Here is a 905,000-nt window from a genome sequence, read left to right as displayed (position 1 = left end):
CTTCTTACAGAAAGCCAGTTTCTAATCCAAACTGCTAAATGTCCCTCAATCCCATGCGTCCATATTTGGTCGAATGGCCGACCACGTGGAACCTTATCAAAGGCTTCACTGAAGTCCATGTACACCACGTCAACGGCCCTTCCCTCGTCCACATGCTTGGTCACCTTCTGAAAACTCAGTGAGGTTTGTGAGACACGACTTGCCCTTGACGAATCCATTTTGATGATCTCCAATCAAATTGGTGCTTGCTTGATGTTTATAAATCCTATCTCTTCTCATCCTTTACAAAACTTTTCCAACAACAGACGTAAGGCTCACTGGTCTATAATCACCTGGGTCATCTCTCCTGCCCTTCTTGAACATTTGCACCCCTCCAGCCCTCTGGTACGAAATCTGTAGAAAATGAAGACTCAAAAATCAAGGCCAAAGATCAAGAGGATAGGAGATGGTGGTGGGGCTTGATGTGGGAGGAGGGGATAGGAGGGAGAAAAGACAGGTTCAGGAGGCGGGGATGAGCTGGGCTGGTTTTGGAATGCAGTTGTGGGGAGGGGTGATTTTGAAGCTTGTGAAGTCCACATTGATAGCATTGGGCTGCAGGGTTCCCAAGCAGAATATGAGGTGCCCTTCCTGCAACCTTCGGGTGGCATCATTGCGGCACTGCAGGAGGCCCAGGATGGACATGTCATCTGAGGACTGCGAGGGGGAGTTGCTTAGTGTGAAGTGAGCATAGGTGATGTGCAAAGCGGTCCCCAAGCCTCCGCTTGGTTTCCCTGATGTTGAGGAGGCCACAATGAGAACAGCAGATGCAGCTACCACATTAGTGGCGCCGATACAGTCATCAATGTAACGGAGGAAGAGGTGGGGTTTAGGGCCAGTGTAGGTACGGAAGAGGGATCGTTCCATGTAACCTACAAAGAGGCAAGCATAGCTTGGGCCCATGTGGATACCCTGGCCACCCGCTTTGTCTGTAGGAAGTGGGAGGATTTGAAAGAGAAGTTTTAGTTTTCAAGGACCGCAACTCCACACCCCACCCCCCGCAGTGGTCGAAAACACCCTCGACTGGGTCACCCGCATTTCCCACAACTCACCCCTCACACCCGCTCCCCATAAAACAACCAAAACAGAGTCCTTCTCGCCCTCACGTACCACCCCACCAACCTTCGGATTCAATGCATCATCGCCGACACTTCTGCTATCTGCACTCTGACCTCACCACCAAAGACATTTTTTCCCTCCCCACCCTTACGTGACTCCCTTATGCGCCCCACACTCCCCTCCATCACCCCGTACATGCGGCACTTTTTCCTGCAACTGCAGGAAGTGCTTCACCTGTCTCGATACCTCCCCCCTCACCCCCATCCCAGGCCCCAAGAAGAAATTCCACATCAAGCAGATGTTCACCTGCACATCTGCTAATGTGATATACTGTATTCGCTGTTCCCATTGTGGCCCCCTCTACATCAGGGAAACCAAGCGGAGGCTTGGGGACCTTTGCAAGTCACCGATGCATGAAAGAACTGCACCTACCAGTCGCGAACCGTTTCAACTCTCCCTCCCAATCCTCAGATTACATGTCCATCCTGGGTCTCCTGCAGTGCCACCTGAAGATTGCAGGAGCAGCGCCTCATATTCCGCTTGGGAACCCCACAGCTCAGTGGTATCAATGTGGACTTCACAAGCTTCAAAATCTCCCCTCCTGCTCCTGCAACCCAAAACCAACCCACCTATTCCATCCTGCCACCTCAAGCCCCACCCCCACCTCCTACCTACTAACCTCTTCCCACCGCCTTGACCTGTTCGTCCTATCTGAACTGACCTGTCTGCTTTCCACCTGCACTCCATCCCTGCCTCTTTGACCTGTCTGTCTCCTGTCCACCTATCTTTTCCTTTATCCAACTTCTATCTGCCTCCCGCTCTCTCCCTATTTTTCAGAACCCCCTCTCCCTCCCACATTTCTGAAGAAGTGTCTAGGCCTGAAACGTCAGCCTTCCTGTTGCTCAGATGCTGCTTGGCCGGCTGTTTTCGTCCAGCTGTACACCTTGTTACCTCAAAGAAAATCTCAGTGGCCCTGACCAGTTTTTCATTTCCTCTCACAAGGGAAGCACCAGAGGGTTGGAGAACAGAATGTGGTTTGACTTATCAAGATAAATGCAAAACTATTCAATTCCAGTGGAGGTTTGAGATGCAGTGTTGATGTTTGTTCTATGTAGTAGCCTGGCCTTAACTTGTCCTGTGGTGAGATGTAATTTGAAGGGGATGCTGTGCTTTTTTTTGCTCGTTTTGGTACGGTATGTGTTACTTTACCTTGTCAGCCTATTTTATAGAGTCATAGTCGTACAGCGTGGAAATGGGCCCTTAGGTCCAACATAATCCCAAACTAAACTAGTCCCAACTGCCTCTTCCTGGCCCATATCCCTCCAACCGTGTCCTATTTATAAACCTCGATCAGGTCACCTTTCATCCCCCTTTGCTCCAGTGAAAAAAGTTCCAGCTGACCCAACCTTCCTTTATCACTGAAACCTTCCATGCTCAGCAACGATCTGGTAAATTTCTTCTGTGCCCACTCTTGCTTAAAAATATCCTTCCTATAACAGGGCAACTATAAATTTGTACTGTAGAAATCTTCAAGACTAGAAAAACATAAAAGCATACAAACTAGGAAATGAAGGGATCAAATTGTAGTTCAGCAAGTGGAAAAATGGAAGTGGCTTGAGTGCAGCATGTTCTGGACTAACATGCACTGTAGTTCTGAAAGGGCATTGCACCGGTGTGGGTGAAAAGTTGTAGATGAAATAGTGACTTGAATCTTCAAGTATGCTGTCTCTCCAATTGATGTTGGAAACTCCTTCCTGTTTCGAATGACGAATCTCAGGGATCGCTGCTGTTGTCTAGCTGATAGCCAGCCTTCAAACTGTTTCAAAGAGGAAAAGAACAAAGAAAATTACAGCACAGGAACAGGCCCTTTGGCCCTCCAAGCTTGCGCCGTTCCAGATCCTTTATGTAAACCTGTCGCCTATTTTCCAAGGATCTGTTCGCTTTGCTCCCTGCCCATTCATGTTTCTGTCTAGATACATCTTAAATGACGCTATTGTGCCTGCCTTTACCGCCTGCGTTGGCAATGCGTTTCAGGCACCCACGACTCTCTGCATAAAGAACTTTCCACGCGTATGCCTTGAACTTTTCCCCTCTCACCTTGAAATTGTGACGACCAGTAATTGAGTCCCCCCAATCTGGGATAGAAAGCTTCTTGCTATCCACCCTGTCTATACCTCTCATGATTTTGTCGACATCAATCAGGTCCCCCCCCTTCAATCTCCATCTTTCTCATGTAAATAATCCCAATCTACTCAACCTCTCTTCATAGCGAGTGCCCTCCATACCAGGTAACATCCTGGTGAACCTCCTCTGCACCATCTCCAAAGCATTCACATCCTATTGGTAATGTGGTGACCAGAACTGTACGCCGTATTCCAAATGTGAACCAAAGTCCTATAAAACTGCAACATGACGTGCCAAATCTTGTACTTGATACCCTGTCTGATGAATGAAAGCATGCCGTATGCCTTCTTGACCACTCTATTGACCTGCATTGCCACCGTCTGGGTGCAATGGACCTGAACACCCAGATCTCTCTGTGCATCAATTTTCCCCAGGCCTTTTCCATTCACCGTACAGTTCGCTCTTGAATTGGATTTTCCAAAATGCATCACCGCGCATTTGCCCGGATTGAACTCCATCTGCCATTTCTCCACCTAACTCTCCAATCTGTCTATATTCTGCATTCTCCAACAGTCCCCTTCGCTATCTGCTCCTATCTGTTTCGCATTGGTTTTGCACAGAACTACATTTCTGTTCTATTTTTGCTAGTTAATTGTTTCAAATTAGTTGCTGTTCTTTGTAAATCACAATCATGAATGCACATCAAAGCAGTGGGGAGAGGGGGAGAACGGATTTGAGACGTCATGAAGTCTGGGATTTGTTATAATCCATAAATATTGTCAATATAATTTTTAAAATTCACGAGCATGTCATTGATGTTGCTTTCTTGGGCTGCATTTGCTATCCATCCAGAATTGCTGTTAAGAAGGTTGTGGAGAATTGGCCTGTTGAATAGCTGCAATGCACGTGGTATGAATATATTGATGAAATACTGAGGACAGGAGATGAATTGCTTTTACTCAGTGGAAATGAAGTCACAGTCATACATTTCCAGATCAGGATTCTGCTGATTTTGACAGGGAACATGCAGATTCTGGAGCTGCTGTTTAAATATTTTTGGGTGGTAGGGATCACACAATTATCAGGTACTGTGGAAGGAGTTTGATGAATTGGTGCATTGTCTCGTTGTAACTCCCCATCTCAAACAACAGTTAACTCTAGATCCATTGTTAATTGTAAATTTTCAGTTCAACCAAAAGGAAAAAAAGTATTGAGGGATATGGACCAAAGGCAATATGGAGGTAGGCCACAATTAAGTTATAATCTCATTGGATGGTAGAAAGTGTTTGAAGGGTTGAATGGCCTACTTGTTTTCCTATATCCTTTCATAAGAAGGGGGATCAATCAATGGGATGTTTTGACTGCATTGCTGTCGTTTATCGATAGTGTTGTCGGAGTCGCACTCGTTGAGCTGAGTGAAGAGTATTTCATTGACACCCGGATTTGGAGTTTATCGGCAGTGGACAGATGTTGAGAAGTCCAAAGTGAGTTACTTGCCGTAGAATCTATTGTCTCTGATCTACGGTTCCAGTCGCATTGATTAACATAGATCCGAGAACACTTCAGCAGAGGAACAGGCCCTTTGGCGTGCAATGTTGTGCCGAACATGGTGCCAAATTTAGCTAAAGCCTTCTGAATGTCCTTGATTCATATCCCTACATTGCTTGTATATTCATGTACTTATATAAAAGTGTCTTAAACGGCCCTATTGTGTCTGCTTCCACAGCCACCCCAGCAGTGCTTTTCAGACTCCGACCACTCTCTGTATATGAGAATTGTCTCTGACATCTCGTTTGAACTTTCCCCCTCTCACCTTAAATACATGCCCCCAGTTTTAGACATTTCAAATCTGGGAGAAGGGTTACAGTCAGAATCTGTCTATGCATGTCATAAATTTGTAAACCTCTATCAAGTCTTCCCTCAACCTCTGCCACTGCAGAGAAAACAGCCTGAGTCTTTCCAGCCTCTCCTTTCTAGCTCAAGCCCTCAAATCCAGGCAACCTCTTTTGCACGCTATTCAAAACCTCCACATCCTTCCTGTAACATGACGACCAGAATTGGATACGATTCTTAAGAGTGCAATACTTAAGGCCTAACCAACGTCTTCTAAAGCTGGAACATGACATCCTGATTCTTGTGCTCGATTCCCCAACTAATAAAGGCAAGCATGCCATGCGTCTTCTTTACCACTCTATCAACTTGTGTGGCCCCTTTGGGGGAGCGATGAACTGAATCCCAAGATCCCTGTATACACAAATGCTGTTCAGGGTCCTGCCATTAACTGTATATTTTTCCTTAACATTTAATTTCCCAAAGTGGAGCACTTCACACTTAATGGATTAAAATTCACTTGACATTTCTGCAACTGATCTGTATCCTTCTGTATCCTTTTATGACTTTCTACCCTAACTACCACTCTACCAATCATTCTATCGCCTACAAACTTACGAACCCATCCATCTATATTTTCACCTCGGTCATTTTATATATACCACAACAGCAGAGGTCCCAGTACAGATCCCTGCAGAACAGAATAGTCCTGGATGTGCAGCCTGAAAAGCACCTTTCCACCACCACCCTCTGTCTTCTCTGGGCAAGCCAGTTGTGAATCCAAGCAGTTGAGTGACCACAGACCCCATGGATCTTAATCTTCTGGATGATCCTACCGTGAGGCACCTTGTTGAAAGCCTTGCTAAAATCCCTGTCGACAATATCCACTACTCTACCTTCAATGATCACATTAGTTACCTCCTGAAAAAATTCGATCAAGTTAGTAAGACATGACCTGCCCTGCACAAAGCCATGCTGACTGTCCCTAATTGGGCCATGCTGTTCCAAATACAGATAAATACAATCCCTAAGAATTCTGTCCAATAGCTTCCCAATGAACGATGAGAGACTCACTAGTCTCTAGTTTCCTGGATTGACCCTATTTTCCTTCTTGAACAGAAGAAGAACATTTAGCAACTTGCTCGTCCTCCAGTACCCCTCCAGTGGCGACCAAGGATACAAAGATATTGCTGAATGCCCTGACAATCTCCTCTCTCACCTCACTCAAAACCCTTGAGTAGATACCATTGGGTCCTGAGGACTTATCCACCTTAATGCTCTTTCTTGATCTCAAAATGCTGTTATCATATGAGCATGCTCCACACAAATCCCACTATCCTCCACACCCTTCGCCTGAGTGAATAGTGATGCAGAGTACTCATTTAGGATTTTGCCCACATCCTCTGCTTCCGTACACAAGTTCCCTCCTTTATCCTGAATGGTCCTACTTTCTCCCTGTTTATCCTCTTAGAATGCCTTGGGATTTCCTTTAACCCTCCTTGCCTCCATTTCATCGCCCTTTCTTTTTCTGCTTTCTTTATGTCAGCCCTGTTCTATTTTAGCTTCCTGAACCTGGCGTATTTTTGATTTTCCCTTTTGACTAACTTCACAACCTCCCCAATTATCCAAGGGTCTTTACCTTGCCATCCTTGTCCTTCCTCCTTTCTGATCCTAAACTCATAAGCAGGCCTTCAAACAATTCCCATATGGCAAATGTGACAGCTCCTCCCAATTAACACTCCCCAGCTCCTACCTAAAATTGATATAATTTACTCTCCCCCAAGGTCATGACTTATCCTTCTTCATAGCAATCTTAAAATTGAAGGAGTTGTGATCACTATTTCCAACATGCTTTCCCACCCTTCTCACCGGTTACCTGACCAGGACAAAGACCAGTATGGCCCATCTTCTATCCATGTATTGTGTCAAGAAACTCTCTTGGATAGAATTAACAAATTCAGCCTCATTTAAAAATAATGGGAACTGCAGATGCTGGAGAATTCCAAGATAATAAAATGTGAGGCTGGATGAACACAGCAGGCCAAGCAGCATCTCAGGAGCACAAAAGCTGACGTTTCGGGCCTAGACACTTCATCAGAGAGGGGGATGGGGAGAGGGAACTGGAATAAATAGGGAGAGAGGGGGAGGCGGACCGAAGATGGAGAGTAAAGAAGATAGGTGGAGAGAGTTTAGGTGGGGAGGTAGGGAGGGGATAGGTCAGTCCAGGGAAGACGGACAGGTCAAGGAGGTGGGATGAGGTTCGTCGGTAGATGGGGGCGCGGCTAGGGTTGGGAGGAAGGGATGGGTGAGAGGAAGAACCGGTTCGGGAGGCAGAGACAGGTTGGACTGGTTTTGGGATGCAGTGGGTGGGGGGGAAGAGCTGGGCTGGTTGTGTGGTGCAGTGGGGGGAGGGGACGAACTGGGTTGGTTTAGGGACGCAGTAGGGGAAGGGGAGATTTTGAAACTGGTGAAGTCCACATTGATACCATTAGGCTGCAGGGTTCCCAGGCGGAATATGAGTTGCTGTTCCTGCAACCTTCGGGTGGCATCATTGCGGCACTGCAGGAGGCCCATGATGGACATGTCATCTAAAGAATGGGAGGGGGAGTGGAAATGGTTTGCGACTGGGAGGTGCAGTTGTTTGTTGCGAACTGAGCGGAGGTGTTCTGCAAAGCGGTGTCCAAGTCTCCGCTTGGTTTCCCCAATGTAGAGGAAGCCACACCGGGTACAGTGGATGCAGTATACCACATTGGCAGATGTGCAGGTGAACCTCTGCTTAATGTGGAATGTCATCTTGGGGCCTGGGATAGGGGTGAGGGAGGTGGTGTGGGGGCAAGTGTAGCATTTCCTGCGGTTGCAGGGGAAGGTGCCGGGTGTGGTGGGGTTGGAGAGCACAGTGGAGCGAACAAGGGAGTCACGGAGAGAGTGGTCTCTCCGGAAAGCAGGCAGGGGTGGGGATGGAAAAATGTCTAGACAAGGTGGGGGGGTTCGGATTGTAAATGGCGAAGTACCTGCACAGGCCCCAAACCCCACCTCTTCCTCCGGTACATTGATGACTGTATCGGCGCCGCCTCTTGCTCCCCAGAGGAGCTCGAACAGTTCATCCACTTCACCAACACCTTCCACCCCAACCTTCAGTTCACCTGGGCCATCTCCAGCACATCCCTCACCTTCCTGGACCTCTCAGTCTCCATCTCAGGCAACCAGCTTGTAACTGATGTCCATTTCAAGCCCACCGACTCCCACAGCTACCTAGAATACACCTCCTCCCACCCACCCTCCTGCAAAAATTCCATTCCCTATTCTCAATTCCTCCGCCTCCGCCGCATCTGCTCCCACGATAAGACATTCCACTCCCGCACATCCCAGATGTCCAAGTTCTTCAAGGACCGCAACTTTCCCCCCACAGTGATCGAGAACGCCCTTGACCGCGTCTCCCGTATTTCCCGCAACACATCCCTCACACCCCGCGCCCGCCACAACCGCCCCAAGAGGATCCCCCACGTTCTCACACACCACCCTACCAACCACCGGATACAACGCATCATCCTCCGCCACTTTCGCCATTTACAATCCGACCCCACCACCCAAGACATTTTTCCATCCCCACCCCTGTCTGCTTTCCGGAGAGACCACTCTCTCCGTGACTCCCTTGTTCGCTCCACACTGCCCTCCAACCCCACCACACCCGGCACCTTCCCCTGCAACTGCAGGAAATGCGACACTTGCCCCCACACCTCCTCCCTCACCCCTATCCCAGGCCCCAAGATGACATTCCACATTAAGCAGAGGTTCACCTGCACATCTGCCAATGTGGTATACTGCATCCACTGTACCCGGTGCGGCTACCTCTACATTGGGGAAACCAAGCGGAGGCTTGGAGACCGCTTTGCAGAACACCTCCGCTCAGTTTGCAACAAACAACTGCACCTCCCAGTCGCAAACCATTTCCACTCCCCCTCCCATTCTCTAGATGACATGTCCATCATGGGCCTCCTGCAGTGCCACAATGATGCCACCCGAAGGTTGCAGGAACAGCAACTCATATTCCGCCTGGGAACTCTGCAGCCTAATGGTATCAATGTGGACTTCACCAGTTTCAAAATCTCCCCTTCCCCTACTGCATCCCTAAACCAGCCCAGTTCGTCCCCTCCCCCCACTGCACCACACAACCAGCCCAGCTCTTCCCCCCCACCCACTGCATCCCAAAACCAGTCCAACCTGTCTCTGCCTCCCTAACCGGTTCTTCCTCTCACCCATCCCTTCCTCCCACCCCAAGCCGCACCCCCATCTACCTACTAACCTCATCCCACCTCCTTGACCTGTCCGTCTTCCCTGGACTGACCTATCCCCTCCCTACCTCCCCACCTATGCTCTCTCCACCTATCTTCTTTACTCTCCATCTTCGGTCCGCCTCCCTCTCTCTCCCTATTTATTCCAGTTCCCTCACCCCATCCCCCTCGCTGATGAAGGGTCTCGGCCCGAAACGTCAGCTTTTGTGCTCCTGAGATGCTGCTTGGCCTGCTGTGTTCATTCAGCCTCATTTAAACTCTTGTTGTAAGGGAGTCCCAGTCAATACCGGGGAGGTTAAATTCACTGACTGTGACAACTCTGACTTATTGCATCGTTTCAAAAGCTGCCTACATATTTGTTCCTCAGTGTGTCAGTGGCAACAGGGGAGCAGGCTATTAGTTTAATCTGATCAGAGTGATTGTGTCTATCTTATTTTTGAACGCTACCTCTATTACCTCAGTGGGCAAGCCCTCCAGAATGTCCTCTCCAGGTGCAGATTTAACATTTCCCACAGGTTAGGAGTGCACCTCCTTCTTTTACCTTCCCCTCTATCTTGTCTAAAACAATGAAACCCTGGAACATTGAGCAGCCAGTGCTGTCTCTGTCTCAACCAAGCCCCTGTAATAGCCTCAACATCAGAGACCCATGTACTGATCCAGGCTCTATGCTCATCTGCCTTACCTGTCATACTCCTTGCAGTGAAATAAACATACTTCAGCTTGTTCGTGCCATCATGTTCATGTACCTGTCTCTGACTGCCATTCTTTTCTGATTTATTGGCCCTAACATGGACCTGCCATCAATTCATCTACTTGCTGACCTGCTGCTCTGGTTCCCAGCTGCCTGCCAGTCTTTAAATCCTCCCAAGTAGCACTAGCAAACCTCCCTGTGAGGGTATTTGTTCCCGTTCAGTTTAGGTGCAAGCCATCCCTCTTACACACGTCACCCCTTGCCCAGGAAGCAGTCGCAATTATCCATGAACCTGAAAGCCTAGCCCAGTACCAGCTCCTTAACCAATGCATTCATTTGTTGCAGCCACTCAGAGATGTCCTTGACCTTGGTACCAGGGAAGCAACACACAGCCCTGGTGTCTCAAATGTGGCTACAGAAACTCTGCCCCCAACGAATGAGTCTCCAACCACGATCACTCACTTGGATTTGCCTGACCCTCTTCCACAGCAGGGCGGTTTGTACCACGGACCTGGCTACTGCTGATTATATAACTGACCCAGTTAGGGTAAGGACATGGAATTTTGTGATATGGTCATATTCTCTCTGGTTGGAGCTGATTGCTGCTTAGCACTTGTATGGTGCAAATGTTACTTATCCTTTATCAGGCCAAGCCTGATCGTTGTCCAAGTCTCACTGTTTTTTCTCATCGTTGACTTCACTGTTGGAAAAGTCATGAATTCTGCTGGACACCTGGACAATATTCAATGAACATTCATGTCTGCACTTTGGCTCAAATGAAGACATGACTTCAGCCAGTGCAGATATCCCGTGAATGCCACTGACTCGATTTTCTATTCCTCTGCTTCACACCACATTCAATCAGAAGTTGCCTTGGTGGAAATGACAGTGTGCACTTTCCTTCCTTTTCAAGCTCAGGATCTCTGATCATATTTGTGGTAAATCCTGAACGAGGTTACGAGAAGTGTGGCATGATGAAAAGTGAACTGAACCTTCGTGTGCAGCTGTTTGACAGCACTGTCATCCAGATGTTGCATTACTTTGCTGATGCTTGAGAATACATTGAGGTCATAATTGGTCAGGACAATTTGTCTGCCGATTGCGTGATAGGTCATCTTTCTCTGAAATGTGAGTGTCGCGAGTGTTTAAAAATGTACTGGAAAACATTTACTGTTGGTGTGGTGACCTTGGGGCACATTGTTCCAATACAGTTTGTGGGATACTGCCAGGTGCCATGGCATTTGCAGTATCCAGAACATTCAGTCTTGTCATTGCGTGAAATAATTTGAATTGCGTGCTAGTTAAGATCTGTGATGCCTCCTCAGGATGAGGGCAAGAAGATCATCCAGACTGATGCTATGAATGGTGTCATCTGCTCCTACACCTTTTGTTCATAACATCTTGTAATAACTGCCATGTAGCCTGATGAGAAACTAAAGCTCATCTTGATTCATTTGCATTCGAAGGTGCCTATTTTTCCCAAACAAAAGGACCCATCACTGAGCGGGAAGTATGGAGAATGTTATAGACATCAGTGGTGAGATAATGCTGGATCTTGACCAGCAAAACCATTGTTGTGTTGTTGAAATGCAAACAAAAATCTATATGATGTAAACTTTATTCTCAGCTAATCCCATTGTCAAATGACAGATTGTGATGTTGGTAACTGGAAAGCCTCCATTGTTGGAGGACGAGAAGCCGTATCCAATTGAAGCAGCACAGGCTTCTGCGATGACTGTGGAAACCACTGCTTATGCCTTGCTTCAAGCATTGTCAAGGAATGATATTGACTATGCAACACCGATTGTGAGGTGGCTAACGATGCAACAGAACTATGGTGGTGGATTTCACTCGATGCAGGTAAATGCTTGAGATCACAACAGCAGGCATTCAGATATTTCCATTGATCATGTTACTAACTGGTGGTTGTTGCTGTTTGCAATCAAACTGGGCACTGCATTTTCATCTGCAGGTTGGGTGCATTGGCACAAATTCCAGTTCTTCAGTGGTGTTAATCCTTGGTTAAATTCTTACATGCACTTTGTCTGTGCATCAGTTTTCATTTTGGCATTGTCCTTGAAAACTACCTGTTTCTGTAAACCTTCACTTACTTGTCATAGGATCATTGAGGGACAGCATAATAGAGTGCTATGGCAATGGAACAGACCCTTCAGCAAATTGTATGTGCCCTCACAAGATGCAAGTCCCGACCTATTCTCATCACATTTCCCAGCACTTGACCCAGAGCCTTGTATGCCTTGGCATCGCAAATGCCCAATCACAGACTTGTTAAATGTTATCACGGTTTCTGACTCTACCACCCACACAGTCGGTGCATTCCACATTCTCACCACAGTTTCGGTGCAAAAACAAGGAAGTTTCCTCAGAGGTAGTAGGAGAATCTGAGAGAACAAGGTGTGGAACTGGATGAACACAGCGGGCCGAGCAGCATCAGAGAAGGAAGAAAGCTGACGTTTCAGATTGAGACCCTTCTTGAAAACCGGGGGAGAAGGGGATTCTGTAAAAAATAGGGAGAAGTCAGGAGGCAGATAGAAGATGGACAAAGGAGAAGATAAGGTGAACTGTCCCGTGCTGTCCACTCACTGTCCCCTGCTCCAGAATCAGAGAATTGTACAGAATTGAACAAGCACTTCATTCCATTGTGTCTGTAACCACTGAAGCCACACTAAGTTGACATTCGGCTCATGATCCAGCAATAGGCCAATTGCCTTGAATGTTATTTCATTTTAAGTGCTGTACCAACCCTTTTTCTTTAATGTGAAAAGATTATCCACCACCTCAACTAAAGTCCCAGACAATGAATTCCAAACACCCAGCACCTTCTGGGTGTCTTTTCTTAGCTGAAATTCCTTCTGAGCTTTTAGCTTAAATGTACGTATCTCTTCCTCTACCACCACCGCCCCCCGCCACCGACCCCATTATGGACCTTCTTTTTACCTCGCCTATACCCATAATAATCCAAACAATTTTTTCAGGACCTCCTTCAACCTTCTCTACTCGAAAGAAAACAATCCAACCTTATCCAGATAAAACAGTGATGCTCGAGACAATGGAAACTGCAGATGCTGGAGAATCCAAGAGAACATAGTGTGGAGCTGGCTGAACACAACAGGCCAAGCAGCATCTCAGGAGCACAAAAGCTGATGTTTCAGGCCTAGACCCTCAATCAGAGATCGGCAACAGTGATGCTGCCTGGCCTGCAGTGTTCCTCCAGCTCCACACTGTGTGATCTCAGACTCCACCATTGGCAGTTATTACTAACACAAACTTATCCAGACTCTCCCAAGAGTTAAAATGCTTCACCCCCTCAGAACATCCTGATGAATGTCCTCCACTCATGCTCAAATGCAAACACCTCCTTTCTATAATGGAGAGACCAGAACTGCACTGAGCACTTCAGTTGGGGCCTAACCAAAGTCCTGTCCAGCTCTTGAGCCATATGCTTTCTGAACTGTCCTTTTAAGCTGCCATTCCATGTTCAGGAATCTGTGGACGAGTACCCCAAGATCACACCATTCCTCTGACCTTCCTCGTGTCTTGGCATTTCTTTGAATGATTCCTTGCCTTGTTCGTTTGTCCAAATTGCATTACCTGACTGATCAGGGTTAACATTCCATCTACCACTGACCTGCCCATTTGACCAATCTGTAACTGTGGATTCAACTTGCTGTATTTTCCTGGACCCCATGAGCTTTACCTTCTTTGCCACGCTCCCATTTGGGACCCTGTCCAAGTCTTTGCTGAAATCTATTTTCACCACATCAACTCCCTTCTGCACACTCCGTCACCTCTTTGAAAGGATCATCTAGGTTTGTGAGGCATGACCTCCGTCTGACAAAGCTATGCTGACCGTCGCTGATCAAACCCTGCTTCTTTCAAAGAAAATTAAGTCTGCCGTTCAGAATATCTCCAATATTTTCCGATCTACTGATGTGATACTCACCGGTCTGTAATACTCTGCTTTATGTTTGTCACGCATTTTGATAAGTGGAACTATGTTACCTGTTCTCCAGTCCCTTGGTACTTGTGAAAGCTCTGTATGAGGGCGAGTGGAATTTTTTCTCTCATCTCCCTGGGCATCTTGGCATACACCTCATCCAAACCTGGGATTTGTCCAATTTTAAATTCACCAAAACACCTAACATCTCCCCACTCTCTGTTAATTCTGCTCGGGAATTGTGTGCTCCTTCTCACATGTAAAAGCTGATGTGAAGTTCTCATTTAACACCTGACAATTGCTCTCCAGTTCAAACCATTGATTTGCCTCTTCATCCCTAATGAGACTTGGTTTTCCCTGGGTTTTCTCTTTCCCTCTGAGACACTTGTAGAAGATTTTGAGATTCTCCCTCATCCTAATCTTGGTCACCAGTGTTCTGTTGCCCTGTATTTGTTCTCTGAATTGCTATGACGAGATGCCCCTGCACACTATACATCATGATCATGGTGGTTTCTCGCAGATATGGATGACACTCTGACACTCTCCCACTCTCAGGCTGAATTGATCGGCGGCTGTACAGACCGATGCAGCTACCGTAGGCTCTGTTGCACTCGGGGCAGAAGGCAGTCGTGGGAAGGGGTGAGGGAGGTGTTGGTGTGGCTGCATGGCTCCCACTGCTTCCAAAGGCAAGCCTCGAGGTGTTTGATGCCTTCCCAGGTGCTCTTCAGGCTTTGGACCGTCTTAGGCTGGCGATTCCCAGGTGTCTGCAGGAATGTTGCACTTCACCATTGAGGCCTTGAGTTTATCACCGAGTGCTTCCTCTGCACATCTGGGTCTCGCCTGCTGTTTTGAAGCTGGGATGAGAACATGCGGAGAGTCTCGTGTCAGTCATACAGATGAAGTGTCCAGCCCATTGTAGCTGATCGAGGATGGTCAGTGCCTCAGTGCAGGGGATGTTGGCCTGGTTGACGTCAGTGCGTCTACAGGGACTCTTGTTCCCTTGATGACTGTTATACACCTCCCTTTTCCTTTTTATCCTGTCAAAGAACAAAGAAAATTACAGCACAGGAACAGGCCCTTGGGCCCCCCAAGCCTGCGCCAGATCCTATTGAAAGTAGTGTGTTGATGCATTTGTGTAATGATTGTGTTTTGTTTGAGCCCTAACATTGAAAGCAGTGTAAGAATATCTTTGTGCAGCAGGCAAGATTGAGCCTGCATAGACTTGCAAGGTGTTGAAAATTTGCCATTATTTATGAAAACGGTGATAAATTTCCATGATCAACATTTCTGTTACACTGCAATGATGATCCCGTGGCACGTAAAATCAGAAAGATACGATAAAATGAGACTGGGTCATGCCCTAGTCTTGCGGAGTTGGGTCAGCATGCAGGGAGAATGTTTGCCTTTCATGTATATGGAAGTACTGAAATATTTCCATGAATCTAAAAGTTACTTTTCCCTTCATTGAAGGACACAATCATTGCCTTGGAAGTTTCATCACGATGCGACATTGCATTTCTGAAGAGGGAAGAAGAAATCAATATGCAAATTCAATTCCATGTTTTTGGAAGTCCCATTGAGAACACGATTCATTTGCGCCGGCATAATGCTCTGATTGAGAAAGAATTGAAGGTGAGTTTGTTGTTTGGAAGATCACAGCAATTTATGCATCAACTTCTTCATCAATAACGTTCCATTGCTTTCAAACTGCATTTTCCACTCTGCAAGTTAATAACTGTTAGAACAAGCAACAGTCTTGGTAGATGGTCTATGGGGGATGAAATGGCACAAAACCCAATCCATTCAACAACATGGCTAGCACGAGGGGTCATAGTTTTAAGCTGGTTGGTGGAAAGTATAGAGGGGATGTCAGAGGCAGGTTCTTTACGCAGAGAGTTGTGAGAGCATGGAATGCGTTGCCAGCAGCAGTTGTGGAAGCAAGGTCATTGGGGTCATTTAAGAGACTGCTGGACATGTATATGGTCACAGAAATTTGAGGGTGCATACATGAGGATCAATGGTCGGCACAACATTGTGGGCTGAAGGGCCTGTTCTGTGCTGTACTGTTCTATGTTCTATGTTCTATGTTCTAACATAGTGAAATGTGAGGGTGGATGAACACAGCAGGCCAAGCAGCATCTCAGGAGCACAAAAGCTGACGTTTCGGGCCGAGACCCTTCATCAGAGAGGGGGATGGGGTGAGGGTTCTGGAATAAATAGGGAGAGAGGGAGAGGCGGACCGAAGATGGAGAGAAAAGAAGATAGGTGGAGAGGAGAGTATAGGTGGGGAGGTAGGGAGGGGATAGGTCAGTACAGGGAAGACGGACAGGTCAAGGAGGTGGGATGAGGTTAGTAGGTAGGAGATGGAGGTGCGGCTTGGGGTGGGAGGAAGGGATGGGTGAGAGGATGAACAGGTTAGGGAGGCAGAGACAGGTTGGACTGGTTTTAGGATGCAGTGGGTGGAGGGGAAGAGCTGGGCTGGTTGTGTGGTGCAGTGGGGGGAGGGGACGAACTGGGCTGGTTTTGGGATGCGTTGGGGGAAGGGGAGATTTTGAAGCTGGTGAAGTCCACATTGATGCCATTGGGCTGCAGGGTTCCCAAGTGGAATATGAGTTTATTATCACCATTCAACAACATATTTCAGATATGTCGACAAATTAAATATTCCAGCAGAGGGATAAAACAAGGAAGAGGAGAGTGAGGAGGCAATAGTTTTGATGACAAAAGAACACCAACTTACCTTGATCCATTTGAGCAATAAAGCAGGCACACAAACAAATAATCAGCTAACAATGCACATGTGCAACGGAAGCTACAGGGGGACGAAGAATGCCAAATTGTTGTCATGCGTATTGCTGAAAGGGTGATTGAAACAGAATCTGTGGTAAATTTGAAGAAACACAGATAACACATCTCAGCATGTTCGAGAAAGAACTTTATGGACTGAGGCAAATTGTATTGCCCTTTTCAAGAGTTATTAGGTTCATAATGAATTGAAAGACTTTCTTCCGTGCTGAAAGCTTTAGTTTAGTTGCACCTGGATCACAATTTCTGTTCCTGGTAGTATTTAGCAAACTGTTAAAAGTGAATGTCACTGCACAGAATTCCAAACATGACTCCAATCAGTAGAGAAAATATCCAAGGGGTATGATGAGTTGTATCCTCTCCTGTTGAACAATGCAGCTACAGATACAATGGAGGCACTGATGATAATCTTCCAAGAATCCTTAGATTGTGGAAAATTCTCAGAGGATTGAAAGATTGTGAACATAACACCATTATTACAAAGATACTTGGACAAAATAGTAAGCCAGTATTGCCAATTTAGGTCAACCTGGGTAGATGTTCATGCCGGCAATGAAAGATGAAATAACAGGGTACTGAGTGTGCTATAACATCCTACAGAGTTAACATCCTTTCATAAAGGGGAAATTATACTTGACAAACTTGCTACAGTGCTTTGAGAAGGAAACAAACATGACTGATGAAGGACCACCAGTTGATGTAGTACATTGAGATTTCAACAAAGCATTTGATAAGGTACAGCTGATGAGGTGTCTCAAAAGAAAAGAGCCCATGTGTTCAAGAGTAGTATGTTAGGATGGACAGAGGACTGCATCACAAATAAAAGTCGAGAAGTAGCAGCAGGATGGTAACTTACAAGTCATGTACGGCCACAGAGCGAGTGCTGCGGCGGCCGTACACCTCATGTTGACTGGGTTGATTTCGGAAATGGCGTAGGGGATTGCTATGCTTATGAAAGTTGGGCAGGGTGGGACTACATTCATTGGAGTTTATAAGATTGAAAAAAATCTTATTTTTTCAACAGGTAAGATTCTGAAGAGGCTTGATCGTGTATATCCGGAGAGATTACTCCCATTTGTGAAAGATTTTACGATCAGAGGCCACATTTTCAAATTGGTTGCCCATTAATTCAGGGAAGAATTACTTCTTTCAGGTTGTAGCAATTTATTGAACACTTTAGCCAAGAAGATTTTAGAGGTAATGCCATTAATCATATGCTAGGCTGTAACGGCCAGGTTAATTTTTAAATCAAGAAACAATGATAATGAGAAAAGGGTCGAGGCCTGAAACGTCAGCTTTTGTGCTCCTGAGATGCTACTTGGCCTGCTGTGTTCATCCAGCTTCACACTTGGTTATCTTGGATTCTCCAGCATCTGCAGTTCCCATTATCAGTGATAATGAGAAAAGGGTAGTCTTTCCAGTGGAAGATACTTCAAGGATCCCCTTATTACGAAAGAATACAGGGAGGAATTAAGCCCGTCACTACAACGCCATCACCACCATTCGAGAAGTAGCAGTAGACAATCTAATGGAGTAAAAGCAGATTAGACTCTTTGCCGTGATGGTTTACTTTCTAAGATTCTCATCAATGAGCTTCAGAGTCGGTGTATGCATTGATTGTAATTTCCCAAAAAGGTTTAGATTCTGGAGAAGCATCTGAGGGCTGGAAAACTGCCCATGTGACATCCCTATTTAAAAAGGAGAGAGGCAAAAAGAAGATAACTACAATCGAAACAACCTAACATCTATTGTTGGAAATATGTGGCAATCAACTATGAAGAAAATAATAGCAGGACATTTGGAAAATCAGAATCTAATCAAACAGAATCACCATAGATAATGGGAACTGCAGATGCTGGAGAATCCAAGATGACAAAATGTGAGGCTGGATGAACACAGCAGGCCAAGCAGCATCTCAGGAGCACAAAAGCTGACGTTTCGGGCCTAGACCCTTCATCAGAGAGGGGGATGGGGTGAGGGTTCTGGAATAAATAGGGAGAGAGGGGGAGGCGGACCGAAGATGGAGAGAAAAGAAGATAGGTGGAGAGGAGAGTTTCGGTGGGGAGGTAGGGAGGGGATAGGTCAGTCCAGGGAAGACGGACAGGTCAAGGAGGTGGGATGAGGTTAGTAGGGAGATGGGGGTGCGGCTAGGGGTGGGAGGAAGGGATGGGTGAGAGGAAGAACAGGTGCGGGAGGCAGAGACAGGTTGGACTGGTTTTGGGATGCAGTGGGTGAAGGGGAAGAGCTGGGCTGGTTGTGTGGTGCAGTGGGGGAAGGGGACGAATTGGGCTGGTTTAGGGATGCGGTGGGAGAGATTTTGAAACTGGTGAAGTCCACGTTGATACCATTATGCTGCAGGGTTCCCAGGCGGAATATGAGTTGCTGTTCCTGCAACCTTCGGGTGGCATCATTGCGGCACTGCAGGAGGCCCATGATGGACATGTCATCTAAAGAATGGGAGGGGGAGTGGTAATAGTTTGCGACTGGGAGGTGCAGTTGTTTGTTGCGAACTGAGCGGAGGTGTTCTGCAAAGCGGTCCCCAAGCCTCCGCTTGGTTTCCCCAATGTAGAGGAAGCCACACCGGGTACAGTGGATGCAGTATACCACTTTGGCAGATGTGCAGATGAACCTCTGCTTAATGTGGAATGTCATTTTCGGGCCTGGGATAGGGGTGAGGGAGGTGGTGTGGGGGCAAGTGTAGCATTTCCTGCGGTTGCAGGGGAAGGTGGTGGGGTTGGAGGGCAGTGTGGAGCGAACAAGGGAGTCATGGAGAGAGTGGTCTCTCTGGAAAGCAGACAGGGGTGGGGATGGAAAAATGTCTTGGGTGGTGGGGTCGGATTGTAGATGGCGGAAGGGTCAGAGGATGATGCGTTGTATCCGGAGGCTGGTGGTGTGGTGTGTGAGAACGAGGGGGATCCTCTTTGGGCGGTTGTGGTGGGGGCGGGGTGTGAGGGATGTGTTGCGGGAAATATGGGAGATGCGGTCAAGGGCGTTCTCGATCACTGTGGGGGGAACGTTGCGGTCCTTGAAGAACTTGGACATCTGGGATGTGCGGGAGTGGAATGTCTTATCATGGGAGCAGAAGCGGCGGAGGCGGAGGAATTGGGAATAGGGGATGGAATTTTTGCAGGATGGTGGGTGGGAGGAGGTGTATTCGAGATAGCTGTGGGAGTTGGTGGGCTTGAAATGGACATCAGTTACAAGCTGGTTGCCTGAAATGGAGACTGAGAGGTCCAGGAAGGTGAGGGATGTGCTGGAGATGGTGCAGGTGAACTGAAGGTTGGGGTGGAAGGTGTTGGTGAAGTGGATGAACTGTTCGAGCTCCTCTTGAGAGCAAGAGGCGGTGCCGATACAGTCATCAATGTACCGGAGGAAGAGGTGGGGTTTGGGGCCTCCAGTGACAGTGCAGCACTCCCTTAATATTGTGAAAGATTTTACGACCAGAGGCCACATTTTCAAATTGGTTGCCGATTAATTTAGGGGAAGAATTACTTCTTTCAGGTTGTAGCAATCTATTGAACACTTTAGCAGAGAAGGTTTTAGAGGTAATGCCATTAATTATATGCTCGGCTGAGATGGCCAGGTTAATTTTTAAATCAAGGAACAATGACAATGAGAAAAGGGTAGCCTTTACAGTGGAAGATACTTCAATGATCCCCTTATTACTAAAGAATACAGGGAGGAATTAAACACATCACTACCACACCATCACTACCATGAGAGAAGTAGCAGTAGACAATCTAATGGAGTGAAAGCAGATTGGACTCTTTGCCGTGATGGTTTACTTTCTAAGATTCTAAACAATGAGCTTCAGAGTCGGTATATGCATTGACTGTAATTTCCCAAAAAGGTTCAGATTCTCGAGAAGCATCTGAGGGCTGGAAAAATGCTGATGTGATGTCCCTGTTTAAAAAGGAGAGAGGCAAAAAGAAGATAACTACAACCGAACCAGCCTATCATCTATTGTTGGAAATATGTGGCAATCAACTATGAAGAAAATAATAGCAGGACATTTGGAAAATCATAATCTAATCAAACAGAATCAGCATAGCCTGATGAAAGAGAAATTATGTCTGGCTAATTTGTTTGGGTTTTTGAAGGAAGTTTTGGGAGGAGAATTAATAGAGGAAAACCAATAAATGTGTTGTGTTTGGACTTGGAGAAAGCATTGAGAATGTTCTCAAAAGTAATAAGCTGAGAGCTGAGGTTTTGAAGGTAGTAAATTGCTATGGATCAGTATGCTTTGCACGTTCTGGAAGAAGAGATCACATCTCGAGTGAAATGCACCAAGTGAATATATATTTTGGGGAAGTTGGTGGCAATGCGGTAAGTCAGTGCAGAGGGGAAGAGGTGCCATTTGCTTGCTTTTTTTGCCTGATCGTTCATAAGCATTTTTTTTGAGACAGGGTGAATTGAAGCCAGAATCAGGGACCGAGAGGGTGAACCAGGTTCATTGGTTGGTGATCGCTACTGGTTTAAGAATCTGTTATCGGTAGCTTTCGTAGAACGTAGAACATAGAACATAGAACAGTACAGCACAGAACAGGCCCTTCAGCCCACAATGTTGTGCCGACCATTGATCCTCATGTATGCACCCTCAAATTTCTGTGACCATATACATGTCCAGCAGTCTCTTAAATGACCCCAATGACCTTGCTTCCACAACTGCTGCTGGCAACGCATTCCATGCTCTCACAACTCTCTGCGTAAAGAACCTGCTTCTGACATCCCCTCTATACTTTCCACCAACCAGCTTAAAACTATGACCCCTCGTGCTAGCCATTTCTGCCCTGGGAAATAGTCTCTGTATATCAACTCTATCTATGCCTCTCATTATCTTGTACACCTCAATTAGGTTCCCTCTCCTCCTCCTTTTCTCCAATGAAAAGAGACCGAGCTCAGTCAACCTCTCTTCATAAGATAAGCCCTCCAGTCCAGGCAGCATCCTGGTAAACCTCCTCTGAACCCTCTCCAAAGCATCCACATCTTTCCTATAATAGGGCGCCCAGAACTGGACGCAGTATTCCAAGTGCGGTCTAACCAAAGTTTTATAGAGCTGCAACAAGATCTCACGACTCTTAAACTCAATCTCCCTGTTAATGAAAGCCAAAACACCATATGCTTTCTTCACAACCCTGTCCACTTGGGTGGCCATTTTAAGGGATCTATGTATCTGCACACCAAGATCCCTCTGTTCCTCCACGCTGCCAAGAATCCTATCCTTAATCCTGTACTCAGCTTTCAAATTCGACCTTCCAAAATGCATCACCTCGCATTTATCCAGGTTGAACTCCATCTGCCACCTCTCAGCCCATCTCTGCATCCTGTCAATGTCCCGCTGCAGCCTACAACAGCCCTCTACACTGTCAACGACACCTCCGACCTTTGTGTCGTCTGCAAACTTGCTGACCCATCCTTCAATCCCCTCATCCAAGTCATTAATAAAAATTACAAACAGTAGAGGCCCAAGGACAGAGCCCTGTGGAACCCCACTCACCACTGACTTCCAGGCAGAATATTTTCCTTCTACTACCACTCGCTGTCTTCTGTTGGCCAGCCAATTCTGTATCCAAGCAGCTAAGTTCCCCTGTATCCCATTCCTCCTGACCTTCTGAATGAGCCTACCATGGGGAACCTTATCAAATGCCTTACTGAAATCCATATACACCACATCCACAGCTCGACCCTCATCAACTTTTCTAGTCACATCCTCAAAAAACTCGATAAGGTTTGTAAGGCATGACCTACCCCTCACAAAGCCGTGTTGACTGTAGATTTCAGATTGAAAGTAAATCGGAGAAATATTTACAGGCTACAAACTAAAAGACCAGAATGTTTTCAAATCAAATTAAGATCGAAGTAATTGAACTGGTGATGCCAGGCCAGATGATGATTTGTACTTACATGACGGGCGAGTGGTCAGGCCCCAGACTCCAGCTTTCGGTTGATGAACTGGAATCTCAGTTTTGACCAATCAACAAATCATGTGGGGCAGAGTTACCAGGGAATGCTGTGCTTCAGGAGGCAGTCACACACCTTAGATTAACTAGCTGAAACTCGGTCAGTGGCCAATGACAAAGAACAGGGCAGGTGGAAGGATCCAGGATGTAGTGCAGAAGGAACCTTGGCCTTTGATCTTATCGAACAGGTTTGAGATTCTTTCTTCCTGTGTGGATGAGAGTGCAGGGTATAGGGAAGATGAGTAAACTGACTGTAGCACTGTGGTGCAGGTGGGAAATTCAGGAGGGGATAAAAAGTGAAATGTGGTTATAATCAGAGGTAGTATAGTTAGGGGAATGAACACTGTTCGTTGTGACCAGGATCGAGAGTCTCGAAAGTAGTGTTGCCTGCCTGGTGCCCAGGTTCAGGATATTCCATCTCGGCTACGAAGGAACTTGAAGTGGGAGGAGTAGAAATCCAGCTATTGTGGTCCACACAGGTACCATTGATATGGAAGAAAGAGGAAAGAGGTTCTCCTGAGGGATTATGAGCACCGAGGTGCTGAGGTGAGAAAGCAGAACCAGAATGGTAATAATCTCTGGATTATTATCTGAGCAATTTGGCACGGTGTGAACATAATTATCGATGGACATTGTTCAAATGGTGGCATGGCAGAAATGTGTTTGAATTCATCGGACATTGGCATCGGTATGGGGAAGGAGGGAGTCGTTCTGGTGTTATAGGCTCGACGAGAATCATATTGGGACAAGTATCCTCGCAAAATACAGAGCTAGGTCTGGGGCTAGGGCGTTAAAATAAAAAGTGTGGAGTGGGTGAGCTCAGTTGCATGGAAAATTGTGGAAAAAGTTAGAAGCTGGTAAGTGCTCAGCAAAGTTTCCAGAGCAAGTAATAGGACAAAAAGTATGGAAATGGTCAGGAGTCTCACTTCAGCTGCAGCAGATAAGAAGGGTGGCTGTAAATGCCAGACTGAAGATGTTGTATTGAATTGCAGGGAGTGTATGAAACAAAGTGAATGAGTTTGTGGAGCAGATTGAAATTGACAGATACATCACTCTGGGTATCACAGAGAGGTGGTTGTTAGGGGATAAGTGTTGGGAACGAAATAGCCAATGATTCATGTCCGATAGAAAGAACAGGCAAATGGACAGAGATGACAAAGTGTGGAGCTGGATGAGCACAGCAGGCCAAGCAGCATCTCAGGAGCGTAAAAGCTGACGTTTCGTGCCAAGACCCTTCTACTTCTGTGTGTTCATCCAGATCCACACTTTGTTATCTTGGATTCTGAAGCATCTGCAGTTCCCATTATCTCCGATACAAATAGACAGAGATGCCAGGGTTGGCTTGTCAGTAAGAAATGAGGTCGCGCTGAAGGAACCACAGCTCTTGTGCTTGTTTATTAATGACTTGGAGGAAAGAGGTGCATGTGCTGTGGCTAAATTTGTAGATGACTGAAAAAATATTTAGAAAGACAATGCATGGCCCAGAAACAGAGATTTACCGGGATGTTACTTGGATCGGAATGTATTAGCTATAAGGAGGGTTTGGTGGAAATGTTGTGTCATGATAAATGTAATGAGATCAACCATGATCTCACCGAATGATGGAGGAATATTCAATGGGCCAAATGGCTTTTTTTGTGAGTCTTCTTGTTTGACAATGCATTCATGAAGGTGTTTTTTTTTCACTCTTGGATAAGATGTGAAAATGAAATGTATACGAGATAATGGGAACTGCAGATGCTGAAGAATCCAAGACAACAAAATGTGAGGCTGGATGAACACAGCAGGCCAAGCAGCATCTCAGGAGGACAAAAGTGCTCCTGAGATGCTGCTTGGCCTGCTGTGTTCATCCAGCCTCACATTTTGTTGTCATGAAATGTATACACTTCCTTTTCATCTGGGAATAAATAATTGTTCTGAACGATTTCCATTGACTAATAGCAATCTGACAAGCTTCGCAATGTAAAGAGATTTTTAGCTTCATTTTAATTGTAAAGGTATTCTTTGGAATTAATTTGGCATATATTATTTGCATCTCAGGAAGTATGTTCATCACTGCATCTCAAAAAGTGCTCTGTTGTATGACAACAGCTTTTTAAAGATCACTTCAATGGTTGTGATTTTGAGTTGCCACAACACACATTAAATTACACTGTTGGCCAATCTGTCCATGATTATTTCATTATGTTATGCTTCAAACAGACAAGGAAATATTGGTGATGCAATGAAGTGTTTGACTCTCAAATATAATTGCTGTTATAGTTTCCACTTGGAAGAAAGATTCACATCAAATTGACTGGTCAAGGAAATGGGACACTGACTGTGAGTACTTTGAATGTTCGAGTTATTCCTCAAATGAAAGTTATGACCTTGATGATTTCTCTTTCATGCAGATATGAAGAGACTCTTTTAAAATATCCTCTAGGCTAATGGTTCAGGCATAAAAGTGCAATATGTATATTTATGTATCTACATGTACATGCGTCATCTGAAAAGATAATGAGTATAAATCACTTGTGACAAGGTGAGAATGAGTTATCCAGATAGTAAGAACTGCCAATGTTGGTGTCTGAGATAACACATTGTGGAGCTGGAGGAACACAGCAGGGCAGGCAGCATCAGAGGCTGAGGAAAGTTGAGGTTTTGGGTCAGGACCCTTCCTGAGAAATGGAGGGTGGAAGGGAGCTCAGAAACAAATAGTGTGGAGGGGGAGGAGGTGGTAGGGAAGGTAGGTGGGATGGTAATAAGTGAGTACTATCCAGTTTGGAACAAATTTTCCCCAGGGGGTATTGAGTACGAATTCCAAATCACTCTCAAAATCTTAGTGACTGTTAACATTGATGTTTTTTGTCTGTGTGTTTCAGTAATTGCATGACAGTTGAATGGTTCGTTGAGAGTGAGGAACCGATGGACTCTCAGACACCAAGATGGAATTTAGTTCGAAGAGTGACTTCAAAATAGTTGCTTGCTTTTGAAATCTTGACCATTTTTGCAGTCCAGTTAAATGAATTTAGCTTCATACTGCTTCAACAGGAATTAGTGTTTAATAGGAACATATTTGTGAAACTTACAGTTCCGTAAGTTTTAGCATAAACTGGTGCAGCCTTTCGGTGCTTGCAAAAAGGCTCACCTCTCCATTAATACCGAAGGAAAATTGGAGTTTAAAGGTAAGTTCACCCGCTGTCAGGGAATGAAATGTTAATGTTGACTCGAATATAATTTTTTAAAAAGTCATATATTTGTGTAACACTGAACTCAAATTAAAATTTGGATATGCTAGTTTTACAGATGGTTGGATATTGAATTCATTTTAAATGAGGGTGAAGATCACTTTAAATCCAGCATATTTGTGAAGAAAAGAAATAGCATGTCAAATAAAATTAACTGCATGACTCTTCATAGCCCTATATGTAGAATTTCATTCTGAACTATGAGACAGTTGTGACCCCATACTACCTCAGTGCTCATGGCAAGAGTAAGACTCCTGTTTGACGTGCTGTGCACTGCATGGAATGGCGGCAACATCAGATTCATTGATGCTTGAGAATCAAAAGAATATGACGATAAGATTTAAAATCAAAATCTCATTGAACACTTCAAGGAATGTATTACAGGAAGAGGGGGAAAGCATGTATGACTAATAGAAGGTGGTGGCGCTGATCACATAGACCTGTGTGCTAAAACTTATCACAAATTTCACATTGAATGGAACAGTTTAAACAGGCTGGAGGAAGCAGACATGCCAGCCCAAACTTTTTGAATTTGAGCATTCTGTTCGTAAACATCAGCAAAATTGTGGGAAACATGTTTATTCTTTCTCTTTTATTGCACAGAACCATACGATTAGACTGTTTTGATGAGGAATTTAAAGATTGTGTCCCATCCGTTTGACTCACAGTTTGGTACCATAGGTTGGTACGATCTTCGTTCGAGAAGGAAAAGGGATGTTCCAGATACAGAAAACCGTCAAACCATTTACTACAAAGTCCGTTTCTGGTTAGTATTAATCAATGCAGTTAAAATTTTGAGCTCGACATGATTGCACAATGGAGTCAATAAGAAAATTCCATCTGATATTCCACATAAATTTTAAGTGGATATTAAAGCAGCTCATTTCTTTTTTACGCTGTATGCTGCTTTTAAGAATGGTTGTCTTATTGTCGAAATGTTTAGCTTTGACTCCATGGCTTCTTCCATTAGCTCACATTGAAACACATGTTTCTTCAGCCAAAAATGCACGTTTACCCGGTGTAGCTTGACTCACCTTCCCCTGTGGTCGTTCCCCTGAAATCCCCTGCGGTCGCTCCCCTGAAAAACAACTATACCATTTTGGATACTGTTCCGGGGGACAAGTTAGCAGGGGTATGCAGTAGGGTGCAGGTCTCTGGCACAGAGTCTGTCCCTCTTGCACAGAAGGGAAGCGGGGATAGGAAGAGAGTGATAGTCATTGGGGACTCAATAGTTCGAGGGACTGATAGAAGATTTGCCGGGAACGAAAGAGACTTACGATTGGTGTGTTGCCTACCAGGTGCCAGGGTCTGTGATGTCTCGGATCATGTGTTGAGGGTCCTGAGGGGAGAGGGTGACCAGCCCCAAGTCGTGATCCACATAGGCACCAACGGCATATGTAACAAGAGGGATAGGGATGTCAGGCAGGATTTGAGGGAGCTAGGGTGGAAGTTGAGAGCTGGAACAAACAGAGTGGTCATCTCTGGTTTGTCACCCGTACCACGTGATAGCGAGGCAAAGAACAGGGAGAGATTTCAGCTGAAGACGTGGCTGCAGGGATGGTGCAGGTGAGAGGGCTTCAGGTACATGGACAATTGGGGCTCATTCTGGGGAAGGTGGGACCTGTACAAACAGCACGGTCTCCACTTGAACCAGAGGGGCACTAATATCCTGGGTGGGAAATTGGCTAGTGCCATTTGGGTGGATTTAAACGAGCTCAGAAGGGGGATGGGAAACTGAGGTGTAGTCCTAGTACACAGGAGGATGAGCATAGGGAGGACATGGTCAGGACCTCACTGTCACAGAAGTGTGCTGGCAGACAGCAAGCTGGATTGAAGTGTGACGACTTTAATGCCAGGAGTATCCGGAATAATGTAGGTGAGCTTGCAGCTTGGATAGGTACCTGGGACTTCGATGTTGTGGCCATTTCGGAGACATGGATAGAGCAGAGTCAGGAATGGATGTTGCTGGTTCTCGGGTTTAGATCTTTCATTAAGGTCAGGGAAGGTGGCAAAAGAGGGGGAGGTGTGGCTTTGTTGGCCAAGGACTGTATAACGGCGGCTGAAAGAACCTTTGAGGACTCGTCTGCTGCGGTGGTATGGGCTGAGGTTGCCAAGGAAGGTTTGTCGACTGAGTCAGTGTGGGTGGAAGTTCGGAACAGCAAGGCAGCAGTCACTTCACTGGGGGTTTTCTACGGACCCCAAGTAGCAGTTGGGAGATCGAAGAACTCATTGGCCGGCAGATTGTTGAAAAGTGCAAACGTTTCAGGGTTGTTGTTATGGGTGACTTCAACTTTCCCAATATAGATTGAAACCTCCTTAGTGCAGATGGTTTGGATGGAGCCGTTTTTGTCAGGTGTGTTCAGGAGGGTTTCCTTACTCAGTATGTGGACAGGCCGACGAGGCGGGAGGTCATTTTGGATTTGGTGCTCGGCGATGAGCCAGGACAGGTGTCAGGTCTTGTGGTGGGAGAACACTTTGGCGACAGTGACCGCAGGAGCCTCCCATTTACCATAGCCATGGAAAGGGAAAGGAGCAGTTGCCAGGGGAAGATATTTCACTGGGGTCAAGGAAACTATGATGCTATCAGACAGGAGTTGGGAAGTACAGATTGGGAGCAATTGTTCCACAGAAAGGGCGCAGCAGACATGTGGAGGCTGTTCAAGGAGCAGTTGTTGCGAGTGATGTGTAAATTTGTTCCTCTGAGACAGGTAAGAAGGGGTATGATTAAGGAGCCTTGGATGACGGGTACAGAGGTGCTTCTTGTCAAAAAGAAAAGGCAGCGTACGTAAGGTGGAGGAAGTGAGGGTCTGGCACAGCTTTAGAGTATTACAGGCCTGCTCGGAAGGAGCTCAAAAGATATTGCCTGTTCAATTGTTACCTGTTGCAATCTTTGCGTCCACGTTTGCTCATTCAATGGTGTCAAGATGCCAGCAGTGCATGTACCTTCTCCATCCCCTAATGCCGTCAGCTCACACAAGACATAGTCCTTACTTAAAATCTTCTGATCAACCAAAGTTCATTGTAATGGACATTTTAGTTATCTGTCATGAAACGAAAACTGATTCTGACTGGGATGACCTGCAGTGCAAATAAATATAATCTGCAAAACGAGATTTCTTATGGGCTTGCAGCCGCTACAAATAATTGCTTTTCAAAGACGGCATACGTACATTTTTTTCTCCTATCACCTTAGATTATTTTTTTGTTTATGCGTGTTGTGTGGGCTTCCAGTCAGGCCCAGAAACACAGGTTGATGCAGTCACTGTTACAACACGGTATTGAAGGAGAATTTGTGATCTTTGGAGTTTCATTCCAGTGTATGAAGGAGTGCACCATCATGCCACTTCAGAGCACTACTGGCGATGAATTGTTGCAAGTTTTCAAGTGTTACCGATCGTCACATAAAATATGGCCTTTTTGTTGTTGCACTATTCATCTTAACTGCACCATATCTAGTATTTAGGCTTGGAAACTATTTCAAGTTTTTTGATTTACTTGTTCAAAATCATTTATGATTGTTGTCATGATATCTACAATATGTTATTTTGATTGGACATAGAGGATTGGATCTGTCTTAATGGAAATAATGTATGCGCTTATAAAACCGCTTCTGGGCAAGGTAGTTGGTCAGTGGTTAGAGCTGCTCATGCACTGGGGAGCCAATTGAGATTCCAGTCTTGGGTAACTATCTGTGTGGAATTGACACGTCCTCCCCGCGTCTGCGAGGGGCTTCTACCAGGTGCTGCAGTTTCCTCCCATTGTTCAAAGATGTGCAGGTCCTTATATGTGATTTGTGAAGCATTTCTTAAATGTTTCAATCCTGCCAGCATCCAGTGCCTTGGACAAAATAACTGGAGATGAATCAAAGATACAGTGCCTTTTGACACCATTTCCTGCTGGATTTTCATCAATCCTGCTTTATATCGGTGACAACTTCCATGACCTTTTTTGATGCTATGTCTGAACTGACAGTCTAGTTCCAAATATTTGTTGTGCAGTCTTTCAAGGTCTCTGTTACAGCATACCCATGAATGTCCACTTCAAAAGATACTTCCATATCATAGAATCCCTACGGTGTGGAAACAAGCCCCTTTTGACCCAAGAAGTCCACGGCCACGCTCCAAAGAGCATCTCACCCTGACTCATCCCCCGACCCTTTCCTCAGTAACCCTACATTCCCCATGACTAACACACCTAATCTACACATCCCTAAACACAATGGGCAAGTTTGGCATGGCCCATACACCGAGCCTGCACATCTTTGGACTGTGGGAGGAAACCAGAGCACCCAGCAGGAACCCAGAGCACCCAGCAGGAACCCATGCAGGCATGGGCAGAATGTACAAACTCCGCACAGAAAATCGTCCAACGCTGGGATCGAACCTGGGTCCCTGGCGCTGTGAGTCAGCAGTGCTAACCACTGAGCCACCGTGCTGCCCTTGGAGTTAGACAGAGCTTGCTTGTTCCTGGGTGGCCTCAAACTGCCAACCTCCACTTAGTGGCAAAAGTGCTGACCAACTGCACTCAACTTCTCTGGTTTTTGCTTTGTATCATTGAATTCAATCCTTCAAACTCTATGATAAATATTTAAATTTCCACTGATATGTGAGCGTTGTTTTTAGTACGCAGTATTGGATTATTATGTTTCATTGGTACATAATGAAGATTGTATGTATATGCAAATGGGCAAGTTGGCAATGATGCAGTCCACAGACCTGGAGGATAATAACACTGTCCTTCAATCGCCCACGATGCCCTCTGCAAATTGGTAGAAAACAAAAATTTCTCTAAAATTCATCTCTCCTCCCGTCAGTCGATCAAAATTAATTCAGGATTTTGTACAGGCCAATAACCGTAAGATTACACGAGCCTAAACCAAACTACTGGCTCATATTAGTTCAGTAAAGTGAAAGGGCAACAATAGAGGTAGTAGGAACTGCAGATGCTGGAGAATCTGAGATAAGAAGGTGTAAAGCTGGATGAACACAGCAGGTCAAGCAGTATCATTCGGCTCTACACCTTGTTATCTCAGATTCTCCAGCGCCAATTTTCTGAAGTAGGGTCTCGTCCCGAAACATCAGCTTTCTTGCTTCTCTGATGCTGCTTGACCTGCTGTGTTCATCCAGCTCTCCACCTTGGGCAACAATAGAGTATGCTTTAAGTCACTAGATATGTTACGTGGGTTTGTCTTCCTTAGGGTGGAGTTAGTGGAACCGAAAAAGATGTCTCCCTCACAGCGTTCGTGACAAAAGAATTGCATCGTTCCTTGGCGGCCTTTCAACTGAAGAATATTCAGAGATTTCCCGAGTGGTAAGAATGTAACTTCTTTTACTTCTCTTTAGCTGACTTTTTCCAACAATTGGAAAATAGATTTTAGAAATAACATCGAGCTGATGAAGTGTGAAAAGAAGAATAATTCCAAGCAGTGGTGGGAGTAGGTCAGTGAGGTGGGAGGAGTGGATAGGTGGGAGAGAAGGCGGACAGGTCATGGAAGCGGGGATGAGGGGAGGAACTAGTCTTGGGATGAGGCTGGCGGGTAGGGAGATTTTGAGGGTGGCCAAGTCCACATTGAGGCTATTGAGTTGGAAGCTCCCGAGGCGGAATATGAGGTGCTGCTCCTCCAGTTTCTGGGTGGTTTGGTTGTGACACTGGAAGAGGCCCAGGATGGACATGTCATTCAGGGAGTGGGAGGGGGAGGGGGAGTTGAAGTGATGCAATGATTTGGACATGAAAATACAAGGTGTGGTTAGTAAGTTTCCCAATGATTGAAGGTGTAGTAGCCAGCCAAGAAGGTCACCTCAGAATACAATGGGACATTGACAAGGGCCAATAAACTGAGGAATGGCAGGTGGTGTTGAGGTTAGACAAATGTGAAGTGCTACATTTTGGAAAGGCAAATCAGGGCAGCACGTTTACACTGAAGGGTGTGGGGAGTGTTGCTTAATAAAGAGACGCTGGAGTGCAGTTTCGTAGTTCCATCAAAGTACAGCCACCGGTAGAAAGGATATGAAGGAGACATTTGGTGTGCTCGCCTTTATCGGTCAGTGCATTGAATATAGGAGTTGGGAGATCACTTAGCAGCCATGTAGGACGTTGGTTCAGCTGCTTTTTGGATACTGCAATCGATTTTGGTCTCCTTGGGAGAGGAAGGATGTCGGCGCAACATTGAGGGCCAAAGGGCCTGTTCTGCGCTGTATTGTTGTATATTGTAAACTTGAAAGGGTTCAGAGAAGCTCTACAAGGATGTTTCCAGCATCGGAGGTTGGAGGTATACCGTGGGATTGAACAGGCAGCTATTTCTTGGAACTTTGGAGTTCAGGGCTGACCATATAGAAGTTTATACAATTACGAGGGACGTGGATAGAGCGAACAGCCAAGATCTTTTCCCCGGATTGCTGGAAGCCAAAACTGGAGGGAATAGGTTAAAAATGAGAGAGGGAAGATTTAAAATGGACCGGATTTTTTTCATAGTGGTGCATGTATGGAATGAGCTGCCAGAGGAAGTGGTGGAGGCTTGTACGTTTAACAGGCATGTGGATGGGTATATGAATAGGATGGGTTGAGAGGAATATGGGCCAAATGCTGGCAAATGGAACTAAATTAATTTAGGATATCTGGTCAACATAGACAAATTGGGCCAAAGGATCTGTTTCCCGACTGAACATCTCTCTGATTCTAAGAATCTTTTTTCTTAACCACGTGGCCCATAATTAGAAAAACTTGAATCAGGATTTGGAAATGTGACATTTCTAATTGGATCTGTTTGATGAAATTAACTCTGTAGGTAAAGGTGGTTGAATTATGATTTGTCAAATTTGAGTTTATTGCAGCATCTTATAGAATAGAGGAGACACATGTCATCAAAATTGAAAATCAAAACTTAGTAAAATATTGCATTGGAAATAGATGACCAGCCATTGGAGGAGATTCATGACCATTGCATTCAAGTGAGAACAAAAAATGTGATTCAGTGACTCAGTGAAACGGGATGCAGTGACTGAGGGTAATGGAATGCAGTGACTTATGCAAATGGCATGCAGTGACTTATGCAAATGGGATGCAGTGACTTATGCAAATGGCATGCAGTGACTTATGCAAATGGGATGCAGTGACTTCTGCAAATGGCATGCAGTGACTTATGCAAATGGGATGCAGTGACTTATGGAAATGGGATGCAGTGACTGACGGCCATGGGATGCAGTGACTGAGGGAAATGGGATGCGGTGTCTGAGTGAAATAGGATGCAGTGACTGCGGGAAATGGGTTGTAGTGACTGAGGGAAATGGGATGCAGTGACTGAGGGAAATGGGATGCAGTGACTGAGGGTAATGTGATGCAGTGACTGAGTGAAATGGGATGCAGTGACTGAGGGAAATGGGATGCTGTGACTGACGGTAATGGGATGCAGTGACTCTTAAATGTGATGCAGTGACTGCGTGAAGTGGGCTGCAGTGACTGTGCGAAATGGGTTGCAGTGACTGAGTGAAATGGGATGCAGTGACTGAGGAAAGGAGATGCACTGACTGTGGGAAAAGGGGTGCAGTGAATGAGTGAAATGCGCTGCCCTTACTGAGTGAAATGGGATGCAGTAACGGAGGAAAGGAGATGCGGTGACTGTGGGAAATAGCATGTTGTGTCTGAGGGGAATGAGATGCAGTGACTGAGGGGAATGCGATACAGTGACTCATGGAAATGGGATGCTGTGACTGAGGGAACGGAGATGCAGTGACTGTGGAAATGGGTTGCAGTGACTGAGTGAAATGGGCTGCAGTGACTGAGGGAAATGGATGCACTGTCTCAATTGAATGGGATTTACTGTCTCCGTTAAATGGGATGCAGTGACTGAGTGAAATGGGATGCTGTGACTGAGGGAAAGTAGAGGCCGTGACTGAGGGAAAGGAGATGCAGTGTCTGTGGGAAATGGGATACTGTGACTCAAGGTAATGGGATGCAGTGACTGAGGGGAATGAGATGCAGTGACTGAGTGAAATGGGATGCAGTGACTCGGTGAAATGGGATGCAGTGACTGTGTGAAATGGGCTGCAGTGTCTGTGTGAACTGTAATGCAGTGACTGTGTGATCTAGGATGCGGTGGCCGAGTGAAATGGGATGCAGTGGCTGAGTGAAATGGGATGCAGTGACTGAGTGAAATGGGATGCAGTGACTGATGGAAATGGGATGCTGAGAGTGAGTGAAATGGGCTGCTGTGACTGAGCGTAATGGGATACAGTGACTGAGGGAAAGGAGATGCAGTGACTGAGACAAATGGATGCAGTGACTGATGTAAATGGGTGCAGTGACTGATGGAAATGGGATGCATTGACTGATGGAAATGGGATGCATTGACTCAGGGAAAGGAGACGCAGTGACTGTGGAAACAGGATGCTGTGACTGAGCGAAATGGGATGCAGTGACTGAGCGAAATGGGATGCAGTGACTGAGTGAAATGGGATGCAGTGACTGAGTGAAATGGGATGCAGTGACTAATGGAAATGGGATGCGTTGACTGATGAAAAGGAGATGCAGTGACTGTGGGAAATGGCATGCTGTGTCTGAGGGTAATGGAATGCAGTGACTGAGGGGAATGGGATGCCGAGACTGATTGAACTGGGTTGCAGTGGCTGAGTAAACTGGGATGCTGTGACTATGTCTAAGGGGATCCAGTGACTGAGGGAAATGGGATCCAGTGACTGTGGGAAATGGGTTGCAGTGTCTGAGTGAAATGGGATGCAGTGACTGAGTGAAATGGGCTGCAGTGAATGTGTGAACTGGGATGCAGTGACTGATGGAGATGGGATGCTGTGACTGAGTGAAATGGGATGCTGTGACTGAGGGTAATGGGAGGCAGTGACTGAGGGAAAGGTGATTCCGTGTATGTGGGAAATGGGATGCAGTGACTGAGGGAGATGGAGACTGGGAATTGGGATGCAGTGACTATGGGAAATGGGACGCAGTGACTGAGTGAAATGGGACGCAGTGACTGATGGAAAGGAGATGCTGTGACTGAGTGAAATGGGATGCCGTGACTGAGGGTAACGGGAGGCAGTGACTGAGGGAAAGGTGATTCCGTGTTTGTGGGAAATGGGATGCAGTGACTGAGGGAGATGGAATGCAGTGACTGAGTGAAATGGGATGCTGTGACTGAGGTTAATGGGATGCTGTGACCGAGGTTAATAGGATGCAGTGACTGAGGGAAAGGAGATGCAGTGAACGTGGAAAATGGCATGCTGTGACTGAGAGAAATGGGATGCTGTGACTGACGGTTTTGGGATGCAGTGACTCTTAAATGGGATGCAGTGACTGCGTGAAGTGGGCTGCAGTGACTGTGCGAAATGGGTTGCAGTGACTGAGTGAAATGGGATGCAGTGACTGAGGAAAGGAGATGCACTGACTGTGGGAAAAGGGGTGCTGTGACTGAGGGAAATGGGATGCAGTGTCTGATGGAAATGGGATCCAGTGACTGAGGGAAATGGGATGCAGTGTCTGAGGGCAATGGGATGCAGTGAATGAGTGAAATGCGCTGCCCTTACTGAGTGAAATGGGATGCAGTAACGGAGGAAAGGAGATGCGGTGACTGTAGGAAATAGCATGCTGTGTCTGAGGGGAATGCGATGCAGTGACTGTGGAAATGGGATGCAGTGACCGTTAAATGGGCCGCAGTGACTGAGTGAAATGGGCAGCAGTGAACTTCGTGAAATGGGCTGCAGTGACTGAGGAAAGGAGATGCAGTGACTGAGTGACCTGGGATGCAGTGACTGAGGTTAATGGGATGCATGACTGATGGAAATGGGATGCAGTGACTGAGGGGAATGCGATGCAGTGACTGAGGGGAATGCGATGCAGTGACTCATGGAAATGGGATGCTGTGACTGAGGGAAAGTAGATGCCGTGACTGAGGGAAAGGAGATGCAGTGTCTGTGGGAAATGGATACTGTGACTCAGGGTAATGGGATGCAATGACTGAGGGGAATGAGATGCAGTGACTGAGTGAAATGGGATGCAGTGACTCGGTGAAATGGGATGCAGTGACTGTGTGAAATGGGCTGCAGTGTCTGTTTGAACTGTAATGCAGTGACTGTGTGATCTAGGATGCGGTGGCCGAGTGAAATGGGATGCAGTGGCTGAGTGAAATGGGATGCAGTGGCTGAGTGAAATGGGATGCAGTAATTGGTGGAAATGGGATGCAGTGACTGAGGGAAATGGGATACAGTGACTGTGTCAAATGGATGCAGTGACTGAGTGTGATGGGATGCAGTGACTGATCAAAATGGGATGCAGTGACTGACAGTAATAGGATGGCGTGACGGACGGTAATGGGATGCAGTGACTGAGGGAAACGGGACGCAGTGTCAGAGTGAAATAGGATGCAGTCAATGAGTGAAATGGCCTGCAGTGATTGAGTGAAGTGGGATGCAGTGACTGAGGTAAATGGGATGCAGTGACTGAGTTAAATGTGATGCAGAGGCTGGATGAAATGGGATGCAGTGACTGCTTGAAATGGGATGCAGTGACTGAGTGAAATGTGATTCAGTCACTGAGTGAAATGGGATGCAGTGACTGAGGGAAATGGGGTGCAGTGACTGAGGGAAATGGGATGCAGTGACTGAGGGAAATGAGATGCAGTGTCCGTTTGAAATGGGATCCTGCGACTGAAGTTAATGGGATGCAGTGACTGCTTGAAATGGGATGCAGTGACTGAGTGAAGTGGGATGCAGTGACTGAGTGAAGTGGGATGCAGTGACTGAGTGAAGTGGGATGCAGTGACTGAGGGTAATGGGATGCAGTGACTGAGGGTAATGTGATGCAGTGACTGAGTGAAATGGGATGCAGTGACTGAGGGAAATGGGATGCAGTGACTGGGAAATGGGATGCAGTGACTGAGGACAATGGGATGCAGTGACTGAGGGAAATGAGATGCCGAGATGAGTGAACTGGGATGCAGTGACTGATGGAAATGGTATGCAGTGTCTGTTGGAAATGGGATCCTGCGACTGAAGGTAATGGGCTGCAGTGACTGAGGGTAATGGGATGCAGTGACTGAGGGTAATGGGATGCAGTGACTGAGTGAAATGGGATGCAGTAACTGAGGGTAATGGGATGCAGTGAATGAGGACAATGGGATGCAGTGACTGAGGACAATGGGATGCAGTGACTGAGGACAATGGGATGCAGTGACTGAAAGAAATGTGATGCAGTGACTATGGGAAATGGGACGCAGTGACTGAGTGAAATGGGACGCAGTGACTGATGGAAAGGAGATGCAGTGACTGATTGAAATGGGATGCAGTGACTGAGTGAAATGGGATTGCCGTGACTGTGGAAAGGAGATGCAGTGACTGAGGAAATGGGACGCGGTGAGGGATGGAAATGGGATGCTCTGACTGAGTGTAAAGTGAAGCATTGAGTGAAATGGGATGCAGTGGCTGCGTGAAATGGGATGCAGTGACTGGTGGAAATGAGATGCACTGACTTCGGGAAAGGAAATGCAGTATCTGTGGGAAATGGGATGCAGTGACTGAGGGTAATGGGTTGCAGTGACTGAGTGAAATGCGATGCAGTGACTGAGGTACTGGGAAGAAGTGACTGAGTTAATAGGGATGCAGTGCCCGTGCGGGCTTGGGGTGCAGTGACTGAGGGAAATGGGATACAGTGCCTGAGTGAAATGTGACGCACTGACTGAGTGAAATCGGATGCAGTGACTGAGTGAGATGGGATGCAGTGACTGAGGGAGATGGGATGCAGTGACTGAGGGAAAGGAGATGAGGTGACTGACGGAAAGGAGATGAGGTGACTGAGGGAAATGAGATGCAGTGACTGAGGGTAATGGGATGCAGTGACTGAGGGTAATGGGATGCAGTGACAGTGGGAAATGGCATGCTGTGACTGAGTGAAATGGGACGCAGTGACTGACGGTAATGGGATGCAGTGACTGCGTGAAGTGGGCTGCAGTGACTGTGCGAAATGGGTTGCAGTGACTGAGTGAAATGGGATGCAGTGACTGAGGAAAGGAGATGCACTGACTGTGGGAAAAGGGGTGCAGTGAATGAGAGAAATGCGCTGCCCTTACTGAGTGAAATGGGATGCAGTAACGGAGGAAAGGAGATGCGGTGACTGTGGGAAATAGCATGTTGTGTCTGAGGGGAATGCGATGCAGTGACTGAGGGGAATGCGATACAGTGACTCATGGAAATGGGATGCTGTGACTGAGGGAACGGAGATGCAGTGACTGTGGAAATGGGTTGCAGTGACTGAGTGAAATGGGCTGCAGTGACTGAGGGAAATGGATGCACTGTCTCAATTGAATGGGATTTACTGTCTCCGTTAAATGGGATGCAGTGACTGAGTGAAATGGGATGCAGTGACTGAGTGAAATGGGATGCTGTGACTGAGGGAAAGTTGATGCCGTGACTGAGGGAAAGGAGATGCAGTGTCTGTGGGAAATGGGATACTGTGACTCAGGGTAATGGGATGCAATGACTGAGGGGAATGAGATGCAGTGACTGAGTGAAATGGGATGCAGTGACTCGGTGAAATGGGATGCAGTGACTGTGTGAAATGGGCTGCAGTGTCTGTTTGAACTGTAATGCAGTGACTGTGTGATCTAGGATGCGGTGGCCGAGTGAAATGGGATGCAGTGGCTGAGTGAAATGGGATGCAGTGGCTGAGTGAAATGGGATGCAGTAATTGGTGGAAATGGGATGCAGTGACTGAGGGAAATGGGATACAGTGACTGTGTCAAATGGATGCAGTGACTGAGTGTAATGGGATGCAGTGACTGATCAAAATGGGATGCAGTGACTGACAGTAATAGGATGGCGTGACGGACGGTAATGGGATGCAGTGACTGTGGGAAACGGGACGCAGTGTCAGAGTGAAATAGGATGCAGTCAATGAGTGAAATGGCCTGCAGTGATTGAGTGAAGTGGGATGCAGTGACTGAGGTAAATGGGATGCAGTGACTGAGTTAAATGTGATGCAGAGGCTGGATGAAATGGAATGCAGTGACTGCTTGAAATGGGATGCAGTGACTGAGTGAAATGTGATTCAGTCACTGAGTGAAATGGGATGCAGTGACTGAGGGAAATGGGATGCAGTGACTGAGGGAAATGGGATGCAGTGACTGAGTTAAATGTGATGCAGAGGCTGGATGAAATGGGATGCAGTGACTGCTTGAAATGGGATGCAGTGACTGAGGGAAAGGAGATGCCGTGACTGAGGGAAAGGAGATGCAGTGACTGAGGGAAAGGAGATGCAGTGTCTGTGGGAAATGGGATACTGTGACTCAGGGTAATGGGATGCAGTGACTGAGTGAAATGGGATGCAGTGACTGAGTGAAATGGGATGCAGTGACTGAGTGAAATGGGATGCAGTGACTGAGTGAAGTGGGATGCAGTGACTGAGTGAAGTGGGATGCAGTGACTGAGGGTAATGGGATGCAGTGACTGAGGACAATGGGATGCAGTGACTGAGGGTAATGTGATGCAGTGACTGAGGGTAATGTGATGCAGTGACTGAGTGAAATGGGATGCAGTGACTGAGGGAAATGGGATGCAGTGACTGGGAAATGGGATGCAGTGACTGAGGGAAATGAGATGCAGTGACTGAGGGTAATGGGATGCAGTGACTGAGGGTAATGGGATGCAGTGACTGAGTGAAATGGGATGCAGTAACTGAGGGTAATGGGATGCAGTGACTGAGTGAAATGGGATGCAGTGACTGAGTGAAATGGGCTGCAGTGAATGTGTGAACTGGGTTGCAGTGACTGATGGAGATGGGATGCTGTGACTGAGTGAAATGGGATGCTGTGACTGAGGGTAATGGGAGGCAGTGACTGAGGGAAAGGTGATTCCGTGTATGTGGGAAATGGGATGCAGTGACTGAGGGAGATGGAATGCAGTGACTGAGTGAAATGGGATGCTGTGACTGTGTCAAATGGATGCAGTGACTGAGTGTAATGGGATGCAGTGACTGATCAAAATGGGATGCAGTGACTGACAGTAATAGGATGGCGTGACGGACGTTAATGGGATGCAGTGACTGAGGGAAACGGGACGCAGCATCAGAGTGAAATAGGATGCAGTCAATGAGTGAAATGGCCTGCAGTGATTGAGTGAAGTGGGGTGCAGTGACTGAGGCAAATGGGATGCAGTGACTGAATTAAATGTGATGCAGAGGCTGGATGAAATGGGATGCAGTGACTGCTTGAAATGGGATGCAGTGACTGAGTGAAATGTGATTCAGTCACTGAGTGAAATGGGATGCAGTGACTGAGCGAAATGGGATGCAGTGACTGAGGGAAATGGGATGCAGTGACTGAGGGAAATGGGATACAGTGACTGTGTCAAATGGATGCAGTGACTGAGTGTAATGGGATGCAGTGACAGATCAAAATGGGATGCAGTGACTGACAGTAATAGGATGGCGTGACGGACGGTAATGGGATGCAGTGACTGAGGGAAACGGAACGCAGTGTCAGAGTGAAATAGGATGCAGTCAATGAGTGAAATGGCCTGCAGTGATTGAGTGAAGTGGGATGCAGTGACTGAGGGAAATGGGATGCAGTGACTGAGTTAAATGTGATGCAGAGGCTGGATGAAATGGGATGCAGTGACTGAGTGAAATGTGATTCAGTCACTGAGTGAAATGGTTTGCAGTGACTGAGGGAAATGGGATGCAGTGACTGAGGGAAATGGGATGCAGTGACTGAGGGAAATGGGATGCAGTGACTGAGGGAAATGAGATGCAGTGTCCGTTTGAAATGGGATCCTGCGACTGAAGTTAATGGGATGCAGTGACTGAGTGAAATGGGATGCAGTGACTGAGTGAAATGGGATGCAGTGACTGAGTGAAGTGGGATGCAGTGACTGAGGGTAATGGGATGCAGTGACTGAGGACAATGTGATGCAGTGACTGAGGGTAATGTGATGCAGTGACTGAGGGTAATGTGATGCAGTGACTGAGGGTAATGTGATGCAGTGACTGAGTGAAATGGGATGCAGTGACTGAGGGAAATGGGATGCAGTGACTGGGAAATGGGATGCAGTGACTGAGGACAATGGGATGCAGTGACTGAGGGAAATGGGATGCAGTGACTGAGAGAAATGTGATGCAGTGACTATGGGAAATGGGACGCAGTGACTGAGTGAAATGGGACGCAGTGACTGAGTGAAATGGGACGCAGTGACTGATGGAAAGGAGATGCAGTGACTGATTGAAATGGGATGCAGTGACTGAGTGAAATGGGATTGCCGTGACTGTGGAAAGGAGATGCAGTGACTGAGGAAATGGGACGCAGTGAGGGATGGAAATGGGATGCTCTGACTGAGTGTAAAGTGATGCATTGAGTGAAATGGGATGCAGTGGCTGCGTGAAATGGGATGCAGTGACTGGTGGAAATGAGATGCACTGACTTCGTGAAAGGAAATGCAGTATCTGTGGGAAATGGGATGCTGCGACTGAGGGTAATGGGATGCAGTGACTGGTGGAAATGGATGCAGTGACTGAGTGAAGTGGGATGCAGTGACTGAGTGAAGTGGGATGCAGTGACTGAGGGTAATGGGATGCAGTGTCTGAGGACAATGTGATGCAGTGACTGAGGGTAATGTGATGCAGTGACTGAGGGTAATGTGATGCAGTGACTGAGGGTAATGTGATGCAGTGACTGAGTGAAATGGGATGCAGTGACTGAGGGAAATGGGATGCAGTGACTGGGAAATGGGATGCAGTGACTGAGGACAATGGGATGCAGTGACTGAGGGAAATGGGATGCAGTGACTGAGAGAAATGTGATGCAGTGACTATGGGAAATGGGACGCAGTGACTGAGTGAAATGGGACGCAGTGACTGATGGAAAGGAGATGCAGTGACTGATTGAAATGGGATGCAGTGACTGAGTGAAATGGGATTGCCGTGACTGTGGAAAGGAGATGCAGTGACTGAGGAAATGGGACGCGGTGAGGGATGGAAATGGGATGCTCTGACTGAGTGTAAAGTGAAGCATTGAGTGAAATGGGATGCAGTGGCTGCGTGAAATGGGATGCAGTGACTGAAGACAATGGGAAGCAGTGACTGAGGGTAATGTGATGCAGTGACTGAGGGTAATGTGATGCAGTGACTGAGTGAAATGGGATGCAGTGACTGAGGGAAATGGGATGCAGTGACTGGGAAATGGGATGCAGTGACTGAGGGAAATGGGATGCAGTGACTGAGGGAAATGAGATGCAGTGACTGAGGGTAATGGGATGCAGTGACTGAGTGAAATGCGATGCAGTGAATGAGGACAATGGGATGCAGTGACTGAGGGCAATGGGATGCAGTGACTGAGGGCAATGGGATGCAGTGACTGAGGGCAATGGGATGCAGTGACTGAGGGCAATGGGATACAGTGACTGAGGGTAATGGGAGGCAGTGACTGAGGGAAAGGTGATTCCGTGTATGTGGGAAATGGGATGCAGTGACTGAGGGAGATGGAATGCAGTGACTGAGTGAAATGGGATGCTGTGACTGAGTGAAATGGGATGCTGTGACTGAGGTTAATGGGATGCTGTGACTGAGGTTAATAGGATGCAGTGACTGAGGGAAAGGAGATGCAGTGAACGTGGAAAATGGCATGCTGTGACTGAGAGAAATGGGATGCTGTGACTGACGGTTTTGGGATGCAGTGACTCTTAAATGGAATGCAGTGACTGCGTGAAGTGGGCTGCAGTGACTGTGCGAAATGGGTTGCAGTGACTGAGTGAAATGGGATGCAGTGACTGAGGAAAGGAGATGCACTGACTGTGGGAAAAGGGGTGCTGTGACTGAGGGAAATGGGATGCAGTGTCTGATGGAAATGGGATCCAGTGACTGAGGGAAATGGGATGCAGTGACTGATGGAAATGGGATGCATTGACTGATGGAAATGGGATGCATTGACTGAGGGAAAGGAGACGCAGTGACTGTGGAAACAGGATGCTGTGACTGAGCGAAATGGGATGCAGTGACTGAGTGAAATGGGATGCAGTGACTGAGTGAAATGGGATGCAGTGACTGATGGAAATGGAATGCGTTGACTGAGGGAAATGAGATGCCAAGACTGAGTGAACTGGGATGCAGTGACTGATGGAAATGGGATGCAGTGACTGACGGAAATGGGATGCAGTGTCTGTTTAAAATGGGATCCTGCGACTGAAGTTAATGGGATGCAGTGACTGAGTGAAATGGGATGCAGTGACTGAGTGAAATGGGATGCAGTAACTGAGGGTAATGGGATGCAGTGTCTGAGTGAAATGGGATGCAGTGACTGAGTGAAATGGGCTGCAGTGAATGTGTGAACTGGGTTGCAGTGACTGATGGAGATGGGATGCTGTGACTGAGTGAAATGGGATGCTGTGACTGAGGGTAATGGGAGGCAGTGACTGAGGGAAAGGTGATTCCGTGTATGTGGGAAATGGGATGCAGTGACTGAGGGAGATGGAATGCAGTGACTGAGTGAAATGGGATGCTGTGACTGTGTCAAATGGATGCAGTGACTGAGTGTAATGGGATGCAGTGACTGATCAAAATGGGATGCAGTGACTGACAGTAATAGGATGGCGTGACGGACGTTAATGGGATGCAGTGACTGAGGGAAACGGGACGCAGCATCAGAGTGAAATAGGATGCAGTCAATGAGTGAAATGGCCTGCAGTGATTGAGTGAAGTCGGGTGCAGTGACTGAGGCAAATGGGATGCAGTGACTGAGTTAAATGTGATGCAGAGGCTGGATGAAATGGGATGCAGTGACTGCTTGAAATGGGATGCAGTGACTGAGTGAAATGTGATTCAGTCACTGAGTGAAATGGGATGCAGTGACTGAGCGAAATGGGATGCAGTGACTGAGGGAAATGGGATGCAGTGACTGAGGGAAATGGGATACAGTGACTGTGTCAAATGGATGCAGTGACTGAGTGTAATGGGATGCAGTGACAGATCAAAATGGGATGCAGTGACTGACAGTAATGGGATGGCGTGACGGACGGTAATGGGATGCAGTGACTGAGGGAAACGGGACGCAGTGTCAGAGTGAAATAGGATGCAGTCAATGAGTGAAATGGCCTGCAGTGATTGAGTGAAGTGGGATGCAGTGACTGAGGGAAATGGGATGCAGTGACTGAGTTAAATGTGATGCAGAGGCTGGATGAAATGGGATGCAGTGACTGAGTGAAATGTGATTCAGTCACTGAGTGAAATGGTTTGCAGTGACTGAGGGAAATGGGATGCAGTGACTGAGGGAAATGGGATGCAGTGACTGAGGGAAATGAGATGCAGTGTCCGTTTGAAATGGGATCCTGCGACTGAAGTTAATGGGATGCAGTGACTGAGTGAAATGGGATGCAGTGACTGAGTGAAATGGGATGCAGTGACTGAGTGAAGTGGGATGCAGTGACTGAGGGTAATGGGATGCAGTGACTGAGGACAATGTGATGCAGTGACTGAGGGTAATGTGATGCAGTGACTGAGGGTAATGTGATGCAGTGACTGAGTGAAATGGGATGCAGTGACTGAGGGAAATGGGATGCAGTGACTGGGAAATGGGATGCAGTGACTGAGGACAATGGGATGCAGTGACTGAGGGAAATGGGATGCAGTGACTGAGAGAAATGTGATGCAGTGACTATGGGAAATGGGACGCAGTGACTGAGTGAAATGGGACGCAGTGACTGAGTGAAATGGGACGCAGTGACTGATGGAAAGGAGATGCAGTGACTGATTGAAATGGGATGCAGTGACTGAGTGAAATGGGATTGCCGTGACTGGAAAGGAGATGCAGTGACTGAGGAAATGGGACGCGGTGAGGGATGGAAATGGGATGCTCTGACTGAGTGTAAAGTGATGCATTGAGTGAAATGGGATGCAGTGGCTGCGTGAAATGGGATGCAGTGACTGGTGGAAATGAGATGCACTGACTTCGGGAAAGGAAATGCAGTATCTGTGGGAAATGGGATGCTGCGACTGAGGGTAATGGGATGCAGTGACTGGTGGAAATGGATGCAGTGACTGAGTGAAGTGGGATGCAGTGACTGAGTGAAGTGGGATGCAGTGACTGAGGGTAATGGGATGCAGTGACTGAGGACAATGTGATGCAGTGACTGAGGGTAATGTGATGCAGTGACTGAGGGTAATGTGATGCAGTGACTGAGGGTAATGTGATGCAGTGACTGAGTGAAATGGGATGCAGTGACTGAGGGAAATGGGATGCAGTGACTGGGAAATGGGATGCAGTGACTGAGGACAATGGGATGCAGTGACTGAGGGAAATGGGATGCAGTGACTGAGAGAAATGTGATGCAGTGACTATGGGAAATGGGACGCAGTGACTGAGTGAAATGGGACGCAGTGACTGATGGAAAGGAGATGCAGTGACTGATTGAAATGGGATGCAGTGACTGAGTGAAATGGGATTGCCGTGACTGTGGAAAGGAGATGCAGTGACTGAGGAAATGGGACGCGGTGAGGGATGGAAATGGGATGCTCTGACTGAGTGTAAAGTGAAGCATTGAGTGAAATGGGATGCAGTGGCTGCGTGAAATGGGATGCAGTGACTGAAGACAATGGGAAGCAGTGACTGAGGGTAATGTGATGCAGTGACTGAGGGTAATGTGATGCAGTGACTGAGTGAAATGGGATGCAGTGACTGAGGGAAATGGGATGCAGTGACTGAGGGAAATGAGATGCAGTGACTGAGGGTAATGGGATGCAGTGACTGAGTGAAATGCGATGCAGTGAATGAGGACAATGGGATGCAGTGAATGAGGACAATGGGATGCAGTGACTGAGGGCAATGGGATGCAGTGACTGAGGGCAATGGGATACAGTGACTGAGGGTAATGGGAGGCAGTGACTGAGGGAAAGGTGATTCCGTGTATGTGGGAAATGGGATGCAGTGACTGAGGGAGATGGAATGCAGTGACTGAGTGAAATGGGATGCTGTGACTGAGTGAAATGGGATGCTGTGACTGAGGTTAATGGGATGCTGTGACTGAGGTTAATAGGATGCAGTGACTGAGGGAAAGGAGATGCAGTGAACGTGGAAAATGGCATGCTGTGACTGAGAGAAATGGGATGCTGTGACTGACGGTTTTGGGATGCAGTGACTCTTAAATGGAATGCAGTGACTGCGTGAAGTGGGCTGCAGTGACTGTGCGAAATGGGTTGCAGTGACTGAGTGAAATGGGATGCAGTGACTGAGGAAAGGAGATGCACTGACTGTGGGAAAAGGGGTGCTGTGACTGAGGGAAATGGGATGCAGTGTCTGATGGAAATGGGATCCAGTGACTGAGGGAAATGGGATGCAGTGACTGATGGAAATGGGATGCATTGACTGATGGAAATGGGATGCATTGACTGAGGGAAAGGAGACGCAGTGACTGTGGAAACAGGATGCTGTGACTGAGCGAAATGGGATGCAGTGACTGAGTGAAATGGGATGCAGTGACTGAGTGAAATGGGATGCAGTGACTGATGGAAATGGAATGCGTTGACTGAGGGAAATGAGATGCCAAGACTGAGTGAACTGGGATGCAGTGACTGATGGAAATGGGATGCAGTGACTGACGGAAATGGGATGCAGTGTCTGTTTAAAATGGGATCCTGCGACTGAAGTTAATGGGATGCAGTGACTGAGTGAAATGGGATGCAGTGACTGAGGGCAATGGGATGCAGTGACTGAGGGAAATGGGATGCAGTGACTGTGTCAAATGATGCAGTGACTGAGTGTAATGGGATGCACTGACTGTTCAAAATGGGATGCGGCGACTGACAGTAATTGGATGGAGTGACAGACGGTAATGGGATGCAGTGACTGAGGGAAACGGGACGCAGTGTCAGAGTGAAATAGGATGCAGTCAATGAGTGAAATGGCCTGCAGTGATTGAGTGAAGTGGGATGCGGTGACTGAGGGAAATGGGACGCAGTGGCTGAGTGAAATGGGATGCAGTGGCTGACTGAAATTTTATGCAGTGACTGAGTCAGTTGGGATGCAGTGACTGAGTGAAATGGGATGCAGTGACTGATGGAAATGGGATGCTGTGAGTGAGTGAAATGGGCTGCTGTGACTGAGCGTAATGGGATACAGTGACTGAGGGAAAGGAGATGCAGTGACTGAGACAAATGGATGCAGTGACTGATGTCAATGGGTGCAGTGACTGATGTAAATGGGTGCAGTGACTGATGGAAATGGGATGCATTGACTGATGGAAATGGGATGCATTGACTCAGGGAAAGGAGACGCAGTGACTGTGGAAACAGGATGCTGTGACTGAGCGAAATGGGATGCAGTGACTGAGTGAAATGGGATGCAGTGACTGAGTGAAATGGGATGCAGTGACTGATGGAAATGGAATGCGTTGACTGATGAAAAGGAGATGCAGTGACTGTGGGAAATGGCATGCTGTTTCTGAGGGTAATGGAATGCAGTGACTGAGGGGAATGGGATGCCGAGACTGATTGAACTGGGTTGCAGTGGCTGAGTAAACTGGGATGCTGTGACTGAGTGAAATGGGCTGCAGTGAATGTGTGAACTTGGATGCAGTGACTGATGGAGATGGGATGCTGTGACTGAGTGAAATGGGAGGCTGTGACTGAGGGTAATGGGAGGCAGTGACTGAGGGAAAGGTGATTCCGTGTATGTGGCAAATGGGATGCAGTGACTGAGGGAGATGGAATGCAGTGACTGAGTGAAATGGGATGCTGTGACTGTGTCAAATGGATGCAGTGACGGACGGTAATGGGATGCAGTGACTGAGGACAATGTGATGCAGTGACTGAGGGTAATGTGATGCAGTGACTGAGGGTAATGTGATGCAGTGACTGAGGGTAATGTGATGCAGTGACTGAGTGAAATGGGATGCAGTGACTGAGGGAAATGGGATGCAGTGACTGGGAAATGGGATACAGTGACTGAGGGTAATGGGAGGCAGTGACTGAGGGAAAGGTGATTCCGTGTATGTGGGAAATGGGATGCAGTGACTGAGGGAGATGGAATGCAGTGACTGAGGGAGATGGAATGCAGTGACTGAGTGAAATGGGATGCTGTGACTGAGTGAAATGGGATGCTGTGACTGAGGTTAATGGGATGCTGTGACTGAGGTTAATAGGATGCAGTGACTGAGGGAAAGGAGATGCAGTGAACGTGGAAAATGGCATGCTGTGACTGAGAGAAATGGGATGCTGTGACTGACGGTTTTGGGATGCAGTGACTCTTAAATGGAATGCAGTGACTGCGTGAAGTGGGCTGCAGTGACTGTGCGAAATGGGATGCAGTGTCTGTTTAAAATGGGATCCTGCGACTGAAGTTAATGGGATGCAGTGACTGAGTGAAATGGGATGCAGTGACTGAGTGAAATGGGATGCAGTAACTGAGGGTAATGGGATGCAGTGTCTGAGTGAAATGGGATGCAGTGACTGAGTGAAATGGGCTGCAGTGAATGTGTGAACTGGGTTGCAGTGACTGATGGAGATGGGATGCTGTGACTGAGTGAAATGGGATGCTGTGACTGAGGGTAATGGGAGGCAGTGACTGAGGGAAAGGTGATTCCGTGTATGTGGGAAATGGGATGCAGTGACTGAGGGAGATGGAATGCAGTGACTGAGTGAAATGGGATGCTGTGACTGTGTCAAATGGATGCAGTGACTGAGTGTAATGGGATGCAGTGACTGATCAAAATGGGATGCAGTGACTGACAGTAATAGGATGGCGTGACGGACGTTAATGGGATGCAGTGACTGAGGGAAACGGGACGCAGCATCAGAGTGAAATAGGATGCAGTCAATGAGTGAAATGGCCTGCAGTGATTGAGTGAAGTCGGGTGCAGTGACTGAGGCAAATGGGATGCAGTGACTGAGTTAAATGTGATGCAGAGGCTGGATGAAATGGGATGCAGTGACTGCTTGAAATGGGATGCAGTGACTGAGTGAAATGTGATTCAGTCACTGAGTGAAATGGGATGCAGTGACTGAGCGAAATGGGATGCAGTGACTGAGGGAAATGGGATGCAGTGACTGAGGGAAATGGGATACAGTGACTGTGTCAAATGGATGCAGTGACTGAGTGTAATGGGATGCAGTGACAGATCAAAATGGGATGCAGTGACTGACAGTAATGGGATGGCGTGACGGACGGTAATGGGATGCAGTGACTGAGGGAAACGGGACGCAGTGTCAGAGTGAAATAGGATGCAGTCAATGAGTGAAATGGCCTGCAGTGATTGAGTGAAGTGGGATGCAGTGACTGAGGGAAATGGGATGCAGTGACTGAGTTAAATGTGATGCAGAGGCTGGATGAAATGGGATGCAGTGACTGAGTGAAATGTGATTCAGTCACTGAGTGAAATGGTTTGCAGTGACTGAGGGAAATGGGATGCAGTGACTGAGGGAAATGGGATGCAGTGACTGAGGGAAATGAGATGCAGTGTCCGTTTGAAATGGGATCCTGCGACTGAAGTTAATGGGATGCAGTGACTGAGTGAAATGGGATGCAGTGACTGAGTGAAATGGGATGCAGTGACTGAGTGAAGTGGGATGCAGTGACTGAGGGTAATGGGATGCAGTGACTGAGGACAATGTGATGCAGTGACTGAGGGTAATGTGATGCAGTGACTGAGGGTAATGTGATGCAGTGACTGAGTGAAATGGGATGCAGTGACTGAGGGAAATGGGATGCAGTGACTGGGAAATGGGATGCAGTGACTGAGGACAATGGGATGCAGTGACTGAGGGAAATGGGATGCAGTGACTGAGAGAAATGTGATGCAGTGACTATGGGAAATGGGACGCAGTGACTGAGTGAAATGGGACGCAGTGACTGAGTGAAATGGGACGCAGTGACTGATGGAAAGGAGATGCAGTGACTGATTGAAATGGGATGCAGTGACTGAGTGAAATGGGATTGCCGTGACTGGAAAGGAGATGCAGTGACTGAGGAAATGGGACGCGGTGAGGGATGGAAATGGGATGCTCTGACTGAGTGTAAAGTGATGCATTGAGTGAAATGGGATGCAGTGGCTGCGTGAAATGGGATGCAGTGACTGGTGGAAATGAGATGCACTGACTTCGGGAAAGGAAATGCAGTATCTGTGGGAAATGGGATGCTGCGACTGAGGGTAATGGGATGCAGTGACTGGTGGAAATGGATGCAGTGACTGAGTGAAGTGGGATGCAGTGACTGAGTGAAGTGGGATGCAGTGACTGAGGGTAATGGGATGCAGTGACTGAGGACAATGTGATGCAGTGACTGAGGGTAATGTGATGCAGTGACTGAGGGTAATGTGATGCAGTGACTGAGGGTAATGTGATGCAGTGACTGAGTGAAATGGGATGCAGTGACTGAGGGAAATGGGATGCAGTGACTGGGAAATGGGATGCAGTGACTGAGGACAATGGGATGCAGTGACTGAGGGAAATGGGATGCAGTGACTGAGAGAAATGTGATGCAGTGACTATGGGAAATGGGACGCAGTGACTGAGTGAAATGGGACGCAGTGACTGATGGAAAGGAGATGCAGTGACTGATTGAAATGGGATGCAGTGACTGAGTGAAATGGGATTGCCGTGACTGTGGAAAGGAGATGCAGTGACTGAGGAAATGGGACGCGGTGAGGGATGGAAATGGGATGCTCTGACTGAGTGTAAAGTGAAGCATTGAGTGAAATGGGATGCAGTGGCTGCGTGAAATGGGATGCAGTGACTGAAGACAATGGGAAGCAGTGACTGAGGGTAATGTGATGCAGTGACTGAGGGTAATGTGATGCAGTGACTGAGTGAAATGGGATGCAGTGACTGAGGGAAATGGGATGCAGTGACTGAGGGAAATGAGATGCAGTGACTGAGGGTAATGGGATGCAGTGACTGAGTGAAATGCGATGCAGTGAATGAGGACAATGGGATGCAGTGAATGAGGACAATGGGATGCAGTGACTGAGGGCAATGGGATGCAGTGACTGAGGGCAATGGGATGCAGTGACTGAGGGCAATGGGATACAGTGACTGAGGGTAATGGGAGGCAGTGACTGAGGGAAAGGTGATTCCGTGTATGTGGGAAATGGGATGCAGTGACTGAGGGAGATGGAATGCAGTGACTGAGTGAAATGGGATGCTGTGACTGAGTGAAATGGGATGCTGTGACTGAGGTTAATGGGATGCTGTGACTGAGGTTAATAGGATGCAGTGACTGAGGGAAAGGAGATGCAGTGAACGTGGAAAATGGCATGCTGTGACTGAGAGAAATGGGATGCTGTGACTGACGGTTTTGGGATGCAGTGACTCTTAAATGGAATGCAGTGACTGCGTGAAGTGGGCTGCAGTGACTGTGCGAAATGGGTTGCAGTGACTGAGTGAAATGGGATGCAGTGACTGAGGAAAGGAGATGCACTGACTGTGGGAAAAGGGGTGCTGTGACTGAGGGAAATGGGATGCAGTGTCTGATGGAAATGGGATCCAGTGACTGAGGGAAATGGGATGCAGTGACTGATGGAAATGGGATGCATTGACTGATGGAAATGGGATGCATTGACTGAGGGAAAGGAGACGCAGTGACTGTGGAAACAGGATGCTGTGACTGAGCGAAATGGGATGCAGTGACTGAGTGAAATGGGATGCAGTGACTGAGTGAAATGGGATGCAGTGACTGATGGAAATGGAATGCGTTGACTGAGGGAAATGAGATGCCAAGACTGAGTGAACTGGGATGCAGTGACTGATGGAAATGGGATGCAGTGACTGACGGAAATGGGATGCAGTGTCTGTTTAAAATGGGATCCTGCGACTGAAGTTAATGGGATGCAGTGACTGAGTGAAATGGGATGCAGTGACTGAGGGCAATGGGATGCAGTGACTGAGGGAAATGGGATGCAGTGACTGTGTCAAATGATGCAGTGACTGAGTGTAATGGGATGCACTGACTGTTCGAAATGGGATGCGGCGACTGACAGTAATTGGATGGAGTGACAGACGGTAATGGGATGCAGTGACTGAGGGAAACGGGACGCAGTGTCAGAGTGAAATAGGATGCAGTCAATGAGTGAAATGGCCTGCAGTGATTGAGTGAAGTGGGATGCGGTGACTGAGGGAAATGGGACGCAGTGGCTGAGTGAAATGGGATGCAGTGGCTGACTGAAATTTTATGCAGTGACTGAGTCAGTTGGGATGCAGTGACTGAGTGAAATGGGATGCAGTGACTGATGGAAATGGGATGCTGTGAGTGAGTGAAATGGGCTGCTGTGACTGAGCGTAATGGGATACAGTGACTGAGGGAAAGGAGATGCAGTGACTGAGACAAATGGATGCAGTGACTGATGTCAATGGGTGCAGTGACTGATGTAAATGGGTGCAGTGACTGATGGAAATGGGATGCATTGACTGATGGAAATGGGATGCATTGACTCAGGGAAAGGAGACGCAGTGACTGTGGAAACAGGATGCTGTGACTGAGCGAAATGGGATGCAGTGACTGAGTGAAATGGGATGCAGTGACTGAGTGAAATGGGATGCAGTGACTGATGGAAATGGAATGCGTTGACTGATGAAAAGGAGATGCAGTGACTGTGGGAAATGGCATGCAGTTTCTGAGGGTAATGGAATGCAGTGACTGAGGGGAATGGGATGCCGAGACTGATTGAACTGGGTTGCAGTGGCTGAGTAAACTGGGATGCTGTGACTGAGTGAAATGGGCTGCAGTGAATGTGTGAACTTGGATGCAGTGACTGATGGAGATGGGATGCTGTGACTGAGTGAAATGGGATGCTGTGACTGAGGGTAATGGGAGGCAGTGACTGAGGGAAAGGTGATTCCGTGTATGTGGCAAATGGGATGCAGTGACTGAGGGAGATGGAATGCAGTGACTGAGTGAAATGGGATGCTGTGACTGTGTCAAATGGATGCAGTGACGGACGGTAATGGGATGCAGTGACTGATCAAAATGGGATGCAGTGACTGACAGTAATAGGATGGCGTGACGGACGTTAATGGGATGCAATGACTGAGGGAAACGGGACGCAGCATCAGAGTGAAATAGGATGCAGTCAATGAGTGAAATGGCCTGCAGTGATTGAGTGAAGTGGGGTGCATTGACTGAGGCAAATGGGATGCAGTGACTGAGTTAAATGTGATGCAGAGGCTGGATGAAATGGGATGCAGTGACTGCTTGAAATGGGATGCAGTGACTGAGTGAAATGTGATTCAGTCACTGAGTGAAATGGGATGCAGTGACTGAGCGAAATGGGATGCAGTGACTGAGGGAAATGGGATGCAGTGACTGAGGGAAATGAGATGCAGTGTCTGTTTGAAATGGGATCCTGCGACTGAAGTTAATGGGATGCAGTGACTGAGTGAAATGGGATGCAGTGACTTAGTGAAATGGGATGCAGTGACTGAGTGAAGTGGGATGCAGTGACTGAGGGTAATGGGATGCAGTGACTGAAGACAATGGGATGCAGTGACTGAGGGTAATGTGATGCAGTGACTGAGGGTAATGTGATGCAGTGACTGAGTGAAATGGGATGCAGTGACTGAGGGAAATGGGATGCAGTGACTGGGAAATGGGATGCAGTGACTGAGGGAAATGGGATGCAGTGACTGAGGGAAATGAGATGCAGTGACTGAGGGTAATGGGATGCAGTGACTGAGTGAAATGCGATGCAGTGAATGAGGACAATGGGATGCAGTGACTGAGGGCAATGGGATGCAGTGACTGAGGGCAATGGGATGCAGTGACTGAGGGTAATGGGATGCAGTGACTGAGTGAAATGTGATGCAGTACCTGAGGGTAATGGGATGCAGTGACTGAGGGCAATGGGATGCAGTGACTGAGGGCAATGGGATGCAGTGACTGAGGGCAATGGGATGCAGTGACTGAGGGCAATGGGATACAGTGACTGAGGGTAATGGGAGGCAGTGACTGAGGGAAAGGTGACTCCGTGTATGTGGGAAATGGGATGCAGTGACTGAGGGAGATGGAATGCAGTGACTGAGTGAAATTGGATGCTGTGACTGAGTGAAATGGGATGCTGTGACTGTGTCAAATGGATGCAGTGACTGAGTGTAATGGGATGCAGTGACTGATCAAAATGGGATGCAGTGACTGACAGTAATAGGATGGCGTGACGGACGTTAATGGGATGCAGTGACTGAGGGAAACGGGACGCAGCATCAGAGTGAAATAGGATGCAGTCAATGAGTGAAATGGCCTGCAGTGATTGAGTGAAGTCGGGTGCAGTGACTGAGGCAAATGGGATGCAGTGACTGAGTTAAATGTGATGCAGAGGCTGGATGAAATGGGATGCAGTGACTGCTTGAAATGGGATGCAGTGACTGAGTGAAATGTGATTCAGTCACTGAGTGAAATGGGATGCAGTGACTGAGCGAAATGGGATGCAGTGACTGAGGGAAATGGGATGCAGTGACTGAGGGAAATGGGATACAGTGACTGTGTCAAATGGATGCAGTGACTGAGTGTAATGGGATGCAGTGACAGATCAAAATGGGATGCAGTGACTGACAGTAATGGGATGGCGTGACGGACGGTAATGGGATGCAGTGACTGAGGGAAACGGGACGCAGTGTCAGAGTGAAATAGGATGCAGTCAATGAGTGAAATGGCCTGCAGTGATTGAGTGAAGTGGGATGCAGTGACTGAGGGAAATGGGATGCAGTGACTGAGTTAAATGTGATGCAGAGGCTGGATGAAATGGGATGCAGTGACTGAGTGAAATGTGATTCAGTCACTGAGTGAAATGGTTTGCAGTGACTGAGGGAAATGGGATGCAGTGACTGAGGGAAATGGGATGCAGTGACTGAGGGAAATGAGATGCAGTGTCCGTTTGAAATGGGATCCTGCGACTGAAGTTAATGGGATGCAGTGACTGAGTGAAATGGGATGCAGTGACTGAGTGAAATGGGATGCAGTGACTGAGTGAAGTGGGATGCAGTGACTGAGGGTAATGGGATGCAGTGACTGAGGACAATGTGATGCAGTGACTGAGGGTAATGTGATGCAGTGACTGAGGGTAATGTGATGCAGTGACTGAGTGAAATGGGATGCAGTGACTGAGGGAAATGGGATGCAGTGACTGGGAAATGGGATGCAGTGACTGAGGACAATGGGATGCAGTGACTGAGGGAAATGGGATGCAGTGACTGAGAGAAATGTGATGCAGTGACTATGGGAAATGGGACGCAGTGACTGAGTGAAATGGGACGCAGTGACTGAGTGAAATGGGACGCAGTGACTGATGGAAAGGAGATGCAGTGACTGATTGAAATGGGATGCAGTGACTGAGTGAAATGGGATTGCCGTGACTGGAAAGGAGATGCAGTGACTGAGGAAATGGGACGCGGTGAGGGATGGAAATGGGATGCTCTGACTGAGTGTAAAGTGATGCATTGAGTGAAATGGGATGCAGTGGCTGCGTGAAATGGGATGCAGTGACTGGTGGAAATGAGATGCACTGACTTCGGGAAAGGAAATGCAGTATCTGTGGGAAATGGGATGCTGCGACTGAGGGTAATGGGATGCAGTGACTGGTGGAAATGGATGCAGTGACTGAGTGAAGTGGGATGCAGTGACTGAGTGAAGTGGGATGCAGTGACTGAGGGTAATGGGATGCAGTGACTGAGGACAATGTGATGCAGTGACTGAGGGTAATGTGATGCAGTGACTGAGGGTAATGTGATGCAGTGACTGAGGGTAATGTGATGCAGTGACTGAGTGAAATGGGATGCAGTGACTGAGGGAAATGGGATGCAGTGACTGGGAAATGGGATGCAGTGACTGAGGACAATGGGATGCAGTGACTGAGGGAAATGGGATGCAGTGACTGAGAGAAATGTGATGCAGTGACTATGGGAAATGGGACGCAGTGACTGAGTGAAATGGGACGCAGTGACTGATGGAAAGGAGATGCAGTGACTGATTGAAATGGGATGCAGTGACTGAGTGAAATGGGATTGCCGTGACTGTGGAAAGGAGATGCAGTGACTGAGGAAATGGGACGCGGTGAGGGATGGAAATGGGATGCTCTGACTGAGTGTAAAGTGAAGCATTGAGTGAAATGGGATGCAGTGGCTGCGTGAAATGGGATGCAGTGACTGAAGACAATGGGAAGCAGTGACTGAGGGTAATGTGATGCAGTGACTGAGGGTAATGTGATGCAGTGACTGAGTGAAATGGGATGCAGTGACTGAGGGAAATGGGATGCAGTGACTGAGGGAAATGAGATGCAGTGACTGAGGGAAATGGGATGCAGTGACTGAGTGAAATGCGATGCAGTGAATGAGGACAATGGGATGCAGTGAATGAGGACAATGGGATGCAGTGACTGAGGGCAATGGGATGCAGTGACTGAGGGCAATGGGATGCAGTGACTGAGGGCAATGGGATACAGTGACTGAGGGTAATGGGAGGCAGTGACTGAGGGAAAGGTGATTCCGTGTATGTGGGAAATGGGATGCAGTGACTGAGGGAGATGGAATGCAGTGACTGAGTGAAATGGGATGCTGTGACTGAGTGAAATGGGATGCTGTGACTGAGGTTAATGGGATGCTGTGACTGAGGTTAATAGGATGCAGTGACTGAGGGAAAGGAGATGCAGTGAACGTGGAAAATGGCATGCTGTGACTGAGAGAAATGGGATGCTGTGACTGACGGTTTTGGGATGCAGTGACTCTTAAATGGAATGCAGTGACTGCGTGAAGTGGGCTGCAGTGACTGTGCGAAATGGGTTGCAGTGACTGAGTGAAATGGGATGCAGTGACTGAGGAAAGGAGATGCACTGACTGTGGGAAAAGGGGTGCTGTGACTGAGGGAAATGGGATGCAGTGTCTGATGGAAATGGGATCCAGTGACTGAGGGAAATGGGATGCAGTGACTGATGGAAATGGGATGCATTGACTGATGGAAATGGGATGCATTGACTGAGGGAAAGGAGACGCAGTGACTGTGGAAACAGGATGCTGTGACTGAGCGAAATGGGATGCAGTGACTGAGTGAAATGGGATGCAGTGACTGAGTGAAATGGGATGCAGTGACTGATGGAAATGGAATGCGTTGACTGAGGGAAATGAGATGCCAAGACTGAGTGAACTGGGATGCAGTGACTGATGGAAATGGGATGCAGTGACTGACGGAAATGGGATGCAGTGTCTGTTTAAAATGGGATCCTGCGACTGAAGTTAATGGGATGCAGTGACTGAGTGAAATGGGATGCAGTGACTGAGGGCAATGGGATGCAGTGACTGAGGGAAATGGGATGCAGTGACTGTGTCAAATGATGCAGTGACTGAGTGTAATGGGATGCACTGACTGTTCGAAATGGGATGCGGCGACTGACAGTAATTGGATGGAGTGACAGACGGTAATGGGATGCAGTGACTGAGGGAAACGGGACGCAGTGTCAGAGTGAAATAGGATGCAGTCAATGAGTGAAATGGCCTGCAGTGATTGAGTGAAGTGGGATGCGGTGACTGAGGGAAATGGGACGCAGTGGCTGAGTGAAATGGGATGCAGTGGCTGACTGAAATTTTATGCAGTGACTGAGTCAGTTGGGATGCAGTGACTGAGTGAAATGGGATGCAGTGACTGATGGAAATGGGATGCTGTGAGTGAGTGAAATGGGCTGCTGTGACTGAGCGTAATGGGATACAGTGACTGAGGGAAAGGAGATGCAGTGACTGAGACAAATGGATGCAGTGACTGATGTCAATGGGTGCAGTGACTGATGTAAATGGGTGCAGTGACTGATGGAAATGGGATGCATTGACTGATGGAAATGGGATGCATTGACTCAGGGAAAGGAGACGCAGTGACTGTGGAAACAGGATGCTGTGACTGAGCGAAATGGGATGCAGTGACTGAGTGAAATGGGATGCAGTGACTGAGTGAAATGGGATGCAGTGACTGATGGAAATGGAATGCGTTGACTGATGAAAAGGAGATGCAGTGACTGTGGGAAATGGCATGCAGTTTCTGAGGGTAATGGAATGCAGTGACTGAGGGGAATGGGATGCCGAGACTGATTGAACTGGGTTGCAGTGGCTGAGTAAACTGGGATGCTGTGACTGAGTGAAATGGGCTGCAGTGAATGTGTGAACTTGGATGCAGTGACTGATGGAGATGGGATGCTGTGACTGAGTGAAATGGGATGCTGTGACTGAGGGTAATGGGAGGCAGTGACTGAGGGAAAGGTGATTCCGTGTATGTGGCAAATGGGATGCAGTGACTGAGGGAGATGGAATGCAGTGACTGAGTGAAATGGGATGCTGTGACTGTGTCAAATGGATGCAGTGACGGACGGTAATGGGATGCAGTGACTGATCAAAATGGGATGCAGTGACTGACAGTAATAGGATGGCGTGACGGACGTTAATGGGATGCAATGACTGAGGGAAACGGGACGCAGCATCAGAGTGAAATAGGATGCAGTCAATGAGTGAAATGGCCTGCAGTGATTGAGTGAAGTGGGGTGCATTGACTGAGGCAAATGGGATGCAGTGACTGAGTTAAATGTGATGCAGAGGCTGGATGAAATGGGATGCAGTGACTGCTTGAAATGGGATGCAGTGACTGAGTGAAATGTGATTCAGTCACTGAGTGAAATGGGATGCAGTGACTGAGCGAAATGGGATGCAGTGACTGAGGGAAATGGGATGCAGTGACTGAGGGAAATGAGATGCAGTGTCTGTTTGAAATGGGATCCTGCGACTGAAGTTAATGGGATGCAGTGACTGAGTGAAATGGGATGCAGTGACTTAGTGAAATGGGATGCAGTGACTGAGTGAAGTGGGATGCAGTGACTGAGGGTAATGGGATGCAGTGACTGAAGACAATGGGATGCAGTGACTGAGGGTAATGTGATGCAGTGACTGAGGGTAATGTGATGCAGTGACTGAGTGAAATGGGATGCAGTGACTGAGGGAAATGGGATGCAGTGACTGGGAAATGGGATGCAGTGACTGAGGGAAATGGGATGCAGTGACTGAGGGAAATGAGATGCAGTGACTGAGGGTAATGGGATGCAGTGACTGAGTGAAATGCGATGCAGTGAATGAGGACAATGGGATGCAGTGACTGAGGGCAATGGGATGCAGTGACTGAGGGCAATGGGATGCAGTGACTGAGGGTAATGGGATGCAGTGACTGAGTGAAATGTGATGCAGTACCTGAGGGTAATGGGATGCAGTGACTGAGGGCAATGGGATGCAGTGACTGAGGGCAATGGGATGCAGTGACTGAGGGCAATGGGATGCAGTGACTGAGGGCAATGGGATACAGTGACTGAGGGTAATGGGAGGCAGTGACTGAGGGAAAGGTGACTCCGTGTATGTGGGAAATGGGATGCAGTGACTGAGGGAGATGGAATGCAGTGACTGAGTGAAATTGGATGCTGTGACTGAGTGAAATGGGATGCTGTGACTGAGTGAAATGGGATGCTGTGACTGAGGTTAATGGGATGCTGTGACTGAGGTTATTAGGATGCAGTGACAGAGGGAAAGGAGATGCAGTGAACGTGGAAAATGGCATGCTGTGACTGAGAGAAATGGGATGCTGTGACTGACGGTTTTGGGATGCAGTGACTCTTAAATGGAATGCAGTGACTGCGTGAAGTGGGCTGCAGTGACTGTGCGAAATGGGTTGCAGTGACTGAGTGAAATGGGATGCAGTGACTGAGGAAAGGAGATGCACTGACTGTGGGAAAAGGGGTGCTGTGACTGAGGGAAATGGGATGCAGTGTCTGATGGAAATGGGATCCAGTGACTGAGGGAAATGGGATGCAGTGTCTGAGGGCAATGGGATGCAGTGAATGAGTGAAATGCGCTGCCCTTACTGAGTGAAATGGGATGCAGTAACGGAGGAAAGGAGATGCGGTGACTGTGGGAAATAGCATGCTGTGTCTGAGGGGAATGGGATGCAGTGACTGTGGAAATGGGATGCAGTGACAGTTAAATGGGCCGCAGTGACTGAGTGAAATGGGCAGCAGTGACTTCGTGAAATGGGCTGCAGTGACTGAGGAAAGGAGATGCAGTGACTGAGTGACCTGGGATGCAGTGACTGAGGTTAATGGGATGCAGTGACTGAGTGACATTGGATGAAGTGACTGATCTAAATGGGATGCATGACTGATGGAAATGGGATGCAGTGACTGAGGGGAATGCGATGCAGTGACTGAGGGCAATGGGATGCAATGACTGAGGACAATGGGATGTAGTGACTGAGGGCAATGGGATGCAGTGACTGAGGAGAATGGGATGCAGTGACTGAGGGGAATGGGATGCAGTGACTGGGAATTGGGATGCAGTGACTATGGGAAATGGGACGCAGTGACTGAGTGAAATGGGACGCAGTGACTGATGGAAAGGAGATGCAGTGACTGATTGAAATGGGATGCAGTGACTGAGTGAAATGGGATTGCCGTGACTGTGGAAAGGAGATGCAGTGACTGAGGAAATGGGATGCGGTGAGGGATGGAAATGGGATGCTCTGACTGAGTGTAAAGTGATGCATTGAGTGAAATGGGATGCAGTGGCTGCGTGAAATGGGATGCAGTGACTGGTGGAAATGAGATGCACTGACTTCGGGAAAGGAAATGCAGTATCTGTGGGAAATGGGATGCTGCGACTGAGGGTAATGGGATGCAGTGACTGGTGGAAATGGATGCAGTGACTGAGTGAAGTGGGATGCAGTGACTGAGTGAAGTGGGATGCAGTGACTGAGGACAATGTGATGCAGTGACTGAGGGTAATGTGATGCAGTGACTGAGGGTAATGTGATGCAGTGACTGAGGGTAATGTGATGCAGTGACTGAGTGAAATGGGATGCAGTGACTGAGGGAAATGGGATGCAGTGACTGGGAAATGGGATGCAGTGACTGAGGACAATGGGATGCAGTGACTGAGGGAAATGGGATGCAGTGACTGAGAGAAATGTGATGCAGTGACTATGGGAAATGGGACGCAGTGACTGAGTGAAATGGGACGCAGTGACTGATGGAAAGGAGATGCAGTGACTGATTGAAATGGGTTGCAGTGACTGAGTGAAATGGGATGCAGTGACTGAGGAAAGGAGATGCACTGACTGTGGGAAAAGGGGTGCTGTGACTGAGGGAAATGGGATGCAGTGTCTGATGGAAATGGGATCCAGTGACTGAGGGAAATGGGATGCAGTGTCTGAGGGCAATGGGATGCAGTGAATGAGTGAAATGCGCTGCCCTTACTGAGTGAAATGGGATGCAGTAACGGAGGAAAGGAGATGCGGTGACTGTGGGAAATAGCATGCTGTGTCTGAGGGGAATGGGATGCAGTGACTGTGGAAATGGGATGCAGTGACAGTTAAATGGGCCGCAGTGACTGAGTGAAATGGGCAGCAGTGACTTCGTGAAATGGGCTGCAGTGACTGAGGAAAGGAGATGCAGTGACTGAGTGACCTGGGATGCAGTGACTGAGGTTAATGGGATGCAGTGACTGAGTGACATTGGATGAAGTGACTGATCTAAATGGGATGCATGACTGATGGAAATGGGATGCAGTGACTGAGGGGAATGCGATGCAGTGACTGAGGGCAATGGGATGCAATGACTGAGGACAATGGGATGTAGTGACTGAGGGCAATGGGATGCAGTGACTGAGGAGAATGGGATGCAGTGACTGAGGGGAATGGGATGCAGTGACTGGGAATTGGGATGCAGTGACTATGGGAAATGGGACGCAGTGACTGATGGAAAGGAGATGCAGTGACTGATTGAAATGGGATGCAGTGACTGAGTGAAATGGGATTGCCGTGACTGTGGAAAGGAGATGCAGTGACTGAGGAAATGGGATGCGGTGAGGGATGGAAATGGGATGCTCTGACTGAGTGTAAAGTGATGCATTGAGTGAAATGGGATGCAGTGGCTGCGTGAAATGGGATGCAGTGACTGGTGGAAATGAGATGCACTGACTTCGGGAAAGGAAATGCAGTATCTGTGGGAAATGGGATGCTGCGACTGAGGGTAATGGGATGCAGTGACTGGTGGAAATGGATGCAGTGACTGAGTGAAGTGGGATGCAGTGACTGAGTGAAGTGGGATGCAGTGACTGAGGACAATGTGATGCAGTGACTGAGGGTAATGTGATGCAGTGACTGAGGGTAATGTGATGCAGTGACTGAGGGTAATGTGATGCAGTGACTGAGTGAAATGGGATGCAGTGACTGAGGGAAATGGGATGCAGTGACTGGGAAATGGGATGCAGTGACTGAGGACAATGGGATGCAGTGACTGAGGGAAATGGGATGCAGTGACTGAGAGAAATGTGATGCAGTGACTATGGGAAATGGGACGCAGTGACTGAGTGAAATGGGACGCAGTGACTGATGGAAAGGAGATGCAGTGACTGATTGAAATGGGATGCAGTGAGGGATGGAAATGGGATGCTCTGACTGAGTGTAAAGTGAAGCATTGAGTGAAATGGGATGCAGTGGCTGCGTGAAATGGGATGCAGTGACTGAAGACAATGGGAAGCAGTGACTGAGGGTAATGTGATGCAGTGACTGAGGGTAATGTGATGCAGTGACTGAGTGAAATGGGATGCAGTGACTGAGGGAAATGGGATGCAGTGACTGGGAAATGGGATGCAGTGACTGAGGGAAATGGGATGCAGTGACTGAGGGAAATGAGATGCAGTGACTGAGGGTAATGGGATGCAGTGACTGAGTGAAATGCGATGCAGTGAATGAGGACAATGGGATGCAGTGAATGAGAACAATGGGATGCAGTGACTGAGGGCAATGGGATGCAGTGACTGAGGGCAATGGGATGCAGTGACTGAGGGCAATGGGATGCAGTGACTGAGGGCAATGTGATTCAGTGACTGAGGGTAATGGGAGGCAGTGACTGAGGGAAAGGTGATTCCGTGTATGTGGGAAATGGGATGCAGTGACTGAGGGAGATGGAATGCAGTGACTGAGTGAAATGGGATGCTGTGACTGAGTGAAATGGGATGCTGTGACTGAGGTTAATGGGATGCTGTGACTGAGGTTAATAGGATGCAGTGACTGAGGGAAAGGAGATGCAGTGAACGTGGAAAATGGCATGCTGTGACTGAGAGAAATGGGATGCTGTGACTGACGGTTTTGGGATGCAGTGACTCTTAAATGGAATGCAGTGACTGCGTGAAGTGGGCTGCAGTGACTGTGCGAAATGGGTTGCAGTGACTGAGTGAAATGGGATGCAGTGACTGAGGAAAGGAGATGCACTGACTGTGGGAAAAGGGGTGCTGTGACTGAGGGAAATGGGATGCAGTGTCTGATGGAAATGGGATCCAGTGACTGAGGGAAATGGGATGCAGTGACTGATGGAAATGGGATGCATTGACTGATGGAAATAGGATGCATTGACTGAGGGAATGGAGACGCAGTGACTGTGGAAACAGGATGCTGTGACTGAGCGAAATGGGATGCAGTGACTGAGTGAAATGGGATGCAGTGACTGAGTGAAATGGGATGCAGTGACTGATGGAAATGGAATGCGTTGACTGAGGGAAATGAGATGCCAAGACTGAGTGAACTGGGATGCAGTGACTGATGGAAATGGGATGCAGTGACTGACGGAAATGGGATGCAGTGTCTGTTTAAAATGGGATCCTGCGACTGAAGTTAATGGGATGCAGTGACTGAGTGAAATGGGATGCAGTGACTGAGGGCAATGGGATGCAGTGACTGAGGGAAATGGGATGCAGTGACTGTGTCAAATGATGCAGTGACTGAGTGTAATGGGATGCACTGACTGTTCGAAATGGGATGCGGCGACTGACAGTAATTGGATGGAGTGACAGACGGTAATGGGATGCAGTGACTGAGGGAAACGGGACGCAGTGTCAGAGTGAAATAGGATGCAGTCAATGAGTGAAATGGCCTGCAGTGATTGAGTGAAGTGGGATGCGGTGACTGAGGGAAATGGGACGCAGTGGCTGAGTGAAATGGGATGCAGTGGCTGACTGAAATTTTATGCAGTGACTGAGTCAGTTGGGATGCAGTGACTGAGTGAAATGGGATGCAGTGACTGATGGAAATGGGATGCTGTGAGTGAGTGAAATGGGCTGCTGTGACTGAGCGTAATGGGATACAGTGACTGAGGGAAAGGAGATGCAGTGACTGAGACAAATGGATGCAGTGACTGATGTCAATGGGTGCAGTGACTGATGTAAATGGGTGCAGTGACTGATGGAAATGGGATGCATTGACTGATGGAAATGGGATGCGTTGACTCAGGGAAAGGAGACGCAGTGACTGTGGAAACAGGATGCTGTGACTGAGCGAAATGGGATGCAGTGACTGAGTGAAATGGGATGCAGTGACTGAGTGAAATGGGATGCAGTGACTGATGGAAATGGAATGCGTTGACTGATGAAAAGGAGATGCAGTGACTGTGGGAAATGGCATGCTGTTTCTGAGGGTAATGGAATGCAGTGACTGAGGGGAATGGGATGCCGAGACTGATTGAACTGGGTTGCAGTGGCTGAGTAAACTGGGATGCTGTGACTGAGTGAAATGGGCTGCAGTGAATGTGTGAACTTGGATGCAGTGACTGATGGAGATGGGATGCTGTGACTGAGTGAAATGGGATGCTGTGACTGAGGGTAATGGGAGGCAGTGACTGAGGGAAAGGTGATTCCGTGTATGTGGCAAATGGGATGCAGTGACTGAGGGAGATGGAATGCAGTGACTGAGTGAAATGGGATGCTGTGACTGTGTCAAATGGATGCAGTGACGGACGGTAATGGGATGCAGTGACTGATCAAAATGGGATGCAGTGACTGAGGGTAATGGGATGCAGTGACTGAGGACAATGTGATGCAGTGACTGAGGGTAATGTGATGCAGTGACTGAGTGAAATGGGATGCAGTGACTGAGGGAAATGGGATGCAGTGACTGGGAAATGGGATGCAGTGACTGAGGACAATGGGATGCAGTGACTGAGGGAAATGGGATGCAGTGACTGAGATAAATGTGATGCAGTGACTATGGGAAATGGGACGCAGTGACTGAGTGAAATGGGACGCAGTGACTGAGTGAAATGGGACGCAGTGACTGATGGAAAGGAGATGCAGTGACTGATTGAAATGGGATGCAGTGACTGAATGAAATGGGATTGCCGTGACTGTGGAAAGGAGATGCAGTGACTGAGGAAATGGGACGCGGTGAGGGATGGAAATGGGATGCTCTGACTGAGTGTAAAGTGATGCATTGAGTGAAATGGGATGCAGTGGCTGCGTGAAATGGGATGCAGTGACTGGTGGAAATGAGATGCACTGACTTCGGGAAAGGAAATGCAATATCTGTGGGAAATGGGATGCTGCGACTGAGGGTAATGGGATGCAGTGACTGGTGGAAATGGATGCAGTGACTGAGTGAAGTGGGATGCAGTGACTGAGTGAAGTGGGATGCAGTGACTGAGGGTAATGGGATGCAGTGACTGAGGACAATGTGATGCAGTGACTGAGGGTAATGTGATGCAGTGACTGAGGGTAATGTGATGCAGTGACTGAGGGTAATGTGATGCAGTGACTGAGTGAAATGGGATGCAGTGACTGAGGGAAATGGGATGCAGTGACTGGGAAATGGGATGCAGTGACTGAGGACAATGGGATGCAGTGACTGAGGGAAATGGGATGCAGTGACTGAGAGAAATGTGATGCAGTGACTATGGGAAATGGGACGCAGTGACTGAGTGAAATGGGACGCAGTGACTGATGGAAAGGAGATGCAGTGACTGATTGAAATGGGATGCAGTGACTGAGTGAAATGGGATTGCCGTGACTGTGGAAAGGAGATGCAGTGACTGAGGAAATGGGACGCGGTGAGGGATGGAAATGGGATGCTCTGACTGAGTGTAAAGTGAAGCATTGAGTGAAATGGGATGCAGTGGCTGCGTGAAATGGGATGCAGTGACTGAAGACAATGGGAAGCAGTGACTGAGGGTAATGTGATGCAGTGACTGAGGGTAATGTGATGCAGTGACTGAGTGAAATGGGATGCAGTGACTGAGGGAAATGGGATGCAGTGACTGGGAAATGGGATGCAGTGACTGAGGGAAATGGGATGCAGTGACTGAGGGAAATGAGATGCAGTGACTGAGGGTAATGGGATGCAGTGACTGAGTGAAATGCGATGCAGTGAATGAGGACAATGGGATGCAGTGAATGAGGACAATGGGATGCAGTGACTGAGGGCAATGGGATGCAGTGACTGAGGGCAATGGGATGCAGTGACTGAGGGCAATGGGATGCAGTGACTGAGGGCAATGGGATACAGTGACTGAGGGTAATGGGAGGCAGTGACTGAGGGAAAGGTGATTCCGTGTATGTGGGAAATGGGATGCAGTGACTGAGGGAGATGGAATGCAGTGACTGAGTGAAATGGGATGCTGTGACTGAGTGAAATGGGATGCTGTGACTGAGGTTAATGGGATGCTGTGACTGAGGTTAATAGGATGCAGTGACTGAGGGAAAGGAGATGCAGTGAACGTGGAAAATGGCATGCTGTGACTGAGAGAAATGGGATGCTGTGACTGACGGTTTTGGGATGCAGTGACTCTTAAATGGAATGCAGTGACTGCGTGAAGTGGGCTGCAGTGACTGTGCGAAATGGGTTGCAGTGACTGAGTGAAATGGGATGCAGTGACTGAGGAAAGGAGATGCACTGACTGTGGGAAAAGGGGTGCTGTGACTGAGGGAAATGGGATGCAGTGTCTGATGGAAATGGGATCCAGTGACTGAGGGAAATGGGATGCAGTGACTGATGGAAATGGGATGCATTGACTGATGGAAATGGGATGCATTGACTGAGGGAAAGGAGACGCAGTGACTGTGGAAACAGGATGCTGTGACTGAGCGAAATGGGATGCAGTGACTGAGTGAAATGGGATGCAGTGACTGAGTGAAATGGGATGCAGTGACTGATGGAAATGGAATGCGTTGACTGAGGGAAATGAGATGCCAAGACTGAGTGAACTGGGATGCAGTGACTGATGGAAATGGGATGCAGTGACTGACGGAAATGGGATGCAGTGTCTGTTTAAAATGGGATCCTGCGACTGAAGTTAATGGGATGCAGTGACTGAGTGAAATGGGATGCGGCGACTGACAGTAATTGGATGGAGTGACAGACGGTAATGGGATGCAGTGACTGAGGGAAACGGGACGCAGTGTCAGAGTGAAATAGGATGCAGTCAATGAGTGAAATGGCCTGCAGTGATTGAGTGAAGTGGGATGCGGTGACTGAGGGAAATGGGACGCAGTGGCTGAGTGAAATGGGATGCAGTGGCTGACTGAAATTTTATGCAGTGACTGAGTCAGTTGGGATGCAGTGACTGAGTGAAATGGGATGCATTGACTGATGGAAATGGGATGCTGTGAGTGAGTGAAATGGGCTGCTGTGACTGAGCGTAATGGGATACAGTGACTGAGGGAAAGGAGATGCAGTGACTGAGACAAATGGATGCAGTGACTGATGTCAATGGGTGCAGTGACTGATGTAAATGGGTGCAGTGAGTGATGGAAATGGGATGCATTGACTGATGGAAATGGGATGCATTGACTCAGGGAAAGGAGACGCAGTGACTGTGGAAACAGGATGCTGTGACTGAGCGAAATGGGATGCAGTGACTGAGTGAAATGGGATGCAGTGACTGAGTGAAATGGGATGCAGTGACTGATGGAAATGGAATGCGTTGACTGATGAAAAGGAGATGCAGTGACTGTGGGAAATGGCATGCTGTTTCTGAGGGTAATGGAATGCAGTGACTGAGGGGAATGGGATGCCGAGACTGATTGAACTGGGTTGCAGTGGCTGAGTAAACTGGGATGCTGTGACTGAGTGAAATGGGCTGCAGTGAATGTGTGAACTTGGATGCAGTGACTGATGGAGATGGGATGCTGTGACTGAGTGAAATGGGATGCTGTGACTGAGGGTAATGGGAGGCAGTGACTGAGGGAAAGGTGATTCCGTGTATGTGGCAAATGGGATGCAGTGACTGAGGGAGATGGAATGCAGTGACTGAGTGAAATGGGATGCTGTGACAGTGTCAAATGGATGCAGTGACGGACGGTAATGGGATGCAGTGACTGATCAAAATGGGATGCAGTGACTGACAGTAATAGGATGGCGTGACGGACGTTAATGGGATGCAGTGACTGAGGGAAACGGGACGCAGCATCAGAGTGAAATAGGATGCAGTCAATGAGTGAAATGGCCTGCAGTGATTGAGTGAAGTGGGGTGCAGTGACTGAGGCAAATGGGATGCAGTGACTGAGTTAAATGTGATGCAGAGGCTGGATGAAATGGGATGCAGTGACTGCTTGAAATGGGATGCAGTGACTGAGTGAAATGGGATGCAGTGACTGAGTGAAGTGGGATGCAGTGACTGAGGGTAATGGGATGCAGTGACTGAAGACAATGGGATGCAGTGACTGAGGGTAATGTGATGCAGTGACTGAGGGTAATGTGATGCAGTGACTGAGTGAAATGGGATGCAGTGACTGAGGGAAATGGGATGCAGTGACTGGGAAATGGGATGCAGTGACTGAGGGAAATGGGATGCAGTGACTGAGGGAAATGGGATGCAGTGACTGAGGGAAATGAGATGCAGTGACTGAGGGTAATGGGATGCAGTGACTGAGTGAAATGCGATGCAGTGAATGAGGACAATGGGATGCAGTGAATGAGGACAATGGGATGCAGTGACTGAGGGCAATGGGATGCAGTGACTGAGGGCAATGGGATGCAGTGACTGAGGGTAATGGGATGCAGTGACTGAGTGAAATGTGATGCAGTACCTGAGGGTAATGGGATGCAGTGACTGAGGGCAATGGGATGCAGTGACTGAGGGCAATGGGATGCAGTGACTGAGGGCAATGGGATACAGTGACTGAGGGTAATGGGAGGCAGTGACTGAGGGAAAGGTGACTCCGTGTATGTGGGAAATGGGATGCAGTGACTGAGGGAGATGGAATGCAGTGACTGAGTGAAATTGGATGCTGTGACTGAGTGAAATGGGATGCTGTGACTGAGTGAAATGGGATGCTGTGACTGAGGTTAATGGGATGCTGTGACTGAGGTTATTAGGATGCAGTGACAGAGGGAAAGGAGATGCAGTGAACGTGGAAAATGGCATGCTGTGACTGAGAGAAATGGGATGCTGTGACTGACGGTTTTGGGATGCAGTGACTCTTAAATGGAATGCAGTGACTGCGTGAAGTGGGCTGCAGTGACTGTGCGAAATGGGTTGCAGTGACTGAGTGAAATGGGATGCAGTGACTGAGGAAAGGAGATGCACTGACTGTGGGAAAAGGGGTGCTGTGACTGAGGGAAATGGGATGCAGTGTCTGATGGAAATGGGATCCAGTGACTGAGGGAAATGGGATGCAGTGTCTGAGGGCAATGGGATGCAGTGAATGAGTGAAATGCGCTGCCCTTACTGAGTGAAATGGGATGCAGTAACGGAGGAAAGGAGATGCGGTGACTGTGGGAAATAGCATGCTGTGTCTGAGGGGAATGGGATGCAGTGACTGTGGAAATGGGATGCAGTGACAGTTAAATGGGCCGCAGTGACTGAGTGAAATGGGCAGCAGTGACTTCGTGAAATGGGCTGCAGTGACTGAGGAAAGGAGATGCAGTGACTGAGTGACCTGGGATGCAGTGACTGAGGTTAATGGGATGCAGTGACTGAGTGACATTGGATGAAGTGACTGATCTAAATGGGATGCATGACTGATGGAAATGGGATGCAGTGACTGAGGGGAATGCGATGCAGTGACTGAGGGCAATGGGATGCAATGACTGAGGACAATGGGATGTAGTGACTGAGGGCAATGGGATGCAGTGACTGAGGAGAATGGGATGCAGTGACTGAGGGGAATGGGATGCAGTGACTGGGAATTGGGATGCAGTGACTATGGGAAATGGGACGCAGTGACTGAGTGAAATGGGACGCAGTGACTGATGGAAAGGAGATGCAGTGACTGATTGAAATGGGATGCAGTGAGGGATGGAAATGGGATGCTCTGACTGAGTGTAAAGTGAAGCATTGAGTGAAATGGGATGCAGTGGCTGCGTGAAATGGGATGCAGTGACTGAAGACAATGGGAAGCAGTGACTGAGGGTAATGTGATGCAGTGACTGAGGGTAATGTGATGCAGTGACTGAGTGAAATGGGATGCAGTGACTGAGGGAAATGGGATGCAGTGACTGGGAAATGGGATGCAGTGACTGAGGGAAATGGGATGCAGTGACTGAGGGAAATGAGATGCAGTGACTGAGGGTAATGGGATGCAGTGACTGAGTGAAATGCGATGCAGTGAATGAGGACAATGGGATGCAGTGAATGAGGACAATGGGATGCAGTGACTGAGGGCAATGGGATGCAGTGACTGAGGGCAATGGGATACAGTGACTGAGGGCAATGGGATGCAGTGACTGAGGGCAATGGGATACAGTGACTGAGGGTAATGGGAGGCAGTGACTGAGGGAAAGGTGATTCCGTGTATGTGGGAAATGGGATGCAGTGACTGAGGGAGATGGAATGCAGTGACTGAGTGAAATGGGATGCTGTGACTGAGTGAAATGGGATGCTGTGACTGAGGTTAATGGGATGCTGTGACTGAGGTTAATAGGATGCAGTGACTGAGGGAAAGGAGATGCAGTGAACGTGGAAAATGGCATGCTGTGACTGAGAGAAATGGGATGCTGTGACTGACGGTTTTGGGATGCAGTGACTCTTAAATGGAATGCAGTGACTGCGTGAAGTGGGCTGCAGTGACTGTGCGAAATGGGTTGCAGTGACTGAGTGAAATGGGATGCAGTGACTGAGGAAAGGAGATGCACTGACTGTGGGAAAAGGGGTGCTGTGACTGAGGGAAATGGGATGCAGTGTCTGATGGAAATGGGATCCAGTGACTGAGGGAAATGGGATGCAGTGACTGATGGAAATGGGATGCATTGACTGATGGAAATGGGATGCATTGACTGAGGGAAAGGAGACGCAGTGACTGTGGAAACAGGATGCTGTGACTGAGCGAAATGGGATGCAGTGACTGAGTGAAATGGGATGCAGTGACTGAGTGAAATGGGATGCAGTGACTGATGGAAATGGAATGCGTTGACTGAGGGAAATGAGATGCCAAGACTGAGTGAACTGGGATGCAGTGACTGATGGAAATGGGATGCAGTGACTGACGGAAATGGGATGCAGTGTCTGTTTAAAATGGGATCCTGCGACTGAAGTTAATGGGATGCAGTGACTGAGTGAAATGGGATGCAGTGACTGAGGGCAATGGGATGCAGTGACTGAGGGAAATGGGATGCAGTGACTGTGTCAAATGATGCAGTGACTGAGTGTAATGGGATGCACTGACTGTTCGAAATGGGATGCGGCGACTGACAGTAATTGGATGGAGTGACAGACGGTAATGGGATGCAGTGACTGAGGGAAACGGGACGCAGTGTCAGAGTGAAATAGGATGCAGTCAATGAGTGAAATGGCCTGCAGTGATTGAGTGAAGTGGGATGCGGTGACTGAGGGAAATGGGACGCAGTGGCTGAGTGAAATGGGATGCAGTGACTGATGGAAATGGGATGCTGCGAGTGAGTGAAATGGGCTGCTGTGACTGAGCGTAATGGGATACAGTGACTGAGGGAAAGGAGATGCAGTGACTGAGACAAATGGATGCAGTCACTGATGTAAATGGGTGCAGTGACTGATGGAAATGGGATACAGTGAGGGATGGAAATGGGATGCTCTGACTGAGTGTAAAGTGAAGCATTGAGTGAAATGGGATGCAGTGGCTGCGTGAAATGGGATGCAGTGACTGAAGACAATGGGAAGCCGTGACTGAGGGTAATGTGATGCAGTGACTGAGGGTAATGTGATGCAGTGACTGAGTGAAATGGGATGCAGTGACTGAGGGAAATGGGATGCAGTGACTGGGAAATGGGATGCAGTGACTGAGGGAAATGGGATGCAGTGACTGAGGGTAATGGGATGCAGTGACTGAGTGAAATGCGATGCAGTGAATGAGGACAATGGGATGCAGTGAATGAGGACAATGGGATGCAGTGACTGAGAGAAATGGGATGCTGTGACTGACGGTTTTGGGATGCAGTGACTCTTAAATGGAATGCAGTGACTGCGTGAAGTGGGCTGCAGTGACTGTGCGAAATGGGTTGCAGTGACTGAGTGAAATGGGATGCAGTGACTGAGGAAAGGAGATGCACTGACTGTGGGAAAAGGGGTGCTGTGACTGAGGGAAATGGGATGCAGTGTCTGATGGAAATGGGATCCAGTGACTGAGGGAAATGGGATGCAGTGACTGATGGAAATGGGATGCATTGACTGATGGAAATGGGATGCATTGACTGAGGGAAAGGAGACGCAGTGACTGTGGAAACAGGATGCTGTGACTGAGCGAAATGGGATGCAGTGACTGAGTGAAATGGGATGCAGTGACTGAGTGAAATGGGATGCAGTGACTGATGGAAATGGAATGCGTTGACTGAGGGAAATGAGATGCCAAGACTGAGTGAACTGGGATGCAGTGACTGATGGAAATGGGATGCAGTGACTGACGGAAATGGGATGCAGTGTCTGTTTAAAATGGGATCCTGCGACTGAAGTTAATGGGATGCAGTGACTGAGTGAAATGGGATGCAGTGACTGAGGGCAATGGGATGCAGTGACTGAGGGAAATGGGATGCAGTGACTGTGTCAAATGATGCAGTGACTGAGTGTAATGGGATGCACTGACTGTTCGAAATGGGATGCGGCGACTGACAGTAATTGGATGGAGTGACAGACGGTAATGGGATGCAGTGACTGAGGGAAACGGGACGCAGTGTCAGAGTGAAATAGGATGCAGTCAATGAGTGAAATGGCCTGCAGTGATTGAGTGAAGTGGGATGCGGTGACTGAGGGAAATGGGACGCAGTGGCTGAGTGAAATGGGATGCAGTGGCTGATGGAAATGGGATGCTGTGAGTGAGTGAAATGGGCTGCTGTGACTGAGCGTAATGGGATACAGTGACTGAGGGAAAGGAGATGCAGTGACTGAGACAAATGGATGCAGTGACTGATGTAAATGGGTGCAGTGACTGATGGAAATGGGATGCAGTGAGGGATGGAAATGGGATGCTCTGACTGAGTGTAAAGTGAAGCATTGAGTGAAATGGGATGCAGTGGCTGCGTGAAATGGGATGCAGTGACTGAAGACAATGGGAAGCAGTGACTGAGGGTAATGTGATGCAGTGACTGAGGGTAATGTGATGCAGTGACTGAGTGAAATGGGATGCAGTGACTGAGGGAAATGGGATGCAGTGACTGGGAAATGGGATGCAGTGACTGAGGGAAATGGGATGCAGTGACTGAGGGAAATGAGATGCAGTGACTGAGGGTAATGGGATGCAGTGACTGAGTGAAATGCGATGCAGTGAATGAGGACAATGGGATGCAGTGAATGAGGACAATGGGATGCAGTGACTGAGGGCAATGGGATGCAGTGACTGAGGGCAATGGGATGCAGTGACTGAGGGCAATGGGATGCAGTGACTGAGGGCAATGGGATACAGTGACTGAGGGTAATGGGAGGCAGTGACTGAGGGAAAGGTGATTCCGTGTATGTGGGAAATGGAATGCAGTGACTGAGGGAGATGGAATGCAGTGACTGAGTGAAATGGGATGCTGTGACTGAGGTTAATGGGATGCTGTGACTGAGGTTAATAGGATGCAGTGACTGAGGGAAAGGAGATGCAGTGAACGTGGAAAATGGCATGCTGTGACTGAGAGAAATGGGATGCTGTGACTGACGGTTTTGGGATGCAGTGACTCTTAAATGGAATGCAGTGACTGCGTGAAGTGGGCTGCAGTGACTGTGCGAAATGGGTTGCAGTGACTGAGTGAAATGGGATGCAGTGACTGAGGAAAGGAGATGCACTGACTGTGGGAAAAGGGGTGCTGTGACTGAGGGAAATGGGATGCAGTGTCTGATGGAAATGGGATCCAGTGACTGAGGGAAATGGGATGCAGTGACTGATGGAAATGGGATGCATTGACTGATGGAAATGGGATGCATTGACTGAGGGAAAGGAGATGCAGTGACTGTGGAAACAGGATGCTGTGACTGAGCGAAATGGGATGCAGTGACTGAGTGAAATGGGATGCAGTGACTGAGTGAAATGGGATGCAGTGACTGATGGAAATGGAATGCGTTGACTGAGGGAAATGAGATGCCAAGACTGAGTGAACTGGGATGCAGTGACTGATGGAAATGGGATGCAGTGACTGACGGAAATGGGATGCAGTGTCTGTTTAAAATGGGATCCTGCGACTGAAGTTAATGGGATGCAGTGACTGAGTGAAATGGGATGCAGTGACTGAGGGCAATGGGATGCAGTGACTGAGGGAAATGGGATGCAGTGACTGTGTCAAATGATGCAGTGACTGAGTGTAATGGGATGCACTGACTGTTCGAAATGGGATGCGGCGACTGACAGTAATTGGATGGAGTGACAGACGGTAATGGGATGCAGTGACTGAGGGAAACGGGACGCAGTGTCAGAGTGAAATAGGATGCAGTCAATGAGTGAAATGGCCTGCAGAGATTGAGTGAAGTGGGATGCGGTGACTGAGGGAAATGGGACGCAGTGGCTGAGTGAAATGGGATGCAGTGGCTGACTGAAATTTTATGCAGTGACTGAGTCAGTTGGGATGCAGTGACTGAGTGAAATGGGATGCAGTGACTGATGGAAATGGGATGCTGTGAGTGAGTGAAATGGGCTGCTGTGACTGAGCGTAATGGGATACAGTGACTGAGGGAAAGGAGATGCAGTGACTGAGACAAATGGATGCAGTGACTGATGTCAATGGGTGCAGTGACTGATGTAAATGGGTGCAGTGACTGATGGAAATGGGATGCATTGACTGATGGAAATGGGATGCATTGACTCAGGGAAAGGAGACGCAGTGACTGTGGAAACAGGATGCTGTGACTGAGCGAAATGGGATGCAGTGACTGAGTGAAATGGGATGCAGTGACTGAGTGAAATGGGATGCAGTGACTGATGGAAATGGAATGCGTTGACTGATGAAAAGGAGATGCAGTGACTGTGGGAAATGGCATGCTGTTTCTGAGGGTAATGGAATGCAGTGACTGAGGGGAATGGGATGCCGAGACTGATTGAACTGGGTTGCAGTGGCTGAGTAAACTGGGATGCTGTGACTGAGTGAAATGGGCTGCAGTGAATGTGTGAACTTGGATGCAGTGACTGATGGAGATGGGATGCTGTGACTGAGTGAAATGGGATGCTGTGACTGAGGGTAATGGGAGGCAGTGACTGAGGGAAAGGTGATTCCGTGTATGTGGCAAATGGGATGCAGTGACTGAGGGAGATGGAATGCAGTGACTGAGTGAAATGGGATGCTGTGACTGTGTCAAATGGATGCAGTGACGGACGGTAATGGGATGCAGTGACTGATCAAAATGGGATGCAGTGACTGACAGTAATAGGATGGCGTGACGGACGTTAATGGGATGCAGTGACTGAGGGAAACGGGACGCAGCATCAGAGTGAAATAGGATGCAGTCAATGAGTGAAATGGCCTGCAGTGATTGAGTGAAGTGGGGTGCAGTGACTGAGGCAAATGGGATGCAGTGACTGAGTTAAATGTGATGCAGAGGCTGGATGAAATGGGATGCAGTGACTGCTTGAAATGGGATGCAGTGACTGAGTGAGATGTGATTCAGTCACTGAGTGAAATGGGATGCAGTGACTGAGCGAAATGGGATGCAGTGACTGAGGGAAATGGGATGCAGTGACTGAGGGAAATGAGATGCAGTGTCTGTTTGAAATGGGATCCTGCGACTGAAGTTAATGGGATGCAGTGACTGAGTGAAATGGGATGCAGTGACTTAGTGAAATGGGATGCAGTGACTGAGTGAAATGGGATGCAGTGACTGAGTGAAGTGGGATGCAGTGACTGAGGGTAATGGGATGCAGTGACTGAAGACAATGGGATGCAGTGACTGAGGGTAATGTGATGCAGTGACTGAGGGTAATGTGATGCAGTGACTGAGTGAAATGGGATGCAGTGACTGAGGGAAATGGGATGCAGTGACTGGGAAATGGGATGCAGTGACTGAGGGAAATGGGATGCAGTGACTGAGGGAAATGAGATGCAGTGACTGAGGGTAATGGGATGCAGTGACTGAGTGAAATGCGATGCAGTGAATGAGGACAATGGGATGCAGTGAATGAGGACAATGGGATGCAGTGACTGAGGGCAATGGGATGCAGTGACTGAGGGCAATGGGATGCAGTGACTGAGGGCAATGGGATGCAGTGACTGAGGGTAATGGGATGCAGTGACTGAGAGAAATGTGATGCAGTGACTATGGGAAATGGGACGCAGTGACTGAGTGAAATGGGACGCAGTGACTGATGGAAAGGAGATGCAGTGACTGATTGAAATGGGATGCAGTGAGGGATGGAAATGGGATGCTCTGACTGAGTGTAAAGTGAAGCATTGAGTGAAATGGGATGCAGTGGCTGCGTGAAATGGGATGCAGTGACTGAAGACAATGGGAAGCAGTGACTGAGGGTAATGTGATGCAGTGACTGAGGGTAATGTGATGCAGTGACTGAGTGAAATGGGATGCAGTGACTGAGGGAAATGGGATGCAGTGACTGGGAAATGGGATGCAGTGACTGAGGGAAATGGGATGCAGTGACTGAGGGAAATGAGATGCAGTGACTGAGGGTAATGGGATGCAGTGACTGAGTGAAATGCGATGCAGTGAATGAGGACAATGGGATGCAGTGAATGAGGACAATGGGATGCAGTGACTGAGGGCAATGGGATGCAGTGACTGAGGGCAATGGGATGCAGTGACTGAGGGCAATGGGATGCAGTGACTGAGGGCAATGGGATACAGTGACTGAGGGTAATGGGAGGCAGTGACTGAGGGAAAGGTGATTCCGTGTATGTGGGAAATGGAATGCAGTGACTGAGGGAGATGGAATGCAGTGACTGAGTGAAATGGGATGCTGTGACTGAGGTTAATGGGATGCTGTGACTGAGGTTAATAGGATGCAGTGACTGAGGGAAAGGAGATGCAGTGAACGTGGAAAATGGCATGCTGTGACTGAGAGAAATGGGATGCTGTGACTGACGGTTTTGGGATGCAGTGACTCTTTAATGGAATGCAGTGACTGCGTGAAGTGGGCTGCAGTGACTGTGCGAAATGGGTTGCAGTGACTGAGTGAAATGGGATGCAGTGACTGAGGAAAGGAGATGCACTGACTGTGGGAAAAGGGGTGCTGTGACTGAGGGAAATGGGATGCAGTGTCTGATGGAAATGGGATCCAGTGACTGAGGGAAATGGGATGCAGTGACTGATGGAAATGGGATGCATTGACTGATGGAAATGGGATGCATTGACTGAGGGAAAGGAGATGCAGTGACTGTGGAAACAGGATGCTGTGACTGAGCGAAATGGGATGCAGTGACTGAGTGAAATGGGATGCAGTGACTGAGTGAAATGGGATGCAGTGACTGATGGAAATGGAATGCGTTGACTGAGGGAAATGAGATGCCAAGACTGAGTGAACTGGGATGCAGTGACTGATGGAAATGGGATGCAGTGACTGACGGAAATGGGATGCAGTGTCTGTTTAAAATGGGATCCTGCGACTGAAGTTAATGGGATGCAGTGACTGAGTGAAATGGGATGCAGTGACTGAGGGCAATGGGATGCAGTGACTGAGGGAAATGGGATGCAGTGACTGTGTCAAATGATGCAGTGACTGAGTGTAATGGGATGCACTGACTGTTCGAAATGGGATGCGGCGACTGACAGTAATTGGATGGAGTGACAGACGGTAATGGGATGCAGTGACTGAGGGAAACGGGACGCAGTGTCAGAGTGAAATAGGATGCAGTCAATGAGTGAAATGGCCTGCAGAGATTGAGTGAAGTGGGATGCGGTGACTGAGGGAAATGGGACGCAGTGGCTGAGTGAAATGGGATGCAGTGGCTGACTGAAATTTTATGCAGTGACTGAGTCAGTTGGGATGCAGTGACTGAGTGAAATGGGATGCAGTGACTGATGGAAATGGGATGCTGTGAGTGAGTGAAATGGGCTGCTGTGACTGAGCGTAATGGGATACAGTGACTGAGGGAAAGGAGATGCAGTGACTGAGACAAATGGATGCAGTGACTGATGTCAATGGGTGCAGTGACTGATGTAAATGGGTGCAGTGACTGATGGAAATGGGATGCATTGACTGATGGAAATGGGATGCATTGACTCAGGGAAAGGAGACGCAGTGACTGTGGAAACAGGATGCTGTGACTGAGCGAAATGGGATGCAGTGACTGAGGGAAATGGGATGCAGTGACTGAGGGAAATGAGATGCAGTGTCTGTTTGAAATGGGATCCTGCGACTGAAGTTAATGGGATGCAGTGACTGAGTGAAATGGGATGCAGTGACTTAGTGAAATGGGATGCAGTGACTGAGTGAAATGGGATGCAGTGACTGAGTGAAGTGGGATGCAGTGACTGAGGGTAATGGGATGCAGTGACTGAAGACAATGGGATGCAGTGACTGAGGGTAATGTGATGCAGTGACTGAGGGTAATGTGATGCAGTGACTGAGTGAAATGGGATGCAGTGACTGAGGGAAATGGGATGCAGTGACTGGGAAATGGGATGCAGTGACTGAGGGAAATGGGATGCAGTGACTGAGGGAAATGAGATGCAGTGACTGAGGGTAATGGGATGCAGTGACTGAGTGAAATGCGATGCAGTGAATGAGGACAATGGGATGCAGTGAATGAGGACAATGGGATGCAGTGACTGAGGGCAATGGGATGCAGTGACTGAGGGCAATGGGATGCAGTGACTGAGGGCAATGGGATGCAGTGACTGAGGGTAATGGGATGCAGTGACTGAGAGAAATGTGATGCAGTGACTATGGGAAATGGGACGCAGTGACTGAGTGAAATGGGACGCAGTGACTGATGGAAAGGAGATGCAGTGACTGATTGAAATGGGATGCAGTGAGGGATGGAAATGGGATGCTCTGACTGAGTGTAAAGTGAAGCATTGAGTGAAATGGGATGCAGTGGCTGCGTGAAATGGGATGCAGTGACTGAAGACAATGGGAAGCAGTGACTGAGGGTAATGTGATGCAGTGACTGAGGGTAATGTGATGCAGTGACTGAGTGAAATGGGATGCAGTGACTGAGGGAAATGGGATGCAGTGACTGGGAAATGGGATGCAGTGACTGAGGGAAATGGGATGCAGTGACTGAGGGAAATGAGATGCAGTGACTGAGGGTAATGGGATGCAGTGACTGAGTGAAATGCGATGCAGTGAATGAGGACAATGGGATGCAGTGAATGAGGACAATGGGATGCAGTGACTGAGGGCAATGGGATGCAGTGACTGAGGGCAATGGGATGCAGTGACTGAGGGCAATGGGATGCAGTGACTGAGGGCAATGGGATACAGTGACTGAGGGTAATGGGAGGCAGTGACTGAGGGAAAGGTGATTCCGTGTATGTGGGAAATGGAATGCAGTGACTGAGGGAGATGGAATGCAGTGACTGAGTGAAATGGGATGCTGTGACTGAGGTTAATGGGATGCTGTGACTGAGGTTAATAGGATGCAGTGACTGAGGGAAAGGAGATGCAGTGAACGTGGAAAATGGCATGCTGTGACTGAGAGAAATGGGATGCTGTGACTGACGGTTTTGGGATGCAGTGACTCTTTAATGGAATGCAGTGACTGCGTGAAGTGGGCTGCAGTGACTGTGCGAAATGGGTTGCAGTGACTGAGTGAAATGGGATGCAGTGACTGAGGAAAGGAGATGCACTGACTGTGGGAAAAGGGGTGCTGTGACTGAGGGAAATGGGATGCAGTGTCTGATGGAAATGGGATCCAGTGACTGAGGGAAATGGGATGCAGTGACTGATGGAAATGGGATGCATTGACTGATGGAAATGGGATGCATTGACTGAGGGAAAGGAGATGCAGTGACTGTGGAAACAGGATGCTGTGACTGAGCGAAATGGGATGCAGTGACTGAGTGAAATGGGATGCAGTGACTGAGTGAAATGGGATGCAGTGACTGATGGAAATGGAATGCGTTGACTGAGGGAAATGAGATGCCAAGACTGAGTGAACTGGGATGCAGTGACTGATGGAAATGGGATGCAGTGACTGACGGAAATGGGATGCAGTGTCTGTTTAAAATGGGATCCTGCGACTGAAGTTAATGGGATGCAGTGACTGAGTGAAATGGGATGCAGTGACTGAGGGCAATGGGATGCAGTGACTGAGGGAAATGGGATGCAGTGACTGTGTCAAATGATGCAGTGACTGAGTGTAATGGGATGCACTGACTGTTCGAAATGGGATGCGGCGACTGACAGTAATTGGATGGAGTGACAGACGGTAATGGGATGCAGTGACTGAGGGAAACGGGACGCAGTGTCAGAGTGAAATAGGATGCAGTCAATGAGTGAAATGGCCTGCAGAGATTGAGTGAAGTGGGATGCGGTGACTGAGGGAAATGGGACGCAGTGGCTGAGTGAAATGGGATGCAGTGGCTGACTGAAATTTTATGCAGTGACTGAGTCAGTTGGGATGCAGTGACTGAGTGAAATGGGATGCAGTGACTGATGGAAATGGGATGCTGTGAGTGAGTGAAATGGGCTGCTGTGACTGAGCGTAATGGGATACAGTGACTGAGGGAAAGGAGATGCAGTGACTGAGACAAATGGATGCAGTGACTGATGTCAATGGGTGCAGTGACTGATGTAAATGGGTGCAGTGACTGATGGAAATGGGATGCATTGACTGATGGAAATGGGATGCATTGACTCAGGGAAAGGAGACGCAGTGACTGTGGAAACAGGATGCTGTGACTGAGCGAAATGGGATGCAGTGACTGAGTGAAATGGGATGCAGTGACTGAGTGAAATGGGATGCAGTGACTGATGGAAATGGAATGCGTTGACTGATGAAAAGGAGATGCAGTGACTGTGGGAAATGGCATGCTGTTTCTGAGGGTAATGGAATGCAGTGACTGAGGGGAATGGGATGCCGAGACTGATTGAACTGGGTTGCAGTGGCTGAGTAAACTGGGATGCTGTGACTGAGTGAAATGGGCTGCAGTGAATGTGTGAACTTGGATGCAGTGACTGATGGAGATGGGATGCTGTGACTGAGTGAAATGGGATGCTGTGACTGAGGGTAATGGGAGGCAGTGACTGAGGGAAAGGTGATTCCGTGTATGTGGCAAATGGGATGCAGTGACTGAGGGAGATGGAATGCAGTGACTGAGTGAAATGGGATGCTGTGACTGTGTCAAATGGATGCAGTGACGGACGGTAATGGGATGCAGTGACTGATCAAAATGGGATGCAGTGACTGACAGTAATAGGATGGCGTGACGGACGTTAATGGGATGCAGTGACTGAGGGAAACGGGACGCAGCATCAGAGTGAAATAGGATGCAGTCAATGAGTGAAATGGCCTGCAGTGATTGAGTGAAGTGGGGTGCAGTGACTGAGGCAAATGGGATGCAGTGACTGAGTTAAATGTGATGCAGAGGCTGGATGAAATGGGATGCAGTGACTGCTTGAAATGGGATGCAGTGACTGAGTGAAATGTGATTCAGTCACTGAGTGAAATGGGATGCAGTGACTGAGCGAAATGGGATGCAGTGACTGAGGGAAATGGGATGCAGTGACTGAGGGAAATGAGATGCAGTGTCTGTTTGAAATGGGATCCTGCGACTGAAGTTAATGGGATGCAGTGACTGAGTGAAATGGGATGCAGTGACTTAGTGAAATGGGATGCAGTGACTGAGTGAAATGGGATGCAGTGACTGAGTGAAGTGGGATGCAGTGACTGAGGGTAATGGGATGCAGTGACTGAAGACAATGGGATGCAGTGACTGAGGGTAATGTGATGCAGTGACTGAGGGTAATGTGATGCAGTGACTGAGTGAAATGGGATGCAGTGACTGAGGGAAATGGGATGCAGTGACTGGGAAATGGGATGCAGTGACTGAGGGAAATGGGATGCAGTGACTGAGGGAAATGAGATGCAGTGACTGAGGGTAATGGGATGCAGTGACTGAGTGAAATGCGATGCAGTGAATGAGGACAATGGGATGCAGTGAATGAGGACAATGGGATGCAGTGACTGAGGGCAATGGGATGCAGTGACTGAGGGCAATGGGATGCAGTGACTGAGGGTAATGGGATGCAGTGACTGAGTGAAATGTGATGCAGTACCTGAGGGTAATGGGATGCAGTGACTGAGGGCAATGGGATGCAGTGACTGAGGGCAATGGGATGCAGTGACTGAGGGCAATGGGATACAGTGACTGAGGGCAATGGGATACAGTGACTGAGGGTAATGGGAGGCAGTGACTGAGGGAAAGGTGACTCCGTGTATGTGGGAAATGGGATGCAGTGACTGAGGGAGATGGAATGCAGTGACTGAGTGAAATTGGATGCTGTGACTGAGTGAAATGGGATGCTGTGACTGAGTGAAATGGGATGCTGTGACTGAGGTTAATGGGATGCTGTGACTGAGGTTATTAGGATGCAGTGACAGAGGGAAAGGAGATGCAGTGAACGTGGAAAATGGCATGCTGTGACTGAGAGAAATGGGATGCTGTGACTGACGGTTTTGGGATGCAGTGACTCTTAAATGGAATGCAGTGACTGCGTGAAGTGGGCTGCAGTGACTGTGCGAAATGGGTTGCAGTGACTGAGTGAAATGGGATGCAGTGACTGAGGAAAGGAGATGCACTGACTGTGGGAAAAGGGGTGCTGTGACTGAGGGAAATGGGATGCAGTGTCTGATGGAAATGGAATCCAGTGACTGAGGGAAATGGGATGCAGTGTCTGAGGGCAATGGGATGCAGTGAATGAGTGAAATGCGCTGCCCTTACTGAGTGAAATGGGATGCAGTAACGGAGGAAAGGAGATGCGGTGACTGTGGGAAATAGCATGCTGTGTCTGAGGGGAATGGGATGCAGTGACTGTGGAAATGGGATGCAGTGACAGTTAAATGGGCCGCAGTGACTGAGTGAAATGGGCAGCAGTGACTTCGTGAAATGGGCTGCAGTGACTGAGGAAAGGAGATGAAGTGACTGAGTGACCTGGGATGCAGTGACTGAGGTTAATGGGATGCAGTGACTGAGTGACATTGGATGAAGTGACTGATCTAAATGGGATGCATGACTGATGGAAATGGGATGCAGTGACTGAGGGGAATGCGATGCAGTGACTGAGGGCAATGGGATGCAATGACTGAGGACAATGGGATGTAGTGACTGAGGGCAATGGGATGCAGTGACTGAGGAGAATGGGATGCAGTGACTGAGGGGAATGGGATGCAGTGACTGGGAATTGGGATGCAGTGACTATGGGAAATGGGACGCAGTGACTGAGTGAAATGGGACGCAGTGACTGATGGAAAGGAGATGCAGTGACTGATTGAAATGGGATGCAGTGACTGAGTGAAATGGGATTGCCGTGACTGTGGAAAGGAGATGCAGTGACTGAGGAAATGGGATGCGGTGAGGGATGGAAATGGGATGCTCTGACTGAGTGTAAAGTGATGCATTGAGTGAAATGGGATGCAGTGGCTGCGTGAAATGGGATGCAGTGACTGGTGGAAATGAGATGCACTGACTTCGGGAAAGGAAATGCAGTATCTGTGGGAAATGGGATGCTGCGACTGAGGGTAATGGGATGCAGTGACTGGTGGAAATGGATGCAGTGACTGAGTGAAGTGGGATGCAGTGACTGAGTGAAGTGGGATGCAGTGACTGAGGACAATGTGATGCAGTGACTGAGGGTAATGTGATGCAGTGACTGAGGGTAATGTGATGCAGTGACTGAGGGTCATGTGATGCAGTGACTGAGTGAAATGGGATGCAGTGACTGAGGGAAATGGGATGCAGTGACTGGGAAATGGGATGCAGTGACTGAGGACAATGGGATGCAGTGACTGAGGGAAATGGGATGCAGTGACTGAGAGAAATGTGATGCAGTGACTATGGGAAATGGGACGCAGTGACTGAGTGAAATGGGACGCAGTGACTGATGGAAAGGAGATGCAGTGACTGATTGAAATGGGATGCAGTGAGGGATGGAAATGGGATGCTCTGACTGAGTGTAAAGTGAAGCATTGAGTGAAATGGGATGCAGTGGCTGCGTGAAATGGGATGCAGTGACTGAAGACAATGGGAAGCAGTGACTGAGGGTAATGTGATGCAGTGACTGAGGGTAATGTGATGCAGTGACTGAGTGAAATGGGATGCAGTGACTGAGGGAAATGGGATGCAGTGACTGGGAAATGGGATGCAGTGACTGAGGGAAATGGGATGCAGTGACTGAGGGAAATGAGATGCAGTGACTGAGGGAAATGAGATGCAGTGACTGAGGGTAATGGGATGCAGTGACTGAGTGAAATGCGATGCAGTGAATGAGGACAATGGGATGCAGTGAATGAGGACAATGGGATGCAGTGACTGAGGGCAATGGGATGCAGTGACTGAGGGCAATGGGATGCAGTGACTGAGGGCAATGGGATGCAGTGACTGAGGGCAATGGGATACAGTGACTGAGGGTAATGGGAGGCAGTGACTGAGGGAAAGGTGATTCCGTGTATGTGGGAAATGGGATGCAGTGACTGAGGGAGATGGAATGCAGTGACTGAGTGAAATGGGATGCTGTGACTGAGTGAAATGGGATGCTGTGACTGAGGTTAATGGGATGCTGTGACTGAGGTTAATAGGATGCAGTGACTGAGGGAAAGGAGATGCAGTGAACGTGGAAAATGGCATGCTGTGACTGAGAGAAATGGGATGCTGTGACTGACGGTTTTGGGATGCAGTGACTCTTAAATGGAATGCAGTGACTGCGTGAAGTGGGCTGCAGTGACTGTGCGAAATGGGTTGCAGTGACTGAGTGAAATGGGATGCAGTGACTGAGGAAAGGAGATGCACTGACTGTGGGAAAAGGGGTGCTGTGACTGAGGGAAATGGGATGCAGTGTCTGATGGAAATGGGATCCAGTGACTGAGGGAAATGGGATGCAGTGACTGATGGAAATGGGATGCATTGACTGATGGAAATGGGATGCATTGACTGAGGGAAAGGAGACGCAGTGACTGTGGAAACAGGATGCAGTGACTGAGCGAAATGGGATGCAGTGACTGAGTGAAATGGGATGCAGTGACTGAGTGAAATGGGATGCAGTGACTGATGGAAATGGAATGCGTTGACTGAGGGAAATGAGATGCCAAGACTGAGTGAACTGGGATGCAGTGACTGATGGAAATGGGATGCAGTGACTGACGGAAATGGGATGCAGTGTCTGTTTAAAATGGGATCCTGCGACTGAAGTTAATGGGATGCAGTGACTGAGTGAAATGGGATGCAGTGACTGAGGGCAATGGGATGCAGTGACTGAGGGAAATGGGATGCAGTGACTGTGTCAAATGATGCAGTGACTGAGTGTAATGGGATGCACTGACTGTTCGAAATGGGATGCGGCGACTGACAGTAATTGGATGGAGTGACAGACGGTAATGGGATGCAGTGACTGAGGGAAACGGGACGCAGTGTCAGAGTGAAATAGGATGCAGTCAATGAGTGAAATGGCCTGCAGTGATTGAGTGAAGTGGGATGCGGTGACTGAGGGAAATGGGACGCAGTGGCTGAGTGAAATGGGATACAGTGGCTGACTGAAATTTTATGCAGTGACTGAGTCAGTTGGGATGCAGTGACTGAGTCAGTTGGGATGCAGTGACTGAGTGAAATGGGATGCAGTGACTGATGGAAATGGGATGCTGTGAGTGAGTGAAATGGGCTGCTGTGACTGAGCGTAATGGGATACAGTGACTGAGGGAAAGGAGATGCAGTGACTGAGACAAATGGATGCAGTGACTGATGTCAATGGGTGCAGTGACTGATGTAAATGGGTGCAGTGACTGATGGAAATGGGATGCATTGACTGATGGAAATGGGATGCATTGACTCAGGGAAAGGAGACGCAGTGACTGTGGAAACAGGATGCTGTGACTGAGCGAAATGGGATGCAGTGACTGAGTGAAATGGGATGCAGTGACTGAGTGAAATGGGATGCAGTGACTGATGGAAATGGAATGCGTTGACTGATGAAAAGGAGATGCAGTGACTGTGGGAAATGGCATGCTGTTTCTGAGGGTAATGGAATGCAGTGACTGAGGGGAATGGGATGCCGAGACTGATTGAACTGGGTTGCAGTGGCTGAGTAAACTGGGATGCTGTGACTGAGTGAAATGGGCTGCAGTGAATGTGTGAACTTGGATGCAGTGACTGATGGAGATGGGATGCTGTGACTGAGTGAAATGGGATGCTGTGACTGAGGGTAATGGGAGGCAGTGACTGAGGGAAAGGTGATTCCGTGTATGTGGCAAATGGGATGCAGTGACTGAGGGAGATGGAATGCAGTGACTGAGTGAAATGGGATGCTGTGACTGTGTCAAATGGATGCAGTGACGGACGGTAATGGGATGCAGTGACTGATCAAAATGGGATGCAGTGACTGAGGGTAATGGGATGCAGTGACTGAGGACAATGTGATGCAGTGACTGAGGGTAATGTGATGCAGTGACTGAGGGTAATGTGATGCAGTGACTGAGGGTAATGTGATGCAGTGACTGAGTGAAATGGGACGCAGTGACTGAGGGAAATGGGATGCAGTGACTGGGAAATGGGATGCAGTGACTGAGGACAATGGGATGCAGTGACTGAGGGAAATGGGATGCAGTGACTGAGAGAAATGTGATGCAGTGACTATGGGAAATGGGACGCAGTGACTGAGTGAAATGGGACGCAGTGACTGAGTGAAATGGGACGCAGTGACTGATGGAAAGGAGATGCAGTGACTGATTGAAATGGGATGCAGTGACTGAGTGAAATGGGATTGCCGTGACTGTGGAAAGGAGATGCAGTGACTGAGGAAATGGGACGCGGTGAGGGATGGAAATGGGATGCTCTGACTGAGTGTAAAGTGATGCATTGAGTGAAATGGGATGCAGTGGCTGCGTGAAATGGGATGCAGTGACTGGTGGAAATGAGATGCACTGACTTCGGGAAAGGAAATGCAGTATCTGTGGGAAATGGGATGCTGCGACTGAGGGTAATGGGATGCAGTGACTGGTGGAAATGGATGCAGTGACTGAGTGAAGTGGGATGCAGTGACTGAGTGAAGTGGGATGCAGTGACTGAGGGTAATGGGATGCAGTGACTGAGGACAATGTGATGCAGTGACTGAGGGTAATGTGATGCAGTGACTGAGGGTAATGTGATGCAGTGACTGAGGGTAATGTGATGCAGTGACTGAGTGAAATGGGATGCAGTGACTGAGGGAAATGGGATGCAGTGACTGGGAAATGGGATGCAGTGACTGAGGACAATGGGATGCAGTGACTGAGGGAAATGGGATGCAGTGACTGAGAGAAATGTGATGCAGTGACTATGGGAAATGGGACGCAGTGACTGAGTGAAATGGGACGCAGTGACTGATGGAAAGGAGATGCAGTGACTGATTGAAATGGGATGCAGTGACTGAGTGAAATGGGATTGCCGTGACTGTGGAAAGGAGATGCAGTGACTGAGGAAATGGGACGCGGTGAGGGATGGAAATGGGATGCTCTGACTGAGTGTAAAGTGAAGCATTGAGTGAAATGGGATGCAGTGGCTGCGTGAAATGGGATGCAGTGACTGAAGACAATGGGAAGCAGTGACTGAGGGTAATGTGATGCAGTGACTGAGGGTAATGTGATGCAGTGACTGAGAGAAATGTGATGCAGTGACTATGGGAAATGGGACGCAGTGACTGAGTGAAATGGGACGCAGTGACTGAGTGAAATGGGACGCAGTGACTGATGGAAAGGAGATGCAGTGACTGATTGAAATGGGACGCAGTGACTGAGTGAAATGGGACGCAGTGACTGATGGAAAGGAGATGCAGTGACTGATTGAAATGGGATGCAGTGACTGAGTGAAATGGGATTGCCGTGACTGTGGAAAGGAGATGCAGTGACTGAGGAAATGGGATGCGGTGAGGGATGGAAATGGGATGCTGTGACTGAGTGTAAAGTGATGCATTGAGTGAAATGGGATGCAGTGGCTGCGTGAAATGGGATGCAGTGACTGGTGGAAATGAGATGCACTGACTTCGGGAAAGGAAATGCAGTATCTGTGGGAAATGGGATGCTGCGACTGAGGGTAATGGGATGCAGTGACTGGTGGAAATGGATGCAGTGACTGAGTGAAGTGGGATGCAGTGACTGAGTGAAGTGGGATGCAGTGACTGAGGACAATGTGATGCAGTGACTGAGGGTAATGTGATGCAGTGACTGAGGGTAATGTGATGCAGTGACTGAGGGTAATGTGATGCAGTGACTGAGGGTAATGTGATGCAGTGACTGAGTGAAATGGGATGCAGTGACTGAGGGAAATGGGATGCAGTGACTGGGAAATGGGATGCAGTGACTGAGGACAATGGGATGCAGTGACTGCGGGAAATGGGATGCAGTGACTGAGAGAAATGTGATGCAGTGACTATGGGAAATGGGACGCAGTGACTGAGTGAAATGGGACGCAGTGACTGATGGAAAGGAGATGCAGTGACTGATTGAAATGGGATGCAGTGAGGGATGGAAATGGGATGCTCTGACTGAGTGTATAGTGAAGCATTGAGTGAAATGGGATGCAGTGGCTGCGTGAAATGCGATGCAGTGACTGAAGACAATGGGAAGCAGTGACTGAGGGTAATGTGATGCAGTGACTGAGTGAAATGGGATGCAGTGACTGAGGGAAATGGGATGCAGTGACTGGGAAATGGGATGCAGTGACTGAGGGAAATGGGATGCAGTGACTGAGGGAAATGAGATGCAGTGACTGAGGGTAATGGGATGCAGTGACTGAGTGAAATGCGATGCAGTGAATGAGGACAATGGGATGCAGTGAATGAGGACAATGGGATGCAGTGACTGAGGGCAATGGGATGCAGTGACTGAGGGCAATGGGATGCAGTGACTGAGGGCAATGGGATGCAGTGACTGAGGGCAATGGGATACAGTGACTGAGGGTAATGGGAGGCAGTGACTGAGGGAAAGGTGATTCCGTGTATGTGGGAAATGGGATGCAGTGACTGAGGGAGATGGAATGCAGTGACTGAGTGAAATGGGATGCTGTGACTGAGTGAAATGGGATGCTGTGACTGAGGTTAATGGGATGCTGTGACTGAGGTTAATAGGATGCAGTGACTGAGGGAAAGGAGATGCAGTGAACGTGGAAAATGGCATGCTGTGACTGAGAGAAATGGGATGCTGTGACTGACGGTTTTGGGATGCAGTGACTCTTAAATGGAATGCAGTGACTGCGTGAAGTGGGCTGCAGTGACTGTGCGAAATGGGTTGCAGTGACTGAGTGAAATGGGATGCAGTGACTGAGGAAAGGAGATGCACTGACTGTGGGAAAAGGGGTGCTGTGACTGAGGGAAATGGGATGCAGTGTCTGATGGAAATGGGATCCAGTGACTGAGGGAAATGGGATGCAGTGACTGATGGAAATGGGATGCATTGACTGATGGAAATGGGATGCATTGACTGAGGGAAAGGAGACGCAGTGACTGTGGAAACAGGATGCTGTGACTGAGCGAAATGGGATGCAGTGACTGAGTGAAATGGGATGCAGTGACTGAGTGAAATGGGATGCAGTGACTGATGGAAATGGAATGCGTTGACTGAGGGAAATGAGATGCCAAGACTGAGTGAACTGGGATGCAGTGACTGATGGAAATGGGATGCAGTGACTGACGGAAATGGGATGCAGTGTCTGTTTAAAATGGGATCCTGCGACTGAAGTTAATGGGATGCAGTGACTGAGTGAAATGGGATGCAGTGACTGAGGGCAATGGGATGCAGTGACTGAGGGAAATGGGATGCAGTGACTGTGTCAAATGATGCAGTGACTGAGTGTAATGGGATGCACTGACTGTTCGAAATGGGATGCGGCGACTGACAGTAATTGGATGGAGTGACAGACGGTAATGGGATGCAGTGACTGAGGGAAACGGGACGCAGTGTCAGAGTGAAATAGGATGCAGTCAATGAGTGAAATGGCCTGCAGTGATTGAGTGAAGTGGGATGCGGTGACTGAGGGAAATGGGACGCAGTGGCTGAGTGAAATGGGATGCAGTGGCTGACTGAAATTTTATGCAGTGACTGAGTCAGTTGGGATGCAGTGACTGAGTGAAATGGGATGCAGTGACTGACGGAAATGGGATGCTGTGAGTGAGTGAAATGGGCTGCTGTGACTGAGCGTAATGGGATACAGTGACTGAGGGAAAGGAGATGCAGTGACTGAGACAAATGGATGCAGTGACTGATGTAAATGGGTGCAGTGACTGATGGAAATGGGATGCAGTGAGGGATGGAAATGGGATGCTCTGACTGAGTGTAAAGTGAAGCATTGAGTGAAATGGGATGCAGTGGCTGCGTGAAATGGGATGCAGTGACTGAAGACAATGGGATGCAGTGACTGAGGGTAATGTGATGCAGTGACTGAGGGTAATGTGATGCAGTGACTGAGTGAAATGGGATGCAGTGACTGAGGGAAATGGGATGCAGTGACTGGGAAATGGGATGCAGTGACTGAGGGAAATGGGATGCAGTGACTGAGGGAAATGAGATGCAGTGACTGAGGGTAATGGGATGCAGTGACTGAGTGAAATGCGATGCAGTGAATGAGGACAATGGGATGCAGTGAATGAGGACAATGGGATGCAGTGACTGAGGGCAATGGGATGCAGTGACTGAGGGCAATGGGATGCAGTGACTGAGGGCAATGGGATGCAGTGACTGAGGGCAATGGGATGCAGTGACTGAGGGCAATGGGATACAGTGACTGAGGGTAATGGGAGGCAGTGACTGAGGGAAAGGTGATTCCGTGTATGTGGGAAATGGGATGCAGTGACTGAGGGAGATGGAATGCAGTGACTGAGTGAAATGGGATGCTGTGACTGAGGTTAATGGGATGCTGTGACTGAGGTTAATAGGATGCAGTGACTGAGGGAAAGGAGATGCAGTCAATGTGGAAAATGGCATGCTGTGACTGAGAGAAATGGGATGCTGTGACTGACGGTTTTGGGATGCAGTGACTCTTAAATGGAATGCAGTGACTGCGTGAAGTGGGCTGCAGTGACTGTGCGAAATGGGTTGCAGTGACTGAGTGAAATGGGATGCAGTGACTGAGGAAAGGAGATGCACTGACTGTGGGAAAAGGGGTGCTGTGACTGAGGGAAATGGGATGCAGTGTCTGATGGAAATGGGATCCAGTGACTGAGGGAAATGGGATGCAGTGACTGATGGAAATGGGATGCATTGACTGATGGAAATGGGATGCATTGACTGAGGGAAAGGAGACGCAGTGACTGTGGAAACAGGATGCTGTGACTGAGCGAAATGGGATGCAGTGACTGAGTGAAATGGGATGCAGTGACTGAGTGAAATGGGATGCAGTGACTGATGGAAATGGAATGCGTTGACTGAGGGAAATGAGATGCCAAGACTGAGTGAACTGGGATGCAGTGACTGATGGAAATGGGATGCAGTGACTGACGGAAATGGGATGCAGTGTCTGTTTAAAATGGGATCCTGCGACTGAAGTTAATGGGATGCAGTGACTGAGTGAAATGGGATGCAGTGACTGAGGGCAATGGGATGCAGTGACTGAGGGGAATGGGATGCAGTGACTGTGTCAAATGATGCAGTGACTGAGTGTAATGGGATGCACTGACTGTTCGAAATGGGATGCGGCGACTGACAGTAATTGGATGGAGTGACAGACGGTAATGGGATGCAGTGACTGAGGGAAACGGGACGCAGTGTCAGAGTGAAATAGGATGCAGTCAATGAGTGAAATGGCCTGCAGTGATTGAGTGAAGTGGGATGCGGTGACTGAGGGAAATGGGACGCAGTGGCTGAGTGAAATGGGATGCAGTGGCTGACTGAAATTTTATGCAGTGACTGAGTCAGTTGGGATGCAGTGACTGAGTGAAATGGGATGCAGTGACTGATGGAAATGGGATGCTGTGAGTGAGTGAAATGGGCTGCTGTGACTGAGCGTAATGGGATACAGTGACTGAGGGAAAGGAGATGCAGTGACTGAGACAAATGGATGCAGTGACTGATGTCAATGGGTGCAGTGACTGATGTAAATGGGTGCAGTGACTGATGGAAATGGGATGCATTGACTGATGGAAATGGGATGCATTGACTCAGGGAAAGGAGACGCAGTGACTGTGGAAACAGGATGCTGTGACTGAGCGAAATGGGATGCAGTGACTGAGTGAAATGGGATGCAGTGACTGAGTGAAATGGGATGCAGTGACTGATGGAAATGGAATGCGTTGACTGATGAAAAGGAGATGCAGTGACTGTGGGAAATGGCATGCTGTTTCTGAGGGTAATGGAATGCAGTGACTGAGGGGAATGGGATGCCGAGACTGATTGAACTGGGTTGCAGTGGCTGAGTAAACTGGGATGCTGTGACTGAGTGAAATGGGCTGCAGTGAATGTGTGAACTTGGATGCAGTGACTGATGGAGATGGGATGCTGTGACTGAGTGAAATGGGATGCTGTGACTGAGGGTAATGGGAGACAGTGACTGAGGGAAAGGTGATTCCGTGTATGTGGCAAATGGGATGCAGTGACTGAGGGAGATGGAATGCAGTGACTGAGTGAAATGGGATGCTGTGACTGTGTCAAATGGATGCAGTGACGGACGGTAATGGGATGCAGTGACTGATCAAAATGGGATGCAGTGACTGACAGTAATAGGATGGCGTGACGGACGTTAATGGGATGCAGTGACTGAGGGAAACGGGACGCAGCATCAGAGTGAAATAGGATGCAGTCAATGAGTGAAATGGCCTGCAGTGATTGAGTGAAGTGGGGTGCAGTGACTGAGGCAAATGGGATGCAGTGACTGAGTTAAATGTGATGCAGAGGCTGGATGAAATGGGATGCAGTGACTGCTTGAAATGGGATGCAGTGACTGAGTGAAATGTGATTCAGTCACTGAGTGAAATGGGATGCAGTGACTGAGCGAAATGGGATGCAGTGACTGAGGGAAATGGGATGCAGTGACTGAGGGAAATGAGATGCAGTGTCTGTTTGAAATGGGATCCTGCGACTGAAGTTAATGGGATGCAGTGACTGAGTGAAATGGGATGCAGTGACTTAGTGAAATGGGATGCAGTGACTGAGTGAAATGGGATGCAGTGACTGAGTGAAGTGGGATGCAGTGACTGAGGGTAATGGGATGCAGTGACTGAAGACAATGGGATGCAGTGACTGAGGGTAATGTGATGCAGTGACTGAGGGTAATGTGATGCAGTGACTGAGTGAAATGGGATGCAGTGACTGAGGGAAATGGGATGCAGTGACTGGGAAATGGGATGCAGTGACTGAGGGAAATGGGATGCAGTGACTGAGGGAAATGAGATGCAGTGACTGAGGGTAATGGGATGCAGTGACTGAGTGAAATGCGATGCAGTGAATGAGGACAATGGGATGCAGTGAATGAGGACAATGGGATGCAGTGACTGAGGGCAATGGGATGCAGTGACTGAGGGCAATGGGATGCAGTGACTGAGGGTAATGGGATGCAGTGACTGAGTGAAATGTGATGCAGTACCTGAGGGTAATGGGATGCAGTGACTGAGGGCAATGGGATGCAGTGACTGAGGGCAATGGGATGCAGTGACTGAGGGCAATGGGATACAGTGACTGAGGGTAATGGGAGGCAGTGACTGAGGGAAAGGTGACTCCGTGTATGTGGGAAATGGGATGCAGTGACTGAGGGAGATGGAATGCAGTGACTGAGTGAAATTGGATGCTGTGACTGAGTGAAATGGGATGCTGTGACTGAGGTTAATGGGATGCTGTGACTGAGGTTATTAGGATGCAGTGACAGAGGGAAAGGAGATGCAGTGAACGTGGAAAATGGCATGCTGTGACTGAGAGAAATGGGATGCTGTGACTGACGGTTTTGGGATGCAGTGACTCTTAAATGGAATGCAGTGACTGCGTGAAGTGGGCTGCAGTGACTGTGCGAAATGGGTTGCAGTGACTGAGTGAAATGGGATGCAGTGACTGAGGAAAGGAGATGCACTGACTGTGGGAAAAGGGGTGCTGTGACTGAGGGAAATGGGATGCAGTGTCTGATGGAAATGGGATCCAGTGACTGAGGGAAATGGGATGCAGTGTCTGAGGGCAATGGGATGCAGTGAATGAGTAAAATGCGCTGCCCTTACTGAGTGAAATGGGATGCAGTAACGGAGGAAAGGAGATGCGGTGACTGTGGGAAATAGCATGCTGTGTCTGAGGGGAATGGGATGCAGTGACTGTGGAAATGGGATGCAGTGACAGTTAAATGGGCCGCAGTGACTGAGTGAAATGGGCAGCAGTGACTTCGTGAAATGGGCTGCAGTGACTGAGGAAAGGAGATGCAGTGACTGAGTGACCTGGGATGCAGTGACTGAGGTTAATGGGATGCAGTGACTGAGTGACATTGGATGAAGTGACTGATCTAAATGGGATGCATGACTGATGGAAATGGGATGCAGTGACTGAGGGGAATGCGATGCAGTGACTGAGGGCAATGGGATGCAATGACTGAGGACAATGGGATGTAGTGACTGAGGGCAATGGGATGCAGTGACTGAGGAGAATGGGATGCAGTGACTGAGGGGAATGGGATGCAGTGACTGGGAATTGGGATGCAGTGACTATGGGAAATGGGACGCAGTGACTGAGTGAAATGGGACGCAGTGACTGATGGAAAGGAGATGCAGTGACTGATTGAAATGGGATGCAGTGACTGAGTGAAATGGGATTGCCGTGACTGTGGAAAGGAGATGCAGTGACTGAGGAAATGGGATGCGGTGAGGGATGGAAATGGGATGCTCTGACTGAGTGTAAAGTGATGCATTGAGTGAAATGGGATGCAGTGGCTGCGTGAAATGGGATGCAGTGACTGGTGGAAATGAGATGCACTGACTTCGGGAAAGGAAATGCAGTATCTGTGGGAAATGGGATGCTGCGACTGAGGGTAATGGGATGCAGTGACTGGTGGAAATGGATGCAGTGACTGAGTGAAGTGGGATGCAGTGACTGAGTGAAGTGGGATGCAGTGACTGAGGACAATGTGATGCAGTGACTGAGGGTAATGTGATGCAGTGACTGAGGGTAATGTGATGCAGTGACTGAGGGTAATGTGATGCAGTGACTGAGGGTAATGTGATGCAGTGACTGAGTGAAATGGGATGCAGTGACTGAGGGAAATGGGATGCATTGACTGATGGAAATGGGATGCATTGACTGAGGGAAAGGAGACGCAGTGACTGTGGAAACAGGATGCTGTGACTGAGCGAAATGGGATGCAGTGACTGAGTGAAATGGGATGCAGTGACTGAGTGAAATGGGATGCAGTGACTGATGGAAATGGAATGCGTTGACTGAGGGAAATGAGATGCCAAGACTGAGTGAACTGGGATGCAGTGACTGATGGAAATGGGATGCAGTGACTGACGGAAATGGGATGCAGTGTCTGTTTAAAATGGGATCCTGCGACTGAAGTTAATGGGATGCAGTGACTGAGTGAAATGGGATGCAGTGACTGAGGGCAATGGGATGCAGTGACTGAGGGAAATGGGATGCAGTGACTGTGTCAAATGATGCAGTGACTGAGTGTAATGGGATGCACTGACTGTTCGAAATGGGATGCGGCGACTGACAGTAATTGGATGGAGTGACAGACGGTAATGGGATGCAGTGACTGAGGGAAACGGGACGCAGTGTCAGAGTGAAATAGGATGCAGTCAATGAGTGAAATGGCCTGCAGTGATTGAGTGAAGTGGGATGCGGTGACTGAGGGAAATGGGACGCAGTGGCTGAGTGAAATGGGATGCAGTGGCTGACTGAAATTTTATGCAGTGACTGAGTCAGTTGGGATGCAGTGACTGAGTGAAATGGGATGCAGTGACTGATGGAAATGGGATGCTGTGAGTGAGTGAAATGGGCTGCTGTGACTGAGCGTAATGGGATACAGTGACTGAGGGAAAGGAGATGCAGTGACTGAGACAAATGGATGCAGTGACTGATGTCAATGGGTGCAGTGACTGATGTAAATGGGTGCAGTGACTGATGGAAATGGGATGCATTGACTGATGGAAATGGGATGCATTGACTCAGGGAAAGGAGACGCAGTGACTGTGGAAACAGGATGCTGTGACTGAGCGAAATGGGATGCAGTGACTGAGTGAAATGGGATGCAGTGACTGAGTGAAATGGGATGCAGTGACTGATGGAAATGGAATGCGTTGACTGATGAAAAGGAGATGCAGTGACTGTGGGAAATGGCATGCTGTTTCTGAGGGTAATGGAATGCAGTGACTGAGGGGAATGGGATGCCGAGACTGATTGAACTGGGTTGCAGTGGCTGAGTAAACTGGGATGCTGTGACTGAGTGAAATGGGCTGCAGTGAATGTGTGAACTTGGATGCAGTGACTGATGGAGATGGGATGCTGTGACTGAGTGAAATGGGATGCTGTGACTGAGGGTAATGGGAGACAGTGACTGAGGGAAAGGTGATTCCGTGTATGTGGCAAATGGGATGCAGTGACTGAGGGAGATGGAATGCAGTGACTGAGTGAAATGGGATGCTGTGACTGTGTCAAATGGATGCAGTGACGGACGGTAATGGGATGCAGTGACTGATCAAAATGGGATGCAGTGACTGAGGGTAATGGGATGCAGTGACTGAGGACAATGTGATGCAGTGACTGAGGGTAATGTGATGCAGTGACTGAGTGAAATGTGATGCAGTGACTGAGGGTAATGTGATGCAGTGACTGAGGGTAATGTGATGCAGTGACTGAGTGAAATGGGATGCAGTGACTGAGGGAAATGGGATGCAGTGACTGGGAAATGGGATGCAGTGACTGAGGACAATGGGATGCAGTGACTGCGGGAAATGGGATGCAGTGACTGAGAGAAATGTGATGCAGTGACTATGGGAAATGGGACGCAGTGACTGAGTGAAATGGGACGCAGTGACTGATGGAAAGGAGATGCAGTGACTGATTGAAATGGGATGCAGTGAGGGATGGAAATGGGATGCTCTGACTGAGTGTATAGTGAAGCATTGAGTGAAATGGGATGCAGTGGCTGCGTGAAATGCGATGCAGTGACTGAAGACAATGGGAAGCAGTGACTGAGGGTAATGTGATGCAGTGACTGAGTGAAATGGGATGCAGTGACTGAGGGAAATGGGATGCAGTGACTGGGAAATGGGATGCAGTGACTGAGGGAAATGGGATGCAGTGACTGAGGGAAATGAGATGCAGTGACTGAGGGTAATGGGATGCAGTGACTGAGTGAAATGCGATGCAGTGAATGAGGACAATGGGATGCAGTGAATGAGGACAATGGGATGCAGTGACTGAGGGCAATGGGATGCAGTGACTGAGGGCAATGGGATGCAGTGACTGAGGGCAATGGGATGCAGTGACTGAGGGCAATGGGATACAGTGACTGAGGGTAATGGGAGGCAGTGACTGAGGGAAAGGTGATTCCGTGTATGTGGGAAATGGGATGCAGTGACTGAGGGAGATGGAATGCAGTGACTGAGTGAAATGGGATGCTGTGACTGAGTGAAATGGGATGCTGTGACTGAGGTTAATGGGATGCTGTGACTGAGGTTAATAGGATGCAGTGACTGAGGGAAAGGAGATGCAGTGAACGTGGAAAATGGCATGCTGTGACTGAGAGAAATGGGATGCTGTGACTGACGGTTTTGGGATGCAGTGACTCTTAAATGGAATGCAGTGACTGCGTGAAGTGGGCTGCAGTGACTGTGCGAAATGGGTTGCAGTGACTGAGTGAAATGGGATGCAGTGACTGAGGAAAGGAGATGCACTGACTGTGGGAAAAGGGGTGCTGTGACTGAGGGAAATGGGATGCAGTGTCTGATGGAAATGGGATCCAGTGACTGAGGGAAATGGGATGCAGTGACTGATGGAAATGGGATGCATTGACTGATGGAAATGGGATGCATTGACTGAGGGAAAGGAGACGCAGTGACTGTGGAAACAGGATGCTGTGACTGAGCGAAATGGGATGCAGTGACTGAGTGAAATGGGATGCAGTGACTGAGTGAAATGGGATGCAGTGACTGATGGAAATGGAATGCGTTGACTGAGGGAAATGAGATGCCAAGACTGAGTGAACTGGGATGCAGTGACTGATGGAAATGGGATGCAGTGACTGACGGAAATGGGATGCAGTGTCTGTTTAAAATGGGATCCTGCGACTGAAGTTAATGGGATGCAGTGACTGAGTGAAATGGGATGCAGTGACTGAGGGCAATGGGATGCAGTGACTGAGGGAAATGGGATGCAGTGACTGTGTCAAATGATGCAGTGACTGAGTGTAATGGGATGCACTGACTGTTCGAAATGGGATGCGGCGACTGACAGTAATTGGATGGAGTGACAGACGGTAATGGGATGCAGTGACTGAGGGAAACGGGACGCAGTGTCAGAGTGAAATAGGATGCAGTCAATGAGTGAAATGGCCTGCAGTGATTGAGTGAAGTGGGATGCGGTGACTGAGGGAAATGGGACGCAGTGGCTGAGTGAAATGGGATGCAGTGGCTGACTGAAATTTTATGCAGTGACTGAGTCAGTTGGGATGCAGTGACTGAGTGAAATGGGATGCAGTGACTGACGGAAATGGGATGCTGTGAGTGAGTGAAATGGGCTGCTGTGACTGAGCGTAATGGGATACAGTGACTGAGGGAAAGGAGATGCAGTGACTGAGACAAATGGATGCAGTGACTGATGTAAATGGGTGCAGTGACTGATGGAAATGGGATGCAGTGAGGGATGGAAATGGGATGCTCTGACTGAGTGTAAAGTGAAGCATTGAGTGAAATGGGATGCAGTGGCTGCGTGAAATGGGATGCAGTGACTGAAGACAATGGGATGCAGTGACTGAGGGTAATGTGATGCAGTGACTGAGGGTAATGTGATGCAGTGACTGAGTGAAATGGGATGCAGTGACTGAGGGAAATGGGATGCAGTGACTGGGAAATGGGATGCAGTGACTGAGGGAAATGGGATGCAGTGACTGAGGGAAATGAGATGCAGTGACTGAGGGTAATGGGATGCAGTGACTGAGTGAAATGCGATGCAGTGAATGAGGACAATGGGATGCAGTGAATGAGGACAATGGGATGCAGTGACTGAGGGCAATGGGATGCAGTGACTGAGGGCAATGGGATGCAGTGACTGAGGGCAATGGGATGCAGTGACTGAGGGCAATGGGATGCAGTGACTGAGGGCAATGGGATACAGTGACTGAGGGTAATGGGAGGCAGTGACTGAGGGAAAGGTGATTCCGTGTATGTGGGAAATGGGATGCAGTGACTGAGGGAGATGGAATGCAGTGACTGAGTGAAATGGGATGCTGTGACTGAGGTTAATGGGATGCTGTGACTGAGGTTAATAGGATGCAGTGACTGAGGGAAAGGAGATGCAGTCAATGTGGAAAATGGCATGCTGTGACTGAGAGAAATGGGATGCTGTGACTGACGGTTTTGGGATGCAGTGACTCTTAAATGGAATGCAGTGACTGCGTGAAGTGGGCTGCAGTGACTGTGCGAAATGGGTTGCAGTGACTGAGTGAAATGGGATGCAGTGACTGAGGAAAGGAGATGCACTGACTGTGGGAAAAGGGGTGCTGTGACTGAGGGAAATGGGATGCAGTGTCTGATGGAAATGGGATCCAGTGACTGAGGGAAATGGGATGCAGTGACTGATGGAAATGGGATGCATTGACTGATGGAAATGGGATGCATTGACTGAGGGAAAGGAGACGCAGTGACTGTGGAAACAGGATGCTGTGACTGAGCGAAATGGGATGCAGTGACTGAGTGAAATGGGATGCAGTGACTGAGTGAAATGGGATGCAGTGACTGATGGAAATGGAATGCGTTGACTGAGGGAAATGAGATGCCAAGACTGAGTGAACTGGGATGCAGTGACTGATGGAAATGGGATGCAGTGACTGACGGAAATGGGATGCAGTGTCTGTTTAAAATGGGATCCTGCGACTGAAGTTAATGGGATGCAGTGACTGAGTGAAATGGGATGCAGTGACTGAGGGCAATGGGATGCAGTGACTGAGGGGAATGGGATGCAGTGACTGTGTCAAATGATGCAGTGACTGAGTGTAATGGGATGCACTGACTGTTCGAAATGGGATGCGGCGACTGACAGTAATTGGATGGAGTGACAGACGGTAATGGGATGCAGTGACTGAGGGAAACGGGACGCAGTGTCAGAGTGAAATAGGATGCAGTCAATGAGTGAAATGGCCTGCAGTGATTGAGTGAAGTGGGATGCGGTGACTGAGGGAAATGGGACGCAGTGGCTGAGTGAAATGGGATGCAGTGGCTGACTGAAATTTTATGCAGTGACTGAGTCAGTTGGGATGCAGTGACTGAGTGAAATGGGATGCAGTGACTGATGGAAATGGGATGCTGTGAGTGAGTGAAATGGGCTGCTGTGACTGAGCGTAATGGGATACAGTGACTGAGGGAAAGGAGATGCAGTGACTGAGACAAATGGATGCAGTGACTGATGTCAATGGGTGCAGTGACTGATGTAAATGGGTGCAGTGACTGATGGAAATGGGATGCATTGACTGATGGAAATGGGATGCATTGACTCAGGGAAAGGAGACGCAGTGACTGTGGAAACAGGATGCTGTGACTGAGCGAAATGGGATGCAGTGACTGAGTGAAATGGGATGCAGTGACTGAGTGAAATGGGATGCAGTGACTGATGGAAATGGAATGCGTTGACTGATGAAAAGGAGATGCAGTGACTGTGGGAAATGGCATGCTGTTTCTGAGGGTAATGGAATGCAGTGACTGAGGGGAATGGGATGCCGAGACTGATTGAACTGGGTTGCAGTGGCTGAGTAAACTGGGATGCTGTGACTGAGTGAAATGGGCTGCAGTGAATGTGTGAACTTGGATGCAGTGACTGATGGAGATGGGATGCTGTGACTGAGTGAAATGGGATGCTGTGACTGAGGGTAATGGGAGACAGTGACTGAGGGAAAGGTGATTCCGTGTATGTGGCAAATGGGATGCAGTGACTGAGGGAGATGGAATGCAGTGACTGAGTGAAATGGGATGCTGTGACTGTGTCAAATGGATGCAGTGACGGACGGTAATGGGATGCAGTGACTGATCAAAATGGGATGCAGTGACTGACAGTAATAGGATGGCGTGACGGACGTTAATGGGATGCAGTGACTGAGGGAAACGGGACGCAGCATCAGAGTGAAATAGGATGCAGTCAATGAGTGAAATGGCCTGCAGTGATTGAGTGAAGTGGGGTGCAGTGACTGAGGCAAATGGGATGCAGTGACTGAGTTAAATGTGATGCAGAGGCTGGATGAAATGGGATGCAGTGACTGCTTGAAATGGGATGCAGTGACTGAGTGAAATGTGATTCAGTCACTGAGTGAAATGGGATGCAGTGACTGAGCGAAATGGGATGCAGTGACTGAGGGAAATGGGATGCAGTGACTGAGGGAAATGAGATGCAGTGTCTGTTTGAAATGGGATCCTGCGACTGAAGTTAATGGGATGCAGTGACTGAGTGAAATGGGATGCAGTGACTTAGTGAAATGGGATGCAGTGACTGAGTGAAATGGGATGCAGTGACTGAGTGAAGTGGGATGCAGTGACTGAGGGTAATGGGATGCAGTGACTGAAGACAATGGGATGCAGTGACTGAGGGTAATGTGATGCAGTGACTGAGGGTAATGTGATGCAGTGACTGAGTGAAATGGGATGCAGTGACTGAGGGAAATGGGATGCAGTGACTGGGAAATGGGATGCAGTGACTGAGGGAAATGGGATGCAGTGACTGAGGGAAATGAGATGCAGTGACTGAGGGTAATGGGATGCAGTGACTGAGTGAAATGCGATGCAGTGAATGAGGACAATGGGATGCAGTGAATGAGGACAATGGGATGCAGTGACTGAGGGCAATGGGATGCAGTGACTGAGGGCAATGGGATGCAGTGACTGAGGGTAATGGGATGCAGTGACTGAGTGAAATGTGATGCAGTACCTGAGGGTAATGGGATGCAGTGACTGAGGGCAATGGGATGCAGTGACTGAGGGCAATGGGATGCAGTGACTGAGGGCAATGGGATACAGTGACTGAGGGTAATGGGAGGCAGTGACTGAGGGAAAGGTGACTCCGTGTATGTGGGAAATGGGATGCAGTGACTGAGGGAGATGGAATGCAGTGACTGAGTGAAATTGGATGCTGTGACTGAGTGAAATGGGATGCTGTGACTGAGGTTAATGGGATGCTGTGACTGAGGTTATTAGGATGCAGTGACAGAGGGAAAGGAGATGCAGTGAACGTGGAAAATGGCATGCTGTGACTGAGAGAAATGGGATGCTGTGACTGACGGTTTTGGGATGCAGTGACTCTTAAATGGAATGCAGTGACTGCGTGAAGTGGGCTGCAGTGACTGTGCGAAATGGGTTGCAGTGACTGAGTGAAATGGGATGCAGTGACTGAGGAAAGGAGATGCACTGACTGTGGGAAAAGGGGTGCTGTGACTGAGGGAAATGGGATGCAGTGTCTGATGGAAATGGGATCCAGTGACTGAGGGAAATGGGATGCAGTGTCTGAGGGCAATGGGATGCAGTGAATGAGTAAAATGCGCTGCCCTTACTGAGTGAAATGGGATGCAGTAACGGAGGAAAGGAGATGCGGTGACTGTGGGAAATAGCATGCTGTGTCTGAGGGGAATGGGATGCAGTGACTGTGGAAATGGGATGCAGTGACAGTTAAATGGGCCGCAGTGACTGAGTGAAATGGGCAGCAGTGACTTCGTGAAATGGGCTGCAGTGACTGAGGAAAGGAGATGCAGTGACTGAGTGACCTGGGATGCAGTGACTGAGGTTAATGGGATGCAGTGACTGAGTGACATTGGATGAAGTGACTGATCTAAATGGGATGCATGACTGATGGAAATGGGATGCAGTGACTGAGGGGAATGCGATGCAGTGACTGAGGGCAATGGGATGCAATGACTGAGGACAATGGGATGTAGTGACTGAGGGCAATGGGATGCAGTGACTGAGGAGAATGGGATGCAGTGACTGAGGGGAATGGGATGCAGTGACTGGGAATTGGGATGCAGTGACTATGGGAAATGGGACGCAGTGACTGAGTGAAATGGGACGCAGTGACTGATGGAAAGGAGATGCAGTGACTGATTGAAATGGGATGCAGTGACTGAGTGAAATGGGATTGCCGTGACTGTGGAAAGGAGATGCAGTGACTGAGGAAATGGGATGCGGTGAGGGATGGAAATGGGATGCTCTGACTGAGTGTAAAGTGATGCATTGAGTGAAATGGGATGCAGTGGCTGCGTGAAATGGGATGCAGTGACTGGTGGAAATGAGATGCACTGACTTCGGGAAAGGAAATGCAGTATCTGTGGGAAATGGGATGCTGCGACTGAGGGTAATGGGATGCAGTGACTGGTGGAAATGGATGCAGTGACTGAGTGAAGTGGGATGCAGTGACTGAGTGAAGTGGGATGCAGTGACTGAGGACAATGTGATGCAGTGACTGAGGGTAATGTGATGCAGTGACTGAGGGTAATGTGATGCAGTGACTGAGGGTAATGTGATGCAGTGACTGAGGGTAATGTGATGCAGTGACTGAGTGAAATGGGATGCAGTGACTGAGGGAAATGGGATGCATTGACTGATGGAAATGGGATGCATTGACTGAGGGAAAGGAGACGCAGTGACTGTGGAAACAGGATGCTGTGACTGAGCGAAATGGGATGCAGTGACTGAGTGAAATGGGATGCAGTGACTGAGTGAAATGGGATGCAGTGACTGATGGAAATGGAATGCGTTGACTGAGGGAAATGAGATGCCAAGACTGAGTGAACTGGGATGCAGTGACTGATGGAAATGGGATGCAGTGACTGACGGAAATGGGATGCAGTGTCTGTTTAAAATGGGATCCTGCGACTGAAGTTAATGGGATGCAGTGACTGAGTGAAATGGGATGCAGTGACTGAGGGCAATGGGATGCAGTGACTGAGGGAAATGGGATGCAGTGACTGTGTCAAATGATGCAGTGACTGAGTGTAATGGGATGCACTGACTGTTCGAAATGGGATGCGGCGACTGACAGTAATTGGATGGAGTGACAGACGGTAATGGGATGCAGTGACTGAGGGAAACGGGACGCAGTGTCAGAGTGAAATAGGATGCAGTCAATGAGTGAAATGGCCTGCAGTGATTGAGTGAAGTGGGATGCGGTGACTGAGGGAAATGGGACGCAGTGGCTGAGTGAAATGGGATGCAGTGGCTGACTGAAATTTTATGCAGTGACTGAGTCAGTTGGGATGCAGTGACTGAGTGAAATGGGATGCAGTGACTGATGGAAATGGGATGCTGTGAGTGAGTGAAATGGGCTGCTGTGACTGAGCGTAATGGGATACAGTGACTGAGGGAAAGGAGATGCAGTGACTGAGACAAATGGATGCAGTGACTGATGTCAATGGGTGCAGTGACTGATGTAAATGGGTGCAGTGACTGATGGAAATGGGATGCATTGACTGATGGAAATGGGATGCATTGACTCAGGGAAAGGAGACGCAGTGACTGTGGAAACAGGATGCTGTGACTGAGCGAAATGGGATGCAGTGACTGAGTGAAATGGGATGCAGTGACTGAGTGAAATGGGATGCAGTGACTGATGGAAATGGAATGCGTTGACTGATGAAAAGGAGATGCAGTGACTGTGGGAAATGGCATGCTGTTTCTGAGGGTAATGGAATGCAGTGACTGAGGGGAATGGGATGCCGAGACTGATTGAACTGGGTTGCAGTGGCTGAGTAAACTGGGATGCTGTGACTGAGTGAAATGGGCTGCAGTGAATGTGTGAACTTGGATGCAGTGACTGATGGAGATGGGATGCTGTGACTGAGTGAAATGGGATGCTGTGACTGAGGGTAATGGGAGGCAGTGACTGAGGGAAAGGTGATTCCGTGTATGTGGCAAATGGGATGCAGTGACTGAGGGAGATGGAATGCAGTGACTGAGTGAAATGGGATGCTGTGACTGTGTCAAATGGATGCAGTGACGGACGGTAATGGGATGCAGTGACTGATCAAAATGGGATGCAGTGACTGAGGGTAATGGGATGCAGTGACTGAGGACAATGTGATGCAGTGACTGAGGGTAATGTGATGCAGTGACTGAGGGTAATGTGATGCAGTGACTGAGGGTAATGTGATGCAGTGACTGAGTGAAATGGGATGCAGTGACTGAGGGAAATGGGATGCAGTGACTGGGAAATGGGATGCAGTGACTGAGGACAATGGGATGCAGTGACTGAGGGAAATGGGATGCAGTGACTGAGAGAAATGTGATGCAGTGACTATGGGAAATGGGACGCAGTGACTGAGTGAAATGGGACGCAGTGACTGAGTGAAATGGGACGCAGTGACTGATGGAAAGGAGATGCAGTGACTGATTGAAATGGGATGCAGTGACTGAGTGAAATGGGATTGCCGTGACTGTGGAAAGGAGATGCAGTGACTGAGGAAATGGGACGCGGTGAGGGATGGAAATGGGATGCTCTGACTGAGTGTAAAGTGATGCATTGAGTGAAATGGGATGCAGTGGCTGCGTGAAATGGGATGCAGTGACTGGTGGAAATGAGATGCACTGACTTCGGGAAAGGAAATGCAGTATCTGTGGGAAATGGGATGCTGCGACTGAGGGTAATGGGATGCAGTGACTGGTGGAAATGGATGCAGTGACTGAGTGAAGTGGGATGCAGTGACTGAGTGAAGTGGGATGCAGTGACTGAGGGTAATGGGATGCAGTGACTGAGGACAATGTGATGCAGTGACTGAGGGTAATGTGATGCAGTGACTGAGGGTAATGTGATGCAGTGACTGAGGGTAATGTGATGCAGTGACTGAGTGAAATGGGATGCAGTGACTGAGGGAAATGGGATGCAGTGACTGGGAAATGGGATGCAGTGACTGAGGACAATGGGATGCAGTGACTGAGGGAAATGGGATGCAGTGACTGAGAGAAATGTGATGCAGTGACTATGGGAAATGGGACGCAGTGACTGAGTGAAATGGGACGCAGTGACTGATGGAAAGGAGATGCAGTGACTGATTGAAATGGGATGCAGTGACTGAGTGAAATGGGATTGCCGTGACTGTGGAAAGGAGATGCAGTGACTGAGGAAATGGGACGCGGTGAGGGATGGAAATGGGATGCTCTGACTGAGTGTAAAGTGAAGCATTGAGTGAAATGGGATGCAGTGGCTGCGTGAAATGGGATGCAGTGACTGAAGACAATGGGAAGCAGTGACTGAGGGTAATGTGATGCAGTGACTGAGGGTAATGTGATGCAGTGACTGAGTGAAATGGGATGCAGTGACTGAGGGAAATGGGATGCAGTGACTGGGAAATGGGATGCAGTGACTGAGGGAAATGGGATGCAGTGACTGAGGGAAATGAGATGCAGTGACTGAGGGTAATGGGATGCAGTGACTGAGTGAAATGCGATGCAGTGAATGAGGACAATGGGATGCAGTGAATGAGGACAATGGGATGCAGTGACTGAGGGCAATGGGATGCAGTGACTGAGGGCAATGGGATGCAGTGACTGAGGGCAATGGGATGCAGTGACTGAGGGCAATGGGATACAGTGACTGAGGGTAATGGGAGGCAGTGACTGATGAAAGGTGATTCCGTGTATGTGGGAAATGGGATGCAGTGACTGAGGGAGATGGAATGCAGTGACTGAGTGAAATGGGATGCTGTGACTGAGTGAAATGGGATGCTGTGACTGAGGTTAATGGGATGCTGTGACTGAGGTTAATAGGATGCAGTGACTGAGGGAAAGGAGATGCAGTCAACGTGGAAAATGGCATGCTGTGACAGAGAAATGGGATGCTGTGACTGACGGTTTTGGGATGCAGTGACTCTTAAATGGAATGCAGTGACTGCGTGAAGTGGGCTGCAGTGACTGTGCGAAATGGGTTGCAGTGACTGAGTGAAATGGGATGCAGTGACTGAGGAAAGGAGATGCACTGACTGTGGGAAAAGGGGTGCTGTGACTGAGGGAAATGGGATGCAGTGTCTGATGGAAATGGGATCCAGTGACTGAGGGAAATGGGATGCAGTGACTGATGGAAATGGGATGCATTGACTGATGGAAATGGGATGCATTGACTGAGGGAAAGGAGACGCAGTGACTGTGGAAACAGGATGCTGTGACTGAGCGAAATGGGATGCAGTGACTGAGTGAAATGGGATGCAGTGACTGAGTGAAATGGGATGCAGTGACTGATGGAAATGGAATGCGTTGACTGAGGGAAATGAGATGCCAAGACTGAGTGAACTGGGATGCAGTGACTGATGGAAATGGGATGCAGTGACTGACGGAAATGGGATGCAGTGTCTGTTTAAAATGGGATCCTGCGACTGAAGTTAATGGGATGCAGTGACTGAGTGAAATGGGATGCAGTGACTGAGGGCAATGGGATGCAGTGACTGAGGGAAATGGGATGCAGTGACTGTGTCAAATGATGCAGTGACTGAGTGTAATGGGATGCAGTGACTGGGAAATGGGATGCAGTGACTGAGGACAATGGGATGCAGTGACTGAGGGAAATGGGATGCAGTGACTGAGAGAAATGTGATGCAGTGACTATGGGAAATGGGACGCAGTGACTGAGTGAAATGGGACGCAGTGACTGAGTGAAATGGGACGCAGTGACTGATGGAAAGGAGATGCAGTGACTGATTGAAATGGGATGCAGTGACTGAGTGAAATGGGATTGCCGTGACTGTGGAAAGGAGATGCAGTGACTGAGGAAATGGGACGCGGTGAGGGATGGAAATGGGATGCTCTGACTGAGTGTAAAGTGATGCATTGAGTGAAATGGGATGCAGTGGCTGCGTGAAATGGGATGCAGTGACTGGTGGAAATGAGATGCACTGACTTCGGGAAAGGAAATGCAGTATCTGTGGGAAATGGGATGCTGCGACTGAGGGTAATGGGATGCAGTGACTGGTGGAAATGGATGCAGTGACTGAGTGAAGTGGGATGCAGTGACTGAGTGAAGTGGGATGCAGTGACTGAGGGTAATGGGATGCAGTGACTGAGGACAATGTGATGCAGTGACTGAGGGTAATGTGATGCAGTGACTGAGGGTAATGTGATGCAGTGACTGAGGGTAATGTGATGCAGTGACTGAGTGAAATGGGATGCAGTGACTGAGGGAAATGGGATGCAGTGACTGGGAAATGGGATGCAGTGACTGAGGACAATGGGATGCAGTGACTGAGGGAAATGGGATGCAGTGACTGAGAGAAATGTGATGCAGTGACTATGGGAAATGGGACGCAGTGACTGAGTGAAATGGGACGCAGTGACTGATGGAAAGGAGATGCAGTGACTGATTGAAATGGGATGCAGTGACTGAGTGAAATGGGATTGCCGTGACTGTGGAAAGGAGATGCAGTGACTGAGGAAATGGGACGCGGTGAGGGATGGAAATGGGATGCTCTGACTGAGTGTAAAGTGAAGCATTGAGTGAAATGGGATGCAGTGGCTGCGTGAAATGGGATGCAGTGACTGAAGACAATGGGAAGCAGTGACTGAGGGTAATGTGATGCAGTGACTGAGGGTAATGTGATGCAGTGACTGAGTGAAATGGGATGCAGTGACTGAGGGAAATGGGATGCAGTGACTGGGAAATGGGATGCAGTGACTGAGGGAAATGGGATGCAGTGACTGAGGGAAATGAGATGCAGTGACTGAGGGTAATGGGATGCAGTGACTGAGTGAAATGCGATGCAGTGAATGAGGACAATGGGATGCAGTGAATGAGGACAATGGGATGCAGTGACTGAGGGCAATGGGATGCAGTGACTGAGGGCAATGGGATGCAGTGACTGAGGGCAATGGGATGCAGTGACTGAGGGCAATGGGATACAGTGACTGAGGGTAATGGGAGGCAGTGACTGAGGGAAAGGTGATTGCGTGTATGTGGGAAATGGGATGCAGTGACTGAGGGAGATGGAATGCAGTGACTGAGTGAAATGGGATGCTGTGACTGAGTGAAATGGGATGCTGTGACTGAGGTTAATGGGATGCTGTGACTGAGGTTAATAGGATGCAGTGACTGAGGGAAAGGAGATGCAGTCAACGTGGAAAATGGCATGCTGTGACAGAGAAATGGGATGCTGTGACTGACGGTTTTGGGATGCAGTGACTCTTAAATGGAATGCAGTGACTGCGTGAAGTGGGCTGCAGTGACTGTGCGAAATGGGTTGCAGTGACTGAGTGAAATGGGATGCAGTGACTGAGGAAAGGAGATGCACTGACTGTGGGAAAAGGGGTGCTGTGACTGAGGGAAATGGGATGCAGTGTCTGATGGAAATGGGATCCAGTGACTGAGGGAAATGGGATGCAGTGACTGATGGAAATGGGATGCATTGACTGATGGAAATGGGATGCATTGACTGAGGGAAAGGAGACGCAGTGACTGTGGAAACAGGATGCTGTGACTGAGCGAAATGGGATGCAGTGACTGAGTGAAATGGGATGCAGTGACTGAGTGAAATGGGATGCAGTGACTGATGGAAATGGAATGCGTTGACTGAGGGAAATGAGATGCCAAGACTGAGTGAACTGGGATGCAGTGACTGATGGAAATGGGATGCAGTGACTGACGGAAATGGGATGCAGTGTCTGTTTAAAATGGGATCCTGCGACTGAAGTTAATGGGATGCAGTGACTGAGTGAAATGGGATGCAGTGACTGAGGGCAATGGGATGCAGTGACTGAGGGAAATGGGATGCAGTGACTGTGTCAAATGATGCAGTGACTGAGTGTAATGGGATGCACTGACTGTTCGAAATGGGATGCGGCGACTGACAGTAATTGGATGGAGTGACAGACGGTAATGGGAGGCAGTGACTGAGGGAAACGGGACGCAGTGTCAGAGTGAAATAGGATGCAGTCAATGAGTGAAATGGGATGCAGTGACTGAGAGAAATGTGATGCAGTGACTATGGGAAATGGGACGCAGTGACTGAGTGAAATGGGACGCAGTGACTGATGGAAAGGAGATGCAGTGACTGATTGAAATGGGATGCAGTGAGGGATGGAAATGGGATGCTCTGACTGAGTGTAAAGTGAAGCATTGAGTGAAATGGGATGCAGTGGCTGCGTGAAATGGGATGCAGTGACTGAAGACAATGGGAAGCAGTGACTGAGTGAAATGGGATGCAGTGACTGAGTGAAGTGGGATGCAGTGACTGAGGGTAATGGGATGCAGTGACTGGTGGAAATGGATGCAGTGACTGAGTGAAGTGGGATGCAGTGACTGAGTGAAGTGGGATGCAGTGACTGAGGACAATGTGATGCAGTGACTGAGGGTAATGTGATGCAGTGACTGAGGGTAATGTGATGCAGTGACTGAGGGTAATGTGATGCAGTGACTGAGGGTAATGTGATGCAGTGACTGAGTGAAATGGGATGCAGTGACTGAGGGAAATGGGATGCAGTGACTGGGAAATGGGATGCAGTGACTGAGGACAATGGGATGCAGTGACTGAGGGAAATGGGATGCAGTGACTGAGAGAAATGTGATGCAGTGACTATGGGAAATGGGACGCAGTGACTGAGTGAAATGGGACGCAGTGACTGATGGAAAGGAGATGCAGTGACTGATTGAAATGGGATGCAGTGAGGGATGGAAATGGGATGCTCTGACTGAGTGTAAAGTGAAGCATTGAGTGAAATGGGATGCAGTGGCTGCGTGAAATGGGATGCAGTGACTGAAGACAATGGGAAGCAGTGACTGAGGGTAATGTGATGCAGTGACTGAGGGTAATGTGATGCAGTGACTGAGTGAAATGGGATGCAGTGACTGAGGGAAATGGGATGCAGTGACTGGGAAATGGGATGCAGTGACTGAGGGAAATGGGATGCAGTGACTGAGGGAAATGAGATGCAGTGACTGAGGGTAATGGGATGCAGTGACTGAGTGAAATGCGATGCAGTGAATGAGGACAATGGGATGCAGTGAATGAGGACAATGGGATGCAGTGACTGAGGGCAATGGGATGCAGTGACTGAGGGCAATGGGATGCAGTGACTGAGGGCAATGGGATACAGTGACTGAGGGTAATGGGAGGCAGTGACTGAGGGAAAGGTGATTCCGTGTATGTGGGAAATGGGATGCAGTGACTGAGGGAGATGGAATGCAGTGACTGAGTGAAATGGGATGCTGTGACTGAGTGAAATGGGATGCTGTGACTGATGTTAATGGGATGCTGTGACTGAGGTTAATAGGATGCAGTGACTGAGGGAAAGGAGATGCAGTGAACGTGGAAAATGGCATGCTGTGACTGAGAGAAATGGGATGCTGTGACTGACGGTTTTGGGATGCAGTGACTCTTAAATGGAATGCAGTGACTGCGTGAAGTGGGCTGCAGTGACTGTGCGAAATGGGTTGCAGTGACTGAGTGAAATGGGATGCAGTGACTGAGGAAAGGAGATGCACTGACTGTGGGAAAAGGGGTGCTGTGACTGAGGGAAATGGGATGCAGTGTCTGATGGAAATGGGATGCAGTGACTGAGGGAAATGGGATGCAGTGACTGATGGAAATGGGATGCATTGACTGATGGAAATGGGATGCATTGACTGAGGGAAAGGAGACGCAGTGACTGTGGAAACAGGATGCTGTGACTGAGCGAAATGGGATGCAGTGACTGAGTGAAATGGGATGCAGTGACTGAGTGAAATGGGATGCAGTGACTGATGGAAATGGAATGCGTTGACTGAGGGAAATGAGATGCCAAGACTGAGTGAACTGGGATGCAGTGACTGATGGAAATGGGATGCAGTGACTGACGGAAATGGGATGCAGTGTCTGTTTAAAATGGGATCCTGCGACTGAAGTTAATGGGATGCAGTGACTGAGTGAAATGGGATGCAGTGACTGAGGGCAATGGGATGCAGTGACTGAGGGAAATGGGATGCAGTGACTGTGTCAAATGATGCAGTGACTGAGTGTAATGGGATGCACTGACTGTTCGAAATGGGATGCGGCGACTGACAGTAATTGGATGGAGTGACAGACGGTAATGGGATGCAGTGACTGAGGGAAACGGGACGCAGTGTCAGAGTGAAATAGGATGCAGTCAATGAGTGAAATGGCCTGCAGTGATTGAGTGAAGTGGGATGCGGTGACTGAGGGAAATGGGACGCAGTGGCTGAGTGAAATGGGATGCAGTGGCTGACTGAAATTTTATGCAGTGACTGAGTCAGTTGGGATGCAGTGACTGAGTGAAATGGGATGCAGTGACTGATGGAAATGGGATGCTGTGAGTGAGTGAAATGGGCTGCTGTGACTGAGCGTAATGGGATACAGTGACTGAGGGAAAGGAGATGCAGTGACTGAGACAAATGGATGCAGTGACTGATGTCAATGGGTGCAGTGACTGATGTAAATGGGTGCAGTGACTGATGGAAATGGGATGCATTGACTGATGGAAATGGGATGCATTGACTCAGGGAAAGGAGACGCAGTGACTGTGGAAACAGGATGCTGTGACTGAGCGAAATGGGATGCAGTGACTGAGTGAAATGGGATGCAGTGACTGAGTGAAATGGGATGCAGTGACTGATGGAAATGGAATGCGTTGACTGATGAAAAGGAGATGCAGTGACTGTGGGAAATGGCATGCTGTTTCTGAGGGTAATGGAATGCAGTGACTGAGGGGAATGGGATGCCGAGACTGATTGAACTGGGTTGCAGTGGCTGAGTAAACTGGGATGCTGTGACTGAGTGAAATGGGCTGCAGTGAATGTGTGAACTTGGATGCAGTGACTGATGGAGATGGGATGCTGTGACTGAGTGAAATGGGATGCTGTGACTGAGGGTAATGGGAGGCAGTGACTGAGGGAAAGGTGATTCCGTGTATGTGGCAAATGGGATGCAGTGACTGAGGGAGATGGAATGCAGTGACTGAGTGAAATGGGATGCTGTGACTGTGTCAAATGGATGCAGTGACGGACGGTAATGGGATGCAGTGACTGATCAAAATGGGATGCAGTGACTGAGGGTAATGGGATGCAGTGACTGAGGACAATGTGATGCAGTGACTGAGGGTAATGTGATGCAGTGACTGAGGGTAATGTGATGCAGTGACTGAGGGTAATGTGATGCAGTGACTGAGTGAAATGGGATGCAGTGACTGAGGGAAATGGGATGCAGTGACTGGGAAATGGGATGCAGTGACTGAGGACAATGGGATGCAGTGACTGAGGGAAATGGGATGCAGTGACTGAGAGAAATGTGATGCAGTGACTATGGGAAATGGGACGCAGTGACTGAGTGAAATGGGACGCAGTGACTGAGTGAAATGGGACGCAGTGACTGATGGAAAGGAGATGCAGTGACTGATTGAAATGGGATGCAGTGACTGAGTGAAATGGGATTGCCGTGACTGTGGAAAGGAGATGCAGTGACTGAGGAAATGGGACGCGGTGAGGGATGGAAATGGGATGCTCTGACTGAGTGTAAAGTGATGCATTGAGTGAAATGGGATGCAGTGGCTGCGTGAAATGGGATGCAGTGACTGGTGGAAATGAGATGCACTGACTTCGGGAAAGGAAATGCAGTATCTGTGGGAAATGGGATGCTGCGACTGAGGGTAATGGGATGCAGTGACTGGTGGAAATGGATGCAGTGACTGAGTGAAGTGGGATGCAGTGACTGAGTGAAGTGGGATGCAGTGACTGAGGGTAATGGGATGCAGTGACTGAGGACAATGTGATGCAGTGACTGAGGGTAATGTGATGCAGTGACTGAGGGTAATGTGATGCAGTGACTGAGGGTAATGTGATGCAGTGACTGAGTGAAATGGGATGCAGTGACTGAGGGAAATGGGATGCAGTGACTGGGAAATGGGATGAAGTGACTGAGGACAATGGGATGCAGTGACTGAGGGAAATGGGATGCAGTGACTGAGAGAAATGTGATGCAGTGACTATGGGAAATGGGACGCAGTGACTGAGTGAAATGGGACGCAGTGACTGATGGAAAGGAGATGCAGTGACTGATTGAAATGGGATGCAGTGACTGAGTGAAATGGGATTGCCGTGACTGTGGAAAGGAGATGCAGTGACTGAGGAAATGGGACGCGGTGAGGGATGGAAATGGGATGCTCTGACTGAGTGTAAAGTGAAGCATTGAGTGAAATGGGATGCAGTGGCTGCGTGAAATGGGATGCAGTGACTGAAGACAATGGGAAGCAGTGACTGAGGGTAATGTGATGCAGTGACTGAGGGTAATGTGATGCAGTGACTGAGTGAAATGGGATGCAGTGACTGAGGGAAATGGGATGCAGTGACTGGGAAATGGTATGCAGTGACTGAGGGAAATGGGATGCAGTGACTGAGGGAAATGAGATGCAGTGACTGAGGGTAATGGGATGCAGTGACTGAGTGAAATGCGATGCAGTGAATAAGGACAATGGGATGCAGTGAATGAGGACAATGGGATGCAGTGACTGAGGGCAATGGGATGCAGTGACTGAGGGCAATGGGATGCAGTGACTGAGGGCAATGGGATGCAGTGACTGAGGGCAATGGGATACAGTGACTGAGGGTAATGGGAGGCAGTGACTGAGGGAAAGGTGATTGCGTGTATGTGGGAAATGGGATGCAGTGACTGAGGGAGATGGAATGCAGTGACTGAGTGAAATGGGATGCTGTGACTGAGTGAAATGGGATGCTGTGACTGAGGTTAATGGGATGCTGTGACTGAGGTTAATAGGATGCAGTGACTGAGGGAAAGGAGATGCAGTCAACGTGGAAAATGGCATGCTGTGACAGAGAAATGGGATGCTGTGACTGACGGTTTTGGGATGCAGTGACTCTTAAATGGAATGCAGTGACTGCGTGAAGTGGGCTGCAGTGACTGTGCGAAATGGGTTGCAGTGACTGAGTGAAATGGGATGCAGTGACTGAGGAAAGGAGATGCACTGACTGTGGGAAAAGGGGTGCTGTGACTGAGGGAAATGGGATGCAGTGTCTGATGGAAATGGGATCCAGTGACTGAGGGAAATGGGATGCAGTGACTGATGGAAATGGGATGCATTGACTGATGGAAATGGGATGCATTGACTGAGGGAAAGGAGACGCAGTGACTGTGGAAACAGGATGCTGTGACTGAGCGAAATGGGATGCAGTGACTGAGTGAAATGGGATGCAGTGACTGAGTGAAATGGGATGCAGTGACTGATGGAAATGGAATGCGTTGACTGAGGGAAATGAGATGCCAAGACTGAGTGAACTGGGATGCAGTGACTGATGGAAATGGGATGCAGTGACTGACGGAAATGGGATGCAGTGTCTGTTTAAAATGGGATCCTGCGACTGAAGTTAATGGGATGCAGTGACTGAGTGAAATGGGATGCAGTGACTGAGGGCAATGGGATGCAGTGACTGAGGGAAATGGGATGCAGTGACTGTGTCAAATGATGCAGTGACTGAGTGTAATGGGATGCACTGACTGTTCGAAATGGGATGCGGCGACTGACAGTAATTGGATGGAGTGACAGACGGTAATGGGATGCAGTGACTGAGGGAAACGGGACGCAGTGTCAGAGTGAAATAGGATGCAGTCAATGAGTGAAATGGCCTGCAGTGATTGAGTGAAGTGGGATGCGGTGACTGAGGGAAATGGGACGCAGTGGCTGAGTGAAATGGGATGCAGTGGCTGACTGAAATTTTATGCAGTGACTGAGTCAGTTGGGATGCAGTGACTGAGTGAAATGGGATGCATTGACTGATGGAAATGGGATGCTGTGAGTGAGTGAAATGGGCTGCTGTGACTGAGCGTAATGGGATACAGTGACTGAGGGAAAGGAGATGCAGTGACTGAGACAAATGGATGCAGTGACTGATGTCAATGGGTGCAGTGACTGATGTAAATGGGTGCAGTGACTGATGGAAATGGGATGCATTGACTGATGGAAATGGGATGCATTGACTCAGGGAAAGGAGACGCAGTGACTGTGGAAACAGGATGCTGTGACTGTGCGAAATGGGATGCAGTGACTGAGTGAAATGGGATGCAGTGACTGAGTGAAATGGGATGCAGTGACTGATGGAAATGGAATGCGTTGACTGATGAAAAGGAGATGCAGTGACTGTGGGAAATGGCATGCTGTTTCTGAGGGTAATGGAATGCAGTGACTGAGGGGAATGGGATGCCGAGACTGATTGAACTGGGTTGCAGTGGCTGAGTAAACTGGGATGCTGTGACTGAGTGAAATGGGCTGCAGTGAATGTGTGAACTTGGATGCAGTGACTGATGGAGATGGGATGCTGTGACTGAGTGAAATGGGATGCTGTGACTGAGGGTAATGGGAGGCAGTGACTGAGGGAAAGGTGATTCCGTGTATGTGGCAAATGGGATGCAGTGACTGAGGGAGATGGAATGCAGTGACTGAGTGAAATGGGATGCTGTGACAGTGTCAAATGGATGCAGTGACGGACGGTAATGGGATGCAGTGACTGATCAAAATGGGATGCAGTGACTGACAGTAATAGGATGGCGTGACGGACGTTAATGGGATGCAATGACTGAGGGAAACGGGACGCAGCATCAGAGTGAAATAGGATGCAGTCAATGAGTGAAATGGCCTGCAGTGATTGAGTGAAGTGGGGTGCAGTGACTGAGGCAAATGGGATGCAGTGACTGAGTTAAATGTGATGCAGAGGCTGGATGAAATGGGATGCAGTGACTGCTTGAAATGGGATGCAGTGACTGAGTGAAATGGGATGCAGTGACTGAGTGAAATGGGATGCAGTGACTGAGCGAAATGGGATGCAGTGACTGAGGGAAATGGGATGCAGTGACTGAGGGAAATGAGATGCAGTGTCTGTTTGAAATGGGATCCTGCGACTGAAGTTAATGGGATGCAGTGACTGAGTGAAATGGGATGCAGTGACTTAGTGAAATGGGATGCAGTGACTGAGTGAAATGGGATGCAGTGACTGAGTGAAGTGGGATGCAGTGACTGAGGGTAATGGGATGCAGTGACTGAAGACAATGGGATGCAGTGACTGAGGGTAATGTGATGCAGTGACTGAGGGTAATGTGATGCAGTGACTGAGTGAAATGGGATGCAGTGAATGAGGACAATGGGATGCAGTGAATGAGGACAATGGGATGCAGTGACTGAGGGCAATGGGATGCAGTGACTGAGGGCAATGGGATGCAGTGACTGAGGGTAATGGGATGCAGTGACTGAGTGAAATGTGATGCAGTACCTGAGGGTAATGGGATGCAGTGACTGAGGGCAATGGGATGCAGTGACTGAGGGCAATGGGATGCAGTGACTGAGGGCAATGGGATGCAGTGACTGAGGGCAATGGGATACAGTGACTGAGGGTAATGGGAGGCAGTGACTGAGGGAAAGGTGACTCCGTGTATGTGGGAAATGGGATGCAGTGACTGAGGGAGATGGAATGCAGTGACTGAGTGAAATTGGATGCTGTGACTGAGTGAAATGGGATGCTGTGACTGAGTGAAATGGGATGCTGTGACTGAGGTTAATGGGATGCTGTGACTGAGGTTATTAGGATGCAGTGACAGAGGGAAAGGAGATGCAGTGAACGTGGAAAATGGCATGCTGTGACTGAGAGAAATGGGATGCTGTGACTGACGGTTTTGGGATGCAGTGACTCTTAAATGGAATGCAGTGACTGCGTGAAGTGGGCTGCAGTGACTGTGCGAAATGGGTTGCAGTGACTGAGTGAAATGGGATGCAGTGACTGAGGAAAGGAGATGCACTGACTGTGGGAAAAGGGGTGCTGTGACTGAGGGAAATGGGATGCAGTGTCTGATGGAAATGGGATCCAGTGACTGAGGGAAATGGGATGCAGTGTCTGAGGGCAATGGGATGCAGTGAATGAGTGAAATGCGCTGCCCTTACTGAGTGAAATGGGATGCAGTAACGGAGGAAAGGAGATGCGGTGACTGTGGGAAATAGCATGCTGTGTCTGAGGGGAATGGGATGCAGTGACTGTGGAAATGGGATGCAGTGACAGTTAAATGGGCCGCAGTGACTGAGTGAAATGGGCAGCAGTGACTTCGTGAAATGGGCTGCAGTGACTGAGGAAAGGAGATGCAGTGACTGAGTGACCTGGGATGCAGTGACTGAGGTTAATGGGATGCAGTGACTGAGTGACATTGGATGAAGTGACTGATCTAAATGGGATGCATGACTGATGGAAATGGGATGCAGTGACTGAGGGGAATGCGATGCAGTGACTGAGGGCAATGGGATGCAATGACTGAGGACAATGGGATGTAGTGACTGAGGGCAATGGGATGCAGTGACTGAGGAGAATGGGATGCAGTGACTGAGGGGAATGGGATGCAGTGACTGGGAATTGGGATGCAGTGACTATGGGAAATGGGACGCAGTGACTGAGTGAAATGGGACGCAGTGACTGATGGAAAGGAGATGCAGTGACTGATTGAAATGGGATGCAGTGACTGAGTGAAATGGGATTGCCGTGACTGTGGAAAGGAGATGCAGTGACTGAGGAAATGGGATGCGGTGAGGGATGGAAATGGGATGCTCTGACTGAGTGTAAAGTGATGCATTGAGTGAAATGGGATGCAGTGGCTGCGTGAAATGGGATGCAGTGACTGGTGGAAATGAGATGCACTGACTTCGGGAAAGGAAATGCAGTATCTGTGGGAAATGGGATGCTGCGACTGAGGGTAATGGGATGCAGTGACTGGTGGAAATGGATGCAGTGACTGAGTGAAGTGGGATGCAGTGACTGAGTGAAGTGGGATGCAGTGACTGAGGACAATGTGATGCAGTGACTGAGGGTAATGTGATGCAGTGACTGAGGGTAATGTGATGCAGTGACTGAGGGTAATGTGATGCAGTGACTGAGTGAAATGGGATGCAGTGACTGAGGGAAATGGGATGCAGTGACTGGGAAATGGGATGCAGTGACTGAGGACAATGGGATGCAGTGACTGAGGGAAATGGGATGCAGTGACTGAGAGAAATGTGATGCAGTGACTATGGGAAATGGGACGCAGTGACTGAGTGAAATGGGACGCAGTGACTGATGGAAAGGAGATGCAGTGACTGATTGAAATGGGATGCAGTGAGGGATGGAAATGGGATGCTCTGACTGAGTGTAAAGTGAAGCATTGAGTGAAATAGGATGCAGTGGCTGCGTGAAATGGGATGCAGTGACTGAAGACAATGGGAAGCAGTGACTGAGGGTAATGTGATGCAGTGACTGAGGGTAATGTGATGCAGTGACTGAGTGAAATGGGATGCAGTGACTGAGGGAAATGGGATGCAGTGACTGGGAAATGGGATGCAGTGACTGAGGGAAATGGGATGCAGTGACTGAGGGAAATGAGATGCAGTGACTGAGGGTAATGGGATGCAGTGACTGAGTGAAATGCGATGCAGTGAATGAGGACAATGGGATGCAGTGAATGAGGACAATGGGATGCAGTGACTGAGGGCAATGGGATGCAGTGACTGAGGGCAATGGGATGCAGTGACTGAGGGCAATGGGATGCAGTGACTGAGGGCAATGGGATACAGTGACTGAGGGTAATGGGAGGCAGTGACTGAGGGAAAGGTGATTCCGTGTATGTGGGAAATGGGATGCAGTGACTGAGGGAGATGGAATGCAGTGACTGAGTGAAATGGGATGCTGTGACTGAGTGAAATGGGATGCTGTGACTGAGGTTAATGGGATGCTGTGACTGAGGTTAATAGGATGCAGTGACTGAGGGAAAGGAGATGCAGTGAACGTGGAAAATGGCATGCTGTGACTGAGAGAAATGGGATGCTGTGACTGACGGTTTTGGGATGCAGTGACTCTTAAATGGAATGCAGTGACTGCGTGAAGTGGGCTGCAGTGACTGTGCGAAATGGGTTGCAGTGACTGAGTGAAATGGGATGCAGTGACTGAGGAAAGGAGATGCACTGACTGTGGGAAAAGGGGTGCTGTGACTGAGGGAAATGGGATGCAGTGTCTGATGGAAATGGGATGCAGTGACTGATGGAAATGGGATGCAGTGACTGACGGAAATGGGATGCAGTGTCTGTTTAAAATGGGATCCTGCGACTGAAGTTAATGGGATGCAGTGACTGAGTGAAATGGGATGCAGTGACTGAGGGCAATGGGATGCAGTGACTGAGGGAAATGGGATGCAGTGACTGTGTCAAATGATGCAGTGACTGAGTGTAATGGGATGCACTGACTGTTCGAAATGGGATGCGGCGACTGACAGTAATTGGATGGAGTGACAGACGGTAATGGGATGCAGTGACTGAGGGAAACGGGACGCAGTGTCAGAGTGAAATAGGATGCAGTCAATGAGTGAAATGGCCTGCAGTGATTGAGTGAAGTGGGATGCGGTGACTGAGGGAAATGGGACGCAGTGGCTGAGTGAAATGGGATGCAGTGGCTGACTGAAATTTTATGCAGTGACTGAGTCAGTTGGGATGCAGTGACTGAGTGAAATGGGATGCATTGACTGATGGAAATGGGATGCTGTGAGTGAGTGAAATGGGCTGCTGTGACTGAGCGTAATGGGATACAGTGACTGAGGGAAAGGAGATGCAGTGACTGAGACAAATGGATGCAGTGACTGATGTCAATGGGTGCAGTGACTGATGTAAATGGGTGCAGTGACTGATGGAAATGGGATGCATTGACTGATGGAAATGGGATGCATTGACTCAGGGAAAGGAGACGCAGTGACTGTGGAAACAGGATGCTGTGACTGTGCGAAATGGGATGCAGTGACTGAGTGAAATGGGATGCAGTGACTGAGTGAAATGGGATGCAGTGACTGATGGAAATGGAATGCGTTGACTGATGAAAAGGAGATGCAGTGACTGTGGGAAATGGCATGCTGTTTCTGAGGGTAATGGAATGCAGTGACTGAGGGGAATGGGATGCCGAGACTGATTGAACTGGGTTGCAGTGGCTGAGTAAACTGGGATGCTGTGACTGAGTGAAATGGGCTGCAGTGAATGTGTGAACTTGGATGCAGTGACTGATGGAGATGGGATGCTGTGACTGAGTGAAATGGGATGCTGTGACTGAGGGTAATGGGAGGCAGTGACTGAGGGAAAGGTGATTCCGTGTATGTGGCAAATGGGATGCAGTGACTGAGGGAGATGGAATGCAGTGACTGAGTGAAATGGGATGCTGTGACAGTGTCAAATGGATGCAGTGACGGACGGTAATGGGATGCAGTGACTGATCAAAATGGGATGCAGTGACTGACAGTAATAGGATGGCGTGACGGACGTTAATGGGATGCAGTGACTGAGGGAAACGGGACGCAGCATCAGAGTGAAATAGGATGCAGTCAATGAGTGAAATGGCCTGCAGTGATTGAGTGAAGTGGGGTGCAGTGACTGAGGCAAATGGGATGCAGTGACTGAGTTAAATGTGATGCAGAGGCTGGATGAAATGGGATGCAGTGACTGCTTGAAATGGGATGCAGTGACTGAGTGAAATGGGATGCAGTGACTGAGTGAAATGGGATGCAGTGACTGAGCGAAATGGGATGCAGTGACTGAGGGAAATGGGATGCAGTGACTGAGGGAAATGAGATGCAGTGTCTGTTTGAAATGGGATCCTGCGACTGAAGTTAATGGGATGCAGTGACTGAGTGAAATGGGATGCAGTGACTTAGTGAAATGGGATGCAGTGACTGAGTGAAATGGGATGCAGTGACTGAGTGAAGTGGGATGCAGTGACTGAGGGTAATGGGATGCAGTGACTGAAGACAATGGGATGCAGTGACTGAGGGTAATGTGATGCAGTGACTGAGGGTAATGTGATGCAGTGACTGAGTGAAATGGGATGCAGTGACTGAGGGAAATGGGATGCAGTGACTGGGAAATGGGATGCAGTGACTGAGGGAAATGGGATGCAGTGACTGAGGGAAATGAGATGCAGTGACTGAGGGTAATTGGATGCAGTGACTGAGTGAAATGCGATGCAGTGAATGAGGACAATGGGATGCAGTGAATGAGGACAATGGGATGCAGTGACTGAGGGCAATGGGATGCAGTGACTGAGGGCAATGGGATGCAGTGACTGAGGGTAATGGGATGCAGTGACTGAGTGAAATGTGATGCAGTACCTGAGGGTAATGGGATGCAGTGACTGAGGGCAATGGGATGCAGTGACTGAGGGCAATGGGATGCAGTGACTGAGGGCAATGGGATGCAGTGACTGAGGGCAATGGGATACAGTGACTGAGGGTAATGGGAGGCAGTGACTGAGGGAAAGGTGACTCCGTGTATGTGGGAAATGGGATGCAGTGACTGAGGGAGATGGAATGCAGTGACTGAGTGAAATTGGATGCTGTGACTGAGTGAAATGGGATGCTGTGACTGAGTGAAATGGGATGCTGTGACTGAGGTTAATGGGATGCTGTGACTGAGGTTATTAGGATGCAGTGACAGAGGGAAAGGAGATGCAGTGAACGTGGAAAATGGCATGCTGTGACTGAGAGAAATGGGATGCTGTGACTGACGGTTTTGGGATGCAGTGACTCTTAAATGGAATGCAGTGACTGCGTGAAGTGGGCTGCAGTGACTGTGCGAAATGGGTTGCAGTGACTGAGTGAAATGGGATGCAGTGACTGAGGAAAGGAGATGCACTGACTGTGGGAAAAGGGGTGCTGTGACTGAGGGAAATGGGATGCAGTGTCTGATGGAAATGGGATCCAGTGACTGAGGGAAATGGGATGCAGTGTCTGAGGGCAATGGGATGCAGTGAATGAGTGAAATGCGCTGCCCTTACTGAGTGAAATGGGATGCAGTAACGGAGGAAAGGAGATGCGGTGACTGTGGGAAATAGCATGCTGTGTCTGAGGGGAATGGGATGCAGTGACTGTGGAAATGGGATGCAGTGACAGTTAAATGGGCCGCAGTGACTGAGTGAAATGGGCAGCAGTGACTTCGTGAAATGGGCTGCAGTGACTGAGGAAAGGAGATGCAGTGACTGAGTGACCTGGGATGCAGTGACTGAGGTTAATGGGATGCAGTGACTGAGTGACATTGGATGAAGTGACTGATCTAAATGGGATGCATGACTGATGGAAATGGGATGCAGTGACTGAGGGGAATGCGATGCAGTGACTGAGGGCAATGGGATGCAATGACTGAGGACAATGGGATGTAGTGACTGAGGGCAATGGGATGCAGTGACTGAGGAGAATGGGATGCAGTGACTGAGGGGAATGGGATGCAGTGACTGGGAATTGGGATGCAGTGACTATGGGAAATGGGACGCAGTGACTGAGTGAAATGGGACGCAGTGACTGATGGAAAGGAGATGCAGTGACTGATTGAAATGGGATGCAGTGACTGAGTGAAATGGGATTGCCGTGACTGTGGAAAGGAGATGCAGTGACTGAGGAAATGGGATGCGGTGAGGGATGGAAATGGGATGCTCTGACTGAGTGTAAAGTGATGCATTGAGTGAAATGGGATGCAGTGGCTGCGTGAAATGGGATGCAGTGACTGGTGGAAATGAGATGCACTGACTTCGGGAAAGGAAATGCAGTATCTGTGGGAAATGGGATGCTGCGACTGAGGGTAATGGGATGCAGTGACTGGTGGAAATGGATGCAGTGACTGAGTGAAGTGGGATGCAGTGACTGAGTGAAGTGGGATGCAGTGACTGAGGACAATGTGATGCAGTGACTGAGGGTAATGTGATGCAGTGACTGAGGGTAATGTGATGCAGTGACTGAGGGTAATGTGATGCAGTGACTGAGTGAAATGGGATGCAGTGACTGAGGGAAATGGGATGCAGTGACTGGGAAATGGGATGCAGTGACTGAGGACAATGGGATGCAGTGACTGAGGGAAATGGGATGCAGTGACTGAGAGAAATGTGATGCAGTGACTATGGGAAATGGGACGCAGTGACTGAGTGAAATGGGACGCAGTGACTGATGGAAAGGAGATGCAGTGACTGATTGAAATGGGATGCAGTGAGGGATGGAAATGGGATGCTCTGACTGAGTGTAAAGTGAAGCATTGAGTGAAATAGGATGCAGTGGCTGCGTGAAATGGGATGCAGTGACTGAAGACAATGGGAAGCAGTGACTGAGGGTAATGTGATGCAGTGACTGAGGGTAATGTGATGCAGTGACTGAGTGAAATGGGATGCAGTGACTGAGGGAAATGGGATGCAGTGACTGGGAAATGGGATGCAGTGACTGAGGGAAATGGGATGCAGTGACTGAGGGAAATGAGATGCAGTGACTGAGGGTAATGGGATGCAGTGACTGAGTGAAATGCGATGCAGTGAATGAGGACAATGGGATGCAGTGAATGAGGACAATGGGATGCAGTGACTGAGGGCAATGGGATGCAGTGACTGAGGGCAATGGGATGCAGTGACTGAGGGCAATGGGATGCAGTGACTGAGGGCAATGGGATACAGTGACTGAGGGTAATGGGAGGCAGTGACTGAGGGAAAGGTGATTCCGTGTATGTGGGAAATGGGATGCAGTGACTGAGGGAGATGGAATGCAGTGACTGAGTGAAATGGGATGCTGTGACTGAGTGAAATGGGATGCTGTGACTGAGGTTAATGGGATGCTGTGACTGAGGTTAATAGGATGCAGTGACTGAGGGAAAGGAGATGCAGTGAACGTGGAAAATGGCATGCTGTGACTGAGAGAAATGGGATGCTGTGACTGACGGTTTTGGGATGCAGTGACTCTTAAATGGAATGCAGTGACTGCGTGAAGTGGGCTGCAGTGACTGTGCGAAATGGGTTGCAGTGACTGAGTGAAATGGGATGCAGTGACTGAGGAAAGGAGATGCACTGACTGTGGGAAAAGGGGTGCTGTGACTGAGGGAAATGGGATGCAGTGTCTGATGGAAATGGGATCCAGTGACTGAGGGAAATGGGATGCAGTGACTGATGGAAATGGGATGCATTGACTGATGGAAATGGGATGCATTGACTGAGGGAAAGGAGACGCAGTGACTGTGGAAACAGGATGCTGTGACTGAGCGAAATGGGATGCAGTGACTGAGTGAAATGGGATGCAGTGACTGAGTGAAATGGGATGCAGTGACTGATGGAAATGGAATGCGTTGACTGAGGGAAATGAGATGCCAAGACTGAGTGAACTGGGATGCAGTGACTGATGGAAATGGGATGCAGTGACTGACGGAAATGGGATGCAGTGTCTGTTTAAAATGGGATCCTGCGACTGAAGTTAATGGGATGCAGTGACTGAGTGAAATGGGATGCAGTGACTGAGGGCAATGGGATGCAGTGACTGAGGGAAATGGGATGCAGTGACTGTGTCAAATGATGCAGTGACTGAGTGTAATGGGATGCACTGACTGTTCGAAATGGGATGCGGCGACTGACAGTAATTGGATGGAGTGACAGACGGTAATGGGATGCAGTGACTGAGGGAAACGGGACGCAGTGTCAGAGTGAAATAGGATGCAGTCAATGAGTGAAATGGCCTGCAGTGATTGAGTGAAGTGGGATGCGGTGACTGAGGGAAATGGGACGCAGTGGCTGAGTGAAATGGGATGCAGTGGCTGACTGAAATTTTATGCAGTGACTGAGTCAGTTGGGATGCAGTGACTGAGTGAAATGGGATGCAGTGACTGATGGAAATGGGATGCTGTGAGTGAGTGAAATGGGCTGCTGTGACTGAGCGTAATGGGATACAGTGACTGAGGGAAAGGAGATGCAGTGACTGAGACAAATGGATGCAGTGACTGATGTCAATGGGTGCAGTGACTGATGTAAATGGGTGCAGTGACTGATGGAAATGGGATGCATTGACTGATGGAAATGGGATGCATTGACTCAGGGAAAGGAGACGCAGTGACTGTGGAAACAGGATGCTGTGACTGAGCGAAATGGGATGCAGTGACTGAGTGAAATGGGATGCAGTGACTGAGTGAAATGGGATGCAGTGACTGATGGAAATGGAATGCGTTGACTGATGAAAAGGAGATGCAGTGACTGTGGGAAATGGCATGCTGTTTCTGAGGGTAATGGAATGCAGTGACTGAGGGGAATGGGATGCCGAGACTGATTGAACTGGGTTGCAGTGGCTGAGTAAACTGGGATGCTGTGACTGAGTGAAATGGGCTGCAGTGAATGTGTGAACTTGGATGCAGTGACTGATGGAGATGGGATGCTGTGACTGAGTGAAATGGGATGCTGTGACTGAGGGTAATGGGAGGCAGTGACTGAGGGAAAGGTGATTCCGTGTATGTAGCAAATGGGATGCAGTGACTGAGGGAGATGGAATGCAGTGACTGAGTGAAATGGGATGCTGTGACTGTGTCAAATGGATGCAGTGACGGACGGTAATGGGATGCAGTGACTGATCAAAATGGGATGCAGTGACTGACAGTAATAGGATGGCGTGACGGACGTTAATGGGATGCAGTGACTGAGGGAAACGGGACGCAGCATCAGAGTGAAATAGGATGCAGTCAATGAGTGAAATGGCCTGCAGTGATTGAGTGAAGTGGGGTGCAGTGACTGAGGCAAATGGGATGCAGTGACTGAGTTAAATGTGATGCAGAGGCTGGATGAAATGGGATGCAGTGACTGCTTGAAATGGGATGCAGTGACTGAGTGAAATGTGATTCAGTCACTGAGTGAAATGGGATGCAGTGACTGAGCGAAATGGGATGCAGTGACTGAGGGAAATGGGATGCAGTGACTGAGGGAAATGAGATGCAGTGTCTGTTTGAAATGGGATCCTGCGACTGAAGTTAATGGGATGCAGTGACTGAGTGAAATGGGATGCAGTGACTTAGTGAAATGGGATGCAGTGACTGAGTGAAATGGGATGCAGTGACTGAGTGAAGTGGGATGCAGTGACTGAGGGTAATGGGATGCAGTGACTGAAGACAATGGGATGCAGTGACTGAGGGTAATGTGATGCAGTGACTGAGGGTAATGTGATGCAGTGACTGAGTGAAATGGGATGCAGTGACTGAGGGAAATGGGATGCAGTGACTGAGGGAAATGGGATGCAGTGACTGAGGGAAATGGGATGCAGTGACTGAGGGAAATGAGATGCAGTGACTGAGGGTAATGGGATGCAGTGACTGAGTGAAATGCGATGCAGTGAATGAGGACAATGGGATGCAGTGACTGAGGGCAATGGGATGCAGTGACTGAGGGCAATGGGATGCAGTGACTGAGGGTAATGGGATGCAGTGACTGAGTGAAATGTGATGCAGTGACTGAGTGAAATGGGATGCAGTGACTGAGGGAAATGGGATGCAGTGACTGGGAAATGGGATGCAGTGACTGAGGGAAATGAGATGCAGTGTCTGTTTAAAATGGGATCCTGCGACTGAAGTTAATGGGATGCAGTGACTGAGTGAAATGGGATGCAGTGACTGACGGAAATGGGATGCAGTGTCTGTTTAAAATGGGATCCTGCGACTGAAGTTAATGGGATGCAGTGACTGAGTGAAATGGGATGCAGTGACTGAGGGCAATGGGATGCAGTGACTGAGGGAAATGGGATGCAGTGACTGTGTCAAATGATGCAGTGACTGAGTGTAATGGGATGCACTGACTGTTCGAAATGGGATGCGGCGACTGACAGTAATTGGATGGAGTGACAGACGGTAATGGGATGCAGTGACTGAGGGAAACGGGACGCAGTGTCAGAGTGAAATAGGATGCAGTCAATGAGTGAAATGGCCTGCAGTGATTGAGTGAAGTGGGATGCGGTGACTGAGGGAAATGGGACGCAGTGGCTGAGTGAAATGGGATGCAGTGGCTGACTGAAATTTTATGCAGTGACTGAGTCAGTTGGGATGCAGTGACTGAGTGAAATGGGATGCAGTGACTGATGGAAATGGGATGCTGTGAGTGAGTGAAATGGGCTGCTGTGACTGAGCGTAATGGGATACAGTGACTGAGGGAAAGGAGATGCAGTGACTGAGACAAATGGATGCAGTGACTGATGTCAATGGGTGCAGTGACTGATGTAAATGGGTGCAGTGACTGATGGAAATGGGATGCATTGACTGATGGAAATGGGATGCATTGACTCAGGGAAAGGAGACGCAGTGACTGTGGAAACAGGATGCTGTGACTGAGCGAAATGGGATGCAGTGACTGAGTGAAATGGGATGCAGTGACTGAGTGAAATGGGATGCAGTGACTGATGGAAATGGAATGCGTTGACTGATGAAAAGGAGATGCAGTGACTGTGGGAAATGGCATGCTGTTTCTGAGGGTAATGGAATGCAGTGACTGAGGGGAATGGGATGCCGAGACTGATTGAACTGGGTTGCAGTGGCTGAGTAAACTGGGATGCTGTGACTGAGTGAAATGGGCTGCAGTGAATGTGTGAACTTGGATGCAGTGACTGATGGAGATGGGATGCTGTGACTGAGTGAAATGGGATGCTGTGACTGAGGGTAATGGGAGGCAGTGACTGAGGGAAAGGTGATTCCGTGTATGTGGCAAATGGGATGCAGTGACTGAGGGAGATGGAATGCAGTGACTGAGTGAAATGGGATGCTGTGACTGTGTCAAATGGATGCAGTGACGGACGGTAATGGGATGCAGTGACTGATCAAAATGGGATGCAGTGACTGAGGGTAATGGGATGCAGTGACTGAGGACAATGTGATGCAGTGACTGAGGGTAATGTGATGCAGTGACTGAGGGTAATGTGATGCAGTGACTGAGGGTAATGTGATGCAGTGACTGAGTGAAATGGGATGCAGTGACTGAGGGAAATGGGATGCAGTGACTGGGAAATGGGATGCAGTGACTGAGGACAATGGGATGCAGTGACTGAGGGAAATGGGATGCAGTGACTGAGAGAAATGTGATGCAGTGACTATGGGAAATGGGACGCAGTGACTGAGTGAAATGGGACGCAGTGACTGAGTGAAATGGGACGCAGTGACTGATGGAAAGGAGATGCAGTGACTGATTGAAATGGGATGCAGTGACTGAGTGAAATGGGATGCCGTGACTGTGGAAAGGAGATGCAGTGACTGAGGAAATGGGACGCGGTGAGGGATGGAAATGGGATGCTCTGACTGAGTGTAAAGTGATGCATTGAGTGAAATGGGATGCAGTGGCTGCGTGAAATGGGATGCAGTGACTGGTGGAAATGAGATGCACTGACTTCGGGAAAGGAAATGCAGTATCTGTGGGAAATGGGATGCTGCGACTGAGGGTAATGGGATGCAGTGACTGGTGGAAATGGATGCAGTGACTGAGTGAAGTGGGATGCAGTGACTGAGTGAAGTGGGATGCAGTGACTGAGGGTAATGGGATGCAGTGACTGAGGACAATGTGATGCAGTGACTGAGGGTAATGTGATGCAGTGACTGAGGGTAATGTGATGCAGTGACTGAGGGTAATGTGATGCAGTGACTGAGTGAAATGGGATGCAGTGACTGAGGGAAATGGGATGCAGTGACTGGGAAATGGGATGCAGTGACTGAGGACAATGGGATGCAGTGACTGAGGGAAATGGGATGCAGTGACTGAGAGAAATGTGATGCAGTGACTATGGGAAATGGGACGCAGTGACTGAGTGAAATGGGACGCAGTGACTGATGGAAAGGAGATGCAGTGACTGATTGAAATGGGATGCAGTGACTGAGTGAAATGGGATTGCCGTGACTGTGGAAAGGAGATGCAGTGACTGAGGAAATGGGACGCGGTGAGGGATGGAAATGGGATGCTCTGACTGAGTGTAAAGTGAAGCATTGAGTGAAATGGGATGCAGTGGCTGCGTGAAATGGGATGCAGTGACTGAAGACAATGGGAAGCAGTGACTGAGGGTAATGTGATGCAGTGACTGAGGGTAATGTGATGCAGTGACTGAGTGAAATGGGATGCAGTGACTGAGGGAAATGGGATGCAGTGACTGGGAAATGGGATGCAGTGACTGAGGGAAATGGGATGCAGTGACTGAGGGAAATGAGATGCAGTGACTGAGGGTAATGGGATGCAGTGACTGAGTGAAATGCGATGCAGTGAATGAGGACAATGGGATGCAGTGAATGAGGACAATGGGATGCAGTGACTGAGGGCAATGGGATGCAGTGACTGAGGGCAATGGGATGCAGTGACTGAGGGCAATGGGATACAGTGACTGAGGGTAATGGGAGGCAGTGACTGAGGGAAAGGTGATTCCGTGTATGTGGGAAATGGGATGCAGTGACTGAGGGAGATGGAATGCAGTGACTGAGTGAAATGGGATGCTGTGACTGAGTGAAATGGGATGCTGTGACTGAGGTTAATGGGATGCTGTGACTGAGGTTAATAGGATGCAGTGACTGAGGGAAAGGAGATGCAGTGAACGTGGAAAATGGCATGCTGTGACTGAGAGAAATGGGATGCTGTGACTGACGGTTTTGGGATGCAGTGACTCTTAAATGGAATGCAGTGACTGCGTGAAGTGGGCTGCAGTGACTGTGCGAAATGGGTTGCAGTGACTGAGTGAAATGGGATGCAGTGACTGAGGAAAGGAGATGCACTGACTGTGGGAAAAGGGGTGCTGTGACTGAGGGAAATGGGATGCAGTGTCTGATGGAAATGGGATCCAGTGACTGAGGGAAATGGGATGCAGTGACTGATGGAAATGGGATGCATTGACTGAGTGAAAGGAGACGCAGTGACTGTGGAAACAGGATGCTGTGACTGAGCGAAATGGGATGCAGTGACTGAGTGAAATGGGATGCAGTGACTGAGTGAAATGGGATGCAGTGACTGATGGAAATGGAATGCGTTGACTGAGGGAAATGAGATGCCAAGACTGAGTGAACTGGGATGCAGTGACTGATGGAAATGGGATGCAGTGACTGACGGAAATGGGATGCAGTGTCTGTTTAAAATGGGATCCTGCGACTGAAGTTAATGGGATGCAGTGACTGAGTGAAATGGGATGCAGTGACTGAGGGCAATGGGATGCAGTGACTGAGGGAAATGGGATGCAGTGACTGTGTCAAATGATGCAGTGACTGAGTGTAATGGGATGCACTGACTGTTCGAAATGGGATGCGGCGACTGACAGTAATTGGATGGAGTGACAGACGGTAATGGGATGCAGTGACTGAGGGAAACGGGACGCAGTGTCAGAGTGAAATAGGATGCAGTCAATGAGTGAAATGGCCTGCAGTGATTGAGTGAAGTGGGATGCGGTGACTGAGGGAAATGGGACGCAGTGGCTGAGTGAAATGGGATGCAGTGGCTGACTGAAATTTTATGCAGTGACTGAGTCAGTTGGGATGCAGTGACTGAGTGAAATGGGATGCAGTGACTGATGGAAATGGGATGCTGTGAGTGAGTGAAATGGGCTGCTGTGACTGAGCGTAATGGGATACAGTGACTGAGGGAAAGGAGATGCAGTGACTGAGACAAATGGATGCAGTGACTGATGTCAATGGGTGCAGTGACTGATGTAAATGGGTGCAGTGACTGATGGAAATGGGATGCATTGACTGATGGAAATGGGATGCATTGACTCAGGGAAAGGAGACGCAGTGACTGTGGAAACAGGATGCTGTGACTGAGCGAAATGGGATGCAGTGACTGAGTGAAATGGGATGCAGTGACTGAGTGAAATGGGATGCAGTGACTGATGGAAATGGAATGCGTTGACTGATGAAAAGGAGATGCAGTGACTGTGGGAAATGGCATGCTGTTTCTGAGGGTAATGGAATGCAGTGACTGAGGGGAATGGGATGCCGAGACTGATTGAACTGGGTTGCAGTGGCTGAGTAAACTGGGATGCTGTGACTGAGTGAAATGGGCTGCAGTGAATGTGTGAACTTGGATGCAGTGACTGATGGAGATGGGATGCTGTGACTGAGTGAAATGGGATGCTGTGACTGAGGGTAATGGGAGGCAGTGACTGAGGGAAAGGTGATTCCGTGTATGTGGCAAATGGGATGCAGTGACTGAGGGAGATGGAATGCAGTGACTGAGTGAAATGGGATGCTGTGACTGTGTCAAATGGATGCAGTGACGGACGGTAATGGGATGCAGTGACTGATCAAAATGGGATGCAGTGACTGAGGGTAATGGGATGCAGTGACTGAGGACAATGTGATGCAGTGACTGAGGGTAATGTGATGCAGTGACTGAGGGTAATGTGATGCAGTGACTGAGGGTAATGTGATGCAGTGACTGAGTGAAATGGGATGCAGTGACTGAGGGAAATGGGATGCAGTGACTGGGAAATGGGATGCAGTGACTGAGGACAATGGGATGCAGTGACTGAGGGAAATGGGATGCAGTGACTGAGAGAAATGTGATGCAGTGACTATGGGAAATGGGACGCAGTGACTGAGTGAAATGGGACGCAGTGACTGAGTGAAATGGGACGCAGTGACTGATGGAAAGGAGATGCAGTGACTGATTGAAATGGGATGCAGTGACTGAGTGAAATGGGATTGCCGTGACTGTGGAAAGGAGATGCAGTGACTGAGGAAATGGGACGCGGTGAGGGATGGAAATGGGATGCTCTGACTGAGTGTAAAGTGATGCATTGAGTGAAATGGGATGCAGTGGCTGCGTGAAATGGGATGCAGTGACTGGTGGAAATGAGATGCACTGACTTCGGGAAAGGAAATGCAGTATCTGTGGGAAATGGGATGCTGCGACTGAGGGTAATGGGATGCAGTGACTGGTGGAAATGGATGCAGTGACTGAGTGAAGTGGGATGCAGTGACTGAGTGAAGTGGGATGCAGTGACTGAGGGTAATGGGATGCAGTGACTGAGGACAATGTGATGCAGTGACTGAGGGTAATGTGATGCAGTGACTGAGGGTAATGTGATGCAGTGACTGAGGGTAATGTGATGCAGTGACTGAGTGAAATGGGATGCAGTGACTGAGGGAAATGGGATGCAGTGACTGGGAAATGGGATGCAGTGACTGAGGACAATGGGATGCAGTGACTGAGGGAAATGGGATGCAGTGACTGAGAGAAATGTGATGCAGTGACTATGGGAAATGGGACGCAGTGACTGAGTGAAATGGGACGCAGTGACTGATGGAAAGGAGATGCAGTGACTGATTGAAATGGGATGCAGTGACTGAGTGAAATGGGATTGCCGTGACTGTGGAAAGGAGATGCAGTGACTGAGGAAATGGGACGCGGTGAGGGATGGAAATGGGATGCTCTGACTGAGTGTAAAGTGAAGCATTGAGTGAAATGGGATGCAGTGGCTGCGTGAAATGGGATGCAGTGACTGAAGACAATGGGAAGCAGTGACTGAGGGTAATGTGATGCAGTGACTGAGGGTAATGTGATGCAGTGACTGAGTGAAATGGGATGCAGTGACTGAGGGAAATGGGATGCAGTGACTGGGAAATGGGATGCAGTGACTGAGGGAAATGGGATGCAGTGACTGAGGGAAATGGGATGCAGTGACTGAGGGAAATGAGATGCAGTGACTGAGGGTAATGGGATGCAGTGACTGAGTGAAATGCGATGCAGTGAATGAGGACAATGGGATGCAGTGAATGAGGACAATGGGATGCAGTGACTGAGGGCAATGGGATGCAGTGACTGAGGGCAATGGGATGCAGTGACTGAGGGCAATGGGATACAGTGACTGAGGGTAATGGGAGGCAGTGACTGATGAAAGGTGATTCCGTGTATGTGGGAAATGGGATGCAGTGACTGAGGGAGATGGAATGCAGTGACTGAGTGAAATGGGATGCTGTGACTGAGTGAAATGGGATGCTGTGACTGAGGTTAATGGGATGCTGTGACTGAGGTTAATAGGATGCAGTGACTGAGGGAAAGGAGATGCAGTGAACGTGGAAAATGGCATGCTGTGACTGAGAGAAATGGGATGCTGTGACTGACGGTTTTGGGATGCAGTGACTCTTAAATGGAATGCAGTGACTGCGTGAAGTGGGCTGCAGTGACTGTGCGAAATGGGTTGCAGTGACTGAGTGAAATGGGATGCAGTGACTGAGGAAAGGAGATGCACTGACTGTGGGAAAAGGGGTGCTGTGACTGAGGGAAATGGGATGCAGTGTCTGATGGAAATGGGATCCAGTGACTGAGGGAAATGGGATGCAGTGACTGATGGAAATGGGATGCATTGACTGAGGGAAATGGGATGCAGTGACTGATGGAAATGGGATGCATTGACTGATGGAAATGGGATGCATTGACTGAGGGAAAGGAGACGCAGTGACTGTGGAAACAGGATGCTGTGACTGAGCGAATTGGGATGCAGTGACTGAGTGAAATGGGATGCAGTGACTGAGTGAAATGGGATGCAGTGACTGATGGAAATGGAATGCGTTGACTGAGGGAAATGAGATGCCAAGACTGAGTGAACTGGGATGCAGTGACTGATGGAAATGGGATGCAGTGACTGACGGAAATGGGATGCAGTGTCTGTTTAAAATGGGATCCTGCGACTGAAGTTAATGGGATGCAGTGACTGAGTGAAATGGGATGCAGTGACTGAGGGCAATGGGATGCAGTGACTGAGGGAAATGGGATGCAGTGACTGTGTCAAATGATGCAGTGACTGAGTGTAACGGGATGCACTGACTGTTCGAAATGGGATGCGGCGACTGACAGTAATTGGATGGAGTGACAGACGGTAATGGGATGCAGTGACTGAGGGAAACGGGACGCAGTGTCAGAGTGAAATAGGATGCAGTCAATGAGTGAAATGGCCTGCAGTGATTGAGTGAAGTGGGATGCGGTGACTGAGGGAAATGGGACGCAGTGGCTGAGTGAAATGGGATGCAGTGGCTGACTGAAATTTTATGCAGTGACTGAGTCAGTTGGGATGCAGTGACTGAGTGAAATGGGATGCATTGACTGATGGAAATGGGATGCTGTGAGTGAGTGAAATGGGCTGCTGTGACTGAGCGTAATGGGATACAGTGACTGAGGGAAAGGAGATGCAGTGACTGAGACAAATGGATGCAGTGACTGATGTCAATGGGTGCAGTGACTGATGTAAATGGGTGCAGTGACTGATGGAAATGGGATGCATTGACTGATGGAAATGGGATGCATTGACTCAGGGAAAGGAGACGCAGTGACTGTGGAAACAGGATGCTGTGACTGAGCGAAATGGGATGCAGTGACTGAGTGAAATGGGATGCAGTGACTGAGTGAAATGGGATGCAGTGACTGATGGAAATGGAATGCGTTGACTGATGAAAAGGAGATGCAGTGACTGTGGGAAATGGCATGCTGTTTCTGAGGGTAATGGAATGCAGTGACTGAGGGGAATGGGATGCCGAGACTGATTGAACTGGGTTGCAGTGGCTGAGTAAACTGGGATGCTGTGACTGAGTGAAATGGGCTGCAGTGAATGTGTGAACTTGGATGCAGTGACTGATGGAGATGGGATGCTGTGACTGAGTGAAATGGGATGCTGTGACTGAGGGTAATGGGAGGCAGTGACTGAGGGAAAGGTGATTCCGTGTATGTGGCAAATGGGATGCAGTGACTGAGGGAGATGGAATGCAGTGACTGAGTGAAATGGGATGCTGTGACTGTGTCAAATGGATGCAGTGACGGACGGTAATGGGATGCAGTGACTGATCAAAATGGGATGCAGTGACTGACAGTAATAGGATGGCGTGACGGACGTTAATGGGATGCAGTGACTGAGGGAAACGGGACGCAGCATCAGAGTGAAATAGGATGCAGTCAATGAGTGAAATGGCCTGCAGTGATTGAGTGAAGTGGGGTGCAGTGACTGAGGCAAATGGGATGCAGTGACTGAGTTAAATGTGATGCAGAGGCTGGATGAAATGGGATGCAGTGACTGCTTGAAATGGGATGCAGTGACTGAGTGAAATGTGATTCAGTCACTGAGTGAAATGGGATGCAGTGACTGAGCGAAATGGGATGCAGTGACTGAGGGAAATGGGATGCAGTGACTGAGGGAAATGAGATGCAGTGTCTGTTTGAAATGGGATCCTGTGACTGAAGTTAATGGGATGCAGTGACTGAGTGAAATGGGATGCAGTGACTTAGTGAAATGGGATGCAGTGACTGAGTGAAATGGGATGCAGTGACTGAGTGAAGTGGGATGCAGTGACTGAGGGTAATGGGATGCAGTGACTGAAGACAATGGGATGCAGTGACTGAGGGTAATGTGATGCAGTGACTGAGGGTAATGTGATGCAGTGACTGAGTGAAATGGGATGCAGTGACTGAGGGAAATGGGATGCAGTGACTGGGAAATGGGATGCAGTGACTGAGGGAAATGGGATGCAGTGACTGAGGGAAATGAGATGCAGTGACTGAGGGTAATGGGATGCAGTGACTGAGTGAAATGCGATGCAGTGAATGAGGACAATGGGATGCAGTGAATGAGGACAATGGGATGCAGTGACTGAGGGCAATGGGATGCAGTGACTGAGGGCAATGGGATGCAGTGACTGAGGGTAATGGGATGCAGTGACTGAGTGAAATGTGATGCAGTACCTGAGGGTAATGGGATGCAGTGACTGAGGGCAATGGGATGCAGTGACTGAGGGCAATGGGATGCAGTGACTGAGGGTAATGGGAGGCAGTGACTGAGGGAAAGGTGACTCCGTGTATGTGGGAAATGGGATGCAGTGACTGAGGGAGATGGAATGCAGTGACTGAGTGAAATTGGATGCTGTGACTGAGTGAAATGGGATGCTGTGACTGAGTGAAATGGGATGCTGTGACTGAGGTTAATGGGATGCTGTGACTGAGGTTATTAGGATGCAGTGACAGAGGGAAAGGAGATGCAGTGACTGGGAAATGGGATGCAGTGACTGAGGGAAATGGGATGCAGTGACTGAGGGCAATGGGATGCAGTGACTGAGGGCAATGGGATACAGTGACTGAGGGTAATGGGAGGCAGTGACTGAGGGAAAGGTGACTCCGTGTATGTGGGAAATGGGATGCAGTGACTGAGGGAGATGGAATGCAGTGACTGAGTGAAATTGGATGCTGTGACTGAGTGAAATGGGATGCTGTGACTGAGTGAAATGGGATGCTGTGACTGAGGTTAATGGGATGCTGTGACTGAGGTTATTAGGATGCAGTGACTGAGGGAAATGGGATGCAGTGACTGGGAAATGGGATGCAGTGACTGAGGGAAATGGGATGCAGTGACTGAGGGAAATGAGATGCAGTGACTGAGGGTAATGGGATGCAGTGACTGAGTGAAATGCGATGCAGTGAATGAGGACAATGGGATGCAGTGAATGAGGACAATGGGATGCAGTGAATGAGGACAATGGGATGCAGTGACTGAGGGCAATGGGATGCAGTGACTGAGGGCAATGGGATGCAGTGACTGAGGGTAATGGGATGCAGTGACTGAGTGAAATGCGATGCAGTACCTGAAGGTAATGGGATGCAGTGACTGAGGGCAATGGGATGCAGTGACTGAGGGCAATGGGATGCAGTGACTGAGGGCAATGGGATGCAGTGACTGAGGGCAATGGGATACAGTGACTGAGGGTAATGGGAGGCAGTGACTGAGGGAAAGGTGATTCCGTGTATGTGGGAAATGGGATGCAGTGACTGAGGGAGATGGAATGCAGTGACTGAGTGAAATGGGATGCTGTGACTGAGTGAAATGGGATGCTGTGACTGAGTGAAATGGGATGCTGTGACTGAGGTTAATGGGATGCTGTGACTGAGGTTATTAGGATGCAGTGACTGAGGGAAAGGAGATGCAGTGAACGTGGAAAATGGCATGCTGTGACTGAGAGAAATGGGATGCTGTGACTGACGTTTTTGGTATGCAGTGACTCTTAAATGGAATGCAGTGACTGCGTGAAGTGGGCTGCAGTGACTGTGCGAAATGGGTTGCAGTGACTGAGTGAAATGGGATGCAGTGACTGAGGAAAGGAGATGCACTGACTGTGGGAAAAGGGGTGCTGTGACTGAGGGAAATGGGATGCAGTGTCTGATGGAAATGGGATCCAGTGACTGAGGGAAATGGGATGCATTGTCTGAGGGCAATGGGATGCAGTGAATGAGTGAAATGCGCTGCCCTTACTGAGTGAAATGGGATGCAGTAACGGAGGAAAGGAGATGCGGTGACTGTGGGAAATAGCATGCTGTGTCTGAGGGGAATGGGATGCAGTGACTGTGGAAATGGGATGCAGTGACAGTTAAATGGGCCGCAGTGACTGAGTGAAATGGGCAGCAGTGACTTCGTGAAATGGGCTGCAGTGACTGAGGAAAGGAGATGCAGTGACTGAGTGACCTGGGATGCAGTGACTGAGGTTAATGGGATGCAGTGACTGAGTGACATTGGATGAAGTGACTGATCTAAATGGGATGCATGACTGATGGAAATGGGATGCAGTGACTGAGGGGTATGCGATGCAGTGACTGAGGGGAATGCGATGCAGTGACTCATGGAAATGGGATGCTGTGACTGAGGGAACGGAGATGCAGTGACTGTGGAAATGGGTTACAGTGACTGAGTGAAATGGGCTGCAGTGACTGAGGGAAATGGATGCACTGTCTCAATTGAATGGGATTTACTGTCTCCGTTAAATGGGATGCAGTGACTGAGTGAAATGGGATGCAGTGACTGAGTGAAGTGGGATGCAGTGACTGAGCGAAATGGGATGCAGTGACTGAGGGAAATGGGATGCCGTGACTGAGGGAAATGGCATGCAGTGTCTGTTTGAAATGGGATCCTGCGACTGAAGTTAATGGGATGCAGTGACTGAGCGTAATGGGATGCAGTGACTGAGTGAAATGGGATGCAGTGACTGAGTGAAATGGGATGCAGTGACTGAGTGAAATGGGATGCGGTGACTGAGTGAAGTGGGATGCAGTGACTGAGGGAAATGGGATGCAGTGACTGAGGACAATGGGATGCTGTGACTGAGTGAAATGGGATGCTGTGACTGAGGGAAAGGAGATGCCGTGACTGAGGGAAAGGAGGTGCAGTGACTGAGAGAAAGGAGATGCAGTGTCTGTGGGAAATGGGATACTGTGACTCAGGGTAATGGGATGCAATGACTGAGGGGAATGAGATGCAGTGACTGAGTGAAATGGGATGCAGTGACTCGGTGAAATGGGATGCAGTGACTGTGTGAAATGGGCTGCAGTGTCTGTTTGAACTGTAATGCAGTGACTGTGTGATCTCGGATGCGGTGGCCGAGTGAAATGGGATGCAGTGGCTGAGTGAAATGGGATGCAGTGGCTGAGTGAAATGGGATGCAGTGGCTGAGTGAAATGGGATGCAGTGACTGTGTGAAATGGGATGCAGTGACTGAGTGAAATGGGATGCAGTGACTGAGGGTAATGTGATGCAGTGACTGAGGGTAATGTGATGCAGTGACTGAGGGTAATGTGATGCAGTGACTGAGTGAAATGGGATGCAGTGACTGAGGGAAATGGGATGCAGTGACTGGGAAATGGGATGCAGTGACTGAGGACAATGGGATGCAGTGACTGAGGGAAATGGGATGCAGTGACTGAGAGAAATGTGATGCAGTGACTATGGGAAATGGGACGCAGTGACTGAGTGAAATGGGACGCAGTGACTGATGGAAAGGAGATGCAGTGACTGATTGAAATGGGATGCAGTGAGGGATGGAAATGGGATGCTCTGACTGAGTGTAAAGTGAAGCATTGAGTGAAATGGGATGCAGTGGCTGCGTGAAATGGGATGCAGTGACTGAAGACAATGGGAAGCAGTGACTGAGGGTAATGTGATGCAGTGACTGAGGGTAATGTGATGCAGTGACTGAGTGAAATGGGATGCAGTGACTGAGGGAAATGGGATGCAGTGACTGGGAAATGGGATGCAGTGACTGAGGGAAATGGGATGCAGTGACTGAGGGAAATGAGATGCAGTGACTGAGGGTAATGGGATGCAGTGACTGAGTGAAAGGCGATGCAGTGAATGAGGACAATGGGATGCAGTGAATGAGGACAATGGGATGCAGTGACTGAGGGCAATGGGATGCAGTGACTGAGGGCAATGGGATGCAGTGACTGAGGGCAATGGGATGCAGTGACTGAGGGCAATGGGATGCAGTGACTGAGGGCAATGGGATACAGTGACTGAGGGTAATGGGAGGCAGTGACTGAGGGAAAGGTGATTCCTTGTATGTGGGAAATGGGATGCAGTGACTGAGGGAGATGGAATGCAGTGACTGAGTGAAATGGGATGCTGTGACTGAGTGAAATGGGATGCTGTGACTGAGGTTAATGGGATGCTGTGACTGAGGTTAATAGGATGCAGTGACTGAGGGAAAGGAGATGCAGTGAACGTGGAAAATGGCATGCTGTGACTGAGAGAAATGGGATGCTGTGACTGACGGTTTTGGGATGCAGTGACTCTTAAATGGAATGCAGTGACTGCGTGAAGTGGGCTGCAGTGACTGTGCGAAATGGGTTGCAGTGACTGAGTGAAATGGGATGCAGTGACTGAGGAAAGGAGATGCACTGACTGTGGGAAAAGGGGTGCTGTGACTGAGGGAAATGGGATGCAGTGTCTGATGGAAATGGGATCCAGTGACTGAGGGAAATGGGATGCAGTGACTGATGGAAATGGGATGCATTGACTGATGGAAATGGGATGCATTGACTGAGGGAAAGGAGACGCAGTGACTGTGGAAACAGGATGCTGTGACTGAGCGAAATGGGATGCAGTGACTGAGTGAAATGGGATGCAGTGACTGAGTGAAATGGGATGCAGTGACTGATGGAAATGGAATGCGTTGACTGAGGGAAATGAGATGCCAAGACTGAGTGAACTGGGATGCAGTGACTGATGGAAATGGGATGCAGTGACTGACGGAAATGGGATGCAGTGTCTGTTTAAAATGGGATCCTGCGACTGAAGTTAATGGGATGCAGTGACTGAGTGAAATGGGATGCAGTGACTGAGGGCAATGGGATGCAGTGACTGAGGGAAATGGGATGCAGTGACTGTGTCAAATGATGCAGTGACTGAGTGTAATGGGATGCACTGACTGTTCGAAATGGGATGCGGCGACTGACAGTAATTGGATGGAGTGACAGACGGTAATGGGATGCAGTGACTGAGGGAAACGGGACGCAGTGTCAGAGTGAAATAGGATGCAGTCAATGAGTGAAATGGCCTGCAGTGATTGAGTGAAGTGGGATGCGGTGACTGAGGGAAATGGGACGCAGTGGCTGAGTGAAATGGGATGCAGTGGCTGACTGAAATTTTATGCAGTGACTGAGTCAGTTGGGATGCAGTGACTGAGTGAAATGGGATGCAGTGACTGATGGAAATGGGATGCTGTGAGTGAGTGAAATGGGCTGCTGTGACTGAGCGTAATGGGATACAGTGACTGAGGGAAAGGAGATGCAGTGACTGAGACAAATGGATGCAGTGACTGATGTCAATGGGTGCAGTGACTGATGTAAATGGGTGCAGTGACTGATGGAAATGGGATGCATTGACTGATGGAAATGGGATGCATTGACTGAGGGAAAGGAGACGCAGTGACTGTGGAAACAGGATGCTGTGACTGAGCGAAATGGGATGCAGTGACTGAGTGAAATGGGATGCAGTGACTGAGTGAAATGGGATGCAGTGACTGATGGAAATGGAATGCGTTGACTGATGAAAAGGAGATGCAGTGACTGTGGGAAATGGCATGCTGTTTCTGAGGGTAATGGAATGCAGTGACTGAGGGGAATGGGATGCCGAGACTGATTGAACTGGGTTGCAGTGGCTGAGTAAACTGGGATGCTGTGACATAGTGAAATGGGCTGCAGTGAATGTGTGAACTTGGATGCAGTGACTGATGGAGATGGGATGCTGTGACTGAGTGAAATGGGATGCTGTGACTGAGGGTAATGGGAGGCAGTGACTGAGGGAAAGGTGATTCCGTGTATGTGGCAAATGGGATGCAGTGACTGAGGGAGATGGAATGCAGTGACTGAGTGAAATGGGATGCTGTGACTGTGTCAAATGGATGCAGTGACGGACGGTAATGGGATGCAGTGACTGATCAAAATGGGATGCAGTGACTGACAGTAATAGGATGGCGTGACGGACGGTAATGGGATGCAGTGACTGAGGGAAACGGGACGCAGCATCAGAGTGAAATAGGATGCAGTCAATGAGTGAAATGGCCTGCAGTGATTGAGTGAAGTGGGGTGCAGTGACTGAGGCAAATGGGATGCAGTGACTGAGTTAAATGTGATGCAGAGGCTGGATGAAATGGGATGCAGTGACTGCTTGAAATGGGATGCAGTGACTGAGTGAAATGTGATTCAGTCACTGAGTGAAATGGGATGCAGTGACTGAGCGAAATGGGATGCAGTGACTGAGGGAAATGGGATGCAGTGACTGAGGGAAATGAGATGCAGTGTCTGTTTGAAATGGGATCCTGCGACTGAAGTTAATGGGATGCAGTGACTGAGTGAAATGGGATGCAGTGACTGAGTGAAATGGGATGCAGTGACTGAGTGAAATGGGATGCAGTGACTGAGTGAAGTGGGATGCAGTGACTGAGGGTAATGGGATGCAGTGACTGAAGACAATGGGATGCAGTGACTGAGGGTAATGTGATGTAGTGACTGAGGGTAATGTGATGCAGTGACTGAGTGAAATGGGATGCAGTGACTGAGGGAAATGGGATGCAGTGACTGGGAAATGGGATGCAGTGACTGAGGGAAATGGGATGCAGTGACTGAGGGAAATGAGATGCAGTGACTGAGGGTAATGGGATGCAGTGACTGAGTGAAATGCGATGCAGTGAATGAGGACAATGGGATGCAGTGAATGAGGACAATGGGATGCAGTGACTGAGGGCAATGGGATGCAGTGACTGAGGGCAATGGGATGCAGTGACTGAGGGTAATGGGATGCAGTGACTGAGTGAAATGCGATGCAGTACCTGAAGGTAATGGGATGCAGTGACTGAGGGCAATGGGATGCAGTGACTGAGGGCAATGGGATGCAGTGACTGAGGGCAATGGGATACAGTGACTGAGGGTAATGGGAGGCAGTGACTGAGGGAAAGGTGATTCCGTGTATGTGGGAAATGGGATGCAGTGACTGAGGGAGATGGAATGCAGTGACTGAGTGAAATGGGATGCTGTGACTGAGTGAAATGGGATGCTGTGACTGAGTGAAATGGGATGCTGTGACTGAGGTTAATGGGATGCTGTGACTGAGGTTATTAGGATGCAGTGACTGAGGGAAAGGAGATGCAGTGAACGTGGAAAATGGCATGCTGTGACTGAGAGAAATGGGATGCTGTGACTGACGGTTTTGGGATGCAGTGACTCTTAAATGGAATGCAGTGACTGCGTGACGTGGGCTGCAGTGACTGTGCGAAATGGGTTGCAGTGACTGAGTGAAATGGGATGCAGTGACTGAGGAAAGGAGATGCACTGACTGTGGGAAAAGGGGTGCTGTGACTGAGGGAAATGGGATGCAGAGTCTGATGGAAATGGGATCCAGTGACTGAGGGAAATGGGATGCAGTGTCTGAGGGCAATGGGATGCAGTGAATGAGTGAAATGCGCTGCCCTTACTGAGTGAAATGGGATGCAGTAACGGAGGAAAGGAGATGCGGTGACTGTGGGAAATAGCATGCTGTGTCTGAGGGGAATGGGATGCAGTGACTGTGGAAATGGGATGCAGTGACAGTTAAATGGGCCGCAGTGACTGAGTGAAATGGGCAGCAGTGACTTCGTGAAATGGGCTGCAGTGACTGAGGAAAGGAGATGCAGTGACTGAGTGACCTGGGATGCAGTGACTGAGGTTAATGGGATGCAGTGACTGAGTGACATTGGATGAAGTGACTGATCTAAATGGGATGCATGACTGATGGAAATGGGATGCAGTGACTGAGGGGTATGCGATGCAGTGACTGAGGGGAATGCGATGCAGTGACTCATGGAAATGGGATGCTGTGACTGAGGGAACGGAGATGCAGTGACTGTGGAAATGGGTTACAGTGACTGAGTGAAATGGGCTGCAGTGACTGAGGGAAATGGATGCACTGTCTCAATTGAATGGGATTTACTGTCTCCGTTAAATGGGATGCAGTGACTGAGTGAAATGGGATGCAGTGACTGAGTGAAGTGGGATGCAGTGACTGAGCGAAATGGGATGCAGTGACTGAGGGAAATGGGATGCCGTGACTGAGGGAAATGGCATGCAGTGTCTGTTTGAAATGGGATCCTGCGACTGAAGTTAATGGGATGCAGTGACTGAGCGTAATGGGATGCAGTGACTGAGTGAAATGGGATGCAGTGACTGAGTGAAATGGGATGCAGTGACTGAGTGAAATGGGATGCGGTGACTGAGTGAAGTGGGATGCAGTGACTGAGGGAAATGGGATGCAGTGACTGAGGACAATGGGATGCTGTGACTTAGTGAAATGGGATGCTGTGACTGAGGGAAAGGAGATGCCGTGACTGAGGGAAAGGAGGTGCAGTGACTGAGAGAAAGGAGATGCAGTGTCTGTGGGAAATGGGATACTGTGACTCAGGGTAATGGGATGCAATGACTGAGGGGAATGAGATGCAGTGACTGAGTGAAATGGGATCCAGTGACTCGGTGAAATGGGATGCAGTGACTGTGTGAAATGGGCTGCAGTGTCTGTTTGAACTGTAATGCAGTGACTGTGTGATCTCGGATGCGGTGGCCGAGTGAAATGGGATGCAGTGGCTGAGTGAAATGGGATGCAGTGGCTGAGTGAAAGGGGATGCAGTGACTGTGTGAAATGGGATGCAGTGACTGAGTGAAATGGGATGCAGTGACTGAGGGTAATGTGATGCAGTGACTGAGGGTAATGTGATGCAGTGACTGAGGGTAATGTGATGCAGTGACTGAGTGAAATGGGATGCAGTGACTGAGGGAAATGGGATGCAGTGACTGGGAAATGGGATGCAGTGACTGAGGACAATGGGATGCAGTGACTGAGGGAAATGGGATGCAGTGACTGAGAGAAATGTGATGCAGTGACTATGGGAAATGGGACGCAGTGACTGAGTGAAATGGGACGCAGTGACTGATGGAAAGGAGATGCAGTGACTGATTGAAATGGGATGCAGTGAGGGATGGAAATGGGATGCTCTGACTGAGTGTAAAGTGAAGCATTGAGTGAAATGGGATGCAGTGGCTGCGTGAAATGCGATGCAGTGACTGAAGACAATGGGAAGCAGTGACTGAGTGTAATGTGATGCAGTGACTGAGGGTAATGTGATGCAGTGACTGAGTGAAATGGGATGCAGTGACTGAGGGAAATGGGATGCAGTGACTGGGAAATGGGATGCAGTGACTGAGGGAAATGGGATGCAGTGACTGAGGGAAATGAGATGCAGTGACTGAGGGTAATGGGATGCAGTGACTGAGTGAAATGCGATGCAGTGAATGAGGACAATGGGATGCAGTGAATGAGGACAATGGGATGCAGTGACTGAGGGCAATGGGATGCAGTGACTGAGGGCAATGGGATGCAGTGACTGAGGGCAATGGGATACAGTGACTGAGGGCAATGGGATGCAGTGACTGAGGGCAATGGGATACAGTGACTGAGGGTAATGGGAGGCAGTGACTGAGGGAAAGGTGATTCCGTGTATGTGGCAAATGGGATGCAGTGACTGAGGGAGATGGAATGCAGTGACTGAGTGAAATGGGATGCTGTGACTGAGTGAAATGGGATGCTGTGACTGAGGTTAATGGGATGCTGTGACTGAGGTTAATAGGATGCAGTGACTGAGGGAAAGGAGATGCAGTGAACGTGGAAAATGGCATGCTGTGACTGAGAGAAATGGGATGCTGTGACTGACGGTTTTGGGATGCAGTGACTCTTAAATGGAATGCAGTGACTGCGTGAAGTGGGCTGCAGTGACTGTGCGAAATGGGTTGCAGTGACTGAGTGAAATGGGATGCAGTGACTGAGGAAAGGAGATGCACTGACTGTGGGAAAAGGGGTGCTGTGACTGAGGGAAATGGGATGCAGTGTCTGATGGAAATGGGATCCAGTGACTGAGGGAAATGGGATGCAGTGACTGATGGAAATGGGATGCATTGACTGATGGAAATGGGATGCATTGACTGAGGGAAAGGAGACGCAGTGACTGTGGAAACAGGATGCTGTGACTGAGCGAAATGGGATGCAGTGACTGAGTGAAATGGGATGCAGTGACTGAGTGAAATGGGATGCAGTGACTGATGGAAATGGAATGCGTTGACTGAGGGAAATGAGATGCCAAGACTGAGTGAACTGGGATGCAGTGACTGATGGAAATGGGATGCAGTGACTGATGGAAATGGGATGCAGTGTCTGTTTAAAATGGGATCCTGCGACTGAAGTTAATGGGATGCAGTGACTGAGTGAAATGGGATGCAGTGACTGAGGGCAATGGGATGCAGTGACTGAGGGGAATGGGATGCAGTGACTGTGTCAAATGATGCAGTGACTGAGTGTAATGGGATGCACTGACTGTTCGAAATGGGATGCGGCGACTGACAGTAATTGGATGGAGTGACAGACGGTAATGGGATGCAGTGACTGAGGGAAACGGGACGCAGTGTCAGAGTGAAATAGGATGCAGTCAATGAGTGAAATGGCCTGCAGTGATTGAGTGAAGTGGGATGCGGTGACTGAGGGAAATGGGACGCAGTGGCTGAGTGAAATGGGATGCAGTGGCTGACTGAAATTTTATGCAGTGACTGAGTCAGTTGGGATGCAGTGACTGAGTGAAATGGGATGCAGTGACTGATGGAAATGGGATGCTGTGAGTGAGTGAAATGGGCTGCTGTGACTGAGCGTAATGGGATACAGTGACTGAGGGAAAGGAGATGCAGTGACTGAGACAAATGGATGCAGTGACTGATGTCAATGGGTGCAGTGACTGATGTAAATGGGTGCAGTGACTGATGGAAATGGGATGCATTGACTGATGGAAATGGGATGCATTGACTCAGGGAAAGGAGACGCAGTGACTGTGGAAACAGGATGCTGTGACTGAGCGAAATGGGATGCAGTGACTGAGTGAAATGGGATGCAGTGACTGATGGAAATGGAATGCGTTGACTGATGAAAAGGAGATGCAGTGACTGTGGGAAATGGCATGCTGTTTCTGAGGGTAATGGAATGCAGTGACTGAGGGGAATGGGATGCCGAGACTGATTGAACTGGGTTGCAGTGGCTGAGTAAACTGGGATGCTGTGACTGAGTGAAATGGGCTGCAGTGAATGTGTGAACTTGGATGCAGTGACTGATGGAGATGGGATGCTGTGACTGAGTGAAATGGGATGCTGTGACTGAGGGTAATGGGAGGCAGTGACTGAGGGAAAGGTGATTCCGTGTATGTGGCAAATGGGATGCAGTGACTGAGGGAGATGGAATGCAGTGACTGAGTGAAATGGGATGCTGTGACTGTGTCAAATGGATGCAGTGACGGACGGTAATGGGATGCAGTGACTGATCAAAATGGGATGCAGTGACTGACAGTAATAGGATGGCGTGACGGACGGTAATGGGATGCAGTGACTGAGGGAAACGGGACGCAGCATCAGAGTGAAATAGGATGCAGTCAATGAGTGAAATGGCCTGCAGTGATTGAGTGAAGTGGGGTGCAGTGACTGAGGCAAATGGGATGCAGTGACTGAGTTAAATGTGATGCAGAGGCTGGATGAAATGGGATGCAGTGACTGCTTGAAATGGGATGCAGTGACTGAGTGAAATGTGATTCAGTCACTGAGTGAAATGGGATGCAGTGACTGAGCGAAATGGGATGCAGTGACTGAGGGAAATGGGATGCAGTGACTGAGGGAAATGAGATGCAGTGTCTGTTTGAAATGGGATCCTGCGACTGAAGTTAATGGGATGCAGTGACTGAGTGAAATGGGATGCAGTGACTGAGTGAAATGGGATGCAGTGACTGAGTGAAATGGGATGCAGTGACTGAGTGAAGTGGGATGCAGTGACTGAGGGTAATGGGATGCAGTGACTGAAGACAATGGGATGCAGTGACTGAGGGTAATGTGATGCAGTGACTGAGGGTAATGTGATGCAGTGACTGAGTGAAATGGGATGCAGTGACTGAGGGAAATGGGATGCAGTGACTGGGAAATGGGATGCAGTGACTGAGGGAAATGGGATGCAGTGACTGAGGGAAATGAGATGCAGTGACTGAGGGTAATGGGATGCAGTGACTGAGTGAAATGCGATGCAGTGAATGAGGACAATGGGATGCAGTGAATGAGGACAATGGGATGCAGTGACTGAGGGCAATGGGATGCAGTGACTGAGGGCAATGGGATGCAGTGACTGAGGGTAATGGGATGCAGTGACTGAGTGAAATGCGATGCAGTACCTGAGGGTAATGGGATGCAGTGACTGAGGGCAATGGGATGCAGTGACTGAGGGCAATGGGATGCAGTGACTGAGGGCAATGGGATACAGTGACTGAGGGTAATGGGAAGCAGTGACTGAGGGAAAGGTGATTCCGTGTATGTGGGAAATGGGATGCAGTGACTGAGGGAGATGGAATGCAGTGACTGAGTGAAATGGGATGCTGTGACTGAGTGAAATGGGATGCTGTGACTGAGTGAAATGGGATGCTGTGACTGAGGTTAATGGGATGCTGTGACTGAGGTTATTAGGATGCAGTGACTGAGGGAAAGGAGATGCAGTGAACGTGGAAAATGGCATGCTGTGACTGAGAGAAATGGGATGCTGTGACTGACGGTTTTGGGATGCAGTGACTCTTAAATGGAATGCAGTGACTGCGTGAAGTGGGCTGCAGTGACTGTGCGAAATGGTTTGCAGTGACTGAGTGAAATGGGATGCAGTGACTGAGGAAAGGAGATGCACTGACTGTGGGAAAAGGGGTGCTGTGACTGAGGGAAATGGGATGCAGTGTCTGATGGAAATGGGATCCAGTGACTGAGGGAAATGGGATGCAGTGTCTGAGGGCAATGGGATGCAGTGAATGAGTGAAATGCGCTGCCCTTACTGAGTGAAATGGGATGCAGTAACGGAGGAAAGGAGATGCGGTGACTGTGGGAAATAGCATGCTGTGTCTGAGGGGAATGGGATGCAGTGACTGTGGAAATGGGATGCAGTGACAGTTAAATGGGCCGCAGTGACTGAGTGAAATGGGCAGCAGTGACTTCGTGAAATGGGCTGCAGTGACTGAGGAAAGGAGATGCAGTGACTGAGTGACCTGGGATGCAGTGACTGAGGTTAATGGGATGCAGTGACTGAGTGACATTGGATAAAGTGACTGATCTAAATGGGATGCATGACTGATGGAAATGGGATGCAGTGACTGAGGGGTATGCGATGCAGTGACTGAGGGGAATGCGATGCAGTGACTCATGGAAATGGGATGCTGTGACTGAGGGAACGGAGATGCAGTGACTGTGGAAATGGGTTACAGTGACTGAGTGAAATGGGCTGCAGTGACTGAGGGAAATGGATGCACTGTCTCAATTGAATGGGATTTACTGTCTCCGTTAAATGGGATGCAGTGACTGAGTGAAATGGGATGCAGTGACTGAGTGAAGTGGGATGCAGTGACTGAGCGAAATGGGATGCAGTGACTGAGGGAAATGGGATGCCGTGACTGAGGGAAATGGCATGCAGTGTCTGTTTGAAATGGGATCCTGCGACTGAAGTTAACGGGATGCAGTGACTGAGCGTAATGGGATGCAGTGACTGAGTGAAATGGGATGCAGTGACTGAGTGAAATGGGATGCAGTGACTGAGTGAAATGGGATGCGGTGACTGAGTGAAGTGGGATGCAGTGACTGAGGGAAATGGGATGCAGTGACTGAGGACAATGGGATGCTGTGACTGAGTGAAATGGGATGCTGTGACTGAGGGAAAGGAGATGCCGTGACTGAGGGAAAGGAGGTGCAGTGACTGAGAGAAAGGAGATGCAGTGTCTGTGGGAAATGGGATACTGTGACTCAGGGTAATGGGATGCAATGACTGAGGGGAATGAGATGCAGTGACTGAGTGAAATGGGATGCAGTGACTCGGTGAAATGGGATGCAGTGACTGTGTGAAATGGGCTGCAGTGTCTGTTTGAGCTGTAATGCAGTGACTGTGTGATCTAGGATGCGGTGGCCGAGTGAAATGGGATGCACTGGCCGAGTGAAATGGGATGCAGTGGCTGAGTGAAATGGGATGCAGTGGCTGAGTGAAATGGGATACAGTGACTGTGTCAAATGGATGCAGTGACTGAGTGTAATGGGATGCAGTGACTGATCAAAATGGGATGCAGTGACTGAGGGAAACGGGACGCAGTGTCTGAGTGAAATAGGATGCAGTCAATGAGTGAAATGGCCTGCAGTGATTGAGTGAAGTGGGATGCAGTGACTGAGGGAAATGGGATGCAGTGACTGAGTTAAATGTGATGCAGAGGCTAGATGAAATGGGATGCAGTGACTCCTTGAAATGGGATGCAGTGACTGAGTGAAATGTGATTCAGTCACTGAGTGAAATGGGATGCAGTGACTGAGGGAAATGGGATGCAGTGACTGAGGGAAATGGGATGCAGTGACTGAGGGAAATGAGATGCAGTGTCCGTTTGAAATGGGATCCTGTGACTGAAGTTAATGGGATGCAGTGACTGAGTGAAATGGGATGCAGTGACTGAGTGAAATGGGATGCAGTGACTGAGTGAAGTGGGATGCAGTGACTGAGGGTAATGGGAAGCAGTGACTGAGGACAATGGGATGCAGTGACTGAGGGTAATGTGATGCAGTGACTGAGTGAAATGGGATGCAGTGACTGAGGGAAATGGGATGCAGTGACTGGGAAATGGGATGCAGTGACTGATGACAATGGGATGCAGTGACTGAGGGAAATGAGATGCCGAGATGAGTGAACTGGGATGCAGTGACTGATGGAAATGGTATGCAGTGTCTGTTGGAAATGGGATCCTGCGACTGAAGGTAATGGGATGCAGTGACTGAGGGTAATGGGATGCAGTGACTGAGGGTAATGGGATGCAGTGACTGAGTGAAATGGGATGCAGTGAATGAGGACAATGGGATGCAGTGAATGAGGACAATGGGATGCAGTGACTGAGGACAATGGGATGCAGTGACTGAGAGAAATGTGATGCAGTGACTGAGGGAAATGGGATGCAGTGACTGGGAATTGGGATGCAGTGACTATGGGAAATGTGACGCAGTGACTGAGTGAAATGGGACGCAGTGACTGATGGAAAGGAGATGCAGTGACTGATTGAAATGGGATGCAGTGACTGAGTGAAATGGGATTGCCGTGACTGTGGAAAGGAGATGCAGTGACTGAGGAAATGGGATGCGGTGAGGGATGGAAATGGGATGCTCTGACTGAGTGTAAAGTGAAGCATTGAGTGAAATGGGATGCAGTGGCTGCGTGAAATGGGATGCAGTGACTGGTGGAAATGAGATGCACTGACTTCGGGAAAGGAAATGCAGTGTCTGTGGGAAATGGTATGCTGCGACTGAAGGTAATGGGATGCAGTGACTGATGGAAATGGATGCAGTGACTGAGTGAAATGGGATGCAGTGACTGAGTGAAATGCGATGCAGTGACTGAGGTACTGGGAAGGAGTGACTGAGTTAATAGGGTTGCTGTGCCCATGCGGGCTTGGGGTGCAGTGACTGAGGGAAATGGGATACAGTGCCTGAGTGAAATGTGACGCACTGACTGAGTGAAATTGGATGCAGTGACTGAGTGGAATGGGATGCAGTGACTGCGTGAAATGGGATGCAGTGAATGAGTGAAATGAGATGCAGTGTCTGATGGAAATGTGATGCAGTGACAGAGTGACATGAGCTGCAGTATCTGATGGAAATGTGACGCAGTAACTGAGGGAAATGGGATGCAGTGTCTGAGGTACTGGGTAGGAGTGACTGAGGGACATGGGATGCAGTGACTGAGGGACATGGGATGCAGTGACTGAGGGAAAGGAGATGCAGTGACTGTGGGAAATGGCATATTGTGACTCAGGGTAATGGGATGCAGTGACTGAGGGGAATGGGATGCAGTGACTGAGTGAAATTGGCTGCAGTGACTGTTGGAAATGGGATGCAGTGATTGAGTGAAATGGGATGCAGTGACTGAGTGAAATGAGATGCAGTGACTGAGGGAAATGGGATGCAGTCAGTGAGTGAAATGTGTTGCAGTCACTGAGTGAAAGGGGATGCAGTGACTGAGTGAAATGCGATGCAGTGACTGAGGGAAATGGGATGCAGTGACTGAGGGAAATGAGATGCCAAGACTGAGTGAACTGGGATGCAGTGACTGATGGAAATGGGATGCAGTGACTGACGGAAATGGGATGCAGTGTCTGTTTGAAATGGGATCCTGCGACTGAAGTTAATGGGATGCAGTGACTGAGTGAAATGGGATGCAGTGACTGAGTGAAATGGGATGCAGTGACTGAGTGAAGTGGGATGCAGCGACTGAGGACAATGGGATGCAGCGACTGAGGGCAATGGGATGCAGTGACTGAGGGAAATGGGATGCAGTGACTGCGTGAAATGGGATGCAGTGAATGAGTGAAATGAGATGCAGTGTCTGATGGAAATGTGATGCAGTGACAGAGTGACATGAGCTGCAGTGTCTGATGGAAATGTGATGCAGTGACTGAGGTACTGGGTAGGAGTGACTGAGGGACATGGGATGCAGTGACTGAGGGAAAGGAGATGCAGTGACTGTGGGAAATGGCATATTGTGACTCAGGGTAATGGGATGCAGTGACTGAGTCAGTTGGGATGCATTGACTGTTCGAAATGGGATGCGGTGACTGACAGTAATTGGATGGAGTGACGGACGGTAATGGGATGCAGTGACTGAGGGAAACGGGACGCAGTGTCAGAGTGAAATAGGATGCAGTCAATGAGTGAAATGGCCTGCAGTGATTGAGTGAAGTGGGATGCGGTGACTGAGGGAAATGGGATGCAGTGGCTGAGTGAAATGGGATGCAGTGGCTGAGTGAAATTTGATGCAGTGACTGAGTCAGTTGGGATGCAGTGACTGAGTGAAATGGGATGCAGTGACTGATGGAAATGGGATGCTGTGAGTGAGTGAAATGGGCTGCTGTGACTGAGCCTAATGGGATACAGTGACTGAGGGAAAGGAGATGCAGTGACTGAGACAAATGGATGCAGTGACTGATGTAAATGGGTGCAGTGACTGATGGAAATGGGATGCAGTGACTGAGGGGAATGCGATGCAGTGACTGAGGGGAATGCGATGCAGTGACTCATGGAAATGGGATGCTGTGACTGATGAACGGAGATGCAGTGACTGTGGAAATGGGTTACAGTGACTGAGTGAAATGGGCTGCAGTGACTGAGGGAAATGGATGCACTGTCTCAATTGAATGGGATTTACTGTCTCCGTTAAATGGGATGCAGTGACTGAGTGAAATGGGATGCTGTGACTGAGTGAAATGGGATGCTGTGACTGAGGGAAAGGAGATGCCGTGACTGAGGGAAAGGAGATGCAGTGACTGAGACAAATGGATGCAGTGACTGATGTAAATGGGTGCAGTGACTGATGGAAATGGGATGCATTGTCTCAGGGAAAGGAGACGCAGTGACTGTGGAAACAGGATGCTGTGACTGAGCGAAATGGGATGCAGTGACTGAGTGAAATGGGATGCAGTGACTGAGTGAAATGGGATGCGTTGACTGATGAAAAGGAGATGCCTTGACTGTGGGAAATGGCATGCTGTGTCTGAGGGTAATGGAATGCAGTGACTGAGGGGAATGGGTTGCCGAGACTGATTGAACTGGGTTGCAGTGGCTGAGTAAACTGGGATGCTATGACTATGTCTAAGGGGATCCAGTGACTGAGGGAAATGGGATCCAGTGACTGTGGGAAATGGGTTGCAGTGTCTGAGTGAAATGGGATGCAGTGACTGAGTGAAATGGGCTGCAGTGAATGTGTGAACTGGGATGCAGTGACTGATGGAGATGGGATGCATTGACTGATGGAAATGGGATGCATTGTCTCAGGGAAAGGAGACGCAGTGACTGTGGAAACAGGATGCAGTGACTGAGCGAAATGGGATGCAGTGACTGAGTGAAATGGGATGCAGTGACTGAGTGAAATGGGCTGCAGTGAATGTATGAACTGGGATGCAGTGACTGATGGAGATGGGATGCTGTGACTGAGTGAAATGGGATGCTGTGACTGAGGGTAATGGGAGGCAGTGACTGAGGGAAAGGTGATTCCGTGTATGTGGGAAATGGGATGCAGTGACTGAGGGAGATGGAATGCAGTGACTGAGTGAAATGGGATGCTGTGACTGTGTCAAATGGATGCAGTGGCAGACGGTAATGGGATGCAGTGACTGAGGGAAACGGGACGCAGCGTCAGAGTGAAATAGGATGCAGTCAATGAGTGAAATGGCCTGCAGTGATTGAGTGAAGTGGGATGCAGTGACTGAGGGAAATGGGATGCAGTGACTGAGTTAAATGTGATGCAGAGGCTGGATGAAATGGGATGCAGTGACTGCTTGAAATGGGATGCAGTGACTGAGTGAAATGTGATTCAGTCACTGAGTGAAATGGGATGCAGTGACTGAGTGAAATGGGATGCAGTGACTGAGCGAAATGGGATGCAGTGACTGAGGGAAATGGGATGCCGTGACTGAGGGAAATGAGATGCAGTGTCTGTTTGAAATGGGATCCTGCGACTGAAGTTAATGGGATGCAGTGACTTACTGAAATGGGATGCAGTGACTGAGTGAAATGGGATGCAGTGACTGAGTGAAGTGGGATGCAGTGACTGAGGGTAATGGGATGCAGTGACTGAGGACAATGGGATGCAGTGACTGAGTGAAATGGGATGCAGTGACTGAGGGAAATGGGATGCAGTGACTGGGAAATGGGATGCAGTGACTGAGGGAAATGGGATGCAGTGACTGTGTCAAATGGATGCAGTGACTGTGTGTAATGGGATGCACTGACTGTTCGAAATGGGATGCGGTGACTGACAGTAATTGGATGGAGTGACGGACGGTAATGGGATGCAGTGACTGAGGGAAACGGGACGCAGTGTCAGAGTGAAATAGGATGCAGTCAATGAGTGAAATGGCCTGCAGTGATTGAGTGAAGTGGGATGCGGTGACTGAGGGAAATGGGATGCAGTGGCTGAGTGAAATGGGATGCAGTGACTGATGGAAATGGGATGCTGTGAGTGAGTGAAATGGGCTGCTGTGACTGAGCGTAATGGGATACAGTGACTGAGGGAAAGGAGATGCAGTGACTGAGACAAATGGATGCAGTGACTGATGTAAATGGGCGCAGTGACTGATGGAAATGGGATGCATTGACTGATGGAAATGGGATGCATTGTCTCAGGGAAAGGAGACGCAGTGACTGTGGAAACAGGATGCAGTGACTGAGCGAAATGGGATGCAGTGACTAAGTGAAATGGGATGCAGTGACTGAGTGAAATGGGATGCAGTGACTGATGGAAATGGGATGCGTTGACTGATGAAAAGGAGATGCAGTGACTGTGGGAAATGGCATGCTGTGTCTGAGGGTAATGGAATGCAGTGACTGAGGGGAATGGGATGCCGAGACTGATTGAACTGGGTTGCAGTGGCTGAGTAAACTGGGATGCTATGACTATGTCTAAGGGGATCCAGTGACTGAGGAAAATGGGATCCAGTGACTGTGGGAAATGGGTTGCAGTGTCTGAGTGAAATGGAATGCAGTGACTGAGTGAAATGGGCTGCAGTGAATGTGTGAACTGGGATGCAGTGACTGATGGAGATGGGATGCTGTGACTGAGTGAAATGGGATGCTGTGACTGAGGGTAATGGGAGGCAGTGACTGAGTGAAATGGGATGCTGTGACTTTGTCAAATGGATGCAGTGACTGAGTGTAATGGGATGCAGTGACTGATCAAAATGGGATGCAGTGACTGACAGTAATAGGATGGCGTGACGGACGGTAATGGGATGCAGTGACTGAGGGAAACGGGACGCAGCGTCAGAGTGAAATAGGATGCAGTCAATGAGTGAAATGGCCTGCAGTGATTGAGTGAAGTGGGGTGCAGTGACTGAGGGAAATGGGATGCAGTGACTGAGTTAAATGTGATGCAGAGGCTGGATGAAATGGGATGCAGTGACTGCTTGAAATGGGATGCAGTGACTGAGTGAAATGTGATTCAGTCACTGAGTGAAATGGGATGCAGTGACTGAGCGAAATGGGATGCAGTGACTGAGGGAAATGGGATGCAGTGACTGAGTTCAATGTGATGCAGAGGCTGGATGAAATGGGATGCAGTGACTGCTTGAAATGGGATGCAGTGACTGAGTGAAATGTGATTCAGTCACTGAGTGAAATGGGATGCAGTGACTGAGTGAAGTGGGATGCAGTGACTGAGCGAAATGGGATGCAGTGACTGAGGGAAATGGGATGCCGTGACTGAGGGAAATGGCATGCAGTGTCTGTTTGAAATGGGATCCTGCGACTGAAGTTAATGGGATGCAGTGACTGAGCGTAATGGGATGCAGTGACTGAGTGAAATGGGATGCAGTGACTGAGTGAAATGGGATGCGGTGACTGAGTGAAGTGGGATGCAGTGACTGAGGGAAATGGGATGCAGTGACTGAGGACAATGGGATGCTGTGACTGAGTGAAATGGGATGCTGTGACTGAGGGAAAGGAGATGCCGTGACTGAGGGAAAGGAGGTACAGTGACTGAGGGAAAGGAGATGCAGTGTCTGTGGGAAATGGGATACTGTGACTCAGGGTAATGGGATGCAATGACTGAGGGGAATGAGATGCAGTGACTGAGTGAAATGGGATGCAGTGACTCGGTGAAATGGGATGCAGTGACTGTGTGAAATGGGCTGCAGTGTCTGTTTGAACTGTAATGCAGTGACTGTGTGATCTAGGATGCGGTGGCCGAGTGAAATGGGATGCAGTGGCTGAGTGAAATGGGATGCAGTGGCTGAGTGAAATGGGATACAGTGACTGTGTCAAATGGATGCAGTGACTGAGTGTAATGAGATGCAGTGACTGATCAAAATGGGATGCAGTGACTGAGGGAAACGGGACGCAGTGTCTGAGTGAAATAGGATGCAGTCAATGAGTGAAATGGCCTGCAGTGATTGAGTGAAGTGGGATGCAGTGACTGAGGGAAATGGGATGCAGTGACTGAGTTAAATGTGATGCAGAGGCTGGATGAAATGGGATGCAGTGACTCCTTGAAATGGGATGCAGTGACTGAGTGAAATGTGATTCAGTCACTGAGTGAAATGGGATGCAGTGACTGAGGGAAATGGGATGCAGTGACTGAGGGAAATGGGATGCAGTGACTGAGGGAAATGAGATGCAGTGTCCGTTTGAAATGGGATCCTGTGACTGAAGTTAATGGGATGCAGTGACTGAAGTTAATGGGATGCAGTGACTGAGTGAAATGGGATGCAGTGACTGAGTGAAATGGGATGCAGTGACTGAGTGAAGTGGGATGCAGTGACTGAGGGTAATGGGAAGCAGTGACTGAGGACAATGGGATGCAGTGACTGAGGGTAATGTGATGCAGTGACTGAGTGAAATGGGATGCAGTGACTGAGGGAAATGGGATGCAGTGACTGGGAAATGGGATGCAGTGACTGATGACAATGGGATGCAGTGACTGAGGGAAATGGTATGCAGTGTCTGTTGGAAATGGGATCCTGCGACTGAAGGTAATGGGATGCAGTGACTGAGGGTAATGGGATGCAGTGACTGAGGGTAATGGGATGCAGTGACTGAGTGAAATGGGATGCAGTGAATGAGGACAATGGGATGCAGTGAATGAGGACAATGGGATGCAGTGAATGAGGACAATGGGATGCAGTGACTGAGAGAAATGTGATGCAGTGACTGAGGGAAATGGGATGCAGTGACTGGGAATTGGGATGCAGTGACTATGGGAAATGTGACGCAGTGACTGAGTGAAATGGGACGCAGTGACTGATGGAAAGGAGATGCAGTGACTGAGTGAAATGGGATTGCCGTGACTGTGGAAAGGAGATGCAGTGACTGAGGAAATGGGATGCGGTGAGGGATGGAAATGGGATGCTCTGACTGAGTGTAAAGTGAAGCATTGAGTGAAATGGGATGCAGTGGCTGCGTGAAATGGGATGCAGTGACTGGTGGAAATGAGATGCACTGACTTCGGGAAAGGAAATGCAGTGTCTGTGGGAAATGGGATGCTGCGACTGAAGGTAATGGGATGCAGTGACTGATGGAAATGGATGCAGTGACTGAGTGAAATGGGATGCAGTGACTGAGTGAAATGCGATGCAGTGACTGAGGTACTGGGAAGGAGTGACTGAGTTAATAGGGTTGCAGTGCCCATGCGGGCTTGGGGTGCAGTGACTGAGGGAAATGGGATACAGTGCCTGAGTGAAATGTGACGCACTGACTGAGTGAAATTGGATGCAGTGACTGAGTGGAATGGGATGCAGTGACTGCGTGAAATGGGATGCAGTGAATGAGTGAAATGAGATGCAGTGTCTGATGGAAATGTGATGCAGTGACAGAGTGACATGAGCTGCAGTATCTGATGGAAATGTGACGCAGTAACTGAGGGAAATGGGATGCAGTGTCTGAGGTACTGGGTAGGAGTGACTGAGGGACATGGGATGCAGTGACTGAGGGACATGGGATGCAGTGACTGAGGGAAAGGAGATGCAGTGACTGTGGGAAATGGCATATTGTGACTCAGGGTAATGGGATGCAGTGACTGAGGGGAATGGGATGCAGTGACTGAGTGAAATTGGCTGCAGTGACTGTTGGAAATGGGATGCAGTGATTGAGTGAAATGGGATGCAGTGACTGAGTGAAATGAGATGCAGTGACTGAGGGAAATGGGATGCAGTCAGTGAGTGAAATGTGTTGCAGTCACTGAGTGAAAGGGGATGCAGTGACTGAGTGAAATGCGATGCAGTGACTGAGGGAAATGGGATGCAGTGACTGAGGGAAATGAGATGCCAAGACTGAGTGAACTGGGATGCAGTGACTGATGGAAATGGGATGCAGTGACTGACGGAAATGGGATGCAGTGTCTGTTTGAAATGGGATCCTGCGACTGAAGTTAATGGGATGCAGTGACTGAGTGAAATGGGATGCAGTGACTGAGTGAAATGGGATGCAGTGACTGAGTGAAGTGGGATGCAGCGACTGAGGACAATGGGATGCAGCGACTGAGGGCAATGGGATGCAGTGACTGAGGGAAATGGGATGCAGTGACTGCGTGAAATGGGATGCAGTGAATGAGTGAAATGAGATGCAGTGTCTGATGGAAATGTGATGCAGTGACAGAGTGACATGAGCTGCAGTGTCTGATGGAAATGTGATGCAGTGACTGAGGTACTGGGTAGGAGTGACTGAGGGACATGGGATGCAGTGACTGAGGGAAAGGAGATGCAGTGACTGTGGGAAATGGCATATTGTGACTCAGGGTAATGGGATGCAGTGACTGAGTCAGTTGGGATGCATTGACTGTTCGAAATGGGATGCGGTGACTGACAGTAATTGGATGGAGTGACGGACGGTAATGGGATGCAGTGACTGAGGGAAACGGGACGCAGTGTCAGAGTGAAATAGGATGCAGTCAATGAGTGAAATGGCCTGCAGTGATTGAGTGAAGTGGGATGCGGTGACTGAGGGAAATGAGATGCAGTGGCTGAGTGAAATGGGATGCAGTGGCTGAGTGAAATTTGATGCAGTGACTGAGTCAGTTGGGATGCAGTGACTGAGTGAAATGGGATGCAGTGACTGATGGAAATGGGATGCTGTGAGTGAGTGAAATGGGCTGCTGTGACTGAGCCTAATGGGATACAGTGACTGAGGGAAAGGAGATGCAGTGACTGAGACAAATGGATGCAGTGACTGATGTAAATGGGTGCAGTGACTGATGGAAATGGGATGCAGTGACTGAGGGGAATGCGATGCAGTGACTGAGGGGAATGCGATGCAGTGACTCATGGAAATGGGATGCTGTGACTGATGAACGGAGATGCAGTGACTGTGGAAATGGGTTACAGTGACTGAGTGAAATGGGCTGCAGTGACTGAGGGAAATGGATGCACTGTCTCAATTGAATGGGATTTACTGTCTCCGTTAAATGGGATGCAGTGACTGAGTGAAATGGGATGCTGTGACTGAGTGAAATGGGATGCTGTGACTGAGGGAAAGGAGATGCCGTGACTGAGGGAAAGGAGATGCAGTGACTGAGACAAATGGATGCAGTGACTGATGTAAATGGGTGCAGTGACTGATGGAAATGGGATGCATTGTCTCAGGGAAAGGAGACGCAGTGACTGTGGAAACAGGATGCTGTGACTGAGCGAAATGGGATGCAGTGACTGAGTGAAATGGGATGCAGTGACTGAGTGAAATGGGATGCATTGACTGATGAAAAGGAGATGCCTTGACTGTGGGAAATGGCATGCTGTGTCTGAGGGTAATGGAATGCAGTGACTGAGGGGAATGGGATGCCGAGACTGATTGAACTGGGTTGCAGTGGCTGAGTAAACTGGGATGCTATGACTATGTCTAAGGGGATCCAGTGACTGAGGGAAATGGGATCCAGTGACTGTGGGAAATGGGTTGCAGTGTCTGAGTGAAATGGGATGCAGTGACTGAGTGAAATGGGCTGCAGTGAATGTGTGAACTGGGATGCAGTGACTGATGGAGATGGGATGCATTGACTGATGGAAATGGGATGCATTGTCTCAGGGAAAGGAGACGCAGTGACTGTGGAAACAGGATGCAGTGACTGAGCGAAATGGGATGCAGTGACTGAGTGAAATGGGATGCAGTGACTAAGTGAAATGGGCTGCAGTGAATGTGTGAACTGGGATGCAGTGACTGATGGAGATGGGATGCTGTGACTGAGTGAAATGGGATGCTGTGACTGAGGGTAATGGGAGGCAGTGACTGAGGGAAAGGTGATTCCGTGTATGTGGGAAATGGGATGCAGTGACTGAGGGAGATGGAATGCAGTGACTGAGTGAAATGGGATGCTGTGACTGTGTCAAATGGATGCAGTGACTGAGTGGAATGGGATGCAGTGACTGATCAAAATGGGATGCAGTGACTGACAGTAATAGGATGGCGTGACGGACGGTAATGGGATGCAGTGACTGAGGGAAACGGGACGCAGCGTCAGAGTGAAATAGGATGCAGTCAATGAGTGAAATGGCCTGCAGTGATTGAGTGAAGTGGGATGCAGTGACTGAGGGAAATGGGATGCAGTGACTGAGTTAAATGTGATGCAGAGGCTGGATGAAATGGGATGCAGTGACTGCTTGAAATGGGATGCAGTGACTGAGTGAAATGTGATTCAGTCACTGAGTGAAATGGGATGCAGTGACTGAGTGAAATGGGATGCAGTGACTGATGGAAATGGGATGCGTTGACTGATGAAAAGGAGATGCAGTGACTGTGGGAAATGGCATGCTGTGTCTGAGGGTAATGGAATGCAGTGACTGAGGGAAATGGGATGCAGTGACTGGGAAATGGGATGCAGTGACTGTGTCAAATGAATGCATGGACTGTGTGTAATGGGATGCACTGACTGTTCGAAATGGGATGCGGTGACTGACAGTAATTGGATGGAGTGACGGACGGTAATGGGATGCAGTGACTGAGGGAAACGGGACGCAGTGTCAGAGTGAAATAGGATGCTGTGAATGAGTGAAATGGCCTGCAGTGATTGAGTGAAGTGGGATGCGGTGACTGAGGGAAATGGGATGCAGTGGCTGAGTGAAATGGGATGTAGTGACTGATGGAAATGGGATGCTGTGAGTGAGTGAAATGGGCTGCTGTGACTGAGCGTAATGGGATACAGTGACTGAGGGAAAGGAGATGCAGTGACTGAGACAAATGGATGCAGTGACTGATGTAAATGGGTGCAGTGACTGATGGAAATGGGATGCATTGACCGATGGAAATGGGATGCATTGTCTCAGGGAAAGGAGACGCAGTGACTGTGGAAACAGGATGCAGTGACTGAGCGAAATGGGATGCAGTGACTGAGTGAAATGGGATGCAGTGACTGAGTGAAATGGGATGCAGTGACTGATGGAAATGGGATGCGTTGACTGATGAAAAGGAGATGCAGTGACTGTGGGAAATGGCATGCTGTGTCTGAGGGTAATGGAATGCAGTGACTGAGGGGAATGGGATGCCGAGACTGATTGAACTGGGTTGCAGTGGCTGAGTAAACTGGGATGCTGTGACTATGTCTAAGGGGATCCAGTGACTGAGGGAAATGGGATCCAGTGACTGTGGGAAATGGGTTGCAGTGTCTGAGTGAAATGGAATGCAGTGACTGAGTGAAATGGGCTGCAGTGAATGTGTGAACTGGGATGCAGTGACTGATGGAGATGGGATGCTGTGACTGAGTGAAATGGGATGCTGTGACTGAGGGTAATGGGAGGCAGTGACTGAGTGAAATGGGATGCTGTGACTTTGTCAAATGGATGCAGTGACTGAGTGTAATGGGATGCAGTGACTGATCAAAATGGGATGCAGTGACTGACAGTAATAGGATGGCGTGACGGACGGTAATGGGATGCAGTGACTGAGGGAAACGGGACGCAGCGTCAGTGTGAAATAGGATGCAGTCAATGAGTGAAATGGCCTGCAGTGATTGAGTGAAGTGGGGTGCAGTGACTGAGGGAAATGGGATGCAGTGACTGAGTTAAATGTGATGCAGAGGCTGGATGAAATGGGATGCAGTGACTGCTTGAAATGGGATGCAGTGACTGAGTGAAATGTGATTCAGTCACTGAGTGAAATGGGATGCAGTGACTGAGCGAAATGGGATGCAGTGACTGAGGGAAATGGGATGCAGTGACTGAGTTCAATGTGATGCAGAGGCTGGATGAAATGGGATGCAGTGACTGCTTGAAATGGGATACAGTGACTGAGTGAAATGTGATTCAGTCACTGAGTGAAATGGGATGCAGTGACTGAGTGAAGTGGGATGCAGTGACTGAGCGAAATGGGATGCAGTGACTGAGGGAAATGGGATGCCGTGACTGAGGGAAATGGCATGCAGTGTCTGTTTGAAATGGGATCCTGCGACTGAAGTTAATGGGATGCAGTGACTGAGCGTAATGGGATGCAGTGACTGAGTGAAATGGGATGCAGTGACTGAGTGAAATGGGATGCGGTGACTGAGTGAAATGGGATGCGGTGACTGAGTGAAGTGGGATGCAGTGACTGAGGGAAATGGGATGCAGTGACTGAGGACAATGGGATGCAGTGACTCTGGGGAATGGGATGCAGTGACTGAGTGAAATGGGATGCAGTGACTGAGGGAAACAACTGTGGTGTCTCCCACCCGCCCTCCTCCTCCAACCTAGTTCATAAGGTAAGGTTCATTCTAAACTTTGTCTATTGAACATAAGTTTGTTATTAATTTGTTATTATTACTTGACGTAAGCTTTCTACTTTAGTATTGAGTGGGTGTTCTGATAAGTGGGGTATGGATGCTAGGGCAGTTGCTTGCTCCTCCTGCAGAATGTGGCAGTTGGGAGATGTGGCACACGTCTCCGCTGGCTACATCTGCGGGAAGTGCACCCAACTACAGCTCCTTGAAAACCGTGTTAGGGAAATGGAGCTGGAGCTGGATGAACTACGGATCATTCGGGAGGCAGAGGGGGTAATTGAGAGGAGTTATCGGGAGTTGGTCACTCCTAAGGCTCAGGACGAGGATAGATGGGTTATAGTTAGGGGGAGGAAAGGGGACAGACACACAGTGCAGAGATCCCCTGTGGGCATTCCCCTCAGCAATAAGTATACCGTTTTGGATACTGCTGGGGGGGATGACCTACCAGAGGAAAGCCATAGTAGTCAGTTCTCTGGCACTGAGCCTGACACTGTGGCAAAGAAGGGAAGGGGGCAGAATAGAAAAGTACTCGTGGTAGGGGACTCGATAGTTCGGGGAATCGACAGGAGATTTTGTGGGCAAGATCGGGATTCCCGGAAGGTATGTTGCCTCCCTGGTGCCAGGGTCCGGGACGTCTCCGATCGGGTGTATAAAGTTCTGAAAGGGGAGGGCGAACAGCCAGAAATCGTGTTACATATTGGCACAAACGATATAGCCAGAAATAGGTTTGAGGATATAAAAAGTGATTTCAGGGAGTTAGGATGGAAGCTGCAGAGCAGGACGAACAGAGTAGTGTTCTCTGGTTTAATACCGGTGCCACGAGATAGCGAGGTGAGGAACAGGGAGCGGGCGCAGCTGAACACGTGGCTACGCAGCTGGTGTTGGAGGGAGGGCTTCAGATCTGTTGATAATTGGGATGCCTTCTGGGGAAGGTGGGACCTGTACAAGAAGGACGGGTTGCATCTGAACTGGAAGGGGACCAATGTCCTGGGTGGAAGGTTTGCTCGAGTAGTTCGAGAGGGTTTAAACTAGTATGGCACGGGGGTGGGAACCTGAGCTGTATACCAGAGGTGAGCGTTGATGCAGGTGAGGCAGTAGCAAGAGGTAGACCAGCTAGTGGGAAGGATTTTCCTGGGAAGGAACCAAGGGATCGGTTAAAGTGTGTTTGCTTTAATGCAAGGAGTATCAGGAATAAAAGTGATGAACTTAGAGCATGGATCAGTACCTGGTGCTATGATGTTGTGGCCATAACAGAGACATGGGTTTCTCATGGGCAGGAATGGTTGCTGGATGTTCCAGGGTTTAGAACATTTAAAAAGAATAGGGAGGGGGGAAAAAGAGGAGGGGGTGTAGCACTACTAATCAGAGAGGGTATCACAGCTACAGAAGCTTCCTTTGTCGAGGAAGATCTGCCTACTGAGTCAGTATGGGTGGAAATTAGGAACAGCAAGGGAGTAGTCACCTCGTTAGGGGTTTACTACAGGCCCCCCCAATAGCAGCAGAGAGATTGAAGAAAGCATAGGTCGACAGATTTTGGAAAAGTGTGGACGCAGTAGGGTTGTTGTAATGGGTGACTTTAACTTTCCTAATATTGATTGGAACCTCCTTCGAGCAGAAGATTTGAATGGAGCTGTTTTTGTAAGGTGTGTTCAGGAGGGTTTCCTAACGCAGTACGTTGACAGGCCGACGAGGGGAGAGGCCATTCTAGACTTGGTGCTCGGAAACGAGCCGGGGCAGGTATCAGATCTTGTGGTGGGAGAGCATTTTGGTGATAGTGACCATAACTGCCTCACATTCTACATAGCTATGGAGAAGGAGAGGATTAGGCAGAATGGGAGGATATTTAATTGGGGAAGAGGAAACTATGATGCGATTAGACATGAGTTAGGAAGCATGGACTGGGAGCAGTTGTTCCATGGTAAGGGAACTATAGACATGTGGAGACGGTTTAAGGAACAGTTGTTGGGAGTGATGAGTAAATATGTTCCTCTGAGACAGGCAAGAAGGGGTAAGATTAAGGAACCTTGGATGACGAGAGCGGTGGAGCTTCTAGTGAAAAGGAAGAAGGTAGCTTACATAAGGTGGAGGAAGCTAGGGTCAAGTTCAGCTAGAGAGGATTACATGCAGGCAAGGAAGGAGCTCAAAAATGGTCTGAGGAGAGCCAGGAGGGGGCACGAGAAAGGCTTGGCAGAAGGAATCCGGGAAAACACAAAGGCATTTTACACTTACGTGAGGAATAAGAGAATGGTCAAAGAAAGAGTAGGGCCGATCAGGGATAGCATAGGGAACTTGTGTGTGGAGCCTGAGGAGGTAGGGGAAGCCCTAAATGAGTTTTTTGCTTCTGTCTTTACGAAAGAAACCAACTTTGTAGTGAATGAAACCTTTGAAGAGCAGGTGTGCATGCTGGAATGGATAGAGATAGACGAAGCTGATGTGCTGAAAATTTTGTCAAACATTAAGATTGACAAGTCGCCAGGCCCGGATCAGATTTGTCCTCGGCTGCTTTGGGAAGCGAGAAATGCAATTGCTTCGCCACTTGCGAAGATCTTTGCATCCTCGCTCTCCACTGGAGTCGTACCTGAGGACTGGAGAGAGGAAAATGTAATTCCTCTCTTCAAGAAAGGAAATAGGGAAATCCCCGGCAACTATAGACCGGTAAGTCTCACGTCTGTCGTCTGCAAGGTGTTAGAAAGGATTCTGAGGGATAAGATTTATGACCATCTGGAAGAGCATGGCTTGATCAAATACAGTCAACACGGCTTTGTGAGGGGCAGGTCATGCCTTACAAACCTTATCGAGTTTTTTGAGGATGTGACTAGAAAGGTTGATGAGGGTCGAGCTGTGGATGTGGTGTATATGGACTTCAGTAAGGCATTTGATAAGGTTCCCCATGGTAGGCTCATTCAGAAGGTCAGGAGGAATGGGATACAGGGGAACTTAGCAGCTTGGATACAGAATTGGCTAGCCAACAGAAGACAGCGAGTGGTAGTAGAAGGAAAATATTCTGCCTGGAAGTCAGTGGTGAGTGGAGTTCCACAGGGCTCTGTCCTTGGGCCTCTACTGTTTGTAATTTTTATTAATGACTTGGACGAGGGAATTGAAGGATGGGTCAGCAAGTTTGCAGACGACACAAAGGTCGGAGGTGTCGTTGACAGTGTAGAGGGCTGTTGTAGGCTGCAGCGGGACATTGACAGGATGCAGAGATGGGCTGAGAGGTGGCAGATGGAGTTCAACCTGGATAAATGCGAGGTGATGCATTTTGGAAGGTCGAATTTGAAAGCTGAGTACGGGATTAAGGATAAGATTCTTGGCAGCGTGGAGGAACAGCGGGATCTTGGTGTGCAGATACATAGATCCCTTAAAATGGCCACCCAAGTGGACAGGGTTGTTAAGAAAGCATATGGTGTTTTGGCTTTCATTAACAGGGGGATTGAGTTTAAGAGTCGTGAGATCTTGTTGCAGCTCTATGAAACTTTGGTTAGACCGCACTTGGAATACTGCGTCCAGTTCTGGGCGCCCTATTATAGGAAAGATGTGGATGCTTTGGAGAGGGTTCAGAGGAGGTTTACCAGGATGCTGCCTGGACTGGAGGGCTTATCTTATGAAGAGAGGTTGACTGAGCTCGGTCTCTTTTCATTGAAGAAAAGGAGGAGGAGAGGGGACCTAATTGAGGTATACAAGATAATGAGAGGCATAGATAGAGTTGATAGCCAGAGACTATTTCCCAGGGCAGAAATGGCTAGCACGAGGGGTCATAGTTTTAAGCTGGTTGGTGGAAAGTATAGAGGGGATGTCAGAGGCAGGTTCTTTACACAGAGAGTTGTGAGAGCATGGAATGCGTTGCCAGCAGCAGTTGTGGAAGCAAGGTCATTGGGGTCATTTAAGAGACTGCTGGACATGTATATGGTCACAGAAATTTGAGGGGGCATACATGAGGATCAATGGTCGGCACAACATTGTGGGCTGAAGGGCCTGTTCTGTGCTGTACTGTTCTATGTTCTATGTTCTATGAAATGGGATGCAGTGACTGAGGGAAATGAGATGCAGTGACTGAGGGTAATGGGATGCAGTGACTGAGGGTAATGGGATGCAGTGACTGAGTGAAATGGGATGCAGTAACTGAGGGTAATGGGATGCAGTGACTGAGTGAAATGGGATGCAGTGAATGAGGACAATGGGATGCAGTGAATGAGGACAATGGGATGCAGTGACTGAGGGCAATGGGATGCAGTGACTGAGTGTAATGGGATGCAGTGACTGAGTGAAATGTGATGCAGTAACTGAGGCTAATGGGATGCAGTGACTGAGTGAAATGGGATGCAGTGACTGAGGGCAGTGGGATGCAGTGACTGAGGGCAATGGGATGCAGTGACTGAGGCCAATGGGATGCAGTGCCTGAGGGGAATGGGATGCAGTGACTGACGGAAATGTGATGCAGAGACTGAGGGAAATGGGATGCAGTGACTGGGAATTGGGATGCAGTGACTATGGGAAATGGGACGCAGTGACTGAGTGAAATGAGACGCAGTGTCTGATGGAAAGGAGATGCTGTGACTGAGTGAAATGGGATGCTGTGACTGAGGGTAATGGGAGGCAGTGACTGAGGGAAAGGTGATTCCGTGTATGTGGGAAATGGGATGCAGTGACTGAGGGAGATGGAATGCAGTGACTGAGTGAAATGGGATGCTGTGACTGAGGTTAATGGGATGCTGTGACTGAGGTTAATAGGATGCAGTGACTGAGGGAAAGGAGATGCAGTGAACGTGGAAAATGGCATGCTGTGACTGAGAGAAATGGGATGCTGTGACTGACGGTTTTGGGATGCAGTGACTCTTAAATGGGATGCAGTGACTGCGTGAAGTGGGCTGCAGTGACTGTGCGAAATGGGTTGCAGTGACTGAGTGAAATGGGATGCAGTGACTGAGGAAAGGAGATGCACTGAATGTGGGAAAAGGGGTGCTGTGACTGAGGGAAATGGGATGCCGTGTCTGATGGAAATGGGAGCCAGTGACTGAGGGAAATGGGATGCAGTGACTGAGGGCAATGGGATGCAGTGAATGAGTGAAATGCGCTGCCCTTACTGAGTGAAATGGGATGCAGTAACGGAGGAAAGGAGATGCGGTGACTGTGGGAAATAGCATGCTGTGTCTGAGGGGAATGGGATGCAGTGACTGTGGAAATGGGATGCAGTGACTGTGGAAATGGGATGCAATGACTGTGGAAATGGGATGCAGTGACTGTTAAATGGGCCGCAGTGACTGAGTGAAATGGGCAGCAGTGACTTCGTGAAATGGGCTGCAGTGACTGAGGAAAGGAGATGCAGTGACTGAGTGACCTGGGATGCAGTGACTGAGGTTAACGGGATGCAGTGACTGAGTGACATTGGATGCAGTGACAGAGCTAAATGGGATGCATGACTGATGGAAATGGGGTGCAGTGACTGAAGGGAATGCGATGCAGTGACTCATGGAAATGGGATGCTGTGACTGAGGGAACGGAGATGCAGTGACTGTGGAAATGGGTTGCAGTGACTGAGTGAAATGGGCTGCAGTGACTGAGGGAAATGGATGCACTGTCTCAGTTGAATGGGATTTACTGTCTCCGTTAAATGGGATGCAGTGACTGAGTGAAATGGGATGCAGTGACTGAGTGAAATGGGATGCTGTGACTGAGGGAAAGGAGATGCCGTGACTGAGGGAAAGGAGGTGCAGTGACTGTGGGAAAAGAGATGCAGTGTCTGTGGGAAATGGGATACTGTGACTCAGGGTAATGGGATGCAATGACTGAGGGGAATGAGATGCAGTGACTGGGTGAAATGGGATGCAGTGACTCGGTGAAATGGGATGCAGTGACTGTGTGAAATGGGCTGCAGTGTCTGTTTGAACTGTAATGCAGTGACTGTGTGATCTAGGATGCGGTGGCCGAGTGAAATGGGATGCAGTGGCTGAGTGAAATGGGATGCAGTGGCTGAGTGAAATGGGATGCAGTAATTGGTGGAAATGGGATGCAGTGACTGAGGGAAATGGAATACAGTGACTGTGTCAAATGGATGCAGTGACTGAGTGTAATGGGATGCAGTGACTGATCAAAATGGGATGCAGTGACTGACAGTAATAGGATGTCGTGACGGACGGTAATGGGATGCAGTGACTGAGGGAAACGGGACGCAGTGTCAGAGTGAAATAGGATGCAGTCAATGAGTGAAATGGCCTGCAGTGATTGAGTGAAGTGGGATGCAGTGACTGAGGGAAATGGGATGCAGTGACTGAGTTAAATGTGATGCAGAGGCTGGATGAAATGGGATGCAGTGACTGCTTGAAATGGGATGCAGTGACTGAGTGAAATTTGATTCAGTCACTGAGTGAAATGGGATGCAGTGACTAAGGGAAATGGGATGCAGTGACTGAGGGAAATGAGATGCAGTGTCTGTTTGAAATGGGATCCTGCGACTGAAGTTAATGGGATGCAGTGACTGAGTGAAATGGGATGCAGTGACTGAGTGAAATGGGATGCAGTGACTGAGTGAAGTGGGATGCAGTGACTGAGGGTAATGGGATGCAGTGACTGAGGACAATGGGATGCAGTGACTGAAGGTAATGTGATGCAGTGACTGAGTGAAATGGGATGCAGTGACTGAGGGAAATGAGATGCCGAGATGAGTGAACTGGGATGCAGTGACTGATGGAAATGGTATGCAGTATCTGTTGGAAATGGGATCCTGCGACTGAAGGTAATGGGATGCAGTGACTGAGGGTAATGGGATGCAGTGACTGTTGGAAATGGGATGCAGTGACTGTGGTGAAGGAGATGCAGTGATTGAGTGAAATGGGATGCAGTGACTGAGTGAAATGAGATGCATTGACTGAGGGAAATGGGACGCAGTGACTGAGTGAAATGTGTTGCAGTCACTGAGTGAAATGGGATGCAGTCACTGAGTGAAATGGGATGCAGTGACTGAGGGAAATGGGATGCAGTGACTGAGGGAAATGGGATGCAGTGACTGAGGGAAATGAGTTGCCAAGACTGAGTGAACTGGGATACAGTGACTGAGTGAACTGGGATACAGTGACTGAGTGAACTGGGATGCAGTGACTGAGTGAAATGGGATGCAGTGACTGAGGACAATGGGATGCAGCGACTGAGGGCAATGGGATGCAGTGACTGAGGGCAATGGGATGCAGTGACTGAGGGGCATGCGATGCAGTGACTGAGGGGCATGCGATGCAGTGACTGAGGGACATGGGATGCAGTGACTGAGGGACATGGGGTGCAGTGACTGAGGGAGACGGGATGCAGTGACTGATGGAAATGGGATGCAGTGACTGAGGGAAAGAAGATGCAGTGACTGTGGGAAATGGCAGACTGCGACTCAGGGTAATGGGATGCAGTGACTGAGGGGAATGGGATGCAGTGAGTGTGGGAAATTCAATACAGTGTCTGAGAGATACGGGAAACAGTGACTGAGTGAAATGCGATGCAGTGACTGAGTGAAATGCGATGAGGTGACTGAGTGCAATGGGCTGCAGTGACTGTTGGAAATGGGATGCAGTGACTGTGGTGAAGGAGATGCAGTGATTGAGTGAAATGGGATGCAGTGACTGAGTGAAATGAGGTGCAGTGACTGAGGAAAATGGGATGCAGTGACTGTGGTGAAGGAGATGCAGTGATTGAGTGAAATGGGATGCAGTGACTGAGTGAAATGCGAAGCAGTGACCGCCTTAAATGGGATGCAGTGACTGCGTGAAATGGGATGAAGTGAATGAGTGAAATGGGATGCAGTGACTGTGGGACGTGGGATGCAGTGAATGATGGACGTGGGATGCAGTGACTGAGGGACATGGGATGCAGTGACTGAGTGAAATGAGATGCGGTGACTGAGGGAAATGGGATGCAGTGACTGAGGGACATGGGATGCAGTGACTGAGGGACATGGGATGCAGTGACTGAGCGACATGGGATGCATCGACTGTGTGAAATGCGATGCAGAGACTGAGGGAAAGGAGATGCTCTGACTGAGGGAAATGGGATGCAGTGAGTGTGGGAAATTGAATGCAGCGTCTGTGAGATACGGGAAACAGTGACTGTTGGAAATGGGATGCAGTGACTGTGGGAAATGGGATCCAGTGACTGATGGACATGGGATGCTGTGACTGAGTGAAATGGGATGCTGTGACTGAGGGTAATGGGAGGCAGTGACTGAGGGAAAGGTCATTCTGTGTATGTGGGAAATGGGATGCAGTGACTGAGGGAGATGGAATGCAGTGACTGAGTGAAATGGGATGCTGTGACTGAGGTTAATGGGATGCTGTGACTGAGGTTAATAGGATGCAGAGACTGAGGGAAAGGAGATGCAGTGAACGTGGAAAATGGCATGCTGTGACTGAGAGAAATGGGATGCTGTGACTGACGGTTTTGGGATGCAGTGACTCTTAAATGGGATGCAGTGACTGCGTGAATTGGGCTGCAGTGACTGTGCGAAATGGGTTGCAGTGACTGTGCGAAATGGGTTGCAGTGACTGAGTGAAATGGGCTGCAGTGACTGAGGGAAATGGATGCACTGTCTCAATTGAATGGGATTTACTGTCTCCGTTAAATGGGATCCAGTAACTGCGTGAAATGGGATGCAGTGACTGAGTGAAATGGGATGCCGTGACTGAGGGAAAGGAGATGCAGTGACTGAGGGAAAGGAGATGCCGTGACTGAGGGAAAGGAGATGCAGTGACTGAGGGGAAGGAGATGCAGTGTCTGTGGGAAATGGGATACTGTGACTCAGGGTAATCGGATGCAGTGACTGAGGGGAATGAGATGCAGTGACTGAGTGAAATGGGATGCAGTGACTCGGTGAAATGGGATGCAGTGACTGTGTGAAATGGGCTGCAGTGTCTGTGTCAACTGTAATGCAGTGACTGTGTGATCTAGGATGCGGTGTCCGAGTGAAATGGGATGCAGTGGCTGAGTGAAATGGGATGCTGTGGCTGAGTGAAATGGGATGCAGTAATTGGTGGAAATGGGATGCAGTGACTGTGTCAAATGGATGCAGTGACGAAATGTAATGGGATGCAGTGACTGATCAAAATGGGATGCAGTGACTGACAGTAATTGGATGGAGTGACGGACGGTAATGGGATGCACTGACTGAGGGAAACGGGACGCAGCGTCAGAGTGAAATAGGATGCAGTCAATGAGTGAAATGGGCTGCAGTGATTGAGTGAAGTGGGATGCAGTGACTGAGGGAAATGGGATGCAGTGACTGAGTTAAATGTGATTCAGTCACTGAGTTAAATGGGATGCAGTGTCTGTTTGAAATGGGATCCTGCGACTGAAGTTAATGGGATGCAGTGCCTGAGTGAAGTGGGATGCAGTGACTGAGGGAAATGAGATGCCGAGACTGAGTGAACTGGGATGCAGTGACTGATGGAAATGGTATGCAGTGTCTGTTGGAAATGGGATCCTGCGACTGAAGGTAATGGGATGCAGTGACTGAGTGAAATGGGATGCAGTAACTGAGGGTAATGGGATGCAGTGACTGAGTGAAATGGGATGCAGTGAATGAGGACAATGGGATGCAGTGAATGGGGACAACGGGATGCAGTGACTGAGGACAATGGGATGCAGTGACTGAGGGCAATGGGATGCAGTGACTGAGGGCAATGGGATGCAATGACTGAGGACAATGGGATGTAGTGACTGAGGGCAATGGGATGCAGTGACTGAGGAGAATGGGATGCAGTGACTGAGGGGAATGGGATGCAGTGACTGGGAATTGGGATGCAGTGACTATGGGAAATGGGACGCAGTGACTGAGTGAAATGGGACGCAGTGACTGATGGAAAGGAGATGCAGTGACTGATTGAAATGGGATGCAGTGACTGAGTGAAATGGGATTGCCGTGACTGTGGAAAGGAGATGCAGTGACTGAGGAAATGGGACGCGGTGAGGGATGGAAATGGGATGCTCTGACTGAGTGTAAAGTGAAGCATTGAGTGAAGTGGGATGAAGTGGCTGTGTGAAATGGGATGCAGTGGCTGTGTGAAATGGGATGCAGTGACTGGTGGAAATGAGATGCACTGACTTAGGGAAAGGAAATGCAGTGTCTGTGGGAAATGGGATGCTGCGACTGAGGGTCATGGGATGCAGTGACTGAGTGAAATGCGATGCAGTGACTGAGGTACTGGGAATGAGTGACTGAGTTAATAGGGATGCAGTTCCCGTGCGGGCTTGGGGTGCAGTGACTTAGGGAAATGGGATACAGTGCCTGAGTGAAATGTGACGCACTGACTGAGTGGAATGGGATGCAGTGACTGCGTGAAATGGGATGCAGTGAATGAGTGAAATGAGATGCAGTGTCTGATGGAAATGGGATGCAGTAACTGAATGAAATGGGATGCAGTGACTGAGGTACTGGGTAGGAGTGACTGAGGGACCATGGGATGCAGTGACTGAGGGACATGGGATGCAGTGACTGAGGGAAAAGAGATGCAGTGACTGTGGAAAATGACATACTGTGACTCAGGGTAATGGGATGCAGTGACTGAGGGGAATGGGATGCAGTGAATGTGGGAAATTGAATGCAGCGTCTGAGAGATAGGGGTAACAGTGACTGATGAAAATGGGATGCAGTGACTGTGGGACATGGGATGCAGTGACTGAGTGAAATGCGATGCAGTGACTGAGTGAAATGCGATGCAGTGACTGAGTGAAATGAGGTGCAGTGACTGAGGAAAATGGGATGCAGTGACTGTGGTGAAGGAGATGCAGTGATTGAGTGAAATGGGATGCAGTGACTGAGTGAAATGCGAAGCAGTGACCACCTTAAATGGGATGCAGTGACTGCGTGAAATGGGATGAAGTGAATGAGTGAAATGGGATGCAGTGACTGTGGGACGTGGGATGCAGTGACTGTGGGACGTGGGATGCAGTGACTGAGGGAAATGGGATGCTGTGACTGAAGGACGTCGGATGCAGTGAATGATGGACGTGGGATGCAGTGACTGAGGGACATGGGATGCAGTGACTGAGTGAAATGAGATGCGGTGACTGAGGGAAATAGAACATAGAACATAGAACATAGAACAGTACAGCACAGAACAGGCCCTTCAGCCCACAATGTTGTGCCGACCATTGATCCTCATGGATGCACCCTCAAATTTCTGTGACCATATGCATGTCCAGCAGTCTCTTAAATGACCCCAATGACCTTGCTTCCACAACTGCTGCTGGCAACGCATTCCATGCTCTCACAACTCTCTGCGTAAAGAACCTGCCTCTGACATCCCCTCTATACTTTCCACCAACCAGCTTAAAACTATGACCCCTCGTGCTAGCCATTTCTGCCCTGGGAAATAGTCTCTGGCTATCGACTCTATCTATGCCTCTCATTATCTTGTATACCTCAATTAGGTCCCCTCTCCTCCTCCTTTTCTCCAATGAAAAGAGACCGAGCTCAGTCAACCTCTCTTCATAAGATAAGCCCTCCAGTCCAGGCAGCATCCTGGTAAACCTCCTCTGAACCCTCTCCAAAGCATCCACATCTTTCCTATAATAGGGCGCCCAGAACTGGACGCAGTATTCCAAGTGCGGTCTAACCAAAGTTTTATAGAGCTGCAACAAGATCTCACGACTCTTAAACTCAATCCCCCTGTTAATGAAAGCCAAAACACCATATATGCTTTCTTAACAACCCTGTCCACTTGGGTGGCCATTTTAAGGGATCTATGTATCTGCACACCAAGATCCCTCTGTTCCTCCACGCTGCCAAGAATCCTATCCTTAATCCTGTACTCAGCTTTCAAATTCGACCTTCCAAAATGCATCACCTCGCATTTATCCAGGTTGAACTCCATCTGCCACCTCTCAGCCCATCTCTGCATCCTGTCAATGTCCCGCTGCAGCCTACAACAGCCCTCTACACTGTCAACGACACCTCCGACCTTTGTGTCGTCTGCAAACTTGCTGACCCATCCTTCAATTCCCTCGTCCAAGTCATTAATAAAAATTACAAACAGTAGAGGCCCAAGGACAGAGCCCTGTGGAACCCCACTCACCACTGACTTCCAGGCAGAATATTTTCCTTCTACTACCACTCGCTGTCTTCTGTTGGCCAGCCAATTCTGTATCCAAGCAGCTAAGTTCCCCTGTATCCCATTCCTCCTGACCTTCTGAATGAGCCTTCCATGGGGAACCTTATCAAATGCCTTACTGAAGTCCATATACACCACATCCACAGCTTGACCCTCATCAACCTTACTAGTCACATCCTCAAAAAACTCGATAAGGTTTGTAAGGCATGACCTACCCCTCACAAAGCCGTGTTGACTGTATTTGATCAAGCCATGCTCTTCCAGATGGTCATAAATCTTATCCCTCAGAATCCTTTCTAACACCTTGCAGACGACAGACGTGAGACTTACCGGTCTATAATTGCCGGGGATTTCCCTATTTCCTTTCTTGAAGAGAGGAATTACATTTGCCTCTCTCCAGTCCTCAGGTACGACTCCAGTGGAGAGCGAGGATGCAAAGATCTTCGCAAGTGGCGAAGCAATCGCATTTCTCGCTTCCCAAAGCAGCCGAGGACAAATCTGATCCGGGCCTGGCGACTTGTCAATCTTAATGTTTGACAAAATTTTCAGTACATCAGCTTCCTCTATCTCTATCCATTCCAGCATGCACACCTGCTCTTCAAAGGTTTCATTCACTACACAGGTCGTTTCTTTCGTAAAGACAGAAGCAAAAAACTCATTTAGGGCTTCCCCTACCTCCTCAGGCTCCACACACAAGTTCCCTATGCTATCCCTGATCGGCCCTACTCTTTCTTTGACCATTCTCTTATTCCTCACGTAAGTGTAAAATGCCTTTGTGTTTTCCCGGATTCCTTCTGCCAAGCCTTTCTCGTGCCCCCTCCTGGCTCTCCTCAGACCATTTTTGAGCTCCTTCCTTGCCTGCATGTAATCCTCTCTAGCTGAACTTGACCCTAGCTTCCTCCACCTTATGTAAGCTACCTTCTTCCTTTTCACTAGAAGCTCCACCGCTCTCGTCATCCAAGGTTCCTTTATCTTACCCCGTCTTGCCTGTCTCAGAGGGACATATTTACTCATCACTCCCAACAACTGTTCCTTAAACCATCTCCACATGTCTATAGTTCCCTTACCATGGAACAACTGCTCCCAGTCCATGCTTCCTAACTCGTGTCTAATCGCATCATAGTTTCCTCTTCCCCAATTAAATATCCTCCCATTCTGCCTAATCCTCTCCTTCTCCATAGCTATGTAGAATGAGAGAGTGTTATGGTCACTATCACCAAAATGCTCTCCCACCACAAGATCTGATACCTGCCCCGGCTCGTTTCCGAGCACCAAGTCTAGAATGGCCTCTCCCCTCGTCGGCCTGTCAACGTACTGCGTTAGGAAACCCTCCTGAACACACCTTACAAAAACAGCTCCATTCAAATCTTCTGCTCGAAGGAGGTTCCAATCAATATTAGGAAAGTTAAAGTCACCCATTACAACAACCCTACTGCGTCCACACTTTTCCAAAATCTGTCGACCTATGCTTTCTACAATCTCCCTGCTGCTATTGGGGGGCCTGTAGTAAACCCCTAACGAGGTGACTACTCCCTTGCTGTTCCTAATTTCCACCCATACTGACTCAGTAGGCAGATCTTCCTCGACAATGGAAGCTTCTGTAGCTGTGATACCCTCTCTGATTAGTAGTGCTACACCCCCTCCTCTTTTTGCCCCCTCCCTATTCTTTTTAAATGTTCTAAACCCTGGAATATCCAGCAACCATTCCAGCCCATGAGAAACCCATGTCTCTGTTATGGCCACAACATCATAGCACCAGGTACTGATCCATGCTCTAAGTTCATCACTTTTATTCCTGATACTCCTTGCATTAAAGCAAACACACTTTAACCGATCCCTTGGTTCCTTCCCAGGAAAATCCTTCCCACTAGCTGGTCTACCTCTTGCTACTGCCTCACCTGCATCAACGCTCACCTCTGGTATACAGCTCAGGTTCCCACCCCCCTGCCATACTAGTTTAAACCCTCTCGAACTACTCGAGCAAACCTTCCACCCAGGACATTGGTCCCCTTCCAGTTCAGATGCAACCCGTCCTTCTTGTACAGGTCCCACCTTCCCCAGAAGGCATCCCAATTATCAACATATCTGAAACCCTCCCTCCTACACCAGCTGCGTAGCCACGTGTTCAAATGGGATGCAGTGACTGAGGGACATGGGATGCAGTGACTGAGGGACATGGGATGCAGTGACTGAGCGACATGGGATGCATCGACTGAGTGAAATGCGATGCAGAGACTGAGGGAAAGGAGATGCTCTGACTGAGGGAAATGGGATGCAGTGAGTGTGGGAAATTGAATGCAGCGTCTGTGAGATACGGGAAACAGTGACTGTTGGAAATGGGATGCAGTGACTGTGGGAAATGGGATCCAGTGACTGATGGACATGGGATGCTGTGACTGAGTGAAATGGGATGCTGTGACTGAGGGTAATGGGAGGCAGTGACTGAGGGAAAGGTCATTCTGTGTATGTGGGAAATGGGATGCAGTGACTGAGGGAGATGGAATGCAGTGACTGAGTGAAATGGGATGCTGTGACTGAGGTTAATGGGATGCTGTGACTGAGGTTAATAGGATGCAGAGACTGAGGGAAAGGAGATGCAGTGAACGTGGAAAATGGCATGCTGTGACTGAGAGAAATGGGATGCTGTGACTGACGGTTTTGGGATGCAGTGACTCTTAAATGGGATGCAGTGACTGCGTGAATTGGGCTGCAGTGACTGTGCGAAATGGGTTGCAGTGACTGTGCGAAATGGGTTGCAGTGACTGAGTGAAATGGGCTGCAGTGACTGAGGGAAATGGATGCACTGTCTCAATTGAATGGGATTTACTGTCTCCGTTAAATGGGATCCAGTAACTGCGTGAATTGGGATGCAGTGACTGAGTGAAATGGGATGCTGTGACTGAGGGAAAGGAGATGCCGTGACTGAGGGAAAGGAGATGCCGTGACTGAGGGAAAGGAGATGCAGTGACTGAGGGGAAGGAGATGCAGTGTCTGTGGGAAATGGGATACTGTGACTCAGGGTAATCGGATGCAGTGACTGAGGGGAATGAGATGCAGTGACTGAGTGAAATGGGATGCAGTGACTCGGTGAAATGGGATGCAGTGACTGTGTGAAATGGGCTGCAGTGTCTGTGTGAACTGTAATGCAGTGACTCGGTGAAATGGGATGCAGTGACTGTGTGAAATGGGCTGCAGTGTCTGTGTGAACTGTAATGCAGTGACTGTGTGATCTAGGATGCGGTGTCCGAGTGAAATGGGATGCAGTGGCTGTGTCAAATGGATGCAGTGACGAAATGTAATGGGATGCAGTGACTGATCAAAATGGGATGCAGTGACTGACAGTAATTGGATGGAGTGACGGACGGTAATGGGATGCACTGACTGAGGGAAACGGGACGCAGCGTCAGAGTGAAATAGGATGCAGTCAATGAGTGAAATGGGCTGCAGTGATTGAGTGAAGTGGGATGCAGTGACTGAGGGAAATGGGATGCAGTGACTGAGTTAAATGTGATTCAGTCACTGAGTTAAATGGGATGCAGTGTCTGTTTGAAATGGGATCCTGCGACTGAAGTTAATGGGATGCAGTGCCTGAGTGAAGTGGGATGCAGTGACTGAGGGAAATGAGATGCCGAGACTGAGTGAACTGGGATGCAGTGACTGATGGAAATGGTATGCAGTGTCTGTTGGAAATGGGATCCTGCGACTGAAGGTAATGGGATGCAGTGACTGAGTGAAATGGGATGCAGTAACTGAGGGTAATGGGATGCAGTGACTGAGTGAAATGGGATGCAGTGAATGGGGACAATGGGATGCAGTGAATGGGGACAACGGGATGCAGTGACTGAGGACAATGGGATGCAGTGACTGAGGGCAATGGGATGCAGTGACTGAGGGCAATGGGATGCAATGACTGAGGACAATGGGATGTAGTGACTGAGGGCAATGGGATGCAGTGACTGAGGAGAATGGGATGCAGTGACTGAGGGGAATGGGATGCAGTGACTGGGAATTGGGATGCAGTGACTATGGGAAATGGGACGCAGTGACTGAGTGAAATGGGACGCAGTGACTGATGGAAAGGAGATGCAGTGACTGATTGAAATGGGATGCAGTGACTGAGTGAAATGGGATTGCCGTGACTGTGGAAAGGAGATGCAGTGACTGAGGAAATGGGACGCGGTGAGGGATGGAAATGGGATGCTCTGACTGAGTGTAAAGTGAAGCATTGAGTGAAGTGGGATGAAGTGGCTGTGTGAAATGGGATGCAGTGGCTGTGTGAAATGGGATGCAGTGACTGGTGGAAATGAGATGCACTGACTTAGGGAAAGGAAATGCAGTGTCTGTGGGAAATGGGATGCTGCGACTGAGGGTCATGGGATGCAGTGACTGAGTGAAATGCGATGCAGTGACTGAGGTACTGGGAATGAGTGACTGAGTTAATAGGGATGCAGTTCCCGTGCGGGCTTGGGGTGCAGTGACTTAGGGAAATGGGATACAGTGCCTGAGTGAAATGTGACGCACTGACTGAGTGGAATGGGATGCAGTGACTGCGTGAAATGGGATGCAGTGAATGAGTGAAATGAGATGCAGTGTCTGATGGAAATGGGATGCAGTGACAGAGTGACATGAGCTGCAGTGTCTGATGGAAATGTGACGCAGTAACTGAATGAAATGGGATGCAGTGACTGAGGTACTGGGTAGGAGTGACTGAGGGACCATGGGATGCAGTGACTGAGGGACATGGGATGCAGTGACTGAGGGAAAAGAGATGCAGTGACTGTGGAAAATGACATACTGTGACTCAGGGTAATGGGATGCAGTGACTGAGGGGAATGGGATGCAGTGAATGTGGGAAATTGAATGCAGCGTCTGAGAGATAGGGGTAACAGTGACTGATGAAAATGGGATGCAGTGACTGTGGGACATGGGATGCAGTGACTGTGGGACATGGGATGCAGTGACTGAGTGAAATGCGATGCAGTGACTGAGTGAAATGCGATGCAGTGACTGAGTGAAATGAGGTGCAGTGACTGAGGAAAATGGGATGCAGTGACTGTGGTGAAGGAGATGCAGTGATTGAGTGAAATGGGATGCAGTGACTGAGTGAAATGCGAAGCAGTGACCGCCTTAAATGGGATGCAGTGACTGCGTGAAATGGGATGAAGTGAATGAGTGAAATGGGATGCAGTGACTGTGGGACGTGGGATGCAGTGACTGAGGGAAATGGGATGCTGTGACTGAAGGACGTCGGATGCAGTGAATGATGGACGTGGGATGCAGTGACTGAGGGACATGGGATGCAGTGACTGAGTGAAATGAGATGCGGTGACTGAGGGAAATGGGATGCAGTGACTGAGGGACATGGGATGCAGTGACTGAGGGACATGGGATGCAGTGACTGAGCGACATGGGATGCATCGACTGAGTGAAATGCGATGCAGAGACTGAGGGAAAGGAGATGCTCTGACTGAGGGAAATGGGATGCAGTGAGTGTGGGAAATTGAATGCAGCGTCTGTGAGATACGGGAAACAGTGACTGTTGGAAATGGGATGCAGTGACTGTGGGAAATGGGATCCAGTGACTGATGGACATGGGATGCTGTGACTGAGTGAAATGGGATGCTGTGACTGAGGGTAATGGGAGGCAGTGACTGAGGGAAAGGTCATTCTGTGTATGTGGGAAATGGGATGCAGTGACTGAGGGAGATGGAATGCAGTGACTGAGTGAAATGGGATGCTGTGACTGAGGTTAATGGGATGCTGTGACTGAGGTTAATAGGATGCAGAGACTGAGGGAAAGGAGATGCAGTGAACGTGGAAAATGGCATGCTGTGACTGAGAGAAATGGGATGCTGTGACTGACGGTTTTGGGATGCAGTAACTCTTAAATGGGATGCAGTGACTGCGTGAATTGGGCTGCAGTGACTGTGCGAAATGGGTTGCAGTGACTGAGTGAAATGGGCTGCAGTGACTGAGGGAAATGGATGCACTGTCTCAATTGAATGGGATTTACTGTCTCCGTTAAATGGGATCCAGTAACTGCGTGAATTGGGATGCAGTGACTGAGTGAAATGGGATGCCGTGACTGAGGGAAAGGAGATGCCGTGACTGAGGGAAAGGAGATGCAGTGACTGAGGGGAAGGAGATGCAGTGTCTGTGGGAAATGGGATACTGTGACTCAGGGTAATCGGATGTAGTGACTGAGGGGAATGAGATGCAGTGACTGAGTGAAATGGGATGCAGTGACTCGGTGAAATGGGATGCAGTGACTGTGTGAAATGGGCTGCAGTGTCTGTGTGAACTGTAATGCAGTGACTGAGTGATCTAGGATGCGGTGTCCGAGTGAAATGGGATGCAGTGGCTGAGTGAAATGGGATGCAGTGGCTGAGTGAAATGGGATGCAGTAATTGGTGGAAATGGGATGCAGTGACTGTGTCAAATGGATGCAGTGACGAAATGTAATGGGATGCAGTGACTGATCAAAATGGGATGCAGTGACTGACAGTAATTGGATGGAGTGACGGACGGTAATGGGATGCACTGACTGAGGGAAACGGGACGCAGCGTCAGAGTGAAATAGGATGCAGTCAATGAGTGAAATGGGCTGCAGTGATTGAGTGAAGTGGGATGCAGTGACTGAGGGAAATGGGATGCAGTGACTGAGTTAAATGTGATTCAGTCACTGAGTTAAATGGGATGTAATGTCTGTTTGAAATGGGATCCTGCGACTGAAGTTAATGGGATGCAGTGCCTGAGTGAAGTGGGATGCAGTGACTGAGGGAAATGAGATGCCGAGACTGAGTGAACTGGGATGCAGTGACTGATGGAAATGGTATGCAGTGTCTGTTGGAAATGGGATCCTGCGACTGAAGGTAATGGGATGCAGTGACTGAGTGAAATGGGATGCAGTAACTGAGGGTAATGGGAGGCAGTGACTGAGTGAAATGGGATGCAGTGAATGGGGACAATGGGATGCAGTGAATGGGGACAACGGGATGCAGTGACTGAGGACAATGGGATGCAGTGACTGAGGGCAATGGGATGCAGTGACTGAGGGCAATGGGATGCAATGACTGAGGACAATGGGATGTAGTGACTGAGGGCAATGGGATGCAGTGACTGAGGAGAATGGGATGCAGTGACTGAGGGGAATGGGATGCAGTGACTGGGAATTGGGATGCAGTGACTATGGGAAATGGGACGCAGTGACTGAGTGAAATGGGACGCAGTGACTGATGGAAAGGAGATGCAGTGACTGATTGAAATGGGATGCAGTGACTGAGTGAAATGGGATTGCCGTGACTGTGGAAAGGAGATGCAGTGACTGAGGAAATGGGACGCGGTGAGGGATGGAAATGGGATGCTCTGACTGAGTGTAAAGTGAAGCATTGAGTGAAGTGGGATGAAGTGGCTGTGTGAAATGGGATGCAGTGGCTGTGTGAAATGGGATGCAGTGACTGGTGGAAATGAGATGCACTAACTTAGGGAAAGGAAATGCAGTGTCTGTGGGAAATGGGGGCTTGAGTCCACAAGCAGATCAGCCACTGAATGGTGGAGCAGAGTTAAAGGGCTGAATGGCTTTCTGTTGCTCTCAAATGACATGTTCCTATATTTCGTTCTAACATCCATCATCCAACTGCACATAGGTTGACCCCTCTTCCTGCTGCTGTCCAGAATCTCTTAGCTTGTAAGCTCAGATCAAATAGCCAAAATTGTGAGTCTTTTTTTCTGGGTGTCACTTATTAAACTTGGAGAGAGGAAAAAGGAGTATATGAGTACCTTTTGTTCTTCTCATTTTAGATTCAATCTTTTTATAATATTTCTGAGAACTGCTTGAGAAACAGAGTCATAGAATCATACAGCATGGAAACAGATTCTTCAGTCAAACCAGCCCGTGCCAAACATATTTTCGAGCTAAACTAGTCCCACCTGCCTGCTCCTGGTCCATAACTCTCCAAATCTTTCCTGTTCATGTACGATTCTAAGTGTCTTTTAAGTGTTATAGCATCTAACTCAGGAAATGAATAGTTTTTTTGTGGGTGCATGTGGAATGTACTGTATCATGGTGAGGGAAAGTAAAAGGTGTATTCAGATTGAGGAAATGAATGCTGGCCTGAACAGAATTGGTTGCTTTGTATGGCCTTATTGATTTTGCTTGCCTCTCGTACCTTGTCGTAAAACTGCTTATAACTTCAAGGAAGGAGAATAGCAATTGTTGTGGGTTTTGCAGAACACATTGTAAGTACATACAGATTTATTTTTTAAAAAAGCTATTAAACCAAAGAAATGGAATTGCACAATAAATCAGAAAGTAATGTGGCAGCCTAGCTGCTTGTTGAAGCACTTAGACTTTGTATAGATGGCTTTGTGCTTTGCCATCCACTTCCCACAATGGTTAAAATCATTAAATTGTACAGCACAGAATGAGTCCATTCAATCCATGATGCTTGGGTTGACTGGCGGAACGAGATTTCTGATCTGCCCCACTTGCCAGTCTTTTCTCTGCACCACTGCAAATATTTCCCATTTTAAACTACTTCATTCCTCCTGCCTCAGAGCATCTTGCTTTCATTGTGCTGCTTGGGTTGGCCTAGAAACACTATTGGCAAAGTGGGTGGCAAGAGAGGTGATTCATTCTGAATGCCTCTTTTTAAAATATTATTTATTTATTGAATGTGGGCATCATTAATTGCTCATGAGCAGATGCTCCTGAGCTGCCTTCCAAAACCACAGTATTCCCAAAGCGATGATAAGGAGGGAGCTGCAGAATTCTCAATCAGTAAAGATGATGGAATGGCAACATTTTCATGTCAGGATTGTGTGTACATCCGAAGATTGGAGGGAAACTGAGAAGTGATGCCCCCATGTGCCTGCTGTCCTTGCCCGGCTGGTTGGTAGATGTTGTGGGTTCTGGAGAAACCTTTGAAGAAATGTTGTTGCGTTACTGCACTGTATCTTGTAGATTCCAGTTGGAGCATCCACTTTAAGGCATCTACTTGCATCCTCATTCGAGATTCTCTATTCTGAGTGTCAGGAGCCACTTAGTATGCTCGTATTGCATGGTGCTGACTTTTACAAGCTGCCAATCAAGATGAAGTCATGGAGAAAAGAAATAGCTGTGATGTGAAGGTACATGACAGATTCCATTGTTACTGTATTGGCTTAGTAGAAATATCACCATTGAGTCAAAAGGTTGTGGATTCAGTCACTTTCTAGAGATATGAGCACGTTTCACTGCAGTATTGAAGGAGTGCTGCAATGTCAGAGGTACTTTTTATTGGGTGAGAAATTAAGTTAAGGTTTGGCCTTCACCAAATATTGTCCTTATTTGGCTGAAAAAAATGCTTTGGAGATGTCCTGAAGCTCAGAGAGAGATTATATAAAGGCAAGTTATTTGTGGATTTCTGTCGGAGAGTTGGCTCCAGTTATATTTTCTCAACAGCTCATTCTTCTGTGTGATTTGAAGCTAATATTCGTAACTTTCAAATTTTACAATCTATTCCTGAAATGTTTGATGCACTATAAGGCACTATGTGTTGTTCATCTTTTTAAAAACGAAAGAAGAGGAATTCTGTTGCATGAGGATTCTCCAGTGGCTTCTATAATATTGGACATAGTATAATTTCATTTAGAAAAATGATGAGATTACAACTATATTTAATAACTAAACACCATGCTTCACTTTGCAGAAGTCATGATAATACAAATTACATGCTTTTTAATAATGTGGGGTACATCGAGCAGTTAAGTGTAATTTGGATGAGTAGGTGCAGCTTTACAGAGTCCTCCTATGATCTAAAATACAGAGATGCTCATTGTATTTGGAGTGGCGATTGGATGGGAGGAGGAGGCTGGCCTTATTTTATCTGTATTTATTGTTATTTCCAGAAGCCTGGAGCTTATCAAACCAGAGTAGTGCTTGATATTTCAATGTGTTGACCTATCTACCAGTGGAAAGAAAAGTTATGAAAGTACCAGATGCTGTAATAAAATGAATGAATTACATGTAATTTCTACCCCACACTCTCACAATCCTGATGGTTAATGTGGGTTATAGTTCAGTGAAGAATTTCTGGCAAAGAAAACAAAGTGCTTTATTCTATTGAACTATCAGACAAACATCAGATGAGTTTGCATCATTGAGTGACATGTTTTATTGGTGTTTGAAGAGTGAATGATCCTCCCTGACAGAAGCAAGAGACTCCACCCCATTGATGCTTGATGACTGGCTGTAGCCAATTACTTGTGAGTGAATTTGAATGACTGTGACATCCAATAGTCAGAGCTGGTGGATGTTTCTTTTTAATATCGCAATTGCATTTCATAACCATATTGGAACACATGTATGAAGGCACAAAACCAATCCTTTTCCCTGACTGAAGACACTGGCATTTACCAGAGCTGTGGTTCATGATGAACCAATCACTATCAAATGACAGAGAAATAATACCATTTCAAAGCGAAGTTCACCCAGCTTTCAGCTGCATTGAAGATCCTTTCTTGTGGAGTGAAATAGAAGTTCTATGTTAAGAAACGATGATTAGTCAAAACGTAGCCTTTTACAATTAAATTACAAACTAAAATGAGGCAGTACTGCAAAGTATGAGCAATGTATTTTTTCACGAGTAAAGCTGAGTCTGCAGTCTTAAATACTAATGTGCATCATTGCATCATCCCTTTGTATAAGTTATTCAAGATTAAGGTTAAGAGGCATGGTATTTGAATGTAGCAGAATGCACAATCATCCAACAAACATCGGTGGGCTCACATATCTTTCACACATCTTATATGAGGCCAACATTTGAGAAAGAACACCAGCTGCCAGGATTTGGTTCTCCAATTGAGCACCCACTATTTGCAGGAGTGTCATGAGACCAAGAATTGACTTGTTCTCAGTGGGAGCATCACAGGGCACAGAATAGTGACCATACATTCTATCAGGGCTGTAAATCTGAAACGTCAATTTTTCTGCTCCTCTTATGCTGCCCGACCTGTCATGTTCCTCCAGCTCCACACTGTGTTGACTCTGACTCCAACATCTGCAGCTCTTGATATGTCCGAGTGACTGTGCATAGCAACCTTTTGAAAAGAGATATCACTTATGAGCAGCGGTTGTGGGTAGCTCTGATTCCCATTCCTTCCTTTAATCTGGCATGCAGAGATTACTAGTAATGTCTTCTTCATCACTTAGATCAGATAACATATCACAGACTGGTCTGTGTCATTCAATTCCAAACCAGACAGTTTTTGTACTGCCTGAGCATTTGGTGGATATAAAATAAAGATGGTACTGGGGAAGGATCACCATAGCCTTTTAGCTATTCTACCCTAGTGGCCAAAACGACATAGATTCCCGAAGGTTGTACGTTTGGCATGGTATGTATGCAGTAAATACTAATAGTACAGAAATTGCTCTCTGAGATGCCTCAGAGCGGAATATGTTGTAAGGAGGAAAGTTGAATTCTAATGCACTTTCCATAACATTCAACTTGAAATATTTCAGCATATACTTGGTTGGTTAGCTGAGTTGGCTGGATGGCTGGTTGGGGATGCAAAATGATACCAATAGTGTGAGTCCGATTCTTGTACCGGCTGAGTTTACCGTGAAGGACTGTATGCCAGGGAGAAGTTGTAATTTCAATAATATTTGAAAAAACAAAGCTGTCAATAGGAAATTCTGCATTTTCACCGAGTTATCTCTTCAAAAGTCAGGAGGATACAGCGCAGAAACAAAAAGAAGGGGAATGGGTCAAAGCATCGCAATGTGGACAAGTCTGAGGCCGAACTCCTTAATGATGAGACCAGGAGCTTTAAAAGATTGGTGTGTCAAGACAAACAGACCATTACAGGATAGATTTCAAGTAGAAAAGATTGCTTTTATCTCAAGGCAGTTCAAATTCATGAAGCTTGGCCAGACTGCATCTGGAATTCAATGTTCAGTTTTGGTCAGCATGCCTCAGAGAAGGCCTTTTGAGGAGGTAAATTGTAGATTCACCAGAATGATAGCAGGGCTTAAAGAGTCAAGTTATGGAGACAGGTTGTCTGGACATAGCTTATCTCTTCAGTTTAGATGGTCCACATTGATCTCAACAAAATATTTAACATGATGAATAGATTCATTAGGATAAATATAGAGGAACTGTTTCCTCTTGGGGTGAATCCAGAACAAAAGATTAATACTTAATATTGGAACCCAAGCTGAGCAGGAGCAGCTGTCTATACAGAAGACAGGGGAAATCTGAAATTCCCTCCAGAAGGCTGTGTTTGTGCATCATTTTAAATTTTCTGATAACATGGTGTGAAGCTGAATGAACACAGCAGATTCTCCAGCATCGGCAGTTCCTACTATCTCTGTATAAATTTTCTGATAGTTTTCTTTTGTTCAGTGAGGTTTTGAAGGAATTTAGAGCAAAGCGTGGGAAGATGAAGTTGAGCTGGGATCATCAATAATCCAATTGAATGATGGAGCCGGCCTATTTGAATGTTTTAATGAACATTATTTGTGAAGCGTGTACATCACATAGAGGTTTCAAGGTGATGATGTCTTGCTTTAATCTCTTCAAACTGAGAAAGACAGAACTTTAAAATAAAGCAATGTAACCAAATTAACTCAGTATGTACTCGGGCTCAGATACAATAGTATTTTCAATTGGCAACATCAATGTGATATGAAACCCACGATAATCTCAACGGACATAAGATGAACTGACGACTCTGACACATATCAGTTATGGTCAATAAAACTTGTGATCAACAGTCAACCCACAATTGAAACTGATTCATGTCATTTGGTGCCTTTGTTTCCGATTAGTAGGAAACCAAAGGACATCTACATGCTACTGTAAATGTCAGCAAAGAAATCACTGGTGAGGAGTGAAAAAGTTGACGATGTGAAGACTAAATGCAAGGGTGCCCGTTATAATACCTTAAATTACAGGAAGAATAAAGTATTTGTTTTTTAATGATATAAGATGCACAAACAATGTGTGTACGATACAGAGGTCAGGGTGTTTTCTCTTGCATGCAAATACCATAGACTTTTGCCTTTATTCAGAAAAGATAAAAAAAAAGGTGTGCATTAGTATTTCAGTGGGAGGACTCTGCTTTGCTCCTGGAAAACATATTATTCATACACCACTGTAGAATATTGCCAAATTTTCCCTGTAGAACATAGAACATAGAACATAGAACAGTACAGCACAGAACAGGCCCTTCAGCCCACAATGTTGTGCCGACCATTGATCCTCATGTATGCACCCTCAAATTTCTGTGACCATATACATGTCCAGCAGTCTCTTAAATGACCCCAATGACCTTGCTTCCACAACTGCTGCTGGCAACGCATTCCATGCTCTCACAACTCTCTGCGTAAAGAACCTGCCTCTGACATCCCCTCTATACTTTCCACCAACCAGCTTAAAACTATGACCCCTCGTGCTAGCCATTTCTGCCCTGGGAAATAGTCTCTGGCTTTCAACTCTATCTATGCCTCTCATTATCTTGTATACCTCAATTAGGTCCCCTCTCCTCCTCCTTTTCTCCAATGAAAAGAGACCGAGCTCAGTCAACCTCTCAAAGCTGTAGCTCGAGGTTAATTTCAAAGACTATGTTTTGACAACTTAATATGATGCTTTTCGTTATATTAATTTTTTAAATTATATTGGGCCAAATTTTTACAGTAGAACTAAAATAGGTGAACCTGGATTTTAGATGTTATTTTCTCTCTATTTGATTGCTTTATAATTCTGATGGAATTACTGTGTGCCCTGTGTCTGCTTCATATGCTCTTCAGGCTCCAAATGCCTCAAGTATTATATTTTATTAATAGGAATAGGACAATCTAACTGTTGTTCAGTATGATATTTATATAGATTGAAGGAATTACTCATGGATGATGATTAAGTACTATTGATGGAACGCCCCCCTCATTTGTAATGACTGTAAGGCTCTATCTCCTTATCACTATGAATTCTCACATTATTTTACTGTTCTCTGTTCATTTAAACCCCAGTGGATCACTGAATCAATTGAACAGGTAATGGCAGGAAGGCAAACTGCTCAGACACACACAAACTGGTGTTTCTGTATCATGGGAGGCCTTACAGCTCCTTAAGCTTATTCTACCTTTAACTTAGATAACGGACAAACTGAATCCAAACTCCATTGACCTGCCCTGATTCCATATTGCTTCATTTTGCCAAATGAAAATCTACCAGTCTCTCAGTTCTGAAACTTTCAATTGAAATTTAACCTTTCTGGATGTCAGAGTTCCAGATTTCCGTCACACTGTGTACAACGCTGCTTCCTGACGGTGCCCAAGATCGGCCTAGCCCTGATGTTACGTTTATGCTGTGTTGTTCAGAATTCCCAAACCAAATGAAACAGCCGGAACATTGGAACAGGAAGAGGCCATTTAGTCTCTCAAGCCTGTTCTGCCACTTTGTGAGATCATAGCCAATATGTGACCCAACTCTGTATAGCCACCTTTGCTCTATGTTCTTTGATACCCTCAGCTAACAAAAATAAATCAATCATTTTTTTTAAAAAATTGACAATTGTGAAGTAAGGTCTAAATGCAGCCACCCTTTGTATAAAACAATTATTCCTGAAAGGCCTGACTCAAATTTTTTGAAGACGCTCGCCGCCGTAGACTTTCAAATGAGCAGAAACATCTTTTTACGACTTTTCCCCTTATTATTTTAAAATCTTCAATCAATTTATGCCTTAATATTTTTGAATTATAGCAGGTACAGCCCTTGTTTGTGTAATCTCTCTTCATTATTTCACCCTTGTCGGTTTTTAGAAGTATTATTCTGATAAACCTACATTTACAAGGTTAGAATATCCTTTCTAAGACATGGTGTCCAAAACTCCTCTTGAGATGTGGTCTGTCTGGAGCTTCATATCACTGAAGCATGATTTCTATCCTGTTGCATTCTAGTAAGGCCATTAGCCTATTCAATTATTTCATTTTCCCCTGTCTACCCAAGAAAGTGCTTTAATCACCATACATACCAGGAAGCAATGGGAGATCTGTTGATTCCCCTCAGCAAAATGTCTTGCCTCAAGTTGGTACCTTGGGGTGGAAGGTATTCGAAACTGAGGCAGATATTGAACCTGTAATGTTCTGTCCATTACATGGACTTACCTGTGGAATAATTTGCCTCTTTTTGAAATTAAAGTTCAAAACACATTCTCTCAGCTAATTCACTCCTTCTTCGATGCAATGAAATTGTCTTTGGCTTTCCCAGTTTTCTATTTCTTTCACAAGTTGAAAACCCAAGTCAGCCTCCTGCTGCTTATGGACTGGGCCGTATCATGCAGTACATGCTGTGGTTGCTGATTGGTTTAGGGAATTGTGACTAGTTGTGGATGCTACAGGTCATCAGCCTGACGACAGCTCTCTGGTTCCTGGGAAAGTGAACAGCTTGTGGGTGTGAATGATACCGTGGAAGCCTTCAGGCCTCAGAAATGGAAGGTAGAGTCTCTCTTTGTCTCTGCAGTAAATAATACTTGGAACTAAAAGAAAACCAGTTGTTTCGCTCAACATTTGTTGTAAGCTGTTGCTTTTAACCGATAAGCCAAAGACTTTGTAATTTGTGAACTGGTCACTCTGTGCCTCCTATGAAGCAGTGAAGGAAACACAAAGAAAGATCAGAGAACTGAAGGATTCGGGAAACAAAATTTTTATTTATTTATTCACAGGGTGGGGGCGTTGCTGGTTAAGCCAGTATTTATTGCCCTTCCCTATTTGCCCAGAGGCCAGTTAAGAGTCAACCATGTTGCTGTGGGTCTGAAGTCACGTGTAGGCCAGACCAGGTAAGGAAAGCAGTTTCCTTCCCTAAATGACATTTGTGAACCAGACGGCTTTTTCCGACAATCAACGATGGATTCATGGTCATTGTTTAGACTCTTAATTCCAGATTTTTAAATTACATTCAAATTCCACCGTCTGTCACGGCAGGATATGAATCCAGGTGCCCAGAATATTACTCGGGTCTTTGGCTACACAGTCCAAGGCCCCCCTTGGCCCCATTCCTCCTTATCTTGGTCAATCCCTCCAAATCTAAAACTCTCTGTGATTCTTTCATTCCTTCAAATCTGGCTTCTTCCACATCCTTAATTTCATAGAATATAACATAGAACATTACAGCACAGTAGAGGCCCTTCGGCCCTTGATGTTGTGCCGACCAGCCAGACCAATCTGAAGCCCATCTAACCTACACTATTCCATATGCTTGTCCAATGACGTCTTAAATGTACTTAACTTTGCTTTGTCTTCACTGTTCCAGCAGTTTTAGCTTCAGGTTCCTACTGCCTTACCATTGTAATTCCCTCACAAACCTCTCTCTGAATCTCCACTATCTGTTTCTGCTCACTTAAAGTGCTCACCTTTTGGTCACTTGTCCTAATATATCACGATGTAGCTCAATGTAAAAAATTACCCAATGACTTCTCGTGAAGCAACTTGGGACTCTAAAAACACTACATATTAACAAGTTATTCTTGAGTGATAATGGGAACTGCAGATGCTGGAGAATCCAAGATAATAAAATGTGAGGCTGGATGAACACAGCAGGCCCAGCAGCATCTCAGGAGGGTCTAGGCCCGAAACATCAGCTTTTGTGCTCCTGAGATGCTGCTGGGCCTGCTGTGTTCATCCAGTCTCACATTTTATTAACAAGTTATTCTTGTTGTATTTAACAGCATTTACATCCAGTATGGACTGGCTTTATTGAAGTTCTTGTCTCCCGTCCCATATTAAAATAGAATGTTCATGTGTTAAAACACTTCCAGATGGAAACCATTGTGTTAATTATATGCAGCATCAATCTGAGAAAAAATTGACTTATTTTGATCGGGTAACATTCTGTGAAATATGTGCCCATTGTAAAGGAGTGTGTTATGATCCCGTGACCCTGTCACACATGCAACACAAATTTAATTGGCTCCATGATTCTTGTGTGTTTCACCTTATTGCTTGATGACCTAGCCATTCATTTTAATCAATGCATCAATGTGGCTTCTCGTAGTCAGAACCTTTTGTAGTTAAGTTAATTTGAGCTTGCCTCTACTTTTACTTTTATCATGGTTTTAGCCTTATACAAAAAGATGAAAAAATGACAATTCTTGCATTTATTTGGCATATTTCATTATTTTGGGATGTGTTACAACCTAAGAGACACTTCTGAAGTGTAGGTGCGGTTGTGATGGAGGAAATGTAGGTTGACAGGGCTGCACACAGCAAGATCCCAGTAATAGCAAGGATACCAGGAAAAACTTGACAACAGCAGCCATGGGATCCTTTATGCCAAGCATCATCATACAGAAGAGCTGAGAAAATGGGGAGGCGGCAAGGCGAAGACAGTCTTACTGTCTGAGGAGTCCCGAGGACGAGGGCAATGTACTGAGGTCGTTGGTTCAAACCCTGCCATGGCAGTAACTGAAATGGAATTAGTGACAACCACGTTGAATGTTGTGAAAACTCATTTGGTTCACTAGTACCCTTTTACTGCTATTCTTAGCTGGTCACTTGCCCCCTGCTTGTGACTTGATACCCACAGCGATGGGTGCCTGCTCTCTGGGGTGGCTTAGCAAGGCACCCAGTTCCATCAAAATTTGACAAAACCTAAAGAAAAGAATAGACCACTGTATGGTCAAAACAACGAACCCTGGACTGTTTCTGGGTCTCCCTATCTGGATCAAAACCATTCTGCCTATACTTGCAGAGGGCCGAGCAGGACTTGATTTGTTCTTTCAACACGTCAGAGCAAAGCATTAATGTCTGTGATTGGTACTGAGGTAAAATGGGGCTGGTTTTCTGGCAGTTCCTTGAAAATAGAAAGGCACAAAATTTCAGTCCCTTGTCCAACTCAAGATAGCTACTGTACTTAACCCCTTAGAAGTGTAAGTTTTGTAACTGATACCACAGAATCCCGACAGTACTGATAGAGGCTATTCAGCCCATCAGGTCAGCACCAACTCTTTGCAGAGTATCGCACCTGCCTTATCCCTGTAACCCAGCATTTACGAAGCCTGCTCATCTCTGGACACGACAGACAATTTGGCCCCCACACCTCAGGAAGGACATACTAGCCCTGGAGCGTGTCCAGCGGAGATTCACACGGATCATCCCTGGAATGGTAGGTTTAACATATGGTGAACGGCTAAGGATCCTGGGATTGTGCTCATTAGAGTTTAGAAGGTTGAGGGGAGATCTGATAGAAACTTAGAAGATAATGTGTGGTTTAGAAGGGGTGGACGCTAGGAAGTTGTTTCCGTTAGGTGGGGAGACTAGGACCGGTGGGCACAGCCTTAAAATTAGAGGGGGGAAATTTAAAACTGAAATGAGACGACATTTCTTCAGCCAGAGAGTGGTGGGCTTGTGGAATTCATTGCCACGGAGTGCAGTGGAGGCCGGGACGTTGGATGCCTTCAAGGCAGAGATCGACAAATTCTTGATCTCAGAAGGAATCAAGGGCTACGGGGAAAGTGCAGGGAAGTGGAGTTGAAATGCCCATCAGCCATGATTTAAATGGCGGAGTGGACTTGATGGGTCGAATGGCCTTACTTCCACTCCTATGTCTTATGGTCTTACGGCCTTAATTTACCATGGCCAATCCACCTGACCTGCACATCTTTGGACTGTGGGAGGAAGCTGGGGCACCTAGAGGAAGCCCACGCAGACAAAGGGCAGAATGTGCAAACTCCACACAGACATTTGCCAGAGGTTAGAATTGAACTGGGTCCCTGGTGCTGTGAGGCAGCAGTGCGAACCACTGAGCCACTGTGCCATATTAATAGTGATGTCAAACAGATAGCCACATTTGTCCAAAACTGGAGTCTGTGGCTGGTGTACACACTGGGAACTGAGTTAGGATCCAATGAGCCAGTGCTCCTTAAACATCTTGCCACTGTGACCCATTTTGAGGCCTAAAACATCTTGCATCCCCTCTGTGAGGCATGTATGGGTGCGGGGTCATTGGGGGAAGTTGTGAGTTGTTGGGTGGCCTGTGAGAACAGGAAACTGTTAGAATAGGCACACAGTTGATAGAACATGGTCAGAACTTTGTGAATATCATTCCTACCTCAGAACCTGTGGCCTCAACATTTCAGATCATTTTGGGAAAGATCACATGGAGTGCTGCGCGAAAGCTGCAGCACTGAGTTTCTGCCACTAGTTGTCCTCAGTGAGCAACGGGAAGTCAGAAATCTTTTACAATGATGGAAGCCAATGAACATGTTCCAATGTCTTCCATAGAGCCAGCCAGTTTCGAAGGAAAAAAAACATGCCTAGCCCTCAGAAATCTTTCAAAGTAACTCTTACAGTAGATCATCTTACAGTACAATGACAATTCGTAGACAAAGCTGGTGGCTACCCATGCACAGAAAGATCCCACAAATAGGGAATGGAGTGATTTAACATTTACATAGATTTTTACAGCATAGAAACAAACTATTCAGCTGATGTGGTCCATTTTGGTGCATTTGGTTGATGCTTATTTCAGATGGGGAGGATAGGATGCTAGTTGAAAAAGAACAGTGGTGAAAACCACCAAATATATGCAATTAGATTATTCATTGGTCCACATAAAGTAAACCATTGCTGCTGTAATTCTGATTTGCAATTACTTGGCACGGCATTGGCAGTCTTAGAATCTCTAAAACAATAGTTCATGTGATGGATAATGTCATACATTTTCAGTATGGGACCAATTCCCTACTATCAACCCATATTCTACCTGACCTAGGAGTGCTTGATATTGGTACAAGATGCAAGGTCTGGAAAGCCTTTCCTTTTCTCAGCTGAGACATCCTGGCATATAGAAAACATAATAATTTCTGGGAAATGTTGCCAAGTACACTGTCAATTTGAAACTTCCCTCCTGAAGAAATACATTCTTAAGCAATACTTATGCAAGTTTGCTATTAGTTTTAATTGTTCTATTCAGAAATAAGCTTCATGCTGGCAGAAAGGCTATTTCATTTTAAAGGGTGACTTCTCTTGCAGCCATATTTGCCGACAACAACATCATTGTCCTTGACTTCAGATCAACCACAACTTCACTTTTGTTGGAATTTCCTAGAATCATAGAATCCCTACAAGATTCTGCCTAGTGAATCTGCACCGACTTTCCAAAGAGCATCCCACCCAATTCATCCTATCCCTATAACCCTGCATTTCCCATGGCTAGCCCACACACCCCTGGACACTATGGGCAATGTAGAATAGCCAGTCCACCTAACCTGCACATCTTGTGGAAGGAAATTGGAGCACCTGGAGGAAACCCACACAGACATTTCATTTCAAATAAAGCAGCATTATATTTTTAAATAAACAAAAATGTACCTACTGCAGGGTTTGGGATGACACTCCAATACATGACAACTCCCACGAACTAAAGTTGCCTGAAAAAAAATCATCTGTCCATGTTTGCCATTGTTCCTTTAAGAGGTGAGTCCACTCTTCTCTGGCAGGCTATTAAAATTCTGTCTTTTTTTTAATGAAGCAGCTTTTTATCACTCTTTCTCCCCAGCACTCGATTGGAAAAGAGCTCTCTACAGCTAATTGACTTGAGGAGTTGTTGAGAAGAATGGTCATATTTGCGACTGCTGTCACTTAATCTAATTACAAATTGAAGCTTCTCCTTTCATGACAAATCAGATGTGCAGCTCTCCCTCTTTCTCCCCCCCGTCCCCCCACCTTTCTAAACACCACTCTTTTCTTCCGGCTTTTAAATGCCAAGAATAATTATAGTTTTGCAGACGTAGCGGGGAGGACAGATTTGGGAAGAAACATACAATTATGTGTACCCAACCTTGGAGCCTGATGTTTTTCGACTCGGCTCACTCGTGACCTTAAACAGATGTATGAATAAATGCTCTCTGATGAAGGGTCTAGGCCCGAAACGTCAGCTTTTGTGCTCCTGAGATGCTGCTTGGCCTGCTGTGTTCATCCAGCCTCACATTTTATTATCTTGGATTCTCCAGCATCTGCAGTTCCCATTATCACTATGAATAAATGCTGATCTCCCACCTCAGCAGTTCTTTTAAAGAGTGTTGCAGAATTGGTGTTTTGTAGTAATGGGGATAATTTTAACAGCCAGGTTTGACTGATGGTCTGCAAACAAATTCTTGCACTTGAAAGGACACCATCTGATGGAAATTAAATACTTTGCAGTGGTGCCTATAAGCTCTACCAGCCTGTTAAAGACTTTGTGGGATACTGGAGTGCAACACTGCTTTTGTATAATGGCTGTGCCTACACTGCACTGCTAGATGCATATTGACTAAAAAACCTCAAATCATGGCTAACTTGCTGCCTTTCCTTGTCTGACATATGAACTGGTGTAGGCCAATCAGCTTTTCTGTTTGTTATTACAGAGATTCCAGCGCAGACAGGCAGTGTACCTTTAAAACAGTTACTTGACATCATGTGTAACACTCTTGCATAAAGATACCCACCTCACCTTCAGTCAAGCTCTCAGACAATTAGGTCAGTCTGGCATGTTCAGTCAGCTACGTGCATGTAATTTGTAGTAACATCAATAAGCACTGAAACCAGACTATGAGTACGAGATGCTATAGCAGTGTAAATAGTTAGTGTTGTTAATGAACTTCAAGACATCTGTCTCAAGGAGTACCCAGTCTTTGTGGTATATGTTATGTGAGCTAACATATAGGACAGCACTCAGACCATATCATATCTAGAAGACACATCATTCTAAAGCTGGTGCTATTATGCAGTTAGATTAAGGTTGATTGGCCTTAAATCCCAAGGCAGCAGATGGTGAAATTTTAATTCAATAAAATCTGGAGATAAAAAAGAGACTAATGGCAGCAATCAAATTATTGCTAATTGTCATGAAAATTCAGCTGGTTTGCCAGTGTCCTTTAGGATACGACATCTGCTGTCTTTACCTGGACTGGCTTACATGTGACTCCAGACCCATTGCAATATGGTTCACTCTTGACTGCCCCCTGAAATGGCTCGGCAAGCCAGTCAAAGTACTACAAAGCCCATACAAAGGGACTTAAGTAGATTGACTGGTCAGCGTCAAACCAATGGTAAACCTAACCCCCCCCTGACGCTGCAAAGCCTTCCTTATTAACATCTGCACCAAAATAGGGAGAGCTGTTCCACAAACGAGGCAATCAACAACCTGTCATTCTCATGCTCACTGAGTCATACCGGACAGACAATAACCCAGACACCACCATTACCACCCTGGGTGTGCCCGGTCCAACAGGACAGACCTGACAGAGATGGTAGCGCAGAAACTACAGCCAAGAAGCAATTACCCTGCGAGTCCCTGGTTTTGATTCTAGCCCATATGAAGTCTGATGGCGTCAAATCAAACATGAGCAAGGAAACATCCCACTGATTACTCCCTACAACCACTCCTCACCCTTTCTCCACAGCTGCTCCATGTTGAACATCACTTGGAGGTGGCATTGAGGGTGTTAAAGGCACACAGGGCTCTCTGGGTGAGGGACTCCACTACTAACTCTGCTCTGGACTGTTTCATTAAGTACCCTACTGATCGAATTGGTCAAGTCTGAAAGGATGAGCCTGCTTGACTGGATCTGCGGCAGGTGCTGAAAGAACCAACAAGAGGGAAAAATCTATTTGATCTTGTTCTCACCAAGAGGTGTCTGTCCCTGATTGTATTGGTGAGAGAGACCATTGCACAGTCTTTGCGGAGACAAAGTCTTGTTTTGGCTTTGAGTGTACCCTCCATTTTGTCATGTGGCACTAACACCATGGTAGATGGGACAGGCTTCAAACACATCTAGCAGCTCAAGACTGGGCATTCCAAAAGGGCATCAGCTTAAGACTGGGCATTCAGAAGGGGCATCAGCTCAAGATTGGGCATTCAGAAGGGGCATCAACAGCAGCGGAATTTTACTCTTACATAATCACATCCAGACATATCCCCCACTCTACCCTTACCATCAAACTAGGGCAACAACCCTTCTTCCGTGAAAAGGGCAGGAGGACATGCTAGAAGCAATGCCAGACATAGCTAAAAATGAGGTGTCAACCTGATGAAGCCACAACATGGGACTACTTGCATGCCATTCAGTGATAGACAGAGCTAAGGTCAGCCCAGAAACAAATCAGCTCTAAGCCCTGCTTTCCCAGCACATCCAAACAGCTAACAGCAAACTGGGGCCACTGTCTTGATTAGTATAACCCCGACAATACTTGAGCAGTGTGACTCCAGCCCAGCTAAAACAACCCACTTGATTGATACCCCATCCACCAACTTCAACAGTCATGCCCTCCAACCACAGGATGGACAGTGACAGCTACCATGTGGAAAAAGCAGTGAAATACTCTCTATAGCTCCTTTGACAGTACCTTCCAAATCTGCGACCTCTCCCAGCTCGAAGGATTGGGCCAGTAGATACATAGGATCACCACCACCTGCAGGTTCCCCTCCGAGTCACACATGATCCTGACTCAGAAATATTTATCATTATTCCTTCACTGTCAACTGGGGCAAAATCCTGGAAATTCCTTTCATGTGGTGTTTCTACATTTCAGAACATGCAGTGATTCAAAAAATGCTTCTCACTACCTTCGCTGGTAGTCAAAGGTGATTATCGATGAACAATCAATGTTAATGTAGCCAGAGATTCCCAGGTCCCGTGAATGAATTTTTAAAAAATAGATTTCCTAACTTGATTCTGTATTCCTTACTACCCTTACCTAAATAAATAAACTCAGATTTGAGATTTTCAGTTGATCCTCACATTTAACAGCTTTTTGAGGGGGTTTGAGTTGGTCGGGGTGAGGTCCCAATTTCAGGATTCAACTCTGCAGTGGGTGAAGAAATGCTTTCTGACATCAGCCTGAACAGCCTAGCTCTAAGTTTAACATTATATTCCCTTATTTCAGACTGTATGACCAGAAAAAAATAGTTTCTCTTCATATACCTCATCAAATCATTTTAAGCAGATCAATTTGTAAACTCCCTAATCTTCTAAATTTGGGAATTAAGCCAAGTTTTTGCAGCCTGCCCCACACTTTAACTCTTGTAGCCTCAATATCATTGTGCAGACAAAAACATCCCAAATACCCTCTGATAATCTGGAATTGTTAAGCAAAGCTGAGAGAAAAATATTGACCTACACTGTATTCAAACTTGGGCACTGCTACTGAATTTCTTGAAATAATACCATGAAATATTCAATCCAATGTTGAGGTTGAAATTGACTGATTCCTGGGATGGCAGGATTGTTGTATGAAGAGAGTCAAGATCAATTAGAACTGTATTCGGTGCTGTTCAGCAGATTGGGGGTGGGGGTGGGGGGGGGGGAGGGGTGCGTCCGAAACACCTGTAAAATTCTAACTGGAATAGGCAGAGTAAACCCAAGAAAGGATATTTCTGAGGAGTGGGGAGTTCAGAACCAGGAATGATAATGTAAAGATATGGGTAGGCCATTTAGGACTTAGATGAGGAGAGATTCCTTCACGCAGAGAGTGGTGAGCCTGTGGAATTCACTGCCAAAGAAATCAGCTGGGGCCAATACGTTGAATATTTTCAAGAAGGAGACAAGCATAGTTCCTGCAGTGAAAGGGATGAGACAGTATAGTTAAAAGAGGGAACAGGGTACTTGAGTTGGATGACCAGCACGATCATAATGGCAGAGCTGGCTCAAAGGGCTGAATGGCCTACTCCTATTCCTATTTTTTTGTGTTTCTATCCAGAAAGGGTATAATAGAACAAAAACAAAGATGCTGGAAAAGCTCAGCAGGTCTGGCAGCATCTGCAAAGGGAAAAACAGAGTTAATGTTTCGGGTCCAGTGACCATTCCTCAGAACTCTTCAGGTTTTTTTAATATGGGAGTATGATAGAATTGGTTTTTGCCAGCTCAGTCTCATCATGGCCTTCTCAATGTTTCATCGTATAGGATATATTTCCTGACTCCTGTGTAGAATTATGTTGAATTTACAGCACAGAAACAGGCCATTCTGCTCAACTAGGGTAAGCTGCTATTTATACTTCGTATGAGTCCTCATACCTTCCTCATCTTCACTTTATCAGCACGTCCTTCTGCTCCTTTTTTATTCATGTACTTGTCTAACTTCCATTGTAAGCCCACCATTGTTAGTCACCATCATCAGCTATCCCTGCATTTGAGGATGATGTCTACTCAGGATTGCAAATTTCTGCTGTGGGTCTTCATGTGGCTGAACTGTAATCAACATGGCTTAGAGTAGGATTTCCAACCTTCTCGGATTTCTCTGGAATTCCTTGAGGATTGAAGATTGTGAGAGAAAAATCCACGGACGTTGAAAATGGTGTTTCTTTAAATACTTCAATTTCTTAATTAAACAAATTTTGGAAATAGAGGAAAACAGTCCAGTACTTGGACATCTTGTGTGATTATAGTCCAAGAATATGTTCAGTGGCAATTCCGGTTGACAGTCATGCGGTAAAAGATCTTTATCTTGGTAAAAGAAATTTCAATGTTTTGCAATGTGTTTTTGTAAAAAAATAACTCATGGGATGTTGGTGACAAAGTCGACATTTGCTGATCATTGTTTATTGAACTTGCGAAAGGGGCTGCCTTGCTGAATTGCTGGCAGTTTGTGCAGTGAAAGTGCTCTCAGTGATGCTGATAGATGGGGTGGTTTCCGAACTCATTGCAAAACATGCATTTACAATGCAATTTCTACACATGGAGCTCTGAAACCAGCTGGAACTCACTGATGTCAGGCCCAGCGAGCTCAGGACCCTCAATGTCAGTTTCATCCTATTGCAGCTCAAGGAGCGTGTAACCTTGAAATCAGAGCTAGGCTGTTCCAGACGTACTTCTTGAACAAAGGTTGCTGAAAGCATTGGAAAGCTCTTCCCCTCAAAACCTATCGAGGTGGGAGATCAATCCTTTTTGTCTGTTTGAGTTTGGAATGCATATTTATTGTTCATCCCTATCTGCGCTTGAGAAAAAGGTCATGAACTGCCTTCTTGAACGTCTGCTTTTGATGTGGTGTAGGACATCACAGTGTTGTCAGGGAGGGAGTTTGAAGGATCTGACTCAGCAGCAAAGAAGCAGCGATATAGTTCCAAGTACGTATAGTGAGTGATTTTAAGGTGGTGCTCCCATGAGTCAGTTCTCCTTGTTTATCTAAATAGTAGTGATCACCAGTTTGGAAGGTGATTGAGATTTTATAAGAGTCTTATTGAAGCAAGTTGGGCTTTTGGAGTTAAATCAGAGAACAGTCATGATGTAATTGAACAGTGGAAGAAGTTCAAGGACTGAATGGCCTCCTGTTCTTATTTTCTGGACAGATAAAACAGAGCACGTGCACACACAACTCAACTTTCCTGGATATGACTGACCGCCTCAGTCAAAAGGTTGAAAATTAAGTGTGAAGTAAAAGTGCCATTATAATTCACACAAAACCAAAGCAATCAATTTGTACGATTACGCACCAACTTCCCTGTTAGAGTGCAAGTGTTCCTTCTCTTCATTGTTGAACTTTGATTGCATTTTTAAATTTTTTAAAATGACCTTTGTTTTGCTTAGTTCTTTAACTAAATGAGACATTAGATTTTCATCCCAAGTACAGAAAAACCTCATGCATAGATTGTTATGTGGCCTATTTTCAACCAGCTATTGTTTCAAATCTGGCCTTGCTACTGTTCCAGGCTGTCAGAAATCTAATGACTTTGATATAGTATTTTATTCAGGAAAGCTGCTGCTGTTTCTAAGACACAAGGAGCCTAAAGGTTTACGGTGACTTAAATAGACCTGGCAACAGCAACACAGCAATGTCACATGCCGACTATCAGTTGTCACCCTTCTATTGACAAGTGTTTTTGTTTCCCATTGTAATTAGTTCCGTTCAATGCAATGTGTTTTCCTAGCTAGCTCAATGACGAGGTGAAGATCTCTGCCCTTAGTGTCCTGGATGATTGTCAAATAAACAGATATTCTGATCTGTCTTTATGAGAGCAGATTTTTCTTTAACTCTTGATTTATTTCTGTTTTGTTAAATCAACAAACTTCTGGTTTGGCAACTTTTTTTGTTTCTCTCCGAGTGTGAATGTTATTGATAAGTGGACCAAAATGATGCTTTCCAGGATTAAGTAAATGCAGTCAAGTGTCTGGATGATCCTAAGGAACCTATCTTTAGGAACCTATCAGCAGAGCTGCTAAAACTGGCACGAACTAACAGATTCTGTACACTTCACATTCACTTGTCATCTGTAATCAAAGTTGCATTTGTATAGTGCCTTTGCCATAGCTACCAAGCCCCAAGGCATGTCAGAGGAGCAGAATCAAACAGGGAGCCATACTGAGTGAAAGAAAGTGTTTGAGAAGTATCTTATAGGAGGAGACAGGGATAAAGAGGTCTCTGGAATGAATTCCAAACCTCAGGTTGGAAATGGCTAAATGCTTGACCAGCAATGGGTCAAAGGAGTAAGGCTTGCACACAAGGCCTGAGTTGTAGGAGATCAGAGATCTGCTTGTTTAAGAGGAGGTTGTAGAAGTAGTGTCCTCATCAACTGACCAAATGCAGCTTTGCAGAATACCACACTGCCTACATGAAAATCTGTTGGATGTACTACTTCTACATATCTAAAGCCAGTAATCAACAGTAACAATGCATTTAGCTGTAGCTGCTCTTGTATGCTAAATGCTGATTTCTAATATGCGCTCATTTATCAGAGTGTGGCTGGAAGATATTTTGATTTGTCTCATGTAAAGTTTGAAGATCAGGTCCTCCTCACTGATAATTCAGTTCGTAGAATCCCCACAGAATGGAAGCAGACCATGCGACCCATTGAGCTCACACTGACCTTCCAAAGAGTATCCCACCCAAACCCAACCCCCTATCACCGTCACCCTGCATTTCCCATGGTTAACCCACCCAGCTTGCGCATCCCTGGACACTATGGACAATTTAGCATGGCCAATCCACCTAACCTGCACTTGTTTGAACTGTGGAGAAAACCAAAGCACCTGGAGGAAACCTACACAGACAGAGGGAGAACGTGCAAACTGCACACAGACACTCATCTGCGAACCTGGGTCTCTGGCACTTGAGGCCTAACCACTGAGTCACCATACTGCCCCTTCCGCTGTATATCAGAAACCCAATTTTTCTCCTTTATCTCATTGGTTCTACATTGCTACAGGCCAAGAAGCATTCTCATTTCCTTTGCCATTTTCACAAGTTTCTTCCAGAGAGGTGGAAGGACTGTTCACACACAACAGCCAATGGCCTCAATCCAGTTTTTAGACGGCCCACTGGTCAGTGTTGAATCTTTTCAGAATGCCGTCTTTGCATCTGTATATTCTGTTGGTGCAGAACCAATTTTGACAACAGAAAATGGGGTCTTGTTTGCTTCCAAATGTTTTGTGGCTATTTTGTGCTGGAGAATTGTGATAATAGCTGTATATTTGTCTTGGACTTCACCTCAATCCAAGCTGACCCAAAGCCCTGTTTGAGATTCTGTGAAATTCCAGCACTGACAGATTTAATGCAAAGAACGGCACAGATCCATAACCATCGGCTTAACGGAGCTTTCATCAACTTAAGTTCAGAAGACTATTTTTAACTTCTCTCTAATCTGTCTATATTGCAGTATAATTTTTTTCCTAATGTTTCTACTGTAAAAATGCACTTGTATCCAAACAATGCAACATTGTTTTCCATGACCACTTAATGAATATATGGCAGAGATCCTGAAAGCTTGCAATCACGTCATTGTTATGAGATTTTCGTTATATGAGGAATCCGATATTGTGCTCGATTTTTCATCTCCCTTTTGTCGTGATTCTATTCTGTATTGCAAACCATTATCTTCAAACCCAAAACAAACTACGCTTCCTGGCCACAGATTCCTTTTCCTGGCATCTGTCAGAGGCTGGAGCCTGTTTGCGCACTCGGTGGTGTCATATGTGACTCTGAGATGAGCTTCCAATCACTTATCCACAACGTAGAGTCAGACCTGCCCAATTCCCCCTTTGTAACATCATTTGATTTTGCCCCTCTGAGCTCTTTCCTACCACCAACGTCACCTCCAACCCACTCCTTTTTTGTGTCTCTGTTTGATTAAAACCTGTATAATTTTTTTTTAGTTCCCCACCGCATCCCAAAACCAGTTCAGTTCGTCCCCTCCCCCCACTGCACGACACAACCAGCCCAGCTCTTCCCCTCCACCCACTGCATCCCAAAACCAGTCCAGCCCGTCTCTGCCTCCCTAAACTTTTGGGATGCAGTGGGTGAAGGGGAAGAGCTGGGCTGGTTGTGTGGTGCAGTGGGGGGAGGGGACGAACTGGGCCCAGTTCGTCCCCTCCACCGACTGCACCACACCCATCCCTTCCTCCCACCCCAAGCCACACCTCCATCTCCTACCTACTTACCTCATCCCACTTCCTTGACCTGTCTGTCTTCCCTGGACTGACCTATCCCCTCCCTAACTCCCCACCTATACTCTCCTCTCCACTTATTTTCTTTTCTCTCCATCTTCGGTGTGCCTCCCCCTCTCTCCCTATTTATTCCAGAACCCTCACCCCATCCCCCTCTCTGATGAAGGGTCTAGGCCCAAAGCGTCAGCTTTTGTGCTCCTGAGATGCTGCTGGGCCTGCTGTGTTCATCCAGTCTCACATTTTATGATCTTGGATTCTCCAACATCTGCAGTTCCCATTATCACTTGACTTTGTGAACTGGCTGTGGTATGAGACCAACTCTAGTTGAAGAGATGCATTTCATAGGCATAGAGATATAAAGATTGCAGGAGATTTGTCTCGACATGGTCGGGGAAGAAAATCCATTGAGATAGACTTTTCTACTCCTGGTGGATTAGGAAACTATAAAAATTGAGGGAAGTACCTGGAGAGGGCCACTTGAAGCTGCTAGAATGTAAAACATGGAAATACAAATCCATTGTAGGGTTGGAGCTACTGCATATGGTTTACAATGTGCATGGAATGTGCAATGTGTGGGTAAGTTTAAAAGGCAAATGATCCTTTTTGTAGTTCAAAATCTAAGTTGTCTTTCATAATAATGCTTAATCAATGGTGTTTTGGTCATCTGTTGCAGTACAGGTTTTAAAATATAAGTTTCAGTAGTGTTACTGTTTTTAACTATTAAATGGAATTCTGGCTTTCTTTTTGAATGTCATTGAGCTCAACAGTTATCATAATACAATCAAAATTTGTGTTTTCATGGCCAAAACATGGTTACATTGTTGCTTGCAGTAGTTTGCTGTTTTCTACTTTACAGTGGTGACTACAATTCAGAAAGTATTTCATTGGCTTTGATTGCTTTGAGATGCCCTGAACTTGTGAAAAGCATTGCACTAATGCAGTTTTTCTTTAAGACTGTTCCAATTAGTCTCTCAGGATGGTTGGATGACAAAAGGTTGTTGAATACTGATTCAAGGTAGTGGAACTCTAAGTCTGGGAGTGGGAAATAATGGAATCGTAACTGCCGAGATTTTTTCCCCTTTTTGCTTTCTTTCTTCTCATGGGGAAATAAAGCACCCTATCCCCTGCAGTGCCCACTCTTTCGGTCCATTTTTTAAATAGAAATTATGATTGACCTACTTTTCTAATCAAACTGTTCAGAACTGCCTAACTTTCTAATGCTAGAGATAAACAGCTGACAATGATACACAAAGTCTGCTTTTCTTTTCCCATATTCAAAGTTCTTCACCTTGCTCAGATTTAAACAAGCTGGATGATCTGCAGTTCTGAATAAAGTTGCTGTGATAGGTACATTAGTATGATATAAGGCCCATAAATGCAAAATTAGTAGAGGGTTAGCGCAGAGCAGTCAAATCTCTGCAATGCCAACAGAGGCATTCATGACCAGCAACAGAAGCATCCACTGGAAACCTATTTAAACACAGAGAGCAGGATTCACCTTTTTAAGAGCTGCAAAGATCCAAATGGGTGATGTGAACGAGTAAATATCATTCTTAACAATTCTCATGTGTTGGCTTTTACAGGATGTTTTAATCTTTCAGATCTGGGTCAGATTGTTTTGCAACAATGCTTGTTATGAGAGCAAATTGGCCAATTAAAGCTGAATTAATGCAAAAATGTTTACGCATTCTGAATTGATGTTTGAAATAATTCGTGTATTAAAAATGAACTGTACTCATTAGAGCGCACTCCAAACGTGAAATAATAAGCAGGAACCGTCCATTGTGCAGTGAGAGCTGCTGATTGTGGCTGCGTGTTGGAGCTTTTAAGGTTGAAAACTGCCCTTTGCTTCACCTTAATAATAAAATGTGAGGCTGGATGAACACAGCAGACCCAGCAGAATCTCAGGATGCTGCTTGGGCCTGCTGTGTTCATCCAGCCTCACATTTTATGATCTTGGATTCTCCAGCATCTGCAGTTCCCATTATCACTTTGCTTCACCTGCTGGTCTATTTTAGACATGACTGGCAGAACACTCCAAAGACATGAGCCTCTGGCATTGCCTTCAATGTTCCAAGTGTCTTTCATGGAAACCCGTGGCTCCTTCATGATTGAAAATCAGTAAGTAAGTGGTCTCTCAGTGCATGCTGGAAACAACAGACTGGCATCAGGAAATGACGACAAAAGCTTTTGGTTTGTCGCAAACTCCTAAATGGCATCCTGATATCTGTCAGGCAAGCCACCACGCTAGTCTGCATTTGTTGTATTTTCTGCAGTGAACAACATTTCCACACAAGATGGTTGACATAAGCAGTAGGAACTGCAGATGGTGGAGAATCTGAGATAACAAGGTGTAGAGCTGGATGAACACTGCAGGCCAAGCAGCATCATAGGAGCAGGAGACCTGATGTTTCGGGCCTAGGCCCTTCTTCAGAAATTTCTGAAGAAGGGCCTAGGCCCAAAACGTCAGCTTCCCTGCTCCTATGATGCTGCTTGGCCTGCTGTGTTCATCCAACTCTACACCTTGTTATCTCTGGCTGAGATAGGAACAGGAACTGGACCTCAGCCTGTTACTCAAACTCTTCAAGTGCCTGAAACCACTGCACTGCTTGTAGGAGGGAGTAGCAGGGTTGTGTCTGGGCTCTTGCCTGGGGCTCACCCACTCCCATCTGTTTTCTTTCACTTTTTATTCTTTTTATTTCTGCTTTTTTTTCCTGGATTATCTTTTTGACGTGTGAGTCACCCGGATTGACATTGCAGTGAGCACGGGCCACGTGAAGACTGGTAGCTGCTTCCTGGCAGTCAGAAACCATGGCAATGGCATCAGGGACGTCCTCACGTGGGGCCAGCAGCTGCTGTGCACGCTTCAAGATGGCGGCACCGGCAAGAGAACACCTTGGGTGAAGGCAGCCAGAGCGAGGCTCTTGGCGAGGTGGTCGCCAGCAGAGCCAGGGACTCCTGGATGTGGTGGGCCTAGAGTGGGAACTCCTGGCATCATCAAGGTGGCAGTGCGGGCAGGCACCGCTGATTGCAGGCCTGGAGCAGGGACCCCTGGTTATTGGCAAGGTGGCGACGGATTGCAATCGGGAATTCCCGTATGTGGGGCGATTATGTGTTGAGCACGGGACTTGGTGACAGTGATGTGAGCCCCGTGGCAAGGCTCCTGAAGAGTGGCGACACCTATGTTGGTGGACCTGGCACAGATGGTGCAAGACGGCGCAAGAGGGCTGGCAGTGCAGATGTCTTTGGTGAGCCGGCTCAGAGTCATCCTGGAGGCAGTGGAACAAAAACTTTCTTTTTACTCTTTTTATTCTCAGACCATCCATAATGGCACTGTATTGCGGAAACAGTTGGAGCTTTTCACTGTATCTTACCGTATTATTCACTGCAAGTGACAATAAATAATTCAATACAATTCACTGCGGGCAGCTAGAGGTGGGCTTTAAATATGGGTATAGCTACCATCACTGAAAACCCACCAATTAATAATGGACCAGGAGCTGTATGAAAATCTATCATGCTAGTACAGCTATAAAATACAAGACACAAACCGTTCAGTGTTGTTTTTTTTCTTCGCCTAATGTCCATCACTTCCATTAAATTCAGCATTCAGTATAATACTGCAATTGTGCTTTCTGTGTTTGAATTTTCATTTGGAACGTTTTTGCATTTCTCACTGAAATTTCTTCGCATGCCGCTTTCATCTTTTGGTGCTCTCTCTCTCTCTCTCTCTCTCTCTCTCTCTGAGTCTCTCCAGCAGTGTTAGCTGTTGCTTGTCCTTTGAATGCAGAAACTTGGTCATTTCTGCACAAACATGATGAAAAGGTTCTGTGTCTAAGGGGAAATCCATTGATACATCAGGATAGTTTGTGCAAGTTATTATCTCCTCCCCTCAGAAGTGAAATTTATGAGATATATTGCCTGGTAGTTCAGGGGTTCAAATCCCACAGCAGGGGACGACATATAGAGTGCTACACTGCCTGAGGTATTGTAATTAAGATGAAACATTAACCCTCTCAGCTCGATGCAAAAAATCCCACATGTAATCATGGACATTCTTCTTGCTAATCTGGCTGGGATTTATTCCCACAATAAGTATCATGAAAGCAAACAAAAAAAAACAGATTTTCTAGTCGTTGTCATGTTACTGTGTGTGTGTTCTTATGTTTATTTTTATTCAGTTGTGGGACGTGGGCCATCACTATTGCCCGTCCCTGGTTGCCCTTGGGAAGGTGGTGGTGAGCTGCCTTCTTGAACCACTGCAATCCGCATGCTGTAGGTTGACCCACAATGCTGTTAGGGAGGGAATTCCAGGCTTTTGACCTCGCAACAGTGGAAAAAAAACAGTGATATATTTCCAAGTCAGGATGCTGAGTGGCTCGGCGGGGAACAGGCATGTGGTGGTGTTCCCATGTATTTGCTGTGCTTGTCCTAGATGGAATTGGTAGTGGATTTGGAAGGTGCTGTCTGAGAGTCTTTGGTGAATTTCTGCAGTGCATCTTGTAGATAGTACAGAGTGCTGCTACTGAGTGTCAGTAGTCGTGGGAAAGGATATGGGACCAATCAAGCATGCCGCTTTGTCCTGGAAGGTGTCAAGTTTCTTGAATGTTGGAGCTGCACCTGTACAGGCGAGAAGGGTGTATTCCATCATATTCCTGACTTGTGTCTTGTCGACGATGCACAGGCTTTAGGGAGTCAAGAGGTAAATTATTCACCACAGTATTCCTCGCCTCTGATGTGCTCTTGTAGCCAATCTATTTGTGTGCCAAGCCTAGTTGAGTTTCTAGTCAGTGGTAACCCCCAGGAGATAATGGGAACTGCAGATGCTGGAGAATCCAAGATAATAAAGTGTGAAGCTGGATGAACACAGCAGGCCGAGCAGCATCTCGGGAGCACAAAAACTGACGTTTCAGGTGTAGACCCTTCATCAGAGAGGGGGATGGGGAGAGGGTTCGGGAATGAATAGGGGGAGAGGGGGAGGCGGACCGAAGATGGAGAGAAAAGAAGATAGGTGGAGAGGAGAGTATAGGTGGGGAGGTAGGGAGGGGATAGGTCAGTCCAGGGAAGACGGACAGGTCAAGGAGGCGGGATGAGGTAGTAGGTCCGTCTTCCCTGGACTGGCCTATCACCTCCCTACCTCCCCAGCTATACTCTCCTCTCCACCTATATTATTTTCTCTCCATCTTCGGTCCGCCTCCCCCTCTCTCCCTATGTATTCCAGAGCCCTCTCCCCATCCCCCTCTCTGATGAAGGGTCTAGGCCCGAAACGTCAGCTTTTGTGCTCCTGAGATGCTGCTGGGCCCGCTGTGTTCATCCAGCCCCACATTTTGTTGTCTTCCTTTAGTTTGTTGTTTGATTACGAAATATACATGGTGAAAGGATTACCACATAGCACATTTTGCAGCATACCACATTAGTGGCGCCGATACGGTCATCAATGTAACGGAGGAAGAGATGGGGTTTAGGGCCAGTGTAGGTATGGAAGAGGGATCGTTCCATGTAACCTGCAAAGAGGCAGGCATAGCTTGGGCCCATGTGGATACCCTGGCCACCCACTTTGCCTGTAGGAGGTGGGAGGATTTGAAAGAGAAGTTTTAGTTTTCAAGGACCGCAACTACCCCCCACCCCCCCGCAGTGGTCGAAAACACCCTAGACCGGGTCACCCACATTTCCCACAACTCACCCCTCACACCCGCTCCCCGTAACAACAACCAAAACAGAGTCCTCCTCGCCCTCACGTACCACCCCACCAACCTTCGGATTCAATGCATCATCGCCGACACTTCTGCCATCTGCACTCTGACCCTACCACCGAAGACATTTTTTCCCTCGCCACCCTTAGGTGACTCCCTTATGCGCTCCACACTCCCCTCCAGCACCCCGTACACGCGGCACTTTTCCCTGCAACTGCAGGAAGTGCTTCACCTGTCTCGATACCTCCCCCCTCACCCCCATCCCAGGGGCCAAGAAGAAATTTCCACATCAAGCAGATGTTCACCTGCACACCTGCTAATGTGATATACTGTATTCGCTGTTCCCATTGTAGCCGCCTCTACATCGGGGAAACCAAGCGGAGGCTTCGGGACCTTTGCAAGTCACTAATGCACGAAAGAACTGCACCTACCAGTTGCGAACCGTTTCAACTCTCCCTCCCAATCCTCAGATTATATGTCCATCCTGGGTCTCCTGCAGTGCCACCAGAAGATTGCAGGAGCAGCACCTCATATTCCGCTTGGGAACCCTGCAGCTCAGTGGTATCAATGTGGACTTCACAAGCTTCAAAATCTGCCCTCCTGCTCCCGCAACCCAAAACCAACCCACCTATTCCATCCTGCCACCTCAAGCCCCACCCCCACCTCCTACCTACTAGCCTCTTCCCGCCCCCTTGACCTGTTCGTCCTCTCTGGACTGCCCTGTCTGCTCCCTAACTTCCCACCTGCACTCCATCCATGCTTCTTTGACCTGCCTGTCTCCTGTCCACCTATCTTTTCCTTTAACCAACTTCTATCCGCCTCTCGCTCTCTCCCTATTTATTTCAGAACCCCCTCTCCCTCCCCCATTTCTGAAGAATTGTCTAGGCCTGAAACGTCAGCCTTCCTGTTGCTCTGATGCTGCTTGGCCGGCTGTTTTCATCCAGCTCTGCACCTTGTTACCTCAGAAAGAAAATCTCAGTGGCCCTGACCAGTTTTTCAATTCCTCTCACAAGGGAAGTACCAGAGGGTTGGAGAACAGAATGTGGTTTGACTTATCAAGATAAATGCAAAACTATTCAATTCCACTGGAGGTTTGAGATGCAGTGTTGATGTTTGTTGTATGTAGTAGCCTGGCCTTAACTTGTCCTGTGGTGAGATGTAATTTGAAGGGGATGCTGTGCTTTTTTTTTCTCGTTTTGGTACGGTATGTGTTACTTGACCTTGTCAGCCTATTTTATAGAGTCATAGTCGTACAGCGTGGAAATGGGCCCTTAGGTCCAACATAATCCCAAACTAAACTAGTCCCAACTGCCTCTTCGTGGCCCATATCCCTTCAGCCTTGTCCTATTTATAAACCTCGATCAGGTCACCTTTTATCCCCTTTGCTCCAGTGAAAAAAGTTCCAGCTGACCCAACCTTCCTTTATCACTGAAACCTTCCATGCTCAGCAACAATCTGGTAAATTTCTTCTGTGCCCACTCTTGCTTAATAATATCCTTCTAAAATAGGGCAACTGTAAATTTGTACTGTAGAAATCTTCAAGACGAGAAAAACATTAAAAGCAAACAAAGCAGGAAATGAAGGGATCAAATTGTAGTTCAGGAAGTGGAAAAATGGAAGTGGCTTGAGTGCAGCAGGTTCTGGACTAACGTGCACTGTAGTTCTGAAAGGGCATTTCACCGGTGTGAGTGGAAAGTTGTAGATGAAATAGTGACTTGAATCTTCAAGTACGCTCTCTCTCCAATTGATGTTGGAAACTCCTTCATGTTTCTAATGACGAATCCCAGGTTTCGCTGCTGTTGTCTAGCTGATAGCCAGCCTTCAAACTGTTTCAAAGAGGAAAAGAGCAAAGAAAATTACAGCACAGGAACAGGCCCTTTGGCCCTCCAAGCATGCGCCGTTCCAGATCCTTTATGTAAACCTGTCGCCTGTTTTCCAAGGATCTGTTCCCTTTGCTCCCTGCCCATTCATGTTTCTGTCTAGATACATCTTAAATGACGCTATTGTGCCGCCTCGAACGCCTGCGTTGACAACGCGTTTCAGGCACCCACGACTCTCTGCATAAAGAACTTTCCACTCATATACCTTAAACTTGTCCCCTCTCACCTTGAAATTGTGACGTCTAGTAATCCCCCCACTCTGAGATGGAAAGCTTCTTGCTATCCACCCTGCCTATACCTCTCATGATTTTGTCGACATCAATCAGGTCCCCCCCTTCAACCTCCGTGTTTCTCATGTAAATAATCCCAATCTACTCAACCTCTGTTCAGAGCTAGTGCCCTCCATACCAGGTAACATCCTGGTGAACCTCCTCTGCACCATCTCCAAAGTATTCACGTCCTCTTGGTAATGTGGCGACCAGAACTGTACGCCGTATTCCAAATGTGAATCAAAGTCCTATAAAACTGCAACATGACATGCCAACTCTTATACTTGATACCCCGTCTGATGAATGAAAGCATGCCGTATGCCTTCTTGACCACTCTATTGACCTTCGTTGCCACCGTCTGGGTGCAATGGACCTGAACACCCAGATCTCTCTGTGCATCAATTTTCCCCAGGGCTTTTCCATTTCCCGTACAGTTCGCTCTTGAATTGGATCTTCCAAAATGCATCACCTCGCATTTGCCCGGATTGAACTCCATCTGCCATTTCTCCACCTAACTCTCCAATCTGTCTATATTCTGCATTGTCCAACAGTCCCCTTCGCTATCCGCTACTATCTGTTTTGCATCGGTTTTGCACAAAACTAGATTTCTGTTCTATTTTTGCAAGTGAATTGTTTCAAATTAGTTGCTGTTCTTTGTAAATCACAATCATGAATGCACATCCAAGCAGTGGGGAGAGGGTGAGAATGGATTTGAGACGTCATGAAGTCGGAGATTTGTTATAATCCGCAAATATTGTCATGATAATTTTTAAAATTCACGAGCATGTCATTGATGTTGCTTTCTTGGGCTGCATTTGCTATCCATCCAGAATTTCTGTTGAGAAGGTTGTGGAGAATTGGCCTGTTGAATAGCTGCAATGCACGTGGTATGAATATATTAATGAACTACTGAGGACAGGAGATGAATTGCTTTTACTCAGTGGAAATGAAGTAACAGTCATACAGTTACAGATCAGGATTCTGCTGATTTTGACAGGGAACATGCAGATTCTGGAGCTGCTGTTTAAATATTTTTGGGTGGTAGGGTTCACACAATTATCAGGTACTGTGGAAGGAGTTTGATGAATTGGTGCATTGTCTCGTTGTAACTCCCCATCTCAAACAACAGTTCATTCTAGATCCATTGTTAATTGTAAATTTTCAGTTCGACCGAAAGGAAAAACAGTATTGAGGGATATGGACCAAAGGCAATATGGAGGTAGGCCACAATTAAGTTATAACCTCATTGGATGGTAGAAAGTGTTTGAAGGGTTGAATGGCTGACTTGTTTTCCTATATCCTTACGTAAGAAGGGGGATCAATCAGTGGGATGATTTGACTGCATTGCTGTCGTTTATCGATAGTGTTGTCGGAGTCGCACTCGTTCAGCTGAGTGAAGAGTATTTCATTGACACCCGGATTTGGAGTTTATCGGCAGTGGACAGATGTTGAGAAGTCTACTTGCTGTAGAATCTATTGTCTCTGATCTACGGTTCCAGTCACATTGATTAACATAGATCCAAGAACACTTCAGCAGAGGAACAGGCCCTTTGGCATGCAATGTTGTGCTAAACATGATGCCAAATTTAGCTAAAGCCTTCTGAATGTCCTTGATTCATATCCCTACATTCCTTGTATATTCATGTACTTATATAAAAGTGTCTTAAACGGCCCTATTGTATCTGCTTCCACAGCCACCCCGGCAGTGCTTTTCAGACTCCTACCACTCTCTGTATATAAGAATTGTCTCTGACATCTCCTTTGAACTTTCCTGCTCTCACCTTAAATACATGCCCCCAGTTTTAGACATTTCAAATCTGGGAGAAGGGTTACAGTCAGAATCTGTCTATGCATGTCATAAATTTGTAAACCTCTATCAAGTCTTCCCTCAACCTCTGCCACTGCAGAGAAAACAGCCTGAGTCTTTCCAGCCTCTCCTTTCTAGCTCAAGCCCTCAAATCCAGGCAACCTCTTGTGCACCCTATTCAAAACCTCCACGTCCTTCCTGTAACATGACGACCAGAATTGGATACAATTCTTAAGAGTGCAATACTTAAGGCCGAACCAAAGTGTTCTAAAGCTGGAACATGACATCCTGATTCTTGTGCTCGATTCCCGAACTAATAAAGGCAAGCATGCCATGCGTCTTCTTTGCCACTCTATCAACTTGTGTGGCCCCTTTCGGGGAGCTATGAACTGAATCCCAAGATCCCTGTGTCCACAAATGCTGCTCAGGGTCCTGCCATTAACTGTATATTTTTCCTTAACATTTAATTTCCCAAAGTGGAGCACTTCACACTTAATGGATTAAAATTCACTTGCCATTTCTGCAATGGATCTGTATCCTTCTGTATCCTTTTATGACTTTCTACCCTAACTACCACTCTACCAATCATTCTATCGTCTAAAAACTTACTAACCCATCCATCTATCTTGTCACCTCAGTCATTTTATATATATACCACAACAGCAGAGGTCCCAGTACAGACCCCTGCAGAACACAATAGTCCTGGATCTGCAGCCTAAAAAGCACGTTTCCACCACCACCCTCTGCCTTCTCTGGGCAAGCCAGTTGTGAATCCAAGCAGCTAAGTGACCACGGACCCCATGGATCTTAATCTTCTGGATGATCCTACGGTGAAGCGCCTTGTTTTAAGCCTTGCTAACATCCATGTCAACAATATCCACCACTCTATCTTCAATGATCACATTAGTTACCTCCTCAAAAAATTCAATCAATTTACTAAGACATGACCTGCCCTGCACAAAGCCATGCTGACTGTCCCTAATTGGGCCATGCTGTTCCAAATACAGATAAATACAATCCCTAAGAATTCTGTCCAATAGCTTCCCAATGAACGATGAGAGACTCTCTAGTCTATAGTTTCCTGGATTGACCCGATTTACCTTCTTGAACAGAAGAAGAACATTTAGCAACTTGCTCGTCCTCAGTACATGTCCAGTGGTTACCAAGGATACAAAGATATTGCTGAATGCCCCGACAATCTCCTCTCTCACCTCGCTCAAAATCCTTGAGGAGATACCATTGGGTCCTGAGGACTTATCCACCTTAATGCTCTTTCTTGATCTCAAAATGCTGTTATCGTATGAGCATGCTCCACACAAATCCCACTATCCTCCACACCCTTCGCCTGAGTGAATAGTGATGCACAGTACTCATTTCGGATCTTGCCCATATCCTCTGCTTCCGTACACAAGTTCCCTCCTTTATCCTGAATGATCCTACTTTCTCACTATTTATCCCCTTGTTTTTGATGTATGCACAGAATGCCTTGGGATTTCCTTCAACCCTCCTTGCCAAGGTCATTTCATCGCCCTTTCTTTTTCTGCTTTTTCTAATGTCGACCCTGTTCGATTTTAGTTTCCTAAACCTGACATATTTCTGTTTTTGTCCCTTTTGACTAATTTCACAACCTCCCCAATTATCCAAGGGTCTTTACCTCACCATCCTTGTCCTTCCTCCTTCCTGATCCTAAACTCATAAGCAGGCCTTTAAACAATTCCCATATGGCAAATGTGACAGCTCCCCCCAATTAACACTCCCCAGCTCCTACCTAAAATTGATATAATTTACTCTCCCCCAAGGTCCTGACTTATCCTTCTTCAGAGCAATCTTAAAATTGAAGGAGTTGTGATCACTATTTCCAAAATGCTTTCCCACACTTCTCACCAGTTACCTGACCAGGACAAAGTCCAGCATGGCCCATCTTCTATCCATATACTGTGTCAAGAAACTCTCTTGGATAGACTTAATTAAATTCTTCAGCTCACGGATTCTGTGACAGTCAAAGAGAAGCAGTGAATTTTTCTAACCTCATTTCCAACACCTGGCGCATAGCCTTGCATGGCTTGGATAGCACTTGTACATTTAAAACAAAAATGTAAGGATGATGTTCAGGTAAGGACATGGAATTTTGTCATGTGGTCATATTCTCTCTTGTTGGAGCTGATTGCTGCTTAGCACTTGTGTGGTGCAAGTGTTACTTATCGTTTATCAGGCCAAGCCTGATCGTTGTGCAAGTCTCACTGTATTTTCTCATCGTTGATTTCACTGTTGGAAAAGTCATGAATTCTGCTGGACACCTGGACAATATTCAATGAACATTCATGTCTTCACTTTGGTTCAGATGAAGACATGACTTCAACCAGTGCAGGTATCCAGTGAATGCCACTGACTCAATTTTCTATTCGTCTGCTTCACACCACATTCAATCAGAAGTTGGCTTGGTGGAAATGACAGATTGCAGTTTCCTTCCTTTTCAAGCTCAGGATCTCTGATCGTATTTGTGGTAAATCCTGAATGAGGTTATGAGAAGTGTGAGCCTGACGAAAGGTAAACTGAGCCTTAGTGTGCAACTGTTTGACAGCTCTGTCATCCAGATGTTGCATTACTTTGCTGATGATTGAGAATACATTGAGGCCATAATTGGTCAGCACAATTTGTCTGACTATTACATGATAGGTCATCTTTCTCTGAAATGTGAGTGTCGCAAGTGTTTAAAAATGTACTGGAAAACATTTACTGTTGGTGTGCTGACCTTGGGGCACATTGTTCCAATACAGTTTGTCGGATGCTGCCAGGTGCCATGGCATTTGCAGTATCCAGAACATTCAGTCTTGTCATTGCGTGAAATAACTTGAATTGCGTGTAAGTTAAGATCTGTGATGCCTCCTCAGGATGAGGGCAAGAAGATCATCCAGACTGATGCTCTGAATGGTTTCATCTGCCTCTTCACCTTTTGTTCGTAACATCTTGTAATAACTGCCATGTAGCCTGATGAGAAACTAAAGCTCACCTTGATTCATTTGCATTCGAAGGTGCCTATTTTTCACAAACAAAAGGACCCATCACTGAGTGGGAAGTATGGAGCATGTTATTGACATCAGTGGTGAGACAATGGTGGATCTTGACCAGAAAACCATTGTTATGTTGGTGAAATGCAAACAAAAATCTATATGATGTAAACTTTATTCTCAGCCAATCCCTTTCTCAAATGACAGATTCTGATGTTGGTTCCTGGAAAGCCTCCATTGTTGGAGGACGAGAAGCCGTATCCACTTGAAGCAGCACAGGCTTCTGCGATGACTGTGGAAACCACTGCTTATGCCTTGCTTCAAGCATTGTCAAGGAATGATATTGACTATGCAACACCGATTGCGAGGTAGCCAACGATGCAACAGAACTATGGTGGTGGATTTCACTCGACGCAGGTAAATGCTTGAGATCACAACAGCAGGCATTCAGATATTTCCATTGATCGTGTTACTAACTGGTGGTTGTTGCTGTTTGCAATCAAACTGGACACTGCATTTTCATCTGCAGGTTTGGTGCATTGGCACAAATTCCAGTTCTTCAGTGGTGTTAATCCTTGGTTAAATTCTGACATGCACTTTGCCTGTGCATCACTTTTCCTTTTGGCATTGTCCTTGAAAAGTGCCTGTTTCTGTAAACCTTCACTTGCTTGTCACAGGATCATTGAGGGACAGCATAATAGAGTGCTATGGCAATGGAACAGACCCTTCAGCAAATTGTATGTGCCCTCACAAGATGCAAGTCCCGAACTATTCTCATCACATTTCCCAGCACTCGACCCAGAGCCTTGTATGCCTTGGCATCGCAAATGCCCAATCACAGACTTGTTAAATGTTATCACGGTTTCTGCCTCTACCACCCACACAGTCGGTGCGTTCCACATTCTCACCACAGGTTGGGTGCAAAAACAAGTAAGTTTCCTCAAGAGATAGTAGGAACTTGCCAATGCTGGAGAATCTGAGAGAGCAAGGTGTCGAACTGGATGAACACAGCGGGCCGAGCAGCATCAGAGAAGCAAGAAAGCTGACGTTTCAGATCGAGACCCTTCTTCAAAAATGGGGGAGGAGAAGGGGATTCTGTAAAAAATAGTGAGAAGTTGGGAGGCAGACAGAAGATGGAGAAAGTAGAAGATAGGTGAACTGTCCCGTGCTGTCCACTCACTGTCCCCTGCTCCAGAATCATAGAATCAGAGAATTGTACAGAATTGAACAAGCACTTCATTCCATTGTGTCTGTAACCACTGAAGCCACACTAAGTTCACATTCGGCTCATTTTCTAGCAATAGGCCTATTGCCTTGAATGTTATTTCATTTTACGTGCTGTACCAACCCTTTTTCTTTCATGTGAAAAGATTATCCACCTCAACTGAAGTCCCAGACAATGAATTCCAACCCCCCAGCACCTTCTGGGTGTCTTTTCTTTCCTGAAATTCCTTCTGAGCTTTTAGCTTAAATGTATGTATCTCTTCCTCTACCACCACCGCACCCCGACCGACCCCATTATGGACCTTCTTTTTACCTCGCCCCTACCCATATTAATCTAAACAATTTTTTCAGGACCTCCTTCAACCTTCTCTACTCGAAAGAAAACAATCCAACCTTATCCAGATAAAACAGTGATGCTAGAGACAATGGGAACTGCAGATGCTGGAGAATCCAAGAGAACAAAGTGTGGAGCTGGCTGGACACAGCAGGCCAAGCAGCATCTCGGGAGCACAAAAGCTGATGTTTCAGGCCTAGACCTTTAATCAGAGATCGGCAACAGTGATGCTGCCCGGCCTGCAGTGTTCCTCCAGCTCCACACTGTGTGATCTCAGACTCCAGCATTGGCAGTTATTGCTAACGCAAACTTATCCAGACTCTCCAAAGAGTTAAAATGCTTCACCCCCTCAGAACATCCTGATGAATGTCCTCCACACATGCTCAAATGCAAACACCTCCTTTCTATAATGGAGAGACCAGAACTGCACTGAGCACTTCAGCTGGGGCCTAACAAAAGTCCTGTAGAGCTCTTGAGCCAGATGCTTTCTGAACTGTCCCTTTAAGCTGCCATTCCATGTTCAGGAATCTGTGGACAAGCACCCCAAGATCACACCATTCCTCTGATCTTCCTAGTGTCCTGGCATTTCTTTGAATGATTCCTTGCCTTGTTAGTTTGTCCAAATTGCCTTCTTGATCAGGGTTAACATTCCATCTACCGTTGACCTGCCCATTTGACCAATCTGTAACTTTGGATTCAACTTGCTGTATTTTCCTGGACCCCCCGAGCTTTACCTTCTTTGCCACGCTCCCATTTGGGACCCTGTCCAAGTCTTTGCTGAAATCTATTTTCACTACATCAACTCCCATCTGCACACTCTGTCACCTCTTTGAAAGAATCATCTAAGTTTGTGAGGCGTGACCTCCCTCTGACAAAGCTATGCTGACGGTCGCTGATCAGACCCCACTTCTTGAAATGGAAATTACGTCTGCCGTTCAGAATTTTCTCCAATATTTTCCTATCTACTGATGTGATACTCACCGGTCTGTAATACTCTGCTTTTTGTTTGTCACGCATTTTGATAAGTGGAACTATGTTACCTGTTCTCCAGTCCTTTGGTACTTTTGAAAGCTCTGTATGAGGGCGAGTGGAATTTTTTCTCTCATCTCCCTGGGCATCGTGGCATACACCTCATCCAAACCTGGGATTTGTCCAATTTTAAATTCACCAAAACACCTAACATCTCCCCAGTCTCTGTTAATTCTGTCCGAGAATTGTGTGCTCCTTCTCACATGTAAAAGCTGATGTGAAATTCTCGTTTAACACCTGACATTGCCCTCCAGTTCAAACCGTTCATTTGCCTCTTCATCCCTAATGAGACCTGGTTTTCCCTGGGTTTTCTCTTTCCCTCTGAGACACTTGTAGAAGATTTTGAGATTCTCCCTCATCCTAATCTTGGTCACCAGTGTTCTGTTGCCCTGTATTTGTTCTCTGATTTGCTGTGACGAGATGCCCCTGCACACTATACATCATCATCATCATGGTGGTTTCTCGCAGATATGGATGACACTCTCCCACTCTCAGGCTGAATTGACCGCCGGCTGCACAGACCGATGCAGCTACCGTCGGCTCTGTTGCACTCGGGGCAGAAGGCAGTCGTGGGAAGGGGTGAGGGAGGTGTTGGTGTGGCTGCATGGCTTCCGCTGCTTCCAAAGGCAAGCCGCAAAGTGTTTGATGCCTTCCCAGGTGCTCTTCAGGCTTTGGGCTGTCTTAGGCCGGCGATTCCCAGGTGTCTGCAGGAATGTCGCACTTCACCATTGAGGACTTGAGTTTATCACCGAGTGCTTCCTCTGCACATCTGGGTCTCGCCTGCTTTTTTGAAGCTGGAATGAGAACATGGGGAGAGTCTCGTGTCAGTCATACAGATGAAGTGTCCAGCCCATTGTAGCTGATCGAGGATGGTCAGTGCCTCAGTGCTGGGGATGTTGGCCTGGTTGACGTTAGTGCGTCCACAGGGGCTCTTGTTCCCTTGATGACTGTTATACACCTCCCTATTCCTTTTTATCTGGTCAAAGAACAAAGAAAATTACAGCACAGGAACAGGCGCTTCGGCCCTCCAAGCCTGCGCCAGATCCTATTGAAAGTAGCGTGTTGATGCATTTGTGTAATGATTGTGTTTTGTTTGAGTCCTAACATTCAAAGCAGTGTAAGAATGTCTTTGTGCAGCAGGCAAGGTGTCATGAGATTGAGCCTTCATGCACTTGCAAGATGTTGAAAATTTGCCATTATTTATTAAAACACTGATAAATTTCCATGATCAACATTTCTGTTACACTGCAATGATTATCCCGTGGCAAGTAAAATCAGAAAGATTCGATAAAATGAGACTGGGTCATGCCCTAGTCTTGCGGAGTTGGGTCAGCATGCAGGGAGAATGTTTGCATTTCATGTATGTGGAAGTACTGAAATATTTCCATGAATCTAAAAGTCACTTTTCCCTTCATTGAAGGGCACAATCATTGCCTTGGAAGCTTCATCACGATACTACTTTGCATTTCTGAAGAGGAAAGAAGAAATCAACATGCAAATTCAATTCCATGGTTTTGGAAGTCCCATTGAGAACACGATTCATGTGCGCTGGCATAATGCTCTGACCGAGAAAGAATCGAAGGTGAGTTTGTAGTTTGGAAGATCGCAGCAATTTATGCATCAACTTCTTCATCAATAATGTTCCATTGCTTTCAAACTGCATTTTCCACTCTGCAAGATAATAACTGTTAGAACAAGCAACAGGATGGGTAGATGGGCTATGGGGAATGCAATGGCACAAAACCCAATCCATTCGACAACATATTTCAGATATGTCGACAAATTAAATATTCCAGCAGAGGGATAAAACAAGGAAGATGAGAGTGAGGAGGCAAGAGTTCTGATGACAAAAGAACACGAACTTAACTTGATCCATTTGAGCAAAAAAGCAGGCACACAAACAAATAATCAGCTAACAATGCACATGTGCAACGGAGGCTACAGGGGGACGAAGAATGCCGAATTGTTGTCATGCGTATTGCTGAAAGGGTGATTGAAACAGATTCTGTGGTAAATTTGAAGAAATACAGATAATGCATCTCAGGATGTTGGAGGAAGAACATTTATGGACTGAGGCAAATTGTATTGCCCTTTTCAGGAGTTATTTGGGTCAAAATGAATTCAAAGACTTTCTTCTGTGCTGAAAGCTTTAGCTCAGTTGCAGCTGGATCACAATTTCTGTTCCTGGTAGTATTTAGCAAACTGTTAAAAGTGAATGTCACTGCACAGAATTCCAAACATGACTCCAATCAGTAGAGAAAATATCCAAGGGGTATGATGAGTTGTATCCTCTCATGTTGAACAATGCAGCTACAGATACAATGGAAGCACTGATGATAATCTTCCAAGAATCCTTAGATCGTGGAAAATTCTCAGAGGATTGAAAGATTGTGAACATAACACCTTTATTACAAAGATACTTCAATAAAATGGTGAGCAAGTATTGCCAATTTAGGTCAACCTGGGAAGATGTTCATGCCGGCAATGAAAGATGAAATAACAGGGTACTGAGTGTGCTATAACATCCTACAGAGTTAACATCCTTTCAGAAAGGGGAAATAATACTTGACAAACTTGCTACAGTGCTTTGAGAAGGAAACAAACATTACTGACGAAGGACCACCAGTTGATGTCGTACATTGAGATTTCAACAAAGCATTTGATAAGGTACAGCTCATAAGGTGTCTCAAAAGAAAAGAGCCCACGTGTTCAAGGGTAGTATGTTAGGATGGACAGAGGACTGCATCGTACATAGAAGTAGAGTCGTAGCAGCAGGATGGTAACTGACAAGTCATGTACGGCCACAGAGCGAATGCCGCGGATGCCATACACCTCATGTTGACTGGGTTGATTTCGGAAATGGCGTAGGGGATTGCCATGCTTAGGAAAGTTGGGCGGGCTGGGACGACATTCATTGGAGTTTATAAGATTGAAACAAATCTTATTTTTTCAACATTTAAGATTCTTAAGAGGCTTGATAGTGTATATCCGTAGAGATTACTCCCATTGTGAAAGATTTTACGACCAGAGGCCACATTTTCAAATTGGTTGCCTTTTAATTTCGGGGAAGAATTACTTCTTTCAGGTTGTAGCAATCTATTGAACACTTTGGCAGAGAAGGTTTTAGAGGTAATGCCATTAATTATATGCTCGGCTGAGATGGCCAGGTTAATTGTTAAATCAAGGAACAACGACAATGAGAAAAGGGTAGTCTTTACAGCGGAAGATACTTCAAGGATCCCCTTATTACTAAAGAATACAGGGAGGAATTAAACACATCACTACCACACCATCACTACCATGAGAGAAGTTGTAGTGGACAATCTAATGGAGTAACAGCAGATTGGACTCTTTGCCGTGATGGTTTACTTTCTAAGATTCTGAACAATGAGCTTCAGAGTCGGTGTATGCATTGATTGTAATTTCCCAAAAAGTTTTAGATTCGAGAGTAGCATCTGAGGGCTGGAAAAATGCTGATGTGACATTCCTATTTAAAAAGGAGAGAGGCAAAAAGAAGATAACTACAACCGAACCAGCCTAACATCTTTTGTTGGAAATATGTGGTGATCAACTGTGAAGAAAATAATAGCAGGACATTTGGAAAATCAGAATCTAATCAAACAGAATCACCACAGCCTGCTGAAAGAGAAATTATGTCTGGCTAATTTGTTTTGGTTTTTGGAGGAAGTTTTGGAAGGAGAATTAATAGAGGAAAACCAGTAAATGTGTTGTGTTTGGACTTGGAGAAAGCATTTGAGAATGTACTCAAAAGTAATAAGCTGAGAGCTGAGGTTTTGAAGGTAGTATATTGCGATGGTTCAGTATGCTTTGCATGTTCTGGAAGGAGAGATCACATCTCGAGTGAAATGCACCAAGTGAATATATATTTTGGGGAACTTGGTGGCAATGTGGCAAGTCAGCGCAGAGGGTAAGAGGTGCCATTTGCTTGCTTTTTTTTGCCTGATAGTTCGTAAGCAGTTTTTGTTGAGACAGGGTGAATTGAAGCCAGAATCAGGGACCGAGAGGGTGAACCAGGTTCATTGGTTGGTGATCGCTACTGGTTTAAGAATCTATTATCGGTAGCTTTCAGATTGAAAGTAAATCGGAGAAATATTTACAGGCTACAAACTAAAAGACCAGAATGTTTTCAAATCAAATTAAGATCCAAGTAATTGAAATGGAGATGCCAGGCCAGATGATGATTTATTCCTACATGACGGGGGAGTGGTCAGACCCCATACTGCAGCGCAGGGTTGATGAACTGGAATCTCAGTTTCGACCAATCAACAAATCACGTGGGGCAGAGTTACCAGGGAATGCTGTGCTTCAGGAGGCAGTCACACACCTTAGATTAACTAGCTGAAACTCGGTCAGTGGCCAGAGACGTGAGAGTGTGACAAAGAACAGGGCAGGTGGAAGGATCCAGGATGTAGTGCAGAAGGAACCTTGGCCTTTGATCTTATCTAACAGGTTTGAGATTCTTTCTTCCTGTGTGGATGAGAGTGCAGGGTATAGGGAAGATGAGTAAACTGACTATAGCACTGTGGTACAGGGGGGACATTCAGGAGGGGATAAAAAGTGAAATGTAGTTATAATCAGAGGTAGTGTAGTTTGGGGAATGAACACTGTTCGTTGTGACTAGGATCGAAAGTAGTGTTGCCTGCCTGGTGCCCAGGTTCAGGATATTCCATCTCGGCTACAAAGGAACTTGAAGTGGGAGGAGTAGAAATCCAGCTTTTGTGGTCCACACAGGTACCATTGATATGGAAGAAAGAGGAAAGAGGTTCTGCTGAGGGATTATGAGCACTGAGGTGCTGAATGAGAAAGCAGAACCAGAATGGTAATAATCTCTGGATTATTATCTGAGCAATTTGGCACGGTGTGAGCATCATTATAGATGCAAATGCATTGTTCAAATGGTGGCATGGCAGAAATGTGTTTGAATTCATGGGACATTGGCATCGGTATGGGGAAGGAGGGAGTCGTTCTGTTGTTATAGGCTCGACGAGAATCATTTTGGGACAAGTATCCTGGCAAAATACAGAGCTCGGTCTTGGGGTAGGGCGGTAAAATAAAAAGTGTGGAGCGGGTGAGCTCAGTTGCATGGAAAATTGTGGAAAGAGTTAGAAGCTGGTAAGTGCTCAGCAAAGTTTCCAGAGCAAGTAATAGGACAAAAAGTATCGAAATGGTCAGGAATCTCACTTCAGCTGCAGCAGATAAGAAGGGTGGCTGTAAATGCCAGACTGAAGATCTTGTATTGAATTGCAGGGAGTGTATGAAACAAAGTGAATGAGTTTGTGGAGCAGATCGAAATTGACAGATACATCACTCTGGGTATCACAGAGAGGTGGTTGTTAGGGGATAAGTGTTGGGAACGAAATGTCCAATGATTCATGTCCGATAGAAAGAACAGGCAAGTGGACAGAGATAACAAAGCGTGGAGCTGGATGAGCACAACAGGCCAAGAAGCATCTCAGGAGCGTAAAAGCTGACGTTTCGTGCCGAGACCCTTCTACTTCTGTGTGTTCGTCCTGCTGTGTTCATCCAGCTCCACACTTTGTTATCTTGGATTCTGAAGCATCTGCAGTTCCCATTATCTCCGATACAAATGGACAGAGATGCCAGGGTTGGCTTGTCAGTAAGAAATGAGGTCGCGCTGAAGGAACCACAGCTCTTGTGCTTGTTTATTAATGACTTGGAGGAAAGAGGTGCATGTGCTGTGGCTATATTTGTAGATGACTGAAAAAATATTTAGAAAGACAAGGCATGGCACAGAAACAGAGATTTACCAGGATGTGACTTGGATCGGAATGTATTAGCTGTAAGGTGGGTTTGGTGGAAATGTTGTGTCATGATAAATGTAATGAGATCAACCATGATCTCAGCGAATGATGGAGGAAATTCAATGGGCCAAATGACTTTTTTTCTGAGTCTTCTTGTTTGACAATGCATTCATGAAGGCGTTTTTTTTTTCTCTCTTGGATAAGATTTGAAAGTGAAATGTATACACTTCCTTTTCATCTGGGAATAAATAACTGTTCTGAACGATTTCCATTGACGAATAGCAATCTGACAAGCATCACAATGTAAAGAGATTTTTAGCTTCTTTTTAATTGTAAATGTATTCTTTGGAATTAATTCGGCATATATTATTTACGTCTCAGGAAGTATGTTCATCACTGCATCTCAAAAAGTGGTGTGTTGTGTGACAACAGCTTTTTAAAGATCACTTCAATGGTTGTAACACGCATTAAATTACACTGTTGGCCAATCCGTCCATGATTATTTCATTATCTTATGTTTCAAACAGACAAGGAAATATTGGTGATGCAATGAAGAGTTTGATTCTCAAATATAATTGTTGTTATAGCTTCCGCTTGGAAGAAAGATTCACATCAAGTTGACTGGTCAAGTAAATGGGACACTGACTGTGAGTACTTTGAATGTTCGAGTTATTCCTAAAATGAAAGTTATGACCTTGATGATTTCTCTTTCATGCAGATATGAAGAGACTATTTTAAAATATCCTCTAGGTTAGTGGTTCAGGCATAAAAGTGCAATATGTATATTTAAGTATATACATGTACATGCATAATCTGAAAAGATAATGAGTATAAATCACTTGTTACAAGGTGAGAATGAGTTATCCAGATAGTAAGAACTGCCAATGTTGGTGTCTGAGATAACACATTGTGGAGCTGGAGGAACACAGCAGGGCAGGCAGCATCAGAGGCTGAGGAAAGTTGAGGTTTTGGGTCAGGACCCTTCCTGAGAAATGGAGGGTGGAAGGGAGCTCAGAAACAAACAGTGTGGAGTGGGAGGAGGTGCTGGGGAAGGTAGGTGGGATGGTAATAAGTGAGTACTATCCAGATTGGAACAGATTTCCCCCAGCGGGTATTGAATATGAATTCCAAATCACTCTCAAAATCTTAGTGACTGTTAACATTCATGTTTTTTGTCTGTGTGTTTCACTAATTGCATGACAGTTTGAATGGTTCTTTGAGAGTGAGGAACCTATGGACTCTCACACACCAAGATGGAATTTAGTTCAAAGAGTGACTTCAAAATAGTTGCTTGCTTTTAAAATCTTGACCATTTTTGCTGTCCAGTTGAATGAATTTAGCTTCATACTGCTTCAATAGGAATTAGTGTTTAATAGGAACATATTTGTGAAACTTACAGTTCCGTAAGTTTTAGCATAAACTGGTGCAGCCTTTCGGTGCTTGCAAAAAGGCTCACCTCTCCGTTAATACCGAAGGAAAATTGGAGTTTAAAAGTAAGTTCACCCGCTGTCAGGGAATGAAATGATAATGTTGACTCAAATAGAATTTTTAAGAAAGTAATATATTTGTGAAACACTAAACTCCAATTAAAATTTGGATCTGCTTGTTTTACACATGGTTGGATATTGGATTCATTTTAAATGAGTGTGAAGATCACTTTAAATCCAGCATATTTGTGAAGAAAAGAAATAGCATGTCAAATAAAATTAACTGCATGACTCTACATAGCCCTATATGTAGAATTTCGTTCTGAACTATGAGACAGTTATGATCCCGTACTCCCTCAGTGCTCATGGCAAGAGTAAGACTCCTGTTTGACGTGCTATGCACTGCATGGAATGGCGGCGACATCAGATTCATTGATGCTTGAGAATCAAAAGAATATGACGATAAGATTTAAAATCAAAATCTCATTGAACACTTCAAGGAATGTATTACAGGAAGGTGGGGAAAGCATGTATGACTAATAGAAGGTGGTGGCACAGATCAAGTAGACCTGTGTGCTAAAACTTATGACAAATTTCACATTGAATGGAACAGTTTAAACAGGCTGGAGGAAGCAGACATGCCAGCTCAAACTTGTTGAATTTGTGCATTCTGTTCGCAAACATCAGCAAAATTGTGGGAAACATGTTTATTCTTTCTCTTTTATTGCACAGAACCATACAATTAGACTGTTTTGATGAGGAACTTAAAGATTACGAGTCCCGTCCGTTTGACTCACAGTTTGGTACCAGAGGTTGGTACGATCTTCGTTGGAGAAGGAAAAGGGATGTTCCAGATACAGAAAATAGTCAAACCATTTACGACAAAGTCCGTTTCTGGTTAGTATTAATTAATGCAGTTAACATTTTTAGATCGATATGATTGCACAATGGAGTCAATAAGAAAATTCCATCTGATATTCCACAAATTTTAAGTGGATATTAAAGCCGCTGATTTCTTTTTCATGCTGTCTGCTGCTTTTAAGAATGGTTGTCTTATTGTCGAAATGTTTAGCTTTGACTCCATGGCTTCTTCCATTAGCTCACATTGAAACACATGTTTCTTCAGCCAAAAATGTACGTTTACCCGGTGTAGCTCGACCAACCTTCCCCTGTGGTCGTTTCCCTGAAATCCCCTGCGGTCGCTCCCCTGAAAAACAAGTATACCATTTTGGATACTGTTCCGGGGGACGACTTACCAGGGGCATGCAGTAGGGTGCAGGTCTCTGGCACAGAGTCTGTCCCTCTTGCACAGAAGGGAAGCCGGGATAGGAAGAGAGTGATAGTCATTGGGGACTCAATAGTTGGAGGGACTGATAGAAGATTTGCCGGGAACGAAAGAGACTGACGATTGGTGTGTTGCCGACCAGGAGCCAGGGTCCGTGATGTCTCGGATAGTGTGTTTAGGGTCCTGAGGGGAGAGGGTGACCAGCCCCAAGTCGTGGTCCACGTAGGCACCAGCGACGTAGGTAGAAAGAGGGATAGGGATGCCAGGCAGGATTTGAGGGAGCTAGGGTGGAAGCTGAGAGCTGGAACAAAGAGCGTGGCCATCTCTGTTTGTCACCCGTACCACGTGATAGCGAGGCAAAGAACAGGGAGAGATTTCAGCTGAAGACGTGGCTGCAGGGATGGTGCAGGTGGGAGGGCTTCAGGTACATGGACAATTGGGGCTCATTCTGGGGAAGGTGGGACCTGGACAAACAGGACGGTCTCCACTTGAACCAGAGGGGCACAAATATCCTGGGTGGGAAATTGGCTAGTGCCATTCGGGTGGATTTAAACGAGCTCAGAAGGGGGATGGGAAACTGAGGTGTAGTCCTAGTACACAGGAGGATGAGCGTAGGGAGGACATGGTCAGGACCTCACTGTCACAGGAGTGTGCTGGCAGACAGCAAGCTGGATTGAAGTGTGACGACTTTAATGCCGGGAGTATCCGGAATAAGTTAGGTGAGGTTGCAGCTTGGATAGGTACCTGGGACTTCGATGTTGTGGCCATTTCGGAGACATGGATAGAGCAGAGTCAGGAATGGATGTTGCAGGTTCCAGGGTTTAGATCTTTGATTAAGGTCTGGGAAGGTGGTAAAAGAGGGGGAGGTGTGGCTTTGTTGGTCAAGGACAGTATAACGGCGGCTGAAAGAACCTTTGAGGACTCGTCTACCGAGGTGGTATGGGCTGAGGTTGCCAAGGAAGGTTTGTCGACTGAGTCAGTATGGGTGGAAGTTGGGAACAGCAAGGCAGCAGTCACCTCACTGGGGGTTTTCTACGGCCCCCAAATAGCAGTTGAGAGATCAAAGAACTCATTGGCCGGCAGATAGTTGAAAAGTGCAAACATAGCAGGGTTGTTGTTCAGGGTGACTTCAACTTTTCCAATATAGATTGAAACCTCCTGAGTGCAGATGGTTTGGATGGAGCCGTTTTTGTCAGGTGTGTTCAGGAGGGTTTCCTTACTCAGTACGTGGACAGGCCGACGAGGCGGGAGGCCATTTTGGATTTGGTGCTCGGCAATGAGCCAGGACAGGTGTCAGATATCGTGGTGGGAGAGCACTTTGGCGACAGTGACTACAACAGCCTCACATTTACCATAGCCATGGAAAGGGAAAGGAGCAGTTACCAGGGGAAGATATTTAACTGGGGAAAAGGAAACTATGATGCTATCAGACAGGAGTTGGGAAGTACAGATTGGGAGCAATTGTTCCACAGAAAGGGCACAGCAGACATGTGGAGCTGTTCAAGGAGCAGTTGTTGCGAGTGATGTATGAATTTGTTCCTCTTGAGACAGGTAAGAAGGGGTAAGATTAAGGAGCCTTGGATGACGGGTGCAGAGGTGCTTCTTGTCGAAAAGAAAAAGGCAGCGTACGTAAGGTGGAGGAAGTGAGGGTCTAGCACAGCTTTAGAGTATTACAGGCCTGCTCGGAAGGAGCTCAAAAGATATTGCCTGTACAATTGTTACCTGTTACAACCTTTGCGTCCACGCTTGCTCATTCAATGGTGTCAAGATGCCAGCAGTGAGTGTACCTTCTCCATCCCCTAATGCCGTCAGCTCACACAAGACATAGTCCTTACTTAAAATCTTCTGATCAAACAAAGTTCATTGTTTTGGACATTTTAGTTACCTGTCATGAAACGAAAACTGATTCTGACTGGCGTGAACTGCAGTGCAAATGAATATAATCTGCGAAACGAGATTCCTTATGGGCTTGCATCCGCTAGAAATGATTGCTTTTCAAAGACGTTGCATACATACATTTATTTCTCCTATCACCTTAGATTATATTTTTGTTTGTGCGTGTTGTGTGGGCTTCCAGTCAGGCCCATAAACACAGGTTGATGCAGTCACTGTTATAACACGGTATTGAAGGAGAATTTGTGATCTTTGGAGTTTCATTCCAGTGTATGAAGGAGTGCATCATCAAACCACTCCAGATCTCTCCTGGTGACTATATTGTTGCAAGTTTTCAAGTGTTACCGATGGTCACATAAAATATGGCCTTTTTGTTGTTGCGCTGTTCATCTTAACTGCACCATATCTAGTATTTAGGCTTGGAAACAATTTCTATTTTTTTGATTTACTTATTCAAAATCATTTATGATTGTTGTCATGATATCTACGATATGTTATTTTGATTGGACATAGAGGATTGGATCTGTCTTCCCCAACTATTAAAGGAAATAATGTATGCGCTTATAAAACCCCTTCTGGGCAAGGTAGTTGCTCAGTGGTTAGAGCTGCTCATGCACTGGGGAGCCAATTGAGATTCCAGTCTTGGGTAACGATCTGTGTGGAATTGACATGTCCTCCCCGCGTCTGCGAGGGGCTTCTGCCAGGTGCTGCAGTTTCCTCCCATTGTTCAAAGATGTGCAGGTCCTTATATGTGATTTGTGAAGCATTTCTTAAATGTTTCAATCCTGCCAGCATCCAGTGCCTTGGACAAAATAACTGGAGGTGAATAAAAGATACTGTGCCTTTTGACACCATTTCCTGCTGGATTTTCATCAATCCTGCTTTATATCGGTGACAACTTCCATGACCTTTTTTGATGCTCTGTCTGAATTGACAGTCTAGTTCCAAATATTTGTTGTGTAGTATTACAAGGTCTCTGTTACAGCATACCCATGAATGCCCACTTCAAAAGATACTTCCATATCATAGAATCCCTACAGTGTGGAAACAAGCCCCTTTTGACCCAACAAGTCCACAGCCACCCTCCAAAGAGCATCTCACCCTGACTCATTCCCCGACCCTTTCCTCAGTAACCCTACATTTCCCATGACTAACACACCTAATCTACACATCCCGAAACACAATGGGCAAGTTTGGCATGGCCCATACAACTAGCCTGCACTTCTTTGGACAGTGGGAGGAAACCAGAGCACCCAGCAGGAACCCATGCAGGCATGGGCAGAATGTACAAACTCTGCACAGAAAATCACGCAACGGTGGGATCGAACCTGGGTCCCTGGCGCTGTGAGTCAGCAGTGCTAACCACTGAGCCACCGTGCTGCCCTTGGAGTTAGACAGAGCTTGCTTGTTCCTGGGTGGCCTCAAACTGCCAACCTCCACTTAGTGGCAAAAGTGCTGACCAACTGCACTCATCTTCACTGGTTTTTGCTTTGTATCATTGAATTCAATCCTTCAAACTCTATGATAAATATTTAACTTTCCATTGATATGTGAACGTTGTTTTTAGTACACAGTATTGGTTTATTATGTTTCATTGGTACATCATGAATACTGTATGTATATGCAAATGGGCAAGTTGGTAATGATGCAGTCCGCAGACCTGGAGGATAATAACACTGTCCTTCAATCGCCCACGATGCCCTCTGCAAATTGGTAGAAAACAAAAATTTCTATAAAATTAATCTCTCCTCCCGTCAGTCGATCAAAATTAATTCAGAATTTTGTACAGGCCAATAACTGTAAGATTACACGGGCCTAAACAAAACTACTGGCTCATATTAGTTCAGTAAAGTGAAAGGGCAACAATAGAGGCAGTAGGAACTGCAGATGCTGGAGAATCTGAGATAAGAAGGTGTAAAGCTGGATGAACACAGCAGGTCAAGCAGTATCATCCAGCTCTACGCCTTGTTATCTCAGATTCTCCAGCGCCAATTTTCTGAAGTAGGGTCTCGTCCCGAAACATCAGCTTTCTTGCTCCTCTGATGCTGCTTGGCCTGCTGTGTTCATCCAGCTCTCCACCTTGGGCAACAATAGAGTATGCTTTAAGTCACTAGATATGTTACGTGGGTTTGTCTTCCTTAGGGTGGAGTTAGTGGAACCGAAAAAGATGTCTCCCTCACAGCGTTTGTGACAAAAGAGTTGCATTGTTCCTTGGCGGCCTTTCAACAGAAGAATATTCAGAGATTTCACGAGTGGTAAGAATGTCACTTCTTTTACTTCTCTTTATCTCACTTTTTCCAAAATTGGAAAATAGATTTTAGAAATAACATCGAGCTGATGAAGTGTGAAAAGAAGAATAATTCCAAGCAGTGGTGGGAGTTGGTCAGTGAGGTGGGAGGAGTGGATAGGTGGGAGAGAAGGCGGACAGGTCATGGAGGCGGGGATGAGTGGAGGAACTAGTCTTGGGATGAGGCTGGCGGGTGGGGAGATTTTGAGGGTGGCCAAGTCCATATTGAGGCCATTGAGTTGGAAGCTCCCGAGGCGGAATATGAGGTGCTGCTCCTCCAGTTTCTGGGTGGTCTGGTTGTGACACTGGAAGGGGCCCAGGATGGACATGTCGTCCAGGGAATGGGAGGGGGAGTTGAAGTGATGCAATGATTTGGATATGAAAATAGGTGTGGTTAGTAAGTTGCCCAATGATTGAAGGTGTAGTAGCCAGCCAAGGAGGTCACCTCAGAATGCAATGGGACATTGACAAGGGCCAATAAACTGAGGAGTGGCAGATGGAGTTGAAATTAGACAAATGTGAGGTGCTACATTTTGGAAAGGCAAATCAGGGCAGCACGTATACACTGAAGGTTGTGGGGAGTGTTGCTTAATAAAGAGACGCTGGAGTGCAGTTTCGTAGTTCCATCAAAGTACAGCCACCGGTAAAAAGGATATTGAGGAGACATTTGGTGTGCTCGCCTTTATCGGTCAGTGCATTTAGAATAGGAGTTAGGAGATCACTTAGCAGCCATATAGGATGTTGGTTCGGCTGCTTTTGGAATACTGCAATCGCTTTTGGTCTCCTTGCGAGAGGAAGGATGTTGGCGCAACATTGAGGGCCGAAGGGCCTGTTCTGCGCTGGATTGTTGTATGTTGTAAACTTGAAAGGGTTCAGAGAAGATCTACAAGGATGTTACCAGCATCGGAGGTTGAAGGTATACCGTGGGCTTGAACAGGCAGCGATTACTTGGAACTTTGGAGTTCAGGGCTGACCATATAGAAGTTTGTACAATTACGAGGGACGTGGATAGAGCGAACAGCCAAGATCTTTTCCCCGGGTTGCTGGAATCCAAAACTGGAGAGAATAGGTTGAAAATGAGAGAGGGAAGATTTAAAATGGACCGGATTTTTTTCATCGTGGTGCATGTATGGAATGAGCTGCCAGAGGAAGTGGTGGAGGCTTGTACGTTTAAAAGGCATGTGGATGGGTATAATAATAGGATGGGTTGAGAGGAATATGGGCCAAATGCTGGCAAATGGGACTAAATTAATTTAGGATATCCGGTCAACATAGACAAATTGGGCCAAAGGATCTGTTTCCCTACTGTACATCTCTCTGACTCTATGTGTCTTTATTCTGAACCACGTGGCCCATAATTAGAAAAACTTGAATCAGGATTTGGGAATGTGACAATTCTAATTGGATCTGTTTGATGAAATTAACTCTGTAGGTAATGGTGGTTGAATTATGATTTATCAAATTTGAGTTTATTGCAGCATCTTATAGATTAGAGGAGACACAGGTAATCAAAATTGAAAATCAAAACTTGGTAAAATTTTGCATTGGAAATACATGACCAGCCATTGGAGGAGATTCATGACCATTGCATTCAAGTGAGAACAACAAATGCGATTCAGTGACTCAGTGAAATGGGATGCAGTGACTGAGATAAATGGGATGCAGTGACTGAGATCAATGGGATGCAGTGACTGAGTGAAATGGGATGCCGTGACTGAGATAAATGGGATGCAGTGGCTGAGGGTAATGGGATGCAGTGACAGATGGAAATTGAATGCAGTGAGAGAGTGAAATTGGATGCAGTGGCTGAGGGTAATGGGATGCAGTGACAGATGGAAATTGAATGCAGTGAGAGAGTGAAATTGGATGCAATGACGGTGGGAAATGGGATGTAGTGACTGAGAGAAATGGGATACAGTGACTGAGATAAATGGGATGCAGTGACTGAGATAAATGGGATGCAGTGACTGAGGTAAATGGGATGCAGTGACTGAGTGAAATCGGATGCCGTGACTGAGATAAATGGGATGCAGTGGCTGAGGGTAATGGGATGCAGTGACAGATGGAAATTGAATGCAGTAAGAGAGTGAAATTGGATGCAATGACGGTGGGAAATGGGATGTAGTGACTGAGAGAAATGGGATGCAGTGACTGAGGGAAATGGGATGCAGTGACTGAGTGAAATGGGACGCAGTGACTGAGGGAAATGGGATGCAGTGACTGAGGAAATGGGATGCAGTACCTGACGGAACTTGAATGCAGCATCAGATGAGAAACGGGATGCAGTGACTGTGTGAAATGGGATGCAGTGACTGGGTGAAATAGGATGCAGTGAATGAGTGAAGTGAGATGCAGTGACTGATGGAAAGGAGATGCAGTGACTGAGTGAAATGTGATGCAGTGACTGAGTGAAATGTGATGCAGTGGCAGAGTGAAATGTGATGCCGTGACTGCGTGAAGTGTGATGCAGTGACTGCGTGAAATGTGATGCAGTGACTGAGTGAAATGTGATGCAGTGACTGCCTGAAATGGGATGCAGTGTCTGCGTGAAATGGGATGCAGTGTCTGCGTGAAATGGGATGCAGTGTCTGCGTGAAATGGGATGCAGTGACTGAGGCACTGGGATGCAGTGACTGAGTGAAATAGGATGCCCCGACTGAGTGAAATAGGATGCCCCGACTGAGTGAAAGAGGATGCCCTGACTGAGTGAAATGCGATGCAGTGACTGACGGAAATTGAATGCACTTACGGATGGAAATTGAATGCAGTGAGAGAGTGAAATTGGCTGCAACGACTGTGGGAAATGGGTTGTAGTGACTGAGTGAATTGGGATGCAGTGACTGGGTGAAATGGGATCCCGTGACTGAGTGAAATGGGATGCAGTGACTGAGTGAAATGGGATGCAGTGACTGTGTGAAATGGGATGCAGTGACTGCGAGAAATGGGACGCAGTGCCTGCGTGAAATGGGATGCGTTGACTGATGGAAAGGAGATGCCGTCACTGTGGGAAATGGCATGCAGTGACTGAGTGAAATGGGGAGCTGTGAATGAGTGAAATGGGAAGCTGTGAATGAGTGAAATGGGCTGCAGTGACTGAGTGACATGGGGTGCAGTGACTCTGTGAAATGGGATGCAGTGATTGAGGGAAAGGAGATGCAGTGACTGAGGGAAAGGAGATGCAGTGACTGAGGGGAATGGGATGCAGCGACTGAGTGAAATGGGATACAGTGACTGAGTGAACGGGGATGCAGTGACTTCGTGTCCTGGGATGCAGAGACTGAGTGAAATGGGATGCAGTGACTGTTAAATGGGCTGCAGGGACTGTTGGAAATGGGATGCACTGACTGAGGGGAATGGGATGCAGTGACTGAGGGGAATGGGATGCAGCGACTGAGTGAACTGGGATGCACTGACTGAGGGAAATGGGATGCAGTGACTGAGGGTCATGTGATGCAGTGTCTGAGGGTAATGGGATGCAGTGACTGAGGGAAATGGGATGCAGTGACTGAGTGAACTGGAATGCAGTGACTGATTGAACTGGGGTGCAGTGACTAAATTAAATGGGATGCAGTCACTGTGGGAAATGGCATGCTGTGACTGAGGTTAATGGGATGCAGTGACTGAGGGGAATGTGATGCAGTGACTGAGGGAAATGGGATGCAGTGTCTGAGTTAAATGGAATGCAGTGACTGATGGAAATGGGATGCAGTGACTGAGTGAAATGGGATGCAGTGACTGACTGAAATGGGATGCACTGACTGAGGGAATTGGGGTGCAGTGACTGAGGGAATTGGGGTGCAGTGACTGAGGGAATTGGGGTGCAGTGACTGAGGGAATTGGGGTGCAGTGACTGAGGGAAATGGGATGCAGTTACTGAGGGAAATAGGATGCAGTGACTTTTGGAAATGGGATGCAGTGAGTGATGGAAATGGGAGGCAGTGATTGAATGAAATGGGTGCAAGTGACCGTGGAGATGGGATGCAGTGACTTGGGGAAAGGAGATGCAGTGACTGTGGAAACGGGATGCTGTGACTGAGGGTAACGGGTTGAGGCGGCTAAGTGAAATGGGACGCCGTGTCTCTGTGAAATGTGATGCGGAGACTGTGGGGAAATGGATGCGGTGTCTGAATGAAATGGGATACAGTGACTGAGTGAAATGTGATGCGTTGACTGATGGAAAGGAGATGCCGTCACTGTGGGAAATGGCATGCAGTGACTGAGTGAAATGGGAAGCTGTGAATGAGTGAAATGGGCTGCAGTGACTGAGTGAAATGGGCTGCAGTGACTGAGTGAAATGGGGTGCAGTGACTGAGGGAAAGAAGATGCAGTGAATGATGGAAATGGGATGCCATGACTGATGGAAATGGGATGCCGTGACTGATGGAAGTGGGATGCCGTGACTGATGGAAATGGGATGCCGTGACTGATGGAAATGGGATGCCGTGACTGAGTGAAATGGGATGCAGTGACTGCGTGAAATGGGATGCAGTGACTGACGGAAATGGGATGCAGTGACTGTGGGAAATGGGATGCAGTCACTGTGGGAAACGAGATGAAGTGACTGTGTGAAATGTGATGCTGTGACTGTGTGAAATGGGATGCAGTGACTGAGTGAAATAGGATGCAGTGACTGAGTGAAATGGGATGCAGTGACTGAGAGAAATGGGATGCAGTGACTGAGAGAAATGGGATGCAGTGACTGAGTGAAATGGGATGCAGTGACTGTGGGAAATGGGATGCAGTGAATGAGTGAAGTGAGTTCCAGTGACTGATGGAAATTGAATGCAGTGTCTGATGCAAATGGGATGCAGTGACTGAGTGAAATGGGATGCAGTGACTGAGTGAAATGAGCTGCAATGACTGTGTGAAGTGGGATGCAGTGACTATGGGAAATGGGATGCAGTGAATGAGTGAAGTGAGATGCAGTGACTGATGGAGATTGAATGCAGTGCCTGAGGGAAATGAGATGCAGTTACTGAGGGAAATAGGATGCAGTCCATTTTGGAAATGGGATGCAGTGAGTGAAGGAAATGGGAGGCAGTGCTTGAATTAAATGGGTGCAAGTGACCGTGGAGATGGGATGCAGTGACTTGGGGAAAGGAGATGCAGTGACTGTGGAAACGGGATGCTGTGACTGAGGGTAACGGGTTAAGGCGGCGTAGTGAAATGGGACGCCGTGTCTCTGTGAAATGTGATGCGGAGACTGTGGGGAAATGGATGCAGTGACTGAATGAAATGGGATGCAGTGACTGAGTGAAATGTGATGCGTTGACTGATGGAAAGGAGATGCCGTCACTGTGGGAAATGGGGAGCTGTGAATGAGTGAAATGGGGAGCTGTGAATGAGTGAAATGGGAAGCTGTGAATGAGTGAAATGGGCTGCAATGACTGAGTGAAATGGGGTGCAGTGACTGATGGAAATGGGATGCAGTGACTGAGGGAAAGGAGATGCAGTGACTGAGGGGAATGGGATGCAGCGACTGAGTGAACTGGGATGCAGTGACTGAGTGAACTGGGATGCAGTGACTGACTGAACTGGGATGCAGTGACTGAGTGAACTGGGATGCTGTGACTGAGTGAACTGGGATGCTGTGACTGAGTGAACGGGGATGCAGTGACTGAGTGTCCTGGGATGCAGTGACTGAGTGAAATGGGATGCAGTGACTGCTAAATGGGCTGCAGGGTCTGTTGGAAATGGGATGCACTGACTGAGGGGAATGGGATGCAGTGACTGAGGGGAATGGGATGCAGCGACTGAGTGAACTAGGATGCAGTGATGAGTGAAATGGGATGCAGTGACTGATGGGAATGGGATGCAGTGACTGAGGGAAATGGGATGCAGTGACTGAGGGTAATGGGATGCAGTGACTGAGGATAATGGGATGCAGTGACTGAGGGGAATGGGATGCAGTGACTGAGGGGAATGGGATGCAGTGACTGAGTGAACTGGAATGCAGTGACTGACTGAAATGGGATGCACTGACTGAGTGAAATGGGATCCACTGACTGAGGGAAATGGGATCCACTGACTGAGGGAAATGGGATGCAGTGACTGAGGGAAATGGGATGCAGTGACTGAGGGAAATGGGTTGCAGTGACTGACGGAAATGGGATGCAGTGAGAGAGTGAAATTGGATGCAATGACTGTGGAAATGGGATGTAGTGACTGAGAGAAATGGGATGCAGTGACCGAGTGAAATGGGATCCCGTGACTGTGTGGCATTGGGTGTGGTGATTGATGGAAATACATTCACTGTCTCAGTTGAATAGGATTCACTGTCTCTGTTAAATGGGATGCAGTGACTGAGTGAAATGGGATGCAGTGACTGAGGGAAATGGGATGCCGTGACTGAGGGAAATGGGATGCAGTGACAGATGGAAATTAAATGCAGTGAGAGAGTGAAATTGGATACAATGACTGTTGGAAATGGGATGTAGTGTCTGAGAGAAATGGGATGCAGTGACTGAGGGAAATGGGATGCAGTGACTGAGTGAAATGGGATGCAGTGACTGAGTGAAATGGGACGCAGTGATTGAGGGAAATGGGATGCAGTACCTGACGGAACTTGAATGCAGCATCAGATGAGAAACGGGATGCCGTGACTCGGTGAAATGGGATGCAACGACTGCGTGAAATGGGATGCAACGACTGCGTGAAATGGGATGCAGTGAATGAGTGAAGTGAGATGCAGTGACTGATGGAAAGGAGATGCAGTGACTGATGGAAAGGAGATGCCGTGACTGAGTGAAATGTGATGCCGTGACTGAGTGAAATGTGATGCAGTGACGGAGTGAAATGTGATGCCGTGACTGTGTGAAATGTGATGCAGTGACTGCGTGAAATGTGATGCAGTGACTGCCTGAAATGTGATGCAGTGACTGCGTGAAATGGGATGCAGTGTCTGCGTGAAATGGGATGCAGTGTCTGCGTGAAATGGGATGCAGTGACTGAGGGAAATGGGACACCGTGACTGAGTGAAATGGGACACCGTGACTGAGTGAAATGGGATGCAGTGACTGAGGGAAAGGACATGCAGTGACTGATGGAAATGGGATGCAGTGACTGATGGAAATGGGATGCTGTGACTGATGGAAATGGGATGCCGTGACTGATGGAAATGGGATGCCGTGACTGATGGAAATGGGATGCAGTGACAGATGGAACTGGGATGCAGTGACTGAGTGAAATTGGATGCAATGACTGTGGGAAATGGGATGTAGTGACTGAGAGAAATGGGATGCTGTGACTGAGTGAAATTGGATGCCGTGACTGTGTGGAATTGGGTGTGGTGATTGATGGAAATACATTCACTGTCTCAGTTGAATAGGATTCACTGTCTCCGTTAAATGGGATGCAGTGACTGAGTGAAATGGGTTGCAGTGACTGAGTGAAATGGGATGCCGTGACTGAGGGAAATGGGATGCCGTGACTGAGGGAAATGTGATGCCGTGACTGCGTGAAATGTGATGCAGTGACTGCGTGAAATGTGATGCAGTGACTGCGTGAAATGGTATGCAGTGACTGCATGAAATGGGATGCAGTGACTGAGGGAAATGGGATGCAGTGACTGAGGGAAATGGGATGCAGTGACTGAGTGAAATAGGATGCCCTGACTGAGTGAAATAGGATGCCCTGACTGAGTGAAATAGGATGCCCTGACTGAGTGAAATGCGATGCAGTGACTGACGGAAATTGAATGCACTGACGGATGGAAATTGAATGCAGTGAGAGAGTGAAATTGGCTGCAATGAATGTGGGAAATGGGTTGTAGTGACTGAGAGCAATGGAATGCAGTGTCTGAGTGAAATGGGATACAGTGTCTGAGTGAAATGGGATGCAGTGACTGAGGGAAATTGGATGCAGTGACTGAGGGAAATGGGATGCAGTGACTGCCTGAAATAGGATGCAGTGAATGAGTGAAGTGAGATGCAGTGACTGAGTGAAATAGGATGCCCTGACTGAGTGAAATAGGATGCCCTGACTGAGTGAAACGGGATGCAGTAACAGAGTGAAATGCATTGCAGTGACTGATGGAAATTGAATGCAGTGACTGATGGAAATTGAAAGCAGTGACGGAGTGAAATGGGATGCACTGACTGCGTGAAATGGGATGCAGTGACTGCGTGAAATGGGATGCAGTGACTGTGGGAAATGTGATGCTGTGACTGTGTGAAATGGGATGCAGTGACTGTGTGAAATGGGATGCAGTGACTGTGTGAAATGGGATGCAGTGACTGTGGGAAATGGGATGCAGTGACTGAGTGAAATGCGATGCAGTGACTGTGGGAAATGGGATGCAGTGAATGAGTGAAGTGAGATGCAGTGACTGATGGAAATTGAATGCAGTGTGTGATGCAAATGGGATGCAGTGGCTGAGTGAAATGGGATGCAGTGTCTGAGTGAAATGGGATGCAGTGACTGAGGGAAATGGGATGCAGTGACTGAGTGAAATGGGATGCAGTGACTTAGTGAAATGGGATGCAGTGACTGAGGGAAATGGGATGAGGTGACAGATGGAAATTGAATGCAGTGAGAGAGTGAAATTGGATGCAATGACTGTGGGAAATGGGATGTAGTGACTGAGTGAAGTGGGATACCATGACTGAGTGAAACGGGATGCAGTAACAGAGTGGAATGCATTGCAGTGACTGATGGAAATGGGATGCACTGACTGCGTGAAATGGGATGCACTGACTGCGTGAAATGGGATGCAGTGACTGCGTGAAATGGGATGCAGTGACTGCGTGAAATGGGATGCAGTGACTGTGGGAAATGTGATGCCGTGACTGTGTGAAATGTGATGCCGTGACTGTGTGAAATGGGATGCAGTGACTGTGGGAAATGGGATGCAGTGACTGTGGGAAATGGGATGCAGTGAATGAGTGAAGTGAGATGCAGTGACTGATGGAAATTGAATGCAGTGTGTGATGCAAATGGGATGCAGTGACTGAGTGAAATGGGATGCAGTGACTGAGTGAAATGGGATGCAGTGACTGAGTGAAATGGGATGCAGTGACTGAGTGAGATGGGATGCAGTGACTGAGTGAAATGAGCTGCAATGACTGTGTGAAGTGGGATGCAGTGTCTGAAGGAAATGGGATGCAGAGACTGAGGGAAATGGGATGCAGTGACTGTTAAATGGCCTGCAGGGACTGTGGGAAATGGGATGCACTGACTGAGGGGAATGGGATGCAGTGACTGAGGGGAATGGGATGCAGTGACTGATGGAAATGGGATGCAGTGACTGAGTGAAATGGGATGCAGTGACTGACGGGAATGGGATGCAGTGACTGAGGGAAAAGGGATGCACTGACTGCTGGAAATGGGAGGCAGTGACTGAGGGTAATGGGATGCAGTGACAGAGGTTAATGGGATGCAGTGACTGAGGTTAATGGGATGCAGTGACTGAGTGGACTGGGATGCAGTGACTAAAGGAAATGGGAGGCAGTTACTGTGGGAAATGGCATGCTGTGAATGAGCGAAATGGGATGCAGTGACTGATGGAAATGGGATGTAGTGACTGAGTGAAATGGGATGCAGTGACTGAGTGAAATGGGATGCAGTGACTGAGTGAAATGGGATGCAGTGACTGAGTGAAATGAGCTGCAATGACTGTGGGAAATGGGATGCAGTGAATGAGTGAAGTGTGGTGCAGTGACTGATGGAGATTGAATGCAGTGTCTGATGCAAATGGGATGCAGTGACTGAGTGAAATGGGATGCAGTGACTGAGGGAAATGGGATGCAGTGACTGAGGGAAATGGGATGCAGTGACTGAGGGAAATGGGATGTAGTGACTGAGGGAAATGGGAAGCAGTGACTGAGGGAAAGGAGATGCAGTGACTCAGGGGAATGGGATGCAGCGACTGAGTGAACTGGGACGCAGTGACTGAGTGAACTGGGATGCAGTGACTGAGTGAACTGGGATGCAGTGACTGAGTGAACTGGGATGCAGTGACTGAGTGAACGGGGATGCAGTGACTGAGTGTCCTGGGATGCAGTGACTGAGTGAAATGGGATGCAGTGACCGTTAAATGGGCTGCAGGGACTGTTGGAAATGGGATGCACTGACTGTGGGGAATGGGATGCAGCGACTGAGGGGAATGGGATGCAGCGACTGAGTGAACTGGGATGCAGCGACTGAGTGAACTGGGATGCAGTGAATGATTGAACTGGGATGCAGTGCCTAAATGAAATGGGATGCAGTCACTGTGGGAAATGGCATTCTGTGACTGAGGTTAATGCGATGCAGTGACTGAGGGGAATGTGATGCAGTGACTGACGGAAATGGGATGCAGTGACTGAGTGAACTGGAATGCAGTGAATGATTGAACTGGGATGCAGTGCCTAAATGAAATGGGATGCAGTCACTGTGGGAAATGGCATGCTGTGACTGTGGTTAATGCGATGCAGTGACTGAGGGGAATGTGATGCAGTGACTGAGGGAAATGGGATGCAGTGTCTGAGTGAAATGGGATGCATTGACTGAGTGACATGGGATGCAGTGACTGAGTGAAATGGGATGCAGTGACTGAGTGAAATGGGATGCAGTGACTGATGGAAATCGGATGCAGTGACTGAGTGAAATGGGATGCAGTGACTGAGTGAAATGGGATGCAGTGTCTGAGTGAAATGGGATGCAGTGACTGAGGGAAATGGGATGCAGTGACTGAATGAAATGGGATGCAGTGACTGAGGGAAATGGGACGCAGTGACTGAGGGAAATGGGATGAGGTGACAGATGGAAATTGAATGCAGTGAGAGAGTGAAATTGGATGCAATGACTGTGGGAAATGGGATGTCGTGACTGAGAGAAATGGGATGCAGTGACTGAGTGAAGTGGGATACCATGACTGAGTGAAACGGGATGCAGTAACAGAGTGGAATGCATTGCAGTGACTGATGGAAATTGAATGCAGTGATGGAGTGAAATGGGATGCAGTGACTGCGTGAAATGGGATGCAGTGACTGCGTGAAATGGGATGCTGTGACTGTGGGAAATGTGATGCTGTGACTGTGTGAAATGGGATGCAGTGACTGTGGGAAATGGGATGCAGTGACTGTGGGAAATGGGATGCAGTGAATGAGTGAAGTGAGATGCAGTGACTGATGGAAATTGAATGCAGTGTGAGATGCAAATGGGATGCAGTGACTGAGTGAAATGGGATGCAGTGACTGAGTGAAATGGGATGCAGTGACTGAGTGAGATGGGATGCAGTGACTGAGTGAAATGAGCTGCAATGACTGTGTGAAGTGGGATGCAGTGTCTGAAGGAAATGGGATGCAGAGACTGAGGGAAATGGGATGCAGTGACTGTTAAATGGGCTGCAGGGACTGTGGGAAATGGGATGCAGTGACTGAGGGGAATGGGATGCAGTGACTGAGGGGAATGGGATGCAGTGACTGAGGGGAATGGGATGCAGTGACTGTGGGAAATGGGATGCAGTGACTGATGGAAATGGGATGCAGTGACTGAGTGAAATGGGATGCAGTGACTGACGGGAATGGGATGCAGTGACTGAGGGAAAAGGGATGCACTGACTGCTGGAAATGGGATGCAGTGACTGAGGGTAATGGGATGCAGTGACTGAGGTTAATGGGATGCAGTGACTGAGGTTAATGGGATGCAGTCACTGAGGTTCATGGGATGCAGTGACTGAGTGGACTGGGATGCAGTGACTGATTGAACTGGGATGCAGTGACTAAAGGAAATGGGATGCAGTCACTGTGGGAAATGGCATGCTGTGAATGAGCGTAATGGGATGCAGTGACTGATGGAAATGGGATGTAGTGACTGAGTGAAATGGGATGTAGTGACTGAGTGAAATGGGATGCAGTGACTGAGTGAAATGAGATGCAGTGACTGAGGGAAATGGGATGCAGTGACTGAGGGAAATGGGATGTAGTGACTGAGGGAAATGGGATGCAGTGACTGAGGGAAAGGAGATGCAGTGACTGAGGGAAAGGAGATGCAGTGACTCAGGGGAATGGGATGCAGCGACTGAGTGAACTGGGACGCAGTGACTGAGTGAACTGGGACGCAGTGACTGAGTGAACTGGGACGCAGTGACTGAGTGAACTGGGATGCAGTGACTGAGTGAACTGGGATGCAGTGACTGAGTGAACGGGGATGCAGTGACTGAGTGTCCTGGGATGCAGTGACTGAGTGAAATGGGATGCAGTGACCGTTAAATGGGCTGCAGGGACTGTTGGAAATGGGATGCACTGACTGTGGGGAATGGGATGCAGCGACTGAGGGGAATGGGATGCAGCGACTGAGTGAACTGGGATGCAGCGACTGAGTGAACTGGGATGCAGTGAATGATTGAACTGGGATGCAGTGCCTAAATGAAATGGGATGCAGTCACTGTGGGAAATGGCATGCTGTGACTGAGGTTAATGCGATGCAGTGACTGAGGGGAATGTGATGCAGTGACTGAGGGAAATGGGTTGCTGTGTCTGAGTGAAATGGGATGCAGTGTCTGAGTGAAATGGGATGCATTGACTGAGTGAAATGGGATGCATTGACTGAGTGAAATGGGATGCAGTGACTGAGTGAAATGGGATGCAGTGACTGATGGAAATCGGATGCAGTGACTGATGGAAATGGGATGCCATGACTGATGGAAATGGGATGCCGTGACTGATGGAGATGGGATGCAGTGACTGAGTGAAATGGGATGCAGTGACCTTGTGGCATTGGGTGTGGTGATTGATGTAAATACATTCACTGTCTCAGTTGAATAGGATTCACTGTCTCCGTTAAATGGGATGCAGTGACTGAGTGAAATGGGATGCCGTGACTGAGGGAAATGGGATGCAGTGAATGAGTGAAGTGAGATGCAGTGAATGAGTGAAGTGAGATGCAGTGACTGATGGAAATTGAATGCAGTGTCTGATGCAAATGGGATGCAGTGACTGAGTGACATGGGATGCACTGACTGAGTGAAATGGGATGCACTGACTGAGTGAAATGGGATGCACTGACTGAGGGAAATGGGATGCACTGACTGAGGGAAATGGGATGCAGTGACTGAGGGAAATGGGATGCAGTTACTGAGGGAAATAGGATGCAGTTACTGAGGGAAATAGGATGCACTGACTTTTGGAAATGGGATGCAGTGAGTGATGGAAATGGGAGGCAGTGATTGAATGAAATGGGTGCAAGTGACCGTGGAGATGGGATGCAGTGACTTGGGGAAAGGAGATGCAGTGACTGTGGAAACGGGATGCTGTGACTGAGGGTAACGTGTTGCAGTGGCGAAGTGAAATGGGACGCCGTGTCTCTGTGAAATGTGATGCGGAGACTGTGGGGAAATGGATGCAGTGACTGAATGAAATGGGATGCAGTGACTGAGTGAAATGTGATGCGTTGACTGATGGAAAGGAGATGCCGTCACTGTGGGAAATGGCATGCAGTGACTGAGTGAAATGGGAAGCAGTGAATGAGTGAAATGGGATGCCGTGACTGATGGAAATGGGATGCAGTGACTGAATGAAATGAGATGCAGTGACTGAGGGAAATGAGATGCAGTGACTGAGTGAAATGAGATGCACTGATGTAGGGAAATTGGATGCACTGGGTGAGTGAAATGTGATGCAGTCACTGAGTGAAATGGGATGCACTGGCTGAGAGAAATGGGATGCAGTGACTGAGGGAAATGGGATGCAGTCACTGAAGGAAATGGGATGCAGTGACTGAGGGAAATGGGATGCAGTGACTGAGGGAAATGGGATGCAGTCACTGAAGGAAATGGGATGCAGTGACTGAGGGAAATGGGATGCAATGACTGAGTGAAATGGGAAGCTGTGAATGAGTGAAATGGGAAGCTGTGAATGAGTGCAAGGGGATTTTGTGACTGAGTGAAATGGGAAGCTGTGAATGAGTGCAAGGGGATTTTGTGACTGAGTTAAAGGAGATGCTGTGACTGAGGGAAATGGGATGCACTGTCTCAGTTAAATGAGATTCACTGTCTCAGTTAAATGGGATGCAGTGACTGAGTGAAATAGGATGCACTGTCTCAGTTGAATAGGATTCACTGTCTCCGTTAAATAGCATGTAGTGACTGAGTCAAATGGAATGCTGTGACTGAGTGAAATGGGATGCAGTGGTTGAGTGAAATGGGAAGCAGTGGCTGATTGAAATGGGATGCAGTGGCTGAGTGAAATGGGATGCAGTGACTGAGGGAAATGGGATGCGCTGACTGAGTGAAATGGGATGCTGTGACTGAGGGAAAGGAGACGCAGTGACTGTGGGAAATGGGTTGCAGTGACTGAGGAAAATGGGAGGCAGTCACTGAGTGAAATGGGATGCAGTCACTGAGTGAAATGGGATGCAGTGACTGAGTGAAATGTGATGCAGTGACTGAGTGATATGGGATGCATTGACTGAGGGATATGGGATGCAGTGGCTGAGTGAAATGGGATGCAGTGGCTGAGTGAAATGGGATGCAGTGGCTGAGTGAAATGGGATGCAGTGACTGAGTGATATGGGATGCAGTGACTGAGGGAAATGGGATGCAGTGACTGAGTGAAATGGGATGCAGTGACTGAGTGATATGGGATGCATTGACTGAGGGATATGGGATGCAGTGACTGAGGGAAATGGGATGCAGTGGCTGAGTGAAATGGGATGCAGTGGCTGAGTGAAATGGGATGCAGTGGCTGAGTGAAATGGGATGCAGTGACTGAGGGAAATGGGATGCAGTGACTGAGGGAAATGGGATGCAGTGACTGAGTGATATGGGATGCATTGACTGAGGGAAATGAGATGCATTGACTGAGGGAAATGACATGCAGTGACTGAGGGAAAGGAGATGAAGTGACTGTGGGAAATGGAATGCTGTGACTGAGGGTAATGGGATGCACCGTCTCAGTTCAATGAGATTCACTGTCTCAGTTAAATGGGATTCAGTGACTGAGGGAAATGGGATGCGCTGACTGAGTGAAATGGGATGTGGTGACTGAGGGAAAGGAGACGCAGTGACTGTGGGAAATGGGTTGCAGTGACTGAGGAAAATGGGAGGCAGTGATTGAGTGAAATGGGATGCAGTGACTGAGTGATGTGGGATGCAGTGGCTGAGTGAAATGGGATGCAGTGGCTGAGTGAAATGGGATGCAGTGGCTGAGTGAAATGTGATGCAGTGACAGAGTGAAATGTGATGCCGTGACTGCTTGAAATGTGATGCCGTGACTGCGTGAAGTGTGATGCCGTGACTGCCTGATGTGTGATGCAGTGACTGCGTGAAATGTGATGCAGTGACTGCGTGAAATGTGATGCAGTGTCTGCGTGAAATGGGATGCAGTGACAGAGTGAAATGTGATGCCGTGACTGCGTGAAATGTGATGCCGTGACTGCGTGAAATGTGATGCAGTGACTGCGTGAAGTGTGATGCAGTGACTGCGTGAAGTGTGATGCAGTGACTGCGTGAAATGTGATGCAGTGACTGCGTGAAATGTGATGCAGTGTCTGCGTGAAATGGGATGCAGTGTCTGCGTGAAATGGGATGCAGTGACTGAGTGAAATGGGATGCAGTGACTGTGGGAAACGAGATGAAGTGACTGTGTGAAATGTGATGTTGTGACTGTGTGAAATGGGATGCAGTGACTGAGTGAAATGGGATGCAGTGACTGAGTGAAATGGGAGGCAGTGACTGTGGGAAATGGGATGCAGTGAATGAGTGAAATGGGATGCAGTGACTGAGTGAAATGGGATGCAGTGACTGAGTGAAATGGGCTGCAATGACTGTGTGAAGTGGGATGCAGTGACTGAGTGAAGTGAGGTGCAGTGACTGATGGAGATTGAATGCAGTGTCTGATGCAAATGGGATGCACTGACTGAGTGAAATGGGATGCACTGACTGAGGGAAATGGGATGCGTTGACTGATGGAAAGGAGATGCCGACACTGTTGGAAATGGCATGCTGTGACTGAGTGAAATGGGAAGCTGTAAATGAGTGAAATGGGATGCAGTGACTGAGCGAAATGGGATGCAGTTACTGAGGGAAGTAGGATGCAGTGACTTTTGGAAATGGGATGAAGTGAGTGATGGAAATGAGAGGCAGTGATTGAATGAAACGGGTACGAGTGACCATGGAGATGGGATGCAGTGACCTGGGGAAAGGAGATGCAGTGACTGTGGAAACGGGATGCTGTGACTGAGGGTAACGGGTTGCAGTGGCTAAGTGAAATGGGACGCCGTGTCTCTGTGAAATCTGATGCGGAGACTGTGGGGAAATGGATGCAGTGACTGAATGAAATGGGATGCAGTGACTGAGTGAAATGTGATGCGTTGACTGATGGAAAGGAGATGCAGTCACTGTGGGAAATGGCATGCAGTGACTGATGGAAATGGGATGCAGTGACTGATGGAAATGGGATGCAGTGACTGAGCTAAATGGGATGCACTGACTGAATGAAATGAGATGCAGTGACTGAGGGAAATGAGATGCACTGATGTAGGGAAATTGGATGCACTGGGTGAGTGAAATGTGATGCAGTCACTGAGTGAAATGGGATGCACTGGCTGAGAGAAATGGGCTGCAGTGACTGAGGGAAATGGGATGCAGTCACTGAAGGAAATGGGATGCAGTGACTGAGGGAAATGGGATGCAGTGACTGAGTGAAATGGGAAGCTGTGAATGAGTGAAATGGGAAGCTGTGAATGAGTGAAATGGGCTGCAGTGACTGAGTGACATGGGGTGCAGTGACTCTGTGAAATGGGATGCAGTGACTGAGGGAAATGGGTTGCAGTGACTGAGTGAAATGGGAAGCTGTGAATGAGTGAAATGGGAAGCTGTGAATGAGTGAAATGGGAAGCTGTGAATGAGTGAAAGGGGATTTTGTGACTGAGTTAAAGGAGATGCTGTGACTGAGGGAAATGGGATGCACTGTCTCAGTTCAATGAGATTCACTGTCTCAGTTAAATGGGATGCAGTGACTGAGTGAAATGGGATGCAGTGACTGAGGGTAATGGGACGCAGTGACTGAGTGAAGTAGGATGCACTGTCTCAGTTGAATAGGATTCACTGTCTCCGTTAAATAGCATGTAGTCACTGAGTCAAATGGAATGCTGTGACTGAGTGAAATGGGATGCAGTGGCTGAGTGAAATGGGAAGCAGTGGCTGATTGAAATGGGATGCAGTGGCTGAGTGAAATGGGATGCAGTGACTGAGGGAAATGGGATGCGCTGACTGAGTGAAATGGGATGCAGTGGCTGAGTGAAATGGGAAGCAGTGGCTGAGTGAAATGGGATGCAGTGGCTGAGTGAAATGGGATGCAGTGACTGAGGGAAATGGGATGCGCTGACTGAGTGAAATGGGATGCAGTGGCTGAGTGAAATGGGAAGCAGTGGCTGATTGAAATGGGAAGCAGTGGCTGATTGAAATGGGATGCAGTGACTGAGGGAAATGGGAGGCAGTCACTGAGTGAAATGGGACGCAGTGACTGAGTGAAATGGGATTCAGGGACCGACGGTCATGGGATGCAGTGACTGATGGAAATGGGCTGCAGTGACTGAGTGAAATGGGATGCAGTGGCTGAGTGAAATGGGATGCAGTGACTGAGTGATATGGGATGCAGTGGCTGAGTGAAATGGGATGCAGTGGCTGAGTGAAATGGAATGCAGTGACTGAGGGAAATGAGATGCATTGACTGAGGGAAATGAGATGCATTGACTGAGGGAAATGAGATGCATTGACTGAGGGAAATGAGATGCATTGACTGAGGGAAATGACATGCAGTGACTGAGGGAAAGGAGACGCAGTGACTGTGGGAAATGGGTTGCAGTGACTGAGTGATGTGGGATGCAGTGGCTGAGTGAAATGGGATGCAGTGGCTGAGTGAAATGGGATGCAGTGGCTGAGTGAAATGGGATGCAGTACCTGACGGAACTTGAATGAAGCGTCAGATGAGAAACGGGATGCAGTGACAGAGTGAAATGGGATGCAGTGTCTGCGTGAAATGTGATGCCGTGACTGCGTGAAGTGTGATGCAGTGACTGCGTGAAATGTGATGCAGTGACTGCGTGAAATATGATGCAGTGTCTGCGTGAAATGGGATGCAGTGTCTGCGTGAAATGGGATGCAGTGACTGTGGGAAATGGGATGCAGTGACTGTGGGAAATGAGATGAAGTGACTGTGGGAAATGTGATGCTGTGACTGTGTGAAATGGGATGCAGTGACTGAGTGAAATGGGATGCAGTGACTGAGTGAAATGAGCTGCAATGACTGTGTGAAGTGGGATGCAGTGACTGTGGGAAATGGGATGCAGTGAATGAGTGAAGTGAGGTGCAGTGACTGCTGGAGATTGAATGCAGTGTCTGATGCAAATGGGATGCACTGACTGAGTGAAATGGGATGCACTGACTGAGGGAAATGGGATGCAGTGACTGAGTGAAATGGGATGCAGTGACTGAGGGAAATGGGATGCAGTGACTGAGGGAAATGGGATGCAGTTACTGAGGGAAATAGGATGCAGTGACTTTTAGAAATGGGATGCAGTGAGTGATGGAAATGGGAGGCAGTGATTGAATGAAATGGGTGCAAGTGACCGTGGAGATGAGATGCAGTGACTTGGGGAAAGGAGATGCAGTGACTGTGGAAACAGGATGCTGTGACTGAGGGTAACGGGTTGCAGTGGCGAAGTGAAATGGGACGCCGTGTCTCTGTGAAATGTGATGCGGAGATGTGGGGAAATGGATGCAGTGACTGAATGAAATGGGATGCAGTGACTGAGTGAAATGTGATGCGTTGACTGATGGAAAGGAGATGCCGACACTGTTGGAAATGGCATGCTGTGACTGTGTGAAATGGGAAGCTGTGAATGAGTGAAATGGGAAGCTGTGAATGAGTGAAATGGGCTGCAGTGACTGAGTGAAATGGGGTGCTGTGACTCTGTGAAATGGGATGCAGTGACTGATGGAAATGGGATGCAGTGACTGAGGGGAATGGGATGCAGCGACTGAGTGAACTGGGACGCAGTGACTGAGTGAAATGGGATACAGTGACTGAGTGAACTGGGATGCAGTGACTGAGTGAACGGGGATGCAGTGACTGAGTGTCCTGGGATGCAGTGAATGAGTGAAATGGGATGCAGTGACCGTTAAATGGGATGCAGTGACTGAGGGGAATGGGATGCAGCGACTGAGGGGAATGGGATGCAGCGACTGAGGGGAATGGGATGCAGCGACTGAGTGAACTGGGATGCAGCGACTGAGTGAACTGGGATGCAGTGAATGATTGAACTGGGATGCAGTGCCTAAATGAAATGGGATGCAGTCACTGTGGGAAATGGCATGCTGTGACTGAGGTTAATGCGATGCAGTGACTGAGGGGAATGTGATGCAGTGACTGACGGAAATGGGATGCAGTGACTGAGTGAACTGGAATGCAGTGACTGATTGAACTGGGATGCAGTGCCTAAATGAAATGGGATGCAGTCACTGTGGGAAATGGCATGCTGTGACTGTGGTTAATGCGATGCAGTGACTGAGGGGAATGTGATGCAGTGACTGAGGGAAATGGGATGCAGTGTCTGAGTGAAATGGGATGCATTGACTGATGGAAATGGGATGCAGTGACTGAGTGAAATGGGATGCAGTGACTGAGGGAAAGGAGATGCAGTGACTGATGGAAATCGGATGCAGTGACTGATGGAAATGGGATGCCATGACTGATGGAAATGGGATGCCGTGACTGATGGAGATGGGATGCAGTGACTGAGTGAAATGGGATGCAGTGACTGTGTGGCATTGGGTGTGGTGATTGATGGAAATACATTCACTGTCTCCGTTAAATGGGATTCACTGTCTCCGTGAAATGGGATGCCGTGACTGAGGGAAATGGGATGCCGTGACTGAGGGAAATGGGTTGCAGTGACTGAGTGAAATGGGAAGCTGTGAATGAGTGAAATGGGAAGCTGTGAATGAGTGAAAGGGGATTTTGTGACTGAGTTAAAGGAGATGCTGTGACTGAGGGAAATGGGATGCACTGTCTCAGTTCAATGAGATTCACTGTCTCAGTTAAATGGGATGCAGTGACTGAGTGAAATGGGATGCAGTGACTGAGGGTAATGGGACGCAGTGACTGAGTGAAGTAGGATGCACTGTCTCAGTTGAATAGGATTCACTGTCTCCGTTAAATAGCATGTAGTCACTGAGTCAAATGGAATGCTGTGACTGAGTGAAATGGGATGCAGTGGCTGAGTGAAATGGGAAGCAGTGGCTGATTGAAATGGGATGCAGTGGCTGATTGAAATGGGATGCAGTGGTTGAGTGAAATGGGATGCAGTGACTGAGGGAAATGGGATGCGCTGACTGAGTGAAATGGGATGCAGTGGCTGAGTGAAATGGGAAGCAGTGGCTGATTGAAATGGGAAGCAGTGGCTGATTGAAATGGGATGCAGTGACTGAGGGAAATGGGAGGCAGTCACTGAGTGAAATGGGATGCAGTGACTGAGAGAAATGGGATTCAGGGACCGACGGTCATGGGATGCAGTGACTGATGGAAATAGGCTGCAGTGACTGAGTGAAATGGGATGCAGTGGCTGAGTGAAATGGGATGCAGTGACTGAGTGATATGGGATGCAGTGGCTGACTGAAATGGGATGCAGTGGCTGAGTGAAATGGAATGCAGTGACTGAGGGAAATGAGATGCATTGACTGAGGGAAATGAGATGCATTGACTGAGGGAAATGAGATGCATTGACTGAGGGAAATGACATGCAGTGACTGAGGGAAAGGAGACGCAGTGACTGTGGGAAATGGGTTGCAGTGACTGAGTGATGTGGGATGCAGTGGCTGAGTGAAATGGGATGCAGTGGCTGAGTGAAATGGGATGCAGTGGCTGAGTGAAATGGGATGCAGTACCTGACAGAACTTGAATGAAGCGTCAGATGAGAAACGGGATGCAGTGACAGAGTGAAATGGGATGCAGTGTCTGCGTGAAATGTGATGCCGTGACTGCGTGAAGTGTGATGCAGTGACTGCGTGAAATGTGATGCAGTGTCTGCGTGAAATGGGATGCAGTGTCTGCGTGAAATGGGATGCAGTGACTGTGGGAAATGGGATGCAGTGACTGTGGGAAATGAGATGAAGTGACTGTGGGAAATGTGATGCTGTGACTGTGTGAAATGGGATGCAGTGACTGAGTGAAATGGGATGCAGTGACTGAGTGAAATGAGCTGCAATGACTGTGTGAAGTGGGATGCAGTGACTGTGGGAAATGGGATGCAGTGAATGAGTGAAGTGAGGTGCAGTGACTGCTGGAGATTGAATGCAGTGTCTGATGCAAATGGGATGCACTGACTGAGTGAAATGGGATGCACTGACTGAGGGAAATGGGATGCAGTGACTGAGTGAAATGGGATGCAGTGACTGAGGGAAATGGGATGCAGTGACTGAGGGAAATGGGATGCAGTTACTGAGGGAAATAGGATGCAGTGACTTTTAGAAATGGGATGCAGTGAGTGATGGAAATGGGAGGCAGTGATTGAATGAAATGGGTGCAAGTGACCGTGGAGATGAGATGCAGTGACTTGGGGAAAGGAGATGCAGTGACTGTGGAAACAGGATGCTGTGACTGAGGGTAACGGGTTGCAGTGGCGAAGTGAAATGGGACGCCGTGTCTCTGTGAAATGTGATGCGGAGATGTGGGGAAATGGATGCAGTGACTGAATGAAATGGGATGAAGTGACTGAGTGAAATGTGATGCGTTGACTGATGGAAAGGAGATGCCGACACTGTTGGAAATGGCATGCTGTGACTGAGTGAAATGGGAAGCTGTGAATGAGTGAAATGGGATGCGGTGACTTTGTGAACTGGGATGCGGTGACTGTGTGAAGTGGGATGCGGTGACTATGTGAACTGGGATGCAGTGGCAGAGTGAAATGGGATGCAGTGGGGAGTGAAATGGGATGCAGTGACTGGTGGACATGAGATGCAGTGACTAAGGGAAAGGAAATGCAGTGTCTGTTGGAAATGGGATGCTGCGACTGAGGGTAATGGGATGCAGTGACTGATGGAAATAAGATGCAGTGACTGATGGAAATAAGATGCAGTGACTGAGGGAAATGTGATGCAGTGACTGAGTGAAATGCGATGCAGTGTCTTAAGGAAAGGAAATGCAGTGTCTGAGGGGTATACGACGCTGCGACTGAGGGAAATGGGATGGAGTGACTGACGGAAATGGGATGCAGTGTCTGAGCGAAATGGGATGCAGTGACTGAGTGAAATGGGATGCAGTGACTGAGTGAAATGGGATGCAGTGACTGAGGACAATGGGATGCAGTGACTGAGGGTAATGGGAAGCAGTGACTGAGGACAATGGGATGCAGTGACTGACGGCAATGGGATGCTGTGACTGATGGAAATTGGACACAGTGACTGAGTGAAATGGGACGCAGTGACTGAGTGAAATGTAATTGCCGTGACTGTGGAAAGGAGATGCAGTGACTGAGGAAATGGCATGCAGTGACTGAGGGAAATGGGATGCAGTGACTGAGGGAAATGGGATGCAGTGACTGGGAAATGGGGTGCAGTGACAGTGGGAAATGGGATGCAGTGACTGAGGGAAATGGGATGCAGTGACTGGGAAATGGGATGCAGTGACAGTGGGAAATGGGACGCAGTGACTGAGTGAAATGGAATTGCCGTGACTGTGGAAAGGAGATGCAGTGACTGAGGAAATGGGATGCAGTGACTGAGGGAAATGGGATGCAGTGACTGAGGGAAATGGGATGCAGTGACTGAGTGGAATGGGATGCAGTGACTGAGTGAAATGGGATGCAGTGACTGAGTGGAATGTGATGCTGTGACTGAGTAAAATGCGATGCAGTGACTGCGTGAAATGAGATCCAGTGGGGAATAAAATGGGATGCAGTGACTGGTGGAAATGAGATGCAGTGACTGAGGGAAATGTGATGCAGTGACTGAGTGAAATGGGATGCAGTGACTGAGTGAAATGGGATGCAGTGACTGTGTGAAATGGGATGCAGTGACTGAGTGAAATGGGATGCAGTGACTGAGTGGAATGGGATGCAGTGACTGAGGGTAATGGGATGCAGTGACTGATGGAAATGGAAGCAGTGACTGAGCGAAATGGGATGCAGTGACCGAGGTACTGGGAAGGAGTGATTGACTTAACAGGGATGCAGTCCCTGAGCGGGCTTGGGGTGCACTGACTTAGGGAAATGGGATACAGTGCCTGAGTCAAATGGGATGCAGTGACTGAGTGAAATGGGATGCAGTGACTGAGTGGAATGGGATGCAGTGACTGAGTGAAATGGGATGCAGTGACTGAGTGAATTGAGATGCAGTGACTGAGTGAAATGCGCGCAGTGACTGATAGAAATCGGATACAGTGACTGATGGAACTGGGATGCAGTGATTGGTGAAAATGAGATGCACTGACTAAGGGAAAGGAAATGCAGTGTCTGTGGGAAATGGGATGCTGCGACTGAGGGTAATGGGATGCAGTGACTGAGGGTAATGGGATGCAGTGACTGATGGAAATGGATGCAGTGACTGAGTGAAATGGGATGCAGTGGCTGTGTGAAATGGGATGCAGTGACTGGTGGAAATGAGATGCAGTGACTAAGGGAAAGGAAATGCAGTGTCTGTGGGAAATGGGATGCTGCGACTGAGGGTAATGGGATGCTGCGACTGAGGGAAATGGGATGGAGTGGCTGATGGAAATGGGAAGCAGTGACTGAGGGAAATGGGATGCAGTGACTGAGGACAATGGGATGCAGTGACTGACGGCAGTGGAATGCTGTGACTGATGGAAATTGGACGCAGTGACTGAGTGAAATGGGCCGCAGTGACTGAGTGAAATGTAATTGCTGTGACTGTGGAAAGGAGATGCAGTGACTGAGGAAATGGGATGCATTGACTGAGGGAAATGGGATGCAGTGACTGAGGGAAATGGGATGCAGTGACAGTGGGAAATGGGATGCAGTGACAGTGGGAAATGGGATGCAGTGACTGATGGAAATGGGGCGCAGTGACTGAGTGAAATGGGACGCAGTGACTGAGTGAAATGGAATTGCCGTGACTGTGGAAAGGAGATGCAGTGACTGAGGAAATAGGATGCAGTGACTGAGGCAAATGTGATGCACTCACTGAGTGAAATGGTATGCAGTGACTGAGTTGAATGGGATGCAGTGACTGAGTGGAATGGGATGCAGTGACTGAGTGGAATGGGATGCAGCGACTGAGTGAAATGGGATGCAGTGACTGAGTGAAATGCGATGCAGTGACTGCGTGAAATGAGATGCATTGGGTAATGAACCGGGATGCAGTGACTGGTGGAAATAAGATGCAGTGTCTTTGGGAAATGAAATGCAGTGTCTGTGGGAAATGGGATGCTGGGACTGAGGGTAATGGGATGCAGTGACTGATGGAAATGGAAGCAGTGACTGAGTGAAATGGGATGCAGTGTCGGAGGTACTGGGAAGGAGTGACTGAGTTAATAGGGATGCAGTGCCGGAGCGGGCTTGGGGTGCAGTGACTGATGGAAATGGGATACAGTGCCTGAGTGAAATGGGATGCAGTGACTGAGTGGAATGGGATGCAGTGACTGAGTGGAATGGGATGCAGTGACTGAGTGAAATGGGATGCAGTGACTGAGTGAAATGCGATGCAGTGACTGCTTGAAATGTGCGCTGTGACTGATAGAAATCGGATACAGTGACTGATGGAACTGGGATGCAGTGACTGACGGAAATGGGATGCGGTGACTTTGTGAACTGGGATGCGATGAATATGTGAACTGGGATGCAGTGGCTGAGTGAAATGGGATGCAGTGGCTGAGTGAAATGGGATGCAGTGACTGAGTGAAATGGGACGCAGTGACTGAGTGAAATGGAATTGCCGTGACTGTGGAAAGGAGATGCAGTGACTGCGTGTAATGAGATGCAGTGGGGAATGAAATGGGATGCATTGACTGGTGGAAATAAGATGCAGTGTCTTAGGGAAATAAAATGCAGTGTCTGTGGGAAAGGGGATGCTGGGACTGAGGATAATGGGATGCAGTGACTGATGGAAATGGAAGCAGTGACTGAGTGAAATGGGCTGCAGTGACGGGGGTACTGGGAAGGAGTGACTGAGTTAATAGGGATGCAGTGCCGGAGCGGGTTTGGGGTGCAGTGACTTAGAGAAATGTGATACAGTGCCCAAGTGAAATGTGACGCACTGACTGAGTGAAATGGGATGCAGTGACTGAGTGGAATGGGATGCAGTGACTGAGTCAAATGGGATGCAGTGACTGAGTGAAATGCGATGCAGTGACTGCGTGAAATTGGATGCAGTGAATGAGTGAAATGAGATGCAGTGACTGAGTGAAATGCGCGGTGACTGATAGTAATCGGATACAGTGATTGATGGAACGGGGATGCAGTGACTGACGGAAATGGGATGCGATGCCTTTGTGAACTGGGATGTGGTGACTGTGTGAACTGGGATGCGGTGACTTTGTGAAATGGGATGCAGTGGCTGAGTGAAATGGGATGCAGTGGCTGAGTGAAATGGGATGCAGTGACTGAGTGAAATGGGATGCAGTGACTGAGTGAAATGGGATGCAGTGACTGAGTGAAATGAGATGCAGTGACTGAGTGAAATGAGATGCAGTGACTGCTGGAAATGGTATGCAGTGACTGAGGGAAATGGGATGCAGTGACTGACGGAAATGGGATGGAGTGTCTGTTTGAAATGGGATCCTGCGACTGAAGTTAACGGGATGCAGTGTCTGAGGGTAATGGGATGCAGTGACTGAGTGAAATGGGATGTAGAGACTGAGTGAAATGGGATGCACTGACTGAGGACAATGGGATGCAGTGACTGAGAGCAATGGGATGCTGTGACTGAGGGAAATGTGATGCAGTGACTGAGTGGAATGGGATGCAGTGACTGAGTGAAATGGGATGCAGTGACTGAGTGAAATGCGATGCAGTGACTGCGTTAAATGAGATCCAGTGGGGAATGAAATGGTATGCAGTGACTGGTGGAAATGAGATGCAGTGACTGATGGAAATGGAAGCAGTGACTGAGTGAAATGGGATGCAGTGACGGAGGTACTGGGAAGGAGTGACTGAGTTAATAGGGATGCAGTCCCTGAGCGGGCTTGGGGTGCACTGACTTAGGGAAATGGGATACAGTGCCTGAGTGAAATGCGACGCACTGACTGAGTGAAATGGGATGCAGTGACTATGTGGAATGGGATGCAGTGACTGAGTGAAATGGGATGCAGTGACTGAGTGAAATGGGATGCAGTGACTGAGTGAAATGGGATGCAGTGAATGAGTGAAATGAGATGCAGTGACTGATGGAAATGGTATGCAATGTCTGTTTGAAATGGGATCCTGCGACTGAAGTTAATGGGATGCAGTGAATGAGTGAAATGGGATGGAGAGACTGAGTGAAATGGGATGCAGTGACTGAGGACATTGGGATGCAGTGACTGAGGGCATTGGGATGCAGTGACTGAGGACAATGGGATGCAGTGACTGAGGGCAATGTGATGCAGTGACTGAGGGAAATGGGATGCAGTGACTGAGGGAAATGGGATGCAGTGACTGGGAAATGGGATGCAGTGACAGTGGGAAATGGGACGCAGTGACTGATGGAAATGGGACGCAGTGACTGAGTGAAATGGGACACAGTGACTGAGTGAAATGGAATTGCCGTGACTGTGTAAAGGAGATGCAGTGACTGAGGAAATGGCATGCAGTGACTGAGGGAAATGTGATGCAGTGACTGAGGGAAATGGGATGCAGTGACTGAGTGGAATGGGATGCAGTGACTGAGTGAAATCGGATGCAGTGACTGAGTGGAATGTGATGCTGTGACTGAGTGAAATGCGATGCAGTGACTGCGTGAAATGAGATCCAGTGGGGAATAAAATGGGATGCAGTGACTGAGTGGAATGGGATGCAGTGACTGAGTGAAATCGGATGCAGTGACTGAGTGGAATGTGATGCTGTGACTGAGTGAAATGCGATGCAGTGACTGCGTGAAATGAGATCCAGTGGGGAATAAAATGGGATGCAGTGACTGAGGGAAATGTGATGCAGTGACTGAGTGAAATGTGATGCAGTGACTGAGTGAAATGGGATGCAGTGACTGAGTGGAATGGGATGCAGTGACTTAGGGTAATGGGATGCAGTGACTGATGGAAATGGAAGCAGTGACTGAGTGAAATGGGATGCAGTGACGGAGGTACTGGGAAGGAGTGACTGAGTTAATAGGGATGCAGTCCCTGAGCGGGCTTAGGGTGCACTGACTTAGGGAAATGGGATACAGTGCCTGAGTCAAATGGGATGCAGTGACTGAGTGAAATGGGATGCAGTGACTGAGTGGAATGGGATGCAGTGACTGAGTGGCTTGGGATGCAGTGACTGAGTGAAATAGGATGCAGTGACTGAGTGAAATGCGCGCAGTGACTGATAGAAATCGGATACAGTGACTGATGGAACTGGGATGCAGTGACTGACGGAACTGGGATGCGGTGACTTTGTGAACTGGGATGTGGTGACTGTGTGAAGTGGGATGCGGTGACTATGTCAACTGGGATGCAGTGGCTGAGTGAAATGGGATGCAGTGGCTGAGTGAAATGGGATGCAGTGGGGAGTGAAATGTGATGCAGTGACTGGTGGAAATGAGATGCAGTGACTAAGGGAAAGGAAATGCAGTGTCTGTTTGAAATGGCATGCTGCGACTGAGGGTAATGGGATGCAGTGACTGAGGGTAATGGGATGCAGTGACTGATGGAAATGGATGCAGTGACTGAGTGAAATGGGATGCAGTGACTGAGTGAAATGCGATGCAGTGTCTTAAGGAAAGGAAATGCAGTGTCTGAGCGGTATAGGATGCTGCGACTGAGGGAAATGGTATGGCGTGACTGACGGAAATGGGATGCAGTGTCTGAGCGAAATGGGATGCAGTGACTGAGTGAAATGGGATGCAGTGACTGAGTGAAATGGGATGCAGTGACTGAGGGAAATGGGATGCAGTGACTGATGGCAATGGGATGCTGTGACTGATGGCAATGGGATGCTGTGACTGATGGAAATTGGACGCAGTGACTGAGTGAAATGGGACGCAGTGACTGAGTGAAATATAATTGCCGTGACTGTGGAAAGGAGATGCAGTGACTGAGGAAATGGCATGCAGTCACTGAGGGAAATGGGATGCAGTGACTGGGAAATGGGATGCAGTGACAGTGGGAAATGGGATGCAGTGACTGATGGAAATGGGATGCAGTGACTGAGGGAAATGGGATGCAGTGACTGGGAAATGGGATGCAGTGACAGTGGGAAATGGGACGCAGTGACTGATGGAAATGGGATGCAGTGACTGAGTGAAATGGGACACAGTGACTGAGTGAAATGGAATTGCCGTGACTGTGGAAAGGAGATGCAGTGACTGAGGAAATGGGATGCAGTGACTGAGGGAAATGTGATGCAGTGACTGAGTGGAATGGGATGCAGTGACTGAGTGGAATGGGACGCAGTGACTGAGTGGAATGGGATGCAGTGACGGGGGTACTGGGAAGGAGTGACTGAGTTAATAGGGATGCAGTGCCGGAGCGGGTTTGGGGTGCAGTGACTTCGAGAAATGTGATACAGTGCCCAAGTGAAATGTGACGCACTGACTGAGTGAAATGGGATGCAGTGACTGAGTGGAATGGGATGCAGTGACTGAGTCAAATGGGATGCAGTGACTGAGTGAAATGCGATGCAGTGACTGCGTGAAATTGGATGCAGTGAATGAGTGAAATGAGATGCAGTGACTGAGTGAAATGCGCGGTGACTGATAGTAATCGGATACAGTGATTGATGGAACGGGGATGCAGTGACTGACGGAAATGGGATGCGATGACTTTGTGAACTGGGATGTGGTGACTGTGTGAACTGGGATGCGGTGACTTTGTGAAATGGGATGCAGTGGCTGAGTGAAATGGGATGCAGTGGCTGAGTGAAATGGGATGCAGTGACTGAGTGAAATGGGATGCAGTGACTGAGTGAAATGGGATGCAGTGACTGAGTGAAATGAGATGCAGTGACTGAGTGAAATGAGATGCAGTGACTGCTGGAAATGGTATGCAGTGACTGAGGGAAATGGGATGCAGTGACTGACGGAAATGGGATGGAGTGTCTGTTTGAAATGGGATCCTGCGACTGAAGTTAACGGGATGCAGTGTCTGAGGGTAATGGGATGCAGTGACTGAGTGAAATGGGATGTAGAGACTGAGTGAAATGGGATGCACTGACTGAGGACAATGGGATGCAGTGACTGAGAGCAATGGGATGCTGTGACTGAGGGAAATGTGATGCAGTGACTGAGTGGAATGGGATGCAGTGACTGAGTGAAATGGGATGCAGTGACTGAGTGAAATGCGATGCAGTGACTGCGTTAAATGAGATCCAGTGGGGAATGAAATGGTATGCAGTGACTGGTGGAAATGAGATGCAGTGACTGATGGAAATGGAAGCAGTGACTGAGTGAAATGGGATGCAGTGACGGAGGTACTGGGAAGGAGTGACTGAGTTAATAGGGATGCAGTCCCTGAGCGGGCTTGGGGTGCACTGACTTAGGGAAATGGGATACAGTGCCTGAGTGAAATGCGACGCACTGACTGAGTGAAATGGGATGCAGTGACTATGTGGAATGGGATGCAGTGACTGAGTGAAATGGGATGCAGTGACAGAGTGAAATGGGATGCAGTGACTGAGTGAAATGGGATGCAGTGAATGAGTGAAATGAGATGCAGTGACTGAGTGAAATGCGCGCAGTGACTGATAGAAATCGGATACAGTGACTGATGGAACTGGGATGCAGTGACTGACGGAACTGGGATGCGGTGACTTTGTGAACTGGGATGTGGTGACTGTGTGAAGTGGGATGCGGTGACTATGTGAACTGGGATGCAGTGGCTGAGTGAAATGGGATGCAGTGGCTGAGTGAAATGGGATGCAGTGGGGAGTGAAATGGGATGCAGTGACTGGTGGAAATGGATGCAGTGACTGAGTGAAATGGGATGCAGTGGGGAGTGAAATGGGATGCAGTGACTGGTGGAAATGAGATGCAGTGACTAAGGGAAAGGAAATGCAGTGTCTGTGGGAAATGGGATGCTGCGACTGAGGGTAATGGGATGCAGTGACTGAGGGTAATGGGATGCAGTGACTGATGGAACTGGATGCAGTGACTGAGTGAAATGGGATGCAGTGACTGAGTGAAATGGGACGCAATGACTGAGTGAAATGTAATTGCCGTGACTGTGGAAAGGAGATGCAGTGACTGAGGAAATGGGATGCAGTGACTGAGGGAAATGGGATGCAGTGACTGAGGGAAATGGGATGCAGTGACTGGGAAATGGGATGCAGTGACAGTGGGAAATGGGATGCAGTGACTGATGGAAATTGGACGCAGTGACTGAGTGAAATGGGACGCAGTGACTGAGTGAAATGGAATTGCCGTGACTGTGGAAAGGAGATGCAGTGACTGAGGAAATAGGATGCAGTGACTGAGGCAAATGTGATGCACTCACTGAGTGAAATGGTATGCAGTGACTGAGTTGAATGGGCTGCAGTGACTGAGTGGAATGGGATGCAGTGACTGAGTGGAATGGGATGCAGCGACTGAGTGAAATGGGATGCAGTGACTGAGTGAAATGCGATGCAGTGACTGCGTGAAATGAGATGCATTGGGGAATGAAACGGGAAGCAGTGACTGGTGGAAATAAGATGCAGTGTCTTTGGGAAATGAAATGCAGTGTCTGTGGGAAATGGGATGCTGGGACTGAGGGTAATGGGATGCAGTGACTGATGAAAATGGAAGCAGTGACTGAGTGAAATGGGATGCAGTGTCGGAGGTACTGGGAAGGAGTGACTGAGTTAATAGGGATGCAGTGCCGGAGCGGGCTTGGGGTGCAGTGACTTAGGGAAATGGGATACAGTGCCTGAGTGAAATGTGACGCACTGACTGAGTGAAATGGGATGCAGTGACTGAGTGGAATGGGATGCAGTGACTGAGTGGAATGGGATGCAGTGACTGAGTGAAATGGGATGCAGTGACTGAGTGAAATGCGATGCAGTGACTGCGTGAAATGCGCGCAGTGACTGATAGAAATCGGATACAGTGACTGATGGAACTGTGATGCAGTGACTGACGGAAATGGGATGCGGTGACTTTGTGAACTGGGATGTGGTGACTGTGTGAACTGGGATGCGGTGACTATGTGAACGGGGATGCAGTGGCTGACTGAAATGGGATGCAGTGACTGAGTGAAATGGGATGCAGTGACTGAGTGAAATGAGATGCAGTGACTGATGGAAATGGTATGCAGTGTCTGTTTGAAATGGGATCCTGCGACTGAAGTTAATGGGATGCAGTGACTGAGGGTAATGGGATGCAGTGAATGAGTGAAATGGGATGTAGAGACTGAGTGAAATGGGATGTAGAGACTGAGTGAAATGGGATGTCGAGACTGAGTGAAATGGGATGCAGTGACTGAGGACAATGGGATGCAGTGACTGAGTGGAATGGGATGCAGTGACTGAGGACAATGGGATGCAGTGAATGAGTGAAATGAGATGCAGTGACTGAGTGAAATGCGCGCAGTGACTGATAGAAATCGGATACAGTGACTGATGGAACTGGGCTGCAGTGACTGACGGAACTGGGATGCGGTGACTTTGTGAACTGGGATGTGGTGACTGTGTGAAGTGGGATGCGGTGACTATGTGAACTGGGATGCAGTGGCTGAGTGAAATGGGATGCAGTGGGGAGTGAAATGGGATGCAGTGACTGAGTGAAATGGGATGCAGTGGGGAGTGAAATGGGATGCAGTGACTGGTGGAAATGAGATGCAGTGACTAAGGGAAAGGAAATGCAGTGTCTGTGGGAAATGGGATGCTGCGACTGAGGGTGATGGGATGCAGTGTCCGGGTAGTGGGATGCAGTGACTGATGGAAATGGATGCAGTGACTGAGTGAAATGGGATGCAGTGACTGAGTGAAATGCGATGCAGTGTCTTAAGGAAAGGAAATGCAGTGTCTGAGGGGTATAGGATGCTGCGACTGAGGGAAATGGGATGGAATGACTGACGGAAATGGGATGCAGTGTCTGAGCGAAATGGGATGCAGTGACTGAGTGAAATGGGATGCAGTGACTGAGTGAAATGGGATGCAGTGACTGAGGACAATGGGATGCAGTGACTGAGGGAAATGGGATGCAGTGTCTGAGGGAAATGGGATGCAGTGACTGCGAAATGGGATGCAGTGACTGTAGGAAATGGGATGCCGTGACTGATGGAAATGGGACGCAGTGACTGAGTGAAATGGGACGCAGTGACGGAGGTACTGGGAAGGAGTGACTGAGTTAATAGGGATGCAGTGCCTGAGCGGGCTTGGGATGCACTGACTTAGGGAAATGGGATACAGTGCCTATGTGAAATGGGATGCACTGACTGAGTGAAATGGGATGCGGTGACTTTGTGAACTGGGATGTGGTGACTGTGTGAACTGGGATGCGGTGACAATGTGAACTGGGATGCAGTGGCTGAGTGAAATGGGATGCAGTGGCTGAGTGAAATGGGATGCAGTGGCTGAGTGAAATGGGATGCAGTGACTGAGTGAAATGGGATGCAGTGACTGAGTGAAATGAGATGCAGTGACTGATGGAAATGGTATGCAATGTCTGTTTGAAATGGGATCCTGCGACTGAAGTTAATGGGATGCAGTGAATGAGTGAAATGGGATGGAGAGACTGAGTGAAATGGGATGCAGTGACTGAGGACATTGGGATGCAGTGAGTGAGGGCATTGGGATGCAGTGACTGAGGACAATGGGATGCAGTGACTGAGGGCAATGTGATGCAGTGACTGAGGGAAATGGGATGCAGTGACTGAGGGAAATGGGATGCAGTGACTGGGAAATGGGATGCAGTGACAGTGTGAAATGGGACGCAGTGACTGATGGAAATGGGACGCAGTGACTGAGTGAAATGGGACACAGTGACTGAGTGAAATGGAATTGCCGTGACTGTGTAAAGGAGATGCAGTGACTGAGGAAATGGGATGCAGTGACTGAGGGAAATGTGATGCAGTGACTGAGGGAAATGGGATGCAGTGACTGAGTGGAATGGGATGCAGTGACTGAGTGAAATCGGATGCAGTGACTGAGTGGAATGTGATGCTGTGACTGAGTGAAATGCGATGCAGTGACTGCGTGAAATGAGATCCAGTGGGGAATAAAATGGGATGCAGTGACTGAGTGAAATGTGATGCAGTGACTGAGTGAAATGGGATGCAGTGACTGAGTGGAATGGGATGCAGTGACTTAGGGTAATGGGATGCAGTGACTGATGGAAATGGAAGCAGTGACTGAGTGAAATGGGATGCAGTGACGGAGGTACTGGGAAGGAGTGACTGAGTTAATAGGGATGCAGTCCCTGAGCGGGCTTAGGGTGCACTGACTTAGGGAAATGGGATACAGTGCCTGAGTCAAATGGGATGCAGTGACTGAGTGAAATGGGATGCAGTGACTGAGTGGAATGGGATGCAGTGACTGAGTGGAATGGGATGCAGTGACTGAGTGAAATGGGATGCAGTGACTGAGTGAAATGGGATGCAGTGACTGAGTGAAATGCGCGCAGTGACTGATAGAAATCGGATACAGTGACTGATGGAACTGGGATGCAGTGACTGATGGAACTGGGATGCGGTGACTTTGTGAACTGGGATGTGGTGACTGTGTGAAGTGGGATGCGGTGACTATGTCAACTGGGATGCAGTGGCTGAGTGAAATGGGATGCAGTGGCTGAGTGAAATGGGATGCAGTGGGGAGTGAAATGTGATGCAGTGACTGGTGGAAATGAGATGCAGTGACTCAGGGAAAGGAAATGCAGTGTCTGTTTGAAATGGCATGCTGCGACTGAGGGTAATGGGATGCAGTGACTGAGGGTAATGGGATGCAGTGACTGTTGGAAATGGATGCAGTGACTGAGTGAAATGGGATGCAGTGACTGAGTGAAATGCGATGCAGTGTCTTAAGGAAAGGAAATGCAGTGTCTGAGCGGTATAGGATGCTGCGACTGAGGGAAATGGTATGGCGTGACTGACGGAAATGGGATGCAGTGTCTGAGCGAAATGGGATGCAGTGACTGAGTGAAATGGGATGCAGTGACTGAGTGAAATGGGATGCAGTGACTGAGGGAAATGGGATGCAGTGACTGACAGCAATGGGATGCTGTGACTGATGGAAATTGGACGCAGTGACTGAGTGAAATGGGACGCAGTGACTGAGTGAAATATAATTGCCGTGACTGTGGAAAGGAGATGCAGTGACTGAGGAAATGGCATGCAGTCACTGAGGGAAATGGGATGCAGTGACTGGGAAATGGGATGCAGTGACTGAGTGAAATGGGACACAGTGACTGAGTGAAATGGAATTGCCGTGACTGTGGAAAGGAGATGCAGTGACTGAGGAAATGGGATGCAGTGACTGAGGGAAATGTGATGCAGTGACTGAGTGGAATGGGATGCAGTGACTGAGTGGAATGGGACGCAGTGACTGAGTGGAATGGGATGCAGTGACTGAGTGGAATGTGATGCTGTGACTGAGTGAAATGCGATGCAGTGACTGCGTGAAATGAGATCCAGTGGGGAATAAAATGGGATGCAGTGACTGGTGAAAATGAGATGCAGTGACTAAGGGAAAGGAAATGCGGTGTCTGTGGGAAATGGGATGCTGTGACTGAGGGTGATGGGATGCAGTGACTGAGGGTAATGGGATGCAGTGACTGATGGAAATGGCTGCAGTGACTGAGTGAAATGGGATGCAGTGACTGAGTGAAATGCGATGCAGTGTCTGAAGGAAAGGAAATGCAGTGTCTGAGGGGTATAGGATGCTGCGACTGAGGGAAATGGGATGTAGTGACTGACGGAAATGGGATGCAGTGTCTGAGGGAAATGGGACGCAGTGTCAGAGTGAAATGGGATGCAGTGACTGAGGGAAATGGGATGCAGTATTTGTAGGAAGGAGGATGCAATCACTGAGTGAAATGCGATGCAGAGACTGAGGGAAAGGAGATGCTCTGACTATGGGAAATGGGATGCAGTGAGTGTGGGAAATGGAATGCATCGTCTGTGAGATACGGGAAACAGTGACTGATGGGAATGTGATGCAGTGACTGTGGTGAAGGAGATGCAGTGATTGAGTGAAATGGGATGCAGTGACTGAGTGAAATGTGATGCAGTGACTGCTTGAAATGGGATGCAGTGACTGAGGGAAATGTGATGCAGTGACTGAGTGAAATCGGATGCAGTGACTGACGGAAATGTGATTTCGTCACTGAGTGAAATTGGATGCAGTCGCTCAGTGAAACGGGATGCATCACTGAGTGCAATGGGATGCAGTGACTGGGTGAAATGGGATGCAGTGACTGAGTGAAATCGGATGCAGTGACTGAGGGAAATGGGTTGCACTGACCGAGTGAAATGAGATGCAGTGACTGACGGAAATGGGATGCAGTGACTGAGGGAATTGGGGTGCATTATTTGTGGGAAGAAGGATGCAATCACTGAGTGAAATGAGATGATGAGACTGAGGGCAAGGAGATGCTGTGACTATGGGAAATGGGATGCACTGAGTGTGGGAAATTGAATGCAGCGTCTCTGAGATACGGGAAACAGTGACTGATGGAAATGGGATGCAGTAACTGTGTTGAAGGAGATGCAGTGACTGAGTGAAATTGGATGCAGTGACTGCATGAAATGCGATGCAGTGACTGAGTGAAATGTGATTCAGTCACTGAGTGAATTGGGATGCAGTCACTGAGTGAAATGGGATGCATCACTGAGTGAAATGGGATGCAGTGACTGATGGAAATTGGATGCAGTGACAGAGTGACATGAGGTGCAGTGACTGAGTGAAATGAGATGCAGTGTCTGATTGAAATGTGATGCAGTGACTGAGGGAAATGGGATGCAGTGACTGAGGTACTGGGAAGTAGTGACTGAGTGAAATGCGATGCAGTGACTGAGTGAAATGCGATGCACTGACTGAGTGAAATGAGATGCACTGACTGATGGAAATTGGATGCAGCGACAGAGCGACATGAGGTGCAGAGACTGAGTAAAATGAGAAGCATTGAATGCACTGTCTGTGAGATACGGGAAACAGTGACTGATGGAAATGGGATGCAGTGACTATGGTGAAGGGGATGCAGCGACTGAGTGAAATGGGATGCAGTGACTGCGTGAAATGGGATGCAGTGACAGAGTGAAAGGGGATGCAGTGACAGAGTGAAATGGGATGCAGTGACTGAGTGAAATGGGATGCAGTGACTGCGTGAAATGGGATGCAGTGACGACGTGAAATGGGACGCAGTGACTGAGTGTAATGTGATTTAGTCACTGAGTGAAATGTGATTCCGTCACTGAGTGAAATATGATGCACTCACTGAGTGTACTGTGATTCATTCACTGAGTGAACTGTGATGCAGTTACTGAGTGAAATGGGATGCAGTGGCTGAATGAAATGAGATGCAGTGACTGAGTGAAATGAGATGCAGTGACTGAATGAAATGAGATGGAGTGACTGAGTGAAATGGGCTGCAGTGACTGTGTGAAATGGGCTGCAGTGACTGAGAGAAATGGGCTGCAGTGACTGAGAGAAATGGGCTGCAGTCACTGAGTGAAATCTGTTGCTGTCTCTGAGTGAAATGTGATGCATCACTGAGTTGAATGGGATGCAGGGACTGAGTGAAATGAGATGCAGTGACTGAGGGAAAAGGGATTCAGTATTTTTGGGAAGTAGGATGCAATCACTGAGTGAAATGCGATGCAGAGACTGAGGGAAAGGAGATGCTGTGACTATGGGAAATGGTATGCAGTGAGTGTGGGAAATTGAAAGCAGAGTCTGTGAGATACGGGGAACAGTGAGTGAAGAAAATGGGATGCAGTGACTGTGGTGAAGGAGATGCAGTGATTGAGTGAAATGGGATGCAGTGACTGAGTGAAATGGGATGCAGTGTCTGCGTGAAATGCGGTGCAGTGACTGCGTGAAATGCGGTGCAGTGACTGCGTGAAATGGGATGCATCACTGAGTGAAATGGGATGCAGTGACTGAGTGAAATGGGATGAAGTGACTGAGTGAAATGGGATGCACTGACTGAGGGAAATGGGATGCACTGACTGAGTGAAATGAGATGCATTGTTTGATGGAAATATGATGCAGTAACTGACGGAAATGAGATGCAGTGACTGAGGGAAATGGGATGCAGTGACTAAGGGAAATGGGATGCAGTGACCGAGTGAAATGAGATGCAGTGACTGAGCAAAATGGGATGCGCTATTTTAGGGGAAGGAGGATGCAATCACTGATTGAAATGAGATGCAGAGACTGTGGGAAAGGAGATGCTGTGACGGTGGGAAATGTGATGCAGTGACTGAGTGAAATGGGATGCAGTGACTGAGTGAAATGGGATGCAGTCTCTGAGTGAAATGTGATGCAGTCTCTGAGTGAAATGGGATGCAGTCTCTGAGCGAAATGTGTTGCAGTCACTGAGTGAAATGGGATGCAGTCTCTGAGCGAAATGTGTTGCAGTCACTGACTGAAATTGGACGCATCACTGAGTGAAATGGGACGCAGTGACTGAGGGAAATGGGATGCAGTGACTGAGTCAAATGGGAAGCACTGACTGAGTGAAATGCGATGCAGTGACTCAGTGAAATGAGATGCCTTGTTTGATGGAAATATGATGCAGTAACTGACGGAAATGAGATGCAGTGACAGAGTGAAATGGGATGCAGTGACTGAGGGACATGGGATGCAGTGACTGAGGGACATGGGATGCAGTGACTGAGGGAAATGGGATGCAGTGACTGAGTGAAATGAGATGCAGTGTCTGAGGGACATGTGATGCAGTGACTGAGGGACATGGGATGCAGCGACACACGGACATAGGATGCACTGTCACACGGACATGGGATGCAGTGACTGAGAGAATTGGGATGCAATGACTGAGGGAAATGGGATGCAGTGACCGAGTGAAATGAGATGCTGTGACTGAGGGAAATGAGATGCAGTGACTGCGTGAAATGGGATGCAGTGAATTAGTGAAATGAGATGTAGTGAATTAGTGAAATGAGATGTAGTGAATTAGTGAAATGAGATGTAGTGACTGATGGAAATGTGATGCAGTTACTGTGGGACATGGGATGCAGTGACTGAGTGAATAGTGATGCAGTGCCCGAGCGGGCTTGGGGTGCAGGGACTGAGGGAAATGGGATACAGTGCCTGAGTGCAATGTGATGCAGTAATTGAGGGAAATAGGATGCAGTGACTGAGGTACTGGGAAGGAGTGACTGAGGGAAATGGGATGCAGTGACTGACGGAAATGGGATGCAGTGACGAAGTGAAATGGGAAGCACTGACAGAGTGAAATGCGATGCAGTGACTGAGTGAAATGAGATGCCTTGTTTGATGGAAATATGATGCAGTAACTGACGGAAATGAGATGCAGTGACAGAGTGAAAAGCGATGCAGTGACTGAGTGAAATGGGATGCAGTGACTGAGTTAATAGGGATGCAGTGCCCGAGCCGGCTTGGAGTACAGTGACTGAGGGAAATGGGATACAGTGGCTGAGAGAAATGGGATGCACTGTCTTAGTGAAATGGGATGCAGTGGCTGAGTGAAATGGGATGCAGTAACTGGTGGAAATGGGATCCAGTGACTGATCGAAATGGGATGCGGTGACTGAGGTGAGGGAGATGCAGTGACGGAGTGAATTGGGATGCAGTGACTGAGTGAAATGTGATGCGGTGACTGAGTGAAATGTGATGCAGTGACTGAGTGTAATGGGATGCAGTGACTGAGTGTAATGGGATGCAGTGACTGAGTGTAATGGGATGCAGTGACTGAGTGCAATGGGATGCAGTGACTGCGTGAAATGGGATGCAGTGACTGCGTGAAATGGGACGCAGTGACTCAGTGAAATGTGATTCACTCACTGAGTGAAAGGTGATTCCGTCACTGAGTGAAATATGATGCACTCACTGAGTGTACTGTGATTCAGTCACTGAGTGAACTGTGATTCAGTCACTGTGTGAACTGTGATGCAGTCGCTGAGTGAAATGGGATGCAGTGGCTGAGTGAAATGCGATGCAGTGAATGAGTGAAATGAGATGCAGTGACTGACTGAAATGAGATGCAGTGACTGAGTGAAATGCGATGCAGTGAATGAGTGAAATGAGATGCACAGACTGATGGAAATTGGATGCAGTGACAGAGCGACATGAGCTGCAGTGACTGAGTGAAATGAGAAGCTTAGAATGCACTGTCTGTGAGATACGAAAACAGTGACTGATGGAAATGGGATGCAGTGACTGTGGTGAAGGGGATGCAGTGACTGAGTGAAATGTGATGCAGCGACTGAGTGAAATGTGATGCAGTGACTGAGTGTAATGGGATGCAGTGACTGAGTGTAATGGGATGCAGTGACTGAGTGTAATGGGATGCAGTGACTGAGTGCAATGGGATGCAGTGACTGCGTGAAATGGGATGCAGTGACTGCGTGAAATGGGACGCAGTGACTCAGTGAAATGTGATTCACTCACTGAGTGAAAGGTGATTCCGTCACTGAGTGAAATATGATGCACTCACTGAGTGTACTGTGATTCAGTCACTGAGTGAACTGTGATTCAGTCACTGTGTGAACTGTGATGCAGTGACTGAGTAAAATACAATGCAGTGACTGAGTGAAATGTGATGCAGTGACTGCGTGAAATGGGATGCAGTGACTGAGGGAAATGGGATACAGTGACTGAGTGAAATGGGATGCAGTGATTGAGTAAAATGGGATGCAGTGACTGAGGGACATGGGATGCAGTGACTGAGTGAAATGGGATGCAGTCTCTGAGTGAAATGGGATGCAGTGACTGAGTGAAATGGGATGCAGTCTCTGAGTGAAATGGGATGCAGTCTCTGAGTGAATTGGGATGCAGTCTCTGAGCGAAATGTGTTGCAGTCACTGAGTGAAATGGGATGCAGTCTCTGAGCGAAATGTGTTGCAGTCACTGACCGAAATTGGACGCATCACTGAGTGAAATGGCACGCAGTGACTGAGGGAAATGGGATGCAGTGACTGAGTGAAATGGGAAGCACTGACTGAGTGAAATGCGATGCAGTGACTCAGTGAAATGAGATGCCTTGTTTGATGGAAATATGATGCAGTAACTGACGGAAATGAGATGCAGTGACAGAGTGAAATGGGATGCAGTGACTGAGGGACATGGGATGCAGTGACTGAGGGACATGGGATGCAGTGACTGAGGGAAATGGGATGCAGTGACTGAGTGAAATGAGATGCAGTGTCTGAGGGACATGTGATGCAGTGACTGAGGGACATGGGATGCAGTGACACACGGACATGGGATGCACTGTCACACGGACATGGGATGCAGTGAATGAGAGAATTGGGATGCAATGACTGAGGGAAATGGGATGCAGTGACCGAGTGAAATGAGATGCTGTGACTGAGGGAAATGGGATGCAGTGACTGAGTGAAATGGGATGCAGTCTCTGAGTGAAATGGGATGCAGTCTCTGAGCGAAATGTGTTGCAGTCACTGAGTGAAATGTGATGCAGTGACTGAGTGAAATGGGATGCAGTGACTGTGTGAAATGGGATGCAGTGACTGAGTGAAATGGGATGCAGTCTCTGAGTGAAATGGGATGCAGTATCTGAGTGAAATGGGATGCAGTCTCTGAGCGAAATATGTTGCAGTCACTGAGTGAAATGGGATGCAGTCTCTGAGCGAAATGTGTTGCAGTCACTGACTGAAATTGGATGCATCACTGAGTGAAATGGGACGCAGTGACTGAGGGAAATGGGTTGCAGTGACTGAGTCAAATGGGAAGCACTGACTGAGTGAAATGCGATGCAGTGACTCAGTGAAATGAGATGCCTTGTTTGATAGAAATATGATGCAGTAACTGACGGAAATGAGATGCAGTGACAGAGTGAAATGGGATGCAGTGACTGAGGGACATGGGATGCAGTGACTGAGGGACATGGGATGCAGTGACTGAGGGAAATGGGATGCAGTGACTGAGTGAAATGAGATGCAGTGTCTGAGGGACTTGTGATGCAGTGACTGAGGGACATGGGATGCAGTGACACACGGACATAGGATGCACTGTCACACGGACATGGGATGCACTGTCACACGGACATGGGATGCAGTGACTGAGAGAATTGGGATGCAATGACTGAGGGAAATGGGATGCAGTGACCGAGTGAAATGAGATGCTGTGACTGAGGGAAATGGGATGCAGTGACTGCGTGAAATGGGATGCAGTGAATTAGTGAAATGAGATGTAGTGAATTAGTGAAATGAGATGTAGTGACTGATGGAAATGTGATGCAGTTACTGTGGGACATGGGATGCAGTGACTGAGTGAATAGTGATGCAGTGCCCGAGCGGGCTTGGGGTGCAGTGACTGAGGGAAATGGGATACAGTGCCTGAGTGCAATGTGATGCAGTAATTGAGGGAAATAGGATGCAGTGACTGAGGTACTGGGAAGGAGTGACTGAGGGAAATGGGATGCAGTGACTGACGGAAATGGGATGCAGTGACGAAGTGAAATGGGAATCACTGACAGAGTGAAATGCGATGCAGTGACTGCGTGAAATGAGATGCCTTGTTTGATGGAAATATGATGCAGTAACTGACGGAAATGAGATGCAGTGACAGAGTGAAAAGCGATGCAGTGACTGAGTGAAATGGGATGCAGAGACTGAGTTAATAGGGATGCAGTGCCCGAGCCGGCTTGGAGTACAGTGACTGAGGGAAATGGGATACAGTGGCTGAGAGAAATGGGATGCACTGTCTTAGTGAAATGGGATGCAGTGGCTGAGTGAAATGGGATGCAGTAACTGGTGGAAATGGGATGCAGTGACTGATCGAAATGGGATGCGGTGACTGAGGTGAGGGAGATGCAGTGATGGAGTGAATTGGGATGCAGTGACTGAGTGAAATGTGATGCAGTGACTGAGTGAAATGTGATGCAGTGACTGAGGGACATGGGATGCAGTGACTGAGGGACATGGGATGCAGTGACACACGGACATAGGATGCACTGTCACACGGACATGGGATGCACTGTCACACGGACATGGGATGCAGTGACTGAGAGAATCGGGATGCAATGACTGAGGGAAATGGGATGCAGTGACCGAGTGAAATGAGATGCTGTGACTGAGGGAAATGGGATGCAGTGACTGCGTGAAATGGGATGCAGTGAATTAGTGAAATGAGATGTAGTGAATTAGTGAAATGAGATGTAGTGACTGATGGAAATGTGATGCAGTTACTGTGGGACATGGGATGCAGTGACTGAGTGAATAGTGATGCAGTGCCCGAGCGGGCTTGGGGTGCAGTGACTGAGGGAAATGGGATACAGTGCCTGAGTGCAATGTGATGCAGTAATTGAGGGAAATAGGATGCAGTGACTGAGGTACTGGGAAGGAGTGACTGAGGGAAATGGGATGCAGTGACTGACGGAAATGGGATGCAGTGACGAAGTGAAATGGGAATCACTGACAGAGTGAAATGCGATGCAGTGACTGCGTGAAATGAGATGCCTTGTTTGATGGAAATATGATGCAGTAACTGACGGAAATGAGATGCAGTGACAGAGTGAAAAGCGATGCAGTGACTGAGTGAAATGGGATGCAGTGACTGAGTTAATAGGGATGCAGTGTCCGAGCCGGCTTGGAGTACAGTGACTGAGGGAAATGGGATACAGTGGCTGAGAGAAATGGAATGCACTGTCTTAGTGAAATGGGATGCAGTGGCTGAGTGAAATGGGATGCAGTAACTGGTGGAAATGGGATGCAGTGACTGATCGAAATGGGATGCGGTGACTGAGGTGAGGGAGATGCAGTGATGGAGTGAATTGGGATGCAGTGACTGAGTGAAATGTGATGCAGTGACTGAGTGAAATGTGATGCAGTGACTGAGTGTAATGGGATGCAGTGACTGAGTGTAATGGGATGCAGTGACTGAGTGCAATGGGATGCAGTGACTGCGTGAAATGGGATGCAGTGACTGCGTGAAATGGGACGCAGTGACTCAGTGAAATGTGATTCACTCACTGAGTGAAAGGTGATTCCGTCACTGAGTGAAATATGATGCACTCACTGAGTGCACTGTGATTCAGTCACTGAGTGAACTGTGATTCAGTCACTGTGTGAACTGTGATGCAGTCACTGAGTGAAATGGGATGCAGTGGCTCAGTGAAATGCGATGCAGTGAATGAGTGAAATGAGATGCACTGACTGATGGAAATTGGATGCAGTGACAGAGCGACATGAGCTGCAGTGACTGAGTGAAATGAGAAGCTTAGAATGCACTGTCTGTGAGATACGAAAACAGTGACTGATGGAAATGGGATGCAGTGACTGTGGTGAAGGGGATGCAGCGACTGAGTGAAATGTGATGCAGCGACTGAGTGAAATGTGATGCAGTGACTGCGTGAAAAGGGATGCAGTGACTGCGTGAAATGGGATGCAGTGACGACGTGAATTGGGACGCAGTGACGGAGTGTAATGTGATTTAGTCACTGAGTGAAATGTGATTCCGTCACTGAGTGAAATATGATGCACTCACTGAGTGTACTGTGATTCATTCACTGAGTGAACTGTGATGCAGTTACTGAGTGAAATGGGATGCAGTGGCTGAATGAAATGAGATGCAGTGACTGAGTGAAATGAGATGCAGTGACTGAATGAAATGAGATGGAGTGACTGAGTGAAATGGGCTGCAGTGACTGAGTGAAATGAGATGCAGTGACTGAGGGAAAAGGGATTCAGTATTTTTGGGAAGTAGGATGCAATCACTGAGTGAAATGCGATGCAGAGACTGAGGGAAAGGAGATGCTTTGACTATGGGAAATGGTATGCAGTGAGTGTGGGAAATTGAAAGCAGAGTCTGTGAGATACGGGGAACAGTGAGTGAAGAAAATGGGATGCAGTGACTGTGGTCAAGGAGATGCAGTGAATGAGTGAAATGGGATGCAGTGTCTGCGTGAAATGCGGTGCAGTGACTGCATGAAATGCGGTGCAGTGACTGCGTGAAATGGGATGCATCACTGAGGGAAATGGGATGCAGTGACAGATGGAAATGGGATGCAGTGACTGAGTGAAATGGGATGAAGTGACTGAGTGAAATGGGATGCACTGACTGAGTGAAATGAGATGCATTGTTTGATGGAAATATGATGCAGTAACTGACGGAAATGAGATGCAGTGACTGAGGGAAATGGGATGCAGTGACTAAGGGAAATGGGATGCAGTGACTGAGCGAAATGGGATGCGCTATTTTTGGGAAGGAGGATGCAATCACTGATTGAAATGAGATGCAGAGACTGTGGGAAAGGAGATGCTGTGACGGTGGGAAATGTGATGCAGTGACTGAGTGAAATGGGATGCAGTGACTGAGTGAAATGGGATGCAGTGACTGAGTGAAATGGGATGCAGTCTCTGAGTGAAATGGGATGCAGTCTCTGAGTGAAATGGGATGCAGTCTCTGAGCGAAATGTGTTGCAGTCACTGAGTGAAATGGGATGCAGTCTCTGAGCGAAATGTGTTGCAGTCACTGACTGAAATTGGACGCATCACTGAGTGAAATGGGACGCAGTGACTGAGGGAAATGGGATGCAGTGACTGAGTGAAATGGGAAGCACTGACTGAGTGAAATGCGATGCAGTGACTCAGTGAAATGAGATGCCTTGTTTGATGGAAATATGATGCAGTAACTGACGGAAATGAGATGCAGTGACAGAGTGAAATGGGATGCAGTGACTGAGGGACATGGGATGCAGTGACTGAGGGACATGGGATGCAGTGACTGAGGGAAATGGGATGCAGTGACTGAGTGAAATGAGATGCAGTGTCTGAGGCACATGTGATGCAGTGACTGAGGGACAAGGGATGCAGTGACACACGGACATAGGATGCACTGTCACACGGACATGGGATGCAGTGACTGAGAGAATTGGGATGCAATGACTGAGGGAAATGGGATGCAGTGACCGAGTGAAATGAGATGCTGTGACTGAGGGAAATGGGATGCAGTGACTGCATGAAATGGGATGCAGTGAATTAGTGAAATGAGATGTAGTGAATTAGTGAAATGAGATGTAGTGACTGATGGAAATGTGATGCAGTTACTGTGGGACATGGGATGCAGTGACTGAGTGAATAGTGATTCAGTGCCCGAGCGGGCTTGGGGTGCAGTGACTGAGGGAAATGGGATACAGTGCCTGAGTGCAATGTGATGCAGGAATTGAGGGAAATAGGATGCAGTGACTGAGGTACTGGGAAGGAGTGACTGAGGGAAATGGGATGCAGTGACTGACGGAAATGGGATGCAGTGACTAAGTGAAATGGGAAGCACTGACAGAGTGAAATGCGATGCAGTGACTGAGTGAAATGAGATGCCTTGTTTGATGGAAATATGATGCAGTAACTGACGGAAATGAGATGCAGTGACAGAGTGAAAAGCGATGCAGTGACTGAGTGAAATGGGATGCAGTGACTGAGTTAATAGGGATGCAGTGCCCGAGCCGGCTTGGAGTACAGTGACTGAGGGAAATGGGATACAGTGGCTGAGAGAAATGGGATGCACTGTCTTAGTGAAATGGGATGCAGTGCCTGAGTGCAATGTGATGCAGTAATTGAGGGAAATAGGATGCAGTGACTGAGGTACTGGGAAGGAGTGACTGAGGTACTGGGAAGGAGTGACTGAGGGAAATGGGATGCAGTGACTGACGGAAATGGGATGCAGTGACTAAGTGAAATGGGAAGCACTGACAGAGTGAAATGGGATGCAGTGACTGAGTGAAATTGGATGCATTGACTGAGTTAATAGGGATGCAGTGCCCGAGCCGGCTTGGAGTACAGTGACTGAGGGAAATGGGATACAGTGGCTGAGAGAAATGGGATGCACTGTCTTAGTGAAATGGGATGCAGTGGCTGAGTGAAATGGGATGCAGTAACTGGTGGAAATGGGATGCAGTGACTGAGTGTAATGGGATGCAGTGACTGAGTGCAATGGGATGCAGTGACTGCGTGAAATGGGATGCAGTGACTGCGTGAAATGGGACGCAGTGACTCAGTGAAATGTGATTCACTCACTGAGTGAAAGGTGATTCCGTCACTGAGTGAAATATGATGCACTCACTGAGTGTACTGTGATTCAGTCACTGAGTGAACTGTGATTCAGTCACTGTGTGAACTGTGATGCAGTCACTGAGTGAAATGGGATGCAGTGGCTGAGTGAAATGGGATGCAGTGACTGAGTGAAATGAGATGCAGTGACTGAGTGAAAAGCGATGCAGTGAATGAGTGAAATGAGATGCAGTGACAGAGTGAAATGGGATGCAGTGACAGAGCGACATGAGCTGCAGTGACTGAGTGAAATGAGAAGCTTAGAATGCACTGTCTGTGAGATACGAAAACAGTGACTGATGGAAATGGGATGCAGTGACTGTGGTGAAGGGGATGCAGTGACTGTGTGAAATGTGATGCAGCGACTGAGTGAAATGTGATGCAGTGACTGCGTGAAAAGGGATGCAGTGACTGCGTGAAATGCGATGCAGTGACTGCGTGAAATGCGATGCAGTGACGACGTGAAATGGGACGCAGTGACTGAGTGTAATGTGATTTAGTCACTGAGTGAAATGTGATTCCGTCACTGAGTGAAATATGATGCACTCACTGAGTGTACTGTGATTCATTCACTGAGTGAACTGTGATGCAGTTACTGAGTGAAATGGGATGCAGTGGCTGAATGAAATGAGATGCAGTGACTGAGTGAAATGAGATGCAGTGACTGAATAAAATGAGATGGAGTGACTGAGTGAAATAGGCTGCAGTGACTGCGTGAAATGGGCTGCAGTGACTGAGAGAAATGGGCTGCAGTCACTGAGTGAAATCTGTTGCTGTCTCTGAGTGAAATGTGATGCATCACTGAGTTGAATGGGATGCAGGGACTGAGTGACATGAGATGCAGTGACTGAGGGAAAAGGGATTCAGTATTTTTGGGAAGTAGGATGCAATCACTGAGTGAAATGCGATGCAGAGACTGAGGGAAAGGAGATGCTGTGACTATGGGAAATGGTATGCAGTGAGTGTGGGAAATTGAAAGCAGAGTCTGTGAGATACGGGGAACAGTGAGTGAAGAAAATGGGATGCAGTGACTGTGGTTAAGGAGATGCAGTGATTGAGTGAAATGGGATGCAGTGACTGAGTGAAATGGGATGCAGTGTCTGCGTGAAATGCGGTGCAGTGACTGCGTGAAATGCGGTGCAGTGACTGCGTGAAATGCGGTGCAGTGACTGCGTGAAATGGGATGCATCACTGAGTGAAATGGGATGCAGTGACAGATGGAAATGGGATGCAGTGACTGAGTGAAATGGGATGAAGTGACTGAGTGAAATGGGATGCACTGACTGAGGGAAATGGGATGCACTGACTGAGTGAAATGAGATGCATTGTTTGATGGAAATATGATGCAGTAACTGACGGAAATGAGATGCAGTGACTGAGGGAAATGGGATGCAGTGACTAAGGGAAATGGGATGCAGTGACCGTGTGAAATGAGATGCAGTGACTGAGCAAAATGAGATGCGCTATTTTTGGGAAGGAGGATGCTATCACTGATTGAAATGAGATGCAGAGACTGTGGGAAAGGAGATGCTGTGACGGTGGGAAATGGGATGCAGTTACTGTGGGACATGGGATGCAGTGACTGAGTGAATAGTGATGCAGTGCCCGAGCGGGCTTGGGGTGCAGTGACTGAGGGAAATGGGATACAGTGCCTGAGTGCAATGTGATGCAGTAATTGAGGGAAATAGGATGCAGTGACTGAGGTACTGGGAAGGAGTGACTGAGGTACTGGGAAGGAGTGACTGATCGAAATGGGATGCAGTGACTGAGGTGAGGGAGATGCAGTGACGGAGTGAATTGGGATGCAGTGACTGAGTGAAATGTGATGCAGTGACTGAGTGAAATGTGATGCAGTGACTGAGTGTAATGGGATGCAGTGACTGAGTGTAATGGGATGCAGTGACTGAGTGCAATGGGATGCAGTGACTGCGTGAAATGGGATGCAGTGACTGCGTGAAATGGGACGCAGTGACTCAGTGAAATGTGATTCACTCACTGAGTAAAAGGTGATTCCGTCACTGAGTGAAATATGATGCACTCACTGAGTGTACTGTGATTCAGTCACTGAGTGAACTGTGATTCAGTCACTGTGTGAACTGTGATGCAGTCACTGAGTGAAATGGGATGCAGTGGCTGAGTGAAATGCGATGCAGTGAATGAGTGAAATGAGATGCACTGACTGACTGAAATGAGATGCAGTGACTGAGTGAAATGCGATGCAGTGAATGAGTGAAATGAGATGCACTGACTGATGGAAATTGGATGCAGTGACAGAGCGACATGAGCTGCAGTGACTGAGTGAAATGAGAAGCTTAGAATGCACTGTCTGTGAGATACGAAAACAGTGATTGATGGAAATGGGATGCAGTGACTGTGGTGAAGGGGATGCAGTGACTGAGTGAAATGTGATGCAGCGACTGAGTGAAATGTGGTGCAGTGACTGCGTGAAAAGGGATGCAGTGACTGCGTGAAATGCGATGCAGTGACTGCGTGAAATGGGATGCAGTGACGACGTGAAATGGGACACAGTGACTGAGTGTAATGTGATTTAGTCACTGAGTGAAATGTGATTCCGTCACTGAGTGAAATATGATGCACTCACTGAGTGAACTGTGATTCATTCACTGAGTGAACTGTGATGCAGTTACTGAGTGAAATGGGATGCAGTGGCTGAATGAAATGAGATGCAGTGACTGAGTGAAATGAGATGCAGTGACTGCGTGAAATGGGCTGCAGTGACTGAGAGAAATGGGCTGCAGTCACTGAGTGAAATCTGTTGCTGTCTCTGAGTGAAATGTGATGCATCACTGAGTTGAATGGGATGCAGGGACTGAGTGACATGAGATGCAGTGACTGAGGGAAAAGGGATTCAGTATTTTTGGGAAGTAGGATGCAATCACTGAGTGAAATGCGATGCAGAGACTGAGGGAAAGGAGATGCTGTGACTATGGGAAATGGTATGCAGTGAGTGTGGGAAATTGAAAGCAGAGTCTGTGAGATACGGGGAACAGTGAGTGACGAAAATGGGATGCAGTGACTGTGGTGAAGGAGATGCAGTGATTGAGTGAAATGGGATGCAGTGACTGAGTGAAATGGGATGCAGTGTCTGCGTGAAATGCGGTGCAGTGACTGCGTGAAATGCGGTGCAGTGACTGCGTGAAATGCGGTGCAGTGACTGCGTGAAATGGGATGCATCACTGAGTGAAATGGGATGCAGTGACAGATGGAAATGGGATGCAGTGACTGAGTGAAATGGGATGCACTGACTGAGTGAAATGGGATGCACTGACTGAGGGAAATGGGATGCACTGACTGAGTGAAATGAGATGCATTGTTTGATGGAAATATGATGCAGTAACTGACGGAAATGAGATGCAGTGACTGAGGGAAATGGGATGCAGTGACTAAGGGAAATGGGATGCAGTGACCGTGTGAAATGAGATGCAGTGACTGAGCAAAATGAGATGCGCTATTTTTGGGAAGGAGGATGCTATCACTGATTGAAATGAGATGCAGAGACTGTGGGAAAGGAGATGCTGTGACGGTGGGAAATGGGATGCAGTTACTGTGGGACATGGGATGCAGTGACTGAGTGAATAGTGATGCAGTGCCCGAGCGGGCTTGGGGTGCAGTGACTGAGGGAAATGGGATACAGTGCCTGAGTGCAATGTGATGCAGTAATTGAGGGAAATAGGATGCAGTGACTGAGGTACTGGGAAGGAGTGACTGAGGTACTGGGAAGGAGTGACTGATCGAAATGGGATGCAGTGACTGAGGTGAGGGAGATGCAGTGACGGAGTGAATTGGGATGCAGTGACTGAGTGAAATGTGATGCAGTGACTGAGTGAAATGTGATGCAGTGACTGAGTGTAATGGGATGCAGTGACTGAGTGTAATGGGATGCAGTGACTGAGTGCAATGGGATGCAGTGACTGCGTGAAATGGGATGCAGTGACTGCGTGAAATGGGACGCAGTGACTCAGTGAAATGTGATTCACTCACTGAGTAAAAGGTGATTCCGTCACTGAGTGAAATATGATGCACTCACTGAGTGTACTGTGATTCAGTCACTGAGTGAACTGTGATTCAGTCACTGTGTGAACTGTGATGCAGTCACTGAGTGAAATGGGATGCAGTGGCTGAGTGAAATGCGATGCAGTGAATGAGTGAAATGAGATGCACTGACTGACTGAAATGAGATGCAGTGACTGAGTGAAATGCGATGCAGTGAATGAGTGAAATGAGATGCACTGACTGATGGAAATTGGATGCAGTGACAGAGCGACATGAGCTGCAGTGACTGAGTGAAATGAGAAGCTTAGAATGCACTGTCTGTGAGATACGAAAACAGTGATTGATGGAAATGGGATGCAGTGACTGTGGTGAAGGGGATGCAGTGACTGAGTGAAATGTGATGCAGCGACTGAGTGAAATGTGGTGCAGTGACTGCGTGAAAAGGGATGCAGTGACTGCGTGAAATGCGATGCAGTGACTGCGTGAAATGGGATGCAGTGACGACGTGAAATGGGACACAGTGACTGAGTGTAATGTGATTTAGTCACTGAGTGAAATGTGATTCCGTCACTGAGTGAAATATGATGCACTCACTGAGTGAACTGTGATTCATTCACTGAGTGAACTGTGATGCAGTTACTGAGTGAAATGGGATGCAGTGGCTGAATGAAATGAGATGCAGTGACTGAGTGAAATGAGATGCAGTGACTGCGTGAAATGGGCTGCAGTGACTGAGAGAAATGGGCTGCAGTCACTGAGTGAAATCTGTTGCTGTCTCTGAGTGAAATGTGATGCATCACTGAGTTGAATGGGATGCAGGGACTGAGTGACATGAGATGCAGTGACTGAGGGAAAAGGGATTCAGTATTTTTGGGAAGTAGGATGCAATCACTGAGTGAAATGCGATGCAGAGACTGAGGGAAAGGAGATGCTGTGACTATGGGAAATGGTATGCAGTGAGTGTGGGAAATTGAAAGCAGAGTCTGTGAGATACGGGGAACAGTGAGTGACGAAAATGGGATGCAGTGACTGTGGTGAAGGAGATGCAGTGATTGAGTGAAATGGGATGCAGTGACTGAGTGAAATGGGATGCAGTGTCTGCGTGAAATGCGGTGCAGTGACTGCGTGAAATGCGGTGCAGTGACTGCGTGAAATGCGGTGCAGTGACTGCGTGAAATGGGATGCATCACTGAGTGAAATGGGATGCAGTGACAGATGGAAATGGGATGCAGTGACTGAGTGAAATGGGATGAAGTGACTGAGTGAAATGGGATGCACTGACTGAGGGAAATGGGATGCACTGACTGAGTGAAATGAGATGCATTGTTTGATGGAAATATGATGCAGTAACTGACGGAAATGAGATGCAGTGACTGAGGGAAATGGGATGCAGTGACTAAGGGAAATGGGATGCAGTGACCGTGTGAAATGAGATGCAGTGACTGAGCAAAATGAGATGCGCTATTTTTGGGAAGGAGGATGCTATCACTGATTGAAATGAGATGCAGAGACTGTGGGAAAGGAGATGCTGTGACGGTGGGAAATGGGATGCAGTTACTGTGGGACATGGGATGCAGTGACTGAGTGAATAGTGATGCAGTGCCCGAGCGGGCTTGGGGTGCAGTGACTGAGGGAAATGGGATACAGTGCCTGAGTGCAATGTGATGCAGTAATTGAGGGAAATAGGATGCAGTGACTGAGGTACTGGGAAGGAGTGACTGAGGTACTGGGAAGGAGTGACTGATCGAAATGGGATGCAGTGACTGAGGTGAGGGAGATGCAGTGACGGAGTGAATTGGGATGCAGTGACTGAGTGAAATGTGATGCAGTGACTGAGTGAAATGTGATGCAGTGACTGAGTGTAATGGGATGCAGTGACTGAGTGTAATGGGATGCAGTGACTGAGTGCAATGGGATGCAGTGACTGCGTGAAATGGGATGCAGTGACTGCGTGAAATGGGACGCAGTGACTCAGTGAAATGTGATTCACTCACTGAGTAAAAGGTGATTCCGTCACTGAGTGAAATATGATGCACTCACTGAGTGTACTGTGATTCAGTCACTGAGTGAACTGTGATTCAGTCACTGTGTGAACTGTGATGCAGTCACTGAGTGAAATGGGATGCAGTGGCTGAGTGAAATGCGATGCAGTGAATGAGTGAAATGAGATGCACTGACTGACTGAAATGAGATGCAGTGACTGAGTGAAATGCGATGCAGTGAATGAGTGAAATGAGATGCACTGACTGATGGAAATTGGATGCAGTGACAGAGCGACATGAGCTGCAGTGACTGAGTGAAATGAGAAGCTTAGAATGCACTGTCTGTGAGATACGAAAACAGTGATTGATGGAAATGGGATGCAGTGACTGTGGTGAAGGGGATGCAGTGACTGAGTGAAATGTGATGCAGCGACTGAGTGAAATGTGGTGCAGTGACTGCGTGAAAAGGGATGCAGTGACTGCGTGAAATGCGATGCAGTGACTGCGTGAAATGGGATGCAGTGACGACGTGAAATGGGACACAGTGACTGAGTGTAATGTGATTTAGTCACTGAGTGAAATGTGATTCCGTCACTGAGTGAAATATGATGCACTCACTGAGTGAACTGTGATTCATTCACTGAGTGAACTGTGATGCAGTTACTGAGTGAAATGGGATGCAGTGGCTGAATGAAATGAGATGCAGTGACTGAGTGAAATGAGATGCAGTGACTGCGTGAAATGGGCTGCAGTGACTGAGAGAAATGGGCTGCAGTCACTGAGTGAAATCTGTTGCTGTCTCTGAGTGAAATGTGATGCATCACTGAGTTGAATGGGATGCAGGGACTGAGTGACATGAGATGCAGTGACTGAGGGAAAAGGGATTCAGTATTTTTGGGAAGTAGGATGCAATCACTGAGTGAAATGCGATGCAGAGACTGAGGGAAAGGAGATGCTGTGACTATGGGAAATGGTATGCAGTGAGTGTGGGAAATTGAAAGCAGAGTCTGTGAGATACGGGGAACAGTGAGTGACGAAAATGGGATGCAGTGACTGTGGTGAAGGAGATGCAGTGATTGAGTGAAATGGGATGCAGTGACTGAGTGAAATGGGATGCAGTGTCTGCGTGAAATGCGGTGCAGTGACTGCGTGAAATGCGGTGCAGTGACTGCGTGAAATGCGGTGCAGTGACTGCGTGAAATGGGATGCATCACTGAGTGAAATGGGATGCAGTGACAGATGGAAATGGGATGCAGTGACTGAGTGAAATGGGATGAAGTGACTGAGTGAAATGGGATGCACTGACTGAGGGAAATGGGATGCACTGACTGAGTGAAATGAGATGCATTGTTTGATGGAAATATGATGCAGTAACTGACGGAAATGAGATGCAGTGACTGAGGGAAATGGGATGCAGTGACTAAGGGAAATGGGATGCAGTGACCGTGTGAAATGAGATGCAGTGACTGAGCAAAATGAGATGCGCTATTTTTGGGAAGGAGGATGCTATCACTGATTGAAATGAGATGCAGAGACTGTGGGAAAGGAGATGCTGTGACGGTGGGAAATGGGATGCAGTTACTGTGGGACATGGGATGCAGTGACTGAGTGAATAGTGATGCAGTGCCCGAGCGGGCTTGGGGTGCAGTGACTGAGGGAAATGGGATACAGTGCCTGAGTGCAATGTGATGCAGTAATTGAGGGAAATAGGATGCAGTGACTGAGGTACTGGGAAGGAGTGACTGAGGTACTGGGAAGGAGTGACTGATCGAAATGGGATGCAGTGACTGAGGTGAGGGAGATGCAGTGACGGAGTGAATTGGGATGCAGTGACTGAGTGAAATGTGATGCAGTGACTGAGTGAAATGTGATGCAGTGACTGAGTGTAATGGGATGCAGTGACTGAGTGTAATGGGATGCAGTGACTGAGTGCAATGGGATGCAGTGACTGCGTGAAATGGGATGCAGTGACTGCGTGAAATGGGACGCAGTGACTCAGTGAAATGTGATTCACTCACTGAGTAAAAGGTGATTCCGTCACTGAGTGAAATATGATGCACTCACTGAGTGTACTGTGATTCAGTCACTGAGTGAACTGTGATTCAGTCACTGTGTGAACTGTGATGCAGTCACTGAGTGAAATGGGATGCAGTGGCTGAGTGAAATGCGATGCAGTGAATGAGTGAAATGAGATGCACTGACTGACTGAAATGAGATGCAGTGACTGAGTGAAATGCGATGCAGTGAATGAGTGAAATGAGATGCACTGACTGATGGAAATTGGATGCAGTGACAGAGCGACATGAGCTGCAGTGACTGAGTGAAATGAGAAGCTTAGAATGCACTGTCTGTGAGATACGAAAACAGTGATTGATGGAAATGGGATGCAGTGACTGTGGTGAAGGGGATGCAGTGACTGAGTGAAATGTGATGCAGCGACTGAGTGAAATGTGGTGCAGTGACTGCGTGAAAAGGGATGCAGTGACTGCGTGAAATGCGATGCAGTGACTGCGTGAAATGGGATGCAGTGACGACGTGAAATGGGACACAGTGACTGAGTGTAATGTGATTTAGTCACTGAGTGAAATGTGATTCCGTCACTGAGTGAAATATGATGCACTCACTGAGTGAACTGTGATTCATTCACTGAGTGAACTGTGATGCAGTTACTGAGTGAAATGGGATGCAGTGGCTGAATGAAATGAGATGCAGTGACTGAGTGAAATGAGATGCAGTGACTGCGTGAAATGGGCTGCAGTGACTGAGAGAAATGGGCTGCAGTCACTGAGTGAAATCTGTTGCTGTCTCTGAGTGAAATGTGATGCATCACTGAGTTGAATGGGATGCAGGGACTGAGTGACATGAGATGCAGTGACTGAGGGAAAAGGGATTCAGTATTTTTGGGAAGTAGGATGCAATCACTGAGTGAAATGCGATGCAGAGACTGAGGGAAAGGAGATGCTGTGACTATGGGAAATGGTATGCAGTGAGTGTGGGAAATTGAAAGCAGAGTCTGTGAGATACGGGGAACAGTGAGTGACGAAAATGGGATGCAGTGACTGTGGTGAAGGAGATGCAGTGATTGAGTGAAATGGGATGCAGTGACTGAGTGAAATGGGATGCAGTGTCTGCGTGAAATGCGGTGCAGTGACTGCGTGAAATGCGGTGCAGTGACTGCGTGAAATGGGATGCATCACTGAGTGAAATGGGATGCAGTGACTGAGTGAAATGGGATGAAGTGACTGAGTGAAATGGGATGCACTGACTGAGTGAAATGGGATGCACTGACTGAGTGAAATGAGATGCATTGTTTGATGGAAATATGATGCAGTAACTGACGGAAATGAGATGCAGTGACTGAGGGAAATGGGATGCAGTGACTAAGGGAAATGGGATGCAGTGACCGAGTGAAATGAGATGCAGTGACTGACTGAAATGAGATGCAGTGACTGAGTGAAATGCGATGCAGTGAATGAGTGAAATGAGATGCACAGACTGATGGAAATTGGATGCAGTGACAGAGCGACATGAGCTGCAGTGACTGAGTGAAATGAGAAGCTTAGAATGCACTGTCTGTGAGATACGAAAACAGTGACTGATGGAAATGGGATGCAGTGACTGTGGTGAAGGGGATGCAGTGACTGAGTGAAATGTGATGCAGCGACTGAGTGAAATGTGATGCAGTGACTGAGTGTAATGGGATGCAGTGACTGAGTGTAATGGGATGCAGTGACTGAGTGTAATGGGATGCAGTGACTGAGTGCAATGGGATGCAGTGACTGCGTGAAATGGGATGCAGTGACTGCGTGAAATGGGACGCAGTGACTCAGTGAAATGTGATTCACTCACTGAGTGAAAGGTGATTCCGTCACTGAGTGAAATATGATGCACTCACTGAGTGTACTGTGATTCAGTCACTGAGTGAACTGTGATTCAGTCACTGTGTGAACTGTGATGCAGTGACTGAGTAAAATACAATGCAGTGACTGAGTGAAATGTGATGCAGTGACTGCGTGAAATGGGATGCTGTGACTGAGGGAAATGGGATGCAGTGACTGCGTGAAATGGGATGCAGTGAATTAGTGAAATGAGATGTAGTGAATTAGTGAAATGAGATGTAGTGACTGATGGAAATGTGATGCAGTTACTGTGGGACATGGGATGCAGTGACTGAGTGAATAGTGATGCAGTGCCCGAGCGGGCTTGGGGTGCAGTGACTGAGGGAAATGGGATACAGTGCCTGAGTGCAATGTGATGCAGTAATTGAGGGAAATAGGATGCAGTGACTGAGGTACTGGGAAGGAGTGACTGAGGTACTGGGAAGGAGTGACTGATCGAAATGGGATGCAGTGACTGAGGTGAGGGAGATGCAGTGACGGAGTGAATTGGGATGCAGTGACTGAGTGTACTGTGATGCAGTCACTGAGTGAACTGTGATGCAGTCACTGAGTGAAATGGGATGCAGTGGCTGAGGGAAATGTGATGCAGTGACTGAGTGAAATGGGATGCAGTATTTGTGGGAAGAAGGATGCAATCACTGAGTGAAATGAGATGATGAGACTGAGGGCAAGGAGATGGTGTGACTATGGGAAATGGGATGCACTGAGTGTGGGAAATTGAATGCAGCGTGTGTGAGATACGGGCAACAGTGACTGATGGAAATGGGATGCAGTAACTGTGTTGAAGGAGATGCAGTGACTGAGTGAAATGGGATGCAGTGACTGCGTGAAATGCGATGCAGTCTCTGAGTGAAATGGGATGCAGTCTCTGAGTGAAATGGGATGCAGTCTCTGAGTGAAATGGGATGCAGTCTCTGAGCGAAATGTGTTGCAGTCACAGTGAAATGGGATGCAGTCTCTGAGCGAAATGTGTTGCAGTCACTGACTGAAATTGGACGCATCACTGAGTGAAATGGGACGCAGTGACTGAGGGAAATGGGATGCAGTGACTGAGTGAAATGGGACGCAGTGACCTGAGGGAAATGCGATGCAGTGACTGAGTGAAATGAGATGCCTTGTTTGATGGAAATATGATGCAGTAACTGATGAAAATGAGATGCAGTGACAGAGTGAAATGGGATGCAGTGACTGAGGGACATGGGATGCAGTGACTGAGGGACATGGGATGCAGTGACTGAGGGAAATGGGATGCAGTGACTGAGGGAAATGAGATGCAGTGTCTGAGGGACATGTGATGCAGTGACTGAGGGACATGGGATGCAGTGACACACGGACATGGGATGCAGTGACTGAGAGAATTGGGATGCAATGACTGAGGGAAATGGGATGCAGTGACCGAGTGAAATGAGATGCTGTGACTGAGGGAAATGGGATGCAGTGACTGCGTGAAATGGGATGCAGTGAATTAGTGAAATGAGATGTAGTGAATTAGTGAAATGAGATGTAGTGACTGATGGAAATGTGATGCAGTTACTGTGGGACATGGGATGCAGTGACTGAGTGAATAGTGATGCAGTGCCCGAGCGGTCTTGGGGTGCAGTGACTGAGGGAAATGGGATACAGTGCCTGAGTGCAATATGATGCAGTAATTGAGGGAAATAGGATGCAGTGACTGAGGTACTGGGAAGGAGTGACTGAGGTACTGGGAAGGAGTGACTGATCGAAATGGGATGCGGTGAGGGAGATGCAGTGACGGAGTGAATTGGGATGCAGTGACTGCGTGAAATGTGATGCAGTGACTGAGTGAAATGTGATGCAGTGACTGAGTGTAATGGGATGCAGTGACTGAGTGTAATGGGATGCAGTGACTGAGTGCAATGGGATGCAGTGACTGCGTGAAATGGGATGCAGTGACTGCGTGAAATGGGACGCAGTGACTCAGTGAAATGTGATTCACTCACTGAGTAAAAGGTGATTCCGTCACTGAGTGAAATATGATGCACTCACTGAGTGTACTGTGATTCAGTCACTGAGTGAACTGTGATTCAGTCACTGTGTGAACTGTGATGCAGTCACTGAGTGAAATGGGATGCAGTGGCTGAGTGAAATGCGATGCAGTGAATGAGTGAAATGAGATGCACTGACTGACTGAAATGAGATGCAGTGACTGAGTGAAATGCGATGCAGTGAATGAGTGAAATGAGATGCACTGACTGATGGAAATTGGATGCAGTGACAGAGCGACATGAGCTGCAGTGACTGAGTGAAATGAGAAGCTTAGAATGCACTGTCTGTGAGATACGAAAACAGTGATTGATGGAAATGGGATGCAGTGACTGTGGTGAAGGGGATGCAGTGACTGAGTGAAATGTGATGCAGCGACTGAGTGAAATGTGGTGCAGTGACTGCGTGAAAAGGGATGCAGTGACTGCGTGAAATGCGATGCAGTGACTGCGTGAAATGGGATGCAGTGACGACGTGAAATGGGACGCAGTGACTGCGTGTCATGTGATTTAGTCACTGAGTGAAATGTGATTCCGTCACTGAGTGAAATATGATGCACTCACTGAGTGTACTGTGATTCATTCACTGAGTGAACTGTGATGCAGTTACTGAGTGAAATGGGATGCAGTGGCTGAATGAAATGAGATGCAGTGACTGAGTGAAATGAGATGCAGTGACTGAATGAAATGAGATGGAGTGACTGAGTGAAATGGGCTGCAGTGACTGCGTGAAATGGGCTGCGGTGACTGAGAGAAATGGGCTGCAGACACTGAGTGAAATCTGTTGCTTTCTCTGAGTGAAATGTGATGCATCACTGAGTTGAATGGGATGCAGGGACTGAGTGACATGAGATGCAGTGACTGAGGGAAAAGGGATTCAGTATTTTTGGGAAGTAGGATGCAATCACTGAGTGAAATGCGATGCAGAGACTGAGGGAAAGGAGATGCTGTGACTATGGGAAATGGTATGCAGTGAGTGTGGGAAATTGAAAGCAGAGTCTGTGAGATACAGGGAACAGTGAGTGACGAAAATGGGATGCAGTGACTGTGGTAAAGGAGATGCAGTGATTGAGTGAAATGGGATGCAGTGACTGAGTGAAATGGGATGCAGTGTCTGCGTGAAATGCGGTGCAGTGACTGCGTGAAATGCGGTGCAGTGACTGCGTGAAATGCGGTGCAGTGACTGCGTGAAATGGGATGCATCACTGAGTGAAATGGGATGCAGTGACAGGTGGAAATGGGATGCAGTGACTGAGTGAAATGGGATGAAGTGACTGAGTGAAATGGGATGCACTGACTGAGGGAAATGGGATGCACTGACTGAGTGAAATGAGATGCATTGTTTGATGGAAATATGATGCAGTAACTGACGAAAATGAGATGCAGTGACTGAGGGAAATGGGATGCAGTGACTAAGGGAAATGGGATGCAGTGACCGAGTGAAATGAGATGCAGTGACTGAGCAAAATGGGATGCGCTATTTTTGGGAAGGAGGATACAATCACTGATTGAAATGAGATGTAGAGACTATGGGAAAGGAGATGCTGTGACGGTGGGAAATGGGATGCAGTGACTCAGTGAAATGTGATTCAGTGACTGAGTGAAATGGGATGCAGTGACTGAGGGAAATATGATGCACTCACTGAGTGTACTGTGATTCAGTCACTGAGTGTACTGTGATGCAGTCACTGAGTGAACTGTGATGCAGTCACTGAGTGAAATGGGATGCAGTGGCTGAGGGAAATGTGATGCAGTGACTGAGTGAAATGGGATGCAGTATTTGTTGGAAGAAGGATGCAATCACTGAGTGAAATGAGTTGATGAGCCTGAGGGCAAGGAGATGGTGTGACTGTGGGAAATGGGATGCACTGAGTGTGGGAAATTGAATGCAGCGTGTGTGAGATACGGGAAACAGTGACTGATGGAAATGGGATGCAGTAACTGTGTTGAAGGAGATGCAGTGACTGAGTGAAATGGGATGCAGTGACTGCGTGAAATGCGATGCAGTCTCTGAGTGAAATGGGATGCAGTCTCTGAGTGAAATGGGATGCAGTCTCTGAGCGAAATGTGTTGCAGTCACTGAGTGAAATGGGATGCAGTCTCTGAGCGAAATGTGTTGCAGTCACTGAGTGAAATGTGATGCACTGACTGAGGGAAGTGTGATGCAGTGACTTAGGAAAATGGGATGCAGTGACTGAGGGAAATGGGATGCAGTGACTGAGCGAAATGGGTGGCAGTGACGAGTGAAATGGGATGCAGTGACTGAGTGAAATGGGATGCACTGACTGAGGGAAGTGCGATGCAGTGACTTAGGAAAATGGGATGCAGTGACTGAGGGAAATGGGATGCAGTGACTGAGTGAATTGAGATGCAGTGACTGAGCGAAATGGGATGCATTATTTTTGGGAAGTAGGATGCAATCACTGATTGAAATGAGATGCAGAGACTGAGGGAAAGGAGATGCTGTGACGATGGGAAATGGGATGCAGTGAGTGTGGGAAATTGAATGCAGCGTCTGTGAGATAAGGGAAACAGTGAGTGATGGAAATGGGATGCAGTGACTGTGGTGAAGGAGATGCAGTGATTGAGTGAATTGGGATGCAGTGACTGAGTAAAATACAATGCAGTGACTGAGTGAAATGTGATGCAGTGACTGCGTGAAATGGGATGCAGTGACTGTGGTGAAGGAGATGCAGTGACTGAGGGAAATGGGATACAGTGACTGAGTGAAATGGGATGCAGTGATTGAGTAAAATGGGATGCAGTGACTGAGGGACATGGGATGCAGTGACTGAGTGAAATGGGATGCAGTCTCTGAGTGAAATGGGATGCAGTCTCTGAGCGAAATGTGTTGCAGTCACTGAGTGAAATGTGATGCAGTGACTGAGTGAAATGGGATGCAGTGACTGAGTGAAATGGGATGCAGAGACTGAGTGAAATGGGATGCAGTCTCTGAGTGAAATGGGATGCAGTCTCTGAGTGAAATGGGATGCAGTCTCTGAGCGAAATGTGTTGCAGTCACTGAGTGAAATGGGATGCAGTCTCTGAGCGAAATGTGTTGCAGTCACTGACTGAAATTGGACGCCTCACTGAGTGAAATGGGACGCAGTGACTGAGGGAAATGGGATGCAGTGACTGAGTGAAATGGGAAGCACTGACTGAGTGAAATGCGATGCAGTGACTCAGTGAAATGAGATGCCTTGTTTGATGGAAATATGATGCAGTAACTGACGGAAATGAGATGCAGTGACAGAGTGAAATGGGATGCAGTGACTGAGGGACATGGGATGCAGTGACTGAGGGACATGGGATGCAGTGACTGAGGGAAATGGGATGCAGTGACTGAGGGAAATGGGATGCAGTGACTGAGTGAAATGAGATGCAGTGTCTGAGGGACATGTGATGCAGTGACTGAGGGACATGGGATGCAGTGACACACGGACATGGGATGCACTGTCACACGGACATGGGATGCAGTGACTGAGAGAATTGGGATGCAATGACTGAGGGAAATGGGATGCAGTGACCGAGTGAAATGAGATGCTGTGACTGAGGGAAATGGGATGCAGTCTCTGAGTGAAATGGGATGCAGTCTCTGAGCGAAATGTGTTGCAGTCACTGAGTGAAATGTGATGCAGTGACTGAGTGAAATGGGATGCAGTGACTGAGTGAAATGGGATGCAGTGACTGATTGAAATGGGATGCAGTCTCTGAGTGAAATGGGATGCAGTCTCTGAGCGAAATATGTTGCAGTCACTGAGTGAAATGGGATGCAGTCTCTGAGCGAAATGTGTTGCAGTCACTGACTGAAATTGGACGCATCACTGAGTGAAATGGGACGCAGTGACTGAGGGAAATGGGATGCAGTGACTGAGTGAAATGGGAAGCACTGACTGAGTGAAATGCGATGCAGTGACTCAGTGAAATGAGATGCCTTGTTTGATGGAAATATGATGCAGTAACTGACGGAAATGAGATGCAGTGACAGAGTGAAATGGGATGCAGTGACTGAGGGACATGGGATGCAGTGACTGAGGGACATGGGATGCAGTGACTGAGGGAAATGGGATGCAGTGACTGAGTGAAATGAGATGCAGTGTCTGAGGCACATGTGATGCAGTGACTGAGGGACAAGGGATGCAGTGACACACGGACATAGGATGCACTGTCACACGGACATGGGATGCAGTGACTGAGAGAATTGGGATGCAATGACTGAGGGAAATGGGATGCAGTGACCGAGTGAAATGAGATGCTGTGACTGAGGGAAATGGGATGCAGTGACTGCATGAAATGGGATGCAGTGAATTAGTGAAATGAGATGTAGTGAATTAGTGAAATGAGATGTAGTGACTGATGGAAATGTGATGCAGTTACTGTGGGACATGGGATGCAGTGACTGAGTGAATAGTGATTCAGTGCCCGAGCGGGCTTGGGGTGCAGTGACTGAGGGAAATGGGATACAGTGCCTGAGTGCAATGTGATGCAGGAATTGAGGGAAATAGGATGCAGTGACTGAGGTACTGGGAAGGAGTGACTGAGGGAAATGGGATGCAGTGACTGACGGAAATGGGATGCAGTGACGAAGTGAAATGGGAATCACTGACAGAGTGAAATGCGATGCAGTGACTGAGTGAAATGAGATGCCTTGTTTGATGGAAATATGATGCAGTAACTGACGGAAATGAGATGCAGTGACAGAGTGAAAAGCGATGCAGTGACTGAGTGAAATGGGATGCAGTGACTGAGTTAATAGGGATGCAGTGCCCGAGCCGGCTTGGAGTACAGTGACTGAGGGAAATGGGATACAGTGGCTGAGAGAAATGGGATGCAGTGACTGAGGGACATGGGATGCAGTGACTGAGTGAAATGGGATGCAGTCTCTGAGTGAAATGGGATGCAGTCTCTGAGCGAAATGTGTTGCAGTCACTGAGTGAAATGTGATGCAGTGACTGAGTGAAATGGGATGCAGTGACTGAGTGAAATGTGATGCAGAGACTGAGTGAAATGGGATGCAGTCTCTGAGTGAAATGGGATGCAGTCTCTGAGTGAAATGGGATGCAGTCTCTGAGCGAAATGTGTTGCAGTCACTGAGTGAAATGGGATGCAGTCTCTGAGCGAAATGTGTTGCAGTCACTGACTGAAATTGGACGCCTCACTGAGTGAAATGGAACGCAGTGACTGAGGGAAATGGGATGCAGTGACTGAGTGAAATGGGAAGCACTGACTGAGTGAAATGCGATGCAGTGACTCAGTGAAATGAGATGCCTTGTTTGATGGAAATATGATGCAGTAACTGACGGAAATGAGATGCAGTGACAGAGTGAAATGGGATGCAGTGACTGAGGGACATGGGATGCAGTGACTGAGGGACATGGGATGCAGTGACTGAGGGAAATGGGATGCAGTGACTGAGGGAAATGGGATGCAGTGACTGAGTGAAATGAGATGCAGTGTCTGAGGGACATGTGATGCAGTGACTGAGGGACATGGGATGCAGTGACACACGGACATGGGATGCACTGTCACACGGACATGGGATGCAGTGACTGAGAGAATTGGGATGCAATGACTGAGGGAAATGGGATGCAGTGACCGAGTGAAATGAGATGCTGTGACTGAGGGAAATGGGATGCAGTCTCTGAGTGAAATGGGATGCAGTCTCTGAGCGAAATGTGTTGCAGTCACTGAGTGAAATGTGATGCAGTGACTGAGTGAAATGGGATGCAGTGACTGAGTGAAATGGGATGCAGTGACTGATTGAAATGGGATGCAGTCTCTGAGTGAAATGGGATGCAGTCTCTGAGCGAAATATGTTGCAGTCACTGAGTGAAATGGGATGCAGTCTCTGAGCGAAATGTGTTGCAGTCACTGACTGAAATTGGACGCATCACTGAGTGAAATGGGACGCAGTGACTGAGGGAAATGGGATGCAGTGACTGAGTCAAATGGGAAGCACTGACTGAGTGAAATGCGATGCAGTGACTCAGTGAAATGAGATGCCTTGTTTGATGGAAATATGATGCAGTAACTGACGGAAATGAGATGCAGTGACAGAGTGAAATGGGATGCAGTGACTGAGGGACATGGGATGCAGTGACTGAGGGACATGGGATGCAGTGACTGAGGGACATGGGATGCAGTGACTGAGGGAAATGGGATGCAGTGACTGAGTGAAATGAGATGCAGTGTCTGAGGGACATGTGATGCAGTGACTGAGGGACATGGGATGCAGTGACACACGGACATAGGATGCACTGTCACACGGACATGGGATGCAGTGACTGAGAGAATTGGGATGCAATGACTGAGGGAAATGTGATGCAGTGACCGAGTGAAATGAGATGCTGTGACTGAGGGAAATGGGATGCAGTGACTGCGTGAAATGGGATGCAGTGAATTAGTGAAATGAGATGTAGTGAATTAGTGAAATGAGATGTAGTGACTGATGGAAATGTGATGCAGTTACTGTGGGACATGGGATGCAGTGACTGAGTGAATAGTGATGCAGTGCCCGAGCGGGCTTGGGGTGCAGTGACTGAGGGAAATGGGATACAGTGCCTGAGTGCAATGTGATGCAGTAATTGAGGGAAATAGGATGCAGTGACTGAGGTACTGGGAAGGAGTGACTGAGGGAAATGGGATGCAGTGACTGACGGAAATGGGATGCAGTGACGAAGTGAAATGGGAAGCACTGACAGAGTGAAATGCGATGCAGTGACTGAGTGAAATGAGATGCCTTGTTTGATGGAAATATGATGCAGTAACTGACGGAAATGAGATGCATTGACAGAGTGAAAAGCGATGCAGTGACTGAGTGAAATGGGATGCAGTGACTGAGTTAATAGGGATGCAGTGCCCGAGCCGGCTTGGAGTACAGTGACTGAGGGAAATGGGATACAGTGGCTGAGAGAAATGGGATGCACTGTCTTAGTGAAATGGGATGCAGTGGCTGAGTGAAATGGGATGCAGTAACTGGTGGAAATGGGATGCAGTGACTGATCGAAATGGGATGCGGTGACTGAGGTGAGGGAGATGCAGTGATGTAGTGAATTGGGATGCAGTGACTGAGTGAAATGTGATGCAGTGACTGAGTGAAATGTGATGCAGTGACTGAGTGTAATGGGATGCAGTGACTGAGTGTAATGGGATGCACTGACTGAGTGAAATGGGATGCAGTCTCTGAGCGAAATGTGTTGCAGTCACTGAGTGAAATATGATGCACTCACTGAGTGTACTGTGATTCAGTCACTGAGTGAACTGTGATTCAGTCACTGTGTGAACTGTGATGCAGTCACTGAGTGAAATGGGATGCAGTGGCTGAGTGAAATGGGATGCAGTGACTGAGTGAAATGGGATGCAGTGACTGAGTGAAATGAGATGCAGTGACTGAGGGAAATGAGATGCAGTGACTGACTGAAATTGCGATGCAGTGACTGAGGTACTGGGAAGGAGTGACTGATTTAATAGGGATGCAGTGCCCGAGCGGGCTTGGGGTGCAGTGACTGAGTGAAATGGGATGCAGTGACTTAAGAAAAGGAAATGCAGTGTCTGTGGGAAATGGAATGCTGCGACAGAGGGAAATGGGATGGAGTGACTGACGGAAATGGGATGCAGTGACTGAGCGAAATGGGTGGCAGTGACGAGTGAAATGGGTTGCAGTGACTGAGTGAAATGGGATGCACTGACTGAGGGAAGTGCGATGCAGTGACTTAGGAAAATGGGATGCAGTGACTGAGGGAAATGGGATGCAGTGACTGAGTGAATTGAGATGCAGTGACTGAGCGAAATGGGATGCATTATTTTTGGGAAGTAGGATGCAATCACTGATTGAAATGAGATGCAGAGACTGAGGGAAAGGTGATGCTGTGACGATGGGAAATGGGATGCAGTGAGTGTGGGAAATTGAATGCAGCGTCTGTGAGATAAGGGAAACAGTGAGTGATGGAAATGGGATGCAGTGACTGTGGTGAAGGAGATGCAGTGATTGAGTGAATTGGGATGCAGTGACTGAGTAAAATACAATGCAGTGACTGAGTGAAATGTGATGCAGTGACTGCGTGAAATGGGATGCAGTGACTGTGGTGAAGGAGATGCAGTGACTGAGGGAAATGGGATACAGTGACTGAGTGAAATGGGATGCAGTGATTGAGTAAAATGGGATGCAGTGACTGAGGGACATGGGATGCAGTGACTGAGTGAAATGGGATGCAGTCTCTGAGTGAAATGGGATGCAGTCTCTGAGCGAAATGTGTTGCAGTCACTGAGTGAAATGTGATGCAGTGACTGAGTGAAATGGGAAGCAGTGACTGAGTGAAATGGGATGCAGTCTCTGAGTGAAATGGGATGCAGTCTCTGAGTGAAATGGGATGCAGTCTCTGAGCGAAATGTGTTGCAGTCACTGAGTGAAATGGGATGCAGTCTCTGAGCGAAATGTGTTGCAGTCACTGACTGAAATTGGACGCATCACTGAGTGAAATGGGACGCAGTGACTGAGGGAAATGGGAAGCACTGACTGAGTGAAATGGGAAGCACTGACTGAGTGAAATGCGATGCAGTGACTCAGTGAAATGAGATTCCTTGTTTGATGGAAATATGATGCAGTAACTGACGGAAATGAGATGCAGTGACAGAGTGAAATGGGATGCAGTGACTGAGGGACATGGGATGCAGTGACTGAGGGACATGGGATGCAGTGACTGAGGGAAATGGGATGCAGTGACTGAGTGAAATGAGATGCAGTGTCTGAGGGACATGTGATGCAGTGACTGAGGGACATGGGATGCACTGCCACACGGACATGGGATGCACTGTCACACGGACATGGGATGCAGTGACTGAGAGAATTGGGATGCAATGACTGAGGGAAATGGGATGCAGTGACCGAGTGAAATGAGATGCTGTGACTGAGGGAAATGGGATGCAGTGAATTAGTGAAATGAGATGTAGTGAATTAGTGAAATGAGATGTAGTGACTGATGGAAATGTGATACAGTTACTCTGGGACATGGGATGCAGTGACTGAGTGAATAGTGATGCAGTGCCCAAGCGGGCTTGGGGTGCAGTGACTGAGGGAAATGGGATACAGTGCCTGAGTGCAATGTGATGCAGTAATTGAGGGAAATAGGATGCAGTGACTGAGATACTGGGAAGGAGTGACTGAGGGAAATGGGATGCAGTGACTGACGGAAATGGGATGCAGTGACTAAGTGAAATGGGAAGCACTGACAGAGTGAAATGCGATGCAGTGATTGAGTGAAATGAGATGCCTTGTTTGATGGAAATATGATGCAGTAACTGACGGAAATGAGATGCAGTGACAGAGTGAAATGGGATGCAGTGACTGAGTTAATAGGGATGCAGTGCCCGAGCAGGCTTGGAGTACAGCGACTGACGGAAATGGGATACAGTGGCTGAGAGAAATGGGATGCACTGTCTTAGTGAAATGGGATGCAGTGACTGAGTGAAATGGGATGCAGTGTCTGCGTGAAATGCGGTGCAGTGACTGCGTGAAATGCGGTGCAGTGACTGCGTGAAATGGGATGCATCACTGAGTGAAATGGGATGCAGTGACAGATGGAAATGGGATGCAGTGACTGAGTGAAATGGTATGAAGTGACTGTGTGAAATTTGTTGAAGTGACTGAGTGAAATGCGATGCAGTGACTGAGTGAAATGCGATGCAGTGAATGAGTGAAATGAGATGCAGTGAATGAGTGAAATGAGATGCACTGACTGATGGAAATTGGATGCAGTGACAGAGTGACATGAGCTGCAGTGACTGAGTGAAATGAGATGCATTGTTTGATGGAAATATGATGCAGTAACTGACTGAAATGGGATGCAGTGACCTAGGGAAATGGGATGCAGTGACTTAGGGAAATGGGATGCAGTGACCTAGTGAAATGAGATGCAGTGACTGAGCGAAATGGGATGCAGTGACTCAGTGAAATGTGATTCAGTCACTGAGTGAAATGTGATTCCGTCACTGAGTGAAATATGATGCACTCACTGAGTGTACTGTGATTCAGTCACTGAGTGAACTGTGATGCAGTCACTGAGTGAAATGGGATGCAATGGCTGAGTGAAATGAGATGCAGTGACTGAGTGAAATGGGATGCAGTGACTGACGGACATGGGATGCAGTGACTGAGGGACATGGGATGCACTGACTGAGGGACATGGGATGCCGTGACTGAGGGACAAGGGATGCAGTGACACATGGACATGGGATGCAGTGACCTGAGGGAATTGGGATGCAGTGACTGAGTGAAATGAGATGCATTGTTTGATGGAAATATGATGCAGTTACTGACGGAAATGAGATGCAGTGACTGAGGGAAATGGGATGCAGTGACTAAGGGAAATGGGATGCAGTGACCGAGTGAAATGAGATGCAGTGACTGAGCAAAATGGGATGCGCTATTTTTGGGAAGGAGGATGCAATCACTGATTGAAATGAGATGCAGAGACTGTGGGAAAGGAGATGCTGTGACGGTGGGAAATGGGATGCAGTGACTCAGTGAAATGTGATTCAGTCACTGAGTGAAGTGTGATTCCGTCACTGAGTGAAATATGATGCACTCACTGAGTGTACTGTCATTCAGTCACTGAGTGTACTGTGATTCAGTCACTGAGTGTACTGTGATTCAGTCACTGAGTGAACTGTGATGCAGTCACTGAGTGAACTGTGATGCAGTCACTGAGTGAAATGGGATGCAGTGGCTGAGGGAAATGTGATGCAGTGACTGAGTGAAATGGGATGCAGTATTTGTGGGAAGAAGGATGCAATCACTGAGTGAAATGAGATGATGAGATGGTGTGACTATGGGAAATGGGATGCACTGAGTGTGGGAAATTGAATGCAGCGTGTGTGAGATACGGGAAACAGTGACTGATGGAAATGGGATGCAGTAACTGTGTTGAAGGAGATGCAGTGACTGAGTGAAATGGGATGCAGTGACTGCGTGAAATGCGATGCAGTCTCTGAGTGAAATGGGATGCAGTCTCTGAGTGAAATGGGATGCAGTCACTGAGTGAAATGGGATGCAGTCTCTGAGCGAAATGTGTTGCAGTCACTGACTGAAATTGGACGCATCACTGAGTGAAATGGGACGCAGTGACTGAGGGAAATGGGATGCAGTGACTGAGTGAAATGGGACGCAGTGACCTGATTGAAATGCGATGCAGTGACTGAGTGAAATGAGATGCCTTGTTTGATGGAAATATGATGCAGTGACTGATGAAAATGAGATGCAGTGACAGAGTGAAATGGGATGCAGTGACTGAGGGACATGGGATGCAGTGACTGAGGAACATGGGATGCAGTGACTGAGGGAAATGGGATGCAGTGACTGAGGGAAATGAGATGCAGTGTCTGAGGGACATGTGATGCAGTGACTGAGGGACATGGGATGCAGTGACACACGGACATGGGATGCAGTGACACACGGACATGGGATGCAGTGACTGAGAGAATTGGGATGCAATGACTGAGGGAAATGGGATGCAGTGACCGAGTGAAATGAGATGCTGTGACTGAGGGAAATGGGATGCAGTGACTGCGTGAAATGGGATGCAGTGAATTAGTGAAATGAGATGTAGTGAATTAGTGAAATGAGATGTAGTGACTGATGGAAATGTGATGCAGTTACTGTGGGACATGGGATGCAGTGACTGAGTGAATAGTGATGCAGTGCCCGAGCGGGCTTGGGGTGCAGTGACTGAGGGAAATGGGATACAGTGCCTGAGTGCAATGTGATGCAGTAATTGAGGGAAATAGGATGCAGTGACTGAGGTACTGGGAAGGAGTGACTGAGGTACTGGGAAGGAGTGACTGAGGGAAATGGGATGCAGTGACTGACGGAAATGGGATGCAGTGACTAAGTGAAATGGGAAGCACTGACAGAGTGAAATGGGATGCAGTGACTGAGTGAAATGGGATGCAGTGACTGAGTTAATAGGGATGCAGTGCCCGAGCCGGCTTGGAGTACAGTGACTGAGGGAAATGGGATACAGTCGCTGAGAGAAATGGGATGCACTGTCTTAGTGAAATGGGATGCAGTGGCTGAGTGAAATGGGATGCAGTAACTGGTGGAAATGGGATGCAGTGACTGATCGAAATGGGATGCGGTGACTGAGGTGAGGGAGATGCAGTGATGGAGTGAATTGGGATGCAGTGACTGAGTGAAATGTGATGCAGTGACTGAGTGAAATGTGATGCAGTGACTGAGTGTAATGGGATGCAGTGACTGAGTGTAATGGGATGCAGTGACTGAGTGTAATGGGATGCACTGACTGAGTGCAATGGGATGCAGTGACTGAGTGCAATGGGATGCAGTGACTGAGTGAAATGGAATGCAGTGACTTAAGGAAAGGAAATGCAGTGTCTGTGGGAAATGGAATGCTGCGACTGAGGGAAATGGGATGCAGTGACTGAGCGAAATGGGTGGCAGTGATGAGTGAAATTGGTTGCAGTGACTGAGTGAAATGGGATGCACTGACTGAGTGAAATGAGATGCAGTGACTGAGCGAAATGGGATGCATTATTTTTGGGAAGGAGGATACAATCACTGATTGAAATGAGATGCAGAGACTGAGGGAAAGGAGATGCTGTGACGATGGGAAATGGGATGCTGTGAGTGTGGGAAATTGAATGCAGCGTCTGTGAGATAAGGGAAACAGTGAGTGATGGAAATGGGATGCAGTGACTATGGTGAAGGAGATGCAGTGACTGAGTAAAATACAATGCAGTGACTGAGTGAAATGTGATGCAGTGACTGCGTGAAATGGGATGCAGTGACTGTGGTGAAGGAGATGCAGTGACTGAGGGAAATGGGATACAGTGACTGAGTGAAATGGGATGCAGTGACTGAGGGACATGGGATGCAGTGACTGAGTGAAATGGGATGCAGTCTCTGAGTGAAATGGGATGCAGTCTCTGAGCGAAATGTGTTGCAGTCACTGAGTGAAATGTGATGCAGTGACTGAGTGAAATGGGATGCAGTGACTGAGTGAAATGGGATGCAGTCTCTGAGTAAAATGGGATGCAGTCTCTGAGCGAAATGTGTTGCAGTCACTGACTGAAATTGGACGCATCACTGAGTGAAATGGGACGCAGTGACTGAGGGAAATGAGATGCAGTGACAGAGTGAAAAGCGATGCAGTCTCTGAGTGAAATGGGATGCAGTTTCTGAGCGAAATGTGTTGCAGTCACTGAGTGAAATGGGATGCAGTCTCTGAGCGAAATATGTTGCAGTCACTGACTGAAATTGGACGCATCACTGAGTGAAATGGGATGCAGTGACTGAGTTAATAGGGATGCAGTGCCCGAGCCGGCTTGAAGTACAGTGACTGAGGGAAATGGGATACAGTGGCTGAGAGAAATGGGATGCACTGTCTTAGTGAAATGGGATGCAGTGGCTGAGTGAAATGGGATGCAGTAACTGGTGGAAATGGGATGCAGTGACTGATCGAAATGGGATGCGGTGACTGAGGTGAGGGAGATGCAGTGATGGAGTGAATTGGGATGCAGTGACTGAGTGAAATGTGATGCAGTGACTGAGTGAAATGTGATGCAGTGACTGAGTGTAATGGGATGCAGTGACTGAGTGTAATGGGATGCAGTGACTGAATGAAATGGGATGCAGTGATTGAGTAAAATGGGATGCAGTGACTGAGGGACATGGGATGCAGTGACTGAGTGAAATGGGATGCAGTCTCTGCGTGAAATGGGATGCAGTCTCTGAGCGAAATGTGTTGCAGTCACTGAGTGAAATGTGATGCAGTGACTGAGTGAAATGGGATGCAGTGACTGAGGGACATGGGATGCAGTGACTGAGGGACATGGGATGCAGTGACTGAGGGAAATGGGATGCAGTGACTGAGTGAAATGAGATGCAGTGTCTGAGGGACATGTGATGCAGTGACTGAGGGACATGGGATGCACTGCCACACGGACATGGGATGCAGTGACTGAGAGAATTGGGATGCAATGACTGAGGGAAATGTGATGCAGTGACCGAGTGAAATGAGATGCTGTGACTGAGGGAAATGGGATGCAGTGACTGCGTGAAATGGGATGCAGTGAATTAGTGAAATGAGATGTAGTGAATTAGTGAAATGAGATGTAGTGACTGATGGAAATGTGATGTAGTTACTGTGGGACATGGGATGCAGTGACTGAGTGAATAGTGATGCAGTGCCCGAGCGGGCTTGGGGTGCAGTGACTGAGGGAAATGGGATACAGTGCCTGAGTGCAATGTGATGCAGTAATTGAGGGAAATAGGATGCAGTGACTGAGGTACTGGGAAGGAGTGACTGAGGGAAATGGGATGCAGTGACTGACGGAAATGGGATGCAGTGACTAAGTGAAATGGGAAGCACTGACAGAGTGAAATGCAATGCAGTGACTGCGTGAAATGAGATGCCTTGTTTGATGGAAATATGATGCAGTAACTGACGGAAATGAGATGCAGTGACAGAGTGAAAAGCGATGCAGTGACTGAGTGAAATGGGATGCAGTGACTGAGTTAATAGGGATGCAGTGCCCGAGCCGGCTTGGAGTACAGTGACTGAGGGAAATGGGATACAGTGGCTGAGAAAAATGGGATGCACTGTCTTAGTGAAATGGGATGCAGTGGCTGAGTGAAATGGGATGCAGTAACTGGTGGAAATGGGATGCAGTGACTGATCGAAATGGGATGCGGTGACTGAGGTGAGGGAGATGCAGTGATGGAGTGAATTGGGATGCAGTGACTGAGTGAAATGTGATGCAGTGACTGAGTGAAATGTGATGCAGTGACTGAGTGCAATGGGATGCAGTGACTGCGTGAAATGGGATGCAGTGACTGCGTGAAATGGGACGCAGTGACTCAGTGAAATGTGAATCACTCACTGAGTGAAAGGTGATTCCGTCACTGAGTGAAATATGATGCACTCACTGAGTGTACTGTGATTCAGTCACTGAGTGAACTGTGATTCAGTCACTGAGTGTAATGAGATGCAGTCACTGAGTGAAATAGGATGCAGTGGCTGAGTGAAATGGGATGCAGTGATTGAGTGAAATGGGATGCAGTGACTGCGTGAAATGCGCTGCAGTGACTGAGTGAAATGTGATTCAGTCACTGACTGAATTGGGATGCAGTCACTAAGTGAAATGGGATGCATCACTGAGTGAAATGGGATGCAGTGACTGATGGAAATTGGATGCAGTGACAGAGTGACATGAGGTGCACTGACTGAGTGAAATGAGATGCAGTGCCTGATTGAAATGTGATGCAGTGAGTGAGGGAAATGGGATGCAGTGACTGAGTGAAATGAGATGCACTGACTGATGGAAATTGGATTCAGTGACAGAGCGACATGAGCTGCAGTGACTGAGTGAAATGAGAAGCTGAGAATGCACTGTCTGTGAGATACGAAACCAGTGACTGATGGAAATGGGATGCAGTGACTGTGGTGAAGGGGATGCAGCGACTGAGTGAAATGGGATGCACTGACTGACTGAAATGCGATGCAGTGACTGTGTGAAATGGGATGCAGTGACTGATGGAAATGGGATGCAGTGACTGCGTGAAATGTGATGTAGTGGCAGAGTTTAATGGGATGCAGTGACTGAGTGAAATGTGATTCCGTCACTGAGTGAAATGTGATTACGTCACTGAGTGAACTGTGATGCAGTCACCGAGTCAAATAGGATGCAGTGGCTGAGTGAAATGGGATGCAGTGACTGAGGGACATGGGATGCTGTGACTTAGGGACATGGGATGCTGTGACTTAGGGACATGGGATGCAGTGACTGAGGGACATGGAATGCAGTGACACACGGACATGGGAGGCAGTGACTGGGTGAAATGGGATGCAGTGACTGAGGGAAATGGGATGCAGTGACTGAGTGACATGAGCTGCAGTGACAGAGGTACTGGGAAGGAGTTTCTGAGTTAATAGGGAATCAGTGCCCGAGCGGGCATGGGGTGCAGTGACTGAGGGAAATGGGATACAGTGCCTGACCGAAAAGGGACGCACTGACTGAGTGAAATGGGATGCAGTGACTGAGGGACATGGGATGCAGTGACTGAGGGACATGGGATGCAGTGACACACGGACATGGGATGCAGTGACACACGGACATGGGATGCAGTGACTGAGGGAATTATTATGCAGTGACTGCGTGAAATGGGATGCAGTGACTGAGTGAAATGCGATGCAGTCACTGAGTGCAATGTGATGCAGTGACTGAGTGAAATGTGATGCAGTGAATGATGGAAATTGGATGCAGTGACAGAGTGACATGAGCTGCAGTGTCTGATGGAAATGTGATGCAGTGACTGAGGGAAATGGGATGCAGTGACTGATGGAAATGGGATGCAGTGAGTGTGGGAAATTGAATTCATCGTCTGTGAGATACGGGAAACAGTGACTGAAAGAATTTTGATGCAGTGACTGTGGTGAAGGAGATGCAGTGATTGAGTAAATGGGATGCAGTGACTGAGTGAAATGTGATGCAGTGACAGAGTGAAATGTGATGCAGTGATTGAGTGAAATGGGATACAGTGACTGAGGGAAATGGGATGCAGTGACTGAGGGAAATGGGATGCAGTGACCGAGTGAAATGAGATGCAGTGACTGAGCGAAATGGGATGCAGTATTTTTGGGAAGTAGGATGCAATCACTGATTGAAATGAGATGCAGAGACTGTGGGAAAGGAGATGCTGTGTCTATGGGATATGGGATACAGTGAGTGTCGGAAATTCAATGCAGCGTCTGTGAGATACGGGAACCAGTGACTGATGGAAATGGGATGCCGTGACTGTGGTGAAGGAGATGCAGTGATGGAGTGAATTGGGATACAGTGACTGAGTGAAATGTGATGCAGTGACTGAGTGAAATGAGATGCAGTGACTCAGTGAAATGGGATGCAGTGACTGAGTAAAATGGGATGCAGTGACAGCGTGAAATGGGATCCAGTGACTGCGTGAAATGGGACGCAGTGACTCAGTGAAATGTGATTCAGTCACTGAGTGACAGGTGATACCGTCACTGAGTGAAATATGATGCACTCAGTGAGTGTACTGTGATTCACTCACTGAGTCTACTGTGATTCAGTCACTGAGTGAACTGTGATGCAGTCACTGAGTGAAATAGGATGCAGTGACTGAGTGAAATGAGATGCAGTGACTGAGTGAAATGAGATGCAGTGACTGAGTGAAATGCGATGCAGTGACTGAGGTACTGGGAAGGAGTGACTGAGTTAATCGGGATGCAGTGCCCGAGCGGGCTTGGGGTGCAGTGACTGAGTGAAATGGGATGCAGTGATTTTAGGAAAGGAAATGCAGTGTCTGTGGGAAATGGAATGCTGCGACTGAGGGAAATGGGATGGAGTGACTGACGGAAATTGGATGCAGTGACTGAGTGAAATGGGATGCAGTGACTGAGGAAAGTGGGATGCAGTGACTGAGTGAAATGGGATGCAGTGACTGAGTAAAATGGGATGCAGTGACTGAGGGAAGTGGGATGCTGTGACTGAGGGAAATGGGATGCAGTGCCCGAGTGAAATGAGATGCAGTGACTGAGCGAAATGGGATGCACTATTTTTGGGGTAGTAGGATGCAATCACTGATTGAAATGAGATGCAGAGACTGTGGGAAAGGAGATGCTGTGTCGATGGGAAATGGGATACAGTGAGTGTCGGAAATTGAATGCAGCGTCTGTGAGATAGGGGAACCAGTGACTGATGGAAATGGGATGCTGTGACTGTGGTGAAGGAGATGCAGTGATGGAGTGAATTGGGATGCAGTGACTGACTGAAATGTGATGCAGTGACTGAGTGACATGTGATGCAGTGACTGAGTGAAATGGGATGCAGTGACTGCGTGAAATGCGATGCAGTGACTGCGTGAAATGCGATGCAGTGACTGAGTGAAATGCGATGCAGTGACTGCGTGAAATGGGATGCAGTGACTGCGTATAATGGGACGCAGTGACTCAGTGAAATGTGATTCTGTCACTGAGTGAATTGTGATTCCGTCACTGTGTGAAATATGATGCACTCACTGAGTGTACTGTGATTCAGTCACTGAGTGAACTGTGATTCAGTCACTGAGTGAAATAGGATGAAGTGGCAGAGTGAAATGGGATGCAGTGACTGAGTGAAATGAGAAGCAGTGACTGAGTGAAATGAGAAGCAGTGACTGAGTGAAATGGGATGCAGTGACTGAGGGACATGGGATGCAGTGACTGAGGGACATGGGATGCAGTGACACACGGACATGGGATGCAATGACTGATCGAACTGGGATGCAGTGACTGCGTGAAATGGGATGCAGTGACTGAGTGAAATGCGATGCAGTCACTGAGTGCAATGTGATGCAGTGACTCAGTGAAATGTGATGCAGTGACTGAGGGACATGGGACGCAGTGACACACGGACATGGGATGCAGTGACACACGGACATGGGATGCAGTGACACACGGACATGGGATGCAGTGCCTGATGGAATTGGGATGCAGTGACGGCGTGAAATGCGATGCAGTCACTGAGTGCAATGTGATGCAGTGACTGCTTGAAATGGGATGCATCACTGAGTGCAATGGAATGCAGTGACTGGGTGAAACGGGATGCAGTCACTGATGGAAATTGGATGCAGTGACAGAGTGACATGAGCTGCAGTGTCTGAAGGAAATGTGATGCAGTGACTGAGGGAAATGGGATGCAGTGACTGAGGGAAATGGGATGCAGTGAGTCTGGGAAAATGAATTCATCGTCTGTGAGAGACGGGAAACAGTGACTGATGGAAATGTGATGCAGTGACTGTGGTGAAAGGAGATGCAGTGATTGAGTAAATGTGATGCAGTGACTGAGTGAAATGTGATGCAGTGACTGAGTGAAATGTGATGCAGTGACTGAGTGAAATGTGATGCAGTGACTGAGTGAAATGTGATGCTGTGACTGAGTGAAATGGTATGCACTGACCGAGTGAAATGAGATGCAGTGACTGAGGGAAATGGGAAGCAATCACTGAGTGAATTGCGATGCAGAGACTGAGGGAAAGGAGATGCTGTGACGATGGGAAATGGGATGCAGTGACTGTGGGAAATTGAATGCAGCATCTGTGAGATAAGGGAAACAGTGAGTGATGGAAATGGGATGCAGTGACTCTGGTGAAGGAGATGCAGTGACTGAGTGAAATGGGATGCAGTGACTGAGTAAAATACGATGCAGTGACTGAGTGAAATGTGATGCAGTGACTGCGTGAAATGGGATGCAGTGACTGTGGTGAAGGAGATGCAGTGACTGAAGGAAATGGGATACAGTGACTGAGTTAAATGGGATGCAGTGATTGAGTGAAATGGGATGCAGTGACTGAGTGAAATGGGATGCAGTGACTGAGGGACATGGGAAGCAGTGACTGAGGGACATGGGATGCAGTGACAGAGGGACATGGGATGCCGTGACTGAGGGAAATGGGATGCAGTGACTGACTGAAAGGAGATGCACTGTCTGATGGAAATGTGATGCAGTGACAGAGTGACATGAGCTGCAGTGACAGAGGTACTGGGAAGGAGTGACTGAGTTAATAGGGAATCAGTGCCCGAGCGGGCTTGGGGTGCAGTGACTGAGGGAAATGGGATACAGTCCCTGAGCGAAAAGGGACGCACTGACTGAGTGAAATGGGATGCAGTGACTGAGGGACATGGGATGCAGTGACTGAGGGACATGAGATGCACTGACTGAGAGACATGGGATGCAGTGACTGAGGGAAATGGGATGCAGTGACTGAGTGAAATGGGATGCAGTGACTGAGTGAAATGGGATGCAGTGGCTGAGTGAAATGGGATGCAGTGACTGAGGGAAATGGGATGCAGTGACTGCGTGAAATGCGATGCAGTGACTGAGTGAAATGTGATTCAGTCACTGAGTGAATTGGGATGCAGTCACTGAGTGAAATGGGATGCAGTGACTGATGGAAATTGGATGCAGTGACAGAGTGACATGAGGTGCACTGACTGAGTGAAATGAGAAGCTGAGAATGCACTGCCTGTGAGATACGAAAACAGTGCCTGACTGAAATGTGATGCAGTGAGTGAGGGAAATGGGATGCAGTGACTGAGTGAAATGAGATGCACTGACTGATGGAAATTGGATGCAGTGACAGAGCGACATGAGCCGCAGTGACTGAGTGAAATGAGAAGCTGAGAATGCACTGTCTGTGAGATACGAAAACAGTGACTGATTGAAATGGGATGCAGTGACTGTGGTGAAGGGGATGCAGCGACTGACTGAAATGGGATGCAGTGACTGACTGAAATGCGATGCAGTGACTGTGTGAAATGGGATGCAGTGACTGATGGAAATGGGATGCAGTGACTGCGTGAAATGTGATGTAGTGGCAGAGTGAAATGGGATGCAGTGACTGAGTGAAAAGGGATGCAGTGACTGCGTGAAATGGGACGCAGTGACTCAGTGAAATGTGATTCCGTCACAGAGTGAAATGTGATTACGTCACTGAGTGAACTGTGATGCAGTCACTGAGTCAAATAGGATGCAGTGGCTGAGTGAAATGGGATGCAGTGACTGAGGGACATGGGATGCTGTGACTTCGGGACATGGGATGCAGTGACTGAGGGACATGGGATGCAGTGACACACGGACATGGGATGCAGTGACTGGGTGAAATGGGATGCAGTGACTGATGGAAATTGGATGCAGTGACAGAGTGACATGAGCTGCAGTGTCTGATGGAAATGTGATGCAGTAACTGAGGGAAATGGGACGCAGTGACTGAGGGAAATGGGATGCAGTGAGTGTGGAAAATTGAATTCATCGTCTGTGAGATACGGGAAACAGTGACTGATGGAAATGTGATGCAGTGACTGTGGTGAAGGAGATGCAGTGATTTAGTAAATGGGATGCTTTGACCGAGTGAAATGTGATGCAGTGACTGAGTGAAATGTGATGCAGTGACTGAGTGAAATGTGATGCAGTGACTGAGGGACATGGGATGCAGTGACTGAGGGACATGAGCTGCAGTGACAGAGGTACCTGGAAGGAGTTTCTGAGTTAATAGGGAATCATTCCCTGAGCAGGCTTGGGGTGCAGTGACTGAGGGAAATGGGATACAGTGCCTGACCGAAAAGGGACGCACTGACTGAGTGAAATGGGATGCAGTGACTGAGGGACATGGGATGCAGTGACTGAGGGACATGAGATGCAGTGACTGAGAGCCATGGGATGCAGTGACACACAGACATGGGATGCAGTGACTGAGGGAAATGGGATGCAGTATTTGTCGGAAGGAGGATGCAATCACTGAGTGAAATGCGATGCAGAGACTGAGGGAAAGGAGATGCTGTGAATATGGGAAATGGGATGCAGTGAGTGTGGGAAATTGAATGCATCGTCTGTGAGATAAGGGAAATAGTGACTGATGGAAGTGTGATGCAGTGACTGTGGTGAAGAAGATGCAGTGATTGAGTGAAATGTGATGCAGTGACTGCTTGAAATGGGATGCAGTGACTGAGGGAAATGGGATGCAGTGACTGAGTGAAATCGGATGCAGTGACTGAGTGAAATGTGATTTAGTCACTGAGTGAAATGGGATGCAGCCGCTGAGTGAAATGGGATGCATTACTGAGTACAATGGGATGCAGTGACTGGATGAAATGGGATGCAGTGACTGAGTGAAATGGGATGCACTGACCGAGTGAAATGAGATGCAGTGACTGACGGAAATGGGATGCAGTGACTGAGGGAAATGGGGTGCAGTATTTGTGGGAAGAAGGATGCAATCACTGAGTGAAATGAGATGATGAGACTGAGGGCAAGGTGATGCTGTGACTATGGGAAATGGGATGCACTGAGTATGGGAAATTGAATGCAGCGTGTGTGAGATACGGGAAACAGTGACTGATGGAAATGGGATGCAGTAACTGTGTTGAAGGAGATGCAGTGACTGAGTGAAATGGGATGCAGTGACTGAGGGAAATAGCATGCAGTGACTGCGTGAAATGCGATGCAGTGACTGAGTGAAATGTGATTCAGTCACTGAGTGAATTGGGATGCAGTCACTGAGTGAAATGGGATGCATCACTGAGTGAAATGGGATGCAGTGACTGATGGAAATTGGATGCAGTGACAGAGTGACATGAGGTACAGTGACCGAGTGAAATGAGATGCAGTGTCTGATTGAAATGCGATGCAGTGACTGAGTGAAATGCGATGCAGTGGCGGAGTGAAATGCGACGCAGTGGCGGAGTGAAATGCGACGCAGTGGCGGAGTGAAATGCGACGCGGTGACTGAGTGAAATGCGACGCGGTGACTGAGTGAAATGAGATGCACTGACTGAGTGAAATGAGATGCGCTGACTGATGGAAATTGGATGCAGTGACAGAGCGACATGAGCTGCAGTGACTGAGTGAAATGAGAAGCATAGAATGCACTGTCTGTGAGATACGAAAACAGTGACTGATGGAAATGGGATGCAGTGACTGTGGTGAAGGGGATGCAGCGACTGAGTGAAATGGGATGCAGTGACTGACTGAAATGCGATGCAGTGACTGTGTGAAATGGGATGCAGTGACTGTGTGAAATGGGACGCAGTGACTCAGTGAAATGTGATTCCGTCACTGAGTGAAATGTGATTACGTCACTGAGTGAAATATGATGCACTCACTGAGTGTACTGTGATTCAGTCACTGAGTGAACTGTGATTCAGTCACTGACTGAACTGTGATTCAGTCACTGAGTGAACTGTGATGCAGTCACTGAGTGAAATAGGATGCAGTGGCTGAGTGAAATGGGATGCAGTGACTGAGGGACATGGGATGCAGTGACTTAGGGACATGGGATGCAGTGACTGAGGGACGTGGGATGCAGTGACACACGGACATGGGATGCAGTGACTGAGGGAATTGGGATGCAGTGATTGCGTGTAATGGAATGCAGTGACTGAGCGAAATGCGATGCAGTGACTGAGTGCAATGTGATGCAGTGACTGAGTGAAATGCGATGCAGTGACTGCTTGAAATGGGATGCAGTGACTGATGGAAATTGGATTCAGTGACAGAGTGACATGAGATGCAGTGTCTGATTGAAATGTGATGCAGTGACTGGGGGAAATGGGTTGCAGTGACTGGGGGAAATGGGCTGCAGTGCCTGAGTGAAATGGGATGCAATGCCTGAGTGAAATGGGATGCAGTGACTGATTGAAATGGGATGCAGTGACTGAGGGAAATGGGATACAGTGCCTGACCGAAAAGGGACGCACTGACTGAGTGAAATGGGATGCAGTGACTGAGGGACATGGGATGCAGTGACTGAGGGACATGAGATGCAGTGACTGAGGGTAATGGGACGCAGTGACTGAGGGCAATGGGAGGCAGTGACTGAGGGACAGGAGGTGCCGTTACTGAGGGAATGGAGATACAGTGACTGTGGAAAGGAGATGCAGTGACTGTGGGAAATGGAATGCTGTGACTGAGGGTAATGGGATGCACTGTCTCAGTTCAATGAGATTCACTGTCTCAGTTAAATGGGCTGCAGTGACTGAGTGAAATGGGATGCTGTGACTGAGTGAAATGGGATGCAGTGACTGAGGGAAATGGGATGCAGTGACTGTGGGAATTGGGTTGCAGTGACTATAGGAAAAGGTTGCAGTGACTGAGGGAAATGGGATGCAGTGACTGAGGGAAATGGGATGCAGTGACTGAGGGAAATGTGATGCAGTCACTGAGGGAAATGAGATGCAGTGACTGAGGGAAATGTGATGCAGTGACTGAGGGAAAGGAGATGCAGTGACTGACTGAAATGGGAGGTAGTGACTGACTGAAATGGGAGGGAGTGACTGAGTGAAATGGGAGGCAGTGACTGAGTGAAGTGGGAGGCAGTGACTGAGGGTAATGGGATGCAGTGACTGAGTGAAATGGGATGCAGTGACTGAGTGAAATGGGATGCAGTGACTGAGTGAAATGTGATGCAGTCACTGAGGGAAATGAGATGCAGTGACTGAGGGTAATGTGATGCAGTGGCTGAGTGAAATGCGATGCTGTGACTGCGGAAGGGACATGCAGTGACTGAGTGAAATGGGGTGCTGTGACTCGGTGAAATGTGATGCAGTGACTGAGTGAAATGGGATGCAGTCACTGAGTGAAATGGGAAGCAGTCACTGAGTGAAATGGGAAGCAGTCACTGAGGGAAATGAAATGCAGGGACTGAGGGTTATGAGATGCAGTGACTGAATGAAATGCGTTGCAGTGACTGTGGGAAATGGGATGCAGTGACTTAGTGAAATGAAATGCAGTGACTGAGGGAAAGGAGATGCAGTGACTGTGGGAAATGGGTTGCAGTGCCTGAGTGAAATGGGCCGCAGTGCCTGAGTGAAATGGGCCGCAGTGCCTGAGTGAAATGGGATGCAGTGCCTGAGTGAAATGGGACGCAGTGCCTGAGGGTAATGGGGTGCACTGACTGAATGAAATGCGATGCAGTGACTGTGGGAAATGGGATGCCGTGACTGTGGGGAATAAGGGGTGGGGACTGAGGGTAATGCGATGCAGTGACTGAGTGAAATGCGATGCAGTGACAAAGGAAAGGACATGCAGTGATTATGGGAAATGGGATGCACTGACTGAGTGAGATGGGGTGCCGGGACTGTGGGGAGTAGGGTGTGGTGACTGATGGAAATTGATTTACTGTCTCAGTTGAACAGGATTCTCTGTCTCCGTTAAATGGGATGCAGTGACTGAGTGAAATGTTATGTAGTGACTGATTGAAATGGGATGCAGTGACTGATCGAAATGAGTTGCAGTGACAGAGGGAAATGAGATGCAGTGAATGAGGGACAGAAGGTGCCGTGAATGAATGAAATGAGGTGCCACGACTGAGGGAAAGTAGATGCAGTGACTGAGAGAAAGGAGATGCAGTGACCGTGGGAAATGGATTGCAGTGACTGAGGGAAATGGGATGCAGTGCCTGAGTGAAATGGGATGCAGTGCCTGAGTGAAATGGGCTGCAGTGCCTGAGTGAAATGGGATGCAGTGACTGACTGAAATGGGATGCAGTGATTGAGGTACGTGGGCTGCAGTGCCCGAGTGAAGTGGGCTGCAGTGCCCGAGTGAAGTGGGCTGCAGTGCCTGAGTGAAATGGGCTGCAGTGCCTGAGGGATAATGGGATGCATTGACTGATGGAAATGGGATGCAGTGACTGAGGGAATTGAGATGCAGTGACTGAACGAAATGAGATGCAGTGACTGAGGGAAATGAGATGCAGTGACAGAGGGAAATGAGATGCAGTGACAGAGGGAAATGAGATGCAGTGACTGAGGGACAGGTGGTGCCGTGACTGAGGGACAGGTGGTGCCGTGACTGAGGGACAGGAGGTGCCGTGACTGAGGGACAGGAGATGCCATGACTGTGGGAAATGAGATGCAGTGACTGTGGGAAAGGAGATGCAGTGACTGTGGGAAATGGGTTGCAGTGACTGTGAGAAAAGTTTGCAGTGACTGTGGGAAAAGGGAGGCAGTGTCTGAGTGAAATGGGATGCAGTGACTGAGTGAAAAGGGATGCAGTGACTGACTGAAAAGGGATGCAGTGACTGAGTGAAATGGGATGCAGTGACTGAGTGAAATGGGATGCAGTGACTGAGGGTAATGGGACGCAGTGACTGAGGGTAATGGGACGCAGTGACTGAGGGAAATGAGATGCAGTGACTGCGGGAAAGGAGATGCAGTGACTGAGGGAAATGAGATGCAGTGCCTGTGTGAAATGGGATGCAGTGCCTGAGTGAAATGGGATGCAGTGACTGTGGGAAATGGGATGCAGTGACTGTACGAAAAGGTTGCAGTGATTGAGTGAAATGCGATGCAGTGACTGAGGGAAAGGAGATGCAGTGACTGTGGGAAATGGAATGCTGTTACTGAGGGTAATGGGATGCTGTGACTGAGAGAAATGGGATGCTGTGACTGAGTGAAATGGGATGCAGTGACTGTGGGAAACGTTTGCTGTGACTGTGGGAAACGGGAGGCAGTGACTGAGGGAAATGGGACGCAGTGACTGAGTGTAATGGGATGCAGTGACTGAGTGAAAAGGGATGCAGTGACTGAGTGAAAAGGGATGCAGTGACTGAGGGTAATGTGGTGCAGTGTCTGAGTGAAATGGGATGCAGTGACTTTGTGAAATGGGACGCAGTGACTGAGGGAAATGGGAGGCAGTGACTGAGGGACAGGAGGTGCCGTTACTGAGGGAAATGGATTGCTCTGACTGAGGGTAATGGGATGCACTTTCTCAGTTCAATGAAATTCACTGTCTCAGTTAAATGGGATGCAGTGACTGAGTGAAAAGGGATGCAGTGACTGAGTGAAATGGGAGGCAGTGACTGAGGGAAATGGGAGGCAGTGACTGAGGGAAATGGGAGGCAGTGACTGAGGGAAATGGGAAGCAGTGACTGAGGGAAATGGGAGGCAGTGACTCTGGGAAATGGGATGCACTGACTGAATGAGATGGGGTGCTCAGACTGAGTGAAATGTGATGCAGTGACTGAGGGAAAGGAGATGCAGTGACTGACTGAAATGGGAGGTAGTGACTGAGTGAAATGAGAGGGAGTGACTGAGTGAAGTGGGAGGCAGTGACTGAGTGAAGTGGGAGGCAGTGACTGAGGGTAATGGGATGCAGTGACAGAGGGGAATGGGATGCAGTGACTGAGCGTAATGGGATGCAGTGACTGAGTGAAATGGGATGCAGTGACTGAGTGAAATGTGATGCAGTCACTGAGGGAAATGAGATGCAGTGACTGAGGGTAATGTGATGCAGTGACTGAGTGAAATGCGATGCTGTGACTGAGGAAGGGACATGGAGTGACTGAGTGAAATGGGGTGCTGAGACTGAGTGAAATGGGATGCAGTGACTGAGTGAATTGGGATGCAGTGACTGAGTGAAATAGGTGGCTGAGACTGACGGTAATGGGATGCAGTCACTGAGTGAAATGGCATGCAGTGACTGAGTGAAATGGGATGCAGTGATTGAGGGAAATAAGATGCAGTGACTGAGGGAAATGAGATGCAGTGACTGAGGGAATGGAGATGCAGTGACTTGGAAATGGAATGCTGTGACTGAGGGCAATGGGATGCTGTGACTGAGTGAAGTGGGAGGCAGTGACTGAGTGAAGTGGGAGGCAGTGACTGAGTGAAATGGGTGGCAGCGACTGTGTGAAGTGGCAGGCAGTGACTGTGTGAAGTGGCAGGCAGTGACTGTGTTGAATTGGGAGGCAGTGACTCGGTGAAATGGGATGCAGTGACTGAGTGAAGTGGGATGCAGTGACTGAGTGAAATGGGAAGCAGTGACTGAGTGAAATGGGAAGCAGTGAGTGAGGGTCATGGGATGCAGTGAGCGAGGGTCATGGGATGCAGTGACTGAAGGAAATGGGATGCAATGACTGAGTGAATATGATGAAGTGGCTGAGTGAAATGGGATGCAGTGGCTGAGTGAAATGGGATGCAGTGGCTGAGTGAAATGGGATGCAGTGACTGAGGAAAATGAGTTGCAGTGACTGAGCGAAAAGAGATGCAGTGACTGAGGGTCATGGGATGCATCGTCTAAGTTCAATGAAATTCACTGTCTCAGTGAAATGGGACGCAGTGACTGAGGGAAATGTGATGCCGTGACTGGAGAATAGGGTGCGGTGACTGATGGAAATGGATTCACTGTCTCACTTGGATAGGATTCACTGTCTCCTGCTCAGACGGACTGGCCCCCGCAGCCCTGACCCGCTCAGAGGGACTGGCTTCCGCCGCCCTGACCCGCTCAGAGGGACTGTCCCCCGCAGCCCTGACCCGCTCACTGCGACTTGGCCCCCGCAGACCTGACCCGCTCACAGGGACTGGCCCCCGCAGCCCAGTCCCGCTCAGAGGGACTGTCCCCCGCAGCCCTGACCCGCTCAGAGGGACTGGCCCCCGCAGCCCTGACCCGCTCATAGGGACTGGCCCCCGCAGCCCTGACCCGCTCAGAGGGCTGGGCCCCCGCAACCCTGACTCCGCTCACTGCGACTTGACCCCCGCAGCCCTGACCCGCTCACTGCGACACTGCCCCCCGCAGCCCTGACCCACTCACGCGGACTGTTCCCCCGCTGCCCTGTCCCGCTGACAGGGACTTGCCCTCGCAGCCCTGACCCGCTCACTGCGACTTGACCCTTGCAGTCCTGTCCCGCTGACAGGGACTGGCCCCCGCAGCCCTGACCCGCTCACAGGAACTGGCCCCCGCAGCCCTGACCCGCTGACAGGGACTGGCCCCCGCAGCCCTGACCCGCTCAGAGGGACTGGCCCCCGCAGCCCTGACCCGCTGACAGGGACTTGCCCCCGCAGCCCTGACCCGCTCAGAGGGACTGGCCCCCCGCAGCCCTGACCAGCTCAGAGGGACTGCCTCCCTGACCCGCTCCCGGGGATTGGCCCCCGCAGCCCTCGCCCGCTCAGAGGGACTGGCCCCCGCAGCCCTGACACGCTCCCGGGGACTGGCCCCCGCAGCCCTGACCCGCTCAGTACGACCTGCCCCCCGCAGACCTGACCCGCTCACTGCGACCTGCCCCCCCGCAGCCCTGACCCGCTCAGGGGGACAGTTCCCCTGCAGCCCTGACCCGCTCACGGGGACCGGCCCCCCGCAGCCCTGACCCGCTCAGAGGGACTGTCCCCCGCAGCCCTGACCCGCTCAGAGGGCTTGGCCCCCGCAGCCCTGACCCGCTCACAGGGACTGTCCCCCGCAGCCCTGACCTGCTCACAGGGACTCACCGCCGCAGCCCTGACGCGCTCACAGGGACTGGCCACCCGCAGCCCTGACCCGCTCGCTGCGACACTGCACCCTGCAGCCCTGACCCCCTCACTGCGACTTGACCCCCGCAGTCCTGTCCCGCTGACAGGGACTTGCCCCTGCAGCCCTGACCCGCTGACTGCGACTTGCACCCCGCAGCCCTGACCCCTCACTGCAACTTGCGCCCCGCAGACCTGACCCACTCAGGGGGACTGGCCCCCGCAGCCCTGACCCGCTCACTGCGACTTGCCCCCCGCAGCCCTGACCCGCTCACAGGGACTGGCCCGCGCAGCTGTGACCCGCTCACAGGGACTGACCCCCGCCTCCCTGACCCGCTTACCGGGACTGGCCCCCCGCAGCCCTGACCCGCTCACTGCGACTTGCCCCCCGCAGCCCTGACCCGCTCAGACGGCCTGCCCCTCGCAGCCCTGACCCGCTGACAGGGATTGGCCCTCCGCAGCCCTGACCCAGTGACAGGGACTGGCCCCCACAGCCCTGACCCGCTCACTGCCGCTTGCCCCCCGCAGTCTTGTCCCGCTGACAGGGACTTGCACCCGCTGCCCTGACCCGCTCTCTGCGACTGGCCCCCCGCAGCCCTGACCCGCTCACTGCGACTTGCCCCCCGCAGCCCTGACCCGCTCACTGCGACTTGCCGCCCGCAGCCCTGACCCGCTCACTGCGACTTGCCCCCAGCAGTCCTGACGCGCTCACTGCGAGTTGCCCCCCCGCAGTCCTGTCCCGCTGTCAGCAACTTGCCCCCCGCAGTCCTGTCCCGCTGACAGGGACTGGCCCCCGCTGCCCTGACCCGCTCACAGGGACTGGCCCCCGCAGCCCTGACCCGTTCACAGGGAATGGCCCCCCGCTGCCCTGACCCGCTCACAGCGACGAGCCCCCCGCAGTCCTGCCCCGCTAACAGCCCTGACCCGCTCACAGGGACTGGGCCCCCCGCAGCACTGACCCGCTCACTGCAACTTGCCCCCCCGCAGCCCTGACCAACTCACGGGGACTTGCCCCCGCAGCCCTGTCCCGCTGACAGGGACTGGCCCCCGCTGCCCTGACCCGCTCTCTGCGACTTGCCCCCCGCAGACCTGACCCGCTCACTGCGACAAGCCCCCTGCAGCCCTGACCCGCTCTGGGGGACTGGCCCCCCGCAGCCCTGACCCGCTCAGGGGGACCGGTCCCCTGCAGCCCTGACCCGCTCAGGGGGACCGGCCCCCCGTAGACCTGACCCGCTCACTGCGACTTACCCCTGCAGCCCTGACCCGCTGACAGGGGCTGGCCCCCGCAGCCCTCAGCAGCTCACAGGGACTGGCCCCCACCGCCCGGACCCGCTCACTGCGACTTGCCCCCCGCAGCCCTGACCCGCTCTTGGGGACCGGCCCCCCGCAGCCCTGACCCACTCACGGGGTCCGACCCCCCCCGCAGCACTGACCCGCTCACTGCGACACTTCCACCCGCAGCCCTGACCCGCTCACTGCGACTTGCCCCCCGCAGCCCTGACCCGCTGATGGGGAATTGCCCCCGCAGCCCTAACCCGCTCACTGCGACTGGCCCCCCGCAGTCCTTACCCGCTTATTGCGACTTGCCCCACGCAGTCGTCACCCGCTCAGGGGGACCGGCCCCCCGCAGCCCTGACCCGCTCACTGCAACTTGCCCCCCGCAGCCCTGTCCCGCTGACAGGGACTTGACCCCGCAGCCCTGACCCGCTCACAGCGACTGGCCCCCCACTGCCCTGACCCGCTCACTGCGACTTGCCCCCCGCAGACCTGACCCGCTCACTGCGACTTGACCCCCGCAGTCCTGTCCCGCTGACTGGGACTTGCCCCCGCAGCCCTGACCCGCTCTCTGCGACTGGCCCCCCGCAGCCCTGACCCGCTCACTGCGACCTGCCCCCCGCAGCCCTGAACCGCTCACTGCGACCTGCCCCCGCAGCCCTGACCAGCTCACTGCGACACTGCCCCCCGCAGCCCTGACCCACTCACTGCGACTTTTCCCCCGCAGCCCTGACCCACTCACAGGGACTGGTCCCCGCACCCTGACCCGCTCACAGGAACTGTCCTCCGCAGCCCTGACCCGCTCACAGGAACTGGCCCCCCGCAGTCCTGACCCACTCAGTGCGACTTTGCCCCCGCAGTCCTGACCCCCTCAGAGGGACTGGCCCCTGCAGCCCTGACCCGCTCACTGCAACATGCCCCCCGCAGCCCTGACCCGCTCACAGGGATTGGCCCGCCGCAACCCTGACACGCTCACAGGGACTGGCCCCCGCAGACCTGACCCGCTCACAGGGACTGGCCCCCGCAGCCCTGACCCGCTCACTGCGACTTGCCCCCGCAGTCCTGTCCCGCTGACAGGGAACTGCCCCTTGCAGTCCTGTCCCGCTGACAGGGACTTGCCCTCGCAGCCCTGACCCGCTCCCAGGGACTTGCCCCCACAGCCCTGACACGCTCGCAGGGATTGGCCCCCCGCAGCCCTGACCCGGTGACAGGGACTGGCCCCCACAGCCCTGACCCGCTCACTGCGGCTTGCCCCCCGCAGTCCTGTCCCGCTGACAGGGACTTGCCCCCGCAGCCCTGACCTGCTCACTGCGTCTTGCCCCCTGCAGCCCTGACCCGCTCACAGTGACTTGCCCCCCGCAGACCTGACCCGCACACTGCAACTTGCCCCCCGCAGTCCTGTCCCGCTGACAGGGACCTGCCCCTTGCAGTCCTGTCCCGCTGACAGGGACTTGCCCTCGCAGCCCTGACCCGCTCACAGGGACTTGCCCCCGCAGCCCTGACCCACTCACAGGGACTGGCCCCCGCAGCCCTGACCCGCTCACAGGAACTGTCCCACACAGCCCTGACACGCTCACAGGGGCTCGCCCCCACAGCCCTGACCCGCTCACAGGGGCTGGCCCCCTGCAGTCCTGACCCGCTCACAGGGACTGGACCCGCAGCCCCGGCCCGCTCACAGGCACTGGCCCCCACTGCCCCGACCCGCTCACAGGCACTGGCCCCCGCAGCCCTGACCCGCTCACAGGGACTGGCCCCCCGCGGCCATGACCCGCTCACAGGGACTGGCTCCCGCAGCCCTATTCTGCTCACAGCGATTTGCCCCCTGCAGTCCTTTCGCGCTCACAGGGCCTGGCCCTCGCAGCCCTGACCCGCTCACAGCGATTTGCCCCCGCAGCCCTGACCCGCTCACACGGACTGGCCCCCGCAGCCCTGACCCGCTCACAGGGATAGGGCCCTGCAGCCCTGACCCGCTCACGGCGATTTGCCCACTGCAGTCCTGTCCCGCTGACAGGGACTGTCCCCCTGCAGTCCTGACCCGCTCACAGGGACTGGCCCCCACTGCCCTGATCCGCTCACAGCGATTTACCCCGCAGTCCTGTCCCGCTGACAGGGACTTGCCCTCGCAGCCCTGACCCGCTCCCAGGGACTTTTCCCCGCGGCCCTGACCCACTCACAGGGGCTTGCCCGCGCCGCCCTGACCCCCGCTCACAGGGACTGGCGCCCGCAGCCCTGACCCGCTCACAGGGCCTTGCCCCCGCTGCCCTGACCCGCTCACACGGTCTGGCCCCAGCAGCCCTCTCCCGCTCACAGGGACTGGCCCCGCAGCCCTGCCCCGCTCACAGCGGCTGGCCCCCGCAGCCCTGACCCGCTCACAGGGCCTGGCCCCCGCAGCCCTGACCCGCTCCCACGGACTGGCCCCAGCAGCCCTCTCCCGCTGACAGGGACTGGCCCCGCAGCCCTGCCCCGCTCACAGCAGCTGGCCCTCGCAGCCATGACCCGCTCACAGCGATTTGCCCCCGCAGCCCTGACCCGCTCACAGGGCCTGGCCCCCGCAGCCCTGACCCGCTCACACGGTCTGGCCCCAGCAGCCCTCTCCCGCTCACAGGGACTGGCCCCGCAGCCCTGCCCCGCTCACAGCGGCTGGCCCCCGCAGCCCTGACCCGCTCACAGGGCCTGGCCTCCGCAGCCCTGACCCGCTCACACGGACTGGCCCCAGCAGCCCTCTCCCGCTCACAGGGATTGGGCCCTGCAGCCCTGACCCGCTCACAGCGATTTGCCCCCTGCAGTCCTGTCCCGCTGACAGGGACTGTCCCCCTGCAGTCCTGACCCACTCACAGGGACTGGTCCCCGCAGCCCTGACACGCTCACAGGGGGTCGCCCCCACAGCCCTGACCCGCTCACAGGGACTGGACCCGCAGCCCCGACCCGCTCACAGGCACTGGCCCCCACAGCCCCGACCCGCTCACAGGCACTGGCCCCCGCAGCCCTGACCCGCTCACATGGACTGGCCCCCGCAGCCCTATTCCGCTCACTGCGATTTGCCCCCTGCAGTCCTTTCGCGCTCACAGGGACTGGTCCCCGCAGCCCTGATCCGCTCACAGGGACTCGCCCCCACATCCCTGACCCGCTCACAGGGGCTGGCCCCCTGCAGCCCTGACCCGCTCAGAGGAACTGGACCCGCAGCCCCGACCCGCTCACAGGCACTGGCCCCCGCAGCCATGACCTGCTCACAGGCACTGTCCCCCGCAGCCCTCTCCCGGTCACAGCGATTTTCCCCCGCACCCCTGACCCCCTCACAGTTACTGGCCCCCGCAGCCCTGACCCGCTCACAGGGACTGGCCCCCGCAGCCCTCTCCCGCTCACAGGGACTGGCCCCCTGCAGTCCGACCCGCTCACATGAACTGGCCCCCGCAGCCCTGACACGCACACAGGGACTGGGTCCTGCAGCCCTGACCCGCTCACAGCGATTTGCCCCCTGCAGTCCTGTCCCGCTGACAGGGACAGTCCCCCTGCAGTCCTGACCCGCTCACAGGGGCTGGCCCCCACAGACCTGATCCGCTCACAGCAATTTACCCCGCAGTCCTGTCCCGCTGACAGGGACTTGCCCTCGCAGCCCTGACCCGCTCACAGGGGCTCGCCCCCACATCCCTGACCCGCTCACAGGGGCTCGCCCCCACATCCCTGACCCGCTCACAGGGGCTGGCCCCCTGCAGCCCTGACCCGCTCAGAGGAACTGGCCCCCGCAGCCCCGACCCGCTCACAGGCACTGGCCCCCACAGCCATGACCTGCTCACAGGCACTGTCCCCCGCAGCCCTCTCCCGGTCACAGCGATTTTCCCCCACACCCCTGACCCCCTCACAGTTACTGGCCCCCGCAGCCCTGACCCACTCACAGGCTCTGGCCCCCGCAGCCCTGACCCGCACACAGGGACTGGCCCCCGCAGCCCTGACCCACTCACAGCGACTTGCCCCCTGCAGCCCTGACCCGCTCACAGTGATTTGCCCCCTGCAGTCCATTCCCGCTGACAGGGACTGGCCCCCGCAGCCCTGTCCCGCTGACAGTGACTGGCCCCCGCTGCCCTGACCCGCTCACAAGCACTGGCCCCCGCAGCCCTGACCCGCTCACAGGGACTGGCCCCCGCACCCCTGACCCCCTCACAGTTACTGGCCCCCTGCAGTCAGACCCGCTCACATGAACTGTCCCCCGCAGTCCTTTCCCGCTCACAGTGACTTGGCCCCGCTGCCCTGACCCTCTCACAGGGACTGGCCCCCGCTGCCCTGACCCTCTCACAGGGACTGGCCCCCGCAGCCCTGACCCGCTCACAGGCTCTGGCTCCCGCAGCCCTGACCCGCTCACAGGGACTGGCCCCCGCAGTCCTGACCCGCTCGCAGGGACTTCCCCCCGCAGCCCTGACCTGCTCACAGGGACTGGCTGCCGCAGCCCTGTCCCGCTGACAGGGAATGGCCCCCGCAGCCCTGATCCGCTCACAGCGATTTACCCCGCAGTCCTGTCCCGCTGACAGGGACTTGCCCTCGCAGCCCTGACCCGCTCCCAGGGACTTTCCCCCGCAGCCCTGACCCGCTCACAGGGATTGGCCCCCGCAGTCCTGACCCGCTCGCAGGGACTGGCCCCCACTGCCCTGATCCGCTCACAGCGATTTACCCCGCAGTCCTGTCCCGCTGACAGGGACTTGCCCTCGCAGCCCTGACCCGCTCCCAGGGACTTTTCCCCGCGGCCCTGACCCACTCACAGGGGCTTGCCCGCGCCGCCCTGACCCCCGCTCACAGGGACTGGCGCCCGCAGCCCTGACCCGCTCACAGGGCCTTGCCCCCGCTGCCCTGACCCGCTCACACGGTCTGGCCCCAGCAGCCCTCTCCCGCTCACAGGGACTGGCCCCGCAGCCCTGCCCCGCTCACAGCGGCTGGCCCCCGCAGCCCTGACCCGCTCACAGGGCCTGGCCCCCGCAGCCCTGACCCGCTCCCACGGACTGGCCCCAGCAGCCCTCTCCCGCTGACAGGGACTGGCCCCGCAGCCCTGCCCCGCTCACAGCGGCTGGCCCTCGCAGCCATGACCCGCTCACAGCGATTTGCCCCCGCAGCCCTGACCCGCTCACAGGGCCTGGCCCCCGCAGCCCTGACCCGCTCACACGGTCTGGCCCCAGCAGCCCTCTCCCGCTCACAGGGACTGGCCCCGCAGCCCTGCCCCGCTCACAGCGGCTGGCCCCCGCAGCCCTGACCCGCTCACAGGGCCTGGCCTCCGCAGCCCTGACCCGCTCACACGGACTGGCCCCAGCAGCCCTCTCCCGCTCACAGGGATTGGGCCCTGCAGCCCTGACCCGCTCACAGCGATTTGCCCCCTGCAGTCCTGTCCCGCTGACAGGGACTGTCCCCCTGCAGTCCTGACCCACTCACAGGGACTGGTCCCCGCAGCTCTGACACGCTCACAGGGGGTCGCCCCCACAGCCCTGACCCGCTCACAGGGACTGGACCCGCAGCCCCGACCCGCTCACAGGCACTGGCCCCCACAGCCCCGACCCGCTCACAGGCACTGGCCCCCGCAGCCCTGACCCGCTCACATGGACTGGCCCCCGCAGCCCTATTCCGCTCACTGCGATTTGCCCCCTGCAGTCCTTTCGCGCTCACAGGGACTGGTCCCCGCAGCCCTGATCCGCTCACAGGGACTCGCCCCCACATCCCTGACCCGCTCACAGGGGCTGGCCCCCTGCAGCCCTGACCCGCTCAGAGGAACTGGACCCGCAGCCCCGACCCGCTCACAGGCACTGGCCCCCGCAGCCATGACCTGCTCACAGGCACTGTCCCCCGCAGCCCTCTCCCGGTCACAGCGATTTTCCCCCGCACCCCTGACCCCCTCACAGTTACTGGCCCCCGCAGCCCTGACCCGCTCACAGGGACTGGCCCCCGCAGCCCTCTCCCGCTCACAGGGACTGGGTCCTGCAGCCCTGACCCGCTCACAGCGATTTGCCCCCTGCAGTCCTGTCCCGCTGACAGGGACAGTCCCCCTGCAGTCCTGACCCGCTCACAGGGGCTGGCCCCCACAGACCTGATCCGCTCACAGCAATTTACCCCGCAGTCCTGTCCCGCTGACAGGGACTTGCCCTCGCAGCCCTGACCCGCTCACAGGGGCTCGCCCCCACATCCCTGACCCGCTCACAGGGGCTCGCCCCCACATCCCTGACCCGCTCACAGGGGCTGGCCCCCTGCAGCCCTGACCCGCTCAGAGGAACTGGCCCCCGCAGCCCCGACCCGCTCACAGGCACTGGCCCCCACAGCCATGACCTGCTCACAGGCACTGTCCCCCGCAGCCCTCTCCCGGTCACAGCGATTTTCCCCCACACCCCTGACCCCCTCACAGTTACTGGCCCCCGCAGCCCTGACCCGCTCACAGGCTCTGGCCCCCGCAGCCCTGACCCGCACACAGGGACTGGCCCCCGCAGCCCTGACCCACTCACAGCGACTTGCCCCCTGCAGCCCTGACCCGCTCACAGTGATTTGCCCCCTGCAGTCCATTCCCGCTGACAGGGACTGGCCCCCGCAGCCCTGTCCCGCTGACAGTGACTGGCCCCCGCTGCCCTGACCCGCTCACAAGCACTGGCCCCCGCAGCCCTGACCCGCTCACAGGGACTGGCCCCCGCACCCCTGACCCCCTCACAGTTACTGGCCCCCTGCAGTCAGACCCGCTCACATGAACTGTCCCCCGCAGTCCTTTCCCGCTCACAGTGACTTGGCCCCGCTGCCCTGACCCTCTCACAGGGACTGGCCCCCGCTGCCCTGACCCTCTCACAGGGACTGGCCCCCGCAGCCCTGACCCGCTCACAGGCTCTGGCTCCCGCAGCCCTGACCCGCTCACAGGGACTGGCCCCCGCAGTCCTGACCCGCTCGCAGGGACTTCCCCCCGCAGCCCTGACCTGCTCACAGGGACTGGCTGCCGCAGCCCTGTCCCGCTGACAGGGAATGGCCCCCGCAGCCCTGATCCGCTCACAGCGATTTACCCCGCAGTCCTGTCCCGCTGACAGGGACTTGCCCTCGCAGCCCTGACCCGCTCCCAGGGACTTTCCCCCGCAGCCCTGACCCGCTCACAGGGATTGGCCCCCGCAGTCCTGACCCGCTCGCAGGGACTGGCCCCCTGCAGTCCTGTCCCGCTGACAGGGACTTCCCCCCGCAGCCCTGATTCGCTCACAGGGACTGGCTGCCGCAGCCCTGACCCGCTCACAGGGACTGGCCCACGCAGCCCAGACCCGCTCACAGCGACTTGCCCCCTGCAGCCCTGACCCGCTCACAGTGATTTGCCCCCTGCAGTCCATTCCCGCTGACAGGGACTGGCCCCCGCAGCCCTGTCCCGCTGACAGTGACTGGCCCCCGCAGCCCTGTCCCGCTGACAGGGAATGGCCCCCGCAGCCCTAATCCGCTCACAGCGATTTACCCCGCAGTCCTGTCCCGCTGACAGGGACTTGCCCTCGCAGCCCTGACCCGCTCCCAGGGACTTTCCCCCGCAGCCCTGACCCGCTCACAGGGATTGGCCCCCGCAGTCCTGACCCGCTCGCAGGGACTGGCCCCCTGCAGTCCTGTCCCGCTGACAGGGACTTCCCCCCGCAGCCCTGACCCGCTCACAGGGACTGGCTGCCGCAGCCCTGACCCGCTCACAGGGACTGGCCCACGCAGCCCAGACCCGCTCACAGCGACTTGCCCCCTGCAGCCCTGACCCGCTCACAGTGATTTGCCCCCTGCAGTCCATTCCCGCTGACAGGGACTGGCCCCCGCAGCCCTGTCCCGCTGACAGTGACTGGCCCCCGCAGCCCTGTCCCGCTGACAGGGAATGGCCCCCGCAGCCCTAATCCGCTCACAGCGATTTACCCCGCAGTCCTGTCCCGCTGACAGGGACTTGCCCTCGCAGCCCTGACCCGCTCCCAGGGACTTTCCCCCGCAGCCCTGACCCGCTCACAGGGATTGGCCCCCGCAGCCCTGACCCGCTCACAGGGACTGGCCCCCGCAGCCCTCTCCCGCTCACAGGGATTGGCCCCCGCAGCCCTGACCCGCTCACAAGCACTGGCCCCCGCAGCCCTGACCCGCTCACATGCACTGGACCCTGCAGCCCTGACCTGCTCACAGGGACTGGCCCCCGCAGCTCTGACCCGCTCACAGGGACTGGCCCCCGCAGCCCTGACACGCACACAGGGACTGGGTCCTGCAGCCCTGACCCGCTCACAGCGATTTGCCCCCTGCAGTCCTGTCCCGCTGACAGGGACAGCCCCCCTCAGTCCTGACCCGCTCACAGGGACTGGCCCCCACAGACCTGATCCGCTTTCAGTGACTTGCCCCCGCAGCTCTGACCCACTCACATGGACTGGCCCCCGCAGCCCTGACCCGCTCACAGGGACTGGCCCCCGCAGTCCTGACCCGCTCACAGGGACTGGCCCCCACAGCCCTGATCCGCTCACAGCGATTTACCCCGCAGTCCTGTCCCGCTGACAGGGACTTGCCCTCGCAGCCCTGACCCGCTCACAGGGGCTGACCCCCTGCAGCCCTGATCCGCTCAGAGGGACTGGACCCGCAGCCCTGACCCGCTCACAAGCACTGGCCCCCGCTGCCCCGACCCTCTCACAGGCACTGGCCCCCGCAGCCATTACCTGCTCACAGGGACTGTCCCCTGCAGCCCTCTCCCGGTCACAGCGATTTTCCCCCGCACCCCTGACCCCCTCACAGTTACTGGCCCCTGCAGCCCTGACCCGCTAACAGGGATTTGCCCCCTGCAGTCCTGTCCCGCTGACAGGGACTGGCCCCCGCAGCCCTGACCTCCTCACAGGGACTGGCCCCCGCAGCCCTGACCCGCTCACAGCGACTGGCCCCTGCAGCCCTGACCCGCTCACAGCGACTGGCCCCTGCATTCCTGTCACTCTCACAGCGGCTGGCCCCCACAGACCTGACTCGCTCACAGGGACTGCCCCCCCGCAGCCCTGACCCGCTCACAGGGACTGGCCCCCGCAGCCCTGTCCCGCTCACAGGGATTGGCCTCCGTAGCCCTGTCCACTCACAGCGGCTGGCCCCCGCAGCCCCGACCCGCTCACAGCGATTTGCCCCCTGCAGTCCTGACCCGCTCAGAGGGACTGGGCCCCGATCCCTGACCCGCTTACAGCGATTTGCCCCCTGCAGTCCTGTCGCGCTCAGTGGTACTGGCCCCCGCAGCCCTCTCCCGCTGACAGGGACTGACCCCCGCAGCCCTCTCCCGCTGACAGGGACTGGCCCCCGCAGACCTGTCCCGCTGACAGGGACTGGCCCCCGCAGCCCTGACCCGCTCACAGGGGTTCGCCCCACAGCCCTGATCCGCTCGCAGTGATTTTCCCCCTGCAGTCCTTTCGCGCTCACAGGGTCTCGCCCCCGCTGCCCTGACCCTCTCACAGGGTCTGGCCCCCGCAGCCCTGACCCGCTCACAGGGACTGGCCCCCACTGCCCTGACCCGCTCACAGGGGCTCGCCCCCACATCCCTGACCCGCTCACAGGGGCAGGCCCCCTGCAGCCCTGACCCGCTCACAGGGACTGAACCCGCAGCCCTGACCCGCTCACAAGCACTGGCCCATCGCAGCCCTGACCCGCTCACAGGAACTGGCCCCCGCAGCCATGACCTGCTCACAGGGACTGTCCCCCGCAGGCCTCTCCCGGTCACAGCGATTTTCTCCTGCACCCCTGACCCCCTCACAGTTACTGGCCCCCGCAGCCCTGACCCGCTCACAGGGACTGGCCCCCTGCAGTCCGACCCGCTCACATGAACTGGCCCCCGCAGCCCTGTCCCGCTCGCAGTGATTTGCCCCCTGCAGTCCTTTCGCGCTCACAGGGACTGGCCCCCCGCAGCCCTGACCCGCTCACAGGCTCTGGCCCCCGCAGCCCTGACCCGCACACAGGGACTGGGTCCTGCAGCCCTGACCCGCTCACAGCGATTTGCCCCCTGCTGTCCTGTCCCGCTGACAGGGACAGTCCCCCTGCAGTCCTGTCCCGCTGACAGGGACTTGCCCTCGCAGCCCTGACCCGCTCACAGGGGCTCGCCCCCACATCCCTGACCCGCTCACAGGGGCTGGCCCCCTGCAGCCCTGACCCGCTCAGACGGTCTGGACCCGCAGCCCTGACCCGCTCACAAGCACTGGCCCCCGCAGCCCCGACCCTCTCACAGGCACTGGCCCCCGCAGCCATTACCTGCTCACAGGGACTGTCCCCTGCAGCCCTCTCGGTCACAGCGATTTTCCCCCGCACCCCTGACCCCCTCACAGTTACTGGCCCCCGCAGCCCTGACCCGCTCACAGGCTCTGGCCCCCGCAGTCCTGACCCGCTCGCAGGGACTGGCCCCCACAGCCCTGACCCGCTCACAGGGACTGCACCCCCGCAGCCCTGACCCGCTCACAGGGACTGGCCCCCGCAGCCCTGTCCCGCTCACAGGGATTGGCCTCCGTAGCCCTGTCCACTCATAGCGGCTGGCCCCCGCAGCCCCGACCCGCTCACAGCGATTTGCCCCCTGCAGTCCTGACCCGCTCAGAGGGACTGGCCCCCGATCCCTGACCCGCTCACAGCGATTTGCCCCCTGCAGTCCTGTCGCGCTCAGTGGTACTGGCCCCCGCAGCCCTCTCCCGCTGACAGGGACTGACCCCCGCAGCCCTCTCCCGCTGACAGGGACTGGCCCCCGCAGACCTGTCCCGCTGACAGGGACTTGCCCCCGCAGCCCTGACCTGCTCACAGCGACTTGCCCCTCCTTCCTGTCCTGCTCACAGGCACTTGTTCCCTCCATCGTAACCCGCTCACAACGACTTGCCCCCTCCGTCCTGACCCGCTCACAGCGTCTTGCCTCCCATCCCTCTTAGACAGGTCACCCCTTGCTCAGAAACGGTCCCAATTATCCATGAACTGGAAACCCTGCCCCCTGTGCCAGCTCCTTAACCATGCATTCATCTCACCTATCTTTCTATGACTTAGCTCACTAACATGTGGCACTCATGGCAACCCATAAATTATTACCCTCTCGGTCCTGCCTTTCAGCCTCTTTGCTAACTCCTTGCACATAGTCCGCAGGATGTCATCCCTCTTTCGGCCTATGTCATTGGTACCAACGTGCCCCGTGGCCTCTGGCTGCTCACCCTCCCCTTTAAGAATTTGTTGCAACCACTCAGAGATGTCCTTGACCTTGGCACCAGGGAAGCAACACGCGGCCCTTGTGTCTCAAATGTGGCAACAGAATCTATGCCCCCAACGAATGAGTCTCCAACCACGTTCGCTCACTTGGATTTGCCTTACTCTGTCCCACAGCAGGGTGGTTTGTACTATGGACCTGGCTACTGCTGATTATATAACTGACCCAGTTTAGTTTTAGATCAGTGTTAACCTTGGTTTAGTGGATAGCCAAGCACCTCAGTAGTCTACAATACAGGAGAAATACATTATAAGCTGACAGATTCTGTGACAGTCAAGAACAAGCACTGAATTGTTCTGACCTCATTTCCAACACCTGGCCCGTAGCCTTGCATGGCTTGGATTGCACTTGCACATCAAAAAAAAATAAATGTAACGATGATGTGAGGGTAAGGACATGGAATTTTTTTGATATGGTCATATTCTCTCTTGTTGGAGCTGATTGCTGCTTAGCACTTGTATGGTGCAAATGTAACTTATCCTTTATCAGGCCAAGCCTGATCGTTGTCCAAGTCTCACTGTATTTTCTCATCGTTGACTTAATGTTGGTTCGGCCCAAAAGTGTTGTACATACCCTGCCTATTCTGAAACTCTACCACTTAATATTAAGTCTAATAAAGACAAGTATCCAATGTGCCTTCCAAACCACTTCAACGACCTGGTCCATTACATTGGGGGATCAACAGGCATGCACATCAAGATCCTGAGATCCCTCTGATCATTGGTGCTTGTGAGGTCCCTATGATTCATCATGGGCTCCAAGATCTGATTGTGCTGTGTCACCTAATCCTTATCCCATTTGTCCTTACATGAAATAATGTTCACAAACGCTTCTCAAAAATTCTTCCCAATCCTACTTTTTGCAATCATGACACAGGTGAGCATAAAACTTGGAACACGACAGCAACAGGAATGTGCCCTTCGGCCCACCATGTTGGGCCAAACATGACAACAAATGAAATAATCCCTTCTGCCTGTCCTTGATCCATAGTCCTCCATTCCTTGCATATTCGTGCACTTAACTAAAAGTCCCTTTTAAATGCTTTCATCGTATCTGCATCCACTACCACCCCGGGCAATGTATTCCACACTTTTAACATGCTCAGTGTGAAATATTTGCCCCTCACATCTCTTTTGAACTTCCCCCCTCTCAGCTTAAATGCATGCCCCCTAATAGTGGACACTTCAACTCCGGGGGAGAAATTTTCTGACCGTTAGCTGTATTTATGTATCTCCTAATTTTATAGACTTCTATCAAGCCTGCCCTCAGCTTCTACTGCTCCAGAGAAAACGAAGAGTTTTTCCAGCTTCTCCCTCTCGTTCATACCCTCTATTCCAGTCAGCATGCTGGTAAATCTCTTCTGCACCCTGTCCAAAGCCTGCACGTCCTTAGTGTAATGTGGCAGCCAGAATTGAATGCAGTACTCTGTGTGGTCTCACCAAAGTCTTGTAAAGCTGCAATGTGACATCCTGACTCTTGCGCTGAGTTCCCCTATGAATAAAGGCAAGCATGCGATATGCCTTCTTGACCACCCTATCTACTTGTGTGGCTACTGTCAGGGAGTTATGGTCTAGGACCCCAAGATCCCTCTGGACATCACTGCTGTTTGGGGTCCTGCCATTAACTGTGTATCCCTTTCCTTAACACTTGGTCTCCTAAAATGCAACACCTCATGCCTGCCCAGATTAAATTCCATCGGCCATTTCTCCGCTCGTGTTTGCAATTGGTCTGTATCTTGCTGTGTCCTTTGACAACCTTCCATGCTGTCCACAAGTCCACTGGTCCTTATATCATCTGCAAACTTACTAATCCCCCATCTACATTTGCAACCAAGTCATTTACATATATCACAAACAGCAGAAGTCACATCGATGCGGAACACCACTCGTCACTGAGCTGCAGCCAGAAAAACAGCTTTCCACCACTGAGACGGCAAGAACTGTAGATGCTGGAATCAGAGATAACCAAGTGTGGAGCTGGAGGAACGCAGCAGGTCAGGCTGCATCAGAGGAACAGGAAAGCTGACATTGTTGATGCTGCCTGGCCTGCTGTGTTCTCTTTGTTAGCCTTCCACCGCTACCGTCTGCCTTATATGGGCAGGCCAAGTCACCACGGATCTCATGGATCTTAATCTTCTGGATGAGCATACCATGAGGGACCTTGTTGAAAACCTTCTTAAAATCCATGTATATGTTATCAACTGTTCTGCCCTAATTGATCACCCTTGTCACCTCCTTGAAAACTTCAACTGACTTGGTAAGACATAACCTGCCCCGCATAATGCCATGCTGGCTGTCCCTTATTAGCCCATACCTTTGAGACATGAGACACTCACCAGTCTGTAGTTTCCTGGAAAGTCCCTGTTTTCCTGCTTGAACAGAGGAACGACTTTATCCACTCACCAGTCTCCGCAACCCCTCCAGTGCCTGGCAAGGATATCAGATCCTGTTGAAAGTGGGGTGTTGATGCATTTGTGTCATGATTGTGTTTTGTTTCAGCCCTAACATTCAAAGCAGTGCAAGAATGTCTTTGTGCAGCAGGCGAGTTGTGATGAGACTGAGCCTTCATACAATTGCAAGATGTTGAAAATTTGCCATTATTTATGAAAACAGTGATAAATTTCCATGATCAACATTTCTGTTACACTGCAATGATTATCCCGTGGCATGTAAAATCAGAAAGATACGATAAAATGAGACTGGGTCATATGTAGGGAGAATGTTTGCCTTTCATGTCTATAGAAGTAGTGAAATATTTCCATGAATCTAAGAGTCACTTTTCCGTTCATTGAAGGACACAATCATCGCCTTGGAAGCTTCATCACGATACTACTTTGCATTTCTGAAGAGGGAAGAAGAAATCAACATGCAAATTCAATTCCATGGTTTTGGAAGTCCCATTGAGAACACGATTCATTTGCGCCGGCACAATGCTCTGACCGAGAAAGAATTGAAGGTGAGTTTGTAGTTTGGAAGATCGCAGCAATTTATGCATCAACTTCTTCATCGATAATGTTCCATTGCTTTCAAACTGCATTTTCCACTCTGCGAGATAATAACTGTTAGAACAAGCAACAGTATCGGTAGATGGTCTATGGGGAATGCAATGTTACAAAACCCAATCCATTCAACCACATATTTCAGATATGTCAACAAATTAAATATTCCAGCACAGGATAAAACAAGGAAGATGAGAGTGAGGAGGCAATAGCTCTGATGACAAAAGAACAGAAATTTACCTTTATCCATTCGAGCAAAAAAGCAGGCACACAAATAAATAATCATCTAACAATGCACGTGTGCAACGGAGGCTACAGGGGGACTAAGAATGCCGAATTGTTGTCATGCGTATTGCTGAAAGGATGATTGAAACAGAATCTGTGGTAAATTTGAAGAAATACAGATGATGCATCTCAGGATGTTGGAGGAAGAACATTTATGGACTGAGGCAAATTGTATTGCCCTTTACAGGAGTTATTAGGTTCATAATGAATTGAAAGACTTCCTTCTGTGCTGAAAGCTTTCGTTTAGTTGCAGCTGGATGACAATTTCTGTTCCTGGTAGTATTTAGCAAACTGTTAAAAGTGAATGTCACTGCACAGAATTCCAAACATGACTCCAATCAGTAGAGAAAATATCCAAGGGGTATCATGAGTTGTATCCTCTCATGTTGAACAATGCAGCTACAGATACAATGGAGGCACTGATGATAATCTTCCAAGAATCCTTAGATTGTGGAAAATTCTCAGAGGATTGAAAGATTGTGAACATAACACCATTATTACAAAGATACTTCGACAAAATAGCAAGCCAGTATTGCCAATTTAGGTCAACCTGGGTAGATGTTCATGCCGGCAATGAAAGATGAAATAACAGGGTACTTAGTGTGCTATAACATCCTACAGAGTTAACATCCTTTCATAAAGGGGAAATAATACTTGACAAACTTGCTACAGTGCTTTGAGAAGGAAACAAACATTACTGATGAAGGACCACCAGTTGATGTAGTACATTGAGATTTCAACAAAGCATTTGATAAGGTACAGCTCATAAGGTGTCTCAAATGAAAAGACCCCATGTGTTCAAGGGTAGTTTGTTCGGATGGACAGAGGACTGCATCGTAAATAGAAGTAGAGTCGTAGCAGCAGGATGGTAACTGACAAGTCATGTACGGCCACAGAGCGAATGCCGCGGATGCCATACACCTCATGTTGACTGGGTTGATTTCGGAAATGGCGTAGGGGATTGCTATGCTTAGGAAAGTTGGGCAGGCTGGGACTACGTTCATTGGCGTTTATAAGATTGAAAAAATCTTATTTTTTCAACATGTAAGATTCTAAAGAGGCTTGATAGTGTATATCCGTAGAGATTACTCCCATTTGTGAAAGATTTTACGACCAGAGGCCACATTTTCAAATTGGTTGCCTATTAATTCAGGGAAGAATTACTTCTTTCAGGTTGTAGCACTCTATTGAACACTTTAGCCAAGAAGGTTTTAGAGGTAATGCCATTAATCATATGCTAGGCTGTAACGGCCAGGTTAATTTTTAAATCAAGAAACAATGATAATGAGAAAAGGGTCGAGGCCTGAAACGTCAGCTTTTGTGCTCCTGAGATGCTGCTTGGCCTGCTGTGTTCATCCAGCTTCACACTTTGTTATCTTGGATTCTCCAGCATCTGAGCTTCCCATTATCAGTGATAATGAGAAAGGGGTAGTCTTTACAGTGGAAGATACTTCAAGGATCCCCTTATTACTAAAGAAGACAGGGAGGAATTAAACACATCACTACCACTCCATCACTACCATTAGAGAAGTAGCAGTAGACAATCTAATGGAGTGAAAGCAGATTAGACTCTTTGCCGTGATGGTTGACTTTCTAAGATTCTCAACAATGAGCTTCAGAGTCGGTGTCTGCGTTGATTGTAATTTCCCAAAAAGGTTTAGATTCGAGAGAAGCATCTGAGGGCTGGAAAACTGCCGATGTGACATACCTATTTAAAAAGGAGAGAGGCAAAAAGAAGATAACTACAACCGAAACAACGTAACATCAATTGTTGTAAATATGTGGCAATCAACTATGGAGAAAATAAGAGCAGGGCATTTGGAAAATCAGAATCTAATCAAACAGAATCACCATAGATAATGGGAACTGCAGATGCTGGAGAATCCAAGATGACAAAATGTGAGGCTGGATGAACACAGCAGGCCAAGCAGCATCTCAGGAGCACAAAAGCTGACGTTTCGGGCCTAGACCCTTCATCAGAGACGGGGATGGGGTGAGGGTTCTGGAATAAATAGGGAGAGAGGGGGAGGCGGACTGAAGATGGAGAGAAAAGAAGATAGGTGGAGAGAGTATAGGTGGGGAGGTAGGGAGGGGATAGGTCAGTCCAGGGAAGACGGACAGGTCAAGGAGGTGGGATGAGGTTAGTAGGTAGATGGGGGTGCGGCTAGGGGTGGGAGAAGGGATGGGTGAGAGGAAGAACAGGTTAGGGAGGCAGAGACAGGTTGGACTGGTTTTGGGATGCAGTGGGTGAAGGGGAAGAGCTGGGCTGGTTGTGTGGTGCAGTGGGGGGAGGGGACGAATTGGGCTGGTTTAGGGATGTGGTGGGAGAGATTTTGAAACTGGTGAAGTCCACGTTGATAGCATTATGTTGCAGGGTTCCCAGGCGGAATATGAGTTGCTGTTCCTGCAACCTTGGGGTGGCATCATTGTGGCACTGCAGGAGGCCCATGATGGCCATGTCATCTAAAGAATGGGAGGGGGAGTGGAAATGGTTTGCGACTGGGAGGTGCAGTTGTTTGTTGCGAACTGAGCGGAGGTGTTCTGCAAAGCGGTCCCCAAGCCTCCACTTGGTTTCCCCAATGTTGAGGAAACCACACCAGGTACAGTGGATGCAGTATACCACATTGGCAGATGTGCAGATGAACCTCTGCTTAATGTGGAATGTCATCTTGGGGCCTGGGATAGGGGTGAGGGAGGTGGTGTGGGGGCAAGTGTAGCATTTCCTGCGGTTGCAGGGGAAAGTGTCGGGTGTGGTGGGGTTGGAGGGCAGTGTGGAGCGAACAAGGGAGTCACAGAGAGAGTGGTCTCTCCGGAAAGCAGACAGGGGTGGGGATGGAAAAATGTCTTGGGTGGTGAGGTCGGATTGTAGATGGCGGAAGTGTCAGAGGATGATGCGTTGTATCCGGAGGTTTGTGGGGTGGTGTGAGAGAACGAGGGGGATCCTCTTGGGGCGGTTGTGGTGGGGGCGGGGTGTGAGGGATGTGTTGCGGGAAATATGGGAGATGCGGTCAAGGGCGTTCTCGATCACTGTGGGGGGCAAGTTGCGGTCCTTGAAGAACTTTGACATCTGGGATGTGCGGGAGTGGAATGTCTTATCGTGGGAGCAGAAGCGGCGGAGGCGGAGGAATTGGGAATAGGGGATGGAATTTTTGCAGGATGGTGGGTGGGAGGAGGTGTATTCTGGGTAGCTGTGGGAGTCGGTGGGCTTGAAATGGACATCAGTTACAAGCTGGTTGCCTGAAATGGAGACTGAGAGGTCCAGGAAGGTGAGGGATGTGCTGGAGATGGCCCAGGTGAACTGAAGGTTGGGGTGGAAGGTGTTGGTGAAGTGGATGAACTGTTTGAGCTCCTCTGGGGAGCAAGAGGCGGCACCGATACAGTCATCAATGTACCGGAGGAAGAGGTGGGGTTTGGGGCCTCCAGTGACAGTGCAGCACTCGCTTAATATTGTGAAAGATTTTACGACCAGAGGCCACATTTTCAAATTGGTTGCCAATTAATTTAGGGGAAGAATTACTTCTTTCAGGTTGTAGCAATCTATTGAACACTTTAGCAGAGAAGGTTTTAGAGGTAATGCCATTAATTATATGCTCGGCTGAGATGGCCAGGTTAATTTTTAAATCAAGGAACAACGACAATGAGAAAAGGGTAGCCTTTACAGTGGAAGATACTTCAAGGATCCCCTTATTACGAAAGAATACAGGGAGGAATTAAACACATCACTACCACACCATCACTACCATGAGAGCAGTTGTAGTAGACAATCTAATGGAGTGAAAGCAGATTGGACTCTTCGCCGTGATGGTTGACTTTCTAAGATTCTAAACAATGAGCTTCAGAGTCGGTATATGCATTGACTGTAATTTCCCAAAAAGGTTCAGATTCTCGAGAAGCATCTGAGGGCTGGAAAAATGCTGATGTGATGTCCCTATTTAAAAAGGAGAGAGGCAAAAAGAAGATAACTACAACCGAACCAGTCTAATATTGTTGGAAATGTGTGGCAATCAACTATGAAGAAAATAATAGCAGGACATTTGGAAAATCATAATCTAATCAAACAGAATCAGCATAGCCTGATGAAAGAGAAATTATGTCTGGCTAATTTGTTTGGGTTTTTGGAGGAAGTTTTGGGAGGAGAATTAACAGAGGAAAACCAGTAAATGTGTTGTGTTTGGACTTGGAGAAAGCATTGAGAATGTACTCAAAAGTAATAAGCTAAGAGCTGAGGTTTTGAAGGTAGTATATTGCTATGGATCAGTATGCTTTGCATGTTCTGGAAGAAGAGATCACATCTCGAGTGAAATGCACCAAGTGAATATATATTTTGGGGAACTTGGTGGCAATGCGGTAAGTCAGTGCAGAGTGTAAGAGGTGCCATTTGCTTGCTTTTTTTGCCTGATAGTTCATAAGCATTTTTTTTTGAGACATGGTGAATTGAAGCCAGAATCAGGGACCCGGAGGGTGAACCAGGCTCATTCGTTGGTGATCGCTTCTGGTTTAAGAATCTATTATCGGTAGCTTTCAGATTGCAAGTAAATCGGAGAAATATTTACAGGCTACAAACTAAAAGACCAGAATGTTTTCAAATCAAATTAAGATCGAAGTAATTGAAATGGAGATGCCAGGCCAGATGATGATTTGTACCTACATGACGGGCGAGTGGTCAGGCCCCATACTCCAGCTTACGTCTGATGAACTGGAATCTCAGTTTTGACCAATCAACAAATCATGTGGGGCAGAGTTACCAGGGAATGCTGTGCTTCAGGAGGCAGTCACACACCTTAGATTAACTAGCTGAAACTCGGTCAGTGGCCAATGACACAGAACAGGGCAGGTGGAAGGATCCAGGATGTAGTGCAGAAGGAACCTTGGCCTTTGATCTTATCTAACAGGTTTGAGATTCTTTCTTCCTGTGTGGATGAGAGTGCAGGGTATAGGGAAGATGAGTAAACTGACTGTAGCACTGTGGTATAGGTGGGACATTCAGGAGGGGATAAAAAGTGAAATGTAGTTATAATCAGAGGTAGTATAGTTAGGGGAATGAACACTGTTCGTTGTGACCAGGATCGAGAGTCTCGAAAGTAGTGTTGCCTGCCTGGTGCCCAGGTTCAGGAGATTCCATCTCGGCTACAAAGGAACTTGAAGTGGGAGGAGTAGAAGTCCAGCTATCGTGGTCCACACAGGTACCATTGATATGGAAGAAAGAGGAAAGAGGTTCTCCTGAGGGATTATGAGCACCGAGGTGCTGAGGTGAGAAAGCAGAACCAGAATGGTAATAATCTCTGGATTATTATCTGAGCAATTTGGCACGGTGTGAACATAATTATAGATGTACATTGTTCAAATGGTGGCATGGCAGAAATGTGTTTGAATTCATGGGACATTGGCATCGGTACGGGGAAGGAGGGAGTCGTTCTGGTGTTATAGGCTCGACGAGAATCATATTGGGACAAGTATCCTCGCAAAATACAGAGCTAGGCCTGGGGCTAGGGCGTTAAAATAAAAAGTGTGGAGTGGGTGAGCTCAGTTGCATGGAAAATTGTGGAAAAAGTTAGAAGCTGGTAAGTGCTCAGCAAAGTTTCCAGAGCAAGTAATAGGACAAAAAGTATGGAAATGGTCAGGAGTCTCACTTCAGCTGCAGCAGATAAGAAGGGTGGCTGTAAATGCCAGACTGAAGATCTTGTATTGAATTGCAGGGAGTGTATGAAACAAAGTGAATGAGTTTGTGGTGCAGATTGAAATTGACAGATACATCACTCTGGGTATCACAGAGAGGTGGTTGTTAGGGGATAAGTGTTGGGAACGAAATAGCCAATGATTCATGTCCGATAGAAAGAACAGGCAAATGGGCAGAGATAACAAAGTGTGGAGCTGGATGAGCACAGCAGGCCAAGCAGCATCTCAGGAGCGTAAAAGCTGACGTTTTGTGCCGAGACCCTTCTACTTCTGTGTGTTCATCCTGATCCACACTTTGTTATCTTGGATTCTGAAGCATCTGCAGTTCCCATTATCTCCGATACAAATGGACAGAGATGCCGGGGTTGGCTTGTCAGTAAGAAATGAGGTCGCGCTGAAGGAACCACAGCTCTTGTGCTTGTTTATTAATGACTTGGAGGAAAGAGGTGCATGTGCTGTGGCTAAATTTGTAGATGACTGAAAAAATATTTAGAAAGACAAGGCATGGCCCAGAAACAGAGATTTACCGGGATGTTACTTGGATCGGAATGTATTAGCTATAAGGAGGGTTTGGTGGAAGTGCTGTGTCATGATAAATGTAATGAGATCAACCATGATCTCACCGAATGATGGAGGAATATTCAATGGGCCAAATGGCTTTTTTTGTGAGTCTTCTTGTTTGACAATGCATTCATGAAGGTGTTTTTTTTTTCTCTCTTGGATAAGATGTGAAAATGAAATGTATACGAGATAATGGGAACTGCAGATGCTGGAGAATCCAAGACAACAAAATGTGAGGCTGGATGAACACAGCAGGCCAAGCAGCATCTCAGGAGGACAAAAGTGCTCCTGAGATGCTGCTTGGCCTGCTGTGTTCATCCAGCCTCACATTTTGTTGTCATGAAATGTGTACACTTCCGTTTCATCTGGGAATAAATAATTGTTCTGAACGATTTCCATTGACTAATAGCAATCTGTCAAGCTTCGCAATGTAAAGAGATTTTTAGCTTCTTTTTCATTGTAAAGGTATTCTTTGGAATTAATTTGGCATATATTATTTGCATCTCAGGAAGTATGTTCATCACTGCATCTCAAAAAGTGCTCTGTTGTATAACAACAGCTTTTTAAAGATCACTTCAATGGTTGTGATTTTCAGTTGCCATAACACACATTAAATTACACTGTTGGCCAATCTGTCCATGATTATTTCGTTATCTTATGTTTCAAACAGACAAGGAAATATTGGTGATGCAATGAAGAGTTTGATTCTCAAATATAATTGCTGTTATAGTTTCCACTTGGAAGAAAGATTCACATCAAATTGACTGGTCAAGTAAATGGGACACTGACTGTGAGTACTTTGAATGTTCGAGTTATTCCTGAAATGAAAGTTATGACCTTGATGATTTCTCTTTCATGCAGATATGAAGAGACTCTTTTAAAATATCCTCTAGGTTAGTGGTTCAGGCATAAAAGTGTGATATGTATATTTATGTATACACATGTACATGCGTAATCTGAAAAGATAATGAGTATAAATCACTTGTGACAAGGTGAGAATGAGTTATCCAGATAGTAAGAACTGCCAATGTTGGTGTCTGAGATAACACATTGTGGAGCTGGAGGAACACAGCAGGGCAGGCAGCATCAGAGGCTGAGGAAAGTTGAGGTTTTGGATCAGGACCCTTCCTGAGAAATGGAGGGTGGAAGGGAGCTCAGAAACAAATAGCGTGGAGGGGGAGGAGGTGCTGGGGAAGGTAGGTGGGATGGTAATAAGTGAGTACTATCCAGATTGGAACAGATTTCCCCCAGCGGGTATTGAATACGAATTCCAAATCACTCTCAAAATCTTAGTGACTGTTAACGTTGATGTTTTTTTTCTGTGTGTTTCAGTAATTGCATGACAGTTGAATGGTTCGTTGAGAGTGAGGAACCTATGGACTCTCACACACCAAGATGGAATTTAGTTCGAAGAGTGACTTCAAAATAGTTGCTTGCTTTTAAAATCTTGACCGTTTTTGCTGTCCAGTTGAATGAATTTAGCTCATACTGCTTCAATAGGAAGTAGTGTTTAATAGGAACATATTTGTGAAACTTACAGTTTCGCAAGTTTTAGCTTAAACTGGTGGAGACTTTCGGTGCTTGCAAAAAGGCTCATCTCTCCATTAATACCGAAGGAAAATTGGAGTTTAAAAGTAAGTTCACCCGCTGTCAGGGAATGAAATGTTAATGTTGACTCGAACATAATTTTTAAAAAAGTCATATATTTGTGTAACACTGAACTCAAATTAAAATTTGGATATGCTAGTTTTACAGATGGTTGGATATTGAATTCATTTTAAATGAGTGTGAAGATCACTTTAAATCCAGCATATTTGTGAAGAAAAGAAATAGCATGTCAAATAAAATTAACTGCATGACTCTTCATAGCCCTATACGTAGAATTTCATTCCGAACTATGAGACAGTTGTGACCCCATACTACCTCAGTGCTCATGGCAAGAGTAAGACTCCTGTTTGACGTGCTGTGCACTGCATGGAATGGCGGCAACATCAGATTCATTGATGCTTGAGAATCAAAAGAATATGTCAATAAAATTTAAAATCAAAATCTCATTGAACACTTCAAGGAATGTATTACAGGAAGAGGGGGAAAGCATGTATGACTAATAGAAGGTGGTGGCGCAGATCACATAGACCTGTGTGCTAAAACTTAGCACAAATTTCACATTGAATGGAACAGTTTAAACAGGCTGGAGGAAGCAGACATGCCAGCCCAAACTTTTTGAATTTGAGCGTTCTGTTCGTAAACATCAGCAAAATTGTGGGAAACATGTTTATTCTTTCTCTTTTATTGCACAGAACCATACGATTAGACTGTTTTGATGAGGAATTTAAAGATTATGTGTCCCATCCGTTTGACTCACAGTTTGGTACCATAGGTTGGTACGATCTTCGTTCGAGAAGGAAAAGGGATGTTCCAGATACAGAAAATCGTCAAACCATTTACTACAAAGTCCGTTTCTGGTTAGTATTAATTAATGCAGTTAACATTTTTAGATTGACATGATTGCACAATGGAGTCAATAAGAAAATTCCATCTGATATTCCACATAAATTTTAAGTGGATATCAAAGCAGCTCATTTCTTTTTCACGCTGTATGCTGCTTTCAAGAATGGTTGTCTTATTGTCGAAATGTTCAGCATTGACTCCATGGCTTCTTCCATTAGCTCACATTGAAACACATGTTTCTTCAGCCAAAAATGCACGTTTACTCGGTGTAGCTTGACTAACCTTCCCCTGTGGTCGTTCCCCTGAAATCCCCTGCGGTCGCTCCCCTGAAAAACAACTATACCATTTTGGATACTGTTCCGGGGGATGACTTAGCAGGGGTATGCAGTAGGGTGCAGGTCTCTGGCACAGAGTCTGTCCCTCTTGCACAGAAGGGAAGCGGGGATAGGAAGAGAGTGATAGTCATTGGGGACTCAATAGTTAGAGGCACTGATAGAAGATTTGCCGGGAACGAAAGAGACTCACGATTGGTGTGTTGCCTACCAGGTGCCAGGGTCTGTGATGTCACGAATATCCTGGGTGGGAAATTGGCTCGTGCCATTCGGTTGGATTTAAACGAGCTCAGAAGGGGGATGGGAAACTGAGGTGTAGTCCTAGTACACAGGAGGATGAGCATTGGGAGGACATGGTCAGGACCTCACTGTCACAGAAGTGTGCTGGCAGACAGCAAGCTGGATTGAAGTGTGACGACTTTAATGCCGGGAGTATCCGGAATAATGTGGGTGAGCTTGCAGCTTGGATCGGTACCTGGGACTTCGATGTTGTGGCCATTTCGGAGGCATGGATAGAGCAGGGTCAGGAATGGATGTTGCAGGTTCTTGGGTTTAGATCTTTCATTAAGGTCTGGGAAGGTGGTAAAAGAGGGGGAGGTGTGGCTTTGTTGGTCAAGGACAGTATAACGGCGGCTGAAAGAACCTTTGAGGACTCGTCTACTGCGGTTGTATGGGCTGAGGTTGCCAAGGAAGGTTTGTCGACTGAGTCAGTGTGGGTGGAAGTTCGGAACAGCAAGGCAGCAGTCACTTCACTGGGGGTTTTCTACAGACCCCAAATAGCAGTTGGGAGATCGAAGAACTCATTGGCCGGCAGATTGTTGAAAAGTGCAAACGTATCAGGGTTGTTGTTGTGGGTGACTTCAACTTTCCCAATATAGATCGAAACCTCCTTAGTGCAGATGGTTTGGATGGAGCCGTTTTTGTCAGGTGTGTTCAGGAGGGTTTCCTGACTCAGTATGTGGACAGGCCGATGAGGCAGGAGGCCATTTTGGATTTGGTGCTGGGGATGAGCCAGGACAGGTGTCAGATCTCGTGGTGGGAGAACACTTTGGCGACAGTGACCGCAACAGCCTCCCATTTCCCATCGCCATGGAAAGGGAAAGGAGCAGTTACCAGGGGAAGATATTTCACTGGGGTCAAGGAAACTATGATGCTGTCAGACAGGAGTTGGGAAGTACAGATTGGGAGCAATTGTTCCACAGAAAGGGCGCAGCAGACATGTGGAGGCTGTTCAAGGAGCAGTTGTTGCGAGTGATGTATAAATTTGTTCCTCTGAGACAGGGTAGAAGGGGTAAGATTAAGGAGCCTTGGATGACGGGTACAGAGGTGCTTCTTGTCAAAAAGAAAAGGCAGCGTACGTAAGGTGGAGGAAGTGAGGGTCTAGCACAGCTTTAGAGTATTACAGGCCTGCTCGGAAGGAGCTCAAAAGATATTGCCTGTCCAATTGTTACCTGTTCCAACCTTTGCGTCCACGCTTGCTCATTCAATGGTGTCAAGATGCCAGCAGTGCATGTACCTTCTCCATCCCCTAATGCCATCAGCTCACACAAGACATAGCCCATACTTAAAATCTTCTGATCAACCAAAGTTCATTGTAATGGACGTTTTAGTTATCTGTCATGAAACGAAAACTGATTCTGACTGGCATGACCTGCAGTGCAAATGAATATAATCTGCGAAACGAGATTCCTTATGGGCTTGCAGCTGCTACAAATAATTGCTTTTCAAAGACGTTGCATACATACATTTTTTTCTCCTATCACCTTAGATTTTTTTTTGCTTATGCATGTTGTGTGGGTTTCCAGTCAGGCGCATAAACACAGGTTGCTGCAGTCACTGTTAAAACACGGTATTGAAGGAGAATTTGTGATCTTTGGAGTTTCATTCCAGTGAATGAAGGAGTGCACCATCAAGCCACTTCAGAGCACTACTGGCGACAAATTGTTGCAAGTTTTCAAGTGTGACCGATCGTCACATAAAATATGGCCTTTTTGTTGTTGTGCTATTCATCTTAACTGCAACATATCTAGTATTTAGGCTTGGAAACTATTTCAAGTTTTTTGATTTACTTGTTCAAAATCATTTATGATTGTTGTCATGATATCTACAATATGTTATTTTGATTGGACATAGAGGATTGGATCTGTCTTAATGGAAATAATGTATGCGCTTATAAAACCCCTTCTGGGCAAGGTAGTTGCTCAGTGGTCAGAGCTGCTCATGCACTGGGGAGCCAATTGAAATTCCAGTCTTGGGTAACTATCTGTGTGGAATTGACATGTCCTCCCCGCGTCTGCGAGGGGCTTCCGCCAGGTGCTGCAGTTTCCTCCCACTGTTCAAAGATGTGCAGGTCCTTATATGTGATTTGTGAAGCATTTCTTAAATGTTTCAATCCTGCCAGCATCCAGTGCCTTGGACAAAATAACTGGAGATGAATAAAAGATACTGTGCCTTTTGACACCATTTCCTGCTGGATTTTCATCAATCCTGCTTTATATCAGTGACAACTTCCATGACCTTTTTTGATGCTCTGTCTGAATTGACAGTCTAGTTCCAAATATTTGTTGTGCAGTATTTCAAGGTCTCTGTTATAGCACACCCACGAATGTCCACTTCAAAAGATACTTCCATATCATAGAATCCCTACGGTGTGGAAACAAGCCCCTTTTGACCCAAGAAGTCCACGGTCACCCTCCAAAGAGCGTCTCACCCTGACTCATCCCCCGACCCTTTCCTCAGTAACCCTACATTTCCCATGACTAACACACCTAATCTACACATCCCTAAACACAATGGGCAAGTTTGGCATGGCCCATACATTGAGCCTGCGCATCTTTGGACTGTGGGAGGAAACCAGAGCACCCAGCAGGAACCCATGCAGGCATGGGCAGAATGTACAAACTCCGCACAGAAGATCGTCCAACGGTGGGATCGAACCTGGGTCCCTGGCGCTGTGAGTCAGCAGTGCTAACCACTGAGCCACCGTGCTGCCTTTGGAGTTAGACAGAGCTTGCTTGTTCCTGGGTGGCCTCAAATTGCCAACCTCCACTTAGTGGCAAAAGTGCTGACCAACTGCCCTCATCTTCACTGGTTTTTGCTTTGTATCATTGAATTCAATCCTTAAAACTCCATGATAAATATTTAAATTTCCATTGATATGTGAGCGTTGTTTTTAGTACGCAATATTGGTTTATTATGTTTCATTGGTACAGAATGAATATTTTATGTATATGCAAATAGGCAAGTTGGTAACGATGCAGTCCACAGACCTGGAGGATAATAACACTGTCCTTCAATCGCCCACGATGCCCTCTGCAAATTGGTAGAAAACAAAAATTTCTATAAAATTCATCTCTCCTCCCGTCAGTCGATCAAAATTAATTCAGGATTTTGTACAGGCCAATAACCGTAAGATTACACGAGCCTAAACAAACCTACTGGCTCATATTAGTTCAGTAAAGTGAAAGGGCAACAATAGAGGTAGGAGGAACTGCAGATGCTGGAGAATCTGAGATAAGAAGGTGTAAAGCTGGATGAACACAGCAGGCCAAGCAGTATCATCCGGCTCTACACCTTGTTATCTCAGATTCTCCAGCGCCAATTTTCTGAAGTAGGGTCTCGTCCCGAAACATCAGCTTTCTTGCTTCTCTGATGCTGCTTGACCTGCTGTGTTCATCCAGCTCTCCACCTTGGGCAACAATAGAGTATGCTTTAAGTCACTAGATATGTTACATGGGTTTGTCTTCCTTAGGGTGGAGTTAGTGGAACCGAAAAAGATGTCTCCCTCACAGCGTTTGTGACAAAAGAATTGCATCGTTCCTTGGCGGCCTTTCAACAGAAGAATATTCAGAGATTTCCCGAGTGGTAAGAATGTAACTTCTTTTACTTCTCTTTATCTCACTTTTTCCAACAATTGGAAAATAGATTTTAGAAATAACGTCGAGCTGATGAAGTGTGAAAAGAAGAATAATTCCAAGCAGTGGTGGGAGTAGGTCAGTGAGGTGGGAGGAGTGGATAGGTGGGAGAGAAGGCGGACAGGTCATGGAGGCGGGGATGAGGGAAGGAACTAGTCTTGGGATGAGGCTGGCGGGTGGGGAGATTTTGAGGGTGGCCAAGTCCACATTGAGGCTATTGAGTTGGAAGCTCCCGAGGCGGAATGTGAGGTGCTGCTCCTCCAGTTTCTGGGTGGTCTGGTTGTGACACTGGAAGAGGCCCAGGTTGGAAATGTCATTCAGGGAGTGGGAGGGGGAGTTGAAGTGATGCAATCATTTGGATATGAAAATAGAAGGTGTGGTTAGTAAGTTTCCCAATGATTGAAGGTGTAGTAGCCAGCCAAGAAGGTCACCTCAGAATACAATGGGACATTGACAAGGGCCAATAAACTGAGGAATGGCAGATGGTGTTGAGGTTAGACAAATGTGAGGTGCTACATTTTGGAAAGGCAAATCAGGGCAGCACGTATACACTGAAGGTTGTGGGGAGTGTTGCTTAATAAAGAGACACTGGAGTGCAGTTTCGTAGTTCCATCAAAGTACAGCCACCGGTAGAAAGGATATGAAGGAGACATTTGGTGTGCTCGCCTTTATCGGTCAATGCATTGAGAATAGGAGTTGGGAGATCACTTAGCAGCCATATAGGACGTTGGTTCGGCTGCTTTTGGAATACCGCAATCGATTTTGGTCTCCTTGCGAGAGGAAGGATGTCGGCGCACCATTGAGGGCCGAAGGGCCTGTTCTGCGCTGTATTCTTGTATGTTGTAAACTTGAAAGGGTTCAGAGAAGATCTACAAGGATGTTATGAGCATCGGAGGTTGAAGGTATACCGTGGGCTTGAACAGGCAGCTATTTCTTAGAACTTTGGAGTTCAGGGCTGACCATATAGAAGTTTATACAATTACGAGGGATGTGGATAGAGCGAACAGCCAAGATCTTTTCCCCGGGTTGCTGGAATCCAAAACTGGAGGGAATAGGTTAAAAATGAGAGAGGGAAGATTTAAAATGGACCGGATTTTTTTCATAGTGGTGCATGTATGGAGTGAGCTGCCAGAGGAAGTGGTGGAGGCTTGTACGTTTAAAAGGCATGTGGATGGGTACATGAATAGGATGGGTTGAGAGGAATATGGGCCAAATGCTGGCAAATGGGACTAAATTAATTTCGGATATCTGGTCAACATAGACAAATTGGGCCAAAGGATCTGTTTCCCGACTGTACATCTCTCTGATTCTAAGTGTCTTTTTTCTTAACCACGTGGCCCATAATTAGAAAAACTTGAATCAGGATTTGGGAATGTGACAATTCTAATTGGATCTGTTTGATGAAATTAACTCTGTCGGTAATGGTGGTTGAATTATGATTCGTCAAATTTGAGTTTATTGCAGCATCTTATAGAATAGAGGAGACACATGTAATCAAAATTGAAAATCAAAACTTGGTAAAATTTTGCATTGGAAATACATGACAAGCCATTGGAGGAGATTCATGACCATTGCATTCAAGTGAGAACAACAAATGCGATTCAGTGACTCAGTGAAACGGGATGCAGTGACTCAGTGAAATTGGATGCAGTGACTGTGTGAACTGGGATGCAGTGACTGAGGGTAATGGGATGCAGTGACTGAGGGTAATTAGATGCAGTGACTGAGTGAAATAGGATACAGTGACTGCGGGAAATGGGTTGTAGTGACTGAGGGAAATGGGTTGTAGTCACTGAGGGAAATGGGATACAGTGACTGATGGAAATGGGATGCAGTGACTGATGGAAATGGGATGCGTTGACTGATGGAAAGGAGATGCAGTGACTGTGGGAAATGGCATGCTGTGTCTGAGGGTAATGGGATGCAGTGACTGAGGGGAATGGGATGCCGAGACTGATTGAACTGGGTTGCAGTGACTGAGTAAACTGGGATGCTGTGACTATGTCTAATGGGATGCAGTGACTGAGGGAAATGGGTTGCAGTGTCTGAGTGAAATGGGATGCAGTGACTGAGTGAAATGGGCTGCAGTGAATGTGTGAACTGGGATGCAGTGACTGATGGAGATGGGATGCTGTGACTGAGTGAAATGGGATGCTGTGACTGAGGGTAATGGGAGGCAGTGACTGAGGGAAAGGTGATTCTGTGTATTTGGGAAATGGGATGCGGTGACTGTGGCGAATGGGATGCAGTGACGGTGGGAGATGGAATGCAGTGACTGAGTGAAATGGGATGCTGTGACTGAGGTTAATGGGATGCAGTGACTGAGGTTAATGGGATGCAGTGACTGAGGGAAAGGAGATGCAGTGACTGTGGGAAATGGCATGCAGTGACTGAGAGAAATGGCATGCTGTGACTGACGGTTTTGGGATGCAGTGACTCTTAAATGGGATGCAGTGACTGCGTGAAGTGGGCTGCAGTGACTGTGCGAAATGGGTTGCAGTGACTGAGTGAAATGGGATGCAGTGACTGAGTGCAATGGGATGCAGTGAATGAGTGCAATTGGATGCAGTAACGGAGGAAAGGCGATGCGGTGACTGTGGGAAATAGCATGCTGTGTCTGAGGGGAATGGGATGCAGTGACTGTGGAAATGGGATGCAGTGACTGTTAAATGGGCCGCAGTGACTGAGTGAAATGGGCAGCAGTGACTTGGTGAAATGGGATGCAGTGACTGAGGAAAGGAGATGCAGTGACTGTCTGAAATGGGACGCAGTGACTGAGTGACCTGGGATGCAGTGACTGAGTGACCTGGGATGCAGTAACTGAGTGAAATGGGATGCAGTGACTGAGCTAAATGGGATGCATGACTGATGGAAATGGGATGCAGTGACTGAGGGGAATGCGATGCAGTGACTCATGGAAATGGGATGCTGTGACTGAGGGAACGGAGATGCAGTGACTGAGTGAAATGGGCTGCAGTGACTGAGGGAAATGGATGCTCTGACTGAGGGTAACGGGATGCAGTGACTGTGTGAAATGGGCTGCAGTGTCTGTGCGAACTGTAATGCAGTCACTGTGTGATCTAGGATGCGGTGGCCAAGTGAAATGGGGTGCAGTGGCTGAGTGAAATGGGATGCAGTGGCTGAGTGAAATGGGATGCAGTAATTGGTGGAAATGGGATGCAGTGACTGTGGGAAATGGGATGCGGTGACTGACAGTAATTGGATGGAGTGACGGACGGTAATGGGATGCAGTGACTGAGGGAAACGGGACGCAGTGTCAGAGTGAAATAGGATGCAGTCAATGAGTGAAATGTCCTGCAGTGATTGAGTGAAGTGGGATGCAGTGACTGAGGGAAATGGGATGCAGTGGCTGAGTGAAATGGGATGCACTGACTCTTGGAAATGGGATGCAGTGACTGTTGGAAATGGATTGCAGTGACTGTTGGCAATGGGATGCAGTGACTGTTGGAAATGGGATGCAGTGACTATGGGAAATGGGATGCAGTGACTGAGGGAAAGGAGATGCAGTGACTGTGGGAAATGGCATACTGTGACTCAGGGTAATGGGATACAGTGACTGAGGGGAATAGGATGCAGTGACTGAGTGAAATGGGATACTGTGACTGAGGAAAGGAGATGCAGTGACTGAGGGAAATGGCATGCAGTGACTGAGTGAAATGGGATGCAGTGACTGATGGAAATGGGATGCAGTGACTGATGGGAATGTGATGCAGTGTCTGAGGGAAATGGGATGCTGTGACTGAGCGTACTGTGATGCAGTGACTGAGGGTAATGGGATGTAGTGACTGATGGTAATGGGATGCAGTGACTGGGAAATGGGATGCAGTGACTGTGGAAATGGGATGCAGTGACTGTTAAATGGGCCGCAGTGACTGAGTGAAATGGGCAGCAGTGACTTGGTGAAATGGGATGCAGTGACTGAGGAAAGGAGATGCAGTGACTGTCTGAAATGGGACGCAGTGACTGAGTGACCTGGGATGCAGTGACTGAGTGACCTGGGATGCAGTAACTGAGTGAAATGGGATGCAGTGACTGAGCTAAATGGGATGCATGACTGATGGAAATGGGATGCAGTGACTGAGGGGAATGCGATGTCGTGACTGAGGGGAATGCGATGCAGTGACTCATGGAAATGGGATGCTGTGACTGAGGGAACGGAGATGCAGTGACTGAGTGAAATGGGCTGCAGTGACTGAGGGAAATGGATGCTCCGACTGAGGGTAATGGGATGCAGTGACTGTGTGAAATGGGATGCAGTGACTGTGTGAAATGGGCTGCAGTGTCTGTGCGAACTGTAATGCAGTCACTGTGTGATCTAGGATGCGGTGGCCAAGTGAAATGGGGTGCAGTGGCTGAGTGAAATGGGATGCAGTGGCTGAGTGAAATGGGATGCAGTAATTGGTGGAAATGGGATGCAGTGACTGTGGGAAATGGGATGCGGTGGCTGACAGTAATTGGATGGAGTGACGGACGGTAATGGGATGCAGTGACTGAGGGAAACGGGACGCAGTGTCAGAGTGAAATAGGATGCAGTCAATGAGTGAAATGTCCTGCAGTGATTGAGTGAAGTGGGATGCAGTGACTGAGGGAAATGGGAAGCAGTGGCTGAGTGAAATGGGATGCACTGACTCTTGGAAATGGGATGCACTGACTCTTGGAAATGGGATGCAGTGACTGTTGGAAATGGGATGCAGTGACTATGGGAAATGGGATGCAGTGACTGAGGAAAGGAGATGCAGTGACTATGGGAAATGGCATGCAGTGACTGAGTGAAATGGGATGCAGTGACTGATGGAAATGGGATGCAGTGACTGATGGGAATGTGATGCAGTGTCTGAGGGAAATGGGATGCTGTGACTGAGCGTACTGTGATGCAGTGACTGAGGGTAATGGGATGTAGTGACTGATGGTAATGGGATGCAGTGACGGTGAAATGGGATGCAGTGATTGATGGAAATGGGACGCAGTGACGAAGTGAAATGGGACGCAGTGACTGATGGAAAGGAGATGCAGTGACTCTGTGAAATGGGATGCAGTGACTGAGTGAAATGGGATGCAGTGACTGAGTGAAATGGGATTGCCGTGACTGTGGAAAGGAGATGCAGTGACTGAGGGAAATGGGATGCAGTGACTGAGGGAAATGGGATCCTGCGACTGAAGGTAATGGGATGCAGTGACTGAGGGTAATGTGATGCAGTGACTCTGTGAAATGGGATGCAGTGACTGAGTGAAATGGGATGCAGTGACTGAGTGAAATGGGATTGCCGTGACGGATGGAAATGGGATGCCCTGACTGAGTGTAAGGTGAAGCATGGAGTGAAATGGGATGCAGTGGCTGTGTGAAATGGGATGCAGTGGCTGTGTGAAATGGGATGCAGTGGCTGTGTGAACTGGGATGCAGTGGCTGTGTGAATAGGGATGCAGTGACTGAGGGAAAGGAGATGCAGTGTCTGTTTGAAATGGGATGCTGCGACTCAAGTGAATGGGATGCCGTGTCTGTGGGGAATGGGATGCAGTGACTGTGGGGAATGGGGTGCAGCGACTGTGGGGAATGAGATGCAGTGACTGAGATAAATGGGATGCAGTGACTGATGGAAATGGGATGCAGTGAATGAGGGAAATGGGATTCAGTGACTGTGGGGAATGGGATGCAGTGACTGTGGTGAAGGAGATGCAGTGACTGAGGGAAATGGGATGCAGTGACTGAGGTCCTGGGAAGGAGTGACTGAGTTCATGGGGATGCAGTGCCCGAGCGGACTTGGGGTGCAGTGAGTGAGGGAAATGGGATACAGTGCCTGAGTGAAATGGGATGCAGTGCCTGAGTGAAATGGGATGCAGTGACTGAGTGAAATGAGATGCAGTGACTGAGTGAAATGAGATGCAGTGACTGAGGGAAATGGGAAGCATTGACTGAGTGAAATGCGATGCAGAGACTGAGGGAAAGGAGATGCTGTGCCTATGGGAAATGGGATGCAGTGAGTGTGGGAAATTGAATGCAGCGCCTGTGAGATACGGGAAACAGTGACCGAGGGAAATGGAATGCAGTGACTGAGTGAAATGTGATGCAGTGACTGTGTGAAATGTGATGCAGTGACTGAGTGAAATGTGATGCAGTGACTGAGTGAAATGTGATGCAGTGACTGAGTGAAATGTGATGCAGTGACTGAGTGAAATGGGATGCAGAGACTGAGTGAAATGGGACGCAGTGACTGAGGGAAATGGGATGCAGTCACTGAGTGAAATGACATGCAGTGACTAAGTGAAATGGGAAGCACTGACTGAGTGAAATGCGATGCAGTGACTGAGTGAAATGAGATGCCTTGTTTGATGGAAATATGATGGAGTAACTGACGGAAATGAGATGCAGTGACTGAGTGAAAAGTGATGCAGTGACTGAGTGAAATGGGATGCAGTGACTGAGGAGAATGGGATGCAGTGACTGAGATGAATGGGACGCATTGACTGATGGAAATGGGATGCAGTGACTGAGGGAAAGGAGATGAAGTGACTGTGGGAAATGGCATACTGTGACTAGGGTAATGGGATGCAGTGACTGAGGGGAATGGGATGCAGTGACTGAGTGAAATGGGATACTGTGACTGAGGAAAGGAGATGCAGTGACTGAGTGAAATGGGATGCAGTGACTGAGGGAAATGGGATGCAGTGACTGATGGGAATGGGATGCAGTGTCTGAGGGAAATGGGATGCTGTGACTGAGCGTACTGTGATGCAGTGCCTGAGGGTAATGGGATGTAGTGACTGATGGTAATGGGATGCAGTGACTGAGAAATAGGATGCAGTGATTGATGGAAATGTGACGCAGTGACTAAGTGAAATGGGACGCAGTGACTGATGGAAAGGAGATGCAGTGACTCTGTGAAATGGGATTGCCGTGACTGTGGAAAGGAGATGCAGTGACTGAGGGAAATGGGATGCAGTGACTGAGGGAAATGGGATGCAGTGACTGAGGGAAATGGGATCCTGCGACTGAAGGTAATGGGATGCAGTGACTGAGGGTAATGTGATGCAGTGACTGAGTGAAATGGGGTGCAGTGACTGATGGAAATGGGATGCGTGACTGAGTGAAATGGGATGCGGTGACTGAGGGAAATGGGATGCGGTGACTGAGGGAAATGGAATGCGGTGACTGTCGGGAATCGGGTGCGGTGACTGATGGAAATGGATGCACTGTCTCAGTTGAATAGGTTTCAACGTCTCCGTTAAATAGGATGCAGTGACTGAGTGAAATGGGATGCAGTGACTGAGTGAAATGGGATGCAGTGGCTGAGTGAAATGGGATGCAGTGGCTGAGTGAAATGGGATGCTGTGGCTGAGTGAAATGGGATGCAGTGACTGAGGGAAATGAGATGCAGTGACTGAGGGAAAGGAGATGCAGTGACTCTGGGAAATGGAATGCTGTGACTGAGGGTAAGGGGATGCACCGTTTCAGTTCAATGAGATTCACTGTCTCAGTGAATTGGGATGCTGTGACTGAGGGAAAGCAGATGCAGTGACTGTGGGAAATAGGTTGCAGTGACTGAGGGAAATGGGACACAGTGACTGAGGGAAATGGGACGCAGTGACTGAGGGAAATGGGATGCAGTGACTGAGTGAAATGGGATGCAGTGGCTGACGGTAATGGGGTGCAGTGACTGAGTGTAATGGGGTGCAGTGGCTGAGTGAAATGGGATGCAGTGGCTGCGTGAAATGGGATGTAGTGACTGAGTGAAATGGGACGCCCAGACTGAGGGAAATGGGATGCACTGACTCAGTGAAATGGGACGCAGTGACTGAGGGAAATAGGATGCAGTGACTGAGTGAAATGGGATGCAGTGGCTGACGGTAATGGGGTGCAGTGACTGAGTGTAATGGGGTGCAGTGGCTGAGTGAAATGGGATGCAGTCGCTGCGTGAAATGGGATGTAGTGACTGAGTGAAATGGGACGCCCAGACTGAGGGAAATGGGATGCACTGACTGAGTGAAATGGGACGCAGTGACTGAGGGAAATAGGATGCAGTGACTGACTGTAATGGGATGCAGTGACTGAGTGTAATGTGATGCCGTGACTGTGGGGAATTGGGTGTGGTGATGATCGAAATGGATTCACTGTTGCAGTTGAATACGATTCACTGTCTCCGTTAGAAGGGATGCAGTGACTGAGTGAAATGGGATGCAGTGACTGAGTGTAATGGGATGCAGTGACTGAAGGAAATGGGATGCAGTGACTGATGGAAATGGGATGCAGTGCCTGAGTGATATGGGATGCTGAGACTCAGTGAAATGGGATGCATTGACTGATTGAAATGAGATGCAGTGACTGACTGAAATGGGATGCAGTGACTGACTGAAATGGGAGGCAGTGACTGCGTGAAGTGGGAGGCAGTGACTGAGTGAAATGGGACGCCGTGACTGAGTGTAATGGGATGGAGTGACTGAGTGAAATGGGATGCAGTGACTGGGAAATGGGATGCAGTGACTGTGGAAATGGGATGCAGTGACTGTTAAATGGGCCGCAGTGACTGAGTGAAATGGGCAGCAGTGACTTGGTGAAATGGGATGCAGTGACTGAGGAAAGGAGATGCAGTGACTATCTGAAATGGGACGCAGTGACTGAGTGACCTGGGATGCAGTGACTGAGTGACCTGGGATGCAGTAACTGAGTGAAATGGGATGCAGTGACTGAGCTAAATGGGATGCATGACTGATGGAAATGGGATGCAGTGACTGAGGGGAATGCGATGTCGTGACTGAGGGGAATGCGATGCAGTGACTCATGGAAATGGGATGCTGTGACTGAGGGAACGGAGATGCAGTGACTGAGTGAAATGGGCTGCAGTGACTGAGGGAAATGGATGCTCCGACTGAGGGTAATGGGATGCAGTGACTGTGTGAAATGGGATGCAGTGACTGTGTGAAATGGGCTGCAGTGTCTGTGCGAACTGTAATGCAGTCACTGTGTGATCTAGGATGCGGTGGCCAAGTGAAATGGGGTGCAGTGGCTGAGTGAAATGGGATGCAGTGGCTGAGTGAAATGGGATGCAGTGGCTGAGTGAAATGGGATGCAGTAATTGGTGGAAATGGGATGCAGTGACTGTGTGAAATGGGATGCAGTGACTGTGTGAAATGGGCTGCAGTGTCTGTGCGAACTGTAATGCAGTCACTGTGTGATCTAGGATGCGGTGGCCAAGTGAAATGGGGTGCAGTGGCTGAGTGAAATGGGATGCAGTGGCTGAGTGAAATGGGATGCAGTGGCTGAGTGAAATGGGATGCAGTAATTGGTGGAAATGGGATGCGGTGACTGAGGGAAATGGGATGCGGTGACTGAGGGAAATGGAATGCGGTGACTGTCGGGAATCGGGTGCGGTGACTGATGGAAATGGATGCACTGTCTCAGTTGAATAGGTTTCAACGTCTCCGTTAAATAGGATGCAGTGACTGAGTGAAATGGGATGCAGTGACTGAGTGAAATGGGATGCAGTGGCTGAGTGAAATGGGATGCAGTGGCTGAGTGAAATGGGATGCTGTGGCTGAGTGAAATGGGATGCAGTGACTGAGGGAAATGAGATGCAGTGACTGAGGGAAAGGAGATGCAGTGACTCTGGGAAATGGAATGCTGTGACTGAGGGTAAGGGGATGCACCGTTTCAGTTCAATGAGATTCACTGTCTCAGTGAATTGGGATGCTGTGACTGAGGGAAAGCAGATGCAGTGACTGTGGGAAATAGGTTGCAGTGACTGAGGGAAATGGGACGCAGTGACTGAGGGAAATGGGACGCAGTGACTGAGGGAAATGGGATGCAGTGACTGAGTGAAATGGGATGCAGTGGCTGACGGTAATGGGGTGCAGTGACTGAGTGTAATGGGGTGCAGTGGCTGAGTGAAATGGGATGCAGTGGCTGCGTGAAATGGGATGTAGTGACTGAGTGAAATGGGACGCCCAGACTGAGGGAAATGGGATGCACTGACTCAGTGAAATGGGACGCAGTGACTGAGGGAAATAGGATGCAGTGACTGAGTGAAATGGGATGCAGTGGCTGACGGTAATGGGGTGCAGTGACTGAGTGTAATGGGGTGCAGTGGCTGAGTGAAATGGGATGCAGTCGCTGCGTGAAATGGGATGTAGTGACTGAGTGAAATGGGACGCCCAGACTGAGGGAAATGGGATGCACTGACTGAGTGAAATGGGACGCAGTGACTGAGGGAAATAGGATGCAGTGACTGACTGTAATGGGATGCAGTGACTGAGTGTAATGTGATGCCGTGACTGTGGGGAATTGGGTGTGGTGATGATCGAAATGGATTCACTGTTGCAGTTGAATAGGATTCACTGTCTCCGTTAGAAGGGATGCAGTGACTGAGTGAAATGGGATGCAGTGACTGAGTGTAATGGGATGCAGTGACTGAAGGAAATGGGATGCAGTGACTGATGGAAATGGGATGCAGTGCCTGAGTGATATGGGATGCTGAGACTCAGTGAAATGGGATGCATTGACTGATTGAAATGAGATGCAGTGACTGACTGAAATGGGATGCAGTGACTGACTGAAATGGGAGGCAGTGACTGCGTGAAGTGGGAGGCAGTGACTGAGTGAAATGGGACGCCGTGACTGAGTGTAATGGGATGGAGTGACTGAGTGAAATGGGATGCAGTGACTGAGTGAAATCGGATGCGGTGACTGAGTGAAGTGGGGTGCAGTGGCTGCGTGAAATGGGATGCAGTGACTGAGTGAATTGGGATGCAGTGACTGAGGGAAATAGGATGCAGTGACTGAGTGTAATGGGATGCCGTGACTGAGGACAATGAGATGCAGTGACTGAGGGAAATGAGATGCAGTGACTGAGGGAAATGAGATGCAGTGACTGAGGGAAATGAGATGCAGTGACTGAGGGGAAGGAGATGCAGTGACTGTGTGAAATGGGTTGCAGTGACTGTCAGAAATGGTTTGCAGTGACTGAGGGAAATGGGACGCAGTGACTGAATGTAATGGGAAACACTGACTGAGTGAACTGGGACGCAGTGACTGAGGGAAATTGGAAGCAGAGACTGAGTGAAATGTGATGCAATGACTGAGGGAAATGTGATGCAATGACTGAGGGAAATAGGATGCAGTGCCTGAGTGTAATGGGACGCAGTGACTCTGGGGACATGGGATGCAGTGACTGTCTGAAATGGGAGGGTGTGACTCACTGAAATGGGAGGGTGTGACTCACTGAAATGGGAGGCAGTGACTCACTGAAATGGGAGGCAGTGACTGAGTGAAATGGGATGCAGTCACTGAGTGAAATGGGATGATGTGACCGTGGGAAATGGGATGCAGTGACTGAGGGTAATGGGAGGCAGTGACTGAGTGAAGTGGGATGTAGTGACTGAGTGAAATGGGATGCAGTGACTGACGTAATGGGAAGGAGTGAATGAGGTAATAGGGATGCAGTGCCTGACGGGCCTTGGGGTGCAGTGACTGAGTGAAGTGGGATGCAGTGACTGAGGGAAGTGGGATGTAGTGACTAATGGAATTGGAGTGCAGTGACCGCATCAGATTTGGAACTGGGTCATGAGCCTGGCCAGGTGTTAGATTTGGAAGTAGGTGATCACCTTGGTGATAGCGATCACAATTCTAAGATAATAAACTGCCAACCTCAGCGATCACAATTCTGTTATGTTTACTTTAGTGATGGAAAGGTAGAGGTGTACACCACTGGGCAAGAGTTATCTGGGGGAAAGGCAATTCCGATGAGATTTGGCAAGATTTTGGGAGCATAGGATGGGGAAGGAAACTGCAAGGGATGGGCACAATAGAAATGTAGAGCTTATTCAAGGAAAAGTTCCTGTGTTTCCTAGATAAGTATGTACCTGTCAGGCCGGGAGGAAGCTGTAGAGCGCGGGAGCCGTGGTTTACGAAGGAAGTGGAATCTCTGGTCAAGAGGAAGCAGAAGGCTTCTGTTACTACAAGATGTGAATGCTCAGTCAGGGTGCTTGAGGGTTACAAGTTAGCCAGGAAAGACCGAAAGAGAGAGCTCAGAAGAGCCAGGAGGAGATTTGAGAAGTTGTTGGCGGATAGGATCAGGGTAAACCGTAAGGTTTTCTATCGGTATTTAAGAAATAAAAGAATGGGAAAAGTAAGATGAGGCCCAATCAAGGATAGTAGTGGGAAGTTGTGTGTGGAGTCAGATGAGATAGGGGAAGCGTGAAATGAATATTTTTCAACAGTATTCACTCTAGAAAACGACAATGTTGTCGAGGAGAATACAGAGATACAGGCTACTGGACTAGGTGGGATTGAGGTTCACAAGGAAGAGGTATTTGAAATCCTACAGAGGGTGAAGACAGCTATGACCCCTGGGCCGGATGGGATTTATCCTCGGATCCTCGGGGAATCCAGGGAGGAGATTGCCGAGCCTTTGGCATTGATCTTTAACTCATCATTGTCTGCAGGAATAGTGCCAGATGACTGGAGGATAGCAATTGTGGTTCTCCTGTTCAAGAAGGGGAGTAGAGACAACCCTGGTAATTATCGGCCAGTGAGCCTTACCTCACTTGTCGGTAAAGTGTTGGAAAAGGTTCTAAGGGACAGGATTTATAATCATCTAGAAAAGAATAAATTGATTCGGGATAGTCACCACAGTTTTGTGAAGGGTAGGTCGTGCCTCACAAACCTTATTGAGTTCTTTGAGAAGGTGACCAAACAGATAGATGAGAGTAAACCGGTTGATGTGGTGTATATGGATTTCAGCAAGGCGTTCGATAAGGTTCCCCATAACAGACTATTGTACAAAATGCAGAGGAATGGAATTGTGGGAGATATAGCAGTTTGGATCGGAAATTGGCCTGCTGAAAGAAGACAGAGGGTGGTAGTTGATGGGAAACGTTCATCCTGGAGACCAGTTTCTGGTGGTACCGCAAGGGTCGGTGTTGGGTCCACTGCTGTTTGTCATTTTTATAAATGACCTGGATGAGGGCAGTGAAGGATGAGTTCGTAAATTTGCAGACAACACCAAGATAGGTGGAGTTGTGGATAGTGACAAAGGATTGGTTGCAGAGAGACACAGATAAGCTGCAGAGCTGGGCTGAGAGGTGGCAAATGGAGTTTAATGCAGACAAGCGTGAGGTGATGCACTTCGGCAGGAGTAACCAGAAGGCAAAGTACAGGGCTAATGGTAAGATTCTTAGTAGTATAGATGAGCGGAGAGATCTCGGTGTCCATGAACACAGATCCTTGAAAGTTGCCACCCAGGTTGACAGGGCTGTTAAGAAGGCATACAGTGTTTTAGCTTTGATTAATAGAGGGATCGAGTTCCGGAACCAAGAGGTTATGGTGAAGCTGTACAAAACTCTGAAGCGGCCGCATTGGAGTATTGTATACAGTTCTGGTCACCGCATTATAAGAAGGATGTGGAAGCTTTGGAAAGGGTGCAGAGGAGATTTACTAGGATGTTGCCTGGTATGGAGGGAAGGTCTTACGAGGAATGGCTGAGGGACTTGAGGCTGTCTTCATTAGAGAGAAGAAGGTTGAGGGGTGACTTAATTGAAACATATAAAATAATCAGAGGGTGAGATAGGGTGGATAGGGAGAGCCTTTTTCCTAGGATGGTGATGGTGAGCACGAGGGGGCAGAGCTTTAAATTGAGGGGTGAAAGATACAGGACAGATGTCAGAGGTAGTTTCTTTACTCAGACAGTAGTAAGGGAATGGAACGCTTTGCCTGCAACGGTAGTAGATTCGCCAACTTCAGGTACATTTAAGTGGTCATTGGACAAGCATATGGACGTACATGGAATAGTGCAGGTTAGATGGGCTTGAGATCGGCATGACAGGTCAGCACAAGATCGAGGGCCGAAGGGCCTGTACTGTGCTGTAATGTTCTATGTTCTATCTTCTATGGCTAGCTCTCCCTGTGCTCCGTGTGATTTAACTTCCCTACTGGACTACTGTGAGGAACCTTCTTGAACGCCTTACTGAAACCCATATACGTCCATGTTTCTGCCTTAATCAATGCTCTTCATTACTACTTTAAAAAACTCATTCAAATTACATGAGTTATGATTTCCTGTGCACATGTGTCCTCGGATCCCATGGACTGTTTCCTGTTCTAACAGTCTTCAAATGGGGAATCTTGTCAAAAGCTCTGCTGAAGCCCAAGTAGACTGTGTCAAATGCATTGCCCTCATCCACACACCTAGTTAGCTCTTCAGTCATAGTTTCATAGAGTCATACAGCACAGAATCAGGACCCTCACTCCTAATCATCTGTACTGATCAGGTGTCCCAAACTTAACCGGTCCCATTTGCCTGCGTTTGGTATCCGTCTGAACCTTTCCTCATTGTGTACCTGTCCAAATGTCTTTTAAATACAGAAATTTTATCTGCCTCTACCACGTCTGTTGGCAGCTCATTGCATTCACGCACCACCCTCTGTGTGGGAAAAGTTGCCGGTCGGGTCACTTTTAAATCTTTCCCCTTTCACATTTGAACCTACTCCCTTCTAGCTTTGGACTCCCCTACCTTGGTTATTCCCCTTATCAATGCCCATCATGATTTTTTACACCTCTGGAAGTCACCCCTTCATCTCCGATACTCCACGGAAAAAGTCCGAGCCTATCCACCACTCCTCGTAAACCCTCCAGTCCCGGCAATGACCTTTTGTAATTATTTTTGCACTCTGTATAGTTTAACAGCATTCTTCCTACGGCAGGGTAACCAGAATTCACTGAAGTATTATGACATAGAACATAGAACATAACAGCGCAGTACAGGCCCTTCGGCCCTCGATGTTGCGCCAACCTGTGAATCCAACCTGAAGCCCATCGAACCGACACTATTCCATTACCATCCATATATTTAGCAATGTTCATTTAAATGCCCTTAAACTTGGCAATCTACTCCTGTTGCAGGCAGGGCATTCCGCACCCATACTACTCTCTGAATAAAGAACCTCCCTCTGACATGTGTCCCATATCTATCTATCTCCCCTCAATTTAAACCTATCCCCACTCGTGCTCACCATCGCCATCGAGGAAAAAGACTATCGCTGTCCACCTATCTAATCCTCTGATTATCTTGTATGTCTCTATTAAGTTGCCTCTTCACCTTCTTCTGACAAAAACAGCCTCAAGTCTCGAAGCTTTTCCTCATAAGACCTTCCTTCCACACCAGACAAGGTCCTAATAAACCCCCTCCAAATCCTTCCGATAATGTGGCGATCAGAACTGTACGCAATAGTCCAAGCGCGGCCGCACCAGTGTTTTGTACAGCTGCAACATGACCTCATGGCTCCGAAACTCAATCTCTGTACCAATAAAACCTAACACGCCATACGCCTTCTGAACAAGCCTATCAATCTGCGTGGCAACTTTCAGGGATCTACGCACATGGACACCGAGATCTCTCTGCTCATCCACACCACCAAGATTCTGGGCAGCACGGTGGCTCAGTGGTTCGCACTGCAGCCTCGGGCAATTGTCTGTGCGAAGTTTGCACGTTCTCCCCGTGTCTGCTTGCATTTCCTCCTGGTGATCCGGTTAAGGCGGATAAGGGAGGGGAGGAGAATATGTGTCTGGTGGCGGCATCCTGCTGGTGGTGGTGGAAATGGTGCCTGAGGTTGGTATGGATGTGGGTATGTGGGTTGATAGGTAAGGTCAAGTGGAACCTTATTGCTATCTTGGGAGGGAAGAGAAAAGGTGAGGGCAAAAGTGCTGGGTTGGGCACAGTTGAGGGCCCTGTCGACCACGGAGCCGGAGAATCCTCAGTTGAGGAAGAAGATGGACATTTTGGAGGCTCCCTTGTTGATGTTGGCCTCATGAGAACATGTTCGATGGAGATGGAGGAAGTGAGAGAAGAGGTTGGAGTCTTTACAGAAAGTGGGGTGTGAGGATATATAGACCAGGTAGCTGTGAGAGTCAGAGAGTTTGTAATGGATATTAGTGCGAAGCCTACCCCCAGGAATGGAAGCAGAAATGTTGAGGAAGGGAAGGGTAGAGTCAGAGGTAGAGCAGGTGAAAGTGAGGGCAGGATGGAAATTGGAGGCGAAGTTGATGAAGTTTTCCAATGTCAGACAAGAGAGAGAAGCAGCCGGATGATATCATTGATGTATCGGAGAAAGTGTTGTGGGTGGGAATGTTCCACGTACCCCGTGAAGAGACAGGTTTAACTCGGGCCCACGCAGGTGCCCGGAGCTGCTCCTCTTACCCGAAGAAAATGAGAGGAGTTAAACAACAAGTTGTTGAGGGTGAGGATGAGGTCGACCAAGTGGAGGAGGGTGGTGGTGGGAGGGGCATGTTCAGGTCTTTGCTCCAAGAAGAAGGAGACAGCCCTAAGAACCTCCTGGTGGGGAATGGATGTGTAAAGGAATTACACGTTCATGGTAAAGAGGACGCAGCTGGAACCGGCAAACTGATGTTTTTAAAACTGCGTAAAATATCAGAGTATTTCTGGATGTACGTGGGCAGTGCTTGGACCAGGGGACAGAAGATTGAGTCAAGGTCGGAAGAGATGAGTTCTGTGGGGCAGGAACAGGCTGAAACAATGGGTCTGCCAGGACAGTCTCATTTGTGGATTTTTAGGGGGACGTAGGAGCAACCTGTGGGGAGCTGTGGCCTTTCAGCTTGGAAACAGAGGGGGAAGATCACCGGATAGACCAAGATCAGTTACTGTAGTAGATACAATGGCCCGGTGCGGTCATGGTCCAGGAGAAGTCGGAGGAGGTATCTGAGAGCTGGCGCTCAGCCTCTGCAAGGTAGACTTCAGCTCACCAGACCACAACAGCACCACCTTATCGGCAGGCTTAATAACAAAGTCAGGGTGAGATATGAGTGCGTGGAGGGCAGTCAGTTGGGCAGGACGTAGGTTGGGTTTGGTGCAGGGAACAGAGAAATTGAGGTGATAGCACGTCGACAGTTCTCAATGAACAGATTGAGTGCACCTGCATCCCCACCTTAACAATTCTGCACTGAGGGGTGCCATTAACTGTATATTTTTCTGTAATAGTTGATTTCCCAAAGTGGAGCATCTCACATTTAATGGATTAAAATCCACTTGCCGTTTCTGCAACTGATCTGTATCCTTTTATGACGTCTACACTCATCCTGATTCTCCCAATCATTCTATTGTCTGCAAACTTGCTTACCCATACATCTATATTTTCACCTCAGTCATTTTGTATAGACCACAAACAGCAGAGGTCCCAGCACAGATCCCTGCGGAACACCAATCGTCCTGGATCTACAGCCTGAAAAGCACCATTCCACCTCTTGCCTCTGTCTTCTCTGGGCAAGCCAGTTGTGAATCCAAGCATCCAAGCCACCATTGACTCGGTGCATCTTAATTTTCTGGATGATCCTATCATGAGGCACCTTGTTGAAAGTATTGCTAAAATCCATGTCAACAATATCCACTGCTCTACCTTCATTGATCACATTCGTCACCTCCTCAAAAAATTCAGTCAAGTTAGGAAGACATGACCTGCCCTGCACAAAGCCATGCTGACTGTCCCGAATGAGGCCATGCTGTTCCAAATACAGATGAATACAATCCCTAAGAATTCTCTCCAATAGCTTCCAATGAACGATGAGAAACTCGCTAGTCTATAGTTTCCTGGATTGACCCTATTTCCCTTCTTGAACAGAAGAAGAACATTTAGCAACTTGCTAATCCTCCAGTACCCCTCCAGTGGCTACCAAGGATACAAAGATATTGCTGAATGCCCCGACAATCTCTTCTCTCACCTCGCTCAAAAACCTTGAGGAGATACCATTGGGTCCTGAGGACTTATCCACCTTAATGCTCTTTCTTGATTTCAAAATGCTGTTATCACATGAGCATGCTCCACACAAATCCCACTATCCTCCACACCCTTCGCCTGAGTGAATAGTGATGCACGGACTTAATTTAGGATCTTGCCCACATCCTCTGCTTCCAAACACAAGTTCCCTCCTTTATCCTGAATGGTCGTACCTTCTTGCTATTTAACCCCTTGTTTTAGATGTATGCACAGAATGCCTTGGGATTTCCTTCAACCCTCCTTGCCAAGGTCATTTGATCGCCTTTCTTTTTCTGCTTTCTTTATGTCAGCCCTGTTCGATTTTAGCTTCCTAAACCTGATATATTTTTGTTTTTCCCTTTTGACTAACTTCACAACCTCCCCAATTATCCAAGGGTCTTTTACCTTGCCATTGTTGTCCTTCCTCCTTCCTGATCCTAAACTCATAAGCAGGCCTTTAAACAATTCCCATATGGCAAATGTGACAGCTCCCCCCAATTAACACTCCCCAGCTCCTACCTAAAATTGATATAATTTACTCTCCCCCAAGGTCCTGACTTGTCCTTCTTCATAGCAATCTTAAAATTGAAGGAGTTGTGATCACTATTTCCAAAATGCTTTCCCACCCTTCTCACCAGTTACCTGACCAGGACAAAGTCCAGCATGGCCCATCTTCTATCCACATACTGTGTCAAGAAACTCTCTTGGATAGTCTTAACAAATTCAGCCTCATTTAAACTCTTGTTGTAAGGGAGTCCCAGTCAATACCGGGGAGGTTAAATTCACTGACTGTGACAACTCTGACTCATTGCATTGTTTCAAAAGCTGCCTACATATTTGTTCCTCAGTGTGTCAGTGGCAAAAGGGGAGCAGGCTATTAGTTTAATCTGATCAGAGTGATTGTGTCTATCTTATTTTTGAACGCTACCTCTGTTGCCTCAGTGGGCAAGCCCTCCAGAATGTCCTTTCTAGGTACAGATGCAACATTTCCCACAGGTTAGGAGTGCACCTCCTCCTTTTATCTTCCCCTCTATCTTGTCTAAAGCAATGAAACCCTGGAACATTGAGCACCCAGTCCGGTCTCTGTCTCAACCAAGCCTCTGTAATGGCCTCAACATCAGAGTCCCATGTACTGATCCAGGCTCTAAGCTCATCTGCCTTACCTGTAATACTCCTGGCAGTGAAATAAACATATTTCAGCTTGTTCGTGCCATCATGTTCATGTACCTGTCTCTGACTGCCATTCTTTTCTGATTTATTGGTCCCAGCATGTACCTGCCATCAATTCATCTACTTGCTGACCTGCTGCTCTGGTTCCCAGCTGCCTGCCAGTCTTTAAATCCTCCCAAGTAGCACTAGCAAACCTCCCTGTGAGGGTATTTGTTCCTGTTCAGTTTAGGTGCAACCCATCCCTCTTGCACAGGTCACCCCTTGCCCAAGAAGCGGACGCAATTATCCATGAACCTGAAAGCCTGCCCCCAGTACCAGCTCCTTAACCAATGCATTCATCTCACCTATCTTTCTCTGACTTAACTCACTAACATGTGGCACTCGTGGCAACCCATAAATTATTACCCTCTAGGTCCTGCCTTTCAGCCTCTTTGCTAACTCCTTGTACACAGTCCACAGGATCTCATCCCTCTTTCTACCTACGTCATTGGTACCAATGTGCACAATGGCCTCTGGCTGCTCACCCTCCCCCTTAAGAATTTCTTGCAACCACTCAGAGATGTCCTTGACCTTGGTACCAGAGAAGCAACACACAGCCCTGGTATCTCAAATGTGGCTACAGAAACTATGCCCCCAACGAATGAGTCTCCAACCACGATCACTCACTTGGATTTGCCTGACCCTGTCCCACAGCAGGGCGGTTTGTACCACGGACCTGGCAGCTGCTGATTATATAACCGTTCCAGTTTAGTTTTAGATCAGTGTTAACCTTGATTAAGTGGATAGCCAAGTACCTCAGTGGGCGACAGTACAGGAGAATTAAATTCTTAAGCTCACGGATTCTGTGAGAGTCAAAGACAAGCACTGAATTTTTCTTACCTCATTTCCATGGAATTTTGTGATATGGTCATATTCGCTCTTGTTGGAGCTGATTGCTGCTTCGCACTTGTATGGTGCAAATGTTACTTATCGTTTATCAGGCCAAGCCTGATCGTTGTCCAAGTCTCACTGTATTTTCTCATCGTTGACTTCACTGTTGGAAAAGTCATGAATTCTGCTGGACACCTGGACAATATTCAATGAACGTTCATGTCTCCACTTTGGTTCAAATGAAGACATGACTTCAACCAGTGCAGGTATCCAGTGAATGCCACTGACTCAATTTTCTATTCCTCTGCTTAACACCACATTCAATCAGAAGTTGCCAGGGTGGAAATGACAGATTGCACTTTCCTTCCTTTTCAAGCTCAGGATCTCTGATCATATTTGTGGTAAATCCTGAACGAGGTTACGAGAAGTGTGGCATGACGAAAAGTAAACTGAACCTTAGTGTGCAGCTGTTTGACAGCACTGTCATCCAGATGTTGCATTACTTTGCTGATGATTGAGAATACATTGAGGTCATAATTGGTCAGGACAATTTGTCTGCCGATTGCGTGATAGGTCATCTTTCTCTGAAATGTGAGTGTTGCAAGTGTTTAAAAATGTACTGGAAAACATTTACTGTTGGCGTGGCGACCTTGGGGCACATTGTTCCAGGACAGTTTGTGGGATGCTGCCAGGTGCCATGGCATTTGCAGTATCCGGAACATTCAGTCTTGTCATTGCATGAAATAATTTGAATTGCGTGTAAGTTAAGATCTGTGATGCCTCCTCAGGATGAGGGCAAGAAGATCATCCAGACTGGTGAATGGTTTCATCTGCTCCTTCACCTTTTGTTCGTAACATCTTGTAATAACTGCCATGTAGCCTGATGAGAAACTAAAGCTCACCTTGATCCATTTGCATTTGAAGGTGCCTATTTTTCCCAAACAAAAGGACCCATCACTGAGCGGAAAGTATGGAGAATGTTATAGACATCAGTGGTGAGATAATGCTGGATCTTGACCAGCAAAACCATTGTTGTGTTGGTGAAATGCAAACAAAAATCTATATGATGTAAACTTTATTCTCAGCTAATCCCTTTCTCAAATGACAGATTCTGATGTTGGTTCCTGGAAAGCCTCCATTGTTGGAGGACGAGAAGCCGTATCCAATTGAAGCAGCACAGGCTTCTGCGATGACTGTGGAAACCACTGCTTCTGCCTTGCTTCAAGCGTTGTCAAGGAATGATATTGACTATGCAACACCGATTGCCAGGTGGCCAATGATGCAACAGAACTATGGTGGTGGATTTCACTCGACGCAGGTAAATGCTTGAGATCACAACAGCAGGCATTCAGATATTTCCATTGATCATGTTACTAACTGGTGGTTGTTGCTGTTTGCAATCAAACTGGACACTGCATTTTCATCTGCACGTTTGGTGCATTGGCACAAATTCCAGTTCTTCAGTGGTGTTAATCCTTGGTTAAATTCTTACATGCACTTTGCCTGTGCATCACTTTTCCTTTTGGCATTGTCCTTGAAAACTATCTGTTTCTGTAAACCTTCACTTACTTGTCGTAGGATCATTGAGGGACAGCATAATAGAGTGCCATGGCAATGGAACAGACCCTTCAGCAAATTGTATGTGCCCTCACAAGATGCAAGTCCCAAACTATTCTCATCACATTTCCCAGCTCTCGACCCAGAGCCTTGTATGCCTTGGCATCGCAAATGCCCAATCAAAGACTTGTTAAATGTCGTCATGGTTTCTGACTCTACCACCCACACAGTCGGTGCGTTCCACATTCTCACCACAGTTTGGGTGCAAAAACAAGTAAGCTTCCTCAAGAGATAGTAGGAACTTGCCAATGCTGGAGAATCTGAGACAACAAGGTGTAGAACTGGATGAACACAGCGGGCCGAGCAGCATCAGAGAAGCAAGAAAGCTGACGTTTCGGGTCGAGACCCTTCTTCAAAAATGGTGGAGGAGAAGGGGATTCTGAAAAAAATAGGGAGAAGTGGGGAGGCAGATAGAAGATTGGTAAAGGAGAAGTTAAGTGAACTGTCCTGTGCTGTCCACTCACTGTCCCCTGCTCCAGAATCATAGAATAAGAGAATTCTCCAGAATTAGACCATAAGGCCGTGAGACATAGGAGTGGAGGTAAGGCCATTCGCCCCATCAAGTCCACTCCACCATTTAAATCATGGCTGATGGGCATTTTTACACCACTTCCCTGCACTCTCCGCGTAGCCCTTGATTCCTTTTGAGATCAAGAATTTGTCAATCTCTGCCTTGAAGGCGTCCAAAATCCCGGCCTGCACTGCACTCTGCGGCAATGAATTCCACAAGCCCACCACTTTCTGCCTGAAGAAATGTCGTCTGATTTCAGTTTTAAATTGAACCCCTCGAATTTTAAGGCTGTGCCCACGGGTCCTCGTCTCCCCTGCTAACGGAAACAACCTCCTAGCGTCCACCTCTTCTAAACCATACATTATCTTGTAAGTTTTTATTAGTTCTCCCCTCAACCTTCTGAACTGTAGTGAGTACAATCCCAGGATCCTTAGCCATTCATCGTAGGTGAAGCCTACCATTCCAGGGATCATCTGTGTGAATTGAACAAGCACTTCATTCCATTGTGTCTGTAACCACTGAAGCCACACTAAGTTCACATTCGGCTCATGTTTTAGCAATAGGCCCGTTGCCTTGAATGTTATTTCATTTTAAGTGCTGTACCAACCCTTTTTCTTTAATGTGAAAAGATTATCCACCACCTCAACTAAAGTCCCAGACAATGAATTCCAAACCCCCAGCACCTTCTGGGTGTCTTTTCTTTCCTGAAATTCCTTCTGAGCCTTTTAGCTTAAATGTATGTATCTCTTCCCCCCCCGTCCCCCCGCCCCCCCAACCTCCCACCCCATGAATGGTCGTTCTGCTTCCCTCGCCGAGACCCATCAGAATGCAGACCATTTTTTCAGGACCTTCTTCAACCTTCCCTATTCGGAAGAAAACAAGCCAACCTTATCCAGATAAAACAGTGATGCTGCCTGGCCTGCAGTGTTCCTCCAGCTCCACGCTGTGTTATCTCAGACTCCAGCATTGACAGTTCCTGTTATCTCAAACTTATCCAGACTCTCCATCGAGTTAAAATGCTTCACTCCCTCAGAACATCCTGATGAATGTCCTCCACACATGCTCAAATGCAATCACCTCTTTTCTATAATGAAGAGACCATTAGAACATAGAGCATTACAGCGCAGTACAGGCCGTTCGGCCCTCGATGTTGTGCCGACCTGTCATGCCGATCTGAAGCCCATCTAACCTACACTATTCCATGTACGTCCATGTGCTCATCCAATGACGACTTAAATGTACCGAAAGTTGGCGAATCTACTACCGTTGCAAGCAAAGCATTCCATTCCCTTACTACTCTCTGAGTAAAGAAAGCGCAATGTCCAGTTTAGAATAACAAGCTCACAAGAGAGATGACCTGGTTTTAGATATCACTCGGGGCCACAGACTCAGAGACAAAGCAAGACGACTCTGCGATTTGATGTAGAAACTGCTGACACTCCGAAGCCTGCAGCCCTCCTCCAATTCTCAAGTCAGAAGTGTGTCAATGACGGTGCAGATCCAACAACACTGAAAACAATCTTGAGTCTAGGCCAAAGCAGCCCCTTGATTGGCACCGTATCCATTCTCTCCACAGCCAACTCCAAGAGACAATAATGTGTCCCTGTACAAGATGCACTGCCACATTTTTTACCCACTATTCTGACACACACCTTTCCAGACTTAGAAAACTCATCTTCAAGGGCAAGGACATCAGACATGGTAGCACTAACCCCAGTAAAAATCACCTCCAAGCTACTCACAAACTTATTTGGAAATGAATGGTTGTTACTGAGTCTATCTTCGTAATCTCTTTTGGAACAGCATTGTGGGTCTCTGTACAGCAACATGAAGCTGTTCAAGAAGTCAGTTCATGCTGGACAATCAGCAACAGCTATGTCTCAATAAAGAATAAACAAATCGGAAAGAAATTCATCTGAGAGTCACAGGCAAATGGGTACTTTTTTTGTTCACTCAGCAGATTGTGGGCTATTACCAATTTTGAAAATGACAAATGAAGCTTTTGTTTGGGTGGGTATTGACAGCAGCTGCCCCCAAAATAAAAAGAAAATGGGAACTGCAGATGCTGGAGAATCCAAGATAACAAAGTGTGGAGCTGGATGAACACAGCAGGCCAAGCAGCATCTCAGGAACACAAAAGCTGACATTTCGGGCAGAGACCCTTCATCAGAAAAGAGGGAGGAGGAGACAGTTCTGAAATAAACAGGGAGAGGGGGAAGGCAGATTGAAGATGGACAGAGGGGAAGATAGGTGCAGAGGAGACAGACGAGCAATAAGGAAGGAGAGGATCAAATATGAAGGTAGGCTAGCTAGTCATATTAGAAATCACAGTGAAAGCTTCTTTCAATACATAAGAAACAAACATGAGGCAAAAGTAGACACTGGGCCGCTCCAAATTGATGCTGGAAGGCTGGTGATGGGAGATAAGGAAGTAGCTGAAGGACTTAATAAGTACTTTGCGTCAGTCTTCACAGTGGAAGACATGAGTAGTATGCCAACACTTAGGGAGAGTCAGGGGGCAAAGTTGAGTACGGTAGGCATTACAAAAGAGAAAGTGCTAGAAAAGCTAAAAGGTCTAAAAATTGCTAAATCTCCTGGCCCCGAAGGGCTACATCCTAGAGTTCTGAGGAAGGTGGCTGAGGAAATAGCAGAGGCTTTGGATGTGATCTTTCAAAAGTCCCTGGAGTCAGGGTAAGTCCCAGATGATTGGAAAATTGATGTTGTAACCCCCTTGTTTAAGAAAGAATCAAGGCAAAAGATGGAAAATTACAGGCCGATTAACCTGACTTCGGTAGTTAATAAAATTCTTGAATCATTGTCAAGGATGAGATTTTGAAATTCCTGGAAGTGCAGGGTCAGATTAGAACAAGTCAGCATGGATGTAGTAAGGGGAGGTCGTGCCTGCCAAACCTGTTAGAATTCTTTGAAGAGGTAACAAGTATGTTAGCCCAGGGAAACCCAGTGGATGTTATCTATCTAGACTTCCAAAAGGCCTTACGTAAGTGTCTCACGGGAGGCTGCTGAGCAAGGTGAGGGCCCATGGTGTTCGAGATGAGCTACTGGCTTGGATTGAGGATTGGCTGTCTGATAGAAGGCAGAGAGTTGGGATAAAAGGCTGTTTTTCGGCATGGCAACCGGTGACGATTGGTGTCGCAGGTTTCGGTGTCGGGGCCGCAGCTGTACACCTTACGTATTGATGATCTGGATGAAGGGACCGGGGTCATTCTGGCGAAGTTTTCCGATGATACGAAGATAGGTGGACAGGCAGGTAGTACTGAGGAGGTGGAGAAGCGGCAGAAAGAGTTAGACAGTTTAGGAGAGTGGTTCAGGAAATGGCTGATGAAATTCAATGTGGGGTTTTGCACTTTGGTAAAAAGAATACGGGCATGGACTATTTTCTAAATGGTGAGAAAATTCGTAAAGCTCAAGTACAAAGGAATCTAGAAGTGTTGGTCCAGGATTCTCTAAAGGTTAACTTGCAGGTAGAGTCCGTAATTAAGAAAGCGAATGTAATGTTGTCCTTTATCGCAAGAGGGTTGGAATATAAAAGCAGCGATGTGCTTCTGAGGCTTTATAAAGCTCTAGTTAGGCCCCATTTAGAATACCATGTCCAATTTTGAGCCCCACACCTCAGAAAGGACATACTAGCCCTGGAGCGTGTCCAGCGGAGATTCACACGGATGATCCCTGGAGTGGTAGGTTTTACATATGATGAACGGCTAAGGATCCTGGGATTGTACTCATCAGAGTTTAGAAGGTTGAGGGGAGATCTAATAGAAACTTACAACATAATGTCTGCCTCAGAAGGGGTGGACGCTAGGAAGTTGTTTCCGTGAGGCCGGGAGACTAGGACCCGTGGGCACAGCCTAAAAATTAGAGGGGGTAAATTTGAAACGGAAATGAGATGACAATTGTAAAGCCAGAGAGTGGCGGGCTTGTGGAAATCATTGCCACGGAGTGCAGTCGGGGCCAGGACGTTGGATGCCTTCGAGGCAGAGATCGACTAATTCTTGATCTCACGAGGAATCAAGGGCAACGGGGAGAGTTCAGGGAAGTGGAGTTGAAATGCCCCTGAGCCATGATTTAAATGGTGGAGTGGACTTGATGGGCCGAATGGCCCTACTTCCACTCCGATGTCTTCTCGTCTTAAGTAAAAGGGGCGGACATGAAGCCAGTACAGGTGAGTGTGGGTGTGGAGGTAGGGAGGGGATAGGTCAGTCTGGGGAGGACCGACAGGTCAGTCTCGGGAGGACCGACAGGTCAAGGGGGCAGGAAGAGGTTAGTTGGTAGGGAATGGGGGTTTGGCTTGAGCTGGGAGGAGGGGATCGGTCAGAGGAAGAACAGATTAGGGGACGAGCTGGGCTGGTTTTGGGATGCAGTGGTGGGAGGGGAGATTTTGGAGCTTGTGAAATCCACGTTGATAGCATTGGTCTGCAGAGCTCCCAAGGCTCAGTTAAGGAAGGACAATAAACACTGGCCAGTCAGTCATACATCCAGCAAAAAAAGTTTATTTTTTTTTAAAAAAAGGATGCACCTGTTAATCAAGTGGCAAAGCATTATCGAGTTTTGAGAAGATTTGTAGCTCAGGGTTGAGGTTCTGGATGTAAGATTGCTCACTGAGCTGGAAGGTTAGTTTGCAGACGTTTCGGCACCATTCCGGGTAAAATCTTCAGGGAGCATCCGGGGAAGCGCTGGAGTTAGGTCCCGCCTTCTCTTTAAGTGTTCCGGTTTCCTTGGGTTGGTGATGTCATTTCCGGTTCCTTTTCTCAGAGGATGGGAGGGGGATTTGGCGCCAACGTGTTCTCCCGAGTGTAGTTTGTGTGTGGCATGAACTGCCAGAGGAGTGACAGAGGCTGTTATACTCACAGTATTGAGAAGTCACCTGCAGGGACACATGAATAGGAAGGGGCTGGAGGGATATGGGCTCCAGGCTGGCAAACAGAACTAGTCAGTTACGGTGTCTGGTCGGCCTGGAGGAGTTGGACTGAAGGGTCTGTTTCCCTGCTGTACAACTGGACGACTCTGTCTCTCTCTCTCCTATTTTCTCCAAACTCACCCCCCGCCACACACACAATCTCTGTCTCTCCAACTCTCTGTGTGTGCCTCACTCTATGTCTCTGTCTCTCTCTGTCGTCTTGTCTCTGCCACCTCGCTGTGCACTTCTGTCTCTCTCCTCTCTCACTCTGTCTCTTTGGTCTCTGTGTGCGCCCCTCTCTATCTCTCGTCTTGTATCTGGCTCCCTCTGTGTGTGCTTCTGCCGTTCTCTCTCCCCTGTCTCCCCTGTCTCTCCGTCTCTCCCTGTGAACCTCTCTCTGTCCCCTCTCCCGCGCCCCCCTGTGTCTCTCTTCCTCTCTATCCGAGCCTCTCCACCCGCTCAGCAGGGAGCATTGTGAGTTTTTTTGAACGAAGTTTAAAAATCTCTATTTAAACCCAACCCATCCGCAATCAGACTGCATTTCTGATCCTCTCTCTCTCACACACACACAGAGTCTGTCTCTTTCTCCCTCTCAGTAAATCCCCTTCCTCTCCTGTTCCTACTCACGCCTTTCCCCCGCTCTCCGTCGGCGACGAGTCCCCTGTCTCGATCCCTTTTCCCAGGAGGGTTCTGAGGACCCAGCTGTTCGGCAGCGGGGATCATCGCACCACGCTCCCGGACCCCTACAACCTCATGTTCTCCAGCGGCCTCCAGCATGACCACCGGGCTGGGAGCAGGCATCCTGGCTGCTGGAGCGCTCGCTGCTCAGTGGCTCGGCCCTGCGTCGGGAGCGGGGATCCAAGGTGGGAGAAGGCCTCTTCACCCGGCGCCTGGGCACAGCTGCCTGGCACCGAGCCCGCGCTCCCCGAGCATCCGGCCACGGGTCCGCGACGCCTTCCGTAGCTGAGCAGCCTACAACTATGTCCTACTGCAAGGTAAGCTGGGGGTGGTGGTTTGGGGTGAAGGGAGGATTGGGGACATGAGCACGGTCCCTGTTTCACATCCTGCGCCGCTCCTATCCCAAAGCGAGGTGTTGGGAATGGATGTTTTGGGGGTGAGAATTCCCCTCCCCGGGTGAGGGGAAGGCTGGGGACATCGGGAGGGTGTCTGTTATTCAGCCTTGCGCGGGTTTCCATAGCCAACCAGCCTGCAGCTCTCGTACCACATGGTAAAGGGAAGGAGGCGGATGGGATGGGGTCGGGGTTGGAGGATAGCCGTCCTGGAAGTGAGTGGACATGGGGAGAGTCACTAGTGTGCAGCCCAGTGACTGAGTGGCCGACAGCTACTGCAAAAGGGTCGGATTAGGAGAGGGGTGTTGTAGGGAGGTTTGGGGTCACGGGCAGCGCCGCTTTCTGCAGCCGAACAGCCATTGCCACAAGATTGGATGGGAGGAGGTGTTTTAGGAGCGAAGGGATGCCCCCTCCCCCTGCTGCTGTGGGAAGTAGGATCTTTATCGCACAGCCCTCCGTAGTCAAATAGCACCCTGGCAACAAGGTGAGAAGGCAGGAGGGGCTCCCGGGGATGAGGGAAGGACACAACCACTGTCAGTATAAGGTTAGGGGGTGATCATACCCCTTCCAGGGACTGAGGGGAGCTCCTGATGCCAAGCGAACAGCCGAGGTGGAGCCGCAGCTCTCCGACCTCAAGGGGACCCTGTCTCAGAGGCTGGAGCATTTCCAGCCGGAGCTCTGAGGGAAAGGGTCATCGCACCCAAAACGCTACCTCGGGACTTTTACTTCACAGATGCTGAGCATTTCCAGCAACTTGTGTTTGCATTTCCAACCGGAGGTGGGTTAGTGGAGAGACACCATGGGACGGGAATGGGTGTGGGGTTTGATGGGGCAGTCACAGAGACTGTCGAGAGAGAGAGAGAGGCAACCCCTGTGTCAGGGTTTGGAAAATCTCCGGCAGTTCTTCATTTCTCTCTCAGCCGAAGGCGCTGCGTGCTTTGGTTTCCTTTCCTCTTGTACTCTCTGTGAATAAAGCCAGAGTGAGTTTGTGGGCGGAGAGAGAGAGAGAAGGGACAGAAAGATGGAAATAAGGGAACATGACAAGGGAGTGAAATTAGAGCCAGCAGAGGTGAGAGAGGGGGTGAGAATCAGAGGGAGGGAGGAAGAGCAAGAAAACACAAACAAAGGAGAATGGGGGGTAACAAGGTGTTGATTTGGATGAACACAGCAGGACAAGCAGCATCAGAGACGCAGGGAAGCTGATGTCAGAGATGATGGGAACTGCAGATGCTGGAGAATCCAAGATAATAAAATGTGAGGCTGGATGAACACAGCAGGCCCAGCAGCATCTGAGGAGCACAAAAGCTGACGTTTCGGGCCGAGACCCTTCATCAGAGACGGGGATGGGGTGAGGGTTCTGGAATAAATAGGGAGAGAGGGGGAGGCGGACCGAAGATGGAGAGAAAAGAAGATAGGTGGAGAGAGTATAGGTTGGGAGGTAGGGAGGGGAGAGGTCAATCCAGGGAAGACGGACAGGTCAAGGAGGTGGGATGAGGTTAGTAGGTAGATGGGGGTGCGGCTTGGGGTGGGAGGAAGGGATGGGTGAGAGGAAGAACAGATTAGGGAGACAGAGACAGGTTGGACTGGTTTTGGGATGCAGTGGGTGGAGGGGAAGAGCTGGGCTGGTTGTGCGGTGCAGTGGGGGGAGGGGACGAACTGGGCTGGTTTTGAGATGCGGTGGGGGAAGGGGAGATTTTGAAACTGGTGAAGTCCACATTGATACCATTAGGCTGCAGGGTTCCCAGGAGGAATATGAGTTGCTGTTCCTGCAACCTTTGGGTGGCTGGCATCATTGTGGCACTGCAGGAGGCCCATGATGGACATGTCATCTAAAGAATGGGAGGGGGAGTGGAAATGGTTTGCGACTGGGAGGTGCAGTTGTTTGTTGCGAACTGAGCGGAGGTGTTCTGCAAAGCGGTCCCCAAGCCTCCGCTTGGTTTCCCCAATGTAGAGGAAGCCACACCGGGTACAGTGGATGCAGTATACCACATTGGCAGATGTGCAGGTGAACCTCTGCTTAATGTGGAATGTCATCTTGGGGCCTGGGATAGGGGTGAGGGAGGAGGTGTGGGGGCAAGTGTAGCATTTCCTGCGGTTGCAGGGGAAGGTGCCGGGTGTGGTGGGGTTGGAGGGCAGTGTGGAGCGAACAAGGGAGTCACGGAGAGAGTGGTCTCTCCGGAAGGCAGACAGGGGTGGGGATGGAAAAATGTCTTGGGTGGTGGGGTCGGATTGTAGATGGCAGAAGTGTCGGAGGATGATGCGTTGTATCCGGAGGTTGGTGGGGTGGTGTGTGAGAACGAGGGGGATCCTCTTTGGGCGGTTGTGGCGGGGGCGGGGTGTGAGGGATGTGTTGCGGGAAATACAGGAGACGCAGTCAAGGGCGTTCTCGATCACTGTGGGGGAAAGTTGCGGTCCTTGAAGAACTTGGACATCTGGGATGTGTGTGAGTGGAATGTCTTATCGTGGGAGCAGATGTGGCGAAGGCGAAGGAATTGGGAATATGGGATGGAATTTTTGCAGGAGGGTGGGTGGGAGGAGGTGTATTCTACGTAGCTGTGGGAGTCGGTGGGCTTGAAATGGACATCAGTTACAAGCTGGTTGCCTGAGATGGAGACTGAGAGGTCCAGGAAGGTGAGGGATGTGCTGGAGATGGCCCAGGTGAACTGAAGGTTGGGGTGGAAGGTGTTGGTGAAGTGGATGAACTGTTTGAGCTCCTCTGGGGAGCAAGAGGCGGCGCCGATACAGTCATCAATGTACCGGAGGAAGAGGTGGGGTTTGGGGCCTGTGTAGGTGCGGAAGAGGGGCTGTTCCACGTAACCTACAAAGAGGCAGGCATAGCTGGGGCCCATGCGGGTGCCCATGGCCACCCCCTTAGTCTGTAGGAAGTGGGAGGAGTCAAAAGAGAAGTTGTTGAGGGTGAGGACGAGTTCAGCTAGGCGGATGAGGGTGTCGGTGGAGGGGGACTGGTCGGGCCTGCGGGACAGGAAGAATTGGAGGGCCTGGAGGCCATCTGCATGCGGAATGCAGGTGTATAGGGACTGGACGTCCATGGTGAAGATGAGGTGTTGGGGGCCAGGACATTGGAAGTCCTGGAGGAGGGGGAGGGAGTGGGTGGTGTCACGGACGTAGGTAGGGTGTTCCTGGACCACAGGGGAGAAAATGGAGTCCAGATAGGTGGAGGTGAGTTCGGTGGGGCAGGAACAGGCTGAGACGATGGGTCGACCAGGGCAGGCAGGTTTGTGGATGTTGGGAAGGAGATAGAAACGGGCCGTGCGGGGTTGGGGAACAATGAGGTTGGAGGCGGTGGGTGGGAGGTCCCCTGAGGTGATGAGGTCATGAACGGTGTTGGAGATGATGGTTTGGTGCTCGGGTGTGGGGTCATGATCAAGGGGGCGGTAGGAGGTGGTGTCAGAGAGTTGGCGTCTGCCCTCGGCGATGTAGAGGTCAGTGCGCCATACTACCACTGCGCCACCCTTGTCTGGGGGTTTGATGGTGAGGTTGGGGTTGGAGCGGAGGGCTGCCCGTTCTGCAGGGAAGAGGTTGGAGTGGGTGAGAGGGGTGGAGAGGTTGAGGCGGCTCATGTCTCGACGGCAGTTGGAGAAGGAGAGGTTGAGGGAGCGTAGGAGGCCTGGGGGTGGTCTCCAGGAGGAGGACTTGTGTTGGAAGAGGGTGAAGGGGTCAGTGGAGGGAGGGTTCGGCTCCCGGTTGAAGAAGTAGGCGTGGAGGTGAAGACGGTGGAAAAACTGCTCTATGTCCAATCATGACTGGTATTGGTTGATGTGTGGTTGTTGGGGACAAAGGTGAGCCCCTTCCTGAGGACTAACCGTTCGTCCTCAGTCAGTGGGAGGTCTGGGGAGACGGTGAACATGCGGCAGAGCCGGGTGTGGCTGTCGCCTCTGGGGCTGCTGGCTGTGGGCGGAGCGATGAGGTCGTCGGCCGTGGGCGGGGTTCCGTCGGCCGTGGGCGGGGTTCCGTCGGCGGTTGGAGGATCGGGGTGGGCGGCAGCAGCAGGGGTGAGGGTGGTGTCTGAGGTGTAGTACCTGGAAGTGGAGGTGGTGACTGCAGCAGCGGTTCCGGAAGTGGTGCGGCCGGCGGAGGTGGATGTGACGTCATCGGTGGGGTCTCCGGCCGTGTTTTCATGGTCAATGGCGGCGGGGCAGGTACAGACTCGGGATTTGGGAGGCGCAGGAATCCTCTTGTGGGTGGCAGGGACCCGTGAGTTGGTTGTACTTAGGATGTTTGGTGTCCAGTAAAGCTGAGTGGAACTGGGTGTTCAGTCTGTGGATCCTGCGGCGGATAAAAAACAGCAGGGGTCATGTGCAGGTCTGGGAGAGGGAGGCTCTGAGCTGGGGCAGGCTGGATTGCAGTGTGTGGAGGTGCCGGCGCATGGCTGCGAGAGTCTGTTTCAGGAGTCGCAGGGAGAAACGCTTCTGAAGGGTCTGAATATTCTGGGTGTAGAGGTGATGTCAGCCTGTCTGCTGTGTTCATCTCCCTTCCTCCTTGCCCCCTGTCCTGCTCCTCCCCCCCCCCCGTCCTGCTCCTTCCCCCCCCCGTCCTGCTCCTTCCCCCCCCCGTCCTGCTCCTTCCCCCCCCCGTCCTGCTCCTTTCCCCCCCCCGTCCTGCTCCTTTCCCCCCCCCGTCCTGCTCCTTTCCCCCCCCCCGTCCTGCTCCTTTCCCCCCCCCCCGTCCTGCTCCTTTCCACCCCCCCGTCCTGCTCCTTTCCCCCCCCCGGTCCTGCTCCTTTCCCCCCCCCGCCGTCCTGCTCCTTTCCCCCCCCCCGTCCTGCTCCTTTCCCCCGCCCCGTCCTGCTCCTCTTCTCCCCCCCAGTCCTGCTCCTGCCCCCCACCCCCCGTCCTGCTCCTGCCCCCCACCCCCCGTCCTGCTCCTTCCCCCCACCCCCCCGTCCTGCTCCTTCCCCCCACCCCCCCGTCCTGCTCCAGCCGTCCGTTCCTCATAATTGGGGTCAGCCAGCAACATCCACATCCCGTGACTATAAAAAGAATCCTCCATGCTACCTGTGCCAATTGGATTCACAGTTTATTGTAACATCTTTCTTCCAAGATCCGATTACCTCTTGGTCTATAGACTGTATGCTCTCCTGGACTGTATCTTCTGTCAGGGGATGCATGAATCTGAAACTGTCACAGCTGTGACGACTTTCCTTTGGTGTTCATATCTATCCAAACTGATTGTATATTTTGCCTGGGAGCCAGTTAGCTCAGTTGGCTGGTTTGTAATTCAGAATGATACCAACAGCATGGAATACTACACTGTCTGAAGTTACAATGTAGGAGTCTCCTTCTCAACCTGTCTCCTCATCTGAGGTGTGGCAACCTTCAATTTAAACCACCTCCAGTTATCTCTTTGTCCACTGTGAGAGCAGTCCTGTGGTCCCGTCTGGGACTATAGTGACTTTGAATCTGCAAACCAAGATAATTTCTCACCAATGTATTGATCTCATCTTCGACTCAATACAAAAAACCAAAAAAAAAACCCAATGAGATGAATTTTGGATCAGTAATTATACATGGCATAATTGGACAAAAAATGCACTGTTGTTAAAATAATTAGCAATTCAACCAGAAAGGCCACTAATGTGAATCCTGGATCTGTGTATCATTTGAAATGAGTTAATTGTATAGTTTTAGTATTTGACCACAAGATGGAGAATTCTGTTGAGGTGATGTTGTAGCCAGAAGATAGAAAGATGATAGAAATCTTTGGAGAGATATGGGCCAAGCACAGGCAGGTGTATCTAGTTCAGTTTGGGATTGTGATCAGCATAGACTGGTTGGACCAAAGGATCTTTTTTCATGCTGTACGACTGTATGAAACTCAAGCTTAATTGTTCGAAACTCACATTCAGACATATCTAACCTTTATCATAATCTTACAGAAAGATAGTGACTTTTTCCCTCAGAATTGCAGACTCTTTAATTTTACATCTTCAAAGACATTTAGCAGGGAAAGCGTGGATGATAGAGTGAGTTGAGTAGATTGGTTCATTATTAATTCTTAACTAAATTTGATTTATTTTACATTTTTAGACAACATCAGGTGAAGATGTGCGTGATTTCAGCAAGGTGCTGAAAAATAAGTTCAGATCAAAGAAACACTTTGCCAAACATCCTCGCTTGAGTTATTTACGAGTACAAACAGTTCTAGAAGGCGAGAAGCTTGAGAGGTAAGTTTATTGATGTGAGATTTATGAACGTATCAGTGCTCACGTGAGAGTTGACAAATATTGCAGCATGATTCATTCTGCAGCTTTGCAGGAGAGTGAGGTTGTCCATTTGCGCATATGTCAGAAGTACACAATACAAAAACAAGGGGGGCTTAACTGATATCATTGGACCTCTCGCCTTCAAGAAAGTGTACTTAGTCAGAGAGTACATCTGCTGACGACTGGGCCCCTGCAGTCCTCTCCCGCTCACAGGGACTGGCCCCCGCAGCCCTGTCCCGCTGACAGCGATTTCCCCCGCAGCCCTGACTCGCTCACAGGGACTGGCCCCCGCAGCCCTGAGACGCTCTCAGGGACTTGCCCCCCGCAGCCCTGACGCGCTCTCAGGGACTTGCCCCCCCGCAGCCCTGAGACGCTCACAGGGAGTTGCCCCCCCGCAGTCCTGAGACGCTCACAGTGACTGGCCCCCGCACTCCTGACCCGCTCACAGCGACTTGCCCCTGCTGTCCTGACCCGCTCACAGCGACTTGCCCCCTCGGTCCTGACCCGCTCACAGCGACTTGCCCCCTCGGTCCTGACACGCTCACAGCGACTTGCCCCCTCGGTCCTGATCCGCTCAGAGCGACTTGCCCCCTCGGTCCTGACAAGCTCACGGCGACTTGCCCCCTCGGTCCTGACCTCACAGCGACTGGCCCCTGCAGTTCTGACCCACTCTCAAGCACCCCACCCACCCTCCTCCTTCTCCCCCCCCCAACCCTCGTCCTCCATCTCCCCCCCCACACTCTTCTTCCTTCCACCCCTCCACCCTCCTCCTCCTTCCACCCCCCAACCCTCCTCTTCCTATCCCCACCACCCTCCTCTTCCTATCCCCACCACCCTCCTCTTCCTATCCCCACCACCCTCCTCCACAACCTCCTTTGCCCCCACCCTCCACCTCCCTCCTCACCACCCTCCTCTTCCTCCTCACCACCCTCCTCTTCCTTCCACCCCCATCCTCCTCCTCCTTCCACCCCCACCCTCCTCCTCCTTCCACCCCCCACCCCCTCCTCCTTTCCCCCCCACCCCTCCTCCTTCCCCCCCCACCCCTCCTCCTTTCCCCCCCACCCCTCCTCCTTCCCCCCCCACCCCTCCTCCTTCCCCCCCCACCCCTCCTCCTTTCCCCCCCCACCCCTCCTCCTTTCCCCCCCCACCCCTCCTCCTTTCCCCCCCACCCCCTCCTCCTTTCCCCCCCCACCCCCTCCTCCTTTCCCCCCCACCCCCTCCTCCTTTCCCCCCCCACCCCCTCCTCCTTTCCCCCCCCACCCCCTCCTCCTTTCCCCCCACCCTCCTCCTCCTTTCCCCCCACCCTCCTCCTCCTTTCCCCCCCAACCCTCCTCTTCCTTTCTCCACCACCCCTCCTTCCCCCCCAACCCCCCTTTCCCCGACCCTCCTCCTCCTTCCACCCCCCACCCTCCTCCTCCTTCCACCCCCCAACCTCCTCTTCCTTTCCCCACCACCCTCCTCCACAACCTCCTTTGCCCCCACCCTCCGCCTCCCCCCTCAGCACCCTCCTCCTCCTTCCCCCCCCTCCTCTTCATCCCCCCACCCTCCTCCTCCTTCCACCCCCTACTCCCCTCCTCCTTCCAGCCCCTACCCCCCTCCTCCTTCCAGCCCCTACCCTCCTCCTCATTCCCCCCAACCCTCCTCATTCTCCGCCCGCCCTCCTCCTCCTCCTCATTTCCCCCCCACCCTCCTGCTTCCCCCCCCAACCCTCCTCTTGCTCCTCCTTTGTTATCACGGAGTAGGAGGAGGGTTGGGGGGAAGGAGGAGGAGTGGGCTGGGGGGCAATAGAGGAGTTGAGGAGGAGGAGAGATAAGGGCAACTGCAGATGCTGGAGAATCCACGTGAACAAAGTGTGGAGCTGGATGAACACAGCAGGCCAAGCAGCATCTCAGGAGCAAAAAGCTGACGTTTCGGGCCTAGACCCTTCATCAGAGACGGGGATGGGGAGAGGGAACTGGAATAAATAGGGAGAGAGGGAGAGGCGGACCGAAGAAGGAGAGAAAAGAAGATAGGTAGAGAGGAGAGTATAGGTGAGGTCGGGTGAGGATAGGTCAGTCCAGGGAAGATGGATAGGTCAAGGAGGCAGGATGAGGTAGAGGTAGGAAATGGAGGTGTGGCGAGAGGTGGGACAGAGGGATGGGTGAGAGGAAGAACAGGGTTGCAGTGGGGGGAGGGGACGAGCTGAGCTGGTTTTGGGATGCAGTGGGGGGAGGGGACGAGCTGAGCTGGTTTTGGGATGCAGTGGGGGGAGGGGACGAGCTGAGCTGGTTTTGGGATGCAGTGGGGGGAGGGGACGAGCTGAGCTGGTTTTGGGATGCAGTGGGGGAAGGGGAGATTTTGAAGCTTGTTTTCTCTCCATCTTCGGTCCGCCTCCCCCCTCTCTCCCTATTTATTCCAGTTCCCCCACCCCATCCCCGTCTGTGATAGAGGGTCTGGGCCCGAAACGTCAGCTTTTGTGCTCCTGAGATGCTGCTTGGCCTGTTGTGTTCATCCAGCTCCACACTTTGTTAAACTGGATTCTCCAGCATGTGCAGTTCCCATTATCTCTCCCCCCTCCTCCTCCTCCCCCTGACCACCCTCCTCCTCATCCTCCTACTTAGCCTCTCCCTCTCCTTCCTACTCCTCCTCGACTCCTCCACTCCCAACACCCTCCTCCTCCTCCTCCACTCCCACCAGCCTCCTCCTCCTCCTCTTCCACTCCCCCCACCCTCCGCCTCCTCCTCCTCCTCCACTCCCCCCAACCTCCTTGTCCTCCTCCTCCTCCTCCTCCTCCTCCTCTTCCACTCCCCACGACCTCCTCCACCTCCACTCCACCCACCCCCCTTCTCCTGCTCCACTCCCCCCACCCTCCTCCACTCCCCCCACCCTCCTCCTCCCCCTCCTCCACTCCCCCCACCCTTCTCCCCCTCCTCCTCCCCCCACCATCCTCCCCTCTCACCCCCACCCTCTTCCACCCCCTCCTTCCCCCCACCACCCTTTTCCTCCATCTTCCCGCCCCACCCCCCAATCCTTTGACCATACCCTTGCTACTCCTGACCCCCCACCCTTCCTCCTACTCCTCATTTCCCCCACCCTCCCGCTCCTCCTCCTATTCCCCCCACCCTCCGCCACCCCCTCCTCCTGACAGCCACTTGCCCCCGCCATCGTCACCCGCACACAGCCACTTGCCCCTTCCGTCCTCACCCGCGCACAGCCACTTGCCCCTGCAGTACTTAGCAACTGACAGCGACTTGCCTCCTCTGTCATTACCCGTCCCCAGCCTCTTGCCACTGCTGTCCTGAACCCCTCACAGCCTCTTGCCCCTGCAGTCCTCACCCGTCCACGGCGACTTGCCCTTTCTGTCCTGACTCGCTCACAGTGACTTGCGCCCTCTCTCCTGACGCACTCAGAGCCAGTTGCCCCCGCAGCCCTGACCCGCTCACAGGGACTGTCCCCCGCAGCCCTGACCCGCTCACAGGGACTGTCCCCCGCAGCCCTGACCCGCTCACAGGGACTGTCCCCCGCAGCCCTGACCCGCTCACAGGGACTGTCCCCCGCAGCCCTGACCCGCTCACAGGGACTGTCCCCCGCAGCCCTGACCCGCTCACAGGGACTGTCCCCCGCAGCCCTGACCCGCTCACACGGACTGTCCCCCGCAGCCCTGACCCGCTCACACGGACTGTCCCCCGCAGCCCTGACCCGCTCACAGGGACTGTCCCCCGCAGCCCTGACCCGCTCACAGGGACTGTCCCCCGCAGCCCTGACCCGCTCACAGGGACTGTCCCCCGCAGCCCTGACCCTCTCACAGGGACTGTCCCCCGCAGCCCCGACCCGCTCACAGGGACTGTCCCCCGCAGCCCCGACCCGACCCGCTCACAGGGACTGTCCCCCGCAGCCCCGTCCCGCACCGCTCACAGGGACTGTCCCCCGCAGCCCTGACCCGCTCACAGGGACTGTCCCCCGCAGCCCTGACCCGCTCACAGGGACTGTCCCCCGCAGCCCTGACCCGCTCACAGGGACTGTCCCCCGCAGCCCTGACCCGCTCACAGGGACTGTCCCCCGCAGCCCTGACCCTCTCACAGGGACTGTCCCCCGCAGCCCTGACCCGCTCACAGGGACTGTCCCCCGCAGCCCTGACCCGCTCACAGGGACTGTCCCCCGCAGCCCTGACCCGCTCACAGGGACTGTCCCCCGCAGCCCTGACCCGCTCACAGGGACTGTCCCCCGCAGCCCTGACCCGCTCACAGGGACTGTCCCCCGCAGCCCTGACCCTCTCACAGGGACTGTCCCCCGCAGCCCCGACCCGCTCACAGGGACTGTCCCCCGCAGCCCCGACCCGCTCACAGGGACTGTCCCCCGCAGCCCCGTCCCGACCCGCTCACAGGGACTGTCCCCCGCAGCCCTGACCCGCTCACAGGGACTGTCCCCCGCAGCCCCGTCCCGCCCCGCTCAGAGGGACTGGCCCCCGCAGCCCCGTCCCGCCCCAACACAGGGACTGGCCCCCGCAGCCCCGTCCCGCCCCGCTCAGAGGGACTGGCCCCCGCAGCCCCGTCCCGCCCCGCTCAGAGGGACTGGCCGACGCAGCCCCGTCCCGCCCCGCTCAGGGGGACCGGCCCACGCAGCCCCGTCCCGCCCCGCTCAGGGGGACCGGCCCACGCAGCCCCGACCCGCCCCGCTCAGGGGGACCGGCCCACGCAGCCCCGTCCCGCCCCGCTCAGGGGGACCGGCCCACGCAGCCCCGTCCCGCCCCGCTCAGGGGGACCGGCCCCCGCAGCCCGGACCCGCTCAGGGGGACCGTCCACCGCAGCCCGGAACCGCTCGGGGGCCGTCCCCCGCAGCCCGGACCCGCTCAGGGGGGCCGTCCCCCGCAGCCCGGACCCGCTCAGTGGGGCCGTCCCCCGCAGCCCGGACCCGCTCAGGGGGGCCGTCCCCCGCAGCCCGGACCCGCTCAGGGGGGCCGTCCCCCGCAGCCCGGGCCCGCTCAGGGGGGCCGTCCCCCGCAGCCCGGGCCCGCTCAGGGGGGCCGTCCCCCGCAGCCCGGGCCCGCTCAGGGGGGCCGTCCCCCGCAGCCCGGGCCCGCTCAGGGGGGCCGTCCCCCGCAGCCCGGGCCCGCTCAGGGGGGCCGTCCCCCGCAGCCCGGGCCCGCTCAGGGGGGCCGTCCCCCGCAGCCCGGGCCCGCTCAGGGGGGCCGTCCCCCGCAGCCCGGGCCCGCTCAGGGGGGCCGTCCCCCGCAGCCCGGGCCCGCTCAGGGGGGCCGTCCCCCGCAGCCCGGGCCCGCTCAGGGGGGCCGTCCCCCGCAGCCCGGGCCCGCTCGGGGGGCCGTCCCCCGCAGCCCGGGCCCGCTCAGGGGGGCCGTCCCCCGCAGCCCGGGCCCGCTCAGTGGGGCCGTCCCCCGCAGCCCGGGCCCGCTCAGGGGGGCCGTCCCCCGCAGCCCGGGCCCGCTCAGGGGGGCCGTCCCCCGCAGCCCGGGCCCGCTCAGGGGGGCCGTCCCCCGCAGCCCGGGCCCGCTCAGGGGGGCCGTCCCCCGCAGCCCGGGCCCGCTCAGTGGGGCCGTCCCCCGCAGCCCGGACCCGCTCAGGGGGACCGGCCACCGCAGCCCTGACCTGCTCACGGGGACCGGCCCCCGCAGCCCGGACCTGCTCACAGGGAGGGTCCCCCGTAGCCCTGTCCCGCTCACAGGGACTGTCCCCGGCAGCCTTGACCCGCTGACTCACGGGGACCGGCCCCCACGGCCCTGTCCCGCTCACGGGGACCGGCCCCCGCGGCCCAGACCCGCTCACGGGGACCGTCCCCCGCGGCCCGGACCCGCTCACGGGGTCCGTCCCCCGCGGCCCGGACCCGCTCACGGGGAACGGCCCCCGCGGCCCGGTCCCGCTCACGGGGACCGGCCCCCGCGGCCCGGACCCGCTCACGGGGACCGGCCCCCGCGGCCCTGTCCCGCTCACGGGGACCGGCCCCCGCGGCCCTGTCCCGCTCACGGGGACCGGCCCCCGCGGCCCCGACCCGCACACGGGGACCGGCCCCCGCGGCCCGGACCCGCTCACGGGGACCGTCCCCCGCGGCCCGGACCCGCTCACGGGGACCGTCCCCCGCGGCCCGGACCCGCTCACGGGGACCGTCCCCCGCGGCCCGGACCCGCTCACTGGGACCGTCCCCCGCGGCCCGGACCCGCTCACGGGGGCCGGCCCCCGCGGCCCGGACCCGCTCACGGGGGCCGGCCCCCGCGGCCCGGACCCGCTCACGGGGGCTGGCCCCCGCGGCCCGGACCCGCTCACAAGAGGCAATAGCACTGATGACAAAAGAACAGAAATTTACCTTTATCCATTCGAGCAAAAAAGCAGGCACACAAATAAATAATCATCTAACAATGCACGTGTGCAACGGAGGCTACAGGGGGACTAAGAATGCCGAATTGTTGTCATGCGTATTGCTGAAAGGATGATTGAAACAGAATCTGTGGTAAATTTGAAGAAATACAGATGATGCATCTCAGGATGTTGGAGGAAGAACATTTATGGACTGAGGCAAATTGTATTGCCCTTTTCAGGAGTTATTAGGTTCATAATGAATTGAAAGACTTCCTTCTGTGCTGAAAGCTTTAGTTTAGTTGCAGCTGGATGACAATTTCTGTTCCTGGTAGTATTTGGCAAACTGTTAAAAGTGAATGTCACTGCACAGAATTCCAAACATGACTCCAATCAGTAGAGAAGATATCCAAGGGGTGTGATGAGTTGTATCCTCTCATGTTGAACAATGCAGCTACAGATACGAGGGATGCACTGATGATAATGTCGCAAAAATCCTTAGATTGGGGAAAATTCTCAGAGGATTGAAAGATTGTGAACATAACACCATGATGAGAAAAATACTTCGACCCGATAGCAAGCAATTATTGCCAATTTAGGTCAACCTGGGTAGATGCTCATGCCGGCAATGAAAGATGAAATAACAGGGTACTGAGTGTGCTATAACATCCTACAGAGTTAACATCCTTTTATAAAGGGGAAATAATACTTGACAAACTTGCTACAGTGCTTTGAGAAGGAAACAAACATTACTGATGAAGGACCACCAGTTGATGTAGTACATTGAGATTTCAACAAAGCATTTGATAAGGTACAGCTCATAAGGTGTCTCAAAAGAAAAGAGCCCATGTGTTCAAGGGTAGTATGTTCGGATGGACAGAGGACTGCATCGTAAATAGAATTAGAGTCGTAGCAGCAGGATGGTAACTGACAAGTCATGTACGGCCACAGAGCGAATGCTGCGGAGGCCATACACCTCATGTTGACTGGGTTGATTTCGGAAATGGCGTAGGGGATTGCTATGCCTAGGAAAGTTGGGCAGGCTGGGATTACGTTCATTGGCGTTTATAAGATTGAAAAAATCTCATTTTTTCAACATGTAAGATTCTAAAGAGGCTTGATAGTGTATATCCGTAGAGATTACTCCCATTTGTGAAAGATTTTACGACCAGAGGCCACATTTTCAAATTGGTTGCCTATTAATTCAGGGAAGAATTACTTCTTTCAGGTTGTAGCACTCTATTGAACACTTTAGCCAAGAAGATTTTAGAGGTAATGCCATTAATCATTTGCTAGGCTGTAACGGCCAGGTTAATTTTTAAATCAAGAAACAATGATAATGAGAAAAGGGTCTAGGCCTGAAGCGTCAGCTTTTGTGCTCCTGAGATGCTGCTTGGCCTGCTGTGTTCATCCAGCTTTACACTTTGTTATCTTGGATTCTCCAGCATCTGAGCTTCCCATTATCAGTGATAATGAGAAAAGGGTAGTCTTTTCAGTGGAAGATACTTCAAGGATCCCCTTATTACTAAAGAATACAGGGAGGAATTAAACACATCACTACCACACCATCACTACCATGAGAGAAGTAGCAGTCGACAATCTAATGGAGTGAAAGCAGATTAGACTCTTTGCTGTGATGGTTTACTTTCTAAGATTCTCAACAATGAGCTTCAGAGTCGGTGTATGCGTTGATTGTAATTTCCCAAAAAGGTTTAGATTCTAGAGAAGCATCTGAGGGCTGGAAAACTGCCGATGTGACATACCTATTTAAAAAGGAGACAGGCAAAAAGAAGATAACTACAACCGAAACAACGTAACATCTATTGTTGGAAATATGTGGCAATCAACTATGAAGAAAATAATAGCAGGACATTTGGAAAATCAGAATCTAATCAAACAGAATCACCATAGATAATGGGAACTGCAGATGCTGGAGAATCCAAGATGACAAAATGTGAGGCTGGATGAACACAGCAGGCCAAGCAGCATCTCAGGAGCACAAAAGCTGACGTTTCGGGCCTAGACCCTTCATCAGAGAGGGGGATGGGGTGAGGGTTCTGGAATAAATAGGGAGAGAGGGGGAGGCGGACTGAAGATGGAGAGAAAAGAAGATAGGTGGAGAGAGTATAGGTGGGGAGGTAGGGAGGGGATAGGTCAGTCCAGGGAAGACGGACAGGTCAAGGAGGTGGGATGAGGTTAGTAGGTAGATGGGGGTGCGGCTAGGGGTGGGAGGAAGGGATGGGTGAGAGGAAGAACAGGTTAGGGAGGCAGAGACAGGTTGGACTGGTTTTGGGATGCAGTGGGTGAAGGGGAAGAGCTGGGCTGGTTGTGTGGTGCAGTGGGGGGAGGGGACGAATTGGGCTGGTTTAGGGATGCCGTGGGAGAGATTTTGAAACTGGTGAAGTCCACGTTGATACCATTATGCTGCAGGGTTCCCAGGCGGAATATGAGTTGCTGTTCCTGCAACCTTCGGGTGGCATCATTGTGGCACTGCAGGAGGCCCATGATGGCCATGTCATCTAAAGAATGGGAGGTGGAGTGGAAATGGTTTGCGACTGGGAGGTGCAGTTGTTTGTTGCGAACTGAGCGGAGGTGTTCTGCAAAGCGGTCCCCAAGCCTCCGCTTGGTTTCCCCAATGTAGAGGAAACCACACCGGGTACAGTGGATGCAGTATACCACATTGGCAGATGTGCAGATGAACCTCTGCTTAATGTGGAATGTCAACTTGGGGCCTGGGATAGGGGTGAGGGAGGTGGTGTGGGGGCAAGTGTAGCATTTCCTACAGTTGCAGGGGAAAGTGGCCGGTGTGGTGGGGTTGGAGGGCAGTGTGGAGCGAACAAGGGAGTCACGGAGAGAGTGGTCTCTCCGGAAAGCAGACAGGGGAGGGGATGGAAAAATGTCTTGGGTGGTGGGGTCGGATTGTAGATGGCGGAAGTGTCAGAGGATGATGCGTTGTATCCGGAGGTTGGTGGGGTGGTGTGTGAGAACGAGGGGGATCCTCTTGGGGCGGGTGTGGCGGGGGCGGGGTGTGAGGGATGTGTTGCGGGAAATATGGGAGATGCGGTCAAGGGCGTTCTCGATCACTGTGGGGGGCAAGTTGCGGTCCTTGAAGAACTTGGACATCTGGGATGTGCGGGAGTGGAATGTCTTATCGTGGGAGCAGAAGTGGCGGATGCGGAGGAATTAGGAATAGGGGATGGAATTTTTGCAGGATGGTGGGTGGGAGGAGGTGTATTCTAGGTAGCTGTGGGAGTCGGTGGGCTTGAAATGGACATCAGTTACAAGCTGGTTGCCTGAGATGGAGACTGAGAGGTCCAGGAAGGTGAGGGATGTGCTGGAGATGGCCCAGGTGAACTGAAGGTTGGGGTGGAAGGTGTTGGTGAAGTGGATGAACTGTTTGAGCTCCTCTGGGGAGCAAGAGGCGGCGCCGATACAGTCATCAATGTACCGGAGGAAGAGGTGGGGTTTGGGGCCTCCAGTGACAGTGCAGCACTCCCTTAATAGTGTGAAAGATTTTACCACCAGAGGCCACATTTTCAAATTGGTTGCCTATTAATTTAGGGGAAGAATTACTTCTTTCAGGTTGTAGCAATCTATTGAACACTTTCGCAGAGAAGGCTTTCGAGGTAATGCCATTAATTATTTGCTCGGCTGAGATGGCCAGGTTAATTTTTAAATCAAGGAACAACGACAATGAGAAAGGGGTAGCCTTTACAGTGGAAGATACTTCAAGGATCCCCTTATTACTAAAGAATACAGGGAGGAATTAAACACATCACTACCACACCATCACTACCATGAGAGAAGTAGCAGTAGACAATCTAATGGAGTGAAAGCAGATTGGACTCTTTGCCGTGATGGTTTACTTTCTAAGATTCTAAACAATGAGCTTCAGAGTCGTTATATGCATTGACTGTAATTTCCCAAAAAGGTTCAGATTCTCGAGAAGCATCTGAGGGCTGGAAAAATGCTGATGTGACGTCCCTATTTAAAAAGGAGAGAGGCAAAAAGAAGATAACTACAACCGAACCAGTCTAACATCTATTGTTGGAAATGTGTGGCAATCAACTATGAAGAAAATAATAGCAGGACATTTGGAAAATCATAATCTAATCAAACAGAATCAGCATAGCCTGATGAAAGAGAAATTATGTCTGGCTAATTTGTTTGGGTTTTTGGAGGAAGTTTTGGGAGGAGAATTATTAGAGGAAAACCAGTAAATGTGTTGTGTTTGGACTTGGAGAAAGCATTGAGAATGTTCTCAAAAGTAATAAGCTAAGAGCTGAGGTTTTGAAGGTAGTATATTGCTATGGATCAGTATGCTTTGCACGTTCTGGAAGAAGAGATCACATCTCGAGTGAAATGCACCAAGTGAATATATATATTTTGGGGAACTTGGTGGCAATGCGGTAAATCAGTGCAGAGTGTAAGAGGTGCCATTTGCTTGCTTTTTTTGCCTGATAGTTCATAAGCATTTTTTTTTGAGACAGGGTGAATTGACGCTCGAATCAGGGACCGAGAGGGTGAACCAGGTTCATTGGTTGGTGATCGCTACTGGTTTAAGAATCTATTATCGGTAGCTTTCAGATTGAAAGTAAATCGGAGAAATATTTACAGGCTACAAACTAAAAGACCAGAATGTTTTCAAATCAAATTAAGATCGAAGTAATTGAAATGGAGATGCCAGGCCAGATGATGATTTGTACCTTCATGACAGGGGAGTGGTCAGGCCCCATACTCCAACTCAGGGTTGATGAACTGGAATCTCAGTTTTTACCAATCAACAAATCATGTGGGGCAGAGTTACCAGGGAATGATGTGCTTCAGGAGGCAGTCACACACCTTAGATTAACTAGCTGAAACTCGGTCAGTGGCCAATGACAAAGAACAGGGCAGGTGGAAGGATCCAGGATGTAGTGCAGAAGGAACCTTGGCCTTTGATCTTATCGAACAGGTTTGAGATTCTTTCTTCCTGTGTGGATGAGAGTGCAGGGTTTCGGGAAGATGAGTAAACTGACTATAGCACTGTGGTACAGGTGGGATATTCAGGAGGGGATAAAAAGTGAAATGTAGTTATAATCAGAGGTAGTATAGTTAGGGGAATGAACACTGTTCGTTGTGACCAGGATCGAGAGTCTCGAAAGTAATGTTGCCTGCCTGGTGCCCAGGTTCAGGATATTCCATCTCGGCTACAAAGGAACTTGAAGTGGGAGGAGTAGAAATCCAGCTATTGTGGTCCACACAGGTACCATTGATATGGAAGAAAGAGGAAAGAGGTCCTGCTGAGGGATTATGAGCACTGAGGTGAGAAAGCAGAACCAGAATGGTAATAATCTCTGGATTATTATCTGAGCAATTTGGCACGTTGTGAACATAATTATAGATGTACATTGTTCAAATGGTGGCATGGCAGAAATGTGTTTGAATTCATGGGACATTGGCATCGGTATGGGGAAGGAGGGAGTCGTTCTGGTGTTATAGGCTCGACGAGAATCATATTGGGACAAGTATCCTCGCAAAATACAGAGCTAGGTCTGGGGCTAGGGCGTTAAAATAAAAAGTGTGGAGTGGGTGAGCTCAGTTGCATGGAAAATTGTGGAAAAAGTTAGAAGCTGGTAAGTGCTCAGCAAAGTTTCCAGAGCAAGTAATAGGACAAAAAGTATGGAAATGGTCAGGGGTCTCACTTCAGCTGCAGCAGATAAGAAGGGTGGCTGTAAATGCCAGACTGAAGATCTTGTATTTAATTGCAGGGAGTGTATGAAACAAAGTGAATGAGTTTGTGGAGCAGATTGAAATTGACAGATACATCACTCTGGGTATCACAGAGAGGTGGTTGTTAGGGGATAAGTGTTGGGAACGAAATAGCCAATGATTCATGTCCGATAGAAAGAACAGGCAAATGGACAGAGATGACAAAGTGTGGAGCTGGATGAGCACAGCAGGCCAAGCAGCATCTCAGGAGCGTAAAAGCTGACGTTTTGTGCCGAGACCCTTCTACTTCTGTGTGTTCATCCTGATCCACACCTTGTTATCTTGGATTCTGAAGCATCTGCAGTTCCCATTATCTCCGATACAAATGGCCAGAGATGCCAGGGTTGGCTTGTCAGTAAGGAATGAGGTCGCGCTGAAGGAACCACAGGTCTTCAGCTTGTTTATTAATGACTTGGAGGAAAGAGGTGCATGTGCTGTGGCTAAATTTGTAGATGACTGAAAAAATATTTAGAAAGACAAGGCATGGCCCAGAAACAGAGATTTACCGGGATGTTACTTGGATCGGAATGTATTAGCTATAAGGAGGGTTTGGTGGAAATGTTGTGTCATGATAAATGTAATGAGATCAACCATGATCTCACCGAATGATGGAGGAATATTCAATGGGCCAAATGACTTTTTTTGTGAGTCTTCTTGTTTGACAATGCATTCATGAAGGTTTTTTTTGTCTCTCTTGGATAAGATGTGAAAATGAAATGTATACGAGATAATGGGAACTGCAGATGCTGGAGAATCCAAGACAACAAAATGTGAGGCTGGATGAACACAGCAGGCCAAGCAGCATCTCAGGAGGACAAAAGTGCTCCTGAGATGCTGCTTGGCCTGCTGTGTTCATCCAGCCTCACATTTTGTTGTCATGAAATGTATACACTTCCTTTTCATCTGGGAATAAATAATTGTTCTGAACGATTTCCATTGACTAAGAGCAATCTGACAAGCTTCGCAATTTAAAGAGATTTTTAGCTTCTTTTTAATTGTAAAGGTATTCTTTGGAATTAATTTGGCATATATTATTTGCATGTCAGGAAGTATGTTCATCACTGCATCTCAAAAAGTGCTCTGTTGTATGACAACAGCTTTTTAAAGATCACTTCAATGGTTGTGATTTTGAGTTGCCACAACACACATTAAATTACACTGTTGGCCAATCTGTCCATGATTATTTCATTATGTTATGCTTCAAACAGACAAGGAAATCTTGGTGATGCAATGAAGTGTTTGAGTCTCAAATGTAATTGTTGTTGTAGCTTCCGCTTGGAAGAAAGATTCACATCAAATTGACTGGTCAAGGAAATGGGACACTGACTGTGAGTACTTTGAATGTTCGAGTTATTCCTCAAATGAAAGTTATGACCTTGATGATTTCTCTTTCATGCAGATATGAAGAGACTCTTTTAAAATATCCTCTAGGTTAATGGTTCAGGCATAAAAGTGCAATATGTATATTTATGTATATACATGTACATGCGTCATCTGAAAAGATAATGAGTATAAATCACTTGTGACAAGGTGAGAATGAGTTATCCAGATAGTAAGAACTGCCAATGTTGGTGTCTGAGATAACACATTGTGGAGCTGGAGGAACACAGCAGGGCAGGCAGCATCAGAGGCTGAGGAAAGTTGAGGTTTTGGGTCAGGACCCTTCCTGAGAAATGGAGGGTGGAAGGGAGCTCAGAAACAAATAGTGTGGAGGGGGAGGAGGTGCTGGGGAAGGTAGGTGGGATGGTAATAAGTGAGTACTATCCAGATTGGAACAGATTTTCCCCAGCGGGTATTGAGTACGAATTCCAAATCATTCTCAAAATCTTAGTGACTGTTAACATTGATGTTTTTTGTCTGTGTGTTTCAGTAATTGCATGACAGTTGACTGGTTCGTTGAGAGTGAGGAACCTATGGACTCTCAGACACCAAGATGGAATTTAGTTCGAAGAGTGACTTCAAAATAGTTGCTTGCTTTTAAAATCTTGACCGTTTTTGCTGTCCAGTTGAATGAATTTAGCTTCATACTGCTTCAATAGGAATTAGTGTTTAATAGGAACATATTTGTGAAACTTACAGTTCCATAAGTTTTAGCATAAACTGGTGCAGCCTTTCGGTGCTTGCAAAAAGGCTCATCTCTCCATTAATACCGAAGGAAAATTGGAGTTTAAAAGTAAGTTCACCCGCTGTCAGGGAATGAAATGTTAATGTTGTCTCGAACATAATTTTTAAAAAAGTAATATATTTGTGTAACACTGAACTCAAATTAAAATTTGGATATGCTAGTTTTACAGATGGTTGGATATTGAATTCATTTTAAATGAGGGTGAAGATCACTTTAAATCCAGCATATTTGTGAAGAAAAGAAATAGCATGTCAAATAAAATTAACTGCATGACTCTTCATAGCCCTATATGTAGAATTTCATTCTGAACTATGAGACAGTTGTGACCCCATTCTACCTCAGTGCTCATGGCAAGAGTAAGACTCCTGTTTGACGTGCTGTGCACTGCATGGAATGGCGGCAACATCAGATTCATTGATGCTTGAGAATCAAAAGAATATGACGATAAGATTTAAAATCAAAATCTCATTGAACACTTCAAGGAATGTATTACAGGAAGAGGGGGAAAGCATGTATGACTAATAGAAGGTTGTGGCACAGATCAAATAGACATGTGTGCTAAAACTTATCACAAATTTCACATTGAATGGAACAGTTTAAACAGGCTGGAGGAAGCAGACATGCCAGCCCAAACTTTTTGAATTTGAGCATTCTGTTCGTAAACATCAGCAAAATTGTGGGAAACATGTTTATTCTTTCTCTTTTATTGCACAGAACCATACGATTAGACTGTTTTGATGAGGAATTTAAAGATTACGAGTCGTGTCCGTTTGACTCACCGTTTGGTACCATAGGTTGGTACGATCTTTGTTCGAGAAGGAAAAGGGATGTTCCAGATACAGAAAATCGTCAAACCATTTACCACAAAGTCCGTTTCTGGTTAGTATTAATTAATGCAGTTAACATTTTTAGCTCGACATGATTGCACAATGGAGTCAATAAGAAAATTCCATCTGATATTCCACATAAATTTTAAGTGGATATTAAAGCAGCTCATTTCTTTTTCACGCTGTATGCTGCTTTTAAGAATGGTTGTCTTCTTGTCGAAATGTTTAGCTTTGACTCCATGGCTTCTTCCATTAGTTCACATTGAAACACATGTTTCTTCAGCCAAAAATGCACGTTTACCGGTGTAGCTTGACTAACCTTCCCCTGTGGTCGTTCCCCTGAACTCCCCTGCAGTAGCTCCCCTGAAAAACAACTATACCATTTTGGATACTGTTCCGGGGGATGACTGAGCAGGGGTATGCAGTAGGGTGCAGGTCTGTGGCACAGAGTCTGTCCCTCTTGCACAGAAGGGAAGCGGGGATAGGAAGAGAGTGATAGTCATTGGGGACTCAATAGTTCGAGGGACTGATAGAAGATTTGCCGGGAACGAAAGAGACTCACGATTGGTGTGTTGCCTACCAGGTGCCAGGGTCTGTGATGTCACGAATATCCTGGGTGGGAAATTGGCTAGTGCCATTCGGTTGGATTTAAACGAGCTCAGAAGGGGGATGGGAAACTGAGGTGTAGTCCTAGTACACAGGAGGATGAGCATAGGGAGGACATGGTCAGGACCTCACTGTCACAGAAGTGTGCTGGCAGACAGCAAGCTGGATTGAAGTGTGACGACTTTAATGCCGGGAGTAACCGGAATAATGTAGGTGAGGTTGCAGCTTGGATAGGTACCTGGGACTTCGATGTTGTGGCCATTTCGGAGGCATGGATAGAGCAGGGTCAGGAATGGATGTTGCAGGTTCTCGGGTTTAGATCTTTCATTAAGGTCTGGGAAGGTGGTAAAAGAGGGGGAGGTGTGGCTTTGTTGGTCAAGGACAGTATAACGGCGGCTGAAAGAACCTTTGAGGACTCGTCTACTGCGGTTGTATGGGCTGAGGTTGCCAAGGAAGGTTTGTCGACTGAGTCAGTGTGGGTGGAAGTTCGGAACAGCAAGGCAGCAGTCACTTCACTGGGGGTTTTCTACGGACCCCAAGTAGCAGTTGGGAGATTGAAGAACTCATTGGCCGGCAGATTGTTGAAAAGTGCAAACGTATCAGGGTTGTTGTTATGGGTGACTTCAACTTTCCCAATATAGATTGAAACCTCCTTCGTGCAGATGGTTTGGATGGAGCCGTTTTTGTCAGGTGTGTTCAGGAGGGTTTCCTGACTCAGTATGTGGACAGGCCGACAAGGCGGGAGGCCATTTTGGATTTGTGCTCGGCGATGAGCCAGGACAGGTGTCAGATCTCGTGGTGGGAGAACACTTTGGCGACAGTGACCGCAGGAGCCTCCCATTTACCATAGCCATGGAAAGGGAAAGGAGCAGTTACCAGGGGAAGATATTTCACTGGGGTCAAGGAAACTATGATGCTATCAGACAGGAGTTGGGAAGTACAGATTGGGAGCAATTGTTCCACAGAAAGGGCGCGGCAGACATGTGGAGGCTGTTCAAGGAGCAGTTGTTGCGAGTGATGTATAAATCTGTTCCTCTGAGACAGGGTAGAAGGGGTAAGATTAAGGAGCCTTGGATGACGGGTACAGAGGTGCTTCTTGTCAAAAAGAAAAGGCAGCGTACGTAAGGTGGAGGAAGTGAGGGTCTAGCACAGCTTTAGAGTATTACAGGCCTGCTCGGAAGGAGCTCAAAAGATATTGCCTGTTCAATTGTTACCTGTTACAACCTTTGCGTCCACGCTTGCTCATTCAATGGTGTCAAGATGCCAGCAGTGCATGTACCTTCTCCATCCCGTAATGCCGTCAGCTCACACAAGACATAGTCCTTACTTAAAATCTTCTGAGCAACCAAAGTTCATTGCAGTGGACATTTTAGCTATCTATCATGAAACGAAAACTGATTCTTACTGGGATGACCTGCAGTGCAAATGAATATAATCTGCGAAACGAGATTCCTTATGGGCTTGCAGCCGCTACAAGTAGTTGCTTTTCAAAGACGTTGCATACATACATTTTTTTCTCCGATCACCTTAGATTATTTTTTTGTTTATGCATGTTGTGTGGGTTTCCAGTCAGGCGCATAAACACAGGTTGATGCAGTCACTGTTACAACACGGTATTGAAGGAGAATTTGTGATCTTTGGAGTTTCATTCCAGTGTATGAAGGAGTGCACCATCAAGCCACTTCAGAGCACTACTGGCGACAAATTGTTGCAAGTTTTCAAGTGTTACCGATGGTCACATAAAATATGGCCTTTTTGTTGTTGTGCTATTCATCTTAACTGCAACATATCTAGTATTTAGGCTTGGAAACTATTTCAAGTTTTTTGATTTACTTGTTCAAAATCATTTATGATTGTTGTCATGATATCTACAATATGTTATTTTGATTGGACATAGAGGATTGGATCTGTCTTGATGGAAATAATGTATGCGCTTATAAAACCCCTTCTGGGCAAGGTAGGTGCTCAGTGGTTAGAGCTGCTCATGCACTGGGGAGCCAATTGAGATTCCAGTCTTGGGTAACTATCTGTGTGGAATTGACACGTCCTCCTCGCGTCTGCGACGGGCTTCCGCCAGGTGCTGCAGTTTCCTCCCATTGTTCAAAGATGTGCAGGTCCTTATATGTGATTTGTGAAGCATTTCTTAAATGTTTCAATCCTGCCAGCATCCAGTGCCTTGGACAAAATAACTGTACATGAATAAAAGATACAGTGCCTTTTGACACCATTTCCTGCTGGATTTTCATCAATCCTGCTTTATATCGGTGACAACTTCCATGACCTTTTTTTGATGCTATGTCTGAATTGACAGTCTAGTTCCAAATATTTGTTGTGCAGTATTTCAAGGTCTCTATTATAGCATACCCACGAATGTCCACTTCAAAAGATACTTCCATATCATAGAATCCCTACGGTGTGCAAACAAGCCCCTTTTGACCCAAGAAGTCCACGGCCACCCTCCAAAGAGCGTCTCACCCTGACTCATCCCCTGACCCTTTCCTCAGTAACCCGACATTTCCCATGACTAACACACCTAACCTACACATCCCTAAACACAATAGGCAAGTTTGGCATGGCCCATACACCGAGCCTGCACATCTTTGGACTGTGGGAGGAAACCAGAGCACCCAGCAGGAACCCATGCAGGCATGGGCAGAATATACAAACTCCGCACAGAAAATCGTCCAACGGTGGGATCGAACCTGGGTCCCTGGCGCTGTGAGTCAGCAGTGCTAACCACTGAGCCACCGTGCTGCCCTTGGAGTTAGACAGAGCTTGCTTGTTCCTGGGTGGCCTCAAACTGCCAACCTCCACTTAGTGGCAAAAGTGCTGACCAACTGCACTCATCCTCACTGGTTTTTGCTTTGTATCATTGAATTCAACCCTTCAAACTCTATGATAAATATTTAAATTTCCATTGATATGTGAGCGTTGTTTTTCGTACGCAGTATTGGTTTATTATGTTTCATTGGTACATAATGAATATTTTATGTATATGCAAATGGGCAAGTTGGTAATGATGCAGTCCACAGACCTGGAGGATAACAACACTGTCCTCCAATCGCCCACGATGCCCTCTGCAAATTGGTAGAAAACAAAAATTTCTCTAAAATTCATCTCTCCTCCCGTCAGTCGATCAAAATTAATTCAGGATTTTGTACAGGCCAATAACCGTAAGATTACACGAGCCTAAACCAAACTACTGGCTCATATTAGTTCAGTAAAGTGAAAGGGCAACAATAGAGGTAATAGGAACTGCAGATGCTGGAGAATCTGAGATAAGAAGGTGTAAAGCTGGATGAACACGGCAGGCCAAGCAGTATCATCCGGCTCTACACCTTGTTATCTCAGATTCTCCAGCGCCAATTTTCTGAAGTAGGGTCTCGTCCCGAAACATCAGCTTTCTTGCTCCTCTCATGCTGCTTGGCCTGCTGTGTTCATACAGCTCTCCACATTGGGCAACAATAGAGTATGCTTTAAGTCACTAGATATGTTACGTGGGTTTGTCTTCCTTAGGGTGGAGTTAGTGGAACCGAAAAAGATGTCTCCCTCACAGCGTTCGTGACAAAAGAATTGCATCGTTCCTTGGCGGCCTTTCAACAGAAGAATATTCAGAGATTTCCCGAGTGGTAAGAATGTAACTTCTTTTACTTCTCTTTATCTCACTTTTTCCAACAATTGGAAAATAGATTTTAGAAATAACATCGAGCTGATGAAGTGTGAAAAGAAGAATAATTCCAAGCAGTGGTGGGAGTTGGTCAGTGAGGTGGGAGGAGTGGATAGGTGGGAGAGAAGGCGGACAGGTCATGGAGGCGGGGATGAGGGGAGGAACTAGTCTTGGGATGAGGCTGGCGGGTGGGGAGATTTTGAGGGTGGCCAAGTCCACATTGAGGCTATTGAGTTGGAAGCTCCCGAGGCGGAATATGAGGTGCTGCTCCTCCAGTTTCTGGGTGGTTTGGTTGTGACACTGGAAGAGGCCCAGGATGGACATGTCATTCAGGGAGTGGGAGGGGGAGTTGAAGTGATGCAATGATTTGGACATGAAAATACAAGGTGTGGTTAGTAAGTTTCCCAATGATTGAAGGTGTAGTCGCCAGCCAAGAAGGTCACCTCAGAATACAATGGGACATTGACAAGGGCCAATATACTGAGGAATGGCAGATGGTGTTGAGGTTAGTCAAATGTGAGGTGCTACATTTTGGAAAGGCAAATCAGGGCAGCACATTTACACTGAAGGTTGTGGGGAGTGTTGCTTAATCAAGAGACACTGGAGTGCAGTTTCATAGCTCCATCAAAGTACAGCCACCGGTAGAAAGGATATGAAGGAGACATTTGGTGTGCTCGCCTTTATCAGTCAGTGCATTGAGTATAGTAGTTGGGAGATCACTTAGCAGCCATTTCGGACGTTGGTTCGGCTGCTTTTGGAATACTGCAATCGATTTTGGTCTCCTTGCGAGAGGAAGGATGTCGGCGCAACATTGAGGGCCGAAGGGCCTGTTCTGCGCTGTATTGTTGTATGTTGTAAACTTGAAAGGGTTCAGAGAAGATCTACAAGGATGTTACCAGCATCGGAGGTTGGAGGTATACCGTGGGCTTGAACAGGCAGCTATTTCTTGGAACTTTGGAGTTCAGGGCTGACCATATAGAAGTTTATACAATTACGAGGGATGTGGATAGAGCGAACAGCCAAGATCTTTTCCCCGGGTTGCTGGAATCCAAAACTGGAGGGAATAGGTTAAAAATGAGAGAGGGAAGATTTAAAATGGACCGGATTTTTTTCATAGTGGTGCATGTATGGAGTGAGCTGCCAGAGGAAGTGGTGGAGGCTTGTACGTTTAAAAGGCATGTGGATGGGTATATGAATAGGATGGGTTGAGAGGAATATGGGCCAAATGCTGGCAAATGGGACTAAATTAATTTCGGATATCTGGTCAACATAGACAAATTGGGCCAAAGGATCTGTTTCCCAACTGTACATCTCTCTGATTCTAAGTGTCTTTTTTCTTAATTAAGAATTATGATTCGTCAAATTTGAGTTTATTGCAGCATCTTATAGAATAGAGGAAACACATGTAATCAAAATTGAAAATCAAAACTTGGTAAAATTTTGCATTGGAAATACATGACCAACCATTGGAGGAGATTCATGACCATTGCATTCAAGTGAGAACAACAAATGCGATTCAGTGACTCAGTGAAACGGGATGCAGTGATTTAGTGAAATTGGATGCAGTGACTGTGTGAACTGGGATGCAGTGACTGAGGGTAATGGGATGGAGTGACTGAGGGTAATTAGATGCAGTGACTGAGTGAAATAGGATGCAGTGACTGCGGGAAATGGGTTGTAGTGACTGCGGGAAATGGGTTGTAGTGACTGAGGGAAATGGGATACAGTGACTGATGGAAATGGGATACAGTGCCTGATGGAAATGGGATGCGTTGACTGATGGAAAGGAGATGCAGTGACTGTGGGAAATGGCATGCTGTGTCTGAGGGTAATGGGATGCAGTGACTGAGGGGAATGGGATGCCGAGACTGATTGAACTGGGTTGCAGTGACTGAGTAAACTGGGATGCTGTGACTATGTCTAATGGGATGCAGTGACTGAGGGAAATGGGATCCAGTTACTGTGGGAAATGGGTTGCAGTGTCTGAGTGAAATGGGATGCAGTGACTGAGTGAAATGGGCTGCAGTGAATGTGTGAACTGGGATGCAGTGACTGATGGAGATGGGATGCTGTGACTGAGTGAAATGGGATGCTGTGACTGAGGGTAATGGGAGGCAGTGACTGAGGGAAAGGTGATTCCGTGTATTTGGGAAATGGGATGCGGTGACTGTGGCGAATGGGATGCAGTGACTGAGTGAAATGGGATGCTGTGACTGAGGTTAATGGGATGTTGTGACTGAGGGAAAGGAGATGCAGTGACTGTGGGAAATGGCATGCTGTGACTGAGGGAAATGGGATGCTGTGACTGACGGTTTTGGGATGCAGTGACTCTTAAATGGGATGCAGTGACTGCGTGAAGTGGGCTGCAGTGACTGTGCGAAATGGGTTGCAGTGACTGAGTGAAATGGGATGCAGTGACAGAGGAAAGGAGATACACTGACTGTGGGAAAAGGGGTGCTGTGACTGAGGGTAATGGGATGCAGTGTCTGATGGAAATGGGATCCAGTGACTGAGGGAAATGGGATGCAGTGTCTGAGTGCAATGGGATGCAGTGTTTGAGTGAAATGGGATGCAGTAACGGAGTGAAATGGGATGCAGTAACGGAGTAAAGGAGAGGCGGTGACTGTGGGACATAGCCTGCTGTGTCTGAGGGGAATGGGATGCAGTGACTGTGGAAATGGGATGCAGTGACTGTTAAATGGGCCGCAGTGACTGAGTGAAATGGGCAGCAGTGACTTCGTGAAATGGGATGCAGTGACTAAGGAAAGGAGATGCAGTGACTGTCTGAAATGGGACGCAGTGACTGAGTGACCTGGGATGCAGTGACTGAGTGAAATGGGATGCAGTGACTGAGCTAAATGGGATGCATGACTGATGGAAATGGGATGCAGTGACTGAGGGCAATGCGATGCAGTGACTGAGGGGAATGCGATGCAGTGACTGAGGGGAATGCGATGCAGTGACTCATGGAAATGGGATGCTGTGACTGAGGGAACGGAGATGCAGTGACTGTGGAAATGGCTTGCAGTGACTGAGTGAAATGGGCTGCAGTGACTGAGGGAAATGGATGCTGTGACTGAGGGAAATAGGATGCAGTGACTGAGTGAAATGGGATGCAGTGACTGTGTGAAATGGGCTGCAGTGTCTGTTTGAACTGTAATGCAGTGACTGTGTGATCTAGGATGCGGTGGCCGAGTGAAATGGGGTGCAGTGGCTGAGTGAAATGGGATGCAGTGGCTGAGTGAAATGGGATGCAGTAATTGGTGGAAATGGGATGCAGTGTCTGTGGGAAATGGGATGCAGTGACTATATCAAATGGATGCAGTGACTGAGTGTAATGGGATGCAGTGACTGATCGAAATGGGATGCGGTGACTGACAGTAATTGGATGGAGTGACGGACGGTAATGGGATGCAGTGACTGAGGGAAACGGGACGCAGTGTCAGAGTGAAATAGGATGCAGTCAATGAGTGAAATGGCCTGCAGTGATTGAGTGAAGTGGGATGCAGTGACTGAGGGAAATGGGATGCAGTGGCTGAGTGAAATGGGATGCACTGACTCTTGGAAATGGGATGCAGTGACTGTTGGAAATGGATTGCAGTGACTGTTGGCAATGGGATGCAGTCACTGTTGGAAATGGGATGCAGTGACTAAGGGAAATGGGATGCAGTGACTGAGGGAAAGGAGATGCAGTGACTGTGGGAAATGGCATACTGTGACTCAGGGTAATGGGATGCAGTGACTGAGGGGAATGGGATGCAGTCACTGAGTGAAATGGGATACTGTGACTGAGGAAAGGAGATGCAGTGACTATGGGAAATGGGATGCAGTGACTGAGTGAAATGGGATGCAGTGACTGAGAGTAATGGGATGCAGTGACTGATGGAAATGGGATGCAGTGACTGATGGGAATGGGATGCAGTGTCTGAGGGAAATGGGATGCTGTGACTGAGCGTACTGTGATGCGGTGACTGAGGGTAATGGGATGTAGTGACTGATGGTAATGGGATGCAGTGACTGGGAAATGGGATGCAGTCATTGATGGAAATGGGACGCAGTGACTAAGTGAAATGGGACGCAGTGACTGATGGAAAGGAGATGCAGTGACTCTGTGAAATGGGATGCAGTGACTGAGTGAAATGGGATGCAGTGACTGAGTGAAATGGGATGCAGTGACTGAGGGAAATGGGATGCAGTGACTGAGGGAAATGGGATGCAGTGACTGAGGGAAATGAGATGCCGAGACTGAGTGAACTGGGATGCAGTGACTGATGGAAATGGTATGCAGTGACTGAGGGAAATGGGATGCAGTGACTGACGGAAATGGAACGCAGTGTCTGTTGGAAATGGGATCCTGCGACTGAAGGTAATGGGATGCAGTGACTGAGGGTAATGGGATGCAGTGACTGAGTGAAATGGGATGCAGTGACTGAGGGGAATCGGCTGCAGTGAATGAGGACAATGGGATGCAGTGACTGGGAAATGGGATGCAGTGACTATGGGAAATGGGACGCAGTGACTGAGTGAAATGGGACGCAGTGACTCATGGTAAGGAGATGCAGTGACTCTGTGAAATGGGATGCAGTGACTGAGTGAAATGGGATGCAGTGACTGAGTGAAATGGGATTGCCGTGACGGATGGAAATGGGATGCCCTGACTGAGTGTAAGGTGAAGCATTGAGTGAAATGGGATGCAGTGGCTGTGTGAAATGGGATGCAGTGGCTGTGTGAACTGGGATGCAGTGGCTGTGTGAATAGGGATGCAGTGGCTGTGTGAATAGGGATGCAGTGACTGAGTGAAAGGAGATGCAGTGTCTGTGTGAACTGGGATGCAGTGGCTGTGTGAAATGGGATGCAGTGGCTGTGTGAAATGGGATGCAGTGGCTGTGTGAAATGGGATGCAGTGGCTGTGTGAACTGGGACGCAGTGGCTGTGTGAAGAGGGATGCAGTGACTGAGGGAAAGGAGATGCAGTGTCTGTTTGAAATGGGATGCTACGACTCAAGTGAATGGGATGCCGTGTCTGTGGGGAATGGGATGCAGTGACTGTGGGGAATGGGGTGCAGCGACTGTGGGGAATGAGATGCAGTGACGGAGATAAATGGGATGCAGTGACTGATGGAAATGGGATGCAGTGAATGAGGGGAATGGGATTTAGTGACTGTGGGGAATGGGATGCAGTGACTGAGGGAAATGGGATTCAGTGACTGAGATGAATGGGACCCATTGACTGATGGAAATGGGATGCAGTGACTGAGGGTAATGGGTTGCAGTCACTAAAGTGAAATGGGATGCTGTGACACTGTGGAATGGGATGCAGTGACTCAGTGGAATGTGAAGCATTGACTGAGGGAAAGGAGATGCAGTGAATGTGGGAAATGGGATGCAGTGACTGACAGAAATGGGATGCCGTGTCTGTTTGAAATGGGATCCTGCGACTGAGGTTAATGGGATGCAGTGACTGAGGGTAATGGGATGCAGTGACTGAGGGCAATGGGATGCAGTGACTGAGGGAAATGGGATGCAGTGACTGAGGGAAATGGGATGCAGTGACTGGGAAATGGGATGCAGTGACAGTGGGAAATGGGATGCAGTGACTGATGGAAATGGGACGCAGTGACTGAGTGAAATGGGTTGCAGTGACTGAGTGAAATGTAATTGCCGTGACTGTGGAAAGGAGATGCAGTGACTGAGGAAATGGGATGCTGTGACTGAGGGAAATGGGATGCAGTGACTGAGGGAAATGGGATGCAGTGACTGGGAAATGGGATGCAGTGACAGTGGGAAATGGGATGCAGTGACTGATGGAAATGGGACGCAGTGACTGAGTGAAATGGGACACAGTGACTGAGTGAAATGGAATTGCCGTGACTGTGGAAAGAAGATGCAGTGACTGAGGAAATGGGATGCAGTGACTGAGGGAAATGGGATGCACTGACTGAGTGAAATGGGATGCAGTGACTGAGTGGAATGGGATGCAGTGACTGAGTGGAATGGGATGCAGTGACTGAGTGAAATGGGATGCAGTGACTGAGGGCAATGGGATGCAGTGACTGAGGGCAATGGGATGCAATGACTGAGGGAAATGGGACGCAGTGACTGAGGGAAATGGGACGCAGTGACCGAGGGAAATGGGATGCAGTGACAGTGGGAAATGGGATGCAGTGACTGATGGAAATGTGACGCAGTGACTGACTGAAATGGGATGCAGTGACTGAGTGAAATGGAATTGCCGTGACTGTGGAAAGGAGATGCAGTGACTGAGGAAATGGGATGCAGTGACTGAGGGAAATGGGATGCAGTGACTGAGGGAAATGGGATGCTGTGACTGGGAAATGGGTTGCAGTGACAGTGGGAAATGGGATGCAGTGACTGATGGAAATGGGATGCACTGACTGAGTGAAATGGGATGAAGTGACTGAGTGGAATGGGATGCAGTGACTGAGTGAAATGCGATGCAGTGACTGAGTGAAATGCAATGCAGTGACTACGTGAAATGAGATGCAGTGCGGAATGAAATGAGATGCAGTGACTGGTGGAAATGAAATGCAGCGACTTAGGGAAATGAAATGCAGTGTCTGTGGGTAATGGGATGCAGTGACTGAGGGTAATGGGATGCAGTGACTGAGGGTAATGGGTTGCAGTGACTGATGGAAATGGGATGCAGTGACTGATGGAAATGGGATGCAGTGACTGAGTGAAATGGAATTGCCGTGACTGTGGAAAGGAGATGCAGTGACTGAGGAAATGGGACGCAGTGACTGATGGAAATGGGATGCAGTGACTGAGGGACATGGGATGCAGTGACTGAGGGACATGGGATGCAGTGACTGAGGGACATGGGATGCAGTGACTGAGTGAAATGGGATGCAGTGACTGAGTGAAATGGGATGCAGTGACTGAGTGAAATGTGATGCAGTGACTGAGTGAAATGGGATGCAGTGACTGAGTGAAATGCGATGCAGTGACTGAGTGAAATGGGATGCAGTGAATGAGTGAAATGAGATGCACTGACTGATGGAAATTGGATGCAGTGACAGAGTGACATGAGCTGCTGTTGCTGAGTGAAATGAGATGCATTGTTTGATGGAACTATGATGCAGTAACTGACGGAAATGAGATGCAGTGACTGAAGAAAATGGGATGCAGTGACCGAGTGAAATGAGATGCAGTGACTGAGCGAAATGGGATGTACTATTTTTTGGAAGTAGGATGCAATCACTGATGGAAATGAGATGCAGAGACTGTGGGAAAGGAGATGCTGTGTCTATGGGAAATGGGATACATTGAGTGTCGGAAATTGAATGCAGCGTCTGTGAGACACGGGAACCAGTGACTGATGGAAATGGGATGCTGTGACTGAGTGAAATGGGATGCAGTGACTGAGTGAAATGGGATGCAGTGACTGAGTGAAATGAGATGCAGTGACTGAGTGAAATGCGATGCAGTGACTGAGTGAAATTGGATGCAGTGACTGAGTGAAATGAGATGCAGTGACTGAGTGAAATGGGATACAGTGACTGAGGGACATGGGATGCAGTGACTGCGTGAAATGGGACGCAGTGACTCAGTGAAATGTGATTCAGTCACTGAGTGAAATGTGATTCCGTCACTGAGTGAAATATGATGCACTCACTGAGTGTACTGTGATTCAGTCACTGAGTGAACTGTGATTCAGTCACTGAGTGAACTGTGATGCAGTCACTGAGTGAAATAGGATGCAGTGACTGAGTGAAATGAGATGCAGTGACTGAGGGAAATGGGATGCAGTGACTGAGTGAAATGGTATGCAGTGACTGAGGGAAATGGTATGCAGTGACTGATGGAAATGGTATGCAGTGACTGAGGGAAATGGGATGCAGTGACTGTGGTGAAGGAGATGCAGTGATTGAGTAAATGGGATGCAGTGACTGAGTGAAATGTGATGCAGTGACTAAGTGAAATGTGATCCAGTGACTGAGTGAAATGTGATGCAGTGACTGAGTGAAATGGGATGCACTGACCGAGTGAAATGGGATGCAGTGACTGAGGGAAATGGGATGCAATCACTGAGTGTATTGCGACGCAGAGACTGAGGGACAGGAGATGCTGTGACGATGCGAAATGGGATGCAGTGAGTGTGGGAAATTGAATGCAGCGTCTGTGAGATAAGGGAAACAGTGACTGATGGAAATGCGATGCAGTGACTATGGTGAAGGAGATGCAGTGATTGAGTGAAATGGTATGCAGTGACTGAGTAAAATACGATGCAGTGACTGAGTGAAATGTGATGCAGTGACTGCGTGAAATGGGATGCAGTGACTGTGGTGAAGGAGATGCAGTGACTGACTGAAATGGGATGCAGTGACTGAGTGAAATGGGATGCAGTGACTGAGGGACATGGGAAACATTGACTGAGGGAAATGGGATGCATTGACTGAGGGAAATGGGATGCAGTATTTGTAGGAAGGAGGATGCAATCACTGAGTGAAATGCGATGCAGAGACTGAGGGAAAAGAGATGCTGTGACTATTTGAAATGGGATGCAGTGTGTGTGGGAAATTGAATGCATCGTCTGTGAGATACGGGAAACAGTGACTGATGGGAATGTGATGCAGTGACTGTGGTGAAGGAGATGCTGTGATTGAGTGAAATGGGATGCAGTGACTGCTTGAACTGGGATGCAGTGACTGCTTGAAATGGGATGCAGTGACTGAGGGAAATGGGATGCAGTGACTGAGTGAAATCGGATGGAGTGACTGATGGGAATGTGAGTTAGTCACTGAGTGAAATTGGATGCTGTCGCTCAGTGAAATGGGATGCATCACTGAGTGCAATGGGATGCATTGACTGGGTGAAATGGGATGCAGTGACTGAGTGAAATCGGATGCAGTGACTGACGGAAATGTGATGCAGTGACTGAGGGAAATGGGGTGCATTATTTGTGGGAAGAAGGATGCAATCACTGAGTGAAATGAGATGATGAGACTGAGGGCAAGGAAGATGCTGTGACTATGGGAAATGGGATGCACTGAGTGTGGGAAATTGAATGCAGCGTCTGTGAGACACGGGAACCAGTGACTGATGGAAATGGGATGCTGTGACTGTGGTGAAGGAGATGCAGTGATGGAGTGAATTGGGATGCAGTGACTGCGTGAAATGCGATGCAGTCACTGAGTGAAATGGGATGCATCACTGAGTGAAATGGGATGCAGTGACTGATGGAAATTGGATGCAGTGACAGATTGACATGAGCTGCAGTCACTGAGTGAAATTAGATGCATTGTTTGATGGAAATGAGATGCAGTAACTGACGGAAATGAGATGCAGTGACTGAAGGAAATGGGATGCAGTGACCGAGTGAAATGAGATGCAGTGACTGAGCGAAATGGGATGCAGTATTTGTGGGAAGTAGGATTCAATCACTGATTGAAATGAGATGCAGAGACTGTGGGAAAGGAGATGCTGTGTCTATGGGAAATGGGATACATTGAGTGTCGGAATTTGAATGCAGCGTCTGTGAGACACGGGAACCAGTGACTGATGGAAATGGGATGCTGTGACTGTGGTGAAGGAGATGCAGTGATGGAGTGAATTGGGATGCAGTGACTGAGTGAAATGTGATGCAGTGACTGAGTGAAATGAGATTCCGTCACTGAGTGAAATATGATGCACTCACTGAGTGTACTGTGATTCAGTCACTGAGTGAACTGTGATTCAGTCACTGAGTGAACTGTGATGCAGTGACTGAGTGAAATGGGATGCAGTGACTGAGTGAAATGGGATGCAGTGACTGAGGGACATGGGATGCAGTGACTGAGGGAAATGGGATGCAGTGACAGAGTGACATGAGCAGCAGTGACAGAGCTACTGGGAAGGAGTTTCTGAGTTAATAGGGAATGGAGTGCACTGACTGAGGGAAATGGGATGCAGTGAGTGTGGGAAATTGAATTCATCGTCTGTGAGATACGGGAAACAGTGACTGATGGAAATGTGATGCAGTGACTGTGGTGAAGGAGATGCAGTGATTGAGTAAATGGGATGCAGTGACTGAGTGAAATGTGATGCAGTGACTAAGTGAAATGTGATCCAGTGACTGAGTGAAATGTGATGCAGTGACTGAGTGAAATGGGATGCACTGACCGAGTGAAATGGGATGCAGTGACTGAGGGAAATGGGATGCAATCACTGAGTGTATTGCGACGCAGAGACTGAGGGACAAGAGATGCTGTGACGATGGGAAATGGGATGCAGTGAGTGTGGGAAATTGAATGCAGCGTCTGTGAGATAAGGGAAACAGTGACTGATGGAAATGCGATGCAGTGACTATGGTGAAGGAGATGCAGTGATTGAGTGAAATGGTATGCAGTGACTGAGTAAAATACGATGCAGTGACTGAGTAAAATACGATGCAGTGACTGAGTGAAATGTGATGCAGTGACTGCGTGAAATGGGATGCAGTGACTGTGGTGAAGGAGATGCAGTGACTGACTGAAATGGGATGCAGTGACTGAGTGAAATGGGATGCAGTGACTGAGGGACATGGGAAACATTGACTGAGGGAAATGGGATGCATTGACTGAGGGAAATGGGATGCAGTATTTGTAGGAAGGAGGATGCAATCACTGAGTGAAATGCGATGCAGAGACTGAGGGAAAAGAGATGCTGTGACTATTTGAAATGGGATGCAGTGTGTGTGGGAAATTGAATGCATCGTCTGTGAGATACGGGAAACAGTGACTGATGGGAATGTGATGCAGTGACTGTGGTGAAGGAGATGCTGTGATTGAGTGAAATGGGATGCAGTGACTGCTTGAAATGGGATGCAGTGACTGCTTGAAATGGGATGCAGTGACTGAGGGAAATGGGATGCAGTGACTGAGTGAAATCGGATGGAGTGACTGATGGGAATGTGAGTTAGTCACTGAGTGAAATTGGATGCAGTCGCTCAGTGAAATGGGATGCATCACTGAGTGCAATGGGATGCATTGACTGGGTGAAATGGGATGCAGTGACTGAGTGAAATCGGATGCAGTGACTGACGGAAATGTGATGCAGTGACTGAGGGAAATGGGGTGCATTATTTGTGGGAAGAAGGATGCAATCACTGAGTGAAATGAGATGATGAGACTGAGGGCAAGGAAGATGCTGTGACTATGGGAAATGGGATGCACTGAGTGTGGGAAATTGAATGCAGCGTCTGTGAGATACGGGAAACAGTGACTGATGGAAATGGGATGCAGTAACTGTGTTGAAGGAGATACAGTGACTGAGTGAAATGGGATGCAGTGACTGAGTGAAATGGGATGCAGTGACTGAGTGAAATGGGATGCAGTGACTGCGTGAAATGCGATGCAGTGACTGAGTAAATGTGATTCAGTCACTGAGTGAATTGTGATGCAGTCACTGAGTGAATTGGGATGCAGTCACTGAGTGAAATGGGATGCATCACTGAGTGAAATGGGATGCAGTGACTGATGGAAATTGGATGCAGTGACAGATTGACATGAGCTGCAGTCACTGAGTGAAATTAGATGCATTGTTTGATGGAAATATGATGCAGTAACTGACGGAAATGAGATGCAGTGACTGAAGGAAATGGGATGCAGTGACCGAGTGAAATGAGATGCAGTGACTGAGCGAAATGGGATGCAGTATTTGTGGGAAGTAGGATTCAATCACTGATTGAAATGAGATGCAGAGACTGTGGGAAAGGAGATGCTGTGTCTATGGGAAATGGGATACATTGAGTGTCGGAATTTGAATGCAGCGTCTGTGAGACACGGGAACCAGTGACTGATGGAAATGGGATGCTGTGACTGTGGTGAAGGAGATGCAGTGATGGAGTGAATTGGGATGCAGTGACTGAGTGAAATGTGATGCAGTGACTGAGTGAAATGAGATTCCGTCACTGAGTGAAATATGATGCACTCACTGAGTGTACTGTGATTCAGTCACTGAGTGAACTGTGATTCAGTCACTGAGTGAACTGTGATGCAGTGACTGAGTGAAATGGGATGCAGTGACTGAGTGAAATGGGATGCAGTGACTGAGGGACATGGGATGCAGTGACTGAGGGAAATGGGATGCAGTGACAGAGTGACATGAGCTGCAGTGACAGAGCTACTGGGAAGGAGTTTCTGAGTTAATAGGGAATGGAGTGCACTGACTGAGGGAAATGGGATGCAGTGAGTGTGGGAAATTGAATTCATCGTCTGTGAGATACGGGAAACAGTGACTGATGGAAATGTGATGCAGTGACTGTGGTGAAGGAGATGCAGTGATTGAGTAAATGGGATGCAGTGACTGAGTGAAATGTGATGCAGTGACTAAGTGAAATGTGATCCAGTGACTGAGTGAAATGTGATGCAGTGACTGAGTGAAATGGGATGCACTGACCGAGTGAAATGGGATGCAGTGACTGAGGGAAATGGGATGCAATCACTGAGTGTATTGCGACGCAGAGACTGAGGGACAAGAGATGCTGTGACGATGGGAAATGGGATGCAGTGAGTGTGGGAAATTGAATGCAGCGTCTGTGAGATAAGGGAAACAGTGACTGATGGAAATGCGATGCAGTGACTATGGTGAAGGAGATGCAGTGATTGAGTGAAATGGTATGCAGTGACTGAGTAAAATACGATGCAGTGACTGAGTGAAATGTGATGCAGTGACTGCGTGAAATGGGATGCAGTGACTGTGGTGAAGGAGATGCAGTGACTGACTGAAATGGGATGCAGTGACTGAGTGAAATGGGATGCAGTGACTGAGGGACATGGGAAACATTGACTGAGGGAAATGGGATGCATTGACTGAGGGAAATGGGATGCAGTATTTGTAGGAAGGAGGATGCAATCACTGAGTGAAATGCGATGCAGAGACTGAGGGAAAAGAGATGCTGTGACTATTTGAAATGGGATGCAGTGTGTGTGGGAAATTGAATGCATCGTCTGTGAGATACGGGAAACAGTGACTGATGGGAATGTGATGCAGTGACTGTGGTGAAGGAGATGCTGTGATTGAGTGAAATGGGATGCAGTGACTGAGGGAAATGGGATGCAGTGACTGCTTGAAATGGGATGCAGTGACTGAGGGAAATGGGATGCAGTGACTGAGTGAAATCGGATGCAGTGACTGATGGGAATGTGAGTTAGTCACTGAGTGAAATTGGATGCAGTCGCTCAGTGAAATGGGATGCATCACTGAGTGCAATGGGATGCATTGACTGGGTGAAATGGGATGCAGTGACTGAGTGTAATCGGATGCAGTGACTGACGGAAATGTGATGCAGTGACTGAGGGAAATGGGGTGCATTATTTGTGGGAAGAAGGATGCAATCACTGAGTGAAATGAGATGATGAGACTGAGGGCAAGGAAGATGCTGTGACTATGGGAAATGGGATGCACTGAGTGTGGGAAATTGAATGCAGCGTCTGTGAGATACGGGAAACAGTGACTGATGGAAATGGGATGCAGTAACTGTGTTGAAGGAGATACAGTGACTGAGTGAAATGGGATGCAGTGACTGAGTGAAATGGGATGCAGTGACTGAGTGAAATGGGATGCAGTGACTGCGTGAAATGCGATGCAGTGACTGAGTGAAATGTGATTCAGTCACTGAGTGAAATGTGATTCAGTCACTGAGTGAATTGGGATGCAGTCACTGAGTGAATTGGGATGCAGTCACTGAGTGAAATGGGATGCATCACTGAGTGAAATGGGATGCATCACTGAGTGAAATGGGATGCAGTGACTGATGGAAATTGGATGCAGTGACAGATTGACATGAGCTGCAGTCACTGAGTGAAATGAGATGCATTGTTTGATGGAAATATGATGCAGTAACTGTCGGAAATGAGATGCAGTGACTGAAGGAAATGGGATGCAGTGACCGAGTGAAATGAGATGCAGTGACTGAGCGAAATGGGATGCAGTATTTGTGGGAAGTAGGATTCAATCACTGATTGAAATGAGATGCAGAGACTGTGGGAAAGGAGATGCTGTGTCTATGGGAAATGGGATACATTGAGTGTCGGAATTTGAATGCAGCGTCTGTGAGACACGGGAACCAGTGACTGATGGAAATGGGATGCTGTGACTGTGGTGAAGGAGATGCAGTGATGGAGTGAATTGGGATACAGTGACTGAGTGAAATGTGATGCAGTGACTGAGTGAAATGAGATTCCGTCACTGAGTGAAATATGATGCACTCACTGAGTGTACTGTGATTCAGTCACTGAGTGAACTGTGATTCAGTCACTGAGTGAACTGTGATGCAGTCACTGAGTGAAATGGGATGCAGTGACTGAGTGAAATGGGATGCAGTGACTGAGTGAAATGGGATGCAGTGACTGAGGGACATGGGATGCAGTGACTGAGGGAAATGGGATGCAGTGACAGAGTGACATGAGCTGCAGTGACAGAGCTACTGGGAAGGAGTTTCTGAGTTAATAGGGAATGGAGTGCACTGACTGAGGGAAATGGGATACAGTGACTGACTGAAAAGGGACGCACTGACTGAGTGAAATGGGATGCAGTGACTGAGGGACATGGGTTGCAGTGACTGAGGGACATGGGATGCAGTGACTGAGGGACATGGGATGCAGTGACTTAGGGACATGGGATGCAGTGACTTAGGGACATGGGATGCAGTGACACACGGACATGGGATGCAGTGACACACGGACATGGGATGCAGTGACTGAGGGAATTGGGATGCAGTGACTGCGTGAAATGGGATGCAGTGACTGAGTGCAATGTGATGCAGTGACTGCTTGAAATGGGATGCATCACTGAGTGCAATGGGATGCAGTGACTGGGTGAAATGGGTTGCAGTGACTGATGGAAATTGGATGCAGTGACAGAGTGACATGAGCTGCAGTGTCTGATGGAAATGTGATGCAGTGACTGAGGGAAATTGGACGCAGTGACTGAGGGAAATGGGATGCAGTGAGTGTGGGAAATTGAATTCATCGTCTGTGAGATCCGGGAAACAGTGACTGATGGAAATGTGATGCAGTGACTGTGGTGAAGGAGATGCAGTGATTGAGTAAATGGGATGCAGTGACTGAGTGAAATGTGATGCAGTGACTGAGTGAAATGTGATGCAGTGACTGAGTGAAATGGGATGCACTGACCGAGTGAAATGGGATGCAGTGACTGAGGGAAATGGGATGCAATCACTGAGTGAATTGCGACGCAGAGACTGAGGGAAAGGAGATGCTGTGACGATGGGAAATGGGATGCAGTGAGTGTGGGAAATTGAATGCAGCGTCTGTGAGATAAGGGAAACAGTGACTGATGGAAATGCGATGCAGTGACTATGGTGAAGGAGATGCAGTGATTGAGTGAAATGGGATGCAGTGACTGAGTAAAATACGATGCAGTGACTGAGTGAAATGTGATGCAGTGACTGCGTGAAATGGGATGCAGTGACTGTGGTGAAGGAGATGCAGTGACTGAAGGAAATGGGATGCAGTGACTGACTGAAATGGGATGCAGTGACTGACTGAAATGGGATGCAGTGACTGAGGGAAATGAGATGCAGTGATTGTGTGAAATGGGATGCTGTGACTGAGGGAAATGGGATGCAGTGACTGAGGGAAATGGGATGCAGTGACTGAGGGAAATGGAATGCAGTCACTGAGGGAAATGGGATGCAGTGACTCAGGGAAATGGGATGAAGTGACTCAGGGAAATGGGATGCAGTGATTGAGTGAAATGGGATGCAGTGACTGATGCAAATGGGATACATTGACTTAGGGAAATGGCTTGCAGTGACAGCTTGAAATGGGATGCAGTGACTGATGGAAATGGGACGCAGTGACTGAGGGAAATGGGATGCAGTGACTGAAGGAAATGAGATGCAGTGTCTGAGTGAAATGGGATGCAGTGAGTGTGTGAAATGGGATGCAGTGACTGATGCAAATGGGATACATTGACTGAGGGAAATGGGTTGCAGTGACTGAGGGAAATGGGATGCAGTGACTGAAAGACATGGGATGCAGTGACTGAGGGAAATGGGATGCAGTGACTGAGGGAAATGGGATGCAGTGACTGAGGGAAATGGGATGCAGTCACTGTGTTGAAGGAGATGCAGTGACTCAGTGAAATGGGATGCAGTGACTGCGTGAAATGCGATGCAGTGACTGAGTGAAATGTGATTCAGTCACTGAGTGAATTGGGATGCAGTCACTGAGTGAAATGGGATGCATCACTGAGTGAAATGGGATGCAGTGACTGATGGAAATTGGATGCAGTGACAGAGTGACATGAGGTGCAGTGACTGAGTGAAATGAGATGCAGTGTCTGATTGAAATGAGATGCAGTGTCTGATTGAAATGTGATGCAGTGACTGAGGGAAATGGGATGCAGTGACTGAGGTACTGGGTAGGAGTGACTGAGTGAAATGGGATGCTGTGACTGAGTGAAATGTGATTCACTGACTGAGTGAAATGAGATGCACTGACTGATGGAAATTGGATGCAGTGACAGAGCGACATGAGCTGCAGCGACTGAGTAAAATGAGAAGCATTGAATGCATGTCTGTGAGATACGGGAAACAGTGACTGATGGAAATGGGATGCAGTGACTGAGGGAAAATGGGTTGCAATGACTGATGGAAATGGGATATAGTGACTGATGGAAATGGGCTGCAGAGACTGTGGGAAATGGGATGCAGTGACTGAGGGAAAATGGGTTGCAATGACTGATGGAAATGGGATATAGTGACTGATGAAAATGGGATGCAGTGACTGCGGGAAATGCGATGCAGAGACTGAGTGAATTGGGATGCAGTGACACACGGAAATGTGATGCAGTGACTGATGGAAATGGGATGCAGTGACTGAGGGAAATGGGATGCAGTGACTGATGGAAATGGGATGCAGTGACTGAGGGAAATGGGATGCAGTGAGTGAGGGAAATGAGATGCAGTGACTGTGGAAAATGGGATGCAGTGACTGAGGGAAATGGGATGCAGTGACTGTGGGAAAATGGGTTGCAATGACTGAGTGAAATGGGACGCAGTGACTGATGGAAATGGGACGCAGTGACTGAGGGAAATGGGATGCAGTGACTGAAGGAAATGAGATGCAGTGTCTGAGTGAAATGGGATGCAGTGATTGTGTGAAATGGGATGCAGTGACTGATGCAAATGGGATGCAGTGACTGATGCAAATGGGATACATTGACTGAGGGAAATGCGTTGCAGTGACTAAGGGAAATGGGATGCAGTGACTGAAAGAAATGAGGTGCAGTGACTGAGGGAAATGGGATGCAGTGACTGAGGGAAATGAGATGCAGTGACTGAGGGAAATGTGATGCAGTGACTGAGGGAAATGGGATGCAGTAACTGTGTTGAAGGAGATGCAGTGACTGAGTGAAATGGGATGCAGTGACTGAGGGAAATGGGATGCAGTGACTGAGGGAAATGAGATGCAGTGACTGAGGGAAATGGGATGCAGTGACTGAGGGAAATGAGATGCAGTGACTGAGTGAAATGGGATGCAGTGACAGCGTGAAATGGGATGCAGTGACTCCTTGAAATGGGATCCAGTGACTGAGGGAAATGGGACACCGTGACTGAGTGAAATGGGATGCAGTGACAGCGTGAAAGGGGATGCAGTGACTGCTTGAAATGGGATCCAGTGACTGAGTGAAATGGGATGCAGTGACTGAGTGAAATTTGATTCAGTCACTGAGTGAAATGGGATGCAGTGACTGAGTGAAATCGGATGCAGTGACTGACGGAAATGGGATGCAGTGACTGAGGGAAATGGGGTGCATTATTTGTGGGAAGAAGGATGCAATCACTGAGTGAAATGAGATGATGAGACTGTGGGTAAGGAAGATGCGGTGACTATGGGAAATGGGATGCACTGAGTGTGGGAAATTGAATGCAGCGACTGTGAGATACGGGAAACAGTGACTGATGGAAATGGGATGCAGTGACTGAGTGAAATGGGATGCAGTGACTGCGTGAAATGCGATGCAGTGACTGAGAGAAATGTGATTCTGTCACTGAGTGAATTGGGATGCAGTCACTGAGTGAAATGGGATGCATCACTGAGTGAAATGGGATGCAGTGACTGATGGAAATTGGATGCAGTGACAGATTGACATGAGCTGCAGTCACTGAGTGAAATGAGATGCATTGTTTGATGGAAATATGATGCAGTAACTGACGGAAATGAGATGCAGTGACTGAAGGAAATGGGATGCAGTGACTGAGCGAAATGGGATGCAGTATTTGTGGGAAGTAGGATTCAATCACTGATTGAAATGAGATGCAGAGACTGTGGGAAAGGAGATGCTGTGTCTATGGGAAATGGGATACATTGAGTGTCGGAATTTGAATGCAGCGTCTGTGAGACACGGGAACCAGTGACTGATGGAAATGGGATGCTGTGACTGTGGTGAAGGAGATGCAGTGATGGAGTGAATTGGGATGCAGTGACTGAGTGAAATGTGATGCAGTGACTGAGTGAAATGTGATTCCGTCACTGAGTGAAATATGATGCACTCACTGAGTGTACTGTGATTCAGTCACTGAGTGAACTGTGATTCAGTCACTGAGTGAACTGTGATGCAGTCACTGAGTGAAATCGGATGCAGTGGCTGAGTGAAATGGGATGCAGTGACTGAGTGAAATGAGATGCAGTGACTGAGTGAAATGAGATGCAGTGACTGAGTGAAATGGGATGCAGTGACTGAGGGACATGGGATGCAGTGACTGAGGGAAATGGGATGCAGTGACAGAGTGACATGAGCTGCAGTGACAGAGGTACTGGGAAGGAGTTTCTGAGTTAATAGGGAATGGAGTGCACTGACTGAGGGAAATGGGATACAGTGACTGACTGAAAAGGGACGCACTGACTGAGTGAAATGGGATGCAGTGACTGAGGGACATGGGATGCAGTGACTTAGGGACATGGGATGCAGTGACTGAGGGACATGGGATGCAGTGACTTAGGGACATGGGATGCAGTGACTTAGGGACATGGGATGCAGTGACACACGGACATGGGATGCAGTGACACACGGACATGGGATGCAGTGACACACGGACATGGGATGCAGTGACTGAGGGAATTGGGATGCAGTGACTGCGTGAAATGGGATGCAGTGACTGAGTGAAATGCGATGCAGTGACTGAGTGCAATGTGATGCAGTGACTGCTTGAAATGGGATGCATCACTGAGTGCAATGGGATGCAGTGACTGGGTGAAATGGGTTGCAGTGACTGATGGGAATTGGATGCAGTGACAGAGTGACATGAGCTGCAGTGTCTGATGGAAATGTGATGCAGTGACTGAGGGAAATTGGATGCAGTGACTGAGGGAAATGAGATGCAGTGAGTGTGGGAAATTGAATTCATCGTCTGTGAGATACGGGAAACAGTGACTGATGGAAATGTGATGCAGTGACTGTGGTGAAGGAGATGCAGTGATTGAGTAAATGGGATGCAGTGACTGAGTGAAATGTGATGCAGTGACTAAGTGAAATGTGATCCAGTGACTGAGTGAAATGTGATGCAGTGACTGAGTGAAATGGGATGCACTGACCGAGTGAAATGGGATGCAGTGACTGAGGGAAATGGGATGCAATCACTGAGTGAATTGCGACGCAGAGACTGAGGGAAAGGAGATGCTGTGACGATGGGAAATGGGATGCAGTGAGTGTGGGAAATTGAATGCAGCATCTGTGAGATAAGGGAAACAGTGACTGATGGAAATGCGATGCAGTGACTATCGTGAAGGAGATGCAGTGATTGAGTGAAATGGGATGCAGTGACTGAGTAAAATACGATGCAGTGACTGAGTGAAATGTGATGCAGTGACTGCGTGAAATGGGATGCAGTGACTGTGGTGAAGGAGATGCAGTGACTGACTGAAATGGGATGCAGTTACTGAGTGAAATGGGATGCAGTGACTGAGGGAAATGAGATGCAGTGATTGTGTGAAATGGGATGCTGTGACTGAGTGAAATGGTATGCAGTGACTGAGTGGAATGGGATGCAGTGACTGAGTGGAATGGGATGCAGTGACTGAGTGAAATGTGATGCAGTGACTGAGTGAAATGTGATGCAGTGACTGAGTGAAATGGGATGCAGTGACTGAGTGAAATGAGATGCAGTGACTGAGTGAAATGAGATGCAGTGACTGAGTGAAATGGGATGCAGTGACTGAGGGACATGGGATGCAGTGACTGAGGGAAATGGGATGCAGTGACAGAGTGACATGAGCTGCAGTGACAGAGGTACTGGGAAGGAGTTTCTGAGTTAATAGGGAATGGAGTGCACTGACTGAGTGAAATGGGATGCAGTGACTGAGGGACATGGGATGCAGTGACTTAGGGACATGGGATGCAGTGACTGAGGGACATGGGATGCAGTGACTTAGGGACATGGGATGCAGTGACTTAGGGACATGGGATGCAGTGACACACGGACATGGGATGCAGTGACACACGGACATGGGATGCAGTGACACACGGACATGGGATGCAGTGACTGAGGGAATTGGGATGCAGTGACTGCGTGAAATGGGATGCAGTGACTGAGTGAAATGCGATGCAGTGACTGAGTGCAATGTGATGCAGTGACTGCTTGAAATGGGATGCATCACTGAGTGCAATGGGATGCAGTGACTGGGTGAAATGGGTTGCAGTGACTGATGGGAATTGGATGCAGTGACAGAGTGACATGAGCTGCAGTGTCTGATGGAAATGTGATGCAGTGACTGAGGGAAATTGGATGCAGTGACTGAGGGAAATGAGATGCAGTGAGTGTGGGAAATTGAATTCATCGTCTGTGAGATACGGGAAACAGTGACTGATGGAAATGTGATGCAGTGACTGTGGTGAAGGAGATGCAGTGATTGAGTAAATGGGATGCAGTGACTGAGTGAAATGTGATGCAGTGACTAAGTGAAATGGGATGCAGTGACTGAGGGAAATGGGATGCAATCACTGAGTGAATTGCGACGCAGAGACTGAGGGAAAGGAGATGCTGTGACGATGGGAAATGGGATGCAGTGAGTGTGGGAAATTGAATGCAGCATCTGTGAGATAAGGGAAACAGTGACTGATGGAAATGCGATGCAGTGACTATCGTGAAGGAGATGCAGTGATTGAGTGAAATGGGATGCAGTGACTGAGTAAAATACGATGCAGTGACTGAGTGAAATGTGATGCAGTGACTGCGTGAAATGGGATGCAGTGACTGTGGTGAAGGAGATGCAGTGACTGACTGAAATGGGATGCAGTTACTGAGTGAAATGGGATGCAGTGACTGAGGGAAATGAGATGCAGTGATTGTGTGAAATGGGATGCTGTGACTGAGGGAAATGGGATGCTGTGACTGAGGGAAATGGGATGCAGTGACTGAGGGAAATGGAATGCAGTGACTGAGGGAAATGGGATGCAGTGACTCAGGGAAATGGGATGCAGTGACTCAGGGAAATGGGATGCAGTGATTGAGTGAAATGGGATGCAGTGACTGATGCAAATGGGATACATTGACTTAGGGAAATGGCTTGCAGTGACTGCTTGAAATGGGATGCAGTGACTGATGGAAATGGGACGCAGTGACTGAGGGAAATGGGATGCAGTGACTGATGCAAATGGGATACATTGACTGAGGGAAATGGGTTGCAGTGACTGAGGGAAAGGGGATGTAGTGACTGAGGGAAAATGGGTTGCAATGACTGATGGAAATGGGATATAGTGACTGATGGAAATGGGCTGCAGAGACTGTGGGAAATGGGATGCAGTGACTGAGGGAAAATGGGTTGCAATGACTGATGGAAATGGGATATAGTGACTGATGAAAATGGGATGCAGTGACTGCGGGAAATGCGATGCAGAGACTGAGTGAATTGGGATGCAGTGACACACGGAAATGTGATGCAGTGACTGATGGAAATGGGATGCAGTGACTGAGGGAAATGGGATGCAGTGACTGATGGAAATGGGATGCAGTGACTGAGGGAAATGGGATGCAGTGACTGAGGGAAATGAGATGCAGTGACTGTGGAAAATGGGATGCAGTGACTGAGGGAAATGGGATGCAGTGACTGTGGGAAAATGGGTTGCAATGACTGAGTGAAATGGGACGCAGTGACTGATGGAAATGTGATGCAGTGACTGAGGGAAATGAGATGCAGTGTCTGATTGAAATGTGATGCAGTGACTGAGGGAAATGGGATGCAGTGACAGAGCGACATGAGCTGAAGAGACTGAGTAAATTGAGAAGCATTGAATGCACTGTCTGTGAGATACGGGAAACAGTGACTGATGGAAATGGGATGCAGTGACTATGGTGAAGGGGATGCAGCGTTTGAGTGAAATGGGATGCAGTGACTGAGTGAAATGAGATGCAGTGACTGAGGGAAATGAGATGCAGTGACTGAGGGAAATGGGATGCAGTGACTGAGGGAAATGAGATGCAGTGTCTGAGTGAAATGGGATGCAGTGATTGTGTGAAATGGGATGCAGTGATTGTGTGAAATGGGATGCTGTGACTGAGGGAAATGGGATGCAGTGACTGAGGGAAATGGGATGCAGTGACTCAGGGAAATGGGATACAGTGATTGAGTGAAATGGGATGCAGTGACTGATGCAAATTGGATGCAATCACTGAGTGAATTGCAATGCAAAGACTGAGGGAAAGGTGATGCTGTGATGATGGGAAATGGGATGCAGTGAGGGTGGGAAATTGAATGCAGCGTCTGTGAGATACGGGAAACAGTGACTGATGGAAATTGGACGCAGTGACTGTGGTGAAGGAGATACAGTGATTGAGTGAAATGGGATGCAGTGACTGAGTAAAATACGATGCAGTGACTGAGTGAAATGTGATGCAGTGACTGCGTGAAATGGGATGCAGTGACTGTGGTGAAGAAGATGCAGTGACTGAAGGAAATGTGATGCAGTGACTGAGTGAAATGGGATGCAGTGACTGAGGGAAATGGGATGAAGTGACAGAGGGAAATGGGATGCAGTGACAGAGTGACATGAACTGCAGTGTCTGATGGAAATGTGATGCAGTACCTGATGGAAATGGGATGCAGTGACTGAGGTACTGGGAAGGAGTGACTGAGTTCATGGGGTTGCAGTGCCCGAGCGGACTTGGGGAGCTGTGAGTGAGGGAAATGGGATACAGTGCCTGAGTGAAATGAGATGCACTGACTGAGGGAAATGGGATGCAGTGACTGAGTGAAATGAGATGCAGTGACTGAGAGAAATGGGATGCAGTGACTGAGGGACATGGGAAGCATTGACTGAGTGAAATGCGATGCAGAGACTGAGGGAAAGGAGATGCTGTGACGATGGGAAATGGGATACAGTGAGTGTGGGAAATTGAATGCAGCGTCTGTGAGATACGGGAAACAGTGACTGATGGAAATGGAATGCAGTGACTATGGTGAAGGAGATGCAGTGACTGAGTGAAATGGGATGCAGTGACTGAGTGAAATGTGATGCAGTGACTGAGTGAAATGTGATGCAGTGACTGAGAGAAATGTGATGCAGTGACTGAGTGAAATGGGATGCAGTGACTGAGTGAAGTGGGATGCAGTGACTGAGTGAAATGGGATGCAGTCTCTGAGTGAAATGTGTTGCAGTCACTGAGTGAAATGGGACGCATCACTGAATGAAATGGGATCCAGTGATTGACAGAAATGGGATGCAGTGACTGTAGGAAATTGAATGTAGTGACTGAGTGAAATGGGATGCATTGTCTGATGGAAATGGGATGCAGTGTCTAATGGAAATGGGATGCAGTGTCTCGGCGAAAGGAGATGCAGTGTCTCGGGGAAAGGAAATGCAGTGACTGAGTGAAATGGGATGCAGTGACTGCGTGAAATGCGATGCAGTGACTGAGTGAAATGGGACGCAGTGACAGCGTGAAATGGGATGCAGTGACTCCTTGAAATGGGATCCAGTGACTGAGGGAAATGGGACACCGTGACTGAGTGAAATGTGATGCAGTGACTGAGTGAAATGTGATGCAGTGACTGAGTGAAATGGGATGCAGTGACAGCGTGAAATGGGATGCAGTGACTCCTTGAAATGGGATCCAGTTACTGAGGGAAATGGGACACCGTGACTGAGTGAAATGGGATGCAGTGACAGCGTGAAAGGGGATGCAGTGACTGCTTGAAATGGGATCCATTGACTGTGTGAAATGGGATGCAGTGACTGAGTGAAATGTGTTGCTGTCACTGAGTGAAATGGGATGCATCACTGAGTGAAATGGGATGCATCACTGAATGAAATGCGATGCAGTGACTGAGAGAAATGCCATGCAGTGACTGAGAGAAATGCGATGCAGTGACTGAGTGAAATGGGATGCAGTGACTGCGTGAAATGGGATGAAGTGAATGAGTGAAATGAGATGCAGTGACTGATGGAAATTGGATGCAGTGACAGCGTGACATGAGCTGCAGTGACTGAGTGAAATGAGATGCAGTGTCTGATGTAAATGTGATGCAGTGACTGAGGGAAATGGGATGCAGTGACTGAGGGAAATGGGATGCAATCACTGAGTGAAATGCGATGCAGAGACTGAGGGAAAGGAGATGCTGTGACGATGGGAAATGCGATACAGTGAGTGTGGGAAATTGAATGCAGCGTCTGTGAGATATGGGAAACAGTGACTGATGGAAATTAGACGCAGTGACTGTGGTGAAGGAGATGCAGTGATTGAGTGAAATGGGATGCAGTGACTGAGGGACATGGGATGCAGTGACTGAGGGAAATGGGATGCAGTGACTATGGGAAATGGGATGCCTTGACTGACGGAAATGGGATGCAGTGATTGACGGAAATTGAATGCAGCCTCAGTGAGAAACAGGATGCAGTGACTGAGTGAAATGGGATGCAGTGACTGAGGGAAGTGGGATGCAGTGACTGAGTGAAATGGGATGTATTGACTGATGGAATTGGGGTGCAGTGACCACATCAGTACTGGGTGATGATCCTGGCCAGGTGTTAGATTTCAAAGTCGTTGATCACCTTGGTGATAGCGATCACAATTCTGTTATGTTTACTTCAGTGATGGAAAGGGATAGGTGTACACCACTGGGCAAGAGTTATAGCTGGCGGAAAGGCAATTACGAAGAGATTATTCAAGATTTAGGGAGCATAGGATGGGGAAGGAAACTGCAGTCGATGGGCACAATAGAAATGTGGAGCTTATTCAGGGAAAAGCTCCTGTGTGTCCTAGATAAGTATGTACCTGTCAGGCAAGGAGTAAGCTGTAGGGTGCGGGAGCCGTGGTTTACGAAGGAAGTGGAATCTCTGGTCAAGAGGAGGCAGAAGGCTTCTGTTACTTTCAGATGTGAAAGCTCAGTTAGGGTGATTGAGGGTTACAAGGTAGCCAGGAAAGACCGAAAGAGAGAGCTCAGAAGATCCAGGAGGAGACATGAGAAGTTGTTGGCGGATAGGATCAGGGTAAACCCTCAGGCTTTCTATCGGTATTTAAGGAACAAAAGAATGACAAAAGTAAGATGAGGCCCAATCAAGGATAGTAGTGGTAAGTGGTGTGTGGAGTCAGATGAGATAGGGGAAGCGCTAAATGAATATTTTTCAACAGTATTCACTCTTGAAAACCACAATGTTGTCGAGGAGAATACAGACATACAGGCTACTGGACTAAGTGGGATTGAGGTTCACAAGGAAGAGGTTTTTGAAATCCTACAGAGGGTGAAGATAGCTATGTCCCCTGGGCCGGATGGGATTTATCCTCGGATCCTCTGAGAATCCAGGGAGGAGATTGCCGAGCCTTTGACATTGATCTTTAACTCATCATTGTCTACAGGAATAGTGCCAGATGACTGGAGGATAGCAATTGTGGTTCCCCTGTTCAAGAAGGGGAGTAGAGACAACCCTGGTAATTATCGGCCAGTGAGCCTTACCTCAGTTGTTGGTAAAGTGTTGGAAAAGGTTATATGGGATAGGATTTACAATCATCTAGAAAAGAATAAATTGATTCGGGATAGTCAGCACGGTTTTGTGAAGGGAAGGTCGTGCTTCACAAACCTTATTGAGTTCTTTGAGAAGGTGACCAAACAGGTGGATGAGAGTAAACCGGTTGATGTGGAGTATATGGATTTCAGCAAGGCGTTCGATAAGGTTCCCCATAACAGACTATTGTACAAAATGCAGAGGAATGGAATTGTGGGAGATATAGCAGTTTGGATCGGAAATTAGCTTGCTGAAAGAAGACAGAGGGTGGTAGTTGATGGGAAACGTTCATCCTGGAGACCGGTTACTGGTGGTGTACCGCAAGGGTGGGTGTTGGGTCCACTGCTGTTTGTCATTTTTATAAATGACCTGGATGAGGGCGTAGAAGGATGGGTTAGTAAATTTGCAGGTGACACGAAGATCGGTGGACTTGTGGATAGTGACAAAGGATTGGTTGCAGAGGCACATAGATCAGCTGCAGAGCTGGTCTGAGAGGTGGCAAATGGAGTTTAATGCAGACAAGTGTGAGGTGATGCACTTTGGTAGGAGTAACCAGAAGGCAAAGTACAGGGCTAATGGTAAGATGCTTCGTAGTATAGATGAGCGGAGAGATCTTGTTGTCCATGAACACAGATCCTTGAAAGTTGCCACCCAGGGTGACAGGGCTGTTAAGAAGGCATACAGTGTTTTAGCTTTGAGTAATAGAGGGATCGAGTTCCGGAACCAAGAGGTTATGGTGAAGCTGTACAAAACTCTGGTGCGGCCGCACTTGGAGTATTGTGTACAGTTCTGGTCACCGCATTATAAGAAGGATGTGGAAGCTTTGAAAAGGGTGCAGAGGAGATTTACTAGGATGTTGCCTGGTATAGAGGGAAGGCCTTAGAATGAATGGCTGAGGGACTTGAGGCGGTTTTCATTAGAGAGAAGAAGGTTGAGAGGTGACTTAATTGAGACATATAAAATAATCAGAGGGTTAGATAGGGTGGACAGGGAGAGCCTTTTTCCTCGGATGGTGACGGCGAACACGAGGGGGAATAGCTTTAAATTGAGGGGTGAAAGACATAGGACAGATGTCAGAGGTAGTTTCTTTACTCAGAGAGTAGTAAGGGAATGGAACGCTTTGCCTGCAACAGTCGTAGATTTGCCAACTTTAGGTACATTTAACTCGCCATTGGATAAGCATATGGGAGTACATGGAATAGTGCAGGTTCGATGGGCTTGAGATCGGCATGACAGGTCGGCACAAGATCAAGGGCCGAAGGGCCTGTACTGTGCTGTAATGTTCCATGTTCCTTGGCTAGCTCTCCCTGTGCTCCGTGTGATTTAACTTCCCTCTTGGACTACCGTGAGGAACCTTCTTGAACGCCTTACTGAAGCCCGTATGCGTCCATCTTTCTGCCTTAATCAATGCTCTTGATTACTACTTTAAAAAACTCAATCAAATTACATGAGTTATGATTTCCTGTGCACATGTGTCCTCGGATCCCATGGACTGTTTCCTGTTCTAACAGTCTTCAAATGGGGGATCTTGTCAAAAGCTTTGCTGATGCCCAAGTAGACTGTATCAAATGCATTCCCCTCATGCACACAACTAGTTAGCTCTTCAGTCATAGATTCATAGAGTCATACAGCACAGAATCAGGACCTTCAGTCCCAATCATCTGGACTGATTAGGTGTCCCAAACTTAACCGGTCCCATTTGCCTGTGTTTGGTCTCCGTCTAAACCTTTCATAATTGTGTACCTGTCCAAACGTCTTTTAAATACAGCAATTTTATCTGCCTCGACCACATCTGTTGGCAGCTCCTTCCATTCACGAACCCCACCCCCCCCCCATCCCTTGTGGAAAGTTGGTTGAAAGTCAAAGCTGTGAATGTTAGAGATTCATCAACAAACCTCTTGCTGTCAACTGAAAGAAACCAGAGCTGATAAATCTCATTAGTAAACAAAATCATGGTTCTCCAGATTTAGTAACCATTATTTAGTAATTCCTCTTTTAATAGCTCTCACACAGTTGGCTGTCACTGAGGGGACTTCTCCTTGTACATTTCCTGCCATTAACCCAGTGCTCTCTACAGGGACAGAAGACAGTAAAACTAAATAAAGAAACTCTAATTCAAAGAAAGAAGAATTATGGAAATGTCCTGCCCTCACCCCTTCTTTCCTCACAACCGCTCCCCACCCCTTTCACAAAGAACGATCAAACGAATGCTGTTGTAACATCTTCCTTTGTTCCAATCCCAGTTGATTTGTTGCTGAAACAGACTTTCTTGCTATTGGTCCCTTTGCACTTAATTATTCCAATGCACCCTGCGCACCTCCCGCTTTCTATTCTCGATAAAATCAGGGTCTTCTGCTGTTGGTGTTAACCGTTCATAGCACATCCTGTGCCCCTTGACCTGCATCAAATCCAAGTTCAGCAAATCCTCAATTTTAATATTAATTAATAAACTCTAGTTTCGGTTTCAAATCCCTCCACGGTCTTGAATCCCTCCCCTAATCTCTGTAATCCCCTCCAGTCTCCTAGTTTTCAGAGCTATCTACAGTCTTACACTGACTCATTCCTGAACATTTCAAGTTGTAGTTAGCTCACAGGTGGCATTGCTGTGAGCTGCCAAGGTACTAACACTGGAATTTCTTTCCTCAACCACTCTGTCCCTCAACCAGTTATTCCTCATTTCGGACACTGAGCATGAGTGACCTGCAGTGAGGTCTCAAGGAATTGGAGCCAGTTCACCAGAGGATGAAGTCACACTCCATTTCAGCTACAGGGGATTCAGATGAGAACTGCAATGGGGATGGGGTGGCCGACAGAAGAAGGATTGGTGCATTGACAGGTTAGAAAGCCTGCCATTAATGTCACGGAGCATGAAAGACTCTGGCTTCAATCTGGCGCAGTGTTTGGAACCCATCCACTACAGCACTGAGTTGTGGCCAACCTGATAAAAACAGTTACAGATTGAGTCATGACTGGTATCTCTGCTCCAGAAAAAGCAGAAGCCAATGAAATGGCTGCAAGGTCAGACTCATGTCATCATGCCCAGCAATTCCAGTGCTCAAAGTGCAGTGCATTTCCAGCACTGCTGCCCAGGGCTGGGTGGTGGGGTGGGTGGTGGGGGTGACAGTCACAGCAAGAAGTGGCAGTGATGCAATGGGTCATGAACCACCTGTCTGCAAGTGCCCTTCCCTTATTGCCAATCCTTTGCCTTGTTAGTTCCCTTGCTAACATTGCTGGTCAGCCAGCCAGCCCTGATTTCTGCCACACCTTGCTGTTGTGGTACAGTCCTGGGTGGGCCCTTCTGGAGCGAGAGTTACTCAGGATAAACACAATAAAAATCATCAGCTTTCACCTGCAGTGCCACAGTCACAGGGATCGCACTCTGTGGGAGCATTAAGCAAGAAAAAGGCACCTGTAATACTGGTATGAAGGAAATAAATGAGGGCAGTTGATATTTGCATGCATTATGGCATAGATTGTTCAACATTATTGTTTTGAAATATCGATATTGTGATGGCATTTACTGTTGTTTGTAGACAAGTGGTGCAGTGGTAGTCAACAGCCAAGGAGAGGGAAGGTTCAGCCTTGTTAGTGGAATTTGAGCTTACATTTACCTGTATTACAGTTGGTCGAGTGGATCACAGAAAGTCTGGCAACAAAAAAGCTGCAATGGTTACCTCCTCACTGCTTCCAACTCCTCCTTTTTCTCAGCTGGTGCCCTATCACTGGCAGCGACAGCGTACCCTCATGATGCCAAGGTTGGAGACTATCAAGAATCATGATGACACCGGCCCTTCTCTGTACTGCAGGACTGCCCCAGAGTGCTCCAGGCAGCAGAAACAACATTGAACTACTCCAGTGGTCTGCACCATTACATTTCCTGTGGTACTTTATTTAGCCCCTCTGAGTGTGTAATACACACTCCCATATGGACCACGTCATCAAACAAAGGCTCTTGTCACCTCCTCATTACTTCAAGTTGTTCAAATGAGGATGGCAGGGCAGAATATTGAAGAATTATTACAAAGTCTTCTGTTCAGTATCCTGCTGCTTTCTGACAAGGAAAACTGAAATGTACTTGATTTTCATGTAATTTTGATTCCCATTACAGGTCCTTATGGGAACAGGAAAAATGACAAGCTGGAAAATTTTGCAAGTAATCTTTGGGCCAGCCTGGAATCTTCCCATCCTCTGGCCATGACCTTGTGACCCTGCTTGGAGGTTGTACTTACAGTTTCAGAAGTGATCAATTCCAGTGAGGATGTCTGTACTAAGGTGAAAGCTCACGCACAGTTCTTCACGACGGGAAAAATGGCTCCATTCAGACTCTGGAGATTCAGGTATCCCACTGAGAATCGTTGTCTCCTTCATCATTCACCTTATTCCAGTCACCTGTCCTGCTCTGTGTGATTTCTGTCCATTCTCTCAGTCATGCTTGTCTGAGGGGATAGCCACTACTGTAGCCCTGTTGTTGACTTGTGCAGTATCCTCACAGTCAGGGAATGCTTCCCCATTCCTGAGAGATTTCAGCTGGCTTAAACAGCTCTGAAAACCACGAAACACTTTTACAAGAGTCAGCGGAAATCCACTTGCATCTAACCTGTAAGTAGTTGGTGATATCTCTATCCTCACTGCACTGGATTAAGAGAGGATTGTAACTGGAATACTGAGGTCAAAACATATACCATTAGCATCCAAGCAGCATTACGCATACTTCCATCAGAATGTGAATCAGATGACAGGGATTATACCTAGCACTTGGAGAACTGACAGAAACCCCAGGTTACCTTGTCAGGAAAGTTCCAGTGAATGAAGTGCCAACCGAGCACTTACCATTCGGGGGCAGTCTGTGGCTAAAACCCCACTCACTGAGAGATGCTGGCCAAACAGAGACTAGTGTCTCGCCATTGCAGGTGGTGCCACAAGGAAGGGTGGCTGATGCTGGTACTGCAATTAATCCAATGCTATTCGTGAGTCATGAACAAATTGGAGTCGTGGGAGAGGTTTTCTGGCCAGGGAATCAGGAGGTTGTAAGAAAAGGTAGTCAGGTGCTATCTGTTTGCCATCGCTACTAATATGGCATGGCGGATCAACGGTTAGCACTGCTGCCTCACAGCTCCAGGGACCCAGGTTCAATTCCAACCTCAGGTGACTGTCTGTGTGGAGTTTGCACATTCTGTATATGTCTGCATGGGTTTCCTCTGGGTGCTCCAGTTTCCTCCCACAGTCCAAAGATGTGCAGGTTAGATGGCTTGGCCATGCTAAGTTGCTAAGAGTGTCCAGGTATGTGTGGCTTAGGTGGGTTATAGTGGAATGGGTGTGGGTGGAATGCTGCAAAGGTCAATGTTGGGTCAAAGGGTCTGATTGTACACTGTAGGGATTCTATAATTAAGAGTTTTACTTCTCAAACTTTTTGTTTGATATTTGTTCAGCCTAAGTTATTAATTGCCCACTCAGGGGAGTAAAGACCATTTACCAGCCTTCCCAATCGAGACTGCATCAGGGTAAAACTTGAAAGACAGTCAGGTCCGTACTTACACTCTCCAGCTCAAACCCCGCATCAAGAGAGGGGTGTTAAATTCTAACCGTCATGTACAAAATCCAGCACCTACGTGATTGCCTGCAAAAATGCCATCCATCACTGCCCACAACAGAAGAGTGAACCTGGCAGAAACGCAGAATTGCTACAACGCAGAAGGAAGACATTCAGCCCATCATACTTGCCAAGCTCTCTGAGCACTCTAATTTAAGGCCAATCTTCTACCTTTTTCCAAAAACCCTGCATGTATTTTTTTTTCTGTTTAAGTAACCATCCCTCTTGCGTGCCTTCGCCGAATCTGCCACCACCACATTTCCGGGCAGTGGATTCCAGGCCCAGATCACTCACTGGCTGAATAAAGTATTTTTTCTCACTGCCCATTTGCTTCTTTTGTTAGCATCTTTGAAACTGTGCCCTCTGGTTCTAGATTCATTTTAGGAGTGGGAACATTTTATTCCTAGATAACAAGGTGTAGAACTGGATGAAGAGCTTTCTGAACTTTCTTCAGAAAAATGAAGAAGGGTCTAGGCCTGAAATGTCAGCCTTCCTGCTCCTCTGATGCAGCTGGGCCTGCTGCGTTCATCCAGCTCAGCACCTTGTTATCTCAGATTCCCCAGCATCTGCAGTTCCTACTATCTCTGAAGCATTTTATTCCTATCTGCTTTCTCCTGAGCACTCATGGTTTTGGAAAGTTTCTATCAAGTTTCCAAGGAAAGCAGTCCCAGTACCTTGAAAAAATCCTCATAACTGAGTTTCTCATCCCTGAGAATCATTCTCATAAATGGAGGCGTTGTGACAACATCACTGGACTAGTAATCCGGAGATTCAGGTAATCAGAATCAACTTTCACCATGACGCATGTTTGAATCCAATTTCAATTTAAAAACAACACCCAGGAATGAAAGTCTAATGGCGCCCATGAAATGGACCAACGACTGTGCTGTACATTTCTATGACTCTATGTCTCATAACAGGTCGCAGTACATTGGAGTTTTGTGTCATCTGCACAGTACAATGTTGTCCCCTGCACACCCAAGCCTAGATCATTTATGTCCGTATCAGGAAAGCAAGGGTCTCAATACCAGCCTCGGGGGAACTCCACAACAAACATCCTCTCAATCAGAAAAACACCCATCACACTCTCTTTCTTGTGATCAGAGATAATGGGAACTGCAGATGCTGGAGAATCCAGGATAACAAAGTGTGTAGCTGGATGAACACAGCAGGCTGAGCAGCATCTCAGGAGCACAGCAGCTGACGTCAGCTTTGGTGCTCCTGAGATGCTGCTTGGCCTGCTGTGTTCATCCAGCTACACACTTTGTTATATTACACTCTCTTTCTTATCCCTCAGACAATTTTGGATCCCTTTCATTCTGAGATTTTCTTCAAAAATTGTACAAAATGCTTTTGGATAGCCCATGCACAGCACAACAGCATCTTTGTCCTTTTCAACCTTCTCTGTTACCTGCGACTATCTCAAGCATCCAAATGATGTGGGCAAGTGGATACTGACGTTATTGGATCTTAAGACACGGAAAATAACTCATTGATAATGTGGTATCCCAAATTAGAACCGTCAGAGATTTACATGTCGGTGATAATTTACGCACATGAGAGGGGTGCAGACACTTAGAGCCATTCAGCCGCTAGGTGAAAACATTTCCGAGTTAATTGCCACCCTGCGCAGAGTGCACATACAAATCTTGATGACAAGCATGACCCCAAGTCAGACAGCATCATTAGCATTGCTTCCAGATTAAAAATAACCCAGGGAGAACAAGACACTGCCTTTCAGACAGGTGTGGAGATAATTCCCAAATAACTAGCTTGATCCCAGACCACAGATGGGATGTACAATTATGGATTGACCAGATAAGGAACCAGCCAGGGTGCTCAGTGATAACTGGTTAACATGGCGGGGAAGGGAGTGAAAAAATAACGAGACGTGCTAATCGGAATTGAGCTGTATTTGTGTGTTAAGTATAATTGAAGGGGCGTAAGAAGTGGGAGAGGGCTGTGGTGGCGGGTGGAATGATTGATGGAAGCCGCATTTGCTTCTTGTCCAAGTTTAATTCACTTCCGGAGACGCCGGTATTATTTTCAAATTGGCGCTATTTGCAGCGTAAAATTGCAATCGCCAAATGTTATGCTGACTCCTGAGACAGCAGGTTGGCAACCCCCAGTGAAAAGGGACCAGGTACCAACGCTGCATCACCTTGCAGTTCTTAATCCAGGATGATAGAGAGTTTGGAACAGTCCCGGCCAAGTTGAAGTTACAGCATCCATTTCCATCAGTTAATATTGTGACGAGCATAATGTTTAAATGTGCAGTTTCACCAGTTCAATTCTTGTCTATCGACCAATAAATACAGATATTGCAATGGTGGGAAGGATTAGCGGGATGTTAGAAAGCAAAGCGGTGTTATTTTCAGAAAATGGTTACAAACCAGAGATTTTAAAAGGATTAGTTCCACCCCTTTCCCACCCCACCGCACCCCACCCCCAACACGCACTCTTTGGTAGGGGTTTCCTTTAAGAGCGCTTCCAGAAATAAACCTGCCTTGGCCCAGGATCTGTCCTATTTGGTATGAGAGGGATGTGATGATTTGGCTCCTGTACAATCTTCCTCCGCCATGCGGCAGGGTAGGAGCATTGAAAGCAGATCTCAGCTCTTGTGGAGAGAGAGAGAGAGCGTGAGGCAGCGGCTGCGAAACGCGATGGGGGTGAGGACGGACTGAAGAACCATGGAATCGCCGCTGTGTACTTAGTGCAGCCACCAGGCTCTCGGGGGAGGACAGCAAGGAGAATTTTGTGTTGTCCTTTTTATTTGCAATAATCCGGGGTGGGGAAGGGGAGAGAGAGCTGAGATAATGGGAACTGCAGATGCTGGAGAATTCCAAGATAATAAAATGTGAGGCTGGATGAACACAGCAGGCCAAGCAGCATCTCAGGAGCACAAAAGCTGACGTTTCGGGCCTAGACCCTTCATCAGAGAGGGGGATGGGGAGAGGGAACTGGAATAAACAGGGAGAGAGGGGGAGGCGGACCGAAGATGGAGAGTAAAGAAGATAGGTAGGGAGGGGATAGGTCAGTCCAGGGAAGACGGACAGGTCAAGGAGGTGGGATGAGGTTAGTAGGTCGATGGAGGTGCGGCTTGTCGGGGGGAGGAAGGGATGGGTGAGAGGAAGAACCGGTTAGGGAGGCAGAGACAGGTTGGACTGGTTTTGGGATGCAGTGGGTGGGGGGGAAGAGCTGGGCTGGTTGTGAGGTGCAGTGGGTGGGGGGGAAGAGCTGGGCTGGTTTAGGGATGCGGTGGGGGAAGGGGAGATTTAGCATCCCTAAACCAGCCCAGTTCGTCCCCTCCCCCCACTGCACCTCACAACCAGCCCAGCCCAGCTCTTCGCCCCCACCCACTGCATCCCAAAACCAGTCCAACCTGTCTCTGCCTCCCTAACCTGTTCTTCCTCTCAGCCATCCCTTCCTCCCACCCCAAGCCGCACCCCCATCTACCTACTAACCTCATCCCACCTCCTTGACCTGTCCGTCTTCCCTGGACTGACCTTTTCTCTCCTCTCCACCTTCGGTCCGCCTCCCCCTCTCTCCCTATTTATTCCAGTTCCCTCTCCCCGTCCCCCTCTCTGATGAAGGGTCGAGGCCCGAAACGTCAGCTTTTGTGCTCCTGAGATGCTGCTTGGCCTGCTGTGCTCATCCAGCCTCACATTTTATTATTTTAGGAGAGAGAGAGCTGTTTTGGTTTGTGATACAAGAGACGAGGCTGTCTATGCCTTTCACCCATCGGTAGCTCTCCTCCTGTCCCTGCCTCTGTGCACACACTCTGCCAGGCATAGTCTTCCTCCCTCTGTGTGTGTGTGTCTCTCTCTCGCTTCAGCTCCTAAAACCTAAGATGCATCGGATATAAAAACACGCACATAAACACACACACACACACACACACACACACACATCAACAAGCCATGGAGAAAGATCAGGAATTACTGCAAGCTGTCAAAACCGAAGATGTAGCTGCAATGCAGAAGCTGTTGCAAAGGCCGAAACAAGGCAAAGCGAGTGAGTACCCTTTACACACCGTTCCATTGGCTGATGTGAATGTGCCTGCGTTTTTTTTGTGTGTGTGTGTTTTGCAAATGTCCTGTTATTGTGGAGTAGGAGGGGAGGGAGTTTGGTCTGTTGTTCAATATGGGCTCTCCTATCTTGACCGATGCTGTTAGTGACTCTTGATACAGTGCAATCGGTGGGAATGTAGCATTAGCCTGAATAGTGCGTTCTCTCTCCCTCAGACAGCTCCCCTGCATCCCTTAGCTTCACAAGCCGGCGCTTTCTGCTCCTAACAGCGCAGATTGGACGTTGAGGATAGATAAGGTCAATACTGGGAATCCTAGATTCCCTCTCAACCGGGCAAGAGATTGCAGATGGTTTGGAGCGAATCCACGGTTGAGATACAACGCACAGAATCAGTTCGTATAAGGGGAAAGGTGGTTCTGGAGGTTTGCACTGTTCTGTTTCGGCAAAAAAAGTGCCCGACCAGAGAATATCAGGCCAGTGACTAAGATGGTTAAACAGCTAATTCTAGTGGAAAGCTGTCAAGAAGGTAATAGCTCAGAGTCTCGCTTCTGAGGAAGTGCAAACTGGAGATCTTGTTTGACCCACTCTGTGCAGGTTGTTGTTGCTGTGTTGCAAAGAGAGCCTAGAGACGTGAGGGGGGACTTGGATGTGACAAATGCAGTGACTCCACACCCGGGCAGTGGTTTGGCAACACGATTCGGACCGCGTTAGCTTGCAGCCCTCTGACGCTGTTCCCTTACTGCCGGATGCTCACTGGCTCGCACGCCCCAAACAACCGGGGCTATTTTAAATTTAACCCATTGATTGATGGGCTGACAAGTGCCTGTTGATGACAAAGCAATAGATGCTGCAGATCTGGTAATTAGAAGCAGTTTTGCTGGGAGACGCTTTAATTGATAGATTTCAATTCTAAAATTAACCAGGATTAAACGGGGGAGACCTCGAGCTGGCTGATCTATGATGTAGTAATAACAGTATTTTCGGAAAGATTGTCTGAGACGCAGGAGTGATGTCTCTCCCAGCTATCCTGGCTGCAAGGAGGAGGAAAAGGCAACCCTTTCCGAACAAGGCACAGTGAGGATTTCTGAAACATTTATGTATCGCTTAACTGGAAACTTGATAATGTACGCCACAATGTGGGAGGGGGAATCTTATTCAGTTCTATATTTGCCTAAAGCTTCACTCCAGATATTTTGTTAAAAATAAAAGAATAATGGGATTTGAAGGGTACACTGTGAGTAAATCGTGGGAAAATGTTAATTTATTTTGATGTGACTTGCTCCTACATGAGTAAAACATATTGTGATTAAGGATGATGGAATAAACTAAAAGCATTATTTGCCAGGATGAGATTCTGTCATAGTCTGGAGATGCGCTGCTCTGCTATCCAGTTATGAAGAGCTGCTGTAGTTGTGTTCTACAAGACTCCAATTGTTGGATGCAGTGGAAGTCTTTCAGGAGAAGACACCATGTCCCTTTTAAAAATAGTTTCTTACTGATTTATCATGTCACACACAGTACTTTGATTTGTAATTTTCTGGCTTATTCTCTGGTGTTGAGAACCTTTTGTGGGTTGACTCTCCCTTTGACCTCATGATCCCTGTTGAGTTTAGATTTTGAATGCGTGGCCTGTGCATTTGTTGGATTTCTCTCTATTGGTTCTCTAAGTTCACTGACTGAATGCAACACTGTATCAATGTTTACCAATAATGATCATATCTGTGATGATGATGCTATTTTCCTTGGGACAGATAATGAAAATCTCCATGCTTCACAAAGTCTGTCTTCGTGTCTATTGGTGCTCCATAATTGGTGACCATGCCTTCAGCTGACAATGCCTTAAGCTCTGGAATTTCTTCCATAAACCTCACCACTCCTTTACCACCACCCCCCCCCCCCCCGACCATGTTCTCCTTTACATTATTGGTTATAAAATACCAGAGCGGTTACCTGTGTTGATATCGCCAGTGTCACGTTTGATTAGATCATTCCTCCTATGAAATATTGTGAGACATTTTACTTTTACCAATGCAAGATGCATACATGCTGTTGTTATTAGACAATAAGTCGAGGTGGGAGGGTGCGGTATCATTGGGATTTAAATGGCTGGAGAGGCCTAACGCCAAATACCCAGCAGGTAGCTGTGTTGGGGCTGGGTTTGAGGGTGGGGTGGCAGATGGTGACTGTCTCTTCTAAATTAGCCCATGCTCCCATTAGAGGATCATATGTAATGCCTTGCTTATCACCAGTCTTCAAAATTCTGACAACACCCCAACTCCCCAACATATCCTCACTAGGGCCTACCAATTCTTCTCACTTGGTGAGCTGAATCTGGAACAATTGTCTAAGTCCCAAGTGCAATACCAGTAATGATCACGTCTTCTGGTGGTGCTGCTGGTACAGTGCTGGAATGCTGCCAATCTCTTACTGGCCTGAATCTCTCTGAGGCAGGACATCTTCATGTATAAGCGGAGCAATCAACCCATCAGATGGTTGCAGAGCTTGGCAGACTTCCCCACCTCTGTGCTTTTAGTCAAAGAGGTGGGGAACCCAGAGTCTTGTGTCATTCAGCCCTGAGGCAGTTGACCCTTACTTGCCTTCTGAAGTAGGATAGCAAATAGTTCATAAAAATGGGCAATAAAATGGTGACTTTGCCAGCATAATCCACATAATTAGAACGTTTCTTTATTAAATTGGGAACTCTGTGTGGTGTGTGCAATGCTAATGGAAGTACAGATCCTGGCTAAGCCCAGTGTTCTGTCTCCACCTCTCATGATAATACAAGGTACTGACTGATTGGTTTCTTGGCTGAGACTGTGGTCACTTAGTTGGCAGCCAAAAACACGAAGCAGTGTTTTTAGGAGAGGATGAGACAAAATATTTAGAGTGTCGAGAGGGTCCATAAAGTTTTGCAACTGAAGACATAAAAGCTGCTAGAGTTTAAAAATAACTTGGATCTGTATTTGAACTAACATTAATGTAGAGGGCCAAGAGCTGGAAAACAGGATTCAACTTGATCGTTTTAATTTGGCTGGCAAAGATGCGCTGGGCCAAATGCTCTCCTTCCATTGCTGCAAATTTCCACGATACTCCAAAATCATGTCAAAGATTTCTGAAGAAGGGTTTTGGCTTGAAACATCAGCCTTCCTGCTCCTCTGATATTGCTTGGCCTGCTGTGTACATCCAGCTGTACACCTTGTTATCGCTATTGTAGAGCATCTATGTGTCCCACTGTTATTTTACTATCGTGCCAGATGTGTAGTACATGATTTCTCTGCAAGTTGGTATGACAAATTAAAATGATGAGACATTTTTATTCTCTTAATGATAAAACTCAAAATTCCAACTGCACCTGTGTCAACTCCTGTGCTGTAACATGTCTTTACAGATTGAAAGGTGCATTTTATTTCAGTTGGGATGATTCTTGGATTTCTGCCAGACTTCAGCAGTTTGAGGTTTGCTGTGACAATTCCATGCCTTTTGACCTTCAACACAATCACAATGAAAATGACGTGGAAATTACAATATGGATACTGTGTGTGTGTGTGTGTGTGTGTGTGTGTGTGTGTGTGTGTGTGTGTGTGTGTGTACCTTGTGATATTTGATATAATCATTTGATATAATCAGTGGCGTTACTTTGGAGAGGTTTTGGTCTCCCCTTTGAATATTGAAGTAGAATGTAAAGCTCTTCCAGAAGTTTCGCTAATGACATAGAGCATCAGTCTGATGAAAACCTACCTCTTCCCCTTGCTACTATCTACTTGTTATTGCAGTATCAGTTTCTGAGACATGCCTTAGAATCCATTAAAGACGTGAATAAAGGCAAACAGTTGCCACTCACTCTAACCAACGTTTTTGTATAAAGATTTTACCCTCTACATGGACATGAGTCTTAATCCCATGTGCCCACTCTGTTCCAGTGAATGCTTTATTCATCCTTACTTTGACCACTTGCTTAACCTATTCCTAAATATTGACTTGGCTGCCTGTTCAGTCATTAATTCTGGTTGCACGTTTTGAACTCTGTGTGTTTGATGCAGCAGTTGGAAACAAGGGCTTGTGCTGCTTTAGTTATACCATCAATAGAGACTTTAAATAGTCATTAAAGAAAGGAAGAACTGGCACTGAATAAATTACCTGGGGTTTTTTTGTATTCATTCTTAGAATGGAGCTGCTGCTGGCTGGCCAGTATTTATTGCCCACTCATAGCTGCCCTTGACAAGGTGTTGGTGAGCTGCCTTCTTGAACCATGGCTTGGAGGGCAACTTGCAGGTGGTGGTATTCCCATAAATTTGCTGCCCTTATCCTTCTAGATGGTAGTATTTATGAAAGTGTTGGTTTCTGAAGAGCCTTGGTGAATTTATGCAGGGGATTTTGTAGATGATGTGCACAGCTGCTACTTCCCATCACTGGTGGAGGGAATGAATTTTTCTCACTGTTGCTTTGTTAACTGTAGCAGCTTGCTGTGCCTAAATTGACTGCTGCATTTCCTGACATTGCAATAGTGACTACACTTCCAAAATATGAATACTGCTGAGAAAAGGCATATTTTGCTCCAGTTTTTCAACTTGCACTTAACAGGACAATTCACATCAAATACAATGTAAAAGGATCAACTATTATAGTAAATAAGAAGTGAGTCCTGGTGTTTTCCCTGTGGAAACACCTCAGAGTCCACTGTAATTGCTTTATTCATCTTTACTTCAACCATTTGCTGTACCTGTTCCTAAATATTGATGTGGTTCCACTTCCAAATGAATCAGCACTCTCTTTGTGTACAGCTTTTCCCTTCACTTCTTGCAAATTGCCCCAATAAGTGCAAGATGAAAAGGATAAACTGCGTCCAGTTCTGGGCGCCCTATTATAGGAAAGATGTGGATGCTTTGGAGAGGGTTCAGAGGAGGTTTACCAGGATGCTGCCTGGACTGGAGGGCTTATCTTATGAAGAGAGGTTGACTGAGCTCGGTCTCTTTTCATTGGAGAAAAGGAGGAGGAGAGGGGACCTAATTGAGGTATACAAGATAATGAGAGGCATAGATAGAGTCGATAGCCAGAGACTATTTCCCAGGGCAGAAATGGCTAGCACGAGGGGTCATAGTTTTAAGCTGGTTGGTGGAAAGTATAGAGGGGATGTCAGAGGCAGGTTCTTTACGCAGAGAGTTGTGAGAGCATGGAATGCGTTGCCGGCAGCAGTTGTGGAAGCAAGGTCATTGGGGTCATTTAAGAGACTGCTGGACATGCATATGGTCACAGAAATTTGAGGGTGCATCCATGAGGATCAATGGTCGGCACAACATTGTGGGCTGAAGGGCCTGTTCTGTGCTGTACTGTTCTATGTTCTATGTTCTATGTTCTAAAATGTATATTTTTCAAGTTCTGTATTACCAACTGATGACTGCCAAAATACTTCATTGGCTGTAAAGTGCTTTGGAATGTCCTGAGGCCATGAAAGGGAAGAAAGAGAAGGCTTTCTTTCTTAACATTGTGCATTTCACAGCTTTAGGATATCCCAAACAACTTCTGGCCAAGAGAATAGTTGAGAATTGGAGTCACTGTCGTAATGTGGAAACACGGCAGTCCATTTGTGCACAGTGAGATCTCACAAACGGCAACATCACAGTGACCAGAAAACCCCTTCAGTAATATCAGTTCAGAGCTTAGTATTGACCAAAACACCAGGATAACTCTGCTTGACAACAGAGGCATTACATTACCTGAGAGGGAATACGAGTATTTAACAACTAGACACCTGAAGCCACAATTTCAATGGGTAGAGTGTTGGTTCGAATGGTATCATCCAAAGGTCAGCACCTCCAACAATGGACCACTGGGTATGTTAGCCTAGATTTTCTTCTCAGGTCTATAGATCCTGACTTGAACAATGACATTCTGTCTTAACGGTTGGAGTGAAACCCACTGAGCTGCAGCTAATATAGAACATAGAACATAGAACATAGAACAGTACAGCACAGAACAGGCCCTTCAGCCCACAATGTTGTGCCGACCATTGATCCTCATGTATGCACCCTCAAATTTCTGTGACCATATACATGTCCAGCAGTCTCTTAAATGACCCCAATGACCTTGCTTCCACAACTGCTGCTGGCAACGCATTCCATGCTCTCACAACTCTCTGCGTAAAGAACCTGCCTCTGACATCCCCTCTATACTTTCCACCAACCAGCTTAAAACTATGACCCCTCGTGCTAGCCATTTCTGCCCTGGGAAATAGCCTCTGGCTATCAACTCTATCTATGCCTCTCATTATCTTGTATACCTCAATTAGATCTCCTCTCCTCCTCCTTTTCTCCAATGAAAAGAGACCGAGCTCAGTCAACCTCTCTTCATAAGATAAGCCCTCCAGTCCAGGCAGCATCCTGGTAAACCTCCTCTGAACCCTCTCCAAAGCGTCCACATCTTTCCTATAATAGGGCGCCCAGAACTGGACGCAGTATTCCAAGTGCGGTCTAACCAAAGTTTTATAGAGCTGCAACAAGATCTCACGACTCTTAAACTCAATCCCCCTGTTAATGAAAGCCAAAACACCATATGCTTTCTTAACAACCCTGTCCACTTGGGTGGCCATTTTAAGGGATCTATGTATCTGCACACCAAGATCCCTCTGTTCCTCCACACTGCCAAGAATCCTATCGTTAATCCTGTACTCAGCTTTCAAATTCGACCTTCCAAAATGCATCACCTCGCATTTATCCAGGTTGAACTCAATCTGCCACCTCTCAGCCCATCTCTGCATCCTGTCAATGTCCCGCTGCAGCCTACAACAGCCCTCTACACTGTCAACGACACCTCCGACCTTTGTGTCGTCTGCAAACTTGCTGACCCATCCTTCAATCCCCTCATCCAAGTCATTAATAAAAATTACAAACAGTAGAGGCCCAAGGACAGAGCCCTGTGGAACCCCACTCACCACTGACTTCCAGGCAGAATCTTTTCCTTCTACTACCACTCGCTGTCTTCTGTTGGCCAGCCAATTCTGTATCCAAGCAGCTAAGTTCCCCTGTATCCCATTCCTCCTGACCTTCTGAATGAGCCTACCATGGGGAACCTTATCAAATGCCTTACTGAAATCCATATACACCACATCCACAGCTCGACCCTCATCAACCTTTCTAGTCACATCCTCAAAAAACTCGATAAGGTTTGTAAGGCATGACCTACCCCTCACAAAGCCGTGTTGACTGTATTTGATCAAGCCATGCTCTTCCAGATGGTCATAAATCTTATCCCTCAGAATCCTTTCTAACACCTTGCAGACGACAGACGTGAGACTTACTGGTCTATAATTGCCGGGGATTTCCCTATTTCCTTTCTTGAAGAGAGGAATTACATTTGCCTCTCTCCAGTCCTCAGGTACGACTCCAGTGGAGAGCGAGGATGCAAAGATCTTCGCAAGTGGCGAAGCAATTGCATTTCTCGCTTCCCAAAGCAGCCGAGGACAAATCTGGTCCTGGCCTGGCGACTTGTCAATCTTAATGTTTGACAAAATTTTCAGCACATCAGCTTCCTCTATCTCTATCCATTCCAGCATGCACACCTGCTCTTCAAAGGGTTCATATCCAATGATTGATCTGTATAGTGAGTGAAAGGAAAATGGTGTAAACACCACACTGTGCAGCCTGCTCTCATTCACTCACTCGGAGCAAATTTTCAGAAACTTGCCAGTAGATAGTGAGTGCACCTTCTTATTAAGCTGCTGCTTGTATCCGCTCCTGCCAGGAGACCTGCTGTCATGGTGTGCCAATTCTGTCTGTCTTATGCCACCCTCATACATCGGTTGTGGTTTGTTGGCAGCCATTCTGTGACACCACTCTGTGACCTGTTCCTGGGAAGATAGGGTTCTCCTGTGAGGAAAGGTTGGATCTGTACCAGTTGGAACTTAGAAGAATGAGAATTGATCCTATGGCAATATATAAAATCCTGAGGGGACTTGATACATTGTGTACAGGGAAAATGTTTCCTCTCGTGAGGGAATCTCAAAAAAGGGGGTACAATTTAAGAACAGGAGGTCTTCTTTCTATGATGGAGACGAGGAGGATTTCCATCAGAGGGGTATGGGTCTGTGGAATTCTCTTCCCCAAAAAGTATTGGCGGCTGTACCATTGACTTTATTCTAGGTTGAGTTAGATGGTTTTTTGATAGATGTGGGAGACGAGGGCTTGGGGAAAAGGGACAGAGGGGCTTGAGTCCACAAGCAGATCAGCCACTGGATGGTGGAGCAGAGTTCAAGGGCTGAATGGCTTTCTGTTGCTCTCAAATGACATGTTCCTATATTCCGTTCTAACATCCATCATCCAACTGCACATAGGTTGACCCCTCTTCCTGCTGCTGTCCAGAATCTCTTAGCTTGTAAGCTCAGATCAAATAGCCAAAATTGTGACTCTTTTTTTGTGGGTGTCACTTATTAAACTTGGAGAGAGGAAAAAGGAGTATATGAGTACCTTTTGTTCTTCTCATTTTAGATTCAATCTTTTTATAATATTTCTGAGAACTGCTTGAGAAACAGAGTCATAGAATCATACAGCATGGAAACAGACTCTTCAGTCAAATCAGCCCGTGCCAAACATATTTTCGAGCTAAACTAGTCCCACCTGCCTGCTCCTGGTCCATAACTCTCCAAATCTTTCCTGTTCATGTACGATTCTAAGTGTCTTTTAAGTGTTATAGCATCTAACTCAGGAAATGAATAGTTTTTTTGTGGGTGCATGTGGAATGTACTGTATCATGGTGAGGGAAAGTAAAAGGTGTATTCAGATTGAGGAAATGAATGCTGGCCTGAACAGAATTGGTTGCTTTGTATGGCCTTATTGATTTTGCTTGCCTCTCGTACCTTGTCGTAAAACTGCTTATAACTTCAAGGAAGGCGAATAGCAATTGCTGTGGGTTTTGCAGAACACATTGTAAGTACATACAGATTTATTTTTTAAAAAAGCTATTAAACCAAAGAAATGGAATTGCACAATAAATCAGAAAGTAACGTGGCAGCCTAGCTGCTTGTTGAAGCACTTAGACTTTGTATAGATGGCTTTGTGCTTTGCCAACCACTTTCCACAATGGTTAAAATCATAAAATTGTACAGCACAGAATGAGTCCATTCAATCCATTATGCCTGGGGTGACTGGCGGAAAGAGATTTCTGATCTGCCCCACTTGCCAGTCTTTTCTCTGCACCACTGCAAATATTTCCCATTTTAAACTACTTCATTCCTCCTGCCTCAGAGCATCTTGCTTTCATTGTGCTGCTTGGGTTGGCCTAGAAACACAATTGGCAAAGTGGGTGGCAAGAGAGGTGATTCATTCTGAATGCCTCTTTTTAAAATATTATTTATTTATTGAATGTGGGCATCACTGATACGGGGCCAGCATTAATTGCTCATGAGCAGATGCTCCTGAGCTGCCTTCCAAAACCACAGTATTCCCAAAGCGATGATAAGGAGGGAGCTGCAGAATTCTCAATCAGTAAAGATGATGGAATGGCAACATTTTCATGTCAGGATTGTGTGTACATCCGAAGATTGGAGGGAAACTGAGAAGTGATGCCCCCATGTGCCTGCTGTCCTTGCCCTGCTGGTTGGTAGATGTTGTGGGTTCTGGAGAAACCTTTGAAGAAATGTTGTTGCGTTACTGCACTGTATCTTGTAGATTCCAGTTGGAGCATCCACTTTAAGGCATCTACTTGCATCCTCATTCGAGATTCTCTATTCTGAGTGTAAGGAGCCACTTACTATGCTAGTATTGTATGGTGCTGACTGTTTACAAGCTGCCAATCAAGATGAAGTCATGGAGAAAAGAAATAGCTGTGATGTGAAGGTACATGACAGATTCCATTGTTACTGTATTGGCTTAGTAGAAATATCACCATTGAGTCAAAAGGTTGTGGATTCAAGTCACACAGCTGGAGAGTATCAGAGAGGGTAAGTGAAGAAGGGTGTTCCTCATGAGTGGAGATTGCAGAACCAAAGGTCACAGACTAAGGATGCACAGTAGAACGAAGATGAGGAGAAATGTCTTCGCCAAGAGAATGGTGAGCCAGTGGAATTTTCTATCATTGAATATTTTTAAGACAGAGTTAGATATTGTTCTTCGAGCTAAAGAGATCAAAGAATATGGGGAGAAAGCAGGAACAGGAATGAGCAGGCATGCTCATATTTTATGGTGGAGCAGGCTCAAGAACTGAATGGCCTACTCCCAGTCCAATTTTCTCTGTTTCTATGTTAAATTGGGAAAGGGGAATGGATAATCCGGTAGTTAATTAATTATTGCTTTAAGCATAAAATTAAACTGAACATTTATAACTCACTGACCTAGTTCCAAACACACATAAATAGGATTCAGACTTGATTGATATTCCCCAATAAGGACAAACCAAAGTGCTTTGAAACAGACAAAGTGTAGTCACTGCTGTAACATAGAGAATGTATTTACATAAGTTCCTACAAACAGTAAATTTACTTGCATGAGCTCCCACAAACTGTAATGTGATAATGACCTGATAATCACTTTTAGCAATGTTGATTCCAGTGAGATCTCACCTGTTTTTCCTCTAAAGAATACCATGTGATTTTTTTTACTTCCACCTGGGAGAGCAAACAAAGGTACAGATTTATCACCAATGCAGCACAGCAGGACAAGAAATGAGAATTGTTACGATTCCAGCTGCTTCAGCAAGTGGAATAGTCAAACCCCAGAATAAAACCTGCCTCGCTAGATCTTTTTCCCCTTTGTCAAACCTTGTGGTCTTTCACTGAAACATAAGCACATCAGACTACAGATTAGATTTTACCAATAAAACAGAAGTTTATTACATTGAAGAAATAAAATAAACCAAAATATCAAATATAGCAGTTTCAAAAATTTCAGAACACATTGCAAAAGAAAGTTACCCATGAGAACTTTCCCCTTGACTACTCTCAAACTTAAAGCTTAGCCTTCCTCAGTATTTTCATAGTCTGCAGAATTCTAACAAAATACTTTAACTGTTCTAAACAAGAGATAGAAGTTACAGAGACAGAGACTGCATTGTTTTAAATGACAAAGGAAATGCTTTTGTAAAGCGCAAAAAGTGTAGCAATGAGATAAGTACAGGAATAAAAGATGGATCCAGAAAAGGTGTGAATGCTTTCAACAGTTCCATTACCAGCAGCTTTCCAATACAGCCGAAGACAACATGTTGCTTTATTCTGAAACCTCAGCCAAGATTGCTTCTCAGTGAATCAGTCATGAAACTCTCTGAGGAATACTACAATATGATCAGTGTTACTGCTGTGGAATGCCTACTGAATGTTTAATGTTTAACCACACATCCATAAGGCAGCCCCACAGTCAGTGCACCATCCCTTTACTACCATACTACATGGGCTAGATATAGCTTTCACCTCAGTGGGCAAGAACTTAAATCCAAAAACCTTACAACTCAAGAAATAAATAGTGTTAAAAACCAAAAGAACTGTGGATGCTGTAAATAAGAGACAAAAAACAGAAGTTGCTGAAAAAGCTCAGCCGGTCTGGGCAGCATTTGTGAAGAGAAATCAAAGTTAAGGCTTCAGGTCCGGTCACCTTTCCTCTGAAATAAATAGTATTAGTCACTGATGTATAGCTGACAGTAAAATTCGGCCTTTTTCTCTCCATAAATTCTGCCAGGCCTGTTGAGTTTCTCCAGCGCTTGCTGTTATTTCAGATTTCCAGCATTCTCAGTATTACGCTTTCAATGTAGGCGTCAGCTGGCATACCCTTGGAGGTGTTTGTGTCCTGTTTAGACCTCCCCAATATGAAAACATGTATATGGACATGTGGTTATCTTAGGAAATGATGTTGAAGCATCCCCTAGGCAGGGATGTAAGATGTAGCAATTTCCCCAGATCTTTAACTCCTGCAGCGAGGTGCCAAGAAGCTTTGCCTAGATTTCGGAATGGGCTACAACACGGAAAATCTCCTATACTGTCTGTAATGAATATAGTATCCATTGTTAATCAATTCTGGAGAGGGATTCAGGAGATGAGATTTTTATGAGTAAGGCCTGTGCTCAATTGAAGTGCAAAATACTGAGTTTAAATTCCTTTCCTTGTACATTATTTTCATGTAACTGCAAAATGAATTTGAGATTTCCCATGTGTACGAATGATAAACATGCAGCTCTGAAGATGTTGAAGAAATTCACTTTATTAAATAGTGCTCCCCATCAATATTTGCGAGTGAAAATGGATTCTAAAGTGAAATTTCATATCCTACTAAAATAGTGCTGTGCCCAAGGGCACAATTAACTTGTATTCAATGCTTGTCTTTGGGCAAATAATGTGCACAACAGAATCATTGGTTGTTTCCCTTCCGGATCAGAAGCACCTCTGTTAGTCCTCTTTCTCTTCTACAATGTCGAAAACTATACAGTCTGCTCCCAACAAAGTTTTTTCATTTATTCTTCTTTTGCTGGTGCTATGATTCCAGCTGCTGTTGTTACAAGCCAGGCCACATCCGAGAATGAAATCTGACTTGATTATCAATTTTTCTTCAATTTAGTGTGGCAGCCTTTCACTGAAACATAAGCACACAAAGCTGCACATTTGGTTTCAACAATAAAACAGTTCATTGCACTAAAGAAAGTAAAATACAATAAAGCAAACCAAACTAACTATATAACACAGTTTGAAAGGTTGCAAAACACAACAAAACAGCATCCCATGTACTCCCTAAAACAGTCACTTTACAGTTACTTAACAATCTGGAGCGGTTTTCTTTCTCTATCAAATCTGCATGTTAGATTTAACTGCTTCTGCTCAGTTTCTGTCCCTCAAATTGTGGGGTCTTCCTCCTTCACCATTCACACAACTGAGAGTTTAGACTTCCTCAGTGTTTTACTAATCCACACGGTTCTCCCCAGACATTCCAGCTCTGGAAGTTTCACTGACTACACCCTTTCACAAAAATAGCTTATTTCCTTTGCCCCTCTGAACAGTCTCCATTTCTAGGATAGATTATACTTGGTTCTGACCCCAGTTGAGTTGAGAGTATGACTTGGAGGGGAACTTGTAGCTGATAGAGTTGCAAACCATGTGCTGCTCATTGCTCCCCCCAGTATCTGGAAACATACGCTGTGCCTCTAAGCTGATCAGTATTGTATCATTTATTGTGTATCCTATTGACTAGTTTGCCCTCCCCAAATGCCTTACTGCACATTCCGGCAGATTAAATTCTATTTGTCCCTTTCTGTTAACCGATCAGCCCATTGTTACTATATTCCAAGTCTGCAGCTTTCTTCCTCTTTATCAACCATGCACTCATTTTTAGTCTATCATCTGCAAATTTTTAATGGTGCCCCCTGCACTTAAGTTTGCTTCTTTGCTATCTACCATGAAAGGGAAAGGACCCAATACTGAACCCTGTGGAATCCCAATAGAAATGACCTTTCAACTACAACTACAGTGAGCATTACCCTTTGTCTGCAGTCACTGAGTTTATTTTGTTCCATTTGCTACTTTCCCTCAGATTCCATCACCACCTTCTGTTTTGACCAATTCATCATGTGGGAACTAGTCCAAAGCCACCTTGAAACCTCCGTAAGCTGCATCAAATGCTCTACTCTCCTTGACCCTCTTTAACACCAATTCAAATTGGTGCGGCATAGTGACTCTGTGGTTAGAACTGCTGACTCACAGCACCAGGGATCAGGGTTTGATTCCAGCCTCAGGAGACTGTCTGTGCGGAGTTTGCACACTCTCACCATGTCTGTGTGGGCTTCCTCCAGGTGCTCTGGTTTCCTTCCACAGTCCAAAGATGTGGAGGGTAGGTGGATTGGCCATGCTAAATTGCCTATGCGAAATTACCCATAGTGTGCAGGGACGTGTAGATTAGGTGGATTAGCCATTGGAGATGAAGGGTTACAGGGATAGGATAGGGGATGTGTTGGCTGGGACGCTGTTTGGAGGGTTGGTGTTGACTTGATGGGATGAATCGCCTGCTTGCACCCTGTAGGGATTCTATGAATCATGAAATTCAAATATAGAATCAAGTTCATCAGACACAAATGAAATCAGAAAATCCCAGAACTGCTCAGAAGGTCTGGCAGCGTCTGTGGACAGAGAAACAGAATTAATGTTTCATTAACCTGCCATCAGAAGTCCAAAGATAGGTCCATTGTGCTGAATATTTCCAGCGTGTTTTGGTCTTACTTTAGATTGCCAGCATTTGCAGTATTTTGCTGTTGTACTACCCAGACGTGATCACCCGTGAACAAATCCACACTGAGTGTATTTAATTACAAATCGGTAGTTATTAGGACAAGTGACATAAAGTATTGCCAAAAAGGCAGCTTTCAGGAGGAAAGAGTGAAAATGGAGGGGCATGGGAAGGGAATTCCAGAGATTCGGGCCTAGGCAGCTAAAAGTTGGAGGAGGGGTGATGGTCTAGTGATATTATCGCTGGACTGTTAATCCAGAAACCCAAGTAATGTTTTGGGGACCTGGGTTCGAAACCCACCACGGCAGATGGTAGAATTTGAATTCAATAAATATTTGGAATTAACAATCTAATGATGGCCGTGAATCCATTGTCGATTGTTGGAAAAACCTGTCTAGGTTCACTGATGTCCTTTAGGAAAGAAAACTGCATTCCTTACCTGGTCTGCCCTACATGTGACTCCAGACCCACAGCAATGTGGTTGACTCTTAACTGCCCTCCGGGCAATAAGGGATGGGCAATAAATGCTGCCTGACCGGTGACGCCCTCATCTTGTGAATGAATCAAGAAAAATGCAACAATGTAAAATTAGACAGAGATAGAAGTTACAGAGACAGAGACTGCATTGTTTTAAATGACAAAGGAAATGCTTTTGTAAAGCACAAAAAGTGTAGCAATGAGATAAGTACAGGAATAAAAGATGGATCCAGAAAAGGTGTGAATGCTTTCAACAGTTCCATTACCAGCAGCTTTCCAATACAGCCGAAGGCAACACGTTGCTTTATTCTGAATAATATCCACTGAGAAACCTCAGCCAAGATTGCTTCTCAGTGAATCAGTCATGAAACTCTCTGAGGAATACTACAATATGATCAGTGTTACTGCTGTGGAATGCCTACTGAATGTTTAATGGATATTTTAGTCTCCTGATCAATGGATGTAACAGGGATGCTCTTGAACTCTCCTTGTTCATTCCTCAGTGGAAAATGTTGGGGAAAGAGCACAAGCTTTATACTCTATCAAATCTTCACACCTCGTAATTCTATTATTGGAGCTTCATTCTTGAGACCAGATAGAAGAATGTTTTATTAATATAGATGCTACATAGCCACTAATAAATCTAACAGGAAACTCAGGAGAAGCAACTTTGCCCAGAAAGTGGTTAAAATTTGAACCAGGAAGAGTGGCTGAAATGATAGCACAGATACTTTTAAGAGGAAGCCAGAGGAGCACATGAGGTAAAGGGGATGGTAGGGTTAAAAAGGGGTAGAAAGAGTCTTGTGTGAAACATAGCTAACATCATGAGCCTGTTTCTGTACTGCAAGCTCTGTTTGTTATGCATTGACTTCAGAATTAAGCACAGTCTCTCCAGAAAAGGCGATTGTTTAGAACAGTTAAAGGAATAAGTTGTCTCAGAGTAAGGGTTATTATTTGTGAATCTTTCAGACCCCGAGTATTTTGTTTGAATTCTGCAGACTGTGAAAAAACTGAGGAAGGCTAAGCTTAAGTTTGTGAGTAGTCAAGGGGAAAGTTCTCATGGGTAACTTTCTTTTGCAATGTGTTCTGGAATTTTTGAAACTGCTATATTTGATATTTTGGTTTATTTTATTTCTTCAATGTAATAAACTTCTGTTTTATTGGTAAAATCTAACCTGTAGTCTGATGTGCTTATGTTTCAGTGAAAGACCACAAGGTTTGACAAAGGGGAAAAAGATCGAGCGAGGCAGGTTTTATTCTGGGGTTTGACTATTCCACTTGCTGAAGCAGCTGGAATCGTAACAGTTCTCATTTCTTGTCCTGCTGTGCTGCATTGGTGATAAATCTGTATGTTTCCTGGCTGTAACCGTACCAGGAAGTTCAAGAGTTCAGTGAAATGATGCTTCATTATTAGCATCAACTTCATCAGGAATACACCACACAGAAAACATTTCCCGAATTCGTAGAATGTCTTCGTGGACAAAGTTGGATCAATGGTTGTTTTAAATTTGTTCTCCACTATGGAAAGTGGAGTGTTTCTCATTCGAACTGTGTATTGTGAAATAGTGGTTAGCTGCTGCTAGTTGTAAGTTATTATTTCATTAACATGAGAGTTCAATATTCCAGCCATTGGACCTTGCATTGTTTTCACTAATATTGTGGTTAACTCATGTGTTTCTGTTTAAAGTGGCATTTGATGAATGCTCGTGGACATTGTGCACAGGGAGGAAGCAATTTAAACTCCTTTAAACACTCTACATAGTCACTTAATTCGTTGCGTGGGTAAACCTAATGAGAAAATATATGTACTAATTTATACTTGTGTATATAATATTTATACATATAATATTTTATATATTACATATATATAATATTTATATGAATATATTTGTGTTGGTTGCATTACCCGAAACACTACTCGGGTAGTGTCTCCCACCCATCCTCCTCCTCGAAGCAAAAAAAAAGTTTCTGTGCGACAGAAGGTAACTAGTTTATTTTTTATTCTTAATTTATAATCAGTCTCTTTGGGAATTTAGAATAATGGGAACGGAGGTCAGGGCAGTTGAATGCTCCTCCTGCAGAATGTGGGAGGTAAGGGTCACCACGAGTGTCCCTGCTGACGACATCTGCGGGAAGTGCACCCAACTCCAGCTCCTTGAAAACCGCGTTAGGGAACTGGAGCTGGAGCTCACAGGGACTGGCCCCGCAGCCATGTCCCGCGCACTGTCCCGCTCACAGCGTACTGCCCCCAGCAGCCCTGACCCGCTGACAGGGACCTGCCCCCGCAGCCATGACCCGCTAGCAGGGACTGGCCCCCGCAGCCCTGACCCGCTCACAGCGACTTGCACCCCGCAGTCCTGTCCCGCTCACCGCGTACTGCCCCCCGCAGACGTGTCCCGCTCACAGGGCCTGGGCCCTGCAGCCCTGTCCCGCACACAGCGTACTGGCCCCCGCAGCCGTGTCCCACTCACAGGGACTGGAGCCCGCAGCCCTGACCCGCTCATCGTGACTTGCCCCCGCAGCTCTGACCCGCTCACAGGGACTGGCCCTTGCAGCCATGACCCGGTCACAGCGACTTGTCCCCCGCAGTCCTGTCCCGCAGCCAGGGACTGGCCCCCGCAGCCCTGTCCCGCTCACATGGTATTGCCCCCCGCAGCCGTGTCCCGCTCAGAGGGACGGGCGCCCGCAGCCCTGACCCGCTCACAGCGTACTGCCCCCCGCAGCCGTGTCCTGCTCACAGTGACTTGTCCCCAGCAGTCCTGTCCCGCTCACAGCGTACTGCCCCCGGCAGCCGTGTCCCGCTTACAGGGTCTGGCCCTAGGAGCCCTGACCCGCTCACAGCGTACTGACCCTGCAGCCATGTCCCGCTCACAGCGACTGGCGCCCGCAGCCCTGACCCACTAACAGGGACTTGCCCCCGCAGCCCTGACCTGCTCACAGCGTACTGCCCCCCGCAGCCGTGTCCTGCTCACAGAAACTGGCCCAAAAGCCCTGATCTGCTCACAGCGACTGGCCCCCGCAGCCCTGACCCGCTCACAGGGACTGCCCCCCGTAGCTGTGGCTCACTAACAGGGACTGGCCCTCAGCAGTCCTGTCCCGCTCACAGCGCACTGCCCCCCTGCAGCCCTGTCCCGCTCACAGGGTCTGGGCCCTGCAGCCCTGTCCCGCAGCCAGGGACTGGCCCCAGGAGCCTTGTCCCGCAGCCAGGGACTGGGCCCAGCAGCCCTGTCCTACTCACAGCGGATTGAAGCCGCAGCCCTGTCCCGCTCACATGGTATTGCCCCCCGCAGCCGTGTCCCGCTCAGAGGGACGGGCGCCCGCAGCCCTGACCCGCTCACAGCGTACTGCCCCCCGCAGCCCTGACCTGCTCACAGGGACTGGGCCCTGCAGCTCTGACCCGCTCACAGGGACTGGGCCCTGCAGCTCTGACCCGCTCACAGGGACTGGGCCCTGCAGCCCTGACCCGCTCACAGGGACTGGGCCCTGCAGCCCTGTCCCAGTCCCAGCGTACGGCCCCCCGCAGCCGTGTCCCGCTCACAGCGGACTGGGCCCCGCAGCCCTGTCCCGCTCACAGGGCCTGGGCCCTGCAGCCCTGTCCCGCACACAGCGTACTGGCCCCCGCAGCCGTGTCCCACTCACAGGGACTGGCCCCCGCAGCCCTGACCCGCTCACAGCGACTTGCACCCCGCAGACGTGTCCCGCTCACAGGGCCTGGGCCCTGCAGCCCTGTCCCGCACACAGCGTACTGGCCCCCGCAGCCGTGTCCCACTCACAGGGACTGGAGCCCGTAGCCCTGAGCGCTCATCGTGACTTGCCCCAGCAGCCCTGACCCGCTCATCGTGACTTGCCCCCGCAGCTCTGACCCGCTCACAGGGACTGGCCCTTGCAGCCATGACCCGGTCACAGCGACTTGTCCCCCGCAGTCCTGTCCCGCAGCCAGGGAATGGCCCCCGCAGCCTTGTCCCGCTGACAGGGACTGGGCCCAGCAGCCCTGTCCTACTCACAGCGGATTGGAGCCGCAGCCCTGTCCCGCTCACATGGTATTGCCCCCCGCAGCCGTGTCCCGCTCAGAGGGACGGGCGCCCGCAGTCCTGACCCGCTCACAGCGTACTGCCCCCCGCAGCCGTGTCCTGCTCACAGTGACTTGTCCCCAGCAGTCCTGTCCCGCTCACAGCGTACTGCCCCCGGCAGCCGTGTCCCGCTTACAGGGTCTGGCCCTCGGAGCCCTGACCCGCTCACAGCGTACTGACCCTGCAGCCATGTCCCGCTCACAGCGACTGGCGCCCGCAGCCCTGACCTGCTCACAGCGTACTGCCCCCCGCAGCCGTGTCCTGCTCACAGAAACTGGCCCAAAAGCCCTGATCTGCTCACAGCGACTGCCCCCCGTAGCTGTGGCTCACTAACAGGGACTGGCCCTCAGCAGTCCTGTCCCGCTCACAGCGCACTGCCCCCCTGCAGCCCTGACCCGCTCACAGCGCACTGCCCCCCTGCAGCCCTGACCCGCTCGCAGGGACTGGGCCCTGCAGCCCTGGCCCGCTCGCAGGGACTGGGCCCTGCAGCCCTGGCCCGCTCGCAGGGACTGGGCCCTGCAGCCCTGGCCCGCTCGCAGGGACTGGGCCCTGCAGCCCTGGCCCGCTCGCAGGGACTGGGCCCTGCAGCCCTGGCCCGCTCGCAGGGACTGGGCCCTGCAGCCCTGGCCCGCTCGCAGGGACTGGGCCCTGCAGCCCTGGCCCGCTCGCAGGGACGGGGCCCTGCAGCCCTGGCCCGCTCGCAGGGACGGGGCCCTGCAGCCCTGGCCCGCTCGCAGGGACGGGGCCCTGCAGCCCTGGCCCGCTCGCAGGGACGGGGCCCTGCAGCCCTGGCCCGCTCGCAGGGACGGGGCCCTGCAGCCCTGGCCCGCTCGCAGGGACTGGGCCCTGCAGCCCTGACCCGCTCGCAGGGACTGGGCCCTGCAGCCCTGACCCGCTCGCAGGGACTGGGCCCTGCAGCCCTGACCCGCTCGCAGGGACTTGTCCCCAGCAATCCTGTCCCGCTTCCAGGGTCTGGCCCTCGGAGCCCTGACCCGCTCACAGCGTACTGACCCTGCAGCCATGTCCCGCTCACAGCGCACTGCCGCCCTGCAGCCCTGTCCCGCTCACAGGGTCTGGCCCCCGCCCCCCTGACCTGCTCACAGCGTACTGCCCCCCGCAGCCGTGTCCTGCTCACAGAAACTGGCCCCCGCAGCCCTGACCCGCTCACAGGGACTGCCCCCCGTAGCTGTGGCTCACTAACAGGGACTGGCCCTCAGCAGTCCTGTCCCGCTCACAGCGCACTGCCCCCCTGCAGCCCTGACCCGCTCGCAGGGACTGGGCCCTGCAGCCCTGACCCGCTCGCAGGGACTGGGCCCTGCAGCCCTGACCCGCTCGCAGGGACTGGGCCCTGCAGCCCTGACCCGCTCGCAGGGACTGGGCCCTGCAGCCCTGTCCCAGTCACAGCGTACGCCCCCCCGCAGCCGTGTCCCGCTCACATTGTACTGCCCCCCGCAGCCGTGTCCCGCTTACAGGGTCTGGTCCCCACAGCCCTGACCCCCTCACAGGGACTGTCCCCCGCATCCCTGACCCGCTCCCGGACTGGCCCCGGCAGCCCTGTCGCCCTGACAGAGACCCTGGCCCCGCCGCCCTGACCCGCTCGCAGTGGCCTGGGCCCCGAAGCACTGACCCGCTCACAGCGGCCTGCCCCCGCTGCCCTGACAGGCTCGCAGCGGCCTGCCCCCGCCGCCCTGACCCACTCACCGCGGCCTGGGCCCCGCAGCCCTGACCCGCTCACAGCGTACTGCCCCCCGCAGCCGTGTTCCGCTCACAGGGACTGGCCCCCACAGCCCTGATCTGCTCACAGGCACTGGGCCCCGCAGCCCTGTCCCGCTCACAGCGTCCTGCCCCCGCAGCCCTGTTCCGCTAATAGCGTATTGCCCCCCGCCGCCCTGTCCCGCTCACAGGGACTAGCCCCCGCAGCCCTGACCCGCTGACAGGGACTCTGGCTCCGCTGCCCTGACCCGCTTGCTGCGGCCTGGGCCCCGCCGCCCTGACCCGCTCGCAGCGGCCTGCCCCCGCCGCCCTGACCCGCTCACAGGGACGGGCCCCCGCGCCGTGTCCCGCTCACAGCGACTTGCCCCCCGCAGTCCTGTCTCGCTCACAGTGACTGACCCCCCGCAGCCGTGTCCCGCTGACTGCGTAATGCCCCCCGCAGCCCTGTCCCAGTCACAGGGACTGTCCCCCGCAGCCCTGACCCGCTCCCGGACTGGCCCCCGCAGCCCTGTCGCCCTGACAGGGACCAGGCCCCGCCGCCCTGACTTGCTAACAGCGGCCTGGGCCCCGAAGCCCTGACCCGCTCACAGCGTATTGCCCCCTGCAGTCCTGACCCGCTCACAGCGGCCTGCCCCCTCAGTCCTGACCCGCTGGCAGGGACTGGGCCCCGGCGCCCTGACCCGCTCGCAGCGGCCTGGGCCCCGCCGCCCTGACCCGCTCACAGCGGCTTGCCCCCTGCTCCCTGACCCACTCACCGTGGCCTGGGCCCCGCAGCCCTGTCCCGCTCACAGCGGCCTGACCCCTGCGCCTTGACCCGCTCACAGCGGCCTGCCCCCGCCGCCCTGACCCGCTGACAGGGACTGGGCCCCGCAGCCGTGAGCCGCTCACAGCGGCCTGGGCCGAGAAGCCCTGACCCGCTCACAGGGACTGGGTTCCGCAGCCCTGTCCCGCTCACAGCGTATTGCCCCCTGCAGCCGTGTCCCGCTCACAGGGACTGGCCCACGCAGCCGTGTCCCGCTCACAGCGGACTGGGCCCCGCAGCCCTGTCCCGCTCACATGGTATTGCCTCCCCGCAGCCGTGTCCCGCTCACAGGGACGGGCCCCCGCCGCCCTGAACCGCTCGCAGCGACCTGCCCCCGCCCTCCTCACCCGCTGGAGGGACTGGGTCCCGCCGCCTTGACCCGCTCACAGCGGCCTGGGCCCCGCAGCCCTGTCCCGCGCACTGGACTGGGCCCCGGCACCCTCTCCCGCTCGCAGCGACTTGGCCCCATCAGCGCTGTCCCGCTCACAGCGTATTGCCCCCGCAGCCCAGACCCGCTCGCAGCGGTCTGCCCCCACCGCCCTAACCCGCTCGAAGCGGCTTGCCGCCGCTGCCCTGACCCGTTTCCAGGGACCGGGCCCCGCAGGCCTGACCCGCTCACAGCGGCCTGGGCCCCGAAGCCCTGACCCGCTCACAGCGACTTGCCCCTGCAGCCCTGACCCTCTGACAGGGACTGGGTCCCGCAGCCCTGACCCGCTCACAGGGACTGGGTCCCGCAGCCCTGACCCGCTCACAGCAACTTGCCCCCTGCAGTCCCGACCCGCTCACAGCGATTTACTCCGCAGTACTGTCCCGCTGACAGGGACTGGCCCCCGCAGCCCTGACCCGCGCACCGGGACTGGCCCCCTGCAGTCCTGACCCGCTGACAGCTATTTGCCACCGCAGCCCTGACCCGCTCACAGGGACTGTCCCCCGCAGCCCTAAGCCGCTCACAACGACTTGCCCCCCGCAGCCCTGTCGCGCTCACAACGACTTGCCCCCCGCAGCCCTGACGCGCTCACAGGGACTGTCCTCCGCAGCCCTGACCCGCTCACAGGGACTGTCCCCTGCAGCCCTGAGCCGGTCACAGGGACTGTCCCCCGCAGCCCTGACCCGCTCACAGGGACTGTCCCCCGCTGCCCTGAGCCGGTCACAGGGACTGTCCCCCGCACCCCTGACCCGCTCGCAGGGACTGTCCCCCGCACCCCTGACCCGCTGACAGCTAATTGCCACCGAAGCCCTGTCCCGCTCACAGGGACTGTCCCCCGCACCCCTGACCCGCTGACAGCTATTTGCCACCGCAGCCCTGTCCCGCTCACAGGGACTGTCCCCCGCACCACTGACCCGCTGACAGCTATTTGCCACCGCACCCCTGACCCGCTGACAGCGATTTGCCCCCGCAGCCCTGACCCGCTCAAAGGGACTGGCCTCCGCAGCCCTGACCCGCTGACAGCGATTTGCCCCCGCAGCCCTGTCCCGCTCACAGGGACTGTCCTCCGCAGCCCTGACCCGCTCACAGGGACTGTTCCCCGCAGCCCTGACCCGCTCACAGGGACTGTCCCCCGCAGCCCTGACCCGCTCACAGGGACTGTCCCCCGCAGCCCTGACCCGCTCACAGGGACTGTCCCCCGCAGCCCTGACCCGCTCACAGGGACTGTCCCCCGCAGCCCTGAGCCGCTCACAGGGACTGTCCCCCGCAGCCCTGAGCCGCTCACAGGGACTGTCCCCCGCAGCCCTGAGCCGCTCACAGGGACTGTCCCCCGCAGCCCTGACCCGCTCACAGGGACTGTCCCCCGCAGCCCTGAGCCGCTCACAGGGACTGTCCCCCGCAGCCCTGAGCCGCTCACAGGGACTGTCCCCCGCAGCCCTGAGCCGCTCACAGGGACTGTCCCCCGCACCCCTGACCCGCTGACAGCTATTTGCCACCGCAGCCCTGTCCCGCTCACAGGGACTGTCCCCCGCACCACTGACCCGCTGACAGCTATTTGCCACCGCACCCCTGACCCGCTCACAGCGATTTGCCCCCGCAGCCCTGACCCGCTCAAAGGGACTGGCCTCCGCAGCCCTGACCCGCTGACAGCGATTTGCCCCCGCAGCCCTGTCCCGCTCACAGGGACTGTCCCCCGCAGCCCTGAGCCGCTCACAGGGACTGTCCCCCGCAGCCCTGACCCGCTCACAGGGACTGTCCCCCGCAGCCCTGACCCGCTCACAGGGACTGTCCCCCGCAGCCCTGACCCGCTCACAGGGACTGTCCCCCGCAGCCGTGACCCGCTCACAGGGACTGTCCCCCGCAGCCGTGACCCGCTCAAGGGTCTGGCCCCCGCAGCCCTGACCCGCTCACAGGGACTGGCCCCCGCAGCCCTGACCCCCTGACAGCTATTTGCCACCGCAGCCCTCACCCGCTCACAGGGACTGTCCCCCGCAGCCCTCACCCGCTCACAGGCACTGTCCCCCGCAGCCCTGTCCCGCTGACATGGACTGGCCCCCGCAGCCCTGTCCCGCCACAGGGACTGACCCCCGCAGCCATGACCCGATCACAGGCACTGTCCCCCGCAGCCCTGTCCCGCTGACATGGACTGGCCCCCGCAGCCCTGTCCCGCCACAGGGACTGACCCCCGCAGCCCTGACCCGCTCACAGGGACTGTCCCCCGCAGCCCTGACCCGCTCACAGGGACTGTCCCCCGCAGCCCTGAGCCGCTCACAGGGACTGTCCCCCGCAGCCCTGAGCCGGTCACAGGGACTGTCCCCCGCACCCCTGACCCGCTCGCAGGGACTGTCCCCCGCACCCCTGACCCGCTGACAGCTAATTGCCACCGAAGCCCTGTCCCGCTCACAGGGACTGTCCCCCGCACCCCTGACCCGCTGACAGCTATTTGCCACCGCAGCCCTGTCCCGCTCACAGGGACTGTCCCCCGCACCACTGACCCGCTGACAGCTATTTGCCACCGCACCCCTGACGCGCTCACAGCGATTTGCCCCCGCAGCCCTGACCCGCTCAAAGGGACTGGCCTCCGCAGCCCTGACCCGCTGACAGCGATTTGCCCCCGCAGCCCTGTCCCGCTCACAGGGACTGTCCCCCGCAGCCCTGAGCCGCTCACAGGGACTGTCCCCCGCAGCCCTGTCCCGCTCACAGGGACTGTCCCCCGCACCACTGACCCGCTGACAGCTATTTGCCACCGCACCCCTGACCCGCTCACAGCGATTTGCCCCCGCAGCCCTGACCCGCTGACAGGGTCTGGCCCCCGCAGCCCTGACCCGCTCACAGGGACTGGCCCCCGCAGCCCTGACCCCCTGACAGCTATTTGCCACCGCAGCCCTCACCCGCTGACATGGACTGGCCCCCGCAGCCCTGTCCCGCCACAGGGACTGACCCCCGCAGCCATGACCCGATCACAGGGACTGTCCCCCGCAGCCCTGACCCGCTCACAGGGACTGGCCCCCGCTGCCCTGACCCGCTCACAGGGACTTGCCCCCGCTGCCCTGACCCGCTCACAGGGACTTCCCCCCGCTACCCTGACCCGCTCACAGGGACTGTCCCCCGCAGCCCTGACCCGCTCACAGGGACTGTCCCCCGCAGCCCTGACCCGCTCACAGGGACTGTCCCCCGCAGCCCTGACCCGCTCACAGGGACTGTCCCCCGCAGCCCTGACCCGCTCACAGGGACTGTCCCCCGCAGCCCTGACCCGCTCACAGGGACTGGCCCCCGCAGCCCTGACCCCCTGACAGCTATTTGCCACCGCAGCCCAGACCCGTTCACAGGGACTGGCCCCCGCAGCCCTGACCCCCTGACAGCTATTTGCCCCCGCAGCCCTGACCCGCTCACAGGGACTGGCCCCCGCAGCCCTGACCCGCTCACAGGGACTGGCCCCCGCAGCCCTGACCCCCTGACAGGGACTGGTCCCCGCAGCCCTGACCCGCTCACAGGGACTGGTCCCCGCAGCCCTGACCCGCTGACATGGACTGGCCCCCGCAGCCCTGTCCCGCTCACAGGGACTGGCCCCCGCATCCATGTCCCGCTCAGGGGACAGGCCCCCGCAGCCCTGTCCCGCTCACAGGGACTGGCCCTCGCAGCCCTGTCGTGCTGACAGGGATTTGCCCCCTGCAGCCCTCTCCCGCTCACAGCGACTTGCCCCCCGCAGCCCTAACCCGCTCACAACGACTTGCCCCCCGCAGCCCTGTCGCGCTCACAACGACTTGCCCCCCGCAGCCCTGACGCGCTCACAGGGACTGTCCTCCGCAGCCCTGACCCGCTCACAGGGACTGTCCCCTGCAGCCCTGAGCCGGTCACAGGGACTGTCCCCCGCAGCCCTGACCCGCTCACAGGGACTGTCCCCCGCTGCCCTGAGCCGGTCACAGGGACTGTCCCCCGCACCCCTGACCCGCTCGCAGGGACTGTCCCCCGCACCCCTGACCCGCTGACAGCTAATTGCCACCGAAGCCCTGTCCCGCTCACAGGGACTGTCCCCCGCACCCCTGACCCGCTGACAGCTATTTGCCACCGCAGCCCTGTCCCGCTCACAGGGACTGTCCCCCGCACCACTGACCCGCTGACAGCTATTTGCCACCGCACCCCTGACCCGCTGACAGCGATTTGCCCCCGCAGCCCTGACCCGCTCAAAGGGACTGGCCTCCGCAGCCCTGACCCGCTGACAGCGATTTGCCCCCGCAGCCCTGTCCCGCTCACAGGGACTGTCCTCCGCAGCCCTGACCCGCTCACAGGGACTGTTCCCCGCAGCCCTGACCCGCTCACAGGGACTGTCCCCCGCAGCCCTGACCCGCTCACAGGGACTGTCCCCCGCAGCCCTGACCCGCTCACAGGGACTGTCCCCCGCAGCCCTGAGCCGCTCACAGGGACTGTCCCCCGCAGCCCTGAGCCGCTCACAGGGACTGTCCCCCGCAGCCCTGAGCCGCTCACAGGGACTGTCCCCCGCAGCCCTGACCCGCTCACAGGGACTGTCCCCCGCAGCCCTGAGCCGCTCACAGGGACTGTCCCCCGCAGCCCTGAGCCGCTCACAGGGACTGTCCCCCGCAGCCCTGAGCCGCTCACAGGGACTGTCCCCCGCACCCCTGACCCGCTGACAGCTATTTGCCACCGCAGCCCTGTCCCGCTCACAGGGACTGTCCCCCGCACCACTGACCCGCTGACAGCTATTTGCCACCGCACCCCTGACCCGCTCACAGCGATTTGCCCCCGCAGCCCTGACCCGCTCAAAGGGACTGGCCTCCGCAGCCCTGACCCGCTGACAGCGATTTGCCCCCGCAGCCCTGTCCCGCTCACAGGGACTGTCCCCCGCAGCCCTGAGCCGCTCACAGGGACTGTCCCCCGCAGCCCTGACCCGCTCACAGGGACTGTCCCCCGCAGCCCTGACCCGCTCACAGGGACTGTCCCCCGCAGCCCTGACCCGCTCACAGGGACTGTCCCCCGCAGCCGTGACCCGCTCACAGGGACTGTCCCCCGCAGCCGTGACCCGCTCAAGGGTCTGGCCCCCGCAGCCCTGACCCGCTCACAGGGACTGGCCCCCGCAGCCCTGACCCCCTGACAGCTATTTGCCACCGCAGCCCTCACCCGCTCACAGGGACTGTCCCCCGCAGCCCTCACCCGCTCACAGGCACTGTCCCCCGCAGCCCTGTCCCGCTGACATGGACTGGCCCCCGCAGCCCTGTCCCGCCACAGGGACTGACCCCCGCAGCCATGACCCGATCACAGGCACTGTCCCCCGCAGCCCTGTCCCGCTGACATGGACTGGCCCCCGCAGCCCTGTCCCGCCACAGGGACTGACCCCCGCAGCCCTGACCCGCTCACAGGGACTGTCCCCCGCAGCCCTGACCCGCTCACAGGGACTGTCCCCCGCAGCCCTGAGCCGCTCACAGGGACTGTCCCCCGCAGCCCTGAGCCGGTCACAGGGACTGTCCCCCGCACCCCTGACCCGCTCGCAGGGACTGTCCCCCGCACCCCTGACCCGCTGACAGCTAATTGCCACCGAAGCCCTGTCCCGCTCACAGGGACTGTCCCCCGCACCCCTGACCCGCTGACAGCTATTTGCCACCGCAGCCCTGTCCCGCTCACAGGGACTGTCCCCCGCACCACTGACCCGCTGACAGCTATTTGCCACCGCACCCCTGACGCGCTCACAGCGATTTGCCCCCGCAGCCCTGACCCGCTCAAAGGGACTGGCCTCCGCAGCCCTGACCCGCTGACAGCGATTTGCCCCCGCAGCCCTGTCCCGCTCACAGGGACTGTCCCCCGCAGCCCTGAGCCGCTCACAGGGACTGTCCCCCGCAGCCCTGTCCCGCTCACAGGGACTGTCCCCCGCACCACTGACCCGCTGACAGCTATTTGCCACCGCACCCCTGACCCGCTCACAGCGATTTGCCCCCGCAGCCCTGACCCGCTGACAGGGTCTGGCCCCCGCAGCCCTGACCCGCTCACAGGGACTGGCCCCCGCAGCCCTGACCCCCTGACAGCTATTTGCCACCGCAGCCCTCACCCGCTGACATGGACTGGCCCCCGCAGCCCTGTCCCGCCACAGGGACTGACCCCCGCAGCCATGACCCGATCACAGGGACTGTCCCCCGCAGCCCTGACCCGCTCACAGGGACTGGCCCCCGCTGCCCTGACCCGCTCACAGGGACTTGCCCCCGCTGCCCTGACCCGCTCACAGGGACTTCCCCCCGCTACCCTGACCCGCTCACAGGGACTGTCCCCCGCAGCCCTGACCCGCTCACAGGGACTGTCCCCCGCAGCCCTGACCCGCTCACAGGGACTGTCCCCCGCAGCCCTGACCCGCTCACAGGGACTGTCCCCCGCAGCCCTGACCCGCTCACAGGGACTGTCCCCCGCAGCCCTGACCCGCTCACAGGGACTGGCCCCCGCAGCCCTGACCCCCTGACAGCTATTTGCCACCGCAGCCCAGACCCGTTCACAGGGACTGGCCCCCGCAGCCCTGACCCCCTGACAGCTATTTGCCCCCGCAGCCCTGACCCGCTCACAGGGACTGGCCCCCGCAGCCCTGACCCGCTCACAGGGACTGGCCCCCGCAGCCCTGACCCCCTGACAGGGACTGGTCCCCGCAGCCCTGACCCGCTCACAGGGACTGGTCCCCGCAGCCCTGACCCGCTGACATGGACTGGCCCCCGCAGCCCTGTCCCGCTCACAGGGACTGGCCCCCGCATCCATGTCCCGCTCAGGGGACAGGCCCCCGCAGCCCTGTCCCGCTCACAGGGACTGGCCCTCGCAGCCCTGTCGTGCTGACAGGGATTTGCCCCCTGCAGCCCTCTCCCGCTCACAGCGACTTGCCCCCCGCAGCCCTTACCCGCTCACAGCGACTTGCCCCCCGCAGGCCTTACCCGCTCACAGCGACTTGCCCCCTGCAGCCCTGACCCGCTCTCAGCGACTTTCCCCCCGCAGCCCTGTCGCGCTCACAGGGACCGGCCCCCGCAGCCCTGACCCGCTCACAGGGACCGGCCCCCGCAGCCCTGACCCGCTCACAGGGACCTGCCCCCGCAGCCCTGACCCGCTCACAGGGACCGGCCCCCGCAGCCTGACCCGCTCTCAGGGACCGTCCCCCGCAGCCCTGAGCCGCTCACAGGGACTGTCCCCCGCAGCCCTGACCCGCTCACAGCGTCTTGCCTCCCATCCCTCTTACACAGGTCACCCCTTGCTCAGAAATGGTCCCAATTATCCATGAACCGGAAATCCAGCCCCCTGTGCCAGCTCCTTAACCATGCATTTTCATCTCACCTATCTTTCTCTGACTTAACTCACGAACATGTGGCACTCGTGGTAACCCATAAATTATTACCCTCTCGGTCCTGCCTTTCAGCCTCTTTGCTAACTCCTTGTACACAGTCCGCAGGATGTCATCCCTCTTTCTGCCTATGTCATTGGTACCAACGTGCACAGTGGCCTCTGGCTGCTCACCCTCCCGCTTAAGAATTTCTGGCACCCAATCAGAGATGCCCTTGACCTTGGCAGCAGGGATGCAACACGCAGCCCTGGTGTCTCAAATGTGGCAACAGAATCTATGCCCCCAACGAATGAGTCTCCAACCACATTCGCTCACTTGGATTTGCCTGACCCTGTCCCACAGCAGGGTGGTTTGTACCATGGACCTGGCTACTGCTCATTGTATAACTGACCCAGTTTAGTTTTAGATCAGTGTTAACCTTGGTTTCGTGGATAGCCAAGCACCTGAGTCGTCTACAATACAGGAGAAGTACATTCTTCAGCTCACGGATTCTGTGACAGTCAAGGACAAGCACTGAATTGTTCTAACCTCATTTCCAACACCTGGCCCATAGCCTTGCATGGCTTGGATAGCACTTGCACGTTTAAAAAAAAAATAAATGTAAGGATGATGTGAGGGTAAGGACATGGAATTTTTTTGATGTGGTCATATTCTCTCTTGTTGGAGCTGATTGCTGCTTAGCACTTGTGTGGCGCAAATGTAACTTAACCTTTATCAGGCCAAGCCTGATCGTTGTCAAAGTCTCACTGTATTTTCTCACCGTTGACTTCACTGTTGGGCCTAACCAACATTTTGTACATACCCTGCCTATTCTGAAACTCTATCACTTAATATTAAGTCTAATAAAGACAAGTATCCAATGTGCCTTCCAAACCACTTCAACGACCTGGTCCATTACATTGGGGGATCAACAGGCATGCACATCAAGATCCTGAGATCCCTCTGATCATTGGTGCTTGTGAGGTCCCTCTGATTCATCATGGGCTCCAAAATCTGTTTGTGCTGTGTCACCTGATCCTTATCCCGTTTGTCCTTACATGAAATAATGTTCACAAACGCTTCTCAAAAATTCTTCCCAATCCTACTTTTTGTAATCGTGATACAAGTGAGCATAAAACTTGGAACACGACAGCAACAGGAATGTGCCCTTTGGCCCACCATGTTGGGCCAAACATGACAACAAATGAAATAATCCCTGCTGCCTGTCCTTGATCCATAGTCCTCCATTCCTTACCTATTCGCGCACTTAACTAAAAGTCCCTTTAAAATGCTTTCATCGTATCTGCATCCACTACCACCCCGGGCACTGTATTCCACACTTTTAACATGCTCAGTGTGAAATATTTGCCCCTCACATCTCTTTTGAACTTCCCCCCTCTCAGCTTAAATGCATGCCCCCTAATAGTGGACACTTCAACTCCGGGGGAGAAATTTTCTGACCGTTAGCTGTATTTATGTATCTCCTAATTTTATAGACTTCTATCAAGCCTGCCCTCAGCTTCTACTGCGCCAGAGAAAATGAAGAGTTTTTCCAGCTTCTCCCTCTCGTTCATACCCTCTATTCCAGTCAGCATGCTGGTAAATCTCTTCTGCACCCTGTCCAAAGCCTGCACGTCCTTAGTGTAATGTGGTGGCCAGAATTGAATGCAATACTCTGTGTGGTCTCACCAAAGTCTTGTAAAGCTGCAATGTGACATCCTGACTCTTGCGCTGAGTTCCCCTATGAATAAAGGCAAGCATGCGCTATGCCTTCTTGACCACCCTATCTACTTGTGTGGCTACTGTCAGGGAGTTATGGTCTAGGACCCCAAGATCCCTCTGGACATCACTGCTGTTTGGGGTCCTGCCATTAACTGTGTATCCCTTTCCTTAACACTTGGTCTCCTAAAATGCAACACCTCATGCCTGCCCAGATTAAATTCCATCGGCCATTTCTCCGCTCGTGTTTGCAATTGGTCTGTATCTTGCTGTGTCCTTTGACAACCTTCCATGCTGTCCACAAGTCCACTGGTCCTTATATCATCTGCAAACTTAGTGATCCCCCATCTGCATTTGCAACCAAGTCATTTACACATATCACAAACAGCAGAAATCACATCGATGCGGAACACCACTCGTCACTGAGCTGCAGCCAGAAAAACAGCTTTCCACCACTGAGACGGCAAGAACTGCAGATGCTGGAATCAGAGTTAACCAAGTGTGGAGCTGGAGGAACGCAGCAGGTCAGGCAGCATCAGAGGAACAGGAAAGCTGACATTGTTGATGTTGCCTGGCCTGCTGTGTTCCTCCAGCCCTATACTGTGTTATCTTTGTCAGCCTTCCACCGCTACCGTCTGCCTTATATGGGCAGGCCAAGTCACCATGGATCTCATGGATCTTAATCTTCTGGATGAGCATACCATGAGGGACCTTATTGAAAACCTTCGTAAAATCCATGTATATGTTATCAACTGTTCGATCCGAATTGATCACCCTTGTCACCTCCGTGAAAACTTCAACTGACTTGGTAAGACATAACCTGCCTTGCATAATACCATGCTGGCTGTCCCTTATTAGCCCATACTTTTGAGACATGAGACACTCACCAGTCTGTAGTTTCCTGGAAAGTCCCTGTTTTCCTGCTTGAACAGAAGAATGACTTTATCCACTCACCAGTCTCCGCAAACCCTCCAGTGCCTGGCAAGGATATCAGATCCTGTTGAAAGTGGTGTGTTGATGCATTTGTGTCATGATTGTGTTTTGTTTCAGCCCTAACATTGAAAGCAGTGTAAGAATGTCTTTGTGCAGCAGGCGAGGTGTGATGAGACTGAGCCTTCATACAATTGCAAGATGTTGAAAATTTGCCATTATTTATGAAAACAGTGATAAATTTCCATGATCAACATTTCTGTTACACTGCAATGATTATCCCGTGGCATGTAAAATCAGAAAGATACGATAAAATGAGACTGGGTCATATGCAGGGAGAATGTTTGCCTTTCATGTCTATAGAAGTAGTGAAATATTTCCGTGAATCTAAAAGTCACTTTTCCGTTCATTGAAGGACACAATCATCGCCTTGGAAGCTTCATCACGATACTACTTTGCATTTCTGAAGAGGGAAGAAGAAATCAACATGAAAATTCAATTCCATGGTTTTGGAAGTCCCATTGAGAACACGATTCATTTGCGCCGGCATAATGCTCTGACCGAGAAAGAATTGAAGGTGAGTTTGTAGTTTGGAAGATCGCAGCAATTTATGCATCAACTTCTTCATCGATAATGTTCCATTGCTTTCAAACTGCATTTTCCACTCTGCAAGATAATAACTGTGAGAACAAGCAACAGCATCGGTAGGTGGTCTATGGGGAATGCAATGTTACAAAACCCGATCCATTCAACAACATATTTCAGATATGTCAACAAATTAAATATTCCAGCACAGGATAAAACAAGGAAGATGAGAGTGAGGAGGCAATAGCTCTGATGACAAAAGAACAGAAATTTACCTTTATCCATTCGAGCAAAAAAGCAGGCACACAAATAAATAATCATCTAACAATGCACATGTGCAACGGAGGCTACAGGGGGACTAAAAATGCCGAATTGTTGTCATGCGTATTGCTGAAAGGATGATTGAAACAGAATCTGTGGTAAATTTGAAGAAATACAGATGATGCATCTCAGGATGTTGGAGGAAGAACATTTATGGACTGAGGCAAATTGTATTGCCCTTTTCAGGAGTTATTAGGTTCATAATGAATTGAAACACTTCCTTCTGTGCTGAAAGCTTTAGTTTAGTTGCAGCTGGATGACAATTTCTGTTCCTGGTAGTATTTAGCAAACTGTTAAAAGTGAATGTCACTGCACAGAATTCCAAACATGACTCCAATCAGGAGAGAAAATATCCAAGGTGTGTGATGAGTTGTATCCTCTCATGTTGAACAGCGCAGCGACAGATACAATGGAGGCACTGATGATAATGTTCCAAGAATCCTTAGATTGTGGAAAATTCGCAGAGGATTGAAAGATGGTGAACATAACACCATTGTTACAAAGATACTTGGACAAAATAGTAAGCAAGTATTGCCAATTTAGGTCAACCTGGGTAGATGTTCATGCCGGCAATGAAAGATGAAATAACAGGGTACTGAGTGTGCTGTAACATCCTACAGAGTGAACATCCTTCCATAACGGGGAAATAATACTTGACAAACTTGCTACAGTGCTTTGAGAAGGAAACAAACATTACTGACGAAGGACCACCAGTTGATGTCGTACATTGAGATTTCAACAAAGCATTTGATAAGGTACAGCTCGTAAGGTGTCTCGAAGGAAAAGAGCCCGTGTGTTCAACGGTAGTATGTTCGGATGGACAGAGGACTGCATCGTTAATAGAAGTAGAGTTGTAGCAGCAAGATGGTAACTGACAAGTCATGTACAGCCACAGAGCGAATGCTGCGGAGGCCGTACACCTCATGTTGACTGGGTTGATTTCGGAAATGGCGGAGGGGATTGCTATGCTTAGGAAAGTTGGGCAGGCAGGGACTACGTTCATTGGCGTTTTTAAGATTGAAAACAATCTTATTTTTTCAACATTTAAGATTCTTAAGAGGCTTGATAGTGTATATCCGTAGAGATTACTCCCATTTGTGAAAGATTTTACGACCAGAGGCCACATTTTCAAATTGGTTGCCCATGAATTCAGGGAAGAATTACTTCTTTCAGGTTGCAGCAATTTATTGAACACTTTAGCCAAGAAGGTTTCAGAGGTAATGCCATTAATCATATGCTAGGCTGTAACGGCCAGGTTAATTTTTAAATCAAGAAACAATGATAATGAGAAAAGGGTCGAGGCCTGAAACGTCAGCTTTTGTGCTCCTGAGATGCTGCTTGGCCTGCTGTGTTCATCCAGCTTCACACTTTGTTATCTTGGATTCTCCAGCATCTGCAGTTCCCATTATCAGTGATAATGAGAAAAGGGTAGTCTTTACAGTGGAAGATACTTCAAGGATCCCCTTATTACTAAAGAACACAGGGAGGAATTAAACACATCACTACCACACCATCACTACCATGAGAAAAGTAGCAGTAGACAATCTAATGGAGTGAAAGCAGATTGGACTCTTTGCCGTGATGGTTTACTTTCTAAGATTCTAAACAATGAGCTTCAGAGTCGGTATATGCATTGATTGTAATTTCCCAAAAAGGTTTAGATTCCAGAGAAGCATCTGAGGGCTGGAAAACTGCTGATGTGACATCCCTGTTTAAAAAGGAGAGAGGCAAAAAGAAGATAACGACAACCAAACAAGCCTAACATCTATTGTTGGAAATATGTGGCAATCAACTATGAAGAAAATTGTAGCAGAACATTTGGAAAATCAGAATCTAATCAAACAGAATCACCATAGCCTGATGAAAGAGAAATTATGTCTGGCTAATTTGTTTTGGTTTTTGGAGGAAGTTTTGGGAGGAGAATTAACAGAGGAAAACCAGTAAATGTGTTGTGTTTGGACTTGGAGAAAGCATTGAGAATGTACTCAAAAGTAATAAGCTAAGAGCTGAGGTTTTGAAGGTAGTATATTGCTATGGATCAGTATACTTTGCACGTTCTGGAAGGAGAGATCACATCTCGAGTGAAATGCACCTAGTGAATATATATTTTGGGGAACTTGGTGGCAATCCGGTAAGTCAGTGCAGAGGGTAAGAGGTGCCATTTGCTTGCTTTTTTTGCCTGATAGTTCGTAAGCATTTTTTTTGAGACAGGGTGAATTGAAGCCAGAATCAGGGACCGAGAGGGTGAACCAGGTTCATTGGTTGGTGATCGCTACTGGTTTAAGAATCTATTATCGGTAGCTTTCAGATTGCAAGTAAATCGGAGAAATATTTACAGGCTACAAACTAAAAGACCAGAATGTTTTCAAATCAAATTAAGATCGAAGTAATTGAAATGGAGATGCCAGGCCAGATGATGATTTGTACCTACATGACGGGCGAGTGGTCAGGCCCCATACTCCAGCTTAGGGTTGATGAACTGGAATCTCAGTTTTTACCAATCAACACATCATGTGGGGGACAGTTACTGGGGAATGCTGTGCTTCAGGAGGCAGTCACACACCTTAGATTAACTAGCTGAAACTTGGTCAGTGGCCAATGACAAAGAACAGGGCAGGTGGAAGGTTTCAGGATGTAGTGCAGAAGGAACCTTGGCCTTTGATCTTATCTAACAGGTTTGAGATTCTTTCTTCCTGTGTGGATGAGAGTGCAGGGTATAGGGAAGATGAGTAAACTGACTGTAGCACTGTGGTACAGGGGGACATTGAAGAGGGAATAAAAAGTGAAATGTAGTTATAATCAGAGGTAGTATAGTTTGGGGAATGAACACTGTTCGTTGTGACCAGGATCGAGAGTCTCGAAAGTAGTGTTGCCTGCCTGGTGCCCAGGTTCAGGAGATTCCATCTCGGCTACAAAGGAACTTGAAGTGGGAGGAGTAGAAATCCAGCTATCGTGGTCCACACAGGTACCATTGATATGGAAGAAAGAGGAAAGAGGTTCTCCTGAGGGATTATGAGCACCGAGGTGCTGAGGTGAGAAAGCAGAACCAGAATGGTAATAATCTCTGGATTATTATCTGAGCAATTTGGCACGGTGTGAACATAATTATAGATGTACATTGTTCAAATGGTGGCATGGCAGAAATGTGTTTGAATTCATGGGACATTGGCATCGGTATGGGGAAGGAGGGAGTCGTTCTGGTGTTATAGGCTCGACGAGAATCATATTGGGACAAGTATCCTCGCAAAATACAGAGCTAGGTCTGGGGCTAGGGCGTTAAAATAAAAAGTGTGGAGTGGGTGAGCTCAGTTGCATGGAAAATTGTGGAAAAAGTTAGAAGCTGGTAAGTGCTCAGCAAAGTTTCCAGAGCAAGTAATAGGACAAAAAGTTTGGAAATGGTCAGGAGTCTCACTTCAGCTGCAGCAGATAAGAAGGGTGGCTGTAAATGCCAGACTGAAGATCTTGTATTGAATTGCAGGGAGTGCATGAAACAAAGTGAATGAGTTTGTGGTGCAGATTGAAATTGACAGATACATCACTCTGGGTATCACAGAGAGGTGGTTGTTAGGGGACAAGTGTTGGGAACGAAATAGCCAATGATTCATGTCCGATAGAAAGAACAGGCAAATGAACAGAGATAACAAAGTGTGGAGCTGGATGAGCACAGCAGGCCAAGCAGCATCTCAGGAGCGTAAAAGCTGACGTTTTGTGCCGAGACCCTTCTACTTCTGTGTGTTCATCCTGCTGTGTTCATCCAGATCCACACTTTGTTATCTTGGATTCTGAAGCATCTGCAGTTCCCATTATCTCCGATACAAATGGACAGAGATGCCAGGGTTGGCTTGTCAGTAAGAAATGAAGGAACCAAATGAAGGAACGCGCTGAAGGAACCAAAGCTCTTGTGCTTGTTTATTAATGACTTGGAGGAAAGCGGTGCATGTGCTGTGGCTAAATTTGTAGATGACTGAAAAAATATTTAGAAAGACAAGGCATGGCCCAGAAACAGAGATTTACCAGGATGTTACTTGAATCGGAATGTATTAGCTATAAGGAGGGTTTGGTGGAAATGCTGTGTCATGATACATGTAATGAGATCAACCATGATCTCACCGAATGATGGAGGAATATTCAATGGGCCAAATGACTTTTTTTGTGAGTCTTCTTGTTTGACAATGCATTCATGAAGGTGTTTTTTTTTTCTCTCTTGGATAAGATGTGGAAATGAAATGTATACGAGATGATGGGAACTGCAGATGCTGGAGAATCCAAGACAACAAAATGTGAGGCTGGATGAACACAGCCGGCCAAGCAGCATCTCAGGAGCACAAAAGTGCTCCTGAGATGCTGCTTGGCCTGCTGTGTTCATCCAGCCTCACATTTTGTTGTCATGAAATGTATACACTTCCTTTTCATCTGGGAATAAATAATTGTTCTGAACGATTTCCATTGACTTATAGCAATCTGACAAGCTTCGCAATGTAAAGAGATTTTTTGCTTCTTTTTAATTGTAAAGGTATTCTTTGGAATTAATTTGGCATATATTATTTGCATCTCAGGAAGTATGTTCATCACTGCATCTCAAAAAGTGCTCTGTTGTATGACAGTAGCTTTTTAAAGATCACTTCAATGGTTGTGATTTTGAGTTGCCATAACACACATTAAATTACACTGTTGGCCAATCTGTCCATGATTATTTCATTATCTTATGCTTCAAACAGACAAGGAAATATTGGTGATGCAATGAAGTGTTTGACTCTCAAATATAATTGCTGTTATAGTTTCCACTTGGAAGAAAGATTCACATCAAATTGACTGGTCAAGGAAATGGGACACTGACTGTGAGTACTTTGAATGTTCGAGTTATTCCTAAAATGAAAGTTATGACCTTGATGATTTCTCTTTCATGCAGATATGAAGAGACTCTTTTAAAATATCCTCTAGGTTAGTGGTTCAGGCATAAAAGTGCAATATGTATATTTATGTATATACATGTACATGCGTCATCTGAAAAGATAATGAGTATAAATCACTTGTGACAAGGTGAGAATGAGTTATCCAGAGAGTAAGAACTGCCAATGTTGGTGTCTGAGATAACACATTGTGGAGCTGGAGGAACACAGCAGGGCAGGCAGCATCAGAGGCTGAGGAAAGTTGAGGTTTTGGGTCAGGACCCTTCCTGAGAAATGGAGGGTGGAAGGGAGCTCAGAAACAAATAGTTTTGAGGGGGAGGATGTGGTAGGGAAGGTAGGTGGGATGGTGATAAGTGAGTACTATCCAGATTGGAACAGATTTTCCCCAGGGGGTATTGAGTACGAATTCCAAATCACTCTCAAAATCTTAGTGACTGTTAACATTGATGTTTTTTGTCTGTGTGTTTCAGTAATTGCATGACAGTTGAATGGTTCGTTGAGAGTGAGGAACCTATGGACTCTCAGACACCAAGATGGAATTTAGTTCGAAGAGTGACTTCAAAATAGTTGCTTGCTTTTAAAATCTTGACCGTTTTTGCTGTCCAGTTGAATGAATTTAGCTTCATACTGCTTCAATAGGAATTAGTGTTTAATAGGAACATATTTGTGAAACTTACAGTTCCATAAGTTTTAGCATAAACTGGTCCAGCCTTTCGGTGCTTGCAAAAAGGCTCACCTCTCCATTAATACCGAAGGAAAATTGGAGTTTAAAAGTAAGTTCACCCGTTGTCAGGGAATGAAATGTTAATGTTGACTCGAAAATAATTTTTAAAAAAGTCATATATTTGTGTAACACTGAACTCAAATTAAAATTTGGATATGCTAGTTTTACAGATGGTTGGATATTGAATTCATTTTAAATGAGGGTGAAGATCACTTTAAATCCAGCATATTTGTGAAGAGAAGAAATAGCATATCAAATAAAATTAACTGCATGACTCTTCATAGCCCTATATGTAGAATTTCATTCTGAACTATGAGACAGTTGTGACCCCATTCTACCTCAGTGCTCATGGCAAGAGTAAGACTCCTGTTTGACGTGCTGTGCACTGCATGGAATGGCGGCAACATCAGATTCATTGATGCTTGAGAATCAAAAGAATATGACAATAAGATTTAAAATCAAAATCTCATTGAACACTTCAAGGAATGTATTACAGGAAGAGGGGGAAAGCATGTATGACTAATAGAAGGTGGTGGCGCAGATCACATAGACCTGTGTGCTAAAACTTATGACAAATTTCACATTGAATGGAACAGTTTAAACAGGCTGGAGGAAGCAGACATGCCAGCCCAAACTTTTTGAATTTGAGCATTCTGTTCATAAACATCAGCAAAATTGTTGGAAACATGTTTATTCTTTCTCTTTTATTGCACAGAACCATACGATTAGACTGTTTTGATGAGAAATTTAAAGATTACGTGTCCCATCCGTTTGACTCACAGTTTGGTACCATAGGTTGGTACGATCTTCGTTGGAGAAGGAAAATGGATGTTCCAGATACAGAAAACCGTCAAACCATTTACAACAAAGTCCGTTTCTGGTTAGTATTAATTAATGCAGTTAACATTTTTAGCTCGACATGATTGCACAATGGAGTCAATAAGAAAATTCCATCTGATATTCCACATAAATTTTAAGTGGATATTAAAGCAGCTCATTTCTTTTTCACGCTGTATGCTGCTTTTAAGAATGGTTGTCTTATTGTCGAAATGTTAAGCTTTGACTCCATGGCTTCTTCCATTAGCTCACATTGAAACACATGTTTCTTCAGCCAAAAATGCACATTTACCCGGTGTAGCTTGACCAACCTTCCCCTGTGGTCGTTCCCCTGAAATCCCCTGCGGTCGCTCCCCTGAAAAACAACTATACCATTTTGGATACTGTTCCGGGGAAGACTTCGCAGGGGTATGCAGTAGGGTGCAGGTCTCTGGCACAGAGTCTGTCCCTCTTGCACAGAAGGGGAGCGGGGATAGGAAGAGAGTGATAGTCATTGGGGACTCAATAGTTAGAGGGACTGATAGAAGATTTGCCGGGAACGAAAGAGACTCACGATTGGTGTGTTGCCGACCAGGTGCCAGGGTCTGTGATGTCTCGGATCGTGTGTTTAGGGTCCTGAGGGGAGAGGCTGACCAGCCCCAAGTCGTGATATACATAGGCACCAACGGCATAGGTAGAAAGAGGGATAGGGATGTCAGGCAGGATTTGAGGGAGCTAGGGTGGAAGCCGAGAGCTAGAACAAGCAGAGTGGTCATCTCTGGTTTGTCACCCGTACCACATGATAGCGAGGCAAAGAACAGGGAGAGATTTCAGCTGAAGACGTGGCTGCAGGGATGGTGCAGGTGGGAGGGCTTCAGGTACATGGACAATTGGGGCTCGTTCTGGGGAAGGTGGGACCTGTACAAACAGGACGGTCTCCACTTGAATGAGAGGGGCACGAATACCCTGGGTGGGAAATTGGCTAGTGCCATTCGGTTGGATTTAAACTAGCTCAGAAGGGGGATGGGAAACTGAGGTGTAGTCCCAGTACACAGGAGGATGAGCGTAGGGAGGACATGGTCAGGACCTCACTGTCACAGGAGTGTGCTGGCAGACAGCAAGCTGGATTGAAGTGTGACGACTTTAATGCCGGGAGTATCCGGAATAATGTAGGTGAGGTTGCAGCTTGGATAGGTACCTGGGACTTCGATGTTGTGGCCATTTCGGAGGCATGGATAGAGGAGGGTCAGGAATGGATGTTGCAGGTTCTCGTGTTTAGATCTTTCATTAAGGTCTGGGAAGGTGGTAAAAGAGGGGGAGGTGTGGCTTTGTTGGTCAAGGACAGTATAACGGCGGCTGAAAGAACCTTTGAGGACTTGTCCACTGTGGTGGTATGGGCTGAGGTTGCCAAGGAAGGTTTGTCGACTGAGCCAGTGTGGGTGGACGTTCGGAACAGCAAGGCAGCAGTCACTTCACTGGGGGTTTTCTACGGACCCCAAATAGCGGTTGGGAGATCGAAGAACTCATTGGCCGGCAGATTGTTGAAAAGTGCAAACGTATCAGGGTTGTTGTTATGGGTGACTTCAACTTTCCCAATATAGATTGAAACCTCCTGAGTGCAGATGGTTTGGATGGAGCCGTTTTTGTCAGGTGTGTTCAGGAGGGTTTCCTGACTCAGTATGTGGACAGGCCGAGGGGGGAGGCCATTTTGGATTTGGTGCTCGGCGATGAGCCAGGACAGGTGTCAGATCTCGTGGTGGGAGAACACTTTGGCGACAGTGACCGCAAGAGCCTCACATTTACCATAGCCATGGAAAGTGAAAGGAGCAGTTACCAGGGGAAGATATTTCACTGGGGTCAAGGAAACTATGCTGCTATCAGACAGGAGTTGGGAAGTACAGATTGGGAGCAATTGTTCCACAGAAAGGGCGCAGCAGACATGTGGAGGCTGTTCAAGGAGCAGTTGTTGCGAGTGATGTATAAATTTGTTCGTCTGAGACAGATAAGAAGGGGTAAGATTCAGGAGCCTTGGATGACGGGTACAGAGGTGCTTCTTGTCAAAAAGAAAAGGCAGCGTACGTAAGGTGGAGGAAGTGAGGGTCTGGCACAGCTTTAGAGTATTACAGGCCTGCTCGGAAGGAGCTCAAAAGATATTGCCTGTACAATTGTTACCTGTTACAACCTTTGCGTCCACGCTTGCTCATTCAATGGTGTCAAGATGCCAGCAGTGCATGTACCTTCTCCATCCCCTAATGCCGTCAGCTCACACAAGACATAGTCCTTACTTAAAATCTTCTGATCAACCAACGTTCATTGTAATGGACATTTTAGTTGTCTGTCATGAAACAAAAACTGATTCTGACTGGCATGACCTGCAGTGCAAATGAATATAATCTGCGAAACGAGATTCCTTATGGGCTTGCAGCCGCTACAAATAATTGCTTTTCAAAGACGTTGCATACATACATTTTTTTCTCCTGTCACCTTAGATTATTTTTTTGTTTATGCATGTTGTGTGGGTTTCCAGTCAGGCCCATAAACTCAGGTTGATGCAGTCACTGTTACAACACGGTATTGAAGGAGAATTTGTGATCTTTGGAGTTTCATTCCAATGTCTGAAGGAGTGCACCATCAAGCCACTTCAGAGCACTACTGGCGACGAATTGTTGCAAGTTTTCAAGTGTTACCGATGGTCACATAAAATATGGCCTTTTTGTTGTTGCGCTATTCATCTTAACTGCACCATATCTAGTATTTCGGCTTGGAAACTATTTCAATTTTTTTGATTTACTTATTCAAAATCATTTATGATTGTTGTCATGATATCTACAATATGTTATTTTGATTGGACATAGAGGATTGGATCTGTCTTAATGGAAATAATGTATGCGCTTATAAAAGCCCTTCTGGGCAAGGTAGTTGCTCAGTGGTTAGAGCTGCTCATGCACTGGGGAGCCAATTGAGATTCCAGTCTTGGGTAACGATCTGTGTGGAATTGACACGTCCTCCCCGCGTCTGCGAGGGGCTTCTGCCAGGTGCTGCAGTTTCCTCCCATTGTTCAAAGATGTGCAGGTCCTTATATGTGATTTGTGAAGCATTTCTTAAATGTTTCAATCCTGCCAGCATCCAGTGCCTTGGACAAAATAACTGGAGATGAATAAAAGATACTGAGCCTTTTGACACCATTTCCTGCTGGATTTTCATCAATCCTGCTTTATATCGGTGACAAGTTCCATGACCTTTTTTGATGCTATGTCTGAATTGACAGTCTAGTTCCAAATATTTGTTGTGCAGTATTTCAAGGTCTCTGTTACAGCATACCCATGAATGTCCACTTCAAAAGATACTTCCATATCATAGAATCCCTACGGTGTGGAAACAAGCCCCTTTTGACCCAAGAAGTCCACGGCCACGCTCCAAAGAGCATCTCACCCTGACTCATCCCCCGACCCTTTCCTCAGTAACCGTACGTTTCCCATGACTAACACACCTAATCTACACATCCCTAAACACAATGGGCAAGTTTGGCATGGCCCATACACCGAGCCTGCACATCTTTGGACTGTGGGAGGAAACCAGAGCACCCAGCAGGAACCCATGCAGGCATGGGCAGAATGTACAAACTCCGCACAGAAAATCGTCCAACGGTGGGATCGAACCTGGGTCCCTGGCGCTGTGAGTCAGCAGTGCTAACCACTGAGCCACCATGCTGCCCTTGGAGTTAGACAGAGCTTGCTTGTTCCTGGGTGGCCTCAAACTGCCAACCTCCACTTAGTGGCAAAAGTGCTGACCAACTGCACTCATCTTCACTGGTTTTTGCTTTGTATCATTGAATTCAATTCTTCAAACTCTATGATAAATATTTAAATTTCCATTGATATGTGAGCGTTGTTTTTAGTACGTAGTATTGGTTTATTATGTTTCATTGGTACATAATGAATATTGTATGTATATGCAAATGGGCAAGTTGGTAATGATGCAGTCCGCAGACCTGGAGGATAATAACACTGTCCTTCAATCGCCCACGATGCCCTCTGCAAATTGGTAGAAAACAAAAATTTCTAAAAAATTCATCTCTCCTCCCGTCAGTCGATCAAAATTAATTCAGGATTTTGTACAGGCCAATAAGCGTAAGATTACACGAGCCTAAACAAAACTACTGGCTCATATTAGTTCAGGAAAGTGAAAGGGCAACAACAGAGGTAGTAGGAACTGCAGATGCTGGAGAATCTGAGATAAGAAGGTGTAAAGCTGGATGAACACAGCAGGCCAAGCAGTATCATCCGGCTCTACACCTTGTTGTCTCAGATTCTCCAGCGCCAATTTTCTGAAGTAGGGTCTCGTTCCGAAACATCAGCTTTCTTGCTTCTCTGATGCTGCTTGACCTGCTGTGTTCATCCAGCTCTCCACCTTGGGCAACAATAGAGTATGTTTTAAGTCACTAGATATGTTACGTGGGTTTGTCTTCCTTAGGGTGGACAATGGGATGCAGTGACTGAGGACAATGGGATGCAGTGACTGAGGGCAATGGGATGCAGTGACTGAGGGCAATGGGATGCAGTGACTGAGGACAATGGGATGCAGCGACTGAGGACAATGGGATGCAGCTACTGAGGACAATGGGATGCAGTGACTGAGGGCAATGGGAGGCAGTGAGTGAGGGCAATGGGATGCAGTGACTGGGAATTGGGACGCTGTGGCTGAGTGAAATGGGACGCAGTGACTGATGGAAAGGAGATGCAGTGACTGATTGAAATGGGATTGCCGTGACTGTGGAAAGGAGAAGCAGTGACTGAGGAAATGGGACGCGGTGACGGATGGAAATGGGATGCTCTGACTGAGTGTAAAGTGAAGCTTTGAGTGAAATGGGATGCAGTGGCTGTGTGAAATGGGATGCAGTGGCTGTGTGGAATGGGATGCAGTGACTGGTGGAAATGAGATGCTCTGACTTAGGGAAAGGAAATGCAGTGTCTGTGGGAAATGGGATGCTGCGACTGAGGGTGATGGGATGCAGTGACTGATGGAAATGGATGCAGTGACTGAGTGAAATGGGAGGCGGTGACTGAGTGAAATGCGATGCAGTGATTGAGGTACTGGGAAGGAGTGACTGAGTTAATAGGGATGCAGTGCCCGTGCGGGCTTGGGGTGCAGTGACTTAGGGAACTGGGATACAGTGCCTGAGTGAAATGTGACGCACTGACTGAGTGAAATCGGATGCAGTGACAGAGTGGAATGGGATGCAGTAACTGCGTGAAATGGGATGCAGTGAATGAGTGAAATGAGATGCAGTGTCTGATGGAAATGTGATGCAGTGACAGAGTGACATGAGCAGCAGTGACTGATGGAAATGGGATGCAGTGACTGAGCGACATGAGCTGCAGTGTCTGATGGAAATGTGACGCAGTAACTGAGGGAAATGGGATGCAGTGACTGAGGGACATGGGATGCAGTGACTGAGGGACATGGGATGCAGTGACTGAGGGACATGGGATGCAGTGACTGAGGGAAAGGAGATGCAGTGACTGTGGGAAATGGCATACTGTGACTCAGGGTAATGGGATGCAGTGACTGTGGGGAATGGGATGCAGTGAGTGTGGGAAACTGAATACAGCGTCTGAGAGATACGGGAAACAGTGACTGAGGGAAATGTGATGCAGTGACTGAGGGAAATGTGATGCAGTGACTGAGGAAAATGTGATGCAGTGACTGAGGGAAATGGGATGCAGTGAGTCTGGGAAATTGAATGCAGCGTCTGAGAGATACGGGAAACAGTGACTGATGAAAATGGGATGCAGTGATTGAGTGAAATGTGATGCAGTGATTGAGTGAAATGTGATGCAGTGACGGAGTGAAATGTGATACAGTGACTGAGTGAAATGGGCTGCAGTGACTGTTGGAAATGGGATGCAGTGATTGAGTGAAATGGGATGCAGTGACTGAGTGAAATGAGATGCAGTGACTGAGGAAAATGGGATGCAGTCTGTGAGTGAAATGTGTTGCAGTCACTGAGTGAAAGGGGATGCAGTGACTGAGTGAAATGCGATGCAGTGACTGAGTGAAATGCGATGCAGTGACTGTTGGAAATGGGATGCAGTGTCTGAGGGAAATGGGATGCAGTGACTGACGGAAATGGGATGCAGTCCGTGAGTGAAATGAGATGCAGTGACTGAATGAAGTGGGATGCAGTGACTGAGGACAATGGGATGCAGTGACTGAGTGACATGGGATGCAGTGACTGAGGGACATGGGATGCAGTGACTGAGGGACATGGGATCCAGTGACTGAGGGACATGGGATGCAGTGACTGTGGGAAATGGCATACTGTGACTCAGGGTAATGGGATGCAGTGACTGAGGGGAATGGGATGCAGTGAGTGTGGGAAATTGAATACAGCGTCTGAGAGATACGGGAAACAGTGACTGATAGAAATGGGATGCAGTGAATGTGGGACATGGGATGCAGTGATTGAGTGAAATGTGATGCAGTGACTGAGGGAAATGGGATGCAGTGACTGAGGGAAATGGGATGCAGTGACTGAGGGAAATGGGATGCAGTGACTGAGGGAAATGAGATGCCAAGACTGAGTGAACTGGGATGCAGTGACTGATGGAAATGGTATGCAGTGACTGAGGGAAATGGGATGCGGTGACTGACGGAAATGGGATGCAGTGACTGAGGGACATGGGATGCACTGACTGAGGGATATGGGATGCAGTGACTGAGGGACATGGGATGCAGTGACTGAGGGGAATGCATGCAGTGAGTGTGGGAAATTGAATACAGCGTCTGAGAGATAGGGGAAACAGTGGCTGATGGAAATGGGATGCAGTGAATGTGGGACATGGGATGCAGTGATTGAGTGAAATGTGATGCAGTGACTGAGTGAAATGTGATGCAGTGACTGAGTGAAATGCGATGCAGTGACTGAGGGAAACGGGCTGCAGTGACTGAGGGAAATGGGATGCAGTGACTGAGGGAAATGAGATGCCAAGACTGATGGAAATGGGATGCAGTGACTGATGGAAATGGGATGCAGTGACTGAGGGAAATGGGATGCAGTGACTGAGGGAAATGGGATGCAGTGTCTGTTTGAAATGGGATCCTGCGACTGAAGTTAATAGGATGCAGTGACTGAGTGAAATGGGATGCAGTGACTGAGGGTAATGGGTTGCAGTCACTGAGTGAAATGGGATGCTGTGACACTGTGGAATGGGATGCAGTGACTCAGTGGAATGTGAAGCATTGACTGAGGGAAAGGAGATGCAGTGAATGTGGGAAATGGGATGCTCTGGCTGAGGGTAATGTGATGCAGTGACTGAGGGTAACGCGATGCAGTGACTGTGGTTAATGGAATGCAGTGAATGAGGGATAGGAGATGCAATGACTGTGGGAAATGGGATGCAATGACTGAGGGAAATCGGATGCAGTGACTGATGGAAATCAGATGCAGTGTCTGAGGGAAATGGGATGCAGTGTCTGAGGGAAATGGGATGCTGTGACTGAGCGTACTGGGATGCAGTGACTGAGGGTAATGGGATGTAGTGACTGATGGTAATGGGATGCAGTGACTGAGGTGAAATGGGCTGCAGAGACTGAGTGAAATGACATGCAGTGATTGAGGAACGGAGATTCAGTGACTGTGGGAAATGGGATGCACTGACTGATGGAAAAGGGATGCAGTGACTGAGGACAATGGGATGCAGTGACTGAGTGAACTGTGATTCAGTCACTGAGTGAACTATGATTCAGTCACTGAGTGAACTGTGATGCAGTGGCTGAGTGAAATGAGACGCAGTGACTGAGTGAAATGAGACGCAGTGACTGAGTGAAATGAGATGCAGTGACTGAGTGAAATGAGATGCAGTGACTGAGGGAAATGGGATGCAGTGACTGAGGGACATGGGATGCAGTGACTGAAGGGAATGCATGCAGTGAGTGTGGGAAATTGAATACAGCGTCTGAGAGATAGGGGAAACAGTGGCTGATAGAAATGCGATGCAGTGAATGTGGGACATGGGATGCAGTGATTGAGTGAAATGTGATGCAGTGACTGAGTGAAATGAGATGCAGTGACTGAGGGACATGGGATGCAGTGACTGAGGGACATGGGATGCAGTGACAGAGGTACTGGGAAGGAGTGACTGAGTTAATAAGGAATCAGTGCCCGAGCGGGCTTGGGGTGCAGTGACTGAGGGAAATGCGAGACAGTGCCTGACCGAAAAGGGACGCACTGACTGAGTGAAATGGGATGCAGTGATTGAGTGAAATGACATGCAGTGACTGTGGGACATGGGATGCAGTGACTGAGGGACATGGGATGCACTGACTGAGGGAAATGGGATGCAGTGACTGAGTGAAATGGGATGCAGTGACTGAGGGACGTGGGATGCAGTGACTGAGGGACATGGGATGCAGTGACTGAGGGAAATGGGATGCAGTGACTGAGGGAAATGAGATGCCGAGACTGAGTTAACTGGGATGCAGTGACTGAAGGAAATGGTATGCAGTGTCTGTTGGAAATGGGATCCTGCGACTGAAGGTAATGGGATGCAGTGACTGAGGGTAATGGGATGCAGTGTCTGAGGGTAATGGGATGCAGTGACTGAGTGAAATGGGATGCAGTGACTGATTGAAATGTGATGCAGTGACTGAGGGTAATGGGATGCAGTGACTGAGTGAAATGGGATGCAGCGAATGAGGACAATGGGATGCAGTGACTGAGGACAATGGGATGCAGTGACTGAGGGGAATGTGATGCAGTGACTGAGGGAAATGGGATGCAGTGACTGGGAATTGGGACGCAGTGACTGAGTGAAATGGGACGCAGTGACTGAGTGAAATGGGACGCAGTGACTGAGTGAAATGGGACGCAGTGACTGATGGAAAGGAGATGCAGTGACTGATTGAAATGGGATGCAGTGACTGAGTGAAATGGGATTGCCGTGACTGTGGAAAGGAGAAGCAGTGACTGAGGAAATGGGACGCGGTGACGGATGGAAATGGGATGCTCTGACTGAGTGTAAAGTGAAGCTTTGAGTGAAATGGGATGCCGTGGCTGTGTGAAATGGGATGCAGTGGCTGTGTGAAATGGGATGCAGTGACTGGTGGAAATGAGATGCACTGACTTAGGGAAAGGAAATGCAGTGTCTGTGGGAAATGGGATGCTGCGACTGAGGGTGATGGGATGTAGTGACTGAGTGAAATGCGATGCAGTGACTGAGGTACTGGGAAGGAGTGACTGAGTTAATAGGGATGCAGTGCCCGTGCGGGCTTGGGGTGCAGTGACTTAGGGAAATGGGATATAGTGCCTGAGTGAAATGTGACGCACTGACTGAGTGAAATCGGATGCAGTGACTGAGTGGAATGGGATGCAGTGACTGTGGGACGTGGGATGCAGTGACTGTGGGACGTGGGATGCAGTGACTGAGGGAAATGGGATGCAGTGACTGAGGGAAATGGGATGCAGTGACCGAGTGAAATGAGATGCAGTGACTGAGCGAAATGGGATGCACTATTTTTGGGAAGTAGGATGCAATCACTGATTGAAATGAGATGCAGAGACTGTGGGAAAGGAGATGCTGTGACGATGGGAAATGGGATGCAGTGACTGTGTGAAATGGGATGCAGTGACTCAGTGACATGTGATTCAGTCACTGAGTGAAATGTGATTCCGTCACTGAGTGAAATATGAATCACTCACTGAGTGTACTGTGATTCAGTCACTGAGTGAACTGTGATGCAGTCACTGAGTGAACTGTGATGCAGTCACTGAGTGAAATGGGATGCAGTGGCTGAGGGAAATGTGATGCAGTGACAGAGTGACATGAGCTGCAGTGTCTGATGGAAATGTGATGCAGTACCTGAGGGAAATGGGATGCAGTGACTGAGGTAGTGGGAATGAGTGACTGAGTTCATGGGGATGCAGTGCCCGAGCGGACTTGCGGTGCAGTGAGTGAGGGAGATGGGATACAGTGCCTTAGTGAAATGAGATGCAGTGACTGAGGGAAATGGGATGCAGTGACTGAGTGAAATGGGATGCAGTGACTGAGTGACATGGGATGCAGTGACTGAGTGACATGGGAAGCACTGACTGAGTGAAATGCGATCCAGAGACTGAAGGAAAGGAGATGCTCTGACTATGGGAAATGGGATGCAGTGAGTGTGGGAAATTGAATGCAGCGCCTGTGAGATACGGGAAACAGTGACTGATGGAAATGGAATGCAGTGACTATGGTGAAGGTGATGCAGTGACTGAGTGAAATGGGATGCAGTGACTGTGTGAAATGTGATGCAGTGTCTGAGTGAAATGTGATGCAGTGACTGAGTCAAATGGGATGCAGTGACTGAGTGAAATGGGACGCTTTGACTGAGGGAATTGGGACGCTTTGACTGAGGGAATTGGGACGCTTTGACTGAGGGAAATGGGATGCAGTGCCTGAGTGAAATGGGATGCAGTGCCTGAGTGAAATGGGATGCAGTGACTGAGTGAAATGGGATGCAATCACTGAGTGAAATGTGTTGCAGTCACTGAGTGAAATGGGATGCATTGCTGATTGAAATGGGCTGCAGTGACTGAGAGAAATGGGCTGCAGTGACTGATGGAAATGTGATGCAGTACCTGAGGGAAATGGGATGCAGTGACTGAGGTAGTGGGAATGAGTGACTGAGTTCATGGGGATGCAGTGCCCGAGCGGACTTGCGGTGCAGTGAGTGAGGGAGATGGGATACAGTGCCTTAGTGAAATGAGATGCAGTGACTGAGGGAAATGGGATGCAGTGACTGAGGGAAATGGGATGCAGTGTCTGTTTGAAATGGGATCCTGCGACTGAAGTTAATAGGATGCAGTGACTGAGTGAAATGGGATGCAGTGACTGAGGGTAATGGGTTGCAGTCACTGAGTGAAATGGGATGCTGTGACACTGTGGAATGGGATGCAGTGACTCAGTGGAATGTGAAGCATTGACTGAGGGAAAGGAGATGCAGTGAATGTGGGAAATGGGATGCTCTGGCTGAGGGTAATGTGATGCAGTGACTGAGGGTAACGCGATGCAGTGACTGTGGTTAATGGAATGCAGTGAATGAGGGATAGGAGATGCAATGACTGTGGGAAATGGGATGCAATGACTGAGGGAAATGGGATGCAGTGACTGATGGAAATCAGATGCAGTGTCTGAGGGAAATGGGATGCAGTGTCTGAGGGAAATGGGATGCTGTGACTGAGCGTACTGGGATGCAGTGACTGAGGGTAATGGGATGTAGTGACTGATGGTAATGGGATGCAGTGACTGAGGTGAAATGGGCTGCAGAGACTGAGTGAAATGACATGCAGTGATTGAGGAACGGAGATTCAGTGACTGTGGGAAATGGGATGCACTGACTGATGGAAAAGGGATGCAGTGACTGAGGACAATGGGATGCAGTGACTGAGTGAACTGTGATTCAGTCACTGAGTGAACTATGATTCAGTCACTGAGTGAACTGTGATGCAGTGGCTGAGTGAAATGAGACGCAGTGACTGAGTGAAATGAGACGCAGTGACTGAGTGAAATGAGATGCAGTGACTGAGTGAAATGAGATGCAGTGACTGAGGGAAATGGGATGCAGTGACTGAGGGACATGGGATGCAGTGACTGAAGGGAATGCATGCAGTGAGTGTGGGAAATTGAATACAGCGTCTGAGAGATAGGGGAAACAGTGGCTGATAGAAATGCGATGCAGTGAATGTGGGACATGGGATGCAGTGATTGAGTGAAATGTGATGCAGTGACTGAGTGAAATGAGATGCAGTGACTGAGGGACATGGGATGCAGTGACTGAGGGACATGGGATGCAGTGACAGAGGTACTGGGAAGGAGTGACTGAGTTAATAAGGAATCAGTGCCCGAGCGGGCTTGGGGTGCAGTGACTGAGGGAAATGCGAGACAGTGCCTGACCGAAAAGGGACGCACTGACTGAGTGAAATGGGATGCAGTGATTGAGTGAAATGACATGCAGTGACTGTGGGACATGGGATGCAGTGACTGAGGGACATGGGATGCACTGACTGAGGGAAATGGGATGCAGTGACTGAGTGAAATGGGATGCAGTGACTGAGGGACGTGGGATGCAGTGACTGAGGGACATGGGATGCAGTGACTGAGGGAAATGGGATGCAGTGACTGAGGGAAATGAGATGCCGAGACTGAGTTAACTGGGATGCAGTGACTGAAGGAAATGGTATGCAGTGTCTGTTGGAAATGGGATCCTGCGACTGAAGGTAATGGGATGCAGTGACTGAGGGTAATGGGATGCAGTGTCTGAGGGTAATGGGATGCAGTGACTGAGTGAAATGGGATGCAGTGACTGATTGAAATGTGATGCAGTGACTGAGGGTAATGGGATGCAGTGACTGAGTGAAATGGGATGCAGCGAATGAGGACAATGGGATGCAGTGACTGAGGACAATGGGATGCAGTGACTGAGGGGAATGTGATGCAGTGACTGAGGGAAATGGGATGCAGTGACTGGGAATTGGGACGCAGTGACTGAGTGAAATGGGACGCAGTGACTGAGTGAAATGGGACGCAGTGACTGAGTGAAATGGGACGCAGTGACTGATGGAAAGGAGATGCAGTGACTGATTGAAATGGGATGCAGTGACTGAGTGAAATGGGATTGCCGTGACTGTGGAAAGGAGAAGCAGTGACTGAGGAAATGGGACGCGGTGACGGATGGAAATGGGATGCTCTGACTGAGTGTAAAGTGAAGCTTTGAGTGAAATGGGATGCCGTGGCTGTGTGAAATGGGATGCAGTGGCTGTGTGAAATGGGATGCAGTGACTGGTGGAAATGAGATGCACTGACTTAGGGAAAGGAAATGCAGTGTCTGTGGGAAATGGGATGCTGCGACTGAGGGTGATGGGATGTAGTGACTGAGTGAAATGCGATGCAGTGACTGAGGTACTGGGAAGGAGTGACTGAGTTAATAGGGATGCAGTGCCCGTGCGGGCTTGGGGTGCAGTGACTTAGGGAAATGGGATATAGTGCCTGAGTGAAATGTGACGCACTGACTGAGTGAAATCGGATGCAGTGACTGAGTGGAATGGGATGCAGTGACTGTGGGACGTGGGATGCAGTGACTGTGGGACGTGGGATGCAGTGACTGAGGGAAATGGGATGCAGTGACTGAGGGAAATGGGATGCAGTGACCGAGTGAAATGAGATGCAGTGACTGAGCGAAATGGGATGCACTATTTTTGGGAAGTAGGATGCAATCACTGATTGAAATGAGATGCAGAGACTGTGGGAAAGGAGATGCTGTGACGATGGGAAATGGGATGCAGTGACTGTGTGAAATGGGATGCAGTGACTCAGTGACATGTGATTCAGTCACTGAGTGAAATGTGATTCCGTCACTGAGTGAAATATGAATCACTCACTGAGTGTACTGTGATTCAGTCACTGAGTGAACTGTGATGCAGTCACTGAGTGAACTGTGATGCAGTCACTGAGTGAAATGGGATGCAGTGGCTGAGGGAAATGTGATGCAGTGACAGAGTGACATGAGCTGCAGTGTCTGATGGAAATGTGATGCAGTACCTGAGGGAAATGGGATGCAGTGACTGAGGTAGTGGGAATGAGTGACTGAGTTCATGGGGATGCAGTGCCCGAGCGGACTTGCGGTGCAGTGAGTGAGGGAGATGGGATACAGTGCCTTAGTGAAATGAGATGCAGTGACTGAGGGAAATGGGATGCAGTGACTGAGTGAAATGGGATGCAGTGACTGAGTGACATGGGATGCAGTGACTGAGTGACATGGGAAGCACTGACTGAGTGAAATGCGATCCAGAGACTGAAGGAAAGGAGATGCTCTGACTATGGGAAATGGGATGCAGTGAGTGTGGGAAATTGAATGCAGCGCCTGTGAGATACGGGAAACAGTGACTGATGGAAATGGAATGCAGTGACTATGGTGAAGGTGATGCAGTGACTGAGTGAAATGGGATGCAGTGACTGTGTGAAATGTGATGCAGTGTCTGAGTGAAATGTGATGCAGTGACTGAGTCAAATGGGATGCAGTGACTGAGTGAAATGGGACGCTTTGACTGAGGGAATTGGGACGCTTTGACTGAGGGAATTGGGACGCTTTGACTGAGGGAAATGGGATGCAGTGCCTGAGTGAAATGGGATGCAGTGCCTGAGTGAAATGGGATGCAGTGACTGAGTGAAATGGGATGCAATCACTGAGTGAAATGTGTTGCAGTCACTGAGTGAAATGGGATGCATTGCTGATTGAAATGGGCTGCAGTGACTGAGAGAAATGGGCTGCAGTGACTGATGGAAATGTGATGCAGTACCTGAGGGAAATGGGATGCAGTGACTGAGGTAGTGGGAATGAGTGACTGAGTTCATGGGGATGCAGTGCCCGAGCGGACTTGCGGTGCAGTGAGTGAGGGAGATGGGATACAGTGCCTTAGTGAAATGAGATGCAGTGACTGAGGGAAATGGGATGCAGTGACTGAGTGAAATGGGATGCAGTGACTGTGTGAAATGGGATGCAGTATTTGTGGGAAGAAGGATGCAATCACTGAGTGAAATGAGATGATGAGACTGAGGGCAAGGAGATGGTGTGACTATGGGAAATGGGATGCACTGAGTGTGGGAAATTGAATGCAGCGTGTGTGAGATACGGGAAACAGTGACTGATGGAAATGGGATGCAGTAACTGTGTTGAAGGAGATGCAGTGACTGAGTGAAATGGGATGCAGTGACTGCGTGAAATGCGATGCAGTCTCTGAGTGAAATGGGATGCAGTCTCTGAGTGAAATGGGATGCAGTCTCTGAGTGAAATGGGATGCAGTCTCTGAGCGAAATGTGTTGCAGTCACTGACTGAAATTGGACGCATCACTGAGTGAAATGGGACGCAGTGACTGAGGGAAATGGGATGCAGTGACTGAGTGAAATGGGACGCAGTGACCTGAGGGAAATGCGATGCAGTGACTGAGTGAAATGAGATGCCTTGTTTGATGGAAATATGATGCAGTAACTGACGAAAATGAGATGCAGTGACAGAGTGAAATGGGATGCAGTGACTGAGTGAAATGGGATGCAGTGACTGAGTTAATAGGGATGCAGTGCCCGAGCCGGCTTGGAGTACAGTGACTGAGGGAAATGGAATACAGTGGCTGAAAGAAATGGGATGCACTGTCTTAGTGAAATGGGATGCAGTGGCTGAGTGAAATGGGATGCAGTAACTGGTGGAAATGGGATGCAGTGACTGATCGAAATGGGATGCGGTGACTGAGGTGAGGGAGGTGCAGTGATGGAGTGAATTGGGATGCAGTGACTGAGTGAAATGTGATGCAGTGACTGAGTGTAATGGGATGAAGTGACTGAGTGTAATGGGATGCAGTGACTGAGTGTAATGGGATGCAGTGACTGAGTGCAATGGGATGCAGTGACTGAGTGCAATGGGATGCAGTGACTGAGTGCAATGGGATGCAGTGACTGAGTGCAATGGGATGCAGTGACTGAGTGCAATGGGATGCAGTGACTGCGTGAAATGGGATGCAGTGACTCAGTGAAATGTGATTCACTCACTGAGTGAAAGGTGATTCCGTCACTGAGTGAAATATGATGCACTCACTGAGTGTACTGTGATTCAGTCACTGAGTGTACTGTGATTCAGTCACTGAGTGAACTGTGATTCAGTCACTGAGTGAACTGTGATTCAGTCACTGTGTGAACTGTGATGCAGTCACTGAGTGAAATGGGATGCAGTGGCTGAGTGAATAGTGATGCAGTGCCCGAGCGGGCTTGGGGTGCAGTGACTGAGGGAAATGGGATACAGTGCCTGAGTGCAATGTGATGCAGTAATTGAGGGAAATAGGATGCAGTGACTGAGGTACTGGGAAGGAGTGACTGAGGGAAATGGGATGCAGTGACTGACGGAAATGGGATGCAGTGACTAAGTGAAATGGGAAGCACTGACAGAGTGAAATGCGATGCAGTGACTGAGTGAAATGAGATGCCTTGTTTGATGGAAATATGATGCAGTAACTGATGGAAATGAGATGCAGTGACTGAGTGAAAAGCGATGCAGTGACTGAGTTAATAGGGATGCAGTGCCCGAGCTGGCTTGGAGTACAGTGACTGAGGGAAATGGGATACAGTGGCTGAGAGAAATGGGATGCACTGTCTTAGTGAAATGGGATGCAGTGACCGAGTGAAATGTGATGCAGTGACTGAGGGAAATGGGATGCAGTGACTGCGTGAAATGGGATGCAGTGAATTAGTGAAATGAGATGTAGTGAATTAGTGAAATGAGATGTAGTGACTGATGGAAATGTGATGCAGTTACTGTGGGGCATGGGATGCAGTGACTGAGGTACTGGGAAGGAGTGACTGAGTGAAATGCGATGCAGTGACTGAGTGAAATGGGATGCACTGACTGATGGAAATTGGATGCAGTGACAGAGCGACATGAGCTGCAGTGACTGAGTGAAATGAGAAGCTTAGAATGCACTGTCTGTGAGATTCGAAACCAGTGACTGATGGAAAGGGATGCAGTGACTGTGGTGAAGGGGATGCAGCGACTGAGTGAAATGTGATGCAGCGACTGAGTGAAATGTGATGCAGTGACTGCGTGAAATGCGATGCAGTGACTGCGTGAAATGCGATGCAGTGACTGCGTGAAATGGGATGCAGTGACGACGTGAAATGGGACGCAGTGACTGAGTGTAATGTGATTTAGTCGCTGAGTGAAATGTGATTCCGTCACTGAGTGAAATATGATGCACTCACTGAGTGCACTGTGATTGATTCACTGAGTGAACTGTGATGCAGTTACTGAGTGAAATGGGATGCAGTGGCTGAATGAAATGAGATGCAGTGACTGAGTGAAATGAGATGCAGTGACTGAATGAAATGAGATGGAGTGACTGAGTGAAATGGGCTGCAGTGACTGCGTGAAATGGGCTGCAGTGACTGAGAGAAATGGGCTGCAGTCACTGAGTGAAATCTGTTGCTGTCTCTGAGTGAAATGTGATGCATCACTGAGTTGAATGGGATGCAGGGACTGAGTGAAATGAGATGCACTGACTGAGGGAAAAGGGATTCAGTATTTTTGGGAAGTAGGATACAATCACTGAGTGAAATGCGATGCAGAGACTGAGGGAAAGGAGATGCTGTGACTATGGGAAATGGTATGCAGTGAGTGTGGGAAATTGAATGCAGCGTGTGTGAGATACGGGAAACAGTGACTGATGGAAATGAGATGCAGTAACTGTGTTGAAGGAGATGCAGTGACTGAGTGAAATGGGATGCAGTGACTGCGTGAAATGCGATGCAGTCTCTGAGTGAAATGGGATGCAGTCTCTGAGTGAAATGGGATGCAGTCTCTGAGCGAAATGTGTTGCAGTCACTGAGTGAAATGGGATGCAGTCTCTGAGCGAAATGTGTTGCAGTCACTGACTGAAATTGGACGCATCACTGAGTGAAATGGGACGCAGTGACTGAGGGAAATGGGATGCAGTGACTGAATGAAATGGGACGCTGTGACCTGAGGGAAATGCGATGCAGTGACTGAGTGAAATGAGATGCCTTGTTTGATGGAAATATGATGCAGTAACTGACGAAAATGAGATGCAGTGACAGAGTGAAATGGGATGCAGTGACTGAGGGACATGGGATGCAGTGACTGAGGGACATGGGATGCAGTGACTGAGGGACATGGGATGCAGTGACTGAGGGAAATGGGATGCAGTGACTGAGGGAAATGAGATGCAGTGTCTGAGGGACATGTGATGCAGTGACTGAGGGACATGGGATGCAGTGACACAAGGACATGGGATGCACTGTCACACGGACATGGGATGCAGTGACTGAGAGAATTGGGATGCAATGACTGAGGGAAATGGGATGCAGTGACCGAGTGAAATGAGATGCTGTGACTGAGGGAAATGGGATGCAGTGACTGCGTGAAATGCGATGCAGTGACTGCGTGAAATGGGATGCAGTGACGACGTGAAATGGGACGCAGTGACTGAGTATAATGTGATTTAGTCACTGAGTGAAATGTGATTCCGTCACTGAGTGAAATATGATGCACTCACTGAGTGTACTGTGATTGATTCACTGAGTGAACTGTGATGCAGTTACTGAGTGAAATGGGATGCAGTGGCTGAATGAAATGAGATGCAGTGACTGAGTGAAATGAGATGCAGTGACTGAATGAAATGAGATGGAGTGACTGAGTGAAATGGGCTGCAGTGACTGCGTGAAATGGGCTGCAGTGACTGAGAGAAATGGGCTGCAGTCACTGAGTGAAATCTGTTGCTGTCTCTGAGTGAAATGTGATGCATCACTGAGTTGAATGGGATGCAGGGACTGAGTGAAATGAGATGCACTGACTGAGGGAAAAGGGATTCAGTATTTTTGGGAAGTAGGATGCAATCACTGAGTGAAATGCGATGCAGAGACTGAGGGAAAGGAGATGCTGTGACTATGGGAAATGGTATGCAGTGAGTGTGGGAAATTGAATGCAGCGTGTGTGAGATACGGGAAACAGTGACTGATGGAAATGAGATGCAGTAACTGTGTTGAAGGAGATGCAGTGACTGAGTGAAATGGGATGCAGTGACTGCGTGAAATGCGATGCAGTCTCTGAGTGAAATGGGATGCAGTCTCTGAGTGAAATGGGATGCAGTCTCTGAGTGAAATGGGATGCAGTCTCTGAGCGAAATGTGTTGCAGTCACTGAGTGAAATGGGATGCAGTCTCTGAGCGAAATGTGTTGCAGTCACTGACTGAAATTGGACGCATCACTGAGTGAAATGGGACGCAGTGACTGAGGGAAATGGGATGCAGTGACTGAGTGAAATGGGACGCAGTGACCTGAGGGAAATGCGATGCAGTGACTGAGTGAAATGAGATGCCTTGTTTGATGGAAATATGATGCAGTAACTGACGAAAATGAGATGCAGTGACAGAGTGAAATGGGATGCAGTGACTGAGGGACATGGGATGCAGTGACTGAGGGACATGGGATGCAGTGACTGAGGGAAATGGGATGCAGTGACTGAGGGAAATGAGATGCAGTGTCTGAGGGACATGTGATGCAGTGACTGAGGGACATGGGATGCAGTGACACAAGGACATGGGATGCACTGTCACACGGACATGGGATGCAGTGACTGAGAGAATTGGGATGCAATGACTGAGGGAAATGGGATGCAGTGACCGAGTGAAATGAGATGCTGTGACTGAGGGAAATGGGATGCAGTGACTGCGTGAAATGCGATGCAGTGACTGCGTGAAATGGGATGCAGTGACGACGTGAAATGGGACGCAGTGACTGAGTATAATGTGATTTAGTCACTGAGTGAAATGTGATTCCGTCACTGAGTGAAATATGATGCACTCACTGAGTGTACTGTGATTGATTCACTGAGTGAACTGTGATGCAGTTACTGAGTGAAATGGGATGCAGTGGCTGAATGAAATGAGATGCAGTGACTGAGTGAAATGAGATGCAGTGACTGAATGAAATGAGATGGAGTGACTGAGTGAAATGGGCTGCAGTGACTGCGTGAAATGGGCTGCAGTGACTGAGAGAAATGGGCTGCAGTCACTGAGTGAAATCTGTTGCTGTCTCTGAGTGAAATGTGATGCATCACTGAGTTGAATGGGATGCAGGGACTGAGTGAAATGAGATGCACTGACTGAGGGAAAAGGGATTCAGTATTTTTGGGAAGTAGGATGCAATCACTGAGTGAAATGCGATGCAGAGACTGAGGGAAAGGAGATGCTGTGACTATGGGAAATGGTATGCAGTGAGTGTGGGAAATTGAATGCAGCGTGTGTGAGATACGGGAAACAGTGACTGATGGAAATGAGATGCAGTAACTGTGTTGAAGGAGATGCAGTGACTGAGTGAAATGGGATGCAGTGACTGCGTGAAATGCGATGCAGTCTCTGAGTGAAATGGGATGCAGTCTCTGAGTGAAATGGGATGCAGTCTCTGAGTGAAATGGGATGCAGTCTCTGAGCGAAATGTGTTGCAGTCACTGAGTGAAATGGGATGCAGTCTCTGAGCGAAATGTGTTGCAGTCACTGACTGAAATTGGACGCATCACTGAGTGAAATGGGACGCAGTGACTGAGGGAAATGGGATGCAGTGACTGAGTGAAATGGGACGCAGTGACCTGAGGGAAATGCGATGCAGTGACTGAGTGAAATGAGATGCCTTGTTTGATGGAAATATGATGCAGTAACTGACGAAAATGAGATGCAGTGACAGAGTGAAATGGGATGCAGTGACTGAGGGACATGGGATGCAGTGACTGAGGGACATGGGATGCAGTGACACACGGACATGGGATGCAGTGACACACGGGCATGGGATGCAGTGACTGATGCAATTGGGATGCAGTGACTGCGTGAAATGGGATGCAGTGACTGAGTGAAATGCGATGCAGTCACTGAGTGCAATATGATGCAGTGACTGAGTGAAATGTGATGCAGTCACTGAGGGACATGGGATGCAGTGACTGAGGGACATGGGATGCAGTGACACACGGACGTGGGATGCAGTGACACACGGACATGGGATGCAGTGACTGAGGGAATTGGGATGCAGTGACTGCGTGAAATGCGATGCAGTGACTGATGGAATTGGGATGCAGTGACTGCGTGAAATGTGATGCAGTGACTGATGTAAATTGGATGCAGTGACAGAGTGACATGAGCTGCAGTGTCTGAAGGAAATGTGATGCAGTGACTGAGGGAAATGGGATGCAGTGAGTGTGGGAAATTGAATTCATCATCTGTGAGATACGGGAAACAGTGACTGATGGAAATGGGATGCAGTGACTGTGGTGAAGGAGATGCAGTGACTGAAGGAAATGGGATACAGTGACTGAGTGAAATGGGATGCAGTGATTGAGTGAAATGGGATGCAGTGACTGAGGGACATGGGAAGCAGTGACTGAGGGAAATGGGAAGCACTAACTGAGTGAAATGTGATTCAGTCACTGAGTGAAATGGGATGCAGTGACTGAGGGACATGGGATGCCGTGACTGAGGGAAATGGGATGCCGTGACTGAGGCAAATGGGATGCAGTGACTGAGGCAAATGGGATGCAGTGACTGAGTGAAATGAGATGCACTGTCTGATTGAAATTGGATGCAGTGACACAGCGACATGAGCTGCAGTGACTGAGTGAAATGAGAAGCAGTGACTGAGGGAAATGAGTTGCAGTGACTGACGGAAATGAGATGCAGTGACTGTGGGGAAATGGGATGCTGTGACTGTGGGAATTGGGATGCTGTGACTGTGGGAAATGGAATGCTGTGACTGAGGGTAATGGGATGCTGTGACTGAGTGAAATGGGAAGCTGTGACTGAGTGAAATGGGATACCATGCCTGAGGGCAATGGGATGCAGTGACTGAGGGTAATGGGATGCAGTGACTGAGTTAAATGGGATGTAGTGACTGAGTGAAATGGGATGCAGTGCCTGAGTGAAATGTGATGCTGTGACTGTGGGGAATAGGGTGTGGTGACTGATGGAAATTGATTCATGTCTCACTTGAATAGGATTCACTGTCTCCGTTGAATGGGATGCAGTGACTGAGGGACAGGAGGTGCCGTGACTGAGGGACAGGAGGTGCCGTGACTGAGGGAAAGGAGATGCAGTGACTGAGGGAAAGGAGATGCAGTGACTGAGGGAAAGGAGATGTAGTGACTGAGGGAAAGGAGATGCAGTGACTGAGGGAAAGGAGATGTAGTGACTGAGGGAAAGGAGATGTAGTGACTGAGGGAAAGGAGATGCAGTGACTGACTGAAATGGGAGGGATGGACTGACTGAAATGGGATGCAGTGACTTAACGAAATGAGATGCAGTGACTGAGCGAAATGAGATGCACTGACTGAGTGAAATGTGATGCAGTGACTGAGTGAAATGTGATGCAGTGACTGAATGACATGGGATGCAGTGACTGAGTGAAATGGGATGCAGCCACTGAGTGAAATGGGATGCAGTGACTGATGGAAATGGGATGCAGTGACTGAGGGAAATGGGATGCAGTGAGTGTGGGAAATTGAATTCATCGTCTGTGAGATATGGGAAACAGTGAATGAAAGAAATGTGATGCAGTGACTGTGGTGAAGGAGATGCAGTGATTGAGTAAATGGGATGCAGTGACTGAGTGAAATGTGATGCAGTGACTGAGTGAAATGTGATGCAGTGATTGAGTGAAATGGGATGCACTGACCGAGTGAAATGAGATGCAGTGTCTGAGGGAAATGGGATGCAGTGACTGCGTGAAATGGGATGCAGTGACTGTGGGAAATGGGATGCCGTGACTGAGGGAAATGGGATGCCGTGACTGAGGGAAATGGGATGCAGTGACTGAGTGAAAGGAGATGCACTGTCTGATGGAAATGTGATGCTGTGACAGAGTGACATGAGCTGCAGTGACAGAGGTACTGGGAAGGAGTGACTGAGTTAATAGGGAATCAGTGCCCGAGCGGGCTTGGGGTGCAGTGACTGAGGGAAATGGGATACAGTGCCTGAGCGAAATGAGATGCAGTGACCGAGTGAAATGAGATGCAGTGACTGAGGGAAATGGGATGCAGTGAGTGAGGGACATGGGATGCAGTGACTGAGGGACATGGGAAGCATTGAGTGAGTGAAATGCGATTCAGTCACTGAGTGAAAGGAGATGCTGTGACTATGGGAAATGGGATGCCGTGATTGAGTGAAATGGGATGCAGTGACTGAGTGAAATGGGATGCAGTGACTGATTGACATGGGATGCAGTGACTGAGGGACATGGGATGCAGTGACTGAGGGACATGGGATGCAGTGACTGAGTGACATGGGATGCAGTGACTGAGTGAAATGAGATGCACTGTCTGAGTGAAATGGGCCGCAGTGCCCGAGTGAAATGGGCCACAGTGCCCGAGTGAAATGGGATGCCGTGCCTGAGTGAAATGTGATGCCGTGACTATGGGGAATAGGGTGTGGTGACTGAAGGAAATTGATTCACCGTCTCATTTGAATAGGATTCACTGTCTCCGTTAAATATGATGCAGTGACTGAGTGATAATGGGATGCAGTGACTAATGGAAATGGGATGCAGTGACTGAGGGAAATGAGATGCAGTGACTGAGGGAACTGAGTTGCAGTGACTGACGGAAATGGGATGCTGTGTCTGAGTGAAATGGGAAGCTGTGACTGAGTGAAATGGGATGCCATGCCTGAGGGCAATGGGATGCAGTGACTGAGGGCAATGGGATGCAGTGACTGAGTGAAATGGGATGTAGTGACTGAGTGAAATGGGATGCAGTGCCTGAGTGAAATGTGATGCTGTGACTGTGGGGAATAGGGTGTGGTGACTGATGGAAATTGATTCACGTCTCACTTGAACAGGATTCACTGTCTCCGTTAAATGGGATGCAGTGACTGAGGGACAGGAGGTGCCGTGACCGAGGGACAGGAGGTGCCGTGACTGAGGGAAAGGAGATGCAGTGACTGAGGGAAAGGAGATGCAGTGACTGAGGGAAAGGAGATGCAGTGACTGACTGAAATGGGAGGGATTGACTGACTGAAATGGGATGCAGTGACTTAACGAAATGAGATGCAGTGACTGAGCGAAATGAGATGCACTGACTGAGTGAAATGTGATGCAGTGGCTGAGTGAAATGGGATGCACTGGCTGCGTGAAATAGGATGCACTGGCTGCTTGAAATGGGATGCAGTGACTGAGTGAAGTGGGATGAAGTGACTGACTGAAATGGAATGCAGTGACTGACTGAAATGGGAGGCAGTGACTGAGTGAAGTGGGATGCAGTGACTGAGTGAAGTGGGAGGCAGTGACTGAGTGAAATGTGGTGCAGTGACTGAGTGAAATGTGGTGCAGTGACTGAGTGAAATGGGATGCATTCACTGAGTGAAATGGGATGCAGTCTCTGAGTGAAATGGGATGCAGTCACTGAGGGAAATGACATGCAGTGACTGAGGGTAATGAGACGCAGTGACTGAGTGAAATGCGATGCTGTGACTGTGGGAAATGGGATGCAGTGACTGAGTGACATGGGTTGCAGTGACTGAGGGAAATGCGATGCAGCGACTGAGTGAAATGCGATGCAGTGACTGAGGGAAATGGCATGCAGTGACTGAGGGAAATGGGATGCAGTCACTGAGGGAAATGCGATGCAGTGACTGAGTGAAATGCGATGCAGTGACTGAGGGAAAGGAGATGCAGTGATTGTGGGAAATGGGTTGCAGTGAATGTGGGAAATGGGTTGCAGTGAGTGTGCGAAATGGGTTGCAGTGATTGAGGGAAATGGGATGCAGTGACTGAGTGAAATGGGCTGCAGTGCCTGAGTGAAATTGGCTGCAGTGCCCGTGTGAAATGGGCTTCAGTGCCCGAGTGAAATGGGCTTCAGTGCCCGAGTGAAATGGGATGCAGTGCCCGAGTGAAATGGGATGCCGTGCCCGAGTGAAATGGGATGCCGTGCCCGAGTGAAATGGGATGCCGTGCCTGAGGGTAATGGGATGCAGTGACTGAGTGAAATGGGATGCAGTGCCTGAGCGAAATGGGTTGTAGTGCCTGAGTGAAATGTGATGCCGTGCCTGAGTGAAATGTGATGCCGTGACTGTGGGGAATAGGGTGTGGTGACTGATGGAAATTGATTCACCATCTCATTTGGATAGGATTCACTGTCTCCGTTAAATGTGATGCTGTGACTGAGGGAAATGTGATTCTGTGACTGAGGGATATGTGATTCTGTGACTGAGTGAAATGTGATGCAGTGACTGAGGGAAAGGAGATGCAGTGACTGAGAGAAATGGGAGGTGGTGACTCAGTGAAATGCGATGCAGTGACTGAGTGAAATGGGATGCAGTGACTGAGAGCAGTGGGATGCAGTGACTGAGGGAAATCGGATGCAGTGACTGAGGGAAATGGGATGCAGTGACTGACTGAAATGGGAGGTAGTGAGTGACTGAAATGGGAGGCAGTGACAGAGTGAAGTGGGAGTCAGTGACTGAGTGAAGTGGGATGCAGTGACTGAGTGAAATGGGATGCAGTGACTGAGTGAAATGGGATGCAGTGACTGAGTGACATGGGATGCAGTGACTGAGTGTAATGGGATGCAGTGACTGAGTGAAATGGGATGCAGTGACTGAGTGAAATGGGATGCAGTGACTGAGTGAAATGGGATGCAGTCACTGAGTGAAATGGGATGCAGTCACTGAGGGAAATGACATGCAGTGACTGACAGCAGTGGGATGCAGTGACTGAGGGAAATCGGATGAAGTGACTGAGTGAAATGGGATGCAGTGACTGACTGAAATGGGCGGTAGTGAGTGACTGAAATGGGAGGCGGTGACTGAGTGAAGTGGGAGGCTGTGACTGAGTGAAATGTGGTGCTGTGACGGAGGGAAATGGGATGCAGTGACTGTGGGAATTGGGTTGCAGTGACTATAGGAAAAGGTTGCAGTGACTGAGGGAAATGGGATGCAGTGACTGAGGGAGATGGAGTGCTCAGACTGAGTGAAATGTGATGCAGTGACTGAGTGAAATGTGATGCAGTGACTGAGTGAAATGTGATGCAGTGACTGAGGGAAAGGAGATGCAGTAACTGACTGAAATGGGTGGTAGTGACTGAGTGAAATATGGTGCAGTGACTGAGTGAAATGCGATGCTGTGACTGTGGGAAATGGGATGCAGTGACTGAGTGAAATGCGATGCAGTGACTGAGGTAAAGCAGATGCAGAGACTGAGGGAAATGGGATGCAGTGACTGAGGAAATGGGAAGGAGTGACTGAGTGAAATGCGATGCAGTGACTGAGTGAAATGAGATGCACTGACTGATGGAAATTGGATGCAGTGACTGTGTGAAATGGGATGCAGTGACTGCGTGAAATGTGATGCAGTGACAGAGTGAACTCTGATGCACTGACAGAGTGAAAGGGGATGCAGTGACAGAATGAAATGGGATGCAGTGACTGAGTGAAATGGGATGCAGTGACTGACGGAAATGGCATGCAGTGACTGCGTGAAATGGGATGCAGTGACTGAGCGAAATGGGATGCAGTGACTGAGTGAAATGTGATGCAGTCACTGAATGAAATGGGATGCAGTGACTGAGGGAAATGAGATGCAGTGACTGAGGGAAATGGGATGCAGTGACTGAGGGAAAATGGGTTGCAATGACTGATGGAAATGGGATATAGTGACAGATGGAAATGGGATGCAGTGACTGTGGGAAATGTGATGCAGTGACTGAGTGAATTGGGATGCAGTGACACACGGAAATGGGATGCAGTGACTGATGGAAATGTGATGCAGTGACTGATGGAAATGGGATGCAGTGACTGAGGGAAATGGGATGCAGTGACTGAGGGAAATGAGATGCAGTGTCTGAGTGAAATGGGATGCAGTGATTGTGTGAAATGGGATGCAGTGACTGAGGGAAATGGGATGCAGTGACTGATGGAAATGGGATGCAGTGACTGAGTAAAGTGGGAGGCAGTGACTGAGTGAAGTAGGAGGCAGTGACTGAGTGAAATGTGGTGCAGTGACTGAGTGAAAAGCGATGCAGTGACTGTGGGAAATGGGTTGCAGTGAAAGTGGGAAATGGATTGCAGTGACTGTGGGAAATGGGATGCAGTGACTGAGTGAAATGGGATGCAGTGACTGAGTGACATGGGATGCAGTGACTGAGTGACATGGGATGCAGTGACTGAGGTCAATGGGATGCAGTCACTGAGTGAAATGGGATGCATTCACTGAGTAAAATGACATGCAAAGACTGAGGGTAATGAGACGCAGTGACTGAGGGAAATGCGATGCAGTGACTGAGTGAAATGGGATGCAGTGACTGAGGGAAAGGAGATGCAGTGATTGTGGGAAATGGGTTGCAGTGAATGTGGGAAATGGGTTGCAGTGAATGTGGGAAATGGGTTGCAGTGAGTGTGCGAAATGGGTTGCAGTGATTGAGGGAAATGGGATGCAGTGACTGAGTGAAATGGGATGCAGTGACTGAGTGAAATGGGATGCAGTGACTGAGTGAAATGGGATGCAGTGACTGAGTGAAATGCGATGCAGTGCCTGAGTGAAATGGGTTTCAGTGCCCGAGTGAAATGGGCTGCAGTGCCCGAGTTAAATGTGCCGCAGTGCCCGAGTGAAATGGGATGCAGTGCCTGAGGGTAATGGGTTGCAGTGACTGAGTGAAATGGGATGCAGTGCCTGAGTGAAATGGGATGCAGTGCCTGAGTGAAATGTGATGCCGTGACTGTGGGGAATAGGGTGTGGTGACTGATGGAAATTGATTCACCATCTCATTTGAATAGAATTCACTGTCTCCGTTAAATGTGAAGCTGTGACTGAGGGAAATGTGATGCTGTGTCTGAGGGAAATGTGATTCTGTGACTGAGGGAAATGTGATTCTGTGACTTAGTGAAATGTGATGCAGTGACTGAGGGAAAGGAGATGCAGTGACTGTGGGAAAAGGGAGGCAGTGACTGAGTGAAAAGGGATGCAGTGACTGAGTGAAAAGGGATGCAGTGACTGAGTGAAATGGGATGAGGTCACTGAGTGAAATCAGATGCACTGACTGAGGGTAATGAGACGCAGTGACTGAGGGTAATGAGACACAGTGACTGAGTGAAATGAGATGCAGTGACTGAGGGAAATGGGATGCAGTGAGTGAGGGACATGGGATGCAGTGACTGAGGGACATGGGAAGCATTGAGTGAGTGAAATGCGATTCAGTCACTGAGTGAAAGGAGATGCTGTGACTATGGGAAATGGGATGCCGTGATTGAGTGAAATGGGATGCAGTGACTGAGTGAAATGGGATGCAGTGACTGATTGACATGGGATGCAGTGACTGAGGGACATGGGATGCAGTGACTGAGGGACATGGGATGCAGTGACTGAGTGACATGGGATGCAGTGACTGAGTGAAATGAGATGCACTGTCTGAGTGAAATGGGCCGCAGTGCCCGAGTGAAATGGGCCGCAGTGCCCGAGTGAAATGGGCCACAGTGCCCGAGTGAAATGGGATGCCGTGCCTGAGTGAAATGTGATGCCGTGACTATGGGGAATAGGGTGTGGTGACTGAAGGAAATTGATTCACCGTCTCATTTGAATAGGATTCACTGTCTCCGTTAAATATGATGCAGTGACTGAGTGATAATGGGATGCAGTGACTAATGGAAATGGGATGCAGTGACTGAGGGAAATGAGATGCAGTGACTGAGGGAACTGAGTTGCAGTGACTGACGGAAATGGGATGCTGTGTCTGAGTGAAATGGGAAGCTGTGACTGAGTGAAATGGGATGCCATGCCTGAGGGCAATGGGATGCAGTGACTGAGGGCAATGGGATGCAGTGACTGAGTGAAATGGGATGTAGTGACTGAGTGAAATGGGATGCAGTGCCTGAGTGAAATGTGATGCTGTGACTGTGGGGAATAGGGTGTGGTGACTGATGGAAATTGATTCACGTCTCACTTGAACAGGATTCACTGTCTCCGTTAAATGGGATGCAGTGACTGAGGGACAGGAGGTGCCGTGACCGAGGGACAGGAGGTGCCGTGACTGAGGGAAAGGAGATGCAGTGACTGAGGGAAAGGAGATGCAGTGACTGAGGGAAAGGAGATGCAGTGACTGACTGAAATGGGAGGGATTGACTGACTGAAATGGGATGCAGTGACTTAACGAAATGAGATGCAGTGACTGAGCGAAATGAGATGCACTGACTGAGTGAAATGTGATGCAGTGGCTGAGTGAAATGGGATGCACTGGCTGCGTGAAATAGGATGCACTGGCTGCTTGAAATGGGATGCAGTGACTGAGTGAAGTGGGATGAAGTGACTGACTGAAATGGAATGCAGTGACTGACTGAAATGGGAGGCAGTGACTGAGTGAAGTGGGATGCAGTGACTGAGTGAAGTGGGAGGCAGTGACTGAGTGAAATGTGGTGCAGTGACTGAGTGAAATGTGGTGCAGTGACTGAGTGAAATGTGGTGCAGTGACTGAGTGAAATGGGATGCATTCACTGAGTGAAATGGGATGCAGTCTCTGAGTGAAATGGGATGCAGTCACTGAGGGAAATGACATGCAGTGACTGAGGGTAATGAGACGCAGTGACTGAGTGAAATGCGATGCTGTGACTGTGGGAAATGGGATGCAGTGACTGAGTGACATGGGTTGCAGTGACTGAGGGAAATGCGATGCAGCGACTGAGTGAAATGCGATGCAGTGACTGAGGGAAATGGCATGCAGTGACTGAGGGAAATGGGATGCAGTCACTGAGGGAAATGCGATGCAGTGACTGAGTGAAATGCGATGCAGTGACTGAGGGAAAGGAGATGCAGTGATTGTGGGAAATGGGTTGCAGTGAATGTGGGAAATGGGTTGCAGTGAGTGTGCGAAATGGGTTGCAGTGATTGAGGGAAATGGGATGCAGTGACTGAGTGAAATGGGCTGCAGTGCCCGAGTGAAATTGGCTGCAGTGCCCGTGTGAAATGGGCTTCAGTGCCCGAGTGAAATGGGCTTCAGTGCCCGAGTGAAATGGGATGCAGTGCCCGAGTGAAATGGGATGCCGTGCCCGAGTGAAATGGGATGCCGTGCCCGAGTGAAATGGGATGCCGTGCCTGAGGGTAATGGGATGCAGTGACTGAGTGAAATGGGATGCAGTGCCTGAGCGAAATGGGTTGTAGTGCCTGAGTGAAATGTGATGCCGTGCCTGAGTGAAATGTGATGCCGTGACTGTGGGGAATAGGGTGTGGTGACTGATGGAAATTGATTCACCATCTCATTTGGATAGGATTCACTGTCTCCGTTAAATGTGATGCTGTGACTGAGGGAAATGTGATTCTGTGACTGAGGGATATGTGATTCTGTGACTGAGTGAAATGTGATGCAGTGACTGAGGGAAAGGAGATGCAGTGACTGAGAGAAATGGGAGGTGGTGACTCAGTGAAATGCGATGCAGTGACTGAGTGAAATGGGATGCAGTGACTGAGAGCAGTGGGATGCAGTGACTGAGGGAAATCGGATGCAGTGACTGAGGGAAATGGGATGCAGTGACTGACTGAAATGGGAGGTAGTGAGTGACTGAAATGGGAGTCAGTGACAGAGTGAAGTGGGAGTCAGTGACTGAGTGAAGTGGGATGCAGTGACTGAGTGAAATGGGATGCAGTGACTGAGTGAAATGGGATGCAGTGACTGAGTGACATGGGATGCAGTGACTGAGTGACATGGGATGCAGTGACTGAGTGTAATGGGATGCAGTGACTGAGTGAAATGGGATGCAGTGACTGAGTGAAATGGGATGCAGTGACTGAGTGAAATGGGATGCAGTCACTGAGTGAAATGGGATGCAGTCACTGAGGGAAATGACATGCAGTGACTGACAGCAGTGGGATGCAGTGACTGAGGGAAATCGGATGAAGTGACTGAGTGAAATGGGATGCAGTGACTGACTGAAATGGGCGGTAGTGAGTGACTGAAATGGGAGGCGGTGACTGAGTGAAGTGGGAGGCTGTGACTGAGTGAAATGTGGTGCTGTGACGGAGGGAAATGGGATGCAGTGACTGTGGGAATTGGGTTGCAGTGACTATAGGAAAAGGTTGCAGTGACTGAGGGAAATGGGATGCAGTGACTGAGGGAGATGGAGTGCTCAGACTGAGTGAAATGTGATGCAGTGACTGAGTGAAATGTGATGCAGTGACTGAGTGAAATGTGATGCAGTGACTGAGGGAAAGGAGATGCAGTAACTGACTGAAATGGGTGGTAGTGACTGAGTGAAATATGGTGCAGTGACTGAGTGAAATGCGATGCTGTGACTGTGGGAAATGGGATGCAGTGACTGAGTGAAATGCGATGCAGTGACTGAGGTAAAGCAGATGCAGAGACTGAGGGAAATGGGATGCAGTGACTGAGGAAATGGGAAGGAGTGACTGAGTGAAATGCGATGCAGTGACTGAGTGAAATGAGATGCACTGACTGATGGAAATTGGATGCAGTGACTGTGTGAAATGGGATGCAGTGACTGCGTGAAATGTGATGCAGTGACAGAGTGAACTCTGATGCACTGACAGAGTGAAAGGGGATGCAGTGACAGAATGAAATGGGATGCAGTGACTGAGTGAAATGGGATGCAGTGACTGAGTGAAATGGGATGCAGTGACTGACGGAAATGGCATGCAGTGACTGCGTGAAATGGGATGCAGTGACTGAGGGAAATGAGATGCAGTGACTGAGCGAAATGGGATGCAGTGACTGAGTGAAATGTGATGCAGTCACTGAATGAAATGGGATGCAGTGACTGAGGGAAATGAGATGCAGTGACTGAGGGAAAATGGGTTGCAATGACTGATGGAAATGGGATATAGTGACAGATGGAAATGGGATGCAGTGACTGTGGGAAATGTGATGCAGTGACTGAGTGAATTGGGATGCAGTGACACACGGAAATGGGATGCAGTGACTGATGGAAATGTGATGCAGTGACTGATGGAAATGGGATGCAGTGACTGAGGGAAATGGGATGCAGTGACTGAGTGAAATGAGATGCAGTGTCTGAGTGAAATGGGATGCAGTGATTGTGTGAAATGGGATGCAGTGACTGAGGGAAATGGGATGCAGTGACTGATGGAAATGGGATGCAGTGACTGAGTAAAGTGGGAGGCAGTGACTGAGTGAAGTAGGAGGCAGTGACTGAGTGAAATGTGGTGCAGTGACTGAGTGAAAAGCGATGCAGTGACTGTGGGAAATGGGTTGCAGTGAAAGTGGGAAATGGATTGCAGTGACTGTGGGAAATGGGATGCAGTGACTGAGTGAAATGGGATGCAGTGACTGAGTGACATGGGATGCAGTGACTGAGTGACATGGGATGCAGTGACTGAGTGACATGGGATGCAGTGACTGAGGTCAATGGGATGCAGTCACTGAGTGAAATGGGATGCATTCACTGAGTAAAATGACATGCAAAGACTGAGGGTAATGAGACGCAGTGACTGAGGGAAATGCGATGCAGTGACTGAGTGAAATGGGATGCAGTGACTGAGTGAAATGCGATGCAGTGACTGAGGGAAAGGAGATGCAGTGATTGTGGGAAATGGGTTGCAGTGAATGTGGGAAATGGGTTGCAGTGAATGTGGGAAATGGGTTGCAGTGAGTGTGCGAAATGGGTTGCAGTGATTGAGGGAAATGGGATGCAGTGACTGAGTGAAATGGGATGCAGTGACTGAGTGAAATGGGATGCAGTGACTGAGTGAAATGCGATGCAGTGCCTGAGTGAAATGGGTTTCAGTGCCCGAGTGAAATGGGCTGCAGTGCCCGAGTTAAATGTGCCGCAGTGCCCGAGTGAAATGGGATGCAGTGCCTGAGGGTAATGGGTTGCAGTGACTGAGTGAAATGGGATGCAGTGCCTGAGTGAAATGGGATGCAGTGCCTGAGTGAAATGTGATGCCGTGACTGTGGGGAATAGGGTGTGGTGACTGATGGAAATTGATTCACCATCTCATTTGAATAGAATTCACTGTCTCCGTTAAATGTGAAGCTGTGACTGAGGGAAATGTGATGCTGTGTCTGAGGGAAATGTGATTCTGTGACTGAGGGAAATGTGATTCTGTGACTTAGTGAAATGTGATGCAGTGACTGAGGGAAAGGAGATGCAGTGACTGTGGGAAAAGGGAGGCAGTGACTGAGTGAAAAGGGATGCAGTGACTGAGTGAAATGGGATGAGGTCACTGAGTGAAATCAGATGCACTGACTGAGGGTAATGAGACGCAGTGACTGAGGGTAATGAGACACAGTGACTGAGTGAAATGCGATGCAGTGACTGAGGCAAAGGAGATGCAGTGACTGTGGCAAATGGGTTGCATTGACTGTGGGAAATGGGATGCAGTGACTGAGGGAAATGGGCTGCAGTGCCTGAGTGAAATGGGCTGCAGTGCCTGAGTGAAACGGGCTGCAGTGTCTGAGTGAAATGGGCTGCAGTGCCTGAGGGTAATGGGATGCAGTGACAGAGTGAAATGGGATGCAGTGAGTGAGTGAAATTGGATGCAGTGACTGTGGGGAATAGGGTGTGGGGACTGAGGGTAATGCGATGCAGTGACTGAGTGAAATGCAATGCAGTGACTGTGGGAAATGTGTTGCAGTGACTGAGGGAAATGGGACGCAGTGACTGAGTGTAATGCGATGCAGTGACTAAGGAAAGGACATGCAGTGACTATGGGAAATGGGATGCACTGACTGAGTGAGATGGGGTGCTCAGACTGAGTGAAATGTGATGCAGTGACTGAAAGGAAAGGAGATGCACTGACTGACTGAAATGGGAGGGAGTGACTGACTGAAATGGGAGGCAGTGACTGAGTGAAGTGGGAGGCAGTGAGTGATTGAAATGGGAGGCAGTGACTGGGTGAAACGTGGTGCAGTGACTGAGTGAAATGTGGTGCAGTGACTGAGTGAAATGTGATGCAGTGACTGAGTGAAATGCGATGCAGTCACTGAGTGAAATGGGATGCAGTCACTGAGGGAAATGAAATGCACTGACTGAGGGTAATGAGACGCAGTGACTGGGGGAAATGGGTTGCAGTGACTGTGGGAAATGGGATGCAGTGACTGATTGAAATGGGCTGCAGTGCCTGAGTGAAATGTGCTGCAGTGCCTGAGTGAAATGGGCCGCAGTGCCTGAGTCAAATGGGCCGCAGTGCCTGAGTGAAATGGGCCGCAGTGGCTGAGTGAAATGGGCCGCAGTGCCTGAGTGAAATGGAATGCAGTGCCTGAGGGTAATGGGATGCGGTGACTGAGTGAAATGCGATGCGGTGACTGAGTGAAATGGGATGCAGTGACTGAGTGAAATGGGATGCAGTGACTGAGTGAAATGGGATGCAGTGACTGAGTGAAATGGGATGCACTGACTGAGTGAAATGGGAGGGAGTGAGTGACTGAATTTGGGAGGCAGTGACTGAGAGCAATGGGATGCAGTGACTGAGTGAAATGTGGTGCAGTGACTGAGTGTAATGGGCCGCAGTGCCTGAGTGAAATGGGCCGCAGTGCCTGAGTGAAATGGGCCGCAGTGCCTGAGTGAAATGGGATGCAGTGCCTGAGTGAAATGGGATGCAGTGACTGAGTGAAATGGGATGCAGTGACTGAGTGAAATGGGATGCAGTGACTGAGTGAAATGGGATGTAGTGATTGAGTGAAATGGGATGTAGTGACTGAGTGAAATGGGATGCAGTGACTGAGTGAAATGGGATGCAGTGACTGAGTGAAATGGGATTCAGTGACTGAGTGAAATGGGAGGGAGTGAGTGACTGAATTTGGGAGGCAGTGACTGAATGAAGTGGGAGGCAGTGACTGAGAGCAGTGGGATGCAGTGACTGAGTGAAATGTGGTGCAGTGACTGAGGGTAATGAGACGCAGTGACTGAAGGAAAGGAGATGCAGTGACTGTGGCAAATGGGTTGCAGTGACTGTGGCAAATGTGTTGCAGTGACTGTGAGAAATGTGTCGCAGTAACTGATGGAAATGGGCTGCAGTGCCTGAGTGAAATGGGCTGCAGTGCCTGAGTGAAATGGGCTGCAGTGTCTGAGTGAAATGGGCTGCAGTGCCTGAGTGAAATGTGATGCCGTGACTGTGGGGAATAGGTTGTGGGGACTGAGTGAAATGCGATGCAGTGACTGCTTGAAATGCGATGCAGTGACTGCTTGAAATGCGATGCAGTGACTGAATGAAATGCGATGCAGTGACTGTGGGAAATGGGATGCCGTGACTGTGGGGAATAGGGTGTGGGGACTGAGGGTAATGCGATGCAGTGACTGAGTGAAATGCGATGCAGTGACTAAGGAAAGGACATGCAGTGACTATGGGAAATGGGATGCACTGACTGTTTGAGATGGGATGCCGGGACTGTGGGGAGTAGGGTATGGTGACTGATGGAAATTGATTCACTGTCTCAGTTCAACAGGATTCACTGCCTCCGTTAAATGGGATGCAGTGACTGAGTGAAATGGGATGCAGTGACTGAGTGATAATGGGATGCAGTGAGTAATGGAAATGGGATGCAGTGACTGAGTGATAATGGGATGCAGTGACTGAGGGACAGGAGGTGACGTGACTGAGGGACAGGAGGTGCCATGACTGAGGGAAAGGAGATGCAGTGACTGAGTGAAAGGAGATGCAGTGACTGTGGGAAATGGGTTGCAGTGACTGTGAGAAATGTTTGCACTGACTGTGGGAAAAGGGACGCAGTGACTGAGGGAAATGGGACACAGTGAATGAGTGTAATGGGATGCAATCACTGAGTGAAAAAGGATGCAGTGATTGAGTGAAAAGGGATGCAGTGACTGAGTGAAATGGGATGCAGTGTCTGAGTGAAATGGGATGCAGTGTCTGAGTGAAATGGGATGCAGTGTCTGTGTGAAATGGGATGCAGTGTCTGAGTGAAATGGGATGCAGTGACTGAGGGTAATGGGATTATGTGACTGAGTGAAATGGGACACAGTGACATAGGGTAATGGGATGCAGTGACTGAGGGACAGGAGTTGCCATTACTGAGGGAAATGGATTGCTGTGACTGAGGGTAATGGGATGCACTGTCTCAGTTCAATGAGATTCTCTGTCTCAGTCAAATGGGATGCAGTGACTGAGTGAAAAGGGATGCAGTGACTGAGTGAAATGGGTTGCTGTGACTGGATGAAATGGGATGCAGTGACTGGATGAAATGGGATGCAGTGACTGAGGGAAATGGGATGCAGTGACTGAGGGAAATGGGATGCAGTGACTGAGGGAAATGGGATGCAGTGACTGAGGGAAATGGGATGCAGTGACAGAGGGAAATGGGACGCAGTGACTGAGTGTAATGGGACGCAGTGACTGAGGGTAATGTGATGCCGTGACTGTGGGGAATATTGCGCGGTGACTGATGGAAATGGATTTGCTGTCTCAGTTGAAGAGGATTCACTCTCTCCATTAAATGGGATGCAGTGACTGAGTGAAATGGGCTGCAGTGACTGTGGGAAATGGGATGTAGTGACTGAGAGAAATGGGATGCAGTGACTGAGGGAAATCGGATGCAGTGACTGAGGGAAATGGAATGAAGTGACTGACTGAAATGGAATGCAGTGACTGACTGAAATGGGAGGCAGTGACTGAGTGAAGTGGGATGCAGTGACTGAGTGAAATGTGGTGCAGTGACTGAATGAAATGTGATGCAGTGACTGAGGTCAAGGAGATGCAGAGACTGAGGGAAATGGGATGCAGTGAGTGTGGGAAATTGAATGCAACGTCTGTGAGATACGGGAAACAGTGACTGATGGAAATGTGATGCAGTGACTGTGGTGAAAGAGATGCAGTGATTGAGTGAAATGGGATGCAGTGACTGAGTGAAATGTGATTCAGTGACTGAGTGAAATCGAATGCACTGACTGAGTGAAATGTGATTTAGTCACTGAGTGAAATGGAATGCAGTCGCTGAGTGAAATGGGCTGCATCACCGAGTACAATGGGATGCAGTGACTGGGTGAAATGGGATGCAGTCACTGAGTGAAATCGGATGCAGTGACTGAGGGAAATGGGATGCACTGACCGAGTGAAATGAGATGCAGTGACTGACGGAAATGTGATGCAGTGACTGAGTGAAATGCGATGCTGTGACTGAGGAAGGGACGTGGAGTGACTGAGTGAAATGGGGTGCTGAGACTGAGTGACATGGGATGCAGTGACTGAGTGACATGGGATGCAGTGACTGAGTGACATGGGATGCAGTGACTGAGGTCAATGGGATGCAGTCACTGAGTGAAATGGGATGCATTCACTGAGTAAAATGACATGCAAAGACTGAGGGTAATGAGACGCAGTGACTGAGGGAAATGCGATGCAGTGACTGAGTGAAATGGGATGCAGTGACTGAGTGAAATGCGATGCAGTGACTGAGGGAAAGGAGATGCAGTGATTGTGGGAAATGGGTTGCAGTGAATGTGGGAAATGGGTTGCAGTGAATGTGGGAAATGGGTTGCAGTGAGTGTGCGAAATGGGTTGCAGTGATTGAGGGAAATGGGATGCAGTGATTGAGGGAAATGGGATGCAGTGACTGAGTGAAATGGGATGCAGTGACTGAGTGAAATGGGATGCAGTGACTGAGTGAAATGCGATGCAGTGCCTGAGTGAAATGGGTTTCAGTGCCCGAGTGAAATGGGCTGCAGTGCCCGAGTTAAATGTGCCGCAGTGCCCGAGTGAAATGGGATGCAGTGCCTGAGGGTAATGGGTTGCAGTGACTGAGTGAAATGGGATGCAGTGCCTGAGTGAAATGGGATGCAGTGCCTGAGTGAAATGTGATGCCGTGACTGTGGGGAATAGGGTGTGGTGACTGATGGAAATTGATTCACCATCTCATTTGAATAGAATTCACTGTCTCCGTTAAATGTGAAGCTGTGACTGAGGGAAATGTGATGCTGTGTCTGAGGGAAATGTGATTCTGTGACTGAGGGAAATGTGATTCTGTGACTTAGTGAAATGTGATGCAGTGACTGAGGGAAAGGAGATGCAGTGACTGTGGGAAAAGGGAGGCAGTGACTGAGTGAAAAGGGATGCAGTGACTGAGTGAAAAGGGATGCAGTGACTGAGTGAAATGGGATGAGGTCACTGAGTGAAATCAGATGCACTGACTGAGGGTAATGAGACGCAGTGACTGAGGGTAATGAGACACAGTGACTGAGTGAAATGCGATGCAGTGACTGAGGCAAAGGAGATGCAGTGACTGTGGCAAATGGGTTGCATTGACTGTGGGAAATGGGATGCAGTGACTGAGGGAAATGGGCTGCAGTGCCTGAGTGAAATGGGCTGCAGTGCCTGAGTGAAATGGGCTGCAGTGCCTGAGTGAAACGGGCTGCAGTGTCTGAGTGAAATGGGCTGCAGTGCCTGAGGGTAATGGGATGCAGTGACAGAGTGAAATGGGATGCAGTGAGTGAGTGAAATTGGATGCAGTGACTGTGGGGAATAGGGTGTGGGGACTGAGGGTAATGCGATGCAGTGACTGAGTGAAATGCAATGCAGTGACTGTGGGAAATGTGTTGCAGTGACTGAGGGAAATGGGACGCAGTGACTGAGTGTAATGTGATGCAGTGACTAAGGAAAGGACATGCAGTGACTATGGGAAATGGGATGCACTGACTGAGTGAGATGGGGTGCTCAGACTGAGTGAAATGTGATGCAGTGACTGAAAGGAAAGGAGATGCACTGACTGACTGAAATGGGAGGGAGTGACTGACTGAATTTGGGAGTTGTGACTGAGTGAAATGGGAGAGAGAGACTGACTGAAATGGGAGGCAGTGACTGAGTGAAGTGGGAGGCAGTGAGTGATTGAAATGGGAGGCAGTGACTGGGTGAAACGTGGTGCAGTGACTGAGTGAAATGTGGTGCAGTGACTGAGTGAAATGTGATGCAGTGACTGAGTGAAATGCGATGCAGTCACTGAGTGAAATGGGATGCAGTCACTGAGGGAAATGAAATGCACTGACTGAGGGTAATGAGACGCAGTGACTGGGGGAAATGGGTTGCAGTGACTGTGGGAAATGGGATGCAGTGACTGATTGAAATGGGCTGCAGTGCCTGAGTGAAATGGGCTGCAGTGCCTGAGTGAAATGGGCCGCAGTGCCTGAGTCAAATGGGCCGCAGTGCCTGAGTGAAATGGGCCGCAGTGGCTGAGTGAAATGGGCCGCAGTGGCTGAGTGAAATGGGCCGCAGTGCCTGAGTGAAATGGAATGCAGTGCCTGAGGGTAATGGGATGCGGTGACTGAGTGAAATGCGATGCGGTGACTGAGTGAAATGGGATGCAGTGACTGAGTGAAATGGGATGTCGTGATTGAGTGAAATGGGATGCAGTGACTGAGTGAAATGGGATGCAGTGACTGAGTGAAATGGGATGCACTGACTGAGTGAAATGGGAGGGAGTGAGTGACTGAATTTGGGAGGCAGTGACTGAGAGCAATGGGATGCAGTGACTGAGTGAAATGTGGTGCAGTGACTGAGTGTAATGGGCCGCAGTGCCTGAGTGAAATGGGCCGCAGTGCCTGAGTGAAATGGGCCGCAGTGCCTGAGTGAAATGGGCCGCAGTGCCTGAGTGAAATGGGATGCAGTGCCTGAGTGAAATGGGATGCAGTGACTGAGTGAAATGGGATGCAGTGACTGAGTGAAATGGGATGTAGTGATTGAGTGAAATGGGATGTAGTGACTGAGTGAAATGGGATGCAGTGACTGAGTGAAATGGGATTCAGTGACTGAGTGAAATGGGAGGGAGTGAGTGACTGAATTTGGGAGGCAGTGACTGAATGAAGTGGGAGGCAGTGACTGAGAGCAGTGGGATGCAGTGACTGAGTGAAATGTGGTGCAGTGACTGAGGGTAATGAGACGCAGTGACTGAGTGAAATGCGATGCAGTGACTGAAGGAAAGGAGATGCAGTGACTGTGGCAAATGGGTTGCAGTGACTGTGGCAAATGTGTCGCAGTGACTGTGAGAAATGTGTCGCAGTAACTGATGGAAATGGGCTGCAGTGCCTGAGTGAAATGGGCTGCAGTGCCTGAGTGAAATGGGCTGCAGTGCCTGAGTGAAATGGGCTGCAGTGTCTGAGTGAAATGGGCTGCAGTGCCTGAGTGAAATGTGATGCCGTGACTGTGGGGAATAGGTTGTGGGGACTGAGTGAAATGCGATGCAGTGACTGCTTGAAATGCGATGCAGTGACTGAATGAAATGCGATGCAGTGACTGTGGGAAATGGGATGCCGTGACTGTGGGGAATAGGGTGTGGGGACTGAGGGTAATGCGATGCAGTGACTGAGTGAAATGCGATGCAGTGACTAAGGAAAGGACATGCAGTGACTATGGGAAATGGGATGCACTGACTGTTTGAGATGGGGTGCCGGGACTGTGGGGAGTAGGGTATGGTGACTGATGGAAATTGATTCACTGTCTCAGTTCAACAGGATTCACTGTCTCCGTTAAATGGGATGCAGTGACTGAGTGAAATGGGATGCAGTGACTGAGTGATAATGGGATGCAGTGAGTAATGGAAATGGGATGCAGTGACTGAGTGATAATGGGATGCAGTGACTGAGGGACAGGAGGTGACGAGACTGAGGGACAGGAGGTGCCATGACTGAGGGAAAGGAGATGCAGTGACTGAGTGAAAGGAGATGCAGTGACTGTGGGAAATGGGTTGCAGTGACTGTGAGAAATGTTTGCACTGACTGTGGGAAAAGGGACGCAGTGACTGAGGGAAATGGGACACAGTGAATGAGTGTAATGGGATGCAATCACTGAGTGAAAAAGGATGCAGTGATTGAGTGAAAAGGGGTGCAGTGACTGAGTGAAATGGGATGCAGTGTCTGAGTGAAATGGGATGCAGTGTCTGAGTGAAATGGGATGCAGTGTCTGAGTGAAATGGGATGCAGTGTCTGAGTGAAATGGGATGCAGTGTCTGAGTGAAATGGGATGCAGTGTCTGTGTGAAATGGGATGCAGTGTCTGAGGGTAATGGGATAATGTGACTGAGTGAAATGGGACACAGTGACATAGGGTAATGGGATGCAGTGACTGAGGGACAGGAGTTGCTATTACTGAGGGAAATGGATTGCTGTGACTGAGGGTAATGGGATGCACTGTCTCAGTTCAATGAGATTCTCTGTCTCAGTCAAATGGGATGCAGTGACTGAGTGAAAAGGGATGCAGTGACTGAGTGAAATGGGTTGCTGTGACTGAGTGAAATGGGTTGCTGTGACTGGATGAAATGGGATGCAGTGACTGGATGAAATGGGATGCAGTGACTGGATGAAATGGGATGCAGTGACTGAGCGAAATGGGATGCAGTGACTGAGGGAAATGGGATGCAGTGTCTGAGTGAAGTGGGATACAGTGACTGTGGGAAATGGGGTGCAGTGACTGAGTGAAGTGGGATGCAGTGACTGAGGGAAATCGGATGCAGTGACTGAGGGAAATGGAATGAAGTGACTGACTGAAATGGAATGCAGTGACTGACTGAAATGGGAGGCAGTGACTGAGTGAAGTGGGATGCAGTGACTGAGTGTAATGGGCCGCAGTGCCTGAGTGAAATGGGCCGCAGTGCCTGAGTGAAATGGGCCGCAGTGCCTGAGTGAAATGGGCCGCAGTGCCTGAGTGAAATGGGCCGCAGTGCCTGAGTGAAATGGGCCGCAGTGCCTGAGTGAAATGGGATGCAGTGCCTGAGTGAAATGGGATGCAGTGACTGAGTGAAATGGGATGCAGTGACTGAGTGAAATGGGATGCAGTGATTGAGTGAAATGGGATGTAGTGACTGTGTGAAATGGGATGCAGTGACTGAGTGAAATGGGATTCAGTGACTGAGTGAAATGGGAGGGAGTGAGTGACTGAATTTGGGAGGCAGTGACTGAATGAAGTGGGAGGCAGTGACTGAGAGCAGTGGGATGCAGTGACTGAGTGAAATGTGGTGCAGTGACTGAGGGTAATGAGACGCAGTGACTGAAGGAAAGGAGATGCAGTGACTGTGGCAAATGGGTTGCAGTGACTGTGGCAAATGTGTCGCAGTGACTGTGAGAAATGTGTCGCAGTAACTGATGGAAATGGGCTGCAGTGCCTGAGTGAAATGGGCTGCAGTGCCTGAGTGAAATGGGCTGCAGTGCCTGAGTGAAATGGGCTGCAGTGTCTGAGTGAAATGGGCTGCAGTGCCTGAGTGAAATGTGATGCCGTGACTGTGGGGAATAGGTTGTGGGGACTGAGTGAAATGCGATGCAGTGACTGCTTGAAATGCGATGCAGTGACTGAATGAAATGCGATGCAGTGACTGTGGGAAATGGGATGCCGTGACTGTGGGGAATAGGGTGTGGGGACTGAGGGTAATGCGATGCAGTGACTGAGTGAAATGCGATGCAGTGACTAAGGAAAGGACATGCAGTGACTATGGGAAATGGGATGCACTGACTGTTTGAGATGGGGTGCCGGGACTGTGGGGAGTAGGGTATGGTGACTGATGGAAATTGATTCACTGTCTCAGTTCAACAGGATTCACTGTCTCCGTTAAATGGGATGCAGTGACTGAGTGAAATGGGATGCAGTGACTGAGTGATAATGGGATGCAGTGAGTAATGGAAATGGGATGCAGTGACTGAGTGATAATGGGATGCAGTGACTGAGGGACAGGAGGTGACGTGACTGAGGGACAGGAGGTGACGTGACTGAGGGACAGGAGGTGCCATGACTGAGGGAAAGGAGATGCAGTGACTGAGTGAAAGGAGATGCAGTGACTGTGGGAAATGGGTTGCAGTGACTGTGAGAAATGTTTGCACTGACTGTGGGAAAAGGGACGCAGTGACTGAGGGAAATGGGACACAGTGAATGAGTGTAATGGGATGCAATCACTGAGTGAAAAAGGATGCAGTGATTGAGTGAAAAGGGATGCAGTGACTGAGTGAAATGGGATGCAGTGTCTGAGTGAAATGGGATGCAGTGTCTGAGTGAAATGGGATGCAGTGTCTGAGTGAAATGGGATGCAGTGTCTGTGTGAAATGGGATGCAGTGTCTGAGTGAAATGGGATGCAGTGACTGAGGGTAATGGGATTATGTGACTGAGTGAAATGGGACACAGTGACATAGGGTAATGGGATGCAGTGACTGAGGGACAGGAGTTGCCATTACTGAGGGAAATGGATTGCTGTGACTGAGGGTAATGGGATGCACTGTCTCAGTTCAATGAGATTCTCTGTCTCAGTCAAATGGGATGCAGTGACTGAGTGAAAAGGGATGCAGTGACTGAGTGAAATGGGTTGCTGTGACTGAGTGAAATGGGTTGCTGTGACTGGATGAAATGGGATGCAGTGACTGGATGAAATGGGATGCAGTGACTGAGGGAAATGGGATGCAGTGACTGAGGGAAATGGGATGCAGTGACAGAGGGAAATGGGACGCAGTGACTGAGTGTAATGGGACGCAGTGACTGAGGGTAATGTGATGCCGTGACTGTGGGGAATATTGCGCGGTGACTGATGGAAATGGATTTGCTGTCTCAGTTGAAGAGGATTCATTCTCTCCATTAAATGGGATGCAGTGACTGAGTGAAATGGGATGCAGTGACTGTGGGAAATGGGATGTAGTGACTGAGAGAAATGGGATGCAGTGACTGTGGGAAATGGGATTCAGTGACTGAGTGAAATGGGATGCAGTGTCTGAGTGAAGTGGGATACAGTGACTGTGGAAAATGGGGTGCAGTGACTGAGTGAAGTGGGATGCAGTGACTGAGGGAAATCGGATGCAGTGACTGAGGGAAATGGAATGAAGTGACTGACTGAAATGGAATGCAGTGACTGACTGAAATGGGAGGCAGTGACTGAGTGAAGTGGGATGCAGTGACTGAGTGAAATGTGGTGCAGTGACTGAATGAAATGTGATGCAGTGACTGAGGTCAAGGAGATGCAGAGACTGAGGGAAATGGGATGCAGTGAGTGTGGGAAATTGAATGCAACGTCTGTGAGATACGGGAAACAGTGACTGATGGAAATGTGATGCAGTGACTGTGGTGAAAGAGATGCAGTGATTGAGTGAAATGGGATGCAGTGACTGAGTGAAATGTGATTCAGTGACTGAGTGAAATCGAATGCACTGACTGAGTGAAATGTGATTTAGTCACTGAGTGAAATGGAATGCAGTCGCTGAGTGAAATGGGCTGCATCACCGAGTACAATGGGATGCAGTGACTGGGTGAAATGGGATGCAGTCACTGAGTGAAATCGGATGCAGTGACTGAGGGAAATGGGATGCACTGACCGAGTGAAATGAGATGCAGTGACTGACGGAAATGTGATGCAGTGACTGAGTGAAATGCGATGCTGTGACTGAGGAAGGGACATGGAGTGACTGAGTGAAATGGGGTGCTGAGACTGAGTGAAATGGGATGCAGTGACTGAGTGAATTGGGATGCAGTGACTGAGTGAATTGGGATGCAGTGACTGAGTGAAATGGGGTGCTGAGACTGACGGTAATGGGATGCAGTCAATGTGTGAAATGACATGCAGTGACTGAGTGAAATGGGATGCAGTGATTGAGGGAATGGAGATGCAGTGACTTGGAAATGGAATGCTGTGACTGAGGGCAATGGGATGCACTGTCTCAGTTCAGTGAGATGCACTGTCTCAGTTAAATGGGATGCAGTTACTGAGTCAAATGGGATGCAGTGACTGAGTCAAATGCGATGCAGTGACTGGATGAAATGGGATGCAGTGACTGAATGTAATGTGATGCCGTGACTGTGGGGAATTGGGTGCGGTGACTGTGTGAAATTGGATGCAATGACTGTGGGAAATGGGATGTAGTGACTGAGAGAAATGGGATGCAGTGCCTGAGTGAAATGGGATGCAGTGACTGAGGGAAATGGGATGCAGTGACTGATGGAAATGGGGTGCAGTGACTGAGGGAAATGGATGCAGTACCGGACGGAACTTGAATGCAGCGTCAGTTGAGAAACGGGATGCAGTGACGGAGTGAAACGGGATGCAGTGACTGCGTGAAATGTGATGCAGTCACTGCGTGAAATGGGATGCAGCGAATGAGTGAAGTGAGATGCAGTGACTGATGGAAAGGAGATGCAGTGACTGATGGAAAGGAGATGCAGTGACTGAGTGAAATGTGATGCAGTGACTGAGTGAAATGTGATGCAGTGACTGTGTGAAATGTGATGCAGTGACTGTGTGAAATGTGATGCAGTGTCTGTGTGAAATGGGATGCAGTGACTGCGTGAAATTGGATGCAGTGACTGAAGGAATTAGGATGCCCTGACTGAGTGAAATCGGATGCCCTGACTGAGTGAAATAGGTTGCCCTGACTGAGTGAAATGCGATGCAGTGACTGACGGAAATTGAATGCACTGACGGATGGAAATTGAATGCAGTGAGAGAGTGAAATTGGCTGCAATGACTGTGGGAAATGGGTTGTAGTGACTGAGAGAATTGGAATGCAGTGACTGAGTGAAATGGGATGCAGTAACAGAGTGGAATGCATTGCAGTGACTGATGGAAATTGAATCCAGTGACTGAGTGAAATGGGATGCCGTGACTGATGGAAATTGAATGCAGTGACTGAGTGAAATGGGACGCAGTGACTGAGTGAAATGGGATGCAGTGACTGAGTGAAATGGGATGCAGTGACTGAGTGAAATGGGATGCAGTGACTGAATGAAATGGGATGCTGTGACTGAGGGAAATGGGATGCAGTGACTGAGGGACAGGAGGTGCCGTGACTGAGGGAAAGTAGATGCAGTAACTGTGGGAAATGAGATGCAGTGACTGACTGAAATGGGAGGTCGTGACTGACTGAAATGGGAGGCAGTGACTGACTGAATTTGGGAGGCAGTGACTGAGTGAAGTGGGAGGCAGTGACTGAGTGAAACGGAATGCAGTGACTGATTGAAATGGGATGCAGTGACTGAGTGAAATGGGATGCAGTGACTGAGGGACAGGAGGTGCCGTGACTGAGGGAAAGGAGATGCAGTGACTGAGGGAAAGGAGATGCAGTGACTGAGGGAAAGGAGATGTAGTGACTGAGGGAAAGGAGATGCAGTGACTGACTGAAATGGGAGGGATTGACTGACTGAAATGGGATGCAGTGACTTAACGAAATGAGATGCAGTGACTGAGCGAAATGAGATGCAGTGACTGAGTGAAATGTGATGCAGTGACTGAGTGAAATGTGATGCAGTGGCTGAGTGAATTGGGATGCACTGGCTGCGTGAAATAGGATGCACTGGCTGTGTGAAATGGGATGCAGTGACTGAGTGAAGTGGGATGCAGTGATTGAGGGAATGGAGATGCAGTGACTTGGAAATGGAATGCTGTGACTGAGGGCAATGGGATGCACTGTCTCAGTTCAGTGAGATGCACTGTCTCAGTTAAATGGGATGCAGTGACTGAGTCAAATGGGATGCAGTGACTGAGTCAAATGCGATGCAGTGACTGGATGAAATGGGATGCAGTGACTGACTGTAATGTGATGCCGTGACTGTGGGGAATTGGGTGCGGTGACTGTGTGAAATTGGATGCAATGACTGTGGGAAATGGGATGTAGTGACTGAGAGAAATGGGATGCAGTGCCTGAGTGAAATGGGATGCAGTGACTGAGGGAAATGGGATGCAGTGACTGAGGGAAATGGGGTGCAGTGACTGAGGGAAATGGGATGCAGTACCGGACGGAACTTTAATGCAGCATCAGTTGAGAAACGGGATGCAGTGACGGAGTGAAACGGGATGCAGTGACTGCGTGAAATGTGATGCAGTGACTGCGTGAAATGGGATGCAGCGAATGAGTGAAGTGAGATGCAGTGACTGATGGAAAGGAGATGCAGTGACTGAGTGAAATGTGATGCAGTGACTGAGTGAAATGTGATGCAGTGACTGTGTGAAATGTGATGCAGTGACTGTGTGAAATGTGATGCAGTGACTGTGTGAAATGTGATGCAGTGACTGTGTGAAATGGGATGCAGTGACTGCGTGAAATTGGATGCAGTGACTGAAGGAAATAGGATGCCCTGACTGAGTGAAATAGGATGCCCTGACTGAGTGAAATAGGTTGCCCTGACTGAGTGAAATGCGATGCAGTGACTGACGGAAATTGAATGCACTGACGGATGGAAATTGAATGCAGTGAGAGAGTGAAATTGGCTGCAATGACTGTGGGAAATGGGTTGTAGTGACTGAGAGAATTGGAATGCAGTGACTGAGTGAAATGGGATGCAGTAACAGAGTGGAATGCATTGCAGTGACTGATGGAAATTGAATCCAGTGACTGAGTGAAATGGGATGCCGTGACTGATGGAAATTGAATGCAGTGACTGAGTGAAATGGGACGCAGTGACTGAGTGAAATGGGACGCAGTGACTGAGTGAAATGGGATGCAGTGACTGAGTGAAATGGGATGCAGTGACTGCGTGAAATGGGATGCAGCGAATGAGTGAAGTGAGATGCAGTGACTGATGGAAAGGAGATGCAGTGACTGAGTGAAATGTGATGCAGTGACTGAGTGAAATGTGATGCAGTGACTGTGTGAAATGTGATGCAGTGACTGTGTGAAATGTGATGCAGTGACTGTGTGAAATGTGATGCAGTGACTGTGTGAAATGGGATGCAGTGACTGCGTGAAATTGGATGCAGTGACTGAAGGAAATAGGATGCCCTGACTGAGTGAAATAGGATGCCCTGACTGAGTGAAATAGGTTGCCCTGACTGAGTGAAATGCGATGCAGTGACTGACGGAAATTGAATGCACTGACGGATGGAAATTGAATGCAGTGAGAGAGTGAAATTGGCTGCAATGACTGTGGGAAATGGGTTGTAGTGACTGAGAGAATTGGAATGCAGTGACTGAGTGAAATGGGATGCAGTAACAGAGTGGAATGCATTGCAGTGACTGATGGAAATTGAATCCAGTGACTGAGTGAAATGGGATGCCGTGACTGATGGAAATTGAATGCAGTGACTGAGTGAAATGGGAAGCAGTGACTGAGTGAAATGGGAAGCAGTGACTGAGTGAAATGGGATGCAGTGACTGAGTGAAATGGGATGCAGTGACTGAATGAAATGGGATGCTGTGACTGAGGGAAATGGGATGCAGTGACTGAGGGACAGGAGGTGCCGTGACTGAGGGAAAGTAGATGCAGTAACTGTGGGAAATGAGATGCAGTGACTGACTGAAATGGGAGGTCGTGACTGACTGAAATGGGAGGCAGTGACTGACTGAATTTGGGAGGCAGTGACTGAGTGAAGTGGGAGGCAGTGACTGAGTGAAACGGAATGCAGTGACTGATTGAAATGGGAAGCATTGACTGAGTGAAATGGGATGCAGTGACTGAGGGACAGGAGGTGCCGTGACTGAGGGAAAGGAGATGCAGTGACTGAGGGAAAGGAGATGTAGTGACTGAGGGAAAGGAGATGCAGTGACTGACTGAAATGGGAGGGATTGACTGACTGAAATGGGATGCAGTGACTTAACGAAATGAGATGCAGTGACTGAGCGAAATGAGATGCAGTGACTGAGTGAAATGTGATGCAGTGACTGAGTGAAATGTGATGCACTGGCTGAGTGAAATGGGATGCACTGGCTGCGTGAAATAGGATGCACTGGCTGTGTGAAATGGGATGCAGTGACTGAGTGAAGTGGGATGCAGTGACTGAGGGAAATCGGATGCAGTGACTGAGGGAAATGGAATGAAGTGACTGACTGAAATGGAATGCAGTGACTGACTGAAATGGGAGGCAGTGACTGAGTGAAGTGGGATGCAGTGACTGAGTGAAGTGGGATGCAGTGACTGAGTGAAGTGGGAGGCAGTGACTGAGTGAAATGTGGTGCAGTGACTGAGTGAAATGTGGCGCAGTGACTGAGTGAAATGGGATGCAGTCACTGAGGGAAATGACATGCAGTAACTGAGGGCAATGACACGCAGTCACTGAGTGAAATGCGATGCAGTGTCTGAGGGAAAGGGGATGCAGTGATTGTGGGAAATGGGTTGCAGTGAATGTGGGAAATGGGTTGCAGTGAGTGTACGAAATGGGTTGCAGTGCCCGAGTGAAATGGGCTTCAGTGCCCGAGTGAATTGGGCTTCAGTGCACGAGTGAAATGGGCTTCAGTGCCCGAGTGAAATGGGCCGCAGTGCCCGAGTGAAATGGGCCGCAGTGCCCGAGTGAAATGGGCCGCAGTGCCCGAGTGAAATGGGATGCAGTGCCCGAGTGAAATGGGATGCCGTGCCTGAGGGTAATGGGATGCAGTGCCTGAGTGAAATGGGATGCAGTGCCTGAGTGAAATGTGATGCCGTGACTGTGGGGAATAGGGTGTGGTGACTGATGGAAATTGATTCACCATCTCATTTGAATAGGATTCCTGTCTCCGTTAAATGTGATGCTGTGACTGAGGGAAATGTGATGCTGTGACTGAGGGAAATGTGATTCTGTGACTGAGGGAAATGTGATTCTGTGACTGAGTGAAATGTGATGCAGTGACTGAGGGAAAGGAGATGCAGTGACTGAGAGAAATGGGAGGTGGTGACAAAGTGAAATGCGATGCAGTGACTGAGTGAAATGGGATGCAGTGACTGAGAGCAGTGGGATGCAGTGACTGAGGGAAATCGGATGCAGTGACTGACTGAAATGGGAGGTAGTGAGTGACTGAAATGGGAGGCAGTGACTGAGTGAAGTGGGAGGCAGTGACTGAGTGAAGTGGGAGGCAGTGACTGAGTGAAGTGGGAGGCTGTGACTGAGTGAAATGTGGTGCAGTGACTGACTGAAATGGGATGCTGTGACGGAAGGAAATGGGATGCAGTGACTGTGGGAATTGGGTTGCAGTGACTATAGGAAAAGGTTGCAGTGACTGAGGGAAATGGGATGCAGTGACGGAGGGAGATGGGGTCCTCCGACTGAGTGAAATGTGATGCAGTGACTGAGGGAAAGGAGATGCAGTGACTGAGTGGAATGGGATGCAGTGACTGAGGTAAAGGAGATGCAGAGACTGAGTGACTGACTGAAATGGGTGGTAGTGACTGAGTGAAATGTGGTGCAGTGACTGAGTGAAATGCGATGCTGTGACTGTGGGAAATGGGATGCAGTGACTGTGTGAAATGGGATGCAGTGACTGCGTGAAATGTGATGCAGTGACAGAGTGAACTCTGATGCAGTGACTGAGTGAAAGGGGATGCAGTGACAGAATGAAATGGGATGCAGTGACTGAGCGAAATGGGATGCACTGACTGAGTGTAATGGGATGCAGTGACTGACGGAAATGGGATGCAGTGACTGAGGGAAATGGGATGCAGTGACTGAGGGAAATGAGATGCAGTGACTGAGTGAAATGGGATGCAGTGACTGAGGGAAATGGCATGCAGTGACTGAGGGAAATGGGATGCAGTGACTGAGGGAAATGAGATGCAGTGACTGAGTGAAATGGGATGCAGTGACTGAGGGAAAATGGGTTGCAATGACTGATGGAAATGGGATATAGTGACAGATGGAAATGGGATGCAGTGACTGTGCGAAATGCGATGCAGTGACTGAGTGAATTGGGATGCAGTGACACACGGAAATGGGATGCGTTGGCTGGCGGAAATGGGATGCAGTGATTGATGGAAATGTGATGCAGTGACTGATGGAAATGGGATGCAGTGACTGAGGGAAATGGGATGCAGTGACTGAGGGAAATGAGATGCAGTGTCTGAGTGAAATGGGATGCAGTGATTGTGTGAAATGGGATGCAGTGACTGAGGGAAATGGGATGCAGTGACTGATGGAAATGGGATGCAGAGACTCAGGGGAATGGGATGCAGTGACTCAGGGAAATGGGATGCAGTGACTCAGGGAAATGGGATGAAGTGATTGAGTGAAATGGGATGCAGTGACTGAGTGAAATGTGATGCAGTGACTGATGCAAATGGGATACATTGACTGATGGAAATGGGTTGCAGTGACTGAGGGAAATGGGATGCAGTGACCAAGTGAAATGAGATGCAGTGACTGAGCGAAATGGGATGCAGTATTTGTGGGAAGTAGGATGCAATCACTGATTGAAATGAGATGCAGTGGGAAATGGGATACAGTGAGTGTCGGAAATTGAATGCAGCGTCTGTGAGATACGGGAACCAGTGACTGATGTAAATGGGATGCAGTGACTGAGGGAAATGGGATGCAGTGACTGAGTGAGATGGGTTGCAGTGTCTGAGTCAGATGGGATGCAGTGTCTGAGTCAGATGGGATGCAGTGTCTGAGTGAAATGGGATGCAGTGTCTGATTGAAATGGGATGCAGTTAATGAGTGAAATGAGATGCAGTGACTGATGGAAATTGAATGCAGTGACAGAGTGACGTGAGCTGCAGTGCCTGATGGAAATGGGATGCAGTTACTGTGGGACATGGGATGCAGTGACTGAGGTCCTGGGAAGGAGTGACTGAGTTAATAGGGATGCAGTGCCTGAGCGGGCTTGGAGTACAGTGACTCAGGGAAATGGGATACAGTGGCTGAGAGAAATGGGATGCAGTGACTGAGGGTAATGGGATGCAGTGACTGATGGAAATGGGATGCAGTGTCTGAGGGAAATGGGATGCTGTGACTGAGCGTACTGTGATGCAGTGACTCAGGGTAATGGGATGTAGTGACTGAGGGAAATGGCCTGCAGTGACTGAGTGAAATGGGATGCAATGACTGAGGAAAGGAGATGCAGTGACTGTGGGGAATGGGAAGCGGTGACTGAATGGAATGTGAAGCATTGAATGAGTGAAATGAGATGCAGTAACTGTTTGAAATGGGATGCAGTGGCTGTGTGAACTGGGATGCGGTGACTGTGTGAACTGGGATGCAGTGGCTGAGTGAAATGCGATACAGTGACTCGGGTACTGGGAAGGAGTGACTGAATTAATAGGGATGCAGTGCCCGAACGGGCTTGGGGTGCAGTGACTTAGGGAAATGGGATACAGTGCCTGAGTGAAATGTGATGCACTGACTGAGTGAAATGGGATGCAGTGACTGAGTGGAATGGGATGCAGCGACTGAGTGAAATGCGCGCAGTGACTGATTGAAATCGGATACAGTGACTGATGGAAATGGGATGCAGTGACTGACGGAACTGGGATGCGGTGACTGTGTGAACTGGGATGTGGTGACTGTGTGAACTGGGATGCGGTGACTATGTGAACTGGGATGCAGTGGCTGAGTGAAATGGGATGCAGTGGCTGAGTGAAATGGGATGCAGTGGGGAGTGAAATGGGATGCAGTGACTGGTGGAAATGAGATGCAGAGACTTAGGGAAAGGAAATGCAATGCCTGTGGGAAGTGGGATGCTGCGACTGAGGGTAATGGGATGCAGTGACTGATGGAAACGGATGCAGTGACTGAGTGAAAAGGGATGCAGTGACTGAGTGAAATGCGATGCAGTGACTGAGGTACTGGGAAGGAGTGACTGAATTAATAGGGATGCAGTGCCCGAGCGGGCTTGGGGTGCAGTGACTGAGTGAAATGGGATGCAGTGACTTAAGGAAAGGAAATGCAGCGTCTGTGGGAAATGGGATGCTGCGACTGAGGGAAATGGGATGGAGTGACTGACGGAAATGGGATGCAGTGACTGAACGAAATGGGATGCAGTGACTGAGTGAAATAGGTTGCAGTGACTGAGTGAAATGGGATGCAGTGACTGAGTGAAATGGGATGCACTGACTGAAGGAAGTGGGATGCAGTGACTGAGGGAAATGGGATGCAGTGACTCAGGGAAATGGGATTCAGTGACTGAGTGAAATGAGATGCAGTGACTGATGGAAATGGTATGCAGTGACTGATGGAAATGGGATACAGTGTCTGAGGGTAATGGGATGCTGTGACTGAGCGTACTGTGATGCAGTGACTGAGGGTAATGGGATGTAGTGACTGATGGTAATGGGATGCAGTGACTGAGGGAAATGGCCTGCAGTGACTGAGTGAAATGGGATGCAGTGACTGAGGAAAGGAGATGCAGTGACTGTGGGAAATGGGAAGCGGTGACTGAGTGGAATGTGAAGCATTGAATGAGTGAAATGAGATGCAGTGACTGTTTGAAATGGGATGCAGTGGCTGTGTGAACTGGGATGCGGTGACTGTGTTAACTGGGATGCAGTGGCTGAGTGAAATGCGATGCAGTGACTCAGGTACTGGGAAGGAGTGACTGAATTAATAGGGATGCAGTGCCCGAGCGGGCTTGCGGTGCAGTGACTTAGGGAAATGGGATACAGTGCCTGAGTGAAATGTGATGCACTGACTGAGTGAAATGGGATGCAGTGACTGAATGGAATGGGATGCAGTGACTGAGTGGAATGGGATGCAGTGACTGAGTGAAATGGGATGCAGAGTCTGATTGAAATGGGATGCAGTTAATAAGTGAAATGAGATGCAGTGACTGATGAAAATTGAATGCAGTGACAGAGTGACATGACCTGCAGTGCCTGATGGAAATGGGATGCAGTTTTTGTGGGACATGGGATGCAGTGACTGAGGTCCTGGGAAGGAGTGACTGAGTTAATGGGGAAGCAGTGCCTGAGTGGGCTTGGAGTACAGTGACTGAGGGAAATGGGATACAGTGGCTGAGAGAAATGGGATGCAGTGACTGAGGGAAAATGGGTTGCAATGACTGATGGAAATGGGATGCAGTGACTGTGGGAAATGCGATGCAGTGACTGAGTGAATTGGAATGCAGTGACACACGAAAATGGGCTGCCTTGACTGACGGGAATGGGATGCAGTGATTGACGGAAATGTGATGCAGTGACTGATGGAAATGGGACGCAGTGACTGAGGGAAATGGGACGCAGTGACTGAAGGAAATGAGATGCAGTGTCTGAGTGAAATGGGATGCTGTGATTGTGTGAAATGGGATGCAGTGACTGATGCAAATGGGATGCAGTGACTGATGCAAATCTGATACATTGACTGAGGGAAATGGGATGCATCACTGAGGGAAATGGGATGCAGTGACTGAGCGAAATGGGATGCAGTGACTGAGTGAAATCGGATGTAGTGACTGTGGGAAATAGGATGCACTGACCGAGTGAAATGAGATGCAGTGACTGACGGAAATGGGATGCAGTGACTGAGGGAAATGGGGTGCAGTATTTGTGGGAAGAAGGAAGCAATCACTGAGTGAAATGAGTTGATGACACTGAGGGCAAGGAGATCCTGTCATTATGGGAAATGGGATGCACTGAGTGTGTGAAATTGAATGCAGCGTCTGTGAGATACGGGAAACAGTGACTGATGGAAATGGGATGCAGTGACAGAGTGACATGAGGTGCAGTGACTGAGTGAAATGAGATGCAGTGTCTGATTGAAATGTGATGCAGTGACTGAGGTACTGGGAAGGAGTGACTGAGTTAAATGCGATGCACTGACTGAGTGAAATGAGATGCACTGACTGAGTGAAATGAGATGCACTGACTGAGTGAAATGAGCTGCACTGACTGATGGAAATTAGATGCAGTGGCAGAGCGACATGAGCTGCAGTGACTGAGTGAAATGAGAAGCATTGAATGCACTGTCTGTGAGATACGGGAAACAGTGACTGATGGAAATGGGATGCAGTGACTGTGGTGAAGGGGATGCAGTGACTGAGTGAAATGGGATGCAGTGACTGCGTGAAATGGGATGCAGTGACTGCGTGAAATGGGATGCAGTGACTGCGTGAAATGGGATGCACTGACCGAGTGAAATGAGATGCAGTGACTGAGGGAAATGGGATGCAATCAATGAGTGAATTGCGATGCAGTGACTGAGTGAAATGTGCTGTAGTGACTGCGTGAAATGGGATGCAGTGACTGTGGTGAGGGAGATGCAGTACCTGATGGAAATGGGATGCAGTGACTGAGGGAAATGGGATGCAGTGACTGAGGGAAATGAGATGCAGTGTCTGAGTGAAATGGGATGCAGTGATTGTGTGAAATGGGATGCAGTGACTGAGGGAAATGGGACGCAGTGACTGAGGGAAATGGGATGCAGTGACTGAGGGAAATGGGATGCAGTGACTCAGGGAAATGGGATGCAGTGATTGAGTGAAATGCGATGCAGTGACTGAGTGAAATGCGATGCAGTGACTGAGGGAAATGGGATGCAGTGACTGAGGGACATGGGATGCAGTATTTGTAGGAAGGAGGATGCAATCATGGAGTGAAATGCGATGCAGAGACTGAGGGAAATGAGATGCTGTGACTATGGGAAATGGGATGCAGTGAGTGTGGGAAATTGAATGCATCGTCTGTGAGATACGGGAAACTGTGACTGATGGAAATGTGATGCAGTGACTGAGTGAAATGTGATGCAGTGACTGCTTGAAATGGGATGCAGTGACTGAGTGAAATCGGATGCAGTGACTGAGTGAAATGTGATTTAGTCACTGAGTGAAATGGGATGCAGTCGCTGAGTGAAATGTGATGCATCACTGAGGGAAATGGGATGCAGTGACTGAGTGAAATGGGATGCAGTGACTGAGTGAAATCGGATGTAGTGACTGAGGGAAATGGGATGCACTGACCGAGTGAAATGAGATGCAGTGACTGACGGAAATGGGATGCAGTGACTGAGGGAAATGGGGTGCAGTATTTGTGGGAAGAAGGAAGCAATCACTGAGTGAAATGAGTTGATGAGACTGAGGACAAGGAGATCCTGTGACTGTGGGAAATGGGATGCACTGAGTGTGGGAAATTGAATGCAGCGTCTGTGAGATACGAGAAACAGTGACTGATGGAAATGGGATGCAGTAACTGAGTTGAAGGAGATGCAGTGACTGCGTGAAATGCGATGCAGTGACTGAGTGAAATGTGATTCTGTCACTGAGTGAATTGGGATGCAGTCACTGAGTGAAATGGGATGCATCACTGAGTGAAATGGGATGCAGTGACTGATGGAAATTGGATGCAGTGACAGAGTGACATGAGGTGCAGTGACTGAGTGAAATGAGATGCAGTGTCTGATTGAAATGTGATGCAGTGACTGAGGGAAATGGGATGCAGTGACTGAGGTACTGGGAAGGAGTGACTGAGTGAAATGCGATGCACTGACTGAGTGAAATGAGATGCACTGACTGATGGAAATTAGATGCAGTGACAGAGCGACATGAGCTGCAGTGACTGTGTGAAATGAGAAGCATTGAATGCACTGTCTGTGAGATACGGGAAACAGTGACTGATGGAAATGGGATGCAGTGACTGCGTGAAATGGGATGCAGTGACTGCGTGAAATGGGATGCAGTGACAGAGTGAAAGGGGATGCAGTGAGTGTGGGAAATTGAATTCATCGTCTGTGAGATACGGTAAACAGTGACTGATGGAAATGTGATGCAGTGACTGTGGTGAAGGAGATGCAGTGATTGAGTAAATGGGATGCAGTGACTGAGTGAAATGTGATGCAGTGACTGAGTGAAATGTGATGCAGTGACTGAATGAAATGTGATGCAGTGACTGAGTGAAATGTGATGCAGTGACTGAGTGAAATGGGATGCACTGACCGAGTAAAATGAGATGCAGTGACTGAGGGAAATGGGATGCAATCACTGAGTGAATTGCGATGCAGAGACTGAGGGAAAGGAGATGCTGTGAGGATGGGAAATGGGATGCCGTGAGTGTGGGATATTGAATGCAGCGTCTGTGAGATAAGGGAAACAGTGAGTGATGGAAATGGGATGCACTGACTATGTTGAAGGAGATGCAGTGATTGAGTGAAATGGGATGCAGTGACTGAGTAAAATACGATGCAGTGACTGAGTGAAATGTGATGTAGTGACTGCGTGAAATGGGATGCAGTGACTGAGTGAAATGAGGTGCAGTGACTGAGGGAAATGGGACGCAGTGTCAGAGTGAAATGGCCTGCAGTGATTGAGTGATGTGGGATGCAGTGACTGAGGGAAATGGGATTCAGTGGCTGAGTTAAATGGGATGCAGTGACTCTTTGAAACGGGATGCAGTGACTGTTGGAAATGGATTGCATTGACTGTTTGCAAAGGGATGCAGTGACTGAGGGAAAGGAGATGCAGTGACTGTGGGAAATGGCATACTGTGACTCAGGGGATGCAGTGCCCGAGCGGGCTTGGGATGCAGTGACTTAGGGAAATGGGATACAGTGCCTGAGTGAAATGTGATGCACTGACTGATTGAAATGGGATGCAGTGACTGAGTGGAATGGGATGCAGTGACTGTGTGGAATGGGATGCAGTGACTGAGTGAAATGGGATGCAGTGACTGAGTGAAATGGGATGCAGTGACTGCGTGAAATGGGATGCAGTGAATGAGTGAAATGATATGCAGTGGGGACTGAAATGGGATGCAGTGACTGGTGGAAATGAGATGCAGTGACTTAGGGAAAGGAAATGCAGTGTCTGTGGGAAATGGGATGCTGCGACTGAGGGTAATGGGATGCAGTGACTGAGGGTAATGGGATGCAGTGACTGATGGAAATGGATGCAGTGACTGAGGTAGTGGGAAGGAGTGACTGAGTTAATAGGGATGCAGTGCCTGAGCGGGCTTGGGGTGCAGTGACTGAGTGAAATGGGATGCAGTGACTTAAGGAATGGAAATGCAGTGTCTGTGGGAAATGGGATGCAGTGACTGAGGGAAATGGGATGCAGTGACTGAGGGAAATGGGATGCAGTGACTGAGTGAAATGAGATGCAGTGACTGAGGGTAATGGGATGCAGTGACTGAGTGAAATGGGATGCAGTGACTGAGTGAAATGGGATGCAGTGACTGAGGGCAATGGGATGCAGTGACAGTGGGAAATGCGATGCAGTGACTGATGGAAATGGGACGCAGTGACTGAGTGAAATGGGACGCAGTGACTGATGGAAAGGAGATGCAGTGACTCTGTGAAATGGGATGCAGTGACTGAGTGAAATGCGATGCAGGGACTGAGTGAAATGCGATGCAGTGACTGAGTGAAACGGGATGCAGTGACTGAGTGAAATGGGATTGCCGTGACTGTGGAAAGGAGATGCAGTGACTGAGGAAATGGGATGAAGTGATTGAGGGAAATGGGATGCAGTGACTGAGTGAAATGGGATTGCCGTGACTGTGGAAATGGGATGCAGTGACTGAGGGAAATGGGATGCAGTGACTGAGGGAAATGAGATGCCGAGACTGAGTGAACTGGGATGCAGTGACTGATGGAAATGGTATGCAGTCACTGACGGAAATGGGATGCAGTGTCTGTTTGAAATGGGACCCTGCGACTGAAGTTAATGGGATGCAGTGACTGAGGGTAATGGGTTGCAATGGCTGAGTGAAATGGAATGCAGTGACTGAGGGTAATGGGATGCAGTTACTGAGTGAAATAGGATGCAGTGACTGAGGACAATGGGATGCAGTGAATGAGGACAATGGGATGCAGTGACTGAGGACAATGGGATGCAGTGACTGAGTGAAATGGGATGCAGTGACTGAGGGAAATGGGATGCAGTGACTGAGGTACTGGGAAGGAGTGACTGAGTTCATGGGGATGCAGTGCCCGAGCGGACTTGGGGTGCAGTGAGTGAGGGAAATGGGATACGGTGCCTGAGTGAAATGAGATGCAGTGACTGAGGGAAATGGGATGCAGTGTCAGAGTGAAATGGGATGCAGTCAATGAGTGAAATGGCCTGCAGTGATTGAGTGATGTGGGATGCAGTGACTGAGGGAAATGGGATTCAGTGGCTGAGTAAAATGGGATGCAGTGACTCTTTGAAACGGGATGCAGTGACTGTTTGAAATGGATTGCATTGACTGTTGGCAAAGGGATGCAGTGACTGAGGTAAAGGAGATGCAGTGACTGAGTGAAATGGGATACAGTGACTGAGGAAAGGAGATGCAGTTACTATGGGAAATGGGATGCAGTGACTGAGGGTAATGGGATGCAGTGACTGTTGGAAATGGGATGCTGTGACTGAGCGTGCTGTGATGCAGTGACTGAGGGTAATGGGATGTAGTGACTGATGGTAATGGGATGCAGTGACTGAGGGAAATGGCCTGCAGTGACTGAGTAAAATGGGATGCAGTGACTGAGGAAAGGAGATGCAGTGGCTGTGTGAACTGGGATGCAGTGGCTGTGTGAACTGGGATGCGGTGACTGTGTGAACTGGGATGCAGTGGCTGAGTGAAATGCGATGCAGTGACTGAGGTACGGGGAAGGAGTGACTGAATTAATAGGGATGCAGTGCCCGAGCGGGCTTGGGGTGCAGTGACTTAGGGAAATGGGATACAGTGCCTGAGTGAAATGTGATGCACTGACTGATTGAAATGGGATGCAGTGACTGAGTGGAATGGGATGCAGTGACTGAGTGAAATGGGATGCAGTGACTGAGTGAAATGGGATGCAGTGACTGCGTGAAATGGGATGCAGTGAATGAGTGAAATGAGATGCAGTGGGGTGTGAAATGGGATGCAGTGACTGGTGGAAATGAGATGCAGTGACTTAGGGAAAGGAAATGCAGTGTCTGTGGGAAATGGGATGCTGCGACTGAGGGTAATGGGATGCAGTGACTGAGGGTAATGGGATGCAGTGACTGATGGAAATGCGATGCAGTGACTGAGGTAGTGGGAAGGAGTGACTGAGTTAATAGGGATGCAGTGCCTGAGCGGGCTTGGGGTGCAGTGACTGACGGAAATGTGATGCAGTGTCTGTTTGAAATTGGATCCTGCGACTGAAGTTAATGCGATGCAGTGACTGAGTGAAATGGGATGCAGTGACTGAGGGCAATGGGATGCAGTGACTGAGGGAAATCGGATGCAGTGACTGAGGGAAATGGGATGCAGTGACTGGGAAATGGGATGCAGTGACAGTGGGAAATGCGATGCAGTGACTGATGGAAATGGGACGCAGTGACTGAGTGAAATGGGACGCAGTGACTGATGGAAAGGAGATGCAGTGACTCTGTGAAATGGGATGCAGTGACTGAGTGAAACGGGATGCAGTGACTGAGTGAAATGGGATTGCCGTGACTGTGGAAAGGAGATGCAGTGACTGAGGAAATGGGATGAAGTGATTGAGGGAAATGGGATGCAGTGGCTGAGTGAAATGGGATTGCCGTGACTGTGGAAAGGAGATGCAGTGACTGAGGAAATGGAATGCAGTGACTGAGTGAAATGGGATGCAGTGACTGAGGGACATGGGATGCAGTGACTGAGGGAAATGGGATGCAGTGACTATAGGAATTGGGATGCCTTGACTGACGGAAATGGGATGCAGTGATTGACGGAAATTGAATGCAGCCTCAGTGAGAAACGGGATACAGTGACTGAGTGAAATGGGATGCAGTGACTGAGGGAAGTGGGATGCAGTGACTGAGTGAAATGGGATGTATTGACTGATGGAATTGGGGTGCAGTGACCACATCAGTACTGGGTGATGATCCTGGCCAGGTATTAGATTTCAAAGTCGTTGATCACCTTGGTGATAGCGATCACAATTCTGTTATGTTTACTTCAGTGATGGAAAGGGATAGGTGTACACCACTGGGCAAGAGTTATAGCTGGCGGAAAGGCAATTACAAAGAGATTATGCAAGATTTAGGGAGCATAGGATGGGGAAGGAAACTGCAGTGGATGGGCACAATAGAAATGTGGAGCTTATTCAAGGAAAAGCTCCTGTGTGTCCTAGATAAGTATGTACCTGTCAGGCAGGCAGTAAGCTGTAGGGTGCGGGAGCCGTGGTTTACGAAGGAAGTGGAATCTCTGGTCAAGAGGAAGAAGGCGGCTTCTGTTACTTTCACATGTGAAGGCTCAGTTAGGGTGATTGAGGGTTACAAGGTAGCCAGGAAAGACCGAAAGAGAGAGCGCAGAAGATCCAGGAGGAGACATGAGAAGTTGTTGGTGGATAGGATCAGGGTAAACCCTCAGGCTTTCTATCGGTATTTAAGGAATAAAAGAATGACAAAAGTAAGATGAGGCCCAATCAAGGATAGGAGTGGTAAGTTGTGTGTGGAGTCAGATGAGATAGGGGAAGCGCTAAATGAATATTTTTCAACAGTATTCACTCTGGAAAACCACAATGTTGTCGAGGAGAATACAGACAAACAGTCTACTGGACTAGGTGGGATTGAGGTTCACAAGGAAGAGGTATTTGAAATCCTCCAGAGGGTGAAGATAGCTATGTCCCCTGGGCCGGATGGGATTTATCCTCGGATCCTCTGAGAATCCAGGGAGGAGATTGCCGAGCCTTTGGCATTGATCTTTAACTCATCATTGTCTACAGGAATAGTGCCAGATGACTGGAGGATAGCAATTGTGGTTCCCCTGTTCAAGAAGGGGAGTAGAGACAACCCTGGTAATTATCGGCCAGTGAGCCTTACCTCACTTGTCGGTAAAGTGTTGAAAAAGGTGAAATGGGATAGGATTTACAATCATCTAGAAAAGAATAAATTGATTCGGGATAGTCAGCACGGTTTTGTGAAGGGAAGGTCGTGCTTCACAAACCTTATTGAGTTCTTTGAGAAGGTGACCAAACAGGTGGATGAGAGTAAACCGGTTGATATGGAGTATATGGATTTCAGCAAGGCGTTCGATAAGATTCCCCATAACAGACTATTGTACAAAATGCAGAGGAATGGAATTGTGGGAGATATAGCAGTTTGGATCGGAAATTAGCTTGCTGAAAGAAGACAGAGGGTGGTAGTTGATGGGAAACGTTCATCCTGGAGACCAGTTACTGGTGGTGTACCGCAAGGGTGGGTGTTGGGTCCACTGCTGTTTGTCATTTTTATAAATGACCTGGATGAGGGCGTAGAAGGATGGGTTAGTAAATTTGCAGACGACACTAAGATCGGTGGACTTGTGGATAGTGACAAAGGATTGGTTGCAGAGGGACATAGATAAGCTGCAGAGCTGGTCTGAGAGGTGGCAAATGGAGTTTAATGCAGACAAGTGTGAGGTGATGCACTTTGGTAGGAGTAACCAGAAGGCAAAGTACAGGGCTAATGGTAAGATGCTTAGTAGTATAGATGAGCAGAGAGATCTTGGTGTCCATGAACACAGATCCTTGAAAGTTGCCACCCAGGGTGACAGGGCTGTTAAGAAGGCCTACAGTGTTTTAGCTTTGATTAATAGAGGGATCGAGTTCCGGAACCAAGAGGTTATGGTGAAGCTGTACAAAACTCTGGTGCGGCCGCACTTGGAGTATTGTGTACAGTTCTGGTCACCGCATTATAAGAAGGATGTGGAAGCTTTGAAAAGGGTGCAGAGGGGATTTACTAGGATGTTGCCTGGTATAGAGGGAAGGTCTTAGAATGAATGGCTGAGGGACTTGAGGCTGTTTTCGTTAGAGAGAAGAAGGTTGAGAGGTGACTTAATTGAGACATATAAAATAATCAGAAGGTTAGATAGGGTGGATAGGGAGAGCCTTTTTCCTCGGATGGTGACGGCGAACACGAGGGGGCATAGCTTTAAATTGAGGGGTGAAAGATATAGGACAGATGTCAGAGGTAGTTTCTTTACTCAGAGAGTAGTAAGGGAATGGAACGCTTTGCCTGCAACGGTCGTAGATTTGCCAACTTTAGGTACATTTAAGTCGCCATTGGATAAGCATATGGGCGTACATGGAATAGTGCAGGTAGATGGGCTTGAGATCGGCATGACAGGTCGGCACAAGATCGAGGGCCGAAGGGCCTGTACTGTGCTGTAATGTTCTATGTTCTATGGCTAGCTCTCCCTGTGCTCCGTGTGATTTAACTTCCCTCTTGGACTACCGTGAGGAACCTTCTTGAACGCCTTACTGAAGCCCGTATGCGTCCATCTTTCTGCCTTAATCAATGCTCTTGATTACTACTTTAAAAAACTCAATCAAATTACATGAGTTATGATTTCCTGTGCACATGTGTCCTCGGATCCCATGGACTGTTTCCTGTTCTAACAGTCTTCAAATGGGGGATCTTGTCAAAAGCTTTGCTGATGCCCAAGTAGACTGTATCAAATGCATTGCCCTCATGCACACACCTAGTTAGCTCTTCAGTCATAGATTCATAGAGTCATACAGCACAGAATCAGGACCTTCAGTCCCAATCATCTGTACTGATCAGGTGTCCCAAACTTAACCGGTCCCATTTGCCTGTGTTTGGTATCCGTCTAAACCTTTCCTAACCTTTCATTAAAAGATGGCCCCTCCAACAGTGCAGCACTACATCAGTATCAGCTGAGATTACACTGTCAATCTGAAGTGGGATTTGAGTCAACAATCTTTAATTTCAGAGACAGGAATGCTACTTTAACCTCAGCTCTGACATAAATCGGCAACCCCTTAATTTTGAACAGTGACCCCTTATTCTAGGTTCTTCCACAAGAAGAAACATCCTCTCCAATTCAATCATGTCAAGCCCCCTCAGGGTCTTGCATGTTTCTATCAAGTTAAAGAGTCATACAGCATCGAAACAGGCCCTTCAGCCCACCATGGCTGACCAGCTTTGACCAGCTAACTCCAAATGACCCTTCTGAGGAAGGGCCACTGGACCCGAAACGTTAACTCTGATTTCTCCCTACAGCTGCTGCCAGACACGCTGAGCTTTTCCAACAATTTCCGTTTTAGTTTCTGATTTCCAGCATCTGCAGTTCTTTTGGTTCTTCTTTAAGGGGAGGTGTTAGTTAAATGATAATGTTGTTCGGAGCTAATATTAGGGGTTAGTTAGCTCAGTTGGCTGGATGGCTAGTTTGCCAATGCAGAGTGATGCCAACAGCTCAGGTTCAATCCCCACCTTGGCTGAGGTCACATTGAAAGTCTGACCTTCTCAACCTTGCTCCTCAGCTGAGGTGGGGTGACCCTCAGGGTAAACCAGCACCAGTCATCTTTCTCTAATGAGAAACCAGCCTTCAGCTGCTCTGGGGTCTGGTGACTTTACCTAATCCAGACGCCCAGATTCATGCCCAAGGAGTATAGGCTCAAATCATACAATGGTATTTGGTGAAATTTAAATTTGCTCAATGAATAAATTTCATCAGTAAAAATCTGGAATTGAAGTTGTGATGCTATATTGATTGTCATGAAAGCCCTGATTCATGAATGCACTTTAGGGAAGGAAATCTGCCCTTGTTCTCGAGTCTAGTCTGTCTTTATGTGACTCCATACATGCCACAGTGTAGTTGACTCATAACTTGCCTCTGAAATAGTCCACAGCAGGCTACGCAGCATCAGTGAAGCAGGGAAGTTGACGTTTCAAGTCAGGACCCTTCCTCAGAAATGGACATTTATGAGGAAGGGTCCCGATTTGAAGCATCAACTTTCCTGCTCCTCTGACGCTGCCTGGCCTGCTGTGTCCCTCCAGCTTCATACTGTGTTGTCTCTGACTGCAGCATCTGCAATTCTTGCTATCTCTCAAATGGCCTAGCAAGCCATCGAGCCCAAGGAAACTTGGGATGTGCAATACATGCCAGGAACACCCACAATCCATGAACATGGAAAAAAAGTTAAACTCCCACCAGGCCCCCAGTCATTTGTTCTGTGCGACTAAAGTTCCCTTTCGTATTATGAGCGATCTGCAGCTTCACTGAGGGACATCTGTGCACTGTAAGCGCCAGATCGATGTGCCGAAAAGTAGACCTATTCAATATGCTTCACATTGTATTTCAGAACAAATTGTGAAATACCCTGATTTAATAAATGATTGTAAATTGGCAATCTGGTTTTGGACAGAATATCTGATCCAAGCTGAATTTCACTCTGAACACAATTGCCTTGGATAAACTAGTTACAAGCTTTCCGAGGATTTGGCTGCACTATAGTACAATTTGACCCAATGTCAGCAACATTGAATATCTGGCCCACATTAAGCAATTGCTCTGCGAAACTTGTGTTGATGGTGAATGACCCTATTAGAATGTATAAAATTGCACTGTTACTTTTTAAAATTTCACCGCACTGGCTAGCCAGCATTTACTGCCGAGAGGGCAGTTGAAAGTCAGCAATATTGTGTGGGTCTGGAGTCACATGCAGGCCAGAGTAGCAGTTTCTTTTCCCTAAAAGAGATTAGTGAACCAGGTGGTTTCTCCCCAACAGTTTCATGGTCACTATTAGACCCTTAACACCAGATTTTTTTCTCATTCCATTCAAATTCCACCATCTGCAATGCCCAGGTCTCCAAAACATTACCTAGGTCTCTGGATTAACAGTCTAGCGATAATACCAACAGGCCAACACCTCCCACTTGATTTATAGCACCTTTATGGGCCCAATTTTAGCCAGTCAAAAAGCATCCACTTTCATAAAGTTAAAATTGGGTCCCAAACCTGCCTGTGGAGGCAGGGTGGTGGGATGTAAAATGACGTTGTTAAAACTTTTAAATATTTAATCAGTGCTTCCATTTGCAATAACAAGCCAATTCAAAGCAATACCAGTTCAAATGCATGTGAAGGAAAATGGTCCGCAGCAGGTTATGACACTTGGTGAATACAACACGATGACATGCACGGTCGTCTGTCGAAGCAGCATCTTCATTCACCAAAAGTTGCTCATCATTTCTTACCCCATGTTACCGTTGAAGGGCAAGACAAAAAGATAGACCCTGAGAGCCCTGATAAGAGCTGCAGCAATTAAACCTGCACCTTTGGCACAATTGTACACTGGAGCCATTTAACCACGTGGTCTGGAGTGGTTAGCTTATCATTTGAATTTTGAAGACACCCTCATGAATAATCAAATTAGGAAGAATACCACCTTCAATATTGTTTTGCAATTCAACTGAGAACATGCTCCTTAATTTTGGAAACACAATCAGAAATTGCTGGAAAAGCTCAGCAGGTCTGGCAACATCTGTGGAGAGAAATCCCATTTTGGGTGTAGTGACCGATCCTCAGATATGCCAGACCTGTTGAGCAGCTCCAGTAATTTCTGTTTTTGTTTCTGACTTGCAACGTCCTCAGTTCTTTCAGGTTTTAATTCATTATCGTTAATTTTGGAGCTGTTTCAATGATTAGAAATTAATTTTCTCTTCCTTTTCCAGAATCGCTGCAGTTCCCACTCTTTCATCTGAAGGTAGCAGGATAATACCTGTTAATACTGCTGAACAGAGAGACATGATGCCATTCCTTTCAGTTAAACTCAGCACAGCAACTGCGAGAATGACAAATTTCAAAGAACCATAACAATTTACATCAATCAAAACAAAACCCAAAGAAATGCTGGATCTAATTCAGATCCAACCCGACTTTGTACATTACTGGAGACAAGATAATCAGCCGACCTCTTAATGTGATTCAATATGCTTCCTAGAAGCAGCATACATCCACATGCAAGGAAACATTTTCTGCAAATGAAAGATTCCTTTATTGAATTATTCAGAGGCTCAAGGAGCCTATTGTTATCTACTGCTGTCTCCATTTCAGCATCTTGACAAGTCAGAGTTGACTTGCCAGTCAATCAGCACTCCTTTTCTTCCTGTGGTATAAATTGCTATGATCATTCAAAAAGTGGTATTCTTGCATTTGTCCTGATGGGCACAAGTTGCATATCTTCAGCGTCACAGCTCTGTACTGTTCAGCAGTAATCATGTTTTGTACTTCATTTCTTGATTATTTGCATAACACATGTTCCTTAACACCCACTCCCTTTATACTCCGGTATTGTCTCATCATTAAACAGAGATGCAAAAATGAATGTCGGCGTTAAAAATAAGATTTGTGATAGAGAAATAATATTTAATATCAGTGTTTCAAACAATATTCACAAGAGTGGAAACCAAAATTTGATGCTGTTTAAGTGTTTTGAGAAATGGACAAAACCTGCTGCAAATAGCAAGGGATTATCCTGTGTAAGATAATAAAATATGAGGCTGGATGAACACAGCAGACCCAGCAGCATCTCAGGAGCACAAAAGCTTTTGTGCTCCTGAGATGCTGCTGGGCCTGCTGTGTTCATCCAGCCTCACATTTTATTATAAGATAATAAAATGTGAGGCTGGATGAACACAGCAGGCCAAGCAGCATCTCAGGAGCACAAAAGCTGACGTTTCGGGCCTAGACCCTTCATCAGAGAGGAAGGGTCTAGGCCCGAAACGTCAGCTTTTGTGCTCCTGAGATGCTGCTTGGCCTGCTGTGTTCATCCAGCCTCACATTTTATTATCTTGGAATCTCCAGCATCTGCAGTTCCCATTATCTCACATTTTATTATCTTGGATTCTCCAGCATCTGCAGTTCCCGTTATCACGGATTATCCTGTGTGTTGGATTCTAATTGCTTTCTCAGACAAATGCAAAGGTTTATTGGAGTGGGAAAGAGAAAGGTGGAATTGGTGAAGCTGATCATAGCTGGGGACGGTGACAGGGTGACAGAAATCCAGTCTGCACTGAATAAAACATCCTCTATACGTTTTAGTATTTCACGCTGTCACTGAGTCTAAAACAACATCCTCCTATGAATACTGTCACCACTTCTTCCGTCAGACAGAACTAAAATACATGAAATTATAGTCTTTGTTTTAAAATGACTTCATGACCTTTCTCTCCCTTTTCCCTTTCTAATATCCTCCAACACGATTAACCTCTAAGTTCTCTGCACTCCTCTTAACCTGGCCTCCTGACAGTCCCAAACTTCCATCACAGGTGGCCACGTTTTCAGCTACCTGAGTCTTAAGTTCTTAAGACCCTAAATATCTTTGCCTGTCACTTTTGTTAGTCACCCTCTTGCTTTACTAAGTTTTTGATCACCTATCCCGATATCACTGTTTTTGGCTGAGCATCCGTTTTTAGCTGCCCATACTCCCTTGAAGCACTTTGAGGTGTCGTCCGACATGAAAGGCAGGCTGTACCTAAATGCAATATGTTGCTCTCAATTTATGTCAACATCAAATGATATCCATGTAATTTTTTCGATTTAGTGTTCTATAAGTTATTATAAATGAAGAAAATCAGATGAGAAACTGTATTTTAGAGATATGAGAAGAATGGTCACAAAAGATTATCATTCATCTCATAATTTCCAGTCCCAGGGATAAAATAACACAATAAATAGGAGCAGGAGTAGACAATATTGCGCCTAGGACCTGAATTCCTGCTGAATAGTGACCAAGGCTGATCTTACATTTCAACTCCACTTTCCCTCCTGCTCTCTGTTTCTCTTTATTGTCATAGCCATAAAGGCAATCCTTTTGGTCATTTGTGTGCAATATGTTGCGGAACGTTGCCAGTGGTTTGCCTGGCACCGGATACTAAATCCACTGTGCTGGATGAGTCCTCTGTAAGAATTATAATGTTGTCTAATTTATTGTCACCATTTTCAGGAACACAACCACAAATTTAAACATGGATGTACTCCATTATGCAGTGGCGTAAGCAAACAAAATTGGATGCTGAGTTGAAGAGGATGATGGATGAAGATAAAGGTGTGACCAAATGCTTGACCGAAGAAGCTGGTGGCACAGGGTTGATCTTACAGAGGTTTATAGGTTTCAGAGGGTATAGGTTTAAGATGAGAGGGGAAAGATTTCAAAAGGACCGAAGGAGCAACCTTTTCATGCAGAGGGTGATGCATGCATCGAGTGAACTGCCAGAGGAAGTGGTGGAGGCTGGTACAATTACAACACTTAAAAGGCATCAGGATGCGTAAATGAATAGGAAGGGTTTAGAGGGATATGGGACAAATGTTTGCAAACGGGACTAGATTAATTTAGGATCTCTGGTCAGCATGGACAAGTTGAACCGAAGGTTTTGTTTCCACGCTGTACATCTCTATGACTGTGTAGCTCTAACAGGCTGTATTGAAATGGGATGTAGTGAGTCAGGCATTAATCCTGTGGACTCGAAGAGGACACACTCTTAGAAAAGTCACCCTGGGAATTGGGTTCAATTCTTAACAGCTGACATTGACTTGACAGATAAACCTGACCCAGAGTGAATTGTGATGCTGTTTGTTCCATTCTAGGGGACCCCAGTCACCCATTCTCTTTATTGAACAGTGGTTCCATTTTGGATTCACTCTAAACTAGGCAAGAGGTTGATAACAAAGGAGAACTTTTGAAACTTGCCATTAATTTCACTTCACTTGCTGAAACAGTGTCGCAAACTTGTAATTAATGATGGAGAGATAAAACGTCTTTGATTTATCCAGCCTGCCCCAGAAAATTTGTCGTACTGAGCCTATTAACATTTTGTAGCTGTTTTGTGAGGAGGGAGAAAGTTTCTGACACTATTTTTCAGCACTAAACCTGAAGATAAAAGATCCATGCCCAAGCATACAGTGCACATTTATCATTGACCTTACTTGTTGTTCATTGATTTTACTTGGCTGCTGTCTCTGACACGAGGGATTTAATAGCTGTTTATATTCAAGCTGCAGGGAATCTCTGCAGCACCACAAATCCTCCAATCACAAGCTCCTGTTGATCGATATTTTTTGCAGATTTATTTCTGTTTACATAAGGACATCTAAGTTGTGGTGGAATATAAGATTCAAAAGGAAAGTCACTTAGAGACAAGAAACAAAGTGTGATATAAACTTTCTGATTAATATTTAAAATATCATCTCTTTTTAGTTTGGGTTTTGAACTTTTAAGTGAGTAACATGTGGATCTTCTGTGTGTTTGAAGTTAATAATTAACTTGTAAGTATTTCTGTAGCCATGGTGATTTGTTTAAAACAGTTTGTGAGGGCTACTTTGACAGTGTGATTTGTTCTTATTTTATTTTATTATTTTACAACCTGGCATTGTAGATAATTGTACCTCAAGGTTTTCATTCGAAATTTTGAGACTCAGGCAGTTTCTTTTCAGCTTAAGGGATCTATAGCTTAGAAGGAAGAGGTTTTTATTTCAGTTTTACTTTATTTTTGGGCATTTCTTGCATGGAGATGCATGTGTAGAGCCATGCATCTGAGAAAGGAATACAGTAAACTTGATTATCTTGGAGGGAGGAGGTACTGAGAGTCCCACTCCAGAAATGTTGGGATAAAACCGTGAAGAGGACTTGAAGCTGAGTTTACTTAGCCTCAGGTGTATGACAGTTCCAGGAATTATCTATCAGAGGTTCCAGTATTGGACTTCGAGACACAGTTATTTTAACCTACCAAGTTATTTGGGAAGAGATTCTGGTTTGAATAATGCAGAAGGGTGTTGTTAAGTACTGTAGGGATATGTTTAATATTATAAAGGAGTATTTTGGGACTATAGGATTCTATTTTTACTGTGTGTTTAAAACTCTTGAATTTGTATTATGTGTAAGTAGATTGATTTACCCATTTAACTTCATTTCTTTTGCATTGTAAACTCCTGTTTTATTGTTAAAATAAACTTTGCAACATTTTACTTTACTTCAGCAAGAGACCACTTAGTTAAAAACAAAACAAAAAATGATCTGGCAAACCAGATTTCAGTCTGGATCAGTCAGGGTTGTCTAGTAATGAGAGAAAATGGGAACTGCAGATGCTGGAGATTCCAAGATAATAAAATGTGAGGCTGGATGAACACAGCAGGCCAAGCAGCATCTCAGGAGCACAAAAGCTGACGTTTCGGGCCGAGACCCTTCATCAGAGAGGGGGATGGGGGGAGGGAACTGGAATAAATAGGGAGAGAGGGGGAGGCGGACCGAAGATGGAGAGTAAAGAAGATAGGTGGAGAGAGTGTAGGTGGGGAGGTAGGGAGGGGATAGGTCAGTTCAGGGAAGACGGACAGGTCAAGGAGGTGGGATGAGGTTAGTAGGTAGCGGGGGGTGCGGCTTGGGGTGGGAGGAAGGGATGGGTGAGAGGAAGAACCGGTTAGGGAGGCAGAGTCAGGTTGGACTGGTTTTGGGATGCAGTGGGTGGGGGGGAAGAGCTGGGCTGGTTGTGTGGTGCAGTGGGGGGAGGGGACGAACTGGGCTGGTTGAGGGATGCAGTAGGGGAAGGGGAGATTTTGAAACTGGTGAAGTCCACATTGATACCATATGGCTGCAGGGTTCCCAGGCGGAATATGAGTTGCTGTTCCTGCAACCTTCGGGTGGCATCATTGTGGCAGTGCAGGAGGCCCATGATGGACATGTCATCAAGAGAATGGGAGGGGGAGTGGAAATGGTTTGCGACTGGGAGGTGCAGTTGTTTTTTGCGAACTGAGCGGAGGTGTTCTGCAAAGCGGTCCCCAAGCCTCCGCTTGGTTTCCCCAATGTAGAGGAAGCCGCACCGGGTACAGTGGATGCAATATACCACATTGGCAGATGTGCAGGTGAACCTCTGCTTGATGTGGAATGTCATCTTGGGGCCTGGGATGGGGGTGAGGGAGGAGGTGTGGGGACAAGTGTAGCATTTCCTGCGGTTGCAGGGGAAGGTGCCGGGTGTGGTGGGGTTGGAGGGCAGTGTGGAACGAGCAAGGGAGTCACGGAGAGAGTGGTCTCTCCGGAAAGCAGACAGGGGAGGGGATGGAAAAATGTCTTGGGTGGTGGGGTCGGATTGTAAATGGCGGAAGTGTCGGAGGATAATGCGTTGTATCCGGAGGTTGGTAGGGTGGTGTGTGAGAACGAGGGGGATCCTCTTGGGGCGGTTGTGGCGGGGGCGGGGTGTGAGGGATGTGTCGCGGGAAATGCGGGAGACGCGGTCAAGGGCGTTCTCGATCACCGTGGGGGGAAAGTTGCGGTCCTTAAAGAACTTGGACATCTGGGATGTGCGGGAGTGGAATGTCTTATCGTGGGAGCAGATGCGGCGGAGGCGGAGGAATTGGGAATAGGGGATGGAATTTTTGCAGGAGGGTGGGTGGGAGGAGGTGTATTCTCGGTAGCTGTGGGAGTCGGTGGGCTTGAAATGGACATCAGTTACAAGCTGGTTGCCTGAGATGGAGACTGAGAGGTCCAGGAAGGTGAGGGATGTGCTGGAGATGGCCCAGGTGAACTGAAGGTTGGGGTGGAAGGTGTTGGTGAAGTGGATGAACTGTTCGAGCTCCTCTGGGGAGCAAGAGGCGGCGCCGATACAGTCATCAATGTACCGGAGGAAGAGGTGGGGTTTGGGGCCTGTGTAGGTGCGGAAGAGGGACTGTTCCACGTAACCTACAAAGAGGCAGACATAGCTGGGGCCCATGCGGGTGCCCATGGCCACCCCCTTAGTCTGTAGGAAGTGGGAGGAGTCAAAAGAGAAGTTGTTGAGTGTGAGGACGAGTTCAGCTAGGCGGATGAGAGTGTCGGTGGAGGGGGACTGGTCTGGCCTGCGGGACAGGAAGAAGCGGAGGGCCTTGAGGCCATCTCCATGCGGAATGCAGGTGTACAGGGACTGGACGTCAAGTTGTCTAGTAATGACATCTGTTGGGATCGAAACACAAAGTATAAACCAATTGAACCTTGAGGCCTCAAGAAAGACAGAACTTGCATTCATGTAGCACCTTTCATGACTTCAGAGTACATCAAAGATCTCTGAAGGGCCTAGGCCCGAAACGTCAGCTTTTGTGCTCCTGAGATGCTGCTTGGCCTGCTGTGTTCATCCAGCTCCACACTTTGTTATCTTGGATTCTACAGCATCAGCAGTTCCCATTATCACTAAATCACAAATAATGCTCAGTTTTAGAGTAGTTCAGGCTCTACAATGTAATTTATTCTGTTTATATCTCTGTAATGTCAGCTGCCTCAGGCTATCTGCCTCTGAAGCCCTCTCCTTATCTCCAGATTTGATGACTCTTATGCCCCTGCAGCTGATCTCCTGTCCTTTACCCTCTGTCGTATGCTTCCAAACTTCTGCTTCCTGTATTTATCCCATTCCTGGTACCTCCCATTGAACATACCTGCTTTTCCTGACTTGGTTCCCAGGCCCCCAGTTTAAAATTCTTGTCTGTGCACTTAAATCCATTAAATGCCTTGGTCTTCCCCACTTCACTTTCCTCATCTAAGCCTGCAAGCTTCCCATAATGCCCCATTCCTCCATTTCTGCCATCTTATGCCTCACTTTCACTTTGATCCACCATGTAGTAATGTGGGATTGACACTCTCCTGTGTGAACAGCGACAGGTTTTGCTGGCGGGAAGGAAGGAGATGCTATCTGGAGCCTGACAGTTCCATGTGATCTGATGGTGTCCCGACTTAGCTCTTTCTGCACTTGTTCTGTATCTATATCAAGATTAAGGGTGTAATTCCCTTCAATCAACAAACCACTGGTGCCTTCAGCTCTCTGGCACGCAAGCTTTGGAATTCTCTCTCCAAATCTCCGATTATCCAAATTACTTCTTTTCAAGCTGACCTTTCTGACCACACTTTTAGACATGTGGAATCATTGGCCTCCATTTGTATCATAAATGTTGAGTTAGCCCACCATGACTGTGCCTGTCAATGAGCAAGACCAGGGCAAACCTCCTAAAATCACTGCCTTTGGCTTGACAGGTGGAGGCCAATCAGCCCATCATGCTTGTTCCAGTCAATAAACAGCATGCAGGCAAATCTCCTAATACCGTGTCTTTAGTTTGACATTCCCCTTTTTATTCCAGTTCCATTCTCGTGATATGTTGTTGTTACATAATGCACATCATGATGTAAAGCATAAATATTGAATCCTGGGAGAGTCAATTCTTGTGCAGAAATATCTTGAAACTTATCTGTAGAAATGTTTAACTTGATCTTTTCAATGCCAAAGCAGTTCCACTGCCTAAGGGAGATGGGAGTTCTGCAATATTATTAACTTTTTGTTGAGTGGAACGGCAAATTCAAATGCTACAGCACATTGTTGCACTTACGCGCGCATAAATCCCGAGCTTCCTTTTCATTATTTAGTATCTGCAGCACTTTTTAGACTTTGAAACACTTTCAAATCATTTGTGAGTCAGAATCCAATATCAGTTGATGACTGAATGAGATGTTCTGAAATGCAGGCCAGATTGTACACTGAAAGACTAAGTGCTACAAGGGCAAGCTACAGTCTGCTCGAGGTCACACCAAAGCGACTTCTCAATTTTTTTTTCTTTGAATAGTGTGTCCTATTTAACATTTATGCTGGCAGCGCCTCTCAATATATGAATGTAATATGATCCTGCCGACTCAACAGTTTTGATAGGAATCATAATTTTACTGAATTATGCGCTGTTGAATGGTGTTTCATCATGTTGTAATCAGTCAAACACAATATCAAAATGAAGGTCTTGAACTACACTTGATATACAAATAGGCCGGATTACTCTCATCTTCAAGATGAAGACTGTCGAGCACCAAGACTTCGTTATGTGTTTATGTACATCGAAGGCGTTAGTGGTGATTTCTACTTTAGAAGCTTATCTTATTGCCATTTGAGGTATGCCAGCAATGACAAAAGCCTTTGCAAGCCCTTGAAGCTCATTCGTCTGATACAAGAACTCTGCAATCATGAGAAGCGATTGTATTTTGAATGGTCTGCGCTGTTTTCCCTTTAGCTCTGTCACACACTAGGCTGGCTGGCTCCTTAAAGATCTTTCAGTAAAGATGCCGTGTTTTCCTTGGGATCTGTTTCAGTTGCAATTATCAGCCAATCTCCTGCGAGGTCCTTGTTGCCACGATCCTCTCAAAGCGGATTGAAACTTAGTTACAAATCCGCAAATGACAACAGAGACCAGTGACAGGGGAGAAAGAGGTTTCATTGTTTTCTTCAGTTGCACCGAGGGCAGTGGAATTCTGGAAGCTTCTCCTTCGAAACGCTGCAGCAGGTGATATTTTCAAGACTGAGGTTATCTGTCAGGTAAGAGTTTTCAAAGATATTGAACTAGTTAACACAGATGATGTTAAAGTACCAATCAGTCAGACACCGGGATCGAATGGTCACTCCGTGTTTCAATGGGCATTAGAATGTGAACAATAGGAAAACGTGGATACTGAAAATGATTCATGAATGGACCACCATGAAATGAGGCAGTCCGGTGACTGTATTCCACTGCCAGGGGCCTGTATAATGTGGCATTGGGCTTTCACTCCTCAGGAGTTGCTGGACAATGACCTGGTAGATATGCTAGTCCCAGCAGAACTGTTTGTTGTCCACCGAACTGGGATCCCGGGGTTGTTAGATCCTGAGTTGGCCTTAGTGAGTGGCACAGTGGCACAGTGGTTAGCATTGCTGCCTCACAGCGCCAAGGACCCATGTTTGATTCCACCCTCAGGCGACTGTCTGTGCGGAGTTTGCACATTCTCCCTGTGTCTGCGTGGGTTTCCTCTGGGTGCTCCGGTTTCCTCCTACAGTCCAAAGATGTGCAGGCTTGGTGGATTGGCCATACTAAATTGCCCGTAGTGTTCAGGGATGTGTAGACTAGGTGTGTTATTGGGGATGGGTCTGGGTGGGTTGCTCTGAGGGTCAGTGTGGACATGTTGGGCGGAAGGGCCTGTTTTCACACTGGAGACATTCTCTGAAAGAGTTATGGATGGAGAGAGATCAGGGAGGCTAGCCTGGGCGATGAGTCCGTCAGCGGTGTAAGTGGGGAGAGGGCGGACTTGTTGGATTTTGAAGGCCAGATGGGAATGTAGGAAGCAGGTTGGGTGGACAAGTTCATAAAGTAGGGGGAAATGGCCTCTGTTGCATACAGGGTACAAGAAGTAATCTTCTTCCTCCTTTCCTTTTCACCAAAGCTGGTGATAAACAGCTTGCTGACCCTACTCCTGATCAGTGTATATTTTTATGCTCAGAAGTACTATCACCCACGGCTGAGTGATTTTTCCACCACCAAATCACTTTAACTTTTGTTTTGTTTTCCTTTTTAAACAGTAACCACCACTAGTAAAAGATGTTTACATTTAGATGTTTACATTGCCGAGGCCATTGAGGAAAATGCAAACTATCAACAAGTGTGGAGGTAGGGAGCAAGGGAAGGAACAAAAGCAGAATGGAGTTTTTGGGGGAGATAAAGCAGCATCTCCCCTGCAGTGCCCACCTCTCTCTAAAGGCACTGAGAGTATTGTTGGACATTGCGAGCTCCCTCTCCAAGGGGACCTGGATGGCCAGTATAGAAAGGATGGAGGGCCTGAGTCAAGTTACAGTTGGCCACTGAAGGGCTTCAGTAGGTCTAAGAGCAGGTAGTCTATTGGGTCCTCACTGACCACCCTGCCCACCCTCAAACCTCCACCAATAAGATGGGGACCAGGTTGGGATGGGTGGGAAGGCAATGGACTAGCCACTTGACATATCTTTTGGAAATTGCTTCCCTCCAAAAATATGCTGTCTAGAAGATGTGGACTGTAAAATTCAGCCCATTAATTGAGCTAGTAAACCAATCCTCCAACATAATTCGTTCAGTGATTGATGACTGAGAGGTGTGGTGCTAAGGCAGAATTTATTAATGACAGCTGTTGGCCTTATTGTTAGCTGTGGCTCAGTCTGTAACACTTTTGACTCTAATTCAGAAGGTTACAAGTCCAAGCTCCACTTCACACACTTGGTTAAGAAAGTCCATGCTGATACTGCTGGCCTGGACTGAGGGCAGGTCCCAGGACACTGAGGTATATCAGGGGCTAATTAACTGGGTGTGGGTTGCGGGGAGCCTGCTGTGCTTGGGCTGGGGTCCTAGGCCACGTGTGACACTGGGGCCTACAGATTACTGCCCCTGCCCCTGGCCAAGTGAGTGCTGCATTGTCTCTTGAAACAAGATGTTTAAACCAGAGAGGATGATAATGGTACGATGTGTGAGCTGGCACACAGCACCATGATGACCAGTGGCTACTACAGCCTGGCACAAATAGCAATCCACAACATCACTTGGCAGGTTCATGTGCCTCCTGTGCTCGAACTTGCTTCTGAAGGATTGGCCTTTTCAGCCAATTAGCAAAGGTTCATCACAGGGAAACCTCATGCCTCCAATAGGCTGTTGCTGGACATCGATTATCCCCTATGGATGGGTTGGGCACCATGTTATTTCTGACAAGATTGTGAGGCAGTGCACTATGCATCTTTTCCTTGGTTGTCTCACTCAGACCATATGGGAATATCCACTGCTAATGTAACTTAATTGTGCAGCCCAGTATTGGATGTGATGAATTGCCTGGAGCAGGCTGAGAGTGGGGGGAAAGCTGTAAACTTAGCTGAGCTTGTACAATCTGGACTGGAGCCAAAGGAAAATTGGTAGGAAGATACGATACCTCAGTTGCTAAAGATATTGTAAATGTTCCATGTGAAGTGTCAGACAGGAAATAGGGAAGACAACTTTATCTTCAATCATAAAGTAGATTTTAAAGAAGATTACAAAATCACAGTGAAAGGTGAAGGCCCACAGTGCCGGGCAACGACAAGGTAGATGTTCGTCTAAGAGATTAATTGGTTCATCCACCCGGACAAACTAAGAATTTATATCAGAAGCAGGTTTACCTATAGAATAGAATGATGCAGCACAACAGGAAGCTATTCAGCCCATCATGCACTGCTGGCTCTTTATATGAGCTGTGTAATTAGACCCACATGTGCTGTTCTGACCCCAGAGCCCTGCTGTTTTATTCTTTTTGTGTGTTTGCCCAATTCCAGTGACAGTTATGATAAAATCAGCTTTCATTACGTTCGGGGTAGTATCCTAGACCCAACCATCTTCCGCTGCTTCATCAATCACCTTCCCTCCCTCATATGGTCAGAAGTGGGGATGTTCGCTAATGGTTGTACAATGTTCAGCACCATTCGTGACTCCTTGGGTATGGAAACAGTCCATGGTCAAATGCAACAAGACCAAGTAAAACATTCAGACTTGGGCTGATAAATGGCAAGACAAAATCTAAGTTTTTCCCCTTGATATACAGTGACACATTCAACCCCCACTACCAACAACTTAGTGACTATTGGTAACTAGAAATTGAACTGGATGAATAAATACCATGGTTCCAAGCACAAGTCAGAGGCTGGGTATTCTAGAGCAGACAATCCACATCCTCAACGCCATCAGCTAACAATAAATCAGGAAAGTAAAGTAATATTCTCCACTTGCCTGGATGGGTGCGGTTCCAACAACACCCAGGAAGCTCGACACTATCCAGCACAAAGCACCCCACTTGATTGGCACCTCGTCAACCATTGCAAACATTCACTCTCTTCACCATCGCCACAGAGACAGTGGCTTGTACCTGCTACAAGATGCCCTGCAGCAACTTGCCAAGACTCCTTAGACTGCACCTTCCAAGTTGCACCTTATATATCTAGAAGGAGAAGAGCAGCAGATATATGGGAACACCACCACCTGCAAGTTCCCCTCCAAGCCTGTCACCAATCTGACTTGGAAATTTATCTCTGTTCCTTCACTGTCACTGGGTTAAAATCCCGGAACTCCCTTCGCAGTAGCTCTGTGAGTGTCTCTACCCGTGATGTTCAGGAAAGCAGCTCACTACCATCTTCTCCAGGGAAATTAGGGATGGGGAGTAATTGTTGGTCCTACCAGCGATGCCCATACCCTGTGAATAAATAAATAAAGTAAATTTAAAACATTAAGGCAGTTAATTCTAGTTCATAATAACTTTGTTGAAAACCAACCACCTCACATTCCCTCCCTGCAGATTTTGTTGATTACGTCAAATCTGTGACCTCTGTTAAGGGTTTCTTACAAAGTTTAAATATTGAAGTTGACCAATGGGCCTCAAATATTTATCTTCTGCTACCTTGCTTCTGATACTGGTACCCATCTCGACAACAAGTGGACCAGTGGCTAAAGAATAAATCTATGTATTTATATAGCTGCTTTCACAACCTCAGGCTGTTTCATAGCATGTTCCAGGTAATTAATGACTTTTGAAGTGTAGTTGTTGTTGTAATGTAGCCAAGTCATGGACAACAATTCCTCATTAACAACAGTGTGATCATGATGGTTAGTTTGCTTTAAAGATATTGGTTAAAGGAAACATAGTGGCCAGGGATAATTAATTCCATCGGAGAGTCGGTATGTGGGTGTCCAAAAAGCAAGTCTAACAGACTCTGGAGATTCCTCGCCCAAGCGCACCCAGTGCCTGATGTACATTACCAGCATAAGGAAGTGATACCACAGATAACCACTGTCCCTACCAAGTCCAACCATCACCATACCCTGACTCCCCATTGGCCTGGGATTTCCTTGTTGATATTTGGACTCAGGTGGGTGCAGCACCAACATCTGCCACTTCTTCCAATGGTGCTGATGGGCAGTAGAGAGCTACCAAGATCCCATTGGCTGGCAGCCCTCAAGGACAATATTTCCACTCACAGCGTCCTTGGGCGTGTCGATGGTGTCCACTTCATTGCCTGATGGGCACTTTATACAGCAGGTTTCCCCAGTAGAGGTGCCTGAACTTCTGTCTGTTCTCCAGATCTGGGGACTGAGACCCCTGTTGCACATATTAAATTCTACCTGACGCTTTAATTTTAATTCATTGGCTGCACGGCTGTTTGAGATGTCCTGTGGAATGAAAGGCACATAGGTGCCTTTCAGCTATCTAAACTCAAATGAGATATGTGTGTGGCTTGGGAAGCTTTGTAAATGCCAGCTATTACTACTCAGTACAAAAATATTACCCCATTTTTGTTCTTCCTTTGTGGGATACATTTGACTGAATGTGGTAATGGAAGTATTGGAGTAAAATTATGGGCAGATTGTGCACTGCATTAATTATTCTGATGGCATGCCTGTTACCCAGTGTGTTTATGATGATGGCATATGGTCTATGCACTGGTTTAAAAGCTCTGCTTGTACTTGACAACCTAAGGGAGAATTTGTAGCATTGATCTATTGAATATTTGATTTCATCTGCCAACTTTAGCAATTAATCACAATGATATAACTGTTTCCAATGACCTCTCTGTCTTAAATGCAAAAGTTAATAACTTGAGGAGTATTCTGTTAGACTCTGTTGGGACTGAGCCAGTGAATTACAGATGTTTGGTTTAATTAAATCACTGTTTGCACTGGATTATTGCTGGAGCAAATCCAACTAACCATTTTAAATAACCTAATAATCTGGGGTTTCCTGTTTCATCTGTCTGCCAGTGAGCTGATGGGAGATGAAATAAAACCATAAAATCACAAGAAATGGCAGCAAGAGTTGGTTATTCAACTCTTCCGGTCAGTAAGATCATGGATGATCTGGTGGTGGCCTGAACTCCAATTTCCTTCCTGACCCCCTCAGTATCCCTTGTCTCCCTTATTAGAGGAAACATCTCTCTAAGCAAACCTTGAATATCAATGACACAGCCTTGACTGCTGTCTGGGAGAGATAATTACTAAGAGTAATGACCCTTGGAGACAAAAAAAACTTATCTTCCCCTCCATCCAAAATGGGAAACTCCCCGTTTTATGTCTGTGCTGCCTGTTTTCAGATTCTTGCATGAGGGGAATCCTTATCTCGGCATCCACCCAGTCACACTCACTTAAAGTCCTTTAGATTCCAACAAGGGGACTTCTTGTGCTTCTAAATTCCAATGAGTATAAGCCCAACCTGCTCCAACTTTCCTTGTAAGACAATCCATTTATCCCAGGGATAATAGGAACTACAGATGCTGGAGAATCCGATATAACAAGGTGTAGAGCTGGATGAACACAGCAGGCAAAGCAGCATCGTAGGAGCAGGAAGACTGATGTTTCAGGCCTAGACCCTTCATCAGAAAACGGTCTCGGCCTGAAACGTCAGCCTTCCTGCTCTTGTGATGCTGCTTGGTCTACTGTGTTCATCCAGCTGTATGCCATTTATCCCAGGATTCAGCCTAGAAAACCTTGTCTGAACTGCTTTCAGCGCAAGTATATTTTCTTTCAGGAAGAACAGTGGAAACTGTACCGAGTAATGCCCCGTATAGCTGCAGCAAGTCATCCTTCTTTTTATTTTTCAACCTCCTTCCAATAACAGCCAACATCCCATTTCCCTTCCCCAAGACTTGCTGTAGCTACATGATAACGTTTTGTGATTCATGCACAGTGACATCCAGAGCACCCTGAAACATGGCATTCTGCAGACACTCTCCATTTGAATAATCTGCTTCTCCACACTTCCTGCCAAACTGGACAACCTCACATTTTCAAACATTACACGTCATCTACCAAATATTTTGCCTGCTCATTTAACCCATCGATATCACTTAACACACTCTCTTTGGACTGTCCTCATTCAGAGATAGCAAGAACTGCAGATGCTGGAGCCAGAGGTAACACAGCGTGGAGCTGGAGAGTATCAGAGAGGGGAAGTGAAGAAGGGTGTTCCTAATGACTGGAGATTGCAGAACCAAAGGTCACAGACTAAGGATACACAGTAGAACGAAGATGAGGAGAAATGTCTTCGCCAAGAGAATGGTGAGCCAGTGGAATTTTCTATCATTGAATATTTTTAAGACAGAGTTAGATATTGTTCTTCGAGCTAAAGAGATCAAAGAATATGGGGAGAAAGCAGGAACAGGAATGAGCAGGTATGCTCATATTTAATGGTGGAGCAGGCTCAAGAACTGAATGGCCTACTCCCAGTCCAATTTTCTCTGTTTCTATGTTAAATTGGGAAAGGGGAATGGATAATCCGGTAGTTAATTAATCATTGCTTTAAGCATAAAATTAAACGGAACATTTATAACTCACTGACCTAGTTCCAAACACATATAAATAGGATTCAGACTTGATTGATATTCCCCAATAAGGACAAACCAAAGTGCTTTGAAACAGACAAAGTGTAGTCACTGCTGTAACATAGAGAATGTATTTACATAAGTTCCTACAAACAGTAAATTTACTTGCATGAGCTCCCACAAACTGTAATGTGATAATGACCTGATAATCACTTTTAGCAATGTTGATTCCAGTGAGATCTCACCTGTTTTTCCTCTAAAGAATACCATGTGATTTTTTTAACTTCCACCTGGGAGAGCAAACAAAGGTACAGATTTATCACCAATGCAGCACAGCAGGATAGGAAATGAGAATTGTTACGATTCCAGCTGCTTCAGCAAGTGGAATAGTCAAACCCCAGAATAAAACCTGCCTCGCTAGATCTTTTTCCCCTTTGTCAAACCTTGTGGTCTTTCACTGAAACATAAGCACATCAGACTACAGATTAGATTTTACCAATAAAACAGAAGTTTATTACATTGAAGAAATAAAATAAACCAAAATATCAAATATAGCAGTTTCAAAAATTTCAGAACACATTGCAAAAGAAAGTTACCCATGAGAACTTTCCCCTTGACTACTCACAAACTTAAAGCTTAGCCTTCCTCAGTTTTTTCATAGTCTGCAGAATTCTAACAAAATACTTTAACTGTTCTAAACAAGAGAGAGAAGTTACAGAGACAAAGACTGCATTGTTTTAAATGACAAAGGAAATGCTTTTGTAAAGCGCAAAAAGTGTAGCAATGAGATAAGTACAGGAATAAAAGATGGATCCAGAAAAGGTGTGAATGCTTTCAACAGTTCCATTACCAGCAGCTTTCCAATACAGCCGAAGACAACATGTTGCTTTATTCTGAATAATATGCACTGAGAAACCTCAGCCAAGATTGCTTCTCAGTGAATCAGCCATGAAACTCTCTGAGGAATACTACAATATGATCAGTGTTACTGCTGTGGAATGCCTACTGAATGTTTAATGTTTAACCACACATCCATAAGGCAGCCCCACAGTCAGTGCACCATCCCTTTACTACCATACTACATGGGCTAGATATAGCTTTCACCTCAGTGGGCAAGAACTTAAATCCAAAAACCTTACAACTCAAGAAATAAATAGTGTTAAAAACCAAAAGAACTGTGGATGCTGTAAATAAGAGACAAAAAACAGAAGTTGCTGAAAAAGCTCAGCCGGTCTGGGCAGCATTTGTGAAGAGAAATCAAAGTTAAGGCTTCAGGTCCGGTTACCTTTCCTCTGAAATAAATAGTATTACTCACTGATGTATAGCTGACAGTAAAATTCGGCCTTTTTCTCTCCATAGATTCTGCCAGGCCTGTTGAGTTTCTCCAGTGCTTGCTGTTATTTCAGATTTCCAGCATTCTCAGTATTACGCTTTCAATGTAGGCGTCAGCTGGCATACCCTTGGAGGCGTTTGTGTCCTGTTTAGACCTCCCCAATATGAAAACATGTATATGGACATGTGGTTATCTTAGGAAACGATGTTGAAGCATCCCCTAGGCAGGGATGTAAGATGTAGCAATTTCCCCAGATCTTTAACTCCTGCAGCGAGGCGCCAAGAAGCTTTGCCTAGATTTCGGAATGGGCTACAACATGGAAAATCTCCTATACTGTCTGTAATGAATATAGTATCCATTGTCAATCAATTCTGGAGAGGGATTCAGGAGATGAGATTTTTATGAGTAAGGCCTGTGCTCAATTGAAGTGCAAAATACTGAGTTTAAATTCCTTTCCTTGTACATTATTTTCATGTAACTGCAAAATGAATTTGAGATTTCCCATGTGTACGAATGATAAACATGCAGCTCTGAAGATGTTGAAGAAATTCACTTTATTAAATAGTGCTCCCCATCAATATTTGCGAGTGAAAATGGATTCTAAAGTGGAATTTCATATCCTACTAAAATAGTGCTGTGCCCAAGGGCACAATTAACTTGTATTCAATGCTTGTCTTTGGGCAAATAATGTGCACAACAGAATCATTGGTTGTTTCCCTTCCGGATCAGAAGCACCTCTGTTAGTCCTCTTTCTCTTCTACAATGTCGAAAACTATACAGTCTGCTCCCAACAAAGTTTTTTCATTTATTCTTCTTTTGCTGGTGCTATGATTCCAGCTGCTGTTGTTACAAGCCAGGCCACATCCGAGAATGAAATCTGACTTGATTATCAATTTTTCTTCAATTTAGTGTGGCAGCCTTTCACTGAAACATAAGCACACAAAGCTGCACATTTGGTTTCAACAATAAAACAGTTCATTGCACTAAAGAAAGTAAAATACAATAAAGCAAACCAAACTAACTATATAACACAGTTTGAAAGGTTGCAAAACACAACAAAACAGCATCCCATGTACTCCCTAAAACAGTCACTTTACAGTTACTTAACAATCTGGAGCGGTTTTCTTTCTCTATCAAATCTGCATGTTAGATTTAACTGCTTCTGCTCAGTTTCTGTCCCTCAAATTGTGGGGTCTTCCTCCTTCACCATTCACACAACTGAGAGTTTAGACTTCCTCAGTGTTTTACTAATCCACACGGTTCTCCCCAGACATTCCAGCTCTGGAAGTTTCACTGACTACACCCTTTCACAAAAATAGCTTATTTCCTTTGCCCCTCTGAACAGTCTCCATTTCTAGGATAGATTATACTTGGTTCTGACCCCAGTTGAGTTGAGAGTATGACTTGGAGGGGAACTTGTAGCTGATAGAGTTGCAAACCATGTGCTGCTCATTGCTCCCCCCAGTATCTGGAAACATACGCTGTGCCTCTAAGCTGATCAGTATTGTATCATTTATTGTGTATCCTATTGACTAGTTTGCCCTCCCCAAATGCCTTACTGCACATTCCGGCAGATTAAATTCTATTTGTCCCTTTCTGTTAACCGATCAGCCCATTGTTACTATATTCCAAGTCTGCAGCTTTCTTCCTCTTTATCAACCATGCACTCATTTTTAGTCTATCATCTGCAAATTTTTAATGGTGCCCCCTGCACTTAAGTTTGCTTCTTTGCTATCTACCATGAAAGGGAAAGGACCCAATACTGAACCCTGTGGAATCCCAATAGAAATGACCTTTCAACTACAACTACAGTGAGCATTACCCTTTGTCTGCAGTCACTGAGTTTATTTTGTTCCATTTGCTACTTTCCCTCAGATTCCATCACCACCTTCTGTTTTGACCAATTCATCATGTGGGAACTAGTCCAAAGCCACCTTGAAACCTCCGTAAGCTGCATCAAATGCTCTACTCTCCTTGACCCTCTTTAACACCAATTCAAATTGGTGCGGCATAGTGACTCTGTGGTTAGAACTGCTGACTCACAGCACCAGGGATCAGGGTTTGATTCCAGCCTCAGGAGACTGTCTGTGCGGAGTTTGCACACTCTCACCATGTCTGTGTGGGCTTCCTCCAGGTGCTCTGGTTTCCTTCCACAGTCCAAAGATGTGGAGGGTAGGTGGATTGGCCATGCTAAATTGCCTATGCGAAATTACCCATAGTGTGCAGGGACGTGTAGATTAGGTGGATTAGCCATTGGAGATGAAGGGTTACAGGGATAGGATAGGGGATGTGTTGGCTGGGACGCTGTTTGGAGGGTTGGTGTTGACTTGATGGGATGAATCGCCTGCTTGCACCCTGTAGGGATTCTATGAATCATGAAATTCAAATATAGAATCAAGTTCATCAGACACAAATGAAATCAGAAAATCCCAGAACTGCTCAGAAGGTCTGGCAGCGTCTGTGGACAGAGAAACAGAATTAATGTTTCATTAACCTGCCATCAGAAGTCCAAAGATAGGTCCATTGTGCTGAATATTTCCAGCGTGTTTTGGTCTTACTTTAGATTGCCAGCATTTGCAGTATTTTGCTGTTGTACTACCCAGACGTGATCACCCGTGAACAAATCCACACTGAGTGTATTTAATTACAAATCGGTAGTTATTAGGACAAGTGACATAAAGTATTGCCAAAAAGGCAGCTTTCAGGAGGAAAGAGTGAAAATGGAGGGGCATGGGAAGGGAATTCCAGAGATTCGGGCCTAGGCAGCTAAAAGTTGGAGGAGGGGTGATGGTCTAGTGATATTATCGCTGGACTGTTAATCCAGAAACCCAAGTAATGTTTTGGGGACCTGGGTTCGAAACCCACCACGGCAGATGGTAGAATTTGAATTCAATAAATATTTGGAATTAACAATCTAATGATGGCCGTGAATCCATTGTCGATTGTTGGAAAAACCTGTCTAGGTTCACTGATGTCCTTTAGGAAAGAAAACTGCATTCCTTACCTGGTCTGCCCTACATGTGACTCCAGACCCACAGCAATGTGGTTGACTCTTAACTGCCCTCCGGGCAATAAGGGATGGGCAATAAATGCTGCCTGACCGGTGACGCCCTCATCTTGTGAATGAATCAAGAAAAATGCAACAATGTAAAATTAGACAGAGATAGAAGTTACAGAGACAGAGACTGCATTGTTTTAAATGACAAAGGAAATGCTTTTGTAAAGCACAAAAAGTGTAGCAATGAGATAAGTACAGGAATAAAAGATGGATCCAGAAAAGGTGTGAATGCTTTCAACAGTTCCATTACCAGCAGCTTTCCAATACAGCCGAAGGCAACACGTTGCTTTATTCTGAATAATATCCACTGAGAAACCTCAGCCAAGATTGCTTCTCAGTGAATCAGTCATGAAACTCTCTGAGGAATACTACAATATGATCAGTGTTACTGCTGTGGAATGCCTACTGAATGTTTAATGGATATTTTAGTCTCCTGATCAATGGATGTAACAGGGATGCTCTTGAACTCTCCTTGTTCATTCCTCAGTGGAAAATGTTGGGGAAAGAGCACAAGCTTTATACTCTATCAAATCTTCACACCTCGTAATTCTATTATTGGAGCTTCATTCTTGAGACCAGATAGAAGAATGTTTTATTAATATAGATGCTACATAGCCACTAATAAATCTAACAGGAAACTCAGGAGAAGCAACTTTGCCCAGAAAGTGGTTAAAATTTGAACCAGGAAGAGTGGCTGAAATGATAGCACAGATACTTTTAAGAGGAAGCCAGAGGAGCACATGAGGTAAAGGGGATGGTAGGGTTAAAAAGGGGTAGAAAGAGTCTTGTGTGAAACATAGCTAACATCATGAGCCTGTTTCTGTACTGCAAGCTCTGTTTGTTATGCATTGACTTCAGAATTAAGCACAGTCTCTCCAGAAAAGGCGATTGTTTAGAACAGTTAAAGGAATAAGTTGTCTCAGAGTAAGGGTTATTATTTGTGAATCTTTCAGACCCCGAGTATTTTGTTTGAATTCTGCAGACTGTGAAAAAACTGAGGAAGGCTAAGCTTAAGTTTGTGAGTAGTCAAGGGGAAAGTTCTCATGGGTAACTTTCTTTTGCAATGTGTTCTGGAATTTTTGAAACTGCTATATTTGATATTTTGGTTTATTTTATTTCTTCAATGTAATAAACTTCTGTTTTATTGGTAAAATCTAACCTGTAGTCTGATGTGCTTATGTTTCAGTGAAAGACCACAAGGTTTGACAAAGGGGAAAAAGATCGAGCGAGGCAGGTTTTATTCTGGGGTTTGACTATTCCACTTGCTGAAGCAGCTGGAATCGTAACAGTTCTCATTTCTTGTCCTGCTGTGCTGCATTGGTGATAAATCTGTATGTTTCCTGGCTGTAACCGTACCAGGAAGTTCAAGAGTTCAGTGAAATGATGCTTCATTATTAGCATCAACTTCATCAGGAATACACCACACAGAAAACATTTCCCGAATTCGTAGAATGTCTTCGTGGACAAAGTTGGATCAATGGTTGTTTTAAATTTGTTCTCCACTATGGAAAGTGGAGTGTTTCTCATTCGAACTGTGTATTGTGAAATAGTGGTTAGCTGCTGCTAGTTGTAAGTTATTATTTCATTAACATGAGAGTTCAATATTCCAGCCATTGGACCTTGCATTGTTTTCACTAATATTGTGGTTAACTCATGTGTTTCTGTTTAAAGTGGCATTTGATGAATGCTCGTGGACATTGTGCACAGGGAGGAAGCAATTTAAACTCCTTTAAACACTCTACATAGTCACTTAATTCGTTGCGTGGGTAAACCTAATGAGAAAATATATGTACTAATTTATATTTGTGTATATAATATTTATACATATAATATTTTATATATTACATATATATAATATTTATATGAATATATTTGTGTTGGTTGCATTACCCGAAACACTACTCGGGTAGTGTCTCCCACCCATCCTCCTCCTCGAAGCAAAAAAAAAGTTTCTGTGCGACAGAAGGTAACTAGTTTATTTTTTATTCTTAATTTATAATCAGTCTCTTTGGGAATTTAGAATAATGGGAACGGAGGTCAGGGCAGTTGAATGCTCCTCCTGCAGAATGTGGGAGGTAAGGGTCACCACTAGTGTCCCTGCTGACTACATCTGCGGGAAGTGCACCCAACTCCAGCTCCTTGAAAACCGCGTGAGGGAACTGGAGCTGGAGCTCACAGGGACTGGCCCCGCAGCCATGTCCCGCGCACTGTCCCGCTCACAGCGTACTGCCCCCAGCAGCCCTGACCCGCTCACAGGGACTGGCCCCCGCAGCCCTGACCCGCTCACAGCGACTTGCACCCCGCAGTCCTGTCCCGCTCACCGCGTACTGCCCCCAGCAGACGTGTCCCGCTCACAGGGCCTGGGCCCTGCAGCCCTGTCCCGCTCACAGGGCCTGGGCCTTGCAGCCCTGTCCCGCACACAGCGTACTGGCCCCCGCAGCCGTGTCCCACTCACAGGGACTGTCTCCCGCAGCCCTGAGCCGCTCACAGGGACTGTCTCCCGCAGCCCTGAGCCGCTCACAGGGACTGTCTCCCGCAGCCCTGAGCCGCTCACAGGGACTGTCTCCCGCAGCCCTGAGCCGCTCACAGGGACTGTCTCCCGCAGCCCTGAGCCGCTCACAGGGACTGTCTCCCGCAGCCCTGAGCCGCTCACAGGGACTGTCTCCCGCAGCCCTGAGCCGCTCACAGGGACTGTCTCCCGCAGCCCTGAGCCGCTCACAGGGACTGTCTCCCGCAGCCCTGAGCCGCTCACAGGGACTGTCTCCCGCAGCCCTGAGCCGCTCACAGGGACTGTCTCCCGCAGCCCTGAGCCGCTCACAGGGACTGTCTCCCGCAGCCCTGAGCCGCTCACAGGGACTGTCTCCCGCAGCCCTGAGCCGCTCACAGGGACTGTCTCCCGCAGCCCTGAGCCGCTCACAGGGACTGTCTCCCGCAGCCCTGAGCCGCTCACAGGGACTGTCTCCCGCAGCCCTGAGCCGCTCACAGGGACTGTCTCCCGCAGCCCTGAGCCGCTCACAGGGACTGTCTCCCGCAGCCCTGAGCCGCTCACAGGGACTGTCTCCCGCAGCCCTGAGCCGCTCACAGGGACTGTCTCCCGCAGCCCTGAGCCGCTCACAGGGACTGTCTCCCGCAGCCCTGAGCCGCTCACAGGGACTGTCTCCCGCAGCCCTGAGCCGCTCACAGGGACTGTCTCCCGCAGCCCTGAGCCGCTCACAGGGACTGTCTCCCGCAGCCCTGAGCCGCTCACAGGGACTGTCTCCCGCAGCCCTGAGCCGCTCACAGGGACTGTCTCCCGCAGCCCTGAGCCGCTCACAGGGACTGTCTCCCGCAGCCCTGAGCCGCTCACAGGGACTGTCTCCCGCAGCCCTGAGCCGCTCACAGGGACTGTCTCCCGCAGCCCTGAGCCGCTCACAGGGACTGTCTCCCGCAGCCCTGAGCCGCTCACAGGGACTGTCTCCCGCAGCCCTGAGCCGCTCACAGGGACTGTCTCCCGCAGCCCTGAGCCGCTCACAGGGACTGTCTCCCGCAGCCCTGAGCCGCTCACAGGGACTGTCTCCCGCAGCCCTGAGCCGCTCACAGGGACTGTCTCCCGCAGCCCTGAGCCGCTCACAGGGACTGTCTCCCGCAGCCCTGAGCCGCTCACAGGGACTGTCTCCCGCAGCCCTGAGCCGCTCACAGGGACTGTCTCCCGCAGCCCTGAGCCGCTCACAGGGACTGTCTCCCGCAGCCCTGAGCCGCTCACAGGGACTGTCTCCCGCAGCCCTGAGCCGCTCACAGGGACTGTCTCCCGCAGCCCTGAGCCGCTCACAGGGACTGTCTCCCGCAGCCCTGAGCCGCTCACAGGGACTGTCTCCCGCAGCCCTGAGCCGCTCACAGGGACTGTCTCCCGCAGCCCTGAGCCGCTCACAGGGACTGTCTCCCGCAGCCCTGAGCCGCTCACAGGGACTGTCTCCCGCAGCCCTGAGCCGCTCACAGGGACTGTCTCCCGCAGCCCTGAGCCGCTCACAGGGACTGTCTCCCGCAGCCCTGAGCCGCTCACAGGGACTGTCTCCCGCAGCCCTGAGCCGCTCACAGGGACTGTCTCCCGCAGCCCTGAGCCGCTCACAGGGACTGTCTCCCGCAGCCCTGAGCCGCTCACAGGGACTGTCTCCCGCAGCCCTGAGCCGCTCACAGGGACTGTCTCCCGCAGCCCTGAGCCGCTCACAGGGACTGTCTCCCGCAGCCCTGAGCCGCTCACAGGGACTGTCTCCCGCAGCCCTGAGCCGCTCACAGGGACTGTCTCCCGCAGCCCTGAGCCGCTCACAGGGACTGTCTCCCGCAGCCCTGAGCCGCTCACAGGGACTGTCTCCCGCAGCCCTGAGCCGCTCACAGGGACTGTCTCCCGCAGCCCTGAGCCGCTCACAGGGACTGTCTCCCGCAGCCCTGAGCCGCTCACAGGGACTGTCTCCCGCAGCCCTGAGCCGCTCACAGGGACTGTCTCCCGCAGCCCTGAGCCGCTCACAGGGACTGTCTCCCGCAGCCCTGAGCCGCTCACAGGGACTGTCTCCCGCAGCCCTGAGCCGCTCACAGGGACTGTCTCCCGCAGCCCTGAGCCGCTCACAGGGACTGTCTCCCGCAGCCCTGAGCCGCTCACAGGGACTGTCTCCCGCAGCCCTGAGCCGCTCACAGGGACTGTCTCCCGCAGCCCTGAGCCGCTCACAGGGACTGTCTCCCGCAGCCCTGAGCCGCTCACAGGGACTGTCTCCCGCAGCCCTGAGCCGCTCACAGGGACTGTCTCCCGCAGCCCTGAGCCGCTCACAGGGACTGTCTCCCGCAGCCCTGAGCCGCTCACAGGGACTGTCTCCCGCAGCCCTGAGCCGCTCACAGGGACTGTCTCCCGCAGCCCTGAGCCGCTCACAGGGACTGTCTCCCGCAGCCCTGAGCCGCTCACAGGGACTGTCTCCCGCAGCCCTGAGCCGCTCACAGGGACTGTCTCCCGCAGCCCTGAGCCGCTCACAGGGACTGTCTCCCGCAGCCCTGAGCCGCTCACAGGGACTGTCTCCCGCAGCCCTGAGCCGCTCACAGGGACTGTCTCCCGCAGCCCTGAGCCGCTCACAGGGACTGTCTCCCGCAGCCCTGAGCCGCTCACAGGGACTGTCTCCCGCAGCCCTGAGCCGCTCACAGGGACTGTCTCCCGCAGCCCTGAGCCGCTCACAGGGACTGTCTCCCGCAGCCCTGAGCCGCTCACAGGGACTGTCTCCCGCAGCCCTGAGCCGCTCACAGGGACTGTCTCCCGCAGCCCTGAGCCGCTCACAGGGACTGTCTCCCGCAGCCCTGAGCCGCTCACAGGGACTGTCTCCCGCAGCCCTGAGCCGCTCACAGGGACTGTCTCCCGCAGCCCTGAGCCGCTCACAGGGACTGTCTCCCGCAGCCCTGAGCCGCTCACAGGGACTGTCTCCCGCAGCCCTGAGCCGCTCACAGGGACTGTCTCCCGCAGCCCTGAGCCGCTCACAGGGACTGTCTCCCGCAGCCCTGAGCCGCTCACAGGGACTGGCCCCCGCAGCCCTGAGCCGCTCACAGGGACTGGCCCCCGCAGCCCTGAGCCGCTCACAGGGACTGGCCCCCGCTGCCCTGACCCGCTCACAGGGACTTGCCCCCGCTGCCCTGACCCGCTCACAGGGACTGTCCCCCGCAGCCCTGACCCGCTCACAGGGACTGGCCCCCGCAGCCCTGACCCCCTGACAGCTACTTGCCACCGCAGCCCAGACCCGTTCACAGGGACTGGCCCCCGCAGCCCTGACCCCCTGACAGCTATTTGCCACCGCAGCCCTCGCCCGCTCACAGGGAATGGCCCCCGCAGCCCCGTCCCGCTGACAGCTATTTGCCACCGCAGCCCTCGCCCGCTCACGGGGACTGGCCCCCGCAGCCCTGACCCGCTCACGGGGACTGGCCCCCGCAGCCCTGACCCGCTCACGGGGACTGGCCCCCGCAGCCCTGACCCCCTGACGGGGACTGGCCCCCGCAGCCCTGACCCCCTGACGGGGACTGGCCCCCGCAGCCCTGACCCCCTGACGGGGACTGGCCCCCGCAGCCCTGACCCCCTGACGGGGACTGGCCCCCGCAGCCCTGACCCCCTGACGGGGACTGGCCCCCGCAGCCCTGACCCCCTGACGGGGACTGGCCCCCGCAGCCCTGACCCCCTGACGGGGACTGGCCCCCGCAGCCCTGACCCCCTGACGGGGACTGGCCCCCGCAGCCCTGACCCCCTGACGGGGACTGGCCCCCGCAGCCCTGACCCCCTGACGGGGACTGGCCCCCGCAGCCCTGACCCCCTGACGGCTATTTGCCACCGCAGCCCTGACCCGATCACAGGGACTGGCCTCCGCAGACCTGTCCCGCTCACAGGCACTGTCCCCCGCAGCCCTGTCCCGCTGACGGGGACTGTCCCCCGCAGCCCTGACCCCCTGACGGGGACTGGCCCCCGCAGCCCTGACCCCCTGACGGGGACTGGCCCCCGCAGCCCTGACCCCCTGACGGGGACTGGCCCCCGCAGCCCTGACCCCCTGACGGGGACTGGCCCCCGCAGCCCTGACCCCCTGACGGGGACTGGCCCCCGCAGCCCTGACCCCCTGACGGGGACTGGCCCCCGCAGCCCTGACCCCCTGACGGGGACTGGCCCCCGCAGCCCTGACCCCCTGACGGGGACTGGCCCCCGCAGCCCTGACCCGCTCACGGGGACTGGCCCCCGCAGCCCTGACCCGCTCACGGGGACTGGCCCCCGCAGACCTGACCCCCTGACGGCTATTTGCCACCGCAGCCCTCACCCGATCACAGGGACTGGCCTCCGCAGACCTGTCCCGCTCACAGGCACTGTCCCCCGCAGCCCTGTCCCGCTGACATGGACTGGCCCCCGCAGCCCTGACCCCCTGACGGGGACTGGCCCCCGCAGCCCTGACCCCCTGACGGGGACTGGCCCCCGCAGCCCTGACCCCCTGACGGGGACTGGCCCCCGCAGCCCTGACCCCCTGACGGGGACTGGCCCCCGCAGCCCTGACCCCCTGACGGGGACTGGCCCCCGCAGCCCTGACCCCCTGACGGGGACTGGCCCCCGCAGCCCTGACCCCCTGACGGGGACTGGCCCCCGCAGCCCTGACCCCCTGACGGGGACTGGCCCCCGCAGCCCTGACCCCCTGACGGGGACTGGCCCCCGCAGCCCTGACCCCCTGACGGGGACTGGCCCCCGCAGCCCTGACCCCCTGACGGGGACTGGCCCCCGCAGCCCTGACCCCCTGACGGGGACTGGCCCCCGCAGCCCTGACCCCCTGACGGGGACTGGCCCCCGCAGCCCTGACCCCCTGACGGGGACTGGCCCCCGCAGCCCTGACCCCCTGACGGGGACTGGCCCCCGCAGCCCTGACCCCCTGACGGGGACTGGCCCCCGCAGCCCTGACCCCCTGACGGGGACTGGCCCCCGCAGCCCTGACCCCCTGACGGGGACTGGCCCCCGCAGCCCTGACCCCCTGACGGGGACTGGCCCCCGCAGCCCTGACCCCCTGACGGGGACTGGCCCCCGCAGCCCTGACCCCCTGACGGGGACTGGCCCCCGCAGCCCTGACCCCCTGACGGGGACTGGCCCCCGCAGCCCTGACCCCCTGACGGGGACTGGCCCCCGCAGCCCTGACCCCCTGACGGGGACTGGCCCCCGCAGCCCTGACCCCCTGACGGGGACTGGCCCCCGCAGCCCTGACCCCCTGACGGGGACTGGCCCCCGCAGCCCTGACCCCCTGACAGCTATTTGCCACCGCAGCCCTCACCCGATCACAGGCACTGTCCCCCGCAGCCCTGTCCCGCTGACGGGGACTGGCCCCCGCAGCCCTGACCCCCTGACGGGGACTGGCCCCCGCAGCCCTGACCCCCTGACGGGGACTGGCCCCCGCAGCCCTGACCCCCTGACGGGGACTGGCCCCCGCAGCCCTGACCCCCTGACGTGGACTGGCCCCCGCAGCCCTGACCCCCTGACGGGGACTGGCCCCCGCAGCCCTGACCCCCTGACGGGGACTGGCCCCCGCAGCCCTGACCCCCTGACGGGGACTGGCCCCCGCAGCCCTGACCCGCTCACGGGGACTGGCCCCCGCAGACCTGACCCCCTGACAGCTATTTGCCACCGCAGCCCTCACCCGATCACAGGGACTGGCCTCCGCAGACCTGTCCCGCTCACAGGCACTGTCCCCCGCAGCCCTGTCCCGCTGACATGGACTGGCCCCCGCAGCCCTGACCCCCTGACGGGGACTGGCCCCCGCAGCCCTGACCCCCTGACGGGGACTGGCCCCCGCAGCCCTGACCCCCTGACGGGGACTGGCCCCCGCAGCCCTGACCCCCTGACGGGGACTGGCCCCCGCAGCCCTGACCCCCTGACGGGGACTGGCCCCCGCAGCCCTGACCCCCTGACGGGGACTGGCCCCCGCAGCCCTGACCCCCTGACGGGGACTGGCCCCCGCAGCCCTGACCCGCTCACGGGGACTGGCCCCCGCAGCCCTGACCCGCTCACGGGGACTGGCCCCCGCAGACCTGACCCCCTGACAGCTATTTGCCACCGCAGCCCTCACCCGATCACAGGGACTGGCCTCCGCAGACCTGTCCCGCTCACAGGCACTGTCCCCCGCAGCCCTGTCCCGCTGACATGGACTGGCCTCCGCAGCCCTGACCCGCTCACGGCGACTGGCATCCTCGGCCCTGACCCGCTCACGGGGACTGTCCCCCGCAGCCCTGTCCCGCTCACGGGGACTCTTCCCCCGCAGCCCTGTCCCGCTCACGGGGACCGGCCCCCGCAGCCCTGACCCGCTCACGGGGACCGGCCCCCGCAGCCCTGACCCGCTCACGGGGACCGGCCCCCGCAGCCCTGTCCCGCTCACGGGGACCGGCCCCCGCAGCCCTGTCCCGCTCACGGGGACCGGCCCCCGCAGCCCTGTCCCGCTCACGGGGACCGGCCCCCGCAGCCCTGTCCCGCTCACGGGGACCGGCCCCCGCAGCCCTGTCCCGCTCACGGGGACCGGCCCCCGCAGCCCTGTCCCGCTCACGGGGACCGGCCCCCGCAGCCCTGTCCCGCTCACGGGGACCGGCCCCCGCAGCCCTGTCCCGCTCACGGGGACCGGCCCCCGCAGCCCTGTCCCGCTCACGGGGACCGGCCCCCGCAGCCCTGTCCCGCTCACGGGGACCGGCCCCCGCAGCCCTGTCCCGCTCACGGGGACCGGCCCCCGCAGCCCTGTCCCGCTCACGGGGACCGGCCCCCGCAGCCCTGTCCCGCTCACGGGGACCGGCCCCCGCAGCCCTGTCCCGCTCACGGGGACCGGCCCCCGCAGCCCTGTCCCGCTCACGGGGACCGGCCCCCGCAGCCCTGTCCCGCTCACGGGGACCGGCCCCCGCAGCCCTGTCCCGCTCACGGGGACCGGCCCCCGCAGCCCTGTCCCGCTCACGGGGACCGGCCCCCGCAGCCCTGTCCCGCTCACGGGGACCGGCCCCCGCAGCCCTGTCCCGCTCACGGGGACCGGCCCCCGCAGCCCTGTCCCGCTCACGGGGACCGGCCCCCGCAGCCCTGTCCCGCTCACGGGGACCGGCCCCCGCAGCCCTGTCCCGCTCACGGGGACCGGCCCCCGCAGCCCTGTCCCGCTCACGGGGACCGGCCCCCGCAGCCCTGTCCCGCTCACGGGGACCGGCCCCCGCAGCCCTGTCCCGCTCACGGGGACCGGCCCCCGCAGCCCTGTCCCGCTCACGGGGACCGGCCCCCGCAGCCCTGTCCCGCTCACGGGGACCGGCCCCCGCAGCCCTGTCCCGCTCACGGGGACCGGCCCCCGCAGCCCTGTCCCGCTCACGGGGACCGGCCCCCGCAGCCCTGTCCCGCTCACGGGGACCGGCCCCCGCAGCCCTGTCCCGCTCACGGGGACCGGCCCCCGCAGCCCTGTCCCGCTCACGGGGACCGGCCCCCGCAGCCCTGTCCCGCTCACGGGGACCGGCCCCCGCAGCCCTGTCCCGCTCACGGGGACCGGCCCCCGCAGCCCTGTCCCGCTCACGGGGACCGGCCCCCGCAGCCCTGTCCCGCTCACGGGGACCGGCCCCCGCAGCCCTGTCCCGCTCACAGCGTCTTGCCTCCCATCCCTCTTCCACAGGTCACCCCTTGCTCAGAAATGGTCCCAATTATCCATGAACCGGAAATCCAGCCCCCTGTGCCAGCTCCTTAACCATGCATTTTCATCTCACCTATCTTTCTCTGACTTAACTCACTAACATGTGGCACTCGTGGTAACCCATAAATTATTACCCTCTCTGTCCTGCCTTTCAGCCTCTTTGCTAACTCCTTGTACACAGTCCGCAGGATGTCATCCCTCTTTCTGCCTATGTCATTGGTACCAACGTGCACAGTGGCCTCTGGCTGCTCACCCTCCCCCTTAAGAATTTCTGGCACCCAATCAGAGATGCCCTTGACCTTGGCAGCAGGGATGCAACACGCAGCCCTGGTGTCTCAAATGTGGCAACAGAATCTATGCCCCCAACGAATGAGTCTCCAACCACGTTCGCTCACTTGGATTTGCCTGACCCTGTCCCACAGCAGGGTGGTTTGTACCATGGACCTGGCTACTGCTGATTGTATAACTGACCCAGTTTAGTTTTAGATCAGTGTTAACCTTGGTTTCGTGGATAGCCAAGCACCTGAGTCGTCTACAATACAGGAGAAATACATTCTTCAGCTCACGGATTCTGTGACAGTCAAGGACAAGCACTGAATTGTTCTAACCTCATTTCCAACACCTGGCCCATAGCCTTGCATGGCTTGGATAGCACTTGCACGTTTAAAAAAAAAATAAATGTAAGGATGATGTGAGGGTAAGGACATGGAATTTTTTTGATGTGGTCATATTCTCTCTTGTTGGAGCTGATTGCTGCTTAGCACTTGTGTGGCGCAAATGTAACTTAACCTTTATCAGGCCAAGCCTGATCGTTGCCCAAGTCTCACTGTATTTTCTCACCGTTGACTTCACTGTTGGGCCTAACCAACATTTTGTACATACCCTGCCTATTCTGAAACTCTATCACTTAATATTAAGTCTAATAAAGACAAGTATCCAATGTGCCTTCCAAACCACTTCAACGACCTGGTCTATTACATTGGGGGATCAACACGCATGCACATCAAGATCCTGAGATCCCTCTGATCATTGGTGCTTGTGAGGTCCGTATGATTCATCATGGGCTCCAAAATCTGTTTGTGCTGTGTCACCTGATCCTTATCCCGTTTGTCCTTACATGAAATAATGTTCACAAACGCTTCTCAAAAATTCTTCCCAATCCTACTTTTTGCAATCATGATACAAGTGAGCATAAAACTTGGAACACGACAGCAACAGGAATGTGCCCTTTGGCCCACCATGTTGGGCCAAACATGACAACAAATGAAATAATCCCTTCTGCCTGTCCTTGATCCATAGTCCTCCATTCCTTACCTATTCGCGCACTTAACTAAAAGTCCCTTTAAAATGCTTTCATCGTATCTGCATCCACTACCACCCCGGGCACTGTATTCCACACTTTTAACATGCTCAGTGTGAAATATTTGCCCCTCACATCTCTTTTGAACTTCCCCCCTCTCAGCTTAAATGCATGCCCCCTAATAGTGGACACTTCAACTCCGGGGGAGAAATTTTCTGACCGTTAGCTGTATTTATGTATCTCCTAATTTTATAGACTTCTATCAAGCCTGCCCTCAGCTTCTACTGCTCCAGAGAAAATGAAGAGTTTTTCCAGCTTCTCCCTCTCGTTCATACCCTCTATTCCAGTCAGCATGCTGGTAAATCTCTTCTGCACCCTGTCCAAAGCTTGCACGTCCTTAGTGTAATGTGGTGGCCAGAATTGAATGCAATACTCTGTGTGGTCTCACCAAAGTCTTGTAAAGCTGCAATGTGACATCCTGACTCTTGCACTGAGTTCCCCTATGAATAAAGGCAAGCATGCGCGATGCCTTCTTGACCACCCTATCTACTTGTCTGGCTACTGTCAGGGAGTTATGGTCTAGGACCCCAAGATCCCTCTGGACATCACTGCTGTTTGGGGTCCTGCCATTAACTGTGTATCCCTTTCCTTAACACTTGGTCTCCTAAAATGCAACACCTCATGCCTGCCCAGATTAAATTCCATCGGCCATTTCTCCGCTCGTGTTTGCAATTGGTCTGTATCTTGCTGTGTCCTTTGACAACCTTCCATGCTGTCCACAAGTCCACTGGTCCTTATATCATCTGCAAACTTAGTGATCCCCCATCTGCATTTGCAACCAAGTCATTTACACATATCACAAACAGCAGAAATCACATCGATGCGGAACACCACTCGTCACTGAGCTGCAGCCAGAAAAACAGCTTTCCACCACTGAGACGGCAAGAACTGCAGATGCTGGAATCAGAGTTAACCAAGTGTGGAGCTGGAGGAACGCAGCAGGTCAGGCAGCATCAGAGGAACAGGAAAGCTGACATTGTTGATGTTGCCTGGTCTGCTGTGTTCCTCCAGCCCGATACTGTGTTATCTTTGTCAGCCTTCCACCGCTACCGTCTGCCTTATATGGGCAGGCCAAGTCACCATGGATCTCATGGATCTTAATCTTCTGGATGAGCATACCATGAGGGACCTTATTGAAAACCTTCTTAAAATCCATGTATATGTTATCAACTGTTCGATCCGAATTGATCACCCTTGTCACCTCCGTGAAAACTTCAACTGACTTGGTAAGACATAACCTGCCTTGCATAATACCATGCTGGCTGTCCCTTATTAGCCCATACTTTTGAGACATGAGACACTCACCAGTCTGTAGTTTCCTGGAAAGTCCCTGTTTTCCTGCTTGAACAGAGGAATGACTTTATCCACTCACCAGTCTCCGCAACCCCTCCAGTGCCTGGCAAGGATATCAGATCCTGTTGAAAGTGGTGTGTTGATGCATTTGTGTCATGATTGTGTTTTGTTTCAGCCCTAACATTGAAAGCAGTGTAAGAATGTCTTTGTGCAGCAGGCGAGGTGTGATGAGACTGAGCCTTCATACAATTGCAAGATGTTGAAAATTTGCCATTATTTATGAAAACAGTGATAAATTTCCATGATCAACATTTCTGTTACACTGCAATGATTATCCCGTGGCATGTAAAATCAGAAAGATACGATAAAATGAGACTGGGTCATATGCAGGGAGAATGTTTGCCTTTCATGTCTATAGAAGTAGTGAAATATTTCCGTGAATCTAAAAGTCACTTTTCCGTTCATTGAAGGACACAATCATCGCCTTGGAAGCTTCATCACGATACTACTTTGCATTTCTGAAGAGGGAAGAAGAAATCAACATGAAAATTCAATTCCATGGTTTTGGAAGTCCCATTGAGAACACGATTCATTTGCGCCGGCATAATGCTCTGACCGAGAAAGAATTGAAGGTGAGTTTGTAGTTTGGAAGATCGCAGCAATTTATGCATCAACTTCTTCATCGATAATGTTCCATTGCTTTCAAACTGCATTTTCCACTCTGCAAGATAATAACTGTGAGAACAAGCAACAGCATCGGTAGGTGGTCTATGGGGAATGCAATGTTACAAAACCCGATCCATTCAACAACATATTTCAGATATGTCAACAAATTAAATATTCCAGCACAGGATAAAACAAGGAAGATGAGAGTGAGGAGGCAATAGCTCTGATGACAAAAGAACAGAAATTTACCTTTATCCATTCGAGCAAAAAAGCAGGCACGCAAATAAATAATCATCTAACAATGCACATGTGCAACGGAGGCTACAGGGGGACTAAAAATGCCGAATTGTTGTCATGCGTATTGCTGAAAGGATGATTGAAACAGAATCTGTGGTAAATTTGAAGAAATACAGATGATGCATCTCAGGATGTTGGAGGAAGAACATTTATGGACTGAGGCAAATTGTATTGCCCTTTTCAGGAGTTATTGGGTTCATAATGAATTGAAAGACTTCCTTCTGTGCTGAAAGCTTTAGTTTAGTTGCAGCTGGATGACAATTTCTGTTCCTGGTAGTATTTAGCAAACTGTTAAAAGTGAATGTCACTGCACAGAATTCCAAACATGACTCCAATCAGTAGAGAAAATATCCAAGGTGTGTGATGAGTTGTATCCTCTCATGTTGAACAGCGCAGTGACAGATACAATGGAGACACTGATGATAATGTTCCAAGAATCCTTAGATTGTGGAAAATTCTCAGAGGATTGAAAGATGGTGAACATAACACCATTATTACAAAGATACTTGGACAAAATAGTAAGCAAGTATTGCCAATTTAGGTCAACCTGGGTAGATGTTCATGCCGGCAATGAAAGATGAAATAACAGGGTACTGAGTGTGCTATAACATCCTACAGAGTGAACATCCTTTCATAACGGGGAAATAATACTTGACAAACTTGCTACAGTGCTTTGAGAAGGAAACAAACATTACTGATGAAGGACCACCAGTTGATGTAGTACATTGAGATTTCAACAAAGCATTTGATAAGGTACAGCTCGTAAGGTGTCTCGAAGGAAAAGAGCCCGTGTGTTCAACGGTAGTATGTTCGGATGGACAGAGGACTGCATCGTTAATAGAAGTAGAGTTGTAGCAGCAAGATGGTAACTGACAAGTCATGTACAGCCACAGAGCGAGTGCTGCGGAGGCCGTACACCTCATGTTGACTGGGTTGATTTCGGAAATGACGGAGGGGATTGCTATGCTTAGGAAAGTTGGGCAGGCAGGGACTACGTTCATTGGCGTTTTTAAGATTGAAAACAATCTTATTTTTTCAACATTTAAGATTCTTAAGAGGCTTGATAGTGTATATCCGTAGAGATTACTCCCATTTGTGAAAGATTTTACGACCAGAGGCCACATTTTCAAATTGGTTGCCCATTAATTCAGGGAAGAATTACTTCTTTCAGGTTGCAGCAATTTATTGAACACTTTAGCCAAGAAGGTTTTAGAGGTAATGCCATTAATCATATGCTAGGCTGTAACGGCCAGGTTAATTTTTAAATCAAGAAACAATGATAATGAGAAAAGGTTCGAGGCCTGAAACGTCAGCTTTTGTGCTCCTGAGATGCTGCTTGGCCTGCTGTGTTCATCCAGCTTCACACTTTGTTATCTTGGATTCTCCAGCATCTGCAGTTCCCATTATCAGTGATAATGAGAAAAGGGTAGTCTTTACAGTGGAAGATACTTCAAGGATCCCCTTATTACTAAAGAACACAGGGAGGAATTAAACACATCACTACCACACCATCACTACCATGAGAAAAGTAGCAGTAGACAATCTAATGGAGTGAAAGCAGATTGGACTCTTTGCCGTGATGGTTTACTTTCTAAGATTCTAAACAATGAGCTTCAGAGTCGGTGTCTGCTTTGACTGTAATTTCCCAAAAAGGTTTAGATTCCAGAGAAGCATCTGAGGGCTGGAAAACTGCCGATGTGACATCCCTGTTTAAAAAGGAGAGAGGCAAAAAGAAGATAACTACAACCGAACCAGTCTAACATCTATTGTTGGAAATATGTGGCAATCAACTATGAAGAAAATTGTAGCAGAACATTTGGAAAATCAGAATCTAATCAAACAGAATCACCATAGCCTGATGAAAGAGAAATTATGTCTGGCTAATTTGTTTGGGTTTTTGGAGGAAGTTTTGGGAGGAGAATTAATAGAGGAAAACCAGTAAATGTGTTGTGTTTGGACTTGGAGAAAGCATTGAGAATGTACTCAAAAGTAATAAGCTTAGAGCTGAGGTTTTGAAGGTAGTATATTGCTATGGATCAGTATACTTTGCACGTTCTGGAAGGAGAGATCACATCTCGAGTGAAATGCACCTAGTGAATATATATTTTGGGGAACTTGGTGGCAATCCGGTAAGTCAGTGCAGAGGGTAAGAGGTGCCATTTGCTTGCTTTTTTTGCCTGATAGTTCGTAAGCATTTTTTTTGAGACAGGGTGAATTGAAGCCAGAATCAGGGACCGAGAGGGTGAACCAGGTTCATTGGTTGGTGATCGCTACTGGTTTAAGAATCTATTATCGGTAGCTTTCAGGTTGAAAGTAAATCGGAGAAATATTTACAGGCTACAAACTAAAAGACCAGAATGTTTTCAAATCAAATTAAGAGCGAAGTAATTGAAATGGAGATGCCACGCCAGATGATGATTTGTACCTACATGACGGGCGAGTCGTCAGGCCCCATACTCCAGCTTAGGGTTGATGAACTGGAATCTCAGTTTTTACCAATCAACAAATCATGTTGGGGACAGTTACTGGGGAATGCTGTGCTTCAGGAGGCAGTCACACACCTTAGATTAACTAGCTGAAACTTGGTCAGTGGCCAATGACAAAGAACAGGGCAGGTGGAAGGTTTCAGGATGTAGTGCAGAAGGAACCTTGGCCTTTGATCTTATCTAACAGGTTTGAGATTCTTTCTTCCTGTGTGGATGAGAGTGCAGGGTATAGGGAAGATGAGTAAACTGACTGTAGCACTGTGGTACAGGGGGACATTGAAGAGGGAATAGAAAGTGAAATGTAGTTATAATCAGAGGTAGTATAGTTAGGGGAATGAACACTGTTCGTTGTGACCAGGATCGAGAGTCTCGAAAGTAGTGTTGCCTGCCTGGTGCCCAGGTTCAGGAGATTCCATCTCGGCTACAAAGGAACTTGAAGTGGGAGGAGTAGAAATCCAGCTATCGTGGTCCACACAGGTACCATTGATATGGAAGAAAGAGGAAAGAGGTTCTCCTGAGGGATTATGAGCACCGAGGTGCTGAGGTGAGAAAGCAGAACCAGAATGGTAATAATCTCTGGATTATTATCTGAGCAATTTGGCACGGTGTGAACATAATTATAGATGTACATTGTTCAAATGGTGGCATGGCAGAAATGTGTTTGAATTCATGGGACATTGGCATCGGTATGGGGAAGGAGGGAGTCGTTCTGGTGTTATAGGCTCGACGAGAATCATATTGGGACAAGTATCCTCGCAAAATACAGAGCTAGGTCTGGGGCTAGGGCGTTAAAATAAAAAGTGTGGAGTGGGTGAGCTCAGTTGCATGGAAAATTGTGGAAAAAGTTAGAAGCTGGTAAGTGCTCAGCAAAGTTTCCAGAGCAAGTAATAGGACAAAAAGTTTGGAAATGGTCAGGAGTCTCACTTCAGCTGCAGCAGATAAGAAGGGTGGCTGTAAATGCCAGACTGAAGATCTTGTATTGAATTGCAGGGAGTGTATGAAACAAAGTGAATGAGTTTGTGGTGCAGATTGAAATTGACAGATACATCACTCTGGGTATCACAGAGAGGTGGTTGTTAGGGGACAAGTGTTGGGAACGAAATAGCCAATGATTCATGTCCGATAGAAAGAACAGGCAAATGGACAGAGATAACAAAGTGTGGAGCTGGATGAGCACAGCAGGCCAAGCAGCATCTCAGGAGCGTAAAAGCTGACGTTTTGTGCCGAGACCCTTCTACTTCTGTGTGTTCATCCTGCTGTGTTCATCCAGATCCACACTTTGTTATCTTGGATTCTGAAGCATCTGCAGTTCCCATTATCTCCGATACAAATGGACAGAGATGCCAGGGTTGGCTTGTCAGTAAGAAATGAAGGAACCAAATGAAGGAACGCGCTGAAGGAACCAAAGCTCTTGTGCTTGTTTATTAATGACTTGGAGGAAAGCGGTGCATGTGCTGTGGCTAAATTTGTAGATGACTGAAAAAATATTTAGAAAGACAAGGCATGGCCCAGAAACAGAGATTTACCAGGATGTTACTTGAATCGGAATGTATTAGCTATAAGGAGGGTTTGGTGGAAATGCTGTGTCATGATACATGTAATGAGATCAACCATGATCTCACCGAATGATGGAGGAATATTCAATGGGCCAAATGACTTTTTTTGTGAGTCTTCTTGTTTGACAATGCATTCATGAAGGTGTTTTTTTTTTCTCTCTTGGATAAGATGTGGAAATGAAATGTATACGAGATGATGGGAACTGCAGATGCTGGAGAATCCAAGACAACAAAATGTGAGGCTGGATGGACAAAAGTGCTCCTGAGATGCTGCTTGGCCTGCTGTGTTCATCCAGCCTCACATTTTGTTGTCATGAAATGTATACACTTCCTTTTCATCTGGGAATAAATAATTGTTCTGAACGATTTCCATTGACTAATAGCAATCTGACAAGCTTCGCAATGTAAAGAGATTTTTAGCTTCTTTTTAATTGTAAAGGTATTCTTTGGAATTAATTTGGCATATATTATTTGCATCTCAGGAAGTATGTTCATCACTGCATCTCAAAAAGTGCTCTGTTGTATGACTGTAGCTTTTTAAAGATCACTTCAATGGTTGTGATTTTGAGTTGCCATAACACACATTAAATTACACTGTTGGCCAATCTGTCCATGATTATTTCATTATCTTATGCTTCAAACAGACAAGGAAATATTGGTGATGCAATGAAGTGTTTGACTCTCAAATATAATTGCTGTTATAGTTTCCACTTGGAAGAAAGATTCACATCAAATTGACTGGTCAAGGAAATGGGACACTGACTGTGAGTACTTTGAATGTTCGAGTTATTCCTAAAATGAAAGTTATGACCTTGATGATTTCTCTTTCATGCAGATATGAAGAGACTCTTTTAAAATATCCTCTCGGTTAGTGGTTCAGGCATAAAAGTGCAATATGTATATTTATGTATATACATGTACATGCGTCATCTGAAAAGATAATGAGTATAAATCACTTGTGACAAGGTGAGACTGTTTTGATGAGAAATTTAAAGATTACCTGTCCCATCCGTTTGACTCACAGTTTGGTACCATAGGTTGGTACGATCTTCGTTGGAGAAGGAAAAGGGGTGTTCCAGATACAGAAAACCGTCAAACCATTTACAACAAAGTCCGTTTCTGGTTAGTATTAATTAATGCAGTTAACATTTTTAGCTCGACATGATTGCGCAATGGAGTCAATAAGAAAATTCCATCTGATATTCCACATAAATTTTAAGTGGATATTAAAGCAGCTCATTTCTTTTTCACGCTGTATGCTCCTTTTAAAAATGGTTGTCTTATTGTCGAAATGTTTAGCTTTGACTCCATGGCTTCTTCCATTAGCTCACATTGAAACACATGTTTCTTCAGCCAAAAATGCACATTTACCCGGTGTAGCTTGACCAACCTTCCCCTGTGGTCGTTCCCCTGAAATCCCCTGCGGTAGCTCCCCTGAAAAACAACTATACCATTTTGGATACTGTTCCGGGGACGACTTAGCAGGGGTATGCAGTAGGGTGCAGGTCTCTGGCACAGAGTCTGTCCCTCTTGCACAGAAGTGGAGCGGGGATAGGAAGAGAGTGATAGTCATTGGGGACTCAATAGTTAGAGGGACTGATAGAAGATTTGCCGGGAACGAAAGAGACTCACGATTGGTGTGTTGCCGACCAGGTGCCAGGGTCTGTGATGTCTCGGATCGTGTGTTTAGGGTCCTGAGGGCAGAGGCTGACCAGCCCCAAGTCGTGATATACATAGGCACCAACGGCATAGGTAGAAAGAGGGATAGGGATGTCAGGCAGGATTTGAGGGAGCTAGGGTGGAAGCCGAGAGCTAGAACAAGCAGAGTGGTCATCTCTGGTTTGTCACCCGTACCACGTGATAGCGAGGCAAAGAACAGGGAGAGATTTCAGCTGAAGACGTGGCTGCAGGGATGGTGCAGGTGGGAGGGCTTCAGGTACATGGACAATTGGGGCTCGTTCTGGGGAAGGTGGGACCTGTACAAACAGGACGGTCTCCACTTGAATGAGAGGGGCACGAATATCCTGGGTGGGAAATTGGCTAGTGCCATTCGGTTGGATTTAAACTAGCTCAGAAGGGGGATGGGAAACTGAGGTGTAGTCCCAGTACACAGGAGGATGAGCGTAGGGAGGACATGGTCAGGACCTCACTGTCACAGGAGTGTGCTGGCAGACAGCAAGCTGGATTGAAGTGTGACGACTTTAATGCCGGGAGTATCCGGAATAATGTAGGTGAGGTTGCAGCTTGGATAGGTACCTGGGACTTCGATGTTGTGGCCATTTCAGAGGCATGGATAGAGGAGGGTCAGGAATGGATGTTGCAGGTTCTCGTGTTTAGATCTTTCATTAAGGTCTGGGAAGGTGGTAAAAGAGGGGGAGGTGTGGCTTTGTTGGTCAAGGACAGTATAACGGCGGCTGAAAGAACCTTTGAGGACTTGTCTACTGTGGTGGTATGGGCTGAGGTTGCCAAGGAAGGTTTGTCGACTGAGCCAGTGTGGGTGGAAGTTCGGAACAGCAAGGCAGCAGTCACTTCACTGGGGGTTTTCTACGGACCCCAAATAGCGGTTGGGAGATCGAAGAACTCATTGGCCGGCAGATTGTTGAAAAGTGCAAACGTATCAGGGTTGTTGTTATGGGTGACTTCAACTTTCCCAATATAGATTGAAACCTCCTGAGTGCAGATGGTTTGGATGGAGCCGTTTTTGTCAGGTGTGTTCAGGAGGGTTTCCTGACTCAGTATGTGGACAGGCCGAGGGGGGAGGCCATTTTGGATTTGGTGCTCGGCGATGAGCCAGGACAGGTGTCAGATCTCGTGGTGGGAGAACACTTTGGCGACAGTGACCGCAAGAGCCTCACATTTACCATAGCCATGGAAAGTGAAAGGAGCAGTTACCAGGGGAAGATATTTCACTGGGGTCAAGGAAACTATGATGCTATCAGACAGGAGTTGGGAAGTACAGATTGGGAGCAATTGTTCCACAGAAAGGGCGCAGCAGACATGTGGAGGCTGTTCAAGGAGCAGTTGTTGCGAGTGATGTATAAATTTGTTCGTCTGAGACAGATAAGAAGGGGTAAGATTCAGGAGCCTTGGATGACGGGTACAGAGGTGCTTCTTGTCAAAAAGAAAAGGCAGCGTACGTAAGGTGGAGGAAGTGAGGGTCTGGCACAGCTTTAGAGTATTACAGGCCTGCTCGGAAGTAGCTCAAAAGATATTGCCTGTCCAATTGTGACCTGTTACAACCTTTGCGTCCACGCTTGCTCATTCAATGGTGTCAAGATGCCAGCAGTGCATGTACCTTCTCCATCCCCTAATGCCGTCAGCTCACACAAGACATAGTCCTTACTTAAAATCTTCTGATCAACCAACGTTCATTGTAATGGACATTTTAGTTGTCTGTCATGAAACGAAAACTGATTCTGACTGGCATGACCTGCAGTGCAAATGAATATAATCTGCGAAACGAGATTCCTTCTGGGCTTGCAGCCGCTACAAATAATTGCTTTTCAAAGACGTTGCATACATACATTTTTTTCTCCTGTCACCTTAGATTATTTTTTTGTTTATGCATGTTGTGTGGGTTTCCAGTCAGGCCCATAAACTCAGGTTGATGCAGTCACTGTTACAACACGGTATTGAAGGAGAATTTGTGATCTTCGGAGTTTCATTCCAGTGTCTGAAGGAGTGCACCATCAAGCCACTTCAGAGCACTACTGGCGACGAATTGTTGCAAGTTTTCAAGTGTTACCGATCGTCACATAAAATATGGCCTTTTTGTTGTTGCGCTATTCATCTTAACTGCACCATATCTAGTATTTCGGCTTGGAAACTATTTCAATTTTTTTGATTTACTTATTCAAAATCATTTATGATTGTTGTCATGATATCTACAAGATGTTATTTTGATTGGTCATAGAGGATTGGATCTGTCTTAATGGAAATAATGTATGCGCTTATAAAACCCCTTCTGGGCAAGGTAGTTGCTCAGTGGTTAGAGTTGCTCATGCACTGGGGAGCCAATTGAGATTCCAGTCTTGGGGAACTATCTGTGTGGAATTGACATGTCCTCCCCGCGTCTGCGAGGGGCTTCTGCCAGGTGCTGCAGTTTCCTCCCATTGTTCAAAGATGTGCAGGTCCTTATATGTGATTTATGAAGCATTTCTTAAATGTTTCAATCCTGCCAGCATCCAGTGCCTTGGACAAAATAACTGGAGATGAATAAAAGATACTGTGCCTTTTGACACCATTTCCTGCTGGATTTTCATCAATCCTGCTTTATATCGGTGACAAGTTCCATGACCTTTTTTGATGCTATGTCTGAATTGACAGTCTAGTTCCAAATATTTGTTGTGCAGTATTTCAAGGTCTCTGTTACAGCATACCCATGAATGTCCACTTCAAAAGATACTTCCATATCATAGAATCCCTACGGTGTGGAAACAAGCCCCTTTTGACCCAAGAAGTCCACGGCCACGCTCCAAAGAGCATCTCACCCTGACTCATCCCCCGACCCTTTCCTCAGTAACCGTCCGTTTCCCATGACTAACACACCTAATCTACACATCCCTAAACACAATGGGCAAGTTTGGCATGGCCCATACACCGAGCCTGCACATCTTTGGATTGTGGGAGGAAACCAGAGCACCCAGCAGGAACCCATGCAGGCATGGGCAGAATGTACAAACTCCGCACAGAAAATCACGCAACGGTGGGATCGAACCTGGGTCCCTGGCGCTGTGAGTCAGCAGTGCTAACCACTGAGCCACCGTGCTGCCCTTGGAGTTAGACAGAGCTTGCTTGTTCCTGGGTGGCCTCAAACTGCCAACCTCCACTTAGTGGCAAAAGTGCTGACCAACTGCACTCATCTTCACTGGTTTTTGCTTTGTATCATTGAATTCAATTCTTCAAACTCTATGATAAATATTTAAATTTCCATTGATATGTGAGCGTTGTTTTTGGTACGTAGTATTGGTTTATTATGTTTCATTGGTACATAATGAATATTGTATGTATATGCAAATGGGCAAGTTGGTAATGATGCAGTCCGCAGACCTGGAGGATAATAACACTGTCCTTCAATCGCCCACGATGCCCTCTGCAAATTGGTAGAAAACAAAAATTTCTAAAAAATTCATCTCTCCTCCCGTCAGTCGATCAAAATTAATTCAGGATTTTGTACAGGCCAATAAGCGTAAGATTACACGAGCCTAAACAAAACTACTGGCTCATATTAGTTCAGGAAAGTGAAAGGGCAACAATAGAGGTAGGAGGAACTGCAGATGCTGGAGAATCTGAGATAAGAAGGTGTAAAGCTGGATGAACACAGCAGGCCAAGCAGTATCATCCGGCTCTACACCTTGTTGTCTCAGATTCTCCAGCGCCAATTTTCTGAAGTAGGGTCTCGTTCCGAAACATCAGCTTTCTTGCTTCTCTGATGCTGCTTGACCTGCTGTGTTCATCCAGCTCTCCACCTTGGGCAACAATAGAGTATGTTTTAAGTCACTAGATATGTTACGTGGGTTTGTCTTCCTTAGGGTGGACAATGGGATGCAGTGACTGAGGACAATGGGATGCAGTGACTGAGGGCTATGGGATGCAGTGACTGAGGACAATGGGATGCAGCGACTGAGGACAATGGGATGCACTGACTGAGGACAATGGGATGCACTGACTGAGGGCAATGGGATGCAGTGACTGAGGGCAATGGGATGCAGTGACTGAGGGCAATGGGATGCAGTGACTGAGGGCAATGGGATGCAGTGACTGAGGGCAATGGGATGCAGTGACTGAGGGCAATGGGATGCAGTGACTGAGGACAATGGGATGCAGTGACTGAGGACAATGGGATTCAGTGACTGAGGGGAATGTGATGCAGTGACTGAGGGAAATGGGATGCAGTGACTGGGAATTGGGACGCTGTGGCTGAGTGAAATGGGACGCAGTGACTGATGGAAAGGAGATGCAGTGACTGATTGAAATGGGATTGCCGTGACTGTGCAAAGGAGAAGCAGTGACTGAGGAAATGGGACGCGGTGACGGATGGAAATGGGATGCTCTGACTGAGTGTAAAAGCTTTGAGTGAAATCGGATGCAGTGGCTGTGTGAAATGGGATGCAGTGGCTGTGTGAAATGGGATGCAGTGGCTGTGTGAAATGGGATGCAGTGACTGGTGGAAATGAGATGCTCTGACTTAGGGAAAGGAAATGCAGTGTCTGTGGGAAATGGGATGCTGCGACTGAGAATGATGGGATGCAGTGACTGATGGAAATGGATGCAGTGACTGAGTGAAATGGGAGGCGGTGACTGAGTGAAATGCGATGCAGTGACTGAGGTACTGGGAAGGAGTGACTGAGTTAATAGGGATGCAGTGCCCGTGCGGGCTTGGGGTGCAGTGACTTCGGGAAATGGGATGAAGTGTCTGAGTGAAATGTGATGCAGTGACTGAGTGAAATGGGATGCAGTCTCTGAGTGAAATGGGATGCAGTGGCTGAGGGAAATGTGATGCAGTGACTGAGTGAAATGGGATGCAGTGACTGAGGGAAATGTGATGCAGTGACTGAGGGAAATGTGATGCAGTGACTGAGTGAAATGGGATGCAGTGACTGAGGGAAATGGGATGCAGTGACTGAGTGAAATGGGATGCAGTGACTGAGGGACGTGGGATGCAGTGAATGAGGGACGTCGGATGCAGTGACTGAGTGAAATGGGATTGCCGTGACTGTGGAAAGGAGATGCAGTGACTGAGGGAAATGGGAAGCAGTGACTGAGGGAAATGGGAAGCAGTGACTGAGGGAAATGGGATGCAGTAACTGAGGGAAATGAGATGCCGAGACTGAGTGAACTGGGATGCAGTGACTGATGGAAATGGTATGCAGTGACTGACGGAAATGGGATGCAGTGTCTGTTGGAAATGGGATCCTGCGACTGAAGGTAATGGGATGCAGTGACTGAGGGTAATGGGATGCAGTGACTGAGGGTAATGGGATGCAGTGACTGAGTGAAATGGGATGCAGTGACTGAGTGAAATGGGATGCAGTGACTGAGGGGAATCGGATGCAGTGAATGAGGACAATGGGATGCAGTGACTGAGGACAATGGGATGCAGTGACTGAGAGGAATGTGATGCAGTGACTGAGGGAAATGTGATGCAGTGACTGAGGGAAATGGGATGCAGTGACTGGTAATTGGGATGCAGTGACTATGGAAAATGGGACGCAGTGACTGAGTGAAATGGGACGCAGTGACTGATGGAAAGGAGATGCAGTGACTGAGTGAAATGGGATGCAGTGACTGAGTGAAATGGGATGCAGTGACTGTGGAAAGGAGATGCAGTGATGAGGAAATGGGACGCGGTGACGGATGGTAATGGGATGCTCTGACTGAGTGTAAAGTGATGCATTGAGTGAAATGGGATGCAGTGGCTGTGTGAAATGGGATGCAGTGGCTGTGTGAGATGGGATGCAGTGTCTGAGTGAGATGGGATGCAGTGTCTGAGTGAGATGGGATGCAGTGTCTGAGTGAAATGGGATGCAGTTAATGAGTGAAATGAGATGCAGTGACTTATGGAAATTGAATGCAGTGACAGAGTGACATGAGCTGCAGTGCCTGATGGAATTGCGATGCAGTTGCTGTGGGACATGGGATGCAGTGGCTGAGATCCTGGGAAGGAGTGACTGAGTTAATAGGGATTCAGTGCCCGAACGGGCTTGGGGTACAGTGACTGAGGGAAATGGGATACAGTGGCTGAGAGAAATGAGACGCACTGTCTTAGTGAAATGGGATGCAGTGAGTGAGGGACATGGGATGCAGTGAGTGAGGGACATGGGATGCACTGACTGAGGGAAGTGGGATGCAGTGACTGAGGGAAATCGGATGCAGTGACTGTTGTAAATGGGTTGCAGTGACTGATTGAAATGAGATGCAGTGACTGAGGGAAATGGGATGCAGTATTTGGGGGAAGTAGGATGCAATCACTGATTGAAATTAGATGCAGAGAATGAGGGAAAGGAGATGCTGTGTCGAGGGGAAATGGGATGCAGTGAGTGTGGGAAATTGAATGCAGCGTCTGTGAGATACGGGCACCAGTGACTGATGGAAATGGGATGCAGTGACTGTGGTGAAGGAGATGCCGTGATTGAGTGAAATAGGATGCAGTGACTGAGTGAAATGTGATGCAGTGACTGAGTGAAATGCGATGCAGTGACTGCGTGAAATGCGATGCAGTGACTGCGTGAAATGCGATGCAGTGACTGCGTGAAATGGGATGCAGTGACTGCTTCAAATGGGATGCAGTGACTGAGTGAAATGGGATGCAGTGTCTGCGGGAAATGGGATGCAGTCACTGAGTGAAATGGGATGCATTACTGATTGAAATGGGCTGCAGTGACTAGAGAAATGGGCTGCAGTGACTGAGAGAAATGGGCTGCAGTCACTGAGTGAAATGTGATGCAGTCACTGAGTGAAATGGGATGCATTACTGATTGAAATGGGCTGCAGTGACTGAGTGAAATGGGACACAATACTGAGGGAAATGGGACGCTTTGACTGAGGGAAATGGGACGCTTTGACTGAGGGAATTGGGACGCTTTGACTGAGGGAAATGGGATGCAGTGCCTGAGTGAAATGGGATGCAGTGCCTGAGTGAAATGGGATGCAGTGACTGAGTGAAATGGGATGCAGTGACTGAGTGAAATGTGTTGCAGTCACTGAGTGAAATGGGATGCAGTCACTGAGTGAAATGGGATGCAGTCACTGAGTGAAATGTGTTGCAGTCACTGAGTGAAATGGGATGCATTACTGATGGAAATGGGCTGCAGTGACTGAGAGAAATGGGCTGCAGTGATTGAGAGAAATGGGCTGCAGTCACTGAGTGAAATCTGTTGTAGTCACTGAGTGAAATGTGATGCATCACTGAGTTGAATGGGATGCAGTGACTGATGGATATGAGATGCAGGGACTGAGTGAAATGAAATGCAGTCACTGAGTGAAATGTGTTGCAGTCACTGAGTGAAATGTGATGCATCACTGAGTGGAATGGGATGCAGTGACTGAGGGATATGAGATGCAGGGACTGAGTGAAATGAGATGCAGTGACTGAGGGAAAAGGAATTCAGTATTTTTGGGAAGTTGGATGCAATCACTGAGTGAAATGCGATCCAGAGACTGTGGGAAAGGAGATGCTGTGACTGTGGGAAATGGGATGCAGTGAGTGTGGGAAATTGAATGCAGCGTGTGTGAGATACGGGGAACAGTGAGTGATGAAAATGGGATGCAGTGACTATGGTGAAGGAGATGCAGTGATTGAGTGAAATGGGATGCAGTGTCTGCGTGAAATGCGGTGCAGTGACTGCGTGAACTGCGGTGCAGTGACTGCGTGAAGTGGGATGCAGTGACTGCTTCAAATGGGATGCAGTGACTGAGTGAAATGGGATGCAGTGACTGAGTGAAATGGGATGCAGTGACTGATTGAAATGGGATGCAGTGACTGAGTGAAATGTGATGCAGTGACTGAGTGAAATGCAATGCAGTGACTGAGTGAAATGCGATGCAGTGAATGAGTAAAATGAGATGCACTGACTGATGGAAATTGGATGCAGTGACAGAGTGACATGAGCTGCAGTGACTGAGTGAAATGAGATGCATTGTTTGATGGAAATATGATGCAGTAACTGACGGAAATGAGATGCAGTGACTGAGGGAAATGGGATGCAGTGACCAAGGGAAATGGGATGCAGTGACCGAGTGAAATGAGATGCAGTGACTGAGCGAAATGGGATGCAGTATTTTTGGGAAGTAGGATGCAATCACTGATTGAAATGAGATGCAAAGACTGTGGGAAAGGAGTTGCTGAGTCTATGGGAAATGGGATACAGTGAGTGTCGGAAATTGAATGCAGCGTCTGTGTGATACGGGAACCAGTGACTGATGGAAATGGGATGCTGTGACTGTGGTGAAGGAGATGCAGTGATGGAGTGAACTGGGATGCAGTGACTGAGTGAAATGTGATGCAGTGACTGAGTGAAATGGGATGCAGTGTCTGCGTGAAATGCGATGCAGTGACTGTGTGAAATGCGATGCAGTGACTGTGTGAAATGCGATGCAGTGACTGCGTGAAATGGGATGCAGTGACAGATGGAAATGGGATGCAGTGACTGAGTGAAATGGGATGCAGTGTCTGTGGGAAATGGGATGCAGTCACTGAGTGAAATGGGATGCATTACTGATTGAAATGGGCTGCAGTGACTGAGAGAAATGGGCTGCAGTGACTGAGAGAAATGGGCTGCAGTCACTGAGTGAAATCTGTTGTAGTCACTGAGTGAAATGTGATGCATCACTGAGTTGAATGAGATGCAGTGACTGAGGGATATGAGATGCAGGGACTGAGTGAAATGTGTTGCAGTCACTGAGTGAAATGTGTTGCAGTCACTGAGTGAAATGTGATGCATCACTGAGTTGAATGGGATGCAGTGACTGAGGGATATGAGATGCAGGGACTGAGTGAAATGAGATGCAGTGACTGAGGGAAAAGGGATTCAGTATTTTTGGGAAGTCGGATGCAATCACTGAGTGAAATGCGATCTAGAGACTGTGGGAAAGGATATGCTGTGACTGTGGGAAATGGGATGCAGTGACTATGGTGAAGGAGATGCAGTGATTGAGTGAAATGGGATGCAGTGACAGAGTGAAATGGGATGCAGTGTCTGCGTGAAATGCAGTGCAGTGACTGCGTGAAATGCGGTGCAGTGACTGCGTGAAATGGGATGCAGTGACTGCTTCAAATGGGATGCATCACTGAGTGAAATGGGATGCATCACTGAGTGAAATGGGATGCATCACTGAGTGAGATGAGATGCAGTGACTGAGTGAAATGGGATGTAGTGACTGAGTGAAATGGGATGTAGTGACTGATTGAAATTGGATGAAGTGACTGAGTGAAATGCAATGCAGTGACTGAGTGAAATGAGATGCAGTGACTGAGTGAAATGCGATGCAGTGAATGAGTGAAATGAGATGCACTGACTGATGGAAATTGGATGCAGTGACAGAGTGACATGAGCTGCAGTGACTGAGTGAAATGAGATGCATTGTTTGATGAAAATATGATGCAATAACTGACGGAAATGAGATGCAGTGACTGAGTGAAATGGGCTGCAGTGACTGCGTGAAATGGGTTGCAGTGACTGAGAGAAATGGGCTGCAGTCACTGTGTGAAATCTGTTGCTGTCTCTGAGTGAAATGTGATGCATCACTGAGTTGAATGGGATTCAGGGACTGAGTGAAATGAGATGCAGTGACTGAGGGAAAGGAGATGCTGAGACTATGGGAAATGGTATGCAGTGAGTGTGGGAAATTGAAAGCAGCGTCTGTGAGATACGGGGAACAGTGAGTGATGAAAATGGGATGCAGTGACTGTGGTGAAGGAGATGCAGTGATTGAGTGAAATGGGATGCAGTGACTGAGTGAAATGGGATGCAGTGACTGCTTCAAATGGGATGCAGTGACTGAGTGCAATGGGATTCAGTGACTGAGTGAAATGGGATGCATCACTGAGTGAAATGGGATGCAGTGACTGACGGAAATGGGATGCAGTGACAGATGGAAATGGGATGCAGTGACTGAGTGAAATGGGATGAAGTGTCTGAGTGAAATGGGATGAAGTGACTGAGTGAAATGGGATGCAGTCAGTGAGTGAAATGTGTTGCAGTCACTGAGTGAAATGTGTTGCAGTCACTGAGTGAAATGTGTTGCAGTCACTGAGTGAAAGGGGATGCAGTGACTGAGTGAAATGCGATGCAGTGACTGAGTGAAATGCGATGCAGTGACTGAGTGAAATGCGATGCAGTGACTGTTGGAAATGGGATGCAGTGACTGAGGGAAATGGGATGCAGTGACTGACGGAAATGAGATGCAGTGACTGAGGGAAATAGGATGCAGTGACCGAGGGAAATAGGATGCACTGACCGAGGGAAATGGGATGCAGTGACCGAATGAAATGAGATGCAGTGACTGAGCGAAATGGGATGCAGTATTTTTGGGAAGTAGTATGCAATCACTGATTGAAATGAGATGCAGAGACTGTGGGAAAGGAGATGCTGTGTCTTTGGGAAATGGGATACAGTGAGTGTCGGAAATTGAATGCAGTGTCTGTGAGATACGGGAACCAGTGACTGATGGAAATGGGATGCTGTGACTGTGGAGAAGGAGATGCAGTGATGGAGTGAATTGGGATGCAGTGACTGAGTGAAATGTGATGCAGTGACTGAGTGAAATGTGATGCAGTGACTGAGTGAAATGGGATGCAGTGACTGCGTGAAATGGGATGCAGTGACTGCGTGAAATGGGATGCAGTGACTGCGTGAAATGGGATGCAGTGACTGCGTGAAATGGGATGCAGTGACTGCGTGAAATGTGATTCCGTCACTGAGTGAAATATGACGCACTCACTGAGTGTACTGTGATTCAGTCACTGAGTGTACTGTGATTCAGTCACTGAGTGAACTGTGATGCAGTCACTGAGTGAAATTGGATGCAATGGCTGAGTGAAATGAGATGCAGTGACTGAGTGAAATGGGATGCAGTGACTGAGTGAAATGGGATGCAGTGACTGAGGGACATGGGATGCAGTGACTGAGGGACATGGGATGCAGTGACTGAGGGACATGGGATGCCGTGACTGAGGGAAATGGGATGCCGTGACTGAGGGAAATGGGATGCAGTGAATGAGGGACATGGGATGCAGTGACACACGGACATGGGATGCAGTGACACATGGACATGGGATGCAGTGACCTGAGGGAATTGGGATGCAGTGACTGAGTGAAATGAGATGCATTGTTTGATGGAAATATGATGCAGTAACTGACGGAAATGAGATGCAGTGACTGAGGGAAATGGGATGCAGTGACTAAGGGAAATGGGATGCAGTGAGCGAGTGAAATGAGATGCAGTGACTGAGCAAAATGGAATGCACTATTTTTGGGAAGGAGGATGCAATCACTGATTGAAATGAGATGCAGAGACTGTGGGAAAGGAGATGCTGTGACGATGGGAAATGGAATGCAGTGACTGTGTGAAATGGGCTGCAGTGACTCAGTGAAATGTGATTCAGTCACTGAGTGAAATGTGATTCCGTCACTGAGTGAAATATGATGCACTCACTGAGTGTACTGTGATTCAGTCACTGAGTGAACTGTGATGCAGTCACTGAGTGAAATGGGATGCAGTGGCTGAGGGAAATGGGATGCAGTGACTGAGTGAAATGGGATGCAGTGACTGAGTGAAATGGGATGCAGTGACTGAGGGACATGGGATGCAGTGACTGAGGGACATGGGATGCAGTGACTGAGGGACATGGGATGCCGTGACTGAGGGAAATGGGATGCCGTGACTGAGGGAAATGGGATGCAGTGAATGACGGACATGGGATGCAGTGACACACGGACATGGGATGCAGTGACACATGGACATGGGATGCAGTGACCTGAGGGAATTGGGATGCAGTGACTGAGTGAAATGAGATGCATTGTTTGATGGAAATATGATGCAGTAACTGACGGAAATGAGATGCAGTGACTGAGGGAAATGGGATGCAGTGACTAAGGGAAATGGGATGCAGTGAGCGAGTGAAATGAGATGCAGTGACTGAGCAAAATGGAATGCACTATTTTTGGGAAGGAGGATGCAATCACTGATTGAAATGAGATGCAGAGACTGTGGGAAAGGAGATGCTGTGACGATGGGAAATGGAATGCAGTGACTGTGTGAAATGGGCTGCAGTGACTCAGTGAAATGTGATTCAGTCACTGAGTGAAATGTGATTCCGTCACTGAGTGAAATATGATGCACTCACTGAGTGTACTGTGATTCAGTCACTGAGTGAACTGTGATGCAGTCACTGAGTGAAATGGGATGCAGTGGCTGAGGGAAATGGGATGCAGTGACTGAGGGAAATGTGATGCAGTGACTGAGGGACATGTGATGCAGTGACTGAGGGACATGTGATGCAGTGACTGAGGGACATGGGATGCAGTGACACACGGACATGGGATGCAGTGACTGAGAGAATTGGGATGCAATGACTGAGGGAAATGGGATGCAGTGACCGAGTGAAATGAGATGCAGTGACTGAGGGACATGTGATGCAGTGACTGAGGGACATGGGATGCAGTGACACACGGACATGGGATGCACTGTCACAGGGACATGGGATGCAGTGACTGAGAGAATTGGGATGCACTGTCTCAGTGAAATGGGATGCAGTGGCTGAGTGAAATGGGATGCAGTAACTGGTGGAAATGGGATGCAGTGACTGAGTGAAATGTGATGCAGTGACTGAGTGAAATGTGATGCAGTGACTGAGTGAAATGTGATGCAGTGACTGAGTGAAATGGGATGCAGTGACTGAGTGAAATGGGATGCAGTGACTGAGCGAAATGGGTGGCAGTGACGAGTGAAATGGGTTGCAGTGACTGATTGAAATGGGATGCATTGACTCAAGAGAATGGGGTGCAGTGACTGAGTGAAATGAGATGCAGTGACTGAGGGAAAGGAGATGCTGTGACGATGGGAAATGGGATGCAGTGAGTGTGGGAAATTGAATGCAGCGTCTGTGAGATAAGGGAAACAGTGACTGATGGAAATGGGATGCAGTGACTGTGGTGAAGGAGATGCAGTGACTGAGTGAAATGGGATGCAGTGACTAAGTGAAATGTGAAGCACTGACAGAGTGAAATGCGATGCAGTGACTGAGTGAAATGAGATGCCTTGTTTGATGGAAATATGATGCAGTAACTGATGGAAATGAGATGCAGTGACAGAGTGAAAAGCGATGCAGTGACTGAGTGAAATGGGATGCACTGACTGAGTTAATATGGATACAGTGCCCGAGCCGGCTTGGAGTACAGTGACTGAGGGAAATGGGATACAGTGGCTGAGAGAAATGGGATGCACTGTCTTAGTGAAATGGGATGCCGTGACTGAGGGAAATGGGATGCAGTGACTGAGTGAAAGGAGATGCACTGTCTGATGGAAATGTGATGCAGTGACAGAGGTACTGGGAAGGAGCGACTGAGTTAATAGGGAATCCATGCCCGAGCGGGCTTGGGGTGCAGTGACTGAGGGAAATGGGATGCAGTGACCGAGTGAAATGAGATGCAGTAACTGAGCAAAATGGGATGCACTATTTTTGTGAAGTAGGATGCAATCACTGATTGAAATGAGATGCTGAGACTGTGGGAAAGAAGATGCTGTGATGGTGGGAAATGGGATGCAGTGACTGTGTGAAACGGGATGCAGTGACTCAGTGAAATGTGATTCAGTCACTGAGTGAAATGTGATTCCGTCACTGAGTGAAATATGATGCACTCACTGAGTGTACTGTGATTCAGTCACTGAGTGAACTGTGATGCAGTCACTGAGTGAACTGTGATGCAGTCACTGGGTGAACTGTGATGCAGTCACTGAGTGAAATGGGATGCAGTGGCTGAGGGAAATGTGATGCAGTGACTGAGTGAAATGGGATGCAGTGACTGAGGGAAATGGGATGCAGTGACTGAGGGAAATGGGATGCAGTGACTGAGGGAAATGGGATGCAGTGACAGAGTGACGTGAGCTGCAGTGTCTGATGGAAATGTGATGCAGTACCTGAGCGAAATGGGATGCAGTGACTGAGGTAGTGGGAATGAGTGACTGAGTTCATGGGGATGCAGTGCCCGAGCGAACTTGCGGTGCAGTGAGTGAGGGAGATGGGATACAGTGCCTGAGTGAAATGAGATGCAGTGACTGAGGGAAATGGGATGCAGTGACTGAGTGAAATGGGATGCAGTGACTGAGTGAAATGGGATGCAGTCTCTGAGTGAAATGGGATGCAGTCTCTGAGCGAAATGTGTTGCATTCACTGAGTGAAATGGGATGCAGTCTCTGAGCGAAATGTGTTGCAGTCACTGACTGAAATTGGACGCATCACTGAGTGAAATGGGACGCAGTGACTGAGGGAAATGGGATGCAGTGACTGAGTGAAATGGGAAGCACTGACTGAGTGAAATGCGATGCAGTGACTCAGTGAAATGAGATGCCTTGTTTGATGGAAATATGATGCAGTAACTGACGGAAATGAGATGCAGTGACAGAGTGAAATGGGATGCAGTGACTGAGGGACATGGGATGCAGTGACTGAGGGACATGGGATGCAGTGACTGAGGGACATGGGATGCAGTGACTGAGGGACATGGGATGCAGTGACTGAAGGACATGGGATGCAGTGACTGAAGGACATGGGATGCAGTGACTGAGGGAAATGGGATGCAGTGACTGAGTGAAATGACATGCAGTGACTGAGTGAAATGAGATGCCTTGTTTGGTGGAAATATGATGCAGTAATTGGACGGAAATGAGATGCAGTGACAGAGTGAAATGGGATGCAGTGACTGAGGGACATGAGATGCAGTGACTGAGGGACATGGGATGCAGTGACTGAGGGAAATGGGATGCAGTGACTGAGTGAAATGAGATGCAGTGTCTGAGGGACATGTGATGCAGTGACTGAGGGACATGGGATGCAGTGACACACGGACATGGGATGCACTGTCACACGGACATGGGATGCAGTGACTGAGAGAATTGGCATGCAATGACTGAGGGAAATGGGATGCAGTGACTGAGTGAAATGGGAAGCACTGACTGAGTGAAATGCGATGCAGTGACTCAGTGAAATGAGATGCCTTGTTTGATCGAAATATGATGCAGTAACTGACGGAAATGAGATGCAGTGACAGAGTGAAATGGGATGCAGTGACTGAGGGACATGGGATGCAGTGACTGAGGGACATGGGATGCAGTGACTGAAGGACATGGGATGCAGTGACTGAGGGAAATGGGATGCAGTGACTGAGTGAAATGACATGCAGTGACTGAGTGAAATGAGATGCCTTGTTTGATGGAAATATGATGCAGTAATTGGACGGAAATGAGATGCAGTGACTGAGGGACATGGGATGCAGTGACTGAGGGACATGGGATGCAGTGACTGAGGGACATGGGATGCAGTGACTGAGGGAAATGGGATGCAGTGACTGAGTGAAATGAGATGCAGTGTCTGAGGGACATGTGATGCAGTGACTGAGGGACATGGGATGCAGTGACACACGGACATGGGATGCACTGTCACACGGACATGAGATGCAGTGACTGAGAGAATTGGGATGCAATGACTGAGGGAAATGGGATGCAGTGACCGAGTGAAATGAGATGCTGTGACCGAGGGAAATGGGATGCAGTGACTGCGTGAAATGGGATGCAGTGAATTAGTGAAATGAGATGTAGTGACTGATGGAAATGTGATGCAGTTACTGTGGGACATGGGATGCAGTGACTGAGTGAATAGTGATGCAGTGCCCGAGCGGGCTTGGGGTGCAGTGACTGAGGGAAATGGGATACAGTGCCTGAGTGCAATGTGATGCAGTAATTGAGGGAAATGGGATGCAGTGACTGAGGTACTGGGAAGGAGTGACTGAGGGAAATGGGATGCAGTGACTGACGGAAATGGGATGCAGTGACTGAGGGAAATGGGATGCAATCACTGAGTGAAATGCGTTGCAGAGACTGAGGGAAAGGAGATGCTGTCACGATGGGAACTGTGGATGCAGTGAGTGTGGGAAATTGAATGCAGCGTCTGTGAGATACGGGAAGCAGTGACTGCTTGAAGTGGGATGCTGTGACTGTGGCGAAGGAGATGCAGTGACTGAGTGAAATGGGATGCAGTGACTGAGTGAAATGGGATGCAGTGACTGAGTTAAATGGGATGCAGTGACTGAGGGAAATGGGATGCAGTGACAGAGTGACATGAGCTGCAGTATCTGATGGAAATGTGATGCAGAACCTGAGGGAAATGGGATTCAGTGACTGAGGTAACAGGAAGGAGTGACTGAGTTCATCGGGGTGCAATGCCCGAGCGGACTCGGGGTGCAGTGAGTGACGGAAATGGGATACAGTGCCTGAGCGAAATGGGACGCACTGACTGAGTGAAATGGGATGCAGTGACTGAGGGACATGGGATGCATTGACTGAGGGAAATGGGATGCAGTGACTGTGGGAAATGGGATGCAGTGACTGAGGGAAAGGAGTCGCTGTGATTCTGGGAAATGGGATGCAGTGAGTGTCGGAAATTGAATGCAGCGCCTGTGAGATACGGGAAACTGTGACTGATGGAAATGGGATGCAGTGACTATGGTGAAGGAGATCCAGTGACTGAGTGAAATGGGATGCAGTGACTGAGTAAAATGTGATGCAGTGACTGAGTAAAATGTGATGCAGTGACTGAGTGAAATGGGATGCAGTGACTGAGGGAAATGGGATGCAGTGACCGAGTGAAATGAGATGCAGTGACTGAGGGAAATGGGATGCAGTGACTTAAGGAAAGGAAATGCAGTGTCTGTGGGAAATGGGATGCTGCGACTGAGGGAAATGGGATGGAGTGACTGACGGAAATGGGTTGCAGTGACTGAGCGAAATGGGTTGCAGTGACTGAGTGAAATGGGTTGCAGTGACTGAGTGAAATGGGTTGCAGTGACTGAGTGAAATGGGATGCAGTGACTGAGTGAAATGGGATGCACTGACTGAGGGAAATGCGATGCACTGACTGAGTGAAATGAGATGCTTTGTTTGATGGAAGTATGATGCAGCAACTGACGGAAATGAGATGCAGTGACTGAGGGAAATGGGATGCAGTGACTGAGGGAAATGGGATGCAGTGACCAAGTGAAATGAGATGCAGTGACTGAGCGAAATCGGATGCAGTATTTGTGGGAAGTAGGACGCAATCACTGATTGAAGTGAGATGCAGAGTCTGAGGGAAGGGAGATGCTGTGTCTATGGGAAATGGGATACAGTGAGTGTCGGAAATTGAATGCAGCGCCTGTGAGATACGGGAACCAGTGACGAATGGAAATGGGATGCAGTGACTGAGGGAAATGGGATGCAGTGACTGAGTGAGATGGGATGCAGTGTCTGAGTGAGATGGGATGCAGTGTCTGATTGAAATGGGATGCAGTTAATGAGTGAAATGAGATGCAGTGACTGATGGAAATTGGATGCAGTTACTGTGGGACATGGGATTCAGTGACTGAGTGAAATGGGATGCAGTGACTGAGTGAAATGGGATGCAGTCTCTGAGTGAAATGTGTTGCTGCCACTGAGTGAAATTGGACGCATCACTGAGTGAAATGGGACGCAGTGACTGAGGGAAATGGGTTGCAGTGACTGTGTATAATGACATGCAGTGACTAAGTGAAATGGGAAGCACTGACAGAGTGAAATGTGATGCAGTGACTGAGTGAAATGTGATGCAGTGACTGAGTGAAATGTGATGCAATGACTGAGTGAAATGGGATGCAGTGACTGAGTGAAATGGGATGCAGTGACTGAGTGAAATGGGATGCAGTGACTAAGTGAAATGGGAAGCACTGACAGAGTGAAATGCGTTGCAGTGACTGAGTGAAATGAGATGCCTTGTTTGATGGAAATATGATGCAGTAACTGATGGAAATGAGATGCAGTGACAGAGTGAAAAGCGATGCAGTGACTGAGTGAAATGGGATGCAGTGACTGAGTTAATAGGGATACAGTGCCCGATCCGGCTTGGAGTACAGTGTCTGAGGGAAATGGGATACAGTGGCTGAGAGAAATGGGATGCACTGTCTTAGTGAAATGGGATGCAGTGGCTGAGTGAAATGGGATGCACGAACTGGTGGAAATGGGATGCAGTGACTGATCGAAATGGGATGCGGTGACTGAGGTGAGGGAGATGCAGTGATGGAGTGAATTGGGATGCAGTGACTGAGTGAAATGTGATGCAGTGACTGAGTGTAATGGGATGCAGTGACTGAGTGCAATGGGATGCAGTGACTGAGTGCAATGGGATGCAGTGACTGCGTGAAATGGGATGCAGTGACTGCGTGAAATGGGACGCAGTGACTCAGTGAAATGTGATTCACTCACTGAGTGAAAGGTGATTCCGTCACTGAGTGAAATATGATGCACTTACTGAGTGTACTGTGATTCAGTCACTGAGTGTACTGTGATTCAGTCACTGTGTGAACTGTGATGCAGTCACTGAGTGAAATGGGATGCAGTGGCTGAGTGAAATGGGATGCAGTGACTGAGTGAAATGAGATGCAGTGACTGACTGAAATGCGATGCAGTGACTGAGGTACTGGGCAGGAGTGACTGAGTTAATAGGGATGCAGTGCCCGAGCGGGCTTGGGGTGCAGTGACTGAGTGAAATGGGATGCAGTGACTTAAGGAAAGGAAATGCAGAGTCTGTGGGAAATGGGATGCTGCGACTGAGGGAAATGGGATGCAGTGACTGACGGAAATGGGTGGCAGTGACGAGTGAAATGGGTTGCAGTGACTGAGTGAAATTGGATGCACTGACAGAGGGAAGTGACTGAGGAAAATGGGATGCAGTGACTGAGGGAAATGGGATGCAGTGACTGAGTGAAATGAGATGCAGTGACTGAGCGAAATGGGATGCACTATTTTTGGGAAGTAGGATGCAATCACTGATTGAAATGAGATGCAGAGACTGAGGGAAAGGAGATGCTGTGACGATGGGAAATGGGATGCAGTGAGTGTGGGAAATTGTTTGCAGCGTCTGTGAGATAAGGGAAACAGTGACTGATGGAAATGGGATGCAGTGACGATGGTGAAGGAGATGCAGTGATTGAGTGAAATGGGATGCAGTGACTGAGTAAAATACAATGCAGTGACTGAGTGAAATGTGATGCAGTGACTGCGTGAAATGTGATGCAGTGACTGTGGTGAAGGAGATGCAGTGACTGATGGAAATGGGATGCACTGAGTGTGGGAAATTGAATGCATCGTGTGTGAGATACGGGAAACAGTGACTGATGGAAATGGGATGCAGTAACTGTGTTGAAGGAGATGCAGTGACTGAGTGAAATGGGATGCAGTGACTGAGTGAAATGGGATGCAGTGACTGAGTGAAATGGGATGCAGTGACTGCGTGAAATGCGATGCAGTGACTGAGTGAAATGTGATTCAGTCACTGAGTGAAATGTGATTCAGTCACTGAGTGAATTGTGAGGCAGTGACTAAGTGAAATGGGAAGCACTGACAGAGTGAAATGCGTTGCAGTGACTGAGTGAAATGAGATGCCTTGTTTGATGGAAATATGATGCAGTAACTGATGGAAATGAGATGCAGTGACAGAGTGAAAAGCGATGCAGTGACTGAGTGAAATGGGATGCAGTGACTGAGTTAATAGGGATACAGTGCCCGATCCGGCTTGGAGTACAGTGTCTGAGGGAAATGGGATACAGTGGCTGAGAGAAATGGGATGCATTGTCTTAGTGAAATGGGATGCAGTGGCTGAGTGAAATGGGATGCACGAACTGGTGGAAATGGGATGCAGTGACTGATCGAAATGGGATGCGGTGACTGAGGTGAGGGAGATGTAGTGATGGAGTGAATTGGGATGCAGTGACTGAGTGAAATGTGATGTAGTGACTGAGTGAAATGGGATGCAGTGACTGAGTGTAATGGGATGCAGTGACTGAGTGCAATGGGATGCAGTGACTGAGTGCAATGGGATGCAGTGACTGCGTGAAATGGGATGCAGTGACTGCGTGAAATGGGACGCAGTGACTCAGTGAAATGTGATTCACTCACTGAGTGAAAGGTGATTCCGTCACTGAGTGAAATATGATGCACTTACTGAGTGTACTGTGATTCAGTCACTGAGTGTACTGTGATTCAGTCACTGTGTGAACTGTGATGCAGTCACTGAGTGAAATGGGATGCAGTGGCTGAGTGAAATGGGATGCAGTGACTGAGTGAAATGAGATGCAGTGACTGACTGAAATGCGATGCAGTGACTGAGGTACTGGGCAGGAGTGACTGAGTTAATAGGGATGCAGTGCCCGAGCGGGCTTGGGGTGCAGTGACTGAGTGAAATGGGATGCAGTGACTTAAGGAAAGGAAATGCAGAGTCTGTGGGAAATGGGATGCTGCGACTGAGGGAAATGGGATGCAGTGACTGACGGAAATGGGTGGCAGTGACGAGTGAAATGGGTTGCAGTGACTGAGTGAAATTGGATGCACTGACAGAGGGAAGTGACTGAGGAAAATGGGATGCAGTGACTGAGGGAAATGGGATGCAGTGACTGAGTGAAATGAGATGCAGTGACTGAGCGAAATGGGATGCACTATTTTTGGGAAGTAGGATGCAATCACTGATTGAAATGAGATGCAGAGACTGAGGGAAAGGAGATGCTGTGACGATGGGAAATGGGATGCAGTGAGTGTGGGAAATTGTTTGCAGCGTCTGTGAGATAAGGGAAACAGTGACTGATGGAAATGGGATGCAGTGACGATGGTGAAGGAGATGCAGTGATTGAGTGAAATGGGATGCAGTGACTGAGTAAAATACAATGCAGTGACTGAGTGAAATGTGATGCAGTGACTGCGTGAAATGTGATGCAGTGACTGTGGTGAAGGAGATGCAGTGACTGATGGAAATGGGATGCACTGAGTGTGGGAAATTGAATGCATCGTGTGTGAGATACGGGAAACAGTGACTGATGGAAATGGGATGCAGTAACTGTGTTGAAGGAGATGCAGTGACTGAGTGAAATGGGATGCAGTGACTGAGTGAAATGGGATGCAGTGACTGAGTGAAATGGGATGCAGTGACTGCGTGAAATGCGATGCAGTGACTGAGTGAAATGTGATTCAGTCACTGAGTGAAATGTGATTCAGTCACTGAGTGAATTGTGAGGCAGTGACTAAGTGAAATGGGAAGCACTGACAGAGTGAAATGCGTTGCAGTGACTGAGTGAAATGAGATGCCTTGTTTGATGGAAATATGATGCAGTAACTGATGGAAATGAGATGCAGTGACAGAGTGAAAAGCGATGCAGTGACTGAGTGAAATGGGATGCAGTGACTGAGTTAATAGGGATACAGTGCCCGATCCGGCTTGGAGTACAGTGTCTGTGGGAAATGGGATACAGTGGCTGAGAGAAATGGGATGCACTGTCTTAGTGAAATGGGATGCAGTGGCTGAGTGAAATGGGATGCACGAACTGGTGGAAATGGGATGCAGTGACTGATCGAAATGGGATGCGGTGACTGAGGTGAGGGAGATGTAGTGATGGAGTGAATTGGGATGCAGTGACTGAGTGAAATGTGATGTAGTGACTGAGTGAAATGTGATGTAGTGACTGAGTGAAATGGGATGCAGTGACTGCGTGAAATGGGATGCAGTGACTGCGTGAAATGGGACGCAGTGACTCAGTGAAATGTGATTCACTCACTGAGTGAAAGGTGATTCCGTCACTGAGTGAAATATGATGCACTTACTGAGTGTACTGTGATTCAGTCACTGAGTGTACTGTGATTCAGTCACTGAGTGTACTGTGATTCAGTCACTGTGTGAACTGTGATGCAGTCACTGAGTGAAATGGGATGCAGTGGCTGAGTGAAATGGGATGCAGTGACTGAGTGAAATGAGATGCAGTGACTGACTGAAATGCGATGCAGTGACTGAGGTACTGGGCAGGAGTGACTGAGTTAATAGGGATGCAGTGCCCGAGCGGGCTTGGGGTGCAGTGACTGAGTGAAATGGGATGCAGTGACTTAAGGAAAGGAAATGCAGAGTCTGTGGGAAATGGGATGCTGCGACTGAGGGAAATGGGATGCAGTGACTGACGGAAATGGGTGGCAGTGACGAGTGAAATGGGTTGCAGTGACTGAGTGAAATTGGATGCACTGACAGAGGGAAGTGACTGAGGAAAATGGGATGCAGTGACTGAGGGAAATGGGATGCAGTGACTGAGTGAAATGAGATGCAGTGACTGAGCGAAATGGGATGCACTATTTTTGGGAAGTAGGATGCAATCACTGATTGAAATGAGATGCAGAGACTGAGGGAAAGGAGATGCTGTGACGATGGGAAATGGGATGCAGTGAGTGTGGGAAATTGTTTGCAGCGTCTGTGAGATAAGGGAAACAGTGACTGATGGAAATGGGATGCAGTGACTATGGTGAAGGAGATGCAGTGATTGAGTGAAATGGGATGCAGTGACTGAGTGAAATGTGATGCAGTGACTGAGTGAAATGTGATGCAGTGACTGCGTGAAATGTGATGCAGTGACTGTGGTGAAGGAGATGCAGTGACTGATGGAAATGGGATGCACTGAGTGTGGGAAATTGAATGCATCGTGTGTGAGATACGGGAAACAGTGACTGATGGAAATGGGATGCAGTAACTGTGTTGAAGGAGATGCAGTGATTGAGTGAAATGGGATGCAGTGACTGAGTGAAATGGGATGCAGTGACTGAGTGAAATGGGATGCAGTGACTGCGTGAAATGCGATGCAGTGACTGAGTGAAATGTGATTCAGTCACTGAGTGAATTGTGAGGCAGTCACTGAGTGAAATGGGATGCAGTGACTGATGGAAATTGGATGCAGTGACAGAGTGACATGAGGTGCACTGACTGAGTGAAATGAGATGCAGTGCCTGATTGAAATGTGATGCAGTGACTGAGGGAAATGGGATGCAGTGACTGAGGTACTGGGAAGGAGTGACTGAGTGAAATGCGATGCAGTGACTGAGTGAAATGCGATGCAGTGACTGAGTGAAATGGGATGCAGTGACTGAGTGAAATGCGATGCAGTGACTGAGTGAAATGAGATGCACTGACTGATGGAAATTGGATGCAGTGACAGAGCGACATGAGCTGCAGTGACTGAGTGAAATTTGAAGCTTAGAATGCACTGTCTGTGAGATACGAAAACAGTGACTGATGGAATTGGGATGCAGTGACTCTGGTGAAGGGGATGCAGCGACTGAGTGAAATGGGATGCAGTGACTGCGTGAAATGGGATACAGTGACTGTGTGAGATGGGATGCTGTGACTGATGGAAATGGGATGCAGTGACTGCGTGAAATGTGATGTCGTGGCAGAGTGAAATGGGATGCAGTGACTGAGTGAAAAGGGATGCAGAGACTGCGTGAAATGGGACGCAGTGACTGAGTAAAATGTGATGCAGTGACCAAGTGAAATGAGATGCAGTGACTGAGGGAAATGGGATGCAGTGACTTGAGGGAAATGGGATGCAGTGACTTAAGGAAAGGAAATGCAGTGCCTGTGGGAAATGGGATGCTGCGACTGAGGGAAATGGGATGGAGTGACTGACGGAAATGGGATGCAGTGACTGAGCGAAATGGGTTGCAGTGACTGAGTGAAATGGGTTGCAGTGACTGAGTGAAATGGGATGCATTGTTTGATGGAAATATGATGCAGTAACTGATGGAACTGAGATGCAGTGACAGAGTGAAAAGCGATGCAGTGACTGAGTGAAATGGGATGCAGTGACTGAGTTAATAGGGATACAGTGCCCGAGCCGGCTTGGAGTACAGTGGCTGAGAGAAATGGGATGCAGTAACTGGTGGAAATGGGATGCAGTGACTGATCGAAATGGGATGCGGTGACTGAGGTGAGGGAGATGCAGTGATGGAGTGAATTGGGGTGCAGTGACTGAGTGAAATGTGATGCAGTGACTGAGTGAAATGTGATGCAGTGACTGAGTGAAATGTGATGCAGTGACTGAGTGAAATGGGATGCAGTGACTGAGTGTAATGGGATGCAGTGACTGAGTGTAATGGGATGCAGTGACTGAGTGTAATGGGATGCAGTGACTGAGTGCAATGGGATGCAGTGACTGCGTGAAATGGGATGCAGTGACTGTGTGAAATGGGACGCAGTGACTCAGTGAAATGTGATTCACTCACTGAGTGAAAGGTGATTCCGTCACTGAGTGAAATATGATGCACTCACTGAGTGTACTGTGATTCAGTCACTGAGTGAACTGTGATTCAGTCACTGAGTGAAATGGGATGCAGTGGCTGAGTGAAATGGGATGCAGTGACTGAGTGAAATGAGATGCAGTGACTGAGTGAAATGAGATGCAGTGACTGACTGAAATGCGATGCAGTTTCTGAGGTACTGGGAAGGAGTGACTGAGTTAATAGGGATGCAGTGCCCGAGTGGGCTTAGGGTGCAGTGACTGAGTGAAATGGGATGCAGTGACTTAAGGAAAGGAAATGCAGTGTCTGTGGGAAATGGAATGCTGCGACTGAGGGAAATGGGATGCAGTGACTGACGGAAATGGGATGCAGTGACTGAGCGAAATGGGTGGCAGTGACGAGTGAAATGGGTTGCAGTGACTGAGTGAAATGGGATGCACTGACAGAGGGAAGTGCGATGCAGTGACTGAGGAAAATGGGATGCAGTGACTGAGGGAAATGGGATGCAGTGACTGAGTGAAATGAGATGCAGTGACTGAGCGAAATGGGATGCACTATTTTTGGGAAGTAGGATGCAATCACTGATTGAAATGAGATGCAGAGACTGAGGGAAAGGAGATGCTGTGACGATGGGAAATGGGATGCAGTGAGTGTGGGAAATTGAATGCAGCGTCTGTGAGATAAGGGAAACAGTGACTGATGGAAATGGGATGCAGTGACGATGGTGAAGGAGATGCAGTGATTGAGTGAAATGGGATGCAGTGACTGAGTAAAATACAATGCAGTGACTGAGTGAAATGTGATGCAGTGACTGCGTGAAATGTGATGCAGTGACTGTGGTGAAGGAGATGCAGTGACTGAGGGAAATGGGATGCACTGAGTGTGGGAAATTGAATGCATCGTGTGTGAGATACGGGAAACAGTGACTGATGGAAATGGGATGCAGTAACTGTGTTGAAGGAGATGCAGTGACTGAGTGAAATGGGATGCAGTGACTGAGTGAAATGGGATGCAGTGACTGCGTGAAATGCGATGCAGTGACTGAGTGAAATGTGATTCAGTCACTGAGTGAATTGGGATGCAGTCACTGAGTGAAATGGGATGCATCACTGAGTGAAATGGGATGCAGTGACTGATGGAAATTGGATGCAGTGACAGAGTGACATGAGGTGCACTGACTGAGTGAAATGAGATGCAGTGCCTGATTGAAATGGGATGCAGTGACTGAGGGAAATGGGATGCAGTGACTGAGGTACTGGGAAGGAGTGACTGAGTGAAATGCGATGCAGTGACTGAGTGAAATGAGATGCACTGACTGATGGAAATTGGATGCAGTGACAGAGCGACATGAGCTGCAGTGACTGAGTGAAATGAGAAGCTTAGAATGCACTGTCTGTGAGATACGAAAACAGTGACTGATGGAAATGGGATGCAGTGACTGTGGTGAAGGGGATGCAGCGACTGAGTGAAATGGGATGCAGTGACTGCGTGAAATGGGATGCAGTGACTGTGTGAAATGTGATGTCGTGGCAGAGTGAAATGGGATGCAGTGACTGAGTGAAAAGGGATGCAGTGACTGCGTGAAATGGGACGCAGTGACTCAGTGAAATGTGATTCCGTCACTGAGTGAAATGTGATTACGTCACTGAGTGAACTGTGATGCAGTCACTGAGTCAAATAGGATGCAGTGGCTGAGTGAAATGGGATGCAGTGACTGAGGGACATGGGATGCTGTGACTGAGGGACATGGGATGCTGTGACTGAGGGACATGGAATGCAGTGACTGAGGGAAATGGGATGCAGTGACTGAGTGACATGAGCTGCAGTGACAGAGGTACTGGGAAGGAGTTTCTGAGTTAATAGGGAATCAGTGCCCGAGCGGGCATGGGGTGCAGTGACTGAGGGAAAGGGGATACAGTGCCTGACCGAAAAGGGACGCACTGACTGAGTGAAATGGGATGCAGTGACTGAGGGACATGGGATGCAGTGACACACGGACATGGGATGCAGCGACACACGGACATGGGATGCAGTGACTGAGGGAATTATTATGCAGTGACTGCGTGAAATGGAATGCAGTGACTGAGTGAAATGCGATGCAGTCACTGAGTGCAATGTGATGCAGTGACTGAGTGAAATGTGATGCAGTGAATGATGGAAATTGGATGCAGTGACAGAGTGACATGAGCTGCAGTGTCTGATGGAAATGTGATGCAGTGACTGAGGGAAATGGGATGCAGTGACTGATGGAAATGGGATGCAGTGAGTGTGGGAAATTGGATTCATCGTCTGTGAGATACGGGAAACAGTGATTGAAAGAAATGTGATGCAGTGACTGTGGTGAAGGAGATGCAGTGATTGAATAAATGGGATGCAGTGACTGAGTGAAATGTGATGCAGTGACTGAGTGAAATGTGATGCAGTGACTGAGTGAAATGGGATGCACTGACCGAGTGAAATGAGATGCAGTGACTGAGGGAAATGGGATGCAGTGACTGAGGGAAATGGGATGCAGTGACTGACGGAAATGGGATGCAGTGACTGAGCGAAATGGGTGGCAGTGACGAGTGAAATGGGTTGCACTGACTGAGTGAAATGGGATGCACTGACAGAGGGAAGTGCGATGCAGTGACTGAGGAAAATGGGATGCAGTGACTGAGGAAAATGGGATGCAGTGACTGAGGGAAATGGGATGCAGTGACTGAGCAAAATGGGATGCACTATTTTTGGGAAGTTGGATGCAATCACTGATTGAAATGAGATGCAGAGACTGAGGGAAAGGAGATGCTGTGACGATGGGAAATGGGATGCAGTGAGTGTGGGAAATTGAATGCAGCGTCTGTGAGATAAGGGAAACAGTGACTGATGGAAATGGGATGCAGTGACTATGGTGAAGGAGATGCAGTGATTGAGTGAAATGCGATACAGTGACTGAGTGAAATGTGATGCAGTGACTGAGTGAAATGGGATGCAGTGACTGAGTGAAATGGGATGCAGTGACTGCGTGAAATGGGACGCAGTGACTCAGTGAAATGTGATTCAGTCACTGAGTGACAGGTGATTCCGTCACTGAGTGAAATATGATGCACTCACTGAGTGTACTGTGATTCAGTCACTGAGTGTACTGTGATTCAGTCGCTGAGTGAACTGTGATTCAGTCACTGAGTGAACTGTGATGCAGTCACTGAGTGAAATAGGTTGCAGTGGCTGAGTGAAATGGGATGCAATGACTGAGTGAGATGGGATGCAGTGACTGAGTGAATTGAGATGCAGTGACTGAGGTACTGGGAAGGAGTGGCTGAGTTAACAGGGATGCAGTGCCCGAGCGGGCTTGGGGTGCATTGACTGAGTGAAATGGGATGCAGTGGTTTAAGGAAAGGAAATGCAGTGTCTGTGGGAAATGGGATGCTGCGACTGAGGGAAATGGGATGGAGTGACTGACGGAAATTGGATGCAGTGACTGAGGGAAATGGGATGCAGTGACTGAGTGAAATGGGTTGCAGTGACTCAGTGAAATGGGTTGCAGTGACTGAGTGAAATGGGATGCAGTGACTGAGGAAAGTGGGATGCAGTGACTGAGTGAAATGGGATGCAGGAACTGAGGGAAGTGGGATGCTGTGACTGAGGGAAATGGGATGCAGTGCCCGAGTGAAATGAGATGCAGTGACTGAGCGAAATGGGATGCAGTATTTTTGGGAAGTAGGATGCAATCACTGATTGAAATGAGATGCAGAGACTGTGGGAAAGGAGATGCTGTGTCTATGGGAAATGGGATAGAGTGAGTGTTGGAAATTGAATGCAGCGTCTGTGAGATAGGGGAACCAGTGACTGATGGAAATGGGATGCTGTGACTGTGGTGAAGGAGATGCAGTGATGGAGTGAATTGGGATGCAGTGACTGACTGAAATGTGATGCAGTGACTGACTGAAATGTGATGCAGTGACTGAGTGACATGTGATGCAGTGACTGAGTGAAATGGGATGCAGTGACTGCGTGAAATGTGATGCAGTGACTGCGTGAAATGCGATGCAGTGACTGCGTGAAATGCGATGCTGTGACTGCGTGAAATGGGATGCAGTGACTGCGTGAAATGGGACGCAGTGACTCAGTGAAATGTGATTCTGTCACTGAGTGAATTGTGATTCCGTCACTGTGTGAAATATGATGCACTCACTGAGTGTACTGTGATTCAGTCACTGAGTGAACTGTGATGCAGTCACTGAGTGAAATAGGATGAAGTGGCAGAGTGAAATGGGATGCAGTGTCTGAGTGAAATGAGAAGCAGTGACTGAGTGAAATGGGATGCAGTGACTGAGGGACATGGGATGCAGTGACTGAGGGACATGGGATGCAGTGACTGAGGGACATGGGATGCAGTGACTGAGGGACATGGGATGTAGTGACACACGGATATGGGATGCAGTGACACACGGACATGGGATGCAGTGACTGATGGAATTGGGATGCAGTGACTGCGTGAAATGTGATGCAGTGACTGCGTGAAATGTGATGCAGTGACTGCTTGAAATGGGATGCAGTGACTGCTTGAAATGGGATGCATCACTGAGTGCAATGGAATGCAGTGACTGGGTGAAACGGGATGCAGTGACTGATGGAAATTGGATGCAGTGACAGAGTGACATGAGCTGCAGTGTCTGAAAGAAATGTGACGCAGTGACTGAGGGAAATGGGATGCAGTGACTCAGGGAAATGGGATGCAGTGAGTCTGGGAAATTGAACTCATCATCTGTGAGATACGGGAAACAGTGACTGATGGAAATGGGATGCTGTGACTGTGGTGAAGGAGATGCAGTGATGGAGTGAATTGGGATACAGTGACTGAGTGAAATGTGATGCAGTGACTGAGTGAAATGTGATGCAGTGACTGAGTGAAATGTGATGCAGTGACTGAGTGAAATGTGATTCAGTCACTGAGTGAAATGTGATTCCGTCACTGAGTGAAATATGATGCACTCACTGAGTGTACTGTGATTCAGTCACTGAGTGTACTGTGATTCAGTCACTGGGTGTACTGTGATTCAGTCACTGAGTGAACTGTGATTCAGTCACTGAGTGAACTGTGATGCAGTCACTGAGTGAAATAGGATGCAGTGGCTGAGTGAAATGGGATGCAGTGACTGAGTGAAATGAGATGCAGTGACTGAGTGAAATGAGATGCAGTGACTGAGGTACTGGGAAGGAGTGACTGAGTTAATAGGGATGCAGTGCCCGAGCGGGCTTGGGGTACAGTGACTGAGTGAAATGGGATGCAGTGGTTTAAGGAAAGGAAATGCAGTGTCTGTGGGAAATGGGATGCTGCGACTGAGGGAAATGGGATGGAGTGACTGACGGAAATTGGATGCAGTGACTTAGTGAAATGGGATGCAGTGACTGACTGAAATGGGATGCAGTGACTCAGGAAAGTGGGATGCAGTGACTGAGTGCAATGGGATGCAGTGACTGCGTGAAATGGGATGCAGTGACTGCGTGAAATGGGACGCAGTGACTCAGTGAAATGTGATTCACTCACTGAGTGAAAGGTGATTCCGTCACTGAGTGAAATATGATGCACTCACTGAGTGTACTGTGATTCAGTCACTGAGTGAACTGTGATTCAGTCACTGAGTGAACTGTGATTCAGTCACTGAGTGAAATAGGATGCAGTGGCTGAGTGAAATGGGATGCAGTGACTGAGTGAAATGAGATGCAGTGACTGAGTGAAATGAGATGCAGTGACTGAGGTACTGGGAAGGAGTGACTGAGTTAATAGGGATGCAGTGCCCGAGCGGGCTTGGGGTACAGTGACTGAGTGAAATGGGATGCAGTGGTTTAAGGAAAGGAAATGCAGTGTCTGTGGGAAATGGGATGCTGCGACTGAGGGAAATGGGATGGAGTGACTGACGGAAATTGGATGCAGTGACTTAGTGAAATGGGATGCAGTGACTGACTGAAATGGGATGCAGTGACTCAGGAAAGTGGGATGCAGTGACTGAGTGCAATGGGATGCAGTGACTGCGTGAAATGGGATGCAGTGACTGCGTGAAATGGGACGCAGTGACTCAGTGAAATGTGATTCACTCACTGAGTGAAAGGTGATTCCGTCACTGAGTGAAATATGATGCACTCACTGAGTGTACTGTGATTCAGTCACTGAGTGAACTGTGATTCAGTCACTGAGTGGAATGGGATGCAGTGGCTGAGTGAAATGGGATGCAGTGGCTGAGTGAAATGGGATGCAGTGACTGAGTGAAATGAGATGCACTATTTTTGGGAAGTAGGATGCAATCACTGATTGAAATGAGATGCAGAGACTGTGGGAAAGGAGATACTGTGTCTATGGGCAATGGGATACAGTGAGTGTCGGAAATTGAATGCAGCGTCTGTGAGATACGGGAACCAGTGACTGACGGAAATGGGATGCTGTGACTGTGGTGAAGGAGATGCAGTGACTGCGTGAAATGGGATGCAGTGACTGCGTGAAATGCGATGCAGTGACTGCGTGAAATGCGATGCAGTGACTGCGTGAAATGCGATGCAGTGACTGCGTGAAATGCGATGCAGTGACTGCGTGAAATGGGACGCAGTGACTCAGTGAAATGTGATTCCGTCACTGTGTGAAATATGATGCACTCACTGAGTGTACTGTGATTCAGTCACTGAGTGAACTGTGATTTAGTCACTGAGTGAACTGTGATGCAGTCACTGAGTGAACTGTGATTTAGTCACTGAGTGAACTGTGATGCAGTCACTGAGTGAACTGTGATGCAGTCACTGAGTGAAATAGGATGAAGTGGCAGAGTGAAATGGGATGTAGTGACTGAGTGAAATGAGATGCAGTGTCTGAGTGAAATGAGAAGCAGTGACTGAGTGAAATGGGATGCAGTGACTTAGGGACATGGGATGCAGTGACTGAGGGACATGGGATGCAGTGACACACGGACATGGGATGCAGTGACTGATGGAATTGGGATGCAGTGACTGCGTGAAATGCGATGCAGTGACTGCTTGAAATGGGATGCAGTGACTGCTTGAAATGGGATGCATCACTGAGTGCAATGGAATGCAGTGACTGGGTGAAACGGGATGCAGTGACTGATGGAAATTGGATGCAGTGACAGAGTGACATGAGCTGCAGTGTCTGAAGGAAATGTGACGCAGTGACTGAGGGAAATGGGATGCAGTGACTCAGGGAAATGGGATGCAGTGAGTCTGGGAAATTGAACTCATCATCTGTTAGATACGGGAAACAGTGGCTGATGGAAATGGGACGCTGTGACTGTGGTGAAGGAGATGCAGTGATGGAGTGAATTGGGATACAGTGACTGAGTGAAATGTGATGCAGTGACTGAGTGAAATGTGACGCAGTGACTGTGGTGAATGAGATGCAGTGACTGAAGGAAATGGGATACAGTGACTGAGTGAAATGGGATGCAGTGACTGAGTGAAATGTGATGCAGTGACTGCGTGAAATGGGATGCAGTGACTGCGTGAAATGGGACGCAGTGACTCAGTGAAATGTGATTCAGTCACTGAGTGACAGGTGATTCCGTCACTGAGTGAAATATGATGCACTCACTGAGTGTACTGTGATTCAGTCACTGAGTGTACTGTGATTCAGTCACTGAGTTTACTGTGATTCAGTCACTGGGTGTACTGTGATTCAGTCACTGGGTGTACTGTGATTCAGTCACTGACTGAACTGTGATTCAGTCACTGAGTGAACTGTGATGCAGTCACTGAGTGAAATAGGATGCAGTGGCTGAGTGAAATGGGATGCAGTGACTGAGTGAAATGAGATGCAGTGACTGAGTGAAATGAGATGCAGTGACTGAGGTACTGGGAAGGAGTGACTGAGTTAATAGGGATGCAGTGCCCGAGCGGGCTTGAGTTACAGTGACTGAGTGAAATGGGATGCAGTGGTTTAAGGAAAGGAAATGCAGTGTCTGTGGGAAATGGGATGCTGCGACTGAGGGAAATGGGATGGAGTGACTGACGGAAATTGGATGCAGTGACTGACGGAAATTGGATGCAGTGACTGACTGAAATGGGATGCAGTGACTGAGTGAAATGGGATGCAGTGACTGAGGAAAGTGGGATGCAGTGACTGAGTGCAATGGGATGCAGTGACTGCGTGAAATGGGACGCAGTGACTCAGTGAAATGTGATTCACTCACTGAGTGAAAGGTGATTCCGTCACTGAGTGAAATATGATGCACTCACTGAGTGTACTGTGATTCAGTCACTGAGTGAACTGTGATTCAGTCACTGAGTGGAATGGGATGCAGTGTCTGAGTGAAATGAGAAGCAGTGACTGAGTGAAATGGGATGCAGTGACTGAGGGACATGGGATGCAGTGACTGAGGGACATGGGATGCAGTGACTGAGGGACATGGGATGCAGTGACTGAGGGACATGGGATGTAGTGACACACGGATATGGGATGCAGTGACACACGGACATGGGATGCAGTGACTGATGGAATTGGGATGCAGTGACTGCGTGAAATGTGATGCAGTGACTGCTTGAAATGGGATGCAGTGACTGCTTGAAATGGGATGCATCACTGAGTGCAATGGAATGCAGTGACTGGGTGAAACGGGATGCAGTGACTGATGGAAATTGGATGCAGTGACAGAGTGACATGAGCTGCAGTGTCTGAAAGAAATGTGACGCAGTGACTGAGGGAAATGGGATGCAGTGACTCAGGGAAATGGGATGCAGTGAGTCTGGGAAATTGAACTCATCATCTGTGAGATACGGGAAACAGTGACTGATGGAAATGGGATGCTGTGACTGTGGTGAAGGAGATGCAGTGATGGAGTGAATTGGGATACAGTGACTGAGTGAAATGTGATGCAGTGACTGAGTGAAATGTGATGCAGTGACTGAGTGAAATGTGATGCAGTGACTGAGTGAAATGTGATTCAGTCACTGAGTGAAATGTGATTCCGTCACTGAGTGAAATATGATGCACTCACTGAGTGTACTGTGATTCAGTCACTGAGTGTACTGTGGTTCAGTCACTGGGTGTACTGTGATTCAGTCACTGAGTGAACTGTGATTCAGTCACTGAGTGAACTGTGATGCAGTCACTGAGTGAAATAGGATGCAGTGGCTGAGTGAAATGGGATGCAGTGACTGAGTGAAATGAGATGCAGTGACTGAGTGAAATGAGATGCAGTGACTGAGGTACTGGGAAGGAGTGACTGAGTTAATAGGGATGCAGTGCCCGAGCGGGCTTGGGGTACAGTGACTGAGTGAAATGGGATGCAGTGGTTTAAGGAAAGGAAATGCAGTGTCTGTGGGAAATGGGATGCTGCGACTGAGGGAAATGGGATGGAGTGACTGACGGAAATTGGATGCAGTGACTTAGTGAAATGGGATGCAGTGACTGACTGAAATGGGATGCAGTGACTCAGGAAAGTGGGATGCAGTGACTGAGTGCAATGGGATGCAGTGACTGCGTGAAATGGGATGCAGTGACTGCGTGAAATGGGACGCAGTGACTCAGTGAAATGTGATTCACTCACTGAGTGAAAGGTGATTCCGTCACTGAGTGAAATATGATGCACTCACTGAGTGTACTGTGATTCAGTCACTGAGTGAACTGTGATTCAGTCACTGAGTGAACTGTGATTCAGTCACTGAGTGAAATAGGATGCAGTGGCTGAGTGAAATGGGATGCAGTGACTGAGTGAAATGAGATGCAGTGACTGAGTGAAATGAGATGCAGTGACTGAGGTACTGGGAAGGAGTGACTGAGTTAATAGGGATGCAGTGCCCGAGCGGGCTTGGGGTACAGTGACTGAGTGAAATGGGATGCAGTGGTTTAAGGAAAGGAAATGCAGTGTCTGTGGGAAATGGGATGCTGCGACTGAGGGAAATGGGATGGAGTGACTGACGGAAATTGGATGCAGTGACTTAGTGAAATGGGATGCAGTGACTGACTGAAATGGGATGCAGTGACTCAGGAAAGTGGGATGCAGTGACTGAGTGCAATGGGATGCAGTGACTGCGTGAAATGGGATGCAGTGACTGCGTGAAATGGGACGCAGTGACTCAGTGAAATGTGATTCACTCACTGAGTGAAAGGTGATTCCGTCACTGAGTGAAATATGATGCACTCACTGAGTGTACTGTGATTCAGTCACTGAGTGAACTGTGATTCAGTCACTGAGTGGAATGGGATGCAGTGGCTGAGTGAAATGGGATGCAGTGGCTGAGTGAAATGGGATGCAGTGACTGAGTGAAATGAGATGCACTATTTTTGGGAAGTAGGATGCAATCACTGATTGAAATGAGATGCAGAGACTGTGGGAAAGGAGATACTGTGTCTATGGGCAATGGGATACAGTGAGTGTCGGAAATTGAATGCAGCGTCTGTGAGATACGGGAACCAGTGACTGACGGAAATGGGATGCTGTGACTGTGGTGAAGGAGATGCAGTGATGGAGTGAAATGGGATGCAGTGACTGCGTGAAATGGGATGCAGTGACTGCGTGAAATGCGATGCAGTGACTGCGTGAAATGCGATGCAGTGACTGCGTGAAATGCGATGCAGTGACTGCGTGAAATGCGATGCAGTGACTGCGTGAAATGCGATGCAGTGACTGCGTGAAATGGGACGCAGTGACTCAGTGAAATGTGATTCCGTCACTGTGTGAAATATGATGCACTCACTGAGTGTACTGTGATTCAGTCACTGAGTGAACTGTGATTTAGTCACTGAGTGAACTGTGATGCAGTCACTGAGTGAACTGTGATTTAGTCACTGAGTGAACTGTGATGCAGTCACTGAGTGAACTGTGATGCAGTCACTGAGTGAAATAGGATGAAGTGGCAGAGTGAAATGGGATGTAGTGACTGAGTGAAATGAGATGCAGTGTCTGAGTGAAATGAGAAGCAGTGACTGAGTGAAATGGGATGCAGTGACTTAGGGACATGGGATGCAGTGACTGAGGGACATGGGATGCAGTGACACACGGACATGGGATGCAGTGACTGATGGAATTGGGATGCAGTGACTGCGTGAAATGCGATGCAGTGACTGCTTGAAATGGGATGCAGTGACTGCTTGAAATGGGATGCATCACTGAGTGCAATGGAATGCAGTGACTAGGTGAAACGGGATGCAGTGACTGATGGAAATTGGATGCAGTGACAGAGTGACATGAGCTGCAGTGTCTGAAGGAAATGTGACGCAGTGACTGAGGGAAATGGGATGCAGTGACTCAGGGAAATGGGATGCAGTGAGTCTGGGAAATTGAACTCATCATCTGTTAGATACGGGAAACAGTGGCTGATGGAAATGGGACGCTGTGACTGTGGTGAAGGAGATGCAGTGATGGAGTGAATTGGGATACAGTGACTGAGTGAAATGTGATGCAGTGACTGAGTGAAATGTGACGCAGTGACTGTGGTGAATGAGATGCAGTGACTGAAGGAAATGGGATACAGTGACTGAGTGAAATGGGATGCAGTGACTGAGTGAAATGTGATGCAGTGACTGCGTGAAATGGGATGCAGTGACTGCGTGAAATGGGACGCAGTGACTCAGTGAAATGTGATTCAGTCACTGAGTGACAGGTGATTCCGTCACTGAGTGAAATATGATGCACTCACTGAGTGTACTGTGATTCAGTCACTGAGTGTACTGTGATTCAGTCACTGAGTTTACTGTGATTCAGTCACTGGGTGTACTGTGATTCAGTCACTGGGTGTACTGTGATTCAGTCACTGACTGAACTGTGATTCAGTCACTGAGTGAACTGTGATGCAGTCACTGAGTGAAATAGGATGCAGTGGCTGAGTGAAATGGGATGCAGTGACTGAGTGAAATGAGATGCAGTGACTGAGTGAAATGAGATGCAGTGACTGAGGTACTGGGAAGGAGTGACTGAGTTAATAGGGATGCAGTGCCCGAGCGGGCTTGAGTTACAGTGACTGAGTGAAATGGGATGCAGTGGTTTAAGGAAAGGAAATGCAGTGTCTGTGGGAAATGGGATGCTGCGACTGAGGGAAATGGGATGGAGTGACTGACGGAAATTGGATGCAGTGACTGACGGAAATTGGATGCAGTGACTGACTGAAATGGGATGCAGTGACTGAGTGAAATGGGATGCAGTGACTGAGGAAAGTGGGATGCAGTGACTGAGTGCAATGGGATGCAGTGACTGCGTGAAATGGGACGCAGTGACTCAGTGAAATGTGATTCACTCACTGAGTGAAAGGTGATTCCGTCACTGAGTGAAATATGATGCACTCACTGAGTGTACTGTGATTCAGTCACTGAGTGAACTGTGATTCAGTCACTGAGTGGAATGGGATGCAGTGGCTGAGTGAAATGGGATGCAGTGACTGAGTGAAATGAGATGCAGTGACTGAGTGAAATGGGATGCAGTGACTGAGTGAAATGGGATGCAGTGACTGAGGGAAGTGGGATGCTGTGACCGAGGGAAATGGGATGCAGTGCCCGAGTGAAATGAGATGCACTATTTTTGGGATAGATACGGGAAACAGTGGCTGATGGAAATGGGACGCTGTGACTGTGGTGAAGGAGAAGCAGTGATGGAGTGAATTGGGATACAGTGACTGAGTGAAATGTGATGCAGTGACTGAGTGAAATGTGACGCAGTGACTGTGGTGAATGAGATGCAGTGACTGAAGGAAATGGGATACAGTGACTGAGTGAAATGGGATGCAGTGACTGAGTGAAATGGGATGCAGTGACTGCGTGAAATGGGATGCAGTGACTGCGTGAAATGGGACGCAGTGACTCAGTGAAATGTGATTCAGTCACTGAGTGACAGGTGATTCCGTCACTGAGTGAAATATGATGCACTCACTGAGTGTACTGTGATTCAGTCACTGAGTGAACTGTGATTCAGTGACTGACTGAAATGTGATGCAGTGACTGAGTGACATGTAATGCACTGACTGAGTGAAATGGGATGCAGTGACTGCGTGAAATGCGATGCAGTGACTGCGTGAAATGCGATGCAGTGACTGCGTGAAATGGGATGCAGTGACTGCGTGAAATGGGACGCAGTGACTCAGTGAAATGTGATTCTGTCACTGAGTGAATTGTGATTCCGTCACTGTGTGAAATATGATGCACTCACTGAGTGAACTGTGATTCAGTCACTGAGTGAACTGTGATTCAGTCACTGAGTGAAATAGGATGAAGTGGCAGAGTGAAATGGGATGCAGTGACTGAGTGAAATGAGAAGCAGTGACTGAGTGAAATGAGAAGCAGTGACTGAGTGAAATGGGATGCAGTGACTGAGGGACATGGGATGCAGTGACTGAGGGACATGGGATGCAGTGACTGAGGGACACGGGATGCAGTGACTGTGGGACATGGGATGCAGTGACACACGGACATGGGATGCAGTGACACACGGACATGGGATGCAGTGACTGATGGAATTGGGTTGCAGTGACTGCGTGAAATGGGATACAGTGACTGAGTGAAATGCAATGCAGTCACTGAGTGCAATGTGATGCAGTGACTGAGTGAAATGTGATGCAGTGACTGATGGAAATTGGATGCAGTGACAGAGTGACAGGAGCTGCAGTGTCTGAAGGAAATATGATGCAGTGACTGAGGGAAATGGGATGCAGTGACTCAGGGAAATGGGATGCAGTGAGTCTGGGAAATTGAATTCATCATCTGTGAGATCCGGGAAACAGTGACTGATGGAAATGGGATTCTGTGACTGTGGTGAAGGAGATGCAGTGATGGAGTGAATTGGGATACAGTGACTGAGTGAAATGTGATGCAGTGACTGAGTGAAATGTGATGCAGTGACTGAGTGAAATGTGATGCAGTGACTGTGGTGAAGGAGATGCAGTGACTGAAGGAAATGGGATACAGTGACTGAGTGAAATGGGATGGAGTGACTGAGTGAAATGTGATGCAGTGACTGAGTGAAATGTGATGCAGTGACTGAGTGAAATGGGATGCAGTGACTGAGTAAAATGGGATGCAGTGACTGCGTGAAATGGGATGCAGTGACTGCGTGAAATGGGACGCAGTGACTCAGTGAAATGTGATTCAGTCACTGAGTGACAGGTGATTCCGTCACTGAGTGAAATATGATGCACTCACTGAGTATACTGTGATTCAGTCACTGAGAGTACTGTGATTCAGTCACTGAGTGTACTGTGATTCAGTCACTGAGTGTACTGTGATTCAGTCACTGAGTGTACTGTGATTCAGTCACTGAGTGAACTGTGATTCAGTCACTGAGTGAACTGTGATGCAGTCACTGAGTGAAATAGGATGCAGTGGCTGAGTGAAATGGGATGCAGTGACTGAGTGAAATGAGATGCAGTGACTGAGTGAAATGAGATGCAGTGACTGAGGTACTGGGAAGGAGTGACTGAGTTAATAGGGATGCAGTGCCCGAGCGGGCTTGGGGTGCAGTGACTGAGTGAAATGGGATGCAGTGTTTTAAGGAAAGGAAATGCAGTGTCTGTGGGAAAATGGATGCTGCGACTGAGGGAAATGGGATGGAGTGACTGACGGAAATTGGATGCAGTGACTGAGTGAAATGGGATGCAGTGACTGAGGAAAGTGGGATGCAGTGACAGAGTGAAATGGGATGCAGTGACAGAGTGAAATGGGATGCAGTGACTGAGTGAAATGGGATGCAGTGCCCGAGTGAAATGAGATGCAGTGACTGAGCGAAATGGGATGCACTATTTTTGGGAAGTAGGATGCAATCACTGATTGAAATGAGATGCAGAGACTGTGGGAAATGAGATGCTGTGTCTATGGGCAGTGGGATACAGTGAGTGTCGGAAATTGAATGCAGCGCCTGTGAGATAAGGGAAACAGTGAGTGATGGAAATGGGATGCACTGACTGTGGTGAAGGAGATGCAGTGATTGAGTCAATTGGGATGCAGTGACTGAGTAAAATACAATGCAGTGACTGAGTGAAATGTGATGCAGTGACTGCGTGAAATGGGATGCAGTGACTGTGGTGAAGGAGATGCAGTGACTGAGGAAAATGGGATACAGTGACTTAGTGAAATGGGATGCAGTGATTGAGTAAAATGGGATGCAGTGACTGAGGGACATGGGATGCAGTGACTGAGTGAAATGGGATGTAGTCTCTGAGTGAAATGGGATGCAGTCTCTGAGTGAAATGGGATGCAGTCACTGACTGAAATTGGACGCATCACTGAGTGAAATGGGACGCAGTGACTGAGGGAAATGGGATGCAGTGACTGAGTGAAATGGGAAGCACTGACTGAGTGAAATGCGATGCAGTGACTCAGTGAAATGAGATGCCTTGTTTGATGGAAATATGATGCAGTAACTGACGGAAATGAGATGCAGTGACAGAGTGAAATGGGATGCAGTGACTGAGGGACATGGGATGCAGTGACTGAGGGACATGGGATGCAGTGACTGAGGGAAATGGGATGCAGTGACTGAGTGAAATGAGATGCAGTGTCTGAGGGACATGTGATGCAGTGACTGAGGGACATGGGATGCAGTGACACACGGACATGGGATGCACTGTCACACGGACATGGGATGCAGTGACTGAGAGAATTGGGATGCAATGACTGAGGGAAATGGGACGCAGTGACCGAGTGAAATGAGATGCTGTGACTGAGGTAAATGGGATGCAGTGACTGCCTGAAATGGGATGCAGTGAATTAGTGAAATGTGATGTAGTGAATTAGTGAAATGAGATGTAGTGACTGATGGAAATGTGATGCAGTTACTGTGGGACATGGGATGCAGTGACTGAGTGAATAGTGATGCAGTGCCCGAGCGGGCTTGGGGTGCAGTGACTGAGGGAAATGGGATACAGTGCCTGAGTGCAATGTGATGCAGTAATTGAGGGAAATAGGATGCAGTGACTGAGGTACTGGGAAGGAGTGACTGAGGGAAATGGGATGCAGTGACTGACGGAAATGGGATGCAGTGACTAAGTGAAATGGGAAGCACTGACAGAGTGAAATGCGAAGCACTGACAGAGTGAAATGCGATGCAGTGACTGAGTGAAATGAGATGCCTTGTTTGATGGAAATATGATGCAGTAACTGACGGAAATGAGATGCAGTGACAGAGTGAAAAGCGATGCAGTGACTGAGTGAAATGGGATGCAGTGACTGAGTTAATAGGGATGCAGTGCCCGAGCCGGCTTGGAGGACACTGACTGAGGGAAATGGGATACAGTGGCTGAGAGAAATGGGATGCACTGTCTTAGTGAAATGGGATGCAGTGGCTGAGTGAAATGGGATGCAGTAACTGGTGGAAATGGGATACAGTGACTGATCGAAATGGGATGCGGTGACTGAGTTGAGGGAGATGCAGTGATGGAGTGAATTGGGATGCAGTGACTGAGTGTAATGTGATGCAGTGACTGAGTGAAATGTGATGCAGTGACTGAGTGTAATGGGATGCAGTGACTGAGTGTAATGGGATGCACTGACTGAGTGTAATGGGATGCAGTGACTGAATGCAATGGGATGCCGTGACTGCGTGAAATGGGATGCAGTGACTGCGTGAAATGGGACGCAGTGACTCAGTGAAATGTGATTCACTCACTGAGTGAAAGGTGATTCCGTCACTGAGTGAAATATGATGCACTCACTGAGTGTACTGTGATTCAGTCACTGAGTGAACTGTGATGCAGTCACTGAGTGAAATGGGATGCAGTGGCTGAGTGAAATGGGATGCAGTGACTGAGTGAAATGGGATGCAGTGACTGAGTGAAATGGGATGCAGTGACTGAGTGAAATGAGATGCAGTGACTGAGTGAAATGAGATGCAGTGACTGAGTGAAATGCGATGCAGTGACTGAGGTACTGGGAAGGGGTGACTGAGTTAATAGGGATGCAGTGCCCGAGTGGGCTTGGGGTGCAGTGACTGAGTGAAATGGGATGCAGTGACTTAAGGAAAGGAAATGCAGTGTCTGTGGGAAATGGAATGCTGCGACTGAGGGAAATGGGATGCAGTGACTGACGGAAATGGGATGCAGTGACTGAGCGAAATGGGTGGCAGTGATGAGTGAAATGGGTTGCAGTGACTGAGTGAAATTGGATGCACTGACAGAGGGAAGTGCGATGCAGTGACTGAGGAAAATGGGATGCAGTGTCTGAGGGAAATGGAATGCAGTGAATGAGGGACATGGGATGCAGTGACACATGGACATGGGATGCAGTTACCTGAGGGAATTGGGATGCAGTGACTGAGTGAAATGAGATGCATTGTTTGATGGAAATATGATGCAGTAACTGACGGAAATATGATGCAGTAACTGACGGAAATGAGATGCAGTGACTGATGGAAATGGGATGCAGTGACTAAGGGAAATGGGATGCAGTGACCGAGTGAAATGAGATGCAGTGACTGAGCAAAATGGGATGCGCTATTTTTGGGAAGGAGGATGCAATCACTGATTGAAATGAGATGCAGAGACTGTGGGAAAGGAGATGCTGTGACGGTGGGAAATGGGATGCACTGAGTGTTGGAAATTGAATGCAGCGTGTGTGAGATACGGGAAACAGTGACTGATGGAAATGCGATGCAGTAACTGTGTTGAAGGAGATGCAGTGACTGAGTGAAATGGGATGCAGTGACTGCGTGAAATGCGATGCCGTGACTGAGTGAAAAGGGATGCAGTGACTGAGTGAAATATGATGCACTCACTGAGTGTACTGTGATTCAGTCACTGAGTGAACTGCGATGCAGTCACTGAGTGAACTGCGATGCAGTCACTGAGTGAACTGTGATGCAGTCACTGAGTGAAATGGGATGCAGTGGCTGAGGGAAATGTGATGCAGTGACTGCGTGAAATGCGATGCAGTGACTGAGTGAAATGTGATTCAGTCACTGAGTGAATTGGGATGCATCACTGAGTGAAATGGGATGCAGTGACGACGTGAAATGGGACGCAGTGACTGAGTGTAATGTGATTTAGTCACTGAGTGAAATGTGATTCCGTCACTGAGTGAAATATGATGCACTCACTGAGTGTACTGTGATTCATTCACTGAGTGAACTGTGATGCAGTTACTGAGTGAAATGGGATGCAGTGGCTGAATGAAATGAGATGCAGTGACTGAATGAAATGAGATGCAGTGACTGAATGAAATGAGATGGAGTGACTGAGTGAAATGGGCTGCAGTGACTGAGTGAAATGGGCTGCAGTGACTGCGTGAAATGGGCTGCAGTGACTGAGAGAAATGGGCTGCAGTCACTGAGTGAAATCTGTTGCTGTCTCTGAGTGAAATGTGATGCATCACTGAGTTGAATGGGATGCAGGGACTGAGTGAAATGAGATGCACTGACTGAGGGAAAAGGGATTCAGTATTTTTGGGAAGTAGGATGCAATCACTGAGTGAAATGCGATGCAGAGAGTGAGGGAAAGGAGATGCTGTGACTATGGGAAATGGTATGCAGTGAGTGTGGGAAATTGAAAGCAGCGTCTGTGAGATACGGGGAACAGTGAGTGATGAAAATGGGATGCAGTGACTGTGGTGAAGGAGATGCAGTGATTGAGTGAAATGGGATGCAGTGACTGAGTGAAATGGGATGCAGTGTCTGCGTGAAATGCGGTGCAGTGACTGCGTGAAATGGGATGCATCACTGAGTGAAATGGGATGCAGTGACAGATGGAAATGGGATGCAGTGACTGAGTGAAATGGGATGAAGTGACTGTGTGAAATGGGATGAAGTGACTGAATGAAATGTGATGCAGTGACTGAGTGACATGAGCTGCAGTGACTGAGTGAAATGAGATGCATTGTTTGATGGAAGTATGATGCAAGAACTGACGGAAATGAGATGCAGTGACTGAGGGAAATGGGAGGCAGTGACTTAGGGAAATGGGATGCAGTGACCGAGTGAAATGAGATGCAGTGACTGACCAAAATGGGATGCAGTGACTCAGTGAAATGTGATTCAGTCACTGAGTGAAATGTGATTCCGTCACTGAGTGAAATATGATGCACTCACTGAGTGTACTGTGATTCAGTCACTGAGTTAACTGTGATGCAGTCACTGAGTGAACTGTGATGCAGTCACTGAGTGAAATGGGATGCAATGGCTGAGTGAAATGAGATGCAGTGACTGAGTGAAATGAGATGCAGTGACTGAGTGAAATGGGATGCAGTGACTGAGGGACATGGGATGCAGTGACTGAGGGACATGGGATGCAGTGTCTGAGGAACATGGGATGCCGTGACTGAGGGACATGGGATGCCGTGACTGAGGGACATGGGATGCCGTGACTGAGGGAAATGGGATGCAGTGAATGAGGGACAAGGGATGCAGTGACACATGGACATGGGATGCAGTGACCTGAGGGAATTGGGATGCAGTGACTGAGTGAAATGAGATGCATTGTTTGATGGAAATATGATGCAGTAACTGACGGAAATGAGATGCAGTGACTGAGGGAAATGGGATGCAGTGACTAAGGGAAATGGGATGCAGTGACCGAGTGAAATGAGATGCAGTGACTGAGCAAAATGGGATGCGCTATTTTTGGGAAGGAGGATGCAATCACTGATTGAAATGAGATGCAGAGACTGTGGGAAAGGAGATGCTGTGACGGTGGGAAATGGGATGCAGTGACTCAGTGAAATGTGATTCCGTCACTGAGTGAAATGTGATTCCGTCACTGAGTGAACTGTGATGCAGTCACTGAGTGAAATGGGATGCAGTGGCTGAGGGAAATGTGATGCAGTGACTGAGTGAAATGGGATGCAGTATTTGTGGGAAGAAGGATGCAATCACTGAGTGAAATGAGATGATGAGACTGAGGGCAAGGAGATGGTGTGACAATGGGAAATGGGATGCACTGAGTGTGGGAAATTGAATGCAGCGTGTGTGAGATACGGGAAACAGTGACTGATGGAAATGGGATGCAGTAACTGTGTTGAAGGAGATGCAGTGACTGAGTGAAATGGGATGCAGTGACTGCGTGAAATGCGATGCAGTCTCTGAGTGAAATGCGATGCAGTCTCTGAGTGAAATGGGATGCAGTCTCTGAGTGAAATGGGATGCAGTCTCTGAGCGAAATGTGTTGCAGTCACTGACTGAAATTGGACGCATCACTGAATGAAATGGGACGCAGTGACTGAGGGAAATGGGATGCAGTGACTGAGTGAAATGGGACGCAGTGACTGAGGGACATGGGATGCAGTGACTGAGGGACATGGGATGCAGTGACTGAGGGAAATGGGATGCAGTGACTGAGGGAAATGGGATGCAGTGACTGAGGGAAATGAGATGCAGTGTCTGAGGGACATGTGATGCAGTGACTGAGGGACATGTGATGCAGTGACTGAGGGACATGTGATGCAGTGACTGAGGGACATGGGATGCAGTGACACACGGACATGGGATGCACTGTCACACGAACATGGGATGCAGTGACTGAGAGAATTGGGATGCAATGACTGAGGGAAATGGGATGCAGTGACCGAGTGAAATGAGATGCTGTGACTGTTGGAAATGGGATGCAGTGACTGCGAGAAATGGGATGCAGTGAATTAGTGAAATGAGATGTCGTGAATTAGTGAAATGAGATGTAGTGACTGATGGAAATGTGATGCAGTTACTGTGGGACATGGGATGCAGTGACTGAGTGAATAGTGATGCAGTGCCCGAGCGGGCTTGGGGTGCAGTGACTGTGGGAAATGGGATACAGTGCCTGAGTGCAATGTGATGCAGTAATTGAGCGAAATAGGATGCAGTGACTGAGGTACTGGGAAGGAGTGACTGAGGGAAATGGGATGCAGTGACTGACGGAAATGGGATGCAGTGACTAAGTGAAATGGGAAGCACTGACTGCGTGAAATGCGATGCAGTGACTGCGTGAAATGGGATGCAGTGACTGAGTGAAATGCGATGCAGTCACTGAGTGCAATGTGATGCAGTGACTGAGTGAAATGTGATGCAGTGAATGATGGAAATTGGATGCAGTGACAGAGTGACATGAGCTGCAGTGTCTGATGGAAATGGGATGCAGTGACTGAGGGAAATGGGATGCAGTGACTGAGGGAAATGGGATGCAGTGACTGAGGGAAATGGGATGCTGTGAGTCTGGGAAAATGAATTCATCGTCTGTGAGATACGGGAAACAGTGACTGATGGAAATGTGATGCAGTGACTGTGGTGAAAGGAGATGCAGTGATTGAGTAAATGTGATGCAGTGACTGAGTGAAATGTGATGCAGTGACTGAGTGAAATGTGATGCAGTGACTGAGTGAAATGTGATGCTGTGACTGAGTGAAATGGTATGCACTGACCGAGTGAAATGAGATGCAGTGACTGAGGGAAATGGGATGCAATCACTGAGTGAATTGCGATGCAGAGACTGAGGGAAAGGAGATGCTGTGACGATGGGAAATGGGATGCAGTGACTGTGGGAAATTGAATGCAGCATCTGTGAGATAAGGGAAACAGTGACTGATGGAAATGGGATGCAGTGACTATGGTGAAGGAGATGCAGTGACTGAGTGAAATGGGATGCAGTGACTGAGTAAAATACGATGCAGTGACTGAGTGAAATGTGATGCAGTGACTGCGTGAAATGGGATGCAGTGACTGTGGTGAAGGAGATGCAGTGACTGAAGGAAATGGGATACAGTGACTGAGTGAAATGGGATGCAGTGACTGAGGGACATGGGAAGCAGTGACTGAGGGACATGGGATGCAGTGACTGAGGGAAATGGGATGCCGTGACTGAGGGAAATGGGATGCAGTGACTGACTGAAAGGAGATGCACTGTCTGATGGAAATGTGATGCAGTGACAGAGTGACATGAGCTGCAGTGACAGAGGTACTGGGAAGGAGGGACTGAGTTTATAGGGATGCAGTGCCCGAGCGGGCTTGGGGTGCAGTGACTGAGTGAAATGGGATGCAGTGACTGCGTGAAATCGGATGCAGTGAATGAGTGAAATGAGATGCAGTGATTGAGTGAAATGCACGCAGTGACTGATAGAAATCGGATACAGTGACTGATGGAACTGGGATGCAATGACTGACGGAAGTGGGATGCGGTGACTGTGTGAACTGGGATGTGGTGACTGTGTGAACTGGGATGCGGTGACTATGTGAACTGGGATGCAGTGGCTGAGTGAAATGGGATGCAGTGCGGAGTGAAATGGGATGCAGTGACTGGTGGAAATGAGATGCAGTGACGAAGGGAAAGGAAATGCAGTGTCTGTGGGAAATGGGATGCTGCGACTGAGGGTAATGGGATGCAGTGACTGATGGAAATGGATGCAGTGACTGAGTGAAATGGCCTGCAGTAACTGAGTGAAATGGGATGCAGTGACTGAGGAAAGGAGATGCACTGATTGTGGGAAATGGGAAGCAGTGACTGAGTGGAATGTGAAGCATTGAATGTGTGAAATGAGATGCAGTGACTGTTTGAAATGGGATGCAGGGGCTGTGTGAACTGGGACACGGTGACTGTGTGTCCTGGGATGCAGTGGCTGAGTGAAATGCGATGCAGTGACTCAGGTACTGGGAAGGAATGTTTGAATTAAGAGGGATGCAGTGCCCGAGCAGGCTTGGAGTGCAGTGACTTAGGGAAATGGGATACAGTGCCTGAGTGAAATGTGATGCACTGACTGAGTGGAATGGGATGCAGTGAATGAGTGAAATGCGCGCAGTGACTGATAGAAATCGGATACAGTGACTGATGGAACTGGGATGCAGTGACTGACGGAACTGGGATACGGTGACTTTGTGAACTGGGATGCAGTGGCTGAGTGAAATGGGATGCAGTGGCTGAGTGAAATGGGATGCAGTGGGAGTGAAATGGGATGCAGTGACTGGTGGAAATGAGATGCAGTGACTTAGGGAAAGGAAATGCAGTGTCTGTGGGAAATGGGATGCAGTGACTGAGGGTAATGGGATGCAGTGACTGAGGGTAATGGGATGCAGTGAATGAGTGAAAATGGATGCAGTGACTGAGTGAAATGCGATGCAGTGACTGAGGTACTGGGAAGGAGTGACTGAGCTAATAGAGATGCAGTGCCCGACCGGGCGTGGGGTGCAGTGACTGAGTGAAATGCGATGCAGTGACTTAAGGAATGGAAATGCAGTGTCTGTCGGATATAGGATGCTGCGACTGAGGGAAATGGGATGGAGTGACTGACGAAAATGGGATGCAGTGTCTGAGCGAAATGGGATGGAGTGACTGACGGAAATGGGATGCAGTGTCTGAGCGAAATGGGATGCAGTGACTGAGTGAAATGGGATGCAGTGACTGATTGAAATGGGATGCACTGACTGAGGGAAGTGGGATGCAGTGACTGAGGGAAATGGGATGCAGTGACTGAGGGAAATGGGATGCAGTGACTGAGGGAAATGGGATGCAGTGACTGAGGGAAATGGGATGCAGTGACTGATGGAAATGAGATGCAGTGACTGATGGAAATGGGATGCAGTGACTGACGGAAATGGGATGCAGTGTCTGTTTGAAATGGGATCCTGCGACTGAAGTTAATGGGATGCAGTGACTGAGGGGAATGGGATGCAGTGACTGAGTGAAATGGGATTCAGTGACTGAGTGAAATGGGATGCAGTGACTGAGGACAATGGGATGCAGTGACTGAGGACAATGGGATGCAATGACTGAGGGCAATGGGATGCAGTGACTGAGGGAAATGGGATGCAGTGACTGAGGGAAATGGGATGCAGTGACTGGGAAATGGGATGCAGTGACAGTGGGAAATGGGTTGCAGTGACTGATGGAAATGGGACGCAGTGGCTGAGTGAAATGGGACGCAGTGACTGAGTGAAATGGAATTGCCGTGACTGTGGAAAGGAGATGCATTGACTGAGGAAATAGGATGCAGTGACTGAGGGAAATGTGATGCAGTGACTGAGTGGAATGGGATGCAGAGACTGAGTGGAATGGGATGCAGTGACTGAGTGGAATGGGATGCAGTGACTGAGTGAAATGGGATGCAGTGACTGCGTGAAATGAGATGCAGTGGGGAATGAAATGGGATGCAGTGACTGGTGGAAATAAGATGCAGTGTCTCAGGGAAATGAAATGCAGTGTCTGTGGGAAATGGCTGCTGGGACTGAGGGTAATGGGATGCAGTGACTGTTGGATATGGAAGCAGTGACTGAGTGAAATGGGATGCAGTGACGGAGGTACTGGGAAGGAGTGACTGAGTTAATAGGGATGCAGTGCCCGAGCGGGCTTGGGGTGCAGTAACTTAGGGAAATGGGATACAGTGCCTGAGTGAAATGTGTCGCACTGACTGAATGAAATGGGATGCACTGACTGAGTGAAATGCGATGCAGTGACTGCGTGAAATGGGATGCAGTGAATGAGTGAAATGAGATGCAGTGACTGAGTGAAATGGGATGCAGTGGGGCGTGAAATGGGATGCAGTGACTGGTGGAAATGAGATGCAATGACTAAGGGAAAGGAACTGCAGTGTCTGTGGGAAATGGGATACTGCGACTGAGGGGAATGGGATGCAGTGACTGAGGGTAATGGGATGTACTGACTGATGGAAATGGATGCAGTGACTGAGTGAAATGGGATGCAGTGACTGAGTGAAATGCGATGCAGTGACTGAGGTACTGGGAAGGAGTGACTGAGTTTATAGGGATGCAGTGAATGACGGAAATGGGATGCAGTGACTGAGTGAAATGAGATGCAGTGTCTGATGGAAATGGTATGCAGTGACTGAGGGAAATGGGATGCAGTGACTGACGGAGATGGGATGCAGTGTCTGTTTGAAATGGGATCCTGCGACTGAAGTTAATGGGATGCAGTGACTGAGGGTAATGGGATGCAGTGACTGAGTGGAATGGGAAGCAGTGACTGCGTGAAATGGGATGCAGTGAATGAGTGAAATGAGATGCAGTGACTGAGGGAAATGCGCGCAGTGACTGATAGAAATCGTATACAGTGATTGATGGAACGGGGATGCAGTGACTGACGGAAATGGGATGCAGTGGCTGAGTGAAATAGGATGCAGTGACTGAGTGAAATAGGATGCAGTGACTGAGTGAAATGGGATGCAGTGACTGAGGACAATGGGATGCAGTGACTGAGGGCAATGGGATGCAGTGACTGAGGAAAATGGGATGCAGTGACTGGGAAATGGGATGCAGTGACAGTGGGAAATGGGATGCAGTGACTGATGGAAATGGGACGCAGTGACTGAGTGAAATGGGACGCAGTGGCTGAGTGAAATGGAATTGCCGTGACTGTGGAAAGGAGATGCATTGACTGAGGAAATAGGATGCAGTGACTGAGGGAAATGTGATGCGCTGACTGAGTGAAATGGTATGCAGTGACTGAGTGGAATGGGATGCAGTGACTGAGTGGAATGGGATGCAGTGACTGAGTGGAATGGGATGCAGTGACTGAGTGGAATGGGATGCAGTGACTGAGTGAAATGGGATGCAGTGACTGAGTGAAATGTGATGCAGTGACTGCGTGAAATGAGATGCAGTGGGGAATGAAATGGGATGCAGTGACTGGTGGAAATAAGATGCAGTGTCTTAGGGAAATGAAATGCAGTGTCTGTGGGAAATGGGATGCTGGGACTAAGGGTAATGGGATGCAATGACTGATGGAAATGGAAGCAGTGACTGAGTGAAATGGGATGCAGTGACGGAGGTACTGGGTAGGAGTGACTGAGTTAATAGGGATGCAGTGCCTGAGCGGGCTTGGGGTGCAGTGACTTAGGGAAATGGGATACAGTGCCTGAGTGAAATGTGACGCACTGACTGAATGAAATGGGATGCAGTGACTGAGTGAAATGCGATGCAGTGACTGAGTGAAATGCGATGCAGTGACTGCGTGAAATGAGATGCAGTGACTGAGTGAAATGAGATGCAGTGACTGAGTGAAATGCGCGCAGTGACTGATAGAAATCGGATACAGTGATTGATGGAACTTGGATGCAGTGACTGACGGAAATGGGATGCGGTGACTTTGTGAACTGGGATGTGGTGACTGTGTGAACTGGGATGCAGTGGCTGAGTGAAATGGGATGCAGTGGCTGAGTGAAATGGAATGCAGTGGGGCGTGAAATGGGATGCAGTGACTGCTGGAAATGAGATGCAATGACTAAGGGAAAGGAAATGCAGTGTCTGTGGGAAATGGGATGCTGCGACTGAGGGTAATGGGATGCAGTGACTGAGGGTAATGGGATGTACTGACTGATGGAAATGGATGCAGTGACTGAGTGAAATGGGATGCAGTGACTGAGGTACTGGGAAGGAGTGACTGAGTTAATAGGGATGCAGTGACTGACGGAAATGGGATGCAGTGACTGAGTGAAATGAGATGCAGTGTCTGATGGAAATGGTATGCAGTGACTGAGGGAAATGGGATGCACTGACTGACGGAGATGGGATGCAGTGTCTGTTTGAAATGGGATCCTGCGACTGAAGTTAATGGGATGCAGTGACTGAGGGTAATGGGATGCAGTGACTGAGTGAAATGGGATGCAGTGACTGAGTGAAATGCGATGCACTGACTGAGTGAAATGGGATGCAGTGACTGAGTGCAATGAGATGCATTGTTTGACGGAAATGAGATGCAGTGACTGAGGGAAATGGGATGCAGTGAATGAGCGAAATTGGATGCAGTGACCAAGTGAAATGAGATGCAGTGACTGAGCGAGATGGGTTGCAGTATTTGTGGGAAGTAGGATGCAATCACTGATTGAAATGAGATGCAGTGGGAAATGGGATACCGTGAGTGTCGGAAATTGAATGCAGCGTCTGTGAGATACGGGAACCAGTGACTGATGGAACTGGGATGCAGTGACTGAGGGTAATGGGATGTAGTGACTGATGGTAATGGGATGCAGTGACTGAGGGAAATGGCCTGCAGTGACTGAGTGAAATGGGATGCAATGACTGAGGAAAGGAGATGCAGTGACTGTGGGAAATGGGAAGTGGTGACTGAATGGAATGGTAAGCATTGAATGAGTGAAATGAGATGCAGTAACTGTTTGAAATGGGATGTTGTGGCTGTGTGAACTGGGATGCGGTGACTGTGTGAACTGGGATGCGGTGACTGTGTGAACTGGGATGCAGTGGCTGAGTGAAATGCGATACAGTGACTCAGGTACTGGGAAGGAGTGACTGAATTAATAGGGGTGCAATGCCCGAGCGGGCTTGGGGTGCAGTGACTTAGGGAAATGGGATGCAGTGACTGCGTGAAATGGGATGCAGTAAATGAGTGAAATGAGATGCAGTGACTGAGTGAAATGCGCGCAGTGACTGATAGAAATCGGATACAGTGACTGATGGAACTGGGATGCAATGACTGACGGAACTGGGATGCGGTGACTGTGTGAACTGGGATGTGGTAACTGTGTGAACTGGGATGCGGTGACTGTGTGAACTGGGATGCGGTGACTATGTGAACTGGGATGCAGTGGCTGAGTGAAATGGGATGCAGAGGCTGAGTGAAATGGGATGCAGTGCGGAGTGAAATGGGATGCAGTGACTGGTGGAAATGAGATGCAGTGACGAAGGGAAAGGAAATGCAGTGTCTGTGGGAAATGGGATGCTGCGACTGAGGGGAATGGGATGCAGTGACTGATGGAAATGGATGCAGTGACTGAGTGAAATGCGATGCAGTGACTGAGGTACTGGGAAGGAGTGACTGAGTTAATAGGGATGCAGTGACTGACGGAAATGGTATGCAGTGACTGTGGGAAATGGGATGCAGTGACTGACGGAGATGGGATGCAGTGTCTGTTTGAAATGGGATCCTGCGACTGAAGTTAATGGGATGCAGTGACTGAGGGTAATGGGATGCAGTGACTGAGTGAAATGGGATGCAGTGACTCAGGGGAATGGGTTGCAGTGAATGAGCGAAATTGGATGCAGTGACCAAGTGAAATGAGATACAGTGACTGAGCGAAATGGGATGCAGTATTTGTGGGAAGTAGGATGCAATCACTGATTGAAATGAGATGCAGTGGGAAATGGGATACCGTGAGTGTCGGAAATTGAATGCAGCGTCTGTGAGATACGGGAACCAGTGACTGATGGAAGTGGGATGCAGTGACTGAGGGAAATGGGATGCAGTGACTGAGTGAAATGGGATGCAGTGTCTGATTGAAATGGGATGCAGTTAATGAGTGAAATGAGATGCAGTGACTGATGGAAATTGAATGCAGTGACAGAGTGACATGAGCTGCAGTGCCTGATGGAAATGGGATGCAGTTACTGTGGGACATGGGATGCAGTGACTGAGGTCCTGGGAAGGAGAGACTGAGTTAAGAGGGATGCAGTGCCCGAGCGGGCTTGGAGTACAGTGTCTGAGGCAAATGGGATACAGTGGCTGAGAGAAATGGGATGCAGTGGCTGAGTGAAATGGGATGCAGTAACTGGTGGAAATGGAATGCAGTGACTGATCGAAATGGGATGCGGTGACTGACAGTAATTGGATGGAGTGACGGACGGTAATGGGATGCAGTGACTGAGGGAAACGGGACGCAGTGTCAGAGTGAAATGGGATGCAGTCAAGGAGTGAAATGGCCTGCAGTGATTGAGTGATTTGGGATGCAGTGACTGAGGGAAATGGAATGCGGTGGCTGAGTGAAATGGGATACACTGACTCTTGGAAATGGGATGCAGTGACTGTTGGAAATGGATTGCAGTGACTGTTGGCAATGGGATGCAGTCACTGTTGGAAATGGGATGCTGTGACTGAGCGTACTGTGGTGCAGTGACTGAGGGTAATGGGATGTAGTGACTGATGGTAATGGGATGCAGTGACTGAGGGAAATGGCCTGCAGTGACTGAGTGAAATGGGATGCAATGACTGAGGAAAGGAGATGCAGTGACTGTGGGAAATGGGAAGCGGTGACTGAATGGAATGTGAAGTATTGAAGGAGTGAAATGAGATGCAGTAACTGTTTGAAATGGGATGCTGTGGCTGTGTGAACTGGGATGCGGTGACTGTGTGAACTGGGATGCGGTGACTGTGTGAACTGTGATGCAGTGGCTGAGTGAAATGCGATACAGTGACTCAGGTACTGGGAAGGAGTGACTGAATTAATAGGGGTGCAATGCCCGAGCGGGCTTGGGGTGCAGTGACTTAGGGAAATGGGATACAGTGCCTGAGTGAAATGTGATGCACTGACTGAGTGAAATGGGATGCAGTGACTGAGTGGAATGGGATGCAGTGACTGAGTGAAATGAGATGCAGCGACTGAGTGAAATGCGCGCAGTGACTGAGTGAAATGGGATGCAGTGACTGACGGAACTGGGATGCGGTTACTGTGTGAACTGGGATGTGGTGACTGTGTGAACTGGGATGTGGTGACTGTGTGAACTGGGATGCGGTGACTGTGTGAACTGGGAAGCAGTGGCTGGAGAAATGGGATGCAGTGGGGAGTGAAATGGGATGCAGTGACTGATGGAAATGAGATGCAGTGACTTAGGGAAAGGAAATGCAGTGTCTGTGGGAAATGGGATGCTGCGACTGAGGGTAATGGGATGCAGTGACTGAGGGTAATGGGATGCAGTGACTGAGTGAAATGGGATGCAGTGACTGAGTGAAATGCGATGCAGTGACTGAGGTACTGGGAAGGAGTGACTGCGTTAATAGGGATGCAGTGCCCGAGCGGGCTTGGGGTGCAGTGACTGAGTGAAATGGGATGCAGTGACTTAAGGAAAGGAAATGCAGTGTCTGGGGGAAATGGGATGCTGCGACTGAGGGAAATGGGATGCTGCGACTGAGGGAAATGGGATGGAGTGACTGAACGAAATGGGATGCAGTGACTGAGTGAAATGGGATGCACTGACTGAGGGAAGTGGGATGCAGTGACTGAGGGAAATGGGATGCAGTGACTGAGGGAAATGGGATGCAGTGACTGAGTGAAATGAGATGCAGTGACTGATGGAAATGGTATGCAGTGTCTGTTTGAAATGGGATCCTGCGAGTGAAGTTAATGGGATGCAGTGACTGAGGGTAATGGGATGCAATGACTGAGGAAAGGAGATGCAGTGACTGTGGGAAATGGGATGCAGTGACTGATGGACATGGGATGCAGTGACTGACGGAACTGGGATGCGGTGACTGTGTGAACTGGGATGCGGTGACTGTGTGAACTGGGATGCAGTGGCTGAGTGAAATGGGATGCAGTGACTGATGGAAATGGGATGCAGTGACTGGGATGCAGTGACTGACGGAACTGGGATGCGGTGACTGTGTGAACTGGGATGTGGTGACTGTGTGAACTGGGATGTGGTGACTGTGTGAACTGGGATGCGGTGACTATGTGAACTGGGATGCAGAGGCCGAGTGAAATGGGATGCAGTGGCTGAGTGAAATGGGATGCAGTGGGGAGTGAAATGGGATGCAGTGACTGGTGGAAATGAGAAGCAGTGACTTAGGGAAAGGAAATGCAGTGTCTATGGGAAATGGGATGCTGCGACTGAGGGTAATGGGATGCAGTGACTGATGGAAATGGTATGCAGTGACTGATGGTAATGGGATGCAATGAGTGAGGGAAATGGCCTGCAGTGACTGAGTGAAATGGGATGCAATGACTGAGGAAAGGAGATGCAGTGACTGTGGGAAATGGGATGCAGTGACTGATGGACATGGGATGCAGTGACTGACGGAACTGGGATGCGGTGACTGTGTGAACTGGGATGCGGTGACTGTGTGAACTGGGATGTGGTGACTGTGTGAACTGGGATGCGGTGACTATGTGAAATGGGATGCAGTGGCTGAGTGAAATGGGATGCAGTGACTGAGTGAAATGGGATGCAGTGACTGATGGAAATGGGATGCAGTGACTGGGATACAGTGACTGACGGAACTGGGATGCGGTGACTGTGTGAACTGGGATGTGGTGACTGTGTGAACTGGGATGCAGTGACTGTGTGAACTGGGATGCAGTGGCCGAGTGAAATGGGATGCAGTGGCTGAGTGAAATGGGATGCAGTGGGGAGTGAAATGGGATGCAGTGACTGTTGGAAATGAGATGCAGTGACTTAGGGAAAGGAAATGCAGTGTCTATGGGAAATGGGATGCTGCGACTGAGGGTAATGGGATGCAGTGACTGATGGAAACCAATGCAGTGACTGAGTGAAAATGGATGCAGTGACTGAGTGAAATGCGATGCAGTGACTGAGGTACTGGGAAGGAGTGACTGCGTTAACAGGGATGCAGTGCCCGAACGGGCTTGGTGTGCAGTGACTGAGGGAAATTGGATACAGTGCGTGAGTGAAATGTGATGCACTGACTGAGTGAAATGGGTTGCAGTGACTGAATGGAATGGGGTGCAGTGACTGAGTGGAATGGGATGCAGTGTCTGATTGAAATGGGAAGCAGTTAATGAGTGAAATGAGATGCAGTGACTGATGGAAATTGAATGCAGTTTTTGTGGGACATGGGATGCAGTGACTGAGGTCCTGGGAAGGAGTGACTGAGTTAATGGGGAGGCAGTGCCCGAGCGGGCTTGGAGTACAGTGGCTGAGAGAAATGGGATGCAGTAACTGGTGGAAATGGGATCCAGTGACTGATCAAAATGGGATGCAGTGACTGATCAAAATGGGATGCAGTGACTGACAGTAATTGGATGGAATGACGGACGGTAATGGGATGCAGTGACTGAGGGAAACGGGACGCAGTGTCAGAGTGAAATAGGATGCAGTCAATGAGTGAAATGGCCGGCAGTGATTGAGTGATGTGGGATGCAGTGACTGAGCGAAATGGGATGCAGTGGCTGAGTGAAATGGGATGCAGTGACTGATGGAAATGGAAGCAGTGACTGAGTGAAATAGGATGCAGTGACGAAGGTACTGGGAAGGAGTGACTGAGTTAATAGGGATGCAGTGCCCGAGCGGGCTTGGGGTGCAGTGACTTAAGGAAATGGGATACAGTGCCTGAGTGAAATGTGATGCACTGACTGAGTGAAATCAGCTGCAGTGACTGATGGAAATGGTATGCAGTGACTGAGGTAAATGGGATGCAGTGACTGACGGAAATGGGATGCAGTGTCTGTTTGAAATGGGATCCTGCGACTGAAGTTAATGGGATGCAGTGACTGAGGGTAATGGGATGCAGTGACTGAGTGAAATGGGATGCAGTGACTGAGTGAAATGGGATGCAGTGACTGAGGACGATGGGATGCAGTGACTGAGGACGATGGGATGCAGTGACTGAGGGCGATGGGATGCAGTGACTGAGGGCGATGGGATGCAGTGACTGAGGGAAATGGGATGCAGTGTCTCAGGGAAATGGGATGCAGTGACTGGGAAATGGGATGCAGTGACAGTGGGAAATGGGATGCAGTGACAGTGGGAAATGGGATGCAGTGACTGAGTGAAATGGGATGCAGTGACTGAGTGAAATGGGATGCAGTGACTGATGGAAATGGTATGCAGTGTCTGTTTGAAATGGGATCCTGCGACTGAAGTTAATGGGATGCAGTGACTAAGGGTAATGGGATGCAGTGAATGAGTGAAATGGGATGTAGAGACTGAGTGAAATGGGATGCAGTGACTGAGGACATTGGGATGCAGTGACTGAGGACAATGGGATGCAGTGACTGAGGGGAATGGGATGCAGTGACTGAGGGGAATGGGATGCAGTGACTGAGGGTAATGGGATGCAGTGACTGATGGAAATGGATGCAGTGACTGAGTGAAATGGGATGCAGTGACGGAGGTACTGGGAAGGAGTGACTGAGTTAATAGGGATGCAGTCCCTGAGCGGGCTTGGGGTGCATTGACTTAAGGAAATGGAATACAGTGCCTGAGTGAAATGCGACACACTGACTGAGTGAAATGGGATGCAGTGAATGAGTGGAATGGGATGCAGTGACTGAGTGAAATGGGATGCAGTGACTGAGTGAAATGCGATGCAGTGACTGCGTGAAATGAGATGCATTGGGGAATGAAACGGGATGCAGTGACTGGTGGAAATAAGATGCAGTGTCTGTGGGAAATGGGATGCTGGGACTGAGGGTAATGGGATGCAGTGACTGAGTGAAATGCGATGCAGTGACTGCGTGAAATGAGATCCAGTGGGGAATAAAATGGGATGCAGTGACTGGTGGAAATGAGATGCAGTGACTGAGGGAAATGTGATACAGTGACTGAGTGAAATGGGATGCAGTGACTGAGTGAAATGGGGTGCAGTGACTGAGGGTAATGGGATGCAATGACTGATGGAAATGGAAGCAGTGACTGAGTGAAATGGGATGCAGTGACGGAGGTACCTGGAAGGAGTGACTGAGTTAATAGGGATGCAGTCCCTGAGCGGGCTTGGGGTGCACTGACTTAGGGAAATGGGATACAGTGCCTGAGTGAAATGGGATGCACTGACTGAGTGAAATGGGATGCAGTGACTGAGTGGAATGGGATGCAGTGACTGAGTGGAATGGGATGCAGTGACTGAGTGAAAAGGGATGCAGTGAATGAGTGAAATGAGATGCAGTGACTGAATGAAATGTGCGCAGTGACTGATAGAAATCGGATACAGTGACTGATGGAACTGGGATGCAGTGACTGACGGAACTGGGATGCGGTGACTTTGAGAACTGTGATGTGGTGACTGTGTGAAGTGGGATGCAGTGGCTTAGTGAAATGGGATGCAGTGGCTGAGTGAAATGGGATGCATTGGGGAGTGAAATGGGATGCAGTGACTGGTGAAAATGAGATGCAGTGACTAAGGGAAAGGAAATGCAGTGTCTGTGGGAAATGGGATGCTGCGACTGAGGGTAATGGGATGCAGTGACTGAGGGTAATGGGATGCAGTGACTGATGGAAATGGATGCAGTGACTGAGTGAAATGGGATGCAGTGACTGAGTGAAATGCGATGCAGTGTCTTAAGGAAACGAAATGCAGTGTCTGTGGGGTATAGGATGCTGGGACTGAGGGAAATGGGATGGTGTGACTGACGGAAATGGGATGCAGTGTCTGAGCGAAATGGGATGCAGTGACTGAGCGAAATGGGATGCAGTGACTGAGTGAAATGGGATGCAGTGACTGAGTGAAATGGGATGCAGTGACTGAGTGAAATGGGATGCAATGACTGAGTGAAATGGGATGCAATGACTGAGGGAAATGGGATGCAGTGACTGAGGACAATGGGATGCAGTGACTGATGGCAATGGGATGCTGTGACTGATGGAAATTGGACGCACTGACTGAGTGAAATGGGACGCAGTGACTGAGTGAAATGTAATTGCCGTGACTGTGGAAAGGAGATGCAGTGACTGAGGAAATGGGATGCAGTGACTGAGGGAAATGGGATGCAGTGACTGAGGGTAATGGGATGCAGTGACTGAGTGAAATGGGATGCAGTGACTGAGTGAAATGCGATGCAGTGACTGAGGTACTGGGAAGGAGTGACTGCGTTAATAGGGATGCAGTGCCCGAGCGGGCTTGGGGTGCAGTGACTGAGTGAAATGGGATGCAGTGACTTAAGGAAAGGAAATGCAGTGTCTGGGGGAAATGGGATGCTGCGACTGAGGGAAATGGGATGCTGCGACTGAGGGAAATGGGATGGAGTGACTGAACGAAATGGGATGCAGTGACTGAGTGAAATGGGATGCACTGACTGAGGGAAGTGGGATGCAGTGACTGAGGGAAATGGGATGCAGTGACTGAGGGAAATGGGATGCAGTGACTGAGTGAAATGAGATGCAGTGACTGATGGAAATGGTATGCAGTGTCTGTTTGAAATGGGATCCTGCGAGTGAAGTTAATGGGATGCAGTGACTGAGGGTAATGGGATGCAATGACTGAGGAAAGGAGATGCAGTGACTGTGGGAAATGGGATGCAGTGACTGATGGACATGGGATGCAGTGACTGACGGAACTGGGATGCGGTGACTGTGTGAACTGGGATGCGGTGACTGTGTGAACTGGGATGCAGTGGCTGAGTGAAATGGGATGCAGTGACTGATGGAAATGGGATGCAGTGACTGGGATGCAGTGACTGACGGAACTGGGATGCGGTGACTGTGTGAACTGGGATGTGGTGACTGTGTGAACTGGGATGTGGTGACTGTGTGAACTGGGATGCGGTGACTATGTGAACTGGGATGCAGAGGCCGAGTGAAATGGGATGCAGTGGCTGAGTGAAATGGGATGCAGTGGGGAGTGAAATGGGATGCAGTGACTGGTGGAAATGAGAAGCAGTGACTTAGGGAAAGGAAATGCAGTGTCTATGGGAAATGGGATGCTGCGACTGAGGGTAATGGGATGCAGTGACTGATGGAAATGGTATGCAGTGACTGATGGTAATGGGATGCAATGAGTGAGGGAAATGGCCTGCAGTGACTGAGTGAAATGGGATGCAATGACTGAGGAAAGGAGATGCAGTGACTGTGGGAAATGGGATGCAGTGACTGATGGACATGGGATGCAGTGACTGACGGAACTGGGATGCGGTGACTGTGTGAACTGGGATGCGGTGACTGTGTGAACTGGGATGTGGTGACTGTGTGAAATGGGATGCAGTGACTGATGGACATGGGATGCAGTGACTGACGGAACTGGGATGCGGTGACTGTGTGAACTGGGATGCGGTGACTGTGTGAACTGGGATGTGGTGACTGTGTGAACTGGGATGCGGTGACTATGTGAAATGGGATGCAGTGGCTGAGTGAAATGGGATGCAGTGACTGAGTGAAATGGGATGCAGTGACTGATGGAAATGGGATGCAGTGACTGGGATACAGTGACTGACGGAACTGGGATGCGGTGACTGTGTGAACTGGGATGTGGTGACTGTGTGAACTGGGATGCAGTGACTGTGTGAACTGGGATGCAGTGGCCGAGTGAAATGGGATGCAGTGGCTGAGTGAAATGGGATGCAGTGGGGAGTGAAATGGGATGCAGTGACTGTTGGAAATGAGATGCAGTGACTTAGGGAAAGGAAATGCAGTGTCTATGGGAAATGGGATGCTGCGACTGAGGGTAATGGGATGCAGTGACTGATGGAAACCAATGCAGTGACTGAGTGAAAATGGATGCAGTGACTGAGTGAAATGCGATGCAGTGACTGAGGTACTGGGAAGGAGTGACTGCGTTAACAGGGATGCAGTGCCCGAACGGGCTTGGTGTGCAGTGACTGAGGGAAATTGGATACAGTGCGTGAGTGAAATGTGATGCACTGACTGAGTGAAATGGGTTGCAGTGACTGAATGGAATGGGGTGCAGTGACTGAGTGGAATGGGATGCAGTGTCTGATTGAAATGGGAAGCAGTTAATGAGTGAAATGAGATGCAGTGACTGATGGAAATTGAATGCAGTTTTTGTGGGACATGGGATGCAGTGACTGAGGTCCTGGGAAGGAGTGACTGAGTTAATGGGGAGGCAGTGCCCGAGCGGGCTTGGAGTACAGTGGCTGAGAGAAATGGGATGCAGTAACTGGTGGAAATGGGATCCAGTGACTGATCAAAATGGGATGCAGTGACTGATCAAAATGGGATGCAGTGACTGACAGTAATTGGATGGAATGACGGACGGTAATGGGATGCAGTGACTGAGGGAAACGGGACGCAGTGTCAGAGTGAAATAGGATGCAGTCAATGAGTGAAATGGCCGGCAGTGATTGAGTGATGTGGGTTGCAGTGACTGAGCGAAATGGGATGCAGTGGCTGAGTGAAATGGGATGCAGTGACTGATGGAAATGGAAGCAGTGACTGAGTGAAATAGGATGCAGTGACGAAGGTACTGGGAAGGAGTGACTGAGTTAATAGGGATGCAGTGCCCGAGCGGGCTTGGGGTGCAGTGACTTAAGGAAATGGGATACAGTGCCTGAGTGAAATGTGATGCACTGACTGAGTGAAATGGGATGCAGTGACTGAGGGAAGTGGGATGCAGTGACTGAGGGAAATGGGATGCAGTGACTGAGGGAAATGGGATGCAGTGACTGAGTGAAATCAGCTGCAGTGACTGATGGAAATGGTATGCAGTGACTGAGGTAAATGGGATGCAGTGACTGACGGAAATGGGATGCAGTGTCTGTTTGAAATGGGATCCTGCGACTGAAGTTAATGGGATGCAGTGACTGAGGGTAATGGGATGCAGTGACTGAGTGAAATGGGATGCAGTGACTGAGTGAAATGGGATGCAGTGACTGAGGGCGATGGGATGCAGTGACTGAGGGAAATGGGATGCAGTGTCTCAGGGAAATGGGATGCAGTGACTGGGAAATGGGATGCAGTGACAGTGGGAAATGGGATGCAGTGACAGTGGGAAATGGGATGCAGTGACTGAGTGAAATGGGATGCAGTGACTGAGTGAAATGGGATGCAGTGACTGATGGAAATGGTATGCAGTGTCTGTTTGAAATGGGATCCTGCGACTGAAGTTAATGGGATGCAGTGACTAAGGGTAATGGGATGCAGTGAATGAGTGAAATGGGATGTAGAGACTGAGTGAAATGGGATGCAGTGACTGAGGACATTGGGATGCAGTGACTGAGGACAATGGGATGCAGTGACTGAGGGGAATGGGATGCAGTGACTGAGGGGAATGGGATGCAGTGACTGAGGGTAATGGGATGCAGTGACTGATGGAAATGGATGCAGTGACTGAGTGAAATGGGATGCAGTGACGGAGGTACTGGGAAGGAGTGACTGAGTTAATAGGGATGCAGTCCCTGAGCGGGCTTGGGGTGCATTGACTTAAGGAAATGGAATACAGTGCCTGAGTGAAATGCGACACACTGACTGAGTGAAATGGGATGCAGTGAATGAGTGGAATGGGATGCAGTGACTGAGTGAAATGGGATGCAGTGACTGAGTGAAATGCGATGCAGTGACTGCGTGAAATGAGATGCATTGGGGAATGAAACGGGATGCAGTGACTGGTGGAAATAAGATGCAGTGTCTGTGGGAAATGGGATGCTGGGACTGAGGGTAATGGGATGCAGTGACTGAGTGAAATGCGATGCAGTGACTGCGTGAAATGAGATCCAGTGGGGAATAAAATGGGATGCAGTGACTGGTGGAAATGAGATGCAGTGACTGAGGGAAATGTGATACAGTGACTGAGTGAAATGGGATGCAGTGACTGAGTGAAATGGGGTGCAGTGACTGAGGGTAATGGGATGCAATGACTGATGGAAATGGAAGCAGTGACTGAGTGAAATGGGATGCAGTGACGGAGGTACCTGGAAGGAGTGACTGAGTTAATAGGGATGCAGTCCCTGAGCGGGCTTGGGGTGCACTGACTTAGGGAAATGGGATACAGTGCCTGAGTGAAATGGGATGCACTGACTGAGTGAAATGGGATGCAGTGACTGAGTGGAATGGGATGCAGTGACTGAGTGAAAAGGGATGCAGTGAATGAGTGAAATGAGATGCAGTGACTGAATGAAATGTGCGCAGTGACTGATAGAAATCGGATACAGTGACTGATGGAACTGGGATGCAGTGACTGACGGAACTGGGATGCGGTGACTTTGAGAACTGTGATGTGGTGACTGTGTGAAGTGGGATGCAGTGGCTTAGTGAAATGGGATGCAGTGGCTGAGTGAAATGGGATGCATTGGGGAGTGAAATGGGATGCAGTGACTGGTGAAAATGAGATGCAGTGACTAAGGGAAAGGAAATGCAGTGTCTGTGGGAAATGGGATGCTGCGACTGAGGGTAATGGGATGCAGTGACTGAGGGTAATGGGATGCAGTGACTGATGGAAATGGATGCAGTGACTGAGTGAAATGGGATGCAGTGACTGAGTGAAATGCGATGCAGTGTCTTAAGGAAACGAAATGCAGTGTCTGTGGGGTATAGGATGCTGGGACTGAGGGAAATGGGATGGTGTGACTGACGGAAATGGGATGCAGTGTCTGAGCGAAATGGGATGCAGTGACTGAGCGAAATGGGATGCAGTGACTGAGCGAAATGGGATGCAGTGACTGAGTGAAATGGGATGCAGTGACTGAGTGAAATGGGATGCAATGACTGAGTGAAATGGGATGCAATGACTGAGTGAAATGGGATGCAATGACTGAGGGAAATGGGATGCAGTGACTGAGGACAATGGGATGCAGTGACTGACGGCAATGGGATGCTGTGACTGATGGAAATTGGACGCACTGACTGAGTGAAATGGGACGCAGTGACTGAGTGAAATGTAATTGCCGTGACTGTGGAAAGGAGATGCAGTGACTGAGGAAATGGGATGCAGTGACTGAGGGAAATGGGATGCAGTGACTGAGGGAAATGGGATGCAGTGACAGGGAAATGGGATGCAGTGACTGGGAAATGAGAAGCAGTGACAGTTGGAAATGGGATGCAGTGACTGATGGAAATGGGACGCAGTGACTGACGGAACTGGTATACGGTGACTTTGTGAACTGGGATGCAGTGGCTGAGTGAAATGGGATGCAGTGGCTGAGTGAAATGGGATGCAGTGGGAGTGAAATGGGATGCAGTCACTGGTGGAAATGAGATGCAGTGACTTAGGGAAAGGAAATGCAGTGTCTGTGGGAAATGGGATGCAGTGACTGAGGGTAATGGGATGCAGTGACTGAGGGTAATGGGATGCAGTGAATGAGTGAAAATGGATGCAGTGACTGAGTGAAATGCGATGCAGTGACTGAGGTACTGGGAAGGAGTGACTGAGCTAATAGAGATGCAGTGCCCGACCGGGCTTGGGGTGCAGTGACTGAGTGAAATGCGATGCAGTGACTTAAGGAATGGAAATGCAGTGTCTGTCGGATATAGGATGCTGCGACTGAGGGAAATGGGATGGAGTGACTGACGAAAATGGGATGCAGTGTCTGAGCGAAATGGGATGGAGTGACTGACGGAAATGGGATGCAGTGTCTGAGCGAAATGGGATGCAGTGACTGAGCGAAATGGGATGCAGTGACTGATTGAAATGGGATGCACTGACTGAGGGAAGTGGGATGCAGTGACTGAGGGAAGTGGGATGCAGTGACTGAGGGAAATGGGATGCAGTGACTGAGGGAAATGGGATGCAGTGACTGAGTGAAATGAGATGCAGTGACTGATGGAAATGGGATGCAGTGACTGACGGAAATGGGATGCAGTGTCTGTTTGAAATGGGATCCTGCGACTGAAGTTAATGGGATGCAGTGACTGAGGGTAATGGGATGCAGTGACTGAGTGAAATGGGATTCAGTGACTGAGTGAAATGGGATTCAGTGACTGAGTGAAATGGGATGCAGTGACTGAGGACAATGGGATGCAGTGACTGAGGACAATGGGATGCAATGACTGAGGGCAATGGGATGCAGTGACTGAGGGCAATGGGATGCAGTGACTGAGGGCAATGGGATGCAGTGACTGAGGGAAATGGGATGCAGTGACTGGGAAATGGGATGCAGTGACAGTGGGAAATGGGATGCAGTGACTGATGGAAATGGGACGCAGTGGCTGAGTGAAATGGGACGCAGTGACTGAGTGAAATGGAATTGCCGTGACTGTGGAAAGGAGATGCATTGACTGAGGAAATAGGATGCAGTGACTGAGGGAAATGTGATGCAGTGACTGAGTGGAATGGGATGCAGTGACTGAGTGGAATGGGATGCAGTGACTGAGTGGAATGGGATGCAGTGACTGAGTGAAATGGGATGCAGTGACTGCGTGAAATGAGATGCAGTGGGGAATGAAATGGGATGCAGTGACTGGTGGAAATAAGATGCAGTGTCTCAGGGAAATGAAATGCAGTGTCTGTGGGAAATGGCTGCTGGGACTGAGGGTAATGGGATGCAGTGACTGTTGGATATGGAAGCAGTGACTGAGTGAAATGGGATGCAGTGACGGAGGTACTGGGAAGGAGTGACTGAGTTAATAGGGATGCAGTGCCCGAGCGGGCTTGGGGTGCAGTAACTTAGGGAAATGGGATACAGTGCCTGAGTGAAATGTGTCGCACTGACTGAATGAAATGGGATGCACTGACTGAGTGAAATGCGATGCAGTGACTGCGTGAAATGGGATGCAGTGAATGAGTGAAATGAGATGCAGTGACTGAGTGAAATGGGATGCAGTGGGGCGTGAAATGGGATGCAGTGACTGGTGGAAATGAGATGCAATGACTAAGGGAAAGGAACTGCAGTGTCTGTGGGAAATGGGATACTGCGACTGAGGGGAATGGGATGCAGTGACTGAGGGTAATGGGATGTACTGACTGAGTGAAATGGGATGCAGTGACTGAGTGAAATGGGATGCAGTGACTGAGTGAAATGGGATGCAGTGACTGAGTGAAATGCGATGCAGTGACTGAGGTACTGGGAAGGAGTGACTGAGTTTATAGGGATGCAGTGACTGACGGAAATGGGATGCAGTGACTGAGTGAAATGAGATGCAGTGTCTGATGGAAATGGTATGCAGTGACTGAGGGAAATGGGATGCAGTGACTGACGGAGATGGGATGCAGTGTCTGTTTGAAATGGGATCCTGCGACTGAAGTTAATGGGATGCAGTGACTGAGGGTAATGGGATGCAGTGACTGAGTGGAATGGGAAGCAGTGACTGCGTGAAATGGGATGCAGTGAATGAGTGAAATGAGATGCAGTGACTGAGGGAAATGCGCGCAGTGACCGATAGAAATCGGATACAGTGATTGATGGAACGGGGATGCAGTGACTGACGGAAATGGGATGCAGTGGCTGAGTGAAATAGGATGCAGTGACTGAGTGAAATGGGATGCAGTGACTGAGTGAAATGGGATGCAGTGACTGAGGACAATGGGATGCAGTGACTGAGGGCAATGGGATGCAGTGACTGAGGAAAATGGGATGCAGTGACTGGGAAATGGGATGCAGTGACAGTGGGAAATGGGACGCAGTGACTGATGGAAATGGGACGCAGTGACTGATGGAAATGGGACGCAGTGACTGAGTGAAATGGGACGCAGTGGCTGAGTGAAATGGGACGCAGTGACTGAGTGAAATGGAATTGCCGTGACTGTGGAAAGGAGATGCATTGACTGAGGAAATAGGATGCAGTGACTGAGGGAAATGTGATGCGCTGACTGAGTGAAATGGGATGCAGTGACTGAGTGAAATGGGATGCAGTGACTGAGTGAAATGTGATGCAGTGACTGCGTGAAATGAGATGCAGTGGGGAATGAAATGGGATGCAGTGACTGGTGGAAATAAGATGCAGTGTCTTAGGGAAATGAAATGCAGTGTCTGTGGGAAATGGGATGCTGGGACTAAGGGTAATGGGATGCAATGACTGATGGAAATGGAAGCAGTGACTGAGTGAAATGGGATGCAGTGACGGAGGTACTGGGTAGGAGTGACTGAGTTAATAGGGATGCAGTGCCCGAGCGGGCTTGGGGTGCAGTGACTTAGGGAAATGGGATACAGTGCCTGAGTGAAATGTGACGCACTGACTGAATGAAATGGGATGCAGTGACTGAGTGAAATGCGATGCAGTGACTGAGTGAAATGCGATGCAGTGACTGCGTGAAATGAGATGCAGTGACTGAGTGAAATGAGATGCAGTGACTGAGTGAAATGCGCGCAGTGACTGATAGAAATCGGATACAGTGATTGATGGAACTGGGATGCAGTGACTGACGGAAATGGGATGCGGTGACTTTGTGAACTGGGATGTGGTGACTGTGTGAACTGGGATGCGGTGACTATGTGAACTGGGATGCAGTGGCTGAGTGAAATGGGATGCAGTGGCTGAGTGAAATGGGATGCAGTGGGGCGTGAAATGGGATGCAGTGACTGCTGGAAATGAGATGCAAAGACTAAGGGAAAGGAAATGCAGTGTCTGTGGGAAATGGGATGCTGCGACTGAGGGTAATGGGATGCAGTGACTGAGGGTAATGGGATGTACTGACTGATGGAAATGGATGCAGTGACTGAGTGAAATGGGATGCAGTGACTGAGGTACTGGGAAGGAGTGACTGAGTTAATAGGGATGCAGTGACTGACGGAAATGGGATGCAGTGACTGATGGAAATGGTATGCAGTGACTGAGGGAAATGGGATGCAGTGACTGACGGAGATGGGATGCAGTGTCTGTTTGAAATGGGATCCTGCGACTGAAGTTAATGGGATGCAGTGACTGAGGGTAATGGGATGCAGTGACTGAGTGAAATGGGATGCAGTGACTGAGTGAAATGCGATGCACTGACTGAGTGAAATGGGATGCAGTGACTGAGTGCAATGAGATGCATTGTTTGACGGAAATGAGATGCAGTGACTGAGGGAAATGGGATGCAGTGAATGAGCGAAATTGGATGCAGTGACCAAGTGAAATGAGATGCAGTGACTGAGCGAAATGGGTTGCAGTATTTGTGGGAAGTAGGATGCAATCACTGATTGAAATGAGATGCAGTGGGAAATGGGATACCGTGAGTGTCGGAAATTGAATGCAGCGTCTGTGAGATACGGGAACCGGTGACTGATGGAACTGGGATGCAGTGACTGAGGGTAATGGGATGTAGTGACTGATGGTAATGGGATGCAGTGACTGAGGGAAATGGCCTGCAGTGACTGAGTGAAATGGGATGCAATGACTGAGGAAAGGAGATGCAGTGACTGTGGGAAATGGGAAGTGGTGACTGAATGGAATGGTAAGCATTGAATGAGTGAAATGAGATGCAGTAACTGTTTGAAATGGGATGTTGTGGCTGTGTGAACTGGGATGCGGTGACTGTGTGAACTGGGATGCGGTGACTGTGTGAACTGGGATGCAGTGGCTGAGTGAAATGCGATACAGTGACTCAGGTACTGGGAAGGAGTGACTGAATTAATAGGGGTGCAATGCCCGAGCGGGCTTGGGGTGCAGTGACATAGGGAAATGGGATGCAGTGACTGCGTGAAATGGGATGCAGTAAATGAGTGAAATGAGATGCAGTGACTGAGTGAAATGCGCGCAGTGACTGATAGAAATCGGATACAGTGACTGATGGAACTGGGATGCAATGACTGACGGAACTGGGATGCGGTGACTGTGTGAACTGGGATGTGGTAACTGTGTGAACTGGGATGCGGTGACTGTGTGAACTGGGATGCGGTGACTATGTGAACTGGGATGCAGTGGCTGAGTGAAATGGGATGCAGAGGCTGAGTGAAATGGGATGCAGTGCGGAGTGAAATGGGATGCAGTGACTGGTGGAAATGAGATGCAGTGACGAAGGGAAAGGAAATGCAGTGTCTGTGGGAAATGGGATGCTGCGACTGAGGGTAATCGGATGCAGTGACTGATGGAAATGGATGCAGTGACTGAGTGAAATGCGATGCAGTGACTGAGGTACTGGGAAGGAGTGACTGAGTTAATAGGGATGCAGTGACTGACGGAAATGGTATGCAGTGACTGTGGGAAATGGGATGCAGTGACTGACGGAGATGGGATGCAGTGTCTGTTTGAAATGGGATCCTGCGACTGAAGTTAATGGGATGCAGTGACTGAGGGTAATGGGATGCAGTGACTGAGGGAAATGGGATGCAGTGACTGAGTGATATGAGATGCAGTGACACACGGACATGGGATGCAGTGACTGAGGGAATTGGGATGCAGTGACTGAGTGAAATGGGATGCAGTGACTGAGTGAAATGGGATGCAGTGACTGAGTGAAATGCGATGCACTGACTGAGTGAAATGGGATGCAGTGACTGAGTGCAATGAGATACATTGTTTGACGGAAATGAGATGCAGTGACTCAGGGGAATGGGTTGCAGTGAATGAGCGAAATTGGATGCAGTGACCAAGTGAAATGAGATACAGTGACTGAGCGAAATGGGATGCAGTATTTGTGGGAAGTAGGATGCAATCACTGATTGAAATGAGATGCAGTGGGAAATGGGATACCGTGAGTGTCGGAAATTGAATGCAGCATCTGTGAGATACGGGAACCAGTGACTGATGGAAGTGGGATGCAGTGACTGAGGGAAATGGGATGCAGTGACTGAGTGAAATGGGATGCAGTGTCTGAGTGAAATGGGATGCAGTGTCTGATTGAAATGGGATGCAGTTAATGAGTGAAATGAGATGCAGTGACTGATGGAAATTGAATGCAGTGACAGAGTGACATGAGCTGCAGTGCCTGATGGAAATGGGATGCAGTTACTGTGGGACATGGGATGCAGTGACTGAGGTCCTGGGAAGGAGAGACTGAGTTAATAGGGATGCAGTGCCCGAGCGGGCTTGGAGTACAGTGACTGAGGGAAATGGGATACAGTGGCTGAGAGAAATGGGATGCAGTGGCTGAGTGAAATGGGATGCAGTAACTGGTGGAAATGGAATGCAGTGACTGATCGAAATGGGATGCGGTGACTGACAGTAATTGGATGGAGTGACGGACGGTAATGGGATGCAGTGACTGAGGGAAACGGGACGCAGTGTCAGAGTGAAATGGGATGCAGTCAAGGAGTGAAATGGCCTGCAGTGATTGAGTGATTTGGGATGCAGTGACTGAGGGAAATGGAATGCGGTGGCTGAGTGAAATGGGATACACTGACTCTTGGAAATGGGATGCAGTGACTGTTGGAAATGGATTGCAGTGACTGTTGGCAATGGGATGCAGTCACTGTTGGAAATGGGATGCTGTGACTGAGCGTACTGTGGTGCAGTGACTGAGGGTAATGGGATGTAGTGACTGATGGTAATGGGATGCAGTGACTGAGGGAAATGGCCTGCAGTGACTGAGTGAAATGGGATGCAATGACTGAGGAAAGGAGATGCAGTGACTGTGGGAAATGGGAAGCGGTGACTGAATGGAATGTGAAGTATTGAATGAGTGAAATGAGATGCAGTAACTGTTTGAAATGGGATGCTGTGGCTGTGTGAACTGGGATGCGGTGACTGTGTGAACTGGGATGCGGTGACTGTGTGAACTGTGATGCAGTGGCTGAGTGAAATGCGATACAGTGACTCAGGTACTGGGAAGGAGTGACTGAATTAATAGGGGTGCAATGCCCGAGCGGGCTTGGGGTGCAGTGACTTAGGGAAATGGGATACAGTGCCTGAGTGAAATGTGATGCACTGACTGAGTGAAATGGGATGCAGTGACTGAGTGGAATGGGATGCAGTGACTGAGTGAAATGAGATGCAGCGACTGAGTGAAATGTGCGCAGTGACTGAGTGAAATGGGATGCAGTGACTGACGGAACTGGGATGCGGTTACTGTGTGAACTGGGATGTGGTGACTGTGTGAACTGGGATGCGGTGACTGTGTGAACTGGGAAGCAGTGGCTGGAGAAATGGGATGCAGTGGGGAGTGAAATGGGATGCAGTGACTGATGGAAATGAGATGCAGTGACTTAGGGAAAGGAAATGCAGTGTCTGTGGGAAATGGGATGCTGCGACTGAGGGTAATGGGATGTAGTGACTGAGGGTAATGGGATGCAGTGACTGAGTGAAATGGGATGCAGTGACTGAGTGAAATGCGATGCAGTGACTGAGGTACTGGGAAGGAGTGACTGCGTTAATAGGGATGCAGTGCCCGAGCGGGCTTGGGGTGCAGTGACTGAGTGAAATGGGATGCAGTGACTTAAGGAAAGGAAATGCAGTGTCTGGGGGAAATGGGATGCTGCGACTGAGGGAAATGGGATGCTGCGACTGAGGGAAATGGGATGGAGTGACTGAACGAAATGGGATGCAGTGACTGAGTGAAATGGGATGCACTGACTGAGGGAAGTGGGATGCAGTGACTGAGGGAAATGGGATGCAGTGACTGAGGGAAATGGGATGCAGTGACTGAGTGAAATGAGATGCAGTGACTGATGGAAATGGTATGCAGTGTCTGTTTGAAATGGGATCCTGCGAGTGAAGTTAATGGGATGCAGTGACTGAGGGTAATGGGATGCAATGACTGAGGAAAGGAGATGCAGTGACTGTGGGAAATGGGATGCAGTGACTGATGGACATGGGATGCAGTGACTGACGGAACTGGGATGCGGTGACTGTGTGAACTGGGATGCGGTGACTGTGTGAACTGGGATGCAGTGGCTGAGTGAAATGGGATGCAGTGACTGATGGAAATGGGATGCAGTGACTGGGATGCAGTGACTGACGGAACTGGGATGCGGTGACTGTGTGAACTGGGATGTGGTGACTGTGTGAACTGGGATGTGGTGACTGTGTGAACTGGGATGCGGTGACTATGTGAACTGGGATGCAGAGGCCGAGTGAAATGGGATGCAGTGGCTGAGTGAAATGGGATGCAGTGGGGAGTGAAATGGGATGCAGTGACTGGTGGAAATGAGAAGCAGTGACTTAGGGAAAGGAAATGCAGTGTCTATGGGAAATGGGATGCTGCGACTGAGGGTAATGGGATGCAGTGACTGATGGAAATGGTATGCAGTGACTGATGGTAATGGGATGCAATGAGTGAGGGAAATGGCCTGCAGTGACTGAGTGAAATGGGATGCAATGACTGAGGAAAGGAGATGCAGTGACTGTGGGAAATGGGATGCAGTGACTGATGGACATGGGATGCAGTGACTGACGGAACTGGGATGCGGTGACTGTGTGAACTGGGATGCGGTGACTGTGTGAACTGGGATGTGGTGACTGTGTGAACTGGGATGCGGTGACTATGTGAAATGGGATGCAGTGGCTGAGTGAAATGGGATGCAGTGACTGAGTGAAATGGGATGCAGTGACTGATGGAAATGGGATGCAGTGACTGGGATACAGTGACTGACGGAACTGGGATGCGGTGACTGTGTGAACTGGGATGTGGTGACTGTGTGAACTGGGATGCAGTGACTGTGTGAACTGGGATGCAGTGGCCGAGTGAAATGGGATGCAGTGGCTGAGTGAAATGGGATGCAGTGGGGAGTGAAATGGGATGCAGTGACTGTTGGAAATGAGATGCAGTGACTTAGGGAAAGGAAATGCAGTGTCTATGGGAAATGGGATGCTGCGACTGAGGGTAATGGGATGCAGTGACTGATGGAAACCAATGCAGTGACTGAGTGAAAATGGATGCAGTGACTGAGTGAAATGCGATGCAGTGACTGAGGTACTGGGAAGGAGTGACTGCGTTAACAGGGATGCAGTGCCCGAACGGGCTTGGTGTGCAGTGACTGAGGGAAATTGGATACAGTGCGTGAGTGAAATGTGATGCACTGACTGAGTGAAATGGGTTGCAGTGACTGAATGGAATGGGGTGCAGTGACTGAGTGGAATGGGATGCAGTGTCTGATTGAAATGGGAAGCAGTTAATGAGTGAAATGAGATGCAGTGACTGATGGAAATTGAATGCAGTTTTTGTGGGACATGGGATGCAGTGACTGAGGTCCTGGGAAGGAGTGACTGAGTTAATGGGGAGGCAGTGCCCGAGCGGGCTTGGAGTACAGTGGCTGAGAGAAATGGGATGCAGTAACTGGTGGAAATGGGATCCAGTGACTGATCAAAATGGGATGCAGTGACTGATCAAAATGGGATGCAGTGACTGACAGTAATTGGATGGAATGACGGACGGTAATGGGATGCAGTGACTGAGGGAAACGGGACGCAGTGTCAGAGTGAAATAGGATGCAGTCAATGAGTGAAATGGCCGGCAGTGATTGAGTGATGTGGGATGCAGTGACTGAGCGAAATGGGATGCAGTGGCTGAGTGAAATGGGATGCAGTGACTGATGGAAATGGAAGCAGTGACTGAGTGAAATAGGATGCAGTGACGAAGGTACTGGGAAGGAGTGACTGAGTTAATAGGGATGCAGTGCCCGAGCGGGCTTGGGGTGCAGTGACTTAAGGAAATGGGATACAGTGCCTGAGTGAAATGTGATGCACTGACTGAGTGAAATGGGATGCAGTGACTGAGGGAAGTGGGATGCAGTGACTGAGGGAAATGGGATGCAGTGACTGAGTGAAATCAGCTGCAGTGACTGATGGAAATGGTATGCAGTGACTGAGGTAAATGGGATGCAGTGACTGACGGAAATGGGATGCAGTGTCTGTTTGAAATGGGATCCTGCGACTGAAGTTAATGGGATGCAGTGACTGAGGGTAATGGGATGCAGTGACTGAGTGAAATGGGATGCAGTGACTGAGTGAAATGGGATGCAGTGACTGAGGACGATGGGATGCAGTGACTGAGGACGATGGGATGCAGTGACTGAGGGCGATGGGATGCAGTGACTGAGGGCGATGGGATGCAGTGACTGAGGGAAATGGGATGCAGTGTCTCAGGGAAATGGGATGCAGTGACTGGGAAATGGGATGCAGTGACAGTGGGAAATGGGATGCAGTGACAGTGGGAAATGGGATGCAGTGACTGAGTGAAATGGGATGCAGTGACTGAGTGAAATGGGATGCAGTGACTGATGGAAATGGTATGCAGTGTCTGTTTGAAATGGGATCCTGCGACTGAAGTTAATGGGATGCAGTGACTAAGGGTAATGGGATGCAGTGAATGAGTGAAATGGGATGTAGAGACTGAGTGAAATGGGATGCAGTGACTGAGGACATTGGGATGCAGTGACTGAGGACAATGGGATGCAGTGACTGAGGGGAATGGGATGCAGTGACTGAGGGGAATGGGATGCAGTGACTGAGGGTAATGGGATGCAGTGACTGATGGAAATGGATGCAGTGACTGAGTGAAATGGGATGCAGTGACGGAGGTACTGGGAAGGATTGACTGAGTTAATAGGGATGCAGTCCCTGAGCGGGCTTGGGGTGCATTGACTTAAGGAAATGGAATACAGTGCCTGAGTGAAATGCGACACACTGACTGAGTGAAATGGGATGCAGTGAATGAGTGGAATGGGATGCAGTGACTGAGTGAAATGGGATGCAGTGACTGAGTGAAATGCGATGCAGTGACTGCGTGAAATGAGATGCATTGGGGAATGAAACGGGATGCAGTGACTGGTGGAAATAAGATGCAGTATCTGTGGGAAATGGGATGCTGGGACTGAGGGTAATGGGATGCAGTGACTGAGTGAAATGCGATGCAGTGACTGCGTGAAATGAGATCCAGTGGGGAATAAAATGGGATGCAGTGACTGGTGGAAATGAGATGCAGTGACTGAGGGAAATGTGATACAGTGACTGAGTGAAATGGGATGCAGTGACTGAGTGAAATGGGGTGCAGTGACTGAGGGTAATGGGATGCAATGACTGATGGAAATGGAAGCAGTGACTGAGTGAAATGGGATGCAGTGACGGAGGTACCTGGAAGGAGTGACTGAGTTAATAGGGATGCAGTCCCTGAGCGGGCTTGGGGTGCACTGACTTAGGGAAATGGGATACAGTGCCTGAGTGAAATGGGATGCACTGACTGAGTGAAATGGGATGCAGTGACTGAGTGGAATGGGATGCAGTGACTGAGTGGAATGGGATGCAGTGACTGAGTGAAAAGGGATGCAGTGAATGAGTGAAATGAGATGCAGTGACTGAATGAAATGTGCGCAGTGACTGATAGAAATCGGATACAGTGACTGATGGAACTGGGATGCAGTGACTGACGGAACTGGGATGCGGTGACTTTGAGAACTGTGATGTGGTGACTGTGTGAAGTGGGATGCAGTGGCTTAGTGAAATGGGATGCAGTGGCTGAGTGAAATGGGATGCATTGGGGAGTGAAATGGGATGCAGTGACTGGTGAAAATGAGATGCAGTGACTAAGGGAAAGGAAATGCAGTGTCTGTGGGAAATGGGATGCTGCGACTGAGGGTAATGGGATGCAGTGACTGAGGGTAATGGGATGCAGTGACTGATGGAAATGGATGCAGTGACTGAGTGAAATGGGATGCAGTGACTGAGTGAAATGCGATGCAGTGTCTTAAGGAAACGAAATGCAGTGTCTGTGGGGTATAGGATGCTGGGACTGAGGGAAATGGGATGGTGTGACTGACGGAAATGGGATGCAGTGTCTGAGCGAAATGGGATGCAGTGACTGAGCGAAATGGGATGCAGTGACTGAGTGAAATGGGATGCAGTGACTGAGTGAAATGGGATGCAGTGACTGAGTGAAATGGGATGCAGTGACTGAGTGAAATGGGATGCAATGACTGAGTGAAATGGGATGCAATGACTGAGGGAAATGGGATGCAGTGACTGAGGACAATGGGATGCAGTGACTGACGGCAATGGGATGCTGTGACTGATGGAAATTGGACGCACTGACTGAGTGAAATGGGACGCAGTGACTGAGTGAAATGTAATTGCCGTGACTGTGGAAAGGAGATGCAGTGACTAAGGAAATGGGATGCAGTGACTGAGGAAATGGGATGCAGTGACTGAGGGAAATGGGATGCAGTGACTGAGGGAAATGGGATGCAGTGACAGGGAAATGGGATGCAGTGACTGGGAAATGGGAAGCAGTGACAGTTGGAAATGGGATGCAGTGACTGATGGAAATGGGACGCAGTGACTGACGGAACTGGTATACGGTGACTTTGTGAACTGGGATGCAGTGGCTGAGTGAAATGGGATGCAGTGGCTGAGTGAAATGGGATGCGGTGGGAGTGAAATGGGATGCAGTGACTGGTGGAAATGAGATGCAGTGACTTAGGGAAAGGAAATGCAGTGTCTGTGGGAAATGGGATGCAGTGACTGAGGGTAATGGGATGCAGTGACTGAGGGTAATGGGATGCAGTGAATGAGTGAAAATGGATGCAGTGACTGAGTGAAATGCGATGCAGTGACTGAGGTACTGGGAAGGAGTGACTGAGCTAATAGAGATGCAGTGCCCGACCGGGCTTGGGGTGCAGTGACTGAGTGAAATGCGATGCAGTGACTTAAGGAATGGAAATGCAGTGTCTGTCGGATATAGGATACTGCGACTGAGGGAAATGGGATGGAGTGACTGACGAAAATGGGATGCAGTGTCTGAGCGAAATGGGATGGAGTGACTGACGGAAATGGGATGCAGTGTCTGAGCGAAATGGGATGCAGTGACTGAGTGAAATGGGATGCAGTGACTGATTGAAATGGGATGCACTGACTGAGGGAAGTGGGATGCAGTGACTGAGGGAAATGGGATGCAGTGACTGAGGGAAATGGGATGCAGTGACTGAGGGAAATGGGATGCAGTGACTGAGTGAAATGAGATGCAGTGACTGATGGAAATGGGATGCAGTGACTGACGGAAATGGGATGCAGTGTCTGTTTGAAATGGGATCCTGCGACTGAAGTTAATGGGATGCAGTGACTGAGGGTAATGGGATGCAGTGACTGAGTGAAATGGGATTCAGTGACTGAGTGAAATGGGATTCAGTGACTGAGTGAAATGGGATGCAGTGACTGAGGACAATGGGATGCAGTGACTGAGGACAATGGGATGCAATGACTGAGGGCAATGGGATGCAGTGACTGAGGGCAATGGGATGCAGTGACTGAGGGAAATGGGATGCAGTGACTGGGAAATGGGATGCAGTGACAGTGGGAAATGGGATGCAGTGACTGATGGAAATGGGACGCAGTGGCTGAGTGAAATGGGACGCAGTGACTGAGTGAAATGGAATTGCCGTGACTGTGGAAAGGAGATGCATTGACTGAGGAAATAGGATGCAGTGACTGAGGGAAATGTGATGCAGTGACTGAGTGGAATGGGATGCAGTGACTGAGTGGAATGGGATGCAGTGACTGAGTGAAATGGGATGCAGTGACTGCGTGAAATGAGATGCAGTGGGGAATGAAATGGGATGCAGTGACTGGTGGAAATAAGATGCAGTGTCTCAGGGAAATGAAATGCAGTGTCTGTGGGAAATGGCTGCTGGGACTGAGGGTAATGGGATGCAGTGACTGTTGGATATGGAAGCAGTGACTGAGTGAAATGGGATGCAGTGACGGAGGTACTGGGAAGGAGTGACTGAGTTAATAGGGATGCAGTGCCCGAGCGGGCTTGGGGTGCAGTAACTTAGGGAAATGGGATACAGTGCCTGAGTGAAATGTGTCGCACTGACTGAATGAAATGGGATGCACTGACTGAGTGAAATGCGATGCAGTGACTGCGTGAAATGGGATGCAGTGAATGAGTGAAATGAGATGCAGTGACTGAGTGAAATGGGATGCAGTGGGGCGTGAAATGGGATGCAGTGACTGGTGGAAATGAGATGCAATGACTAAGGGAAAGGAACTGCAGTGTCTGTGGGAAATGGGATACTGCGACTGAGGGGAATGGGATGCAGTGACTGAGGGTAATGGGATGTACTGACTGATGGAAATGGATGCAGTGACTGAGTGAAATGGGATGCAGTGACTGAGTGAAATGGGATGCAGTGACTGAGTGAAATGCGATGCAGTGACTGAGGTACTGGGAAGGAGTGACTGAGTTTATAGGGATGCAGTGACTGACGGAAATGGGATGCAGTGACTGAGTGAAATGAGATGCAGTGTCTGATGGAAATGGTATGCAGTGACTGAGGGAAATGGGATGCAGTGACTGACGGAGATGGGATGCAGTGTCTGTTTGAAATGGGATCCTGCGACTGAAGTTAATGGGATGCAGTGACTGAGGGTAATGGGATGCAGTGACTGAGTGGAATGGGAAGCAGTGACTGCGTGAAATGGGATGCAGTGAATGAGTGAAATGAGATGCAGTGACTGAGGGAAATGCGCGCAGTGACCGATAGAAATCGGATACAGTGATTGATGGAACGGGGATGCAGTGACTGACGGAAATGGGATGCAGTGGCTGAGTGAAATAGGATGCAGTGACTGAGTGAAATGGGATGCAGTGACTGAGTGAAATGGGATGCAGTGACTGAGGACAATGGGATGCAGTGACTGAGGGCAATGGGATGCAGTGACTGAGGAAAATGGGATGCAGTGACTGGGAAATGGGATGCAGTGACAGTGGGAAATGGGACGCAGTGACTGATGGAAATGGGACGCAGTGACTGATGGAAATGGGACGCAGTGACTGAGTGAAATGGGACGCAGTGGCTGAGTGAAATGGGACGCAGTGACTGAGTGAAATGGAATTGCCGTGACTGTGGAAAGGAGATGCATTGACTGAGGAAATAGGATGCAGTGACTGAGGGAAATGTGATGCGCTGACTGAGTGAAATGGGATGCAGTGACTGAGTGAAATGGGATGCAGTGACTGAGTGAAATGTGATGCAGTGACTGCGTGAAATGAGATGCAGTGGGGAATGAAATGGGATGCAGTGACTGGTGGAAATAAGATGCAGTGTCTTAGGGAAATGAAATGCAGTGTCTGTGGGAAATGGGATGCTGGGACTAAGGGTAATGGGATGCAATGACTGATGGAAATGGAAGCAGTGACTGAGTGAAATGGGATGCAGTGACGGAGGTACTGGGTAGGAGTGACTGAGTTAATAGGGATGCAGTGCCCGAGCGGGCTTGGGGTGCAGTGACTTAGGGAAATGGGATACAGTGCCTGAGTGAAATGTGACGCACTGACTGAATGAAATGGGATGCAGTGACTGAGTGAAATGCGATGCAGTGACTGAGTGAAATGCGATGCAGTGACTGAGTGAAATGCGATGCAGTGACTGAGTGAAATGAGATGCAGTGACTGAGTGAAATGAGATGCAGTGACTGAGTGAAATGCGCGCAGTGACTGATAGAAATCGGATACAGTGATTGATGGAACTGGGATGCAGTGACTGACGGAAATGGGATGCGGTGACTTTGTGAACTGGGATGTGGTGACTGTGTGAACTGGGATGCGGTGACTATGTGAACTGGGATGCAGTGGCTGAGTGAAATGGGATGCAGTGGCTGAGTGAAATGGGATGCAGTGGGGCGTGAAATGGGATGCAGTGACTGCTGGAAATGAGATGCAATGACTAAGGGAAAGGAAATGCAGTGTCTGTGGGAAATGGGATGCTGCGACTGAGGGTAATGGGATGCAGTGACTGAGGGTAATGGGATGTACTGACTGATGGAAATGGATGCAGTGACTGAGTGAAATGGGATGCAGTGACTGAGGTACTGGGAAGGAGTGACTGAGTTAATAGGGATGCAGTGACTGACGGAAATGGGATGCAGTGACTGAGTGAAATGAGATGCAGTGTCTGATGGAAATGGTATGCAGTGACTGAGGGAAATGGGATGCAGTGACTGACGGAGATGGGATGCAGTGTCTGTTTGAAATGGGATCCTGCGACTGAAGTTAATGGGATGCAGTGACTGAGGGTAATGGGATGCAGTGACTGAGTGAAATGGGATGCAGTGACTGAGTGAAATGCGATGCACTGACTGAGTGAAATGGGATGCAGTGACTGAGTGCAATGAGATGCATTGTTTGACGGAAATGAGATGCAGTGACTGAGGGAAATGGGATGCAGTGAATGAGCGAAATTGGATGCAGTGACCAAGTGAAATGAGATGCAGTGACTGAGCGAAATGGGTTGCAGTATTTGTGGGAAGTAGGATGCAATCACTGATTGAAATGAGATGCAGTGGGAAATGGGATACCGTGAGTGTCGGAAATTGAATGCAGCGTCTGTGAGATACGGGAACCAGTGACTGATGGAACTGGGATGCAGTGACTGAGGGTAATGGGATGTAGTGACTGATGGTAATGGGATGCAGTGACTGAGGGAAATGGCCTGCAGTGACTGAGTGAAATGGGATGCAATGACTGAGGAAAGGAGATGCAGTGACTGTGGGAAATGGGAAGTGGTGACTGAATGGAATGGTAAGCATTGAATGAGTGAAATGAGATGCAGTAACTGTTTGAAATGGGATGTTGTGGCTGTGTGAACTGGGATGCGGTGACTGTGTGAACTGGGATGCGGTGACTGTGTGAACTGGGATGCAGTAGCTGAGTGAAATGCGATACAGTGACTCAGGTACTGGGAAGGAGTGACTGAATTAATAGGGGTGCAATGCCCGAGCGGGCTTGGGGTGCAGTGACTTAGGGAAATGGGATGCAGTGACTGCGTGAAATGGGATGCAGTAAATGAGTGAAATGAGATGCAGTGACTGAGTGAAATGCGCGCAGTGACTGATAGAAATCGGATACAGTGACTGATGGAACTGGGATGCAATGACTGACGGAACTGGGATGCGGTGACTGTGTGAACTGGGATGTGGTAACTGTGTGAACTGGGATGCGGTGACTGTGTGAACTGGGATGCGGTGACTATGTGAACTGGGATGCAGTGGCTGAGTGAAATGGGATGCAGAGGCTGAGTGAAATGGGATGCAGTGCGGAGTGAAATGGGATGCAGTGACTGGTGGAAATGAGATGCAGTGACGAAGGGAAAGGAAATGCAGTGTCTGTGGGAAATGGGATGCTGCGACTGAGGGTAATCGGATGCAGTGACTGATGGAAATGGATGCAGTGACTGAGTGAAATGCGATGCAGTGACTGAGGTACTGGGAAGGAGTGACTGAGTTAATAGGGATGCAGTGACTGACGGAAATGGTATGCAGTGACTGTGGGAAATGGGATGCAGTGACTGACGGAGATGGGATGCAGTGTCTGTTTGAAATGGGATCCTGCGACTGAAGTTAATGGGATGCAGTGACTGAGGGTAATGGGATGCAGTGACTGAGGGAAATGGGATGCAGTGACTGAGTGATATGAGATGCAGTGACACACGGACATGGGATGCAGTGACTGAGGGAATTGGGATGCAGTGACTGAGTGAAATGGGATGCAGTGACTGAGTGAAATGGGATGCAGTGACTGAGTGAAATGCGATGCACTGACTGAGTGAAATGGGATGCAGTGACTGAGTGCAATGAGATGCATTGTTTGACGGAAATGAGATGCAGTGACTCAGGGGAATGGGTTGCAGTGAATGAGCGAAATTGGATGCAGTGACCAAGTGAAATGAGATACAGTGACTGAGCGAAATGGGATGCAGTATTTGTGGGAAGTAGGATGCAATCACTGATTGAAATGAGATGCAGTGGGAAATGGGATACCGTGAGTGTCGGAAATTGAATGCAGCGTCTGTGAGATACGGGAACCAGTGACTGATGGAAGTGGGATGCAGTGACTGAGGGAAATGGGATGCAGTGACTGAGTGAAATGGGATGCAGTGTCTGATTGAAATGGGATGCAGTTAATGAGTGAAATGAGATGCAGTGACTGATGGAAATTGAATGCAGTGACAGAGTGACATGAGCTGCAGTGCCTGATGGAAATGGGATGCAGTTACTGTGGGACATGGGATGCAGTGACTGAGGTCCTGGGAAGGAGAGACTGAGTTAATAGGGATGCAGTGCCCGAGCGGGCTTGGAGTACAGTGTCTGAGGGAAATGGGATACAGTGGCTGAGAGAAATGGGATGCAGTGGCTGAGTGAAATGGGATGCAGTAACTAGTGGAAATGGAATGCAGTGACTGATCGAAATGGGATGCGGTGACTGACAGTAATTGGATGGAGTGACGGACGGTAATGGGATGCAGTGACTGAGGGAAACGGGACGCAGTGTCAGAGTGAAATGGGATGCAGTCAAGGAGTGAAATGGCCTGCAGTGATTGAGTGATTTGGGATGCAGTGACTGAGGGAAATGGAATGCGGTGGCTGAGTGAAATGGGATACACTGACTCTTGGAAATGGGATGCAGTGACTGTTGGAAATGGACTGCAGTGACTGTTGGCAATGGGATGCAGTCACTGTTGGAAATGGGATGCTGTGACTGAGCGTACTGTGGTGCAGTGACTGAGGGTAATGGGATGTAGTGACTGATGGTAATGGGATGCAGTGACTGAGGGAAATGGCCTGCAGTGACTGAGTGAAATGGGATGCAATGACTGAGGAAAGGAGATGCAGTGACTGTGGGAAATGGGAAGCGGTGACTGAATGGAATGTGAAGTATTGAATGAGTGAAATGAGATGCAGTAACTGTTTGAAATGGGATGCTGTGGCTGTGTGAACTGGGATGCGGTGACTGTGTGAACTGGGATGCGGTGACTGTGTGAACTGTGATGCAGTGGCTGAGTGAAATGCGATACAGTGACTCAGGTACTGGGAAGGAGTGACTGAATTAATAGGGGTGCAATGCCCGAGCGGGCTTGGGGTGCAGTGACTTAGGGAAATGGGATACAGTGCCTGAGTGAAATGTGATGCACTGACTGAGTGAAATGGGATGCAGTGACTGAGTGGAATGGGATGCAGTGACTGAGTGAAATGAGATGCAGCGACTGAGTGAAATGCGCGCAGTGACTGAGTGAAATGGGATGCAGTGACTGACGGAACTGGGATGCGGTTACTGTGTGAACTGGGATGTGGTGACTGTGTGAACTGGGATGTGGTGACTGTGTGAACTGGGATGCGGTGACTGTGTGAACTGGGAAGCAGTGGCTGGAGAAATGGGATGCAGTGGGGAGTGAAATGGGATGCAGTGACTGATGGAAATGAGATGCAGTGACTTAGGGAAAGGAAATGCAGTGTCTGTGGGAAATGGGATGCTGCGACTGAGGGTAATGGGATGCAGTGACTGAGGGTAATGGGATGCAGTGACTGAGGGTAATGGGATGCAGTGACTGAGTGAAATGGGATGCAGTGACTGAGTGAAATGCGATGCAGTGACTGAGGTACTGGGAAGGAGTGACTGCGTTAATAGGGATGCAGTGCCCGAGCGGGCTTGGGGTGCAGTGACTGAGTGAAATGGGATGCAGTGACTTAAGGAAAGGAAATGCAGTGTCTGGGGGAAATGGGATGCTGCGACTGAGGGAAATGGGATGCTGCGACTGAGGGAAATGGGATGGAGTGACTGAACGAAATGGGATGCAGTGACTGAGGGAAGTGGGATGCAGTGACTGAGTGAAATGAGATGCAGTGACTGATGGAAATGGTATGCAGTGTCTGTTTGAAATGGGATCCTGCGAGTGAAGTTAATGGGATGCAGTGACTGAGGGTAATGGGATGCAATGACTGAGGAAAGGAGATGCAGTGACTGTGGGAAATGGGATGCAGTGACTGACGGACATGGGATGCAGTGACTGACGGAACTGGGATGCGGTGACTGTGTGAACTGGGATGCGGTGACTGTGTGAACTGGGATGCAGTGGCTGAGTGAAATGGGATGCAGTGACTGATGGAAATGGGATGCAGTGACTGGGATGCAGTGACTGACGGAACTGGGATGCGGTGACTGTGTGAACTGGGATGTGGTGACTGTGTGAACTGGGATGTGGTGACTGTGTGAACTGGGATGCGGTGACTATGTGAACTGGGATGCAGAGGCCGAGTGAAATGGGATGCAGTGGCTGAGTGAAATGGAATGCAGTGGGGAGTGAAATGGGATGCAGTGACTGGTGGAAATGAGAAGCAGTGACTTAGGGAAAGGAAATGCAGTGTCTATGGGAAATGGGATGCTGCGACTGAGGGTAATGGGATGCAGTGACTGATGGAAATGGTATGCAGTGACTGATGGTAATGGGATGCAATGAGTGAGGGAAATGGCCTGCAGTGACTGAGTGAAATGGGATGCAATGACTGAGGAAAGGAGATGCAGTGACTGTGGGAAATGGGATGCAGTGACTGATGGACATGGGATGCAGTGACTGACGGAACTGGGATGCGGTGACTGTGTGAACTGGGATGCGGTGACTGTGTGAACTGGGATGCGGTGACTGTGTGAACTGGGATGCAGTGGCCGAGTGAAATGGGATGCAGTGGCTGAGTGAAATGGGATGCAGTGGGGAGTGAAATGGGATGCAGTGACTGTTGGAAATGAGATGCAGTGACTTAGGGAAAGGAAATGCAGTGTCTATGGGAAATGGGATGCTGCGACTGAGGGTAATGGGATGCAGTGACTGATGGAAACCAATGCAGTGACTGAGTGAAAATGGATGCAGTGACTGAGTGAAATGCGATGCAGTGACTGAGGTACTGGGAAGGAGTGACTGCGTTAACAGGGATGCAGTGCCCGAACGGGCTTGGTGTGCAGTGACTGAGGGAAATTGGATACAGTGCGTGAGTGAAATGTGATGCACTGACTGAGTGAAATGGGTTGCAGTGACTGAATGGAATGGGGTGCAGTGACTGAGTGGAATGGGATGCAGTGTCTGATTGAAATGGGAAGCAGTTAATGAGTGAAATGAGATGCAGTGACTGATGGAAATTGAATGCAGTTTTTGTGGGACATGGGATGCAGTGACTGAGGTCCTGGGAAGGAGTGACTGAGTTAATGGGGAGGCAGTGCCCGAGCGGGCTTGGAGTACAGTGGCTGAGAGAAATGGGATGCAGTAACTGGTGGAAATGGGATCCAGTGACTGATCAAAATGGGATGCAGTGACTGATCAAAATGGGATGCAGTGACTGACAGTAATTGGATGGAATGACGGACGGTAATGGGATGCAGTGACTGAGGGAAACGGGACGCAGTGTCAGAGTGAAATAGGATGCAGTCAATGAGTGAAATGGCCGGCAGTGATTGAGTGATGTGGGATGCAGTGACTGAGCGAAATGGGATGCAGTGGCTGAGTGAAATGGGATGCAGTGACTGATGGAAATGGAAGCAGTGACTGAGTGAAATAGGATGCAGTGACGAAGGTACTGGGAAGGAGTGACTGAGTTAATAGGGATGCAGTGCCCGAGCGGGCTTGGGGTGCAGTGACTTAAGGAAATGGGATACAGTGCCTGAGTGAAATGTGATGCACTGACTGAGTGAAATGGGATGCAGTGACTGAGGGAAGTGGGATGCAGTGACTGAGGGAAATGGGATGCAGTGACTGAGGGAAATGGGATGCAGTGACTGAGTGAAATCAGCTGCATTGACTGATGGAAATGGTATGCAGTGACTGAGGTAAATGGGATGCAGTGACTGACGGAAATGGGATGCAGTGTCTGTTTGAAATGGGACCCTGCGACTGAAGTTAATGGGATGCAGTGACTGAGGGTAATGGGATGCAGTGACTGAGTGAAATGGGATGCAGTGACTGAGTGAAATGGGATGCAGTGACTGAGTGAAATGGGATGCAGTGACTGAGGACAATGGGATGCAGTGACTGAGGGCGATGGGATGCAGTGACTGAGGGCGATGGGATGCAGTGACTGAGGGCGATGGGATGCAGTGACTGAGGGAAATGGAATGCAGTGTCTCAGGGAAATGGGATGCAGTGACTGGGAAATGGGATGCAGTGACAGTGGGAAATGGGATGCAGTGACAGTGGGAAATGGGATGCAGTGACAGTGGGAAATGGGATGCAGTGACTGAGTGAAATGGGATGCAGTGACTGATGGAAATGGTATGCAGTGTCTGTTTGAAATGGGATCCTGCGACTGAAGTTAATGGGATGCAGTGACTAAGGGTAATGGGATGCAGTGAATGAGTGAAATGGGATGTAGAGACTGAGTGAAATGGGATGCAGTGACTGAGGACATTGGGATGCAGTGACTGAGGACAATGGGATGCAGTGACTGAGGGTAATGGGATGCAGTGACTGATGGAAATGGATGCAGTGACTGAGTGAAATGGGATGCAGTGACGGAGGTACTGGGAAGGAGTGACTGAGTTAATAGGGATGCAGTCCCTGAGCGGGCTTGGGGTGCATTGACTTAAGGAAATGGAATACAGTGCCTGAGTGAAATGCGACACACTGACTGAGTGAAATGGGATGCAGTGAATGAGTGGAATGGGATGCAGTGACTGAGTGAAATGGGATGCAGTGACTGAGTGAAATGCGATGCAGTGACTGCGTAAAATGAGATGCATTGGGGAATGAAACGGGATGCAGTGACTGGTGGAAATAAGATGCAGTGTCTGTGGGAAATGGGATGCTGGGACTGAGGGTAATGGGATGCAGTGACTGAGTGAAATGCGATGCAGTGACTGCGTGAAATGAGATCCAGTGGGGAATAAAATGGGATGCAGTGACTGGTGGAAATGTGATGCAGTGACTGAGGGAAATGTGATACAGTGACTGAGTGAAATGGGATGCAGTGACTGAGTGAAATGGGGTGCAGTGACTGAGGGTAATGGGATGCAATGACTGATGGAAATGGAAGCAGTGACTGAGTGAAATGGGATGCAGTGACGGAGGTACCTGGAAGGAGTGACTGAGTTAATAGGGATGCAGTCCCTGAGCGGGCTTGGGGTGCACTGACTTAGGGAAATGGGATACAGTGCCTGAGTGAAATGGGATGCACTGACTGAGTGAAATGGGATGCAGTGACTGAGTGGAATGGGATGCAGTGACTGAGTGAAAAGGGATGCAGTGAATGAGTGAAATGAGATGCAGTGACTGAATGAAATGTGCGCAGTGACTGATAGAAATCGGATACAGTGACTGATGGAACTGGGATGCAGTGACTGACGGAACTGGGATGCGGTGACTTTGAGAACTGTGATGTGGTGACTGTGTGAAGTGGGATGCAGTGGCTTAGTGAAATGGGATGCAGTGGCTGAGTGAAATGGGATGCATTGGGGAGTGAAATGGGATGCAGTGACTGGTGAAAATGAGATGCAGTGACTAAGGGAAAGGAAATGCAGTGTCTGTGGGAAATGGGATGCTGCGACTGAGGGTAATGGGATGCAGTGACTGAGGGTAATGGGATGCAGTGACTGATGGAAATGGATGCAGTGACTGAGTGAAATGGGATGCAGTGACTGAGTGAAATGCGATGCAGTGTCTTAAGGAAACGAAATGCAGTGTCTGTAGGGTATAGGATGCTGGGACTGAGGGAAATGGGATGGTGTGACTGACGGAAATGGGATGCAGTGTCTGAGCGAAATGGGATGCAGTGACTGAGCGAAATGGGATGCAGTGACTGAGTGAAATGGGATGCAGTGACTGAGTGAAATGGGATGCAGTGACTGAGTGAAATGGGATGCAATGACTGAGTGAAATGGGATGCAATGACTGAGGGAAATGGGATGCAGTGACTGAGGACAATGGGATGCAGTGACTGACGGCAATGGGATGCTGTGACTGATGGAAATTGGACGCACTGACTGAGTGAAATGGGACGCAGTGACTGAGTGAAATGTAATTGCCGTGACTGTGGAAAGGAGATGCAGTGACTGAGGAAATGGGATGCAGTGACTGAGGGAAATGGGATGCAGTGACTGAGGGAAATGGGATGCAGTGACAGGGAAATGGGATGCAGTGACTGTGAAATGGGAAGCAGTGACAGTTGGAAATGGGATGCAGTGACTGATGGAGATGGGACGCAGTGACTGAGTGAAATGGGACGCAGTGACTGAGTGAAATGGAATTGCCGTGACTGTGGAAAGGAGATGCAGTGACTGAGGAAATAGGATGCAGTGACTGAGGCAAATGTGATGCACTCATTGAGTGAAATGGTATGCAGTGACTGAGTGGACTGGGATGCAGTGACTGAGTGAAATGGGATGCAGCGACTGAGGGAAATGGGATGCAGTGACTGACGGAAATGGGATGCAGTGTCTGTTTTAAATGGGATCCTGCGACTGAAGTTAATGGGGTGCAGTGACTGAGGGTAATGGGATGCAGTGACTGAGTGAAATGGGATGCAGTGACTGAAGACAATGGGATGCAGTGACTGAGGGCAATGGGATGCAGTGACTGAGGGAAATGGGATGCAGTGAATGGGAAATGGGATGCAGTGACCGATGGAAATGGGACGCAGTGACTGAGTGAAATGGGACGCAGTGACGGAGGTACTGGGAAGGAGTGACTGAGTTAATAGGGATGCAGTGCCTGAGTGGGCTTGGGGTGCACTGACTTAGGGAAATGGGATACAGTGCCTAAGTGAAATGGGATGCACTGACTGAGTGAAATGGGATGCAGTGACTGAGTCGAATGGGATGCAGTGACTGAGTGAAATGCGATGCAGTGACTGCGTGAAATGCGATGCAATGCATGAGTGAAATGAGATGCAGTGACTGAGTGAAATGCGCGGTGACTGATAGAAATCGGATACAGTGATTGATGGAACTGGGATGCAGTGACTGACGGAAATGGGTTGCGGTGACTTCGTGAACTGGGATGTGGTGAATGTGTGAACTGGGATGCGGTGACTATGTGAACTGGGATGCAGTGGCTGAGTGAAATGGGATGCAGTGGCTGAGTGAAATGGGATGCAGTGACTGAGTGAAATGGGATGCAGTGACTGAGTGAAATGGGATGCAGTGACTGATGGAAATGGTATGCAGTGTCTGTTTGAAATGGGATCCTGCGACTGAAGTTAATGGGATGCAGTGACTGAGGGTAATGGGATGCAGTGAATAAGTGAAATGGGATGTAGAGACTGAGTGAAATGGGATGCAGTGACTGAGGACATTGGGATGCAGTGACTGAGGACAATGGGATGCAGTGACTGAGGGGAATGGGATGCAGTGACTGAGGGTAATGGGATGCAGTGACTGACGGCAATGGGATGCTGTGACTGATGGAAATTGGACGCACTGACTGAGTGAAATGGGACGCAGTGACTGAGTGAAATGTAATTGCCGTGACTGTGGAAAGGAGATGCAGTGACTGAGGAAATGGGATGCAGTGACTGAGGGAAATGGGATGCAGTGACTGAGGGAAATGGGATGCAGTGACTGAGGGAAATGGGATGCAGTGACAGGGAAATGGGATGCAGTGACTGGGAAATGGGATGCAGTGACAGTTGGAAATGGGATGCAGTGACTGATGGAAATGGGACGCAGTGACTGAGTGAAATGGGACGCAGTGACTGAGTGAAATGGAATTGCCGTGACTGTGGAAAGGAGATGCAGTGACTGAGGAAATAGGATGCAGTGACTGCGGCAAATGTGATGCACTCATTGAGTGAAATGGTATGCAGTGACTGAGTGGAATGGGATGCAGTGACTCAGTGGAATGGGATGCAGTGACTGAGTGAAATGGGATGCAGCGACTGAGGGAAATGGGATGCAGTGACTGACGGAAATGGGATGCAGTGTCTGTTTTAAATGGGATCCTGCGACTGAAGTTAATGGGATGCAGTGACTGAGGGTAATGGGATGCAGTGACTGAGTGAAATGGGATGCAGTGACTGAAGACAATGGGATGCAGTGACTGAGGGCAATGGGATGCAGTGACTGAGGGAAATGGGATGCAGTGTCTGAGGGAAATGGGATGCAGTGAATGGGAAATGGGATGCAGTGACAGTGGGAAATGGGATGCAGTGACAGTGGGAAATGGGATGCAGTGACCGATGGAAATGGGACGCAGTGACTGAGTGAAATGGGACGCAGTGACTGAGTGAAATGGAATTGCCGTGACTGTGGAAAGGAGATGCAGTGACTGAGTGGAATGGGATGCAGTGACTGAGTGAAATGGAATGCAGTGACAGCGTGAAATGAGATGCAGTGGGGAATGAAATGGGATGCAGTGACTGGTGGAAATAAGATGCAGTATCTTAGGGAAATGAAATGCAGTGTCTGTGGGAAATGGGATGCTGGGACTGAGGGTAATGGGATGTAGTGACTGATGAAAATGGAAGCAGTGACTGAGTGAAATGGGATGCAGTGACGGAGGTACTGGGAAGGAGTGACTGAGTTAATAGGGATGCAGTGCCCGAGCGGGCTTGGGGTGCAGTGACTTAGGGAAATGGGATACAGTGCCTGAGTGAAATGTGACGCACTGACTGAGTGGAATGGGATGCAGTGACTGAGTGGAATGGGATGCAGTGACTGAGTGGAATGGGATGCAGTGACTGAGTGGAATGGGATGCAGTGACTGAGTGAAATGGGATGCAGTGACTGAGTGAAATGCGATGCAGTGACAGCGTGAAATGCGCGCAGTGAGTGATAGAAATCGGATACAGTGACTGATGGAACTGGGATGCAGTGACTGACGGAAATGGAATGCGGTGACTTTGTGAACTGGGATGTGGTGACTGTGTGAACTGGAATGCGGTGACTATGTGAACTGGGATGCAGTGGCTGAGTGAAATGGGATGCAGTAGCTGAGTGAAATGGGATGCAATGACTGAGTGAAATGGGATGCAGTGACTGAGGGAAGTGGGATGCAGTGACTGAGGGAAGTGGGATGCAGTGACTGAGGGAAATGGGATGCAGTGACTGAGGGAAATGGGATGCAGTGTCTGTTTGAAATGGAATCCTGCGACTGAAGTTAATGGGATGCAGTGACTGAGGGTAATGGGATGCAGTGACTGAGTGAAATGGGATGTAGTGTCTGAGGGCAATGGGATGCAGTGACTGAGTGGAATGGGATGCAGTGACTGAGTGAAATGCGATGCAGTGACTGCGTGAAATGAGATCCAGTGGGGAATGAAATGGTATGCAGTGACTGGTGGAAATGAGATGCAGTAACTGAGGGAAATGTGATGCAGTGACTGAGTGAAATGGGATGCAGTGACTGAGTGGAATGGGATGCAGTGACTGAGGGAAATGGGATGCAGTGACTGATGGAAATGGATGCAGTGACTGAGTGAAATGGGATGCAGTGACTGAATGAAATGCGATACAGTGTCTTAAGGAAAGGAAATGCAATGTCTGTGGGATATAGGATGCTGCGACTGAGGGAAATGGGATGGAGTGACTGAGGGAAATGGGATGGAGTGACTGACGGAAATGGGATGGAGTGACTGACGGAAATGGGATGGAGTGACTGACGGAAATGGGATGCAGTGTCTGAGCGAAATGGGATGCAGTGACTGAGTGAAATGGGATGCAGTGACTGAGTGAAATGGGATGCAGTGACTGAGTGAAATGGGATGCAGTGACTGAGGGAAGTGGGATGCAGTGACTGAGGGAAATGGGATGCAGTGACTGAGGGAAATGGGATGCAGTGACTGAGTGAAATGAGATGCAGTGACTGAGGGAAATGGGATGCAGTGTCTGTTTGAAATGGGATCCTGCGACTGAAGTTCATGGGATGCAGTGACTGAGGGTAATGGGATGCAGTGACTGAGGGTAATGGGATGCAGTGACTGAGTGAAATGGGATGCAGTGACTGAGTGAAATGGGATGCGGTGACTGAGTGAAATGGGATGCAGTGACTGAGTGAAATGGGATGCAGTGACGGAGGGCAATGGGATGCAGTGACTGAGGGCAATGGGATGCAGTGACTGAGGGCAATGGGATGCAGTGACTGAGGGCAATGGGATGCAGTGACTGAGGGAAATGGGATGCAGTGACTGAGGGAAATGGGATGCAGTGACTGACGGAAATCGGATGCAGTGACTGAGTAAAATGAGATGCAGTGACTGAGAGAAATGGTATGCAGTGACTGAGGTTAATGGGATGCAGTGACTGACGGAAATGGGATGCAGTGTCTGTTTGAACAGGGATTCTGCGACTGAAGTTAATGGGATGCAGTGACTGAGGGTAATGGGATGCAGTGACCGAGTGAAATGGGATGCAGTGACTGAGTGAAATGGGATGCAGTGACTGCGGTCAATGGGATGCAGTGACTCAGGGCAATGGGATGCAGTGACTGAGGGAAATGGGATGCAGAGAGTGGGAAATGGGATGCAGTGACAGTTGGAAATGGGATGCAGTGACTGATGGAAATGGGACGCAGTGACTGAGTGAAATGGGACGCAGTGACTGAGTGAAATGTAATTGCCGTGACTGTGGAAAGGAGATGCAGTGACTGAGGAAATGGGATGCAGTGACTGAGGGAAATGGGATGCAGTGACTGAGGGAAATGGGATGCAGTGACTGGGAAATGGGATGCAGTGACAGTGGGAAATAGGATGCAGTGACTGATGGAAATGGGACGCAGTGACTGAGTGAAATGGGATGCAGTGACTGAGTGGAATGGGATGCAGTGACTGAGTGAAATGGGATGCAGTGACTGGATGAAATGGGATGCAGTGACTGAGTGCAATGCGATGCAGTGACTGCGTGAAATGGAATTGCCGTGACTGTGGAAAGGAGATGCAGTGACTGTGGAAATAGGATGCAGTGACTGAGGCAAATGTGATGCACTCATTGGGTGAAATGGTATGCAGTGACTGAGTGGAATGGGATGCAGTGACTGAGTGGAATGGGGTGCAGTGACTGCGTGAAATGAGATGCATTTGGGAATGAAACGGGATGCACTGACTGGTGGAAATAAGATGCAGTGTCTGAGGGAAATGAAATGCAGTGTCTGTGGGAAATGGGATGCTGGGACTGAGGGTAATGGGATGCAGTGACTGATGGAAATGGAAGCAGTGACTGAGTGAAATGGGATGCAGTGACGGAGGTACTGGGAAGGAGTGACTGAGTTAATAGGGATGCAGTGCCCGAGCGGGCTTGGGGTGAAGTGACTTAGGGAAATGGGATACAGTGCCTGAGTGAAATGTGACGCACTGACTGAGTGAAATGGGATGCAGTGACTGAGTGGAATGGGATTCAGTGACTGAGTGAAATGGGATGCAGTGAGTGATAGAAATCGGATACAGTGACTGATGGAACTGGGATGCAGTGACTGACGGAACTGGGATGCGGTGACGTTGTGAACTGGGATGCGGTGACTATGTGAACTGGGATACAGTGGCTGACTGAAATGGGATGCAGTAGCTGAGTGAAATGGGATGCAATGACTGAGTGAAAAGGGATGCAGTGACTGAGGCAAGTGGGATGCAGTGACTGAGGGAAATGGGATGCCGTGACTGAGGGAAATGGGATGCCGTGACTGAGGGAAATGGGATGCCGTGACTGAGGGAAATGGGATGCAGTGACTGGGAAATGGGATGCAGTGACAGTGGGAAATGGGATGCAGTGACTGAGTGAAATGGGATGCAGTGACTGCGGTCAATGGGATGCAGTGACTCAGGGCAATGGGATGCAGTGACTGAGGGAAATGGGATGCAGAGAGTGGGAAATGGGATGCAGTGACAGTTGGAAATGGGATGCAGTGACTGATGGAAATGGGACGCAGTGACTGAGTGAAATGTAATTGCCGTGACTGTGGAAAGGAGATGCAGTGACTGAGGAAATGGGATGCAGTGACTGAGGGAAATGGGATGCAGTGACTGAGGGAAATGGGATGCAGTGACTGGGAAATGGGATGCAGTGACAGTGGGAAATAGGATGCAGTGACTGATGGAAATGGGACGCAGTGACTGAGTGAAATGGGATGCAGTGACTGAGTGGAATGGGATGCAGTGACTGAGTGAAATGGGATGCCGTGACTGGGTGAAATGGGATGCAGTGACTGAGTGCAATGCGATGCAGTGACTGCGTGAAATGGAATTGCCGTGACTGTGGAAAGGAGATGCAGTGACTGTGGAAATAGGATGCAGTGACTGAGGCAAATGTGATGCACTCATTGGGTGAAATGGTATGCAGTGACTGAGTGGAATGGGATGCAGTGACTGAGTGGAATGGGGTGCAGTGACTGCGTGAAATGAGATGCATTTGGGAATGAAACGGGATGCACTGACTGGTGGAAATAAGATGCAGTGTCTTAGGGAAATGAAATGCAGTGTCTGTGGGAAATGGGATGCTGGGACTGAGGGTAATGGGATGCAGTGACTGATGGAAATGGAAGCAGTGACTGAGTGAAATGGGATGCAGTGACGGAGGTACTGGGAAGGAGTGACTGAGTTAATAGGGATGCAGTGCCCGAGCGGGCTTGGGGTGAAGTGACTTAGGGAAATGGGATGCAGTGACTGAGTGAAATGGGATGCAGTGACTGAGTGGAATGGGATTCAGTGACTGAGTGAAATGGGATGCAGTGACTGGGTGAAATGGGATGCAGTGACTGAGTGCAATGCGATGCAGTGACTGCGTGAAATGCGCGCAGTGACTGATAGAAATCGGATACAGTGACTGATGGAACTGTGATGCAGTGACTGACGGAACTGGGATGCGGTGACGTTGTGAACTGGGATGCGGTGACTATGTGAACTGGGATACAGTGGCTGACTGAAATGGGATGCAGTAGCTGAGTGAAATGGGATGCAATGACTGAGTGAAAAGGGATGCAGTGACTGAAGCAAGTGGGATGCAGTGACTGAGGGAAATGGGATGCAGTGACTGAGGGAAATGGGATGCCGTGACTGAGGGAAATGGGATGCAGTGACTGGGAAATGGGATGCAGTGACAGTGGGAAATGGGATGCAGTATCAGTGGGAAATGGGATGCAGTGACAGTGGGAAATGGGATGCAGTGACTGATGGAAATGGGACGCAGTGACTGAGTGAAATGGGACGCAGTGACTGAGTGAAATGTGATTGCCGTGACTGTGGGAAGGAGATGCAGTGACTGAGGAAATGAGATGCTGTGACTCAGGGAAATGGGATGCAGTGACTGAGGGAAATGGGATGCAGTGAGTGGGAAATGGGAAACAGTGACAGTTGGAAATGGGATGCAGTGACTGATGGAAATGGGACGCAGTGACTGTGTGAAATGGGACGCAGTGACTGAGTGAAATGGAATTGCCGTGACTTTGGAAAGGAGATGCAGTGACTGAGTGGAATGGGATGCAGTGACTGAGTGGAATGGGATGCAGCGACTGAGTGAAATGGGATGTAGTGACTGAGTGAAATGCGATGCAGTGACTGCGTGAAATGAGATCCAGTGGGGAATGAAATGGGATGCAGTGACTGGTGGAAATAAGATGCAGTGTCTGTGGGAAATGGGATGCTGCGACTGAGGGTAATTGGATGCAGTGACTGATGGAAATGGATGCAGTGACTGAGTAAAATGGGATGCAGTGACTGAGTGAAATGCGTTGCACTTACTGAGTGAAATGGGATGCAGTGACTGTGTGAAATGCGATGCAGTGACTGCGTGAAATGGGATGCAGTGACTGAGTGAAATGCGCGCAGTGACTGATAGAAATCGGATACAGTGACTGATGGAACTGGGATGCAGTGACTGACGGAACTGGGATGCGGTGACTGTGAACTGGGATGCGGTGACTTTGTGAACTGGGATGCAGTGGCTGAGTGAACTGAGATGCAGTGGCTGAGTGAACTGAGATGCAGTGGCTGAGTGAAATGGGATGCAGTGACTGAGTGAAATGGGATGCAGTGGGGAGTGAAATGGGATGCAGTGACTGGTGGAAATGAGATGCAGTGACTAAGGGAAAGGAAATGCAGTGTCTGTAGGAAATGGGATGCTGCGACCGAGGGCAATGGGATGCAGTGACTGAGGGTAGTGGGATGCAGTGACTGATAGAAATCGGATACAGTGACTGATGGAACTGGGATGCAGTGACTGACGGAACTGGGATGCGGTGACTTTGTGAACTGGGATGCGGTGACTATGTGAACTGGGATGCAGTGGCTGAGTGAACTGAGATGCAGTGGCTGAGTGAACTGAGATGCAGTGGCTGAGTGAAATGGGATGCAGTGGCTGAGTGAAATGGGATGCAGTGGGGAGTGAAATGGGATGCAGTGACTGGTGGAAATGAGATGCAGTGACTAAGGGAAAGGAAATGCAGTGTCTGTAGGAAATGGGATGCTGCGACCGAGGGCAATGGGATGCAGTGACTGAGGGTAGTGGGATGCAGTGACTGATGGAAATGGATGCGGTGACTGAGTGAAATGGGATGCAGTGACTGAGTGAAATGCGAAGCAGTGTCTTAAGGAAAGGAAATGCAGTGTCTGTGGGAAATGGGATGCTGCGACTGAGGGTAATGGGATGCAGTGACTGAGGGTAATGGGATGCAGTGACTGAGGGTAATGGGATGCAGTGACTGATGGAAATGGATGCAGTGACTGAGTGAAATGGGATGCAGTGACTGAGTGAAATGCGAAGCAGTGTCTTAAGGAAAGGAAATGCAGTGTCTGTGGGATATAGGATGCTGCGACTGAGTGAAATGGGATGGAGTGACTGACGGAAATGGGATGCAGTGACTGAGGAGAATGGGATGCAGTGACTGAGGTAAATGGGATGCATTGACTGGGAAATGGGATGCAGTGATTGATGGAAATGGGACGCAGTGACTCTGTAAAATGGGATGCAGTGACTGAGTGAAATGGCATGCAGTGACTGAGTGAAATGGGATTGCCGTGACTGTGGAAAGGAGATGCAGCGACTAAGGAAATGGGATGCAGTGACTGAGGGAAATGGGATGCAGTGGCTGAGGGCAATGGGATGCAGTGACTGAGGGCAGTGGGATGCAGTGACTGAGGGAAATGGGATGCAGTGACTGTGGGAAATGGGATGCAGTCACTGTGGGAAATGGGATGCAGTGACTGAGGGCAATGGAATGCAGTGACTGAGGGCAATGGGATGCAGTGACTGTGGGAAATGGGATTGCCGTGACTGAGGAAAGGACATTCAGTGACTGAGGAAATGGGATGCAGTGACTGATGGAAATGTGATGCCCTGACTGAGTGTGAAGTGAAGCATTGAGTGAAATGGGATGCAGTGGCTGTGTGAAATGGGATGCAGTGGCTGTGTGAAATGGAATGCAGTGGCTGTGTGAAATGGGATGCAGTGGCTGTGTGAAATGTGATGCAGTGGCTGTGTGAATAGGGATGCAGTGACTGAGGGAAAGAAGATGCAGTGTATGTTTGAAATGGGATACTGCGACTCAAGTGAATGGGATGCCGCGTCTGTGGGGAATGGGATGCAGTGACTGTGGTGAAGGAGATGCAGTGATTGGATGAAATGGGATGCAGTGACAGTGGGAAATGGGATGCTGCGACTGAGGGTAATGGGATGCAGTGACTGAGGGTAATGGGATGCAGTGACTGATGGAAATGGATGCAGTGACTGAGTGAAATGGGATGCAGTGACTGAGTGCAATGCGATGCAGTGACTGCGTGAAATGCGCGCAGTGACTGATAGAAATCGGATACAGTGACTGATGGAACTGGGATGCAGTGACTGACGGAACTGGGATGCGGTGACGTTGTGAACTGGGATGCGGTGACTATGTGAACTGGGATACAGTGGCTGACTGAAATGGGATGCAGTAGCTGAGTGAAATGGGATGCAATGACTGAGTGAAATGGGATGCAGTGACTGAGGCAAGTGGGATGCAGTGACTGAGGGAAATGGGATGCAGTGACTGAGGGAAATGGGATGCCGTGACTGAGGGAAATGGGATGCAGTGACTGGGAAATGGGATGCAGTGACAGTGGGAAATGGGATGCAGTATCAGTGGGAAATGGGATGCAGTGACAGTGGGAAATGGGACGCAGTGACTGAGTAAAATGGGACGCAGTGACTGAGTGAAATGTGATTGCCGTGACTGTGGGAAGGAGATGCAGTGACTGAGGAAATGAGATGCTGTGACTCAGGGAAATGGGATGCAGTGACTGAGGGAAATGGGATGCAGTGAGTGGGAAATGGGAAACAGTGACAGTTGGAAATGGGATGCAATGACTGATGGAAATGGGACGCAGTGACTGTGTGAAATGGGACGCAGTGACTGAGTGAAATGGAATTGCCGTGACTTTGGAAAGGAGATGCAGTGACTGAGTGGAATGGGATGCAGTGACTGAGTGGAATGGGATGCAGCGACTGAGTGAAATGGGATGTAGTGACTGAGTGAAATGCGATGCAGTGACTGCGTGAAATGAGATGCAGTGGGGAATGAAATGGGATGCAGTGACTGGTGGAAATAAGATGCAGTGTCTGTGGGAAATGGGATGCTGCGACTGAGGGTAATTGGATGCAGTGACTGATGGAAATGGATGCAGTGACTGAGTAAAATGGGATGCAGTGACTGAGTGAAATGCGTTGCACTTACTGAGTGAAATGGGATGCAGTGACTGACTTGAATGGGATGCAGTGACTGTGTGAAATGCGATGCAGTGACTGCGTGAAATGGGATGCAGTGACTGAGTGAAATGCGCGCAGTGACTGATAGAAATCGGATACAGTGACTGATGGAACTGGGATGCAGTGACTGACGGAACTGGGATGCGGTGACTTTGTGAACTGGGATGCAGTGACTGTGAACTGGGATGCGGTGACTATGTGAACTGGGATGCAGTGGCTGAGTGAACTGAGATGCAGTGGCTGAGTGAACTGAGATGCAGTGGCTGAGTAAACTGAGATGCAGTGGCTGAGTGAAATGGGATGCAGTGGCTGAGTGAAATGGGATGCAGTGGGGAGTGAAATGGGATGCAGTGACTGGTGGAAATGAGATGCAGTGACTAAGGGAAAGGAAATGCAGTGTCTGTAGGAAATGGGATGCTGCGACCGAGGGCAATGGGATGCAGTGACTGAGGGTAGTGGGATGCAGTGACTGATGGAAATGGATGCAGTGACTGAGTGAAATGGGATGCAGTGACTGAGTGAAATGCGATGCAGTGTCTTAAGGAAAGGAAATGCAGTGTCTGGGGGATAAAGGATGCTGCGACTGAGGGAAATGGGATGGAGTGACTGAGGGAAATGGGATGCAGTGACTGGGAAATGGGATGCAGTGACAGTGGGAAATGGGATGCAGTGACTGATGGAAATGGGACGCAGTGACTGAGTGAAATGGGACGCAGTGACTGAGTGAAATGGGACGCAGTGACTGAGTGAAATGGACTTGCCGTGACTGTGGAAAGGAGATGCAGTGACTGAGGAAATGAGATGCAGTGACTGAGGGAAATGTGATGCACTGACTGAGTGAAATGTGATGCAGTGACTGAGTGGAATGGGATGCAGTGACTGAGTGGAATGGGATGCAGTGACTGAGGGAAATGGGATGCACTGACTGAGTGAAATGCGATGCAGTGACTGCGTGAAACGGGATGCAGTGAATGAGTGAAATGAGATGCAGTGACTGAGTGAAATGCGCGCAGTGACTGATTGAAATCGGATACAGTGACTGATGGAACTGGGATGCGGTGACTTTGTGAACTGGGATGTGGTGACTCTGTGAACTGGGATGCAGTGGCTGAGTGAAATTGGATGCAGTGGCTGAGTGAAATTGGATGCAGTGGCTGAGTGAAATGGGATGCAGTGGGGAGTGAAATGGGATGCAGTGACTGAGTGAAATGCGATGCAGTGTCTTAAGGAAAGGAAATGCAGTGTCTGGGGGATAAAGGATGCTGCGACTGAGGGAAATGGGATGCAGTGACTGATAGTAATCGGATACAGTGACTGATGGAACTGGGATGCAGTGACTGACGGAACTGGGATGCGGTGACTTTGTGAACTGGGATGCGGTGACTGTGAACTGGGATGCGGTGACTATGTGAACTGGGATGCAGTGGCTGAGTGAAATGGGATGCAGTGGCTGAGTGAAATGGGATGCAGTGGCTGAGTGAAATGGGATGCAGTGGGGAGTGAAATGGGATGCAGTGACTGGTGGAAATGAGATGCAGTGACTAAGCGAAAGGAAATGCAGTGTCTGTAGGAAATGGGATGCTGCGACCGAGGGCAATGGGATTCAGTGACTGAGGGTAGTGGGATGCAGTGACTGATGGAAATGGATGCAGTGACTGAGTGAAATGGGATGCAGTGACTGAGTGAAATGCGATGCAGTGTCTTAAGGAAAGGAAATGCAGTGTCTGGGGGATAAAGGATGCTGCGACTGAGGGAAATGGGATGGAGTGACTGAGGGAAATGGGATGCAGTGACTGGGAAATGGGATGCAGTGACAGTGGGAAATGGGATGCAGTGACTGATGGAAATGGGACGCAGTGACTGAGTGAAATGGGACGCAGTGACTGAGTGAAATGGACTTGCCGTGACTGTGGAAAGGAGATGCAGTGACTGAGTGGAATGGGATGCAGTGACGGAGGGAAATGGGATGCACTGACTGAGTGAAATGCGATGCAGTGACTGCGTGAAACGGGATGCAGTGAATGAGTGAAATGAGATGCAGTGACTGAGTGAAATGCGCGCAGTGACTGATTGAAATCGGATACAGTGACTGATGGAACTGGGATGCGGTGACTTTGTGAACTGGGATGTGGTGACTCTGTGAACTGGGATGCGGTGACTATGTGAACTGGGATGCAGTGGCTGAGTGAAATTGGATGCAGTGGCTGAGTGAAATGGGATGCAGTGGGGAGTGAAATGGGATGCAGTGACTGTTGGAAATGAGATGCAGTGACTAAGGGAAAGGAAATGCAGTGTCTGTGGGAAATGGGATGCTGCGACTGAGGGTAATGGGATGCAGTGACTGAGGGTAATGGGATGCAGTGACTGAGGGCAATGGGATGCAGTGACTGAGTGAAATGGGATGCAGTGGCTGAGGGCAATGGGTTGCAGTGACTGAGGGCAATGGGATGCAGTGACTGAGGGAAATGGGATGCAGTGACTGTGGGAAATGGGATGCGCTGACTCTGTGAAATGGGATGCAGTGACTGAGTGAAATGGGATGCAGTGACTGAGTGAAATGGGATTGCCGTGACTGTGGAAAGGAGATGCAGTGACAGTGGGAAATGGGATGCGCTGACTCTGTGAAATGGGATGGAGTGACTGAGTGAAATGGGATTGCTGTGGCTGTGGAAAGGAGATGCAGTGACTGAGTGAAGTGGGATGCAGTGGCTGAGGGCAATGAGATGCAGTGACTGAGGGCAATGGGATGCAGTGACTGTGGGAAATGGGATGCAGTCACTGCTGGAAATGGGATGCAGTGACTGAGGGCAATGGGATGCAGTGACTGAGGGAAATGGGATGCAGTGACTGTGGGAAATGGGATGCACTCACTGTGGGAAATGGGATGCAGTGACTGAGTGAAATGGGATTGCCGTGACTGTGGAAAGGAGATGCAGTGACTGAGGAAATGGGACGCAGTGACTGATGGAAATGGGATGCCCTGACTGAGTGTAAAGTGAAGCATTGAGTGAAATGGGATGCAGTGGCTGTGTGAAATGGGATGCAGTGACTGTGGTGAAGGAGATGCAGTGATTGAGTGAAATGGGATGCAGTGACAGTGGGAAATGGGATGCAGTGACTGATGGAAATGGGACGCAGTGACTGAGTGAAATGGGACACAGTGACTGAGTGAAATGGAATTGCCGTGACTGTGGAAAGGAGATGCAGTGACTGAGGAAATGGGATACAGTGACTGAGGGAAATGGTATGCAGTGACTGAGTGAAATGGTATGCAGTGACTGAGTGGAATGGGATGCAGTGACTGAGTGAAATGGGATGCAGTGACTGAGTGAAATGGGATGCAGTGACTGAGTGAAATGCGATGCAGTGGGGAATGGAATGGGATGCAGTGACTGTTGGAAATGAGATGCAGTGACTAAGGGAAAGGAAATGCAGTGTCTGTGGGAAATGGGATGCTGCGACTGAGGGTAATGGGATGCAGTGACTGAGGGTAATGGGATGCAGTGACTGATGAAAATGGATGCAGTGACTGAGTGAAATGGAATTGCCGTGACTTTGGAAAGGAGATGCACTGACTGAGTGAAGTGGGATGCAGTGGCTGAGGGCAATGGGATGCAGTAACTGAGGGTAATGGGATGCAGTGACTGAGGGCAATGGGATGCAGTGACTGAGGGAAATGGGATGCAGTCACTGTGGGAAATGGGATGCAGTGACTGAGGGAAATGGGATGCAGTGACTGTGGGAAATGGGATGCGCTGACTCTGTGAAATGGGATTCAGTGACTGAGTGAAATGGGATGCAGGGACTGAGTGAAATGGGATTGCCGTGGCTGTGGAAAGGAGATGCAGTGACTGAGGAAATTGGATGCAGTGACAGTGGGAAATGGGATTGCTGTGGCTGTTGAAAGGAGATGCGGTGACTGAGTGAAGTGGGATGCAGTGGCTGAGGGCAATGAGATGCAGTGACTGAGGGCAATGGGATGCAGTGACTGAGGAAAAATGGGATGCAGTGACTGTGGGAAATGGGATGCAGTCACTGTGGGAAATGGGATGCAGTGACTGAGGGCAATGGGATGCAGTGACTGAGGGCAATGGGATGCAGTGACTGTGGGAAATGGGATGCAGTCACTGTGGGAAATGGGATGCAGTGACGGAGTGAAATGGGATTGCCGTGACTGTGGAAAGGAGATGCAGTGACTGAGGAAATGGGACGCAGTGACTGATGGAAATGGGATGCCCTGACTGAGTGTAAAGTGAAGCATTGAGTGAAATGGGATGCAGTGTCTGTGTGAAATGGGATGCAGTGACTGTGGTGAAGGAGATGCAGTGATTGAGTGAAATGGGATGCAGTGACTGATGGAAATGGGATGCAGTGACTGATGGAAATGGGACGCAGTGACTGAGTGAAATGGGACACAGTGACTGAGTGAAATGGAATTGCCGTGACTGTGGAAAGGAGATGCAGTGACTGAGGAAATGGGATGCTGTGACTGAGGGAAATGTGATGCACTGACTGAGTGAAATGGTATGCAGTGGCTGAGTGGAATGGGATGCAGTGACTGAGTGAAATGGGATGCAGTGACTGAGTGAAATGGGATGCAGTGACTGAGTGAAATGCGATGCAGTGACTGCGTGAAATGAGATGCAGTGGGGAATGAAATGGGATGCAGTGACTGGTGGAAATGAGATGCAGTGACTTCGGGAAGTGAAATGCAGTGTCTGTGGGAAATGGGATGCTGGGACTGAGGGTAATGGGATGCAGTGACTGACGGAAAATGAAGCATTGACTGAGTGAAATGGGATGCAGTGACGGAGGTACTGGGAAGGAGTGACTGAGTTAATAGGGATGCAGTGCCTGAGCGGGCTTTGGGTGCAGTGACTTAGGGAAATGGGACACAGTGCCTGAGTGAAATGTGACGCACTGACTGAGTGAAATGGGATGCAGTGACTGAGTGGAATGGGATGCAGTGACTGAGTGAAATGGGATGCAGTGACTGAGTGAAATGCGATGCAGTGACTGCGTGAAATGGGATGCAGTGACTGAGTGAAATGTGCGCAGTGACTGATAGAAATCGGATACAGTGACTGATGGAACTGGGATGCAGTGACTGACGGAACTGGGATGTGGTGACTGTGTGAAGTGGGATGCGCTGACTATATGAACTGGGATGCAGTGGCTGAGTGAAATGGGATGCAGTGGCTGAGTGAAATGGGATGCAGTGGGGAGTGAAATGGGATTGCCGTGACTGTGGAAAGGAGATGCAGTGACTGAGGAAATTGGATGCAGTGACAGTGGGAAATGGGATTGCCGTGACTGAGGAAAGGAGATGCAGTGACAGTGGGAAATGGGATTGCCGTGGCTGTGGAAAGGAGATGCAGTGACTGAGTGAAGTGGGATGCAGTGGCTGAGGGCAATGAGATGCAGTGACTGAGGGCAATGGGATGCAGTGACTGAGGAAAAATGGGATGCAGTGACTGTGGGAAAAGGGATGCAGTGACTGAGGGCAATGGGATGCAGTGACTGAGGGCAATGGGATGCAGTGACTGAGGGCAATGGGATGCAGTGACTGAGGGCAATGGGATGCAGTGACTGAGGGAAATGGGATGCAGTGACTGTGGGAAATGGGATGCAGTCACTGTGGGAAATGGGATGCAGTGACTGAGTGAAATGGGATTGCCGTGACTGTGGAAAGGAGATGCAGTGACTGAGGAAATGGGACGCAGTGACTGATCGAAATGGGATGCCCTGACTGAGTGTAAAGTGAAGCATTGAGTGAAATGGGATGCAGTGACTGTGGTTAAGGAGATGCAGTGATTGAGTGAAATGGGATGCAGTGACAGTGGGAAATGGGATGCAGTGACTGAGTGGAATGGGATGCAGTGACTGAGTGGAATGGGATGCAGTGACTGAGTGAAATGCGATGCAGTGACTGCGTGAAATGAGATGCAGTGGGGAATGAAATGGGATGCAGTGACTGGTGGAAATGAGATGCAGTGACTTAGGGAAAGGAAATGCAGTGTCTGTGGGAAATGCGATGCTGCGACTGAGGGTAATGGGATGCAGTGACTGATGGAAATGGAAGCAGTGACTGAGTGAAATGGGATGCAGTGGGGAGTGAAATGGGATGCAGTGACTGTTGGAAATGTGATGCAGTGAATGAGTGAAATGAGATGCAGTGACTGATAGAAATCGGATGCAGTGACTGATGGAACTGGGATGCAGTGACTGACGGAACTGGGATGCGGTGACTTTGTGAACTGGGATGCGGTGACTTTGTGAACTGGGATGCGGTGACTTTGTGAACTGGGATGTGGTGACTGTGTGAAGTGGGATGCGGTGACTATGTGAACTGGGATGCAGTGGCTGAGTGAAATGGGATGCGGTGGCTGAGTGAAATGGGATGCAGTGGGGAGTGAAATGGGATGCAGTGACTGGTGGAAATGAGATGCAGTGACTAAGGGAAAGGAAATGCAGTGTCTGTGGGAAATGGGATGCTGCGACTGAGGGTAATGGGATGCAGTGACTGAGGGTAATGGGATGCAGTGACTGATGGAAATGGATGCAGTGACTGAGTGAAATGGGATGCAGTGACTGAGTGAAATGCGAAGCAGTGTCTTAAGGAAAGGAAATGCAGTGTCTGTGGGAAATGGGATGCTGCAACTGAGGGTAATGGGATGCAGTGACTGAGGGTAATGGGATGCAGTGACTGATGGAAATGGATGCAGTGACTGAGTGAAATGGGATGCAGTGACTGAGTGAAATGCGAAGCAGTGTCTTAAGGAAAGGAAATGCAGTGTCTGTGGGAAATGGGATGCTGCGACTGAGGGTAATGGGATGCAGTGACTGAGGGTAATGGGATGCAGTGACTGAGTGAAATGGGATGCAGTGACTGAGTGAAATGCGAAGCAGTGTCTTAAGGAAAGGAAATGCAGTGTCTGTGGGATATAGGATGCTGCGACTGAGTGAAATGGGATGGAGTGACTGACGGAAATGGGATGCAGTGTCTGAGGGTAATGGGATGCAGTGACTGAGGAGAATGGGATGCAGTGACTGAGGTAAATGGGATGCATTGACTGGGAAATGGGATGCAGTGACTGAGTGAAATGGGATTGCCGTGACTGTGGAAAGGAGATGCAGTGACTGAGGAAATGGGACGCAGTGACTGATCGAAATGGGATGCCCTGACTGAGTGTAAAGTGAAGCATTGAGTGAAATGGGATGCAGTGGCTGTGTGAAATGGGATGCAGTGACTGTGGTTAAGGAGATGCAGTGATTGAGTGAAATGGGATGCAGTGACAGTGGGAAATGGGATGCAGTGACTGATGGAAATGGGATGCAGTGACTGAGGTAAATGGGATGCATTGAACTGGAAATGGGATGCAGTGATTGATGGAAATGGGACGCAGTGACTCTGTAAAATGGGATGCAGTGACTGAGTGAAATGGCATGCAGTGACTGAGTGAAATGGGATTGCCGTGACTGTGGAAAGGAGATGCAGCGACTAAGGAAATGGGATGCAGTGACTGAGGGAAATGGGATGCAGTGGCTGAGGGCAATGGGATGCAGTGACTGAGGGCAGTGGGATGCAGTGACTGAGGGAAATGGGATGCAGTGACTGTGGGAAATGGGATGCAGTCACTGTGGGAAATGGGATGCAGTGACTGAGGGCAATGGAATGCAGTGACTGAGGGCAATGGGATGCAGTGACTGTGGGAAATGGGATGCAGTCACTGTGGGAAATGGGATTGCCGTGACTGAGGAAAGGACATTCAGTGACTAAGGAAATGGGATGCAGTGACTGATGGAAATGTGATGCCCTGACTGAGTGTAAAGTGAAGCATTGAGTGAAATGGGATGCAGTGGCTGTGTGAAATGGGATGCAGTGGCTGTGTGAAATGGGATGCAGTGGCTGTGTGAAATGGGATGCAGTGGCTGTGTGAAGTGGGATGCAGTGGCTGTGTGAATAGGGATGCAGTGACTGAGGGAAAGAAGATGCAGTGTATGTTTGAAATGGGATGCTGCGACTCAAGTGAATGGGATGCCGCCTCTGTGGGGAATGGGATGCAGTGACTGTGGTGAAGGAGATGCAGTGATTGGATGAAATGGGATGCAGTGACAGTGGGAAATGGGATGCTGCGACTGAGGGTAATGGGATGCAGTGACTGAGGGTAATGGGATGCAGTGACTGATGGAAATGGATGCAGTGACTGAGTGAAATGGGATGTAGTGACTGAGGGAAATGGGATGCAGTGACTCTGTGAAATGGGATGCAGTGACTCTGTGAAATGGGATGCACTGACTGAGTGAAATGGGATGCAGTGACTGAGTGAAATGGGATTGCCGTGACTGTGGAAAGGAGATGCAGTGACTGAGGAAATTGGATGCAGTGACAGTCTGAAATGGGATTGCTGTGACTGTGGAAAGGAGATGCAGTGACTGAGGAGATTGGATGCAGTGACAGTGGGAAATGGGATTGCCGTGACTGTGGAAAGGAGATGCAGTGACTGAGTGAAGTGGGATGCAGTGGCTGAGGGCAATGAGATGCAGTGACTGAGGGCAATGGGATGCAGTGACTGAGGAAAAATGGGATGCAGTGACTGTGGGAAATGGGATGCAGTCACTGTGGGAAATGGGATGCAGTGACTGAGGGCAATGGGATGCAGTGACTGAGGGCAATGGGATGCAGTGACTGAGGGAAATGGGATGCAGTGACTGTGGGAAATGGGATGCAGTGACTCTGTGAAATGGGATGCAGTGGCTGAGTGAAATGGGTTGCAGTGACTGAGTGAAATGGGATTGCCGTGACTGTGGAAATGAGATGCAGTGACTGAGGAAATTGGATGCAGTGACAGTGGGAAATGGGATTGCCGTGGCTGTGGAAAGGAGATGCAGTGACTGAGTGAAGTGGGATGCAGTGGCTGAGGGCAATGAGATGCAGTGACTGAGGGCAATGGCATGCAGTGACTGTGGGAAATGGGATGCAGTGACTGAGGGCAATGGGATGCAGTGACTGAGGGCAATGGGATGCAGTCACTGTGGGAAATGGGATGCAGTCACTGTGGGAAATGGGATGCAGTGACTGAGTGAAATGAAATTGCCGTGACTGTGGAAAGGAGATGCAGTGACTGAGGAAATGGGACGCAGTGACTGATGGAAATGGGATGCCCTGACTGAGTGTAAAGTGAAGCTTTGAGTGAAATCGGATGCAGTGGCTGTGTGAAATGGGATGCAGTGACTGTGGTGAAGGAGATGCAGTGATTGAGTGAAATGGGATGCAGTGACAGTGGGAAATGGGATGCAGTGACTAATGGAAATGGGACGCAGTGACTGAGTGAAATAGGACACAGTGACTGAGTGAAATGGAATTGCCGTGACTGTGGAAAGGAGATGCAGTGACTGAGGAAATGGGATGCAGTGACTGAGGGAAATGTGATGCACTGACTGAGTGGAATGGGATGCAGTGACTGAGTGGAATGGGATGCAGTGACTGAGTGGAATGGGATGCAGTGACTGAGTGAAATGCGATGCAGTGACTGAGTGAAATGCGTGCAGTGACTGCGTGAAATGAGATGCAGTGGGGAATGAAATGGGATGCAGTGACTGGTGGAAATGAGATGCAGTGACTTAGGGAAATGAAATGCAGTGTCTTTGGCAAATGGGATGCTGGGACTGAGGGTAATGGGATGCAGTGACTGAGGGTAATGGGATGCAGTCACTGTGGGAAATGGGATGCAGTGACTGAGGGCAATGGAATGCAGTGACTGAGGGCAATGGGATGCAGTGACTGTGGGAAATGGGATGCAGTCACTGTGGGAAATGGGACGCAGTGACTGAGTGAAATGTAATTGCCGTGACTGTGGAAAGGAGATGCAGTGACTGAGGAAATGGGATGCAGTGACTGAGGGAAATGGGATGGAGTGACTGAGGGAAATGGGATGCAGTGACTGGGAAATGGGATGCAGTGACTGAGTGGAATGGGATGCAGTGACTGAGTGAAATGCGATGCAGTGACTGCGTGAAATGAGATGCAGTGAATGAGTGAAATGAGATGCAGTGACTGAGTGAAATGCGCGCAGTGACTGATTGAAATCGGATACAGTGACTGATGGAACTGGGATGCGGTGACTTTGTGAACTGGGATGTGGTGACTGTGTGAACTGGGATGCGGTGACTATGTGAACTGGGATGCAGTGGCTGAGTGAAATTGGATGCAGTGGCGGAGTGAAATGGGATGCAGTGACTGTTGGAATTGAGATGCAGTGACTAAGGGAAAGGAAATGCAGTGTCTGTGGGAAATGGGAAGCTGCGACTGAGGGTAATGGGATGCAGTGACTGAGGGTAATGGGATGCAGTGACTGATGGAAAGGAGATGCACTGACTGAGTGAAGTGGGATGCAGTGGCTGAGGGCAATGGGATGCAGTGACGGAGGGCAACGGGATGCAGTGACAGAGGGAAATGGGATGCAGTCACTGTGGGAAATGGGATGCAGTCACTGAGGGCAATGGGATGCAGTGACTGAGTGGAATGGGATGCAGTGACTGAGTGGAATGGGATGCAGTGACTGAGTGAAATGCGATGCAGTGGGGAATGAAATGGGGTGCAGTGACTGGTGGAAATGAGATGCAGTGACTTAGGGAAATGAAATGCAGTGTCTTTGGCAAATGGGACGCAGTGACTGAGTGAAATGGGGCGCAGTGACAGAGTGAAATGGAATTGCCGTGACTGTGGAAAGGAGATCCACTGACTGAGTGAAGTGGGATGCAGTGGCTGAGGGCAATGGGATGCAGTGACTGAGGGCAATGGGATGCAGTCACTGTGGGAAATGGGATGCAGTGACTGAGGGCAATGGGATGCAGTGACTGAGGGCAATGGGATGCAGTGACTGAGTGAAATGGGATGCAGTGACTGAGTGAAATGGGATTGCCGTGACTGTGGAAATGAGATGCAGTGACTGAGGAAATGAGATGCAGTGACTGAGGGAAATGTGATGCACTGACTGAGTGAAATGGGATGCAGTGACTGAGTGGAATGGGATGCAGTGACTGAGTGGAATGGGATGCAGTGACTGAGTGAAATGGGATGCAGTGACTGAGTGAAATGGGATGCAGTGATTGAGTGAAATGGGATGCAGTGAATGAGTGAAATGAGATGCAGTGACTGAGTGAATAGCGCGCAGTGACTGATTGAAATCGGATACAGTGACTGATGGAACTGGGATGCGGTGACTTTGTGAACTGGGATGTGGTGACTCTGTGAACTGGGATGCGGTGACTATGTGCACTGGGATGCAGTGGCTGCGTGAAATTAGATGCATGGCTGAGTGAAATGGGATGCAGTGACTGAGTGAAATGGGATGCAGTGACTGAGGGAAATGGGATGCAGTGACTGAGGGAAAGGAAATGCAGTGTCTGTGGGAAATGGGATGCTGCGACTGAGGGTAACGGGATGCAGTGACTGAGGGTAATGGGATGCAGTGACTGATGGAAATGGATGCAGTGACTGAGTGAAATGGGATGTAGTGACTGAGGGAAATGGGATGCAGTGACTGTGGGAAATGGGATGCAGTGACTGAGTGAAATGGGATGCAGTGACTGAGTGAAATGGGATGCAGTGACTGAGTGAAATGGGATTGCCGTGACTGTGGAAAGGAGATGCAGTGACTGAGGAAATTGGATGCAGTGACAGTGGGAAATGGGATTGCTGTGACTGTGGAAAGGAGATGCAGTGACTGAGTGAAGTGGGATGCAGTGGCTGAGGGCAATGAGATGCAGTGACTGAGGGCAATGGGTTGCAGTGACTGAGGGAAAATGGGATGCAGTGACTGTGGGAAATGGGATGCAGTCACTGTGGGAAATGGGATGCAGTGGCTGAGGGCAATGGGATGCCGTGACTGAGGGCAATGGGATGCAGTGACTGAGGGCAATGGGATGCAGTGACTGAGGGAAATGGGATGCAGTGACTGTGGGAAATGGGATGCAGTGACTCTGTGAAATGGGATGCAGTGACTCTGTGAAATGGGATGCAGTGACTGAGTGAAATGGGATGCAGTGACTGAGTGAAATGGGATTGCCGTGACTGTGGAAATGAGATGCAGTGACTGAGGAAATTGGATGCAGTGACAGTGGGAAATGGGATTGCCGTGGCTGTGGAAAGGAGATGCAGTGACTGAGTGAAGTGGGATGCAGTGGCTGAGGGCACTGAGATGCAGTGACTGAGGGCAATGGGATGCAGTCACTGTGGGAAATGGGATGCAGTCACTGTGGGAAATGGGATGCAGTGACTGAGTGAAATGGGATTGCCGTGACTGTGGAAAGGAGATGCAGTGACTGAGGAAATGGGACGCAGTGACTGATGGAAATGGGATGCCCTGACTGAGTGTAAAGTGAAGCATTGAGTGAAATCGGATGCAGTGGCTGTGTGAAATGGGATGCAGTGACTGTGGTGAAGGAGATGCAGTGATTGAGTGAAATGGGATGCAGTGACAGTGGGAAATGGGATGCTGTGACAGTGGGAAATGGGATGCAGTGACTGATGGAAATGGGACGCAGTGACTGAGTGAAATAGGACACAGTGACTGAGTGAAATGGAATTGCCGTGACTGTGGAAAGGAGATGCAGTGACTGAGGAAATGGGATGCAGTGACTGAGGGAAATGTGATGCACTGACTGAGTGGAATGGGATGCAGTGACTGAGGGGAATCGGCTGCAGTGACTGAGGGCAATGGGATGCAGTCACTGTGGGAAATGGGATGCAGTCACTGTGGGAAATGGGATGCAGTGACTGAGTGAAATGGGATTGCCGTGACTGTGGAAAGGAGATGCAGTGACTGAGGAAATGGGACGCAGTGACTGATGGAAATGGGATGCCCTGACTGAGTGTAAAGTGAAGCATTGAGTGAAATCGGATGCAGTGGCTGTGTGAAATGGGATGCAGTGACTGTGGTGAAGGAGATGCAGTGATTGAGTGAAATGGGATGCAGTGACAGTGGGAAATGGGATGCTGTGACAGTGGGAAATGGGATGCAGTGACTGATGGAAATGGGACGCAGTGACTGAGTGAAATAGGACACAGTGACTGAGTGAAATGGAATTGCCGTGACTGTGGAAAGGAGATGCAGTGACTGAGGAAATGGGATGCAGTGACTGAGGGAAATGTGATGCACTGACTGAGTGGAATGGGATGCAGTGACTGAGGGGAATCGGCTGCAGTGAATGAGGACAATGGGATGCAGTGACTGGGAAATGGGATGCAGTGACTGTGTGAAATGGGACGCAGTGACTGATGGTAAGGAGATGCAGTGACTCTGTGAAATGGGATGCAGTGACTGAGTGAAATGGGATGCAGTGACTGAGTGAAATGGGATTGCCATGACTGTGGAAAGGAGATGCAGTGACTGAGGAAATGGGATGCAGTGACTGAGGAAATGGGATGCAGTGACTGAGGGAAATGGGATGCTGTGACTGAGTGAAGTGGGATGCAGTGACTGAGGGAAATGTGATGCACTGACTGAGTGAAATGGGATGCAGTGACTGAGTGGAATGGGATGCAGTGACTGAGTGAAATGGGATGCAGTGATTGAGTGAAATGGGATGCAGTGATTGAGTGAAATGGGATGCAGTGAATGAGTGAAATGAGATGCAGTGACTGAGTGAATAGCGCGCAGTGACTGATTGAAATCGGATACAGTGACTGATGGAACTGGGATGCGGTGACTTTGTGAACTGGGATGTGGTGACTCTGTGAACTGGGATGCGGTGACTATGTGCACTGGGATGCAGTGGCTGAGTGAAATTAGATGCATGGCTGAGTGAAATGGGATGCAGTGACTGAGTGAAATGGGATGCAGTGACTGAGGGAAGTTTGGATGCAGTGACTGAGGGAAGTTTGGATGCAGTGACTGAGGGAAATGGGATGCAGTGACTGAGGGAAATGGGATGCAGTGACTGAGGGAAAGGAAATGCAGTGTCTGTGGGAAATGGGATGCTGCGACTGAGGGTAACGGGATGCAGTGACTGAGGGTAATGGGATGCAGTGACTGATGGAAATGGATGCAGTGACTGAGTGAAATGGGATGTAGTGACTGAGGGAAATGGGATGCAGTGACTGTGGGAAATGGGATGCAGTGACTCTGTGAAATGGGATGCAGTGACTGAGTGAAATGGGATGCAGTGACTGAGTGAAATGGGATTGCCGTGACTGTGGAAAGGAGATGCAGTGACTGAGGAAATTGGATGCAGTGACAGTGGGAAATGGGATTGCTGTGACTGTGGAAAGGAGATGCAGTGACTGAGGAGATTGGATGCAGTGACAGTGGGAAATGGGATTGCCGTGACTGTGTAAAGGAGATGCAGTGACTGAGTGAAGTGGGATGCAGTGGCTGAGGGCAATGAGATGCAGTGACTGAGGGCAATGGGTTGCAGTGACTGAGGAAAAATGGGATGCAGTGACTGTGGGAAATGGGATGCAGTCACTGTGGGAAATGGGATGCAGTGGCTGAGGGCAATGGGATGCAGTGGCTGAGGGCAATGGGATGCAGTGACTGAGGGCAATGGGATGCAGTGACTGAGGGCAATGGGATGCAGTGACTGAGGGCAATGGGATGCAGTGACTGAGGGAAATGGGATGCAGTGACTGTGGGAAATGGGATGCAGTGACTCTGTGAAATGGGATGCAGTGACTCTGTGAAATGGGATGCAGTGACTGAGTGAAATGGGATGCAGTGACTGAGTGAAATGGGATTGCCGTGACTGTGGAAATGAGATGCAGTGACTGAGGAAATTGGATGCAGTGACAGTGGGAAATGGGATTGCCGTGGCTGTGGAAAGGAGATGCAGTGACTGAGTGAAGTGGGATGCAGTGGCTGAGGGCACTGAGATGCAGTGACTGAGGGCAATGGCATGCAGTGACTGTGGGAAATGGGATGCAGTTACTGAGGGCAATGGGATGCAGTGACTGAGGGCAATGGGATGCAGTCACTGTGGGAAATGGGATGCAGTCACTGTGGGAAATGGGATGCAGTGACTGAGTGAAATGGGATTGCCGTGACTGTGGAAAGGAGATGCAGTGACTGAGGAAATGGGACGCAGTGACTGATGGAAATGGGATGCCCTGACTAAGTGTAAAGTGAAGCATTGAGTGAAATCGGATGCAGTGGCTGTGTGAAATGGGATGCAGTGACTGTGGTGAAGGAGATGCAGTGATTGAGTGAAATGGGATGCAGTGACAGTGGCAAATGGGATGCTGTGACAGTGGGAAATGGGATGCAGTGACTGATGGAAATGGGACGCAGTGACTGAGTGAAATAGGACACAGTGACTGAGTGAAATGGAATTGCCGTGACTGTGGAAAGGAGATGCAGTGACTGAGGAAATGGGATGCAGTGACTGAGGGAAATGTGATGCACTGACTGAGTGAAATGGGATGAAGTGACTGAGTGGAATGGGATGCAGTGACTGAGTGGAATGGGATGCAGTGACTGAGTGAAATGCGTGCAGTGACTGCGTGAAATGAGATGCAGTGGGGAATGAAATGGGATGCAGTGACTGGTGGAAATGAGATGCAGTGACTTAGGGAAATGAAATGCAGTGTCTTTTGCAAATGGGATGCTGGGACTGAGGGTAATGGGATGCAGTGACTGAGGGTAATGGGGTGCAGTGACTGAGGTAAATGGGATGCAGTGATTGATGGAAATGGGACGCAGTGACTAAGTGAAATGGGACGCAGTGATTGATGGAAAGGAGATGCAGTGACTCTGTGAAATGGGATGCAGTGACTGAGGGCAATGGGATGCAGTGACTGAGGGCAATGTGATGCAGTGACTGAGGGAAATCGGATGCAGTGACTGTGGGAAATGGGATGCAGTCACTGTGGGAAATGGGATGCAGTGACTGAGGGCAATGGAATGCAGTGACTGAGGGCAATGGGATGCAGTGACTGAGGGCAATGGGATGCAGTGACTGTGGGAAATGGGATGCAGTCACTGTGGGAAATGGGACGCAGTGACTGAGTGAAATGTAATTGCCGTGACTGTGGAAAGGAGATGCAGTGACTGAGGAAATGGGATGGAGTGACTGACGGAAATGGGATGGAGTGACTGAGGGAAATGGGATGCAGTGACTGAGTGGAATGGGATGCAGTGACTGAGTGAAATGCGATGCAGTGACTGCGTGAAATGAGATGCAGTGAATGAGTGAAATGAGATGCAGTGACTGAGTGAAATGCGCGCAGTGACTGATTGAAATCGGATACAGTGACTGATGGAACTGGGATGCAGTGACTTTGTGAACTGGGATGTGGTGACTGTGTGAACTGGGATGCGGTGACTATGTGAACTGGGATGCAGTGGCTTAGTGAAATTGGATGCAGTGGCTGAGTGAAATGGGATGCAGTGACTGTTGGAATTGAGATGCAGTGACTAAGGGAAAGGAAATGCAGTGTCTGTGGGAAATGGGAAGCTGCGACTGAGGGTAATGGGATGCAGTGACTGAGGGTAATGGGATGCAGTGACTGATGGAAATGGATGCAGTGACTGAGTGAAATGGGAGGCAGTGACTGAGTGAAATGGAATTGCCGTGACTGTGGAAAGGAGATGCACTGACTGAGTGAAGTGGGATGCTGTGGCTGAGGGCAATGGGATGCAGTGACGGAGGGCAACGGGATGCAGTGACAGAGGGAAATGGGATGCAGTCACTGTGGGAAATGGGATGCAGTCACTGAGGGCAATGGGATGCAGTGACAGAGGGAAATGGGATGCAGTCACTGTGCGAAATGGGATGCAGTGACTGAGGGCAATGGGATGCAGTGACTGAGGGCAATGTGATGCAGTGACTGAGGGCAATAGGATGCAGTGACTGTGGGAAATGGGATGCAGTGACTCTGTGAAATGGGATGCAGTGACTGAGTGAAATGGGATGCAGTGACTGAGTGAAATGGGATTGCCGAGACTGTGGAAAGGAGATGCAGTGACTGAGGAAATTGGATGCAGTGACAGTGGGAAATGGGATTGCTGTGACTGTGGAAAGGAGATGCAGTGACTGAGTGAAGTGGGATGCAGTGGCTGAGGGCAATGAGATGCAGTGACTGAGGGCAATGGGATGCAGTGACTGAGGAAAAATGGGATGCAGTGACTGTGGGAAATGGGATGCAGTGACTGATGGAAATGGGACGCAGTGACTGAGTGAAATGGGACGCAGTGACTGAGTGAAATGGAATTGCCGTGACTGTGGAAATGAGATCCACTGACTGAGTGAAGTGGGATGCAGTGGCTGAGGGCAATGGGATGCAGTGACTGAGGGCAATGGGATGCAGTCACTGTGGGAAATGGGATGCAGTGACAGAGGGCAATGGGATGCAGTGACTGAGGGCAATGGGATGCAGTGACTGAGGGAAATGGGATGCAGTGACAGTGGGAAATGGGATGCAGTGACTCTGTGAAATGGGATGCAGTGACTGAGTGAAATGGGATGCAGTGACAGAGTGAAATGGGATTGCCGTGACTGTGGAAATGAGATGCAGTGACTGAGGAAGTTGGATGCAGTGACAGTGGAAAATGGGATTGCCGTGGCTGTGGAAAGGAGATGCAGTGACTGAGGAAATTGGATGCAGTGACAGTGGGAAATGGGATTGCCGTGACTGTGGAAAGGAGATGCAGTGACAGTGGGAAATGGGATTGCCGTGGCTGTGGAAAGGAGATGCAGTGACTGAGTGAAGTGGGATGCAGTGGCTGAGGGCAATGAGATGCAGTGACTGAGGGCAATGGCATGCAGTGACTGTGGGAAATGGGATGCAGTGACTGAGTGAAATGGGATTGCCGTGACTGTGGAAAGGAGATGCAGTGACTGAGGAAATGGGACACAGTGACTGATGGAAATGGGATGCCCTGACTGAGTGTAAAGTGAAGCATTGAGTGAAATGGGATGCAGTGGCTGTGTGAAATGGGATGCAGTGACTGTGGTGAAGGAGATGCAGTGATTGAGTGAAATGGGATGCAGTGACAGTGGAAAGTAGATGCAGTGACCGTGGAAATGGGATGCAATGACTGAGGGAAATGTGACGCACTGACTGAGTGAAATGGGATGCAGTGACTGAGGTAAATGGGATGCAGTGACTGGGAAATGGGATGCAGTGATTGATGGAAATTGGACGCAGTGACTCAGTGAAATGGGACGCAGTGATTGATGGAAAGGAGATGCAGTGACTCTGTGAAATGGGATGCAGTGACTGAGTGAAATGGGATGCAGTGACTGAGTGAAATGGGATTGCCGTGACTGTGGAAAGGAGATGCAGCAACTGAGGAAATGGGATGCAGTGACTGAGGGAAATGGGATTGCTGTGGCTGTGGAAAGGAGATGCAGTGACTGAGTGAAGTGGGATGCAGTGACTTAGGGAAATGGGATACAGTGCCTGAGTGAAATGTGACGCACTGACTGAGTGAAATGGGATGCAGTGACTGAGTGGAATGGGATGCAGTGACTGAGTGGAATGGGATGCAGTGACTGAGTGAAATGGGATGCAGTGACTGCGTGAAATGGGATGCAGTGAATGAGTGAAATGAGATGCAGTGACTGAGTGAAATGCGCGCAGTGACTGATAGAAATCGGATACAGTGACTGGTGGAACTGGGATGCAGTGACTGAGGGCAATGTGATGCAGTGACTGAGGGCAATAGGATGCAGTGACTGTGGGAAATGGGATGCAGTGACTCTGTGAAATGGGATGCAGTGACTGAGTGAAATGGGATGCAGTGACTGAGTGAAATGGGATTGCCGTGACTGTGGAAAGGAGATGCAGTGACTGAGGAAATTGGATGCAGTGACAGTGGGAAATGGGATTGCTGTGACTGTGGAAAGGAGATGCAGTGACTGAGTGAAGTGGGATGCAGTGGCTGAGGGCAATGAGATGCAGTGACTGAGGAAAAATGGGATGCAGTCACTGTGGGAAATGGGATGCAGTGACTGAGGGCAATGGGATGCAGTGACTGAGGGCAATGGGATGCAGTGACTGAGGGAAATGGGATGCAGTGACTGTGGGAAATGGGATGCAATGACTCTGTGAAATGGGATGCAGTGACTGAGTGAAATGGGATGCAGTGACTGAGTGAAATGGGATTGCCGTGACTGTGGAAATGAGATGCAGTGACTGAGGAAATTGGATGCATTGACAGTGGGAAATGGGATTGCCGTGGCTGTGGAAAGGAGATGCAGTGACTGAGTGAAGTGGGATGCAGTGGCTGAGGGCAATGAGATGCAGTGACTGAGGAAAAATGGGATGCAGTGACTGTGGGAAATGGGATGCAGTCACTGTGGGAAATGGGATGCAGTGACTGAGGGCAATGGGATGCAGTGACTGTGGGAAATGGGATGCAGTGACTGAGGGCAATGGAATGCAGTGACTGAGGGCAATGGGATGCAGTGACTGTGGGAAATGGGATGCAGTCACTGTGGGAAATGGGATGAAGTGACTGAGTGAAATGGGATTGCCGTGACTGTGGAAAGGACATTCAGTGACTGAGTAAATGGGATGCAGTGACTGAGGGAAATGGGATGCAGTGACTGGGAAATGGGATGCCGTGACAGTGGGAAATGGGATGCAGTGACTGATGGAAATGGGACGCAGTGACTGAGTGAAATGGGACGCAGTGACTGAGTGAAATTGAATTGCCGTGACTGTGGAAAGGAGATCCACTGACTGAGTGAAGTGGGATGCAGTGGCTGAGGGCAATGAGATGCAGTGACTGAGGGCAATGGCATGCAGTGACTGAGGAAAATGGGATGCAGTGACTGTGGGAAATGGGATGCAGTGACTGAGGGCAATGCGATGCAGTGACTGAGGGCAATGGGATGCAGTCACTGTGGGAAATGGGATGCAGTCACTGTGGGAAATGGGATGCAGTGACTGAGTGAAATGGGATTGCCGTGACTGTGGAAAGGAGATGCAGTGACTCAGGAAATGGGACACAGTGACTGATGGAAATGGGATGCCCTGACTGAGTGTAAAGTGAAGCATTGAGTGAAATGGGATGCAGTGGCTGTGTGAAATGGGATGCAGTGACTGTGGTGATGGAGAGGCAGTGATTGAGTGAAGTGGGATGCAGTGACTTAGGGAAATGGGATACAGTGCCTGAGTGAAATGTGACGCACTGACTGAGTGAAATGGGATGCAGTGACTGAGTGGAATGGGATGCAGTGACTGAGTGGAATGGGATGCAGTGACTGAGTGAAATGGGATGCAGTGACTGCGTGAAATGGGATGCAGTGAATGAGTGAAATGAGATGCAGTGACTGAGTGAAATGCGCGCAGTGACTGATAGAAATCGGATACAGTGACTGGTGGAACTGGGATGCAGTGACTGACGGAACTGGGATGCGGTGTCTTTGTGAACTGGGATGTGGTGACTGTGTGAAGTGGGATGCGGTGACTATGTGAACTGGGATGCAGTGGCTGAGTGAAATGGGATGCAGTGGCTGAGTGAAATGGGATGCAGTGGCTGAGTGAAATGGGATGCAGTGACTGTGGTGAAGGAGATGCAGTGATTGAGTGAAATGGGATGCAGTGACAGTGGGAAATGGGATGCAGTGACTGATGGAAATGGGACGCAGTGACTGTGTGAAATGGAATTGCCGTGACTGTTGAAAGTAGATGCAGTGACCGAGGAAATGGGATGCAGTGACTGAGGGAAATGTGACGCACTGACTGAGTGAAATGGGATGCAGTGACTGAGGTAAATGGGATGCAGTGACTGGGAAATGGGATGCAGTGATTGATGGAAATTGGACGCAGTGACTCAGTGAAATGGGACGCAGTGATTGATGGAAAGGAGATGCAGTGACTGAGTGAAATGGGATTGCCGTGACTGTGGAAAGGAGATGCAGCAACTGAGGAAATGGGATGCAGTGACTGAGGGAAATGGGATTGCTGTGGCTGTGGAAAGGAGATGCAGTGACTGAGTGAAGTGGGATGCAGTGACTTAGGGAAATGGGATACAGTGCCTGAGTGAAATGTGACGCACTGACTGAGTGAAATGGGATGCAGTGACTGAGTGGAATGGGATGCAGTGACTGAGTGGAATGGGATGCAGTGACTGAGTGGAATGGGATGCAGTGACTGAGTGAAATGGGATGCAGTGACTGCGTGAAATGGGATGCAGTGAATGAGTGAAATGAGATGCAGTGACTGAGTGAAATGCGCGCAGTGACTGATAGAAATCGGATACAGTGACTGGTGGAACTGGGATGCAGTGACTGAGGGCAATGTGATGCAGTGACTGAGGGCAATAGGATGCAGTGACTGTGGGAAATGGGATGCAGTGACTCTGTGAAATGGGATGCAGTGACTGAGTGAAATGGGATGCAGTGACTGAGTGAAATGGGATTGCCGTGACTGTGGAAATGAGATGCAGTGACTGAGGAAATTGGATGCAGTGACAGTGGGAAATGGGATTGCTGTGACTGTGGAAAGGAGATGCAGTGACTGAGTGAAGTGGGATGCAGTGGCTGAGGGCAATGAGATGCAGTGACTGAGGAAAAATGGGATGCAGTGACTGTGGGAAATGGGATGCAGTCACTGTGGGAAATGGGATGCAGTGACTGAGGGCAATGGGATGCAGTGACTGTGGGAAATGGGATGCAGTCACTGTGGGAAATGGGATGCAGTGACTGAGGGCAATGGAATGCAGTGACTGAGGGCAATGGGATGTAGTGACTGTGGGAAATGGGATGCAGTCACTGTGGGAAATGGGATGCAGTGACTGAGTGAAATGGGATTGCCGTGACTGTGGAAAGGAGATGCAGTGACTGAGGGAAATGGGATGCAGTGACTGGGAAATGGGATGCAGTGACAGTGGGAAATGGGATGCAGTGACTGATGGAAATGGGACGCAGTGACTGAGTGAAATGGGACGCAGTGACTGAGTGAAATGGAATTGCCGTGACTGTGGAAAGGAGATCCACTGACTGAGTGAAGTGGGATGCAGTGGCTGAGGGCAATGGGATGCAGTGACTGAGGGCAATGGGATGCAGTCACTGAGGGCAATGGGATGCAGTGACTGAGGGCAATGGGATGCAGTGACTGAGGGCAATGGGATGCAGTGACTGAGGGAAATGGGATGCAGTGACTGTGGGAAATGGGATGCAGTGACTGTGGGAAATGGGATGCAGTGACTCTGTGAAATGGGATGCAGTGACTGAGTGAAATGGGATGCAGTGACTGAGTGAAATGGGATTGCCGTGACTGTGGAAATGAGATGCAGTGACTGAGGAAATTGGATGCAGTGACAGTGGGAAATGGGATTGCCGTGGCTGTGGTAAGGAGATGCAGTGACTGAGTGAAGTGGGATGCAGTGGCTGAGGGCAATGAGATGCAGTGACTGAGGGCAATGGAATGCAGTGACTGAGGAAAATGGGATGCAGTGACTGTGGGAAATGGGATGCAGTGACTGAGGGCAATGGGATGCAGTGACTGAGGGTAATGGGATGCAGTGACTGATGGAAATGGATGCAGTGACTGAGTGAAATGGGATGCAGGGACTGAGTGAAATGAGGACTGGCTGGCTACATCTGGCTACATCTGCGGGAAGTGCACCCAGCTACAGCTCCTTGAAAACCGTGTTAGGGAAATGGAGCTGGAGCTGGATGAACTACGGATCATTCGGGAGGCAGAGGGGGTAATTGAGAGGAGTTATCGGGAGTTGGTCACTCCTAAGGCTCAGGACGAGGATAGATGGGTTACAGTTAGGGGGAGGAAAGGGGACAGACAGACAGTGCAGAGATCCCCTGTGGGCATTCCCCTCAGCAATAAGTATACCGTTTTGGATACTGCTGGGGGGGTTGACCTACCAGAGGAAAGCCATAGTAGTCAGTTCTCTGGCACTGAGCCTGACACTGTGGCAAAGAAGGGAAGGGGGCAGAATAGAAAAGTACTCGTGGTAGGGGACTCGATAGTTAGGGGAATCGACAGGAGATTTTGTGGGCAAGATCGGGATTCCCGGAAGGTATGTTGCCTCCCTGGTGCCAGGGTCCGGGACGTCTCCGATCGGGTGTATAAAGTTCTGAAAGGGGAGGGTGAACAGCCAGAAATCGTGTTACATATTGGCACAAATGATATAGCCAGAAATAGGTTTGAGGATATAAAAAGTGATTTCAGGGAGTTAGGATGGAAGCTGCAGAGCAGGACGAACAGAGTAGTGTTCTCTGGTTTACTACCGGTGCCACGAGATAGCGAGGTGAGGAACAGGGAGCGGGCGCAGCTGAACACGTGGCTACGCAGCTGGTGTAGGAGGGAGGGTTTCAGATATGTTGATAATTGGGATGCCTTCTGGGGAAGGTGGGACCTGTACAAGAAGGACGGGTTGCATCTGAACTGGAAGGGGACCAATGTCCTGGGTGGAAGGTTTGCTCGAGTAGTTCGAGAGGGTTTAAACTAGTATGGCAGGGGGGTGGGAACCTGAGCTGTATACCAGAGGTGAGCGTTGATGCAGGTGAGGCAGTAGCAAGAGGTAGACCAGCTAGTGGGAAGGATTTTCCTGGGAAGGAACCAAGGGATCGGTTAAAGTGTGTTTGCTTTAATGCAAGGAGTATCAGGAATAAAAGTGATGAACTTAGAGCATGGATCAGTACCTGGTGCTATGATGTTGTGGCCATAACAGAGACATGGGTTTCTCATGGGCTGGAATGGTTGCTGGATATTCCAGGGTTTAGAACATTTAAAAAGAATAGGGAGGGGGGAAAAAGAGGAGGGGGTGTAGCACTACTAATCAGAGAGGGTATCACAGCTACAGAAGCTTCCATTGTCGAGGAAGATCTGCCTACTGAGTCAGTATGGGTGGAAATTAGGAGCAGCAAGGGAGTAGTCACCTCGTTAGGGGTTTACTACAGGCCCCCCAATAGCAGCAGGGAGATTGTAGAAAGCATAGGTCGACAGATTTTGGAAAAGTGTGGACGCAGTAGGGTTGTTGTAATGGGTGACTTTAACTTTCCTAATATTGATTGGAACCTCCTTCGAGCAGAAGATTTGAATGGAGCTGTTTTTGTAAGGTGTGTTCAGGAGGGTTTCCTAACGCAGTACGTTGACAGGCCGACGAGGGGAGAGGCCATTCTAGACTTGGTGCTCGGAAACGAGCCGGGGCAGGTATCAGATCTTGTGGTGGGAGAGCATTTTGGTGATAGTGACCATAACACTCTCTCATTCTACATAGCTATGGAGAAGGAGAGGATTAGGCAGAATGGGAGGATATTTAATTGGGGAAGAGGAAACTATGATGCGATTAGACACGAGTTAGGAAGCATGGACTGGGAGCAGTTGTTCCATGGTAAGGGAACTATAGACATGTGGAGATTGTTTAAGGAACAGTTGTTGGGAGTGATGAGTAAATATGTCCCTCTGAGACAGGCAAGACGGGGTAAGATAAAGGAACCTTGGATGACGAGAGCGGTGGAGCTTCTAGTGAAAAGGAAGAAGGTAGCTTACATAAGGTGGAGGAAGCTAGGGTCAAGTTCAGCTAGAGAGGATTACATGCAGGCAAGGAAGGAGCTCAAAAATGGTCTGAGGAGAGCCAGGAGGGGGCACGAGAAAGGCTTGGCAGAAGGAATCCGGGAAAACACAAAGGCATTTTACACTTACGTGAGGAATAAGAGAATGGTCAAAGAAAGAGTAGGGCCGATCAGGGATAGCATAGGGAACTTGTGTGTGGAGCCTGAGGAGGTAGGGGAAGCCCTAAATGAGTTTTTTGCTTCTGTCTTTACGAAAGAAACGACCTGTGTAGTGAATGAAACCTTTGAAGAGCAGGTGTGCATGCTGGAACGGATAGAGATAGAGGAAGCTGATGTACTGAAAATTTTGTCAAACATTAAGATTGACAAGTCGCCAGGCCCGGATCAGATTTGTCCTCGGCTGCTTTGGGAAGCGAGAAATGCAATTGCTTCGCCACTTGCGAAGATCTTTGCATCCTCGCTCTCCACTGGAGTCGTACCTGAGGACTGGAGAGAGGCAAATGTAATTCCTCTCTTCAAGAAAGGAAATAGGGAAATCCCCGGCAATTATAGACCGGTAAGTCTCACGTCTGTCGTCTGCAAGGTGTTAGAAAGGATTCTGAGGGATAAGATTTATGACCATCTGGAAGAGCATGGCTTGATCAAATACAGTCAACACGGCTTTGTGAGGGGTAGGTCATGCCTTACAAACCTTATTGAGTTTTTTGAGGATGTGACTAGTAAGGTTGATGAGGGTCAAGCTGTGGATGTGGTGTATATGGACTTCAGTAAGGCATTTGATAAGGTTCCCCATGGAAGGCTCATTCAGAAGGTCAGGAGGAATGGGATACAGGGGAACTTAGCTGCTTGGATACAGAATTGGCTGGCCAACAGAAGACAGCGAGTGGTAGTAGAAGGAAAATATTCTGCCTGGAAGTCAGTGGTGAGTGGGGTTCCACAGGGCTCTGTCCTTGGGCCTCTACTGTTTGTAATTTTTATTAATGACTTGGACGAGGGAATTGAAGGATGGGTCAGCAAGTTTGCAGACGACACAAAGGTCGGAGGTGTCGTTGACAGTGTAGAGGGCTGTTGTAGGCTGCAGCGGGACATTGACAGGATGCAGAGATGGGCTGAGAGGTGGCAGATGGAGTTCAACCTGGATAAATGCGAGGTGATGCATTTTGGAAGGTCGAATTTGAAAACTGAGTACAGGATTAAGGATAGGATTCTTGGCAGCGTGGAGGAACAGAGGGATCTTGGTGTGCAGATACATAGATCCCTTAAAATGGCCACCCAAGTGGACAGGGTTGTTAAGAAAGCATATGGTGTTTTGGCTTTCATTAACAGGGGGATTGAGTTTAAGAGTCGTGAGATCTTGTTGCAGCTCTATAAAACTTTGGTTAGACCGCACTTGGAATACTGCGTCCAGTTCTGGGCGCCCTATTATAGGAAAGATGTGGATGCTTTGGAGAGGGTTCAGAGGAGGTTTACCAGGATGCTGCCTGGACTGGAGGGCTTATCTTATGAAGAGAGGTTGACTGAGCTCGGTCTCTTTTCATTGGAGAAAAGGAGGAGGAGAGGGGACCTAATTGAGGTATACAAGATAATGAGAGGCATAGATAGAGTCGATAGCCAGAGACTATTTCCCAGGGCAGAAATGGCTAGCACGAGGGGTCATAGTTTTAAGCTGGTTGGTGGAAAGTATAGAGGGGATGTCAGAGGCAGGTTCTTTACGCAGAGAGTTGTGAGAGCATGGAATGCGTTGCCGGCAGCAGTTGTGGAAGCAAGGTCATTGGGGTCATTTAAGAGACTGCTGGACATGCATATGGTCACAGAAATTTGAGGGTGCATCCATGAGGATCAATGGTCGGCACAACATTGTGGGCTGAAGGGCCTGTTCTGTGCTGTACTGTTCTATGTTCTATGTTCTATGAAATGCGAAGCAGTGTCTTAAGGAAAGGAAATGCAGTGTCTGTGGGATATAGGATGCTGCGACTCAGCGAAATGGGATGGAGTGACTGACGGAAATGGGATGCAGTGTCTGAGGGTAATGGGATGCAGTGACTGAGGAGAATGGGATGCAGTGACTGAGGTAAATGGGATGCAGTGACTGGGAAATGGGATGCAGTGATTGATGGAAATGGGACGCAGTGACTAAGTGAAATGGGACGCAGTGATTGATGGAAAGGAGATGCAGTGACTCTGTGAAATGGGATGCAGTGACTGAGTGAAATGGGATGCAGTGACTGTGCAAAGGAGATGCAGCGACTTAGGAAATGGGATGCAGTGACTGAGGGAAATGGGAATGCCGTGACTGTGGAAAGGACATTCAGTGACTGAGTAAATGGGAAGCAGTGACTGAGGGAAATGGGATTGCCGTGACTGTGGAAAGGACATTCAGTGACTGAGGTAATGGGATGCAGTGACTGATGGAAATGTGATGCCCTGACTGAGTGTAAAGTGAAGCATTGAGTGAAATGGGATGCAGTGGCTGTGTGAAATGGGATGCAGTGGCTGTGTGAAATGGGATGCATTGGCTGTGTGAAATGGGATGCAGTGGCTGTGTGAATAGGGATGCAGTGACTGAGGGAAAGGAGATGCAGTGTATGTTTGAAATGGGATGCTGCGACTCAAGTGAATGGGATGCCGTGTCTGTGGGGAATGGGATGCATGTGACTGTGGTGAAGGAGATGCAGTGATTGAGTGAAATGGGATGCAGTGACTGAGTGAAATGGGATTCAGTGACTGTGGGAAATGGGATGCAGTCACTGTTGGAAATGGGATTCAGTGACTCTTTGAAATGGGATGCACTGACTGATGGAAATTGGATGCAGTGACAGAGTGACATGAGCTGCCGTCACTGAGTGAAATGAGATGCATTGTTTGATGGAAATATGATGCAGTAACTGACGGAAATGAGATGCAGTGACTGAAGGAAATGGGATGCAGTGACCGAGTCAAATGAGATGCAGTGACTGAGCGAAATGGGATGCACTATTTTTGGGAAGTAGGATGCAATCACTGATTGAAATGAGATGCAGAGACTGTGGGAAAGGAGATGCTGTGTCTATGGGAAATGGGATATATTGAGTGTCGAAAATTGAATGCAGCATCTGTGAGACACGGGAACGAGTGACTGATGGAAATGGGATGCTGTGACTGTGGTGAAGGAGATGCAGTGATGGAGTGAATTGGGATGCAGTGACTGAGTGAAATGTGATGCAGTGACTGAGTGAAATGGGATGCAGTGACTGAGTGAAATGGGATGCAGTGACTGCGTGAAATGCGATGCAGTGACTGCGTGAAATGCGATGCAGTGACTGCGTGAAATGGGATGCAGTGACTGCGTGAAATGGGATGCAGTGACTGCGTGAAATGGGACGCAGTGACTCAGTGAAATGTTATTCAGTCACTGAGTGATCTGTGATTCAGTCACTGAGTGAACTGTGATGCAGTCACTGAGTGAAATAGGATGCAGTGGCTAAGTGAAATGGGATGCATTGACTGAGTGAAATGAGATGCAGTGACTGAGTGAAATGAGATGCAGTGACTGAGGGACATGGGATGCAGTGACTGAGGAAAAATGGGATGCAGTGACTGTGGGAAATGGGATGCAGTCACTGTGGGAAATGGGATGCAGTGACTGAGGGCAATGGGATGCAGTGACTGTGGGAAATGGGATGCAGTCACTGTGGGAAATGGGATGCAGTGACTGAGGGCAATGGAATGCAGTGACTGAGGGCAATGGAATGCAGTGACTGAGGGCAATGGGATGCACTGACTGTGGGAAATGGGATGCAGTCACTGTGGGAAATGGGATGCAGTGACTGAGTGAAATGGGATTGCCGTGACTGTGGAAAGGACATTCAGTGACTGAGTAAATGGGATGCAGTGACTGAGGGAAATGGGATGCAGTGACTGGGAAATGGGATGCAGTGACAGTGGGAAATGGGATGCAGTGACAGTGGGAAATGGGATGCAGTGACTGATGGAAATGGGACGCAGTGACTGAGTGAAATGGGACGCAGTGACTGAGTGAAATGGAATTGCCGTGACTGTGAAAAGGAGATCCACTGACTGAGTGAAGTGGGATGCAGTGGCTGAGGGCAATGGGATGCAGTGACTGAGGGCAATGGGATGCAGTGACTGAGGGCAATGGGATGCAGTCACTGTGGGAAATGGGATGCAGTGACTGAGGGCAATGGGATGCAGTGACTGAGGGAAATGGGATGCAGTGACTGTGGGAAATGGGATGCAGTGACTGTGGGAAATGGGATGCAGTGACTCTGTGAAATGGGATGCAGTGACTCTGTGAAATGGGATGCAGTGACTGAGTGAAATGGGATGCAGTGACTGAGTGAAATGGGATTGCCGTGACTGTGGAAATGAGATGCAGTAACTGAGGAAATTGGATGCAGTGACAGTGGGAAATGGGATTGCCGTGGCTGTGGTAAGGAGATGCAGTGACTGAGTGAAGTGGGATGCAGTGGCTGAGGGCAATGAGATGCAGTGACTGAGGGCAATGGCATGCAGTGACTGAGGAAAATGGGATGCAGTGACTGTGGGAAATGGGATGCAGTGACTGAGGGCAATGGGATGCAGTGACTGAGGGTAATGGGATGCAGTGACTGATGGAAATGGATGCAGTGACTGAGTGAAATGGGATGCAGGGACTGAGTGAAATGCGAAGCAGTGTCTTAAGGAAAGGAAATGCAGTGTCTGGGATATAGGATGCTGCGACTGAGCGAAATGGGATGGAGTGACTGACGGAAATGGGATGCAGTGTCTGAGGGTAATGGGATGCAGTGACTGAGGAGAATGGGATGCAGTGACTGAGGTAAATGGGATGCAGTGACTGTGCAAACGAGATGCAGTGACTGAGGAAATTGGATGCAGTGACAGTGGGAAATGGGATTGCTGTGACTGTGGAAAGGAGATGCAGTGACTGAGTGAAGTGGGTTGCAGTGGCTGAGGGCAATGAGATGCAGTGACTGAGGAAAAATGGGATGCAGTGACTGTGGGAAATGGGATGCAGTCACTGTGGGAAATGGGATGCAGTGACTGAGGGCAATGGGATGCAGTGACTGTGGGAAATGGGATGCAGTCACTGTGGGAAATGGGATGCAGTGACTGAGGGCAATGGAATGCAGTGACTGAGGGCAATGGGATGCAGTGACTGTGGGAAATGGGATGCAGTCACTGTGGGAAATGGGATGCAGTGACTGAGTGAAATGGGATTGCCGTGACTGTGGAAAGGACATTCAGTGACTGAGTAAATGGGATGCAGTGACTGAGGGAAATGGGATGCAGTGACTGGGAAATGGGATGCAGTGACAGTGGGAAATGGGATGCAGTGACAGTGGGAAATGGGATGCAGTGACTGATGGAAATGGGACGCAGTGACTGAGTGAAATGGGACGCAGTGACTGAGTGAAATGGAATTGCCGTGACTGTGGAAAGGAGATCCACTGACTGAGTGAAGTGGGATGCAGTGGCTGAGGGCAATGGGATGCAGTGACTGAGGGCAATGGGATGCAGTCACTGTGGGAAATGGGATGCAGTGACTGAGGGCAATGGGATGCAGTGACTGAGGGCAATGGGATGCAGTGACTGAGGGAAATGGGATGCAGTGACTGTGGGAAATGGGATGCAGTGACTGTGGGAAATGGGATGCAGTGACTCTGTGAAATGGGATGCAGTGACTGAGTGAAATGGGATGCAGTGACTGAGTGAAATGGGATTGCCGTGACTGTGGAAATGAGATGCAGTGACTGAGGAAATTGGATGCAGTGACAGTGGGAAATGGGATTGCCGTGGCTGTGGTAAGGAGATGCAGTGACTGAGTGAAGTGGGATGCAGTGGCTGAGGGCAATGAGATGCAGTGACTGAGGGCAATGGCATGCAGTGACTGAGGAAAATGGGATGCAGTGACTGTGGGAAATGGGAAGCAGTGACTGAGGGCAATGGGATGCAGTGACTGAGGGTAATGGGATGCAGTGACTGATGGAAATGGATGCAGTGACTGAGTGAAATGGGATGCAGGGACTGAGTGAAATGCGAAGCAGTGTCTTAAGGAAAGGAAATGCAGTGTCTGTGGGATATAGGATGCTGCGACTGAGCGAAATGGGATGGAGTGACTGACGGAAATGGGATGCAGTGTCTGAGGGTAATGGGATGCAGTGACTGAGGAGAATGGGATGCAGTGACTGAGGTAAATGGGATGCAGTGACTGGGAAATGGGATGCAGTGATTGATGGAAATGGGACGCAGTGACTAAGTGAAATGGGACGCAGTGATTGATGGAAAGGAGATGCAGTGACTCTGTGAAATGGGATGCAGTGACTGAGTGAAATGGGATGCAGTGACTGTGCAAAGGAGATGCAGCGACTAAGGAAATGGGATGCAGTGACTGAGGGAAATGGGAATGCCGTGACTGTGGAAAGGACATTCAGTGACTGAGTAAATGGGAAGCAGTGACTGAGGGAAATGGGATTGCCGTGACTGTGGAAAGGACATTCAGTGACTGAGGTAATGGGATGCAGTGACTGATGGAAATGTGATGCCCTGACTGAGTGTAAAGTGAAGCATTGAGTGAAATGGGATGCAGTGGCTGTGTGAAATGGGATGCAGTGGCTGTGTGAAATGGGATGCAGTGGCTGTGTGAAATGGGATGCAGTGGCTGTGTGAATAGGGATGCAGTGACTGAGGGAAAGGAGATGCAGTGTATGTTTGAAATGGGATGCTGCGACTCAAGTGACTGGGATGCCGTGTCTGTGGGGAATGGGATGCATGTGACTGTGGTGAAGGAGATGCAGTGATTGAGTGAAATGGGATGCAGTGACTGAGTGAAATGGGATTCAGTGACTGTGGGAAATGGGATGCAGTCACTGTTGGAAATGGGATTCAGTGACTCTTTGAAATGGGATGCACTGACTGATGGAAATTGGATGCAGTGACAGAGTGACATGAGCTGCCGTCACTGAGTGAAATGAGATGCATTGTTTGATGGAAATATGATGCAGTAACTGACGGAAATGAGATGCAGTGACTGAAGGAAATGGGATGCAGTGACCGAGTCAAATGAGATGCAGTGACTGAGCGAAATGGGATGCACTATTTTTGGGAAGTAGGATGCAATCACTGATTGAAATGAGATGCAGAGACTGTGGGAAAGGAGATGCTGTGTCTATGGGAAATGGGATATATTGAGTGTCGAAAATTGAATGCAGCATCTGTGAGACACGGGAACGAGTGACTGATGGAAATGGGATGCTGTGACTGTGGTGAAGGAGATGCAGTGATGGAGTGAATTGGGATGTAGTGACTGAGTGAAATGTGATGCAGTGACTGAGTGAAATGGGATGCAGTGACTGAGTGAAGTGGGATGCAGTGACTGCGTGAAATGCGATGCAGTGACTGCGTAAAATGCGATGCAGTGACTGCGTGAAATGGGATGCAGTGACTGCGTGAAATGGGACGCAGTGACTCAGTGAAATGTTATTCAGTCACTGAGTGAACTGTGATTCAGTCACTGAGTGAACTGTGATGCAGTCACTGAGTGAAATAGGATGCAGTGGCTGAGTGAAATGGGATGCATTGACTGAGTGAAATGAGATGCAGTGACTGAGTGAAATGAGATGCAGTGACTGAGTGAAATGAGATGCAGTGACTGAGGGACATGGGATGCAGTGACTGAGGGAAATGGGATGCAGTGACTGAGGGACATGGGATGCAGTGACTGAGGGACATGGGATGCAGTGACTGAGGGACATGGGATGCAGTGACTGAGGGAAATGGGATGCAGTGACAGAGTGACATGAGCTGCAGTGACAGAGTTACTGGGAAGGAGTTTCTGAGTTCATAGGGAATGGAGTGCGCTGACTGAGGGAAATGGGATACAGTGACTGACCGAAAAGGGACGCACTGACTGAGTGAAATGGGATGCAGTGACTGAGGGACATGGGATGCAGTGACACACGGACATGGGATGCAGTGACTGAGGGAATTGGGATGCAGTGACTGCGTGAAATGGGATGCAGTGACTGAGTGAAATGCGATGCAGTCACTGAGTGCACTGTGATGCAGTGACTGAGTGCAATGCGATGCAGTGACTGATGGAAATTGGATGCAGTGACAGAGTGACATGAGCTGCAGTGACTGAGGGAAATGGGATGCAGTGACTGAGGGAAATGGGATGCAGTGACTGAGGGAAATGGGTTGCAGTGACTGAGGGAAATGGGATGCAGTGACAGAGTGACATGAGCTGCAGTGACTGAGGGAAATGGGATGCAGTGACTGAGGGAAATGGGATGCAGTGACTGAGGGAAATGGGATGCAGTGAGTGTGGGAAATTGAATTCATCGTCTGTGAGATACGGGAAACAGTGACTGATGGAAATGTGATGCAGTGACTGTGGTGAAGGAGATGCAGTGATTGAGTAAATGGGATGCAGTGACTGAGTGAAATGTGATGCAGTGACAAAGTGAAATGTGATCCAGTGACTGAGTGAAATGTGATGCAGTGACTGAGTGAAATTGGATGCACTGACCGAGTGAAATGAGATGCAGTGACTGAGGGAAATGGGATGCAATCACTGAGTGAATTGCGACGCAGAGACTGAGGGAAAGGAGATGCTGTGACGATGGGAAATGTGATGCAGTGAGTGTGGGATATTGAATGCAGCGTCTGTGAGATAAGGGAAAGAGTGACTGAATGAAATGGGATGCAGTGACTATGGTGAAGGAGATGCAGTGACTGCGTGAAATGGGATGCAGTGACTGTGGTGAAGGAGATGCAGTAACTGAGGGAAATGGGATGCAGTGATTGAGTGAAATGGGATGCAGTGATTGAGTGAAATGGGATGCAGTGACTGAGTGAAATGGGAGGCAGTGACTGCGTGAAATGGGATGCAGTGACTGAGTGAAATGAGATGCACTGTATGATGGAAATGTGATGCAGTGACAGAGTGACATGAGCTGCAGTGACAGAGGTACTGGGAAGGAGTGACTGAGTTAATAGGGAATCAGTGCCCGAGCGGGCTTGGGGCACAGTGACTGAGGGAAATGGGATACAGTGCCTGACCGAAAAGGGACGCACTGACTGAATGAAATGGGATGCAGTGACTGAGTGGAATGGGATGCAGTGACTGAGTGAAATGGGATGCAGTGACTGAGTGAAATGCGATGCAGTGACTGCGTGAAATGGGATGCCGTGAATGAGTGAAATGAGATGCAGTGACTGAGTGAAATGCGCGCAGTGACTGATAGAAATCGGATACAGTGACTGACGGAACTGGGATGCGGTGACTTTGTGAACTGGGATGTGGTGACTGTGTGAAGTGGGATGCGGTGACTATGTGAACTGGGATGCAGTGGCTGAGTGAAATGGGATGCAGTGGGAAGTGAAATGGGATGCAGTGACTGGTGGAAATGAGATGCAGTGACTAAGGGAAAGGAAATGCAGTGTCTGTGGGAAATGGGATGCTCCGACTGAGGGTAATGGGATGCAGTGACTGAGGGTAATGGGATGCAGTGACTGATGGAAATGGATGCAGTGACTGAGTGAAATGGGATGCAGGGACTGAGTGAAATGCGAAGCAGTGTCTTAAGGAAAGGAAATGCAGTGTCTGTGGGATATAGGAAGCTGCGACTGAGTGAAATAGGCTGGAGTGACTGACAGAAATGGGATGCAGTGTCTGAGGGTAATGGGATGCAGTGACTGAGGAGAATGGGATGAAGTGACTGAGGTAAATTGGATGCAGTGACTGGGAAATGGGATGCAGTGATTGATGGAAATGGGACGCAGTGATTGATGGAAAGGAGATGCAGTGACTCTGTGAAATGGGATGCAGTGACTGTGCAAAGGAGATGCAGCGACTAAGGAAATGGGATGCAGTGACTGAGGGAAATGAGATTGCTGTGGCTGTGGAAAGGAGATGCAGTGACTGTGGGAAATGGGATGCAGTGACTGTGGGAAATGGGATGCAGTGACTGTGGGAAATGGGATGCAGTGACTGAGTGAAATGGGATGCAGTGACTGCGTGAAATGCGATGCAGTGACTGCGTGAAATGGGATGCAGTGACTGCGTGAAATGGGACGCAGTGACTGAGGGCAATGGGATGCAGTGACTGTGGGAAATGGGATGCAATCACTGTGGGAAATGGGGTGCAGTGACTGAGTGAAATGGGATTGCCGTGACTGTGGAAAGGACGTTCAGTGACTGAGTAAATGGGGCAGTGACTGAGGGAAATGGGAATGCCGTGACTGTGGAAAGGACATTCAGTGACTGAGTAAATGGGAAGCAGTGACTGAGGGAAATGGGATTGCCGTGACTGTGGAAAGGACATTCAGTGACTGAGGAAATGGGATGCAGTGACTGGTGGAAATGTGATGCCCTGACTGAGTGTAAAGTGAAGCATTGAATGAAATGGGATGCAGTGGCTGTGTGAAATGGGATGCAGTGGCTGTGTGAAATGGGATGCAGTGGCTGTGTGAAATGGGATGCAGTGGCTGTGTGAATAGGGATGCAGTGACTGAGGGAAAGGAGATGCAGTGTATGTTTGAAATGGGATGCTGCAACTCAAGTGAATGGGATGCCGTGTCTGTGGGGAATGGGATGCAGTGACTGTGGTGAAGGAGATGCAGTGATTGAGTGAAATGGGATGCAGTGACTGAGTGAAATGGGATTCAGTGACTGTGGGAAATGGGATGCAGTCACTGATGGAAATGGGATTCAGTGACACTTTGAAATGGGATGCACTGACTGATGGAAATTGGATGCAGTGACAGAGTGACATGAGCTGCCGTCACTGAGTGAAATGAGATGCATTGTTTGATGGAAATATGATGCAGTAACTGACGGAAATGAGATGCAGTGACTGAAGGAAATGGGATGCAGTGACCGAGTCAAATGAGATGCAGTGACTGAGCGAAATGGGATGCACTATTTTTGGGAAGTAGGATGCAATCACTGATTGAAATGAGATGCAGAGACTGTGGGAAAGGAGATGCTGTGTGTATGGGAAATGGGATATATTGAGTGTCGAAAATTGAATGCAGCGTCTGTGAGACACGGGAACGAGTGACTGATGGAAATGGGATGCTGTGACTGTGGTGAAGGAGATGCAGTGATGGAGTGAATTGGGATGCAGTGACTGAGTGAAATGTGATGCAGTGACTGAGTGAAATGGGATGCAGTGACTGAGTGAAATGGGATGCAGTGACTGCGTGAAATGCGATGCAGTGACTGCGTGAAATGGGATGCAGTGACTGCGTGAAATGGGACGCAGTGACTGCGTGAAATGGGACGCAGTGACTGAGGGACATGGGATGCAGTGACTGAGGGACATGGGATGCAGTGACTGAGGGACACGGGATGCAGTGACTGAGGGACATGGGATGCAGTGACTGAGGGAAATGGGATGCAGTGACAGAGTGACATGAGCTGCAGTGACAGAGGTACTGGGAAGGAGTTTCTGAGTTCATCGGGAATGGAGTGCACTGACTGAGGGAAATGGGATACAGTGACTGACCGAAAAGGGACGCACTGACTGAGTGAAATGGGATGCAGTGACTGAGGGACATGGGATGCAGTGACTTAGTGACATGGGATGCAGTGACACACGGACATGGGATGCAGTGACTGAGGGAATTGGGATGCAGTGACTGCGTGAAATGGGATGCAGTGACTGAGTGAAATGCGATGCAGTCACTGAGTGCACTGTGATGCAGTGACTGTGTGAAATGCGATGCAGTGACTGCTTGAAATGGGATGCATCACTGAGTGCAATGCGATGCAGTGACTGATGGAAATTGGATGCAGTGACAGAGTGACATGAGCTGCAGTGACTGAGGGAAATGGGATGCAGTGACTGAGGGAAATGGGATGCAGTGACTGAGGGAAATGGGTTGCAGTGACTGAGGGAAATGGGATGCAGTGACAGAGTGACATGAGCTGCAGTGACTGAGGGAAATGGGATGCAGTGACTGAGGGAAATGGGATGCAGTGAGTGTGGGAAATTGAATTCATCGTCTGTGAGATACGGGAAACAGTGACTGATGGAAATGTGATGCAGTGACTGTGGTGAAGGAGATGCAGTGATTGAGTAAATGGGATGCAATGACTGAGTGAAATGTGATGCAGTGACGAAGTGAAATGTGATCCAGTGACTGAGTGAAATGTGATGCAGTGACTGAGTGAAATTGGATGCACTGACCGAGTGAAATGAGATGCAGTGACTGAGGGAAAGGAGATGCGGTGACGATGGGAAATGTGATGCAGTGAGTGTGGGAAATTGAATGCAGCGTCTGTGAGATAAGGGAAACAGTGACTGATGGAAATGGGATGCAGTGACTATGGTGAAGGAGATGCAGTGATTGAGTGAAATGGGATGCAGCAACTGAGTAAAATACGATGCAGTGACTGAGTGAAATGTGATGCAGTGACTGCGTGAAATGGGATGCAGTGACTGTGGTGAAGGAGATGCAGTGAATGAGTGAAATGGGATGCAGTGATTGAGTGAAATGCGCGCAGTGACTGATTGAAATCGGATACAGTGACTGATGGAACTGGGATGCGGTGACTTTGTGAACTGGGATGTGGTGACTCTGTGAACTGGGATGCGGTGACTATGTGAAGTGGGATGCAGTGGCTGAGTGAAATTAGATGCATGGCTGAGTGAAATGGGATGCAGTGACTGAGTGAAATGGGATGCAGTGACTGAGGGAAAGGAAATGCAGTGTCTGTGGGAAATGGGATGCTGCGACTGAGGGTAATGGGATGCAGTGACTGAGGGTAATGGGATGCAGTGACTGATGGAAATGGATGCAGTGACTGAGTGAAATGGGATGTAGTGACTGAGGGAAATGGGATGCAGTGACTGTGGGAAATGGGATGCAGTGACTGTGGAAAGGAGATGCAGCGACTGAGGAAATTGGATGCAGTGACAGTGGGAAATGGGATTGCTGTGACTGTGGAAAGGAGATGCAGTGACTGAGGAGATTGGATGCAGTGACAGTGGGAAATGGGATTGCCGTGACTGTGTAAAGGAGATGCAGTGACTGAGTGAAGTGCGATGCAGTGGCTGAGGGCAATGAGATGCAGTGACTGAGGGCAATGGGATGCAGTGACTGAGGAAAAATGGGATGCAGTGACTGAGGAAAAATGGGATGCAGTCACTGTGGGAAATGGGATGCAGTGACTGAGGGCAATGGGATGCAGTGACTGAGGGCAATGGGATGCAGTGTCTGAGGGAAATGGGATGCAGTGACTGTGGGAAATGGGATGCAGTGACTCTGTGAAATGGGATGCAGTGACTGAGTGAAATGGGATGCAGTGACTGAGGACAATGGGATGCAGTGACTGAGGGCAATGGGATGCAGTGACTGAGGGAAATGGGATGCAGTGACTGATGGAAATGGGACGCAGTGACTGAGTGAAATGTAATTGCCGTGACTGTGGAAAGGAGATGCAGTGACTGAGGAAATGGGATGCAGTGACTGAGGGAAATGGGATGCAGTGACTCAGGGAAAGGAAATGCAGTGTCTGTGGGAAATGGGAGGCTGCGACTGAGGGTAATGGGATGCAGTGACTGAGGGTAATGGGATGCAGTGACTCAGGAAATGGGATGCAGTGACTGAGGGAAATGTGATGCACTGACTGAGTGAAATGGGATGCAGTGATTGAGTGAAATGGGATGCAGTGACTGAGTGAAATGGGATTCAGTGACTGTGGGAAATGGGATGCAGTCACTGTTGGAAATGGGATTCAGTGACTTTGAAATGGGATGCACTGACTGATGGAAATTGGATGCAGTGACAGAGTGACATGAGCTGCCGTCACTGAGTGAAATGAGATGCATTGTTTGATGGAAATATGATGCAGTAACTGACGGAAATGAGATGCAGTGACTGAAGGAAATGGGATGCAGTGACCGAGTCAAATGAGATGCAGTGACTGAGCGAAATGGGATGCACTATTTTTGGGAAGTAGGATGCAATCACTGATTGAAATGAGATGCAGAGACTGTGGGAAAGGAGATGCTGTGTCTATGGGAAATGGGATATATTGAGTGTCGAAAATTGAATGCAGCATCTGTGAGACACGGGAACGAGTGACTGATGGAAATGGGATGCTGTGACTGTGGTGAAGGAGATGCAGTGATGGAGTGAATTGGGATGCAGTGACTGAGTGAAATGTGATGCAGTGACTGAGTGAAATGGGATGCAGTGACTGAGTGAAATGGGATGCAGTGACTGCGTGAAATGCGATGCAGTGACTGCGTGAAATGGGATGCAGTGACTGCGTGAAATGGGACGCAGTGACTGAGGGCAATGGGATGCAGTGACTGGGAAATGGGATGCAGTCACTGTGGGAAATGGGATGCAGTGACTGAGTGAAATGGGATTGCCGTGACTGTGGAAAGGACATTCAGTGACTGAGTAAATGGGATGCAGTGACTGAGGAAAATGGGATTGCCGTGACTGTGGAAAGGTCATTCAGTGACTGAGGAAATGGGATGCAGTGACTGGTGGAAATGTGATGCCCTGACTGAGTGTAAAGTGAAGCATTGAATGAAATGGGATGCAGTGGCTGTGTGAAATGGGATGCAGTGACTGTGTGAAATGGGATGCAGTGGCTGTGTGAAATGGGATGCAGTGGCTGTGTGAAATGGGATGCAGTGGCTGTGTGAAATGGGATGCAGTGGCTGTGTGAATAGGGATGCAGTGACTGCGTGAAATGGGACGCAGTGACTGAGGGACATGGGATGCAGTGACTGAGGGACACGGGATGCAGTGACTGAGGGACACGGGATGCAGTGACTGAGGGACATGGGATGCAGTGACTGAGGGAAATGGGATGCAGTGACAGAGTGACATGAGCTGCAGTGACAGAGGTACTGGGAAGGAGTTTCTGAGTTCATCGGGAATGGAGTGCACTGACTGAGGGAAATGGGATACAGTGACTGACCGAAAAGGGACGCACTGACTGAGTGAAATGGGATGCAGTGACTGAGGGACATGGGATGCAGTGACTTAGTGACATGGGATGCAGTTACACACTGACATGGGATGCAGTGACTGAGGGAATTGGGATGCAGTGACTGCGTGAAATGGGATGCAGTGACTGAGTGAAATGCGATGCAGTCACTGAGTGCACTGTGATGCAGTGACTGAGTGAAATGCGATGCAGTGACTGCTTGAAATGGGATGCATCACTGAGTGCAATGCGATGCAGTGACTGATGGAAATTGGATGCAGTGACAGAGTGACATGAGCTGCAGTGACTGAGGGAAATGGGATGCAGTGACTGAGGGAAATGGGATGCAGTGACTGAGGGAAATGGGATGCAGTGACTGAGGGAAATGGGTTGCAGTGACTGAGGGAAATGGGATGCAGTGACAGAGTGACATGAGCTGCAGTGACTGAGGGAAATGGGATGCAGTGACTGAGGGAAATGGGATGCAGTGAGTGTGGGAAATTGAATTCATCGTCTGTGAGATGCGGGAAACAGTGACTGATGGAAATGTGATGCAGTGACTGTGGTGAAGGAGATGCAGTGATTGAGTAAATGGGATGCAATGACTGAGTGAAATGTGATGCAGTGACGAAGTGAAATGTGATCCAGTGACTGAGTGAAATGTGATGCAGTGACTGAGTGAAATTGGATGCACTGACCGAGTGAAATGAGATGCAGTGACTGAGGGAAATGGGATGCAATCACTGAGTGAATTGTGACGCAGAGACTGAGGGAAAGGAGATGCGGTGACGATGTGAAATGTGATGCAGTGAGTGTGGGAAATTGAATGCAGCGTCTGTGAGATAAGGGAAACAGTGACTGATGGAAATGGGATGCAGTGACTATGGTGAAGGAGATGCAGTGATTGAGTGAAATGGGATGCAGCAACTGAGTAAAATACGATGCAGTGACTGAGTGAAATGTGATGCAGTGACTGCGTGAAATGGGATGCAGTGACTGTGGTGAAGGAGATGCAGTGACTGAGGGAAATGGGATGCAGTGATTGAGTGAAATGGGATGCAGTGAATGAGTGAAATGAGATGCAGTGACTGAGTGAAATGCGCGCAGTGACTGATTGAAATCGGATACAGTGACTGATGGAACTGGGATGCGGTGACTTTGTGAACTGGGATGTGGTGACTCTGTGAACTGGGATGCGGTGACTATGTGAAGTGGGATGCAGTGGCTGAGTGAAATTAGATGCATGGCTGAGTGAAATGGGATGCAGTGACTGAGGGAAAGGAAATGCAGTGTCTGTGGGAAATGGGATGCTGCGACTGAAGGTAATGGGATGCAGTGACTGAGGGTAATGGGATGCAGTGACTGATGGAAATGGATGCAGAGACTGAGTGAAATGGGATGCAGTGACTGAGGGAAATGGGATGCAGTGACTGAGGAAATTGGATGCAGTGACAGTGGGAAATGGGATTGCCGTGGCTGTGGAAAGGAGATGCAGTGACTGAGTGAAGTGGGATGCAGTGGCTGAGGGCAATGAGATGCAGTGACTGAGGGCAATGGGATGCAGTGACTGTGGGAAATGGGATGCAGTGACTGAGGGCAATGGGATGCAGTGACTGAGGGCAATGGGATGCAGTGATTGTGGGAAATGGGATGCAGTGACTGAGGGCAATGGGATGCAGTGACTGAGGGCAATGGGATGCAGTCACTGTGGGAAATGGGATGCAGTGACTGAGTGAAATGGGATTGCCGTGACTGTGGAAAGCAGATGCAGTGACTGAGGAAATGGGACGCAGTGACTGATGGAAATGGGATGCCCTGACTGAGTGTAAAGTGAAGCATTGAGTGAAATCGGATGCAGTGGCTGTGTGAAATGGGATGCAGTGACTGTGGTGAAGGAGATGCAGTGATTGAGTGAAATGGGATGCAGTGACAGTGGGAAATGGGATGCAGTGACTGATGGAAATGGGACGCTGTGACTGAGTGAAATAGGACACAGTGACTGAGTGAAATGGAATTGCAGTGACTGTGGAAAGGAGATGCAGTGACTGAGGAAATGGGATGCAGTGACTGAGGGAAATGTGATGCACTGACTGAGTGAAATGGGATGAAGTGACTGAGTGGAATGGGATGCAGTGACTGAGTGGAATGGGATGCAGTGACTGAGTGGAATGGGATGCAGTGACTGAGTGAAATGCGTGCAGTGACTGCGTGAAATGAGATGCAGTGGGGAATGAAATGGGATGCAGTGACTGGTGGAAATGAGATGCAGTGACTTAGGGAAATGAAATGCAGTGTCTTTGGCAAATGGGATGCTGGGACTGAGGGTAATGGGATGCAGTGACTGAGGGTAATGGGGTGCAGTGACTGAGGTAAATGGGATGCAGTGATTGATGGAAATGGGACGCAGTGACTAAGTGAAATGGGACGCAGTGATTGATGGAAAGGAGATGCAGTGACTCTGTGAAATGGGATGCAGTGACTGAGTGAAATGGGATTGCCGTGACTGTGGAAAGGAGATGCAGCGACTAAGGAAATGGGATGCAGTGACTGAGGGAAATGGGATTGCTGTGGCTGTGGAAAGGAGATGCAGTGACTGAGTGAAGTGGGATGCAGTGGCTGAGGGCAATGGGATGCAGTGACTGAGGGCAATGTGATGCAGTGACTGAGGGAAATCGGATGCAGTGACTGTGGGAAATGGGATGCAGTCACTGTGGGAAATGGGATGCACTGACTGAGGGCAATGGAATGCAGTGACTGAGGGCAATGGGATGCAGTGACTGTGGGAAATGGGATGCAGTCACTGTGGGAAATGGGACGCAGTGACTGAGTGAAATGTAATTGCCGTGACTGTGGAAAGGAGATGCAGTGACTGAGGAAATGGGATGCAGTGAATGAGGGAAATGGGATGGAGTGACTGAGGGAAATGGGATGCAGTGATGGGAAATGGGATGCAGTGACTGAGTGGAATGGGATGCAGTGACTGAGTGAAATGCGATGCAGTGACTGCGTGAAATGAGTTGCAGTGAATGAGTGAAATGAGATGCAGTGACTGAGTGAAATGCGCGCAGTGACTGATTGAAATCGGATACAGTGACTGATGGAACTGGGATGCGGTGACTTTGTGAACTGGGATGTGGTGACTGTGTGAACTGGGATGCGGTGACTATGTGAACTGGGATGCAGTGGCTGAGTGAAATTGGATGCAGTGGCGGAGTGAAATGGGATGCAGTGACTGTTGGAATTGAGATGCAGTGACTAAGGGAAAGGAAATGCAGTGTCTGTGGGAAATGGGATGCTGCGACTGAGGGTAATGGGATGCAGTGACTGATGGAAATGGATGCAGTGACTGAGTGAAATGGGACGCAGTGACTGAGTGAAATGGAATTGCCGTGACTGTGGAAAGGAGATGCACTGACTGAGTGAAGTGGGATGCAGTGGCTGAGGGCAATGGGATGCAGTGACGGAGGGCAACGGGATGCAGTGACAGAGGGAAATGGGATGCAGTCACTGTGGGAAATGGGATGCAGTGACTGAGGGCAATGGGATGCAGTGACTGAGGGCAATGTGATGCAGTGACTGAGGGCAATGGGATGCAGTGACTGTGGGAAATGGGATGCAGTGACTCTGTGAAATGGGATGCAGTGACTGATGGTAATGGGATGCAGTGACTGAGTGAAATGAGCTGCAGTGACTGAGTGAAATGGGATGCAGTGGCTGTGTGAAATGGGATGCAGTGACTGTGAACTGGGACGCAGTGTCTGTTTGAAGTGGGATCCTGCGACTGAAGTTAATGGGATGCAGTGACTGAGGGAAATGGGATGCAGTGACTGAGTGAACTGGGATGCAGTGACTGAGTGAACTGGGATGCAGTGACTGAGTGAACTGGGATGCAGTGACTGATGGAAATGGGATGCAGTGACTGATGGAAATGGGATGCAGTGACTGAGGGAAATGAGATGCAGTTAATGGCAAAAGGAGATGCAGTGACTGAGTAAAATGGGTGGCAGTGACTGAGTGAAGTGGGAGGCAGTGACTGAGTGAAGTGGGAGGCAGTGACTGAGTGAAATGGGTGGCAGTCACTGAGTGAAATGGGAGGCAGTCACTGAGTGAAATGGGATGCTGTGACTGATGGAAATGGGATGCAGTGACTGAGGGAAATGAGATGCAGTTAATGGCAAAAGGAGATGCAGTGACTGAGTGAAATGGGTGGCAGTGACTGTGTGAAGTGGGAGGCAGTAACTGTGTGAAGTGGGAGGCAGTGACTCGGTGAAATGGGGTGCAGTGACTGAATGAAATGGGATGGAGTGACTGACTGAAATGGGATGGAGTGTCTGAGTGAAATGGGATGCAGTGACTGAGTGGAATGGGATGCAGTGACTGAGTGAAATGCGTGCAGTGACTGCGTGAAATGAGATGCAGTGGGGAATGAAATGGGATGCAGTGACTGGTGGAAATGAGATGCAGTGACTTAGGGAAATGAAATGCAGTGTCTTTGGCAAATGGGATGCTGGGACTGAGGGTAATGGGATGCAGTGACTGAGGGTAATGGGGTGCAGTGACTGAGGTAAATGGGATGCAGTGATTGATGGAAATGGGACGCAGTGACTAAGTGAAATGGGACGCAGTGATTGATGGAAAGGAGATGCAGTGACTCTGTGAAATGGGATGCAGTGACTGAGTGAAATGGGATTGCCGTGACTGTGGAAAGGAGATGCAGCGACTAAGGAAATGGGATGCAGTGACTGAGGGAAATGGGATTGCTGTGGCTGTGGAAAGGAGATGCAGTGACTGAGTGAAGTGGGATGCAGTGGCTGAGGGCAATGGGATGCAGTGACTGAGGGCAATGTGATGCAGTGACTGAGGGAAATTGGATGCAGTGACTGTGGGAAATGGGATGCAGTCACTGTGGGAAATGGGATGCACTGACTGAGGGCAATGGAATGCAGTGACTGAGGGCAATGGGATGCAGTGACTGTGGGAAATGGGATGCAGTCACTGTGGGAAATGGGACGCAGTGACTGAGTGAAATGTAATTGCCGTGACTGTGGAAAGGAGATGCAGTGACTGAGGAAATGGGATGCAGTGAATGAGGGAAATGGGATGGAGTGACTGAGGGAAATGGGATGCAGTGACTGGGAAATGGGATGCAGTGACTGAGTGGAATGGGATGCAGTGACTGAGTGAAATGCGATGCAGTGACTGCGTGAAATGAGTTGCAGTGAATGAGTGAAATGAGATGCAGTGACTGAGTGAAATGCGCGCAGTGACTGATTGAAATCGGATACAGTGACTGATGGAACTGGGATGCGGTGACTTTGTGAACTGGGATGTGGTGACTGTGTGAACTGGGATGCGGTGACTATGTGAACTGGGATGCAGTGGCTGAGTGAAATTGGATGCAGTGGCGGAGTGAAATGGGATGCAGTGACTGTTGGAATTGAGATGCAGTGACTAAGGGAAAGGAAATGCAGTGTCTGTGGGAAATGGGATGCTGCGACTGAGGGTAATGGGATGCAGTGACTGATGGAAATGGATGCAGTGACTGAGTGAAATGGGACGCAGTGACTGAGTGAAATGGAATTGCCGTGACTGTGGAAAGGAGATGCACTGACTGAGTGAAGTGGGATGCAGTGGCTGAGGGCAATGGGATGCAATCACTGAGTGAATTGTGACGCAGAGACTGAGGGAAAGGAGATGCGGTGACGATGTGAAATGTGATGCAGTGAGTGTGGGAAATTGAATGCAGCGTCTGTGAGATAAGGGAAACAGTGACTGATGGAAATGGGATGCAGTGACTATGGTGAAGGAGATGCAGTGATTGAGTGAAATGGGATGCAGCAACTGAGTAAAATACGATGCAGTGACTGAGTGAAATGTGATGCAGTGACTGCGTGAAATGGGATGCAGTGACTGTGGTGAAGGAGATGCAGTGACTGAGGGAAATGGGATGCAGTGATTGAGTGAAATGGGATGCAGTGAATGAGTGAAATGAGATGCAGTGACTGAGTGAAATGCGCGCAGTGACTGATTGAAATCGGATACAGTGACTGATGGAACTGGGATGCGGTGACTTTGTGAACTGGGATGTGGTGACTCTGTGAACTGGGATGCGGTGACTATGTGAAGTGGGATGCAGTGGCTGAGTGAAATTAGATGCATGGCTGAGTGAAATGGGATGCAGTGACTGAGGGAAAGGAAATGCAGTGTCTGTGGGAAATGGGATGCTGCGACTGAAGGTAATGGGATGCAGTGACTGAGGGTAATGGGATGCAGTGACTGATGGAAATGGATGCAGAGACTGAGTGAAATGGGATGCAGTGACTGAGGGAAATGGGATGCAGTGACTGAGGAAATTGGATGCAGTGACAGTGGGAAATGGGATTGCCGTGGCTGTGGAAAGGAGATGCAGTGACTGAGTGAAGTGGGATGCAGTGGCTGAGGGCAATGAGATGCAGTGACTGAGGGCAATGGGATGCAGTGACTGTGGGAAATGGGATGCAGTGACTGAGGGCAATGGGATGCAGTGACTGAGGGCAATGGGATGCAGTGATTGTGGGAAATGGGATGCAGTGACTGAGGGCAATGGGATGCAGTGACTGAGGGCAATGGGATGCAGTCACTGTGGGAAATGGGATGCAGTGACTGAGTGAAATGGGATTGCCGTGACTGTGGAAAGCAGATGCAGTGACTGAGGAAATGGGACGCAGTGACTGATGGAAATGGGATGCCCTGACTGAGTGTAAAGTGAAGCATTGAGTGAAATCGGATGCAGTGGCTGTGTGAAATGGGATGCAGTGACTGTGGTGAAGGAGATGCAGTGATTGAGTGAAATGGGATGCAGTGACAGTGGGAAATGGGATGCAGTGACTGATGGAAATGGGACGCAGTGACTGAGTGAAATAGGACACAGTGACTGAGTGAAATGGAATTGCAGTGACTGTGGAAAGGAGATGCAGTGACTGAGGAAATGGGATGCAGTGACTGAGGGAAATGTGATGCACTGACTGAGTGAAATGGGATGAAGTGACTGAGTGGAATGGGATGCAGTGACTGAGTGGAATGGGATGCAGTGACTGAGTGGAATGGGATGCAGTGACTGAGTGAAATGCGTGCAGTGACTGCGTGAAATGAGATGCAGTGGGGAATGAAATGGGATGCAGTGACTGGTGGAAATGAGATGCAGTGACTTAGGGAAATGAAATGCAGTGTCTTTGGCAAATGGGATGCTGGGACTGAGGGTAATGGGATGCAGTGACTGAGGGTAATGGGGTGCAGTGACTGAGGTAAATGGGATGCAGTGATTGATGGAAATGGGACGCAGTGACTAAGTGAAATGGGACGCAGTGATTGATGGAAAGGAGATGCAGTGACTCTGTGAAATGGGATGCAGTGACTGAGTGAAATGGGATTGCCGTGACTGTGGAAAGGAGATGCAGCGACTAAGGAAATGGGATGCAGTGACTGAGGGAAATGGGATTGCTGTGGCTGTGGAAAGGAGATGCAGTGACTGAGTGAAGTGGGATGCAGTGGCTGAGGGCAATGGGATGCAGTGACTGAGGGCAATGTGATGCAGTGACTGAGGGAAATCGGATGCAGTGACTGTGGGAAATGGGATGCAGTCACTGTGGGAAATGGGATGCACTGACTGAGGGCAATGGAATGCAGTGACTGAGGGCAATGGGATGCAGTGACTGTGGGAAATGGGATGCAGTCACTGTGGGAAATGGGACGCAGTGACTGAGTGAAATGTAATTGCCGTGACTGTGGAAAGGAGATGCAGTGACTGAGGAAATGGGATGCAGTGAATGAGGGAAATGGGATGGAGTGACTGAGGGAAATGGGATGCAGTGACTGGGAAATGGGATGCAGTGACTGAGTGGAATGGGATGCAGTGACTGAGTGAAATGCGATGCAGTGACTGCGTGAAATGAGTTGCAGTGAATGAGTGAAATGAGATGCAGTGACTGAGTGAAATGCGCGCAGTGACTGATTGAAATCGGATACAGTGACTGATGGAACTGGGATGCGGTGACTTTGTGAACTGGGATGTGGTGACTGTGTGAACTGGGATGCGGTGACTATGTGAACTGGGATGCAGTGGCTGAGTGAAATTGGATGCAGTGGCGGAGTGAAATGGGATGCAGTGACTGTTGGAATTGAGATGCAGTGACTAAGGGAAAGGAAATGCAGTGTCTGTGGGAAATGGGATGCTGCGACTGAGGGTAATGGGATGCAGTGACTGATGGAAATGGATGCAGTGACTGAGTGAAATGGGACGCAGTGACTGAGTGAAATGGAATTGCCGTGACTGTGGAAAGGAGATGCACTGACTGAGTGAAGTGGGATGCAGTGGCTGAGGGCAATGGGATGCAGTGACGGAGGGCAACGGGATGCAGTGACAGAGGGAAATGGGATGCAGTGACTGAGGGCAATGGGATGCAGTGACTGAGGGCAATGTGATGCAGTGACTGAGGGCAATGGGATGCAGTGACTGTGGGAAATGGGATGCAGTGACTCTGTGAAATGGGATGCAGTGACTGATGGTAATGGGATGCAGTGACTGAGTGAAATGAGCTGCAGTGACTGAGTGAAATGGGATGCAGTGGCTGTGTGAAATGGGATGCAGTGACTGTGAACTGGGACGCAGTGTCTGTTTGAAGTGGGATCCTGCGACTGAAGTTAATGGGATGCAGTGACTGAGGGAAATGGGATGCAGTGACTGAGTGAACTGGGATGCAGTGACTGAGTGAACTGGGATGCAGTGACTGAGTGAACTGGGATGCAGTGACTGATGGAAATGGGATGCAGTGACTGATGGAAATGGGATGCAGTGACTGAGGGAAATGAGATGCAGTTAATGGCAAAAGGAGATGCAGTGACTGAGTAAAATGGGTGGCAGTGACTGAGTGAAGTGGGAGGCAGTGACTGAGTGAAGTGGGAGGCAGTGACTGAGTGAAATGGGTGGCAGTCACTGAGTGAAATGGGAGGCAGTCACTGAGTGAAATGGGATGCTGTGACTGATGGAAATGGGATGCAGTGACTGAGGGAAATGAGATGCAGTTAATGGCAAAAGGAGATGCAGTGACTGAGTGAAATGGGTGGCAGTGACTGTGTGAAGTGGGAGGCAGTAACTGTGTGAAGTGGGAGGCAGTGACTCGGTGAAATGGGGTGCAGTGACTGAATGAAATGGGATGGAGTGACTGACTGAAATGGGATGCAGTGACTGAGTGGAATGGGATGCAGTGACTGAGTGAAATGCGTGCAGTGACTGCGTGAAATGAGATGCAGTGGGGAATGAAATGGGATGCAGTGACTGGTGGAAATGAGATGCAGTGACTTAGGGAAATGAAATGCAGTGTCTTTGGCAAATGGGATGCTGGGACTGAGGGTAATGGGATGCAGTGACTGAGGGTAATGGGGTGCAGTGACTGAGGTAAATGGGATGCAGTGATTGATGGAAATGGGACGCAGTGACTAAGTGAAATGGGACGCAGTGATTGATGGAAAGGAGATGCAGTGACTCTGTGAAATGGGATGCAGTGACTGAGTGAAATGGGATTGCCGTGACTGTGGAAAGGAGATGCAGCGACTAAGGAAATGGGATGCAGTGACTGAGGGAAATGGGATTGCTGTGGCTGTGGAAAGGAGATGCAGTGACTGAGTGAAGTGGGATGCAGTGGCTGAGGGCAATGGGATGCAGTGACTGAGGGCAATGTGATGCAGTGACTGAGGGAAATCGGATGCAGTGACTGTGGGAAATGGGATGCAGTCACTGTGGGAAATGGGATGCACTGACTGAGGGCAATGGAATGCAGTGACTGAGGGCAATGGGATGCAGTGACTGTGGGAAATGGGATGCAGTCACTGTGGGAAATGGGACGCAGTGACTGAGTGAAATGTAATTGCCGTGACTGTGGAAAGGAGATGCAGTGACTGAGGAAATGGGATGCAGTGAATGAGGGAAATGGGATGGAGTGACTGAGGGAAATGGGATGCAGTGACTGGGAAATGGGATGCAGTGACTGAGTGGAATGGGATGCAGTGACTGAGTGAAATGCGATGCAGTGACTGCGTGAAATGAGTTGCAGTGAATGAGTGAAATGAGATGCAGTGACTGAGTGAAATGCGCGCAGTGACTGATTGAAATCGGATACAGTGACTGATGGAACTGGGATGCGGTGACTTTGTGAACTGGGATGTGGTGACTGTGTGAACTGGGATGCGGTGACTATGTGAACTGGGATGCAGTGGCTGAGTGAAATTGGATGCAGTGGCGGAGTGAAATGGGATGCAGTGACTGTTGGAATTGAGATGCAGTGACTAAGGGAAAGGAAATGCAGTGTCTGTGGGAAATGGGATGCTGCGACTGAGGGTAATGGGATGCAGTGACTGATGGAAATGGATGCAGTGACTGAGTGAAATGGGACGCAGTGACTGAGTGAAATGGAATTGCCGTGACTGTGGAAAGGAGATGCACTGACTGAGTGAAGTGGGATGCAGTGGCTGAGGGCAATGGGATGCAGTGACGGAGGGCAACGGGATGCAGTGACAGAGGGAAATGGGATGCAGTCACTGTGGGAAATGGGATGCAGTGACTGAGGGCAATGGGATGCAGTGACTGAGGGCAATGTGATGCAGTGACTGAGGGCAATGGGATGCAGTGACTGTGGGAAATGGGATGCAGTGACTCTGTGAAATGGGATGCAGTGACCGATGGTAATGGGATGCAGTGACTGAGTGAAATGAGCTGCAGTGACTGAGTGAAATGGGATGCAGTGGCTGTGTGAAATGGGATGCAGTGACTGTGAACTGGGACGCAGTGTCTGTTTGAAGTGGGATCCTGCGACTGAAGTTAATGGGATGCAGTGACTGAGGGAAATGGGATGCAGTGACTGAGTGAACTGGGATGCAGTGACTGAGTGAACTGGGATGCAGTGACTGAGTGAACTGGGATGCAGTGACTGATGGAAATGGGATGCAGTGACTGATGGAAATGGGATGCAGTGACTGAGGGAAATGAGATGCAGTTAATGGCAAAAGGAGATGCAGTGACTGAGTAAAATGGGTGGCAGTGACTGAGTGAAGTGGGAGGCAGTGACTGAGTGAAGTGGGAGGCAGTGACTGAGTGAAATGGGTGGCAGTCACTGAGTGAAATGGGAGGCAGTCACTGAGTGAAATGGGATGCTGTGACTGATGGAAATGGGATGCAGTGACTGAGGGAAATGAGATGCAGTTAATGGCAAAAGGAGATGCAGTGACTGAGTGAAATGGGTGGCAGTGACTGTGTGAAGTGGGAGGCAGTAACTGTGTGAAGTGGGAGGCAGTGACTCGGTGAAATGGGGTGCAGTGACTGAATGAAATGGGATGGAGTGACTGACTGAAATGGGATGGAGTGTCTGAGTGAAATGGGATGGAGTGACTGAGTGAAATGGGATGGAGTGACTGAGTGAAATGGGAGTCAGTGACTGAGTGAAATGGGAGTCAGTGACTGAGTGAAATGGGAGGCAGTGACTGAGTGAAATGGGAGGCAGTGACTGAGTGAAATGGGATGCAGTGACTGAGTAAAATGGGATGCAGTGACTGAGTGAAATGGGATGCAGTGACTGCGTGAAATGGGATGCAGTGACTGAGGGAATTGGGATGCAGTGGCTGAAGGAAAGGAGACGCAGTGACTTTTGGAAACGGGTTGCAGTGATTGAGTGAAATAGGTAGCAGTGATTGAGTGGAATGGGATGCAGTGGCTGAGTGAAATGGGATGCAGTGACTGAGTGAAATGGGATGCTGTGCCTCAGTGGAATGGGATGCAGTGACTGAGGGAAAGGTGATTCAGTGACTGTGAGAAATGGCAAGCTGTGACTGAGGAAAGGAGATGCAGTGACTGTGGGAAATGGGATGCAATGACGGAGGGAAATGGGACGCAGTGGCTGAGTGAAGTGGGATCCCGTGTCTGTGGGAAACGGGACGCGGTGACTGTGGGGAATGTGATGCAGTGACTGAGGGAAATGGGATTCAGTGACTGCGTGAAATGGGATGCAGTGACAGCGTGAAATAGGATGCAGTGACTGATGTAAATGGGATGCCGTGGCTGAGTGAAATGGGATGCCGTGGCTGAGTGAAATGGGATGCCATGGCTGAGTGAAATGGGAAGCAGTGACTGAGTGAAATGTGATGCAGTGACTGAGTGAAATGGGATGCAGTCACTGAGTGAAATGGGATGCAGTCACTGAGTGAAATGGGATGCAGTCACTGAGTGAAATGGGATGCAGTGATGGATGGTAATGGGATGCAGTGACTGAGTGAAATGGGATGCAGTGACTGACTGAAATGGTATGCAGTGAGTGAGTGAAATGGGAAGCAGTGACCGAGGGAAATGGAATGCGGTGACTGTGGGGAATAGTGTGTGGTGACTAACGGAAACGGATGCACTGTCTCAGCTGAATAGTGTTCACTGTCTTCGTTAAATGGGATGCAGTGACTGAGGGAAATGGGAGGGAGTGACTGACTGAAATGGGAGGGAGTGACTGAGTGAAATGGGAGGCAGTGACTGAGTGAATTGGGATGGTGTGACTGAGGGTAATGTAATGCAGTGACTGAGTGAAATGCGATGCAATTAATGGTAAAAGGAGATGCAGTGACTGAGTCAAGTGCGAGGCAGTGACTGAGTGAAATGGGTGGCAGTGACTGAGTGAAATGGGATGCACTCACTGAGTGAAATGGGATGCTGTGACTGATGGAAATGGGATACTGTGACTGAGGGTAATGTGATGCAGTGACTGAGTGAAATGGGATGCAGTGACTGAGTGAAATGGGATGCAGTGACTGAGTAAAATGGGAGGCAGTGACTGAGTGAAATGGGAGGCAGTGACTGAGTGAAATGGGAGGCAGTGACTGAGTGAAATGGGAGGCAGTGGCTGAGTGAAATGGGACGCAGTCACTGAGTGAAATGGGATGCAGTCACTGAGTGAAATGGGATGCCGTGACTGAGTGAAATGGGATGCAGTGACTGACTGAAATGGGATGCAGTGACTGACTGAAATGGGTGCAGTGACAGAGTGAAATGGGATGCAGTGAGTGAGTGAAATGGGAAGCAGTGACCAGGGAAATGGAATGCGGTGACTGTGGGGAATAGGGTGCGGTGACTGACGGAAACGGATGCTCTGTCTCAGCTGAATAGTGTTCACTGTCTCCGTTAAATGGGCTGCAGTGGCTGAGGGAAAGGACATGCAGTGAATGTGGGAAATTGGATGCAGTGACTGAGGGAAATGGGAGGGAGTGACTGACTGAAATGGGTGCAGTGACAGAGTGAAATGGGATGCAGTGAGTGAGTGAAATGGGAAGCAGTGACCAGGGAAATGGAATGCGGTGACTGTGGGGAACAGGGTGCGGTGACTGACGGAAACGGATGCTCTGTCTCAGCTGAATAGTGTTCACTGTCTCCGTTAAATGGGCTGCAGTGACTGAGGGAAAGGACATGCAGTGAATGTGGGAAATTGGATGCAGTGACTGAGGGAAATGGGAGGGAGTGACTGACTGAAATGGGAGGGAGTGACTGACTGAAATGGGAGGGAGTGACTGAGTGAAATGGGAGGCAGTGACTGAGTGAATTGGGATGCTGTGACTGAGGGTAATGTAATGCAGTGACTGAGTGAAATGCGATGCAGTTAATGGCAAAAGGAGATGCAGTGACTGTGTGAAGTGGGAGGCTGTGACTGCGTGAAGTGGGAGGCAGTGACTGCGTGAAGTGGGAGGCAGTGACTGCGTGAAGTGGGATGCAGTGACTGCGTGAAATGGGATGCTGTGACTGATGGAAATGGGATACTGTGACTGATGGAAATGGGATACTGTGACTGAGGGTAATGTGATGCAGTGACTGTGGGTAAGGGGATGCAGTGACTGAGTGAAATGGGAGGCAGTGACTGAGTGAATTGGGATGCTGTGACTGAGGGTAATGTAATGCAGTGACTGAGTGAAATGCGATGCAGTTAATGGCAAAAGGAGATGCAGTGACTGTGTGAAGTGGGAGGCTGTGACTGCGTGAAGTGGGAGGCAGTGACTGCGTGAAGTGGGAGGCAGTGACTGCGTGAAGTGGGAGGCAGTGACTGAGTGAAATGGGACGCAGTGACTGAGTGAAATGGGAAGCTGTGAGTGAGGGTCATGGGATGCAGTGAGCAAGGGTCATGGGATGCAATGACTGAAGGAAATGGGATGTGGTGACTGAGGGAAATGGAATGCGGTGATTGTGGGGAATAGGGTGCGATGACTGAGGGAAATGGATGCACGATCCCAGTTGAATAGGATTCAATGTTTCCGTTAAATAGGATGTCGTGACTGAGTCAAATGGGATGCTGTGACTCAGTTAAATGGGATGCAGTGACTGAATGAATATGATCAAGTGGCTGAGTGAAATGGGATGCAGTGACTGAGTGAAATGGGTTGCAGTGGTTGAGTGAAATGGGATGCAGTGGCTGAGTGAAATGGGATGCAGTGGCTGAGTGAAATGGGATGCAGTGGCTGAGGAAAATGAGATGCAGTGACTGAGGGAAAAGAGATGCAGTGACTGAGGGAAAAGAGATGCAGTGACTGAGGGTAATGGGATGCACTGTCTCAGTTCAATGAGATTCACTGTCTCAGTTAAATGGGACGCAGTGACTGAGGGAAATGTGATGCCGTGACTGTGGGGAATAGGGTGCGGTGACTGTTGGAAATGGATTCACTGTCTCACTTGGATAGGATTCACTGTCTCTGTTAAATGGGAAACAGTGACTGAGTGAAATGGGAGGCAGTGACTGAGTGAAATGGGAGGCAGTGACTGATTGAAATGGGATGCAGTGACTGAGGGAAATGAGATGCAGTGACTGTGGGGACATGGGATGCAGTGACTGGGATAATGGGATGCAGTGACTGGGGTAATGGGTTGCAGTGGCTGAGTGAAATGGGATGCAGTGGCTGAGTGAAATGGGATGCAGTGGCTGAGTGAAATGTGATGCAGTGGCTGAGTAAAATGGGATGCAGTGGCTGAGTGAATTGGGATGCAGTGACTGAGGGAAAGGAAATGCAGTGAACGTGGGAAATGTGATGCAGTGACTGAGTGACATAGGATGCAGTGACTGACGAAAGGAGATGCAGTGACTGCGTGAAATGGGATGCAGTGACTGACTGAAATGGGAGTGACTGACTGAAATGGGAGGGAGTGACTGAGTGAAATGGGAGGGAGTGACTGAGTGAAATGGGAGGCAGTGACTGAGTGAAGTGGGAGGCAGTGACTGAGGAAATTGCAGGCAGTGACTGAGTGAAATGGGATGCCGTGACTGAGTGAAATGGGATGCCGTGACTGAGTGAAATGGGACGCAGTGACTGAGGGTAATGGGACGCACTGACGGAGTGAAATGGGACGCAGTGACGGAGGGAAATGGGATGCAGTGACTGAGGGAAATGCGATGCAGTGCCTGAGCGAAATGCGATGCGGTGAGTGAGGGAAAGGAGATGCAGTGAATGTGGGAAAGGAGATGCAGTGAATGTGGAAAATGGGAGGCAGTGACTGAGGAAATGGGTTGCAGTACCTGACGGAAATTGAATGCAGCGTCAGTGAGAAACGGGATACAGTGACTGAGGGAAATGGGACGCAGTGACTGAGTGAAATGGGACGCAGTGACTGAGTGAAATAGGATGCAGTGACTGAGTGTAATGTGATGCCGTGACTGTGGGGAATAGGGTGCGGTGACTGATGGAAATGGATTCACTGTCGCAGTTGAATAGGATTCACTGTCTCCATGAAATGGGATGCAGTGACTGAGGGAAATGGGGAGCAGTGACTGAGAGAAAAGGGATGCAGTGACTGAGTGAAATGGGATGCAGTGACTGAGTGAAATGGGATGCAGTGACTGAGTGAAATGGGATGCAGTGACTGAGTGTAATGGGATGCAGTGACTGACTGAAATGGGATGCAGTGACTGTGGGGAATAGGGTGTGGTGACTGATGGAAGTGGATTCCCTGCCTGACTTGGACAGGTGTCACTGTCTCCTGCTCCGAGGGACTGGCCCCCGCAGCCCTGACCCGCTCAGAGGGCCTGGCCCCCGCCGCCCTGACCCGCTCAGAGGGACTGGCCCCCGCAGCCCTGACCCGCTCAGAGGGACTGGCCCCCGCAGCCAGATCCGCTCAGAGGGACTAGCCCCCGCAGCCCTGACCCGCTCACTGCGACTTGCCCCCTGCAGTCCTGACCCGCTCACTGCGACCTGCCCCCTGCACTCCTGACCCGCTCACTGCAACTTGCCCCCCGCAGACCTGACCCGCTGACAGGGACTTCCCCCTTGCAGTCCTGTCCCGCTGACAGGGACTTGCCCCCGCAGACCTGACCCGCTCACTGCAACACTGCCCCCCGCAGCCCTGACCCGCTCACGCGGACTGGCCGCCCGCAGCCCTGACCGGCTCACTGTGACTTGCCCCCCGCAGCCCTGACCCACTCACTGCGACTTGCCCCCCGCAGCCCTGACCTGCTCACTGCGACTGGCCCCCGCAGCCCTGACCCGCTCACTGCGACTTGCACCCCGCAGCCCTGTCCCGCTGACAGGGACTTGCCCCCGCAGCCCTGACCCGCTCACTGCGACTGGCCCCCCCCGCAGCCCTGACCCGCTCATGGGGAATTGCCCCCGCAGTCCTGTCCCGCTCACATTGACTTGCCCCGCAGCCCTGACCCGCTCACTGCGACTGGCCCCCGCAGCCCTGACCCGCTCACTGTGACAATGCCCTCCCGCAGCCCTGACCTGCTCACTGCGACTTGACCCCCGCAGTCCTGTCCCGCTGACAGGGACTTGCCCCCGCAGCCCTGACCCGCTCACAGGGACTGGCCCCCCGCGGCCATGACCCGCTCACAGGGACTGGCCCCCGCAGCCCTATTCTGCTCACAGCGATTTGCCCCCTGCAGTCCTTTCGCGCTCACAGGGCCTGGCCCTCGCAGCCCTGACCCGCTCACAGCGATTTGCCCCCGCAGCCCTGACCCGCTCACACGGACTGGCCCCCGCAGCCCTGACCCGCTCACAGGGATAGGGCCCTGCAGCCCTGACCCGCTCACGGCGATTTGCCCCCTGCAGTCCTGTCCCGCTGACAGGGACTGTCCCCCTGCAGTCCTGACCCGCTCACAGGGACTGGCCCCCACTGCCCTGATCCGCTCACAGCGATTTACCCCGCAGTCCTGTCCCACTGACAGGGACTTGCCCCTGCAGCCCTGACCCGCTCACTGCGACACTGCACCCCGCAGTCCTGACCCCCTCACTGCGACTTGCCCCCCGCAGTCCTGTCCCACTGACAGGGACTTGCCCCTGCAGCCCTGACCCGCTCACTGCGACACTGCACCCCGCAGCCCTGACCCCCTCACTGCGACTTGCCCCCCGCAGTCCTGTCCCACTGACAGGGACTTGCCCCTGCAGCCCTGTCCTGCTCACTGCGACTTTCCCCCCGCAGCCCTGACCCGCTCACTGCGACTTTCACCCCGCAGCCCTGACCCGCTCACAGGAACTGGCCCGCCGCAGCCCTGACCCGCTCACAGGGACTCTCAGCCGCAGCCCTGACTCGCTCACAGGGACTGGCCCCCGCAGCCCTGAACCGCTCACTGCGACCTGCCCCGCTGCAGTCCTGTCCCGCTGACGGGGACCTGCCCCCCTGCAGTCCTGTCCCGCTGACAGGGACATGCCCTCGAAGCCCTGACCCGCTCACCGGGACTGGCCCCCGCATCCCTGACCTGCTCTCAGGGACTGGCCCCCGCAGCCGTGACCTGCTCACAGTGACTGGCCCCCGCAGCCGTGACCTGCTCACAGGGACTGGCCCCCGCAGCCCTGACCCGCTCACTGCGACTTGCACCCTGCAGCCCTGACCCGCTCATGGGGAATTGCCCCCGCAGTCCTGTCCCGCTCACATTGCCTTGCCCCCGCAGCCCTGACCCGCTCACTGCGACTGGCCCCCGCAGCCCTGACCCGCTCACTGCGACTGGCCCCGCAGCCCTGACCCGCTCACTGCGACTTGACCCCCGCAGTCCTGTCCCGCTGACTAGGACTTGCCCCCGCAGCCCTGACCCGCTCTCTGCGACTGGCCCCCCGCAGCCCTGACCCGCTCACTGCGACCTGCCCCCCGCAGCCCTGAACCGCTCACTGCGACCTGCCCCCGCAGCCCAGACCCGCTCACGGGAACTGGCCCCCCGCAGCCCTGACCAGCTCACTGCGACACTGCCCCCCGCAGCCCTGACCCACTCACTGCGACTTTTCCCCCGCAGCCCTGACCCACTCACAGGGACTGGTCCCCGCACCCTGACCCGCTCACAGGAACTGTCCTCCGCAGCCCTGACCCGCTCACAGGAACTGGCCCCCCGCAGTCCTGACCCACTCAGTGCGATTTTGCCCCCGCAGACCTGACCCCCTCAGAGGGACTGGCCCCTGCAGCCCTGACCCGCTCACTGCAACATGCCCCCCGCAGCCCTGACCCGCTCACAGGGATTGGCCCGCCGCAACCCTGACACGCTCACAGGGACTGGCCCCCGCAGACCTGACCCGCTCACAGGGACTGGCCCCCGCAGCCCTGACCCGCTCACTGCGACTTGCCCCCGCAGCCCTGACCCGCTCACTGCGACTTGCCCCCCGCAGTCCTGTCCCGCTGACAGGGACCTGCCCCTTGCAGTCCTGTCCCGCTGACAGGGACTTGCCCTCGCAGCCCTGACCCGCTCCCAGGGACTTGCCCCCGCAGCCCTGACCTACTCACAGGGACTGGCCCCCGCAGCCCTGACCCGCTCACAGGGACTGGCCCCCACAGCCCTGACACGCTCGCAGGGATTGGCCCCCCGCAGCCCTGACCCGGTGACAGTGACTGGCCCCCACAGCCCTGACCCGCTCACTGCGGCTTGCCCCCCGCCGTCCTGTCCCGCTGACAGGGACTTGCCCCCGCAGCCCTGACCTGCTCACTGCGTCGTGCCCCCTGCAGACCTGACCCGCTCACAGTGACTTGCCCCCCGCAGACCTGACCCGCTCACTGCAACTTGCCCCCCGCAGTCCTGTCCCGCTGACAGGGACCTGCCCCTTGCAGTCCTGTCCCGCTGACAGGGACTTGCCCTCGCAGCCCTGACCCGCTCACAGGGACTTGCCCCCGCAGCCCTGACCCACTCACAGGGACTGGCCCCCGCAGCCCTGACCCGCTCACAGGGACTGGCCCCCACAGCCCTGACACGCTCACAGGGGCTCGCCCCCACAGCCCTGACCCGCTCACAGGGGCTGGCCCCCTGCAGTCCTGACCCGCTCACAGGGACTGGACCCGCAGCCCCGGCCCGCTCACAGGCACTGGCCCCCACTGCCCCGACCCGCTCACAGGCACTGGCCCCCGCAGCCCTGACCCGCTCACAGGGACTGGTCCCCCGCGGCCATGACCCGCTCACAGGGACTGGCCCCCGCAGCCCTATTCTGCTCACAGCGATTTGCCCCCTGCAGTCCTTTCGCGCTCACAGGGCCTGGCCCTCGCAGCCCTGACCCGCTCACAGCGATTTGCCCCCGCAGCCCTGACCCGCTCACACGGACTGGCCCCCGCAGCCCTGACCCGCTCACAGGGATAGGGCCCTGCAGCCCTGACCCGCTCACGGCGATTTGCCCCCTGCAGTCCTGTCGCGCTCAGTGGTACTGGCCCCCGCAGCCCTCTCCCGCTGACAGGGACTGACCCCCGCAGCCCTCTCCCGCTGACAGGGACTGGCCCCCGCAGTCCTGTCCCGCTGACAGGGACTGGCCCCCGCAGCCCTGACCCGCTCACAGGGGTTCGCCCCACAGCCCTGACCCGCTCGCAGTGATTTTCCCCCTGCAGTCCTTTCGCGCTCACAGGGTCTCGCCCCCGCTGCCCTGACCCTCTCACAGGGTCTCGCCCCCGCTGCCCTGACCCTCTCACAGGGTCTGGCCCCCGCAGCCCTGACCCGCTCACAGGGACTGGCCCCCACTGCCCTGACCCGCTCACAGGGGCTCGCCCCCACATCCCTGACCCGCTCACAGGAGCAGGCCCCCTGCAGCCCTGACCCGCTCACAGGGACTGGACCCGCAGCCTGGACCCGCTCACAGGAACTGGCCCGCCGCAGCCCTGACCCGCTCACAGGGACTCTCAGCCGCAGCCCTGACTCGCTCACAGGGACTGGCCCCCGCAGCCCTGAACCGCTCACTGCGACCTGCCCCGCTGCAGTCCTGTCCCGCTGACGGGGACCTGCCCCCCTGCAGTCCTGTCCCGCTGACAGGGACATGCCCTCGAAGCCCTGACCCGCTCACCGGGACTGGCCCCCGCATCCCTGACCTGCTCTCAGGGACTGGCCCCCGCAGCCGTGACCTGCTCACAGTGACTGGCCCCCGCAGCCGTGACCTGCTCACAGGGACTGGCCCCCGCAGCCCTGACCCGCTCACTGCGACTTGCACCCTGCAACCCTGACCCGCTCATGGGGAATTGCCCCCGCAGTCCTGTCCCGCTCACATTGACTTGCCCCCGCAGCCCTGACCCGCTCACTGCGACTGGCCCCCCGCAGCCCTGACCCGCTCACTGCGACTGGCCCCCCGCAGCCCTGACCCGCTCACTGCGACCTGCCCCCCGCAGCCCTGAACCGCTCACTGCGACCTGCCCCCGCAGCCCAGACCCGCTCACGGGGACTGGCCCCCCGCAGCCCTGACCAGCTCACTGCGACACTGCCCCCCGCAGCCCTGACCCACTCACTGCGACTTTTCCCCCGCAGCCCTGACCCACTCACAGGGACTGGTCCCCGCACCCTGACCCGCTCACAGGAACTGTCCTCCGCAGCCCTGACCCACTCACAGGAACTGGCCCCCCCCAGTCCTGACCCACTCAGTGCGATTTTGCCCCCGCAGACCTGACCCCCTCAGAAGGACTGGCCCCTGCAGCCCTGACCCGCTCACTGCAACATGCCCCCCGCAGCCCTGACCCGCTCACAGGGATTGGCCCGCCGCAACCCTGACACGCTCACAGGGACTGGCCCCCGCAGACCTGACCCGCTCACAGGGACTGGCCCCCGCAGCCCTGACCCGCTCACTGCGACTTGCCCCCGCAGCCCTGACCCGCTCACTGCGACTTGCCCCCCGCAGTCCTGTCCCGCTGACAGGGACCTGCCCCTTGCAGTCCTGTCCCGCTGACAGGGACTTGCCCTCGCAGCCCTGACCCGCTCCCAGGGACTTGCCCCCGCAGCCCTGACCCACTCACAGGGACTGGCCCCCGCAGCCCTGAACGGCTCACAGGGACTGGCCCCCACAGCCCTGACACGCTCGCAGGGATTGGCCCCCCGCAGCCCTGACCCGGTGACAGGGACTGGCCCCCACAGCCCTGACCCACTCACTGCGGCTTGCCCCCCGCAGTCCTGTCCCGCTGACAGGGTCTTGCCCCCGCAGCCCTGACCTGCTCACTGCGTCTTGCCCCCTGCAGCCCTGACCCGCTGACAGGGACTTGCCCCCGCAGCCCTGACCTGCTCACTGCGTCTTGCCCCCTGCAGCCCTGACCCGCTCACAGTGACTTGCCCCCCGCAGACCTGACCCGCTCACTGCAACTTGCCCCCCGCAGTCCTGTCCCGCTGACAGGGACCTGCCCCTAGCAGTCCTGTCCCGCTGACAGGGACTTGCCCTCGCAGCCCTGACCCGCTCACAGGGACTGGCCCCCGCAGCCCTGACCCACTCACAGGGACTGGCCCCCGCAGCCCTGACCCGCTCACAGGGACTGGCCCCCACAGCCCTGACACGCTCACAGGGGCTCGCCCCCACAGCCCTGACCCGCTCGCAGGGGCTGGCCCCCTGCAGTCCTGACCCGCTCACAGGGACTGGACCCGCAGCCCCGGCCCGCTCACAGGCACTGGCCCCCACTGCCCCGACCCGCTCACAGGCACTGGCCCCCGCAGCCCTGACCCGCTCACAGGGACTGGCCCCCCGCGGCCATGACCCGCTCACAGGGACTGGCCCCCGCAGCCCTATTCTGCTCACAGCGATTTGCCCCCTGCAGTCCTTTCGCGCTCACAGGGCCTGGCCCTCGCAGCCCTGACCCGCTCACAGCGATTTGCCCCCGCAGCCCTGACCCGCTCACACGGACTGGCCCCCGCAGCCCTGACCCGCTCACAGGGATAGGGCCCTGCAGCCCTGACCCGCGCACGGCGATTTGCCCCCTGCAGTCCTGTCGCGCTCAGTGGTACTGGCCCCCGCAGCCCTCTCCCGCTGACAGGGACTGACCCCTGCAGCCCTCTCCCGCTGACAGGGACTGGCCCCCGCAGACCTGTCCCGCTGACAGGGACTGGCCCCCGCAGCCCTGACCCGCTCACAGGGGTTCGCCCCACAGCCCTGACCCGCTCGCAGTGATTTTCCCCCTGCAGTCCTTTCGCGCTCACAGGGTCTCGCCCCCGCTGCCCTGACCCTCTCACAGGGTCTGGCCCCCGCAGCCCTGACCCGCTCACAGGGACTGGCCCCCACTGCCCTGACCCGCTCACAGGGGCTCGCCCCCACATCCCTGACCCGCTCACAGGGGCAGGCCCCCTGCAGCCCTGACCCGCTCACAGGGACTGGACCCGCAGCCCTGACCCGCTCACAGGAACTGGCCCGCCGCAGCCCTGACCCGCTCACAGGGACTCTCAGCCGCAGCCCTGACTCGCTCACAGGGACTGGCCCCCGCAGCCCTGAACCGCTCACTGCGACCTGCCCCGCTGCAGTCCTGTCCCGCTGACGGGGACCTGCCCCCCTGCAGTCCTGTCCCGCTGACAGGGACATGCCCTCGAAGCCCTGACCCGCTCACCGGGACTGGCCCCCGCATCCCTGACCTGCTCTCAGGGACTGGCCCCCGCAGCCGTGACCTGCTCACAGTGACTGGCCCCCGCAGCCGTGACCTGCTCACAGGGACTGGCCCCCGCAGCCCTGACCCGCTCACTGCGACTTGCACCCTGCAGCCCTGACCCGCTCATGGGGAATTGCCCCCGCAGTCCTGTCCCGCTCACATTGACTTGCCCCCGCAGCCCTGACCCGCTCACTGCGACTGGCCCCCCGCAGCCCTGACCCGCTCACTGCGACTGGCCCCCCGCAGCCCTGACCCGCTCACTGCGACCTGCCCCCCGCAGCCCTGAACCGCTCACTGCGACCTGCCCCCGCAGCCCAGACCCGCTCACGGGGTCTGGCCCCCCGCAGCCCTGACCCGCTCACTGCGACTTTTCCCCCGCAGCCCTGACCCACTCACAGGGACTGGTCCCCGCACCCTGACCCGCTCACAGGAACTGTCCTCCGCAGCCCTGACCCGCTCACAGGAACTGGCCCCCCGCAGTCCTGACCCACTCAGTGCGATTTTGCCCCCGCAGACCTGACCCCCTCAGAGGGACTGGCCCCTGCAGCCCTGACCCGCTCACTGCAACATGCCCCCCGCAGCCCTGACCCGCTCACAGGGATTGGCCCGCCGCAACCCTGACACGCTCACAGGGACTGGCCCCCGCAGACCTGACCCGCTCACAGGGACTGGCCCCCGCAGCCCTGACCCGCTCACTGCGACTTGCCCCCGCAGCCCTGACCCGCTCACTGCGACTTGCCCCCCGCAGTCCTGTCCCGCTGACAGGGACCTGCCCCTTGCAGTCCTGTCCCGCTGACAGGGACTTGCCCTCGCAGCCCTGACCCACTCCCAGGGACTTGCCCCCGCAGCCCTGACCCACTCACAGGGACTGGCCCCCGCAGCCCTTAACGGCTCACAGGGACTGGCCCCCACAGCCCTGACACGCTCGCAGGTATTGGCCCCCCGCAGCCCTGACCCGGTGACAGGGACTGGCCCCCACAGCCCTGACCCACTCACTGCGGCTTGCCCCCCGCAGTCCTGTCCCGCTGACAGGGTCTTGCCCCCGCAGCCCTGACCTGCTCACTGCGTCTTGCCCCCTGCAGCCCTGACCCGCTGACAGGGACTTGCCCCCGCAGCCCTGACCCGCTCTCTGCGACTGGCCCCCCGCAGCCCTGACCCGCTCACTGCGACCTGCCCCCCGCAGCCCTGAACCGCTCACTGCGACCTGCCCCCGCAGCCCAGACCCGCTCACGGGGACTGGCCCCCCGCAGCCCTGACCAGCTCACTGCGACACTGCCCCCCGCAGCCCTGACCCACTCACTGCGACTTTTCCCCCGCAGCCCTGACCCACTCACAGGGACTGGTCCCCGCACCCTGACCCGCTCACAGGAACTGTCCTCCGCAGCCCTGACCCGCTCACAGGAACTGGCCCCCCGCAGTCCTGACCCACTCAATGCGATTTTGCCCCCGCAGACCTGACCCCCTCAGAGGGACTGGCCCCTGCAGCCCTGACCCGCTCACTGCAACATGCCCCCCGCAGCCCTGACCCGCTCACAGGGATTGGCCCGCCGCAACCCTGACACGCTCACAGGGACTGGCCCCCGCAGACCTGACCCGCTCACAGGGACTGGCCCCCGCAGCCCTGACCCGCTCACTGCGACTTGCCCCCGCAGCCCTGACCCGCTCACTGCGACTTGCCCCCCGCAGTCCTGTCCCGCTGACAGGGACCTGCCCCTTGCAGTCCTGTCCCGCTGACAGGGACTTGCCCTCGCAGCCCTGACCCGCTCCCAGGGACTTGCCCCCGCAGCCCTGACCTACTCACAGGGACTGGCCCCCGCAGCCCTGACCCGCTCACAGGGACTGGCCCCCACAGCCCTGACACGCTCGCAGGGATTGGCCCCCCGCAGCCCTGACCCGGTGACAGGGACTGGCCCCCACAGCCCTGACCCGCTCACTGCGGCTTGCCCCCCGCCGTCCTGTCCCGCTGACAGGGACTTGCCCCCGCAGCCCTGACCTGCTCACTGCGTCTTGCCCCCTGCAGCCCTGACCCGCTCACAGTGACTTGCCCCCCGCAGACCTGACCCGCTCACTGCAACTTGCCCCCCGCAGTCCTGTCCCGCTGACAGGGACCTGCCCCTTGCAGTCCTGTCCCGCTGACAGGGACTTGCCCTCGCAGCCCTGACCCGCTCACAGGGACTTGCCCCCGCAGCCCTGACCCACTCACAGGGACTGGCCCCCGCAGCCCTGACCCGCTCACAGGGACTGGCCCCCACAGCCCTGACACGCTCACAGGGGCTCGCCCCCACAGCCCTGACCCGCTCACAGGGGCTGGCCCCCTGCAGTCCTGACCCGCTCACAGGGACTGGCCCCGCAGCCCCGGCCCGCTCACAGGCACTGGCCCCCACTGCCCCGACCCGCTCACAGGCACTGGCCCCCGCAGCCCTGACCCGCTCACAGGGACTGGTCCCCCGCGGCCATGACCCGCTCACAGGGACTGGCCCCCGCAGCCCTATTCTGCTCACAGCGATTTGCCCCCTGCAGTCCTTTCGCGCTCACAGGGCCTGGCCCTCGCAGCCCTGACCCGCTCACAGCGATTTGCCCCCGCAGCCCTGACCCGCTCACACGGACTGGCCCCCGCAGCCCTGACCCGCTCACAGGGATAGGGCCCTGCAGCCCTGACCCGCTCACGGCGATTTGCCCCCTGCAGTCCTGTCGCGCTCAGTGGTACTGGCCCCCGCAGCCCTCTCCCGCTGACAGGGACTGACCCCCGCAGCCCTCTCCCGCTGACAGGGACTGGCCCCCGCAGTCCTGTCCCGCAGACAGGGACTGGCCCCCGCAGCCCTGACCCGCTCACAGGGGTTCGCCCCACAGCCCTGACCCGCTCGCAGTGATTTTCCCCCTGCAGTCCTTTCGCGCTCACAGGGTCTCGCCCCCGCTGCCCTGACCCTCTCACAGGGTCTCGCCCCCGCTGCCCTGACCCTCTCACAGGGTCTGGCCCCCGCAGCCCTGACCCGCTCCCAGGGACTTGCCCCCGCAGCCCTGACCCACTCACAGGGACTGGCCCCCGCAGCCCTGAACGGCTCACAGGGACTGGCCCCCACAGCCCTGACACGCTCGCAGGGATTGGCCCCCCGCAGCCCTGACCCGGTGACAGGGACTGGCCCCCACAGCCCTGACCCGCTCACTGCGGCTTGCCCCCCGCAGTCCTGTCCCGCTGACAGGGTCTTGCCCCCGCAGCCCTGACCTGCTCACTGCGTCTTGCCCCCTGCAGCCCTGACCCGCTGACAGGGACTTGCCCCCGCAGCCCTGACCTGCTCACTGCGTCTTGCCCCCTGCAGCCCTGACCCGCTCACAGTGACTTGCCCCCCGCAGACCTGACCCGCTCACTGCAACTTGCCCCCCGCAGTCCTGTCCCGCTGACAGGGACCTGCCCCTAGCAGTCCTGTCCCGCTGACAGGGACTTGCCCTCGCAGCCCTGACCCGCTCACAGGGACTGGCCCCCGCAGCCCTGACCCACTCACAGGGACTGGCCCCCGCAGCCCTGACCCGCTCACAGGGACTGGCCCCCACAGCCCTGACACGCTCACAGGGGCTCGCCCCCACAGCCCTGACCCGCTCGCAGGGGCTGGCCCCCTGCAGTCCTGACCCGCTCACAGGGACTGGACCCGCAGCCCCGGCCCGCTCACAGGCACTGGCCCCCACTGCCCCGACCCGCTCACAGGCACTGGCCCCCGCAGCCCTGACCCGCTCACAGGGACTGGCCCCCCGCGGCCATGACCCGCTCACAGGGACTGGCCCCCGCAGCCCTATTCTGCTCACAGCGATTTGCCCCCTGCAGTCCTTTCGCGCTCACAGGGCCTGGCCCTCGCAGCCCTGACCCGCTCACAGCGATTTGCCCCCGCAGCCCTGACCCGCTCACACGGACTGGCCCCCGCAGCCCTGACCCGCTCACAGGGATAGGGCCCTGCAGCCCTGACCCGCGCACGGCGATTTGCCCCCTGCAGTCCTGTCGCGCTCAGTGGTACTGGCCCCCGCAGCCCTCTCCCGCTGACAGGGACTGACCCCTGCAGCCCTCTCCCGCTGACAGGGACTGGCCCCCGCAGACCTGTCCCGCTGACAGGGACTGGCCCCCGCAGCCCTGACCCGCTCACAGGGGTTCGCCCCACAGCCCTGACCCGCTCGCAGTGATTTTCCCCCTGCAGTCCTTTCGCGCTCACAGGGTCTCGCCCCCGCTGCCCTGACCCTCTCACAGGGTCTGGCCCCCGCAGCCCTGACCCGCTCACAGGGACTGGCCCCCACTGCCCTGACCCGCTCACAGGGGCTCGCCCCCACATCCCTGACCCGCTCACAGGGGCAGGCCCCCTGCAGCCCTGACCCGCTCACAGGGACTGGACCCGCAGCCCTGACCCGCTCACAGGAACTGGCCCGCCGCAGCCCTGACCCGCTCACAGGGACTCTCAGCCGCAGCCCTGACTCGCTCACAGGGACTGGCCCCCGCAGCCCTGAACCGCTCACTGCGACCTGCCCCGCTGCAGTCCTGTCCCGCTGACGGGGACCTGCCCCCCTGCAGTCCTGTCCCGCTGACAGGGACATGCCCTCGAAGCCCTGACCCGCTCACCGGGACTGGCCCCCGCATCCCTGACCTGCTCTCAGGGACTGGCCCCCGCAGCCGTGACCTGCTCACAGTGACTGGCCCCCGCAGCCGTGACCTGCTCACAGGGACTGGCCCCCGCAGCCCTGACCCGCTCACTGCGACTTGCACCCTGCAGCCCTGACCCGCTCATGGGGAATTGCCCCCGCAGTCCTGTCCCGCTCACATTGACTTGCCCCCGCAGCCCTGACCCGCTCACTGCGACTGGCCCCCCGCAGCCCTGACCCGCTCACTGCGACTGGCCCCCCGCAGCCCTGACCCGCTCACTGCGACCTGCCCCCCGCAGCCCTGAACCGCTCACTGCGACCTGCCCCCGCAGCCCAGACCCGCTCACGGGGTCTGGCCCCCCGCAGCCCTGACCCGCTCACTGCGACTTTTCCCCCGCAGCCCTGACCCACTCACAGGGACTGGTCCCCGCACCCTGACCCGCTCACAGGAACTGTCCTCCGCAGCCCTGACCCGCTCACAGGAACTGGCCCCCCGCAGTCCTGACCCACTCAGTGCGATTTTGCCCCCGCAGACCTGACCCCCTCAGAGGGACTGGCCCCTGCAGCCCTGACCCGCTCACTGCAACATGCCCCCCGCAGCCCTGACCCGCTCACAGGGATTGGCCCGCCGCAACCCTGACACGCTCACAGGGACTGGCCCCCGCAGACCTGACCCGCTCACAGGGACTGGCCCCCGCAGCCCTGACCCGCTCACTGCGACTTGCCCCCGCAGCCCTGACCCGCTCACTGCGACTTGCCCCCCGCAGTCCTGTCCCGCTGACAGGGACCTGCCCCTTGCAGTCCTGTCCCGCTGACAGGGACTTGCCCTCGCAGCCCTGACCCACTCCCAGGGACTTGCCCCCGCAGCCCTGACCCACTCACAGGGACTGGCCCCCGCAGCCCTTAACGGCTCACAGGGACTGGCCCCCACAGCCCTGACACGCTCGCAGGTATTGGCCCCCCGCAGCCCTGACCCGGTGACAGGGACTGGCCCCCACAGCCCTGACCCACTCACTGCGGCTTGCCCCCCGCAGTCCTGTCCCGCTGACAGGGTCTTGCCCCCGCAGCCCTGACCTGCTCACTGCGTCTTGCCCCCTGCAGCCCTGACCCGCTGACAGGGACTTGCCCCCGCAGCCCTGACCCGCTCTCTGCGACTGGCCCCCCGCAGCCCTGACCCGCTCACTGCGACCTGCCCCCCGCAGCCCTGAACCGCTCACTGCGACCTGCCCCCGCAGCCCAGACCCGCTCACGGGGACTGGCCCCCCGCAGCCCTGACCAGCTCACTGCGACACTGCCCCCCGCAGCCCTGACCCACTCACTGCGACTTTTCCCCCGCAGCCCTGACCCACTCACAGGGACTGGTCCCCGCACCCTGACCCGCTCACAGGAACTGTCCTCCGCAGCCCTGACCCGCTCACAGGAACTGGCCCCCCGCAGTCCTGACCCACTCAATGCGATTTTGCCCCCGCAGACCTGACCCCCTCAGAGGGACTGGCCCCTGCAGCCCTGACCCGCTCACTGCAACATGCCCCCCGCAGCCCTGACCCGCTCACAGGGATTGGCCCGCCGCAACCCTGACACGCTCACAGGGACTGGCCCCCGCAGACCTGACCCGCTCACAGGGACTGGCCCCCGCAGCCCTGACCCGCTCACTGCGACTTGCCCCCGCAGCCCTGACCCGCTCACTGCGACTTGCCCCCCGCAGTCCTGTCCCGCTGACAGGGACCTGCCCCTTGCAGTCCTGTCCCGCTGACAGGGACTTGCCCTCGCAGCCCTGACCCGCTCCCAGGGACTTGCCCCCGCAGCCCTGACCTACTCACAGGGACTGGCCCCCGCAGCCCTGACCCGCTCACAGGGACTGGCCCCCACAGCCCTGACACGCTCGCAGGGATTGGCCCCCCGCAGCCCTGACCCGGTGACAGGGACTGGCCCCCACAGCCCTGACCCGCTCACTGCGGCTTGCCCCCCGCCGTCCTGTCCCGCTGACAGGGACTTGCCCCCGCAGCCCTGACCTGCTCACTGCGTCTTGCCCCCTGCAGCCCTGACCCGCTCACAGTGACTTGCCCCCCGCAGACCTGACCCGCTCACTGCAACTTGCCCCCCGCAGTCCTGTCCCGCTGACAGGGACCTGCCCCTTGCAGTCCTGTCCCGCTGACAGGGACTTGCCCTCGCAGCCCTGACCCGCTCACAGGGACTTGCCCCCGCAGCCCTGACCCACTCACAGGGACTGGCCCCCGCAGCCCTGACCCGCTCACAGGGACTGGCCCCCACAGCCCTGACACGCTCACAGGGGCTCGCCCCCACAGCCCTGACCCGCTCACAGGGGCTGGCCCCCTGCAGTCCTGACCCGCTCACAGGGACTGGACCCGCAGCCCCGGCCCGCTCACAGGCACTGGCCCCCACTGCCCCGACCCGCTCACAGGCACTGGCCCCCGCAGCCCTGACCCGCTCACAGGGACTGGTCCCCCGCGGCCATGACCCGCTCACAGGGACTGGCCCCCGCAGCCCTATTCTGCTCACAGCGATTTGCCCCCTGCAGTCCTTTCGCGCTCACAGGGCCTGGCCCTCGCAGCCCTGACCCGCTCACAGCGATTTGCCCCCGCAGCCCTGACCCGCTCACACGGACTGGCCCCCGCAGCCCTGACCCGCTCACAGGGATAGGGCCCTGCAGCCCTGACCCGCTCACGGCGATTTGCCCCCTGCAGTCCTGTCGCGCTCAGTGGTACTGGCCCCCGCAGCCCTCTCCCGCTGACAGGGACTGACCCCCGCAGCCCTCTCCCGCTGACAGGGACTGGCCCCCGCAGTCCTGTCCCGCAGACAGGGACTGGCCCCCGCAGCCCTGACCCGCTCACAGGGGTTCGCCCCACAGCCCTGACCCGCTCGCAGTGATTTTCCCCCTGCAGTCCTTTCGCGCTCACAGGGTCTCGCCCCCGCTGCCCTGACCCTCTCACAGGGTCTCGCCCCCGCTGCCCTGACCCTCTCACAGGGTCTGGCCCCCGCAGCCCTGACCCGCTCCCAGGGACTTGCCCCCGCAGCCCTGACCCACTCACAGGGACTGGCCCCCGCAGCCCTGAACGGCTCACAGGGACTGGCCCCCACAGCCCTGACACGCTCGCAGGGATTGGCCCCCCGCAGCCCTGACCCGGTGACAGGGACTGGCCCCCACAGCCCTGACCCGCTCACTGCGGCTTGCCCCCCGCAGTCCTGTCCCGCTGACAGGGTCTTGCCCCCGCAGCCCTGACCTGCTCACTGCGTCTTGCCCCCTGCAGCCCTGACCCGCTGACAGGGACTTGCCCCCGCAGCCCTGACCTGCTCACTGCGTCTTGCCCCCTGCAGCCCTGACCCGCTCACAGTGACTTGCCCCCCGCAGACCTGACCCGCTCACTGCAACTTGCCCCCCGCAGTCCTGTCCCGCTGTCAGGGACCTGCCCCTTGCAGTCCTGTCCCGCTGACAGGGACTTGCCCTCGCAGCCCTGACCCGCTCACAGGGACTTGCCCCCGCAGCCCTGACCCACTCACAGGGACTGGCCCCCGCAGCCCTGACCCGCTCACAGGGACTGGCCCCCACAGCCCTGACACGCTCACAGGGGCTCGCCCCCACAGCCCTGACCCGCTCGCAGGGGCTGGCCCCCTGCAGTCCTGACCCGCTCACAGGGACTGGACCCGCAGCCCCGGCCCGCTCACAGGCACTGGCCCCCACTGCCCCGACCCGCTCACAGGCACTGGCCCCCGCAGCCCTGACCCGCTCACAGGGACTGGCCCCCCGCGGCCATGACCCGCTCACAGGGACTGGCCCCCGCAGCCCTATTCTGCTCACAGCGATTTGCCCCCTGCAGTCCTTTCGCGCTCACAGGGCCTGGCCCTCGCAGCCCTGACCCGCTCACAGCGATTTGCCCCCGCAGCCCTGACCCGCTCACACGGACTGGCCCCCGCGGCCCTGACCCGCTCACAGGGATAGGGCCCTGCAGCCCTGACCCGCTCACGGCGATTTGCCCCCTGCAGTCCTGTCCCGCTGACAGGGACTGTCCCCCTGCAGTCCTGACCCGCTCACAGGGACTGGCCCCCACTGCCCTGATCCGCTCACAGCGATTTACCCCGCAGTCCTGTCCCACTGACAGGGACTTGCCCCTGCAGCCCTGACCCGCTCACTGCGACACTGCACCCCGCAGTCCTGACCCCCTCACTGCGACTTGCCCCCCGCAGTCCTGTCCCACTGACAGGGACTTGCCCCTGCAGCCCTGTCCTGCTCACTGCGACTTTCCCCCCGCAGCCCTGACCCGCTCACTGCGACTTTCAACCCGCAGCCCTGACCCGCTCACAGGAACTGGCCCGCCGCAGTCCTGACCCGCTCACAGGGACTCTCAGCCGCAGCCCTGACTCGCTCACAGGGACTGGCCCCCGCAGCCCTGAACCGCTCACTGCGACCTGCCCCGCTGCAGTCCTGTCCCGCTGACGGGGACCTGCCCCCCTGCAGTCCTGTCCCGCTGACAGGGACATGCCCTCGAAGCCCTGACCCGCTCACCGGGACTGGCCCCCGCATCCCTGACCTGCTCTCAGGGACTGGCCCCCGCAGCCGTGACCTGCTCACAGTGACTGGCCCCCGCAGCCGTGACCTGCTCACAGGGACTGGCCCCCGCAGCCCTGACCCGCTCACTGCGACTTGCTCCCTGCAGCCCTAACCCGCTCATGGGGAATTGCCCCCGCAGTCCTGTCCCGCTCACATTGACTTGCCCCCGCCGCCCTGACCCGCTCACTGCGACTGGCCCCCGCAGCCCTGACCCGCTCACAGTGACTTGCCCCCCGCAGACCTGACCCGCTCACTGCAACTTGCCCCCCGCAGTCCTGTCCCGCTGACAGGGACCTGCCCCTTGCAGTCCTGTCCCGCTGACAGGGACTTGCCCTCGCAGCCCTGACCCGCTCACAGGGACTTGCCCCCGCAGCCCTGACCCACTCACAGGGACTGGCCCCCGCAGCCCTGACCCGCTCACAGGGACTGGCCCCCACAGCCCTGACACGCTCACAGGGGCTCGCCCCCACAGCCCTGACCCGCTCACAGGGGCTGGCCCCCTGCAGTCCTGACCCGCTCACAGGGACTGGACCCGCAGCCCCGGCCCGCTCACAGGCACTGGCCCCCACTGCCCCGACCCGCTCACAGGCACTGGCCCCCGCAGCCCTGACCCGCTCACAGGGACTGGTCCCCCGCGGCCATGACCCGCTCACAGGGACTGGCCCCCGCAGCCCTATTCTGCTCACAGCGATTTGCCCCCTGCAGTCCTTTCGCGCTCACAGGGCCTGGCCCTCGCAGCCCTGACCCGCTCACAGCGATTTGCCCCCGCAGCCCTGACCCGCTCACACGGACTGGCCCCCGCAGCCCTGACCCGCTCACAGGGATAGGGCCCTGCAGCCCTGACCCGCTCACGGCGATTTGCCCCCTGCAGTCCTGTCGCGCTCAGTGGTACTGGCCCCCGCAGCCCTCTCCCGCTGACAGGGACTGACCCCCGCAGCCCTCTCCCGCTGACAGGGACTGGCCCCCGCAGCCCTGACCCGCTCACTGCGACTTGCCCCCGCAGCCCTGACCCGCTCACTGCGACTTGCCCCCCGCAGTCCTGTCCCGCTGACAGGGTCCTGCCCCTTGCAGTCCTGTCCCGCTGACAGGGACTTGCCCTCGCAGCCCTGACCCGCTCCCAGGGACTTGCCCCCGCAGCCCTGACCTACTCACAGGGACTGGCCCCCGCAGCCCTGACCCGCTCACAGGGACTGGCCCCCACAGCCCTGACACGCTCGCAGGGATTGGCCCCCCGCAGCCCTGACCCGGTGACAGGGACTGGCCCCCACAGCCCTGACCCGCTCACTGCGGCTTGCCCCCCGCCGTCCTGTCCCGCTGACAGGGACTTGCCCCCGCAGCCCTGACCTGCTCACTGCGTCTTGCCCCCTGCAGCCCTGACCCGCTCACAGTGACTTGCCCCCCGCAGACCTGACCCGCTCACTGCAACTTGCCCCCCGCAGTCCTGTCCCGCTGACAGGGACCTGCCCCTTGCAGTCCTGTCCCGCTGACAGGGACTTGCCCTCGCAGCCCTGACCCGCTCACAGGGACTTGCCCCCGCAGCCCTGACCCACTCACAGGGACTGGCCCCCGCAGCCCTGACCCGCTCACAGGGACTGGCCCCCACAGCCCTGACACGCTCACAGGGGCTCGCCCCCACAGCCCTGACCCGCTCACAGGGGCTGGCCCCCTGCAGTCCTGACCCGCTCACAGGGACTGGACCCGCAGCCCCGGCCCGCTCACAGGCACTGGCCCCCACTGCCCCGACCCGCTCACAGGCACTGGCCCCCGCAGCCCTCACCCGCTCACAGGGACTGGTCCCCCGCGGCCATGACCCGCTCACAGGGACTGGCCCCCGCAGCCCTATTCTGCTCACAGCGATTTGCCCCCTGCAGTCCTTTCGCGCTCACAGGGCCTGGCCCTCGCAGCCCTGACCCGCTCACAGCGATTTGCCCCCGCAGCCCTGACCCGCTCACACGGACTGGCCCCCGCAGCCCTGACCCGCTCACAGGGATAGGGCCCTGCAGCCCTGACCCGCTCACGGCGATTTGCCCCCTGCAGTCCTGTCGCGCTCAGTGGTACTGGCCCCCGCAGCCCTCTCCCGCTGACAGGGACTGACCCCCGCAGCCCTCTCCCGCTGACAGGGACTGGCCCCCGCAGTCCTGTCCCGCTGACAGGGACTGGCCCCCGCAGCCCTGACCCGCTCACAGGGGTTCGCCCCACAGCCCTGACCCGCTCGCAGTGATTTTCCCCCTGCAGTCCTTTCGCGCTCACAGGGTCTCGCCCCCGCTACCCTGACCCTCTCACAGGGTCTCGCCCCCGCTGCCCTGACCCTCTCACAGGGTCTGGCCCCCGCAGCCCTGACCCTCTCACAGGGTCTGGCCCCCGCAGCCCTGACCCGCTCACAGGGACTGGCCCCCACTGCCCTGACCCGCTCACAGGGGCTCGCCCCCACATCCCTGACCCGCTCACAGGAGCAGGCCCCCTGCAGCCCTGACCCGCTCACAGGGACTGGACCCGCAGACTGGACCCGCTCACAGGAACTGGCCCGCCGCAGCCCTGACCCGCTCACAGGGACTCTCAGCCGCAGCCCTGACTCGCTCACAGGGACTGGCCCCCGCAGCCCTGAACCGCTCACTGCGACCTGCCCCGCTGCAGTCCTGTCCCGCTGACGGGGACCTGCCCCCCTGCAGTCCTGTCCCGCTGACAGGGACATGCCCTCGAAGCCCTGACCCGCTCACCGGGACTGGCCCCCGCATCCCTGACCTGCTCTCAGGGACTGGCCCCCGCAGCCGTGACCTGCTCACAGTGACTGGCCCCCGCAGCCGTGACCTGCTCACAGGGACTGGCCCCCGCAGCCCTGACCCGCTCACTGCGACTTGCACCCTGCAACCCTGACCCGCTCATGGGGAATTGCCCCCGCAGTCCTGTCCCGCTCACATTGACTTGCCCCCGCCGCCCTGACCCGCTCACTGCGACTGGCCCCCGCAGCCCTGACCCGCTCACAGTGACTTGCCCCCCGCAGACCTGACCCGCTCACTGCAACTTGCCCCCCGCAGTCCTGTCCCGCTGACAGGGACCTGCCCCTTGCAGTCCTGTCCCGCTGACAGGGACTTGCCCTCGCAGCCCTGACCCGCTCACAGGGACTTGCCCCCGCAGCCCTGACCCACTCACAGGGACTGGCCCCCGCAGCCCTGACCCGCTCACAGGGACTGGCCCCCACAGCCCTGACACGCTCACAGGGGCTCGCCCCCACAGCCCTGACCCGCTCACAGGGGCTGGCCCCCTGCAGTCCTGACCCGCTCACAGGGACTGGACCCGCAGCCCCGGCCCGCTCACAGGCACTGGCCCCCACTGCCCCGACCCGCTCACAGGCACTGGCCCCCGCAGCCCTGACCCGCTCACAGGGACTGGTCCCCCGCGGCCATGACCCGCTCACAGGGACTGGCCCCCGCAGCCCTATTCTGCTCACAGCGATTTGCCCCCTGCAGTCCTTTCGCGCTCACAGGGCCTGGCCCTCGCAGCCCTGACCCGCTCACAGCGATTTGCCCCCGCAGCCCTGACCCGCTCACACGGACTGGCCCCCGCAGCCCTGACCCGCTCACAGGGATAGGGCCCTGCAGCCCTGACCCGCTCACGGCGATTTGCCCCCTGCAGTCCTGTCGCGCTCAGTGGTACTGGCCCCCGCAGCCCTCTCCCGCTGACAGGGACTGACCCCCGCAGCCCTCTCCCGCTGACAGGGACTGGCCCCCGCAGTCCTGTCCCGCTGACAGGGACTGGCCCCCGCAGCCCTGACCCGCTCACAGGGGTTCGCCCCACAGCCCTGACCCGCTCGCAGTGATTTTCCCCCTGCAGTCCTTTCGCGCTCACAGGGTCTCGCCCCCGCTGCCCTGACCCTCTCACAGGGTCTCGCCCCCGCTGCCCTGACCCTCTCACAGGGTCTGGCCCCCGCAGCCCTGACCCTCTCACAGGGTCTGGCCCCCGCAGCCCTGACCCGCTCACAGGGACTGGCCCCCACTGCCCTGACCCGCTCACAGGGGCTCGCCCCCACATCCCTGACCCGCTCACAGGAGCAGGCCCCCTGCAGCCCTGACCCGCTCACAGGGACTGGACCCGCAGACTGGACCCGCTCACAGGAACTGGCCCGCCGCAGCCCTGACCCGCTCACAGGGACTCTCAGCCGCAGCCCTGACTCGCTCACAGGGACTGGCCCCCGCAGCCCTGAACCGCTCACTGCGACCTGCCCCGCTGCAGTCCTGTCCCGCTGACGGGGACCTGCCCCCCTGCAGTCCTGTCCCGCTGACAGGGACATGCCCTCGAAGCCCTGACCCGCTCACCGGGACTGGCCCCCGCATCCCTGACCTGCTCTCAGGGACTGGCCCCCGCAGCCGTGACCTGCTCACAGTGACTGGCCCCCGCAGCCGTGACCTGCTCACAGGGACTGGCCCCCGCAGCCCTGACCCGCTCACTGCGACTTGCACCCTGCAACCCTGACCCGCTCATGGGGAATTGCCCCCGCAGTCCTGTCCCGCTCACATTGACTTGCCCCCGCAGCCCTGACCCGCTCACTGCGACTGGCCCCCCGCAGCCCTGACCCGCTCACTGCGACTGGCCCCCCGCAGCCCTGACCCGCTCACTGCGACCTGCCCCCCGCAGCCCTGAACCGCTCACTGCGACCTGCCCCCGCAGCCCAGACCCGCTCACGGGGACTGGCCCCCCGCAGCCCTGACCAGCTCACTGCGACACTGCCCCCCGCAGCCCTGACCCACTCACTGCGACTTTTCCCCCGCAGCCCTGACCCACTCACAGGGACTGGTCCCCGCACCCTGACCCGCTCACAGGAACTGTCCTCCGCAGCCCTGACCCGCTCACAGGAACTGGCCCCCCCCAGTCCTGACCCACTCAGTGCGATTTTGCCCCCGCAGACCTGACCCCCTCAGAAGGACTGGCCCCTGCAGCCCTGACCCGCTCACTGCAACATGCCCCCCGCAGCCCTGACCCGCTCACAGGGATTGGCCCGCCGCAACCCTGACACGCTCACAGGGACTGGCCCCCGCAGACCTGACCCGCTCACAGGGACTGGCCCCCGCAGCCCTGACCCGCTCACTGCGACTTGCCCCCGCAGCCCTGACCCGCTCACTGCGACTTGTCCCCCGCAGTCCTGTCCCGCTGACAGGGACCTGCCCCTTGCAGTCCTGTCCCGCTGACAGGGACTTGCCCTCGCAGCCCTGACCCGCTCCCAGGGACTTGCCACCGCAGCCCTGACCCACTCACAGGGACTGGCCCCCGCAGCCCTGAACGGCTCACAGGGACTGGCCCCCACAGCCCTGACACGCTCGCAGGGATTGGCCCCCCGCAGCCCTGACCCGGTGACAGGGACTGGCCCCCACAGCCCTGACCCACTCACTGCGGCTTGCCCCCCGCAGTCCTGTCCCGCTGACAGGGTCTTGCCCCCGCAGCCCTGACCTGCTCACTGCGTCTTGCCCCCTGCAGCCCTGACCCGCTGACAGGGACTTGCCCCCGCAGCCCTGACCTGCTCACTGCGTCTTGCCCCCTGCAGCCCTGACCCGCTCACAGTGACTTGCCCCCCGCAGACCTGACCCGCTCACTGCAACTTGCCCCCCGCAGTCCTGTCCCGCTGACAGGGACCTGCCCCTAGCAGTCCTGTCCCGCTGACAGGGACTTGCCCTCGCAGCCCTGACCCGCTCACAGGGACTGGCCCCCGCAGCCCTGACCCACTCACAGGGACTGGCCCCCGCAGCCCTGACCCGCTCACAGGGACTGGCCCCCACAGCCCTGACACGCTCACAGGGGCTCGCCCCCACAGCCCTGACCCGCTCGCAGGGGCTGGCCCCCTGCAGTCCTGACCCGCTCACAGGGACTGGACCCGCAGCCCCGGCCCGCTCACAGGCACTGGCCCCCACTGCCCCGACCCGCTCACAGGCACTGGCCCCCGCAGCCCTGACCCGCTCACAGGGACTGGCCCCCCGCGGCCATGACCCGCTCACAGGGACTGGCCCCCGCAGCCCTATTCTGCTCACAGCGATTTGCCCCCTGCAGTCCTTTCGCGCTCACAGGGCCTGGCCCTCGCAGCCCTGACCCGCTCACAGCGATTTGCCCCCGCAGCCCTGACCCGCTCACACGGACTGGCCCCCGCAGCCCTGACCCGCTCACAGGGATAGGGCCCTGCAGCCCTGACCCGCGCACGGCGATTTGCCCCCTGCAGTCCTGTCGCGCTCAGTGGTACTGGCCCCCGCAGCCCTCTCCCGCTGACAGGGACTGACCCCTGCAGCCCTCTCCCGCTCACAGGCACTGGCCCCCACTGCCCCGACCCGCTCACAGGCACTGGCCCCCGCAGCCCTGACCCGCTCACAGGGACTGGTCCCCCGCGGCCATGACCCGCTCACAGGGACTGGCCCCCGCAGCCCTATTCTGCTCACAGCGATTTGCCCCCTGCAGTCCTTTCGCGCTCACAGGGCCTGGCCCTCGCAGCCCTGACCCGCTCACAGCGATTTGCCCCCGCAGCCCTGACCCGCTCACACGGACTGGCCCCCGCAGCCCTGACCCGCTCACAGGGATAGGGCCCTGCAGCCCTGACCCGCTCACGGCGATTTGCCCCCTGCAGTCCTGTCGCGCTCAGTGGTACTGGCCCCCGCAGCCCTCTCCCGCTGACAGGGACTGACCCCCGCAGCCCTCTCCCGCTGACAGGGACTGGCCCCCGCAGTCCTGTCCCGCTGACAGGGACTGGCCCCCGCAGCCCTGACCCGCTCACAGGGGTTCGCCCCACAGCCCTGACCCGCTCGCAGTGATTTTCCCCCTGCAGTCCTTTCGCGCTCACAGGGTCTCGCCCCCGCTGCCCTGACCCTCTCACAGGGTCTCGCCCCCGCTGCCCTGACCCTCTCACAGGGTCTGGCCCCCGCAGCCCTGACCCTCTCACAGGGTCTGGCCCCCGCAGCCCTGACCCGCTCACAGGGACTGGCCCCCACTGCCCTGACCCGCTCACAGGGGCTCGCCCCCACATCCCTGACCCGCTCACAGGAGCAGGCCCCCTGCAGCCCTGACCCGCTCACAGGGACTGGACCCGCAGACTGGACCCGCTCACAGGAACTGGCCCGCCGCAGCCCTGACCCGCTCACAGGGACTCTCAGCCGCAGCCCTGACTCGCTCACAGGGACTGGCCCCCGCAGCCCTGAACCGCTCACTGCGACCTGCCCCGCTGCAGTCCTGTCCCGCTGACGGGGACCTGCCCCCCTGCAGTCCTGTCCCGCTGACAGGGACATGCCCTCGAAGCCCTGACCCGCTCACCGGGACTGGCCCCCGCATCCCTGACCTGCTCTCAGGGACTGGCCCCCGCAGCCGTGACCTGCTCACAGTGACTGGCCCCCGCAGCCGTGACCTGCTCACAGGGACTGGCCCCCGCAGCCCTGACCCGCTCACTGCGACTTGCACCCTGCAACCCTGACCCGCTCATGGGGAATTGCCCCCGCAGTCCTGTCCCGCTCACATTGACTTGCCCCCGCAGCCCTGACCCGCTCACTGCGACTGGCCCCCCGCAGCCCTGACCCGCTCACTGCGACTGGCCCCCCGCAGCCCTGACCCGCTCACTGCGACCTGCCCCCCGCAGCCCTGAACCGCTCACTGCGACCTGCCCCCGCAGCCCAGACCCGCTCACGGGGACTGGCCCCCCGCAGCCCTGACCAGCTCACTGCGACACTGCCCCCCGCAGCCCTGACCCACTCACTGCGACTTTTCCCCCGCAGCCCTGACCCACTCACAGGGACTGGTCCCCGCACCCTGACCCGCTCACAGGAACTGTCCTCCGCAGCCCTGACCCGCTCACAGGAACTGGCCCCCCCCAGTCCTGACCCACTCAGTGCGATTTTGCCCCCGCAGACCTGACCCCCTCAGAAGGACTGGCCCCTGCAGCCCTGACCCGCTCACTGCAACATGCCCCCCGCAGCCCTGACCCGCTCACAGGGATTGGCCCGCCGCAACCCTGACACGCTCACAGGGACTGGCCCCCGCAGACCTGACCCGCTCACAGGGACTGGCCCCCGCAGCCCTGACCCGCTCACTGCGACTTGCCCCCGCAGCCCTGACCCGCTCACTGCGACTTGTCCCCCGCAGTCCTGTCCCGCTGACAGGGACCTGCCCCTTGCAGTCCTGTCCCGCTGACAGGGACTTGCCCTCGCAGCCCTGACCCGCTCCCAGGGACTTGCCCCCGCAGCCCTGACCCACTCACAGGGACTGGCCCCCGCAGCCCTGAACGGCTCACAGGGACTGGCCCCCACAGCCCTGACACGCTCGCAGGGATTGGCCCCCCGCAGCCCTGACCCGGTGACAGGGACTGGCCCCCACAGCCCTGACCCACTCACTGCGGCTTGCCCCCCGCAGTCCTGTCCCGCTGACAGGGTCTTGCCCCCGCAGCCCTGACCTGCTCACTGCGTCTTGCCCCCTGCAGCCCTGACCCGCTGACAGGGACTTGCCCCCGCAGCCCTGACCTGCTCACTGCGTCTTGCCCCCTGCAGCCCTGACCCGCTCACAGTGACTTGCCCCCCGCAGACCTGACCCGCTCACTGCAACTTGCCCCCCGCAGTCCTGTCCCGCTGACAGGGACCTGCCCCTAGCAGTCCTGTCCCGCTGACAGGGACTTGCCCTCGCAGCCCTGACCCGCTCACAGGGACTGGCCCCCGCAGCCCTGACCCACTCACAGGGACTGGCCCCCGCAGCCCTGACCCGCTCACAGGGACTGGCCCCCACAGCCCTGACACGCTCACAGGGGCTCGCCCCCACAGCCCTGACCCGCTCGCAGGGGCTGGCCCCCTGCAGTCCTGACCCGCTCACAGGGACTGGACCCGCAGCCCCGGCCCGCTCACAGGCACTGGCCCCCACTGCCCCGACCCGCTCACAGGCACTGGCCCCCGCAGCCCTGACCCGCTCACAGGGACTGGCCCCCCGCGGCCATGACCCGCTCACAGGGACTGGCCCCCGCAGCCCTATTCTGCTCACAGCGATTTGCCCCCTGCAGTCCTTTCGCGCTCACAGGGCCTGGCCCTCGCAGCCCTGACCCGCTCACAGCGATTTGCCCCCGCAGCCCTGACCCGCTCACACGGACTGGCCCCCGCAGCCCTGACCCGCTCACAGGGATAGGGCCCTGCAGCCCTGACCCGCGCACGGCGATTTGCCCCCTGCAGTCCTGTCGCGCTCAGTGGTACTGGCCCCCGCAGCCCTCTCCCGCTGACAGGGACTGACCCCTGCAGCCCTCTCCCGCTGACAGGGACTGGCCCCCGCAGACCTGTCCCGCTGACAGGGACTGGCCCCCGCAGCCCTGACCCGCTCACAGGGGTTCGCCCCACAGCCCTGACCCGCTCGCAGTGATTTTCCCCCTGCAGTCCTTTCGCGCTCACAGGGTCTCGCCCCCGCTGCCCTGACCCTCTCACAGGGTCTGGCCCCCGCAGCCCTGACCCGCTCACAGGGACTGGCCCCCACTGCCCTGACCCGCTCACAGGGGCTCGCCCCCACATCCCTGACCCGCTCACAGGGGCAGGCCCCCTGCAGCCCTGACCCGCTCACAGGGACTGGACCCGCAGCCCTGACCCGCTCACAGGAACTGGCCCGCCGCAGCCCTGACCCGCTCACAGGGACTCTCAGCCGCAGCCCTGACTCGCTCACAGGGACTGGCCCCCGCAGCCCTGAACCGCTCACTGCGACCTGCCCCGCTGCAGTCCTGTCCCGCTGACGGGGACCTGCCCCCCTGCAGTCCTGTCCCGCTGACAGGGACATGCCCTCGAAGCCCTGACCCGCTCACCGGGACTGGCCCCCGCATCCCTGACCTGCTCTCAGGGACTGGCCCCCGCAGCCGTGACCTGCTCACAGTGACTGGCCCCCGCAGCCGTGACCTGCTCACAGGGACTGGCCCCCGCAGCCCTGACCCGCTCACTGCGACTTGCACCCTGCAGCCCTGACCCGCTCATGGGGAATTGCCCCCGCAGTCCTGTCCCGCTCACATTGACTTGCCCCCGCAGCCCTGACCCGCTCACTGCGACTGGCCCCCCGCAGCCCTGACCCGCTCACTGCGACTGGCCCCCCGCAGCCCTGACCCGCTCACTGCGACCTGCCCCCCGCAGCCCTGAACCGCTCACTGCGACCTGCCCCCGCAGCCCAGACCCGCTCACGGGGTCTGGCCCCCCGCAGCCCTGACCCGCTCACTGCGACTTTTCCCCCGCAGCCCTGACCCACTCACAGGGACTGGTCCCCGCACCCTGACCCGCTCACAGGAACTGTCCTCCGCAGCCCTGACCCGCTCACAGGAACTGGCCCCCCGCAGTCCTGACCCACTCAGTGCGATTTTGCCCCCGCAGACCTGACCCCCTCAGAGGGACTGGCCCCTGCAGCCCTGACCCGCTCACTGCAACATGCCCCCCGCAGCCCTGACCCGCTCACAGGGATTGGCCCGCCGCAACCCTGACACGCTCACAGGGACTGGCCCCCGCAGACCTGACCCGCTCACAGGGACTGGCCCCCGCAGCCCTGACCCGCTCACTGCGACTTGCCCCCCGCAGCCCTGACCCGCTCACTGCGACTTGCCCCCCGCAGTCCTGTCCCGCTGACAGGGACCTGCCCCTTGCAGTCCTGTCCCGCTGACAGGGACTTGCCCTCGCAGCCCTGACCCACTCCCAGGGACTTGCCCCCGCAGCCCTGACCCACTCACAGGGACTGGCCCCCGCAGCCCTTAACGGCTCACAGGGACTGGCCCCCACAGCCCTGACACGCTCGCAGGTATTGGCCCCCCGCAGCCCTGACCCGGTGACAGGGACTGGCCCCCACAGCCCTGACCCACTCACTGCGGCTTGCCCCCCGCAGTCCTGTCCCGCTGACAGGGTCTTGCCCCCGCAGCCCTGACCTGCTCACTGCGTCTTGCCCCCTGCAGCCCTGACCCGCTGACAGGGACTTGCCCCCGCAGCCCTGACCCGCTCTCTGCGACTGGCCCCCCGCAGCCCTGACCCGCTCACTGCGACCTGCCCCCCGCAGCCCTGAACCGCTCACTGCGACCTGCCCCCGCTGCCCAGACCCGCTCACGGGGACTGGCCCCCCGCAGCCCTGACCAGCTCACTGCGACACTGCCCCCCGCAGCCCTGACCCACTCACTGCGACTTTTCCCCCGCAGCCCTGACCCACTCACAGGGACTGGTCCCCGCACCCTGACCCGCTCACAGGAACTGTCCTCCGCAGCCCTGACCCGCTCACAGGAACTGGCCCCCCGCAGTCCTGACCCACTCAGTGCGATTTTGCCCCCGCAGACCTGACCCCCTCAGAGGGACTGGCCCCTGCAGCCCTGACCCGCTCACTGCAACATGCCCCCCGCAGCCCTGACCCGCTCACAGGGATTGGCCCGCCGCAACCCTGACACGCTCACAGGGACTGGCCCCCGCAGACCTGACCCGCTCACAGGGACTGGCCCCCGCAGCCCTGACCCGCTCACTGCGACTTGCCCCCGCAGCCCTGACCCGCTCACTGCGACTTGCCCCCCGCAGTCCTGTCCCGCTGACAGGGTCCTGCCCCTTGCAGTCCTGTCCCGCTGACAGGGACTTGCCCTCGCAGCCCTGACCCGCTCACAGGGACTTGCCCCCGCAGCCCTGACCCACTCACAGGGACTGGCCCCCGCAGCCCTGACCCGCTCACAGGGACTGGCCCCCACAGCCCTGACACGCTCACAGGGGCTCGCCCCCACAGCCCTGACCCGCTCACAGGGGCTGGCCCCCTGCAGTCCTGACCCGCTCACAGGGACTGGACCCGCAGCCCCGGCCCGCTCACAGGCACTGGCCCCCACTGCCCCGACCCGCTCACAGGCACTGGCCCCCGCAGCCCTGACCCGCTCACAGGGACTTGCCCCCTTCAGCCCTGTCCCGCTGACAGGGACTGTCCCCCTGCAGTCCTGACCCACTCACAGGGACTGGTCCCCGCAGCCCTGACACGCTCACAGGGGCTGGCCCCCTGCAGTCCTGACCCGCTCACACGGACTGGACCCGCAGCCCCGACCCGCTCACAGGCACTGGCCCCCGCAGCCATGACCTGCTCACAGGCACTGTCCCCCGCAGCCCTCTCCCGGTCACAGCGATTTTCCCCCGCACCCCTGACCCCCTCACAGTTACTGGCCCCCGCAGCCCTGACCCGCACACAGGGACTGGCCCCTGCAGCCCTCTCCCGCTCACAGGGACTGGCCCCCTGCAGTCCGACCCGCTCACATGAACTGGCCCCCGCAGCCCTGACCCGCACACAGGGACTGGGTCCTGCAGCCCTGACCCGCTCACAGCGATTTGCCCCCTGCAGTCCTGTCCCGCTGACAGGGACAGTCCCCCTGCAGTCCTGACCCGCTCACAGGGACTGGCCCCCACAGCCCTGATCCGCTCACAGCAATTTACCCCGCAGTCCTGTCCCGCTGACAGGGACTTGCCCTCGCAGCCCTGACCCGCTCACAGGGGCTCGCCCCCACATCCCTGACCCGCTCACAGGGGCTGGCCCCCTGCAGCCCTGACCCGCTCAGAGGAACTGGCCCCCGCAGCCCCGACCCGCTCACAGGCACTGGCCCCCACAGCCATGACCTGCTCACAGGCACTGTCCCCCGCAGCCCTCTCCCGGTCACAGCGATTTTCCCCCACACCCCTGACCCCCTCACAGTTACTGGCCCCCGCAGCCCTGACCCGCTCACAGGCACTGGCCCCCGCAGCCCTGACCCGCACACAGGGACTGGCCCCCGCAGCCCTGACCCGCTCAAAGGGACTGACCCCGCAGCCCTGACCCGCGCACGGGACTTGCCCCCCGCAGCCCTGTTCCGCTCACAGCGATTTGCCCACTGCAGTCCTTTCGCGCTCACAGGGACTGGCCCACGCAGCCCAGACCCGCTCACAGCAACTTGCCCCCCGCAGCCCTGTCCCGCTGACAGCGACTTGCCGCTGCAGCCCTGATCCGCTCACAGGGACTGGCCCCCGCATTCCTGTCGCTCTCACAGCGGCTGGCCCCCGCAGGCCTGACCGGCTCACAGCGATTTGCCCCCTGCTGTCCTGTCGCGCTCTCAGGGACTGGCCGCTGTAGCCCTGTCCAGCTGACAGCAACTGGCCCCCTCAGCCCTGTCCCGCTGACAGGGACTGGCTCCCGCAACCCTGTCCCGCTGACAGTGACTGGCCCCCGCAGCCCTGTCCCGCTGACAGGGAATGGCCCCCGCAGCCCTGACCCGCTCACAGCGAATGGCCCCCGCAGCCCTGACCCGCTCACAGCGACTTGCCCCCCGCAGCTCTGACCCGCTCACAGCGACTTGCCCCCGCAGCCCTGACCCGCTCACAGGGACTGGCCCCCGCACCCCTGACCCCCTCACAGTTACTGGCCCCCTGCAGTCAGACCCGCTCACATGAACTGTCCCCCGCAGTCCTTTCCCGCTCACAGGGACTGGCCCCCGCAGCCCTGACCCGCTCACAGGCTCTGGCTCCCGCAGCCCTGACCCGCTCACAGGGACTGGCCCCCGCAGTCCTGACCCGCTCGCAGGGACTGGCCCCCTGCAGTCCTGTCCCGCTGACAGGGACTTCCCCCCGCAGCCCTGACCCGCTCACAGGGACTGGCTGCCGCAGCCCTGACCCGCTCACAGGGACTGGCCCACGCAGCCCTGACCCGCTCACTGCGACTTGCCCCCGCAGCCCTGACCCGCTCACTGCGACTTGCCCCCCGCAGTCCTGTCCCGCTGACAGGGACCTGCCCCTTGCAGTCCTGTCCCGCTGACAGGGACTTGCCCTCGCAGCCCTGACCCGCTCCCAGGGACTTGCCCCCGCAGCCCTGACCCACTCACAGGGACTGGCCCCCGCAGCCCTGACCCGCTCACAGGGACTGGCCCCCACAGCCCTGACACGCTCGCAGGGAGTGGCCCCCCGCAGCCCTGACCCGGTGACAGGGACTGGCCCCCACAGCCCTGACCCGCTCACTGCGGCTTGCCCTCCGCAGTCCTGTCCCGCTGACAGGGACTTGCCCCCGCAGCCCTGACCTGCTCACTGCGTCTTGCCCCCTGCAGCCCTGACCCGCTCACAGTGACTTGCCCCCCGCAGACCTGACCCGCTCACTGTAACTTGCCCCCCGCAGTCCTGTCCCGCTGACAGGGACCTGCCCCTTGCAGTCCTGTCCCGCTGACAGGGACTTGCCCTCGCAGCCCTGACCCGCTGACAGGGACTTGCCCCCGCAGCCCTGACCCACTCACAGGGACTGGCCCCCGCAGCCCTGACCCGCTCACAGGGACTGGCCCCCACAGCCCTGACACGCTCACAGGGGCTCGCCCCCACAGCCCTGCCCTGTTCACAGCGGCTGGCCCCCGCAGCCCTGACCCGCTCACAGGGCCTGGCCCCCGCAGCCCTGACCCGCTCCCACGGACTGGCCCCAGCAGCCCTCTCCCGCTGACAGGGACTGGCCCCGCAGCCCTGCCCCGCTCACAGCGGCTGGCCCTCGCAGCCATGACCCGCTCACAGCGATTTGCCCCCGCAGCCCTGACCCGCTCACAGGGCCTGGCCCCCGCAGCCCTGACCCGCTCACACGGTCTGGCCCCAGCAGCCCTCTCCCGCTCACAGGGACTGGCCCCGCAGCCCTGCCCCGCTCACAGCGGCTGGCCCCCGCAGCCCTGACCCGCTCACAGGGCCTGGCCTCCGCAGCCCTGACCCGCTCACACGGACTGGCCCCAGCAGCCCTCTCCCGCTCACAGGGATTGGGCCCTGCAGCCCTGACCCGCTCACAGCGATTTGCCCCCTTCAGCCCTGTCCCGCTGACAGGGACTGTCCCCCTGCAGTCCTGACCCACTCACAGGGACTGGTCCCCGCAGCCCTGACACGCTCACAGGGGCTGGGCCCCTGCAGTCCTGACCCGCTCACACGGACTGGACCCGCAGCCCCGACTCGCTCACAGGCACTGGCCCCCACAGCCCCGACCCGCTCACAGGCACTGTCCCCCGCAGCCCTCTCCCGGTCACAGCGATTTTCCCCCGCACCCCTGACCCCCTCACAGTTACTGGCCCCCGCAGCCCTGACCCGCTCACAGGGACTGGCCCCCGCAGCCCTGACCCGCTCACAGGGACTGGCCCCTGCAGCCCTCTCCCGCTCACAGGGACTGGCCCCCTGCAGTCCGACCCGCTCACATGAACTGGCCCCCGCAGCCCTGACCCGCACACAGGGACTGGGTCCTGCAGCCCTGACCCGCTCACAGCGATTTGCCCCCTGCAGTCCTGTCCCGCTGACAGGGACAGTCCCCCTGCAGTCCTGACCCGCTCACAGGGACTGGCCCCCACAGCCCTGATCCGCTCACAGCAATTTACCCCGCAGTCCTGTCCCGCTGACAGGGACTTGCCCTCGCAGCCCTGACCCGCTCACAGGGGCTCGCCCCCACATCCCTGACCCGCTCACAGGGGCTGGCCCCCTGCAGCCCTGACCCGCTCAGAGGAACTGGCCCCCACAGCCATGACCTGCTCACAGGCACTGTCCCCCGCAGCCCTCTCCCGGTCACAGCGATTTTCCCCCACACCCCTGACCCCCTCACAGTTACTGGCCCCCGCAGCCCTGACCCGCTCACAGGCTCTGGCCCCCGCAGCCCTGACCCGCACACAGGGACTGGCCCCCGCAGCCCTGACCCGCTCAAAGGGACTGACCCCGCAGCCCTGACCCGCGCACGGGACTTGCCCCCCGCAGCCCTGTTCCGCTCACAGCGATTTGCCCACTGCAGTCCTTTCGCGCTCACAGGGACTGGCCCACGCAGCCCAGACCCGCTCACAGCAACTTGCCCCCCGCAGCCCTGTCCCGCTGACAGCGACTTGCCGCTGCAGCCCTGATCCGCTCACAGGGACTGGCCCCCGCATTCCTGTCGCTCTCACAGCGGCTGGCCCCCGCAGGCCTGACCGGCTCACAGCGATTTGCCCCCTGCAGTCCTGTCGCGCTCTCAGGGACTGGCCGCTGTAGCCCTGTCCAGCTGACAGCAACTGGCCCCCTCAGCCCTGTCCCGCTGACAGGGACTGGCTCCCGCAACCCTGTCCCGCTGACAGTGACTGGCCCCCGCAGCCCTGTCCCGCTGACAGGGAATGGCCCCCGCAGCCCTGACCCGCTCACAGCGAATGGCCCCCGCAGCCCTGACCCGCTCACAGCGACTTGCCCCCCGCAGCTCTGACCCGCTCACAGCGACTTGCCCCCGCAACCCTGACCCGCTCACAGGGACTGGCCCCCGCACCCCTGACCCCCTCACAGTTACTGGCCCCCTGCAGTCAGACCCGCTCACATGAACTGTCCCCCGCAGTCCTTTCCCGCTCACAGTGACTTGGCCCCGCTGCCCTGACCCTCTCACTGGGACTGGCCCCCGCTGCCCTGACCCTCTCACAGGGACTGGCCCCCGCAGCCCTGACCCGCTCACAGGCTCTGGCTCCCGCAGCCCTGACCCGCTCACAGGGACTGGCCCCCGCAGTCCTGACCCGCTCGCAGGGACTGGCCCCCTGCAGTCCTGTCCCGCTGACAGGGACTTCCCCCCGCAGCCCTGACCCGCTCACAGGGACTGGCCCACGCAGCCCAGACCCGCTCACAGCGACTTGCCCCCTGCCGCCCTGACCCGCTCACAGTGATTTGCCCCCTGCAGTCCATTCCCGCTGACAGGGACTGGCCCCCGCAGCCCTGTCCCGCTGACAGGGAATGGCCCCCGCAGCCCTGATCCGCTCACAGCGATTTACCCCGCAGTCCTGTCCCGCTGACAGGGACTTGCCCTCGCAGCCCTGACCCGCTCCCAGGGACTTTCCCCCGCAGCCCTGACCCGCTCACAGGGATTGGCCCCCGCAGTCCTGACCCGCTGACAGGGACTTCCCCCCGCAGACCTGACCCGCTCACAGGGACTGGCTGCCGCAGCCCTGACCCGCTCACAGGGACTGGCCCCCTGCAGTCCTGTCCCGCTGACAGGGACTTCCCCCCGCAGCCCTTACCCGCTCACAGGGACTGGCTGCCGCAGCCCTGACCCGCTCACAGGGACTGGCCCACGCAGCCCAGACCCGCTCACAGCGACTTGCCCCCTGCAGCCCTGACCCGCTCACGGTGATTTGCCCCCTGCAGTCCATTCCCGCTGACAGGGACTGGCCCCCGCAGCCCTGTCCCGCTGACAGTGACTGGCCCCCGCAGCCCTGTCCCGCTGACAGGGAATGGCCCCCGCAGCCCTGATCCGCTCACAGCGATTTACCCCGCAGTCCTGTCCCGCTGACAGGGACTTGCCCTCGCAGCCCTGACCCGCTCCCAGGGACTTTGCCCCGCAGCCCTGACCCGCTCACAGGGATTGGCCCCCGCAGCCCTGACCCGCTCACAGGGACTGGCCCCCGCAGCCCTCTCCCGCTCACAGGGATTGGCCCCCGCAGCCCTGACCCGCTCACAAGCACTGGCCCCCGCAGCCCTGACCCGCTCACAAGCACTGGCCCCCGCAGCCCTGACCCGCTCACAAGCACTGGACCCTGCAGCCCTGACCTGCTCACAGGGACTGGCCCCCGCAGCTCTGACCCGCTCACAGGGACTGGCCCCCTGCAGTCCGACCCGCTCACATGAACTGGCCCCCGCAGCCCTGACCCGCACACAGGGACTGGGTCCTGCAGCCCTGACCCGCTCACAGCGATTTGCCCCCCTGCAGTCCTGTCCCGCTGACAGGGACAGTCCCCCTGCAGTCCTGACCCGCTCACAGGGACTGGCCCCCACAGCCCTGATCCGCTCCCAGTGACTTGCCCCCGCAGCTCTGACCCACTCACATGGACTGGCCCCCGCAGCCCTGACCCGCTCACAGGGACTGGCCCCCGCAGTCCTGACCCGCTCACAGGTACTGGCCCCCACAGCCCTGATCCGCTCACAGCGATTTACCCCGCAGTCCTGTCCCGCTGACAGGGACTTGCCCTCGCAGCCCTGACCCGCTCACAGGGGCTGGCCCCCTGCAGCCCTGATCCGCTCAGAGGGACTGGACCCGCAGCCCTGACCCGCTCACAAGCACTGGCCCCCGCAGCCATTACCTGCTCACAGGGACTGTCCCCTGCAGCCCTCTCCCGGTCACAGCGATTTTCCCCCGCACCCCTGACCCCCTCACAGTTACTGGCCCCTGCAGCCCTGACCCGCTTACAGGGATTTGCCCCCAGCAGTCCTGTCCCGCTGACAGGGACTGGCCCCCACAGCCCTGACCTCCTCACAGGGACTGGCCCCCGCAGCCCTGACCCGCTCACAGCGACTGGCCCCTGCAGCCCTGACCCGCTCACAGCGACTGGCCCCTGTATTCCTGTCACTCTCACAGCGGCTGGCCCCCACAGCCCTGACCCGCTCACAGGGACTGCCCCCCCGCAGCCCTGACCCGCTCACAGGGACTGGCCCCCGCAGCCCTGTCCCGCTCACAGGGATTGGCCTCCGTAGCCCTGTCCACTCACAGCGGCTGGCCCCCGCAGCCCCGACCCGCTCACAGCGATTTGCCCCCTGCAGTCCTGACCCGCTCAGAGGGACTGGCCCCCGATCCCTGACCCGCTCACAGCGATTTGCCCCCTGCAGTCCTGTCGCGCTCAGTGGTACTGGCCCCCGCAGCCCTCTCCCGCTGACAGGGACTGACCCCCGCAGACATCTCCCGCTGACAGGGACTGGCCCCCGCAGACCTGTCCCGCTGACAGGGACTGGCCCCCGCAGCCCTGACCCGCTCACAGGGGTTCGCCCCACAGCCCTGACCCGCTCGCAGTGATTTTCCCCCTGCAGTCCTTTCGCGCTCACAGGGTCTCGCCCCCGCTGCCCTGACCCTCTCACAGGGTCTGGCCCCCGCAGCCCTGACCCGCTCACAGGGACTGGCCCCCACTGCCCTGACCCGCTCACAGGGGCTCGCCCCCACATCCCTGACCCGCTCACAGGGGCAGGCCCCCTGCAGCCCTGACCCGCTCACAGGGACTGGACCCGCAGCCTTGACCCGCTCACAAGCACTGGCCCATCGCAGCCCCGACCCGCTCACAGGCACTGGCCCCCGCAGCCCTGACCCGCTCACAGGAACTGGCCCCCGCAGCCATGACCTGCTCACAGGGACTGTCCCCCGCAGGCCTCTCCCGGTCACAGCGATTTTCTCCCGCACCCCTGACCCCCTCACAGTTACTGGCCCCCGCAGCCCTGACCCGCTCACAGGGACTGGCCCCCTGCAGTCAGACCCGCTCACATGAACTGGCCCCCGCAGCCCTGTCCCGCTCGCAGTGATTTGCCCCCTGCAGTCCTTTCGCGCTCACAGGGACTGGCCCCCCGCAGCCCTGACCCGCTCACAGGCCCTGGCCCCCGCAGCCCTGACCCGCACACAGGGACTGGGTCCTGCAGCCCTGACCCGCTCACAGCGATTTGCCCCCTGCAGTCCTGTCCCGCTGACAGGGACAGTCCCCCTGCAGTCCTGACCCACTCACAGAGACTGGCCCCCACAGCCCTGATCCGCTCACAGCGATTTACCCCGCAGTCCTGTCCCGCTGACAGGGACTTGCCCTCGCAGCCCTGACCCTCTCACAGGGGCTCGCCCCCACATCCCTGACCCGCTCACAGGGGCTGGCCCCCTGCAGCCCTGACCCGCTCAGACGGTCTGGACCCGCAGCCCTGACCCGCTCACAAGCACTGGCCCCCGCAGCCCCGACCCTCTCACAGGCACTGGCCCCCGCAGCCATTACCTGCTCACAGGGACTGTCCCCTGCAGCCCTCTCGGTCACAGCGATTTTCCCCCGCACCCCTGACCCCCTCACAGTTACTGGCCCCCGCAGCCCTGACCCGCTCACAGGCTCTGGCCCCCGCAGTCCTGACCCGCTCGCAGGGACTGGCCCCCACAGCCCTGACCCGCTCACAGGGACTGCCCCCCCGCAGCCCTGACCCGCTCACAGGGACTGGCCCCCGCAGCCCTGTCCCGCTCACAGGGATTGGCCTCCGTAGCCCTGTCCACTCACAGCGGCTGGCCCCCGCAGCCCCGACCCGCTCACAGCGATTTGCCCCCTGCAGCCCTGACCCGCTCAGAGGGACTGGCCCCCGATCCCTGACCCGCTCACAGCGATTTGCCCCCTGCAGTCCTGTCGCGCTCAGTGGTACTGGCCCCCGCAGCCCTCTCCCGCTGACAGGGACTGACCCCCGCAGACATCTCCCGCTGACAGGGACTGGACCCCGCAGACCTGTCCCGCTGACAGGGACTTGCCCCCGCAGCCCTGACCTGCTCACAGCGACTTGCCCCTCCTTCCTGTCCTGCTCACAGGCACTTGTTCCCTCCGTCGTAACCCGCTCACAACGACTTGCCCCCTCCGTCCTGACCCGCTCACAGCGTCTTGCCTCCCATCCCTCTTAGACAGGTCACCCCTTGCTCAGAAACGGTCCCAATTATCCATGAACCGGAAACCCTGCCCCCTGTGCCAGCTCCTTAACCATGCATTCATCTCACCTATCTTTCTATGACTTAGCTCACTAACATGTGGCACTCATGGCAACCCATAAATTATTACCCTCTCGGTCCTGCCTTTCAGCCTCTTTGCTAACTCCTTGCACATAGTCCGCAGGATGTCATCCCTCTTTCGGCCTATGTCATTGGTACCAACGTGCCCCGTGGCCTCTGGCTACTCACCCTCCCCTTTAAGAATTTGTTGCAACCACTCAGAGATGTCCTTGACCTTGGCACCAGGGAAGCAACACGCGGCCCTTGTGTCTCAAATGTGGCAACAGAATCTATGCCCCCAACGAATGAGTCTCCAACCACGTTCGCTCACTTGGATTTGCCTTACTCTGTCCCACAGCAGGGTGGTTTGTACTATGGACCTGGCTACTGCTGATTATATAACTGACCCAGTTTAGTTTTAGATCAGTGTTAACCTTGGTTTAGTGGATAGCCAAGCACCTCAGTAGTCTACAATACAGGAGAAATACATTATAAGCTGACAGATTCTGTGACAGTCAAGAACAAGCACTGAATTGTTCTGACCTCATTTCCAACACCTGGCCCGTAGCCTTGCATGGCTTGGATTGCACTTGCACATCAAAAAAAAATAAATGTAACGATGATGTGAGGGTAAGGACATGGAATTTTTTTGATATGGTCATATTCTCTCTTGTTGGAGCTGATTGCTGCTTAGCACTTGTATGGTGCAAATGTAACTTATCCTTTATCAGGCCAAGCCTGATCGTTGTCCAAGTCTCACTGTATTTTCTCATCGTTGACTTAATGTTGGTTCGGCCCAACAGTGTTGTACATACCCTGCCTATTCTGAAACTCTACCACTTAATATTAAGTCTAATAAAGACAAGTATCCAATGTGCCTTCCAAACCACTTCAACGACCTGGTCCATTACATTGGGGGATCAACAGGCATGCACATCAAGATCCTGAGATCCCTCTGATCATTGGTGCTTGTGAGGTCCCTATGATTCATCATGGGCTCCAAGATCTGATTGTGCTGTGTCACCTAATCCTTATCCCATTTGTCCTCACATGAAATAATGTTCACAAACGCTTCTCAAAAATTCTTCCCAATCCTACTTTTTGCAATCATGACACAGGTGAGCATAAAACTTGGAACACGACAGCAACAGGAATGTGCCCTTCGGCCCACCATGTTGGGCCAAACATGACAACAAATGAAATAATCCCTTCTGCCTGTCCTTGATCCATAGTCCTCCATTCCTTGCATATTCGTGCACTTAACTAAAAGTCCCTTTTAAATGCTTTCATCGTATCTGCATCCACTACCACCCCGGGCAATGTATTCCACACTTTTAACATGCTCAGTGTGAAATATTTGCCCCTCACATCTCTTTTGAACTTCCCCCCTCTCAGCTTAAATGCATGCCCCCTAATAGTGGACACTTCAACTCCGGGGGAGAAATTTTCTGACCGTTAGCTGTATTTATGTATCTCCGAATTTTATAGACTTCTATCAAGCCTGCCCTCAGCTTCTACTGCCCCAGACAAAACGAAGAGTTTTTCCAGCTCCTCCTTCTCATTCATACCCTCTATTCCAGTCAGCATGCTGGTAAATCTCTTCTGCACCCTGTCCAAAGCCTGCACATCCTTAGTGTAATGTGGCGGCCAGAATTGAATGCAATACTCTGTGTGGTCTCACCAAAGTCTTGTAAAGCTGCAATGTGACATCCTGACTCTTGCGCTGAGTTCCCCTATGAATAAAGGCAAGCATGCGATATGCCTTCTTGACCACCCTATCTACTTGTGTGGCTACTGTCAGGGAGTTATGGTCTAGGACCCCAAGATCCCTCTGGACATCACTGCAGTTTGGGGTCCTGCCATTAACTGTGTATCCCTTTCCTTAACACTTGGTCTCCTAAAATGCAACACCTCATGCCTGCCCAGATTAAATTCCATCGGCCATTTCTCCGCTCGTGTTTGCAATTGGTCTGTATCTTGCTGTGTCCTTTGACAACCTTCCATGCTGTCCACAAGTCCACTGGTCCTTATATCATCTGCAAACTTACTAATCCCCCATCTACATTTGCAACCAAGTCATTTACATATATCACAAACAGCAGAAGTCACATCGATGCGGAACACCACTCGTCACTGAGCTGCAGCCAGAAAAACAGCTTTCCACCACTGAGACGGCAAGAACTGTAGATGCTGGAATCAGAGATAACCAAGTGTGGAGCTGGAGGAACGCAGCAGGTCAGGCTGCATCAGAGGAACAGGAAAGCTGACATTGTTGATGCTGCCTGGCCTGCTGTGTTCTCTTTGTTAGCCTTCCACCGCTACCGTCTGCCTTATATGGGCAGGCCAAGTCACCACGGATCTCATGGATCTTAATCTTCTGGATGAGCATACCATGAGGGACCTTGTTGAAAACCTTCGTAAAATCCATGTATATGTTATCAACTGTTCTGCCCTAATTGATCACCCTTGTCACCTCCTTGAAAACTTCAACTGACTTGGTAAGACATAACCTGCCCCGCATAATGCCATGCTGGCTGTCCCTTATTAGCCCATACCTTTGAGACATGAGACACTCACCAGTCTGTAGTTTCCTGGAAAGTCCCTGTTTTCCTGCTTGAACAGAGGAACGACTTTATCCACTCACCAGTCTCCGCAACCCCTCCAGTGCCTGGCAAGGATATCAGATCCTGTTGAAAGTGGGGTGTTGATGCATTTGTGTCATGATTGTGTTTTGTTTCAGCCCTAACATTCAAAGCAGTGCAAGAATGTCTTTGTGCAGCAGGCGAGTTGTGATGAGACTGAGCCTTCATACAATTGCAAGATGTTGAAAATTTGCCATTATTTATGAAAACAGTGATAAATTTCCATGATCAACATTTCTGTTACACTGCAATGATTATCCCGTGGCATGTAAAATCAGAAAGATACGATAAAATGAGACTGGGTCATATGTAGGGAGAATGTTTGCCTTTCATGTCTATAGAAGTAGTGAAATATTTCCATGAATCTAAGAGTCACTTTTCCGTTCATTGAAGGACACAATCATCGCCTTGGAAGCTTCATCACGATACTACTTTGCATTTCTGAAGAGGGAAGAAGTAATCAACATGCAAATTCAATTCCATGGTTTTGGAAGTCCCATTGAGAACACGATTCATTTGCGCCGGCACAATGCTCTGACCGAGAAAGAATTGAAGGTGAGTTTGTAGTTTGGAAGATCGCAGCAATTTATGCATCAACTTCTTCATCGATAATGTTCCATTGCTTTCAAACTGCATTTTCCACTCTGCGAGATAATAACTGTTAGAACAAGCAACAGTATCGGTAGATGGTCTATGGGGAATGCAATGTTACAAAACCCAATCCATTCAACCACATATTTCAGATATGTCAACAAATTAAATATTCCAGCACAGGATAAAACAAGGAAGATGAGAGTGAGGAGGCAATAGCTCTGATGACAAAAGAACAGAAATTTACCTTTATCCATTCGAGCAAAAAAGCAGGCACACAAATAAATAATCATCTAACAATGCACGTGTGCAACGGAGGCTACAGGGGGACTAAGAATGCCGAATTGTTGTCATGCGTATTGCTGAAAGGATGATTGAAACAGAATCTGTGGTAAATTTGAAGAAATACAGATGATGCATCTCAGGATGTTGGAGGGAGAACATTTATGGACTGAGGCAAATTGTATTGCCCTTTACAGGAGTTGTTAGGTTCATAATGAATTGAAAGACTTTCTTCCGTGCTGAAAGCTTTAGTTTAGTTGCAGCTGGATGACAATTTCTGTTCCTGGTAGTATTTAGCAAACTGTTAAAAGTGAATGTCACTGCACAGAATTCCAAACATGACTCCAATCAGTAGAGAAAATATCCAAGGGGTATCATGAGTTGTAGCCTCTCATGTTGAACAATGCAGCTACAGATACAATGGAGGCACTGATGATAATCTTCCAAGAATCCTTAGATTGTGGAAAATTCTCAGAGGATTGAAAGATTGTGAACATAACACCATTATTACAAAGATACTTGGACAAAATAGCAAGCCAGTATTGCCAATTTAGGTCAACCTGGATAGATGTTCATGCCGGCAATGAAAGATGAAATAACAGGGTACTTAGTGTGCTATAACATCCTACAGAGTTAACATCCTTTTATAAAGGGGAAATAATACTTGACAAACTTGCTACAGTGCTTTGAGAAGGAAACAAACATTACTGATGAAGGACCACCAGTTGATGTAGTACATTGAGATTTCAACAAAGCATTTGATAAGGTACAGCTCATAAGGTGTCTCAAATGAAAAGAGCCCATGTGTTCAAGGGTAGTTTGTTCGGATGGACAGAGGACTGCATCGTAAATAGAAGTAGAGTCGTAGCAGCAGGATGGTAACTGACAAGTCATGTACGGCCACAGAGCGAATGCCGCGGATGCCATACACCTCATGTTGACTGGGTTGATTTCGGAAATGGCGTAGGGGATTGCTATGCTTAGGAAAGTTGGGCAGGCTGGGACTACGTTCATTGGCGTTTATAAGATTGAAAAAATCTTATTTTTTCAACATTTAAGATTCTTAAGAGGCTTGATAGTGTATATCCGTAGAGATTACTCCCATTTGTGAAAGATTTTACGACCAGAGGCCACATTTTCAAATTGGTTGCCTATTAATTCAGGGAAGAATTACTTCTTTCAGGTTGTAGCACTCTATTGAACACTTTAGCCAAGAAGGTTTTAGAGGTAATGCCATTAATCATATGCTAGGCTGTAACGGCCAGGTTAATTTTTAAATCAAGAAACAATGATAATGAGAAAAGGGTCGAGGCCTGAAACGTCAGCTTTTGTGCTCCTGAGATGCTGCTTGGCCTGCTGTGTTCATCCAGCTTCACACTTTGTTATCTTGGATTCTCCAGCATCTGAGCTTCCCATTATCAGTGATAATGAGAAAGGGGTAGTCTTTACAGTGGAAGATACTTCAAGGATCCCCTTATTACTAAAGAATACAGGGAGGAATTAAACACATCACTACCACTCCATCACTACCATTAGAGAAGTAGCAGTAGACAATCTAATGGAGTAAAAGCAGATTAGACTCTTTGCCGTGATGGTTGACTTTCTAAGATTCTCAACAATGAGCTTCAGAGTCGGTGTATGCGTTGATTGTAATTTCTCAAAAAGGTTTAGATTCCAGAGAAGCATCTGAGGGCTGGAAAACTGCCGATGTGACATACCTATTTAAAAAGGAGAGAGGCAAAAAGAAGATAACTACAACCGAAACAACGTAACATCAATTGTTGGAAATATGTGGCAATCAGCTATGAAGAAAATAATAGCAGGGCATTTGGAAAATCAGAATCTAATCAAACACAATCACCATAGATAATGGGAACTGCAGATGCTGGAGAATCCAAGGTGACAAAATGTGAGGCTGGATGAACACAGCAGGCCAAGCAGCATCTCAGGAGCACAAAAGCTGACGTTTCGGGCCTAGACCCTTCATCAGAGAGGGGGATGGGGTGAGGGTTCTGGAATAAATAGGGAGAGAGGGGGAGGCGGACTGAAGATGGAGAGAAAAGAAGATAGGTGGAGAGAGTATAGGTGGGGAGGTAGGGAGGGGATAGGTCAGTCCAGGGAAGACGGACAGGTCAAGGAGGTGGGATGAGGTTAGTAGGTAGATGGGGGTGCGGCTAGGGGTGGGAGAAGGGATGGGTGAGAGGAAGAACAGATTAGGGAGGCAGAGACAGGTTGGACTGGTTTTGGGATGCAGTGGGTGAAGGGGAAGAGCTGGGCTGGTTGTGTGGTGCAGTGGGGGGAGGGGACGAATTGGGCTGGTTTAGGGATGTGGTGGGAGAGATTTTGAAACTGGTGAAGTCCACGTTGATACCATTATGCTGCAGGGTTCCCAGGCGGAATATGAGTTGCTGTTCCTGCAACCTTGGGGTGGCATCATTGTGGCACTGCAGGAGGCCCATGATGGCCATGTCATCTAAAGAATGGGAGGGGGAGTGGAAATGGTTTGCGACTGGGAGGTGCAGTTGTTTGTTGCGAACTGAGCGGAGGTGTTCTGCAAAGCGGTCCCCAAGCCTCCGCTTGGTTTCCCCAATGTTGAGGAAACCACACCGGGTACAGTGGATGCAGTATACCACATTGGCAGATGTGCAGATGAACCTCTGCTTAATGTGGAATGTCATCTTGGGGCCTGGGATAGGGGTGAGGGAGGTGGTGTGGGGGCAAGTGTAGCATTTCCTGCGGTTGCAGGGGAAAGTGTCGGGTGTGGTGGGGTTGGAGGGCACTGTGGAGCGAACAAGGGAGTCACGGAGAGAGTGGTCTCTCCGGAAAGCAGACAGGGGTGGGGATGGAAAAATGTCTTGGGTGGTGAGGTCGGATTGTAGATGGCGGAAGTGTCAGAGGATGATGCGTTGTATCCGGAGGTTGGTGGGGTGGTGTGTGAGAACGAGGGGGATCCTCTTGGGGCGGTTGTGGTGGGGGCGGGGTGTGAGGGATGTGTTGCGGGAAATATGGGAGATGCGGTCAAGGGCGTTCTCGATCACTGTGGGGGGCAAGTTGCGGTCCTTGAAGAACTTGGACATCTGGGATGTGCGGGAGTGGAATGTCTTATCGTGGGAGCAGAAGCGGCGGAGGCGGAGGAATTGGGAATAGGGGGATGGAATTTTTGCAGGATGGTGGGTGGGAGGAGGTGTATTCTGGGTAGCTGTGGGAGTCGGTGGGCTTGAAATGGACATCAGTTACAAGCTGGTTGCCTGAAATGGAGACTGAGAGGCCCAGGAAGGTGAGGGATGTGCTGGAGATGGCCCAGGTGAACTGAAGGTTGGGGTGGAAGGTGTTGGTGAAGTGGATGAACTGTTTGAGCTCCTCTGGGGAGCAAGAGGCGGCACCGATACAGTCATCAATGTACCGGAGGAAGAGGTGGGGTTTGGGGCCTCCAGTGACAGTGCAGCACTCCCTTAATATTGTGAAAGATTTTACGACCAGAGGCCACATTTTCAAATTGGTTGCCAATTAATTTAGGGGAAGAATTACTTCTTTCAGGTTGTAGCAATCTATTGAACACTTTAGCAGAGAAGGTTTTAGAGGTAATGCCATTAATTATATGCTCGGCTGAGATGGCCAGGTTAATTTTTAAATCAAGGAACAACGACAATGAGAAAAGGGTAGCCTTTACAGTAGAAGATACTTCAAGGATCCCCTTATTACTGAAGAATACAGGGAGGAATTAAACACATCACTACCACACCATCACTACCATGAGAGAAGTTGTAGGAGACAATCTAATGGAGTGAAAGCAGATTGGACTCTCCGCCGTGATGGTTGACTTTCTAAGATTCTAAACAATGAGCTTCAGAGTCGGTATATGCATTGACTGTAATTTCCCAAAAAGGTTCAGATTCTCGAGAAGCATCTGAGGGCTGGAAAAATGCTGATGTGATGACCCTATTTAAAAAGGAGAGAGGCAAAAAGAAGATAACTACAACCGAACCAGTCTAATATTGTTGGAAATGTGTGGCAATCAACTATGAAGAAAATAATAGCAGGACATTTGGAAAATCATAATCTAATCAAACAGAATCACCATAGCCTGATGAAAGAGAAATTATGTCTGGCTAATTTGTTTGGGTTTTTGGAGGAAGTTTTGGGAGGAGAATTAACAGAGGAAAACCAGTAAATGTGTTGTGTTTGGACTTGGAGAAAGCATTGAGAATGTACACAAAAGTAATAAGCTAAGAGCTGAGGTTTTGAAGGTAGTATATTGCTATGGATCAGTATGCTTTGCATGTTCTGGAAGAAGAGATCACATCTCGAGTGAAATGCACCAAGTGAATACATATTTTGGGGAACTTGGTGGCAATGCGGTAAGTCAGTGCAGAGTGTAAGAGGTGCCATTTGCTTGCTTTTTTTGCCTGATAGTTCATAAGCATTTTTTTTTGAGACAGGGTGAATTGAAGCCAGAATCAGGGACCGAGAGGGTGAACCAGGTTCATTGGTTGGTGATCGCTACTGGTTTAAGAATCTATTATCGGTAGCTTTCAGATTGCAAGTAAATCGGAGAAATATTTACAGGCTACAAACTAAAAGACCAGAATGTTTTCAAATCAAATTAAGATCGAAGTAATTGAATTGGAGATGCCAGGCCAGATGATGATTTGTACCTACATGACGGGCGAGTGGTCAGGCCCCATACTCCAGCTCAGGGTTGATGAACTGGAATCTCAGTTTTGACCAATCAACAAATCATGTGGGGCAGAGTTACCAGGGAATGCTGTGCTTCAGGAGGCAGTCACACACCTTAGATTAACTAGCTGAAACTCGGTCAGTGGCCAATGACAAAGAACAGGGCAGGTGGAAGGATCCAGGATGTAGTGCAGAAGGAACCTTGGCCTTTGATCTTATCGAACAGGTTTGAGATTCTTTCTTCCTGTGTGGATGAGAGTGCAGGGTATAGGGAAGATGAGTAAACTGACTGTAGCACTTTGGTATAGGTGGGACATTCAGGAGGGGATAAAAAGTGAAATGTAGTTCTAATCAGAGGTAGTATAGTTAGGGGAATGAACACTGTTCGTTGTGACCAGGATCGAGAGTCTCGAAAGTAGTGTTGCCTGCCTGGTGCCCAGGTTCAGGATATTCCATCTCGGCTACAAAGGAACTTGAAGTGGGAGGAGTAGAAATCCAGCTATCGTGGTCCACACAGGTACCATTGATATGGAAGAAAGAGGAAAGAGGTTCTCCTGAGGGATTATGAGCACCGAGGTGCTGAGGTGAGAAAGCAGAACCAGAATGGTAATAATCTCTGGATTATTATCTGAGCAATTTGGCACGGTGTGAACATAATTATAGATGTACCTTGTTCAAATGGTGGCATGGCAGAAATGTGTTTGAATTCATGGGACATTGGCATCGGTACGGGGAAGGAGGGAGTTGTTCTGGTGTTATAGGCTCGACGAGAATCATATTGGGACAAGTATCGTCGCAAAATACAGAGCTAGGCCTGGGGCTAGGGCGTTAAAATAAAAAGTGTGGAGTGGGTGAGCTCAGTTGCATGGAAAATTGTGGAAAAAGTTAGAAGCTGGTAAGTGCTCAGCAAAGTTTCCAGAGCAAGTAATAGGACAAAAAGTATGGAAATGGTCAGGAGTCTCACTTCAGCTGCAGCAGATAAGAAGGGTGGCTGTAAATGCCAGACTGAAGATCTTGTATTGAATTGCAGGGAGTGTATGAAACAAAGTGAATGAGTTTGTGGTGCAGATTGAAATTGACAGATACATCACTCTGGGTATCACAGAGAGGTGGTTGTTAGGGGATAAGTGTTGGGAACGAAATAGCCAATGATTCATGTCCGATAGAAAGAACAGGCAAATGGGCAGAGATAACAAAGTGTGGAGCTGGATGAGCACAGCAGGCCAAGCAGCATCTCAGGAGCGTAAAAGCTGACGTTTTGTGCCGAGACCCTTCTACTTCTGTGTGTTCATCCTGATCCACACTTTGTTATCTTGGATTCTGAAGCATCTGCAGTTCCCATTATCTCCGATACAAATGGACAGAGATGCCAGGGTTGGCTTGTCAGTAAGAAATGAGGTCGCGCTGAAGGAACCACAGCTCTTGTGCTTGTTTATTAATGACTTGGAGGAAAGAGGTGCATGTGCTGTGGCTAAATTTGCAGATGACTGAAAAAATATTTAGAAAGACAAGGCATGGCCCAGAAACAGAGATTTACCGGGATGTTACTTGGATCGGAATGTATTAGCTATAAGGAGGGTTTGGTGGAAGTGCTGTGTCATGATAAATGTAATGAGATCAACCATGATCTCACCGAATGATGGAGGAATATTCAATGGGCCAAATGGCTTTTTTTGTGAGTCTTCTTGTTTGACAATGCATTCATGAAGGTGTTTTTTTTTTCTCTCTTGGATAAGATGTGAAAATGAAATGTATACGAGATAATGGGAACTGCAGATGCTGGAGAATCCAAGACAACAAAATGTGAGGCTGGATGAACACAGCAGGCCAAGCAGCATCTCAGGAGGACAAAAGTGCTCCTGAGATGCTGCTTGGCCTGCTGTGTTCATCCAGCCTCACATTTTGTTGTCATGAAATGTATACACTTCCTTTTCATCTGGGAATAAATAATTGTTCTGAACGATTTCCATTGACTAATAGCAATCTGTCAAGCTTCGCAATGTAAAGAGATTTTTAGCTTCTTTTTCATTGTAAAGGTATTCTTTGGAATTAATTTGGCATATATTATTTGCATCTCAGGAAGTATGTTCATCACTGCATCTCAAAAAGTGCTCTGTTGTATAACAACAGCTTTTTGAAGATCACTTCAATGGTTGTGATTTTCAGTCGCCATAACACACAATAAATTACACCGTTGGCCAATCTGTCCATGATTATTTCATTATCTTATGTTTCAAACAGACAAGGAAATATTGGTGATGCAATGAAGAGTTTGATTCTCAAATATAATTGCTGTTATAGTTTCCACTTGGAAGAAAGATTCACATCAAATTGACTGGTCAAGTAAATGGGACACTGACTGTGAGTACTTTGAATGTTCGAGTTATTCCTGAAATGAAAGTTATGACCTTGATGATTTCTCTTTCATGCAGATATGAAGAGACTCTTTTAAAATATCCTCTAGGTTAGTGGTTCAGGCATAAAAGTGTGATATGTATATTTATGTATATACATGTACATGCGTAATCTGAAAAGATAATGAGTATAAATCACTTGTTACAAGGTGAGAATGAGTTATCCAGATAGTAAGAACTGCCAATGTTGGTGTCTGAGATAACACATTGTGGAGCTGGAGGAACACAGCAGGGCAGGCAGCATCAGAGGCTCAAGAAAGTTGAGGTTTTGGATCAGGACCCTTCCTGAGAAATGGAGGGTGGAAGGGAGCTCAGAAACAAATAGCATGGAGGGGGAGGAGGTGCTGGGGAAGGTAGGTGGGATGGTAATAAGTGAGTACTATCCAGATTGGAACAGATTTTCCCCAGGGGGTATTGAATACGAATTCCAAATCACTCTCAAAATCTTAGTGACTGTTAACGTTGATGTTTTTTGTCTGTGTTTCAGTAATTGCATGACAGTTGAATGGTTCGTTGAGAGTGAGGAACCTATGGACTCTCACACACCAAGATGGAATTTAGTTCGAAGAGTGACTTCAAAATAGTTGCTTGCTTTTAAAATCTTGACCGTTTTTGCTGTCCAGTTGAATGAATTTAGCTCATACTGCTTCAATAGGAAGTAGTGTTTAATAGGAACATATTTGTGAAACTTACAGTTTCGCAAGTTTTAGCTTAAACTGGTGGAGACTTTCGGTGCTTGCAAAAAGGCTCATCTCTCCATTAATACCGAAGGAAAATTGGAGTTTAAAAGTAAGTTCACCCGCTGTCAGGGAATGAAATGTTAATGTTGACTCGAACATAATTTTTAAAAAAGTCATATATTTGTGTAACACTGAACTCAAATTAAAATTTGGATATGCTAGTTTTACAGATGGTTGGATATTGAATTCATTTTAAATGAGTGTGAAGATCACTTTAAATCCAGCATATTTGTGAAGAAAAGAAATAGCGTGTCAAATAAAATTAACTGCATGACTCTTCATAGCCCTATATGTAGAATTTCATTCCGAACTATGAGACAGTTGTGACCCCATACTACCTCAGTGCTCATGGCAAGAGTAAGACTCCTGTTTGACGTGCTGTGCACTGCATGGAATGGCGGCAACATCAGATTCATTGATGCTTGAGAATCAAAAGAATATGACAATAAGATTTAAAATCAAAATCTCATTGAACACTTCAAGGAATGTATTACAGGAAGAGGGGGAAAGCATGTATGACTAATAGAAGGTGGTGGCGCAGATCACATAGACCTGTGTGCTAAAACTTAGCACAAATTTCACATTGAATGGAACAGTTTAAACAGGCTGGAGGAAGCAGACATGCCAGCCCAAACTTTTTGAATTTGAGCGTTCTGTTCGTAAACATCAGCAAAATTGTGGGAAACATGTTTATTCTTTCTCTTTTATTGCACAGAACCATACGATTAGACTGTTTTGATGAGGAATTTAAAGATTATGTGTCCCATCCGTTTGACTCACAGTTTGGTACCAGAGGTTGGTACGATCTTCGTTCGAGAAGGAAAAGGGATGTTCCAGATACAGAAAATCGTCAAACCATTTACTACAAAGTCCGTTTCTGGTTAGTATTAATTAATGCAGTTAACATTTTTAGATTGACATGATTGCACAATGGAGTCAATAAGAAAATTCCATCTGATATTCCACATAAATTTTAAGTGGATATTAAAGCAGCTCATTTCTTTTTCACGCTGTATGCTGCTTTCAAGAATGGTTGTCTTATTGTCGAAATGTTTAGCATTGACTCCATGGCTTCTTCCATTAGCTCACATTGAAACACATGTTTCTTCAGCCAAAAATGCACGTTTACTCGGTGTAGCTTGACTAACCTTCCCCTGTGGTCGTTCCCCTGAAATCCCCTGCAGTCGCTCCCCTGAAAAACAAGTATACCATTTTGGATACTGTTCCGGGGGATGACTTTGCAGGGGTATGCAGTAGGGTGCAGGTCTCTGGCACAGAGTCTGTCCCTCTTGCACAGAAGGGAAGTGGGGATAGGAAGAGAGTGATAGTCATTGGGGACTCAATAGTTAGAGGCACTGACAGAAGATTTGCCGGGAACGAAAGAGACTCACGATTGGTGTGTTGCCTACCAGGTGCCAGGGTCTGTGATGTCACGAATATCCTGGGTGGGAAATTGGCTCGTGCCATTCGGTTGGATTTAAACGAGCTCAGAAGGGGGATGGGAAACTGAGGTGTAGTCCTAGTACACAGGAGGATGAGCATAGGGAGGACATGGTCAGGACCTCACTGTCACAGAAGTGTGCTGGCAGACAGCAAGCTGGATTGAAGTGTGACGACTTTAATGCCGGGAGTATCCGGAATAATGTAGGTGAGCTTGCAGCTTGGATAGGTACCTGGGACTTCGATGTTGTGGCCATTTCGGAGGCATGGATAGAGCAGGGTCAGGAATGGATGTTGCAGGTTCTCGGGTTTAGATCTTTCATTAAGGTCTGGGAAGGTGGTAAAAGAGGGGGAGGTGTGGCTTTGTTGGTCAAGGACAGTATAACGGCGGCTGAAAGAACCTTTGAGGACTCGTCTACTGCGGTTGTATGGGCTGAGGTTGCCAAGGAAGGTTTGTCGACTGAGTCAGTGTGGGTGGAAGTTCGGAACAGCAAGGCAGCAGTCACTTCACTGGGGGTTTTCTACAGACCCCAAATAGCAGTTGGGAGATCGAAGAACTCATTGGCCGGCAGATTGTTGAAAAGTGCAAACGTATCAGGGTTGTTGTTGTGGGTGACTTCAACTTTCCCAATATAGATCGAAACCTCCTTAGTGCAGATGGTTTGGATGGAGCCGTTTTTGTCAGGTGTGTTCAGGAGGGTTTCCTGACTCAGTATGTGGACAGGCCGACGAGGCAGGAGGCCATTTTGGATTTGGTGCTGGGGATGAGCCAGGACACGTGTCAGATCTCGTGGTGGGAGAACACTTTGGCGACAGTGACCGCAAGAGCCTCCCATTTACCATCGCCATGGAAAGGGAAAGGAGCAGTTACCAGGGGAAGATATTTCACTGGGGTCAAGGAAACTATGATGCTGTCAGACAGGAGTTGGGAAGTACAGATTGGGAGCAATTGTTCCACAGAAAGGGCGCAGCAGACATGTGGAGGCTGTTCAAGGAGCAGTTGTTGCGAGTGATGTATAAATTTGTTCCTCTGAGACAGGGTAGAAGGGGTAAGATTAAGGAGCCTTGGATGACGGGTACAGAGGTGCTTCTTGTCAAAAAGAAAAGGCAGCGTACGTAAGGTGGAGGAAGTGAGGGTCTAGCACAGCTTTAGAGTATTACAGGCCTGCTGGGAAGGAGCTCAAAAGATATTGCCTGTCCAATTGTTACCTGTTACAACCTTTGCGTCCACGCTTGCTCATTCAATGGTGTCAAGATGCCAGCAGTGCATGTACCTTCTCCATCCCCGAATGCCATCAGCTCACACAAGACATAGCCCATACTTAAAATCTTCTGATCAACCAAAGTTCATTGTAATGGACATTTTAGTTATCTGTCATGAAACGAAAACTGATTCTGACTGGCATGACCTGCAGTGCAAATGAATATAATCTGCGAAACGAGATTCCTTATGGGCTTGCAGCTGCTACAAATAATTGCTTTTCAAAGACGTTGCATACATACATTTTTTTCTCCTATCACCTTAGATTTTTTTTTGCTTATGCATGTTGTGTGGGTTTCCAGTCAGGCGCATAAACACAGGTTGCTGCAGTCACTGTTAAAACACGGTATTGAAGGAGAATTTGTGATCTTTGGAGTTTCATTCCAGTGAATGAAGGAGTGCACCATCAAGCCACTTCAGAGCACTACTGGCGACAAATTGTTGCAAGTTTTCAAGTGTTACCGATGGTCACATAAAATATGGCCTTTTTGTTGTTGTGCTATTCATCTTAACTGCAACATATCTAGTATTTAGGCTTGGAAACTATTTCAAGTTTTTTGATTTACTTGTTCAAAATCATTTATGATTGTTGTCATGATATCTACAATATGTTATTTTGATTGGACATAGAGGATTGGATCTGTCTTAATGGAAATAATGTATGCGCTTATAAAACCCCTTCTGGGCAAGGTAGTTGCTCAGTGGTCAGAGCTGCTCATGCACTGGGGAGCCAATTGAAATTCCAGTCTTGGGTAACTATCTGTGTGGAATTGACATGTCCTCCCCGCGTCTGCGAGGGGCTTCCGCCAGGTGCTGCAGTTTCCTCCCATTGTTCAAAGATGTGCAGGTCCTTATATGTGATTTGTGAAGCATTTCTTAAATGTTTCAATCCTGCCAGCATCCAGTGCCTTGGACAAAATAACTGGAGATGAATAAAAGATACTGTGCCTTTTGACACCATTTCCTGCTGGATTTTCATCAGTCCTGCTTTATATCAGTGACAACTTCCATGACCTTTTTTGATGCTCTGTCTGAATTGACAGTCTAGTTCCAAATATTTGTTGTGCAGTATTTCAAGGTCTCTGTTATAGCACACCCACGAATGTCCACTTCAAAAGATACTTCCATATCATAGAATCCCTACGGTGTGGAAACAAGCACCTTTTGACCCAAGAAGTCCACGGTCACCCTCCAAAGAGCGTCTCACCCTGACTCATCCCCCGACCCTTTCCTCAGTAACCCTACATTTCCCATGACTAACACACCTAATCTACACATCCCTAAACACAATGGGCAAGTTTGGCATGGCCCATACATTGAGCCTGCGCATCTTTGGACTGTGGGAGGAAACCAGAGCACCCAGCAGGAACCCATGCAGGCATGGGCAGAATGTACAAACTCCGCACAGAAGATCGTCCAACGGTGGGATCGAACCTGGGTCCCTGGCGCTGTGAGTCAGCAGTGCTAACCACTGAGCCACCGTGCTGCCCTTGGAGTTAGACAGAGCTTGCTTGTTCCTGGGTGGCCTCAAATTGCCAACCTCCACTTAGTGGCAAAAGTGCTGACCAACTGCCCTCATCTTCACTGGTTTTTGCTTTGTATCATTGAATTCAATCCTTAAAACTCGATGATAAATATTTAAATTTCCATTGATATGTGAGCGTTGTTTTTAGTACGCAATATTGGTTTATTATGTTTCATTGGTACATAATGAATATTTTATGTATATGCAAATAGGCAAGTTGGTAACGATGCAGTCCACAGACCTGGAGGATAATAACACTGTCCTTCAATCGCCCACGATGCCCTCTGCAAATTGGTAGAAAACAAAAATTTCTATAAAATTAATCTCTCCTCCCGTCAGTCGATCAAAATTAATTCAGGATTTTGTACAGGCCAATAACCGTAAGATTACACGAGCCTAAACAAAACTACTGGCTCATATTAGTTCAGTAAAGTGAAAGGGCAACAATAGAGGTAGTAGGAACTGCAGATGCTGGAGAATCTGAGATAAGAAGGTGTAAAGCTGGATGAACACAGCAGGCCAAGCAGTATCATCCGGCTCTACACCTTGTTATCTCAGATTCTCCAGCGCCAATTTTCTGAAGTCGGGTCTCGTCCCGAAACATCAGCTTTCTTGCTTCTCTGATGCTGCTTGACCTGCTGTGTTCATCCAGCTCTCCACCTTGGGCAAGAGTATGCTTTAAGTCACTAGATATGTTACATGGGTTTGTCTTCCTTAGGGTGGAGTTAGTGGAACCGAAAAAGATGTCTCCCTCACAGCGTTTGTGACAAAAGAATTGCATTGTTCCTTGGCGGCCTTTCAACAGAAGAATATTCAGAGATTTCCCGAGTGGTAAGAATGTAACTTCTTTTACTTCTCTTTATCTCACTTTTTCCAACAATTGGAAAATAGATTTTAGAAATAACGTCGAGCTGATGAAGTGTGAAAAGAGGAATAATTCCAAGCAGTGGTGGGAGTAGGTCAGTGAGGTGGGAGGAGTGGATAGGTGGGAGAGAAGGCAGACAGGTCATGGAGGCGGGGATGAGGGGAGGAACTAGTCTTGGGATGAGGCTGGCGGGTGGGGAGATTTTGAGGGTGGCCAAGTCCACATTGAGGCTATTGAGTTGGAAGCTCCCGAGGCGGAATGTGAGGTGCTGCTCCTCCAGTTTCTGGGTGGTCTGGTTGTGACACTGGAAGAGGCCCAGGATGGACATGTCATTCAGGGAGTGGGAGGGGGAGTTGAAGTGATGCAATGATTTGGATATGAAAATAGAAGGTGTGGTTAGTAAGTTTCCCACTGATTGAAGGTGTAGTAGCCAGCCAAGAAGGTCACCTCAGAATACAATGGGACATTGACAAGGGCCAATAAACTGAGGAATGGCAGATGGTGTTGAGGTTAGACAAATGTGAGGTGCTACATTTTGGAAAGGCAAATCAGGGCAGCACGTATACACTGAAGGTTGTGGGGAGTGTTGCTTAATAAAGAGACACTGGAGTGCAGTTTCGTAGTTCCATCAAAGTACAGCCACCGGTAGAAAGGATATGAAGGAGACATTTGGTGTGCTCGCCTTTATCGGTCAGTGCATTGAGAATAGGAGTTGGGAGATCACTTAGCAGCCATATAGGACGTTGGTTCAGCTGCTTTTGGAATACCGCAATCGATTTTGGTCTCCTTGCGAGAGGAAGGATGTCGGCGCACCATTGAGGGCCGAAGGGCCTGTTCTGCGCTGTATTCTTGTATGTTGTAAACTTGAAAGGGTTCAGAGAAGATCTACAAGGATGTTATGAGCATCGGAGGTTGAAGGTATACCGTGGGCTTGAACAGGCAGCTATTTCTTGGAACTTTGGAGTTCAGGGCTGACCATATAGAAGTTTATACAATTATGAGGGATGTGGATAGAGCGAACAGCCAAGATCTTTTCCCCGGGTTGCTGGAATCCAAAACTGGAGGGAATAGGTTAAAAATGAGAGAGGGAAGATTTAAAATGGACCGGATTTTTTTCATAGTGGTGCATGTATGGAGTGAGCTGCCAGAGGAAGTGGTGGAGGCTTGTACGTTTAAAAGGCATGTGGATGGGTATATGAATAGGATGGGTTGAGAGGAATATGGGCCAAATGCTGGCAAATGGGACTAAATTAATTTCGGATATCTGGTCAACATAGACAAATTGGGCCAAAGGATCTGTTTCCCGACTGTACATCTCTCTGATTCTAAGTGTCTTTTTTCTTAACCACGTGGCCCATAATTAGAAAAACTTGAATCAGGATTTGGGAATGTGACAATTCTAATTGGATCTGTTTGATGAAATTAACTCTGTCGGTAATGGTGGTTGAATTATGATTAGTCAAATTTGAGTTTATTGCAGCATCTTATAGAATAGAGGAGACACATGTAATCAAAATTGAAAATCAAAACTTGGTAAAATTTTGCATTGGAAATACATGACAAGCCATTGGAGGAGATTCATGACCATTGCATTCAAGTGAGAACAACAAATGCGATTCAGTGACTCAGTGAAACGGGATGCAGTGACTCAGTGAAATTGGATGCAGTGACTGTGTGAACTGGGATGCAGTGACTGAGGGTAATGGGATGCAGTGACTGAGGGTAATTAGATGCAGTGACTGAGTGAAATAGGATACAGTGACTGCGGGAAATGGGTTGTAGTGACTGCGGGAAATGGGTTGTAGTCACTGAGGGAAATGGGATACAGTGACTGATGGAAATGGGATGCAGTGACTGATGGAAATGGGATGCGTTGACTGATGGAAAGGAGATGCAGTGACTGTGGGAAATGGCATGCTGTGTCTGAGGGTAATGGGATGCAGTGACTGAGGGGAATGGGATGCCGAGACTGATTGAACTGGGTTGCAGTGACTGAGTAAACTGGGATGCTGTGACTCTGTCTAATGGGATGCAGTGACTGAGGGAAATGGGATCCAGTGACTGTGGGAAATGGGTTGCAGTGTCTGAGTGAAATGGGATGCAGTGACTGAGTGAAATGGGCTGCAGTGAATGTGTGAACTGGGATGCAGTGACTGATGGAGATGGGATGCTGTGACTGAGTGAAATGGGATGCTGTGACTGAGGGTAATGGGAGGCAGTGACTGAGGGAAAGGTGATTCTGTGTATTTGGGAAATGGGATGCGGTGACTGTGGCGAATGGGATGCAGTGACGGTGGGAGATGGAATGCAGTGACTGAGTGAAATGGGATGCTGTGACTGAGGTTAATGGGATGCAGTGACTGAGGTTAATGGGATGCAGTGACTGAGGGAAAGGAGATGCAGTGACTGTGGGAAATGGCATGCTGTGACTGAGAGAAATGGCATGCTGTGACTGACGGTTTTGGGATGCAGTGACTCTTAAATGGGATGCAGTGACTGCGTGAAGTGGGCTGCAGTGACTGCGTGAAGTGGGCTGCAGTGACTGTGCGAAATGGGTTGCAGTGACTGAGTGAAATGGGATGCAGTGACTGAGTGCAATGGGATGCAGTGAATGAGTGCAATGGGATGCAGTAACGGAGGAAAGGCGATGCGGTGACTGTGGGAAATAGCATGCTGTGTCTGAGGGGAATGGGATGCAGTGACTGTGGAAATGGGATGCAGTGACTGTTAAATGGGCCGCAGTGACTGAGTGAAATGGGCAGCAGTGACTTGGTGAAATGGGATGCAGTGACTGAGGAAAGGAGATGCAGTGACTGTCTGAAATGGGACGCAGTGACTGAGTGACCTGGGATGCAGTGACTGAGTGACCTGGGATGCAGTAACTGAGTGAAATGGGATGCAGTGACTGAGCTAAATGGGATGCATGACTGATGGAAATGGGATGCAGTGACTGAGGGGAATGCGATGTAGTGACTGAGGGGAATGCGATGCAGTGACTCATGGAAATGGGATGCTGTGACTGAGGGAACGGAGCTGCAGTGACTGAGGGAAATGGATGCTCTGACTGAGGGTAATAGGATGCAGTGACTGTGTGAAATGGGCTGCAGTGTCTGTGCGAACTGTAATGCAGTCACTGTGTGATCTAGGATGCGGTGGCCAAGTGAAATGGGGTGCAGTGGCTGAGTGAAATGGGATGCAGTGGCTGAGTGAAATGGGATGCAGTGGCTGAGTGAAATGGGATGCAGTAATTGGTGGAAATGGGATGCAGTGACTGTGGGAAATGGGATGCGGTGACTGACAGTAATTGGATGGAGTGACGGACGGTAATGGGATGCAGTGACTGAGGGAAACGGGACGCAGTGTCAGAGTGAAATAGGATGCAGTCAATGAGTGAAATGTCCTGCAGTGATTGAGTGAAGTGGGATGCAGTGACTGAGGGAAATGGGATGCAGTGGCTGAGTGAAATGGGATGCACTGACTCTTGGAAATGGGATGCAGTGACTGTTGGAAATGGATTGCAGTGACTGTTGGCAATGGGATGCAGTCACTGTTGGAAATGGGATGCAGTGACTATGGGAAATGGGATGCAGTGACTGAGGGAAAGGAGTTGCAGTGACTATGGGAAATGGCATGCAGTGACTGAGTGAAATGGGATGCAGTGACTGATGGAAATGGGATGCAGTGACTGATGGGAATGTGATGCAGTGTCTGAGGGAAATGGGATGCTGTGACTGAGCGTACTGTGATGCAGTGCCTGAGGGTAATGGGATGTAGTGACTGATGGTAATGGGATGCAGTGACTGGGAAATGGGATGCAGTGACTGAGGAAAGGAGATGCAGTGACTGTCTGAAATGGGACGCAGTGACTGAGTGACCTGGGATGCAGTGACTGAGTGACCTGGGATGCAGTAACTGAGTGAAATGGGATGCAGTGACTGAGCTAAATGGGATGCATGACTGATGGAAATGGGATGCAGTGACTGAGGGGAATGCGATGTAGTGACTGAGGGGAATGCGATGCAGTGACTCATGGAAATGGGATGCTGTGACTGAGGGAACGGAGATACAGTGACTGAGTGAAATGGGCTGCAGTGACTGAGGGAAATGGATGCTCTGACTGAGGGTAATGGGATGCAGTGACTGTGTGAAATGGGATGCAGTGACTGTGTGAAATGGGCTGCAGTGTCTGTGCGAACTGTAATGCAGTCACTGTGTGATCTAGGATGCGGTGGCCAAGTGAAATGGGGTGCAGTGGCTGAGTGAAATGGGATGCAGTGGCTGAATGAAATGGGATGCAGTGGCTGAGTGAAATGGGATGCAGTAATTGGTGGAAATGGGATGCAGTGACTGTGGGAAATGGGTTGCGGTGACTGACAGTAATTGGATGGAGTGACGGACGGTAATGGGATGCAGTGACTGAGGGAAACGGGACGCAGTGTCAGAGTGAAATAGGATGCAGTCAATGAGTGAAATGTCCTGCAGTGATTGAGTGATGTGGGATGCAGTGACTGAGGGAAATGGGATGCAGTGGCTGAGTGAAATGGGATGCACTGACTCTTGGAAATGGGATGCACTGACTCTTGGAAATGGGATGCACTGACTGTTGGAAATGGGATGCAGTGACTATGGGAAATGGGATGCAGTGACTGAGGGAAAGGAGATGCAGTGACTGTGGGAAATGGCATACTGTGACTCAGGGTAATGGGATGCAGTGACTGAGGGGAATAGGATGCAGTGACTGAGTGAAATGGGATACTGTGACTGAGGAAAGGAGATGCAGTGACTATGGGAAATGGCATGCAGTGACTGAGTGAAATGGGATGCAGTGACTGATGGAAATGGGATGCAGTGACTGATGGGAATGTGATGCAGTGTCTGAGGGAAATGGGATGCTGTGACTGAGCGTACTGTGATGCAGTGACTGAGGGTAATGGGATGTAGTGACTGGTAATGGGATGCAGTGACTGGGAAATGGGATGCAGTGATTGATGGAAATGGGACGCAGTGACGAAGTGAAATGGGACGCAGTGACTGATGGAAAGGAGATGCAGTGACTCTGTGAAATGGGATGCAGTGACTGAGTGAAATGGGATGCAGTGACTGAGTGAAATGGGATTGCCGTGACTGTGGAAAGGAGATGCAGTGACTGAGGGAAATGGGATGCAGTGACTGAGGGAAATGGGATCCTGCGACTGAAGGTAATGGGATGCAGTGACTGAGGGTAATGTGATGCAGTGACTCTGTGAAATGGGATGCAGTGACTGAGTGAAATGGGATGCAGTGACTGAGTGAAATGGGATTGCCGTGACGGATGGAAATGGGATGCCCTGACTGAGTGTAAGGTGAAGCATGGAGTGAAATGGGATGCAGTGGCTGTGTGAAATGGGATGCAGTGGCTGTGTGAAATGGGATGCAGTGGCTGTGTGAACTGGGATGCAGTGGCTGTGTGAATAGGGATGCAGTGACTGAGGGAAAGGAGATGCAGTGTCTGTTTGAAATGGGATGCTGCGACTCAAGTGAATGGGATACCGTGTCTGTGGGGAATGGGATGCAGTGACTGTGGGGAATGGGGTGCAGCGACTGTGGGGAATGAGATGCAGTGACTGAGATAAATGGGATGCAGTGACTGATGGAAATGGGATGCAGTGAATGAGGGAAATGGGATTCAGTGACTGTGGGGAATGGGATGCAGTGACTGTGGTGAAGGAGATGCAGTGACTGAGGGAAATGGGATGCAGTGACTGAGGTCCTGGGAAGGAGTGACTGAGTTCATGGGGATGCAGTGCCCGAGCGGACTTGGGGTGCAGTGAGTGATGGAAATGGGATACAGTGCCTGAGTGAAATGGGATGCAGTGCCTGAGTGAAATGGGATGCAGTGACTGAGTGAAATGAGATGCAGTGACTGAGTGAAATGAGATGCAGTGACTGAGTGAAATGGGAAGCATTGACTGAGTGAAATGCGATGCAGAGACTGAGGGAAAGGAGATGCTGTGCCTATGGGAAATGGGATGCAGTGAGTGTGGGAAATTAAATGCAGCGCCTGTGAGATACGGGAAACAGTGACCGAGGGAAATGGAATGCAGTGACTGAGTGAAATGTGATGCAGTGACTGTGTGAAATGTGATGCAGTGACTGAGTGAAATGTGATGCAGTGACTGAGTGAAATGTGATGCAGTGACTGAGTGAAATGTGATGCAGTGACTGAGTGAAATGTGATGCAGTGACTGAGTGAAATGGGATGCAGTGACTGAGGGAAATGGGATGCAGTGACTGAGATGAATGGGACGCATTGACTGATGGAAATGGGATGCAGTGACTGAGGGAAAGGAGATGAAGTGACTGTGGGAAATGGCATCCTGTGACTCGGGTAATGGGATGCAGTGACTGAGGGGAATGGGATGCAGTGACTGAGTGAAATGGGATACTGTGACTGAGGAAAGGAGATGCAGTGACTATGGGAAATGGCATGCAGTGACTGAGTGAAATGGGATGCAGTGACTGAGGGAAATGGGATGCAGTGACTGATGGGAATGGGATGCAGTGTCTGAGGGAAATGGGATGCTGTGACTGAGCGTACTGTGATGCAGTGCCTGAGGGTAATGGGATGTAGTGACTGATGGTAATGGGATGCAGTGACTGGGAAATAGGATGCAGTGATTGATGGAAATGTGACGCAGTGACTAAGTGAAATGGGACGCAGTGACTGATGGAAAGGAGATGCAGTGACTGAGTGAAATGGGATTGCCGTGACTGTGGAAAGGAGATGCAGTGACTGAGGGAAATGGGATGCAGTGACCGAGGGAAATGGGATGCAGTGACTGAGGGAAATGGGATCCTGCGACTGAAGGTAATGGGATGCAGTGACTGAGGGTAATGTGATGCAGTGACTGAGTGAAATGGGATGCAGTGACTGAGGGGAATCGGCTGCAGTGAATGAGGACAATGGGATGCAGTGACTATGGGGAATGGGACGCAGTGACTGAGCGAAATGGGATGCAGTGACTGGGAAATGGGATGCAGTGACTAGGAAATGGGATGCAGTGACTATGGGAAATGGGACGCAGTGACTGAGTGAAATGGGATGCAGTGACTGAGGGAAATGGGATGCAGTGACTGAGTGAAATGGGACGCAGAGACTGAGTGAAATGGGATTGCCGTGACGGATGGAAATGGGATGCCCTGACTGAGTGTAAGGTGAAGCATTGAGTGAAATGGGATGCAGTGGCTGTGTGAACTGGGATGCAGTGGCTGTGTGAATAGGGATGCAGTGACTGAGGGAAAGGAGATGCAGTGTCTGTTTGAAATGGGATGCTGCGACTCAAGTGAATGGGATGCCGTGTCTGTGGGGAATGGGATGCAGTGACTGTGGGGAATGGGGTGCAGCGACTGTGGGGAATGAGATGCAGTGACTGAGATAAAGGGGATGCAGTGACTGATGGAAATGGGATGCAGTGAATGAGGGAAATGGGATTCAGTGACTGTGGGGAATGGGATGCAGTGACTGAGGAAAATGAGATTCAGTGACTGAGATAAATGGGATGCTGTGACTGATGGAAATGGGATGCAGTGAATGAGGGAAATGGGATTCAGTGACTGAGTGAAATGGGATGCAGTGACTGTGGTGAAGGAGATGCAGTGACTGAGGGAAATGGGATGCAGTGACTGCGTGAAATGGGATGCAGTGACTGAGGTACTGGGAAGGAGTAACTGAGTTCATGGGGATGCAGTGCCCGAGCGGACTTGGGGTGCAGTGAGTGAGGGAAATGGGATACAGTGCCTGAGTGAAATGGGATGCAGTGACTGAGTGAAATGAGATGCAGTGACTGAGTGAAATGAGATGCAGTGACTGAGGGAAATGAGAAGCATTGACTGAGTGAAATGCGATGCAGAGACTGCGGGAAAGGAGATGCTGTGACTATGGGAAATGGGATGCAGTGAGTGTGGGAAATTGAATGCAGCACCTGTGAGATACGGGAAACAGTGACCGAGGGAAATGGAATGCAGTGACTATGGTGAACGAGATGCAGTGACTGAGTGAAATGTGATGCAGTGACTGTGTGAAATGTGATGCAGTGACTGAGTGAAATGTGATGCAGTGACTGAGTGAAATGTGATGCAGTGACTGAGTGACTGAGGGAAATGGGATGCAGTCTCTGAGTGAAATGTGTTGCAGCCACTGAGTGAAATGTGTTGCAGTCACTGAGTGAAATGGGACGCATCACTGAGTGAAATGGGACGCAGTGACTGAGGGAAACGGGATGCAGTCACTGAGTGAAATGACATGCAGTGACTAAGTGAAATGGGAAGCACTGACTGAGTGAAATGCGATGCAGTGACTGAGTGAAATGAGATGCCTTGTTTGATGGAAATATGATGGAGTAACTGACGGAAATGAGATGCAGTGACTGAGTGAAAAGTGATGCAGTGACTGAGTGAAAAGTGATGCAGTGACTGAGTGAAATGGGATGCAGTGACTGAGGAGAATGGGATGCAGCGACTGAGAGAAATGGGATGCAGTGACTGGGAAATGGGATGTAGTGATTGTTGGAAATGGGACGCAGTGACTAAGTGAAATGGGACGCAGTGATTGATGGAAAGGAGATGCAGTGACTCTGTGAAATGGGATGCAGTGACTGAGTGAAATGGGATGCAGTGACTGAGTAAAATGGGATTGCCGTGACTGTGGAAAGGAGATGCAGTGACTGAGGAAATGGGATGCAGCGACTGAGGGAAATGGGATGCAGTGACTGAGTGAAAAGTGATGCAGTGACTGAGTGAAATGGGATGCAGTGACTGAGGAGAATGGGATGCAGCGACTGAGAGAAATGGGATGCAGTGACTGGGAAATGGGATGTAGTGATTGATGGAAATGGGACGCAGTGACCAAGTGAAATGGGACGCAGTGATTGATGGAAAGGAGATGCAGTGACTCTGTGAAATGGGATGCAGTGACTGAGTGAAATGGGATGCAGTGACTGAGTAAAATGGGATTGCCGTGACTGTGGAAAGGAGATGCAGTGACTGAGGAAATGGGATGCAGTGACTGAGGAAATGGGATGCAGCGACTGAGGGAAATGGGATGCAGTGACTGAGGGAAATGAGATGCCGAGACTGAGTGAACTGGGATCCAGTGACTGATGGAAATGGTATGCAGTGACTGAGGGAAATGGGATGCACTGACTGACGGAAATGGAATGCAGTGTCTGTTGGAAATGGGATGCTGCGACTGAAGGTAATGGGATGCCGTGACTGAGGGTAATGGGATGCAGTGACTGAGTGAAATGGGATGCAGTGACTGGGAAATGGGATGCAGTGACGATGGGAAATGGGACGCAGTGACTGAGTGAAATGGGACGCAGTGACTGATGGAAAGGAGATGCAGTGACTCTGTGAAATGGGATGCAGTGACTGATGGAAATGGGATGCAGTGACTGATGGAAATGGGATACAGTGTCTGACGGAAATTGAATGCAGCATCAGTGAGAAACGGGATGCAGTGACTGAGAGAAATGGGATCCAGCGACTGAGGGAAATGGAACGCCGTGACTGAGGGAAATGGGATGCAGTGACTGAGTGAAATGGGAAGCAGTGACTGATGGAAATTGGACGCCGTGACTTGGGGAAAGGAGATGCAGTGACTGTGGGAAATGGGATGAAGTGACTGAGTGAGATGGGATGCAGTGTCTGAGTGAAATGGGATGCAGTGTCTGAGTGAGATGGGATGCAGTTAATGAGTGAAATGAGATGCAGTGACTGATGGAAATTGGATGCACTGCCAGAGTGACATGCGCTGCAGTGCCAGATGGAAATGTGATGCAGTTACTGTGGGACATGGGATGCAGTGTCTGAGGTACTGGGAAGGAGTGACTGAGTTAATAGGGATGCAGTGCCCAAGGGGGCTTGGGGTGCAGTGACTGATGGAAATGGGATGCAGTGACTGAGGGAAAGGAGATGAAGTGACTGAAGTTAATGGGATGCAGTGACCGAGTGAAATGGGATGCAGTGCCTGAGTGAAGTGGGATGCAGTGACTGAGTGAAGTGGGATGCAGTGACTGAGTGAAGTGGGATGCAGTGACTGAGGGACATGGGATGCAGTGACTGAGGGACATGGGATGCAGTGACTGAGGGACATGGGAAGCAGTGACTGAGGGAAATGGGATGCAGTGACTAGGTGAAATGGGATGCAGTGACTGAGGGACGTGGGATGCAGTGAATGAGGGACGTGGGATGCAGTGACTGAGGGAAATGGGATGCAGTGACTGGGAAATGGGATGCAGTGATTGATGGAAATGGGACGCAGTGACTAAGTGAAATGGGACGCAGTGACTGATGGAAAGGAGATGCAGTGACTCTGTGAAATGGGATGCAGTGACTGAGTGAAATGGGGTGCAGTGACTGAGTGAAATGGGATTGCCGTGACTGTGGAAAGGAGATGCCGAGACTGAGGAAATGGGATGCAGTGACTGAGGGAAATGGGATGCAGTGACTGAGGGAAATGGAATGCAGTGACTGACGGAAATGGGATGCAGTGCCTGTTGGAAATTGGATCCTGCGACTGAAGGTAATGGTATGCAGTGACTGAGATAAATGGGATGCAGTGACTAATGGAAATGGGATGCAGTGAATGAGGGAAATGGGATTCAGTGACTGAGATGAATGGGACGCATTGACTGATGGAAATGGGATGCAGTGACTGAGGGTAATGGGTTGCAGTCACTGAGTGAAATGGGATGCTGTGACACTGTGGAATGGGATGCAGTGACTCAGTGGAATGTGACGCATTGACTGAGGGCAACGCGAAGCAGTGACTGTGGTGAATGGCATGCAGTGAATGAGGGATAGGAGATGCAGTGAATGTGGGAAATGGGATGCTCTGACTGAGGGTAATGTGATGCAGTGACTGAGGGCAATGCGATGCAGTGACTGTGGTGAATGGCATGCAGTGAATGAGGGATAGGAGATGCAGTGAATGTGGGAAATTGGATGCAATGACTGATGGAAATCAGATGCAGTGTCTGAGGGAAATGGGATGCAGGGTCTGAGGGAAATGGGATGCTATGACTGAGCGTACTGGGATGCAGTGACTGAGGGTAATGGGATGTAGTGGCTGATGGTAATGGGATGCAGTGACTGAGGTGAAATGGGCTGCAGAGACTGAGTGAAATGGCATGCAGTGATTGAGGAACGGCGATGCAGTGACTGTGGGAAATGGGATGCAGTGACTGATGGAAATGGGATGCAGTGACTGAGGACAATGGGATGCAGTGACTGAGTGAACTGTGATTCAGTCACTGAGTGAACTGTGATTCAGTCACTGAGTGAACTGTGATTCAGTCACTGTGATGCAGTGGCTGACTGAAATGAGATGCAGTGACTGAGGGACATGGGATGCACTGACTGAGGGACATGGGATGCAGTGACTGAGGGACATGGGATGCAGTGACTGAGGGACATGGGATGCAGTGACAGAGGTACTGGGAAGGAGTGACTGAGTTAATAGGGAATCAGTGCCCGAGCGGGCTTGGGTTGCAGTGACTGAGGGAAGTGGGATACAGTGACTGAGGGACATCGGATCCTGTGACACACGGACATGGGATGCAGTGACTGAGGGAAATGGGATGCAGTGAATTAGTGAAATGAGATGCAGTGACTGATGGAAATTGGATGCAGTGACAGAGTGACATGCGCTGCAGTGCCTGATGGAAATGTGATGCCGTTACTGTGGGACATGGGATGCAGTGACTGTGGTACTGGGAGAGAGTGACTGAGTTAATGGGGATGCAGTGCCCGAGCGGGCTTGGGGTGCAGTGACTGAGTGAAATGGGATGCAGTGACTGATGGAAATGGGATGCAGTGACTGAGTGAAATGAGATACATTGACTGAGTGAAATGGAATGCAGTAACTGAGGGAAATGGAATGCAGTAACTGAGGGAAATGGGATGCAGTGAATGAGGGAAATGGGATGCTTTGACTGAGTGAAATGAGATGCAGTGACCGATGGCAATGGGATGCAGTAACTGAGGGACATGGGATGCAGTGACTGAGGGACATGGGATGCAGTGACTGAGGGACATGGGATGCAGTGAATGAGGGACGTGGGATGCAGTGAATGAGGGACGTGGGATGCAGTGACTGAGGGACATGGGATGCAGTGACTGCGTGAAATGGGATGCGGTGACTGAGTGAAATGAGATGCGGTGACTGAGGGAAATGGGATGCGGTGACTGAGGGAAATGGGATGCAGTGACTGAGGGACATGGGATGCAGTGACTGAGGGACATGGGATGCAGTGACTGAGGGACATGGGATGCATCGGCTGAGTGAAATGCGATGCAGTGACTGAGGAGAATGGGATGCAGTGACTGAGGGAAATGGGATGCAGTGACTGGGAAATGGGATGCAGTGATTGATGGAAATGGGACGCAGTGACTAAGTGAAATGGGATGCAGTGACTGATGGAAAGGAGATGCAGTGACTCTGTGAAATGGGATGCAGTGACTGAGTGAAATGGGATGCAGTGACTGAGTGAAATGGGATTGCCATGACTGTGGAAAGGAGATGCAGTGACTGAGGAAATGGGATGCAGTGACTGAGGAAATGGGATGCAGTGACTGAGGGAAATGGGATGCACTGACTGAGTGAACTGGGATGCAGTGACTGATGGAAATGGGATGCAGTGACTGAGGGAAATGGGATGCAGTGACTGACGGAAATGGAATGCAGTGTCTGTTGGAAATGGGATCCTGCGACTGAAGGTAATGGGATGCCGTGACTGAGGGTAATGGGATGCAGTGACTGGGAAATGAGATGCAGTGACTATGGGAAATGGGACGCAGTGACTGAGTGAAATGGGACACAGTGACTGATGGAAAGGAGATGCAGTGACTCTGTGAAATGGGATGCAGTGACTGAGTGAAATGGGATGCAGTGACTGAGTGAAATGGGATGCAGTGACTGAGGGAAATGGAATGCCGTGACTGAGGGAAATGGGATGCAGTGACTGACTGAAATGGGAAGCAGTGACTGATGGAAATGAGACGCCGTGACTTGGGGAAAGGAGATGCAGTGACTGTGGGAAATGGGATGCAGTGACTTACCGAAATGGGATGCACTGACAGAGTGACATGCGCTGCAGTGCCAGATGGAAATGTGATGCAGTTACTGTGGGACATGGGATGCAGTGACTGAGGCTCTGGGAAGGAGTGACTGAGTTAATAGGGATGCAGTGCCCGAGGGGGCTTGGGGTGCAGTGACTGAGGGGAATGGGATGCAGTGACTGACGGAAATGGGATGCAGTGTCTGTGTGAAATGGGATCCTGCGACTGAAGGTAATGGGATGCAGTGACTGAGGGTAATGTGATGCAGTGAATGAGGACAATGGGATGCAGTGACTGGGAAATGGGATGCAGTGACTATGGGGAATGGGACGCAGTGACTATGGGGAATGGGACGCAGTGACTGAGGGAAATGGGATGCAGTGACTGGGAAGTGGGATGCAGTGACTGAGTGAAATGGGATGCAGTCACTGAGTGAAATGACATGCAGTGACTAAGTGAAATGGGAAGCACTGACTGAGTGAAATGCGATGCAGTGACTGAGTGAAATGAGATGCCTTGTTTGATGGAAATATGATGGAGTAACTGACGGAAATGAGATGCAGTGACTGAGTGAAAAGTGATGCAGTGACTGAGTGAAAAGTGATGCAGTGACTGAGTGAAATGGGATGCAGTGACTGAGGAGAATGGGATGCAGCGACTGAGAGAAATGGGATGCAGTGACTGGGAAATGGGATGTAGTGATTGATGGAAATGGGACGCAGTGACTAAGTGAAATGGGACGCAGTGATTGATGGAAAAGAGATGCAGTGACTCTGTGAAATGGGATGCAGTGACTGAGTGAAATGGGATGCAGTGACTGAGTAAAATGGGATTGCCGTGACTGTGGAAAGGAGATGCAGTGACTGAGGAAATGGGATGCAGTGACTGAGGAAATGGGATGCAGCGACTGAGGGAAATGGGATGCAGTGACTGAGTGAAAAGTGATGCAGTGACTGAGTGAAATGGGATGCAGTGACTGAGGAGAATGGGATGCAGCGACTGAGAGAAATGGGATGCAGTGACTGGGAAATGGGATGTAGTGATTGATGGAAATGGGACGCAGTGACTAAGTGAAATGGGACGCAGTGATTGATGGAAAGGAGATGCAGTGACTCTGTGAAATGGGATGCAGTGACTGAGTGAAATGGGATGCAGTGACTGAGTAAAATGGGATTGCCGTGACTGTGGAAAGGAGATGCAGTGACTGAGGAAATGGGATGCAGTGACTGAGGAAATGGGATGCAGCGACTGAGGGAAATGGGATGCAGTGACTGAGGGAAATGAGATGCCGAGACTGAGTGAACTGGGATCCAGTGACTGATGGAAATGGTATGCAGTGACTGAGGGAAATGGGATGCACTGACTGACGGAAATGGAATGCAGTGTCTGTTGGAAATGGGATGCTGCGACTGAAGGTAATGGGATGCCGTGACTGAGGGTAATGGGATGCAGTGACTGAGTGAAATGGGATGCAGTGACTGGGAAATGGGATGCAGTGACGATGGGAAATGGGACGCAGTGACTGAGTGAAATGGGACGCAGTGACTGATGGAAAGGAGATGCAGTGACTCTGTGAAATGGGATGCAGTGACTGATGGAAATGGGATGCAGTGACTGATGGAAATGGGATACAGTGTCTGACGGAAATTGAATGCAGCATCAGTGAGAAACGGGATGCAGTGACTGAGAGAAATGGGATCCAGCGACTGAGGGAAATGGAACGCCGTGACTGAGGGAAATGGGATGCAGTGACTGAGTGAAATGGGAAGCAGTGACTGATGGAAATTGGACGCCGTGACTTGGGGAAAGGAGATGCAGTGACTGTGGGAAATGGGATGAAGTGACTGAGTGAGATGGGATGCAGTGTCTGAGTGAAATGGGATGCAGTGTCTGAGTGAGATGGGATGCAGTTAATGAGTGAAATGAGATGCAGTGACTGATGGAAATTGGATGCACTGCCAGAGTGACATGCGCTGCAGTGCCAGATGGAAATGTGATGCAGTTACTGTGGGACATGGGATGCAGTGTCTGAGGTACTGGGAAGGAGTGACTGAGTTAATAGGGATGCAGTGCCCAAGGGGGCTTGGGGTGCAGTGACTGATGGAAATGGGATGCAGTGACTGAGTGAAAAGAGATACATTGACTGAGTGAAATGGAATGCAGTAACTGAGGGAAATGGTATGAAGTGACTGAAGTTAATGGGATGCAGTGACTGAGTGAAATGGGATGCAGTGCCTGAGTGAAGTGGGATGCAGTGACTGAGTGAAGTGGGATGCAGTGACTGAGTGAAGTGGGATGCAGTGACTGAGGGACATGGGATGCAGTGACTGAGGGACATGGGATGCAGTGACTGAGGGACATGGGAAGCAGTGACTGAGGGAAATGGGATGCAGTGACTAGGTGAAATGGGATGCAGTGACTGAGGGACGTGGGATGCAGTGAATGAGGGACGTGGGATGCAGTGACTGAGGGAAATGGGATGCAGTGACTGGGAAATGGGATGCAGTGATTGATGGAAATGGGACGCAGTGACTAAGTGAAATGGGACGCAGTGACTGATGGAAAGGAGATGCAGTGACTCTGTGAAATGGGATGCAGTGACTGAGTGAAATGGGGTGCAGTGACTGAGTGAAATGGGATTGCCGTGACTGTGGAAAGGAGATGCCGAGACTGAGGAAATGGGATGCAGTGACTGAGGGAAATGGGATGCAGTGACTGAGGGAAATGGAATGCAGTGACTGACGGAAATGGGATGCAGTGCCTGTTGGAAATTGGATCCTGCGACTGAAGGTAATGGTATGCAGTGACTGAGATAAATGGGATGCAGTGACTAATGGAAATGGGATGCAGTGAATGAGGGAAATGGGATTCAGTGACTGAGATGAATGGGACGCATTGACTGATGGAAATGGGATGCAGTGACTGAGGGTAATGGGTTGCAGTCACTGAGTGAAATGGGATGCTGTGACACTGTGGAATGGGATGCAGTGACTCAGTGGAATGTGACGCATTGACTGAGGGCAACGCGATGCAGTGACTGTGGTGAATGGCATGCAGTGAATGAGGGATAGGAGATGCAGTGAATGTGGGAAATGGGATGCTCTGACTGAGGGTAATGTGATGCAGTGACTGAGGGCAACGCGATGCAGTGACTGTGGTGAATGGCATGCAGTGAATGAGGGATAGGAGATGCAGTGAATGTGGGAAATTGGATGCAATGACTGATGGAAATCAGATGCAGTGTCTGAGGGAAATGGGATGCAGGGTCTGAGGGAAATGGGATGCTATGACTGAGCGTACTGGGATGCAGTGACTGAGGGTAATGGGATGTAGTGGCTGATGGTAATGGGATGCAGTGACTGAGGTGAAATGGGCTGCAGAGACTGAGTGAAATGGCATGCAGTGATTGAGGAACGGCGATGCAGTGACTGTGGGAAATGGGATGCAGTGACTGATGGAAATGGGATGCAGTGACTGAGGACAATGGGATGCAGTGACTGAGTGAACTGTGATTCAGTCACTGAGTGAACTGTGATTCAGTCACTGAGTGAACTGTGATTCAGTCACTGTGATGCAGTGGCTGACTGAAATGAGATGCAGTGACTGAGGGACATGGGATGCACTGACTGAGGGACATGGGATGCAGTGACTGAGGGACATGGGATGCAGTGACTGAGGGACATGGGATGCAGTGACAGAGGTACTGGGAAGGAGTGACTGAGTTAATAGGGAATCAGTGCCCGAGCGGGCTTGGGTTGCAGTGACTGAGGGAAGTGGGATACAGTGACTGAGGGACATCGGATCCTGTGACACACGGACATGGGATGCAGTGACTGAGGGAAATGGGATGCAGTGAATTAGTGAAATGAGATGCAGTGACTGATGGAAATTGGATGCAGTGACAGAGTGACATGCGCTGCAGTGCCTGATGGAAATGTGATGCCGTTACTGTGGGACATGGGATGCAGTGACTGTGGTACTGGGAGGGAGTGACTGAGTTAATGGGGATGCAGTGCCCGAGCGGGCTTGGGGTGCAGTGACTGAGTGAAATGGGATGCAGTGACTGATGGAAATGGGATGCAGTGACTGAGTGAAATGAGATACATTGACTGAGTGAAATGGAATGCAGTAACTGAGGGAAATGGGATGCAGTGAATGAGGGAAATGGGATGCTTTGACTGAGTGAAATGAGATGCAGTGACCGATGGCAATGGGATGCAGTAACTGAGGGACATGGGATGCAGTGACTGAGGGACATGGGATGCAGTGACTGAGGGACATGGGATGCAGTGAATGAGGGACGTGGGATGCAGTGAATGAGGGACGTGGGATGCAGTGACTGAGGGACATGGGATGCAGTGACTGCGTGAAATGGGATGCGGTGACTGAGTGAAATGAGATGCGGTGACTGAGGGAAATGGGATGCAGTGACTGAGGGACATGGGATGCAGTGACTGAGGGACATGGGATGCAGTGACTGAGGGACATGGGATGCATCGGCTGAGTGAAATGCGATGCAGTGACTGAGGAGAATGGGATGCAGTGACTGAGGGAAATGGGATGCAGTGACTGGGAAATGGGATGCAGTGATTGATGGAAATGGGACGCAGTGACTAAGTGAAATGGGATGCAGTGACTGATGGAAAGGAGATGCAGTGACTCTGTGAAATGGGATGCAGTGACTGAGTGAAATGGGATGCAGTGACTGAGTGAAATGGGATTGCCATGACTGTGGAAAGGAGATGCAGTGACTGAGGAAATGGGATGCAGTGACTGAGGAAATGGGATGCAGTGACTGAGGGAAATGGGATGCACTGACTGAGTGAACTGGGATGCAGTGACTGATGGAAATGGGATGCAGTGACTGAGGGAAATGGGATGCAGTGACTGACGGAAATGGAATGCAGTGTCTGTTGGAAATGGGATCCTGCGACTGAAGGTAATGGGATGCCGTGACTGAGGGTAATGGGATGCAGTGACTGGGAAATGAGATGCAGTGACTATGGGAAATGGGACGCAGTGACTGAGTGAAATGGGACACAGTGACTGATGGAAAGGAGATGCAGTGACTCTGTGAAATGGGATGCAGTGACTGAGTGAAATGGGATGCAGTGACTGAGTGAAATGGGATGCAGTGACTGAGGGAAATGGAATGCCGTGACTGAGGGAAATGGGATGCAGTGACTGACTGAAATGGGAAGCAGTGACTGATGGAAATGAGACGCCGTGACTTGGGGAAAGGAGATGCAGTGACTGTGGGAAATGGGATGCAGTGACTTACGGAAATGGGATGCACTGACAGAGTGACATGCGCTGCAGTGCCAGATGGAAATGTGATGCAGTTACTGTGGGACATGGGATGCAGTGACTGAGGCTCTGGGAAGGAGTGACTGAGTTAATAGGGATGCAGTGCCCGAGGGGGCTTGGGGTGCAGTGACTGAGGGGAATGGGATGCAGTGACTGACGGAAATGGGATGCAGTGTCTGTGTGAAATGGGATCCTGCGACTGAAGGTAATGGGATGCAGTGACTGAGGGTAATGTGATGCAGTGAATGAGGACAATGGGATGCAGTGACTGGGAAATGGGATGCAGTGACTATGGGGAATGGGACGCAGTGACTATGGGGAATGGGACGCAGTGACTGAGGGAAATGGGATGCAGTGACTGGGAAGTGGGATGCAGTGACTGAGTGAAATGGGATGCAGTGACTGAGTGAAATGGGATTGCCGTGACGGATGGAAATGGGATGCCCTGACTGAGTGTAAGGTGAAGCATTGAGTGTAATGGGATGCAGTGGCTGTGTGAAATGGGATGCAGTGGCTGTGTGAAATGGGATGCAGTGGCTGTGTGAACTGGGATGCAGTGGCTGTGTGAATAGGGATGCAGTGACTGAGGGAAAGGAGATGCATTGTCTGTTTTAAATGGGATGCTGCGACTAAAGTGAATGGGATGCCGTGTCTGTGGGGAATGGGATGCAGTGACTGTGGGGAATGGGGTGCAGCGACTGTGGGGAATGAGATGCAGTGACTGAGATAAATGGGATGCAGTGACTGATGGAAATGGGATGCAGTGAATGAGGGAAATGGGATTCAGTGATTGTGGGGAATGGGATGCAGTGACTGAGGGAAATGGGATTCAGTGACTGAGATAAATGGGTTTCAGTGACTGAGATAAATGGGATGCAGTGACTGATGGAAATGGGATGCAGTGAATGAGGGAAATGGGATTCAGTGACTGATGGAAATGGGATGCAGTGACTGAGGGAAAGGAGATGCAGTGACTGTGGGAAATGGCATACTGTGACTCAGGGTAATGGGATGCAGTGACTCAGTGGAATGCGACGCATTGACTGAGGGAAAGGAGATGCAGTGAATGTGGGAAATGGGATGCTCTGACTGTGGGTAATGTGATGCAGTGACTGAGGGCAACGCGATGCAGTGACTGTGGTTAATGGGATGCAGTGAATGAGGGATAGGAGATGCAGTGAATGTGGGAAATTGGATGCAATGACTGAGGGAAATGGGATGCAGTGACTGATGGAAATCAGATGCAGTGTCTGAGGGAAATGGGATGCAGTGTCTGAGGGAAATGGGATGCAGTGACTGAGGGTAATGGGATGCAGTGACTGAGGGTAATGGGATGCAGTGACTGAGGGGAATGGGATGCAGTGACTGAATGAAATGGGATGCAGTGACTGAGGGTAATGGGATGCAGTGACTTTGTGAAAATGGATGCAGTGACTGAGGGGAATCAGATGCAGTGAATGAGGACAATGGGATGCAGTGACGGCGGGCAAAGGGATGCAGTGACTGAGTGAAATTGGATTGCCGTGACTGTGGAAAGGAGATGCAGTGACTGAGGAAATGGGACGCAGTGACAGATGGAAATGGGATGCCCTGACTGAGTGTAAAGTGAAGCATTGAGTGAAATGGGATGCAGTGGCTGTGTGAACTGGGATGCGGTGACTATGTGAACTGGGATGCGGTGACTATGTGAACTGGGATGCAGTGGCTGAGTGAAATGGGATGCAGTGGCTGAGTGAAATGGGATGCAGTGGGGAGTGAAATGGGATGCAGTGACTGGTGGAAATGAGATGCAGTGACTTAGGGAAAGGAAATGCAGTGTCTGTGGGAAATGGGATGCTGCGACTGAGGGTAATGGGATGCAGTGACTGATGGAAACGGATGCAGTGACTGAGTGAAAAGGGATGCAGTGACTGAGGTACTGGGAAGGAGTGACTGAATTAATCGGGATGCAGTGCCCGAGCGGGCTTGGGGTGCAGTGACTGAGTGAAATGGGATGCAGTGACTTAAGGAATGGAAATGCAGTGTCTGTGGGAAATGGGATTCTGCGACTGAGGGAAATGGGATGGAGTGACTGACGGAAATGGGATGCAGTGACTGAACGAAATGGGATGCAGTGACTGAGTGAAATAGGTTGCAGTGACTGAGTGAAATGGGATGCAGTGACTGAGTGAAATGGGCTGCACTGACTGAGGGAAGTGGGATGCAGTGACTGAGGGAAATGGGATGCAGTGAATGTGGGAAATGGGATGCAGTGACTGAGTGAAATGAGATGCAGTGACTGATGGAAATGGGATGCAGTGTCTGAGGGAAATGGGATGCTGTGACTGAGCGTACTGTGATGCAGTGACTGAGGGGAATGGGATGTAGTGACTGATGGTAATGGGATGCAGTGACTGAGGGAAATAGCCTGCAGTGACTGAGTGAAATGGGATGCAATGACTGAGGAAAGGAGATGCAGTGACTGTGGGAAATGGGAAGCGGTGACTGAGTGGAATGTGAAGCATTGAATGAGTGAAATGAGATGCAGTGACTGTTAGAAATGGGATGCAGTGGCTGTGTGAACTGGGATGCGGTGACTGTGTGTACTGGGATGCAGTGGCTGAGTGAAATGCGATGCAGTGACTCAGGTACTGGGAAGCAGTGACTGAATTAATAGGGATGAAGTGCCCGAGCGGGCTTGCGGTGCAGTGACTTAGGGAAATGGGATACAGTGCCGGAGTGAAATGTGATGCACTGACTGAGTGAAATGGGATGCAGTGACTGAATGGAATGGGATGCAGTGACTGAGTGGAATGGGATGCACTGACTGAGTGAAATGGGATGCAGTGTCTGATTGAAATGGGATGCAGTTAATGAGTGAAATGGGATGCAGTGACTGATGGAAATTGAATGCAGTGACAGAGTGACATGACCTGCAGTGCCTGATGGAAATGGGATGCAGTTTTTGTGGGACATGGGATGCAGTGACTGAGGTCCTGGGAAGGAGTGACTGAGTTAATGGGGAGGCAGTGCCCGAGCGGGCTTGGAGTACAGTGACTGAGGGAAATGGGATACAGTGGCTGAGAGAAATGGGATGCACTGTCTTCGTGAAATGGGATGCAGTGGCTGAGTGAAATGGGATGCAGTAACTGGTGGAAATGGGATGCTGTGACTGATCGAAATGGGATGCAGTGACTAACAGTAATTGGATGGAGTGACGGACGGTAATGGGTTGCAGTGACTGAGGGAAATGGGACGCAGTGTCAGAGTGAAATAGGATGCAGTCAATGAGTGAAATGGCCGGCAGTGATTGAGTGATGTGGGATGCAGTGACTGAGGGAAATGAGATGCAGTGGCTGAGTGAAATGGGATGCTCTGACTCTTGGAAATGGGATGCAGTGACTGTTGGAAATGGATTGCAGTGACTGTTGGCAATGGGATGCAGTCACTGTTGGAAATGGGATGCAGTGAGTGTGGGAAATGGGATGCAGTGACTGAGGGAAACGAGATGCAGTGACTGTGGGAAATGGCATACTGTGACTCAGGGTAATGGGATGTCGTGACTGAGGGGAATAGGATGCAGTGACTGAGTGAAATGGGATACTGTGACTGTGGAAAGGAGATGCAGTGACTACGGGAAATGGGATGCAGTGACTGAGTGAAATGGGATGCAGTGACTGAGGGTAATGGGATGCAGTGACTGAGGGTAATGGGATGCAGTGACTGATTGAAATGGGATGCAGTGACTGATGGAAATGGGATGCAGTGTCTGAGGGAAATGGGATGCTGTTACTGAGCGTACTGTGATGCAGTGACTGAGGGTAATGGGATGTAGTGACTGATGGTCATGGGATGCAGTGACTGAGAGAAATGGCCTGCAGTAACTGAGTGAAATGGGATGCAGTGACTGAGGAAAGGAGATGCACTGATTGTGGGAAATGGGAAGCAGTGACTGAGTGGAATGTGAAGCATTGAATGTGTGAAATGAGATGCAGTGACTGTTTGAAATGGGATGCAGGGGCTGTGTGAACTGGGACACGGTGACTGTGTGTACTGGGATGCAGTGGCTGAGTGAAATGTGATGCAGTGACTCAGGTACTGGGAAGGAGTGTTTGAATTAAGAGGGATGCAGTGCCCGAGCAGTCTTGGAGTGCAGTGACTTAGGGAAATGGGATACAGTGCCTGAGTGAAATGTGATGCACTGACTGAGTGGAATGGGATGCAGTGACTGAGTGGAATGGGATGCAGTGACTGAGTGGAATGAGATGCAGTGGGGAGTGAAATGGGATGCAGTGAATGAGTGAAATGCGCGCAGTGACTGATAGAAATCGGATACAGTGACTGATGGAACTGGGATGCAGTGACTTTGTGAACTGGGATGCAGTGGCTGAGTGAAATGGGATGCAGTGGCTGAGTGAAATGGGATGCAGTGGGGAGTGAAATGGGATGCAGTGACTGGTGGAAATGAGATGCAGTGACTTAGGGAAAGGAAATGCAGTGTCTGTGGGAAATGGGATGCAGTGACTGAGGGTAATGGGATGCAGTGACTGAGGGTAATGGGATGCAGTGACTGAGTGAAAATGGATGCAGTGACTGAGTGAAATGCGATGCAGTGACTGAGGTACTGGGAAGGAGTGACTGAGCTAATAGAGACGCAGTGCCCGAGCGGGCTTGGGGTGCAGTGACTGAGTGAAATGCGATGCAGTGACTTAAGGAATGGAAATGCAGTGTCTGTCGGATATAGGATGCTGCGACTGAGGGAAATGGGATGGAGTGACTGACGAAAATGGGATGCAGTGTCTGAGCGAAATGGGATGGAGTGACTGACGGAAATGGGATGCAGTGTCTGAGCGAAATGGGATGCAGTGACTGAGTGAAATGGGATGCAGTGACTGATTGAAATGGGATGCACTGACTGAGGGAAGTGGGATGCAGTGACTGAGGGAAATGGGATGCAGTGACTGAGGGAAATGGGATGCAGTGACTGAGTGAAATGAGATGCAGTGACTGATGGAAATGGTATGCAGTGACTGTGGGAAATGGGATGCAGTGACTGACGGAAATGGGATGCAGTGTCTGTTTGAAATGGGATCCTGCGACTGAAGTTAATGGGATGCAGTGACTGAGGGTAATGGGATGCAGTGACTGAGTGAAATGGGATGCAGTGACTGAGTGAAATGGGATGCAGTGACTGAGGACAATGGGATGCAGTGACTGAGGACAATGGGATGCAATGACTGAGGGCAATGGGATGCAGTGACTGAGGGAAATGGGATGCAGTGACTGAGGGAAATGGGATGCAGTGACTGGGAAATGGGATGCAGTGACAGTGGGAAATGGGATGCAGTGACTGATGGAAATGGGACGCAGTGACTGAGTGAAATGGGACGCAGTGGCTGAGTGAAATGGGACGCAGTGACTGAGTGAAATGGGACGCAGTGGCTGAGTGAAATGGGATGCAGTGACTGAGTGGAATGGGATGCAGTGACTGAGTGGAATGGTATGCAGTGACTGAGTGAAATGGGATGCAGTGACTGAGTGAAATGCGATGCAGTGACTGCGTGAAATGAGATGCAGTGGGGAATGAAATGGGATGCAGTGACTGGTGGAAATAAGATGCAGTGTCTGGTGGAAATGAAATGCAGTGTCTGTGGGAAATGGCTGCTGGGACTGAGGGTAATGGGATGCAGTGACTGATGGAAATGGAAGCAGTGACTGAGTGAAATGGGATGCAGTGACGGAGGTACTGGGAAGGAGTGACTGAGTTAATAGGGATGCAGTGCCCGAGCGGGCTTGGGGTGCAGTAACTTAGGGAAATGGGATACAGTGCCTGAGTGAAATGTGACGCACTGACTGAATGAAATGGGATGCAGTGACTGAGTGAAATGCGATGCAGTGACTGAGTGAAATGAGATGCAGTGACTGCGTGAAATGGGATGCAGTGAATGAGTGAAATGAGATGCAGTGACTGAGTGAAATGGGATGCAGTGGGGCGTGAAATGGGATGCAGTGACTGGTGGAAATGAGATGCAATGACTAAGGGAAAGGAACTGCAGTGTCTGTGGGAAATGGGATACTGCGACTGAGGGTAATGGGATGCAGTGACTGAGGGTAATGGGATGTACTGACTGATGGAAATGGATGCAGTGACTGAGTGAAATGGGATGCAGTGACTGAGTGAAATGCGATGCAGTGACTGAGGTACTGGGAAGGAGTGACTGAGTTTATAGGGATGCAGTGCCCGAGTGGGCTTGGGGTGCAGTGACTGAGTGAAATGGGATGCAGTGACTGCGTGAAATGGGATGCAGTGAATGAGTGAAATGAGATGCAGTGATTGAGTGAAATGCGCGCAGTGACTGATAGAAATCGGATACAGTGACTGATGGAACTGGGATGCAATGACTGACGGAAGTGGGATGCGGTGACTGTGTGAACTGGGATGTGGTGACTGTGTTAACTGGGATGCGGTGACTATGTGAACTGGGATGCAGTGGCTGAGTGAAATGGGATGCAGTGGCTGAGTGAAATGGGATGCAGTGCGGAGTGAAATGGGATGCAGTGACTGGTGGAAATGAGATGCAGTGACGAAGGGAAAGGAAATGCAGTGTCTGTGGGAAATGGGATGCTGCGACTGAGGGTAATGGGATGCAGTGACTGATGGAAATGGATGCAGTGACTGAGTGAAATGGGATGCAGTGACTGAGGTACTGGGAAGGAGTGACTGAGTTTATAGGGATGCAGTGACTGACGGAAATGGGATGCAGTGACTGAGTGAAATGAGATGCAGTGTCTGATGGAAATGGTATGCAGTGACTGAGGGAAATGGGATGCAGTGACTGACGGAGATGGGATGCAGTGTCTGTTTGAAATGGGATCCTGCGACTGAAGTTAATGGGATGCAGTGACTGAGGGTAATGGGATGCAGTGACTGAGTGGAATGGGAAGCAGTGACTGCGTGAAATGGGATGCAGTGAATGAGTGAAATGAGATGCAGTGACTGAGGGAAATGCGCGCAGTGACTGATAGAAATCGGATACAGTGATTGATGGAACTGGGATGCAGTGACTGAAGGAAATGGGATGCGGTGACTTTGTGTACTGGGATGTGGTGACTGTGTGAACTGGGATGCGGTGACTATGTGAACTGGGATGCAGTGGCTGAGTGAAATGGGATGCAGTGACTGAGTGAAATGGGATGCAGTGACTGAGGACAATGGGATGCAGTGACTGAGGGCAATGGGATGCAGTGACTGAGGGAAATGGGATGCAGTGACTGAGTGGAATGGGAAGCAGTGACTGCGTGAAATGGGATGCAGTGAATGAGTGAAATGAGATGCAGTGACTGAGGGAAATGCGCGCAGTGACTGATAGAAATCGGATACAGTGATTGACAAATTAAAATGATGAGACATTTTTATTCTCTTAATGATAAAACTCAAAATTCCAACTGCACCTATGTCAACTCCTGTGCTGTGACATGTCTTTACAGATTGAAAGGTGCATTTTATTTCAGTTGGGATGATTCTTGGATTTCTGCCAGACTTCAGCCGTTTGAGGTTTGCTGTGACAATTCCATGCCTTTTGACCTTCAACACAATCACAATGAAAATGACGTGGAAATTACAATATGGATACTGTGTGTGTGTGTGTGTGTGTGTGTGTGTGTGTGTCTGTGTGTATATACCTTGTGATATTTGATATAATCATTTGATATAATCAGTGGCGTTACTTTGGAGAGGTTTTGATCTCCCCTTTCAATATTGAAGTAGAATGTAAAGCTCTTCCAGAAGTTCGCTCATGACATAGAACATCAGTCTGATGAAAACCTCCCTCTTCCCCTTGCTACTATCTACTTGTTATTGCAGTATCAGTTTCTGAGACATGCCTTAGAATCCATTAAAGACGTGAATAAAGGCAAACAGTTGCCACTCACTCTAACCAACGTTTTTGTATAAAGATTTTACCCTCTACGTGGATATGAGTCTTAATCCCATGTGCCCACTCTGTTCCAGTGAATGCTTTATTCATCCTTACTTTGACCACTTGCTTAACCTATTCCTAAATATTGACTTGGCTGCCTGTTCAGTCATTAATTCTGGTTGCACGTTTTGAACTCTATGTGTTTGATGCAGCAGTTGGAAACAAGGGCTTGTGCTGCTTTAGTTATACCATCAATAGAGACTTTAAATAGTCATTAAAGAAAGGAAGAACTGGCACTGAATAAATTACCTGGGGCTTTTTTGTATTCATTCTTAGAATGGAGCTGCTGCTGGCTGGCCAGTATTTATTGCCCACTCATAGCTGCCCTTGACAAGGTGTTGGTGAGCTGCTTCTTGAACCATGGCTTGGAGGGCAACTTGCAGGTGGTGGTATTCCCACAAATTTGCTGCCCTTATCCTTCTAGATGGTAGTATTTATGAAAGTGTTGGTTTCTAAAGAGCCTTGGTGAATTTATGCAGGGGATTTTGTAGATGATGTGCACAGCTGCTACTTCCCATCACTGGTGGAGGGAATGAATTTTTCTCGCTATTGCTTTGTTAACTGTAGCAGCTTGCTGTGCCTAAATTGACTGCTGCATTTCCTGACATTGCAATAGTGACTACACTTCCAAAATATGAATACTGCTGAGAAAAGGCATATATTGCTCCAGTTTTTCAACTTGCACTTAACAGGACAATTCACATCAAATACAATGTAAAAGTATCAACTATTATAGTAAATAAGAAGTGAGTCCTGGTGCTTTCCCTGTGGAAACACCTCAGAGTCCACTGTAATTGCTTTATTCATCTTTACTTCAACCATTTGCTGTACCTGTTCCTAAATATTGATGTGGTTCCACTTCCAAATGAATCAGCACTCTCTTTGTGTACAGCTTTTCCCTTCACTTCTTGCAAATTGCCCCAATAAGTGCAAGATGAAAAGGATAAACAAAATGTATATTTTTCAAGTTCTGTATTACCAACTGATTACTGCCAAAATACTTCATTGGCTGTAAAGTGCTTTGGAATGTCCTGAGGTCATGAAAGGGAAGAAAGAGAAGGCTTTCTTTCTTAACATTGTGCATTTCACAGCTTTAGGATATCCCAAACAACTTCTGGCCAAGAGAATAGTTGAGAATTGGAGTCACTGTCGTAATGTGGAAACATGGCAGTCCATTTGTGCACAGTGAGATCTCACAAACGGCAACATCACAGTGACCAGAAAACCCCTTCAGTAATATCAGTTCAGAGCTTAGTATTGACCAAAACACCAGGATAACTCTGCTTGACAACAGAGGCATTATATTACCTGAGAGGGAATACGAGTATTTAACAACTAGACACCTGAAGCCACAATTTCCAAGGGTAGAGTGTTGGTTCGAATGGTATCATCCAAAGGTCAGCACCTCCAACAATGGAGCACTGGGTATGTTAGCCGAGATTTTCTTCTCAGGTCTATAGATCCTGACTTGAACAATGACATTCTGTCTTAACGGTTGGAGTGAAACCCACTGAGCTGCAGCTAATATCCAATGATTGATCTGTATAGTGAGTGAAAGGAAAATGGTGTAAACACCACACTGTGCAGCCTGCTCTCATTCACTCACTCGGAGCAAATTTTCAGAAACTTGCCAGTAGATTGTGAGTGCACCTTCTTATTAAGCTGCTGCTTGTAGCCGCTCCTGCCAGGAGACCTGCTGTCATGGTGTGCCAATTCTGTCTGTCTTATGCCACCCTCATACATCGGTTGTGGTTTGTTGGCAGCCATTCTGTGACACCACTCTGTGACCTGTTCCTGGGAAGATAGGGTTCTCCTGTGAGGAATGATCGGATCTGTACCGGTTGGAACTTAGAAGAATGAGAATTGACCCTATGGCAATACATAAAATCCTGAGGGGACTTGATACATTGTGTACAGGGAAAATGTTTCCTCTTGTGAGGGAATCTCAAAAAAGGGGGTACAATTTAAGAACAGGAGGTCTTCTTTCTATGATGGAGACGAGGAGGATTTCCATCAGAGGGGTATGGGTCTGTGGAATTCTCTTCCCCAAAAAGTATTGGCGGCTGTACCATTGACTTTATTCTAGGTTGAGTTAGATGGTTTTTTGATAGATGTGGGAGACGAAGGCTTGGGGAAAAGGGACAGAGGGGCTTGAGTCCACAAGCAGATCAGCCACTGAATGGTGGAGCAGAGTTAAAGGGCTGAATGGCTTTCTGTTGCTCTCAAATGACATGTTCCTATATTCCGTTCTAACATCCATCATCCAACTGCACATAGGTTGACCCCTCTTCCTGCTGCTGTCCAGAATCTCTTAGCTTGTAAGCTCAGATCAAATAGCCAAAGTTGTGACTCTTTTTTTCTGGGTGTCACTTATTAAACTTGGAGAGAGGAAAAAGGAGTATATGAGTACCTTTTGTTCTTCTCATTTTAGATTCAATCTTTTTATAATATTTCTGAGAACTGCTTGAGAAACAGAGTCATAGAATCATACAGCATGGAAACAGATTCTTCAGTCAAACCAGCCCGTGCCAAACATATTTTCGAGCTAAACTAGTCCCACCTGCCTGCTCCTGGTCCATAACTCTCCAAATCTTTCCTGTTCATGTACGATTCTAAGTGTCTTTTAAGTGTTATAGCATCTAACTCAGGAAATGAATAGTTTTTTTGTGGGTGCATGTGGAATGTACTGTATCATGGTGAGGGAAAGTAAAAGGTGTATTCAGATTGAGGAAATGAATGCTGGCCTGAACAGAATTGGTTGCTTTGTATGGCCTTATTGATTTTGCTTGCCTCTCGTACCTTGTCGTAAAACTGCTTATAACTTCAAGGAAGGAGAATAGCAATTGCTGTGGGTTTTGCAGAACACATTGTAAGTACATACAGATTTATTTTTTAAAAAAGCTATTAAACCAAAGAAATGGAATTGCACAATAAATCAGAAAGTAATGTGGCAGCCTAGCTGCTTGTTGAAGCACTTAGACTTTGTATAGATGGCTTTGTGCTTTGCCATCCACTTCCCACAATGGTTAAAATCATTAAATTGTACAGCACAGAATGAGTCCATTCAATCCATTATGCCTGGGTTGACTGGCGGAAAGAGATTTCTGATCTGCCCCACTTCCCAGTCTTTTCTCTGCACCACTGCAAATATTTCCCATTTTAAACTACTTCATTCCTCCTGCCTCAGAGCATCTTGCTTTCATTGTGCTGCTTGGGTTGCCCGAGAAACACTATTGGCAAAGTAGGTGGCAAGAGAGGTGATTCATTCTGAATGCCTCTTTTTAAAATATTATTTATTTATTGAATGTGGGCATCATTAATTGCTCATGAGCAGATGCTCCTGAGCTGCCTTCCAAAACCACAGTATTCCCAAAGCGATGATAAGGAGGGAGCTGCAGAATTCTCAATCAGTAAAGATGATGGAATGGCAACATTTTCATGTCAGGATTGTGTGTACATCCGAAGATTGGAGGGAAACTGAGAAGTGATGCCCCCATGTGCCTGCAGTCCTTGCCCTGCTGGTTGGTAGATGTTGTGGGTTCTGGAGAAACCTTTGAAGAAATGTTGTTGCGTTACTGCACTGTATCTTGTAGATTCCAGTTGGAGCATCCACTTTAAGGCATCTACTTGCATCCTCATTCGAGATTCTCTATTCTGAGTGTAGGGAGCCACTTACTATGCTAGTATTGCATGGTGCTGACTTTTACAAGCTGCCAATCAAGATGAAGTCACGGAGAAAAGAAATAGCTGTGATGTGAAGGTACATGACAGATTCCATTGTTACTGTATTGGCTTAGTAGAAATATCACCATTGAGTCAAAAGGTTGTGGATTCAGTCACTTTCTAGAGATATGAGCACGTTTCACTGCAGTATTGAAGGAGTGCTGCAATGTCAGAGGTACTTTTTATTGGGTGAGAAATTAAGTTAAGGTTTGGCCTTCACCAAATATTGTACTTATTTGGCTGAAAAAAATGCTTTGGAGATGTCCTGAAGCTCAGAGAGAGATTATATAAAGGCAAGTTATTTGTGGATTTCTGTCGGAGAGTTGGCTCCAGTTATATTTTCTCAACAGCTCATTCTTCTGTGTGATTTGAAGCTAATATTCGTAACTTTCAAATTTTACAATCTATTCCTGAAATGTTTGATGCACTATAAGGCACTATGTATTGTTCATCTTTTTAAAAACGAAAGAAGAGGAATTCTGTTGCATGAGGATTCTCCAGTGGCTTCTATAATATTGGACATAGTATAATTTCATTTAGAAAAATGATGAGATTACAACCATATTTAATAACTAAACACCATGCTTCACTTTGCAGAAGTCATGATAATACAAATTACGTGCTTTTTAATAATGTGGGGTACATCAAGCAGTTAAGTGTAATTTGGATGAGTAGGTGCAGCTTTACAGAGTCCTCCTATGATCTAAAATACAGAGATGCTCATTGTATTTGGAGTGGCGATTGGATGGGAGGAGGAGGCTGGCCTTATTTTATCTGTATTTATTATTATTTCCAGAAGCCTGGAGCTTATCAAACCAGAGTAGTGCTTGATATTTCAATGTGTTGACCTATCTACCAGTGGAAAGAAAAGTTATGAAAGTACCAGATGCTGTAATAAAATGAATGAATTACATGTAATTTCTACCCCACACTCTCACAATCCTGATGGTTAATGTGGGTTATAGTTCAGTGAAGAATTTCTGGCAAAGAAAACAAAGTGCTTTATTCTATTGAACTATCAGACAAACATCAGATGAGTTTGTATCATTGAGTGACATGTTTTATTGGTGTTTGAAGAGTGAATGATCCTCCCTGACAGAAGCAAGAGACTCCTGCCCATTGATGCTTGATGACTGGCTGTAGCCAATTACTTGTGAGTGAATTTGAATGACTGTGACATCCAATAGTCAGAGCTGGTGGATGTTTCTTTTTAATATCGCAATTGCATTTCATAACCATATTGGAACACATGTATGAAGGCACAAAACCAATCCTTTTCCCTGACTGAAGACACTGGCATTTACCAGAGCTGTGGTTCATGATGAACCAATCACTATCAAATGACAGAGAAATAATACCATTTCAAAGCGAAGTTCACCCAGCTTTCAGCTGCATTGAAGATCCTTTCTTGTGGAGTGAAATAGAAGTTCTATGTTAAGAAACGATGATTAGTCAAAACGTAGCCTTTTACAATTAAATTACAAACTAAAATGAGGCAGTACTGCAAAGTATGAGCAATGTATTTTTTCACGAGTAAAGCTGAGTCTGCAGTCTTAAATACTAATGTGCATCATTGCATTATCCCTTTGTATAAGTTATTCAAGATTAAGGTTAAGAGGCATGGTATTTGAATGTAGCAGAATGCACAATCATCCAGCAAACATCGGAGGGCTCACATATCTTTCACACATCTTATATGAGGCCAACATTTGAGAAAGAACACCAGCTGCCAGGATTTGGTTCTCCAATTGAGCACCCACTATTTGCAGGAGTGTCATGAGACCAAGAATTGACTTGTTCTCAGTGGGAGCATCACAGGGCACAGAATAGTGACCATACATTCTATCAGGGCTGTAAATCTGAAACGTCAATTTTTCTGCTCCTCTTATGCTGCCCGACCTGTCATGTTCCTCCAGCTCCACACTGTGTTGACTCTGACTCCAACATCTGCAGCTCTTGATATCTCCGAGTGACTGTGCATAGCAACCTTTTGAAAAGAGATATCACTTATGAGCAGCGGTTGTGGGTAGCTCTGATTCCCATTCCTTCCTTTAATCTGGCATGCAGAGATTACTAGTAATGTCTTCTTCATCACTTAGATCAGATAACATATCACAGACTGGTCTGTGTCATTCAATTCCAAACCAGACAGTTTTTGTACTGCCTGAGCCTTTGGTGGATATAAAATAAAGATGGTACTGGGGAAGGATCACCATAGCCATTTAGCTATTCTACCCTAGTGGCCAAAACAACATAGATTCCCGAAGGTTGTACGTTTGGCATGGTATGTATGCAGTAAATACTAATAGTACGGAAATTGCTCTCTGAGATGCCTCAGAGCGGAATATGTTGTAAGGAGGAAAGTTGAATTCTAATGCACTTTCCATAACATTCAACTTGAAATATTTCAGCATATACTTGGTTGGTTAGCTGAGTTGGCTGGATTGCTGGTTTGGGATGCAAAATGATACCAATAGTGTGAGTCCGATTCTTGTACCGGCTGAGTTTACCGTGAAGGACTGTATGCCAGGGAGAAGTTGTAATTTCAATAATATTTGAAAAAACAAAGCTGTCAATAGGAAATTCTGCATTTTCACCGAGTTATCTCTTCAAAAGTCAGGAGGATACAGCGCAGAAACAAAAAGAAGGGGAATGGGTCAAAGCATCGCAATGTGGACAAGTCTGAGGCCGATCTCCTTAATGATGAGACCAGGAGCTTTAAAAGATTGGTGTGTCAAGACAAACAGACCATTACAGGATAGATTTCAAGTAGAAAAGATTGCTTTTATCTCAAGGCAGTTCAAATTCATGAAGCTTGGCCAGACTGCATCTGGAATTCAATGTTCAGTTTTGGTCAGCATGCCTCAGAGAAGGCCTTTTGAGGAGGTAAATTGTAGATTCACCAGAATGATAGCAGGGCTTAAAGAGTTAAGTTATGGAGACAGGTTGTCTGGACATAGCTTATCTCTTCAGTTTAGATGGTCCACATTGATCTCAACAAAATATTTAACATGATGAATAGATTCATTAGGATAAATATAGAGGAACTGTTTCCTCTTGGGGTGAATCCAGAACAAAAGATTAATACTTAATATTGGAACCCAAGCTGAGCAGGAGCAGCTGTCTATACAGAAGACAGGGGAAATCTGAAATTCTCTCCAGAAGGCTGTGTTTGTGCATCATTTTAAATTTTCTGATAACATGGTGTGAAGCTGAATGAACACAGCAGATTCTCCAGCATCGGCAGTTCCTACTATCTCTGTATAAATTTTCTGATAGTTTTCTTTTGTTCAGTGAGGTTTTGAAGGAATTTAGAGCAAAGCGTGGGAAGATGAAGTTGAGCTGGGATCATCAATAATCCAATTGAATGATGGAGCCGGCCTATTTGAATGTTTTAATGAACATTATTTGTGAAGCGTGTACATCACATAGAGGTTTCAAGGTGATGATGTCTTGCTTTAATCTCTTCAAACTGAGAAAGACAGAACTTTAAAATAAAGCAATGTAACCAAATTAACTCAGTATGTACTCGGGCTCAGATACAATAGTATTTTCAATTGGCAACATCAATGTGATATGAAACCCACGATAATCTCAACGGACATAAGATGAACTGACGACTCTGACACATATCAGTTATGGTCAATAAAACTTGTGATCAACAGTCAACCCACAATTGAAACTGATTCATGTCATTTTGTGCCTTTGTTTCCGATTAGTAGGAAACCAAAGGACATCTACATGCTACTGTAAATGTCAGCAAAGAAATCACTGGTGAGGAGTGAAAAAGTTGACGATGTGAAGACTAAATGCAAGGGTGCCCGTTATAATACCTTAAATTACAGGAAGAATAAAGTATTTGTTTTTTAATGATATAAGATGCACAAACAATGTGTGTACGATACAGAGGTCAGGGTGTTTTCTCTTGCATGCAAATACCATAGACTTTTGCCTTTATTCAGAAAAGATAAAAAAAAGGTGTGCATTAGTATTTCAGTGGGAGGACTCTGCTTTGCTCCTGGAAAACATATTATTCATACACCACTGTAGAATATTGCCAAATTTTCCCTGTAGAACATAGAACATAGAACATAGAACAGTACAGCACAGAACAGGCCCTTCAGCCCACAATGTTGTGCCGACCATTGATCCTCATGTATGCACCCTCAAATTTCTGTGACCATATACATGTCCAGCAGTCTCTTAAATGACCCCAATGACCTTGCTTCCACAACTGCTGCTGGCAACGCATTCCATGCTCTCACAACTCTCTGCGTAAAGAACCTGCCTCTGACATCCCCTCTATACTTTCCACCAACCAGCTTAAAACTATGACCCCTCGTGCTAGCCATTTCTGCCCTGGGAAATAGTCTCTGGCTTTCAACTCTATCTATGCCTCTCATTATCTTGTATACCTCAATTAGGTCCCCTCTCCTCCTCCTTTTCTCCAATGAAAAGAGACCGAGCTCAGTCAACCTCTCAAAGCTGTAGCTCGAGGTTAATTTCAAAGACTATGTTTTGACAACTTAATATGATGCTTTTCGTTATATTAATTTTTAAAATTATATTGGGCCAAATTTTTACAGTAGAACTAAAATAGGTGAACCTGGATTTTAGATGTTATTTTCTCTCTATTTGATTGCTTTATAATTCTGATGGAATTACTGTGTGCCCTGTGTCTGCTTCATATGCTCTTCAGGCTCCAAATGCCTCAAGTATTATATTTTATTAATAGGAATAGGACAATCTAACTGTTGTTCAGTATGATATTTATATAGATTGAAGGAATTACTCATGGATGATGATTAAGTACTATTGATGGAACGCCCCCCTCATTTGTAATGACTGTAAGGCTCTATCTCCTTATCACTATGAATTCTCACATTATTTTACTGTTCTCTGTTCATTTAAACCCCAGTGGATCACTGAATCAATTGAACAGGTAATGGCAGGAAGGCAAACTGCTCAGACACACACAAACTGGTGTTTCTGTATCATGGGAGGCCTTACAGCTCCTTAAGCTTATTCTACCTTTAACTTAGATAACGGACAAACTGAATCCAAACTCCATTGACCTGCCCTGATTCCATATTGCTTCATTTTGCCAAATGAAAATCTACCAGTCTCTCAGTTCTGAAACTTTCAATTGAAATTTAACCTTTTTGGATGTCAGAGTTCCAGATTTCCGTCACACTGTGTACAACGCTGCTTCCTGACGGTGCCCAAGATCGGCCTAGCCCTGATGTTACGTTTATGCTGTGTTGTTCAGAATTCCCAAACCAAATGAAACAGCCGGAACATTGGAACAGGAAGAGGCCATTTAGTCTCTCAAGCCTGTTCTGCCACTTTGTGAGATCATAGCCAATATGTGACCCAACTCTGTATAGCCACCTTTGCTCTATGTTCTTTGATACCCTCAGCTAACAAAAATAAATCAATCATTTTTTTAAAAAAATTGACAATTGTGAAGTAAGGTCTAAATGCAGCCACCCTTTGTATAAAACAATTATTCCTGAAAGGCCTGACTCAAATTTTTTGAAGACGCTCGCCGCCGTAGACTTTCAAATGAGCAGAAACATCTTTTTACGACTTTTCCCCTTATTATTTTAAAATCTTCAATCAATTTATGCCTTAATATTTTTGAATTATAGCAGGTACAGCCCTTGTTTGTGTAATCTCTCTTCATTATTTCACCCTTGTCGGTTTTTAGAAGTATTATTCTGATAAACCTACATTTACAAGGTTAGAATATCCTTTCTAAGACATGTTGTCCAAAACTCCTCTTGAGATGTGGTCTGTCTGGAGCTTCATATCACTGAAGCATGATTTCTATCCTGTTGCATTCTGGTAAGGCCATTAGCCTATTCAATTATTTCATTTTCCCCTGTCTACCCAATAGAGTGCTTCAATCACCATACATACCAGGAAGCAATGGGAGATCTGTTGATTCCCCTCAGCAAAATGTCTTGCCTCAAGTTGGTACCTTGGGGTAGAAGGTATTCGAAACTGAGGCAGATATTGAACCTGTAATGTTATGTCCATTACATGGACTTACCTGTGGAATAATTTGCCTCTTTTTGAAATTAAAGTTCAAAACACATTCTCTCAGCTAATTCACTCCCTCTTCAATGCAATGAAATTGTCTTTAGCTTTCCCAGTTTTCTATTTCTTTCACAAGTTGAAAACCCAAGTCAGCCTCCTGCTGCTTATAGACTGGGCCGTATCATGCAGTACATGCTGTGGTTGCTGATTGGTTTGTGGAATTGTGACTAGTTGTGGATGCTACAGGTCATCAGCCTGATGACAGCTCTCTGGTTCCTGGGAAAGTGAACAGCTTGTGGGTGTGAATGATACCGTGGAAGCCTTCAGGCCTCAGAAATGGAAGGTAGAGTCTCTCTTTGTCTCTGCAGTAAATAATACTTGGAACTAAAAGAAAACCAGTTGTTTCGCTCAACACTTGTTGTAAGCTGTTGCTTTTAACCGATAAGCCAAAGACTTTGTAATTTGTGAACTGGTCACTCTGTGCCTCCTATGAAGCAGTGAAGGAAACACAAAGAAAGATCAGAGAACTGAAGGATTCGGGAAACAAAATTTTTATTTATTCATTCACAGGGTGGGGGCGTTGCTGGTTAAGCCAGTATTTATTGCCCTTCCCTATTTGCCCAGAGGCCAGTTAAGAGTCAACCATGTTGCTGTGGGTCTGAAGTCACGTGTAGGCCAGACCAGGTAAGGAAAGCAGTTTCCTTCCCTAAATGACATTTGTGAACCAGACGGCTTTTTCCGACAATCAACGATGGATTCGTGGTCATTGTTTAGACTCTTAATTCCAGATTTTTAAATTACATTCAAATTCCACCGTCTGTCACGGCAGGATATGAATCCAGGTGCCCAGAATATTACTCGGGTCTTTGGCTGCACAGTCCAAGGCCCTCCTTGGCCCCATTCCTCCTTATCTTGGTCAATCCCTCCAAATCTAAAACTCTCTGTGATTCTTTCATTCCTTCAAATCTGGCTTCTTCCACATCCTTAATTTCATAGAATATAACATAGAACATTACAGCACAGTAGAGGCCCTTCGGCCCTTGATGTTGTGCCGACCAGCCAGACCAATCTGAAGCCCATCTAACCTACACTATTCCATATGCTTGTCCAATGACGTCTTAAATGTACTTAACTTTGCTTTGTCTTCACTGTTCCAGCAGTTTTAGCTTCAGGTTCCTACTGCCTTACCATTGTAATTCCCTCACAAACCTCTCTCTGAATCTCCACTATCTGTTTCTGCTCACTTAAAGTGCTCACCTTTTGGTCACTTGTCCTAATATATCACGATGTAGCTCAATGTAAAAAATTACCCAATGACTTCTCGTGAAGCAACTTGGGACTCTAAAAACACCACATATTAACAAGTTATTCTTGAGTGATAATGGGAACTGCAGATGCTGGAGAATCCAAGATAATAAAATGTGAGGCTGGATGAACACAGCAGGCCCAGCAGCATCTCAGGAGGGTCTAGGCCCGAAACATCAGCTTTTGTGCTCCTGAGATGCTGCTGGGCCTGCTGTGTTCATCCAGTCTCACATTTTATTAACAAGTTATTCTTGTTGTATTTAACAGCATTTACATCCAGTATGGACTGGCTTTATTGAAGTTCTTGTCTCCCGTCCCATATTAAAATAGAATGTTCATGTGTTAAAACACTTCCAGATGGAAACCATTGTGTTAATTATATGCAGCATCAATCTGAGAAAAAATTGACTTATTTTGATCGGGTAACATTCTGTGAAATATGTGCCCATTGTAAAGGAGTGTGTTATGATCCCGTGACCCTGTCACACATGCAACACAAATTTAATTGGCTCCATGATTCTTGTGTGTTTCACCTTATTGCTTGATGACCTAGCCATTCATTTTAATCAATGCATCAATGTGGCTTCTCGTAGTCAGAACCTTTTGTAGTTAAGTTAATTTGAGCTTGCCTCTACTTTTACTTTTATCATGGTTTTAGCCTTATACAAAAAGATGAAAAAATGACAATTCTTGCATTTATTTGGCATATTTCATTATTTTGGGATGTGTTACAACCTAAGAGACACTTCTGAAGTGTAGGTGCGGTTGTGATGGAGGAAATGTAGGTTGACAGGGCTGCACACAGCAAGATCCCAGTAATAGCAAGGATACCAGGAAAAACTTGACAACAGCAGCCATGGGATCCTTTATGCCAAGCATCATCATACAGAAGAGCTGAGAAAATGGGGAGGCGGCAAGGCGAAGACAGTCTTACTGCCTGAGGAGTCCCGAGGACGAGGGCAATGTACTGAGGTCGTTGGTTCAAACCCTGCCATGGCAGTAACTGAAATGGAATTAGTGGCAACCACGTTGAATGTTGTGAAAACTCATTTGGTTCACTAGTACCCTTTTACTGCTATTCTTAGCTGGTCACTTGCCCCCTGCTTGTGACTTGATACCCACAGCGATGGGTGCCTGCTCTCTGGGGTGGCTTAGCAAGGCACCCAGTTACATCAAAATTTGACAAAACCTAAAGAAAAGAATAGACCACTGTATGGTCAAAACAACGAACCCTGGACTGTTTCTGGGTCTCCCTATCTGGATCAAAACCATTCTGCCTATACTTGCAGAGGGCCGAGCAGGACTTGATTTGTTCTTTCAACACGTCAGAGCAAAGCATTAATGTCTGTGATTGGTACTGAGGTAAAATGGGGCTGGTTTTCTGGCAGTTCCTTGAAAATAGAACGGCACAAAATTTCAGTCCCTTGTCCAACTCAAGATAGCTACTGTACTTAACCCCTTAGAAGTGTAAGTTTTGTAATTGATACCACAGAATCCCTACGGTACTGATAGAGGCTATTCAGCCCATCAGGTCAGCACCAACTCTTTGCAGAGTATCGCACCTGCCTTATCCCTGTAACCCAGCATTTACGAAGCCTGCTCATCTCTGGACACGACAGTCAATTTGGCCCCCACACCTCAGGAAGGACATACTAGCCCTGGAGCGTGTCCAGCGGAGATTCACACGGATCATCCCTGGAATGGTAGGTTTAACATATGGTGAACGGCTAAGGATCCTGGGATTGTGCTCATTAGAGTTTAGAAGGTTGAGGGGAGATCTGATAGAAACTTACAAGATAATGTGTGGTTTAGAAGGGGTGGACGCTAGGAAGTTGTTTCCGTTAGGTGGGGAGACTAGGACCGGTGGGCACAGCCTTAAACTTAGAGGGGGTAAAATTAAAACTGAAATGAGACGACATTTCTTCAGCCAGAGAGTGGTGGGCTTGTGGAATTCATTGCCACGGAGTGCAGTGGAGGCCAGGACGTTGGATGCCTTCAAGGCAGAGATCGACAAATTCTTGATCTCAGAAGGAATCAAGGGCTACGGGGAAAGTGCAGGGAAGTGGAGGTGAAATGCCCATCAGCCATGATTTAAATGGCGGAGTGGACTTGATGGGTCGAATGGCCTTACTTCCACTCCTATGTCTTATGGTCTTACGGTCTTAATTTACCATGGCCAATCCACCCGACCTGCACATCTTTGGACTGTGGGAGGAAGCTGGGGCACCTAGAGGAAGCCCACGCAGACAAAGGGCAGAATGTGCAAACTCCACACAGACATTTGCCAGAGGTTAGAATTGAACTGGGTCCCTGGTGCTGTGAGGCAGCAGTGCGAACCACTGAGCCACTGTGCCATATTAATAGTGATGTCAGATAGCCACATTTGTCTAAAACTGGAGTCTGTGGCTGGTGTACACACTGGGAACTGAGTTAGGATCCAATGAGCCAGTGCTCCTTAAACATCTTGCCACTGTGACCCATTTTGAGGCCTAAAACATCTTGCATCCCCTCTGTGAGGCATGTATGGGTGCGGGTCATTGGGGGAAGTTGTGAGTTGTTGGGTGGCCTGTGAGAACAGGAAACTGTTAGAATAGGCACACAGTTGATAGAACATGGTCAGAACTTTGTGAATATCATTCCTACCTCAGAACTTGTGGCCTCAACATTTCAGATCATTTTGGGAAAGATCACATGGAGTGCTGTGCTAAAGCTGCAGCACTGAGTTTCTGCCACTAGTTGTCCTCAGTGAGCAACGGGAAGTCAGAAATCTTTTACAATGATGGAAGCCAATGAATATGTTCCAATGTCTTCCATCGAGCCAGCCAGTTTCGAAAGAAAAAAAAACATGCCTAGCCCTCAGAAATCCTTCAAAGTAACTCTTAGAGTAGATCATCTTACAATACAATGACAATTCGTAGACAAAGCTGGTGGCTACCCATGCACAGAAAGATCCCACAAATAGGGAATGGAGTGATTTAACATTTACATAGATTTTTACAGCATAGAAACTAACTATTCAGCTGATGTGGTCCATTTTGGTGCATTTGGTTGATGCTTATTTCAGATGGGGAGGATAGGATGCTAGTTGAAAAAGAACAGTGGTGAAAACCACCAAATATATGCAATTAGATTATTCATTGGTCCACATAAAGTAAACCATTGCTGCTGTAATTCTGATTTGGAATTACTTGGCACGGCATTGGCAGTCTTAGAATCTCTAAAACAATAGTTCATGTGATGGATAATGTCATACATTTTCAGTATGGGACCAATTCCCTACTATCAACCCATATTCTACCTGACCTAGGAGTGCTTGATATTGGTACAAGATGCAAGGTCTGGAAAGCCTTTCCTTTTCTCAGCTGAGACATCCTGGCATATAGAAAACATAATAATTTCTGAGAAATGTTGCCAAGTACACTGTCAATTTGAAACTTCCCTCCTGAAGAAATACATTCTTAAGCAATACTTATGCAAGTTTGCTATTAGTTTTAATTGTTCTATTCAGAAATAAGCTTCATGCTGGCAGAAAGGCTATTTCATTTTAAAGGGTGACTTCTCTTGCAGCCATATTTGCTGACAACAACATCATTGTCCTTGACTTCAGATCAACCACAACTTCACTTTTGTTGGAATTTCCTAGAATCATAGAATCCCTACAAGATTCTGCCTAGTGAATCTGCACCGACTTTCCAAAGAGCATCCCACCCAATTCATCCTATCCCTATAACCCTGCATTTCCCATGGCTAGCCCACACACCCCTGGACACTATGGGCAACGTAGAATAGCCAGTCCACCTAACCTGCACATCTTGTGGAAGGAAATTGGAGCACCTGGAGGAAATCCACACAGACATTTCATTTCAAATAAAGCAGCATTATATTTTTAAATAAACAAAAATGTACCTACTGCAGGGTTTGGGATGACACTCTAATACATGACAACTCCCACGAACTAAAGTTGCCTGAAAAAAAATCATCTGTCCATGTTTGCCATTGTTCCTTTAAGAGGTGAGTCCACTCTTCTCTGGCAGGCTATTAAAATTCTGTCTTTTTTTTAATGAAGCAGCTTTTTATCACTCTTTCTCTCCAGCACTCGATTGGAAAAGAGCTCTCTACAGCTAATTGACTTGAGGAGTTGTTGATAAGAATGGTCATATTTGCGACTGCTGTCACTGAATCTAATTACAAATTGAAGCTTCTCCTTTCATGACAAATCAGATGTGCAGCTCTCCCTCTTTCTCCCCCCCGTCCCCCCACCTTTCTAAACACCACTCTTTTCTTCCGGCTTTTAAATGCCAAGAATAATTATAGTTTTGCAGACGTAGCGGGGAGGACAGATTTGGGAAGAAACATAGAGTTATGTGTACCCAACCTTGGAGCCTGATGTTTTTCGACTCGGCTCACTCGTGACCTTAAACAGATGTATGAATAAATGCTCTCTGATGAAGGGTCTAGGCCCGAAACGTCAGCTTTTGTGCTCCTGAGATGCTGCTTGGCCTGCTGTGTTCATCCAGCCTCACATTTTATTATCTTGGATTCTCCAGCATCTGCAGTTCCCATTATCACTATGAATAAATGCTGATCTCCCACCTCAGCAGTTCTTTTAAAGAGTGTTGCAGAATTGGTGTTTTGTAGTAATGGGGATAATTTTAACAGCCAGGTTTGACTGATGGTCTGCAAACAAATTCTTGCACTTGAAAGGACACCATCTGATGGAAATTAAATACTTTGCAGTGGTGCCTATAAGCTCTACCAGCCTGTTAAAGACTTTGTGGGATACTGGAGTGCAACACTGCTTTTGTATAATGGCTGTGCCTACACTGCACTGCTAGATGCATATTGACTAAAAAACCTCAAATCATGGCTAACTTGCTGCCTTTCCTTGTCTGACATATGAACTGGTGTAGGCCAATCAGCTTTTCTGTTTGTTATTACAGAGATTCCAGCGCAGACAGGCAGTGTACCTTTAAAACAGTTACTTGACATCATGTGTAACACTCTTGCATAAAGATACCCACCTCACCTTCAGTCAAGCTCTCAGACAATTAGGTCAGTCTGGCATGTTCAGTCAGCTACGTGCATGTAATTTGTAGTAACATCAATAAGCACTGAAACCAGACTATGAGTACGAGATGCTATAGCAGTGTAAATAGTTAGTGTTGTTAATGAACTTCAAGACATCTGTCTCAAGGAGTACCCAGTCTTTGTGGTATATGTTATGTGAGCTAACATATAGGACAGCACTCAGACCATATCATATCTAGAAGACACATCATTCTAAAGCTGGTGCTATTATGCAGTTAGATTAAGGTTGATTGGCCTTAAATCCCAAGGCAGCAGATGGTGAAATTTTAATTCAATAAAATCTGGAGATAAAAAAGAGACTAATGGCAGCAATCAAATTATTGCTAATTGTCATGAAAATTCAGCTGGTTTGCCAGTGTCCTTTAGGATACGACATCTGCTGTCTTTACCTGGACTGGCTTACATGTGACTCCAGACCCATTGCAATATGGTTCACTCTTGACTGCCCCCTGAAATGGCTCGGCAAGCCAGTCAAAGTACTACAAAGCCCATACAAAGGGACTTAAGTAGATTGACTGGTCAGCGTCAAACCAATGGTAAACCTAACCCCCCCCTGACGCTGCAAAGCCTTCCTTATTAACATCTGCACCAAAATAGGGAGAGCTGTTCCACAAACGAGGCAATCAACAACCTGTCATTCTCATGCTCACTGAGTCATACCGGACAGACAATAACCCAGACACCACCATTACCACCCTGGGTGTGCCCGGTCCAACAGGACAGACCTGACAGAGATGGTAGCGCAGAAACTACAGCCAAGAAGCAATTACCCTGCGAGTCCCTGGTTTTGATTCTAGCCCATATGAAGTCTGATGGCGTCAAATCAAACATGAGCAAGGAAACATCCCACTGATTACTCCCTACAACCACTCCTCACCCTTTCTCCACAGCTGCTCCATGTTGAACATCACTTGGAGGTGGCATTGAGGGTGTTAAAGGCACACAGGGCTCTCTGGGTGAGGGACTCCACTACTAACTCTGCTCTGGACTGTTTCATTAAGTACCCTACTGATCGAATTGGTCAAGTCTGAAAGGATGAGCCTGCTTGACTGGATCTGCGGCAGGTGCTGAAAGAACCAACAAGAGGGAAAAATCTATTTGATCTTGTTCTCACCAAGAGGTGTCTGTCCCTGATTGTATTGGTGAGAGAGACCATTGCACAGTCTTTGCGGAGACAAAGTCTTGTTTTGGCTTTGAGTGTACCCTCCATTTTGTCATGTGGCACTAACACCATGGTAGATGGGACAGGCTTCAAACACATCTAGCAGCTCAAGACTGGGCATTCCAAAAGGGCATCAGCTTAAGACTGGGCATTCAGAAGGGGCATCAGCTCAAGATTGGGCATTCAGAAGGGGCATCAACAGCAGCGGAATTTTACTCTTACATAATCACATCCAGACATATCCCCCACTCTACCCTTACCATCAAACTAGGGCAACAACCCTTCTTCCGTGAAAAGGGCAGGAGGACATGCTAGAAGCAATGCCAGACATAGCTAAAAATGAGGTGTCAACCTGATGAAGCCACAACATGGGACTACTTGCATGCCATTCAGTGATAGACAGAGCTAAGGTCAGCCCAGAAACAAATCAGCTCTAAGCCCTGCTTTCCCAGCACATCCAAACAGCTAACAGCAAACTGGGGCCACTGTCTTGATTAGTATAACCCCGACAATACTTGAGCAGTGTGACTCCAGCCCAGCTAAAACAACCCACTTGATTGATACCCCATCCACCAACTTCAACAGTCATGCCCTCCAACCACAGGATGGACAGTGACAGCTACCATGTGGAAAAAGCAGTGAAATACTCTCTATAGCTCCTTTGACAGTACCTTCCAAATCTGCGACCTCTCCCAGCTCGAAGGATTGGGCCAGTAGATACATAGGATCACCACCACCTGCAGGTTCCCCTCCGAGTCACACATGATCCTGACTCAGAAATATTTATCATTATTCCTTCACTGTCAACTGGGGCAAAATCCTGGAAATTCCTTTCATGTGGTGTTTCTACATTTCAGAACATGCAGTGATTCAAAAAATGCTTCTCACTACCTTCGCTGGTAGTCAAAGGTGATTATCGATGAACAATCAATGTTAATGTAGCCAGAGATTCCCAGGTCCCGTGAATGAATTTTTAAAAAATAGATTTCCTAACTTGATTCTGTATTCCTTACTACCCTTACCTAAATAAATAAACTCAGATTTGAGATTTTCAGTTGATCCTCACATTTAACAGCTTTTTGAGGGGGTTTGAGTTGGTCGGGGTGAGGTCCCAATTTCAGGATTCAACTCTGCAGTGGGTGAAGAAATGCTTTCTGACATCAGCCTGAACAGCCTAGCTCTAAGTTTAACATTATATTCCCTTATTTCAGACTGTATGACCAGAAAAAAATAGTTTCTCTTCATATACCTCATCAAATCATTTTAAGCAGATCAATTTGTAAACTCCCTAATCTTCTAAATTTGGGAATTAAGCCAAGTTTTTGCAGCCTGCCCCACACTTTAACTCTTGTAGCCTCAATATCATTGTGCAGACAAAAACATCCCAAATACCCTCTGATAATCTGGAATTGTTAAGCAAAGCTGAGAGAAAAATATTGACCTACACTGTATTCAAACTTGGGCACTGCTACTGAATTTCTTGAAATAATACCATGAAATATTCAATCCAATGTTGAGGTTGAAATTGACTGATTCCTGGGATGGCAGGATTGTTGTATGAAGAGAGTCAAGATCAATTAGAACTGTATTCGGTGCTGTTCAGCAGATTGGGGGTGGGGGTGGGGGGGGGGAGGGGTGCGTCCGAAACACCTGTAAAATTCTAACTGGAATAGGCAGAGTAAACCCAAGAAAGGATATTTCTGAGGAGTGGGGAGTTCAGAACCAGGAATGATAATGTAAAGATATGGGTAGGCCATTTAGGACTTAGATGAGGAGAGATTCCTTCACGCAGAGAGTGGTGAGCCTGTGGAATTCACTGCCAAAGAAATCAGCTGGGGCCAATACATTGAATATTTTCAAGAAGGAGACAAGCATAGTTCCTGCAGTGAAAGGGATGAGACAGTATAGTTAAAAGAGGGAACAGGGTACTTGAGTTGGATGACCAGCACGATCATAATGGCAGAGCTGGCTCAAAGGGCTGAATGGCCTACTCCTATTCCTATTTTTTTGTGTTTCTATCCAGAAAGGGTATAATAGAACAAAAACAAAGATGCTGGAAAAGCTCAGCAGGTCTGGCAGCATCTGCAAAGGGAAAAACAGAGTTAATGTTTCGGGTCCAGTGACCATTCCTCAGAACTCTTCAGGTTTTTTTAATATGGGAGTATGATAGAATTGGTTTTTGCCAGCTCAGTCTCATCATGGCCTTCTCAATGTTTCATCGTATAGGATATATTTCCTGACTCCTGTGTAGAATTATGTTGAATTTACAGCACAGAAACAGGCCATTCTGCTCAACTAGGGTAAGCTGCTATTTATACTTCGTATGAGTCCTCATACCTTCCTCATCTTCACTTTATCAGCACGTCCTTCTGCTCCTTTTTTATTCATGTACTTGTCTAACTTCCATTGTAAGCCCACCATTGTTAGTCACCATCATCAGCTATCCCTGCATTTGAGGATGATGTCTACTCAGGATTGCAAATTTCTGCTGTGGGTCTTCATGTGGCTGAACTGTAATCAACATGGCTTAGAGTAGGATTTCCAACCTTCTCGGATTTCTCTGGAATTCCTTGAGGATTGAAGATTGTGAGAGAAAAATCCACGGACGTTGAAAATGGTGTTTCTTTAAATACTTCAATTTCTTAATTAAACAAATTTTGGAAATAGAGGAAAACAGTCCAGTACTTGGACATCTTGTGTGATTATAGTCCAAGAATATGTTCAGTGGCAATTCCGGTTGACAGTCATGCGGTAAAAGATCTTTATCTTGGTAAAAGAAATTTCAATGTTTTGCAATGTGTTTTTGTAAAAAAATAACTCATGGGATGTTGGTGACAAAGTCGACATTTGCTGATCATTGTTTATTGAACTTGCGAAAGGGGCTGCCTTGCTGAATTGCTGGCAGTTTGTGCAGTGAAAGTGCTCTCAGTGATGCTGATAGATGGGGTGGTTTCCGAACTCATTGCAAAACATGCATTTACAATGCAATTTCTACACATGGAGCTCTGAAACCAGCTGGAACTCACTGATGTCAGGCCCAGCGAGCTCAGGACCCTCAATGTCAGTTTCATCCTATTGCAGCTCAAGGAGCGTGTAACCTTGAAATCAGAGCTAGGCTGTTCCAGACGTACTTCTTGAACAAAGGTTGCTGAAAGCATTGGAAAGCTCTTCCCCTCAAAACCTATCGAGGTGGGAGATCAATCCTTTTTGTCTGTTTGAGTTTGGAATGCATATTTATTGTTCATCCCTATCTGCGCTTGAGAAAAAGGTCATGAACTGCCTTCTTGAACGTCTGCTTTTGATGTGGTGTAGGACATCACAGTGTTGTCAGGGAGGGAGTTTGAAGGATCTGACTCAGCAGCAAAGAAGCAGCGATATAGTTCCAAGTACGTATAGTGAGTGATTTTAAGGTGGTGCTCCCATGAGTCAGTTCTCCTTGTTTATCTAAATAGTAGTGATCACCAGTTTGGAAGGTGATTGAGATTTTATAAGAGTCTTATTGAAGCAAGTTGGGCTTTTGGAGTTAAATCAGAGAACAGTCATGATGTAATTGAACAGTGGAAGAAGTTCAAGGACTGAATGGCCTCCTGTTCTTATTTTCTGGACAGATAAAACAGAGCACGTGCACACACAACTCAACTTTCCTGGATATGACTGACCGCCTCAGTCAAAAGGTTGAAAATTAAGTGTGAAGTAAAAGTGCCATTATAATTCACACAAAACCAAAGCAATCAATTTGTACGATTACGCACCAACTTCCCTGTTAGAGTGCAAGTGTTCCTTCTCTTCATTGTTGAACTTTGATTGCATTTTTAAATTTTTTAAAATGACCTTTGTTTTGCTTAGTTCTTTAACTAAATGAGACATTAGATTTTCATCCCAAGTACAGAAAAACCTCATGCATAGATTGTTATGTGGCCTATTTTCAACCAGCTATTGTTTCAAATCTGGCCTTGCTACTGTTCCAGGCTGTCAGAAATCTAATGACTTTGATATAGTATTTTATTCAGGAAAGCTGCTGCTGTTTCTAAGACACAAGGAGCCTAAAGGTTTACGGTGACTTAAATAGACCTGGCAACAGCAACACAGCAATGTCACATGCCGACTATCAGTTGTCACCCTTCTATTGACAAGTGTTTTTGTTTCCCATTGTAATTAGTTCCGTTCAATGCAATGTGTTTTCCTAGCTAGCTCAATGACGAGGTGAAGATCTCTGCCCTTAGTGTCCTGGATGATTGTCAAATAAACAGATATTCTGATCTGTCTTTATGAGAGCAGATTTTTCTTTAACTCTTGATTTATTTCTGTTTTGTTAAATCAACAAACTTCTGGTTTGGCAACTTTTTTTGTTTCTCTCCGAGTGTGAATGTTATTGATAAGTGGACCAAAATGATGCTTTCCAGGATTAAGTAAATGCAGTCAAGTGTCTGGATGATCCTAAGGAACCTATCTTTAGGAACCTATCAGCAGAGCTGCTAAAACTGGCACGAACTAACAGATTCTGTACACTTCACATTCACTTGTCATCTGTAATCAAAGTTGCATTTGTATAGTGCCTTTGCCATAGCTACCAAGCCCCAAGGCATGTCAGAGGAGCAGAATCAAACAGGGAGCCATACTGAGTGAAAGAAAGTGTTTGAGAAGTATCTTATAGGAGGAGACAGGGATAAAGAGGTCTCTGGAATGAATTCCAAACCTCAGGTTGGAAATGGCTAAATGCTTGACCAGCAATGGGTCAAAGGAGTAAGGCTTGCACACAAGGCCTGAGTTGTAGGAGATCAGAGATCTGCTTGTTTAAGAGGAGGTTGTAGAAGTAGTGTCCTCATCAACTGACCAAATGCAGCTTTGCAGAATACCACACTGCCTACATGAAAATCTGTTGGATGTACTACTTCTACATATCTAAAGCCAGTAATCAACAGTAACAATGCATTTAGCTGTAGCTGCTCTTGTATGCTAAATGCTGATTTCTAATATGCGCTCATTTATCAGAGTGTGGCTGGAAGATATTTTGATTTGTCTCATGTAAAGTTTGAAGATCAGGTCCTCCTCACTGATAATTCAGTTCGTAGAATCCCCACAGAATGGAAGCAGACCATGCGACCCATTGAGCTCACACTGACCTTCCAAAGAGTATCCCACCCAAACCCAACCCCCTATCACCGTCACCCTGCATTTCCCATGGTTAACCCACCCAGCTTGCGCATCCCTGGACACTATGGACAATTTAGCATGGCCAATCCACCTAACCTGCACTTGTTTGAACTGTGGAGAAAACCAAAGCACCTGGAGGAAACCTACACAGACAGAGGGAGAACGTGCAAACTGCACACAGACACTCATCTGCGAACCTGGGTCTCTGGCACTTGAGGCCTAACCACTGAGTCACCATACTGCCCCTTCCGCTGTATATCAGAAACCCAATTTTTCTCCTTTATCTCATTGGTTCTACATTGCTACAGGCCAAGAAGCATTCTCATTTCCTTTGCCATTTTCACAAGTTTCTTCCAGAGAGGTGGAAGGACTGTTCACACACAACAGCCAATGGCCTCAATCCAGTTTTTAGACGGCCCACTGGTCAGTGTTGAATCTTTTCAGAATGCCGTCTTTGCATCTGTATATTCTGTTGGTGCAGAACCAATTTTGACAACAGAAAATGGGGTCTTGTTTGCTTCCAAATGTTTTGTGGCTATTTTGTGCTGGAGAATTGTGATAATAGCTGTATATTTGTCTTGGACTTCACCTCAATCCAAGCTGACCCAAAGCCCTGTTTGAGATTCTGTGAAATTCCAGCACTGACAGATTTAATGCAAAGAACGGCACAGATCCATAACCATCGGCTTAACGGAGCTTTCATCAACTTAAGTTCAGAAGACTATTTTTAACTTCTCTCTAATCTGTCTATATTGCAGTATAATTTTTTTCCTAATGTTTCTACTGTAAAAATGCACTTGTATCCAAACAATGCAACATTGTTTTCCATGACCACTTAATGAATATATGGCAGAGATCCTGAAAGCTTGCAATCACGTCATTGTTATGAGATTTTCGTTATATGAGGAATCCGATATTGTGCTCGATTTTTCATCTCCCTTTTGTCGTGATTCTATTCTGTATTGCAAACCATTATCTTCAAACCCAAAACAAACTACGCTTCCTGGCCACAGATTCCTTTTCCTGGCATCTGTCAGAGGCTGGAGCCTGTTTGCGCACTCGGTGGTGTCATATGTGACTCTGAGATGAGCTTCCAATCACTTATCCACAACGTAGAGTCAGACCTGCCCAATTCCCCCTTTGTAACATCATTTGATTTTGCCCCTCTGAGCTCTTTCCTACCACCAACGTCACCTCCAACCCACTCCTTTTTTGTGTCTCTGTTTGATTAAAACCTGTATAATTTTTTTTTAGTTCCCCACCGCATCCCAAAACCAGTTCAGTTCGTCCCCTCCCCCCACTGCACGACACAACCAGCCCAGCTCTTCCCCTCCACCCACTGCATCCCAAAACCAGTCCAGCCCGTCTCTGCCTCCCTAAACTTTTGGGATGCAGTGGGTGAAGGGGAAGAGCTGGGCTGGTTGTGTGGTGCAGTGGGGCCCAGTTCGTCCCCTCCACCGACTGCACCACACCCATCCCTTCCTCCCACCCCAAGCCACACCTCCATCTCCTACCTACTTACCTCATCCCACTTCCTTGACCTGTCTGTCTTCCCTGGACTGACCTATCCCCTCCCTACCTCCCCACCTATACTCTCCTCTCCACTTATTTTCTTTTCTCTCCATCTTCGGTGTGCCTCCCCCTCTCTCCCTATTTATTCCAGAACCCTCACCCCATCCCCCTCTCTGATGAAGGGTCTAGGCCCAAAGCGTCAGCTTTTGTGCTCCTGAGATGTTGCTGGGCCTGCTGTGTTCATCCAGTCTCACATTTTATGATCTTGGATTCTCCAACATCTGCAGTTCCCATTATCACTTGACTTTGTGAACTGGCTGTGGTATGAGACCAACTCTAGTTGAAGAGATGCATTTCATAGGCATAGAGATATAAAGATTGCAGGAGATTTGTCTCGACATGGTCGGGGAAGAAAATCCATTGAGATAGACTTTACTACTCCTGGTGGATTAGGAAACTATAAAAATTGAGGGAAGTACCTGGAGAGGGCCACTTGAAGCTGCTAGAATGTAAAACATGGAAATACAAATCCATTGTAGGGTTGGAGCTACTGCATATGGTTTACAATGTGCATGGAATGTGCAATGTGTGGGTAAGTTTAAAAGGCAAATGATCCTTTTTGTAGTTCAAAATCTAAGTTGTCTTTCATAATAATGCTTAATCAATGGTGTTTTGGTCATCTGTTGCAGTACAGGTTTTAAAATATAAGTTTCAGTAGTGTTACTGTTTTTAACTATTAAATGGAATTCTGGCTTTCTTTTTGAATGTCATTGAGCTCAACAGTTATCATAATACAATCAAAATTTGTGTTTTCATGGCCAAAACATGGTTACATTGTTGCTTGCAGTAGTTTGCTGTTTTCTACTTTACAGTGGTGACTACAATTCAGAAAGTATTTCATTGGCTTTGATTGCTTTGAGATGCCCTGAACTTGTGAAAAGCATTGCACTAATGCAGTTTTTCTTTAAGACTGTTCCAATTAGTCTCTCAGGATGGTTGGATGACAAAAGGTTGTTGAATACTGATTCAAGGTAGTGGAACTCTAAGTCTGGGAGTGGGAAATAATGGAATCATAACTGCCGAGATTTTTTCCCCTTTTTGCTTTCTTTCTTCTCATGGGGAAATAAAGCACCCTATCCCCTGCAGTGCCCACTCTTTCGGTCCATTTTTTAAATAGAAATTATGATTGACCTACTTTTCTAATCAAACTGTTCAGAACTGCCTAACTTTCTAATGCTAGAGATAAACAGCTGACAATGATACACAAAGTATGCTTTTCTTTTCCCATTCTCCTCCTCCTCCTCCTCCTCGTCCACTCCCCACATCCTCCTCCTCGTCCACTCCCGACATCCTCCTCCTCGTCCACTCCCCACATCCTCCTCCTCGTCCACTCCCCACATCCTCCTCCTCGTCCACTCCCCACATCCTCCTCCTCGTCCACTCCCCACATCCTCCTCCTCGTCCACTCCCCACACCCTCCTCCTCGTCCACTCCCCACACCCTCCTCCTCGTCCACTCCCCACACCCTCCTCCTCGTCCTCCTCCTCCTCCTCCTCCTCCACTTGCCCCACCCTCCTCCTCCTCCCCCCACCATCCTCCCCTCTCACCCCCACCCTCTTCCACCCCCTCCTTCTCCCCCCCCCACCCTCTTCCACCCCCTCCTTCTCCCCCCCCACCCTCTTCCACCCCCTCCTTCTCCCCCCCCCACCCTCTTCCACCCCCTCCTTCTCCCCCCCCACCCTCTTCCTCCCCCTCCTTCTCCCCCCCCCACCCTCTTCCTCCTTCTTCCCGCCCCACCCCCCTCCTTCCCCACCCAACCCCCCCTCCTTCCCCCCCCAACCCCCCCTCCTTCTCCCCCCAACCCCCCCTCCTTCTCCCCCCAACCCCCCCTCCTTCTCCCCCCAACCCCCCCTCCTTTGACCATACCCTTCCTCCTCCTTCCCCCCGACCCTTCCTCCTACTCCTCGTTTCCCCCACCCTCCTGCTCCTCTTCCTATTCCCCCCCACCATCCGCCACCCCGTCCTCCTCACAGCCACTTACCCCTCCGTCCTCACCCGCGCACAGCCAGTTGCCCCCTTCCGTCCTCACCCGCACACAGCCACTTGCCCTTGCAGTACTTAGCAACTGACAGCAACTTGCCTCCTCTGTCATTACCCGTCCCCAGCCTCTTGCCCCTGCTGTCCTGACCCCCTCACAGCCTCTTGCCCCTGCAGTCCTCAGCCGTCCACGGCGACTTACCCTTTCCGTCATGACTCGCTCACGGCGACTTGCGCCCTCTCTCCTGACGCACTCAGAGCCAGTTGCCCCTGCAGCCCTAACCCGCTCACAGGGACTGGCCCCCCCAGCCCTGTCCCGCTCACAGGGACTGGCCCCCCCAGCCCTGTCCCGCTCACAGGGACTGGCCCCCGCACCCCTGTCCCGCTCACAGGGACTGGCCCCCGCAGCCCTGTCCCGCTCACAGGGACCGGCCCCCGCAGCCCTGACCCCCTGACAGCTAATTGCCCCCGCAGCCCTGTCCCGCTCACAGGGACTGGCCCCCGCAGCCCGGACCTGCTCACAGGGACCGGCCCCCGCAGCCCTGACCCCCTGACAGCTAATTGCCCCCGCAGCCCTGTCCCGCTCACAGGGACTGGCCCCCGCAGCCCGGACCTGCTCACGGGGAGGGTCCCCCGTAGCCCTGTCCTGCTCACGGGGAGGGTCCCCCGCAGCCCCGTCCCGCTCACGGGGGCCGGCCCCCGCAGCCCCCTCCCGCTCACGGGGGCCGGCCCCCGCAGCCCCCTCCCGCTCACGGGGGCCGGACCCCGCAGCCCCCTCCCGCTCACGGGGGCCGGCCCCCGCAGCCCCCTCCCGCTCACGGGGGCCGGCCCCCGCAGCCCCCTCCCGCTCACGGGGGCCGGCCCCCGCTGTCCCCTCCCGCTCACGGGGGCCGGCCCCCGCAGCCCCCTCCCGCTCACGGGGGCCGGCCCCCGCTGCCCCCTCCCGCTCACGGGGGCCGGCCCCCGCTGCCCCGTCCCGCTCACGGGGGCCGGCCCCCGCTGCCCCGTCCCGCTGTCGGCTGTTTGCCCCCGCAGCCCCGTCCCGCTCACGGGGACTGTCCCCCGCTGCCCCGTCCCGCTCACGGGGGCCGGCCCCCGCTGCCCCGTCCCGCTGTCGGCTGTTTGCCCCCACAGCCCCGTCCCGCTGTCGGCTGTTTGCCCCCGCAGCCCCGTCCCGCTCACGGGGACTGTCCCCCGCTGCCCTGTCCCGCTGTCGGCTATTTGCCCCCGCAGCCCTGTCCCGCTCACGGGGACTGTCCCCCGCTGCCCTGTCCCGCTGTCGGCTATTTGCCCCCGCAGCCCTGTCCCGCTCACGGGGACTGTCCCCCGCTGCCCTGTCCCGCTGTCGGCTATTGCCACCGCAGCCCTGTCCCGCTCACAGGTACTGTCCCCGCTGCCCTGTCCCGCTCACAGGGACTGTCCCCTGCTGCCCTGTCCCGCTGTCAGCTATTTGACACCACAGCCGTCACCCGCTCACAGGGACTGTCCCCCGCAGCCCTGACCACCTGACAGCTATTTGCCCCCGCACCCCTGACCCGCTGACACCGATTTGCCACCTCGGCCCTGACCCGCTCACAGTGACTGGCCCCCGCAGCCCAGACCCGCTCACAGGGAATGTCCCCCGCAGCCCTGACGCGCTCACAGCAACTTGCCCCCTCATTCCTGTCCTGCTCACAGGGTCTGGCCCCCGCAGCCCTGTCCTGCTCACAGGGACTTGCCCCCTGCATCCCTGACGCGCTCACAGCGACTTGCCTCCTCTGTCCTGACCCGCTCACAGCGACTTGCCTCCTCGGTCCTGACCTGCTCACAGCGACTGGCCCCTGCAGACCTGACCCACTCTCAAACACCCCACCCTCCTCCTCCTCCTCCTACTCCCCACCGACCCTCTTCCTGCATCCGCCCCCCCCCCACACTCCTCTTCCTTCCCCCCCCCAACACCCTCCTCCTTCCACCCCCGCACCCTCCTCCTCCTTCCACCCCCCACCCTCCTCCTCCTTCCACCCCCCCCACCCTCCTCTTCCTTTCCCCACCACCCTCCTCCACAACCTCCTTTGCCCCCACCCTCCACCTCCCCCCTCACCACCCTCCTCACCACCCTCCTCACCACCCTCCTCCTCCTTCCCCCCCACCCTCCTCCCCCCCCACCCTCCTCTTCCTCCCCCCCCACCCTCCTCTTCCTCCCCCCCCACCCTCCTCTTCCTCCCCCCCCACCCTCCTCTTCCTCCCCCCCCTCCTCTTCCTCCCCCCGACTCCCCCCCTCCTTCCACCCCCGACTCCCCCCCTCCTTCCACCCCCGACTCCACTCCTCCTTCCACCCCCGATCCTCCTCCTCCTTCCACCCCCCCACCCTCCTCCTCCTTCCACCCCCCAACCTCCTCTTCCTTTCCCCACCACCCTTCTCCACAACCTCCTTTGCCCCCACCCTCCACCTCCTCCCTCACCACCCTCCTCCTCCTTCCACCCCCTACTCCCCTCCTCCTTCCACCCCACCCTCCTCCTCCTTCCACCCCCTACCACCCTCCTCCTTCCACCCCCTACCACCCTCCTCCTCATACCACCCCCACCCTCCTCCTTCCCCCCCAACCCTCCTCTTGCTCCTCCTTTGTTATCACGGAGCAGGAGGAGGGTGGGGTGGAAGGAGGAGGAGTGGGCTGGGGGGCAATGGAGGAGTTGAGGAGGAGGAGGAGAGATATGGGGAACTGCAGATGCTGGAGAATCCACGTGAACAAAGTGTGGAGCTGGATGAACACAGCAGGCCAAGCAGCATCTCAGGAGCAAAAAGCTGACATTTCGGGCCTAGACCCTTCTTCAGAGACGGGGATGGGGAGAGGGAACTGGAATAAATAGGGAGAGAGGGAGAGGCGGACCGAAGAAGGAGAGAAAACAAGATAGGTAGAGAGGAGAGTATAGGTGAGGTCGGGTGAGGATAGGTCAGTCCAGGGAAGATGGATAGGTCAAGGAGGCAGGATGAGGTAGAGGTAGGAAATGGAGGTGTGGCTTGAGGTGGGACAGAGGGATGGGTGAGAGGAAGAACAGGTTTGGGATGCAGTGGGGGGAGGGGACGAGCTGAGCTGGTTTTGGGATGCAGTGGGGGGAGGGGACGAGCTGAGCTGGTTTTGGGATGCAGTGGGGGAAGGGGAGATTTTGAAGCTTGTTTTCTCTCCATCTTCGGTCCGCCTCCCCCCTCTCTCCCGATTTATACCAGTTCCCCCACCCCAAGCCCGTCTGTGATAGAGGGTCTGGGCCCGAAACGTCAGCTTTTGTGCTCCTGAGATGCTGCTTGGCCTGTTGTGTTCATCCAGCTCCACACTTTGTTAACGTGGATTCTCCAGCATCTGCAGTTCCCATTATTCCTCCCCCCGACCACCCTCCTCCTCCCCCCGACCACCCTCCTCCTCATCCTCCTCCTTACCCTCTCCTCCCTCCCTCCTCCCTCCTCCGTCCTCCCTCCCTCCTCCCTCCTCCCTCCTCCCTCCTCCTCCTCCTCCTCCTCCTCCTCCTCCTCTTCCTCCTCCTCCACTCCCCCACTCCCCCCACCCTCCTCCTCCTCCACTCCCCCACTCCCCCCACCCTCCTCCTCCTCCATTCCCCCACTCCCCCACTCCCCCCACCCTCCTCCTCCTCCTCCACTCCCCCCACCCTCCTCCTCCTCCACTCCCCCCACCCTCCTCCTCCTCCTCTACCCCACCCTCCTCCTCCTCTCCCCCCACCCTCCTCCTCCTCCTCTCACCCCACCCTCCTCCTCCTCCACTCCCCCCACCCTCCTCCTCCTCCACTCCCCCCACCCTCCTCCTCCTCCTCTCCCCCCACCCTCCTCCTCCTCCACTCCCCCCACCCTCCTCCTCCTCCACTCCCCCCACCCTCCTCCTCCACCACTCCCCCCACCCTCCTCCTCCTCCTCCACTTCCTCTTCCTCCACTCCCCCCACCCTCCTCCTCCTCCTCCTCCTCCTCCTCCACTCCCCCCACTCTCCTCCTCCTCCTCCACCACCACCTCCTCCTCCTCCACTACCACCTCCTCCTCCTCCACTCCACCCACCCTCCTCCTCCTCCTCCTCCACTCCACCCACCCTCCTCCTCCTCCTCCTCCTCCTCCTCCTCCTCCACTCCCCACATCATCCTCCTCCTCCTCCACTCCACCCACCCTCCTCCTCCTCCTCCTCCTCCACTCCACCCACCCTCCTCCTCCTCCTCCACTCCACACACCCTCCTCCTCCTCCTCCACTCGACCCACCCTCCTCCTCCTTCTCCACTCCACCCACCCTCCTCCACTCCCCCCACCCTCCACTTCCTCCTCCCGCCACCATCCTCCCCTCTCACTTCCACCCCCTTCTTCCCCCCCCACCCTCTTCCTCCTTCTTCCTGCCCCACCCTCTTGCTCCTTCTTCCCGCCCCACCCTCCTCCTCCCCCCCCAACCCCCCCTCCTTTGACCATACCCTTCCTCCTACTCCTCGTTTCCCCCACCCTCCTGCTCCACCTCCTATTCCCCCCACCCTCCGCCACCCCGTCCTCCTCACAGCCACTTGCCCCTTCCGTCCTCACCCGCGCACAGCCACTTGCCCCTGCAGTACTTAGCAACTGACAGCAACTTGCCTCCTCTGTCATTACCCGTCCCCAGCTGTCCTGACCCCCTCAGCCTCTTGCCCCTGCAGTCTTCACCCGTCCACGGCGACTTGCCCTTTCCGTCCTGACTCGCTCACGGCGACTTGCGCCCTCTCTCCTGACGCACTCAGAGCCAGTTGCCCCTGCAGCCCTGACCCGCTCACAGGGACTGACCCCCCCAGCCCTGACCCGCTCACAGGGACTGACCCCCCCAGCCCTGACCCGCTCACAGGGACTGGCCCCCCCAGCCCTGTCCTGCTCACAGGGTCTGGCCCCCGCAGCCCTGTCCTGCTCACGGGGACCTGCCCCCGCAGCCCTGACCCGCTGACAGGGACCTGCCCTCGCAGCCCTGACCCGCTCACATCGACTTGCTCCCTCAGCCCTGCCCCGCTGACAGCGACTTGCCCCCTCAGTCCTGTCCCACTCACAGGGACTGGGCCCCGCACCCCTGACCCGCTCACAGCGACTTGCCCCCGCACCCCTGTCCCGCTGACAGCGACTTGCCCCCGCTGACAGCGATTTGCCCCTGCAGCCCTGTCCTGCTGACAGCGATTTGCCCCCTCAGTCCTGACCGGCTCACAGGTACCGGCCCCCGCAGCCCTGTCCCGCTGACATCGATTTGCCCCCTCAGTCCTGACCGGCTCACAGGTACTGGTCCCCGCAGCCCTGTCCCACTGACAGCGATTTGCCCCCTCAGTCCTGACCGGCTCACAGGTACTGGCCCCCACAGCCATGTGCCCCCTTAGTCCTGACCGGCTCACAGGTACTGGCCCCCGCAGCCCTGTCCCGCTGACAGCGATTTGCCCCCGCAGCCCTGTCCCACTGACCGATTTGCCCCCCCAGTCCTGACTGGCTTACAGGTACTGGCCCCCGCAGCCCTGTCCCGCTGACAGCGATTTGCCCCCGCAGCCCTGTCCCGCTGACAGCGATGTGCCCGCTTAGTCCTGACCGGCTCACAGGTACCGGCCCCCGCAGCCCTGTCCCGCTCACGGGGACTTGCCCCCTCAGTCCTGACCCGCTCACAGGGACTGGCCCCCACAGCCCTGTTCCGCTCACAGCGATTTGCCCCCTGCAGTCCTGTCGCGCTCACAGCGACTTGGCCCCCGCAGCCCCGACCCGCTCGCAGCGACTTGCCCCCTGCAGCCCAGTCCCGCTGACAGCGACTTGCCCCTCCTTCCTGATCTGCTCACAGGCACTTGTCCCCTCCGTCGTAACCCGCTCACAACGACTTGTCCCCTCTGTCCTGTCCCGCTCACAGCATCTTGCCTCCCATCCCTCTTGCACAGGTCACCCCTTGCTCAGAAACGGTCCCAATTATCCATGAGCCGGAAACCCTGCCCCCTGTGCCAGCTCCTTAACCATGCATTCATCTCACCTATCTTTCTATGACAACTCTCTAACATGTGGCACTCGTGGCAACCCATAAATTATTACCCTTTGGGTCCTGCCTTTCAGCCTCTTTGCTAACTCCTTGTCCATAGTCCGCAGAATGTATTCCCTCTTTCTGCCTATGCCATTGGTACCAACGTGCACGGTGGCCTTTGGCTGCTCACCCTCCACCTTAAGAATTTGTTGCAACCACTCAGAGATGTCCTTGACCTTGGCACTAGGGAAGCAACACACAGCCCTGGTGTCTCAAATGTGGCGACAGAATCTATGCCCCCAATGAATGAGTCTCCAACCACGCTCGCTCACTTGGATTTGCCTGACCCTGTCCCACAGCAGGGTGGTTTGTACCATGGACCTGGCTACTGCTGGTTATATAACTGACCCAGTTTAGTTTTAGATCAGTGTTAACCTTGGTTTAGTGGATAGCCAAGCACCTCAGTAGTCTACAATACAGGAGAAATACATTCTTAAACTCATGGATTCTGTGACAGTCAAGGACAAGCACTGAATTGTTCTAACCTGATTTCCAACACCTGGCCCGTAGCCTTGCATGGCTTGGATAGCACTTCCACATTTAAAAAAAAATAAATGTAAGGATGAAGTGAGTGTAAGGACATGGAATTTTTTTGATATGGTCATATTCTCTCTTGCTGGAGCTGATTGCTGCTGAGCACTTGTATGGTGCAAATGTAACATCCTTTATCAGACCAAGCCTGATCGTTGTCCAAGTCTCACTGTATTTTCTCATCGTTGACTTCACTGTTGGGTCGAAGCAACATTTTGTACATACCCTGCCTATTCTGAAACTCTGTCACTTAATATTAAGCCTAATAAAGACAAGTATCCAATGTGCCTTCCAAACCACTTCAACGACCTCGTCCATTACATTGGGGGATCAACAGGCATACACATCAAGATCCTGAGATCCCTCTGATCATTGGTGCTTGTGAGGTCCCTATGATTCATCATGGGCTCCAAAATCTGTTTGTGCTGTGTCACCTAATCCTTATCCCGTTTGTCCTTACATGAAATCATGTTCTCAAACACTTCTCAAATATTCTTCCCAATCCTACTTTTTGTAATCATGATACAAGTGAGCATAAAACTTGGAACACTACAGCAACAGGAATGTGCCCTTTGGCCCACCGTGTTGGGCCAAACATGACAAGAAATGAAATAATCTCTTCTGCCTGTCCTTGATCCATAGTTCTCCATTCCTTGCATATTCGTGCACTTAACTAAAAGACCCTTTTAAATGCTTTCATCGTATCTGCATCCACTACCACCCCGGGCAATGTATTCCACACTTTTAACATGCTCAGTGTGAAATATTTGCCCCTCACATCTCTTTTGAACTCCCCCCCCCCCCCTCTCAGCTTAAATGCATGCCCCCTAATAGTGGACACTTCAACTCCGGGGGAGAAATTTTCTGACCGTTAGCTGTATTTATGTATCTCCGAATTTTAGAGACTTCTATCAAGCCTGCCCTCAGCTTCTACTGCCCCAGACAAAACGAAGAGTTTTTCCAGCTCCTCCTTCTCATTCATACCCTCTATTCCAGTCAGCATGCTGGTAAATCTCTTCTGCACCCTGTCCAAAGCCTGCACATCCTTAGTGTAATGTGGCGGCCAGAATTGAATGCAATACTCTGTGTGGTCTCACCAAAGTCTTGTAAAGCTGCAATGTGACATCCTGACTCTTGCGCTGAGTTTCCCTCAGCATAAAGGCAAGCATGCGATATGCCTTCTTGACCACCCTATCTACTTGTGTGGCTACTGTCAGGGAGTTATGGTCTAGGACCCCAAGATCCCTCTGGACTTTACTGCTGTTTGGGGTCCTGCCATTAACTGTGTATCCCTTTCCTTAACACTTGGTCTCCTAAAATGCAACACCTCATGCCCGCCCAGATTAAATTCCATCGGCCATTTCTCCGTTCGAGTTTGCAATTGGTCTGTATCTTGCTGTGTCCTTTGACAACCTTCCATGCTGCCCACAAGTCCATTGGTCCTTATATCATCTGCAAACTTACTAATCCCCCGTCTACATTTGCCACCAAGTCATTTACATATATCACAAACAGCGGAAGTCACATTGATGCGGAACACCACTCGTCACTGAGCTGCAGCCAGAAAAACAGCTTTCCACCACTGAGACGGCAAGAACTGTAGATGCTGTAATCAGAGTTAACCAAGTGTGGAGCTGGAGGAACGCAGCAGGTCAGGCAGCATCAGAGGAACAGGAAAGCTGACATTGTTGATGCTGCCTGGCCTGCTGTGTTCCTCCAGCCCTACACTGTGTTATCTTTGTTCGCCTTCCACCGCTGCCGTCTGCCTTATATGGGCAGGCCAAGTCACCATGGATCTCATGGATCCTAATCTTCTGGATGAGCATACCATGAGGAACCTTGTTGAAAACCTTCGTAAAATCCATGTATATGTTATCAACTGTTCTACCCGAATTGATCACCCTTGTCACCTCCGTGAAAACTTCAACTGACTTGGTAAGACATAACCTGCCCCGCATAATGCCATGCTGGCTGTCCCTTATTAGCCCATACTTTTGAGACATGAGACACTCACCAGCCTGTAGTTTCCTGGAAAGTCCCTGTTTTCCTGCTTGAACAGAGGAACGACTTTGTCCACTCACCAGTCTCCGCAACCCCTCCAGTGCCTGGCAAGGATATCAGATCCTATTGAAAGTAGTGTGTTGATGCATTTGTGTCATGATTGTGTTTTGTTTCAGCCCTAACATTGAAAGCCGTGTAGGAATGTCTTTGTGCAGCAGGCGAGGTGTGATGAGACTGAGCCTTCATACAATTGCAAGATGTTGAAAATTTGCCATTATTTATGAAAACAGTGATAAATTTCCATGATCAACATTTCTGTTACACTGCAATGATTATCCCATGGCGTGTAAAATCAGAAAGATACGATAAAATGAGACTGGGTCATATGCAGGGAGAATGTTTGCATTTCATGTCTATAGAAGTAGTGAAATATTTCCATGAATCTAAAAGTCACTTTTCCGTTCATTGAAGGACACAATCATCGCCTTGGAAGCTTCATCACGATACTACTTTGCATTTCTGAAGAGGGAAGAAGAAATCAACATGCAAATTCAATTCCATGGTTTTGGAAGTCCCATTGAGAACACGATTCATTTGCGCCGGCATAATGCTCTGACCGAGAAAGAATTGAAGGTGAGTTTGTAGTTTGGAAGATCGCAGCAATTTATGCATCAACTTCTTCATCGATAACGTTCCATTGCTTTCAAACTGCATTTTCCACTCTGCGAGATAATAACTGTTAGAACAAGCAACAATATCGGTAGATGGTCTATGGGGAATGCAATGTTACAAAACCCGATCCATTCAACAACATATTTCAGATATGTCAACAAATTAAATATTCCAGCACAGGATAAAACAAGGAAGATGAGAGTGAGGAGGCAATAGTTCTGATGACAAAAGAACAGAAATTTACCTTTCTCCATTCGAGCAAAAAAGCAGGCACACAAATAAATAATCATCTAACAATGCACGTGTGCAACGGAGGCTACAGGGGGACTAAAAATGCCGATTTGTTGTTCTGCGTATTGCTGAAAGGGTGAGTGAAACAGATTCTGTGGTAAATTTGAAGAAATACGGATAATGCATCTCAGGGTGTTGGAGAAAGAACATTTATGGACTGAGGCAAATCGTGTTGCCCTTTTCAGGAGTTAAGAGGTTCATATTGAATTGAAACACTTTCTTCCGTGCTGAAAGCTTTAGTTTAGTTGCAATGGATCACAATTTCTGTTCGTGGTAGTATTTAGCAAACTGTTAAAAGTGAATGTCACTGCACAGAATTCCAAACATAACTCCAATCAGTATAGAAAATATCCAAGGGGTATGATGAGTTGTATCCTCTCATGTTGAACAACGCAGCTACAGATACAATGGAGGCACTGATGATAATCTTCCAAGAATCCTTAGATTGTGGAAAATTCTCAGAGGATTGAAAGATTGTGAACATAACACCATTATTACAAAGATACTTGGACAAAATAGTAAGCAAGTATTGCCAGTTTAGGTCAACCTGGGTGGATGTTCATGCCGGCAATGAAAGATGAAATAACAGGGTACTGAGTGTGCTATAACATCCTACAGAGTTAACATCCTTTCATAAAGGGGAAATAATACTTGACAAACTTGCTACAGTGCTTTGAGAAGGAAACAAACATTACTGACGAAGGACCACCAGTTGATGTAGTACATTGAGATTTCAACAAAGCATTTGATAAGGTACAGCTCATAAGGTGTCTCAAAAGAAAAGAGCCCGTGTGTTCAAGGGTAGTATGTTCGGAAGGACGGAGGACTGCATCGTAAATAGAAGTAGAGTCGTAGCAGCAGGATGGTAACTTAGAAGTCATGTACAGCCACAGAGCGAGTGCTGCGGCGGCCGGACACCTCATGTTGACTGGGTTGATTTCGGAAATGGCAGACGGGATTGCTATGCTTAGGAAAGTTGGGCTACATTCAATGGAGTTTATAAGATTGGAAAAAAACTTATTTTTTCGACATTTAAGATTCTTAAGAGGCTTGTTAGTGTATATCCGTAGAGATTACTCCCATTTGTGAAAGATTTTACGACCAGAGGCCACATTTTCAAATTGGTTGCCTATTAATTCAGGGAAGAATTACTTCTTTCAGGTTGTAGCAATTTATTGAACACTTCAACCAAGAGTTCAGGCAGACCCTCTAATAAGAGACACCTCCTCTGTGTTAATTCTCTAGATTTGACAGAAGATCGGCCCTGTGAGAGGGTCAGTACTGAGGTATTGAAGCTTTGTCAGAAGGCGAATAATGAGTGCGGGCACTGAAGAAGTGCCTCATTGACAGGGGTTCAGTCCTGACGCCTGTGAGAGTTCATCATTGTCAGATGGTCAATACTGAGACAATGCTTCCTTGTAAAAGGATCAGCACTAAAGATCTGCCACACATTTTTAGTGTCAGTGTTGAGGAAATGCAGCAATATGAGTGGGTCCGAACTGTGGGAGTGCATTATTGTCAGAAGGTCAAGACTGAGGCAGCACCTCATTCTAAGGTGAGGCAATGCCATACAAATAGAAGGTCAGTCCTGAGATATTGCTACTGTGAGAGGGTCAGAAATAAAGGTGCCTCCTTGTCAGATGGTCAGAACTGAGGGATTGAAGCATTGTCAGAGCTTCAATACTGAGGCCTTGCTTCGTTGTCAAAGGGTCAAATCTGTGGGAGTGCGATATTGTCAGAGGATCAATGCTGAGGCAGTGCCTCAAAATAATGGTGTGTTTTTGATGACAGCGTGCATCGAAGTGGTTCTTTTGTGATTCTATCAAGTGCAGTTAAAGGAATGCTTGCCAATTTTCTGAAAGATGAACATTTATTGAGGAAATAAAAGATGGAGAAAGAGTAATTAAAAAGAATAACAAGTAGAGAGTAAAAAAGAATAAGCCTCATGTTCTTGTGGCCGTGAGGGACCCCTCGATCAATGGCTGGCCTGGAGGCTGAGGTTGTTCCTGGCACCGTTCGCGGTCTCATTCCGAGATGACGTCCAGTGCCGAGGAACAAAATGCTCCCTCTGCTCCGGTGTAACAAACGACTTGGCAAAGAAAAAAAGCAGTTACAGAAATAAAATTAACTGTAAAACAGGAACGCTGACAGGACTCATTCAAAGTCAACCATTTCTCAAATATCAAGAAATGTTACCCTTCAGCCCATCCTATTCATGGGGTTGGAACTGCTAGTACCACACGAATGCAGCATCACGACTGAGGCAATGCAGCACTGTGCGAGGGTCAGGATTAAGGGTCAGTTTTGAGGCAGTGCCTTGATGTTATGGAGTCAGAACATTATTGCCACATGTTCAATACAGACAGTGTGTTGACCCTCTGTCAATGCTTCAATGCCTCAGTGCCCACCCTCTGATAATGAATCACTCCAACAGTTCTGACCCTATCTTGCAAGACCTCAGTATGACCTTTCTGACCCTATTACAGTGGGCCACTGCTGCAGTATTGACCATCTGATAATGATGCAATACCTCAGTTCTGACCCTCTGACAGTTGTGCAACACCTCAGTCCGCACCCTTTCATCATTCGGCACTTGCTCAATTATGAGCCCTTTGTGAGTTAGTTGTGAGGCAAGACTTCATTGCTGCAGTGTCAGTGCTGAGAGCGGGCCTTTTTATTAGCTCATCAGTACCTAAGGTACTGGCTAATTGTCAGCAGGTCAGTTCTGAGGCAGCGTCTCTTTGCCCAAACCCTGACTCTAAACCCAGCCTCAGCCCTAAACCCATACAAACGCTCGCCTCAGGCTAACCCTCACCTCAGCATTAACCCTAACCCTAACCCTAATCCTAACCCTATCCTCAGCGTAAACCCTCCCTACCCTCAGCCCTAATGCTGATCCTCAGGCCGAACATCTAGTCTCAGCCCTACCACTAGCTATGGCCTCAGCCCTAAAATGAACCGTAACACACAGCCCCAATTAATGCTTAGCCTCAACCCCAACCCTCGCCTAAGCTCCAAGTCTAACCTAACCCCCAATACTTGCCTGCCAGAGAGTTAGTACTGAGGAAGTGCTTTAGTTTCAGAGATTTAGTCCTGAGAATGCGCTTCGTTTTCAGAGTGACCATCTGAAACAGCGTCTCATTGAAATGGGGTCAGAATTGCTGGAATGCTACATGGAATGGTGACAGATTGTAGGACTGTCGGTGGGTCAGATCTGAGGCAGTGCATCAACGGAGGATGGTCAGTCTTGAGGGAGTTCAGAGGATCAACGAAGAGGGAATGCCTCAATGCAATGGCGACAGAACTCAGAGAGGGCCACAGGATTAGAGATATGCCACATGATTGGAGATGGTAGGAAGTGCCTCATTGTCAGCAGGTCCGTTTTGTGGCCGGTCGCCATAGCTGGAGAGTCAGTTCTGAGGCAGTGCGTCTTTGTCAGAGGGTCTGTACTGAAGCAGTGCCTCATTATTCGAGAGGGTTTGGTGTGAGGCAGTATCTGATTGGTGCAAGGTCAGCCCTAAGGGAGTGCCTCTTTGTCAGAGGGTCAGTACTGAGTTCGCGACTCATTGTGAGGAGTTCAGAATTGAGGGACTGCCACGTGATGAGAGGGTCAAAACGGAGGTAGTGTGGCTGTATCTGACAGTCCGAAGGGAGTGCCATTGTTAGAAGGTCAGTTCTGAGAAACTGCCTCCGTGTAATGGCATCAGCATTGAAGCTAACCACGTGACGAGCCGATAAAAACTAAGTTATTGCAGGAGCATCAGAGGGCCAGATCTGTAGGAGTGCATTATTTTCAGAGGTGAATACTGAGGCACAGCCTCAGTGTAAGGGGGTCAAAATTAAGGGAGTGCCACACAATTACAGGGCAGTACGGAAGTATTACAGCACTGTGTGCGGCGCAGAATCGATGGAGTGCATCATTGTTATACAGCCACAAGTGAGGCAGCGCCTCATTGTAATGGATCAGAATAAGGTCAGTACTGAGAGTCAGTACAGAGGTAGTGCAGAACTGTGGAGGTGTCAGAACTGAGGGAGAGCACCATTGTCAGCTGGTCAAAAGTGCCCCATTGTCGTAAGATCAGAACTGCGGGTGTGCCGCACGATGAGAGGGTCAATATAGAGGAAGTGACTCTCTGTCAGTGTTAATACTGAAGTATGACCTCATCTTGAGGGGATCAGGCTTCAGAGAATGCACTGTTGTCAGAGGGTCGGCACTGCAGCAGGGCTATGTTGTAAGGGGGTCAGAATTGAAGGAGTGCCACCCATTTTAGAAGGTCAGTACAGAAGTAATCTAGCACTGTCAGAGGTAAGTCCTGATGGAGTGCCTCATTGTCATTGGATCAGTTTTCAGGCAGTACCTCTTTGGCAGAGCGTCAGTACTGACGCAGTGCCTGATTGTAATGGGATCAGAATTCAAGGAGTGCCACTGCCTCACTGAGGTACTGCAGCTCTATCAGAGGGTCAGTGGCCTATTGTCAGAGGGTCTGTTTGAGCCAGTGCCTACTTGGCAGAGTGTCAGCAATTAGGGAGTTTGCCTTTATCAGAGGGTCAGCACTAGAGAGTGCATTTGTAGCAGAGTGTCAAGACTCAGCCTTGTCCGCCCAAGTCCAACACCAGCACCTCCACATCATCCGCCCACCCTGAGGACTGACCCTCCACCAATGAGCTACTGCCTCACACTGGACTGACCAACAATGAGACACTATCCCTCCAGACCCCCTGATAAAGAAGCAGTGCCTCAGTACTGACTGTCAGGCAAGGATGGCTCTCTGTCAGTACTGACCCTCTCACAAGGAGACACTGCCTCAGATCATGACCCTCTGACAATAATGCACGCCCACAGTTCAGATTCTATGACGCTGTTGCAGTACCTCAGTACTGAGTCTCTGTTAGTGTGGCACTGCTTCAATTCTGACACTTCTATAATGAGACACTGCCTCAGTATCGACAGTCTGACAATAGTTCACTCCCACTATTCTGATGCTCTGACAGTGCTGCTATACCTCAGTACTCACTAATTAACAATGAGGGTTAGCGTGAGAGGGTGGCGAGGGTTAGGGTTTGGGTTAGGACCAAGGCTAGGGGTTAGGTGTGAGGATTGGACGAGGTTTTGGATGAGGGTAGAGTTAGGGTGAGGGATGAGACTTGTGTTAGGGTGACTAATGAGGTTAAGTTTGGAGTTCGGGGTAGGGCTCGGGAGAGGTTTTGGGTTAAGGCTGAGGTTAGGCTTCGGGCTGAGTCTATGGTTAGGGTTAGAGCTCAGACCACATTTAGGTTTGGGGTTCAGGGTGAGTGTTAGGCCTGAGGCTAGGCTTAGGCCTGAAGCTGCGGTTAGGTTTGGGGTTGGACTGATTAGACCCACTCTGACCCATTACAATGAGGTACTACCACAGAACTGACTCTCTGTCGATAAAGAACATGAGATGCCGTCAGCTTGTCCAATCAGAGGTCCAATATTAAGGAAATAGTGCACTGTTGGAGAGTTGATAAATATAATATAATATAAAGGGAGTGCTGCACTGTCAGAGGGTTAATGACGTGGGAGTGCTGAAATAGCGCAGAATCAGACCTGAGAGAGTGCTGCACGTTCAGAGAGTTAGTACTGAGGGAGTGCTATAATGTCAGAGGATTGATATCAAGAGGCACCGCCGAAGGATCAGTAGCGCAGTACTGTCCGAAGGCCAATATTGAGAGAGTTCTGATGCGTCGGTGGGGGTCGATATTACAGAATTGCGACACTATCAGTGTATGGATGTCAGACGGTCAGTTCTGAGGGAGGGCTACGCTGTTGGAGGGTCAATATTGAGTGTGTGCGCGACACTCAGATGATCACTTTGTTGGAGTTCGGCACTGTAACGGAGTGCCACACTGGCAGCGGGTTAATATTAAGGGAGTGCTGCACTGTCAGAGGGTTAAAGATGAGGGAGGGCTTCTCTTTGTGGGGGTGGGTATGAAAGAGAACCTCCCGTTCGGGGATCAATATTAATGTTGTAGAGTCAGTAGAGAGGCAGTGCTGCACTGTGGAGGGTCAATAAGAAGCATGTAGCTCCACTGGCAAGGTGCCAATGATGACAGAATGCTGCACTGCCAGAGGATCAGCACTGAGGGAAAACTGTATTGTCAGAGTGTCTTCGTCAAGAAAGTGCCACTCTGTCGGAAGGCCAATATTAAGGGAGTGCTGCACTGTCACAGGATCAATATTAGGGGTGTGCTGCACTAACAGAGGGTCAGTGTTGATTGAATGCTTGACTGTTGCAGAGCCAGGACTGAGGGAATCCTGCATCGTTACGGTGTCATCATTGAGGGAGTGCTGCACTGTTAAGGGCCGATAGTAAGGGAGTGTGACACTGTCAGAGTGTCATTACCAAAGGTGGGCTACAGTATCAGAGGGTGAGTAATGAGGGAATGCTGCGCTGTCGGAGGGTCAGCACTGAGGTGGGCTGTACTGTCAGATCGTCAATGTAAATAATAATGTCAGGGGAGTGCTGCATTGTGAGTTGGTCCATATTAAGGGAACGCTGAAACTGTCAGTGTTGCTCAGGGTGTGCAACACTGTCAGAGGGAGTGATGTACTCTGAGTGTCAGCACGGAGGCTGACCTTCACTGTAATTGTGTCAGAATTAAAAGACCGGTCAGAGGATATAAACTGAGGCATTTCAGAGCCATCAGAAGGTCGAAACTGAGGTGTTTCAGATCAGTTTGAGGGTGCCTCATTTTAATGTGGTCAGACTTGAGCAAGTGCTTCATTGTCAGAGGCTCAGAACCAAGTGAGTGCCTCGTTATCAGACACTGTCCTAAAGAGGGCCTTGTTGTTCGTGGCTGTGTTGTAAGGCAATTCCTCATTGCTGCAGGATCAGCCTTGAGAGTGTGCCAGTCTGGAAGGAGTGCCTAAAAACTGAGGGAGTGCTACACAATTCGAGATTCAGCGCTGAGTAAGTGCCTCATGGTCACAGAGTTAGTTCTGAGGCAGGGTCACATTGCCTTAGGGTCAATTCTGAGGGTGTATTAGGAGCAGACTGTAAATACTGAGTCAGTAGCTCAGTGCATTGGATTCAGAGTTGATGGAGTACAAGATGATTAGAAGTTCAGTCCTGAAGTATTGCAGCTCTGTCAGAGGGTCAGAACTGAGGGGGCAGTGCTTTACTGTCAGCGGATCAGTTCTGAGGCAGTACCTCATTGCTGGAGGGTCAGATGTGGACGAGTGTCACATTGTCAGAAGGCCAGTTCTGAATAAGTGACTTTTTGTCAGAAGGCCAATACTCAGTCAGTGGCTCATTTTGAGCAGATCAGAATTGAGGGTTTGCAACACTTCTCGAGATTCAGTCTGGAGACATTACTGCTGCACGCCTGAATTGAGGGAGTGCTGCAAGATTGGAGGGTGAAAATAAACCTGAAAACAATGACCCCTTTCAATAACCTGTAAAACACAGGGATGACTGTAAATAATCCCTAAAACGCAGAGGCCTTTGTAGGAGTGCCTCAGTGTAATGTTTTCAGAATTGAGGGAGTGCCACGTGATTACAGATTCACTGCTGATGGAGGAGCTCATTGTCACAGGGTCAGTTCTGAGGCAGGGCTGCTTTGCTGGAGGGTCACTTCTGAGTGAGTGTATTAGTATCAGCCCCATGTTGTAGGGACTGTACTTTTCCAGGAAGACAGTTAGAATAATCTTTAATTATAAACTAATCTGAAATACTGTTTGACTTGTTAAGGTTACAATACATCCTGAGTCACCTACAGAATACGCACTCGCTCTCCCTGTGTCTCTGGGTAAGCAAAGGTAGTTTCTTTCAGACTACTCTCAGAAATAAAGTGCTGCGCTGGTGGTCAGTATTGGAGGATCAGTACTGAGGGAGTGCTGGCCTGTCACAGGGCCAAGATTATGGATGTGCTGTGCTTTCAGAAGGTCACAAGCAAACAAGCACTGCCAGACATAAAAAACGAAAGAACTGCGGATGCTGTAAGTCGGGAACAAAAAGAAAGTTGCCGGGAAATCTCAGCAGGCCTGGCAGCATCTGTGCAGGAGAAAACAGATTCAACGTTTCGAGTCCATTGACCCTTCCTCAGAACTGGGGATCTTCCTCAGAACAGTCCTGAGGAAGGGTCACTGGACCCGAAATGTTAGCTCTGTTTTTGCCTCCACAGATGCTGCCAGACCTGCTGAGCTTTTCCAGCACTGCCAGACAACTGACGCTCTGATTGTGAAACACTCCCTCAGTACTGACCCTCCAACACTGCGTACTCTCTGATGACTGATTCTCTGACGGTGCATCTCTGCCACAGTATTAACCCTCCGTCATACTGGTGTTCTCTCAGCAATAACACTCTGAGAATGCCATGCTCCCTCACCATTGACATTCTGGCCGTGGGACACCACTTCAAATTTAACCCTTCAGCAGTGCAGCACACACTCATCATTGCCTCTCTGATATTGCAGTGCTGCCTTCATACTGACCCTTTCACAGTGCAGGACACAGTAATATTGAACATCTTAAAGTGCCGCTCTCCCTCAGTGCTGACCCCCCTCTCATTTCTGACCCATTCAGTGTAGCATACCCTTTATTCTGAACCCCTCAGTGCAGCACTCCCTCAACGCTGACCTGCTTCAGTGCTGACCCCCTTCAGTCCTGATCCCCCTCAGAACAGCACTCCCGCAGTGCTGACCCCACACTGTGCTGCACTCCCTCAGAGCTCACCCACTTATCGCTGACGACCCCCTCACTTCAGCACTCCCTGATCACCTGGTCGTGCATCACTCCCTTTCTCCGACCCCTCGGACGGTGCAGCACTACGTCAGCGCTGACCCGCCAACAAGATAATGTCAGAGAGATGTTCTCCCATCACATTAACCCTCTGAGACTGGAGCATTTACTAATGTTGGCCCTCTCACAGTGAAGCTCTCCGTTTAGTCCCTCTGACAGGCCGCATGCCTTTTATTACAGGTCTTTTCACAACGCACTGCCCCGTCATCATTGATTCTCTGACAGTGCAGCCCTCTGTTAATATTGAATTTGTGACAGTGCACAACTCCATTAATATTTGCCCTCTGATAGTGCAGCTCTTCCTCAGTCCTGACTCTCTGACAATGCAGCAGTCCCCTAATTACTGTCAGAGGGTCGATACTGAGAGAATGCTGCACTGTCAGAGTCAGCTGCCCGCAGTCCTATCAGACATTCAGTATTGAAGGTATGGGAGAGGGTGAGTGTCAGTGAATTCTGCACTGCAACAGGGCCAACAGTGTTGTCCCATGGCCAGAGTGTCCATGGTAAGGAAGAACTGCAATGTCAATGTAACAGGGTCAGGACTGAGGTCAGAATTGAGACAGTACTGCAGGATTAGAGAGTCAGTGTTGTGGCTGAGGAGCACTCTGAGGTCCAGTACTGAGGGAAAGCTTCATGATCAGTGGGTCAGTTCTAAAGCTGTGCTACTTTGTCAGAGGGCCATACTAATGCAGTGCCTCATTGTAATGGGATAAGAATTGAGGGAATGTCGCACATGCATCACTAGCTCATCATTGACTGTCTAACAGTGCAGCACACTCTTAGTATTGACCTTCCAACAGTGTCGAGCAGTGTGACACATTCAGTATTAAGAGAGTACTGCACTGTCAGAGGGTCAATGATGGGAGAGTGCTGTGCTGTTGGAAGGTGTGTACTGAAAGGGAGCCGCCCTGCCAGAGGGCCTATATTAAGGCAGTGCAGCATTGTGAGAGGGTCGATATTTAGTGCATGCTCCTGTCTCAGAGGGTCAATTTGATGGGACAACATGCCTCTGAAACTAACTTGTTGGAGTGCTGCACCGCCTGAGGGTTCGTCTGAAGGGAGTGATGCCCTGTCAGATGATGAGCTTTCCCTCATCTTTAACCGTCTGACAGTGCAGCACTCCCATAATATTAACCAGTGTGGCACTTGCTTACAATTGAACTTCTGACAGTGCACAAGTCCAACAAAATGATCCTCTTGAGTGTCGCACACACTCAATATTGGCCCTCCAACAGTGCAGCACTCCCTCAGGACTGACCATCTGACATTGATACGTGGATCGTGTAGCAATCCTGTAATATTGACCCACTGACACAGCAGAACTCCCTCAATATTGTTTTTCTGACAGTATTGCACTACTGATCCTTCGGCAGTGCCCCTTGATATCAATCTTTTCACATTAGACCACTCCCTCAGCACTAACTCTCTGAATGTGCAGCACTTCTCAGGACTGATTCTGTGATATTTCAGCACTCCCACATCATTAACCCTCTGACAGTGCAGCCCTCCCTTTATATCAACCCTCCAACAGTGCACTGTTTCCTTAATATTGGACCTCTGATTGTGTGATACTCCCTCAGTGCGAAACTCTGACAATACAGCACTCTCTCTGAAATAACTCTCTGATTAAGCACTTCCTCTGTGCTAACCCTCTGAAAATGGAGCTTTCTCTCATTACTGACCCTTTGCAGTGCCGCACTGCCTCAGTACTCACTCACCACAAGTGCAGCACTCCATTAAGAGTGATCCTCTGACAGTGTGGCACTCCCCTAATATTGGTCCACTGACTGTGTGGCACTCACCTGCTCGCGGTGCATCACTGCTCCAATATCAAACCTGCAGCTCTATCAGAGGGTCTGTCCTGAGCAAGTGCCCCATCGTCAGCATGTCAATTCTGAGGCAGTGCCTCTATATCAGTGAGTCAACATTGAGGTAGCTCCTGACGGTCAGAATTACGGGAGTGCCTCATATTTAGAGGGTCATTAACTGAGGGACAGCCTCATGATCAGCGGGTCAGTCTTTACGGACTGCCTTATAGCCAGTGTGTCAGTTCTGAGGCAGTGCCCTCAATGTAACAGATTTAGAAATGGGGTAGGGGGCACATGATTAGAAGGTCAGTAGTAAGCTATTGGAACTTTGTCAGAGGGTCAGTACTCAGCGAGTGCCTCATTGACATCGGGTCCATACAGAGGGTTTGCACTGAGGGAATGCTTCCTTGTCAGAGATTCAGAAGTGAGAAAGTGCCTCATTGTCAGAGGCTCATTCCTGAGGCAGTGCCTCATTGTCAGAGTGACATAATCAGATCGCACTCCCTCAATTCTAAACCTTAATACTGACCCTCTGACAATGAAGCACTGCCTCAGGACTGACCCTATGATAATGAAGTGTTCCTCAGGATTGAACCATTGACGATGTGACTCTCCATTCGTGTTGACCTTCTGATAATGGCGTTCTCCTGAAGTACTGACCCTCTGACGGTTGTGCACTGCCTCAGTACTGACCCTCTAAATATCTGCCACTCGGTCAATTCTGACCTCCTTACGATGAGGCATTACCTCAATACTGACTGGGGTGCAGGTCTCTGGCACAGAGTCTGTCGCTCTTGCAACGAAGGGAAGGGGGTATAGGAGGAAAGTGTTAGTCATTGGGGACTGAATAGTTAGAGGGACAGATAGAAGGCTTGTTTGGAACCGAAGAGACTCACGATTGGTGCGTTGCCTCCAGGTGCTAGGGTCCGTGTTATCTCGGATCGTGTCTTTGGGGTCCTGAAGGGAGAGGGTGACAAGCCCCAAGCCATGGTCCACATAGGTACCAACGACATAGGTAGAAAGAGGGATAGGGACGTCAGGCAGGATTTCAGGGAGCTCCGCTGGAAGCTGAGAGCTCAAACAAACGGAGTGGTTATCTCTGGTTTGTTACCCGTGCGAAGTGATAGCGAGGCAAAGAACAGGGAGAGATTTCAGCTGAACACGTGGCTGCAGGGAAGCTGCAGGTGGGAGGGCTTCAGGTACATGGACAATTGGGGCTCATTCTGGGGAAGGTGGGACCTCTACAAACAGGACGGTATCCACTTGAACCAGAGGGGCACTAATATCCTGGGCGGGAAATTAGCTAGTGCTGTTCGGGTGGGTTTAAACTAGCTTAGCAAGGGGATGGGAAACTGTGGTGTAGTTTCAGTACACAGGAGAAAGAGAATAGAGAGGACATGGACAGGATCTCAGTGTCACAGGAGTGTGCTGGCAAACAGCAAGCTGAATTGAAGTGTGTCTACTTCACTGCCAGGAGTATCCGGAATAAGCGAGGTGAGCTTGCAGCATGGATAGGTACCTGGGGCTTCGATGTTGTGGCCATTACGGAGACATGGATAGAGCAGGGTCAGGAATGGATGTTGCAGGTTCCAGGGTTCAGATCTTTGAGTAAGATCAGGTAAGGTGGGAAAAAAGGGGGAGGTGTGGCTTTGTTTGTCGAGGACAGTATAATGGAGGCTGAAAAAACTTTTGAGGAGGACTGGTCTACTGAGGTGGGATGGGCTGATGTCAGAAACAGGAGAGGAGAGGCCACGCTGCTGGGAGTTTTTTAATAGGCCTCTGCAAAGTTCCAGGGATCTGAAGGAGAGGATTGGCAAAACGATTCTGGGCAGGAGTGAAAGGAACAGGGTGGTCATTATGGGAGACTTTAACTTCCGAAACATTGACTGGAAATGCTGTAACTCTCGTACGTCGGATGGATGAGTTTTCGTCCAATGCACGCAGGAGCGTTTCCCGACACGGTACGTCGAAGGGCCGACAAGAGGGGAGGCCACACTGGATCTGGTACTTGACAGTGAACCAGGCCAGGTGTTTGATTTAGTGGTAGATGAGCACTTTGGAGAGAGTGACCATAATTCGGTTACGTTCAGTTTAGCGATGGAGTGGGAGAGGAACATGCCACAGGGCAAGACTTACAGATGGGGGAAGGCAATTATAATTGGGCAAGGCTTAGGAGGCAAAGAATGGGGTAGGAAAATGCAGGGGATGGGGACAATCGAAATGGGGAGCTGGTTTAAGTAACAGATATTGCGTGTCCTTGATAGGTACGTCCCTGTCAGGCAGGGGTCAGTGATAAGGTAGGGGAACCGTGGTTTACGAAAGAAATTGTATCTCGTGATAAGCAGAAGAGCGAGGTTTATGTGATGCTGAGATGAGATGGATCAGTTGATGCGATGGAGAATTACAGATGAGCAAGAAAGGATTTAAAGAGAGAGTTAAGAAGAGCACGGAGGGGTCCTGAGCAGTCATTCGCAGGTAGAATAGAGGAGAACCGTAAAGTTTTCTCAAGGTATGTGAGGAATATAAGGATGACTGGGGTAGGAATAGGGCCAATCAAAGACAGAAGTGGGAAGTTGTGTGTGGACCGGGTAGAGATCGGAGAGGTGCTAAATGAATATTTCTCATCTGTTTTCACTGAGGAAGAGGAGAATATCGTCGAGGAGACGACTGAGATACGTGCTATTAGACTTGAAAGGATTCAGGTTAGTAAGGAGGAGATGTTATCAATTCTAGAAGGTGTGAAGCTAGATAAATCCCCTGGGCCTGAGAGGATTTTTCCGAGAATTCTCTGGAAAGCTCGGGAGGAGGTGGCGGAGCCCTTGGCTTTGATCTTTGAGTCCTCATTGTCTGCAGGTTTAACACCAGAGGACTGGAGGATTGCAAATGTTGTGCCCTTGTTCAAGAAGGGCAGTAGAGATGAGCCAGGCAATTACAGCCAGTGAGCCTTACGTCTGTTGCAGGAAAAGTTTTGGAAAGGGTTATAAGAGATAGGGTTTATAATCATCTCGGAAGCAACAATTTGATTGGAGATAGTCAACATGGATTTGTCAAGGGCAGGTCGTGTCTCACAAACCTCATGGAGATTTTGAGGAGGTGACCAAGCATGTGGATGAGAGAAGGCCAGTTGACGTAGTGTACATGGACTTGAGTAAAGCCTTTGATAAGGTTCCACATGGAAGGCTATTGGAGAAAATACGGAGCCATGTGATTGAGGGAGATTTAGCAGTTTGGATTAGAAACTGGCTTTCGGTAAAAAGGCAACCAGTGGTGTTTGATGGAAAATATTCAGCCTGGAGTCCGGTTACTCGTGGTGTGCCTCAAGGATCTGTTTTTGGCCCACTGCTGTTTGTCATTTTTATAAATGACTCGGATGCAGGCATAGGTGGATGGGTTAGTAAGTTTGCAAATGACACTAAAGTCGGTGGAGTGGTGGACAATGTGGAAGAATGTCGCATGTTGCAGGGAGACTTGGATAAAGTGCAAAATTGGGCGGAAAGGTGGCAAATGGAGTTCAATGTGAGGTGATTCGCTTTGGGAGGAATAATAGGAAGGTACAATACTGGGCCAATGGAAAGATTCTTGGTAGTGCGGATGTGCAGAGGGACCTTGGCGTCCATGTGCATAGATCTCTGAAAGTTGCCACCCATGTTGATAGTGCTGTGAAGAAGGCATACGGTGTGTTAGACTTTATTGGTAGAGGGATTGAGTTCCAGAGCCGTGATGTCATGCTGCAACTGCACAAAACGCTCGTGCGACCTGTTCTGGTCGCTCCATTGCGGGACGAATTCGGAAGCATTGGAAAAGGAGCAGAGGAGATTTACCAGGATTTTGCCTGGTCTGGAGTGAAGGTCTTATGAGAGAAGGCTGAGCGACTCGAGTCTGTCCTCATTGGAGAGAAGAAGGCTAAGAGGGCCTTTAATAGAAACATACAAGACGATCAGAGAAAGATGAGTCAGGGTGGACGGTGAGAGTCTTTTTCCTAGGATGATGATGTTGGCTTGTACGAGGGGGCTCAGCTACAAATTGAGGGGTGATGGATTGAAGACAGATGTCAGAGGCAGGTTCTTCACCCAGAGAGTGGTAAGGGCATGGAATGCCCTGCCTGCCAATGCAGTTAACTCAGCCACATTCAGGGCATTTGAACAGCCCTTGGATAAGCATGTAGATGATGATGGGATAGTGTGAGGGAACGGGCTTAGATTAGTTCACAGGTTGGCGCAACATGGAGGGCCGAAGGACCTGTTCTGCACTGTATTTTTCTATGTTCACAGATGACACTAAAATGAGTGAGAGAGTAAAGTCTGAAGAGGACAATGAAAATCTGCGGAAGGATGCAGAAAGTTTAAGTGAATGGACAAGGGTCTAGCAGATGGAGTCCAATGATGGTAGATGTGAGGGTATCCATTTTGGTAGCAATTATGGAAAAATGGAGTCTTGCTTAAATGGTGAAAAATTGTAGCATGCTGCTCCGCAGAGTGAGCTGGGCAGCCTTGTGTCTGAATCAGGTAGTTTGCAGATGCGGCTGGTAATTGAGACAGCAAATGGAATAGTGTCCTTCATTGCGAGAGTGATGCAGTTTAAAAATCGGGAGGGTATGCTACAGTTGTATAGGGTGCTGGTGAGGCTTGGTGTGGAGTAGTTTGTACAGTTTTAGTCTCCTCACTTGAGAAAGGATGTACTTGCACTGGAGGGGGTGCAAAGGAGGTTCACGAGGTTGATTCCAGAATTAAAAATGTTGCTGTACGGGGAGAGATTGAGTAGACTAGGATTGCAGTCACTGGAATTTAGAAGAATGAGGGGTGATCTAACAGAAACTTTTAAAATTATGAAACAAATGGATCGGAAATTGTTTCCACTGATGGGCGAAATTCCAACTCGGGGGCACAGCCTCAAAATAAGTGTGAACAGATATAAAATTGAGTTGAGGATGAGCTTCTTCATCCAAAGGGTTGTGAATCTGTGGAATTCTCTGCCCACTGAAACAGTTGAGGTTCCCTTGTTGAATGTTTTGAAAGCCAAAACAGAGAGATCTTTGAACAGGAAAGGAATTGAGGGTTATGGTGAATGGGAGGGTAAGTGGAGCTGAGTCCGCAAAAAAGATCAGCGGAACGAGCTGGAAGAGACAGATGGCCTACTCCTGTTTTATTTCTTATGTCCGTACGTCCTTAGATTGCCATCCATGTCATTCCTCCTTCCCTGGAATAGGCCAGTTCTGAACTGAAGAGTAGGTCTTTAAATAACTCCCACAGATCAAATGTTGACTTGTTCAATAAAAGCTCCTCCCAATTAATACTGCTCAGCTCCTACCTAACACTGATGTAATTTTCCCTCCCCCAATTTCGTCCCTTCCCACAAGGTCCTGATTATCCATGGCTGTCTTAAAATGTAAGGAGATGCGATCGCCCATTTAAGAAGCTCCTGGTTCACTGTTTTTCCCAAGTGGGAATCAGCTACAGGCTTTCTTGTTCCACGATGGGGGAGGAAATGGCCTAGTGGTATTATTGCTGGACTGTTAATTCAGAGACTGAGATAACATTCTGGGGACCTGTGTTCAAATTCCAGCACAGCAGATGGTGGAATTTGAATTCAATATAAAAGAAAATCATGAATTAAGAATATAATGATGACCATGAATTCATTGCCAAATGTCAGAAAAACTCAGCTGGTTCACTGATGTGCTTTAGGGAAGGAAACTGCCACCCTTACATGATCTGGCCTATATGTGACTGCAGACCCACAGCAATATGATTGACTTTGAACTGTCCCCTAGGCAATTAGGGATGGACAATAAAGACTGCGTAGCTAGGGATGTCCTCCTCCCATTAACAAATAAATAACATTGGATTCTACATCTTCCGATCCAAGATCGTTTCTTGCTCTCATACTAATTTCTTCGCTTACAGTCACTTTCCCTCCTGCCTGTCTTTTTGGAATGTCGTAAAGACCTGCACACTTACCTCCAGTGTTGATCTCCTTGTAACCATGTCTTTGTAATAGCTATAAAATCATGCCCGTCAACCTAGAAATGTGCTATTTATTTGTTGATTTTGTTCTGAATACAATGAGCACGCAAGCAAAGAGCCATGAATTTAGCTTTATCACTTGATTTCACCTCTTGACACTATTTACAGCTGTTTTCTGTTTGTACATGCTGCCTTTTCCAGTACCACGCTGAGTATTGTTATCCCGATAGTTCTTTCGTCTCAGTCCGTGTGTATTCCTGGGCGAATGTGCTCGTGTGGTCTCAGGAGTTGGGGAGGTCACGGCTCTGGGACAGCCGTTTCATCGCCCTATGCTGCAGGTAAGAAGGAAAGAAAATCTCTTGCTCTGAGCTCTGCAAACCTGGGCAATGTCAAAAGGGAAACAAGGTCAAAAGAATTTCAACAAGAATCTCAAAATTAACTGCTGAATTCATATCAACATTACGGGGATCGCCCAACTTAGTGGCCACAACATCCCACTTTCTATTCTTCACAAACAATCCAAAGGCTGAAGTATCCGTATCCCTCTTAACTTTTATGGTTTTTGAGCAAATTTCTTGTTTCTAACTTGTGCATATTTGTGGTGCCTTATGACTTCTTGCATTTAGCAATTGATAAACTCACTCTCTCACGAGTTCAGGAGAAGCTAGTTTTATAGAATCCCCAGTGTGGAAACAGGCCACTCAGTTCAACAAGCCCACAGCAAGCCTCCAAAGAGCATCCCACCTAGACCCATCCCCATTCCCCTACTCTATCCCTGTCAGCCTGCATTTCCCATGGCTAATGTACCTAACCTAGACATCCGTGGGCACTGTGGGTAATTCAGCATTGCCAATCCACCCAACCTGCACATCTCTGGACTGTGGGAGGAAACCAGAGCACCCAGCAGAAACCCACACAGACAAAGGGAGAATGTGCAAACTCCACACAGACAGTCATCCGAGGCTGGAATGGAACTCGGGTCCCTGGTGCTGTGAGGTAGCGTTACTAACTACTGAGTCACCGTGTCACCCTGAGTTATCTTGACTCCTTCTGAAACATAGGAAGGTATCCACAAGACAAAGATCCTTTTTAATCAGCTTAATTCGTACCAACTGAGGTGGATCTAGTTGTGTGTGTGAAGAAGGGGAGTCTTTCACGAGGGAACTTAACAATTTGGGAGACTCAGTCACCGAGGGAGCCTGACCCGAAGACTGGTCAAAACAATAATGATTCGATATGAATTAGTTAGAATGCAGCTGTTAACAGTAATCCTCCATCCCTATGTGGGAGCGAGATTTAACATTCAAAATCAAAACTGAAACTCTTGAACAAGGTAGTTCAAAACAGCCAGTTCTCTGATTGAGGTTGTGAACTTGCTCGCCGAGCTGGCTTCTTCTCATTCAGACGTTTCGTCACCATGATCGGTGACATCATCAGTACAGCCTCCAATGAAATGATGTTATTCTACTCTGTCTGGAATTGACACTGTCCAGTCTGTTACCATGAGTACTGTCATTTCCAGTTTTGATCTGTATGGGTTTGTGTGTGGGGGTCCAATTGGATCTGTTTGTTGGTTGCATTATGGGTGGAGAATCACGCCTCTCAGAGGACACTGCGACAAGGTAACCGTAGTAGCCCAAGCCAAGCATAGACACGCACAGGAATTCCGAGAGGCATGGCTCTGCACCCATTCTCCAGCCTCACATTCTTGGCCTCTTCAGTCTGAATATGATCACTCAACCATATCCTTGATGACAAACAATAGAGTCTGACTTCCCAAAATCTACAAACAGGACTGTCCAGACAGATCCATTTGTTCTAATGATATCATCTTCTGCTGGAGGGATTCCGAAATGTCTGCATTCTTCCTCAACTGAGCATTCCTTGCATTCGTGGTTGACAGAGCTGTCAGCCACGTCCATTGTGCTGCAGGGTTCCCAAGCGGAATATGAGTTGCTGTTCCTGCAACTTTGGGGTGGCATCATTTGTGGCACTGCAGGAGGCCCATGTTCAGTTTGGTTATGACTTTTGAGGAACGGATGGTCCCTTTGAGATTGAAATTGGAGAAAGATTTCAGGATTTTTTCATGTTCTTGTCTTTCTGTTATGCCCCTAGGTAAAAAGCAATGAAAGTGCCGTTAATTTTTTGCATGGCGAGCTGCTGCATACTAACCGGTCTCACACCATTACCAACACCTTGCCCTTGTGAAGGCAGATATGGATAAGGTTCTCAAAGCTGATAGAAGATTGAAACCACTCCAGTCCTGTGACGATGGTAAGTTTCCCTTCTTTAAAAAAAAATGCTTGCAGCTGAATTCGCATAATATAGAGCACAGTGGCTCTGGTTAACACCACTGTCTCAATTCCACCCTTTGGTGACTTTCTGTGTGGAGTTTGCACATTCTCCATGTGCCTGCATGGGTTTTCTCCGGGTGCTCAAGTTTGCTCCCACAGTCAAAAGATGTGCAAGGTTGGTGGATTGGCCGTGCTAAATTTCCCAAGGTGTTCAGTGATGTGTAGGTTAGGTGAGTTATAGGTGGATGGGTCTGGGTGGGATGCTGTGAGGGGCAGCGTGGACGTGTTGGGCTGACGGACCTGTTTCCACACTGTAAGGGTTCTCTGATTCATGATTCTGTGATTTTACTGAGTGCAAAGGTACAATATTGACTCGTCATATTTGTCTCACCTCTTTACACATTGACAAGAAAGCTTTAATGTCAGTTTCTATGCATTTGCAACTTGTCTGCTGTCTCTCACAAGGCTGACTATATCTCCTTCTCTAATGCGCATCTCCTGTCCACTGACACTGAGAGGTGACACTTGCTTTTCATTTAGTACAATCAAGAAAACAATAGCCTCCATATTACATCCAGCGGCTTCTCTTAACACTCACACGTTGTTCTTTATTTCCTCCAGGTATTGACCACTCATGATTTCTCATTCCTCATCTCTTCTCTCGCTCTCTCTCTCGCTCTCGCTCTTGCGGTCTTTATCTCAGAGGTTCACAGTCACACAATGTTGCACATGCATATTCTGTCCCTCATGCACAAACACACTACACACACACAAAAAAAAGTCAGGAACACAGTCTCTCACGAACACACTCTGTCACATTCTCACTCATTCATACTCCATACTATCACACAGTCGTACACGGTCTTGCACACATTCTGTGGCACACTTGCATGCACTGTCGCAGGATCTTTTGCCAATGCTCTTACTCTCAAGTACACACACACGACCACAAATCTCTCCCTCACACACTTAGGTTTGCAAATTCACTTGCTGTCAAGCTCACTCACACTTACAGACACACTCACTCCCTCATGCATGCTGTAACACTCCCTTCTTGTGCTAACTCCCTTTCACACACTCTCAAGCACAGTCACTGGCACACACATTCTGTCGTGCGCACACACACACTTTCATGCACTGTCTTTGCACTCTTGAGCACAATCATATGCTCACCTCTCTCTTGCACACAGTCAATTTGATTTGAGTCAGAGATAATGGGAACTGCAGATGCTGGAGAATCCAAGATAATAAAATGTGAGGCTGGATGAACACAGCAGGCCAAGCAGCATCTCTGATGAAGGGTCTTGGCCCGAAACGTCAGCTTTTGTGCTCCTGAGATGCTGCTTGGCCTGCTGTGTTCATCCAGCCTCACATTTTATTATCTTGATTTGAGTCGTCATTGTCACATGTGCCCAGGTACAGTGAAAAGTTTTCTTCTGCATGCAGTATAGACAGGTGATATCAAACAAGGCGCATGAGTGAAACGGAACATAGTGACAGCTACAGAGAAGATGCACAGAGAGCAAGATCAAAATTAGATTTAAGCTTTTCAGTGTCCTATTCAGGTGTCCAATAACAGCGGTGAAGAAGCTGTTGTTGAATCTTTTCACGCATGTATACAAACTTTTTTTACATCTTCCCTTCAGAAGAAGGGAGAAGAGAGTGTAATTGGCGGGTGAGAGGGGCCTTTGATTATGTCAGTTTCTTTCCCGAGGCAGCGGGAAGTAGAGGTGGAATCAACGAATGGAAGGCTGGTTTGCATGATGGACTATGCTGTGTTCATGACTCTGTAGTTTCTTGTGGTCTGAGGAAGAGCTGTTGCCAAACCATGCTGTGACATGCATCCAGATAGGATGCTTTCTCTGGTACATGAATGAAAGTTGACCTTGCGGACACTCCAAATTACCTTAGCCTGCTGGGGAAATAGAGACATTTGGTGTGCTTTTTTGCCCATTGCGACGATCTGGGTGGACCAGGAGAGATTGTTGGTGATCGACACTCTCAACTATCTCCACCTCAGCAACATCTCTCTCACTGTCTGATGCAGGCGCTCACACACTCACATTGTGTCACCTATTCTGTCTGTCTGTCTCTCCCTCATCGCCCATCTCTCTCTCACTCGCTCTCTCTCTCTCTCTCTCTCGCTCTCTCGCGCACGCTCTCTCTCTCTGTCTCTGTCTCCCTCCCCCACCCCCCCAACCTCTCTGGCTTTGTCTCTCTCTCTCTCTTTTTCTCACATACCAACTCATTGCTCAGTATTCCATGGTATCTGAATTGTTGGAAGAATTAACTTAGACTGAGCGTGGATTTTCTCCCAAATTAGTTATGACAAAGCAGAACCAATTCTGCCTGGAAGAAGAAAGGCAGGAGCCATAATAATTAGGGATTGTTTTGCTCGAGGAACCGTGCTGTGATATGCATCCAGATAGGATGCTTTCTGTGGTACATGAGTGAAAGTTGCCCTTGTGGGCACACGGAATTGCCTTAGCCTCCTGGGAAGTAGAGACAACGGTGTGCTTTTTTGCTCATTGCGATGATGTGGATGGACCAGTGAACTAATCTAAGCCCATCCCCCTACACGATCCCATTATCATCCATATGCTTATCCAAGGACTATTGAAATGCCCCTAATGTGGCTGAGCTAACTGCATTGGCAGGCAGGGGGTTCCACATCCTTACCACTCTCTGAGTAAAGAACCTGCCTCTGATATCTATCTCAAATCTATTATCCCTCACTGTTGCTCATGCAAGCTGACGTCATCATCCTCGGAAAAAGACCCACACTGTCCATCCTGTCTCATCCACTGATCATCTTGTATGTCTCTATTAAATCCCCTCTGAACCACCTTCTCTCCAATGAGTACACACCCAAGTCCCTCAGCCTTTCTTCAGAAGACCTTCGCTCCGGACCAGGCAACATTTCCTCTGCACCTTTTCCAATGCTTCCACATCCTTCCTGTAATGGGGCGACCAGAACTGTACGCAATATTCCAAATGAGACCGCACCAGCTGTTTGGACAGTTGCTCTGGATCTCAATCCCACTGCCAATAAAACCTAAAACACCGTAAGCCTTCTTCACAGCACTATCAACCTGGATGGCAATTTTCAGGGATCGACATAGATGGACACCCTCTGCACAGCAACACTGCCAAGAATCTTTCCATTGACCCAATATTCTGCCTTCCTATTATTCATCCCAAAGTGAATCACCTCACATTTATCCGCATTGAAGTCCATCTGCCAGCTTTCCGCCCAATTCTGCAGTTCATCCAAGTCTACCTGTCACCTGCAACATTCTTCCACATTGTCCACCACTCCACCGACTTGAGTGTCATCTGCAAACTTACTAACCGATCTACCAATGCCTCCGTCCAAGTCATTTATAAAAATGACAAACAGCAGTGGTCCCAAAACGGATGCTTGAGACAAACCAGTAGTAACCAGACTCCAGGCTGAATATTTTCTATCAACCACCACTGGTTGCCTCCTTAGCCAAAGCCAGTTTCTAATCCAACCTGCTAAATCTCCCTCAATCCCATGTCTCCATGTTTTCTCCAATAGCCTACCATGTGGAACCTTATCGAAGGCTTCACTGAAGTCCATGTCCACCACGTCAACTGCCCGACCCTCATCCACGTGCTTGGTCACCTTCCAAAATTACTCAATGAGGCTTGTGAGACACAACCTGCCCTTGACAAATACATGTTGACTATCTCCCATCAAATTGGTGCTTGCTCGATGATTATAAATCCTCTCTCTTATAATCCTTTCCAAAACTTTTCCTGCAACAGACGGAAGGCTCACTGGGTTTATAATTACCTGGGTCATCTCTACTGCCCTCTTTGAACAAGGGCACAACATTTGCAACCCTCCAGCCTTCTGGTACTAAACCTGTAGACAATGAGGATTCAAAGATCAAGGCCAAAGGCTCCGTCACCACCTCCGTAGCCTCCCAGAGAATCTGAAAGTTTCGAAGGATGATGCGTTGTATCCGGAGGTTGGTGGGGTGGTACGTTAGGACGAGGGAGACTTTGTTTTGGTTGTTGTTGCGGGGTTGGGTGAGAGGGATTTGTTGCAGGAAATGCTGGAGACACGGTCGAGGGCGTTATCAACCACAGAGCGGGGCAAGTTGTGGTCCTTGAAAAATGAGGACATCTGAGATATACGGGAATAGAATACCTCATCCTGGGAGTGCAGATGCAGAGGCAAAGGAATGGGGAATAGGGGATGAATTGTTGCAGGAATATGGTGGTAGGAGGTGTAATCTTGGTAGCTGTGGGAATTGGTGGAGTTGAAATGGATATTTGTTTCTCAGTGGTTGGAAATAGAGTGGTCCAGGTAGGAGAGAGAGGTATCAGAGATTGTCCAGGTTAACTTCAAGTTCGGGAGGAAGGTGTTGGTGAAGCGGATGAACTGTTGGAGCCCCTTGTGGGAACACGAGGCGGTGCCGATACAGTCATCAATGTAACGGAGGAAGAGGTGGGGTTGAGGGCCAGTGTAGGTACGGAAGAGGGAGCGTTCCATGTAACCTACAAAGAGGCAGGCATAGCTTGGGCCCATTTGGCTACCCTGGCCACCCCCTTTGTCTGTAGGAAGTGGGAGGAATTGAAAGAGAAACTGTTGAGGGTTGTTCAAGGACCGGAACTTGCCCCTCCTCAGTGGTCAAAAACGCCCTCGACCGTGTCACCCGCGTTTCCCACAACTCATCCCTCACACCCGCACCCCATAATAACTACCAAAACAGTGTCGTCCTCGCCCTCACGTACCACCCCACCAACATCCGGATTCAATGCGTCGTCCTCCGACCCTTCTGCCATCTGCAATCCGACCCCACCACCAAAGACATTTTTCCCACCACCCTTAGGTGACCCCCTTATCCGCTCCACAATCCCCTCTAGCACTCCCTACACCCAGCACTTTTCCCTGCATATCCATAAATGTTGTCATCACAACGTTTAAAATTCACTGGTCCCGATAGCCCCCCCCCCCCCCCCCCACCCCCATCCCAGGCCCCAGGAAGAATTTCCTCGTCAAACAGATGTTTACCTGCACATCTGCTAATGTGGTAGACTGTATCCACTGTTGCCATTGTGGCCCCCTCTACATCGGGGAAACCAAACAGAGGTTTGGGGACCGCTTCACCTGTGCTCAGTTTGCACTAAAGAACTGCACCTCCCAGTCGCGAACTGTTTCGACTCTCCCTACCAATCCTCAGGTGACATGTCCATCCTGGGCCTCCTGCAGTGCCACAACGATGCCACCTGAAGGTTGCAGGAGCAGCACCTCATATTGCGCTTGGGAACCCTGCACTCCATGGTATCAATGTGGACTTCACAAGCTTCAAAATCACCCCTCACCCTCCCGCATCCCAAAACCAGCCCACCTATCCCATCCTGCCACCTCAAACCCCACCCCCATTTCCTACCTCCTAACCTCTTCCCGCCCCGGAGACCTGTTCGTCCTCCCCGGACTGGCCTATCCCCTCCCTCCCTCCCCACCTACACTCACCTCTGCTGGCTCCATCCCCACCTCTTTAACTTGTCTGTCTCCTCTCCACCTATCTTCTCCTCTATGCATCTTTGATCCGCCTCCCCCTCTCTCGCTATTTATTTCAGAACTCTCTCCCCCTCCCCCTTTTCTGATGAAAGGTCTCGGCCCAACGTGTCAGCTTTTGTGCTCCTCAGATGCTGCTTGGCCTGCTGTGTTCATCCAGCTGCACACTTTGTTATCTCTACATCTCTTAACAACCTCATGAGGTGAGTTCCAGAGCGAACTATGCAGGGTAGACTTTGGGTTTATCATTCTAACTTGCCAGTCCTGAAAGATGAAAGTTGGTTTGTGTTGGATGTTTGTCTCATAGCTATGAAAGATATCCTGAAAGGATTTTTCAAATCTTTTGTTGAGAATTGTACCCATTTAGTCACTAATCCTTTTCCTTCTTTAAAGTTTCCATGGTAGTGACAAATTTCAAATATCTGCAGAATTTTATTTGGCTTTGTATTGGTTCTCTGTTAATGGCTCCGCGACCTGCCAGCTAATTACAGAATTTATCATTGATGTGCCTGTACCAAAATCTTTCGTCTTATACTATTTCTCCCAATTTCAGGAGAAAGTCCAGAGAGACCTTTTAAAGGAAAGGGGATTAGAAAGAAAATCTATCGATCAAAATCATGAATAGTTGATAAATTATTTGCATTCCATATTTCCAGAACCTGCCCCGGAAGAGAGAGCCCAGAGAATTGCCAAAGCTGTCCGCAAACAGTCAATAGAAGTGAAGGAAAATTGGGAACAACTGAAAATCCGTGCGAGCAACTGGCAGAAACAGGTGGAAAAGGCGTTGGAGAAACTTCAAGAACTGCAGAAAGTTCTGGATGATCTTGAGGCTCATGTGATAACAGCTGAGGGGGTCCACACTGATTGGCAACCTGTGAGTGACCTGCTTATTGACTCATTGCAGGATCACTTTGATAAAACCACAGTAAGTGCAATTACATTACACTTCACTTATGAACAGATGTAACCACAATGTTGTATCGAGACGATCAGTAATATGAGTACTTCAGTAATATTGATTTGAATGGTTGTTAACTTAATTTGCAAATTAAAACTTAGTTGAGCATGCCTTCTGATGATATCACATCATTAATTTTAGTATAGTTGAGGATTCTATTAGTCAGTGACATCAGCTGAGTTATCTGCTTGTTGCCATGTTATCAGGGTTCAAGGTAAAGTCTTAGCACGCCATTTGGCGACTCCTTAGAGAGAGACAACTGGTTATGATTTAACCTGAAGATCACCATGCCTCAGGGAAGTAGAGGGGTTGAGGCGAAGACCCTTTGTGGTCAGCTCACTGGTGTGGCAATTGAGCCCTCTCTGCAGGGCATCAGTCTGCATCACAAGCCAACTGAATTTGAATAGAGTTTAGGATTGGAGAGCCATCCATGCAATTATTTTTTTTGAATGAATGTTTCTCACTGGGACTGTCTCACCGGCAAACTTTTTAAAAGCCAGCTCAGCCATACAGGCGAGATCAGTTCCTGATCTCAGCTGAATTTTTTGACCTGGGGTGGGTCAGCGTTAGGAGTTCATTGATTGGAATGAATTCTCATTAAGTTAGCGAGAGGGATACTACACGTGAATAGATCGATGTTTTGAAAAGAGGATGAGATATGAGCCCAAGTTTAATTGATGTGGAAGACCAGCCACAATCATCATCGACAGTGGAGCAAGCTTGAGTGGCCATGCAACATTGTGCTGCCACTATTTGACTTGTTCTGTGGAAAGGAAGGAAAATGGTCCAAGTGTCAAAAATGCCGAAGACCACATCATTCTACACCCTAAAATTTGATTGTGTTCAGCATATTATCACTCCTGGTACCCCTAAATCCTGGTCTATCATCTCAGCAGCTCGACTCTGCCCAAAAGCTGGTTACTTGTGACATTTTTGAGGGATCTTCCCAAGTCTGAAAATCATTTTTGTTTTTGTACAATCAAAGTTGGCCAGTGTGGAAGGAGGTCGTTTGGCATATCGTAGCTCTTTGAAATAACTCCCCAATTCGTCCCCCTCTGCTTGGCAATGACTTCAACCACTTATAAAATCTCTTTAATGGAGGGAAACTTTGAAGGCGTGTGATTGGAGTGTTAACCATCCCAGAATACAACTGAGCCTTATTAAGTTGTTAGTTCAGATGATCAAGAGCTTGATGAAAGAGGATTGTTTGAAAAAGTGCCTTAAAAGAGGAAATGTACAGAGGCTAAGAGGTGTAGGAAGTTAGCGAGTTTTGAGAGGATTTGTTGCTTGGGTTGAGGTTCTGGATGTGAGTTTGCTCGCTGAAGGTGTAGGAAGTCTCTTCTTGGGTTTGAAGCCGACACAATTAAATGTTTGGCAACTAGTAGTGGGCCGTTTAAAATCAAGAGTGGGCAAGAGGACATAATTAGACGAGTGCAGTTATCCTGAAGTATGGTTGGACTGGTGGAGATTACCAAAATAGCGATAGGCATAGCCAAGTAACGATTTGTAAACAAAAATGAGAATTTAATAAAATTACTGTTAATGGTATCAGTCAGGTGGAAAGTACAGAGAATAGGAATTGGTTCAAGTTGAGACTCAGGCAGTGGAGTTTTAGACGACCTCAAGTGTTCAATGGACAAATGTGGGTCTCCATCAGGGAATGCATTGGAATTGTCAGGTCCAGAAGTGAAGTAGTTCCAGGTGAAGGTTTCACTGCGAATGAGCCGAGACAAGAGACAGGTTGGCAGGATTGAAAAGATGGAAAGAGACAGCTTTAGGGATTGCATGAATGTGTGGTCGGACGTTCATCATGGGATAAACAAGATGCCAAGGTTGTGCTGAGACAAGTGTAATATTACATTGTTGCCAAGGCAGAGTAATGCAATCAGTAGCTCGTGAATAGAGATTGGTGTGGGGACCACAAAGTGGTCTTCCCAGTTTGAAATTGTTATCTCGACATAGTTGCGCAACTTTATGTTCTGTTCAAAAGGCATTACTGACAAGGAAACAGAAGTTAGCCATTTGTTTACTTGTCAATATATCTTGATTTTTCCACCATGTTCTCCAATTATTGACACAACATGTGCACTGTACGAAGTGAACCGTTCAAACCTTGAAAGGAGATGTTAAAATTGTGGAATATGAAGTTAAATTTATTTTATTGAAAATTTAAATAAATTACATGAAGGTTTGACCAAGACTGCAAGGAATTCAATGGATCACCAGATGAATAAAACAAGCAGTAGTAAGGTGGTATTAGCTGGATGTTCCTGAAGAAAGAGAACGCAGCCAACCTTTCTTCCATCAGGGGGATTAATTGTGTGGTGTCAGACACAGTCGATGAAATCATTCCTTCTGTCTTTACTGTCTGACTAGACTATGGTTGTAATATTTCCTTTTTTAAGCGCTCAAGGTTCGACATACTTCACTTGACATTCTCATTTTATAAATTTTAAGAAGTTGACTTATTGTCAAGTCACGATAGGATTGAAAACACATTCTATAACTGTTTGAAGTCAGAAGTCACATAACACCAGCTTGTCGTCCAACAGGTTCATTTGAAATCACACAAGCTTTTGGAGTGCAGCCCCTTCATCAGGTGCAGTTAGTGAGGTGACCACAGAGAGAGACAGCTTATCAGCAGAGAGATCAAATGATCATAGAATTGGCGTGAGTGGAGTGTCAGATAATAACTCTATGCAGGTACCAAGAGTGTTAGAGGCAAGTAAAGCGTTTATAAAGTCCATGTCAGTGCTGTGTTGTCATGATAATCAGGCAACGCAACAGGAATGTACAAAAGGTGACATCTCAGGTCAGACTCTGACTTGTAGTTTCGAGGCTTGTGTTCAGAATCTGTCTTAGAGTTTTAACCTTTATTTCAAAAGCAAGAATTTATAAGATACCACACTGACTGTAACTACAAGTTGTGTGTTTCTTCAACAAAATATCTGCAAACCAACAAACATCCTGGATGAAGACTTATTATCTGACACTCCACTCACACCAGTTGTATGATGTTTTGATCTGTCTGCTTATCAATTGTGTGACTGTGTGTTTTCCTCCCTGACCGCACCTGATGAAGGGACTGCACTCCCAAAGCTTGTGTGATTTCAAATAAACCTGTCAGATTATAACCTGATGTCATGTGAGCTCTGACTTTGTCTATCCTAGTCCAACACCAGCACCTCCACATTATAACTGTTTGGAACCAAGTCAGTGCAACAGGTACATATCGAACATTTGACTTCAGAAGAATGCCGAGTGCTGAAAAGTTCATTAATAACAAAGGATTTCTTCATTATGCCATCTATCGTAACATGCTGCGTCTCACAGTCACAATGAAAGGATGGCCACTTGAATTTAGCAGGGCCAAGAACAGTTATGGACATTTTTAGCATGGGAGGAGGCCATTCAACTTATTTTAACTGTCCCAGCTCTCTCCCAGCGCAACAAAATTAATCCTTCTCTCAAACTCATTCCACATATTTCACAGAATTGAAATATATAGGTACATACTTAAGAGATTTTAACATCAAGTGAGCAGTTCTCGCACTTCACCTTGTCACTAAAAATGGAAAACGTGACTTACAAGGAGTGGGTCTTTATTTTGTTCTGTTTTGATGATGAAGCAGATGCAAGTCCAAGTGCTGGAACTGGCGTCTTTACCTTAGCAACTGTTCAATGTGTATAAAATGAATTCTGTGCACATCTACTAAAAGCAGTTTTATGGAAGGAAAAGGCACCAAAGAAGATTTGGTGTATTGTGCTTGATGCTATTATCCTCCAACCTGTGAAAACAGAACTCTACAACTGTGAGTGTTGAGTTCTGAGAGGGTGCTATCTTGTTTGAATGTACATTGCTAAGCCTAGGCCTATTTTCCCAACAGCAAAATTGGTAATCCAGCAAGAAATGGATATTTCTCACATTTGTTGGCTGTAAGTGTCTGTTTAAAGTTTGAGTACAGTTTCCTTATATACAGGTGCTTAACCTGCTTTTACAGTTGGAACATTTGTTGTGCCAATGAAAATTTTTTGAATGGTTTCACCTCCAGTTTTCCTCTTTATACATATTTGGTATTTTTTTCAGGGTCAGGACTATCTTCAAAATCTGAGATTGGGTTTTGAAAGACAGCAGCCTTTGTTTTGGAGAGATAATGGGAACTGCAGATGCTGGAGAATGCGAGATAACAACGTGTGGAGCTGGATGAAGACAGCAGGCCAAGCAGCATCTGAGGTGCACAAAAGCTGACGTTTCGGGCCGAGAACCTTCTTCAGAAAATGGGGAGGGGGTGCGGGTTCTGAAATAAATAGGGAGAGAGGGGGAGGCGGATGGAAGATGGATGGAGGAGAAGATAGGTGGAGAGGAGAGTATGGGTAGGGAGGCAGGGAGGGGATAGGTCAGTCTGGGGAGGCCGGACAGGTCAAGGGAGTGGGATGAGGGGAAATAGGGGTGCGGTATGAGGTGGGAGGGGTGATGGGTGAGAGGAAGAATAGGTTAGGGAGGCGGGGACGAGCTGGGCTGGTTTTGGGATGCAGTGGCAGGACAGGAGATTTGGAAGCTTGTGAAATCCACACTGATAGCATTGGGCTGCAGGGTTCCCAAGCAGAATATGATTTGCTGTTCCTGCAACCTTGGGGTGGCGTCATTATGGCACTGCAGGAGGCCCAGGTTGGACATGTCCTCTTGGGAATGGGAGGGGGAGTTGAAATGGTTAGTGACTGGGAGGTGCAGTTGTTTCTTGCAAACTGAGCGTAGGTGTTCTGAAAAGCGGTCCCCAAGCCTCTGCATCGTTTCCCCAATGTAGAGGAAGCCACAACGGGGACAGCGGATGTTTTGGATATTTCTTAAGCATTGATTTTCATTCAGAGTTGGTTGGATTTTGCTGAAGCAATAGACATAACTCACTATGATGTAGACAATGTCAGAGTTAATGTTTCGCGTCCTGTGACCCTTCCTCGGATCTCACTCTTCACTGATGCTGCCAGACCTGCTGAGCTTTTCCAGCAAGTTCTGCTTTTGTTGCTGATTTACAGTGCCCACAGTTCTTTTGTTTTTTACGACACAGACAAAACTTGATCTCTGCAGGAAGCATGATGCTGCATTCTCCAACTTTCCTGCCTTTTTGTAATATAATATTGTCTTTTTAGGACAGAAGTGGCTTTTTTTGTTTGTTTTAACTTCCGCACATACTTTCTATGCAGGTTAAAAGTCTACACCTTTTCAGTTATCTGCTGCATAATGAAGACTTGGAACAATTTTTTTTCATAAAGTAGAAAATCAGTGTGGTTTGTTTTCCAAAATGTGATTTGTAAGTGCAACACTTAACAGTGTGTTCATCAAACTATTGTTTCCTTTGATCTTTGTGTTGCAGAAATTTCTAGAATCATTTCATATGTATTTTTCTTGATATATTTTAGCAGCTTTCCTGGAGCAAGTCTGTTTTCCTTCGGATGAGACGACTTTCAGACATACTCCCTTTATTATGAGATTTAATTGCGGTAAAATGAGGAGGATTTTTATTCACTGAGACACACATGACTATATGTTGAAAGCATTGGAAAAAGCGTTCTGTTCGGACTGTCATGTTATCTGGTGTTTGTACCAGGCTTTCCGATGAAATGCAAGTGATTAAGGATGCTACTGATGCCACATGTTATTACAAGAGGAAATGAACATACAAGTAAGGATTTTATGCCACATTTATACATAGCATGGGCCATGCAGCATGGATGCAGTGACTGAGTGAAATGGGATGCAGTGACTGAGTGAAATGGGATGCAGTGACTGAGTGAAATGGGATGCAGTGACTGAGTGAAATGGGATGCAGTGACTGAGTGAAATGGGACGCAGTGACTGAGTGAAATGGGACGCAGTGACTGAGTGAAATGCTCACAGCGAATTGCCCCCTCTATCCTGACCCGCTCACAGCGACTTGCCCCTGCAGTCCTGTCCCAATCACAAGGACTTGCCCTCTCCGTCCTTACCCGCTCACAGTGACTTGCCCCTGCAGTCCTGACCCCCTCACAGTGACCTGCCCCCTCACTCCTGACCCGCTCTACATTGAGGAAACCAAGCAGAGGCTTGGGGACCGCTTTGCAGAACACCTCCACTCGGTTCGCAACAAACAACTGCACTTCCCAGTCGCGAACCATTTTAACTCCCCCTCCCATTCCTTAGACGACATGTCCATCATGGGCCTCCTGCAGTGCCACAAAAATGGCACCCGAAGGTTGCAAGAACAGCAACTCATAATCCGCTTGGGGACCCTGCAACCCAATGGTATCCATGTGGACTTCACCAGCTTCAAAATCTCCCCTTCCCCAACTGCATCCCAAAACCAGCCCAGTTCTTCCCCTCCCCCTACTGCATCACAAAACCAGCCCAGCTGTTCCCTTCCCCCGACTGCATCCCAAAACCAGCCCAGCCTGTCTCCACCTCCCTAACATGTTGTTCCTCTCACCCATCCCTTCCTCCCACCTCAAGCCACACCTCATCCTGCCTCCTTGACCTGTCTGTCTTCCCTGGACTGACCTATGCCCTCCCTACCTCCTCACCTGTACTCTCCTCTCTACCTATCTTGTTTTCTCTCCATCTTCGGTCCGCATCCCCCCCCTCCCTATTTATTCCAGTTCCCTCTCCCATCCCCCTCTCTGATGAAGGGTCTAGGCCCGAAATGTCAGCTTTTGTGCTCCTGAGATGCTGCTTGGCCTGCTGTGTTCATCCAGCTCCACACTTTATGTTGGATTCTCCAGCATCTGCAGTTCCCATTATCAGTGGCATTTTCCTCTTCATCGAAGTTTGTGCAAAAGCAACACGATATGGGGCGGCACGGTGGCTCAGCGGTTAGCACTGCAGCCTCACAGCAGTGGGGACCCAGGTTCAATTCCAGCCTCAGACAACTGTCTGTGTGGAATTTGCACCTTGTCCCTGTGTCTGCGTGGGTTTCCACCAGGTGCTCCGGTCTCCTCCCTCAGTCCAAAGATGTGCACGCTAGGTGGATTGGCAATGCTAAATTGCCCGTAGTGTTCAGGGGCGTGGGTCTGGGTGGGATGCTCCAAGGTTTGGTGTGCACTTGTTGGGCCAAAGGGCCTGTATCCACACTGTCGGGAATCTAAACAAACCTGTTCCCACATCTCCATGTTATAACCCTGCTGATCACTGCACACAGAGATGTTTGATAACAAAAGGATAACAATAATATTCAAACCTAGTGCTGGAGATGTATTTTAAATACACGGAGGCCAGTGTCGATCTCCAATTCAACTTTTATTTACAAATGAACTGTCTTCAACTTTAGCACTGCCTCATTCAGAGATAGTTGATAGGGTGTCAGCATCTCTGATGCTCACACCTCTTATCTGTCAGCCAGGGCTCCCTGATTTGGGCTGTTAATATGGAACAATCAGGCAACTCATATTCTGTGAGGTTCAACTGGCCGACCTGGTCACAAACCAGTGCGGTGTGTTCATCGAAAATCAAACGTACTAGAAAGATACCATTCCATACCAGTGTAAAGGAAGGCATGAGGCTAAACTGGGGAGGGAAGGGAACTGCTTATTGGGGGTGGCCCAGAGAGTAAAAGAAAATCGAATGGGAAGAAGACCATTTGAGACTGAGGGAGACAGATGTAATTGCCTGAATGAGGCATTCCAATTGCGAAATGGATTTTAGTGTGTACACCATGTTCAGTTTCCCCGATCTTAATCTGTACTCCTCTTTAAATCATTAGTATCTGAAATTTCTGTATCATTTCCAAATGTTCTGTCTCTAATGTTATGCTGTTGGAGTTGGTTGAACTGCAGAGATATTATTTATTTGCACAAATGTGTTCAGTGAAATGAGTTGCATGCTATTTATGTATTATTCTTCCTGATTCTATTGTACGCATACAAATTAAAGTTAGTTCCACTTTTGAACAACAAACTGCTTTTAGATGTCTGATGTATCTCATTTGCCTGCCACTTACTCTTGTTGATGAGTTGTGTTTCTGTTTGGTGAAGAAATATGACTGAGCTGGAGCACTAATGGCAATGCCCAATGTGGTGATCTTCCAACATTGCAGCTGGAAGGTGGGGCAGGAAGGGGGATGGGTTTCACAAGAACTATCACAGAGGGAAATGCAGAGACAGGTGATGTATGTGGCAGCACCGAGACAGTGAGGAGAATGAAATGCAATGAAAGGGGAATCTGGCTGTAGTCTCAAAGGCACGGGCTGAATGGAAGAGGACAGAAAGGATTCACTCAGAGGAAGAGAAGATCAGACTAGACTGACTGTGAAACAGGCAGTAATCATTGGCAAGTTACTGATAGGAGGGTGAATCAATCGGGCTCACTTTAAGACTGTTTACAGTTACCATATAGTTTGTGGGAGATGTGTAGATCAGGCCAGGCTCATAGAGAAACGCTTCCCGGAGTAATTAACATGGAGACCCCACTGGGAAAGAGTGAGGGGTTGGCCGTCCTGCTTCCACTGCTGCTGGTGATGTCCAGGCCAGTCATTCTGGCCAGAGACTTCAGCTGCATCATCGGCACGAATGAACAATATGGAGGGTATGACAGTGAACTGGACTCGACGTCCCGATTTCTGATGGAAACGGTTAAAGTTGCCAAGCTGCATAACATCTTCAGCACCCCTGCAGACTGAGCATAGAGTAGAAACGCCTGGTCATAGCCAGACGGGTCTATCCACCCATTGGATAGATTTCCTGTTTGCGCCCACACGTCCTCGATCATATCCATTGAAGTCAAGCCGGTGTTCTTCTCTGACTACTGCCTCCTGCTGGCTGACTGTCACCTACAGGATGACCAGCGGGCTGGCAAGGGAACATGGAAGCTGACCCCAGAAAAACATGAAGAAGCTCAAAAGAGAGCACACAGGGTGGAGAACGATGAAGACCCTTTTTGCACTTGGTGGGAGGCAGTCAAAGCGAACACCAAGAAGTTCTTTGTCCTGAAAAGTGTTCAGAAGGTGAGAGAGAGTTGGGCAAAACTGTTCAAACTCCAGAAACCCGTGCAAAACCTACTCTTACTCCAGACAATCGGGTCAATGTCACGAAGGAGCCCCAGGAGGTGTGGAGGCAGGAAGCCCCACTCTCTGCCTTGGAGGCCTCCAAGATAATCTTGCGGTTCAGGGTCTGCACTGTGGAGCAAGAGAGAATAACAGTCAGAGACAGACAGCACTGAAACAGACCGTTTGGTCCAACTTGTTCATGCTGACTCGATATCCTAAATAAATGTAGTCCCATTTGCCAGCATTTGGCCCATATCCCTCTAAACTCTTCCTATTCATTTTCCACCCAGATGGCTTTTAAATGTTGAAATTGTACCAGCTTCCAATCCTCTCTCTAGCAGCTCATTTCATACATACACCACCCTCTGCATGAAAATAATGTACCTTAAATCCCTTTTAGATCTTTCCCCTGTTACTTTAAACCTATGCCCTCCAGTTATGGACTCTCCCACCCCAGGGAACAGACAATGTCTATAAACCCTATCCATGCCTCTCATGCTCTTACTAATCTCGATCAGGTCATCCCTCAGCCTTTGATGCTCCAGGGAAAATAGACCCAGTCTATTCAACCTCGTCCTTGAGCTTTAACCCTCCAACCCAGTCACCATCCTTGTAAATCTTTTCTGAACCCTTTCCGGTTTCACAATATCCTTCCCACAGCAGGGAGACTGGAATTAGATACAGTATTCCAATGGAGGCCAAATCAGTGCCCTTTAAAGCTGCATGTGACCTAATGAGATGTGTTCACATTCCGTCTTCTTGAAGATGCTAAAGGAGAGCTCTGTGCTCAGCAGCCTGAAGGATGAACATAGCTCGATAAGTTTGTCTCAATCAGACATCCTGAAGCTCAGCAAATCCTTTCAAGCCAGTCCGTATGACACTCTGACCACAGCCAGCACAATGACACCCAGACATTCCTGTCCTCGATCCTGGGGGTCTTAGACAACACCAAGCAGGAGAGCCTGGACCGACCATTATCTCTGGATGAGCTGGAGAAGGCCTTCGAAAAGAATAAAACTCTGGGAAGTGATGCCTTTCCAGCCGAGTTGTATTCAGCTCTTTGGGAGTTGATTGGCCAGGGCCTGCTGGAGCTGTACGACAGTATGCTTCTGTCAGGTACTATGAGCGAATCCATGAGGAATGGTATCATCACCCTGACCTGCAAGTGGAAGGGATTGAGGGAGGAAGTTAGAAAGCAGCGACCAATATAATTGGCGAATGTAGCCTACAAAATCCTGTCTCAGTCATTTGTAACTGGGTCAGGTCTGCTCTGCGATTGGTGATTGACCCTGACCAAACCTGTGCTGCAGGGGACAGGACGATCTCTGAGAGCCTCGCGCTCCGAGGGATACGATCACCGGCAGGCAGAACAGAGGGGTGGATACCTGCCTCATCAGCCTGGACCAAGAGAAGGCCTTTGGCAGGATATTGCAGACCAACATGTGGGATGTGCTTTATAAAATGGGCTTAGGGGAGAGAATCTGCAATTGGGCCCGACAGATCTACACCGACATCATGAGCGCAGTCTCAATCTGCGTATGGGAATCACAGAGCTTACCCATCAGATCCAGGGTCTGGCAGGGCTGCCCACTCTCTCGTGCCTTTTTGTGTGCTCTATCGAGCCCTTTGCTGAGTCCATCAGTAAGGATGTGAGCCTGAGAAGTGTGATTATTCCAGGTAGAGCGGGCCTGCAGGTCAAAGCGTCCCTGTCCGATAACGATGTCACCAATCTCTGCTCAGCCCCAGTGTCAGTGCGCAGGTTCATGAGCATCTGTGACCCTTTCAAACTGGCCTCGGGAGCCACGGTAAATCGAGACAAGAGTGAGGCCATGTCCTTTGGGATCTGGCCTGAATGATCCTTCATTCCCTTCACCGTCAGGGCAGATTACCCAAAAGTGCTGGGCACACAGTTCAGAGAGCCTGGGGCGTGCAGAAAGCCTTGGGAGGTGCACATTGTGGGTAAAATCCTGGTCATCAGGTGTGAGGCACTCTCTCTGTTGTTGTGCATGGCACAGTTCTGGCCCATCACCCACACTGCACTGTTTCCCTCATCCGAGCCATCTTCCATTCCTACTGGAAGCCTAAGATAGACCGTGTCTGCAACAACTCCATGTACTAAGCTCTGGCTAAGTGGGGGAAGAACGTACCCAATGTCACCCTCATCCTGATGTCCACCTTGTTGTGCATTAAGCTGTGTGTAGACTCTCAGTACGCAAAGACCAAGTGTCACTAGGTACTGAGGTACGACCTGATCCCAGTGTTGCGAACGAAGGGACTGGCCTCTCTGCCACGGAAAGCTCCAAGTATTTGGACCGTTCTATAACATATGTCCTTTGTTGTGAAATTTGCAAAGAAACAAACCTCTGACCGCCAGTCCATCAGGTAGTGGTCAGCACGCAGCGTGCTCGAGACCCTGTGGGAAAAGGAGAGGCTGGATCCTGTCGTGTAGTTCCCAGAGCAGACTGACAAAGTCATTTGGTACAATGTCTCATCATCAGAACTTTCCAACAAACAACAAAACGTAGATTGGCGGGTGGTGAGAATCCTGTCAGATTGTTTATGTGCACCTTGTTGGCCTGTGCCACAGTACACTGCCCTGGAAGTGGCTGTGGGTGAAACCCGAAACATCAGCTTTCCTGCTGCTCTGATGCTGCCTGTCGTGCTGTGTTCATCCAGCCCACACCTCGTTCTCGCAGACTCCAGCATTAGCAGTTCCTACTCTCTCTCGACTCAGTGTGAGACCTTTTACAGTTACCGTATAGCTGCAGGGAGTGTGTGGATGAGGCCAGGCTCAATGTTTACCTTCAGCATATAGTTATTGGGAGGTGCACGGATGAGGACAGACTTGCTGTGAGGCTGTTCACAGTCACCGTATAGTAAGTCGGAAGCATGGAGATGAGGCCAGGCCCACTGTGATACTGTTTACAATCACTGTTTAGTTTCTGGGAGGAGTGTAAATAAGGCCATGCTCGGTGTGAGACTGTTTTGCGTCCCTGTATAATTACTGGAGGTGTGTCAATGAGGTGAGGGCAATTGTCAGACCGTTTACAGTCAAGTCGGACTTCCTGTGAGTTGTGCGAATGAGGCCAGGGCCACTGTGAGACCATTTCCAGTCACCGCATCATGACGCGGAAGCGTGTAGATGCTGCCAGGCTCCCTGTCAGTAACCAGGTGGTGTGTCCACGAGGCATAACTGGAATGCACTAAAAGCTTGGGGCATAACTGGGACGATGGGGCTGCTGCTGCCGAGGCACAGTCGGGAAGGACCACTGTCTGAGGTTTTCCTGCTGAAGGTAAATGAGGGTCCATTCAGTTATCGGACCCTCCCCGTGTCTCACATGTATGTAAATATTTTTGTTGTATGTCTGAGAGAGGTCTTTGGTTCATTGGGTGGAGCCAAAGTCCAATGCTTTATTTGTTTATTTGATACGCAGCTGGACAGAACGCAACTGCAGTTGTGACATTGTACATATACAAAGAGATTTCTTGTGAAAAAGGTGTATTTTTCAAATCAGAAATGTGACTGGGAGGAGTGTGGATGAGCCCAGGCTCACTGTGGTCTGGTTACGGTCACCACATTGTCACTAAGATGTGTGTATATGAGGCATGGCTGGCTGTGAGACTGAAAAATCACTAATTAATAAGAGTTTGTTTCTTCAATTATTTGTTGGATGTGTGTGTCACTGACTGGTCCAGCATTTATTGCCCATCCCTAATTGCCCTGGAGATGTTGGTGGTGAGCTGCCTTCTCGAACCGCTGCAGTTCGCCTGCTGTGGGTTGCCCCCACAGTGCCATGAGGGAGGGAATTTCCATCTTTTGAACAGTCGCAGTGAAGGATTCCGGATATATTTCTAAATCAGAATCACGAGTGGCTTGGAGTGGGATTGAAGGAGGTGTTCCCATGTACTTGATGCCCTTGTCGTTCGAGATGGAAGCTGTCATGGGTTTGGAAGGTACTGCATGAGGAGCTTTGGCGAATTTCTGCCATGCATCTTGCAGATCGTACACAGTGCTGCTGAGGCCGCTCATCATTGGTGGTGGAGGGAGTGGATGATTGTCGATATCGTGTCAGTCAACTGGGCTGCTTTGTCCTGGATGGAGTCAAGCTTCTTGCATGTTGTTACAGCTGCGGCCATCCTGGTAAATCGGGAGCGTTCCATCACAGTCCTGACTTATGCCTTGTAGACAGTGGACACGTTCTGGGGAATCAGGAGGTGGGTTAGTCGCCGCAGCATTCCTCACCTCTGACCTGCTCTTGTAGTCACTGTGTTTATGTGGTGAGTCTGGTTCAGTTTTTGTTCAAAGCTCACCCCCACGACGGTGACAGTGTGGGATGCAGTGAATGTAACAAATTGTTTGTCGGGGGCGGGGGGTTGTCTCTTGTTGGTGACGGTCATTGCCTGGTATTTCTGTGGTGTGAATGTAACTTCCACTTGTCTGACCAAGCCTGGGTATTGCCCAGATCTAGTTGCATTTGGACAAGGACTGCTTTAGGATCTGAGGAATCATGAATGATGCTGAACATTGTGCAATCATCAGGAACATCCCAACTTCTGGCCTTATGAAGAATGCAAGTTCATTGATGAAGCAGCTGAAGATGGTTATATCTCGGACACTGCCCCGAGAAACTCCTGCAGGGATCCCCTGGAGCTAAGATATCTGACCTCCAATAAGATCATTCATTTTCCTGCGTGCCAGGTATGACTCCAGCAAGTGGAGAATTTGTCCCCTTATACCCATTGAGTCCAGTTTTGCTCGGGGTTCTTGATGCCACACTTGCTCAAATGTAGTCTTGTTGTAAAGGGCTGGAGCTCTCACTTCCCCTCTGGAATGCAGCTGTGTTGTCCATGTTTGAACCAAGGCTGTAATGAGGTCAGGAGCTGAGCTGCCCTGACAACCCAAACTGGCCGTGGCTGAGCAGGTGCTGCTTGATAACAATGTTACTGACACCTTCTATCACTTTCCTGATGATTGAGTACAGCCTGATGGGGCAGTACATGGCCAGGTTGGATTTGTCCTATGTTTGCAATCCGGCACATACGTGGGCAATTTTCCACTGTGTCGGGTAGATACCAGTGTTGAAACTGCACTGCAACAGCTTGGCACGGGGAGCGGCACGTTCTGGAGCACAAGTCTTCAGTATTATTGCCAGGATATTGTCAGGGCCTGTGACCTTTGCAGTATCCAGTGTCTCCAAGTGTTTCCTGACATCACGTGGGGTGAATTGAATTTACTGAAGACCGGTATCTGTGATGCTGGCGGAGCCCGAGATGAATCATCCACTTGGTCCTTGTGGCTGAAGATTGCTATGAATACTTCAGCCTTATCTTTTGCACTGATGTGCTGGGCACTTCCATCATTGAGGATGGGGATATGTGTGGAGTCTTCACGTCCAATCAGTTGTTTAATTGTGCACCACAGTAAATGACGAGATGTGGCAGGACTGCAGAGCTCAGATTTGATCCATTGATGGTGGGATCACTTTGCTGTGTCTATCACTTGCTGGCTATGCTGTTTGGCGGCTTCACCAGGTTTCTTTATTTATTCATTCATTCACAGGACAAGGGCATCATAGAATAGAATCAGAGAATCCCTACAGTGTTTTGGTATTTCCAGGCGGTCCCGGGAGGGGTGGTGTGTCGGTATTTCCAGGGGGTCTCAGGGAGTATGTCAAGATTTACAGTGGGTCGCAGGGAGTTTGTCTGTACAGGGGTGTGGGGCTGTGTGTCAGTATTTGGAGGAGCTCCTGGGGAATGTGTCAGTGTTTCGAGGGTACCCTGGGAAATGTGTCATTGTATACAGGGAGTCCCAGGGAGTTTCTCAGTACTTATAGCGGGGACAGGGAATGTGTCAATATTTGCAGCTGGTCCCGGGGAATATATCAGTATTTACAAAGGGTCCTGGGGAGTGTGGCAGTATTTTCAGGGGTTCTCTGGGACTTTGCCAGTATTTAAAGGGTGTCTAGGGAATATGTCAGTATTTAGAGGGCTTCCCGAGGAGTGTGACAGAATTTACAGCGGTCCCGGTGATTGCATCAGTATTTGCAGGGTGTCCCAGGGAGAGTATCGGTATCCGGGGGTGGAATGTGTCAGTGTTTACGGGAGTTCCGGCGTGTGTATCGGTATTTACAGGGGGAATGGGGAATGTGTAATTATTTCCAGGGGGTCCTGGGAGTTTATCAGTGTTTACGGGGGTTCCGTGGAATGTGTCAGTGTTTAGGTGAAGTCCCAGGGAATGTGTTCGTGTTTAGAGGGGTCCTTGGGAAATGTGTCCGTATTTACATGCAGCCCCAGGGAGTTTCTCAGTATTTACAGCGGATTCCAGGGAATGTGACAGTAGTTACAGTGTGTCGTGAGGTGTGTGTCGGTATTTACGGGATATCCCAGTATTTGTGGTTAGTTGTGTAGAGTGTGTCTATACGTACAAGGGTCCGGGGATGTGTGTCAGTATACAGAGGAGGCCGAGGGAATTTTTCAGTGTATAAAGCGGGCCCTGGGAAATGTGTCAGCGTTTACAGAGGGTCCCTGGGAGTGTGGTGGCATTTTCAGGGATTCTCAGGTACTATGTCAGTATTTACAGGGAGTCCTGCGGAGCGTGTCAGAATTTCTAGGGGCTCGGTGCATACTGACACAGTCCCCTGGAATCCCTGTCAACACTGGCACACTCCCTGGGACCACCTTGAAATACTGTAGCTCTCCCTAACACCCGCTGAAAAAACAAAGTCCACGGGCACCCCTGTAACTACTGACGCTCTCCCCAAGTCTCCCTGTCAATCCTGACACAATCCCTGAGACGCCCTGTAAATACTGACCCTCCATGGGACCGCCTGTAACTGCTGACACACTCCCGGGAGCACCTGTAAATAATTACAAATTCCGCGCAACACCCTGTAAATACTGACACTCTCACCAAGAGCCCCTGTCAATACTGACGCAGTCCCTGAACCCCTGTAGGTCGCGGGAATTTTTCAGTATTTAAAGGGGGCCCCGGGAAATGCGTCAGTCTTTGCAGAGGGTCCCAGGGACTATCAGTATTTTCAGGATTTGCTGGGACTGTGTCAATATTTACAGGGGGTCCCACGGAGTGTGTCAGTTTTACAGATGATTTCAGGGGCTTTGTCAGTATTTCCAGGGGGTCACACAGATGTGTCAATATTCACAGTGTGTCCCCGGGGACTCTGTTGGTCTTGACAGGGGATTGCCAGGTCGTGTGTCAATATTTACAGGGTGTCCCTGTGTGTGTGTCAATATTTACAGGGTGCCCCTGTGTGTGTGTGTGTGTGTGTGTGTGTGTGTGTGTGTGGGTATTTACAAAGAGTCCCTGGGGAGTGTGTCAGTGTTCATTGTGAGTCCAGGAGAGACTGTCAGGATTTATAGGACGTCCAGGGAGACTGTCAGTCTTTACAGGGGGTCGTCAGGAGTTTGTCAGAGGGTGAACGCTGAGGCAGTGCCTCATTATGCAGGTGTCAGAATTCAGATAGTGTCCCTTGATGAGAGGGTCAGTACTGAGGTCTTGCAGCTCTGTGAGCAGGTCAGTTCTTAACCAGTGTCTCGTTGTCAAGTGGTCCGTGCTGAGGCAGTGACAGTATCAGGACTGAGATATTGAAGCGCTGTCTGAGCATCAGGGGTGAGGGAGTGCCTCATTGTCACAGGGTCAAAAATGTGGGAGTGCGTTCTTGTCAAAGGGTCAGTGCTGAGGGAGTGCTGCCATTTAAGGGGGACAGAATTAAGGAAGTTGTTCACATTTCAAGGGCCAGTACTGAAATAGTTTTGCACTGGGAAGTCAGTGTGGAGGGAGGGCCTCAGAAGCAGTGGGTCAGTATGACGGTTTCCCTTATTGTCAGGGGGGCAGTTCTGAGGCACTGACCCGTTGTCAGAGGGTCAGTACTGAGGTATTGAAACACTGTCAGAGCATAAGGGCTGAGGTGTTACAGGTCTATGAGAGGTCAGCACTACGAGAGTGCCTCATTATCAGAGGTCCAGTACTGAGGGAGTGCACAATCGTCAGACTGTCAGTCCTGAGGGAATGCCTGATTGTTCAAAGGGTCAGTACACAAGGAATGTCTCAATGTAATGTATGATTAGAGATGCAGTGCTGAAGGAGTGCCTCATTCTCAGTGTCAGTTCTGAGGCAGGGTCACATTGCTGGAGGGTTGTTCTGACTTAGTGCATTAGTAACAGAGGGTCAATACTGAGGCAGTATCTCATTTTAGGGACTTAGAATTCATGGGTGCTACATAATTAGGAGGTGAGCCCCGAGGTATTGCAGCTCAGGTGCGGTCATAAGTGAGGGGGGAGTGCAACATTGTCAGGGGTCAATTCTGAGGTGTCAGAAAAAGTCCTCCCAGAAACATCAGCAGGACTTGACAAAATCTGTACAAGTGAAGCAATGCCTGGCCCGTTAAATAAGAGCAGGTTTGTTGGAGCCGATCTAAACGATAGACCTCAGTGTAATGGAGGAAGCATTGAGGGAGTCCTGTACTGATAATACAAGATAATAATTCATACATAATTGCAGCATTGTCAGAGGATCAGAACAGCCAGAGTGCATTATTATGAGAGACTGAACACAGAAGAGGAGCATCATTGGAACGGGTTCAGAATTAATGGTGAGCAACCAATTCAGAAGGTCAGTACGGAAGTATTGCATTTCTATTGGAGGCTCAATACTGAGGAATTACCTCTGTGAGAAGTTAGTACTTTGTCAGTAGTGAGGAATTGTGGCATTGTCACTGTGTTGGTCTGAGAAAGTGCCTCTTTATCAGAGGGTCAGAATTGATGGGAGTGCTACATGATTAGATGCTCAGGACTAACAGATTGCAGGACTGTCGGCGGGTCAGATCTGTGGGAGTGATCATTGTGAGATGGTCGCTGATGTCCAACCCTAAAACATAGAGCGCCCTGTAAATAACTCCTAAAAAAAAGGCCCCTTTAACTAAACCCGAAAACAGAGCCCCCGTATCTAAGTCCGAACACACAGAACCCACTAAATTACCCCTAAAACACGAAGCTCACTGTGAATAAACCCCAAACACAGATGCCCCTGTAAATGAACACTAAACAATAGAGCCTCCGAAAACAAACAGCACCCGTGAAATAAAGCCTAAAACACAGGAACCCCAGTGTATAAACCCTGACATTCAGAGCCTCCTGTAGATAAACACAAAAAAAGTAAAAACTAAAAGGAACTGTGGATACAGTAAAATCAGGAACAAAAACAAAATTGCTGGAAAAGCTCAGACCTCACGCTCGCCCAATCCGGCACTCACCAGAACCTCAGGCCCAAACTAAACCAAGCTTCAGCCGCACTCCTCGCCCTCACACACGGAGCCGCCTGCACAGAGGCCCTCAAACACCTGTCTATAATCCGTAAAAAGCGGGCTTCACTGTAAATAACCCCAAAACACAGAGTCCTGTTTAAACAAACTTCTACAACATCAACTTCACCCCCTGTAATTATACGCTCAAATACAGAGACCCCTTCAGACGAACACGAACACATATCCCCCAGGAAGTAAAAGGTGAAACACCGGGCTCCTTCTCAACAAAGCCGAAGGCACAGAGCACCTGTCAATACACCCCAACATCGAGCCGACCTGTATATTATCCGTAAAACAGGGCCCCTTACAAATAAACCCTAAAAGACAGAGCTGGCTGTAAGTAAAGAGCCCCTTGTAAATAAATACCAAAACACACAGTAAAAACCGGAAGAACTGCGGATGCTGCAAATCAGGGAAAATATCCAAAGTTGCTGGAAAAGCTCAGCAAGTCTGACAGCATCTGTGAGGGAAAAGAAAGAGTTAACGTTTTGGGTCAGGTGATCCTTCCTCAGAACCTCTGGCTGGCGCGTCTTCAGTAATGCAGGGTCAATTGCTTTAAAATATCCTTTTTCTGTGAGGTTCTATAACATTATAATAGAAAAGGTGGAGGAAGCTAGGGTCAAGTTCAGCTAGAGAGGATTACATGCAGGCAAGGAAGGAGCTCAAAAATGGTCTGAGGAGAGCCAGGAGGGGGCACGAGAAAGGCTTGGCAGAAGGAATCCGGGAAAACACAAAGGCATTTTACACTTACGTGAGGAATAAGAGAATGGTCAAAGAAAGAGTAGGGCCGATCAGGGATAGCATAGGGAACTTGTGTGTGGAGCCTGAGGAGGTAGGGGAAGCCCTAAATGAGTTTTTTGCTTCTGTCTTTACGAAAGAAACGACCTGTGTAGTGAATGAAACCTTAGAAGAGCAGGTGTGCATGCTGGAATGGATAGAGATAGAGGAAGCTGATGTACTGAAAATTTTGTCAAACATTAAGATTGACAAGTCGCCAGGCCCGGATCAGATTTGTCCTCGGCTGCTTTGGGAAGCGAGAAATGCGATTGCTTCGCCACTTGCGAAGATCTTTGCATCCTCGCTCTCCACTGGAGTCGTACCTGAGGACTGGAGAGAGGCAAATGTAATTCCTCTCTTCAAGAAAGGAAATAGGGAAATCCCCGGCAATTATAGACCGGTAAGTCTCACGTCTGTCGTCTGCAAGGTGTTAGAAAGGATTCTGAGGGATAAGATTTATGACCATCTGGAAGAGCATGGCTTGATCAAATACAGTCAACACGGCTTTGTGAGGGGTAGGTCATGCCTTACAAACCTTATCGAGTTTTTTGAGGATGTGACTAGTAAGGTTGATGAGGGTCAAGCTGTGGATGTGGTGTATATGGACTTCAGTAAGGCATTTGATAAGGTTCCCCATGGAAGGCTCATTCAGAAGGTCAGGAGGAATGGGATACAGGGGAACTTAGCTGCTTGGATACAGAATTGGCTGGCCAACAGAAGACAGCGAGTGGTAGTAGAAGGAAAATATTCTGCCTGGAAGTCAGTGGTGAGTGGGGTTCCACAGGGCTCTGTCCTTGGGCCTCTACTGTTTGTAATTTTTATTAATGACTTGGACGAGGGAATTGAAGGATGGGTCAGCAAGTTTGCAGACGACACAAAGGTCGGAGGTGTCGTTGACAGTGTAGAGGGCTGTTGTAGGCTGCAGCGGGACATTGACAGGATGCAGAGATGGGCTGAGAGGTGGCAGATGGAGTTCAACCTGGATAAATGCGAGGTGATGCATTTTGGAAGGTCGAATTTGAAAGCTGAGTACAGGATTAAGGATAGGATTCTTGGCAGCGTGGAGGAACAGAGGGATCTTGGTGTGCAGATACATAGATCCCTTAAAATGGCCACCCAAGTGGACAGGGTTGTTAAGAAAGCATATATGGTGTTTTGGCTTTCATTAACAGGGGGATTGAGTTTAAGAGTCGTGAGATCTTGTTGCAGCTCTATAAAACTTTGGTTAGACCGCACTTGGAATACTGCGTCCAGTTCTGGGCGCCCTATTATAGGAAAGATGTGGATGCTTTGGAGAGGGTTCAGAGGAGGTTTACCAGGATGCTGCCTGGACTGGAGGGCTTATCTTATGAAGAGAGGTTGACTGAGCTCGGTCTCTTTTCATTGGAGAAAAGGATGAGGAGAGGGGACCTAATTGAGGTATACAAGATAATGAGAGGCATAGATAGAGTCGATAGCCAGAGACTATTTCCCAGGGCAGAAATGGCTAGCACGAGGGGTCATAGTTTTAAGCTGGTTGGTGGAAAGTATAGAGGGGATGTCAGAGGCAGGTTCTTTACGCAGAGAGTTGTGAGAGCATGGAATGCGTTGCCAGCAGCAGTTGTGGAAGCAAGGTCATTGGGGTCATTTAAGAGACTGCTGGACATGCATATGGTCACAGAAATTTGAGGGTGCATCCATGAGGATCAATGGTCGGCACAACATTGTGGGCTGAAGGGCCTGTTCTGTGCTGTACTGTTCTATGTTCTATGTTCTATGTTCTAAAAACATCAGAACTAAGCAGGAGTAGGCCATCCGGCCCCTCGAGACTGCCCCGCTGTTCAATAAGATCCTGGCTGATCTTTTTGAGACTCAGCTCCACTCACCCACTCGCTCACCATCAACCTAAATTCCTTTCATGTTCATAACGTGATCTGGTCTGGCCTTAAACGAGGTAGTTTCAACTGCTTCACTGGGCAGGGTATTCCACAGATTCACAACCGTTTGGGTGAAGAAGTTCCTCCTGTCCTCAGTCTGACATCTGTTTCCTTTTATTTTGAGCTATACCCGCCTCCTCCTCGTTTCACCTGCCAGTGGAAACAACCTCCCTGTCTCCACCTTATCTATTCCCTTCATAATCTTGTATGTTTCTATAAGGTCTCCCCTCAGTCTTCTGAATTCCAATGAGTATCATCCCAACCAACTCAGTCTCTCCTCATATTCCAACCCTCTCAAGTCTAGAATCAACCAAGTCAGTCTCCTCTGTGCCCCCTCCAGTGAGAGTATATCCCTTCTCAAGTCAGGAGACCAAAACTGCACACAGTAGTCCAGGTGAGGCTTCATCAGGACCCTATACAGCTGCAGCATAGCCTCCCTGTTTTTAAACTCCATCCTTCTCGCAATGACAGACAAAATTCTATTTGCCTTTATAATTACCTGCTACAATATTACTTTGAGCGATTCCTGCACAACGACACCCAAGTCACTTTGCACAGTAACATGCTGCAATGTTTTTACCATTTGAACCATAGCCTACTTTGTTGTTATTCCTATCAAAATGGATGACCTCACATTTATTGACATTGAACTCCATCTGCCAGACCATTGCCCACTCACTTGGACTATATAACCATCTGCAGGCCTTCAGTTCTTCTGCACACTTTGCTCTTCCGCTCAGCTTAGTGTCATCTGCAAATGTTGACACACCACACTTCATCCCCGACGATAAATCATCTGTATCAATTGTAAACAATTGCAGTCCCAACACTGATCCCTGAGACACACTACTAGCCACTGACCGCCAGCCAGATAAACACCCATTTACCCCTACTCTTTCACTATGAAAGGGAGACTGAATTAAAATGCTCCTTCCACCCCATTTACAGCCCTTTCACAGTTTTAATCCTCACGGCTTTATTTTGCTGACAGCTGCAAAACGTGGGTCTACATCAGTGTCTATCCCTGAGTACATGTTAATTTTCTAACCTATTCAGAACAATACCATCGTGTCATCGTTTGAAGAAGCATAATATTAATCAGCCCTCAGCAACCGTCTCCCAGGACTTGAACAGCTTGCAGGATATCAAACAAGTTTTCTGCATTAGCAGAGATAGTAGGAACAGCAGATGCTGGAGAATCTGAGATAACAAAGTGTAGAGGTGGATGAACACAGCAGGTCAAGCATCAGAGGAGCAGGAAGATTGATGTTTCAGGCCTAGATGCTTGTTCAGAAATTGGGAAGGGGAAGGAGGTTCTGAGATAACGAGGGAGAGAGGGGGAGATGGATAGAAGATGCATAGAGGAGAAGGTAGGTGGAGAGGAGACAGACAGGTCAAAGAGGTGGGGATGGAGCCAGTAAAGGTGAGTGTAGATGGGGATGTAGGATGGAGCTGGGTCAGTCCAGGGAGGATGGACAGGCCAAGGGAGCGGGATGAGGTTAGTAGGTAGGAGACGGAGGTTGGGGCTTGAGGTAGGAGGAAGGACAAGGGTAGGGAGGCAAGGGCGAGCTGGGCTGGTTTTGGGATGCGGTAGCGGGAGGAGAGATTTTGAAGCTTATGAAGCCCACATTGACACCATTGGGCCGCAGGGTTCCCAAGCGGAATATGAGATGCTGTTCCTGCAACCTTCGGGTGACATCGTTATGGCACTGCAGGAGGCTCAAGATGGACATGTCGTCTGAGGAATGGGAGGGGGAGTTGAAACAGTTCGCGACTGGGAGGCGCAGTTGTTCAGTGCGAACTAAGTGTAGGTATTCTGCAAAGCGGTCCCCAAGCCTCCACTTGGTTTCCCCAATGTAGAGGATGCCACAACGCGAGCAGTGGATGCAGGAGACCACATTGGCAGATGTGCAAGTGAACATCTGCTTGAGGTGGAAAGTGTTCTTCGGGCCTGGGATGGGGAGTGAGGGGAGTGGTGTAGGGGCAGGTGTAGCACTTCTTGCAGTTGCAGGGAAAAACGTGCCACGTGTATTGGGGCTGGAGGGGAGTGCGGAGCAGACAAGGCAGTCACAGAGACAGTGGTCCCTCCAGAAAGCAGATAAGGGTGGGGAGGGAGAAATGTCTTTGGTGGAGTCGGATTGCAGATGATGGTTGGAGGATGATACGTTAGATCCAGAGGTTGGTGGCGTGGTACGTGAGGATGAGGGGGATTGTGTTTTGGTTGTTATTGCGGAGAGGGGGCACGAATTACGGGAAATGTGGGAGACGCGGTCAAGGGCGTTCTCGACCACTGTGGGGGTCGGGGGGAGGATTTGCGGTCCTTGAAATATTCGGAAACCTGAGATGTATTGGAGTGGAATGCCCTCATCCTGGGAGCAGGTGTGGCGGAGGTGAAGGAATTGAGAACAGGGGGTGTTATTTTTGCAGGAAGGTGGGTGGGAGGAGATGTATTCTAGGTAGCTGTGGGAGTCGGTGAAATAGATATCAGTTTCGAGGTGGTTGCCGGAGATGGGAACAGAGAGGTCCAGGAAGGTGAGACAGGTATTAGAAATAGTCCAGGTGAACAGGTATTAGAAATACTTCTAACTTCTGGTTGGAGTGGAAGGTGTTGGTGAAGTGGATGAAATGTTCAAGCTCCTGGTGGGAGCACGAGGCGGCGCCGATACAGTCGTTAATGTTATGGAGGAAGAGGTGGGTTTCGGGCCAGTGTTACTTCGGAAGAGGGACTGTTCCATGCAACCTACAAAAAGGCAGGCACAGCTTGGGCCCATGCGATGTTTCTTCTGACTGCAGCCCCCTGGCGGCCCGCCCGTGGTGATGCTCATCTTTGCTGCGATCTGCCGGCTCGGTCCCCGAAAGGCAGCATCGGTTCCCCATCCCCGCCCTCCCTACAAACCAACCCTTTAAAGGCGGAAGGCACCCACCCTCTTATCATAAAGGTCAGGTTGCGGGGTGGGGGGGCACGGCGAGAGGGTGCCAGAGGCTGCATTTATTTTGGCGCATCCCTAATCTTGGGGTTATCCAGCACCCCCGCGCCCCCAGAAATAGGGATTATGGGTGCACACCGCTAATTTTGGATTCCTCTTTAGAATAAAAAGTAGAGGGGGAGTGTGAATAGGGTTTTGGGATGGGGGATGGGATAGGGTGTGGGGGTGGGGGTGTAGGTCGAGTTGGGGGAGAGGGGTAAGAAGGTGCCCCTCTCCTTCCATTGAAGGGTGCGTACCCACAATTTGGCCCCTTAGGCTCTTTCCTGTTCTGGTTAGGGTTAGACCGATGGTGAAGGTTAGGGTTTGGGCTGAGGTTAGGGTGAGGGCTGATGCCTGGCACTCCCTCCATACTGACCCTCGAATATCTATGTACACCCTAAAACACAGAGTTTCCGGTAAATATGCCCGAAAACACAGAGTACCGTGTAAATCAGCCCAAAATAGAGAGGGCCCTGAAGATAAGCCCTGTAACGCTGAGTTCACTGTAGATAAACCCTAAAACACAGATCACTGTAAACAAACCCAACAGAAAACCCTGTAAATAAACCATGAAATACAGAAAACCCTGTGAATAAACTCTAAAAACATAGATCTCACTGTAAATAAACCCTAAACACAGATCTCACTACCGACAAACCCTCAATCAGAGAGCTCCCTGTAAATAAACCCTAACACAAAGCTAGCTGTAAATAAACCCTAAAACACAGTGCCCTCTGTAAACAAGCTCTCAATCAGAGCTCACTGTAAATATTCCCGAAGACACGGAGATCACTGTAAAAAAGAAACTCAGAACAAAGAGACGCTCGTAAATTTTCCTAAAACACAGAGTGCCTTGTAAAAAGCCCGAAAACACAGAACCTCCTGTAAATAAAACATAGAACACAGAACCTTCTGTAAATAAACTATTAAACACAGAAACAAAGTTGCTGGAAAAGCTCAGCAGGTCTGGCAGCATCTGTGGAGGAGTAAAATGAGTTAACTTTTCGAGCCTGGGTACCCTTCCTTTCTGAGGAAGGGTTGCTGGACCTGAAAAGTTAACTCGTTTTTCTCCTCCACAGATGCTGCCAGACCTGCTGAGCTTTTCCAGCAACTTTGTTTTTGTTCCTGATTTACAGCATCCACAGTTCTTTTGGTTCTTATTAAACACGGAACCCACATTAGATAAAACCTAAAGCACAGAGCTCAAGTACATAAAGTACATAACCATAAACGCACAGCCCCCAGTAAATAAGATTTAGGGCTGAGGCTAGGCTTCATGTTTATGCAAGTGTGAACATTAGGGCTGAGGCTAGGCTTAGGTTTAAAGCTGGTGTTATCTATGAGGGTAGCGTAGAAGAAAGCATCTTTGCATTCCCAGAGACAGAGCTGAGGGAGAGCATTTGTGTATTCCATAGGAGGCACGGGAACCATTGTAACCTTAACAGATCAAATTATATGACAGATTAGTTTACAATTAAAGATCATTGTGACTGTGGTCACAAGGTGAAGAGCTGGATGAACGCAGCAGGAAAAGCAGCACCAGAGGAGCAGGAAAGCTGACGTTTCGGGCCGAGAGCCTTCTTCAGAAATGGGGGAGGGGAAGGGGTTGTGAAATAAATAGGGAGAGAGAAGAGGCCGATAGAAGGCGGATAGAGGAGAAATTAAGTGGGAGGACGGGATAGGTGGGAGGAAGGACAGGTTAGGGAGGCAGGGACCAGCTGGGCTGGTTTTGGAATGCGGTCAGGGGAGGGGAGATTTTGAAGTTTGTCAAGTCACATTGACACCAGTGGGGTACAGGGTCCCTAACCTGTCATTCCTCCCACCTCAAAACCCAGCCCCATCTCCTACCTACTAACCTCATCCTGCCCCCTTGGCCTGTCCATCCTCCCTGGACTGACCTATCTCCTCCCTAACTCCCACCTGCATTCACCTTTACTGGCTCCATCCCTGCCTCTTTGGCTTGTCTGTCTCCTCTCCAACGATCTTCTCCTCTATCCATTTTCTGTCTGCCTCCCCCCTCTCCCTATTTATTTCAGATCCCCCTCCCCCTACCATTTCTGAAGAAGGGTCTCGCCCAAAACGCCAGCCTTCCTGCTCCTTTGCTGCTGCTTGGCCTGCTGTGTTTATCCAGCTCTACACCTTGTTAACCCTGTAAATATGCTCTCAAGCACAGACACCCCTTGAAATAAATCCTGAGAAGGGTCATTCAGGAAATAAAATGTAAAAGAAACCATAAAAGCCAGAGTCCCTGTAAATAAAGTGTAAAACATAGAGCTCCAAGAAAATAAATCCTGAAACACAGTGCCCCCAGCAAATCCTCCCTTCAACTAAGCCTCCTGCAAATAAACTCGCAGAGGCGACTGCAAACAAACCCCAAAACACAGGACATCCAGTTAATAAAGCCTAAAACAGAAGGCCCACTGTAAATCAACATGAAAAAACACAGCTCCCACTGCAGCACTGCGAATTAGTCGGATTGAGTTAGTACCTCAGTCAGCAAGTCAGTCTGAGGCAGGGCCTCTTTGTCAAAGAGTCAGATTTGAGGGAGTACCATTGGATGATGGTTATTGCAGCACTGTGAGAGTACTGGAGTGAGAGAGCACCTCACTGTCAGAGGGTCAGTACTGAGGGGGTACCTCACTGTCAGAGAATCAGTACTGAGGGAGTACCTCACTGTCAGACGGTCAGTCCTGAGGGAGTACCTCACTGTCAGAAAATCAGTACTGAGGGAGTACCTCACTGTCAGAGGGTCACTACTGAGGGAGAACCTCACTGTCAGAGGGTCAGTACTGAGGGAGAACCTCACTGTCAGAGGGTCAGTACTGAGGGAGCACTTCATTGTCAGAGGGTCAGTACTGATGGAGGACCTCACTGTCAGAGAATCAGTACTGTTGTCATGTTCGTTTTCGGAGACCCTCACGGATTTGTTGCAATAACAAGACACTGACCTGTTTAGAAAAACACGAATCCTTTTATTACCAAGCAAGTACAAGCTGTGGAGAATCACAGTACTTAACCCGGCACAGAGCGCAGAGTCTCGCAGGTAATTCTCCCCGAGCAGCGGACAGTCCCCGCTCTTCATACTTTACAAAATACATGATACATAAAATAATTACACATTTTACAATGACATGATACATAAAACAATTCCTACAACAGACAAAGACAGGATACCAAACAATTATTATATCAAGAACATAAAAGACCAGGATATAGTCCCGAAGATAATAAAACGTGAGGCTGGATGAACACAGCACATCTCAGGATGCTGCTGGACTTGCTGTGTTCGTCCAGCCTCGCATTTTATTATCTTGGATTCTCCAGCATCTGCAGTTCCCATTTTCACAGGATATAGTATCGATTGCTCTTGAAGTGGCTGCTGATGGCATGAGGCGATTTCAAGTAGTTATCCGGACAGATTGTTCTTGCCAGCCAGACACACTGGCAACTTGAAATCACGAATTCAGTGCCCTGGCCCCTTTGTCAGCGACAGAAATTGCATGCTTTAGAAGTTTCACACCTTTACAAATGTTCCCCACCGAACCCTATTTGACACAGTTTAATTCTAATTGTATTCAGTCAGGAAGCTTAAGACAGTGTCTGCATACCGATGTGTGGGAAGACAAAGAGTTACAAAAGTTTTACACTGAATTCCTAGCTGGGCAGGAAGCTTCAGGGCAGTGCCTGCATCCCTGTGCGTAGGCAGATGAAAGACTTTAATTTGTAGAAGTATCGAAATCAATGGGATGTTATACAATAACATCTCATTGTGAGAGTACCTCATCGTCAGAGGGTCAGTACCGTAGACGTGCAGTGTTGTCTGACGGCCAATCGGGTCAGGATTGAGGGCTATTACCGGGACAGGACTGAGGTATTTGAAATAGGGCAATGACTGGTGTGGATCCTTTTTATTTTTTAAAAATTAGACGACACCAGAAAGATTATCAACCCGATGTGATGTGATTGGGCTGACAATCAGTTGATGACAGCAGAAAGGTCAGTGGCCTGATTACCGCGGCCGGGACTTGAGATTTCACTATTGCCGACCTTCTCATTCTTCTCGCTCAATTTCACGGAAGAGCTGTTTTGAGAGAGAGTAGGAACTTTCTGAAAGTGATCGCGGGCCCTAGTCAATATGTATCTAACAGAGACGTGGTAAAGCAGAAACTTGTTTGATGTCCCGCCAGCTATTCAAGTCCTGGGAGACGTTTGTTGAGGGCTGATTAACATTATAATTATTCATAGTTTCGGGTGACACGATGGATGGGAAGATATTGTTCTGAATAGATTAGAAAATTAACACATAGTCAGGGATTGACTCTGATGTAGACACAGGTTTGGACACTGTCAGCAACACGAGTTCAAACTGTGAAAAGGCAGGAATGCGTGGAAGGAACATTTTAATTTATAGTCTCCCTTCATTAGTGAAAAGTATGGCAAGATCGCAATTTTATGAATGAATGAATGAAATGCGCTAACAGTAAACAGAGGACCCTAGTGCTCTCTCTGATGACGGGTCTAGGCCCGAAACGTCAGCTTTTGTGCTCCTGAGATGCTGCTTGGCCTGCTGTGTTCATCCAGCCTCACATTTTATTACCCTAGTGAGTGGTCAGTAAAGTTATGAATGAATGACAGCGCGATAGTGGTCACATGGAGCGCTGTGGGTACTTCGGTCAAGAGGACCTTTCGTGCAACAGTAAAGAGGCTTATGATATAATGTCACACAAAAACCACACAAAAGGATATTTGAAGGCGATTGGCCCTGTATCACTAAAGACACACCAGCCAGCCTCCGGAAGCCTTGTTGAGTGCTAACCGATATGAGTAAACAGGGCAGACCACAGGATATTCAGGGGCAAAGATTACAAGATTAACAAGTGACCACTTTTCTGAAGAAGGGTCTAGGCCCGAACCGTCAGCTTTCCTGCTGCTTGGCCTGCTGTGTTCATCCGGCTCGACACCTTGTTCTCTCAGACCACGTGAGCGAACGAGTACGGCGTGTTTGAGTCTGACTGGTAAATATGTGATACACAACCATTTGATGTTACTGACTGCCTGGTGAATTGAAAACTGAAATAACTGCGGATGCTGCAAATCAGGAACAAAAACAAAGTTTCTGGAAAAGCCCAGCAGAACTGAGGGAGGTTCTGTGGAAGGGTCACCGAACCGGAACCGGTTCGCTCTGTTTTTCCGCTGACAAATGCTGCCCGACCTGCTGAGCTTTTGCAGCAACTTTGTATTTGTTTTCTGATTTGCAACATCCGCAGTTCTTTGGGTTTTTACTCAGTGTTTTAGAGTTTATTTACAGGGCGCTCTTTATTTATCGCGAGCTCTGTCTTTTAGGGTTTATTTGTGAAGGGCCCTGTCTTACAGATAGTTTACAGGTCGGCTCAGTATTCGGGTGCATGAAGAGGTGCGCTGTGTTTTCGGCTTTATTCAGCCCTGTCTTTTCCTGTCTACTTCCTGGGGGATGTGTGTTCGAGTTCATTTTAAAGTGGTCTGAGTATTTGAGTGTACAATTGTAGGGGGCTCTGTGTTTTACACTGTCCTGTATGTTTTTGACTGAATTTACAGGGTAGATCTGTGCTTTATGGCTTATTTACCGGGGGCTCTGTGTTGCAGTGCTTCGACACTGGCGGGGTGGGGGGGGTCTCTGTTTTAGAGTTTATTTACATTGAGGCCTGTGTTTTCGGGTTATTTACAAAGAGCTCTGTGATTTAAGGTTTACATAGAAAGGCTGTATTCTAAGGTTTATTTACAGAAGGCTCTCTGCTTTAGGGTTTATTTACAGTGAGCAGTGTAGTTTAGGATTTATTTCCAGTGAGCTCTGGGCTTTAGCATTTGTTTACAGGAGGATCTTCATTTCATGGTTTTGTTTCAGTTGGATCTTTGTTTCAGGGTTTATTTTAAACAATGGGCTCTGTGTCTTATTTATAGTGCCATCTGCGTTTTGAGTTTATTTGCAGAGCATTCTGTGTTTTTGAGTTTATTTCCAGGAGGCTCTCTGTTTTAGCGTTTGTTTGCAGGATCCTCTGTGTTTTAAGATTTAATTTACTGTTTATTGGCATGGGTACTCTTTGTTTGAGGCACTGACTGAGTACTGGCCTTCTGACAATGTGGTACTCATTCAGATCTGACCCTCCAGCAATGAGGTACTGTGTCAGAACTGATCCACTGACAGTAAAGCACTGTCCCTTCAGTTCTGGAACCCTCTGACAGAGCTGCAATCGTTCAGGACTGAACTTCTGATCATGTTGTACTCCATCAACTCTGAACCCAATGCATTGAGGTACTGACTCAGTATTTACTGTGTGCAACTAATATACTCACTCAGAACTAACCCTCTAGCAATGTGAGCCTGCTTCAGAACTAACATGTAACAATGAGGCACTGACCTCAGCACCAAATCTCTAATTACGTGGCTCTCTTCAGTTTTGAGGCACTCCTTCC

The 905,000-nt window shown here is 49.6% G+C and overlaps 1 protein-coding gene across 1 annotated transcript; it reads left to right on the top strand.

Moving 5' to 3' along the window:
- The first annotated feature begins 380,952 nt into the window (after positions 1-380,952).
- LOC132207648 (uncharacterized) lies at positions 380,953-882,475 on the top strand. The gene is made up of 13 exons (XM_059643579.1): positions 380,953-381,113; positions 382,701-382,837; positions 469,738-469,899; positions 475,007-475,066; positions 476,578-476,742; positions 557,132-557,309; positions 575,247-575,408; positions 580,486-580,545; positions 773,914-774,075; positions 865,956-866,092; positions 874,259-874,527; positions 878,648-878,794; positions 879,982-882,475. Exons 6-11 carry the CDS (start codon positions 557,223-557,225, stop codon positions 874,422-874,424), a joined length of 774 nt encoding a protein of 257 aa, XP_059499562.1. The 5' UTR covers positions 380,953-381,113; positions 382,701-382,837; positions 469,738-469,899; positions 475,007-475,066; positions 476,578-476,742; positions 557,132-557,222; the 3' UTR covers positions 874,425-874,527; positions 878,648-878,794; positions 879,982-882,475.
- The last annotated feature ends 22,525 nt before the right edge of the window (positions 882,476-905,000 follow it).

Source organism: Stegostoma tigrinum, unplaced genomic scaffold (genome assembly GCF_030684315.1).
Source record: "Stegostoma tigrinum isolate sSteTig4 unplaced genomic scaffold, sSteTig4.hap1 scaffold_117, whole genome shotgun sequence".
Classification (NCBI taxonomy): Eukaryota; Metazoa; Chordata; class Chondrichthyes; order Orectolobiformes; family Stegostomatidae; genus Stegostoma; species Stegostoma tigrinum.
Note: the sequence above shows the minus strand (reverse complement) of the source record. Positions and strands in the feature narration are given on the sequence as shown.

What these genes read in the sequence shown, in the direction of transcription:
- LOC132207648 (XM_059643579.1), top strand. Translation starts at nt 557,223, where the DNA reads ATGACTGGAGATTGCAGAACCAAAGGTCACAGACTAAGGATACACAGT. An exon ending in TGACCGAGAAAGAATTGAAG is followed by an intron (nt 575,409 to 580,485) that starts GTGAGTTTGTAG and finishes TTGCTGTTATAG; the next exon opens with TTTCCACTTGGAAGAAAGAT. An exon ending in AAGGAAATGGGACACTGACT is followed by an intron (nt 580,546 to 773,913) that starts GTGAGTACTTTG and finishes CGTTCATTGAAG; the next exon opens with GACACAATCATCGCCTTGGA.